At 36.7% G+C, this 1153433-nt stretch overlaps 1 protein-coding gene, 1 non-coding gene and 1 pseudogene across 8 annotated transcripts; all 3 read left to right on the forward strand.

Moving 5' to 3' along the window:
- Nucleotides 1-158588: 158588 nt before the first annotated feature.
- On the forward strand, nucleotides 158589-158695 carry LOC122474108. The gene has a single exon (XR_006294800.1). It is a non-coding gene; the product is annotated as a U6 spliceosomal RNA (small nuclear RNA).
- Nucleotides 158696-176206: 17511 nt separating this feature from the next.
- On the forward strand, nucleotides 176207-768242 carry NAV3 (neuron navigator 3). Of its 7 annotated transcripts, XM_043561562.1 has the most exons (39): nucleotides 176207-176612; nucleotides 515467-515584; nucleotides 516228-516280; nucleotides 534750-534822; nucleotides 537310-537493; nucleotides 559818-559886; nucleotides 563083-563222; nucleotides 573208-574234; nucleotides 590208-590323; nucleotides 607737-607845; nucleotides 608566-608949; nucleotides 620872-620991; nucleotides 675222-675354; nucleotides 676284-676554; nucleotides 677729-678437; nucleotides 680485-680973; nucleotides 686277-686318; nucleotides 687719-687879; nucleotides 693117-693305; nucleotides 696731-696783; nucleotides 702465-702488; nucleotides 705217-705294; nucleotides 712900-712983; nucleotides 720561-720672; nucleotides 727735-727856; nucleotides 728861-728881; nucleotides 729567-729739; nucleotides 731370-731523; nucleotides 732723-732897; nucleotides 737570-737667; nucleotides 740425-740520; nucleotides 740790-740958; nucleotides 742206-742441; nucleotides 753342-753496; nucleotides 754529-754600; nucleotides 755227-755423; nucleotides 756631-756749; nucleotides 760973-761176; nucleotides 765661-768242. In XM_043561562.1, exons 1-39 carry the CDS (start codon nucleotides 176541-176543, stop codon nucleotides 765778-765780), a joined length of 6921 nt encoding a protein of 2306 aa, XP_043417497.1. In that variant the 5' UTR covers nucleotides 176207-176540; the 3' UTR covers nucleotides 765781-768242. The 7 variants fall into 7 exon arrangements, with proteins under 7 accessions (XP_043417497.1, XP_043417498.1, XP_043417499.1 ...); XM_043561563.1 differs by lacking the exon at nucleotides 728861-728881; XM_043561564.1 differs by lacking the exon at nucleotides 686277-686318.
- Nucleotides 768243-810406: 42164 nt separating this feature from the next.
- LOC122473665 lies at nucleotides 810407-840817 on the forward strand (annotated as a pseudogene).
- Nucleotides 840818-1153433: the final 312616 nt, after the last annotated feature.

Raw genomic sequence — 1153433 nt, forward strand, 5'->3', positions numbered from 1 at the left:
GAACCTTGTTTGATTGTTCCTGCAATCGTTTTCCGTATCTTACAGAAGTCTAGGCCAGAGTTACTCAACCTCAGTATTGCTGGCGTTCTGAGCTGGATAATTCTTTATTGTGGGTGGCTGTTCTGTGTGCTGTAGGATGATTAGCAGCATCTCTAGCCCCATCTGCTAGGTGCCAGAAGCATTCCTCCCCTCCCTGTTGTGACAACCAAAAACATCTTCACATTGTCCAAATATCTCCCAGGGAACAAAAATCAGCCTGGCTTGAGAACCCCATATGTAAACCTTTCTATGTTAGTGTCTTGCCAGATACTGTCTCCTTTCAACTAATGACTGACTTTTCTCCTTTAATTTTTTCCTTCTTCCTGTCGTTCATTCTCAGCTCACTTCTTTTCCCTCCAAGAGTACCGATTTGCTTAGGTTCAGGGAATTACTAAAGTGCTCTCTGTGAGTGCAAAGGTTTTAAATTCAGAAATGCTCAGTGATTATAGGTCTCAAGGGTCATGTTTCCCAGAAAGTAAAAGTAGTAAGTATTTCTGCTTCTCTTTAGCAAAGGATATTGTCCTTTTGAAGGAAGGATAACATTTTGTCAACATGGAGGCAAGTGACGTTTGTCTTGCTTTCGCTCTTTTATTTCCCAGTGCTCCCTTTCCAAAACTTCAAACTTAATCCTACTTACTTCTTGTAGTGTACAACCTTTTACTGTCCATCTTCAGTATATAAGGAGTTCCATATGTATTGGAAATCAGTTAATGATTAGGAGAGCCAGATGATCAGTCAAATTTGTTTGAAATTGGAAATAATTCATAGGAGTCACTGTATTGGGCCTCTTAACATTTGCATTTTCTTAAAAGTATAGCCTGCTAACTTAAGTCTCATGGGCTTTGCTGTAATAAAACGAAGAATTGTCAGCGGATGATATTTTCAGATATGAGTCTTCCCTGCACTTAGTAAGTCATGTCTCCTCAACCACCGTTTTTTTTTTTTTTCTATATACAGACAACCAACATACGTTTCAAGAGTTTTCAAATAGAAGTTGTCCCACTTTCTGGCTATCCCTGTAACTTCTTGGGAGTATTTTTTTTTGCTCTTGGTGGTGGAATGCTCTTCCACGTTCATGGTCTGAGTAGATAAGGATGTTGAGCGGAAGGACACGTTGTTTATCCATGCAAGCTGCTGGAAGATAGAAAACCAAATTTTAAAATTGTATGTAAATGATGTGGCAGGCTTTGTAGGGTAGGGGTACAGTTCTGGTTCTGGGAATGCGTGAATTTATTCTGAAGATTTAAATAACTCTAGAGAGAAAAGACAGCTGGAAAAATATATGTGGCCGAGTGGAGGACATTATAAGGAAGAAGCCTGGGGGTAGACAGACTAGACAAGCATTTGCTGCCTTGCGTATAAGAAGAGGTCTATGAAGATTTATGTATTATCTGTAGAAGGAGAGTATTGGCCTACTTCCCTCTGAGTCTAGCACTCTGTTATTACTAGATGACATTCTTGAAGAGCTGGGAAAGGGGTGGTGTTTGCCATTTAATACCCAAAATGCAGTAGGAGCTCTCTCCTCTCTGTACCTCATTACAACAACAATTATGTAGCAGAGAGAACTGCAGAATGAGAGTTGCCTTAGACAAAAACCTGGGCCTACTTCCTCCTCTCCTTGGGTATGGTCTATGCTTGAGTATATTCTGTGCTCATAGACTTGAGACCTGCACATATCCGAGTTAAATTCAAAAGTGAATCTGTCACTTACAGTGTTTTCATGGGTTAATGAGGTTTCTTAGGTCTTGCTTTATTTCTGGATGTCCTAAAGTAGCCTATAATAATATAGCCACATTTAGGATCAATATTGCCTTTCATTGTTTCTGAAATTTGTATAGGACTATCTTCAGGAACATGGCAACAGAGTGGGTACAGAGACAGAATGGCCTACAATCACAAATGGAACATTACATTAAAAAAAAATAATTCTTCAGAAACCCTCTGTTAAGTGCATACAACATGCGATGCATTTTGCTATGTGCTGGGGCTGTAAAAGAGGAAACAAACAATCAAACAAACACAACAGCAACCATTTCCAAATTATAGTTTGCTTTTCTCAGTTTGCAAAAGCATGGTGATTAGTTAGAATAGAACCAACGCACAATACTAGAAACCCTGAGGCTTGGAATACAAATGCTCGTGAGGGCCCTTTGCTCTGGACATCTCTCCACATTGGGTCAGCTGCAGAGGAAGTTACTGAGGGCAGGAGAAGCGGAAACTGCCATGTCCATGTGGCCTCGAATGCCTCTGGATTCATTTTATGTTGTTCTGGATAGATTCTTGGAACCCTGCCCCATTTAAGCTTTTCGGAAAGCTTGATTTGGGGTTCAAGTGCCATATGCGAGGGGTGTGGTTTTTGGATCTTCTCTGGAATGTGGGAATTGACAAAAACAGATGAAAATTCTGGGGCAGGCTTTGCTGTCCTAGAGGGTCCTCCTACCGACTAATGGTTCACCTGCATGCTTTTGCTCTTATGGGTTTTTCAGGGCGAAGTCCACCTTTCTCAATCTTCAAGGAAGTTCTGGCAATCCCAAATGGGCCAAGGTTGGGAGAGGGGCTCAGGACAGGAGGGTTAGATGCAGTTGTTAATGATGGTTTAATATAGTCAATCTTTAACCTGGTAGCAAAATGTCTAAATGGCAAAGGGATTGATTTCTTTCTCTGTCTTGCAGCCCCTCTGTGACCTTGGGCAAGTCACACTTCCTCTCCAGGACTGTTTTCACATCTATAAAATAAGGGAACTAGAGTAGGAAAATTTCTAAAGTTGATCAAAGGAGAAGTACCTCTAATTCTATGTCTTCTTGGTAATTCTCTTTTGAAAGGATAGGAATGGATCTAAAGCTGTCTCCTAGGACCCTATACTGAATCTTGCTTGTAAAAGTTTTACTTGTTTGCACTAAAGAGGGTAGGCTTTCAGGATGAGAACGAGCACCCATAAGGTACATCAGTCAGTTTCTACTGCAAAGAGCAAGATTCTTCTTGATTCTTCTTGACTCTTCACTGATTCTTCTTATCACTGGCATCCAGAATAGTGGCGATGAAATGGGAAAGAATGAATTGGGTAATTATTATTGCTGCTTGAGCAGACAGAGGAGTATGGCTTCAGAGTTCCTGGATACCATTTATTACTGTCTTGTCATTGTTGCCAGAACTGTGAAGAAAATGCAGCTAGGATAAGAGGTGTTAGAGATAAATTTTTTTTCAGGCACAACTTTATTATTATTATTATTTTTTCTTAAATCCGTTAAAGAAAGTGGGTTCTAGAAGCTGCAGTGATCTAAGCAGCAGCAAGTTTGTGCATTCGTCTTTTTTTGGTTTTCTTTAAATTCAGTTAAATTTCCACACTGCTGGGACACCTCACTTGCACGCAGTTCCGGACCCTACATACTAAGTGTAGTAAAAAGTTACCTGCTCCCCCTCTGGGGTAATTATTCTGGAATAATAATTTTCACTGAAATCTAACCTAATTTCGTTAAGGGGACTGTGACAAGATTATAAATGATACGATAAATGATATCAGCAAGTTATTCTTTCTGTGTGGAAATAAAGGGGTAAAAATGGGGAATGGTATCCAACTTGAGAAAATGCAGGGCTGGTTCGAGATGAAAACACCAGGATGTCCAGAGAAATGATTATGTATAAGTGGTAAGTTCTGGCTGAAGTTGTCATCAGCCAGTGTTTGATGCATACCTTTTCTTTTACAGGAAAAATAAAAGATAAGTACACATTGCTGTTGGCATCAAAGAAGCAATCTGAATTTAAAGAGCTGGAATCTTTTTTTCTTGCATTATCTCCAAAGCTGTCAGTGATGTAAATTATGATTGCAGAACTTCTATTATTGTGGCAGTATTATAAGCAGGAAGAATATAGCAGTATTTTCAGATCCCAGGTGGAATATGTCTGACTGGCACTTACATCCCAGATTTTGATTTATAAAAGCAAGAACAAAATCATGAAGGGAGTGTATGTGTTGCCCCACCTAATCTGTCATTTTTTGAGTTACATCCAATTTTATAACTTCAGTAAAGTTTTTTCTGTTTCTCTCTTATTTAGAAAAAAATAAATGCAATGCTATCATTTTTAGAAAGAAAATTCCAGAGTTGAGGATCATGAATGACTTATTTACTTTAAGAATGAGAGTTTCCAGAACAGTGATTAGAAAGGTTTCTAATTCTACATTAGAAATGTGGGAATTTTCTTTTGTGCTAAGCATACTTGAAAAAGTTATAATTGTACAGTTCATAGGAACCAATTAAAATTGGGTCGTCTGAGTTTTATTCTCTTCATGGCAGTAGAAACCTTACATGTTGTGATATTTTGATTCTTCTTCTTTTTTTTTATTTACTTGCAATCAGAATGCCAACCATTATCGGTTTTTTAAAATAGTAGTGTTCCCAGACTTAATGTAGTTGAAACCATTCCCAAGAGACACATCTCTTAGCCCTTGATTAAACTCAGTTTTACTTCTACCTTGTTCAGACGACTGAAATGGAAATAGGGATGTTTAAACAGGAATGTAGTGTCCAGTAATCACGAGTAATCCTTCTCCAGTAGTTTTTGCTGGAAACATCTGGAATATGACTAATGGTTTGGGAAATAGGACCTATGAGTAAAAGTTACCAGGAATTGAAAATTATTTCACATGTGGATAAATAAATGGTGATTTAAATACAAATTGTCAGTTGATGAGGAACAGTTGGAAGAAGGGCAGTAAATGTCATCTATTCTTCTAAATAATAAAGAACATACATAACATCAGGAGAAATTTGTATTAGGACTAAAGACGAGGATTTGTAGCAATGGCCCAGAGAGATGTTAACTACTGTAGTGCATTAGAAAAAAGACCAATAGTTAACTATTAATAAAGTATCAGGATTTGATCTTGGACAAAATTATTTCCAAGATCAGTTGGAAAAGTTTTTTCATTTTTCAGTGAAGTGGTAAACATGCCCCCATAACCCATTTCCTTAACGTTTGTATCGCTTTTTTTTTTTTTTTTTTGATGTTGATTTGTTTTTGAGACAGAGAGCGTGAGTTGGGGATGGGCAAAGAGAGAGGGAGACACAAAATCTGAAGCAGGCTCCAGGCTCTGAGCTGTCAGCCCAGAGCCCTATGCGGGGCTTGAACCCATGAACTGTGAGATCATGACCTGAGCTGAAATCGGACTCTTACCCTACTGAGCCACCCAGGTGCCCCAACATTTGTATCACTTGTATCCATTATTCTGCCCAGGTGTGATAAAGATCAGGTATTCTTAGAAGCACATCTGAGGTACATAGAATGGTTGTGTTAGCATACAAATTTCAGGGGTCAGATATTCTCTTGGGTCCTGAGCTGAGTATGCTGGAGGTGTTCTGGCAAGAAGTAAACCACAGTAAGCTGTTTGTAACTAGAAGCAGTCACTAATGTCATGAGGCATGAAAATATGCAACTAAGGGAGGCATAATTTGATGTAGAGGAGTTGTGGGCAAAGAGAATTCATTGGTTTGAAAAGTATCATTGGAAATGTATTTTTTTCTTTTTTTTCTTTTTTATTTATTTTTTTGGTAATCAGACTTCCACTGCTTACAAATATGGTACACGTTAGGAGCTCAAATTAAAATGTATCAAGAGCAGTGTGTTGGACACAATGTTCGTATATTCTTGAGAAAATGTTAAACTCCTTGAAGATATTTCTTGGTTTAATGGCATTCTTTTTATTTCTTAGGATATTTCATGATGCACTTTTTTTTATTCCATAAGCACCTCTTTTCTTTCTCTATGCTTTTGTGTGGGATTGAAATAAAATAAAAAATTTAGAGCTATACAATGCTGTCAGGCCCACAATGAAATCTAGCTTTATTTATGTGTGCTTCAAGGGTTTAGAGCAGTTTGAGCTGCTAACTGTGGTGTTAAACATTGTCTGATACTCCTCTCCCTTAAATCCTTTGAAAAGAGCAGATTTTTTATGTTCATGCAAAAGAGCCCTTAAAGGATAGTGAAGGAGGCATGTGGTTTGCTCATATATGGGATTATTTTATTATTATGTAACCTTTGCAATTGTTAAAGGAAGAAGCAGCCATGGAGTAAAGTAAAACTGAGATGTTTCCCATAAAGTCCAAGGGCTGTACCATTTAGGAAATTTGCAAGAAACCTTAATCATGCCTATAAATATGTGACCGATGTATTATGGCATAAATGAGATCATAGTATGAGAATGGAACCCAGATTATATCTCTCAGTGTATATACCTAACATAAATTACTTTAATTGAAATGACTGGGCAATTTAAGGTTTTCTAATAGCCCAGCTATAGATGATGAGTAGAGTGAAGATTTTTTAATGGGGCTTCATGACCTAAAATATCTGAACTTTTCACATAGAGAATAGCTGCCTTGATCTTACATAATCACAGCCTTACATTTGTATTGGGATGTTGTTGGTAACATGTGGGAAGGGACAAGGGCACCTCACATTTAGTCGGAAGAGTAGACACTAGAAGAGCAAGTGAGGCCTAACAATTAGAGGACTGTTAAGGTCCAGGAAACTAAAGGATGTATAGGAAAATGCTCTTCAAATGAGCAAGACCTGTAGCCTGGGCATCACCTGGAAGCTTGTTAGAAATGCAGAATCTGAGGAACAACCCAGACGTAGTGATTCAAAATCTGCATACACACACACACATATGCATGCAGATTTATATATATATGTATACATATATATACATATATATATAAATAAATACTTAAAAAGTTTTTTAATGTTTATTTTTGAGAGAGGGGGAGGAAGGGAGGGGAAGAGAGAGACAGAGGCACAGAATCCAAAGCAGGCTCCAGGCTCTGAGCTGTCAGCACAGAGCCTGATGCAAGGCTTGAACCCATAGGCTGTGAGATCATGACCTAAGCCAAAGTCTGATGCTTAACCGACTGAGCAATCCAGGTGCCCTGCAAAATCTGCATATTTAGCTCCTCAGGTTGTTGGTATGTGCTGTGTAGACTGAATGATGTCCCCCCCCCCCGCCACCTGCCCCCCCCACACCAAATTCATATGATGAAACCTAACCCCCCTTGTCATGGTGTTTGGAAGGGGAGCCTTTGGAAGTAATTAGGTTATGAGGGTGGGTCCTTCATGGTTGGGATTAATGCCTTCGTAACAGAGGCCCCAATTGGCTCTCTTGCCCCTGCTGCTGTGTGAAGTTATGGTAAGAAGATGCTGGTCTATGAATCAGGAAGCAGATCCTCATTAAACCCTAAATCTGCTGCCTTGATCCTGGACTTCCCAGCCTCCAGAATTGTGAGAAATAAATTTGTTATTTATAAGCCTTCCAGTCTATGGTATTTGGTTATAGCCGCCTGGACTGAGGTAATATGTACATTCAACTTTGAGGAACAGTGATCTACAGAATCCCTCAGATGGAATGGGCCTTAAATTGAAACTGAAGTTAGTGTATACAGAGTGGGGCATCTTGAACCTAGGATCAGGATCAAAGGGAGGGTATGTGTGTTTGGATTTGTTTGTTTTAGTGGTGGGGAGGGTGGGTTAAGGGAAAAGATGGTATCTTGAGTGATTGCCATGGTTAAAACCTCCATTATTGCTTGGCATTTGGTTTTATGGAGTGTGCGTGAGGGACCTTGTTTACAGATAGGGGTGAAACACACACTGGATGACGATGGAGTCTGGCAGTTATTAAATGTCAGGATAGATCAGAGACTTGGAAGTCTAGTGAGAGCAGAAGACCCCAGCTGAGTCAAGTTTGGGGAAATGAATGCTGTTGGCTGAAGGTGAGGCAGCCTCTTGGGGGCAGAAAACCAATCAAATCTTACTCCCAAGAGAAAAGGCATTTTACTGGTGGGGTGTTTCCTGAGTCTGGCTTAGCTGTGTCCATCTCTCAGGTCAGATGAGGCACTATTGCATGCACGTGTTCCCATCAGATGCCAGTAAGCCTGGGACTTTGAGGCCAGGTCCAAAGATGGAAACGCTAGTAACGCACAAATTAGGTTTTGCTAAGTTGATACATAAGAAACAAGAAGACATACATTTTCTGTTGGAGATAATAGGAAGCCATCCATCTCCTCATTGGAGAAATGTCAATAATTTTTTTTTAATTTTATAGTTTTAAATTTTAATTAAAATAAAGGTGTAATTTTTATGTTGGTTTTTGTTAATTTTGCTTAAAAATTCACACATGTTAATAAAGAAATTAAAAGAATAGTGAGTAAAAATTTAAATCAGTCTGTACTATAGTGTGAAAATATTTAGTGGGTTGTTACCTCTTTATCTACATTCCTTTAAATTTCATTTACTTTTCCTCTCCATTGGTGACCATACCTGAGGCTTTGTATGTAGCTTCCCATATTTGGGGAGGAAAAAGAATCTTATTCATGATAGCATTTGAAATTTTCAAAAGAGAACACAAGAATCTTTTAGTAACAACAAATATTTTGAATAAAACATGTACAGGACTTCTTAAAACTGTAATAAGGACCAAAAGTCGAGATCTTTCTATGAACTTCTAGCAGTGTCGGCAGGAAATGAGGAGCTGGGTTGCAGTATATTTTGGTCTGTGCCAATTATGTCAATGAGATCAGAGGTATATATAAAATATATTTTTAGTGGTTGCACAGCACTTAAGCTGTGGCAGTCCTTATCCTACACTCTTGTGGTTTAGCTTGGCAGATCTGAGATGGGATGTAAGCCACAAAGGGCTATGGTTCTTAAGACAAAATGAAGTCATACGTTACAATCAAGGATAGGGAGGTGGAAAATCAACATTTTGCAATAGCCAAGCCATTCACATAGAAATTTCAGATATATTTCACTCTTTGTGCCTTTATAGCCTATTATAACTCTGTAAAGATTGCCTTAATTTCTCTACCTGTGGATTTATGGGACTAAGTGTCTTGCCTTTGTTCATGTTCAGGGGGCTACCCAGTGCTGTATGGAGTCCTCCGAGGCAGTGACCTCTCACTCTTCTAGGTATATAGTGGGTGTTACATGAGTAATTCTTTTGTTGGGTGCCCATGGTGCAACTTGTTGACAGTGTAGCTAGGGAGCAACTACTGAGGTCATTCAATTGACCGGAGTAGGGAGTCTGGTTTGAGAGAGAAATATGGAGAAGTGAGGAGACTGTGGGTGAGACTCCAGACAAACATGGAGGCTAACTCTTACATCATTAGTGACCAGGCAGATGATGGCTCCGCCTCTCTGGTGCTCACTGCTTGGGATGCCACAGTAGAATATGGCCATAGGAGCTCTTGGACTATGACTATGTAGGATGACTGGGAGGCTGCCTTAGGTAAGTTAATGTTTCAAATTGGAAAACTGGAAAATTGGAAAATTTATCACTGGAGTGTAACCATCCCTGGTAAAGATGCTTTGTTGAGATAAGTGAATCTTGTTTGTGTTCTAATTACCTGTAAGTGTTAGAATGAGAAAATACATGTGGTGATATAAAAACGAATGGAGATGTTCATCTTACGGTTGATTTTATTGTGCTTTCCATTCAGAATCATAATTATGCCTTGTTTCTGGGACCTGATTATATCAGAAAAGGTCATAATATGAATCCCTTGTAGAAAATGGCTATTTTTTTTAATGTGAAAACATATCGGTCTTTTTCTTTTTAAAAACAAATTTAACTTTAGAGAGCAAGAATGTGCAAGTGGGGGAGAGGGGCAGAAGGAGAGAGAAACCATCTAAGCAGGCTCCATGCGAAGCGTGGAGCCTGATGCAGGACTCGATCCCATGACCTTGGGATCATGACCTGAGCCAAAATCAAGAGTCAGCCATTCAACTGACTGAGCCACCCAGGCACCCCGATATTGATCTTTTTAAAGGGATAGATTGGTTGAGAAAAGAAAAAAATACCCAGGGGTGCTTGGTGGCTCAGTCAGTTAAGCATCCGACTTCGGCTCAGGTCACGATCTCACGGTTCCTGAGTTTGAGCCCCGTGTCAGGTTCTGTGCTGACGCTCAGAGCCTGGAGCCTGCTTCGGATTCTGTGTCTCCCTCTTTCTGTGCCCCTCCCCGACTCACGCTCTGTCTCTCAAAAATAAATGTTAAAAAAATTTAAAAAATTGCCCATCCATTTGAGACATTTTCTTCTTGCATGTTTCTTGTTTTAGCTTCATCTGAGCCAGTGTTCTGTGCCCTGTGCCCTGTGCATTTGTCTATTATTCCCTCTGATCTGGAGGTACAGTCCCAGGTTTAAATCAATCTCAACTGTACACATTTATTATAGGTTCAGGAAGGGGAGCTGGAGACTATCCTCTGAATAATCCTGAGAGGTTTTTTAAAATTGTTTTTTCTTTTTAAAAGACACTAAAACATATCCTAAATTATCTACACTAAGATTGGCTTTTGTTTCTGGTCATAGATCATTGAAAAGTAATCCAATTGTTATTTAAAGATTAGTTTGTTAAGATTTACCTGGTGGTGTTTTCTAAGAGAAAAAAAAAAAACATGTCAGCATTAAATTTGCTATTTAAGTATCCTAAGAATATACTGCACATTACATACTAAACATATGTTTGTATGTTAAAAATGTCTAGACTAAATTTGTTTAAATGCATATAAATATACAATTGTTTTATATTAATACCTCTGATTATTTTTGGTGCTCATGCTTTGAGCCACTGTTTTTGAATCAGTTAGTTACATGTATATTTGTTTTTTAGAGACAGATGATTGTTCATGGGAAAGAGGCACATAGCCTTTTGTCTTTTGTAAGTGAATTCATGGAATGCATTTTAGAAATGGATTTTCTGTGGCAAGACTTTATCCGACACATTGTTGAAACTTTTATTAGTCAAGCCTTACCAAATTTCCATTTAGCACATTTATTCCTCCATTTAAACGTTAGGACATGAAGAGAATTTAAATAGCCTAGAAAATTTACATATATCTATTCAAGGAATCAGGATACTTCCTTAAAAATTTCTTACTTGACCTTGTAATGAAAATTAGGTGGCAAAAGGTGATAATTTGTTAACAGGATAGTGTGGAGTAATGGAACTCTAGGGCACCAGTGACCGGTACAAAGAGTAACGATTTTAATGTGGATTTATTTTTTGGAGAGAGAATATTTAAGGTCCCATCTTTAAAAACTGCCTTGACACTAGCTCTTCATTCAATTATATTTCTGCCTAAAAGCCCTTCATGTAATAATCAATTAGCAGGCCAAGCTGGAGGAAACCTCGCTGTGTGTAAATACAAAGAGCTCGTGTCTCTGTGTGTGCTCTACATGCCTGTGTATCAGTGGAACGGTGGAGCATGGATATGTGTGTATGTATGTCCTTGACTGTGTGTGTGGTGTGTGTATCTGTTGGGGGGAGGGGAGGGTCTTTGCTCCTGAAGATGCTTTGTAAATGTCTTTTGTTTTCATGTATTTCTCTTTCCCTTTGTGTGCAGTCCCTTGGATTCTCCTCTGCACCAGTGCCCTAAGTGACAGCCACTGGCAGTAATGAGGCTGCACGCTCCACTATAATTGAACCCTGTCAGCGCTGCCCATTAAGGCCGTGGTGTGCATGCCAGCTCTTTAATCCCAGACCCATTTCTTCTCTCCGTCATTTCCCTTTTACTCATGGCACCGGTTCAATTTCCTGATCCCCTCATTGTGCACGTGGAGGTTCAGGAATGGAGAGTAATTGGTGTTGTTGCACCCCTCTTAAGAAGCAACCCTTTCAATAAAGACATGTTCACATCTGCAAACTAAGATCATTGTGTCATGATTGAGCATTGTTTGGGCTTCCTAGATAGTCTATTTGCAGTTAGATTTCTTTATTTTTGGTGGATTCAGATGCAGCATCTCAGACTCTCACAGTTGCCTGATAAAAAGACAGGTCTTTATGATGGAAAATACGCACATTTAATTTGCTTTTATATTAAAACTAATTAGGTATTGTGAAATCCCAGTATAACATAAAACTTCAAGGGATTGTTAGTTTTCTTCCACATGCCAGCATAAAAATAACAGGCTTCTTGATTAATACACTCCTGGTTAGTCACAATTTCTGAGAAAAACTTCTTTCTTCAGATAGTTTTGTTAAGTGTTACAGTCTTAACATCAAAATAGTAACAGAGGAATACCAGCATGCTTTCATCTTTACTTTTCTTATACAACGTGTTCAAATTTTGTCATTGTTTTCATGTTTGTGCTTTGCGTATATGATCCTTTTACGTGTTCAAATTCTCTGGTACGAGCAGAGATGACTTAGTTGTCACACGGTAACATGTGTAACTCTGTTTAGAGTCCAGCTTTCATCTCCTTATGCTAAATACACCCTTGTTTACACTCAAAATGTAATTAAATGAAATCCTTTTTTGCATAATTTTGAATCTAATCTAATTGGGGCTTATCTTTTAATGTGTTTTCTAAGTAGGAATCAAAGAAAATGTACTTGGTAAGGGAGGCAGTTCAACTCAAGTATCACCTAATCGAAATCCAGAAACGTCAACAATGATCCAGCCTCTATAGAGATAGTGAGGGGAAGGGTGTAGGAAGGTAAATGGGAAGAGGTATTGACAAGAATAGTTTAAAAATTCAGGTGACTATTTCATGTAGAAATTAATAGAGTCAGATTTATCAACATTATCACTTGCTTCTAGATAACTTTGAAGTTTTGCTTAATGAAGTGGGAACACGTTTTTAAACAAATGGAAATTCTTGATATTTAGTACATGTTGTTATCTGTTAAGTTATTTTGTTAGGCTAGCTCAGGTCTGAATAGTCTAGGACTCACTTTCTATAAAAGTAAAAAAAAAACCAAACAGAAATAGTTATCAGGAACAACAACAACAACAAAACCCAGAAGTCAATTGCAACTTGAGGATGAGATTTGTTTAATGTTCTGTATTTGATGTTCTATATTTGCTGTAGTTGAGTGTTTGAACACGGTAAGACTTTTAATCACAATTTCGTCTAAACAATGAAAATTCTGTGTGGGTAGAGATTTTTGCCTCTGTTGTGCTTCTAGTTCTCAAAATGGCAGAAACAGTGCTCAGTAAATTTTATTGAATTTATTAATTGATTCATTTTATAATACAGACAAAAAGATTACCGTTACAACAAAGGTTTTCAACCTAGCTTCTTCATGGTAGAAAGCAAAGAGGAAGTTGTAGCAGAATAACCAGAGAAGATACCCTTTTATTATCAAGAGAAAATATATGTCCAGGATGAAACACAATCTCTAAAGTAAACTTTTAAGCTTTCCACAACCAGCAGACTTTGGAATTGTTTCTGTCCTTAAAATCACATGTCAACATTGTTTTGAACTCTATACATTTTTTCTGATAATTTTTATTTGTTTCACTAAATGTTGTCAGGAAATATTTTTTTAAGTGTATTTTTTGAGGATGAGAGAGAACACGCATGTGAGTGCATGGGGAAGGGACAGAGAGAGACAGAGGGAGGGAGAATCCCAAGCAGGCTCTGCACCCTCAGCACGGAGCAGGATGCTGGGCTAGACCTTGCAGAACCATGAGATCATGACCTGAGCCCAAATCAAGAGTTGGATGCTTAGGGGCGCCTGGGTGGCTCAGTCGGTTAAGTGGCCGACTTCACCTCAGGTCATGATCTCGCGGTCCGTGAGTTCGAGCCCCGCGTTGGGCTCTGTGCTGACAGCTCAGAGCCTGGAGCCTGTTTCAGATTCTGTGTCTCCCTCTCTCTGACCCTCCCCCGTTCATGCTCTGTCTCTCTCTGTCTCAAAAATAAATACATGTTAAAAAAAAAAAGTTGGATGCTTAACCAACTGAGCCACCCAGACACCCCTCAGGTAAGATATTTTTTAAAGGTAACAGTAATAAAAATCAAAATTTAGTTATGTAATCTCTGTTAGAGGCAGCATAACATGTACTTGATTTTTTTTCTTAAGAAAACACAGTTCAGAAAAGTCTCTTTAAGATGATGCAGTTAGTTGAGCAATGTGAAATTGGCACATTTTTACATGAAACCTACCAATTTATATCTTATTTCTAGATGATGAGGTCAGAGATATTTTTCTCCTGCTCCTTTCTCCTTCCCCCCACTTGCTCCTCTGTGTGTTTGTGTGTGAGTTTGTGAGTGTGTGTGTGTGTGTGTGTGTAATGGGTGGTGTTGAAAAATTTGAACATGGAATAGGGAGCCCAGCACCGGTCACATGGTTCTAAATAAATCAACAAAAAAACAAGAGTGCTTCAAGTCTCTTTTTATCCTAAAAGAGGAGTTAAGGTGGCTGTGGGAGTCCAGTGGACTCCACCCTCTAATTTCAGGGCTCTCATTGATTTTGGTGTCATTAGCAATTTGACCCTTGATTATAACCATATGACTGGGAACTTTGACCAAGATAGAGAAGTGATCCAATGTTTTTTTTCTTTTTTTTTTTTTAAATAAAGGCCCAATTATAGTGAAAGAAAAATAAACATATGTTATATGTCTTGAAAAATGCTTGAAGAGTTTGTTATTGTGGGAGTTACAGATACTGTTTAAACGAAAACTCCGTATTGAAATTTGTTGCATTTTGAATACTTATGTGAAAGAAGTCATCAGCAGATGATTTTCCTGACATTCCTTCTCCTCCACATTTTTTATCCCAAATTTTTGAAACCAGCCACTATTATATCTGTTGCAGATGTCACAGTTATGCAAGGGTCCTCACACAAATGGGTGTTTCAGTGCCTGAACCTCTTGGAGCCTTAGACCATGTTGTCATAGGAGTGGATGTATTCTTTCAAGGCAGAGGCCATGACTTTTGCAGAAAAGATAATTAGACTAAAAAAAAACCCAACAAAAACAGACAAATGGACCTATCTTCCCCCTTTTCCTGCCTTTCATTTAGGCTCAAGCAGACTAATACCACCAAGGTCTCATTGAAATCCAGTTTCTTTTTTTTTTTTTTTTTTTTAATATATGAAATTTATTGTCAACTTGGTTTCCATACAACATCCAGTGCTCATCCCAAAAGATGCCCTCTTCAATACCCATCACCCACCCTCCCTTCCCTCCCACCTCCCATCCAAAAAGCTCATCACATTCCTCTGAGACTCTCCCTTAAGACCTTGCTGGCCTCCTGATTTGCAAGCGGTTATATTTTTAACAACGTGACCTAGACTAGGGTCTGTTGGAAATATCTTATAAATCAGAATGTAATTGGCTGTCAGTAACTTAGTTGGGTGGACAAGTTGTTTGGGGGAATCTAAGGTCATGTCTGTTAGAAGATGACTGACATTAGGTACAGTGGCCACTAATAACACAGATTCTCTGTTGACAATTTGTTTATCATATCTTACTTAAAGAGCTGTCATTTCCACTGACATGAATGAGCTCACCATCCATTGTATACATTTATGCATTAAAAATTGATGATCTTATGAATCTTAAAGAACCTTGTTTACTGTGCTGGGATTGTTGCCCGTTAAATTAATATGATATGACTGTTTTTGATTTGCCTACGTTTTTATTTATAATAATATTTTTGAAATATTCTCTAGTAATCTTTGCTAAGAATATTACCCATTGTATGGTCCTTCCACCTCAGAAAAGAAGGAACATATTGCCTTTTTCCTCAAGCACCTCACCTTTAGCCCTTCAAACGTTGCTTAGAACCTGACTTCTGAGTAAGATAAATGAGTAACTTTTCAGTGCATTATCGTATTAATACTGTTGTTAGTACAGTATTAATTACAAGACCAAAATTTTACCTGATGAGACTCATTCTTCTTAGTTTTTTCACACATTGTGTTTTTTCTTTAGTATTGAGCTCTGGAATTCTTTTTTTTTTTTTTTTAACCTTACTGGGTACTTGAGAACAAATCCTTGTTGTATGTTATTTGTTTATATGGTTGGTTTCGTGAAGGAAAGGTTAAATTTTGAAAATCGCTCTCAGTAGCCATCGCACCAGGTTGTTATTTAATGGATGGTATTTGTTGATGTTGAGGTATAAGGTAAAAATATGAGAATCTTGAGTACTAACTTCAGATTTGTAGTTAAAAGTCTGTATATTAGTCTTCTACACTACTTTTGGGGTAGGAGAGGTTGTAGCTTTTCTCAAGGACGGTTTGGAAAGGCTTTAAAATATCCAGGTTTTTTCAGAAATATTTCCTAAACTTCTAAGAATATGCACAAAGATTTGACCAGAAGAATGTCTCCCCAGACAGAGAAGAAAATGAGAGGGAAGGAAGAGTAATTTAACTCTTTAATAGTAGAGCCATTTCTTAATTTTTCCATATTTATAAAATGAATGCCATTCACATAGCCATTCATTATGAAGCTGTGTATTCTTATTTATACCAATAACATTAGGGAAAATGTAGCCTAGAGTATAATTCTATGTTTATTGAAAAAACAAGCATCTTGAAGTACATGCACCAAGGTACAAATGGACATTACATGTGAACCGTGAGGATTATGAGCATTTTTTGCATTTGTCTTTAGGTGCCCTATATTTTCTAATCTTTTTACAGTAAGTGCATACTCAGTTGGTATTAAAATGTTGTTTTTCATTTAAGAGCCCTTCACATTATTTAAAAACATATTTATTGAATGCTTCCTATCTGCCAATTCTGTTCTAGGTGCTAAGGGCACGTGAAATAACAGCTGATTTTCCTGTCGACATTATATAACTCTAGTGAACTTGCTGCACCGATTAGCAGCCATTCCCTAATGAACATGCAAAAAGGCTATTACTTTTATTGTCTTCACAAAATGAACATGGGTATTTTCTACAGACTTGTGATTTTTATGGCCAAAGGTATTCCTATTGTTAGTGGTGGTTAAAAGATGTGGAGAACCATCTTTTATTTTCAGTGTTTTATTTGTAGAGTTCAGCCTTGTTCCTTTCTGAAATTTTAGGCCTGGAGGTTAACCTTGTCAAGACCTTGAATATCCAGACCCTACCCTCTAACTTAGGCATAGTGTACACTTAAAAATCTCTGATTGCTTTTAAGCAAGGAAGTATGATTTTGTAAAAAGAGAACCGAGCCTAATTAGTAATTTCGTATACCAAGTAGGCTGGTGATGTATTTCATCATGGATTTCATTAGTGGTGAGAAGGAGAGCTTCGCCAATCACAAAACTTATCTAAATTAAATTCTAAATTAGCTTTATAATAAAATTGTAAATGGTATTGCTGTAAGGCTCTAAAATACTGTGGTGTCCTGTCAATGTTTTCTTTTTTTAAATTTAAATTATGTCTTATACTGATGTGTTTGAATGGCAAAACAACCATTCTGCTGTTAATAGACTGAGTCTCATCTTAGAGAAACATAAATAACTTCTTGCAAATGAAAATTACTTGAACTATTCAGTAATAGTTGTAATAAATGTACTACAGGTTAATTTTACTTAGTACTTAACGGTATTTTTCAAATGGCTGAAAAAGCAAGATCTCTTGATTAAATGCTTTAAGAGAGTGATTTCGTACACTGGTATTCCACAAAGCACTATTTCTTGAGATGTGGTAATGGTGGTGATGTACAGTGAGGGGTTTTGATACCAAAAATAATTGGGAAATACTATATGCTATGTTCTCTTGGAGATCCAAAAGCATACAAGCCTTGAAGGCTCTGGGAAGTCATGCAGTAAAGAGGCCAATTTCAATTTTTTTTAAATGTTTCTTAAACTTATTTATCTAGGAAGTTTTTACATTTCCTAATATGCCGCACTCTGGTATTCTATGAACCCTCTTTGGCCGGGATGATTTAAGTTCTAGAGTAGTGCTTCTGAAACTACTATGTTTAAGTGTCAACTTTTAACATTCTAATCTGTCATTGTAGACAACTGGTGATGACTAGTATATATATATATAGCTTCTACCACGTGGGTCTGACAGTATTTGAACTGGCTTATATGCTGTTTAATACGATGAGTCCAGTGATCTTGCAGTTGGATGTTACAACAATGTCAAGTCACAGTAATATTTTCTAAATGCTCATTGTTACTTTCCTCAATTCTGTACCTCCCTCATTTTAGACTGGTAATGCACACTTGCAGACCAGCACCGGTCATCATAGTACACTTAGAGTAGTGTGTGTCCAGAGCCTCACTTAAGGTTAGGTCTGCAGACCAGCCATATTGGGATCACCTAGAGTTTGTTGGAATGCCATACCTCAGGCCTTCACCCATATGTGTTGACTCAGGAATCTGCATTTTAAGGTCCCAGGTGAGTCCATGCATATTAAAATTTGGGAAACGTGAGTTTAGAACTGTGCTCTAATAGAAGTAGAATGCAAACCACGTATGTAATTTTAAATTTTCTAGTAGACTGGTTAATTTTATATTTTTTACTGTTTTAACTTTCATATATCTCATTTAACTCACAGATAACCAATAATTTTAAGTTGAGCATGTCTGTATGTAATGATAAGATATTCTATATTTTTACAAAACATGCCTTTGAAATTTGGGTATTTGCATTTACAGCACATCTCAATTCCTGCTGGCCACATTTCAGGTGTTCAATGGCTACATGTGGCCCGTGGCTATCTGTATTGGACAGCTCAGGATCTGGCATGATATCTGCTTAGGAGGTGGGAGAGAATGTTGATTGAAGGTCAGCTATGTACCAGCTGCATTGCTGCCTCATAATATGTAGTAGGATAGGTAGTTTTGACAGAACAGCACTTAGAACCAGGTCTCTGACTCCTTGGTTTACCACTTTCTCTTTAGCTGTTGAATGCTTTTATATTTTTATTTTATTTTTTTGTGCATCTCTTTACGTGCTTTCAGTAGAATTAAAAAATAATGTTTATTTATTTTTTTGGGGGGAGGAGAGAGTGAGAGAGCAAGCATCTGTTCATGAGCAGGGTAGGGACAGAGAGAGAGGGAGAGAGAGAATCCCAAGCAGGTTCCACGTTCTCAGCACAGAGCCTGACCCGGTGCTCAATCTCAGATCTCACAAACCATGAGATCATGTCCTGAGCTGAAATCAAGAGTCAGATGCTTAACTGACTGAGCCACGCAGGTGCCCCTTTCCCAAATGTTCATAAGTCTGTTTTAAATCCTTCCTGGAAAAAGTTCAACTTTAAATAGATAAATAATCAAGACTGAGTTTATATTTTTTCTTTGCCCCTCTGATAATTCCCTGACTATATATTTTTTGTTGTTGTTACAATTTGTAATTTAAATCTACCTTGGGAAAATTGGTCAGATAGTTTTCCATTCTAGAAATTCTTTCTCCAAGGTTGGTGGAGAGAAGGATTTGGAAATTGAAAGCAGCTAGTCAAATGAACTATAAATCACAGCACTTTTCTATACCACGTGGACCAGTGTTATTAAAAATACGGTTGATTCCTGGTGTCCAGGAGATGCAAAACCTGAGTGTCCTTGGACAACAGAACAATCACAGGATGCTGAGGTTGATGCTCTATCTACAGAATTCATTACCACAGGTTGTGTGAGAGTGGTAATTACAAGGTCTCAAAGCACAAGAGCATGAAGGACAAGTACTTAGTTATTTTCTCCTTATGTGTGCTGATTGGGTTTCTGAAAGAATCAAGAGAAAATATAAATTATTTCTTGTACTATCCCCTAACTTCTATTTATGAGGCTCATAAAATCAGAATATCGACTCTCTGCACCTCTTTTTTTTTTTAAGTTTATTTATTTATTTTGAGAGAGCAGGGGGAGCCCATGAGTGAGGGAGGGGTAAGAGAGAATCACAAGAAGGCTCTGCACCATGGGCTCATGACCTGAGCTGAAATCAGGAGTCAGATGCTTAACTGACTGAGCTGCTGAGGCTCCCCTCTGTGTGCCTTCTAAATAGGAATTCTACAGCTACTATTGCATCTGTTACCTACTGCTTGCTTTATTCAGTGAAATCTCCCAAGACAGGTGGTGGGATTTTAATTAAGTACCCATACTGTGGGGCACCTGGGTGGCTCAATTAGTTATGTGTCCAACTCTTGATTTCAGCTCAGGTTCTCATCTCCTGGTTTGTGATTATTGACCCCTTTGTCGGGCTCTATGCTGACAGCATGGAGCCTGCTTGGGTTTCTTTCTCTGCCCCTACCCCTGCGCGCTCACTCTCTCTCGCGCGCGCGCGCGTTCTCTCTCTCTCTCTCTCTCTCTCTCTCTCTCAAAATAAATAAATAGACCTAAAAAAAAAACATACTATGCTGTAGACTCACATGGAAATGTAGCAGATTGGGAAAAGATTGAATCTAGGAACTCTGGGCATCTCAGGTTTTAATCTTGGTGTTCCATCAAACCAACTTTTTAAAATCTCAGTTTCCTGATCTGTTAAAAGGAGGATAATACAAAACTTCCAGGATTAAACTGAGAGGAGTAAATGAAACAATCTGTTTTAAGATACTTGGGCCAACAGAAATTAGTTACCCATGCTTTTTCCTGAGGAAGGGAGAGAGAAATGGGAATTTTCACATACCAAGGATTGGTGGAAGGTTAACCAGAACATGCTTTTTGGAAGGCAGTTTGACAGTCTTTTGACATAGTAGTATTGCCATTCATGTACTTGTGTAGCAGAAGAGTACATTCTTGGGATCTATGAACAAGGGCGCTCATGATAGGATTGTTTTAGATAGCAAGTCTAAAACTGTAGACAACCGAACTGCCAGTACATTAGGAACTGATTAAATTATGGCAGATCCCTACAGTGAGATGTACAGACATTACAACAACTGACAGAGACCCTTGGGAAGATGTCCAAAACCTATTAAGTGAAAAGAAATTGCAGGATGCTCTTTTTTTGCACAGAATATATATAAAAGAATATGCAATTATTAAGTGGGTCACCCCTGAGAAATAGAAATGGGGTCTAGAAGAGAGGAGGACTTGATTTTATCCCTTCTGTATGGTCTGAGAGTTTTGTTATGAGCAGGCATTACTTTTCCAAAGTATTTATATCAATATTTGTAATAGGGAATGTATTGCCTTCTAGCTAAGTACTCTGATTGTTGGATGAAAAGGCAATTTGGGGGAGGGAGCTCAATATTACAGTGGAGTAATTTTGAAATTTTGCCGTGCGAGAACTAAAAAACCAATTCAAAAGCCTGTGTACTCTGTCGAAGTTGATTCAGTGTGTCAAGTTTGGTCTAGGGGTGATTGTTCTGGAGCTTTTATATTAAACAACCCGGTGTTCTACATTGTGATTCAAGCGTTTTTGTAATGACTTAATTTGGTATTTTGCAAGGATTCAGATGATTAAAGTGGATGCGAAAAATGCAGCCTTAAAAAAAGTCCTATCAATTCAGTTTCTCCTCACCCATCAATGTAATATATACTAACGAGGCCTGACTTCATTTTTCCAGAGGTCAGTTTCTAACTCATTTTATTTGCACTGCATAAAGAAAAAGGAAATTCAAAATAAATTCAAATTGATTTATTATAGGAGGGGCATACTCTGAATGAGTTTAGCTAAGTAGATGCTAAAACAAATGTGGCTTACAAAAAAATACAATAATGTAAGGATTTTTCCTAATCCTGATTAGATTTTAAATTGCCCTTTCAGTAGTTTGCATAATTATAAGGCACTGCCATACAGTGAGTAACAATAGAAGATAACTCATTAATGCCTGTTTCTCTTTGGCATTGTTCCAGGCCATGCAGCTTGATGTTTACCGAGCAGACAGTCTGTAGCATTTCCCTGTCTGATATGGAACATCAAAGATTGCTTGGATTTCTCTGTACTCAGACATTCCTGATTTTGTCTGAAGTGGTAATATCCCGAGAAGCCAATAGCAACATGAAATTTAAAGTATTTTGGCACTTCCTAGTTCTTGTATTATTTTCAAACGCAGTGATATTGGAGAAGTAGATTGGGATTTCTTGGCTTTTAAACAAAGTGAACTGTTACAAATGTAGTTTCTGAGCCCAAGGTCATAAGGTCATTACAGTGTTGGTGACAGAACTGACTCACTTTCCAGAGCTAGGTTTTTAAATATCCACCACTGACAAGCCACAGTGTTTGTTTCATTAGCATTAGTGCATTTTCAGTGGTGCTGAGACATTAGATATGCATCTCTAATAAATAATGAGATGTAGAATCTAGAGTATTGGAATTTTATTCTTCACTGTTTAGTTTTTTTCAATACAGGTTGTGCTTCGCCTTAGTGCATCAGGAAATAGCTGTAAATATGGCTGATGCCTTGCAAATACTTACCAAATAAGCAGTTCCTGTCTTTGTAAAAAAAAAAAATTTTTTTTACATTTATTTTGGAGAAACAGAGTGAGACAAAGCGTGAACGGGGGAGGGGAAGAGAGAGTAGGAGACACAGAATCTGAAGCAGTCTCCAGGCTCTGAGCAAGCAGTCAGCCCAGAGCCTGATGCGGGGCTCGAACCCACCAACTGTGAGATCATGACCTGAGCCGAAGTCGGACGCTCAACCGACTGAGCCACCCAGGCGCCCCATCAGTTCCTGTCTTAATAGTCTTAAACTGTTGCCAGCCTCTATGGGGTTTAGACTGATCGGCCCACTTAAAAGGAGTGGAACCAAGGGTGCGTGGCTGGCTCAGTCAGAAGACCGTGTGACTCTTGACGTTAAGGTTGTGAGTTTGAGCCCCACATTGTTTTTAGAAGCTACTTAAATGAACAAATAAAGACTTTAAAGAGTAGGACCCATTGATATATGGACCTGAATCCAAATGTGGGCCCTAAAATGTATATTCTTCATGGGACAGACTATATGGAACCAGTAAAGATGTTCTTCTTCGAATAGTTCAGTACTAAGATAGGGAGTAAATAGTAAGACAGTCTTAACCAATCAGCCATTTTCCATATAAATCTTTCCACTGTTCTTTACTGGTAAATGTTTCATTTATCTATTTGAACCACTCAGGAATAATTATTCCTTAGATCTCTGCATTTTTTTTTTTTTTTTTTTTTTAGAGTTAGCAAGCATGTGAGCAGGGGAAGGGCAGAGAGAGAGTGAGAGAGAGAGAATCTTAAGCAGACCCTGTGCCCAGCACAGGGCCCAATGCAGGGCTTGATTTCATGACCTGAGCTGAAATAAAGTCCAATGCTTAACCTACTAAGCCACCCAGGTGCCCCAATCTCTGCAGTTTTTAAAAGTTCTTTCGTTGGTTATGTCTGCTTAAAAAAATACATTCATGTTGTCACTATCACCCAATGATGGTTGGGCATTCAACAAGAATTACATAGTTGTTAGATTTTAGGTTTTTTTCTCTTATTCTGAGAAAGAGAACATGCACATGCGAGCAAGGGGGGGGGGCGCAGAGAGAGAGGGAGAGATAAAGAATTCTAAGCAGGCAGTGCAGAGCCCGACATGGAGCTCGAACACATGAACTGTGAGATCATGACCTGAGCCGAAATTAAGAGTCAGGCACTTAACTGACCAAGCCACCCAGATGCCCCATAGTTTTTATATTTTTATGAGCGAGTAGGATATATATCATAATGAGATAATATGTGTGTGTATATACACTCATAGACACTGCCTTTGTACAATAAATGTTATCAATATTAAATTGTATTAGTAGTAATAACTTCAATGTGTTGGGTATAGATAATTAGTTTAAACTTTGATTTATTGAACTGGAAGAAGAAAGCTCATCCTTTCTCTAACTTTTGACCGTGACCACCAGGCCTAGACATTTGTACAACATCTTCTTGGAAAATTACCCTCTAGGTTCCTCAACCAGATGTGTGCTTCCCCATTGGCATCTGCGTACTTTCTGGCCCTAGTGGGTATGGGCCCTGGATAGCCATGATGACCAGGCCCCTAGTTAACTTATGTCTCCCTAAGGGTGGAAGTCACCACTTCTGAGGTAGGACTGGTAAGAGGAATACTGCCCTTTTGATGATATCTGATTACATGGAAAGGTAACCAAATTCAAAAAGCAGTTTTTCTTCTGGGCCTCTTTATTTCTGAATTGTAGAATCAACTTTTCTGTCCACATACATGGATCCATGGATCCATCAGCCACTATGTACCTTTCTGACTTCTTAATAACTCATGCCCTTAGTTCACCCTGTGAGGAATTGCATTTTGTGCATTAAGAAAGTGAAAAGAAAAACCTCAATCAACACAGAGTAGTATCTCTTTAAAAAACATATGCACACTTGTGGTTCGATATATAATTGTTTTACTCTTGTGACTGTATTTGTTGGCTTTAAAACAAGCTGACCATGACCTAGGATTTCAGAAAAGGATAATTCTATCAGCATTCTACAGTAGCTACTGTGAAATATGGAAAGACTAATTCTTGTACGTAAGTTTTCTGGATGTGTAGAGTATCAAGCATAGTAAATCTGATGAGAATGTTGTGAGATCCTTTCTGTAGAGGATTACTCTTTCAGAGTAATGCTCATCAGACATTGATAAATATATTTTCATTATTATTTCCCTTGATTTTTATATATTCCCCAAAAGATACGGATTTGCTAAATGAAATCTAAAATTCAACTTGTTAGGGGTGCTGGGTGTTTAAGCTTCTGACCCTTGATTTTGGTTTAGGTCATGATCTCGCGGTCATGAGATTGAGCCCTGTGTTGGGCTCTGTGCTGGGCATGGAGACTGCTTAAGATTTTCTGTCTCCCTCTCCCTGTGCCCCTCCCCTGCTCATGCTTGTGTGCACATACCTTCTCTCTCTCTCTCTCTCTCTCTCTCTCTCTCTCTCAAACAAAACAAAACTCCACTTGTAAAAACAATATATAAATGATCCTGTTATGAAAGATGCTGTTAAAGAAAGTAATTTATTACTGGCATAGTTCATTATATCAAACCAACATATAAGAAAAGATATAAACCATGTGTAGATGTACCATCTGTGTTAGTTTCCTAGGACTGCAGTAACAAGTATCAAAAACAAAGTACCAAAACCAGAAATTTATTGTCTAGCAATTCTGGAGGGTAGAAATCTGAAATGAGGGTTTTAGCAGGCCCATGCTATCTCTGAGTGCTACCAGGAACAATCCTTTATTGACTCTTCTAGCTTACGGTATTTGCCACCATCCTTGGTGTTTTTGGCTTCTAGATGCATCATTCTAGTCATGTGGCCATCTTTTCTCTTTGTGATTTTTTTAAAAAAATTTTTTTAATATTTATTTTTCAGAGAGAGAGAGAGAGACAGAGTATGAATGGGGGAGGGGCAGAGAGAGAGGGAGACACAGAACCTGAAGCAGGCTGTAGGCTCTGGGCTGTCAGCACAGAGCCTGATGTAGGGCTTGAACTCACAATCTGCGAGATCATGACCTGAGCCAAAGTCAGATGCTTAACCGACTGAGCCACCCAGGCACCCTTTCTATGTGTTTTTACTTCATCTTTCTGTGCATGTCTTTTTCTTTGTCCAAACTTTTTATTTTGTTAGCACACCACTCATACTGGCATACCCTAGTGACCTCGTTTTAATCCTATTTCCAAATAAGGTCAGGTTCTGAGGTATAGTGGAAGGTTAAGACTTCAGCATACCTTTTTTTTGTGGGGGGGGCAGAAATGATTCAACCATCTGCTGCTAGAAACGTGGATGGTGTTTATTCATTTAGAAACTGTTTACTGAAATTAAGTTATAGGATACAGACGATAAGCCAGGTAGTTGTAAACAAACCTCTGAATAATCTCTATTACTATTCATTATTTATTCAATTATTTAAATAAGATAGAGAAATCACATAAATTAAAGCAGGAGCAGAGTTAGCAGAAGCGTGTGTGTTACGAATACCGGTGCCATGAACTAATCAAACGAAAAATGGTATCAAATGAGAAAAGGTTTCAGTGCCTAATAAATCTATAGAATGCTGGGTTAAATAGGTGACGAAGGGTTCTTTACTGAAAGACTGTTCAGAGCCTCGACTATGCTATTGTGCTCTGAGAATATCCAGCAGGAGGGTACAGTGTTTCTCAAACTTACTTGACCACATAACTCTATATTATCAATCATCTCAAGGAATTAAATTCCTAGGAAAACACTGGAAACTAATTTAGTGTCAAACCAAAATTTAGTTTAGAGAGCAAATCACTTGCTTTTAACTGGATTTTGGAATACATCAAATTTTCTGGATCAAAGACAGAATTCTGTTCACTAGTAAGTATTTTCTTGAATCTGTCATGAAAGAATTTGCACTCTCTTCACAAAAATTGAGTAGATTTACATGAGAGTTTTGTAGATTTCTGTGAAAATCTTTGGTTTCAAGGGCTCTGAATTATATTTGTAACTATTAGATTACTACACTTCTTTAATGATGTTTTAAATATTATTCCGAGCCTTGAAAACCTGTATGTCTTGTATACTTTTGAGACAATACCACATTACTGTTTATATCAATGTGAGGAAACATGAAGCTGTGCACCAAATTATATTAGGAAAATCTTACACCAAATACACTTCTATTAGCAACTTAGAGCAGGAACAATATCTGAACTCCTATTCACTAGGATAATTTTGGAAAATGAGTTGGCTAAGTGGTAATCTTAACAGCATTAGAACCACAGATAGGCTGAGAGATGCTTACGTGAGCAGCCTGGCCCTATGCAATTTGGATGGGATAGGAGTTATGGATGGGATAGGATTGGGATGTTTCTAGCTCTTAGAGACAATTGTTTTATTAAATTTTTCCCCCTACCTTTTGGAAACCCATTTGGAGTCATGAAGTTATGGCCAATCTGAGGAATAGTGGAGACTCTGAGACCTAATTACCCTCCCAGAATATGGGATTGATGGTGAAAATTTTGTATGGCTTCCCAGGGACTGAATCCCCCAAGAATCACTAAATTGCTCTGCGCATGGTTTCTTAATCATATTTCCTGTCCCCTAAGTCTTTACCTTCAGTGTTCCATACCTATGCATAGAGCTTAGTGAGGCCACCCCACCTCAGTGGTTCTACAAAAGAGGAGATAACATACCTTCTTTTTAACCACGGGTCAAATAACTGCAGGATTAAACATGAATTCTTTTGACGTCTAAGCCCCAGAGTAATGATCTTCCAAACTTCCAGACTCCAATATCTCATTAAATGTGTCTGTTTTGAATTTTGTGAACGTCATTGCTATTAAATAAAAAAAATCCTCCTCATTGATGTTTGTTTTGTAGTCAACAGCATAATGGTCAAAACATTCTATGTGCTGGCACAGTGTTGGTTGAATTGAGTGAAAAAGTTCCTGGAGAGAGAGAGAGAGAGAGAGAGAAGAGAGAGGAGGAAGTGTGTGTGTGCGCGCGTGCGCGTGTGTGTATATATATATGTGTGTGTGTGTGTGTGTGTGTGTGTGTGTGTGTGTGTGTGTGTATATATATATATATATATATATATATATATATATATTCTGCCCCCCCCCCCACAGGAAAGCTATGTGAGTGCTCTGTGGAGTCAGACAGCAGTTTCAAAGGTTACAACGTTCCAGAAATTGAAAGCCACTATAGTAGACAATGGTTCTTGGTGGCTTTCTTGGGGCTTCTATTGAGTCATCCAGCCTTTGGTGTTCTTTGGTTGCTGAGTAATTCTGGAGGGCTTGATGGGTTCTTCTGTTCCACCTTAATAATGTCCCAGTTTCAAAAATGAATGTAGAGACTTCTGAATTTTCTAAAGAGTTTTATTTTATTTATTTTGAGAGAGCAGGTGTGAGTGAGAAACGGAAGAGACACAGAATCCTATGCAGGCTCTGTGCGGTTAGCGCACACCCCCAGGTGGGGCTCAATCTCGTGAATCGCCAGAGCCTGACCTGAGCTAAGACTCCTGTATTTTTTTTTAAGTCTGTCTCTTCAGATTAACAGCATAGAAATGTAAAACATTTATTATTATTGATGATCATCTTACTCAAAGCTACCCCCTGTAAAGGGAGAAAACCAAGAACTTTCTATTCATTAAAAAGCTTCTTAGGGAAAAGCAGAGGACATGGAAGCAAACTGCCCTCCATTGTGACAAACCAGTATTTCCTCTCTACTGAGCTCCAGTAGCAGATTGTTCTTAATATCTGGCTGATAAATGGAAATGCAGCTCATTTCAAAAACGCACAACATTGACTAGTGTTCAAACAGTAGTGACTGGGTGGAACACTTATGGATTACAGGCATTTTCTGACGTTTTGCAAAAGAAGGTAGATTTGGGGGTTTACTGAAGAATACCATTGTACTGTGCATTCAGCTTCTGGGAGGAATGACCATGTAGTTGATTCATTCCTGAGCATGAATCCACAAGACACTGTTGTTTTTATTGAGATCATATGCATAAGTTTTTGTTTACTTAAGTTATCCTCATTTAATTGGAACAGCTGTGGAAATGTATTTTGTTCACTCAGCTAAGCTTAGAGCAAACTTTTCATTAGGAATCCCATTGAAGACTGGAATTGCTCCTTTTCCCTTAAATCAAGACTTGTAATTTTGAACACAAATCATTAAACGGTGATGTCCAAAGCTTTAGGTCTTCCATTTTGTATATGTAACTCATCGTTACCCAAGGCAGTTGTCATTTTGGGCAACGAATTAAGATGCTTAGCGTGGGCGACTTGATGTGTCTTCTGCCCAATCCAGAATGTCTTGAAGCATTCCAAAGTGACTTCTGTGGAGAGGTAGTACTCTAAGTCATACCAAATTGTGAGATAGCACTTTTGTTTGGCAGGACTAAAACCATAACGCATACAGAAATTTTTACCAGAAAAAAATATATTCTGACGTGGCCTATAAATATTAAGGGGATAGAAAAAAAAAGAGCTGACCATAGTACGTCTGAATGATTTGTTGTCACTTCAGGCCATGAGTTCCTTGAGGACAGGGATGTCAGAGACTGCTCATGTTGCTGACTCAAGTAGTTCAGGTTGAACAACATCTTCAGTAATTTTGAGGGGCTTTCTCAATAACTAGTGAAGTTTTACATCTGATTCATTACAACTTTAAAACCTTAGTTACAGACTGAAGTGGTATGAATATAATTTGACTGTGATGGCAGTCACAACCCTGTGAAAGGAGAAAGACAAAGTTTCCTCTCCGTGTTTCGTAAGAGGAAAGCAACAGGAACAAAGAGGGTGCGTGGTATTTTCAAAGCTGCAGCTAGGATTTACCTCTAAGAATCTACCACTCTGATTGACCTCATACACTTTATGAAAAGAATAAACTTTCCAACAGTCGTTAATTCTTTGCAGTTACCTGTGAACTATAAGAAATGAATTCTATGTGGCTTACCGGTTTTAAATGTATTAAAACTTGGAAAAGTAGAAAGACACCAAATAGGAATTTTATTAAAAATGTTTCAGTTTTGATAAGTTTAATTACGTATTGATTTAGTTAATTCTCTGGATATTTTTGCCTGCTTGTACTTATGAAGTATTTGGATGACAGTTCTACTTCCTTTACAGAATTGAAGTAAGGTATAATGTATATGAAAACAACTGGAAAAATATAAGGCATGTCAACATGGCTTATTTCTAGGTGATTGGAACACTGATACTAGCTTTTGTGATTCTCTGGATTTATTTATTTTTTTTTCCAATTAGAAAATAAAAAAATACAGCCATGTAAGCCATTATTATTTTAAAAACTGAGTTAGGTAAACTGTCTAGACCCTAATGCATTCATCCATTGCAGTGTACAATTCAGTGCTTTTTAATAAGTCTATAGAATTGGGCCACTATCACCACAACTCAGTTTTAGAAAATTGCCATCAACCTCCAAATCCCTATGGGCATTCTTGTAGTCCATCTCAGTTTATCCAATTACTGATAGACTTTCTGTCTTTATAAATTTGCATTTTCTGGATATCTCATATAAACGTTATCATGGAATGTGTATATCTTTTGTGCCAGGCCTCTTTCACTTAGTGCTACCTCAAACATAATGCTATCAGTAATTCATTCCTATTTTATTATTATTTAAAAAAAATTGTTTATTTTTAAGAGAAAGAGACAGAGTGTGATGGGGGAGGGGCAGAGAGAGAGGGAGGTACAGAATCCGAAGCAGGCTTCAGGCTCTGAGCTGTCAGCACAGAGCCCGACACGGGGCTCAAATTCACAGACCGTGAGATCATGGCCTGAGCTGAAGTTGGACGCTTAACTGACTGAGCCACCCAGGCGCCCCTATTCCTATTTTATTATTAAGTATTGCTCCATTTTATGGATATGTCACATTCACTTACATATGGACATTTGGATTATTTCCATTTTGGGGGCTATTACGAGTAATGCTGCTATGGGCATTTGTGTACAAGTCTTTGTGTGAACATGGGTTTTCATCCTTCTTGGATTCCTAGGAGTAGAATTGTTGGATCATATGGATCATATGGCGTTAAGGAACGCCAGTCTATTTTCCTAAGTATTTAGATCAGTTTCCACCAGAAACATACAAGTGATTCCAGTATTTCCACATCCTCGTCAACATTTGGTATTGTCCGTCTTTGATTTTAGCTATTTCAGTTGATGTATGGTGGTGTTTCATTACGGATTTAATTTGCATTTCCCAGTGAATATTGATGTTGATCACCTTTTCATATGCTTATTAGCCATTCTTCTTTGGTCAACTATCCATTGAATTATTTTGTCAATTTTTAAATTGTTTGTCTATTTACTGAGTTTTAAGAGTTCTTTGTCTACTCCAGATACAAGTTGTTAATCAGGTATGATTTACAAATAATTTCTCATAGTGTCTGGTTTGTCTTTTCATTTTCTTACTGGTGTCTTTTGAAGTGAAAAAGTTTTTAGCTTTAAGTCCATTTTATGAATTTTTTAATTTTAGGGTTTGTGATTTTGGAGTCAAGTTATTATTAATTGGTATTATTATGTATTTTGAGTTCAGCATCCCTAGTAACTTCTGTTTAGGTAATTAAAAGATAAAAAATGAAACTTAATAAACTAGGGCATGAAAGATGTTCTGTGAGAAATTTTCTTTATAAGAAATATTAAGGGAAAGAAATCTGAATTGATACTTAAACATGATTGTGAACTCTGTGTTGGCATCTGGGAATACTGGGTACCTGTGGATAGTGCTGGTGCCCAGGGACCGTCCTGGCTTCATTAATGACCAAGTCCTTGTACTGACATTGGTTTGCATGAGAAAAATGATAAAAATTCTGTGGGAGAAATACCCACTATATGCAGTCACTCATAGCATGAACACTCTTATGTTCTAGTTCTAACACATATAAGCTTACTTTTTTGGTTTTTTTTGAGAGAGAGAGAGCATTTGCATATGTACACATGTGGCAGTGTGGTGGAGGAGCGGAGTGAAGTGAGGAGAGAGAATCCCAACTAGGCTCCAGACTGTCAGGGCAGAGCCCCACACTGGGCTTGATCTTATGAAGTGGGAGATCATGAACGGAGCCAAAATCAAGAGTTGGACACTTAGCCGGTTGAGCCACCCAGGCGCCCCACACTTACTTTTATAAAGAGCAAAATATGGGGTTTAACACCTTGCATAGATTATTCTGGTAAGAATGTGTCTCCAAGAAGTGTGTTTTAAAAGTCTATAGGGTTTGTATTGTTTTCTTAGTTATTAAAATAAAAGAAAAGGTAAAAGATATTAATGATTCTCGAAGCTCCTTTTCAAAAGCGGAGTCTCATGTAACTTAATTTCTTGCATTTCTTACACGCAGTGACACTATACTGTAGATTTTATTTTTCTCTCACTCTTAACCAGCATGCTGGTATTAATTAATACCAGGATTGAGTGATGCCTGTGGCAGTCGTGGCAGAGAAGTGTGCTGTTAGGGCCTGTTGTAGAGGATGCTGCTGCTGAAGAGATATTAGCATCAGGACAGAGGTAGTGCAGGGAAGAGAAGATCTGTCTTCTCGTCGCTTTTTCTGCCTTCTTCTATTAGGCCCACATCAAAACTTGTCTAACCCCTTGGTCTTTGGGTGAGGGCTTTAAGCTAACTTTGATTTGATTTCTAGCTCTTGTAGTTACTAGCTGAATGACCTTGGACAGGCTATTCAACCTCGTAAGCCTGCGATTTCATTGCTTGTAAAACGGGATTGCCAGAGCTACTTGCATTGAGTTTTTTTTAAGTAGAGAAAATACACATAGATCACCTAACATCGTGATTAGCATATGGTAGATACTTTATTGGAAATTGTTATTATTGTTAATGTGTTATTTTCTAGATTCTTGATGATCCAGAGAACTCTTACGTACAGAAATATGAAGGAAAAATGATCATATTGAAGGTAGAACAAATAGACTGATCCCTATAATAAAACTTCAGTTTTTTTTTTTTTAATTTTTTTTTTCAACATTTATTTATTTTTGGGACAGAGAGAGACAGAGCATGAACGGGGGAGGGGCAGAGAGAGAGGGAGACACAGAATCGGAAACAGGCTCCAGGCTCCGAGCCATCAGCCCAGAACCTGACGCGGGGCTCGAACTCACAGACCGCGAGATCGCGACCTGGCTGAAGTCGGACGCTTAACCGACTGCGCCACCCAGGCGCCCCTTTTTTTTTTTTAAAGAGGTGTTGCTAATCTTTCTGTTTTTCCAGACATGAATTCATGCAGTTCTTTTCTCAGGATACATATTTTTCTTTATATCCTTATAAATAGAATCTCTAAAAAGTTTAATTGGGTGGCAGAAAGACTCTGGCATGAACGTAGCCTATACTGATATTAGTCATTTGTAAAAGCTGTGGAGTCTTATGAGGTCTATGGGATTTCTGTATTTGAGTCATTTATTTTTTCTACACAAGGACCCTCAAAAATTACAAGGTCAGAGGAGCCAAGACTCCTGTATTTGCTTTTTCTGAAATAGCACTTCATTTGATACTGAGTACGCAACATTCTTAAGCATGAACATGAAATTCTCTCTTCCAATCAATTATTAAAAAGGTGCTAAGATCTTGCAACTTTAACATAAAGTTAAAATTCTATTATATTGCGCTAGGCAAAGTTCAAACATCATTAGATAACTTAGACATGAAGTGAATAATTTCTCTCTTGATATGTGTGTATCATTCATTATTAAAGTGAGTAATTTATTTAATTAACAGCTGCTCAGAGATTGGTTTTTCTGTCTTTTAATTTTATCAAAAGTGTAGGAAAACTATAAGATAAAATGACCGTGTGTTCTCATGCTTAAAATTCCTAATTTCTCTCCAACATATATTTCCCCTCATAATTACACATCTAAATTTCTGAGCTTAAGTACAGATTTATCCATACTAATAGAAGTAAATCTTTCCTTTTGAATTATTGCCTCTTGTTGAATATTGTAAGATATTTAATTAGTTCTCCTATCTACCATTAAAAATACTGCTGAGATATCTTGACAACTAAGCCACATTATGTATTAAAAAACACTCCCAATTTATATGAATTTAATGTACGTGCAAGTATTAAGTGTTAAAATTAGTTATTGCGACATGTAATCCATATAAGCAGGAGCAGACCTTGTATAGGCACTACTCCATAAATGGGGTGTAGACCTTGCTATGGCTCCTTCAGGAGAACAAGTCTCTCATTAGCCAGAGGATCAAATCTTTGCTTATCCTCACTGGCCCAAGTCAGACTGTCCTTCCATTGAAGGACTTTTGTTTTTTGAAGGATACTTTTGATATTTGATCTTTTTGTTAATGTTTTCAGTATTCACTACTCCAGACAAAAGAACTGGGGAGTCATGTCATATATTTCTGCTTGTAATTGAGATGAGACAAAGACAGGAGAGATGTTGGCTGTTATAAGTGGAGTGATGGACAGTGTTCTTTCTTAATGCCTCATCAGCAGCAATTATAACAAATTACTTAATGCACTCATTAATATACTCAAAACATGAATAGTATTGCATGTCTGTTTAAACACCACCTGGTGGATATCAATAGACCACCAATGATCCTTTGACCATATTTTGATAATCACTGGTTTAGAACTTCAAATGCTTTGGAAGTGACACAAATAATTTAATTTTGATTTAAAAATATTCTAATGAGCTATATAAATGCCTGCTATATTTGCAAGTAGAATTACTTTCTGGGATGTTTACAGAAATAGGAAGCCATTCATATTTCATCGTTGGTGCAGAATTTTACCTTTATGATATATTTATTTTTGGAGTCTGAGCCAAAGATTTTTCTAGTTTCTTTTGAATGATCCCATATACTTCGTTTCTTCCATTTGATCAGTATTGTGTTGGTTAAATTTCTTAGGTTGACTCCTGAGAAAATTGCAATAAGCTGAGCATTTTAATGTGAAAAGGCAACTGAGAAAACTATGCAGTAAATAACATTTAGGATATAATAAAATGGCTCCAAGAATGGTTGTAAATGCTTTCTATTTATTTGCCCCTATGTAGCTGAGATTGAAATACATCAAGCTTAAGCTGGAATCACTGCTACTTTAGTCATTAAACTGCAACATGTGGATGCCACTTTATTAAATGTCCTTTCAGAGAAGACATCCAAACAATTTTTGCACTATCAAGCAATTTTCAGACACATAGAAGCATCAGATAACTTGAAAATATTTTTAAGATTAGGAATTTTATTAAAAATGGCCCAATGGAGCAAATCAAAACTCCACAAATTTGGATCCGCAAAAAGATGAGAAAGATGAGTAAGATAATGTTCTATGTTGAAAAATGTCTTTGGCCAGGCAGTTCACAATGTAGATAGGTAAGTACAACCTTTGGGGTCCTGAAGACGAGAGTATTAGGGAACTAAAAGGATCGTGTCTAAAATGAGATTTATGGTTTAATGAGCGGTTAATATTTGTTTTGCTTTTAAAAGCAGAGCCATATGCTAGAATTTATATATTATGTTAAAATAAATTTTCTGGAAATGCTCGCTAAGTTTCTTCAAGCCATTTTGGGGGAAAAGGTCAATGTTTTTCTGTAAAGAAAACACCGCATGATAATGGTACTTCGGAAACACCACATTTGCAGCGTTAAGTAGGTAATCAGAATGACAGTTCATCCAGTAATCATTGTTCTCTAGGCTACATATAGGAAAAGAGAATAAAACTCCTCCAGACACTTAAAAGACAAGCTTAAACCCCATGTACTCCTCTCTTTTCCCCAAGGGTGGATTCCTAGCAGTTTTAGATTTTTGCTCTAAACAGTTTGAGGAAACTTACAGCACATTATACTCTTCCAAAGAAACAGTGCTTTCAAAGTGTGTTGAGTTTCTAAACAAGGACTAGATAGGTGTAGCAAACAAGGATGTAATAACATTGAGTTTAAACTAAAACACTATGGTCTAAAATACTAAAATTACACTTCTCAGCATGTGTTTTGGATTTTAAAATAACCATATTTCTATTGTGTAGGGAGTTTTAATACATTATAAATTAAATACATGCATGAAGTTTGATATACTTAAGGTAAATATTAGCAGGTATAGTTGTTAAATAATGGATTGCCTGTGATTTCCTTGCCTGAGCATTTAGAAGAATGATCAGTGATATGACTTGATTCCTTGAAATTTCTTTAAAATTGGTCACTCCCATTTGGTTGCACGTATTCACATTATTTAAATCTCACAACCACGTGAGGATGTTTTAATCCCTTTGACCATTCAGGAGACTCAGGCTCAGAGAGTAATTCATTTACAGCACATATGTTTTAATTAAGGTATTTTTGATTCCACGTTAATTAAAAAAAAAGCCCTCTCAATCTATCATAAGAGATGTTTGTGGTGATGCAACCTTATGTACACTGAAGGCTCGGGAATGAAGTCCATTTGGACGATCCTGTGCCTGGCTTTGCAGACTGGTATCTGATTGTCTCAAGTTATTTGAATAAAGGTAAACCATTCACTTGTCACAAACATGGCTGTAGGGGCAGTAAGATGAGGTCAATTCCAAATAAGGGAGTGTGGATAGGATTGGCATGTCACAATAGAGCTGCTTGGAGCAGGACCAAAATCCACCTGCAGGCTTTCTCATCCCAAGTCAAGGCCTCCCTCCCATGTACTTGGGGTAAAAGTGAAGTGATGAATGATTCATTTGAAGTACTTTGAATAATTTCATGGATCCTAGAATTTTAAATTTTGATCATCCTTTTTAATAAAATATAGGACCTAAATATTTGAAAGCTTTCAAGATTTTAGGTGTGAAAGTTTGAATAGGATTTATTTTTTCTTTGATTTTTCCCTCTCCTCATAAATAACACGAATAAAACTTAGGAAAGTTAAATAAAAACATCATAAGAGCAGAGAAATGGAGTCAGACTTCTTTGCTACAGTATTCTGGCTGTAGAGCATGTGTGTATGTTGTGAAGAGGGTGACAGAACCATAGGATGCTTGTATATTTATTAACCTCCAAAATTTAAGCTCTGATGGAAGCATCCTGTATCAGCATAGGCTACCGTATGCTGCACTAACAACCCTCAAATCTTAGCTCTTTTTTAAAAATAGAAGTTTATTTCTTAGGGAAAATTTCTGTTGTGATTCAGCTGCCACATGATTCCACATTGTCTTCAATTGATTCCCTGCCTGAAAGGCAGGAGAATATTGCTGGTCTTGGGGCAAGAGAAAGGGTTAATGCGCAGTGCGCTGGTTCTTAAGGCCAGAGATGGTGTCTGTCACTTCTGCCTAGATTTCATTGGCCAAATCAGATCATGTAACTGTGGATGAGTTAAACTGGTAAACCTTTTTGCAGGAAGGGGCATCACAGAGGGTGCCATAGAGCAAACATGTAGATGAACAGAAATCCCATCTGCCACAACCCCCTTCTGACATCTTCCCTCATACCCCAGAATCACCAGAGGCAAGGGGGCCTTCACTGACTTTTTTTTTGTAAAGTTAGTCAAAAAGAACATATAAAAGCTTATATACTTTTATAGCATGTGTACATGTACGCGTATATGTGTATATACACATTTAAAAGCTACATTTGTAGTCTTGAGATTTATATTTTTACCCTTATCAAGACTTCCTGCCTCTAGAGCGCCTGGGTGGCTCAGTTGGTTGGGTGGCTGACTTCAGCTCAGGTCATGATCTCAGGTTTGGTAGGTTTCGGCTCTGACATAGGCTCTGTGCTGACAGCTCAGAGCCTGGGGCCTGCTTCGGATTATGTGTGTCCCTCTCTCTCTGCCCTTCCCCTACTTGTGCTCTGTCTCTCAAAAATAAATAAATGTTAAAAAAATTTGTTTAAAGACTTACTGCCTCTCATCATCAATATTTATTAAGCATTTGCAGTGTACTAGGCACAATAGAACATACAGACAATATTACCCCTGCTGTTGAGGAGCTGATGTTCTAAAAGAAATAAACACACACACACACACACACACACACACACACACACACACACACACCTCTTCATTTTAAAAACAGGCTTTACTTTTTGGAGAAGGTTTAGGTGAACAGCAAAATTAGAGGAAGGTGTAGAGATTGCCCGTATATCTCCTGCACCCATAAATGTATAGCCACCCCCCCGCCATCATTACCATCCCCCATCAGAGTGATAGATTTATTGCAGTTGAGGAACCTACACTGACATCATTATCACAAAAAAATCCACAGTTTACATTAGGATTCACTCTTGGAGTAGCACATTTTGTGGTTTTGGACAAATATATAATGACCTATACCCATGTTGTAATATTATAAAGATTAGTTTCTCTGCCCTGAAAATCTCTGTGCCCTACTTTGTTCCCATCCCTCCCCCCATACCTGGCAACCAGTGATCTTTTTACAGTCTTCATAGTTTTCCCTTTTCCAAAATATCATATCGTTGGAATCGTATAATTTATAGCCTTTTTAGATTGTTTTTTTTCACTTACTAATATGATTTTTGTTTCCTCCGTGTCTTATTCATGGCTTTATAGCTCAGTTCTTTCCAGCACTTATAAGCCTTGGCCATTCGCTTATTGAAAGACATCTTAGTTGCTTCTGATTTTTGGCAGTTAAGACTAAAGCTTGTATAAACATCCGTGTTCAGGTTTTTGCGTGGATGTGAATTTTTCAACTGCTTTTGGTAAATACTAAGGAAGGTGATGGCTGGATCGTATGGTTAGGGCATGTGTAGTTTTGTAACAGACCACCCAGTGGTCTTCCCAAGTGGCTGTACCATTTTGCATTCGCACCGGAAGTCGATGAGAGCTCCTGTTGCATCACATCCTTGCTAGCATTTGGTGTTGTCAGTTCTGGATTTTGGCCACTCCAGCAGGTGTGTACTGGCATCTCATTGCTTCAGTTTGCATTTACCTGATGCCGTGTGATGGGGAACATTTTCTTAGGCTCATTTGTGATCCTTCTATCTTCTTCAGTGAGGTGTCCGTTAGGATCTTTGACCCATTTTTTAATTGGGTTGTTTTCTTATTTTTGACTTTTAACAGTTCCAGTCCTTTAGCAGATACATCTTTTGCGGGTGTTTTCTCCCTGTCTTTGGTTTGGTTTTTTATTCTCTGGACAGTGACTTTTGCAAAAAAAAAAAATGTGATTTTAATGAAGTCCAGCTTTACCAATTCTTTTTTTTCCCCCATGGATTATGCCTGTGGTGGTACATTCTAAAAAGTCACTGCTAAACCCTAGATCATCTAGATTGTTTTTATATTATCTTCTAGGAGTTTTATAGTTTTGTATTTTACATTTAGGTCTGTGATCCACTTTAATTTTAGTGATGGGTATAATGTAATACCTAGATTATTATTATTATTTTTTGCATGTGGATGTCCAGTTATTTCAGCACTATTTTTTTGAAAAAACAAACTTTTAACATGGCATTTTTGTTAGATGTTTTCTGCAAAGTTCTGAGGAAATATTCTGGAGGGTGAGCTTTGGGTATACCTTAGCCCCATCGTTATTTAGAGAGTAGAGGAAAAAGAGGATTATTGAATGCCAATTCTGTATTAGTCATCATTATACTATATAGTCCATACATGTTATTTAGACTTTGTAACAACCTGAGTTGGGTATCGATCTACTCATACACTATAATTTGAGATGCAGAGCTTAAATACTGCTTCTGGCCGGGTTCTCTTAGTACACACATGGCAAGAGCACAGGCTCTGGGAATAAGCCTGGATCTGAATCTGAGACTTGCCATTTTCTGACCATGTGACCTGTCAGGTTATGGAACTCCCTGTTTTCAGTTTCTTAGTAGAATGTGGGTAGCAATCATGTCTATCCTATACGAGTTTTGTAAGCATTAATGCATGGGGAGTGTTTACTGCCAGGCCTGGTACACAGTGATTGTTCAATAAACTAGACGTTAGCTGTCACTCACTCCCAAACATGCCCATTCTGTCCATCTGGTTATACTGGTCCTGAGAAGTGAAATAGCAGTGGTGTCATAGGGCTGGTTCTGTGGCTCGGGGAGAAACTGTCCACGTTACATCTCGGGAGCTGGGACCCGGGCTCTTCCATGTGGAGACATAAAGTAATAAAAGTGGTATAAAATGCAGTAGAACACTTTTAAAACATATGTTGCCATAATGAAATAGTAAAGAAGATACCATGGTAACTGCAAATGGAGGACTAAAGCTCAATGTCAATATAAGACAACATCTGTCAAGATTGTAGCAAACTGTGATTAGCCTATTTTTCATAAATGAAAATGAACCCATATCTGCAAAGGATTGCCAACTGTTAATACACCATTTCACGGAAGCACTTTGTTTCATAATAGACTTATGGAAGGATGTCTTAATCTGATGTTTTGTTTGGGATTTTTTTTTTTTTTTAAGGAAGACCTCAATGTAGTGGTTTCATCTGTAGCCAGTCTACAGACCTCTAGGAGTCTATTGTGTTCAGATAGTTGTAGTAGCTCATCTTTGTGGAGGACTCACCAGGTGCTGGGTTTATCAAGTATTTGCTCATTTAATCCCTCCCAACAGTCCAATGAGGTAAGTGCTGCTGTCACACCCATTTTACAAATTAAGAAACAGAGATACAGAGAGGTTGAGAAACAGGTCCAAGATCATATGCCTGATTGGTATGTGATTGTGGCTGAACTGAGATTCATATCCAGGTGGTTCTGTTCCCAGAGCCTGCTTTTAAGCACTCTCTAAGTCGTGTGTAAATCGTTTTTATTCTCGAAACTCTAACAAGAACTATGTATTTATCAAAGTTACTGCTGCATACGCTATTTAAACATCCTTTACTTTGGGCTGAAATTACTGCAAATTCTTTTGAAATACAGGATCTAAGGGGGAAAGGAACAAATGGGAAGACCTTACTGAGGAACTAGGAGATAAGACTAATTGCAGGAGGAGGTAGGAATTGATGGGCACATGAACTAAACTCAGTCTGTGTAGGTGTTCGTTTACATCAAACGTGTTTAAAAAAACTTCAAGTTTGGATACATGTAGTCAAGATGTGCATTTAGCATCCTACCTCATTTCCTATCCTACCCGCGTCCTCTTCATTGAGGGCGTGGTCCCTGTAAAGAGAGGGTCTAAGTCAGTTTTCCAAAGTCTTTGTTGCTGTTAGTTTTTCATTGAAAATAGTTCAGCATTTCTTTTGTCCTAGTTTTTCATTTACTGAACTTTTTGAGACAAGGTAGCTTTAAGTACTATAGTGTTTGGTCCTTGAGGTTAGGAAGTTGTGTTCACTGTACCTCTTTTGCCTATAATGTGATGAGCCAATTAATATCTTGATTAGTTAATCCATTCAATAATAGTGGCTTGTAGGTTCTATAAAGAAAGATACCTTACAAAAGGGGGCTAGAATTCTAGCAGCTGAAGTTGGACAATTAACTCTTACATTCTAGCAGGAAATTCTCCGCTAGACCTTGTTCATCACCAAAGTAGTTTAGTAGAATGTAAATATAGCACTAAAATTTAAAAAGACAAAAAATGATGTTTACCATTGCATTTTTAAAAAATCCTTGCATGTACTTTGACTTCTATGTGAAAATCAAGAGACCTGGGCAGCACTTACTGCTTTCATCAAGCATTTTGAACCTTGTTGTCCATAGATATCGTCACATCCTGTGGGGGAGGTAAGACCATAGATATTTATATGAAATGTGTGTTTCATTGCCATAAGTTCAGTACATAAAGAAGTTGCTGAAAAGCTCCTAATTTTTTAAAGTTTATTTCATTATTTTGAGGTGGGGTGGGGGAGGGGCATAGAGAGAGGGAGAGAGACAGATCCCAATCTTTATCAGCACAGAGCACGACTTGGGGCTCGAACTTATGAACTGTGAGATCATGACTTGAGCTGAAATCAAGAGTTGGATGCTTAACTGACTGAGAAGGAGAAATGAATGTAAAGGTTTTCATACCCCACGTATTCTGGAGCACTGATACGTTAATTGTTCCACACTGGCACAAAGTGCTGGTGTCATCAGTAAGAGCTGAGAGTAGGTCCAAAAAAAGAATGAGGCCAGTATAAATTTTGCAAGTGCTCACTTCTTAAAAAATTTTTAATGTTTATATATTTTAGAGAGAGAGAGAGAGACAGACAGACAGACAGCACGACCAGGAGAAGGGCAGAGAGAGAGAGAGACACAGAATCTGAAGCAGCTCAGGCTCTGAGCTGTCAGCACAGAGCCCGACATGGGGGCATGAGCCCAGGAACCGTGAGATCATGACCTGAGCCAAGGTCGGACGCTTAACTGACTGAGCCTCCCAGGCACCCCTGCAAGTGTTCACTTTTGAATGGTAATCATTGCCTAAAGTTCACAGCAGAACTATTAGCTTCACTCAGCATATCTGGAGTTCGTGATTGAGTTTCAAACAAAAGTCCAGTTTTTGGATATTGACACACTGAGAAGAGTATGCAGTGAGCTAAGGATTGACAGTTGTACCTGAGGATTGACAATAGTCATTACACAGTTATGCAAACTCTGTAGCTTCCTGTATCACCATATTGCTTTGGGGCCACAACATTGCACTATAAATTGCTCTGGTGAAGAACTGTAAATTTGGCATTTACTTTGGGCAGGAGGAATCCATGAGTCTGTGTTTTTCTCTGGGCCCAGGAGACAATGGATAGGGTTAAGTAAGATAGAAATAGAGAATAAGTGGGAGTTTTCTGGCTTGTGGACTCAATGGGGAAAGTGAAACAGTTCAGGCAGGAGTTAATTTTTCTATGGTTCTTCTATAGCAAAACTGAAAGTGGTCTGTGTAATAGGGGAAAGAAAAAAAAAGCAGCTCTATTTTCACCACCTCCTCCAGCAGCTTGTAGACTCCTTATAGAAACAAGGTACTCACTAAATTCTACTTACTATCCTTTGTACTCACTCCCTACTTGTCCCGTTTGGGTGGAAGAGGTGTGGAAAGCCATGAAAATAACCATTATTAAGTTATCTTGCATTAATAAACATTTAAAATAAACTTAGAATGTTCGTTTGCTGTTGATTTGTATGATTGGAATTCTCTGTGATGGACTGTTAACATTGGTTTCAAGGAGATATTTTGATATCTTAATGCAGCTTGTGTGAGATCTTGTCAGTGTAAACTTTGACAACGTTTCATGCTCTTCCAAAGTAGAAGCTAGATTTTTTTTTTTTTAGAGTAGTTGCTGCTTGTGCTGCAATTATTTGCAGTTCCTTACCTATTAGCTTATTTCTTGATTATTTCTGGCCTTGTTTCCTCTTGCATTTAGCAAGATATTTGGAATAAACCTTATTAATGTCCTGTGGGGTACATAACATGTGTTTGATTTCTATTTCATTACCCACAATACCTGGCAGTATTGGGCACTTAGTAGGTGTTCAGGAAGTATTTAATTCATCATTTATACTCTCTGATTATTCAAAGAGGAATTAGGGATACCTGTTACTTAGATTTAATCCCAAGAGAACTTTTTTCTTAAGGTATCTGTGGTAAATGGGGTTCCTATCTGCCTCCATTGTTGGGGTGTAAACCTTTTGCTTGTGATTACTACCCTTTTCTAATTTCGAAAGGATTGGACTCCGTTCCTTATGGTTAGTCAGTTGCTTGTTTTAGCAGAGGCAGTATACAGTAGTGGCTGAGAACATAGGCTAATCCTGCTTCTGTCACTTAGCTGTATGACCTTGGAGGTCTTAACAGCACTTAACCTGTTGTTGGAAGAACTAAATAGATGTAAATAACTTAGAAAAGAGCCTGGTACACAGTTATGACTTTATTTGTGTTAGCTTTAAGATTTTTCTTTAAATTTTATTTATTTTAGAGAGTGCCTGAGCAGGGGAGAGGGGCGGAGGGAGGAAGAGAGAGAGAGAGAATCTCAATCAGGTTCCACGCTAAGCCTGGAGCCCTCCACGGTGCTCGATCCCACAACCCTGGGATCATGACCTGAGCCAAAAGATTTGGACACTCAACTGACTGAGCCACTCAGGTGCCCCTGTGTTAACTTTTATTAGTAGCTTTTAAAAGCTGAGTTTGTGACCATCATTTACTTTTATAAGCTATTGGAAAAATTGTCTGGAAATGCAAGTGCCTTTTTATTTAGACTAGTTAGAGTCTTTTGCAGTGTGTTTAATTTCCTTGACCTTGGGTTCCTTTCTTTATCAGAAGCCTTTTTCTCTAAAGATTTAACTCCCAGGAAGGATAATAATATTTATGTTTAGAGGAGATAGGCTAAATTACAGAACATTCCTGATGTTCACCAGGTTTTTCCACCACTTCATTGAATATAAGTTGATATGACCCTTGATAATACTAGTATGTAACCAGTTTAGACTTGAAGATTAGGAATTGTTGTTGCTTTCATGAAAAAGGAGTTTGAGGTTTTTCTTTTTAGCTAAAACAGTTTATTTTCTACAAGAAGAGCACTGCAGTCTGCTCTTTTCTTTTTTAAGCACTTTTAGACTATTTGATCTTTCTTAATTATTATTTTTAAAAAAAAATTTTTTTTTTCAACATTTATTTATTTTTGGGACAGAGAGAGACAGAGCATGAACGGGGGAGGGGCAGAGAGAGAGGGAGACACAGAATCGGAAACAGGCTCCAGGCTCTGAGCCATCAGCCCAGAGCCCGACGCGGGGCTCGAACTCATGGACCGCGAGATCGTGACCTGGCTGAAGTCGGACGCTTAACCGACTGCGCCACCCAGGTGCCCCTTTTTTTTTTTTTTAAATTTTTTTTTCAACGTTTATTTATTTTTGGGACAGAGAGAGACAGAGCATGAATGGGGGAGGGGCAGAGAGAGAGGGAGACACAGAATCGGAAACAGGCTCCAGGCTCTGAGCCATCAGCCCAGAGCCCGACGGATCTTTCTTAATTCTTAATATTGAGGTATCATAAAGGAATTCATCTGGCTTTAGTGAGTATGATAACATTTAGCCAAGCACTATAGAAAGCCATTAAACATGACCTTCTAAGGGTCTGTGTAGACCATTAGTTGAATATTTTAGAAATAGATTTTATAGGTTAAAAAAGTACCTTTTTCCCCCATTGGGTCTACACACATTTTAAATGACTTAGTTTTCATATCCTGATATTTTTGAAGTGAATTGATTCAGATCCATTATGAGGACTAGGGTTTGTATGGCCTTTCTCTTTAACTCCAGGGAAATCTGCGTAACTTTACAACTCATCTATGATGCCAAGTTATCAATTAACTGTCAAGTTTGCTGCTTTAGAAATCAAACAGCCTCTAAAATCCAACTCTAAATCTCAATAGATTTCTTTCTAACCACATCTGAATCATGGTCCACTGTTCTGAAGTGCTGAATTAAATCAACCACTGACTCTACTCCTCACTGTCAAAATGAAACTTCTAGTGGATCAATTAGGAAATGTATTGATTTTTAAAAAAAGGCTCTTATCCTAGTTAGAACTTATAAACCACAAGAGTATCTCTATATATTTATGTACAGACTTGATCTGTAGCTCAGATGGTTTCCCAGCCTTTGCCAATATGATTCTGGAGTACAATTTGCAGTGAACTATGGTCTGTTTTTTCAATGGGCCACCCATGAGTATTCATTGCTTAATGCAAGCAGGAAATAGAGGCACCATATTTACAGTGGGCATTTATTTTTGAATGCTACATTTCAAGATTAGAGATAGTAAAGATTTTAAAATAAATCCACTTTGCTTATTTACAATCTCTATTGGTTCTTGTCTGAATAAATTAATTCAACAGGTATTTTAGGTTACTCATAGTCCAAATTAGAAAAAAAAATCTATGTTCTGTGATAGTATTTACTAAAAGTTTTTTCAAAAGCATTAATGACTCAATCATATTTGTGTTTTACTTAAAATATACCTTATTCTGAAATAAACATATACATAAAATGCATAACACAGTTGGATTGATTCCATATCATTTTATTTATATTTCAGAAGTGATGCTTATGACTTGTTGCCTTTTCCCCTGTGAACTCTGGCTTTATATAATACAACTACTTTTATAATGGACTGTCAAAAACCAAACAAATGAATATGGCTTTAAAATAATTATCACGTGGAAGGCCACACACTTTTTCAACAAATGTTGCTATCTCAAATGTTTTTGTCAGTGTTTTGGAATTGCCTAGAGTTTGAGTATACCAACCAGTTAACTTCATAGAACTGATTAACTTTTTACTAAGCTGTGGTACCAATCTCATTCATGAACTTTTGTTTGAATGACTTGGCTGTGACCAAATGTTAAGTCCATTTTGAAATATGCAACAGTGATATATGGATTCTACAGATAGTTCAGCTTTGGGGCCATAATTATTGATGACTCTGGAGACTTTTATAAATATAAACAGCTTTGCCAGTGTTCAAGGAGGCCAAAATTTGGAAAGGGTGCAAGTTGGCTTTTTGCTGGATAGGATAGGAGAGGGGGATATTGACTGAGCACTTGTTACCTTACCCCTGTTCTGATTATTTTCACTTTCTTTCCTTCTTTTGAATTTCTTAATGGTGTTGCCTAAATTCTCAGAATTGGTCTCAGATCTCCTAATGAAATACCAGATTGGCTTTATTTCGGGGGGAGAAGTGGGAATGATGGAGTAGCCAAACAGTCTTTCATACCAAATTCATCATCTGGACAAATGCTCATTTGCAGGAGAATGTAAATTTATTTTTAGGTAGTTGACTCTACCCAGACTTTAAGGGTAATTAATGGCTGTAGGAAGATATTGAATCTAAAGCTGAATTAACCTCTCATGCAATGGTTGTGATTTAAGAAGTAAAGTAATTAAACAAGTAAAAAAAATTTATTAAATGTGAAATTGTCCTGGTCATTGTTGAAAACTCAAAATCTGGGCATTCTCTTTGTCTTCATATAATGAAGATGTGATGGGGATGTGAACATGTAAATCACAACATAAGAGCTAAATAACAAGAACTATGAAAAATAGCAGAAGGTGTTTTATGATTTATTGATAACACCTTACATCTCTTTTGTGTTTTGTAATTGTCGGACTACTTCCGCATACGTCATCTTGTTTGCTTTTCACAATTACCAGGTATACAGGCTAGATGTTATCTTCATTAGATAATAAGTAGGCCTAAGAAATAGCCAAATTATGGAAAGAGCCTAAATGTCCATCAACTGATGAATGGATAAAGAAATTGTGGTTTATATACACAATGGAGTACTACATGGCAATGAGAAAGAATGTAATATGGCCCTTTGTAGCAACATGGATGGAACTGGAGAGTATTATGCTAAGTGAAATAAGCCATACAGAGAAAGACAGATACCATATGTGGATCCTGAGAAACTTAACAGAAACCCATGGGGGAGGGGAAGGAAAAAAAAAAGAGGTTAGAGTGGAAGAGAGCCAAAGCATAAGAGACTCTTAAAAACTAAGAACAAACTGAGGGTTGATGGGGGTGGGAGGGAGGAGAGGGTGGGTGATGGGTATTGAGGAGGGCACCTTTTGGGATGAGCACTGGGTGTTGTATGGAAACCAATTTGACAATGAACTTCATATATTGAAAAAATAAATAAAATAAAATAAAATAAGTAGGCCTGAGATTAAGGAGATGTACATGAAGTCATAATTACTAAATGTAGTACCAGGGGTCAATTCAAGATCTTTACAAAATGAACTTCAGTGTTCAGGCTGACATGTGCAGAAAAAAACTTTTAGAAATGGGAATATAAGGGGGATCTTGAAGAAGATACAAGTAGGATATTCTGCCAAAATATGAAAATGAGAAACTCTGAGTAATATTCTAGAATACAGCTGCGAGTTGAGGTAGATCAGAAGCTTTACTTTGGGGACTGTTGAGAGAAGATTTCCAGAAAGGTGATTTGGGCCGAAAGCAGTGATTTTCAACTGTGGGTGAAAGTTAACAGTGTCTGGAGAGGTTTTTGCTGTTGTAACTGGAGGGGAGAGGTGGGGCTGCTGGCATCTAGTTAGTGCGGATGAAGATGCCCCTAAATATTGTGCAGTCCATAGAACAGAACCACATCACAAATGATCTTCTGGCTCAGAATGTCAATAGTGAGGCTGAGAAATGCCGAACTAGATTGCAGAGGACCAAAATGTCCATTCAATGACTTAGAAGTTACCCCATATGTATTAGGGGGCCATTGAATTTTTTGTAGTTTTAACTAGGGAGTGCTGTACCTAGTGGAAGTCGGTCAGAAATGGTAATCTATGAAATAGATTGGATTTTCTAAGTTTTTCGACAAGAATAAAACTCTAAACTTCCTTATGCACACAGGTCTACAGAGGAGACAACAAAATCATTTTATGATGTTTTGCAGGGAAGAGATGGGTCTTGAAAGATACTGAAACCTTACAGACAAATCCTTTCGAGGTGTGTGAGATAATGAGAATTCAGCTCACAGAAAGATGGGATTGAATAGCCAATGTAGGTTTCTTTCACTGAAACGACGAGGGAGGCTGCTGTCGCGCCCAGCAGAGCTGAAAGGGCACCATCAGCCTGCCGATGCCTATAAATCACAGAGATGGTTTATAGCAAGGGCAGACTGTGCTGACGTGATCGATGCTCTCCAAACCATCAACGGGTCATTCCTCGTTGTGATGAGATGTGAATGCTGCCAGGGGTCATGAGAATCTTGGATTTATCCAACCATCCTGGATTCTGAATAGCTTCATCAAGTGAGACTTCTCACAGTCCCAGCCCCCATTTTTAACCTTCTGCCGCATGAAATTTCACATCTATGAGCTACAACATGATGAAATGTAGAGGCAAGCGTCTGCTACTTCTGTAATCATCTTCCAGTTTCTTTTCCAGCATTTACTTTTTATTTGCAAAATGCTAGATTTCATTGTCATTCAGCTTCATGTCAAAAAAGCTTGTTCCTTTCTTCTTTGCTGTTACATGCATTTCTCTATAAGACATTGTCATGGGAAAAAATTATATACTAACAATGTAAAGGTGTCTGTTGCTTTAATGGTATAGCAAGAAATGAAAGATAAATGCCAGGTTATCATTTGATGCTGTGTTCGATACCAGGATTAATGAATGTGTTGCTATACCTAAGCAACTCCCCTTTGGGCCTGCTCTCCGGGAAGACTGTGATTTATGTGATACAAACTTCTCCCAATTTAAAACCAGTGGGTTTTCCATTATCTAGGATAGGCTACCATTTGCTTTAAGCAAAAGTACACATTTACTACAGCTGTAAACCACCTTGAGGGCCCAGAAAATCCCAAACTTTATAGATTGCTTTAAACTAATTTAATCCTAGAGAAAGGTCAGTCTGCAAAAATTTAATTTTTATGTTTCCAAATCAGAAGGCAGAGAATGTCTGTGTCCTGAGGCATATGCATTAGCTCTAGGGCTGGTGGGAGTTGGGGGGATGTGCGGTCATCATCTTTTATTAATATTCTCGGTTTTCTGTGGCTTTCTTTCAAGTCTGGCCAAATTCATCTCTGGACCAATGCTCATTGGCAGGGGAATGTACATTTACTTTTAGGTGGTTGACTTTACCCAGTCTTTAAGGGAAAAGAATATGACCATTACTCAGGAAGATACTTTAAACCTTTTAGGTTTACTCAAGAAAATCACAAATGCAGGTGGACAAATGACTTAGGAAAGCATGGAGTGAAGTAGGTGACCCTTCTTTTAGGTGCATCAACTCAGAAGAAATCTATTGTAAATGCCAAACATACACCCTGTGATAATGTGAGGTTAACACAAATTTAGCTATTAGAATAAAATGGCTTGCTGAATTTTATCAATTATACTCTTATTGAATACACACCTATAGTTATTAAATATCCTCTGAATGTCAATACATATTGCCAATTGAATGTTTTCCTTAATATTATGACTATGACAGTTCTCTCCTATTCTGAATAAATATTAAAACATTTTAATACAATCAGCCTGTATGGTTTATGGTTAGGTTTAAATTTTCTATTTTTATTTTCTCACCTTCTACTTCAACAAAAGTTAAAGGGTTAGATAAAAAAGAAATGTAACTAAAAATTCACAGTCACATTACTACTTGGCAAACTTCAGGAGTTCTGTACATTGCATAGTCAGTTTTGGGAAGACCATTCCTACTTTGAATATGGTTGAAAAAAGACGATAATTTGGAGAGTGTAGGTTTGCTCTATGGGAATTTATAACTTAGAAGAAAGTAAAACATGCCCAGGAAAAGTCTTAAAACTTCTTAAGAGGCCTGACATTGTTTTGATATACTTTTCAAAATATTGCTGAAGAGTCTTGTATGAATTTTATGGCACTAGACTTGATGAGAAATAGAACTGCGGTTAAACAGCACCCAGGTAATATTAAATGATATGTAATGGGATTGGGTACTGCAGTTTTTACTTGTGTGAAATTTTTTATGCTCTATATTACTGAAAATGGTTAAATATAGTATTGTCATTTCTATAAAAAGGCATTTGAACCTTGAACATAAGTGCAGTCTCCAATTACAGAGTAATACTCATCTTGCTTAAATGATGCTTATAGACTCTTCTTTTTTTTTTTTCAATATATGAAATTTATTGTCAAATTGGTTTCCATACAACACCCAGTGCTCATCCAAAAGGTGCCCTCCTCAATACCCGTCGCCCACCCTCCCTTCCCTCCCACCTCCCATCAACCCTCAGTTTGTTCTCAGTTTTTAAGAGTCTCTTATGCTTTGGCTCTCTTCCACTCTAACCTCTTTTTTTTTTTTTTTCCTTCCCATATAGACTCTTCTTTAGAAAAACAATTAGCCAAAGGAGTATAAAAAAATGTATTTTTCCTTTTTCTTTTGGTTTTGGGTTCTAAAATCTAGAATCAAAGGAGAGATCAATATTCTTAAACTGTGTGGGTTTGTATAATTTATAGTAATATGATCTGGGGCTATTACATAATGAGGTAATTATCAACACCATCTTCTATGTGTCTTTTAAAATTCAGTAAATGAGAGGCACTTGGGTGGCTCAGTTGAGTGTCCCGCTTCAGCTCAGGTCATGATCTTGAGGTTTGCGGGTTCAGACTCCACGTTTGTGGGTTCAAACCCTGGTGATAGCAGAGAGCCTGCTTTGGATCGTCTGTCTCCCTCTCTCTCTTCCCCTCCTCTGCTCATGTTATCTCTCTCAAATATGAATGAACATTGAAAAAAATTCATTAAATGAAAACAAAGTTTTAGGCAATTCATGCTTGTTGAGACATAACTTAGTTATGCATTGAAGTCCAAATTATTGTCAATATCTCATTTAGATAATCTTAGTCTTCATAAATAATATACTTAAATATCTAATCATTTGCTAAATGATATTTAAATGTTTGCTAAAATGTAAGTCAGTTTGAATGACCCCCTTTGCCTTTATACTGCATTGGTTTATCTTTGATATATGCTTTGATACATACTTAAACACATGCTTTTCACTGAGACATTTTCTCCATATTTATTTAATTTTAAAAATCAGTTTGTGTAAAAGAATCATGGTGTTTTAATGCCTACTGACGGTAATACCATAGATATTAGAAGAATGGAGCTTTGACCTCGAATAATAGAAATAATCATTTGTATAAATTTTAGTGTACTCTCTGCCAGCATGTAATAGATAAGAAAAAATATTTTGGTATATTCAAATTGCACTTTACTATAGCCAAATTTAGTCATCCCCGTTGCTTTCTTGTGTTTATTTCACTGTGAGTATGCTTGTACTCATGATGGCTCTCTCTATGGCCAGCCACCCATTGGAGATGGTCAATGTTGCTTTTCACAGAGATGGTTGTGCTAGTTTTCTATTAATGCCATACCCCATTACCACAGATTTAGTGACTGAAAACAATATCCATTTATTATGTCACAATTGTACGGGATAGAAATCTGGTTACAGTATGGCTCAGCTGGGTTCTTTGCTTACGATCTCACAAGGCCTTGTGTGTCAGGTGGGCTCTGTTCCTTTCTGGGGATGGGTCCACTTACAGACTCACTCTGGCTCTCCTTAGAATTGTACGATGGAGGTTACTCTTTCCTTGCTGGCCATTATCCAGGGGCCAGTCTTTGCTGCTGGAGTCTGTCAGCATTCTTTCATGTGCTTTCTGGGTTCCAGGTGTCTTTTCTTAGCAACAGTGGGTCCGGTCTGTCTCATACTTCAAATCTCTCTGACTCTAGCCAGAAAAAAGTTCTCTGTTTTTTAAGAGCTTGTATCATTAGATTTGGCTCACCTGGGTGATACAGTTTAATGTCTCTTTTTTTTTTTAAATTTTTTTTAACGTTTTTATTTATTTTTGAGACAGGGAGAGACAGAGCATGAACGAGGGAGGGTCAGAGAGAGGGAGACACAGAATCTGAAACAGGCTCCAGGCTCTGAGCTGTCAGCACAGAGCCCGACGCGGGGCTCGAACTCACGGACCGCGAGATCGTGACCTGAGCCGAAGTCGGCCGCTTAACCGACTGAGCCACCCAGGCGCCCCAATGTCTCTCTTTTAAAGTATGTGACCTTAACCACATCTGCACAATCTCCTTTGCCATGTAACATATTCACAGGTTCCAGGGATTAGGGTGTGGGCATTCTTTGAGTGTCATTCTGCCTAGTAGGATGACAATACTAACAAACCAAAGAACTACCTTAGGTTCTCTTCAGTCTCCTTCACTAGCCAGTTGTATGAACTTGATCTTTCAGTTTGCTTATGGGTATGTTAGGCCATGAACTCTTAAAAGTCCCTTCTAGTTGTTGCCACCATGAAAGTGTGGACCTGTCTCTCCACTTGCCTTCTTTCATTGTTTATTCTTCTTTTCTCCTTCATATCATCAAATTTTTGCTCAAACCATTTTATTTTCTCTATTATATTGGTTTTCACATTCCTTTGCCTTTTTTTTTCCTTTAGTGTTTGTATGCAATTCAAGGGACTCTTGGCTGGTAAAAGGTTTTTTTTTTTCTTCATATATCATTTAATTGTAATATCTAACCTGCATCAGATGTGACACTCTTTATAGCCTTTATTCCAGTTGATGTATGTTGTAAGTGTTGCTATAGGATATTAATGTGTTTGGCTGTAGCATGATACTCTAACCTTGCCAAGACTTGTGTGATAGGATATTACCATATTACCTTCCTAAGATCTGAAAACTTTTGAGTTCTACAACAATCTGACCTCCCATCATTTTGGATAATGACAGCTTATTGGGTGCAGTAGTCCTGTGTTGCCACAGAATGCCATGTGGTGTTATGACCTTCTTTCCCTCTTTAGGATGCCAGGTGTCAGATACTTGTGTTAAATTAAAATCAATCAGATTTGTGTTTTGTTTAACCTACTTCTGAAAATTGCCCACCCCTTGTGCTAATAACACATGTTGCTTTTGAGAAGTAATGCCACAGAGCCAGGCCAGAGAAATACTCCAAGAGTCTGTTGCCAGAAACTATTGAGACCCACAATGTGCAATAAACCATGGAGGGGAGGGGATCTTTATCTTTCAGGGATACGCTTGATTTTCAGTTAGCAAAAAATTCGGGCATTGTTCCAGAATTTAAATTTACAGTGTTGATAGCCACACATGAATTTGAAAGTTGGAAGATTGTGCTAATCATGGTAGATTGCCATAAGATGCACTGGACCTCTCTCTCCTGTGCTAGATAAAAATTGTGATGGGAAAATTTACTGTGTATATATAGCAGTCTTGCTAATTTACTAATTTGTTTCATTTAGGATGTTGAAAATAATGCTTTTCTTTAGCTTATTCTTTTGTCTTGTATTAGCTACTGCTAACCCTTCATCTACTTAATTTCCTCACTTGATTTTTATTATATTTTTTTTATTTTTTTGAAGTTGATCTATTTTGAGAGTGAGAGAAAGTGCACAGACACACTTGGAGAAGGGGGAGAGAGAGAGAGAGAGAGAGAGAGAGAGAGAGAGAGAGAGAGAGAGAGAGAGACTCTTAAGCAGGTGGGGCTAGATCCCATGACCGTGAGATCATGACCTGAGCCAAAATCAAGAGTTGGAGGCTTAAACCAACTGAGCTACCCAGGCTTCCCTCTTCACTGGATTTTTGAAAGCTAAACGATACCCTCTGTGGCAAATGATTATTGTCTAAAATATGACTAATCATAAAGTTTTGTAACAGCATTGTAAATAATTTGATATTTTGACTTTCCTTTTCTTGGATGACTTCTTTTCCATAGAAAGCAAATAGTAGGTACAATGAAGAAATATTTTTTGCTACTTGTCCAGAACATTTTCACTTCTTTTGGGTACAGAACATTTATGGGGATTGAAATGTTGCTGTGTTCTCTTAGCCATCATGAATGTATCACCTATTAGTATTTCAAAATGACGTTTGAATCAAAATTATCTAATTCCTTTAAAAATGTTTATTTTTTTCACCTTCTGTATATTCAAGCTTAAGTGTGTCATCTAATGATAAAAGTAGCAGTTTCTTGTTTTTGTCCAAAAACCTTTATCTTTTAAGCTTCAAGATGCGTGTGTAGTACGGGTGGAAATTAGAGTTTTGGTGTTCTATGATTTGAGTGGTCTTCAGGTTACCAGATAGTTCATTACACTTTTGATCAGATGTTTCTTCAGTTTTTGAGCATAAAGAACCACTCCCCTTTAACCCCAGTGGTTCTCATAGTTTGGCCTGAGGATGCCTGGAGGCCCCTTCTTCCCCCCCCCCCCACCTCCCCACATTTTTCTGAGGTCCACAAAAGCTTTCCTTTTGCAACTACATATCTCTGTGAGGTTAGATTATCTTCATATACTTCAACGAAAACAATATATCTCAATAGAATCCAGCTGGCTTTTATGAAGCCAGACAGTAAAAAGATTTACAAAAATGTAGAACAAAACAGCTCTTTTCACTAATTATTTTTGTTTTAGAAAATGTACTTTTCCCTAAAAGATATGTATCTACATTTTAACTTGCAGTGGGCATAATATTGTTATTTAAAGTGCATTAACAAATATTTAAATGCTTCTCACTTTTCATATTTACAGCAAATGTTGATAGGTAACAACCCATATAAATAAAAGATTGCTGTGGTCGTTAACAATTTTTAAGGGTTTACAAGGCTTCTGAGACCAAAAATTTGAGAAGGACCTGCCTTATACACTTTCATAAGGCCTCCTGAACCTGCATTTCCTTGAATTATTCTGAGTTCTAGCACTTGGATATAGGAGGCTTTATAAATATTTTCTCTTTAGTGTCTGATACTTTTATGTAGTTTTCTGATCTAAAAAAAAAAAGATCAGAAGGGCAATGCTCTGTTTTCTGATAGATCCCCAGGAATATCTGACCGGTTTCAGGAGTTGTAATGGGGAGGGGAGTTAGCACAATGTTGGATCTGCAACTCTTCAAGTCAACAACGAGCAAAGGAAAGAGAATGTTGTATACTCACCTCTCAACTTTACAAATCTCAACATTTTGCTATATTTGCTGTTTGACTCTGACTGTTCTACTTTTTTCTTCTTGTAAGGACCCTTGTAATTACATCAGGCCATCTGGATAATCTCCCCATCTCCAATCCTTAATCAAATCTGGAAAATCTTTTTTGCCATGTAATGTAATATATTCACAGTTTTCAGGAATTAGGAGGTAGATATCATTGGGAGGCCATTATTCCGCCTTGATATCAAGGGAATACATGTCTTTAACTTTACTAGGTGTTACACATTGCTCTCGAAAATTGTTCAGCTAAGTTTTTCTCCCACTAGCAGTTTAAGAATTGGTCACATTCCTTGTCAACAACTAGCTTATCTGAATTTAATATTTTTATTACTTTTTGGTATAAAAGACTTTATATTTTCTTTATTGTTAGTGATATATTGTGTAATCATTCTCTTATATTATAAATCACTATCTTACAAGTATAGTTTGAATTATTTTGGCTAAGATGTTTTTTTGTTTTTGTTTTCTTAAAAGAGAGAGAGAGAGAGAGAGAGAGAGAGAGCGAGCGAGCGCGAGCAGGCATGGTCAGGGAAGGGGCAGAGAGAGAGGGAGATAGAGAATCCCAGGCAGGCTTCATGCCGTCAGCACTGAGCCCAGCGTGGGGCTTGAACTCACGAACCGTGAGATCACAAGTTGAAAATCAAGAGTCAGATGCTTAACTGACTGGGCCACCAAGGTGCCCCATATTTTGGCTAAGAATGTTGGCTCACATTTCTTTGCACTCACATAGCCTCTTGCAATCTTTTTGCAGGTTATTTCTGTGATTGACAGTTTACTAGCCAGAAATACTTAGCATAATCTGCAAACAGTAAGACATTCATCGAGATGAAAAATAAAACCAATCTCAGTTTTAATGAAAATTGAAATTAATCCAGAGATTTACCAGAAAACTACTTCTTATAGAATGCTATTGTTTGTAAATATCTCCTTGGTGATTTGAAATATATACATTCATAGACCTATTATGGTTATATACATGATTATAGTAAGGACATTATTGCTTATTGGTCTTATTCAGCAGGAACTCTTCCTGTGCTGCCTGACTTACATGAAGTCTGTGTCTTTTGTAGCCTGGCATTTCCCATAGTCTCTTATCTGATTTCCCATCCTTTAGTGTCATGCACTGTCTGCCCAATCTATACATAGTCCTGGTGCCAGAGTCATGTCTCCAAAGCATACCTTGAAGAAATTCCTCCTGCAGATATCCCCAACAGATTTCATAACATTTTTTAATTCATGGACCCTTTTAGAATTTAAAAACAGTTGTAGATCTGGGGCGCCTGGGTTGTTCAGTTGGTTGAGTGTGTGACTTCAGCTCAGGTCATGATCTCACGGGTCGTGAGTTCAAGCCTTGCATTGGGCTCTGTGCTGACAGCTCAGAGCGTGGAGCCTGCTTCGGATTCTGCGTCTCCCTCCCTCTCTGCCCCTCCCCTGCTCACACTCTGTCTGTCTCTCTCTCACTCAAAAATAAACACAAAAAATTTAAAAACAGTTGTAGATCCTTTCCCAGTGTGTATATATGTGGGTGTGTACACACTCCCACCCCCCCCCCCCCCACAATGTAATGATACTCTCAGAGTGTTCAGAGACTACATGTAGGGTCTGTGTGTCCCAAATTAAAACATCTGACTTGAAGGAGAAAAACGGAACTGGCTAGCCCACGATCCTGTCAGGATGCCATTTATGATCTGATCCCTAGATACCTGCCTCTCCAGATCAATTTCCTACCACTATATCCTACATTAACATTTTACTACTTGAAATTCCTCAAACATTCTGTTCTTATCAGTTGAAGCTAGCTCTGGATTAGTTTATAGGATCCTGATAGCTATTTCTAGATGTCTGATGGCCATATTAATAGGTAGAAAACTTTATGCCTTTGCCAAATGCTTTACGTAGCTTTCAGTGATTTTGTTTCCTCACTTTTTACTCTTAGTAGCTATTTATCTGTATGTTAGATTTGAATAGTTTTCATGTCAGCAGCTTTGGGCAATGGAAGACTATTTCTTTCATAACAAGTAAAAGACTCTTTGGGATAATTGTTTATTGCTCATTGTCTTCCTTCCTCCCTCCTTCCCTTTCTTCCTTTCTTCTCATTTCTTGATTTCTTGCAGTGCTTCACAAATCATAACTTTTGTGTGCTGGACAATGGGAAACGTGAGAGCCAGTATAGTTAGTGGTTATGAAGATGTGTTCTAGGGGCGCCTGGGTGGTTCAGTGGTTGAGTGTCTGACTCTTGATTTCGGTCAGATCATGATCCCAAGCTCGTGGGATTGAGACCCGTGTTGGGCTCCACGCTGAGTTTGGGGCCTGCTGAAGATTTTCTCTCTCTCTCTCTCTCTCTCTCTCTCTCTCTCTCTCTCTCTCCCCCCCCGCCCCGTTTCTCTCCCTGTCTCCCTCTGAACCCCTCCCCACCTTGTGCACACCCAGTGTCTCTCTCTCTCAAAAAAAAAAAATAAAGATGCGTTCTAAAGCCAGATAGACTATATGAATCCACATCCTGACAGTTGCAAGTTTCAGAAAATGCATTGCAGATTGGTTTAATTAAGGGCACTTGTTTTTACTCATGTAACTAAAAGTCTGGTAATATGTTCTCCTTGGGTATGGTTTGATCTCAGCTATAGCACCATTTATCTGTGATTGTCTTATCTGCATCCTTATTTTTGAAGTGCCTTCTTTGAAATACTTTCTTGCGTAGGAAAATGGCTGACCTAGTTCTGGGCCTTACACCCTATACCATGCAGTCTGAGAAAGTACAAAATGCTCTTTCTCAACCCTAGAATGGAAGTCTTAGAATTTATTTCATTTGGAATGACTTAGGCTATGTGCCAACCCCTGTAGTTAAGGAAATCTCATGTACTAGTTGGCTTATAAAGGGATTAGTGCTCATCAATAAAACAATTGTCTTTGAATCAATAAGTAAAATTAGCATATTTAACAATGAATGTCTGGGCAAGAATATTTGAAGTCAAATTAAATGAATAGTTTAAGACCCTACACTTTACTTGGTAGACTCTCATCAGAAAAATGTCTACCTCAGATGGTTATGAGTGTTAAGAAATGTGAACAATCTGAGATTCTACCCTACTTGGCCAGCTGATAAGTTAGCCTGCTACAATTCATGTTTGCTGGAAAAAGGTACAAGACTCCTGAAACAGATACAAAGGGTTTTATTACAACGATGGCAGTGGAGGAGTTTTAGGATTTGCACGAGTTACCTCAGACCCTGTTCCCACAGGGCAGTGCAAAGAGGGCCAGAAGATACCTGCACATGCAGTGGGTTGCATTATATAAAAGGGACACCCCAGCCAAAATTAGGGAAACTGAATCTTTTATTATGTTCTCTAAGCAAACTGCCTGACCTTTGCCTTGGACAGAGTCATTATCCTTATTATACTGGACATTACCTGCCTTTTGCTCCACAGAGAGATAATGTTTCTGTCTCCTAAGGCTGTTTTCTATACAAGCATCCTTGAAAAGATGCTGTGAAAAAGTGCTGTGAAATGTATCTCTGACTTGAGCCGAAATGATCAATGATACCAACTAGGCCCTGGAAAACATTCAGGTCAGCTGCAGCTCACTGACCAAGGCTGTTAGGGATGACAGAGCTACCCTAGACTTACTCATTTTGGGCTAAGGCATGGTATATACAACAAAGGCTGCTAGAACCGTCTAGAACAAAAGCTGTTAGTGCCTCTGCTCGCAAGACATGCGTAAATGTAAGGGACCTGTGGAAAATTGTTTCCCAATAATATCTATCCCGCATTTCTGCTCTCTCTCAGGTTCTGGAGACTTGACCCATGAGAATGCTGCACCATGGGCTATTCTAATCTGGCCAACAGAAGTTGCCGCAAATCTGTTTAATTCATCTTATGTGATATTTAATTAAGTCTGCTCTGAACAGGATTCCAAGTAGGGCAACCTCACCGTCCAGGGGTCCAACCATACCCTACAGGGTCTGAAACCTAGCTAGCTGAACAAATCCCATAAAACATCAGGGTAAATGAAAACCTTGTGCTTTCTCCTTAAGTTTCTGTATTGACCTTTCCACTTGATTTAGCATAGATTCAGGCATGGCAGGATGTATTGGTGATTGTATATACTGTGCCTTAGCCCAACATGAGTAAATCTAGGGTAGCTCTGTCACCCATAACAACCTTCGCCAGTGAGCTGAAACTGACCTGAATGCTTTCCCGGGCCTAGTTGGTATCATTGATCACTTTAGCTCAAGTTAAAGGTACATTTCACAGCACTTTTTCTAATTAGATGGCTCCTGGGAAAACTGCCCCCAGAGTGTGCATAAATAACATGTCAGTTATGCCTCTCGGCCACTCCCCCAGGTAATACGGATTTCAGCAGTTTCCTGAAGGTTTTTTTTAATTTTTTATAATTTGTTTTTGAGAGAGAGAATGAGCAGGGGAGGGGCAGAGAGAGGGACACACAGAATCTGAAGCAGGCTCCAGGCTCTGAGCTGTCAGCACAGAGCCCAACATGGGGCTCGAACTCATGGGCCGTGAGATCATGACTTGAGCTGAAGTCGGACGCTTAATCGAACCACCCAGGCACCCCTCTAATGGTATGCTTCTAGAGGCAGTTGTAGGGTTGCTTAGAATCTTCTGTGGCTTCCCATATTTAATAGATTCTTTGAATCCTATGTGATCTGGCCTTTGTCCAACTTACCAGCTTTATCTTGTCCTAGCTTCTCCCTCAGTCTCTGTATTCTCTAATTCTCTTGTATTTGCCATGCTCTCTCTTCATACATAGCCCCTGCACCAGCCGGGCCTTACATATAAAATGCTGTGAGTTTCCACTTAACTCTATCCTCTCCCATCCCCATTATCCTATTGTACTAGATCTTGTACTTTTGAGGTGTTATGTACCTACTGCTTCATAGTACTTATCACAGTCTCAGTTTACATCTATTAGAATTCTGTTAGTGTCAAGTCATTGCTAAACTATATGCTCTGTGATGGCTGGGAATGCATTTATTGTTGCTTATCTTTATATTCCTGTAGCTTCCTAGAACAATGTCTGGGAAGTGGCTAGTATTCAGTAAATATCTATTAAGTTAATTAGTGTTTTTTTTTTTTAATTCACAATTAAATATTTGGAAAGGATATTGGTGTCAAGCTGTTGGGCAATAATTGCTCATGCATCAGACGTGGCTCACCATAGTTGGCTGTAGCTTGATTGGTCAGGAAAGGAGATCCAGTCATAAGACACCCAGTAAAATACAGGATGGCATGATTAACAAAGAAACAATGAAGGTGGGCCAAAGAGACTTTTGCATCACTTAGGGAAACAGGGCTTAAGCTTGAAGAGTATAGAATTTGCTTCCTTGAACTCCACAGCAGTTCTCCAAATGTGCAGACAACAGTTAATGAAGAGGTGACCTAATACGTAACTAAATCCCAGGCTACTGGAAGTGTTAATAGAGAAGTCCTTTAAAGACCTGTCCTGCCAGGTACAGGAAATGGATGTTGGATGATTCTGTTCCTAAGATGGTTCCTCGAGGGGTTCTGGGTAGGGAAGGCCTCCTGGTGATGCCTAGGAGTTGGATCTGTTCTGTCAAATGAACGATAGTGATAGTGTTCACTCAAAGCTGCCATTCCAAATTTATCTGGAAGTTCTTTTCATTTTACTTGCATTTCTAGTTTTTTTATTAAGGTAGTTTAGGGAATTGATTAGATAGTGAAACAAAATGTTTACTTTCAATTGTTTGTCCATGTCTCTGCAAGCTGTTCCAAGTCAGTCACTCTTATTCTCTGTGTCTCATTTACCTGGGATAGCGCCTAGGACATACGGAGTAGTGACTCCATGGACTTGTGTTCTGGGGGGCTCCAGAGAGAGACTGTCTAGTTTCATCCAAGCTCTGCTGCTTCTTGCTGTATAGCCATGGAAGTTGACTGAATCTCTCTCCTAGCTTTAGCTTCCTCATGGAGATAATAAAGCTTAGAGGGTTCTTGGGAGAACTGAATGACATAATATATAAGAAGCACTTAGAAGGTGCCTGGCATATATTTAATGGTTGATGAATATTAGCTTTCATTTTTAGGAACATGGCATCACACATCTATATTTTGATCAGAGTTTGGGAATCTTAAATCAGTTGGAATATTAATACCTACGTTAGGACAGGTAGTGGTAATTGGAAGGTGAGAAGCTTACCTGGGCTGTTCTTCTTCAAGTGATGACTCAGGGAACCAGAATCTTCTCTCATGGTTCTGTCTACTCTCTAGAGTCTCCTTGGAATTCTAGCTGCATCCCCCTATGCAGCTGGCTGATGAGTGAAGAGAGAGACTAAGCAGGCTGATGTAGGGGCCAAGTGTAGCAGTGACAGAATTCTCTTCTACCCATGTTCTCTTGGCTAGAGTTCAGTTACAGAGCCCCCTGGAGATGCAAGAGTACTGGAGATTGGAGTCTTGGGTACCTAGGAAATGCTCTGAGGAACTCCCTGTACTTCTACTACAAGCTTTTATTAATAATCATCAAATATCCATAATTAGCTTGAAGTAATATCATTTTTACTGAATGTAGCCTAGTTTTGTTGGTGTTCCTCTTGTTGTTTTTATTCCATTTGTTTTCACAGACTGCCTGGTATGGCCATGTCCTGGCCATGGGCAGATTCAGTTTGACAGCTGGAAAAACAGTAGGAAAGCTAGAAAAAAGAGGGGACCTGCCTCCACACAGGCACCATGAAATTGTTGAAGCCATTTTGTGTCTTGGAAATCATAAGAGCTGCAGAGAAATATCTTTATGATGTCTATTGATTTGCCATTCAATTCTCCTTTGACTATAGTTTTACATAGATCCCATTTTATACATTAATAAGCTCTAGCAGCTTCATATTTGACTTTGAGATTCTAGTTAATCTAAAGCTTTATCTGGTAGGAATATATATATGCATATGTACATATATATATATATATATATATATATATATATGTGTCTTATTTATTAGCTATATTATATGCTTTTAGCAGTTACTTTTCTATAACTTTTGCTCCACAGGTCAGATACTATCTCCACTCCACCAAGTAGAGGTACTTAATTCTTACACTAAGGCATTTAACCATGTTAGTTTGACATCCACAGGCTCATTGGCATTATTTTTAGTCATTCTGTATTCTCTCTGTATTCTTACTGCATTTGATGAAGAGGGTTTTGGATTCCCCAAGCTAAGAAACAAAAGTGGCTGAGTGTCCTCCTTATTGCTTTTAAACCTGAGGGATTATCAGATGCATTTCAACTCCGTAAAGCTCAAGGCAATTTAATAACTTGCACACTCCAAATCATAAGAACATATAAAACAACTAGGACAGTGACAGCTTAAGTAGGACATTTCCTTTCTAAACACTGAGAAGCAGCAGCATTAGACTGAGTCATAATGGAACTGAAACTCTGCTTCTACACCTTGAACATTTGCAATCACTGAAACTATTTGTAGCAACTGGCTAGTGTACCTTTGAGTCTGACTAAGTGCTTTTCTTATATATCATCAAAAGTATATGTGATATATTGATAGAGTGATATGTGGGAAAACTTAGATCTGGGTCATAAGGTTATGTTAATATTTCTGCCTCTTAGGGACACATACTTTTATTGATGTAATCCCCTGCTGTGGGACCTCTGCTCTGGGAGCAAGAAGCACACCAGAGTTGGGTGCAAGCCTTAAAATTTCTCCTCCTTGATTTTAGAGAGCTCTAAATTGAGATCATAAAACTGCAGTGTGCCTGGTGAATATTTTTGTGTTAGGATTCATCATATTAGGATTAAAGGCTCTTATGATTGAATATATTTCCCTCTAAGCCATATTCTTTCATATTCTGGGTCCCAAGGACTCCAAAAAAATGGGCTGAAGTTGAAGTTAAAGTATTGTAGCTTTTATGTCCATGGTATCCAAGTAGCTCTTTATTCAGCTGTATTTAGTGACCACATCCAGGAGCTGTTTCAACCAACTCTGTGTAACTAAGATCATCTTAAAGGGGTTTGTTTATCAGCAAGAAACTTTGACTATTCAGTAAGATGTCAAGGGCATGTTTTTGTTGGTGGGACCTTTCTAAACCTTGTCTAGAACCTGAGGATTCAGAAAGAATGGCACTGTTGTCTTTCTTTGATTTATTTTTTCTCGACTGTTGTATTTTTGTGTTTTATGTGTGCTTAGCAGCTCTGTGCACAGTTTTATTGACTTCTAAACTAAGCAAATAGAACAAACTCTGGTGGTATAAAGTGCTAAGTGAGTGAGCCACAGGGAGCACATTATAAAGGCTCTTCACTCACTCGGCTCTGGCTGCCAATTTGCTTTCAAGTGCAATTCAGGAAGCCGGTTATGCTCTATCAAGCCCTAAATAATCTAGGCCTTGTTCGCCCCAGAAATTAGCTGCTTTTTATACCATCACCACAATTAATCGTGGCCCATCATCCTCATATCCTATGTGGGGAGGTTCTGTAAATACTTTATTTGATGAACTCTTCCTACACCCTGTCCCCTTGTTTATAATGAGCGGTAGTGTAGAGGAGAATTTAGGAGTTGGTCTATTTGAGACTGGGGTTCAAGATTCAGTTTTACTACGTAATAGCTGTGGGATGTTGATCAGCATACTATGACCAATGTTACCAGTAATGTTAAGAGCAAACACATACCACTGTGTGTCAGATACTGTTGTAAGTTTTAACATATATTCTTTCAATTGTCGCTCCCAACCCTATCCTGTAGGCGTTATTATTTTCCCCATTTTGTAAATGAGGAAACCAAACATACTGAAACTCTGATTCTCTGATTCCTCAACTGGAAAATGAGAATAATAGTATTCATGTAATAGTAATATGGTAAGGATTAAATGAGATTTTGTTTATAGTAGTGTCTTTCACTAAATATGTACTCAGTAAGTATTGGCTATTAATATTATGGTCACAGTTGTAGTAGGTTCTCCAGAGTAACAGAACCAATAGGATATATATCTCTATATTATATATTATAACTGATTAATATAATTAAGATGTATATATGAATATATTGTGAAGAAAATAAATACGTGTATGTGTGCATAAATTTATTGTAAGGAATTGGCTCATGTGATTATGGAGGCTGGGAAGTCCCATTTCTTCAGAGGTGGGCTGGTGGTACGGGACACTCAGGGAGAGGCAGTGCTCCAGTTCAAAGGCTGTCAGGCAGTAAGAGTCAATGTTGCAGATGAAGTTTGAAGGCAATTAGCTGGAGAAATCTCTCTTACCTGGAGGAGGCTTAGCCTACAGTCTATTCAGACCTTCGACTGATTGGATGAGGCCCACTCATGTTATAGAAGGCCATCTGCTTTACTCTGATTAAAATGTTAATTTAATATTAAGGTGTTCCCATTTAAATGTTAATCTCCCCAAGAACACCCTCATAGAAACATCCAGGATAGCATTTGATCAAATATATGGGCACTTCATGGCCTAATCAAGTTGAAACTTAAATTAACCACCATCACAATAGTTTATCTAATTTAATAATCAGTATGATGAGTATATTTTTCCATTACATATAATCTTCTTAGGAGACTGACCATGTCTAATGTATTGTTGATATTTTAGAGCTTTATTCTTACCTGAGATAATGTCAGGGGTGTGTGTGTGTGTATTTTGTTTTGAATCTAAAATCATCCATTTCATCCACGCAGACAAGGAGTATCCTTCTTAACTCCTGGATTCCTGGGAATGTGGGTATCCATGAGGGAATTTGAGCAATGACTCTATTTTGCTCCAGAAGTGGCTGTTGTCAGGAGAGGATGTACCTGTCATTAGTATGAGTTTTCTAAGGCTGAGACCCAATAGAGCACTCTTGGATCAAAAATATACTTGACCAGGAGGTGGTTTTATTCATTTACCTTAGTATTTGGAAGAACTCAGTTGAAGTCCACACTTTTCAAACTGTAGTTTGATGCCTCTATTTTAGTTATTTTTAATTATTTATTTATTTACTTGTTTGTTTGTTTATTTATTTAATGTTTATTTTTGACAGAGAGAGAGAGAGAGAGACAGACAGAGCATGAGTGGGGGAGGGGCAGAGAGAGAGGGAGACACAGGATCTGAAGCAGACTCCGGGTTCTGAGCTGTCAGCACAGAGCCCGACGTGGGGCTCAATCTCACGAACCGCAAGATCATGACCTGAGCCAAGTCAGATGCTTAACCGACTGAGCCACCCAGGCGCCCCTAGTTATTTTTTAAAAGGGAGAGGAAATGGTCCTATTTGTCAAGCTGTCCATGTTTTATGATCTCTCGTCACTGGAACAGCATCTAGTTATTTCAAGGCCTTGAAATGGACCCTGGAAGATGTAATTTAACTAACATTGTGTACAAACACCCAGCAACCATAACGAAACATATTTTGTCTGGTTCTCTATAATCACACAGTAACATGTATCTTTGTATGCAATTGGAATAATTTAAAACAAAACACCATTTAATCAGAAGACATCTGATAATTAATCACTTCTTATATCTGCATTCCCCCCCACCCCAGACTTGTTTACAAAACCCGGGCTTCTAAACATTCACTTTTATTCCATTCGGTTCATTGTTTTTTAGTACCTTTTCAATGCTCAAGCCGGTCTTGAATTTAATCTTTCGTATAATAATAGTTACATTATTATCAATTATCATGTAATTATTAATATTAATTATATATTAATATTATATATAATAATAATTTTTACTGAAGCTGTTTTTGGACCTTCAGAATCATGCTAATACTGAGATTGTGGATTGTAAAAAAAGTCAGAAGCAGGGATGAAATATTGAAAATTTGACTCCATTTAGCAGGTTGGATCTCTCTATTTAAATAGAACAATAGGATATAGTGAATGGAGATGTCACTATCTTACATGGAGGAAGCCAGGGTAGAAAAATTATAAAGAGAAACAGTAAAAACAAAAACAAACACCCACAACATCTTAAACAAAAGGCTAATAATCCTGCTCTTCTGTCAGTCTCTATTTTACGCAAAATAGGTCTGCCAAATCTTCTACTGAAAATTCTTTTAGTAAACAGCTGTAGGAAGGGAAAAGGAAAAAAAGAAGACCCTGTTACTAAAGAAAGTTTCCTTCTAGCAAATATAATGCCCAATCTCTCTCTCTTCAAAGCAATTTGGTGCCCTATTGTGACTTTCTCTGTGTTACGGGATTTGTGTGTAAGGATTCCCAGTTGATTCCATTTTGTCAGTAGTCAGTAAGATGCCCAGTTCATTCTGCTTTGTCTTTGGCCAAAAAGAATGTTGCTTTCTTACTCAGAGACTGGCATGATACAGATTTAGATGCAGTGCCTGCTGACTCTTGAAAGGATGCATCTAATAGTTCTACATCCAGGCAGTCATTCTGTACAGAATGTGTTTAGAGTTTATCAGTGGCTCATTATGACTCCTTAAGGATGGGGACCCTCTGGTGTTGGGGTCCATAGTCTTGAATAAGGACTAATTTACCTGGTTAAAAATAAGCAGGCAAGTGGGGAGAAGATCAAAGGGTAGATAGAGTAGAATCTATTTCTGTTAATCTGGCTGGCTGGCTTGCTTGCTTGTTTGCTTGCTTTTCTTTCTCTTTCTCTCTCTCTCTTTCTCTTTTTCTCTCTCCCTTTCTATTTTTTTACAACAATGTCCAGATATAGTGACCCTGCAAATAATTTCACAGGTTGGCTTTTGCTGTTGACCTCAGGAGTCTTCTTGACAACTGTCTCTAACAATGAACTTGGGGGAAAACTTAGTGGTTTCCACCCCATTATTTGCTTGGATAAAGTCCCAGAACGATGATTGTCTAAACTTAAATGTGATAGCTACATACCATGATGAGAAAAAACCCAAATATTAACTGTCAGCAAGGTGAGATTGTTGCAGAGGTTTGAGAGAATAGACAAATATGGCAGCGCATTTTTCTATACTCCACCACAATAAAGAATGCCTGTGCTAAGTGACGGATGTTCTTGACTGAGCCTTACAGCTTCTCTACAGCCATGAGAAGCAGAAACCTCTCTCTGAAGATTCATGTCGCATATTAACAAAATAGTTTCTGTTGGTACCTACTCTTCTGTTATGATAATTCTGGGGGAGGAGCTATTCCAAAGGCCCTTGGGGCTCCTTTCTGCCTTAGGGCCTCTGAACTTAATATTCTCTTCCCCAGAAGCTGCTGACCCAGATCTTCTCTAGGCAGGTAGGTTTCTGCTGTTTGGAAATCAAATATTTACTTTTCAGACTCCTGGCCCCAGACAAAAGCGGCTCTCCGTGTCACTCTGTCACTTCAGCTCTGTTTTATATAGCTTTATGTTAAAATGTAACAAAACATGTTTTAGCAGAACACTGTCACTGTTTGTGTGTCTATTGTCTGTCATTCTCCATGTCACCACTAGAATGAAAGATCCAGAAGGAGGGAGCTTGCCTTTCTAGTTGGTGCTGTGTTCCCTATATATTTGTATAGTAGGTGCTTTAAAAATATTTGTTGAATGCATTGTTGACACAAGGAAAACAGAGCCACCTCAGGGTTTTCATTCGTAGCTTTTCTTTAGAGATTTTGTTTTCAAGTAATCTCTACATGCAGCATGGGGCTCGAACCCATAATCCTGAGATCAAGAGTTGTGTGCTCCACTGACTGAGCCAGCCAGGTGCCCCTCGTTTGCAGCTTTTTATGAGTAACATGAATAGCACTAGCAACAACACTCTCTAATGTATTATGAGGGCAGCGTGCCAGGTGTTATGACTCAGCACAGTGCCTTACCTATATTTTCTTATGTCAACCTCAAAATAATCTGAAAATTTAGACACCGTCATTACTCCTGTTTTATGGAAGCAGAAACGGAAAGGTTCCTACCACTTGGCAAAGCTCCTGTAGCTGGTAAGCAGCAAAGCTAGGATCTGGTTAAGTCTTTGCAGCTAACTGCATATTTCAGGTCCAGAGGCATTTTTCTCTGGAACATGACACAGTTTATGAGCTTTGCTTTTATATGAATAATTAAGAATACTTGATGCTTGGCAGCATGATGTGCTATAATAGTTTCAGAATTTCATTCTGAGTTATACTGAATGACAGGGTCTCTGACAGTGGCTCTTTGTTCCCATATAGACACTGCAGTCCACGTTCTTAACCTTTTGTAGACTGTGCGAATGGTGATTTTTATTGTTTGGGGCATATTTTGAAGCAAATGTTTTCTGTCTTGTCTGCTGGCAAAATTTTTCTGCTCGCATGTATCAATGATTTGCATAACAAGATGCTCCTGTGCTTTTTGAGGCTTGTAGTGGTCTTAATGGTTAGAAGCAGCTTTTTAGTTGTTCCCACATTTAGTCAAATGGGGTTCAGCCAAGAGCTTTAGGAAGAGTTTACCTGTGATCTTCATATATAACCCAAACACAGGTAATATATTCTGTTAAAAATCCCTCAGATCTCACTGTTGAGACATTTGCCAGGTTTGCGTCGGATATACGTCGCAGCACCCTGCTGTCTATAAGAACGATACTGTGGAATGGAAAATGTACCTTCATTTGACCCGTAAAGTCACTGCCCTGATACTCTGTGATTAGGGTGGTAAGGGGGCTTAACATGGCGGGTATGGGATGAACTCTCAGAAAAACATCAAAGTAGGTAGCTCCTCTGTCTCCCTTCGTAAATGTAAAGATGGTGAAAATACTGCATTTCTGTATATTCTGTAATGAACAGAATTCCCATTTGTGGAATGCAGTGGTGGGGTGGGAAGTTCCAGCTCATTTAAAAATTCCATGTGCTTTCTTTTCTCCACAGTTGTGCAGAGCTCCCAAGGTTATGTACGCCAGTAAGATAATGATGTAGGCCCTCTTGACACTGGCGATTAGTATAGTGGCAGTAATTAGAGGGATACCCGCATTTCTAGGCACATGTTTCCTTGGGATCCTCACTCCATGAATTCCATACTGTAATTTGTGGGTTAGGAATCTTAAGCAAAGTTGAGAATCCAGGAGCCGTGTTACGCAGGACCTCTTCTCTTCTTATGTCCCTCACAACAGTTCCCCTACTGAACCCTGCCACGTCCCTAATGGAGAACATGCTGCCAGTCACCAGACCTCTGTCCCCATCTCGGTCTCAGGAAATCTTCCTTCCCCACTTCAGGTCTTCTCACATTTACTTTCAATGGGCCAATCCGTATTTCCAGAATAAGGAATTACAAAGGAACACACCTAATTTAGTATTTCAGTGGATTATTTTGTCACAGTAAACTGAACACCTTCTAGGAAATGAATCCCAGGAAGCAGTGTGTCTTATGTCCACCTACTTTATATAACAAAAGAGCCATTTTGAAGAGAAAGCTGAGGTCGACGTGATAGCTAGGATGGAGATTTTAGTAGGTTTTTTTATCCCCAATTGTTCAGAACAGGGTTCAAGATACTGCCTTGAAAAATGCTCTTGACATAGGAACCCTGTTTTCATCATGAGGGAAGTTATATTGGGTAGCACGAAAACACCAATGAACAAACCAAGGAATGCATGTTTCTTTTACCGGGAAGGCCTTTGTGGCTCCCATATTCCTTTGGTTGATCCTTCTTTCCATGAGTGAACAGACAACTAAAGAATTCAAAACGGCAAACATTCTATAGTAACACTGAACCACAGAACTCAGTGACATGTGTCATAGAGCAGGTGGGTGGTAAGATGGAAGGAGAGCACCACTATACCCTTTCTGGTCTCCTCAGAAATTCCATTCCTTGGAGGAGCAATTTCTCCCACTTAGAGGATTGAAAAGGCAAGGCTGGCAGATATTTGGCCATTATTTTTTTTTTTTAATTTTTTTTTCAACGTTTATTTATTTTTGGGACAGAGAGAGACAGAGCATGAACGGGGGAGGGGCAGAGAGAGAGGGAGACACAGAATTGGAAACAGGCTCCAGGCTCTGAGCCATCAGCCCAGAGCCCAACGCGGGGCTCCAACTCACGGACCGCGAGATCGTGACCTGGCTGAAGTCGGACGCTTAACCGACTGCGCCACCCAGGCACCCCGATATTTGGCCATTATAATAGCATAAGCACCAGCTGGCTATAGACTCATATAAAACATACCTAGAAAGACAGCTTTTTATTGGTATTCATGTACAATTGATGAGAAAATATCTCCTCCCCCCCCCTTTTTTTTATTAACAGCATTCTAAATATTGTCAGATGTGTTTGGCATTTGGATAAGAATTAGTATCAGTCACATTGTTTACTTGTGACTATTCTCTTGCCTTGCTTCCACTGTTATTTAAGCCTTATTTCTAATTTCACTTTGAAAAGCACATGAGAATGGAATTAATTTTGCTTTGATCTGGGGCCTTCTCTGATGACTGAATACTATAATTTACCCAACGCAGTGACTTTGATATGTTTTTCTTGGTTAAGCTTACATAGGTATTACATGTCACAACTGGTAGGGCTATAATAATTTTACTGTTCATTGAATGTCAAATTAAAAATGTATATGAGATAGCTAAGGATCCTATCCCATTAATTATTCTCTTAGGATTTCTAAAATTCTGTGTTAATGAGCTGTAACAGTCTGAAGACCAAATGCCTGAATGTATTAAAAGGAAGAGTGAGAAAACCTGCAACCTGAAAATTGCTCATGAAGAAGAATAAGCTAAAAATAAATGTGGTGCGATCATTTGACTTTTTTTTTTAATGAGGAAGTTGGTCACTTTTGGAAATGAAGATCACTCTTGTATTCATAAGTACCAATCTGTATTGGTGGCTGTAAAATCCTGTGCATTGTAAAAACAAATCTATTCTCTTCATTGAAATTCAGGACCAATGAATGAATGAGTGAACGAACGAACGAGCCAGTAGGTTTTTTATTCTGTTGTTCTCATCATTCTAAAACTGGGGCAAGTTATTTGTTTCCCTGAACCACTATTTCCTCATTTATAAAATAAAGAAAATGGCTCCTACCTCTTAGTGGCTGAGACCTGAATAAATTGATTTACATATAATTGTTATATGTTTTCTAAAGTGTTTCTTGCAATATAGTTTTTTTACCCTCCCATTTGTGTTTGAATACTATTAAAATTTCCCGGAAGTCTATAGCCATTCTGATTCAACTGGAGGAACTTTGTAGAGTATGTTTATTCTCTGTGTTGGTACTCTTCTAGTTCATCGAAGGACAATTTGATAATTGTTTTTTCTATTTTTGGATAGGACTAGTTTATTGTGAAGTGTAGCTTTAACAGTTTATTTTGGGGGATGTCATAAGAATCCCAAAGACATTATGGAGAGTTTGAGCTCAGTAGTCATGGTGACATGATTTTGCTGTAAGCAGCCAGGTGGTCCCATATGGCAAAGGACCACTCTAAATGAAAGCTTTATCTTTGAAACTGTAAAGAATCTTCATTTTTAATCTCTCATTCATTTTCTCATGTGAGTCCCCAGAAGCTTTACTCAGAAATTTGTAGATGGTTATGCTTGCCTGGATTTCTCAATTATACGGAATTAGGATATGTGGCTTTATTCTGAGAACGAATTATTGCAGAGGAGTTACACGATGTAAGCCTGTATTTACTGTTGGAGGAGCAGTGAACATTTTCTTTTATTTCATCTTATTTTTGTGAACTCTGAAAAACTAAGAGCAAAAGGATGGCAGGAAAGTTACATGGGCTAGAAATGATGAGGAGCCCGGGGTCAAGGCTGATGGATTCTTAGATATCTGCATTTTCTTTAATGAATCTTTAAATGAGACATTAAAGAATTAGACATTAAAGAAATTTAAACTTGAGGACACTTCTAAGCACAATCCAAATTACTTGGAAAGATGAGCTAGCACTCAGACTTCTTTTACGTTTTGAATAACCAAGAGGGAGTACATTCTGCAGGTGCACCAGCATGGACTGCCTTTCAGTGACATTGTTATATTTTTAGCTCTGTTCTTGCCTCTGTGGCATCCCTACTCCCTTACCTTTTGGCTCACATTAAATTTTTTGCTGAATGGTACTCTATCTGATCTTACATCTTAACCAGAATATACCTGTGGTTACCATGCGGTTTCTTTTCTTTCGTTTGTTTAAAATGTGTTAAAAGAAGTTTCCATATTCTTTTTTTTTTAAATTTTTTTTAACATTTATTTATTTTTGAGAGAGAGAGTGTGAGTGGGAGAGGAGCAGAGAGAGAAGGAGACGCAGAATCTGAAGCAGGTTCCAGGCTCTGAGCTGTCAGCACAGAGCCCGATGCGGGGCTCGAACTCACGAACCCTGAGATCGTGACCTGAGCTGAAGTTGGACGCTTAACCAACAGAGCCACCCAGGCGCCCCCAAAGTTTCCATATTCTTAAATTTCACTGAAACTGTGCATCCATTTGAAGGCAGATTTTCTGTGAAACTACCAAAGCTTAAACATCAGGGCCTCCTGTTTGAAATTTTTTTTTTTTTCAACGTTTATTTATTTTTGGGACAGAGAGAGACAGAGCATGAACGGGGGAAGGGCAGAGAGAGAGGGAGACACAGAATCGGAAACAGGCTCCAGGCTCTGAGCCATCAGCCCAGAGCCTGACGCGGGGCTCGAACTCCCGGACCGCGAGATCGTGACCTGGCTGAAGTCGGACGCTTAACCGACTGCGCCACCCAGGCGCCCCATCAGGGCCTCCTGTTTGTATGAGCCTTTACCTAGGCCTTCATAAGGGCCTACACAATAGTGTATTCACAATTTATTTTTATTTTTGTAAGTTTATTTATTTACTTTGAGAGAGACAGAGACAACATGAGCGGGGGAGGGGTAGAGAGTGAGGGGGAGAGAGAGAGAATCCCAAGCAGGCTCTGCACTGCCAGTGCAGACCCCACAAGGGCCCCCAAACTCATGAAACCATGAGATCATGACCTGAGCTGAAACCAAGAGTCAGACGCTTAACTGACTGAGCCACCCAGGTGCCCCATAATTTTCTTCTTTTAAGAATTAAAAAAAAAATAACATTAATTTATTTTTGAGAGACAGAGAGAGACAGACCATGAGCAGGGGAGGCAGAGAGAGCAGGAGACACAGAATCTGAAGCAGGGTCCAGGCTCTGAGCTGTCAGCACAGAGCCCGACTCGGGGCTCGAACTCACGGACAGTGAGATCATGACCTGAGCCGAAGTTGGACGCTTAACCGGCTGAGCCACCCAGGTGCTTCCATAATTTTCTTCATTTAAAGGAGACTCTAAAATTGCTTAATATTTATGCCCCACAAGATCTGAACATGCCCCAAGTTCTATTGCCAATACTACTGAAACGTGGTTGCTAACATTATCAGTAACTACAGGATTTAAGGTTTTGCCTAACTGGGCTTCCTTGTATTTTATACTATTTATTAATCTCTTTTTCATGAAAAGCTTTTTGCTTTGGTTTGTATTTTTCCCAGTTAGTGTGGTTTGTTGAAAGTTCCTCCCCATCTGAGACACAGGCTGTTTTCTTATCATCTCTATTGGCATTATCCACTTCTAGTTCTCCCTTCTTATTCAGTTTATACTTTCCATGTAACACACACTTTCTCACGTCTTCAACCACCCCCAATTCTGTAGTGTACAAGACAGTAGCCACTAGTCACATATGGCTACTTAGCGGTTGAAATATAACTAGTGCCATATGCTGAAAAAATATTTTGGATACATTGGTAAAATAAAATATAACTTTATTTGTTATAAATATGTTATAACTTTAAAAAATGTAGCTACTAGAAAATTTGAAATTTCATATGTGAGATGCATTATATTTCTATCTGAGAGCACAAGAAGATGCTGATGGCTGCCAAATCTCTGTCTCCAGTCCAGACCCCTCGATGGAGTTTCAAGCATGAAAACCCTGCTGGTATCCTTCTGGCCAACTGAAGAGGCCTCAGACTGAACCTGTCACCTTCGTAGTCAGATGCTCCAGTGTTCTTTATGTCTGCTGGAGGAATGCACTGTCTGTTAATTCACCCAAACTAGAGACCTATCATACTGGATTCCACCTTCTTGCTCATGCCCGTAACAAGTCCGTCAGAAGTAGTCAGATCTTAAAATTCCATTTCAATTGTATCTTTGTAATCCTCACTGTATGTATCCTGGTTTGAGCACTCATAATTTTTTTTACCTGAACCATTGTAACAACATTCCAAGTGTGTTTCCCATTTGGTACCTCTCACATGTATCCTCCGGTGACTGATGCTTTGTATAGGAGAGGCAATAGAGCCAGACTGTTGAAAAAAACCAAAAGCCATGAGGCTTATGAGAGATGGCCATAACTGTGTGAGCGGAGAAGCACATGCTTCTATTATAAGGCAGGTGCTTTATGTGGAATGGATTGCTGTATCAAATCATTAATCGCTAGCCTCGAATTGCCAATCCAATCAGAAGATAGGCAGGTTTCTCCAGTCTTATGACCCAGTAAAGTGACTCTGAGTGCATTTTTTTCCCCTTAGAACAAAACTTACAAACATTTTTACGTAGGCTTTGCTCTTCTCTTTGCCATGCTCACTGGCAACTGCTTATGTATACCACAACCATTATGTTAATACCTTTCTGTTGCTCCTCTTCTACGATGTCTGCTTTGGTGACTATTTAAGTTAAAAGTGCCTAGAATATTGAAAGTGAGTTGTTTAAAGGACATGGGGTGTGTTGGAAATTGAAAAAAATTATGATGATGATGTCATATTAACCTTAAGGCAAACACTCTGAAAAGCAACATTAATTTTCAAATAGTGGAAGGTACTTGGTGAGAAACACTGAGTAAAAAATTGACCAAGTATCTTCTTTTTTTTCTTTTTAATGTTTATGTTGAGAGGGTGCATGCGTGCATGAGTTGGGGGAGGGGCAGAGAGAGAGCGAGAGAGCCAGAGAGAGAGAAAATTCCAAGCAAGCTTCTCCACGTCACCTCAGAGCCCGACACAGGGCTCTATCCCACGAACTATGAGATCATGACCTGAGCTGAAATCAAGAGTCAGAAGCTTGACTGACTGAGCCACCCATGTGCCCTTAACCAAGTATCTTTTAATTTGTTAAGTGTTACATTGAAGTTCTCCTCTTTTTGGGCAATGAATGAATTCATCAGTACCTTCATTGATTTTTTCCTCTTCTGGATCTTTACATTTTACTGACTAAAATTGTTACCTGGCATGTAGTGATCCAAAGTGAGGTAGAAATACTAGAGATTCTACACTGTCTTTACCTGACTTGGAGAAGGAGGGTTGCTTTATGCATAGAAAACGCTCAGCCTAGTAAAAACATAAAAGGAGCCTTTATCTTTCAATATAAAAATAAATGATCTTTGCTATAAATCATGAATGCAGTGGTACATGGTTGTAATCATGCTTTGTCTTTCAAAGGTATAAAGGATCTCTGTTCTCTAATGATGACCCTCTACTCTGGTGCTCTCCACTTCAATTTAAAATTTGTATCAAATATGCATTCAATTATTTAGATTTCAATACAACTTAATAAGTATTCTTATTAACGTTCTCTCTTGCAAACCCTTCAATTTTACTTCTGTGCTAAACCAGGCTTGCTGGGATGATTACATTAATAATACATCTCTATCCAAAACTGAAGTGCCGAGTAGAGAACATGCTAATGGGTTTCATTGATTTCAACTTGGAAATGGGTGCAGGCAATCAGAAAGCAGGTGCAAAACCTGACTAGCACTGAACGACTGGGAGAATATTGAGCCAGGATCCGTGGCAAGATTCATGGCTGTGATTTGAGTTGGAAAAATGTTAAACATAATGAAGTTAAAGCGATTAACGCCTTCTGGGAGAAATGTGAATGCTTCATTATGCTCTTCAGATGGTGGCTTTGAGGGATAAGAGTTCTACATTCTGTCTTAGTAATTTTATTAGTTTTCTTCTATTTTTCCTTCAAGTTAGCTGCATATAGACTCACTCTTCGTTTTCTAAAAACTTGGAAGATGAAGTTAAGGACACAGCTTAAAACATTCAAACAATCATACTACCCGTGCACTTTTCTTTAAAATGATCTGGAGTTAATTTCACTGTTGGTAAAACTGCTGTGTCATTAAAGCTCATTCTGTACTTGAGTGTATACTCCTTTGTATTTATTCCTTTATTTCTGGCCCTAAAAATGAAAGAATAGATGATACTGTGCATAAAAAGTGATTTTAGAGTAAGTTGGAGAGAAGGGCTTTTTTTTTTTTTTTCAACGTTTATTTATTTTTTTTGGGACAGAGAGAGACAGAGCATGAACGGGGGAGGGGCAGAGAGAGAGGGAGACACAGAATCGGAAACAGGCTCCAGGCTCTGAGCCATCAGCCCAGAGCCCGACGCGGGGCTCGAACTCCCGGACCGCGAGATCGTGACCTGGCTGAAGTCGGACGCTTAACCGACTGCGCCACCCAGGTGCCCGAGAAGGGCTTCTTAAAATGCAAGGCAGAAACAGTAGTAATACTCCTAATTTCTCTTGTGTTTTCCTCAGTCCTGGATTCTCTTCTTTTTGAAGTGTGCCCCTTCTGCTTCATATACACACTTTCAGACACTGTACTTCTCTATAGTTTTTGCATGGGTAATAATTCAAGTGATTATCATCAGAAACCTTCAATAACACATAGAAATGGACTCATTCACTGGAAATTTAATAGGTTCATTTGGTTTCTTCAGACAGCTTATGAGAGGTGCTTGGAGGAATAGACTAATAAGGCTCAGGCCTCTGTGTTCTCTACCTGGAAATATCCCATACAATTTAGGGACTGCTATATGGGCATGGTCGTTGTAATTTGGAGCACACGCAGAGAATCTGCCTTACCTGGGTATTAATCTCCGCTTCAACGACTTGCCGGCTCAGTGACTTTGTATCTTAAGAAATGGGGCTAATATTAATACCTATTTATAGAGTTGTTGTGAGAAGGACGTGAGTCAATTCACTTAGATCTGTTGGAGCAATGCCTGGCACATGGTAGGCACCCTGTGACTGTGAACATGTGTGGTAGTAGTTGTTGCTGCTGTTACTGCTGCTGCTACTATAAGATCCTCGTTTCTCCTTTACCAAAAGTGGCCTTAATCCTGACCCAGTTCCCACTGTCATTCATTCTAGCTAAGTCTCTTTGTTTTGCACGCCTGCTAAAATACCATACTACATCTACATCACTTTTCATTCTTGAGAAATTTGAATTTGACATTTTGACGCTATCTACTAAATCCTTATGAGGGGGTATTGATAATGCCAGGTAATGCATTGTATTCGCTTTATTGAATGAGAAGGCTGTCTGGCTTGAGCAAGGACCCAATCTACCTCAATGCTTGATTCTTACACTGGGAATGTTGGAAGTATATAAAAAAATAATTTCGGGGAGTGCCTGGGTGGCTCAGTTGGTTAAGCGTCTGACTTCAGCTCAGGTCATGTTCTCGTGGTTCTGTGAGTTCGAGCCCCACAGCGGGCTTGCTGGTGTCAGCTGGAGCTGAGCCCTCTTTGGATCCTGTCTCCCTCTCTCTACTCTTCGCCTGCTCACGCACACTCTCTCTTTCTCTCAAAAATAAATAAACATTAAAAACAAGAATAATTTGTTCACAGATGGGATTATCACTCCCGAGGCTGCCTTCCTGAATCTTCTCAGCTATTATTTTACTGGTATAATTTTAACTTTTGATGGTCATGTATGTATTGAAAGAAAGAAGGTCTTTTTGGTTGTTCATGCCACTTCCAGTTTGTGTGGTTTTAATCAGGTACCTTAACCTCTCTATGACTGTTTTCTAATCTGTAAAATAAGAAAACAAATAGTATCTACTTCATAGTATTGTAGCTAGGTTTTACCGATTCAGTGAATATTATGTCCCTGATACATGATGTGATCCTAATAAATTGTCACTAGTTACATCAACCCAGAAAGAAACATATTTCATAGCCCTGTTCTTGCCAAGATTTGCCAAGTCCTTCAGGCTACTTCTCGCTGTAGCACTTGGTGAAGGAGCATTAGAGCCACAAATGGGAAATCTGTGTAGACGTACCCCAGACTGCAGTGGGTGCACAGTCTGTTTGGTGGGCCACACCTTCTTCTTTTCTGCCACCTGTCCATGGCTGAGAATGATCCAGATCCCTTCCACTTTTTCACACTTGATTATGATTATTAATTTGTTTATGTGTTCAACTGTCAGCATTGGTCTTGGTGAGCCAGTGTTCAATCGTGGCTTTCTTCAGAAAAGGGTAGTGGGGTGCCTGGGTGGGTCAGTCAGTTAAGCGTCCGACTCTGGCTCAGGTCATGATCTCACGGATCGTGGGTTCAGGCCCCGCGTCGGGCTCTGTGCTGACAGCTCGGAGCCGGGAGCCCGCTTCCGATTCTGTGTCTCTTTCTCTCTCTGCCCCTCCCCCACTCATGCTCTCTCAAAAATAAAATAAACATTAAAAATTGTTTTAAAAAGGGTAGTATTTTAATATGTAATAACTAGAGCAAGAAAAATGTGAAGAGTAATAGTAGATGAAGAGGTAAAAGGCAAGCATGATACACGGTTGCCAGTATCTTTATTCTACCAGAGGAAGAGTAGCAAAGCAGATTCTCACAGATCCACATTCTTGATTAATGACCAGTTAAAGCCTAAAGCCATCCTGGTAAAACCTTTCATGTGGTTCTCCTCCTGCTGATAACTAAATAAAAATGAAGAAACTTAGGCCTATTTCCCTGTGTAAAACTTTGACTGTAACAAGGGCAAACCCAGAAGTTCAGCCATTAGGTCATCGTACTCAAATTATTCCCTTGTGAATTTGTCTTCCATCCTGGAAAGTTCTTAGTGTCATTATTAAGCATCTTATGAAACTCTGTATCATTGTTCCTTAATTCACTTGATCATAATGTTCATCAGAGAGTTGGTGAGGTGTAAATGAAAGGTGAAATTATCTGTGGTTAAGCTGCCAATACACATGCTACGATTTTCAATTATATAATAACTTCTCCAATTAGTCATTTTAATTTCTAAAGGCAAGGGTCACAAGAACCCATTTTCCTTGAATGAATAAGCACTAGGAATATCATTTGAGGACACTGCATTAAACAGTAGTAGTCCATTTTTCTACCAGTGCAGAGAATCCAAGAAGCTTTGGGAAATAACGGTTTCGTTTTGTTATGGCTGTCTGAAGAAGAAAAAGCTTGCGAAGCATTGCCACATATTTCTTTAGCTACATTTGGGAAAGAAATTCAACTTGGTCAATTATGGATACGTATACTCTTCACAAATATTGTTCCTCTTTTATTAGATATTTGTAGACATGTACTTAATTTTGTAATACTATAGTAGATTAAATGAAATGGTGGAGAATACCTTAGTAATACCACTATTAGAAAAAAGATTTACTGCATGATTATATACATACTTATTTCTAATTTTTCTCTTGCTACCGTGAGTGTGTGTATGTGGACACATGTGTATGTATTTGTGTTGACTCAAACACTTTGTCTTGGATTCCCCTCAACCATATTTCAGTTGAGGGACAATCTGTTTCTTATTGATACTTGACTATAGTTTTCTATTTTTGTGACCTCACTGGTGTTTGTAGTGTCTCTAGAAAGTATCATATGCTAAATTTGTTTTCCTTCCAAATCATTAAATTAAAAAAATGAAACAACAGACCCACGGCTGATTTGCCCAGTGAGCTGATTGTTGCTACAGGAAACAGATATTATCAAACCGACTTGATGAATTTTCCACCCTCCCAGTCTCTTCTCCCTTTTCTCACCCATTGATCTTCAATTGAATATAATTTGGGAAATTTTCATATCATTGTCTGGGGACAAAGAGGCCAGTGAGAATCTATAGCACAAATAATTCATAGTTTTAATAAACACTATTTAAAGAAAAATCCAGAGTCCTGTACTTTGGCATTTGTTTATCATTCATTCATTCAACAAAGAATTACTGAATACCTGTGTTCAGATAGGTATAGCTTAGATAAAATCCTGTTTATGGAATGTAACTACTTGAAACTCTTTTCAGTGTGTCCATTCTAGATTTGTGTACAATACAGTAAACATACTTTCAGGTATATCCTATATGTGAAAAAATACAGAAATTAGAATACAGCAACACAGAACATAGAAAAGAATTCATGTGTATAGTAACAAGTACTATGGTACTGTCACATTTTCCTGTCCAGCAATTTTCTTTTATATACATATATATATATATATATATATATATATATATATACATACACATATATATATGATATTGTTATTGCTCTACACATTTCACATGGGCTTCAAAAACTGGAAATAATTTATTATGTGCTTTTATTTATGTTGCAAGGTCTAGAGTTTTTGTTGTTGTTGCTTTCATTTCAGTTGCTTTAGTGTATGTCTCTTGACAACTACTGTTTCATTTCTGAGTATACAGATATAGATCCTGTGCAGACTCTTGCAGGTACTTCCAAATGAATATAGTGAAAACAGGAGGTGATGTGTGAAATGCTGCAGCAGTATCGATTGCCCTGCCACACGAACAGGAATAAACCAAATTACTGCTGTTATGCAGGCCTTTTATAATTATGGGCAAAGGCCAAGGTTAAGCTGGAAAGTGAATTGCTTTCAGAATACTGTATGACATATGGATTTTTCAGAAAGGATGGAGATTGAAGACTTGGAGAGATTGTGAACTTTGCCCTGTTACACGGAACACATTTGTTTGACCAAGATTAAAAATCAGTGGTAACAGGCAGACATACCTTCTTATTAAATGCTATCCTTTGAATTGTAAACAAGGTGGTTAAAAAATCATTACCAAAAAAAAACCAATCACATAGTTGGTGATCAATACATATTACTGACAAAAGTTTGTGAACTGACATAAGTTGACCAATTTTAAGATACACCAAACAAAATACTGGGAAAATATTCCAACCATTCAGGTTGATAACAGTTTGAACTCTGTCTTGTATCCTTCTAAATATCAAATAAAAAGTTTCCAGTTTCCTGCTTTGAAGTTTCCTCAGGATTCTTTTAAGTTCTCAGGAATCTAAATTCTTCATATATAAACATTGCATTTGCTTGCAAGCAATAAAAAAATAATCCTGAATTTGTATGTGATTATATGATACCCGAGATATTCAAGGCATTGCTTCTAATCATCAAAATGTTAAGTCAGATATTTTTCTTTTGTTTTTCTGTAAACCGTTACTTTCCATTTTTTTTTTCACATTTTAGTCAAATGTATTAGAACAATATAGAGATAACCTTGTTGACTCTGGTTCTAGCAGTGACATTTGGGATGGAAAACTTGATAGGCAATAATTTTTACTATGTTTTTAAAGGAAATCTTTATGGTTTGTGGTTATGGCCCATTCCACAAATGTCATCATTTGATTGTATTCTTCCTTTACATTTGGTCTTATGTTTTATATTTAAATGTCTTATACATGATGGTAAACTTCTTCAGGGCAGGGATTATAGAAAATCCCAATAATTGTCAGCTTTTCTGAGGCCAGTGCTCAATAATACAAATTGTGTCTTGCTGAGAGAGAATAAGAAAGGAAAAGAGAGAACAAATACCAAGTCCAACACTGTTTCAAAAGGCCACATGGCCCAGAATGAAGGGGCTCTGGGGTAGGAATATTCCAGTCTCCAGTGCTGGACATTAGTGACAGGGGCAGTGATGGAAGAAAAGGTCACATCAGGAAAGCAGAAGAGGCAGCATCAGTAGTATAAATGGAGGAGGAAGGAAACAAGGCAGTGAGTAATAGTAGTTTTTCACATCCATAGATCGGAAATGCACTCTAAGTCAGGTACGTATTGCCTGTAGGTGAAAGATTATGACAATACAATACTATTGTAGGATTAGCTATATAATGAATAGCTATTGATTTACATTATCTAGACCAGCACTGTCTAGGAGAAATATAATACAAGCTACATATCTAATCTAAAATCTTCTAGTAGCTGTGTCTTAAAAAGCAAAAGGAAACAGAGGAAACTATTTTAGTCATATAATTTACTTTACCCAATATTTCCAAAGCATCATTTCATCATATAATCAAATGAAAATTAGTCAACTACTTTATATATTTTTTGTACCAAGTTTTAGAAATCTGGTCAATTAAGAGTGTGCATCTCCATTTAGACTAGTCGCATTCCTAGTGCTCAGTATCTCTACATGGCTAGTAGTGACTATACTAGACAGTGAAGGTACATGTGTGTGTGTTTTAAATAAAATGTGTTCTTATATTCTAAAAATGGAAGTGTACAGTTTCTGGGCATTTTCCACATTTGTATGTTTCCATTTAAAATCTTAGGATACTTTCATATATAGGATGGAAGTTTATAAATTTTAACAGAATAGGCTCAGTGTTATTGAGGTCACACTGTGTCCTTGGGGTCTTACCCTGGCCATGAATAATTAGGAGCTCTGGGTAATCCCTGAAATTATAGCTGAAATTCTTCATGTGGATGTATGATATGTACATGCAAAGGTTCCCATCTGCTTCTCCTGGTGAAGGGGGTCTATACCTTTTATTCATCTCTCAAAGGGATCGTTATGCTCCCATCAGCCCACCAAAAAGAGTTAAGAACTTTTGCGTGTTTATTTGCTTCAGGTAAAGAGACCAAATAGTAAATTGAAGTTGGTGAAATTAAAATCAGGACTGTGGTTGATACTGGCTAGAAACCTGCTGTGATGACTCTTATACACATTATAACAAATACATAATTAGGTGTCTATGGGTCTGATACACAGAATGAACGAACTAAATTATGACATTCTACAATATTGTATTCATCATTAAAATGTGACAAGTAATTGTTTAATCCTTTACAGTTTTTAATGAGGTATTTACATAACTTGTAAATGACACATTAATTAACATAACTTATCTGAGGGATCCACAGTTTTGTTCTTTAATGACACATTTCTGGCAAGGCTACCTATTCAAAGAGCGTGATGAAAGTAACTTCAGTTCGTCCAGGATGCTTCATTTCTGATTTAGCGTATGCTATGTGCTTTCAATCTAACTTTCCTGTGGGAGAAAAATTGTAATTCTCTAGTTCTATCATCTGTGTTCCAAAATCTCTTATTTTGAATTAAATAAATCAGAATTATAGTCCCACCTTGATGGAATTTGGGGTGAGGCGAGGCCTGTATTCCATTTTCCTGCAAGAGGTGTCAGGCGCTAAAGTCTTTATCCCTTTATTTCCCTTTTCCTTTTCTGAATAATTCCCCATTTGTAAGTGCATTTGAATTGCAGAGACTGGAAAAAGGTTTTTTAGCAATCTGTAATTATTAATTGATTACCTTTATATTATACAAGCTCCCTGGTGACTTGGCTGGAGAGAACTGTAATAAATCCCAGCATTAACATAAATTAATCATGAAAGAAAATGTGAGGTATGTGAAGAGCTGGAAATGAGATTAGAGGTAACAATTTGTTTTTTTTTTTTTTTGAAAATAAAAACAAGAGCAAAGGTTTTATCTCCCATGCAAGGAGACACAAGAAGCAAAGCCCAAGGATTGGGTAGTGTGAATGTGAGGAATGGGTAGAGACAAGGGTCCAGGTTGTGTGGACAGACTGCCAGGGAGGTGGTGGACAGTGACAAGCCAGTTAGCAGATCAAAAGATGAGAAGTGAAATCTAGTACAAAGCCATTTGGGAAGAATTAGAATGTAGTAGAGATCATTGTAGTAGAGAAGAAAGGAGGAAATTACACAGGATAAAAAAGGGAAAATTCAAGAGTGGAGCTAAGCCCCACAACCTGACAAAGCTGGCTGTCCCGAAGCAGAGCTCTGTCAGGAGGTTTTGATGAGCTCTCTTCAGGTGGCATCTGTCTCCAAACCTCCAAGGGATAGAGGCTGAAGTCATGGTCGTAATTACGAGAAACGGATTTGGAACAGGAATTGTATCTTAGTCTGTTTGGGCTGCTGTAACAAAATACCATAGGATAGGTGCCTTATAAAAAAACAAATGTATTACTCAGTCCTGAAGTCTGGGAAGCAAAAGACCAAGGTGCCTGCAAATATCATGTCTATTGAGGGTCCACTTCCTGGTTCACAGATGGGTGTCTTATCATTGTGTCTTCATGTGGTGCAAGAGATGGGAGTGTAATCTGGGGTCTTTTATAAGGGCACTAATCCCATGCATGAGGGCTCTGCCCTTGTGATCTCATCACCTCCAAAAGGCCCTACCTCCTTTTTTAAAAAAAAATTTTTTTTTAACGTATATTTATTTTTGAGACAGAGACAGAGCATGAACGGGGGAGGGTTAGAGAGAGGGAGACACAGAATCCGAAACAGGCTCCAGGCTCTGAGCTGTCAGCACAGAGCCCGATGCGGGGCTCGAACTCACGGACCGCGAGATCATGACCTGAGCCAAAGTCGGCCGCTTAACCGACTGAGCCACCCAGGCGCCTCTAGGCCCTACCTCCTAATGTGACATTGGAGATAAGGTTTCAACATAGGAATGGGGTGGGGGGGCACTGTTGGTCTATAGCAATTTCCTTCTTTCTTGTGATTCTACTGCAGGGGTTAAGTTTGGAAATCACATTGAATATGTGGGTGCACACTCACATGCACAAGACTAAAATCTTCAGGGGTTGAATGTCTTGGAGGTGCGCATCACCTTGGTAGTGCTGTCATGCCTGAATCTGACAGATTTCAAAGGAGTCCAGAAGCTGATGTGTCAGGGCCTTTCCTGTAACTCAAGCAGATAGGTTTATGGAATGGGGGCTCTGGGTAGGAATTTAACTGTAAGGTGGTCAGAATCATTAACAAGGAGATGGGGTTGGTTGATAGTTTAAACATCTTTAACACCATCACTGTCTTTCTCCTGCTGACCATTCCTTGCACGCGCGCGTGTGTATGGTGTATATAGAATAAATAATGGCTGAGAAAGGGGAATGTGTTGCTACATTTGAACTAAGCCAACATTTAGATATATGGACAGTCTGCTTGAGAGTTGATTAGAAGGCGTTTAACATGTCTGATGCTCATATTTTTATAGCAAATATTGATGTATTAGAAGTAGAGCCAGAAAAGTCTGAATCCAGACAGTTCCTGCAAGAGCAGTCAGAAATTGCTTTGTGCTCCAGAGTAGACAGAAAGGAAGACTGCTGTCAAAAGCTCGGTAGTATTGGCCTTTCCCTTACATTGCAAAGACTGGTTTGCTTCCTTTTGATAAAGGAATTCATCCGGGATCTCAATAAATTGTTCTGAAGCTCTGCACTGAAAGTTCTCAACAAAACTTTGATCAACTTCTTCCCCCCTGCTACAAGCATGAGAATCTTCTCTAGCCTGTAGTACTTCTAAGACCACTGCAGTAAGATTCTAAGAGACAAGATAAGTAGATAACTTGTTACAGCTCCTTTTTAGCATTAATCCACCTGACTTCTTACATCCACAACTTCCTAGAGACATTTGTAACCGATAAGTTTTAGAGTAAGTACATCATTACATTTTGAGTTCTTTTTTTTTTTTTCTTTCCAGTTTTATTGAGGTACAGTTGATACAGAACAATGTATAAATTTAAGGTGTACAACAAGATGACTTGATTTGGGGCTCTTTTGTCATTTATATATTTTTTCTAATTGCATATCTTTTTTTGAAATACAGACTCCACATATTCTGGAAGTTGGAGCAATGTTGAATTGCCTACTATAACATGGATATGTCAGTCATTCCACCCACCGTTTATATATTTGACTGAATGTCCCAGGGGGATAATAAAGCTGTGTCTTATTTTTAGCTACTATCTGGCCTTTCAAGAAGGAAAATGTGTGCCGATGAAGTCTATGGTTTTTAAGAACATTATAACAAAGTAGGTATACAAGTTCACATTTCCTGGCACACAGGAATAACTGACCTCTGACATAGAAGAAACTGTTTTTTTTCCCCTGGTCCCAAAGCCTGATGTCACCCGGTAATGTGCATCAACTTAAATGGTGATCTAAGCCATAAAATGCAAAACCTGTCTATGTCATCTTTACTTCAAGATACTAAGTAAATGCCGTGGGGATTTGTTTGTTTCTTGTTACTTGGAAAATGGAATCTTAGTAGAATATAAAGAATCTTAATAAATAAGATTAATGAAAGTTGGTAATCAGTGTATCTTATTCTGGGTAATAAAGTTTACCAACAGAAAAAATTTCTCTCCAGTAACCTTGTCAACAGTAAAATATTTATTAGTCTTCCTCATACACATGGTTGTATTCATTGGGAAAGGATTTTCTTCTGCTCAATATTTCAGTAGGTTACATATTTTCTCCTCGGCATGTGGTATATTTTAAGAGAATATTGGCTTTGTTGTCTTAAAATATTGTGTGTCTAGAAACAATATGATGCTTCAACTTCAGCCAAAATATTTGCATTTGAGAAACAGCCCATTTATTTTATTAATTGTCTTCTATTTCTTCCTGTGTTTGGTTACTTACAAGCTCAGTCAAAAAATATATTAATGGTGCTAAGGTCTTGGATGTGGTATCTCAAACCAGTTGGATTTGTGTGCATTTTGCAGTGCTTTAGACCTACTGTTTTTGCATGTCCAATTGTAGATAAAGGGCTGAAACGAATTTTAAGGATGGCATTCTCCTTGTAATTGAGACAGAAAACTGTGTGATCACTTATCCAATCTTCTTTTCACTGAATAAGGGAAAAACATATTGATTGTACTCAAGGTCTGAACAATTGCTCATCAGAAAAAAAGTAAAATTACCTTTTCCTCTGTGCTTCCAGATATTTTATGTGGCGTAGCATATTAACAATCGTACCTGCCGATGTAAATTTAGAGACACTTACCCAAAATGAATTCTAGGAGTTGAAATGTATTGAGTGTACTATATTTTAAAAAGTAACTAACAATTTAGAAGTAACTTTTTCCTGTGTTCCCAATTTTTCATTTACATATATACAACTATGTTGTGTGCGTATATATATATATATGTATATATATGTATATATGTATGTATATATACATACATATATACATGTACATGTATATACATATATGTATGTATATATGTATGTATATATGCATGTATATATATGTATGTATATATACATATATACATGTATATGTATGTATATATATGTATGTATAAGCGTACATATATATAGCTGTGTGTATATATATATATACACACACAGCTATATTATACAACTTGTACATATATGCAACATATATCTTGTACATAAATACAACTATGTTTCTTGGTACTGCAAAGTTGGAAGATACAACTGAATGCTACTGATTTAGATAGTATGTGAATGATAAATAGAAACTTAAAAACTTAGGTCCAAAGAGGTTGTGGATTGGCAGACAGAGTGGTTTCAAGAGAATTCAGGTTTAGACTGAACCTAAGTTAAATAAAGTTGGGGTAGCATCTAAAGGAGTGTTTCTTCTGTATCCAATCGCTCATATACTTGCATCCATATTTCCTGCGTGTTCTACTTAAAACCATTTAACTTCCTACAGTGCGATGCTTCCACATCCCCATGGCTGTGCTTACTAGTGAAGTTCCACTGGTCTATAAATGTACATAGAACATCTGACAGCAAGACATCCAGCAAAGTAGCTTTTATGGAGCCAGAGATAATTCAGAAAAAGAATATAGTCAGAAATTAAAGGAGCATCCTGCTCTCTGGGCATGAATATAAATTCTAGGGAGAGGGCCACTTTTTTGTGCCTCTTTTGATATACCCAAAGGAAATGAAATGAGTACCTTGAAGAGATACCTGCACTCCTGCATTTATTGTTCCATTATTCACAAGAGCCAATGTATGAAAGCAATCTAATGAATGGATAAAGACATTGTGATACATCTATTATGTCTGTGTATCTATAATGTTTATATATGTCTATATAAATATAAGTATATAGATATGAATAGACATATATATGTATATAAATCTAGAATGTTATTAGATATAGAAATGTTTATAAATGTCTATATTGGTGTGTATGTAAATAAAGATATTATGAAATATTATTTAGTCTTAAAAAAGAAATCCTGTCTCCATTCCATCAGTTGCCTTTTATTTTGGTGATTGTTTCTTTAGCTGTTCAGAAGCTTTTTATCTTGATGATATCCCAATAATTCATTTTTGCTTTTATTTCCCTTGCCTCTGGAGCCATGTCAAGTAAGAAGTCACTGTAGCCTAGGTCAAAGAGGTTGCTGCCTGTTTCCTCCTGCAGGATTTTGATGGCTTCCCATCACACATTTAGGTTTTTCATCCATTTCGAATTTATTTTTATGTATGGTATAAGAAAATAGTTCAATTTCATTTTTCTTCATGTTACTGTCCGGTTCTCCCAGCACCATTTGCTAAAGAGACTGTCTTTTTTTCCATTGGATACTTTTTCTTGGTTTATTGAAGATTAGTTAGCCATGTATCTGTGGGCCAATTTCTGGGTTCTCTATTCCATTGTTCTGTGTGTCTGTTTTTGTGCCAGTACCATATTGTCTTAATGATTACAGCTTTGTAATACAGCTTGAAGTCCAACATTGTGATGCCTCCAGCTTTGGTTTTCTTTTTCAGCATTACTTTGGCTATTCAGGGTCTTTTGTGGTTCCATACAGATTTTAGTGTTGTTTGTTCTAGCTCTGTGAAGAATGCTGGTGTTATAAAGAAGATGTGGTATATATAAAACCAATGGAATACTATTCAGTGATGAAAAAGAATCAAATCTTGCCATTTGCAACAAAGTGGATGGAACTATAGGGTATTATGCTAAGTGAAATAAGTCTGTCAGAAAAAGATGTCATATGATTTCACTCCTATGTGTAATTTGAGAAACGGAACAGATGATCACAGGGAAGGGAAGGAAACATAAGATAAAAAACAGGGAAGCAAACTATAAGAGACTCTAAAATATAAAGAACAAACTCAGGGTTGTTGGAGGGGAGGTGGGTGGGGGGATGGGCCAAATGGGTGAGGGGCATTAAGGAGGGCACTTGTTGGCATGAGCATTGAGTGTTATATGTAAGTAATGAATCACTGAGTTCTACTCCTGAAGCCAAGACTATGCTGTATGTTAACTAACTTGAATTTAATAATAAAAAAGATTCTATCATTTGCAATAACAGATAAATCCAGAGGACATTATGCTAAGCGAAGTAAGCCAGACACAGAAAGAAAAAATGTTCTCGCTGTATATGGAATCCAAAAAAGTTGAATTTATAGAAGCAGAGAGTAGAAGGATAGTTGCCAATGGGGAGATACTGGTCAAAGGGTACAAAATTGCAGTTAGGTAGGATGAAAAAATCTAGAGACATAATGTACAGTATGATGAGTATAGTTAATACTGTACTCACCACTGGACATTAGCTGAGAGTAGATTCAGGTGCTCTCACCACATACATAAAAGGTAAGAATGATTGAAGCAGGTGGATAAGTTAATAAGCTTGCCTATAGTAATCTTTTCACTATGTCTATCAAAACATCATGTTGTACACCTTAAATGTATACAGTTTAATTTTTTTTAAAGAGTGAAATCTTTGATTCTTGCCAAATTAAAGGAAGAAACAAACTTCAAGTTCACCAGGGGTCTATGAAGCTAAGGTGCAAACCGTAGTAAGCTACACAAATCGCAGCTCCTGCCACGGGGCAAGGGACCACCCGCCTGGGCCTGTCTTTAAATGTGTGTGGATCATATAAGAGATTCTGGAACTTCATTATGTTCTTTTAACAAATGGCATCATTTCCAATAGAATATAACTTGGAATCTGGAAACAAGATTTCCTCCCAGTATTTTCCATCTATTATCATTTTTAGATAATAAAGATATTTCCTTAAAAAGAATAAATATTTTCATGTCTTGCCAATTACCCTACAGGCTGCTTACTCAGGTAAATGCTAATGTTAAAATCAGCAGCAGTGCGGGGTGCGCCTGGGTGGCTCAGTCCATTAAGTGTCTGTCTGACTTTGGCTCAGGTTTTGCTCTCACCGTTTGTGGGTTGGAGCCCCGCGTCGGGCTCTGTGCTGACGGCTTGGAGCCTGGATCCTGTTTCAGATTCTGTCTCCCTCTCTCTCTGCCCCTCCCCCACTCACACTCTGTCTCTCTCTCTCTCTCTCTCTCTCAAAAAATAAATGTTAAAAAAAAATTAAAAGAAGAAAAAATCAGCCAGCAAGTCAACTGCAGCTTTGTAAAGAAATATGAATAGAATTGGCCCAACAAAGAAATTTGGAAGAGGAACTGTAAGACATCAGACCGTCACCCTCCTATTAGGTCGGTGCACCAGATCTGAGAGCCAGGTAAATACCAAATGCTGCTGCTAAGTTAAAGGGATATGTCATGTAGGATGAGTCCAAGAAGTATCTTTTGCTCCTTTTCCAGAAAAAGAAAATTCTAACCAAATCTTTCTTACTGGTGTTTAGTTGAAGATGTGTAGGATGGCACCCTTTGGGATCATACTTGTTTTAAACCAGAATTTGCAAACTTGAAGCCAAGAGATTCAGGTTGTCTTAAAGAGATGCTTAGGGAAAAAAAAGTAAGCTGACAGTTGAAAATGAGAGGTTTTAATTTAAATACTTGGGTTTTTGACTTCCTAGAAGACTTGGAAGATGAACCATGCAGAGCCTGCATTCCTACATGGCAATATTTTCCTGAAACTCAGTATTACTGCCATTTTTATTTATTTAAAAAATTTTTTTAATGTTTATTTTTGAGAGAATGAGAAAGTGTGAGCAAGGGAGGGGCAGAGAGAGGGAGACACAGACTCTGAAGCAGGTTCCAGGCTCTGAGCTGTCAGCACAGAGCCTGATGCGGGCTCAAACCCACGAACTGCGCTACCATGACCAGAGCTGAAGTTGGATGCTTAACAGACTGAGCCACCCAGGCGCCCCAAAATTACTGCCATTTTTAAAGGGAACATGCCCCATAACTTTCTGTAGTTTCTCTAAAACTGAGGCCGTGTGTAGTGGTGTGCTTGCTGATGTGTCCTACTTGGCTCTTCACAAATAAAAAAACCCGATTTATAACATTTTATGATTTTCCAACATGGCGGATTTTAGGTTACCAATGCTATGTCATTTGACAAGGAATAGGGAAGACAGCCATACAGTTTGGTATGAGCTGGTTCTAGAATACCATGGGTAGTTTTCACGTATCACACTTAGATTATTTTTCTTTTTTCTTTTTTTTAGATTATTTTTCTTAAAGTAAAGAAATACTTCTTTATTCTTTGTTCCATCAAAATTGGAAACAAAAGACAATTCAAAAGACTACATGTTTCAAAAAATAAAAAGATGTGTCATTGTGATTTACTATCCAGATAGCTGGCACAATTTATTAGTTTGTGGTTCCTGTATGGGCCCTCTGGGCATTTGCTACCTATGTCTAAGGGACCCTGAGGACATTTTGTGGATTCTAGGGAGTTTTAGGGAGGCTGTGCTGTAGTGGAAAGAACACCAGATAAGCTCTCAGGGGTTCATATTTTGATCTTCTACTAACTTGGTTGTTTGATCTTCAGCAGGTTATTAACGCCCCTGGGATGTTTTGTATCAGAGGCCATTAGAATTGGAGGGAGCATAAGAATCCTTGTCTAACCAGCTGTATTGGATGCAGCTCTGTGCCTCCCCAGGCCTTGTTAACTTGCCTAATGGAAGGTCTCAGCACATTGTCACCACTTTATCTCATAATAGTCTGCTGGGATAAGGCCTGGCCACAGTAGTCCTGACACTCAGGTCCAACTTCGGGGTCCAGGCTAACAAGACTCATGGAGGGTTCTCCTAAAACTTCCAGGCTTAGAAGAGGTGCTATGTAAACAATTCCTAGGTTTTGGCTTCTGCTCCAGCAGTTATGCAGAGGGCAGGATAAATGAAACAGGAAATATTAGAGGGTTTTGACTTGGGGCTGACTCAGACCAGTGAAGGAAAAATGACTGGAAGAAATATGTAGACAAAATGCTCTCCTATCTGATTGACCTAAGGGGCTGTGTTTCCACACAGTATCCATATCTGAGGGCATCTCTCTACCATGCTGGAGTCATGGCTGTGTTTTCTTGAGAAACTTTATATAATACCTTCTCTTCCACCTTGTATTTTCTTTCTCCTCTTCCCTACTTTTTCCTTTGCCTTGGAATCCTACTTTCCATTTGAGCTTGATTCTGAAATATTTACCTCAGACATGGATTTTTAAAGAATTAAATATTTATTTTTAAATTTTAATTCCAGTGTAGTTATCATACAGCGTTACATCAGTTTCGCTGATGTGTGTACAATATAGTGATTCAACAATTCTAGACATTACTCAGTGCTCATTGTGATAAGTGTTCTCTTAATTCTCTTCTATTTCACCTGTCCCTGCATTCACCTTCTCTCTGGTAACCATTGGCTTTTCTCTATAGTTACAAGTCTGTTTTTTGGTTTATCTCCTTCTTTCTTTGTGTGTTTTGTTTCTTAAATTCAACATATGAATGAAATCATCTAGTATTTACCTTTCTCTGACTTATTTCACTTAGCATAATATACTCTACTATCATCTATGCTGTTGCAAATGGCAAGATTTTGTTCTTTTTTATGGCTGAGTTACATTCTCTTGCCATCTTCTTTATCCATTAATCTTTTGATGGACATGTGGGTTGCTTTCATAGTTTGGCTATTGTAAGTAGTGCTACAATAAACATGGGAATGCATATATCTTTTTCTAGTGTTTTTATATTCTTTGAGTAAATACCCAGTAGTGGAATTACTAGATCATATGATAGTTCTATTTTATCTTTTTGAGGACCCTCCGTACTGTTTTCCAGTGTCTATACTAGTTTGCGTTCCCACCAACGGTGCACAAGGATTCCTTTTCCTCCACATTCTCGCCAATACTCGTTGTTTCTTGTGGTTTTGATTTTAGCCATTCTGACAGGTGTGAGGTGACATCTCATTGTAGTTTTCATTTGCATTTCTCTGATGATGTGTGATGCTGAGCATCTTTTCATGTGTCTATTGGCCATATCTTCTTTGGAGAAATGTCTGTTCTTTGTCTTCTGCCCATTTTTAAATTAGGTTTTTTTTTGATGTTGAGTTGTTTCAGTTTTTTATATATTTTGGATACTAGCCCTTGTCAAGTATGTCATTTGCAAATATAAAGAATGAAATATTTAAAAGAGACTAGTATCTCTCAGGATTAAGATACTAGTCTCTAGGGCACCTGAGTGGCTTAGTCGGTTAAGCATCTGACTTTGGCCCAGGTCATGATCTCGTGGTTTGTGAGTTCGAGACCCGCGTCGGGCTCGGTGCTGGCAGCTCAGAGCCTGGAGCCTGCTTCAGATTCTGTGTCTCTGTCTCTCTCTGCCCCTCCCCCACTTGTGCTCTGTCTCTCTATCAAAAATTAATAAAATGTAAAAAAAGATACTAGTCTCTTATCCAAACAAATTCTAACAGATGACTGGGTGACTTCTACTTGAGTAAATATTTACTATATTCTAAAAACTAATTTAATTGTTAAGTCAGGATTTCAAGAGATATAGAAAATAAATGTAATTCCTATTTCACATGTGTTTAAAGATAGAGGAAGTATTGCACAAAAGGTTAAGAGTAGGGACCTCTGGAATCAGAGAGACTTGGGATCAAATCCTCTTTCTTGTACTTGCAAGGTGTGTGATTTGGGCAAAGGTACAAATTCTCTCCCAGCTTCAGTGTTCTTAAAATACAGGTCTATGACAATTTGATTCTGTATCCCTGGGCCTTGTCTGACACTGTCAAGGTATTGAGGGACTTGGCCATTGAGTGGAAAGGAGGGGAGAGATTGGAGGTGGTTGGTGAATGTGTGGTCCCGCTTGCTGCTAAGCACTTTGGTGTCAAATGGGTTCAGGTAAGGAGATGATCAGACAGTAGAGTCTGTGGTTGAGACTGGAGTTAAAAAGATTACGGTCAAAACTGGAAACTGCAGTTGTGCTTTTCAGATTGTCAGCTGAAAACCAACTAAGAGGTTAGTAAAGGGCATCCAGGAATGTAAGATAAGATGAGATATGACAGCTTTGCCAGGAGGTCGTCTTGGGGCTGTGGGAAACGTAGAAGTGGAAAAACACATTTTGGTTTCTCTCCCCTCTTTTTAGCCGTAGCCTGGGGAAAGCCTGTAAGTTGGAAACATCACCTTAAATATTGTGTTCTGTTTCTTCCAGGCAATTTAGTAAGCCCTGTTTTTCATTTTGAATTACTGAATATTTCATTTACAATATCCAAAATTCTAAGAGGAGGAAAGAGATGAGAAAGAGGAAGAAAGGAGGGAGAGAAAACATCTCCCACAGAAATTCATTTTCTGGCTAGCTGATGTCCATTAAAAGGAATTTTTTGTTTGTGGAAAACTACCCATTATCATATTTTATCAGGTTATTAAGTATTATGAAGTTGGAGATTCGTGACAAAGACATTTGAGGTTAAACTATGTTTTAGAAAATATTTATCTCTGTTGTAAAACATCCATGCTATATAAAATTTTTTGAACTACTCTCCATTATGTAGTATTTTCATTTCACAGAGAAGCAAATTAGTATTAGCATACTTTTGCATAGCTCTATGTGATTCTTATTCATGTTTATATGACTTTAATTTATCAGGACTTTATAGAGTCATAACAACTTACTTTATGTGAAATATATCTAATGGACAGGTTTGTTAAGCTGAGCTCTTAAATGAAGATGGGGGAATGACAGAGACTTTTAACTTCGTATATTGCCAGACTAAAAGTTTCCTCTCTTATTGCACCATAAAGGCGAAATCTCAAGGTTGTATTTGGGAGTGGGAATAAGACTTGGAATGAAGCATTTGTGTGTATGTGCTTTGGTCTTTATGAGTTTAGAACTACTGGTATGCTCTAAATTCTTAACTATATTTACAGTGATGGGGAGAGGAGATGATAGACCATATTGAAAAGCCCTTAATCATTCATGCATTCATTCATCCATCCATCAACTGCTTATCAAGCAACCATTTTGGAATTTGGAAACCATTGTTCTAGTGACCACTTTTAGGCTTGAATTGAAAAACAAACAAAACAACAACAACAACACATTGCAGAACTGAAGTATTCACGTATCGTATATGACTTAATGTTCATATACGATGAACATTCAAAATCAAGTAAAATATTTACTCGATTAGGGTTAGGGTTAGGGTTAGGGTTCATCAAGCAAAAATCAAGTAAAATATTTAACACAAAATAAATGGCTAAAAGCTTAGCCCAGCCTTATTTTGTGGAAATGAAAAGAATGATATAATTTGAGGATCTGTTTTGGGCCAAGTTCATTACTAGTAATTTTTTAGAAACGGTTTCATTTAATCTATAGACCATGAGAGGTAGGTGTGCTGTATGATGAGGACTGGTGGAACAAAGCTGATGAACAGGCCTCTGCCCTTGCCCTCAAGGATTTTGTGCTCTCGTGGGGACAGATAGGGATAATTTAAATGTAACATCTCAGTCCCACAAGAATATTAATCCATGCCTATTGATCTATATGAAGTGAAGGAGGAGGTCACATGCCAGACACATCTGACTCAGCCCAGGTCAAGTCAGGGATACCGTATTTCATCAGAATGTGTATGTGTGGGGCTAAGTAATTTGTCCATGGTTAGTGTCTTAAAGGGATATTCTGCAATTTGGGTGCTGCAGAATGGGAAAACTGAGATCAGCAGATATAGGTATGTTATTCAATATCTGAAGAAGGGTTAAGAATGAAAGATAAGAACCACCCAATGACATTCCCTATGGCCTTGGAATAATAATAGTATTGGGACATATACCCAGTACAGGGGAGCTAGTGATAGTTGTGGGGTAGCTACCTGCCATGTTTTTTGGACTTAAAACTGATGAGTAGGCACCCTGAGACACAGAGATAAAGTAACAAGACAAAGGTAACACAATTATTAAGTTGTAGGGCCAGGATTACTCGAGTCCCTGCTCTTAGCCATAATATTAAACTGTCCTTTTAACAATTACAGGTATTCTATACCCATTTTATAGGAAGAGAAACCTGAGGTTTACGGAGATTAAGTATGACTTCTTGCTTGAGGTCATATAGCTCATAAGTGGAACCCACTGGGCTTAATTCCATATTGAATTTGCTCTGAAGCCATACCACACTTTGGTTAATTATTTTCAGGAAAAACATTTTTTACTTCAGCGGTGCCAAGTGTAGGTTATTGTTTCTGGCGTATAAATTGTCCAAATTCACATGAATAAGATTAAATAATTCTTTTCAACGGTGCAGCTGGGAAGACAACTTGAATATCATTTTGGGGGCTAATTCGTTCTGGCAGGCCTTTCAAGAGGTGGTATTGTGTGCTAGGGGGGTGATAATAAAGGATGTTAACGTTTTCCTGGCCCAATTCAAGATTTGTTTGCGTTCTCTGGTACAGAATTGTGTAGGCTCAGCTTTGTACTGGGCTCGTCACTTGAGTGATTCCTACTTTTATTCCTTTAGAAAAACTTGAGCCTTCTCTCCTAAGGCATCTTGACAGCTTGTTGAGAGCTGAAGTGACCTTTCATTTGGGTGGAATCAGATGCCACAGTTTTGGGGTAAAGTGCCTGCTCGCCTCTTCCCTCTCTTGTTTCTGAAGGCTTTTACTCTCTTTCCAATGGATAGTATTATGTTTGTTCTTTGGGTACTCACTAGAAACGAAATCCTGAATGTACTGCTAGGTAGGTTACTTTGAAAATACAGGATACCCACAGTATTTTAGGCAGTATTTCTGAATGCAGGCTCTTATGAGATTGCACAGGCTACTTATCCATGAAGCTGGCCCTGATTTTAGAAAAATTTTCTGAGGTAGTGATCCCAAATACCTGTGTTCTGGTGCTATTCTGTAGCGAAACTTTTACAAGTTATGGCAAATAGGAAAAACACATGTTAGAATAATTTGGTGATCAAACATTTGATAAAATTTACTAAAGGATTAACCTTTTGACTTAATATTCATACTTTTTTTTCTTTTTGCAATTCAAATAGCCTTTCTTTTTAAAGTAATCATGGTAGACATAAAAATATCCCTGTCAAAAGTAACACACAGAAACCCCTTCTACTTGTGTTCTTTTCTGAATTTACTCAGTAGAAATTCCTAGTGTCTTGAAATCACAGGTCAAAAGTACCTACAGACAATATGTCTTTGCATTCAGTAAATTCTTAATCATATATCTTTATTTTATTTATTTATTTATTTATTTATTAATCATATATCTTTAAAACAATTTTTTTTTTAACATTTACTTATTTTTGAGAGAGAGACAGAGCATGAGCAAGGGAGGGGCAGAGAGAGAGGGAGACACAGAATCCAAAGCAGGCTCCAGGCTCCGGCCTGTCAGCACTAGAGTCTGACATGGGGCTTGAACTCACAAACTGCGAGATCATGACCTGAGCCGAAGTCTGACGCTTAACTGACTGAGCCACCCAGACACCTCTTCATCAGGTTATATCCTAAGGAATATATTATTGAAACTTATGAAATTATTTACTGTATGTCTTCATCAAACACTTTTATAAGAAATGGCCTTAAAAAGATAGTTTTCCCATCCCATATTCAAAAGATATTTTTTCATTTCATTTTCAACATCCCCCTTACATATAAGGATTCACAAAATGCATTCTTCCTAGGACTCAATGCCAACAAAATCTGCCTCTCAAATGAACTTGCCTGCAAAGAGTACTATAAAATCCATCACAAAGTTTTAGCCAAGTGCTACATTTGATCGTGAATGGCAGAACCGTTTTGTACCATTTTCCTAGTATCTTTCTTCACTTCTTTTATTTATCTTTTTTATTTTTTTTATTTAACTTTATTTTTTTTTAAATTTACATCCAAATTAGTATATAGCAAAGCAATGATTTCGGTAGATTCCTTAGTGCTCCTTACCCATTTAGCCAATCCCCCTCCCACAACCCCTCCAGCAACCCTCAGTTTGTTCTCCGTGTTTATGAGTCTCTTTTGTTTTGTCCCCCTCCCTGTTTTTATATTTTGTTTCCCTTCCCTTATGTTCATCTGTATTGTCTCTTAAAGTCCTCAGATGAGTGAAGTCATATGATTTTTGTCTTTCTCTAATTTCACTTAGCATAATACCCTCCAGTTCCATCCATGTGGTTGCAAATGGCAAGATTTCATTCTTTTTGATTGCTGAGTAATACTCCATTGTATGTATGTGTGTGTGTGTGTGTGTGTGTGTGTGTATATATATATATATATGTATATATATATATATATATATATATATATATATATATATATACCACATCATCTTTATCCATTCATCCATTGATGGACATTTGGGCTCTTTCCATACTTTGGCTATTGTTGATAGTGCTGCTATAAACATGGGGATGCATGTGTCCCTTTGAAACAGCACACCTGTATCCCATGGATAAATGCCTAGTAGTGCGATTGCTGGGTCGTAGGGTAGTTCTGTTTTTAGTTTTTTGAGAACCTCCATACTGTTTTCCAGAGTGGCTGCACCAGTTTGCATTCCCACCAGCAGTGCAAAAGAGATCCTCTTTCTCTGCATCCTCACCAACATCTGTTGTTGCCTGAGTTGTTAATGTTAGCCATTCTGACAGGTGTAAGGTGGTATCTCATTGTGGTTTTGATTTGTATTTCCCTGATGATGAGTGATGTGGAGCATGTTTTCATGTGTCAGTTGGCCATCGGGATGTCTTCTTTGGAGAAGTGTCTATTCATGTCTTTTGCCCATTTCATCACTGGATTATTTGTTTTTTGGGTGTTGAGTTTGATAAGATCTTTGTAGATTTTGGATACTAACCCTTTATCTGATATGTCATTTGCAAATATCTTCTCCCATTCTGTCAGTTGCCTTTTAGTTTTGCTGATTGTTTTCCTTCGCTGTGCAGAAAGAAGCTTTTTATTTTGATGAGGTCCCAGTAGTTCATTTTTGCTTTTGTTTCCCATGCCTCTGGAGACGTGTTGAGTAAGAAGTTGCTGTGGCCAAGATCAAAGAGGTTTTTGCCTGGTTTCTCCTTGAGGATTTTGATGGCTTCCTGTCTTACATTGAGGTCTTTCATCCATTTTGAGTTTATTTTTGTGTATGGTGTAAGAAAGTGGTCCAGGTTCATTCCTCTGCATGTGGCTGTCCAGTTTTCCCAGCACTACTTGCTGAAGAGACTGCCTTTATTCCATTGGACATTTTTTCCTGCTTTGTCAAAGATTAGTTACCCATACATTTGTGGGTCCATTTCTGGGTTCTTTATTCTATTCCATTGATCCATTCTATTCCATTTTTGTGCCAGTACCATACTGTCTTGATGATTACAGCTTTGTAGTATAGCTTGAGGTCTGGGATTGTGATGCCTCCTGCTTTGGTTTTCTTTTTCAAGATTGCTTTGGCTATTCGGGGTCTTTTCAGGTTCCATATAAATTTTAGGATGATTTGTTCTAGCTCTGTGAAGAATGCTGGTGTTACTTTGATAGGGATTGCATTGAATATGTAGATTGCTTTGGGTAGTATTGACATTTTAACAATATTTGTTCTTCCTATCCAGGAGCATGGAATCTTTTTCCATTTCTTTGTGTGTTCTTCAATTTCTTTTATCAGCTTTCTATAGTTTTCAGTGTATAGATTTTTCACCTGTTTGGTTAGATTTATTCCTCGGTGTTTTATGGTTTTTTGTCCAACTGTAAATGGGATCGATTCCTTGAGTTCTCTTTCTGTTGCTTCATTGTTGGTGTATAGGAATGCAACTGATTTCTGTGCATTGATTTTATATGCTGCAACTTTGCTGAATTCATGAATCAGTTCTAGCAGTTTTTTGGTGGAATCTTTAGGGTTTTCCATACAGAGTAGCATGTCATCTGCGAAGAGTGAAAGTTTGACCTCCTCCTGGCCGATTTGGATGCCTTTTATTTCTTTGTGTTGTCTGATTGCACTTCTTTTAAATGGTTTCTGATCTCTCAGAAATTTGTATTTTAACTGCTCTTACTCCATTTTAAGTGTTCTGACATTTAAAATTTTTCAAAGCTATCCTTTTCTTAAGCTATAGGTTGACTTAGGTAAGTAGTCAAGAAATAGTAGATACTGCGTGACAAGGGCTGTGAGTGTAGAGAAACATTTTGATGAGCTTGTAGAGGTTGGGTAATACTCAAATCAAAGTTACGTGCGTTTCCTTCCTGGCACCTCCTGTATCTGCATCATTAGCATTTTTCTCATATGGTTGTGCCAACTAGTAGAAGGAAGGAAGGAAGGAAGGAAGGAAGGAAGGAAGGAAGGAAGGAAGATGAGGATGACTTAGCTTCTTGGGGTATGTGTGAGTTCCAGGTGCTGAGACATTGATGATGAGGCTGTCGTTCTTTTTCCTCTGGTTTGGAGTCAGTGTGAAGTGTGAAGTATTATTTCTTTCTTCTCTGGAATTTAAGCTGCTTCTCTAAATTGTGATTTCAAACGTGAAGAGTAATCCTGGGTTCAGCTTGAAAATGCATGGGCAAAAACTGATGTGCCTTGAGAATACTACTGAAGGGAGCCTCCAGCTAGCCTGGTGTTACCTCACCTACCTGCATCTTAAACATATGATCATACGAGTGTTTCCTTTAGGTTTTTAATGGTGACCTATAGTAAAACAGATAAAAATTCAGTGAGAAGTTGTCTGTAATCTTAAGAGAGGCTGATGTACATTTTTCCTTATATTTTCATGGTGGATTGCAGTGCGATACCTATTAGGAAACACTTAGAATAGTGGTTATGCTTTCTGAAAGAGAGGGAAATAACTTCATTCAGTACTGCGTGTGCTGAATTGTCAGGAATTGTCCATCAAGAATTGTCCATAAATTATTTTATTTAGTTTTCATAACTTCATGAAAATATATTATCTCTGGTTTTTATGTGTTGGAAAAAGAGGCTTGGAGAAATAAATTGCCTGATCTGACAAGGCAGAACTAGGAATTTCTACAACTATAATGTGACTGTAGAGCTCTTGGATTTCCTCTGATTCCAGAGACTGCACACTTGTCCTTTAGAGTAAGGTGGTAGCTGAGTTGGACATCTGAGGCCTTTAGGCAGCTTGTGGGGAGGAAGTTGATGATGTTGGCTATTGTATTACAGATCTGTTGCACCAAGCCATACTTCACTGCATAAAGACTTACCTACCAGAGCCAGCCAGCCCTCATTAGAACTGTCAAAGCTCTTTGGAAAGCATACTAGTCATCTTTGAGAGAAACAAAGTTAGGAAGGTTTGGATTTAAGAGAAGGCATCTTTCTCCCAATGGCCTGTATCTGTGACCTCTCCTACCTTCATTTGGAAGAAAAAAAAATCTTAGCTATGTGCAGAGTACTGTGCCATATTACAGCATCCTGAAGATACTGTAGTAAGAAGTGCATGGTCTCATTTCTCAATGAATTCATTGTTTATTGAGATAAATTAGTAAGCTGATAATCACATAGCTAATTCATTAATTAGAAGTGTGATGAATGCTGTAGTGGAGAATGACAGGATGTTATGATCATGTAAGAAGTCTGACACTAAGTAGTGGTCAGCTGAATGAAGGGAGTGGGAGGAGCTGAGCATTCCAGCCAGAGGGTCCAGATAAGATATAGAAGAGCCACATGGAAATAAGCAACACATCTGGTAGGTTGCAAGATGCCAGAATAAGAGGATCACGGTTACATGGGCCATCAGACACTTTTAGTTAATAGTTGTGGTAGCTCTGAATTCCATCCTTGCCCCAAGTAGTTTTGTAGCACATAGTATAAGCTAGCACAGTACCTGCATATTGTAGGGGTCGCATGTGTTTTACCTGTTACCTATTGCTGTGTCATAAATCTTTCCCAACCTTATTAACAAATAACCTTTTATTAATCAGCTCTCAGGGTTCTGTGAGTTGACTGGGCTCAGCTGGGTGGTTCCAAGAAGCCCAGGTAGAAGCTGCAGGACTTTTTCTCTGGTCTTGTAAGTTCCAGAGCTTCACTTCTGCCATATTCTGTTAGTCAGAAAAATCACTAAGGCCAGCTCAGATTGAAGGGAAGGGGAAGTAGACTTCACCTGTTGGTTTAAGAGTGAATAGGTCACATTGCAGGGAAAGCATGCTGGCGGGAAGATACTGTTACCACTCTCTTTGAAAAACACAATCTGCCAAGCTGAATAAAGGAATTGGATGCTAGTCAGGACTGAGATACGCCCAGGAGGCTGGTTTGTCTGCTCCTTATGGTCTCAAGTTTCTGATCTGATTCATATTTTAGGAACTGCCAAGATTAGATATGTCTCCCTTATTTAATCAGATCCTACTCTGATTCATTTAATCCCTATGAGATGGCATTACAGCATACATCCTTGCCAAGTATTTTTGATCAACTTATATTATTTCTCTAAGTTTTTAAAAAGATGCTAGTGAAATCTAGACTATCAGAGTTCTTTATCTGCCACATTAGGTTGTGGTACAGTTGCCAGTGATGTACTCATTTTTCAGCAAACAACATGACAGCAAAGGCTTAGGGTGCTTACTTTAGCCTGAAGCTGTTCCACTACTTTAAGGACTATATATTCAGTAGTCCTTTTTTTTTTTTTTAATAATGTTTATTGAGAGACAGAGAGAGTGCGAGCAGGGGAGGGGCAGAGAGAGAGGGAGACACAGAATCTGAAGCAGGATCCAGTCTCTGAGCTGTCAGCACAGAGCCCAATTCAGGGCTCAGTACTCAGGATCGGTGAGATCATGACCTGAGCCAAAGTTGGATGCTTAACCTACTGAGCCACCCAGACACTCCTGTTCAGTAATCTTTGATAACAGGACTGAGGAGCAGCTGTGTGCCAAGTAGCATATTCGTGCTGAGGATGTAAATATTAACAGAAAAATGTGCAGTGCTGCCCTTAGGAGTTTCTAGTTTCAAGACTGGTTAAACGTTCACACAAATGTGAACTTACATCTCAGACACAAAGGCATGTAATGAGAAAATAACTTGATTTAACAAAGATATAGAAGCACCTACTTTGTGCCGGGCCTAGGTTAATTTAAATTGGTAGATGATGGTTTCTACTGTGGTTAATGTGTAAAGGTCACTAACATGTTTCAAGGAGTTTTGGGGGGTGACCTGAAAAATTGTAAGATTCTGACTAGGTAAACTTAAGAAAGAAGCTAAAATAGGGATTTTATAATGAAATATTTTTGAGTACTTCTGAAGAGTTTGCTCCTCATATTAATTTTCATGGACAGCTGTGACTGAAGCATGATGAAATTGCTTAAAAATGGTGTTTCTTAGCAGATTCTGTCATTTTTATGACAAATCTGCCCACTTTTCCCCCTTAGAAAATGAAAGAAAACAAAGTTGTCTTTCTGGTCCCATAACTAAGAAGTGTTTCCATCCCATAAAATAAGTAAAGCTACTTTTTTGGCCTTTTGCTAAAAGAAAAAAAAAATGCTTAGGGATATTCTTTAAAAGGCACAGTGGCACTGTTTAGAAAACTAAAACTTTTCTATTTGGAGCCTTGAAAATCTGGCTTTGAATTTCATCTCTACCTTTTCCTAACCAAACATCCTTAGATGAGTTACTTAGCACTCCTGAGCCTCTATTTCCACTGTCTGTAAAGTCAGGTAATAAGATTTTATTTTATTTTATTTTATTTATTTATTTTTTAATTTTTTTTCAACGTTTATTTATTTTTGGGACAGAGAGAGACAGAGCATGAATGGGGGAGGGGCAGAGAGAGAGGGAGACACAGAATCGGAAACAGGCTCCAGGCTCTGAGCCATCAGCCCAGAGCCCGACGCGGTGCTCGAACTCCCGGACCACGAGATCGTGACCTGGCTGAAGTCGGACGCTTAACCGACTGCACCACCCAGGCGTCCCAGATTTTATTTTTATATAAACTGCATGACACTATGTAAAGCATTACAGTGTCACACAATTATCATTTAATACTACTTGGCACCAACTGGGACTGTAGAATGTTAGGTTTCTAGGTAAAACAAAAGCCTTTGTATCTCCTGTATGTTCTATTTTATTTTAAGGTCAATAATTGATTTCAAAATAATACTGGACCTCGAGATCAATTGATGTTAGGGCTGGTGGCTATTTTGCATGTGAGATCATCTTTAATATGGTCTTTGGAGTAACATTAATTTGGTCATCTGTGGATTCAGTGACTAATCAGCTTATTTTTCTTTATGGTCCTAATACACAGAGAGTGCTTGATATCTATATAAAGTTGGGTCGAGAGCAAAAATTGGTATACTATTAAGCTCTTTACTGATTATTATCTTAAAAAGTAGTCTCCATTCAAACATCTCTTATGCTTAATGATGCCATCTTTCCCTACACCTGGTGTCAAATTCTACAGTGGGCAGTTACTTGCTGAAATCTAATGCAAATTCAGTGTGAATTCTTGGGAATGGAAATGATCATTTTTTTTAAGTGAATCAGAAATGAACAATGCTTTATAAATGTTTTCACGCATTTTTTCTTCAGAAAAATAATGTCTCTGAAATTTATATCTGATTTATTTTTGGTCAATTAAAAATATAGGACTTATTTTCCTTATCCCCCCCCAAATATTTTTAATCACTAATTAAAATATAAATTTATTTATATATTTTAATTGACTGCTTTTGGTAACATTATCCTGTAATACAGAGCACCTATTCTGTACTAAATTAGAAGCTGGCTCAGCTGGTTAAGCGTCCAACTCTTGATTTCAGCTCAGGTCATGATCTCACAGTTCATACCCTACTTTGGTCTCTGTGCTGACAGCATGGAGCCTGCTTGGGATTCTCTCTTTCTCTCTCTCTCTCTCCCCCTCCCTCTTTCCCTCTCTCCCTCTCTCCCTCTCTCCCTCACTGTCTCTCTCTCTCTCCCTCACTCTCTCTCTGCTCCTCTCCCATTTGCTTTCTGTGTCTCTATCTCAAAATCAATAAACTTAAAAAGATAATTTAGAACCTGGCATCCAGTTTACCAGTGTGGTAGAGGGATGATAGGGATCAAGAAACAAAATTAAATTTTGAAGGATAAGATTATTTTCAGGAAGTTTAAAAAATGGATTTCCTTTTCTTATTTATGTTAATTATATTTATTAATTATAGTTTACTTATATTTAGATTATTTGTAACATATACCAAAAAATAAGGCAGCTTCTTAAAAATAGTTATTAGTTTACCCTGAATTTTTGTTACTGAATTTGGGTTGTTCAGTCATCAGTACTTTTAGGTCAAGACTCGAATTTGAAGAAGACTCATGGAGGATTGGATAAAATTGGGTTTCTTATATCTTGCCCTTATTGCAAACATTTCAGTTTAAATTATACCTTGATCAGTATTTACTCTGACCCATGGTTCACAAAAACTTCAGAATCAACTGGGGAACTTCATAAAAGTTCTAATCCCCAGACCTCACCCAGTCCTTTATTTATTTATTTATTTATTTATTTATTTATTTATTTATTTATTTATTTATATTAATTTTTAAAATGTTTTTATTTATTTTTGAGAGTGAGAGAGAGATAGAGCACAAGTAGGGCATGGGAAGAGAGAGAGGGAGACACAGAATCCAAAGCAGGCTCCAGGCTCTGAGCTGTCAGTACAGAGCCTGACATGGGGCTCGAACTCATGAACTGTGAGACCGTGACCTGAGATAAAGTCAGATGTTCAACTGACTAAGCCACCCAGGCGCCCCTCACCCAGTCCATTTAAATCAGAATCTTTGGGGGGGGTAGGCCTGGTTGCTTTTTAAAATTTTATTTTATTTAAAAATTTTTTTTTCTGTTTTATTAATTTTGGAGAAAAGAGAGAGCATGAGCAGGGAAGGGAAAGGAGGAAGGTGAGGGAGGGGCAGAGAGAAAGGGAGACACAGAATCTGAAACAGGTTCCAGGTTCTGAGCTGTCAGCATAGAGCCCTATGCGACGCTCAAACCCACGAACTAAGATCATGACCTGAACCGAAGTCAGATGCTCAACCAACTGAACCATCCATGTGCCCCTAGGCCTGGCTACTTTTCTTTTTTTAACGCTTATATATTTTTTAGAGACAGAGACAGGGCTTGAGTTGGGGAGGGGCAGACAGAGATGGAGACACAGAACTCTAAGCAGGCTCCAGACTGAGCTGTCAGCACAGAGCCGGATGTGGGGCTCAAACCCACAACTGTGAGACGATAACTTGAGCTGAAGTTGGAAGCTGAACTGCTTGAGCCACCCAGGCACTCCTATGCCTGACTACTTTTAACACTTGTCCAGGTGACTCTAATGTATGACAAGGTTGGGAAGTACCGACATGGCAGATCCTGACAGTGGAATCACTCCCAAGGGGCTCTGGGATGAAAGTTAGTAACCATCCATTTCCTGGAACCCATTGTTTACAAATGTCTTCACCATTATTCTGTTCTCTGCTCTCAACTGTTCTTCCCATTGCTCCCACTTAGAAGATGTAAGTGTCATTATTTAGAGCACAACTGGCCCCAGGATGCAGTTTTAGCAAGATTCCAGCTTGGCTGCCATTATTGACTAGAATTACTTGCGATAGAGCCAAGCCATTTAAACAACTCAAAACTTAGTGTCATTGCAGCATGGTGAGGATGAAACAGCTGTCTAATTTTCTTTCTACCCCCAGACCCTGATGTAGCTTTTTAGCTATTATATATTGCCCTTGAAATGGACCACTATGAGGTCATGCTGGGAATTTTGGTGATTTTACATCAAGGAGCCGCCCAGACAGGCTGTGAAGTGAAAAGACCCAGCTGCTGAGGAGGATGAAGCTGCCAGTAACAGCTTTTGGTTCCGAAGCCTGGAACCTGGTCTGTCTTGTTCACTGTGGGGTCCCTGGCTTCTAGAATAGTATCAACCACAGAGTGGGCACACGATGAAAACTTGTTGAAGGAAGACATGAAGCTTGAAAAACCTAAGTGCTTAATGGCTTTGGGAAAGGCTTTTAGATACTATCTGTCAGCCTCCCCCCATACTACTCAATAATAATAATAATAATAATAATAATAATAATAATAATTGTTATTACTGAGACTTTACATATACTGGACAATGCACTAACTTATATGTACACCTACATACATGGGCACACATAGGGACCCAGAAATACAAGTATGTTACTTCCTCTTTACAACTCATAATAATCATCTTAAATAATTGTTATTATGTATTATTTTCCTGCCTTGTTTGGGGGCACTGAGACTTAGGCCAAGTAACACAACCAATTAAAAGCAGAAGTGGTATCAAATTTCACATCTTCCAATTCCAAGGCTGCATGATAAAATCACCAAATGAGGCTAATAAACTAGGTCTCTAGCTTCCTTAAACATTTCCTTTCCAGTTTCCTTAAACATTTCCACAAGCTTCAGCCCTTCATAGCAGTTACAAATCCACTCTCAGAAGTTACCTTATTCCTGCATCTGTTCACCTGCTGCCTCAGTTAGCTTCTAAGTTCAACAAGAGAAGGAAATTGGTTTTCTTGTTCACCACATAAGCATCTAGAGAGTGGTTAAGTGGGTGTTGGATGAATGAGTAAATGAGCCCACTCTCCTCTATGGTCCGTGTTTGATTGATAAGCCTCACCGTCCAGTTGCTCAATCAAGACAGCTGGAGATTATCTTTGATCCATTGTTCATCCTCATTGATTGCCCGTGATTGGCCAAGTTATGTTTACTGTCAAATGTTACTCAAATCTGTCCCTCCTCTCCTTCATTTCCCATGCTGCTGCATTAATTCTGGCACTTAGTGCTTCCTCTTTTGTGGTAACATTCTGATCTGTTGTCTGGACTTGAGTCAGCTTCTGATTCATGAAGCTTCTAGTGTGGTGCTTCTCAACTGGGGAAAATTTTGCCCACCAGGTGAGATTGGGCAATGTCACAAGACCTATTTTGTCACACCTGGGGATTTGCTACTGGCATCTAGTTGAGAGAGGCTATGGATGTTGCCGAACACCCCACAATGCATATGACAGCGCCCCAAAATGAGGAATTACCTGGCCAAAATGTCAGCAGTATAGATGTTGGAAAACACTATTCTAGAGAAGGTTACTAAAACTTCTTTGTAATTTATGTATAGTCAAACCCTTTTGATGACTGGTCTCTGCCAGTAGGGTAAAATACAAAGTTCATAGCATGTAGAGTATAATTATGATTTGCTTCCATCTTACTACTTCAGCAACACCTCTCATTCTTCTGCCATATGTGCAGTGAAACTCCATTTACTTTAAGCAATTTGCATGTTCTTGAAAGCTTTCAGGTATTTCTTATTGTTGATTTGTTAAAACTCTCAGCAGTCTTCTGAGGTGTCCTCTTACACTATCCTAGTTACAGTACTTGGGTTAACACTGAGTGCTCAGTGTGTGGATGCTATGGTAGGCATTGAGGATTACAGCAGTAAATACAATAAACGTGGTCCCTCACTCTTGGAGCTTCCCATCTGTATCTACTGGAGTTAGCTTAGAGTTGTGTGAACTATCAGTTTACCATTATTAAGGCCATTAAATACAATTGAGTTGTCACTTCAGATAAAATGAGCAAGACGTAAAAGTCATGCTCTGTTCACAGCAAAATCACATTTATTATCTTAAAAAATGTGTGTATTTTAAGCAGTTAATTTCTTCAAATCAGGTTTCAAACAAGATCCATTTTTGTATTGGGTTATGTCCTTGTCTGTTGTAAGTCTTTTGGGTTTTTTTAATCTAAAGACCAATTTCTTTCCATCATCCCTCATTTTCTCTCCTTCCATCGTTTCTTCCTTTCTTCCTCTTCATCTCTCTCTTCATTTCATTCTTCTTCTCTTTCTCCCATTCTGCTGTTTTGTAGAAGCCATCGGTCAGTTGTCCTATAGAAAGTCCCATATTTTGGAGTTTAGATTTCTGACTGCTCCTTTGTCTAGGTACTTAACTTATTCCTCTATTCTTCATGTTCCCTTGTAACTAGATATTAGATAGAAAAGCTTAATTAGACTTATGTATCTTTTTTGTAATTATATTTATAACTAGTGCTGTGTATTTCACAGTTCATCATATAGGTGGTAAACAATGTGTGGTTGCTGCACCTTTAATGATGCTTAAATTGGGTTTGGATGGTGACAGGTGACAATCTGATATCTTCCTTATAAACTTTCCTATCAACTTTGCATCTAATGGTTTTACCATTCATTGAAGAGCATTGTGTGAATCAGTTAATTAGATATTTTAAAATGTTGGCAGTCTAATTCTTCTATTCTGTTTGCTTTTATTAGGTAAAATTCCTTTATGTAGAATTTGCATCGTGGTTACTGTGAAATAGAATTTAAACAAGATCAGCAGCATAGATTTTAATTTCCCTCTTCAATCATTAATTCTATGAGAAATAATTTAGTACCTTAACATTCTCTGGTGGTATCTAATTAACTTTAATTTGTTTTTTTTCTTTATCCTTCCTATTTATTTTCTTCCATAAGTAATATTATGAACTAATAGCCCCTTTATGCCTATATCTCTTTTTAAATGCATGGGGCTCTAATATTTAGTACAAAGCTTTGTACATAAGCAATGGATATATGTGGGTTTTTTTCCCCTGAAAATTAAAGGAATAATCATTGTTTTAGAATTTGGGTACGAGTTTATTAGGGGATGAAATAAAATAGTTGTTACTTAAGACAGTAGATCTTGTGCCTGTTTTCTTGGATCCAGTAGACCCACTCTGACACGTACTAGACAACAGGCTAGATACTATTTTTGTCGCAGATTTACTTTTGGTTATAATATCTGTGAATTATTTACAATCAAATACCACTAGACTGTGCAACTTACTACATAATTTAGAGATGTCTCAGAAATTACACCCTTGGTGGGAGCTCTGGGGGATGATTGTGGGTCACTGTGGAATCTTTCTCACATTACATAATTCCCTTCTGTGAACAAGCATTAGAGGACCTTGGTCAGTGACATTTTCTAGATGAGCTGATTATAAAGGATCTAGCCAAGTTAAAACAGGACCATGAATTCAGAGTAGTTGTTTGAAGTTTTGGTTTTGCTGTTGATTTCCTAGACATGCTTGATCAAATCTTTTGATCTCCATTTCCCCCAATTTTCCCTCATTTAACAAATGGTGTTTATGACAGTCTCCTTACCTTTCAAAGGTGTGGTATAGTTTAATCAGTGTTATGAAAATGCATAAGTTTTAATTGAGTTTCAGTATCCTAGTCCTGTATATGTTTTGCTGCCAAATAATTTTACCTGGCTGGTACACACTTGGGAGTTTTTCTGTGCTGTTAGTGGACTGTTACATAGTTGATCACAGCTTAAATTACCTTTAATTATTAGAAATTGGAACACAAGGAATGATGTGGCTTCTTTTATTTGTCACCTCTCAGTTTAAAAAATTATAATGAACATAGTTATGTGAACTGGCAGTAATAATGAACTTACTGAATGCTCCTGGTCCTTGTCTGAAAGCTTACACCAGTGATATTTTCTTTTGTATCCAATTATTTTCTCTTGATTAAAGTTGGCTATGTCTTTGGATTATCTGCTTTAAAATATTTTTAAGAGTGATACAATTATTTAAATAAAAGTAACTTCAATTTATTGATTACTTACTATGTTCTTAGTCCTATGATATTGTACCTTATTTGGTCCTATGATATTGTACCTAATTTTAAAAATATGCCTTATAATTAATTAATTTTAATTTTTATAACAGCCTAATGTGTTTCCAGAATAAATTTAAGTATTATAGAGATTTAAGAATTTTCCTAGTTTACCATGTATAGTTAGAAGTAAAGTTGAGATTAACTAAAGTCTGCTTGACTCTAAAGTTTATGCTCTTAACTATAAGCTACTGTCATCTTTGAAAAAGACCAATTCTTTTCCCACAGAGAGCTAGTAAGTCATCTTTTCCAACCATAATAAATGCTTGTTTATATAAGTGAGCATATTTTTATAATATGCACATATTATGTGGCCCTTGATAACTTAGACACCCATTCCTTAGTATCCGAACAGCATGGCATAAAACAAAGTGTATGGCCCAGGATCATTAACAATACATTCTACTCTTAACTTGCTTAACTTGCTCTGATCTTCAACAGACATTGAAAGAACTAAAGATATAGCCCATAGAATTTATTCACTTTCCCTTTTCTCTTACAGCTCTTTTCTCCAAATCCCCCAAATTCCTTGTCACAACCTGCCTTTTAAAAATATTCCCTCTCTTCTGTTTTGGTTCTTTCAGTTTGGGAGAAAATTCCTTATATTTAGGAAAGAGGTAAGGGAAAATCAAATTTGTGATTTCAGCAGTGACTTGCAAACTTTGTTGACTGCATATAATAAGTGAAAAGTGTTGGAAAATAGTGCAGTGGCTTTAACACTTCTATGTTATTCCAGTCCATTCTGCTGCACCCTTACCCTGCTCTCTATCCCCTTCCCCCTGCCTATTTAAAAATTTTGGTTATGACCCATCCACTTGATTTTATGATTCATGAGTGGGTCATGGGCAGAAGTAAGAAACTCACTTAACACAATTATCTTCTATTGGAGAAAGAGAGAAGTCTATGAACATGGCTCAATTACTAATTTTGCTCCTATTATCCATATACATGCATGTCACATTAGTTGTTTTGCTAAGAATTACTTCAGTGGGAATTTATATTTTGAAAAGTCATATTAAAGTGATTATTAAGAAAAAAAGGATAATGATTAGGTCAGAGGGGAATGAAGTAAAACACTTAGAAAATAATAGGATTAAAGATGGATTATGGATTTAGTATATTTTGTTTCATTTAAAATGTGTTTGGTAGAGTTGTTTGACAACACAGGAAGGTCCATGGGAAGGAGGGTAAAACACAGTGAACAATTTTAATGGGGAGTAAAATGAACAAGAGAAATTATAAGTATTAATGTGCATGTTTTATGACAGACAGTGAGAGAAGTGTTGGTGAGAAGGTTGAGCAATTGGAAACCTCATATATTGCTGATGGGAATGTAAAATAGTGTAGCCACTTTGGAAAACAGCTCAGCACTTCTTCCAAAGGTTCAACGTAGACTTAATATTTGGTGCAGTAAATCCGCTTCCAGGTATACTGTTGACAGCAATGAAAATATATGTCCACACAAAAACTTGTTCACAAATGCATGTTCACAGAAGCGTTATTCATAATAGCCCCAAATTGGAAATAACTCAAATGTCCATCAAGTGATAAATAAAATGTGGTATATTCACTCGATGGAATATTATTCAGCAATAAAAAAAAGGAAGTGGTGATATATGCTGCAAGATGGATGACTTTTGAAAGAATTATGACAGCTGAAAGAAGCCAGTCACAAAGGACCACATGTCGTATGATTTCCTTCTCAAGGAATGCCTAGAATAGGCAGATTTATAGACATAGAAAGTGGATTAATGGTTGCCAGGGCTGAGGGTAGGGTGGGGCATGAACAGTGGCAGCTAAGGGATATGAGGTTTCTGTCTTGGATGACAAAAATGATCTAAAATTAGATCATGGTAATGGTTGCACAACTCTGGTAATAGACCAAAACCCACTGAATTGTGCATTTTAAATGGGTGAATTTTATGGTATATGAATTATACTTCAATAAGGCTGTTGAAAAAGGAAATACATGTTTTAGAACTGAGTGGAAGTATGAAATGAATGGTATCATTTGATGAATCAAGTGATCGTTTTTATGTTTTTGAATATTGCCTACTTGTTTTTCATAGTAGAGCCCTTGCTCAAGGTGCCTTCACATTGTAAAGAGAAAATTCAGCATAGCAGTTTGGCTCAAGTTTGTATAAAATCTGCATGCATAAGAAGAGAGGCAGTTAATAAAATATGATATTTTCAGAAGGATATTTAAAACTAATTCCAATAAAATGGCAAAAATAGCTCAAGAGCAGAAGGACAGAAACTGTAAACTGAATTGTTTTCACAATGTAGACAGTACATCTCATGTTGCTAATTTTGATCCAAGATTTTTATAACTTCAAAATTAACTTTTTATTTTGTTCTCATAATTTAACTGGGGACTGATTGCTTCTGTCTTGCCAATAGTTTAACTGCGATCTGAGGTAATTTGGAAAAAGACATTGGGGTTTTCGTATCATTAAAAACAGTAAGTTTAATTTTAAATAAACTTCATTTTTTTTTGGAGTAATTTTACATTTGTAGAAAAGTTGTGAAGAGAGTGGACAGTTTCCTTAAACCCTTACTGATGTCCCTTAAGGTTAGCCATGGTATAAGTACTGGTCAAAACTAGGAAATTAGTATTAACTAGCACACTGATAGTAACTAAACTCCAGAATTTATTCGGAATTCAGTGTTTTTCCACTGAGTCCTTTTTTTTTTTCTGCCATTGCTTCAATCTAGGTTACCCCATTGCCTGCAATCATTATGTCTTCTTAGTCTCCTCTCATTTGTGACATTTTTTTAAGTTTCTCCTTGTCTTTTGCATGACCTTGACATCTTTTAGGGGTAGTGGTCAGTTATTTTTTAGAGTATTCCTTCACTTAGTTTGGTCTGATACATATTTTTTATTGTCATTCGCTCTGAGTGACGAGGGTTGGGGAAGAATATCAGAGAGGTGAAGTTTTTACCTGGTCACCTCGTGTCTGGAGATACATGGCATCAATATGACTTAACTCCTGGTGGTAGTAATCTTGATCCCTTGGCTAACGTAGTGTTTGTAGAGTTTCTTCACTGAAAAGTTACTATTTTCCCTATCCGTATCCTATTCTTGGAAAGCGAGGAACCTAGTTTTATATGATAAATGGACTGCTTCATTTTTATTTCTCTGTATTTTATTTAGGCCCCAATATGTCTTTTGAATCTGTGCGGTAGGGTGGTTCTTTTTTTTAAATCTCTACTTAAAACATCTTATCCTTTTTGTGACAAATTACAGTGCTTCTTAAGTGAATTTTGATTTTCATAACACATGAAGATTCCACTCTAAGTTAGGTAGTTTTTTACAAGTGACAGTGAAGATATTAATATAAGATGAAAATTCCTATACCAAAAGGAATATATTTTTAGGGCAATCCAATACAAAAGCTTTTCTGTGAGCGCTGTTTCATACAAACACTAAGGCAAAAACACTCTACCATAAATGGCATTTTGCACTGTGTTTGAGTAGATAGGTAGCTCTAATTTTCATGTACATTTTTTCATTCCATTTATGGAATTCTTTTCTTCAAAATGGGAGTGTTTCAGTTTAATTTACTCCGTGCACTTTATAATATAAAGTCCTGCATAAAAAATTGTATTTTTTGTCCTAGAGACATGATGTGTTAAAAAAGTCCTGCAGGACTTCTCCTATACAAGGTTAATTCCTCTTAGTTTGCTTCCTTCCTTCCTTCTCCAGGAAGGCTCAGCTTTAAAATGAGCATGTGTGGGGGTGCCTGAGTGGCTCAGTCGGTTGAGCATCTGACTTCGGCTCAGGTCATGATCTCACAGTTTGTGGGTTCAAGCCCTGCATCGGGCTCTGTGCTGACAAGCTTAGAGCCTGGAGACTGTTGCGGATTCTGTGTCTCCCTCTTTCTGCTCTCCCCCCACTCATGCTCTGTCTCTCTCCTTCAAAAATAAATAAACATTAAAAAAAAATTAAAATGAACATGTGTGCCCGGGTGCCCATATGTATGTGTGTGTGTGTGTGTGTGTGTGGGCACGCATGCACGCACATGCATTCTTGCACTCTCGGGAACACACACACACACGTCTCTTGAGGCTTAACATCCATGGTTTCTCTGTCTGTCTCTGTCTGATTGTATCTCTACTTTTTTCATTCTTCTCCTGAATCTCTTCAGAGGTTACATTTATACTTCATGTCACTAAATTGTACATTTAGAAATCGGTTAAAAGGGTAAATTTTGTTGTGTCACATTAAAACCTAAAATAACCAACAAGAGGTAACGTTTATCTCTTCTTTGTCTTTATTTGCCATCTCTAACCCACTTTCATTCTGAATTGTACTGTATTCTCTCTGCTGAAATTATTTTGTCTGTGCCACCAGACATCTCTAATTTCCAAATCAGATGGGCTTTCTCCTACTGGACTTTGACAGTTACTGACAAATGGTGTGTATTCAATAAATATCAGTTGATTGGGTGTTAAAGGAACTTCTAACTCTCCATAAAATATTGGTATATATAGAAATACCTCTCACTAATGTGCTTTCCTCATTTGTTTAATTTGTAATGACTAGTTTCTCCCATTTCTGTGTGGTACCTACTCATGTATGTGAATAAAACAGGAATATCTGGTATAGTCAGTGCCACAGCTTTTGCAATGTATATTTGATTATTGTGAACTTTTTGTTCTCCACCGATAATTTTAGTAACTTCTTTGGGGCCTGTTTGGTTAGTCCCCAACAACAATATCACTTTCCACTTTCCCCTTTGGGTCCCCAAAGGCAAATATGTGCTTGTTTTGGACCAGGAGGAGTATACCAGAATAGCTATATATTCTCTTCCCAGAATAGCCCCCTTGTTCTCTTTCCTAGGAAAGCTCAGTCACCTGAACTAAGACATCAATACTTAAAAATGAGGCAGTAGTTGTATCCTAGATCTTATAGTGGAGGTAAAGTAAGGTAGGTCACAGAAGCATAAAGAGTAACCAGACCTAACAGGGTAGGGTTTTTAAGCAATGTTAGAGAGCCTTTCTCTGGTCAGACCTTATGTTGAGAAAAATTTCCCCAGGCCCAGATAAGGACTCATAGTGGGAAACTTGTGCATCTTTAATATAAAGCCAAGGTACTTTTCACAGTGAAGTTGTATCTATGTTTGTAGGGTCCTAGTGGGTCTGCTCAGTGGTTACCTCCCTTTCTTCTCTCATAATTATATCCCTCTTTAAACTTCTTTATTTCAAGACAGATTGTAGAGAGAAATGGAATTATATATTCCTATTGGAGAGAGGTGCTTAGCTCTAAGCTCAGTATTGTCAGCATTTGGCTGGGCCAAGAATAATACTAATATATATCAAAAATAGTAGCAGCGTCAACAGCCATTTATGGAACCCAGACCATGTGCTTATGAAAGTCACCCAGGCATTTTACAAATACTCTAACGTCAGGGATCATGTCCACTATATCACCACTTTCGGCAGAGTCACTGGGACATAGAAGGCAAAACTTTTTCTCACCTTCAGAACCATCCTGAACAGGTCTATTATAGTTTCTCTTGTATAGAAGGAGAAACTGAAGCTTACAAGTAAATAACTTGCACAATGCCATTCATTTAGTAATTACAGTGTCAGATTTGAGCTCAACTATATACAGCTTCAAGGCCAGGTATGTTTGCACTATTTCATGGTGGCAAGCGAGCAGATGGTTAAAATAATAGAAGAGTGAGTGAATGAATACATTGCTCTAGCCCTATTTATTTGTATTTATTACTCAGCCATCCCTAGGCTACCTTTGCTTAGAATTAGAGAATTGTGCTTGCCACTGTGTAGAAGACGGCTTTGACTTCTGCTTCCTTGTTCTTAAGATCCAGAGCATCTGTGGAGGTCAAAAACAAAACAACAAAACAAAACAAAACAAAACAAAAAAAAACAGTGGGACCGTTGGACTCCAGGAATGTGCTCACACTGTGGAGGCCAGCCTTCTTAGGTAGCTACAGATATGGGAGCTCTCTGTGTCTCAGATATGGGAGCATGTTCCGAAGGTGCTCAGAAATATTTTATCACCAAGGAACTGGGTAGGGATAGTAGTGGAGGCGGTGAATGAATGGTCCTTCTGTCAGGTGCCCACATCACTCTTGGTGCTCTGTGAGTTCAGCTTCCAAAGAGTAATTCTGCTCTTTGCTTTGTCTGGCCCAGAATCTGGCTAACTGTCCAAACCTGGGGAGCTCACAAATCAAAACATCAATTTCCAAGAAGAGTGGCCTATTTAAATTCAATTCCAGGAAGGTACCGGAATCAGGAGGTGTTTAATAGGGCAGGTCCGAAAAAAAGACTGAGATAGGCAAGGACAGGAAAAGGGCATTTCCGGCAGAGAATAATGTGTTTATTATCACACTTGGGTAACTTTAAATTTTGATCCTTCTATTTGTCTTTCTGCTATGTTACTAGAAATTGCTAAGGAAAATTGGCCAGAAAGTAGAAGAAGAGAAAAGACCATACATCATCTAGAAGTTTAATAATTCATATTTGAGTCTGAAAACTTGCCTAATTAAGATATTAGATAATTAGATGGAATCAAATATGGAAGCAAAACTAAAGTAGCCAACACTCTGAGAGTGCTTTTGAATGACTTGTTGAGTGAGAGAGGCTTTTGTCTCTTGGAGAATCTTTTGCAGATTTGCAGCCCAAGAGAGTTCTGGTGCTAACAAGGTTGGTCTAATATTACTTCCCATTTGTTAGAGAATTGTAGTTGGTTAGCTGGAAATACAGTATTTCAGTTGCTAGGCAAAATACGTCTGTTGTAAGCAGTAATGCTTTTACATATATTTATCTGAGATTTTGGAAGAAATTAAATTTACCCTGTCCTCATTTACATCTCTAATGCATGCCTTTTGACTGTGCTGATTCTAAAGCATTGGTTATGATGCTGTGTTATGTTGTTAATTTATACAGTAGCTCACTGTTTATGGACCATTGGCTTCTGGGATTTGAGGCAGTTTATGAATAGAGTATACTGCTATTGTTTCTATAACCTCTTGTTTAAATCAGTAAATATTTGAGATTGCTGAAGGAGGATCTTTTTTTTTTTTTGAAGATCACTGAATGTACCTTATTTTATATTAAAACATTGGCACTTTTCTTTGTGTCTTTCTTTATATGTAATAATGAACACTACGAAAAACGTGTTCTCACAGATTTTCTTTTGTATCAGTTTTATGTCTATTCAACTTAATAACTTTATGAAAATGAAATAAGGCTGTCTTTTAAGGGCATTAGGTCCTCATTAATAGTGTTTTGGAAGCGGTTAAAAGTATGTATTTTCTGAAGCTGAGCTTTCAGAATTCTTATACAACTTTAATCATTTACTGGCTGTGAGATTTTTAAGCAACTTAGACATCTTTGTGCCTTAGGTTCTTCAACTGTAACGAGATTATAATAGTACCTACTCACTAGTCTTGTTCTAGGGTTAAATGAGATCTTTTTGAATGTGCTTATGTAGAACAATATCTGCCACATAGTAAACACTATTTATATAATCACATGTCTTTGAAGTTTAATAGTTCCTATTTGGTTTTGATTGGTAAGTATATTTCTAGTAATCAGAGTATTTGAATTAGACTATTGGATTATTGATTAAGCAGGTTTTCATTTACTGTACTTACTTAAGATCTTATTTCAACAATTTGTAAAGAATATTTTTTGAGAAATTCCAAAGGTATTGTGCATGAAGATCAAATAAATAGAAATATACATATATACATGCATGAAATCATTTAGTCATATTGTATTAATTGGAAATGTTAAACTATTTCAGCCTATTTCATCTTTTTGCAAGGTTTTCAGGTTAAAGTGCTTCCCTTGGAAATTCTTGTTAAAACTGTATGCTGTATTATTTTCTTATTTTCCTTGTTAATCTTAGCCATGTCCTTAATAGATGGGCACTTTACAATGATAAAATCACTGAACTAGAATTATTAATCTTTTATTTTGGTAATTTATGTTTTCATATTTGTGCCTGCTCTTTAGAGGAATATTAGGAAAGTAAGTTGTATGCTTGAAACCTATAGAGTCTATTTTTTTAAAATGTTTATTTATTTTTGAAAGAGAGAGAGTGAAAGGGGAGGAGCAGAGAGAGAGGGAGACACAGAATCTGAAGCAGGCTCCAGGCTCCGAGCTGTCAGCACAGAGCCTGATGCGGAGTTTGAACCCATGTACCATGAGATCATGACCTGAGCTGAAGTTGGACGCTTAAGTGACTGAGCCACCCAGGCGCCCCTTATATAGTCTATTTTTAGGTATATGATATAAAGTTCTGAGAAATGGTAATACCTTGATTTTGTAACATGTTGTTAGGAAATGATGTATTCTAGATACACATATTTTTAAGGTGATTTATTCCCCTTTAATGTATCCTGTTTTCCTTGTCTCCTGAAGCAGTGTATAGTGAATATAAATTTTTTCCTTTAATACAGGGTCATCATTATAAATTTTTATTATTATGCTGCCCAGTGACAAAACACTGTTCTCAGGATATATTAAAATATGTAGTTCTGCTTGACCATGTACTAAATCAGTCCAGACAGCTGTCTTTTTGTGAATTCTCATGTCTACTGTTTTTCCTTACCATTGGCGATATGCTAACTTCTAGAAAGCCAGTCCTCTTTATTTGTTAGTTCTGACTATAAGCCGTGCTATCTGGAATTGTGTCTAAAATAATGCTAGAATAGAGCTTGAGTAAGGACTTGATGTTTTCTCCTCAAGTGCAGTTCATAGGATGAGGTGTTAGTGTAGGTAGAGGAGATATTAGCTCCCTGAGAGAGCTCTGCTGGAAAAACTGCTTTTGATTTCTGGTATGCTATCTAACATACAACCAGAGGACCTTTATTTATTAATTTAAGTGTTTCTTTATTTTTGAGAGAGAGAGAGAGAGAGAGAGAGAGAGAGAGAGAGCGCACATGGTGGGGAGGGGCAGAAAGAGGGGGGAACAGAGGATCCGAATAAGGCTCTGTGCTGACAGCACGGAGCCCATTGCGGGGCTGGAACACACAAACTGCAAGATCATGACCTGAGCCAAAGTTGGATGCTTAAGCAGCTGAGCTACCCAGGCGCCCCCTGATTTATATTTTAAATAGATGGCTAAGTGATGAACTTGAGTATAAATGTGAACATTACACATAGATTGAGTAGATTTGCTAAGTCTGTAAATAAGAGAAACAGAATTCTGAATTCGTAAAGTAAACATCTTAAATATAATTATGCTAAAACTAGGAACAGGTATAATACATGTTCTGGAGGAGTCCCTCTCCCTGGAGATATTTCACGGCATAACTCAAGAATTACTGTCTGTTATTTTTAGCCAGCACTTTGGTGGTGGAGGCTTTATGGGTCAGATGACTATTTGAAAACTTTTTGGCTCTGCCTTTGTTCTCTATGTTGGATATGAACATTGACAGATTGATTCATTCAATGATTTTTCATGATTTTATCTACTCAATTAAAGGTAGTGTGGGAGGTACTGGAGAGGTAACTAAAACATATATGGCCCTTGCCCTTCTGAAAAGGGGAGCAAAATAATCACGTAAAAGAATCCATATTTATCAATTGTAATAAGCCTTATAAAAGTATTGGGTGCTGTGAGCTTAAATATTAGCAAGAAGAGGTAATTTAGATTGGCAGTTTAGAGATGAGTTGGTGATCAAGTTGGTATCTGACAGGTGAAGAGAAACTAGAAAAAACAATGCTCCTAACAGAGGAAGCAGTGTGGGGAAACTCTTAGAGATGAGAAAGAGCTTGGCCCATTGTGAGATCTGAAAGAAGGCCCAGGAAACTGGAATGCAGTGAGCAAGGAAGAGTATCCTTTATGAGATAGAGATGGACACGTGTGTCAGTGATGGGTTGTGAAGAACCTTGGAGGCCATTGGAAAGGTTTTGAATATTTCCCCAGTGTAAAGACATTGAAGAGTCTTAAGTAAGGGGATGGCATCACCAGAGTTTAAAAAAAACAAAAATGAGGAAGTGTAGAGACTGGCAGAGAGGCTATGGAAGTAACAGAAGGGTGGCGAAAGTGATGATGGGCATAAGTGGACAGAGCCAAGATACACAGACCAAGTCCTCAGTTCCATTATCTGTAAGGTGGGGATAGTTGCTGTGTCTGGTACAGGGTTCCAGGTTCAGTAAATGGTAGCTTTGTTGTTATTTGTGTTATCCAGTGGAATTTTACTAGTTGATTAGTTAATTGAAAAAGCTGGCTAAGGAAGGAAAATAGTAAATAATACATAAACACATTCTGTATTTTAACTTAAAATATACAAATACTCATTGCTAATCTTTGAATGTAGTGTTGGGATCATTTGCTGAACATAAATCTGTGAATTGCAGTTCTCAGTTGATTTCATTTGGTTTGGTTTTGTATGATGCAAACCCGTAGATATATCCTCTGATTTACTGGTGTTGTTCACTGATGGTCCAGCAAGAATTTAAAGACATCTGTAGATGTCTTTAGAAAGCAAGGATGAGAACAGAGAACTTTCTATTTTTTTTTTCCAGTGTGTGATTTAAAAACAATTCATAAAATAATTTTTCTTGGAAGTTTTTCAAAATATTTTACATAGTTTTTGTGGAATTAAACGTTTTAAAATTGAAATTTTACCAGTTTATATAGTATTTAATTAGAATATATGATTTCAGTAATAAGTACATACTGATATAAGCAGGTTTGGAAAAAAAGTATAGCTGACTTCTGGCATTGATATCATTTGACGGGAGGGAATAATAATGTAGGGTGATACTAGAAATTAACTTTGTACTGGTGCAAACATTCCATGTGCCATGGCCATTCGTCAGTGTCTTTTTATAGAAGTAATGGAGAATATCAGTAAATCTCACAAGTAACTGGAGAATAGTTAAGAGTGCTTTTACCGGGTTTTGGAAGTACTATTGATGGGACAGACCTTGATGAGGTGAGGGAAAGGAGAGTTCCAAGCATGTCTCCCATACTTCTGTGTAAGCAACCATTTTGAAGAAGGAATTATTTATCAAGATGGTTGGGAATTTGGGGGATAGGCTCCAAATGTAGTTTCCAACTTAAGATGCCTGGAAGACATTCAAGTAGCATATTAAATAGGCCCTTGGCAGTTCAGCCCTAAATTTTAGAGTGATCTTGGCTGGCTTTGCTTTCGGAGCTGATGGGGAAGTGTGAGGAAGGCTTGAACCAAGACTGAGTGGCCCATGTGCCAGGCTGAATTATATAGCATGTGGAATCATGATGGCTGCAGGCCAAGTGGTGAGAAGGAGGGTCTGAATGGTCCTTGTGTAACGAGGCAGAGTGACGTAGCTGCAGAAGTGGATCCAACTGCCAGGTTCAAGGGTCAAAGTGGAGCTTCAAATGCAGAAACTAATCAGAAAATCACAAGTCTGCAGAATTAGTAGATAAGAAAGTGCGGCAAAAAACAAACTAAGGTAAACGCTTCAGTGGTAAGACATAAAACTGCTGGGGTATTAGAACACCATTTTTTTTTTTGCATTGTGGTGATTGAACAGTGTGGAGGCCAATATGAGAACACCTCATACACAGTCAACAGGCATAAACATTGATTTGACTTCCTAAAAGTGTCAGTGGACTTTTCATAGTGCAGCCTCGATGCAAGGCTGCTCTTATAATCAGTGGTATGCGTTTATGGACGTGTTAGCTTCTGCTAGGGGTGCTAGATAAAGAAAGCAATTCTGAATTCCCTAAAAAGGGCCTATGCTCTTAACCTTGGTCTTATTAACATTATTCTGTAACAAAATAAACAAACTGATCCTACTGATTTATTACTCTGCATGTGCAACAATACAAACGTTTGTTATCACCAGTGCCTGAGAATCATACTGATGTCCAAATCATTCCATTGTGTCGGAATTCATATGGAAAACACAACATATTTAGAAACTGGTGGAAATTATAATTAGATCTGAAAGTATCTTGTCAATCAAAATAAATATTGTGTTGTTTTACCCAGCTGAGTTAAGTGGCAAATTGTGGTAAGGAAGGAAGCGATTATTTTTAGTCGATGAGTATAACTAATCTAGCCTCTCAGTATAGGGTGGTTGGGCTGTGAGATGCGAGATAATTTGGCTGACTGGCCACATGATGGCTTGTTAAATAATTTCAAACACACCAGATTGAAGATTTTCATTGATTTCCCATTTCCTGGAAGACTGGAGAGCTGAATCTGGGTATCTTTTCTTTTTGAAGAGGCAGCCTCTTAAAGGATGGTTTCTTCCTTCTGATGTGAATATTTATGTATTTAATGTTAAAACTGGAAATAGCCATGATTGATTTTTTTTGAAGAACTTGATATCTTACCTACATAATGAATTTCTTAAATGTTTTAATCTTTACAGATACTTGATGTTTATTAAATTTTTTCTTTACCTATTTTAAAAACACCCCTGAAGAACTGTATTCTGTATGAAAAATCTGTCAATATCTCAGGTTTAGGGGCGCCTGGGTGGCGCAGTCGGTTAAGCGTCCGGCTTCAGCCAGGTCACGATCTTGCGGTCCGTGAGTTCGAGCCCCGCGTCGGGCTCTGGGCTGATGGCTCAGAGCCTGGAGCCTGTTTCCAATTCTGTTTCTCCCTCTCTCTCTGACCTTCCCCCGTTCATGCTCTGTCTCTCTCTGTCCCAAAAATAAATAAACGTTGAAAAAAAAAATTAAAAAAAAAAAAAAATCTCAGGTTTATAATACATTTTTTTTCCATTTTATATTTAGAAGGAGCCACACATCTCGTATGAATTAACAGCTCTTCTTGATTCCCTTTCTTGGGATCTGGTGCCATCATTCAGTCCCTTGCCCAAAGTGGAAAACTGGGCTTCATCATTGACTCCTACTTTGCTTTCTTCTATACTTAACTCATTCTAGAATCTGCTCAGATTCTCTGTCTTCATAGCTCCTACTTAATTCAGCCCTCTGCCTCTGCCCTACATTGTTTCAGCAGCTTTCTGGATTCTCTCTGCCACTACTTTTCAACTGATCCTTTCTCCGTTAGACAGCATGATGTATAATCATGCCATCTCCCTGCTAAAACATCAGTGGTGTTGCCTTTAGGGGAAGACACAAACTACTTAACATGTTGTATAAAGTGTTTTGAGGCCTGACCACCTCCTGTTTCTTCAGCTTCAGACTCCCTTTTTATTCCCTCACATTCTAAGCTCCAGGCATACAGAAACTTAGTTTATGTTCTCAAATGTTACATGCCTATGTGGCAACTCCATCTTCACGCATGATCTTCCTTTGGTTTACTGTCTTCCTACCTTCTGGCCTTCAGTGTAGGTGTCACTGCACAGAGGAAATTTTCCTTGAGCAACACAGACAAGATTATGTATTCATGTTACGCATACCCAGTGCAACCATTTCATCCATATTGTGGCACTTTTTATTCTTCACTGCTGTTGCGTCTTTACTTGTCTGTACCTCCCAATAGACTGTAAGAGATGAGACCATATCTATTGTTCTGGTTATCTGTTGCCACGTGTTTTAGTTTTGTTGTGGTGGCATCCCACTTCTGGGAACCCAAATTTGTTCCAGTTACTATTACAACAAGTAAAAAACCCTTAAAACTTAGTGGTATACAACATCCATCATTTCATATGTTCATGGCTTACATGGATAAAAATTTTGACAGGGCATAGTCCAGCTATGGAGATGACTGGTCTCTGCTCCACAGTGTCTGAAGCATGAACTAGAAAGACTAGAAGGGCAGGGAGTACAGGATGGAATTGTGTGAAGGCTTCCTTCCTCATGTGTCTGGTACCCAGACTGAGAAGACTTGAAGATGTGGTTCAGTCAGGGTTGTCAACCAGAGTGCCTACCTGTGGCCTCTCAGTGTGTTCTTGGTATCTTCAGAGATTCAACTTCAGAATGCCAGATATGTTACATGCCCTCTCAGGGCCCCAGGATCAAGTCAGAAGAAAGTAGAAGCTGCATACCAATCTCAAAGCCAGCTGATTGTCAACCTTAATCCACCAACAACTTGAATTTCCCCTTGTCATATAACAACATATTTATAAGTTTTGGCAATTGGAATGTTCATGTCTTTGGGGACTATTGCAGTCAATCCCACTCAGATTCAAGGTGACTCTTACCAACAGGGACTAGGTTTTGAGACTTGGCACTGGTCAGAAAGTCCTCTCATGAATGGACCCAAGTCCTTACTCACACAGAGACTGAATCATCGCTCTGAAGAGATCAGAGCCTGAGACTGTATTCTCCCCTCCATTGGTTAAGGCAAGAGGATATAGATTCACTCGTTGATAAAAAGAGGGTCAAGTAATTTGTAGCCATATTTTTAAGTTACCACATAGTTTAGTTCATCATCATTCTGCTTCATTGTTTAACAAATAATAGGTACTTAATGAATGCAGGGCACTTAATGTTTGTATCATGATTGAATTGAATAATGTCAATTCTTATGAAGGAGTACCAGAAAAAAAATGAGCTATGAAGACTAGGAAACAAGTTTGTGCATCTAAGGAAATGCAGAGATTTTCAGTGGTTATCTCTCTAAATAAACAGATATGTTCAGTGACTAGTAATGAGAAGCAATGATGTGTCAGAGTTATTATTGTGAACACCCCAGGGAGGCATGCTCATTTATGTGTTGTGATATCTCTGGTCTATAAAAAACTTAAATACATAAGACGTAGCGAGAATATATGATAAATATAACAAGTGTAAGTTTATGGAAAAGATGAAATGAGAGAGGAACCAAAATGGACATAAAACACTATGGAAGTTTTTAAATTATGTTATGGGCTGAATTATCCCCCTGCCCCCAATTCGTATGTTAAACCACTAGCCCCCATTGTGACTGTATTTGGAGACAGGGCCTTTGAGGAAGTTATTAAGGTTAAGCTAGGTGTAAGGGGTGACCCCAATCTGATAGAACTAGAGTTCTTATAAAAAGAGGAAGAAACATCAGAGAGATAGCTATGTCTGTATGCACAGAGGAAAGAGCATAGAACGAAACAAGAAAGCGGCCACCTACAGGCCAGGAAGAGAAGGCTCACCAGAAGCCAAGACAGATGGCACCTCCATCTTGGACTTCTAAGTCTCCAGAACTGAGAAAATGAATTTCTGTTGTTTAAGCCACCCAGTTGTTGGTGTTTTGTGATGACAACCCAAGTAGACTAGTACTTGTATTTAAAAACTAAATGAATAGATTGAAGCTAAACTTTCTAAAGGATTAAGTCAACTTCGAGGACTTCATTAACTGGTGATCATAGAATATGTTTACTATATGGTGGTGATTGTTTCTTTTTCTTTTGTAGAAATGTGGCTCCAGGAAGTAAGGAATTTGAATCTTTAATAACTTTGGAACTTGTAATCTTATGGCAATAGGTCACTTCATCAGGTTAATGTGGTAGTTCCTGCATAGTGGGCCTCCATTCACAGTATTTGGGCGGGGAAAAAAAACTTGTTAACTCATAATTTTGTCTTATCTTCAAATTGAAAACACATGCCAATATTCATTTGTCCCCCTGGTTTTGTTATCCTCTATGATTAATGTTCCCTTGAAAAGGGCTAGAAAAGCAGTTTGGCTAACTTCAATCAGAAGTGTCTAAGTAATGTACACATGTACAGAGTTCTCTTAAAGTTAGTGGGGTGGTGTGTCCCAGATAAAGAGATAAGTTATGATATTAATGATATTAGAAACCACCTGCTTAAACAGGTTCACTAAATCAAGCAATTCTGTAATTTGTCTTAACCCAGCTATTAAACAGACTCTCAAAGATGATCAGTTTTTATTCATGGAGAAATCATACTAGAAAACAAGATCAAAATCGCTGGTAATGCCTTTGGCATTAACTATATAAATGAGGGTTCATTTTTTTTCAAGCAGTGAATTACTGTGGTTAACTCAGTAAATAAATGCATTTATTTGAAGTTTAGGGTATAGTTCCCAATATCGAAAGTGATAGTATAAACCAGGCTTTAGATAGAACCAGGCATACTTATATGGCTCATGGGAACAGCAAAATTTCAATCCTCTTTCTCTGGCAGCTTTATGGTATAGGTGAACTTAAACTGCTTACCTGCCCTTGTACTCCCTTATGTGAATTTTTTTTTTTTTTTAGATTTAAATTTTTTTGGGAGAGGGCAAGTCGGGGAGGGGCAGAGAGATGCTATGAAGCAGGCTCTGCCCTGACAGGCTGACAGAGGTGAGCCCAATGTGGGGCTTGAATTCACGAACTGCAAGATCATGACCTGAGCTGAAGTCGGAAGCTCAACCGACTAAGCCAGCTAGGTGGCCCTCCCTTACGTGAATGTCTAAGAGACAGAATTTTAGTTTGCCTGACACCTTACCTGTATATAGATGGCAAGAAGAAAGAATCAATGATGAGACCTTGAGGCATACCTTGGGAGTCCATAGTGGAAGAATCACCTTGATTTATTGTTCCACTGAAATATCACATAGGGAAGGAAACTTGTTTCCTAAAATGAACTAGATACTATTAGCAAAGCAGATGCCTTTCAGACAGCTTCAAGGCAAGAGCTATTCACTGTACTGTTTCATTTGTTTGTTTTGAATTTATTTATTTAAATTCAAGTTAGTTTACGTACAGCATATTAATTTCAGGAGTAGAAGCCAGTGATTCATCACTTACATATAACACCCAGTGCTAATCCCAATATGTGCCTTCCTTAATGCTCATCACCCATCTGGCCCATCCCCCCCACCCATCTCCCCTCCAGCAACCCTTAGTTTGTTCTATTAAGGAGCCTTTTATGGTTTGCCTCCCTCTCTGTATCTTATTTTTGCTTCTCTTCCCCTGTGTTCATCTGTTTTGTTTCTTAAATTCGACATCTGAGCGAAATCATATATTTGTATTTCTCTGACTTATTTCACTTAGCATAATACACTCTAGGTCCATCCATGTTGTCGCAAATGGCAAGATTTCATTCTTTTTGATAACTGAGTAATATTCTGTTGCATATATATGGCACATCTTCTTTATCCGTTCATCAGTCGATGGACATTTGGTCTCCTTCCATAGTATGGACCCACAAATGTATGGCCAGCTAATCTTTGACAAAGCAGTAAAGAGTATCCAATGGAAAAAAGAGGGTCTCTTCAGCAAACGATACTGGGAACACTGGACAGTGACAGGCAGAAGAATGAAATGAGACCACTTTCCTATACCATACACAAAATTACATTCAAAAAGGATAAAAAACCTAAATGTGAGACCAGAAACCATCAAAATCCTAGAAAAGAAAATGGGCAGCAACCTCTGTGACCTCAGCTGCAGCAACTTCTTAATAGACATTTTTTGTTTGTTTTTAATTTGAGGGCTTGAAGGCAATCTGGCTTTGCATAAGTAGTCCTGCTTTTGCTCATGGATCCCCTTTAAAAGAGTCAACGCCATAGTAGAACCTATAAGTAAATGAATACATGTGTTTTAGAACTTTCTAGTAGTGTTATGAAGAGTCAATATATTATGGTTAGCACAATACCTAGCAAAAAAAAAATTAGACTTTAAAACAAGCCTTGCCTTTGATGTGAAAATTGTTTTAGGGTTCCTACCAGTTTAAATAGAAGATTTAGGGATAGAACCACAAAAAAATCTTATACAAATGAACTATAATTGTAAATATATTTAATAAAATAATTAGAAAACTCAGTTACAATGTCAGTTCTCTCTATTAAGGAGATACATTTGCCTCTAAGAAGATAGTGTTTAACAAGGGTGTCAAGATAATTTAGTGAGAAAAGAAGAGCCTTTTCAAGAAATGGTGCAGTGACAACTGGATATCTACATATGAAAGAATGAATTTGAACATTATTTCATGCCATATACAAATATTAACTCAAAATGGATCATTAGACCTACATGTAAAAGTGAAAACTATACAATTTTTTTCTATAAAACTCTTAAAACATAGGAGTAAATTTCCATGATCTTGGGTTAAGTGGTGGCTTCTTAGATTTGACATCAGAAGTATAAATAACAAAGGGAAAAATAAATTTGACTTACCAAGATTAAAAATTGTGTTTTTTTTTTTAAAAAAAAAAAACCATCAAGAAAGTGAATCCACAACCTACAGTGTGTTTTACTTACTGTATTTTCTCCCACAGAACTATTCCAACTCAATAAGACAAATATCCCAATTGAGAACAGGCAAAGTACTTGATATTTTTGTAAAGAAGGCATGCAGACATCCAGTAAACACCTGTATATATTATGAGTCATCAGAGAAATGCAAATCAAAAGGAGATACCGTTTCATGCCCAGTAGGATGGTTAAAATCAGAAAGATAGACAATAACAAGTGTTGTGATGATGTGGAGATATTAGAACCTTCATATATTGCGGGTGGGATTGTAAAATGGTGCAGTCACTTTGGAAAACAGGTTAGCAGTTCCTCAAAATGTTAAGCAAAGGGTTACCACGTGACCTAGCCATTCCACTTCTAGGTATATACCCAAAAGGAATTTTCCACACAAAAAACTGTACATGAATATTCATGGGAGCATTATTCACAGTAACCAAGAAGTGGGAACAACTCAAATATCAATCACTTGATGAATGGATAACACAATATTATATGAACCATACAATGGAAGTTTATTTGGCATTAAGGAATGAATTAGTGATACGTACAACAATGCAGATTAGCCTTGAAAACATGCTAAGTGAAAGAAGACAGTCATAACAGGCCACATACTATATGATTACTTATATGAAATGTTCACGTTAGGCAAATGCTCACAAACAAAAAGTAGATTGGTGAATGCCAGAGACCGGAGGGATGAGGACATGGGGAATGAATGACTGCTTATGGTTACAAGGTTTTTTTTGGTTTTCTTTTGTTTTGTTTTTGTCTTTTTGAAGTGATGAAAATGTTCCGAATTATGTAGTGGTGATGATTGTACAGTTCCATGAATATTCTAAAAACCACTGACTTTTGTATGCTTTAAAAGAGCAAATTTTATGGTATGTGAATTACACATTAATAAAAGTGTATATGAAAAGTGAGTTTAGCCAATAATAAAGGCTCCATGCTTGAGATTCTTTTCAAAGAGAGTTTGAATGCATATCTATTTGAATATTTTGAGAGGGATGTAAATGTCATTCTGTATTTTTAATTCATGTGTTGTATAATTTCTTGGATTCAAATCATGGCAATAAGGTATCACAAAATGTTAAAATGTAATGCTGTGTGTCAGCTATGCTTGAATTTAAAAGTGTTACAGTGAGGAGTTAAGTAAAACTACTTAATATTTTTTCAACGTCATGGGCGCCTGGGTGGCTCAGTCAGTTAAGTGTCTGACTCTTGATTTTGGCTCAGGTCATGATCCCAGGGTTGTGGGATCAAGCCCTGCATTGGGCTCTGCACTGAGAGTGGAGCTTGCTTGAGATTCTCTCCCTCTGTCCCTGTGCCCCTCTTCCACTCTCTCTCTCTCTCTCAAAAATTAACATATTTTTCAACGTCAGTGCACATGCATAAGAGTGAAAGGATGTAGAAGCAGAGACTGAAGGAAAGGGAGAAAGACGGATTTTGCTAATAAATCTTCATTTGGGTTTAATATATGTCTACTCTACATGTGGCTGTAAGAGAAACTTATAATTTTTGATATAATGTTTGGTAGAAGCCAAAAAATTTAGTCCAACCAGCTATGTTCAGCAATATTTATGTTCACTGACACTCAACATAAAAGTGAAAGAGGAGGTGAGTATAGTCCTACTTTTGTATTTGCTTTACCTAGAAATTGGAAAATAATTGGTAGGAAAAAGAAGGTATACTATGACCTATTTAAGTGCATAATGTAAAGAAAAATCTTATGCCACGATTACTGCATATCTTTGCCACAATTGGCATACTATTTTCAGGTAAAAACATGGATATTGTAAAATTTCTGATTATCAAACAATACATTACTAAATTCCCATTCATAATTTTTTTTAATGTTTATATAATCAAGATTTATTGGAGATGCAAAAGAATTGGAAACAGAATTTTGAAGAGATATTTGTGCACTCATGTTCTTTGCAGCATTATTTAGAATGTCCAAGAAGTGTCCGTCAATGGGTAAATGGATAAAGAAAATGTGGTGTGTGTGTGTGTGTGTGTGTGTGTGTCTGTGTGTGTGTGTACACACACACACATACATACAATGGAATATTGGAAGGAAGCCTTTTTATATGCTGAAATATGAATGAACCTGGAGGACTAAGTGGAATAAGTCATGGAAGGATAAATATTGCATGATTCCACTTATATGAGATACCTAAAGTAGTCAAACTCAAATAAATAGAAAGTAGAATGTGGTTAGCAGGGACTGGAGGAGAGGGAGAAATGGGGTGCTATTTAAAGGGCATAGTTTGTTTTGCAAGATGAAAAAGTTCTAGAAATCTGTTGTACAACAATATGCATATAGTTAACAGCATAGTTAACTATAGTTAAGTATTTTATACTTAAAAATAGTTAAGGTGGTAAATTTTATGTGTTTCTTTACCACAAAAAAAAATCCTAAAATAAATATACATCTGGAGCACACAGAAAAGGTATGACATTGTATTTAGAGTCTTTCTTTCTAATGGTGGGTGGTAGGGATATTTTCTCCGGAAACTTGGATAAAATGAGATATTTTATAGGTAAACAATAAAAAGGGTATATGAGTAAAAACTTCATTATGAAAATTTAGAACTGCAAATTTTGAGCTGGAAAAATTTTATTTTATAGAGAAACGGCCAGAAAGTAAAAATTGCTATGCTTATTAATCCAGGAGATTTTTCTGTTATGAAAGTCTGATCAATAGGTAATATCTTTATGTTTAAAAACACTGGATATGGATGGACAGGTAGAATTCCAGACTGACTCTGTCTTAGGTAACACACCATCTAGTGTGGGGAAACAGATGCCTAAACAATTAACGGTGCTCGCAGCGAGGGCACAGAGAGCTCAGATAGAGATACAGTCCTGGACCAAAGAGGACGCAGTGATGGACTCTGCTCAAGGCACAGGCAACGGAGTCATTATGGTAGAGCTGGGATTGAAAGAATGAGCAGTCTCTTCCATGGTAGGGAGGAAAAAATGCCCTTAGGTAAAGCCCTGGAGTCATGAAAGTAGATCATGCCTTGAGGATGATGAGAGGTGCAGTGTGTGTGGAGTTTGAGGTGCAGAAATGAGAACATTTGGAGCCAGAGTATAGTGCCCTCCAATGGGATATCCTGTGCACTTCATAATTTGCTCTTTAGGTGTTGAGGAACTGTGCTATCAGTGACTATAATAGCTGCCATTTACTGAAGGCTAACCATGGACAAAGAATTAAGTTATTTGCATATATTATCTTATTCCCATTTGGTAGACAAGGAAGCTAAGGTGCCCGGAAGTTAAGTAATTTAATGTCACGTGACAGATGACTTGGAGAGCCGGGTTTGGAGCCACATAGTGTCAAATTCCAAAGATTCTGTTCTGAAATTATATAATGCTTGACAGCTTTCTGTGGCAGTATTTAAAGAGGGGAAATGTAGGTGAATGTGAGATGTGTTTTTGGAAGGTATTGCAGCAATAATGTGGAGAAAGCCCTGGAAGAAAGGAAGGTTACAGCAGTAATGCAGGTGGAAAATCGTGAGTCTGCATAAAAAGCATTGGTGGGAAGTTGTTGAATCTAAAAATGGTACAGTTCTGAGACGTCGCTTTCCTTAGAAGCTAAGAGGTTTGCCTGTGAGGTAATGTGTGCATATATGTATGCTAACAGAAACACGATACCTCTGAATGAGAGAGACGACCATTTCCTCACAGAGCATTTTAGCAACACCACTCCTCATGCTGCAATTCTCCATAGGGCAGTGAAATGCAGAGTAGATATATCTGTGCATGCAGGGACTGCACCAAAGGAAAGGAACCCCCCCAAATTATGAAACTCAGAGTTTATGTAGGGCAGCAAGCATATCAGTCCTTAGTCCCCCACAGAGAGATAAGTCCTGTCTGGGGAGGGGAGGGAAAGGTCCCTAGATTTTTATTACCCTTTAAATGTACGCAAGTGGCTCTGAGGGAGATAAGCCCTTAAATCTCTCTAGAAAAATTTATCTCTAACTTCCAATGTGTGGTTACTGTTCAGGCATCCTTTAGCCTAGCTGCCAATAATTTTTACTCAAAAGGTTTTGAATGTGCAGAAACGTGAAAATATTCATGGAACATAGTTTCTCAACAGTAGTATGAACAACCTATTGACAGTGGATAGAAGTTGTATACCTTTTATAAGATACTTCCACAAGCTTTAAAGAAATCCTCTTGATTATTCAATTGTTGTATGTATATTCTTAATTTGAGTACCAATAAATTATGTTTGAGAAGAATCCTGTTTCTTCTCTACTTTGAAAGTTGCTGAGGCCATACCGATTAGTGGTCCAGAGAAGGACCAAGGAACCCTGCTTTTATTGAGAAACCCAGGCAATTAACACAATTTGAGGAACACAGCAACATATCTCCAGAATAAATTGCATATAATAAAGTTACATTGGATGTGAAATTTTAAAAAGAGAGTTTCCCTATTTCGGCTGATAATGTATATCATAAACTCTTCTCTAGAACACATAGTGGCCCTCAGTTCTGTTTTCCTTAAAAAATAAAAAGATGTGAAGATGAATTCTTGTTTCATAGAGATTGTCTAGGCAGGTACCAAAAAGAAGAAATTCAATAACAGCATTAAATCAAGAGCACATTGAACCAAGCTGAGTCTGACATTTGGAGAGTTTAAAAAAAATCAGTTTCTAGTATAATACAATGATCTTTCATTTCCGACTTTGTGTGTGTCTGTGTGGATGAGGGATGTTGGTTAAGGAATAAGTATCAGGGAGGAAATAGGATGGAAGTTGGAAATAAGCAGGAAATAAAAATGAAACTTCCAAGGATTTTTAAATCTTGGTTTGACAGCAGGTAACTTTTCCAACATGTTACGTGCAAAATAAAACTGTTAGGTTTTGTTTGTTTGTTTGTTTTCATGTTTCTCCCTCCTTTTCTCATTGCCAGAGATGATATTAGCCTTGATCCTATCACTTACATGTTAGAGAGGAGAAGGATATCAATACCCAAAACCAAAAAGTGCTTGTTGGTTGAAGACCAGACTTCAATGTGTAGATCTTTTCTGCTTTTATACTTTTTAATTGGAATAATGATAAAATAGCAGTAAGTGTTTTTTTTTTAAATAAAAAGTTATACTGTTCTGTCACCATCAATTTGCTTTTCTGTATTACCTTGCATTTTAGATATACACACACATCCACACACACAGAGTTTTGGTAGTTATTAAGTACTTAATACATCTTTCCTATTAGCATTGTATTTGTTTTTCAAGGAGGTACAAAAAGCTCACAATTGAATACTGAAAATTTGATTCAGGTGTACTGAGTGTTTTTAAGTCTGCCGGAGTAACCCTAGGCTAACATTAGTCCTGCCAGTGACACGTTAAAGTAGTAATAGGCATAAAATGATCTCTTGCCACAGCTGTTAGGCAAGATGAAAGTGCCAGTTTTACATTTTTATGTTGCTAACCTCATAATAGTAATTTTATAAGATGCATGTATAAGCTTGATTGTTGCTTCATCAGAATAATTTATAGTTTCTTTAAATTATCAATTATTTTTGCATGTGTACTCATACATGCATAACAATTGGAAGAGAAATGATTTTGATCTGTAAGTCAGAAGAACTGTTAAACTAGTCTGTAAGTCAACTAGAACTGTTAAAAGCACTCAGACCTCTCCTGTATCTGGGCAAGTCTCCAATTTTGGTGCCGAGCCCGGGATGCTGCTTTAAAGTGGAGGTTCTTACCCATCTCGGAAGAATCTGGTTTAGTAGGTCAAATGTGAGGCCTACTAAATTTACATTAAAAAAAATTAATATTTATTTTTGAGACAGAGAGAGAGATAGAGTGTGAGCAGGGGAGGGGCAGAGAGAGAGGGAGACACAGAATCTGAAGCAGGCTGTAGGCTGTGAGCTGTCAGCACAGAGCCCGAGGCGGGGCTCGAACTCACAGACTGTGAGAGCATGACCTGAGCCAAAGTCAGATGCTCAACCGACTGAGTCACCCGGGTGCCCCCTCAATGTGCATTTGTTAATTTTTTTTAATGTTTATTTATTTTTGAGAGAGAGAACATGAGCAGGGCAGGGACAGAGAGAGAGGGAGACATAGAATCTGAAGCAGACTCCAGGCTCCGAGCTGTCAGCACAGAATCCTATGTGGAGCTTGAACTCAAGAACCGTGAGATCATGACCTGAACTGAAGTTGGACGCTTAACCGACTAAGCCACCCAGGCGCCTCAAAATGTGCAGTTTTTAAATGTGCCCAACTGATTTTGATGCATGTGGTTGTTGGACCACATTGAGAAAATACCAGCTTAGAGCTCATCTTTTCAAGCACTTAAGAGAGAAAACTGTGGACTAGGGAGAGTGACTGTCAGGAAGGCTGCAGGTGGCAAAACACATCTACCACTGGGTTAAACAATAAGAAATTTTGCTGTCTCATGTAAAGGGAAATTCAAAGGTACAGTGAGCTTGAGGTGCAGTTCAGTTAGGGCCCCAGCCCAGATTCTTTTTGGTCACTGAGATTTTTCCTTCTCCTTGTGTGACATCTCACAATGCTCCTCATAGGGGAGCGAGATGGTACATTTGCCATGTTTCCTCATTCATATTCAGCAGTCACTTCCTTTGATACTTTTAACCTTTCTTGAAACTTCCCATCTTATTGGCCAGAACTGGGTCCCAGGTCCATCTCTAAAATAATTATTGATAGAGGAAATAGAATTACCATGATTGATGTATACTAATTCTTTCTTAGACTTGGAGCTGAAGTCAGATCCATGATCTGCCTTACCTACTACTCAGTGGGCAAAGATGGAATAAATGTGGTAGCCTTTCAAAGCTAATAATGCCTTGTTTAAGAAAAGAAAGAATTCTCTTGAACCTAATTTTTGATTGAAAGTATACAAATAGTAGTGTATCTCTATTCTCGAAACCTTTACTGTTACCATTCTTGTTCCTTTTCCAAACATTGTGCTTGGTAGATTTATTCCAGGATAACAATGTAAACTACAAACTTTAAAGTGTTTTCAATATGTAAGAAAGAACCAGAGAGTTTTAACAATATTTAACAAAGGTTCCATTAGGAAATTTAATTAATATATCACACCAGCTTGCTATTCCTATTAAATTTCATTATTGACTCTATTGATATGGCAGAGACCTTGTCAATGCTAAGACTATGGTGTTGAACCCAGATTTTCAAATCCTTGTGCCCATGGAGTGTGCTTTTCAGTTGTGGGTTCCCACATGTATGCAGGTAATTACAATGTTGTTTCAGTTCAGGCTGCTGTAACAACACAGACTTGGTGGCTTAAATAACAGATATTTCCATTCTAGAGTCTGGAAATCTGTGATCAGGTTGCCATGGTCAGGTTCTTAGTAAAAGTCCCCGTCTTGGTTATATCCTCACAAAGCTTTTCGTTGGGGAATGTACTGAGAGAGAAATCTTGTCTTTTAGTATTTCTATTAGGGCATTAATCCCACCATCGGGGCTTCATGACTTTGTCTAAACCTAATTACTTCCCAAAGGCTCCACCTCCAAAAGCCATTATGTTGGGAGTTGGGACTTCAATATATGGATTTGAGGGGTGGAGACACACACATTTAATACATATGAAGTATAATGTAGTAATTGCTATAATAGGAAGAAAGCAGCAGGTGCTGTCGAAGTCGCATTAGGAACACCACACCAAGAGTGAGAGAGAGGTCAGTGTCAGGAACCTGGAGGGAGTGAATTTAAACCAATGCCTGACCTTTGAGCAGAATTTAGGTAAGAAGGGATAGAATAGGGAGTTTCCAGGAGAAAAAAGGCAAAAACAACATGGTTTGGTTAAGGGAATTTGGCATTCAACATTTCACCATGTCAGTGTGTTTGGAGCAGAGATGGAATAGGTTAAGGTGTGGAGTAACCAGTGATGAGGGTGAAGAGATACTCAGTGCCAGATTCTTAAGAACCTTTGTAAGTTACACTGCAGAGTTGGGATTTCATCTGAAATAGTGGATTTCAGAAGGGTTAGGTGAACCATTTGGAACGTTCTTAGGGATTTCATCTTGGGGCAAATAGGGAGCCAATGAATGCCACTTAAAAAGGGAAGTGCTGTTATGGAATCTGTATTTAATTTTTTTTTAATGTTTATTTTTGAGAGAGAGAGAAAGAAAGAAAAGAAAGAAGGAAGGAAGGAAGGAAGGAAGGAAGGAAGGAAGGAAGGAAGGAAAGAAAGAGAATCCAAAGCAGGCTCCAGGCCCCAAGCTGTCAGCACAGAGCCTGACACAGGGCTTGAACTCCTGCACCACGAGATCATGACCTGAGCCCAAGTCAGCCACTCAATCGACTGAGCCACCCAGGTGCCCCTGGAATTTGCTTTCAAAGGTGACTCTCTGTGAATAGTGGATTTCAGAAGGGTTAGGTAAACCATTTGGAAAGTTCTTAGGGATCCCTGTGAGGAACGAAGGGGGCTTAAGGTCAGTCTGAGGCAACAGAGCCATAAAGAAGTTAGGCTGAAGAGGAATTTAAGAGACTGACTCAGCAAGCCTTTGTGATTAAGGGAATATAGTAATTTGGGAAGAGGAAGCCTTGCAGGATTAATGCACAGGTGTCTGATAGGGAAAATTGTGTAGCTGTTGGTGCCGGCCACTGTGATGGCCATAAATTGAGTGATGCCTATGGATCCTTTCCAGCCCAGTGGTATCTTTAGGACTTGAAGATAAACATGAGTGGGCCAAGTGATATATTTTGCATTATGTATCTTTTTTGTTCTTAAGTTTCCAGTTTTATGTCAGTATTGCTAAAATATTACAAACATTAAAAAAATATTCGTATCTTTTCAAACCTTCCTTGAAGCCCTTCTGATTTCTGTCACTGAAAAAACAATTATTAACTTTCTATTTGGCACTTGTGTATTGCCCCATAGCTATGTCAGTTTTGAATTGTGTTGAGGTTTTGCTTATATTTTCTTGTGTCTTTGTTTTTGATTTGTCCTTATTGACTTCATTATTAGGCGATTGGGAATGCCTTATCTTCTATTCTTCTTTCTGTGTCTTGTTAAGATACCTGATTGTTTTGATTTAGTAAAGGTTTTGACCAATTAAAATGTCTATAATATAGAATATGAATGTGGATTCTGGCAAGGATAAACATTATGTAAAGTTAGAACAAACTTATACTCCAGACCTGGGAGGTGAGATATGCTGGAAATTATTTCTATTCCCATTAATGTGTAAAGAAGCTATCAGAAAATTACTGCATGTGTAATTATTTGTTACATACCAGTTATATACAGAGGACCTTGTTGGAAGTACTTGTGGAATGAAGTATTTGTTGATAAAGGCTTTTGCATAGTAATTATTTTCTCATTACTGCAATGGAGAGAACTTTCTGAAATAAAATCAGGTCTCTATCAATAAATCCAAGCCAATCAGACTCATCTCGCTCAGGTGTTTCATGCTGCTGATGGCGATCTTGAAATTTCTTGTCAGCTGTGAAGAATTTTACTGTGGCATCAAAAAAACATTATGAAGAAAATGTATGATAATTCTTTCAATTTTCTAAGTTGAGCATAAATGTTGTGTCCTACATACACAAGCTCTTCCGTGCTCTGATTTAGTATTCAAACCCTTCGTTGTGTCTCCCTCTCTCTCTGCCCCTCCCCCGTTCATGCTTTGTCTCTCTCTGTCCCAAAAATAAAATAAACGTTGGAAAAAAAAAATTTAAAAGGGGCGCCTGGGTGGCGCAGTCGGTTAAGCGTCCGACTTCAGCCAGGTCACGATCTTGCACTCCGTGAGTTCGAGCCCCGCGTCAGGCTCTGGGCTGATGGCTCGGAGCCTGGAGCCTGTTTCCGATTCTGTGTCTCCCTCTCTCTCTGCCCCTCCCCCGTTCATGCTTTGTCTCTCTCTGTCCCAAAAATAAAATAAACGTTGAAAAAAAAAATTTAGTATTCAAACCCTTCGAATCTTATGTTCTCAAGTTTTGCAATCATTTTTCCTTCAAGGATCTCTTTTTCTGTTCAGGTTTTTATAAGGTACCTGGGATACCACTGTAGTTTATGGTCTTTAATGTTTTTGACAAAAAATACATAAAAAGAAAGCAATTAAACTCTTCCTATAAATCCTATGAATATTTTCACTTTTAGAAAAACTTGCATTATGAATACCGTTTGGCTGAGTGTTTAAAGTTTTGAGCCGCAAGGCCGTATTTGCTATCCTTCCTATTTATTTCTTATCTGTTGAATGTATTATCTCAGAGCCAGTGTCTGTGGCCAGATTGCTCTTGTTTTTTTCTTTGCACGTACCTTTATTGGAATGATTCTTTTATCCAACTCAGCCCCATTGTTCTTTTATTATTGACGGGTATGTGCTGAGTCATTTCAGCTGACCTTGCAGGTCATTATTTAGCTTTGTTTAACAATGTGTTAGGTAATTATATTTGTTCTATTTGTCTTAGTCTCTTCATCAAGACCATAATGAGTCTCATCGATATGTTAAAAATCAATTATCTTTAATTTTATCATTAACTCTTTGTTGTAGTCAACTTTTGTAATTTTCCTTTACATTTTTGGAAAGTCTGTCAAATTTGATAGCTGTTGATTTGAATTTTACAGCATTTATTACTTACTTTCTCTAATGTTTATTTGAATTCCACTGTGGCTTTATAAATGACCTATCATTCTTTTATCTAGCCCTGTGAGTACATTATTTTACCATGTTAGCATTTATACTAATTAGGATGGATTAGCCTATGCAGTAGGAATAAATAACCAAACCTGTAAGTCTGTAGCTCAATGAAAATAAAGTGTATTTTTTTTCTCTTGCTGCACTTTATCTGAAGGTGGCAGTGTGCTGTGTTTCACACAGCCATTCCATGACCCAAGCTGATGGAGCCCTACTGCTAGTTACCCGCACCATCTGGGATATGTTACATTTTCCGTCATAGCACTGTGATTGAGTTTTTCTGTCTCATTGGCTGGAAGCAGGCACTTAGCCCAGCAAACTATATGTACCTGGAAAGAGTGGAGAATTAGATGTGAGTAACACTAGACATCTCAACCAAAGCATAGGAAATTAATGGCTATTTTAAAGTCTGTTTGTTTGTTTGTTTATTTAGAGAGCATGCACATGAGCAGGGGAGGAGCAGATAGGGAGAGAGAATTCCAGGCAGGCTCCCTGCTATCAGTGCGGAGCCCGAAGTGGGGCTTGGACCCACAAACCATGAGATCGTGACCTGAGCCAAAACCAAGAGTTGGAGGCTTAACTGACTGAGCCACCCAGGTGCTCCAGTGATTATTTAAAAGAAATTGTTTTGGGTGTATAAAGCAGATAGTGTCTAAATCTTACCTGTGTTTTGTGTTTCTGATGGTAAAGCTTTTTTAGAGGTATGATTGTCTGCTTTGGCAGAATCTAGAATACAGAGTATGAGAATACCATGTTTTAATCAATGTATTTTAATATACTAAAATGACAGATATAAATATTACAGACATCTTAAATTGTTTTCCCAGGTTGAGTACTAGCCAGTCACCCCTATACCATTTATCGTGTTGTTTCTTCTCGCTTATTTGAATTGAATGATCATCTTTGTATACTAAATGCTCATGTATTTTAAGCACCTGGTAGGGAAAAGCATTACCTTTTTTCTCCTGAAGTTTTCTTACTATTTGTATATATTTAACCTTCAGGGGAATTTTAGAATCATTTTCTCAGTCTAAGCTTTCTGAAAAGATGCATGAAGTGGCTGCGCCTCATCAATATTCATAATTAGTAGAAAGTCGTAGAATTATCTTTTGTGGAGTCAGATTCCTAGGTTCTAAGCTCAGCTTTGCCGCATAACAGCCATATGACCTTGGGAGAATACTAGACTCTATATCTCAATTTCCTCATCTGTGAAATAGGGATGATAATATCATCTATGTTATAGGGTTATTATAAAGGTAAAGGGTCAGTAAAGCTCTTAGTACAATGTCTGATATGTATTCTGTGTTAGTGGTTTTTTTAAGTATAAATAAAGTAAAATTAAAAATGTTAATGCTGGAGCACATAGAAATATGTGAGGTTTTTGAGAATACTATGCATGAAGAAATACATTTGTTCACCCTGGAGGAAAAAGACATCATGTGTGAATGTAGGCAGTATTGTTCTTTCTGGTGTTGGTTTTCAGGGCAGATGAATTGTCATTGTACCTGATGTGATATGTGAAGTCTAATCTGAGATTAGAACATTTGATATACCTGAAATACTAAAATTCTTGTCAGCAGACCCATACATTCTTGGGGAAAGGCTACCCAACTCCCAGCTTAAAAGCACTGTTCTTTATAGTAAAGTTTGCCTCTAGAGGTCTGTAAGTACTCATCTTTAGCAGAAATAAACTTGTAGGTTGTGAATTTTTCTGACCAAAGACAGCACTTTATTAAAAAAAAATAACTATGTGCAGGCAACCTCTATATTATTTTGAATGTTTTACTTTTATGTCTGTTTGTTAAGCTATGCTAGAAGTTTTATGTGATTGTAAGATTGTTTAAATATAGGGTTTTTAAAAATCGGACTTTATCTTGAAGCATCATGAGATTTACAAAGGCATAGCAAGATCGGACTAATGTCCATTTTACATTAAAATACGGAGGTGTATGAACTGAAATGTGGCTATATTATTTGCATTGGCAACTGAGACGTCACATGAATCATTTTCATTTTTAAATGTTAAGAATCCTTTGCCTTCCACCGAAATAGCAAGAAGTATAGAGATAAACTATTTATTGCTGTGCTAGCACAAAGCAATATACCTTTTTTATTACAGAATCAGGCAACAATCCTCTGAGATTCTTATTGAAGTAGAATGGAGTGAATTTTTATTGATTTGTTATTTCATTTAAGACATCATTTTGCCCTCTTGCTTTCTTGTAGTATGAGTGTTCAATAAATAATACATTCTCTCTTGTACATGGTGCCACCTAAGAATTTGTTTGGCTTGAAATAAAACAGGTGTTTCTACAGCCCACTGTTCTGGCTTCTCTGTCGTTTTGCATACCAGCTGTAAGGACTGATCTTCTTAATTATTTTATGTGATGTGAATTCAGGTTTTGATAATAAAGGTGGTCTGGGGTCTGTAGCTGAATGCCCTTTACTTGACGGCCATGTTGTGGACATGTGCTGCTTATATTGTCCCTGGCTGATGTGTGGTGATGGTAGCTGACCTCTGCCTGTCGTGCGTGCCTGGTAGCCGATCGATGGAATCACCTCAGAATGATGATCAGTAACCGGGCCTGACAGCAACCAGATGTAAAAGCAGCTTTGCAAGTGAGACCCACGTTTCATGGTTTGATTCAACAGGGAGCATGGCTGTGACACAGCTGTATTTTCATAATCCAGAAGACGAGTGACAAGACAGGTCTTTCCAGAGAGGGTTATTCATATATTTCATCAATGGTTCCTTTTGGTTTTTAATTAGAAATCCTAGCAGTGTCACTTTTTGATAGTTTCAGTTGGATTGAAAAAGAAGGCAAGAGGATGCAATTCTAAATTCTTTTTTTTTAATGTTTTATTTATTTTTGGGAGAGAGAGAGAGAGCGTGGGCATGCGCGGAGGAGAGCAGGGGAGGGGCAGAGAGAGAGGGGACAGACAATCTGAAGTTGGCTATGCACTGAAAGCAGTGAGCCCAACGTGGGGCACAAACACACAAATTGTGAGGTCGTGACCGGAGCCAGTCAAGACGCTAAACCTACTGAGCCACCCAAGTGCCCGAAGAGGATACAGTTCTAAAATGGCAGATAGTAGGATTTCAGTGAGTATTTAATTGAAGTCAGGATTAGATTAGAAAGCATCTTTAGTTATTTCCTGAAGCTCATTCCTCTTTGAAACTGTGAACACTGGAACTACCCGATGAAAAGGAATTTAAATGGGAGGTACCACACCCATGTCAGGTCTTATGATGCCCTATCTCAAGCCTTTCTTGAGGTAAGGAGTGCTGCTTATGGAGAAAGGTATGTGGTTTGTATTACACTGATTGCATTAAACTAGGGGTCAGATTTTTGTTGTTAGCTCTCAAAGTTTTGGAGAAAATATGTTCATTTTTATTAATGTATCCCACTTGGTCCTTCACTTTTTAGTTTAATTTTATTTTTTAAGTTTATTTACTTTTGAGAGAGGGCACATGAGCCAGCGAGTTGGGGAGGGGCAGAGAGACAGGGAGAAAGAGAATCCCAAGCAGGCTCTGCATTGTCAGCATGAAGCCTGATGTGGAGCTTGAACTCACAAACCGTGAGATCATGACCTGAGCCGAAACCAAGAGTCGGGATGCTTAACTGACTGAGCCACCCAGGTGCCCCATGGTCCTTCACTCTTAAAAGAACCTCAGTTTACTATATTCCATACTTGACCCTTAACACAGGTTGGCCCAAGCTGGAAGAATACCATTGAATACAGTGAAAACACATGTCTTCAAAGGTGCATTTGGAATGATGGGCCTCTCTGGGACCCTACTTACTACAAATCACCTTTCGTTTTCCAACAGGTGGCTGATAATGGATTTACATAGTAGTTTTAAGTAAAAACTCATTTTACTTTCTGCTTAAGACCTGAAATTAAAAAAAAAAATTAAGTTTATTTTGGGAGAGAGAGTGAGCATGCATGAGTGGGGGAGGGGTAGAGAGAGAGGCTGAGAGAATCCCAAGCAGGCTCTGTAATGTCAGCACAGACCCTGACATGGGGCTCAAACCTATGAATCATGACATAATGATCTGAGCTGAAATCAAGAGTTGGATGCTTAACTGACTGAACCACCCGGATGCCCCTAAGATCACAAATTTAACATGATTATGAAAAGGGTCACGGCACTGGGGTGCTTGGGTGGCTCAGTCGGTCAAGCATCGAACTCTTGATTTTGGCTCAGGTCATGATCTCACAGTTTGTGAGATCAAACCCCGTGTCAGGCTCTGTGCTGGCAGTGCAGAGTCTGCTTGGGATTCTCTCTCTCCCTCTTTTTTGTCCATCTTGCACTTGTTCTCTGTTTCTCTCAAATAAATAAGCATTAAAAAAAGGGTCACGGCATTATAACCTTTAAAAAATAATGTATATTTCAATTAACAAAAAGCACTTTTTAACAAAATACATATTTTGAAGCTACACTGCGAATTGCACATAATTTTCATTAGTCTTTAAATACATAAATACCTTAGATCATAACTCCTTCAACATTTGAATTCTTTTTGGATTGCACAAGGATGTGCTAATGATGCTAATGGTGATACAAAACAGGGAAAACCGAGAAGACAGAAGGAAACTAAACAGCCAGGTATTGAGGAAGAAATCAGTATTTTAATCCTTAATTCATGTGTTGTTTACTGTCAGAGGAAGGCCTGTCCATTCTCCCAAGTTGAAAACAGAAAGATAATTGAAACAAGCAGTGTTAGTAAGAGATCTCTAATGCCAAGTCAGTAAGTATTATAATCATGTGCTATATTTCTTATTAATATTGGTTTACAATTTCTATTTAGTTGTTAATGGTCTCTTGGTACTGCCTTGGATTCCATATTTTTTTGATAGCATTTACTGTTTTTTTTTCCGCTAATATAAAAGAAAGAAATTGTTATGTTAAAAACTTTGGGAAATATTTACAAGAAAAAATTAATGAAAAGCATTTGTAGGAAAATGATAAATGATGAAGTTTGCTTCAAAATGATTTTAAATGAGAAAAGAAGTGGGATCTAGTTGAAACTGTATTGGCCATGATAAATTTTAGGGACAAAGAGATTCATTATACTGTTTGCTTTACTTCTGTATCCTTTGAAAGTTACTATAAATAAAAGCACCTCTAGTCCCATTTCTCAGACATAAATGTTTCTTCTTCTGCAGATATACACATTCATAAAAGCACATTATACATATTCACAGTTTGCAATTTAAACAAAATTGGATTCCTCCTCCCCCAGCGGGTGGTATATTCAGGAGAGACTCCAGTAGAAACTCTGAGTCTGGTAGAGATCAGGTTGCTCTTCTTAAATGTTCTTGGCAGCCTTGTGTACAGAGCATTCATTTGAAGCTTGTGACTTGTCATTGGATGGTCAGGTTTGGCGAGTGACTTGTGTATTCAATTCTGTGGGTTCAGCCGTAAAACACCATGAACGGCTACATGCATTGACAGTGAACTGTTAGAAAAACTTAGAATTTGCTTGTGTTTGGTACTGCATTTAGACAGCTTGAGTATTTTCCCTAGGATATGTGGGAAAAAATTAAAAAGCACGGAGGCTGCCTCATTCTCATCATCTCTTCCTTTGTACTGTGTACTCCTTCTTCCTCTGAAAGAAATGGAGGGGAAACTGAGTAGAACCTTAGAATGGTTTAACTCTGAGAGCAAGGTATGAAAGAACTAGACTGCCACCTGCTTCGCCTTTCCCCAGCCCCTCCATATCCTCCACCCCAAGCCCCAGCATGTGTCAAGTTCATATGTACAAGTTCATTTAGATAGTCCAGGCAATAAAAAAAAGTATTTTCTGAAACATAACATTTCCAGGACAGATCTAGGTAACATGACTCAAGGGATCCTCTAGGTGCTACTGATACTTCCAAAATGATAATCCCTATACAGACATTTAATTATAAATCTTTCATTTGCTTCAAAAGTATCTATAGTATCTTAACTTAGCTCCTTGGAACATATTCACATTCAGTTCATGCTTTGCATGAATGGTTTTATCTTCTGGAGGTATGTGAGAAGCATTCTCAGTATATTTGGCCCTCATCGATGCTAATTTGCAGAACATTGGAGGAAGGTTTAGGTCCAGGTGTGGAAAAGAATCACATTGATTATGGGAAATTCATTTTGATTCATGATGCAAATGGCTGCATAATTTTAAAAGCCTTTTCTCAGTGGAACTCCTGTTCCTAGGACTAGCCTTCCTTTGCATGGGTAGGCATGGGTAGTCTTTGTTTCTTTTTCTTTTTAATGTTTATTTTGAGAGAGAGAGAGACAGAGGATGAGTAGGAGAAGGGCGGGGGGGGGGGGGAGAGAGAGAGAGAGAGAGAGAGAGAGAGAGAGAGAGAAAGAGAAAGAGAAAGAGAATCCCAAGCAGGCTCTACACTCAGAGCAGAGCCTGATATGGGGCTCAATCCCAGGACTGTGAGATCATGACCTGAGCTAAAATTAAGAGTCGAACACTTAACTGACTGAGCCACCCAGGCGCCCCTGCATGAGTACTCGTTCTTGAATACTTTTTTCAGTACATTAGGCAAATACAAAGTTCTCACCATGCTAAGTATACCATTCCAGATACCATGAATTCTCCTCATGCCTATTTATTTTAAACATTTACCCTTACTAAATTTGTGTGTTTCTACACTGTGATGATAAGGTTTGATGTAGCGCTTGTGAAGCAGTTCTGGGCACTGAGCTCTGGTGGCAAGACACAAGAGAAACGGGGAATATGATGCTAAGGGAACAGTCTACACTGCAAAAGCATTGGTGAATTGCATTGTAGAATTTTGGAGCAAACAAGATTTGTGTGTCTTTAACAAAGTCAGTGACCTATGTTTGTTTATGGCATAGGGCAGAACTTAGGATATTTTAAGTAATAGCAGAATATTTTAAATCCTAACCTGGGTTTTAAAAGCCCTATATTTTTAGATTTGGATTTATTCTGAATTATACTCACAGGTTAGTTTGGTTTGTGGCTTGGGACTATTAAATGACATCAGTGAACAACCAGAATTTATGATTAGTGATTTTTTTTGTTAATGCCTACTTTAAAAATCTGTGCTTGGTTGACTACAACTAAAAACAAAGTGTTTTTTAGTAGTGTTATATTCTATCATAATTTATATTTTTTGCTGTAATTGCAGTAAGATATGTCAGCATTTAGTAAAAATCTTAATGTTTCCTCCAAATATCATTTAATGTTGTCATTGTTTTGTCTACTTGTATTTTAATTTTCCGACTGAAACCCTGTAAGAAATTAGTAAAATGATCATGTACTTTGAATTTTCAGTTGTTATACAATAACTAAATTTCTGTTGAAAATTTTTACTGATTCCTGGACCCAAGTAAAATGTAGCAAAAATTTTTTTTTTAATTATTGCCAGATTCTTGTGTCCAGATCCTGTGAGGCCAGCAGACCTGGACTATTCCCAGCATTAAGCTGGTAGCTTACTAAAAGTAAACGCTTGGTTGAATTACTTCTTGGAAATAAGGAATTTCCATTACTTCAAAAGGATTGGTTTTTTTCTTCTTTTTCTTCTTCAGGTTTTTATTTAAATTCCAGTTAGCTAACATATCATGTAATATTAGTTTCAGGTACAGAATTTAGTGATTCAACACTTGTATACAACACCCAGTACTCATCCCAACTAGTGCCCTCCTTAATGCCCATCACACATCTAGCCCATCTCCTGCCCACCTCACCTCCAGTAACCATCAGTGTTTTCTCTGTAGTTAAGAATCTTGTATGTTCATCTGTTCTGTTTCATAAATTTCACTTATGGGTTAAACCATATAGTATTTGTCTTTCTCTGACTGATTTATTTCGCTTAGGATAATACTCTAGCTCCATCCACGTCATTGAAAATAGCAAGATTTCATATTTTTTATGGCTGAGTAATACTCCATTGTATATGTGTATACACACACACATGCATATCACGTCTTCTTATCCATTCATCAGTCACTGGACATTTGGGTTCTTTTCTGTAATTTGGCTATTATTGGATAATGCTGCTATAAACATTGGGGTGCATGTATCCCTTTGAATCTTTCTTTCTTTCTTTCTTTCTTTCTTTCTTTCTTTCTTTCTTTCTATCCTTTTGGTAAGTTTCTGGCAGTACACTTGCTGGATTATAGGGTAGTTCTAGTTTGAAATTTTTGAGGAACCTTCATACTGTTTACAGAGTGGCTGCACCAGTTTGCATTCCCACCAACAGTGTAAGAGCGTTCACCTATCTTGCATCCTCGCCAACACCTTTTCTTTCCTGTGTTGTCGATTTTAGCCATTCTGACAGGTGTGAGGTGATACCTCATTGTAGTTTTGATTTATATTTCCCTGATCATGAGTGATGTTGAGCACCTTTTAATGTGTGTGTTACCCATCTAGATGTCTTTGGAAAAATGTCTGTTCATGTCTTCTGCCCAATTTTTAACTGGATTACTTGTTTTTTGGGTGTTGAATATATTAGTTCATTATAGATTCTGGATGCTAACCCTTTATCACATATGTCATTTGTAAATATCTTCTCCCATTCCATAGGTTGCCTTTTGGTTTCATTGATTCTTTTGCTGTGCAGAAGCTTTTTATTTTGATGAAATCCCAATAGTTTCTTTTTGCTTTTGTTTCCCTTGCCTTGGGAGATATATCTAGTAAGAAGTTGCTATGGGCAATGTCAGAGAGGTTGCTGCTTGTGTTCTCCTCTAGGATTTTGATGGTTTCCTGTTTCACATTTAGGTCTTTCATCCATTTTGAATTCATTTTTGTGTATGGTGTAAGAAAGTGGTCCAGTTTCATTCTTGTGCATGTCGCTGTCCAGTTTTCCCCAAACCAATTGTTTTTTCCAATTGATATTTTTTCTTGCTTTGTCTGAGTTTACCATATAGTTTTGGGTCCATTTTCTGGGTTCTCCATTCTGTTGCATTGATCTATGTGTCTGTTTTTGTGCCAGTACCATACTGTCTTGATCACTACAGCTTTGTAATAAAACTTGGATTCTGGAATTGTGATGACTCCAGCTTTGCTTTTCTTTTTCAAGATTGCTTTAGTTATTTGAGATCTTTTGTGGTTCCATACAAATTTTAGGGTTGTTCTAGCTCTGTGAAAAATGCTGGTAGTATTTTGATAGGGATTGCATTAAATGTGTAGATTGCTTTGGGAAGTACAGGCATTTTAACAATATTTGTTATTTATGGGGTGCTTTGGTTGCTCAGTCTGTTGAGCGTCCAACTTTGACTCAAGTCATGATCTCACAATTCATGAGTTCGAACCCTGCATCGGGCTCTGAGTTGACAGCTCAGAACCTGGAGCCTGCTTTGCATTCTGTGTCTCCCTCTCTCTCTGCCTCTCCCCTGTTCACGCTCTGTCTCTCTTTCAAAAATAAATAAACATTAAAAAATTAAAAGAAAAAAACCAATATTCTTTCAATCCATGAGCATGGAATGTTTTTCTATTTCTTTTGTCCTCTTCAATTTCTTTCATCAGTATTTTATAGTTTTCAGAATACAGATCATTTACCTTTGGGTAGATTTATTCCTAGGTATCTTATTAAGGTTTTTGGTGCATTTGTCAATGTGATCTATTCCTTGATTTCTCTTTTTACTGCTTCATTATTGATGTATAAAAATGCAACAGATTTCTGTACGTTGATTTTTATCCTGCAACTTTACTGTATTTGTATATCAATTCTAGCAATTTTTTGGTGGAGTCTTTTGGGTTTTCTGTAGAGCACCATGTCATATGCAAATAGTGAAAGTTTGACTTCTTCTTGCTGATTTGGATGCTTTTAATTTCTTTTTGTTGTCTGATTTCTGAGGCTAGGACTTCCAGTACTATGTTGAATAAAAGTGGTGAGAATGGACATCCCTGTCTTATTCCTGATTCCCGGCTGTGGGTTTTCCTATATGACCTCTATTATGTTGAGGTATGTTCTCTCTGTCTCTATTTTCTTGAGGGTTTTCATCATGAATGGGTATTATACTTTGTCAAATGCTTTTTCTGCATCTATTGAGAGGATCATGTGGCTCTTATCCTTTCTTTTATGAACGTGGTATATTACATTGATTGATTTGTGAATATTGAACTACTTTTGCAGCCCAGAAAAAATTCCACTTGATCATGGTGAGTGATTCTTTTAATGTACTGTTGTTGAGAATTTTTACGTCTATGTTCATCAGGGATATCGGCCTGTAGTTCTCTTTTTTAATGGAGTCTTTATCTAGTTTTTGAATCAGCATAATGCTGGCCTCTTTGAGTTTGGAAATTCTCCTTCCATTTCTATTTTTTTGGAATAATTTAAGAAGAATAGGTATTAACTCTTCTTTTATTGTTTGGTAGAATTCCCCTGTGAAGCCATCTGGCCCTGGACTTTTGTTTGCTGGGAGATTTTTGATTACTGATTCAATTTCTTTGCTGGTTATTGAACTGTTCAAGTTTTCTATTTATTTCTGTTTCAGTTTTGGTAGTTTATGTTTCTAGGAATTTCTCTTTCTTTCAGATTGCAAGTTTGGTGGCATATAATATTTCATAATATTCTTTTACAATTGTTTGTTTTACTGTGGTATTGGTAGTTACTTCTCCTCTCTCATCTGTGATTTTATTTATTTGGGTCCTTTCTCTTTTCTTTTTGATAAGTCTGTTTAGGAGTTTACCAATTTTATTTTATTTTATTTTTTTTTTTCAAAGAACCAGCGCCTTATTTCATCTATCTGGTTTTTTTTTCCAGTTTTTATATCATTTATTTTGCTCTAATCTTTATTATTTCCCTTCTTTTGCTGGATTTAGGCTTTGTTTGTCTAGCTCTGTTAGGTGTAAGGTTAGTTGTATATTTGAGGTATTTTTCTTGCTTCTTGAGGTAGACCCATACTGCTATATACTTCCTTCTTATGATTGCTTTTCCTCCATCCCAGAGGTTTTGGAGCTTTGTGTTTTCATTTTCATTATTTATTCTTTAATTTCCTGGTTGACCCATTCATTCTTTATGAGGATGTTGTTTAAACTCTGTGTATTTGTAGTCTTTCCAAATTTTTTCATGTGGTTGACTTCAAGTTTCATAGTGTTGTGGTCAGGAAATATGCATGGTATGATACCAATATTTTTGTACCTGTTGAGGCCTGACTTGTGACCTAGTATATTGTCTGTTCTGGAGAATGTTCCATGTGCACTTGAAATGAATGTGTTTTCTGCTGCTTTGGGATGTTTTGCATATATCTGTTAAGTCTGGTCCAGTGGTGTCTTTCAATGCCATTGTTTCCATGTTGATTTGTGTGTCCCAGGCATTTTTCAGATTGCTGTTTTTATGCTGTTTGTCTCTGGGTTGCTTCCCTGCCTGGAGCAGCACAATGCAATTTGGGCTCTGTCTCAACCAGGTCTGCTGACTTTTAATACTCCAAACTTTAGGACCTGGTGTGGGGGTCCCTGTGCTGGTCTTCTGGGAGAGTATCTTGCTGCATTGTGATGGATGCAGGTTTGACTGAGAAGGACAGTCCTGCCAGAGCACAGGGGCATGGAATTTGGAACAAAGCAGGCTAGTAGTGCTTGGGTGGCTCAGTCGGGGAAGTGTCCAACTTCAGCTCAGGTCATGATCTCTAGGTACAAGAGTTCGAGCTCTGCGTTGGGCTCTGTGCTGACAACTCAGAGCCTGGAGCCTGCTTCAGATTCTGTGTCTTCCTCTCTCCCTGCTCACATTCTGTCTCTCTCTCAAAAATAAATAAACCATTAAAAAAAACTTTAAAAAAACGGGCTAAACAGTTGGTGTCCAGGTTAGCCTCCCTCATCAGGTGTCTCTGATCCTATACAGGAGTGTGGGGGGGTGGGGTGGGGAATGGCATCCACTGACTCCTTTATCCCTGGAGAGGTGTCTGCAAAAACCACCTCTCACAGATGCAAGAGAGAACAGTCTCTCCTTGTGCACCTTAGGCAAACCTCAGATTGCAGTGTCTACCCTGGGGTTGTTTTATTACCTTCTTTGCAGGTGTAGGTCAGTGTCCTCAGGGCTTTATGCCAACCAAGCCTGCTGACCTCTAAAACTCCAGTCTTTGAGCCCTGCTATTTGCAAAATCTCATGAAAATCAGACCCACTCCTTTCCCAGCCAATGGCTTTTTGGGTAAGTGTTCTCCTTATGTGTATCCCTGTGCCCTACACTTGCTCTCACCTTTCTCCCTGACCAGGGTTTCCCTCCCTCCATAGCACCTGTGATCCATTTCTCCTCCAAACCAGGTCTCCCCTTCTTCCTTCTTTGATGTGGCCTTTTCTCTCCTTCTAGTTGTGCAGTTTGTTCTGTGAGTCCTCAGGTCGATTTCTTGGGTATTTGATATTCATGTATAGAATGATTTGATAGTTATCTAGCTGTGTTTGAGGGATGAGGTGAACCTAGGGTCCTCCTCTGCAGCTATCTTACTCTCTCAGCTCTCAAAAGGACTGATTTTTAATCAAGGTCGAATTCTAAAACATCTTTTCAGGATTCTGTGTTTGATTTCCTTGAATTTGGTTTCTGAGGCCTTTTCCTTTTAATAATCTTCCCTTCTGAATTTGGTTTTCCTTTACCAAGGGGAAAATATTGCTTTCCAGATTAAATGATAATCTGAAAAACAGAATAATAGAGGAATAAAACCTTCTATTTCTCCAACTTGGCTAAAATAACTCCTTTACTTTATTGTATTTGAATCAATAAAACATTTGTTACTTTTTTTCGAAAACTGAGCATGCTTACTTACTGAAGAATCAGCTTGGAATTAGTTCTCCTTAATTTGCTCAGACCAGGTACTGGGAAAAGGTCTTTTCAGAGATGTGGAAGGTATACCATTTGTTTCATAAAATTACTTTGAGTTTCCTTGGGGAGGCAGGGATTTGTTGTAATTTTCTTTTATTTACATGTGTTCTACGGAAGTTTCAGGAAGGGGAATTGGAGCAAATATATGGGATTATAAGAACCTAGAAAATGAGACAAACTACATCTCTTGATGACAGATATAAGAACTTCATACTGGGATGTTGCTGAGTGTTTCTAGGAACCACGTTTGGGATTATAAAAAAATGGGAAACATAAATGAGTAACAAGCAACAGCATCTACTCTCAAGAAACTCACAACCTAGTGAGGCACCTGTACTTGCTGTTATCCCCCATGGGGCCTATGTCACCACATTAAGATGATACACCGTCACTTTACTGACTACAGTCTTTCTGTATCTTCCAATTATAGCAGATGACAAGATGATATTCCTCAGGCCCAATAATATCAGAGCCAGTAGTTTGGGCTCATCCAAAGCATTGACTGATTAGTGCATACAAATTTAACATGGTTCCTAGCTTTTATGACTAATACACAAATACTAAATGAACACATGAAAATATATCTATTAAGGTAATAAGAAAGATATTATATAAGGAAAAGGTGACAAGCGCTTACATGATTTAATTCATTGTGGTTTTTTAAATGTTTTTACTTATTTATTTTGAGAGAGAGAGAGAGTGTGAGTGAGGGAGGGGCAGAGAGAATGTATAAAAATGTCCCTTGGGCATAGGAAAAAGGGTTCAGATTCACTGATGATTTGGTAAATGCCAATAAAATAGTACTGGGATACTATTTCTGAGCCATCAGGTAAATGAAAATGAAAAAGTGTGATGACCTATCCCATTGGTGAGACTGTAAGTAGGTGCTCTCAAACATTGCTGATGGGAATATAAACTGATAAAATGCTTCTGAGTGAGAATTTAGAAATACTTGGCAAAGTTACATATGCTACTACCTTTTGACCAGCAACTACACTTTTAGGACTCTCCCCGGTAACTGCATCTACAGCTTTTTGGAAATACCTATACAAGGTTACTCAGTGCAACTTAAATTAGAATTGGAGAACACTGGAAATGACCCAGATGTTGACAAATGCAAGAATGGTTGAGTAAGCAATGGTATATTTGCACAGTGGAACACTATACAACTGCAGAAAGCAAAACAAAAATGAAAAGAAAGTGCAAAAGACTGTACTATGCAACTCTTTGTATCAGAAATAGGGAGTATAAGAAAATATAGTGTGTCTGTTTTTTTGTCCCAAATAAATTTAGAAAGGATAAAGCAGAAACTGAGATTATTACCCACAGAAGGTGAGTGAAAACAGGGTTGAGATGAGAGTGATCCATTTCTTAATATAGATTTTATATAGCTGTGAGTCTTGGAAACATGGTGATCCTTCATGTATCTTCCCTGAGATAAACAATTAAAATTAACAGGACGTGGGGAGAACCCAAAGTGGAGTTTAAAGAGTAACAAATGAATATAAGTGTATTATAGATGAATGACATCACTACACTGATGATGGGGAAGGAAAGATTTAGGCAAATTGGGAAAACAGTATTTGGCTATGTACTGTAGGGTTTGAGACAAAAATGAACATAATTCAAATATTATACTACAGTTAATTGAGACATTTCTCAGAGGCATCTGGGTTGGAAATTCTAAACTACTTCATGTGTATATTAGAACTGAGTAAGTGAAGAAATATATTGTGGATAAATAAGAGCCAGGTTTCTTGGAGAAAGAAAATAGAAAAGAGAAAAGAGACACCTCATATGAACCCATGGTTTTGGTGAGAATCAGAGCTATCAGTATGATCTCATGGTTTTTAATATATAAGTAATTAGAAAAATGCAGACATAAATATAGATGCATGTATATATGTGTGCATGTATGTTGGTGTGCATACTTATATTTCCATGCTTCGTCTGCTTGAAAGTGAGACTAAAAGTGGGAGAGAGATAGAGAATCCCAAGCAGGCTCCGTACTTGGCACAGAGGAATCCAGGACCCTGGGATCATGACCTGAGAGCCAAAGTCAAGAGTTGGACACTCAGCTGACTGAGCCACCCAGCCGCCCATAAGATTTTTTTTTAATGGGAGTATAGTTGACAAACAGTGTTAGAATAGTCTCATTGTACATAATACATAGTGATTCAACACCTCTATACTATATTCACCACAAGTATAGCTACTGTCTGTCACCATTCAGTAAACTATTTTAAAAGCTTTTTTAAAATTTTATTTAAATTTTAAATTTAATTAAAATTAAATTAAAAATTAAATTTATTCAAATTTCAGTTAGCATACAGTGTAATACTAATTTCAGGTATACAGTGTAGTGATTCAACACTTCCATACAGCCCCCACTTCTCATCACAACCAGTGTACTCCTTAATCCCTATCACCTATCTCACATACCCCGCTCCCCACCACCCTTCTGCTAACCATCAGTTTCCTTTCTGTAGTTAAGAGTCTGTGTTTTTGGTTTGCCTCTCTCTTTTTTTGATCACTTGTTTCTTATATTCCACATATGAGTGAAATCATATGGTATTTGTCTTTCTCTATTTCGCTTAGCATATTACTTTCTAGCTACATCCACATCATTGCAAATGGCAAGATTGCACTCTTTTATGGCTAATATCCCATTGTGTGTGTGTGTGTGTGTGTGTGTGTGTGTGTATCTCTTCTTTATTCATTCATCAGTTGATGGACATTGGGCTGTTTGCATAATTTGGCTCTTGTAGATAATGCTGCTCTGAACATCAGGGTGTATGTATCACTTTGAATTAGTATTACTAATTAGCATTAGTAATTAGTATTACTGGGTAAATACCTAGTAGTGCGATTGCTGGATCATAGGTTAGTTATATTTTTAACTTTTTGAGGAACTTCCATACTTCCATACTTTTCTTCCAGAGCAGCTGTACAAGTTTGCATTCCCAACAACAGTGCAAGAGGGTTTCCCTTTTTTCATGTCCTCACCAACATCTCCTGTTTCTTATATTGTTGATTTTAGCCATTCTGACAGGTGTGAGGTAATATTTTGTAGGTGTATCTCATGTCTTCTGCCCATTTTAATTGGATTATTTGTTTTTTGGACGTTGAGTTTTGGAAGTTCTTTATATATTTTGGGTACTAATCCTTTATTGGGTATTTCATTTTCACATATCTTCTCCGATTCCATAAAAGCACACTTTTAATTCAGAATCAAGCTGCCTGTTTGTACCGTGTACTAAACAGATGACCTTTGGTAGACCTCAGTTTCCTTCTCTGTAAAATGGAGAGAATGAAAATCTCAAATTCGCAGGTTTCAGTGAGATGGTAATGATTCTGGTACAAAGCATGGCTTATAGAAAATGCTGTGTGTTTGAGCTATTATAATCTCCATTCCATTTGAAAGGAGAACTTAAGGCTGAAAAATAACTCATCCACTGGCGGCAACAGTACATATTCTTCTATAGGATCACCATTGAAGCACAGTTTCAGTCAGAATTTATGTTTCTACCTTTGAGCTCACTATGTGTTTTTAGGTCCTGGAAGAACACTAACTAGTCCTTAGAAGCAAATCACAGAATTATGTTTATTGACAAGCTAAAGAGATTTTGTGTAGTATTGCTAAACAAACTGAGTGAGAAATTGCCTTTATGAAAGGCCAGCAAAAGAAAATGTATGTAGTACCTTAATATAACCATTTTTTAATCAAAATGGTACTCTGCCATGTAAGCTAATGTTGCTGAAATCATTTATGTAAGTAGAATGTGTGTTCATATTTTTACAGAACTAGGCAGATATTTCTGCAGTGTTTCTTGTTTGCAATTAGATATACTACTCATTGGAACCAGTGTTTTCCTCCAGAGAATAGCATCAAGGTCACCTGGTTTTGGTGGTTCTTTTTTTGTTTTGTTTTTGTTTAAAAATTGTATCATGCTAGTTGCTCTCTACAGTTTGACTGTCAGGGTTAAAGCCATGCCATTTAATGAGGAAAGTGATGGCTTCATTTTTTAATGAGTGGTAGATATAAATTTATTCATAAGTTAATACAGGTTCACCACTGATGTCCAAATAAATAATTCCTTCTGCCCTTGTCCCTGTACTGGAAACCTTTTTTTTTCCTTTTCTCTAGCTCTCTGTGTCAGGGGTTGCAATGTCAAGTGCATCAATCATGTTTAGAGAATAAGTGATTATAATCAATGTGTGGATGACTAGTTTTAAGACAATAGCAAGTGGCATAAGCTGGCTTATGGCAAATTGAGAATGAATGGTTTGCCTAGTGGCAATTAAAAAAAAAGCAAGAAAATAAAACCATAGCACCCTTCCTGACATCCCCACACCCTCAACACACACTCTCTAAGACTTAACCTTTGGGTCAGGTAGGCTGTCATTTTACAAGCCTTGTTAATGTCCTTTTTCTTTCTTTAAACTGTAGGTCTATCAGTCTTCATGGACACTTTCCCTTGGTTTCTTCTCATTTGAAACTACCTTAGTTTTACCAAAATGTTACTAATGCAGATAATCGGGATCAGAATTAATTTCACCATTTTCAACTCTTTTTTTCTAGAATACATTTGAGAACGTTTCATTTTATTGTGCCTGTATAAAGTGAAGTTAATTCCTGGCATTTAGTAGGTGCTCAGTGCATATTCATTGAATGAAGAAATACCTGACTTGCTTTTATGAATAACAAGAACCATTTGTAATCAACACATTTATTACTTGTAAACAGATTACATGTAGCTGAAGTGCTTGGAAGCAGCTAGTTCTTACTAACATACTTTTTATACTGTTGATTTGCTCTGAAATCTTTTTTAAAAGTATTAAAGAAAAATTAAGTCCAGTATAATTCTAATTTCTAAAATATAAATTCTGTATCATGTGGATGAATTAATGGTGATTCAAAAGTTTTTAAACACTGTTTCCCCTTTATCAGGTAGTCTTTCTTGTTCATTATCTTGACCTATTACATGAAGAGCCATATTTTCAGAAACACAAGCGTAGCATAGGCCTTTACAAAAGAAATAACTATTAAATTTCTTTTGTTGGATAATGTATTCTTCCTCTCTCCCTTCCCGTTTCCTTATTTCCACAATCACTCGTTAAACTATGTGCTAAGATAACTTACTCCTGAAGAGTGAAAATAAGGTAGTGTTAACTGTTTCTTAAGTGACTCATTGTCTAGAGAGGTACTGCAGTGACTGTGAATATACTTATTTGATATTTCATGTTTCTCAAAATATTTGTTTTCAATGGATCATGAATGTTTGTACACAAAAGAGTGTATCTTCGTGTGTTTTTTTATGACTTGAGACCTAATGTTTATAAGCATATTAAAGTGAATTATTAGAGTTTACCGCAAACTATTTCATAATGAGATTAGAAGTCAACGTAAAACTAGACCGTTTGAAAATCGACAAGTCATTTGAAAAGCGGGGTGCCTGGGTGGCTCAGTTGGTTAAGTGTCCAATTCATGGTTTTGGCTCAGGCTACCATCTCTCAGTTTGTGGGTTAGAGACCCACATCGGGGTCCGTGCTGTGCGGAGTCTGCTTGGGATTCTCCCTCTCCCTCTCCCTTGGCCCCTCCCCCCACTTGCACTGTCTCTCAAAATAAATAAATAAACTTAAAAAGAAAATTGATGAACAGCATAAAACATACAGTTTATTGACTACTTTGTGCAGTGGCATGTTGTATATGCCAGCAGGCGCCAAAACTTTTATTGTGTTTTCTTTATTCAGACGTTACCAGTTCAACAACATTTCACTGATGTATGTGAAAACAAAACAGATAGGTTTTCAACGTGTGGTGACGACATTCCAGTAGAGAAGCGGAGTGGTGTGTGGTGCTATGGGATGATGGAGCCAAGGTATCCTTCTTGTATCTGTCAAGATAATGTGGTGATCAGAAATTCAGAATGGCTTAACAAAACACAGGTGTTTGTTTGTTTGTCTGTTTGTTTTTCCTCACTTGTATCATTGTCTGATATGCGTCAGGCCACTTTCCTTGTTGACTTTTCTTCAACTGTAGACTGAGGGATTCAAACTCTTCCCATGTCAGTTGCACGGATGGGAAAGAGTGATCGGAACTCAGACTCATCTTGGACTGTCCGCTTCCAGAGGTGAAACCTCACTTGTGCATTGGTGAAAACTAAGCAATGTATTCCCAACCCTGTGACTGTGAAATGTGGTCTTCCTGTAATCACAGAAGAAGAAACTGCTGTGAATGTAGAGATTCTACAACTGCAAATAGTGAGCTACAAAAATTTTCTGCTGTTATCAAGAAAAAATATGCACAAAGAAGTGGTTTTACTAGACACCAAATACTACTGACTGTTCACTAAAGGGTTTCTCTCCCATTCTTTTATAAATCTCATCACATAAAGGAGTGACTCTCCATTGAGTGCTGGTCTTTCTTTGATAACTCTGTTCAAAATATTCCATTGGACCCTCTAATAGAAAATTTCCACAGTTTTATAGGCTGGGTAGACTTTTGATTCTCTAGTTAACATGCAGTTTGTGATATTTAATAAGATAGCATCTGTTCCTTTGTGTTGCACTAGTGTCCAAAGATAGGATATTATAGAAATTAAAGTGTAGACCATTGGGCTATAAAATGGTAACAAATCTGGTTTTAATGATCTGAAATCAGGGAGGGCTCAGAACACCTCTTAGCAAGGAGAATGTCCTAAAAGTTGCAATGCACTGATCAAGATAGCCTTGGCTAAGAAAGTGGCAGAAATTAGGAGGCAGTGTATGAAATCTTAGAATATTAAAGTTGTAGGTGTCCTTGAAGATTGTATATTGTACCTTTTTTATTCTGAAGATCAGAAAATTGAATTGAAACCATGATGAGTTACACATAAAAGTTTTGAAAACTTTTAATTCCCAGTTTGTGAAGTCCACATTGTTTTCTGTGTCATCAGTATTCTTTTCAGTATTGCATGTTGCTTCAATAATGTTGCCCAACTTCACCCTATGCCCTTCCTCCCAAATTCAATAGCTTAGAAAAATAAGCATTTGTGTTCTTGTTAATGGAATGGCCATGCCTCATCTGGGCTCGTGTGGTTTTGGCATCATGGTTGGATACATGGATATGGGTCTCCCTTACATTTCCCCTTTTTTCACGGACCAGTGGCTACCTGAGGCATGCTCTTCTCATGGAAGATTATAGGAAGGCAAGAAGGCAAGCTGATTTAAAATCTCTGCTTGCAGTGCTCTCTTGGGCAGCACTTATACTAAAATTGGAATGATACAGAGAAGATTAGCATGGCCTCTGTGCAAGGGTGACACGCAAATTCATAAAACCCCTGCTTGTGTTAATTCTCTCTCTCGTGTGCGCTCGCTCTCTCTCTTGAGCAAAGTCAGTTACTTGGACAAATTCTAAGTATTTGGACAGGGGAGATGAGAGAATATTCACTGAAAACAGTCCAATCTATCATGTTCTCTATAAGGCCAAGATTTCTGAATTTAGGGTAAAGGAGAATCTGCTGTAACAAAAGTACTGTGGTTCAAACAAGATTGATGTTTATTTTTCACTCTCATAACAATTTAGAGTAGGTCAGTGTTCCAGGGCAGGTTAGAGGTTCTGTTCCAGAGACCCAGATTCCTTCCATTTCATTGCTCTACCATTCCATAGGGTGGTGTCCTTGTCACATGACTGAAGCTGTCTGACTGGTACAACATTACATTGTAGCCCATGGGAAGGAGAAGAGAGAAAATCACTACACAAGCAATATCCTTTTCAAGTCCATGTTTGAAAGTTGGTATGTGCAATTTCTGCTTGCATTCCATTGACCATAGCATCATAGAACGGCAAGACCTAGCCACCAGGTAAACTGGTTAAGGCAGTCTCTGATTTCTGCATAGAAAGTTACAATGCTGCCTACAGTTAGAACCTTGAGGATAAATAGAGAGTGGATCTTGGATGACAGTTAGCAGTCTTTGCTCTCAAGATAGTTTGAGGTAATTATGTATACGATGGAATGGGCATGGGTGGGAAAGATGAGGAATGCTCCTTTTGCCTAGGGGGAATTATGTAGGTAACTACCTTCCACAAGAAGAAAACTGGAAAAAAAAATTAAAACTTTTTTTTAGCTCACCAATTCTCAGTATGTTTACTTTTATGATTACCTAGAAAAAATGATTGTCTATTTGCTGTTGTAACCAGAAACAGCCATTGTTTCACATCTCCCTTAGGCGAGCCTGTATTCTGTAAATAACTGAGTCCATGTACAGACTAAATGTAAGAACCTGATTAAATAAAAAGCTTGATTAAAATTATAAAATAAGGCACTGGATTTTTAAGCACACATCATCATTTTATGCACATAATGTGTGCCATATCATATGGATTATGACCTGAATTATTGCATATGTGTGTGTGTGTGTGTGTGTGTGTGTGTGTGTGTGTGTGTGTGTGTTTCCTTTCTCTTCAAGGCTTAGAAACTCCCATTTCAGAACTATTACTGAAGATCGAATTGATGTCAGCCAGGAAACTGTAATTTCCTGTCACTTGGCCTTGAATTACTACTTTGAGTGTGCAGACAATAAACAATTTAGCTAAAAGATGCAAGCTTTTTTCCTACTTATCATTAGTACCTAAGAATATGAATGTTTTGTACTGTTCCATCTCCATTACACGTACACTTATTGGCTCAGAATGATATTCAACCCTCCTTGTGTACTTTTATCTTGAACTAATCAAGTCCAAACTTCCTGCTGCTGAAAACCCATGTATGTTCTTTTAAAGTGGGCTACAGAGCCAATTCATCTGATAAAGCAAATAACCTACGATTTCCAGTACAGAAATGAAGCAGAGAAGCCATGTTGCAAGGAACATAATGTTTTCCCCTGCTGTTTTTATTTGTTCTGCATATTTCAAGTGAGAAAGATGGAATTTTACAAGAACTTCATTTGTGAAGGATGCAAGGCAGTTATGTTTCTTTAAATACTTTCCCCGAATACTTGGTACACGAGAGAGAAGCTTGTTTTGTCTTACATAATTGGGTTGCAGTTTTCTGAAAACTAACCCACAAAATTTGTGTTCTATTAGTGTTGACTTTCTGGTTGCCGGTTTTGCTACGATGCCACAAAAAGGGATTCATTTATTTGTTGGGGGCATTTATGGGACAACCAGTAGCACCAAGTCTGTTTAACTGTGTGTAGCTGAATCAAGTGAGCTTAAAGGTTTCATGGGGTTAATGTGATGGGGTCCTCGGCTGAGGGGATGAACTGGGAATTCAGCTTAGGGGTTGGGACTAGGGCAGAACCTCACACATCTTTTCTCTCTCTGGTCCAGGAACAATCTCTGACACCTAGGAAGCTCTGGGAAAAGAAAAAAAAATGTTATTAAAGCCAGCATACCAAGGAAGGAGGCCATCTTTTCATGAGAAGGGACTTGAGCTGACACTGTGGTCAAGTCAGTCATGTTCCAGGGCCACTTGGTATGGTGACGGTAACCGTCCACAGGAGACGTAGGGACAATTTTTCTTTGCTCTGGATTGTACCAATGCATTGTAAAGCATTTATCATTCTTCCCCTTCCTCCCAATAAATGCCAGCAGCACTCTTGGGACAACCAAAAGGAACCCCTTGTCCCCGACCACATTGTCAGATGCCACGTATGAGGAGGTCATAGCTCTGCAGAAACTTACTGGCTATAATCCCATAGTTACTTGTTTGGTTGATCAATTTATCTATTATAAATAAATACTTTAATAATGTCTTTTTAAAAAAACATTTCTTGTTTTTATTGTGAACTGTTTTCAGTGTTAGGAAAAGCAAAGTGAATGATAATGATTAACTCTTGTGTACTCAACATCCAGCTTTACTTCATTTTAACATATTGCTTTAGACACTTTTTTTTAAGTACGTGGAATACTGCATCATTGTTAAAGCTTCCTTTGTAATCCTCCCCAACCTCATTTCCATGTCTTCACCCCAGGAAAAAACCTGCTGTTCTAATTTTGGCTTCATTACTTTTAACATGTTTTTATGCTTTTACCATACTTGCATGTATTTCTAAGTGGTATTTAGTATTTCTTTATATGTTTTAAATTTCTTATAAATGGTATCACACTCTATTCCTGCATAATTTCCCTACTTGATGCGTAAGTATGCTACCAAGATTTGTCTATGTGGATATGTAGAGCTTTGGTTCATTCATTTTAAAAGCTACAAACTATGTCCTTATACAATTATATGCCATAATTTATCTAAATTTCTGGTTCTGGATATTAAGTTTATTTTTAATTTATTATCAATTCCAAGGATGCTGTAATGAACATTCTCATACACATCTTTTAGTGAATGGGTTTTTCCCTAGGAATTCAATTGATGCATAGTTGAATTTTACTAGATTTTGCCACATTACTCACTACAGTGCTTGAACTAAACCAGCACACCAGGTACCTACCCACCATCAATTCATGTAAGTTTTAGAATCATCACATCTTTTCCTTCAGTTGCTGTTGGTAACATTTAAAAAATTTTAACAATCTGTGATGTGGGACATAGCATCTTTTTTAAAAAATTGTATTTTCAGGGGCGCCTGGGTGGCGCAGTCGGTTAAGCGACCGACTTCAGCCAGGTCACGATCTCGCGGTCCGTGAGTTCGAGCCCCGCATCGGGCTCTGGGCTGATGGCTCAGAGCCTGGAGCCTGTTTCCAATTCTGTGTCTCCCTCTCTCTCTGCCCCTCCCCCGTTCATGCTCTGTCTCTCTCTGTCCCAAAAGTAAATAAACGTTGAAAAAAAAATTAAAAAAAAAATTGTATTTTCTCACTTCCTATTTCTCATGCGTATTGACCATCCATATTTCCTCTTGTAGGGAATGTCTATTCATATACTTTATTCTTTTTTCTATTGGGTTGGCTGTCTTTTTGATTTTTAGTTTTTTAGTAAGAATTTTGGTTTTCATTTCTACACACACACACATGCGTATACATATGTGTTGTAAATATATTTTTCCAGTCCCTGACCTTTCTTTTCTATGTCCACTTTTTGTTGTATAGATGGCTTTAGTCAGTTTTATCACCCTCTTTATTAGAGTTTATATTTTTTATATATTATACAAGAAAATTTTTTATGCTAGCTTTATTTTTCCTCATGTGGATAACCGATTGTTCCAAAATCATTTTTAAAATTGTCAAGTCTTTTTTATTGAATTGCATGTTAATATTTGTGGGCATATCTATTTCTAAGCTATATATTTTATCTCAGTAATTTATTTGTCACTTTCCTTGTCCCTTACTTTGTCATTGTTTTTTTTATCAATTATGTTATCTTTGAAAGCATCCATTTTTAAAAATTGTCTTGGCTAGTCCTCCCCCTTTGTCCTTGCATATGAAGTTAACATCAGCTTTTTAAGTTACATAATAAAGTTATATATTGACATTTAGGTTGGGAACTGAAATAAATAAACTTATGAAATAATTGGAGGACAACTGATATCCTTATGATATTGAATCCTCCTACACATTAACATGTATTATCTCTCCATTTATATGGTTTGCATGTTTTTAAATTAAAATGATTTTCTATGTAAGGATCTAAATATAGTTTACTAGTTTGTTTCTCTAAGAACATTGTATTGTTTGTTTTTCTTACTAATGGAATTTGTTTTGTTTTTGTTTTTGTTTTTTCAACGTTCATTTTATATTTTTGGGACAGAGAGAGACAGAGCATGAATGGGGGAGGGGCAGAGAGAGAGGGAGACACAGAATCGGAAACAGGCTCCAGGCTCTGAGCCATCAGCCCAGAGCCTGACGTGGGGCTCAAACTCCCAGACCGTGAGATTGTGACCTGGCCGAAGTCGGATGCTTAACTGACTGCGCCACCCAGGCGCCCCTGAAATTTGTTTTGAAATTATATTTTCTGTCACTGTTTTTATTGTTGCTGATCTAAAGTTTTTTTTTTTTTTTTTTTGCTGGTGCATTATAAATAATAATCTTGTTTAAATAATTTGTTTATAATTTTTCTTAATTGCTCTTTGTAGTCAATATTATATGCAAACTTTTTTCCTCCTTTCTTATCCTTATATTTATTGATTTTTTTTGCCATACCATGGCAATGAGTGCCTATAATATAGCAGTTTATTGAAATGATGATAGCAGGCATCTTTATCTAATTTTTTTATCTTTATTTTATTTTTTTAACTTTGTAATTTAACTTTATTTTTTATTTTTAAAAATTTACATCCAAATTAGTATATAGAGAAGCAATGATTTCAGTAGATTCTGTACTGCCCCTTACCCATTTAGCCCATCCCCCTGTCCCACACCCCTCCAGCAACCCTCAGTTTGTTCTCCATATTTATGAGTCTCTTTTGTTTTGTCCCCCTCTCTGTTTTCATATTATTTTTGTTTACCTTCCCTTATGTTCATCTGTTTTTTCTCTTAAAGTCCTCATATGAGTGAAGTCATATGATTTTTGTCTTTCTCTGACTAATTTCACTTAGCATAATACCCTCCAGTTCCATCCACGTAGTTGCAAATGGCAAGATTTCATTCTTTTTGATTGCCGAGTAATATACTCCATTGTATATATATATATATACCACATCATCTTTATCCATTCATCCATCGATGGACATTTGGGCTCTTCCCATACTTTGGCTATTGTTGATAGTGCTGCTATAAATGGGGGTGCATATGTCCCTTCGAAACAGCACACCTGTATCCCTTGGATAAATACCTAGTAGTGCAATTGCTGGGTCGTAGGGTAGTACTATTTTTAGTTTTTTGAGAAACCTCCATACTGTTTTCCAGAGTGGCTGCACCAGCTTGCATTCCCACCAACAAGGCAAAAGAGATCCTCTTTCTCTGCATCCTCACCAACATCTGTTGTTGCCTGAGTTGTTAATGTTAGCCATTCTGACAGGTGTAAGGTAGTACCTCATTGTGGTTTTGACTTATATTTCCCTGATGATGAGTGATGTTGAGCATTTTTTCATGTGTCAGTTGGCCATCTGGATGTCTTCCTTGGAGAAGTGTCTATTCATGTCTTTTGCCCATTTCGTCACTGGATTATTTGTTCTTTGGGTGTTGAGTTTGATAAGATCTTTGTAGATTTTGGATACTAACCCTTTATCTGGTATGTCATTTGCAAATATCTTCTCCCATTCTGTCAGTTGCCTTTTAGTTTTGCTGATTGTTTCCTTCACTGTGCAGAAACTTTTTATTTTGATGAGGTCCCAATAGTTCATTTTTGCTTTTGTTTCCCTTGCCTCCAGAGACGTGTTGAGTAAGAAATTGCTGCAGGCAACTTGGAGAGGTTTATCATTTAATATATGAAATTACTTTTACTATATTTATCTGTATTTATAAATACTACCTAGTAATAATTTTAAACTTCATATAAATAGTATTCTATGTATTCTTCTTATAGTTCATCATTAAGTATGATATTCTCTGTTAGAGCTACTTCTTTCTATTTATATTTTCTTTTTATATTTTAATCATGAATGGGAATTGATGTTTATCAAAAAATTAACATTTTTTGTGAGTCATATTGTTCCAATAGGTTTCTATTTTTATAGTGCTGGATTCCTTTAGTACATGTAACACTGGAGTCTTTGATCTGGGACACATTAGCGGAAGGGCAAGGAGAACTTCTGACCCCAACATCATCTTCTGCTGGAGCAACTTCTTACCCTGAAGGGTTATAGGATCCATCCTTTTCTTTGGGCCTGGATCCTCTTCTTTACACTTTAGATCTACTGATTTAGCCATGTAAAGAATATCTAACAATTCAATACCAGAATTTAAAGGGCAAACAATGACCATTCACCTCTAATGCTTAAAATTCCAAAAGCAATTTCTAGTCCTTTTTGAGTGGTTTCTGGATCTGTGATTTGTTACTTCATAGGTAGTCTGGCACAGGAACTGTTGATTCTTTTTCATTCTCTTGGACTTGAATAGAGGTTCCAGAGCCTGGGAAAAATATGTGAAATAAAGCAAACTTTCTTATTTTTCTATTTGTAAAAGTGAAGAGTCCAGAAATCCTGAATTAGGATACTGAGCTTAAGATAGTTAGAAATCCCCGTGTAGAATTGGGCTTTATTTTGGTCAGTTACATGAATTGGGATCTGTAAGGAAACCATCCCCTCCATAGAGCAAAAGAATGAGTTACCTAGTGCTACTTAAAATTATACAGATGGATCTTCCAGATTTAATGTTGAAAAAAAAAAAAAAGGAAAAAACGTACAGGTACATGCTGTATAATTCCACTTAATATGATAGTTTAAGACCAAATAAATCCACAGTGATAAAACAGACTAGTTGTTACCTATTAAGGGAGGGAGGAATAAAGGGGTCTTTTGGAGTTCTGGAAATTTTCTCTTTCTTCATATGGGTGGTGATTAACTCAGTATATCATATGCTTTACAATTAAGATTTTTGTGACTTACTGTATGCATGTGATACCTCAGTACAAAAGAGTATGGCTAAAATTAGAAAGGGCTTACTCTTCCTTCTAAGTGATACATATGTTTTTTCATAGGATGAGACAATTTTGGAATAACCTTGTTAGGCTTATAAGAGATTGTTAGAATATGTGTGTATGTGTGTATGCATGTCATATGTTTTCTTCAGAATCACATGAATCCTTTAATGAATGGTGAGCAGCTTCCAAGTGTTGTGTTATAACTTGGGGATTCTAAGAAAGTATATCGGGGCTGTCAATCTAGTGAGGATAAGTAATTAGTGATGTGTGAGAGCAGGGGGAAGTATTTAATGCCTCCTAGAACATTGGGGAAAAAAGTGCCTGACTTGTTTGCAGTGGACTTGGGGGCACAGAGTGAAACCTTCTGAAGACATAGACTTGAGTCAAATTTTTAAGGATAAATAGAAGTCTGACAAAGTGGATTGTGTAGCATGTATAGATATGTTAGTGCTAAAGGTATGAAATGGCATTTTGTCCTCAGGACTAGTTTTATGATATAACCACAACAAAATGTAGAAGCTGAGAAGTGTTAATATATTAAATTAGAAAGTCAATTTCATTTTTATTTGAGAGAGAGAGAGAGAGAGAGAGAGAGAGCGAGCGAGCAGGAGAGGGACAGAGAGGGAAAGAGAGAGAATCCCAAGCAGGCCACATGCTCAGTGCAGAGCCCGATGAGGGGTTCAATCACACAACCTGGGGATCATGACCTGAGCTGAAATCAGGAGTTGGACACTCAACTGACTGAGCCATCCACACACCCTTGAAATGAGAAAGTTTAAAAGGGATCATCATGATGGGAAAAGTTTTGAATGACATGCTAAGGAATTTTTATTTTTATTATTATTTTTTGGCTTTAGAAGCCAAAGGGAAGCATTGAAGATTTTAATTAAGTGGTGTGATTGGGGTTAATTTTGGCAGTATTTAGCAATTTGGATCCTCTCCCTGGAGTTCTTTCCTTGGTGCTTTTTATTACTGTAATGTGTATGCATCATCTCCTCTGTAGACCAGTGATTCCTAAATCTACATCTCTGTTCCAAACTCCTCTCCTATGTCTTCAGACTCCTTAGCAGAATCAATTGTTTTTCTGTCCCTGGATGCAAATTTCAGTTGCTTCTTATCACTTTATGTCACAAAACTTCACCTTACAATTTACACTATTTATTCCAATATATTTATAAACATATGTTTCTTCCAAAGCTTTTTCCTCTTGACCCAAACCAAGACTGACTACAAGTGCTTCTTACTGCTACATTCCTGCTGTTTGGAAAGGACCTTTGTTCATCACCTCCAGGCGCAATAAGGTCTCTGTAGGAAATGGGGAAGAGGAGAGGTACAGAGAGACATTTTCTTTTTGGCTGATCCTGTGGTAAGGTGGCTTCATTCTCTAGGCTGGGGGGATATTTAAACTGACTCATTGTTATTTGCTTGAGATATTTGGAGATTTCACTGTAGGGTATCTTTGATCTTCCCTGCCTTGACCTGAGTAATCACATCTCTCCTCAGTTTCTTTCCCCAGTGGTGCCTAGAGCTTCCTCCTGGAGGAATCACTCACTTGGCAAATTATTCTTTCAAGCAGAGCCCCTTTTATAAAAAGATTCAGGCAAACATTCCTACCACAAATTCCATATCTTGTCTCTAAGATTTGTACATCTTAGATCTACAATCAGAGAAGACTGTGGTTTACTTCTCAGATGATTATTCTAGCCTGCTGCCACAGGTCCCTTTACCTTGCTTAGGTACTGGACTTCTTTGTCTCGTCAGCTGCAGGGAACATACATCGGTTGCTCCGGACAATACCCCGTAAGTTCTCTAGAAAAATAGAACTATTTATAGTTAGGCATTAAGAGACTTGATTTCACTACCGAATCCAACCACTGAGTTATATTGAGTAAGAATGGCAAAGAATTAGTATGATATATTGACCAGTAACTTCATATAAGAGAATAACCTTTTTGAATCATTTTAATAGACATAAATTCACTCTTTTTCTCTCCACTCCTTTAGAATTTTTTAATAAATGTTTTTTATTCCACAAAAGTAAGAGGTCATATTATATTCTCTATGCATTTAAAATGAATCAAAGCCATATTAAAATTAATTTTTATTTGTACAGTATTCCATTAATTAAGTCTATCCACATGAAATTGACTTTTATCCTTGATATGAAATCATCAGTATTCTAAAGTGTTGATGTTGGACTAAATTGAAGAGTATGCTGATACTCATTAGTTTTGTTTATACCTGACTCATTACTGAACTGTAATTTCCATAAAGACAAGGGATGAATTTGAAAGTTGACTGTGCTGAGTGCATATTAGGCACTCAGTGCTATGTGTCTTTCATATGTCTTTAGTGCTATAAGGGAAGATACTAGCTAAGGTGGATAAATTTGAATAATGTAGAGCATTCGTGATGCTTTGGCAATATTATTTCATATCAGTTTCAAGAAATGTGCATAACAAGTATGGTCAATAGGCTATAATAACTCATTAAGGAAAATGGGAGATATGTTGGAAGTCTAGAGATGAATACATTTCCTGACACTTGATAGACCATGTATTTGTAAGGTTGACGTTGTTCTCAGGCAAAATTCTATCCCATAATCAAACAGTTGGTCATAACCTTAAAAAAGAATGATGCCCACTAATAACAGGTTCCATGAGTCTAGGATACTTATTTGTTCCTTATTGGGAGTACCGTTAAAGGGAATACTAAAGACAGGATGTATCTGAATTTTCTTCTTAGTGTACTTTTTTCTCCCAAAACATACTAGACATCAAGAAAACTGCACAGAATGTAAATTTACAGCTCACTGAATTGTTACAAAGGTAGCATCCATGTAGTGCACCCTCAAGTCACAAAATGGAACACTAATAGCAACTCCAGTTAAATTCCAGTCAAAACCCTTTTTATCCCCCTCACCAAAGGTAACCACTATCCTGACTTCTAACCCCATAGTTGAGTTTTACGAATTTTTTGAAATTCTATGAATGGAATCATGCAGTATATATTCTTTTGGACTTTGAATTCTTAAAATTTTTGATATTTATATTGATAAGTGTCTCTAGTTTTCTCATTTTATTTAATGTATGTTTATCTCTTGTATAAAAGTGCCACAAGTTACTTACCCATTGTAATGTTGGACTTTTGTATTCTTTACATATTTTTGGCCATTCTGAAGGAACTGTCCTGCACATTTCTCTTTATGCACTGTGTGTACAGTTTTGAAAACTACAAGTCTAGGAGTATTACTGCTGGGCCATACTGTATGTGTATCTTCAAACTTGTTAGATTTGCAATTAACAATTTTTGGTTAAAAAAATTGTTACCATTTTTGAGTGTGTGTGTGTGTGTGTGTGAAATTACTGTACAAATTTATATTTTGGCTAGCATATTTATGTTCTTGTTTTTCCATGTCTTTGCCAGTAGTTGGTATTGTCATTTTAAAACATTTTTTCTAAGTTTTGAGTTTCAATTCCAGTATAATTAACATATGATGTTATATTAGTTTCAGGTGTACAATGTAGTGATACAACAATTCTATATATGACTCAGTGCTCATCATGATAAGTGTACTCTTAATCCCTTTCACCTATTTCACCCATTCCCTCCCCCACCTCCCCTTTGGTAACCATCAGTTTGTTTTCTATAGTTAAGAGTCTGTTCCATGGTTTCTCTCTCTCTCTTTTTTCCTTTGTTTGTTTCTTAAATTCCCCCTAAGAATGAAATCATAGGACATTTGTCTTCCTCTGGCTTACTTATACCGCTTAGCATTAGACTCTCTAGCTCCATTCATGTTGTCGCAAATGGCAAGATTTCATTGTTTATGGTTAAATAACGTTTTATTGTGTGTGTGTGTGTGTGTGTGTGTGTGACACCATGGAATATTTATGCACACACACACACACACCCCACCTCTTCTTTATCCATTCATCTATTGATGAACACTAGGGTTACTTCCATAATTTGGCTATTGTAGATAATACTGCTGTAAACATCAGCGTGCATGTATCTTTTTGAATTAGTATTTTTATATTCTTTGGATAAATACCCGGTAGTGTTGGGACGCCTGGGTGGCTCAGTTGGTTGGGTGTCTGACTTCAGCTCAGATCATGATCTCATGGTTCATGACTTTGAGCCCCATGTTCAGCTCTGTGCTGACAGCTCAGAGCCTGGAGCCTGCCTCAGATCCTGTGTCTTCCTCTCTCTCTCTGCCCCTCCCCCATTCACACACACTCTCTCTCCCTCTCAAAAATAAATAAAGATTTTTTAAAAATTTAAAAAAGTACCCAGTAGTGTATAGTAGTTCTATTTTAATTTTTTGAGGAACCTCCATACTATTTTCCACGGTGGCTGCAGCAGTTTGCATTCATACCAACAATGCATGAAAGTTCCTTTTTCCCCACATCCTTGCTGATGCTTGTTGTGTTTTTGGTTTTAGCCGTTTTGACAGGTGTGAGGTGATTTCTCATTGTAATTTTGATTTGCATTTCCCTGCTGGTAAGTGATATTGAGTATCTTTCCATATGCCTGTTGGCCATCTGTAAGTCTTCTTTGGAGAAATGTCTGTTTATGTCTTCTGCTTATTTTTAATTGGATTATTTGTGGGTTTTTTGTTTGTTTTTGTTTTTAGTGTTGGGATGTGTGGGTCTTTATGTGTTTTGGATACTAGGTCTTCATTGGATATGTCATTTACAAATATCTTCTCCCATTCAGTTGGTTGCCTTTCGGTTTTGTTAATGGTTTACTTGGCTGCACAGAGATTTTTATTTTGTTGTGGTCCCAATAGTTTATTTTTGCTTTTATTTCCCTTGCCTCAGGAGACGGATCTAGAAAACTGTTGCTACAGTCGATGTCAGCGAAATTACTGCCTGTGTTCTCTTCTAGGATTTTACAGTTTCAGGTCTCAAATTTAAGTCTTTGATCCATTTTGAGTTTATTTTTGGGTATGGTGGGAGAAAGTGGTCCGGTTTTACCCTTTTCCGTGTAGCTGTCCAGTTTTACCAACACGATTTGTTGAAGAGACTTTTTTCCCTATTGCATTTTCTTACCTTTTTTTGTTGAAGGTTAATTGATCATAGAATCACGGGGTGTTTCTGGGTTCTGTTCATGTGTGTGTCTCTTTTATGTGCCAGTACTATACTGTTTTGATAGCTACAGCTTTGTAGTTTATCTTGAAATTGTGATACTTTCAGCTTTGTTTTTCTTTTTCAACATTGTTTTGGCTATTTGGGTCTTTTGTGGTTCCAAACAAATTTTAGTGTTACTTGTTCTAGTTATGTGAAAAATGCTATTGATATTTTGATAGGGATTGCATGAAATGTGTAGATTGCTTTGGGTACTGTTACCATTTTAACAATATTTGTTCTCCTAATCCATGAGCATGGAATATCTTTCATTTGTGTGATCCTCAATTTCTTACATCATCAGTGTTTCATAGTTTTCAGAGTACAGGTCTTTCACCTCCTTGGTTAAGTTTATTCCTAGGTATTTTATTATTTTTGGTGCCATTGTAAATGGGGTTGTTTTCTTAATTTCTCTTTCTGTTGTTTCATTATTGGCGTATAGAAATGCAATGAATTTCTGTACATTGATTTTGTATCCTGGACCTTACTCAATCCATTTATCAGTTATGATAGTTTTTTGTTGTTTGTATTGTTAGGTTTTTCTGTATTTAGTATCATGCCAATTGCAAATAGTGAAAGTTTTACTTCTTTGTGATAATTCAGATGTCTTTTATTCCTTTTTTTTTTTTTTTTTTGTCTTACTGCTGTGGCTCAGAATTGCAGTACTATGTTGAATAAAAGTGGTGAGAGGGTCTTGTTCCTAGTCTTAGGAGGAAACCTTTAAGTTTTTCACCATTCAGTATGACATTAGCTGTGGGTTTTTCATATATGGCCTTTATTATGTTGAAGTATGTTTCTTCCAAACCTTTGTTGAGGGTATTGCCATTTTTGAAAATTATAAACCTTGGTTTACACTAGCATTTTCCTAATATAAATGAGGGTGTTTACTTTTTCATGCTTGTTGGCATTTGTGCATCCTCTTTTCTTCTCACTTTTTATTTTTAAATAATTTAAAATTCATAAGAAGTGGGGGGAAAAAAGTACAGGGAAGTTTTATTTATGTACCTAGTTTCTCCAGTTGATAACACTGTGTGTAACTATAGTACGTATCAAAGCCAGTAAATTGACACTGGTACAGTTATAAGAACGTATTCATATTTCACCAGCTTTTCACTCTTTTGTGTGTGTATATAAATTTATTGCATGTATAGATTCATGTAACCACATCCACAATCAAGATAGAATCATTCTATTAATATCGGGCTTCCTCACATCACACATCCTTCTCCCCATCCTTCTCCCCACCACTAATCTGTTCTCCATGTCTGTTACTTTTCTCTTTTTGGAGCACCTATTCAAATATTTTTGCCTGTTTTTTTGTCTTTTCTTAATTTTTAAATGTTTTTATATGTAGTTATATGTATAACAAGTACCTTTTCCTACTCTGGGTTGCATTTATGTTTTCTTATTGGTGTAATCTGATGAATAAAAGTTCTTGATTTTAATATTATCTTAGCTACCATGTTTTCTTTATGTTTAGTGCTTATGACCTCTTGTTTCTCTTCCTTCAGATCATTAATATATTCTTGCAGAGGCATTATTATCTTGTCACAGGTATATGTACAGTCCACCTGGAATTGATTATTGATGTGAAGCAGAGGTCAAATTTCACTTTGTACCCACATGAATGTCTAATTGAGCCAGAACTCTATTGAGAAAACTTCTTCCTTTCACTTTGCAATCCTACCTTTGCACTGAATCAAGTGACCCATATGTGTTAAGAGTTTGTTTCTGGGCTTCTGAATCCATTGGTTAACTTGTCTATCCTTGCATCAGTTATATCCCATTGTGTTTACTGTTGGTTTATATTTCTCAACATTTGGCAGAGCAGATAGTTGAAACTTGTTCTTCATAATGTCTTGGATTTTCCTGGTATTTTGCTTTCCCATATATATTTTAGAAGCATCTTCTGATGTTATAAAAACAAAACCGGGAATTTTGTTTGGTAATGGATTGTGTCTACAAATTTTTTAGGCATGAATTGGCATTTCTGCAGTATTAAATCTTACAGTCCATGAATATAGCATAGTGCTGCATTTATATTTTGATTTTTTGATGTTTTATTGCTTTATTATAAAGTTTTCAACCATCTTTTATGAGATCTACTCCAAGATATTTGATATTTTTAATGCCACTGTAAATAGTATCTTTTTAAAATTTCATCTTTTTGAATATTTGTTGCCATTATAAAGGAATATAAAGGGATGTTATGCATTGATTTTGTATCCAGGAAATTTGCAAACTCAATTATTAATTCTAGTAATTTAACTCTTGATTCTTTGATATTTTCTGTATACATCATCATAACATTTCCAAATAAAAGTTATATTTCTTCCTTTCCAGTGCTTTCACTGCATGCCTGTATCCCTCTCCTTCCCTTTCTCTTTCTCTCATACTTTCTTGTATCACTGCATGGTAGGACTTTAAGTACAATATTTACAATATTGAAGAGAATTTACATTGGTAGTTATTTATGTGCTATCCCTGAGCAGATGGAAAGTCTTTAATTTTTTACAAGTATGATGTTTGCTATAGATATTTTGTGAATACACTTTATCAGATAAAGGAAGATTATAGAAATTCTTTTCTAGTCCTCCTTTGCCAAGGGTGTGTGTGTATGGGGTGTGTGTGTGTGTGTGTGTGTATGTGTTTGCGTGATGAATCAGTGTTTAATTTGTCAAATTATATTTCTGCACCAATAGAGATGGGCATATCATTTTTCTTCCTTATTTCATTAATGTGAATTATACTGATTCATTTTCAAACCTTAAACCAATCTTTATTCCTGGCATAGGACCAACTTGGAATTGGTGTATGATCCATCTTGTACATTGTTGGATTCAGTTCATGTTCCTTTAGGAATTTTGCTTCTGTGTCCATCGGTGAGATTGGCTTGTAATTTTCTGGATTTTAGCAAGCATCTTTTGTGTGCTTTACAAGTCATTTTATCTTCTTCCATCCAAAGTGCTTCTCTTGGGGGATTTGCTGTTTTAGATAATGATATTATCCTTCCTGTGCTAATAGGAATAATGCATCCTTACATCACACACCCACACTCATGTCTAATCAGGTACCATTTCCATCAACTGTACCTTTAAAATATCATATTACTTAGTTTTGTCATTCTTTCCATTTCATCAGCTCCTCCACTAGTTCAGGATGCCACTGTCTCTTTATTTGATTGTTGAAGCAGTATCTATAAGGTTTTTCTGTCACAGGTTTTGTTCCCTCCCATCTATCTTGCATATTGCAGGTAAGATGAACTTTTAAAACCACAAATTCTATTATGCTTCATTTCTTCTTAAGAAATTTCAGTGACTCCTCATCGAATTACTCTGAGCTCATATGGGCCATGTGTTCTCTCATGTCCCAGCCTTGGCCCATGCTGTTTTCTTTGCTGGTAACATTCCCATTAGTACATAAACTAGGTGTACCTCTGCAGCACATCAGAGGACTTGAGGAAGGAACAAGACTTGGGGAAATAATGGATAGTCAGGAGACTGTATGGAAAGGTACAAAAGGCAGTCAGGAGCTGATTTTTCAGACAGTATCTATTTAGTTTATCATTTATTTTATGCTTGGCCTGGCATGTTTTGTGGGACCTGGCAGTGAGGTTCTTCAAAGGAATACATCATGCCGAACCCTGGTGCTCAGCTCTTGATAGTGTAGTTAATGAGTCATGTAAAAAGTGAACCTCTTAAGTAAATAACCAGGGTGATGGGGAATTGGTGAAAGTGTAGGGATGGTTAACCTGGCTAAGGTGCTACTTGAAGACTTGTCAGATACAAGGGGAAATTAAAAATGTTTTGTGTACATTGATGACTACAAGGATATAAATAACCACAAATATACAGAAGTATTTAGGAATGCAGAATTGATCTCCAAATTAGGAAGACTTATTTCAAGGCCAGAAATTTAAAGACTGCTTCCATATGGAAGGAACTGCCTCCCAAGATAACTGTTTTCTCTTGTGTAATGTACTTGGGCAGTGGTTGGTCAATTATGTTAAGGGATTTTATACATTAGGGCAGTGGTTTGAAGACTCAGGCCATATACAGACTAAATAAGAGTCTTTGGGGATGGGACATAAGAATCAGTAATTTTTGAAGCTTCCCTATGACTCCAAAATGGAGACAAGTTTGGGAAGCCCTACAGTAGTGGGAGGTCTCAATTCCTCAGTGGTTTCCTACATCAGGAGTGTTTCAAGGAAATGAATAAAAAAATGTACATTTCCAAGCACTCCTTTATAGCTTCTACATTAGTCATGTTGGGTGGACCCAATAAATCTGTGTAATTAAGATTATTTCCAGATTATTTCATTTTCTAGCAGGGTTTGGAAACCACTGGCTTATATGACTTTTTAAAGGAGAAAATTGTGCATTCATAATTCAGCAAGGCACCTGACAAACTAATTTATGGTATGCTTGTGGACAAAATATATAATATGAATTGAGACATCTATGTCTAGGACAAAGAATGGGTTTTGTGGGACATCTGGCTGGCTCAGTCGGTTGAGTGTCTGACTCTTGATTTCAGCCCAGGTCATGATCCCAGGGTCGTGGGATTGAGCCCCAAGTTGAACTCCCTGCTGAGTGTGGAGCCTGCTTAAGATTCTGTCTCTGTCTCTGTCTCTGTCTCTCTCTCTCTCTCTCTCTGTCTTCCTCTGCCCCCACTCACATGCTCTCTCTTGCTCTCTAAAATAAAAAACTTAAAAAATTTAAAAAAAAGAATGGGTTTGGGTTCAAAGTTATCTGAATTCTAATTCTAGTCCTGTTACTACTTACTAGACTTAAAAATTTTGCTTACCATCTCAGTCTCCTCATCTTAAAATAGAGTAATAATAACAACTTTATAAATTCATTTTGAAATTTAAGTTATTTATGAGAACTGTCAGTCTAACATCATGTCTAAGTATATTGGGCTCGTTTTAAATTTTTTAGTTCTGTGAATACTGAAATTAATGAGTGGATCCATGGAGCATATACGCATGTTTGATGAGTGTATATGTATTCCTTATTGACTTTTAGCTTTGATGTGCTGTGAATCCCTAGTTTTAATATTCTGCTTTGAGTCAGGTTGTAATTGGTATTTTAAAGGCCAGAGGGGTAAAGAATAATGCCTTTCACCAGCTATTGCTTTTATGTGAAATATAATCCATGCCTACATTGTTTTTCTAAATTGCACATTTTAGGTAATTTTTCGTTAAATATACTGTAAATGATGGGAGTGAGAATTAACTGTGTACTTTTTTTTTAATCACAGGTTAAGGGGAACTGTGTAATTATTCATTAAAATGGAAAACTGTGAAGAAAGAAAAAGATAGCAGTTGGAGTTAAAATTCCTGGATGAATATTTTGCTTTTTGAGACATCAACATTTAAAAACGATATGCTGATTTGGAAAGTCCTGGGAGTACATTGCAAAATTCATCTTTTCCATTCAATAAATGGACTTTTTAATCACTCCTTGGAGTTGAGGAAGTTCGGAGACAGTGTGTGATGGGAAATGTGGCATGCCGGTGTTTTCCTGGTGATTGCATCTTGGATTAGGTTGCTGCCTATTTGAAGAGATTCCATTTTGAAAAGCAAGAACCCACTGTGATGGATGTCTCTTCAGAGATGAGCAGACATGGGAAGAATCCAGTGAGTCACAAGCTAGAAGATCAGAAGAAGGTAATGCAATACATTTCTTTTTGCTTGGTCCTTTTTGTTTATGCTTAGCGAGAATTTTCTGAATTGCAAATGAATGTGGCTTAGGAGATAAAATAACATACTATTTCATGGAAATAAATCCCTCCATATAGCCATGTATAGCTTTGGGTCTGGATCTCATTACCAGTTGGTGGTTTTGTTTCTGAAATCTTCTGAATTCATCCATCCAATAGGTTGGCAAAGGATTCCGTGGTGTTCTCTCACTCTTGACTGTGTTCTAGTGACCTGCTGGCCTGACCTTGTGGAACAGTTTTCTGAGATCCAGGATTAGGTATGAGTCATGGGGCATTGCTAGAGTAATGGAGCAAGTTAGAGCGCTCCTAAAAGAGAACACCTGCCTTGCTGCCAATAGAAGGTGTAGTTGGCATTTGAAATTCTCCGATTTCATGTCCTTGGGGCACATCAACTTAAGCCTTCTCATTTTTACAGCTGGCCTGGAAAGAGAGTCATGAGGAAGCTGTGAGCTTTGGTTTGACTCTTCATGTGTGATGTCAAAGGAACTAATGGAAAATATCAAAATAGTGCTGTGCTAATATTTATTTTTAAATGGGGTGAGAGAGGTTCTGAGTGAGAAGCTGGGAATTCAATGCTGAGGTTTGCACTTAAACCTCATTTTTCTACCTTCTTAGAAATTCTTACCTGCTAAACTGCTGTGCTATAGTGAGAATCATCCAGAGAGTACTTACTAGAAGGGTCAAAGATGGTACCAGGAGAGAAATCCCACTCTTAATAAAATATATTATCTTTTGTGGTGCTTTCATTGATTCCATTAGTATAGGAGAGGTGTGTGGGGACCCAGTGGCTAAGTCACAAAATCAAGGAATAATGAGATAATAGAAAGGATATTTTTAGTTACACCTGGATCTAAGGGCATGATTAAAGTTTGTGTTTACATCTGTCTTAGAAATTTGTTGACTAGTCCTTTTTGTACTCCCAGGAGACAACTAGCTCTTTTGCAGTTTTGGAGGTAGGAAGTTTCGAAGAGGCCATGTAGACAATAGCTTGTTAATTTGTTCTGACGTTTTGACGAGTGCCACTAGAAGAGGGGCTACAGTGATTGCTGTGCATCAATCAGGGCAGAAATGGATGGATTATTTATACCCCACTGGTTCTTTCATTGGGTTTACCTGCAGTATAAGTAAGTCTTGGAAATACTAAGTAGCATAAAATCCAAGATGCCTAGAGTCAGTTTCGACTTCAATGTGGATATAAATTTCTGCACAAATAAGTGTGTTACCAGGAATGTTGTTGGTGTTTCAAGTGGTCAGCATTTTTTCCTTCCGCTGATACTAAGGGTGTTATTCCAAATAGATGGCAAGATTAGTTTCCATCTAAACTACGCTCTGAAATTTCTTAACTACGGAGGGGCTGTTTTATCATTTTCTCTATCTATAATTTTTATTTATTTAAAAATTTTTTTCAATATTAAAAATTGTTTTCAACATTTGCAGAGAGTGAAAGCGGGAGAGTGGCAGAGAAAGAGGGAGGTACAGCATATGCAGGCTCCAGGTGCTCTGAGCTGTGGGCACAGAGCCCAATGTGGAGCTCGAACTCAGGGACTGTGAGATCATGAGCTGAGCCGAAGTCAGACGCTCAGTTGACTGAGCCACCCAGGCGCCCCTCTATCTACATTTTTTTTAATGTCCTTAACTATGATGGGTAATTTGCTTACTCTATTAGATTGGTTAAGAGGGAAGCAAGTAATAGGTGAGTGGTTAATAATATAGAAATCTGACTTTTGGAGGAAGTCCTGCTTTTTCTGGCGGGAAAGAAAAGCACCCCTGCAGGTGCTATCATTTTCTTTCCTGAATAAGAGATTCTTTCTGCAAACACAGAAGGGATTGCAAGCTGAAGAATGGAATGAATTCTTCAAGTAATTCTGAAAATTCCTTGTATGAAACTTTAAACAATGGTCTCTAATGAGGCTTCGTTTCCCAGGCCAGTTCACAAAGGACTGTTCAGCTCATAAATAATAGTAATAGAGTTTAGGCAAACTATGGAGAGCCTTGGCTCTGTGGGAAAATTAAAAAGACCAGTGTGGTAGTGTGGGACAAGAGGATCCCCATTCAACTGTAGCCTTCTAGTTGGTAGGGAGATGGGAGGAGGCATGAACATTTTCAGTGAGCATTATCAAGACAGAAAATGGGATACTAATGATTTCCTGGGTGTCCGATTTGTGTGAGCATTCACATTGAGTCAGCTAGAAATTCAGATGTTGATCGATTAATTGATAAGGACTTAAGATTCAGATTGAAGTGTCAGCAGGAACCCCTAGTCTCAATGACAGTTTTTTGAGTTTGCATTGAGGAGAAAAATGAAACATAACATCATAAATCTTCGTAGACTAAACTCTGGGCACAGCCCTGCCACCACACAATTGCCAACAGAGATTATAAAATCATTCATGCAATTACTTCGAGTGTTTGTAGTCCTTTGTGATGAATTAATTTAACAGGCACAGCGTTTCACAACAGTGAAATAAAATACATTTATTCCAACTCGTGACTTAATCCAGAGGTGAAGCATCTTTTTGATACTACTGAAAAAATGTGTTCTTCTCACAGTGTTTGTGGCCTGCGGTAGATATTTAAAGCAAGACGCATGGAACTGACTTCAGTATAGGCTCCTATTTTGAACACTGCCCCGCTGATTTTTTTGTTCAGTCTACAAATAACTCGTTAGATTTTTGTTCTTTTTTTTTCTTTATTTATTTTGGGGGAGGACAGAAAGGGGGAGAGAGAATCCTAAGCAGGCTCCATGCTGTGAGTGCAGAACCCAATGTGGGACTCGATCTCATGAACTGCGAGATCCTGAACTGAGCCGAAATCAAGAGTCAGCCACTTAACCCACTGAGCTACCCAGGCACCCCATTAGCTTTTGTTCTTGATTTAAAATGTATGAATTTGTACTTAGTGTGCTCTACTTCCAAATAGAAACCGTTAGGATACTGGGCACATGAGTTTGTATGTGTGCGACTCTGGTGAGTAGGGAATGTCAGGGAAGAGGTAATTTATGGAGTGCTTACTATACCAGGAACATACTTGGTCCTTTCCAGTTCATGAAGAAAGTGTCTTTCTATAAAGATGAAAGGTGGTTTTACCTTTTCCGTCTCTCCTTAAGAAATTTGGTCCTGTAAAATTAATGACAAGTTCCTCAAAAATATATATACAATATGTATGTAAATACAATATACAAAAATATAAATAAAATAAAATAATATATATATATATACCATTATTCAAAATTAAAGCTTTCAAAATGTGTGTGACTCCTTAGGCTTTTTTAAAATAATGCCCCATCACCTGACTAAATCTGGAAAACAGATAAAGTTAAAAGGTATCATATCTACAAGTCCTATCTGAAGAACTCTTCATTATGGATAAACCAGAGATGTGGAACTTACAGGAGCTGAGAATACCTCTAAGAGTCTCAACTCAACCTGGATTAGTGTAGGGGTGGGTGGAATTCAATTCTCTTTTTGATTCCTGTGATTTTTATCAGTAGAATGGTCAGTTAGCATTGGCCCATTATCCTGGACTTGGCATTCTCTTTCTGGAATGTCCCAGATGGGAAAATGATCCTGGCATCTCAAAGCTCCTGAATGCCCATAATGAGGTGTTTTATTTTTGAAAACTTGACCTTTTGACCCATGTTTGCTCCTTGTGTCAGTGAGTTCGGGATATTGCTTTCCACTAATTTTATTGCTTTGTGGGATTCTTTCTGCAGAAGCCCCTGGAACAGTGAAAGCCCAATAGGTACAAATGTCACTTCTATTTAATTAATTGTGAACTTGAACTGAAAAGCAGAGCTCAGTAGGTTTTACTGTCACTCAACTGCAGCAGTTTGCAGTTCAGACAGCCCTGGGACACTGCTTTATTGGTCCATGAATATTTTGTGTATTAAAACAAAGCATTTGTCATAGTCAACAGTTTGCTAGGTTGTGCTGAAAAGGGTAACAGGGACACACATTTTGAAATTATGGCAATGAAATGCAATAAATATTTAGTGACCTGTTGGAATAACTTTGTTTTTCTGTTCTCTGAAGCAGAAAGGGATGAAAAGTATTACTGAATATATGCAGAGATATTTACGTTTATGGGAATGTCTAAGATTGATGTCATATGATTTTACTGCCTAAAATCATATCTTTTACATATTAGTCAGCATTATTTTCACACTGCCTTATAAAAAGCTCGAGATAAATTCTAACACATCATGTCTTAAGAGATGGCAATTATTTCAAAAGTAACACAATCTGAGTGTAGTGAATGGGAGTCTGAGATGTTTTGGAAAGTCATGTAAAATGAGAGAAATGATTGTATTAATTAATAGAAAAGGGGATGCTGATATGGACAAAGCTTGCTATTTTAAGGGCAACTCCAGTGATATTGTGGACTTAAAATCAAGTTTAGATAGGGGTTAGAAAAAGCATCATCTGCAAGTGCCATTGAGGGTTTCATCAGTGTCTCTCCCCATCGACTAGTTTTGTTTGTTTTTCAGTTGACATCAAACAGAAGAGTGTGGTCCAGGTTCATAACTGCAGACAACTATGTTAGGCTACTCCAATAATTTTACTGAAAACCTTGCTCACAATGATTACCAGTGCTTTATAGAGCAAAAATAATTTATCAGTTTAAATCTAGCCTAATTTTTCATTTACTATTTTTCTTTTAGTGTGCTGATTGGGATTATCCTCACAGGTGTTGAGAACTACTTGAAATTGTTGATGTTGGAAGCTGATTAAAAATCTGTGTTCTTAAGAGAAAATATGAAGATAAGTCACTAAAGAAGGCTTAGAATAGATATAGGCTTTTCATTCATTCTTTGATCTTCTTGAAGGATGGACTCATTACATGGTGCTTTATTTTCATAAATCTGCCTGACTTCTTTTTTGTTAGTATGTCTGAGATATGTTAAAAGGTCCGTAAGGGAGCACGAGGTTTCTGAAACAAAGTCACATCATTTATTAATCATCCAATGTGAAGCATGACTGCTAATATGAATCGATTATCTGTGGGTTTCAACAAAATTGATGAGTCATCTGGTTGATTAGCCAAATTTTTAATTTTTGAAATTCATTGAGCAGGTATTCGGGAATGATATTATATAAATCTGGAATCCATGTGGAGACACAAATATGAAGGCCACGTTCACAAAGAAACTAGTACTGGAATTGTGGCATTCTGTGATACTGACCCTAATTTCTGCCCCTGTTGTGTGTCTTAAAAAAGCTGCTGCAAACAGCTGTCTCCCAGCCACTTTACCTGGAGTTCTCTAAGAATGAATTAGATAAGGTGGGCTCTTTTTCTGCTGAGCAGTGATTCTAGAAACTTCTCTCTCAGATGTGAACTTGGATAAAACTTCTTTTAAAGCTTCTTCTATCATAGCATAGGTGGTCCTCAAATAGACCTCTTCTGAAAGTTTATATGGCCACTTGCCTTTTTGGTCCTGACAACATACGTTTTCAGTGTAAACAGTATTTGTGCTAACAGGAAGAATTGGTAATAGATAAAAGTGAATATTGTATACCATGCTTAATGGTTCTACTCCTTGGTTCTAAACTAGACCATGTTCTGTTTCCTGATTGGTGAATTTTAGATGTCAACAGGTGTAATGACTGCATAATATTCATAAGAATAAACAGATACAACAGGCCCAAGATGGATGGATGATACTTGAGTGATGTGATACACATTTTGAGCATTTTGAAGGCAAAATTACATGTTAGTTGTTGTTTGGTTATTACTTGTCATTAATTATGTTCTCAATGATAATAATGATTACTAAGATATAAAGTTTAGTAAGTTTTAATTCCTGTTTATTCTTAAATACTTTTTTCTGTTTTGGTATTAACATGTGAATTCTGGCTTTTATCATTCCATAAAGGAATGACTGAAATTAATTTTTTCATCTAAAATATATTGGAAAACTGTGACCACATGCAATACAAAAAACTTGGAATACATCAATAGACTGACTTGCTCTTACCTTTCAATACATATATTATTATATTTTTATGTGTTTATATCGTGTGTGTGTATACATACACATACAACTTTTTAAAGCAGATATTATAATATTGTGTGGCCTGTTTTGAATGGCCAATCATATCATTGTCAGTTTCTCTTTAAAATTATGTTCCTAAAAGGATTGAGACTTTCCTCCATTTGACCATATGAATAAATACTTTTGAACATAGCACAGTCATTTTATTTTTTAATTTAATTTTATTTTTTTAAAGTTTTTAATGTTTGTTGATTTTTAAATTTTTTTAACGTTTATTTATTGATTTAAAAAAATTTTTAATGTTTTTTTATTTATTTTTGAGACAGGGAGAGACAGAGCATGAACAGGGGAGGGTCAGAGAGAGGGAGACACAGAATCTGAAACAGACGTGGGGCTCGAACTCACGGACCACGAGATCATGACCTGAGCTCAAGTCAGACACTTAACCGACTGAGCCACTCAGGCGCCCCACGTTTGTTCATTTTTGAGAGACAGAGACAGAGCGTGAGTGGGGGAGGGGCAGAGAGGGGGGAGGCACAGAATCTGAAGCAGGCCCCAGGCTCTGAGCTGTCAGCACAGAGCCCGACGCGGGGCTCGAACTCATGAAGTGTGAGATCATGTCCTGAGTTGAAGTCTGACTCTTAACAGACTGAGCCCCCAAACACCTCATAGCACAGTCATTCTAAACCAATAGTTCACCTGTGTCCACTTGCCTCCTTTGAGGTTCCAGGTAATTATAAGAGGACAGACTGAGAATTCTACAAAGCTTACCCTGAGGTAGCCACATGGACAAAAAAACCTACAAATGCACATAAAAATACCATTAAAAAGTGCTGAACATTAAAATCGGTGGGGGGGGGGGGACTTGCTCATTTCCACGGGTCAAAGATTTGAGATTAATCATGAAATCAGAGTACACGTTGGCACCAGAATGGAGTGGGAAGCAAGAACATGTGTAAGCAGAGAAGAGTCAGAGTGGGATGCCATGAGCTGGGAGTGGGATGATATGGGGAGTGCAATGACTTGTCTGTTTTGTGTCTTGTACAGCAGGCTACTTGCTGGTGAGCAGAGCCATCTGATTTAATAACACGAGGACAGGGTGGCAGCATTTTTTGTTTTTTTCCTACATGGGGACTGACCAGATGTCTCCCAGACGTGATATTCAGTGAATACACAAATGCCTGGGACAAGAGTTACATGAAGCAAAGCAGATTTAATGATATGTTCTAAAAGCACCGGACATAAGAAATTCTGTCAGTTTTATATGCAAAGTTGGGCAATTTTTATGAGAAATAAGCAGAAAATCATCAAGTCTTCGAAGCATGTTCTGAGGAACAGTAACAGTATTCTAATCAGAAACGTATAAGAAATGCGGAGTCTCAGGCCCCACACCAGAACTACTGAATCAGAATGTGCATTTGAACAAGATATCCAGCTGGTTCATTAATGCACAGCAGTATTGGAGAAGCACTGCCCTAGAGATCATGCCTGAGAGCTTCTCAGTGGGACTAAGCTTTTTTTTTTTTAAATATATTGTATTTATTTATTTTTAATTTGCATCCAAGTTAGTGAGCATATAGTGAAACAACAATTTCAAGAGTAAATTCCTTAGTGCCCCTTACCCATTTAGCCCATCCCCTCTCCCCTCCCGTAACCCTCTGTTTGTTCTCCAGATTTATGAGTCTCTTCTGTTTTGTCCCCCTCCCTGGTTTTATGTTCTTTTTGCTTCCCTTATGTTCATCTGTTTTGTATCTTGAAGTCCTCATATGAGTGAAGTCACATGATATTTGTCTTTCTCTAACTAATTTCGCTTAGCATAATACCCATCCACATAGTTGCAAATGGCAAGATTTCTTTTTTCTTTCTTTTTTTTATTGGTATCTCATTTTTCTTTCTTTTTTTTTAATATATGAAATTTATTGTCAAATTGGTTTCCATACAACACCCAGTGATCATCCCAAAAGATGCCCTCTTCAATACCCATCACCCACCCTCCTCTCCCTCCCACCCCCCATCAACCCTCAGTTTGTTCTCAGTTTTTAAGAGTCTCTTATGCTCTGGCTCTCTCCCACTCTAACCTCTCTCTCTTTTTTTTTCCTTCCCCTCCCCCATGGGTTCCTGTTAAGTTTCTCAGGATCCACATAAGGGTGAAAACATGGTATCTGTCTTTCTCTCTATGGCTTACTTCATTTAGCATAACACTCTCCAGTTCCATCCACGTTGCTACAAAGGGCCAGATTTCATTCTTTCTCATTGCCACGTAGTACTCCTTTGTGTATATAAACCACAATTTCTTTATCCATTCATCAGTTGATGGACATTTAGGCTCTTTGCATAATTTGGCTATTGTTGAGAGTGCTGCTATAAACATTGGGGTACAAGTGCCCCTATGCATCAGTACTCCTGTATCCCTTGGGTAAATTCCTAGCAGTTCTACTGCTGGATCATAGGGTAGGTCTATTTTTAATTTTTTGAGGAACCTCCATACTGTTTTCCAGAGAGGCTGCACCAGTTTGCATTCCCACCAACAGTGCAAGAGGGTTCCCGTTTCTCCACATCCTCTCCAGCATCTATAGTCTCCTGATTTGTTCATTTTGGCCCTCTGACTGGCGTGAGGTGATATCTGAGTGTGGTTCTGATTTGTATTTCCCTGATGAGGAGCGAAATTGAGTGTCTTTTCATGTGCCTGTTGGCCATCCGGATGTCTTCTTTAGAGAAGTGTCTATTCATGTTTTCTGCCCATTTCTTCAATGGATTATTTGATTAAACTTTAGTTACCCACTGTTGGAGTAAGATGCCCTTTATTTTCTGTGTTCTGGTTCCTATCTCCCTTCCCAACTTCTCTCCCAGTATTTCCTGGCATCATCAGCTAAGTTAACTACTTGCACTTGAATCATTCTTTCAGGTTCTACTCTGGCAGAAGCCTAAACTAAGACATTCTGTATCTGGGGTTCTGGAACCAATACGGTGTATTTGTTTCCATCAGCTAGTGTTGGACTCCAAGTTAACACAGTTATTTGGAATTTAAATTTTTCAGGAATTCTTCTATCTCGTTTACTTATTCCTATTTTATTTTTGGATATCCTAAGTGCACACCCAGATAATGGTGGTGTGCTGGCCCTCACTTGTACAATATGGCTGGCCCTGACTTATAAACACTCAATTAACAGATGACCCACTCACAGGACAGCTGCTGCCACCTCCCACTGCCACCCCATTGTCAATGGCCTCTGCAGCACAAATTGTCCTAAGAAGTTGTTGAAGGAGCTGTGAGCTCCTTTCCCCATCTCTTGCCTTCTTCAACCTATTCACTAAAAACCAAAACACAATTATGAGACATTTACTGAATCTATTGTTTGGCGTGGGTTTTTATATGAAATCTTCCTATTCACTCCTCTTTTCCTTTAGGGTTCCTTGCTGGGGAAACTAAATATACACAAAACAATGTCTAAGTGGGAACAAAGAACTAGCTTTGTGAAAAGAGCATGCATGTAAATGCTCCCAAACTCTCCTAAAAGTAGATCTTCTCTTAGATGCTATGGTGCTTCAGTTCCTGAAGCCAAATGTGGGTTTCCTACTACCCTCAAAACTTGGATCACTGCTCCAGTGAGCTGACCTGAAAATACTAACTATGTTAGTTGTGTGGATGAAGATGGACAGAGAACCTACCCAAAGAGGAGGACCGTGTAGGGGCAGTTTATCACAGATGAGCAATACAGTGGAAAAAAAGAAGTGATGATGCCCATGATCTTACCTTTAGTAGAAAGAAAAACTGCCCAATAATAAAACTTGGCCCAATATTTCACTCATGACCTCACCCATCAGGCTAGCAACGTCTTTGGGAGGATCTAGTAAAAAGTAGTGTAGTAAACAGTGAAAAGCAAAGGATCTAGAATAAGATGCCTGAATTTGATTTCTGGCACTTACTGAAATTACTCAACTCTGTCCTCTCCTAGTTTTCTTATTTGTGTTATTTTATAAAATGAGAATATTTAAAACAATTATATATAAAGCATTTGGAGCAATGCCTTGTACCTACAAAACACTCAATAATTGGTAGCTTTTGGGGTGAACTAAAGAGTTGGGCATGGTTTATTTTCCCGTGTGCATAGGCCAGAATGTGAGTTAATGGGCACAAGTGTTCCTCCCTTCTCATCACTGGACTTCCTATGAGGTCCGGCAATGCTGGTCCTGAATGACTTCCTGGTTAGTTGTAATCACAGCAACTCATTTTAGACTTCTCTCTACCATCTGTGTTTAACAATTTAAGCACTCATAACATTAGGGTTCCCAAAAATGTGAAGGTCTTCTTTATTAGGGAGTGGGAACAAACTCTCCCTCCCTGCTCCCAAAAACACCGAAGTGGAACCAACCAATCCTGGATTATGCACTAGAGCTTAAGGTGGGTGGTGGGTCTGAGCATTGTTTCTTGACTTATATTACACTTGGTGTTAGTAGTTCATGTGAGTCCAAGGCTTAGTTTGCCTGTTTTCTGGAGAGAGTCTGAGGATAGTTGGTACCAAGGGAATTTCATCTGAAAGTATGGATATCAGGTTAACTACGTGTGACTAGAGTTCAACCCTAGAGCCAGTCAGAAAAGATGTCTGTCAGTTCAAAGGCTTTAATTTTCTTAGGATGACAAGTTTGATAAACCAAAATATTTTCTGGCCATGACATATTGATAAATACAGAGTTATCCTCAGCTCATGGTACATTTTAAATAAAAAAGTATTTTCTAAATCCTAAATATTTAGGATGAGTTTTGTTTCTGTTTTCAAGAGGATATAAAGAACATTGAACATGAGGAAAATTCTCAGTTGATGCAGGCTTTATTTCTTTCATTACCAATGTGAGATTGAGAGCGTAAAAAGGTATATAAATTTTTTTTAACGTTTATTTATTTTTGAGACAGAGACAGAGCATGAACGGGGGAGGGTCAGAGAGAGGGAGACACAGAATCTGAAACAGGCTCCAGGCTCTGAGCTGTCAGCACACAGCCCTACGCGGGGCTTGAACTCACTGACCGCGAGATCATGACCTGAGCCGAAGTCGGCCGCTTAACCGACTGAGCCACCCAGGCGCCCCGTAAAAATGTATATAATGAAGATATGTGATGAAGCAAACATGGTAAAATGTTAACCATACATGAAGCAAACATGGTAAAATGTTAACCATACATACCAACTAGTGGTATGTATAAACGTGTTTACTGTAAAATTGTTTAAACTTTTCTGTATGTTTGAAGATACATATAAGACAACATGGGCAAATATATTAATAAGTGATGTTTGCCATCAAGGTATTAACATTCTAGTAGCATATGTATAGTTTCTGTGCTTTACTTCCTTGAGCTTGATTATCCTCCTCTGTGTAACTTGGGGATCAAGGGAGCTTAGAGATTTTTAGAGGGAGACTAAGGACTGCTATTTTATTAGTCTTTCAGCTGCACTAGGTAGTTTTTCCAATTGGCCTGGGTCCTAAGCAGTGTTTCTTACATGATATATATAGGAAATGCACTCATAATTTTCAACAACTGACTTAAAACTCATTTAGAGGATCCATCCCCATATGTATTGATTTTCCTTGACTTAAAACTAAGTTCGGTATATTCAATTATTTGTATGTTTCATAGACAGGCACAGTTATTGTGCTTTAATTTGAGTCTGGAGATGTCCATTCCAAGCATTAATACAGTAAAAATAAATACCTTTTTCTCATTTTTAGAAGCATTCTTTATGACCAGTTTTTCGTATTTCATGGAATAAATGCTTTTTTTAATTCTTTTTTTTAATGTTTATTTATTTTTGAGAGAGAGCACGAACAGGGGAGGGGCAGAGAGAGAGAGAGAGAGAGAGAGAGAGAGAGAGAGAGAAGACACAGAATCCAAAGCAGGCTCCAGGCTCTGAGCTGTCAGCACAGAGCCTGATGCAGGGCTGGAACCTATGAACTGTGAGATCATGACCTGAGCCGAAGTTGGATCCTAACTGACTGAGCCACGCAGGAGCCCCTGGAATAAATTATTCTTTATAAATGTTTCTTGACACATATTACAGCAGAGCATGTACTTGTTAAAAATCCATTAAAAATGTTCAATGTTACATTGCTCGTTTAGAAGCAATTTCTTATGAGCATTTTTGCATAATGGTAAAGTGGTTCCTTAGTGCCTAATGGATATACTTCTTTTTTTTTTTTAATTTTTTTTAACGTTTATTTACTTTTGAGACAGAGAGAGACAGAGCATGAATGGGGGAGGGTCAGAGAGAGAGAGGGAGACACAGAATCTGAAACAGGCTCCAGGCTCTGAGCTGTCAGCACAGAGCCCGACGCGGGGCTCGAACTCACGAACCGTGAGATCATGACCTGAGCCGAAGTTGGCCGCTTAACCGACTGAGCCACCCAGGCGCCCCCCAGTGGATATACTTCTACAGTGTACGTAGAAGTTTCTACATATTGCTTGCTATCTTCCAGGTTTTGATAACTCATCAGGTTTTGAGAAGTCATTGTTTCAGAGACAGAGATGGAGGTTAGTGGATTCAGGTTAGTAACGTTGCTCTTTGTTTTACTATATATTGCATTGTAGCATAATATTTTGTTTGATGATGGAAATTATCAAAGAATCAACCACAGATTTAAGAGATGTTTTGCGATCTTCAGTGTGTATTTGTGTATTTATGGAGTGCCTACTAGTTCTCTGTGGTAGGCAACAGTAATACAATTTACTTGGTTAACTGCATTACTAATGGATGTATCCATTTGTATCTATCACCTCCTCTTTGCATAAAAAAGTGGGTTAGGCTCCTAACTAATATCTGAATAGCAAGAAATCTGTAGTTTGCAAAGAACTTTTACTTGTGTTTCTGTCCACCCTCGCAACTCAGTGGAATTGTAGGTCCAGTAATTTTATGTCCATTTTTGCAATGAACTTGTCTCAGATGAGAGAACTCACCGGTTGCATCTTTTTATTTTGCTCAGTGATTTATTTTTTTATTTTATTTTTTAAAGATTTTTAAAATGTTTATTTTTGAGAAAGAGAGAGAGAGAGAGCCAGCACAAGCTGGGGAGAGGCGGTGGGGGGGGGGGGGTGGGCAAAGGATCAGAATCAGGCTCTGTGCTGACAGCAGAGAGCCTAATGTGGGATTTGAACTCATGAACTGTGAGATCATGCCCTGAGCTGAAGTCCGATGCTTAACTGACTGAGCCACCCAGGTGCCTCAAAAACATGTAACTTATTAATAGGTTGTTAAAAATCTGTTTGAGGGGCGCCTGGGTGGCTCAGTCGGTTAAGCGCCGACTTCAGCTCAGGTCACGATCTCGCGGTCCGTGAGTTTGAGCCCCGCGTCGGGCTCTGGGCTGATGGCTCAGAGCCTGGAGCCTGTTTCCGATTCTGTGTCTCCCTCTCTCTCTGCCCCTCCCCCGTTCATGCTCTGTCTCTCTCTGTCTCAAAAATAAAATAAACATTTAAAAAAAAAAAAAAAGAAAAAAAAATCTGTTTGAAAAATATAAATCTATGAAGACTTTTTGTTTTCATGTTAAATTTTATTCTAGGTGGGTGTGAGTATGATACACTTTCTTTAGGCAGATGTTTTTCGAGAGCTACTCCCAAATGACTTTGAAAAGATGTGAAAAATGAGGGTCCAGATTTGGGAACTGCAGTTAACCTGGTTTAGTCGCGTTAGACTTGTCACGTTTGGGAAGTTGCACTCAAGGTTCTCCATCTATCTTATTAAAGGTGACTGATTTCATTAAGTCACATTAGGAAGCTTCATTTAATTGTTAGGAAAATATGTTGTAAGGGACACAGGTCATATTTAAATTTGATAGGCTACATGGAGAAAAATTATTGCCAGTCTACACAGGTGGGGCCACACTCCCTCTCAGCTTCTCAGTTTTGCCAGCCCATCAGCCACCAGCTAACCCACAAAGCTTGGCTACCTGGTCCCCTGGCTGTGCCAATGACACATGTGAGTACACGCAGGTATGTAAGCCACCGAGCTCTCCTGTAGTGAGGCAGGATGTTCTGTTGGACCACATTCACATTCAGAATCTGCTTACCAGGGTGGAAATGAATGGGAAGTGGGGTCTGTCCCAGACATACGCCTGCTAGCCATTGTAAGCCATATCTACATCATTTTTGAGAGAATATTAAAAAAAATGGTTATCTGCCCATCTTTGGATCTAATTTATAGTGTGTTTATCTGATGCAAAATGAAGATGAGAATAGTGTTTTATACAAACGGCCCTTCTGACTTTCTACTTTGATAAATATCTTTCAACAATGCTACAGTTATGACATTTTCCTAATGTTGTTGTTTTCACACATGCTAATGGCTCTAAGGTATTAATCCAAATGGGCACGTTTAGTTCTGAGGCAAGAATGTGACTGAAACTACATGAATTCACCTGAATACTTTCCACTTTTTGCTGCTGACAGTTAACTTTATACTTTATAGTTTTTATTAAAATTAGGTGTTTCCTCTGAAACTCTTACTGGCTGCTTGATTAAACAATATTGTTAGGTGCAATGTAATAGTTTTACTTCATGCTGTCTCGGTAAGAAGGGCTTGTATCTTTTAACAGTTGCTGGTCTTGGCAAATTGTAATGCTTGCAAATAACAGATAAACAACACCTTGTATGTGCTTGTTATTCTCTAATTAACACTGGGAAAGGACTTAGGGTTAAACTTGAAAAACAACATAATGTCTTAATCTGCCTTGCTTTGTTAAATATTTTCATAGAATCATGAACCGATGCAGTGATTTCCACATTGCTTTGGGGGAAGAGTACAAAATAACGTTAAATAAAAATGTGCCTTTACATTTCTGTAATACTTACCATTTTAGAAATGTCTTTCATATCCTTATCAGGTGCTAAATTCGTGTTCCAGCTAAATATACGATACTAAGAATATCCATGGGTATAGCCATGATTTTCTTTTTAACACATCTAGATTAATCACTTACTTCCTAATACCCTCCAGTGACCTTCTGGTGCATTTTGAGTACAGTCTGAACTCCTTAACATGGCCCATAGGGCGCTGCATAATATTTCCATTTTTCCCCCAAAGTCATCCTCTGCCACCTTTTCTCTCCCTCATTCTGTCCAAGGTGTGTTGGTGATCTGTGAGTAAATTCTTTGAACAATCAAGGGTTTTCTCACTCTCAGGCCTTGGCATTGACAGCTCTTTCTGCCTAAAGTACTCATTGCTCTATTTTTTGCGTGAATGACTTCTCATCATTCAGGCATAGGGTATTAATGTAATTTCCTCCAGAAAGTGCTTTTCCATCCACTCCATCACTGTGTTCTGTTGATTTTCTTTCTAGTAATCCTTTCAATATTTCCTTCTTACCCACTTAATGGCTTGCTTGTTTATAATCTGCCTCTATTAGGTGAGGGACACTGTCTGTCTTGGTCAACATTGTGTGGGAAACCTTGCATGTGATACAAACTCAAGAACTGTTGCTGTGGAACAAAGAAGAAAAATCTATATGAGTACTTATCAAATTGGGGTGCAATTTTTGATAAAAAGCTAAAGAAGAAAGCTATAAATCCCTGTATTGCTCTCAGGCTAGTATATTGTTAAATAGGAAAATAGGAAAACTTTAACTCACGACAAGGGCTTTTGGGTTAGAGTAAATGCTTCTGAGTATTATCTGTCTAAACACCCTTGTATCTTTATTTCTATGAAGGAAGAGTGGAATTTTCAAAGCATGACTCTCTGTGCAGTTCCTTTATTTTCTACTAACTCTCTGAAGCCTTCCAGCTCTTGAAGATGAAAGGAATGATAGGTTTAAAAGTTGAACAACTTTCATTCCAAATCATCTAGCTATTTGTTTATGAGTTAATCCACGATATTTTGTAAGCAAAAGAGATGACATCTTTAGGATTTAAAATTGCTGAAAAGTGGTAATACAGGTACTTATGTGATATTTGGACAGTCTCCAAGCAGTATCAAAAATTAAGGCTAACATTAGTTAATATTTAAGGTTTGATTGTTTTTACTCACCAACATAGGGTAAAAGGATAGTCAAATTTTATTTAAGTTTTGAAATGATTATAGATGTCCTTATCTGTCATATTATTACAGACACTAGTTATCAACTTCTGAGTAGTATTCGAGAATTCTGATGGCACAGTTGAAAGTGGAGGAGGGTAGGGGCACTCCTCCTTACCCACCCAAGTAGAGATAAACCCCAGTCTCATCAGTCTATGGCTTTGTGTTTTACTGCCAGATGGTGCTGACAGGTGTTTCTTCATTGCCTAACTGGTAATGCCTGCCTATTGGTGGTTCAGGATGTTTTTTTGACAGAATATGATCCTGCTTCCTAGGGCCAAGCTGGACTGTGCTTTTGCTACTGTAGCTGTAGTATTCGACGGTCCTCCTTTTCAGGTCACATTCAAACTCACCTCCCGGGTGTCAGCCAGCACCGGGACCCTGCATCAGATCTGTTTCCAGGGTCTTTCCTCTCTAGGCAGTTACCCGTAGACATCAGCTACCATTTTCCTTTCCTACCAACAAACACAATTTGCTTGATTATGCACTCTTTAGCTAGGTAGTTGGGTTCTGGTAGAACTTCCTTGGACCGTAGATGGAGTTGGTTTCAATGACTCCTAGGTAATTTCCAGCAGTTCACTTGCTAAGGAAGAGAAAACACAAATATGAAAAACTAAATTAAAATACTCTTTAATTAGCCATGCTACTATATAAAGTACACAAGTTAATAGGTTTGTTGATTGACTTACCTCTGTAGTATTAAGTATGTCCATTCTCAAAACTTCCTGTAATATTATAATTTATATTGGCCACCAGCTCCTTGTACATGAAGTCTATTCTGTAAATTCTTATACTATCATTTGGCCAAAAGTATTAATATCTTTCCTTGAAGAAGGATTTTATTTTCGGCAGTTAGGAGAGCACTTTCCTGGATAAGAAAATATAATTATCCCTTTTTATGCTTGTTTTATATGGTTAGTTTCTTTCCAGTATTCAAAAAGACTGGGAGTCCATTAGTGCACAGTTTTGTTTTGTTTTGTTTTGTTTTGTTTTTTCAGAGATAATGGGCTTTTCATACTCTTGTTTACAAACATAATTAAAAATAGGCTTTTGTGGAGAGGAACTTAATTCTAATAGAATGTTGATTAACTGAAGTGTTTAGTTTTTTCTAAAAGTCTTAGCACCTGATATAAATTTAGGATTATTCTAAGAGAAAGTAAAGTTAGAGAAGCTACTACAAAATAGAAACTAGAGCTTAAAAATTATTTGAATGCTCTGTCTGTGCTTGCTGGTGCAGTATCCACTAACCATTGTAACTATTACAATTTAAATGAATAAAAATTAAATAAAGAATTCAGTTCTTCAGTGGCGCTAGCCATATTTCAAGTGCTCAGTCATTGCTTGTGACTAGTGGCTACCCTACTACAAAGTATATTTACATAATTACAGAAAGTTCTGTTGAATATTTCTACTGAAATACTGTCCTGGTTAGAATGTAACATAGAATAAGAAGTTAGGGGAATCCAAGAGTTAGACTTCTTGTCAGAGGAACAAGAGCAGTAATGGAGGCATTTTTTCTTTTTTTTAGTGCATAAAATTGGAATGGGAAGCCACTATTGTTCCATGATAAAGGAACAATGATAAAGGGGTCAATAACCTTTTTGCTTGCCATAAATTTAGTAGAATAAAGTGTTTGCAAAGATCTTAAAAGTCAGACCAATTACCAAGTTTATCTTTGAACTGTTTATCTTGTTTATTTTTGCTTAGATGGATTGCTTCAAAGCACTTACCTTAAGAAGCAATATACATTGAGCAATGAGTGGGATAACCAGTTTTGTATTCTATATAAAGAAAAAATGTGAATTATCACAAGTTAGTATCCATAATAAATTATTTGACAGCAAACTTTCACTACTGAACCAACATGAAGACTTTCCAAAAATGCTTTCCATGACCCCGGGGGGGAATTGAATATGGTTTCAAATCTTAGGACATGATAAGGTTGTCAGGCAACAAATTAGCATCCAGGCAAAAGTACTGAGGTCAAAAAGAATCTTAAAGTACTTGCAAAAATACATGCATAGTAGTCTTTATCATTTTAGCAAATGATTTAACATCACGATTGTGTCCACTTATATTGTAGTTCAATCGGCCATATATATTTTATTGTGTTCTTGCCAAAAGATAAGATCAACAGAGCCATATGTTTCCTAAGCTCCTCTTGGACAGAAATTTTACTAAAACCGGACCAAGTAAAATATTACCTAGTCAGCAAAGGGCATCATTAATTAAATTTGTGTTTCAGGCAGTGCTGTTCCAAAATAGGTATTATCAATAAAAGAAAAATTATGATTTAACACAGCATTGTTTTCTGTTTGATGAGAAAAACAAAATTAAGTAACTTTGATACTTAAAAATTTTTTTCCAAATTTTATAAATTAAAAAAAATTAATGTTTATTTATTTATTTTTTAATTTTTTTTTAACGTTTATTTACTTTTGAGACAGAGAGAGACAGAGCATGAATGGGGGGAGGGTCAGAGAGAGAGGGAGACACAGAATCAGAAGCAGGCTCCAGGTTCTGAGCTGTCAGCACAGAGCCCGATGCGGGGCTCGAACTCACAGACCGCGAGATCACGACCTGAGCCGAAGTTGGACGCTTAACCGACTGAGCCACCCAGGTGCCCCTAATGTTTATTTATTTTTGAGAGAGAGAGAGAGAGAGCAAGCTCGAGCAAGCAGGAGAGGGGCAGAGAGAGAGAGAGAGAGAGAGAGAGGGAGGGGTAGAATCCAAAGTTGGCTCTGAGCTGTCAGCACAGAGCCCGATGCTGGACTGGAAGTGATAAATCGTGAGATCATGAGTGAGCCGAAGTCGGACGCTTAACCAACTGAGCCACCCAGGCGTGCCTCTCCAAATTTTAATTACCTCCTCATCTGCTCAATGTCCGGAGAGCCAACTATAACAAATTCCAAATTTTAAATCCCTTTTGGAATGGAGTTGTAGGTGGCTCTCTGGACACTAAGCAGAAGAGGTGGGAATTGGGCTACAAGTTAGAATTGCGTACGACAAAGTAAAGCTTCGAGGTGATTGGTAGGAGCAAGCGAAAGACACTGTCCATGTGGGGGATACTCCAGCACTTTAAGGTAAACAGCCCAACATCCAGGAATCTGAGTGTCTCAAGGTGGTGTAGGAGCATCAAGCCCCATCAAAATCAAGTAGCCCAGGTTACCAGGAGGCTGGAGATAAAATATCTAAAAACTGAAAGAAAGATTGCTTTAGGAAGAAACTTTTTTATAATTTTTCCCCTGCAGAAAGGTCTTAGTGGCATGAAATAGTAGGAAAAACATCAGCCTTGACAAGAGGCAAATAATAGTTCAAATCCTGGCTCTCTCACTTAGCAGATCTGTGAATTTAGTTCAGTGACTTAACCGTAGTGAGATTCAACTTTCTTCATCTGTAAAAATGGGTTTGTAATGTTAGTTCCCCTTTCCAGAACATAGCCTGCTTAGAGACTACTAGTCAGCAAGCATCATCTTCAATAAGGAAAATGTGGATGCTCTTTTTAAATCACTTTTATTATCTTTATTGTATAGATGACAAAAGTGACATTAGGAGTTCCAACAAATACATTGAATATCCTCATAGAAAAAAGAAATCTGCAAAAGTATACTTTTAAAATTTGCAAATAATATTTCTCCATGCTTGGATCAACAGAGTATTTGAGTGCGTGTGGTATAGGGGTGTTTACTGTATTGTCCAGAAAGTACATTTTATAGATATCATACATACTGCACAGACACACATACATACACTCTATAGTTGTCCAGTTGGGAATATCCAAAAATGACAGGTAAATTCATAATCAGAGAAATATCATATGTTACAAAACTCTGCTCCCTTAAGATATAAAAGTATTAACTTATATGGGGGTCATAGTTCAAACGAAAATGAAAATTATCCTCTTCTTGAAGTCATGTGCCTGTGTTCTCATGGTGAGAACTTAATTTTGTTCCTATTTTTTGGACTCTTGTGACTCTTAGTTGAGTAGGGTGTTGAGGGATTGCTGCTGCTGAAGTCCCATAATTATGGAAGAGGATAATTGTCCACAGGTCACTGAGAAGAACCACAAAACCCTGTCCCTGACAAAGAGGTCAGTGGACTTTGGAAAATAGAGTTTTGACATAGTTGATGAGTTTGAAGTTTACCATCAACGCATATAAAGTCCTTCGCTGAAGCCTTACCCAGTTTATTTTTTTTACACAGAACCACAATAGAGGACATCTTAAACTGACCCTGAATTTAGTCATCTGCTACGTATGTTTTACAAAGAATAGAGGTTAAGGCACAGGCTTTGGAGTCCGACAGGCCGAGCGTGAATGCCGGTTATGCTCTTTCCTAGCTGCATCAACCTGATCAGGTGGCTTAATCTCTTCGTGCTTCCGAGTCCTCATCTACAAAATAGGGACAGTCATAGCCTTTCCTCAAATAGTTGTTGAGGACATTCAGAGAGATCATTCACATAAACTTGGAAAAAGACTAAGCATTTAGTAAAGATTAGATTTATTGGCTACTGTAATTCCTGAGTGATACAAGATTAAAACAATCTTAAAGCTCTATGGAGAAGAAAACATTAACTATAGGGCAGTTATTGGAATTAAGAGAAGAGGTTGTGTACCCAAATCTGCATCTGGCATTTTAGGTCAACTGATGGCAGGACCTGCAAAACTGGAGGACAGGACCGTGGATGGTTCGACAGTGATAGGGTAAGCTCCTGGCCTTTTGCTTGGGACCTCCATGATTAAGATGAGAAGACCCAACAATAGATTCCTCAGCAGGAGGAATGAAGTTAAGACCTCACACTTGTGGTTTTAATTATTCACATCAGTGTGCTCATTTATGTAGATTGATCATCAAGGTTTTATATATAGAAGCTTAGATGGAATTTGTGAATAGACAGATTTTGCAGTGATTAACAACCTGTTGTAGAGTCCTACAGATCTGGATGTGAGTGTCAAGATTACTGCATCTTTTCCATGTGGTCGCAGCTCCTTTAGCCTCAGTTTATTCATCTGGAAGAGGGGGGCTTAGTAATATCCACCTCGTTAGGTGGTTGTGATAATAAGGGTGACAGGCCATGTAAGTCCTGTTGTATGATGCTCGCTGCTCATTTAAATCACTGTCTTCTTAACAAAGTCCCTCAGTGAATTATTTTCTATTTGAAACCTTATTTCTTAAAAGGAAAGTGGTTATTAATTTAGAAATCTGTTACTTTCATCCATCTCAAGCACTTTGGAAGATATTTGTCTATTTTATTAACTCTTGTGGACAATGGGATAAGTGTTATCCACCAGATTTCCTCTGTAGGTTTTTAGGATTATTTCCTGTGGGAAACTTTACAGCATGGGAAATACTCGTGATGTTCCTTCTTTAATTATTTTGTGCCAACTCCGAAGTTGAAGATATTCCAGGAAGATGTATAAAATATATAGTCAATAGTACTAAACTCTACACAGATGGAAGAAGCTGATGCTTAGAGAATTACTAGCTTTTCGAAGCAGCCAGTGTAGATAAATTGAGTGATCAGGAAGCCTTATACATAACAATTTGATTAGTCATATTCAAATGTGTCAGTTGCTTTCAAAACCATTTAAACATATAGCAAATTATTCTAGGTTTGCCTATCTAAAACTGAGTGCACCAGGAGGAAATCCTATATAAAAATATATTATTAAAATATAAAATAAAAAATATATTTAAAAATATATATATGAGCTTGGATTTATGTGTGTGTGTTATATGTCTATTTCTATATGTGTGTATTTGTATGTATTGAGATGTATTCATATGCATATAAATACACCATCATACTTGATATTAATACTAATAAGAAAGTCTCCCCAATTTTTAGTAACATAAAAGGAATGTTACACATTTCTGAGATGTTTTGTGAATTATGATATACATTTTTCATTCTGTGGGAGCATGTCTTCTGAAATAAGATTCAGTGGTAGATTGCTGTGTTGTTGTTAGAAACTAGACATTCTGGGCCTCTTGTTGGGCAGGCTCTGCAGGTACTTTGCATGGTGTCTGGCTCTAAAACCAGCTTTGGATCCTGCCTAGCTCATTGGGCTTTCCTCCCAGGTTTTCTGATCAGAAAACTGAAGGCCAGCTGCTGCCTGTCATTAGGAAGCTTAGTGAAAGTCAACATGGGACTGGAGGCTGGCTGGGGGCAGATGGGGCACTGTCCACACTCTGACTGAAGGTCACCCAGAGAAAGACTTTCTAATGCTGCCTAGGACTTGCTGCATAATGTGTCTGCTCTAAAGCAGCCCCAGAGAGGTAATAGATCATTTTCAGAACGTTCTGTTGTTGTAGATAGATGTTATACCTGGAGAATTTTGAACAAGGTTTGGAGTGAGAGAGTGGTCACTCTTTGATCTCATGTAAATATTATTATAGCTGAATCAACAGATTCCTTTTGTGTTACTCTAAAATTTTAATTGAAGTATCTCCCTATCCTTCCCCTTTCTCACCATGCCCACCCAATGTCTTTTGTAATATAGCCTTAAGGGCTGATTTATTTTCTGACCTTCCTTAATGAAGATAATCAGATTTTGCCCTGGAGCCTAACAGTTGTTCTAGTCTTTGGTCTGGTATCTTGATTGGTGCTAGGACATATGTTGTGCTTATTTACAAATGCTAAATTGCTACACTTTTCTAAATTCCTCTAAATATTTTGGCTGAGTGATTTCCTCTGGCAGTTGATTAGCCAGGTTGCCCATATACTGGGTATTGTGAATTTGTTCTCCTTTTATCAGACTGTTTTATACAGTGTTATGTGTTGTGTAGCAAAGCCTATTGAATGAAAAGAAAATGCTGACATTTGAATGGAAAGCCCAGAGGGCTCGGGAAATGCCAGAGGAATTCTACAAATACCCTTTCTCAGTGGCCTACACAATTGGGATCTAATTCTTCCTGGGTAGCAGATGGAGGTGGTAAAAACTGAGCTTCTAAATGGCCTGAGTCTCTGAGTTAAAGGGCTTGGTGCGGTGCCATGCAAACAGCCCTGCTTTTTTCCAGCCTGCAAAGAGGATGGAAGCCAGCTTTCAGACAAGACTGGGCCTCTGAGAGAAAAGAGAAACCCAAATCGCCCTTGGGTGTCTAGAAATGATTATAGTTTTAAAAGTAATGGATCTGTTGAAAAGGAATGCCAGTGTTACACCAATGCTATTAACACTCATTACTCTGTGGAGTATGCATGTGTGTATATTTTTATCCCTTAGGTTTTAAACAGTAGAAAGCTGATTATATTTTATTCTAACACATTAACTTCTCTCTCTCAATCTGTCTCTCTCCCCCTTTCCCTTGCCTTCCCTTCCCTCTTTCCTAATCTCTTCCCCATCTCTCTTTTCCCCTCTCTTATTCTCTCCCCAAAAGCCAAAAGGTATTTTTGTATGTGTGATTTTTTTTTTTTTTTTGGCGGGGAGGGAGTATTTGGGGCAGGAGGAATAGAAATTAGGCATTTATAGCTTGTTTAAATTGTCTAATGTCTTAATGCTCTTTTCTCAATATTTTACTTTCTCTGTAACGTCACATGATTCTTCTACCTTTGTAAGCTTGAGCACACAAAACTTACATATATACTGGCACGGTGTCTGTTGCATATTTAGTTACTAATTTTTTTAACAAATTTTACATAATTTTTATCTCTTCCATTTTCAGCAGATCTACTTAATGCCAATGACTAACAAATTCATAAAAGGAAAATCTTAGTAAGTCCCCTTGCTGTTGGAACAACAATAAAAAGATGCTAGTAAATTTTGTCTTTGAGAAGACGAACTATGGGTATTGTCTCACACATTTACAATTGCAGACATTTTATTTAATCATTTCTATTGCTCACAGGGGAAGAGGGGGTGGGAGGGAGTAGCTGGTATACACTATTGAAAATATTGTCATGGAAAAGAGAACAGCCACACAGAATTTTATAATCATCTTCTCTAATCATCTATCTGTGCTAAGAAGAAAGAAAAAAAAATAGCTTAGCCTTTCTTTCAGTGCTTAAATAAACGTGCCCAATTATTTTAACCAGTTTCCACTGACTTGTCAAAAATCCTTGTGTACAATAATGGTCTGCCGGCGGCAAGACTGGACAGAAATACTGTAGAGTAATCGATTTTGTTAGTTGAACATCTGGCAGAACAGCCTGGATATTTACTTGGAAGGAATGTTCCCCAACCGGAGTAAGTTCACTATTGGGTTTTAGGGCACTAAAGTGCCAGATCAGGCTGCACCAGGCATAAAACACATAGACGACAACAGGCAAGTAAAGCAGTAAAGAAATGAGGAGAAGAGAAATGAGGAGAAGAAAATGAGGAGGAGAAGGAACACTTTGCACACATGGACTAAAGGTTAGAGGACATGTTTTCCAGGACTTCCTGACTAGAGTTCAAAATGGAAACCAGGCAATATATAGTAGGATAATTGTTTTACTTCATCTGATTTGTAATTAGCTATTCATTTTCTTAAATGGGAGTGTTTCTTTAATAAATGCCAGTAAGGAAAACCCAATTGTGGGGGAAAGAATAATTTATCATTAAAATATAATCTTTGTGGGGCAACTGGGTGGCTCAGTGGGTTAAGCATCTGACTCTTGATTTTGGTTCAGTCATGATCTCATGGTTCTGTGGGATCAAGCCCTGCATTGGGCTCTGCGCTGATAGCACGGATAAAATAAATATACTTAAAATATAATACTTACAAAATATAATACATCTGTGATGTTAGATACTGTTGAATGCAGTGTGGTACTGATTATGATAAACACCATCATTTGGTTTGTTTCCTGGCTAACACGCCTGGCGTGTGTATCTGTCCTTTTTGTGGTTTAGTTGTTATTCTCGTAAGTGTATGATTTTGACAACCATAAGAAGTTCACAGTATGTTCTCTCTCACCCTATATGATTTCTTTAAGCGGACTATAAGTTACAGATTGTGCTTCAGACCATAAAATATTGCTAGGGATATTTTTGTTGTCTATTTAATTCTAAGGATCATGTGGTAGCATATATATTCTTCTAGGACATTAAGAAAAAATGTTTTCCAAGGAAATGGTCCCTTGTGCTTTGCACAAACGTAGGATATGTTGGCATGACCTCCTTATTTGTATTCCTCTAAATTGCAGTCGTTAATTCATTGTACCTACTGAGATGGACTCCCCAGTAGGTTGAGATTGCCTTGTGGGTAAGAATGTATCTTACCAATTTTTATACTCTCGCCCAGTTGCTGACATATGGTAGTTATTAAGTGAATACTTATTGAACAAATTCCTCCATGATTTATATTTATTTTCAGCACATCTTTTATCATGCCGAACAAAAGTTTGTGAAAGAAATAAGCCGTCATATTACAAATGTGAAGTGTATTTGCTTTGCTAGGTATATGTATAATTTGAATATTTGTCATATTCCCATAACTCTAATTGGCTCTGTGACAGCTACATTTGTTTGGCGGATAAATAATAAGGAACATAAAGGTAATGCACTGAGTTTTAAAAGGATTTGTTTCACGGAGGGGGAAATTTACTTTAACGACACTGGATATTCACTGAATGTATAGTTTTACTCACTTGGTGCATTCTGGGAATCTCTGAGCAATGTGTAATTTCAGTCCTATAACTAGTGACTAAAAGGTTGGACTCTGGGGCCAGACAAGTCTGAGTTCAAATCCCAGCTCTACCACTCTCCTGGTTATTTGGCATCAGACTGGAGGCTTAATCTCTCTGAATCTCTTGCAGTCAATGGGCATAATAACAGAATCCGTGGATGGTTACTAGTTAGATAAATGAGGCAATGCATTTAAGCCTTTAGAAGTGCACGATGTATGGCAACATCTTGAAAAATCATATTTTTGATCACTTAAGCAGATTAAAAAACTGGTTTTATTTTGTAAAGACTCCTCATTTGATCAAAATGTAGCCTTTTATCAAATAATTCTTAATATTTATTGATTGGTATGTTATATCATAAATATTTTATGCTATAAATAATAGTAAAATAAAAATTTAAATGTAATGCTACCAAGATATGTAATTCACAGCTTAGATCCCAAGTAAAATTGCATAAAATCTTATTCTCAGATTTATTTCTGAGCATTACATGTTACTCCAGTTTCATAGGCTATAGAGCAAGTCAGAGTATTTTAGCATGTCTTTGTATTTTCAAATTAAAGATTAAACAGTCTACTCATGAAGCAGTCATTTTAGATACAGCACTAGACGTTGAGAGCAGAGGATGCAATTGATACTTTCTCAGCTTTCAACGCACATGGAGAGGAGGAGAGAAAACCTGATTTAATAGAGTAATCAATGAAACTAGACAAGCTTATATAATACACGGAGGTAACAAAGAGAAAATAGTGATTAACTACTGAAGGGGTGGACATAGGTGGCTATTTTGTTGGGATACAAGTCAGAGGTTTTTTTTTTTTAATTTTTTTTAATGTTTATTACTGAGGGGGGGGAGGGAGGGAGAGAGGGAAAGGGAGAGGGAGAGGGAGAGGGAGAGGGAGAGAGAGAGAAAGAAAGAAAGAAAGAAAGAAAGAAAGAAAGAAAGAAAGAAAGAAAGAAAGAAAGAAAGAAAGAAAAAGAAAGAAAGAGAGAGGGGAGGGACAGAGAGAGAGGGAGACTCAGAATCCAAAGCAGGTTCCAGGCTCTGAGCTGTCAGCATAGAGCCCAACACAGGGCTTGAACTCACAAACTGTGAGATCATGACCGGAGCCAAAGTCAGACGCCAACTGACTGAGCCACCCTGGTGCCCCAGTCATGGTTGTTTTTGAAGATGCAGAGACATGAACCAGGTTGGTGTGTTTGTGCCTCTATGTGCAGTATTACTTTGCCAGAAAGTAAAGATGATAGGTGGGGTGGAGAGAGAGAAAATACAGTTGTTGGTAAAAATGAAATCGTGAAGGGTCTCTCAGACAAGGTGGGCGTGGCTACTTCCCCGTGCAACCACCGATTCTGTTCTGTAATTCAACAACATGGAAGGATGAACACTTTTTCAACTCAAAGAGCAATATGCTGGTAGAGATCTGTGTCCATCATTAGTCTAAAATTGGTGAGCATTTGCTGGGCTCACGATAAATGGTGATATGTAACATGAAATACAAAAACCCCGAAATGACAATTAGTCCGTGTTAATGATATTTAAGATCTAAAGTGACAACTTTCTTCAACCTGTTCTCTATGGGGTAAGTTTGACATTTCTGAGGTATGTTATTGTTGACTTCTCTGTTTTCCCATATCAAATTGCAGTGGCTCCTGTTCAGTCCTAGCCATATGATATGAAATGATTTGTTTCTATTCCTGTCTCTTCCACTAAGGCAGGAAGTTTTGAAAGCTTCAGTATACAGAGCAGGTAATAAATATGCAAATTCTTTATCTTCAAGGGTTAGTAATTTTCAGTGATACTACGAAAAATATCACTTTTAATCACTTGAATAAGATTTTGGCGAGCGTAGACATTATGTATGGGATTACATTTTAGAGAATCTTGAGTTACTCAGTTGTATTTTCAAGGAGGAATTTTAATGACTTTTGTTCAAAAGTCACTGAACAGATTTTGGGTATTGGGTGCTGTCCTGAATGGCAGGATATAAATATGAAAATATATGTTTTCTGATCTCAGATAGTTTCCAGTTTCTGCCTTCTGATACATGCAAACAATTGAAATACAGTAAGAAAACAGGTGTGTTCAAAATGCAGTAAGATAAAGCTGTGTCCAAGTTAACCTGAGAGGAACAGAAAACTTTGACAGAGGATGTAACATTTGACCTAGTAGCAAGATAATAGTTTTCAGGTGGGTATGCGGGGGACAGATTGGGTTGGAATTAGGCTTGGCAAAGAAGAAAGCCTCCTCCCATCTCTGACCAGGTAGAAGAAGGGAAAAGGAAAGGGAAAAGGTGGGAACAAGATAGGTGCAGATGTGATAAATTTATGAGGAAGGCTGTAAGTACTGAAGAAATGCATGCCTGGTAACCATTGTCTTTCAGTTTTATAAAAAATCATGCCATCTTCCTATAAATAGCTTAATTTTTTTGTAAGTTATATAGCCACATACATACATTGTGGAAAATTAAATCATTTTTTCCAGAATGTTATTTTACCTCCTATTTTGTCAGTGGAAATTTTTGTTTCATGATAAAGTGGCCATTTAAAAAATATATGTGTTAGTCTATAGTATCATTTTAAATAGTTGAATAGTCTTCTTTTTATGGACGTATCCCGATCTAATAACCATTTCATTATTGTTTGGAATTTGATGGTTTCAATTTTTATTTGTGACAATTATGTATTATACCATTGACATTTTTCATAACTAAACATCTGCTAAGTATTTCAACATATCCTTCGTTTCTAGGATAAATTTGTAGAAATGGAATCATTAGGTGATAACGCATACATATATTTGAAGGACTATATCCTTGCCTAATTAGTCTCTAGAAATTGCATAACAATTTTAAGGATAACATTTTATTAATTTGTTTAAAATTAGCTTTATTGCAATATTATACAAAGTATATATTTAATGTATACAATTTGAATTAGGTTGTATCTATTCATACACCCATGAAACTATTGCCACAATCAAGGTAATAAACATACCTCCAATGTTGACTCATGCCCTTTTTTGTTTATGTGTTAAGAACACTTAATATGAGATCTGCCCATTTTAGCAAATGTTTTCATTGCATGATACATTCTCATTATCTATGGCATAATATTGTACATCTGATCTCTGGAACTTCTCATCTTCCATAACTGAAATTTTATACACACTGAACACCTTCCTCTCCACCCGCCCCTGGCAATCTTCATTCTTTTCTCTGCTTCTATGCGTTTTATTATTTTAGATACCTCATATCATTGGAAATAAGCAGTATTTATCCTTCTGTGACTGGCTTATTTCACTTAGGATCACGTACTCGAATTTCATCCATGTTGTCACATATGGTGAGATTTTCTTCTTTTTTAATGGTGAACAATATTCCATTGTATGTATATACCACAATTTCTTTATCCATTCATCCACCAGTGGACATTTAGGTTGTTTCCTTAGCTTGGCTATTGTGAATAATTCTGCAATGAACATGGAATGCAGATGGTTCTTCAAGATTCTGATTTCAATTCTTTTGGATATATATCCAGATGTGAGATTTAAGCATGACTTGTGCATATTCTACTATGGGACAATTTATTTGGTATACTTACCAGTAAGGTGAATTATAAGGTAATGCTCATTCCTTTTACTAAAATACAATTTGCATACCCCAAATTTTTCATTAGTCTAAAACAAAACAAAATTTTGTAGGCTGAAAACCATTCCAAGATAGGATATTTAATGTTTTGGTAGTGGTGACATATATTTGTTCAAATATTTTAAAACACTTGTTTTTGGGGTGCCTGGGTGGCTCAGTTGGTTGAGCATTCGACTTTGGCTCAGGTCATGATCTCAGAGTTTGTGAGTTCGAGCCCCGTGTCGGGTTCTGTGCTGACAGCTCAGAGCCTGGAGCCTGCTTCAGATTCTGTGTCTCCCCCTCTCTCCGCCCCACCCCTGCTTGTGCTCTGTCTTTCAAAAATGAATAAACATTAAAAGTTTTTTTAAACACTTGTTTTTATCATCACTTTCCATATCTCATACCTTTCTCAGCTTTTCTTATTTCTTTAAACATATTAACTATTATTTTTAAAAAGACTCAGATCAGGTTTCCTTCTCTAATAAAATCTTGTGATTTACACTTGAGAAATTTTTAATTTTTAATCTGGTTAGTCTCTAGTTTATAAGGAGCCAAATATGAACAAACCTTAAGGAATATAGAGCAGGAAGGCACATTAGTGATTATCCAGTTTAAAGTCCAGTCCTTTTGCACTGTGAATAGAAAGTCAATTTGCAGAAATATTTTGCCATTAAGCCGGTAGAACAGCTTTTTAATTATTAAAGAAGCCTGTCAGATCTTTGAAAAACTACACAACATCACAGATTTTCTTCTCCTTTGTAGCCGTACTTGCTGTCGGAATATATTTAGAAACATTGATGCTTAAGCAAATGTGTAATACATGTGGTCAAAGTAATGCAGCCTAAGTGTAAGTTTACCCCAGGGAATGCAAAACTAGAGTTTTGATGTTTGTGTTGAAATATTTAGTACCCAGGCCAGCTCTAGGCAGAATCGGTAAAGCTTATCTTGGGCATTCTCATCTTCTTTCAGCTTTCTACGTAGGATTCCTGATGTACTGGGTCTCTGTTTCTGATCTAGTACTGATTGCTGCCCCAGTACATCTCAATTCTCTGTTTGACTGAGGTTTCCAAAGCAGGTCCTTCTGCCCTCCTAACTGTCTATTCTCTCTAATTAATCCTGCAACCTTCAAGGCTTTCCCAAGCTTCAGATCCAACCTGTGAAGCAGGAATTTTGTAGGACAATGGGGTATGGGCTGTTCAGGGATGGGGGAAGCCGTAATGTAGATAAGGTCTTGAGATCAGACCAGAGACCAGAGAATTTAGCAGAAATGCAACCAGCGGGTGCATTATCTCTGAAGGGGGAAAAAAGCATCATAGATCAGGGAATGAGTATGTAAACTGAAAGGTAAACGAAGCGCATCCATTGGATGGCAGAACTGGAGAGAAAAGGACAGAAATTTGGCCAGGGAGATCACTCTGGTTTATCCCATGACACGTGGTGATAGATTACCTTTAGATAGGGATGAATGTAGTTCAGGATCCATCTAGCAGATATTGGGCTCTGGCTTCCAGTATCTTTATAGGTATCTCTACAGGTTTCCATATGCTGGGCCTTAAAGTGGCAGACTTCTGCCAGCCATCCTGTAACCCTTAAAACTGAATAGATTATTTCTGTACCTATTACCCAGTTTTAGAAAGGTATCCCTATCAGATAATAGTGAGAAAAAAATACAAATAATTAGCCATCCTTGCCGTTCCTTCAAGTAGCCTAAGACCGTTTTTAGCTTTCTTTTTTTTTTAATTTTTTTAAAAATGTTTTTGAGACAGAGAGAGACAGAGCATGAATGGGGGAAGGTCAGAGAGAGGGAGACACAGAATCCAAAGCAGGCTCCGAGCTGTCAGCACAGAGCCCCATGCAGGGCTCAAACTCACAAACCGCAAGATCATGACCTGAGCTGAGGTTGGACGCTCAACGCTCAACTGACTGAACCACCCAGGCACTCTGGCCCTCCTTAGCTTTCTTTTCCCTTTTCCTTTTGAAATGGTAATAACAGCTAGCCCTTTTATAGTGCTTAGTGTGGAGGTTTCTGTTTTAACTGCATTGTATGTAAACTTATCTATTTTCATATTTATAACTTATTACAAATCCAAAGTCATGTTATCCTCACAAATACCATATGATTAAGAAAACTTATTATTCTGACTGCAGATGAGGAAACTGAAGCACAGAGAAGGTAAAGTGATGTGGCCCGGTGAATGACATGCTACCGGTTTGTGGCAGAGTTAGGATTGGAAACAAGCACTGTGGCTTCAACGCTCATGCATGCGCTTTATGACTTTTAGGCCACTGTCTCAGTTAATGCTTTTCCCTTTTATCACCAGAATGAGAGAGTATGATGGGAGGAGTCCAACCTGAATGTAAGGGAAGGCTCTCACCACTGTACATTTTTATACTGGCAGGATGCTTCCTTATGTTTATTACATCAATCTTTGCAGACGTACTGAACTATTGAAGGATTGATTCAGTTACTCCAAAATATTTATTATTGTCCAATACATGCCAGGGTGACCAAGTTACAAAGATGAATAAGAAATGCTTTCTATTCTTTAGAAATTTAGAGTAAGTCGGACATGCTTTTTCTTCTTTAGAAATTAGAGTGAGTCAGACACACAGACGGGTAAATTAAAATATGATTTATTGCTGCTGTTACATAATAGAACCCAGATAATAGAGCAATAATCACTAGTGGGAGATTTCGAAGAGTCTTCATTGAACATAAGACATTTATAATGGGATGTAAGGGTTAAGTAGGTGTTTTCATGACTAAGAAGAAAGGGCAAGGGGCATTTCAGCCGAAGAGACTCCATGAGTAAAGGCATAGTGAGGGTTGTAATAATTATGGAAATAATGGGGACTTCTGTGTGGCAGGAGCATGTGGTATGTCGTGAGGAATGGCAACAAGTGAGAAGGATTTCAAAGATCTGTGTATGCCAAGCTAAGAGATTAGGATAGTATTTGGGACATATTGGGAAACCTTCAGAAGTTTTGATGCAGAAGAGTGATATCAAGAGATTTGTTTTATAGGAAGATTATGTTACTGGCTGTTGGAGAATAGGCCACAATGTAAAGGGTATCAGGTACGAGACTTAGAAAATTCTAAGCCAGACCCTTTTATATCTAGAGTTCGAGCAGGGTCTGTGCAGTTAGAAAAGAGGAATTGAATTTGAGATATTTTTCTATGATAGAATCAGTAAGATTTGATAAATGATTAGAGGTAGAGGATGAAGTATATTGAGGAACAGTGCCTTTGAAATTTCTAGCCTTAAGAAAGAAGGAAATCCTGCCATTTGGAACCTAGGGGACATTATGCTAAGTGAAATAAGCCAGTTGCAGAAAGACAAATACTGGTATGATCTCTGCTATATATGAACAACTAAAATATTCAAGCTCATGGAAGCAGAGAATAGAATGGTGATTGCCAGGGTTTGGGGGGGAGGAAAATGGAACGATGTTGGTAAAGGTGCATAAAATTTCAGTGATGCAAGATGAACTTACGTACAACAATACAGTTACCAATACTATATTGTATACTTGATATTTGCTAAGAGGGTAAATCTTAAGTGTTCTCACCATAACAACAACAACAAAAAGAATGAATAACTATATGAGGGTATAGATACATTAATTAGCTTGATTGTGGTGGTTATTTCACAGTGTATACATATATCAAATTTCTATGTTGTATACCTTTAGTATGTATACTTTTAACTGTGAATTATTGGCAAAAAATGCATACATTTATTTCTCTTTCAGGCAAACAATCCAGATTTAGCAGTCTAGAGATAATATGGTCTTCTGTGGTATTACGGATGTAGATATATTTTTGTTGGTTTCTCTCCCTTCTCTCAGGGTGATAAAACTCCATCCATGTGGTTGAAGAGGTCTCATTGCCAAGAGTTACCTCCATAATTCATGAAGTAGGAAGGAGCAAAGGGAGAAGTGGCATGGCCAGGAAGTCTCCTCATATTCCGTTGGCCACAACTTAGTCACATATTTCTAGAAGTAAAGAAGGCTGGGAATGGTTGCCTTTATTTTGGATGGCCGTGAACCTAGCTAAAAATTGGGAGTTTCATTGTTAAAGGAAGAGAGGGAGAATGGATATTGAGGTACAATTAGTTTATCTACAGAGTATCAGATGACCACACTAATAGCAGTCTGAGATGAACAGGGGAGAACAGGTTTAGGGAAATAATGAGTTCCATTTGGATATATGAAATTTTAGGTGTCTATGAGACCATCTGATAGGAATTCTTCTTAGGAATTCTCATTAGGATGCTCTTTCAGAGTTGTGGAACCCATTTCATTATTCCTGTAACAGCAATCTGCAATATCCTGCATATATTCCTGTGGCCATAAAAGTGATTCTACGCTGTAGCCTCCTGCCTATCAGAAAGCAGCTTTCAAAATCTGAGGGTCCAGTCACAGTGGCCTTCATCCATGGCCTCAGTCTATTGCTTATTTTATTCATGGAAGCAAAGACCACTGCAACAGGGGATTCTAAGAAATTTTGAAGCACTTAGTGCTCAATTCAGAGAATCGAATGATATAATATCTTTCAGATTCTTGCAATAATTTATCATTTAGCTTCCTCAAACAGAGTCCACCCCAGCAGGGAATGTACACGTTACGTTGAGATTGCCTTCTGTTATATTTCTATTTATTGTCATTGAGGAAATGCTGTGAGATCCCAGACCTTCTGATGCTATACATGGTGGTTTCCAAGGCTGGTAGACTTTAGTATGACTCACTGGCACTGGCCCTCAGGTTCACCTGTAAGTACAACAATTTGAGCTTATTTGCGTGTGAAAAGCAAGGATGGAGTGGTGGTTGAGAAGTAGGAAGTGCTGATGAGAGATCAAATAAGGTGAGAACTAAAACTATGGAATGGAGTATGACATTCATGAAGTCTCTGGTGATTTCAGCAAAAGGCACTCTAGTGCATTGGGATTAGTAAAAGCTGAAGGATTGTTGGGAGTAATGCACACTGAACTGTGGATTAATGAAAATTAAAAAAAGTGATAATAGAAAATTTAGGTTATGCTTCCATAGATTTTGCTGATGAACAGAAGCTGGAGGGATAGTCATGATGAAGGGGGCGAGATGTGATAGACCGTTGAATCGAGGGCAAATCTATAATGAATTATATTTTTCCTTCTGACTTCCTCCTTCCCTTACTTATTTACAGTCAGAGTTTTTTTTTAATAAGTTTATTTATGTATTTTTAGAGAGGGAGTGTGCGTGTGAGTGGGGGAGGGCCAGAGAGAGAGATAGGGAGAGAGAGAAACCCAAGCAGGCTCCACACTGCCTCAAAGAGCCTGATGTGGAGTTCAGTCTCATGAACCGAGAGATCATGACTTGAGCTGAAATCAAGAGTTGGACGCTTAGCCAACTGAGCCATCCAGGCGTTCCTTCCCCGCGTGGGAGTTTTACATGTATTTACAGGCTGATAGGAAGAAGCCAGTGCAAAGGGACAGCTTAAAGTACAGGAAGGAGATGTTTAATATATAGAGGAAGTCTTTCATAAGAAAGGAGCAGAGGGTGTAAGAAAATAATCTGTGATGGGTAAGTTTAGAGATGGAGTTTGAAAAGATAAGTTGGGAGAGTTCCTGTTTGATATTTTTTTTCTCTGTGAATTAGAAAGCTGGCTAATCAAGTGAGTATACGGGATGGTTGGAGTGGAGAACCTAAGAAGAGTGAAGGGGCTGTAAGGAGATGCAGAACTCAGTGCAGACAGAAGTGATGAGTCAGAGCAGTGCTCTTGGCTCACGTGGAGGTAGAAACCATCCTACAACCAAATGGCATAGATGATATTCTCCAGCAACACTTTCAATTGCAAGCATTCAGGACAGAACAATTTCCAGGGCATGCAGGCCAGTGTTTGTAGCAGAAGAACAAGAGAGAAAGCGAATCAAGAATGCTGGAAAATTTGTGGTTCTATACCTACTGATACCTTAGTAAAAGTATAAACAGAGGTGTCAATACAGTACCTACAACAGTCCCTGGCACAGAGAAGTCACAAGTAAATATTCTTCAAATAAATGACTGTTTTTTCCCTCTAGGAATCATAACTTTATTCTTATATATTGGGGGGGGGACGCATTTTGAGAAAACTAGCTCTCTAGAATGCATTTGAGATGCACATTGGGCATTGGATTATGTGTGGCTTTTTCTTTGATGACATTTCCTTCCTGTTGAGTGTTTACTAGGCTGTTCAGCTTGTGCTGCTATGGTCCTCAGTTCATTTATGTTTCTGTTGCCCTTATTTAGATAGACAGGTTTAAACTCTGTCTATAAATGGTGCTTATTGGTAAAATTCCGAGTAGGTTGGGGGATGTTTAAGTAGCATATTATGAAGATTTACTCACTATCTCTCACAGAACTAGACTCTTACACTAACAGTGCACTATGTGTAGACATAAACTTTCTTCCTTTAAACTATAAAGACTTGTTTAACCATTTCAGATTGTGCACTTAAAAAATGGTTGTTTGCTTTAGGATTTGACCTATATTGCTCTTCTTTATTCAACATTTACTGAGATCCTAGTATTTAAGTTAGGTTATAATGTAAATTATGAAAGATGGATTGAGGAGTCAGTACTTAGGGGAGAAAGAGGGAAGAGTCTGTATCATCACTAATGATGAATCATTTCAAAAACAGTTCAGTTTTCTCTGCTGTAGAAGTGTCTCCTAGCTATAGCTATTGTAATATTCAGAAATTCTAAATAATTATAATAATTTATGAGATAAATTAGAATCCTGCCTAGCAAGATGCCTTATAGTCATTCATTTGGTCAAGTATTTGAGCTTGCTTAGTCTCAGTCTCCTCATCATCTGTAAAATGGGAATAATCATTCCAACAAGATAGTTAATAACACCCTATGATAATTACCTCTAAATATTAGTTTTCTTCCCCACTTTCTGGTTATACTAGAAGATTCAGTCAGCCAATCCATTGATTCTCATTATATTCCCTTCTCAATGACAAACAAACAAACAAACAAACAAACAAAGGAGCAAAACTCCAAACTGGTTATATTTGTACAAATCCAAATAAGAAGAGTGGTATTACAGTTCTTTATTGTAGCACATTAATTTGTATTGGGACTTCTTTAACATGTTCATATTGTGCTCTAAGTTTAAAGATACAATCTTTTCCTAGAGGTAGGTGCATGAAATAATTGTATTTCCTGAAACTCTGATTACTGTAAAAGTGCGCACTCTGGAAAAATAGCAGTAACCAGCATTTGTCTTGAGCTTTATAATCTTTAACTTGCTTTCATATCCTGTATTGGATGTGACTCCACAGGGAACATTTCTGTCATACAGAAATGTATTTTAACACCCGACTATTTTACCACCTTCGCTTTTTAAAATAGCAGTTAATTTTTGCCTCACTGAATTTGTTGACTTTCAGGTCCTCAGAGATTGCTTCTTAAACACACCACAGGTAAAATAAATTACCTGGTTGTGGCCTCAGAGTCAGTACTTTGCATCTTGTCCACTGCAGTGTCCTTTCATGCCACACAATAAATGACAGTCTGTTGCAGGAATGAGTTGGTGATTTCAAGGGGCTAATATTGGGTGAAAATATTAATATTTAGCATTTAAGCCACAGGCATGTCACATTGAGTGCAAAGCAACTAGCCACACTGCTAACTGGCAGATGGTCATCCATAAACCAGTGATGGGGTTTAGTCTGACGTTTGGATATCAAGTTTTTAAACTTGTTTTTATTGAGCCAGTGCTGGAATGGATGCCCTTCCGTTTTAGCATTCCATTATCCTATTATAGTGTTTACCTTCTTAATTCACTGCAACACTACTGATATAGTCTTTTTATCTTTTTAACTTTTCTGCTAGAATATCAGCAACTTCAGGGCAGAAATTATGTCTCATTCCTTGCTGCAATCCTAGAACCTAGCACAGAGCATGTGCTCAGTGAACATTTACTGAATTCATTAGTCATATGTTTTTAGTTGCAGGGAAAGGGGAAGCCCACTAAAAATGCCTTGAACAGTAAAATAATTTGACTTAATAATTGAGGCCCAATTTGATCAAGACTGCCTCCACCTCTTTTTGCAGTTTATTTGGCCCTTTACAGCTCCAAGCCAAAACTTCAGTCTTCTGCAGGCTTCTCTCAGGGAGTGAAAAGACTGAAACATGGGACCTTCCATATTTAGAGCAAGACATAGTCTGCCCCAGACTGCTAGGAACAGTCCTAAAACTCACTCCAACTGGACTCTTTTAGGTCACATGCTGTCCTTGAACCAATAACTATCATCAGATACAGAATACACTGATCGGCTTTGCCATGATTATGTGTTCTGCTCCTGAAAACTGATTGCAGTCAGGGGACAAATGAATGCAAAAAAAGCTATAAAAAAAATTCACTACAATTAATTAATGGATTTCCAAGTCTCTAGTGTATTTTAATGAAGTATAGGGGAATGAAACAGTTTTTAAAAGTTTTAAATCTGAAGAATATCGCCCTTCAATCGTTTAAAATAGTTGCACCCCTGTTAAGACAAGTATATTTCAGTCTGTCCATAATACTTCTGCCTGCATGTAATTACCTGAAATCCAAGACTTACCTTAGCAAACATTAGAGTGGGCAATTGTCTTCATGCTGCAATTTAGGAAGAACCTTTCACTGTTCCCAACTCCTGTCAGTCTATGTCCTTGAATCTATGAGGAATTGTAGCCTTCAACAAGGGATGCTTTATATATATATAAAGCATATATATACATATATATATATGTGTATATATATATATATATATATATATATATATATATATATATAAAACTAGATGAGGGAAGGCAAATCTGGGACAGGGAACATTGAGGGAATCAAACTTTGCAGACTCACATTTTTGCCTAGACCTATGCCAGTTATTTCTGATTTCTTAAAAACATGATTTTGTGTGAGCATTTACATTTTGAAGGAGATAGATGAATGAATGAAGTGTCTAAGAGAGGGGATTGTAGCCAGGAAGCCAAAATCAATATTGTGTGGTAGTGCTAACTTTATATAAAACTGAAGTCACACACATCTTTTTGTAGACTGTGTGCTTATCAAGCCTTTGCCTCCATGGCAGTCCTTCTTTCTTCTGTTTCAACCCCATGCAAATCCTATTGTCTGATCCATTTTTCTCTTATTCCCACATTGCCTTGCGGTATCATTTAACTGTTTTCATTTGCGTGTTTTGTCTCCCTAAACAGAATGTAAACATTCAGAGAGCAAGAACTTTGTCTTGTCTTTCTATGGAATTAACTCCGCGTTTCGTAGAGTTGCTCTGTAAATAACTGGTGCTGAATAAATGCTTGTGGGGATTGGCTCATATCATCTATTGCACAATGATTGGGGCAAAGATGATTGGACCACAGTGATGTGAAAATGTTTGCCTAACATTTTTTTTTCGCTGTGAAACTCTGATTAAAACTTAAATATTGACATGCACAGAAAAAGATCCAATAAGAAAGGAGACTATTGAAAGGCTTTAAAAGGGAACGGAACCATTGAAAATACATTCATTGCTTTTCTGATGCCAGGTTTCTAATGACTTTCAAACAAATAGATAATAAAGGAAGACATTGTATGGGTGTGTCAATGCATTTATATTGCTTCCATAAATCTGTAAAAATGTTGAGATATGGACAGACTATAATGTTATTCAGACATTTTTCTTAAGCACATGCAGGGAAAGGAGGAAAGATGGTACAATGTCATTATTGTTCCCATATTTGTTGTAAACTGCGAAGTCCTTATCTTTTGTGAACTGTCAGCTTAGAATATTCTGCCAAAAACCTTCTAAAGCAAGTCCTTATTAGAATTAATCACAAGTGTCAGCTGAGACAGTATTATCTTTTCTGGGTAATTTAAACAGACTCTTATGTACTATATGCAAAATACTTGCTTTGTTTTAGATGCAGAGTTGGGCCATAACAAGATGCTGGTATAAAAAAAAAGAGTATCTTTGGCCCTGCTGGGTCTCAAAATGCTAAGCAGCTGAGGTCACTCCTTCTTGTATGTTGTAAAGATATTTTCTAGTCTCCAACTTAATTTGTCCTGGCTGGTAGTAGCATGTCTGTAGTCACATAGACCTATGGATTGCAGAGTAAACTGGGAATTCTCTGTTTTATTCTCTTCGTAGAGTCACTGGCCATGTACCATCAGTTCTTTCTTTGAAAATCCTGGCCATCTCCTTTTCTGATGTGTAGTGTGAAATACTGGGGATGAGGTATATATCCGGGAGATGTATGACCTTGGTTAAGTCGTCTACCACTTTTTGGTCTCATTTTCCCTACTCTTAAGGTCCTCCAGCTCACCTTCTCTGAATCCTCTACAAACATCCTACCTGTCCTTTTGCTATATTACACTTACAGGTGGTAATAACCTTTAATCTGGTACCTTTGCCCAGATCTCTGCTCCTATAAGTCAGGGCTCCTGACCAATGGCATATAAATCTTTCTGAAGCATTTCCTTATCTGCTCACAAAATCTTCAATACTGGCTATTTTGCAGTAATTCATTGAGTTGGCACCGGTATGATTTGTGCACATTTCTATACCTGGATGTTATATGTCAACAAAAAGGTTAAAGAATCCCAACACTGAAATGACTTTTTGTGACTCCCCGCTAAGGTCTGACACCTCAGACTTGAATTTAAGGCTGTCAGCAACCTGGTCTCAAATGAAGTTTCCATTTAAGCCTCCTCTACTTCAGTAGTTCCCGAACCTTGCTGCATAGCAATATTACCTGGAGAGTTTTCTCTGCAGATTGAGGACTTCAGTATGGAACTGAAAGGTGTTTTTCTTTTCTTTCTTTTCTTTCTTTTTTTTTTTTTTGTAATCCATTCTAGATGATTCTGACATTGTGAATCCACTGTTAAACGTTTGAAAACTGGTTTTGCCTCATTATACCTTTACTTATGATTCTCAAACCTCAGTCCACATCAGAATCACCTGGAATGATTATTAAAATTTAGACTGTAAGGCTTGTCAAAATTAGGATTTCTGACTCAGTAACTTAGGGTTGGAGCCCAAGAATTTGTATTTCTAATTATTTCCCATATGATGCAGATAGTGTTGGTTTGGGGACCAAACTGTGGGAACCACTGGTTTATGCTAGTCCCTTGCCCTGGAATGCCACTTTCTTTCTTTCTTTCTTTTTTTTTTTTTAATTTTTTAAAATGTTTTATTTATTTTTGAGACACAGAGAGACAGCATGAGCAGGGGAGGGGCAGAGAGAGAGAAGGAGACGCAGAATCCAAAGCAGGCTCCAGGCTCTGAGCTGTCAGCACAGAGCCCGATGTGGGGCTTGAAGTCACAAACTGTGAGATCATGACCTGAGCCGAAGTTGGACACTTAACCAACTGAGCCACCCAGGCACCCCTAGAATGCCACTTTCTAACACTAACATCTTTACCTACCAACATGTTCATCAACTTAATGATACTGCCTTCATAGATCAGTTCTTGAAGTCCCAGATAGAAGGGATCTCTTTGGCTCATATCCTGCCAACACTTTATTCTTGCTTTGATTTTCACTATTACCATACTTGGATTATACTTAGATTGTAAGCTCCTTGAAACTTTATCTCATTTCCGTAAAACCCCATATCTGTGGTTCAATGATTTGCACAAGAGAGGGAAATTCAATATACATATTTGAATGAATGTCAACCACTTGAAAATTTCTTTTTCCACATTTTTTTCCTTCTTTTGCTCATGGCTTCATTTTTTTAATCTAATAAGGCATTCTTGGAGTAATATTTCTGTTTAAAAATTTAAAAGGCCCTGCTGAATACTATTTTCAGGAAGATAAACTATGCCATTGAATTATTGATTTCTAAGATACACTAATTATTGCCTACATTTTAAAAAGAGTGTTTCTCTTAGTCACTCTTAATTAACCTCAAGTACCATCACTTACAATACATTTTGTTTGAAGTTATCTTTTGGCCATGGTCCTGCTACTGCCCCCCTCCCTATTAAACTACACCTTACATTTGTTCTCTGTGTTTTCTTTGTCAGGTATCTGGATAGGTAAGTAGCTTTGGTATTATATGGTATTTTGTTCAGTCTCTTTGCTGCTGGACGGATTACAGAAAGTGGCCATCACTGACACAGTTCACTCAAGGCTAGAATTGTAATGTTGGAAGAGATCTGTCAGGACATGGAATCCGTTTCACATTTACAGATAAGTAGGCTGAAGCCAGGTAAGATGGAAAGAGTTGCACTGGTCACGGATGGAATGGATGACGAAGCTGTAACTCTGTGGTTGAGATCTCATCCTAGAACTCTTTCTGGAATCACTTGGATTCCATTTATTGAGACTCAGAGGAAAATTTCAAAGAACATCTCCTAAGTGCTTGGAACCAAGGCTTCCTCCCTCCTGACAGCATGGAAAAACTTTGTCAAGTTCTGCAGATAGAACTGGAAATAGGATCCTAGTCTCCATGGACTCAGAAGAAAAGCACCTCTTGTTGGCTTTTTATTTGGAAAGTAGAATATTTTAAGAGGCAAGTATGTTAGATCAAAGATATGTGTGATCTGTACACTTTTAGAAATAGACAAGAAAGTAGAATAAGAGACAAGTAAAGACTAAACTCTTGAGAATAGAGGATGTCCAATTTTCAGATGATTTTTATTTTTTATTTATTTATTTTATTTTATTTTTTGTCAATATATGAAGTTTATTGTCAAATTGGTTTCCATACAACACCCAGTGCTCATCCCAAAAGGTGCCCTCCTCAATACCCATCACCCACCCTCCCCTCCCTCCCACCCCCCATCAACCCTCAGTTTGTTCTCAGTTTTTAACAGTCTCTTATGCTTTGGCTCACTCCCACTCTAACTCTTTTTTTTTTTTCCTTCCCCTCCCCCATGGGTTTCTGTTAAGTTTCCCATAAGAGTGAAAACATAAGGTATCTGTCTTTCTCTGTATGGCTTATTTCACTTAGCATCACACTCTCCAGTTCCATCCATGTTGCTACAGAGGGCCATATTTCATTCTTTCTCATTGCCATGTAGTACTCCATTGTGTATATAAACCACAATTTCTTTATCCATTCATCAGTTGATGGACATTTAGGTTCTTTCCATAATCTGGCTTTTGTTGAGAGTGCTGCTATAAACATTGGGGTACAAGTGCCCCTATGCATCAGTACTCCTGTATCCGTTGGGTAAATTCCTAGCAGTGCTATTGCTGGGTCATAGGGTAGGTCTATTTTTAATTTTTTGAGGAACCTCCACACTGTTTTCCAGAGTGGCTGCACCAATTTGCATTCCCACCAACAGTGCAAGAGGGTTCCCGTTTCTCCACATCCTCTCCAGCATCTGTAGTCTCTTGATTTGTTCATTTTGGCCACTCTGACTGGTGTGAGGTGATATCTGAGTGTGGTTTTGATTTGTATTTCCCTGATGAGGAGCGAAATTGAGTGTCTTTTCATGTGCCTGTTGGCCATCTGGATGTCTTCTTTAGAGAAGTGTCTATTCATGTTTTCTGCCCATTTCTTCACTGGGTTATTTGTCTTTTGGGTGTAGAGTTTGGTGAGCTCTTTATAGATTTTGGATACTAGCCCTTTGTCCGATATGTCATTTGCAAATGTCTTTTCCCATTCCGTTGGTTGCCTTTTAGTTTTGTTGGTTGTTTCCTTTGCTGTGCAGAAACTTTTTATCTTCATAAGGTCCCAGTAGTTCATTTTTGCTTTTAATTCCCTTGCCTTTGGGGATGTGTCAAGTAAGAAATTGCTACGGCTGAGGTCAGAGAGGTCTTTTCCTGCTTTCTCCTCTAGGGTTTTGATGGTTTCCTGTCTCACATTCAGGTCCTTAATCCATTTTGAGTTTATTTTTGTGAATGGTGTGAGAAAGTGGTCTAGTTTCAGTCTTCTGCATGTTGCTGTCCAGTTCTCCCAGCACCATTTGTTAAAGAGACTGTCTTTTTTCCATTGGATGTTCTTTCCTGCTTTGTCAAAGATTAGTTGGCCATACGTTTGTGGGTCTAGTTCTGGGGTTTCTATTCTATTCCATTGGTCTATGTGGTTTTTTTGTGCCAAAACCATGTTGTCTTGAGGGTTACAGCTTTGTAGTAGAGGCTAAAGTCTGGGATTGTGATCCCTCCTGCTTTGGTCTTCTTCAAAATTACTTTGGCTATTCGGGGCCTTTTGTGGTTCCATATAAATTTTAGGATTGCTTGTTCTAGTTAAGAGAAGAATGCTGGTGTAATTTTGATTGGGATTGCATTGAATGTGTAGATAGCTTTGGGTAGTATTGACATTTTGACAATATTTATTCTTCCAATCCATGAGCACAGAATGTTTTTCCATTTCTTTATATCTTCTTCAATTTCCTTCATAAGCTTTCTATAGTTTTCAGCATACAGATCTTTTACATCTTTGGTTAGATTTATTCCTAGGTATTTTATGCTTCTTGGTGCAATTGTGAATGGGATCAGTTTCTTTATTTGTCTTTCTGTTGCTTCATTGTTAGTGTATAAGAACGCAACTGATTTCTGTACATTGATTTTGTATCCTGCAACTTTGCTAAATTCATGTATCAGTTCTAGCAGACTTTTGGTGGAGTGTATCAGATTTTCCATGTATAATATCATGTCATCTGCAAAAAGTGAAAGCTTAACTTCATCTATGCCAATTTTGATGCCTTTGATTTCCTTTTGTTGTCTGATTGCTGATGCTAGAACTTCCAACACTATGTTAAACAACAGCGGTGAGAGTGGACATCCCTGTCGTGTTCCTGATCTCAGGGAAAAAGCTCTCAGTTTTTCCCCATTGAGGATGATAATGTTAGCTGTGGGCTTTTCATAAATGGCTTTTATGATGTTTAAGTATGTTCCTTCTATCCTGACTTTCTCAAGGGTTTTTATTAAGAAAGGTTGCTGAATTTTGTCAAAGGCCTTTTCTGCATCGATTGACAGGATCATATGGTTCTTATCTTTTATTTTATTACTGTGATGTATCATGTTGATTGATTTGCGAATGTTGAACCAGCCCTGCATCCCAGGAATGAATCCCACTTGATCATGGTGAATAATTCTTTTCCTATGCTGTTGAATTCGATTTGCTAGTATTTTATTGAGAATTTTTGCATCCATATTCATCAGGGATGTTAGCCTGTAGTTCTCTTTTTTTACTGGGTCTCTGGTTTAGGAATCAAAGTAATACTGGCTTCATAGAATGAGTCTGGAAGTTTTCCTTCCCTTTCTATTTCTTGGAATAGCTTGAGAAGGATAGGTATTATCTCAGCTTTAAATGTCTGGTAGAAGTCCCCTGGGAAGCCATCTGGTCCTGGACTCTTATTTGTTTGGAGATTTTTGATGACTGATTCAATTTCTTTACTGGTTATGGGTCTGTTCAAGCTTTCTATTTCCTCCTGATTGAGTTTTGGAAGCGTGTGGGTGTTTAGGAATTTGTCCATTTCTTCCAGGTTGTCCAGTTTGTTGGCATATAATCTTTCATAGTATTCCCTGATAATTGCTTGTGTCTCTGAGGGATTGGTTGTAATAATTCCATTTTCATTCATGATATTATCTATTTGGGTCATCACCCTTTTCTTTTTGAGAAGCCTGGCTAGAGGTTTATCAATTTTGTCTATTTTTTCAAAAAACCAACTCTTGGTTTCGTTGATCTGCTCTACGGTTTTTTTAGATTCTATATTGTTCATTTCTGCTCTGATCTTTATTATTTCTCTTCTTCTGCTGGGTTTAGCCTGTCTTTGCTGTTCTGCTTCTATTTCCTTTAGGTGTGCTATTAGATTTTGTATTTGGGATTTTTCTTGTTTCTTGAGATAGGCCTGGATTGCAATGTATTTTCCTCTCAGGACTGCCTTCCCTGCATCCCAAAGCGTTTGGATTGTTGTATTTTCATTTTCGTTTGTTTCCATATATTTTTTTAATTTCTTCTCTAATTGCCTGGTTGACCCATTCATTCTTTAGTAGGGTGTTCTTTAACCTCCATGCTTTTGGAGGTTTTCCAGACTTTTTCCTGTGGTTGATTTCAAGCTTCATAGCATTGTGGTCTGAAAGTATGCATGGTATGATTTCAATTCGTGTATAGTTATGAAGGGCTGTTTTGTGACCCAGTATGTGATCTATCTTGGAGAATGTTCCATGTGCACTCGAGAAGAAAGTATATTCTGTTGCTTTGGGATGCAGAGTTCTAAATATATCTGTCAAGTCCATCTGATCCAATGTCTCATTCAGGGCCCTTGTTTCTTTATTGACCGTGTGTCTAGATGATCTATCCATTTCTGTAAGTGGGGTGTTAAAGTCCCCTGCAATTACCACATTCTTATCAATTAGGTTACTTATGTTTGTGAGTAATTGTTTTATATATTTGGGGGCTCCTGTATTCGGCGCATAGACATTTATAATTGTTAGCTCTTCCTGATGGATGGACCCTGTAATTATTATATAATGCCCTTCTTCATCTCTTGTTACAGCCTTTAATTTAAAGTCTAGTTTGTCTGATATAAGTATGGCTACTCCAGCTTTCTTTTGGCTTCCAGTAGCATGATAAATAGTTCTCCATCCCCTCACTCTCAATCAAAGGTGTCCTCAGATCTAAAATGAGTCTCTTGTAGACAGCAAATAGATGGGTCTTGTTTTTTTATCCATTCTGATACCCTATGTCTTTTGGTTGGCGCATTTAGTCCATTTACATTCAGTGTTATTATAGAAAGATATGGGTTTAGAGTCATTGTGATGTCCGTAGGTTTCATGCTTGTAGCGATGTCTCTGGTACTTTGTCTCACAGGATACCCCTTAGGATGTCTTGTAGGGCTAGTTTAGTGGTGATGCATTCCTTCAGTTTTTGTTTGTTTGGGAAGACCTTTATCTCTCCTTCTATTCTAAAAGACAGACTTGCTTGATAAAGGATTCTCGGCTGCATATGTTTTTCTGTTCATCACATTGAAGATCTCCTGCCATTCCTTTCTGGCCTGCCAAGTTTCAGTAGAGAGATCGGTCACGAGTCTTATAGGTCTCCTTTTATACGTTAGAGCACGTTTATTTCTAGCTGCTTTCAGAATTTTCTCTTTATCCTTGTATTTTGCCAGTTTCACTATGATATGTCGCGCAGAAGATCGATTCAAGTTACGTCTGAAGGGAGTTCTCTGTGCCTCTTGGATTTCAATGCCTTTTTCCTTCCCCAGATCAGGGAAGTTCTCAGCTATGATTTCTTCAAGTACACCTTCAGCACCTTTCCCTCTCTCTTCCTCCTCTGGAATGCCAATTATGCGTAGATTATTTCTCTTTAGTGCATCACTTAGTTCTCTAATTTTCCCCTCATGCTCCTGGATTTTTTTATCTCTCTTTTTCTCAGCTTCTTCTTTTTCCATGATTTTATCTTCTAGTTCACCTATTCTCTCCTCTGCCTCTTCAATCTGAGCCGTGGTTGTCTCCATTTTATTTTGCAGTTCATTGATAGCATTTTTTAGCTCCTCCTGGCTGTTCCTTAGTCCCTTGATCTCTGTAGCAGTAGATTCTCTGCTGTCCTTTATACTGTTTTCAAGCCCAGCGACTAATTTTATGACTATTATTCTAAATTCACTTTCTGTTACAATATTTAAATCGTTTTTGATCAGTTCGTTACCTGTTGTTATTTCCTGGAGGTTTTTTTGAGGGGAATTCTTCCGTTTCATCATTGTGGATAGTCCTTGGAGTGGTGGGGAACTGCGGGGCACTTCCTCTGTGCTGTGGTGTATAACTGGAGTTGGTGGGTGGGGCCGCAGTCAGACCTGATGTCTGCCCCCAGCCCACTGTTGGGGCCACAGTCAGACTGGTGTGTGCCTTCTCTTCCCCTCTCCTAGGGGCAGGATTCACGGTGGGGTGGCATGGCCTGTCTGGGCTATTTGCACACTGCCAGGCTTGTGGTGCTGGGGATCTGGCGTATTAGCTGGGGTGGATCGGCAGGGTGCACAGGGGCAGGAGTGGCAGGCTCAGCTCACTTTTCCTTCAGAGATATGCTGCAGGAGGGGCCCTGCAGCACCGGGAGGGAGTCAGACCTGCCAGAGGGATGGATCCACAGAAGCACAGCATTCGGTGTTTGCGTGGTGCGAGCAAGTTACCTGACAGGAACTGGTTCCCTTTGGGATTTTGGCTGGGGGATGGGCGAGGGAGATGGCGCTGGCAGGCACCTTTGTTCCCCACCAAGCTGCACTCTGTCATCCGGGGCTGTTCAACAACTCTCCCTCCCGTTGTCCTCCAGCCCTCCTGTTCTTGGAGCAGAGCTGTTAGCTTATAACCTTCCAGATGTTAAGTCCCGCTTGCTGTCTGAACACACTCCATCCGGCCCCTCCGCTTTTGCAAGCCAGACTTGGGGGCTCTGCTTGGCTGGCGGGCGGCCCCTCTGCCCGGGCTCCCTCCCACCAGTCCGTGGAGCGCCCACCGCCTTCCCGCCCTTCCTACCCTCTTCGTGGGCCTCTCGTCTGAGCTTGGCTCCGGCGACTCCGTTCTGCTAATCCTCTGGCGGTTTTCTGGGTTATTTAGGCAGGTGTAGGTGGAATCTAAGTGATCAGCAGGACGCGCGGTGAGCCCAGTGTCCTCCTATGCCGCCATCTTCCCAGGATCCCCTTCAGATGATTTTTAAAAACGTCATTAAATTTTTTAGCTCTGCTTTGTAGTAATATTCATGTTTGTTAATTTCGAGTACTTTAATAATATTTGGGGGGCACCTGGGTGGCTCAGTCAGTTAAGCATCTGACTTCGGCTCAGGTCATGATCTCCATGATTCGTGAGTTCAAGCCCCATATCGGGCTCCATGCTGACAGTTCCAAGCCTGGAGCCTGCTTCAGTTTCTCTGTCTCCCTTTCTCTCTGCCCCTCCCCTGCTCATACTCTCTCCCTCTCTCTCTCCAAAAATGAATACACATTTAAAAACATTTTTTTAAAAAATAATTTTTCATTTTAAATGCCAGTGTGAGAAATGTTTGTCTTATACCTAACAACCCACATCAGAGGGTGAACACAAAATACTTTAACCAGAACATCCTGCAGGGCAGTGGTTGCCAGTGAAGTCTCCCTCTTGACAAGCAATTTTGCCTTCTAATATTCTGTTTATTTTAATGTTCCATTTTGTTTATCTTTTCCTTGTGTCAGAAAGCTTTTCTCTTGAGTTGGAGAAAATTAGTTGCAATGTATAGATTTTTGTAATTTACTTTCAGAGAAAAAGGAATTATAATTTCAATTGAGTTTGATGAGACTGGCAAGAAAGTGAAATACTAAAAATAAGTAGTAGCTATTTATCCTCCTATAAAATGTTTTCTTACTTTAAAGAAGTTTAAATTTTATTTTAAAAGAAATATGTGCAAGTGCATAAAATTATATAAAATGAAAAGTCTTTTAAAAATCCTTTGTCAAGCCCCAGTTCTGCCTCCAGAAGCAACCATTGTGAACAGGTTTTTTTTTTGTGTCCCTCCAATTTATGTAGTACGCACACACACATACACATACAGCAGAAATTGAATCATGCCATACAAAACCTTGATTTTTCCTGAAAGACTTTGAGAATGCATACTAAAAAATGATCAACAAAACTGTTATAATTAAAGGAAAGGAGAAATAAATAATTGAGAATCACTTATCAAGTATACTTTTTTTTTTTTTTTACCCCAAACAGATTAAAAATACTTTATCCATTGGGAGAAAAGGGACTGAGCTTCTTTTCATATTTTAAAATGTTGATTCAGGAAGCTTTTATTTATTTATTCAAAGACATTTGCTACCACTCATGGCTTTTCAAAGGTACATAAATGCTGTAAATGAGCTAAGGAGATAATGATCCCAGAAACTTCATATCAGATATTTTGGATTGTATTTATTGATATGATTTCATTGTACATTTCTATTTTGATTCTTATTTAAATATTAAAAAATCATTTTTAGGTGATATTAGAAAAGATTAGACATTATCATTTCATAATCCCATAGTAAAAAGTATGGACAGGCTTTTAGAAGCGTAATTGATAGAGAAACCATTTCATATTACAGTATTATTTTCAATATACAGGACTATGTGAACTGGGTGGTTATACAGCCAATATTTGACCCTCATTGAGGAAGAATCACTTTTCAATCACTCATGTGGATAGTGCCCCCAATCACGATCTGCACTTGTAGAAAATATGCAATTTTGAGTTTTAATAGAGTGAAACTTACGTATCTGATCCATTGTTGGATAAACAAGTAATGTCTGTCATTATGCCTTTCTTCCTGGTAGACGTGGTTATGTGAAGGCGCATAGTGTGTGCCTTCTCACAGGTCAAGGACCTTGTCATGTTCCCCTTGCTTTTGCAGTCTCTTGTCCTCTGAATTAGTGTTTCCTTACCCACCCTGGATGTGGGAGGCAGTAGGAGAGACTGGGAATCTCCTTAGTTATATCACTGTTACTTTTCCAATGTAATTTGGCTTAATGTGGACATGCATTTATTTAAATTTATTGCTACTTGTAGATTCAGAAGGTACCTCAACAGATTTCGGAGCAAGGAGATATTTTTCTCTGATGCGACTCTATTCATACAATTACAGTTTTCCAGAAATAATATTTTCTTTCTTTTCATTTTTAAAAGTACCACCTCTGCAATTTGAAGGAGGCTTCTTTAGCAGCAATGATCAATCTTTCATTGACCACTGGACTTACCTTGCTTGGGAGCAGAATAAGTAGATTTTATTAATCTGTTTATTGGTTAGTTATTTGCATACTTTGCTCAGAATAGAGTTATAAAGAATGCAGTGAGTAGATTTTATGCACATATGAGTCTTCTACTGTTTTAAGTTGTTCTTTGTTTAAAAGGAACTCAACAACTTTCATTTCCCTTTACTGGTGTTTTTGGTGTTGAAGGAAATTGATTAAATTGGTGTCTAATTAGGGAGCATTGGGAACACTGCAGTAAAGAGGGAAGTCTGGAAAATGGAGTTAGTAACCTTTAGCCTCAGGGAGGGGTAAGCAGCCTTTTTTTTTTTTTAAGGGATTCTCTGTTCTTGAAGTATGGCATTTCATTTCCCATTTTTTTCTTTTGCTATTATTTGATGTTTACAGAAAATTGTAGAGGGAAATTCTTGGTATTAAGTGCATCCAGTATCTTTCCAGTACTTTTAAGTTAGAAAAGGATTACTGCTTTCAGTATTTGTGGGTGAGGCTGGAAGAGTAGTTTGTGGAAAATAAATGGCCTTTTCACAGTATAAACCCACACACACTGTCATTTGTTTTTATATTTCGTATGGTAATTTGCTGAAGTTTTAATACTTCTTTGTGGGGTTGTCTTTTTGTGTGTTAGAAACTTCAGGATTTTTCTTCAAAGAAACCATTTATTTAACTGCAAATCAAATTGATCTGATAGCTATTTATTCACTTGATAGGTGTCCAAAAGAACTAAGTGGCCTGGTTCTTTTTTTCTTCCTCCTGCTGTAGGCTTCTTCTCTATAAGTTAAGTGTATTATCCTATAAAGGGGAGCCTAGGCTTTGGACCAGGCTCCTGCAGTCAGGGCCTTGCTGCTTTATTGAACCTGGGACCTCAGCAAAGCTATTTTGCCTTTCTAAGACCGTTTCTTTTTGAGCAAAACATTGTAGTATATTGATTGGGATGTTTCTGCATTTCTTACCAATGGCCTGAACTAAATAGGTGTATTCAGTAAATAACTCTCCTTCCAATCAACCTTTGATTTTTATGTTCTAGTGTTCTCTGGGGTCAGTGTTCATCTTCCCAGGGATCATATTTTCCAAAGTATTGCTATCTCTCTCTTGCCCTTTGAAACTGTTTAGTTTTACTACTACTTAGGATGTAAAACACTATGGAGTTTGGAGATTAGTGGAGATTCCTTAAATATTAATCAATGTATTAAAGTTTAGGAGGAGATAAATATTTCAAGACTAGCTTGGTTTTTAACACTGCTGATATATTAGGCTGGGCCAATGAGCTGTTGTGGGTGGCTCTTCCCCACATTATGGAACGTTCAGCAGCATCCCTAGCTTCTACCCACTAGATGTCAGTAGCATCACCTTTCCAGTTGTGACAGCCAAACATGTCTCCAGTCATTACCAAATATCCTTTGGGAAGCAAAATCACCCTTAGTTCAGAACCACTAGTCAACAGGGAAAGTAAGTCTGGGCATATATACCTCTTAAACACATACATAGCCTATCATTATGCAAGTGTCATCCTTTATTGTGACGTTGGGAACACCATGTCTTTTTTTTTTTGATAGAGTGCTGGCAGAGGAGAGAGGCAGAGAGAGAGAGAGAGGCTCCATGCTTAGTGTGGACCCCAATCCAAGGCTTGATCTCATGACCCTGGGATCATGACCTGAGCCAAAATCAAGAGTTGGACTCTCAACCGTCTGAGCCACCTAGGTGCCCCAATCCTTTGTCTTCTTGAAACTTTTTGTCCTCAGTCTGAGTATACTAGTGTGAAGCAACTTTGTATTAATATTTACAATTATCTATCAGTAGACTATATTTCAAATCAGTTATTTTAAATATAATATATATATATATGTATATATATGAGCTCCTCTGTAAATCAGCACTGTCCTATGTAATGAGTATTCTGATGAATATATAGGCAGTGTTCATTTAGAAGTTAGGAGCTTAAGCTCTAGAGTCAGACTGCCTGAGTTCGAAGACTGGTTGTAGCATTTCTGGCTACATGATCTTCAACAATGACTATCTCAATTTAATCGTAAATTAAATGGTAGTACCATTTACTTTCATATACTTGCTAATAAAATTAAACAAAAACATAGATATAAATCACTTAACAGTACTTGATGCATAGTAAGTGCTTAAAATATCTTAGTTGTGTAGACCTTTTCATTTTCTGCATCAACAGCATTATTATCAAGGGTGCTGTGCTCATTAAAGAGAACGGCCCCTAATTCTGAGTACAGGGGTGGTAGCAACATCAGAAGGCTTCCTGGCAAAGATAAACCCTGAGGTGTGCCCTGTAGATCTAGGTCAGCCAAAAGATTAGGAAGTGAAGAACAGGGTGAAGGGCACGCTGGCAAAAGTAGTACATTTTCTTTTATGCATAATCTGATATAGAACCAGGTGAGTATTATTTGTTTCTTTGAAATATTTCAAAATGCAGTAATTTCTTTCAACTTTTATTTCTCAGCTTGCAACTCTTTCTAAGTTTATTTTGCTATTAGAAAAGTGTTATCAAGTGTTCTTTACACCAGTGAAGTATTGATTTTAAATGAATCCTTTATTTTTCCTTGAGAACGATATGATAGTCTTATCTGATTATAATATTCCTTCTGAATCCTAAAGGTTCAGACTGAGGGGAATCTAGGGATACAGACTGAGGAGAGCCTGGTTATTTCCTACTTTTGTTTGCTTCTTTACAAATAATGTTAAAGCGTAGGTTTCATCTGATAGAGGTTTTTCTGTCTTTTAGCTACCTTATTTATTTGTGAACCTATAAGGGATCTAATTGGTGGGTGTTGGGGTGATGATGGGGTTCAGAGCCTACAGTCAAGAAAGAATTCTTGAAGACATCTTTGGTGCAAAAAGGTGATTTTATTAAAGCATGGGGGCAGGACCCATGGGCAAAAAGAGCTGCAATGGGGTTGTGAAGAACGGCTGATTATACACCTTCAGGTTGGGAGGGGGTTAGGGACAGCGTAAGTCTCTAAAGAATTTTGGAAGCAAGGTTTCCAGGACCTTGAGGGAGCCAGCTGTTAGGAAAATGTCATTTATTACCATTTAGTAAAACCTCAGTCATGAGATCCTTCAGATATATATTAGGGACCATATGCTTGGAGTATAATTGCCAACATATACTTGGGGGTTAAAAATAAAGGAGGTTTGCAAAGGAATTTTTATGTGTTTAATGAGACTCACAGGATCCTGGGCGGGGGGGGGGGGGTGGTCAGGATAATGTTAAGCCAATGTTCCCTTTTGCCCCTAGCAAAGTGTCATCATCGAGGCAGCTGAGCTCCTAGAGGAAGGTCACTCTGCCTCTTTCAAGGACTTGTCAATGGGCTGTAAGCATTAAGGAAATTTAATTTTTCATTTTCCTTTGTTTCCCACATCACCATGGCAAGCACTTAAACCCCTTTACATCTTGATAAAGGTGATATTAGGGCTTCAGAAAATGGAGTCTGTAGGTTTCTGGAGATCAGGCTATGGATAAAATTGCCTTTTTCTTGCAGTTTCCTAAGTTATCCGCAAACTGAAGGAGACTCCTGTCCTGCATGACTGTGATCTCTATCAGTCAACAATTTTGTTTTCTTTCCTTCCCTTTGTTCTTGAGCAACAGAAGTGTCTGAGCAATATCATACATATCCCACCTGGGGAGGGGGAAGGTGCTGTTAGCCTGTACTTTGCCCTCAGTTTGCCTTATGCTCCCTCATCATTATCATCATTGGGCAGTTGCTGATGAATGCTTAGCTGCCCTCATGATTCACGGATAATATTCAAAAACAAGCCATACTCCTTCCTAACATTTATATGACATGGTGCTCTGTGTTGGCTTCATATGTGTTGGCTTCTGTGACCCATAACTAACCCATGGATTAGGTGAGGGCAAGTTTACAGGTGAGGAAATTGGGCTCATAAATGTTACTTGTCTAGGATGATGTGATGTCAGAACTGGGCAGGGAAACCAGGTCTACTTGGCCCCAAAGCCTGCTATTGCTATTACATATGCAGTTATGTTCAAGTGTGCTCTATGCATTCGTATACCTCATTTTCAAAGACCTCTTATTAGCCATGAAGGTAGAATGATGTTCTGCAGAACAGTTCAATATCTCTTCTTCATTTATTTAATATTTTATAATGCTAGGCTATTATTGAAGGACTAAAACTACTGATTATTTGAGCTTGTAACTAGTTTCATTACTTTATAAATCAATAAGAACAGTTAGGATCCATTGTAACATTGACACAATTCCAAATAATCATTTATCTTGCTCATTCTAGTGAGCTTCCTGAGGACATCTGTGACTTTTCTTTTTTGACACATTTCATAGTTTCTCTCACCAAGTTCCATACCTACTAGAAGCTCTTTGGACAACTGGCTACTGAATTTACCAGAGTGGACCAGATAGTTTTAAAATTCGGACCATCTTGTAAATTAGGTGATTGTGGTGTCCAGCCTCCAGATATTCCCCAGTAATTCCTACTCCCTGTTATTTAGGCCCTTGAGCAGTTTCCTCCCATATGGGATAGGGATGACTCATATAACCAATAGAACAATGCTGGGTCATAAAACTCATTATAAGCTTCCATCCTGTCCTTTTGGATCCCTTGTTCTGGGGGAGGTCAGCTGCCATCTTACAAGGTATCTCTGTGGGGAGAAGCACACTGAGGCCTACTGTCTAGACCATGTAAGTGAACCATTAAGGAAGTGAATCCTCCAGCTACCATCAGACCTTCAAGTGACTGTGAACCCTGGCCTGCACCTTGACTGTAGCATCATGACAGATACTGAGCTAGAAGTGCTCATCTAACCTGCTAACAAAGTCATAACCCACAGAAACCACCAAATAATAAATGTTTATTGTTTTAAGCCACTAGGTTTGGGGATCATTTGTTACACTGAGCAATAGTACTCCTATGGAAGGATTTTAAACTTCTTGATAGTCAGATGCTATTAAAACACAGGTGGAATATTAAGTGCTCTGCAGATTATTTTGTCTTTTTGAAATGGAATATGATTTTTGTTTATCTGTGCTCGATATTATAAACAATGATTCTATAAATTGATTTTTTAAAAATTAGTCATTAGTGTTTTGAATTTAAAATAAATGAGATATATGGAAAGCATTTATACAATAAAAATGTTAAACAATTGTAAACTATCAAAATAAAGTCACTTTAAACTCTTGTAATGTGTTTTTATGTATTCATAGGATTTCTCATAATATTAACAAAATAACTTGAAGAGATCCCCCCTTAAAAATGGTTGCAATTGTTGAATATTACTTGTATGTTAGTATTTTATACAATTTGTTCATTAATTTTGTAATGCCTAAAAGAAATACAGGCAGAAGAAAAAAGGAAGAAGGATACTACAGTAAATATTATCAGCCCTTGTCAACCCATTGAGAATTGAAAGCACATTGAGTCTAAATAAACCGATTGTCAGTAGCCTAGAAGAGGTACCTTCTAGTATTAAAGAGGCTTTTCTGTCTTTAAGTTGTATTGCCAGGCTAAGCTTTGTGTTATGTAACCAAGAACTGTGTTCTTGGTATCTAAGGAATATTAACTTTTACTCGGGAGATGGCCTCACAAAATAAGAATCTTAACATAATCATTGAAAATACATTTTTATAAATCAGTTTAGTAGTGTATTGAATACTCTTAGCATGAAACACTTCCTTCATAAAAGAGTTTTATTATACTTTGCCATCTTTTGAAAAAGTGGTTTATCACACTGGCACAACATGATCATGGCCAACCATGATTCTTCATGCTTCCTCAGAAAATAAAGCTGTCCTTATCCCCACCCCCTTAAGTTTATGAATGCTATTAAAAGCCACAGCGCTTCCTGAAATACTTAAAAATAGTGCACATCGATCAATAATATTTTTTAGATTCTATGAACTTCTGCTGATGAAGGTCATAAACCACATCAGACAGATCCAGAAAATCAGATTGTCTTTTCTACTAGCCCTTTGTTCTGACCAGAGCAGTTGCATTTCGTTATTTCCTCTTCCTCGACAATTTTCTCTAGTGGTAAAGTAAATAAAGCACATGTATTAAAAATATAGCTGTGAATCTGAGCATAGATTCTTGTCTTGAGCTTTGATTGCAGGTGTGCGTAGCCTTCTAAACGGGCATTCCACAGTTGCTACAGATGGTGTGTCGGTCCTGTCAGCTGCATTCACACATGATGTATGACATTAATTGTTTTTGGACTATTGAAAGAATAAATACTTTTGCTATCACAGGGAACACGTGGGAAAGAAAAAATGAGTAAGTAGAGATGTCATGGTGTGAATTACTTTCTTTAAATCACCATTTTTATTCATGTGTACCTCTTTTTCAAAAAGAAACACGAGGCATTCCATTCTCAAAATGACTTTGGAGTAGAAGAGTTTTTAAGGGAAGAAGGGAATTGCAATTTTTGGGTAAGAAAAATGTCCTAAGTCTGTCTGTCAGCCTGTCTCTGCTTCTTCCTTCCTGTCTCTCTCTCTCTCTCTCTCTCTCTCTCTCTCTCTCTCTCTCTCTCTCTCTCATGCACACACACATACACACACACACACACACACACTAATCTGGTTTGGAAGTTTTCAAATGTTTAAACATCCCTTTTGGGTAAAGAATTTTTTTTAAAGGATGTGAAAGATAATTCTGAATTTACTTTTACTGTTTGTAATTTAAAATTTTTAATATAAAATTAAGGGTGTTTCTCATTCAGGAAGTAACTTTTAGGCCATATCATAAAATAAAGTATAAATTTTGGGAACACTTCAAACGTTACAGTCCAAAGCTGAAATTCAGCCTTTCTCACCTCCTGTTCCTAGCTTTGCCACTCCCTGGCTATGAAACCTTGGGAAACTTACTGATTATCCCCATCTCCCTGAGCCTCATCTTTCTGGTCTCTGTCATGGGGTTTTATGAAGATTATGGCTGATGAAGACTGGTTGTCACATGTTAATATCATATGTAGTTAGTTGCTCAATAAATATAGTTGTTTTTGCTAATCATGATAATGTTAGCAGGTGTTGCTGAGTCAAAAGTGCAGATATACAAATGGAATCCATTTACACAAAGGTATACTTGTGCTTGTGTTCTGTCTCCAAAATTACACTTCAGATTTTGAACATCCATTTTGTGAAAAAGGGAGAAGGTAGCTAGCTGTTGAAAGAGTACAAAAAGAAAATATTTTGGCATTTATATCAAAGAATTGAACAGTTGAAAATTTAGCAAATTATGAAAACCTAAAGTCATCAAATATTGGAATCAGTTAAAAGAGTTGAGAGACATAAGTGACATATAAAAGTTTGAAACAGGCACAGATGTGGCAGCGTGAAGGGTAGAGAAGTTGGAGAAAATGAGGAGGAGTGAAATGCATGGCTCAGATTTTCAAGGCCATGATAGCTGTTCTTGAAGGATTGGATTTTTGATGTATTTGAGTTCATTCTGAAACTTAGTCTTTCTGTGAGATGTATTAGCAGGCAATAATCTTTTTGATTTACAAGTTTATCACTTATAAAATTACTCCATATATGTTTCATATGTGTATATATATATGATATAGATTAATATATATATATCATATATATATGTGTGTGTGTGTGTATATATATATATATATATATATATATATATATATATATAAATCAATTGCTACAAAATCCTAGGGGTTGGTTAGTTAAGAAGTCTTCCTACAAATGTTGGGCCCTATTTTGTTGCTGTGATTATAGACTCACACATATAAGCAATGCCCTCCTATTCAAAACATAGAACAACCAATCAAATCTGAGAAATGAACCACTGTAGCCTCCAGGTATAATCATCATTTTGTTTAAATCCTAAGGAGGAGGCTAGAAGTATGCAAATACAGCACCATTACTTCTTGCTCTCGCCACAAAGCTCCAATGCATATGCCACCTTTGAGCTCAACAAGGCTTATCAAAAGATGACCCCCCCCATTACAATCACATAATACACATTTCACTGTCCGTTACTATTCTTTATATCTTAGAGCCAGAGAAATAAGATGCGGGTGAATACCATATACAGGCTTCAGTGGGGATGGAGAATGATAGACATGTTCAGATTTAAGGTTCATAGTCTGCTGACAGTAATATTTTGGCCCCCTTGTCTTTGCAGTATATAGTGCTTTCCTCAGTCATTATTATTATTTCATTAGAAAGATCAGGAAATTGAATAGAGGAGGCAGGAGACCCTTGCACCCAATTTCAAGCCTTCAGTGGTTTTCCACCAAATCACATTGATCAAGGTCCATTGTGCTTTGTATGATACTCAACCATATGAAGTTTTCATTGGAAGTTGGAGGAGAAATGATCATGCAAACACTGAGAAAACATGATGCATCAGCTAGTTGTACTAGTTCCAGAATATTTAGAAAAGCAATAATGTTCTTGTGTTTTAGGTCCTGACTTTGACACATTGTGTTATATTAATCACATTAAGTTTTAGATAGAGAATTTATGAAACAAAGTTAGATGATATGTATGTGTATATGTATATATATATACATGTGTATCTATAATTAAGTTTAAAAAATTTATTTTTCCACCACATTATCGGGTGTTATAAACAATACTGAGATTTAGATGCAGATGTAGCAATTCTATTATCATCTAGATAGGTACAAAAGTGCATATTTGTATGTGCCAGAGAATGTGATTTACCGACCGTGATTTTTAGTCAATAATGTTTGTAATGCAATTTCATGTTAGGCAGTGTCATAATAGAAAGTGATGGATACAAAACTATATTGATGGAAGTGTGACTTGGCAAACATTGAGGAAGGGAGAGGAATGATTCATCAACATGTCTCCTTTAGATGTCTTTGTACAGGATGGGCTTTGAGGCCAGAACACATTAGCATGAATATGTTCCTTTCAAATTAAAGTATAGTACTTTTCTGTTACTGAAAACCGATTTTTTTTAATTCTAAATTCTGTAAGACCAAAAGTAAAATAATAACAATAAATTTAAAGATACTAAAGGTCTGTTTTTACCCAGTGTCTTTTAGGCACCAGAGGACCAGGGACATCTTGATTAGAATCGCTTCAGGAGGTTAATCTGATGATAATATATACAATAGATTAAAAGGAAACAGAATTAAGTCAGACTGGGAGGAGAATATTCCAGAAAGCCAAAAGTGAAGCTCAAGGTCTTGTAATCTATCACAGGTTCTTAACCGTGGGCATGTGGAAATGTTTGGAGACATTTTTAGTTATTACAATGCCTGGGAATGCCTCTAGTATTGAATCTGTGGAAATATGGAAAGTGAAACATCTTCCATTAGGAGAGGTCACCTGCAGAACAGAGAGTTTTCCATTCCAAGTTCAGGCATAGCCCTACAGTGAATGGCGGAACAGAGTCAGTGGGGGTTTGGAGGGTCTACTCAGCAGCATAACTAGGGATGAGAAAGGTCAGGACACTCTTGCTTTTTTCTGTGCACCATTATTAAGGTCTAGCATTTCCATAGACAAAGGGGTCTTATGCACTTGTTTTCACCTTAAAGAATACTCAAATGCCAGGGTTTTCCTTGAGTTTTCTGTTGGAAGAGAATCAGAATAATTCCTATCAGTAACATTAAGACAGTTAAACCTTTAAATATCGATGACATTTTCCAGAGGAAAATTATAAGAATATCTGTAAAAAACTTAGTGCAGAAGTTTAAGGATCATTCTCCTTAAAGAAAATATGAAGACAACGAATGAGATGGATTCCCTTCTACACTAGAAAAACGATTATGAGAAGAAATTTTGTATTTGACTTCATCCATGCTTTCAACAGATGTGTTCTCAGCATCCGTTGTGTCAGGCACTGCCCTAGGATTGAAGCAAGTAGCAATGTCTTCTGCGAACTTACATAATAATAAGGGAGACAGTAATAAATAATGTCAGGTAGTGCAATGATGGAAAGCATTATTTTAAATGGGCTGGTCAAGAAAGGACTGAATGGGTGACACTTTGAGTAGAAACTAAATAAAAGGACACATGCCAGCAAATGAATATGTGAGGGGAACACAGTTCAGCAGAGATTAGTGAAAGCTCTAAGCACAGCTGGTCATGGTGAGGACCAGTAAGGAGACCACAGAACAAGGGGAAAGCTGTAGAAATAAAGTTGGAGAAGCAGCCAAGCTCCAAACATGCAGGAACTCCATGGTAGCCCATAAAACAGCTTTTATTCAGAGTTACCTTAAAAGCCACGGGGGGATCTTGAGTGTAAAAGGGATGCAATCTGACAAATGTTTCCAAATGCATCACTCTGTACTCTTTGTGGTTTTTGTGGTCTGGCCAGAGTGGAAGCAGAGTCTGTGACCGTAGCCGATGAATGATGAAGGTTGACCTGGGCCAGATGGAAGGACAAAGTTGTAAGGTGACTGCTGAAGGTAGAGTTTTTGGGATGTGTTGATGGTTATAATGTAGGCTGGTAAAAAGAGAAGAATGAAGACTTGAAGGTCTAGGGATTAACCTCAATTTATGGGATGCTCACTTGAGAAACACTGTATTACAAAATAAAAATGATTAACTCAGTTACATTATCTATCAGATTGAACTTCCTCAGGCCTTTCCAAATATTGTGCTATTACTCAAGGCAGTCATCCCTAATCCTCAGGGCTGTTTTAGTGACCTCTTCTAGATTGAAGATTTTCCTGACCATTGACTTTGGTTTTCCATAGGTTGGTAGTAAAATAGGCAATATGTAGGATGAAGTTTAAAAGGCATGTAAGAAATACTTTATTGGGGAATGAAGTATAAATAATAGTGAAGTTGTTAAGAGTGTGAGTTCTAGAAACAGACTGTCTGGGTTTAAATGCTGACATCACTGTTAATGAGCTTTGCAACTTTAAGAAAATTAGTTACTCTCTTTTTCATCATCTGTAAATTAGAAATAATAATATTGGAGGATTGCGGTGAGGATTTAGTGCTTTCCTACATATGTAATGCTGTGAGCAATGTTTGGCACATAGTAAGCTCTTAATAAGTGTTAATTATTTTTTATTATCTGTTAATACTATTGCTGACAAGAACAGATATGTAGTGATTCAAATAAAAAAAAAGGCAGCTTCAGAAACAAAAGGAACAAATAATCCATGAGCTGAAAGAGCCAAATGAAAAATTGAAACAGAGCTCTACATAAAAATAGTAAAAAACAGACTCAATAGATAAATTCATAAACAAAAAGTTTGAAATTATATCAGATTATTGGTGCTAACAGCATGGTTTAAATTTGTAACCTGAGAAAAGAAACACAATATCAGCAAAAGACACAATTTTTCAATTATTATTTGTATCATTAAACTATTATTATGTTACACATTGCTGGATTTTTTCCTTGTTTTGAAAATTGCTTTTCAGGAATCCAAAATCTAAATGTACCTTTTGCATTTTCCAGGATTTTAAATTTCCTAGTGTCATTCTCAATTGATGGGGAGTACTAAATTGAATGTACAAAGTAAAACTTAATTGCTCATATGTTTGAAAATAATTTTATCATTTTAAATGAAGTTCTTAAGAATGCATAAAACAAGTTTTTAAGATCTCTATTAATATCTATAGTACTTAGTAATAATTTAATCCTAGTGTGGAAATAATAAAGTTGTGAAACATGAGGCCTGGCTTATTTTCAACCTCATAAATACTGTCTTTCTTTAGAGTCTTGTCACAAGATTCCAAGTGGCTGAGATAGAAGTATTAAATAAATATTTGCAGTTTGATTAATGTTTAATTATGAACTTCATGTGCTAAATGAAGTAAAATATAAATTTTGAGAATGCTGTATGAATCACAAACAGCAGAAAGTAATGTGACTTTTAAGTTGTAATTGCAGTAAGTGGCCTTTAGTTTGACATTTTGAAGGTGACCGGATAACATCGGGATCATCTACCAATGTTTATCCATATACATTATTTAATGTGCGTTGTGATTGGACCTTGGGAGTTTCACTTGTAAAGTTGTGGGTAAATAGGGTTCTTCTCTGGTTCTCTTGATCCCTTGCTTAGACTGTCGCAATACCTTTCTCTCTCATTTTTCCCTAGAATAAATTTTCAAACATTAAATATTCCATAGGACGTACCAACTTCCATTTCTAAGTATTATGCTATTTATGCAGTAATACTCTATTTTACTGTCATTATATACTATATTTGTTAAATATATGCCATATTAACTTTTGTACGTCAGTTAAAAGCTCACCTTTCTGCTTAAAATGACATTCTGCTTGTTACTCTGAGTTTTGGGTATGCTAGGAGTACCATGCTGACCAAAGCTGCTTGGGAGAACACAGGAGGAACTAAACTGTAGAAAGAATGACTGCTTGACAGATTGTTGCAAACAATAGTACTAGCATTGTCCAGTATTCTTAAAAATGTCCATTTTGGCATAACCAAGGTCTTCTTAAGGGAGTCTGTGTTGGGACCAGCTCATGACAACAATGGTTCCAGAAGGGGTTGTTGGAGGAAGCGCCCTAGGTTTCACATAGGAGGTTATGGAACCTAGATGGGAGAAAAGCAACACTCACAACCTGGACACAACTCTAGGACTCAACTGATGGGGGTCACAGATAGGGAAGCTGATGCCAGATTCTCTTTCAAATACTCTGTGAAGTTCAGAGTGTGAACAGCAGGCCATCCAACTCCAGATTCCTTTCACTCATGGTGACGGAGCCTGTTCACTCAGTGTCTGTACCATCTTATTGGTGGAGTTCAGGGATGGGGCTGCGCCTATGGATGAGTGAGTCATTACTTGTGGCAGCTCTGTGCACCTCAGTCTGCTGGGGGATTTACCACGCTTCAAAGATGCCGGCTGAAAACCGTTTGTATCGGTCTCCTGGGCTAGATTTCATCTGTTTATCTTCTGTGTTACCAGGATCCTGCTTTTTTCCCCTCTTTTATGGTACTTAGTAGAGTTGGCTTTGCAACAGAATAGAACCATGTACCTTCAGATCAGGCCTCCACTTCTCCCCAGTACCTCGCTCATAGCAAGCACTTAATACGTGACTTTTGGAGTGTGTTGGGTGTATGAAATATCTTAATAAAGGGAGGAAAAACCAAATTTTTTTCTTGACCGCATTTTCTGAATTGTCTTAACTGCTGGTCTTTGAGGTTTTAGGTTTTAATAAGCCTATCATTCATGCTAAGATATATGGGAGAAAGATACATCTTTTATTGCTTTATTTCAATAAAATTTGCACATTCACACCTGATGATTTAATCATCCATTTTCAGGCCTCATTCACCTTATGCATGCTGGGTGAACAACTTGCTGCTCATTAAACAGATTGTACATTAAAAACTATAGAGTACAAAAGCAGAAATATCATACATTTGGTGATAATTAGTAGTGTTCATTTCCTTACTAAGTACTAGGGCATACCACACTGTTTCCATAGCAACTTCTATTCTGTTCAATTAACTGCCTAATGTGAATATATGAATAAGTTTCTGTGTTTAAGGAAAAAGCCCCCAAACAATGGGGTAATTTAAGAGTTTACAGTTACGGATATAAGCTTGTTGGTTTTATGTTATTTTCTGCTTTACTTTTGGAATCATATTTTTAATGTTTTCAGGTTCTGGTCATAACCAGAAAAAGCATAAGGAATGAGTGAATTTTAATGAGTTTCTAAATGGCCTACTGAACCAGATTCTCCTAGTCCCTAGCTACTCCCTGGTTGTAAATTATGCAAATATACAAGCTGCCTTAACTCTTTCAGGACACTAGGGTACCATTTGGCAAATAGCAACTCCAGGGAAGTAATCCATCATGGGGGGTAGAAATAAAGAAAGAAACAAAGGCCATTTCATAGAGATTAAATATGTGTTGCTTTAATGTATTAAATGTCCCTGGAAAGCAGGATTTGCATTATGTTAATTTTTCTGAAGAGAAAAGCAGCTTAGATATTTTCAGCAGAGTCTCAGACACTGTGGCTGACAGTATGGTGTAGGAGGGCCAGCAATGACTTTAGAATCTAAAATCTCAGTTAGAATTCTAAAACCATATGCTAAGGCTGGGACTGGAAACACCAGCTTCCCTCATTGTGAGGATAATAATATTAACCCTGAATAGCTTCTTACTGTATACCACCCTGTACATGATTATATCAAGGTATAGTAATTATGAGTTAAGAACCATTGGCTTCTTGCTTTTATTTGGTGGAACCTCAGAATTGATCATTTTGGACCTTAAAGAGAGTAATTTCATACTGTTCAGTTTAATAGACAGGAGAGAGACACTGAGGCACAGAAAGATCAAGTAAGGAAGGCATCTAATGTCATAGGGCCAGTCATTGTATACCAGGGCCCAGGGCCTATTCTGTTCTCCTAAATCACTAAAACATCCTGTTTGTCTAAATAGCCAGTATAACCTGGTACATTGCAGTCACCCCCAAATTGTTACACTTTGTCCTTTTCTAGTCAATTGGCTGGATCATGAATTGAATGTAGAAGAGTGCACAAGTAATGATCTGTTTTGCTTTGCCTGTGTGATTTGGAGCTTTGAGGAAGGACTGAGATTGTGTTGGGAGTCGAGAAATTTGTTTCGTATCCTCATTCCATTAAGAAACACACCTGGGAGCTTAACCATGTTATTCCTCCATTTATCTAACTGTAATAAGGATGGCAGCATATGTGTGTTTTTTCGAAAGGGTTCTAATCTTTTGATGTTCTTTGTAAAAAAGTCAATAATAAGTGTACATTTTCCGTACATTTATATATATCATTGTCAAATGTTTATTATTGTATCTATTATCTTTACTGACTCTTTCAAAGAAAAAAAATCTAGGGGCACCTGGGTGGCTCAGTCAGTTGAGTGTCCAGCTTCGGCTCAGGTCGTGATCTCACGGTTCATGAGTTCGAGCCCCGCTGGGGCTCTCTGCTGTCAGCACAGAGCCTGCTTTGAATCCTCTGTCCCCTTCCTTCTCTGCCCCTCCCCCACTTATGCTCTCTCTTTCAAAAATAAATAAAACGTTAAAAAAATCTAAAGTCCATCCCTTATCCACCAGTAATGAAGAGGCTTTTAAGAGCAATATATAAAGCTTTCCCCCTGTTCTATAAAGCTTTATATATAAACTATATTTGTGTGTGTCTTGTTTTATACTTTAATAGAGGACTTATATATTAAAATAAGGCACATAGAAACGTTTTTGGATAATAATATACTGAATATATCTTGGGAAATACAAACATGTATATCCCATAATATAAAATTTTTTACTAACATTTAGCATTAAACCTACTAAGCACTCAGAAATGCTAGCTCAATGCAACTGGTCTTCTTTTATATGATACTAATTTGAACAAAATTATTTTTCTAGATAGTTCCAATTTTGATGTAGAGGTTCATTCAGGGAGAAATGAAAACATGATTCTATCAGAATAAACACACTTACTAGGTGAATTTTATCAATTTTTTATAATATGCTAGGCAGTATGTTAAATGTTTTACACATATTAACTCATTGCATTCCTAAAGGTTGTGTTTCATTGTTATCTCCATTTAGTATCTTAAGTCCAGATCCCAATTGTACTACTCTATAAATCCGAAACTATTTAACTATGTATACTTTTTTAAGCAGAGAAAAGGGTTCTAAAGAATTTGTCACCATTATAGGAATTAGACTCTTAAACACTTTTTTTCTTAATGCTTATTTTTAAAGCCAGTATATACCTAATAAGGAATAGCATTTCGTCTTCTAAAGATAATCTATAATTGTTGCATATCAAGTATTCTTAATGAAGAAATTAAAATAAGTCATTTTTCCTTTAAAAATTGATAATTCTGATGAAGTTCATAAAAAATGTTCATCAAAGGTAACTATATATTTTTCTTGACACTATGCTAGAAATAAAGTCTAAAAGATTCAAAGCACTTTCCACATGTTAAATAACCTGCTTAAAAAACTTAAAGGAGAAACTAAATAAATTAATTTGCATCCCAGAATAACATGTTCTTACCGAGGCTGGAAATTGTGGAGTTAGCATTGAGCAGTTATTTTTAAAGTGTTAGGTAGTTCTTGTAAACATGAAATTCTGTCAAAAAATATCTCAAATATAAACCATTATTTTATTCATGAAAGCGTTCGCAAGATAACGATTTCCATTTGCTACATATTTCTAAGGATATGTTTACATAAGGTAAAATATGCTTATTTTTTTCTATTTGTAGAACAGTATTATTGGAGTGCTAATTGGAATCATGTCAAATTTATTTATTTTGAAAACATAACATTTTCATGATAAATCTTCCCATTCCAGAATATAAAATGAATTTCTAATTGTCCAGATCGTGTTTTAAATCCTTCTAAATTATTTTGATGTTTCCTTCATATAATTCCCATCTGTCTTATAAAACTTGTTTCTCAGTGTTTAATGGATTTGTTATGTAAATGGAATATTCTTCTGTTTCTTACTTTTTTGTGTGTATTTTAGTCTTGTTTCCAGCCACCTTGGCAGATCTTATTAATTCAGCTTGTTTTACAAGAATCACTTGACTTTTTGAGAGATGTAAAATGAGATATATTGTTACAGAGCTTGACTGGTACTTGGTGCAGAGCAAGTCCTCAGTGAACAGTGGCTGTCGTCATCACCTGAGGTTCCACTTTCAGTCTGCATGGTCCTTATCTATATAACATCCCGTTCAGCATAAGTTGCATGCATTGCTATGTTGGTGTTTTGATCAATTTAATTTTACATAGCATTTATTGAATATCTGTGATTAAATGCTAATTGCTCTTGCATAGATGATTTTTATACTTTTATGAAGTAACATGAGCAGTATGTCCTTTGTTCTAGTCACTGTCATACCATAAACATTGCTACGAGGGGGACCAATCTGTAAAGTAATCTTGACTTGAGTCCACATCTAGTGTAATTAAGAAGGTTATAAAAAATGTTGAAAAAGAAATGCTCTTTTCTTTGCAGCTTGTTCACCTTTAATCAGTGACAAATTTTGCCTTCTTAAGTACACAAAAATATGTTTTAATATGTAAAATGAATCTCGTGTGAAATTTTGTAATAAGTGTGACCTTTTTTCTATCTTAGACTTGCTTTAAAAATATTCTGTTTATGTCAATGATGAAAATTCCATATTCTATTCTTATGCATTCTAAGGCTTTAGCAGTAATTAACAGAACACATTATCTCTATGACTGATAAAATTTACTAAGACAATAAATGTCTAAAAAAAGAAATGAGAAAATATTTCATCTCTAAAGACTTAGAAGCAGTGATCTTCATAATCTAACCCTAGCAAATATTATTCTAAGGATAAATTTGCCTTCTAAATGAGAGGAATGGTTCTATAAGAATGAGAAATATAATTTAAGTTGGGAAAATATATGTAAATAAAATTTTCTCCTGAGTTGTTTATATGACAGCTTTGTGTTAATAGCAGTTGTTCATTGACAACAACAGCAGCAATAACAACAACAAATATGAAGGATGTTCTCAGATGCCATAAGCTTTCATAACAGTGACTTTACCTAGTACCTCCTAATAAGTTGGGATTGATTAACTTCTCTAACTTACTGAAGAGGCACCTTAAAATTGATTAAAGAGCATTTGACTGTAAAAACGAATACTGTCAGCTAACATTTATTGAACACTTAAATTTTTCTAGGCTCTGAGATTGAAAACTATGCTTGAATTAACCACATTTAATCTTCTCAACAAAAACAGTGTGAAGTAGGAACAATCACTATCCCTATTTTGGAGATAAAGATATTAAAGCTATGAGAATTAAATAAACTTTGCAAAGTTACAGAATTAGTATAATGCTGCTGCAATACTCAAATATTAGTTTAATCTGGTCTTCCTCTTGCCCTCTATTCTACTATTTAATTACCACAGAAATAGTGACATACTTTTCCTTTAAAAATATTCTACTAATTTATAAATATGCAGGGACTCATAATAGATTTAATATGTAAAATAAATCAACTCTATAAATGTTTGACTTTGAGATATTATGCTTGTGATAAAACTTGACTATAGAATTATAATATTTAAACCATCACCAGGATGTAAAAAATTATTAACGCTACTTTCAGTTGTAAAGATTAAGTATTTATTAGAATTTTTGCAGGAAAACATCCCAATGATCAGGAAAATTGTAACATTTCTTCAGTTTTTGATGTTCAAGTCTAGAATCAAAGCAATTTACAATATTGACAGAAATACAGTGTTTTTCAGAGATGTAGATACTTTAAGTCATTTTTATCATACGGATAGGTAGCAATTTCTGTAGTCTAGAGACTGTCCTAAGCACTTTAAAAATATGAACTTATTTAGGGGCGCCTGGGTGGCTCAGTCAGTTAAACGTCTGACTTCAGCTCAGGTTATGATCTCCTAGTCCCTGAATTCGAGCCCCACGTCAAGCTCTGTGCTGACAGCTCAGAGCCTGGAGCCTGCTTCAGATTCTGTGTCTCCCTCTGTCTCTGCCCCTCCTCTGCTAACACTCTGTCTCACTCACTCAAAAATAAACGCTAAAATTTAAAAAAAAAAATGGGGTGCCTGGGTGGCTCAGTCGGTTAAGCGTCCGACTTCGGTCCAGGTCATGATCTCGCGGTTCGTGTGTTTGAGCCCCATGTCTGGCTCTGTGCTGACAGCTCAGAGCTTGGAGCCTGCTTTGGATTCTGTGTGTGTGTGTCTCTCTCTGCTACTCCTCTGCTCATGCTCTGTCTCTCTCTGTCTCTCAAAAATAAATAAACATTAAAATAAATAAAAATAAATATTAACTTATTTAATCCTCCTATTCACCCTAATGAGGTAGGTATTATTATCCCCCTTTTAAAGAAAAGAAAATGAGAAAAAAAAAACTTGCTCATGTTCATATGGCTAGTAAGTATGGCCATTGGATTTAAATCTAGGCTAATTCCAGAATCTGTGCTGAATTCTGCCTCTCATACATGTCTTCCAAACACCTAATTCAATAGTTCAGTCAGTGTTTTATTTTAAATATATTGCATATATTTCACAGTGTTCTATGTTCTATTAAATTCATGTATGCCAGTTATAATTTCAAATAATGTCATTATTTTTTAAATTATACTGTGATAGGGCAGAATCAAGCTTTTTAAATAGTATTTCCTTATTTGACTACTGTTGTAGAAAATTTTTGAATTGACATTTTAATTAACAAGTCAAAGTTTCTCAACAGACACTATTTGCTGCATCATAAAGCAACCTTTGTGGTATATACTTTGATGCCATTTGTCATCTTATTTGTGCACTAGAGCATAGAACATAATGTTTCTTGTCTATGGGGATTTCTTTAGCAATTGATCATTAATTGAAAAGCATAGCAGAGCTAAGTCTTAAGAGAGAAATTAATGTCTTGTCCCAATTAAATGCATTAATTAAAATAATAGGATCTTTGGATGATTTTTATGAATTGCCAAACTTCATTAATGCAGTCTCTTGCCAAGAATAATGGGGAATTGTTTCTCCTGCTTTGTTTGAAAGCAAAGGATAATTTCTTGGAATTTGGCTTTATACATCTTGCCAGCCCCAAGAAAGGATAGTTCTTTGCTTTACTACATCATTATTCTCTTTAAAGTCCAGGGATCTATGTAGTATACTTATTTTTAGCTCACTACCACCTCACGCCTATTGTGTTCTTCATACCTTTTCTTTAATGTTGCATGTAGTGTGGGAGTCTGCTTCCTATAAGAAATTATGGGTCTCACATGTGTAATGAGTGTGCTCAGTCTTTCAAACAGAATCTAGAGACCATACTGCATGAGCTGCAATTCTCTCATTTACTAAGTACCTTCTCAATATTCTGAAAATAATGATTGAAAAATAGAGCAACTTAAGAGGATTCTTACACTATTTTTTGAACTTGAGACATGTTTATATAGTAATAATTTTGCCGCCATACTTGAATAGATTAAAACTCTCCAAAGAACAACAAAATCAGTGATATTTATAGTGCATCACCATAGAAATGTCTGCAATTGCTACATTGTAGATATCATGAGCTTGTTTAATCTTGTGTCTCTATTTGAATAGAACCATTTTTAACCTTGAACCTGCTTTTTAATGTACTTATGAGGCAGTGTTTTCATACTCTAGAAAGGATACAATATTGATTTGGACCAATGCTATAAATATATATATTCTTTACCTCCACTATATTCCACATAATTCTATTTAAAGGTCATTGATGTAATGGTATGAATATTCAGAAAACAATTTTTTTCACATGAAAAATATGTGAAAACTTTTTCACATGGTGGGCATATGGCACAATGAAACTTTAGAACCACTGAGGTAGATTCAGCAAAAACCCCTGTTGAGATAAAGTTTGGGATAACTTTATCCCATGTCTCCATGTGGATGTGGATTTCTAGCAGATGTAGGGTCTGTGAACAAGTTTTTGTTTACCTTCATGTGTAAAGGACTATGCGAGATTTCTTCTTTATTAATTTAGTCCGTTAAGCAGTTTAGTCTAGATGCCAGGCACCTGTCTAGGTACAAGTGACTCAGAAATGAACAAGATAGAACCACTCTGCTCTTTTGCAATTTACAATGAAATATTGAAGCAGAAACTGAATGATTCATCCATCCATTTACTTAATACATTTTATTTTTCTCTGTAGCATTCTTTATGATCTGATACATTGTAAATTTACCAGTTTGTCTGTGGACTGTCTCCTCCATCCAGACTGTAATTCAGCGAGAGTGAAGATTTGTCTACTTCGTTCATTGCTGAAATGTCACTGCTAGAACAGTAGCTGCCTCATGATATGAAGACAATGTCAAAGGAGAAAAATGATATTACTATTGCTATTTAGCTATTTATCTATCACTATTTATCTATTAAGTATGAGGGTGCTCGGTGCCAGGTGTAAAGATGAATAGGAACCACAGGGATTAGGAAAGCCAGTGTGACAACAGGCATCTTACTGAGAGGTGGTTAAGTGCAATGGCAGACAAATAACTCAGGTGCCTGGAGAAGTGAAAGGAGGAATAATAAGCTCCCATGTCAGAGGTGAAGAATAGCTTCCTAAAGGAAATGATGTCTGACTGACACAAGCAATCAGTGGCCTCAAAATCCAAGACTCTAGGTTTAGTGTTAATTCCTTCCCTACCTGCACACCCCATATACAGCCTCAGTTGCACACATAGAAATGCAGCGCATGCACAGTTGCTCAGATGTCAGACAGAAAGCAGAAACTAAGTCTGGCTGGAGGGATATAAAAGACCAGGAGAACCGTTTGACCCAAGCATTCAAAAGGGGGCTCTGATTATATAAAAACGAGTTGAGAGTAACCCCCATGGCTGAAGGAATGGCACAGGCAAAGGTACTTGTATAGCATCTTCCAGATTATCATCTAAATTCTTAGATCCACATCCTAAGAGATTAAGGTTTGTTGATGATTCTTACAGCAGGCACCTTCCCCATTGTACAGATATGCTTCCTTTGTTTCCTTTAACTAAACATTATGTTATTAAAGTGTTCCAGAGAAGCAGATGATTGTAATTGCCAAGTACACTGTACAAAAGAAAAGATGTATTTGGAACGCTAATCACAGAGACAGAGCAGAGAGAAGAAAAGGACTTATTTTGCAACACACGGAAAGAAGCAATTCCTTGGTGGGAGATGAGTAATCATTTTGTAAAGGAGACTAGAGTAAAACAAAACTTTCTTTAAAGTGCTCCTGATGAAGAAAATATAAATTGCAAAAACATTTTGGAGAGAAGTTTGGTAAAACCCAGTGATCCTGAAGTGGCCCACGAGTTTCACTTCTATTAATTTGAACTGTCTGAACCTGCTGATATGTAGCTGTTTTTAAACTTCAAAAATGGCAGTTTCCTGTGGCTTAATGGATAGGTACATAATCATTACACGTTCCTGTATACAGGTATATATCTTAGAGAAATTTATCCATGAATTGTGGCAAGAAATACAATTGTGGAAGCAAGACATTGGAAATAATCTAAATGCTGTCAAGAAGAGAATACATAAATTATGGCATAATCATACAATAAAAAGAGTTAAAAGGCTAAGTCTTTAACATCTTTACAGTAAAAAAATGGAATTAGGGGAATGACTTTTTTTTTGGTAAAGGGAGAGAGGCGCCTCTATGCATTAGGAAGGCTTTAAATGTCTTAGCTGGTACACCAAATTATATTTTGTTCTGTGTCTGCATCAGCTAAAATCACAGTAAGCTGAAGTCATTAGTCTTCTGTTCTGCAACCAGCTGTAGACTTGTAGCACGTCTTTCTTTGCTGAAACTGGATAGACAGTTTTTTTTTTAAATCTCAGAAATTTGAGAAAGTTTGGGACATGAGATTTTATCTACATTTACCCTTATTCCATCCTTCTAGAAACACTTGAAAAGGCACGTGATCAGAATCAAGTCACTGCTTGTTTAGTGCTGTTTCTGATTCTATTATATTTGATATAAAATGAAGTGACTTATTAACATTTTATAGCTCGTCCTATTGTTAAACTGCACTAACTTTAAGGGATGGAACGAAGTAATATAGATACACCACTATTCCTACTAATATTACTACTGTATTATGTTTTACTACTGCAGAAAAATAAAGCCTGCAGTCAGGAAATTGCTTGATTTAAAGGCACAGCTCTACCTTTCCTATGCCATATAAAAGAGAAATGTGGTTTTCTGTACCTTAATTTACAGTGTACATCCCAGCTTCTCTTAAAACAGATGGGAGAATGCAATAATATTACATTTGGGGCCCCCACAACCAAGGAGAAACCTGGCAGCTGTTCAAAAATAATGATATAACAAAGAGAAGAAAACAGATCCTGATTTTTCCCTCATGTCGGACTCTCTATCACTGGCCAAACAGAGATTTTGGCCTATTTGAAAAATTATGCCTATTTGGAAAGGCATACTAAATAACATTAAGTGTTTCAGCTTTGTCCGGTAAAAGTAAGTCCTGATTTCAAAGAAATTTCTTTGGAACAGTATAAAAGCCAAGAAGCTGCTGGAATTTATTATCAAACAGGATCTGATCTGGAATTATGCTATAATTCAGCTGTAGTTTGAGACCTGATCCTTATTACTTTTTCAGAAATATACACAGGCACCCATACATACATAGACACCCCTAATCTTAATTAATTGAGCTCTTGGTTGGTGTTTTAAGTCAGAAGCATCAAAGGTGGTGAACACTGCAGACAAGCAACTTAATAGTAGTATTTATATTTCACAGCTTGTGGAGTCTTAGAGTATATTACTGACTGGTTATTAAATGGTAATAGTTGGATCAGGGCCAACGTGATTATTCAAGCCTTTCTGCTTCTTGAGTAGGCGCATGGCACTCAGTGAAAGAGATATCTTCTGAACTCACTACTGTTCGTCCAGTTATGAAGAAACTGTAGAAATCTACACCCATCAGGGCCCCTAATATATGTCATAAACTTTTGGTGACGGTTTGTTTTCAGTAATTATCTTACTTTGCCTCATGCATGAAAGGTAGACCTGATGAGACCTGCTCTACTTTCTCTGATGTAAGCATCCAGAACTTTCTACCTTTGCTGTAAGGTTCATTGGTTATGGTGTCTACTGGGGAAATACATTTTTTTTCTTTTGGAGTTGATTATAAATCCTCTGATTACACCATAAATTGTCTCTGAGGTCATTAATTCTTCCAACAAGTCATAGAGTAAGCCATTCGGGAACTAGGAAATTACAGGGAGGTGGTCTAGATAGAATCAGGCTCAGATGATCTGTTGTAATCATAGATTATCCCCAGTATCTGGGTTTCCTCCTTGCTGTTCCATCCTCAGTTTCCTAAATAAATTTCAGAATACAATTTGGATTAGACCCTGTTTAAACCAGTGGCTCTGCAGAGAGACCATTGCCACAACAGTGGACCGAGAAAGGAAATGAGAAGTTCGTTCATTCATTCAGTCAACAAATATTTATTGACCACCTACTATATGGGAGGCATTCTAAATACTGAGGACAATTTAGTGAACAAAACATAGGTTATTGTTGACCTTAGATTGTTCAAAATCTGATGATATTTATATATGTTAGTTTCTATGTTGAGTGTTAGTAATAAGAGAGAGATAATTGGTTAAATGTAACCTCTGTGTGGTAATACACTATATGCTATGTTATCTTTTGTTCAATTGTTATTATTTCAGGTTTTAATTTATCTTGTTTAATTAAAAGGCATAAATTAGCACATAGTGTTTTCATCAAATTATCAGCTGATTTCTTGGATTATCTTTGATTCACAAAGTGCAATTCAACATACAGGCAGAGTAAATCAGAAATATAAATACAAACTTTCAATATGAATTTTAAAATAAAAGCAAAATTCATGTGCATTGTAACTATAAATTAATATGATCTTATTATAATCTTATTTAAAAATGACTGTTACAATAGACTGTATGTGAGTGGTCTTCTGTAGTATGACAACAAAATAATTTTCCCTATATCATTTTCTCTCTGCTCTATGTTGTATGACTAAAGACTTTTACATATGCCTTTGAAAATGAATGGTTTAATAGTTCTTTCTTTTAAAAATGACAGTCTACACATTTGTTTTCCCTTGAAATAGTTTTATTTTCTTTACCAAGATGACCTTGAGTTCCTCTTTTATTTCACTTTGGGCTCCTTCATGAATCATTTAGCCAGAATATGCCAAAACAAAGATCTTTTTGTTCAGATATAATTAGAGATGGTGTTTAATTTCTGTGGCATGGCCCTGGTATCCTTCCACCCTGTCTTTGTCTTGTAAGTGTGTCTCCTCCATATTTGGCTCATGTCAAACCTTCTGTTTCTACCTCTCTTTAGGTATTTTCTAAGTCCAGGCTTTGTGTTGGATTCTAGGGATACAGCAGTAAACCTGTTAATCAAACCCTTCTTGGATTTGATGATAAAACAATGTTCCTTACATAACTAATTACATATAGTAATTTAATTTCTTGTTTTAGTATCTTTTAATTTTCTTTGAGACAGAGACAGAGCATGAGCAGGGGAGGGGCAGAGAGAGAGGGAGACACAGAATCTGAAGCAGCCTCCAGGATCTGAGCTGTCAGCACAGAGCCTGATGCGGGGCTCCAACTCACGAACCGTGAGATCATGACCTGAGCTGAAGTTGGGCCCTTAACCAACTGAGCCACCCAGGCACCCCTAATTTCTTGTTTTAATGTCTTGAAAAAAGTATGAAGTATATTAAGAGGTGTATTGGGGAACTTACCCTAGGCTGTAGAGAAAGGGGTGGATCAAGAAAGTCTTTCCTGAGAATAAACCATTTAAGCTGAACCATGAATATTGGAAAGAATAAAGAACCCTCCCGATGAGAAGAATCTCTGATTGCCACTCCTCTGCTGTCAGGAGATATTTCACTTGATGCTGAGTTTCAAGTACAGCTGGAAACCTTGTTACTGGGGATGCTGAAGTAATCTAATGAATGATTTGAAGAGAAAAGATTTAAGTGCAAAACTCCGATGGAGAGAAGAGCATTTTGTCATATGTTATGAACTATTATGTATTTCTATATGTCCTTGATATGACTTGTTTAGTGTGGCTTATTACTTCAAGTTAAAATTACCTAAATTGTGACTCACTTTTGTAAAAGGATATTTAGTTTCAGGGGGAGAATACGCTTGAAGATATTCTTGGAAGATGATATCAGTTATAGGTAAGCATTAGTTAATGACTTAAAATTCTAATTCATGGTATTGATTAATAACAAGCTAATAAGGATCATAGCGATGGCCTTCATAGTACATATGATTAGGCCAGTGAAAAGAATTAAAAATCAAAATAAGCGTACTGATCGTGATAGGCACTGCTTCCAAAGTTTCCACCAGTTTTCAAGTGATCTGACCCAATTGAGTAAGAGCACTGAGGATTGAAAACATTATATTCTTATAAATTTTTAGCGGCCATTGTAAATTTAGACGAAATTCATCCAGATAACTAAGACTGTTATTAAAAGTGGCAGGTCCTGGGGTGACTGGGTGGCTCAGTCAGTTTTGTCTGACTGCATCTATCTATCTATCTATCTATCTATCTATCTATCTATCTATCTATCATCTATTTAATTCAAGTTGGTTAACATATAGTGTAGTATTAGTTTCAGACATCACTTATGTATAACACCCAGTGCTCATATCAACAGGTGCCCTCCTTAATGCCCATCACTTATTTAGCCCAACCCTTCACCTACTTCCTATCCAGCAACCCTCAGTTTGTTCTCTGTATTGAAGAGTCTCTTATGGTTTGCTTCCCTCTCAATTTTGCTTATTTTCCTTCTTTCCCCTATATTCGTGTGTTGTGTTTTTAAATTCCATATACGGGTGAAATCATATATTTGTTTTTCTCTGACTGACTTATTTCGCTTAGCATAATACACTCGAGTTCCATCCATGTTGTTACAAATGGCAGGATTTTATTCTTTTTGATGGATGAGTAGTGTTCCATTCTATGTATGTATGTATATATACACGTGTGTATGTATATATATATACATACACACATACACGTACATACATACACCACATCTTTATCCATTCCATCAGTCCATGGACATTTGGGCTCTTTCCTAATTTGGCTACTTAGTTGATAGCGCTGCTGTGAACATTGGGTGGATGTGCCCCTTCAAATGAGCGTTTTTGTATCCTTTGGATAAATACCTAGTAGTGGAATTGCTGTGTCATAAGATAGTTCTATTTTTACTTTTTGAGGGAGCTCCATACTGTATTCCAGAGTGGCTGCACCAGTTTGCATTCCCACCAACCTTGCAAAAGGATTCCCCTTTCTCCACATCCTCACCAACATCTGTTGTTGTCTGAGTTAATTTTAGCCATTGTGACAGGTGTGAAGTGGTATCTCATTGTGGTTTTGATTTGTATTTCTCTGAAGATGAATGATGTTGAGCCTCTTTTTATGTGTCTGTTACCTATGTGGATGTCTTCTTTCAAAAAGTGTCTATTCATGGCTTTTGCCCATTTTTTTTTTACTGGATCATTTGTTTTTTGGGTATTGTGTTTGATAAGATCTTTCTATATTTTGGATACTAACCTTTTATCCAATATGTCATTTGCAAATATCTCCCATTCTGTCAGTTGTCTTTAAGTTTTATTGATTGTTTCCTTTGCTGTGCTAAAGTTTTTATCTTGATGATGTCCCTGTAATTCATTTTTGCTTTTATTTTCCTTGCCTCCAGAGACATGTCTAGTAAGAAGTTGCTGTGGCCAAGGTTATTTTGGCTCAAGTTATGATCTCAGGGTTCATGGAACCAAGTCCTGTGTTGGGTCCCGTGCTGACAGCATGGAGCCTGCTTAAGATTCTGTCTCTGCTTCTCCCTCTGCTTTTCTCCCTGCTCATGCTTTCACTGTAAATAAATAAGTAGATAAATAGTCAAAAACTTAAAAAAAAAGTGTCAGGTCCCATCTTAGGTTCATCAAAGTACAAATATGTTGCACATTGCTGATACATTTTACTGAAGAATGCCTGAGAGGACCACAGTACCTTAGAGTCAAATGAATCATAAGACCTTTCTACTTTTCTGCCCAGATCCTTGCATAATTACATACTGGCAAACATAGCTCCATCAATTTCTTTAAAAAATTTTGGCCATTAAAACCCATGGGAATTCCCCATCATATTTATATTGACTTTAAAAAATATTGAAGTAAAATTTCTGCTCTTTTCTCTGTGACCCCTTAATCCTTTCATACCTGTGCTGACTGATAGATTCTTGGGTTTCCTCCTCTGTGTTGGTGATTAGTTTGCTACTCCCAATATATTTTCCCATGCTTTTTCTTTTAATAGTTATTGCTGCTTATGGGTGATGATTGCAGTAGATTATATTATAGCCATAGGGATTTTAAAATACCTTCAAATATACACATACCCCCCCCCCCCACACCACCAAAGAAAAACCTCTGAAACCGGGTCTCTGATTAGGGAAGCCTTTGCCCTTAACCTCCTGAACCCACATCCTTAGATGGTGTATATGTGCATATGAACAGGTGACTATCACTTCAGTGTTGGCCAGCGTTCCTTACATATGTTAAGGCTCCAGGGGCTAGAACTGGAATATCAGCTGAACTGGTATTTATTTTTTAGACTACTGCAGTTACATACAAGAGAATACAATGTGGCCATTTAAACAAAAATTGAATTTGTGGAAAGGATGTCTGGTAGCTCATGTAATAAAAGGAATAGCTGAAGATCCAGGCTTTGAAAAAAGAAAGGGTCAGAGATGCTCTGGGCTTTATATCTAGCAACTCACATCCAGGGCTTGCAAATCTAGCTTTAGGGAGAATCTAGTTAACTTGTATTCAGTCAGCTCTCTAACTGTGGCTGGACAGGTACTAGTATGGAAAGAGTGGCTTTCAAAGCAGTAATGAGGGTGTGATGACCAGAAGAAAGCAGAATGATACAGGGAAGGCAAAAACGGTAGCTTTCTGCTTTGATTTCTGGGATTAAACTCTCTGGAATGTCCTGGTCTCTAATACGGGAAGAGTAGTACCACTTACTTCTCGAGTTGCTAACAGTAGTGAAACTAGAAGCACTTAGAACAGCATTTAACAAATAATAAGCACTCGATTTCATTGTCATCTCCGTTTTATAAGTAAGAAATTATGGTTCAGAGAGGTTTAAATAACCTGCCTAAAGTCACGCTAAGGGAGTGGTTGAGGTGGCATTCAGACCATCTTATTACAGAGAATTCACTCTTTTTTTTTATGTTTGTTTATTTTTGAGAGGGTGGGGAGAGACAGAGAGAGAGCGAGAGTGTGCACAAATGGGGGAGGGGCAGAGAGAGAGAGAGATACACCTAGAACCCCAAGCAGGCTCTAGGCTCTGAGCTGTCAGCACAGAGCCCTATGTGAGGCCTGAACTCAAAAACCCAAGATCATGACCTGAGCTGAAGTGAGATGCTCAACTGACTGAACCACCCAGGCACCCAGAGAATTTACTCATCAACACCTTGCCACATTGCTTCGAAGTCCAGAGAGCTTACTCCTGTAAGGTCAACTTTCTCTTTATTGTAGTATTCCTTCTAACAGCTGTCATTTTTTTTTGTAATTTTTTTTTACATTTATTTATTTTTGAGAGAGACAGAGCACAAGTGGGGGAGAGCCAGAGAGAGAAGGAGACACAGAATCCGAAGCAAGCTCCAGGCTCTGAGCTGTCAGCACAGAGCCCAACGCCGGGCTAGAACTTGCAAACCATGAGATCATGACCTGAGCCAAGGTCAGATGCTTAACTGACTGAGCCACCCAAGTGCCTCTAACAGCTGTCATAAAGAAAAAGTTTGTACTCCTTCACTCCATACAACCTCAAATTTTAACATTTTTCGTGAATAGCATATATTACAATCTTTTTTAGAGGCCAGTAAGATGATCCCCATGTTACAGATGGTGAAAATAACAGCTGAGAGAGGTTAAATATTGTGGGTCAAGTTCACAGAGCAAGTAATGGTGGCAGCTGAGCTTTGAGCTGAGTTCTGCCCTATCCCGGAGCCTGTTGCTTTGACCCAGCTTTACTGCATCCTGGAAAACGGAAAAGTGCAAGAGGGTCCTTTCCTTTCGACTAACAAAGAACGATCTAAATAAAAAGAGCATCTGTTCAAAAAAGAATATGTAACCAGCATACAGTGAAGAATGGACGCTTCTATAGCAAAGTAGTATTTGGATATGTGTTTTGAAGTTCCAGACAGTATTCTAGATCCTTGCACCTTAAGATACACATTAAATCCATAAGGTACATGTTAAAATTATCTTTATTTACAGCTAGCGGCACTTAACACATTAATTTTGATACTTCCCCAGGATTATTTAGTATGTAGGTTGTGGAGCCAAACCTGTAGGCTCTGTGAGGATAAATCCAGTTACCTAATTTGTTTACCACTTTATCAGGGTACTCAATAAGTAGGTGTTGAATACATGAATGTCTTTAGGCCACAGATCCCAAAGTTCTGAATTTTTTTTTTCTTTTTCAGTCTTGTCAGAAGCAGTCAAGATGTGAGCAATTAATAGGAGTAATTGAAAGTCAAACTAGAACACCAAAAAGATGTGTGTCTGGAATACCAAGTAAAAAACACATACCCATCAAAAGGCACCCAAAACCATAGGCTCAAGGCCTTGTATTAAAAGATTAGTCAAATACTTGAGACAAAAATGTAATCTTTGATTTTAGAAAAGAATCAGAAATAAACCTTAGGGCTAGGAGAAAGTAAATGTTATGTCCATCTTTGATAAAAGAATGATTTGTGAGATTATAGACTGTTCAATGTAACTTCCACACCAGCTGGCAAAATAGTAGAGCCCATTAGCAAGCAATCAGTGTTTGTCAAGCCACAAATGCTGTAATCAGCTTGACACTGAGAAATGAAAGCAATGCTAGAAATTTCCGCTTTTCTTTTATGAAAGAGTTACAGATTTTATATGAGGAATTCCAAGGTATTAGTATTTTTTTTAAGTGTGCTCAATGGATGTTATTAGGATTAATGGCTGAAAAAATTCATAGTCAAATTTTAAGAAACTCTAGAACATAAAAGGTGAAAGTCCTCTTTACTATAGGACTACTCAGAACCTTTAATTTTGTTTATTTTCGAAAAGGGTTGTAGAATACAGCATTGCTAAAACAAACCCTACCATGACTTGAGAATCTTATGTACCAAATTTGCAAAATACTTAGGTGGACTTATACTAACCCTCTGTTTTGGACTCCTTGGCTGCTTTAGGGCAGGTGCTGTCCCTGTTCCTCTATCACTGATACCTAGCTTAGTATCTGATACACACAGAGTACTCCTGGGGTATTTATTGGCTGTATGAATCACTGATAAATACTGAATAGCATCCTAAAAAAAATGATCGGCTACTTAATATCTTGATGATATGATCTAACATATATTTGAAAAGAGGAAGCTGACTAAAAACTGGATTAAAATTACTCTCTTTGTCCTATTAGATTTGAGAATGGAAAGTCTATTTTCTAATTATATTTGATAATAAAATTTAGATTAACTGAAAATGTATAAACTTCTTGATATTTTCATGTATTAGAAATATCTTCAGAACCAACTTTTTAATAGTCATACACCCTTATTGATATGTGTAAAACAAAAGTCATAGCACCATTTGTTTTGAGTTTCTTCTTGACATGGGATATTGCTGGGAGGAGCCTCCAGAAGGCACTTTTGCCAGAGAATAGGTGTAGTGTTTTTGTCTGAATACTAAATAATGTATATATTTTATATTTATAAAAATTATATATTTATATAACATTTAATACTTAAAATATTTATATTTTATATTTGCAAACATAATTTTATTGTACAAAATATATGTACAAAATACATATGCATAAATGCATTATAGTTCTTTATGCATACATACAGTTTTATGTTTGAAAACACATATATGCATTTATATGGGAAGTATATTGGGAAAAATTTTGGTTTTCTGAGTGAAGAAAAACCATGCAAATGTCGCCTGAAGTAAGAAATGTCCGATAGACATCTTATTTTATGGTAATTACATAAATAAAATTAATGCATCAGAAATTACTTATAATGGGTGGAACAAAGTCTAATTGAAGTTTTACAGTCAGCTATCACCATCGTTTTAAAGATATGGCTTATTGCATGGGATAGAAAAATTTTACCAAGATGATTCCCATTTATTCATTTTGAATTTAAGTCAAATATTGTGATATCATAAATATCACAATATTGGGACTTTGGAAGGAAATTGGAAAGAGTCACATCTGTGAACCAGTTCTGTATTTTTCAAATGGATTAGATATTTCCTGATTTTTTTTAATGTTTATTTATTTTTGAGGAGGTAGGGAGAGAGAGCTTGCATGTGCAGGGCATGCTCTCGCAAGTGGGAGAGGGGCAGAGAGAGAAGGGGACAGAGAATCTGAAGGGGGCTGTCAGGGAGCCTGATGAGATCATGACCTGAGTCAATGTCTGACATGTAACCAACTGAGCCACTACAACGCCTCGATATTTCCTCATTTTTAAAGTTTATTGATTTATTTTGAGAGAGAGAAAAAAAAAAGCATGAGTGGGGGAGGGGCAGATAGATGGGGAGACAGAATCCCAAGCAGGGCCCACACCAGCAGCTCAGAACCCAGCTGTGGGGTGGAACTCCCAACCTTGAGACAAAGACCTGAGCTGAGATTCAGAGTTAGTTGGCTCCACCCACTTGGATGGCTCAGTTGGTTTGAGCTTTGGACTTTGGCTCAAGTCATGATCTCACCCTTTGTGAATTCCAGCCCCACAACAAGCTTGCTGCTCTCAGTGCAGAGCTGGCTTTGAATCCTCTATCTCCCTCCCTCTGCCCCTCCCCCACTTGCATGGTGTGTGTGTGTGTGTGTGTGTGTGTGTGTGTGTGTGTGTGTGTACTCTTTCTCTCTCAAAAATAAATGTTAAAAAAAAAGAGTCAGTTACTTAACCAACTAAGCCACACAGGCACCCCTCCTCATTTTTATACTGTAAGGTTTGTATGTGAATGCTCTAAAGATATTTATTTCAAACAACTTTGATAAGAATAACTTACATACTATAAAGTTTGCCATTGTATTTGCAGCTTGACCCTTTGGAGGAAATACATACAGTCATGTACCATTACCTCTGTCCAATTTTAGAGCACATCTGTCTTTGCCTAAGGTTCCCCTGTGCCCATTTGCAGTCAGTCCTCCTTCCCATCCCTGGCAAATTATTTTCCAAAGTGGGCGTACCATTGTACATTCCAACCAGCAATGAATGAGAGTTCCAATTTCTCCATATCCTCGACAAAATTAGTTATAAGTCTTTGATTTAGCGATTCTCCTGTGAATAGTGGTATCTTATTGCAGTTTTAAGTTGCATTATATAATGACTAATGCTGTTGAAAATGCTTTTATGTACTTACTAGCCATTTATATGTTGTATTCAATGAAAGGTGTTTTCAGATATTTCGCCTCCTTTGAGTTATTCATTGAATTATTAGAGTTATTTATATATTGTAGATAGAAAAATTTTAGTAGATATATGAGCTGCAGTGTTTTGAATCAGCTTGTGTCTTTTTACCTACCTAATGGTGTTTTTTTGAAAAGTTTTTAATTTTGCTGAAGTTCAATTTAACAATTTATTTCTTGGATGAATCATGCCATTGGTATAACATGTAAGAAATGTTTGCCTGATCCCACATCTAAGCATTTTCTCCTAGTTGTCCTCTTTTCTTCTATTTCTTCCAGATGTTTTATAGTTTTTTTTTTAATTTTTTTAACGTTTTATTTATTTTTGAGACAGGGAGAGACAGAGCATGAACAGGGGAGGATCAGAGAGAGGGAGACACAGAATCTGAAATAGGCTCCAGGCTCTGAGCCGTCAGCACAGAGCCCGACGCGGGGCTCGAACTCATGGACCACGAGATCATGACTTGAGCCAAAGTCGGCCGCTTAACCGACTGAGCCACCCAGGTGCCCCTATAGTTTTAAGTTGTACATTCAGATATATGACTGATTTTTTTTTTTTGAGAGAGAGAAAGAGAGAGAGAGAGAGAGAGAGAGAGAGAGATAGCAAGTGAGGGAGGGGCAAAGAGAGGGGGAGACAGAATTCGAAGCTGGCTCCAGGGTCTGAGCTGTCAGCACAGAGCCCAACACAGGGCTCAAACTCATGCGAAATCATGACCTGAGCTGAAGACGCTTAACTGACTGAGCCACCCAGACACCCCTATGGTAGATTTTTAGTTTATTTTTGTATATGATGTGAAATTAGAATCTAAGTTTATTTTTTTCATCTAAATATCCAATCATCCTAGTATTATTTACTGAAAAAGCTTTTATTTTTCTCCGCCCCTTGAGGTGCCTTGGTGCCTTTATCAAGAATCAATTGACATAATTAGAGGATATATCTCTGGACTTTCTATTTGGTTCCATCAATGTGTATGTTTATCTTATGAAAATAATATCCTGTCTTGATTACTCTAGCTTTATATTGACTTTTGAAATCAAACAGCGTAAATCCTTTGACTTCAACCTTCTTTTTCAGAATTATGTTAACTATTCCGAGTTCTTTGCCTTTTCATGTAAAATTTAAGATTAGCTCGTCAATTTCTACAATAATGGTTACTAGGATTTTCATAGAGATTCAGTTAAATTTTACTGAGATCACTTAGGAGAATTGCCATCCATGATCTTGATTCTTCCGATTCGTGAACATGGCATACTTCCCTTTCTTAGGGGTCTTTTAAAATTTTCTCAGTGATGTTCTATAGTTTTCAGGTACAGGTCTTGCATTTTTGTTAAGTTTATTCCCAAGTACTTTATTCTTTTAATGCTTTTGTGAGTAATTTGCTTTCTTAACTACATTCAGATTCTTTGTATTATAAAAAATGGATTTTTTACATTAATCTTGTATCTTATAAATTTGCTACATTATAGAGCAAATGTCCTACTAGATTTTTTCGTCAAACCCTTATGACTCCTTAAAAGATACGAATGTCTCTTAGAAATAGCCTGTATATGCTCCTTGGGAACAGATACCCATGTCTGTCACATAGTGATTGTTGAATATGTGCTTGCTGAATGATGGAGTGGAGTTTTGCGTGTTTCTCCAAAGTATTATGGTTTCTCTAACTACATTTAATAGGTATTTTAGCTTTATAAAAATGAGATTTACATAAAAGCTTGATGATTATATATTTACATTTCATGACAATTAGATTGCATATGTTTTTTGTGTTAGACTTCATTCCTAGGCTAAAGAGACAATGTGAAAAAAAAGAAAAAAAAATCCGCAAGTTGGCAATAAGATAGATTTATTTTATCCAAGAGCATTTTGGTGATAAGAGCCACCTTTTACTTTTTTTTTCCCCCAAAAAGGTGAGCATTTTAAGTCCATATGTGATCAATACTAAATGCATTAAGAATGAATTCCTTATTGTCAAGTTTTGATTTCATGAAAGAAAAATGCTTATGCCTTATCACGTTTATTGCATAATTTGCAGTTTATAGCAACAATGTATCTATTGAATTTTCACTTAAATGTTATAAATTACACTGTTTAAGGATACATTGAGTACAAATCTTTTTTATTCACTTGGTTTTTTTCTTTCCTAAACTAACATCCTGAGTCAGTTTAAACATCATACATTTTACTAAGATAAACTTTTTTTTTCTTAAGTTGTGCCTAAAGATTTTTAATTACATAAAACACAAACATCTGTTTTCTACACAGTATTAGTTGGTATAATGCTAACATACATCATAATCTGACTATGTGAGATATGTCAAAATATACCTCACTTTTCAAGCCAAAGACAAGTTTAAGGAGTTTTAAATTTGTCAGCTCTGAAACTGCATCAATTTGAAAATGAAGGACACAAAGGAAAAAGTAAACAAACACAAACAAAAACATACAAAGCTATCTTTTTCAACTACAGGTAAGGCTTGTATTACTTGTGAAGCAACATCTCTTTCAAGTGTGTGGAATGAGCTTACACCGTGAGTACATGGGTGTATACCTACAGCCGTGCTCAATCCCTTCTGTGTTCTAATATGATACCCAGTGTATAATCAACATTAACTTAAGGGCTTTTACCAGATAATATCCCTTCATGTCACCATTACTTCCCAACCCATTTCTCCTTACCACTGCCTTACGTATTTGTTGCCACTGCTCCCAGAGCAGTGTAAGCAACAGATAAGAGCCAGGACTTTGGATGGTATTACCGAAGTTCACATTTTGGCTCAGTCGCTTCCTGGCTGTGTAATCATGGGCAGTTTATTTACACTGCCATGTTTAATGCCATGTTTCCAATCTGCAAAATGGAGATAATAGTAGTACCTAGCTCCTCAGGTTGTATGAAGATGGAAATGTGTTTATCACTTTAGCCCTATGTGATATGTGTGTATGTGTGTATGTGTATATACCTATATACATATATATACCTGTGTATATATGTATGCACACACAGACGCAATACATATGCAGAATACATGTGCTTGTATATCTGTGTGTATATATATAGATAGGTAGATAGATACTGTTTGAATAGCAATTACTGGTACATAATAAGTGATTAGTATATTTTAGATATTATTAAATCTGGTTGCTCTGATGTAATATCTCTCAGAGTTCCTGCTGTGTAAACCATTTTTTCATTAACCCTTTGGCTAGTCTGATGATAGTAGACATATGAGAAATGAAGTCAACCAAATAGACAAGCTATGAAATTATTCAGGTTTTGGTCCTTGCCAATGGTAAAGTACATACATGCAATAGCTAGTAATATGTTTAATGAAGGTTTTTGATCCAAGTTATTTTAGCAATGTAAGAGCCTTAACATTTTTAAATACCCATGAAAATCATCCTGCTGAACATGTAATTTTCCAGGCTTGCACCAAATAATTGTGATATTCAGTGAACAATGAAGTTCCATTTAACATATTATTGCTTTTATTTCCTTAGAAGAGTTGGCTAAATAGTGGATTGGCATCCAGTGTTTCTTCACAATTCTTGAGGATATTTTAAGATACTTTTTTTTTTCTTTTTGACACCTTTAATGTGCACTTGTAATTATATTAAAGAAATAGGTAATTTGACAGTCTCATTAATGAAGACAAATAGGATCTAGTGAGAATATATTATTTTAATAGTACTCTGCTAAAGTCACAGATGACACTGTTCTCACAGTGCTTTTATATTTGCTAATTCATAATATTTGTTGAACTTTAAAAGTAAAGCACTGTATTACTTGATGAATCTTTTTTCAAACTTATTTATCAGTTAAGATTTGATATCTTAACTGTCTCCACTTACATATGTTTATTTAGGTTAAAAAACAAAAATTAAAAAGCACCCTGAAATCTTGTTAATCTCTGTAGATTCTTGTCTGATAACACATTATCTTTGTACCTGAAAAATATTGAGTGACAGTTCCTGAATTCAGGTTTTCAACACTGTGCTGTATTGTACTTCACAGTTGTAACTTGTGTTAGCACTTCTGGAGTGGGGATACCTGAGGTTCTGTGGTTGGTTTGTGGACCCTTTTGAAAATCTGTGAAAAAATGTGTGACAACCCTTGACTTTTTCCTCTCAAGCATATAGACACGCATGCGGATAAAATTTTACGTCACTTTACATCACTGGATCCCTTAAAGCTCAATCAAGGACATACTTACTCCATAGTATACTTCTTACTACTTTATGAAGCCCAATTCTATTTCTGTGTAAATCAGAGACATTTTTCAGTAATTCACAATTTCTTGTATTTAGTCAGTATCACAGAAATTTTACTGCCTTTTTGGTTTTACATTTTTAGTACGATGCAACAAATCATTATGGACGTGTGTCATTTCATATTACAGTTTTTTGTTTGAAGATTAAAATTTTTATTTTTTTAAATTAAAAAAAAAAAAACAAACACTTGTTGATTTTTGAGAGAGCACAAGCAGGGGAGGGTCAGAAAGAGACAGAGACACAGAATCCAAAGCAGGCTTCAGGCTCTGAGCTGTCAGCACAGAGCCCAATGCGGGGCTCCAGCCCACAAACAGTGAGATAATGACCTGAGCCAAAGTCAGACGCTTAACCGACTGAGCCACCCGGGAGCCCCTGAGGATTAAAATTTTTATTAAAAAATTGTGTATTACTCTGGAAAAGAATAGCATCCTTTCTGAATCATATTTTCCTTATCTGCAAATAATTTGCTTTTCTATCAGGAAGTTGTGAGGAGGTCTTTGTTATTGGTCAAATATCCCAGTATCTTGGGGAAATGAAGACTGCTTAGAGTTCACATATCTTTCAAATCTTCTATGTTCTGAAATTAAGTTGTAAAATAAATCTTAACTATTACACATCGACTGCGTGCCAGTCTTTTATACTTGGCACATTTTTGACATCATTGCATTCATTTTCATAAAATCCCTGAAAGTATTGTCTTAGTCTGTGCATTCTGTTAAAATGAAAATGTCATAGCTTGGGTCACTTAAACAATAAACACCTATTTCTCCCAGTTCAGAAATCTGGCAAGTCCAGGATCAAGGAACCAGCAGGTCCAGTATCTGGTGAAGACAAGCTTCTTGGCTCATACACAGCGATCTTGCTGTGTCCTTACATGGCAGAAGCGAGAAGAAAGCTCTTTGGGGTCTCTTTTATAAGGGTACTAATCCCATTAATGAATGCTCCACCCACATGACCTAACCACCTTTCAAAGATCCCACCTCCTAATACCATCACATTGAGGTTTAGGATTCAACAAATGAATAGGGAAAGGGGGGATAAACATTCAGTCTATTACAAGTGTACATGATTATTCCTATTTTGCAGTTGAGGTAACCGAAGATAGGGTGAAGTAACTGTCCCAGGATTACTCAATCAGTAGTTACTCAGAGGACAGTTGGGGATCCCAGCCAGTTTGTCTGATTTTTTTGGCCCGGATTGTAAACATTCCACTGTAAGCTAAACTGATTTGCCTAGAATTACCGAATTGATGTTACTTTCATAATTTCTTAAGTCAGAAAAGAAATACACATCATATGATATCTCAAAGTCCTTGTAATTTCACTTTAATTCATTTATTCAATAAATATTTAGCTAGTTTTTGGATTATCTTACGTGACAGTTAAAAAAAAACAGGAATCTATGAAATTAGGTTTATAATTTATTGCTCATAACATAGGCACAGTTTTTGTTTCTAATGATCTCTCTTTCTACAAATTTCCATATTCTTTTATATATATTCATGTAGACACACCCCAGGTGGCTCCCATCACCTGCATGCTTAGTTTATTTAAGAGACTTCTTTATTGTGTCTTTCAAACTACCCATTACCTATTTCTTCTGAAATTACTGGCAGAACAGTCGTCTTTGATTTGTGACATCAGTAACTCTTCTGTTAAACCAAATGCCTTATACAGAGAACAAATAATTGTACAATTAATGAATGAATTTATAATGCTTAGATTGCACAAAAAGTCAGATTACTTACATTAAATGAAGGGACACAGTTGTGTGTTGAAGAGGCCAAACGTCTTGAATATTGTCTGTTAGGAATATACTGCACAAGAAAATGATAGTTTCAATTTAATGTATTCTGAGATTGAATTCAAAGATTGTAGACCAAATGGCTTGTACTAAGTAAGTCTAAATATTCTGCTAAAGTATTAAATTGAATTATGAATTAAATCCTCTTACTTAAAGATATCTATTGTACTTCTGTGAAGTTTATTCTGTCTGGATTAAGGATTTTTGTTTGATATAGAATTCTGCCTTGATATTCACATCAGATAGGAGGATAGATTCTGTTTGAAAGAAATTCTTGTAAGGTTGATTTGATTCATTATACTTCTGTTGAACATATTCTATACTGTCATGGTTAGGTAACAGTGGGTTTTTCGTGGAAGTAGATTTGTTTTCTGGGTGTTTCCTAGTTAATTTCTTAAAGAAGTCAAAATATGTAATGGTCACCTTAAAATGAGGGTATCGTACACATGAAGAGTTTATTAAGCACAAATTATGTAAACTAAAATGGAGTTTGTGAGGATTGAGTACTGAGTTACTTGAAATAATAACCTCAAGTTTAATTTTCAGAATGCAAAGAGGGTTTGTTAAGTTTCCATTCTCATGGATCATGTGAAGTGAGGACACAAGGAATTTTGCAATACTAGTTGTGGTTAGTGTGAAAATGGGTTTAAAAATTTTATGACTATTTTGAAAGGTAATAAAAAAGTAAAGACTTCCAAAAAATGCATGCCTTTTCTTTTTCCTGTTCTTCTCCCCACTTTAAAAAAATTGATATGCATTTGAACATTAATGATTCTTAGCTTTGTACAAATGAGTAGTTATTACTTGAAAGTGTTTTCTTATATTTAGTATTAATCAAGTATATTTTGCTATATAAATTCTATTTTTAAAAACATTTTTTACACTTACTAAATCAGATATTAGTTTATCGACCTATTAAAAAAATTAAGTTTATTTATTTTGAGAGAGAGACACAGAATGAGTGGGAAAGAGGCAGAGAGAGAGGGAGAGAGAGAATCCCAAGCAGGCTCCACACTGCCTGTGAAGAGCATAATGTGGGGCTGGAACTCACAAACCATAAGATCATGACCTGAGCTGAAACCAAGTCTGACACTTAGTGGAGTGAGCCACCCAGGTGCCCCAGGAACATCAATTTGTTTTTAAAAGGAAGCTTGATTTTGTTTGTTTGTTGTTTGTTTTGAGAGAGAGAGGGAAAGAGAGACACTAGGGGGGATCAGAGAAAGAGGAAGAGACAGAAATACCAAGCAGGCTCCAGACTATCAGCGCAGAGCCCGATGCAGCCCTGGAACCCACGAACCTTGAGATGATGACCTGAGCCGAAATCAAGAATCTCGTGCTTAACTAAGCCACCCAGGCACTTGGGAATATAATTTTTTTCTCATCTTTTTGTTGAAGGATGTTTCTCTCTTCGAGATTAAGAAAACTCCATCGATAATGAGTTTTAGTTTCAGTGTTTATACATATATTGAATTTAAAATTTACTCTTACAATCAGATTGCATTGCAAGAGCCTTGTTATTAGTGTGCTGGATGAATGATTCAACAGAGTTTAATAGCTGTAATAGCAATTTATTATGATTCATTGAAAGAAGAAGCATTAATAAACACTACTGGTAACTATTAAGATTTTCTTTTATACCCAAAGTATAACATATATTTTCACATTCCTATGTCAACTTTTAAGCATGAAATCTTTCTTGAGCCAATGAAGGTATTTATCTCAGAAAATATTAAAGATGCAATAATTTATTGAACACCCTTCCAAGTAATCTGATTCACACACAGCATCAAATTTATTTGGAAGTGAATATTTATTCCTGTATTTTTGTATGGTGTGTTTGTTTTCAGCTTCTCCTAAGATTAAGCTACTTAGAAATAAGTGATGAGGTAGTTGGAGATCCTTTTCTCATGGGAAGGATTTCATCAGGGAAGATTCATTTCTTAAACTGAAATTCATGGAAGAATTTTAAGCAAGTTCTCTTTCATATCTATTTTTCTTTCTAATATACTGTAGTCAGTACCTAATGTAATTGTGCTCTTTAAAATGGTATTTGATGTTCATTTTCAACCTTTTGTGTCAAAAGAACAAGAATTTGGTTAGCCTTAGATTGTGAATATAGGCTTTTATTAAACATATTTACAACTCCCTATATTCTCATTACCTAATTTTAACATCCAAATTAATATCCCAAGTCATGAGATGAATCATTATTTCCAAAGGGATCTTAAAATACTATTAAGAACGTCATAAAATGTTGTGCCATTTAGCTGTCTCAGAGAACCGTAAAATCTATGTTTCTACATAAATGTAAAATTGGTGAACAGATTTATTAGGTCTTCATCTTGCAGCGTTGGCTTTAGGCCATCTTAGTTCATGTGATTTGGGCCCTATTAACTAAAAAAGAGTTTGCGATTGTTATGGTCTGACTGTATCTCTCCCCCTGCTCCCCGAAATTCATATGTTGAAATCTAACCTCTAAGGTTATATATTGGGGATAGGGCCTGTGGGAGATGATTAAATTAGAAGGATGTAGCTTTCCTAAAAGGGATTAGTAATCTTATGAAAAAGGTCCTAGAAAGATCCCTTGCCCCTTCCACAATCCGAGGATACAAGAAGTCTGTAATCCAGAAGAAGGTATTCACTAGACCGTGCTGCCACACTGATTTCAGTGTGATCTCACTGATCTAGAGACTTCCAGCCTCTAGAACTATGAGGAATAAATTTCTGTTGTTTGTAAATTACTCAGTCTGTGTTATTTTGTTATAACAGCCCAAACTCACAAACACAGTGATATTCAGTGGGCTGCCGACACAGGCAAAGCTAATAATACCTGTATTTCTTACCTCTCAATTTTACATTCTAAATCCTACACAAGTTTTCTTTGGACAGTACAGCTAAGGGTCAACTACCAAATGCAGATATTTTCAAATTATATTCAATTTTGGAATATGTGTTTTTTTAATCTATATTCTTTTATGCCCATACACATTCATTCACTTAATATTTTTTGAGTATCCACTGTATGTCCTAGACAGTATGTTTGATAATGAGGCTACATTGGTGACCAAGTCAGACCTGGCCTCTGTCTACATAGAGCTTAAACTTTAAAGGGGAAGACGAATGAATGTTGAATAATTAAACATTCGTTTCAACTGTAATAAGAGCTACAGGAGAAGAACAGGTGTCAAGAGCAGATCTAATAGCAGGACCTGAATTTGATGGGTGGTCAAGAAAGCCTTCCTGCAGAAGTAGATCTTTAGATGGGTACTTGGAAGGAGAGGGAGTAGGAGAAGAGCATTCCAGGCAAAGAGGGAGTATGCATGAAATCCTCCAGGTATGTAGGGCTTATTTACACATACTAAATTATTCATGCTACAAACCACATGTGAAGAAAAATGTAGTATTTTATATCTTTCATCATTATTGTGGTCTTTTTTGTGAGTATCTGATTATATCAATCTGAGTTCAGCCAGAGATACGTATTAAGAGATTTATCGCATGTAATTGGCTTACACAGTTGTGGGGACAGGCTGGGTAAGTAAGGCAAATCCATAAGGCAGGCTTTCAAACAGGGCAGAATGAAACTCTGAAGAGGAGTTAAAGCTGCTGTTCAAAGGCAGAATTTTCCTCAGCTCTGCTTTTACGACCTATCAACTGAAAGGCTCACCCAGAATAGCTTGGATAATTCTTCTTACTTAAAGTCTACTGGTTATGGAGTTGAATTATATCCCCCAAATACCTTCACAGCAACACCTAGGTTAGTGTTTAATTGAATAACTGGGAACTCTAACCTGCTCAAGTTGATGCATGAAATTGACCATCACACCAGTACAATTTAAATTTGTCCAATTAGAACATTTAAACGGTCCTTTTAGGTAAATTTCAGCCTCTCATTTAGACAAAAAATGTGCTCAAACTACCTCCCTCTCACCTACTTCTGTGTCTGTGGTGACATCCAGGTGTCAGGGGGTGAGTGTTCTGGGAAGGTTGTGCCTTATGAGATGTGGGGAGGTGTGGGGAGGTGTGGGGAGAGGTGTGAAGTTCCCTCTCATGCTTGTCTGTGTGTACATGTGTACACTAGCTGGAGTTTGTCACCTCCAGGTTCTTGTTCCCAGTTTATGGGGTTGATGCACGCTCTTCTGTCCTGTATATGGGTCCTGGCCAATGGTTCTAGACTCCTCTCAGAAGCTAGTAATGTAGACCTCAAGACCTCTCTTTACCTGCCATTTGGCCCTTGGTCTGGGAGTTTCCATAGTCCCTCACTCACCAGAAGGGGTCAGTGGTAAACCGACTGGTTCTCAACATATCCACTTCACGTGAGAAGCCGCTTCCGAATGCTGGCTTTAAGACTATCCTTTGTTGGACGGGACTGCACCACCTTGGTGTGGTTGCTCCCTCCCTCTACAAAGGGGGGCCAAGAAGGCGGTATCCTCCTATGGCCTCTTTTAGGCAGATGATAGGCTATCCTTAGCGCTTTCCCCTGCAGAGCCAACTGCATATCTTATTTTGGTTTTTATTTTATTTTATTTTTTTCTTCCCACGATCTCCTAGGGTTAGAAAGGTGTGGGCTCTCTCCCTCGCTCTCTCTCTCTCTCTCTTTTTCCCAGAACTGTTCTTGTGTGGCTTGCAAGCCTAACCTTTTAATGTCTTTTGAAAGGCATAATTCAAATATCGATTATGTTATCCTTCACCTGGGGATGGATTGAGGAGAAAGGACTTATTTTTCGTCTGTTGGTAAACTGTTCATTAGGGTTAAGGAAAGTTAAGTACGTAGAGGTGAGATGAGGATTGAATGTATTAGAGGTGGGAGTAGGGGAGTGAGGAGTGCATTCTTGAAGGCTTTGCTTAGAGCCCCAGCATTTAAATGTCAGCTAGATAGAAATGTTAATTAGATTGTAAAAATGATTTCTCACAGCCATAAAAATTCCTAAACCAGCACAGATGAACGTGAAGTATTTCCACCAGTGGTGCGCATGGATTCCTAATGATTCATTTATTTTTTCTTCATCCATCCCCACATTTAACCAAAGGCATTTTCAGCCTGAGTTATTGAAGAGAGGGGTTTAGTTAGCGGCCAAGAAGTGAGTTTATTTATTCAACAAATATTTATTGAGTGTATCTAGATGCAGCCTATAATATGAAATCTGAGTCTTCGTTTATAATTGGCTAATTAGCCATTTTACAAAGACTTATTCTTTGAAGAATGTAATTTAGATAGATGAAAAAGATAGGATTTCACATATTTTGTGATCTGTTGGAGCAGAGGCAGGGCTGACTCCATGGGTGTACTTAGATGGGCCCACACTTTAAAAAAAAAAAAAAGGTGGGTTGTGCCTGGGTTGCTCAGTTGGTTAGGTGACTGACTCTTGATCTCGGCTCACGTCTCAATCTCAGGGTCATGAGTTCAAATGCCCTCTTGGGCTCCACGCTGGGCATGCAGCTTACTTAAAAAAAAAATAAATACATACAAAATAAAAAGAAGGGACCACACTTGGTTTAATGCTCTGCTGCTGCCATCTTAAAGTTCTCCATCTTTGAATAAGGGTCCCCACATTTTCATTTTGTGCTGGTCCCAGCATACTGTGTAGCCTGTCAAGGGCAGAGGGATTGATCTTTTAATCCTGATGACACTTGTGAGCACGTAGGTTGCTTGGCTAAACTAAACCTTATTGCCTCATCTGTGAAATGGGGATATACCAGCACCTTCTCAGGATTGCTGAGAAGATAAATGTGTGACTGCTGTGATTCGTGCATTGCTCAGCGGTTACCAAGCTTGCAGTAAACCTTAGCAGCTGCTACCACTGCCACTAATACATAAATGAATGTGTTTTGGAGCCAAACTACGTTTCCGGTCTGAACAACCTACTAAAGTGACAAGTAAATTTCATTGCTCTAAAGTAGAAACAATATAGGGGCACCTGGGTGACTCAGTCTGTTAAGCGTCTGACTTCAGCTCAGGTCATGATCTCATGGTTTGTGGGTTCGAGCCCCACATCAGGCTCTGTGCTGACAGCTCGAAGCCTGGAGCCTGCTTCGGATTCTGTGTCTCCCTCTCTCTGTCCCTCCCCTCCTCATGCTGTCTCTTTCTATCTCTCAAGAATAAATAAACATTAAAAATATAAAAAAAATAAAGTAGAAACAATATAAAGTCTTTTAAAAAACATCCGTGGTATTACCCTAATATTGCCAACCTCTTTATTTACTGCTCACTGGTTAGTTTTTGCATAGCAAGTAATAGGCCTCCCCCCCCCCAACAGATTTAAATTAAGTTTAGAATTGTTTTTCTTGCAACTTTAAGATTGCTAAATAACATGGTTTTTTGAAGGAGAGGTAGCAGGCTCTGATATTAGGCCTCAGCACTGGTTTGCTGTTAGGGTTTGGAAATATTACTTGTATCTTAAGGAATTAATATGCGATATAGATTTATAAATAAATTACACATAAACTATAAATAGAAAAGGACAGAACTAATGGACAAATTGGAGTGGTAGATTAGGAGGAAAGAACAGACATAAAACAATAATGCTGTATTTTAAAAAAGTGTAAACTATTTGAGAAACAGAATACTTAACCCATGCAGGATACTAGAGGAATGGATAAATGAACTTTTGTCACCACTGAAGCTTAAACATTTAAACTTGCAATGCTTGCTTTAACATATTTTAATGGAAAGTAATTGTTTTTATGGAAATCTTAAGTATTGCAGACATCTGATTCAGAAAATAGAATGTGTTAAGCAAGGTGTTTCTTTTATGAGTTACCTCAAGGTCATCACTGGGAATATCATGCTTTATTTTTATTAGAAAAGATTTTTAAGTTTATTTATTTTGAGAGAGAGAAAGAACGAACAGGGGAGGGGGAGAGAGAGAGAGAGGGAGAGAGAGAAACCCAAGGAGTCTCCATACTGTTAGCACAGAGCCTGATGTGGGGCTCAAACTCACCAACTGTGAGATCATGACCTGAGCTGAAACCAAGAGTCTGTGCTTTACGTTAAGCCACGCAAGTGCCCTGGGAATATCATGCTTTAAAAGTGTTTTCTCTTCTGTTTTCTCCCCTCCCCTTTTTTTAGTGTTTTATTTATTTTTTTCAAAGTATATTAACATACAGTGTTAGCTTCAGGTGTACAATATAAGTGATTCAGTAATTCTATACATTACTCAGTGCTCATCATAAGTGTACTCTTGTTCCCCTTCATCTATTTCACCCAATCCCTCTCCTCCACTCTCCCCTCCCCTCCCCCCCCCCCCCCCCCCCCCCCCACCTTCTGGCAATCATCCGTTCTCTATAGTTAAGAGCCGGTTTTTGTTTGTTTGTTTTTGTTTTGTGTTAAGTTCTTAAATTCCACATACTTTTCTAATGACTCTTAATTGATGCAAGTAGGACCTGTTTCTTCTGCTTCTCCCTTTCTCAGGATTTTTAAATACATTTGATTCTAATCAGTCTCTTTCTGGGGTTAGAATTAAGAGAGTTGTGAAAACGCAGGAGCAGTACCTTAGCCATCTCATACCATATGGTACCCTAAGAAAGAGAAGTCTCCTCCCAGACAGATCAGAAGTAAACAGAAGGACAAGGAGGAAAGAGGAGAGATGAAGAGAGTGTGCCCAGATTCCTGAAGGCTTTCTTGCTTCTGTTTCTAGAGCCTTGCAAGGTCCCGCTTCCTTTGAGCTTCTTTAAGTATCTCATTATCTTTTAAGTAATTGCAAACTTTAAGAAAACATATAGTTTGAATTTGCATTATTTTATCTGTGAACCAAAGGCATCTGAAATGTGATTATATTAGTCTGCTAAGCAGTTACTATTCAACGTTAACTCATGTGAATTTGCAGTTCACTAGCTCTGGATCTTTCCTTCCTTCCTTTCTTTCCTTCCTTCCTTCCTTCCTTCCTTCCTTCCTTCCTTCCTTCCTTCCTTAACCGAATTCAGCACTTTATATTTAGCTCTGTTAAATTTCAGTGTTACCAAAGTGATATATTTGAATATTGAATAGTCTGAGATGATGAAGATGTCCGTTAGTGTTAGGGCCCTAATAGAGGGTCTGAGGAAACTGAAGGATAGGATGAGATGAGGAAGACTTGATAGGACTTGGTGTTAGCTGGAAGTGGTGAGATAAATGAGAGGTTGAATCCTCAGGAGAACTTACAACTGAATGGGTGGAGTTTGATGAAATTCACTGAGATAGTACATGTGAACAGGACGATGAGTTCTTCTGGTCATGATGAGTGGCTTCACTTAGATGAGGTAAGCTTAGGAGTCTGGAGCTCAGGAGAGAGACCCAAAAGACAAAATAGCCCAAGAGCTACCCATGTTTAAGTGATTGTTCACCCCAGGGTGGTGAATGAGCCTGCTCAGCAGATGTATATAGTGTGAGAAGAAAAATGTAGAGATGCAACCGTGAGGAACACCACAGTGGAAAAAGAGGACCAAGTGCTGAGAAGTAGAGAAGCAGTAGCCTGAGAGGTATGAGGGAAATAGGAAAAGACAGCATCAGAAAAGACAACAAAGAGACGTGCTCAAGAGGGAATGGTCAACATTGTCAACTGACATTGAAGTCAAGTGGGATAAGAGGTGATGCACGCCCATAAGCTTTGATTACCCAGAGGCAGTTGCTGACTTTAGATACAGTAATTTCAGATATCAGCAGGAGGAAAGCCGCAGTACAGAGGACGTATAAGTAATGGGCAGTGTGGAAGTGAACATCACGCTATTTGCTCTTCAGAAGCTCAACTGAGACTGGAAAGAGAGGACTTATATGTATAAGAGGATTCCTGGGTGAAGGAAAACCTTTTTAACGATAGGGATTATTGCTACTCATACTGAAGGAGGAAGGGAGCTCAGAGGTACAAGGGAAAGGGGAAATTAACTGATGGAGGGAGAATATAAGTTCTGGAAAATAACAGGTTCTGGAGATCCAGTGTCCGGATGAACTTCTGATAAAATTCAAAACACATACTTTTTAGGGGCACCTGGTTGGCTCAGGTGGTTAAGCGCCTGACTTCAGCTCAGTTTAGCCAAACTCAGGGTTCATGGCTTCAAGCCCCACATTGGGTTCTGTATTGACAGCTCAGAGCCTGGAGCCTGCTTCAGATTCTGTGTTTCCCTCTGTGTCCCTCCGCAGCTTGTGTGCGTTCTCTCTCTCTCTCTCTCTCTCTCCCTCCCTCCCTCCCTCCCTCCCTCCCTCCCTCCCTCCCTCTCAAATAAACATTAAAAAACAAAACAAAAGACCCCACATACTTTTATGTTATTGGGGAGGGATGCAGCAGGCATGGGGGGTGGGAAACAAAAATATTCTCCTTTCAGCCCATTGGTGATATTTTCTTCCATGAGGAAGGAATATTAGAGTAGCAAAGCTTCATTCTACCTTCTTACCCATACTTTCTCAGGGAAAGTGGGAGGCATAATTTAGTTAATTTGTGACTTTGGAAAAACTGGGTGTTAATAGCCCACTTTTCTTCATTCATTGCTACTGTGAAATCTCTCTCTGTTCCTAAGTTGGTAAAACTGCTTGGTTTTGGTTTTCTTTTCAGTAAGAACTTTCAATTAAGAACTTAACATTTCAGCCATGGTTGCCAATGTTAGCTTCAACAATAGGAAAAATGATAATTTTTGGACTTCATTGACTTAATCTTATTTCTCAATTGGCTCAGTATTAAGACTGGAAGTATCCCTTGGTGCCCCTTATTGATTTTTTAAAAATATAATTGATATACAATGTGACATTAATTTCAGGTATGCACCTGATTCACAAGTTTATATGTTATGCTATGTTCACTTCACGTGCAGATACCATCCATGTGTCCTGATACATTGCTATTACAGTATAATTGACTATATTCTTTTTTAATGTTTATTTATATTTGAGAGAGAGACAGAACACAAGTTGAGAAGGGGCAGAGAGAGAGGGGGAGACAGAATCTGAAGCAGGCTCCAGGCTCTGAGCTATCAGCACAGAGCCCGACATGGGCTTGAACTCATGAACCACATGATTGTGACCTGAATCAAAGTCAGACACTTAACCGACTGAGCCACCCAGGTACCCCTCATTGACTATATTCCTTATGGTATGCCTCTTATTCCTGTGATTTATTCATTCTATAACTGGAAGCCTGTATCTCCTAATTCCCTTGACCCATTTAGTCCATTCTCCACCCCCCCCACCCTCTTCCCTTCTGACAGCCATCAACAAATTTTTCTTTTAAGATGTGTGGAAAGCGGTTAATAATTGAAGATAAAATATTTCCATACATATATAAATGTAACAAAGTCTTGACCCTTCCTAAGAGGAGGGGTTAGAAATGGAGTAGAATCTGAAGAGTGAGACAAATGTGGACACATAGGAAGAGTACTGATTGGCATTTTACATCCAGCTGAGAAAATTTATTAAAATAGTTTTCTCTTTTATTCTTTACCAGGGTGACCAAGGTTATAAGATAATGTTTTTTTGTTCTTTGTTTTTAACTTTTTTTAATGTTTATTCATTTTTTGATAGAGTGCGAGTGGGGGAGGGGCAGAGAGAGAGGGAGACACAGAATCTGAAGTAGGCTCCACGCTCTCAACTGACAGCACAGAGCCTGATGTGGGGCTTGAACTCATGGACCATGAGATCATGACCTGAGCTGAAGTCAGACGCCCAACTGACTGAGCCACCCTGGCACCCCTGTTTTTGTTTTTTAAGTGACATTCATTGCTAGATTTCTGGCCCTGGGATCTTCTCTATCCTTTAACTTTTTCTGAAGTTTTGTTGAATATCTAAATATTCCTGGAATTTCTTTCTTGTAATTAGCTCCAGGATAGCCTGATCAGCTCTCTGACAAGCTCTTTACTTTAAACATCTTTTCATTAGAAAATATTTAATATTTAATTTTGAAAATATTTCCCAACTTCATCTCTCTTCAGCGCAATAACATTTAAAGTCTAATGAAGAATAACATTAAGTTCAGTAAACATACTTTGGATGCCTTTTGGTGAAAGGCAGGCAGGTAACATTTATGTTGATAATATCAAATATCATCACAAAAAATACCTTTTTGTGAATGGTGCAGGAAGTCCTTGACATTCCTTTTGTGTCCTGTAAGTGCAATGGACAAAGAGCATCAACGCATAAGGACAGTAACTAGAGTGTATTTGCAGTAAGGTGAATGCTTATTTTATTACAGAAATGTCTGTTTAAAAATTTAATTCAAAAGAGAATCTCGCCTGGATTTAATCACCTACATTTGAGTGGCATTTGCAGTTGCGAAGAGGTAAGAGTGACCAGTATAACATGTTGAAAAATTAGCTTTTTTTCCCCTAAATAGATTTCTGACCCAAGGTGTCATGTGCCCCTGGATATTCTTTTTCTTTTCCTTTTTTTTTTTTTGGTGGTATAATTTAAGACAGTCAAATTTACAAGATCCTAGGAATAGTTCGATGAGTTTTGATAAATATATATAAACCATCTAACACCTCAATCAAGATGCAGAGCATTGCTGCCTTTCCAGTTTATCCCATTCTCCCCAGAGCAGTGACATTTCTGATTTCTTTCTTTATAGAATGGTTTTATTTGTTCCTTTTTTTTTTTACATTTACTTATTTTTGAGAGACAGAGCACAAGTGGGGGAGGGAGAAAGAGAGAGGGAGACATAGAATCTGAAGCAGGCTCCAGGCTCTGAGTTGTCGGCACAGAGCCTGATGTGGGACTGGAACTCACAAACTTTGAGATCATGACCTGAACCGAAGTTGGACGCTTACCCGACTGAGCCACACAGGTGCCCCTATTTGTTCTTGAATATTGCAACAATGGATTATACGTTAGGTATGCTTTTATGTTTGGCTTCTCCTAAGAATAATATTTTTGAGATTAATCCATTTGCTGTAGATCAGAAGTTTATTTTTTTAATTTCTGAATAGTCTCTTATAAATAAGTTACAGTTGTCCTTTCTATTGATGTATGTCTGAGTTGTTTTCAGTTTTAGGTTATTTTGAATAAGATTACCATGAATATTTGTGTTCAGTATTTGGGAGACATCTGTTTATTTATTTTGGGTAAATACATTAAGAGTAGAAATAATGGATCATAAGGTAGGTATATGTATAATTAAAAAAAAACCTGCTGAATGATTTTCCACAGGTGTCGATTGGTTTTATGCTTCCCCCAATAATACCTGAGTGGTCCTGTTGCTCTGGATTCTTTCCTACATTAGATGCTGTGCCCCTCTTGAATTTTAATCATTCTAATGAGCATGAAAAGATATCTTGTTACGGTTTTAATTCACGTTTCTCTGATAACTGTGATGAGCTTGTTTGCGTATGTTTTTTGACATTCTGATACACTTTCTTCTAAAGTGACTCTCAAGTCTTTTGCCCATTTTTAACTGGCTTGTTTGAGCATCGTCGTAATTATTTATTTGCAGGTATAATTTAGATAACCTGAATATCAGTGTGTGATTTGCAGATACTCTTCTTCTATTTTATGGTTTGCTCTTTTGTTTTCTTAATGGTGTCTTTTGTTGAGCAGAATTTTGATAAAGTCGTATTTATTATACTTTTTCAATGGTTAGTTTTCTGTTCTAAAGAAATCATTTCATACTGGTCACAGGATATTTTCCTGTAGTTTTGGGGCACCTGGTTGGTTCAGTCGGTTGAGCTCCCAGTTCGTCATTTTGGCTCATGTCATGATCCCAGTACTCTGCACTCAGCATGGAACCTGCTTAAGATTCTCTTTCTCCTTCTGCCCTTCTCTCCCATATGCACACATGCTCTCTCTGTATGTATGTATATATATGTGTGTGTGTATATATACGTATATATATATATGTATATGTATATACATATACATATGTATATGTATATACGTATATGTATATATGTATATTTATATATGAGAGAGAGAGAGGGAGGGAGGGAGAGAGAGATAATATTTTCCTACGGTTTCTTCAATGAGCTTTATGGTTTGGCTTTTACATTTAGGTTTATAGTCCAGACTTAATTAATTTTTACATATGGCCTGAGGTATGAATCATGTTCAGTTTCCACCCCCCATACAGATATAGTTTAGCAAAACATGTTGGAAAGACTTTCCTTTCACCATTGAATTACAATTGATACCGTTGTCAAAGATCATTTGGATTTTAATGGACTCTTAACTCTGTTCCATTGATCTGTTTGGCCTTGTGTCGGTACCACACTGTTACAATTATTTTAGCTTTATGTTGAGTCTTAAGATCAGAAAATGTTAATCCTCCAGTTTCATTATTTCTTTTCAAGATTCTGAAGCTATAATTTTTATTAAGCATCACTTTATGCTTAATGTAGATCCTATTATTCTTCTAATTTTATGAATGTGTTACTGAAGGTAACACATGTGTGAACATGTATGCATCTTTTCACCATGTTCCCGAGAAGCACTATGCGACATGCCATGAGATTTGTAAAGTGTCTTAGAGCCATTCTTTTGTGCAGTGAAACAGGCTTCCTGATACGTGTGCCATCTGCTGATCAGTGTTTCCAACTGCACTGATGATGATGAACTCTTAACTGTCTTTCATCTCTTTGTTCACCCAGCATCTTCAAAGACAGATTCTCCAGCCCAATATTTATCACACTCCAAACACACACACGCACACACACCCACTTGCACAAATTTGCTGCTGTTTCTATATCTCATTTTTATCTTTGCTTCCTATTTACTTTTACCTTTTCCACCCAGTAAACAAGTTTAAGACTTTTTTTTTTTTTTTTCCCACTCCCTTCCCAAGAGCCTTTTGGAATGGCCCTGAAGATTCAAATCTCCTCTGAGTAAGCTTCAGAGAACTCTAAAAATGCCTTTTTGTCAGGTCATTGCCAATTGTTCCAAGCCTCATTAAAGTGAATTAATTTTAGTGTTTTTAAAGCTACTCTATGCAGTCTGAGCCTAATGGGGAGTAGGATCCATGAACAACTTTGCAAATTGTTTTTGTATATAATAATTTATAAATGGAAAAAGTTAACCACATCAAATATATTTTTCTTCCCTGTACTCTTGCCATTTAGAATGCTTAAGAGACTTGAGAAAACTTTGACAATGTTTACTAGAGGTATGGAGCTATTACTGACCAGGAGAGTAGTGTTTTTGTTGTTGTTGTTGTTGTTGTTGTTTTTGTTTTAGCATTGCTAACTAAATATAAATGTCTAGTTTTTTAAAGTCACTATGTAATTGGAGAGAAAGATATTGATTTAACTATCTGGATGTGGAATCCCTCTTGCTCCAACATGCCTGATTCTAAGTGTCCTGACATATGACTATCCAGAGCCTACCATGATGATTAAGCTCAGCCATATTGATTATTAAGGATTGTTTATCACATAAAGTTAGAGACTTTGTTCTAAAGTCGGTTTTGTACTTTGTCTTTTCTTAACACAATTGTTTTATACCACATATATATGTATATATATATGTATATATATATATATGTGTATGTGTGTATATATATATATATATATATTCATTGAATTATCAGATTTTGATTTGTAAGGCTACTTTAAGACTCAGAGTTGGGCTGCCTGTATGGCTCAGTTGGTTAAGTTTCTGACTTCGACTCAGGTCATGATCTCACAGCTCATGAGTTTGAGCCCCGCGTCGGCCTCTGTGCTGACAGCTCAGAGCCTGGAGCCTGTTTCAGATTCTGTGTCCCTCTCTTGCTGTGCCCCTCCCTCACTTGTTCTCTGTCTCTCTCACCCTCTCAAGAATAAATAAACATTAAAAAAATTAAAAAAAAACTCACAGTCAATGATGAAGCTACACGTAGCGTCCGTCCCTGAGTGCCGAGTACTTTGCATGTATTATTTCATTTTATTATTAACCTCATTTATAGAGATTACACAATGCTTATGTGGCTGATGTAACTTATCCCAAATCATAAGTACATGGCAGAGGGAAGCCAGTGTTTTAATCAGGTCCATCTGACTTCATAACAAGCCCTTACAACACAATACTGCCTGTTTCTCTTTTTTAGACATTTATTCTCTTAAAACAACTTTCCATATAAAAGCTCTGATGAAGTTTTTAAATCTCAGTTCTTTTCTAATTTTTATGTTGTAATATACAAGCATAGAGTTGTAGGAGAATAATAATTCTTAAAAAGCCTAGTTGTGTATACATGTCCAAAACGCAATGCTGCCTCTTAGTGGGGTCTTTTTCCATAGCAGTCTTCACATCCTCACTATCCATTAGCCACTGTGCATCTTACATTAACTACGTTTATAATTTCCTGAAAATATTAGCATATGCATAATTTTATTTTTATTTTTTGAGTTAATGAGATATAATTGACCTATAGCATTGTATAAGTTTAACATATACAACATAGTGATTTGATACAGGTACAGAATTTGATTTTTCTAACTGACATTTTCTCATGTCTTATCTTTGGTCAGCCCAGTTTTCTACTTAAGTAACTTCAGACTGGAAGAACATGAGCCGTTGACATGCAGTATTCCCTTTTTTAATATGACATATAATCAGTTTCAAAAATAGAAAAAAAAAGTGAGCTGGTGCGTTTTATCATCCCAGGTCTAATATTTGATTTTTATTAGGGATATTCTTCATTATTTGGATATACTTCATGTTCATATGTGAGAGTGTGTATGTGTGTGTGTGTGTGTGTGTGTGTGTGTGTGTGAGAGAGAGAGAGAGAGAGAGAGAGAGAGAGAGAGAGAGAGAGAAAGCTGTTTCAGAATGCTTATTTATCAGTGAGTCCTTTAACGTGCACTTTATCCTTCCTCTGAGTCTATACCAAATGCATTTCTGAGAATCCAATATATAAAAAGTCCTCAAATGTCTGAATCTGTAGACAATCCAGGGTTTGGAAATAGACCCAGGAAATACCTAGGGGTAATAAGAGTGACTTAATTAATCAAGTTTATATCTGCCAGAGATTTATGTGGGCTATTTAGTTGCCCCAAAACAGGCCAAGTATGAGTAAAAAAGAACAGCACATGGAAGCATTCTAGCATAGTAAAAAGGGAAAATCATGAGAAAAACTGGCTTCTTAGGCTCTACCACTGAACAGTAATATGAATATAGATAGGGTCTATGAACTGTCTCTACTAAAGCCGTGGTAATGCCTTTCTTGATTATAAGCTACTTGGAGGTCAGGACAGAGTCCCATGTATCACCTTATTGCATAATAACAACTTGTAAAAACATCAGTACGTCATACCCATTTTTGACTGATTATTTCTTCAAAATTATTTCTGTATATAGTATACCACAATCCATATCTTGATTTTTCCTTGTATCTCCAGAAGGATCAGATTTTAAGCATATTATAAATACTGCTTTTACATGAAATGTTTACACACTTTTTATTATTTTTTAATGTTTATTTTTGAGAGAGAGCGAGCGAGAGCGAGTGCGTGCTTGAGTGGGGGAGGGGCAGAGAGAGAGAGGAAGACACAGAATCCCAAGCAGGCTCCAGGCTCTGAGCTGTCAGCACAGAGCCCGACACGTGGCTTGAACCCGTAAGCCGTGAGATCATGATCTGAACAGAAGTTGGACACTTAACCGACTGAGCCACCCAGCCACCTGTTTACACACTTGTAATTCCAGTGCAATATAAATATTGTAGCAAATTGAAACCCACTGATTATCACTTAAATAGTATATCTAAAAGCTCAATTTTAACAGATGAACATTTTAAGTTATGTTTGCTTCGTCAAATTTTCCTTCCAATCTACTTCCCCTCACACAATTATTATCAGTCCACAAAAGTTCAAAACAACATTAATATATTGATAGATGCACAGTAACTGTCGAGTTGATTTTTATTAAGGACTCAGTAAGGAAAGACAGAGTAAGAGCTGTCAGATATGTGACTAGAAAAGTAGAGTATCTATAAAAACCAGTGGTCAAATAAAACACAATTATTATAAGAAATAATTTATTACAGTGAGTTGTATAATTGTGGAGAATGAAGTTTCGATAGAATGGAGTCAATGGAAGTTAGATTATGGAGAATATTAAAGACTGGTGGTCAATGAAGAAGGAGAGGCAGCAGAGGAAAAGAGAGAGTCACTGAAATTGAGATTTGTGAACATGGGGTGCTGAGAGGGAAGTGTAGTGAAGTGTTCTGAGCAGTGTGTTATATAATCAATAATTTCTAAGAAGTGATAAGCAACCAAGTGAAATAGGAAAATCTGAATTATTGGTGGGCCAAATTTACATAGTTTCCTAGCTTTTTCCAAAAGGGCTCTACTGAAGCCAGGATAATAGAGAAAGTGGAAAACAGGGGTCATCCAGAATTTAAGACTGGAATAGCAGGGTTGAGGAGGCGATGAGGTTGAGGGTGTTATTAAAGACCTCATCAATAAGACTGAATATGGAAGATTTCAACACACACAGCAGACTATTTCCAAGTATTAACAAGTCTAAAAAAGATAACATTTCCTGCTGAAGCTGCTGCTTCTTTTCCAAGCAAAATATGTTATTCTCATGTCTTGAACATCTGCTGCTAGTAGAAAAAAATCTAAAAGCTCAACGCTATATACCAGTGTTCAAGTCAAAGCAGCACTAAAATCTCTGAATGAATCAAGATGAGCTCATCCAAGAGTCCGTTTTAGAAAATATCTAGTCTTCTACCAGTGGTTGGAGGGCAATAAAAATTGTAAACTAAAAATAACAACCTTTTTCAATGCTGTACATGATGTCATCTGCTATGTATAACCAATACAGGAGAGCCCAGATTTCTCTAGGCTGTGACTTTTATGTCGTATGTTTCAGGAAGGTGGGTTAAGATGTCTGTGAACTTGAAACTTTTAATGAACTAGCAGATGGTCGTTACCTTAGCAACTGTAGCGGTGCACTATACTTAGATGTTTTTCTCTGAGAGCTGATTGCAGAAACACTATCCTGGTGTTCAGATGTAGTAAAGTGAAGAAAGAAATAGGAGCCTAAACTGAGGTAAGGGTTTATTACAAAGGTCAACATTTCTGAATGGCCACTACTAAAGTAGAGCTGCTGCTGCTGCTGCTGCTGCTGCTGCTGCTTCTTCTTTTTTTTTTTTTTTTTTTTTTTTTTTTTTTTTGCTATTTTTGTTTAATTTAAGAAAAAAATGGTGAGTCAACATTTTTAGGAATGCCTTTATTTGGTACTATTAGAATTTTATTATACAATTGAATATTTTAATATTTTCAGAAATCACAGTAGGGCTAATTATCAACAAGTCAGCAATTTCGACTTTAGAGTTTTATGTATTAGTAGCAGTCTCCATCTCCAAGAGTGATGATCACATCGAAAATAAGTATGATCATGAGCAGGTCTTTTCTCCATTTGCCATTCTGAAATAAAATTGAACAATTATCAATACTGAGTTGTTTTTTTTTTTTTCCTGTCATAGGTAAATGGTCCTCACACTTAGGGGAATATTAACATTTAGCTTTAGTAGGTTTTTCAGGGGCCATCTATACCAGAGTGATTTATGGTGTTTGATAAAATGCAGATTTTCAGGTCCTTAAGCACTCTGACTCAGTGATGCTGAATATGAATACTTTGTGATTTCACAAGTTATTCTGATACAGATGGTTCCTAGATAACACTTGAGAAACAAACTGTCTCAGCTTGATGCCCCAGGGAAGTCTTGGGTCACTTTGACAAATGAGAGACTTCACAGGAGGGAGGTAAATTTAGTGTTGATGTTGTGAAGCTTGGAATATAAAATCACTACTAAAATTTTTAGAAAATTCATTGTTTAAAAATGATAATGCTTGATTGCCATTACCAACAAAGTAATTAAAATACAACAAATCCTTTAAAATGTTTTGGTCCTTTGTAAACATCATTCTGATACAAATATATTTTAAATCCCTGAAACTTACATTTTTATTTCTTTCTATCTTAGGGGCATTCTTATCTTATTCTGCTGTGTATGGGGCAGTGTGGGGGAATGGAAAGAAGCTGGGTTATGCGGCCAGATAGCTATGCATTTCATTTCTTATTTTTTCTTCCTTCCAATATTTTATTTAAATTCAAGTTAGTTAACAAATAGTGTAGTACTGGTTTCAGGAGTAGAAGTTAGTGACTCATTTACTCCAGTGCTCATCACCAGTGGCCGAAGGATGTCAAGCAAGTTTTCTAACTTTCTAGAGCCTTAGTTTTCTCCTTCATTAAAGTAATTGTTTGGGAATAATAAATAATAAAATATATGTGTGTCTAAAATAATATTCACTCAAAAATTGCCTCTTTTTCCTTCTTTCCTCATGTGAAAAGGAGAACTCATTCAGTGTTAATTTCTTGAATTTATGCTTAGTAGGTTCAGATTACTAAAATTAAAGCAAAAGTCTTAAACCATGCCTAAATATTATCAATAAATTGTTTCTAAATTTGTTTTGTCCTATTTTTAAGTTATATCCATTATTTTCCTTATATTAATCTTCCAGTTCTAAGCTCAACTAAATATCATTATTTTTATGTTGATAATAGAATCATTAAAGAAATAAAGATTCTGGATGAAATAATACCAGAAAACATATTAAACCACAGTTGTCTTACAGACAAATAAGAAATAGATAAAATTTCATGCAGTTAAGGTAGGATCAATCCATTACTCTTTGTTTTCCTAGAACCTACCAGATTGTTTTGATAAATGGTTTGAGTGAATAGTCAGTGAAGCCTTGGTAAATGACAAATGAAATCAGATTAAATGGAAACCTCAATTTAATGAAGTAGAAAGTTGACTACTCTGTGCGTGTACTGAAAGGAAACAAGTAACACTATCCTTATAAGGATTACGTGAATGAGTATCTTTCCTATCGTGTCTTTTTTTAAATTCAAGAACACTTAAAATAGTACTTACAAATACAAAATTACAATTTTGAAGTAAAAATAAGACAGTAGCAGAGGAAACCAAATAGTTAGAAATCATAACATGGAACAGCAGTTGGGAAAGCTAGTCAGAGAGATTTGATCATTCTGTGGCAAGTTCCTTAGAGCCATTAACAATCCATGATTGCCGTGAGTTATGGTTTCAGAATTCAATTAGTGTATGACATTCCCTTATGAATCAAATCCTTTGTTTTTGCTTAGTTTATTTGAACCTGCATCTTTAATAATTTAGGTATTACAATGGAAAGTTAGATGGCAGGATCTGGCATCAGCTCTGTAAAAGGTTTAATAGTGCTATTTCCTAGGAGGAAGTACCTACAAAACATACGAGATTGAATACATAGGGCACCATTATGAAGCTAAAGGTGAGTTTCCAATGAAAGTAAATAATTTATCTCATAAATTTAATAAAAAAATCATGTGATATTTATGTTTTGAGTGTTTTTTAAAGTTTATGTAATTATTTTGAGAGAGAGAGACAGATAGCAAGCATGAGTAGGAGAGGGAAGGGGAGAGGGAGAGAAAGAATCCCAACCAGTCTCCATGGCCAGCACAGAACCCCATGTGGGACTGGGTCCCATGACTCTGGGATCATGACCTGAGCTGAAATTAAGAGTCAGATGTTCATCCAACTGAGCCACTGAGGCACCCCTATATTTGTGTGTTTTCATTTGTTAATACAACTTTGTATGAATGACCAGATATTAATAACTGACCCTTTATGAAAAATGTAATTTTTCTGTCTTCGAATTTTCATGTAATCCTGTAGCTTTATTATTTATTGTATTTTACTACTATTTTCATTTCTGAGTGATTGGTTTTTTAAAAATTGTTTTAAAAATTATTTTGAGAGAGGGGAGAGATAGAATCCTAAGTAGGTTCCAGGCTCCTCACTGTCAGCACAGAGCCCAATCTAGGGCTCGATCTCATGAACCTTGAGATCATGATCTGAGCCGATATCAAGAGTGTAACACTTAACTGACTGAGACACCCAGATGTCCTGAGGGATTACTTTATACTAGATAATACTCTGAGGTTGGTATCATTATATCATAATTTACATATGAGATCATTGAGGCTCAGGAAGTAACTTGCCCCACATCGTACAGCTAGTAAATGCAGGATCCTGGATTTGAAATCATATGTGTCAGAATTGAAACCACTTAGGTTCTTATATCACTTTCCTATGTCAAGTTTAAAATTAAACTCTTATCCTGTTTAAAAATAGGTACTATACCTTTCTTGCTATGGTGTCACTTTCAGCAGTGTTTCTAGATGCTTATCCATAGATGCCAAATGTTACTCCGTATCCAGCTCTCTCCAGTGATGCTAGTACACAATTTAGTTGGGAAGTTCCTATGCCCAAGATTGTGTCTCAGTAAACATTGGACTAAATAAATGAAAGACAAGGATAGGAGTACTGAGAGTACTAAGGTGAAATATATCCATTCATACAATGAGTATATTACTTCATGGGGATGCATTGATTAACTTTTTAATGTTACATGAGAAATCCATAATGAAATATTTTACATTTATGGTTGTACTGTATGTATAAGGACTTATTTTATAAATATTGCTATTTTGAATGGATTAAGACTCCAGCAACTTGAGTCAGAGGTGCTGCTCCATCATTTAATAGCTTTATGGCATTAAGTAAATCATTTCTTGTCTAAGCTTTAGTGTTCCAAATTTGTAATATGGAAATGATATTGCCAATCCTTACAGGATTGTGTTAAGCATCGGATGAACTCATTGAAGCTCTTTATTGAGCATGATATACTACATTCTTTGAACCTAGCACTATATACTACTCATACTGTGTCCAAAAACTCCTTTCCATCACCACCCAGCACCATTATTTAGTGATCGTTGTGAGCTACAGTGAATGCTTAGAACAAAGAAGCAGGTTTAGCTATTTATATAGAGGTATAGTAATTATATTTCCTTCACTCATTCAGCTATTCATTTTTCGTTGTTTATGAATGATATTATGGTATAAGGCAAAATGAGAAAATATGTGATTTTTTAAAAAGACAAGAATATGTTTCTGCCCTTATGGAGCTTCATAATCTGTTGGGAGAAAGAGATGTTAATTAAGGAATCATAGAAATTATCTTGTAATTATGGTAAGCCTATAAAGAAGAAGTACATAATATTAAGAACATAGCAACAGGGAGACCTGATCTAATCTGGGAGGTCAGTGAAAGCTTCTCTGAGAAAGTTATGTCTGAGTCAGAACCTGAAGAATAAAATTTAACCAAGCACATATGGTGGCAGAGAATTAGTGGCATTCTTGTTAGAGGAACAATAGATACAAAAATCCTCCAAATGACAGAACAAAAGGCAGAGTGTCCAGGTCATGGAAAAAGAGAGGGTAGGGAGAGGTTGTCTGGGTCCAAGCCATGGAGAATTCTGAGGTGTGACTTCTAGATTCCTATATGCTATGAGCAAGTACACTATACCAGTGTCTCAGCCCAGGAGCCCGAATATCAAGCCATGAGAAAATCATGTCCTCCTTTCCATCTATAACCTTCTGTCCCGTATAATCCAGTCTGTAATCTAGGAATCACTTGGACCAAGATCATTATCTAGCATCAGTTGAATGACTATGTTGTGAAACTGCCATTCTATGCTAAACATGAAATCACCCCTAGGTGGGAGTGCCTTTATTGACAACCTGATACTTATTATGCTTTCTAGTTACCTGCTGGGAACTCTGGGAAATCCTACTAGAGTTAGCTCTTCATACTGTTTTGGTGGAATCTTGGGACTGAACAACTTATTCCACCCTTTCTTCTGACATGATGCAACACCTGTTACCATCTGCTACATCCCTGATTAGCGCTGGTGATACCACGCTCATAGACTTACTCTTCTCTCAGTCATCACTCCCTATGACTTTTTGGACCACAGAAGTCCATTCATTTTCTTTTTCTATGTGCCCTTTTTAATTTAATGTCCTTCAAATAAGAAGGCATCTGCCTCTGCTTACAACCTTTAATCCCAACTGACGCAATTGTTCTCATTTCTAAGAAATTAGAATTCTATTTCTAAGAAATACTTAAGATGCTCTCTTATCAGTAGGATAATTGGGACACCTTGCAGGGCCCTGGGCTTTTGCTATAGCACCACAATCCCCTATTCCATTCTTAATATCAAGATTTTTATGGTTCCTATATATATTCCCGTTTTCTTTTCTATAATCCTAGGACCTGAAATAGAATTTTCTTATTGAATGTCATGACCAATATTTTCTACCGCAGGAATGGTTGTAAATGGAGTCCCTTTGTCTTTTGAAGCTCTAATGTGTCATGCACTCAAACCTTTACAACTAATTTCAGTGTCTGGCCCATGTGTTGACAGTTGAAAGCCAACTGCCAAGCAACCTTTAATATGCATGGTCTTTCCTTGAGCTGTCTTCAGTTTTGCTAGATGTCCTCTGTAGTTCATATTAATTAAAGAAAAAAATATTCAGACACTTTAAAATGGTACAGAAGACTTCAGTGTGGACTATTGCAGTAGGTGTCAAGACTGTTGCAGTAAGGGACAGAGATAGGGCTTAGCTTTTATTATTTCTTTTAATTTTTTTGAGTTTATTCATTTTGAGAGAGAGAGAGAGCGCACAAGTGGGTTGGGGGGGGCACAGAGGGGAGAGACAGAATCTTAAGCAGTCTCCACACCATTAGCACAGAGCCCAATACAGGTCTCTAACTCCCAAATTGCGAGATCATGACCTGAGCTGAGATCAAGAGTCAGACGCTTAATTGACCCAGCTACCCAGGGTTCAACTTTCAATGTAACAATGGCAACTGGGGATTTACAGCCAAGGAGCAGGGCAAGGGATCAGTGGATGAAAAAGACTATGAAGAGACATCAAGGGTGCAGTGATTCTTGTTAAATGGACTTAGGATTCTTTCTGCACCTGGACCAGGCAGACTGAAGGCAGGCACCAAGGGTGAGTCCTAGTCGAACAACAGGCTCAGAGCAGCCTGTCTAAAGTTTGGTCAAAGGGAGTCTTTGTCAATGTCTAATCCTTGGTATTTTTTTCTATTTGTATTCTTTTTTTTGTTTATTTATTTATTTTTGAGAGAAAGAGTGTGAGGGGGCAAGGGGTCGAGAGAGAGGGAGACACAGAATCCGAAGCAGGCTCCAGGCTCCCAGCTGTCAGCACAGACCCCGACATGGGGCTTGAACTCACGAGCTGTGAAATCATGACCTGAGCTGAAGTCAGACACTTAACTGACTGCCACCCAGGCATCCCTTTCTATTTGTATTCTTGTCTTTCCCCAACTGATAGCTTTCTGAGCTAGTTAAAGTTGGGGACTTTGGAATCAGAAAGACCAGTGATCAAAACACATACCCACCACTTATTCCACCACTGACAGTTTATTGCAAAGTGGATATAAAATAGTATCTAATATACAAGGTTATTAAATTATATAATGTATTCAGTAGAAGAGTTATTTAAAGAATAAATGCATGCAAAACACTTAGCTCATTGACTGGCAGGCAGTAATCATACAGTAAATGTAACCTTTTATCAAGCCTCCAAATCATCACAGAAGCTCTCTCTCTTCCTGAATGTAAGGTTTTTAGAAACAGGGCTCTGTCCATTTGGATGCCAGTGTATTTCCTAAACATAAAACAACGCCCTTAAAACAATAAATATTTGTGAAATGAATGAATGTAAAACTCACAAACTCACATTTCATCCATATAGAAATTAAAAGGAAGAAAAACTTTGGCCGCTGCCTCCTGAAAAGATTTGCTACCACTCCATATAGTCTGAGCCTATAGCCTAAAAAGATATCCTTTGCCCATATACCATCCTTCATGGTACTGTTTTGAATTAAGATACTCCTATGCTAAACCTCATTGGGTTTGATGAAACAAACCACTACGTTAGACAGACTCATGTGGTAAGTGAGGCCTCTGGCTGGGAGCCAGCAAAACATGAGGCCCTCAGACTAACAGCCTACAAGGAACTGAATTTTGCCAACAACGATGCAAGTTCAGAAACAGATTTTTCCCCAATTGAGCCTTCAGATGTGACTCTGCCCTTGGCCAACACAGCAAGGTCTGTCAATGCAGCCTGGTGAAAGACCCTGAAGGAGAGGCCCCAGTTAATTAATTCTGCCTGGTCTCCTTCCCCAGCGGAATTGTGAAATACTAAACATGTGTTATTTTAAGTCACTAAGGCTGTGGTGATGTGTTAAGTTGCAAGAGATGATGAATACATCAGGTTAGCCTTTGGCAACATTGGGAGGTTAAGTAAATAGCATAGAGTTCTCTGTCTTAACTTGCTCTCTCACATTTTCCCCTAGCTGTGCCTCTACCTCAGGCCCCATTCTCCATGGCTGTATTATTCTGAGTAACGCATGCTGGAACAGCCTCCTCATCCCTAGAGTGAATTCTTTTCTAGGCAGCTGCCTTCTTAAACCACATCCTGGGATTGGAACTTTAGGTGTATTAGTGGAAAGTGAGGGTTACTCATGGAGCTGATGTATTTTTCACAGAATGAGAACTCTAAGGGGAATTTTTATTTTATTTTTAATTTAATTTTTGAGAGATAGAGAATGAGCTGGGGAGGGGGCATGGGATAGGGAGAGGGAGAGAGAGAATCTTATGCAGGCCCCATAGAGTTCGATGTGGGTCTCTGTCTCATAACCATGAGATCATGATCTGAGCCAAAATCAAGAATGGGACACTTAAGTGCCTGAGCCACGCAAGCACCCCATCTAAGGGGAATTTTTAGATGATTCCATGTCTACTCCTCAACATAAGCCATGACACTTTCCGTCAAAGAGCTCAGTATCTAATATAGTAAATGAGGGCCTTAGGGCCATTTAGTGCTCTCTGAACTTTCTGTAGGAGCTGTGGCCAGCACAGAGGGCCCCTTAGCTAGGTGCTTCCTGAGTTTAGAAACCTTCTCTGGCTTCCTAATCAGCAGCACTGACTCCATCCTAAGTAAGAATTTTTCGTAAGTCATAGCCCTTGTACTGAAGATATTTTTCAACATTGTTAAACATACCTAAAGTAGCCTTTCTCTCTTGCTGTTGAGTAAGAATCTTCTTCCTCTCGGAAGCACATGATTGATGCTCTTATTCATTCTCCTTTCTGACATGTGGCAAAATGCCGAGCTTCTTTAGTGCAAGGGTGATGCTGCTTTCTTCCCGTTATCTCTAGTGACTGTCCTTGTGGCTGAGACGTGATAGATACAAATGAATTTGCTGAATGAGTAAATAATGCCAAGGAGTAAGGCTTCCTTACACTTAATCTGTTCACCTGTTTATAATCGAATGCCTTTTCAATATACACATGTTAGAAATGAGTGTGCTTTATCACTAACTCCTCCTTGGTTATAGATTTTGGCTCATGCACATTCTCTAATTATTTCCAACCACTACCAGTTCAAAATCAGCATATGTTTAGCTCATTAGCTTCATCTTTGGTGATATAGTTGAAAACCTCTTGCTGGTACCCTACCTCTCCAGCAGCTGGGCTTTTCACCTTTTGCTGAGCTATATCTCTCTGCGTCTGACCCAGTTTCCTTCTCCCAGAGGAGCAGCACATGTTGGTATCTTGTGTAATTCTCCTGGCCTGGAGTAGCATGGAATGAACTCCCACAGCCTTCCTACCTACCAGTTACCTCTCTCTTAAGGCTTCCTTGAGCCCAGTACTCTCCCAGCCCTCTCTGTGCCTCTAGATCACCATCAGTGTCATTGTCACCATCACCATCATCCAACTCCTCTTCCTTCTCCCAACAGCTGCCCTCAGTCTTGTCTTGGGGCATCTCCAGACAGTGATGGACAGTTTGAAATGGCTGCAGCTAAATGACTAAGCACATTAGCTAAAATTAGGCACATCGGAGTCAGACTGTCCTAGATACAAATCCTGATTTCTTGTCACTTATAACCATGGCTGTGTTGCTTAATCTATCTTTCTCAATTTTTTCATCTGTAAAATGAAGATGATAATGTTTTATTTTTGTTTTTTTTGGACTCAAGTTCCTGTTTCCCACATTTTAACCTGTCAGGAATATCCTATTAATTTCATGTTTTTGTTGTTTCAGAATCAGGTATGCTCATGGACTTGCATTCCACTCTCATTCCCTTAATCACTCATGAATTAAATAATTCTTTATAAGTGCCTATATATGGCAGATCTTATGACAAACACCATGGATAATAAGAATAGTAAGATATTATTCTTGCACTCAAAGAAGTTACAGACTGAATGAAAGGAATGAAGTTATATACGGGGCAAGAAGAAATAAAACATGTGCCAGAGCTTGAGAAGAGATGGGAACAATTAACAGGGAATTCCCAAGGCCTTCCCAGAAGAAGCTATCATTGAACTTGACCTTGTAAGATGGGCATTAATGTAGAAGTTAAAAAGTGGTGGAGATGATAGTCTAGTAAGAGAAAACAATTTGCTTTAGGTTGCTTATTTTTCTAACTTCTTCAGTTAGAAACCATTCATTTTTTCCAATATAAGCATTTAAATGTTTAAATTTCCCTCTACCACTATTAGAGTTGCATCTCACAATTTTTCTTATGTAGTATTTACATTATCCTTGGGTTCCAAATATTTCCTAGTTTCCATTGTGATTTCTAATCTCTTTTTTTCTGTTTTTTTGTTTTTGTTTGTTTTTTTGAGAATGTTGTTTAATTTCCAAATTTGAATGGTTTTTCTCTATGTATCTTACTGTTAATTAATTCTTAAAATTCATTTATTTTAGTAGCCAGAGAATATATTTTGTAAGATTTAATTTTTTTTTGGGGGGTGAATTTATTAAGACGTTTTATGGCCTACCGTATGGTTTACTCTGGTGAATGTCCCATGTGAGTGGAGCAAAATATATATTCTTTAGTTATTGGGCATTATGTTCTATATATATCAGTTAAGCTAGTTGATAATGTTGTTCATTCTTTTTATATCCTTATTGACTTTTTCTAGTTCTGTCAATTATGAAGATTGGGGTATTAATGTCTCCAAGTGTGAGTGTGAATTTAATTTCTCTATTTTACAGTGATGGGTTTATGCATTTTTGAGGTTCTGTAATTAGGTACGTGAACATTTAGGATTTTCTGTCTTTTTGATTAATTGACCCATTCATTAGTATAAAATATCCTTCTTTAACTCCAGTGATCCTGTCTTGAAGATTACTTTGTCTGACATAAATATAGTCATACTTACTTTCAGTTTGCATATTATGTACTTACTATTTGCATAGTGTAATCTTCCGATTTATTTTTCTTTCTTCCTACCTTGATGTTTTTCTATTAAAAGTCTGTCTCTTGCAGGGGGATCCTGGGTGGCTCAGTTTGTTAAGCATTGGACTCTTGATTTCAGCTCAGGTCATGACCTCATGGTTCATGAGATCCAGCCATGCATCAGGCTCTGACTTAACAGCCTGCAGAGTCTGCTTGGGATTCTCTCTTTCCCCATCTCTCTGACCCTCTCCTGCTCGTGCACATGTGTATTCCCTCTCTCAAAGTAAATAAATAAACATTAAAAAAACCTGTCTCTTGCCAAGAATATAGTTTAGTTTTGCCTTTTAATCCCGTAGGACACTTTCTGCCTTTTATTGGAATATTAAGTACATTTACCTTTATTGTATTTATTTTTACACCTGAGATAAGTTTATTATCTCTATTTTCTTTTTTTTTTAAGTTTATTTCTTTTGAGAGAGAGGGGAAGAGAGAGAGGCAGAGAGAGAATCCTAAGCAGGCTCTGCACGGTCAGCATGGAGTCCCATGCAGGGCTTGAACCCATGAATCGCGAGATCATGACCTGAGCTGAAATCAGGAGACAGGTGCTTAACCGACTGAGCCATCCAGGCACCACTTATCTCTATTATTTTCTATTTGTCACTTTTATTTTCTCAGATCTTTTCCTGGTTTCATTCAGATTAATCAAATTTTAATACTTTTTTACTATTATAATTCATTTACTGGCTTTTTTAAAATTATAGTTTTCTGATTTTCTTTTTCTAGTAGTTGATCCAGGGATTATAATATTCATCCTCATCTGTCACAGCCTATTTATGGTTAATATTGTATCACTTCACATAAAATGTAACAGCCATATAAAAGTATACTTCTACTTATTCCTGTTCTTTGTGCTATTGTTGTCATATATTTTAGTTCTATAAACATTAAACATTCCACATACAATATCATTGCTTTTGCTTTAAATGAACAAGTGCCTTTCAAAGAAATTAATGAGAGAATAGATAATAATTTACGTTTACCTGCATATCAGGAATTTCCCTTTCTCTGTAGCCTTTCTGTAATTTGAGTTTTCTATCTGGTATTATTTCCTTTCAGCCCAAGGATTTTCTTTCAAAATTCTTATAATGTGATGGTCTACTGGTGACCAAATGCCTTCAATTTTGTGTATATGAAAAAAATGTTTCTTTTTTTCCCTTTTAAAATACTTTTTAACAACAGGTTTATTGCTATATACATAAAAGTCATTCTTTCGACGGTAGAGTTTGATAAGTTTTGGTTAATATACATAGTCAGATATCTATCACAACAACCCAGATATAGAATCCCTTAATCCTGAAGAGTTTTCTTATGCATCTTTGAAGTCAGTCCCATTCTCCCCTTCTAGGCCCTGGCAACAGCTGATATATTTTCTGTCCCTGAAGTTTTTGTTTTTGTTTTTGTTTTGTGTTTTACTCCACAGTGTTATGTAAATGGAATCATATACTGTATAATATCATGTGTCTGTTCTTTCACTTAGCATATTTTTGAGATTCATCCATGTATTGCATATATCAGTAGTTTACTTTTTTTGTGGAATAATATTCAGTTTTTTAAATTTACTATAATTTATCCATTTATCAGTTGTGGGTATTTGGGTTGTTTCTGAGTTTTTAACTGTTCTGAATAAAGCTTACATGAGCATTTCTGTACAAGTTGTTTTGTAGACATGTTTTTACATTTATTTTGATAACAAACTAAGAGGAAGCTTTGTGGGTCACATGGCAACACATGTTTAACTTTGTAAGAAACTGCCCCAGTTTTGCAAAATATCTGTAACATTTTCTATTTCCACAAATATTGATGGTTCAGATTTTTGAGAGAACCATTTGGCCTGCTTTCAGCCATATGTGCATACCTTGGTCAGGACAGGGTAGAATTCCCTTTTGACATTTCCACAAAGTTAAAATCAATGAGAAGGCAGTAATTCTCCAATGAAAACAAGATCCTGTCAATAGAAGAATGACTGCTGAGCAGGTAAAAATTGTGGTATTTTCTGCAGTGTAAGCCACTGAAACATGCCACAGAAGTAGACTGTTGGCTCACTGGACTTGACTTTGATACCACTCCTAGACTTCCCAGTCATCATTTGCATAATCTTCCACACCACATTTGACTTCTCTGTGTTACTTTTCTCTCCCTTGTGACACTAGAGGAATGGAATGGATGATGTTGATGAGATCAGTGCCATTTTGAGCTGAATCTGAGCCATAGAGATGAATTAAACATGTATTGAATGAACAACTTTAAAAGAATGTGTAGCTGAAGGTCTTCTCTATTTTTATATCTTTGGTTCATTGTCACTTTTAAATTGGATAAAGGACTTTTTTCTTATTAGTTTTAATATATAAAGCTATTAAAAAGGTCTAAGGTTCGAAATCTGTGTGTGCCTGTGTAATACTTTAAAGTAATTGGCAAGTGATTCATAGATTGGATTAGTAGCAATAGTGCCAATCTGGAATTTATAAGATATTGTTAACAGAGCTTCCATTTTGAAGCACCAAGGAAAGCTGCCGTATCTTACGTGCGATTCGGTCAAGCAGCCCTGATTCCTATTTGCTTGATTTCCAAACTAGTATTGGGCACACATGCTCTGAAAATCCCACAGTCATCCGGCAATCGTTGCTCTTAAACTCTTTAAAAATTTTATGCCATTCCACAAAAATTGCCTCATGGAAAGCAAAACTTATCATCTTTTTTTCAGAGGAAAATTGTTCCTGTTAATGAGAATTTTCCCATCATTGTTAATTACTAAGGGCATTAATAATAATGAAAATCCAACCTTTGATATTTGCTGAAGTGGAGTGAACTAGACTCCACTTTAACAAACTGTACATTAGTAAACTAGACTAGATGAAGCTGTATTACCAAATAAATAAATAAATAAATAAATAAATAAAAATAAAAAAATCTAATGCCCTAAAGAAGATGTATAAGAACTTTTTTATTTCCAACATTTTGAAGATTTATTCATCTGTCTTGCTTCCATTCTGTCCTACCAGATCAAAGACTTTTAGCCCATCTAGTAATTTTCAACTCAATTTGAGTTTCTGGAATAGCATTACTTTTTTCTATTTGAATTTCAAATCTGGTTTATGTTTGTGAAATAAAAGATTTTATGATACTATTTTATGATACTATTTTAGAAACTTGATAGTGAATAGTAAGTCATTTTTAAGGTGCAAGAGATAGTGATAAGCAGAGTGGAGAAATCTTATTGCTACCCTGATACTACTCTAACCCTATTTCTTTTACAGATAAGGTGAATGGATCTTTGTCATATTTAAGTGTGTATTAAACAGGATCCTTTCTCTCATCATAGTGAAAGAAATGACAGCTCATTCTAGCTTGAAATTGAGAGGGAATATATTAGCTAACAAAACTTAGAAATTTAAAATTATGAAATGGCTTTAGACCCAAATTTCCAAAATTATATTTTTTAGGATACTGTCTTTCCAATCTTAGGATTACTTTTCTCTCTGGTTCCATTCTTGGGCACAGTTATTTGGGGGCGGGGGGGTGGTGGTGGAAAGGATATATATATATATATATATATATATATATATATATATATATATATATGGTTATCAGCAGCTCCAGCCAGATGGACTTCATTAGTTAGTTTCACCTGGGTCATTTGGTGCCCCTGGGTTCAAGGATGGATTTAGTCCCTCTGAAATCATGGGTATTATTCTGAATTCTGAGAACAAAGAGTCCAAATTTATGCCATCATAGAGCTTCTGTCTTAGCCACAGATTGAGGAAGTAGAGCTCTCTGTTATTAATAATAGAAATTTCTTAAAGCTGGATTAGAGTTGCTATTTTTTCCCTTAGTCTTATGAATTTTCCGACACAATAACCATCTCACTTCTGATTTTAAGTTGCATACTTTTTCACATGTATTTATTTTTTCAATTAGAATGAATCTTTGATGTGTTTATCCACTGTGATTGGGTTTTCCTTCCAGAGCTATTATAATAGAGGGTGGCCTTACAGTCCATGATATCTGTAACAGAAAATATGATTCTTTTATAAAGACAAGACAGTTATTATTAAACAACTTATAGCTTTCATGATTCATAATTCAAATCAAAGAAGATTACCCTGTAGCATAGCTAAGAGATATAAATTAATAAAAAGTTAATGAAATTTCAGGTAGACCTATCAGTGTGCAAACTACTCCAGAAAGCCTGGTTAATCATTTTGGGAACTAAATTAACAACAGATCTCCATTACAAATGCTGAAAAAAATAATGTGACTTTATAAGTACACACTATATTTCCCAAAAGTTGTTCAAAGAATTTGAGATACTTTTCTTATTACACATAAAGAGGCTTTCTTCAAAGTAGGGGCCAACTCAACATGTTGACCTCTATTCACTATTGAGACCTGCTTTGAACCTCTACTTTTACTGTGCAGAGTCAAAGACCTGCTAGTAATAAGTTACCGTGATTATCTTGATTAGTCCTGATCAGTTTTTCCTAGAAAGCAAAAGATAGACCCAGAATGAGAAAACCTGGAAGAGAAAAGGAATGATCTTTTTGCATACTGATTTTAAGCAGATCTGTATATGTATGTTTTACCTGTTTGGGATGCTTTCCTTTCCTTTGTTTACCTACTAAACTCCTACTCCATTTTTCAGGGACCAGTTTGAATTCTACCTTTTTTCTTTTTTTTTTTTTAATTTTTTTTCAACGTTTTTATTTTTATTTTTGGGACAGAGAGAGACAGAGCATGAACGGGGGAGGGGCAGAGAGAGAGGGAGACACAGAATCGGAAACAGGCTCCAGGCTCCGAGCCATCAGCCCAGAGCCTGACGCGGGGCTCGAACTCACGGACCGCGAGATCGTGACCTGGCTGAAGTCGGACGCTTAACCGACTGCGCCACCCAGGCGCCCCTCTACCTTTTTTCTTTTACTGCGAAGTAGTTTTAATTTTCTTTTCCTCAATGCTTCAAACCCCTTCATTTACACTGACTATGTGCCTACTGTGAATCTGCTCTGTAAGGCACTGAGTGTATAAACGTCAAGTGCCTTTAAGAGTCATGCAGAAGAAAGGAAGGGGAACAGTGTTTACAGGTAAACACCAGAGATATTGTGGGCTTAGTTCCAGACCACCACAACAAAGTGAATATTGCAAGAGCGCCTGGATGACTCAATCAGTTAAGTGTCTGACTTCGGCTCCGGTCATGAGCTCACGGATCTTGAGTTTGAACCCCACGTTGGGCTCTGTGCTGACAGCTCAGAGTCCAGAGCCTGCTTCAGATTCTGTGTCTCCCTCTGTACCCCTCCCCTGCTCATGCTGTGTCTCTCTTTGTCTCTAAAAAATAAATGAACATTAAAAAAAAAACTTCAAAACAAAGCGAATCTTGCAATAAAGTGAGTCAAATGAATATTTTGGGTACTCACTACATATAAAAGTTAAGTTTATACTATAACATCTGTTAAGTTGTTATATGCAATAATATAACACAATAGTGTTATAACTAAAAAAGAAGAAGAAAGAAAGTACTTTACCTTAATTTGAAAGATACTTTATTACAAAGAAATGCTAACCATCATCTGAGCTTTCACTAAGAATCTTTTTGCTGGTGGAGGGTCTTGCCTCGACCCTAATGGCTGCTAACTGGTCAAGGCAGTAGCTGCTGAAGGTTGCAGTGGCTGTGACAATTTCTTAAAATAAGACAGCAATGACGTTTGCCACATACACTAACTCTTTCATACGAGTGATTTTTCTGTAACGTGTGATACTATTTGATAGCATTTTGCCCCCAGTCAAGTTTCTTTCAAAATTGGAGTCAGTCTTCTCAAACTTTGTTGCTGCTTTATTGACTAACTTTATGTAATATTCTAAAACCTTTGTTGTCATTCCTACATTCTTTACAGCATCTTCACCAAGAGTAGATTCCATTAAAAAACAAAACAAAACTCTTTGTTCATCCTTAAGAAGCAACTCCTCACTCATCTGTTAAATTCTTATAATGATAGTTCAGCAATTTAGTCCTATCTTCAGGCTTCATTTCTAATTCTGTATCTCTTACTCTTTCTACTGCATCTACTTTCCGCTGAAGTCTTGGACCCCTCAAAGTTCTCCATGGGGGGTGGAATCACTTTCTTCCAAACTCCTGTTCACGTTGTTATTTTGACACCTTCCCATGAATCACAAATGTTCTTAATGGCATTTGGAATGGTGAATCTTTTCCAGAAAATTATCATTTTACTTTGCCCAGATCTATTAGAGGAATCACTCTCTGTGGCACTTATGTGGCTTTACAAAATGGATTTGTTAAATAATAAGATTTGAAAATTGAAATGACTCCTTGACCCATGGGCTACAGAAAAGATGTTATATTAACAGGCATGAAAACGTTACTGTTATTGTACATCCCCACCAGAGCTCTTCAGTAACCAGGTGTATTGTCAAGGAGCAGTCATATTTTGAAAAGAATCTTATTTTCTGAGCAGTAGGTCTCAACAGCAGGCTTAAAATATTCTGTAAATCATGCTGTAAACAAATGTGCCGTCATCCAGATTTTATGGTTCTATGTATAGAGTACAAACAGTAGCTTTAGTGTAATTCTTAAGGGCCCTCTGATTTTCAGAATGGTAAATGAGCATTGTCTTCAACTTAAAGTCACCAGCTGCATTAGGCCCTTATGAGTGAGTCAGCCTATCCTTCGAAGCTTTAAGGTCAGGCTTTGACTTCCCCCTTTTAGTTATGAAAGCCCCAGATGGCATTTTCTTCCAATATAAGGCTGTTTCACCTACATTGAAAATCTGTTGTTTAGTGGCGCCACCTTCACAATTATTTTAGCATATCTTGGATAACTTGCTGCAGCTTGGACAGCAGCACTTGCTGCTGGACTTTGCACTTTTATGTTACGGAGGTGGCTTCTCTACTGAAACCTCATGTACCAGCCTCCGCAGCTCTCCCCTCTCTCAGCCTTCACACAATTGAAGGCAATGTTAGCTCTGGCCTAAGGGAATGTTGTGGCTGCTTTCATCATATATTCCGACCACTCAAACTTCCTCCATTTCAGCAGGAAGGCTGCTTTGCCTTCTTATCATTTGTGTGTTCACCGGAGTAGCGCTTTTAATTTCTTTCAGGAACCTTTCCTTTGTACCCACAACTTGGCTGCCTATTTGGCACAAGAGGCCCAGCTTTCAGCTTGTTTGACTTTCAACACGCCTCCTCACTAAGTGCCTTCATGGCTAGGTTTTGATTGAAAATGATATGTGTGACTGTTCCTTTCACCTGAACACTTACAGGCTATTGTAGGATTATTAATTGAATTAATTCAATATCTTGTTCTGTCTCAAGGAATAGGGAGCCCAAAGAAAGGGAGAGATGCAGGGAATGAGGTGGAGCAGTCATAACATGGGCAACTTTTATTAAGTTCATTGTCTTATGCCCCAAAACAATTACAATAGTAGTATCAAAAATCGCCGATCACAGATCACCATAACGAATATAAGAGCAATGAAAAATTTTGAAATCTTGGGAGAATTACCAAAATGTGACACAGACATAGGAAGTGAGCACATGCTGTTGAAAAAATGGCACTGATAGACTCCCTCAATGCAGGGTTGCCACAAACCCTCAATTTATAAAAACAAAAACAAAAACACAGTATTTAACTTGGATGTAAATTTTAAAACATAAATTAAAGGCAAATTTTTAAAAAATGCAGTATCTGTTAAATGCAATAAAGCAAAGTGTCATAAAATGAAGTAGGCTTGTGCATAAATTCAAGGAAGTATATTAGGTGCCATAAAGATATTTGCTTCGTACAGAAAGGGATCACATCAAACATAGTGTTTTAAGCTATAAAAACTCCTTTATGTATGAAATTTCTGCTTACTTAAAAATGAGTTACTTATATATCTTTTTGATAATTTAAAAAACTGAGGTATTGAGAAATTAGGTAACATGCCGCTGTCCTGGTCTGGCAAAGGACTTTTTAATGCAAGTACACTGTCTTGCATTTATCCAACCTCCTTGCTAAATTGCAGCCTTCAAAGTGATTTTGTATTTCTGGCAATTAGCATTGTGCCTGATATGGAGAAAATGCTGAATAAATTTTGTTTACTTACAAGGTTTCTGTTTTCCTTCCGTATATATTTTCAAGCTATCTATTAATCTGTCTCTGTTCAGTTTGGCAGTATTGAAGACTCAGCCAAACCTTATAGATAGAGTTATATGATATGAATCTAGATAAACTATACAGAATCTTGAACCTTCTAGAGGACCTACTATGCGCATCAGTGGAGACCAATATCAGCTTGCATTACTCTTTAAAGTGACTTGTTTTCATAGTAGTGCATGTCTTAGCTGCATTTTGAAAGCCAATAGTTATTTAATAGTTCCTAGCAACAACAACAAAAAATCAACCAGTGATTATTCTTATTAGGGTGTGCATTTTTTCTTTTTAAATATCCTAATGTATTCCAAACGTACCATACTTCAAATCATTAAAGGTTTAGCTCTCTCCAAAACACTTAAAATCACTTAAGAAATGAAATGCTTGTGTATGGACTCTCTCAATTATGACCCCCAAATTACAAATCTGATCATAGATTTAGCTTGTGAATCTAAAACTTTTGAGTTTTCCTGGACCTGATTTTGAGCAACTGTTACCTGTTTGAAGCTCTTGAGAAATAATTAACATTTTGGATGCCCTGTGCTTTACCAATTCAGTGGATTAAAAGCAGAAGTGGAAAACTGAGTTCGAGTTTGAATTTGCCAATGTTCTTTGTGAATTTGAAACTCATTCGTCCCCTGTACCAATTTTTACATCTGGAAAATGGATGTTAATGTGATTTATGCTCCCATAGGTGCCAGTAGAAATCACTTAAAAGTGATTGGAAATATATTGCACAATTGTAATTTAATGAACAAATTAGGAGATGTTGTTCTGTACTTTTTAGAGAACAAAGACCTGAAAGAGTATCCCTGACAGGACTTGAGTTCTTTGTTTCTGCTTTCTTGAATCTTCATAGAATTCCACTGACATATTAGAAAAATAGCACTGCGTGTTACTTATATTTCTAGAAACAGTCTAAGTGTTTTCCTTGTTCTAGCTCTTGGCAGTGGATTAAGTGAACTAATCTAATATGCTTGGCAAAATTTCTTTGAGTGGGGTTTTCCTTTTTTGGCAGCTGCCTTTAAACATAGTTAAAAAAAATTATTTCTAAGAATTTTTATTCAATTTTTATTGGTCAGAACTTTTGTACCATGACATTTCTTGATTCCATCCCAAACCAATGACCTTATAAAACTACAAACTGACTTAAAACACTTTTCAAATACTGTGTCACTTTGCTTTTCTCAAAGAAATGAAGTAACTGAAAATTGTGTGCTTTGGAAATAATTGCTGGTTGAACCGGTTTGGTACACAACAAAATTATTTGAGTGCTTTGCATTTTGTGAAACATCACACCCGCTTAGAATGGCTAAGTCATGTGCATCCCTTTTGTGATTTTGCATTGCAAGTGCTAGTGTGAGCCACAGAGACTCATAGGGACTCACAGAGATTCACTTTTGTTAATGTGGTCTAACCCCATGCTTCTGGATTGAAGTAGAAGGTGTTTGTTTGTTTGTTTGTTTGTTTTAAAGCTATGGCCTCTGCCCTGACTTTCATTGTCTGTGCATCACTAGTCTCCAGGGAAGTTCCTAGTCTTTCTTTGTTTTTGTATTATGATTTTCCCTCCCTGACTTCAGGGGTCAAAACTGGAAGAGTATTGTGCCAGTTTTCTTTTCTCATCTCCATACTTCTGAAATCTGGGAGAAGAGGCAAGCACTTTGACCGTGAAATTATAGCGTAAATACTGGAAGGAATTACAACTAGGACCTGGCCCTTTCGTGGGTGTGGCGTCGAGTATGTTGTCCGGGACAGGTGAGGGAGGGACAGGCGCTCCTGATGGCTTGCCAGTCTTGTTTCCTCAGCTGCCTGAAGGAAGTGAGTCAGGATGTCAGTGGCACAGAGGATCTTAAAAGGAGGGAGGTATCCACAAACTGGAAGCTTTTGTCTGGAACGATGTTTTCTCATTGGTGTGAATCTAGTGATAACTTTTTTTATCACCATCAGCTGGGAGCTGAAAGAAGGCAGCTGTCCCTCCATACTCTTGGTGCCTGTGTGTGCTTTTTTCTGTCTTTTCCTCCCAGGAGTCCATGCTTTAAGTCCCTGGACTTTCTTCTCACAGAGGGAGGACATCACAGCATGAAAGCTATATTTGCTTGTAGTAAATCAGACAGAGTTATTTGGTTATACTTAGATGCAGGCATGCAATGTTTAACAATATGTTTGGGGACACTGCTCTCATTCCCACTTTCTCAATTCTCTCATCTTGAACACTACTCCTGAACTAAGCTCTTTTCCAGCCCTGGGCTTTGGAAGAGAGGCCTTCTTTCCAGTTGAAGTATCCTCTTTTAGCTGGTGGGAAGCTGCCATCCCGATAGCCACTAGGCAGGCACTAAATGAGCTCTCAGGAAATTCTCTGCTTAGTCTTCTGTACTCAGCCTCTATACCAACCAATAGATCTGAGGTTCTTTCTCCTTCAGTTTGATCTTCCTGTTTCCTATTCATTGCCTCCTGTATTTGGTTTTACCATTTCTCTGGCAGGCTATTTCTAGAGCCCTCTATGTCGAGTGAACTCAGTCTGTCTTCTCTCTTTTTTCCTCAAAACCCACAACTCTATTAAAAAGCTTTTAGTTCTTTGAATTAAGTCTGTCTGCATCTGTCCTTCAAACCCCCAGGTTATTTAAACCACCTGTAACTTGTAAAAACAAACACTGGTTTTAGCCATCCTGTGTTATTTTCTATTATTGCATTTTGTCATGTCTAACTTCGGTCTATTCCTTAAGCTACAGTCTTCTTTTCAGAAAGAAAGAGATACTCTTGTGAAAGTAAGCAGCAGAGACTAAGGGGAACCCAAGAGAGAAAAAAAAATGCTGGACCAATGAAAGACATTGGAGGTTAAGGAGAAGGGGGCTATCATTCTATGTTTGTCCCTCATGAATTTGTTCCACTTGTGAGAGCAGTCAGTCATCATTTCCAGAAAACACCAGTTTAAATGCACACAGGCTCCCTTCAAAGTGAAATATACTAAAAGCCCCATCCTTACGTTAAAACTCCAGAAACAGGAAGATGCCAATCACTGATGAGTTAGGAACCAACATATTTTGAGGTCCAAAAAGTGTTCTTAGTGAAAGGCCGCTTCTAATTAGAATTAAAACTCCAGTAAAGTATATATTAACCTAACGTCCTAGCCAGAATATATTTATAAGGAGCCAAAGGTGCCTACAACCTTAGTTTTGCCTGTTGAATTCTTACTCACTGATGGTTGTAGTGAGTCCCAGCTATGGATATTTCTTTTCAAATGGAGCTCATTTTAATTCACATAAAAGGCCAAACAACGCAGATCTCTCTGAGATAGCAACCATTGCCTTGCGGTTCTGTGGACTAGAGTTTGCATGGAAACAAAACGAACTCATACATACAAATTACTCATGTTGATGAACAGGCAAGCAAGTGGATAGAAATCACTTAACACAATTACTCACAGTTATATTTCATAAATCATGCTCTATGGCTAATAGCTGGTTTTCTCAACAAAGTGAACAATTGGCTCAATCCTGTGTGGATGTCTGTTTCTGTGATGGTTCCAGAGTTCACAGTTGCTTGTGGCTGTGGCCCCAACTGCCTTTAGTTAAGATATCAACTGTCCTACCGCCCCTCTGGAGTCAGGGTCCTAGCTCCAGCCAGCAGGGCTTTGTTTCTTCCACTTAAGACAGTGCTAGGACCAAGAAATGGCCTTTTCAGTTGGTTACATTTCATCTAAGTTGGCCTACCCATACATACCTATGCATATTTGCACGCTTATTTAAGTGTAAAAAAACACAACTAATTTGATCATCTTAAAGAGGGAAGTTGATGTATGTATGCATTGGTTTCTGATTCTTTTAAGCATTTGTTTTTCTATTCGTTTATAAAAACCATATATCTTCAAACAAAAATCTTCTACAAGATTGTATATCTTCTACAAAAATAAGGTGTGTTCAGAAGTTATCCAGCCATGCTGTATATCTGCACCTATCTATTCCTTTAGTGGTGGAGGTTTAAAATTTGGCTTATCATGTATGTTCATTTTACATCCTGTTTTTAACTTGTAGAGTGAACAGTTTGCCAACCTAAAATATTAGTCTGAACCTTTATTTTAATGATATGTCTGTTCTTAATTTCACATTTAGGTGAAAGTCAGTGGTGTTTAGTGAAATACATAGAGTATATGAAGCTCATGAAATGTTAAGAAGCCCTCCTGTTTATTTTGTTTTACTCTTTATCGTGTTTTAAAGCTTCATTTAATGATCTTCCTTAGATCTTTTCTATATGACCTTTTGAGGTTTTTATTTCCCCTGTTCCATCCTTACTTTTTTATCTCTTTCCATCCTAAGATTCATTATGGATTTATACAAGCCAGAAATGGAAATAAAACAAATGTGTATAATATCTTGTGGTGGCTAACGGCATGCATGGTCTTTGCAGTCAGACGCCGTGGATCTGAATCCTACCTCTAACATTTACCAGTTCAGTTGATGTTGTGGGCTACATAATTATTTATATTTATTTATTTAATTATTTCTACAATGAGAAGGGTAATATTTCCTAGCAAAATCAAGTGCTCAGTTGGTGTTAATTGCTATTAATAATAATAATAATAATAATAATAATAATATATTACAACATTTTTGTATGAAGGAAATACTTTATCTTTTTCTGCATGGCAGAAAATATCATTCAGTTTTCTAGAGATAAAAAAGATGTATTTCTCTGTTTTCTTCTGGGAATATAGTTTGTTATATGTGTAATGCATGGCTTGTGATTGATATTTGGAGAAATTCCAAGGAAATTGATGTTACAGGCTCTGCTTCTCAAAACCCTGCTCAAAAATTGAGGATAGAAGGCATAGAGATGTCAAATTTTTGTAACTTAGAAGTGTGAGAATTGAAGCTCTGAAGAGATAGCCAGAATAATGCCACATGAATGGGTAGAGAAGATTCAATGCAACCCTAAACCATATTCAAATTTACCCTTGGAAATTCATCAGTTGTCACTGTATTTTGTTGTTCTTTTCACTTGGTAGATGCATGCTACATGTGCCAATAAGCCCTCTGCACAATCACTGCTTGATAGATCTAGTTCCTGATCTGTTGGAACTTGTTCAACTTTGTGTCCTACAGCCTCTCAAATCTTTTTAGAATTGAAGGCACAGGCCCATGTGTGGGCTAGATTCCATTCCTATTCCTCCCATATAGATTTGAATAAGGCTACCTTAAAACATTACTGTAGTACTATTAGTAATAGGCATCGGTCCATTAGATTTTGAAGAAAATGTTAAAATATATTAGTGTCAATATCATTTACCTATGGCTTTGTTTATAATAAAACTTCTAAACATCTCTGAATCCAGTTTTTATTGTGGGATTGAAAGATTTTGCTTTCAAATATATTATGTGCTATCTAGAGGGAAATTTTCAGTTATTTAATTCCCTCCTTTTATAAAGTACCCCTTACAATTTGGGAATCTTTACTATTTGAAATAGACTATAGGAATTAAGTCTATATAAAGGTTATTAAAAGTTCCACTTGGCATAAAGAATTGAATAATATTGGGGCACTGGGTTGACTCAGTTGGTTAAGCATCTGACTTCGGCTCAGGTCATAATTTCATGGTTGGTGGGTTCAAGCCCTGTGTTGGGCTCTGTGCTGATAGCTCAGAGGCTGGAGCCTGCTTCAGATTCTGTGTCTCCCTCTCTCTTTGCCCCTCTCCCACTTGTGCTTTGTCTCTCAAAGGTGAATAAATGTTTTAAAAATTAAAAGAATTAAATAATATTTATATTTATAACATACAGATTTTTCAGATCCCCCAAGTATCTTTACTTAAAAATATATTTACCCACAAGAATTTAATTTATATTAAGTGCCATATAAGTGTTGATAGGTGGCAAGTCACTCTTGGTAGTAATTGGATCTCCCACTGAAATTGTAACCACAACAACTAGAAGGCATGAGTTATAATCTTGTCAATAGAACTGTTTTGGTAACCTGGCAATTGTGATGTTAAATCCATAAGAGAAAAGGGAGCATCATAGGAAGTATGATTTGAGGATTAAATTTGATTAAAATGTATCTTTTTTTTTAAATTGAGATACAATTGACATAAAACATTGTGTTAGTTTCAGGTATGCCATATAATGCAATTATGCTACTAGGTATTTACCCAAAGGATACCAAGTACTGATTCGAAGGGGCACTTGCACTCTGATGTTTATAGAAGCATTATCAGCAATAGCCAAATTATGGAAAAAGCCCAAATGTCTATTGACTAATGAATGAATGAAGAAGATACGGTACATATGTACAGTAGAATATTACGCAGCCATCAAAGAGAATGAAATCATGCCATTTGCAATGATGTAAATGGCGCTAGAATATATTATGGTAAGCAAAATAAATCAGATAAAGATAGATGCCATATGATTTCATTCATATGGGGAATTTAAGAAACCGAACAGATGAAATAGAGGAAGGGAAACAGAGAGGGAGGCAAACCATAAGATACCTTTAACTATAGAAAACAAACTAAGTGTTGCCAGAGGGAAGGTAGGTGGGGGATGGACTAAATGGGTAATGGGTATTAAGGATGGCACTTGTGGTGAGCACTGGGTATTATATGTAAGTGATCAATCACTAAATTCTACCCCTGAAACCAATAGTACACTTTGTTTTAACTAATTAGAATTTAAATAAAAACTTGAAAAAAATCAACACACAACATAACAATTCAATATTTGTCTATATTGCAGAATGATTCCAGAATAAGTCTAGTTAACATCCATTATGATACATAGTAACAAATTTTTTTGTTGTAATGGGAACCTTTAAGATTTACTCTCTGCACACCTTTGAAATATGCAATACAGTATTAATAGCTAAAGTTGGTATGCTGAAAATGTACCCTATCTTTATTATACCATTGAAAATGACATTTGTAGTCAATGTTCATCAATATATAGTTGATATAGAGTGGAATCTAAATTTTTTAATGTTTATTTATTTTTTGAAGGAGAGAGAGAGAGAGAGCGAGTGAGCAGGAGAGGGGCAGAGAGAGAGGGAGACACAGAATCTGAAGCAGGCTCCAGCCTCTGAGCTGTCAGCACAGAGCCCAACCGCAGGGCTAGAACTCAGAAACTGTGAGATCATGACCTGAGCTGAAGTAGGATGCTTAACTGACTGAGCCACCCAGGCACCCTTGATACAGAGTGGAATCTAATCCTAAGTAAAAATGTCCACATTTCAGCTATTAAAATTAACTTTGAAAGTTTTATTTCTTTGTTTTATATTGTATCTACTTCCTATTTTTATTACTTTTGCATACAAATGCTCATTATTTTAAGAAATGTTTAGAACAACAAATATTTATGTCTATTTGCATAAGGTAGTTATTAAATTATTAGAATATTTAAAAATTTATATTTATTTCATACAGTATTAAATATTTTTAAAATTTGTAGCTGGTGAAATATAATTTTTACCCAAAAAGAAATAGGATTAATAAATTGTTATAACAATAGATGTTATCATGAAATATCAGTGAAATGAAATTGACCATTACTGAGGACACTATTTTTTAGATACATTAAACCATTGATGATATTTGCAGTAAAGTCCTTTTGCCAATCTTTTGTTACTATACTGCAGGATGTCTTATTAATTAAGTAGACACATATGGGCTGAATATCAAAGCTTTGCTGACTCAGCTATTTTTTACTTCTTGTTGTGTATTTTCTCTGCATAGTATGCTATTTTTCTGAGTGAAGAAAAAATTATGGTAGACTTTAGTCCTTGTTGTCAGATGCCATTTATTTGTATTATGAGGGCATGAGGTCTTTATAAAATTATTATTTTAAAAAAAAATTTTTAACGTTTATTTATTTTGGGGACAGAGAGAGACAGCGCATGAACGGGGGAGGGGCAGAGAGAGAGGGAGACACAGAATCGGAAGCAGGCTCCAGGGTCTGAGCCGTCAGCCCAGAGCCCGACGCGGGGCTCGAACTCATGGACCGAGAGATCGTGACCTGAGCTGAAGTCGGACGCTGAACCGACTGAGCCACCCAGGCGCCCCTATAAAATTATTTTTTAGGTACATTTATAGGCACTACTTTATACCTATGCTGCAGATTTTCAGAGAGATGTAGAGCTGAAGCCATTATCCAGATTTAGAGGCAAAAGGAAAATCATTGTATTTCACAAGTACAGTATATTTACAAGTTATATGTACAAGGTGCAAACCTGTAACTATAACTTTAAACTTCTTAGAATTTGTCAGACTCTTATAATGAATTTCAAACAATCTCATTTTTCAAGTTTCTTTCCAGAGTGGAATCTTGAGGTCATCAGTATTTTTTCTTCTAAATAAGAGTTTATATACTGTAATATCTATCGGTTTTTAAAATAAGTTTTGCACTTCAAGAAATCTAATTGCATTTCCCAAAAAAGGAATAATAAGATTTTCTTTTCTTTACACATCTGAGCAATTGCATTTGTCCAATCTAGAATACAGTCACTGATTTAGAGGAATAGAAGAAATAATCATGACCTTTAGTTTTCCTGCACATTTTTCAGTTATGACATAAAAATTTATAAACACCTTATCTAAGCAACTGAAATCATTTCTCATTTATAAGTTCCCAGAGATAAAAAATGGCAGATTCATAAATGCTGGATGTCATTGGGAAAATGATACATCACTTTCTCAATGATAGATAATTTTAATTTGGGCAGTAAATTGTGCTTTGTAGAAACATGTACTTTATATGAAATATTTATTTAAACGTACATTAAAACAAAATTATGTGTAACACTATACTTGTACCACAGAGAAAAAGAATGGGCAAGAAATGTTATTGTTCTCAAGAAACTTGTGTAATGGTTAGGGAGAAATTATTAATTATAAGTAATACAGGGTTGGGCAAAGTATATTGTGCAAAATAATAATCACTAATTCTTGTGTTTCTATATTTTTCAAAGGATTAATAGTTTTAAAAATTCATTTTATATTATTATCATCATATAACTAAGTTTATATATTACTCACATTTTATGAACTGTAAATATAGAAGAAGTACAAGTGAAATTATTTTTTCCCCAGGATCACATAGTAACAAATCGATTTACCAATGAATGAATCTAAATGCCCAGTTCTTCTCATGGACTGAAATCATGGATAGAATCCTAGACTTAACAGAGTTTAACAGATATAACTTAATTCTAAGCCACAGTACTTACTATCTCCTTACTTAAGAATTCTGTGCCTTAATTTTCTTACCTGCAAAAATGGGTATATATACAATTTATCACCACACCAGATTTTGATGAACATTAAATGAGATATGATTGAAGGAAACTAATGTATCAAACAGATTTGACACTTATGCTGACAGCAGAAATCTTATAGAACAAAGCTTTTAGGAAACTGCCTCTTAAGTTTATTATACAGTAAACATTGTAGTAAAGACTAAAGCAACTGTGCTATGCAGCTTGCTGAAAATTAAACACATGTTTGTGCATGAATGTATGCATATGTGTGAATGTGGGGAATTATTGAACATCTGATTTTTTATGCTTCCTTTTTTAATTGTGGTAAAAACACATAACATGTAATCTACCCTTTAAAAATATTAAGGGTACAGTATGCTATTAACTATATGCACATTATAGTACAGCAGATGTCTAGAACTTTCTCATCTTGAAAGACTAAAAGTCTATACCCATTGAACAGCAACTTTCCGATTACTCTCTTCCTCTAGCCCCTGTCTACCACCAATCCACTTCCTGCTTCTGTGAGTTTGACTGCCTTAGACACCTCGGGTAATTGGAATGATACAGTATATGTTATTCTGAGAGTGGATTATTTCATTTAGCATAATTTCTTCAAGGTCCATCCATAGTGTAGCATATGCAGGTGTTGGTGGTATAGTGGTGAGCATAGCTGCCTTCCATATTGTAGCATATGTCAAGATTTCCTTCTTGTTTAAGGCTGAATGGTATTCCATTGTATGTACGTGTCACATTCTCCTTATCCATTCATCCATTGATGGATGATTGGAGATTTCTATCTCTTGGATATTTTGAATAATGCTGCAATAAATATGACAGTGCAGGTAACTCTTTGAGAGCCCGTCTTAAGTGTTTTTTGGATAAGTACCTGTAAGTGGGATTGCTGAGTGCCATGGCAATTCCATTTTTTTTTTTTTTGAAAGGAAGCTCCATACTGTTTTCCATAGTGGTTACACTATTTTGCATTACCCCAAACAGTGCACAATGTTCTAATTTCTTCATATCTTCATCAACATTTGTTATTTTATTTTGTTTTATTTTTATAATGGCCATCCTAACAGGTATGAAGTGCTAGCTCTTTGTGATTTTGCTTAGCATTTCCCTGATTATTACTGATGTTGAACATATTTTATATACAGGTTAGTCATTTGTGTGTCTTCATTGGAGAAATATCTGTTCAAGTCATTTGTCCAATTTTTAGTAGGGTTATTTGTTTATTTACTGTTTTATTGTAGGCATTTCTTACATGTTTTGGATATTAAAGACCATGACAAATACATAGTTTGCAAATATTTTATCCCATTCCATAGATTGCTTTATAATCTGTTGGTTGTTTCCTTTGCTATGCAGAAGCTTTTTTAGTTTAACGTAATCCCATTTGTCTATTTTTGCTTTAATTGCTTATGCTTTTGATGACATATCCAAGAAATCATTTCAATGTTATGTTCAGGCTAGTGTTTAAAAGCTTTTTTTTCCTGTGTTTTATTCTAGGATTTTTATGGCCTTAGGTCTTCTTTTTAAGCCATTAATCCATTTTTTGAGTTCATTTTCATGTATGGTATAAGATAAGGGTCCAGTTTTATTTCTCATGTGAATGTCTCGTTTTCCCATCACCATTTGTCCTTTCCCCATTGTTATATTGGCACCCTTATCAAAGATCATTTGACCAAATATGTGTGGGTATATTTCTGGGTTCTCCACTCTTTTGCATTGGTCTGTATGTTTGTCTTTATGCTAGTACCATACTCTTGATGACTTTTGCTTTGTAATATGTTTTGAAATTAGAAGGTGTGAGGCCTTAAGCTTTGTTCTTCTGTCTCAAAATTGTTTTGACTCTGCAGGGTCTTTGGTGGTTTCATATTAATTTTAGGATTTTCTTTCTATTTCTGCAAATATACATTAGAAAAAAATAAGCCGGGTCTCTTGTAGATAGCAAAAAACTGGATTTTTTTTTTAATCCACTCAACCCTTCCGTGTCTTTTGTTTGGCAAGTTTAATCTGATACATTTGATTATTGTTTGGTATGGATTTGCTATTGCCATTTTGTTAATTGCTTTTTGTCTTACAATTATTTTGTGTCATTTTCCCTCTCTTGCTTTCTTCCTTTCTGCTTTGTTGGGTTTTGTGAAGTGATATGCTTTGATTCCATTTTCTTTTTCTTTTTGTGTATTTTCTATAGATATTTTCTCTGTGATTCCCATGACACTCCATAAATATCGTATATTTCTAACCATATTTTTCTTGCACTTTTTTTTTTTATTTTTTATTTTATTTTTTGGGACAGAGAGAGACAGAGCATGAACGGGGGAGGGGCAGAGAGAGAGGGAGACACAGAATCGGAAACAGGCTCCAGGCTCTGAGACATCAGCCCAGAGCCTGACGCGGGGCTCGAACTCCCGGACCGCGAGATCGTGACCTGGCTGAAGTCGGACGCTGAACCGACTGCGCCACCTAGGCGCCCCTCTAACCATATTTTTCAAGCGCATAACAACTTAACTTCAATTGCACACAAAAGCTGCTTTTTTTACTCCTCATTTTACCCACACTGTGTTATTGATGTCACAAATTACATCTTAATACTTTGCATATCCATTAACATAAGTTTGTTGTTATAGTTATCTTTTACACTTTTGTCTTTTAACTTCTCTATACCAGAGTTAAAAGTGATTTATGTATCACTATTACAATATATTCTGTATTTGTATAAGCTTCATAGTGTGGTCTGAGTCTGATTTAGAGATTGGTGTTTGTTTATTGTTTTGTTTTGTTTAGTTTTTTTTTTCTAATACAATTAGAGGACTTGACCCACGGAATTCACTGTAAGCTAGGGAGCTAGGGACAGTCATTCAACATATCTGAAATTCTGTTCTGTCATTTGTAGAATTTGAACACTAGTCAAATATTCACCATTACTTTTGTAAGTACATTGTAAGGGTATAAAACACTAAATGAATTGTACTGATTGTGTGTAATGACTGTAGGATATATCCTGAATATGTGGATTTTTTTCCAACCTAATTCATACAGTTCATTTTGACAGCTGCTATTTTCCCCTCAGTATTAGCATTGCAAAGACATTCAAGTCTACTGCAAATTCTGAGTAATTGAAATTTCATTGTATCTTCTCTTTATGTTTGGCTTACTGCCCTCACATGAATGCATCTATATCCACTTGAGATATGTTAAATCCTAAAATTCAGTAATTTAGGTAGATGTTTTACATTTAAATTAGTGCTACCTGTAAGTAAGAAGCATGGATATAAAAACATGAAGCATTGAATCAAAAGTAAAAAGAGTAGCTTTAGTTATTTGTTTATCTTTGCTAAATCAGTAATTCTTACTATTTTTCCTTTATATTAAGATAATTAAGTATTACATTCAGGATCTGGAATGCTGAAAGCCATATTAACTTCTACACATCCATTTTTGGAAAGTTCTCTGTAGGAATGTAGCAATTACCTAGTACATTTCCTCAAGGAATGCAAAGCAGATCGTGACTATTATCTGATTCATGTGAGGTAGCATACATTTTCCTTTATTGAAGATCGCAAAGTCTATTAATTGAAGGAAAATTCTCTTCAGAGGCTTTTCTGATTCAGGAAAACCAATCCAAACCAGGTCTGAAAACTGCATTGTTCTGGATTTTTGTGGGTAAGACATGGAAGAATAGCACACCTGAAAGAATTGTGATTTTACACTGTAGCAACAATTGCCATAAACCATGTGTTCTGTGTGTTGAAAAGGAACTGAAACCCAACTCAATTTTCTGTTGGACAAATGTTTGCACTGAAGAAAACAACGATGAAACCCACGAACAACCCTTTCAACATGCATGTCTTTGTGTATTCTCTTGTTTTAAGAGTGGGATTTCTATAGAAAATGAAAGACATGACAATTATTTCAGTCATGTTTGGTAGTATTTTTCTATACTATCTACTGGCCTGTGACTGACATAGTTCATTTGATAGGAATTATAAAGCACCCTTCCTTCAGAAAAAGGGATTCAAGACTTCCTGTGATTAATATACTTGTACCGTTTTATGAAAAGTGTGTGCTGTGGATTTATATATTAAAGCACGAGGTAGTATAAAAATGTTGATATGGTATGTGATAGGTTTCAGATTTAGAATATTTAAACCTTGCTTCTACAAAGCCTCATGCTGGTAATGCTGTTTAGCAATAACTTTTGATTACAAAAGGGGTATGAGAATTTTCTGTGTTTTAAATGGGCAGTATTCATATTACACATAAATTGCAGTGATGGAAAAAAAATGAAAACTATTTTGCTATAGTCTGGGAGAAATTTTGTTAAATAATGTTATTATATGGGTCATTGAGTTCTTTAGAGTCTTTTGAAGAGCATCCAGGCTATTTCCATGCTTTGTTTATATGGGGAAATGGTTTAAATAAAAGAATGATCTGAACTATTTTTGAATTAAGCCAAATATTTATCTTATGGCATTATTGATAGAAATTTTGTCATGTTCCTTGGAAATCATGAAATGTTTATGGGGATAGCAATTTTCTAGCCAAAACCTTACTCATGAAGTTCAGTTCTCTGACTTTAGGAATGATTGTGCTTTTTCTACTGCTTTGCCATGCATACTTGGCATAGACCTCAATGAGGCTCGGTCCAGATGAATGTATACAGTCTTTCTTTCTGCTGTGACTGAATACACGAACATTACCGTAGCTTTTGTGTGACTGGTTCTAGTGATTTTCCGTGTTTCTGTCTTTCAGATTCTTACTCCGTATTCTCTTAATTTGTGGTCCACTCTGCAAAATATGTAGCTTTGTATGTATATTGTTGTCCATTCTTCAACAGATACCCGATTGTCTACTATGTGCCACACACTTCGCAGAGTAGTAGGATGCAGAGGTGACAGTGGCACGGTCTGTCCCTCTTGGAGATGGTGTGATAGACCAAACCATCTTTTCTCAGTCCCCTTCCTTTCCCTGCTTTTTATTGAAATGCCCATCGGTAAACTACACTGAAGGGTAAATCGCTGTATGCCTTAGCCTTTCGCCTTTACAGAATTCATGCCATTTAATTGTCACACTTAGTGGTATCAGAAACTTTTGAAAATGTTTGGACATATAGGATAGTGCTGCGCTGAGGGATTGTGACGAAGAGATGTCCTTAAGGAGGCTGGCAGGATGGTTTGGCCATGTGGAGTCACTGAGCAGATATTTAGCAAGTCACACACACTGTGTGCCCAGTACTCTGTAGGCTGTTGGGAAATCAGTAATAAACAAGGTAGAGATGATCTCTGTCTACTTTATGTGAATAAATTTCACATTTCAAATTATGACAGATGCAATGAAGGGCTTGAATCTTCTGGCTCATGCATCTTATCCTAGCAGGAAATCCAAGTACAAAGGCAAATTATAATTCCTTGGTTGCTTAATGATCATGGGAATAGAGGATTAATGCGATTAATGGGCAGATTCTGATCACTAACCATCTGATGCCCTTTCTGTGTCTTCATATACATTTAGGGGTTATCTTCTTGGTAGACTTAACATTTTGTACCTACATTTCAGTCACAACAGATACCATGATAGTTTGATTGTTTCATTTCTGCCTTTTGCCTACAGTGAATCATACAGTGAATGCTTTCAATATAGTGATGAGTCTTTTTCATGCTAAATTCCCAATGTTTAGTCCTTGATATATACATGATTTTAAGTAATGGATACATCCATTCATTCAGTTATTCATTGAATATGAAAGTTCATAGTCGTCTCTGACTTTAAAATTTTTCTATTTGTTACTTAAAAATTTGCCAAACAAATGATTACATCTTGGTATCCATTCAATGGAGATAATAATACTTATCTCATTATCTTACTGTGTAATCAAATAATATCATGTGTATGACATATTTTAACATTATTCCAGGTATTCATATAAAATCTCAAGAAATGTTATATATTAATGACACTAAATAATACCACATTCTAAATCTGAGGAAAAGTTTGGCACAGTTCTTATAAAAATGCTTCTTTTATATATAATCCCAGGCTGAGACTGTATATATGGGTACTAGTGTATATTTGATCCTGCTTTTTTCCATTTTTTTTCTTTTAAGAGCAGAGGTTGAAAAAACTCATGATGTCTACAAGTAAATTAGCTCAAAGATGTTCAATTTTGGAAGAAGACTTTAAAGTAATCCTTTGTGATATGCTCATATTATGATTGCATACCTGGAACTACAGAAAAAGTTAAAAATGTATTTAGGCTGATTTAGAAGCAATAAAGATGTTGAGTAATACCTTAAGTGTTAACATTTGCAGTAAATTATTTCTGTCAGTGCTACAGGATTCAGCAATACACTGTGTTTGCCACCAGAAGGGGCTGGAGGGAAATGAAACCAACTTCAATGAATGCTTTGCACTAGGTTTTTCCCTTTATTCTTGGTGTTCTCTCTCTCTCTAGGTAATTTCCTGTGCTCAGTGGCAGATTTTCATATGGTTTTGATAGGATATTTATGAAGTTTCAGGGAATTGGTCATATGCACAAACAAAAACAGATTCGTAATCCGTTAACCAGTAAATAACTAGAAAAGTCTTTAGGGAAAAAAAAATTGTATGAGTTATTTAGGAACATGACATTCATATAATTGATAATATTTTATACTTCTGCTTAAAAATTCTTTCATGTCAAGTTTGTGAAGAAAGCTTATGTTTTATGCTAATTTAAATTTGAAAGCTTTCAAAGGTCAATTTATCTTGCACTCACACTATGATGGAGATGAGAATGGTATTGCTGAGTGTATAATTGTGGAGTGCATTTCCTAATCTCATAAGTGAATTCACTATCCTTAAAGACTTTGCTGTCTTCCATCTTTCCTAAATATAAACTATCAGGTGTCCATGTGTATTTTATTCACAGAGTATACTTCAGACAGTTTAAGCATCTAGGAGATGCTGGTAGTATTAAAAAAAATCATTGTGGGGCACCTGGGTGGCTCAGTTGGTTGAACTTCTGACTTCGGCTCAGGTCATGATCTCACCGTCTGTGAGTTCAGGCCTGCGTTGGGCTCTGTGCTGACAGCTCAGAGCCTGGAGCCTGCTTCAGATTCTGTGTCTCCCTCTCTCTCTGACCCTCCCCCGTTCATGCTGTGTCTCTCTCTGTCTCAAAAATAAATAAACATTAAAAAAAATTTAAAAAAATCATTGAGGATTTGCCTTTTCTTTCTCATTCAGTAACTATGACATATTTCATAGATTCCAAAATCCATTGCTTGTTTTAGTACTGCTCTAAAGGTGCAAGAAAATGTTAAAACCATAAAAGGACAATAGTATTATCCTGGGAGCTATTTCTGTCTTTCAGTGCTAAAAGTCATCAAGCTGTATAGACATTTTCTAAAGTCCTTTTGTAATATGAATGTACCTGATGAAAATGTATTCATTCATCATTTTAGCAAGAAAAATTATGAAATTTCTCTGGATATGTTCTGTCTACATTTTTACTTAACATGTCTTTGGGGAAAAAAAATGCTTGCGTTTGTGAGCCAGATAGTTTCTCCAGATTTTTTTTTTTTTTATTTCATGTGTTGAGTAGAAATATGGCAGTCTGAAGCACAGTGTTAGAAACTATACTGATCAGATAGGACAAAAGGTAGAGAAAATACAAGTTGCGGAGAGCTTGTCCGCAAAACCATATAAAATTTGAAAAGGAAAAAATACGTGAGAAGTCTCCTCTTCACAAATATTCTCTTATGTTAGCTTCCTGTTGCTGCTGTAACAAATTATCTACTGCAGACTAATGTCTTAAAACCCAAAAGTATTTTTTCTTAGAGTTCTGGAGGTGAGAAATCCAAAATGGGTCTCATTGGGGTAATATTAAGAATGCAAGGCTACGTATTTCCTGGAGTTTCTGGGAGAATTCATGCCCTTGACTTTTTCAACATCTATAGGCTGTCCACAATCCTTGGCTCGTGCTTCCCTTGTGTCTTCAAAGCTAGCAGTGGCTGCTTGAGTTTCTCCCATGCAGCTTGACTCTCAATCTGACTCTTCGGCTTCCTCTTCCAGATTTAAAAGACCCTTGTGACTATATGGGGTCCAACCAAATAATCAAGGATAATCTCCTCATTTTAAAGTCAACTGATTAGCAACTTTAATTCCCCCTTTCCCACATAATGTAACATATTTACAGGTTCCAGGGATTTGGGGAAGGAGCCATTTATCTACCTGCCACATGTATCTTCTGTTAGAGGACTATGTATATAATTTGTATTTTTGTATTTTTCACCTGTAGTTCTGATTTGCATTTTCACACATCGACACTTTTTAGTGTATATTTTTTCACAGCGACAGAATACTACATGACAAGAATTTACTCTAATTCATTTGCCCACTTACCTAACGTTGGCCATTTCACCAATTCAAAAAATATCTATCGTGTTCCAATTATGTGAGAGATGTTCTGCAAAGAAATGTGGGTTTAATTATAAACACGAAAAAGCCTCTGCCTTTGAGGAATTTATGAGAAAATGGAGGAGAAAAGAGAGTAAGAAATTTATTAAAATATTATTAATTAAAATTCCAACGTAGGCATGAGAATAAAGAATAGGATTCCATAAAAATGGAAAGAACATTGCTCATGTGGGGAGTCAGATATGAGTTCATGTAACTTTTAAGCTGGGACTGGAAGAACGGATGGATCTATACAAGCACAAATAAATACCACAAATCAGGAAGTAGCTTGGCACGTTGGAGGAATCCGAAGATGTCAGAAAAGTCTCCTCCTTGTGAGGACGAGATCGACTTAAGATAAAGATAGAGAGGTAGACAGAGTCCAAATCATATAAGGCTTAACACGTCACAGTAAGAATACTGAATTTTGTTTTATAGACGGGAAAGCTATTGATTCCTTTTAAACAAAGGAGAAATCCAGTAAGGCTGCATTCAAAATGATCCCTCTGGCCTCAGCACTAACTAATCATGAATTAAGGAAACAGAAGTAAAGGGGTAGCAGGGGACTGTGTTGAGAAATGTCCACAGTTTGTTAATGGAATGGATAGTGACAGTGGCAAGAATGACCAGCAGGTCATTTACTTGAATAAGTATAGGCAGGGAAGAAGCAGTTGTGGTAGGAAGATTGGCTTCGGCCTTGAATATATGGAGTTTGAGAGGCCTTCGAGTCGTAAGCATGGAGGTTCAGTGGTGAGTTTAAGAATTTATTCAAGATCTCAGAGCTCACTTTGGGCTCGAGATACATTTGGGGGAGTCTTTAGTTTACAGAAGGCAACAGTAAGCATAGCACTGAAATTAAGAGAGGGAGGAAAAGACATTGCTTCCTATTTTAGCTCTTAAGAGGAACAAAAAACATTTTTTGCAAAAATAATTGTGTTTTGCATCATTTAGAAGTAATATTACCAAATTGAAGGTATAACTGTTTCAATATTGAACTGAAGCTTACACGGCCAATAGGCAGACAAAATTAGGGAAAGGCATTCCAGAGAGAAGAGCATAAGCAAAGGCCACGAGCCATGGAGAATGTATATGGTGCAGCAGAGTTTGGAAGACTCAATATGAGGAACGGGAGAAGAAATAATACTGAAGTATTTAACACGGACCTGTTTGTAATGGGTTCTGTTGGTCATGGTAGGAGAATTCAGTTTGCATATACATGAATAATATTTATTTAATACTTATATGGAGATGAACTTGTTCTAAGAATTTCCTGCTTATTAAATCAACAAGTCTATGAGGTAATTAATGTCATCACTCTTATATCTTAGATCACTAAGGCACTCAGAAGTTAAGTAACTTGCCCTAGTTTTTTTAATTCACTTTTATTTTTTTTTAATATTTATTTTTTGAGAGCAAGAGACAGAATGTGAGTGGGGGAGGGGCAGAGAGAGAGGGAGACACAGAATCCGAAGCAGGCTCCAGACTCTGAGCTGTCAGCACAGATCCTGATGCAGGGCTCAAACTCGGGAACTGTGAGATCATGACCTGAGCTGAAGTCAGACACTTAACTAACTGAGTCACCTAAGCACCCCTAACTTGCCCTACTTGTATAGCTGCGGAGTTACTGTGCTAGAACTCAAGTCCGGGGAGTCTGTATTACATAGTGGACAGCCACTGTTGCCCAGCATTCTTATAATTACTCTTTTTGGGGGGAAACTGCTCCCTTGTTTATACTGCTGGCAATCATTTCCATTCTCACTGGCTATCAGAATGGGCAATGAACTCTAGCCGGCCTCATTGGTATCTTACTGTAGGATTTTAAAAATTAGAAATAAAGCAGTAGAGATCCTTGCTTCCCTAGTAGCAAAGCTGGTGCAATGTGCACTCCAGTTTCCAAGTGACTGTCATTCCAGTGTTGGGGACATAGTTCAAACATCTAGCACACCAAGAAAAGCATGGAAGAGATCTTAGAGAGTCTATTGAAGTTCTTTCGAATGAACCGCTGATTCATTCCGGTATGATGGGGGCAGGCATCCCTTCCAGCAGTTGGGTCATATGAATTAAAACAAAAATGCCTAAAGTTGCATGAGTTGGTTACTATGGCTTGTGAGCAAAAATGTTTCATTACTTTTCAACAGGCAACAACGTAAAAATTGTTTGGGATGGCTCTCACTTGTAGTAATATGGAAAATGCAAGACTAGAGACAGAAAGAATATAATTGGACTATTTCTGTAGCCCAGGTAAATTGATGAAAAAATGGAGTAAAGCATTATCACTGAAGGTAGAGAGGAAACAGATCTATAAAACTCATTAATTCAGTCATACCTATTGAATTCTATTTTAATTTAAATTCAAATTAGTTAACCTACAGATTGGGAAGGGTAAGGGACATGGAGGAAATACCTAGATCTTTGGCCTAAGTGGTGAGTTGGAGGCAGTGATGGCTTGAGGGTGGATGAAATAGCCCAATTTTGTAAATAATGCCCAGAACACACTTGTGTATGCTGATGTGAAGAGAGGCCCAGGCTTGATATATATAGGTTTGGACAATTATCAGTATATTGGTCTTAGAATGTAGAATGCCCTTATTGATCCTTGCTAAAACAGTTTCAGTGGCAAGAAAGAGATAGAAGCCTGATTTCATCATTGAAAAGGAAGAGGAAGTCTTCTACTTAAACATGGAAGATTGAGTTCATACGTTTACTTTTACTTCCTCTGAAATTCCGCTAAAGTGCTAGCAAAGATAAAAACCTACAAGGTAAAGAGATGGGGGGACTATATGAGTGAGATCTATGGCATGTGGGAAATTGAAAAGGAAACATGGTCAACAGAGTACAGAAGTTGAAATACAATTCGTTGAAGAAGGGAGAGCCAACAATATACATCGTTTTACCTTAGGATGCTAAAATGGCTCAGGAATTGCAAGTCACAGGAATCACTGAAAAAGGGGATGAAAGATAGCTGAAATTCAAACTGAACAATTAGTCTCCTAGACGCGCTCCACAGCAATGTGATAAGTCCTCTTCAGTCCTGAAATAAGGAAGGTGGTTTACTCACAGGTGAAATTGAACCAGAAATAATATGACTTCAGGATATCACACACAATACAAGGCCTGAAAGAAGGTAATCCATTTATGAGATAGATCCTAAATAGAGAAACATAAAATCCTTCTTTTTCCAGGATGCGGCATCCAAGCTTTTAACTCCTTAGATAAAAGAATGATAGAATTGTTTCTCAAGAAAGGTGAGTGAAGGATAGAAGAGATTTCTAGATGTTGACATCTGGAGCTTCTGTGATGAAAAGATACAGACTCTGCTCACTTACTTTCCTATAAGACCCATGAAGCAGTAAAGTCTACTCATTCATGTTGACCTCTCAATCTACTTTTATATGCCTCACTTTAACACAGACTGCCAAGGAATTGGGTATTTGTGAAATTCCTTTAATGTGAACAAAATATATGGGCAAAAATCAGGAAAAATAGTTACGGAGAAATGAAAACATTTGTAATACACATAGCAAAAATAAATAAGTTTAGATAAAAAATAGAATATACATGAGAAAATAGGATGAGATTTTTTTAAAAGAGCATTTAGGGGTGCCTAGGTAGCTCAGTTTGTTAAGGATCCAACTCTTGATTTTGGCTCAGGTCATGATTTCACAGTTTGTGAGTTCAAGTCCTATGTAGGGTTCCATGTTGACAGTGTAGAGCCTTCTTGGGATTCTCTCTCCCCCTCTCTCTGCCCATCCCCCACTTGCTCTCTCTCTCTCTCAAAAATAAATAAAAATTTTAAAAGGAGCTTTTAGAGAAAAATAAGATTTTTAGAAATGAAAATGTATGATTCTGGAAATGAAAAAAAAGAAATAGTAATGTGAGGTTTAGTAGTTAAAAGTGAAGAAGACACTTAGAAACCCTAAAAAAAATAACAAAAAACCCAACAGCAACCCAAAAGACATAGAATCATAATAGGAAAAAAAAAAGAAAGTAAACTAAAAAGTCTAGTATCCTAATTAACATATTTAATCAATTTTTATCAAGCATCATTATGTGCCATTTATTGTTCTAGATGCTGGGGACATCTCAGTGAATAAAATAAAATCCTATTATCAGGAGTCCCAGTAAGATGGCATTCAGAAAATACAAGTGAATAAATTAGGAATGAAATAATTAATATATTGAAAAATCTGACCTAAATATTAAAGTTCCAGATTGAAATTGCACATCGAATAATGATTTTTTTAAAAGGCATGTCATCATGAGATTTGAAGAATCAGGATAAAGAGAATATCTTAAAAGCTTTCAGAAAGGAGGATAACTTTCAAAGAAGAATGTCCTTAAAAGCAACAATGCTAGCAGTACTCATAAGGAATTTGATATTATGCTAATTTCTGAATTATATGAGGATTAAAAACAAAAGAAAACTTACAAATAATAAATCCCATAAGGGGTTAATATCCAAGATACATAAAGAACTTACACAACTCAATACTAAAAACAAAACTAAACAATTACAAAATGGGCAGAAGACCTGAACAGACATTTTTTCAAAGAAGACATACAGGTGGCCATCAGGCACATGAAAAGACACTCAACATCACTCATCATCAGGGAAGTATAAATCAAAACTACAATGAGATATCAATATCACCTTACACCTGTTAGAATGGCTAAAATCAAAAACAAGAAATAACAAGCTTTGGCAAGGGTGCGGACTAAAAGGAATCCTTGTGTACTGTTGGTAGGAATGCAAACCCGTGCAGCCACTGTGGAAAACATTATGGATGTTCCTCCCAAAGTTAAAAATAGAACCACCATATGATCCAGTAATTCTACTACTTGGTACTTAACTTGAAGAATACGAAAACACTAATTCAGAAAGATACATGCACCCCTATGTTAATTACAGCATTATTTACAAAAGCCAAATTATGGAATCAACCTAAGTATCCAATGATAGGCAAGTGGATAAGGAAGATGTGGTATAGATATACAAGAGAATATTATGCCCTATAAAGAAGGATGATATCATGCCACTTGTGGCAACATTGGATGGATCTAGAGGGTATCATGCTAAATGAGATAAGTAAGACACAGAAAGACAAATATCATATGATTTCACTCCTATGTGGTATCTAAAAAAGAATAAACAAACAAAAAGCAGAATCAGATCTATAAATAAAGATAACAAACATGGTTGCCCGAGGGAAGGAGGTGGGGGGGGGTTGGCAAAATAGATGAAGGGGAGTGAGAAATACAAGATGCCAGTTGTGGAATGAGTAAGTCATGGGAATAAAAGGCACAGCCTAATGGATATAGTCAATGATATTTTAATAGTGTTGTACGGAAGATGGTAGCTACACTGATGAGCAGAGCGTAAAGAATTGTCAAATCACTGTTGTACACCTGAAACTAATGTAACATTGTCAACTACCAACATTAAGACATTAACAAAAAGAATGGTATTTCAAAAAACATGATATTGAAACTTTACCACTCACATTATTTACAGTCTATAAAATGAAGGGATTAGGTCAAGAATGAAGGTAGCATGGTGTTCATGAATAAGGAGTCCTAACACAATAGAGGAGTGAAGGTGGTTTCCAGAAAAAGGAAGTTCAGGACAAGGATGATGCCTGCATACTAGGCTTGTGCATTAGCTCCTCTTGATTGTTGGAGTAGGAGGGAGGGCTCCAGATGAAGGTCTTTCAGAGGAAAGAGAAGGTGGAAATGTTGGGTTATCTATCCTGTGTGCTGTATCCCAGAGATTTACAGAAGAATTAGGAACATAGAAAACTATGCAGATTTTTTTAAAGAGGCAATTAATTCCAAGAAAAACGAAACGGTGTGTAACAGAGTAAATGATTTTATGATGTGATACATGACCTAGCAGTAAACACAGTTACTTGGTTACTATAATATAAATACTGAATATAGATTTCTATCCAAACTATGATTGGAGAAAGCTCATCGGGGAGTAAAATTTGGACTATGAGAGAGAATCATCCTCATCTTCCATATAGGAATTCAAGAGATGGTTGAACTTTGAAATAGTAAATAGCCTGGATATTGTTTGTACATTTGAGATAAATTCTAGAAGAATTACTTAAAAGAATTAAAAAATAATTAAAATAGTTACCTTTAAGGAACTGAACTCAGTGATGATACATAGGACTGTTGTCATTAAAATATTTCAAGTAGTATTTAATTTTTTAAAAGGTTTGCATGTAATATTTCCAAATATAAGATGTTTATATTATAATAATTAAAAATTAGAGAATGGCTGCTTGAGGAAGTGGAGATTGCAAATATAGCACAACTGTCGCTAGAACTAAGTTGCGAGGGGCAGAAGAAAGAGACGTGAGAAACCATTGCTGCATTTAACACTGAGGGGAAGGTTGATTTTAGTATGGAGAGGTATGAACTGGTTTATAGGATACAGAGACGGAAACAGAAGTGAAGAAAAGAGTATGCAAACAAAGCAAGAAATAAAAGAACACACAAATTAAATTTCCTAAGTAGTAAGGTTTGCATTGAACCACCAAAAAGGATTGGGGTCACTGCAAATTTCTTCCTCTTTACCAGGGTTCCTAGTGCCTTCTCCCTGCTTCCCCCATCCCAAATTCAAGAACCTATTCTGCAGCCATGTGCAGGAGTGATGAAGTAGGGCTATATCAGTTGATGAAAATTTCCTGAAAAAAAATATGGCCTTGAAATGGAAAGAAGAACAGATGGGGAGGGATTTATGAAGCTTGACATTAACTGAACTTGAGAAGAATATGCCCTCACAGAGGACATTCCTATACAGAGGGAGATTTAAGGAGAGGCTCTTTTCACTGCTGCTGAAGGTGTTTCCATGAGTGAGTGGTACTAAGCTATAGGACCTCAACATTGCATTTAAGTTGCTTGATTATTTTAGTGAAGTACTCCCCAAACTTAGGTAGAATTCAGCACTTCCTATAGGTATTAATACATATAATTTTGGTGATTATTGCTAACATTTACTGTGAAGCTACTTCTGGTCTTATTTTCATTGCTTTATATTGATTGTCTCATGTAATCCTCACCACAACTCTATGAGATAAAAATGGCTTTTTTTTAGGATTTATTTTTATTTTTTTAGTGAGAGAAAGGAGGAGAGAGAGAGAGAGAGAGAATGAATGAATGAATGAATGAATGAATGAATTAATGAGTGAATAAATGAATGAATGAATATCTTAAGCAGGCTCCCTGCTCAGCACAGAGCCCGATGCAGGGCTTGATCCCACAACCCTGGGATCATGACCTGAGCCAAAATCAAGAGTCGGATGATCAACCGACTGAGCCGTCCAGGTGCCCAGAGATAAAAATTGTTTTTATCCCCATTTTACCAATGAGAAGAACAAGGCACACAGGGTTTAATTGGCAAATGACACCCAGCTAGAGAATGGAGGAGTTGACATTTAAATCTGCGTGTCCTGACTCCTCAACCTGGTTAGTGTGGCTAGTCATTATCTATGTCACCTATAATTACATTGTCGACAGAGGAATAGCAAGCACACAGGGCATGAAGGTGAAAGAACAGAGTATACTTGGGGAATTGAAAGTAATTATGTAGAGTGAGAACATAGGATGTATTGTGCACACGTTAAAGATGTATGTGGGAAAGTGGTAGAGAAAATCAGTAGACATCAGAGAAACTGATTCACAAAGAGCCTTGTTGTCATATTGAAGACCTGTAGGCTTTACCCTGATAGCTAGAAGGATCCACTGAAAGATTTTAAGTGAGAAAATAATGTGAATGGAGAAAGGGTTCTCTGACATTGTAGAAGATTGTTGGAAAGATCTAAAGAGGGGATGCAGTGATGAGAACATTGAAGAAACTGACACTGATTGAAGTAGAGTTCCAGTAGGCGTAAGAGGAGGGAATGGATATGAGTGACAAGAAAATGATATAATCAGACTTAGTGGAAGAATGGGTAGGGGAGGAATAAGGGTATGACTCCTTTTTTGGTTTGGGTAGTTAGGTGGGTGAAACACTATTCACCTGTAGAAGAATACCAGGAAGAAGAGCATATGAGAGATAAGGAAAATATCAGTTCAGTTTGAAATGTATCAACTCTGTGTGACCTGGGAAACTTCTAGATAGAAATGTGACCAAAGGGGTGCCTGGGTGACTCATTCGATTAAGTATCCAACTTTTGATTTCAGCTCAGGTCATGATCTCACAGTTTTGTGAGTTTGAGCCCCGCATTGGGCTCTGTATTGACAGCATGGAGCCTACTTGGGATTCTCTCTCTCTCCTCCTCTCTCTGCCCCTCCCCCACTCATTTTCTGTCTCTCATAATAAATAAATAAGTAAACTTAGAAAGAACTGTTCACAAGTGCATCAGGATGAAAGTCAGAACTTGGTGCAGAAAATCTAGCAATCTGTCAACTTGATAGATTCTCTTTTTTTACATCCTGTCTTCCGTGAGCCAGTCATTTTTTTTTCCTCTGAATTCTTGCTATATTTGTGTTTTCATCTGCATACTTAAATTGGTTCTGAGACCCAATTTCAACATGTGTGTGTAGAGGATTCTCCCCATACCTGCAGCAAGTAGTTCTTGCATCCCAGCAGGACACCAGCCGGATGTCCAAAAATTCAACTCAGTTCTAATGTTACTTACCCAGAGATAGCATCAGATTCCACAGGTTAAGAATTAAGTCTCACAAGACTATCCCACCACCCCACCACATGCACACACTTCAGAGGCAAGAGCCCAGGCTCTTACCTGTACTTCTGACCTACTCACTATAGACTGGAGGTTCCCACAACCCCCTCCTTAGACTTCAGAAATCAGTTACCAGTCTAGGTTGTTATCTCTGCTTCTGCGTGACTGGCTGCAAATTAGAGGTTCCCATAACCTCCTTTTTGGGTTTAAGTAATTTGCTGGAGCAGCTCATAGAATTCAGAGAAACTTTCACTTACTGGGTAACTGCTTTATTATAATAAGACATAACTCAGGAACAGCCCGATGGAAGAGTTGCATAACGCAAGGTATGAGGAAAGGGGCATGGAACTTTGCAAGCCCTCTCCAGGCATGCCATTCTCCCTCATCTCCATGTGTTTACCAACCCCAAACTGCTTCCTTTTAGGTTTTTATGGAGGCTTCATTGCATAAGACACGATTGATTAAATGATTGGTCATTGATGATTAATTCAACCTCCCTCTCTCCCCCATAGAAATCAGGGGGTAGGACCTCTAATCACATGGTTGGCCCCATTGGAAACCAGTCTATCAGTCTTTCCTTCCACGCTTTGGAAATTTCAAGGATTTAGGGAGCTATGGATGAAGACCAAATACCTATGAGAAGTGTATTCATTCATATGAGCAAATATATATGTCTCATAAATCACAAGATTGCAATACTTTTTTTTATCTTCATGATGAACTTGAAATTACAGGCCATGTCCATTTGTCCTTCTAATTCCCTAGATTCCATGTGTATGCTACCTGCCTGATAATCTCTAAGGAATATATTGCTGATAGCTGGATCTCTACATGTGAAATACCTGGCATAGAACGAAACAATTTTTAAGGATTGTCTGATGACCCTTATAGAAGTCAGAGTTACAGTAACTAAGTTTGAGGTTTTCAATTTGCGTACTTGGATATAATTTTGCAGCCTGAGCAGATGATCTACAACCTGGCCTCAAAGATCTGTATGCAGTAAATTGTAAGATGTGCCTTATTTTTTTTTTTAACCTCCAAATGTGGAAGGGATGAGTCAGCCTATCTTGAATTTTAAACTGCCAGTTCCAGGGACACTGCACAACCCAAAGCCATGCCTCCAGCAAATTACTATTAAATATATTCTCTGCTAGGCAGGACTGCCTAATATGTCAACGGTGGCCAGTTCCTTTAAGTAAAAGCAAACATCAGGAAGCAAAAACAACAGAATTACTACTGAAGAGAGTGGAAAGGTTACTTCCTTCATTTGCCTTTGAACATCTGATGTTTTTGTTTTTGTTTTGTTTTCCTGCTGGCCTTGATGTTTTATAAGAAGAGGCATAAGTAACTCATTTTACCAAGGACAAGATGAAGGTGAATCAATTTTCTCTCTGAAAAAGCAAATAGTATGAAAATCGATGTCTAAATGTCAGTGAGTACACTGTGTTTGTGCACTTGAATGGTATCATAAACCTTCCTTTGCACAGATACCAGCAACATGAGATTATTCACCTAACTACATATATTAGGCACAACAGGATAAAGAAGATATTTTAAACAAAATAAATGGAAAATTATGCAGAATGTGACAGAGTCTTTTAAAGTCTTATTCCCATTGAAAATGAGTGCGCTGGAGATTTGTTTACAATGTCATTTTAATAAGAGTGCTAGAAAATGATATTTACCTTCAAATATAAAAACTTAGTTTAATTATTCTTAAATAGGATTTGTATGTCAATGCAAGCGAGTGTGTGTGAAGAATATTATTAATAAATAAATTACCCTAAAGGAGAGTGCAGGTCACTGTTCACCATAGGAGCTCAACAATGGTGAGCTGAATTTGAAGGATGTAAAAATAAGAAGAAAAACATGTTAAACTCTCCTGTAAGCTGAAGATGCCCCCTGGCAGGAGCCCATTTTTTTTGTTTTAGGTTGATTAAAGACTTTCTTAGTATTTAGGGTGATTGTTTATCTTGTAAAAATTTTTCTGTAGTTTCTGTACTATTAGAAATTATTTTATCATTAATATCAGAAATATATATATATATATATTGATTTTTGAAAGACAGATTATAAAAACCTACTTCCTTACTTTAAAGTTTGATTTTTCATACCTGCCCTTTGAATCTGCTGTTGTAACTCCAAACACAACTGTTCATAAAAGGAGGTACTATGTGCAATGAATGAGTGAATACCACTACTTAAAAATGTAGCAAAATGTAGCATTTGCTTAAAAATGAAGCAGAATCTTTAAAATGTTTAAAAGAATTATCAAAATAACAATGGAACATTTTTAACACCACCATTTCTAGGTTTGATTAGTATGCCTGCATCCCTCTGATGTCTACACTTCCCATCTGCTACCCAAAGACAGATTCTAAAATGGATTCACCAATCTTGTTAGCCATTCAGCTAACTATGTCTTCTTGCAGTGTATCTTCATTACATTTTGCAAAGACACTCTGGAAAATCTGTAATGCTTGTAGTTGACCACTATTACATTCTGTATAACGGATCCAAGTAAACATTGTTCAGGTAATATGGATTAGAAGCTATTTCAGAAAGAAAGGAAGGAAGGAAGGAAGGAAGGAAGGAAGGAAGGAAGGAAGGAAGGAAGGAAGGAAGGAAAGGGAAGGGAAGAAAGAAAAAAAGAAAAAAAAAAGAAAAAAAAACTTATTTGTTCAGTCTTACCAAATAGTCAAGTAACGTTAGATCAGTTTTCTCCTACTGATGGTCAACATATACCACGAATAGATGTGAAAACCCTTCCCAGATCCAGAAGCTGTTTTATATTTTTGTTGAAATATAATAAATACATCAAAACTTATTATCTTCAAAAAACAATCATTTGCTCATGATTCTGCAGTCTGGGTTGGGTTCAGCTGAATGGTTCTTCTGCTGGTCCTGCTGGTAGTAACTAATGTGGATTTATCCAATTTACAGACTGGGACCTGGGATCCACTGGGCCGGTGAGACAACATAGCTTTTCTTTCTTCTATGCAATCTCAATACCTCTTCTCTCCATGAGGTCCTTCTGGAGGAGGTAGATATACTCCTTACATGTCAGTTAAGAATTCTCAAGAGTGCAATTTAGGCTTAGGACAGATTATAGTTAAAGTGAAACACAAGTTCACAGGGAGAGAACTCTGACAAAAGCACAAATACTGGAATTTGTGAATCATTGGGGTCCAGTAATGTAATATAAAGAATACTAAATTCAAGATGCAGTGTGTATGCACACAGCCCCCAGGTGGCACTGTAGGTCACTATAAGAGTCTTGGCTTTTGCCCAAGATTTAGGTCAATGAGTGACATAGTCGGGTAAGTCTCTTGGACAGTGCTGTGGAGGATGGATTTTAGAAGAACAAGACTAGTGTCAACGAGGCCAATTCAAACGTAGTGCAGTAATCAGGTAAGATGTACTTTGAGCCCAAAATTAGGCTACTTTTTTTTCTCCTAAAATTTCCTTCAGCCTTCTTTTAACTCTGGGAGAGGATGAAGAAATAAAGATGTGGGGTGAAAGACAAATTTAGTATGGTTCTCTGTGTGGTAACACTATCCAGTCAGATCAGGGAGGCAGAGAGAACATTAAAAAAAATCTCTTGGGGTGACTGGGTGGCTCAGTTGGTTAAGCATCTGACTGGCTCAGGTCATGATCTTGCAGTTCGTGGATTTGAGCTCCATGTTGGGCTCTGTGCTGACAGCTCAGAACCTGGTCCCTGCTTAGGATTCTGTGTCTCCCTCTCTTGGTGCCCCTCCCCCACTCACTTGTGCTCACGCGCTCTCTCTCCCACTCTCTCAAAAATTTAAAAAAAAAATTAAAAAATTAAAATCTATTGACTTTGATGTTTCTTTGGAGGTATAGGCAGAAATATGTACTAGGCACATGACTATGTGGGTTTGGAAGAAGAGAGATGTAGAATGGTGATAAGACTTAGGAGTCCTTAGCACAGAAATGTTTTTTTGAAGGCTCAGGAGAGATTGAGCTCACCCAAGGAGCCGTCACAACAGGAGGAGGGAAGTGTATCAGGATTCACTAAGGGTCATTTACAAACTCTACATTCTAAAACTCTACCCTGTCTCCCAACATCACAGGAGTGGATAAAGGAGCATGTGTACTTTGAAAAAACTCCCAGGTGCTTCTTTTATATTTTCTCCTCTCCCTGAAGATGTGGGCATTGATACCGTTTTAAAATCACTTCTGGAGATTCTGATATATGCCCAGGATTAGGAACCAAAACTAAAGGCATATAAAAAGGGAAGAAGGGTGAGCATTCCATCTGGGGAAACAAAAGTCAAGGGAACAAGGCCAGACTTGGTAACGTTATCTACAGATTGCAGGGACAACTAAAGAATATTAGCAACTGTCACAAATTTAAGGCTAAGCTTTGTATATGTTATTTCTGGAAAGAACTTATAGCGATTAATTGGGCTCTTCAGCTACTAGTAAACCCTCTGTCTTTTAAGAATTCAACAGTCATTGCTTTTCTGAAAGAAGTGTTTCCAGTATTTTCCATTGATTTGATGATTGAATCTGATCATTTTCTAGAAAGGTTCAAGCATGCTTTCCCGTGATTTTCTAGTCCTTTTCGGGTGAAAGTTTCACTACTTCTCCTCTGAGCCTTTGCTCAGAGCCTGGAGCCTTTTCTGTCTTGTCTTCCCTTGATACCTTGCCCCATCCCTTTTAATGTGGGCATCCTTTAAGATTTCCTGTCTTCAAATTAATCTTCCTCCTCACATTCCTGAATGTATGCTTTAATCTTAACTTCCTTCTCTTTATTCTGTAGTGAATCTCTCATGATAGGGAGTCTCATCTGCTTGGATTCTGGATTGCAAATCAAATTTAAACTGGTGATTATGGAATTCTTTCTTGGGCTTGAAAAATCTCTCTTAATATTCATCAATCTTGTCATCTCCTTTTACGTCTTTACCTTTTACATTTTCTTTTAAATGTTTATTCTGAGAGAGAGAGCATGAGAAGGGGAGGGGCAGAGAGAGAGACAGGGAGGGAGAGGATTTCAAACCGTTTTCATGCTCAGAGCAGAGCCCAACGCGGGGCTAGACCTCAGGAACTGTGAGATCATGACCTGAGCTGAAATCAAGAGTCAGACACTTAACTGACTGAGCCACCCAGGTGCCTCTACCTCTTTACCTTTTGAACTTCTTAACTTTTTACTTTTTTAACTCTACACTTCAGATCCTGATCTGCAAAATGGAGACAGTTGTACTGTCTTCCTGGCAAGGTAGTTGGGAGGGTTATGGAAAGTATTAGGTATAGAGCACCCTCTACGTTGGTGGTCGCTTAGCAAGTACTCTGTAAATATTAGTTATCACTGGCTTCTATTGACACTTCCTTTTTTCTCCAAGTTTATTAGCTTTTCTAAATAAATTAGCAAAAGTACAATGAACAGGAGCTGGACCTAAAAGTGTGCAAGTGGGTGCACATACACACACACACACACACACACACACACACATATACATACACACATATATCTTGATTTGGGTGGCGGTTACCCAGGCATGTACATAAGCCAAAGTTTACTGAGCTTTATATTCAAGACTTAATTAATTTTCTAGATGTAATTATACCTCAGTAAATTACTTGGGATAAAAAGTGTAATTGGAAGTAGAATAGCAAAGTGGCTCATGTGGGTTCTGGAACTGGGTTTAGGTTCAAATCTTGGCTTCGGTACTAATTGTGTGATTTGAGGCAAGGAATTGGCCTCTGTATTTCAGTTTCTTCTTTAGTTAGATTTTGATAAAAATACCTGTCTGATAGGGTTGCTGTAAACATTAAAGGGGGTAATTTAAAGTAGTGCTTGGCACATCTTACATAGTACAGAAATGTTAGCTTTTAATTGTTTTTAAATATATTTTCTTAAAACAAGGGCATTACATATTTCTAAATATATATCGTGTTCTGTGTAATCCCATATCTTAGCATCTTTTTTTAATGTAGAGAATAAGGTTTTTTTTTTTTTTTTAATTTTTTTTTCAACGTTTATTTATTTTTGGGACAGAGAGAGACAGAGCACGAACGGGGGGAGGGGCAGAGAAAGAGGGAGACACAGAATGGGAAACAGGCTCCAGGCTCTGAGCCATCAGCCCAGAGCCTGACGCGGGGCTCGAACTCCCGGACTGCGAGATCGTGACCTGGCTGAAGTCGGACGCTCAACCGACTGTGCCACCCAGGCGCCCCTAGAGAATAAGGTTTTATACTGTTTTGTTACCTCTGTGTATGTTCACCAGTGAAGCATGAAGCTACATTTACTAAGAGCAAACTCAGCATTCATTGACTCAGTGGATATTGGCAATTAAGGTCGTACCAGATTAAAAAAGAAGACAGTTTTTATTGGAAAAACTGATTAAATTGGGTGTTTCTAGCTAGTAGTAAAAATTGTATCTTAGTGATTTAAGCCAAATCCACCCAAAGCATAACTACTTCTTTAGCAGCAAATTTAAAAATGATACAAAAATAAGTTTGTGAGAAGTAAACAGATTTTATTTTAACCTCAACTATTCTACTCAACCTTTCAGATCCCAGAAAATTACAGTAATAATAAATTGGAATAATGTCAGATGATGGAAAATTCAAATCCACACGGATAATTGTCTCTCTTAAGTAGTGAGTGGCTATGGTTCTGGAGCTTTAAACATTGAGTCTAAAAGACAAATGTCCTAGCGTTTTATAATGATTCACACAGTGACTTTTTTCACTATAATTTTAAATTGTTTAATCAAATCTTAATACAAAGTGTAAAAGCTGTTTGAGTCATTTGTATGAATTAGAATAATGTCATCAATGCCTTAAAAGAAAATTTATATTAATTTAAGTTGATAATAACCATATTATAAATTAATAACATTATCTATTTTTTCAGTTATACAATCAAGAAAAAGATGCCACTTTATTTCTAGTTTTGGGTTGGGAACTTATAAATACCTTTTATTATTGCCTACCCATTATTTTCAGTTCCTATTCTTGGTAGATTTTGCATGTCTTTATAAAACTTCCACAATGTAGTTATTATCTCTATGTAGACATGAGAAAACTAACATAGCACTCAGTTTAATGCTTAAATATGTTTCATTGGATCTGTGGACATTTTCCTCTTTAATGTAACATTTCTAATATGTAGAAAACTGGTACAAAGTATCTGAATAAAGACTAAGAAAATATCCATTTAGAAAGCAATAAGATGATATATAACAGAATAAAGACCATCAAAGAAGTCAAAAAACACATTATTGGTTGGAAGAAACCTGATTTTGCCAAAAAAAAAAAAAACTATGGGAAAATGTATATGCTATATATTGGGCTAGGGGTTGCTCTTTTATAAGTTAACTTTGAAAGGGTATGTTAAATAATTCATTTTGGAAAAAAAAACAGGATAACATTAGAATTAGAACTCATCATACATTAATAAAGGCATATTTCCAGCTAAAGGAAGTATTTCACCTGTCATAATATACTGTTAAATCCCATTCTCAGGTTAAGACCACATCTATAGTACTGGATGCATTCACAGGGGACATTTTCTAAAAGAATAAATAGAAGGGTAAGAGGTCTTGAATGGTCTTCAGTGGAGAGAAGCTGCCGTGATTACCCTGAAAAAGAGAAGGCTAGCCAGTAGACTACAGAAGGCAGAAGTAGAACACATGAGTGAATAATGCTTGGAGGTGAATTTCGGCTCCTGGAAGAGAAGCCTCAGCTCTTTTTGGCACTCTCCAACCATGATGCAAGCTTGTGTGCAAAGAGGTGAACTCCCAAATGCTGTGAATACTTTAGCAGGGTGAGGCCGTGTCAGGGATGTGAGGATCAAGGTTGGGAGAAAAGGGCCAGAGGAATCCTGAGCAACTTTCTGGCCCTTGGTTTTTCAGATAAAAAGAAGTGCCTGGAAGTTTGCCAGGTGGATTGTGTGTTATTAGATTAAGAGAGTCCAATATCAAAAAAAAGATAGTTTATGGGGAGGGGTGCCTGGGTGACTCATTAGCTTAAACATCTGGCTTTTGACTTTGCCTCAGGTTATGATGTAATGATTCATGGGGTCTAGCCCTTCATGGGAATCTGTGAGGAGTCTGCTTGGGATTCTCCCTTTCCCCCTCGAACTCATGCACTCTGTCTCTCTCTCCCAAATTAAATAAATAAACTTAAAAAATAGTTTATGGGAAAAGTATTCCTTAAAATTTCATTCCTCACTGGTTGTAAAGATTGGAACTAATATTTGTTGATTTTAGAAATAATGTTAACAGGGGCTCCTGGGTGGCTCAATTGGTTAAGCGTCGAACTTTGGCTCAGGTCATGATCTTACCATTCATGGGTTCAAGCCCTGTGTCAGGCTCTGCGCTGACAGCTCAGATCCTGAAGCCTGCTTCAGATTCTCTGTCTCCCTCTCTCTCTCCCCCTTCCTCTCTTTCTTTCTTCCCCTCCCTCACTTGTTCTCTGTCTCTCTCTTTCTCTCAAAAAATGAATAAAGGTTTAAAAAGTTTAAGAAAAGAAATAACGTTAACAAAATAAAATTGGCAGACATAGTAAGAGAGAAGAAAATGAGAAAAAAATGGAGAAATGAAACGAAACAGAAAATATATAAAGTATGATACACTTAGCAGTTTTTAATTTTTTTGCTCACCTATATCAACTTATTCATTACTTTTCATTGTTATAAATATAATAATCTGAAGTTTTGGATTTAGGTTGTTACAGCTATTAATTTTTACATTATATATATACATTTTATACATATGTACTTTTAACTTTTTGTACTGTTTTCAGTTTTGTTTTTGCCATGCCTACTACATTTAGACAACTTTTACTTAACTTATTTTTATTCTCATTGCTAGCATTTCTTTCTTGTTCAAGATCTGTTACATTTGAATCATTATTCACTCACCTAAGTAAGGTACATGCTCTAATAGTTTGATAAATAGTTTGAATTGCTGATAATGTCTTTATCTTACCTTTATATATGAATAAAAATGTGGTTAAATAGAAAATTATTGGTTGGTTATTAAAATTGTAGACACTGGGGCATCTGGGTGGCTTGGTTAAATGTCCAACCCCCATCCCTGCTTGCACATGCGTGTGCTCTCTGTCTCTCACACACACACACACACACACACACACACACACACACAAATTGTTGGGATTGCTGAATTTTATTTAGGAATTTTGTTTTGCAGATGAGTATGATGGCAAATTAATGTCTGTCTTTCTTCATTGATAACTAATTTTTTATGACTTCATGCTTTTTGGCATTAATTGATCTTTATACAATAGAAAATGTAAAAAGTGGCTATAAGCTCTTGTTTAATTAATTTGAATTCCTTTGTTAAGAACATGGTGATCTCTTGATTTTCTTATACAGCCTCACAAAATTTGCCTTAAAAATTACCATTTATTCTTCAATAAATATTCAGGATCTTATTGCTTATTTTCATTGTTTCCTCACTCATTACACATAAAAGTCTTTAATTAGTGACCTGCCTGTGCATCCTTTATAGAAATTGTCTTCCAGCTGTTTTTGTTTGTGTTTTAGAAATAGAGAATAATTATTAGGAATGCAAACAACTTAGAACAAAGGATTTTTGAAAGAGGTAAATGAAACTATTTATTTACACTTTTTGATTTTAAGACCTGCTATAAAGCTCCTGTTATTAAAATGGTGTGGTGTGGATGAAAGCACAGATATATACATCAGTGGAAGGGAATAGAGCATATAGAAACAGACCCACACATGGTGAATTGATTTTTGACAAATATGCTGAGGCAGTTGATGGGATAAGGAAAGGTTTTCAACAAATGTTTCTCTAACAATTGTACAGTCTTTTGTTTTGTTTTGTTTTGCTTATAGAGAACCTAATCTTCTCAAGCTGAAAACCCTGGTATCTCTCTCTCAAAAATGCCTGTCTTGTCCTGGTTTTCAAAATCTTAGGTTTCTGCAAAAGGGGCTATAGAAGTGAGTGAGAAGCCTCATGTATAGCAAAAGGACTTCTCTATTTAATAAGTGGAAGCATATACAGGACACTGAGTCTTTCTCCTGAGTCTATTTGCAGGGAGCTTGTAAACAGTGGAGCTTCCTAGGATTCTATATATCTCTTTGTTATGCTCAGATTTTCATTGTGGTGTGGGATTTTTTTGTTTGTTTTTGTTCTTTTTTTCCCCAAGTGTTTTTAATGGTATATTTATTGATTTAAAAAAAAAGTAGGGGGGAAGGTTTGTCACAAAATGAATAATAATGTTTGAAATATTTAAATATTTGTTATCAGAAATCATAATGGATTTTTGAAGATAATGAACTTAAAAGAGTGCAGTGGTTCTAAAATAAGTCCTCAGAATGTCCTTTGATGCTAGATAATTTCATCTGTCTATATGTGATTTGCATTTCAAGGGGTGAACAGTAACTATATCTCTGCATCTTGTTTTGGACAATGAGGTGTAAAATAAGTGTGATGAGGAACTCTCTCATATAACCATATTTTATTAAAAAAAAAAACTAGCAGTCTAGGACTAAGGTGTTGTCTTTTGTTTAAAAACAAGTGTTGCAGTATTTTTTCTGATTTTCATATCATTGGAATTTATCAAACAAGTTACTAATTAAAACAAGCACTTTATTAATGGCAAGTATTGTATCATCCATTCTTCATGAAACTGAGGCTATCTTCTGCCCTCTTATTATCCCAGTAGGAGTTTGGACCACTTAGCCAGGTGGAAATCATTGGTTCTTTTGAAAGCTGGAAATATATGAGTTAGTTGGATGGGTGAGAAAGACATGATGATAAAGGAGCAAAATACAATTGATGGAACAAATTGCCTAGAAGACTGGGGTTAAGCCCAGGAGCATAGATAAAATATATTTCCTTGGAAAGGAGCTGAATGAAAGGATGTGTGCAGATGAAGCCAGCTATATCTTCAAGTGGGGAGAAAGGAGCTTTCAAGGTGCTATCTACAGAAGTCATGATCTAAATCAAGAAGGAGAGTTGTATGCTTAGTAAATAATCCTTGGATGAGTTGAGGGCACTTAGGGAGGAGGAGACTGAGAAGATTTGAGGATAGTAGGAAAGTTTGGGCTCAACTATGGAGGAGAATGCAATCAAGACTCCATTAGGGCTGAACCAAAGGCTTGCTGAGTAATCATGAGGGCTATGTGGAATTACATGCATATTCTAAGTCAAACAGGATAACATTGCACCTTTCTGGTAGTCCTTGATATAGAAGAACAAAACATAAATAAATAAACTTCTAAAATAAATGGGACCTTGATGAACTCTCAAGGAATATGAGAACATGGATCTATATGGGAAAATGGATTAGAGATCAAGACAGCCCTACTCTGAAAACTTAGACTAGACATCCATGCAGACCCCACAAGATTATCTAAAGACCTAAGGTCAAAATATAGGAACATACCCTAGGATCCATTAGTAAAGAGCAATAGCCTGATTCCCAATTGGCAAGCTGATAACAACAGTAAAATAGCAATTAAAAGAAAACCTATTGCTGTAGTACAGCTTCTACTATTACTCTTTGTTGAGATCTATTCTGTGTATTTTACCTACATCACGGGTTGATGAACATTTTCTTATAGAACTAGGTAGCGTATATTTTTGGCTTTGTGGGCCATATTTTCTATCACAACTGCTCAGATCTACCATCAGAGCACGAACACAGCTTTAGTCAATATGTAAATGCATTTACATGAAAACTGCAGGAGGTTGCCCAGAAACACTAGGAGAGCCCCATTAGAAATCAATGCAAAGACATTTCCGTGTAAGCTGTGATGTAAATCCTTGTAAAAATACAGTTCCTAGCCTATGTTTTTTTCAGTCTGTGTATAGGTATGTATACTACTGTGAGTGTGTGTGTGTGTGTGTGTGTGTGTGTGTACATTATATTACATACCTAATACTGTTTCAGGCCTTATGAGAAATACATAGAAATAAAGGGAATGATTTGTCTTCCAAGATATGTCAATCTATTTGGAGAAGGAGTTGGAGAGAAGAAGATTGGGGAAATAGAATTATAAGATATCAGATAGTTGGACAATGAGTTATTGCTAAAAAATGTGACTAATGATTTTGAGTGCGAAGTGCTTATATACCAAACAGGAAGAAGATTTCTGTTTTTGGACTTAAAGTTTAAGACAGTAGCCAACTGGGAACTCTTTTTCTCACATACAGCATTTCAGTTACTCTCGTGCTTTGGAAAGATGAAATGATGACTCATTTTTCCAGGATTATTATTTCTACTGCTTAGTTCTGCGAAATGCCGTATAGTCTGAATTGTTATTAAAGTTTGGAAAAATCTAGAAATTAAATAGACACTTTTCAGACTCAGTTGCACTTTGACACCCAAAACATTTGATGCCTTGAAAGTAATGTCTTGCTATATATTGTAGACTCTTTTATTCTTTTTTTTAAAGTAAAAATTTATTGAATTATGAGATGCATTTATGTGACAATAGATTAAGTCTGTTGATTACATTCTGTCAAGTTTTGCCTAAGAAAAATAAAGATGGTAGATAAAATCTATGTAGTGTTTGTCGGATTAAAAGAAAACTCATTCTTGTTGGGATGAACACTGGGTGTCATACGTAAGGGATGAATCACTGGGTTCTACTCCTGAAGGCAAGACTACACTGTATGTTAACTGAGTTGAGAATAAATAAAATTTAAAAAGTTGAAAAAAAAAAAAAGAAAGCAGCATGTAAAAAATAAATGACAGTATTATAAAATTTCCAGTGCTATCACTTCTTACTAGTGATTCTTCAGTCAAACACAATCTGTGATTCTTAATGGAAAATTACAGCATCAAACATTCAGTGTCATGGTGGTGTCTCCACAAAGCTGCCTGAGCAATCTGGTTGTCACAATCAATATACACGTTCCATCTCCATTTGTGTTTTGCTTTATTCATTGTCAGATCCAAGATTTCCATTGTTATAGATGACAAAAAAATTATATATCAAGGTTGTGGGTAAGATTCAAATTAGTCTTATAAGTTGATGCATGGGTGGCTCAGTCAGTTAAGAGTCCGATTCAGGCTTAGGTCATGATCTCATGGTTTGTGGGTTCAAGCCCTGCATCTGGTTCTGTGCTCACAGCACAGAGCCTGGCGGCTGCTTCAGATTCTGTGTCTCCCTCTCTCTCTATGCCACTCCCCCACTCTTGCTCTCTCAAAAATAAGTAATAAACATTAAAGACAAAAACAAACAAACAAAAATTGACCTTGTAAGTTGAGATAATTGTGATATTAAGCGTTTGCTAGAAACCATCCCACGTTGTTTACAACAAATTCTATGTTACAAAGTGAAATGGGAAAGATTCTCCCACTACAGTCTTACTCAGAACTCTTGAAAAGAAATGTTATTATTTAATGATGACAGGCATGATGAAGGAAAACTTGATGTGAACTCCATTTCTAAAGAGTGATTCTCATCAGACTGTGCTGATGGACATCAGATGAACAGAGAAGGAATATAAAGGGAACGTTACATTTCTAACAGTTCTGTTATTTTGAGGGATATCTAAACATCAGACTGTGAAGGCTTCACCCTGAGACTGGGTTTAACATTCATTTTTTTTTAAATCTATTAAAACTTAAAGGCATAAAAGATATTTAATCAGCTTCTGCAGATGATAGAAATATAGAAGGGAGCATTGATATGATGGGTGAGAAAATCAGGGCACAAAGTCAATAGCTTAAGTTGACAGACTGCATCAAATTATGGGATTAAATTTAAACATAAATATTTATTTTAAAAATCAATTTGGGCAGTTTTAAGATGGTACAGGCAGAGCTTTCTAGCAAATGATGCTTTTTAAAAAGGTTAAGCTGGGACTTTTTTATATGACCAGAATGTTCGTACGAGCCACTAGTGTGAAACTGCTGCTAAAAGTAAAAACCTTAGACACAATAGAAACATGGGAAAGATCAGAAGAGGTTATGGACACACTGCACTGGATGATATTTAGGCTGCATCCAGAAGGTTGTACTGTTGTCTGTTTGCCACATTTTAAGAGAGTCCTAAGTAAACAGTTAGTCAAAAGGAGGCTGACCAGTTCTTTTCAAATATTCAAATTACCAGTGGAACAGATGCTGGAATATTTTCTTTCACATAAAAGCTCCAAGAAGCCAACTTGATTCTCCCAAAAGTCATGGGCCCCTGCCAATTGAGAGATACAGTAAATTGGATTCTTTGGTTTGGTGAAGATGAAATGGAATAGCTTCTGTTTTCCCCTTAAAAGTCAAAGATGCCATGATTATTTTAATACAGGTGAAAATTTTGAGAACGCAAAAAGAAAGATGGCCCTGGCTTACGTACTGAGATGAGTATGACCGGGGCTCTCATTTTTAGTGAGATTTCTGGGTGTACTAAGTAAAGCAGGTTGTGTGGACCTCAGGTCTCCAGTTAAAGACCGGAATGGCCTTCACTAATTGTGATACACAGCGACAAATGATAGACTAGACTATCGCAAGGTATACCATTAGCATTAAAAAGGGGTCAGAAATACTTTCACATGGATTTTATCACAAATCAGGTAAACAAAAAAGGTAAAACAAAAAGCTCACAAGAAATGATAGTATATCCACTTTGAAGGTTTTCGAAAACTAACAGGCATGCAGTTTTTTACTTTATAGTTCACTTAGAATTGAAAATGAAGGTGCCGCTGGCTACATGAACGCCCTTCTAATTTGCTTAGTGATTGCTACAATCTCAAGACTAATTGTAAGAATTGTCTGGAATTCTCTTTTTTATTTTAGGGGTGATGGGCTAAAGAGTTCTGTTGTTTGTAACTTCCCAAAGAGACAGTAAATCTTAGTTTGAGCAAGTTGATTGTGTTGTTTCTTTAGAATCTATTAAGCATATGAAAGTTGAGTTTGGTGTGGGGGTAGGGGAAAATAAACATGGGACGCTGGACAACAAAGATGACTAATGTCTTACGCCCTTCTAAGCCTCCTGACTTCAAAAATACCAGTCTTGTAGAGAGCTGTCTTTGAAAGGATTCTTTCCACCCCCCTCAAATCCAAATCCACCCCAACCAGACACACACACAGATATATGCATACTTTACTTTCATAATCTAGAAATGCTATAAGAAGCTGTGAATACGTGTTATATTATTAAATCGCACAGTACAAATAACACATTGTTCATGTTTTATTTTTCCTTTCACAACTGAGTTTATAGTCAGTCGTTCTGTGACATTAACACGTTGCAGTTATTCTTAGTTTGTTATTAAAGAAAATCTTGGAAATATTAGATATCTTCAGGGAAGTTTTTTTAAAAAACATATTACCAGATGGGTGGACATTTATCCTTTCCAAGAATATAAAATTTGTGACTCATTTTTATCTTTGGTTTTCCACTGTAAAGAATGGGTGTCAGCTTCCTATGTAATTTTGATTTGTTTATCCAGCAGTTTTGTTTGTCCGTGCAGTCTTCTGTGTGCCAATTGTGGTCAATATTTGGTTTCCATAAAAGGTATGAGTTTTCTTTGAGGCTATCTTTCCTTGCCATTGCCAAACCCACAACTGATGCACCATTACTTTGACTTTTGTTCTTAATTTAAACTTGGCATAGACCCTCTCTTTGGTGTAAAACATGAAACAAACTCCATTTTGACATGGAATCTGGGGAGGAAACTATTTGCTTGACATTCTCTAAAGGAATAGATAGACAGGATGTTTGTGTTGCTCTTACAGGAACAGAACTGCTACCTGAATGTGCTGTTATGCACAAATCCAAGGGTTGGCACTGCTATTGAAGAAAAAAGAAATCTAGGCAAGAGTCCATTTTCCTTAGTTTTTAGGTAAAAGCAGATAAATGCAAAATGTCTCAGTTTAGTGGAATGCAGAACAATGCGGGAAAGACACTAAGTGCCCTTAAGTCCAATGCCTTTCCATGCTGTAATCCCACAAGACTCAGTATTGTATAGGATTCAGATACAGATGGCTTGAGTTTGAATCCTGGTTCTACCACTTCTGTGCCTAGACAAGTTGTTTCACCTCCTTGAGTCTTTGTTGTGTGAACTCTAAAATGAGGTATCAAAAGTTTCGACGTCATGGAACTTTTGTAAGGATTACATAAATTAAGTGACCTAGCACAGTGCTTGGCACAGAATATCATCTTCCTCCTCCTCATTTCTCAAAACTGAATGTGTGAGCTACATTCCGTTTTGACAAGACTTGGGATTAAGGTCTTTAGAGAGCTAACTTTGGCTTTTCTGGCTTCATTACCACCCTGCTCTAACTTCCTAACTCATTGACACAGTCTTCTACTTCTTCTATAGCAAACTGAATGATGACCTTGTAGCTTCAGAGTGCTAATACACCTCTAAGATGTAAAGCTTTGAATTACATTTTAGGAATAAGTTAGGTTTGGTAAGCTCAGTTCATCCATATTTTGGAAATTTTTAAAACTATCTTTAAGAGCTATGGTGAAGCTAGAAATTAAAAACACATAGAAATAGTAAAAAAAGAATGGCTGTCAACCTTTACCTGTCAAATCAATCCATTTATTCATATTTATTGAGTGTCTAGTACCTACGGGGTGGAAAAAACTACTTATCATTTTCATGAGCTCCCTGCCTTGTACATTGTAGGCACCTAATAAAATTTGTTTTCAACTGAAGTTTATGACCAAGGTTTTCACAGTAAAGGTTCCTTTTAAAATATTCTCTAAATCTCTTCTTTGTAAAGTAGATAACCAGTCAGAAGTGGAGAAGTAGCAATTGCTGAGCTTAGCAGTAGCCAAAAGCAAACTTCATCCCTAAGTCTAATGACAGCTTCTTGGATGCAGCTCATGTGTGTTTCTTCTCTCTCTTTTTAAAGACAATCCCTAGGTCTGGATCTACTGCTGATTCTGCAGTTTTTACTGGTTAGGTCATATTGGAGAATGATGATAGCATTAAAAATGAAGTGTTGCATTCTTTTTTATCCTTTACCACAGTTTAGTAAAGGGAGAGAAAAGGGGGAGATCTATTGGCATTGTTCTACAACACCAGACTCATAGCTTTTTAAGAAAAGGCACCAAAGTTGTATGCACTACATAAAAAAATTCTTGTCTAAAGCAAAATTGCTTTACAGATGGGGTGCCTGGCTGGCTCAGGGGGTAGAGCATGTGACTCTTGACCTCACGGTCATGAGTTGAAGCCCCACATTGGGTGTGGAGCCTACTTAAAAGAACTGTTTTGCAGATGAAGATAGTTAGTGATTACTAAGCTAATAATGCATTGAATTATATTTAAAGAAGAATTGAGTAAAATATGTTCTGCCATTCTACTCATGGATCACTAACCAGGATGTAAATTTCTACACATTGATCAGACTGCCATATTTAGTGCAATTAAATTTCACATAAGTAACTGTGATTTTGAGTGTGTGTGTGTGTGTGTGTGTGTGTGTGTGTGTGTGTAAAAGAATTAGGCTAAGTACACTTGAGTTTGTTTCAGAAACAATGATTTTAGGTTTATCACTGAAATTATTTAATAAATACTTCTGAAAGAGCTTCTCCAAAGGCATCTCATAGACATCTTATCGGCATCTCCTTCAGTATCACCAAAACTTTCTGTCAATTTTATTCATTTCAAGCTCCTATTTTAGCCATTTACTAAAGGTTCTTCACTGTCCTCAAGTAGATGTTGACATAGCATTAGTCTACAAAGCCCACAGTCTACATGGAACCAGTATCAAAGAAATGAATTGAATTATCCATTGGCCTAATTCCCCATTTATGCTCACATGGGAAAGGGATAACAATATATGTGAAAGTCCTTTCAAAGCTATACCCCAGTACAAGCTATGGCTGTTATCGTTTTCCCACATTGGATTACTATGATGACCTTCACTGCTCCTAAAGAACTACTTTACCTAGTCTTTCTTTTTCATGGTCTCAATTCATAGGACATAATTGTAGCTCTCGATTTTTGTATAGTCTGGACTTTGAGGTTAATTAAGTATCTAATTCTTATCCACTAAAACTTGGACAGCTACAGAAACAGGTTTCTTAATCATAATTTCTGGTTTCTTGCTGCTGCTAAAACAGGCAGGAAGGCAACTCTGTTGACTAGTATCAGTGAGACTTTGTGAAATCCTAGGAAAATGTTAATGTTCCTTTTGGCTATGCTTCCAATGAATTAGCTGTTTATGTGAAACTTTGCCTGAATTGCTCATGAGACCAATGACTCTATGAGGTTTTTTTCCCCCTGCCTTGGAGAGCAGTGCTACTGAAGTCATGCTCCTTCTCTTTCTGTTATTTTCCTCCTGGTTTTACACTAAACCCAAAGACATAGTCAGATAATGGTTGCTTAAAAAACAAACAAACAAACAAACAAACAAAAACATACAATTGTTGGCATGAAGAGAGAATCTTTTATCAGAAGACTTAAATATGATATCCTGCATGATTTTTTAAAAATTTTTTTAAACTTATTTATTTTTGAGAGAGAGAGAGACAGAGTACAAGTGGGGAGGGCAGAGAGAGCGAGGGAGACACGGAATCTGAAGCAGGCTCCAGGCTCTGAGCTATCAGCACAGAGTCTGATGTGGGGCTTGAACTCATGAACTGAGAGATCATGACCTGAGCTGAAGTTTGATGCTTAACTGACTGAGCCACCCAGGCACCCCTCCTGCATGATTTTTATCAATATCAAGGCAAGTTTCTTTCCTGACTTTAAAAACAAAAATCTTGTAATTTAATTTTCCCTCATTTCTCAGTTGGTCGTGAAGGTAGACCTTTTGATACAGATGTGAACCTCACCATCTTGATGTATTTAAGTCTCTTCCTTTTTTCCCCCTGAAATCTACCCTATTCACCAAGTTTCTTTTTTTTTTTCCTAATAGGCTATTTCTGACATACAGTCTCTTATATTACAATCCATAATTTTCAGTTTATATTTTCCTAATAAGTCCCAAGATATAAGTGAAATGTATGACTTTACTATAGACTACAGATATTTTGACCCCTTTGCTCATTCACACCTACTATGTGCCAACTATGTGCTGGGCACACAAAGGGCATAAAGCCCTCTACATATATCTGGTGGGAGTTACAGTCTCCTCTTTGAGAGACTCTTGGATAATAAACTTCAATAGTTTTAAATAGTCAAAATTTGAAAGTATTTTATAAAATATTTAAAAATAAAATGATGTAAAAAATCTTCATATGTTTATTTACTTAAAAAAATTTTTTTTTAAGTTTACTTGTTTTGAGAGACAGAGAGAGCAGAGGACGAGCAGAGAGATAGGGAGAGAGAAAATCCCAGGCAGGTTCTGTCCTATCAGTGCAGAGCCTGGTGCAGGGCTCAAATTCATAAACCTTGAGATCATGACCTGAACCAAAATCAAGAATTGGACACAACCAACTGAGCCACACAGGCGCCCCTAAAAAATCTTCATATGTTTATAGGAAAGCATAGGAAAAAGTCTAAAATACTTAGAATGGTCTTTGGAACACAAATAACAACTTTTGGGGTTCCTAGTTGTCTCAGTCGGTTAAACGTCCAACTTCAGCTCAGGTCATGATCTTATGGTTTGGGAGTTGCCGTACCGCGTAGGGCTCTGTGCTGACAGCTTGGAGCCTGGAGCCTGCTTCTGATTCTGTGTCTCCCCCTCTCTCTCTGCCCCTCCTCTGCTCTTGCTTTCTCTCTCTCTCTCTCAAAAAATAAACTTAAAAAATTAAAAAAAAAATAAATATCAACTTTTGATTCTTAGCACCATTACTTAACAGGGACAAATCATAATTTTTCAATTCTCATTTTGTTCTTTTTGAAATATAGAGGTACCAAAAGTATTCTCATGGGAGTATGTGAGGACTATGTAAAATTATATGCACAAAGACTACCACAAAGTAGGTTCCTAATGCATTGTGCCTTTTATTATTATTCATGTTATTAAGAACAAGAGCTTATGGAAATTAAATAAAGTTATAAAAATTTGAAAACCATAGGATAGAATAATCTTGTGCAATGTTGGCTCAGATGGTTTTTGAAGTTTATTAATATCATGCTTAACTGTTAAATTTATTTTTGAACTTTCAGTTCTCTCTCCTATCTCCAGGAAGCATGTATTTTTATTTTTTCACCCAGTATGTCGTCCTACTTATTATTCTGGATGTGAGAATAAAGGAGTGCTTGGAAATATCTTGATTATCTTGGCCATTCTCTTGTTACATTCAGTGATGTCAGTAAAACAAGCTTCTTCAGGAGCTGTGTAGCTTATGAGTTTGGAATGCCATATAAAAAAGAAATATCCATAACTCTAGGTTTTGGCTAAAGATTATGTAAAGATTCTTGGTTGGCTATTTTTAGGGATTGAGTATTTCAGTAATGGTTTAGAATTGATATTCTGAGTTATTCTCATTACATTATGTTCTTATTTTCTTGTTTGAAAGTAAAGTGTTCCTAACAACTAAAATGTAGATGTACTTTGGAAGTCTTTGAGATATACGATATCCACAGATTCTCCCCATCTATATTTAGTTGGTACATTGTAGCTAGGCTAAAGAAGACCTTTCAATTTTGAACTTACTTTACTTCCCCCCTTTACTTCCATTAGGTGACTTTGCAAGTTTACAGAGTGGGAATGAATTAGTGAAATCTAAGCTTAATTACTTGCCCATGTTAAATATTGTCTGAGGTTCCTCTTCGTCCTGGGACTCCCGCTGAGTCCCTTATCTGGGCCATGCCCAGATTATAATAAAGGGAGATTGTAAGACTACATCCTGGCTCTTACCAGCAGGCATGTGCCCAGCAGGCATGTGTCTCATTGCTCTTTCCCTCATGTTTTGTTACCCCAAATCAGTCACATTGCCTGAAGACAACGTGATGGAAGGTATAATCTTCTGCAGCCATGGGCCTGGTGGGATGGTAATTGGGGATCTTGTGGGGGGGCAACCGCCTAAACATTGTTATCTTTACATATTGAAATGTGCCTTCCTCTCTCTAATTCTAAGTGGTCATGTACTTATTTTGTGAACATATATCAGATATCATCTGCTATCTGTTCCCCATAGTAATTGTATTAACTTTAAAATGAAGGATCAAAAACTGAAAGAAAAATCTATCGACATTCTTAGTTCTTATCCTGTTATTTCTATACGTACTGAATGATTTTCTTCTTTTCCTTGAAATTTTCATCTCATCCACATTATATGATGCCAAATTTCAAATGACTTGGATGTTTTTAAGTGAGAAGAATAGGATTGGAATTCTACCCCTTGATTTATTAGCTATGTGATCTTGGTCAAATTATTTATTCCCTTTGACCTTCAGTTTGGTCAACAGTAGAGTGGAGATATTAGAACTTTTGGGATTAAATTACATAAGAAATATGAACCACTTGATGGGATGTGTGATGCATTAAAAATCCCTGTGCAAGTCATATCTTGTGTACTTCTATGAGAACACTGTAAGATGTCTGATTTCACTCAGAATTAAAACAGAAGTCCTCTTTTGTTTTACACACTCTGAAACAATCTGGCTCTATGGCTCTCTCCCTTGCTTACTTCACTCCAGATATCTTGGACTTCTTGATAACCCAAAGCATGCTCCAGGCTTGGTGCCTTTGCCACGATCCTTCCCACTGGTATGTTCTTTTCTAAAAAAAATATGTATGAGGCTTATCTTATAATTTTATTCTGCTTAAATGCCATCTCATTAGAGAGGCCTCTGACCACTCTATATAAGATATCAATTCTTCTATCACTCGGTCCTCTTACCTGGACATATTTTTCTATTTTGATTTCTCATCACTTTGACATGCATATGTGTTTGCTTATCGGTTTATGATTTTTCCTCCCTACAAAATTTAAACTTCTTGAAAACAGAGACTTTTTTTTCTTTTTTAAAAATGTTTATTATTTATTTTTGAGACAGAGCACAAGCAAGGGAGGGGCAGGGAGAGAGAGAGACACAGAATCTGAAGCAGGCTCCAGGCTCTGAGCTGTCAGCACAGAGCCCGACACGGGGCTTGGACTCACGAACTCATCAGGACAGATGAAGTCCTGAAGTCAAACACTTAACCAACTGAGCCACCCAGGTCCCCTGACTTTTTTTTTTTTTTTTTACTGTTCACTGTAGCATCAACAATGGTACCTGGCCCGTAACAGGTACTTAACCAATGATCAGTAAATAAATGTATCTTACACTCTGTCACTCAAGAGAATATATAATAAAACTGACCAAAGAAAGCCAGATAGGAGCTCCACATCCTTTTATCATTGTATGCACAAAAGCTGGCCTAGGCAAGATCACTGAGACACACGAATTGAATGTATATATTTATGTCCCAAATCACTAACCAATTAAATGCAGTCTAAATAATTAGAAATTGCTTGCAGTATAAAGAACTATAAAATATAAATGATTATAATACTTTCTATAAGATTTTATTTTACATGTTCTTTCCTAGGATAGAAACTGATTTGTTTGGAATGGAAACAATGCTTCAGCCAATGAGCTAAGGATAAGAGGAAAATTGATTTTTTTCCCTTGGAAAACAAATGAGAGAAAAGCATCAAATAGTATTTTGAATTCAGAGCAAAAAACTCAATAATAGGAAAGCTGACTTTATGATATTTGAAAAGTTTAATAATCTAAGGTTTTTTATTTAATTAGCTAAGATTTTTCATGTAAGCCAAAGCACCATTTCAACATATCATCAATATAAAAATTGTTAATGAAGTCATTTGTATTTTTAATACTAGTTCTTTGATATCCGATGTGTATTTTTTTTTAATTTTTTTTTCAACGTTTATTTATTTACTTTTGGGACAGAGAGAGACAGAGCATGAACGGGGGAGGGGCAGAGAGAGAGGGAGACACAGAATTGGAAACAGGCTCCAGGCTCTGAGCCATCAGCCCAGAGCCCGACGCGGGGCTCGAACTCACGGACCGTGAGATCGTGACCTGGCTGAAGTCGGACGCTTAACTGACTGCGCCACCCAGGCGCCCCCGATGTGTATTTATACTTGCCACATATCTCAGTTTGGATTGACCGCATCCCAAATGATTAGTTGCCGCTTGCGGCTGGTAGCTACCGTATTGAATATCACAATTCCAATCCAACCTGCCTTACCATTATAGAAGATGATTTTTATAGGGTGGCACCTTTAATCCACTGGCAGCTTGTTCTTTTTTTCCTACAAGTTTATAGGCAAAAACAGTGTTTCATCATTTTTAAATTCCAGTTTGGACTAGTAGGAAAATTTATCATAACTATAACCCCCTATGTACTAGGATTATAGTAGTTGCTTTATCAATGTTCTCTAGCTCTTCACCAAAAAAAAAAAAAAATGAGTGTTAAAATGAAAATGGGGAACAGAAACATTGTAAAATGTGCCTAAATTTGCATACTTTAAAATGGTGGAGCTGGGATTCAGTTTTGGAACTATCTTACCTTTTGACTGGTTTAGGTATGTGTGTAGATCCAGGGGTCTTGAAATCCCAGAAAGATATAAATTGAACTTAATTTGGTGGGTAATAAAACTATGTTAACTGAAATGTACGTGAGGCTCTGAATATGATCCTCTGACTCTTAGAGGACCTCTTATTCTCAGTAAAGTAGTTGGTCTGCCCAGTATTGCTGTTTTTCTGGAATCTGGAGCTCTGTCATGTAACTTCTACTTAAAGTTTTGCTTCAGTATCCAGTGGGTTTCTGCATGTAGCAGATACCCAAAGCACAATTGCAAGTTTTTTTTCTGTGTGTGTGTGGGGGGGGTGGGGGTTCCTGGGATCAGTTATATGTCCAAGGGAACTGGAACCTTTCTAATGGTGATTTGAACATCTTAGACTTTTGAACATTGTGAACATCAGGAAGGTCTCTGGTGTAGAATATGTTTAATGTTTTGAATCTTGATTAGAATCAGTATTAAATCCAGATATGGCAGGAAATATCCATGTTTATGAGGAAAGCTGTGTCTTTTAAGTCCTGAGTAGCAGTGTAAAAAAATAAAAAAGACAACTTTTGAATCTTACTCCAAAATATTTTTCCTTTTGTCAGGATTTTAGTTACACATTCAGGTGGAGATAATTTTTAGGCTGAGCAAATATCTTGGCCTTGCTCCCCATGTCCCAAATGGAGTAGGAGTGGGCAGAAGGATTTCTGGGGAACCACAGAGCAGCATGCAAGTTTGCTTTGGAGACTGGGTTTCTTGCCATAAATGTGAATTTCAAAGTAAAATGTTAACCTTCATTAGCATCTCTAAGCCTTCTTTGTTGATTTTGGCTATTGTTTAGTGTCACTTGTATTAGCAGCAGTTGAAGAGCTTGAAAAGGCATTAGTAGTCTGGTTTTTAATATTGCTTGAGCTGTCAGTAAGTAGAACTTCAAAGACATCATTATGAAGACATTGTATTGAAAATGAATTCCATTTTAGATGAAATTCTTGGTGAAAGCAAAAGAAACATTATCAATCATAATAAGGTTTATTATGTGATTTTTTTTTTTAGTATTGACTTATAGATTGATCTTAGTACAGTATGAGTCCAGGAAAACATGGAGCATACAGAGAGAGAGAGAAAGGTAGATGATCATAGCACTGGACCATTAGAGTGCCACAATTTTACCAAGCTCAAGTGTGAATCAAGCAACTGTGAGTACTAGGAGGTAGGACCATAATTAGTTCAGAGTGACAGGGTTTTCCCAGAGAACTGGACTTTTAGAAAACGATTATGTAGTGGCAAGCCCTGACAACTTTAAAAGCAAAATTGAACACCCCCCTCTACTGCTGACTCTCTGACTTAAGCTCACTAGCATCTAAAATTGCTAGTCTCCTCTCTACAAGGGGTCTAATCGATTGGGCACATCAGCAGGAAGTAGGTATGCAGCAGGTGGCAAGTACTCTGTGTAGAGTGAAGATGGGGTACATACAGAAGCAAAGTAGTCTTCCACAGAGAGTGCTTTATGTAAAGTAGAAGGGTTTCTTGGTGCCCATCCCTGGATGCATTTCAAAGTAAGGTCCTTGTCCCAGAATGGTTTAAAACCTTAGGAATGGTAATGAATCAGGGAAGCAGCACAGGAAATAGGGCAGTAGCCCAGTTCTTTTTACAGACTGCAATAGGGAAGACCAGGTCTTGGGTAATGGAAGAAACTATGGGCAATTTAGGACTCTGTATGATATAAGGAGCACTATATCTTGGAAGTGGACCGTGGGACCCTAGGCAAGTACTGATGAGGTGATGATAATCTGAACGAAGATTGACCCAGGCACAGAACCTGCAAAACAGATGTAATAATGAATTTGCTATGAGTGGTTACTATGGACATAAAGGATACATTGGCTCTACATTAGACCTCTTAGGGAGACAGAAGGCATATATCTATAGATCACCCCTTAAGGCTGTTCCTAAATACAATGTGAAGAAGAAAAATAATTTACCATTAAAAAAAGCTTGTCAGAGATTATATTAGTACAGTGCCTAACACGTTGACTTAGCCTTCCTTTCTTTTGCTATTCTGGTCTTTGCTAGCTTGATGTATATCAAGAGAATAATAATATATAGTGGCCCTCTTAATAATCCCATTGAATTCACATTCTCTTAGAAGTCAAACATAAGTTAAAAAAAGAAGAAATGGAGTAATTGAGAATATCTTAGGCTTATTAATAGTAGCAGCAGTGGTGGTAGTAATAGAGTAGTGATAATAATAATCGTTTTGTCCAGAATACTTATAATTACACCTGTAAAGTGATTAAATTACTGGCTTTTTCAGAGGAGAGAAGAATGAAGGAAATAGAACCCAAGTAATTTTTCAAACAATATTTAACATAGTTTCTCATGTTAAGTAGAATCACACAATCTTGGCACAAAGCAATGTGGTTTAGTCAGCATAACAGTAATGAAAGAACAGAGACTGTTTTAAAAATTCTCTCAAGGAGTTTTTTTTTTCAAAATTGACAGATACTGATATTTGAAATTCATAAATTTCTATCAGCTTCATGTTGATTTTGAGAAACAGTAAGCAATGCCTTATAGAAACCTGGAGTTATATAGAAACCTCTTTGAAACCACTTTGGACATTCCACTGTCTCTCACTGAAGAAAAAGGTATCTAAGACCACTATAATTTAACAACACCTTAAAGATCATCTATTTTAATCTGCTACATGGTGAAGCAACATATTCCAACATTGTTGATATTTGATCAGTGTTGCCTGAACTTTTTTAGCATGGAAAATGTTCGAAAGATGACTATTCTATGTATGAACAGGGATATTTGTTACAAAGTTTTGTTTTTTTTTTTTAATTCAACAGAGCTCTTCCTCCAAATTCTACCCATCTCTTCATGTTTTTTATTGTTAAATGCACAATTTCTGGCTAATTGATTATTTCTCACTGTGAGAAAGGGTAGCAAGGCTGTTATTACCTTCAATCCCACAAATCTTCAGAACCAATTTGTATCGAAACAGTATGAGTCTTGCTTCTGTAGCGCATGATGCCATTCAGTTAATGATAGATCATTATTCATGACACTGTTTTATCCATTGTTCTTCCTATGAACATTGGCTTCTAGTGGTTCCCTCAGAAGTCATTTCCATGTACAGTGATAACCATGAAAGGATGTCTTATTCAAAGTATGGAGGGAGAGGTGAACCATAATTTGTGTTCTTGTCATGTTACATTTACTATTCAGATAAAATTATAACTGGGGTTGTATATATATATGATATATATATATCATATATATATGTTATATATTACATACACACAACCCAGCTATACTTTTATTAAACAAACAGACTTTAAAACAAATACTGTAGTAACAGACAAAGAAAGGTGTTGCATAATGAAGAAAAGGTCAGTCTAACAAGAGGATATAACATTTGTAAATATATACACCCAACATAGGAGCACCTCGATATATAAAGCACTTATTAAGAGACCTAAGGGGAGAAATAGACATTGAGACAATAATACCAGGGTCTTTAATACCCCAGTTACATAATGGATAGATCATCCAGACAGAAAATCAATAAGGGAAAATTGTCCTTAAACAACATGTTAGACCAGACGATTTTAATAGATATATACAAAACGTTCCATCCAAAGGCAACAGAATACACTTTCTTCTCAAGTGCACGTGAAAGATTTTCCAAGATAGATCACATGGAAGGTCATAAATCAAGTCTTAATAAATTTACGATTGAAGTGATATCAAGCGTCGTTTCTGACCACACTGGTATGAAGCTAGAAATCATTTCTACAAAGAAAACTGGAGAATTCACAAATGTGTGGAAATTAAGCAACATGCTACTCAACAACCAGTGGGCCAAAGAAGAAATCAAAAGAGAGATCAAAAAATACCTTAGGCAAATGAAAACGGAAATATAGCATACAAAAATTTATGGGATGCAGAGTAAGTAGTTCTAAGAGGGAAGGTCATAATGATAAATGCCTACCTCAAGAAACAAGGAAAGTCTCAAATAAACAATCTAAGTTTACAACTGAAGGAACTACTAGAGGAAAAAAGGAATAAACTAAAGGTAAACCACTAAAGAAAAAGGCAAATGAAGCCCAAAGTTAGTTTATGGAAGGCAATAACAAAAAGTAACTTTGTTATAACGGATATCACAAAAATAAAAAGGATCATAAGAAACTAAAATGAACAATTACATGCCAACAAATTGTAAAACTTAGAAAAAATGGATAAATTCCTATAAACATACAATCCACCAGGACTGAACATGAATAGAAAATCTGAACAGACCAATTATTAGCAAGGAGATTGAATCAGTAATCAAAAACCTATCTGACAAAAGTCCAGGGCCTGACAGCTTCATGAGTGAATTCTGCTAGACATTCAAAGATGAATTAATACTAATGCTTCTCAAACTCTTCCAAAATATGGAAGAGGAGAGAACTCTTCTAATTACAAATCCAGCATTACACTGATACCAAAACCAAAGATACCACAAGAAAATAAAATTATAGGCCTGTATCCCTGATGAACATAGATGCAAAAATATTCAGCAAAATATTAGTAAATCAAGTTCAACAATATAGTAAAAGGATCATACACTGTGATCAAGTGGGATTTACGGTCTGCAAATCTGTGAATGGCATACAACACATTCACAAAATGAAAGATAAAAATCACAAAGGATGCAGAAAAAGCAATTTGACAAAAGTCAGTATCCATTAATGGTAAAAAAATCTAAACGGATTATTGAGGGAACACACCTCGACATAATAAGGGCCATATTATGACAACCCCACAGGTAACATCGTATTAAGTAGTGTAAGTAAACCTAAAAGGTTTTCCTCTATGACCAGGAATAAGACAAGGATGCCCACTCTTACCTTCTTATTCAATGTGGTACTGGAAGTTCTAGCTAGAAAATTAGGCAACAAAATGAAATAAAAAGCAGATTGGAAAGAAAGAAGTAAAACTATCACAATTTGCAGATGGATATTGCATATAGAAATGTCGTATATAGAAAACTCTAAAGACTCCATCTCAAAAAGCTATTGGAACTAATAAGAGAAGTCTGAAGTTACAGCATACAAAATCATTATGCACAAATCTGTTGCATTTCTACACTCTATTAATGAACTATCAGATAAATTAAGAAAACAATCCCATTTACAATTCTGGTACAATCCTATGAAAGAAACACCACACTGAGCAGTGGAGGGGTCCCTTACCAGGCTGCTCGCCCATAACTACCACAAGATCATTAAGCCCTGAGATAGATGTGAGTCCCTAAGCTCTTCAGAGCATCTGGTTGACCCCATACTTGGGATAAAGAGTTGGAGAAGACCTTAAACAGAAGAAACAGGAATGCATCCCATGTGGTCCGGGGTGAATTTGGAATGCCATACCCAGATAGCACTGCAGACCCTGGTTAAGTTCAAGGCACTAGAGAGGAACTTAGGTTAATTTAAAACTAGAAAATTTGTTTTAGTTTTGCAAGATGAGTAGTTTCTAGAGGTCTGCTGTAGTACATAGTAGCTAGAGTTAATAATATATCTGCATTTAGAAGTTTGTCAAGATGATACGTATCATGCTAAGTGCTCTGACCACACACACATAAACACACACACACACACACACACACACACACACACACACGAAGGAAACTTTGGTAAGTGATGGATAAGTGGTGGTGATGGTTTCATGGGTTTGTGCATATGTCCCACTCATCAAATTGTATACATTAAATACGTGCAGATTTTTTTTATATGTTGATTTTATCTCAGAAAATGAGATAAAACTATTTTAAAAAGAAAAAAAAAAACAAAACTTCAAGGAAGTAATTTCAAGGGTGGAAGCCCATGAGGGCTTGGGCCTGTCTTGTCCAGCTGTAAAAGGTGGTATTGCCCACTATAGCTGTTTAATTATGTGACAATAGTTTTCTTTCTTCCCTAAGTCATCTTTTCTAAACTTGTCCTCCTTGATTTAACTATTGCCACAAGTGGATGCACGCCTCCTGAAATGTAGCAGCATTTTAGATGCCGCTCTTTTATATGTGTGACCATCTGTGCTCATGCACTGCCTTTTCTAATTAAGTTGTACATAATATCATCTGCGCTGTTTATGTATTTGTTTGGCATTCATGTACAGAGTAATAGAATCCATTCAAAGTCAATAAAATCACCCCAATTGTCACTTATCAAAGGCAAATGTTATCACATAGGCAGTTGTAGAGATTTTGGTGCATGCTTTAAGATCCACTCATAGGACTCTGGCCATTTGATAATTGACAACAGTCATTGAAGATTTTGAAAGGAAGATAAAAATTACTATTTTTTATCTATTTAGGGATTTAAAGACAAATTTAACCCTGAAACGTTTGAAGATCACTTTAATAAAGTTCCAAAATAGACTTTAGCCACATTTAAGTTGATATTTCAGTGATTTAAACATGACATTAATTTTTTTTTATTACTTCATGGCATTAAAAAAAAAAGACTCTTTTTAAATTGGTTTTGCACTGGTTTTAAACCCAATAAAATATTTCATTGTTGTTAGAATTATTGCATTTTTTTCTTTATTTTACTCTCTCACGGGAGGTCTATGCCTCTGAATTACCTACAGGATCTCTCATTTATAAATGGAGTCACTGGGTGCATAAATTACTATATATTCATGTCAGTGTGTGAGTGACATTTGTAAAAGCAAGTCTCATTGTTTTGGAAGGTATCCCAGTTCATGTAATGTATACCTCATCCAGGAAGTGTTTGCATATGCACTAGCAAACCAGTCCTCCTCATGCCCTCTTGTAAAATCTGTTAATGGTGTGTTGTCAGTTATGCTAGGTTAAGAAACCTGTTTAAAAGTTTTCATGAACATAAAATGTTATGAAGGCTATTAAATTTAAAAATGGTGTTTGGAAAGTGGAAATCCCCAGAAATCCTAATCTTTTAAACTTTCTTCTTTACTCAAATCTTGTTGGAAGAGCATAGTATTTTCATACCCTGGGTTGAAGGAAGCTTTCTGACATCGGTCTTGCTGCCAGATCTGAATTCCTCAGGCCCCAAAGTTCTCTGACCTTCCTGAGGCCCTTAGCCACAAATCCCACTTTGGCCTCAGCTCTGTGCTATATTGCCTCTCTCAATATCAGCGTCGGCTGCTTGTTCCCATAACTGCAAATTTGCTCACTGATCACACTATCAAAAATTGATTGTGGGAGGGTCTCTGAATTCTAGGTACTATGACAGTTACTGAGGTGATGACCATAAATGATATCTTTTGAGATGCCTTTGAAGAGATTCTACTGGAGAAGAAGTCCAAATTCAAAAGAATGTGGTAGGTGCTGCAGACTCATGAGGACAAAGAAATAGCAGCAGCTGAGACTGTTTCAGACATTCAGTTAGGATGATTTTTAAGCTAAATTGCCAAGAAGCCAAAGAAGAGAAGGGCCATCTGAATAAAAGGAATAGCAGGAAGAAAGATCTGCAGTTCCAAAGGAGCATAGGGTATTGGAGGAGCAGTATGGCTCGAGTGTAGAGTTCACATGTCAGGTGGTAACATCTGAGTCAGGAGAGGTAGAGACAGTACAGTTGAAGAAAAGGAAACAAGTTCCTCATGCAGACTGAGAGTAGAAAGAAGGCAGACGATGAAACTTTGAGGAAACTGACTAGAAGCGATGAGGGTATCAAGATCAAAGAATGAGAGAAGGAGAATCAAGAGAAAATTAAAACACAGAAATAAGAAGAGAGAGGCACTTGGGTGGCCCAGTTGGGTGACTGGCTGGCAGCTGACAACGTGGAGCCTACTGGGGATTCTCTCTCTCTCCCTCTCGGTTTCTACCCCTACCCCACTCATGCATGCACACACGCAGGTGTGCACTCTCTCTCAAAACATAGAAACATCAAGAAAATAAGACAAAAATGTAACAAAGGAGGAAGGAATCAACGGTGAAATTTAAAGGAGGGACATCAAACCAAATGAAAAATGTGAAATGACTGTCAAATTTCAGAGCAAGATCTATCCCAGATGACTGGTTGGGAGAGAAAAATTGCTTTAGGGTGGGAAATTTAAGAGATGTGAGAAAGAAGAGATGTTGAGTGGTCTCATTTCTTGAAGGAGGAAAGAAAGGAAATGGCAACTGAACACTTATCTAGGCAGGCTTGTATTGTTGTTGTTCTGCCCAGATAGAAAAATTTAGATCACATTTATCATACAAGAGAAGAGAAGGAGCTGGAAGAACGGAAGACAGTGAAGACACAGGAAATAGAAGAAATTATAATTGCTTTTAAAGGAGGTGCGGAAAATCTGTCAGTTCCTTTCACACATCAACACTACCCTTTTCTCTCTCTCATCATTTCCTTTCCCAGTGAAATTTAACTCCCCTTTTGGCACAACTGTAATTCACCGACAAAGCTATTCTTTTATCTCAGTCTCAGAACCTGGCTCACACTTTGCTTAGTGGTTGGCCCATTTTATTTCCCGGTTATTGTAGCCTAATACATATTCATCTGATTACTGGCTACTATAGGTAATGGCCAAGATAATGCTTTTAACATTCAAAAAGGATGATTTTAGTATGAAGAAATATATTGATAGCTGAAGAAAGAAAAAAAAGGAGAGCTACATGGCCTCAAGACAAGATACTTGAACACACTGAGCTTCGGTCCTCTCCTATTTTTTTTTTTTTTACTTTGTTATAAGTTTTTAGGTCTGTTTCAGGTTTACAGTAAAATTAAGGAGGTTACAGAGATCACTCATATACCCCTCGCCCCCACACATTGATAGCCTCCCCCATTATCAACATCATTCACCAGAATGTACATTTTTTTTTTACCAAGGATAAACCTACATTGACACATCATAATCACCCATAATCAATACATAGTTTGCCTAAAAGTTCACTCTTGGTGTTGCACATTCAATGGGCTTGAAAAAATATATGACATATATCCATCATTAAAATGTACAATATTATATCATTGCCCTAAAATTAAATGCCCTGTATGCCTTGCCTATTCATTTTCCCTACCTCTGCCCCCTGGAAATCACTTTATCTTTTTATTGTTCCATAGGTTTTGCTTTCTCAGAATGTTATATAATTGGAATTATATATAGACTTCTCAGATTGGCTTCTTTCACTTGGTAATATATATTTAACTTTCCATTATGTCTTGATAGCTCTAGCTCATTTCTTTTTATTGCTGAATAATATTTCATTGGGTATACCACAGTTTCATTTTTTCATTCACATTCTGAGGGACATTTTGGTTGCTTCCAAGTTTTGGCAGTTATGAATAAGGCTATTATAAACATCTACCTATAGGATTTTGCGTAGACATAAATTTCCGACTCCTCTGTGGTAAATACCAAGAAGAGTGATCACTGATTGTATGGCAATTGTATGTTTAGTTTTGTAAGAAATTTCCGAACTGTCTTCCAAAGTGGCATATCATTGGGCAGCACCAGCAATGTTGAGAGTTCTTGTCACTTCACATCCTCATCTGCATTTGTTGTCAGTGTTCTGGATGTTGGCCATTCTAAGTATGTAGTGGTATCTCATTATTGTTTTAAATTATTTTCTATTTTTATAAGCTTATTTATTTTAAGAGAGAGGGAAAGCATGAACAGAAGAGGGCCTGAAAGAGAGGAAGTGAGAGAATCCCAAGCAGGCGCTGTGCTATCAGCACAGAGCCCAATGTAGGGCTCGATCCCAGAAACCGTGGGATCAGGACCCAAGCCGAGATCAAGAGTCAGACACTTACTGAGACCCTCATTATTGTTTTCATTTCTGCATTTCTGTGATGTCCTATAATATGGGGAATGTTGTTATGTGTATTTGACATCTGCATATCTTCCTTGGTAAGATGTTTATTAAGATCTTTGGCCCATTTTTCTATTTGGGTTCTTTGTTTTCCTGTTGTTGAGTTTTAAGATACCTTTGCATGTTTTATGTAATAGACTTTTATCATTATTTTTGAAGATTCTCTTTGAGTGTGTAGCTTGCCTTTTTATTTTCTTGGTACTGTCTTTTGCAGAGTAGAAGTTTTTCATTTCAATGACTTTCAATGTGACAATGATTTCTGTCATGGGATGTGTCTTTGGTATTGTGTCGAAAGCATCACCATGACAAAGTCATCTAGGTCATCATCTAAGAATTTTCAGTTTTGTGTTTTACATTTATGTTTGTGATTCATTTTGATTTAATTTTTGTGAAGGGTGTAAGTTGGGTGTCTCCTCCTACCTATAAAAGTAACTATTTTGATTACATTATACTTAAGCAGTATCCCAGCTTAAAAATTTGAGGATTCTAAAATTTGGAAATTAAGAATTTTATTAAATGGGAAGAAATTACTGTTAAGAGGTATGGTGGAAAGTCAGAGAGGTAGGCTCCAATCATGGCTTCTGGTGTGGTGGTTTTATACTCCTATCTAAGTTAATTAAACTCACTAAATCTTAATTTGACCTCTCCATAATGAGTAGGTGTATAATTTCCTACAGGACTATTATAAGAACCACATGAGATGATCTCTGTAAAATAGCCAGCATAAACATGGCACGTTGTGGTGCTGGATAGTATTTGCAACTCTCATCTTCCGTAAGTTCATTTTGCTCATTGACATTGCTTTATTTAGGCAAATACTAACAGTATACATGGAATGAAAATTTACTGTGAATTAATATATGTTCTACATGAATTAATATGTCTAATCCTCATTAAAAACCAATTATTTCCATTGCCATCTCACAGTTGAGGAAGCAGGCATAGAGAGGTTAAATGATTTGCTCAGGGTAACTCCTACAGTAAAGAACTGAGCCCCAATTTAACTTCAGGCAAGTCAGTTCTAGAACCTTTGTTTTTAACTACCACATATAGTTGCTGTATATTTATGAAATAATTCTTAGTCAAATCTGTGTTTGATATAAATTACATTTGATACAAAGCTCAGATATATATGGCTTCCAAGCTTTCAAATATAATTTCTACTATAACTTTAGACATATGTAAAATGCACAGTTTGTTAGTAATAACTAACAGAAGAGCCCAGCTCCCAGAGTGGGCATGCCATTTGTCAGAAGCATTTTCTGATAGTACAATAGTTACTGTATTTGAAAAGAGGAATGTTGATCTGTTTTGTATAGTTAGTCAGATAACTGCTTTGACATCTGAAACTTTTCCTGTACATTTCCTTGCCCTGAAAGAGTATATTGTACATTCACATCAAAGAAAAGTTATAGTAATTCTTGATGAGACATTCTGATTATGGGATAATAAATATAGGTATTGCATTCTTATAAATTAGTAAGGTAAAACCTGAATCATTATAATCATTTAGTAATAATGTCAATTAAAACAACTTATTTTGTAATTAAGGTAATGTTTTTGATATTAGTGTTTTAAATATACTGCCATTATACAAAGTCAGCTGACGCAACAAGGAAGTGATTTTTCTTTTTTCTTTTTTTTTTTTTAAGTTTTATTTATTTTTGAGACAGGGAGAGACAGAGCATCAACAGGGGAGGGTCAGAGAGAGGGAGACACAGAATCCGAAACAGGCTCCAGGCTCCGAGCTGTCAGCACAGAGCCTGACGCGGGGCTCGAACCCATGGACCGCGAGATCATGACCTGAGCGAAGATGGCCGCTCAACCGACTGAGCCACCCAGACGCCCCAGGAAGTGATTTTTCAAAATAGTTACCATCATTTTTACCAGACATTAATTGAGCGTACCCTATATTGATTTTGTTTCTAGTTAATCTGGTAGTGAATATTGTTAATTTAAAGAAAAAACCTGCCAGTTCCTATTTTGAAATAGTAGCTTATCATCAGTATGTAAATGATGATAAGTGAAATGAATGTTTGATCAGTAACTAGGATATTTGAGTTACTTGAGTTACTTTCTGTTAAAACAGAGTTAAGGAAATAAATAAGAAAGGGAAGTTGCCTTTTTAGAGAAAGTGATGGCTTTGAATTTGGGTATGTTGTATTTGAGATGGCAGTAGTCATATGAAAATGTAAGACACAGAACATCTGTTAGGACTAGAGTTCTAGATTTGGCTTTGTTTTGTTTGGGAGGAGGGCATTGGTAATATCAAGAGTCTTAGGATGGGGGTTGTGTTCTCTGGTTTTTGACAAAGAATAGTGGCCTTGAGGAGAACATTCATAGTGAAGAAATCAGAAATTAGGAAGCTAAAATGCCTCTGGAAATAGAGTAGATTGTCAGCTTACAGCCTTAAGATGGAGCACTTCTAACTGAAGACAAGTCTGAGTTAGAGACCTCCAGAGGTTTGCCACTGAAGGTAGCCTTGGAGATAGATGTCACTGTGGTTGAGCATGTCATGGAATCAGGCCAATCAGTGAGTTGTCCTCCCAGGTAACCAAGATAGTATTATTTAGTAGGGACTTTTGCCTGAACTGCTCTAGAACTCTTGAGAACTCTTGATAAAGTTGAATTTGATTTAGAGGAACCTTGCCCTAGTGGTTGCCCAGAGCTTCAGATCTGAGTAGTTAATGATAGAGTGTAGCGGCCACGCCTACAACACAACTTCCGGGGCCTGTCTGCTCATTCCTTGCTTTTATCTGAAGTCTAAGACTTCACCATTTGGTTTATATTAGCCCAAAAGTCATTATATATGACCAAGTATGAAAAAATTTATACCATTTATTCAACATTGGTATCTATTAATAATAGCTAATATTTATCATCCTTTTAAGATGTACCAGATACTGTGCTAAGGACTTTGCATGATGTAGAACTTAACATCAGCCTTGAATTGGTTAACATTGTTAACTATCTGCATGGGGATGCTGGGGCTTGGAAAGGGTATGTAAATTGCTTCAGGTGACAGTGCTAATTCTGGACCAAGCCAGTATTCAAACTTAGGTTTGTCTGATCTCTAAGTTATACTGATATTTCAAGAACTTTGTCTGCTTTGTACTTCCTGAACAACAGATCATAAAATGATGAATGATTTATTTTTTATTAAACATTTTTTAACATTTTTCATTTATTTATTTATTTTTAATTTTTTTAACATTTATTTTTTGAGACAGAGAGAGAGAGAGAACATGAACAGGGGAGGGTCAAAGAAAGAGGGAGACACAGAATCTGAAACAGGCTCCAGGCTCTGAGCTGTTAGCACAGAGCCTGACACTGGGCTTGAACCCGCAGACCGCGAGATCATGACCTGAGCCGAAGTCAGACGCTTAACCGACTGAGCCACCCAGGCGCCCCAACATTTTTCATTTTTGAGAGACACAGAGAGAGCATGAGTTGGGAGAGGCAGAGAGGGAGGGAGACACAAAATCCAAAGCAGGCTCCAGGCTCTTAGCTGTCAGCACAGAGTCTGATGTGGGGCTCGAACTCATGAACCGTGAGATCATGACCTGAGCCGACGTTGGATGCTTAACCAACTGAGCCACCCTGGCACCCCTGGATGATTTCAAAAGAAAAAATAGGGGAGATTTTTAAAATTTTGAAATCTTTTAGTTAATTATGAAAAAGCAATGACTTATGATCAAACTAAATCTTTTTATTCATTCCATTTCAACTCTACTTGTCACTTATTTTATGAATGTATGTCTTTGTATAAGGAAATTTCAGAAGCAGATCCTTGCTAAGCCTAATGCTAGTGTTAACACTGACAGTGACTCCTCTGAACAGAATTAGTAAGGAGATGCTTGCAGGTAGGGAATTTTATATTACTTGAAAACTTAACTGAGCTTTTTGGTTTGGTTATCCTTTTATCTTAAATTTCAGTTCTTGGTTTGAGAGGTTCTATTTCAATGGATAAACCTCACAGTCACATGAGAAGCTGTTTTAAAAGGAAAATCCTTGATGGTTCAAGCAGTTGGAATCTGTGTTGAATTCTAACTGAGGTTTAGGATGACTGTTGATGGCCAAAATGTGCTCGTGGGACACACATGTTACATGATAGCACCCAGACTTGACTTAATGCACTAAACAGATTGCTAGTCTTTCTTACCAGCTGTTCCTGTCTCCTTTAGTTGTTTGCATTATGACTATTCATGAACAACAGATAAATCTGTATGTTGCAAAAGCTTATATATTAAATGAAGACATTGTAATAGTGAAAAAATAGGCTGGTTTCTGAGACTCTGTCATCCTGAATTTTTAATCATCCTTGATGACAGAAACAGGTGAATGCTCCTATTGGCTACAAAGGCATCCTATAAAATAGATGACATATATAGATATATGTGAATAGATATATATCTAGTTGGCATGCTCTTCAGTAACAAAACAATCAGAGATTTCTTTTCTCCCCAAAGTGTTGATTATTTACTGTGGCATCTTATCAGAACTCCCTTTGCCACAGCCATCAGTTTTGTACTGTTTTCTCTAGTGATAATGCTCGAAGATAAGAATGTATTGAAATTATTGTAGACAAAAGCCAAAAGACTATGATCATTAGCACCTTGATTTCAAAAGAAAAGCGACATAGAAAATGTCATTTATATTGGGAAAAAATCTATTTAATGTCTCTTTTATTTGACTTTGGTTTTTGCAAGATCTTTTATGCATTTCAAAGAAAATTAACTGCAAACCATTCTGTTCATTCCTTCACAGATATTTATCAAGTACTTACTAAGTGCTAGGAACATTTCTACACACTGAATATATACAGTCTCTGGCTTGGTGGAGTGGGAAAATAATTCTTTGTCCTAATAGAGTTTAAAATTTAGTAAGGGAGTCAGATTATAAATGAGATAAAGTAAAATACGTAATATGTTAAATGCTGCTGATAAGAGCTATGGAGAAACACAAGACAGGAAAGGCAAACAGAGAATGCTACTGGGGGGCATGGGGAGGTGCAATTTTAACAGAAGAACTCTCACAAGTTAGTTTTCAAATATGTATTTTGACAAGTTCATATGTAACTTTGCCTAGTGTACACAGTATATAGCTTTGATATTTCACCTACTTAATTTTTTTCATCTATTTATTTTGAGAGAGGGAGGGAGGGAAGGAGGGAGGGGGAGAGAGAGAGAAAGAGAGAGAGGGAGGGAGAGAGAGAGATTGAGAGAGAGCGGAGGAGGGGCAAAGACAGAGGGAGAGAGAGAATCTCAAGCAGGCTCCATGCTGTCAGTGCAGAGCCTGGCCCCAGACTGGATCTCATGATGCAGGGCTTGATCTCATGACCATGAGGTCATGACCTGAGCCGAAATCAAGTGTTGGATGCTTAATGGACTGAGCCATCCAGGTGCCCCGCACCTATTCACTTTTGTAATTACACTGTATCTTATTTTAAAATCTATGTCAACCAATCACTGCTGTCATATTAATGAGTTAAAAAAGACAGTAGAATTTGGTAGATTCACAGGCTACTTTTCTACATTAGAATCTAATTGTCATTAGAATTGTTCTATTAATCACTATTAAGTTTTTTTATTTTAATGCCACAAAGTCTGTTAAGTCTTTGCTGTACTTACCTTGCCTGTTGAACTCATAATAAGAAATGGGTCATGGGTTAAAAAGGCTTGAATGTGCATAACATGTTTATATTAATATTACCAAATCATTGTGAATGAAATGGTTTTCTGGAAAGTTACGTAACACATTCCGGTTGTGATTTTAATGCTCAGGTGAACAGCATGCACGGTTGCTGATCTGCAGAAACTAGAAAGAATAAACTTGTCATCTACTCAGATGCTCAGATGGTAATACTCTTAAAAACTGCACAAGGACTAATAGGAAGTGCCTTTTGTTATCTAATAATCGCTTTGATCCACTTCCATTAAGAGTTAGAGTGGACTTTTTTAGCCTCCCTAAGTTGATGCTGGTCCTATCCTTGCTTACCTTTTTGTATAATCACTTCTCAATCAGGAACACACAGTAGCTGGATTCAAGGCACTTCTCAGAGGATATTATTTTGTTACTACTGCACCAAAATGCTTGTCAGAATTGGAATGAGAAAGTATTTATGGACAATTCCTTGAAGGAGATACAGGTCATCCACTCCTCTAGATTGAGAATTACAAACTAAAAGGACTAGAAAGACCAAGGAAGTATCAAAATTGAATGAAGGCAACCACGTGACCTGTGGCATGCCGGAGGTCACATGCCAATCTAAGCAACAGTTATTCTTCACCATCACAAAACAGTCTTGTAGGTTGACTCCTGCAAGCAAATGATTGCTTTGAAACTCTGCATTCAATAGACTGTAATCTCTCTCTGATTAAGAGGGGTGGCAAAAGACTATATATCCAAACCACAGTATTCTAATCTCTGTTAAAATATAATTTTCTGAACATAATGTATTGTGAATCCAACAATCTCCACTGAAGAAGTTAAAAGATAAAGATTTATGAAACATATGGTTCTTTTTACTATATTTATATACCACAGTGTCCTCCTATGAGGACCCCTGGGAGAAATTTCTGTCTAGTCTTAGTAGCAGGATTAGTTGTGCTTCTACTGTGAATAAAATAAATAGATTTGCAAACTGCCATTCCATATCAGGAGCTGGTGGCTTTAGGCATAGATATTCTCCTTGAAAGTGTCTATTTGCTCTCTTGCAAAAGTTAATCTAAATTCATGATCAAGCTCTAGTCAACAGATCTCACTGCAGTGCATACTTGTCTTTAACTTCACTTTTGACCTTATCTTTCTTATCCTCATTTTCCTTCAACTTAATTTCTGTATTCATTTATTTAGAAATGCATATCCTGTTTTATTATATATATATGTATATATATATACACACATATAATATACATATAAATATGTATATATATTCCATATATATATTCATATATATATATATATAGTCTAAAGACCACCTTAGAATTTTGGGAACAGATGAGATTAAAAATAAATTCAGAAACAGCTTCCAAAATCTATGTTGGTAGACATATTTCTTTCTCACAATAGCATTGCACTCTAGTGTATTATGAGGTAGGTCACAAATGCCAATGTTTTTGTGATCAACCATAATAAAACAAGAGGAAGGTGTTTACATTTTGACATTAATTGGTGATAATTGGGTGGTTCTTGTAATGAGATCTTTAATAAGAGCCTTGTTCACTTTCTTCAATGTGATAGAAGAGGTACATTTACATCTAATGCTGGGAGTTGCATGTAAACAGAAGGTAATCCTTTTACACTTGATGGTTACTAGTCCTTGTGGTAGCTTTGCATGAATTAAAAAAAGGACATCTTGTCCTCCCAGAGGATACAGCTGAAGGTCAGGACTTTTGCTTTGTGTTCAGAGCATGAAAAGAATTGTAGGCCCCATCTCTCTTTGGCCAGGAATTATTGGGAAAAATACAACTTGCTGGACCATTCACAAAAGGTCTGCTAGTGTGTTACATGTGAATTTCAACTGCCACCTGTGTCTGACCCAGGAAAACAAAGACTAAAAGCTGATGGGGTAAATTCTAGCTTGGCAACATTTTATAATCATATAAACAATTATAAGCAGCCCTAAGCTCACAGAAAAGGAAGATAGGCAATAGGTTCCATATATATTACAAATTACATTTTTTTGATATGTATTAACCTCTTCCTATATTTAATAACTAAATCCTTTTTGTGGATCACAGACCTTTTGAAAATCTGATGAAAGCTATGGTCCTTCTATAGGAAGACACATGAAGGTATAAGCTTATAGACTTTTTATTGAATTTCTGAAAGTCATCGAATGTAGGAGACCAACTCAGTCTATTGATAATGGAGAACTTCATTCATTCAACCATTTGTTCAATACAAGAGTGATGATGACCTCCTTATGAAGGTACTGCACCTTTCTGAACTCACGCCTCAAAATCACCAATCCCTAAGCTCATTAAAGCCATGCTGTGTGATTGCACCACATATAATATGGCTTCTGTGTAAGTCTAAACAAGAGCAGAGAGTTTTACACCATTCAAACAGAACTTAATAGGAATAAATGTGAAGATTCTTTTCCTTATCCATCTGGCCCAGTAGTTCAGAGTCTATTTTGCATATTCTAATGCTTAACAATATATTTAATAGGAAAGCCAGAATTATAAAAACCATTATACATTTATTCCTTGAAATATTATGTGGTCATTTAAAAGGATATTTGAAAAGAATTAGTAATCACCTAGGGAAAAAAAATGCTTTGTCAAACTGTTAAGGTAATAAAGCTGATTCCATAAGAGTTTCAGCAGTATGCTTACATTTTTTTTCTTAAAAACAAAATTACCAAAAGTATTAGTGATTCTTTTTGGTAAAATTATAGATCATTTTTGTTATTTATACACTTTTCCACACTGTTACAATGAATGTGTATTATTTTACATTAAAATTGGGCAACAAAGTTCATTTAAAAATTATGGTAAGTAGTTTGCTAGAAGAAGGAAAGTGTATTAGTCAAGTAGAAAATTTTCTTAAGCAAAAGAATTCCGAATCCTCACTAATAAATGTGTGTGATTATATAGCATCAACTATCCTCTTTGGGACGAAGGAGACAGAGTCAATTTTCCTAGTAATTATTGAAATTGGATGTCTCAAATGACTAAATTAAGTTGTGATATAAAATGTGTGTTGTATTTTGTAATTTTCTCAAATTAGTAATAAAACACATGTAGTGTACATAGGCTTTGAAAATATAAATTGAAAAAGTCTCTTAGGTACAAGCCTGTGTCATTCTATAAAAGTGAGAATGTATTATTGGAGTCCATACTTAAAGTTTGTTTTTGTAGGGGCACTTTTATGGCAATTGGTCACATTGTTTCTGCTACAAGTGTCAGTTTTGGGTAAATGTTGTGTAATCACTGAAATTTGTGGTTTGGGGTTGAAATTTTGTCACAACCCTGAAAAATCACACCCAGAGGGTATGGATTAAATTTTTGGCCTTTACTCCTGAGTTGGGTGAAACCAACACTAAAATAACATCTCAAGGGGTATAAAACTAACCATTCCAATAAAATGGACATATTCTGAAATAGAATTCAATATAGCCTGTATACACTCAGATCATCCAGGACTGCTGAAGAAGAGAAATTTCAACTACTTTAAACTTCTCATTGGTAAGAACTGTGTACAGCTGGATCACCATGTATCACAATTCCATGAAGTTCAATGTGAATAAATATGAATGGTACCTCTTGTAATTGGGCAGACACTGGATGGAATTAAACAGACAAGGAAGACTTCATCCATAACTATTTCAATAGGGGACATGACTATTGCGATAAGGTCACAGGCTATGTAATAGAGGAGAGAGACTGTTTTAATCCTGCTGAAAGAAAAGATGATAGAATTTTTAAGCTCTGATCTGAGCTAGTGGAAAAATCCTGGAGGATGTTAGTGGGGAACCTGGTCACCATAGTTGCTAAATGGCAGCTTATCTAAATTAGATTCCTACCCTCCCCCAGAAACTGGGAGATTGAGGCTCAATCCTTCTTGATTATGTTTCAAAGGTATGGCTCCCAGGTCCTTGAGAAAGACACTCTTAAATAGTAGAATAGGCTAGTGGCCAGAAAAAGGGTTACATCTAAAAGGGGCAGAGAAAGAATTTACAATTGTAAATTTTCTGAAGTAAATTCTCTAAGAAAAGAGAGGACAGAAGAAGAAACATGTCTAAAGTTTAATCAAGCTACGGGGTTCCTTTGGGCCCTCTTGGTCATATTCATTTTCTCTGGAAGCAATGTGGAGATAGAAAATTTAAACCATAAGAATTGGCTTTTATCCTTGATTCTGTCTTAGGTATACTTTTTGAGTGTTGGTTCTTCTCTATTAGTTGTTTATACTGCATCAAAATTGCCACACACTTAGTGGCTTAACATAAATTTATTTATCTCATAGTTTTTGTGGGTCATAGGTCTGTTTAGGATCTGTTGAAATCACTGTGTTGCCTACGACTGTGTTTTCTTCTAGAAGCCTGAACTAGGGAAGCATCTGCTTCCTCTCCTTGCCTGTTTCTTGGCAAGATTCTTGGCAGTTTTCTGTAGTTGTAGGATTCATACCATCTTGGTTCTTCAAAGTGAGAAAGGGGAGTGAGAGATACTAGGGAAAATTGGCTTGCAGGAAGTTTTGTATATTGTAATCATAGGAACGACATCTTTGCTGTGGCCTGTTGGCTAGAAGTGAGTAACGTGTCCCATGCACACTCAGGAGAGATTTTTACACAAAGATGTGAAGCCTAAGAGGCCAGCCTAAGTCTATGTGCCACATCCTACATTTGTAAAATCAAACCAATTCACTTATACTAAACTTTTAGATCCATAGTAGTACTGCAAGTTGCTTTTGGAGCAATTTGGCAATGGATGGTGAGCTCTGTTTTAGAGCTCTGGTTCTCTATGCCTACTCTAACCTAAGCAGCATGTTGAGATTTCTTATGAACTTACTCTTCCCTTCCCTTCCCTTCCCTTCCCTTCCCTTCCCTTCCCTTCCCTTCCCTTCCCTTCCCTTCCCTTCCCTTCTTTCATGAAGTTTTTCTGTTCCCTTAAAATATATTTTAAAAATGCATTAGACCATATAATAATTATGATCACCTTAGTTGGAAAAGTTATGATTCAAATAAAATTTAAAATGAAAACTTGCTTCATTGAATTAAAGCTTCACCTCATGAATTTGACCGTAATTATGATGTGATTCATCCTAGAAAGAATTCAAGATTCCCTGTCTTGAGTGAACAGCCTGTAACCTGGTAGCTTACTTTGCACAGAGACACGTAGAAACATTTAAATCAAACTTTTCTGCACGGTTTTTATCCTCTGCACACCCTTGAGTTTTTCATAGCTGTATCTTCTCCAGAGGGATCATCTCATTTGCAACAGGAAAGCCTAAGAAACTCCTAGTGGCACTTAAAGGAGTATCCAGATGAAAAGAGACCAAGTCACATGTTGCTATCATTCTAGAATATTTATTACATAGTTGAGCTTTCCACATCTGAGAACACACTTGAATATTTTCCTCTTTTTATTTGCAAAGTTATCTTTTCCATCTTAGTGTGGAGTCCTTACTGAGACGCTGACGCAATGTCCCATGCTGTGTTTACAGACTCTGTGGAGGTAAAGTGGAGGTGGGGAGGGAGCACGGGAAGAAGTAGTTCCTTAGCAATTGTTTTTCTCATTATGTTGTTAGGCGGCCCATCACCAATTATCCTTGGAAAGTATTTTTTTTTAATTCATTTATATCATCAAGTCTTTCTGTATATGATTGTTTATCTGTTTTTCAATTTGTAATAGGAAGGACACCATTTGAAATGGTGCTATATTAACTTCAGTTTTTGGCTCTAGATTCCAGCTGCTGTTTAATATCTTGCTTTTTAGGGCTCTTGGAGCCAATCCTCCCCTTTGTACTTGTAAAGTATAAACACATGACCTTTCTAGGCCTGGTAGGAGAACCTCCCCCAGATGGAGCACATGAGGCTTGCAATTAGGAAGGAAGAAGAGCAAGTGCAGATTTGGTGGCTTCTGATGGCCAGCATCTGACAGCCACACCCCCTTCCCTCAGGATGTGCTGGGAATATGATCAGGCAGGGGTGCACTGAAGTGACTCCAGCAGTTGAACAGTTGAGCCTACCACAGAAGTGTTTGATTCACAGTGGGCATATGGAGAAGAGAAGACCACAATGTGAGCCTCTGAGGAACTCAACATCTAGTTGGGTTGCAGAGGTATAAATTATGTAGCAAGAAAATAAAGTGATCCAGGAATTAAAATAAGAGGCAAGTTATTTCACAGTCAGGGATTGTGGCAGGCTTCATGGAAAAGTATGCCTTTGATCTGGGTCTTATAGAAGGAGTAGGACTGAATATGGAGTTTATAAGGGTGACCATATTTTACATTAGAGGAAATCACCTTGATAAAATGATTGCCATCTAAGTGTATAGCTTATTTGTAGTTACATGCATTTTAGTTTGCCAGGAGTTCAGATTCCATGTGGCTGAGAGAGGTGAGGACAAAGGGAGGGATGAGTCTCCAAAGGCATATAGAGGCAAATTATGGAGGACTCCATCACCAGCTTAAGATTTGCTGACTTTTTCATTGCTGGGGGGGGGGGGGCAGAATGGAGTCCTACTATAGTCATTAAAATGACAGATTTTGGGTTCAGAGTAACTTGGTTTTCTATTCTGATTTTGTCATCTACTGGTTATGTGAACTTGTGAACTTGTGTAGTATATAATGCATCTGACCTTAAGGGTGTTTTTTTTTTCCATCAATAAATGACAACAGTAATGTCAATTTAAGAGGGAAATTCTGAGGATCGAATAAGATCCTGTACCTTAAATTCTTAGGCTAATACCTGCTTCTCAACAGTCTGTGAGCTGTGATTTTGATAAATAGAAGGCTGGCAGTGCAACAACCTCAACACAAGTATCCTCCTCAGTTGTGGATGTGAATGTAACATCCCCTCTCTCCCAGATAAGTAGGAACTGACCCTGCTCAAACCAGCTTATTGTTACATGGATGAGAACACTGGACTGAGCAGGGAGTCCAATGATCTCATGGACAGCAACTCAAGCCAAAGTCATATAGAATGTGTAACAGAATTATCAATGAAGAAAGGGAGAATCTAGAAGGCAACAAGAAGCATAGGGAAACTAAAGAAGATAGAAAGTCTGTGGAATTCAGCCTAGAATGAATTCCTTGAAGTGGCAGGGCTGAGAGAGATTTTTATGTACCTACCATTCTGAGTTGCTCAGGAGGGAATAGGCACTTTGCTGGTCTGGACAGAGGGAATGATGGCTCTTCATTTCTTCTGTTAACCTATAAGAGTCTTTCTGAATATCAGCAATGACAGAAGATTGAGGAACTTATTGACATATTAAGATACACACCATGAATGGAGGCTCAATCTATATACTGATTAGAGTCAGGATCCGAAAGTGTTGGTAGCTGGGTAGATAAAACTGTCAGAAGTTAGGCTATGCATGGAGCACAAAGCCAGGACACCATAACTAAAGGAAGAACAGGGGCACCTGGGTGGCTCAGTCGGTTAAGTGTCTGACTTCAGCTCAGGTCATGATCTCACAGTTCGTGAGTTTGAGCCTCATGTCAGGCTCTGTGCGGACAGCTCAGATTCTGGAGCCTGCTTTGGATTCTGTGTCTTCCTCTCTCTCTGCCCCTCCCCTGCTTGTGCTCTGTCTCTCAAAAATGAATAAACATTAAAAAAAATTTAAAGGAAGAACAGTATAACTAATATCATCTAAAGCAGAAAGTTACCTGCTAAGGGTATGTTAAGGTTAGAGGTTAAAGACGAGAGTCAGCACTAGAACTCAGCTCATGCCCAAAATTAGTTAATTTGGTCATGAAGCAGTTCCTTGCATTAGTGTCTTATGTTATCTATGGTTTTGTATGGCTGGAGGAGCAGTAAGTTGGAAGGATCAATTTGGGTGCAGTTGATACTGGGAGAGGTATCAGGGAATCTTAGAATCAAGTCATAGAGGCTAACTCACAAAAGCAAAATGGGAATTTATAAGGATAATGCAAGTTCAGTGAGTCAGTGGGAAGCTGGAGGTCCATACTTGGAAAATGAACAGGAACCACAGGCACAGCAGAGGGGTGATCAGAAGGACATGTGGTTTTTATGCCTCCACTCTGACCTCCAGCTGTCCCCATATTAATTATGGTATCACTTACTCATTTAAAAACCTGGGAGAACCTCAGATTGACCTCTGCTCTTGACTGGCCCCTGTCCTGAGCAAGGTAATGAACATATTCCTGTTTTGGCTTCCTTAGCGAGAAGTAAGCACCATTTCCCAAAATAATGTGAAATGAGAAGAGATCCCTTAAACAGAGACTGGGATGCTAATTGGAAAAGAGTAGTTGGGGTGTTAGATGTCTTCTTAGAGGCACTGAGGTAAAGAAGTACGAGGAAGGGATGGGGGAACAAAAGAAGATAAAGGGATAAAGAAGAAGATAAGCTTCTCAGAGGCAGTTTTCAGTAGTGTTAACACGACGCTGTATTACAGATGAGTTCCACGAGAAGGTAAAAACTGAGCTGGTCCTGAAGGGTCAATGGCAAAATAAGAAAGGGGACATTCCACAAAGCAGGACCAGTATAAGTAGGAGCTCAGTCTGATGACAGTTACTACCTTGTTTCTAAGTATATTAGTATGTTTGGAGTGCTGAGTATGTGTGAACTATTACTCTTTGGCTTTTCTTTTCTTTCTTGCTTTCTTTTTTTAATGTTTGTTTATTTTTGAGAGAGAGAGAGAGAGAGAGAGAGAAAGAGAGAGAGAGAGAGAGAGAGAGAGAGAGAGAGAGAGAGAGAGAGAACAAGCAGGGGAGGGGCAGAGAGAGAGAGGGAGTCATAGAATCTGAGGCAGGCTCCAGGCTCTGAGCTGTCAGGTGCTGGCCTCGAACCCACGGACCACGAGATCATGACCTGAGCCCGAGCCACTCAGGCACCCCTCTATGGCCTTTCTAATGAAAGGAATAATGGTAGGCTGGTGTAGTACCTTCAGGGTGCCTTTTATCAGGGGCAATTTGCAAGGCACATACTTTGGAAACCCAAGAAACCTTTGGTCATCTCTCCTCCTCTTTTACTTCTGGTACAAATCTCTTACTAACAGAGCCTGTGTATACTGAGATGAAGAGATGTTTGTCATATTAAACCTCAAACAGTTGAAGGTTTAGGAGGAGCTGAGTGACTTATTTGATGAGTGTAGATTTATAAGAATTTGGGCTTGGAGTATGGAATCAAATTCTCTCACCTAACCTGTGGGAGCCCATGAAATCTTTCCAGGAAAAATGATTGCAGTTGAGATTTTTGCCAAATAGTACCTCTTAAAAAAATCTCTAAGTCATTCCTCAACAATAACTGAATATGTCTATTTTGTTATGCTTCTGACTGCTATGTGGCACTATTTATTTCTTTTTGAGAAGTATGTGGTAGAGAATAAGATAATTCTGATTACAACGAAGTGAGAGGACACTCATGTTATTTTATTTGTTTTGTCCCCTCAGTTGAAGCTTTGTGTTTTTGGATTGTTCGTCATATACCCCTTTGCCTGCTATCATTTCCAAATGGTGACTCTTATACATGTATTTTAATATTCTTCATATGTCGTTTTAATGTTGTTCATCTGTTAAGGCTGAAGTGACTTTTTGTCTTTGTAACACTAGGATAATTTAAAGAGAATGTTTCTGAAGCATCATTTTATTTCATTGTAAATTGGGCCAAATAAAATATTTTTGTTCATTTGGGCAGCATGTCAACAGCTATGTATTTCAAACAAAAAGTGTGATTTCTTTTAACATTTTCAAGCAGTTCAGATGGAGAGGACCTTTGAAAAAGTTCCTGTTAAAAGTGATGTTGAGATTTAGTAGTACAGATTGGAGGATAATATGGAAAAAAATCTCTGAATGTTTAACCTTCTCCTCTTTCCTATCCCTACACTGCCAGCTTCTATCCTTTCTAACTGCCCAGGGTCTGTCTTTTCCAATGCTACCCATGATGGAATTAAGGTCTTAGAGAATCACATTTTCTTCTAAAGGATGTCTTGGCGTTCAGTCTCTCAGCACACATCATCCACAGTTCTGTCACCACCTGTTGTACCTCATTACTTACAAATATCCAAGAAGAACTTTGAAGTTTTAGAACTATTCATTACTGTAGGTTGGTTAAGAAGTACAGTAAAACCTTGGGTTGTGAGTAACTTGTTCTGCAAGTATTCTGCAAGATGAGCAAACGTTTCTAATAATTTTTAAACATTTTTTAAAGTTTATTATTTTAAGAGAGAGAGAGAGAGAGAGAGAGAGAGAGAGAGCGCGAGCGAGCATGTGTGAGCGGGGGAGGAGCAGAGAGGGAGGAAGGCACAGAATCCGAAGCAGGCTCCAGGCTCTGAGCTGTCAGCGCAGAGCCCGACATGGGGCTTGATCTCCCAGACCACAAGATTATGACCTGAGCTGAAGTCAGACACTTAAGCGACTGACCCACCCAGGTGCCCCTCTATTAAAGTTTAACTTGATAAATAAGTGATGTCTTGCAATACGTGTAGTATATGACACCAAATTTCACATGATCACAACTGAGCCAATGGTTCTTGAAATTATCTTTGATATATGAGTGCTTTCGGTTACAAGCATGTTTCTGGGATGAATTATACTCACAAACCAAGATTTTACTGTACACCCTTTATCCTCCCATCTGCTTGGACAATGACATCCTGAGCCAATGAACACCAGTGATAACTAAGGAGGAGAGAAATTCTTATTTGTGTGGCACATATGTCCCACCTGTCCTTTAAGACAGCAGCACCTGGATAGATGTTCAAAGGATATCTTACCATAGACAGTGATGTGATCAACATATTTTATTGGCATTTGCTGGTTCCGCCATATTTGTTGTCTAATGGATCTGAAATCATCAGCCTCTACCTGGTAGCAATCCCTGCAGCTAAGTTAAGTAGTTTTTAGAAACAGTCTTTGGGGAACTATTTATCTAAATGTAATTTACCAAGCTGGTTTGGTAGATTATCATGATATTAATATCAAGTGTACAGTTCATTACATATGTATGTGTATATGTACATTCACACATATATACACACCAACACATTTTATTTTTTTAAGTATTTTTAAAATTTATTTATTTATTTTGGGAGAGACAGAGACAGCGTGCGTGGGGGAGGGCCAGAGAGAGAAGGAGAGAGGGAATCCCAAGCAGGCTTTGCGCTGCTAGCTGCAGAGCTAGATGTGGGGCTCAAACTCATGAACTTGTGAGATCATGACCAGAGCCGAAACCAAGGGTCGGATGCTCAACCGAATGAACCACCCAGGTGCCCCACATATGCACACATTTTAAAATTATTCATGGACTTACCTTGATAATGCTTAGGTCTATGTTTAAATGGCAACATGTTGAAAATATTTCCTGTATTATAATAATGTTTATTAGCGCTGTTATTTTGAGGCAAAATAAAACATAAGAGACATTGTATTAGAGTTCAAGAATATAGACTCTGCAGCTAGATTACCAGTGTTCGAGTCCTGATTTTATAAGTTATTAGTTCTGTGACCCAGAGCTATTAGCTCTATAATGTTTTTGTGCCTTGTTGGCCTCAACTATAAAATATAAAATATGGATAATTGTCATGGGATTGTAGACCCAAATAATGTCCTTAGTGTGGATTTTATGGAGGTGTATTACATGAGCATATACACATCTCTTTTTTTTTTGTTATTAGATAGTGTTCAGAATGTTGATGTGTTCTTAATAGAATTAGAAATTCCAAAGTCAGAAAGAAAAACAACAGGTGAAAATGCACCACATTCAATTCTCATTCTGTAATAGTCTTCACCTTAAGTAAAAACTGAGTATGGATGGTCAGCAGAGAGCATGCTGGGAAGACCCATCCCGTGCTGGTCTCTCTTGTGTGGTCTTGGCCAAGTTCTTAACCCCTCTCTACTCCTGTTGCCTCATCTATAAAAATGCTCCCTTGGATTACATGATTTCTAAGGTGCTTTCCACTCTAAAAGTCTGTGAATCTTTCAATATACTTTGACATAATGAGTTTTACACATGGAATACTCTTGAAAGCATTTAGCTTTTTTTTTTTAACAAAGAGTTTTTCAGGTGTTTCCTCTTCTTCCTTCCCACCTCCCTTTTCCTTCTCCTTCCTTCTATTATGTAGATTCTGTAGAGATTCCAAACATGACTACTGCTTTTAGGATGGTGAAATAGTAGGATTTCCACTTCTAAGACACAGTAATTGAGATTCCATGAGATGAAATCCTTTTTTTTTAAAAAAATTTTTTTTTTCAATGTTTATTTATTTTTGGGACAGAGAGAGACAGAGCATGAATGGGGGAGGGGCAGAGAGAGAGGGAGACACAGAATCGGAAACAGGCTCCAGGCTCTGAGCCATCAGCCCAGAGCCCGACGCGGGGCTTGAACACACGGACCGCGAGATCGTGACCTGGCTGAAGTCGGACGCTTAACCGACTGCGCCACCCAGGTGCCCCATGAAATCCTTATAGTAGGTTAAAGCAATCTTAAAACACAAAATTTAATGTTCCTCCTCAGTGATTCATTATCCTCTCTGTTCTTTTGTTCCCCAAACTCAGTCCTTCCCCTACCTTCCCTTACCTGATGGACATCTTTCCTACATCTATCTCAGCCAGAGTTCTGGTAGCCGTCAGAGAACTGTCCCTCTTACCTCCTGCCGCATCCACAGTAATTCAGTAACAGAAGTCATGACTATGTTAGCTAACTTACCTGATACATTATCTTCTCCTTTCCCTTTCTGTTGCCACCACCTCAGCTCATGTTCTAATCATTTCTTGCGTGCATTATTTCAACTAACCTGTTTCCCTTATTCTGATCTCAGATAGCCCCCATAAATTCTCTACTTCTCTGCCAGAGTGGGATTTCCTGGAATGAATGTCTGATTATCATATCCATCCCCTAATACACTTTTCTAGTTTCTTACTAGCTCTTGGTTGAATGCCTCTTACCAAAGTTGTCACTTGATTTACTAGTCATTAGCCTCCCCTTCCCCTGACCCTCTCCCCTTTAGCTATGATAGCTATTACTGAACTACTTTCTTTTCTTTAGTAATTTTTTGTTTGCTTGTTTCTGGTATCTACTTCCCAGCTTTATCCTCCTGTTCCTACTGTCTGGAGTACTTGTCTTCATCTGCCGTGTAAATGCTCAGCTTTTCAAGATTCAGCTATTTCAAACACTTTGTGAAACTTCTTTTCCTGCTACACCATTTCAGGCTACCAGAAATAAGCTTGTCTTTGGTGCCTCTGCTGTTATTTGTAATAGAAATACCCATAAAAGAAATGATGGCAAAGTTACTCACTAAACAGCTGAGATGCACAGTTGACACAATGTTTCTTTTTTTTTTTAATTTTTTTTTCAACGTTTATTTATTTTTGGGACAGAGAGAGACAGAGCATGAACGGGGGAGGGGCAGAGGGAGAGGGAGACACAGAATCGGAAACAGGCTCCAGGCTCTGAGCCATCAGCCCAGAGCCTGACGCGGGGCTCGAACTCACGGACCGCGAGATCGTGACCTGGCTGAAGTCGGACGCTTAACCGACTGCGCCACCCAGGCGCCCCGACACAATGTTTCTTTTGTTGTTGTTGTTGTTGTTGTTTGTTTGTTTGTTTGTTTTTAAGTTGGGTTCGTCTCCTTTGCAAAGGCCCACAGTGGAAAAAAAATAGGTAAGATATATAACAGTGGCTACTTAAGTGATTCTCAGCATCTCTGGGAGAAAGTATGCAGTCTTGGATATTTCAGTCGTCTGCCCCTATTTTAGGGGCAATTTTTCCTAAACTAGTCTGGGTGTAAGGTGTTGAAGAATGAGTGAGTTGCATAATCTTATGGGTAAACCATTGGGGTTCTTGGGTACTAAGGCTTCTGGTTCCTCTGGTTCCTCTGGTCCCTGAAGGAGTACCCTTGTTCACCTGGTTGCTAGTCTTGCAAGTGAGGACAGCTACTAGCATAGATTGTGGACTGGCTTTGTGACCCACCTTTGTACCCTGGTTGGCTAGACCTTTCTTGTCTTAGAGACTTGCTGGCCTTTGAGGCTTTGCAGCCTCCTCTCTCTGGATCTGAGATTCTGGACTTTTACCCACTCTATGGGATTTACCTCCAAGAGGGCCCTTAGCAGGCCCAGTAACTTAATTCAGAGTCCAGGCAATGCAAGAATATTCAGGAGTGCAAACTAGAGCCTACTGCACTTGGCCACACCACTCTGGGAAACCTCTGCTGACTGAGGCCCACTTTATGTTTTCCTCCACTTATTTCGTGTTTTTAAAGGCATTCTTCTCCACCACCCCCTTTTCCACATATACCCTTTCAGTGTGTTCCCAAAGAGAAAAAAGGCAACAACCTTGATCTCAACGTAGTGCTTTCTTGGTTCCTCTAGGACAACAAAAAGGTCTTCCTTTTGTGTTGTTACTCCTTCTTTCTTGACTCCTTCTTATGGAAAGGGCTTAATGGTAGAAAAGAATAGAATGTTTTCTTGTATTACGGAACAGATTCTACAATAAGATTGAACATGCTTATCTCTTAGAAACTTACTGAGTGCTTTAAATATATTTTCTCATTTAGTTTTCATGACTCCCTATGACATAGCTGCTATTATTATTATTGTTATTATCATTCCTATTTTACAGAGGCTCATAAAAGGCCATTAGTATCCCATGGTTCACCACAGGCACGTTGGCAGAGCCTAATACCTGTATGGACTACTCTAAAAGCCTCCTAAGTACAAGGTACATTACATGATTTCATCCGTATTATCCAGCACTATTTTCAGTGTCGCTCTGTATGCTACAGCCAGACTCACTTTTTTTTATTCCCCCAAATTGTCTTAATTATTTTCTTTTTTATTGTTATTATTATTTCTGGACCATCTGCTGTTCCTTCTATTTGGAATTCTTTTTCCTTCTACGTGCAGCAAGTATAAACCTCAGCTTACAAACTCGGGTGGCAAGAAATAAAAGTCTTTATTTTATAATTCAATTTTGTTTATCTTTTAACCAACCTCCTGTCAAGCCTGCAAAGAAATAGTTTTCAGCCTTTCTTGGGGCCCCACCGTGGTACGCTTACCTACCATGGTATCCAAGTAACATGTAGGTCTAAGGCATTACATGTGGATCATAGTGGCCATGAGAATATACTCTCAGACTACAAATTACAGGGAGCATTACTAACCAAAAGCCCCTACTGCTGTGGTTTGAAAGCCACTGACACATTTATACAAGTTTCCCAGGGGCTTCTCCCAGCCAGTGAATAAGTGTAGCAGGGATATTCAGGCAGACCTATTTCTGGAAGACATGGGATTTCTTTGATAGACAGATTTGGTTCACAGACACCCGAACAATCTTGCTGAACCATTCTTCCATAACACCGCAGGCTAAGGCATTGCTTCTGTCAGCCTTCCTTCCCTCTTTCCTCCATTGGGAGATAAGACTTGTATTACTGTCTGAAGATAATTACAATCTTTAAGGCTCCCTCCCTATTTTCTCTCATAAATGTTTCCCTTAGTAAAATGTTGGCATATTTAATCCTGTCTTGGTATCTGGTCTGTTTCTAAGAAAACCATACTAAAATATATGGTATTTCGTTATCAAGTCGTCCCTTCCTACCAGAAACTACTAAGAGACCTGTCTCTCAGTGGACATGTTACCATGGCCCTTCAAATCTGCTGGCTTTTGGCTGTTTGAGTCCATGATTCCAGTGCGAGAATCTTCTGAGAGGTTACCTATGGTCTTCTGTGTCTAGTTACCCTAGGAAGTTAAAACCTTTCTTAGGCTTTGCTGATGCCAAACTGCCCTCACCAATACATCAAATGAGGCTACCTTCTATGAACTTATATTTTATTGGGGAGAAAACAGACAAAAATGAAATGAATGACTGAGCAAATAAGTAAAATAGTTATAGCTAGTAATCAGTCTTATGAAAGAAAAAAATATATAAGTGTAATAAAAATAATTGTGTAATATTGCATTGAAATCAAGAATGGTTTATTGAGAAGGTGATATTTTGCTTAAGATTCGAAGGAGAAGTGATAATTATTTCTTAATATCTTCTGTTTAACATATAAAGTTATAGTTTCCACCTTATATATGAAGAAAAACATTGAGCTTGAGGTCAGGAATGTAATACTAGCCAAGTCCTCTTTTCTAAGTATCTATAAAATCTTCTGCAAATAGGGGCGCCTGGGTGGCGCAGTCGGTTAAGCGCCCGACTTCAGCCAGGTCACGATCTCGCGGTCCGTGAGTTCGAGCCCCGCGTCAGGCTCTGGGCTGATGGCTCAGAGCCTGGAGCCTGTTTCCGATTCTGTGTCTCCCTCTCTCTCTCTGCCCCTCCCCCGTTCATGCTCTGTCTCTCTCTGTCCCAAAAATAAATAAACGTTGGAAAAAAAAAATCTTCAGCAAATAAATAAAATTGTTAGGAACTCCATTATCTTATTGTTACTTAAATTAAGTGGTTTTTAAGATCCTTTCACCTCTAATAGTCCCTAAGTCAAGATCAATCAGCCACCCAGCTATTGATCTAGAAGATTGATCTTGCCAGCTATCTATCTAAAACCATGCTCTTTAACATCAACCTTTATATTTTTCAGAACATAATGCAGCAAGGTCAGAGGTATTTGGGTTTGAGTAGTGGTTTGCTTTCATGTATAATGTGTGAACTTGGTTCAAATTTTCAACTATAAAATGAAAATAATAGCCCTTTCTCATATTGTCTATGAGAGTGGAGATTATGTACGTACAATTCCTAGCACAAATGAACTAGATGTGAAATAAACATTTTAAAGTATGCAGTTCAGAGACATTTAATACATTCACCTTGTGCAACTGCCAATATGATCTATTTTTGCAATCAATTTTTAAAATGATTTCTGTAACTCTGACAATCTTCTATCCTCTATTATGTACTTAGAAGAAATTATTTTTATCACTTTTTGTGTTCACCAGGATATATTTGATTTATCTAATTTGGGAGAGCAACACTGGTATATAACATTATAACATTTTCAGGTATATGACATTATAATTTGATACTTGTGTATACTGCAAAGTGATGATCACCATAAGTCTAGTTACCATCCATCACCGTACATTTGAGCCCCTTTACCCATTTTACCTACCCCCAAAACCCTTTCCCTTTGGTAATCATCAATATGTTCTTTTTAATCCATGTTTTTTTGTTTGTTTTTGTTTTTGTTTTAGATTTCACATATAAGTTAAATAATTCAGTATTGGTGTTATTGGTCTTTCTCTTATTTCACTTAGGATAATACCTTTGAGGTCCATCCATGTTGTTGCAAATGGCAAGATATCTTCTTTTTTTATGGCTGAGTAGTATTGTGTGTATATCTATTGTCTATCTATATATTTCATATCTTCTTTATCCATTCATCCATCATTGGATATATTTTCTTTCTCTATCTTGGCTATTGTAATGCAGTCAACATTAGGTGTGCATATGTTTTCCAATTACTATTTTGTATTCTTCATATAAATACCCAGTGGAATAGCTGGATCATATGCTAGTTTGATTTTAACTTTTAGAGACACTTTCATACTGTTTTCCACATTGGTTGCACTAATTTATGTTAGGTGATCATAGGATTTTTATCTTTTGTTTTGTTGATGTGGTGTATCACATTGATTGATTTGTGAATGTTAAACCATCCTTGTATCTCTAGAATAAATCCTACTTGATTATAGTGTATGATCTTTAAATTCATTGTTGAATTTGCTTTGCTAATATTTTGTTGAGTATGTTTGCCTCTGTGTTCATTAAGGATATTGACTTGTAATTTCTTTTTCGTGGTGTCCATGTCTTGTTTTGGTATCAGGTAAGGCAGGCCTTATAAAAAGAATTTGGAAGCATTACCATGTTTCAATTTTTTGGAAGAGTTTGAGAAGCTTAGGTATTAAGTTTTTGAATGTTTGGTAGGATTCACCAGTGAAGCCATCTATCCCTGGACTTTTGTTTGTTGGGAGGTTTTTGATTACTGATTTAATCTCTCTCTTTTTTTTTAATTATTATTATTTTTGAATTCTTTTATTGTTTATTTTTGAGAGAGAGACACACATATACATACAGAGCATGAGTAGGGGAGGGGCAGAGAGAGGGAGAGACACAGAATCCGAAGCAGGTTCCAGGCTGTCAGCTCAGAGCTGACATGGAGCTCAAACCCACCAACGGTGAGATTATGAGCTGAGTCAAAGTCAGACGTTCAACCAACTGAGCCAACCAGGTGTACCTAATCTCTTTTCTAGTAATTGATCTGTTAAGATTTTCTATTTCTTCATGATTCAGTATTGGTAGATCATATGTTTTTAGGAATTTGTCCATTCCTTATTAGGTTGCCTTATTTATTGGGATGTAACTGTCATAGTATTCTCTTATGATCCTTTGTATTTCTGTGGTATCAGTTGTAACTGCTCTTTCATTTCAGATTTTATTTATTTGAGCTCTCTCTCTCTTTTGTTTTTTCTCTTGGTTAACCTAGCTATAGATTTGCCAATTTTGTTATCTATTCAGTGAACCAATTCTTAGTTTCATCAGTCTTCAACATTGTATTTTTAGTTTGTATTTCATTTATTTCCACTCTGATATTTACTGTTTCCTTCCTTCTACTAACTATAAGCTTCTAATGTTCTTTTTCTATATCTTTTAGATGTAGAGTTAGATTGTGTATTTGATATTGTGTCTTGAGGTAGGCCTTAAGATTCTTTCACTTTTTAAAAATTATTTTTTCTTTTTGCTGCTTGAACTGAGTAATTTCCACTACCCTGTCTTCCAGGTTGCTGATGCATTCTTCTACTTTATCTAATGTGCTTTTGAATCCCATATATGTGTGTGTGTGTGTGTGTGTGTGTGTGTGTGTGTGTGTGTATATATATATATATATATACATATACATATACATATATATTTAGTTTAGCTCCTGTTTTCTTTAGCTCTTGGATTTCTGTTTGGTACTTTCTGATGTTTTACATCTCTTTTGTTTAAGTTCTCACTTTGTTCATCCATTCTTCTCTTGAGTTTGGTGAGCATCTTTATGATTATTACTTTGAACTCTTTATCAGGTTGATTGCTTATTTCTCTTTCATTAAGGTTTTTTGTAAGACTTGTTCTTTTTGTTTGGAATGTTTTTCTCTGTCTCCTCCTTTAGCTTGATTCTCTATAGTTGTTTCTGTGCATTAGGTGAAACAGCTACCTCTCCCTGTCTTGAAGGAGGGGCTGTGTATAGATGAACCTTTATGTGCAAACTTGCCCTAGCTTTTGGTTGGTTCTTGGACCTTTGTGATTATCTAAATCTTGATAGGTCCCAGTTGTTAAGGGTTTTACAAGACCTGTCTGTGTTTCAAAGGAAGGGGTCTCAGAAAATGCCTACTTTCAGGCTAATTGTAAACCAGATTCTTAGGCAGCAGATTTTAATGTATGTAAATATAAAGTGTCTCTAGTTGATTGCCATTGTAAACCCTGCTGATTTTCAGACCAGGGGGTCTGGAGCTGTGCCCTGAGTGAAAGTTGCAAAAATTATGGCTTTAGATGTGTATATAAGCTCCTTTTTTGGAGATATCAGTGAGCCTTGGTGGTGTCATAATAGGGCACTGATATGATATTTTCCTGCCCATGTTTTCTGGGGGCACCTCTGCAGCCTTGGGATTTGTGGCAAACCTGAATGTTGTCCCTCAGGCATGATGATGAGAAATAGGCTCTTTTCATAGGAAGACTGGGGATGTGTTTCAATCTGCTGTTTATGCAGTGCCCTGGAGGTGGTATCCTGCCAAGGACGCTTGCTCTGATTATTTCAGACCTGTGGGTCACAGAGATACACTCACCCTTGGCCACCACAGTCAGGCAGTCAAGGGGCATATCCTGTGTGGGCTATTTGTGTCCACTGGGTGTGTCATGCTGAGGCTAGGTGTTCCCCAGCTAGACTAGGGTAGGGCATGCTGCCTCTATGGTTCATGGGGGCTGTGCACTTGCTACCCAACTGCAGAATAGAGACTTTTGATTATTGTACTCTACAGTCTCACAAATGTGCATATATATGTATCTTAAATATTAAATGATTATAATATCTTACCTTATTTTTAGTTATTAATTATAGTGCTATTGCATTGTTTGTCACAGAATCTCCACATTAATCTCAGGGAATACTGGGAATCAATGTCATAAAAAATTAATGTACAACCAGATTAATGTGCGAATAGGTTTTGTTCTCACCATCACATCCACTTGCTTTCTGAGAGGTATAACTTAATTAAAACATGTCAAACTATGGGTGAATAGTAGTTTTATAATAATGGACTTGTAGTCTTGTGGAACATCAATAGCAGTGTCATGAAATGGCTTTCGAGGCCTTGAACTTGGCAGCCACTCCAAAAATTCAATTTGGCTTGCTAAGTAATGGAAAAGCCAAAAGTGAAAAGGGTAAAGCAGGAAGGGACTAGCTGTATTTATGGGTGGGCTTTAGAAATGAAACTGTTCCCAAAGCAGAAATGGAACATGGAACTCAACTCCCAAAGCTAATAAACTGAGGCATTCACATCTACAAATCACCCAACTTCAGTTTGGCTGCTTTTGTAGGAAAGTGTTTTCTAATATGGTGTGAAGTAAATGGGTCCTAGTGAATGTACAATGGTCTGATGTTCTTGGGACTCATGTTTCTATTGAGGGAATGTGAAAATTATGATGGTTTCTAAATATTTATAAAATATTGAGAGCTTTTGCACCCCTCCTCCCAAAGTCATTAGCTTGATATCAGCCTTAGTTTTATAATATTTACTAACAAAGAAAATAGGCATTTTTGTCTTTTGGTTACATGCAATAGGAGGAACTATGGTTTGTAAATAATTTATAATTTTACTTAGAAAAAATTATGTAACTGTAATTTTAAAATATAAAGTAAAAACACAGTTTGACATGTGTTGAATTGGCCTATATATTACAGTTTATATCAGATTAAGTTGTGAAAAGTTAATTGGGGGAATATTTTTAAGATCTGCTTTTTAGTAAATACAGATTTAGGAGATAAAACCCATGAACAGAAAACTTTTCATTTATTTCTATGCTTTTTATGGAAGTTAGATGCTAGCACTTATTAGATTTTTCTGTACTCTTAAGTCCTTTTATTCATCCAGGATTCTCCTCAATTCTCCTCATCACTTTTTAGAACATTATGATTATTCAGAGATTATTGTATGATTTTGTTAAAGAGATAATTATGGAAAAACATGACAACCATCTTTTCTCACCAACCCGATACCTGTTTCTTTGCTTTGAGTATTAGAGCATTAGAGTACCTGAGCATTAGAATCTGGGAGTGCCTGGGTGGCTCAGTTGGTTAAGCATCTGACTTGGGATCAGGTCACGATCTCACAGTTCGCAGGTTCGAGCCCCCACATCAGGCTCTGTGCTGACAGCTTGGAGCCTGGAGCCTGCTTCAGATTCTGTGTCTCCGATTCTCTCTGCCTCTCCCCTGCTCACGCTCTCCTCTCCTTCCCTCTCTCTCTCCCTCTCTCTTTCTCTCTCTCTCTCTCAAAAATAAATAAATATTAAAGAAATTAAAAAAGAATCTGAAAAATATGTACTTTTAAATCCAGATTCTAATCTAGATTGACCTTGGGTACACCACTTAATCTCACAGAATCTAAGTTCCAACAACAACAACAACAATGACAAATATATAATATTTGATACAACCTCCCTCAGAGTGTGGTGGTGAGGATTCTGTGAGCTAAGTACATGAAAGCTACATGGCAGGGTGGCTGTCACATAGACATTACTCAGTAAGTGTTAATATCTTTCTCCCAATTATATGATCACATAACATACTGTATATATCATTTCTATCCTCACATAGCGTACATTAAACAAAATGTGAACAAAACTAAACCTTAACTGAAAGCCGTTTTGGATGTGTTATGGATATTAAATTATTATGGGAATTTTAATTTCCTCTCCTATTTTGCAAATCCACATCTTCACCATTTCTTTGTATTTCTCTCACACATATGTACATCCAGACAATGAGAAGGATATTTCTTCTTACCACGATCTCAGAATCTCTGGAAATTTCTGTTTTGAGAGCGTGTACTTCTACAATATGGATTTTCAGAGACTTAGAAAGCATTAATTTGTCTTTTTCTCCTATTATTTCCTTAGCGAATAAAAATTAATCTTGGGATATTTTTTTCTTTACACTAAAACTCTGAAACAGTAATGTGTTCCATCCAAATTGGAAAACTAGGTATATAAAACTTAAATTTTACTTTCCTGGGTTTTGTTCTTACTAATACAACATCTTGGTGTGCTCACTGTAAGTTGCTTCCTATGACTTCAGGTTATTACCTAGTAGAACTAAGACCTGTCCCTAATGCCCTAGTTACTCCGTTCTTCAGCCTTTTGTGTCTAACACCCTTGGCGCATCAGAGACCTTCATGTTCCTCTCAAATGATTTCTGAATGAAAAGGCCCTTATCTTCACTTCCTTTTCAGTTAGTAAGTTACTGAGTGAGATATGTCATCTTTTACGTCTCTCACAGTTTATGGCACTTTTGCTCATAGTGGCAGACTGAATATTTAATAAATGAGCAAATGTATGGATGGCTCCCTATTGAACACAGAGATACAAAAGTAGGCTAAAACATTATTTAAAATAATCCATCTTTTAAAAGAGGCCTCTGTACTTACAGTTTTTGCATAAATGTAAGAATATGAGAAACGATTCTTCCCCATAGAGCTTGGGATATATTTTGATGCTACCTGTATATCACCTTTTTCTTCTCTCTTTGCCCAACTTAGCCTAGATGTCCAGGAGTTACTGGACAGGAATCAGCTAAAAAGATGTGCATAAATTTTTATAGCAAATGTAGTCATCTCACAATAATTGGCTAATAGAAAAATGAAATGTAGGAGATTTGAGAAGTTAAGTGTATCATTAATTTTATATTACACTAATTGTGTGGTTTACATTTATAGCTCAATGAATGCTATCTGTGATTTTTTAGGAAGGAAATATGGAAAAAGAAGAAATGTTTTCGCTATTATCCCCAGGTATTCAAAAGAAAAACAGAACTCTTCTCTGAGAAATTCAAATAATTAGTTTCTAGAAACGGATCCTAGAGTAATGTAAATGTGCTTGACGTAAACTACATTAATGAAACCTAAAAAGAACTTTAAAAGCTACATTCTTCTTGTGAACTCAATACTTGAAAACCCCTTACGATAATTTAAAAGGGTACATTTATTATATAAAATTCTATGTTCAATTACATTTTAATAACAAATATCACACTGGCTAGTTTTATTTGCTTGCTTTATTTTTTATGGTTTAGCCAAGGAAACTGAGGAGTTAGTTACTCTCTTGTTTTTGTAGTTATGAAAAAAATTGAGAATAAAACATACTTTGTTGATGTGAGTTGTTTATTCTTTATATTTGAACTCTGTCATTTAAATTGGGTTAAATAGCTAATTTCCATTTCACAGCAAAACCACTGTTGTGTGGCTTTTTCCATGGTGAATTACAAATCATTTTGGCTTTAATGTTTGGCAGATATGTACTTGGTTTTTATATCAGATCTGCCTTTGGTTGGGTTCCTGGTTGCTCCAATGCAGCAAAAATTGAATTGCCAAATATTTTTATTGGCTTGTCACCTTTGCTGTTGTAAAAATATTAAATCAAGGATCTATTAAAACCAGATTCTGAAATGCCTGACTATTCAAACTGTTCTGCTCAGGATTGATCTGGATTTTGCCTTCTTTTTCAGCTTCATTTTATTTCTGTTGGTCTGTTTTCTGAATTTATTAGTCATTTTATACATTTTTTAAATAAAATCTGTTACATGTTTTTATACTGATCAATAATCTGATCTGTTCTTAGTGAAATAAGTGATCGGTTTAAAAGGATATTGCATGATTTCACTAATAGACTGAGAACTGTTTTCAAATTAGAAAATATTTTAAAAATTAGGGCAATGTTGCAGCCCAACAAGGGTTTGAACAGATGTTCATTTCCAGGATTAAAGAGTTTTTAGAAATTTTAATTGGTGTAGAACTATGAAATTTCAAGTACAATGTCAGCAGTGCACTTCATAAAAATGTTTTAATTCTTTTTACTTAACAAATATTTCTGCCTAGACACTATGAAGAAGAGTAGGGCAATATTCCAATTAAGTTGTTTTTTTTTTTAATTGTCACTTACAAGATTTCTTTATGTTAAATCAGTTTTTTGAAGTTTTTAAACATTTATTTATTTATTTATTTATTTATTTATTTATTTTTATTTTTTTAATTTATTTTTGGGACAGAGAGAGACAGAGCATGAACGGGGGAGGGGCAGAGAGAGAGGGAGACACAGCATCGGAAACAGGCTCCAGGCTCCGAGCCATCAGCCCAGAGCCTGACGCGGGGCTCGAACTCACGGACCGCGAGATCGTGACCTGGCTGAAGTCGGACGCTTAACCAACTGCGCCACCCAGGCGCCCCATCATTTATTTATTTTTGAAGGAGAAAGAGACAGAGAGTGAGCAGGGGAGAGGAGCAGAGTGACAGGGAGACACAGAGTTCAAAGCAGGCTCCAGGCTCTGAGCTATCAGCACAGAGCCTGATGCGGGACTCAAACTCACAAACCATCAATTCATGACCTGAACCATGTGAAGTCAGTTGCTCCAGGGACTGAACCACCTAGGTGTTCCAATGTTAAATCAGTTTTCTTATGTTTTCTTATTTTAATTCAAAATACCTGCTCATTTAACAAAACAAAACAAAACATAAACACCCTCTCACTTTAAAACATGCAGTTTTAATATTTAAATAGCTTTATAATCACATCCCCTTGATATGACTACTGATAAGAAAAATTCAAAGCAATTAGATTTCTTAAATGGAAAAATTTAACCTTTTCAATTTAAAAGATGTGTCTCAAAAATGACATGGGCACCTGGGTGGCTCAGTTGGTTGAGTGTCCAACTTCAACCCAGGTCATGATCTCACAGCTTTAAGTACAAGCCCCAAGCCAGCTTTAGCTCTTCTGTCCCTATCTCTCTCTGCCCCTTCCCCGCTTGTGCTCTCTCAAAAATAAATAAAATAAAAAAAAATGACATGAAACACGTATAGTAGATGAATTGTTAAAACTTTAAGACTAAAGTGTTAATTAGGATTGTAGTTATTAGGTACTATTACAGATTTCTCTGCGTACAGTTTTTCATCCTCTGTTCTTATTGTCCATGAACATCTATTAATCATTTATTATTCTTTCATTCTTTCAGTATCACTTAAGAGCAGGATAATTTACATATTTTCTGGCCATGTTTTCTAGTATATAAAAGCTCCTGACCTACAGGATGTTATAATCTAATTACAAAAACTAATTATAGTTATTAATAATTAAGAGAGTATAGGGCTGCCTGGGTGATTCATTCGGTTGAGTTTCTGATTCTTGATTTTGGCTCAGGCCATGATCCCAGAGTCATTGGATCAAGCCCCATGTCAGGCTTTTCGCTGATGGTGCAGAGCCTGCTTAAGATTCTGTCTCCCTCTACCCCTCTCCCCTGCTCGTACATGCTCTCTTTCTCTAGCATTAAAGAAAAAAAATGAGAAAGAGTATATGATAAAACACATATGAAGAGAAGACTTTCGTGACCACCATGGTGTACCCAGTCTCAGGTTATTTATTTAGTTTTATGTCCTCAAGTAATGTTTCTTTTTATTAATGTGCTTTTGTTGATTTGGTACTAGGCTTTCTTTAGCTTGATTAAATAATTCTTTCCAGTTGTCACTCTGCAGAATGAGTTTACCAAAGTTTTTCCAATGCCCAGCATCTAGTGGGGTCTTAATAAATATCTGCAGACTGAGTGACTGAATGTGAAATACAACATAAACACTCAGGCAAGTGAAAGTCAATTTCGATTTGGAATTGATAAGGAAGGTCTGAATAAGTAAGTGGCATTTGAATTGGCTCTAGAAGAAAAAGACATGGATAAATGGAAAGAATGAAGAGAGACATTCACTGGGGTGGTAGAAAATGAGATAACACGATGTTAACCATTTTAAAGTGAACAATTCAGTGGCATTGAGCACATTGACAATGTTGTGTTACCAACTCTATCTAACATTTTCAAACACTTTCATCATCTCAAAAGGAAACCCTGTATTCCTTAAGCAGTCCACATTTCCTTTTTCTCCCCAGCCCCTGGCAACCACCAGTCTTCATTCTGTCTCTATGTGTTTACCTATTCTGGATATTTCATAGAAGTTGGAATCCTATGCTATACAACCATTGTGTCTGGCTTCTTTCACTCACCATAATGTTTTCAAGGTTCATTCACATTGTAGCGTATATCAGTGCTTCATTCATTTTTATGTCTGCATATTTCATTGTATGTATGTACCACAATTTGTTTTTCCATTCATCCATTGATGCACCTTTGGTCTGTTTCCACCTCTTGGCTATTATGAATAGTGTTGTTATGAACATGCATGTGCATGTGATTTTTTAGTATCTGTTTTTAATTCTTTAGGGTATATGTCCAGAAGTGAAATTGCTGGATCATATCTTATGACATGATAGTGATTTTAGGACAAATTATGACCTAATATTTATTGGATATCACAAGAAAAGATTATTTTGTGAATGTTAAAACTATATTGAGTTTAAATTTTTGCATTAATGGAAAACTTGGTTTCAAGTTTATGATTGTTTCTTTCATAAACATATTCCATTGTAATTATTTTCTACTGCATATGAGTTTAAAATAGAATTTACTTCTTGCTTTGTTTGAGGCCTTAAGCTTTTTTTCTTAATACTCTAAATCAGCCGTCTCAAGATAATTCTTAACTTAGGAGATGCTGATTAATTCAGTTATGAGTCCTGGTTCCATTGTCATTATATTTTTATTTACCCTCAACCTTGAAATTTCTTCGTAATATTCAGCAAATTGGTAAACAGAAGCATAGAATTTTTTTTCCATTCTCCTTGGATTTTTTCATTCGTGAGATGTGTATTTTCCATTGTTTTCTTTTACTGTCCCTAGCCTGAAATAACAACTCATATCCTGTTGCTAAACTCCATGCAATTCAAATTCTTTAATTGGAACAAACATCAACTTCCAGTTCTATTCCTTCCACTTTCCTTATACCCTCCTTGGACTGGAAATATCTGGAAATCTATTCTGATGGAAACCCAACCAATTAGTCAAACATGAAGATAAATAAACAGTGAAGTGCTATTTAATAAATGACATTTCTTCCTACCCTGATTTCCATGATCACTTCAGAGATCAGAGATTTAGTCGCAACAAAGTATTAAGGAACTTTATTTCTGATGTAACAAAAATCACATTTGATCACTGAGTAAAACTCAAAAATTGATACGGGTATTCTTTGTAGATAAAGTTACCAGCGTCTTATTGGTAATGAGATTCTCTCAGCCATTGGCACCTGGGCAGTTTATGTATAAGCAAGGAACCTGTGTGCCCTGAACAACTTTTGTTTCCACCTGCCCCAAAGAATTTATTACTAATTCTTTTGCTGATAGTACACTCATTTTGCTTTTGGAGACCAGCCATTGCAGTTAGATACTGTCTTGGTGGGATGATATATCAAGGAACTCGACTTTCCTGGCTGAGGGATAGGAATGTGACCCACGTTTCGAGAATCAAATTTCTTTCCCAGGAATGTGATCTTTGAGTAGAGTAAAAAACAAATCTGGAATTGATCTTAGGAGGCCCTGAAAGTGCCCATTAGTTCCTGCCACTCATATCAGCAGGCTTGATTGATTTACTTTTTCTGTCAGTTTTGTTAGGAACTAACTCTGCATCCTCCTTGCAATAGTTATATTCCCACATGAAGGGGCTATTGCAAATTCTACAGCTATCCCACAGAAAATAGCCTGGGAGAAAGAAGACCCCATCCAAATAAAAGGCTTTAGGGAAGACCAAATAAATTTGTATCTTAAGAGTCGGTTCCTAAAGAAGTATTAGGATATGAGTGGTCACCAACCACATGGCCAGTACTAGTTGGTTCATATGACTAATACCAAGCACTCAAAAGATTAGAGGCTGGTGCTAATCAAAAATATTTCATTGAAGAGAGGCAAAATGTAAAACTTCAATGTCCTCATATCTTTCAGTATTTTTTTTTTTCGGCATTTAATGTAAATACATCTAAGTTATTGTCAAAAGTAAATCCTGTTTCTTGCTCTTCTCTTTATGGCACAAGAAAGCCAGAGTAAGGTCCTGAGAGCAGCATTTAGGAACTTACTATCAAAGCAAATCCTCAGGACCCACCCATATCTACCATTTCAGAGACTCCCGGGGGGTGGGGTCCAGCCTTCTACGCTTTAGCAAACCCTCCAGCTGATTCTGAAGCCTGACAACATTAAAGAACCACGGACCTAATATCACGCAAGAGGTTCATGGACACTCACAGGTCTAATCTTTCAGAGGCAGTAATGTGTCAATGCCTAAGGAGACTCATGGTCTTTCATATGTCGAAAGAAATGTGATTTTGGGAGAACATCCCGACAGCTCTTAACATTTCCTTCCTATGATGAATTGCTCAATAATCCTTTGGGAAGATGTGGTCTCCAATTCAGACATTCTGCTTTCTCTGCCATGGTCTGGCATTGAACTCTGCTTCTACCAAACTCTACACCATGCAAATTAAAAGAGAAATAAATAAAGCAACACCAAAGCAATGGAGATCTTCATTTGAAATGTTATACCAAGAAAACAACAACTGGGAGAGGAGGCTGAATTCAAAAGGATCGGCTGGGTTAGAGCCAATAAAAACAACTGATGTGTAGTAAGCAGAGGCAGTTGCAGAAGAAGGGGAAAAGACAGGGTTTTGTGGAAAGGACTAAAAAACTGTGGGGAAGTAGTTTGCAACCTGAAACAGTGAGTCCTCAATAAGCAGGCCTACTTTCCTCCTTCATTATACTAGAATTGCCCATGAGTGGGACTCGCCTGTGATTAAAAACCAACAACAGCAAAATGGTAAAATACTGGATGTACAAGCTTTAAAACAAGACTATTTCTAAACTTGTTCACGATTATAATTCTGCTGCTGGTGCTGTCAATCAGTGAGGCTGAAAACTTTGAATACCTTCTTGAGTGTGCATCCCCAGTTTTGGGAGAGGAAGAGCAATTTTTATTTTCCCGAAGAGTTGAGATGTATGCAGTAAGATGTACTGACTTTGCCGTCATTTACATTGGCGCTGCTAGTGGAAGGGTCCTTGAAAGCTGTCAGGGAGGGGAATCGTTCTGAACATCAGAGTATAACAGTGTAATAGACAAGGTGGTGAGGACGGCTGTTGGAAGGATTACACGTTTCTTGAATTTTAGTTCTGGCTCTATTCACTGCAAGTCAGATGTTCTTCATTATCTCAAAGTAAAATTTTAGGCTGAATAAATAAATAATGCAAAAGGCAGATAAATGGCAGACAGTAACTTTAGTCATAACTTACTATTTAGTTCACTGCAGTCTTGTTATTTATGGCACTACAGTTACTTGTGTTGTTTATTTAGAAGCAAATGAAGATATCCCTTGATCAGGAGGATCCTAGAGTGGGCAGCGATGCAATTACTTTAAAAATCCAAGTGGTAAACTTAAAAATCTTGTTCTCTGAAGATACGGCTATGTGATTATGCTACTGTTTTCTCATTGCTAGGATTATAGTATATGTATTTTCTGGAACATATAGTAAATATTTGCCTTGCCTTTTCAATGTTTGGTGAGGCTAAGTGTCTCTACTATGATTATCTAAGTTAAATATAATGCATTAAAAATTCCTGGTATATGCCCTAATGAATAGCTTTCCAAATTATCATGAATATCATCGCCAGTAAGTTGCAGCTTTTAAAATTATGTCATAGTCTCATATAATTATCACTTTATATTAGAACTAAAATGCTCTAATATAAGTGTGGTCATGGCTTCCTGAGATGTCATAATTCATCAGATCTTTTCTTTTGTACATCTCATCTCCACATCCTTTTTGAACTGTACACTGTAATTTTTAGATTGCCAAGTATGATCTATCAAAACTAGAACTTGGGTGTGGTACTTAGCAATTTGTAGATATTCCAATAAAATAATCATCTGATGGCTAAGGAAAACTGCATAATTTTCTAATGATAACTTTTTGTATTTTGGGACCTCTTAATATAGAAGTGTATACCAGGGGAGGTGAGAAGCTGAAATGCACTGTATTATATGTTGAGCTAGTCTCATATATCAAGTGATTTTAGGGGACAGGGAGTAAAAGCAGCAGTACTGAGGAAATATAAGATAGAATTTCAAAGGCAGGAAGAAACTTGAGGCAAGAATAATTAAGAATAGATTGTTGGAGATTTGTGGATAATTACGACGCGTTACGGAGGAGATGAAAATGGTAGTCCTTGGAAAAGGATTAAGAATAAAGGCTCTTAAATATTCTCGAAGCAGAAAGTCTGGTAACAGACGGGTATTTTATGATCTATCATAATATCAATATATCACCTAATGTATTCATCTATGTTTTCAGATGTGTCAACCACCCTCTACTATGATTAATAGGTAAACAAGTACGTTAGCTCCATCCGAGAAGAAGGTGTACTTTTGCAAAGAAAAGGAATTTGTCAGCCTTTTGAAAGGTGAATATACTAGAAAATCACTGTTCTTATTTTCAGGAAGGAATTGGTACTGGGTCTGTGTTTTCAGATAGGCTCTAAGATGTTGGAATTTATTTCCTTTTGCTTCCTTTCCTGTGAGGGTTTGTATCATTTAGGACTGCACAGGAGTCCCACATCTTTATTCAGTGAAAGCACAAATGACTAGAAAAATGGAGGGTGAAAGCACCAGGTAGCCTCTGAGAAACATGATTATCTGTAACAATCTTGTACCCAACTGCGGACCTTGCAGTCCCCTAGCTGTGTTCTTGCACCCCTCTGCACATGGCGGGCTTTGAACATTGCTTACAGGCACGCTATCTTGTTCCACTTTGCTTTATGTTCACTTTGTTTTATTACTTACCACCCTTCCACTTCCTTCATTAGGCCAGGATCGGAGAAAAAAATAAATTTTATATTAATAGGCAAATATGTAAAAACGTTTGAAATAAGTAATGTGGGTTCAGGGCTTCATGTTTCAGCTCAGTTGTAAACATCTTTATGATCTCTCAACGAGGGAGAGGATGTTCATTGTTTACAAGTGAACTATTAAAGCTAAAAGTTCAGAGAGAGTGGTAAAGTTTCATGGATGTGTTACAACTCTCTGAATTCTTCTGATTAGCAAACCGAATTGGGCAAAAGGAGACCTCCAGAGCTGGTATTTTACCTACTACTATCAAACTGCGCTTGTTTCTTTTATTTTCATTTTCTTCACTTCCTTTCCAATTTATTCAAATACTCTTGCATCTTCTGATTGGCTATTGACCCTTAATCCTAGTTTACCACATATACTTTGGTGATACATTTATGGAATTTTTGTAGGGGCTCAGATGCGCAGGAAAAAATGGCACCAGTAAAATGTAAATGGAGAGAAAGAGAAGAAGCAAACTTTAAAGCTCATCTAAATGGAGCTCACCATTTTAACATTGCCTGAAATTGCTCTACTCCCTTTAAGATTTACTGGTAATTTCACACTTATATTGAATATTCTGTGAAGGAATAATAAGCCTCATTCTTTGTCAGAGATGCTTTGTTTAAATCAAATCCTCTAGAGAAAAACTCAAGAGGAAAAGCTGCTGAGTTTACTTAATATAAAAAAAAGTCTTTTTTCCCCCTTTACGTTACTTGTTGATTAAAATGCTCTGCAAAGTTCTAGTGATTCTGTCAAGACCACACTGGACTTTCTTTTTACTGCAGAGGCAAATGTTAACCTCTCCTGAGGTTTTTCTAGCAAAGCATTTTTTCCTTTTCAGTGCTTAGCTTTGCCAGATGTGCAATTAAATGGCCATTTCACCTTTATTATAGTTTTCTTGGTGTGTTATTTTCATTATTTTTCTTGTTTATGTACACTGTAGCAGTTATGGTCTCCACATGCTTGCTATGTATGATAGCTCTTAAAACCCAGTTGAGAGATACAAGCTGGTGGGGAAAAAATCAGCACTGGTTTCCCATTTATCTTATTTTAACCCTCAGAGGGAAATTCAGCTGGGTAAATGTGTTTCTAAGAATCTTTTAGTGATCAGGCAGTATTTTTGTGTATTTCCTCAGCAGTATGAAGAGGCCTACACCTGTAGAAACTGATTTTATCATTTAATAGCCTCAGGCTATTGAGAAAGTACAAGTAAGATGCAGTAAGCAGGTGAATTAGAAGCTGAGGTGTGGTGAAATGAATGTGTAGAAACTAGGGTGTGTGTGTGTGTGTGTGTGTGTGTGTGTGTGTGTGTGTGTGTGAGAGAGAGAGAGAGAGAGAGCAGGAGAAAGTTAAGGATTCCTTCTTGATGAATATAAACAAAAGGCAATTTCAAAGGAAATGAGAGTTTAATAATTTAAATAACTCTTAGTAAGACATACAATTGAATTTATTTTTCCTAATGTTATTCTCAGAGAAATCCCAAATATCTTGTTTCATGAGAATCTGGAATATGTACAGTAGAAAATGCAAATATGCCATTATTTCAGAAAGAATTACAGATATAAAACTTCTAGAATGCACATACTTTCAGGCATGGTTTTTAAAACTGTCCTATGAAAATGATATATTTCTAATGAGCAGTTTTAATGTTTAATAGGAAACAGGGAAATTGGCTTTATGGGAGAAGAATCTATCCCATCCAATTAGAATTATGAAACTTTCCATTTATGTTTGTTCAAAGAATTTTGTTTTGCTTTGTTTGCCTGTTTTTTGTCAGAAAGTGTGGAAAGTTGGCTGTGTTGTCCCCAGGAATAAGAGTATATGAATGCTAACACCATTTGTTTTCAAAGGTCTCATGTAAAAGTTAACACTTCTGTTAGGAAAGTCTGGAATAAATCATTATATTTGCAAGAATGTAGGTTAGTATCTGATGGTGTCCATCAGCAAGTGTTGATAGGAGAGGAGAAATAATAGATTATTTTTCATTTTTGACATTTTACCTTTCATCCTACACGCATCTGAAAGAAGAAACTTTTGTCCTGTCAATTCCAGAAATATATTTTTATTTTACGTATGATAAAGAGTATGAAAATAAATATACCTATTAGTAGCCAAGTTTAATTAATGAAAAGCTATATTATTTTCAAAGTTAGCAAATTGCTTATTTTCCTAAATCTATATTCCAAGTTCACATGTGATCTGTTTTGTACCCATTGTTGATAGATTTCAGCCCATCCCATTTTCAGCAAATCGAATGGTACTTTATTTCATTTTATTTTGGCTGTGCAAATTTCCTCCATATCCTTAAAATCCATTGCAGGCCTTTCCAGTGACTAAGGCGGTATCTGTCAGTGATAGTGGAATTGATTGATTTCAAAGCTTCTTGTTGCTATTATAGAACTTGGCAAAGAGAAGACTCATGGCAGCTATAGATGTATCTGGGAACTTTTTATGAGGCCAGTGGGAATCTTCTAAATATTTTTAGTGGTTCTCCCTCACCTCACTCCTTTTGCCTTCATGCCTGAACTGAATACTAACAAAACTAAGTATACATATGCTACTCATCCTGAAAGTACAAGAGTTGACTAATCATGAGAATTTTAAGCTGAGGTTAGTAAGAGTTGAACTTCCTCTTGTATTAGATGAAAATCTAGTTTATCACCAGCTACTTAATAGCAGATTATCAGCATTTTTTTTCTTCATTCTCATTTCTTGTAAGTTGGTGGACTCTCTCCAATTCATTAAAAAATTTAGCTATTGAATAAAGAAAAATAGACTGAAATTTTGGATTACCAACATTAGTTATCCATTTTTTTTTCTATCCTCATCCTTGCCCACCCTCTAAAGCTTATAAATATTTTGTGGAAGCATTGTAGGGGAATAAGAAACAGAATGTTGTAAAAATATATAGCAAGCAAATATGGGTGCAGGGTAAAAAATTAAGAAAACAAAACAAACAAACAAAACTCATAGTCTTAGCCTAAAATTACAACTTTGTTAAAAACTCTATATAGAATGAATATATTTGAATATATATATGTGTGTATATATACACACATATATATATTCATTCTATATATCTTATCTTGATAGTGATAAAAAATTTCCTCGATTAAAAGTCATCTTTACAGAAATGTCTCATATTTTTTCAACATTATTCTTTTCTATTCAGTTATTTTTACTTTTCAAGCATTTAAAACAGGAAAGAGGAAGATATTTTGGGGTAACATACGTGTTGTTCATAAAACCAATAAGCAAAGTATATATAAAAAAGAGACAGCAGTCCCTACTGCTGTCAGTAATCATCCTTTCTTTGTGAAATTTCAAGAAAAGAAACCCTTGAGACTCAGACAATATGGAAACAAAGGAAATGTATATATGTGGACATCAACATTTTAGTGAGAATACTGGCAAAGAAAACAGATGGCAAGGTCAGGATGATAATAATGTCAGTAAAAAAAGTCTTTAAAGACAACTATTCTGGTGAAGGCAGATAAAACTTAAGAGGAAAACTGAATTCATTCATTCATTCATTCATTCAGATTTTTTTTTCTTTTAAGGGTATACTTGAAGCTTGTATCTTTTTATGGTCTATTTTCTGCATATTTCTAAATCTTATGGATTAAATGTTCCTGATAGAGAAGCATGGTTCTCAGTTATTGGTCTCATTTTCTTTCTGGCCTATTGAAAATAAGTCCATCGTATACAGCTGAGAATAATGTGCCCTGCACCACTCCAGATGTAGAAGGTACTAGAACCACAAGTGGTGGCCTTGGATCACTATTTTTACACAGTGGAATAAACATGCCTATAATGCATTTGTAATTTTATGTTGCTGACCAAGCAGCTGAATAAAACACTCAGAATAGTAGGAAGTTAGTTAGTAGACCCCATGCTTTCCTTCTCACACTTTCTAATCCCCCATTCTTATTTCCATGTCTTAGGTAGGTTGAATAAGGAGTTATCCTGCTGAATCTCTCAATAGCCTCCTCCTTCCCCACTCTTCTGGCCCCATGCACACAGCTATTTTGAAATATCCCCAGAGTTCGCAGGAAAATGTTGCATGAGTTGATAAAGACCACCTTTGTGAAGCTGTTGGTTCGAGTGGGTTTTCTGGGTGGTCTTGTAGAATGGATATGAATGTTAGCAAACCTAAAATTCCCTTTGCTGCAACTAAGGGAAATATCTTCTGATCACAGGCAACAATTCATTTAATTCATCTTGGGGGTGGAAATTACAGGTGATTATATTCCTACCCTGGGTTAAAACTTGAAAATAAATAGCCTAAAAAGAAAACTTAAGAAAATATTTCTTTTCAGTTCCTAAAAGGAACCTGAGGCACCGTCAATATATCTGAAGTGAAACAGAATAGTTAACATTTTTACTCTGAAAGAATAAGGGTGATGGTTATATTGCCTGGCCTAGGGTTCTTGGGATATGAGAATGTGCAATGTTCCAAGTGATTTTCCTAAAACTTCTTCACAACTATAAGGTACAACCTTTGCAACCAACACTTTTATTTTTACCTTTTAAGCAGTTATATTTCGGTGTGTCATTCCTTTTTATTTTCACCAAGTCTTATTTATATATAATATTCAAAGCTAAGCTAAAAATAATAAAAGTGGCAAGGGAACAGTAGTGAAAAAGATACTTTCATAAAACACTATTTTATATATTGTTATGGCTAAAACTATTTGGCTGCACTTTCCAGGACCAAGCTCTCATGATTTGGGTTAAGGTGCTCTTATTTATCTTTTCAGTGCAATGTATTTTTGTACATGTATGCCAACAAGAATAGTTCCTTCAAGTGTAACTATTTTAAAAGTTGTCAATGTCCTTTTTGAGAGTTTCTTTAGATTTGTAAGATCTACTGCCTTGTTGGGGCCCTGAAATTTATCTGGCAAGACTATCGAATAGATTTTGTTTTAATAAAATAGCTGTCCTTTCTCCAGATGTATGTATTTTTGACTCTGGGGGATGATATTCTAAAAGAGAGAGTATAACATGCAATGCCATTTCAAAGCTCACTACATTTGCTTTTCATTATGCTTCATGGTTAAGCGGCCTTCTGAATTTGATGAATTTTATTTGCTCAATTAACTGCATCAGTAGCATATTGTAAGGAAGCCTGTAAGATGGTAAATGTATGCTGTAGAGCAGATATAACCAGCTTCCACCTTTCCTGAATTGTTCCTCATTTTAATGGGCATCATGTGCATTTCCAAATGCCCATTAACTCTTTTATTATTGGCTTCTTTGTATTCATCACCTGCCTTTATGTTTTAGACAGCTGGCTTACCTTCTTTCCCCCTGCTCAATACTATAATAAAGGCATATCTTGGCTTATTGCCCCCTTAAATATACTGTATGGCTAATACTTCTCTATGTATCAAATTTTTCCCAGATCTCTGAAAAAAAATGATGCCAATGGGGGTTCTGGCAAGAGATATTCTAAAATAGACCTCGGTGTTTTAAGTGTTTCAAGACAAGTCTGGAGAACTGTTTTAACTCCATGCTCACTATGTCTTATATTATTTTTTTAATTTTAATTTTCTCATTAGATTTGGAAGGCTATCTGATTCAGTCAGTCAAACACTTTGCAAGCTGTTAGTACAAAATATTTCTTCTCTAAGGTTTAAAGGAAGTTCTTAGCTAGGTGAAGGAAACTAACAAACCAATGGAGGTTTTTGAGGTCTAAAGTGAAAACTAGTAACACCCAATGTTTTCAGGATGGATTGGAGAAAAATAAGAATTAGTAGTATAACTCTTTACTTATGCTTCTAACCATTGTAGATTAACAGGGATCTGATATATTCTCATACATTAAAAAACTAGCATCTGGCCAAAGTATATAACACAACATTATGCAGCCATTGGACAAAAGATAGCATAGGTCTATGATCCATGAGAGAAGGATAATAAAAGGAGAATCCTATTATTGTATCAGCTGAATTTCTGGAGACACTATCCAGATCACACAGTAGGGATGGAAAATTTAAATGGAGTCCGGGAGTTGTGCTTGAATATAGAGATTGAAATCAAAGTTAAGGGTAGTCTAGAGGTCTAAATTTTTTTCAGGCACATTACTAGAAAAGAAGGAACTGTGGAGAGAGAGAGAAAGAATGAGAGAATGAGAATGAACACTCAAAACTTAGATGTTTCCTCCACTGTTTCATAGAGTACATAATTGTACATGTCTGAGAGGAAATAAGAAGATCAAGGAAGAAAGCACCAGAAAAAAACAGATGATAAACCATTCCAAGAACTCACACAAGGCTAGGAATACGTGGTATTTCCCCTAGCTAAAGTAGGGAGACCAATTAAGTCTTCAGGCATTTGTTAGAGTTGAAAAAAGTATATTTACTTAGGAGTGGAGTTACATTAGCTCTAGACAATAAGCTCCTCTATGCCTTCTTTAACATAGCTTATAAGAAGATCTCAATAGTGGCTGAATTGTGTACTATTACAAAGTCAAGCACACCTTGAAATCCAGCACAGAACATGCAGTAAAAATGCCTAACATGCAGTAAAATATTACAGTGAATCAATGACTCATATCCAAAAGGGAAAAAGAAAGAAAGGAAGGAAGGAAAGAAGGAAGGAAGGAAGGAAGGAAGGAAGGAAGGAAGGAAGGAAGGAAAGAAAAAATCCATTAATAGAAACGTGTGAAAATTAAAGAGATGATGAAATCAATGGACAAGAAAATTAAACACATATTATAAATATGCCTCTAAATTCAAGAAGGTAGAAGAGAACATAAATATGATGAGAAGAGAAATGTTAAATATAAATATAAATATATATTATATAATTATAAATATATTATATAAATATATATTATATAATTATAAATAAATTATAAATTATAAAATAAATATTATATAATTATAAATAAATTATATAAATATAAATATAAAAGCTTCTAGAGTTAAAAATGCATTATCTGAAATAAAATTCACTAGATAAGCTTAAAACAGATTAAGTATTATAGAAGTAAAGATTTGAAAAGTAAAGTGAACTTGAAAACATAACAGCAGAAATTAATGAATGCAAAATGAATAAAAGAGCATTAAAAAGGTTTAAAGAATAAACATAATATTAGTAACCTATGGAAGAAAAGCAAATGGTCCAACACATGTGTAATTAGAGCCCCAGAAAGAAAGACGGAAGTAGACCAATATTTTTAGAAATAATTGTCAAAAATTTCTCCTATTTGACAAAACTATAAAGAAGTTCAGTGAACACAAAACAGAAGAAATATATAAAAATTAGGTAAAGAAAAAAATATTAACAGAAACTGGATAAAATAGCCACAATACATAGAGAGTAACAGAGATCAGAAATACAACAGACTTCTCATTGGAAACTATGCAAGTTAAAAACAATACACTGGCATCTTTAAAATACTGAAGAAGGAAAATTGGTAACTTAGTTTAAAACACTGAATTGATCCAACCCAGAAATTGTCCCACAATGATATGGTAAACTAATCTTTGATAAAGTAAGAAAGAATATCCAGTGGATAAAAGACCCATCTCTTCAACAAATGGTGCTGCGAAAACTGGATGGTGACATGCAGAATAATGAAACTGGACCACTTTCTTATACCACATACAAAACCAAACTCAAAATGGATGAAAGACCTAAATGTGAGACAGAAACCATCAAAATCCTAGACGAGAACACAGGCAGAAACCTCTTTGACCTCAGGCAGAGCAACTTCTTACTAGACATCACCAAAGGCAAGAGAAACAAAAGCAAACACAAACTATTTGGACTTCATCTAGACAAAAAGCTTTTTCACAGTGAAAGAAACAATCAGCAAAACTAAAAGTCAGCCTACGGAATGGGAGAAATTTGCAAGGGGCATATCTGATAAAGAGTTATTATCTAAAATCTATAAAGAACTTATCAAACCCAACACCCCAAAAACAGATAATCCAATGAAGAAATCGGCAGCAAACATGAATAGACACTTTTCCAAAGAAGACATCCCAGAGGGCTAGAGACAAATGAAAAGATACTCAGTGTCACTCATCTTCAGGGAAATACCACAATACCACCTCATACCTGTCAGAATAACTTAAATTAACAAACAAGAAACAGCAGATGTTGATGAGAATGAGGAGAAAGGGGAACCCTATTGCACTGCTGGCAGGAATGCAAAGTGGTGCAGCCACTCTGAGAACAGTATGGAGGTTCCTCAAGAAACTAAAAATCGAACTACCCTATGATCCAGCAGTTGCATTACTAGGCATTTACCCAAAGGATACAAAAATACAGATTTGAGGGGGTATATGCACTCCAATTTTTTTAGCAATATTATCAACAATAGCCAAACTATGGAAATATCCATCAACTAATGAATGGATAAGGAAGGTGTGATATGTATCTATCAATGTGTATCATGCACAATGGAACAATGCTCAACCATCAAAAAGAATGAAATCTTGCCATTTACAATGATGTGGGTGGAGCTATAATGTATTATGCTAAGTGAAATAAATCAGTCAGAGAAAGACAGATACTACATCATTTCACTCCTATCTGGAATTTAAGAAACAAAACATGAACATACAGAAAGTGGAGGAAAAAAGAGAAGAGAGGGAAACAAACCAAAAGAAACTTCTTGTTTTTAATGTTAATTTTTGAGAGAGAGAGAGAGGAAGTGGGGGAGGGACAGAGAAAGAGAGAGAATCTCAAGCAGGCTTCTCACTGTCAGCCTAGAGCCAATGTAGGGCTTGAACTCACAAACCATGAGATCATGACCTGAGCCTAAACCAAGAGTCAGATACTTAGCTGACTGAACCACCCAGGCACCCCAGGAGTGTAAATGATAGAGAACAAACTCTGGTTTGATGGAGGCACTTGAGTGGGAGATGGGCTAGATGGGTGATGGGTATTAAGGAGGGCACTTGTGATAAGCACTGGGTGTTGTATGTAAGTGATAAATCACTGAATTCTACTCTTGAAACCAACATTAATTACACTGTATGTTAACTAAATACAATTTAAATTTATAAGAAAAGAAAAAAATAACACATTGAATTGATCAAAAGAATAAAGGGGAAAAAGAATAAAAACAAATAGAAAACTAATGGTATATGGTAGACTTAAACCAATCATATTCATAATTACACGAATTTGAAATGGCTTAAGTACTCCATTTAAAAAGCACAGATTATCAGAAAGAATAAAAGAATAGGATGAAGTATGCATCATCTACTGGAAATCCACTTTTAAGTATAAAGATACATATTTAAAGTAAAAGGATGGAAAATTGCTACCAAAAACTTATGAAAAGAAACATCATATATTGCCAAAATAAACTTTATTATAAGAAATATTAACAAATATAAAGGAGGACTTTCCATCATGTATGTTAAAGGAGTCAATTCATCAAAAGGAAATAATAATCTTAAATGAGTATAAAGCTAATGATAAAACTTTAGAACACATAAAGCAGAAACTGACGGCATTGTCAAAAAAACCAATATTAACATGTCAAAAACTATGAAGGGTTTGAGATTTTACTCTGTTTCCAAACTAGTAAGTTAATGTGGTGTATCTTCACAAAAAGTGCCACTGACTCCTGAAACACTCTACTTGGCAGAAGGGATTAAAGTCCTCCCTTAGAGACCAGGGATGATTTATTACTTACAGCAACAGCGGTAGCCAGAATATCACATCTTTTTGTACAGGTTCCTCAAGCCCCAGTTTCTATAGGACAATGTGACAGGGACTAGATGATGTCTGCACATGCACTGCATTGGGTTATAGAAGAGAAACTTTGAGTCTAGGGAACACAAATCTTTTATTAGTTATGAGCAAAGCTTCCTGACATTTTTATCTGGAGGGAGGCATTATGTTTATTATAATGGGCAGAAAATAAGCCTGTTCTTTGCTCCAGAGGGAAACATCATTTTTATCTTTCAAGGCTATTTTTGTCTATCTTCCAAGCTTATTTGCTTGAAAACAAGCAAAATTCATGAAAACATAGTTCATCATAAAAGTACAGTTAGTTATGGCTGCTGGTAACACGATTGCAAAAATGTGAGAAATATACTGAGAATTTTCTCTTAAACAAGACAATCTGCAAACTGGGAGAAAATATTTTTGAAATGTATATCTAAGAAAGGATGTGTATCCAAAATATGTAAAGAGCTGTTTAAACTCAATAATAAGATTAAAAAAAGAGCAAACATTTTGAACCGACATTTCATGAAAGATGCTATATGGATTACATGACAAAAAAACATAAAAATATACTCAACAGAAATAAGTTATTAGAAGAGTTTAAATTAAAACTGTTCTTATATACCACTGCACCTCACTAGAATGGCTAACTTTAGAGACTTACAGTATGAACTACTGACGAGTATGTGTACAACTGACAACTATCCATTGCTAGTGGATGTTCAAAATGCCATGTTTTGGAAAACGGTTTGGCAGTTTTTTATACCATTTAATATATACTAATCTAATAAGCCAGCAATCACCTCTGAATTATATATCCATAAGAAATTATAAACGCAAAACATATTCAAATATTCATAGAGCTTTATTCACAATGTCTCCCATCTCATAAACAAGCTGTGCCATATCTTCACAATGGAACACATCTCCGCCATACAAAAGAAAGATCATTGATACACATAGCATGGATAAATCTCAAAAGCATTATGCAAAGTGAAAAAGGCCAGACACTGAAAGACTGCCTAATTTTAATTAAATGGATTCCTATAAAAAACAAAACTTGTGTCCGAGCATATCTGGTTGCTTGAGTTGACACTGGAGCGTTGCCTATAAGGGGACATGAGAGATCCTTTTGGGGATGAAGGAAATTTTCCAATCTTGCTGTGGTTCTGGTTAAATTGAATCATTTCTTTAGAATTGTTGAATTTTACGTGTAATTTTTACTTTAGTCGAGCTGTTAAAAATAGGAATGTGACTCTCTTATTTTAGCAAACATCTGAGTTGACTAACCAGTCCTATGTTTTTCTTTTAGCAAGAATTTTCTTGATGTTGTTTGATAGTCGGTTATTTTTTCTTTCTCTCTTATAAATAAATAGGAGTTCGTAAATTATAATTCGTGAGGTTTTGTTATTTATTTTAAAAATAACTCATGTTAGGGGCGCCTGGGTGGCGCAGTCGGTTAAGCGTCCGACTTCAGCCAGGTCACGATCTCGCGGTCCGGGAGTTCGAGCCCCGCGTCAGGCTCTGGGCTGATGGCTCGGAGCCTGGAGCCTGTTTCCGATTCTGTGTCTCCCTCTCTCTCTGCCCCTCCCCCGTTCATGCTCTGTCTCTCTCTGTCCCAAAAATAAATAAACGTTGAAAAAAAAATTAAAAAAAACCCAAAAACTCATGTTAAAATTTAGCCATGTCGGAATTCTCTTATTGCCTAAAACTCTACCTTGATTTTGGAAGGTCGTATGTTTTGGGAAAATGACAAGTAATTTATCTCATTTTAATTTTCCAGATTTCCCCCCTGAGTTCAGTTCTGGTGACCCTTATGATCCTGACAAAATTTTTTACTTATGCTTTTTGACCTTACCTCAGTAATTCTCAGGGTCATTATATGTCTTACCACATTAATGGCCAACATTTATTGGCCATTTTTTATGTGGTGGATTCTGTTCTAATGGCTTCATACATTTATTTCTTTTAAGTCTCACAGCTATGTTGTAAAAGAAGCAAAATTATTTTTTCCCATTTTATAGATGACGAAACTGAGGCATAGCAACTTGCAAGTTCGTATAGCTAGCAGGTGAGGAAACAGGGATTTGACTCCAGGCGATATAACTGTAGCCTTTTCCCTGAACTGTCAATCTACTAATCCTCCAAAATAGAGATCTTGAAGTTTAGTGTCTGGGAGAATCAGTTTATTTAAATTCTATTGTCAGATTTTCTCCCTTGCCCTCATGATTCTTATTTGGTGGGTTTAGGATGAATCCAGTAATCTGTATGTTTAGCAAGCACTCCAGGTGGTGGTTTGTTGAACCCAGTTTGAGAAACCCCTTTTTCTGTGACTTTAAGCTAAGTGTCTAACTTTTCTGGACCTTTGTCTCCTATCTAAAGGTGATGTTCTTTTAGGATGGAATGTGATGACTACTCCTGGCACGCAATTCATTCTCTAGAATAAGTTAATTTGCTTTTGTTGCTCTTGGTGTAGGTGTTATTTCATAGAATTAGTCAACAGTGGCAACTGTTTTCAACCCTATCTTTCAGGGAAATGATATTATCCAATAAGCAAAAGGTGTTTCAAAGTGAAAAGACATCTTATTGAATGTAAATACTTTTTTTTCCAATTTGATTATATCGGGAATTATAGCATGTTCTGCTCCAGCATATGTTTCTAAAATACCACCGAGCTCATTTGCAGTTGGTAAATAGAATTATGCTGGTATAATGTAGAAGTTGCCTAGCCTTTTAACTATGATTTATTCTAGTCCAAAGAGGCAGAATAGAGTTAAATTATGAAGTCCTCAAGTTTGATACTGAAGAGTCAACAGGAGCCCTTTTGGTTTTGTTTTAAGAAAATTAAAAACAAAACAAAACAAACAAACAAACAAGTGTCTGTGCATTTGGGGCTCCCTGGCCAGAGGTACATACCCCTCGTCTTGTGTGGTTCTCAAATATTTGCAGATTGTACTGCCCCCTGTGCATGTTTCACGGGTGAGCCTATTGGCTACAGTTTGCCTTCCACCTAGATTTTTCCCACCAATTCTAATAAAGTATTATCATCACTTCTTATCAATTGTATTTTTTAAAAACTCTGGGCTGGACTGCTTGCTTGGGTGGTCCAAATTGTCTTCCAAGGTACCAATATTATTTTTGCTAGTGATCTGTTCCCAAAGTTGCATGTTTTAGTGGTCTTCCCAGAACCTATTTTTCCCACAAGTTTTATTATTTTGGTTATGCCATTTTGTCTGCAATGTGGGGATTTCAAGATGCATATACCTTTTTCTTAATGTTTATTTCTGAGAGGGAGAGAGAGAGAGAGGTGGAGACACAGAATCTGAAGCTGGCTCCAAGCTTGGAGCTGTCAACACAGAGCCTGATGCAGGGCTTAAACTCACGAACTGGGAGATCATGACCTGAGCCAAAGTTGGACGCTTAACTGACTGAGCCACACAGGCGCCCCACAATACATATATGTTCTTATTTACTTTAAACCCCTATTTCAGGAACATGAACATCTTCAGCTTTGCAGTATTTTATAGTCTTTGGAAGGGACAGTGTGTTAAATGGTTTGTTAATTATAAAGTAACTTACTTCCTCAGAGGGATCGCTTCGTTTCTCATTCCCACTAGTGTTGTATTTGTTTCTTATTATACCATTAAATCCCACTTGAGTTACTTTCTTTTTTAAAGTTGGCAAGATTTCTAACTCGTATTTGAATTTCTTCTATGCTTATATCAAAAGAACATATAAATTCAACTTCAGTTATTAGCTTTTATCTGTAAATTACTGCTTCTTACTTAAAGTTATTTAATATTTTATAGAGCTGGAAACAGTAGAGAAAGAAAATAATTGACTATAAAGAGGTGTTTTCTACAGTAATAGTTACGATTCTTGTAATTGCTACCATTTATCGAGTGTGCATTAAATGTCCACTCATTTTTCTATGAACTTCTCTTGCAATATTACTAATTCTTCATATATTTAATGAATAGAACAGAGATTTTCTAAATAAAGAAAAAAATGAAGGGGCGCCTGGGTGGCTCAGTCAATTAAGCATCTGACTTCAGCTCAGGTCAAGATCTTGAGGTTCGTGGGTTTGAGCTCAAGCTCAGAGCCTGGAGCCTGCTTCACATTCTGTGTCTCCCTCTCTCTCTCTGCTTCTCCCCCACTTGTACTCTGTCTCACTGTCAAAAATTAGTGAACATTAAAAAAGTTTAAAAAAAAGAAAAAAGGAGTCCACCTGTGTCTTTTAGATTCTTCAACAGAAACATGAGGAATATGAACTAAGTGAATTCCTATTACTAGATAGGAAATTGCTATTGAAATCTCAACACCGTCACATAAATATTATATTTACGGAATGACAGAAACTTATCTAAGTGCAACTACTTTACAGACGATAATGCATTCATGACAGATGTTTTCTTAAAAATGTACCCCTTGCTTTTGTTATAGTTCCTGACATGTTTTTTTTTCCAGAAATGGAACATAATCTAACCATAGTAAAATAATTTTATGGAGAGAAGCAGCATTATTCGTAGCCACAGAATATATATTTGGGTATTTATTACCTTAGGATTTTAGTTTGGACCTGAAGAGCTCGAATAACAGCATTATTTTAAGTTGTCTCTATGATGTTTTTTGAAGTTACTCTAAGTAGTAAAGGCTCTTCCAGTTCCTAATTCTATGACTTTGGTCATATTATTTAAGAGAATCTAAGTCTTGGTTATCCTTTCTATGTAGTGGAGAAGACAAGTGTGTGTTCTTGAGTCATTTCATTGGCTAAATGTGGTAATACATAAAGTACTTGGTCCAGTAACTGCTCTGTAGTACGTTCCACCTACATGGAATAGCTGTGAATTTTTTTTTTATCACTATTGGTGTTAAATTTAGAAACAATGATTACTGATAGCAAATATGATTGCTGTCCATATTTACTGTGTTTTCATAACCTAGGCAGGTATAGTCTGCTGATTTAACAGCTTTGGCAAGTTGCACTATTGCATGAATTTAACTTGATTTCATGGGATAAAACAGAATGAGCACCGTGGTTCATGGCTGTCAGTAGTGAAAAATAGCTGGAAATCAGACAAACAGCTTCATTGCTGAGATTGTTTCCGGGCTAAAAGTTCTTCCAACAGCTGTTTGTTTTGGCCATTAATCGTGTTCATTCTTTTTTTTAAACTGGGGGAAATATGATTTTCTTTAAAAAGAGAAGATAGGCTGGTTATTTCTGAAGTCAGGAAGGACTCCTGTCCTTCCACTATTGTGGTCTTTTGGCTGCCTTGACAGTTGGACTGAGGACGTTTCCTTTTGTTTCTCTCCACTTCTTTATTCTCAGTGCTCAGACTCAGACTGCCGTGGTAGGAGGGAAAAAAAGCAGGAGCTCTTTAATCCTAGGGAAGGAGCTTTGTAGCAGTTACCTTCAAGAAAAGTTTACTCCCCAAAGGAGTATTTAATATTACATAGACACTGACTCACTGAACAGAGAGAGAGAGAGAAAGAGAGAGAGAGAGAGAGAGAGAGGTTGAGAGAGAGATGAGAGAATATGAGAATTCAAGCCAGCAAGAAAGAAAGATACTTAACTGAAGATGAAGGGAAGTTTTGCCTCTTCCTGGAAGTTATATTATTAGGTTTTTTTTTTTTTTAAATCATGATGACTGCTAGTTTTGTTTAAAGTATTTGTTCTGGAAATACTAAAGTTGGAGTCTACCAGACTGAGGTTAGAAGCATTTTCTTTGGCAGCAAGAAGATACTTTTATAGAAGCCATGCCTGTACTTGGGGTTGCCTCAAAACTGAGACAGCCAGCTGTTGGGTCAAAGCCTGCTCATACTGCTCTTCTGATACCAAATCTTGGCACTACTGGGTCACAGCCCTATTCTTCAAGACCTTTGGAACTTACTGAACCGGAGAGCTCAATGCTTTCTTGTCAGCTCACATTAAAAGCAACCTGTGAATTTGGAGAGAAGAAACCCCTCCAAGAGAAAGCTAAGGAGACAGAAGACAGTAAGGTTAGTGGCTGAAGGTTACTTGAAGACTTTTGAATGCAAATTTCCTTTTAGGTGGGATATAAAGCCTGTTGTGAAATGGGGAGTGGTAGAGGAAATCCGGAGTAAGAAAGTAAGTAGTTTGCATGACTGAACAGCTAAATATTTAGCATATGTAAAAGTGTATTGATAACTTACAGTTGTAGAAAAGTCATGAACAAATTTCTCTGAAAATGCATGTTTGTTATCACTGAGTACTTCTTGATAAAGCCCCTAGTTAGTCCTAGATATCTTTTTCTTCATTTCTAATAACCATAACCAATCACAAATATGAGAAAAGAGGGACCTATTTTTCATGCATATTATAGTATAAAAGAAGGATTTATCTGTAAAAATCCATATAGATGCCATCACTTTTTTCTCAATGTCATTTGCAGTTTAAACACTTTCTGCTTGAAAGTATGTAACTTAGAATGCTTACTTCATTGCAATATGAAAAAATGAAATATTGTTTTCCTTGATATTGTACATTTGTCTGGATTTTTCACTTGTAAATTGAAACCCTACTGTTTTACTTATTACTAACATCTTTTTCAGTCATTTAATTTATGATATTTTGGGAGCAGTGGCTCCTAGCTCTTGGTGTGTAAGCCATCCTGAACGTTTTCTCCAGATGCCGAGGGGTAACAGGGTCTTTCAGTTGCTGAACTTTAGGGGGATTCATTTGTACCTTGATAAACATCACTTTTTAATGCAGCGTTAATCAAAGTCAGCATTCTCACCTCTGGCTTAGGAAATGCTTTGATTTTACTTTCCCACCCAAATGTAATTTTCAAATGACTTCAGAAAAAACTAACTTTATATTGAAATAAAATCTGCAAGTTAAAAAGAAAGCCATCCCGTTTGCCTGAAACGCCACCTGTTCAGATCCTCTAAGGAATAGCCAAATGCAACTTTTTCCCTAAAGTCTTTGCTAGCTACCCCTTACCCTCCTTTCCTCTCGTGTGATTCTTTGCCTGTAGTAATCCTTAAGGCACATTTATTTACATTGTGTTTTAATTATCTGGATAATTTATTTCCATTCCCACTGTGAAAATATGTAGATGGTAAGGCCTTATTTATGCTATGCTACAGCTCCCTCTGCCTAGTGCTTTCTGCCTAAAATTCAGTAGTATTTGAATGGATTAATACATTAATGGATGAATCAATGAATGAATAATTATTCTGAGAAAGATTTGGTTAAATTCATTAGTCTCTTTGTATCATTGACTCCATAAAATATAGGGTTTAGAGTGAATGATTTTTAAAGTATTTGTAGCTCTCAAGTTATGTTATTCCTTCTGTGTTTTAAGAAAACATTAGAAAGTCACACAAGAAAAATCAGTTAAAAAATAATTGATTGTAGGCTTATAGTTCTTAGTCCAATATAAGCAATTCAGGGTAAAAGTAGAGAAGTATAAGTTATCAACAAAAGACTAAAAATATCTACCTTTATGCAGATAATTAAAAGCAAATACCCAATAAGCCTGTTCTAATGTTCTGTGTACCCACAATGACTCCTCTGGATTAGATGGAAAGAATAGGTAGGCCCTTTTTCTTTGCTGACCATGGCTAACATCTGCAGGTTTAGTCAAACTTCCACTTTGCTAAATGGCCCTGGCCTAAGACTTGTGCACCATAAGTACTGTTTTCAATCCATTTGGTTGACCTCTTTGGTTAACACACATATCAATCACATATCTGATATTCCAATAAGACTCTGTGGTAAGCAGTGTTGTATTTATGGGATGTTTTTTAACATGCTACTTATCAGATTAAAAACTTTTTCAAACAAATTTAAAGAATGACTTGTCAGCATTTCAGAATATTTCTCAACGTTACAAAAAAGTATATTTAAAGAATTTTATAAACCTTGAAAAAATAGAACTGAAGAAAAGAGCAAAAATGATCAAGGACGTTGTATTAGAGATAATTAGATCTGACTGCAAAGAGTAGAAAGCATAACAATAGGATAAACAACATAGTAGTTTATTTCTTTTTCATGTAAGGAATATTTGGAAGTAAGCAGTCCATAACTGATAAAGTGGCTTCATGCAATTGTCAGGGAATCCACCTCTGTCTTTTGCCCATCATCACCAGTTTGTGGCATCTATCTCTCAGTCTTGAGTGGATAATTTGAGTTTTGTTCAATTAGAAGGACATCTACTGTTTCATTAAGGATTCTTCCACATCCAGTTGGCCTGTGTACCATTCCCAGGCCTTATCTAGCTGCAGTGGAGACTGAAAAATGTAGTGTTTATTCTAGGTAGCCATGTGCCCAGCTAAAAATTATGGGTTCTATTTCTAAGGAAAAGGAGACCCTGTAAGGTACCCACAGTAGATGGCTATCATTAAGAAACATTTATGTGGTGCACTTTGCTAGTCCTTGCGCCAAATATCCTTATGGTATGGTTAGAGGAAACAAATCTATATGTGACAGTGTCAGAAATGTGTCTTCAATCCAGCACTCCCTTCTCCTAATCTTGTTTACTGATAAATGTAAATACCACCATTCCAGTCACCTGATCTTGAATTCCTAATCTAATATCTGGCAATATACATTCTATAACTTGCTAGAAATTGGGGGGTTTATCTCCATATTAGAGCTTGGGTTTATTCCTTTGTACACAGTCTCATTTACTGGCCCTTGTTACATTTCCTATTGATTATTGCTATAATTCCATAGTGATTTCCCCCCTTTTTGTGGCTCTCCACTACATACATACAACACATTCACCATCCTGCTTACTGCTTGGTAAATTTGTCACTTCTGGTGTCTTAGAATTCTTTCATTCAGGCATTACATTCTCCAGTTGTTGACACCTCTTCTTCTTCTCTTGTAGTTCCATATAGCTACTATTTTCCAGATGTCTCCCTCCTGGGTGTCCCCAGTTGTTCAGAATGCTTAGTCTCACTATCCTTTACCAAATAAATAACATTAGTTCCAGATTCTGTGCCACATAAATTTGGAAACTCCATCACCATATCTCAAGGACTTATGTTTTCTCTAGATGTCTCTTGTTCTGCTTTCTTTACTTCTTTGAATTTTCCAGTGCCTCTCTTCATATGGATTGGTTTTTCCATTCTTCCTGGGCATTCATCCAAATAAGGAAGAGAGTCACTTTGCTTTGGAAATTTTACTTAAGAATCTAGAGATTAAAGCTGAGGAAGGGGGGTTCTATTTTTGTCACAGCTTAGCAAATCACATGTAATTAAGGATTAGACACATGCTTTTTCTTCAAAGTCCCTTGGCCATACCTACCACTTCCTTCAGCCTCCTTCCCCCTTGGTCTGCCACCTCTCTTTTACCTCTCATTTTTACTCTCATTTCAGTTTCTTTCTAGTTCTGGGCTCACTTACCTTTTCCCTCTTGAATTACCTATGCAAACTCAAGATTCTTTACATTACTATCAAAATTAATTTTTTGAACACCTACTTTGTGCTTTATGGGAAATTTCTTTTTTTTTCTCCTCATGACATTTCAGAGAAGGCTTATATATTATCCACATTTACAGAGAAATAAACTCAGTGGGAGACATTCATAAGATCAGATGGTTAACTAGTACCAAGATCCAGAATTTGAATCTAGGTTTGTTTCTACAAAGGTTTTATTTTTTACTTTTTATTTTATTTCATTTGTCTGTTGCATTACGCTCTCTCTTCATGATGTAATTGCAGTAGTTTTTCTAGATATGCCCTACCTGCCAAATCTCACCCATTCTTGAGTCTGTTCAAAAGTCAAAGAAAAGAGTAAACAAATTGTCGAGGAGGTTAAAGGGAAGGAAAGTTTACATCCAGTTGGAGAGATCTAAAGGAAATTCTAAAAAGAGTAGTTGCCTTTATGTCCATGTTAGTGTGGACATTTTTAAGGACGATTAAGGTAGAGATATATTCTTAACATTTCATTCATGGAGTGCTAGCACTAATGGTTTAAAAACAGAAGATACTTAAGGCCTTACATTGAATTAAAAAAAAAAACATGAAGAGCAATATAGACAAGTAAATATATTATATGGATATTGTTGCTAATGAGGGCAATATGTTTGTCATATTTAAGGGATGAAAGAAATCCAATTTGGATGGGGCATTCAGCAAAGACTTCATCAAGTATTTGATATTTAATGGGCAGAGAGGACCCAGATATATGGAGAAAAAAGTATTTGTTGGAGAAGATGTTGGCACAGAATGCCCAGTGAATAAACCTTTATAACTTGAGGAGACTGTTTATGGAGAGGAGCAGTTTCTGGTCAAATTATACATGGAGGCAGACTTCATTAGTAGACATTGGGGAAGGCTTTTATGTAAGAATAGGACAGAATTACGCTGGCAATGATACTTAGGATAAATCATTACAGAGAAGGACAAATATTAATTAATGTTTACAGAGGTTTGTTATATGCCTGGTAGTGGGCCAAGCACTTTATGGAGTATCCTGTCAGTCGTCACAATAGCCTTATGATATAAGCACTATTGACATTTTCTCATCATAGGTAAAGAAACTGAGGCAGAGAGAAGTTATATTACTCACCAATATCTCAGTGCTAGAGTGTGTTAGAAGAGGGATTCAAACCAAGGCTGTGTGCTTCCAGAAGACATCACTCTTACCTACTAACACTGCAACAGTGAAGATTTTGCTGTGTCAGGGGGAGAAAAGAAGGGCTATTGATTGACTTGATTTCTATATAGACGAGTAAGGTTTGTTTTAAATATTTGGTTAACACTGCTAGTGAATTGCAAACACATCATTGGTGTGCCCAAGTGCCTAGAATTATCAGGAGAAGACAATTAAATTGACACATGGTCTCTACCGAATTGCTCCAATAACAGAAATAAATATAAGAAAGGCCATGATAGGATTTTAGCAGCAGATGTCAATAGAATCAAATCTGGCTCTGACCTCCAGCTGTTTCCTTCTTGGAGAAGATGCCTGATTGCTGAGGACTGTCGACACTCCTGTTGGCTGGCTCACATGGTAGCACTTCCAGAGCTCGCCAGGCCTACAGCTGCACAGGTCAGCCCTCCGCTCCCTAGATGATTCCGCCTTCCTTGCCTCTTTCTGCTGTGCTTGCACATTTACTTATTTGTACTTCAAGAAACATGGTTGTTTCTTTTTCTAGTTATGGCTCATGTTCCAAGTTTCACAGTTAAACTGTTGATGGTCGTTTTAATTATTTTTGCCTTTGTGGTAGCAATGGTATGCAGAATGTTGTAATGATCCTTGAATTTTAACATTTTCTCTACTGGAAAAATGCTAAGCTTTTCAATATTGTACATTTATTTCTCTTGAGTAACCATTCGTAGAAATGTAGCAATTTAATACTCTTGTCTGTTATTTTAGTTTGTGCTTTCCAGTCTTTAAAGAATTATATCTCATGCTTTAAACTACGAAATTACTAAATATTCTTGGGTAAATTAAAAGTGATTAAGTGTTATTAAAAATCCCATACAATTTTTTTTTCATTGTTCTTCAGGTGTCAATATTGAATATATATTTGATGCCAATTTGCAGAACATGTCCTTCTGAGTTACTTAAATGTTTATGGGACTGTAGATATGTTTCTCTTCTTTAATATAAATAAAGGCACTAAGTATGTTGTAGTAGAAATATAAAATCAATAGACATTTCATTAATTTTTAAGCAAAATTGCTTCATGGCTGCATGCTATCACATCTCCAAGAATCATCCTCAATCTTGAACTTAATGTATAAGGTGGCATAGTTAAAAGAACATCACATTGGGTGCTCAAAGATTTGAATGAAACTTCTGCTAGATCCTGAAAGGATAGCAGGATATCCTGAAAGGATAAGTAATTTAAACTCTCTGAACTTTAATCTCTGTATCCTCTAAAATGAAGTTAATATTTCTTGATAAATATTTCTTAAAGGTAGAATGTTTATCTATTTCCTTTCTCCTTCTTACCAATTTTGTCCTGTTATCTCTTTTCTCTTATTTTTTTCAATATCTTCCTCTCCAATGGATCCTTTGGACCAGGATTTTTCAAACTTGGCACATTTTCGACCTGATAATTTTTTGTTGTGGGGGGTCATTCTTACTATTATAGATTAATAGCATTTCATGCTATTAGTGATTACATACCAGTACCATTCTTCATTTGTTACAACAAAAATGTATCCAGACATTGTGAAATGTTTCCAGAGAGAGGCACAAAATCAGACTCAGTTGAGGAAACAGTATTTTCAAAATAAAATACTTCCAAAATACTCATGTGGTCACTTCCAAAAATACTCATGTGGTCACTTTTTTGCCATTGTTAAATACTGTAGTGTGATTGACACATTACATTAATTTCAGATATACAACACAGTGTTTCAACAACTCTATACTTTGTTATGCTCACCACAAGTGTAGCTGTCATCTGTCACCATACAGTGCTATTATGATACCATTAAAATATTCCCTATGCTGTATCTTTCATCCCTATGGCTTGTTCATTTTATGAATGGAAGCCTGTACCTTCTAGTTCCCTTCACCTGTTGTGACCTTCCCTCTAGCAACCACCTGTATTTATGTATCTGTTTCTCCTTTTTGTTTATTTGCTTATTTGTTTTGTTTTCTAGATTCCACATATAAGTGAAATCATATGGTATTTGTCTTTCTCTGTCTGACCTATTTCACTTAGCATGATACCCTCTAGGTCCATTCATGTTACAAATGGCAAGATCCCATTTTTTCTTATGGATGAGTAATAGTCCATTATATACATTATATATATACATATATATATATATACGTATATATATATATGTATGTATATACACACACATATACACATAAACACACACCCCATACTTTTTATCCATTTACTGTCGGTGGGCACTTGGATTACTTCCATATCTTCACTATTATAAAATAATGCTACAATAAATACAGGGGTACATCGATCTTTTTGAATTAGTGTTTTCTTTGGGTAAATACCCACTAATGGAATTACTTGATCATATTGTCTTTGTGTTTATTTTTTTTTACGTTTTTTTAACATTTATTCATTTTTGAGACAGAGAGAGACAGAGCATGAATGGGGGAAGGTCAGAGAGAGAGGGAGACACAGAGTCTGAAACAGGCTCCAGGCTCTGAGCTGTCAGCACAGAGCCCATCGTGGGGCTCGAACTCACGGACCGCGAGATCATGACCTGAGCCAAAGTCAGACACCCAACCGACTGAGCCACCCAGGCGCCCCTATTTTATTTTTTTTGAGGAAACCCTGTACTGTTTTCCACAGTGGTTGCACCAATTTACATTCTCACCAATAGTGCATGAGGGTTCCCTTTTCACATCCTCACCAACACTTGTTATTTCTTGTCTTTTTGATCATGTATCTGTTGGCCATCCATCTGTATGTCTCTTTGGGAAAATGTCTATTTGGGTCTTCAGCCTATGTTTTAATGGTGTTGAGTTATATAAGTTCTTTATATATTTTGGATATTAACCCCTTATTGGGTTTATCATTTGCATATATCTTTTGCCATTCATTAGTTTTCCTTTTTGTTTCATTGATGGTTTCCTTCACTGTGCAAAAGCTTTTTATTTTGGTGTAGTCCCAATAGTTTTAGTTTTGCTTTTGTTCCCCTCGCTTGAGGAGACATACTGGAGAAGTGTTGCTAAGGCCAATGTCAAAGAGATTACTGCCTATGTTTTCTTCTAGGAGTTTTATGGTTTCAGGTCTCTACTATTTTTTAATATTAGTATTATTTCCTTCTATCTGTTGCAGATGGTCACTCCTTTTTTTTTTCAACTTTGCAAATATATTTCTTGAAAGGGTAGTTTGTATTCAATGACAGGCTTTCCTGATTTCTGACTCCCCTTCTGTGTTCCTAGAGGTTACCAACAGGTTTTGAAAGACATCTCTTCTTGGTTAATATTTCTTTTGTATGTATATATGTATGTTAACATTTTAGCTCTTGTTTTCATCCTGTTTGCAGCACTTGACATCTGCTAAGCACAATTCTCTCTTTGGAACATTCCAATATTTACTAGCTCAGGGACCTTGGTGAGTCAATTAATACTGAAGTCTTAGTTTCTTCATTTATAAAATGAGGATAAACTGCTTCATAAAATCATTTTGAAGAATAAATGAGACATTGCATATAAACTATATTCCAACAGAGCACCCAATATATAGTTGGTGGTGAACATTCATTACCTATGATATAGTGTTATAAAAATAGCTAGCAATTTCACACAAAAATTCATGATGTTAAGAATTGGTAGTAGAACAAAAGAGGCAGTGATTAATTGTCCATGCACAGGGAAAATAATGTGTCAGCCATATTTTGCTGAGTCAATTTGTTTAGCCAAATATATTTGGAAAAAGAACATTTTAGGTAGGCTAGCATTTACAAAGATGTATAATATTGTGCTGTGTTTAGAACACTACAGATTATTCGCCAATCCTAGAATTCAGGATGCAAGTAAGAGAGATGAGGTTGAGTTGAGGCATGAGGAAGATGGCCATTAGATTCCAGTAAGCTGTTTGAACTTACTTTTTAGCAGATGGGAGGAGGGTGTCAACATGAAATGAGTAAGTCTGTATTTTAGAAAGATAATGATGAAATGAAACTTGGGAAGATTCAGTTAAAGGGAGAGAAGTTCAAAAATATAGAAGAGGAGACGAGTGCGGATAGAGCAAAATCTTGACTAAAATACAGAGCTTTAGAGCATTGGAAGAGGGTCAATTCTAGTAAAGGAAGCTATCGATGTTTGGATTCATTTATTAATTATCACCAATTCACAAAAGTTTAAGGCTTGAAGGATAAATGCATTTTTTCAAACAAAAATTTACAGTGTACTTGGACATGATAATTTGTGAGCTTGGCAGCAAGTAACAATTAAAACTAATGATAAGCACTAATACTTTTTGAGTACCTACCACATGCACATCCTCTACACAATTTATTATTACTATGATTGAAAGTATGTGGGAACTGAGTTCAGATTGGTGCTAAAGTGTAGCAGGAATTTCAACGTAGGTGTATTTGAGTCATATGTCAGTCTCCCTCTCTATTTCTCTCTGATTAAAATTCATAAATTAGAGTTAAAAACCGATGCTATTCTTTTCTCTCTTTGTGGATATTGAGTCACATATGGGATGAAAAAAAGAAAGAAAACTATGGATCCTTGCCAGTAGTAATGAATTAATCTTTCACAAGTTTCACTCTTAATTCTTCCTTTCCCCCCAGCACCCAACGTTGCTCCATTTTGGCTTTAAAATGTGCTTTTCTTTGGATTTCTAGTCACTCGGGCCAGTAGGGAAATTCAATATCTGTGGGAGAGTTCATTAACTGGATACATGGCAGGAATTCCCCACTGTTCCCAGTAAATGGAATGATTTGTTAAAAAGTGTCGCAATTCTGCCTGCAGATAAAGTCACCAGATGAGACAGCATTGTCAAACATTTACCATTTTCCTAATAAAATAACATGATGTAGTCTCCATAAAAGAAAAGAAACAAAACAACAAATCATTACTTTTCTCTATATTTCGATGTTGTAAAGAACTCTTTTGTAAAACTGAAAACCTGAGGCGGGCAGGTTCACAATTTTCCATCATGAAATGTGTTAACATTTTATAAACCACCAACATAGCATCGTGCTAGTTAAAGTAATTCTAACTGCTCTAACACATGAGCTCAAGGTCTTAGTGGCTCAACACAGTAGGAATTTACTTTTCATTCACTTAGCTGTTACATATAGTGGGGGCTTGAGGAACTGTGGTGCATAGGTCACATCTGGGCTGGCACCCAAGTTTATTACGTCAAGTTTTATTGGAACACAGCCATGCCATTGGTTTGTGTGTGGCCTATGGTTGCTTTTGTGCTATAACAGCAGAGTTGAATAGTTACAACAGAGATTGTATGGCCTGCAAAGACTAAAATATATACTATCTAGCCCTTTACAGGAAACGTTTGCTGACACATGCATCTGATAATTCAGGAAACCAGATTCCTTCCAACTTTTGGTTCCATCATCCCACTTCTAGCCAGCCGTCAGTGAAAGAGAGAAAATAGAAGATTGCTTAAGAGACTTAGAAATTTCACATGTCACCTCTACTCAGTTATCTTCCACATTGTCAAGCTGTCCAGGGCACACTGAGTAACTGGAAGACCGTCATTACACTCAGGTTACTAGGTGTACAGAAGGAAAATCTTGTTAGTTAGCTTAAAAAAAAATAGACCAGGCACATCTAGATAGAAGTATCATATAACAAGCTCACTGTGGGGGCGCCTGGGTGGCTCAGGCAATTAATCATCTGACTTCGGCTCAGGTCATGATCTCATGGTTTGTGGGTTCGAATCCTGCAACCTGCTTCAGATTCTGTGTCTCCCTCTCTCTCTGCCCCTCCCCAGCTTGTACTCTGTCTCTCAAAAATAAATAAATGTTAAAAAACTAAAAAAAAAAATCTCCCTGTGTTCTCATGACTCCTCTGACTGTTCCTTACCTTACAATTTTGTGAACCGCCTTCAATTTCTCCTGTTCTAATCTGCTGTTTCAAACTCAGATCTGGAAAGCAACTATACCTTGGTTCTGTGCCCTTGTTTCTATTTGTTTTACTACTCAGTTTTTAGCATTCTTCTTTTGCTGGTTCTGGAAGCTCTCTATCAGTGCTGGAAACCAGAAAAACTAAGGCAGTGTAGGATGTGAATTCTAGAAGTGACCTTGAAAGAATCCAAATGGAGTCAGGCATCACAGCAGGAGGGAGGCATTTGCTGGCTTCTAGATATGGTCCAGTGGGTGGCGGCATAGTTGTCTGAGGGAGGATCTGCTGTCTTGGCCTAGAGATAGGATGTAGCTTTGGTCAGCACATTGCAAATTGGTTCCAAAGTGGACCTTGTGGGAATGTGTGGATGGGTCATTGACAAACCCACCACCAGCCTTGAAAGAAGCAACTCACTGATCCTTTCGGACCAGGGTGAGCAAATAGAAGAAGCAGTACCTGTAACAACCTCTTTTCAAATGAAAGATAAATTTCTAAATTACTTAATCGGTCTTTAGATTTAGTGTTGCATATGGGACTATCTCTACTCAGTTTTCTGTTTCTGTTTGACAATCAATTTAAATTGCTTCTTTTTTAGACTCTAAGAAATACACAGGTTGTGTATTTCTCCTCATTGCCCCTGAATGCTCTCATTTTTAATATAATTTTCTGTGCTTTCTTTTTTGGAAAATTTATTGAATTTCTACACAGTGATATTTTTGTCAGAACCTTTCATGTTATTATTTTGACCCATATATTTTTTTGGATTGTATTTCACATTTCCTTTGTCTCTAAACCATCTGCTTTTTATAGCTGTTTCTTCCTTCCTGTGGCTGACTTTTTGATATTCACACTTGTGAATTGCTTTCTTCCATTGAACACAAGGTTTATCATCTCCAACAATATGTTCACTCTGTTTTTTTCCCTCTGATTCAGGCTAGACCCATTGTATTCTAAAACCAGCCTGCTATTTCACAAATGTAAATCCCTCAATGGCTACTTCTAGGTATACCTCATGGATTCTAGGTGGCTTTTCTTGTGTTTGTTAGTCATTCATCCAATCAACTATTTATTGTCCATCATTACCTATTTATTGCATACTTGTCATGCAGAAGGCAAAGTGTGTGTGTGTGTGTGTGTGTGTGTGTGTGTGTATAAAATGAGCTTATTTTAGCGTGATAGGCTTTATGGGAAATATACTTGCAACAACCAGGACTCTTTTAGAAATGTATATTCATTCTTTTTATGGCGACATTAAATTTTTAACTAATATTACCTAGAAATATCAATTGATTATAATTCCAATTTTCAATAATCATTACTTTTATTGTACATTTAGAGTATGTTTTATTTAGAATAGATTTGTCCCTTCCAGTTGTGACAATTAAAAATGTCTCTAGACATTGACTTTCCCAGGAGAAAAAATTTGCCCCAGTTTAGAACCACTGATTTAGATCCTGCCTTGTCTGAAAAAGGATTTACTAGAATTTAAAAATGTATATAACATAAAAGATTTTGAAATGTATGCAAATAAAATGGGATTACAAGAAGAAAAAAATAGAAAAGGATAATGATACAGAAGAGGCTGGTGTATAAAATTTGTGCTGTGATGTGTTGTATCATTGCTGGAAGTCATCTACGCATTTGGATCTTAGCTTTTGAGTTGCTGATACATAAAGGTTAAGCAAGTGATGTTTTAGTCAGTGCCCAAAGCATGTGCTAATATTTGCTCAGCAGAGTCACATCTTTGTTTTTGGGTGAACAAAGAAATGTTTCCTATGGATAGCTATAGAGACATTCTTATGTAATTTAGGTAACACTTATCTCAACATTTTTATTATAGATTTTAGTTATTGTTTTCTGTGTTTATCCCTACCTTCTATACAAAACCATTAAAATAAAATTTTCAATTAAATTCACTTAGGGTGACCAATTTTAATGGTTTTCACAAGACTGTCCTGATGTTAGCATTGCAAGTCTCTTGTTCTGGGAATCTTGCAGCCCAGAACAAACTGGGATGGTTAGTCACTTTCATCCTGAATCAGATTTTCTTTTCTTTTTTTTTTTGTTGTTTGTTTTATTCTGTTTTTTTAAAAAAAATTGTTTTCATGTTTTTATTTTTGAGACAGAGAGAGACAGAGCATGAGCAGGGGAGGGGCAGAGAGAGAGAGAGGGAGATACAGAATCCAAAGCAGGCTCCAGGCTCTGAGCTGTCAGACAGAGCCTGATGTGGGGCTCGAACTCACAGACTGTGAGATCATGACCTGAGCCAAAGTCGGACGCTTAACCAACGGAGCCACCCAGGTGTCCCATTATTCTGTTTTTTGAATTAATTATGAATTTTAATTTTGTAGATTAAAATATATTTTATATTAGTCTATTTTAAGATATTGCCTCATTTAATTAAGAATTTATCTTCAGACATTGTCAGTTTTCTATTCAGACAGAACCATCAGCAATTATTCAGATTAGAAGTAATTTCTATGGAAGTTCTGCTTTTCAAAGAATAGTGATTTTTTTTTATGAGGCTCAAATGTTTACATCTGTTCCTTCCTTATCCATACAATATTTTAAAAAAATGTTTATTTACTTTGAGAGAGAGGGAAAGCATGATTAGGGAAGGGCCAGAGAGAGAGAACGAGAGAGAATCCCAAGCACTCTCCATGCTCAGTGTGGAGCCCTGAGCCTTAAAACTTTCTATTATATTTAAGAATCATAATAGCATAATATCATTCACTGTAAGTTTGTGGAAAGCATTTAGTAAAATATTTAGCTTGTTGGAAAACATTTTTAACTTTTATTTTTAAGTTTGTGGTGAAGCATAATAAACACGAACCAAAAGATATATATATCATAAATGTATAACTCATGAATTTCCAGAAACAGAACACACCTGTGCAAGTAGCGCAGAACAGGAAACAGGCATTGCCAGCATCCCAGCTCAATGCAGGACCCTGGGATCGTGACCTGTGCCTAAATCAAGAGCAGGATGCTTAACTCACTGAGCCACCCAGGTGCCCCTTATCCATACAATTTTAACTCATGTTGACAATAATGAATGTCCTCTCTTCCGTTTTGTGTGAAAGACTTAGAGCTGTCAGTAAAACGAATTTCCAACGTAATTTCCAACATGAGTCCTATGGGTCCTGAGTTGAATAGAGTGATACCTTGAGGTATGTGCAGTTAGTTCTTTCTACACCACAAAGAACAGGACTTTCATCTTTCTGCAGCAGCATACTTCTCCTCTGTAAGACAGACAGGATGTGGTCTGGAAGAAAGTCCCCACTTTAACAATAGACCATTGACAGAATGTTTGGGAAGCTCGAAAAGGAAGAGAGCATCTGTCTACACCCAGAATTATCAGAAGCATTTGTGTGTGTGAGAATCTTAGGTTTCAGAAATATGTTTTTTTAAGGGCACCCATTTTCCTTCTCTGTTTTTATTGGACAAGAAGAGTTGCCTTCAAGATAACAAAACATTTTAAAATCAAGGGAGGAATTGCATCACATTTTGTCTAGTTATCCCGGGCAGAAAATTAATTCCCTCAGGCACGAAACACATTTTGTTTAGCCTTTATGTATGGTCTATGTGAATCTAGCTGAGCAAATTTGGAGGGAGAAGATAAAATGCAACTGAAAGAGAATGTTGGGGAGAATTCAAAGGGAAAGAAGTCTTTCTAGGCAGAGTAACCCAGGTGCTGACTTTACCTACAATTCATTCTGCTTGCAGTAGGAGAAAAGATGCACAGTAGAGTGTGGATGTCACAAGCACTGACATATCCTTTTCTTCTTTCCAGCCTTGAAAAATAGTAATTCAATTTAAATCAAATTTACTACCTTAAGAAGTTGCAAGAAAATCTTTGTCATTTTATTCATGTTCATGCTTTTCCTTTTGTAGCTTATTTTGCTTCCCAGAGGAAAGTTCCTATATACACCACCCTGTCACAACATTGATTTGCATGAACGTATCCATTTAGTGCAGCTGCCATTAAGTTGAACATAGAGTTAGAGTGAGTGCCAATGCCTGCCTTGTCTTTTGCTTTCTTCTTTTCAAATGTGGTTGTGAAAAACTTTTGTTCAAATGTCTTACCACCTGGCTCCTCTTGTGGATGTGTTGCTGGTCTCCAAAGGACTTGGCAGTGGGGTACTTCCTGTTCAGCAGGCTTTCATTTACAGGACATCTGTAAAACCACAACATGAATAGTCAGAATAGCAAAAACGGTCTTCTAATGAACGTAGTAAAACTTCAGAGCAAATTCTTGAGCCAGGAGAAAGTGTCCCAAAGAGCAGATGTAATTTAGGATGAGTAAGGCATAAGTCAAGGTGTGGGTCTTTTACTCTCCACCAGAAAATGCTTGGATTTCCTGGCAATGCAATTATGTAATGACTGTGGTTTTTTGTGGTGTACTTTTTTTTTTTTTGTCAACTGTGTCTCAGACAGGGAGGAAGAAAGAACCAATTGGGTTGTGTAACTTTATAAATAGAAACAACCATATTGAAATAACAAGACTGCTCTGAGTTAAGCTGATGAATTTTGCTTCTTGCTGCAAACTCAGGCTACTGAATGAATATAAGATCCATCCTGTGGAGTAATTTCTCAGGTTTGACCAAGAATGTTTAATGGGAAAAATCAGCAAGAAGTTCTTACCCTCCTTCCATTATACTCCCAAATATTTTAGTCCAAATAAATCAAAACCATTTCTCTGTTGGAAGTAGTCAAGTTGGAGACACACAGGAACTTTGTCCTCTACTACAAATAAGGAATAATGAGCTCATACGATTTTTAATACAGCCCATAATTTACTAAACACTGGGAACAGTTTATCCTGGCAGTGGCATAAAGGATAAAGAGGTACCTACCTTATCATCTGTGGAACAAAATGTGTCCTACATTTTTCATATGTTCTGGAACAGTAGGTGATTTCAATTCTATTGCCTCTTTAATTTAGAGGGCAGAACCCAGGTAAATAGAGAAAAATCTCCTTGAGAAGGTCCAAAAACATTAGTCTTCCCAGCATGATTCCATTCAATTGGATATATGCTCCGAAAGAGAGATTGTGCTATGTTTGCCAGTTAGCTGAGGTTTATAGATCATAGGTTCTGAACCTCTCAGTGATTGTATAACAGTAGTATTTTCTTTGAGTTTTGTGGTTACAAAAGTGATACCAGTCCTTCCTAGATACTGTTGAGAAATTAGTCTTTCCTAGCACAGCTGCAGTCTTGGTAATTTCAAAGTTCTCCCTAATTTGATAGAAATGAATGTTCTCATTTAATCCTTTACTGTAAGGAAAGGCCTATTTGATTCAAGTTGACATCCACTGAGATGTCGAAAGCAATGTATTTTTTGTAATTGAAGTTTCAAATGGATAACATAGTGATTAGACAAGTCTATACATTATGCTCTGCTCATGAGCGTAGTCACCATCTGTCACCATACAACCCTATTACAATACTATGGACTCTATTCTCTACGCAGTACCTTTCATCCCCATGACTTAGTCATTCCATAACTGAAAACCTGTATCTCCCACTCCCCTTCCCCCATTTTGCCCATATCCCCACTTCCTCCCACTTCCAACCAACCAATTTGTTCTCCGTATTTATGAATATCTTTCTGCTTTTTATGTTTGTTTCTTTGTTTGTTTTGTTTTCTAGATTGCACATGTAAGTGAAATCGTATGGCATTTGTCTTTCTCTGTATGATGTATTTCACTTTACGTAATACTTCTAAGTTTGTACATGTTGTCACAAATGGCAAGATTTCATTCTTATGGCCGAGTAATATTCCATTATATAAATTTTTATCCATCTTCTTTATCCATTCATTTGTTGGTGGATACTTGGATTGCTTCTTGACTAATGGACATAATCATGCAGTAAACATGTGGGGAGGGATATCTTTTTGAATTAGTGGTTTTGTTTTCTTTGGGTAAATACCCACTAATGGAATGACTGGATTGTATTGTTTTTCTATTTTTAAATTTTTTGAGGAATCTCTGTACTGTTTTCTATAGTGGCTGCACCACTATGAATTCCTACCAACAATTTATGAGTGTTCCCTTTTCTCCACATCCCCATCAACACTTGTTATTTCTTGTCTTTTTGCTACTAGCCATTCTTACTAGTATGAGGTGATATCTTATTGTGCTTTTGATTTGGATTTTCCTGACAATTAGTGATGTTGAACATCTGTTCATATGTCTGTTTGGGACATCTGTATGTCTCTTTGGGAAAATGTCCATTCAGGTCTTCTGCCCATTTTTTAATCAGATTGGTTTTTGGTTTTTGGTTTTTTTTGGTGTTGAATTATAGAAGTTATTTATATATTTTGGATATTAACCACTTATCAGATATATCATTTGCATATATCTTCTGCCATTCATTAGGTTGCCTTTTTGTTTCCTGATGATTTCCTTCACTGTGCAAGAGCTTTTTATTTTGGCGTAGTTCCAGTAGTCTTATTTTTGCTTTTGTTCCCCTTGCCTGAGGAGACATACCTAGAGAAATGCTGCTAAGGCTGATGTCAAAGAGATTACTGCCTGTGTGGTTTCAGGTTTCACATTTAGATCTTTAATCCATTTTGAGTTTATTTTTGTGTATGGTATAAGAAAGGAGTCCAGTTTCATTATTTTGCATGTAGCTGTCCAGTTTTGCCAGTTCCATTTGTTGAATCTACTACAATGCCCTGCACGCAGTAAGAATTTAAACATAACTGTTGAATGGAAAAATTGACAGTGATGTTTGTAATTTTTTTCTTCTACCCCATGGTTTACCTCATGTCTGTATTTCACAAAGAGCTATCCTAGATTTTTTTCATGATGGCTTGGATATAAATTTTGGCTCTTCTATCCTGGTGTATTTCTGCTATTTCAGTGATTCAAGGCCAAAATATTTATAATTTTGGCCTCAGTGTATTATACTAGTCCTTCTTGAACAAATCTACACTAATTCAATGGTGGTCTCCTATGTCTCTAAATCTGCCTCACGAAATATTACATATTAATAGTGGAAGGGAGAATAGAGGATCTCCTAATCCAAGTATCTCTTTTTTGCCCATTGGTAAAATTAAGTCACAAAAAATTGAAATGGACTGTCTTAAACCAACTTCGTCTTAAAAAGTGAATATAAAAGCCATGATCTGAGAGTCCTATTTGTTGATAACTATTACTTAGGTTATTCTAACAAACCTGTTTAGGAAAATGAATGTAACTTTAACATCAAATCCGAGACTCATAGTCTCAATAGCAAACCAGCCATGGCTTTGTGCTGAAGAACCACTAAGGAGATGGAATGTGTTCAAGTCATGCTTCAACACCTAAAAGCATCTTGGCATTCTTTGATATCCTTTTCAGTTAGAATATAAATGGTGAGATCACTTTATTCAGTAACAATGTCCATGTGCTATTGCCAGGGTAGGTTTATGGATGTTAATAGAGTTTTCCTTGTCTAGGGTGATGTATGGTCTGAATCTTCCTCTAAATAATCACAAATCCATTGTACTGTAGTAAATTCAGCCAAGTGTATTGTAATTTATATGTTTTACTTAAAGGGCTTTAAGACAGTACTTCTTAGATACACAAGAAAATATAACTCAGTAGTTTCTCCAACATATCTCTTCTTGCTCTCAAACCTCCATTCTTGCTGATGATGATAGAAAAGGAGATTGGTAAGGATGGGAGAAACCTAATTTGATCTTTTTTTTGGGGGGTGGTGGTAAAAAAGCCTCATTAAAGTAAATATGTAGTAATCTGAAGGTCAAACTTCTTGTCAGTGCTGTTTTCCTTTCTTCATGAAGTTTCTCATCTTTTTTCTTATTTATAAAAGGTCATCTGTGGATATATGGATGCAGTATGTTTAGGGAAGTCTGTATGTCCTCAGGGCAATTGGTGCTGGAGTGAGAGAGAAACTCTGGTTTGCTTGCTACCATCTGGATCCTTGCTGTTCTGTGCTGAGATAGTCCCATATGTCTGGTCACTGGGCATGCTGTATTACTCTTGGTTAAGACTTGGCCTTTGGGTACTGTGTGGACACCCATTGATGGCTACCATTGCCCAAGTTCTCTATCTACCTGTCTTCATGTCAGCTCTCTTTGGGTACACTAGTCTGCTACACTTTTGCTTAACCCCATTGGGATACATAGAAACTTCTGCATTCATATGTATCAGGAATGCTTTCTGCAGCTCCACTTGCCTAACCGTACCCTGTTGCCATTTTTCCCTGTACTGTGGCTATTCACAAAGGGCAAAGGGCACGCTGCATTATAGATGGTAAACAAGATACAAGTACTCTTAGGTTTCTCCCTGATCTTCATCCTACCTGGGAATTTTTCTTGTTCGATAGTCATGGGACGGAGTCAGGGGTAGTTCAATAGTCAGGTACGGAGACATCAGATTCCTTCTCAGATTCTAAAGCTGTTTTATATGAGACATACCCCTTCTGAATCTCTTGTCTTCTTTCCTGCTATTTGTACTTTTCTTTATCTCACCCTCATAGTTAGCTTTTCTGAAAATACCTCCTGCATCCTCTGTGTTTTGTTTTATCATACAACTCTGTGTTCTGGTTTTTCATTTGATAGGTAAAGGTTACACTTTTGCAATATGGAAAACACTTTTTCTTGTTGAAAGAAATTTGTTGAAAAGCCTCGCTTTCAAGACTATTTTGTCACTATGAACTTAAAAATATTTGATATAAAGTTGAGCCATGAGTTTTGTTGTTGTTGTTAGCGGCTAAATTGTGTCTTCTTGAAATAATAAATGTCATCCTTTCAATGGATGGAGGAACCAAAGATCAGCTAAAAAACAAAGATAAATAAGCACAAGAATATGCTGTTTTATGTCTCAAAAATATATTCCCTTTTATGTAAATATAGGGATGTATACATCATGATATGGTGAAATTCACAACTTATTGTATTTTTCCCCAACTTGCATTGTAGAATATTGAAAGCATTTTTTAATAGTGGTCTCAATATCTATATGTAACTCATGAAACACCACTGCTGATACTGGCTATCACTCATTAAATAATTCTCTCCAGACACTGTTGGGGATACTTTAAATGCATTTCCATTTAGGCTTTTTGTGTACTATTAGGCATGTGTTACCGACAGGGAAAGCAAAGAATAAAGGAGCCAAGTGACAGGAGTCAAATGACCCAGCTACTACTGCCTTTTATGTAATTCCTGTGGATTGTATAGAGGAATAAGAACTATTACTGTAGAAGCAGGAATTGAGTGAAAACTTCATCTGAAATAATCAGAGCTAGAGGATAAATGAAACGACTCTTAGGAAATAAGAGGTGATTTTTCAAAGTATGGGTAATCACGTAATTCAGGTTAGCAGTAGACTAACTGATCTTCAAAATGGAATAACTGTCCTAAAACTTTATATTCTATTTAAGAAGGATAATAGCCTAATATCATTCACTGTAAGTTTATGGAAAGCACTTGGTAAAATATTTAGCTTGTTAGAAAACATTGCTAACTTTTGTTTTTAAATTTGTAGCATAGTAAACACATAAATTTGAAGCACAGTAAACACAAACCAAAAACATGTATGCATATCATAATTATATAGTTGTTGAATTTTCAGAAACAGAACACACCTGTACAAGTAGTGCAGAACAGGAAACAGGCATTGCCAGCATCCCAGAGCCCCCTCATCCCTTGAGTTCTAGTGATGGAAACCACTATCCTAATTTCTAACTGTGTATATTAATTTTTGCCTGTTTTGTCCTTTATATACAAGTAAAATTATGAAATATGTATTCTGTTTTACTTCTTTTATCCATCATTATGTTCGCATATGTTTGCACATTGTTGTATCTGTATTTGAATGGTTTGTGCTAATGGATTCATGTTATTCCAGAGCGTGAGTTTCTGCCAAATTTATTTTTTTTAATTCTGGCATTAATATAGCCAGTTAGGTGGTTTGTAGTTTGGGCTTTATCAATAATTCTGTGAAAATTCTTGCACATGACTTTTTGTGAACATATAAGACAGTGTCTGTTGGGTAAATACCTAGGAATGAAATTGCAAGGTCATAGACAATGCATATACTCAACTTTAATGGATACTACTTACCACCTTGCATTACCACTTATTGTTCCACATCTCTGCTCATACTTGATATCCTTATGGCTATGACACCACAAATTCTTAGTATCTTCTGGGTAGTGGGATTTCATTGTAGTTTTTTTATATATATATTTTTTTAACATTTATTTATTTTTGAGACAGAGCGAGACAGAGCATGAACAGGGGAGGGGCAGAGAGAGAGGGTGACACAGAATCTGAAACAGGCTCTAGGCTCTGAGCTGTCAGCACAGAGCCCGATGCGGGGCTTGAACTCAAGGACCGTGAGATCATGACCTGAGCTGAAGTCAGACGCTTAACCGACCAAGCCACCCAGGCGCCCCTATATATAAATTTTTAAATTTTATTTATTTATTTTGAAAGAGGCAGAGACAGTGCAAGTGTGGAGCAGCAGAGAGAGAGAGAGAGAGAGAGAGAGAGAGGGAGAGAGAGAGAGAATCCCAAGTAGGCTCTGCACTGTCAGCTTGGAGCCTGATGTGGGCTCAAAGTCACGAAACCATGAGATCATGACCTGAGCCAAAACCAAGAGTCAGGCGCTTAACCGACTGAGCCACCCAGGTGCCCCTCATTGTAGTTTTTATGTACATTTTCCAGATGTCTAATGGCATTGATCATCTTTTCATATATTTAATTGACCATTTGGATATCCTATTTTGTGAAGTGTTTGTTTAGGTTTTTTTCCTCACTTTTCTAATGAGTGATGAGTCTTTTTCCTTAAGGGTCTGTAAGATTCCTTCATATTTTCTGGATATGGCTCCTTTGTTGGATACACATTTTGTCAATATCTTTTCCCACCTTGTGGATTGCCTTTGCACTCTCTAGGAATGTTTTCTTTTGAAGGACATAAGTTCTTAACGTAATCCCATGTATCAATTTTTCTGCGTCTTGTTAAGATTCTGCCTATTCAAAGGTCACAAAGCTATTCCATGTTAAAAAAAAACATTTGAGATAGAAAATTGAATATGTATAGTATATTCGATAGCTACTTTTATGTATTTACATATATTTACTAAAACATGCAGAATTATTCATGGTATAGAATCGAGATTATCTTGTCCATATTTCTAAAAATTAATGTCCATTCTATTTTGTCTCATATTATTTCTGAATTCGTGAAGTAATCTGGTGAAATTTCTTATATTAATGTAGGACCCCTTCAGTTAATTTGACAGAATCCTTCTGATGAAGAGGGGTTAGTGTCTCACGAAGTACATTTTTTCTTATACTGAGGTAAAAACTGCCTCTCTGTAATTTTCATTTACTAGTTCTCCTTCACTAACGTATTTTTTTTTCGTTTATTTATTTATTCAACAGATATTATATGAGTCATATTGCATCCCAGACTTTATAGGTGTCAGGAATACAAAGGTGAATAAAAGTCTGGAAGAGTGCAGCCTTTGACTTGGGAAGCAGGCATGTGAAAGGACACATTTTTTACAGCTCATAGCTTTACAGGGTGGTGGAAATATGAACATGCCTCAACTTTTTCTCCTCCTTTTGGGGCAAAAGCCTTTAATTATTCCATACATTATATGGATTCTTTACCATCCTGATCATTCTGCTGTAGAGAGAGCCTAATTAGTTATTGACATCTTTAAATTTAAAATTAAAAGTTAAAGAAAGCTCCAGTCCCAGGATTTTTTACCAAGAAACACACAATGATTCCTGCGTGGGAAACCAGCCTGTTTCTGTTGATTCAACCTAAAGAAGTTTTATCATCTTCTCAGCAGTGTTTCATACTATTTGTTCATACTAAATTGAATTTTTAAAAAAATCTCCTAGGGGCGCCTGGGTGGCGCAGTCGGTTAAGCGTCCGACTTCAGGCAGGTCACGATCTCGCGGTCCGTGGGTTCGAGCCCCGCGTCGGGCTCTGGGCTGATGGCTCAGAGCCTGGAGCCTGTTTCTGATTCTGTGTCTCCCTCTCTCTCTGCCCCTCCCCCGTTCATGCTCTGTCTCTCTCTGTCCCAAAAATAAAAAAATAAAAAACGTTCAAAAAAAATTAAAAAAAAATCTCCTAGATCTTATGATTATTGTCAACCTGACCTGACATTTTCACATAATTTATGGACACACAAAAGTTACTTGTCATTAGAAACCTTGCTTTCCAAGAATATTTAATGATGTAGGACTATATTTTTAATATAAAGGTAAATGAAAAAGGATATAAAGCTGTCTGATCACTGTAACCCAATTGTGTGCGTGTATGTGTTGTCTATGTTGAAGTAATTAAAGTTAAATCACCAAAATATTCATAGCATTTTTCTTTGGATAATAACATGGGATTTTAAATCCAAGTATGCTAAGTTCTCTTTGTTTACTTATCAATCATGCTAGCCATTTCTACTACCTTTTCTAATATTTAAACTGAATGGGATGCCATCTAATTCTTTTAAGTATAAGCATCTATTACTTAGAAACACTAATTAGTACATCCTTTTGAATGTTCCCTAAAAATATTTATGTAGACAGTGGTCTATTAGTCATCATTCTTTAATTATAATTATCTAAATATTTTTGAAATTATCCAACTCTTATATTGTATCGACTGAATTTTAGTATGTTTTTGTTTAAATATAAATGATATCATCATCAAAAAATTTTGCTGAAATCAAAATATTTATGTCTTTGTCACTTCCTTGGCTACCAGCTTTGTAACACTGTCACAAAAGGAAAGAAGTTTAATTTGCTAGAATCTGTTCTTAGTAAGTCTGTGATATTCCTAAAAATATTACATTATTTTTTAAAAATTTCTCATAAAGTGTTTGTTTAATGACATTGTGATAGAAAACATTCTACAGTAATTTGCAGTTCCCTCCTTCAAGGCAGGGTACAAGAGTCTCTTTATCTGCGTCTTGAACCTGAGCTGGCCTTGGGATTTGCTTTGAGCAATGGAATGTACTTGACTGACGAGGTACTGGAAATTCTGAGCCTCAGTTTCAAGCTAAATTCTTTAGCTTTTCCACTTGCCTTTCTTGGGAACTGTATGTGAGTAAGCCTGGGCTAGCCCACTGGCTAATGAATGGCATATGACCCAGGGCCCTACCTGACAGCTAGCTAATGCTAGACATATGACAAAATCATCCACTACCCAGCATACCAGCATATTGGAGTTACCTGTGTGAGATTGGCCAAAACCAAGTGAATGACATCTGAGATGATTATAGCCCAAATTGTCAACCCATGGTACCATGAGCTAAAAAATGAAAAAAAAAATCGTTGAAGTCACTAAATTTTTGATAGTGTATTATACAGCAAATGCTAACATACAGATATGGACTGAATTTCCATAATAATGCTATGAACTGTATTTGCATGGAAGTTTTATTATTAAAATTCTTTCTTATAAATTTTGGAATATTATTAATTTCATATCAATATAATTTTTTTCAGAAATCCGATTTATTCTGGCACCTGTGCTATGGAGTGAAAGGAGCACTATATAGTTATTTTTACCTTTCAGAAAATGGTAGGGCTTACAGGTTTTGGTCTTCTATTTACTAGAAGATTCTTCCTATTATTTCTTCTTGTAACATGTAGCTATTTAAATCTGAGTGAAAATACCACTTTATGAGGTGATAATGACAGGGTGAAAATTAGGAGGAAATACTGATAAATTGTTCATAAATTCTGAATGTTGGCTGTTGGCATCCTCTGAGTCTTGAGGGCTTTGTTCTCACACAGGATTCTTTGCCTTTGTTTTAAAGTGTAAAAATACACTTTGGAAGCTTAGATTTATTTGAACTAAGACTACATTGGGCTTATTTTCAGCTTACTATAATCTTTCAATTAAAGTTTTTAACTCCAGAAATAATTTAAAAATATTCTCTTGGAATATTGTCTCGTAGAAAAATGTCACAGTTTTGAATTGATGTAGCAAAAAGTAAATTAATAAAAATAATATTCTCACGATTAAATTATTTTATAATGTTTGGGAATATATAACATTAAAATGTTAGGTTGAAAAGAGGGAAAATATAGTTAATTATCCACATCCTTTTTCTGAATAACATTAAATAATTGAATATTAGGGAATGCCTTTTTAAAAATTTTCCCCCAGATTGTGTGGAATTATGTGTTCTACGGTCTGAATAGTTTTTTTATTTAAAAAAAAAATTATTTATTTTTGAGACAGAGAGAGACAGAGCATGAACAGGGGAGGAGCAGAGAGAGAGGGAGACACAGAATCTGAAACAGGCTCCAGGCTCTGAGCTGTCAGCACAGAGCCCGACGCGGGGCTCAAACTCACGGACCGTGAGATCATGACCTGAGCTGAAGTCAGACGCTTAACCAACCAAGCCACCCAGGCGCCCCCAGTCTGAATAGTTTAATTTCGCAATAAGATGTGATATTTTCTGAATATTAGCTTTACACATCTTGAGTGGTTCTAAATTTTTACTTACTTTGGACAATGAAAGGATAAAAAGGATTAAATTCTAGTTGTTTAGACTTCACTTAGCATTGTTGAATATTTAAAACTATTTTTCTGGCTTTGCTTTGAATAAATCTTTAACGTTTTTAAAACAAATATATTCATTTGATAACCTGAAAAATAAGATACCAATTGCGACATTCAAACTTACTTGTTTCTGATAAATTTGAGGAGTAATTCAAGCATGAATCTTGGAACCAGACAGTATTATATACAAATTCCAACCCTGCCACTTATTGAGGGAGTAATCTTGAACATATTTTTTAACCTCTCTGAGTGCTTGTCCTTTGTCTCCAAAATGGAGCTTATAATATGCCTTTTATGAATTTTTGTAAGGATTACATATCTTTTTACAGGGCCTGGAATAAAGTGGCCCTTTAATAAGTGGTGACTATTGTCACATACTTCAAGATTGTGGTTTCAGTTTTCTTTGAAATTATATGATAATCATGGAGGGTTTTTTGTTTCTTTTTCCTTCCTTTGTTGTTGTTGTTGTTGTTGTTTTGTTGTGATGATGGTTACATGAAATAGGAAAGTCGAAACTAAAACATTTCAAAAATATTAGGTCTCATTAATTCAGCTACTAAAATTAAAGTGTAATCAATTCTATTTCTTTCAAATATTCAGCAATACTTGTAATGATGAATATTCAGGTTTCATCATTTTGGTTCCCAACAGTTCCCTTTCTCTGAATTTTAAACTATTGTCTTTAGTTATATATTATATTTCTTGGATTTTTTTCAAGGACAAGAAGAAACAAGGTTTTGGGAAAAATTCTGCCTTGTGTAATATTTTCCTCAAAGGAATTAATCATAGTTGAGGGTTGCAGAAAGTTTAATTAAATCCTCATATATAAAAACATGTCTTGAAACTGGGGATAATAAAAATCTGTATTACACAGATGAAATATATAGATGACAAGTGACCACCCCTCACATGTACGTACTTAAATTTGCTATGGAGTTGGTTACATTTTTATGACACAGACTTGATGTGTTTTGTTATTGTTGTTTTGTTTGTTTATTTGTTTTTAATATCTTGTAAGGATAAAGATTATATGAGTGATAAGAAAATTCACATTACATACCAAATGCTACCCCTGTTATTTGCCAAGAATAAAAATACAGTTTGCATTTGAGACAAAATACAATCCATATTTATTTCATGGGCTTAGGAATTTCAAGGGGTCACTTCTATAGGAGAGTTCCAAGGGAGTTAGGAATCTGGCCTGTGATTTTTACTTTTGGCAGTGGCTTCTAAAATAAAACACAATAGCTTATAATATTTCAGAAAGTTATCCATCATCCACATTGTAAAGTACATTGCAGTATTTTAAGCTCTGGAGTATGGCTTGAAAAATTCACTATTCATGGGAGGTGGAAAACATGAAAAGAAAATGAAAATGGGAGACAGGAGGTTTAGGGGGGGATTGGATTCCATGTGGATGAAGAATTTGATTCTGAGTACATATGTTCCAGGAAATGTTTTGTGAGGACTGTGCTGTTAATTAAGATTTCCAGAGGTTCAGCAATACCTCAGGTTCTCAGGAAGTATACTGTTTATACCCTCCATGTTAATATCTAAGACTCCAGTTGTTTACATACATGATTTTAATAGAGATTTACCAGAAGCGTCAGTGAGAAAGCAGCTCTGTTGAAGAGAGATCGGGAACTTACAGCCTTATTTTATTACCACTATCTCATTGTGGTTTTTCACACTGTGGGAATTCGACTTCCAGAAATAGGGGAGCCTCTCTACTTTCACTGTAGTATGACCACTTTTCTTCAGGGAAAGCAAAAGTTCACAAACCAAAAGTTTGCTCATGTTAAACCCCAGGAAAATATTTAAAAGGAAAATCCTGCACCATAAGCATGCTTATCCATATAACAATAACTTCTCTACCAAAGCCCAAACCAATTGGAATAAAATCTAACAAAATCTCATTAAGTATACAATTGCACGTGCAGTGTTTAGTGAGGATATGTTACCTTGCATAAATTCTGTTACAGTTTTCTACTGAGAGAGATGCAAGTTTCTTTACCCCATAGGATTATAAGATAAGGTTTCAAGATTATAAACCCTTTATGTTGATTGACTGCATTATGTGTTCACAAGTGTTTATTTCTTCTAGTTTATTTTCATTACAATTATAAAAAATGTAGACCTTTACTCTATTTTTAAATGAGTTAAGGGTGTGTCATTCACAATGACGTAGTTTCAGCCACACTATCAATGAATGAGAAGTACAAGTCAGTATCACAACTGTTCGAGATCTCTCTTCAATCTTTTAGAGAGAGGAGAAAAAAATATCAATTTAGTTGTCATTATATTTAATTCATGAAACTCTTTGTATATTTTTATCAGACTAATAAACTTCCCTTTGGAATCGGTTATGCTCTTGTTACCACCTTAGAAATTATACTGTAAATCCCTGAAAGTTTTACTGCAAACGTATCTCAGAAATAACCTGACATGTAATGCTAGTCTTAGAATTATTCAGTTTTGTCTAAGAGAAATACATAGTTCCTTGAAATATAGCTTTTGGCCCCCAGGGCGAAGATTGTCTGATAGAGTAAGTAATTTTTCAGTCTTAAAGAAAATCATTGTGACTCTATTGAAAGAACAGTTTTTTTTGGTGATAGCAAACACTATATTGATAACCTTTTTGCTGTATTATTTCTGCTTTTCAAGAAAATGTTTAAAATGATAACTTTGCCTTGAATCTGAACTTTGACATGCCTCATAATTCTTACATTTATCCTATTCTTCTTTTGCCTACACTGTCGCCATTTTCATTTATTTTATGCTTAGTTCTATTTCGTCATAATTTAGATCAACTTCTATTAATAATAAAGCACATTTAAAATGTTTTGCTGTTCATTAAAAAGAATGTGATTGACCTACATGTACTAATAATGAATGAGACTCAGGTCTCAAGTGGAAAAAGTAAAGCGCAGAACATGGTGGGTAGTGTACATCCATTTTTGTAATCAAATACACAAAAAATATATTTATACGTACAGGTACACATATTTATTCATGTACAAACAAGCTTTGAAAAGATACCTAAGAAAATAGTAGGGGCGTCTGGGTGGCTCAGTCGGTTAAGCATCTGACTTCAGCTCAGGTCATGATCTCACCATTTGTGAGTTGAAGCCCCATGTTGGGCTTTGTGTTGATAACTCAGAGCCTAGAGCCTGCTTCGGATTCTGTGTCTCCCTCTGTGTCTCTGCCCCTCCCCCACTTGTCCTCTGTCTCTCTGTCTCTGTCTTTCTCTCTCTCTGTCTTTTTCTTTCTCTGTCTCTCAAAAATAAATAAAATGTAAAAAAAAAAAAAAAAAAAAAAAATATAGTCAGGGGACCTGGGTGGCTCAGTTAAGCCTCTGACTGGCTCAGGACATGATCTCACAGTTTGTGAGTCCGAGCCCCGTGTCGGGCTCTGTGCTGACAGCTCAGAGCTTGGAGCTGGGTTTGGATTCTGTGTCTCCCTCTCTCTCTATCCCTCCCCGACTGGTGCTGTGTCTCTCTCTGTCTTTCAAAAATAAATAAATGTAAAAAAAAAAAAAAGAATATAGTAACAGTGATTATCTCTAGGGAGGAAAGGGAAACCGAGAAGCTTAGGGATCGAGGGTAGAGGGGTGCTTACTTTAATTTTATATATCTATAGATACATATATGTCAAACATATACATGAAAATACACATATATTTGTACATATAACACATATATAAATGTGTATATATATTACTATACATATAAACAGATATACACATATATAATATGTATTGTTAACCTTTATTATGTTTATTAGTTAAAATTAAATAATTAAAATGTAGCTGATGTTTAAATAATAACTTTTACATCCTTTTTTATACTTGATTTAGAAATAACCATATCCAAAGTAGTGCTACACCAAAATTGATAATCATAAATATTCAAACAAAATAATACTTATATTTATTTTTCTAGTTGCTAAACAATATTTGTCTTTTTTTTATTGTTTTCTGAATCTAGGGCAAAAATTGCAATTATTCAATAAAGCATTACTACTTTGAGATTGCAATAAATTGGCAGTCTTTTATTTGAATAAAATACAACACTCCCAAGTCTGTATTTGACATTTAAAGAAAATAAAGTTAGTTTTTACTGTCAAAATATTAGGTGCAGATGTGAATGCCTAAACTCAGGTTTAAACTTTTATGTAGAGCTCCATATGGGTTTACAATCAAATGCGAAGGATTGCTGGCAGTGTCTCATACAATTTTGAATGGCAGTGAACTTAATATTTCAGTAATCCTTAGTCAAGCTGTTTTAATTGGCCTATTGAAGGGAAATAAATGGCTTGAGGATCAAAACTATCCTTCACAGAGTGGGTAAACTTGATCATTTCGTCTGAATTATTTGGCTCTACTCTACAATATTCATCTGAAGCATGTTTGTGAAGAAATGATGAGTCATTTAAACGCATGGCATTGGAAAATCCCATTAATTCCTTTTTTTTCTTTTTATCATGGAGATATTTGTTCTGAGCATTCATGAGCTCAGTTCATGAGAGTTCAGCTGGATGCCATAACCATGGTTGTCTCCTATGTAGTAGAGATAAAATTAACCAATGAGCACAAAATCATATAGCTCTGTGGTATTTACCGGGGTCGTGACTGATTACATAATTTTTGAGCTTAAAAAGAGAAACATTCTTCTTTTTTTATTTTTTTCCTTCTGTTTTGTGCAGATAACTATGTACATCTGTCTGCATGAGCTCTCTTACTTAATCAAGGCTATCTAGAGGTTTTGTGACTTTTTTCTCCTGTCCTCCTATTATATGGTGTCAGTCATGATTAGAGAGGACAATGTTTAATTATTGCCATTTATGCTCTGGTCAGATACCAAGAAATCTGGAAGGAAGTTCCAATGAAACCACCTTGTATATCTCTCTTAAGAGCACATTCAGAAATGCTTCAGCAAGTAGAGTTTCTTGTTGTATTGTGGAAAAATAAAGCAGATAAATAATAAATGAAGTATGGCCCATGGAATCTCCTCGACATTTGCAGCCTGCTATGTAAGCAAAAGAATGCGTGTTTTAGGATTCCTATTACCTCCTAGCCAATATCATAGAAGCCTATTGAGTTTTAAATTGTTATGGTTGGGGAGGGAGTAGATTATGGGGAAAAACAAACAAACAAACAAACAAACAAAAAACACCCCAGAATCTTGGAGGAGGCTCTAAAGAAACTTTCTGAGATCTTAAGTAATTGTCTTAAGCTTGTTTACTATGATATATTCTATCATATAGTATGTGTAAATTCTATAATTGTAAAAATGAAGTTCTTTCTTTTGAGCCATTAGAAAAATAATCCTTCTCTTACCAGGCTAATATTAATGTGAATAAACATTAGGTTGGATTTCAATCATTTTTGTCGACTGACATAGAAACTGTGTCTGTCTAAGTACCTTTAAAATATACAATCAAAGGTCAAGAAAGAATTCCACACACGAGAAAGATAGTGTTCTGCTGTCTCATTTCTGACATGTTCTCTAATTTTTCTAGTGTATAATATTGTGATGATTGTTATTTTAAATAATGGGCAAATATAGTTCTGTTGAGGTTTCTCCAGACGTGGGACACACATTAAAATGAATTATATTTCTCTTCATGGGTGTTTGGAGGAGTATTGAATAAAGTACCAATTCATTTTCTTTTCTATATCATTAAAATAATGTTTTTTAAAATACTTTTAAGTGAACTGTAAAGAAAGGAGCAATTTATCAGTTGTCCCTGACAAGCCTTTGGTCCAAAGGAAAATTTGGTGTGCCATTTTAATTAGTTTCATGACAAAGGTAATGAGGTATCTTGCCCTCTTGAATCAGTTCTGCTTGTCAATAAGACAAATTTGTTTAGCGTTTTTTGATGCCAAAGGAGTTTGTGGGGAGGTGGAGAGAAAGTTGGAGAATCATCTAAAACTGATTCTGGATCCACTGTGGCCAGCCTATAGAATCTGTAGAATAATCTGAGAGTATTTACTTTGGCTTGATGTTCTGTTTTTGAGATGGAACCAAATGAGAAAACATTTATTAAATTAATAATCCATTCTGTAATCCTTCCTAGCAAGCCCTAATGAGTATACTAAGTGAACGATAAAAAGTTATAAAAAAGACATTATTATTCTCTTTCTGTTTGAATTCATTAAATAAATGCAAGTACAAAGGGAAAGCATTGTTTCACTGGGGTGATGTGTGACCTTTTTTTTTCTTAACATTATTTTGATTAAATAGCTTATCTAATGTTTCCATATTAATCAGGCAGAAGTTTCTTGGATGAAGTAACTATTTATTTTAAAACTTGAGTGGGGGCAGGATGAAAGGGGATACTGTCACACTCAATTTTAGAAGGTCATGAAACCTTTGCCTTCTTTTTTTCTCTCATCTTGAAGAAAAAACTGAACTGAAGTATTCCATTTCTTTATTTCTATCATATTAAACACTGCATGTTACCATTCTGTATTCCCTTTCTTCTTTGTTAATGAAAACTCTCTTTTGCCAGTGACTTGATGAACTGCATGCATATACTTAAGAAATTGACATCTTGAAAATCTTTGTTAAATTATTTGCAGCTGCTCATACCAAATACAACAGGTTTCTATTTAAAATGGGAGGGCTGGCAGTGCGAACTGTCCAAATACTGGAGAAACAAAATGTAAAGTGTAAACAAATAACACTTCTCCTCAAGATAGGTATATCAGAATACATGCTTATTTGACAAGGTTAACTTTTAAGTAATTTTCCTAAGGATTGTTACGATGACTCATCTGTATTTAAGGTCATAGAAACTCAGTTCTCTTCACCAATGTCTGTATATATGTGTGGAAGACCCTCTGGGTACTGGTTAAACTTTTGCAAACCTTCCAGGCATTGTGTGTGTGTGTGTGTGTGTGTGTGTGTGTGTGTGTGTGTGTGTGTGTGTGTGTTGTGTGTGTGTGTGTGAGAGAGACAGAGAGAGAGAGAGAGACAGAGAGAGAATCCCAAGCAGGCTCCACACTGTCAGTGCAGACCTGGATGTGAGACTTAAACTCACAAACCGTAAGATCATGAGCTGAGCTGAAACCAAGAATCTGACGCTTAACCAACTGAGCCACCCAGGCACCTTCACCCAGTTATTTTTGATCCTTTCATAGTTCCTTCTTTATAATTGCTGTTCAGTGGACAAATTAAGTCTTTCAGCTTTTTTTTTGTTTGTTTTTTTACTGACATAAATAATAGCATAAGTTATTCTACCGAACATTTTAGCAGGTATTTTTAAAATCTGTTGGTTTGGGTCATGACATATCTAACTCTTTAGTTTTCTTTTTACTATGATTCTTTGCATTCATTGACATAAATGCGTGTAGGGTTTATTTTAGTTAGCAGTGTTCCTATAGTCTTTAAAGTATTCTTTTGTTTAAAAAAGTTTAAATTGCATGTATAAGGAAAAATCCTATAACCACAACAAATCATGTTTCAAGGCCACATTAAGTATATGCAGACCTTTGAAAGTAAGGACATTTAGAGCTAAGGTTAAAGCAGTTATAGACCATTTCCTCACAATTCAGTGTTTATTTTGTTTTAAATGATAGATCTATTAAACCATAAGATAAGAACAGGAAACAAAAATCATTTAAAAGAGTCCTGCGGGACAATCGAGTTAATAGCAACAGATCTCCAAACACTCTCTCTCTCTCTCTCTCTCTCTCTCTCTCTCTCTCTCTGTATATATATCTGTGTGTGTGTGTGTGTGTGTGTATATATATACACACACACACATATATATTTCATTTTTTATGTATATGAAAAATATGCCTTTATGTATGTGTATAAGATGCCTCTTATAGCAGAGCCTATAATATAAATGGGACAGGACTGACACATCTTTGGTACATCTTAGAAGATATGTAAACAGAAATATTTATTTAAATACCATGATCAGGGCATCTCTAATTTGATTTGTGCTTTCATCCTGCTACAGCTCCTTCATGTACCCCTTATTTATATCTTCTTTTCTTTCCATTTTCAGACCTTTACTGAAGGACTGGCAAGTTATAGTATTTCTTCTATCCTTTTCAGTTCCTCATCTTCTCAGAAGTAGGGCCCAATGCATCAAAGTAGGTTTCCAAACGCATCAAAGATGTAATGAGTTGTAATTTCTGAGATGGCCAAGAGAACACAGATTATATAAATTCTGTGGCTAATCTGAATCGAAGCAGACTCCTCTCAGAAATACATTCCAACACCGTCTCGGCTCACCTCCTGAGCAACCCTTTCCTTTCGGAAGTCCCCGCTACCCATCCAGTGTATATCATGTTATCCTTTTAAAATTTCCTTCACAGTAGGTATTTCAGTCTATAATTCTCTTATTCATTTTGTTGAAGAATGTATGTACTATGAGGGGGAGAGGCCTTACCTGTCCTATTCTATTCCAACCCTGGCCCCTTTATGTCCTAAGTAGTGTCTTGCACAAAGCCGGTGGTCAATAATTTCCAATAAATAATAAATGAAGGAATATATGAATGAGCTAACCCAAGAGTAACCCAATGAAGGTTCAGAGCACTTACTACTCTCCATGCCAGCGTTGCTGGCATCAGGCATATTTTATGATTTATTTTAATTTATAATGGACACGAAATGTCTCATAATAAGACCTATGAGAAGGGCATTTGTATTAACATATGATGAATTTAGATGAAATGTGAATCGTTGGTGGAGGAAATCTAGAATATGTTTATTTACATTAGCCTCTTGTGTAAAAATATGATTAAATGATAAGTTATTCACTCAGTAGTTCAAAACTCTTTTGTAGTTAACGTGAATGAGTCTGTATGTTTTTATCCTATTTTACTTTTGTGTGAAAGGAAAATATGATATGTGAGACATTTCCAATGAATAAGAAAGAATAGATGTTTCCCTTTACCCTCATAATGTCTGTGTGACCACTGAATATTTCAAGTCCTTTTCCAACAGGCATAATGGAACTTGTTTTTGTTTTCTAATCTTCTATTATTACCAATATCTTTTACAAGGGAGAATTTGCACTTTGGAACTATGACTGTCTTTGAAGTATATCTGAGATGTGCTCGTTGGTTAATGTTTGATCCTTAAAATGTATTTGGTTACTGCTCTTGGTAGTAGTAATAAAAATTGTGTTCTGTTTAAATTTGTTATGTATTAAAATTTAAGAAAATAATGTTCAATAATAATATTTAGGAATGTTTATAAGTTGTAAGATAAATTATTTTTTAAAACTTTTTAAATGTTTATTTGTTTTAGAGAGAGACAGAGTGAGAGTGGGGGTGGGGCAGAGAGAGAGGGAGACATAGAATCAGAAGCAGGCTCCAGGCTCCGGGCTGTCAGTGCAGATCCCAGTGTGGAACTTGAACCCGTGAGATGTTGAGATCATGACTTGAGCCAAAGTCGGTTGCTCAACCGACTGAGCCACCCAGGCACACCAGATAAATTATTTAACAAAAACAAGTGAACAAAACTTCTGCTCTATAACTTCCTACAATATATAAACAACTGTTCTCTTCCATATGCATATTTTTTGTCACTCTAATCTGTTTGCTTAGCGACCACTACCTACTTCTCCCTTTTTCCTAAGTTTTGATGTCTCTTAACTTGTGTATAATATAGGTGATCAATGTTTGCCTTTATAAATGCATAAAAAGACAACACGCTGCTCTTAGGGATGTTGCTCATTGACCTCACATTATACAAGTTTGTCAGCCTACCACTAAAACAATATGTGATAACATTTTTTCTATTATTGTTTACTAAATAGATTTTATATAATGTAACAAAGTTCTGAGCATATGGTTTGAAGGCAGAAAAAGCAAAAATCTATATCCATAAGAAGAAGAATTTTTGAATGTAGTGAATTGAAATTGAACAAATGAGGCTTAAGTTTCAATTAGTCTGGGTTTGAGCATTCATACAATGATACCAGATGCAAGAAAGGAGTCTTTTTATAGACCTTGGTACAGTAGGAATGAGTTAGCTTCAGTGGCTACTGGCTCATGCAAATTCCACAGGCCTCCTGGTCTATGCAGCCACAGAGGAACTTTGATTTGAATCAGAGAAGGAAGATGATCCAGCAACCACAGGATGCTGAAGCAAACATTTTTTTTCTATCCCACATCAAGACCAATAACTAAGATTTTATACAGTTTTAATTACTATCATAGAAAAATGTTGAGAAGTGACTTGAGATAGTTTTACTATGTTGGTTAGTTACAAAAAGTTTGCCTTTTTTTAAAGAAGAGAGTACTTAAAAAATTTTTTTTCATGTTTATTTGTTTTGAGAGAGTGCTTGGGTATACACATGTGCACAAGTGGGGTAGGGGCAGAGAGCGAGAGTGAGCGAATCTCAAGCTGGCTGCATGCTGTCAGCACAGATCCCGAGGCAGGGCTCGAGCTCACAAACCATGAGATTATGACTTGAGCCAAAATCAAAAGTCAGATGCTTAACCACTGAGCCATCCAGGCGCCTCAAGAAATTTGCCTTTTGATTAGAATTTAAAATCTTGTAAGTTTGAGGCATAAATGATATATCAGTACTGTATATTCCTGAATAACTTAGGAATAACTCCTTTAATAGTTTTAAATGGAAAGAAATTCTCTTTATATCCAATTAATGCTTTGGTTTATAGCTAAATTATTCCATCGAGTAACCAGAAACATCCACCCCCAATGAAGATAAATTGTGGAAAGCCTCTCACCTATAATTAGCTTCCTTTTCAATGTAACCAAATAGAACTATGAAAAGATAAACTTTCTCTTTAGAACATGCAAATAACTTGGTGTAAATTAAACTCAGTAACGTGACAGTCAAAGCAAGTAATAACTTTAACAGTTTAAAAGATAGCCAACATTTAGAAATGACAAATGCAAATATTGAAGGTGGAGATGGATGAAATCCAAGATAGTATAATTATTCTTTGTTCTGCTGGACCATTGTATTTATTACATGTTGGTTCCCATTAATCTTTTCTCTAAAAGTGTGTCTGGCATATCTAAGCTGAAAAACATACACAGGGCTTAAGTCATGTTAAAAATATGCACAAGTTGCTATTAAAAAACAGGTTAGTACATAAGGTCCTACAGTTATTTAAACTAAGTGAAATCAGCATATAGTTGAACCTGATGGTTACAAGGAGGTGAGTGTTGAATGGCCCTTGAAAGTAATGAATAGATGGATGTGAGGAAAGGAGTGAAACAGATGTGCTTTTAAATAGGATCAGACATGTGGAATATTCTAGAGTATAAGAATAAAATGTGACCGTTTCCAAGCATGGTAGCAGGCCATTCCTAGAGCTGTGACACTAAACCCTTGAGCAGATCCAATGGTGTAATGAACACTAAAGCAATTAGTGTAACTGTAGTATAGCAAAACAGAACAAAACACCAAACATTTTTTTAATGACAATAGAGTAGATGCTAAGGTACTATTGTGAGCCCACTTCTTAGGCCAAAAACAGTGTAAAAGGTATGTAGTCTGCAATTTTGCACTAAGCTGACCTAGTAGATTGCAGGGTGCTAAGGCCACTCAAGTACGGACGTGTGTCGGTAAGGCGCTGGAGAAGATTACAGTGGAGTCTGTTCACACCAGATACCATCCTTCATCTCAGCCAGACCCTGCATTGTGGATTCATCAGTTCGATGGTAACCAAAGTTTGAGTCATTTTCTTTTAGGCTTCAAACTTTGCAGAGAGCTGTTAAAATTAGGAAGAATTTGAGGAGAATAAACAGCCTGCCGAGATCACTGAATTATAATGAGAGAAACAGAGCCAGGGGAGGCATTCCTCTGGACTAAATATAGGTCTTCCTAAAAATTTCAACTCTTGGATGAATCCTCGTCAATTAAATAATTGTATGAATGCTTTAACATCACTGTGTGAAAACTACCCTTGCAGGTCAGTACAAGCCATTTAAAGTAATCATTTAAGAAGAGAGGGAATGTCCTTCTCTATTAGCTGAGAATGTGGAATACTAATTAATATGGGGGAAATGAGGTCAAGTGGGAAGAAGCTGGGCTTTGGACAGGGATGACTGAACCAGGGTTGCCCCTTATCAGCCCTGTGACCTCGGGCAAATTGCCTAACCTCCATAAGCATCAGTTCCCTAGCTGTTATAGGATTCCATTAAATAACGATATAAACTTCTTGACATATAGTAAGTAAATACCCTATTTGGGGCCATAAATATCAAGTAGAAACAATATTGTATTGAAAAACAAGTTATGGTGGTGATGGTTCTGGTGAAACTAATCATCCAATGTAATGACAATTTATATTCATGATCATTTACTAAGTAAATGAAAATTTGTCTTAATAGATGTGATCCTGGTCACATGCGCCATTTTGAACATAGTACGCCCCCACTTCTTTCCTCATGATTTTTGGAAGTGCCATTATTATTTGAAGATTTCATCCCTTGCTTTTGACTTGGTTAACTCTAAGTCATTTTCAGATTTTAGTTCAGACTTTACTTCCTCAGGGCCAACTTCCATGACCACCTGCCTCCACCCTCCAAATCCAAATCAGTTTCCTTTGCTTTGTACTCTCTTTTGATATCATGTTCTTTTCATTCAGAGTCCTTATCTCGTTTTCTTAAATTTTGTTTGAATTCCATTTGGTCTACATACATTATAATATTAGTTTCAGGTGTACAACTTAGTGATTCAACACTTACGTACAACACCTGGTGCACATCAGAAGTGTACTCCTTAATCTCTAGCGCCTATTTCACCCATCCCCCCATTCACCTCCCCACTGGTCACCATCAGTTTGTTCTCTATTGTTAAGAGTCTGTTTCTTGGTTTATGTCTCTTTTTCCCCCGTGATTGTTTTATTTCTTAAATTCCACATATGAGTGAAATGATACTGTATTTGTCTTTCTCTGACTGACTTATTTTGCTTACCCTCATACTATCTAGCTCCACCCATGTCATTGCAACAATCTTTAATAACATACTGATTATAATTATTTGTTGAATACCTTTTTTTCACACTAGGCCGGATGCTTTATGGATGCAAAATTTGTGATTTTTTTGCCCAAAAATATATTTCCAGTGTTTAATGCATACTAGACATACAATGTGATGAATGCATTAATGCATGATGTGTGCCTTCAATTCTATTTTGCGTATCATTTTTGTAATAAGTAATACACATATAGTCTTGTTACCCACTTCAAAGTTTATGGCCATGACAATTTACTAATAAAATATACAAATATGTACTGAAAAATAATATATATATAAATAGTATATATAAAAACTTCTAATAGTCATCACATCTGTGTACTTTTCAGGAAAGAATATATAGAGGTAAAGTTTATATATTTTAGGTGATCAAATAAGTCAAAATAAAGCCTAGAAAATATTTTTAAAGGAAATTTCTACCAAAAATTTTCTAGAAAACAATTAGCTCCTTATTTGTGAGACTTTAGGAATCAGAAATAGGGAGAAATATTGGGACTGAAAGTGAGATTTTTAACATTTTTAACAAGTCAGTAAGTTCATCACGGTGCTTCTGTTACTGATGCCAGAGAACATGTGGACAGGGAGTGCATCACACACTGGGGAACGAAAAGGATGGGAGCAGACTGGAAAAAAATAACCAGTGTTTAAAAAGAGTTGAGAAGAGAAAGCCAGACAGTGGCAGACCTGGCAAGAAGAAGCTAATCCATGACGATCTAACAAACCAAGCAAGGAAGAGGGTTTACATTAAATTCTGAAAACAATTTTCATAAAATTCAAGTACATTGATCATTTTTACTTAGAACCAAGGTGAAAGCCTATGTAAACATGGCTTCCTTTTCAACATTTTCTCATTGCTTCTGGATTCTGTTCTATCCTTAGGGTTTTCTGGGGAAAACAGGGATAAAAAAAAAATTGCACACCTGTGCATGGGCATGCCCACATGTGCACCAAACGGATGTGAGAAAGATGAAATAATCTAGCTGCGAAAGCAAGTGGTCCATGCTAGAGGTCCATTTATGGTAGTTTCAGCTCTTGACCCTAAGCATTTACAAGGGTATTGGAAGTGTATATGCCCAGCTTCACTAAACCTTAATAGCTTGTGGTCCATTTACGTATGTGAAATACATTTCAATACAGATCGAAGCAGATAGAATTTTATATAAGAAATAACGTTTATAAATCAGCATGCAAGAGGAGAATCCACGCTAGAAAAACTACTTTTGAGATTTTCCTAACTGAAGGATAGCACACATGATAGTTTTGTGTACTATATTTGCTTGCAGTTAATTGATCACATTTTGTCTCTAGAATGGGAACAGATTGCCATTTCTTTAACTGAATATGAAATAAGGTAAGCCTGTGTTTGAGATCAGCTAATAAGGAAAAAAGGAGTCCTATGTGTTGTTGCCTAACTACAGTGGAATATATGTTAACTTTACCTGTATTATAACTTTAGTGTACGTGCTAAACTTCGGAAAAACAAAAAGATTTAGAGAATGAAGAGACCAATGAGGGTAGCGGTTAGTGGAAATGCAAACGTTAGAGCTGAGAGAGAACCTTGAAATGTTAGTTGTTTGGGGAAAGAACATGGTGCTGCGACAGAGGCCTCAGGTTCTGAAAAGCTGTGGTTGAAGATTCTAGGACCCCAGGCCAAGTTCTGGGATAAAATCATTAGTTCATGACATTCCTGCTGAACAAGAAAATGTATAATAGAGGCACAGATACTGAGAAAAGTCAATTGAAACATTTCATTTGTTTCCAGCTGAGGCCTTGGCCACTTGCATCTTAGATAATGTTTGCTAAGATTTTAGTATGTCTCCTTTATATGTTTTGAAACTTCTAGAAGCCTCTAAATAATGTAATTATGGCTCTGGTTTAATCAATGTGGAGTTGATTTTTGTATCATGTTTTTAATTCTATTGTGTCGAGTAAGTATAATGTATGCTCATTTCAAAGAATTTGAAAACTATGGAAGAAAGTTTAAAAGGCCTGTAACCTCACGTATCAGATACTAATCTGTTTTAACATATTAGTGTATTTTCAGTTTTAATATGTATGAAGATATATATTTTGTATATATCTTATAATATCCTTTAATATTCCTTAAATGTTTCTGCATATCCATTCATATTTTGAGGAACTTGATTTTAAATGATTGAAAGTGTTTCTTCCATAGATCTGTTAAAATTTATTTCATTACATGGTTATTATTTAACATTTCTATTATATGTAATTTTTGCTTACAACTTTGTATAATGTCTTAGTAAAAAACCATTGTGGATTTTTTTTTCCTTTACGGCAACTATCTAGAAGAGCCACACCGTGTTAACATTTTTAAACATATAAATTACATTGTATTATATTATAGCATATTAGATCATACTGTATTATGTGAAATTTCTCTCTATTGTATCAATTTGTTCTTTCAGTAAAAATGTGTAAGAGTGTTCATTTCTTTATAGCCTAGTCAACACTAGGTGTTAACATTACTTCTAAGTTTTGCAAATGGGATGGGTAGATTTTAAAAACACCTAAGTTTACTTGCATTGTTTAAGTTCCTAGTGAATGCTTCTTTGTGTCTAAGATAGAAACTTAGGGATCTTCCAGAATGGCTTCATACTATAATTATAATTTGGGAGCTACTCTGAAGCAAGTTACACTAACCTGTGAGGCTTTAGATGTATGATCTATAAAATGAGGCTAATATTAGTAGCCTATCGTACTATATTATTATAATGAGTAAATTATACATTCGGAGGCACCTGGCCCAGTAAATGATTATTTCATTCTTACCCTCTATCAATTTTGTTGCTCTGTTTGGAGTTAATAGCTTCCATGAAAAAAAAGACAAAAATAGGGGTGCCTGGGTGGTTCAGTTGGTTAAGTGTCTGACTGTTGATTTCAGTTCGGGTCGTGATCTCATGGCTCCTGAGATTCAGCACCGCGTGCTCAGCGTTTATGGTGCAGAGCCTGCTTGGGATTCTTTCTCTTTCCCTCTTTCTCTACCCACCCCTCGCCCTTGCTCTCTCTGTTTCAAAGTAATGAATAAACTTAAAAATATTTTAAAAAATGACAAAAATATGTGTAACGAAAATTAACCAAAGTGACACAACAAATTTATATTTCATTATAGGAAAAACGCATTTATTTTAACTTTATAAATAGTAGTTGTTTCACAAGAGTAAGGGTTTTTGTTTTTGTGTGGCAAGATTTTAGCTGCCATCAATAGAGGTAAAAGGGAGCTCTTTGTGGTTATTTGTTTGTTTTTTTATATAGAGGAAGACATTATAAAGTATGTTTTCTCCAAAAACATTTTTTTGGAGATCCCCTTCACCTTTAAACTGCCAAAAGGTTATAAACATTAGAATTGCTATTCTTGAACATTCCATACATAGTCACCTCTGGACCTTTGGAGTGATTATGTCTGGACCTTTGGACTTAAGTGTCTTGCCCACAGGGTGACTGGGTGGCCTAGTCGGTTAAGCATCTGACTTTGGCTCAGGTCATGATCTCCTGCTTTGTGAGTTCTAGCTGTCGGGCTCTGTGCCGACAGCTCAGAGCCTGGAGCCTGCTTTGGATTCTGTGTCTTCCTCTCTCTCCGCCCCTCCCCTGCTCACACTCTATCTTTCTTTCAAAAATAAACATTAAAAAATTTTAAAAAATAAATAAAATGTCTTGCCCTTAGCTGTTTACAAGGTTCATTCCTTTATTTTATACTGTTTTCTGTATATTTATTTATTTAATTAATTTATTACTTATTTATTTATTTAATTTATTTCTTTTATACAGTTTTCTGCTCAAATGGCATTTTTTCTAAAAGATCTTCTCTGAGTATACTTCTGAAAAGAACATCTTATCACTCTTCAACTCATTATCCTACTTTATTGTTCTTCATAGCACTTATAAATACATTAAAATTATCAATTAATTTTCCAATTACACCGTTAGTTCTGTGAGAGCAAGGAGTTTGTTTCATTCACTGTTGTGTTCTCCGTGCCTAAAACATTGGCTGGCATAAAGAACATGCACAATAGATGTTTATTAAATGAATCTATGAATAAATGAATAAATTGAATCTAGTAAAAATGAATAAAACAGGTATCATTTGATTATCTAAATAGATACTGTTTTACTATATTCCTGCTCATAGGAGTTATATATTTTATTGACTGGAAATATTTAGGCTGTGTGCAAATTACATGCTAGATAATACATTTCAAACACATTATTAATGAGTGGTCCACAGTGTGCTTTTATGTCTCCATTCATAGTCTTGTCCAAATCCATTATTAATAAGTGGCCTACATTATTCTTCTGCCTCTATTTGTGTGTTCCTGTATCAATAAGCAATACTTACAACAATCCATATGATTTCCTCTTTGCCTTCATAATCTTTTTAGAAAAATATGGAGTATTGAGGATGCATTTCAAGTTTTAGTCTTTTTCCAGGACATAATGGCACCACGTTCTGTTATTGGCCTTCTTTGCATCAAATTCTAAAAGAAATAATGTAGGTAGGAAAACAAATATGGAAATATAATTGGTTTATGGTTCTATCATTATTTTATAGTCATTGTTTTATATGTTATATAATTTTTTTTTTTTTACATTTTATTTATTTTTGAGAGACAGGGAGAGACAGCGTGAGCAGTGGAGGGGCAGAGAGAGAGGAAGACACAGAATCAGAAGCAGGCTCCAGGCTCCAAGCTGTCAGCACAGAGCCTGATGCGGGGCTCGAACCCACGAACCTTGAGATCATGACCTGAGCCGAAGTCAGACACTTAACTGACTGAGCCACTCAGGCGCCCCCCCCTTTTATTTTTTTAAATTTTTAATGTTTTATTTTATTTTATTTTTGAGACAGAGACAGAGCATGAGTGGGGGAGGGGCAGAGAGAGAGGAAGACATAGAATCTGAAGCAAGTTCCAGGCCCTGAGCTGTCAGCACAGAGCCCCACGCGGGACTTGAACTCATGGATGGTGAGATCATGACCTGAGCTGAAGTCCTATGCTTAACCGACTGAGCCACCCCAGCGCCCCATATATTATATAATTTTACTGTGTCACAAATGGTTTCATAGTCAATTGTTTTGGATACAAAAGTTATACTAGTTCACCAAAGTTGAAGTTGGACCTTCCTACCATATATTATGATTATGCAGATTGGCCATTACCCTTCTCCGTCTTTAACACTGATGGAATAGAGGAAAGCTAATGGGAAATAAATAATCCATATAGCTCTAATTTAAAGACCACACAGAGCCCTCATGGTAGTCAGGGCAGGAAGATGGGAAAGTGGGATCAACATGAAAATAATTTGAATTTATTCATGAAAGAGATGAATGGCCTGTTTCATGAGGAATGAGTTATTTTTTATTAGTGTGCCTTTAACCAAATTGAAGAGTAGTTCATGGTTTTCAATAATGCATACACACATGCATTTACTTAGTTGGAAACTGTCACGAAGTATGATGAATCTATTTGTAACATCATTTAAATACAAAGAGGAAGATAATTTTCCATTAGCAGAAACTATTGAAGACTAAAGAAAAAAATCATAGTTAAAAGCAAATATGTTTTTAACTGTATTTCCCGTGATCAAATTTAAGAAATACTGATTATTTGGGGCACCTGAGTTGTTCAGTCAGTTGAGCATCTGACTTCGGCTTGGGTCATGATCTCCTGGTTCTTGAGTTCCAGCCCCACGTCGGGCTCTGTGCTGACAGCTCAGAGCCTGGAGCCTGCTTCGGATTCTGTGTCTCCCTCTGTCTCTGCCCCTCCCCTGCTCACACTCTGACTCTCTCTCAAAAATAAATAAAGATTAAAAAATTTAAAAAAATGGGGCACCTGGGTGGCTCAGTCAGTTGGGCGTCTGACTCACGTGACTCAGGTCACGATCTCACAGTTGGTGAGTTCGAACCCCTTGTCTGGCTCTGTGCTGACAGCTCAGAGCCTGGAGCCTGTTTCAGATTCTGTGTCTCCCTCTCTCTCTGCCGCTCCCCCGCTCATGCTCTGTCTCTTTCACTCTCAAAAATGAATAAATGTTAAAAATTTTTTTAAAAATTAAAAAAAAGAAATATTGATGATTTATAAGTCATTTTTTCACTCTTGGGTTAGTGTAAAAGTTAATATGGTGAACCAGTTTGTCAAGGCTGTCCGAACAGTAGGTTTTGGCTGCTTACTTTTTTTTTCCTGCTTTATGTGTTTCTGATGAAAAGTCCTTTTTCTTCCTTCAGTTCTCCATGAAAATGATCATGAATTCTCTGTGCATTTTGAAAGATAAGAGAAATCATCCTCTGTGTCCATCATGACCGTGCTTGAGAATTGTCTCAATTTGGTACTTTGGGAAGATGGAGGAGGGCCCTGAGTTCAACTTGCCCCTGGATACAATTAGGTGACACTCACATCAGTGTAAATAACCCAGAAATCGACCGGAAGACTGGAAGAACAGAGTCTCTATAGCTAACTGAGAAAAGAGCCCACAGTAAAGAGGGTAGGAAGGGCAGATATACGTTTGGAAACTGAATTGACCCATGGGACTGTCCATGGGATGGAGGGATGCCAGGGGTGCTGAGAGGGCGTGAAAACAGACCCTCAACACCAGACACAGGGAATCCACATGGGGAAGACAAATCCCCATAACATTTGGCTTTGAAAACCAGACAGGCCAAATTTTCTGAGTTCATATAATCAGTAGTGCTTAATACCAAAAGTGGAACTTTAAAAATCAGCAGGCTGGTCTCAGGAGAGCTGGGAGGGCAAAAGGAAACTGATTCCTCATCCTTAAAGAGACACCACAACAAACAGCCCACAAAGACACACCATAGAAGTAGCAGTTTGAAAGTGCCTGGAGTATATGGGAGGGAGACTTTTTTTTTTTTTTTTTTACTAATCTCAAAGTGTTCGTTAGGAAGGGCAGAAATCTTTGGGAGACTTCTCTTGGAACAAGGAAGCTGGCTGGTGCATTTCCTTGCCTGCCTCCCAGCCTAGACACGCAGACACATACAGAAACCAGTATCATACCACATTCCCCACTTAAGTTGCTAACAGCACACTCTTCCCCTATGTTCTTCTGCAGAGATACCTCTTTCAGCCAGGCCTTAGCTCCAGGTCCCCTCCCACAGCAGACCCAAGCAAACCTTGCCAAAAATGTGTACCATATTCCCTCATGCTTCTGTGGATCTGCCTCATCCAACTCAGGCCACCTTGGTCTCCAGGGAGAGCAGGTCCCCTCCTGCAGTGTACCTGCATGGACTTTGCTGGGACTATGCCCTCCCCCCACGTTCTCCTGCAGACTTGCCCTCCTCCAATATGCCCTTGGCCAAAGCCCATCCAAAGCTGAGCCTCAAGCCTGGTGGTGTGCAATCAGCCCCAGCAGGGGCCAACATCATTCCAAAGTGACTCCTGTCTCAGGAAGAGGGGAAAATAATCACAGACACCAGTCTATCTGGGCCCTAGCACAGGATTGGGGGCCAGATGTCTGGTCTGACTGCAGGCCCCACCCACCAGCTAAAGTTTCTCAGGGGAAGTTCCCCTGCAGTTCAGAGCCACCACTTCTCTGGCAAACACCTGATCTGACTCAACTTAAACCCAACGTGGCCCCAGACTGGCTCACTAACAACCCAGCGACCAAACCCTGCCCACAACAGGGTAAGAGAACCACTGCAGACAAATGGACTGAAGGCAAAAGTATTTCAGCCACAGCAGGAGGACGCACACAACCCACATGGGAGACACCCTGAAGTGTCAGGTTCTAGTGAACAGGGGACAATGCACTGCAGAGCATCATAGGGTCTCTTATAGTAATCAAAATGTATGATACTGGCACAAAAATAGACAGATCAATAGAACAGAATAAGGAACCCAGAAATGTACCCATAAGTATTTGGTTAAGAAATCTTTAATAGATGAGTTAGGAATATGCAATGGGAAAAAGATAGTCTCTTCAATAAATGGTGTTGGGAAAACTGGACAGCTACTTGTAATATGTGAAAGTGGACCACTTTCTTATACCATACACAAAAATTACTCAAAATCGATGAAAGATATAATGTGAAACCTGAAACCATAAAAATCCTAGAAGGGAGCACAGGCAGTAATTTCTCTGACATCTGCCGTAGCACTATTTTTCTAGACATGAGAGGCAAGAGAAACAAAAGGAAAAATAACTATTGCAACTATATCAAAATAAAAAAATCTGTACAACAAAGGAAACGATCAACAAAACAGAAAGAGACAAGCTTTTGAATGTGAGAAGATAGATGCAAATGATATATTTGATTAGTACCCCAAATTTATAATTAAGTTATAAAACTCAACACCTAAAAAACTCCACAAACCAGTTAAAAAAATGGACAAAAAACATGAACAGACATTTCTCCAAAGAAGACATACAGATGACCAACATACACATGCAAGGAGGCTCAACATCACTCATCAAGGAAATGCAAATCAAAACTACAATGAGGTATCAGCTCATACCTGTCAGAATGGCTAAAATCAAAAACTCAAGAAACAAGTGTTGTCAAGGATGTAAAGAAAAAGGAACCCTTGTTCACTGTTGGTGGGAATGCAAACTGGTGCAACCAACCACTGTGGAAAAGTATGGATGTTCCTCAAAAAATTAAAAATAGAATTACCATATGATTCAATAATTACACTAGTATGTATTTATCCAGAGAATATTAAAACAATTTGAAAAGTAAATGGACCCCTATGTTTATTACAACATTGTTTATAATAGCCAAAATATGGAAGTATCCCAAATGTCCACTGATACATGAATGGATAAAGAAGTGGTGTATATATATATATATATATATATATATATATATATATACACACACACACACACACACACACATACATACAATGGAATATTAGTCATAAAAAGGAATGAAGTGGGGCGCCTGGGTGGCGCAGTCGGTTAAGCGTCCGACTTCAGCTAGGTCACGATCTCGCAGTCCGCGAGTTCAAGCCCCGCGTCGGGCTCTGGGCTGATGGCTCAGAGCCTGGAGCCTGTTTCCGATTCTGTGTCTCCCTCTCTCTCTGCTCCTCCCCCGTTCATGCTCTGTCTCTCTCTGTGCCAAAAATAAATAAACGTTGAAAAAAAAAAAGTTTAAAAAAAAAAAAAAGGAATGAAGTCTTGCTATTTTCAACAACAGGGATGGATCTAGAGGATATAATGTTAACTGAAATAAGTGAGAGATAGACAAATACCATATGATTTCATTTGTATGTGAAGTTTAGGTAACAAAACAAGCAAGATAAGACAAAAAAGAAATAAACCAAAAAACAGTCTCTTAACTATAGAGGACAAACTGATGATTACAGAGGGGAGGTGAGTGGTAGATGGATGAAATATACGAAGGGGATTAAGAGTACCCTTAAGAGTAATGTATAGAATTGTTGAATCACTATATTATACACCTGAAACTAATATAACACTGTATCTTAACTGGAATTAAAATTTTAAAATAAATAAGTTAAATAAAAAAAGAAATTGTCTTAATTTGAAATTGTCTGATTTGGATATCTCACGAGATATTTAGTATGCTCCGTGAACCTCTACAACCCTTTCTCAACAGTGTGCAGAAAATTCACTGAGGACTTTTAGGTGCTATTTTACATTTACTTATCATAAACTACTGCTGTGTTATATTTTAAGTTTCATAAGAAATGCCAGAATATTTTAAGCTGTACAAAGTTTACAGTATATACATTATGTACATGAATGAATATGTCCCTATTATTTTCTCCCTACTCCTGCTGATTCCATCTCTACATCAGTATCTTTGGGATTTTATTTCCACTTGTTAACTAATTTTAAGTTAGTAAATGTATTAAACTTAATAATTCCAATGGTCTTTGGTCACTTGTACCTCTTTTAACTCTTTTAATCAGTTTTTAAAATATGAGAATACATTTTCTACTAATTTATTCTAATATGGTTAGTATATTCATTAGCTTTGCATATCTGGAAATAATTATGAGTTGCCTTTATATGTAATTAATACCTTGGCTGGATAGATATAAAAGCCTAGATTTATATACTTTTTTCTCAGAGCTCTAATGACATTGCCAGGTGTTTTCTTACATCTGATTTGCTGGTAAGAAACCTGGTAACAATTAATTTCATGCTTCTATGTAGATAATCCATTTTTCTCTAGAAGTATGTTTTCTATATAAATTGATGTTTCTTTTCATTGTTTCCATACAGTGCTTAAAACACTATTTTATTTTGATTTGGATTGTATTAGAGGTATGCTCACAATCCTATGTGGTGTTTAGTGCATTTTGTAAACCCAGAGTATGTCCCATCATTGTTGCTGTTGTTTTTGCTACTTTAAATAAACCCCCTTGTAGTACTGTGACATATGTTGTTGCTACCCCCTGAACATAAGTGAGATATATCTAATATTCCATTTATTAAAAATAGGTCCCAGAGCACTCTCTGTGACACCTGGCACCTGTGATGACCTTAAATCCTATAAAACCAGACTAAAAAACCTGCCAAAACTCGTCTGTTATGAGACTTGTAACATGGTAAGGGGATGGATTTCTTGGCTACAGAGGTTGCCTCCTCGCATATAGAACCTAGGAAAGAAAAGAAAGGACAGAGCAGATTCCATTCACGTTGTGGCTGCACCTGGCACATCCATTTGTAGGCATCTGGGGACTTTCAGAGTTACCTTGAATATATTTTCAAAGATTCCATGATCGTGTTAGATGCTGGTGGTGGTGACAGTGACACTAAAATTTGGGAATCAAAAATTAATGTGATCTTGGGCTCCTGGGTGGCTCAATGGGTTAGATGTCTGATTTCAGCTCACGTCATGATCTCATGGTGCACGAGATTGAGCCCCACATTGGGCTGTGTGCCGACAGCTCACAGCCTGGAGCCTGCTTCAAATTCTGTGTCTTTCTCTCTGCCCCTCCCCCACTTTGTCTCTCTCTCTCTCTCTCTCTCTCTCTCTCTGTCTCTCTGTCTCTCTCTCTCTTTTTTTTTCTCTCTCTCTCATAACTGAATAAACATTAAAAACAAAGTTAATGTGATCTTGTCAGGTGGGAATTTTTAGATAAAGAAGCGAGAGGCTAGAATAATCCATATAGTAATGGATTATAATTGGAGATACCCATTTGAATTCATGTTTAGCTTAACATAAATACAGATAGTTAAATATAGAAATATTTATAGACACACGTAAAAACATGTATACACACATACATATTTCTTTGCTCTGTCAGTTGAGAGGATCTGAATGCGAGGACATCCCAGTAGTAAAGAGCATACCTACCATGCAGATCTTGGTTTTTCACACCATTCTCTAATCAAAGCATTGGTGAAGTGGCTGGTTTTAGAATAAGAAACACATACGATGATGGCACAGCATCTTGTAGTGCCATAAAATAAGGAAGTCACCAAAACCCGAAATGAGTATATCATTGGTGGGAGTACATTAAAGCGACATACAAAAGTCAACTAAATGAACCTCCAATTACCAAAATTGAAATAATTTGAAGAATAAAATAAAGTATTATTGTTTGGTAGCTTATAGCACAATATAAAATACCCATGAGCCAATGCTAATATAAAGAATTGAATAAATAAATAAATGGGGAGAATAGACAACTCTTCTATGCATAAGAATTCTAAATAAGTTACATAGGTATGCCACGCTAAAGTGGAAAGCATAACTCCCACCTTCTTAATTGTGGGCTAAATGTAGTGACTACCTCCCAAAGAATAAGGTATGGGAAGTAGGTGGGGAAGAGGGTTAGGAAAACTTAACAGTGGAAAAACCTGATGAACACTACTTCAGTTAGGTGACTAAAGTCAACATCATAAGACATCAAAAGTCCTAATCACGTTGGTAGTATTAACCTTTGATATGAGAAATATAGCACTTTTATCTTTGTGGTCTTTCTCTCCCAAACCTTCATACCAGTGTAATTATGAGAAAAACAGACAAGTTTCAATAGATGAATATCCTATAAAATGCCTTACCAGTGCTCCTCAAAACTGTCAAGGTCATCAAAATCAAGGGGAGTGTGAAAAACTGGGAAGAGCCAAGAGAAGCCTAAGCCGACACACCATCTAAATTGTATCATAGTGTGCCAAATAAGATCCTGGAACAGAAAAAGGACAATCATTCAGAGCTAAGGAAATCTGAATGAAATATGGATTTTAGTTAATAATAATGTAGCAACACTGATGATTCAGCAAATGTAACAAATATCCATAGTAATCTAAGATGTTAATAGTAGACAACATTGGGTGCTGGGTATATCGGAGTTCTCTGTACTATCTTCTCAATTTTCTATAAAACTAAAACTGTACTAAAAATAAGGTCTTTTTAAAACAAAGTTAATTTGATCTGTGATATCTCTGTTGGATGGAGCTTAGACATGCTGACTATATTTAATTGCATAATGGTTTTCAGAATTCCCATTGTTTCTATTGTCTTTGCTGTAGAAACAGCCTTTGTCAGAAAATACCTGAATTGCTTTCTGAGAATGGCCGAGAAAATTTAACTATATTAACCTCGTACAGTTCAATAAGGTGTTTATAGGAGGGAGACCCCTATTTGTAGATTTCTGTTCCTGGTTGAGCATATTTGTGTCTATGCCTACGTACCCTTTGTCCCAGATAGCATTTTCTTCATTTTTACTGACTCTTGCAAGAGAGAGCAGCCCTCGAACCGAAGAATTTAACAGTGCCTCGAGGTCAGTTGTTCTGTGCCACCCACTATATACAGTTGATGCCAGAGGAACTATTTATAAGTTAGGAAGGGAGAATTATAACAGTTCAGATTAGGCAAGGAACTTTCGAAAGTCCCCAGGGTCAAAAATTTCTCCTCCACACTTTCAGGGAACCATAGGGTTTTAGCAGGTATCTAAATCAGCTGTCTGCGTGATGTAAAATTCATGTTCACAGAATTCATATTAAATGGGAATTAAAATAATATTTGCCCCACAGAGCTATATAGGCTAAATGAGATCATGATGTGAACGTTATTTTACAACTATAAAGTGCCTGTATGTAGACACACATAATTATTATGTGTAGTTATCAGAGTTCACTGCCTCACAAGCCAGTTTGGTTCACTGTTGGTTAGCTATAACTTTTTAAAAAGCACTTTCTCATGTGAAGTCAAAGTCATATTTTCCATAATTTGTAGTACAAAGCAAGTGATAATGAAGTCCCATGGGTGTGGGTTCAAAAGCTGGCCCTCTTGCCTACTAGCCAGGACCTTGGATAAATTACTTGAGTTCTGTGTTCTTGGTTTCCTCATTGATACATAATGGTGATAATCTCTTCCTTTCAGGGATACCATAAATGAGATCATGTTTGTAAAAATGTGCCTAGCTTCAGTGCCTAATAAATGGTAATAGTTATTATTAATATGAGTTTTCCTTTTATAATTCTGCAATGGGTTAAGAGTGATTAGGAGTCCCAAGCCTTTCCAACTTCCCAATGAATGACACTTCACAAAAACCTGTCTGAACCTCCATTTCAAAGTAATAAAGATGTAATAAGTGGAATAATTCTGTTCCTTTTATTGTATTTCTCATTCTGGGAAGACATCAGCAGGGAGCCTGAGGGAGGAAACCTTTCTTTAGCAAATAACAGATGTCTCCTAGTGGAGTCGTGTCATGTAAAATGTGATTCCCCCTAATTGTGAAGAAAATGGGCAATTGTGAAGAAAATGGGCAAGGCAGTTACTTTATAGAGACTCTTTTTTAAGTAGAAGGAGGAGAACCCTGAAGGCAAGTAGGAATCCTTTAAACTTCTCTGTCTACAGTCTCTATGAAGCATTGCTTAGACTGATCACTGTACAACTTTAGTAGATATTATCTACATAGACAGCATGTGAATGGCGCCCTCTGGATTCGTACAGTTCTTGGATGCTGTCATTACCTACCTTGCCAGTTAATGATATTTAATAATTATCTTTAAATCAAAATACCTAGATACTTGTGCATGCAACTTTCATTCAGGTTAACTCAGTGAATCTCAGGTAGAAATATGAGTGCATAAATATGAGTATATTATGGCCATAACATTTTTCAAAGGAATTTTTGTTGTAGTGATTTTGACCTGAGGATCTGGCTTTAAGATTGTGTTTTCTCCCTACCCCACTCCAGTGTTGACTGCACTGTATTTCCAGGTGAAACCTCAAGCCACTACAGTGTTTACAAATACTTAGTAATTCAGCTGGACTCTTCCATGAAGTCTGAGGATCATATTTAACCATCCATTAGCATTCGTTGAATATAGCTGTCAGTCATTAACAGCTTTCCCACTGGTCAGCAAAATAATTTGAAATTATATTTCATTTGAAAGCTATTTTATTCTAACATGTTTGCTAGGAGAGAGCATGCAAGAGAGAGCATGTGCATGGACTAGCATATTTCACCTTAAAGAGAATTAATTTCCTTTTTCTTTTTCTCAAAGATGGTATCGGTTTTGCTGTGACCTATATTGCTCAGTTTGTTTTTTTGTTTCTCCTTTCAATTTATCACAAGGAAATCAGAAATACAGGTCTAGCTGAAAATCTTTCCTAGAAAAGATTGGTTATTGTTTCCTGCCATTATTTTATTTAAAAAGTAGAAAACAAATTACATTTGGCCACCTAATTTTTTTTTTCATGTGATTTTTATAGTAACTTCAGACAAAGTCCAAAGCAACCTTCTGGGAAGCCCAGCCCTCACTGTAGCCTTGATCTTTTTTATAGCTCCTTCAAGTCATGGAAACACATCTGTCTTCTAAGACCAGTCAGTTCAGTTAAAGCTGGGTGCCCTTTAGCACGGTGCCTAAGAGCAACTATACGTCTTCATAAATGGTAGCTCTGATTATTTCCTTATTTCTTCAATTCTCAGATTTACCATCAGTTTAATGAAACTTTAGAGGGAGGAAAAAAGTATTGACAATGCCAAATAATTATGAGATGTTCCCATTTTCCGAAATGATATTGTGAAAAATTATGTCTTATCACAAGTATGGTGATAAGGATGAGAATGATGATAGATGAAGCATTTATGGAATCTTATCTTGACTGTTGGAAAAAGTTGCACTCATAGAACACAACATCTGTGACTAGGATATCATGTCAAATTTTGTGTCTTTTGCTTTAAGGTAAAGGAGTCTAAACATCTAAGTATTTCATCATTGTTTCTGAAAATATAAGATGATTCCTATACAGATTAAGAAAAAAAAGCAATTATAATATTAAACTTTCTAGAAGTTAGTAAGTGTTTTGTTATAGTGAAGTATGACTGGGTTTCCCCATATATGTCACAGGGTTGGAACAGCTCTCTTAGAATTCAGTCATCTGATTATACAAAAAAGTCAATCTGAAGTCTAAGAAAACCAAGAAATTTGCAGAGGTTGCACTGGTATTTGTTTTTTGGTTTGGGGGTGTTTTTCTTATATAGCTAGGTATGTATATATGGTGTCTTATTTTCAGGAAAAAAAATGATAGTTCACAACACTACCTGGTGCAGAGAAGTGCTCAATAAATGTGTGATAGTTTGTTGTATATAGAAATAATAGTCATGTTGGTTATACATGGAGGTTGCTTGCTTTTTATAGTTTGTATCTGCCGCAGAAGAGTATTTTCATGGGGCACCTCAGTGACTCAGTCAGTTGAGCATCAGGCTCTTGATTTCGGCTCAGGTTTGTGGGATCAAACCCCACGTGGGGCTCTATGTTGACAGTGCGGAGCTTGCTTGGGATTCTGTCTCTCTCCCTCCCTCTCTCTCTCTCTCTGCCCCTCCCCTTCTCATAGTCCCTATCAAAATAAATAAATGAACATTAAAAAAAAGAAGAGTATTTTCATGAATCAAAAATATAAGATTATGCTATGATGTTCACTTCAAAGTGACTGCTAGTATTCATTCTAAATTTACCTACCTATGCCCATTTCCTTCATGTTAACATGAACTTCAATATATCGGAGGGACCACATTCCTAAAAGAGCATTGCTGAAGCAAAATGAGTCATCCCCTAACTGTCCTGTTGCTTAAGACTAAATTTAATCCAGACTGAGATACAGCTCTAATTTCATGATCTTCTTCACCTTTCTTGACAATGGAAGCAATGAAATGTTTTCATTTAAGGATACTTTTATTTAAAGAAACAATCCATATTTTTTTTTGCCAATTCCTCCTCCCAGTTAAAAGCAACATCATTTATGTATTTATATAAACCAAATATCTAGTCCTCATTCCTGGTATCAAATAAGTCACCAAGTCCTAGTATTAAGTATTTTTTTCAATCCTGCCCTCCCCCTTCTATCTCCATTATCACTGCCCTAGTTCCAGGCATTATTTCCCATCTTTACTCCCTAAAAACACCTTTTTGATAGTCTAAATTTTTTCTTACTACCTCCCAGCCAATCTTTCATCTGCTGCCTGAGAAATGTAGATGTGACCATACCACATCCATGTGAACGTTCCCTCTTGCCACAGGTGAAGTCCCATCTGCACAGCATGGCATCCAAGAACACCATGATCTGGTCCCTGCGTTGATTTACAGACTCATTTCCCTGCTCTAGTAACACTGAATGGCTTCTCACACAACCTGCTGTTTAGTGGTTAAAACTTCCCAGCTCTTCTGAACTTCCAAACCTTCCCCTACTATCATCGCAATGGATGTGGCTCTGTCCTAGACTTATGTTATACTGAATATACATTATCCATCACTTAGTCTAACACAGTAGACTATAGGAGACCATGGTTTATTCATAATTTTCCAATAGGTGTCATTTATTTATTGTAATTAAAAAATCTCATAGTATAGTGGAAGAAAATTATAGTCTTCACATGAGCATAAGAAATAGTGCCCGATAGTTATACCATTCGTATGGATCTGGTATCTTCTTCAGAATATACAAAGAACAGGTGTTACAAATTTGGATTGTGTATAAATACATGTAGAAGATACCTCTCTTGTCCTGTAACTATCTGAAGCCTGGCTTGGGTAGCTATTTAAAACTGAAACCATACCTATTTGGAGGAGAAAATAAGAGGAAAAACCTAAGAATGATAGCTAAATCTTTACAATCCTTGTAATTTTTAACTGTATGTGTATTAGTCTCATATGGCATCATTTTATGAATTATTGTTCTAAACAAATTATAATTCGAATCCAATCAAATCTCAGCTTTGACTAAGTATTTTTTGATGAATGAGCTTTTTGTGTGAGAACTTTGCTATTTGCAGCCTATTTTTATTTCATTAATTTGAAAGAAATTACAAAATAAAGAAAGATAAGTACAGTTTTATGCCTTAGCTCATGTCTGCTTCATATCTGGCTATCCATGGTTGTATTTTTTTCAAAATGTCTATTTTTTACCTTTTTAATTTCGAGAATATCTGTTTTGCTTTGACATTTATACAGTACTTCTTAGGGTAAATAACCTCTATTTTGACCTAGAAAATATTCCTAAATCTCACGATACGAACTAGAAGATTAGTATTTAAACCATGTAGATGACTTTTTGCACAAAGTACTCCACAATAAGTGTTCATTGGATATATCCCAAAGTGTCTTTTTTAATTTTTTTTTAATGTTTATTTATTTTTGAGACAGAGACAGAGTATGAACGGGGGAGGTTCCGAGAGAGAGGGAGACACAGAATCTGAAACAGGCTCCAGGCTCTGAGCTGTCAGCCCAGAGCCCGACGCGGGGCTCGAACTCACAGACCGTGAGATCATGACCTGAGCCGAAGTCGGACGCTTAACCGACTGAGCCACCCAGGTGCCCCTCCCAAAGTGTCATAAAGAGCTGTATGTAAACCTTGAAAGAAAGCTGCAAGTTCTTATGAAAGTATCTTCAAATCGCACCAACACCTAAAATGCCTGCAACATTTGAGAAACTAATTCAAAGGGAAGTGGTGGTACCCAAAACACACACACACACACACACACACGCACACACACACATGTACTTTATGTATTATATTAATAATATAATAATTATTTAATAATTTAGACACAACATGGTTCTCCAAAGCAAGGGTGGTTAGTCAAATATTTTCTACCCTCTCTTAAGCAAGATTATCCCATTTTATAAGTAGGACTCCTTGTTAAGTTAGTGTTTGTAATGAAATATTAGAACTGTTTCTTAGTATTACGGCTTTAAAAATAGGTAAGTGAAACCAAGTGAAATAACAAAATATATTTTCCTGGTAATTTAGATATGGTATCTTGTGTATCTATGTTGTGATTCAGTATGAATTTACTGCCAAAGTTCATTTTGATATTAACTCAGTAACTGTTTCTGTGGTGAACATTGTTTGCATATTATGTTGGACTCAACATATACCATAAAGTGCCTTGTCTCATATTTCCTTGCTTATATTCTTGACGGGTAAATACATGTCTATTTGGCGGTAGTAGCCATCTCACTCTCAAATGTGGGCCTATTTTTTTTTTTGAGGACTCTAACGAATTTCCAGTCTTCTTATTTGTGACTTGTTACTTTTTTTGAAACAGTAACAACCTAATTTAAAATGATTTAATATGATGCACTATTTCATGTAAATCACAAACAGATATAGCAATTTACTACCTTCCATGAAACAAGTTGAGGTGAGGGATCTGTGTGCAATCCCAAAAGTCAACAGCTATACAGATGGCATTGAAGTCTAATGCAGTTCTTCCAATCTAATGCACTCTGTTAACACTGTGCTGCCTTCCAGGGATGAACCATGTATCTTAAGTCCATTTGTTTTTCTTCAACTTAAAGCTGTCATTGATCCCATCATTGTCTCCTCTTTGCTGCTCTGTGACCAGCAGGGTTGCAGGTATGATTTCTTAGCTAGTAGTCTAGCAGAAGCCTTTGAAAGGGCAAGTCGCCCACTCTGTTGGGTTCATGGGTTTAGAGGAATTGATCTACATGCAAGGGTTTTCAAACTTATCTGACCTTGGAACGCTTTAATGATGATAATATTTGGTCAGGGTATTATATTAACAATATACCCGCAGGTGATAAGGAGAAATGATCCAAACTAATCTTAAAATAGAAAGCAAAAATGGTCTTATTAAAAAATTGCTTAATAAATTATCACAATATGACTTATGTTTAATGTACAATAGAGATGTGGAAGTTGTAAGCCAGTGACATAGCCTATAGTCACTGAGTAGAAGAATTCAGTGCAAAGTTGAGTTCATTAATGCTGTCTAGATCTTGCTGGTGGAAAATTATTTCTTGTTGCATCAAATGATCGTGAAAGATTTCCCTAAGTTATAGAGGAGGCAAGCTCAACAGACTCTGAATTCATTTCAGCTTTACAATTCATTATCTGTATGATTTGAGAAAATTATTTAAATCTGTTAGTCCCCATTTTCTTTATTTCAAAATAGGAATAATATTGAGAAATTAGATGTCAAGTGCTTAGTACATTACCAGGTAAAATGCGAAAATATATGTTATCTATTATAAAGGTAAAGGAGAGGGAGGTGATAATTATTGGATGGATGACTAACTTGAATATTAGTTAAGTCACTAAAGTAGCGGTGTTCGTAAGTGATGAGTTTCAAGGTAATCATTTACTGCCTTTCAGTGACTATTAATATCAAACTGGGGGTTAGTTTACTGAAGAACAGTGTTTAGAAATACCAACATGGTTATTAGAAATTACTCTACATTTAACTGTAGTGTTTTTTTGTTTGTTTGTTTGTTTTCCTTACATGGTGTGGAAAAGGTCTTTGTGAATATAAAATAGGATTCAAAGGAACATGCAGGTACTAATCAATGAAAGTTAGTATCTTTAAAAAACTCAAGAATGAAGTAAATCATACTGTAATTTTTTTTATAAATTTTTTATTCTTAAATTTTACAGAGGTCCCACTCTATCAAATTAAATATTTTCTTAGGAGTTTACTATTAAGCCATACTTCCTCTGCTGTTCAATAGGAAGTTTTTCCTCAAGCATAAAACTCAGGAGAGTGACTAAGATAGTTAAGAAAGAAAAAAAAAAAAAAGAAGAGACACAGTTGAAGCCCTTAATACTAATACATTTTTATTAGAATTGAATTGCATAGAGTACTTATAATGAGTTGTCTTATGCACATATTAATAAACAATCTTAACCAAAATGAATTGATAAAAATAAATCTATTAATATAAACAATCAGAGAATCAATCTAATAGGGTAATTTTTAATTAAAATTGTGTAGGCAAGCTTAATCTGACTTGTAAAGGGTGAGATTTGCTCAAAGACAAAATCTAGGGTACAAGATCATAGAGTTAAAGGGCAAGAATGATACCTTGCTCCGATAATACTTTCGAATAGTGACTTTGGTAACTTCAATCAGATTTTTTCCCAGGGATGTTTAAAGCGGTGAGTTTGTCAGAGGTAGAGAAGCATCTTCCTCTTAATTGTTGGTATAAAAATGAAAACTTCAACTGTAATCATAAGTCTCCTCTAGTTACACTAATGCATTATTTAAAAAAATCATAGACTAGGGGTGCCTGGGTGGCTCAGTCGGTTAACGGTACAACTTCGGCTCAGGTCATGATCTCGCTGTTCATGAGTTTCAAGCCCCACATCGGGCTCTGTGCAGACAGCTCAAAACTTGGAGCCTGCTTCGTATTCTGTGTCTCTCTCTCTCTCTGCCCCTCCCACTCATGCACTGTCTGTCTGTCTGTCTCTCTCTCAAAACCATTTTTTGAGTCTGTAAGTAAACATTTAAAAAATTAAAAAAAAACCACAACAACATAGACCAAGAACTGCTTATTTCCTACAAAAAGTGCCTAGTATGGTGTAGGGCAACTTATTTTTGCTCATCAGTGCTGCCTTCTTCCTCTAACTTCTTGACACTTTACATGGATTCTCCTTTCAAACATGTGATTTGATCTGAATTCCAGAACTTCAGCTTCCTATTTACCTCCTGACTTCCAGAAACTACAGCAGCGTAATTGTAGTCTGGTTGACATTGGAGCTTTGCCCAGGTATTTTTCCAATTAACTAACAAGAGGGTGTTGTCACTGTCCTCCAGGATGACAATTATGAACACACCCTGGAAAGGTTTCTATCCCTAAAATAAGACTTAAAGTTCATTAGCCAAGATAAAAGTTATAGAAAATATACGTCTGCTATATATTTTTAAATCTCGCTCTAAGTGTTATTTCATGTTAAGATAAAAATTACAGTAATTTGGGTTTGGAGAACAATAATCTGCTAGAAAAACAGGCTTGATTATTAGGGGAAAAATTCTTAGGACCTCATTATTTTAATCAACCCTACCAATTGCAGTTAGTGGAGTTAGAAAGAACAAGGCAATATCCAGCACAGGAATTGTAAACTCAAAGAAATGTCTACAGTGACCAGACAAGAAGAGTAAATGTGTAGAAAGCAACCAGGGATGTTGAAGGGAAGGGGCCAACTGACAAGTGCAGGCTCCATATTAAAAGAGCAGCTCCAGCTCTGTATTGACATTCAAGAATATGGGCCTGGTGTTCCTAGAAATTCCTGGTTCTCAAAAGAAGCCAGAAATCTGGAATTTTATGTGAAATATTCTGAGTTTTAAAAACTAGCCCAAATATTTTTAAAACACTGTGTTTGTCAAACATGGCATCTTGGGAGGGCTTACTCCAGTTTTCTACCTCTGGTCTAGTAGCAGATAGTTCTCACATATTCCTATTTTCTCGTCATCAAATGTCCCATTTGTAGAGGAGTAACTCATTAAAGTATTAGCAAATATTTGAAATAAAATAGGATCATGAATTCTGATAGAAACAAGATAAAGATAGCAATATTTCCTGAAAAGTATGTATTTTCACAATTTATCCACTGGGGACGTGCATATTTAGGACCCTAGACACAAAGTACAATGAAGGGAATAGAGATACAAATGCAAAGAAAGCCAGTCGTAGGAACAAAATAGGTGAAGAGTCAACAGAGAGTTGCCGGTTTGTCTGGGGCTGACCGGATTTTAAAATAGATTTTAAGAAGAACGAAATTGCGGTGCACGTGCATTTTGTGGGAAGGAAGGAGGAAGGGAAAAGGAGATTGTGGATGGTAGAATTTTCAAAACTTGCCAATTATTTTATGGTAAACAATAAAGGGAACATTGTTTTGATTCTCAGACATGCTGTAGCATAGAAAACTTAACATACACTCTCCGAATACAAGATAAGCATTTTGATTAGAACCTGCCTTCATATTATTTTGGGTTTGATTGTGGTTGTTAATGGTCTCAGCAGTTCTATTCTCAATGCAAAAGTTTATTTCTGAGCTTTTGAGTTTTATATAAAATATATTAACAGTTGCATATTTTCTTAACTTTTTAAAAGTATGTGCTGTAAGCAGGCATTATGATTTTGTTTCCAATCTGCCTTCCTTCATTGCCATTTCACTCCATACCATGTATATATAGATGTAAAATTCTGTCTGGAAACATTTACCCAAATGTTTCTTTTTAAATGCACAGATCTGATAAAAGTCATATGTCATTTTACTTTGCAAAGAGCTCATAAAAAGTATAAATTATGATTTACAACTACTGAAAGTGGGATTTAATTTTATGCGGATCTTTTGAGGCAAATTTAGTTTCCTTTTTTATCTCAATTTCCAGTAAATAAGGAAAAAAGGACACTCTTTTATGCATTTATTTGTTTATGAGCGAGAGAGAGCGCGCGCACGTGAGAAGGGGAGGGGCAGAGAGAGAGGGAGACAAAGAATCCAAAGCAGCCTCCAGGCTCTGAACTGTCAGCACAGAGCCCAGTGTGGGACTTGAACCCACAGACCGTGAGATCATGACCTGAGCCAAAGTCGGATGCTTAACCAACTGAGCTACCCAGGCGTTCCACTTTTATGCTGTTTTTTAGGACAACGGAAATATGTCAAAATCTGAGAAAGTGCTAATGTTAGAAACTTAATGAATTAAGTAATATATGCTAAGGTTGCACTTTTAATTTTATCATATCTGATGCCAGTAACCATGATCTTTTCAAGAGGCAGTTCACTGTAGCCCCATCTAATATTTCAGTTCTTCAGTTTACAAAGTTGATCTAAAAGATTGTGAACTTAGGGCTCACTGTAGGTAGATCTATAGTACATGGATCTGCCTGCACGGGAAAACCAGTTTTATGGTGGAAACATTAATGTAACAAAACAGAGCACCACTAAAGGATTCCAAAACAATGCCCTTGATACTGAGTCTCTGTTTTCCATTAGAAATTCATTTCACATTACTGTTTGCCGGGCTGTGTCCTAGTACTCGAAATCAGTAGTTGAAATAGACCAGGTGTTACAAAGTCAAAAATTTAAAGGGGATTGACAGATAATATAAATGATTAATACGGAAAATGTCTACAATGTGATACAACTTGGATAAAGTTTATTTTCTCAGTTTTGACAGAGACATATATTTCTCTACTGAACAAAATGAACCTAACAATTGCATGATGCTTAGCAAATGGCTCCTGCCTCTATCAGAGATGTACTTGGTAACTAAGGGGGTTGTGGGGGATTGGAGGGGAACATGCCTTCTCTAAAGGGGTGACTTTCACTCGGTTCCAGCTGATTGTTGACATGTAACACTTCAGACCCAGTGATGCCATCTCTCCTAGTATTTTAAACAAACCAGGAAACCCAATCTTTGGGTGAAATCTGCTTTTCACTTTTATTACTACTTTTCAATGTTTATTTATTTAGTTTTGAGAGAGAGAGAGAGTGTGTGTGTGTGCATGTACACAGAGTGGGGGAGGTGCAGAGAGAGAGGGGGCCAGAGGATCCAAAGTGGGTTCAGTGCTGTCAGCACAGAGCCCGATGCAGGGCTCAAACCCACGAACTGTGAGATCAAGATCTGAGATGAAGTCGGACGCTCAACCTGACTGAGCTACCCAGGAGCCCCTGAAATCTGCTTTTTAAATGTGGACTTTAAACTGTGTGGATAAAACAGAGAAAGCTGCAAGAGGCCAATGAACAGCCACAGAAAACCCCTTTAGGCTCTCAAGTTGCTTATGCACCAGAACCTCACTGATTAAACTGTGGTCACTGGACACTGACTAGAGCGTCACCTGTGAGTTTGTTAAAAATACAGAATCTCAGGGGCGCCTGGTGGGCTCAGGCAGAAGACCATGCAGCCCTTGATCCTCTTGGTCATGAATTCGAGCCCCGTGTTGGGTGTAGAGATTACTTTAAAAAATAAATAAATAAAATAAAATAAAAATAGAGAATCTCAGGCTCAGCCCCAGACCTTCTAAGAGCTGCATCTGAAATGCAGATTCTGCATTTCAACAAGCCCCTGATGGTTTATAGGCTCATAGATATTTGACAAGCTTCAGTCTAGGAAGGCATCAGAAAGAACAAATTGATTTTTCTCTAAAGGCTGTGACTTTGAATTGTAGGTCCTTCCCTTTTTCTTCTTGTGCTTTACCCATGCCCATTATTGATTGTCACTGATACTTGGTCTGTCCTAGACAACAGCTCATCTAAACTCTCATGGAAATAAATCTGAAGCCATTACAGGGTGTTTCATTAAATGACTAGTGCATACTATCACATCACATCCCTCCTTTAACTTGATAGAAAGTTTGAGTATTTACTGGCATTCTTCATGCAGTGTTAGAGCTCTGACCTCATTCTCTCTGTTGTCCTTTCTTGCCTTTTTGCTTTGTCTCTGCTTTCTCATATTTCTTATACCCTGGAACAAAGGGGTCTTTTCCTAGCTAGGCTTTGGTTACACCTTTGTTGATTTCAGTTGCAAGTTACTTTGTCACAGCAATTCAAATTGTAAGCCTGTAGCCCTGCTAAGTACTAATCCGGCTGTTGTGGCTCCTTCTTTTGCATTATTTCTCCATGAATTGTACCTGTAGTTTTTATCAGTGAATTCTGGGCTCCTATTTCTTATTTTTGCTTTATATTGTCATTTATGTGTGTGTTTGGTGGGGGAGAGGGGATTTGGCAGGTGCGTGTGGGGTATGCATGTATAAATGTCTGTGTTAATTAGTATTCATGTTATTGAGAACACTGGGAATTGTACAATTCTAATGAAGTCTCAGGGGATGAAATCTATGTATTTGTTATGTATTCTCCTCTTGTTGAGCTCACCTTCCTGTTTTACACCCCTTTGCTTTTTCATAACTCTTTCACCAAGTAGTCCACATCTGACCTAATCCTGGGGTGCTTTAAATCACCAATATTTTTTTAAGTGTTTACTTATTTATTTTGAGAGAGAGAGAGTATGCATGAGCAGGGGAGGGGCAGAGAGAGAAGGAGAGAGAGAATCCCAAGAAGACTCTGTGCTGTCAGCACAGAGCCCGATGCAGGACTTAATCCCACAAACTGTGAGATCATGACCTGAACCGAAATCCAGAGTCAGTCGCGCAACTGACTGAGCCACGCAGGTGCCCACCAATGATTTTTATTATAAATACCTAGTTTCACGTGGCATTTACTGATTTTGAGATTTATATTCCATTTATTTCCTAAAACAACCATTACAGATTGGATAACTGTATTCCCATGTCATAGAAGAGAATATGTAGATTATGGAAATTAGCTAAGTAGACTAAGACCACACACTCTTGAACTGACACTAGATTTCTGGCCCTTGGTATTTCCTTGTGAGGGAGGGGATCATATCCTATCACTCTTTCTCTCACAAGCATGGTAAAGAAGGTTTCTTACAATACATTTACATTTCATTTCATCTGTCATCAAACTAGTCAAACTCAGTGCATATCAGTTTTTTATTCAGTTAAAAACATGTGGTAAATATAAATTAAAGCATCAAGTTACTAGAATTTTCTGACAGATCGTACATAGAATGTAAGAGTAAAGGGTAGTCAAGGATGACTGCTGAGGTTTAGATGGACCAGTTGGAAGGGTACACTTGCTGTAAAATGAGATGGGAAAGAATGCATGACAAGCCAGTGTGACTGAAGCAAGGCTCAACAGCTCAGCTGTGGAAATGTTAAGTCTGAGATGTATGCTATGGTTCTTGAGAGAAACAGAACCCAAAGGCTATAATGATATCTGTTGTAAGGGGTTGGCTCATGATGTTAGCAGGCTGAGAAGCCCCTCTGCCAACTGAGAGCTGGGGACCCAAGAAATCTGATGGCATAGTTTGAAGGTCTGAGAGCCAGCCAGCCAGTGGAATAGGTTCCAGTCTGAGTCTGAGGGCCTGAACCAGGAGTCACAAAGGCAGCAGATCAATGTCCCAGCTTAATCAGATATGCATAGTGTGAGTTCATCCTTCCCCTCTTTGTTTTATTCAGTCCGTCAAAAGATTAGGCGATGCCCACTCACATTGGAAAGGGCTATCAACTCAAAATTCCCTCTGGAAAAATTCTCACAGACACACCTAGAAGTAATGTTTTAATAGGTATCTGGGCATCTTGTGGCTCCATCCATTTATCACGTGAAATTAATCATCACAATATGCTCTTTGGATATCCGAGTGGAAATATTGGGTTAGCAATTGGAAATATGCATCTGGACTTTGGGGTGGGGGAGGGTGATAACTATAGTTAATCATTTTGGAGTAATAATATACGGGTAGTATTTAAAGCCAGGCAACCTGATGAAATCTCCAAGGGAGAGAGTGTTAATTGAGAAAAGGACAGGTTCAAGTACTGAAACTAGAGGAATGTCAACGTGTAGGGGTCAGAGAGATGAGGAACAAACATCAGTGGAGACTAAGAAGCAGGGGCCTGGGAGGCAGGAGCAAAACCTACGAATGTGTCATCCTGGAAGCCAAGTCAAGAAGGAGCTCAGGGAGAAGAAAATGATCAGCTACATCAAAAGCTGCTGACAAGGCAAGTGGATAAGAACTGGCCAGCAGATTTAGCACTTGGAAGTCATTACTGACCTGGACAAAGGCCGTGGATAGGGAGGGATGGGACATGGAGTCATAAAGTGCACGGGCAAGAGTTTTGAGAGGATTAAATTGTAGGGATGCAGGATCACTTGTCCAAGGCTTCTTGAGGAAATAGATTTGAACTGATTCTTCCTGAAGGTTTAATGTGAGTTTTGGAGTGGGGAAGCATATAAAGTCTAAAATTTTCATAATAGTTGAATCACCAAGGGAGGCATATTTTAGGTGTTCACAATTTTAAATTTTGTATACTTTTTCAAAACAAACTGCTCATTTCCTAGCTACCAGAGACCCATAACTTAATTAACTTACTTTCTATTCCTAATATCTTTTTCTTCTCTGTGTTCTGCTATGTGGTAATTGACCTTCTTTTCGTTGGCTACTCTCTTGAAATCTTGACCATCATTTTGCTCCCTTCACGCCCAAATTTGCTAAATGGACTTCTCAGTACAAGAGCCCATTTTGTTCTCATCTAATTTCTTCTAATTTAGAATCTCATTAAGGCTTCCATGCAAGTTGGGCCTGGTGCCTGCCTCTTTGCTTCTTTATGGAAAGAAAACCTGGCAGTCGTATTGCTTGATTCCTTTGAATAGTATTATTATTTATTATATATAAAACAAATGTATATATGTATATATATGTGTGTGTGTACACACATAACAAATATACACACATTAGTACTTATTAGATTTACTTTAGAACTACTGCCAGATTTTCTTAATTCTTCCCTAACTTATTTTGGGCTCAGAGCCAAAAGTTGTTGTCATGACTCTTTCATTATACTTTTATCTGCTCAAATTTTCCTTCTATACTTTATCTGCCCAAGAGCTGTTGTTCTTCTTGTTGTTATATTCCTTATCTCTGATTCAGATTCAGACTCAGCTGTAGCTGCCCTTTTCTGCCAGGCTCAGCTGAGCTACCCTAGTTCCTTAAAGAGGCAGCTTCTTTTCTTTAGTTTCTGTTTGGAGTCCCTGGATTTTCATGAATATGCAGCTCTGAAATTCTCCAGTAATGTCTTTCTCCTTGGCACACGGAGTCACCGTCTGGCTTCACCAATCGTCGTCCACCATATGGATGTCCATACGGTGCTTGGAGAAGAAGGGCTGGGGCTGCATCATAAGTGATCTTATCATAATTGTCTTTACCTTCAGTCCTGTCTCTGAAACAAGTGATTTCTATTCTTAATTCTTATTTCTTGTATTAAATTGTAGTTGTTCTAAATATTACCTTCTGGAACTTTGACTAGATCTTTTATTGAGAGTGAAACTTCTCTGAATTATCTTTATTACTTCATCATTAATTAGGATGGTGCTACAACTGAAATTGGCTTCTGGACTGACCGTGCTGACTCTGTGAAATTGTTCCACCAATTCAGTTTCACAACACCAGTAGTTTGACGAGCTGATCAGCCATTAGATGGAATGAACTATTTTGTTGTTTGTATGTTGTGTAGACTTTGAGACGGGGGCTATGAAAAATGCAATAAAGATGATTCCAAAAGGTAGGTGGTCACAAAAACCAAGCAATGGGGAATAGAAAGGCACGGCAGTACTTATTAGATTTACTTTAGACCTGCTGCCAGATTTTCTTAATTTTTTCCTAACTTATTTTGGGCTTAGAGCCAGAAGTTATTGTCATGACTCTTTTATTATCCTTCTATCTGCTCAAATTTTTTCTTCTACACTTTATCTGCCCAAGAGTCAGTGTATGTTTTCCTTCTGTGCTGGTATCGCCATATGGTTGCATTAGTTTGAGCAAGTACCTTAGTTTTAAAAATACTAAGAAAGGGGCACCTGGGTGGCACAGTCAGTTAAGTGTCTGACTCTTGATTTCCACTCAGGTCATGATCTCATGGTTTGTGAGTTCAAGCCTGGTGTCAAGGGCTCTCTGCCCCTCTCCCCACTTCTCTCAAAAGTAAATAAACATTTAAAATCCCAATGCTTAAGCAATGCCACACCAATTTAAAAAACATACTAAGAAAAAGATCTGAAAAAATTATGTATTTAATGCACAAGTCAAGGAATGATAAGTTATTCTCATACTTACTTACGGTGATAGTAAATCCAGTATGCTCTTTCCCTGGTCTCTAAACACCTTTGGATATATCTGAAATTATCTCATTAAAAACTCCCCTTTTGGCATAACAAAATGTTATCTATGTCTTCAGGGACCTGGTTCTTCTTAAATGCCAACTGGAATCTCAAAATTCAGTTTAAGATGAATAAATGTATAACAAGCTATAGAAATTACTTTGGGGAAAAAAAACCCCAAAATATATCATTTCTATTTCTATTATTTACTGGTAGTGTACAAGTGGGAATATGTTTTTCTTTTCCATAGATTTTTTTTATGTAGTCAGTGAATCATTTTGTTTGAAAGAAATTATCTTTAGATTCTAGATCATTTCCTCAAGTACTATACTTATAGAAGGGGAAAAAAGTGGCATATAATTTTAAAAGTAGAGAGGCCTTCAGAATGTATAAGTCAAATTATAGGATGGCAAGAACCTAGAAAACCTGAGTGATTTGTCCAAGTTTGGTGCCATAACTACTTGTATTTTTTTTTTCCTTTTTCATATTGACTTTCAAATAAACTAAGTTTATATTTTCAGTTTACATATTCAGTTATATATTTACATGCAGTGGATTCTGTTTCCTTGCTTAATGCATTTCTCACTCTTGGGGGTTTTTGAATTACTCAGAATGCAATTCGAATCTAGAAATAATAAGTTTGTCATTTACAACTTATTGTTTAATAAAAGCTATATTATCTGTGACTGCCCAGACCCATGAAAATGTAAGCACAAATATTACCACAGTAATTAACTTAAATTTTTTAAAGTTGTTATTTATTTATTCATTTAAGTAATCTCTACACCCATTGTGGGGCTCGAATCCAAGATCAAGAGTTGAATGCTTTTCTGACTGAGCCAGTAGGTGCCCCTACAGTAATGTGGTTTTGTGTGATGCTCACAAAGGAAACTTTCTGAGCTAACTGGAACATTTGGGTTGCTGATAAATTCTGGAGTAGACCTGTCATGGGTGCCTGTTTGCTTCCTTGACTTCTCTGAGTGCTTTTCCCACAGTCTACTGAATAGGTAGCATGCTGTGCAACCTTACCCACTCTGGTAACTTCTGATTAGATAAAGGGTGGCTTTTTGATGCAAGCCCATTCTATTTCTTTTGTCTAGAAATTATGGACCACGAGTGTAAGTATTTAGGTAGAGTTACTGGTATATTAGTTCAGAAATATCAGACCTGGATTTGCCATGGATGTTAAGAGTAGAGAAGCCAATTTAGGCCCATCAGCAAAGAATGAAGATGGGAAGATATTAGAGAGAAAGAGAAACAGAAAGAGAAAGAGAGCAGAGGAGAGGAGAGGAAAGAGCAAGCTTTTATTTCCAAGGGCTTTCTAGTTAATTTCATTTACCTGCTTATGGGTTTTCCAGACCCAGCACAATGACCTTAGGACAGACCTCTGCATCTTCATAATAAACTCCCTTTTCAGCTAAATCTTTGCATGAGTTTACGGTTATTGCAATCCATATAAAAAAAGTGTGTGTGTGGGGCGCCTGGGTGGCGCAGTCGGTTAAGCGTCCAACTTCAGCCAGGTCACGATCTCGCGGTCCGTGAGTTCGAGCCCCGCGTCAGGCTCTGGGCTGATGGCTCAGAGCCTGGAGCCTGTTTCCGATTCTGTGTCTCCCTCTCTCTCTGCCCCTCCCCCGTTCATGCTCTGTCTCTCTCTGTCCCCAAAATAAATAAACGTTGAAAAAAAATTAAAAAAAAAAAAGTGTGTGTATGTGTGTGTGTGTGTGTGTGTGTGTGTTTGTAATTTGAATGACATATTAGGACAACCATCAATACTGCCAGGAAGGAATGATTACTTGAGGGAATGGACTAGGTTTAAAGGATTACAAATAATCTTGTAGCAGTGTAGCAAAGTATTAAAACTCTGAGCCAAACAGCCTGGGTTCAAATCCCATCTCTACCATACATTAGGTGTCTGATTTCAACAGTTTTTTTTTTTTTTACATCCCTCTCTGTGTAAGACAGAGATAAAAATAGTACCTACCTCACAGAGTGGTTGTGAGGACTTAATGATTTAATTCATATAAGGGTTCAGATGATTATTCGGCTCACAGGAAATCAATATAGATGTTAGCTATTAAACTGTTATTACTATATAACACTTTAATAACTGGAAGTAAAATAGCTAGCATTATATAACTTTAAAGAGAATAATGAGGGGCGCCTGGGTGGCGCAGTCAGTTAAGCGTCCGACTTCAGCCAGGTCACGATCTCGCGGTCCGTGAGTTCGAGCCCAGCATCAGGCTCTGGGCTGGTGGCTCAGAGCCTGGAGCCTGTTTCCGATTCTGTGTCTCCCTCTCTCTCTGCCCCTCCCCCGTTCATGCTCTGTCTCTCTCTGTCCCAAAAATAAACGTTGGAAAAAAAAATTTTTAAAAAGAGAATAATGATTTCACAGTGATGAATAGCTACATAAAGTTAGTGTTCTGTGTACTGAACACAATGATTGCCACATAATTTTTTTCCATAATATCCTGGAAAGCCAGAAATAAACTACCCCCATGTCGAAACTATAGAATTGTGGTTAACCATGGTTTTTGGCATATTTTCTTATATTTTATTCTTATTTTAAAACATATTGAGGTTTTGTAGGTAAGTACCAATCACAGATTATATGTTTATTTGTCAGCAGGATGTTTCAAAATAACTTATACTCAGAATTGCTTGTTTCCACATAGACTCCTAATTACATATTGGAAAATATACATAAATAATTGCCATACTGTAAGTATAAAACCACTGCATATGCATCTAGAAAGTATTGAAGCTGACATATTTTTTATGGCTTCTTATGGGCTGAATATATTGTGCTTCACTGAAAGCTTAGATATCTTTATTTATGTATTTATTTCAGAAATAAAAAATGTTTTCCAAATGGGCATCACTTATCAAAATGTGCATAAATATGTTCATTAGAGGAAAAAGAAACAAACAAATATTTTTATGAGCGAGAAAATGCAGCTTAAAAATAATATATTCTTGTTACTTTCTGGCTTCTGGTGTCTAAATAGTTTTTGGTGATCATATCATTTTCATTTCATAATAATGGTTTGATTTCACACTGTCTTTTGAAAATGGTATTCATCATAAAATGTATGCTTTTTCTTGATAACTGGCTTAGATATAGCTAAAATACCTTGATTAATGGGTGGATTTTTTCCACCGCCTCACTATTCACAGTGTTTCAGGGAAACATTCAGCACATCATTCTAAGAGATTTTCTCCTTTGCATAATTTATAGATCAGATTGCTCCTTATGTATAATAACAGCACTTTATCCTTGCCCATGAAAATAGATTGAACAGTTTATATTTAAAGACTTTGAAAGTAAAAACAAACCCTAAATTCCATAGTTCAGTGAAAAGAGCATAGATGTGAAAATGGCAGACTGGATTCAATAACAACACTTCCATTTGTTGTTGGACACTACTCAAGATACTTAAGTTCTCTTTAGCTGCTGTTTCCTTATCTGTAAAACTTGTATAATAATATTTGCCTTAAAGTTTTGTTGTAAGCATTAAATTAGGTACTAGATATAAACCTCCTAATATAAAGCGTCCGACTTCAGCCAGGTCACGATCTCGCGGTCCGTGAGTTCGAGCCCCACGTCGGGCTCTGGGCTGATGGCTCAGAGCCTGGAGCCTGTTTCCAATTCTGTGTCTCCCTCTCTCTCTGCCCCTCCCCCGTTCATGCTCTGTCTCTCTCTGTCCCAAAAATAAATAAACGTTGAAAAAAAAAAAACCTCCTAATATAAATACTAACAAGGGCTTATACTGTCATTATAAGATTTACATTTGTAGGTGCAGGATTTTGCAACAGTTTGATAATTAAAGATGACATAAATTTTAGAACAGGAAATAAAAATCAGTAAATGTATCGGAACATATTTGGTTGAAAAATTTTCAGAGACTTTTTTCTTTTTTGGCTTTGCTGGAACATCAGTTCAGAGAGGCATGTTTCCATCTATGTAATGACTCTATTTCACCCTGGTCAAGGTCGGTCAGCGTGAATAGTGATAGGAGGAAGGATCACAAGAGATGCCAACTGAGTGTGTAAAAAGGGAAATCATGTTATAAGGAGATTTTGGTATTACCTGCTGGTGCTTGTAGTCACAAAAGGAAAAGCAGACCATCTTGTTAGTTCTCTTATAAGTAGAACTTGTTCTTTTTTGGAACATTTTATTGGAACATATGACATACTTTTCTCTTTTAAAAATCAGCTACTGGCATGAAGTTCAGCCACCTTTTGTATGCATCATCCATTATCTAACATGATTCAATGGAAACGGAGAATTTATTTTCTACTTTTCTTGTACAAATAATTTTTCATGAATACTTTAGGTACAATTGTAGTAATTGGAATAATTGCACCAGTTTTTATGACTTATCACAGATTCTGTTGAAATGATTGGACTAGCCTCAGAATTTACAGTTACAATGTATGTGTTTAAAGGTATCACAATTTACTTTACACACACAAAAATGAATGCCTAAAAATAGGTTTAGTGTATGTTTCTCTTGGTGGTATAGATACCTTTAGGGACAAAGATGTATAATCATATTTAAGCAATAATTTAAATGCCTTGTTGTCATTCTTTTTAAATTTTTTAATGTTTATTTATTTTTGAAAGGGAGACAGAGTGTGAATGGGGGAGGGGGAGAAAGAGAGGGAGACACAGAATTGGAAGCAGGCTCCAGGCTCTGAGCTGTCAGCACAGAGCCTGACTCAGGGCTCAAACTCAAACCATGAGATCATGAACTGAGCCAAAGTTGGATGCTTAACCAACTAAGCCACCCATTCGCCCCTTGCTGTTGTCATTTTTGAGACATCTTTACAATGTTCTTCCTATTTTTATTTTAAGGTTCATTTTAGAACACCACTATTTTATTATTAACACATTCTTAAACTATGCTCCATAGAGAGGTCAATTACAGAGGACATTTGGGGTATTATGTTTAACAGATTGCTAAAAATTTAGTATAATCTAAAACTCTCTCTTGTGTATGCCTAAATATATGTTTGCCCTTAACTTCAGCGACTTGCTAATGTATGGCCACAAGAAGCATTAAATCTTCCTATCAGGGAAACTATAGTTTCAACGACTTGCTCTGCACTTGAAATTAGTGACACAGAAAGCCCAGTGCACGCAGACAAGTGACCTCTATGGAAAGATAGAACTGAAAACACACAGGCCATGCCCTATAACAAATATGTTCAGAAGGGTCCCCTGGAGGTCAGAGAGAAAGTGTGCATCCTGATAGGATGGTGATATGCCTCCAAAGCTGTTTTACTTGAAAGCTGAGGCAAGGGGGAAAAAATGAGAAATGATAAAAACCATGGAGAGAGAGAGCTAGAGGGCTAGACAGTGAGGATACTTATAGATGCTAATAAATAGAGACAAACAACCGAAGAGGTAGAAGGAAGATCCCCCAAATATCTGTATTTAGGATAGAAGTGAGTGAGTGGCTGGCTCTCTTTTTATACTTTTACTAGCCTGTAACATATTACCTAGGAAATAGTAGAGGCATAATAAAGAGACTGTGGGTGAGTGAAAGACTAAATGAATACCCTTAGGGCAATGTGGTGTCATGTCAACCAAACATTGGCTGTAGAATAATTAGGTAGCAATGTGTCTGTGGAGAGAGCAAAGAGCCATCTTAATGAGAAAAGTGATCCAGTCCCTTAAGACTTCATGGTAAAAGAAAGTCAGGTCGGTGGTCTGTCCTAGCTTTTGGAAGATGTAGAGTTTCCTTGAGGAAATGGGATTAGAATCTGTCATTTTCATAAAATGTACCTAACCTACTGATGACTGAGATCATGAAATCTTGCCACCAAATAGTTATAAAACTGTTGAACTATCTTGCCAAAATTAAGATTTCCAATCTCAAGCCTGTGTCTGTGCTTCTGTTAGAAGATAAACTAATGAGGACAGATTATGGGATATTTTGGTTTATTATCAGTTTCTTTTTTTTAATTTTTTTTTCAATGTTTATTTATTTTTGGGACAGAGAGAGACAGAGCATGAACGGGGGAGGGGCAGAGAGAGAGGGAGACACAGAATCGGAAGCAGGCTCCGGGCCATCAGCCCAGAGCCTGACGCGGGGCTGGAACTCACGGACCGCGAGATCGTGACCTGGCTGAAGTTGGACGCTTAACCGACTGCGCCACCCAGGCGCCCCTATTATCAGTTTCAATTCAAAGAGTTGCATCTTATCCTGGACTTTGTCCACAACAGCTTGGCAAATGATGTTCCATCCTATATGTGAAAACATATAATCATTCCAACAGCACTTCTCTAATTTCTTTTTAACCTAAACGTCATCTATAGACTCATCGAGTGAGTATTCACTCTATTGTTTGCCAAAAGCAGTCCTTTGGACTTGAGAAATGTATTTGAAATGAAAATTATTTATAATCCCCCTGAAAACTTTTCATTCCATTACAAAATGTTTTAATTTTAATATAAAAGTAATGTTTTAAGTCACCTGTCAGTAGATAAAGTTGATTTCCACAGAGGATGGACCATGTTAACCAAAAAGATTCTTATACCACTGATGACTGTATGTTTTATAACTCCAGGGCATTCATTCTCCAGTTTCAGAAATATAGACTTTGTAATCAAGTAGTTCCATTTTTAAATTAAGACTGCCTTTCACTTGCCGTGTCATTCTTAAAAAAAAAAAAAAAAGACAATGTAATCTTAGCTGCATCCCCCAAAAGAATATGCTGTAGTCCTAACCTATTGTACCTGTGAATGTGACCTTGTTTGGTAATAGGGTCTTTGCCAAAGTAGTCAAGTTAAGATGAAATCATACTGGATTAGAGTGGGCCCTTATCCAGTGATTTGTGTCCTTTTGCGAAGAGGGAAGTTCGGATACAGGCACACAGGGAAAGACAGTGTGTCCATGGAGGCAGAGAATGGAGTGATGAGTCTACAAGCCAAGGAACACTTACTGACCCAAGTACAATAATATGGTCTTAATTTGAATTGACTTGTTCCTAGTAAACGAAATCTGATTGCTGTAAACATCTTTTAATTTGCAAATGATAACAAATCAGTTGTTCAATATTTCACACATCAAGCTAGTGATCTGCAAGACATTTTCCCCGGTTTTGAAAACTGGATCGATCTCTATTTCTTATACTGGGCTTCATGCTTTCTATAGAGATTTTACAAGTATGTTTCCTCAGTTCTTTCTTTTGATTGTACATATCCTTTCTGAGTCTGCTGTGGATCTTGGGTTTGTCATACAGCTTTTTGTTTTTCAGCATTGTGCCTAATGTATAATAAAGATTCATTGAATTTTGACTTTTTGTTCTTAATTCTTTGTGATTCTTAATCATATCTAGACCCAAAGTTCCCCTCCACTTCTAAGCCATGACATGTTAAGGAAGCCAAGTTGAGGTTTTATGATGCTCTGCTTTTACTTGAATGATAATTTCAGCAGATGTTTAGCTGGTTAATGCTTCCCATAATTTTTACATTTTGTATCTATGCCAACTTTTTAAACTGCTTCAAGGGAGAATCATCTAACAATCTCTTCTATAGACTAGTACTACTTGGTCTTATTGGCATGTAAAGACAGCATGCCTTTGATTCCTAGAACTTCAGTCATTTACTCACTCATCAAACAGTCAATCAGTCAATCATTTGAGAAGGTGGAAGATGTTTTTGGAGGTACACAGATGACTGTACTGCTCGTACTTCAGCTGGCCTCTGAGTTTAGCGGTCACTTTGATACCTTAGTGAGGAGTGCTCTCTAGTGTTTTACTGCAGATGTTTTGATGTCATGAAATTGCAAGATAAATGATTTTGCCTTGCTCTGAAAATTATACTGGAAGGACAACTTCTTGTTTTGTGATTCCATTAAAATAAATTATGGTCCCAGGAATGGAGTAAATTTCCTCAAAGGATTTGTTGGTGCCCAGTGGGATAACCTGTGTGTCTTGCTTGTTTCTCATCCCCTTGCACACGAAAATAGAGATGGGGTTTTGCCTAGTCTGTTGCAGACTGAAGTGAATAGCTTGTGAAAAGAAATTTTCAGATATCTGCTCACATTCAGAAAACAGATATTTTTAACTTAAAACTATAAATGAAAACCTGTTACCAGTGAGGAAATGCATAAATGCTTTGTCTTTGTTTCATGATCTGGAGTTTTCCATTTTATGCCTAATGTGTGTGTTGTAGCATACATATTATTTACAGAATAGATCATTTGTAGGTTTTGAAAAATCCAAATCAAATACAGTTCATTAATTTCTGAGATCATTGAGTTTAGTTATGTAATATAAGTTCAGGAGCTAGGATACATCTTTTTCATTCCAGTTGTTAGAATCTTGAAAACACTATAAAAAAATCTAAATGTCTTCCTTCATGCCTTACAATCCTTTTCTCTTCCTGAGCTCCACAAAGATGTCTCCACCCTGGATTTACTTCCTGACCAGCTGCAAATTTTCTTTGACTCTTGCCTCCTCCCAGAGTCAAGTAGCTTACTTTCAATGTGTAATTGATTTTTATTTTTAAATGCGATAGCGGACGCATCACAGAATTTCCCATTACGTACTTTGTGCAGAAAAATGCATCACTAAGTTGCCATGTGTGTGGATGACTGAATTAAACCTCACACTCCTATGACAGTTAAAACTTCTTCCTGGCGTTGCATCGAGCTGCACGCAGAGTTTGTTTAGGGCTTCTATGAAATTTCCACTTGTATGGCCCTCTGGAGACTTGTCAAATAAATAACAGATGTAGAGATTATCAGTTACTGTTGAATGTTTGACAAAAACAGACATGCAATCCAGGCATTTCCCACTGGGTCTTTTCATGTTAAAAGAAAGAAAAGGTTTTCTGGCCAGAATCAAGTAATTCAACTAAATACTGTATTGTTTGCATCTTTTACTGTAATTATTGCCGTTTTTTATCTGCAAGAAAATGTCAGGATCAGAAAGGTAAATTTTCTATGATCTTTGGAGATAATTACTTTATCTGGAAGAAATAATCACATGGACTGCAATGTTGGCCTCTCTGGTAGAGCTGTAACAATAAGGACATTGTAAGATCGGTAAGATCTTTACTAGGTGTACTCTGTGGTGTCATGCATTCCTCATCCATTCATTTTATCCCATCAATATTTGTTTATCCCATCTTGTTCAAGCCGCTGGAGATACAGCGATGAATGAGGCAGAGAGACGAATGACGTGAAGCTTACATTCTACTTGAGGGGATGGAGGGAATTGGGAGACAAGTGTATGGTGTATCAGGTGATGGTAAGCACGTGAAGAAAATAAAGCAACATATGGTGTTAGGGATAGAATTGCAGTGGGGAAAGTATTTTATCCAGGAATTTCAGGAAGGCTTCCCTGAGGTTGTGACATCTGAACACAGATGTGAATGAAATGGTTACATGAACGATGTATTGATGGAAGCATTATGAGGGAAGAGAGGGATCAGTGAAAGCAATGCCCTGAAGCTAGCCTGGAGTTATGGAAGTTGTCCATTGCACAGGTTTTCTTAATGCAGAAAATAAAGAACTATCTACTATTTGAAGATCATTGGAAAATATGTACAACTGACTTAATACTTCATTTAGAGAAGAGGAGAGAACAAATACAGAGGACTGTTTAGAAGCAGAAGACTAAAATCTCTTTCTGATTGCACCTTGTGGGAGTCCAGCTTTCCACTGAAAGGCCCAGGAAGCAAGGAAGAAGAAATTATTAAAAGCCTACCAAGAGAGGGACCTATGGTGTAGAGACCATATTAGAAACAAGAGTAAATAAGATCAGGCATCAGTTGAAATAGGAGGAAGGCGGGTTTTCCATACATCTTAGTATACATTTCAACAAAAGTATAAAAAGCACAAAGTCAACCTCATATCTTTTTTTCTGTTGTATTAAAAACTATTTTACTCAGTGAATACTTTTGGGTGGCAGGTTTGCATCTTATGCAGTGAGTGTGTCTCATTTTCTGTGACCTCATATCCTGCCAGCTCTAGCTTCCATCACTTACATTTTGCTTCTAGGATTCAGAATACCACACTTAATTTCCCTCTTGCTGAATGGCTTCCTGCTCTTGCTAACACCCGGGTTAAACGTTCCCTGTTTGTCTTCATGACTGTTCCATCACGTTTGTCAATGGCCACAAATTTAATTCCTTCTACGTAAAATATCTAGTGTGGATTCTATTTTCCTGACTGGACCCTGACTCATGCAGTGGTTGTTTTTTGCATCTAAACGCAGGGACCAGGTTGCCTTGCTGGCTCAGTCGGTAGAGCATGTGACTCTTGATCTTAGATTTGTGAGTTTGAGCGCCATGTTGTGTGTGGAGCATACTTAAAAAAAATAAAAATAAAGGTAGCGATCAAATGGATCCTTTCAACTGATAATGTCTATTATTTTTTTAATATTCATTTATATTTGAGAGTGAGAGAGAGAGAGCACGAGAAGTGGAGGGGCAGAGAGACAGAGAGGGAGACACAGAATCTGAAGCAGGCTCCGGCTCTGAGCTGTCAGCACAGAGCCCAACACAGGACTCGAACCCACGAACTGTGAGGTCATGACCTGAGCCGAAGTCGGATGCTTAACCAACTGAGCCACCCAGGTGTCCCGATACTTTCTATTCTTAAAGACAGAAGGCATGGGATGGCATTTAGTAAAGCTTTCATTCACCTATATGCAGTCAACAGCATTGTTTTCAGACAGGAAGATCAACAAATTATATAAAGTCCAGATTGAACTCATCAAAATCAAACATTAGAGTCTTATTCCTAAAGAACAGTGTTCTGCCATCTGTCCTTCCATATGGAATGGTCAGTTGTGATATTTCTGTCTTCTCTCTGGACCCTAGGGATTCCCCTTGCTTTCACTGTTAGAGTTCTTCCTAAATGAAATATATTAAACACCACTTTGTAACCCTTCCTTTGGATAAGTTTTCATGGTCAAGGCTACTTTATTTTAGGAACTGTATTAGCATGCTTATTAGATTGACATTCTGTTAGCCAGTGATCCATAAGCAGAATCCATTTGGCTGAGTATGGTTACAGTCTATATTATGGAGATCATTTATGCCAGCAAGTCCAGAGCTATTAGCTACTGATTCTGTTAGTACATCCACACCTATTTTGAGTTATTAGAAAACGTATTAGGTAGCTTTTGATACAAAACCAACCGACCCCCAACTCCCTATCTTAGGACAACAACCATCTGTGTGGTTCACAACTTTGTGAGTTTACAGTTGTGCCGGCCTCATGAGGGCAGGTCCTCTCTGCTCCATGGGCTCATTCATATTTGTGGTCAGCTGCCAGCCAGCTGGGTAACTGTTTCTAAGGGTGGTGTTTGATGGCTTCATCTTCTAGAGCTGTGGTGCTTGGGGCTTCTTGCCACATTGTGTTTCCTTGAGTAGTCCAGACTTCTTCACATGGCAGCTCAGAGTTCTGAGAGTAGCAAACAGGCAGGGCCCATTGCACAGGGGTTTTCCAGGTTGCGTATGTCATGTTGCCAGAGTCACACTGAACAAAGCCAGTCAAATAGCCAGCCTCAATTCAAGGATGGAGAAATAGACTCCATATCATTATGAGGAAAGTGACAGTTGTGCCCATTATTGCAAAAATTACCAAAGAAAACATATACAATTAGCCAAGTGATTTATTCATGTCAGGGGAAAGAATGAGCCAGAGTGCTGGTTTGTAGGGAGTATAAGAGAAAGGATATTTTCACAGATAATAAGAAGAAGAATTGGAATCTTCAGTGATTGAACTGGGGAGAGAAATTTAAGTTTGGAATGAGTATGACCATTACAGAAAGAGAACAAACGGAACAAATATTTGGTGCCCATGGGCAAAAAGAAATGGATGCATGGAAAGCAGGATCTTAATCATGGATCAGTCTGAGATGAGATTCAAAGTGTGGTCAAAGATTTCCTTTTTATGCTATCTTGACCAGGCATCCACATGAATTGAAACATTGGTCAAACCAAACAGTGTAAACATAGATGAATGAGCCTGTATAGAACTTTCGTATCAGAAGACTCACATGAATGTTACTGAATTAGACTTCAACTGTTGGGGTACAGGTAGAAAAGGAGACTTCAGCTATTGGGGTCCAGCTTAGCTTATGAAAATGCTCACACCTCATTATCACCAATCTGCTTAAGTGGCAGTGGGGATAGCAAGGACTATATCATGTCAAATTAAGCCATGACCTTGTGTCTCATTTTTTAACCCCCTGTTTTATGAATATAATTAAGAAAAATACTCTAAAATCTATGATTTAGCTTATTTTGTAACCTAAAATATTACCTAGGAACCACTGAAGGACATCTTTGTATATTTCAAGGCAAAATAAATCATGTTAATTTAACAAACATCTGTTTTCTTATAAGAATAGATATGTTTTCATCCAGACAATCTGCATGTACACTGTGCTTAGTGGCAGTTATACTCCCTTAGCTTAAATTTGATCAGATCAACAGAATTCGGGCTCTCAGAGGGCCACTGTTAATTCAATATGAAAACCTAATTGAGCTTTGATTGTCTGGTGGCCTTTTGTCACTGTTGGACCTATGTGATTGCAATTTGAAGGGAACAACCCATGGTTTCTGTAGGCGACGGAAAAATTATTTATGTTTTATTTTGGAAACCACACTGTAAAATGGCAGGTGTAGGACTTACCACCATCTAAAGCAATATTCACCGAATGCCTTTAAAACAACACGTATTAGGAAGAGCTCCAGAGTTTGTTAGACTTGGTTAATAGTCTAGACTCAGCCATTTCTGACCACTTCTATATCGACCACTTGCTTAATATCTCTACACTTAGTTTCCTCATCTGTAAAATAAGAGTAGTGATAACACTGTTTTTAATGCTGTCGTTTTGAGGATTGCATTAACTGTACCTGTTAGAGCATAGCACAATGCCTTCTACGTGGTAAGAGCTGAATACACTTTATTGTTACTATTACTATTGCTAATGTACACATATAATTAACACTCTGAAATTCATAATTAATATTTAAATAAAGAATACCATGCTACATAGTGTACTTAATTTTCTCAATTGCTTCATCCAACTCAAACTCTTTTCCTTTACCTGAAAAAAATGGATTTTGTTTTAAGAATGGTTTAATATTGCACATGAAGAAAATGGAATTGATAAAATTAAAAATCATACAATAAAAAGCCCAAAAACTATAAAATGAATTAAGTCCTAACTGACCTTTTTACTTGCAAATTTCATCGAGTAAATAAATAACTTCACTGAATTTTTCTTGAAACACAATTGACTTGGTATTATGGGAACTTAAAGTTTTACAGACATGTATACAGTAGACCCTTGGACAGTACGGGAGTTAGGGGCCACCCCCCTCCCATACACATTCTGAAATCCACATATAACTTTTGACTTTCCAAAAATCTAATAGCCTCCTGTTGACTGGAAGTAGTACAAGGGCAAGACAAGGACAAAAAGAAACAATTGATTAATACATATTTTGCATATTACATGTATTCTGTACTGTATTCTAACAGTAAGGTAAGCTAGAGAAAAAGCGTTAAGCAAATCATAAAGAAGAGCAAATGCATTTACAGTACTGTATTGTATTTATTATAAAACACCTGTGTAAAAGTGGATCCGTACATTTCAAACCTGTGTTGTTCAGAGGTCAGTCCTATTGTGAAAATTAGAACCGGCTGAAAGACAAATACAAATTGAACTCACTTTTATGCCCCATTACTCAAACGCTTAGCTCATGTACCCAAATATTCGTCATCATTTTAGACTTGATTTGCAAGCATAAATCCAAATGTTAACCATCAATGTTTGTCAAAAAAGTTCTATTTTAAAAATTACACTTGAGATGCTACTTGTCTTGGGAAGGAAAAGATATCAGAGAGTAAGATGGCATTAATGACCATTTTTCCTTGTGAATGGAAAGAGTGTGAGACCTTCAAATATCACCATTCTATATTCTTTGGGGTTATCTTCCCACACCCAGGTCCGCAAAGGGAACTGAAGGGCTGTTGGTAATTCCAAGTAGAGAATTTTTGTTAGGAAAAGTGGGTTTTTAATGATCTCATTATAAAAACATGAAAAGGATACCCATTTTCAAGGCTCAACTGCCAGTGAAGAAGCTGAGATTTAAGGCTTGAGTTATGTGAAATATTCAATAGACATCTTGACAGAGGCTTAACCTTATATTTAGACGTTTGAGAAAAGATGTGAATTTTTTTCTCATTATGAATTTAGTAACTGAGGACATGTATCTTCAAGATATGGAATTCTATAAACGTTAATTTTTATTCAAATTATAATTCGGGATTTTAGAGACTAACGTTCTTCTGCTAAATTAATACCAACTGCAAATCGTTTATGGAGTCATAGAGATGATGATCAACATTTCATCTTTATTATGCACAGAACTGTTGGAGAACTATAGCCATGGGACAGTAGGGCCCTTTATAATTCCTACAGCCACAAATTAGCTCTCCGTACCCAGTCATAGAGACTGGCATTGTGGAATAACCAATAAATTGTTCCTGCTATTAACCCAAATATATTAGAGCCAGAAACAAAACAAAACAAAACAAAACAAAACAAAAACAAATGCTGTTTTTAAGAGCTGCAGCTTGGAACTGACTTGAGAAAGATTGTCTAACAATAAGTTTTTTCTCATAGCTAAATACCTTTACCTTGAATTTAATGAGCTTTCTAATGTGAAAAGATGGAAAAAACTACCGAAAAACATACGGTTAGAGTGACATATTCTTAGGGAAAGCAGTTATTCCACAGGCATATAAAGGGCAGTACAAGGACAAACACCTTGGAAAATGTAAGGTTACCTTTTTTATTGTTTATACCAACAGAGAAGATAGTATGGTGTCGTTGAAAATGCATGGGTGTTAGAGAGAAGCTGTTTCTAACCTGGCTCCTTGACTCACTGTTTGTTGACTTAGGGCCAGTTGGTAAACTGATCTGATCTTCAGTCATCTCCTATGTAAAATGAATAGACAATGCCCATCTCATAGGATCCTTTGGAGAATAAATGATACAAAACCTGTAAAGTGCCTAGCACGTGGGAGTAAATGCTATACTGAGGTGGGGTGCCCTTCATGACTTAGTGGGGACTGTGGCAATTAGATCAAAGCTGTACCTCTGAATCTTTGTGTCAGTAAATTTGCAGTGCAAGAGCTTCTGGTCCTTGGCTTAAAGGAAGCTGCTGCCTCCGTTAACCCTGAAGACACTCCTTAATTCAGCCATCAGTTCCAATTACCTGCTTTCCCTGAAGATGCCAGAGTAGCTACTCTGGGATGGCTCACTGCCACTGTGTTTGAAAATCTTTGAGCTGTGAACCACTGCTTTGCATTCGATTCTCTAATTGCTTTTCTGTTCACTGGGCTCCTGTGAACATCCTGCTTCTCATGTGATCCTTTGATCTTTTAGTTACTCACCTGCCTCTGCTTTCTGCTTCTGGGAAAATCTCTCCTCCGTGTTTGTTCTCACTTAGCAGTCCCCATGTGCCTGCTGTCTGTTGTTATCCTACAGAAGTATCAGTCTGACTTTCTTGACATCAATGGGCCACCCCCAAGTACTTTGCCCTTGCAGGCCATGTGCCAACTTTGGCCCCTACCTTTGTCCAGAGTTGGCTTATCTCTTGTCAGCTTGACAGGAGTACCTCGACCTATGTGTGGTCCAAAACCATCTTGTTACTTGCGGCTCTCTCTATGGGAATGATGGTAAATAGAGTTCATATTACTGATTTGAATTCAAAGTCTCACTGTACAATTTTTCCCCCTAGAAAGCCAAAACATACTCTCAAAATATTCTCACTGATTTCTTGGAATACCTGAATGGTGATGCTTAGAAATTAGTTTTACTTATTTATGAAATATAGCATTACAGAATTTTCAAAATATACAATTAAATATAAATTAAATAAATATAAAAAATATAAATAGCATATACTTATAATAAATATACTTATAATAAAAATAAAATTAAAATCTTTAAAAAATTCTGTACATCTAATCACCTTCATTCCAAATAGTGGTATACCCTGCATTTACTTCTAGTATTTTTTATATGCACATCTGAAGATGGTTTTATAGTCTACTTTTTTTTGCATCCTCCTTTTTCATTTTGCTGTACAAATATCATAAGTTTTATTTTTCATGGCTACTCAGTATTTCATAGTGTGAATAAATAATACTTAGTAATAATTTCCCTATTATTGGATATTTCATTTTTGTTTTTAAATACCATGATTAATCTTTTTTTTTTAATTTTTTTAACGTTTATTTGTTTTTGAGACAGAGAGACAGAGCATGAACAGGGGAGGATCAGACAGAGGGAGACACAGAATCTGAAACAGGCTCCAGGCTCTGAGCTGTCAGCACAGAGCCCGACACGGGGCTCGAACTCACAGACCGCGAGATCATGACCTGAGCCGAAGTCGGCCGCTCAAACGACTGCGCCACCCAGGTGCCCCAATACCATGATTAATTTTATCAATGGTATTTTCTTGGCACAAAAATGCACATAAAGAGGAGAGTAAAGGAATGTCACAGGAGGATATGGCAAACATAAATCCAGTTTGAGAAATTAAAAAATACATTCTCTATCACTGCAGAATTCTACCAACTGGACTATGACAGTGAAGAATTCTGAATTTTAAAAGCCACTCTTTATGGGGCACCTGTGTTGCTCAGTCAGTTGAACTTCTGACTTAATTTCAGCTCAGGTCACGATCCCAGGGTCACGGGATTGAGCCCTGCACCGAAGTCTGCACTGAACATGGAGCCTGGTTGAGATTCTCTCTCTCTCCCTCTGCCCCTCTCCCCGCTCAAGTTCTCTGTGTCTCTAAAATAAAAAATAATAAGACATTAAAAACCCATTTTTTGTGTTTACATACCTTTTAAGCCATTGAATTTAATTTCATATGCAGACGTCAGAATTAAAATAGAAGAGAGGCGGCGATGGATTTAGAAATTGATCATCTTCCAGGGGTGCCCGGGTGGCTCCGTTGGTTAAGTGTCCAACTTTTGATTTTGGCTCAGGTCATGACCTCACAGTCATGAGATTGAGCCCCACATCAGGCTCTGTGCTGACAGTGCACAGCCTGGGCTGACAGCCTGCTTGCGATTCTGTCTCTCTCCCTCTCTCTCTGCCCTTCCCCTGCTCACATACATTCTCTCTCTGTCTAAAAATAAATAAATAAACATTTTTCAAAAAGAAAAAAATAAGAAGGACTATGATTATAACACCTACTCTGTTCAACTCAAAAGATTGTGAGGCCCCTGGGTGGCTCAGTTGGTTAGGTGACCAAGTTCAGCTCAGGTCATGATTTCACGGTCCATGAGTTTGAGCCCCGAGTCAGGCTCTGTGCTGACAGCTCAGAGCCCGGAGCCTGCTTCGGATTCTGTGTCTCCCTCGCTCTCTGCCCCTCCCCCACTCACGCGAGAGCGCGCGCGCGCGCGCGCCCTCTCTCTCTCTCTCTCTCTCTCAAATAATGAATAAATGTTAAAAAAAAGTATTGTGAGGAACAAAAGACGTGATCCATTTGTAAATTCTAGAGCAATTAGATGTAGAGATATTAGATGTTTAATACTTAGTCCTGTTTTCATCATAATTTGTTGAAAAAAGAAAAACACCAAAATATTATACCAAGCTTCAGGGATCCTGGATAAGAAAATTTAACCAATCTATGCCCACACCCCCACCCCAGGCCCAATAGTAACAAACTGAATAGAACTGCTGTGGGGGTCCAATCTTAGAACTTCAGAAAGAAGAGAGAGGAGTTCCTAGTGATGAAGAGCTTGTGCCCAAAAGATGCACATTCAATGAATTAATTAGAAGATTTCCAAGAATGAAGAGAAAGTCCTTGGTAAGGATTGTGGTTCCAGGACGTTGGTCTCTGGAAGGGAAATAGCAATATTGGGAATGGAAGTTAGCCCTCTATTGGACTCATTGTGAATGCTTGGACATAGGGGAGTGGTTCTTCAAAGAGTCTTTGGCTGCAAAGAGAGTGTCTCTGTAATTTAAATTAATGCCAGCCATGGGGTGCCTGGGTGGCTCCGTCAATTAAGCATCTGACTCTTGGTTTTGACTCAGGTCATCACAGGTCTTGAGCTCAAGCCCCACGTTGGCTTTGTGCTGACAGTGGGGAGCGTGCTTGGGATTCTGTCTCCCTCTCTCTCCCACTCTCTCTCTCTCTGCCCCTCCCCCTCTTGCTCTCTGTCTCTCTCTCAAAATAAGTAAACTTAAAAAAATATTAAAAATAAATTAATTATTGCTAGCCTGTAACAAACTCCTAGATTTCAGTGGTTCCTCACAATAGCTGTTTGTCATGCACACAGTCCAAGGTGTTTCCTGGTTGTTGGGTGTGGAGTTGGGATGTTCTGTTGTGTAGGGTCATTCAGAAACTCACACTGATGAAAACTGCCATTTTTATTATGTGGCTTTTATGTCCTGTTTAGGTATGTGTTTCCAGCCAGCCTGAGGGCAAAAGGGATGAAGAATACCGTGTGGGGTATTATATGGGTCAGGCTTGGAGGAGATTCCTAACACTCCAGCTCACGTTCCATTGGTGAGAACTAGTCCACATGTCCCCACTTAAATGTAAGGAAAGGAAAGCTAGAAATGAAGTCCTTATCTGAGAACGGGGCACTGGGTGTGTCAGGGGGGTCTCAGTCGGTTGAGCATCTGACTCTTGATTTCGGCTCGGGATTGAGCCCTGTATCAGGCTACGTGCTCAGCGTGGAGATTCTCTTTCTCCTTCTGCCTCTCTCCTCTGCTCATGATTTCTCTCTCTCTCTCTCTCTCTCTCTCTCTCTCAGGAAAAAAAAAAGTCCCTTGTGAGAAATTCCTTGCTAGAAATGTTCTATGCCTGGAAGGTAGAGCACAGATTTTGCCAAACAGCAGCTAAAGTGTAATAGGTTCTCTGACAAGGGGTGGCTGTGAGAGGACTGCCCGTCATAAGGAGGCTGGAGGGGCATTCCTGGTTGGATCAACTCTTTATAAATTGTGAGGAGTAGTTGTACAATCATCCATTGTCAAAATACACAGATGAAGCATTATAACCTTTCTTGAAATAGACTAGGTAATACATCAGAAACGGACAGGGACGAAGTTCAAGACAAGTTTATTTCATGGTAACAAATTAGTTTCTGTGTTTCATTAAGGCGATTTAAAAACAGAGTAGTCTCCCTTACTATGCCTGTGCAATATTATTTGAACTTATTGTATGTTTATTTTGGGGGAATGTGGTTTTGAATGTTATTCATGGGTAACATGTTATTGATTATAATAATGATGCCTTGCAATGTGTAACACATTTTGCTTTTGCAAATGTTTTCTACACAGTTAATCCTCATAACAATCCTATGAGAGAGGCTGAGTAGATAAGGATGTGATCCTTGCATGAAAAAAGAGGAAACTTAGGATCCTATAGTAAGAGGTGAGACTGGGAAAGGAGCCTAGAATTTCTCACTCCAGGCTCCGTACTTTCCGCTTCTGAATCCCTTCACAATTTATCTTTTTTCTTGGAGGGGTTAGGAGCTGAAGAACGTCAACTTAGATCAGCCTCCCTTCTTAGTGAGTTTAACTGACTGAGTCATCCATGTTGGATGAATGTTTCACACAGCCTTTCACATACCTCTTAAGGAGCAACTTCAATCACGGGAATAGGTTTTATAAGGAAAACAGACTGTAAAATTTGGTTTATGGGCTTGAACTTAAAATACTGGCCGATTTAGAATCTTTCATTGTAATTTGCTTGCATTTGTATACAAATACAATATAAAATCACATGGTGAGAAAACTGTTTTTGTTCTCTTTTTTCCCATTTTATTTAATGTAGTGCAATAATTTCTAAGGGCTTCAAATGGAATCCTTAGCAATCTGGCAAGAGGGGTACATTTAAAATGAAAGAATTTCAGGAAGAAATACGGAGGTTTTTAAGGTGGCTGCTAGTGTGACGATTTCTAAAGTCTTGGTGCTTTCTTAGTTGTCAGGAGACTACTAACGCGGTTGTTTGATTCTGTGAGCTGTTTTATTTGCACTGTGACAAAGCTGCACGGTCGCAGCCCTTGGCTGATGGTCTTGAGTTACGTGGCTCTCTAGCTCCTACCGGTGGTGATTTGGAGCTATAGCATGTCACTGCAGGAAGAGAAACCACCTGCAGGAAGCGGACAGATAATTGTGTCTGAATGGAGTGTAACTTGGATCTATTGAAGTGTCTTTATCTTATTTATTTATTTTTTTAAATTTATTTTCCCCTCAGAGTGTCTTTAGAAAACAGCCAACTGGATGGCAGATCTCACCATGTGTCATGCATGTACATGTGTGTGTATTTTATTATAATTTGTGATAGCTTCAAGCATTTCAAATTATTTATGGAAATAGAATATGTTCTAGTAAGGGTCAACAAAACCTTCTACCTAATGTTGCATTTGCTTAGAGTTACGTAACAAAAAAGGAAAGAAAGATGTCAAGAAAACAAATATTTTGAAAGGTCTCCTTTTTTCCTCCCAGAAATGTTACTCCTGCTGCCTCTCCATGGTTGGATGGATGTATTATAACCCCTAGGGTACTGCATTTGTATTTCCATTACTTTCCACTGTGGCTTTTTAGCACAGCAGGGAGTGTGTTCTCTCTCGGCTTCCAAGTTCTGTGTTTTCAGCCTAAGTAAATGTGAACTGCTCCTTCTTCACCTCTTTCTAAATAAAGAAATGATTTTCTTTGGAAAAAAAAACTTTGAAATAAATGCCTACCTCGATCTCTAATAATTTAAAGGAGTTAAAACATGAGGATGAATGTTTTGCTAAGAGCATTTATAATCAGTATTTTATGGGCTCCATGTGTTTTTCTTGGTAGCAAGAAACATTTAGGAGGTAAGGGGCAATAGTATATAAGCCATTAGTCTTTTGTTATCTTTCCCTTACAATGAAATAGCATTCTCTTTACATTAAAATGCAATTTAAAGTGTTAGAAATTTGTGAACAGCATTCATTTATACCTTTGATTCTTAAGTACAGCAGCACACAGCAGAATCACCTGGAGGCCATGTTAAAACTCAAATTACTGGCCCCCTTTCCAGAGCCTCTAAGTCAGTAGATCTGGGGTGAGGACTGATAATTTGCATTTCTAACAAGTTCCTACAGGACTCTGATGTTGGTCCGGAACGACACTTTGAAAACCATTGGCTTACACTAAGCGTTTTTCTATTAGTCAATTCCTCACTGCTAATTATTGGTATGTGATTAGAAATGCCCAGTTCAGAAGTCTAGAAACTCTGAAATGGTAAGACTTAGACATATTTATTCTCTTTTAACTTGATGTTTCATTAACATTATCTTCTCACATATTTTCTGCCATGTTATTTGATGTTTGAAGAGTGGTTGTTACTATTTACCTTGAATTCATTTGCATTGTCAATTTACATCAATTACAGAGTGTGATAAAATGAAAGAAAAAGCAGCTCAGGGCGCCTGGGTGGCTCAGTCAGTTAAGCATCCGACTTCAGCTCATGTCATGATCTCAGGTTTGTAAGTTCGAGCCCCACATTGGGCTCTGTGATGACAGCATGGAGCCTGGGGGCTGTGTCAATTCTGTGTCTCCCTCTCTCTCTACCCCTCTCCCACTCACACTCTGTCTCTCTCTCTCTGTCTCCCTCTCTCTCTGAAAAATAAATAAACATTAAAATATTAAAACAAAAAAAACTAAATAAAACAAAACAGCAACAACAACAAAAGAATCTTGAGTCACATGCCTTTTCCCCCCTAGAAAAGTGTGAGTACTAAAAATTCTTTTAACTGTTTTTCTAAAATACTCTTTGGTACAGTTTAATATGCAGATTTTAGCTCATGTTGTCACCTGCGTTATTAGAATTTTGCAAGCTGTTAGGATGCATTCCCCATAGAGCATTCTATAAATGCCAGATGTTGTGGCAGTCAGATAAAGGAGGTTTTTCACCATATTTTGAGATAGATGTCAGAAACATTGGAAATAACTGTAGGAGGCTGGAATTAAGGAAGGCTCATAACTGAAATATTACCTTTTGTTTGGGCTGAGAGTGTGGCTTTTGAGCCGGAAAATCTGGGATCTATGCAGCGCTTACTGTTGTGACGTGGGGAAAATACTTCACTTCTCTATTTCAAGATCCTCATCTCCAAATGGAATGGAGCTCGTAGGGAGCTTTGAGGATTGAGTGAGTTAAATCACTTTACATGTTTAAAACAGTGCTTTACTCTCAACACTATTATAAATAGATACTACATCTTGGAGAAAGAATTCTGTATAGCCCCTCCCCTCAGTCCTTTTTTTGTCATACTGCTGGTAGCAGTAGAAATGCAACTGACGTTAAATGAAATAAAATCTAAGTTAATACTAGAATCATGCTACATAATTATAATATTCAACTCCCTTTTCAAGAATTCCCACAATGCCATATTGTCTATAGAAGAAAAAGTCATTAATAGGCACTGTGCATTTAAGATAGGGTAGATGGTTCCTCATTATATATTTAATGTCTGGCATCTTGTTTCATAGATTGTCTATACTGATAATGAAATTGCCCAGGATGTTTGTTAACACTTAAGGTTAGGGGAGAAGATACTGACTCAGGAGCCAAAGTATTCGTTACATTTGGAGTAGTAAGGATTAGAGAGTGACACATATGTCTACGGCCATACCACCCTGAACATGCCTGATCTCATCTGATCTCAGAAGCTAAGCTAAGCAAAGCAGGGGTGGGCCTGGTTAGTACTTGGATGGGAGAGTGCCCCATACATGGGCTCAAATGAATGCTGAGAAGTCTTCGCAAGAATATGGGAAGTGATGATTTGGATAGAGTCCGGTGGGTGCACTACCACCCAGTAGGTGAGATGGGGGAAGACTAGGCAGTCATTATTGCAGAGATCTAGTAGGTTCTCAAAATTGGCTAACCTGTTCCCTTTCTCCTCCCACCTTCCCTCCTCAAGGACAAACTATGCGTCTTATCCTTTTAGTGTTGCCTGTAATACCCAGCATAGCTCTGCTCAATCATTGTTGGCTGGTTTGAGTTGCTAATAGGATGCCACAGTTGATATATGGCCTCAGTTATTTTTCTCTGTAAAGAAACCACAGGTGAAAAAGATTAGAACATACTATAGTTTGCACAATAAGCCCCATCCTTTCTTTTCCTACGAGCTTACACTGAGGTCTATACCTGTTCATCTAACAGATCTAACATCTAACATCTATTCATTATAGTCCAAGCTAATAATTTGTGGCTATAAGTTTAAACAGATAAATATCAATATAATTTCGGTTCCAGGAAAATCTGAAACTTGAATTAAGGGGTGCATTTTATAGCCACGTATCAAGGAAGAGGATGGGTAGGATGGCCTGCATCAGAGTTGAACATATTGATGTTGATTACTTGTTCCTTCTGGCTTATGGTCACAATAAGTACAACAGACAGTTTAGGTGTATTCTTAGATAGGAATTAACTCAAAGAACTGGGAAACTTAAATGCACTAGTAATGGAAAGTGATATTTATGCATGTAAATGAAGTTTAGTCATGTTTACTTAAGACTGGTAATCCCTTCACAGGGAATATATTAATAGTACTATATGTGACATGGACTGGAATTTTAATATATTCATCAGCATTAGGGTGTTTTCATCTTTGCAAATAAAATCAAACCTTTTTTTAAAAATAGTTAGCCTGGTTAAGTGACCAACTCTTGATTTCAGCTCAGGTCATGATCTCACGGTTCATGGGATGCAGCCCCATGTCGGGCTCCATGTGGAGCCTGCTTGGGATTCTCTCTCTCTCACTTTTTCTCTCCCTCTCCTCTGCTCATGCAGGCTCGCTTGCTCTCTCTCTCCCTCTCTCTCTATATATATAAATAAATATTTAAAAAATTAAATAAGAATTAAAACATTAAAGGATTATTTATATTTTCTTAAAACCTAAAACTGAAGGCATTTTTAGAGTACTATTATATTAGCCTGTCAAGATCACCACACACAACTGTACAACTCTAAGTGCATCCTTAATACGGATCACCTAAAGATGGTCCTATTATAGGCTATAAGCCAGACTTTGTTTTGGAGCCTAAGTAGGAGACACCATGATTATAATTTTCTCATATGCCTCCCAATTTTCCTCTTTAATTGTATTTACCTCCTTCTGCAGGATCAAATTACCAGGCAGGGAATATGTGCAGTCATTCTTTCTCTCTGCTTGCCAAGTGGCATTTTATGTAATTGTCCCATATCAGCTTCTCCAGCCCACTCTCTCTTACCTGCAGGTGTGAGGTTCTGTGTCACTTACGCAGGATATTCAACTGTCAGGTAAACTGAGTGATTTCTCTAGTGTTAAAAGTTACTCTTTTCTCATTAAAATATACATTAAAAAATAATAATTTTCTTGAAGTTTCCTTTTGCCCCTGACTTTGACTCCATTTTATTCTGACTTCTTTTTGATCTGTTTATCTAGCACCGACAGTTTATTTCAGAGACTTTCATAAAGCATTTGGTAACCCGCAACTCTGTTCATACATACGCACAATCCTTAACCTCCTGGGGGATTCACTATAGGCTCCCCACTGGCCAGCTGGTTGATGGACTGGGTACCTTGAAATTCAGTGCCTGTTGGTCTTAGGTATGATCATTGTAGTCAGAGAAAGAGTTTCCATTTGGGGCTGGAATGAGGGTGGGAGACACACCACCCTGCATTTCTGAAAAAGAAGGAGCCTAGAAGGGAAGACAGTTGCTCAAGTCTTTATATCAGGAAGCATAATTTCACTTAACCTCCGGTTTTCATTCCCATGTCTCCACCTTCCTGTCTGACTGGTAAGTCAACGCTAGATTTTCTCTGGTCAACATTTACTGGCTCTTGATGGAGTAAGGGGGAGGCACGTCACCATAGGCCTCTTCACTCTAGTCCACCCCACCTTCCATCTGGTCTGATGCCCACACTTCCTGAGCTCTTCTGGGGTTCTGTGGGAAAATCTGTTTACATTGCTCTGATATCTCCCTCTACAGGCTCCTGTGGTTTATTCTTCCTTTGTTCCCCTTTGCTAAATCATTTATCATTCTTTCATCGGTTTTCTGTGTCCACGTATTGTGGTCATGGGAAATAGAGTTTGAGTTTTATTTACTTATTTAATTAATTAATTTATTTATTTGTATTCTGGCTGTCTGGAGGGAAATTTTCTAGAAAATACAGGGCAGAAAAGTACTGCACCTTCTAGAAAGTGGAAGTCTTACACTAGCCTCTTAAGTAGGCTCCCTTTGTTCAGTTTTTCTCTGCTGGAAACTATCCTCCATAGCGGCACCAGAGCGGCAGTTAGAAACACGGCCAGAGCTATCATTTTTATATCCCTATATATAAATAAGCTAACATCCACCTAAAAATATTGAGGCAGCCCTCTTATATTTATATATGATTCCACCTGATTCCTATTCTCTTACTTCTAGTCTTTCTATGTGCCTCTTCCCCATGCTGTGACCAAATGGAATTATTCAATATTCAGTGAATTCTGCATGCTGTTTCATACCTGTGACCGTTTGTAGATTTCGTTATTTCTGTATCTGTCGGTAGAATATACTTTCCCCTTCTTTCTGCTTATCAAATATCATCGTTTTGTGTGGCTTTCCTCAATCTTCATTCTTCTAGAAACTTCATAGCCGTACCTTCCTCTTTTCTTTCCTTTTCTTTCTTTCCTTTTCGTTTTTCCTTTTCTTTCTTTCTTTCTTTCTTTCTTTCTTTCTTTCTTTCTTTCTTTCTTTCTTTCTGCCACTTTTCTTGAAGCCAATTCACTTTTAAAAAGAATACATTGGCTTCATAAAGAGGCTCTTTTTCTGAAAGTAAATGGAGCTCTTGGGTGATTTTTAGGTAGGAAGGTAAACTACTTGATCAGATTTGCATTTTAAAGTCATCACTAGCAATAGTGTATAAAACAGTTTATTGCTTAGCCTGCCTACATTCAGACTGTTTTTAGGACTGGTAAAGCAATTTTGGTGAGAGATGATGAAAAGCTGAACCAGGGTGATTATAGCAGTAATGGGGCAGAAGGGTCAAGAGGCATTCAGGATATAGAATTAACAGAACTGGGTCAGAGATTGGATATGAGAAATAAAGAAAAAGTTAGAGGAAATTATTGGAAACAATTTTATGTTTTCTTTAGAATTTTCTTGCCTTTATAGACCATTCACGAATTTTCTGGAGTTGTTGAATCTTTAATAGTCACTTTTAAATGAACCTTTAAACTTGAAAAACAAATTTTCTCAAACTTAAAGTTTCTAAAACTTAAAGTTTTATTTTTTTGCAGAATCCCCAAAGATTTAGATGGAAAAGTGAATGCTTTTCAGTACTTTTGGGGGTTATAATTAATGGTTATAAATTTAATGACCCCTCTAAGAAGTTGTTTGATATATTTTATTCAATTTATTTAAACTTTACAGAAACTTAATTTTTTAAAACAATTTTTATTACTGAAGAATAGCTGATGTACATTGTTATATTCGTTTCAGGTGTATAGCATAGTGATAAAACACATTTATACACTACTTAGTGCTCGCCATGACAAATATACACCATACAACATTATTACAAATTATTGACTATACTCCTAGTGTAATACTTTTTATCTCTGTGACTTATTTATTTCATAACTGGAAGTTTGTACCTCTTAATCCCTTTCACGTATTTTACCACCCTCCCCCACTGTTTTCCCCTCTTGCAACCACTAGATTATTCACTGTATATGTGGATTTGTTTCTGTTTGTTCATTTGTTTTGTTTTTTTAGATTTCGCATATAAGTGAAATCACAAGACGTTCGTCTTCCTTTGTCTGACTTATTCCACTTAGCATAATAACCTCTAGGTCCATCCACGTTGTCTCAAATAGTAAGATCTCATACTCTTTTATGGCTAATATTCCGCATATTTATCTATCCATCTATCAACAGAAACTTGAGTTGGCTATTATAAATAATCCTGCAACAAACTTAGGGGACATATATCTTTTGAAATTAACATTTTCATTTTCTCTGAGTAAATACCTATGTGGAATTATTGGATCATATGGTATTTCGATTTTTAATTTCTTGAGAAACCTCCATACTGTTTTCCACAGTGATTGTGCCAATTTACATTCCCACCAACAGTGTATGAGGATTCCTTTTCTCCACATCTCTGCCAGCACTTGTTATTTTTTGTGCTTTTGATATTAACCATCCTGACTGGTGTGGTATCTCATTGTGCTTTTGATTTGCATTTCCCTGATGTTGAGGATATTTTTACGTCTTTTGCCATCTGGATCTTACCTTTGGAAAAGTGTCTATTCAGGTCTTCTGCCCATTTTTAAATCAGATTGTTTTCTTTTTGATGTTGAGTCCTACACGTTCTTTATATATTTTGGATATTAGCCACTTATCAGAATTAATTTGAAAATGTCTTCTCCTGTTCAGTAGGTTGCCTTTTTATTTTGTTTATTTTTTTCACTATGCAGAAGCTTTTTATCTTGCTGTGATCCCAATAGTTTATTTTTGCTTTTGTTCCCCTTGTCTGAGGAGACATATCCATAAATATGTTGTTAAGGCCAGTGTCAAAGGCAGAGATTACTGCCTATATTTTCTTCCAGGAGTTTTATGGTTTCAGATCTCACACTTAGGTATTTAATTCATTTTGAGTATATTTTTGTGTATGATGTAAGAAGCTGGTCCAGTTTCACTCTTTTGCAGATAGCTGTCCATTTTTCCCAGCACCATTTATTGAAGACTGTCTTTTCCCCCATTTCATATTCTTGCCTCCTTTGTCATAGGTTAATTGACCATATACACCTGGGTTCATTTCTGGGAAGTGGATCCTGTTCCATTGATCTATGTGTCTTATTTTGTCCCAGTACCATACTGTTTTGATTAGTATGGTTTTATAGTATATCTTGAAATCTGGAATTGTGATACCTCCAGCTTTGTTATTCCTTCTCAAGATTGCTTTGGCTACTCAAGGTATTTTGTGGTTCTATACTTTTTTAGTTTAGAACTAAAGTATATTTGTTTTAGTCCTGTGATTTTGATATAGATTTCACTGAATCTGTAGTTTGGTTTAGGGAGTGCAGACATTTTAATAATACTAATACTTCTAATCCATGAACATGGTATATCATTCCATATGTTTGTGTCTTTTTCAATTTATTTTATCAGTGTCTTAAAGTTTTCACAGTATAAGTCTTTCACCTCCTTGGTTAAATTTATTCTTAGATATTTTATTCCTTTTGGTGCAATTATACAGAGATTGAGAAACTCCATAAAGAGCCAGAATTTACCTTGAAGTAAAAACAGAAATAAATTAGCTGAGTTCAACCATTTACTTGGTGAATCTGTTACATATATTATGATGATCTCAACATTACCAAAAGCTTTGAATGGGTTCACTTCCTACTAATACCACGTGGTCCTCAGTATTGAGAATTCTAGGTCTGTAAGGGTCATGAAATTTGACTCAGTGGATCTGGTGGTCATGTTAGTTCTGTAACATCAATGAAAGATTCAGTCTGTGCTTGGCTTTTTAAACTAAAAATAGCATGTCTTATGTCTTAATTCCATGTTGTAATTTTCCAGCCTTCTTTATCCAGTATTGCATACATTCATGAATTTTTGAGTACTAAACTTAGATGTGCAAAATTACAACTTTTAAAAATAATAAATATGTAGGTCCACCTCCCAAGCCTTTCTTTATGTGCAGTAGTAGAAAATTTATTTCTCCAAATGCAAGATAATTCAATCACTTCTGGTTTAAAGTTCAGTCTTGAGGAAAAAGTTCATTCAGTTTCAGATTCTTCCCCTTCCCCTGTGCATCTTTTCTCCCTGGAATGACTGGTTCAGGTTGGTAAGCATGGTTACTAATGATCATAGCACCATGATAGTTTTCATCTTTGTGGGAAGAATACTTATGTCACAGTCACATTTCCCTGATCCATTTATTTGTTAACTTTATGTAATTTGTCTTACACTGCTTTCTAAGATATAGAAGCCTAGTTATTGCCATTGAATTTCTTTGTTTTCAACCCAATTTCTATCTGTTATAGATTTTAAAAATCCTATATGATTTCTCAAAGTTGATAATTTGAACATATCAGAGAGTAGTATTTTATAGGGATATATAACTACTGCTTGAATGTTGGGAAAAAAACTAATGTGTATAAATATGTGCAGGGTTAAAACTAGCTCAGCTAGTATGTAAAAATCATGTGACTACATTTATAATATTTTCTAACCAGGTTATAGATTTGCATCTTTCTATTAAAACAACCTCTGGGGTTAAATGAAGTCTGTTTTTCTTCTACTACTTCTCTAATGTCTTTGATCATTTAATACTCATTAAAATATTGTATCTCTTTGAAATATTTATATATCTCAGAGTAGTATATGCAATAACAAAAGTACTCATAATTATCTTTATATTGCGGTTAGGTTATTTATAATACACTCATCAAATGCTAAATTAAATATTGGTTTTAAAGTTCAGGGGCAGCTTGCTGTGATATACAGATGCTGTTTGTTATATTGTCTGTAGTAAAAAAAAATTACTATAAACAAAAGCTTAGGACTCTGTGGAAAATCAGATCTTCTGATGTTGTTTTACTATGACAAGTTCACTGGACAGAAGCAATATGGTGTCACATATATTGCCTTCTATTTGAACCCATTGTTTTATAATGAGAAAAAGAAACACTGTAAAAAAACATAAGAGCAAATGGCTAAGCTAAGAGATCATTACATTTTGCAAAAGTTTTCCTTAGGTTAACTACATTTGGGCAAATAGCTAAGATTTTAGGATTTGAAATGATAATCGTTCATAATCATTATATTTAATATGAACTCATTTTAATTAATATAGATGTAGTTTACATTAAAATAGTAATAGTGAATAGTAATATTTAACATTTAACAAGTACTTATGAAGTGAGAGGCTGTGTTTCAAAACTATAAATTCATTCAATCCTTAACAATAATCCCATTAGTTTGTAATACTATTGTTGCCATTTTACAGAAGAGAAAAACTCTGGAACTGAGAGAAAATAAACATTCAACCCATGTTCACACGGCTTTTAAGAGTGGGGCAGAAATTCCAACAATATGGAATATTTCTCAAGGAGTACATAGTCTCGCATAATAGGCCTTAAAGTTCATGCAGATCAATATGAAATATAAATTATGCCATGGTATCTTTGATTTTATCATAATGAATTACTTTAAATGAATTAATACATATATAATTTTACCTGAACTGAGTATTCCTTTGTTAAGTCTAATCTCATTAATTTTCTGAATCTCTAAAATATAATTACCATATCAGATAACATTATATTTATAATATTGCAGTTAAAACAGGTGAGGAAAATTGACTCCACATATTTAGAGATAAGTTATATTTAAAGCTTCAGCCAGACCTAGATGACTGAACATTAATTTATGATTAATTTGATATCGTTCCCCATCATATCAGTCTGTTCACTAAAAACCTATAGTTACTTTATAGCATAATCCTACAAAAAACATTACCACTCATTTTGTATCTCAAGTGAAGCTAAGTGGTTAAATATTGTGATTTTGTATGTGTGACTGGTAATGAACCAAAGGCAACTTTGGAGTTCAGATCCAAAATCTGGACATGATTTTGCCATTCTGTTGTATTTATTTGAACAATAGATTCTAATGTGACAGTTGATGAGGTTGTTCGTATCCTCTCTCACTGGAGTAGTACAGGAAGTTTATTGATGCGTTTTGCATATATTTAAATGCCATGTGTCCTTTGCTTGAAAACTGTCTCATTAAAGATACATCTCATATTTCCACTTATTTCTTCAATTTACATATATAAAATTTTAAAAGGCAAAAATAAATTTATGTGTAATATTAAAGATATAAGTTACTTTGTAGTTGTCTTATATTTCATCTAGATAATAACATCCTTTCCAAAGGAAAGGTCTCAAGTAGGGTCTTATAGGGTCTCAAGTATCTTTTACACATGTTTAAGAAAGATAAGTAAAGCATAAGGACTTTTTTAAAATGGAGATTTATTTTTAGTTTATTCATATAGTCCGAATTGATTTTGCTGATTGCAACTAAAGTCAGAGATTATGGTCTGAGCAATGTTTCACATATTAAAGATGGTATACAAGTCAAAGCACTTAGGCTTGGGATTCCTCTGGAAGAAATCTGGACCAAGTGAAAAACATTTTATGAGCTAAATCAGAGGCTTTTCCAGTCAGTCTTGAAGGCAACCAGCTGGCTTCCCATCTGTTTCCTTACCTAAGTCCAGGAGCAAGTTGGATATAAGCTAAGGCACTGTTGACATGCATTTGGAGAATGAAAGTATTCTTGTTTTCATTTCTAATATATCCCATTCTATGTGTATTTAAATAGGTTTGTTTTTGCCTAATTTAATGCTATCATGAAACGATGCATGTAACCTAGAGTTTGATGGGGGTGGTGTCACAATGGAGGCAATGCAAACCTGAATGAGAACATGGCAGCCTTAAACTAGATACCTTCCTCTGAGTTTAGATGGCAGACAGATCTGTGGCCACATTGAATTAGAAGGCAGGAGGTGTCAGAGATACAAGTAGTGGCAGAATCAGCAAGGAGCACATTAAAAAAAACTTTTTTTAATGTTTATTTATTTTTGAGGTAGATAGAGAAAAAGAGAGAGAGAGAGAGAGAGAGAGAGAGAGAGAGAGCACGAGTTGGGGGGGGGGGGGGGAAGAGAGGAAAACACAGAATCTGAAACAGGCTCCAGGCTCTGTCAGCACAGAGCCCGATACAGGGCTTAAATTCAGGGAATGGTGAGATCTTGACTTAGGCTGAAGTCAGACTCTTAACCGAGTGAGCCACCCAGACACCCTAAGGAGCACAATTTTTTCAGTCTTCTGCCAATCCTCTAAAACTTTTAACCTCTACAAAACAATAACCTTAATAAATATTTGTTGGAAAGCCATCATAGCAAAGAAAACTAGATGCCATAATGAGGATAATAATAGCAGACATTTCTTCAGGGCTAATTCTGTGGTGGATACTTTACAAGTACTGTCTTATTTAATCCTGCCATAACCCTCCAATGTAGGTATTAATATTATGCTTATTTTGCAAATGAGGAATTTGAGGTTTAGAGAGGATAAGAAACTTGTCCAAAGGTCCCATGGGTGGTAAGAGGTCTCCTGGGCCTCAAAGCCAGGTCTGACTCCAGAACCCATGTTCTTCATCTTTGAGGGATCCTTTATAGTCAGCCAACCGGTCCTTGTAACTCACTGCCAATGGAGACAAGGGCACAAATCAAGTCTGGCTCAACCTGAAATTTCTAGTAGAAGGCCAAGCAATTAATGTTATCATTTGCCTGGTGTGTGGAGGGGAAAGTCCTCAATGTTTTAGATTTTCAACAGTATACGTCCTTGTAAAAATAAATTTTCCTATTGCAAAATAGTAAATACAAGTAGAATAAAATTTTGAGGAAAATGACCCCTGAATAAAAAAAAAAAAGTGTCTACCTAGAAATTGTGTGTTTGCTTTCTAATTGAGCAGTTATGCAAGTATATTTTCTTATACTAATATCTTTGGTATAAAGATTATGAATATGGTGAAAGGAGGTGTAACATTGCCGTCTCATTTATTTTTCTTATGCAACTGGATGCTTCCAATTATTTATACTCTTTTAGGAAACTTAACACTGTGTTGCATTAAGATTCTACTTTGTATTTTCTAAAATAAACATTTTCTCTGACTATACTGTATTTTGGAATGTTTGTACCTAGGATTCATTAAGAAAAAAAAAAAACCTAACAGCCACACTTAGGTTTGGGTCCTATAAAAATAGGAGCATGAAAGTGTGAAAGATACATTTTTAAGGCTCTCTCTTATAACTTTATATGTAGTAGAGACAGATTTAAGCAAATTAAATATCTTTCAACAGGGGTATTGATATGTACAATATATCAAAAATAGTGAGACATTGAGGTACCTGGGTGGCTCCATCAGTTAAGCATCTGACTTTGGCTCAGGTCATGATGTCATGGTTCATGGGTTCAAGCCCCCTGTCAGATTCTGCACTGACAGCATAGAGCCTACTTGGGATTCTCTCCCCCACCCCTCTCTCTGTCCCTTCCCCACTCTCTCTCTCAAAAATAAATAAGCATTTAAAAAATATCTAAAAAATAGCGAGACATATGTATGTAAAATGGTTATAGCAGTGTTACTAAAATACTATTACATAGAAAGTTGAAAAGTGCAGAACGATAAGTGAAATTTGAGACATTTTTGGTTAAAAATCCTATCGTGTGTGTATATATGTGTGTGTAATACGGTGTCATGTGGTCCAGTGTGTAAGCATAAAACAAAATTCTAGACCTATTCATACCAAATTATTGAAAAGCGGAAAAATTATTGAAAAGCCGTGAGGAAACTTTTACTTCTTAGTTTCTATACTTCTGACTTATTTTGTTTTATTTTTATGAAAACACGTATATTGGTTTTGTTAGAAGCAAAAAAGTAGTATTTTTTTCCACTTTTCTTGGCCTTCTAAAAGATGCAAGTTACCTCTTCAGTCTAATTGTCCTCATTAAGGCTTGCTGCCTTAATTACAGATTTTCCAACTGTGCCTGATTCCTTTGCCACTCTGCCCTTCTGTACTGGTATTCTCTGTGGGGAAGGCCCTTCCCTTCCCTTCTTATGCCCAGGTTCCATTATGTTCCCTGTTCTAATTCCAGTGCTTCTCTAACACACTTTTATAGGTATATTTCTCAATCAATTCCCCTCCTCTGTTATCATTTCAGACACTGTGTTCTTCTGTTACATATTACATTCCATAGTTTGCCTTGTAATAAACTTGACTAATGTATCTGAAAGAGCCGTCTGTAAAATTGAAACATCTGAATGCTTATTTATTTCCTTATACTTAGATTACATTACCTTAGGGGTGTCCCATAACATTTGAAAAATCAGTAGATTTTTATTTTTGTGGCAATTTTTGAACAATTCCAGCTTTTCTTTATATCGTAATTTACTTTCAGTCACTTCTACTTTATGACACATTGCCAATCTTGAGATTTATAATCCACTACTACACTCTATATTGTGATTTCTATGTAATAACTATATTTGCTTCCTCTATTTTCTTATATAAACACATTTCAAGAGGCTTAAATGGGAGATGGCAGTCCAAATAAAATAACTTTGGCATTTGCAATTATTTTATAACACGATGCCAAAATATTGTCACATGTAGTATCTCACATGACAAATCTAATAAAGTGTTAGAGAAACAGAAATTTATAATAGGTTCCTGTATAAATCAGTACAGGTGATTTCCTTTTACAAGGACAGGCAGGATTATTTTCGATAGGACAGAAGCAGGGGAAAGAGTGAAAACCCAACTGACTTGCAAACAGGAGTTTCCTGGGTAGTCATTGGGGAAGGGAGTTTTGCTGTGTCACAAGTGACTAGTCCCTGGTTTTGAAAGAGAGTGACTCATCCTCCTTTGAAACAAGAGATAAGTGGGAGAGGGAGCTGTATAAAATTATTTTACAACTATTTCCTTTTGAGCTATGACTTCTTAAACTGGAATGTGATCCAGAATAGCTTCTCTTTGAATCCAACATTTGTCTTAAGCATTTTTATTGTCTCTATTTTCTCTCACACCATCTCCCTTCTTCTCTCCCTCTGTTCAACAGATTTACACTGACTGGGCCAACCACTACCTAGCAAAATCAGGCCATAAGCGGCTGATCAAGGATTTGCAACAAGACATTGCAGATGGAGTGCTGCTAGCCGAAATCATCCAGATCATTGGTAAGACCTGCCCTCTGGGAAAAACCATGAAAGTCTCTCCCCCCCCCCCACCCGCCTTGGTCAAACACAATTTAAGTTGAATGCATATGAACTTAGTCCCTGTGTCTCTGAGATTAATGTAGCTCTCCTGTGATTTAATTAAAAATGTTTATGTGAGAATGTTTGAAAAAAGCAGTTTGGCTATACTTTTAAATGGCTAGAACTGTATCTTTACATCCACTGGATTGTCAGAAATGAACGCTTCATTAAACCATATGTCTCCCATGTGTGCATTTCGTTAGCTAGGGCAACTCATACACTCTGAGATTCCTTGAAACTGTATCCTGATCCAGCAGGGACAATTGTGAAAGGTTTCATGTCAGCAGTCATTTGGCACAGGCTAAAGAATTAGCAGCAACTTCCTTCTCACTCACTTTTTTTTTTTTTGCCTGATTTGTGCATATGGAATTGGCGGCAGCTAACAAGTGTGTCCTCTTGTACGCGGCTGGGGAGACAGAGTGAATGTAGCAGCAGCATTGTGCTTGTTTTTGTTTTGGTTTTGGTTTTTATGTTTTCTTAGTCTCCTTTTTTTTTTTGTGTTTCACTTCATTGCTTAAGCATGTCATTCTTTTTTTCTCTCTTTTATTTTATTTCTTGGCTTTAGCAAATGAAAAAGTTGAAGATATCAATGGATGTCCTAGGAGTCAATCTCAGATGGTAAGAATCAAATTTATTTTAAAATATAATGCTTACCTTCACTTTTGATTACACTGCATTTGTAAATGGACTAGAAATTTCTTTTGCATGCCTTCCTGCTTAAGAAACCATTCGATCACATTCTATCATATGTATTTCTTTGGGTGCAGTTTATGGGCAAATGATAGCATCAGCACAGCTGAATATGTATGACTCCTGAATAACATGTCTCCAGGTGTTTTATCAGATCCTTGACTTTTTGTTGTTGTTGCTCTGATGGCTGAATAATTTAATACTGGTCTTGCTGGCAGTAAATCCCATTTCCAATTTTAAGTGGAGCCTTTTTGTCTGAACAACTGGTTTGAAGAACAGAGCTGGCCATGTGCATCTGAAAAATACATAAATAGTATTTTCCTTGTTCATAACAAAGTCCAGTGTAAACACAGAGACTCTTCAGCACTTTTGGAAATAGCTCCAAAGGCATGCTGCTGGACGTTTTCTGAACAGTGACTGATCATGAGATATGATTCATACCCTTTTTCAGAAAGCTATTGATCTAGAGGTCCCATCTCCCTTTTTATCTTTACCAACTGGTAAAGTTTAAAATTTTATAATGAAAAAATAGATTGATAAACTGCTGAGGTAAAAACTTACCCCTCTATTTATTAAATAGCCACAACTGAAGTTTCTAGGACAACCTGAAATACAAATGCCTTCATTAAAGTTATATCAGCAGATACAATCAGGAGTGATAGCCAAAATCCATCCGATGAGGCTTCCTTCAAAACTCTAGCACAAAATAGAGATTTTAAGTTTATGTAATGACTTCTCAATTGTCAGGGATTGGAGAATGAAAAAAAGAACTCTTTTGATGTGCTGACTTGCTTTACTTAATGTCAGAAAACTGAAATCCAAAACAATAAAAGGAATTTATTCTTAAAGAGTGATTAACTAGCATGTCGTGTGTGTGTGTGTGTGTGTGTGTGTGTGTGTGTATGTGATTAATAAACACTCAAAGGCACTATTACAATACATAAACCCTGCATAACTGTTGTGAAAAAAAATCTCGGTAAAAAACAATTTTCTGTAAAATAATTCAGTTTTAAGGGGACTTCTTGATCTAATTATTCTGGGCACAAGCATGGCACTATGGAAATTAATTATAATTTTACTGAAAGCAATTATAATACCTTCAGACCCTGCTAAAATAATAGCTGTGTGATATTGGAAAATGATGTAACCTCTCTGAGTTTCAGCTTTTTCATCTGTATAATGAACCCTAATTAGGATGTGATAATGACCTATAATTATGGATATTCTTTACTACCAAAACTGATATGGAAATATAATAGTGCTGCTATAAGCTTTGTTAAGACATATTCATGAATTAACACATGTTAAAAGTTTTTTAGAGCTTTATATTAAAAATATGTATAGTCCCTGAATATCATATTTTATGTTTCTTAAACTCAACACTTGGGTTTACTTTCATTATTTCAATTATAAGGAGGTGTTGGATAGTAAAATAGGTCTTGTATGTTGTCATTCCAGTTTGATTCTGATTACAGAGAATCCAATAAACAGCCAAGCTAATATTTCATGACAGAAAAAACAAAACAAACAAACAAAAAAAACTACGAAGTTCATAACTATGGATAGGAACATAGTCCTTACATATTTATCTGAAACATCTGTACCGAAGATTCTACAAATCTGTGAAAACATTCTCATGAGTATTAGACTCTGTTAATTTTTTTATTACTTCCTAATCCTTATTAGCCCCCAAATGTCATGTAACATCTAGTATACATGTCGTGTTGATATTTCTGGTTTTGATTAACACACACACACACACACACACACACACGTACACAAACACCAGAAAAACCAAAGCCTGAGGGATGTAGATGCTATGAAAAAGGTAGTTTTTCCAGCCAAACAGTATTAGTTGGAATCACTTTGGATTTTGAGTTAAGAATGACTTGTATCCTCATTTTTTTCTGATGTGGTTCAATTTTGAATCTGAAGTTGACATGCCCTCCATGTGTTGATTCAGAATAATGCATATAACAAAAATAGAGCTTTTTAGTTGAATTACTTTTGCCTCTATTCCTAAGAATCGGCATTGGCACTATATTATTAATGGATACAAATCCAGACTTTAACCAAGACAAGACATTAGGGGAAAGAGAATTATGACAGAGTATGACTAGGCTTATGAAGTTCTTATAAATTTCATATGTCTATTCCAAACAGGATGTTGCCTGTTTCTTTATTGCTTAACAACCAAGAGGTGAGACATTAATAACAGTGAGTGCTATCCTTACTCACAAAACTGCTTTGACCACATCCTTTTGAATATCTGATTTTTTATGGTGCTTGCTGTTTGTGTGGAATAAGGAAAGGTAAAGTAAAAACTAGATATGCTCCTGTTTGTAGTCACAAATTATTTAAATTTCAAATTTGATAACTTTTATTGGATTGTTTTAAACCTTTAAGAACACAGAGTCTCTTGTGGTATGAATCTACAATATATTGATGAATATTTTGATGAATAGTAGTCAGGTAATTCATATTTAGCCAATATTTGCTGAGCACCTGAGCTACCAGATTGAGGGACCCTTGAGGATCAAAGGAGCAAATATTGAAACAAATAATAGCAACAGTGTTGCATAGGTAAGAACAGAAGTACTGTGACGGGAGTCCACTGTGGCTTGAGTGCAGTGAGGTGTTTGTACGATGGAAGTCTGATCACACAGGGCTAAAGTATGGGGTTGGTTGAGGAGCCTTTTGAGGACTTTTAAAGCTGGCTGTGGCATGATCTGATATAAGTATTTTAAAAAAATCATCCTAGATGCTTTCTGGGAATTGTAGAATATGCGTTAAATCTTCATTTGGATGTGGGAGATGGCGAATATAGGGAGGATGAATGTTCCCACAGTTTCTCCTGAGAAGTTACTATTAGACGTGATTACTACAGAGGGAGAAAAGAGACTAAAGGTAGAAGGGGGAAGATGACAAATTCATACTCTGAAAGTAAAGTTTGACCTATCCATTGGATAGGTGTTAGGTAGAATATAGCTAGTGCACAGGTAATGATTGAAGTCATGGAAAAAGGATGAGATTTCAACAGAAGGCCTGTATAAAGTCAGGAGGGGAGAGATTTGAGGTTCTCACACTGGGGAATATCAATATGTATGTGATGAGCAAAGGTGTAGGAATCAGAAATAGGGAAGAGTAGTGAGAGAGTGAGCCCATCTTTAAGAGGATGGATCCACAGATGGGGATTATTGATCCTTAGGGTAGCTAGAGTAGCTTCAACTAGAGTACTTGGACTAACCCAGTGAGATGGGGCAAAGTAAGATGAGCAGAATGTGGTGCATGTTGTCAAATGCTACTTAGCCAACTAGTTGGTGTACCTCAACCAAGAAGTTGGTTCTAGCAATTAGGCAGGCATTAATGACCTTGATGCAAATGTCTTCTATAGGGTGACCATGTGTTAATTAAGGAGTAAGAGAGGTGCCCCTGTCTATTGAGATTTGGATAATCTTTCTAGGAATTTCCTGTTGAAGAGAAAAACAAAAATATAGCTATAGTTTGAGAGGAAGGAAGGGTGAGGGGAGCTTTTGGAAGGGGGGAAATAGGCAGAGGAGGAGGAAGCAGTAAGGAGAGAGAAGAATCCAGGGGACTGGGGAGACAAAAGATGATGCCAAATCCTAAAGCAAGTGGCAAAGGAATAAATTTGAAGTCTGTGTAGAAGATTAAAAAATTTTTTAATGTTTATGTATTTTTGAGAGAGACAGAGTGCTAGCAGGGGAGGGGAAGAGAGAGAGGGAGACAGAATCTGAAGCAGGCTTCAGGCTCTAAGCTGTCAGCACAGAGCCCGACACGGGGCTCGAACCTGTGGACCTCCAGATCATGACCTAAGCCAAAGTTCGATGCTTAACTGATTGAGCCACCCAGGCGCCCCCTGGGTAGAAGATTTAATGTTGGAAAAGAATGAGGGTACATTTTCCTTTGTGTCATGTCACAAGGGGATATGATTGCATGAAATGAAGGTACCTGAAAATGGATTAAATAGAAATTGAAGGAGTTCATCAATAACATAACTGCAGAGTATTAGAGAATAATAATGTGCACTTTTCCGTGGGATTCTCTAATTATAATACCTTATAGAAAAACTCACGTATGTTGTCTTGAAATAGATGAAGAGGGGCGCCTGGGTGGCACAGTCAGTTAAGCGTCCGACTTCAGCCAGGTCACGATCTCGTGGTCCGTGAGTTCGAGCCCCGCGTCGGGCTCTGGGCTGACGGCTCGGAGCCTAGAGCCTGTTTCCCATTCTGTGTCTCCCTCTTTCTCTGCCCCTCCCCCGTTCATGCTCTGTCTCTCTCTGTCCCAAAAATAAATAAACGTTGAAAAAAAAAAAAGAAATAGATGAAGAAAACAGTAATTCTTTCAAGTGGGCCAAAGAACATATGTTTAAGAGAAATATGAGCTAGTCAATGCACCAATTTATTAGTGTAATTTTTAGAAGATTTTGATTCATGTTTATTCTAAGTCTCAAAATCATAGTTATATTCCTTAATGAGCTGAGACTAAACTCATCCTGAAAAACAGAACTCAGTTTGAAGGAGCTTATTCAACACTATATTTAACCTTATCCAAAGATGAAGTTACTGATATGGATAGCACCTGTTGAGTAATTTCTAGGTGGGTGGTTTCAGAATTCAAAATATATGCTGCATGCCACACTTTGGTGAGATTACGCGAGGAAATAAATTAGTAAACTATAAATACTAGGAATGTCCAGAATGCCTAGCAGATTAAAAATAGCAAAAAAATGCCCAACATGTATTTGAAATGCTGAGGCACAAGTGCTAGGTTCTTAGACAAAAATGTAAGACACGTTGGGGAAAAGTTGTTTTGAAGACAAATTTTCCTTTAGTTTAAAATAGACCGTTACATTTAAGGATCTTCACAAATGCGGTAGAGGGATTAGAAACTGTGTTTATGTGAAGTAAGCCAAAATTCTGATTCTACGGTATAGCCGAGGATGTGACAAATGTGCTTCACAGCCTGTCCTTCCTTTTTGCTGGCTCCTCCCATTATCTCACGGTAAGAGCTACATTGTTTTCAGCCACAACTTTCCATCTTCCTTTGAACATACCATGTTGTTTAAAATTTTCTGAGATGGTGATTTGGGGAATGTTTATCCCTGTGCCTCTTACCCCTTTTTGTTCCAAGAAGATAAAAAAAACAAAAACAAAAACAAAAATTAGGTTCATTCTCCCTTAACTCTCAAGTTCCAAGTCCCACAACGTTGTGACTTCCAGAATAATAACATGATGGATTTTATGGGCATCTTTATTCCATTTCAATAGTTTGCACTCATCTGTACAGTGAAACTATTCTTCCTAGTAAACATATTTGGTGCTTTTATCAGTCTTCTGTCCTTTAAAGTTTTAATTATTTTAGCCACTGCTTGTAATTGGCTCTCTCATAAAGGACCTATTTAGGTAAGATAGGAAGATGAGGTTTCTAACCAAATAGGGAAGAGATAAAATATTGGAATGCTCTTAAAGGTTTAATAAAATCTTATAAATGGCACACTGCAGGATTCTCGCACTATGACTCAGAGGAGTGGAATATTGCTAAGTTAGTCCATTCACATGATCCCCTGCCATTTTTGAAACTGTTCATCTTCTGGAATGGCTGGAAAAAGATAGCTTAATGAAGACAAATGCTTTACTACAAATATAGCTCTGATCTCTAACGAAATGCTAAATGGAAATTTCTACTTTGAGGTTTTCTATTTAATTTCATTGTTTTCGTATAGGCTCACACTTTGGAATAAAAGAATAAACTACCAGTGTTAAGAAATGTATACGTAAGTTATTACAATATCCTGATGATTTTTAAAACTGAATGTGTCTCTAGAAGTTGCTCTGTGTACTAGCATTTAAAGTTCAAACGGACTTGAAGGATTGAAAGGAGGGGTGTTACACTAAAAGGACAGTAGTCACTGGAATTCAGTTGTGACTCTGTGACCGAGAAAAATATCCAGTGAATGCTCAGTCTCTGGTCATTTCTGCATTGAGGAAATTAGACCAATAGAACTCTGACTTGCTAGATTGATTTAAAAACAGCAAACACCATGGCTCCTGTTCAGTGTTTTAGAGGTATATTTGGGGTTTAGCTCTTTATAGCTTTTTAAAAGTATATTCATAGTAAGGTGAGAAAGATATTTCCTAAATTATATTAAATCCAATTTAAAATAAAAACAGTAATAGCATGAGAATTATATTTTTATGGGAGTTGTCTGGTCTGCCATTAAATTAAATAAATGTTGGGGCACCTGCGTGGCTTAGGCTGTTGAACATCCGACTTCAGCTTCCAGGTCCTAATCTTGCAGCTCATGGCTTCCAGCTGCTCATCAGGTTCACTGCTGCCAGCCTGTTGGCGTGGAGCCTGCTTCGGATCCTCTGTCCCCTTCTCTCTGCCCCTCCCCTGCTTGCTCTTGCCCCAAAATAAATAAATATTAAGGAAGTTAAATAAATGTTGAGAATACAAGAATGCTTTTCTGTATTAACTTTATATTATGGAATACACATTTTAAATGTTCTCATGAATATCAATATTTAAGTTGGTTTGTGCTATTAGTAGGACAAATGGAAATTGGAATAAAGTGGGGTTCCTGGGTAGCTCAGTTGGTGAGGCATCCAAATCTTGATTTCAGCTCAGGTCATGATCTCACAGTTCGTGGGATCGAGCCCCACATCAGGCTCTGTGCTGAAAGTGCAGAGCCTGCGTGGGATTCTCTCTCTTCCTCTCTCTCTCTGCCCCTCCTCCACTCATATGGATGCTCTTTCTCTCTCAAAAATAAATAAACTTTAAAAAACAAAGGAATTGAAATTAAGTAACTTTGCAAAGAATTTATCTATCTATCTATCTATCTATCTATTTATTTATTTAGAGTGTGTGAGCAGGGGAGAGGGGCAGAGGGAGAGAGAGAATCTTAACACAGCCTCCGGCCCAGCACAGAGCCCAACTGGAGCTCTATCCCATGACTCTGGGATCATGACCTGAGCTGATATCAAGCGTCAGACCCTCAACCAACTGAACTACCCAGGCACCCCATTTATTTTTTACAAAGAATTCTTTTTAAATAAAGTAACAATTCTGAATTGGATTCTGGATTCAGTATAATTTGTTTTTCTTTCTTTTTGGAGAGAATATACGTTTTTTATTTTATTTGAGGAAAATTAGTAAGCTTTATATATGTATGTATAATAACCATTGTGAACTATAGTTAATATTTCAACTATATATTTGAATATCAACCACTTTCTTAAACATTTAGCATGTTCTTTATTTGATATCTTTAACTTAATTACTGTTAATTGTTTCCTACCTCTAGGCCAATATCCCAGTAAACACAAAGTACAATCATACCTAGTGTTAGAAAGCATATTTTGTAACAATCCTTTCATATATTTAGTTTTTATTACCTTCAGTAATCTGGTCTTTTTTAAAAGGACTTTCCCCTCCATGTTTTTCAATCCGCTTCTTGAAATTTATTAGAAAATTACCACTTACAGGGGCATCTGGGTGCATCAGTCAGTTAAGCATTGGACTTTGGTTCAGGTATGATCTCACCGTTCGTGGGTTCGAGCCCTGTGTCGAGCTCTGTGCTGACAGCTCAGAACCTGAAACCTGCTTCAGATTCTGTGTCTCCTCTCTCTGCCCCTCCCTTTCTCACTCACTCTCTCAAAAATTTTTTTTTTAATTATCACTTATAGTAATCAGTGGTAAAATACCTAACAGTGGAACAATTTTATTTTTTAATTTTAAAGGGTTTTTTAGTGTTTTTATTTATTTTTGAGACAGAGAGAGAGCATGAGCGGGGGAGGGGCAGAGGGAGGGGAAGACACAGAATCTGAAGCAGGCTCCAGGCTCTGAGTTGTCAGCACAGAGCCTGATGCAGGACTTGAACTCACAGAGTGTGAGATCATGACCCCAGCTGAAGTTGGACACTTAACTGACTGAGCCATCCAGGCACCCCAACAGTGGAATAATTTTAAAAACTGGTAGTTTGACAAATAATATACTAAGATATGAGACCATTTTAAATAAGAACTATTTTTAAACCTATTAAAACCTACTGGATTAAATGATGCTCTAAAAATTACTTGTATAAAAAGAGAAAAAGGAAATGAATTAGGGAGAATCTTATTCATCTGATCTCAGTATAATCATTTGAAAAGTTTATCTTGAATGAGATAAATTATTGGAAAGTCAGTAGATACACCCAAAGTAGCTGCTTTATTAATTATATTTAAATGATTTTAATATAAAGTCAGTTAAACTGACAGATGTGGATAGACACAGACAAAAATACATGGAATGCCTCTGAAAAATCATATTGCCCAATTGATTGTGTTAGCCATATTTCAAACCTAGCAAAACATTTTGTGAAATCATATCATAGAAACCAAATTGTACAGCATTCAGCAATATCAGCATCACTTACTGATCGACATGAATGATTAAATGTCAGTTATGTATATTGGGTTCTATGCTAGATGATTGGCTTGCAGTTTTTACTTAGTATTTTAGCAAACCGACAAAGGAATGGGGTCTCACTGAGCCTGCCTGGAGAAGAACTAGTGTTTGGTATCATGTTTATCTGAGTCAAGACCAAATTGCTTAAACTTACTAATAAATAAGCTTAACAGAAGAATTCAAGTCTTTGGATTTTCAACCCCTCTACCCCTCCTCCTCCTCTTTCTATTCTTCCTCTTTGTCTTCCTCCTCTCTCTCTCTCTCTCTCTCTCTCTCTCTCTCTCTCTCTCTTCCTTCTTTAATGTTTTGGTCCCTCTTTCTTCCCTCCCCCCCAAGCTTATAATATACATTATTTTTCTTTAATACCATACTTATTTTTCCTACGTATGGAAGGAATATAAACTTTGGTTAGTTTGGGAGAGGGTGTGGGTATGTGAGCTAAATAAGAGTGTATAGATTTGTGGTAACATTATGCATTTGGCAAATAATTAGTTGTTCTAAGTAACTTTAGTCCTATATAGAAGTATGCGTTATTTAAGTTTAGAAAAATTTTATAACCTCATAGTAAGATTCTTTGTTTTGTTTTGTCTTCTGAAACAAACTGAAAAGTAAGAATTCATTAAAACCCACACAGTATATCTTCAGCTCAACAAATACTGTGGTAATATTTATAATTTTATATTTGTAAAAAATATTAAACAATATTTATTATTCTCTAATTACCAAGCCAGTTAGAATAGTAGAATTTTAAAGAAAAAATAATTTTTATCTGATAAAATACTAATGGATTTTTCATATCTGTATCCATACCTATATACATGTATATATATACACTATACATATACATCTGTCTAATCACACATACACACATAGATTCTGTTATAGAATATAGATGTTTACATAAAGCATTTCTATTATGGATATAATATATATATTAGATATATCCACATATATGTAGATATATACACATACACACATACACCGATGCCTAGTATGGAACTCGGCTCTTTATAAATATCTTTAATCCTCGTATATTATGTGGAAAATATTTTTAATCCCATGGATTAAAAATCCCATGGATAAGGAAGCAGAGGCTTCAGGAGAGTAAAAACTTTGCAAATTTTTTACCTTGTATAAGTTGCATAAGTAGGATGCTAACCCAGTTTTACTTGACTGAAAAACTTTCAGTTATTATACTTACTGCTTAATTAATAAACTGACTCCTTGAATCTAACCACAGACCACTCAGCACAAAAAGAAAGGGATGAGTGAAACAAAATTACTATCCCCTCTGCCTCTCTCTATCCCACAACACAAAGTAACTTGAAATGGAAAAGGGAAGTGGGTGGGTTAGCATTGCAGTGACAGGAGGCAACTATCCAAACTGCATGTTTTACCTTCCCTCCCCAAAGTCTTAACAAATCAAAACTCAGAGGGCAAAGCCTGGAAATGTGCCTGCTCACGGATCCCAGCTCATCCTTAGCTTTGCTAAAGTTTCTTTATGTCTACTGCTCTATCGACTAGAAAATTGTTTTAATTACCTCTGGTTGCTGTTACAAATTATCACAAACTTGGTGGCTTAAAGCAAAAGAAATTTAAGCTCACACAGTTCTGGAGGCCAGAAGTCTACAATCAGTATGACAAGGCCAAAATGAAGGTATCAGCAGTTGTGTGCTCCCTTCTGAAACTGTAGGAGAAATCCATTCCTTGTCTCTTCTAACTTCTGGAGACTGCCAGTATTCTTTGGCTTGTGGCCACATCAGTCATTCTATATGTCAATATGCCAGCATATAAAAGTACATTGGATATTTGAGAATTAATTTGGAAGCATTTAAACTTTGTGAACTTAGAATTTATACAGAACGAGTGGATTTTGCATACTATTTCTGTCTTTCCCCTCATACTACACAATTTCATCTTTACATTCAACCAGATATTTATTGAGCACTTATTTTGTGCCAGGCGCTGAGTCCTGGCTATCTGTCAGTCATGTAGAGAGCTTGAGTCAGAGGCTGGAAATGTCTTAGTCAGAATGTCTAAATTACATGGAAGTGCCTGGGTGGCCAGTGGGTTAGCATCTGACTTTAGCTCAGGTCATGATCTTGCAGTTTGTGAGTTTGAGCCCCACATCAGGCTCTGCACTGATAGTTCGGAGCCTAGAGTCTGCTTCAGTTCTCTGTCTCCTTCTCTCTGCCCCTCCCCCATTCATGCTTTTCTCTCTCTCTCTCTCTCTCTCTCTCTCTCTCTCTCTCTCTCTCTCTGTCTCAAAGTAAATGAGCATTAAATTTTTTTTAAAAAATTTACCATTTATTTATTTTTGAGATACAGAGCGAGACAGAGCACAAGCAGGGTAGGGGCAGAGAGAGAGGGAGACGCAGAATCTGAAGCAGGCTCCAGGCTCTGAACTGTCAACACAGAGCCCAACGCGGGGCTTGAACTCACAAACTGGGAGATCGTGACCTGAGCTGACGTCGAATGCTTAACCAACTGAGCCACCCAGATACCCCTAAAAAAATTCTTTTAAATGAATGTCTTAATTACAGTGGTAGAAAGCTTAGTGTGGAAGAAAGCTCAAGTTCATTGGAGACTGATAGGGTTGAATATGAATTCTGGCTCTGCTATTTTATTAAATATTTTTATTAAATATTAATATTACATTTATTAAAAGTAAGTTATCTTTCCAAGTCTCTATTGAATAGGAAAAATTGTATAAAATTTACTGGAGTTGATGGTGAACATTAAAAGGGTTTTGCATTTGGAGTAAATAACCTATGTGCTTAAAACTCTGTGTGAACTCCCTGTGCTAGGTCATTGAGAGGTGGAGAAAAGTGGCTTCTAAGCCATTTTCCCTGCTTCCATTCGTGACATGTAGTATAGAGTTTTTTCCAAATGGTGCTTTTTTTGCCTAGTATGTTGTAAAGGCAATATGTTAAAAATGACATTTTAAAATGAAATACACTGAAGTATAATTTTGAAAAATCAGAGTGCATTGCAAAGAGTATAAATAGAAAATGATGTGTGAAACTTTTATTACTGTCAATAAATCTGTGTATGTGCTGTGTGATCATGTCTTCAAAGCAACACTGCGCATTTCTTTCTTTTGCATAAAACACACCATTAGCTCCCTGGGCTTTGAGATGAGCCCAGACTCCCACCAGGGCACGGCACATGTTTTCCAGCAAGCCTCTGTCTATCTCGATGGCCTTCTCTCCTGCCACCAGATTCTCCAGATTTCAAGATGCTTATGCCTGGAGTCCCTGCTGCATGATCTTTCCTCCTACTTTGGATCTTGAAACGGATTGAAGGTTATCACCTTTTGGAGTAGGCTTTATTCACATTGGTAAACAATGAAGTAGTGAAGAAAGATTTAGGTGACTTTTACTCTCAATGTTCCCGGCTCTTCTGAATTCTTTGTCAGCCCTTTAACTTACGGTGTTTCTCAATCATGGCCAGTTCAGACAGTGTTCCTTCCTTGGATTCACCTCATACCACATCCTCTTATTTGGTTAACTCTTCCTAACCTTTCAGCGACTAGCTCAGTCTTCCTTTTAAGGAGAAAAATGTGGGGGTTAATGACATGGCTCTAGTTTTGCTATATTCTCTCTTTGTGACTTTGAGGCTGTCAATTGAATGCTCTGATCAGCATCTTTCTCAGTATAAAATGGTATAGTAATGGCAACTTCAGATGAAGATATCTTTCTAAGTGTTAGTTAAGTCTTAGTTACTGATAACTTTCTCCTTCCCTAGTTACTTGACCTCTGGTCAGGAATAGGCCTTTGTTCATGCTTCTCCAGGAGTCTGTGTTTTTCTGGCCATAACATTCCTTGCATTACTTTGGAATTGCTTCTCTCTCCTATAAAACTATATATTTTTAAGGACCCAGACATGCTCAATGAATAGTTAATTGTTAAATCCATGAATTAAAATAAACATGAATAATTTTAATCAATGCAGAAACATGACTGCATTTTAAGAATTCTCCAGATGAATTTGTATCTGATTAAAACCTTTGGCTAAAATTTATATTACTGTTTGAATTTCGTGATGGGACAGGAGTTCACTCACACTGAGCAATTTTACCTTTTTTTTTTTTTTTGGTTGAAATCACATTTATTTCATTTATATAGTGACACTACCAGTACACATTTATAATGAAAAAATAAGATGTGTCGTTAATCAAAAATAGCGCAAGTCACAAGAGAATGTACCATCCAGAGATAACAAAAGTTAAATTTAGTCTATATTCTTGTAGACATTCTCTATGTATGATTCATAACAGCATTATCTGGCACTTCAGACATGCCCTAACCGGGATGCATTGCATTTGTAGAAAGAACTCAAACTTTGAAGGATTATGTCTGCTACCTGGTTTACAGTTATTTAACTTTTTATACCACAGTGTTTTCAGAATCCAAGGGGCAATAGAGGCTTTTCCATTCCAGCTAAAATTCAGCTTTGTAAACATAACTGCAGAGAGTAAAGACTGGCATGCTCTTTTCTCATGGAGCAATTTTGCTCTTGGGAACTCTGATGGGCGTGACCGGCCCTCCTTCTGATACCTGTCTACCTTATCAAAGTCAAACTTAGCCCTCAAGTTTCAATGATTGTTCTTCTATGAAGCTTTTCCCAGGTCTGCAGTGAAAATTGATAAGTCCGTTCTCTCTACTGCCAAAAAATATTGTTTATAATCCTTTTTTAGAATTTACCATATTATGCCTTGTGTTGTGATGGTTTATGAATCTTTTTTTGTCTCCAGCTATTTTACAAGCTCACAAAGGCAAAGACTTTATAATTCATTTTTATATCCCTTCACCATCTAGCAGAGCTCTTTGCATGTAATAAACAGTCAATAGTTGCTGAATGAATTTCTCATTCATTGTTAAGCATTGGTGCCGATGTTAAATTTAATGACAAACTATAAAGTTGATATTAATCATACCCAGATATTTAGGACCTAAATATATTTTTCATTAAGTATCGATAACTAAAAGTGAAAGAAACATGTGAATGGACAGGATAGAACCTTGTTAATATTGTGAAAGATGCCTCCAGTCAGACTTTCCAAAACGGATTATACCAGTTTCATGGTAAAAATACTAAAAGGCTAGGTTTCATAAAACATGCAGCTTATAAAGAAATGTGCTAATTAAAATTCTGCATTTTTTGGAATAGCTTATGAAAAAATATAAATATTTCCAATATATCCTCTCACTACGTTTAATGTTGAAAATATATATTGACCCTCAGGGTTAAAAAATTTTGAAGGCACAAATACACTGATGACTATCTACAGCTTTTGTAAGTGAAAATAATGAAAACCCTCTCTTCCTCATTTGAAACCCAATTTGTGATTTAGCAATATGCATGCTCATATTTAGCAAGTTCACAAGGCTCAAGATAAATGTACATTTATAAAATTAGATGATCAGCGAAATTTGTTTTTGAAAAATGCCTTTGATATTTCACAAGAGTGTGGAAAATATTGCAAATGAGTCAGTGCTCTTTAGAAAAGATCCAAGGGTCATGGCTATGTCTTGAAATTTATGTTGCAACACTGAGCATAATTCCATGCATAAAATAAGTTGAATAAATGCTTGATGAATTAATAAGTTAAGGGTTTGATTTTATAAAACATAAACACAATTAAATGATAGTGCTCCAAAATACTAATATTAATTATACAAATAGAAACTACTGAGGTAAAAATATGAACCAATTTCTATTGAATTTGTGTCTTCAGTAAGGAAAACATACAGCAGTCTGTTTTTGTATTTATTTGAGGAAAATTGTCTTTTTGTTTAGACATTGTGATAACATCAGATATTTTCATACAACCAAAAGCCTCAAGGCTCAGTGCACCCAAACATTTTGAAACCTCCGACTAGATCTTATTGACTGGATTTAGAACTTAGAAATTGGATGTTATTGAGTAGATTTATAACTTAGAAACTTTGTTTTATTTTTATTACAAAGTCAATATTTTTATATATTTTATGTAGCCATGCTTAAATTGAACAGGAAGAGGGAGGCAATATGGGTGTTCTGGGCCAATGAAACGTAAGCCACAAATAGACCCAACAAATTGTGCATGACGTAGTAGTAGATAAATGAATAAAAGTCTTAGAGTGACTAGGAGGTATGGATGGGGCTTTTTCTTGAGCCATATGAGAAGGGTGGTGCCCACAGAACTGAGAATGGATTTTTCTGTATTCCTGCTATAAGGGATCTATATAAAATACCACAGGCATAAGATGTAAAATGCATGAATTCTATAGTATCATGGTCATCCTTGACTCCTCACTTCCTCTTACAGGCCATATCTTCCCACCAGATTTCTTTAACTTACGTCCAGAATCTGGCTCACCTTCACAGCCACCACCATTGTCTTAAACACCATCGTCATTCACTTAATTACTTGCAACAGCCACCCATCAAGCCTTCATACAAGGCACCCATTATATGCCTATATTTTCAATAAAATAGGGGCTGATCATTTTATTTTTATTTTTAATTGAAGTGAAACATATATAAAAGAGTGTAAAGTACTCTAGTATGAATTGAGGTTAATAAAAACATAGAAAGTATAAAAAATACTCCAATCTCAAGTATATAGGTGATTGCTTTTTAAAAATGTGTATACCTGTGTTGTCACACTCAGATCAGAACAAAGGACACTTTCAGCATGCCTGGTCCCCTCCTGCAGATTTCCAGACTTTACCCTTCCAAAGTTCATCACTATTCTGATTTTGTTTTCATTATTTACTTTTACACATCTTGGATTTCATGTAAACTGGGGATAAAAAGTATACACTCTTTTATTGGCTTCCTCTGCTCATCTTTATATGAGATCTCTGCAGGTCAGTTGCTTAATCTGTAAAGAGGAAGGTAGGCTGACCCTGGGAGCTAAAATTTGACAACAAATTGATGTTCAGCCCCAACCCACAGAATTTCTGATTTATATTGTCTGGAGTCAGGCACAGAGAATTAGTATATTTTTAAAAATCCCGAAGATAATTGAACCTGTATACCCTGAATCAAATGATGTCTCTCCCCTCCCCTTTCCTCCCCATTTCCTCCTTTTCCCTCCCCCCACCACCCCTCCACTCCTTTCTTCCAAAAGTACAGGGATGGACTGGCCACTGCTCCTTTTTACCTCTATTCTTCCTGAAGTGTGCACTGAGCACCTATCAGATACTAAACACCATCTTAGGTTGCTGAAACTACATGAGCCAACAAAATGTAGTTCCTATGTTCCAGGGGCTTGAAGTCTCAAAAACCCCATGCCTGAATATATAAACAAATATCGTTGAATATATTATAATAGAGTAGGCTTTAATAGTCCTACTGGAAATTAAGTATTCAACTACTTGTTCTATTGCTGTTACTTAACTACTATACCAGTAATACAGAAGTGAATTAACTATCTTGAATTGTTGGTACTCATAATGAATAACTATAAAGGAATATCCCAAAATGTTGAATGCCCCTGATAAATCGCTATGTAAGGAATATAGAATGTATTTTATTTTATTTTATTTTATTTTTCTTTCAACGTTTATTTTTTATTTTTGGGACAGAGAGAGACAGAGCATGAACGGGGGAGGGGCAGGGAGAGAGGGAGACACAGAATCGGAAACAGGCTCCAGGCTCTGAGCCATCAGCCCAGAGCCCGACTCGGGGCTCGAACTCCCGGACCGCGAGATGGTGACCTGGCTGAAGTCGGACGCTTAACCGACTGCGCCACCCAGGCGCCCCAGAATGTATTTTAAATATTTTTTTTCCTCTACTCTTTTAGGGCCCTTTTATTTTCCTTTCTAATTTATGGTGCATGCTGAAAGAGCTCTTGGTCTCTGATACCCACTCCAGGCACCAGTTTGCTTTTAAGTGGTTTCAAAGGTAGCCAAAAAACAAAAACAAAAAGAAAAAACAAAAACAAAAAACCTATCTTACATTCTTAATTACAGACTCTATCTATTAAACTTTTGTGGTTCTTACAGTGAATTAATCTGTGCAGGTATAATAAAAATAACTGAAATTTAGGCAATAATAGCCTGTGAACATTTTGCTGTAAATTATGTATAAGTTTGGATCAGGAATCTTCCTATTTTCTGTAAAAGGTATATAATTGCTATGGAGTTAAGAACAGCAAGACTATTAGGGTGAATGTTTGAAAATAGTCAGTTCAATTCTCTTTCTCAGTATTAGACCACAGTAATTATTTAGTGTGTTTTTTTTACTTGTTTGTAATGGTCCTGGAAAAAAAAAGTTCAAAAGAATATTTTAGATGGATACAGTAGAATATCGTCTTTTTCCCATTCTTTTCCTTCCTCCTCAATTCCTTCCTTCCAAGTCTTATTTTATAGTAGCAAAGAGAAATGTAAATAAAGAATGTAAAATATATTTCAGCACCTTAGCGTTATTGGATAGTCACATGCTAATTAGCAAACAAGGTCTGTTTGATCCTGTTGGACTTAGTGACTTCAAATCTATTGTTTCAATAGAATAATTTAAATAAAACTTACTTTTTGTTTTTTAGTAAAACTTATTTTGAAATAAATCCGTAAAATCATTTTTCACAAAACAAATGTGTAGATCTTGGCTGCATTTTTAAGCAAAGAATATCTAATTGAATGTTATTAATTTAGTTTTGCATAAAATTACATTTAAAATGGAATATAAATTGTTGTCCATTTTATAAGGACAGATTTTTAATCTCTTTTTTTTTTCTTTTTCTTTTCTCTAAGAGACACTTTGACCTTGCTGTGAAGCTAAGCTAGAGAGGACATTGGCAGAACTTTGTATGTCCATATGCATAGATTTGGATGATAATTTAATATGACAGAAAACAATACCTTGCCAAGGATTAACTTTAAATCTTCTATTTACTTTAGAACTCCAAGATTTATGGAATACCAAAACAACCTAGGGAGATGACTCATGAAGAAATAGGACTTTCTAGTTTCCTATACTCTTTTACAAATTCTTAGCTGTTTAACTTTGTTGTATAACATGATGGTCAGTATTGAGGTCAACCTGTAAAGTAACATAAATCAGTCATTTGGGTTTTGTTTGTTTGTTTGTGTTTTGTTTTATGTTTTTTGTTTGCATATCATTCTAAATGGTTACAAGCTAGTAATCATATCAAAACTAACTGTTTAAAAGCCATGGCATCACTTTTTTTTTTTCTGGTCATTTATTTATTTGGAAAGAAAGAGCAAGCAGGAGAGGGGTAGAGAGAGAGGGAGAGTGAGAGGGAGAGAGAGAATCCCAAGAGGTTTCATGCTGTCAGCACAGAGCCCAACGTGGGGCTGGAACCCATAAACCGTGAGCCAAAACCAAGAGTCAGCTGAGCTATCTAGGCACCCTGGCATCACAATTTTACATTACAAAGACAATACCTATATTTATTTAATCAGAGGAATATACAATTGTAGAAATACAAATACAGTTTTAAAAATAAAGATTTGCTATGATTTAAGATGAAAATTTGCTTTATTTCTTTCATGCTGTATCAACCCTTCTGGCATATTACCAAATCTCACTGATTGAATCTCAATTACCTACATCCGAACATTCTATAACTTGCATAAGCAACAGTCTTCTTCTATGGATGCTTTCGTTGAGACTTATTTGTGAAGCACAAAATCCAGATTTATGTTAAGTAGGTGGGTTGCTAATTTGTAAGAATGCCATTCTTGATCAGGCCTCTATGAATTGTTTGTAAATACCACACTGGACAATGCGAGCTTTATATTCGTTCTTCAGTTAGCCGGAAAAATTCTAGTTAAACTCTGGTAAAGATCTGTAGTATGAAATGAATGTAAAGTATTCATTCTTTCTTTATCTTACTCTCTGGTTTCATTTTAGCTCATTTTTTTATTTAAAAATAACCCTCTAAGTTGCTTTTTCACTGCTTTTCATATTACAGATTGAAAATGTTGATGTCTGCCTTAGTTTTCTAGCAGCCAGAGGAGTAAATGTTCAAGGTCTATCTGCTGAAGGTAAGAAAAGGCATAGTTGTCACAAATAACACCTAAGTTTGTAAAAAAAAAAAAATTTTTGTATTACAAGCAAAGTGGGAGCACAAAGCTTCTTAATATATAAAGGAAATCAGTAAAGTTTCCAAAATAATAGAAACATAAACGCAGTGGTTATTAACCTATGCTTTAATTATTTATATATGTTTCATATTTTGCCAAAACTGTTACTTACATGAATAAGTGTATGAGAGAGGTGTAGATTAACAAAAAATCTTTATGTTATTACCAGTGTATAGTATTTTTGGAGTCTTAAGTAGAGGGATAAATGTATACATAGATAACGCTGTGTAATAGTGGACCTAAATACAGGTAAAAATAGTATAATTAATTTGAAAATATTATTTTGTCAATAAAATTTCTATAATATAAAACTGGTAGTCCTAGTTGAAATATTTGGTGAGCTTAAATTACGCACCATGAGGTCTTAAATAATTAGCACTAACAATATTTAATAACTGTTATATATAAAAGCTTTAAAGTCATTAAAGGCTTAAAAGATCATCATTAAAATACAGAAAAGTGGGAAAAGACTGAAGTGATTTTTTTTTTCTGAGACTTTCTCTTTCACATATATTTTTAGGAAAACTTTTCAAGTGTTATTAATGAAATCGAGTTGTTAAAATTATGAAATAGCAAATCCTTTGAGATCTGCATTAACAAAACCCATCTTATTAGAATGTTAATTTATATATAAATATTCTGCTTAATACTTTTATATACTCTGACAATTTAGATCTGTTAATGTTTCTACTATGATTATTTTCTCCGAATAGCCTTTTACCCGACACATACTAGAAATATCAGACACCTCTGTTTTAAAATTTTTGCTGTCATTGGAAAAAGGAATTATGTGGCTTCTGAAATACAGTGAACATTTAGTAGAATTATTGAGCTTTCCCAATTTTTCTTCTATATTTATTTTTGTTGTTTTAAATTTATTTTATCTTTTACATTTATATATGTTGCATAATATTAAATTACTCATTTGGTGGCCAACAAGTTTAGGTTCAAACCTAACTGATGGTTCTATAATTTTGAATAGAAGTTATAAAATTCCCCAGGAAAATATTTCACTTTTTTAGTGGTTAAAAGCAGGTTAGAAAGGCTCCAGTTTGTTCTTTTTATGTCTCTTCCTTTTCATGGGACATCCTTTATTAACATAAACCCATTGGTCTTCATTTATCTTCTAAAAGTATATGAATGCTCAAAATGATTTTCTAAAGTAATTAAATATGCATATTAATAAAACCAGAGATTTTTTTAAAACCGCTATGATCATCCAGGGGTACATGGGAACATTAATACTTTCTTACTGTAACCTCTTATCGATCAGACTAATTCTTCTATATCATGGCCACTGTGAGAAGGTTTGGCGGGGTCAGGATTCTCATTCTCATTGTATATGAATAATGCCACTGTGGACTCCATGTGACATTTATAAACCATCAGAGAGCAAGAAATCAGAATAGTTTGTTAATGCCCCTAAACTACAAAAAGGAGGCATAAAACCTTGACCTCACAGGAGGATGTATATTTTATTGCCAACAGCATGTTTTATTTAGAATGTGATTATAGGTTTCATAGCCTTATTTCAGACTTTACTTCCATCTCTACTCCTAAGTTTTAAGTTATAACTACAAGAGAAAAAAAGCTAGAGTCAGATTGTAGCTTACTTTGTACATTTAACTTTTTATTCAATATTAGAAACGTTTATAAAGGAGCTTGATGTATTTCTACTAGGATTTATACATTTACATTTATTCAGCTATGTTATCTAATGTCATGGTCTTTATTATTTATTAATATATAACATGAGTTATAAATAAAAGAATTGGAGTATTAAAAATTAATACGATGTTGACTTTATGATATGTATGTGTACTATATATCTATCTACGTCCATCTATCTATATTTATAGATAGATAGCTATATTAATAAATTTATTGTTGGGTGATTTAGGACTGCTATAAATCCAGTTGCCATTACAAAGTACACCCATACCATCCTGATTAATAATGCAGGACAACCAACATTTAGGTGGCTTTTTTTCTCCACTTCAGAGCCATCACTATGTTGATAACAGCTGTGTATTTGTGAGGGCTGCAGAATGCTAAATCAAATGATCAGCACAAGACAGCCCATCCGTTTGTAGGAAGAAGCAAACTCCAGAAAAATTGCAGTTAAGGATCAGCAAAGAGCATTGCTCATCCAAGTTTTGTTCTCTGTACCCCCCATCCCGTGACTCAGTCCCTGAAGCTCCGAGCTATTCGGAAATGCTACGTGTCAGAAATTCACAAGTGACTGAGAGACTCTAGTTGCATTTCCATCTTCACAGATTTAGTCTAAGACAATGGCAACTAGAATTTCAGTTGTAAAACAAATAATAAAAAGGAAAACCACATTCATTTGTATGTTTTTACTGTTTGTATATTTTCCCTTTGATACAGAAATAAGAAATGGAAACTTAAAAGCCATTCTAGGGCTGTTTTTCAGTTTGTCTCGCTACAAGCAGCAACAACACCATCAGCAACAGTATTACCAGTCCTTGGTGGAGCTTCAGCAGCCAGTCAGCCACGCCTCCCCTCAGGCAGAAGCCAGTCAGGCCAAAAGCCAGCAAGATATGCAGTCCAGGTAAGGAGGGAAGCAGAGATGTGTTTGAAATCAACGTGTCTAGATACAACTCGTTTTTAAATGAGTTTTTGTTTGTGAGTTTGAAAAACCGATTTATGTCGTTGTATCAGTGTTATGATATTTTTTGACTAATGTGACACAAGTTAAAACCACTTTTCTTTTGGTTGGATGAACAACATTTATCACTTCGGGGATGAAATATTTGTGTTTGTTTTCTAGAGATGATTATGGTTTGTATCAAAGTGTGTGAAATGTCTTTCTTGTCAGCGATGCGGCAGGTTATTTCCTTCTGCAAATTATTACTTAGAATGTGCTATTGAGTCCTACTCTGTACTCCTACTCTCTACTCAATTGTCTTTGAGTCTTTTGATAAATTCATTAAGTCTGTCAAAAGTTTCAGATCTGTTAAACATAGGGATTTGAGTGTTTGGGGACATACTGTTTTTAATGTATGATTGTGTGTGTGTGTGTGTGTGTGTGTGTGTATTTATAAACACACATGTATGTGTTCATCTGACTTGATACTGTTGGCTCATTGTAGACACAGCCTGGGGTGAGGTGCTGACAAATCACGGCACTTTCCTTACCCTTCCATTACTGCCATTTTCCAATTTGGACTTTCTATCAGTCAGGGTTCAGCCAGAGAAGCAGAACCAATAAGGGATTAAGAGATTTATTGTGAAGAATTGGTTTACATGATCATGGGGACTCCCTAGGCAAGTCTGAAATCCTAAAGGCAGCCGAGCAGGAAAGGCAGGCTGAACTTCTCTCAGCATGAGCCAAAACTTTTATATACAGGTGGAATTTCTTCTCTCAAGTAAGCTTCCATCCTGCTCTTAAGACCTTTCAAGTGGGGAATCAGACCTACCCAGATTATCTCGGATAATCTCTCTTAAAGTCAGCTGCTGTGGATTTTAGCCACATCCACAAAATACTTTCACAGCAGCACCTAGATTAGTGTTTGATTGAGTAAGTGGGACTGAGTTGACACATCAAAAAATCATCACAGAATGAAATTAAGTTAACAAGTTTCATGCATACTACTCATTTGTTCCTCATCAATGACCAGGGTATCAGGTCATTAGCTCTATTGTGTAAATAGCTGATTGTTTTTCCTTAGTGGGGTGAATGTCCAATATGAAAATACTCACCATGTTGAAGAGTATATATACATATCAAACATATGTAAATATTTAACTTTTTCCATCTTAGAAGACAAACATGAAACTTAGTAACACTCAGTTTACCTTAAATTTGTTTTTGATATTTAGTATTGACTCAAAAAGTTAAGTCCAAATTACATTCACAAAGCACACGCCCCATCCTTATTGTCAAATATTCATTCAACAGTTCAGAAATCTTCTTCTCTTTCACCTGTCAACTAGCCCTTTCTTCATATTAGGCAATATTTCTTTTCTCTATATGAACATGTAAACTCTATTCCCTTTGGCAGATTTTATTCACTAATGAATTATTAAATCGATATAGAAAAATTAGAATTTTATCAAAAAATATAGGGTATACTACAGAGTTCATGGAGTGATAAAAGATATTTCTCATTATTCAATGCAGATATGTTTCTGTTCTTTAAGCTCGTCTGGGCTATTTATGATGTAAGTGAAATTATGCAAAAGTCAAAGTGAAAAAAAATACGGAGTAAGTTCTTTGGATTTCCTTAAGAATGGAGAGGAGCGGGGGAAGGAAATAGCTTTTTATTATGTATTATTATTTGGAGGAGTTGGTAGAAAGAGATCTAGGTTGTAAAAACTGCCAGAAATAATAATTCCTAGAGTTTGGTGTAAGTTACTTAAACCACGGACAAAAGGCAGGAATAGTAGTGGAAAAAACATAGGAAGTTAAGTGGTATGTATTGTAGAAAACATGTGACCTCTGGAAGTGATATGGAGTATCATTTGTCTTTGCTTTACCTCATTCTATTTCTGTATCTGCCATGTGGAATTTCTTGCCCAGGAGTTCTCAGTGGTTATGACCCTTTTGGGGAGATTGTTTTTCTCATTCTTACTGGATATGCATGACTGTTATGGAATTGTGTTTTTTTAAGATACAAAACCCTATATAGTAGGCATGGTAATTTTACACCATTTTGGGGCGAGCCTGCTTAATTTTTTCTCTGAAAGGTTTTGAGGAGTATTCTTTTCACTGGTATCCTTTAAGACTGAGGCACACTCCTGAATAATTTTTTCTTATGATAAATTTAATTACTTTTAATTACTTTCTAGACCAATAATTTATAAATGTGGAGTACTTGCTGTAGTAAATATAGCACTTATGTCTCTGATGTAGAGGGGCTACAAGTCTTAATTTTAATAGAATTTATTATATGTTTTGAAGAATATTATTTCAAACATTAATACTTATTTCCATTTGTATAGATTTGGTCAGAGAATAGCCTATGAATTAGAATTTATGTGGACTTATGTACAACAATCGTTGTATGTATTTTTCAAAAGCCCGTAGTGATAGTATACATAAGAAAGGATATCTACTATATGTCTTTATAGTAGAACCAAGATAATTAATGCAGAAAAAAATAACCCAGTGACACATTTATCTTCATTCTCCTGAAGTGTGAGTCATGAGTCATGATTTATGAAGCCTTTCTGTTGATTCTAAATCTCTTCCCAAGTAAATAGCTTAAATAACTGGTTGCTATAGTATTCTGGATATTTAGCCAGAAAATGTTCTTATATTTTTCTCTGTCAACTCCAAAAAATTTTAAGGGCACATTGTTTCAGTTCAGTGAGAGTTTTATTTTGTTTTATTCTTTTTGTTTATTTAAAATAAATTGATGTAACTGTATATATTCCCAGAGTATTTTATACATTAAGAATTTGTAACTTGGTTTTGCTATTTTAAAAATAGCTCCAAATGTTTTCAATCATTTGGAACATCTTTCATTTAAACAGACACTTTGACCTAAAGGTTAATAAGTATACAAGAGAGAAAATAAAACATGGACCAAGAGGAATCGAGTGTGGGTAACAGAGTCTCCTTTTTTGGTTTCTCAGCTCTTTCTCCACTTTCGTGTGCATGTTTGTGGGTATGTAGGCTCACATACATGAGAGCATACCTGCGTGTGTGTGTGTGTGTGTGTGTGTGTGTGTGTGTGTGTGTGTAAGTGTGTGTATCCTGCTCAGGTGGCAACAAGAAACTTGCCTCTAGAATCAAACTGCCTGAACCTGGATCCCAGTTCTCCCACTGCCTAATTGTGTGGCCTGGGGCAACTTGCCTGACATCTCGGTGCCCATCTCATGAAGTTGTTTTTAGGTTCACTGGGTCAGTACAGCATAAGACACTGTGAACATATCTGGCACAGGTCACTCTCTGCTCAAAGCCTTGCAATGGTTTCAAATAGCCCAGGTTTTCTCCCACCTTAGGCAATGTGTTCTTGCTGATCCTTTGCCTGGAATACTCTGATAGCTGCTTGGCTAAATCTCTCATCTGCCTCAAGTCAGCCGCTCATCTGTTGCCTTCCCACTGATGCTTACCTAACCACCCTTTTAACCCTGCCTGCGTCCCATCTCTGCTCCCCATTGCACTTCGCCATACTTTTTCTTTTTTTCCTTAGCTTAGCCTTAATCAACCTTTAACCTCAAATCACTTCTTATATCCGTTATTTATTATTGCCACTTTCCTCTAAAAGGCAAGCACTATCAGTACAGCAAGATTTGTTATATCTTAATTACTGGTGTGGTAGTACTCGTAACAGTAATAATAACAGTAATAATTATAATAATAAGCACAGGGCCTTACACATAGTAGTTTTCTACGATTATTTCTGAAATGAGATAATGTAAGAATTAACAAATCTGTGTTCCACCTGTTTCCAATTTTAAATAGAAAGATGGGTAGTTGCAAGTGTAAGTAGTTCCAAATGACAATTGTGTATATTTATAAAATTAGTAGAATAAAAATAATTAAACATATCCTTGACTTGGGGTGGTCATGTTATTAAAATACAATTAATTTCAAAATGATGTACAGTGGAAATTCTTATTATTCCTGGAATTATCCATTTGTAGTATCTATATTAAAATCAGGCGGGGACTCGGATTGTAAATTTCTTAAACGTTCCCCGGGAATACTTGGTTATATCTGGAGTGATAAAGCCTTGATTAATCAAGTCTTCAATTCTCAAAAATGTGAATATACTTAACATAAAAATTAAATTCTCTTTGTCAATGATGTTTGGAAGGACTTTGCATGAGTAAAGATTAAAGAACTTGCTGGATTATGTAATGTAAAGCATCCTATTTGCATTTATTTAATGTGAATATAAGACTAGTTCCTCCTATTTTTCTGGCTTTTCTTTTTATTTTGAAAATAGTAAAGACCCTTTCTTAAACCAACTGGAAAAATATGAGAAATGTTTTAATAAAATTGATAAAAATCTTTAGTAAGAGTTGAAGTCATCGTTCTTTTCTGTAAATTTGAACTAGAAGATCAGAAGATACTATTTCTTTTTCTAGAAAAAAAGTAGAGAAGAATGCTTTAATTTTCAAACTCAGAAAATTCATTTGATCAGTCGGTATGTTTTGGGCATTCAGGTTATTTCTGCTAATCATACCTTTCCATGTGTTGAGTTTTGACCATAGAGTTCTAGTTGACATGGAGGATGACAGGAAGTTTAATTTCACCCAAATCTTACACAACGTCTGACACATGAGACCAGCCAGGAATGAGCAGAATGCATATCATGAATGGATAATCTTCCTAAGAGTATCTGGTAAATCATTGTAGTGAAAGAAGATTATAAAACAAAAATTTATTTTTCTTATGTCTTGGTCCAGCTATACATGAAGTGTTAACATGATACTATGTGTAAAAGATGATGATTTTTATTTGCTAAAAGCTTTAAGAAAGAGGGTTTTTTTTTCTTAAAATGTGGATCTTTTTGCTTAATTTTTATCCAGATGATTTAAATAACTTTCCTTCCTGTTATTACATAGTGAATTTTACCAACTCGCAAATAGTGATCACTGAATCACATGAACAGAGATTTCATGTTTTATGGAAATAAAACATGTGAAAAAGAAAAGAAATTAAGTGTAAAAGTAGAAATAGGTAAGAAATCACATAGATCATAGAAGTAAGAAAGGCAGCGACGAAGATATATCTTTCTGAACTACCATAACAGCTATTTTGAGAATTGGGGAGATTATGATTTCCGCAGCTGATCATTTGCCCTTCTGCTTCTCATTTGTAGGAGAAAATCAAATATGTGTCCACTTGCAATTTATACGAACTTTCTCAGAGGACTCGCATGCCAAATAGCAAAATCTATGGACACGTGTTCTTTGAGTGACTTATCTATTCCCTGTGCAGCCCCTTGAAAAGGTTCCCGCGACCCCCGCCACACACGTTGCTCTTGGAACCCTCTTTCCATTGAGGACATTTGCCTGTCTCTTTTCCAGGAAACATCATTTCCTTCTGGGGGATTCACTCAGAAACTGGGACGGCTTACAGCTTTTCAGCCTGGGGTTATAAATCTTGCAAAGTATATTAAGGAAGTTTAATTTAAGATGACAGGAAGGCTCTGGTAATTTAAGCCCTCGTGAACCTGGCTTCAATTAGTTTCTTAACTCAGCTCTGTGTTGTGGCCTATAGTGTGCTCTTCAAAAAAGTCAGTGAATCAATTAAACTTTAAACAAACGAAACGCAAAGGACATTTATGAATATTTTTTAAGTGGGACTTTTTCTTTTCTAGAGAGGAATAATTGAAGGGATAGAGAGTTTTTGTTAATTGCCTGATTTAGGAAACCAAGAGAGTGCAATAATAAAAGAGCATATAATACGCACATACACAGTTTGCTTACGTTGTGCTTTTATTTCTCTGTTTAAAAGGCTTGACAACTACTCATACTTCTGTTGTTATAGATGAAGCAGCATCTATACAGTTTTGGTTATTTTAGAGTCAGGCAAACGGGGGTTTAAATTCTGCCTGCCAATTCCCAGTGTTGTGGCATTGAGCAAATGATTTTAACCTGTTCAAATACCAGTGTTCTTACCTCTACTATTGGAATGGAAGTAACTGCCTCATGAAGGCATTGAGAAGTCCTCAGAGAGTGATTCATGTATAAAGTGCCTCCTTAGCACAACACTTGGCTTGTAATAGACACTCAACTCAGCTACTGACACTATACCTTCTCCCCCTTAAATATCGTGTCATAGGTATAATAAAATATATTGACCCATGTTAGACACCTCAAGTCAGCCTCGTCTCTCCCTTCTCACTTCCTCTGATCACTTCTGTCCATTCCACTTCTAACTTGTATTTAAATATGTGAAAGGAATTCAAAGTAATAACATCCTCATTATTAAAAACAACGGCCTGATGCTCAGACTGTCTCATGCCCAGTCTGATAAACCCTTTAGTTATTATTAAAGAGGTAAACACTTTAATTATTTCAGGTATTTCCTTTGGTAGTTACTCACATGTAGCTAAATAAAATACTACACTAGTTTGTATTCATTAATTTGGTCATTCTCTTTTGATTCACACACTCCCCATCTCTCCCATCCTCCATTAATGTGTTCAATACATATTTTTTAAGCACTTAGCATTCTTCAGACACTCTTCTAGGCACTTGAGATACAGCAGAGGACAAAAGAGATTAAAGAATCCTTGCCCTCTTGAAGCTTACATCTACCCTAGTGATGGGAGACAATAAAAAATTAAAATATGTATCACTAACTGGACAGCTGATGGTGGAGAAAAACAAACCAGAAAAAAAGATGCTGTGTAGAAGCCATATTCCTGCAAATTTAAATATGGAGCCCTCACTCAAATGACATTGAGCAGAGGAGGTAAGAGAACCAGCAGTGTGGCTATCTTGGGAGAGAGAGTTTCAAGCTGACAGAAGACAAGAGCTGAGACCTTGAGTTAGGAGCTTGTCTGGTTTATTTTAAGAAGAGTAAATAACCCAGTTGGGATGGATCAGAGGGAAGGAGGCAGGAAAAGAGTAGGATTAATTCAGATGAAGAGCAGGGAAACACTAGCGTGATGTGACCCTTTTGCCACTGCAAGGACATTGGATTTTATTCCAGGAGAAATGGGAAGCCACCATATTCCATAAAGAGGTGTAAACAGGTATAAAAATCAAGGAGTCACTCTGGCTGCTTTGTTGGAAATAGTTTTTAATGGGGAGAAGGTAAAAACAAGAAGGGGAGAAGGTCATGGAGAAAAGCTTGGAGTACCATATTGAAAGTGGAGAGGAAGTTAAGTTCAAAATATATTTTGAAGGCAGGGTCAGTAGAATTAGCTGACAGATTTGAAGTGGGATTGGTAAACAGTGAGGAGATTCTCACTGGAAAGGCAATTCCATTTACTGCAAAGGGAAAGAATGTGGGAGGGGAAGATTTGGTATGGAGAAAGATATTTACTTATCGACATGTCAATTTTATGATGTCTACTAGGTATATACAAGAGAAAATACGAAGAAGGCAATTGGAATTGCAAGACTGTATTTAAGGGACAGGTGTAGGCCATATATGAAAATTCTATGAATACAAACATATAGAAATTATAAAAACTGTGAGCTTAGATACAATAAAGTCACCAAAAATCTGTATGCAGATGAAGAGAAGATGAGGACTGGGGCCAAGAGCTAGACTGTATTTAGACAATGAGTGATTGTAAGACCTGCTAGAGGAAACTAAAAAAAGGGCAGCCTGTAGAGTCAGAAGAAAACCAGAATTTGTTTGCCTGGAAAGCAAGTGAAGAAAGTAGGCTAAGGAGAAGGAGGAGATTAATAATAATAATTTATATGTAGCCCCAGTCACCATTCTAAGTACTTTATATACTTATTAATTATTCCATTCCTCACAGCAACCCTCTGATATAGCTATTGTAAGTAATCGTAGTTATCAGATTAAAAACAAAACTGGAAATCGAAAGACCAATTAGATTGCACAAAGTTTCATGGTTACTAAACTGTATATTTAATCTAGGCGATCTGGGTACAGAGTTTGTGGTTCTAACCATTGCCTACCTACCTGCAGAATGTCAACTGCCTCAAAAATTGCACAAAAGCAGGATGAGCACTGAGATCTGATTCCTGGATTTTTCATTGGTGACTCTGATGAGAGCTATTCAGTGGAGTGGTCACTGTGGTAACTTGATGAGAATCAAGGAGAAATGGACAATCAATGGAAAAGGAGAGAGAGAGGAATTAGAGGTGGTCATTAGTGTGTGGACAGGTCTTCCTAGGATTGCTACTAATGTAGTGAAATTTCACTCTTTTTAGCTCTTTTGTTGCTTAACTTTGTAACTTTATATAATGAAGGAACATCTTTGCTTCTCTCTCACTCAACTGTAGAATATCTTTGGGTGTTCTGTATTATAAAATATGGCTATTAACATTTCTATTCAGTTCTCCGCTCCCACTAACAATTTCCATCCTCTGTCATCTGCAGTCTTAAAATTAAGGCTCAGGGGCGCCTGGGTGGTGCAGTCGGTTAAGCGTCCGACTTCAGCCAGGTCACGATCTCGCGGTCCGGGAGTTCGAGCCCCGCGTCAGGCTCTGGGCTGATGGCTCAGAGCCTGGAGCCTGTTTCCGATTCTGTGTCTCCCTCTCTCTCTGCCCCTCCCCCGTTCATGCTCTGTCTCTCTCTGTCCCCCCCCAAAAAAAAATTAAGGCTCATAAGATTTACATTCTATTTTGTACAGATTGATTCCAAGATTTTTCAAACCAATGGAGTACTTCTATAATGGGTATTAGAAATATGTTCTGCGGAATCAAAACATATACTGTGATTCTTTCCTTTTCAACAGCTGTCTTGAGTTTCTATTGAAAGTTTGATATTTGTTTGAATGCAGTCATTAACTAATAGACAATTTTAAGAATGGTCTAGGGTTGCTCTGTGCTGACAGTGCAGAACCTGCTTGGGATTCTCTGTCTCCCTCTTTCTCTGTCCCTCCCCACTCACCCTGTCTCTGTCTCTCTCAAATAAATAAACTCAAAAAAAAATTGAAAGAATGAGCCGATGTTCATTTAATGATGCTTTAGATGGATGAGTCCAGGTGTATTGAGGAACCCCTCCATGCCAGCATTCCTTGTCTTGGATTATTCAGTTGTTGGTAGTTAAAATTGCTTCTTGTTTGTTTGGAAGGTTAATTAATTGGTTTGTTTATATCCGGCCATAGAGCGGTCAGTGATTGATGTGGATATTTGATTAATCTCCTTTTTGTAGTCTCTTCATTTTACCTCCAATTTCCTAGTCCAGCTTTCCTCCTTATTCTTCTAGACTGAATCCTCCCTGCATGTGTACACTGGGATGAAGCCTCTCTTCCTATGTATTTAACATTAACATTACTCCATTTATTTTCAGTTTTTCAAAGTCTGTTGAAGTCTCTTGTCCATTGATGGCTCTTCTATCCTGTTATTCTTGATGTTGTGAACCTAAACCTTCATTATTCCCTTTTAAGCGTGCTAATGGCATCACATTAGGGAAAACAATAACATGAATTTGAGTCTTAGAAGGCATGGGCCGAATCATTTCTGGTTCTGATAACTTTCTTTTTTCTTCTTTAAAAAAAAATAAAAATCCATTAACTGAGTCTAAGTCTCCAGATGGATAATAAAAATATTGTAGTTCTACCCTACTTTTTCGAGGGAGTTAGCAGAATATAATATTTAAAGTATTAGACTGCCTACTAATTTCGATTTTAACTTAAGACTTGTGTTTTTTGACATAAATGTATAAGTAAAAACAATAGTTAGCCAGTGTTTTATAGTTTGCTCTTAAAACAACCAACAATGTGATTTGTGTATCATTGTATCCTGTGACTCAGGATAACTTGCAATTTATTTCTTCAACATTTTACCATAGGACATTTTCATATCCTTTTTATATATTTTACAAACATTGTCTCCCAAACACTAGATGTTGTTTGGTTCGATTTGATTTTTAGTATGTATGGGGGCACTTCTCAAATAGAGCACTGATAATGTAGACTTAATTATTATACCTCCGGTTTTTATACCATATGAAATTATTTTATATTAATCTGTTTTCCACTAGAGACTGCATTCAACTTACTGACTTAACAATAGAGAATGCAACTGTCATAATAACTATAATAATCATGCCAGTATGACCATTGAATTATTTTCCCATAGTTAGAGCTACATAGAAAACCAAATAGTAATCAGGGGATGACAGGGTGAGCACTGAGTTAGATTTAGGGGACTTGTAAACATTTCTGTAGCTGAGACAGTCTTGCCTATGAGACTTCAACCATTAGTCAAGGGTCCCTCCTTATCATAAAGCACACTGTTAACATTTGCCTCTTCATATTTCCATTTCCTGAGCTTCCCCTTCTGACAACCCTCACAGGCTCCCCCTTTCTGACTGACCTCTTAGTCTGAAAAGATGTACAAACACAACCAGCCCTCTTTCCCTGCAAGGACTGTCAGGTAGACTCTGGACCAAAGCTCACCATCAGAGATATTTTGAGACCACAGCCACTCCTTCATAACATGAAACTGAATGTATTGATGATTACATTTGTTTTGCAATAAATTGAGAATAGTCCAATTATAAGAACTCTAAAAAATTGACTTTTTCCTAGATCTTCAAACTGTGTAAGCATTCAGTTACATAATTATTTTATAAGTATAATAAAGTCATTTCAGAAACATGTACTAAGAAATAGTTAACATATTTTGTGCTTATTAATAACAACACTTTTTAAGTCTTACAAGTATTAAGTAATTCAGATTTTTCACTAATCAGGGTAGTCTTTACCAAAGTAGTCAGGGTCCTGTGTGTGTGTGTGTGTGTGTGTGTGTGTGTGTGTGTGTGTGTGTAGTTGCATTAAAATGAACTTTTGGAATGGAGCATTCAATTTATTGTAATACAATTTTACTCCATGCTGAAATTTATAAGTGGCAAAGATCCATGGAGCAAGATAGTGCTTTGAGCTATGTGTAAGTAAAAGTATTGTTGGGAAATTTCATTTATGGTAAGATTGTGAGAGAAATATGAGCCTGGTTTCCTGAGTTGCCCTTTATCCTGAAGTTCTACGTTTCTAAAAAAGCATGGGACTTTGATGCAGTAATATCTTACACAGGCATCTCCCTCTCTAGTTACCGTTTTGAGATCCCACAAAAACAGACCATGCAGGTGGCCTTATTAACTGTCAGTTGAAATTTAAGATAACACAGAGGTTATAATCTATTTACATACCATATGTCACTAATGGGATAAGTTATCACAGTAACCTGTCTCACATATAATCAGGATGATATTTCAGCCACCCAGCTACTAAAAAGAAACACATGTGGATGAAGGCTAAGTTTCTGACTCATCTATGGATTAGGCAATAACTGTTTTCAGTGATGTCTCAGCTAAATTGAAGCATAGGGACAGAGTATTTTTATCACATACTCTGATGGTGAGTATAGTTGTTGCAGAATATCTTAAATATTTCTGAAGGAACATATTTGGTTTTGAGGCGCAAAAGATATTTTTACAGAAGTGGTTGAACACCTTCATCTTTCTTAGAGCCAATAGCTTGTCAGTTACCATTTTATAACACTGCACAAGGATCCTATAAAAGGGAAAATCTTTATAATAAAGGAAGAATTTGGTGTAGAGAATTCTTTGAATCTTAATTCTGAATGCATGGGTTTTTATCTACTCTTAGCAATTATAGGATATATAAGGATATATATTTTAATCTATTTCAGTCTTAAAATGTTAGTGGATATGCTTTCCTATCTTCAAAACTTTTTATTTTGTTGTATCTATTGTTGTCTAAAAATCTTTTAAGACTTTGTTCCCATGGACTTAGTTATAATATATGTTGGGTGACTTCTTCCAGATCTCAAGCTATTTTCAGTGTATTTGGAAGGGAATAATTTCTAACTTTTTAACATGATAACAACAAAAGTACAATTGGGATTTATAAATTGTCCACTAAAACCCATATCCAGAAAATTTCTTACTTTCTGTTTTGTGATTTCTTTGTAGGTCTCCTTGGTCCTTTGGGAATAGTGCCGTTAAAAAGACAAGTGTGATTTTATGATTAAGTGTGTTTTTCTCTTTCTTTGAGAATCAAAAGCACAAAATGTCTGACTACATAAGGATTCTGTAGAGGGATTTTTACTCATAATATGTTTATGTGACTATAAGACTTAATGGTAAATAGACAAGAGAGGAATAAAGGGTGCTTCCAAAGTAATTTTCTCTCAAGTTTCTTAATATAGATGAGGAGTTATAAGAATGTATGTAGATGAAAAATTGCCTTTATATTCTACCTTACTCTAAAAAACTCATTCAATCACTTTTGTATTAAGTACATACACTTTAACTCTTTTGTGCTTGATTTTTGTTTTAATGAGTACATCACTGTGCAGTTGGGCTTAGTCAAAGAATGCTGTATGGAAATGAAATGAAGTATTTTAATGAAAGATGATATTGTTCCTAATGATTCTTCATATGTTACATTAGAGCCCAGTGTTCTTTTTCATTGGTGACTTAAAATTTCAGCTTTGACCTTTTAACAAACAAAGAGTCAGTCCCCACTGTGTGCCAAGAATTATGTTCGATGTGTGGTTGAGATATGGTGATGATTTTACCATTCAAATTGCTGACAATGTAATAGAAAACCTAGATATTTAAACAGATAGTTCAATCAGGGTTTGCTAACTAATCCAACAGAGTTACTCAGTGACCGCAGTTAGAGGAAAGAGCTCATATGAAGTCACTGATGAATTAAATGCCATTTATATTCAGGAAACTGCAAATATGTGGACAAGGAAACAGTGTGAATAGAAGTGTGTTCTGAGTATCCATTGCTGTTCAAAAAATATCCCAAATATAGATGTGCAAAGCAATAACCATTTGATTATACTCATGAATTTTGTGAGCCCAGGAGCCAGACAGGGCACAGTAGAGATGGCTTGTCTCTGCCCCACAGTGTTGAGGACCTCTACAGGGAAGGGTGGAGTGGCTGGGGTGTCACAGACTGCTGGGAGGCAGAACATCTGTTGCTGGAGAACCCACTTCCAAGGTGACTTTTTCACTCAATGTGTCTGGCAGCTTAGTGGGAATAGTGATTACACAAAGCTTCCCCCAGCACGGCAGTCGCAAGGACATTGTACTTCTCACATGGTGACCTGTTGGTCAATGGAGTGACAAGCCCACCCAAATTCAAGGAAAGTGTCAGTGGAACAAAGATTTCACCTCTTAATGAAAGGAGCATCAAAGAATTTATTATAGTTCTATGTTTAAATTGCCACAGGGTGTGATGAAAGATAAGACTAGAGAAGCAGGCAGAGGTCAATTTATGGAGGCTTTGGATGTTATGTCTAGGAGTGGGGACTCATTTCTTGAACGTAAAGGACAATTGTCTTGGAGATTTTTTTTTTTTTAGCAGAGAAAAAATGATGCCATTTATAACTTAGGAACATGACCTTGGTGACAGAGTAGAGAAAAGATGTGCATTCGGGGGAAGATTGGGAGGGACCCTGCAGCTATAGTGGCAAGAAAATGAACAGTGTAATGTTAATAGACATGAGGTTCTGACTAGGAAATGGACTGGGGGATTGTTTGGAGATAAGGGTGAAATAAAATTATCATCTTTCTTTCTTTCTTTCTTTCTTTCTTTCTTTATTTCCTTCTGACTCATTGGATAGCGATATATTTCAGTAAGGAAAAAAAACAATACAATCATCAAAACAGATGAAGGAAATGGAGAGAAAAAAGCTCAGCCTTGGCCTTCAAGTTGATATTTCAATGGGACCTCTAGATGGCGGTGTCTTATGCGTGGCTCTGGAGCCCAGTAGAGAGGTCAGGGCCAGAGATGCAGGCATGGGAACTTTGTTTAACCATGTTTTATTGATTGAAACAATAGAAGTGGAAGAGATTGCTCAGGGAAAAAGGATAAAGCTGGGGGGAAAAGGGAGCAAACTCAGAGCAAACTTCGGACTACCGCATTTGAGAGACTTCCTTTTGATTGTTTTGCAATACATTTGGAGTTATGGTAGTTTATTTGATATCTTCTTAAAGACAAATTGTTTTTGTTGTTGTTATTGAGGAATGCCTCAGCTTTTGAGACATTTTAACCTTGTCTTTCAAATTGTGAAATCTAGAGTACAAATCTTTTTTTTTTAATATTTATTTATTTTTGAGAGAGAGGGGGGCAGACTGCAAGCAGAGGGAGTGGCAGAGGGAGTGGGAGGCACAGAATCAGAAGCAGGCTCTGGGCTCTCAGCTGACAGCACAGAGCCCGACACGGGGCTCGAACCCACAAACCGTGAGATCATGACCTGAGCCGAAGTCCGTCGCTTAACCGACTGAGCCACCCAAATGCCCCTAGAGTACAAATCTAAAACAGAACTGTGGTTGAAATATTAAAGTAAATTTACTATATTTTATAAGCACATCAAAACTGTATTTTCATCTAACCACTATATTACAAACTTAACATTTGTTAAATTCTGTATTTGACACACTTTTTGGATTATGTACAGTGTTGAGAATTATGGGTTCTGAAAGTCTCCCCCTGTGCATGTTACTTTGGGAATGTTGTTTCTTAGATGTCCTTTGGGGACCTACAGGGATTCATACTGTTGAGTTCAGGAAACAAGAAGAGTGAGTAGGATCCAGGGGATGTTGGAGGGAGAAAAGGACTTAATTTGCTTTCCACAAATCATGGTCCCAAAGTAATTATAAATTTGGAGACCAAGAGCCAGGTTAAAAGCTCAACTACTATACTAAGAGGTCCATGCTTGTGAGATTTAAGAGTAAGAATATAGTAACCTCAAAAGTGATCGGTGAGAACCAAAGGGCATGGCATGGGGAAGACCAAGCACAAGAGAGCAGAGGAATTGTAGGGCTCGAGGAACATAGTTATGTTGTACTGAATTCACCAGAATATTTAGAGGTTCCTGTGAGGACTTAGTTCATTCAGGGACTCTCAAATGTACACCTGAATCCCACTGAATTTTCTTTTCAACTGGCATAGCACTTATGTAAGCCAGACACCCTTTGAAGTGACTTACAGTTCAAACCTTATAAAAACTTGAGGTAGGCAAAGTTGTCATCCTCACTTAACAGATGAGGAAATAGGCAAAGAGAATAGAAACAGCTAAGCCGGGATTCAGATAGAGCAGCCTGAGTCGAAATCCTGTGCTACTAACTCATATGCTAGATTTTACTACTGACATTGGAGATTAATAATTCAGAGAAAATGAAAATTTTAATGTATCACTTTTATGTACCTGCCTAATATTTGCATGTTGCTCCTTTCAAGCTTGAAGTAAATTCAGTTTCCATTGAATATCAAATTATACTTTTTAGAAAGGAGTTTGAATTAGTATATTTGGTTTTAAGTGTTATACTTCTCACAGCAAAACCTAAACCATGCATGTGTAAATCTTATTTTTCCAAATTGAATTTTTCTAGCCCAGTGCCAGTACATATGGGCGGTCAATAAAATTCTTTAATGATTAATTGACCTGTTGATTACATCAATACATACATGCTTATTAGAATAAATACAACATAAAACTGAATCAAATTTCATAATATCTATATCTACCTTCCACTGTAAAAACTCTGAGGAATGTGCAGTTAATTTCCTCTTAAAGTGATCTTGACTTTAGCTCCACTGTAAAGGTAAGTTTATTCACCACTGAGTATACATCTTCCCAGTATATCCTGTTAATTCATTCACCCTGTGACTAGTGACATGATTGAGAAGTCGAGTCTTTATTTTTTCCATTCATACACTATGCCAGGGATGTTCAGTCTGCTTTTCCACTCTGCATGTATGTAGCTATCCTGTGCAACTCAAGCCAGAGAACCAGGAGCCTTCCTAAATTCTTCCCTTTTCTTCAGTTCCTCCAGGTACAATTAACTTCTCTCATTAATCATTTACTTCTGTTTCCTGTGCCTCTGTCTTCATTCAGACCCTCTTCAAATCTAGCCTGAATTATAGCAGTGATTTCCTATTTGGTCTCTGGGTTCCAGCCTTGACAAATACCCCAACTTTCTTCCTCCTCTAGTTCCTCCTTTACACACCTAAGAGAAAGTCTCTCTAATCTGAGAATTTATCCTTTATTCTGCAGTCAACACCTTTTGGTATTCTCTACTGCCTCAGGACAAAGGCCCAACTCCTTAACAAGTTGCTTTGGTTCTCCAGGTTCTTAACTGGGCAAATCATGGGTGTTAAAAGGATATTTGTAGAATCAATAAATAAGAATAAAACATTTTCAAATGTCATAATAAGTATGTTCAATTATCGCAATAATTAAACACAGCTCAAATATGAGTTGTTTCAACTGATATTTTTTTTAGAAGAAACTTCATAATAGCCGATGTAGATAAAGAATGACGGATTGTGTGAGACTCAGATATTATGTGTTGGTAACTTGTAATGATTCACGTGTTCTTTTTTATGGGTCCAATTTGGTTTTGAAAATAAAAACTAAACATTAAGATTTTACATAATTTTTAAGATTATGTAACTTTCACTTCTGCATGGAGTTCTACTGTTCCAAAAACTATAATAGAAATAGAATCTTCTATAAAAATCTGTACTGAGCCACTCAAATCTTCTTAATGTTTTGATGAGACAATAAAGAGATTGAAATAAGTTTTTATTCTCATTCTAATTCTCTCAATTAATAAATTCTCTCAATTCAGGCAAAAAGATTACCTGAGTCTTGGCCAAGGATTTTGGAGCTACCACAGGGCTCAATAGGAAAGAATTATGTGATTGACTGGTTAATCATCTGTGCAATGGGTATGGGATCAGGAGGCTATAATTATTATGCCATATTTCCTAGCCCTGATTAAATGTTGCTTAACAATTTTAAAAAAAATTTTTAATGTTTATTTTTGAGAGAGAGAGAGCGCACTAGCATGGGAGGGGCGGAGAGAGAGCGGGGCACAGAATCCATGAAATAGGCTCCAGGCTCTGAGCTGTCAGCACTGAGCCCAGTGTGGGGATCGAACCCATGAACTGTGAGATCATGACCTGAGCCAAAATCAGATGCTTAACTGACTGAGCCACCCAGGCGCCCCTGTTGCTTAACAACTTAAATGATATTGTTTACGTGGAAGAATTGTGAGGAGAGTTACTTCGGTACTAAAAGTATCTTTCTCTTTCAAATTGTATTATTGCCTATTCTAGATTTCTATATGAAGTGACCCATTGAAATAAATTATTAATATTACATATCTGACTGCTAAAGAATATATTTTGAAAGTAGATGTCTTTGATACTGGAAGAGTTGCTATTTGTAGCAGCAATGAAATTGTTGTTGTTGTTGTTGTTATTGTTGTTGTCTTGGAGATATAAATCCATAGGGCAATGAATTAATAGAAAAAGAAGCATTAAAATATTGCAATTAGTAATCAGTTTGCATGAAAACGATATAGTATAATAGAGCATAGCACAGATTATATAGTATCTAACAGACCAAAGTTCAAATTTTAGTACTGTTATTTTTAAGATGTATAATGTATACAGGTAAGTGAATGTTTAAAATCTTTAGTGTCATAGTTTCAGTCAGGGATAGAGTCTCACCTTTGCAGGACTATTGTAAGGAACAAGTGAGAAAATAAATGTGAACTGCTGATCACTTACTAAGGACACAATGAAAATGAGTGTCTTTTTGTTCCATCCTTTAATATACTTCCAATATATCCATTCTTAAAATGATTCCTCCTGCATAAAAGTTGGGGATAAAACATACCTTTGTTCAAAAATAACACTCAGTTAATATCAGTCAAGTATTTAGTGATTAAACACATATTACCCCCATGAGAGGAATTAGAATGCAAAAGTTGACATAACACAATTCCTGTCCTAGTGAACGATACATCTGCTCAGGACACAGGCAAATACTGTGATAAATTCCCATATTAACCTACTAATTAGAGAAGAATGAAGACCTGTGGACCATGGGAGGACGAAACTAACTTTGGGAAACTTGAGAGATGCTTCAACAAAAGGTGACATTTGAGCAGGATTTTGAAGCAGCGGTAAGGTTTTGTAATATAGGGAAGAGAAGGATTGGTCTTTCAGATGAAGGAAACCTCATGAAGAAAGCCATGGGCCCGTGGGAGAAGAGGTTATAGATACGGAGCAGAGGTGCAGTGACAGTGGAGAAAACGGAGCAGAGATGTGCAGAGGAGACAAAGCTGTAAGAATCTGAGAAAGCAGAAAGAAACGCTGCACACCAAGTCACGGGGCTTGGATTTTACCCTGTGGGCGATGAGGAGTCAATAGCAACTTCAGGAAAAGGGGTTGACATTCATTCTGTCTTGGGAAAGTTCATTCTGTTGATTATGAGAAGAATGATCTGATTTGTTTGGAAATAAAAAATGGACTGATAACAAAGAAGAGCTGTTATTAGGCTCTGTGGGAGAGATGACTGACAGAGAAAGCAAGTAGTAGGTAATGACTGAGGCAATGCCATACTGTCCAACAGAAAAAATGGTGACAGTCAAGTTACATGACAAAGAGGGAGGATGGTATGAAAGAAGGAGAATGAATTGTTATGGACATTTTGGGAATATCTGGGAGAAATCTAGGTGATAGATCCAGGTATGATATCTAGGGGATGTCAAGATGATATTTAGGAAAGGAAAGAGACCTCGAGGTTAGGGTTGAGATTTGAGTATAAAATGAACACCTGAGGTAAAAAGAATAGAAGAATAGATCGCCTGTTGCCTAGGATTACAATTTTGAAAATATTCATGATAATGGTACAAAATTTAGGGGGTGGAGATAGTGAGTCGATCTATATTTGGGAAGGAGGAGTAGCTGGAGAGGTAGCTGTTTCTTTAGGAAAGCTATGTGAGGTGAGGATTTCTAGAAGGAGGCTATCAATAGTATCTAAAGCTGTTGCAGGATAGGAGATGAGGCATGGCTTGAGATGTTTAGATTATGCTGTTTGACTTTACAGAATGGAAGGTGGGGCTTTTTTGTTGTTTTTTGTGGGTTTTTTTTTTCAAGATTGCACATTTGTGAGTATTCTGTAGAGCACAGCTTTTTCAATTTTATTATGCGTAAGAATCCTGTTAAAATGCAGATGAGACCTGAGGGCCATTATTTTTTAAAAAGTCCCAGGTGATGCCAGTTTTGTTGGTCTTTGGACAACACTTTGAGTGGTCAGGTACTAGCAGTTAGTAAAAATGGGTAAGTCACAATCAGGATCCGTTTACTCTGAGAAGCTTTCTATCCTCATAACAAGTGGATATTATAGTTCAACATGGGCATTTGCGCTGAAGTTACATTAGAAAGGTCTGGTGGTTTGGATCTTTCTGTGTGTTGAAGACCAGATGAGTTTTATTATTTTTTTAAAAATTAATTTGACCGCCTCTAGTTTCTTCCTCTTGTCTTCCATGTTAGGGAAATAAAAAGCATTCCCTTGATATTTCACTTTATCGGCTAGATGAGCAGATACTTCTTTCAATGGAACCCACAATGAGTCTCAAAATATTTCTTTTGTGCTTCTGTTTCTGATATTTTTATCATCCACTAGTTAGAGGAAGTCTCATTGAACAATCTTTCCAGGAAAAAAATACATACTCTTCAATCCAGATGTTTTAAAAATTCCTATTTTAATGATGTTCTGACTGTATTTATCGACTGCATCTTGCCTCAGAGCTGTGTCTACATGTCCCTTGTGTTTGTTTTACCAATAAATTGCATTAGCTGTACCTCCTCACCTGTTCTATTACTAGACTGTTTGTACATCTGAAACTTGGGATATGGTATTACAAGCACCGTGGAGAAAATAAGGAGCCGAAGGCATTGTGGGAAGTACTGGGGGTTTGAGTTAGTGCAGTAAACAAGGAAATTGAAAGAGAACATACATGCAAATGGACTTATAGAGGCTGAATCAGCGTGACAGCCTATTGAATGCATATCTGCAATAGTTACAAAGAAAAAGAGAAGAGTCAACGGTTGAGGTTTCAAGCCCATTGGCCTAAAGAAAATGATGATCTTGTGAATAGAAATCAAGAAATTAGAGGAGGGATCTGATTGAGACCTGGGGGGATAAAAGAAGGAAAATGGTGTTTAATGGTGTTTAATTGAAGATCATGGAAACAGGCATCTTTTACTCAGTTATTGTTGAGGGCTGGGGGTGCAATGCACACATTAATTCTATTTTATAATAGATTTTATTTAAAATCTTAGCTAAGAAATGAATTGCTAAGTGAAAGAATGCATACAAGTGTGTGAGGAGAGAGGGCATATGAAAAATCATGCCTTTATGACCTTGATAAAGGAAAAGGACCCAGTGAAGGAAAGAGAAAATGGATAATAATGATGGTGGGCAAATCAAGTGAGCTCACTGGTGCTACACTCTATAAAAGAGAAAGACTCCAAAAGGCAGAGTGAGCAATATGGCCAAATACAAAGATGTTAGAGTATGGTGAGAACTGAAGAAAACTCCGTGTTCTTCACATAACAGTTTCACAAGTGCAAGGGAAGCAGAACAGAAGCCAAGGGTCAAAGGATTAAAATATGAGGGTTTGGTGCAAAAATCTAGGCAAACATAGAATATTATTATCTCATCATGAATTAGAAAACACATGGGCCATAAAAACCAAACTGATTTTAGCAAGTCAGTTGACCTCTCTAGATTTTTCTCCCCCTACCCACTTCCCTCCTAGAAATTATTGTACTTCTTTAAAATCATGGAAGAAACCCCTATGAGGTGTCTTCGGTTCCCTTAAGGAGGATTTATTGTTTCATTGTCACTTCTCCAGCTCGTATGTGTGTTCAATTTGGGGGAGTACAGGATAGGATATAGTAGTGAACCTTGAGGTAGGTCTCTTTCTCTTAGATTCACAAAGTAGACTGAGAAGTTCAAAAAAAATGGTCCTTCACTTTGGGTGCTTTTATTTTAAATTTAGATTTTAAATTAATATCTCATTTCATTCACACACTTTGGTTTTTATTTTTAAATTATTCTCTGATGTCATTGTCACCCGGGGTAGTTTCAGCAGTTGGGGCCAGTTGTCTCAGTGTCCAGGGGAGTTAGAATGCAGATGTTATTATGTGCAAATAATAATAATTCACATGTCAAATGTGAAAAATAAGTGCTATGAAAAGCTCCTTAGCTATGCGGATTTTATTCTTTTCTACCCAGGCAGTGTCTAAAAGGTCTTCTTGCTCCCTAGTGGAGGGAGAATTAACTTAGGAAGCATGTCAACACCGTAAGAAATCCTTTCCTTGACTAAAATCCCTGTTGCTTGGCAGCAAAGCAACTGGATGAACTGCATCAGGGCTCTTTTGACCCTTTTACCCCGATTCTAACACCCCCATGTTGTTCCTGTTTCCTTGGAGACTTTGGAAACTACATGCACATCATGTACGGTCCTCACAGTTCACCTGAAAAGTGATTCTCCACTCAGGCATCAACGCATGACCGTTACAGGGTATCTGAACATGTCTTAGGTCTAGTTGGGTCTGACCATAGCCCGCAAAACACTAATTTTCGGAACATTCAGGTAATTCCAAAATTAGCTTAACTTCAAGTGCAAAATTTCATTTTGTTTGCAAAGTATTCACTGCTCTTTAGAGCTCGGTTTAAATAATGCTTTCTTTTGTGTCTTAGAGTGAAGATTTTGATTTAAAAAAAATATTAAGAATTATAGTTCAAGAATGCCCAGAAGTTGTCATTAACAGTTGTCGAGTTTGTTTTTGTAGAATTTAACTCTAGTTTAATCCATTTGACTTTTGCATAGCTCTCTCTTTAGAGAAACATCTTGTATTGTTCACTTCCTTAAAACATTCTAGGTACATTCAAGATACAATACATTACATTTGTCAGACACCAGATGTTTTAGTCATTTGGTTTTCAAGATAGCATTTTGGTTAAAGCATCAAATTAGAAGAACTTGTTAAAGAAAATAATGACTCTTACATGTTTTCTGTTCATTTTAACCTTTTTGAAAAGGAGATCTTTGTACCATGTAAAGTCAGACTTTAGCTTTCCTGAAGTTTTCATAGTCATTTACAAACATTGAATTTTTTGTGCAATGAACTACTACTTAAGATAATATGAACGATATCACACAGCCATAATTTTAACGTCATTGATGATACCGTGACAAGGGGTGCATGGCGTTATTTCATAGTGTGTTCATTAATCAAAGTTCATGGTATATGTGTTGCATTATCATAATTTTCTAATTAATTTATTCTTTATACATGCTTATACATGTTCCAATTGCATTTCATTAACTCCTAGTTTTCTTGTAATTTTGTGCTTTCTTTCCATGTTCAAAGAATCTCTTTAATTCAATTTCTCTGTTTCTCCTCATACAGTCTGGCAGCCAGATATGCAACTCAATCTAATCACAGTGGAATTGCAACCAGTCAAAAAAAGCCTACTAGGTCAGTTAATATCTCTAATTTATTGCTTGTTAGTGATAATAAAGTAACTTCCCAGTGATATTTTGTCCTATCATTCTAAATTTTTTTCATAAATCACATACTTCTGGATGAAAAGTTTAGAGGGATGAATTCCTCCAACTGGATTTGCATACACATTCTCAGGGATGAGCATGTCTGTGTTAGATCATTAAATGGGTTTTGGCTTCTTCTGTTTTGGTTTTGTTACATATAGTGTTATAACTAGGCTGAAGTCTAGCTTCTAGGCTTAGAGAAAGTCAAGGAAAACATGACTTTGAAGGCCCCATTCTTTCCAGGTTACAGAATCTGGAAGTCACACAAGAATGTGATTGCTTTTTGAAATGGGCATGCACTAATTACTGCATGTTTTGAAGCAGAATTGAGGAATATTGGCAGGTATTTGTGGGTAGGTTAGCACCAGGTCACCAGGTTAACCTGGACTGTTCTTTTATCTATAATAGTTTAAATTGTTGCTTCTTTATGACATACATATTTTAAAGACAGTATGTTATAGTAAATGACTGCATTATGGAAAATACTGCTTTATAACTGATGCTGAAAGTGATGTATTTTTAAAACTGTTAAGTTACCAAAGGCACAATGGTGCAGCTGAGTGGAGCCACAGCAAATGTGTTTTGCACCCCTCATTATTATGTGATTATATGTGCCACCTCTCTCACTGGAGGAGTATCTCAGGGGTGGCTTCCTAATCACTGCTCTGATAATGTATCATACATACTTTGCACTGTTTGACCACAGGGACTGCTTCTGATGCCTTGACTTGAGGTATGTTCTTTTCCTCTTGCCCTGGTTTTCTAAGTTATGTTCATTTCCATAGTAATTTAAACAATTCTGGAGAGAAAAATGTAAAGGGTATTTAATTAAAAGTAAGAAAAATGATATGAATTCAGATGTGCAAAGAACAGTGACCTGCCATGTACAATAAGCATTTTTTATTACCACTTCTAAGGCTCATGCATATAAAATATACTTTAGTACTTTGATTTAATAGAATATCTCTCTCTCTTGTCTTTTTTTGGCTTCATTCTTATTTCTCTTTTTATTACTTTGATGAATGATCTGGAGCTCTGGCTGCCTGTCACATTAGGGTAATGAGAAGAGCAAATGGATTTTTTAATTTGTTTTAATTTGTTCTTCTGAGAACTGAAGATCATTTGGCTTCATGGGTCACGGTAAAGATTAAAATGTATTTTAATTGCTTTCTAGAAACAGGTCAAGTTTCATTGCAAGCAGGGCAAGTTTTGTGACAAAATGTGTTTATACATGTGAGTTTGGAATGAACTTTCTAAGTCTGTAGCTGTGTCTGCAGGAGTAGTTATCAGATTTATTATGATTGGGACATTTGGCCAAATTAATTAATTGAGTTCTTTCTGCAGAGTGCAGTCACTGGTACTCAAAATTCTTGGTGTCTGTAGTTAATTGTGGTGTCCTTACATACCCTGTGGATCCATTTGAGCAAAAGTTAATGCTGGAATCATCGAAAAGGTTTCAATCTCATGTGTGAGGCAATTTCTAATTGGCAAAACAGCTGAAGAAGCTATTTATTAGCCATATGTATTTAAACTCCAAAATGCAATCAACATTTTGAAATTACCAAGTATTCCAAGAAAGCAGAACTTCTGTTTTTAAGCTGGTACTAGAGTTTTCCTGATGTTCATTCCATGTTGCAATACCTGTTGCTATTTTTTTAAAGGTACCTATAGTATTTAAGAGTTTGATTTCCTAATAATCTATGGAGATAATGTATCAATTATAAAGGTGAGTTAAAATACGAATATAGTAACAACTTATCTTGAAATCGTGATATATTGTGCATCAATATAACAGTTAGTTTTATTTTATACTTTCATTTTAAAAATATAGTATGAGAGAACAGTAAAAATTTCAGTGCTTCATTTTCAAGTTCTGGATTTTTTTCTTTTAAAATAGAAAATGTCAGAGAAGTACACAGTGACATTCACACGATGGCAGCAAATGCCGGCAAAGATGCTGACATCCTTTAAGATCATGTTTTTAAATATGACCTAGGACGCCAACATTGGTTCCTAATGACTAGTTTTAATTGATACAGATTGTTTATTATACATACAATATGTTAATAGTATAAAATAAAATATAGTGATTGTATGTTTTAGGCACAATTCATGAAATAATTGATACTTGAAATTTTATTGTGGAAACCACTTTAGCAGTGAAATAAATTATCCACATTGGTATTTAGTGTTAGTCCATGTAAAATAAGTCTAAATCACACCTAATGTGAAACTTACCCTAATTTTAAGACAGTCTGTCTGTATTTCCTTGTGGTCTGTCTTCCATACACAAAGAATAGCTAAAGTTACTGTCACTGTAGGCGTATTTTACATTATCATTCTGCTCATAGAGATTTTCTTGTTCTGAGACCTTCATCCTTTCTTGTTATATCACCTCTGTGATCAGTTGGCCACACTTGCAAGATAACCAGTAGAGTCTTGGTACTTATTTTTGGTAAAACAGTTACAGAAAAAAAAATTTTGAGGCAGACCAATGAAATATAAATTAATTCATGACCTTGTCTCTGCACCGTGTTTTAGTAAGAGTAGTTTACTACCTTAGATATACTATAAGCATTTGCTGTTAGCAGTTTTTTCAGTACCTTTATTTTTCTTGTTATTATCAAGTTGACTTAGGCTACAGCTATGTAGGATAAAAACAAATGCCCCATACATTGAAAAGAACAACTCAGTAATAACTGCACATAGGTGATTAATACCCTGAGAACATAATAAATTTGTGTTATTTCCCTTGCTTTTCATGTAATTGTTATAGTACTTTTAAGTCAAAGTTTTATTATTATTATTATTATTATTATTATTATTATTATTATTATGGGTATGGTAAGAATGACTTTTTAAGTTAAAGGTTACATTATTTCTAATTGTTCTACATGGTTAATATCATTTGAGGGCAGATTTATTGAAAAGTGAGACAAGATTTTCTGAAGATTCTTAATCCTTGTGTTTAGCTACTTATCACTTAAGCCACCAATTTTCTGCTAAATAGATTTTAGAACATCCTATATTGTGCCTTTCCCATTAAGGCTTCCCTGCTCAGAACCTCCTACCCCTATCTTTTTGCAATATACAATAATGATGTAATTTTTCTTATACTATTTCAGGCTTCCAGGTCCCTCTAGGGTGCCAGCTGCAGGCAGCAGCAGTAAAGCCCAGGGAGCCTCTAATTTAAATAGGAGAAGTCAGAGCTTTAACAGCATTGACAAAAACAAGCCTCCAAATTATGCAAATGGAAATGAAAAAGGTAAGTGTTTGCCTGTTACATCATTATGGCATAAGGCTAAGGTATTAGCCTTGTAAATTACATACTAAGTCCAATATTTGAGCAGTGTTAATGGCTTTTGGAATGGAGTTCTTACCAGCACAGTTTCATGTTTTCAAACTGCCCCCTCCTGAATTCTAGCTTTCTTCAGGGCTTTTCATTCTAAAGAACATTTTAAGGAAGTAGACTCATACATTCTAAAGTGTTTAATTGTAGGGGTGCCTGGGTGGTGCAGTCAGTTAAGGATCCGACTTTGGCTCAGGTCATGATCTCGCAGTTCAAGTGGGTTTGAGCCCTGCGTCGGGCTCTGGGCTGACAGCTCAGAGCCTGGAGCCTGCTTCAGGTTCTGTGTCTCCCTCTCTCTCTGTCCCTCCCCTGCTCATATTCTGTCCCTTTCTCTCCCTCAAAAATAAATGACACATTACAAACAATTTAAAGTGGTTAATTGTATACCCAAGTCTAAAATCTTTCTCCCAAAAATATTTCCTCCTCTTTTGCCTTCTCATGTTTTATGAACAATTATCATAAATTGATAAATTTATATTAAACTTATTTGAATATTTAGCTTCAGTTAACATAAATGCCGTAAGTCTTTTGGGCATCAGAAATTGAGGCATAATTAGGATAGATATTTAATCTATCACAGAAATAATGTGACCTTAGTTTTCCCTAAAGAGACAAATTATCCATGTTTGCTTTATTTTCTTGAAGAGTGCAGAATGGAAATATCAAAGCACAAAATCATCAGGAAGAAAGGAGGTATAGTGGAAGTCTGTGTTAAAGACAAATTATATCCTCACTAGATGATACACAATTCTCTGTATTGTGCAGTGTGCATTTAACTAGGTGCTGGCTTGATACATTGCACTGTGGAGGGAGCATGGAGCACGTTCAATGTATATCAAAACCGTGAGGGAATCAAGAAACTCTACTGTTATAGGCAGTGTGACTGTGTGAGGGACTAAGGCCTTTGGGTGGATTTTGTGGTAGTTTTTACAAACCAATACAATTTTAACTTCTCTTTACAGTATTTAGCTTTCCATGCAGCAAAACATGAAGTCCATAAGTGGAAAATATGCTGAGTTAATAGAATAGCAGGCAAACTCAGCCGGATAGGAACTTTATCGCTCAGATTAGATCATACCAAATTGTTTCATAAGAGTATCTGATTAGACAGCTTTCTCTAACTTAGACATGAACTGACAGATAATCTGTCAATTGGACATTTTTTGTGAAGATTTCCCAGCCATTAGAACAAAATTGGAACAGAGGCTCCTGGGTGGCTCAGTCCGTAAGTTTCTGACTCTTGATTTCAGTTCAGGTCATGGTCTCATGATTTGTGATATGGAGCCCCAAGTGGGGATTCTGCCCTGACAGCAAGTAGCTTGCTTGGGATTCTCACTCTCCCTCCCTCTCGCTCCCCCTTCCCTGCTCATGCATGTCTCCCCCCCCCCCCCCGCCGCTCTATTTCAAAATAAACAAACAAATATTTAAAAACAAACAAACAAACAGACAAAAAATTAAAACAGACCATAAATCCCTGAAGGCAAAGCAATGTCCCTGGATCCCTGCAATGCCCTCTGTTCTTGTATCAAATGGAACAAAGGAAGAAAATAATGTATAATTGTAAGTTAGGAATTTCTTTAAAGTATAGAAGAAAGCTTCTGATTCAGGAACCTGAGAAATATTACTGAAAATTTACACTTTTCCTGAGGAAAAGGGAGACAATTTTCTTTGTTTTGTGACTTTCCTAGAAAGTGTCATACAGAGCCTGAATGTGCTATGAAATTCTAAGGGAAAGTTTGTTTAGACATAGAGATATGTTGAATGAACTCTTCATATATCCAATTTAACTATGAGATTATATAATTATCTGAAATTTTTGCAAGAAATGACTAATAACATTGGCAAAGAAATTTAGAAATGCTTTGGATGAGCTAACCTTTTGATATCATGGTGTATCTGAAGTTTTCTGTCATATGAAATTATTTTCTGTATTTCTAGTGTCTAAAAGTAAAAATCTAAAAGTAGACAAGCATTTCTATTTTTCCTTAGCCATTCAACCAACCTCTCTTACATATGTCTAGGAAGTAATGCAAAATTAGGATGTAGCAATATTTACAACCACCACAAGGTGGAGACAGATGACATACATTATGAAGTTTTTGACAACGTAAAGCAGATTTCCTCAGATCCATAACTGCAGCAAAATATCAGAGTTTTCATTACTTTTGATTCCAACTAACTAAAAGTTCTAAAGCATTAAGGTGTGTGATCACACCTTCACAAATATTTATAATATGCCCAATATAGGTATTAGATGCCTGAAAACTGTCAAAAATGACTGAAACATAAATTGCATATGATTGCTACATAGTATTTTCTATTAACACGGAGTTACAACTTAATGAATTCATCCAATATCAATGTTTCTTTCTATTAAAAGATTTTACTTATTTATTTATTTATTCATTTATTCATTCATTCATTCATTCATTTGTCTATTTCAAGTAATCACACCCAAGGTGGGACTCAAACTCACAACACTGAGATCAGAAATCATGCACGCTACCAACTGAGCCAGCCAAGCACCCCTCGGTGTTTCAAAATTAATCATTGTCATTCTATTTTATATTTCTAAAATATTATCTTAAGTTATAAGAGCAAACAAAACAATAACAAACATCACAAATGAAACCATTTATACTTTACCCTTTAGACTATTAGAGTGGTATATTTTTTGGGTAAGAATGTTTTATTTACCCTTTTGTCATGGATATTTATGGTGGTAGTGTAATTTATATAAAATGAAAGATTCCTTCTGCTGACAAGCTTATCTCTATCACAGACTAGTTTGCATACATATCCTAAATATGATCAAGTAAGGGGAACATTAAATAAGATTTTTCATAGGTTATAGTATTATAAGGACAGAATTCAGAAAATACTAACTTGAGTATTCTAATTATTTGTTCTTCCTTTCTTACTTATTAAGTTGTAATATTTAAGTTTAATAAATTAATACATTTTACTTGAGGTATTATCCACATTATCCACAACGTGCTTCCTGAAATGCTTCTAAGAAGAAGTATACTTTCTACTTTCTTTAATAAGTCTTGGGTGATGAGTTACATGAACACTTGAAGAATCTCTAGAATTTGTAATAGATAATAAAGATTTATTGACAGTGAAAACAGGTTCATTTCTCTATTAAAAAAACATACTGTGAAAGCACAGCTTTTCACATGTATGGCACTGTAAAACTAACTTACTTGCAAACTGTGTGACTTATCTAATGAAAGGAAATCAGTAGAGAGTCACCAACTTCCAAAGATATATCTAACATAATTTTAATAATAAAACAATTCAAAAAGAGGGTGCTCATTTCACCATTTTAGCAAATGAATTAAATGTCCGTGAGCATGGCCATAGATGCTTGCTTGCAGAGAAGGCAGGAGAGAAACGTTGTCACAGCTGGGGGCAATGCCATGTCACCCTCTGTTGAAATTGAAAGTGGGAACACATTTTTCAGAACAAGTGAGAAAATGAAGATAGCTCTGTTTGTAGAGAAGCATTTCTTCCGAGAGTCCAAATTTATTCTCTTGGCAACCTGCCATTCAGATACGGACATCGAATAATACATTCCGACCCCAGCATTTATCACTTTGCCCATACACTACACACAGATCTATGCTGTAAAAAAAATTAAATACCCGTCTTGTGATCTTGTGAAGATGATGCCCTGGTTCATTTAGATACACACTCTATATGCCTGAAGCAAACTATCTTAAGAAATCATTCTTGTTGTATAAAATCTGGGTATTGAATCTGCAAAAGGTGACACAGTTTAATATTATTAGGAACGTAAATATCCCTAGCTTCATTTGGAATTCAGTTTCTGAAATATGATCTGTAAACAATTACTGCTTGACAGTTTGTTAGCAGAGAATTGTTTTGCTGTGTTGCTAAGAAACATGCCACAGTACCAGAGGGCATTTTGCCATCTTTTCATTGTTTCTCCCAAGTGATTCTTACGTTGTACCTGTGTATCTACTAAGGAGATGTCCTTTCTGTTCTCCTGGATCCTAATGAAGTGTCTTCTGGTGTGGACGTGTTCACTTTCATTTACACTCAACATAGATTTAAAAGGACTGATACAGAGAATTTGGCAGCATTGGAAATGAACTTTTGAAAAGTAATGAGCTTTTGTAAAGCTTAATGTGAATGTTGCATCAGTCATGGAATGTTGACTGCTAAAACATAACTATCTGGTTCTTAAGTACTTTTTCCTCTTTTTTTTAAATGCTCTGAATTACTATAGCATTAAAGAACTAAACTGTTGTATTTTCTTTTCAAGATAATGCAATTATCTTTTACTTATTACATTGCTTTACTAGTGATTTATTTATGTGTTCCACCATGACTTTTTGCTTTATTTCCTTGATACTTATAGAAGCCTAAAATATAATGTTAAATGAAAATTGCAGGTTAATCTCAGGGATTTTTCATGAGGTAACATAATTCAGTATGTGTATTAGATGATGTGAATCAATAGACTTGAGAATATATGTTTTTTCCTTATGTATAAGTGCTCCCATATTGAGGTGTACACGTGTTATTCATGCCAGCACATAAATTGCATACTTAAAAAAAAGTGGCTGGCGAATAGAAGTTTCCCTAAATTTCACAATGCTCCACAAAGTGGCACTGTAACATTGCAAGTGGTACGATATGAGCGTGTGCAGAATGGACAGCACCTCTAGGGTTCCGGTAATACCATTCCATGTTTCTGTTAAGTCATCATAAAGTTGATGATTGCATTGCCTGTGCAATCAATGCATCAATTGCATTGATGATTGCCTGTGCATGGCACAGGCAATTGTTTATGGAAGATAGTGTGGTGAGGTGAATAAGGGGCCAGTTGGTAACAAGACATATTTGGATTTGAATTCTGCATTTTTTTCTTTTTACTTTTTAAAATGTTCAAATGTGTTTTGATATGTTATTGTGAAATGCGAGTCTAAATTAATTAATTGCCAGGGTCACATCGATAAATCATTTTCTTCCTTTCCCAATGACCTGTGATGTTAACGTTGCCCAGTATTTAGCAGGGATCCTGTGTATCAAGGAGTACAATGTCTGCTACTCAGCGAATACTTTCCAACGAATGGTGCTATTGTCATCATTTTGGTTATTTTGGTGTTACTTTGTAAGTTGAAAGCTAGTTTGCTTCCATCTAAGCAACATACTCTTCAGGGAGGAAGAAGAGGTAAATAGGTTGAGGACCGTCCCTGTCACCTCTCTCAGGGTAACAGCAGGCAACATGGGGCTGAACTCTAAAGCTAGCTGAAGTTCCACAGAGAAATGTCTTATCTAAACTTAGCCATATGCCTCTGTGACTGCCACATTTATCAACATGTATTAATTTTAGAACTAGATTGGCACTTTTTTCCAGGTCATCAATGTTATTTTTTTTAAGATGAGATGACTAAAAATTAACTCTGTCAATGTACGTGTTTTCTGAGCATGGATTAAATACTATTCTTATGTCAACTCAGCCGGGTGGTTCAAGTAGAGTGCCCAAGGAGTTAGTATATAATGTACCAAGTAGAGAGTGTCTCCTATACTGTTCTCCCCATTTGTATTCTGCTTCTTGAGAAAGAAAGACACCATGCTTCAAGGAGGTACCCAATTAGCTTCACTATTGTGGCAAACGTGGCTTTCTAGAGAGCCACACCAGCAGAATTTCTGGGCGTGCAGTGAACATATGGGAAAAGAAAGAGAGAGTGAAGAGCCTCCAAAATTTGGAGTCAGAAAAACCTGAGCTCTAATTTTGCCTCTCTCTTTTCTGAGCTTTACTATATGTGTGAATTGGAACAAGTTACTTTCTCTTTTTAAGTTTCAGTTTTCCCATTTATAACAAGAGATATCATAAGTATATTACAGGTTATTATGGGTGTGAGATCCTACATATGAAGAGCTTTAAACGTGATAGCAAGTATCAGAGTACTTGGAAAAAGTAAGCAGTTGATAAATAATATTATTTGGTTGTAGTGGGGTTGATGATCGTGGAGGTGGAGGTGGAGGAAGGGGAGGAGAGAAAGGAGAGCAAGTGGGAGAAAATGTCTCTTTAGAGGTTAGAGACAAGAAGCCAGAGCTGTAGACATAGGTCCTGCAGATTCAAGACAGATCCATTGCAAGAATGCCCTTAAATATGTGCATTGGGTAGCTGTTCCTTTCCTCATACCCAGATAACAACCCGTTCATAGTCAGAAGCTGAGTTATCAACACTCAGAAATATATCCGTGAGACCAGGCTATTTAATATTGAACATGGAAATTGCACAGAGACTAGAATTCGTGGCGCTGTCGGAGCTACAGACCCTCCCATTTCAGTGGCTGCTGTTGTGCAACCTTTATTGTGAGGAGTCCGGGGAGACTATTATTATTCCAGTGCCTTCCTGATGCACAGCAACCTATGATTTGCCCTCTTAATGAGACCCAAAGCACCTCACTGCTGCTCTATAGAGAGAGGCTGGGGACAGATTTAGAGTGGAGCTTAGAGAAGTGTCTTATATGTGTGTACTCATCTGAGAACAGTTTTACAGCTGTTGCTGTGATGGTGGCCATGGTTTGGATGTGGATGTCATAATTTGGAGTCCCTCCTGTCTCATTTTTGAGAGTGGTGATGTTGAAATTCCTCTTCTGTACTTGAACTGCTATAGCAGTCTATCTAGCTAATGGCAGAGCACTTAAACATCCTGGTGGATTCTTTCCTACCTTTTCTTCTCATTCCCACCAAAGCTCCCAGACACGCAGGGACAGGAGTCTCCCGACTTCTTAATCGAGTTGCAAATACAAAGAGGATACACACTATATGTATGACCGTCAGGAGAACCTGACGGGCTTCTTTTGTTTGCCATATCCCTAGCCACACATTGCCAAGCATCCCACAAATATCGAACTGGCCGAACTCTGAAAGTTCAGAAGGCAAAGAATATTAATCCTGCACATCTATGGACCATGTGACAAATTCAACCAAATTGGGTACTGGCATAAGAAAAATTCTTGAAAACTGATGTCAGCAACTGCCAGGATTTCCGAGTCTGTTCAACCTTTGTTACTCGAAACATGGTTTGTGACGCAGCAGCAGCAGCAGCAGGAGCATCTGGAGCTTATTAGAAATGCAGAATCTCAGGGCCCGTAGCAGATCTGCAGAATCACAATGTGTTGTGTGCTCAATAGGATCCCCGGATAACTTCTGTGCCCATTAAAGTTTGAGAACCTCTATGGGAAACACTTAGGGTGTTAGACATTCTATGCATAATAACAGACTTGGTCTTTGCTTTAATGGAACGCAAAGTGCAGTATAGGAAACAGGCAATTACACTCAAGTAATAATGGTCATAAGGGAGGAAATAATAAGCTATGGAAAAATGTAAAGGAGCCACCCGACCCAGACTTGATGCTAGGATGATCAGAAATGGGGGTGGGGATAATGTTTTTGTGTTTTGTTTTGTTTTGTTTTGTTTTGTTTCCAGAGGAAGTGAGGTCAAAGTTGAGACCTGACCACTAAATAGAAATTATTCTGAAGAAATATTTGGTAGGCATTTCTACCTGCATGTAGATTCAAATTTTGGTGACATGTTGTCAGTCTCTGAAAGGGATCTTAACATGTAAGCGAAATAAATTTGGAACTACCTGTACTTAAAAGAGATTGAAGTAAAAGATTGAAATCCATTAACAGAGAGTGAATGTATTTGAGACTGGTTATTTTGAAGCTTGTTAGATTTGTTTGTCCTGAATTAGTCAATACTCCTACTGTTTTTCAGAATACCTTAATGTTTATATACAAACCTAATGGATTTCTACAGATATTCTAGAAATGGACACAATTACAGATATCACCTGAATATTGAAAAACATCAATTTATCATCATAGGCTGTACAATTTAAATATGCCATGTAAGCATTTTGACTTTCCAGTAGACTCTTACATTTTAACATAAAGTATACATGTACAATCTTACAGTAACTTTTGCCAGTTGAAATATGGAAATGTAGAAAGGTAATGAGAGTTAGAATTAATGTTGGTATACCAATTTTTAAAAGAAATATTAAAGAGGGCACTTGTGATGAGCAGTGGGTGTTTTGTATAAGTGATGAATCGCTATATCTTACATCTGAAACTAATATTACACTGTATGTTAACTTTAAATGAAAATTTGGAATAAAAAGTGAATATTAACTATAAAATGCATTTGTCCATTCTTGTTAATATAAATTTCACAAATCTATTACATCATTTTAGGCACACTTATTTTTAAAAAGCTTAACTCACACAAATACTTAACTAATAATTTAACCTATTTTTGTGTCTCTAATTTCTTTATTTTCTCTTTTTTATATTAGTTTCCTTTTCTGAAAAATGGTTAAAAGTAGTTTTTGGTACAAATGGGCTTGATTACATATTATTTTCCCTGCATTTTGAAGAACACATTTAAAATAAAAGTATTGTAGTTTTATAGTTGTAAATATTTGATTAAATTGAATGGGCTCTAATTCTTGAATATTAGGAAAAGGATATTATTTATAAAATATTTCCTTTGGACATTTCATCAAAAACAGCTCTGCATTTATTTGTCAATGTCTAGTGTGTTAACAGTGCTAAATGATGCCTCTGTTACATAAATATCTAATTTAATCATTGATCATTTCATGTCTCAAAAAAAAAAAAAAGATGAAAGAAGGAGGCATTTATGGTAGATGAAATTTAGAGTAAATGACTTGACCAGAATTATACTGTTCCTTAATGTTAAATACGTTTATACTGAGGTCTTTAAACTCCAAGCTCAGTTCTTTCTATTCTATGCCCTGTTATAAAATCTCTTTTTTGATTTAGTTTTCATCCTTAAAAATGAGACTTTTTATCAGGCATTAATCAGTGTTAAAACAGTCATATAACAGTTCATATCATAATGGGATTTCTGAGTGGAAAGTAAGTAAAGTGAGTAAACACATGCATTATAAAGTACTTTTTTTCATACCCCCCCCCCAAATAGCTTGATTTTTTAGTAGTCTTTAGAGTTTGTTCACATCACTTCAGGAGGTATGTTAGTTAAGGGCATGTGTTCACATCCAGGATGAGTGACTTTGAACAAGTTACGAGTTTTTTATTTGTGAAACAGGAATAATATCAATACATACCTTATGGGGTTGTTATATAGTATATATGTAATTTATGTTGCATATATAACATGTTTTATGTAATATATATTATACGTAATATATCTAAGTATATATTAAAATTATATGTAATATGTGTGATATGTAATATATGTAATATATAACATATATTTTATGTTACATATGATGTATATTTATATATGTTATATATAATGTGTGTGTCTATATATGTAACAGTATATTATCTGACCCATATAAGCATAGATTTCATGCTTTTTTTTTTAATTCAGATTAAAACAAACAATACTGAGAGCTAAATCATGATTCATAAGCACATTTAATCAGCTGACAAAAAGCTAGTCTCCTGTAGGTTAAAGTGATTTCTCAACACTTATCATACAACGTATTTTATAAAACTATGTAGAATATCAATTTACTGCTATGAACTACAGCAATAATTGGGAGAAATACAAAGAACTGCTTAAGGAAAGGATAGTGTTTTCTCTTTGGATGTGTATGACTAGCGAAGTTCCTTTGGGTTAGAAAAATTTTAGAAGGGAAAATAATTGTTTTCTAAAACCAGTGGCTCTCAGATCCTGAATCTGTGATGCGTGGTACAAAGACAACCATAGCACAAGAGTGATCGATGCCCCATAGCATGTCTCTTTTCTGCTTACAGGAGAGATCCTTTCCTGTGTCTGTCGTTAGCAGTACTCTGTGGTGTGAAATAAACGATCAAAAGTCATCAGCCTTTTCTTGATCATTTTTTTCTTCACGTCCAGATTCCTCCAAAGGACCTCAACCATCTTCAGGTGTAAATGGAAACACACAGCCCCCTGGCACTGCTGGGCAGCCGCCTGCCTCCGCCATCCCTTCCCCAAGTGCCAGCAAACCCTGGCGCAGCAAGTCCATGAATGTCAAGCACAGCGCCACCTCCACCATGCTGACCGTGAAGCAGCCAAGCCCAGCCACCTCTCCCACACCCTCTGCAGACAGACTGAAGCCGCCTGGGTCAGAAGGGGTCAAAACAGCTCCCTCGGGACAGAAATCCATGCTTGAAAAATTCAAGCTGGTCAATGCCCGGACTGCTTTACGGCCCCCACAGTCTCCCAGTTCAGGACCCAGTGATGGCGGGAAGGATGACGATGCCTTTTCTGAATCTGGTGAAATGGAAGGTTTTAGCAGTGGTCTGAATAGCGGTGGCTCAACCAACAGCAGCCCCAAAGTGTCACCTAAATTAGCTCCTCCAAAAGCTGGAAGCAAAAACCTCAGCAATAAAAAGTCTTTGCTACAGCCAAAGGAAAAAGAGGAAAAGAACAGGGACAAAAATAAAGTTTGCACTGAAAAACCAGTCAAGGACGAGAAGGATCAGGTGACAGAGACAGCTCCAAAAAAGACCTCTAAAATCGCAAGCTTGATCCCAAAGGGTAGCAAGACGACAGCAGCCAAGAAAGAAAGCTTAATCCCCTCTTCCAGCGGCATTCCCAAACCGGGCTCGAAGGTGCCAACAGCAAAGCAAACCATTTCATCTGGCAGTGCAGTGAGCAAAGAGTCAGAAAAATTCAGGACTACCAAGGGAAGCCCTTCCCAGTCCTTACCTAAGCCCGTTACCACTGAAAAAGCAAGCACATCCAATTGCCCTGCTCCTTTGGAAGGAAGGGAAGCCGGCCAAGCTTCTCATGCCGGTTCCTGTGCCGTGCTAGGGGCACAAGGGAGTGGGCAGACTGCGGGGAACGGTGCCGTCCACCTGCCTCAGCAGCAGCAACACAGCCACCCCAACACTGCCACGGTGGCTCCATTCATTTACAGGTAAGGTGGCCCCTGTTGGTCCACAGCTGTCATCTCCTGCAGGCCTTCATGCTCACAGTGTAAGAAACACGGTTACTAGCATTGTGTTTTGCGGTGGTCATTTTGGAACAATGTTTCATCCTGAAGATAAAGGCCTCGAATTTCATCTTTTAAGAAAAACGTAACCCGTATTCTCTAGTCCTATTCCGCTTCCTCTTCCCTTCTTCTGCCCTCTTGTCTCCTCTTTTCAAGAACTTGAGGCTTTAGGAAGTTAACTTACTTGTTCTCAAAGGTGAAATGAACCTCAGATGCCATGACTTTTCCCTGTGTCTATTACCATTTTTATTATCGGTCTTTTAAAACAATTCTCAGTTTGATAACGTTTACAGATAGTTTTCTTTTCACCCTTGGGAGCAAGTACACCCAAATGCCTAAAGGGGCAGACTCTAGAGTCAGACACACGTGGCTTTAATGTCCTGCTCTGGCCCGCACCAGCTTTGTGACTTTACGACTCTTCATCTCATTTTCTTCAACCGTCAAATAGGAATAATAGTATCTACCTTAAAGCGCGGAGAAGAGTAATAGGGAAAATTCCTATGTTTGCTATATATTCTGGAACATTGTAAGTGTTTGTTGAATATTGTTTATAAGGTATTGGTTTCCCAGCATACAATTTATATTACTTTTCTCTGGCTAAGCGTTAGTTTCTAGGCACACATAATGACCTATATAATTATTATATTTGTGCTTTATTAATTTGTTCTTGCATTGTACTTATGTGTATTAAAATATGCCAACATGTGCTATATCTTAAAATATTTATTCTATACAGTTATAAAAATGGCATGTTTTGCCTATTGTGTGGATTGTCTTAATCAATTAGAAATATGGCAGTCACTGCTTTGCCTCCGTTTTTGTTCATGATCTTTTCTGCGAGGAGATGCTTAGGGAGGGATAACGTCTGCCCTTTTGGCAAGTTGGCAGTTCAATAACAGGAAAGACGTTTTCTGAATAGGAGGCAGTACCTGCTATAATTAAGTCAGGGTCAATATTATATAGCTTAATAATGCATTAAATTTATTAAATGTATGGGTTTTTTATGTAAAGAAAGTAATTATGAGGGTTTGTTTTCCTTCAGTGAAAAAACCTGAGTGCTTTTCTGGTGCTTTATATACTCGGCGAAGCAAATTTAAAATTACTATATCTCAGCTTCTTTTTCAAGTCTGCCTTTCTGCCTTTAGGAGCAGTAATTCATTTAAAACCTTTGTATTTGGATCAGATGGGACTCAGCTCTAACTCCAGAGTCCCTGTGTGACAAATGAGAATTGAAGATGTCAAAATCATAATCCACATTTCACATATGTGAGAAAAATTATCAAGTGTTAAGTATGTCACACTCAGCACACATGTGCATCTCAAATGTATTCTGTAGAAGCATCAGTCATCTCAAATCACCACAAATGAATTTCACAGGAAAGCGTAAATCTAAGCAGAAAGATTGTGCCTGCCAGGTTAGCAAGCATGTTTTTAGAAGTGGCAACAGGCTTTTTTTGGGTTTTTTTTTTGTTTGTTTATCATAAAGTGTCCAGTGGACACAAATTTGGTGGTTTCCATTTGAAAAATGCAACTCTCACTATTAAAAAGAGGAAGCAGCACAGCCTGGGGGTTTAAGTATGGATCAGTTGGGTGACCTTGCCACATTCTCCTACCTCTTAGTTTCTGTTTGCCCCTTTTAAAATGGAGATGATAAAACTGAGGTAATACAGCCAAGTAGCTAAGACTATGGGCTGTGAATTCTGCCTGTTCTACCACTGTTCAGAAACAACATCTTGTGTTGGTGAGTAGATGACCCCAGGAGCCAAGTTGTCTGGGTTGAAATCTTGACAATGTCCTTTGTTAGCCATGTGACATTGGGTAATGTATTTAAAGACTCCGAGCCTTGATTTCCTAATCTGTAAAATGGGGCTGATAATAAGAGAAGCTGCCTCCTAAGGCTATTTTTAAGATGAAATGAGTTGAGGGGCGCCTGGGTGGCGCAGTCGGTTAAGCGTCCGACTTCAGCCAGGTCACGATCTCTCGGTCTGGGAGTTCGAGCCCCGCGTCGCGCTCTGGGCTGATGGCTCAGAGCCTGGAGCCTGTTTCCGATTCTGTGTTTCCCTCTCTCTCTGCCCCTCCCCCGTTCATGCTCTGTCTCTCTCTGTCCCAAAAATAAATAAACGTTGAAAAAAAAATTTTTTAAAGATGAAATGAGTTGATATTTATACAAGGCTTAGGATAGTTCCCGCCACATAGTGAACAGTCTTCCCCAAATTTCAGTGTACAATCCTGTGAAGTATGGTGGGTAAGAATGTCCACTCGGGGTGTTTTAAAGATGAAATAAGGCAACCTCATGTAAAGATTTTAGCACAGATCCAGATTCAGAGTAAATGGCTTATAAATATCACCAATTAGTGGTATTATTATGAATAATATAAGGTAGTTGAAAATAAAACCGTCTGATTAGAAAATTTCACGTCATAGTCTGCGTATGAGGCAATAGTTGCTGGAAGTCTCTTATAAATTCAGAATAATTTTGTAAATGATAATGTAAATCCCCTCAAGGTAGATTAATCAATATTTAAGCTTTTTAACTGTCAGTGAAAGATATTTAAATTACAGAATCATGTTGTTTGGATTAGGTAACCCTTGATTTACTTTTGACTCTCTTGTTCCAACCCCATGTAAGAATTCTTCCTGCAAAATTCCTGACAGACTTTTCTGGATTGCCAATTATTTGATAACAGGCATAAATGACTATTTTATAATGTTCTTGAGTACTTAGTACAAGTCTGTATTTCACAAGATTTATGTTCATTTTCGCATTTAAACTTTATCATCAACAAATGAGGAAGAATGTTATCTCCATTTCACAAAGATGAAGAATCAGAGATTTCAAATCAGAATAGTAATTGCCATTTAAAGTCACAGGGCTGGTAGGGGTTTGCCTTTGAACTCAAATGTGCTTGGACCTATAGTATCTCCTTCTTTGTTCACTAGTTCTTCCTGCAAGAAATAGTTATTAGAAAGATTCTGGCCAGAAAAATGTCTATCATAGATTGCAGAATTCTTACCCACTTATGATAGGAAATGCCAAATTGCTTTCAAGTTGTGTGTGTGTGTATGTGTATAATGTATATAGTTTTGATATTTAAAGATAATTTAATAACTTCTATAAAATGGGAAGATTTATGGCTGAGAGTGATGTTTTTCTCCTTTCTTCACCCTGATTCTAGGTCATGCTAGGCTATTAATTATTACTTCTGGAACTCTAATATATGCTTCATAATACTCTTTGTTACAAATTGAATGTCAGAGTTCTATAAATATAATGTTGAGTTCTGGAAGCTAATGGATTTCATATTAGTCCTACTTCCTATACAATGCAAGCATGTTCTAAATTAAGTTTTTGTGACTCATTTATCTCTATAGTGTGATAAAAGTAGTTTTTAAGTTAGTATATCTTTATCCATTTAATGAGTGGATATAGCTGAAATCAAAAGTGGAAAATTTTAAGAAAGAATGTTTTAATTTAAAATAAAAAGTTCCCCATATTTAAACCTATTTGAATGGAATAGACTGCCATTGTATTAAGGTGGCTACCAGAGATATTTAAGATTTGGTAGAATGATGAGGCGCCTGGGTAGCTCAGTCAGTTAAGCATCCCACTCCTAATTTTGGCTCAGGTCATGATCTCAGGGTTGTGACATCGATTCCCACATCAGGCTTTGTGCTGGGTGTGGACTTTGCTTAAGATTCTCTCTCTCCCTCTACCGCTCATGTGCATTCTCTCTCTCTCTCTCTCTCTCTCTCTCTCTCTCTCTCTCTCTATATATATATATATATATATATATATATATATAAAAAGAAAGAAAGAAAGAAAAGAAAAGAAAAGAAAAGAAAAGAAAAGAAAAGAAAAGAAAAGAAAAGAAAAGAAATATGGGTGCCTGGGTGGCTCAGTCGGTTAAACCTCCAACTTTGGCTCAGGTCATGATCTCACGGTGAGTGAGTTCAAGCCCTGCATCAGGCTCTCTGCTGTCAGCACAGAGCCCACTTCAGATCTTCTGTCTCCCCTCTCTCTGCCCCTCCCTTGCTCTCTCTCTTTCTCTCTCTCTCTCAAAAAATAAATAAATGTAACGAAAAATAATAAGAGGTAGAATGACAGGTTGCCATTGTTTAGGTAAAGGGAAAACACCAAATACGTTTTCATTTATGTACTCATCATTCATTTTGCAAATACTATGTATTAAGAACTACAAAGATTTTTTTTAAAAGGCTTTGAGTTCCAGTGAGGGAAGGAGTCAAACCATAAGAAACTCTTAAATATTGAGAACAAACTGAGGGTTGATGGGGGGTGGGGGAGAGGGGAAATTGTGTGATGGGCATTGAGGAGGGCACCTGTTGGGATGAGCACTGGGTGTTGTATGGAAACCAATTTGACAATAAAATACATCTATATATTTAAAAAAAGACGTTGCCTTGCCCTCAGGGAGTTCAGTCTATTGGACATAATGATAAAATATAATAAAAATTAAAAATCATTGCTGTTATGGAAGTATATACAAGAAATAATGTAGAAGAGAGTAGAGGTTTGGGATGTGGGATTATTGAGTGGAAAATTCAGAAGAAAATTTGGAAAGAATCCATATTTTACTCTTGATTTTCAATCACTCTCTCCCTGCACATCTTATTTTCAGTTAGTCCTATTGGCTCTTCCCCCCGAAAACATACCCTCAACCAGGCATTTCTTTCCATTTCCACCCCCCTCTCCTGGTCCAAGTCATGTCACCACCAGTACTTACCTAGATTCCAGTGAGTCTTCCAGATTCCACTTCTGGCCCTTTCCAATAGCATTCTTCACACAGCAGGGGCTCTAGCCTCCTAAAAGTGTACATTATATATGTCATTCCAATTTATGAGACAATCTATTGGATTTTCACTACACTTGAAAACAATGAAACCCAGACACCTTGCCAAGACCTACAAGTCCCTACATAATCTGACCCTCTATCTAACCCACAGGCCACACTCATACCATTTCTCCTGTAGGGCACTAAACCCCTGCCTTCGTTCTGTTTCTCAACAAACTAACCTATTCTGCTTTGGTGCCTTTGTCATAGATAATCTCTCTACCTGTGACAATCCTCTTCCAGAGCAAAGCAGGCTACTTCTCATCAGATCTCTGTTTACATGCTGCCTCTTCACACAAGCTTTCTCCAGCCATGTAATCCAAAGAAACATTCAGTATGCCTTTTGCCAGAATTCTATGACATCATCTTCTTATATTTTATTCATAAAGTTTATTATTATCTGCTATTATTTTTAAATATTTATTTTGAGAGAGAGTGAGAGAGAGAGAGAGAGCACTCAAGCAGGGGAGAGGGGGAGGGAGAGGGAGAGAGACAATCCCAAGCAGGCTCCATGCTGTCAGCACAGAGCCCAATGTGGGGCTCGATCTCACGAACACTGAGATCATGACCTGACCAAAAACAAGAGTTGGATGCTTAACCAACTGAGCCACCCAGGCACCCCTGCTATTATTTTGATAACTTATTAATAAGTATGATTTCATGGCACCTGGTTGGCTCATTCGGTTAAGCATCTGACTTCGGCTCAGGTCACGGTTTGTGAGTTCGAGTCCTGCATGGGGTGAGCTCGAGCCCCACTCCCAATGAGCAAGAACCCTGCTTCAGGTGAGCCCCCCTTCTCTTTTTCTCCCTCTCTGCCCCTCGCTCACTTGCTCCCTCTCTCAAAAAAAAAAATCAGCCACTTCCAGCTATAAATAACAAGCCCATTGATACCAGCTCTTATATTTTTTATTTAGTAGTGTAATGCCCAGAACAGAACCTACCTACCATGGGCACCATGTGAAATTGTTGAATGAAACACCATCAACATGGTTTAGACTCACCTGCTATAGATGAATAGAATAATTAGCAGCAATGTATAATGAAACAGAGAAACTTCTGAAATCTCTTACCTCCTATAAATGAGCTAGATGGTTTAACTGAAATATAAACAGCTTTAAAATATTTAAAGAATGAAATTTTTTCTCTTCAGGACATTCATTCACTTATTTTGTTCTTCTTCCAGTAACTCCCTACTAAAATCTATTATGTATAAAACATGAGGATAGAGTGAAACATGACACATCCCAAATGTCATTTTGTTGTCCACAGTATAGTAGGCAAGAGACTGATTCAAAGATCACTACAAAATGAAGCGAGATGTCTAAAGCTCTCCAACAGCGAACCGGATTTGGTACATTGAGACTTCAAAACATGGAAAATTACTGCTAGGTGTCAGAATCAGAGAAAGTGGCACTTGAACTGGGTTCTGAAAGATAAGTGGGATTTAGGCATGCCGAAATGAGGGGGACAAGGAAGAAATTGCAAGACTGAAGGAACCATATAAACAGGATGAATACCAGATGTGTAAGGCAGTCAGCAAGTAAAATAGATTTCCTGGAAAATGAAGGTTGATTGGAGCCTAACTGTAACAGAAATTATTGAATATCAGGCCCTTACACTTGTGTGTGTGCACGCGCGCATGTGTGTGTGTGTGTGTGTGCGTGTGTACGAGAGAGAGAGAGAGAGCACAAGTGTGTGAAGCATGATTATGAAAATCGCTGTGTCTTCACTGTGTAAGTTAGATTGTTAATGGAAGACAACAGCATAGGTTAAAGTGCTCAATGGCTATATGAGGGAGAAATTTCCTGACTTTTCAGAGGTAGCTTTGTTAAGATTTGAATTAGAGGTCCCAATTACAGGAGGAAAGGAAAGGGAAAGAAGAGCGTCGTTCAGAAAAGCAGCTTTTCATTCTTCTTGTTCTTTCTTGGTATTCTTTCTTGGTTTGACTCTATGCTGTCTTCTTCAAACTTGTTTTCCTCACCTGGAGTTCAAAAGTTACTACCTTTGCTCTATTTTTAAAAAATGCCTCCCCTCTACCCACATGTCATTTTTCTTACATAGCTTGTGTATTCATCACTTTAGAGCTATAATTCCTCATGATGGTAAAGACATATTAAGTCAAATAGTGAAGTAAATAGTCAATTAAAGAGAAAAGAGAGACGTGTACATTTTTCCCAAACCTCAGTCTTTTTAGCAGCCCCCAATAATTTTCAAAAGAGCTATTAACCAGATTCTTAACTTGCTATTTTAAGGTCCACCTTCTTTTCCTTATTTTCTGACCACTTGTAGTAAATACCAGGAAAACAGTGCATTGGATATAAAGCAAACATCTTAAGGCAAAGGGAGTAGAATCAGGAGTGGGGGTCGTTTGCACTTGCATGCACATTTGTGCACACACACACGCACGCACACACGCAGAAAGAACCCAACACATAGATAAGGCAAGACACTGTTATTACAGAGAAGAAAACCATCATGCATCTTAAACCTATGAATTAAATATAGGAAGAGACCCTCTATACACACTTGAATTGTAAAATTAGGTCAGTAAAGTCTGAATGCAGAGGTTTCGTTTTTTTTTTCTTCACAAAATGTATCTTATACAACAGCATCATGGGTTCTCAGGAGACATTTTTGTTGTAGCCAGTTTTTGTGAGAGTTCAGATTTGCCTAGGAAGTGACAAGAAAAACTGACACTTGAATATACTACGTTCTGAAAGGTAAAGAATGCAAAACATTAATTTTGAAAATGCTTACGCACATGGTTTTAAGTTTGGCTAATTTGTTGAACCAGTAAACTGAGTAGGAGGAGCTGTGAGTATACCAGATTGAAATGGAGAGCAGATAACCATCATGCAGAAAAAGCTTTTCTAAGCCCTGCAGCTACTATTACAGATTATGCTGCAATTGTGGTTTTATGTGAACTGGGCATAATTGGTCATCAGTACAAAGTGCAGCTTATTGAATGCCGGCCTTGAGAGCTTGTCTTTTGCTAGGTTTGAGATATATATGTGCATCGGGTAGCAGTTTAAACTCCTTCGCACAGCAGTATTTTTAAGATGGAATATGGAGACACCACTAGAAGAGGGCCTGTTGTGTGGGATAGTGCTAGGAGCTGGCATTCTCTCAGCGGAGAAGCTTCATCAAATACCTTCTGTAGTTGGCTTATGAGGTTTGCTGCCAGATTGCCCAATCAAACCACTGCTGTTTCTTCTTTCTATATTTTATTTGCTCTTGGAAAAATGTTAAGCTTACAGAAAATTTGCAAGAATAGTACAAAGAACTCCCATACATACTTCACTCACGGCAGCCAGAGACTTTTTCAAGTTTCACTGATTGTCCCAGAGATACCCTTTGACCAATTCAGGGTGACTGTTGTACCAAGTTGGCATTTCTGCCTATTTTCCCTCAATCTGGAGCAGTTCTTTGATCTTTGCTTGACTTGCATGATGCTGATGTGGTGAAAATAAGCATTTGTAGACTGTTTCTTAATTTGGGCTTGTCTGATATTTGCTCATCACTAGATGTGTATTATATATTTTTATTCAGAATGCCACAGAAGTGATGCTGTGTTTTTCCCATCGCATTCTATCAGATAGCAACAATACTGATACTTCCCATTTTGGTGATGTGAAATTTAATCCCTCGATTAAGATAATTTTGCCATAGTTTTTCACTCTAACGAGTTTTCCCCGTTTGTATTCAATGAGTATTTTTGTGGAAAGGTATCTTGAGACTCTTTGTAAAAATTCTATTCCTGGATCTCCTTTACCTCTAGGATTCAGCATCCATTGAGATTTTTTTCCATAAATTAATATTTTAGTTGAGTGGAGGTCAAATGACTTCTAATCCTATCATTCCTTCCACATTTCTGCCTTGGGTTTCTTTATTAAGAGATGCCCCTTCTCCTTTGCCTTTTCCTTCTCCCTCCCCCTCTTCCCCTCTCTTCAAATTGTATGGATTAATGGATTCCCATTGTATTAAGCGGATTCTAACCCATTGATATGACTATTTTAATGCTTAAATTTTCTCAGGTTTCACTACTGGGATCCCCTTCAAGCTGGCTTCTGCCCCATTATTCTTTGAGAACTTTATTTCTTTTCAGCTCCAGGTGTTCAGGCTCATCTTGTACTCTCCCTATCTCTTGGCTGCAGCTTTTACTAAGGAGTCCTGGTTTCTTTTTGTAGAGAGTGATATTTAGAAACCAAGATCTCACTGCTCCCTGGTTTCCTAAATGGTAAAATATATGTAGGTACACACACACACGCAAACACACACACACACACACACACACACACACATACTTATATCATTATTTATCTCAGTGTCTGTGAGCTATCTATGATATATATACACACAGACAGATAGTCCTCCACTTAAAATGGAGTGAAAGCAAATACACGCTGAGCAGAAACCATACTTTTGAATTTGGTTTTTGCCGGGGCTAGTGATATGCAGCACTGTCCTCTCTTGTGATGCCCATCAGCAGGCGGAGCCTCAGCTCAGTCAGCCAGCAATCACAAGAGTCGGCAACCAATGCATTGACAACCGTTGTGGCTCCATACGACTGATCTGCTTTTCATTTTAAGTACAGTATGCAATAAATTACATGAGGTATTCAGCACTTTATTGTAAAATAGGCTTTGTATGAGATGGTTTTGCCCAACCGTAGGTTAATGCACGTGTTTTGAACACATTTAAAGTAGACTAGGCTAAGCTATGATGGTAGGTCAGTTAGGTATATTAGATTCCTTTTCAACTTACAATATTTTCAACTTACAACGGGTTTATAGGAATGTAACCTCTTCATAAATTAAGGACAATACATAGATATGTATGCATATACATAATACATAATTTATGTATATGTATATACACACACACATACATACATATTTCCTTTCCATACTTGTATTTCCTTTTGTTAACTGAGAAACTTGGCTCACATTATTCTCCATATATCTTCTTATTTGCTCAACCCATCCTGAAATAACAAATTTCCCATCCACACTTAGTACTCTTCCTCCTGACTCATTTCTGTCCTTGGCCCTAGGTGTCACCTGTCTGCCTTCCCAACAGGAAGGAAAGAAGAGAGCAAAACCATGGTGGTTTTAGAAAGATATTTACTTTTCTTTGCCCTTGTTTGATTTATAAATCAAACTATTAGACTATTAATGTTGCTGTCTCAACCCAGCTGTATTTGTGCTTACATGTGTGACTATATCCATATTAAGATGAATCCAGGGGAGGATATATTTTAATATAAATTAATGAGCAAACACTCATATTTATGATATTTGAAATTTCTAATTGATAGTATCTAGGACTTACTGCTGAAGTCCTTTGAGTGGTACATATAATAGCTTCTTTTTTGTAAGAGTACAAATTTAAGGTAGTAAAGAGTAAAGAATAATATTTAAGGTAGATCAGTAGCTATTGTCATTTTCAAATACTGTGTGTTATTCACTTAGTGACTGAAGTATCTGTCAGCTAAGGAGACCTCAAGTGTACTAAAATAGTGTCCAGAGGCATTTGAATGGTGTTAAACTGGAGGGTAGTGGTTAATAGAACAGTGTTTAGAGGTAGCCAGGGTCACATATGGGATAACTAGCTACCAGCTTGTTATATAAGGCAAATTATTAAACCTCTAGAAGCCTGAATCTATCTACAGCACCTATATTATAGGTGTCTTAATCTGTTTAGGCTGCTGTCACAAAAATAGGCCTGGTGGCTTAAACAGCAAACATTTATTTCTCATGGTTCTGGAAGTGGGGAGTCTAAAATCAAAGTGCTGGAATTTCCAAGTCTGGTGAGAGCCTGCTTCCTGGTTCACACATGACCATTTTCTCACTCTGCCCTCTCATGATAGAAGGGGTGAGGGAGTTCTCTGGGGTCTCTTTTAAAACAACACTAATCCCAGGCATGAACGTTCTACTCTCAACACCTAATCAGCCCAAAAAGCCTCCACCTCCTAATACCATCATATTGGAGATTAGTTTTCAACGTAAGGATTTGGGGGAGGAAACAGACATTCATTCCATAACAATAGGATTGTTGGGACATTTAAGTGAAATGCCATCAGTAAAATACCAGGCATAGTATTTGGCACATGGTAAGTGCACAGAAACAGGAAATCGCTTTTGTGTTAATCATCAGTGAACTCTACGCTTTTCACCGCTACCACTCTTAGTAAGAGATACTAACCCTGAGAGCCTGGCTTGTTAACACTCTAAATATGGTGTTTTTGCAATGCTATATTTGACAGTTTCAGTAGGTACTTGCAACATGTTGACCATGTTGTAAATACACAGTAATTAGTCTGCGCAATTCAGGTCTTTTAAATATTTTACAGGAACATCATGACACTTTTTTTTTCCTTTTTCCAATCAGAATGAGGAAAATGTAGTATCAGTTTATTTAGGAACAGTGAATGATGCCACTGCATTATTCACTGTGTCTGTCAAAATGAACCCTTTGATTGGAGAACAGTATTGATTCTGAAGTCTTCATAAATTGTTTCATGAATCAACCCCAAGCCCTTTTATTTTATCAGAGTGAAACATGCACAAAAAGAGAGGACATGTTGGGAGTCTTCAGAGATTTAACTGCACTTCTTTGATCATTTGTATAAAAGTTAAATCTTTACCAGTTAGCAGTGATTGCCCCTCTGGAGACTAGAGTTAAAATTTGAATCCACTCTAAAATACAATGAGTGGAAATCTGGAGAAATGGATGGTTTGTAACATATGTAGACCAGAGACCTAGATCCATTTACATGCATATATGAAACGAGATGTCTTGTAGGTCCTTTTTATAAATTATTTAAAATTTAACCCTTTCCCTGTTCCTTTCCTTGATCAATCTGCTTCCCTATTGTTGATAATATAGGTAATACCATGGAAAATACTCCAAAGAACTTGAAAATAAGGTAAATAAGATTGTATCCTGTCAGGGCGTGTGGGTGGCTCAGTCGGTTAAATGTCCGACTTTGGCTCAGGTCATGATCTCATGGTTCGTGAATCTGAGCCCCTCGTTGGGCTCTGTGCTGACAGCTCAGAGTCTGGAGCCTACTTCAGATTCTGTGTCTCCCTCTCTCTCTGTTCCTCCCCTGCTCACACCATGTCTCTCACTCTCTCTCAAAAATAAATAGGATTAAAAAAATCACCTCCTGTAAATTAAAATAAAAAAGATAATAAAGCAGGAATCAGCCAGAAATACACACTGACAGATTTTTAAAAACCAAAATAAAATGAAATGTTCTAATAGATCACTGAGCTGTCAGAAGTGTGCATGCTTAAAAATATATGTATATTTATTTATTTATTTTTGAGAGAAAGCAAGCACACATGAGCAGGGAAGGCATAGAAGGAGGGAGAGAGAAAATCCCAGCCAGGCTCCTCACTGTCAGCACAGAGCCTGACATGGGGCTCAATTCCATGAACTGTGAGATCATGACCTGAGCGAAAATCAAAAGTCAGACGCTCAACTGACTGAGCCACCCAGGTGCCCCTAGTAGTGTGCATACTTTTTATAAGAGCCTCAGATAATAGGGCCTGAAGACAGCTGATGGAATTGAGTACCAAGTCTCAAATGCTGAGGAAGATAGCTACCGTCAGCTCCTGAGCAACTTTTTAAGATCTGTTTATTCAGAGCAAAGCAGAATTTCTACTCTCAAAACACATTCAAAATACATTTTTACTTGATACAGATTTTTCTAGAACTTTTGTAACTAGCATGATCACATGCATTCAGGCTCCGGTAACAGCTACTGATCTTGTTCTCGTAAGAACCAATTGGCATTGGGCTATGGCCAGCCATCAAAGTGAACTACTTAATGTGACTCAGCTTCTGAGAGATCAGTCTATGAATACTGAGTCTGCAGGACTATAGGCCAATCCTGGCTCACAGCCAGTTCACCAAGGCACCCTGCCTTTCTGAGGCTTCTTGGCAGACAGCCAGTAAAGTTTCCCTGGGGTCTCCAATCTCACTACATACTCTCCATTTAAACCTCTTCAGCAAGTAATAAATATCCTTAGAAAACTTCAGCGGATTTTAACCCTTCATTCAGGGACAGCAGGCTAAGGAACAGGTCAGGGAGGTGTAGTGGCCCACAAGAAATAAGCCCAAGTAGAAGAACCGACTGTAGTGGGCTTTAGCATTGAGGAAGGTGGGGCTATCAAAAGACAGGGGATATAGGAGAACCTGGAGGCCAGAGAAGAAAAGAAATGAACTACTATTATTAGTAATAATAACACTTGAGTTCAAATTACTTTGGAAGGCACATATTTTTCTTTCATACATGAGCAAACTGAGGTTTAGGGAGGCTAAGTAACTTAGCAAGGTCACATGAGTTAACTAGTTAGTTAGAGACCCAAGTTATACATTGCATATACCATTATACCATGCTTCCCTCCATATGCTGTACTCTAATACTATTTTATGATGATGGCTAATAAGATTTATTCATTTATTTATCTAATATTTTCTCAGTGCAATACATTGCGAGACCAAGGCTAGGCGTTGGGGTACAACGGCGAGCTTAAACGTGGGCAGTGGAGTCTAGTTTGGGAGATAAACATTGATCAAATAATTAGATTTTGCATTGGAAGTGTACGAAGTACTGTCAAGATAGATACAGAGAGTAGATAAGTACTTACAATTTGGGACTTTACCTGAAAATTAGAGATGGTTCTTTAAGAGTTACTTGAACTGAAGGGAGAGACTTAATTGGATGAAGAGAGAAGGAAAGTAATGGAGTGTAAAAGCCCAGTTGAGGCAGGGGGCTATGAGAAGTGGGTAGAAAATTCGTGTGACCACAGAGACGAGAGATAAGAAGACTCACATGCAAGATGGTACTGGAGAGGCAGACAGAGATCAGACCACACAAAGCCACCTTATAGTTTCCCTAAAGGTTTCATCCAGGATACCATGAACAAGGGACATTACAAGTTTAGATTACAACAAAAGATTACAAGTTTAATTCTGTACATGATAGATTTGAGATATCTTGTGACAATTAAGAAGTAATGTCAATTAAATAGCTGTGCTATACATCTGGAATTCAGTGGAAAGTGCTGGGTTAGAGCTAGAATATGGAATTCATGTGTGGCTAGGTAATCATGAATACAGTGAATGTGCTTGAGATCATCTAAAGAGACTACAATGAAAACTGGAAAAAGCTTAAGATACTGCTTTGAGGAACCCACAGTTTTGCCCTCTGTATCCCCTTCTTTTCACTACCCAGAACCACATTTAATGATTGGGTAAAAGAGAGCAAAAGAGGGGGAAAGTGGCATCCAGAGAGAATGGGGAACAAACTGGAAAGTTTTTGTCATAGAAGCCAGGGTAGGATGACTTCACGAAAGGAATGATGGTCTGCTGTTCTAAATGCTGCCAAGACATCAAGGAAGGTGAAGACTAAAAGGCGTTGATTTTAGCAACATTGAGGTCTTTACTTGCCTTTATGTTATGTCCTTTCACTTGAACGGCATATCCTCTTTCTTAATTTTGCCATGCTTTTTATATTCAGTTTCAAGTTAGAATAAAATAAGGGCAGTCTGCTAGAAATCAACAGAGGCCATTTATATGAATTCTCACTTAGCTCTTTCTTTTGTATATTAATTCCTATATATACACATTCGTTCATACATATAGGATAATGTTTTCCACGATTTCTTAAAATCCTAATGAGCTTTTCAGAGTTTCTGGATATGTCATTTCATATAAAGTATTGTGGATATCAGTGGTTACACTTTATTTTCTCTCAAACAACACAAGGACTTAGAATAAAAGTAACATATTAATTAAACTTTGATTCAGGGGTACTTGGGTAGCTCACATGGTTAAGTGTCTGACTTTTTTTTTTTTTTTTTTTTTTTTGGCTCAGGTCATAATCTCACTGTTCTTAAGTTGCAGCCCTGAATCAGGCTGTGTGTTGACACTGCAGAGTTGGTTTGGGATTCTCTGTTTCCCTCTGGCTGCGCCCCTCCCCCCTGCTTGCATAGATGCACATTCTCTCTCTCAAAAATAAATAAATAATACATAAATAAATAAATTTTAAAGAAATTGATTCAGGAAAAAAAAAGCTTACTGAATTCGTCTTTCACATTTTTGAATATTCTGTATAGTTTTTAAAAGTGAGAAATATTTAGTGGTCACTCACCATGGTCCAAACCCAGTAATACAAATGGGACTTCAAGGTTGCCTCCTCCTGTACTTAGTTCATCCTCTAGTTTTTGTTTTTTTTTTTTTTTAAGATGTGGTGGTTCGGATCAAATATATGTGGATTTTGAAGCTGCATCAGGAAAGATCATGCCTCTTAAAACATTTGCTTGTGCATAAAAGAAGTAATGCATGAAGATTAGAATATCAAAATATATGCAGTCCATCTGTTGTGTACTTTTATCTGATGAGACCTACTCTCTACATGTTAATCACACACACAAATACATAGCTGCGCACATATACACACACAAATATAAAACATAAGATAGATGAAATTTTAATAATGAGAATTTGGTTCTGATTGACTTTGGCTTTTCTGAAATTGAGACATTATAGCGATGTTTACGGCTCAGAACAAATTCAACATTAATTTTTTACTTACACTTTCTGTTTTAGGATATATTTTCTAGAATTTTCATGAAAAAAAACTATAGGGATGCTTTCAGTATTTTTATTAGTTATTCTCACAAGAGTGCAATTTAGCCAGACTTTATCTAAAACTGCAGAAAAAGTTGGATCTTTTCAAGTTTTGTGCTTCCCCCCAAATGTAACTATTGGTAATTACAGGCTTTCAAATGTAGAAAAGGCTAAGAAATATGATAATATCTCACTCCTACTTGGGTTGTATATGAAAATAAGGATTTTCTCTTACAGATAGTTTAGGAATGTCGTCGTCATAAGGAAGTGCTTACTTGCCTTAATAGAAAACTTGACTTCTGCTTGTACTACAACAATAGAAATGTTGACTTCTGCTTGTACTAGGGAATTTTGAGTCACTGATGACAGCAATTGCTATTTGTTTCTGTCTTTTTGGTTAATTTCAGATCACATTCAGAAAACGAAGGCACCTCTTTACCATCTGCTGACTCCTGTACCAGTCCTACTAAGATGGATGTATCATATAATAAAACTGCTAAGCAGTGCCTAGAGGAGATATCTGGTAAGTGACCTGACTGATGGGTAGGACAGACCTCAGAATTTTTGCAATCTCTCCATAAGTCTTTTTAATAAAAGTCATATCTGTGCTGTACTGTTTTTTCTTAAGCATAAATGGACTGTGTGCATCTTATGCATCAGAGATTCTTAGATATTTGTCTACTTTGCTCAGGGTGATCTCTTTGTTGTTCTGTGAAGAATTTTGTGAAGAATGGTAGGGCTTTTAGAGGCTGAGGTCTTCAAGTCATTGTTGCCCTCAGTCAAGTTCAATATAATCATAGAAAACCTGGGGAAGCTTCATTGTTAATAAGACAGCCCTTGAATATATTTGGAGATTTTAAAATGTGTTAAGGATCAGATGTCAATACAGATGTTCCATGGCCAATCCCATCCTGTTCTGTCTTTAGTTCTCTACTATTTAGAACATTCCTACACAATGGCTCCAAATGTGTATTTAGGAAAAATTCTAATTATGGAAATATTTCATTACATATAAATAATGTAAGGAAAAAACATATATACAATTTGTTAGGTTTGTAAGTATATAAAACCAGCTTCTCTGCTTTAATCCAGTGTGTTTTTATAGGACCCAAATGAGTGTAGGCATATATGGAAGGCCTTTGGTATAATTATATTATATATATTATATATATAATATATATTAATTAATACTAATATATATAAAAATCTGTATTCATGAGCAACTAAAGAATTTTTTAGAAAAACATACTAAGGGGAAAGAGTTTGAGGACAGTTTTTCTAATTCTAAGAGTAAGAATTCATAGAAGTAGAGGTATTCTCTTATTCCAATAAGTTTCTGGTCAGCCTTTATATATTCTGAAGAAAAAAAAAATGAAAGAACTATTTAATTTTTTTTAAAAATGCTCTAGTGCTCAAAAGATTCAAAATATTGTCCTGAAGTTCATGAAAATAAACATATTAGAAATTTGGGGGTTAGGGGCGCCTGGGTGGTGCAGTCGGTTAAGCGTCTGACTTCGGCCAGGTCACGATCTCGTGGTCTGTGAGTTCGAGCCCCGCGTCGGGCTCTGGGCTGATGGCTCAGAGCCTGGAGCCTGTTTCCGATTCTGTGTCTCCCTCTCTCTCTGCCCCTCCCCTGTTCATGCTCTGTCTCTCTCTGTCCCAAAAATAAATAAACATTGAAAAAAAAAAAAGAAATTTGGGGGTTAAAGAGCTTCTTTGGCAGAAGCTCTTTGGCAGATTTGAACACTGTGGCAGGCATTAGCCATTCCTGCAATATCCACCAGTAGATATTGATCCCGTTGACAACACAACATTATGAGGGTTCCTTTGGAATCATCAATGGTATCATCAGGCATCAGAGGTTTTGTGTGAATATTGCAATGGGCCAGTTCCGGGTAGAGGTAGATATGGTAATGCTAAGACATAGCTATTGGGATTGTATTTACAGAATTTTCAAGTACTTGGGGGAAGTTTTGGCTTTCCCATAGCTCCAGATAGTCTCATAATGAGAATGATGATGCATATCTGTATTGTGACTAGATATTTTTAAAACCTGGTGTGGCATGGAGATGCATATACTTCACACATTTCTTTATTCATGAATGTCTTCAGTTATGTATCAGTATGCCTATGAAATACCAGAGCTCAAATATGTAGGATAAAATGCTTTTATACAGTTTGAACTTTAGGTTTTATGGGAATTTCACAAAGGAACATCGTTTCTTTGAATTTAATATATCACTGAGTATCTGTTTAAATAAATAATCCACATGTGAATTTTTCCTCCAGTTCCTTACTCTGTCCATCATTTGATCATTTCTTTCACATTTTTAGTTGATATTTCCATTTAACGTTCTGATGTTTTTAAATATAACACTTGAAAGTGGGGGGCACCTGGGTGGCTCAGTCAGTTGAGCGTCAACTCTTGATTTAGGCTCAGGTCATGATCTCAAGGTCGTGAGATTGAGCCCTGTGTCAAGCCTCATGTGGGGCTCTGCAATGAGTGTGGAGCCTGTTTAGGATTCTCTCTCTCCCTTTCTGTGTGCGCCTTCCCCACTCGCTCTCTCAAAGTAAATGAACATATTAAAAAAATAAATATAACACTTGAAAGTGAAATATAAAGTAGACTTTAACATAATATAATAATTTAATGTATTTATCACAGGATATAATATTATTTTGCATTTTTATTAATTATTTCTATAGAATAATAGATTCAAGTCTGTGATTTAGATAGGAATAAAAGAAAACAGCATAAATGGTGAAATGAGTCTTTCCTGATTGTGTCATTTCTGTTAACATTTGTTTAAAATGATAATAAAAATAATAAAATTTATCTCAGTGCAAGCTTGGGATTTCCCAGAACAAAGATGATATTCATTTATGATTAGTAGGGTAAAAATTGAGTACTATAATTTGAAGAACACAGATGAGAGTATACAGGTAGACCAGTGATGAGAGAATGATTAGCATCCCCTGGCCTTTCTTCCAATGATCTTGTCTTCTAATCCCTCCTGAGCTACTTATTTTCACTGGCACACCCTTGAGCTGAGCATCATCAGAATCTGCGGCTTCTCTATCAGTTCACTTCTGTGCACCCCATTCTTACTGATTAAATCCTAGCTTTTCAGTGGTCTTCCTATTGTTCCATGACTCTACCACTGGTTCTGCTAGGATTTCTAAATTCATTGATCCTACAGCTTTTTACTGACCCTCACCAAACTCTTCATATTCGTTCTTACCACCCCCCCCCCCTTAATCAGCTGAATCCCTGTGGTAACTGAATGCAATTTGACTTTTGCATATACTCTTTACTGTTCCTCCTCTCTCACTTCATTTGATGAAATCACAGACCTGGTTACATTAAACTCTCCACTGGTTCCGTACCAGAAGTGAATGAACCTGGAGAAAAAAACATGTCCCATGTGGATGTGATTCATTTTACATTTATGATCACCAACCTCAAATGAGTATTTGTTGCTGCCGAGCAATCATTCTGTATTTCCCCAGTCCATTCACTCTTTTTTTTTCATCTAAGACCCCTCTCAAGTTCTTAGATGATAATTTCATGCCTTTTCTTCTCAAATTTACCATACCAACTCTCCCATCCTCTAACTTATGACCTTGATGTTGACTTCACTGAAAAAAAAATTAAAGCAGAGAGAAAATAATTTTATACAACCCTGCCATCACATCTACCTATACACAACATTTATACCCATTCTTACCACCTTTTCTTGGATTACTTTCTCTTCTACCTCTTTAAGAGCTCCCTCTACACCAAATGGTTCTCTTTAGTCCTCAGGATACGACATCTCTCCAGTTTCAATTTTTGAAAAACAAAAAAACAAAAAAAAACAACTTCTCTTGACCCCTCCTTTCCTTCTTTCTTCTCTTCCTGATTTCTGTTGTTGCTACTTACTACATTCTGGCTGCTAGAGAAACCATAGACCTCAAAATCACTGGAAATTATTACCAAGCCCACAGAATATTCCTTTGAAGACAAAATGAATTAGGGGAAATGAAATGTTCTAGGAAGTAGAGAAAATAATTTTGGCCCCTGCACTGTCATTATTTAGCTGAATTGTTCCTTGGTTTCCTTTGTGTGTGTGTGAGGGAGAGAGAGGGATGACTGTAATACTCAATAAACTCACAGGATTGTTCTAAAATACAGTTTCATTCATCCATCCGTATTTTCAGTAATCTTCACCTGGTTCCATATACATGCCAGTCTTTCCAAAGGTTGGGAAGACAAACATGACTAAGACATGAGTCCTCCTATAGAAGAGTAAGAATTAAACTTTAACCCCACAAATAATTAGATTACTAGATGCCTAGGAACAACTAAATTAGCTGTAAAGAGTTATATAGGGCTTAAAATAAAATTCTAGGAAGAAATAACTTCAGTAAAAACAATTTGAAAAATGAAATTCTACTTACCTTATTATTGTCATTAGTTTCTTATTGTAAAACTGGGCACTCAATTGACTGAAATCTTGGTAACTTGCTGGTTTTCTATAATAAAAAATATCAATGCTGTTGCTGTTGTTGAATTCATACTGCTAATGGTTGGTGTGGCATCCTCCCTGGGGAAGAATTCTGTTCTGTTCTCCAAGGGAGGTAGACTTAATGGTATAGAACTCTGATGGATTTAGTCTTGGCAGGATAAGATCCAGGTTTTGTGAATTTTTGAAGCCTATGCAATTTGAGGGAACCTGAAAATAAATGCAAAAATAGAAATATAAAATTACATGTAGTATTTTAGGAAGTATCTTAAGCTGGTTAGACCTCTGTATCTTAAGAACCTTTGGCTTCACAATAAATACACCTTGATGTCCTGGTGTACTTTTGCCTGACCAGCCTCCCTTACCCCATCTGCTAATAATAGCACCTTAATTTTTTTTTTTCTTTTTTGGTGGGGGAAACCATTGTCCTATCAATCAATCACTGCCTAAGTGGCTCAAGTGAAATTGACCCAAGCAGATCAAATCAAAACAATCTTTTCCCTTGACCACAGTAACTCTTTCAGGAATGGACATGTGACCCAATTCAGTTTAGTCAGAACTAATGAGAATAAATCTCAGAACTTTCCCTAACACTGTTAGAAAAGAGACACTGTTTATCCACGAGACCTAAAGCTATGAAAAGAAGCTGGTAGCTGCTGGCAGTTACCTTCATCCTCAAGTGAAACAAACATTGAGAAAACGGAACTTAGAACAGAAGAGAATGAGCTCAAGGTCATTGTAGGGGATGTCTGAGCCTCTGTGAACAAGCCATGCCTGATACTATCCTTCCCTCCACCCCTGCACTCTTCCTCAAGGGAAAGGAAAATCCCCGTTTGTGCTTAAACAATGTGAAAAACATCCCTATTGCATGACCTACAAGATGTATGACACATAAAGGTTGGTGATACTGTTAAGGAGCAAACTTGAGTGGTTCACACTGAAATGCAGGTTTGCTAGAGACATTCACTAAGTCAGGAAGCTTAGGTGTTTACACTTTGATCTACACAGTAATTCACATAAAGCTATATAAAACACTGTCTTTGTGATTAAATGGTACTGGAAGTTAAATGTAGTTAAATTATGGTGTGAAGAAATGTATCAGAAATGAATAACAATAAAATGGCATACTGAAGAAAACTCAAGATTTTTACAATTTGGAGACCTTATATCCCTCTGAAGTCTTTTACATATATCATTCAAGTGTCCTATTATTTGTCATTTTCTCAAGGGAAAAAACCTAATGATATTTACCCAATCTAATAATGGTGGTCCCATTAATTATTACAGTCAGGTGGAATGTTATTAAATAATTTGTGGCAACAGGTGAACAAGCTTCTTGCTTCCAGCCTATCCTTTTTTTTTTTTTTTAATTTTTTTTTCAACGTTTTTATTTATTTTTGGGACAGAGAGAGACAGAGCATGAACGGGGGAGGGGCAGAGAGAGAGGGAGACACAGAATCGGAAACAGGCTCCAGGCTCTGAGCCATCAGCCCAGAGCCCGACGCGGGGCTCGAACTCACGGACCGCGAGATCGTGACCTGGCTGAAGTCGGACGCTTAACCGACTGCGCCACCCAGGCGCCCCTCCAGCCTATCCTTTAAGATTCATGCCACAGCCTTGATACTGTAAGTCCAGCCAAAATGATGGTTCAGATATTATTGTTTTGGCTCGGGTTTCATTCTTACGTTCATTGACAAAAAGAGTTTGGCCTCAGAGACCATCCCATTCATTGAGTGCCAAGAGATCCTGCCAAACATAAAGGGAGCTTTATTTTTTAGTCCACGGGAATCATTCAGAAAAGATTTTAGTTTAGTTTTTTTCTTTTTTTTTTTATATAGGTTCACACTTGCCCTTTTGTATGTGTGTGTGTGTATGTGTGTGTGTGTATGCGCATGCGTGCACACACACATAAGGCTTTTTACCAACATGTATAACATTTGTTTAATGCCCTTTTTAATCTTTATCTAGAATTTATATTCAAATGAAAAACATTGAAAGATGCCAGGCTGACTTAATATTAGCAAAGCTGGCATACCATATGTAAAAAAGTAATAAAATAATTTGACAAATTCAGGAAATCGTTTTAGACGTAAGGATTTAAGTTAAGCAGAAGGATAAGTTAATGGTTACATGTGTTTTCTTTTCGGACGTACCAGACTTTGTCTTGAATAATGGTCAATATCTGGTATTTAAGACCTTTGTAAATGATCACTTAAGTCGCATTTTTCTTGAATTTTTGTAAAAATTAAGAAATCAAGCTCAGGTAATTTAAATCACTTAAGGTCTTTTACTTAAATAGTCACTTTACAATTATGTTTACTAAAACGCTGAGAAACATTCCTTTTTAGAACATTACAGTAGCTATGCTTTATGTTAAGTCTTGGCAAAATCAGAGAGTTTTAGTACTGATTGTGGATATTCATCTCCTATGCACTGAAGCTTCTTCCACCTCGTGTAACATACATTTATAAGGGTGAATACAAATAAGTATAATTATACCCATATATGAATGCACATCCGAAACAAGCAGGTATAGCTACCTCTAGAGAAGCAATGAGTGGGATCCCCATTGTTGTTCAGGGTAAACTGATAAACTGATGTCGTTCCAGGGGAAAAACTTCTGTAGCTGTGAGTTGACAACAATGTTTTTAGACAAACAAACAAAAAAAGTACCCTTTTGAGGTTTTCTGTTAGGGTTATTTCTTCAAAATAACTAGCTCCTCCTTACCAGCCCCTTCCTGGGTTCACCCCTACTGGAGGATTTTACTTCCTGACCCACTGAATCGGGAGGGCCCGTGTGATTTGATTTGACCAATGAAATGAGAGTGGAAAAATGACATGGGCCGTTCCTGAGTAGAAGCTTTAAGAGCCAGTGCTAAGATCTCTCATGTCTTTTTCCTCTGTCATAAGATCAACATGTCTGAAGACTGGTATTGTGCTTTTAGCATGGGTCTTAGTATATAGGGTCCCTGAATCAGAGCTGCAGCCAACAAAGTGAACATTAATGTGAGCAAAAATGCATCTTTGGGTTTGTAAGCCACTGGAATTTCGAGAGCACTTGTAAATTTAACATAACTTAGTCTAAGCCAGAATTTCTCCACCTTGGCACTTGTGACATTGTAATCTGCATAATTCTCTATTGTGGGGGGAGGGGGCGTCCTGTCATTGTAGGGGGTATAAAAACATCATTGGCCTCTACCTACTAGGTATCAGAAGTACCACACTCCCCAGTTGTGACAACAGAAAATGTCTCCTGATGTTGCTGAATGTCCCCTAGGGGGGAACCAGTTGAAAACCACTAGTATCAGCCTAGGAGTTAACAAAGTGGAGTCCCAGAGCCAACAGTACCTGCATCACCTGGAAATATGTAAGAAATGTAGAGTTTCAAGCCCCTTTCAGACCTGCTGAATGAGTAAGGATGGGGCTGGGGCCCTGCAAGCAATAATTTAATGAGCCCTCCAAGAGTTCTGAACATGAAAGTTTGAGCTAGTCTAAACTGACTGGTACACAAACTCCTTTGTATAAAGAGGACATAATTATTGCTTTCCATTATTTTGATGTCTAAAGCATAAGAATTCCCTTTTTGTGTGTGTGTGAATCTAGAAGGCTTTCATAAGTCTTATACTACATGGGTGCTTTAGTGTAATACACGTCAAATGAAGTGAAGTATTGTAACATCAGTATATTTACTGTAGTCTTATAACCTGGTGATTCACTAGGTCACAGTAATTGCAAATAAAAAGAAATGTTTTGCTTAGGAATCAAAAGGGGAGCAGCATTTTGATCTTTTAAAAAACTCTGTAAAATGATTGTTTTTATAAGGATAATCATCAGCTTCTGTGATTTGACATTTGTACCCTCATTTAAGCACATTTTATAAAAACATTTATTTTTAAAAATTTTTAATGTTTATTTATTTTTGAGAGAGAGAGAGAGAGAGAGAGAGAGAGAGAAAGAGAGAGAGGCAGAGTGCAAACAGGGGAGGGACAGAGAGAGGGAGACACAGAATCGGAAGCAGGCTCCAGGCTCTGAGCGGTCAGCACAGACCCTGATGCGGGGCTCGAACTCATGAGCCTTCAAGCCATGAGATCATGACCTGAGCTGAAGTCGGCGGCTTAACCTACTGAGCCACCCATGTGTTCCAAACCATTTATTTTTAAAGACTGATGTATTGAGAATCAGTATTCACAATCACAAGTTTATGTGTTTGCTTCATTGCAAAAAAATATTTTGGAAATAATTGTGATTTTCATTTAAATTCCCTTTTATATATGTGTGTAAAACGGAAGATTTATGTATGATCTGTCTTGAGCCTGGGTAGAAGAATTAATTAACTTCGTAAAGTAGATTATTATCATATGTAAAGGTATAGGTAGTGTGCATTATAATGCTAATTTCCATAGTTAAGAAATTGGGGTGTTTCCCATAGTTGAGGTAGGCGGTATGAAGTAGACTCAGAAGTAATTAGATGATATTAGTTCAGAAAATGACAGGGACTTATGTAACAGTTGGAATGGCACAATTATTTCTCCGCATTTCTCCATTTTACTCCTTTTAATATGGAATGTTTATGGGCAGAAAACCTCAAAAGAAAATTGATAGTACTTTTCTCCTTAGCTCTAAATGGTACACATGGTCCCTACTACACCTAATAAGTGTTTTAAAAGTTTTCCTGGGGCACCTGGGTGACTCACGTGGTTAAGGGTTTGACTCTAGGTTTCAGCTCAGGTCATGAGCTCACAGAAGGTGAGTTCGAGTCCTACATCGGGCTCTGTGCTGACAGTGTAGAGCCTGCTTGGGAGTCTCTCTCTCTCCCTCTGTCTCTGCCTCTACCCTACTTGCTTGTGCTCAGTCTCTCTCTCTCTCTCTCTCTCTCTCTCTCTCTCTCTCTCTCTTTCTCTCTCAAAATAAATAAATGAACTTAAAGTTTTCCTAAAATCAGATTTCAGGATGCTGGTGTAGTATATATACATAAGCAGTGTGAGATAAATACAATAAATTTATCTTGTAGGTTTTCTGTTTTTATTAAAATATCAAAAAATAAAGAGCTGATGATGCTACAGTAGGTTAATAGAATAGACCAGAAAAAATGCTCAGTATCAAAAACCATAATACGCATTGTATATTTTTTGTCACATCATTATATTCTACTTACTTGGCCAACAACTTTTAATTTTGTGCTTTGAGTGAAAATACTGTGTGTGTGTGGGGGGGGACCCTCTTGTGTTATTTTCTTGGCTATTTTTTCTGTAAAGAAATCTTGATTTTTATTGTCGTGGTAGGATTTTACAAAATAGTTTCAGAATAATAAGCCCTTGAGAGATGAGGTGAAGTCTTTCCCTTTAAAGCATTATCTGCCAGCCAGTGGAGAGTGTCATGCTACGTTTTTTTAGGTCCTTTACACTCTTGAATTTGATTTGTGCTTTTACAGCACAAATCCCAACATTCAGAAGGCAGATCTGCCTGCTTCAGCTGCCTGCAGCTATAGAGAATTAGTCTGTCATTCTCCAGAGTCGGAGAATGTGTGTGTGCGAGTGTGTGTGTGTGTGTCCGTGTCTGGGGCTGGGTGGCCAGGAGTGATTTAAATGTGCATAGGGTGAATAGTGTAGCATCTCATTCAGGCTTGGCTTTGAAACCTGTGGCATTCTGGGCTGGACAGCCGCTTCAGTGCTTCTGTTTTAATTTAGCAGGATGTTTGCTGCCATGGCAGCCAGCAGCATCCACTGCAGCAGCAAGGAAGGGCCATAGATCTGAGAATGCAGGTGGAATACTAAAACACCAGACGCTCGTGCAGCACTGGGCTTCAGTGCTTAATTTCTGCTCTTAGGGGGCTCTGCTGTGGAGGCTGTACATGCTGCGCTGTGTCAGCTCATCTAGAGTCAAGGGCTGCAGACCTAGATCAGTGAAGGGCTGGTGAGAGGTAGGGAAAAAAAAAAAAAAAACGTGAGTGAGATCGCTGGTGCTTCACTACCTCGCGTTTGAGAACATAGAGGTGGTAGAGGGAAATGTGGACCCATCGTCCTGCTGAGATATGTGATTGGATGAAGACTGGAAAATGTAGTTGGCTTCCTGTGCTACTTTCAGCTGGAGCCGTGTCTTTGGTGAACTCTTTCCTGCTTCAGATACGCTCCAGCAAAATGTTTGTAAGTACTGCTGATTAGGGGGAGAATGTGGCAAGCTAAATCGTGGGCAACTGACTGATTGTACTGTCGCTCTAGAATCTTATGTGAATGTTGGAGCCTGCTGGGGCTTTTACTAAAGTGCATGTGTTAATTAAAACCAAAAAGCGCCGGTTGCCATCTCCGTGTAAAAAGACAATGTGAAGTCCAGTTGAAAAGAAGAAGCCCCTAGAAGAGCCATGCAGCGGCCGGCTGAACTCTCTGTGTTTCGGAGCAAAGAAGTAAGGAGAAAGGGAGCCTGCCTTCAGAAACAGAAGTCTCTGACCAATCTTGCCCTCACCAGCGAGGGGGACAGGAGACCCACTGTGCGCATTTCCAACTGGTTTGGAAACGCTGCAAAGGCCAGCCAGAGAGAATCCGACTATGCAGAGAGGCGCTCGCTGTCCAGATTTCTCTCCCGCTCTGTGCAGTCCCTGTACCACGCCAGCGGCCCCGGCGCCTGGAACCTCCTGCCTGCTGGCCAGTCGGGCAGTGAGGGCTTGGAGGACTGGTCTTCCAGAAAAGGCTTGGAAGGGGAGAGTGATGAAGACAGCAGGTCCGAAGATGAGAATGTGTCCTCCAGGCAAAGCAGCATCAGCAGAAGCTGGGCTGAAGAAGAAGGAGAAAGCTGCCTGCGGGAAGGCACAGCTCATCTGGATGAAGACGTGATCCTTACGATGCTGGGTGACCTGGAACAGGCACTTTACACTGACTTGTTAGGTAAGTCAGGTGTGTTCCTAAAATGAGGAGGGGATTTGAAGAAGCTGCACATTTGCATTAGCCAAATAGCTTCCATTCTTCTGACTGGATTTTTAAACTGTCGTTACTCAAAAAAAATTTTTTTTAATTACTTGTTGTGATTATTGGCTTTGTAAAGCTAAGCTGTGAGAACCTGGTGTAAAGTCTATTGGAGGAAAATAATTAGCAATCTGCCCTGGGCATTCTTGGCCTGATGTCCAGGATATTCTAGATATCTATAAAGGAGTGGAAACGTCTTAAAATTCCAACATGTTTTTTTACTTAGTAATTAACGGGGCCTAGTTTTTTAACTTCCCTCAAGGTGACCTCGCCACAAATATGGAATGAACAATGAAGGGCCTCTTGGGTAAATTTGTTGTAAAGTTGGTTTTCTTCTACTGCCTCAGTGGCATCCACATAGACGGTCCTTGTTTGTGCCTCAGTGGTAAGTACCATGTATTCTAGGAACACTTCCAGAAATGCAGAGGTATCTTTTGACAGTTTTGCTCACACACCACTTTTTGGGGGGAGGGGGTGGTGATTGGCAAAAAAATTCTCCTGAGCGTGTACATTGTAACTATTGAAACTGCTATGTAGATGACCATGAACTGTTTGTTCCCACAAAGTGGGCTTTTTGATGACATAGGTCTCAGTGATAACCTCTGACATAATCTTTAGTTAACTAGATATGGAGATGTCTGAAGTAATTCTTCAGTGTTGTTTCGCTTTCCACTTTGCTGCCTGCCTAAATAGCCAGACTGCATACATTTTAGTTGTCATGTCTAAATTGAGCGCTCTACCAAAGGACATTTATATCACACAGTTCCTTCTTCAAAAATCCATAAGTTTTAAACCACTGACTACGTCATATTTGGTTACCATGTATGTTTACAAAAACAAAACAAAACAAAAACAAAAAACACCTCCCTATAGGACTCCTCACATTTAAAAGAATTAAACCTGACCAGTGATCTCTTTGTTTCTGATTCATACAACTGATGCTAAATGTAGATGTGTTTTTATTCTGTATGTAGACCCTCCTATTACAAGATGTTTTATGAGGCTCTCCGGAATCTTGGTGAACCAGCTTTAGAAGAAGAAAGCCTTAGAGAGACAGCAGAGGCAAATATTGCTCAATTTTTCATGTCAGTTGGCTTTAAAAGAGTAATGTTTCCACAGTTGTGGGAATAGTGATTCCTGAATCTGAATCTGAATACACCAGGTGCTTAGACATAGAAGATTTACTTCTTCACCATTGTGTGATTTCTGTGATGAACTGTTTCTCATAAAAGACCTCTATGCAGTACAAAGGCAAGAGAGGGAGTATTATTCCTTAAGGATCTTTTTAATTTTTTTTTTGATCTTCTGAAACTGTGGAATCAAATAATATTCATCTTTTGTCTTTAAAATAGTAGCATTTGTCTTGTTCTAAGTACCTCTTACATAAGTATTTTCAAAGATATGAACAGAGAGCAGTCCCCTGGCAGGATTTGTTGGTCGCTCTGGTAAATTATAGCATGCTGTGCGTGGGTGTATATATGACATTCGCCTTTTTGTGCATAAATAACTTGGAGCATTACTGTCAGAGGGCAATCTCTCAATAGAAGTCTGTATGTTCCAAGGTTTTTAAACCAAACATCTGCTTATTATATTTATGGGGTTATTCTTTTTAAGGCTTCCCCCCGCCCCAACTTATGCCAGTTTTCGAAAATGCAAGTGAGAAAGTAAGGAAGAGTTTATTCAAATAGTTGTGACATGAATAATCATGTCAGGATAATGAAGCACTCCAATGCAGTTTCCTAAATAATGATGCATGTTAAGTTGGTAAATATATCCAAGCCCAGAGCACATGGGAATTTCAAGATTTCTACCACGTGCTTGACTGGGTTCTGCTTCTGACTCAAAATGGCCTCTTCCAAGTGAATTTTTAGACAGAGTTCCTTGAGTTCCACTCTTTAAACTTGTGTATCCTAATAGATTAGACTAAGGTCTGTGCTATAACTTTATAGGGGAATTTTAAAAGATAACTAGCCATGCTTTTGCTATTTTCTGCCCAAAATATCTGGCTTGAGATGAGTTGAAAAATTTCCATCCAACTCATTGTTGGGGTCATCTACAAAATTAGGGTTCTCAAAATACATCAGGCAGCTGTACTCTAAATAACATTTGCAAAGTGGTTGATGTAGAGGATATAATTCTTTGTAAACCAGGTTCATTCATATATAATTTGATTTCCTATTAAAAGATGACAGTGCTGACAGTCTTAATTACAATGTATATAATTAAAGCCTAAAATGTAAGAGCAGGACCACATATTAAGCAAAAATGCAGAAGCCACTATTTTTCCTGAATGAAGCCTCTTGAGTGTCAGACAGGATAGTAAGGCCTTACGCACATTTTCCCAAATGGTATATTCTGTGATTATCTTCGAGTTTTTAACATTGTTGTAAACTGCTTTCTCATTGCTTATAAAGTGTCCTTTGTAAGTGGGGCTAAGAGTAGGGCTAAACTGAGCCTTAGTGGAACAGAGATTATGAAAGTGAGAGGGGATATAACGCTTTTGAGACTAAATTAATTTATCGTGTGTTTTTTCTACTAACTTTTGTTGTTACTGAATAATTCACTTTATTTGTGCTTTTACATTTGGCCTTTTCAGTTGAACTTCCTTTCTCTCCCCCAATCCTCTAGACATCATTTGGATACACATTTATAGGATGTTTTAAGATTTGTGCAATCCTGAAGGGGATTGTAGGTGTATTTAATTGTATTTTGCCTTTTATGGGTCATTGAGAACATTTACTGTGATAAATGTTGATTTGGTTGTTATCTTTCTTAACATGAATGAGGCAGAAATTATGTTTTGCTCAATAAGGACCGGGAGAAAAGATCCATTTGTCTGATTGTCATGAACAGTGCAGTACCCTATGAGCAAAATCATGAATGAATAAAACCAAAGGAGGGAAGAAGGTGTGGTTTTGTAATATGAGAGAAGCTATATAAACAAAAATGGACTCAATTGGAAAAATTTAGGATCTAAGATGCCTGTTGGATTGGAAGAAGGACATTTAAAATGAGCTGAGGGGTGCCTGGGTGGCTCAGTTGGTTAAGTGTCCGACTCTTGGTTTTGGCTCCGGTCGTGACCTCTTCGTTCATAGGCTCGAGCCCCACATTGGGCTCTGTGCTTACAGCGCAGAGCTTGCTGGGTCTCTCTTCCTCTCTCTCTGCCCCTTCCCCCCAAAATAAATAAACTTTTTTAAAAAGTAAAAAATAAATAAATAAATTAATTAATTAAAGGAGCTGGGGTGCCTGGGTGGCCCATTCAGTTAAGTGTCTGACTCTTGGTTTTGGCTCAGGTCATGATCTCATGGTTTTGTGGGTTCGAGCCCCACATTGGGCTCTAAGCTGACAGAGTGGAGCCTGCTTGGGATTCTCTGTCTCCCTGTCTCTCTACCCCTCCCTGACTTGCACTGTCTCTGTCTCTCTCAAAATCAACTTAAAAAAATTAAAAAGTATATAAATAAAACATATAAAAGGAGCTGAAGAAGATGTGAAAAAACATTTAGTGAAATGGAATGTCTGAAAACACAGTGTTTCTATTATTTATATTAAAAAGATATTGAGGGGCGCCTGGGTGGCTAAGTTGATTAAGCAGTCGACTTCGGGTCAGGTCATGATCTCGCGGTCCGTGAGTTCGAGCCCCGCATCAGGCTCTGTGCTGACAGCTCGGAGCCTGGAGCCTGTTTCAGATTCTGTGTCTCCTTCTCTCTGACCCTCCCCCATTCATGCTCTGTCTCTGTTTCAAAAATAAATAAACGTTAAAAAAATTAAAAAAATAAAAGATATTGAAAGAAATTAAGATATCAGTATTATTATGTGAGTTGACAAGTGGCTGACAGGCAGCCTGATTCCAGTGTAGAAGTTCTCACAGAGGGAAGGGGACCAGGGCCAGGGGACATGTAAAGGTATATTCTACCACCTCGTGTAAGGTCAATGACTACGTCCCTTCCTCCTTCCAGTAAAGGTTAGCTCAACAACTCCCTCCTTTAAGACTTGTCATTTCTTGGGGGGCCTGAGTGGCTCACTCGGTTAAACTTCTGACTTGGGCTCAAGTCATGATGTTGCGATGCGGGAGTTCGAACTCCATGTCATGAGTGCAGAGCCCGCTTGGGATTCTCTCTCTCTCTCTCTCTCTCTCTCTCTCTCTCTCTCTCTCTCCCTCTCTCTTTCTTCCCCTCCCCCACTTGTGCATGCTCTCTTTCTCTCAAAAAAAAATAAATAAACTTAAAAAAAGAAGACTTGTCATTTCTTACCATCACTTAGAAACTTAGGTATATTACTGTATGAGATCTTATATTCTGATATTGGCTTTAGTGCCTGTCTGATTTTGTCCCATTCTTCACTATTTCTTTTGCCCACTTTGAGTAAAATCTCTTCTTGACCTCTGACTTTCCTTTGGCTGTAATTATATTCTTCCCTTTAAGATTTTCCTTAAAAAATCCTTCTTTGTCTTCAGAGTTTTACCAGATTATTTTGAAGTAAAAGGTAGGCTTTCTAGCCATTTCTAAAATATGATGTTATATTTATGAGAAGGATGGGAATAAGTTCCAAAAGTATCATGATTAGAATCTTAAGGGTTATTAACAGTTCTGAGTCATAAAGTGATGTTAGTTTATAAGGTTAAGGATTGTGTTAACTTGAGTTAGTGTAGGAAAAGTTGATGCCATGTGCATGAGGGTACGAAATATATTTTTCTAGCTCTTGAAAATATATTTAAGGACCATTTTTATACTTTCAAGTTTGAAATAATAATGCTACTTTTAAACATTTTAATCATTCAAATAATTTATAAATTAAAAAGTAGAAATTTACGGACTGGAAGCAAAATGATGGTTGTTTTGGCAACCATCCAGGAGGAGGAATAATGAACAATGTAGGAATGTTTGGGTGAAGAAGAAAATAGAGGAATCAGCAGTCGTGTCTTCTGGTATTTAACTGCCCATGGTGAAGGTAGTATAAAGTTGTTCTGTCAGTTTCAGAGCCACTAGGACCTCTGGATGGAAATGAAAGGGAGGCAAATTATTCATCCTCAGAAATGTTTTCACAATTAGAAGTTTCTGATAGAAGGAGCCATCTCTTCCTGAAGAGGAAGGCTTTCCAGTCTTAGAGGTTTCAGGCAGAGGCACATGGCTGTCACCTGTGTAAGGCATAGATCATGTGAGGCATAGGTGAGTTTCCTCACTGGCTGAGGTAAGAAGAAGCATTCTCTGGAATCCCTACCAACTCTATGATTATACTGTAAATGTTAAATGGGTGTATTTGTTGCGTATGTGTCTTTTTTTTTTAATCTGGCATAAATTCTGAGGAAGAAAATGAACACGTCAAATATCTACTCCTATTCTTGAAACAGATTGTAGATATGTATCTTGACTTGTCTATAGTGGCAGTCTTCATACTGGAGTTTAATATATGCTATTTTCTACCTTCACTTTCCCTCCACTTTTTCCTTTGCTTCCATTCCCTTCTCCTTCCCACCATCCCCTTCCTTTGCCTTCCTTTTCTCCCCCTCTCCTTCTCATACCTCCCCTCCCTTTACTCTATCAGTGTCCCTCTCTCCCTTCCTGTCCTCCTGCATCTTTCCTTCTTGTTAAAATTTCCCATCATGGAACATCCTTTTGAGCCCAAATTGAACAGAAGAGAAACTGTACTTCCTCTGCCATCTCCCCATGTTCTTCTCATTATCCAGATAGACAAGTTTCAAATGGCCACTGGCCTGGAAGGTGTTACGTCGCATAATCAAACTGGTTTTCTGGCACCTCTACCTCCAAATGATGGGTAGTGGTTGTGTAAGGCCAGCATTTGTCACACTGGCAGAGCTGCTTGTCTCGTGCCTATTAAACACATGCTGACTTGAGATGCCAAGGACTTTACTGGAACTGTAATGTCACATGTGGATGCTGTGAGTCCCTGTGGAAAGTGGGGAAGGAATTGAGAATAAAGCTATCCGATGTTGTGAATTTTGATCCATGAGTCTAATAAAATAAAAGACTTACAAATGTATTGCTTCTAAAAGAAAAGGCCTCTATCTTACTCCCCAGAGTCCAAATGTATAATTGCTACCAGGTAAGTTTATCTTACTATTCTGAATATACCTAGAAATAAGTAATTATGGAGATAATTAGAATCCCAATAATTTCAGTTTTTTTTAAATTAAGCTTGGTAACATGCAGTACTCTACAGTGTATTGCTGAATTAATCACTGTCACTTTGCAATGATTAAGGTCACAAATCTATAAAGTATTATTGGATTATCATCAATTCTTATCATCAATGTATTACTTGTAATGTCATATTTGTTTCTATTCACATTTTATTTGTAGAAAGGAGAATGATAATTTTCAGATAATAGGCATTTGGAATGTCCTATCTTTATTTTATTTTTAAGGAGAGGAATTTGTATTACTTATCTATGTATACAGTTATTCTGAGACCAGGAAATGACTTGACTAACAAGTTTATTATTATGTTACTTTTTTAGGTGAAGATCCTGAAACAAGAAGAATGAGAACAGTTAAAAACATAGCAGACTTGAGGCAAAATTTAGAGGAGACTATGTCCAGTCTTCGTGGGACCCAGATAAGCCACAGGTTTATTTTTAATTTTTGTTTTTTGTTTTTTCTCAGTTCTACATTTCTTTGGGCCAATAAAGACAAATGACAATTGAGCACTAACTTCTTATAATGATAAAGAATTTAATTTTCCTTAACTGTTTTCTCACTTAAATTTTACATGACATTCAACTGGTGACTTCTTAGCACAAACCCAGGGACTTTTTTTCTCCTATCCATCTCGTCTTTAATAGAGTGTCCCATTCAAACTGAATTAGCTACTGAAATTGCCACCATCACTACTAAGTAGATTCGCATGCCTGTGCCACGAACGGCGATGGACGTTGCAGTTGAAATGCATCTGGCAGGGGGGAGGGGAGGGAAGAGAGACTTTCAAGAATAATTTTGGTCAACTTCCAGAATCGTTCTGAGAAGCTATAAGGGGTTCGGTTCAGGGTTTGTTGAAAATGTGAAACAAAAATTTGCTTTATCTAAACTGTGATGATGGCCTTTCTTTTGAACGCACGAAAGTAAAACAAACAAACTTCAGAATGCCCCTCCCACATTTTGACCTCTGCAGAGGTGTCTTGCATCTCATAAGAATGCCGAGATAACGTCTCACGATGAGTGCATCATTTGGCTTGCGTGAAAATGGCATGCTTCTAAGAAACTCTAGCCTTTCCAGTCCTCATGTAGTGCATTCTCGGTCTATGACCCCAAGTGAATCAGAGTATAGTGACTTCTTCGCTTTGTTGACAGCACCCTGGAGACAACATTTGACAGCACTGTGACAACAGAAGTGAACGGAAGGACCATACCCAACTTGACAAGCCGCCCCACTCCCATGACCTGGAGGTTGGGTCAGGCGTGTCCTCGACTTCAGGCTGGAGATGCCCCTTCCCTGGGGGCTGGCTACCCTCGCAGTGGTACCAGCCGACTTATCCACACAGACCCCTCGAGATTTATGTACACAACACCTCTCCGTCGAGCAGCTGTGTCTCGACTGGGAAACCTATCACAGATGGACATGAGTGAGAAAGCAAGCAGTGACCTGGACATGTCTTCTGAAGTTGACGTTGGTGGATACATGAGTGATGGTGATATCCTTGGGAAAAGTCTCAGAGCTGATGACATCAACAGTGGGTAAGTGGCCCTGGGCTCTACCAGCATTATGCGAACAGGGAGGGTGGTCTCCTAAGATGCATTAGCTATAGGAAGGGTATATAGGTGAGCTCACAAAGTCATTAGAAAACATAATAAATCAAAGGTTATTTGGGGGTATATCAGGCCCTCTCGTCTGCTCTTTCCTGAAAAGTAAAATATCTAAAATTTCTATAAAACCTTTTCATTGTGAGCCATTAAATTTTTCTATTGTTAGTTTAGAGAAACAAATGTGCCCTGGGCTTTTCAGAGTGATTTTCACAAGCTTCTTAAGTAACAGATTTTGTAGTGAAAGACGTGGGAAGGGGACAGGAGGAGTTTTGCTGAGCTGCTGCAATTTTTTTTTTGTTTTAATTTGGCTTATCAAAGCTGCCTATAACTTCTTGGAGGAACAAATATTTTCTAGCATTCTTCAGTTATGCACCTCAAATTGAAAGCTTCAATCTCTTTTGATGAGATTTTTTTTAAATCTTAGCCTTTGTTGTTGTTGTTGTTGTTGTTGTTGTTGTTGTTTCTGTTTTCTATCATATTCCAAAAAAACACTGTTGTGATTATAAAACTTTTAAAGATTTTGGCAATTTGGAATATTTAGTTCAATCTGAGGATGAACGAAGGCGATAGGAAACTCTATTAAAACTGCTTCTATTAATTGTAATTCCCTACAGACAAGAAAACTGGTCTGAGCTGGCCACAATTGTGTAATGCTGAAGAAAGGCTGGACTTGCATTAGAACTCAGATATATCTGACTTCAAAACCTAGGGTCTGTGATATAACAAAAAGCTTCCCAATCAATTTTGTCATTTTCATGGGAGTCTGGGTTTTGACTTATTCTTTGCCCTTAGACATCTGAGAGGACCAGTAACGGAAATCATTCTCCTGTATGAGTAACCCTGACTTCATGAAAGGAAAGGAAAGGAAAGGAAAGGGAAAAGAAGAGAAAAGAAAAGAAAAAAGAAAATCTTATTTGAAAGGTGACAAGACCTTAAAATAATTCAGACAAGCTTTAGATCAGATTCATAGCTCTGCTCTGTATCCAGTGTTTCCTTGTGACCACCTTACGTGGTGGCTAAATTCCAACAATTTAGAATTAGGGAGACGGATGGTGGTCAGTTAGGGTAGGAAATAGTTGAGTTGCCACTGGAGTCAGAGTGCAATTTAAATTCCTTTTGACCATAGCTATCTGTGGACCGCTTGGGGCCTTAAGTTATCCAAACTCCTTTTTGTTATCTGTAATAAGGATAAAATGGCAGAATCTCTCCAACACCATTAGGAATCGAGGAAATAATCTACAAAATTGTACTTCCACAAAGCCTGTCACAGTATGAGTGTTGAATAAATGTGTCACTGTCATAATTCCATTTATTATCATTCACACTCATACTGATTTATGGATGCTATTGTTATCATTTTTGTACATGTCAGATGCCACCTAGGAGGAAGTGCCCAGTGTAGGGAGCATGGTGGCAATGCAGGAACATCTAAGGCATGAACTTATTCTCCCATCTCTCTCCTTTCTCACCCATTCTTTCCACTCTCCCTCCTATATCCTCTTTTTTCTTTCTTTGTCTCTTTAAATGAGAGCATATGTGTGTATTCATTTTTTATAGTTACTACTGGATGAAGATTTAATTATACACATAAATATCATATTTATACACACATGTATATGCATATTTATATATACAGAGACACATATACATATACGTGTATATATATAATATACAGACACATACACACACAGCCGTCAATCTCATTATTTACAGTAGTTACATTCTATAAAATCACTACATACACTGAATTAGTGAACACTGAACCATTGCTGCTAGGGGGAATACAGATATAGTTCCTGTGATCTTTTGGTCATAATAGTTTCATCAAACCATCAGAATATAGTCTTGTTGTATGTGTATTTCAATTTAAAGCGAGCTTATTTATTAGTACATATTGGGGATACATATTGTAGATTCATTATTGTAGATATTAATACATATTGTACTGTTAATACATATTGTAGATACATTAACATTGAGCTCATGCCTAAAAGCAGTATAATCCATGCCTGCATGAAGCTCATCTAACACATATTTTTCCATAAGGCACATTGCAGCCTTCCTACACTTGGGAACGCAAGGGCACTTCAGCACTACACTTGGGGGCCATCTTAACACCAGAATCTCAAACAGGAAGCACAAAAATGTGAAAAATGTGGCTCTAAATAGACTAAAGAGGACACATTGACAGTAGGAGAGCTGAATCAAGAAGGCAGAATATCACCTTATTTGACCTCAGCCTGGAATGTCCTCATGAGCAACTTAAATTTCTCTCTGTTCTGTGCCTGTCCGTGAGTGGCCATGAATATGTTGCAATTATTGATTTGGGGCTTCAAATTTTAACCAGTAAGCAAATTTGCAAATGTGGTATTTATGAATAATGAGGATTGGCTATATTTACTTACAAACAAGTAAAATGTTTATCTGGAGAGGGAAAGCATATCTTGGGAGCAGTTTAAACCAGAAATCAATGGACATTGACAGTGTAACGTGTGAGTCATTTCAAAGGTCTCGTACAGAAATAAAAAAAACTGAGGTAAGAGTTCAGAGTAGGGAGAAAGTGCTAAATACGGGCATGAAATAGAAAGGAGGGAATAAGAAAAGGAAATAGTTTAGTTATAGTCTCTGATTTATTTTTTTTTATTTTTTATTTTAGAAAAAAGACAGAGCAAAGGAGGCTCAGAGAGAGAGAGAGAGAGAGAGAGAGAAAGAGAGAGAGAATCCCAAGCAGGCTCTAAGTTCAGCTGGAGCCCAAGGCAGGACTCTATCCCATGATCCTGGGATAATGACCCAAGCCAAAACCAAGACTCTGATGCTTAAACCACTGAGCCATGCAAGTGCCCCTACATTCTCTCACTGAAATAGCTATGGGGCTGCCTGGTTCCGTTGGTTGAGCACCCAACTCTTGATTTGGGCTCAGGTTATGATCCCAGAATCAAGGGGTCCCTCCCCACTCTCTCTTGTGTACTCTGTCTCTCTTTCTAAAAAATAAAAATAAATAAATAAATATCTAAAGAGGAGGGAAATGTAATAAGAGCATGTTTGTAAGAAAAGTATAAATATTGTAGAAAGAATGTCATTTGATACGCTTCACTAAAAAAATAATTTTCAAAGTCACAGGGACACTTGGATTGGATGATATTCACTGACCTTTTCCCCAACTGAGATTCATGGAATCTGAGTACTTAATTTTGAGAGATGGGGACTATTGTGACCGGACCTCAATAACATTATGCTAAAAAGTTTACACAGTGTACTCTAAACAATTGAAAGCAGATTATCGAATAGTCACAGAATAAGATATGATGATGATTTTTGAAAACCCCCTTTAGGCTAAATCCGCAAAATGGATTGAGGGGAGCAGCTCTGACAGCAGGTTTCAGACATTACTGCAAAAGTCCACGTCCAAGTTTTGTAGTCCAGAAACATGACAGTGACCTTGACAGGGGTGAAAGAAGGAAAGAATTTGAATGGGAGGTACCAGAGAGGAGAAATGTACAGAATTAATGATAGGCTACTCATGAGGGCTTCAGAGAGGCAGAGAATTCAGATACGATGCCCATTTTGTAAGCACAGGAGGTAGGGAATTATACCTTTAGAGAAAATAGGCAGACAGAGAGAAATGATTTTTATTTTTGAGAAAGCAGAGAAGAGATGCTGAGTGTAGAGTTTCCAATGTAGAGTTGGAGACAGTGTGGTATAAAAGTTTGTTATTGAAAATGCAGAAGTAGTTTTCGGGGTAGAGCTACGATGGAGAGTGTGGTCTCAGAGAAGACAGTAGAACTTGTGGGCATGAGGACTCCTGGGGAAAGAATGGAGAGACAGAAGAAGGATCTTCAGCTGAAGTAAATACGGGTGTATGTATCCAAAAAATATCTCTAAGTTCATCCTATGTGCCAAGCAGCATTTTGGGACCGTGTGTGCAGTGGTGAGCAATAGAGACACAGCGCCATGTGACTTACGTGCGGCCTTTTTTGTTTGTTTGTTTGTTTGTTTTTTAATTATTGTCAAGTTAGCTAACATACAGTGTATACAGTGTGCTCTTGGTTTCGGGGGTAGATTCCTGTGATTCATCGCTTACGTATAACAACCAGTGCTCCTCCCAACAAGTGCCCTCCTCAATGCCCATCACCCATTTTCCCTGCCCCCCACCCATCAACCCTCAGTTTGTTCTCTGCATTTAAGAGTCTCTTATGGAATTGCCTCCCTCTCTGTTTGAAACTGTTTTTCCCCTTCCCCTCCCCCATGGTCTTCTGTTAAGTTTCTCAAGTTCCGTATATGAGTGAAAACATATGATACTTGTCTTCTCTAACTGACTTATTTCACTTAGCACGATACCCTCCAGTTCCATCCCTGTTGTTGCAAACGGCAGGATTTCATTCTTTCTCATTGCCAAGTAGTATTCCGTGGTATGTATAAACCACATCTTCGTTTTTAAAATATTTTTGTAGATGCTCGTTTATTCAGTGAACGAACGTGTCCTATATACACACATGTGTGTGAGTGTGTGTGTATAGATTCTTGGATCAGGAGTTTTTCCTTAAGGTAATTTTTTGAAACAGCTGAGTTCTGTATGTAATAATACATATTACAGGCATACTTCAGTTGGGAGTGTATACCATATAGTCTCTCAGAGAATAAGATGGATGGAAGTTACTCTGCTTCTGGCCCACCAGGTTTCCAGTGTCACCCTGAGCATTGATATTCAACAGGCAGATGGAAAAAGAGAGGAAGAACTGCGGTGTGAGAATATTCCCTACGTACGCGATCTGGAGGTTGCGCGTATGATTTCTACCCACACTTCCTTATCCAAAATGGCTCTGTTGCCACATCTAACTGTGAGGGAGGCCAGGAAATCTGGGTTAGCTGTGTGCCCAGGAGGAAGAGGAAGTTGGTTGAGGAGGGCCAGCTAGGTTCTGCTGAATTCACTCCTGAGAAACACAAAATAAGTCATATCCATTGTCCTTCCTACTTGTTTCATACCTCAGTGGAACCCATTTCAGGCTTCTGTTCATTTTTGTTCCTGTCCGTGTTTCAAATGAAGTCTTGGAGTGTTTTACAAATGGGCCCATTTAAGTATCATCACTGGTTCACATGTTTTATTTTTGTCATCAGTATTCAGTATATTTAAAAAAGGCTAAAAATAACACAAATCCTGTATGAAAACTTCCCCTGGTGTGGTTGACCTGTTTGGCATTATACATTTTCTCTTTGCCATGGCAGAGTACAGAACATGGACATGTAAGGAATGACTCAGAATGCTGTCCCCTGGGCAGAAGGTGACTAGCCGTGATCAGCAGGTGGTATGGCTGGTTTCAGCTCAAGTGGGATTGAGGGGTCTTGTGTGGAGGACATCCCATGGTGTGCTGCACTTAATTGCCCACCAGTCTACACACAAAAAATTTTGGCATCTCTAGGATGTAGCCTGATGCCTCAGCCTAGAATTAAAAGGTGGGAAGACGAGAAGACTAGAGACATCCCAGGAGAATTTTAATTTGATGATGTTTTAAGCAAGAAAAAGGGGCATAGAAATTGCGCTATGATTCATGAAGAAATTGAGTCACAAGGTTAATTTTCTGTTTCCAATTTTTAAAAAGTACGTTTCACTGATTAAAGGGACAAAGAGCTCAAAAGACATAGTAAAGAATGAAGTTGTTTAATTTAGGATTTTTTTTTCTCCTGTAATCACAAGGAATGTCATGAAGTGAATGGGAATGGAGTTTCATTTTCTCATGTACCTTAAGTAGAACTCTGAAAACTAGTTAATCGGCATTCTGAGAATTTAGAATTTCCTGAAGCATGTAAAGACTTATCTCTTTCTTCTCTTTTTAAAATTACTTTAAACACTTGGGGAATGTGAATCTGCCAGTAATTAGGAATTAGTCAGAGAAAGCCTCTTGCTTATAATGAGGCCATGAAAAAGTCTCCATTTATGAAGCAAAGAAAGAACATGCTGGAAAATTGGGGAGAAAGTTACATATTTTAACTGGGTGGAAATTGAAGTTATCTGCAGATGTCACAGTGTAAATAGCTGGGCCAGAATATAACCTGAAATTCTACTTAAAGTCACATGGCTCAACCACAAAGTAATTTAATTCTGGGCAATTAACTTTTTGGAAAGGGAGGTGAATGCTTTGATCCTTCTCTCTGGATCCTCCCTCAATTCACACTTAGTAAACTTGGTGATAGGAAGTATGAGTAACATTGGAAAGGGCAGGGTTAAAGCAGTGAGTTGAAAGGGTTTATATGGCAAACCACAGATTCCTAATCCTACTGCTTCAATTAATTGCATATTCAAGATATGAGAGTTATGTTTAGTGAATGTAGAGATCCTAATGGAAAAATAGCTGGTAATAATAGCCAACACTTACATAGCACGTACTAAGTGCTGGACAATGTTCTATGCATTTTACATGTGTTAACTCACATATGATTCAGCATAGCTCTAACAGGGAAGCCTATCATTACTATCTCCATTTTATAGATGAAACAACTGAGGCCTGGATAGTTTAAGTGACTTTAGCTAGAACTCAGAAAATTTGTTAACTGGCTTCTGGGAATTCAAAATTCCTTAAAGCATGCAATGCTGGACTTGAACCTAAGCAGTTTGGCTCCAGTCTGTTCTCAGCCATCATGACATACTGACCTTGTGAGATTGTCTCCGTGTCTGCATGTACACATTTCGCTCCTAGGAGTTGATTTTTTATAATATAACAGAGCTTCACAGCAAGCATTCATTATTGGTATAGTTTTTTTTTTTAAGCTAGCATATTTGATCTAGGGGACAATACTTAATAATTATCTGTGTTCAGCTAAAGGAAGATGCTGAACTAGAGTGCCTTTGAGGTTGAAAAACAAATCCAAAAACTTTAGATGCCTCGCATGTTCATGTCATTAAAAAGTAGTTCATTGTAGCAGTCGCTGATAAGAAATTCGAATGTAAAAACACAGAATTCTAGTAAGTTGTGGTGCATTATCGGTTTTGAATTTTGCCAAATCCCCACAAAAACAGAAAAAGCAACTAAACCGCAAAGCAAAATCATAATTGTTGTTTATACATAAAAGATGATGACAGGGGCGTCTGGGTGGCTCAGTCGGTTAAGCGTTGACTCTCAGTTTCGGTTCAGGTCATAATCTCATGGTGTGGGAGTTCGAGCCCCATATCAGGCTCTGTGCTGACAGCTCAGAGCCTGGAGCCTGCTTCTGATTCTGTGTCTCCCTCTCTCTCTGCCCCTCCCCACTCATACTCTGTCTCTCTCTCTCTCTCTCTCTCCCCCTCTCAAAAATAAATAAAAACCATTAAAAAATTAAAAATAAAATGGGTAAGACAATGATACACATGAGAATAGCTGGTTATAAAAATGTAATTTTGAGTGAAGGAAAGAAGTCACAAGAAAACATGTAGTGTGACTCAATATATAGGAAGTTCAAATCCAGGAGATGCTAAGCAATTTAGTTTTAAGGATACATGCCTATGTGGCAAAGATATAAGTAAAGGAATGCTTACAAAATCCAGGACATTAGTTATCTCTGAAGGGGAAGTTTGCGGATATGAGGGGTGGGAGGCTATATGGCCATTGCAAAAACTGTAAATGTCCTATTTCTGAAGCCAGGTAGTAAGTACATGAAAGTTGATATTATTTTTATTATTATTTGATATGTATTTTTATACCTTATATATCTGAAAAAATATATATCTCCCTCTAAATTTTTTTTTCAAAAAGCATGAAATTGCTATGATGGTACAATTGTATATCTTTCTGTTCATTGAGAAATGAAAGTAGGATTAAACAATATAAAAAATAAGATTTTTAGGGGAGCCTGGGTGGCTCAGTCAGTCAAGTGTCTGAGTCAGTTTCGGCTCAGGTCATGATCTCATGCTTTGTGATATCCGTGCAGAGCCCACTTGGAATTCTCTCTCTTTCCCTCTCTCTCTCTGCCCTTTCCCTGTTCTGTCTCTCTTTCTCAAAATAAACAAATTTGGAAAAATAAGATTTTTCCAAGTTTCTCTATTGCAGTGAATTCCAGACATAATTAGAGCATAATGATACCGATTCACAGATTTGAACAGACTCCATCTTGTAATAGCTGAGTGTGGTGAGTGACGAGCGGCATGTATCTATATTGTTGATTGGGTAGACAGTGTCTTTGCCTTTAACTATACTAACACACACACAAGGAACACGAGCCTTAGTGATGAAGATAACATATGGTCAGTTTATCCTAGATTTGAGATGCTTATGAGACATCCACCTATCCATGCCTTGAAAGCAATTTAATACCTTATTTTACAACAAGGTGAAACGATATGGGCTAGAAATACTAATTTAGGTAATAGACACCTAAGGCAAATATGCCATAAGTATGCAAATTTGCCTGTACATAAAGAAACAGAGTAGCAGTGTAAGTGAGGAAGAACTAGGAAATGCTTTGTGAGACTATTTTTTCATGTGAATATTTTTTTATTTAAAAAAAATTAATGTTCATTTATTTGTGAGGGGGAGAGAAAGAGAGAGATGAGTGTGAGCAGGGGAGGGGCAGAGAGAGAAGAGAGGGAGACACAGAATCCAAAGCTCAGGCTCCAGGCCCTGAGCTGTTGGCATAGGGTCTGACACGGGGCTCGAACTCATGAGTCATGAGATCATGACCTGAGCTGAAATCTGACGCTTAACCGACTGAGCCACCCACACACCCCTCATAGCTTATAGAATTTGAATGTGACTAAAATTATTCTAATACTTTCACATTTTGAGATAATTTATTTTTTTTTGTCAGTAACCTTCACGATTCTTTTGCAGTTTTTTTGTGCTAACGATCTTCCCTGTGATTGTTATCTCTTCTTAAACTCATCTTGGCTGTCAGTTTTGCAGTTTAGATATAATGTTCTTAGGAAATCATTTTTCAAATTTTACATTATTCTTTCCAAATGATTCCCTAACATTTATAGCTCCCAAGACTATAGCATAATTCTTGTAGAGGAACTATAAAATTCATGTTCTTTTAGATTTTTAAATCCTCCAGAAAGAATGAAAAGAAGGAAGAATTACCAAGATAATTTAAATCAGAAATCTGTCTTGTGTGAATACTAGTCCTGTATGTTGTTTTTTAAATAACAAACTCATGGTGGGATGCCTGGGTGGCTCAGCCAATTGAGTGTCCGACTTCGGCTCAAGTCATGATCTCACAGTTCGTGGGCTCGAGCCCTGCATCAGGGTCTGTGCTGACATCTCAGAGCCTGGAGTCTTCTTTGGATTCTGTCTCCCTCTGTCTGCCCCTTCTCTCTCTCTCTCTCTCTCTCTCTCTCTCTCTCTCTCTCTCTCTCTTTCTCTCTCTCTCTCTCTCTCTCTCAAAAATAAACATTAAAAAAATAAATAACAAACTCATGGTTCTATTATGAAGATGCCCTATCAACATTCAAATGAGAGTATCTGTAGACAGAGGAATTAGAACTGACTCATTTTTTTGTTTTAATTGATACCTGTTGGAAACCTATTTATTATTACTTGGAAAATCGAGGAGCCTAAGAAAAAGGAATATCCTTTAAAATACTTTTTGAAAAAAGATTTTACTAAATTTATTGAAGTTTTAAACATTTTTTTCCTTTTGCAAATTAGTTTTCAAAGCAGTTGACCTTTGTCTATAGAACTTACTTTTCTGTAAGTATTAAATAACTGAAAGGTTATGTTTCTAATAGAAGTGATCTGTCATCTTATTTCTTATTTCCATGCATCACCATCATGGGTAAAGTTGCCCCAAGATCTGCTATGATTCTTTCTTTTTACAATATGGAAGCCTTTTAAGTTCAGCTGAACAAATGTTCAATATATTTGTTGATCCCAAATGATATATAAAACATTGTGCTAAACACTGTTGGAGATACACAGATGAATAAGCAGATCAGTGAGACATACATGAAACATAACTTGTGTACATTGTTATAACTTCCTCCAGAAACTAAGTTTAGGATTAAGCATGTTGGTAAAAAAGAAAGTGAAGAAGAAGAAAAAGAGTGTCTCACTTGTCTGGAGAGAAGATTTCTACTACCCTCAACCTTTTATTTATTTTTTATTTTTCAGAAAGAGGGAGAGAGTGTGCATGCATTCACACACCCAAGAGCAGGGATGGGGCAGAGACAGAGACAGAGACAGAGAGAGACAGAGAGCATCTTAAACAGGCTCCACACCCAGTGCAGAGCCTCATGAGGAGCCTGATGTGAGGCTTGATGCAGGGCTCAATTTCAGGATGGTGAGATCATGACCTGAGCCAAAATTAAGAGTTGGCTGTTTAACCACTGAGCGACCCAGGTGCCCCTTCCCTCAAACTTTTACAACACAATTTTGAAAGAGTGAGAAAAATATTTGCCACTAACTAAACACTTTTACCTTATTACCTATATTACCTTATAAGGATAATTCAGAATGACTTAGTGTTGTTTTGTAAATAAAATGCATATATTTCCTTTTCAAAATATGTGGGAGAGACTTTGTGAATCACAAGTAGCTACTAGTTATAGGGCTCTCATATTAAGAGCTTTGGGTATTCTTCCTTTAATTTTCTTAAAAATCTATCTGCAGATTTTATTCTTCCCAAATTCAGTGGAAGAAATTGAGGCACAGGTTAAGAAACTTGTTCAAGGTCCTTCAACTAGTAAGGGCAGAATTCATAATCATCGAAGCAATTCGCCAGTTTGATAATCCTAGCTTTAACTATTTGGTCAGTCTTCAATATGGCCGTGATTGAATATTTTTTTTATTCCAAAAAGTGAAATTGACTCCAATTTGCTTAAACAGATTGGGAACATGATTGTAAAGAAGGATATCTCCTAGAACCCAAGGACAAGTTGAAACCACATGGCCAAGTGTCTGCTTCCTTTTGTGCATCTGTGCCGTTGTTTTTACTTTGCTGACCAACTTTCTCTGTGACTCCTTACATCTTGTGGAAATAAATACATCTCCTTAGTTTTCATGATCATCACCTCTATTCGCATAGAAAGACTGATGACCTATCTTTTAATCCTAGTTCTCAAGAAAGAAAAATTTGATAGATAGCCCAGCATGAGGCTATATAAACAATGTGTTCTAATCCTCCATAGCCAAGGAAGGAAGATGACCATTAGTAACATGACGATTTGGGTCTACCATCCCTGGGCAATGGTGATGGTCCCATGATGACAGGGAAGTATCTCTCAAAGGTATGAAGTGGGGCAGTATGGCCCTTCAGTTCAGACAGTAATGCATGATGGTTCAGATCATTCCTAGATTTATTTCTTAATTCTGCTACGACTGATTGAGTAACACTGGGTGACTTAACCTTCTCATGTTCACTCATTTTATCTCTAATGGGACAGTCGTAATGTTATTACATGTAAACTATTTAGAACAGTTAATGGAAGCATTTTAAACAATGCATCTAGGCTATTATTTTATCATAGTGGCCAATTGGTAGCATACATTTTACTTATCAAAAAAATTCATCTAATTTTAAGTTTAATAATATTACATTACTCCTATGACCTTCAATCTTCAAAAATGAGATTTACAACATGAAATGATCTTACTGTTACTTTGCTAAGAGTTATATTATCTCCAAGCTTGTTTAAAATTTTGATAACCAAAGGGAAATAAATGGAGGTTTTACATAGGCTAGTTATTTGGTGTAGCAAGTAAGATAGGTTTCCTAATAAACTTGAAAAGATGCTCTAACTTTTCCTGGTGGGTAAAATGTTTATATAGAAAAAACTGTGATAGGGCACATTTACATAATTATTGAAAATTGTGAATACTTTTTATGAAACTAAATTATACAGATGAGATCGTTTAATTTTCTGTTGATTAATGACACATTTGTTTTCAGGTACATGACAGATGGAGGGCTCAACCTATATACTAGAAGTCTGAACCGAATACCTGACACAGCGACTTCCAGGGATGTCATCCAAAGAGGGGTTCACGATGTGACAGTGGATGCCGACAGGTAATGCTTTCAGTAATGTGATGGTGAGAAGTGCATAAAGCAATTTGCTGAGTGAGATCTGAGAAGTTTTACAGTATAAATGAAAGGACTTCTAATATTTATGTAATAGTCGTTTTGGAATATTTTAAAAACTAAGGTGGGTTTTCTTACAAGACTTGTTTAGCCCTGTATACTTAAAAAAATTGCACTGGTGAGAATATCAAACAAATTTCAGTTTACATGGTGGCAAATTTTAATATCCGTAAAAGCAAAATTGTAAACATAGACTTATGTCCTTTACTTGAAAAGAACCCTGGCTAATAAGTTCCTTTCAGTTCAAATATTCTCAGATTTACCTGGAGGCTAATGATACAAAGATTGAAACATAATTCAAATTATCAGGTACAATAAACAGGATGCTTTTCTTGAGGAGTTTGTTGAAAGCATAAAACTCTTGCTTTAGGCTAATTTCTGTGTTGTAATTGTTTCAGATTGTTTAAAGGTGTGTGTGTGTGTGTGTGTGTGTGTGTGTGTGTGTGTGTGTGTTTGATGCATGTGCTAGTTATTATTTTGCCAGGAGTTGTTTTGTCACTTTGATCACAATCACTGCTGTTAAAGAATCTTGTTCTTATAAAATACTATTGTAAGGGGTACTTCTGACCTGATTTTTCCCTCTCATCATTCAGAATTTTGACTTCATTCGTCAGGAAGGGATTGTCGTTTCCAAAACTATGATATATCAATACCTAGAGTGGTTCTTTACTAAAGTCAACATTTATGAAGACAAAGGGTTGTGGCTTCATGTATCTGCATTCTGAAATAAGAACTGTGTACAATTCATTGTGCATTTCAACATAGCCAACTCTAGAGGCTAGATTCTGATATTAGTCGTCAGTTTCTCCTCACTCAAATGGTGTTGATATATTGGCGGGGGGATGGATTGAGGGCTCTCAATACGCTTTAAATAGATATTCAGTTGGTCCTTCTGTTTTTAATCCTGCCGTCACACCCATTTTCAGAAATACCATCGCTCATTACATATTTGGGGGTCTTCTCTGGGTTAAGTTGGCTGCTTTTCAGCTTTTCTTACCATGTGTTCAGAAAGCTGCTTTCTCAGATCTGCGTGAGGGTGAGGTTGAGGGTATGTGCCTGGTATCCTGCAGTTCAGAGACTTGTCCAGGGGGTTACAGCTAGGGTTAGGCTGGGGGGTATGAGTTAGGGGTTTGGACATGTGCCTGGCATGCGTAGATCAGAGACCTCTCCAGAGAATAAAACCTCAGACATCTGCTGGAGTGAGAATCGACATGGCAGCCATTTACGGAGCTGAGGCAAGGAGGGGATTTGGGGTTCTGAATACTCTTTAAATGATGCTGTTGATATTTTAACTCCTGTTGGCCAGAGGGCAGTTTCCCCCAGGATATATATATCCTAGTCTCCTAGTCTGCATACCAGCTGTGTGTGAGAGAATCATGTGGTTACAAAAGGAGTATGAACAATTTTTGTTTCCCTACCCCTAACCTGAACTCCTCAACCATTTTCCCTTGCTGACTCCTTCAACAACCCTGGACTTCTTTCTGCCCTTGAATTGATGCTTCCTCCGCCTGAAATGCCCTTTTCTACATTCTCTACATTGTTTTCTCCATCACGACATTTCAGTTCAGCTTTATGTTTCCTTCTCAGAAAAATGATTCCGCAGAGGCTAGAATGCATTTGATTTCCAGTCACTTTCTTACCTGTGACCTTATATTATTTTCTTCATTGTACACATCCCTTCTTTATATCATACTTAGTTGTATACGCGTTTGTCTTATATATTCCCCATTTCAGTGTAAGTGCATGAATGCAGAATTGTGTCATCATTACACTTTGAGCCTTTAACAAATGCTATGGAGTGAATGAACCAAGGAATGAATATAAGCTCTACATTCATATAGACTAGCAATAGAGTCCAACTAGGTACACAGGCAAATGAGGCCAGGAAAGACCCAACATACCGCAAGGATATCATATAAGAGAGGGAATGGGTTATGTAGAAATACAGGAAGCAGTGATTTGAGGTGGAAAAATCTACAGTGTGGACTACATTTTGAGACTAATGACCGGCACATTCTTAGCAGACAGTGGAGAATATTAAAGGAAGGGGAGAGTCTATTGGTCTTTAGGAAATGAGATTGTGGGATCAATACAAAGGTGCCTTATTTTGGAGACAGTTGGGATAACTCTCCTACTCCTTTAAGACTCCAGATTGGGGCCTGGCTGAGGAGCCTCAGAGCAACAGAAAAACCCAGATGTGTGTCTAATAAATTGAGGCCTGTGAAAGCAGCAGGTCTTAACGTGTGGTAACTGCGTCAGCAGCATCAGCAGCACTTGGAACTTGATAGAAATGCAGATCAGCTCTATCCAAGACTTACTGAGTAGGAAGCGCTGGGGTGGGCCCAGCAATCTGAGCTCCAGCAGGCCCTCCAGGAGATTCTTGTGTGTGCTCAAGTTAGTGAATCACTATCCTAAAATTAACAAACAGATGTCAGGTGTATGAAAACACGAACACTTAACATAAACATTTAAACATTAAAAAATGACATATTGAAGTTTTTATTCACTTCATTAGCTGTGCTGTGTCAAGGGAAAGACAACATAAAAACAACAATGGCACTAATCTTTAAATTAGATCAAATAATGACATGTTGCACCAGAAATAAATTGTCTCCATTCATTAGATTCAGCTTCTGAGAATTGCCTAAGAGGTTTGTGAAAGAATTATAGAATTTAAGGAATACAAAAACCACTTTGGTCACTTGTATATATTAAATACCAATAAAGTCCCAGGGAAAATCCTGCTGTCAATAGAGATAGGAATTTGTCTTTTATTATAGATAAGTCCGAAGCTCTTTTAAAATTCTGTGTTCAGGAAGTGAATCAGGATGTATATAACTTTAAAAATGCAAGTGCACCTGGGTGACTTAATAGGTTGAGTGTCCAAACTCTTTTTTTTTGTTTGACATTTCCTTTAATTTATTTATTGTTTAATTTCCCTCCAAGTTAGCATATGATGCAACAATGATTTCAGGAGTAGATTCCTTAATGCCCCTTATGCATTTAGACTCTCCCCCCTCCCACAACCCCTCCAGTAACCCTCTGTTTGTTGTCCATATCTAAGAGTCTCTGATGTTTTGTCCTCCTCCCTGTTTTTATATTATTTTTGCTTGCCTTCCCTTATGTTCACCTGTTTTGTATCTTAAATTTCTCCTATGACAAATATCATATGAGTGTCCTGCTCTTGATTTCGGCTCAGGTCATGATCGCAGGGTTGTGGGATGGAGCCCATGTTGGGCTCCATGGTCAGTGTGGAACCTGCTTGGGATTCTCTCTCTCTCTCCTTCTGACCCTCTTCCCTGTTCACACTAAAAATAAATAAGTAAGTAAGTAAATAAATAAATACATAAATAAATAAAAGAGTTGTGTAAGTCCTTCTGTTGCACTAAATAAATAAATAAATTATTAAATATTATAGTTGTGTAAGTCTTCCTGTTAATTTAAAAATCTCCTTGTACAGGATGTTGTTTCATAAAGCTTTCTTAATTCTGATATCCATTCCAAATAAGATAGGCAAGAATAGCTATAAGGTGATACCTCTTTGCTCAGTTTTACTTAAAAAAAAATACTGAGAAGTTCTGTACTTAAAAACTGCTTAACTTTTTTTTAACTCATTGCTTCCCAAAAGCTTTTTTTTATCACTCACTGATTCCCCTGCTTTTTTCTCTATAACAATTTATTTTTGTGATATTTTGAGAAATAATATTTTGCTTAATGCCTTCGTTTAGTGGATCTAATTGTACAAGGACTTAGATCTTTTACCTCCTGTATTTATGGTGTCCCAGCTATCTTAGTCAAGGTTCTTTTAAATAATATGAAAAGTATTAATGCTTGGTTCATTTTAGCAAATTGGCAAATGTAAGGCTTGCAATAATTCACTGGTAAGAAAGCTGAAGAGCAAAACTAAACCCAGCAGTTAAGTTTTCAGATTTCTTAGGTATTTTTTCTATAAGCTATATCAATGAAAAAGCACTTACATAAGAGCAAAGTAGCCAGCTGGCTAGGATAGCAATGGATTTGAATTGCTTGTGTTTTTTTAGTCAAGGTTATAAGGCTCCCCTTTGATCAACGTCTGGTTAAAATCTGATGGGCCATAGACAACAGCTGAAATCTTCTTCCCAACAATTGAAATGGCCCCAAAGTAAAGAGGAGGGCTTTGAACAGATAACTATGGTATATTTTAAGTATTTTAGTACTCAAAGATACTGCAGTTTGCTCATTTTCCATATCAATCCAATACTAACCCCATTTCTTCACTACAATGACTAAAAAAAAGATTACAGAATGGGACTAATCTTTGTAGACATGTTGGAGATGCTTTGGGAACTTCACAAATAAACTCATAGTAGACAAAATGTGTGGTCTTTACCCATTTGACTCTGGTTATAATGAAGTCGATCCTAATTCATATACACTTATACAATTGGGTTGCACTATATTTGAAAGGTAATTTGAGGGGAAAGTTGGGGAATAGCTGTTGTTTGGGTTTTTATTAACTCCTTTTACTGTCCTGACACTAGTTCCTCTGCTAGCATTAACAAATATTTGATTAATAAATGTATAATTACCTCCTAAGTGCATGACAGCATAATAGCACCTTGGGTAAAAACAGGACAAAATAATAAAGATGAGAGACCCTGAGTTTAATGGTCAGACAATGCAATATAAGCAAAAAATAAAAGTGATAATAAAATCGAGTCAGTTGTAATAGATGTATATACAAAGTACCTTAGAAGCACTCCAGAGGGAAGTAGTTATTCCTACCTGGGAGAATAAGGAAAGACTTCAGAAAGCAGTGTGATTTAAATGGGGCAAACATAAGACTTTTTGACATATGGCCTAGGAGATAGCTGAAGAAATGTGGGGGTGGAGAGCATAGAAGCATAGAAGAGTTTAGTTTAAGGGCATGTTACAGAAAACCAGATGTGGGCCATTTTTAAAGCAATGAAAACAGATTTCATAAGGAAATCTACAAATAGGGGAAAAGAGATCTTAGTATACAACTGAGCTCAGTTCTGAGTACAACAGGAACAAGTGGGGATTCATAGCCAACAAGCAGAATGGCGGGGCGTGGGTCAGTGGATGGAAAATTACTGAGAGCAGACATCAAGGGAAGGGGAATTCTTGTTAAGCCCACTTAGGATCCGTGCTGAAGACAGCCCAGGGCAATCAGATCCTGAGTTTGGGGGATGAGGACCACTATCAGATTATCACAGGTGCTCCGATATCAAAGGCAGAGGATTCTCTCGAAAATGCCCTAGTAGGCAGTATTCTTGCTAAAACTGGGCTTGGAAGGCCCAGCAATGGATCAAAGTCAAGGCCTAGTCCAAGAAGAGACCTCACAGGAGATTAACTAAAGTTTGGTCAAGAAGAGAGTCTTTGTCAGACCCGTTAATGATGTGATTTTGCTGGTGCATTGGGAATGTGGGCGAGGGTAACAAGAGACAAAGGACCTGGAGGAACTATAAGTATAAGGGGCTATTTTACTATTTTAATTCATTTTATTTTTAAATTTCAAAGCAAGAGCATATGTTATAATTGCTGTATTTTAAAAGAACTCCCCCACAGCAAATAGTGAATAGAGATGGCACAAAGACAGGCAGACGGCTCAGGAAGTGACTTCAAGAGTCCAGTGAAAGAAGATGAGCTCCCAGCTAGGAACCTGGAATGGGGGCACCATTTCTTCTTGTTTTATTTTATTTTTTTAATTGTATTTATTTATTTTGAGAGAGAAAGCATGAGTGGAGGAGGGGCAGAAAGAGAGGGAGACAGAATCCCAAGCAGGCTCCTCACTGTCAGTGCAAAGCTCTATGTGGGGCTTGAACTCATGAACCTGAGATCATGACCTGAGCCAAAGTCGGACGCTTGACTGACTGAGCCACCCAGGTGCCCCAGGGGCACCATTTCTAAAGGAACGTGGGTTTGGTCTGTGGACAGTACTCTGCTTATGCACAAAATATAGCAACTGGGTGGCCTAAACAACAGCTATATGATATCACACAGTTCTGAAGGTGACACATCCATGGTTACAGTGCTGCAAAAGTCATTATCTGGTGAGAGCTTTCTTCCTGGTTTGTAGATGGCTACCTTCTTACTATGTCCTCATACCGCCTTTCCCCTGTGCTCCCTCAGGGAGAAAGAGGAAGATCTCTCATGTCTTTTCTTGTTCTTAAAAGGACACCAGTTCTATCGGAGTAGGGCCCTACCATTCTGACCTCATTTAACCTTAATTACCTCTGTAAAGACCCTACCTCAAATGTAGTCACATTGATGAATAGAGTTTCAAAATTGACATCTGGGGGGAATGGGGCACAATTCAATTCATAACACTGTATCATTCTGAGGTGGTTTTCTCCTTGGAGATATAGGTTAGTCCCTGTATAAATGCTGGATTAAAGTACTGACTCTATATAGTATGTCTATTATTAATCTCTAATCCCTCAGGGATCAGGAAGATCACATGAAATGAATAAAGCAGAAGGGTTATGTTCAACATGATCAATCTGAAGGAGGTAGGCACCCTTAGCTCTAGAGGTTGCTGCCTGTGGAAATGCAGAATTGTGGAAAGGAGGGGCTAAAGACTGCCAAGCCATTTGATTTTTCAAGTGAAGTCAGACTCTGGACTTTTGTGAGAAACCTTCCAATTTTTAAATATCTGTAACTGAACCTTAATAGGTCTATAAGATAGATAAAGATACACATTTTATTCAATGGCAGATAATGTAGGAAACTACAGAGAAGCTTATATAAAGCAAGAGACAGTGAACGTTCCCATGTATGGTCATGTAAACTCCTAGTGCCTTAAAGATTCCCACAGAGATAACGCTCTTGATGATATTGGCTGTACGGAAAGAAAATGCCAGCAGTCATGAGAAGCCAGCCTACCAGAGGCAAGTAATTGAGGCAAACCTATCTGAGCACATTCCCAAGTTTGTAATGCATGACAGGACAATCTCAGGTCAGTTTCCCAGCCTTAGCATCCCTCCATGGAGCTGGCCGGAGGCTTATTATGATGATAACTAATTAATTTAGTTTAAACCGCTATGTGAATGAGCGCTGTGCAGGCTACGAGCACATTTGTATCTGTGATGTGGAGTGGGAAAACAGGCACTGAGAACGAACCCTTGGCATTTAAAGAGTGAAGAAAGGGAAAGTAACCATTGGCGAGAGAGAGAAAATAGCTCCAACACAAAGCTGAAGAACAAATGGGGTTTTCTGATATTTTTGAAATGGAGAGTAGAGGAAATGGGCAACAATGTCAAATTCCATGGGCAAATGAAGTTAATTGGAGGTTTATGCAAAAGAATAAAATCAAATAGTATGAAACTTAATATTTGAGATGATTGAGCGAGGTATAAGAAATAGCCTGAGTTACTCAAGTAAAATGTCCATAGAAGTCAAAATTTGGTTAAGATGGATTACCCATGTGACTGTCAAGTCCATATAATGACAGAATGAGTCTCAAAGGAGAGGAAGATAAACCGCCAGGTAACAAACTCTTTTTTGGAAAATTAACAAAATCCCATGTATTGTAATGACAAAGATACCATTCTCCAGGTCCATTTTGGATTATCTATTATGTTACTATCTAAAGTATATTTTTAAATACAGTGATTGTTATTTTGAATTGTAAGCTAACCAATTTAACTATTGACATTTTTACTGATTTCTGCTTGTTGAACCATGACCTTTTGAAAAGTAAAAGCATAATACATCATAGAAATTATTTTTGTAGTATATTCACTGATAGATTGGTTTTATTTGTTACACTATGGTCCGGATGCTGAAATCGTGGCTGATGGAAGAGTTTACAAAAGGCATTAAGGGACTGTCGTGATTTTACATGGCTCTCAGGTTATCAGTCATTATAACTCAATATGTTAAGGGAAGCCTAGGATGAAACGTCTAGTCGTACTGAATCCCTTGTTGTGGGCAGTCAGGGGCTTTTTCCTCTGTCCTCTTAGGTTTAGAATTTGGGGCCTGCAAATACAATGACAAAAGGAGATTATTAAAAAAAAAAGACAGATTTTTTATTTGCATATGTATGTGGGAAACTGACAGAAAATGTGATTCAAAGAGGAAACTAGAATTTGGGACTAAGTACCATCTATTTTCCCCCCAGTTTATTAAAAAATAATTGACCTACATTGCCACATATGTTTAAGGCATACAGCCTGACAGCTTGGTTTGCATGTATTGTGAAATGATTGCCACATTAGGGTCGACTAATATCCATCTTCTCATATGGATACAAGGAAAAGGAAAGAAAAGAGGAAAAAAAATTCTTGTGAGAAGAACTCGGGTGATTGGCATTGAAGAGGGCACCTGTTGGGATGAGCACTGGGTGTTGTATGGAAACCAATTTGACAAAAATTTCATATTAGAAAAAAAAGTACTCTTCGGATTTACTCTCTTGATAGGACAAGGGGAGAGGGAGAAGGGCACTTGTGGGAAGACAGATGACTTCTGGGAAAAATAAATGGACACTTAGAAGAAGAGATGAGAGATATGTAGTTTCATAACCATGTCTAAGTGATTATTGTCCTTACTTCTCATCTCAGGTGATAGGATTCAAACTTCTCTGGTTACAGAACTCCCAGGGAGGGGATTTATGACAGTTGAATTATTTTGGGAGGCTCTACTTGTAGGCAATAAGAAAAGTTCAGGGAAAAAAATCCAACAACCTCTTCACAGTGGTATATTCTGGGTCCCTTTGCCCTAAATCTACGGTTGGTATCAATGTGCAGAATACAGTACTGCCTTTACAAAGGGAGCCATGCAACATGCAAATTCTCACAAAATCCTGTGAAGAGTTAGTTCTAAGAATGGGAGGCCTTTGATATTTCCACAACTTGTCCAAATAGGAGAAGTGAAGGCAACAGAGATTTCTCCTAAGCCATCAAGCAAATATCTCCAGGGGTCAGATTCATGATGCTTCTCCCTAGTGTGTGTACATTCTAATAATTCATTCTATTCTGTGTTGATTTGTCCTAGCATACTCACAGAATCAGTAGAGTCCCGTATCTTAAGTATTTCCTTCATTAGCTGACTAGCTTTCCGTTGTAATTAAAAGCAAACACAAAAAGGATTAATAGGCTGAGATAGAAATAGATAAAGTAAATATAATTATTTCACTTCATAATCAGATGGTCTGCCTTTTTTGCTCTTGTTTCTTTACTCTTAAGTAGAAAGAGACCAGTGCAAATTATTAGAGAAGCAGAAAAAGTCTGATTTGTCCTTTCAACTTCCCTTTGACACCCTGCTCACCATTGCAGGTTTATGAACTGCTGCTGAACTTCTTTTTGGGGTTCCAATTCTCAGAATTAACTGACCTCATTGTGAATAATCGTATAAACTTCGAGTACTCTTAAGTAATACTCCTCACAGAATTAATTCACACTGGCAGCACTATTGAGAACCTACCCTCTACCAAGCACTGTGTTCAATCCTGGGGACCCTGTTTTCAAGGGAATTAGAGTACGAATTATTAAAGTTTAAAAGGCCATTGAGATTGAAAGGATAGTGGGACAATACAACTAGCCCGGGCTATAGATATTTTTGTTTAGGATACTGCTTAATGTTTTTCAAAACATGCATACAGATGACTTTAAGCTCTCCCACCTCCTGACATTAAAGTTGGCTGAAGCTAAACTTTACTATTATAGAATATTCTTCCCATTGAAGAGGTATTCCTCAGTACTCTTATATATGCAGTAGTTTTACCTTATCTCCTTCCAAAATAATTTGTTAATAATCTTATGAAGATGGTAATGAGGAGAAAGAAGGGGAGGAGTCAAGGTTGTTATGATAAAACTTAGCTGTAGTAGCTTTCAGCATTGTGGACTAGTTATGTGTAGCCAACATGCCATGTTACTGAAATACATTGTTACAACGGAGATATCACCTCACACCAGTCAAATGAACAAATCAGGAGACTATAGATGCTGGAGAGGATGTGGAGAAACGGGAACCTTCTTGCACTGTTGGTGGGAATGCAAACTGGTGCAGCTACTCTGGAAAACATTGTGGAGGTTCCTCAAAAAATTAAAAATAGATCTACCCTATGACTCAGCAATAGCACTGCTAGGAATTTACCCAAGGGATACAGGAGTGCTGATGCACAGGGGCACTTGTACCCCAATGTTTATAACATCACTCTCAACAATAGCCAAATTATGGAAAGAGCCTAAATGCCCATCAGCTGATGAATGGATAAAGAAATTGTGGTTTATATGCACAATGGAGTACTACTTGGCAATGAGAAAGAATGAAATATGGCCTTTTGTAGCAACGTGGATGGAACTGGAGAGTGTGATGCTAAGTGAAATAAGCCATAGAGGGAAAGACAGATACCATATGTTTTCACTCTTATGTGGATCCTGAGAAACTTAACAGAAGACCATGGAGGAGGGGAAGGGAAAAAACAAACAAAAAAGTTACAGAGAGGGAAGGAGCCAAACCTTATTAAGAGACTCTTAAAAACTGGGAATAAACTGAGGGTTGTGGGAGGGAGGGGAAAGTGGGTGATGGACATTGAGGAGGGCACCTGTTAGGATGAGCACTGGGTGTTGTATGGAAACCAATTTGACAATACATTTCATATTAAAAGATACATTGTTACATTTTATCCTTACAACAGCCCTATGAAGTTTTGTTTTGTTTTGTTTTGTTGCTGCCACTTTATAAGGCTAAGAGTTCTCAGATTAATAAACTTGCCTCTAGACACTTTGTTAATTAACTGTAGTGGTAAAATTTGAATCCAGTTCCTGTGTTCTGTTATTTGTAATATCATTAATTTATAAAAAATTTTTTTTATTTTTTAAATGTTTATTTATTTGAAAGAGAGAGAGAGGGAGAGAGAGAGAGAGAGAGAGAGAGAGAGAGAGAGAGAGAGACAGACAGACATAGAATCCGAAGCGGGCTCCAGGCTCTGAGCTCTCACCACAGAGCCCGACACAGGGCTCAAAGTCATGAACCCCGAGATCGTAACCTGAGCTGAAGCTGGACACTTTGACTGACCCACCTCGGTGCCCCTAGATAAAAGTTTTTTGTTTGTTTGTTTGTTTTTTAATTTGCCTGGATATACATTTTCTGATTTTGTAAATTGTTTCATTTTTCCCTTTGGTCTAAACATATCTGTAAGATATAAGCAGATTTATGTTTTTACTCAACTTCATAAATGTTGGTTAAGTTCCCTCAGTATATAATCCTATTTTACTGCAGATTTTTGATAAACCTAAAAACAGAACTGACAGAATAGTATTTTCACATGTGTTACAGCTTCTAAAATGCTGGCTAGTCTGTTAACATGAGTAAAGCAATTTAGCAGTGGTTTGTTCATATATATATATATATATATATATATATATATATATCATCTATCATAGTCTTAAATCCCAATGTCTGTTGAAATATCTATTTCTAACAGGCTCAAGGAAACATTAGAAAAAATAGAAAAGGGAGAAATATGTTCAGCTTATATACAGGAAAATATTAAAAGAGTACTTATGTGAAGGGAAAAGCAAGGTGGGATTTTATAGGACATGAATTTTTTTTTTCATAAAGAGCAAAATATAGGAGAGACTATATCAGCTAACTTAACTGTTTAATTTGATTCAAGAGGTTGCATCTATACATGAATCACTTGCGTATTTTTTTTTCCCCTGCAAGAACCAGGGATGAGTTCTTTTTTTAATAGGCCAACTAATGGAGTGAGACATTCAAGTTGGGATCATTAAATTGAGAGCTTCCGGCTGGCAGCTGATAAATTCTGCATCTTGCTCACTCCAGCTGTATCGAGTGGGCTACATGGACTTGTTTAATAGTCATGTGTGCTTCGTTTATATTCTTTTTCCTTGCTTGACTTAATTTGTGTTTGAAATGGTTAAAGTTATTTGCAGCGAGCTGCGGTTTTTTTAAGCATTAACAGAGCTTCCATATGTTTTTTTCAGATAAGTTGCAAAGTGTTTTCATTACAAATGAGTGCTTATTTTCTGAATTAAATAGTTATTTTGTTATTTTAAAGCTTTTCTGTGATTACCGAGGAAAATTCACAGAATATGTATAAGCATAAAGAAGAATCCAAAGTAACCCATTACCCTTCCATCCCCCAAACAATTGCCTTGACAGATTTCCTCCCAGGCATGTTCCTCCCCTCCATTTACATAGTTTGGGTTGTACCTTCTATACGATATATTATCCTGCTTGCTTAACTTACATAATAAACAATACACATAGTAGTAAATATTATTTTAAATTATGACTTGTAGTGATGGTATGCTATTCTGTCATGGAATGAATTATATCTAAGGAGTTTGTGTAGTCAACCATTAAATTTAAGATATTCATCAAAGTTCTGGTTTAATTGGTAGTCATTAGCAGAATCTTACCTATCTGATTGTATGTTTATATCTATGTATTTTTTTCTAAAAAGATTAAATTTTGAACTTATAGAAGATCCGTAAGATGTCTACATGGGCATGTTTGTGTATATGTATGTGTGTGTGTGTGTGTGTGTGTGTGTATACACATACACATATGAACATTTGGAATTTTATTTTATTTTTCTGTGTAAATATCATTCCTTAAGATTATATAAATTATTTTCATTTTAGATTTTTTTTTCTAATTTCAAGTATATATTTAGGGCTTTGTACACTATTAGGATTCATGAGTTTGTTATAATGTTATATATTTATAACATTATATGTTTTGTTAAATGTTTGTTAAAATGTTATATATTTAAAATATTTTGTTAGCCAGGGGTACCTGGGTGGCTCAGTCGGTTAAGCATGCAACTTCAGCTTAGGTTATGATCTCATGTCTCATGGGTTCGAGTTCCACATTGGGCTCTGCACTGACAGCCTAGAACCTGCTTCTGATTCTGTGACTCCCTCTCTCTCTGCCCTTCCCCTGCTCATGCTCTGTGTCTCCCTAAAATAAATTAACATTAAAAAAATGAAAAATTAAAAGAAAAAACAAATAAAAAAATAATAAATAGTTAAAAATTTTTTTCAGCCAGATTTTGCCGCTGACAAAATAGAAGGGAAACACTATTGACTGAAACTGTGCTTCTTCTTTAAAGTTAATTAAATGTTTTTATTTATTTATTTATTTTAAAATATAATTTATTGTCAAGTTGCCTAACAGTGTATACAGTGTGCTCTTGGTTATGGGGATCGATTCCCATGATCCATGGCTTACATACAAACCCAGTGCTCATCCTAACAAGTGCCCTCCTCAATGCCCATCACCCATTTTCCCCTTTCCCCCGCCCTCATCAACCCTCAGTTTGTTCTTTGTATTTAGGAGTCTCAACTTAATTAAATATTGGGGCGTACTTTATTTCTTACAGAATAAAACCTTATTATTTGTTTCTCTAACAGTATATTCTACTCTGACCCCAGCCGATTTGTCCCAGCCATGTCCACTTGATAACCAGGATATATTCTAGCTAAAATTAAAAATAATTTGGGGCAGGTGAAGTAAAACAAATAAATGGAATTAAAAATGACACTAATGTATATTTTTATTTTGGAATCTTTTCCAGCTTCAGTTTGATTCAGTAATTTAATTGTCCCCTGACCTTCTTTTCTAAGCCAGATTGATCAGCTAATGGCTAGAACAGGTTGTTCATAGTAAAAACCAATAGAAATGCTGTTCTGATTCCAATTAACCACTAAAGTTTTAGAATAGGTTGATGCTGTTGATTTTATAGCAGGAATATTTTCAGATTCAAATATCATGCCAGTCCTAATGCTATTAAAAACTGTCCAAATATTTTAGTGAAAAGATTTTCTTGAATGTATAAAGCCACAAGGGCCAGAATACAGAGGGCAAAAATGGTAAAAACAAAACAAAACAAAACAAAAAACTGTGAAAGTGGCAAAACAGAGGAAGAATGAAGACTGATTTAGCAGCCCCAGGAAAGCACTGAGTGAACTGTAGAACACTGTGGGTAAGGTCAAGAAGCGATGCAAGTCACATCGTAGGCATGCCAAAAAGCTTAGGAATTTTAGGATTGGTTACCTTGGGATGTAGGGATGAATGTGAAGTAAAAATGGAAGGATTGTATTAAAACGTTTTTAAGAAGCAATCAGACCCCCAGATTCCCAGCCAAACACATGAAAAACTAGGCAACTGCCCCTGTTCAAATATCATAGCAAAAGATGAGATTATTCTCTGGAGCGGGAAAATACGGAATCTTGGTGGGATGACCACGAAGTAATTAAATAAATTTTGTGTGATAAACATGCAACTTTCCCCCTTACTTAGCCCCATAATCATGGCAACCAGGTGTGACTCCACTCGATCAGTACCATCATTTACCCTCCACCTTTGCCATGTATCTGCCATGTACTTACCATAAGTCGTTACATAAGCAGTATACATTTGGAGAAAATATAGTATTGTGAGATAGAATTTAGCATAATTGGTTATTTAAAAGGGTTTTCGAGTTTGGATTCTTGGTTTGATCACATATAAGCTAGTGGCCTCTCAGCCTCATTTTGATACTTACAAATTGTATGAAATACTAGTAACAACTAGTAATAAATACTATTAGGTCTTTCATCATTGTACCTGACAGAAAAATCCTACCCAAACTGGTTTAAGAAAAAAAAATGCATTGTTCCGATAACTGAAATGTCTATAGGTAGTTCTGAGTTTAGATGTGGCTGAATAAAGTATCCAGTTTTCTTTATCAGTTGGCTGGGCTGTGGTATTTTGCATGGGTACTCTTAGTGCTCCTCTTATTACGGCAGCTTATTCTCAGTCCTTACATAATTCAAGGCTCAAGTCCAATGGGGGAAAAAGCATGCTTCTGCCAGATTCCTAGAAATTACAAGGATTGGACAGGCTATCATATGTGCATTCTTGAACCAGTGAACACAGCCAAAGACGCACATTAACTGCCTAAGTCTTTACTTACATCTTAACATGCTTACTCTATACAGTTACCAGTGCACCCTTTTCCTCCCTCCCTTCTCTTCTAAACCTGGGCATCCTGGCTTCTGTTCACAGCTTTACTTGGTCTCAGGTCTTGCCTGGCCTTACAGTTTACACTTTGAAAATATCGAACTCTTGGGGAGCCTGGGGTGGCTCAGTGGGTTAAGTGTTTGACTTTGGCTCAGATCATGATCTCACGGTTCATGGGTTTGAGCCCCATGTTGGGCTCTGTACTGACGGCTTGGAGCCTGGTTTGGATTCTGTGTCTCCCTCTCTCTCTGCCCCTCCCCTGCTCACGCCGTGTCTTTCTCTGTCTTTCAAAAATAAATAAACGTTAAAAAAATAAAAAAGAAAATATCCAACTCTTTATCCCCTCACCAACTCTGTTGTTTTATGCCTTTGCTTAGACCTGGAATCCCATATTCAATCTGGAATACTCATTCTGTTTTCCTTCATAACTCTTACTTATTCTGCAAGATTCACTTCAGATGTTGTCTCCTCTGTGAACTCCCCTCAAAACCTTAGCAGTTTCGGTGCACCACCCCTGTGAACTAGGTTGTACTTCAACTTTATAATTTACTATACTATTTTGAAGACTCTGTTTATGTCTCTGTCTCTCCCAGAGGCCTGTGATGTATCCAAGGATAGGGACTATGTCCCATTCATCCCTGTAACCCCAAATCCAAATGCAGTTCTTGTTACCAAATATACATCTATTGTCCTGAAACCCCATTTCATCATGTGCATCCTTGTGTTATATAATGCCCTACACATCATATCAAAAATATTTTTCCATACCTTATGTGACTTTATATTTTTGGCATTTAGCACTGAGCCTGATGCCCTGCTGAATCTCAATAAATATTTATTTAAATGAATGAATAGATGAATGCATTAATGCTTTATTTTGTGGAGAGGTTTTTTTTAATTTTTGTTTTTTTAAAGCATAGGTCTAAAAAGAAAAATGTAGTTAAGGTTGTTAACACTTGAAGGCACTATGGAAAATAATTTATTATGTGTGAATGTCTTCCAAAACCATATCATTTAGATTATTGCTATTTTCTTCTTTAAAAAAAAAAAGACATAAGTGGCATATAACACTGTATATGTTTAAGGTGTACAATGTGTTTATTTGATTCTGGCTGTTGATCTTTTAAAAATTTTGACCAAGACACTCAAACCAGAAATTTAAATAGCAAAGTATAATACTAGGCCATCTGATGGCGATTTTCCTCAAAAATCCTGAAGTATATTTTGATTTTGTCTAAAACAACACAGAACTGATCTCTGAGTTTAGAAAATTTATAGAGTAAAAGTATAGACTTTTGAAATTTGGTGTACATGTAGTTTATATTAATATTTCTGGGAAAAGCTATAATTATATGTGTATGGACATTTCTACATATCTCAAGTTATCCCACGTTGTCATTTTTTGTTTATTTCTTGATATGAATTCTGCGAAGTGAGGAAAGTTGTTAAAAAGACTTATTCTATGAATAAAATTAGGAAGGGTCAGTGAGGTTAACTGAACTTGCAATAATTAAAAGGTAAGTTGAAAGTGAGCTCAACTTGTTCCTTATCTAGGCCAAGGATTACCAAATATTTTCTGGAAAAGATCAGACAGAAGATATTTTAATCTTTTCAGGGTGAGATGTAAAATCAAGAAATCGGATGATAAAAGGAACAACAAACGTACAAGTATTTTCAGCTCTGTCAAAATGTAAAGGTCAATCTTAGTTCACGGGGTCTACAATTTGGATTTGGTTCGCAGCCATGGATTGCTGACCCCTCTTCCAAGCCACTCTTAGGCCTGATATTTATTCTCTGTATGATTGCTAGGGTTGCCATAACAACCCTAAAGTAAGTAGCTTAAACAATACAAATGTGTTGTCTCACAGTTCTGGAGGCTAGAAATCGAAAACCCAGGTGTTGGCAGGTTTAACACTTCTGGGCCCTAAGAAAGGACCTGTTCTAGGCCTCCCTCCTCAGCTTGTATTTGTTGCCTTCTCTCTTTGGCTTTACGTTGTCTTCCTCTGTGTGTTTCTGTGTCCAAATGTCCCCTTCTTATAAAGACACAGGTCGTCTTAGATTACTGCACACCCTAATAACCTCAGTTTAACTTAATAACTTTGTAAAGGCCTATTTCCAAATAATGACACATTCTGTAGGTTAGGACTGAGGCACATTATTTTGGCTGGGGGAGGGAGTGGCATACCATTTGACCCTAACACTTTCATTCTCTTTGTACTACATCAAACCCCATTGCCAGGAGGTAAAGTAACAGGTACGAGTTGTGTCTCATTCTTTCTGCCCTTCTGAATTTAAAGCCATAGCTTCTTTCTCAGAAACCCTGCAGCACGGTAACAGACGACTAAAAACAGAAAATGGAAAGACCACCCTGTGAGACCTGCTGCCTCAACCTTACAAAGCACCCAGAAGAAAATGGGGCATAGTCTCAGTCATCTGAGTGTTTAATCATTTTAGCGAATGGGCTAAAATTATTTACAAAAATCGATTATAGGAAAAAAATTAATTTTGATTATATTTCTGATAAATAATCCTCTGGTTAAGAGCCTTAACTCACTGGTTCCCTAAGTCTATCAAGAAGACTCACACAAATCACATCCTCCTGCGTCCAAGCAGCAGACAGAATTGACCCTAAAATAAATCTGTCATTTGAAGTCCCCAGCTGTGAATATGCCTTGTTGTTAAGAAGTGTCAGATCTTTTGTCGTTAGAGCTGTCACAGCAGGCACAGCCTACATGCCATTGAGTCTTACAACCAGGTTAAGGGTGGGTTAGTGCAGGAATTCTAAAGGATTTTTTTAATGAAAATACTGTGTGTGTTTCTTAAATATAAAGACCTAGATTGATAGCTCACATACCTGAGACTGTCTTGAGAAAAATTAGTCCATGGAGATCAATTTTTAAAGAACTATGCTTTGAAACAAAGCATGGTATCATCTTCCTTTGAAGCCTACCAATGACTTATGTGTTATTTTCATGACTGATGAGTTTTTTATCTGCAGTAACAAGCAGTGTTTTTTTGGTATGTGTTGTTTGACATCTGGTGTTTAACATCTGCTTGATCATTTCAAAAACATCCATGGTCAGTAGGACCATTATAGAAAATACATGAGATACACGAAAAGTATTTACCTCATTTCAAGAACAATGCCCCCTTTTCCCTGTCTTCACAGAACAAAGCGTCAATTTTTAAAAATGCTCGCTTCTGTAAAAATAAGAAAACAAACGTGAATCTTCTTCAGTTATAGAATGGTTAGATACCCTGGTGCACTGATCGGATCTCTCGAATGGAACCATCTTCAAAGAGAACACTGGGAAGTGATTAGGCCTGTTCACCAAGTGGAATTTCTGTCAGTTCCATGGAGGATAAGTGAGGGCTATTCCCTATAAATTCCCTATAAAGAAGGGGAAGGAGACTTCTATTTGTCTAACTATATAAAAGATGCTGTGCTAAGTGCTTTATGTTACTAATCGAAAATATTACATTCTGCATTTTGCAAATAAGGTAACTGAAGCACTGAGAGTGAATACATTTATAATATTAAATGGGTTCATTTAATATTTTAATACCTTATGAACATGTCCTTCTTACACACACACACACACACACACACACACACCCTATTGATAATAGATCGCGGACTGTATCCACACGGGCTTTCTTTCCTGACATTTCTGACTAGCATAGTTTAAGGATGTGGTATAGTTCAGATTTTTCTCACTTGAAATTATCTTTTCCATAGTATATACTCAAATGGTATGGGTTGAGGTATAAAGGTACAAAGAAAGTGTGAGAAGAATATCGCATCCACTTGACAAGCAGGAATCAATTGTAGAACAGGCCTCTTTCTCTCATTTTCTAAAGATCAGTAGGAACCCTTTTGCAAAATTAAGTCGTCCATGTGATATATAGAGTGAGCTGTAAATTAACTTTTAAATGTTTTTTTAATCTTGAAACATGCTTTTAAAATAAATTTTCACCTGCATAAATGCTCTCTTTGGATTAAAGGCGTAATCACTACACTTTGAAGAGATACTTTCCTTAACTTTCTGATTCCATTGTTATTGTAATAACGGCAACTCATTAACCCAGTGGGTGTCTGTATTGATTATGATTTTAGATTTTACTTTTTCCCACTATAGTTTAGTTTTTATCTAAAATAGATCATAACCCTTGGTTGGCTGCCCCCTTGGAGTTTTTCCAAGCTCCTGGAGTCATGGTAAGATAATAGTGTTGAAATTGATGCTGGTAGTCACTAGGGACCCTGGACTTTTTTCTCCTACTGTGGTGCTCTGTTTCACAGAGCGCGATAATATGTGTAGCCTTCAATACAGAATTAATCATGAAAGTCAAGTGCATACTGCAGGTACAATCAGCCCCATCTAATTATCTCAAACTTGTTTGTCTTATGACTTTATTTAGCAGAACACACGCATGCGGTAATAACAAATAGGCTAATTCGAAATCCTGTCAACTACAGGCAATTTAGTAATCATAAATGGAGTCTGGCGCATTTTAGGGATTGTACGTATGTGACAAGCTAGCAGGTCTGATGGGGAAAAGCAATAAGGCAGAAAATAAAGGAGTCTCAATTGGTCCCCCCCCCACCTCAGGAGAAAAACCTATCAAGTTATAGGAGTCTTTGTTTAAAGGGTATATGAAGCATTCAGTTACTTAAAGTGATATAATATCTCTGATATCCTATGAAGTGTGTAACACCATAATGTGCTAAGAGAGACTGAGGTTGATTTTTCAGATTCAAAGGCATGTTCTTTTCTTAAAGGAATATCTATTGATCAGAGTCAACAAACATTAAACCTTTTATTGCGCATAGATAGGCACAGCTAATGAGCCTGTTAGTTTAGCTCTGCAAGGCTCAGGGTGGGCCTCGCACAGACACAGGTCTTGGTGCTCAGCACAGCTCGAGGGCCCCAAGGTACCGACTGCAACCCTTTATGTGAATGGCAGGAGATGAATAACGGAAGTGTATGCTGTCATTAATGCCCCTCTCAGCTTATTTTAGCTGTCTGTCCTCCTGACAGTCTCTTGCTCACTGTCAACGATCATTCACTCTCCTTGTCTCTTGCTTTCTCTTTGAACCCCCCTGGCCGAGACCTATTTATACATAGAGGGTATTTGAGAGGGGCAGATCTTGAAGGAAGAGAGAGTCTTGTCTGAGGTGCTCTGCTGTTCTTATGTAGAAAGGATACTGTTTTTCCCTGTCCCAGGAGAAGGGCCTAGGGCTACTGTGTGTCCTCCCTGGAGTCCAGCGTCTCAGTGCTGAGTCCTCCACATTTCTTGGTCCCTTTCCCTTTGGAACCCACACTGTATTTTTACCTCTGACTACATTACACAGAGAATTTTCCATTTCAAAATGCCAAGCTTCCTAAAGCCGGGACATTAATTAGCTATTTCCCTGGGTGCTATTTAATTTAGTTCATTCCCTGGCATATGCACATTTTCAAATATAAATGTATGGGCTGATGAATTATTTTCACTCAACTGTTTTGTCAAATTAATGACCTGTTTTGAAAAATATCTGTGCACAAGTTTTAAGAATAGCATGTTCTTTCAGATAGAGCTCTGTGCTAGGCCCACCCTGAACCTTGCAGAGCTGAACCAATAGGCTCATTAGTTGTACCTATCTATGCGCAATAAAAGGCTTAATAATGTTTGTTGACTGATCAATAGATATTCCTTTAAGAAAGGTAAACACTCTCCTTCCTTGAACACATTTTCCCTCCTTCTCCTCCCTGAAAACATCGAGTTTTAAAAGACCATCCGTCTACATCACCTACCTATCATCCCTCCTTGGTGTTGTAATTCCAAGATCCTTAAGCCACTCTCCCTTATTTATTCAAGATTTTAACTCCCATGCCCCCCTTTTTGGTCACTTTCTCTAACACTGCTCCTGCCATAATATGATATCAGTAGCTACATATACTTCGCAACAGCCTAGCTTCTCAGAGCCTTGGCACCTTATCCTCCAATGATCTTGCCTTCTACTTGAGCTTAGCCACACATTCCCACTGTTAATAAAAGCTTCACCCTCTCCACTGAAATGATTTTGAGTATCATATTTCAATAACTGCTTCTACTTTTCCACTTCACTCTTTTTATTATCCCAGCATCATGAAAAATAGTCTACCAGCACCTGCAGTCCACCGATTCCAAATTTGTCAGAATCCCATACTTTCACTGCACCCTCAAATTCTTCGTTGTAAAGGTTAGAGTCCATGGTCCATAAAGAAAACTCTCTTTATTGGATATAGACACCCCTCTACTCCACTTCCTCTTTCTGTCTTTGCTTAACTGGCTAGCAGAACTTCAACCTTTAGTTAAGCCCAACATTTCATCTGTTCTGAACCTTCCCGGCTGAATGTGATGAGAAAGTTTGAAAAATCTGACAGACTGGTAGTAATCCCAAGTGGATTTCTAGTGTTCCCAGAAATCCTACATTTCCCTGGTCCACTTATTCTTCCATTCTCTTGACAAATAATTCACACTTGTTCTTTCTCCTCAAACCGCTGATCTCTTCTTTCCATTCTGATTCGCAGCTAGCATGTTTAAGATTTCTCTAAGAGGAAAAAAAAAAAGCAGTTCAAATACAGCTCTCATCACCCTTGTGACCTCCTTCCTTACAACTCACTTATATTACCTCCTGTTGCTCTGTAGGAACTGTCTCAGGTACTATACGAGGCCAAATTCTCCAGTTAGGCACTGGGTCCTATCCCCTGTCTTCTGTTCAAAGGTATAGCTCCATTATTTCTAAGCTTTCTGCTATCATCAATTTGTGTTCGTTTCTTTCTGCTAGGGTATTGGCATCAGTGCACCAAAAGGTTGAAGTTTCTCTGTCCCCACAAACAAAATAAGGCAAAACAAAGCAAAGCCCTCTCACCTAATTCCATATGGCCCTTGAGCCTGCCCTCTTTCTCTGTCCTTTTAATTTTAACCAAAACTCTTGAAAAGAGATTTTTTAAAAATTATCCTGCTATCTCCAATTTCTCTCTTTCCGTTGTCTCTTAAATCCACTCCACTTTACCCCAAAAGTGTTCTTACTAAAGTATTAAATGACTTTCTTAGTAAGGTTAGAATGATTTTCATTCACATCAGACACATGTTGCTAAATCCAGTGGTTACTTCTCATTTCTTTCTGATTGGACCTATATCACTATTTGAAAAAATGATTACTTAGTCTTTTGTGAGACCTCCCTCACCCCAACCTTGGAGAATCATTTATGGTATTTGAATAGGGACGTCAACTCATCAAATTTCATTTGAGAAATAGTTATCTTGATAGACAAGAAATTAGAGAAAAAGACAGGCATAAAGAATTGCAATCATCAGAAATGGGTAAGGTAGTATAGAATAGTGGGGGTAGTGGTTAATGGTAGTATGTAAATAAATATAGAAGCTACATTGCAAATGTAGAACTAAAGAAAATTGCAATGGATTTGATATCCAGGTGAGAGTAAGACAAAAATCTCTAATGGTAGTAGCAAGAAATAATCTAATGTCAGTGGCTTGTCATAACTAGCATTTACTCCTTGTTTTCAATGCTTGCCAAATTGTGGGCTGAATGCTGTGGCCTGGCTTGTTTTCTCACGCCTAGATCTAGACCAAACAAGTAGCCCCTGTTTTCAATATCTTTTTTTAAAACAGAGAGGAAGAATAAGAGAGCTGAGAGAAACGCTCATTGCTCCCTAAAGAATGTAGGATATGTCATACCTGCTTCCATTTCATTGGCTGAACACATCACATGGCCAAGATCAAAGTAAAGGGGCGCCTGGGTGGCTCAGTTGGTTAAGCGTGGGCTTTGGCTCAGGTTATGATCTCACCGTTTCTGAGTTTGAGCCCCACATCGGGTTCTATGCTGACAGCTTGGAGCCTGGAGACTACTTTGGATTCTGTGTCTCCCACTCTCTCTGTCCCTCCCCCACTCAACCTCTGTCTCAAAAATAAAATAAATGTTAAAAAAAAAGATCAAAGTCAAACCTAGACATGTATAAACCACATACAAGGAAGAGGGTATAGAACATTTATGAATAATAATGCCATTATTATAATGATTGTGGTGATTCACACTAGTTTCTGTCCTCCTAAGTGATTGTCAAAATAATGGGCAGAAATAGAAAATCTAATAGAAAGGATGGATTTGGGAAGGAAGAAGATGAATTCAGGAAGAAATATATATTATACAGGTTGAATATCCAGGAACATCAGGCAGACAGTTTGAAACGAAAATTTGGCACTTAGGGAAAGATCAGGGCTGGGGATTTTGAACAAAGCCAAGAACAGATCATTGGCAAAGAAAGATGAAGGGTGTAACTATAAGAAACAGAGTAACCTGGTTCACAAATTTAAAAAAATCCAAGCTCAAATGTGAAGTAAAATGTGTCCTGATAGACATGTGGATTGGTGATCCACTATTAAATCACGTCGACACACTCAGCAATATATTCCAAATTACGTGAATTTATCAGAGATACAATATGGCATAGAAATTGAAAACACATGCTCAGGGGTCAAAGATAGGAGTTTACCTTCTCCTACTGCCATCTTATAACTCTTTCAGATTGGGCAAATTACTTCATTGCTCTAAACCTGTTTCTTCCTCAACAAAATAGTAACAATAACTTTTACCTTATAGGATTGTTGAGAAACTTAAATGAGATTATGCCTGTAAAATTTTAAGGCAGCTCCTGGCTTGTTTTGAATATTGAATTGGTATTAGTAGTATTGTTAACGATTACAAAAAGAAAACATTGACTCTGATTTTGTTTGCCTTTGCATTTCTAGAAGCCTTTCCCATAAGCATATGTTCTTTATTTACTAGTGTTAAAGATTCATTTGACAATTTAACAAGAATGCCTGGGATTTGTATTATTAGCCAATTATGTGAAAAATGCAAATAAGATTAAATTCAATTAGAAAATGTATGCAGGACTTTGAGTAATAACATATTTATTTCCAGATTCATTACACCCAAATGCTCACTTCTTGTTCCTTGCAGGAGTATGACTGTGCAGCATGCATATTTATTGCTACCGATATTTTTATCACAGTGAAATTAGGAAAGACAATTTGGACAATGTTGTTACTATTTACCTTCACCTTCTTAAGCTTTATGCTTAATGAAAAATCATATGGTGCTGAACAATTTTATAGTCCCCCATTGAGGGACTATTCCGTTTAGCTTGAAGAAATAATGAAGGCAACTCTTAAAAGTTGGCTAGAATTAAACACTTGAAAAGATGTATCTATTTCATGCTAGGTATTTCCATAGCCCACTTGTGGCCCAGATTTGTTTTTGCATTTCATTCTCTGCCATCACTTCTTTCCATTGAAATATGGTTTCCATTGAAAGATATCTGTGTGTTAAGGATATAGTGGTTTCTTTGGCCATCTTTCATACTAGTAAAAAAAAAAAAAGTCTTTAGTGAAGAACATTCCATTTGCGACACCAACACTTTTTCCTATTTTTGAATTAAATGCCTATAAAGTCTTCAAAGTTGTCAATGATACAGTATGTATTCTAGAGCCTGGGGCCCATATTGTTCTTTTATTTTATCTTGTGGTTTTCCTGTGAAATGGTTTTTGGTGTTTATTTTCTTGAAGCATCACTAGCCATTTGTTAGACTGCAGGGCTGATTAAAACCCAGACTCCCATATGAGGCCTACAGATGTCATAGAATTAGAGGAAATTAGCTTCAGGTCTGGCAGTGATTTTCTAAAAATGGTTCTCTTGATCTCACTGAAATCGGGGATTTCTTTGCTGAGCTGCCAAGATGCATAAATCTTCTATGAGAGCTGAGTTTGTAACAGACCTTGACATGTATGATCTAATTCTAGAAATCAGACTTTTAGCTGAAAATCAACAGCCTCAGGGAGGATTAAGGACGTTGTTGGTATCCACATGTGTATTCTATCTTCTCCTGCACAAATGAGCTTAGAAGGTAATTGGTGTATTCAGAAGGAGCCCCAAAGCATCTATACCTTACCAACATAATCCCTCCAAATTACAATGAACAGCCAAAGAAATGGGTATTTAGGAACTGTGGTGGTGACCTGGGTGGGCTTTAGTATGTGGTTTTAAATTGTTTGATTTTTTTTTTTAATTTGATGACAGCTGTATTAGTGGATGGTAAAGTAATCTAACTATGGTCAAAAAGATTCTTCATAAAGTAGAAGGTCTCACCTCTTGTCTGTTTCTAGAAATAATAGTTTATAACATATAAACACTAAAATGAATTGTTGTCTTTTGATTTTTTTACCTTGTAAATTATGCAAGGTATTTTAGAATTACAATGGCCAGCTGATTATTTTGCATAGTCTTATACTTTTTATTTAATTAGGATATATTTATTTTCTCTAGTTTTATATAAGAACTCCTAATAGAATAATAATTTGAATATTAACTTATAGATGAACATGATTAATACAAACTATTTTTTATTGCAAAAGTAATAGGACATCATAGGAAGTTTCTGCTCAATTAAAAAAAAACAACACATCTCCTCAAACACAGTTGATGTTACTCTTTTTCTTTTAGTTTCCAACCTTACTTCCTATGCATATTTGGGTTTTAAATTATTTATTTATTTATTTATTTGTTTGTTTGTTTGTTTATTTATTTAGAGAGCAGGCATAAGAGCAGAGGCGGGGCAGAGAGAGAGAGAGAGAGAATCCCAAGTAGGCACAGTGCTCAATCCCACGAACCACGAGATCATGACTTGAGCTGAAACCAAGAATCAGAATCTTAACCGAGTGAGCCACCCAGGCGTTCCCCCCCACAATTTGTTTTTACATATATAGTATATAAGCTTCATTAAATTTTATATATTGGTTATTCACCCACTATATAAATCTTTTTATGATGATAGCAATAATATTATAGATATATAATTCATGTAATATATAAAATACATTAAAATCAATTCGTTAATGGTTCTGAAATGTATGTGAAGAAAAATAAATGTATAGCATATTATAGACAAAGATAACAAATTAAAAGGTAAAATTCATTCAATCATTCTTTTCTTTCCAACAAAAAATAAAACACTATTATTATCCAACGTGTGAATGGATTGTCCCTACAAACAGGGCATTCTCAACTAGGCAGACCCAATGATCACATTAGTTTTGCAACTGTCCTTTTAGACCTTTAGAAGTTTGTTGAAATGCACGAGAGTATAAACTCACAGGTGATGCTAATAGTGTCCTCTCTAGAAGAGAGAATCAGATCTTTATACCATTTCTTTCTCTTTTTGTCCTTCTTTTGAGAGAAGCTCAGGGAGCAACTGAAGTCCTCTAACTCAGAACTTCATGTAAGTGCAATTGCCCTTTTGACTACTGATCTCTCAAGGTCCTCCTTCTCCTAGACAGCAACTACCAGCTGGGGTCCCCAGAGAATTTGATAGTCACCCAGAATCTGAGACCATGATCTGGATCAAATCACTACATAGTGGAACCGAAGACAAACTGTACCAGCAAAGATGGGGTCCAAGAAAACATCTATGCATATTATAACCTCCTAAATATCTCCTCCTGGTGTTTGAATTAGTGCTTTTAGCTTTTGACCTTTCATAAGAAATTGTACAGTTCATTGATAGTAACTGCTTATTGATCATTTAGAATTCGAGATTATGAATGGACTCTACCCTCCATACATTTTGAGATCAGCATAATAGTCATGATTGTGTGTTGTACTCTCTTTGCAAATATGGCAGGGAGAGTAATTTATATTTGTGATGTAGTGCACTGGCTCTTCATTGTTCCCTACCACTGCCCTGCAGAAAAACAACTTTGTAGAATTCAACCCATTTATAAGCTTATATTTCTTCCCTCTGAGTTTTCAATTCAAGTAGAAATAAAGCTAATACAGGTGAAATTAACAAGAAAGAAATCAATGCTAAGCCATATGGTGAGATATTCAGATGAACTTATAACCATATTAAACTTCATCTTAACATATTGAAAGAACCAAACATACTGGTGTTTCTAATTTATCAAAAAGTAGTCCATAGTGTCCTGAACAGTTTGTTTTTTTCAAATATATACTTGGCTTTCCAAAGGTTTTCTTTATCTAGTTTCCTTCCCTTATTTCTAGATGAAATAAACTTCAGTTCAGTTATCTGATTAGCTGGGTTGATGGTTTTTAGGTTTAGCATTACGAATGATTTTTTTTTATCCAATTGAATATTCGATTTGAATGTACCAGTTAGTAACAGAATTAAAAATAGAAAGTAAGACTTTGGAGTTATGATGAGATACTAAGTGCCTTAGGAAGTTTTTTTTTTTTTCCCTTCTCCCTCCTTACCATATGTAGGTTGATACCTGTGATCCCCACCATACATCGATCCTGCTTGACCATTCTTCCTTAGCCACTATATCTATCTCATCTAATAAAAAATAATTTCAGATCCAAAATGCCCTAGTGTATCTATTCAACCTCATCTTCTATTCTTTTTCAGTTTACATCTTGATTTCCAGATGGACTGGTGTCTACAGTCCTTCTATGCCTTTGCTCTCTCTTCTGCATCTACTAAACATTACCCACTTCTCAAACTCTGATATAATCTCTCTCTCTACTCTCCACTGCCTGACTTTTATATGATTTTGTTTACTTATTTTATTAATTCACCTCTGTCACTTTTTTGCGAAATTAGAATCATAACATAGGTTTCTCCTTCTCTTGTATCTCCACTATCCCCTCCATCAAGTGATGGCTACTGTACTTTGTATACAGAACCATCCAAATATTTTGAAAGTTGAATTAATTTGCAAGTGTTCTTACAACCATGCTCTTTGCTTCGAGTACTGCAAATGAATGTAGATGGTATCATATTAAGCAATAGAAAATTTATAGGTGTTGAGATATTTATCCAAGATTCAAATATAAGCTTATCTGAAATTAAAGCCTCGGCTACTAACATTAGCCACATTACCTAAAGATGCCTGTCAAATCTCACTATAGAAATTGTGTCTTAAATGATTCCAAACTGTTAGAAAAATATGAAGTATAGGATGAGTGAACTTTTTGGAATATTTTCCCAATGGTCACGATACCATTGACATTAACCAGAGCTTTGTTGTTGGTATACTGTGAACTTTATTCTAGAATAACCCTGGGCTCTTGCTTTGTATGTTCTTAAAATAACCACCATGTGGGGTTTTTTGTTTGTCTGTTTGTTTGTTTTAAATTTTCTCTAAAACAAAAACTGCTATGGCTGACACATCATACAACTGTCTTTATGACCTATCATTAAGGTGCTAAAGAAGACCCTGTAATAGTTGCCTTCCTTTTTCAAAAATTGATTGATTTTAGAGATAAATGTTAAAAAGATGTGAAAATACCCTACATCTTTTCATGGGATCCATCCTTTCACTTCCAAGCTCTAACAATAAAAGTGAAAGATGAATAGTATCTTGCAAAGTGTCAGAGTTATTTTTACCTTCTCTCTCTCTCTCTCTCTCTCTGGGAATATATCTAAAGAGATTTGGCCTTTTACTCAAGTAACTATGATATTGGAAAATAGCATAAAATAATTGAAAAGAGTGTGGTTTACATTGAAAAATGCCTTTTTAAAATACAACTGATTACTAACCTAGTTAATCAAGGAGACTCTGCTGAAGATATATGCCTGAAGTGTTAAAGATCATAGGAATAATACCTACTGATTCGTATTGATGTTTTGACATTTATTTAAAAGCTCTTTGATGATAAAGCCTTCATTTTGTAAACTTCAAGTTGGCTTCAGGAGATGATTTTGCTGGGTTCTGTAGAGGTGCATTATTGGCCCTTTCTTGCTAAAATAAATTGTTATTTGATTAATGTTGAAAATTCTTAAACTGTTGAAAATTACTAATTCAGCAACTGATCCTATGATAAATCCTCATTACTCAGCAGATTCAACTGACCGAAAACTTAACTCAAAATAAATGTTAAAACAATGTATTAATCATAGTACAGCAAGAAATTTATCTGTTAATGGGCTACATTTCTTGTTCAGTTTCTCCTTTTCTTCCTTTTTTACTTCTTTTTAAAGCCAGGCATCATATAAAGAAGCACTATCATGCTCAGTCCATTCTCAAGTTAGCTCTCACTTAAAGAGCGGTAATTATGATAGAAAAAGAAAATGGTATTTTGATTTTCCTAATATTTTTTCAGCCTTCAGCATTCATTCATTATTCTTTCAGCAATACACAAGCTACTGTATACAAAGCACGGGGAATACAGTAACGAACAGGATGAACCAGGGGCACAAATTCCATTTCATCTGTTTTTTTGCTGAATTTCCTGAATTTGTGGAAAGTTCACATTCAAATTCAAGGCCATTTAAGTAACATTGCAAATGGAGCCTGTGTAAATGGGGAGTTGAGAAGGCTGGGAGAGGTCAGCCCCATATGAGATAGTTGGCTTATATTGAAGGAGCATTGTAGTATATAAAATAAACACATCTTGAAATATGTGCTCATGTTGGTATGGTAATATTTATCTAATGCAAGAAAGAAACTCACCCTTTGAAAGTGTTTATTATTTTCCAAACTGTCTCATCCATGCTCATGTGGACCTTAAACCAAATTCTAAGGCTATTTCCTTCTAAGGGGATGCAAACATTGTGTTTCTCCCTATTGCATAGCACAGAGAAGGTATGTATTTGACTTTCATATATTGATTAAGTATTAGCTGGTTGGTTGGTCAAATCCCCCAAAGAAACTTGCCTAGTCATGTCTACTTCCTGCAGTAATTTTCATTTGGTCACATCCTAGGTGGCTGGATTTTGTTCTGTTCATCTTTGTAGGCTGAGTAACTGCCGAGTAAATCCTTGAAGGAGGATAAATAAATGAAAGAAGAAATTACTTAACAATAAACAGTGAATATGATGCATTGAATAAAATTCTCAAATTTCTGTAGCCAAATCAATGACTGCCTTTTTGTGAGAATAACCAGATTCAGATGTAAGTTTTACATAATGCATTCTTATTCTTCTGTTATTTGACTGAAAATAAGCAAAAATTCAGGTTCTTAGTTACAGATGTTTACCATCTATCTTTTTGTCCATCCTATATGTGCATCAAAGACAAAATCCAATTTTTATTTACCCTTTTATAATCCGTAGTTAGTACCAAGCCTGGAATATAGTAGGTGTACAATAAATCAAGAATGGAATAAAAGAACAGAAGGGGCATTTTCTGCTTTGATTAGGAACTCTAAAGTACTCTACCTCTAATAGTATACAAACTTGTGATGGAAGTAATATAACAAATCCACACACATACATACACACACACATACGTACTTACATACATACATACATATATACATACATACGTACATATTTGGAAATAAAACAAACATTACCATGGTATAAAGATTTGCAGAGCAGTGGAAAAGCTGTGGAGACTAGAAGCTATAAACTTTGTACTTCAGTTTGGCAAAACAAAAGGACTCTAGGGATTAACAAAAACTAAAGGACAGCAGAGCATTAAGTGGAAAAATAGACAAGCTTTTTCTTGCCCAGTAAACATTATCCCCTACCCAAAATCATCTTTACTTTTACATTAGGAGATATATTAATTCCAGAGCACATTCAAAGAAATGTTGTTTAGTGACATGAGTCTTAAAAATAATAATCATTTTATTTTGTTCCTATTTTTTAAGAAGTTCTAAAGTACCAATTTCAATAGAGAGGATTAGTGATTCATGCTGTCTCCCTTCATTTAAGAGGTTATTAAAAACACTAGAGATATTTGTGAAGTCTTGAGCCAGCTGAGAATTTCCTTCTAAGATGCAACAATGAAATTGGCTTGTCCTTAATCCCAGAAGCAATCTAGAAAATATTAATTTCAAATGCCTTACATTTAACATTCTGTCCAGGTTGTTAAGTAATGGGCTGTTTATTTTTAGTTGAAATGATTCAATTGATGTAATAACATTTTAATGAAAAGAAAATAATTCCTCAAACCAAAAATTTGTACTTGATAGACTACAGACAATTACTGAGATGACTGCAAATTGCACATTTAAACTTTGAGGACTACATTAACCTTGCCATATCATTATCAATATCCTAAAGTACTTAATTCTTTGAAGTCATAATTATAACACTTCATAAATACACAGCTATAAATGTGTGCAATTATATTCTTAAGAAAACTCAGGAATATGGTGAAGATTGAAGAAAGAGATTGAAGAAAAAGTAAAGGTGTTTTGAATTGCCAGATTATAACTTAGAAACATATAACACCTTGTATAGTGCCTTGCACATCAGAGATATTACAGAGTATGTCTTGATTTGTTATAATTGATACGATAGCAAAGCGTGTCATGCTATGCATTTACTCTGTCAAGACCTTGCACACTACATGAGACCTCAGTTCCAGAAAGTCTTGCAAGTTATGAAGATGGAATAAGAAGATAACCCAGTTTCTGGAAGCAACTTCTGTAAACTTCCTCAACGAATTCAAACTCAAATCTTGACAGAAGAGTAAAGTGAGAGAGAGAACATGAATGAATCTGGTTTATAAACAGAATGGAAGTATTCCTGATGTTCATTTCAGCACTTCACTCAAAGAGCCCACCCTCTGCAGTGAACACAGATGGGAGAGTTATATTTGTAGTTCACTTAGTCTTAGTTTCTACTTGTCTTCTCTAGAATGAGACAAACAATGCTTCTAGTATTGGAGATTCTTTTCTTTCATGTGTTTCAGCCACTCGGTAAAACTTAGCTACTTCATAGAGACTGAACTGAAGAAATTGCAATATGTTGTAATGAGATTGAATGAGACCATCTAGGGAGGAGGGAGGAGAAAGAAAGGAAGATCAGAAGAAAGACTGTGGTGTAGGAATGCCAACATCTCTACCTTTTGCCTCATTTGAATTCTTACTGCTCTGAAATGAGTCTTTCATGTGTGCACATTTGAGGAAAAAATTAACAAATTATTTTATTTTCAGAAATTTTTTCTAAAAGATAACCAGGGATTAGAGGACTTGTCGTTTTTTAGGTTTCTGAGCCTGAAATCCCCCAATCTTGTATAAACCTATGACTAATATAAGTTAGGGTGTTTGTATACATGTAAATACACACACATATATAGGCAAATACATATAAAGGTTTACAAAATTTATCATGTAATCCGAAATCTGTCCATAAATACCTGCGAGCAGATCACATCCCAATGAAAAATATAAATAAAATATGCAATATCAATTTGGTGAGAGAAGTGCTATAATGAAAATTAAAAGTATTTGAATTGGACACTCTCAGAATACATAAGAAGGTCATTTAGAGTCTGAGGTGTTTGAAGGTTTTTGAGAAGGAAGACAATTTAACTGGGGACATGTGCCAGTCTGGGAAGAATGTATGTGTAGAGAAATGTATTAGTGAATGCATGAATTCGTCAAACAGAGAGAACACTTGAAGTACAAAGTAGCTCAACATGACTGTATGCAAGGAAGCAATAGGGAAACAGGCTGAACCATACACTTTCAAGGGTCTTTGTACCATGCCAAGTTTTACAAACCATGTTAAGTAATTTATTCTGGGTCTTTGGAGGACACATTGGAAACCCGGACCCAAGGCAGGGATAGCAATTATGAGGTGGCAGTAGTCTACTGGGAAGTGGTTAGATCATTAATTAAGAAAGTGGCAGTGGGGGTGAAGAGGTGCAGATGGAGGGACTACAGATCAGATTGAGCTTGGGGACCAACTGGATATAGATTAAGGTTATTCAAGATGGAGAAATGCAGGTTTTTGTCTTGGGCAAATGCTTCCATGATAGTACCCAGGACGGTCATGCAGGATTGCACAGGTTGTACACAACCGAGTACACATGGCTGAATGACTGTGTAGCTAAAACCTAGACCACACTACTTTCAAAACCATGTTCCCATGGAACTATATAAAAGTACTTGCTACACAGGCTATGGGCAGCCCTAGAAAGAACCCATATAAAAAACAGGAGATAGAATAGATTGGTATAAACCCTACTGATAAAATTAAGTTTGATCCTAACATTTTACCTCATTTCTGCTTGAGAAGAGTATTTCATATATATTATTACTGAAATAACACAGAGTGGTATTAAATTCACTATTTGGAAAAAAGAGAATTCTCAAGACCAATCCTATGAATCAGCACCACATAGGATATGCCCAGCCAATGGACTTCCCCCATACTTATAGGATACAACCTGGCTCTTCTCTCTTGAGAAGAGCAAAGAATAACAACATACCCTGTATCCCAAACAACCAGGAAAAAAGTTGCTTTCCTCCCCATCTTTACATCATTCTGCCAAGCCCTTCTGTTTGCCTTCACCAAATCCTGGGAAGTTGATTTCTGTTCTAGTGATACAAATGCTTCCTTTTTCAGATGAAAGACTGCTCCATTTGCCAAAGCCTTTTTTTTTTTGTAAAAATCACATCTGGATATCACATCTTTTCTTCTGTTTATGTTTTGAGTCTTTTCAACTCCTATAAATCTGCTAATTTTGCACTGTGCTAGGACCCGATGACCTCTCTCTTGCTTGCTTCTGTTCTACCGCGACTTTCTTCTTGGCTGTGTCATGACTCCACTTTGTCTGCCTGGGGTGAGAGATGGTCTGTTGACCAACCACTGCTTCATCATTTTTTAATGTTTATTTGTTTATTTTTGAGAGAGAGCAAGAGTGAGCAGGGGAGGGGCAGAGAGAGGGGGAGAGAGAAAGAGAATCCCAAGTAGACTCTGAGCTGTCAGCGCAGAGCCCAACACAGGGCTCTAACTCACAAACAGTGAGATCATGACCTGAGCTGATATTGAGCTGGATGCTTAACTGACTGAACCATCCAGGTACCCCTGCTTCCTCTTTTAAGCATCGTATTTTATGAATCCTCACTTCCTGCTGGGAAGAACACAAATAAATCTGATCAGGCATTATGGTTCGGGGTTAGCAACGAAAGCCTATCTGGAAGAAAGCAGAAAGCAAATGAGAGTGTCAAGGCACAGCTCAGAAACATCAACCCAGGCTGTGAGAAGTGTGATGGTTGACCAGGAGTGGCTGGCAACACTTCAGACCTGGAGATAGTTTAGGCAAACCATCAGCACGGGGTCGATGCCTGGGAAATCTCAGGAAACTGACACCTGACCAGGGTCTTGTTGTCACCTCAGCCTTGCTCTTCCAGTTTAATTCTTTCCCTGTTATGGCAGTTCACATGTCATTTTTTGCATTTTTTTTTTGTCTTCTCTATCCATGCACACAATACGAGGAGACAACAGTTAGCTGTTTGTGATAGGAAATATAAATGACCATTTTGAAAGTGTGCCAGACAGGATCTGCTGTAAGTTGTCATTGTTACTGCTGCCATCTGTTGTTCTTCAGTGCTGAGATGTGATTTTCCTGGCAAATGTCTCTCTCATTGTGAACTATCTTTCACCCCTTCCAGAGATCTTCACTCACTAGACTGACTCTTTTAAGGAATGTTCAAGGCAGTGTTCCCAATGTTTTAAAATAGAAGAATCTGGGATGTTTTTATATTACATATTTTATATATCTCAAAGCAAAAATATTTCTGATTATTAATATTTTTTCTCTTAAAAATATTTTAATGAATTCTTATTACTTTAGTGTAGGCTCTATCAAGATAACACAGAACAGATTTCCATTTTCAACCTTGTTCGCAGTTAGGCTTGTAGCTAAGTTGGTGCGCTTTGTCTAAGCTCTTTTATTTCTATATAACGTTTCTCTTTTCATGCAACCTTGAAATTATAGTAATTTGGGTATTTCTATTCTTCTGAAAGAAATAACTAATGCCAAAAATATTTCAAGTGATAAAGGTTTTTGAGAAGGGAGACAATTTTGCTGAGGGTTAATAGCTATGATTGCTATTTATTAAGTAAAATGCCTATAACTAAATGTTCAGATATCAAAAAAAAATAATCTGAACTCTCAAAAGTAAGAATTACACATTTTCCACATTTAAGCAAATGTTGTTTCTCTGTACTATCACATTGATTTCTATATTCTCAATATCTGCCATAATGAAACCATTCAATAAATGTTTCATGCATTACTGAGTAGAACTATGGATGGTAATTTTTTTTAGAATAATAGCTAACTTCTATAATTTGGAGGTTTTTAAAAGGTTTGAATCCTTAGTTAAGTATATATTTTTAAGTCATAGACTGCCTTAAAAAAACTCATTATAATAATTAGGGCAGCATGGTATTACTAGAGAAATCACCAGCCAGGCCAGTGGAACATATTTAATAATCATTAAAAATATTCTAGTATATCTCATATATTAAGACTTGATAAGTGAACCATAATAATAAATAGAAATAAATATTTATCAGAGTTTCTCACCTTAGCATAAAAATGGAATATCAAAGAAGGGGAAGGAAGAGGAATAGAATTATATGCACAAAAATTCTTGGGAGAAGATCTTATAGAAGCAAAGATTTATAGAGTTGGCTATAATATTTTTGAACCCTGCATATTAAAATACCATCAATCAAAGTAAAAACCAAGAAACGGAGGGGGAAAATATTTGAAGCAATTTGCAATACATAAAAATCTAATACAAATGAGGTGTTTAAACTCTGTTGAAGGAATACAGAAAGGACATAATTTAGGGATATAAAAATAGCCAACATACCTGTAGAAAATTTGTAATCTCACTCATAAATTAATCAATGTAAATTAAAACTACACTGATCAACTATTTCACATTTGAAAATTTTCAAATTACTGACGAAAGCCACATGACCTGAAACTACCCAGGATTTTGTAAGGATATCAGTGTCATATGACTGGCAAGAATAGAAAATGATGTGTTCTTCAACTGATATGCTGCATCTGCAGTGTTTCAAATGTTCATATACCATGAATTAGTAATTCTCTTTCTAGGAATTTATCCTAGGAAAATAATCATAAATGTAACCCGATATGTCAACGTAAATGTTCAAAGGTATTCATTGCAATGATACTTAAAGTAGTTAGAAAATTATAAAGTTTTTTGTATTTCCTAAAACAGAAATGATTAAAAATATAATAGTTCATATGATACACTTACGTCAAAAATATTTTAAGGACTTTAAAATCATTACAATGTCACATAAAACAAATGAATAATGAGCAAATATTATAATCAGAAGGTCTCAACCAGGTAAATTTACACCTGTGCATATAATACATCCAGGAAATGAATGGATAGAAATCATCAAAATGTTAATGGTGGCTACTGCTGGGTGGATGGCAGATGATTTACTTTGTCTCTTTCATATTTTTTATGAACTGCCTAGTTTCCACAATGAACACATATTGGTTTTTAAATTAATATAAGAAATAAAAGGATACCAATGGACCTTAATTAATCCTTGAGTTAACTTTCATTGCGTATGTTCTATTCTCAGCTTATCACTAACAGAAGCTTTTAAATAAACTTGTACCTATTTCAACCATATAATAGCATCATGCAAATGAACACTGGAGGAAGCTAGCAAAATTACAATAAGCATTGTTCCAGTAATGTGTTTCAGCAAAGTAAATTTAAGTAAGGTTATTTTATCTCTTTGATTTCAGCTCGTATTATAATAAAAACAAAAATAGATGTTTCTTATCTGCCTCAGATATCATTAAAACATAAAAATCTGCCTGACTGCATAAATTCATTTCAAGCTAACATCATTCATCATTTAACCAAATCTACCTAGGGCTTTCTTTTATAAAGAACAGGGCCTTTCATTTTTCATTTATCTTACCTTATCTGATGCTACAATAGAATAAATCTTCATTATTTGTTTCCTAGAAGAAAGAAAAGGGAATGAAAAGTTCAGTGCATAGAGTTTATTGATTGCTCTCCTTACCCAAAATGCACATGGTATTAATATAGTCTCTATAAATATTTCATGGATAAATACATAGCATTATGTGCATACTAAAAATAATGAAAATGGAAAGACTTTATATGAATTGCCAGTTTATCAAGGGTTATACACTTAAATTATGATATAGTAAATTCATATCAGTTTCTCTTGGTATGTAAAAATAATGATACTAAGTGCAAACTGAATTTGGGATTAAAATTATGTCTTGAATCCTATTGATGGATGCTTTACTTTTCCAAAAAAATCACTCATGTCTCTATTGCCAGTGGAAAGTATGCAAAAGATCTAAAGTCTTTTTCTTTTTCTTTTTTTTTTTCTCTTTTACCACATTCCAACTAAAAGAAAAATCTCTATTCGTGGAATATTTCTGACACCAAATGTTTGGGATTTTTTTTCTCACACTGACCAATTCTCTCACCCCAACTGACTGTCCTATAGTTGAATTCAAGTCAGTTCTGGCACAAACTACCTGAAATGAGTGTCAGATCCCGTAAGTTGAGGGCTCATTCCCTAAGACTTCCCCCACTTAAATACCAGTTGCAAGTCTAGGCCTCCTGTATTTTTGAGTTACTGACTATAAGTTGGGGGTTCCCATGTCTCCCTCCACAGGTTTGATAATTTGCTAGAATGGTTCACAAACTCAGGGTAACACTTATTTTTAATTACTGGCTTGTTATAAAGGATATGACAATGGATACTGAACATCATCTGAACAGCCAATTGAATGGGTACATAGGGCAAAATATAGGGAAGGAGCCCAGAATTTCCATGCTTTCTCCCAGCACGCCATGCTCCCAACACCTCCATGTGTTCACCTTCCTGGAAGCGCTCCAAACTTTGTAATTCATGGATTTTTATGGAAGCTTTATCACATAGGCATGATACATTATTAACTGAATCTTGTGCCTCTTTCCCATCCTGGAGGACAGAGGTGTGGGATAAATCAATAAATGATCTGGTCTTATATGGTCACAACATTAAGGCATTAATCTGTGATTTATTCACTTATTCTTTAAAAAAAATTGTTTAATGTTTATTTAATTTTGAGACAGAGCATGAGCGGGAGAGGGGCAGAGAGAGGGAGACACAGAATCTGAAGCAGGCTCCAGGCTCTGAGCTGTCAGCACAGAGCCCGACGTGGGGCTCAAACCCACGAATCGCAAGATCATGACCTGAGCCAAAGTCAGACACCTAACCGACTGAGCCACCCAGGCACCCCCTGTTCACTCATTCTAACGCTTAAATGTGCAAATAATTATGAATTGGGGTAAAAACAATCAGTGAGCTATCCAGGAGCCAATCAAGTGTTCCCTCATTAGAACAAAAGATGCTCCTATCACCCAGGGAATTCCAAGAGATTTAGGAGCCTGTATTATGTACTGCAGTCAAAGACCAACTATTAGAACAAAGATGATCCTAGTACCTTATCACTCAAGAAATTACAAAAGTTTTAGGAGCTCTGTGTCAGGAATCCAGGATAGAGACCAAATATGTAGAGACCAAATCCCACCATTTCTACCTCCAAATATACCTTGAAACTGCCTTTTGTTAATTTACTTGTATCCCGTGATCAAAAACTAAAGAAAGTCACAAGGGCCTCCTCATGGAGCTTCCTGCATCCAATCTTACTTACCTCCAATATATTCAAAAGACTAAAATAGTTGAAAACTATATATTGGCTCATGTCATTTTACGGCTTAAAGCTATTTGATGACTTTGTATTGTCCTTCTAAGGAAGTCTTACTTCTCAGCACTGTGTGTAAAACCTACTTTTTCAATCTCAGAACTTCCCTTGCCTGCTGTACCTTGAACTCTGTTGCTTCCAGGTTTTCACGCTTGCTGTTTCCCCTTCCTTTAATGCTCTCTCCCCCACCACTTTGATGGAGGGCCTTTCTTCACCCTTCACTTATCTGCTTAATGCTTATTTAAAATGACCTCCTCAAAGCACTCATTCTTTCTTCACCCAAACCTTAGCAGGTCCCTCTCGTTTTTTCTCTCACTTTTTCCCCTTGATTTTTTTTTTATTAACCACAATTTAAGATTATTTGCCTGTTTAAGGGTTAGGATGAGTGAATGAATCACAGACTAAGGCTGTAGATTGTGCCTATGTAGGACTAGATCATTTATGCATTTATTTCACAAACATCGAGAACCTTTCACGGGCCAGATGCCAACCTGGGCACGGAGACTCCAAGAGACAAGCCACTCTCCTTGCCCTCAACCATGACTTTGTGACTGAAATTGCTTTGTAAGTAGATCAACTGCTGTACAATGGAAGAATGCTAGTAGTAAACACAGTGTAGAAGAATTAAAGTTTGCTTGGAAATCACAGGAGGCTTCAGAGAGAAAATGGCATTTCAACTGAATGTAAACCCACTACTCAAACTCTACTGTATCGCATAATTAATGAAAAGTGGTAGGATGAAACACTTTTGAAGGTAGAAGCTAGAACAACAAAAAAACTCCTGCAATTAAAAACCATAAATATTTTATAAATGGAAGAGAATATTTTAACATAAAATTATAAAATTATTTTTAGTATGTTGATGTTGTTATATAGTTAGGGTTTTCCAATTCAGAAGTCCCTTTAAAGACTGGTTCTTTTTTCTTGGTAATAATTTTTTTTCCAGGGAAATGCTGAATAAATCTTTGTTGAAATACACTCCATTGCTTTCTGTCAATGACCCTGAAGTACTACAGAATTTACACTTGAGTGGTTGCCATGCTCAAACTTGACAGGTAGTGTAGTGTGTTTGTTGATTAAAAAAAAAAAAGTATGGTGTAGGTCTATATGGTTTTGTGTTTATTTAGTTTTGAGGAGAAATTAATTGATTTAACATATTGATAGCAAAGCGTAAAACCTACCCAGCTGACATTTAGTATTTTCAAAATTATTATTGCAAATGTCATTGTGTCAAAGTATATATTAAAGGTATCTGTATCTCCTTATGTGCATTATTTGAATTGCCATAAATAATGGAAATAGAAAACAAAGCTATCCTGAAACAGGATATTTTTTAAAGTGGTGCTTTCCTTTTGTTTTCAAATGTTATGTAGTTTTCCCTTAGAAACAAGAAGCATATCCAGAAGTTTTTACACAATGATTTCTTGGATAGCTAAGGTTACTTCATTTTTCTCTTCATTCAATAATTGTTATTAGTCTTAAGAAATATTTAATAAAGTACTTAGATTTTATACTTTGTCATATATTGTTAAAAGGTTTGCCAATTTTTAGGTTGGAAGAGAGCAATATGTCTATCGCATGAGAGTTTTTACAGTGCCTAAATACATCTACTGTGTCATCCTATATATATGAATGTTCACAGGTCTCAACACTGAGATCAACACTTTACATTTTCTACATTGATTACAAGTGGCAAACATGACTCCAGAATTTGCATTTCAGTACTATATAAAAATGTTGAGTTTGCTTAACCTTTTTTTTAATTAACATTTTTAAAATGTTTGTAATCTTGAGGTTCTTGAAAATGGGACCAAGTGTATATGAAATTTAATTTAGAATTCAGAGTGAGGTTGTGGTAGGGGAAGGATTTAGAACTTGGTGTAAGACCTGTCCAATAAATCAAAGTGATGTCTTAGGGGACTGAGAGACATAAGTGGGGGTGGCACCAAGGATCTAAAGCATGTATAATAATCTATTCATGGTCTATCCAGAGTCTAACTGGACAATTACTGTCAGCATAAGAACTGGGTGGATATCATTGGATAGTAATGAATGAGGGAGTGTGATGTGCTGGTACCTGGAGGAAGAATTTATACTCTTGAAACACTATGGCATACCTCAGGCAGTTGCTCCAACAGCATTGTCCTAGAAACACTCAGATAATGGCAAAATTTTATAATATCTACAGTTATGTTTTCTAAACAGCCATGATATATGTAATCAAAGACTCAAGAAGATATACATTGTTTATATGGCTATTTCTTATTTTAACTTGTAATAAAACAAGCTAACAAAAAAGTATATTGTTAAATGATTTGGACTAAGAAGATGTTTTTATAGAAATCAAAAATAATGTCACCTTAGTAGACAACATTCTCATAACTGGAATTGAATTGGGGTTGGCACACAGTACTACAGGAATTGTTGGTGAACCCATGTTCATTTATTTATTTATTTGTTTGCCTATTCATTTGTTTGTTTGTTTTTAGTTTATTTTGAGAAAAGGGGAGCGAGCAGGGGAGGGGTAGAGAGAGAAGGAGAGAGAGAATCCCAAACAGGCTCTGCACAGTCAGCACCAAGCCAGGAGATCATAACCTGGGCTGAAACCAAGAGTCAGACACTGGGGCACCTAGGTGTCTCAGTTAGTTAAACATCCAACTCTGGCTCAGGTCATGATCTCAGTTTGTGAGTTTGAGCCCTGCATCAGGCTCTGTGCTGACAGCTCAGAGCCTAGAGCCTGCTTATGATTCTGTGTCTCCCTCTGTCTCTGGCCCTCCCCCACTCATGCTCAGTATCTCTCTCTCTCTCTCTCTCTCTCTCTCTCTCTCTCTCTGTGTGTGTGTGTGTGTGTGTGTGTCTCTCTCTCAAAAATCAATAAACATGGAAAAATTTTTTTTAAAAGTTGGACACTTTCTGACTGAGCCACCAGGGACCCTCATTTATTTCATTAATGGAATATTTAATGAGCTAGCAAATTGAGATTGAGGTTACTATTGAATGCCTGAAGTATAGGAATTAGTTATTTATTGAAAGAAAATCTCCTTCTTACAGGTACAGGTATAAGTAGGACAGTTGACCTTGCAATATGAATTGTTGAAGAGCCTGACCAAATACCTCCTGTATGAATTGCTAATACACCCAAAATAGGATTGTGTTGAAAAATTACCTGTAAATAGGACTAGCATTTTTAAATCTGCAAACTTATTTTAACTATTTTTCAGTTAATATTTCAGAATTCTTCATTGTAAAAAGCAGAAAGAAAAAAAAAAGACCTTGAATGTATAACACATTTGTTTTCAATCAGGTCTACTTTTTTTATTATTATTATTTTATTTATTTATTTTTGAGAGAGAGAGAAAGAGAGAGAGAGAGAGAGGCAGAGAGGAGAAAGAATCCCAAGCAGGCTCAGCATTGTCAGTGCAGAGCCTGACGTGGGGCTCGGACTCACAAACCATGAGACTGACCTGAGCTGAAATCAAGGGTCGGACACTTAACCGACTGAGCCACCCAGGCGCACCTCAAACAGTTCTACTTCTAAGTGTAAATCCAGAGGTGAACATGAGGGTCAGAGCTACAAGTGCACTACCAGATAAGTAAAATAGATACCTGGTCCCACTGAGTTTTTGAAAATTTAAAATATACATAGCAGGGGTGCTTGGGTAGCCCAGTAGGGTAAGGGGCTGACTCTTGGTTTCAGCTTGGGCCATGATCTCACAGTTCATGAGTTTGAGCCCCTCACAGCTGCTGGTATGGAGCCTGTTTTGGATTCTCAATCTCTCCCTCACTCTCTAACCCCTCCCCTGCTCACGCTGTCTATCTCAAAATAAATAAACTTGAAAAAATAAAATAAAATATATATAGTAAAAGGCATGCCAAAAAATCATTTTCCTCTTAGAAAACTTAGCAATCTTGTGTATATCTAAATTGTAATTTGTCAACAGGCTAATTGGCTACATTTTTTGTTTTTCCCCTACAGCTCTGAGTTTTGACATATGTATCAAATCATGTATGTCCACTATAAATCTTCCCACACTTCTGACCACTGGCCATCACTGATCATCCTGCATATCTGTAGTTTTGCCTGTTATAAAATGTCACATAATTGGAATGTATGTGAATGTTCTTAACAGTTTCAATCATAGTATTTCAGAACTGGGAACAATCCAATGTGTAAATGCAATCTGTGTGATAACATCCACAGATCTGCAATTTATAGAGCTGTCCTAGATCGTTGAGAAGAATTTAGCTGAGTGACAGATCTGTAACTTGGAGGAGAAAAAAAGTTGCCCTTTTATAAGGACTATCATCAGGAATTCTTAGCACATCTTAATGAAATTAAAAATGAAGGGAGGGAGAAAATATATTGATGAGGCTTGAGACCTACTACTCAGAGCCAATTATAAGAGTAAATTATCATTTTTTTCAGGAAAAAAGAACTCTATTTTATGAAGCTTTTCAACTTAATTTTAAGTGTGCCATAATAAACAAGATTAATTGCATCCTGGCTAGGGAGAATTCTGGTATCTACAAAATCAAAGATGAAAGTCAAAATCACAGAATAGATTCCGGAAATAATGTTGTCATCAATCAAAATTTGTTCCTTTAAGTTTGTTTACCAAAAAAATATGTTAAACAACATTTTCTCAAAATCTACGTTTATTATTGGATTCAATTCAATTTAGCATTACTGGATCGAAGCAGCATTTTCAAAAATAAAATTGTTTCCTTCATTTAACAAGCATCTACTAGTCATCTGTTCAATAGTAGACACCATGGTAAGTGCTAGGATTATGAAGATAAATCAAATACAGTCCCTGGCTTCAGGTAATTCAAATCATGATCAAGAATATAGAAAAGTACAAAAAAATGTGTATCACAGGCAATATACGCTACAATACAGTGATTAACATAGATTTCATCTGATCACTCTATGACCTTCCTATTGTGAAATAATTCTTCAACTCTGCAAGTAAGTGAGAGTAGCTTTGACATGCCATACATACATTTAACACACACTTCTATGACAACACTTACCATTTTATATTGTAATCACTTGTTTAAGTTTTTGTCTCCAACAATAAACACTGAGTTCTTCAAGAAGGGGGGCTATAATTTATTCATCACTTAATGAATAAGAGCAGATACTTACTAATAGCTTTATGGAAGGAAGGACAAGCAGAGGCAGTGGATATGTGGAACAAAAGGGTGGCACAAAAGGGTGTCACCTGTGGCCAGGGGGATTTTCAAGGTTTAGAGACAACTAAGAATGGAGCCAAATGAGAGAAGAGAGGCAATAACACTTAAATTTCATAGCAGAAAGGTTAATAGGTAATGTCAATAACTGAAAGGGAGAAGAATTTTTAAAGAGAAATTATGTAATCTAGGCAGAGTGATTTGAAATGTTGACAGGACATCCATGACAAACTGTCCAGTAGAAGGCTGGAAATGCTGATCTGGTAGTCAGGAATAAGTCTGATTAAAGATGTGAATCTAAGTGTCCTAATGATACAGGTGATATTGAAGTTGTGGAAGACTAGGAAATTTCCAAGGAAGAAAGTAAAAGATGAGTTAAGATTAGTTTCTGAATATTGAGGAATTCAAAAGAATCCCAAATAAGAAGAAAAGGTAATGGGTTTGGAGGGATCTGTGAACTTTGCAAAGAGCCTGTAAAGACTCATCATTGATATATTTCAAGAGAGAAGGGGTGAAAAGATGGGAGGTAGGGGAGCATAATGCTAATCAGCTTTGGGACAGAATTCCTGCGTTCAAATCCCAGCTCCATCACAGGCTCTTAGGCTCATCATTTAACCAACCTGAGCCTCTTAATCTTTTTAAAGCTTGTCTCATAGTTTTGAGCATTATAGAATATAAAGTAATTGGAAGAGTGGGACACATAGTAAGCATTCAATTCATGGATTAATTGACCTCTGTAAAAACAATTTCAGTATTAGGAGAAAGAGTTTGGAATACAAAGGAAGAAGAGAAATAACACTATGCTTCTGGAATTTGAGGAAAATGACTTCTTTTGAAGTTTTTGTTTTAATTCCAGTTAATTCACATACAGTGTTACATTAGATTCAGGTGTACAATCCAGTGATTTAACAATTCTGTACATCACCTGGTGCTCATCACAAGTGTACTCATTAATCCCCATCACCTGTTTCATCCCCCTACCTATCTTCCTTCTGATAACCATCAGTTTGTTCTCTAGTTAAAAATCCTTTTCTTGGTCTCTTTTTCTCTCTTTTTTCCCCATTTGCTCATTTGTTTTGTTTCTTAAATTCCACATATGAATGAAATCATGGTCTCTGACTGACTTATTTGCTTGTGTAGGGTAGTTCTATTTTTAATTTTTTGAGGAACCTCTGTACTGTTTTCCTGAGTGACTGCACCAGTTTGCATTCCCACCAACAGTGCACGTGGGTTCGTTTTTTTCCATATCCTTGCCAACCCTTGTTGTTTCTTGTGTTGTTGATTTTAGCCATTCTGATAGGTGTGAAGTGCTATCTCATTGTAGCTTTGATTTGCATTTCCCTGATGGTAAGTGATGATGAGCATCTTTTCATGTGTCTCTTGTCCATCTGGATGTCTTCTTTGGAGACATGTCTGTTCATGTCTTCTGATTATTTTTAATAAGATTATTTCTTTATTGAGAGCTGAGTTTTATAAGTTCTCTATATATTGTGGATAGTAACCCTTTATTGGTTATGTCATTTGCAAATATCTTTTCCCTTCTGTAGGTTGCCTTTTATTTCAGTTTTGTTGATTGCTTCCTTTACTGTGCAGGAGCTTTTTATTTTCATGTAGTCCCAATAATTCATTTTTTTCTTTTATTCCCCTTGCCTTAGGAGACCTATCTAGAAAAAAAGTTACTACGGCCAATGTCAAAAAAGTTACTGCTGTGCTCTCTTCTAGAATTTTTATGGTTGCAGGTCTCACATTTAGGTCTTTAATCCATTTGAGTTTATTTTTGTTTGTCATGTAAGAAAGTGGTCCAGTTTCATTGTTTTGCATGTGTCTGTCCAGTTTTTCCAACACCATTTGTTGAACAGACTGTCTTTTTTCCAATTGCATAGTCTTTCTTATTTTGTGAAAGGTTAATTGACTATATAATTGTGGATTCATTTCTGGGTTTTTATTCTGTTCTATTGATGTATGTGTCTATTTATGTGCCAGTACCATACTGTTTTCACTACTATAGCTTTGTAATATAATTTGAAGTCTGGAATTGTGAGGCCTCCAGCTTTGCTTTGCTTTTTCAAAATTGCTTTGGCTATTCAAGGTTTTTTGTGGTTCCCTACAAATTTTAGGATTGTTTGTTCTTTGAAAAGTGCTGTTGGTATTTTGTTAGGGATTGCAATAAATCTGCATATTGCTTTGGGTAGTATAGACATTTTAACAATAGTTGTTCTTCCAATCCATGAGCATGGAATGTCTTTCCATTTCTTTGTGTCATCTTCAGTTTTTTTCCCAGTGTTTTATAGTTTTCAGAGTACAGGTCTTTCACCTCTTTCATTACGTCTATTCTAGGTATCTTACTATTTTTGGTGCAATTGTAAATCGGATTGTTTTCTTATTTTCTCTTTCTGCTTCTTCATTATTGGTGTATAGAAATGCAACAGATTTCTGTACATTGATTTTGTATCCTGTGACTTTACTGAATTTGTTTATCAGTTCTGGCAGTTTCTTGGTAGTCTTTTAGGTTTCCAGTATATAGTATGATGTCATTTGTAAATAGTGCAAGTTTTACTTCTTCCTACCAATGTGAATTCCTTTTATTTCTTTCCGTTTCCTGCTTGTTGTGGCTAGGACTTCCAGGACTATGTTGAATGAAAGTAGTGAGAGACAACATGTCTTGTTCCTGACCTCAGGAGAAAAGCTCTCAGTTTTTCCCCCATTGAGTATGGTGTTAATTGTGGATTTTCATATATGGCCTTTATTATGTTGAGGTATGTCCCCTTTAAACCTACTTTGTTGACGGTTTTTATCATGAATGGATAGTTTGTCAAATGCTTTTTCTGCATCTATTAAAATGATCATATGGATCTTATCCTTTCTCTTATTAGTGTGATGTATCACAATGATTGATTTGCAAATATTGAACCACCTTTGCAACCCAGGAATAAATCCCTCTTGATAGTGGTGAATTATTTTTTAAATTTATTCTTGGATTTGGTTTACTGGTATTTTTTTGATAATTTTTGTATCTATATTCATCAGAAATATTGGCCTGTATGCCTGAGTGGCTCAGCTGATTAGGCATCTGACTCTTGATATCAGCTCAGGTCATGATCTCATAGTTCATAGATCAAGCCCTAAGTCAGGCTTTTTCCTGACAGCATGGAGCCTGCTTGGTATTCTCTCTCTCCCTCTCTTTCTGCCCCTCCCCTGAGGGGAATTTCTTAAATATTTCTTAAAAAAAAGAAATATTGGCCTGTAGTTCAATTCTTTTTTTTTTTTTTTTTTTTTTTTTTTTTTTTTTTTTTTTTTTTTGTGGTGTCTTTATCTGGTTTTGTTATCAGGTTAATGCTGACCTCATAGAATGAATTTAAAAGTTTTCCTTCCTTTTCTATTTTTTGGAATAGTTTGAGAAGAGTAGGTGTTAACTCTTATTTAAAGTGTTCAGTAGAATTTGCCTATGAAGCCATCTGGTCATGGACTCTTTTTATTAGAACTTTTTTTTTTTTATTACTGGTACAATTTCATTGCTGGCAATTGGTCTGTTCAAATTTTCTATTTCTTCCTGTTTCGGTTTTGGTAGTTTATATGTCCCTAGGAATTTATCCGTTTCATCTAGCTTGTCCAATTTGTTGGCATATAGGTTTTCATAATACTCACTTAAAATTATTTGTATTTCTGTAGTGTTGATTGTTATTTCTTCTTTCTAATTTGTAATTTTATTTATTTAGATCCTTTGTCTTTTTTTCTTGATAAATCTTGCTAGAGGTTTATCAGTTTTATTGATTTCTTTTTTCAAAGAACCACCTTCCAGTTTCATTGATGTGTTCTATTGAGTTTTTTACTTTCTATATCATTTATTTCTGTTCTAATCTCTCTTATTTCCTTACTTCTGATGGTTTTAGCTTTTTTTTGTTGTTCTTTTTCTAGCTCCTTTAGGTGTAAGATTAAGTTGTTTATTTCAGATTTTTCTTGCCTCAGGAGGTAGACCTGTGTTGCTATAAACTTCCCTCTTAGAATTGCTTTTGCTGCATCCCAAAGGTTTTAGACTGTTGTCTAAAACCTTTCATTTTCATTTGTTTCCATGTTCTTTTTGTTTCTTCTTTTATTTCCCGATTGCCCTATTCATTGCTTAGTAGCATGTTGTTTAAACTCTATGTATTTTTGTCTTTCCAGATTTTTTCTTGTGATTGATTTCTAGTTTCATGGAGTTATGTTAAAAAAAGATGCATTGTATGACTTCAGTCTTCTTGAATTTGTTGAGACTTGTTTTGTGGACTAATATCTGATCTATTCTGGAGAATATTCCATGTGCACTTGAAAAGAATGTGGATTCTGCAATTTTAGGGTGGAATGTTCTACATATTTCTGTTAAATCTATAGGGTCCATCCAATGTGTCATTCAAAGCCATTGTTTCCTTGTTGATTTTCTTTTTAGATGAACTGTCCATAGATGTGAATGGGGTGTTAAAGTCCCATACAATACTATTACTGTTTTATTGTCAATTATTTCCTTTATGTTTGTTATTAACTGATTTATGTATTTAGGTGCTTTCATATTGGGTGTATAAATATTGGATTTATATTGTTATATCTTCTTGTTGGCTTGTCCCCTTTACTATTATATTGTGCCCTTCTTTGTCTCTTGTTACAGTCTTTTTTTAAGGTCTTGTTTGTCCAATGGAAGTATTGCTGTTCTATTTTTTTTTTGACATCCATTTGCATGTTAAATATTTCTCCATCCCCTCACCTTAAATAGGCAGGTATCTTTAGCTCTAAAACGAGTCTCTTGTCGGAAGCATATAGATGGGCCTTGTTTTCTTTATCCATTCTGTCACCCAGTATCTTTTGACTGGAGCATTTAGTTCATTATATTCAAAATGATTATTGATAGATGTGTGCTTATTGCCATTTTATTACTTGTTTGTGGTTATTTCTGAAGATTTTCTCTGATCCTTTCTTCTCTTGCTCTCTTTCATGGTTTGCTGGTTTTCTTTAGTGATGTATTTGGATTTCTTTCTCTTTATTTTTTGCATATTTCTTAGTGGTTTTTAATTTGTGGTTACTAGTAGGTTTATATGTTACATCTCCCGCATATAGCAGCCTTTATTAAGTTGATGGCCATTTAAGTTTGAACCCATGTTTAAGGTACATGGCATTATATTTTGCATCCTTTTCATTTTGTGAGTTCCTTGACTGTGTTTTTATAGAAATATTCATTTTTACTGCTTTTGTGTTTCCTACTTTCATACTGTCATTTTTGGTCTTTCCTTTCCACTGACAGTGTCCCCTTTAGTATTTCTTGCAAGGCTGGTTTCGTGATCATGAACTCCTTTAGTTTTTATTTGTCTGGGAAACTACTTATCTCTCCTTCTATTCTGAATTACAGCCTTGCTGGGTAGAGTATTCTTGGCTTCAGATTTTTCCCATTCAGCACTTTGAATCTATAATGCTAGTCTCTTCTGGCTTGGAAAGTTTCTGTTGAAAAATATGCTTGTAGCCTTAGGAGATTTTCCTTGCAGGTAACTGTCTTCCTTTTTCTTTCTGCTTTTAAGGAGTTTTCTTAATCACTACATTTTGCCATTTTAATTACAATATGTCTTGGTGTAGACCTGCTTTTGTTGATTTTGTTGTGGGTTCTTTCTGTGCCTCCTCAATTTGGACATCTGCTTCCTTCCCCAGATTAGGGAAATTTTCAGCTATTACTTCTACAAATAAATTTTCTGCCCCCTTTCTCTTCGTTCGGGACTCCTACAATACAAATGTTATTATATTTGTTGGAGTCACTGAATTCTCTAAGTCTATTCTCATTTTGCATAATTCTTTTTCCTCTCTTTTGTTCAGCTTGATTACTTTCCATCACTCTCTTCTAGGTTACTGATTCATTCCTTTGCTTCTTCCAGCCTGCTGTTCATTCCATCATTAATTTTGATTTCACTTATTGAGCCCTGTATCTCTGCTGTTATTCCTTATTTCTGTGTTTAATGGTTTCACTGATTCCTTTTACTCTTTTTCTCAAGCCCATCGAGTATCTTTATGAACATTACTTTAAATTCTCTATCAGGCATGTTCCTTATATCTGTTTCACTTAAATCTCTGGCCACGGCTTTGTTCTGTTTTTTCATTTGGAGCAAATTCCTCTGTCTACTGATTTTATCTAAGTCTCTTCCTACTTCTGTGTGTTAGAAGTATCAGCTAGTCTCCTGCTAATAAAGATAACGGCTTTATGAAGAAGAGGTCCTCTATTGCCCTGCAGTATGATGTTCTCTGTCTCTCAGGGCCTGTTGCTTTAGGGGGTGTCTCGAATGTGTGCTGTGTGCACCCTGCTGTTATGTCCTTGCCACTTTATCCTTCAGACCAGTCATCTGCAGAGTTTTTCTTTGTTTATTGCTGGAGACCTATTGCCACTGTTGCCGAAACTGAGGCTCTGAGAAACTCCAGGGTTGAAAGGCACAGTATGGAAAGGTGTTTCAGCCAGTCTTCTGAGAGAGGGGCCTTCCACGTTGGGACAGAGACAAGTGTAACTGTGAGGGGTGGTTCCACCGAGCAGGGGAGTTGGACTGGGGAGAGGGGCTTGGTGTATGGAAGTTAGGTAGCAAGTGTGGACACTGCACTGGTTTCCACAGGTGGCTCTGTGCTTGTGCAGAGGAGCAGGAAAAGGAAATGGTGCTAGCTAGTTCCTTTGCTCCTGAAAGGGTCTCTCCATGAATGCTGTCTCTCTGGGACACACTCCAAGAATTGCAAAGGACCTCCACGCTGTGTGCCCCCAGGCACTCTTCAGATTGCTGTTTCCATGCTATATGGCCCCAGGCTATGTGCCCTCCCCTCTCAATAAGAGCAGTGCAGTGCCCTCTGGGTTCTCCCTGAGGCAAGCCCACTGACCTTTAAAACTCCAGGCTCTCAGCCCTGCTGGTTGCAAGAACTCCTGAAATTCAGCCACTCTTGCCTTCCAAGCCAATTGTTATGGGGAATTGTCCTTCCTGTGCACACACCTGTGTGCTACTCTGTCTCTCCCACTTCTCTGTGACTGCGCTCCCTTCCCACCACAGTGGCTATAATTGATTTCTCTCATGTCTCTGCACTTTCTACCTTCATTGATGAGGCCTCTTCTCTGCCTTTAGTTGTAGAGTTTGCTCTGTCGGTCTTCAGGTCATTTTCTGGGGTAGTTAGCATGATTTGGTAGTTATCTAGCTGTATTCAGGGATCAAGGTGAGCCTAGGGTCCTCCTACTTTGCTGCCATCTTCCTCCAAACTACAGGAAAGTTACTTTACGATAAAACAGAATTTCTAAGTAGCCCTGAGAAATCATAACAATGATTTATTTTATATAATCAAATGTATTGTATATAATAAAATACATATTATATTAGTCATTATAATTAGCTGACTTTCTTGTATTTTTCAAAAAAAAAGAATGGAGAAAACATATATTTAAGTAATATAAAGTCAAGACAGATATGGAAGACTATGAGGGTGGCAAGAACTAGAAGAGTAATGGTTGCACTATTATTTTAGTGTTCCTTTTGCTTCAGCACCTTTGCATCTTGCATCGCTTGGTAAAGAGCTCACTAAAATTAAAAAAAAACAACAACACAAGAAGGCTGGTAAAAATGCGTAAGAGGAACTCTCTATAAAGTTGACATAAAAATTAGGAATCAGATTTTAGCTTGCTGGAAATATGGAATATTGTGGTCAAAAAATGTGATTGCAGAATTTGAAATCTTGGAAGAGATGGAAAAGTATAAGGTATTATAAAATAGTTTATAGAAGTGATTCATTTGCTTCTCACACAACACTATGAGCTAGTAAAGTCAGAATAACAAGTGAACATACTAGCTGTGAACCTCTAAAGAAGACTCACATGAAAGACTTTAATTTTTTATTGGGCATAATTGACATGTAGAGTTATATGAGTTTTAGGTGTATAACATAAAGACTTTAATTTTATGACTCTATTTGTCTTTTTATTACACTAAGCTAAATTTGGAAAATTTTTCTTTATGTTCTTATAATGATCTATGATATTTAACTTATTAATTAGATACATTTTACTATACTTTTTTTTTTTTTGAGAGAGAGGCAGTGTGAGCAGGGGAGGGGTTGAAGAAAGGGAAAAAGAGAATTATTTTTTTAATGCTTCTTAATGTTTATTTATTTTTGAGAGAGACAGACAGACAGAGCATGAGCAGGGGAGGGGCAGAGAGAGAGAGTCACAGAATCTGATGCGGGCTCCAGGCTCTGAGCTGTCCTCACAGAGCCTGACGCCAGGCTCCAACTCACAAACCATGAGATCATGACCTGAGCCAAAGTCGGACACTTAACCAACTGAGCCACCCAGGTGCCCCTACTTTTCTATTTCTAGATTGCAATGTTTTTATATTGTTTGGGATTCTGTCACTTATATCATCTAAACCACCAAGCTATTGTGTTCATTTGAGATTTTACATGGTTGTAAAATATAAGTGATGTTTATGATTACCATAAGAGTTGTGGCATTTGACTTTATAGTCACTGATGCTAAGATTGACAGTGGAAGAGGCTATTAATAGAAATACTGATTCTGGACACACCTGGGTGGCTCAGTTGGTGGAGCATCCAACTCTTGGTTTAGGATCAGGTCATGATCTCATGGTTTGTGAGATGGAGCCCCATGTCAGTCTCCACACTCACAGCATAGAGCCTGCTTGCAATTCTCTCTCTCCCTTTCTTGCTTCCCCTTCCTGCTTGTGCTCTCTCTCTCTTTCTCAAAATAAATAAATAGACATATATATAAGTTACCTGGAGAGTAAATCTTAAAAAGTTCTCATCACAAGACAAAAATTTGTAACAGTGTGGTGATGGATATTCCCTAAACCTATGGTGGTAATCATTTTGCAAAATATACCTATATCAAATCATTATTTGTATACCTAAAAGTGATATAAGGTTGCATGTCAATTATATCTCAATTAAAATACGGTCATTGATAACAATCTGCCTTATAAATATCTTTGGTAATCATGATGCTTTATGCTATCAGTAGCTAATATCGCAAACAAAATACAGCAGGGGCGGGATCATCATTAACAGTGTGTATACCAAAGTAGGAAAAGTATCAGTTCCTCTGTGGTTTGCTTATGCTTTCATTAAGGATATTCTCTTGGGGCACCTGGATGGCTCAGTCGGTTAAGTGTCCAACTTTTGATTTCAGCTCAGGTTCGTGGTTCGTGAGCTGGAACCCCGTGTTAGGCTCTGCACTGAGCACGGAGCCTGCGTGGAACTCTCTCTTCTCTCTCTGCCCCTCCCCGGCTTGACCTCTAAATAAGTAAATAAATAAATAAAACTTTAAAAAGGATATTCTCTTAATATATGGATTACTTGTAGAAGGTTTTGAAAGCAACTTGTCATTTAATGAGACTTAACTTTTGTCTGCCTCTAACATATGTATCCCATGTGGCTGACTTTGTTTAACAGAGCACAGGTAAGCAGCAATACATCACAATAGACTGAGAAACAGACAATAAAGAAGAGAACCATGTCCCACTCCTTGGAACTGTGGAGCTGCTCTTCTCATTCAAGTTACCCTGCTTATCCTACATTACTTCTGCATCATCTGGCACATTGACTAAATGAGGTTGCACCTGTTAGCCTGCACATGAATATTAATATAGCTTATGTGATTGTTTTCTTCTTTAGATTAAAAACAAATGTATTCAGAATTTCAGATATTTTTCTTACACCCCAATGGATTGCTTTGTCCATCCTGTGTGGCAGGTGCATTTTCTTTTGGAATCTATGGCTTTGGTAAAGAGAAGTCTGTGAAGAGGAGGGGTGACATGGCCAGATGTGAATTTTTGATCATTTTTGATCATTTTTGATCATTGACCCAAATTTAGCAATGAAATTGTATTGAGAAAGACCAAAGGCAGGAAGGCCAGATAAGAGGGTATTGTCTCTTGTCCAGGCCAGAAATTGTGAGGTATGGCAGGAGTAATGATATGCTAGAAGTGAAACTCAATGCTCAAAAGTTGGTGAATCATTAGAAGTAGTTACTAAGGTAGGAGGAAGAATGAAGAATTACTTTGATTCCTAACTAAAGCACAGTTCTTTTTTTTTTTTTTTAATTTTCAGAACAAAGAACAAATTCTTATATGCAATGTTGCTTTTTCCAGGGGAAAAAAAGTCATTGTTAATTTTATTCTTTCCTAATACCATGCTGTATTTATAGTGGTGTTTTCATTCATTCTAGAGACACTCCCTTGGAGGCCAGATCTGCGCTGATTCTTTGCATATATCAGATGAGGTTCAATTCTTATTTAATATGATTCTCCAAAAATGGAAAGTCAATAACTTTTCATCATGAGATTTAAAAAATGAGGATCATCCTTCCAAGACATGATAAGTGTTAGATGGAAATATAGGTGACTTCCTTATGCATCCTGTGTTTAGTTCATTGCTGCTGTGTGTCTTGCCTTTAGCTGGGATGACAGCAGCTCTGTGAGCAGTGGTCTCAGTGACACCCTCGATAATATCAGCACAGATGACTTGAATACGACATCCTCAGTCAGCTCTTACTCTAACATCACTGTCCCTTCCAGGAAGAACACACAGGTGAGAATTGCCTTCTTTCTTTTTCCAGTGCTTCTGCCGGTTTCTCCCCAACCGCCCCCCCAACTATTTATATTGGATTAAAATGTAGCACAGGGGTACCTGTGTGGCTCAGTTGGTTAAGCCTCCAACTCTTGATTTTGGCTCAGGTCATGATCTCATGGTGGTGAGATCGAGTCCCACATCAGGCTGCATGCTGAGCATGGAGTCTGCTTAAGATTCTCTCTCTCTCTCTCTCTCTCTCTCTCTCTCTCTCTCTCTCTCTCCTCTCTGCACCCCTCCCCCATTCACATTGTCTTTCTCTCTGTCTCTAAAATAAAATTATATATATATATATATATATATATATATATATATATATAGCATGACCCCTTAATCTGAAATAATTGCATAAACTGAAGCAGCTTGTGTATATGTATTTTTTTCTATTGATTATAAGCCAACCCAGAAAGACTTGTTTTTACCATATCTGTTTTTGTAATATTGATATTTTTTAACTCAAAAAATATTTTAATAGTCTAACTTTAAATAGTTCTTCATTAATTTTGTATTGATCTCTGAAATAAATTACTACATCTCTTGAGAATCGTAAATCAAGAATGGATATTAGATAATTAAGTTTTATCTTGTCTTACTTTTCCTTGTTAGATTTGACATAGAAAATTTCTTCCTCTCTGGAGTATGTAATTGGGGTTTTCTGCACATATTTATTCCGACATTCTCTAATATGTGCAAGTGAGAATTATGTGACTAAAATTAATGAAACTTAAATTAAGAAGGCAGAGATAAAAATAGGAGTCTCTGGGATTCTTTTGAAATATAAATCAGTGCTGCTTTTTTTTTTAACCAGTTATCTGAAAGTACATTGCAATGCCTGTTCACACTTCATAGATTTTTCTGCACAAAGTTTCTTTGTAATATTTTCCTCATAGCTGAAGACAGATTCAGAGAAACGTTCTACAACAGATGAGACATGGGATGCTACCGAGGAGCTGAAGAAAACAGAAGAGGACCTCGACAGCCATGGGGATAGTGGCAGCAAGTGGAAGGCTATTTCCTCAGGACTTCCTGAAGACCCCGAGAAGACAGGGCAGAAAGCCTCCCTGTCCATCTCCCAGACAGGTTCCTGGAGAAGAGGCATGTCTGCCCAAGGGGGAGCGTCATCGAGGCAGAAAGCTGGAACAAGTGCACTCAAGACCCCTGGTAGGCTTGTCATTTCACAGCTGTTATGCAAAAAGGTTTTAATTTATAGCTTCCATTCAGTCTTGGTTCTCTTTAATGATAGCTTTATTTTTTAATTAAATCCTATTCTTCTCTGTATAGTTATTTTTTTCCTATGTAAATTTCACATGCTTTACCATAGAAGTCCACATGAATACAACAATTTGGCATTCTCTAGAGAGCACCATCATAATTTGGGGCTATTGAGTGTCTATTCTGCCGCTGTCATTTCTGTTCGTGTGCAAATAAAAGAAGTCTGCCTAATAAAAACAAGATTGCATTCTTTCTGACTTCCTTATGAAAGTTGGGAATATTTATGGTAAGCATACCTCTAATTTTTACTACCACCACTGAGAGGCAAGAACAATCACACTAATCTAATGGGTTGGAATTCTGGAGATTTGAAACATCATTTGTGAATTACACTTTATGAAAGAAGAGAGTGAAAGAATTCTGCCAAATTTTACCATCTTTTTTTCTTTTTTTTTAAGATTCTCTCCCTGTTTTTAAAATGGTGCCTAATTTTATGGGCACTTAGTTGGTTAAGTGTCCGACTCTTGATTTCTGCTCAGGTCATGATCTCATAGTTTGTGGGTTCAAGCCCCACATCAGGCTCTGTGCTAGGAGCACAGAGTCTGGTTGGGATTCTCTCTCTCCCTTTCTCTGCTCCTCCCCTGTTCATGTTCTCTCTCTCTCTCTCTCTCTCTCTCTCTCTCTCTCTCTCAAAATAAATAAATAAAGTTAGAAGAAAGAAAAAAAGGAAACGGTGCCCAATTTTAAATAATGCCACCTGAATTAGTGATGTACCAGGGTACTCTAAATATAATAATCTTATATATATTCAAGTGAATTCTTTTTCTGGCACTTAGCTTGATAAGATTAAGTGCCATCCTGATAAAAGAAGAGAATTGTGAGATAAAAGACAATAATAAATTGCAAAAATATGTGTTTCCATTTTATCTCCATCACTCATCACATTTCCTCTAAGAGCCATAATTTTATAGCTTTGTACTCAACCCTCTCAATATATTAATCCATATTTCGGTACTGAAGTAACATAAAGATGTGTTCACATTTTTTACACATGGTTTAGAGAAAGAGTATTATGAAATCGAAGCGTGCCGGCATGCATATTTGTGTATTTCTCGTTAATTAGGGAAAACCGATGATGCCAAAGCTTCCGAGAAAGGCAAAAGTCCTCTAAAAGGATCATCTCTACAGAGGTCTCCTTCAGATGCAGGAAAAAGCAGTGGAGACGAGGGGAAAAAGCCCCCTTCGGGCATTGGAAGATCTACTGCTCCCGGCTCTTTTGGATTTAAGAAGTCAAGCGGGGTAGGCTCATCTACTATGATCACGAGCAGTGGAGCCACAATTACAAGCGGATCGGCAACACTGGGTAAAATTCCCAAGTCGGCTGCCATCGGTGGGAAGTCCAGCGCCGGGAGGAAAACCAGTCTGGACGGCTCACAGAATCAGGACGACGGCGTGCTGCACGTGAGCTCCAAGTCGTCCCTGCAGTACCGCAGCCTGCCCCGCCCTTCCAAGTCCAGCGCGAGCGGCATCCCCGGCCGAGGCGGCCACAGGTCCAGCACCAGCAGTATTGATTCCAATGTCAGCAGCAAGTCGGCTGGCGCCACCACCTCGAAGCTCAGAGAACCTACTAAGATTGGGTCAGGGCGCTCGAGTCCCGTCACTGTCAACCAAACAGACAAGGAAAAGGAAAAAGTGGCCGTCTCAGATTCAGAGAGCGTTTCTCTGTCAGGGTCCCCCAAATCCAGCCCCACCTCTGCCAGCGCCTGCGGGACACAAGGGCTCAGGCAGCCGGGATCCAAGTATCCTGACATTGCCTCACCTACGTTCCGAAGGTAAGAGTGTGTAAGATGATGCTGGGAAAATAGAGTATGCTATGCCGTAGGAGACATGTAAACCGTGTGTCGATAAAATATATGTGTCCAAAATCCTATATCCTGAGTATATATACCCTACATGTATATTGTAAGGTATGTATAATCTTAGAATCTTTTATTCAGTTTCTGAGTACAGTGAGTTTTAAAAAGCTGGTCGTGTAAATAACCAGCAAAAAATAAAAAATGGAATTCATTTTGAGAAATGCTCAAGCTTCCCAGTTCCATTCTCATCTAATATTAGCAACATAAAAACAGCATTTATAAGAAACTTAAGAGCAGATGGCAATACCTAGGGGTAGTGATAAAATAAAGTGATCGCTTATAAAATTTCCATAGATTTCCATCTCTCCACAATTACAAATAAAGCAAAATGGGCCTTTATGACTGTTGGTATTTGTTTCCAGTGTTTATTATCTTGCTGGCTCTTAATGAGTCAAATGATCATGAACGTAGACGAGATTGTTTTTCTTGTAAAAGATTATATTGGACAGATTGATGTAGTACCCGATCTTGACAGATTAATGAAAATAAAGGCACGATATCATGGACGGAATTTGAAAACATTTGGATATTTCACACAGGGTTACAACTAAGGAATGAGCTAGGTTTTCTAGCTTCATCGCTTTCCTTTATATGACTGATAAGCAGCATAACTTAGTTTCTATACGAGGACTGTCTTCGATATTAAATATGTGGAATTCTGCTGTGAGATATCATTGTTTTTAAATACTACTGTGTTTTAAGTGGCAGGGAAATACATGTGGTTCAAGACTTGCGACAAATGGTTGAACCTCTCTGGGTCTGTTTCCTCATCTATGATATGATAGAGTATGATTTATAGTTCATTACGTGTTAAGTATGTTTAATGTTTGTTTTTATTATGATGACCAAACTGGGAAATAAAGGGTCTTGAAACATTTACTTTTACATTTCAAGCAATCTCAGTTACATGATTGTTTGAAAACCTGGAGATTATATTCCTCAGTAGCAATATTAATTCTGAAAAACTGGCTTTTTGAAATGTTGAATCTCATCTGAAAGAATAATGACTTATTGTGGGAGTAATTATTTCTCTTGCTTAAATAAAAGCCAATAGTGCCCTCCAGTGGCCCATTACCTATGAAACAATTTCTCATATTCGTCATAAAATACTTCACTGTAGGAAATATGGATTTCATTGCAACTTAATTAGTTAGTAATCATTATGCCATTACTCCATATCACTTTATTTCCATATTTACATAAATTCGATGATATCATCTGCTTCATTTACAAAACTAAAATGTTTTCTGAACTGAACTCCAACATCCAAGTTAGCACCACCTCTGTTTCAAATCACTATTATAAATATGTATTTGAATAGCACTGGCAACTGACATAAAACCCTTTGGTCTTTCTTGAGGAAAACGCACACAAACCAACATGTTGCCAACAGTGTCCAATCTTGTTTCTAACCAACTGCTCTCTGACAGCCACTCAGGCCACCAGCCACATAACATAACCTCCCGAACCTTGCCTTAAGCATTCCTTTTAGATTTTGAACAGACTGTTACAATGAGAGAGGAAAAAAAAAGAGAGAGAGAGAGAGAAAAGAGAGAAAAGATTTTAAGTGTTACGTACCGAATGCGTAGAAGTTGTTTCATTATAATGGCTCTGTAAATAGGTACCAGCAAATGTGCTCAAGCTCTCTTTCTTGAAAGACTCTCATGATCACTTAAACTGTGAAAGCCTGGGACTCTCATGTTTGATCTCCTTTTGTTCTGCCCGCTTCCCCCCACCGCGCGGGCGGCGGCCCAGTACCGACTGACCCTTATGGTGATACGAGACATTTTTTGGCACGACATTAAGAAGTGCAAGCTCGTAACGTTCGTTGACACAGAGGCGGGAAGTGCTTGGTGGCTGGGCACGCCGAAGCACGCTTGGCTCTGTGTACTGTAACCCTAAATATTGAGTGTGGATGTCGGTTTCTTGGAACAACTGAAGTTGTTATTTGTTTTTCTTTTAGGTTGTTTGGTGCCAAGGCAGGTGGCAAATCTGCCCCTGCACCTAATACTGAGGGTGTGAAATCCTCCTCAGTAATGCCCAGTCCTAGTACCACTTTAGCGCGGCAAGGCAGTCTGGAGTCACCGTCGTCTGGTACGGGCAGCATGGGCAGTGCTGGTGGGCTGAGTGGCAGCAGCAGCCCTCTCTTCAATAAACCCTCAGACTTAACTACAGACGTTATAAGCTTAAGTCACTCGTTGGCTTCCAGCCCGGCGTCGGTTCACTCTTTCACCTCGGGTGGTCTCGTGTGGGCTGCCAATCTGAGCAGTTCCTCTGCCGGCAGCAAGGACACTCCGAGTTACCAGTCCATGACTAGCCTCCATACGAGCTCTGAGTCTATTGACCTCCCCCTCAGCCATCATGGCTCCCTGTCCGGACTGACCACAGGCGCTCACGAGGTGCAAAGCCTGCTCATGAGAACGGGTAGTGTGAGATCTACTCTCTCAGAAAGGTGAGCTTTCCTAGAGGCATCGACGAAGTCTTCGCCGCCTCCTCCCTACGCTGCGCCTACCCTCCTGCCCCACTAAATTCCCTTGAGGTCCATGGGAGAGCCACTCCGCAAGGGAACAGACGATTCAAGGGATGTGAGATTAACGGGCCTTTTGTTTGCGCATATTACCAAGTATGTAGAAGGGGGGAAAAAAGCCATCACGGATAGGATAGTTGCATAATTAAGTTTCTTAATATGAATGCGTACATATATACCAGATAGGCGATTTGAAAAAATTCAAAGCCTGTGTTTGTGTATTAAGTGATGTCTTCTCCAGACATGTTAACGATTTGGCCTGAGCTCCAAGATAACAGAGCTCCTTATGATAATTTGAGTATTTTTAAAGACCGAATGTAAATGGATTTGACAATCGTGCTCTGAGCATATGTTAAGTTTGTTTTATTATCACTTCTCTGGGAAAATAGCAAAAAGATCACTGGAGAATCCTAGCTGAATTGGAAAAAAAAAAGTCAATTGTCAGGTATGAATGCTTAGAGAAAATTAGTAGCAGCAGTGATATTTTTAATAGACCCCTTGAGGTGCCTGGGTGGCTCAGTTGGTTAAGCGACTGACTTTGGCTCAGGTCATGATCTCGCAGTTTGTGGGTTCGAGCCCCGTGTCGGGCTCTGTGATGACAGCTCAGAGCCTGGAGCCTGCTTCAGATTCTATGTCTCCCCCTCTCTCTACCCCTCTCCTGCTCATGCTCTGTGTCTCTCTGTCTCTCCATAATAAATAAACGTTAAAAAAATAAAGAAAAAATAGGCCCCTTGAGAACAAATCACATTACAAGGTGTTTCCCATTGGTTTAATGAGATTTTTTTTAACTTAAAAAGAACATAAGAAGGTATTCCTTACCTAATACACTTACCAGAAAGTGTCACTGCTGACCAAAATGCCTTTAGCTTCTCTCACCCCAAAAATCCTTTCTCAGATACTTTGGTACTGACTCTTTCCCCCAGGAAAATGCCCTGAAATGGCCACTTTCTCCAAGATTAACTTAATGTTATTTGTTTCTTGACACACCTACAACTTTTCAGAAATGGTCTTGGCCATATGTCTTAATTATGTTATTGGGGAAAGCACCACTAGCCGATGAAAATGCCTCAGATCATTTCCTAAACTTTTGTTCAGTCTGTTAGTCATTCTGACATATCACCTCTTTTCCAGACTTCCAGCCTTATTCCCAGAATCATTTTTTTAAAGGTCAACTAAAGCTCTTACTGCATAGCACTGGTTATCCCTTAATCCGGGATTTCCCGTTGCTCTTCTGTTTCTCTTGCCTTTGTAAAATGCTGAGCGTTGCTTCCATCCCACTGTACATCCCTGCCCCCTCATGGTACATGGACAGCAATGCCCATAAGACATCCCCCTGACCCAAGAATTTTAGAACTGAAATATTTATGCTTGATAGTTCCTATGGTGGGCTGCTAATTACAAAATAACATTTTTCTGCATAAATAAGTAACTGGGCCAAGAGACACAAGACAAAGAACTGGGTAATAGAGATTAAACTGTAGGTGTTTGCATCTATATACCTTCTAGTTTTCTCATGATAGGTAGCAGGCATAAAGACCAGCTGCATACACAAAAAACAATGGTTGTAAGTACTGTTTCATTTCATTTTCTATCTCAGAAGTTAGGCTTTCTACAGCATCTTAGATTTGAGTTTCTGCCCTTTCAGGCGAATGGGTATCTTCATATGTCATTTTCAAAACTTTCAACGAGTAAATCAAATTACAGCAAAGCCTTGGTTTGCAAGTATAATTCATTCTGGAAACATGCTTGTAATCGAAAGCACTCCTATCAAATTGAATTTCAAGAACCATTGGCTGAGTTTTGATCATGTGACGTTTGGCATCACGTACTACTCGTGTTGCAAGACATTACTTATTTATCAAGTTAAAATGTATTAGAAAGGTTTGCTCGTCTTGCAGAACACTTGCAAAACAAGTTATTCACAATCCAAGGTTTTACTCTATATTGAAAATCTGTTAACAGTCTATAGTTTGTATCTTTGATTGTGTACTCATATATGAGAAATCCAAATAACACTTTTATAACCAAACTAAGCACCCTGCAAATAGGTGATTTTTTATTAACCCGAATCACCCTCCAAAACACTGATTTTTTTTAAATCATAAATATGGCTGCAACAAGTTGACCCTTGAGCCATCAACCTATTTCTTTGGCATTCAGATATCAAAAATAGTCAAGTAACTATTTATAACCAAGTAACCGTCAAATCAAACCAGATGATAATATTGAGGTTTATAGATATAAATGCAACGTTAGTATTTTACTTTGATTTATATTTTAGCAGTAGCCAATATACATTTTCACTTAGAAATACACCAGCAAATATGCAGTTACTTATTTTCCTTAAGCAAATCTTTTGTTATTATTGTTGTTCAGTTTTTGAAATAGACCAGTTTTACCAATGGAAGTATCCCAGTATTAAAAATATAAATAATTTTTCTAAAATAAATCTTAAATAGACTAATTTTATTTTTTTAATTTTTTTAATGTTTATTTATTTTTGAGAGAGAGAGAGAGAGGCAGAGCACAAGCAGGGGAGGGGCAGAGAGAGAGGGAGACCCAGAATCCGGAGCGGGCTCCAGGCTCTGAGCTGTCAGCACAGAGCCCGACGCGGGGCTTGCATCCACAAACCATGAGATCATGACCTGAACCGAAGTCCAACGTTTAACCGACTGAGCCACCCAGGTGCCCCAAAAAGACTAATTTTAGGTAAATGCATATTTTGCCCTGGGTTTTTAGTGAAATGTACTGATGAATATTAAATTTGAACAATAAAATACTTTCATAGGTATAATATGTGATATAAATATTAATTAGTTCCTCCTAGTAAATTACTGGATCAAAATAATTTTTGATATGACAGGTTGTACTTTTCCTTTCTTGGAAACAAAACTGCAGGCAGTAGCAATTTATTCTAATCCTTTAAAGTGCATTCAAGAAAGTTTATGATCTATTGAAGAGAAAATTAGATCCTATCAGAGATCCTGGCTTAATTCTAATTAAGCAGGGAGCAGCATGTTGGGAACACTAAGGAAACCAAAGAGCCATCTGAGAGAAAGTGTGCTAGAGTATAAATATTTAAAACAAAGTAACTAGAATGATATGATAGAGATGTGTATAAGTTCATGCCTTACCTGTTTATCTACAATTTCAAATATTTTATTGATATATTCACATCTCAATGTTATTGAATCAGTCGTTTTTTAATTTAAATTCCTCTTCATTAAAATATCGTAAAATAATAAATAATAACCAAAAGCTCTTCAGTAATTTTCTCTCTAGCTGCCCCAGATCATTGATGGCCCTGGAGCCACAACCAGTTTACGGTTATTTTGTTTAGTTTGTTTTCTTTTTTTGTAAAATAACCAAACTGTAAAAATTATTTTGAGGTGCCTGGGTGGCTCAGTCGGTTGAGCATCAGACTTTGGCTCAGGTCGTTATCTCACAGTTCGTGAGTTCAAGCCCCACATCGGGCTCTCTGCTGACAGCACAGAGCCCACTTTGGATCCTCTGTGCCCCTCCCCTGCTTGTGCTCTCTCTCTCTCTCAAAAGTAAATAAACATTAAAAAAATAATTGAAAGTAGTAACCACCTTTAGAAATTGCTGGCTTGTTTTTACATATCACATGGAGCAAACTTGCCTGCACAATTCTGCACAGCATCTATTGCCTTTAAATTGACAGTACGTGACCTCCTCAGACTGCTGGCTGAGAGCCTTACTTCCCTCGTTCCCACTGCCTGCTGGCCCTGCAAGCAGTGAGTTTGTGACCTTTCGGGATATGTGAGAAGTGTCTACATTATAAAACCATTAATATCCAGATTCAAACAGATGTTTCTACTTCAAGCTTTAACTTATATTGGCAAATTTAAATGCATTTTTTCTGAGGTTTTTTTTTCCATTAAATTCTCTGTGTGCTAGAAACATATACATGTTATACAATTCATAATGTTGGCAAACAATGCCTCTTTTCAATTTCCTCTGCAATGTTAAGCTTTAATAAATTTGCACACAAGACAAAGGTCATCTTTAAAATGGCTTGTGACCATATTAATGCTTTAGCACAACCATAGTTCATATTTACAGGTTTTTCATATTTGTTCAATACGATTCCTTTTTGTTTGCCTATCCACACTATTCAAAAAACTTCTGTAGTCAAAACGTACACTAGAACTAGCCTCTACATAACTGAGTAATTACCTTAGGTGGACATTCCCTATAAATAAAGTCATATAATGCCTTTGGTGGCTTTCTACAGCAGTGCTAAATAATGGAGTACCCACAGAAGAAAACATTTTAGCTTTGATTTTGAGTGATTGACTTTCAAGTCGATGTGTTTGCATTTGTGTTATATCATTCCCATCATGCATATCCTGTGTATTTAATTTTGATCATTGGGGGTTCTACTGGAAGAGAGCTATTATTCTGCAAATTCAAATTAATTTTATTCTTTGGTTATCCACATGCCAGAGATTATAACAGAAATCCCTAGACTTGTCCCATTTAGCTGTTGACACCCTCTTCTATTTTTAGAGAGGCCATTTCTCATTTTCTCCAGACACATCCTTTCATCTCTTTCTATGACCGATTGAGATTCTTTAAAATAGTGACTGATACAATGGATAGCCTTTGAAATACCTAACTTATAATTTCCAAAAGATGGCATAATTTCATTAAGTATTTAAATAAATGGTGCCAAAAAACATGACGATTCAAGCAGATATTTATTACATATTATTTTTCTTCTCTTACATGCAAATAGAATAAATCTGCCTTTGTTTTTCATAAAAATAATCTGAATACAAAAATAAATATCAAATGGTGTTTTACCTCTCCTCTGTCCATTAGAAGTGGTCACTTTAACTTAGGCAGAGCAGATCTATCTGATTTCCACACATGACTCTCCTACATATGAAATCACAGTGAGAGTCTAGTCAGTTGCACAGGGAAGCAAAAACTACCATAGGAGGAAATAAATAGAATCTACTGGGGAATAATGTTAACATGTCATTTAATCTACCTGCTCATGATCCTGTCACTAAATTGTCATTGAATGTGTTACAACAATGGACATCTGGTCACCTTTAGTTGTCCTTTTCCAATAAGTTAAACATTAAATGTGTGTTACAGAAATTTTATTTTGTGTAGTTTAGTGAATCATTTTTGTTGGATGTGTAATTTTGAGGTTTTTGTTTACATTATGTCCTTAGGGGTTTTCTTTGTTTTAACAGCATGCAGCTTGACAGAAATACACTACCCAAAAAGGGACTAAGGTATATATTTCTCTCAGCACAATTGCTGCCTTTCATTGTTGTTATGTAAACTTTGTGTGCTGTCTCTCTCCCTCTTCTTTCTTTGTTTGCAATGACGTATCTGCCATTGAGGATGGCATCACTTTTCATCCTGATGTTTTCTCTGGCCTGAAGATTTGGTGGGATAAGCCTCAGGTTAGAGATACCTGTAGGGTTCAAGACTCATTAAATCCAATGTAAATACCATTATTTGGGGGGTAGCAACATTTGGTAGATTTCAGAACCCAACTTCTGTAAATTAAAAAAAAAAATTGACTTCCCTAACTTTAGCATCTTGGAGGCATATGCTTGCAAAACCTCAACCCATATAGTCTACAGATGTGGCCAGTTAATGTTGAAAGGTTGAAGGATGCTCTAATTTGAATCAAAGAAAATATATTTTCATCATCAGAGGACAAATATTGTAATTAAGGTATGAATTTTTACAGAATCCTTTTGGTAGAAACTCAAGAATTTTAATTTCTGTTTTTCAGGAGTGCTGGTCAATTTAGATATGAATTACTCCAGTATTACATAATAATATCAAAATAATCATTCAGTTCATCATAAAAACTAAAATGAAAATTTAATCCATGGCCATCCTTTACTGTACACTCTTATCTGAGGAGAGGATATAAAATGAACTATGAATAGAGGTATAACACATATGAACACAATGAGTTGACTGTTCTTTGATGCTAAGAACTTACTTACTCTGGTGAAAATGAGCACTGGCCAAATAGGTCTTTCCCTGTTATCTTTTTTTTCCCCTCTTCAGTCCCTGAGTAATAGCAAACAGCTTGTAATTGATTATTCCATTTCAATATTTTGCTTCAGAAATCTATTTTCCACTAAAGTGAGCCCATTTTTTTTTCTTTTTTAAAAAAATCTGGACATGATGTCAAGTGGCATTTTAATGAAATAAATGTTTATTTTAATTTTTTTTTTTTCCAAAAAATGTCTGTCAGTTTGTGTTCCATTTCCTGTGCTTTTCTGTATCCATCACTTCAGTTCTCTTGGCTTCTGGCCTTCCACTGTCTGCCATATTTAGTCCATGCTTTCACCCTCTTCACATCCTTCCAAGCACTGTGCTTTTGAGTCCTTCTCAATTAACTTGGCTGTCTGCTCATTGCTTATGATTTTCAACTACATATCTCACAGAAGCATAATTTTCCTTTCAAAATCCTTTATTTTTCTTTTCCTGTGAGATTCAAACAGATGGTGTCAGATCATCTGGAAGAACTAAGCAATTATAATTAGATTCAATCTGTTGGAGAATGTTGTTCAATCTGAATAGTAAGCTCCTCTCAATTGTTTTCTTGTCCTGGTATTGCCTTGCCCTTGTAGATGTGCTTACGTGTCTTAGCTGTGCTGTTTTGCAGATATACCCCATCGTCTCGGCAGGCCAACCAAGAAGAGGGCAAAGAGTGGCTGCGTTCCCATTCCACTGGAGGGCTGCAGGATGCTGGCAACCAGTCACCTCTGCTCTCCCCTTCTGCCATGTCATCTTCTGCGACAGGAAAATACCACTTTTCCAACTTGGGTAAAATAGCCTAAACCCAATTTCATCGTGTTGTTTTCACCACTTACTCTCACAGGAGTCCTCGAATCTCTTAAAAATTCTTCACTTAAAGACAAGACAAAGATACCTCAGCAGTACCTTTTATTTGTTTGATGGCTTACTATTCGCAAAATACTTCCCAAATGTTATGCAGGTTATTGCTCATGACAACAATGTGACATAGGTACTACTGTTGTTACTTTACAGTCTAGGTCCAGAGGCACAGAGAGGTCATTTCACGCAAAAGAGGAAAAAAAAAAGTCTCTCCACTCATCAGGGGCACAAGCAGTAAGTGATCCCAGAACACCTGACTTCAAGCCTGTGGAGTTTTCTCAGAGTCCTCTTAAAAACCAATAAAACAGCTCCTTATTTTTTGTTTAAAATGTTTTTTTAAAGTCCTTAGCAGAATTTCTCATACTTTTGTAGAGAAGCATAAAATATAAAGAAAAAGAAAAAAAAACCCATAACTCCATGACTCTAAGATCGCTTCTTGAAAAGTGATCAAAATTAATACCATTTTAAAGCTAAAACTGTCCTTTAAATAAACAGAATTCCATGGGAACATTTTTGGATAAGTGCAATGAAAAAAATGATAATTTAACCATTGGGCTACTTTGTGTGCTTAGCATCATTTGTATGACATATAGCATCATTTGTGTAAATGTCACAGAAAACATTGGGAAGCATGATAAAATAAAGATGTCTAAACGTACCAGCTATAATTTGGTAGAGCCACTGCTTTTAAAAACAGATTTATGTTCTATAAATTTACATATAAAGTCTCATTTTTTTTTTCTTTTTGCTTCAAAACCTTTTTCTTCTAATAACGGACCCACCGGTTTTCCAAATTCTTCAGTAGTTTGGACTTTTCAACATTTTCAGTCCTGTGAGGACAACAAAGGCTATTTCTTTTCTCTTGTAACTCTTCCTGCTACACAGAATAAGCCTCTGGCGATGAGAAACCATTAATTCTGTCATGGTTCCATATGATCTAATGAATTCCTATTAGACACAAAGTTTTTGTTGCTACACATATACACCTACACAGTGATGAGACTTCTTTGCCTCATAATGGCAAAGAATGGTATAGCTTTTACTTACTTTGAATTGTAATTATAAAACATGGCAAGAAGCTTAAAATTTTAACTTCAAAAATGGATTGAAAAGGTTTTTTATGGAGTCCTAGAAATATGAAATAAACTCTAATTTTATGCAACATTTGCAACAAACCCAAACCACCTGGAATGCTGTTTGCTAGGTATCTTATGTCTCCTACCATTCTTTTTAATACCTGATGTTAATTTGAGTAATTGAATCCTTACCCCACTATTTTTTCATTTATATTATTCTGATGAAATCCATATGTTCCATTATTATTTGGAAAAAAAAAAACCCTCACCACTTACTATGTCTGACCTCGACAAAGTCATTTAGCCTCAATTTTCTCAACTGTGAAATGGACCCATAAGACCTAGGTTATATTATAAGGGACTGATTTAATGTATACCAAAACTAAGGAGAGTATAAGACTTGATAGACTCTGTTACCTCATCATTTTTATTAGAAAACATGCCTTACATTATCAGACACAATAGCTGTAGATTTCAAATTGATCTTACTGCCTCTACTCTCATATTCAATATTTTCACTCATTGATTCTTATGATGTAAGACCTTCCCATACATGACAACATATTAGGCAAAACAGTGGATACTATTAAAATAATCATAAATAGGATTATTTTATCATTAAACTTATAAAAATACACCAAATGGAATTTTTTAACTTGAATATGGGTTCCATTGTCTTGCATTTTGCTTTGATCATCATTTGTTTTCAATTTGAACATTATCTCTTCTGAATGATCAGCAACTGATTACTACTAACAGCCAGCATTTGCAATGTGTTTCTTTATCATTCCTACCTATTAAAATATATTAATAGATAAAATTTTTAGAAATATTGCCATAAAAAGTCACATATAACAAACAGAAATTTAAGAGAACTGCAGTTACATCATTATATGTAGACTACCATAAGCTATTGCCAAAGTAAACTGGTTTGTGTGCAATTCCCAGCATGTATGTTATCTATAATAGAGACTGTTTCACTCAAGAGAACAAATCGGAATAACTTAGTAAGCAAAATACATCTTTGGATGAAACTTTATTTACTCTTGATCATTGTCCTTGCAAGGCATCTCATAACCTGGTGAGACTCATTGTCATCTTGCTGTGAGTGACGATTACTCAGCTTTATTTCTCACCTTGCTGCACGTTTAGCGTGTAGAAGCATTACTATCAGCCTCTCACCTATGTATTTGTGGACCCTTTTGCGTATAGAGGATTGTTTATAAACAACTTTGTGTGGGAAGTTACTATTTCCCTCTCCATATTCACCTTTCAAGCTATTTAGAATTAACCCCATTCTTCTATACTCATGAGAGCATAGAATCTTGGAGATGGGAGACATCTACCTATGGTTCAATTATTCATCTTTTAGTTAAATTCTTATGACATCTCTAGCTTCTTGTCTAAACCCACCCATAACAGAAACTACCTAAATGTAGATATATTAGACTTTTGAAGTTCTTCCTTTAAAAGATCAAATAAAATTTTCTTGAATCTCTACCTAGTTCTTAGAGTCCCAGATTCCACAAAATAAGTTAAAATTAGCATTCATATGAATATTCTTATTTTAAAATAATATCATAAACCCAGTAACTAATATGTCAAGATATAGTAGCAAAGTGGAGGGACTCTGAGGTATTTAAAAACCCACTCCATATTTCTATTAGTTCCTATCTCCTCAGATCACCACTAATTAACATTTAATTTAATTTAAAAAGTGGCTTTGCTCTGAAATATAAGGCAAAGTCAGTGGGTCCCTTTTCTCTAATATATTGTCACATCTACATCTCTCTTATTTAGAAATTTGGATGTGTCTCCTGGATTTGAATGGGTCCTAGAGGTCATTTATTTTGCCATTTTTTAAATTTATAATTTGTGAAGAAATTGAAGGGTAGAGATTGGAATATTTGCCTGAAACAATTGGAAAACAAGGCCACCATTAGAAGGCTTGTGCTAGTTTGTGTCCCATTATAGAAATTCTCTTTTTCCATCATATTTTTGTCTTCTATTTTATAATTTTTTTTTGGTTTATTCACATATTAATTTTTCTACTTTTCAGTCAGATGCCCAGCCCCCCTCCTCCACCCCCAGTGGCCATTCTTGCATTCAGGGCCATGCCATGTTGATCTTTCTATGCAACCACAGCACCAAAAAATCAGACCTGTCATAGATATTAACTGAACATTCTTAAATAGCATAGGGGTATAGTTCCAAGGGATACACTATCAAAAGTGTTTGTAAAGGCAAATTAGTTGCTTTAAAATTCACTCTAATCCTCATTCCTGTTTCTTGAATGGGTTAAGTCCTATGTTTTGAAATTATAGAAGGACAATTTACTTGGCTAGCTCTGCAGCCATTTTGGTAAGAATTATGCAAAGCCAAATAGTGAATAAGATGTCTTTCTAACCTCTAGATATGTATTGACATAATACATTTATTTATAAATGTGTTGAATATTTCATTCATTTAGCAAAGAGACAGTTCATACTGTGAACATAGAATAGGATGATTTACTCCAATCCAGGTACTTTAAACATAAATATTCAAGTCTAGAATGTTCTTCAGTGTTATCTATTGGCAGTCAGTCAGCAATCAGATTGAATTAGTCACTGCTGGCTAAAAAATCTCTCTGTCTCTGTCTCTCTCTGTCTCTCTCTCCCTCTCCTCCCTCCCTCTCTCCCTCCCTCGCTCCCACGCCCTCACTCCTTCTCCTCTCTCTCCTTGGTCCCCCTTCTTTCTTCCTTCTTTCCTACAGATTGTACACTTTGCAAATCCATAGTTTCTTTCACTTTTTATTATATGTGATATGCACTCACAATATAATTCTAAGTCTTGTATTTCTTTCCTTTTTTTGTCCTTTTTTCAATCCAGTCCACAACTGCTCTATCAGAGGATTGTTCTGTGTATTAATTCGTCAATATCTATTAAATATTCAGCATAGTGCCTGGAAAATAGAATGCATTCCCTTTTGTCTACCTCATAGTATATAGGCCTCCTATTTTACATTGTTTTGAAAGCCAGTCATTATATATTAAGAAATGTAGTGCTTGTGTCAAAAAAAAAAAACAAAACCCTGGAGATTTTGAAATGATATCAGATGAATTTTAAGCCAATGACATAAATTCTTTAAGGCTTTGAAAGCACCCAGCAGCTTTTGTGATTGCTTAAGTGGCTCCTGCTTCCTCAGATACTTACAACGGCTTGCTTGTCTTAAATATGAGCATTTATATTTCTTAATTTTCTGCTTTGCTTTTACTCCACATTTAAGTTAGTATTCTTTCAAAAGAAGTTGTACATTCAGTCAATCACATCTTTCTTTAAATTCATGACCATCATTTGGCCTAAAAAATTGAGTGTTATTAGAACTCTGGCAATTGGCACTAAGTACATAAATTTGTATTTCAAATTATGAACATAAGGTACTGCTTGGGAAACATAACAGGTTTCTACTTCTGACCGTCTTACTATGGCACTGTGGTCTTAGACACAGCAGAAAAAGTGATTGATTCACCTTGTGATGAGCTATAAATACCATGTATATTACATTTCATTAAAAAATTATTTTCTTCTCTTATAACCTAACTCTGATAGCAATGATGGTGCTGACCATGAACTGACATACATTCAGAACTCAAAATGACTAAAAGTCTTTGGTTGGGAACTTCAAAAGGATCTTCTTGGGAAATTTAGATTCCTTGTGTTTCCTTTTCATTTTTGTTTTTCCCAGATGTATTCTTCTCTAAAAGAAACTGATGACTCTATGAAGGCAGTCTTTTCTTCTTAATTGCCAGCAGAATATACTTGTTACTGTATTTCTAGCATAAACAGGAGAGGTTGCTTGGTGGCTTTGTTTAATGTTGCTTTAGAAATTGACATATTGCTTGCCATGAAAGTGTTAGGAGAAAAGAGGGACTCCACTGAAACTGTTATCGACCATTTCAGAGGCAGACTCTCAGCCTACCTTAAATAGAGACACCTGTTAAAATCACATTTCCGTAGAATTGGGGTCACATTCTCACTCTCCATCAACCTACTATTTTCATCATCCAAGCCTCAGAATAATGAGGCTGTGTGTGCTTTGTTTTTCAGTGAGCCCAACCAATCTGTCTCAATTTAACCTTCCTGGGCCCAGCATGATGCGCTCAAATAGCATCCCAGCCCAAGACTCTTCGTTCGATCTCTACGATGACTCCCAGCTTTGTGGGAGTGCCACATCTCTGGAAGAAAGGCCACGTGCTATCAGTCATTCAGGCTCCTTCCGAGACAGCATGGAAGAAGGTAGGCGAAGGGGGAAATAAAGACGGAGTTAACTTTATTTAACTCAGAGATGAAAACTGTCACATCAGACACATCACAAGGATTTCTGAAGAGTAGATAAATGAGTCAGTATAACTCTCATTTAGGGAGCCCTGAAGCTTGAAGAAGTTTGAGTCTGCATTACCTTCGGTTTCTTTTCTTTTTTTTTTTTTTTTTTTTTTTTTTTTTTTTTTTTTTTTTTTTTTAGTGTTTATTTATTTTTGAGACAGAGAGAGAGCAAGAGCGGTGGAAGTGCAGAGAGAGAGGGAAACACAGAATCGGAAGCAGGCTCCAGGTTCCGAGCTGTCAGCACAGAGCCCGACCAGGGCTGGAACTCCCGAACCCTGAGATCATGACCTGAGCTGAAGTTGGAGGCTCAACCGACTGAGCTACTCGGGCACCCCAATTACCTTCTGTTTCTCTATGCATTTGCAAATATGCCAGAAATTGTTTTGATTATTACTTGGTTCTAGAATAGTTCAGAATAAATTCAGTGCTTTCATAAAGAAAGCTTCATAATTTTAGAGCCTGTTTGTCCTGGTGTGTCAAATATCAGAGCAAATGTTTTGTTTGACATCTCAGTTAAAGAACCATACAGATACATAAACCAGAAAAATTATCTTATGAAACTACCACACGTTGACAACTTGTATTCTCAGAAACTCCCTCTGGTGTTAATTTCTGTTATCATATCATATTTGAATTCATATTATGTCTACTTTTGCTTCATAAGTTTCATTTCCTTATCCAATGCAATAAGGTTCTATGTGAATATTTTATAAAAATTCTATTTGAAAAAGGCTTCCTCGATATTTAAACATATATAATTTTCTACACTATATAATCTCAAGTGTGAAATTTGATATTTGAGAGACTTCCTCTTTGATTTAATGAATGAGTTTTTAAAGTATCCATAAAGGAAAATTGTGGCACACATATTATAAAGCATATCAGCTATGGATAAAATACAGGTAAACATAAAAGTTTGAACCGATCACAATAAAATCAGACATAAAATCAGACAACTATCCTAGTCCTTAATAATAATATAGAAAAGAAGGACTCCAGATCTTAAAACATACCAGGTTTTAAGCCTCTGGCCACCCATTTATTTGTGGTATGAACTTGTGCAAGATTTTTAACTTTATCAGTCCTAATTCCTGCAGATGTAATTTTACAGGTTTGTCGTGAAAACAAAATTAGGGAACAGTTTCGTTCCTTTCTCTTTCACCTTCCTGCTTTCTTAGAGTCTTTTCTGATTAAAAGTTTAGATGGTTATGGGGGCACCTGGGTGCTTAGTCAGTTAAGCATCTGACTTTGGCTTAGGTCATGATCTCATGGTTCATGGGTTTGAGCCCATATGGAGCTTGCTTGCTTCAGATTCTGTGTCTCCCTCTCTCTGTCCCTCTCTCACTCGTGCTCTCTCTCTCTCAAAAATAAATAAACATTTTTTTTTAAGTTTAGATGGCTGTGAAAATTGATTTAATGTTTTCAGGCCACCACTGTATGCTTAATTTGCTGGCACTAATTTCGTTGACCAGCATTGCCACTACCTTCTGTGATATTAAGCAAACCACTGAGTTCATTGTGACAGAGAGTGGATTATATCCAGAGAGTCTGCTGATTGTGGCAGAATAGATAGACAGAATTGACCTAATTGGCAATATAAAGTCATAGCTTTTTTGAGATGATTCTATCACTCTCTTCACAGACAGGCATCTTACAATACTGTGAAAATAATTTGCCAAGCATACTGATGGCTCTCTAGAGTGCTCATTTACAGATAGAATACTGTTCATATGCTGAGAAAGTCTGCCCTTCTGTGTATGAGGATTAAATAATCTAAATGGCTGAACAGCACCCTGAGTGGGCAAGATGGCTTCTTGATGCCCATCCATTGAACACTGAACAATTATTATTCTTACAATATGGTCTGCAATCAAGGGATTATTGAACTAGTGAAATGGGAAGGGCTTTATTGATGCCCTCCCTGCTCAATGCTCACAGTGAAGATCAGGAACGTGCCACGAACTAGGAGTCCATAGACCTATAAATAGTAAGTAGCAGGAACAGACCAAAAAATGGGATCTCCCAATTCATTGCCCGCCTGCCTTCTGTACACCGTGTTGAAAATCTTAGTCCATTCTGGTGTTATTAGAGGTTGAAAGAATGTGGGATTTTGTTTGGTTGTTTTGTGTTCTTTAGATGACTAACATTTTGCACATCTCACACAGTGGTAGGAGGTGCTCCAGCTGGAGATCTGGGGGTTGTCCTTCTTTCCTCTTTGACCCGCATTTATAGTCAGTCAGTTTTAAAGAGGTTCTTCCTGATGTCCCTCAAATTCATCCCTTTCTTTTGAGCCACACTGCCACAATCCTGCACGGCTTTGCCAGCCTTTCCAGACCAGGTTGTGAGCACCAACCTTGTGTCCTTGCTGTACCCCTTGTATTGCTCTTTATTGCATAAAAACATAGTATTTATGTTACTCTTTTATAATTATCTTCTTAGTTGAATATCTTTCTACTTCTTTTCAAGCTCCTAGGATTGTGTCATAATTTTTATAGTCCCAGGATCCAGAACGGACCTGTCACATTGGGTGGGACCAACTACTATTTAATGGATGAGTATGCAGAAATAACTTTATATTATCCCACAATGAAAAGAGGAAGGGCTTTTCTATAACTATAATTAAGCACAATTTTATCTACCTTTTGGGCTTAACACATTAGTTGCCGAGAAATACAAAGCAGTCTACCACTTGCCTAAGATGTTATTTTGGTATACCTAGATAAAAGCCAGTACCCAATTTCCATTCTTAATTTCGTTGAGACACCACCTTGAAAAAAGTAATTTTCTATTACTAAAACTACAAAAGAAACAATAATTCTCCATTTAAATGAGTATTATCAACTCATCACAGATAATGTTGAAATAGCAAGTTAAATAAAATGCTTATGTCCCTGAAAGTATATGGAGAAAAAACATTGAAAATGGACCTTTGTTGTATATAAATGAAATTAAATAAATAAAGAAAATGTATAAAATAAAGAGATTTTTTTAAGTTCATAAGTTTATGGCAACTTTAGGTTTCCATGATTTTCTGGTAATTTATCATGTGGAGGTTTACTGTAACTTTGAATCTGTCAACAGCATGCCTACAGGGCTTGTATTGGCCAAATCCTCTCCGTAACATGATGAGGGAGCTATTTTAGGAGAACAGGTATGGGACCTTCCCATGTCTCAACATTTTGACCTCCAAGAAATGGCAGGAGAATTGTTCTCAGATCTTTGTATCTAGCTGTATTATTTTATTTCCCTAATTGCCTAGTCTCCACTTTCTAGCAAAGGCCGGGTGTTTCTGAGCACGCTTCATTATTTTACCTCTTGTTCATTTTTGCTTTTTCCAGTTCACGGCTCTTCATTATCACTGGTCTCCAGCACTTCTTCTCTTTACTCAACAGTAAGTATCCATTGTTAACAAGGAGCTTCTGCCTCGGCCAAGCACACAGTGATTAAATAGGTTGACATTTACACAGAAGTTGCACAGTGAAGTGAGGGCATACGCTCAGCTACCATAACCAATAGCTGGCGGGTGCTTTCCCGGACCTTCTGTGGCCCAGTTTTATGCGCTTTCGCTGGACTTTTGTGTACTTATTAAAATCAATGAGTGCATGAAAAACTGAGTTTCGTAAAACCTCTTGGGGTATAACTGGGAATCGCTGAAACCATGTACTCTCCCATAAATTTATATTATTGACTGGTTTTCCTTGTTTGGTTCTCTGAGCCATGACTGGTAATTCTTCAATGGTATTTTCTCCATTTTCTTATTTTAATTTTTCAAGTTCCTCTGTGCCAAAGTGTAAAGGCGTAAAAGGCCTAGAGACTCTTAAAAATATATACCTTCTGAAATAGAATGATTTTTAAAACTATTTCTGCAAAGAGAAAAATGCCGATGTTTCAACGTATTTTCCTGATGTGTGCAGTTATGATCTGTTTTTGCCAAGATGAGCTTCCTGTCCACTTAATATAATTTCATTTTTTTTGCAAAAAAAAAAAAAAAAAAAGAAGAAGATCTATAGGATGTTATATTTAATAGGAGGGTTCCTTCATGCCTAAGTAAAAGTGAGGTGAATCTCACTGAGCCTTCAGCAGTGCAAATAGTTCTTAGCCAGAGCTGAGGTTCATAAAAAGTTCAGTCTTGGCCATCACTGAGCAATTAAGCCTGATGGGCAACGCTAATTGTTTCACTCATTTCATTAAGCTTAAATGTTAGGGCCCTCATTTTATAAGCTCATCTTACATATTTATTGCTTTGGATAGTTACACAAGATCAGAAATATTACTGGGAAAAGCAATAGTTTTCTCATCATGTCTCCTTTTCATGATTAAATTTGCCAATTACACTCTGTAAATGAAGAAATCACTATTATTGTTTAAATTTAATCCTTTAGGCAAGTGGATAAGAAGTAGAAAGGTGAAATGTTTTGGCAAAAACACATAAAAGAACTGTGTTAACACTTAACCCTCCTCATTGGCCCAGGGCCGCTGTGTGCTCAGGAGATGACCTCTGACCTAAAGCATTGCGGCCAAAGTCCCTACAAAGCATCAAACGATGCAGCATGATCATAATATTTTAAATATATGTAAAAACACCATTTGGATAAAACTGCCTTCATTCAGCCTGAGCAAGATTCCAGAAGAAAAGGAGCTTGGTTTAAGGGAAAACAGATGGCTGATTAGTATGTACCAGAGTCCGGTAGAACTTTATGCGACAATAAGAAGGTTTTCTAGCTGCACTGTCCAGTACAGTGACCTCTGGCCACATGTGGCTATTGACTGTTTGAAGTGTGGAGTAACAGAGGAACTGAATTTTTAAGCTTAATTAATTTAAATTATTTAAATAGGCACGTATGTCTAGTAGCTTCTATATTGGGTATCGCAGGTTCATAAGGAACAAGGGGCTTCATTTTAATAATTGTAGATAAGTAGGAGTCATGTCGTACGATAAGGACAATCAGAAAGCATCCATGAGGAGTATGTAGTAAGAGTGCAATATGTGATAGGAACAGAGACGAAAGTGACTACATACATATATGCCAAAACTTAGAAATGAAATATACCTTTGTGTTAAGTGTGAAAAGAATGTATTAGGTCTTTAAACCACAGAGACTGTACGTGGTTGTCCTGAAAATGATGGAAAGTATATTCTTCAGTTCACAAATAACCTATAAACAATTCAAATAAATGCATATTTGAAGGACTAATAAAAAGAAAAACCAAAAATCAAAGATTATGAGGAGTCATTCTGACTTCAGTCCCCCATTATCATTCACCGAGATTCCACTGACAATGAGAAAGTATCTGTGAAAGTATTTTTTAAACCATGAGGTAAAAAGTCAATTTGTCATTATTTTTCATGCCTTCTTAAGGACTCTAGATCAAGATTCAGTTGACTTGCATTCTTGCCTAACTCTATCAGCAGTTACTGTGTGACATCAGAAAAGTTGCTAAGTTTCTTTGGACTATACCTGTAAAATCAAATTGGAAAACAACAGCCAGATCTATCCCATCTGTCTCAAGGGTTGTGTGTAATTATTAGGGAAGACCAGAAATGTTGTATACCAAAAATAACAAAAATTATAAATTTTTGATACACAGTGATTCTAGGAGCACCATTTATATCATAGTTGATGTGAATTGCATCTTTTGAATTTATGCAGTGTAGTAACATAGCTGTGCATGGTTATTTCCTTCATAAAATAATTCAAGTGTCTAGGGGGAGAAAAAGTTCTTTTTTTAAGTAGTATATTAGACACTATCTGCTCTTACTAGACAAAATACTGCTCTCGTCAACCATGAGTATAAACCATGTTTACTCTAACATTATCCATATAACATTAACACTTATACAACTTACAGAATTATATATTTTGCTGGATGTATTGCACTTCAAGATATTAAAACAAACTAATAACAATGGCCTGTTGCAAAGAACATTTGCCTATAAAATCACCAATCTAACAAGTCTCATTGGAAGGATTCTTTACCTATAGATCTTTTAACGCTTCTACAACTTACAGTTTGGTAAATTTTTCAAAAGTATTGTGTTGCAAAGTTGAGGATTATCTACCTGATAGAATATTCCTGAGCAGAAAGGGAATTTGCATATTGATCAGAAATCATAGGCCTGATCTAGGGGCACCTGGGTGGCTCGGTTAAGCATCTGACTGACTTCAGCTCAGGTCATGATCTCACGGTCTGTGAGTTCGAGCCCCACATCAGGCTCTGTGCTGGCAGCTCAGAGCCTGGAGCCTGCTTCGGCTTCTGTCTCCATCTCTCTCTGCCCCTCCCCTTCTCATGTTCTGTCTCTCTCTCTCTCTCTCTCTCTCTCTCTCTCTCTCAAAAATAAATAAACATTAAAAAAAATCATAGGCCTAATCTGATCTGCCAAGTTCTTACCTTTGGCAAACTTAGAGTTTGTGTGCTTCTTTTAAAATCCAAGCCAACACTGTGAAATCCAGAGCTTTTATCTAAAAATTCAAATTTCTAAGTTCTTTTTAATGTAACCTGAATATCTAGTAACACTGAGATGAATTCCTCCAGGTTTACAGTCACTTGGCATCATCCCTTTAGATGCTGGAGTATATTCTCAGGCCGGTTCCCACCTCCACAACCTTTTTTCTTCCTGACACTGAAGCTGAGTTCGGGTTCTTAGTTATTATTGTGCTCTTTAATTTCTCAAAGGAAAGACATACTCCTGATTATCTGTATCTTTATGAAAAGTGGGGAAAATAAAAGCCTAGGGAGGCTGTATGATTTTTTTTTAATTCCCAGAGCCTTTTATATTCTTTATATTCCTGGTCCTTTTAAGCACTGAAATTGTTGATCCTTGCAATAAATAGCTTTTTTTTTCTGACTGGACTTGTATATTAAAAACTTGATTGAATCTTTTTTGTACCTGGAATCTAATTTATATTGATTTAATAAGAGCAGGGGCCATGTTTGGTTTGTTGTGGATCCCTTTAGCATGTTTCCTAACACACAACTAATACTAAAGTAATTTTTTTTAGTCAATTTGAATGGGTGAATGAAAGGCTAATTAATGATTTATGGAGTAAAGAATCATCTGATATAATTTTATTTAGGCAAAATGTTTTATACTGTCTACCATTCTCCAGACATTGAACTTGGTTCAAAACCATCATTTAAAAATGGCAAGTAATCATATTCCTTCATGATGTTATTAATTCTGTGCCTGAATTGCTGAAAGAAGTATAATATTAATATTCTGCCTCAGTGCTTCCACTTTATGGTAACACCTACCTAGTACTAATAGCCATGAGGTATGAAAGAAGGCAAAGATTAAAGGAAAAGATAGTTGTGAAAATATAGCAATGAGAAAAATCATTATATACAATCCATATGGAATTAATATGTAATGGTTATACTTATGAGTATTATAAATAACTTATATTCAAGGTTTTTTTAATGAGAAATATGAATATCTTTCTTGACTTTTTTGTTAAATAGGATGCATTGCGTTTTTTAAGATACAAATTATTTATTATCAGTTTTATATAATGCTAGCAGGCCTTGAAGCAGGATTTGGGCAAAATATAGTGGCAATAAACATGCCAAGTTCTAGGGAAAACAAATCGTCATAGCTAATTGTGCCATATATCTTAAGGCAAATAACTTCCAGCTTTCTTTAAGATGAAATTTCCATCTTAAAATTAGTTCCCTACTTCCGGTTCAAACGCCAACTGTTGAGGAAACCTTAAAACTATTAGAATTAAAAAATAAAATCTTCACTTAAAAATTAAAATTGAGATGTAAAATATTCAAGCTTTATGTTAGCATTTATTTTTAAAACACAGTTTTCTTATAAAGGCTATTAGGATTTTACTATGTAACCACTCTGTTATTCCAACACAATATTACTAACGATACATTATTTTTAAGAGTAGAGAAAATACAGGAAAGGGAAAACTCAAAAATGCTTATGCATAAAAAAATACCTTGATGTTTATGTTGTTACTTTGTTTTATTGTATATTTTCTAAAAAAAAAAAAAAAAGTGGTTCAGGTACTTTTGTATCAATCAACCAGGAAATGTCCCCAAAAGAAAGATAGGAAATGAGATTTTTAAAAAAATTTTTTAGCTTCGAAATTGATCAGTGCAATGAGCAGATTTGTACTGTTCAGCGGTATTATTCATTCTCCACCTTTTTCCAGAATAAGGGAGCTTCCCAAATGTAATGGTGCACATAACTCATTTTCTGGCATTTTGCAGCCCAGCACAAAGAAGGAAAACAGAGCTGGGAATTTTCTGCAACTGAGTCCAAAACAGCCTTCAATTTCCTAAAGCAGTCCTTATTTGCATAATGTGTATGACCAAAGATGTTTGTCAGCCACTTTCATCACCATCTTGACGCAGGGAATTTTAATGTTTTGCTGACTTGCAGCTCAGTAAACTTAATAATCATTAGCGACAGTAAAAGAAGACAGAAACTAATAAAGTGATTTTACCCAGTTATCAGTAGAGGTCAATATTTTCCCTCCAGCTTTATTTGGCATTTTTATGATCTGTAAATCACAGAATAAAATTCTGACTGCCAAGTCGTGGCTGATGATGTCTAATAATATCATGGAGTGTATTTTCTAATATGTATGAAAAAGTCCAATATTTCATTTTTCCCTACACCCATCTTTTTTAGAGTGAAATGTTATGATTACTTTTGTTTTTGTTGCTTATGGTCTGAATCTTAGAATAAGACTGTCTTTTAATTCTAACTTTGCTTTTAAGGCATATTATATATCCATGAATCAAATAACCTACATTTTCAAAAAAATTTTATCATTTGTATATAAGGAAGTACTCATTTGCAATCTTAACGGTTCCTGTTATAATAATAGAATATTAGTCTAATATTTATAACATGTAAGTATAGTATAAATATAACAATAATTTATAATACTATGAAATTTTAACATGTATTTTACTATGATAATAATAATTTATAAATAGTGTTAGGTTGAATCATAATAATATTTTTAATACAGTACAATTATACATTTATACTTGTGGAGCAAAATGACATTAGTCACTTATAGTTAATTTTTTTCCTTTTGTCTTTTACAGGCTGAAGAAAAAGCTCATTCAGAGGTAAAATTTGTAGCATTTTCATATTCCACTCTTTGTTTACATCTGTGATGAAATGAAGGTACCACTAGAGGGCTGTGTGATACAGTAGCATAGCTCTCCAGCACTGCCAACAGAAGTGATCCTCTAGTTGATAAATGGTCTCGGATATTTACTCTTAAGGAAAATGAAAGGAAGTTTTTAAAAGCAGGTCCAGGAGTTCGAGCCCCGCATCAGGCTCTGGGCTGATGGCTCGGAGCCTGGAGCCTGTTTCTGATTCTGTGTCTCCCTCTCTCTCTGCCCCTCCCCCGTTCATGCTCTGTCTCTCTCTGTCCCAAAAATAAATTAAAAACGTTGAAAAAAAAAATTTAAAAGCAAACTTACCTCTTACATTCTAGAATGGAGTTTTAGATCAACAACCAAAAATTTGCCTGTAGTAGTAAGCACTCATTAGATCTGATGAATGAATGAATGAATGTGTGGTCTTTCCAATTCATTGTAGTCTCTTTTCCCCAAGCCTGTGAGACTAACTGCATAGGATTAACGAAACCGTTGAACCTTAGGCATCAGACCTCCATAACAGAGCTACCAGCATCACAGTCCCTCTGTTTCATGCCGGGACTTTGCCGCTCTAATCACCGCTTCATGTCTAGTGTGGTATATTGTTCTAATCACACACATTTCACAAATGCACTTTGTCTCAATCATGTACCAATCAGATTGCAACCTGGAGAGAGTATCCTTTTTATTTCACTTTGTAAAAGAATTTTCCTATCCAAGGAGAGCGGGAGGACTTTAATTAGGACTTTATTCAAGGTGTGGTAATGATATTTGATTGGTTTACACTGAGGCAGTCAGACCACAGAGAAAATCAATGTCTTGGCAATAGCCTTTGCAAAGGATCTCTGCCCTTATTAGCCCTTAAAGGAAAATTTATGCTATGCTTAAAAATACTGTAATAGTATTGATTATAGCATTTGATCTTTATCATTGCTAGACCAAAAAGTTAGTATGTTTTTTTTAAAAAAAACCTAAAGTGTTTTATTTACATTGCATGGACCTGACAGTGCTAATTTGGTGGTAATATAGCTGCTGAGATAAACAAATGCTGCCTATTTACCTGATTAGTCCTTACCCATCTCCCCTTTTTGTCATCTCTGCCTCCTAATGGATCACGGTTTTTAAAAAATAATTTCCGTTCCTTTAAGGTTTCCTGGGTTAATTTGTAAAGGATCATGTAATAGAGGCTATAATCTTGAGAAAGGTTCCTTAAGTTTGTATTGGTTTAGGATAAAGTATATGGTCTGTTTTCTGGGACTGTCTGTGGTCATCATCATTTGAATGCAAGTCAGTGCAATGCTATTTGGGGCTAGTGTATCTATTAAAAAAAAAAAACAGGAGTGAAATGGGATCACATTTGCTGAAATTATATAAATGTTCACCGTCTCTGCTTCCAGCTTAAAATTCACAAGGTCTTTAGAGTTTCTCAACATTGACTACCATTTCTTTTCTGCCAAAAAGTGGGGGAGAAGACGCTGAACTGTGTCAAGAATGCTCTTTCAAACTGAGACAGTATTCCAAAAGTCCAACCACAACAATAGAAGATTTCTTTTTAAAGAAAGGAGAAGAATTAGAGTAGAATGTTTAGCATCTAAGTAACTAAAATCCCTGGAGACCAGAAGTAGACCTGTAGACTTAGTCTCAGATGACTGTAGATGTTTTACCCTTACTAATCACTGTTTACATTTCTTAGCAACATGAGACACAGAGTTTTAACTGCAGAAAGTGCTTACATTAACAATTTAAATATGATATGAACTACTCTCTTCCTCTGGTTCAGTTTTGGTACAGTGTGAACTTAGCTAAAGAGGTAGACATTTTAGCATATTTATTTTATTGGTTTATCTCATTATTTGAACAGCATTACTGATTTTTTTCCCCTCTTAAGCTATGGTTAATCTATAAAACATTTTTAGTCTGAGCTAATAGTAACTCAATGAATAAAAGGCATTATAATAAAGATTTGGGAAGGCGTCTCTCAGAATGTTAGCCATTAAAACTCCAGCTAATAAAATTATTTTCAAATATGAAATCATTACAGATTGGATTGGAGCCAACTTTCAGTGGCTAAGGGATAGTCTAATGCTGGGAAGTTGCCAAACTAGAAAATTTTAAAAAGCACATACTAAAAAAAACAAAAAAAAACAAAAAAAAAGTATTTTTTTTTTCTTTGCTAAAACTCCATGCCAACCTCCATGCTAAAACTTTCAGTACATTCCTTTAATTTGCAAATTTGAGGGGCGCCTGGATGGCTCAGTTGGTTGGGCATCCGACTTCGGCTCAGGTCATGATCTCGTGGTCCGTGAGTTTGAGCCCCACGTCAGGCTCTGTGCTGACAGCTCAGGGCCTGGAGCCTGCTTTGGATTCTGTGTCTCCCTCTCTCTGACCCTCCCCCGTTCATGCTCTGTCTCTCTCTGTCTCAAAAATAAATAAATGTTAAAAAAAAATTTAATTTGCAAATTTGAGTCCTGACCTTGAAGATAGTCACTTAACTTCTCTTCTTATACATGGTATTTGACTGTTACTGTATAGCTAGTGTTCACATTTCTTTGGTTTTTCAGGAATTGGTGCTGATACACTAATTAAGGGGCTGCACGAGCAGAATATAGTATTTGCTTTCTTGGATTGAATTCTTAGTTTTAAGTAAAAATCCACTAGCATATTGAATTGATTTTTTTTAAATTACATTCAGCAAATCCATAAACTGCGGCGAGAGCTGGTTGCATCGCAAGAAAAAGTTGCTACCCTCACATCTCAACTTTCAGCAAATGTAAGTCACTCTTGATTTTTTTGATATATTAGAATAGATTTTTATATAGTAAATGGAATAATTTTAGTAACAGCCTCACAAACTTTAAGTGTCCAAAAATAAAACAGACTTCAGTCACTCATACAAACGTAAACTTCCCTGCATGCCAAGTAATAAAATGTAACCCCAAATTGACGTGGTTAAAGGGCTTTTGTTTCTTCTTAGGTTGGAAACATTAGTAAGAGTTACAAGGGTTATTTCTTTTCTTATGTCTTATTTTTATTACTCTCCGTAGATATTTTTCAAACCACAATACAGTTGGTGGTTGACAGCGATTAACTTTGGAAGATAAAAAATTCTATGTGCCCTGCATTCTTCAGCACAATTTATTGGGCAATTAGTTAAGCACCCAATTAATTATAAAAAAAAATTAACTTAGGTCTACATTTGGGTATCCAAGCTATATTGGAAATGAGAGAGAGTTCCCTAAAAAACCTGGGCAGTCTTCTCATGGCAGTTTGACCAGCTGAGAATGGCAAAAATGATGCCAATGAGACCATCAATAGTATTAACATTTATTGAATATCTTTCAATGTGCCAGGAATATTCAGAATAGATGCAGAATAAGAAAGGAGAGCCTGTGACATTGTGCCTGATCCTAAGGAACATTAGTGTTAGAAACACCAGTGAGGGGTAAGGAAGCTCCCACTGTTTTGCCATACGCCCTGCCACCTGCACTCAACATTAATCTGCTCAGTTGAAGTGTGTAGCTCTGGGCCCTTCCTCTGCCTCACCACTCTGCTCTCCATTGAGGTTTTCTATCTCCTAGACAAAGCATGACAGGGCAAGAGAGAACAGGTGTAGGCCCATGGGGTACGAGCTGATTAAGAGAGATTTTAAGGATAAAAATTATTGTGCAATATAACTTCCACAGTATAGAAGTAAGTCTTTTTAACCCACCATGTATTCATTTCAGCACTGGATTTGAATTGATTTTATCTTTTCAACGTGGGAAGAATCAAATTAATTTGGGGTTGGCTGTATTCATTTTTATCGACGTTGTTAGGGGGTTGTTAAAAATAATGGCAGGTTTTAGAGAATTTTTAGGCAGTACTGAAAGAGGACAGAATTATTTAACCTGTATTTTATGTTTAAGAATAATTCTTAAAGAAATAGTTCAGAAGCAACTATAAATTTTATACTATAGGCTAGATGAATAACACTGTAAAACACTCAGTCTAGGTTCCTGACTCAGCACCCAGAGAACATATTACAATGTAAATGCCAGAAACACATGAATTGTGTTTATCTGCAATGAGGAAGGCTCAATGATAGACCCTATGGATTGGAGAGTCAAGATATTTACAGATGTCTTTAATGATTACTCAGGATTTTATTTTATTTCATAAATGTCTCTTGCATGGGTTTATATATTCAGATGTTAGGATGATAAATGTCTGCTATACATTATGGAATTTGGGCTTTTACACGGTATTTTTAAAACTATTTCCATTTAAAATGCATTATATTAATATTATGTTAAAAAGGAAAACTCAAACTAAAAAATGGATGCAATAAAAAGTGTATATTTGTTTTCCCCTCAGACACTCCCTTCCTAAACATGGTTGTTGGTTTCTTTTTTGGGGGGAGGGTATAGTTGACATACAATGTTACATTAGTTTCAGGTGATTTCCCAAATTTATACATTATATATATACTATATACTATATCACTATATACATAGTGATTTCCCAAGTTTATACATTATTCTATGTTCATCACAAGTGCCATTACATCTGTCCCATTACATCACTATTACAATATCACTGACTATATGACTGTATTCCTTATGCTCTGCCTTTTATGATTGTGACTTACTCCTTCTATAGCTGGAGGCCTGTATCTCCCTCTCCCCTTCACCTATTTGCCCAGCACCCCCACACCCCGTTCCCCTCTGACAACCATCCATTTGTTCTCTATAGTTACAGTTCTGATTCTGCCTTCTGTTTGTTCATTTCTTTTAAGATTTCATGTATGAGTGGAGTCATATGGTTTTTGTCTTTCTCAGTCTGACTTATTTCACTTAGCATACCACCCTCTAGGTCTATCCATGTTGTCTCAAATTGCAAAATTTCATTCTTTTGTATGGCTGTGTAACATTCGATTGTTGGTTTCTTATGTATCCTTTCAACTTTGATCTTTTTATTCCCATGAAAACATATATGCAACACACACCTGCAAAGGCTTGTACACGTGCACACACACACACACACATGAGCAACCAAATTTTAACATAAGGGAACAGTCCTGAAATTCGACTCTGTGCCATTGTTTGGAAAGGGAGCAAAAATTTTTTAAAGTTGTCAGCCATTGGCTACCTACCACTTCTCCTTTAATCATGCATACCACACTGTTTTCACTGATGTGTTTTCATGACTTTGGCTCACATATTCTCAGCTGAGCATTGATATGACCACCAGAGGGTGAAAATTGTTTTCTTTTTGGGGTTAAAAAAAACTTACTCTTTTTATGCACAAAGCACAGATATACATGGAAGCACAGATATACACGGAGTGCATAAAAAAGTATCCAGCATATCTCTGGTGCTAAAATGTCATGGAGGAAGGGTGCTATTAGAAGAAAAAGCATCTATAATATCTCCTCAAGGAATAATAATGAAAAAAAAAGAATGAATACAGAACTAGAGGAAGTAGTGTCAAATAGATAATTTTGTTTAAAAAGTGCTAGTCTTAGAGAAAATGCCCAAATGTATCCAGCTTCCTCTGGCTACATCTATGTTATCATTAGCAAAACTTTTTGCACATGAAAAGGAGCCTAAAATTATATCCTATTTTTCATGCTCCTTTTTTTTTTACTTCATAATGCATTTTATAAATCTTCTGAAATCACCTGAAGGTCATGACCTTAGGGTTCCTGGGCTTGAGCCCTGCATCAGGCTCTGTGCTGACAGCTCAGTGCCTGGATCCTGCTTCTGATTCTGTGTCTCCCTCTCTGTCCCTCTCCTGCTCAAGCGCTCTCTCTCTCTCTCTCTCTCTCTCTCTCTCTCTCTCTCAAAAATAAATAAAAATTTTTAAAAAAGGAAAGGAAAGAAAGTATGTGGTCGGACCTTAGCTAAATCAATACCCCACACATGCACAGGAAGAAAACAGAAGCCCCACAAGCAAGCAGCTGCAAATGTATAGTCACATCATACAGTCAGGTGCCCCCTGGCCTTTCACTCACACCTTTCTGCAGCCAAGACATGTGGGAAGCATTTCTTTGTGTTCTAATATATTTTGTTGTACAAATCTCAGCTCTTAGATCATCTAGAAGTAGGTGCTGAGGCTAGTTATTGTTACCATTTTTCAAAGGTACCACTGAATGAACATGTCACAAAAAAAAAAAGTACTTATTTTTTTCCTTTCAGCACATTGGTCTTTTAGCCCCAAATCTCAAATGTATTATTTTGTTTAGGATTGTGTCCTGTTTTTTTTTTTTTTTTTTTGCTTTATTTAATATTTTTATATAACCTGGCAGTTACTCTTGCTTTTCTGCATCTCCTTTAACAGAAAACAGTTTTGCATTGGGGTGCCTGGGTGGCACAGTCGGTTAAGCGTCCGACTTCAGCCAGGTCACGATCTCGTGGTCCGTGAGTTCGAGCCCCGCATCAGGCTCTGGGCTGATGGCTCAGAGCCTGGAGCCTGTTTCCGATTCTGTGTCTCCCTCTCTCTCTGCCCCTCCCCCATTCATGCTCTGTCTCTCTCTGTCCCAAAAATAAAATAAAACGTTGAAAAAAAAAATTTTTTTTAAATTAAAAAAAAAGAAAACAGTTTTGCATTTACTAACAATGACAAAAACTGAAGGGACAATTTTATAATGTGTAAAAGAAATGTGAAACCTTAATTATGATAGTTTCATTTATTTTCAGTTCATCTATTGATTTTCAAAAGTAAAGTCACAGATATATATAGATATATATAGATATATATATACCTATATATATCCACAAAAATCTATGTATATTTTTTGGTTGGTGGACCATTACTAAATTCTGGGGGAACAAATATAATGCAGGCATTTTTCATATTTCATCTTACTGTTTAGAAGTATGATAATTCTCTTTACATGTCTATTCAGATTGTATTCTAGGATTCAAAAACTGAAGTCAGTATGTATTAGAAATACCATCCGTAACTACTCTTCAGTCTTGCTTATTTTATTACCTTGACAGACTTCACCTAACACACATTGGGATGTAGTCATTATCATATTGACACAATTTTACTCTGGCTTTCAAATTATGCAGCTGGTAATGGAGAAGTAAGACCCAAGTAAATCATGATCAGTAGTCCATCTAAAAATCCACAATTTTTGAAAAGTCATAATTTTGTTAAGGTTTTCAGACAAGATATATTGTCCTATAGTTTAATCAGTTTTACTTTCCATTTTAGTTTCTTTTATTTGTATCTTGTACTCTCTTTCCATTAATCCAATTGGTGAGAAGTTTATCCTTTTATTACCTTCAAAGTAACAAAGTTAGTAAGCCAAGACAAATAAACTTAAAAGCAGTATTTCACTAACATACCTCTAACATATTTTTCATGGAGAACGATGTGACTCAAAATGTTCTTTGGTAACCAGTTATACATTTCTTATGAATAATTAATGAGTAGCAATGTTCCAAAGATTGAAAACTGACATTCTCATAGTGAACATTTTGTATTAATTAATAGCTACAAATTATAGGCAATATATTTATAGCTACAAAATACAGACAATATATTTATTCAGCATACTCACATTCCTACATTCTTTGTCATTTTAACTCCCATTCAACTGATAAAATATGCATAGAAGGTAAAGTATAAATTTTCTTCTAGTTTTTACATCCAGTAATTAGGCATTACAGTTGTTTGAGAGAATTAAAACTGCAATATTGAGTACATTCTTACATTTCTTTTAGTACATGTTAACAATGGTTTTCGGCCAGAATTTTCACTATTTTAAAAGAAAATGAGCAATTTTATTTTAGGATTTAGAAACCTATTGTATGCTCACAGCATGATTATTGATTATAATCTAAACTAGAATCAGCACAAAATGGTCAATCATAGGCAAATACATTATAAACCACATAGAGCAATGCATTACAGCAAAATCTAACTCCTGCTGCTTACCACTGGATGAATCTCAGAAACTCAATGTTAAGCAAAAGAAAAGTCACAAAATAATTGTGCCATATGATTCCACTGTGAAAGTTTTAAAAATAGACAAAGCTAAAACATAGTGTTTAGGAATGCAAGCTCAGTGGTGCACCTATAGAGAGAAGCAAGACAATAATTACCACCAATGTTGCGATAATGGTGGTTATCTTTGGGGCAGGGAGAGGCGACAGTAATAGGGGAGAGGTAAGAGAGAACTTCTAACATCTTCAAATGTCCAATTTCTGGACTTGGCTGGTGACTGATGAACCAGTGAGCTCTGCATTTTCACTTTGTTCAATTTTAATATGGCAGGAATTTTTTTTACATTAAAAAAGTTTACGCGTGAGAGAAAATGCAACATAACCTTATGTTAATTTCTGAAATATTAAGTCTGATGTAATGATATTCTTTGCCATTGAAAACATTTTAAACTACAGCCGCATTTTCACTTTGTTCACTTTTAATATGGCAGGAATTATTTTCACAATAAAAAAGTTTACGCGTGAGAGAAAATACAACATAACCTTATGTTAATTTCTGAAATATTAAGTCTGATGTAATGCTATTCCTTGCCATTGAAAACATTTTAAACTACAAGATACAATTCCTTTTTTATTTTTTAATTTTTAAAAAAATTATTTAAACTCATTTTTGAGAGAGAGAGAGAGAACGAGTGGGGGAGGAGCAGAGAGAGAGGGAGATAGATCCAAAGCAAGCTCCAGGCTCTGAGCTGTCAGCACAGAGCCCGGTACAGGGCCAGTACTCATGGACCACAAGGTCATGATGCTTAACCGACTGAGCCACCCAGGCACCCCTACTATTCCTTTTTTTAAAAGACTGTTATTTTTCCAATTAAATCTGCTAATGAACCCTGGAATATAACTTTCAAGGGTGTGTGTGTGTGTGTGTGTGTGTGTGTGTGTGTGTGTGAGAGAGAGAGAGAGAGAGAGAGAGAGAGAGAGAGAATTTGGGGGGGAGGGAGAAAGAGAGAAGAGGGAGTGGAAAAAGAATAAAGAGTTGTTCTGGTAGACTGAAGATTAATAGAAGTATTCTCCACCAGTTATCCTTCTCTATATAGCAATGTCAGGAAAAGAAAGAGAGCCCAGCCCAGCATAAGCTCAGAGCTAAGAACAAAGACACCTTTGTGTCGTGATGCTAATGGAAGGGACTTGTACATTCTAGCTGTTGGCAACAATGAAATAAACCTCTAGCTCTTACCAATAATGGAATAAACCTCTAGCTGTTATTAATAATGAAATGAACCTCTAGCTGTTACCAATAATGGAATGTTTCTAGTGCCCTAATTCCTTGGACTCCTGTGATTCGTCTGATAATAGTTACCTCAGCGTTTCAGCCCTGCTAGAGTTACAAGGTGATGTATTTTAAGAAGTCCTTTTACTCCCTTCCCTCAAAGAATTAATCTTTTGCCGAAGATTACCAAACTTCTTCCCACACATAGTTCATTGTAGATGTAGGCTGTGAAATATTCCATCATTGTACCTTTGTAAGGGCACAATAAGATTGGATGAGTGTGAGATAACACCCCTATAGGTCTCCTCAAGCTACCGTGAAAGCTTGAAGGACCTCTTCTTCGTGTTTAATATTCTGTGGGTGAAGCTGTTGGATAATGGCATGTCGACAGAATTGGGCCTATTTTAGAGGTGTAAGATTTGTCAAATACTTCTTAATCATAAGAGTTATGGTTTTATACAGCAATATGTATAATTCCGGGAGATTTAAAATAAAACCCGAAAGCCATGAAAACTTAAATAAAATATGACTGAGTGTTATTTCTAGCCGGCCAACCTGCACTTCCTTAGTTGAAGGGAATAAAGTAGAAATAAAAGCCATTTTATTAAAAAGAGTTTGGAGAATGAAGACAACTCTTTTCGACTGAATTCTTTGTAAGCACAAAAAAAGGAAAGATAATGTTAAAGCTGTCAGCAGATGTCTGACACTTGAAGGAGAGTGTCATTACAATAAAGGAACTAACAATATCTCCAAAGGTCATCATGCAGGTGTAAAAAGGAGAAACATTTGTCCATTGACTATTGCAGTGACCTCCCCTTGAGCTTGAAGTCTAAAAACTTGGCAACTCAGAACTTTATTCAGCATTTTGGGTGTCAAATCCTCTGTGAGATGCAGGCCGGAAGGTGTTATTATTTGCAAAATGCCATCCCTTTTCAGAACTTGAACTCGCATTAAATGTCAAGAAATGGAAACACTGAATTTAAACTGAAGTTTAGAAATAATAAATAAAGATTGATGTTACAGGAGAGTCATCACTGAGAGCTAACCAAGATGGTCATAGTATTTAAAGAATTAGAACACCTGAAGTTCAGCATTTTATAAAATGAAGAGTTTTCATCCATCTGCATAAGGTCCTGACATTTAAAATGTGTTCCTTCCGTTTTGTTCACAGGCTCACCTCGTAGCAGCTTTTGAAAAGAGTTTAGGGAATATGACTGGTCGACTGCAAAGTCTAACTATGACAGCGGAACAGAAGGTATGTTCAAGAATCACCACAGGGGATTCAAATAAGACAGCAAGTTACATAGGATGTTTAAACAATGCCTGAGATGCAGCTCCTTAAATATAATGCCTCAGAGGATCCCTTCCTTATTAGATTGGAACAATGACAAGATAATACATTTTCTTGTCAGATTTTAATTTTTAAAGACTTATGATTCAGATTCATCTATATTAGAATACACACACACACACACACACACACACACACACACACACGCAAAGTTCTTTCTAGGCCATCTATTTCACTTCTGACTAGACCCATTAAAAGAATACCAAATGTTTTAAGAAAGAGAAGCAGTTGTATAGGGGAAGAGTTAGAATATTCCAGGAACAATTTGTTATGCAGTTGACAAGAATTACAGTCTGACAAGAATTTTCACAAATTTATGGTCTGTAAACCCAGTTATGGACCATGGCTATAATCTGAGATAGGCGTGAGGAAAGTCTGGAGGAGAGTGAGGACTCTACAAAGTAAAGGGACTCAGGGTACAGCATCTGTGAGATGAGACTGAAACACTGATCCTGAGCTGAAGTTTAGAAATGCGGAATGCTAAATGAAGATTTGGGTCGTTTGCACTAACAAGGACTAGTTGGCATCTGGGGATGCTGTCTTTGAAAAGTAAAGCTAATTTATATGAAAAGCTTTAAAATAAACCTGACGGATTTTTACGGAGTGGGAGAAGGAATTCTAAAAAGAAAGAAACAGAATTTAGGTCACAAGGCAGACATATCAAAAAGGTTCACGTTGCCTAGAAAGAGTATGGACAGTTTCCATGGGGTGACCAGTAACTTACCTCTCTGCCATTATTTTGGCCCTAACCTGGGTCCTTGGATGGGTGTCAGAGACAGATGCAGTCTCTAAAATTGTATGGAAACATTTGTAAAACCTGCATATGTGCATGATCTGAGCAGATGTCCAGTTTTCATCTAATTTTCAGAGATCCAAAATCTGAAAAGCTTTGGCTATTTTCAGAATCCGTACCTATATCTGTCCCTAGAGATGGCTTCAGTTTTGTCTTTAGTTCCGTAAAGTATGTCATTAGCTTTAGACAGCTAGCATATGTTACCATTGTGTTCGTTTACCAATTTTTACATTAAAAAAAAAAACCCTGAATGAACAGCCCAATTACACTAAAGAGAAAAATCAAATATTCCTCTTGTAGCCTGGTGCAATTAGCAAACTCTTGCTATTTGCCCTCGTCTTCGATGCTCCTGTGTCACAGATTTCCCTCTTGCCCATGAAAGAGAGCACTATCCATCCCTGTCAAACCTGTTCTGTAAGGGAAGATGACAAATGCCCTTTGAGCACAGGAATTTTATCTTAATCTTTTTTGAAGAGGAGAGGGGCAGAACAGTTTACCACTTCACTATGTAACCTAAGAACTTGGCAAATAGGATTACAAAGGGCTTTTAGGGCAGCCAAGTGGGAAAGAATATAAGAAAGCTTGAGTGTGGATCTCAGCGGAACCTCTTTTTTTTTATTTTTTAAGTTTATTTATTTATTTTGAGAGAGAAAGCATGCACAAGCTGGGGAGGGACAGAGGAAAGGAGAGACAGAATCCCAAGCAGGCTCCCTCCATGCCTTTAGCACAGAACAGATGCAGGGCTTGGACTCACAAACTATGAGATCATGACCTGAGCTGAGATCAAGAGTCAGCACTTAACTTAGCCATCGAGGCACCCCGTCAGTGGAACCTCTGTAAGGGCTGAGGAATTTTCCTTTTCTGACCCTCAAATTCATCATTTTATTTATTTATTTACTTATTTATTTATTTATTTATTTATTTAATCTATTTTAAATTCATCATTTTAAAAATCAGGATTATAATAACTACCTTACAAAAGCATTATGAGGAACAAATAAGGTACTATAGAACACTACATACAGTGCATAGTCAAAAATGTTACCTTTCTTACATTGCTTTCCTTTTTCCCCTTAAGAGATATAGGATAAACCAAGTTTATCATTGTCCATATGCCAGGCATATCACTAGAAATCATAGCTAGTATTTAAGTCTCATATCTTTAAGGAGTCAAAATTAATGTTTTTCACCCCCCCCCCATATTTCCTTTAATTACTTTATATTTATAAGTAAAATTTCTTACAAAAATTGGAAAACTACACAGTTGTTAATTTTTTCATAATGCCTATGAATAATGCCCAAATATTTTTAAATACATCTGCATAGTAGCTGAAATTTTAAAATTATCCATAACGTAACATTGCCAAAATTATGAAATTTTCTCAGAAGATGCCATGATGTCTGAAATTGCCTTGCCCTTTTTTAACTGAAAATAAAGTGATTGCTTGTCTCATTGCAAGCTGTATGCACACAACAGTGTTAGTAAGTAATTTATTTTATTAATCTGAGATGTATAACTTGCCTATATCCAAGGTGGTTTTGAGAATCATAAAATTAATTGTAATACGATATGGCACAACTCAGTAACGGAATCTAGTGAAAACCAGTAGAAGAATGTATATAACAAGACGCCTGAGCCTATGTAATTACTACTGCAAAGCACAAAATGGAATTGAATGTCAAGGAAGCCAGCACACAAAGGGGGATTGCTTGGCATGTGTAGCTCTCATTTTCTGACCAGAAGAGTATAATTTAGATCGGAGAGACAAACTTTTTGGCACTGAATTCAAGGACAAATTTATTGTAAAGTTTTTAAAATTGGGGTCATGGAATAACAAAAGACAAAATCGCTGTTCAAATAGACATTTCTCTAAAAGCTGAGGGCATAACATTTAATCATATTTCAGCAAAGTCATTTCTTCAGGGAGCTGAGATAAAAGGGTATATTGCTCTCTGGTGATCCAACAATCCTGGGAAAAAGATTAGAGCATATAGAGCAGAGGATTTGAAACTCTGTTCTTGGAGTTCCACGGCTCATTTGTCCATTTAATCATTCACCAAAATTATATTGAATTTCTACTCTGTATAAGACACTGCTCTAGCTACTAAGAATTTAGCAGTGAACTATATGTATATGACATATATTTTATAGTGTACATATATAATATATGCATTCTATATATGTAAACTGTGTATAACTGGTCATAAGAGTATATATTCCAGTAGGTGACAGATTATGATAAAAATATAGGATTTCAAGGGACACCTGGGTGGCTCAGTTGGTTGAACATCTGACTCTTGGTTTTGGCTCAGGTCGTGATCTTGCAGTTTGTGGGTTCAAGCCCTGCTTGAGATTCTCTGTCTCTCTTTGTCCCTCCCATAGGGTAATTTGAATCCATAAATTTTTCATGGATGCAAGTTACTTATACTACTGGGATTTGATGAACTAATGTATTTTCTTAGAATCAGGGCTGGCTGGGTTCTTTCAGTAGAAACATTTACAAGATTTCAAGGCACACACACGGGGATGGGGAGTAGGATGTGTTCAAAGAAACTATAGCTAGATAGTGTAAGATTAACTGAATGTCAGTGTGATGAAACCAAAGACAGGTTTAGCAGAAATTTTTAAGAACCTTGCCTAGAAGGTCAAGTTGGTTGATGAGATTTATTGCCAAGCTTGTAGGAAATTTGCAAGTTTCCAGGAGAAACTTGGAAAGAGGTCAGATGCAGTTAGGAAATAGGTTGGAGAGGATACCAAGCAAGGTATTATGACAAACTATTTGATCATCTCATTTTGAAGCATTCCAAGCCTGACCTTGATACTTATTTAGCCTCAGAGACATGTACAAAACAATTGGAAAAGATACTGCCTCCATCCACCTTCTTGTACACAAGAAACGTTCATGGAAAACTGGAATCTTACATCCATGGCAGGTATTTGGGACATCATTATCTACAATAGCTTATTGTAGGTGAATGAATTTTTGGTTCCCAAGTTTTAAATTACCACGTTTGAAAAGTGAGAAACATCAATGAAATATGATCTGATCATCTATTCCCAAGATCCTGTACAGAATTATCCTAGCCTCAATCTTCTCCTTAGTATATACGAAGAGAGTAGGAAAATGGATACTACTGAATTAGAAGAGACTTTAAATCCTTATCCTGATGGCATATACATTTTCCAGTTTTTTTTTTATTTCCTGAAAGTGTAATATTCTTAAAACTCAAGTATCTTCTATTTGGTCACTTTCAAAATAAAGACACTATATGAAATATTTCAGAGTATCAAATGATTTTATATTTGGCTATTTCTAGAACTTGCTTCTAATTATACGGCAAAAAAAGAGGAATTCATAATTGTACTTGGAAGCAGCATTGCAATTTCCAAGCATTATAATCACCTTAGAAAAATATGGCTTAAAAATAAATGTGAACAATCAATTATAATTATGAAGGAGAAGAAAAGGAAAACTAAAAATAAACTATTTAAAAACAATGTATATGTCTCAGTCAAGTTTTCACTTTCAAGTGCCTTCTATTAATCTTTATATACTTACTACTGGAAAAAGAGAGAAAGGATAACCCTGACTTTGTTGCCATCCCAAGGAAATGAGTTCACTGATTTAACCATATCCAGACTTTCTTTTTTTTTTTTTTTTTTTTTTAATTTTTTTTTTAAATTTTTTTTTTTTCAACGTTTATTTATTTTTGGGACAGAGAGAGACAGAGCATGAACAGGGGAGGGGCAGAGAGAGAGGGAGACACAGAATCAGAAACAGGCTCCAGGCTCTGAGCCATCAGCCCAGAGCCTGACGCGGGGCTCGAACTCCCAGACCGCGAGATCGTGACCTGGCTGAAGTCGGACGCTTAACCGACTGCGCCACCCAGGCGCCCCTGGACTTTCTGTTTATAATGAATAATAAAGTCACTGATGTTTTTATATGACACCATAGGTGATCAAACACCCTGTCGTTAAAATATAAGTAGAATTGAAGCTTTACATTATTCTTAGGAGAGAAACACCTGTTTAACATAGACCAGAACATTTGAGCAAAATCACCCCAACATTTACTGAGATCCTAAGTCAGGTGAAAAGATAAAGTCTACAACAGCTAAATAAGCTGGATGCTTTAAATGATCTGGAAGCACAGAGAAGGGCTTTAGTTTTTCTGAAAGGCAAACTAAGAGGTTTCAAGCTCATTCTACCATGGCCTTTAATGGTGAGAAAAATATTTAAGGCAAAGGGAAAAATCATATGGGAAGACTCAGAGAAAAGGATAGCTGTAGTTTGAAGTGATGTGGAAGATGGATCTCATCAACTGAAATAAGAAAGAAGGAAGGAATTTTGCATGTATACAGAGATACCTAGTTCAGGTTTGAACAGATTATCACTGTCAAATTTACCTATCTTTTTAATTAAAGACACTGGAATATTTTATAGGTGCTTGCATGTACTTATAAAGTTCCCCTAAAGAACTAGTAAGATGAATTTGGCTAAACTAATTTTTTCATGTATGTGATTTTCCCAAACTATATAATGAATATATCTGTTACCTAGTTATTCTTCCTTTGGGTCTACTGTGCCATGCTGCATAATAACTAATGTGTTTAATATGTTCTTTTTAGAAGATACTTAGTTTTAAAAGTGAGCATTCTTCTACCTCACATTAAAAGCTATTTTCTGAAAAAGCAATATTCCCTGAACATTCCACTTGTAATCTTTGTTGTAACAGTTTTGAGAAGACATTAAAGTTTAGACCCTGAAATAAGTCCACTTACTCATAAAATTAAGTATGAGATCTCATTTCCATTTTACTTCTTTCAACTTAAAGCCACATATTTCAGCAGATTTTAATCCACGGTACAGGCACTGTTGATTTTAAATTCAAGGATGAAAATCTGATTTTAATCAAAATTTAACTTGTATTCTAGTTTACACGTTGTAAAATTACTCTTTAAATTATGTGATTGATTAAGTATGTACAGTAGATCTCCTTTTGTGAATAATTTTCTGGTAAAGGCAGAATGAATTTTCAGTAAACATTGTATCTACTGGGAAATTATTTTAAATGGAAAATACGTTAAATTTTGGTAAACTTACCTACTACTAATTGAGCAAGGGACAAAATTTAGATAGAACTTGGAGAGACAGAAATTATGACGAAATTTGTATTATGACAGTGGAACTTTTCCACAAACCTGTTTCTTTTGTGAAAAATACATGCAAATGAATTATAGTCAAGTATTTAATGATCCATCTATGAATCCACGAGATTGTTACTGATTTTCATTATGTAATTCTTTGACTTAGAAACTATTAGAAGTCTGTAAGAGGGTTTATTTTTTTAATATCTGTGTCCATTAGAAATATGTCAGATATCCAGTGACAATAGTTACAGGATGTGCTAGGTATCTATCCCAAACTTGGATATCATTACAGTTAGCATTGCCCCTTTTTTTTTTTTAAGTGTCTAAGTTTCGAATAGTCTCTGGATGTTCTCATATCTGAAGCAGTTTCCTACAAAGGCAATGTTGTGATCTTACCTTTTTTTGTATATTCGGAAGACAGAGAGTAGGAATAAGCTACTGACTATGGAGGGAAGAACCCAAGCCTGATTCTTTGGATTTCTGCCAACGATGCTAGAGAAAATGATAAATGACAATTACCTAGGAATTCTCCCTCTAAGAGGCTGACAAAAATTCTAATATTTAGAGTTGCTATCACGGCCAAGAATTCTGGATACTCCTGGTTTGGGGGCTCCCGATGGAAATACTGCCAATGCTAGAAAAACACTCTACTTCATTTTCCAATGAGGCACATGTCTTCCTGATGCTGCCTCGTAGTCACTTGTGGTTAAATAATTCATTTAGATAACTGTGAAAGATCATATTTGTATGTTCTTTGAGACACATCTTAAAGTTACCCTAAGTTCAATAAGAAAACAGATGTTGTATAAAAAATTGATTTGTAAGCTGCCTTTTTTTTTTCTTTTTGATGAACTATTATTTAAGGAATGGACATTGCATATATTTCTATTCACTTTAAAAAATTCCTGTGTTGTTTTGGCTTGGTAAAATTGAGGTCTCCATGCTAAAAATCTTACTGGATAAAAAGTAGCAGAATCTAAGACGACCATGATTTGCAAAGCAGAATTTAATAATATGATATTTAGTAGCAATGAGTTAGGGATGAGTACCTCTTTTTATACTTGGGTATGAAGAATCAATTCCCCAAGTGCAAAATCAAAGAGACAAAATCTGAAGTCATTCATTCAGGGTTTCCGTCTGACAGTAAAATGCAGTCTGATTCACCAGTACAATCCTGATAGCTAACCCTGTGATGTAATCTGGTGGTATTCATAGGTTTGGTATAAAATGAGCCATGTGACATCTTGCTTTGTGTTGAACTGCCCAGCTTTAGGTGCCACCCTTTGAAAGGAATAAAGACCATTCAGGTCACATTCATAAGAAAATAGCCAAGGCATTTTTTTGTTTTTATTCTCCTTTACATTTAACTAAATGAGAAGTTGTTAAATGCAACTTGACAAGGTTAGTCAGGCATCCAAATCTCTCAGGACGTTTGCACCACGTACAATTGAACCCAGTTGGTAGTGAATTATAAGCAAGGACATTTTACTTTTTTCTCTCTAGGTACTAAAACCTCTAAATTCTATTTGTTTCACAGGAGTCTGAACTTATAGAACTAAGAGAAACCATTGAAATGCTGAAGGCCCAGAACTCTGCTGCCCAGGCAGCTATTCAGGGAGCACTGAATGGTCCAGACCACCCTCCCAAAGGTATATTTAGAAGTATTGCCATTTTTCATTCAATGTAATGAATATCTATTTGATTCATTAGACTGAAGCTGCTTTTACTCAGTGGCATTGTCCTTTATAAGGAATAAGTTGGTATTAAGGCAGTCAGAATCCCAGAATTTAAGAACAGTAGCTTTCCTCATCAAATAAATTTTTAATTAAGTTTAAGGAATTTGCTTCTATAGTAGGACACACCTTTCTCTCCATTTGGTTTGGTGAAAGTGGGGCTGGAGAGGTTGGCTAATACATTTATCTCTGACTTGAAGCAAAACAAACCCTGTAAAGACCATCAAAGTCTAGATCTGTAAAGAAAATAAATTAATTAATATGGTCAAATTCCAAGGAGAAGGTGTGTGGAACAGCTCCTTCTGGGTGGAGGCATTAAAAAGGGACACTTCCTATGAAAATGCTAAAAACAATAAGAAAAAGGACTAAAAGTTAGTCTACTTTTAATTATTACTATGCTTTGTCAGTTCTAAACAATAATAAGATAATCTCCTTTGCCATCACCCCTACCCCTTAGTTTCCCACTGTAGAAATGCTTTGTGTTAATGTCATGTCAGTTTTTTCTTTGCATAGGTTCTACTTATTCATGCCCTACCTCTTTTCAGTGGCATTCAACGTGCTCAACTCTTCACCAGCTAAACAAATGCTTTTATAAATCTTGAATGCCCTATCATGTATGTTTCCATTTCCAGGGGAATTCTGGGAACATTTTATGGAATCTTTTAATGTCTCCAGCAGCCAGTCACACTTTGGACTCCTGGAGTGTGGCATCTCTTACCATCAACCCAAAAGGGTTCTCTCCAGGATCAATAGATTTTTTTTTTAATTTTTTTTTCAACGTTTATTTATTTTGGGACAGAGAGAGACAGAGCATGAACGGGGGAGGGGCAGAGAGAGAGGGAGACACAGAATCGGAAACAGGCTCCAGGCTCTGAGCCATCAGCCCAGAGCCCGACGCGGGGCTCGAACTCACGGACCGCGAGATCGTGACCTGGCTGAAGTCGGACGCTTAACCGACTGCGCCACCCAGGCGCCTCGGATCAATAATGATTTACACGACACGAAATCTAGTACCACATTTAAAATTCTTACTGTATTTAACATGCAGACTGCATTGTATACTGATGTCCATTCCATCCTAATTGACACATTAATTTCTTGTAATGTTTGTAATATTCACATTCTTAGTTTTTTCTCCTGCTGCTTTGAAATCTCTTTGAAAGTTTCTTTTGCAGGTTTACTCATTTGTATCGTTTTGTTAAATGCTGATATTTCTTAGAACCCAGTCCTAAACTCTCTTCCATTATGATTTTGTGCATTGTGATTCCCTTCTCCTATCTAAAAATCTATAAACTCATCTAATACTGTAGCTATAATTATCATTTATGCATTGATAACTGTCAAAAATATTTCTTCAGGCCAGGCTCATCTCTTGAGTTGCAGATCTATAAATCGAGCTGCATAAGAGAGAGCTCCACTTGGTTATCTTTGGATGTCTCTTTGTCATGTTAAATTCAACATCTCTAAATTTGAACTTGTCATCTTCCCTCTCAGACCTGCTTTGCCTTCAGTGTTCCTTGCCTCAGTAAGTGGCACCACCATTCTTCCATATAGCCAGCCATAAACCTAGATGTTCATTCATATATCCTCCTCTCCTCATTCATTAAATCACCAAGTTCTATTGATTCCACCCCTTAAATATCTCTTGGATGTGTTCCCTTTTCTCAGATCCTACTATTACCATCCCTTATCTCTCCCCTGAACTGTGACCACAAACTCCTAAATCCTTCCTGCCCTTCATCTTAACATCACTTTGTATCATTCTTCACACTGAAACCAGAGCATTAGTCAACAACAAATATCTATAGGTATCCCTTGCCTTTAGGATGAAATACAAACTTCTTAACATGACATAATTTCTCTTCGTCATCTTTGTTCACTCAACAAATATATAATGATTATCAGTTATTTGCTAGACACTGGTCTAGACCTTATGCTTTGCTTTTTTGTCACATTGTATATTTCAGCTACCCTGACTTCTTCTAATTCTCTAAAAGTTTTTTGTATGTTCTGTTTATTTCTACTTAAAATTTTCTGCCTTGTGTGCTCAGCATAAAAACGTTTTGAGACCTAAGAGAGTTAGCCTAAATATGCCTCCTTGACCCTTAAAATTAATGAGGTCCCCTTGTGGTATGTTTCTGGAGATAACTGTAGTTCCTCTATCAAAATTTGCATTGTACTTTGGTGTCCTAATTTATGTAAGGTCTGCCTTTTCTAATCAATGGTAGGGTGGTATGTTTTCTCAATCCAAGTGACTGTGGGGGTGCTGTACACATAAAAGGGGTTTATTTGAATTTTAATTTAAGAAAATACAATTTTTGGTGTGCCTGGGTGGCTTAGTCCATTAAGCATCCAACTTTGGCTCAGGTCATGATCTCACAGTTCATGGGCTCGAGCCCCTCGTCAGGCTCTGTGCTGACAGCTGAGAGCCTGGAGCCTGCTTTGGATTCTGTGTCTCCCTCTCTCTCTCTGCTCCTCCTTTGCTCATACTCTGTTTCTCTTTCTTTCCTCAAAAATAAACAAATACTAAAAAAAATTAATAATAAAATTAAAAAATGCAATTTTTTAAATACTAGAATTCAAATTTTAGAAAAAAATTATGAAGTGAGAGATACTTAAATTGAAGGACAAACTAGTCCTCTAGGGGCTACTTCTGTTAGGAATTTAGCAACTTTCCATGCGGGGGAGTTGATTTATATGCTACATGGAAAATCACTGCATATTTAAAGCTTATCTTAGAGCTATAATAAAGCAGCTTATGTTCTGAATCTTCATGTTGTAAATAGGTCCAGAGAAGGGATTGAAAAAGACTTAATCCTTTCTTTAACACAGTACAAGTCACTGAAGTAAAACTTTCTGGAAGGATTCCTTTTATCTTAGGCAACAAGTACCCTAATGTATCTACTGGAATTGAAAAAAGGAATTCCTCTGCTCACTAATGTGGGAGGGGTACATAAAATGAGTAAAATTATAACAGTTAATATTCAAATTGGTCAAGAAAGATTAACAAATATTTTTATAAGATTTAAAACTGACAAAAACAAATAATTATAAGTGTATATAGGATATTTATGTTTCAATAATATATATTCAGTGAACACAAACTGATTCTTACTATCTTGACCATTGGCATCACATACAGAAAATAAAGTCTGTTGGACTGTTTATGTATCTTTCCATGGGTGATTATGGTGATTGTATAAGCTATAAGCTATAAACTTATAGTCTGAAATCATATTGAGATTTGGTTTTTGAGAGCTTTACACATTTATGTCAGGTAAATTTGTAACATGTAGTCTTACAATATATATTTGGAGTGAGGCAACAGTTTTATAGACAGGTCAAACTGAGACAAAATCACGTAATTAATGTAACTTTCTATTTTCTATGTGTTCATCCCATTTATTAACAGAGCCTGATAAATAATAGCAGTCTATAATAGAATAAATTTATGTATTCATGCACAAATGTTATCTGAGTAGCTGATATATACTAGTCGCTCTGTTAGATCTTAAAATACAAAGATAAAAAACAAAGCCCCCTACTCTCAAGGACTCACAGCACACTGCCACAAAAGGTTATAAATATATCTCTGTGTAAATTTAATGATATAGAGATACATATATATAACCATATATGAAAGGTAAAATAATAGAAAATTTTACTTTTATTTTTCAAAATATACTTTTTTTAAGTCACTACCTCTGTATATAAACATAGAATAGTTTTTCCTTGAGATGTACCAATTTAACAAAACACGTAGTAAATTGCTATCAACAGTGAATACATTTTTAGGAATGTTAGGCAAACAGTTGTGCTGAATGAATAAGAATAATATTGCCCACAAGCACTTATCGATTGCCTACCATAAGCCATAGTGTGCACAAGGTCCTGGATATACAACGGTAAACAAAACAGATACAATCTTTGTCTCCATTAAACATTTACACTTGGGGCACCTGGATGGCTCCATCAGATGGGCGTCTGACTTCAGCTCAGGTCATGATCTCACGATTTGTGAGTTTGAGCCCCACATCCGGCTCTCTGCTATCAGAGCAGAGTCTGCTTTGGATCCTGTTTCCCTCTCTCTCTGCCCCTACCCCACTCTCTCGCGAACTCTCTCTCTCAAAAATAAACATTAATCTTGTGGGAGACCAGAAAATTAGCAATTGTTGTGATCATAGGTATAGCTGAATATGCATGGCAAAACAGTTATAAGTTAAAAAATGGACAAGAATTAGTGCTATAGAAAGCAAGGGTAGCAGGGATCCTACTGGAGGTGCATAGTCAGGAAAGGCCTTTCCCAGATAGCAACATTTAAGGGGAGATCCAAGGAACAATTATCAATGTATATGGCAAATATTGAAAGAGGAGTATTCCAGAAGAGTCTTGAGATAGAAAACAGACTATTGCCTTTATGGAGCTGATACAATGAGCAGAGGTAAAATAAGAAAAACCAGGTTAGAGAGACAATTACTGACCAGATTACTGAGGGACTTTTAGGTCATTTTTAAGAGTTGAAATATTTTCTTTTTTCTTAAAATGGTAATCTACTAAGAAGTCTGAAGTAAGGGAGTGATGATGACATTTTCCTTTTAAAGATTTCTCTAGCTACTGTTTACAGAATGGTTTGAACTTGGACAGCTCTTCTTGCTGTAAAGCAGAGAAGCGTTAGTAATAGCTTCAGCTGGGGCATCAGTGGTAAGAAGGGTGGGAAGTGGGAATGAATGGATGAACAAATGTAACTGAAATACAGGCTTTTAAAATAAGCTTCTCCGTTCGTTCATAAGGTTCACATCCATTTGGTCAACTGTTCTTTTCCAAGCTCTATAGTGTCACATGTACTGAATCAAATACTTACAAACACTAGCAAGAAATTGTTAGAGATGAATCAAATAAATTCCTTTCATTCCATGATATTACTGAAATTTGCTTTTCAGTATAATGAATTTGGTTCATAATAATTCAACAAGTATGTTTTATGCCCAGATTCTCTTTTTATTCTTTATTGGTGAGTGCATTCATAACTGAAGATAAATAATACCTACAAGGACTACTTTTGACCTATGATTATAAGAATTTACCTATCTTCTCAAATTTTGAAGGTTAATCAAAGCCAAATACAATTTATTAATACTGGATATAATAAAAACTCTTGAGTACCTTAACATCCAGTACCATTGCTTTAGTTGTGAAAGTCAATTACTAGGAAAAAAAACCTAAAAAATAATGTATCTTGATCACAAAAGCTTATAGCCAAGCACAGCAGAAATGTAAGATACAAATAAGTACCAACATATTCTTCTTTTCTTTATTCATACAACTTCTAGTATTAGTTGATTAAAAGATACTATAAATGCCTTAAGTTGCGACATTGGTAATGTTTGGGGCATGTAAACACATCATTATTTTTTAAAGCACTTTTAAGAGGCCACAATCTACAGAGTCTGAAAAATAGTTTTATTTTTGGCTCCTATAAAATTTGTTAGCGTATTTAATATCTTAAGGGAAAAAGTTAAGGTATATGTTGATATATATGTATATGACTAAGGATGGAGATATGTATACTTATATTACATACCCACACACATGTTCACTGATTATATGTTTTAAAAGGAACCAGTTATAGTTCCATTGTCATGGGGCATTGTACTGTTAAATACATCTGTCAACTGGAAAGCTTTGATTTTATACTATTGTTTCTATGGAAACTTTTTGAAAGCTATATAGTGATTTCTGACACAAGTTCTACTGAAATTTTTTGCTCGGCTAATCTGCGTTGATGCCAATTAACTATAATAATAGATTTGACCTTAAAGTAGACTGGGCCTTAAAAGTAATTTTATGAATTGGTAGTGTCTCCACTAACACTTAATATTAGTTCACTGTAAGCGGTAAGTAAAATTACTTATTTAACTCTCAGTAAAATTTCAATTTCAACAACTGTAAATTAATCTTATAGGCTGATTTTATGGAGTAAGTGGATATCTTCAAAATGTGAATAAATGTCAACAGTTTTTTTTTCAAATCGTCTTGTGTGACTAGAGAAGCACTACATGCTTTGTAGAAACATGGCAAGCCCGTATCACGTGGCAGTTAGCACGACAGACATTACAATCTGTCCAGGTCTCGGCTTGGCTCTACTGTGTTTCAGCTCTCTAACTCTGGTCAAATGATTTTTAGTAATTAAACTCATTTCAACACTTTGCTTTAAGAATGAAATTAAATAATCCCAGGTCAGAGTCAACACAGAGTAAAAGCTAGGTTTGTTATTACCTGTGGTTATTATTACTGTCACCGTTACTATTCCACATCATGGGCAGGGATTATGATGCGTTGTCTTAAATATGTGCTCTGTTTAGTGTATACATGTCATCTACCCAGATTCTCTCTTGAGCATCTTCCCCCCACTGACTCTTTGACCTCGGTCAGGTTACTTCTTTGCACTTCAATTTCCTCATCTGTGAATTGAAGTGCTTAAATGACTTCCAAGGTTTGTTTTGGCTCTATCATGGTATGATTCTATGAAATGGAAAATTAATATACTTGGCTTCGGTAGCTGTATCCAAAGCACTAATATTAAAAAGACACAATTAATTCTCATGCAGTTATGAGTTTCCATTTACTCCATGGGAGTAATCATTTGGAATAAATCACTTGGAAGATCTGTTTGATCCAGGTATTCAGTGGAAATCAGTAGCATAGCATTTCATTTTTGGGTAAAAACTCGGAACTCATTAAACCACCAATGCTACAGACTTATATGAGATGTTCAATGAATCTTAATGAAGATAATGCATTTAATTAAAGCAAATAAGGTTGTATTTTATTACACTTAAAAACCAAAGCTGCCCTGAAACGATTTGCACAAAGCCGTGTTGACTTTTATTAGCAGACTTCCTCTCAGGAAGCCTAATGGTCTTGTTTGTTCCCAGTGAAAGTGTATGAGCTAATGTGATATTGTCTATCTGTTGCTAGATCTCCGTATCAGAAGACAACATTCCTCTGAAAGTGTTTCTAGTATCAACAGTGCCACAAGCCATTCCAGCATTGGTAGTGGTAATGATGCTGACTCCAAGAAAAAGAAAAAGAAAAACTGGGTAAGTAAGCCGTGGTCATTTCATCTCATTCAGAAGCATATTATTGCACAATGAGTCAGGTTTTTGTTTTTGTTTTTGTTTTTGTTTTTTCCTTATGAGATTTAGAAATCTGTAGCGGTTTACAAAGACTGTCATTCAGGTAACTGGCCCCTTGAATGCTGGACTCGTCACCAAAATTAGGGTGGCATGGTGCTGAAGTCAGGACCAGGCTTGGGTTTGAATCCCCACTCTGCCACTTACTACTGGGACCGTAGGCAGGCTCCTTCACCCTTTGAGGGGGCCTACATTTTTCTCATCTGTAACAATAGGATCATCAACACTGACTTTATAGAGTTGTTGTAAGGAAAAATAAGATAACATCTGTTAGTAAATGACAGGGCAGGGATTTATCGTGGAGGCGAGAAAGAAGGAGAGATGGTGGGAGTGGTGGTGGCGGTGGTGGTGGTGGTGGTGACGGTACTGATGGTGGGGCTGGAGGAAGAGGAGAAGAAATAGATTGTAAAAGTAGGGACAGAAGAAACCTTGACGGTCTTCGCACCTCTCACTTCCACGGGGCTTATAGTGTAAATAAAGCTTCGCCTCACGAGAAATGAACTACATGAGTGTCTGCTTTCTATCTTTTTTTTACCAAGAGAATATAGCAGAAACAGAGAAATGCTTCAACAGAGCACTGCCTTACATTTGCTAGAGATTTAATTTATGATAGCACAAAGCATTTGCTAAAAAAACGGAGAAGATGCTATCACAGCAAAATGTTTAACAACCACGAAGTAAAGGGTTTCTTTGAATGCCATGAAACAAAGGTCGATTTTTGAAAGAAGTACAACTCTTGATGAAATCCAAAACGTTAAACCATCAGAGGATTTTACTGGAGTGCCTACTATAAATAAGGAAAGATATATCTTTTTTGTTTAAAAAAATGTTTATACAGGTAATATTTTAAAATACTGATCAGCCTTCCTTCCCTTGATTTGTAATTCCACACTCTTTCATGTTTCTGCAAGGTGAACTCTAGAGGAAGTGAGGTGAATATAAACTGTGGACAATTTGGCATGCATCTATAAAAAATACCCTACCTTGGCATGAATGCTATTCATTTTGGCAGTAGGCTTTTTATACCTTTTAAAAACAGATTACCTTGTATGTCTTTTCTTTGTGTCTTTTCATTTTAATCTCAAATTTTCAAGAGAAGAGGTAAAACCACTTTCTGAATAGCGCTGTAGGGGATACCAATTCTGGTTTTGAATAGTACGGGAATTGAAAAATTTGAATAGAAAATCACAATTAATGAAGTGTTAGGTGAATTTGATTTCATTTTGCTTTTTAAGTTTATACTGTCAGCAGGACATGACTTGATTGTAGCGCTAAAGTGGCCATTTAAAACAAATTGCCTTGAAGAGAGAAGCATTGGGAGTGGAGATCCCTTCAAGGTACTTAGTTTTAAATGAGTGCTCTGACAGCCATGCCCTTGACCTTGCACTATTTGAAAAGCCTTCCGTGTTTGCGCTGCGCTGGATTAATATAAGAATAAGACAAACCACAAAACATGGTATCATTTTTTTCTAGAGATACCGTGCTGCAACTCTTAATCCTCTGCTTGTACATACTGACCCCAGGCAGTGGCTAGGATAGCATCTGCAAACTAACGCCCCAAAGCAAAATTTGCCAAGTGCAAATAGACAAGAAAGGTAATTTCTGTCCTCTTTGCAGCTGCGAAGCTCATTCAAACAAGCCTTTGGGAAGAAAAAGTCCACCAAGCCTCCTTCCTCACATTCGGACATTGAAGAGCTTACAGACTCATCCCTTCCAGCATCCCCTAAATTGCCCCATAATGCAGGTGACTGTGGGTCCGCGTCCATGAAGCCCTCACAATCCGCCTCAGCGTAAGTCACTCCGTCGGCAGGATGCTGAAGTATTTTTCAAAAGCAACTTCAGGCCAAGCCCGTGTTTGTGTTCTAAATGCAGTCCGGTTGTACTTTCACAGCGGCAACACCATCTGTGCCGATCGTTTTCAGATCTTCCTTAGAACTATGGACAGCATTTGTTTCTCCTTTGCTTTTCACATATTAGAACTGGCATGTTTTTGAAGTTCATTCTCCACTTTTATGAGTCATTTATTCTCACTTCTTTTCACTTGCGTTTGTCCGTGTATCTGTCTCACTGTGCATTCAATGCAGGTCACCCCTTGTCTGGCCACCAAAGAAACGGCAAAATGGCCCTGTGATCTACAAGCATAGATCCCGGTAAAATGGCGTGTGATGCATGAAATTTGCAAAGACCCAGATTCTAACCTAAGCAGCGTCTGCTTTTGCTCTTTCTAAAACCACTCACATGCATTTCAATGATAAAAACCTCTGTCTTTCTCTTTTTGAAGTCAAAGCTGTTTTCCTAAAACCAAGCTGTAATCCATTTGTCTTTAATTCCACGAGATAATCTAGCATAGCATTTTTATCGTTGCTCACTATTTGTTGTTACAAGAATGAATGAAACCTTTGGATGTAGAACATGTACTCGGATGTGGTGATTCCTTGTTTTAGATACTATTTCAATCAACTTTTCTTGACTGTGACTAGCAGAGAACTCTCACGTAGCACAGAGCCACTAGTAGGACCATTTAAGACATTTGTAGATCCTAGATAATTCCATCACGTGTATAGGAAGGAGGAACATAACACTATCATTTTGGTAAGCAACAAACAAAGCAAAAATGTAGTCCTCGCATTTTAAATGGAAGAGATATCAGTTAATATAAAACAAGTTCTTTCACCATATTTCCTGCAAAACTGCCCACAAGACAACAATAACAAAATAATAAGGAAATAATGTATATGACTTTTAGGTAGCCCTCGACTAGCCTGCTTGCATGGGTTGAAACCTGTGATTTAGCTTCATTAGTCCGATCTCCTAAATCAGCTGAGCCTACCAGGAGGGTTGTATAACCCTCCTCTATGAGTTAAATATCCAAAACTAATCTCTCTGATTTATTTTCTACAATATCTGTATTGGATTTTCATGGTAACTTGAAGACATTGTTGTGGCAAATAATGTTATTCTTTGGCGGTTTACTAAAAAAAAAGAAAAATAAATCAATGTTTTAAGAAAATCATAACTGCTTTAAAAAAAGAATGTTTCATAAGCTGCAAATAGAGATTTAAGTCCCTTGAACAATGGTAGAATGAAATGGTGTCATACTATGACTCCACAGCCCCATGAATATGAGCAACAAGGGAATTTTGAAGATTACTTGGTATTCAGTAATAATGGATTGTTTTTAAAGTTCAGAAAATAGGAAGAAAGGATTAAAGGAAAAAGAGAGCTACTGTTTTCAGTTTGGAACCTGTGAATGTGTTGCCGTTTGTAAAACTCTTCCTCCTTCTCTTTAGGTGTTGCTGGTAGCAAATAACTTCTGTAGCTGCTGAGATAATATTGCAGCTCAGCCTTAAAAGAAGCACTGCTTTTCCGAATCCTCTGGCTTTCCCCTACCGCTGATTTTGTGTTTGTTTCCTTCTTCAGGATCTGTGAATGCACCGAGGCTGAGGCAGAGATAATTCTGCAGCTGAAGAGCGAGCTCAGAGAAAAGGAATTAAAATTAACAGATATCCGACTGGAGGCCCTCAGCTCTGCTCATCACCTTGACCAGATCCGGGAAGCCATGAACCGGATGCAGGTCGGTGCTGAAACACCTTCAAGGAACAAAGAGGAGAGATTTAAAATATTGTTTATTTTCCACTCTTGGTTATTATAAAAACAAATCTCACTTTTAAACCCACTGTGGAAACACAGTCTGTTTATTCAGTCTTTGCACTTCATTTCTTAATACTGAATGGAGCATTTTGTCAAATCCAAGGCTGGAATGAGGAGCACAGACTGGCCAGTTGCACTCAAGAGCCATTCAAGACACGTGTACTAGTGATTGGATTCACTTGAGGGCCGAGTTTTTAAAGGAACTACTACAACCCTTGTGTCTACACTTTTCCACGATTTGCCTTTGTGTTGGTTTTTTTTTTCCGTTCTTTTGACATCTGACTTTCAATTACTTTTACCTATTTTCTATTGGGAAAAAAACATAATGAGGAAACTACAGAAATTTAACACAAGCCTTCTAAATATGCAAAGTAACAGTGGTGTGGAAGGCCATCTGTAAAAGTAATGCTTTTGTATTTTGGGGAAGCATCTGAAGGCTAATTTCAGAACCAGGCTGGGCTCAGACTAAGTTTTCATTTTATTATTGTAAACCGGTCATCACTCCGTACCATAGTTGACTGAAATAAAACTCACTGCTGAGCAGATTTATCTGCTACCATATGTATTCATCAAAAGGTTTTTGTTGTTTTTATGAGCTTAGTGCTCCATTTGAAGGAACAACAACTTTTCAGATGTTGGCTGGAATTCTGCAGTAATGTTAAGTCACCTTATTGATACTGTTTCTGTTTTGCTCTGGTTGTCGACTCTACGTGAGTTCAGACTATTACAAATGACGTTATTTACCTGTGAGATTTAACAATGCATTTAAAATGAGAAATTTTGCAAACTCTTCAAATATATGACTCTTAATTCAAATGGGACCAAGTCCTAGAAGACCCCTCAAATATATGATACATTCAAAAAGTTCTTATATAAATTCTAAGGGTTAGTGTGTCTATATTCGTGAATACATGAATCTATGTATGTAAGAAACAGAGACTAGGTTAATAATTTACCTTTGGAAGAAAATCCTGTTTTCATAATCTATATTTGTTTACTTAACATATCACCACATGCTTTATTTAATAAACAAAATAATTACCTCTGATGAAAGAGTTGGTGCCGTTTTCTCACACAAACTGGCCGGATTTTGTTTTCCTGTATTTTCCGTCTTCACAACAGAATGAAATTGAAATACTGAAGGCCGAAAATGACCGCCTGAAGGCAGAAACTGGTCACGCAGCTAAGCCTGCTCGTCCACCGTCAGAGTCCTCAAGTAGTTCGTCCTCCTCATCTTCACGCCAGTCACTAGGACTTTCTCTGAACAACCTGAATATCACAGAGTCTGTTACCTCAGGTAATTTTGTGCACACACCTGCCTGAATGAACTCATGCCTATGATTTCATGAGGGGAGAGGGGGCTGGCATTGGAGAATCGTGCCCAGCGCTGTTCTTAAACTCACTCTCCTAAACATGTTAGCACTCTGAATTCTCAGAAATAGTCTTATTCTTCTCCTAAAAATGTATTCTACCCTGTTATACTTTTAAAAGAATATGCTCTGTGAAAGAGTGACAGAGGTAAGACATAATGGTTTTCATATCATTTTAAAAAATTACTTGTGCTTGAGAAATACTTCCTTGGTGATTACAAACACAATAAAGAAATGATATTCTCAGTGGTGATCGTTAGTATTTATGAATATAATGCTAATAATCCCACACAGTTGTACAGTATTTTAAGTGTACAAAGCCCATTTACGAGTGCATCAGGACCTATTCCTAAATTTGACCAGATGATCGTGCATGACGTTACCTGGACAGAACATAATGCTAGTACATCACAGTTATATTAAGTTTTCAACAAATGTAAAGAATTCACTGGATTCTGTTATTGTGTGCAGTGGTACTAATGATGGAACCAGGGTACAGTTTTACTTCATCGCAAATAGAATCATATGACATAATGTTGTCTTCGTATCTGATGAGCTATCAGTTATAAAGTATATAGCAGTGAATCATTTTATGTACATAAGATTTAGTTTAGGAAAGAGTTACATGAAGATCTGTGGTAATTGCAAAGCATAGCCACCAGATGACGCTTGGAAACCAATGATATGCATGTTCCTGGGTAACTTTGGATTCCATTATACAACTATATAGTTCTTCCCGGCTTGCCTTAAATTACACTAAAATAGAGATGAAGAAGAGAAACAGAGATACAGCATGCTGATATTGATGAAAATTTGTAATAAGTCATACCTCTTCTAAAAAGTCAGAATGTTAACAATTCTGTTACATCTGCTGTTCATAATGTAAAATGAAGGGCTTAAATATATAACTTGCTTTCTTCTTAGAAGAGGCAAGTGGCAACTAAAAGACAAGTAGGAACTCCCTGAAATTCAGGAAAACACTGTATATAACATTTGGCAGGTATTGGGGGAGGGAAATGAATTCTGAGACTAAGCATCAAGTAAAACCAATGTTAGTAGCCAAGAAGAAACAGAGAGAGGTCATAATTAAACGAACTTAAAAATCATTCAGCAGAATCAAACTATGGGACTGTGGTCGTAACTTGAATGTGTAAATTGTCTGTATGGTGTCATCATCCACACTCTTCAAAAGATGCCAACAAAGAAAAAAAAATAAAAACTTTAAATGTATAGATTCTGGTGGCCCTGAGCAAAATCCTATATGTTGTCCGTGATGAGCCTAACAGAGGAGTGAAAGTAGGGTCCACAGCCAAAGGCAGTCAGTGTCTGTGTCCTCGCTGGACTCCTTAAGGAAAGACGAGCAAGGGCTGGTACCTTACACGATGGCTTAATGGCAGGATTTCACTGCTTGTTATGTGATATTGTTTTATCTCATGGAAATACAGTAAAGTTTAAAGGAGGCACAGTTAGTACTAAAGATAGTTTAGAAACAGAAGCCATGTAAAAATGAAACTAAAAATTCATGTCTAGGAAAAACTAAAACTCATAAAGATAAATATAAAATATAATAAATCAAATTTATAATCTCTGTATTCATCAGCCTGAAAATACTGATGTCCGTGAATCAGAATTTGGGGCAAATGTTTTGAGGGGGTTTCAAAGATGTACTTTTTAAGTATACATTTTATCTTTAGTTCTATATTATTTTATTTCTTTAATCATTTTTCATTAGTGATAATTGTATCTGAATTTAAAAAAAACATTAAATCACATGACTAGGATACTGTTTTCATTGTCCTCACTCTTGTTTAGTGGATTCAGAATTGGAAATCAAAAATGCCTTTATGCTGTGGCTTTTTAACAAAAAAAACAAATTTCTAGGCTTCATGATTAATTTTTTTTTAAAAAGGAGAGAAGTAGGCAGGAGAGTGGATAATTGACAAACTTTCATTTCCTGAAATATAACTACACATTCCATACATCTAGTAAAGACATAAATTTGAAAAGACTTCATTTTTTTTTGTCATAACTTCATTGGATTGTAACCAAAATGGCAGATCTTTTTATTCTTCCTTAAAATATTGACAGAGAACCATAACTTATTTTCCATTAAGGAAACCCCACAGAGAACCCTTACCTCAAATTTGCTGGTTTTCATTTTTTTCTTGGAGTTGTTTCTTCAGGTGATCATCCTATTGATATGGTGAGGACAGGAGGGGACACGGAGTGAGTCAGGATGTACTCCTCCCACTGTGCGGAGAAGGGATTACAGTAAACACCTGCACAAAGTGAATAGTGGTTACAACAGCTGGCGGTATTAAACACTGGGGAGAAAGCGTTGTAAAAGCATTATCTCTTATGGTCTCAGTAACCCTATGAAGTAAGGGCTGTTTGAGCCCCATTTTACAGATGAGGAAACCAACACTTAGGAAAGAAACTATAATGATTTGTTCGAGATGATGCAACTAGTAAGATGTAGAGTTAATATTTGAACCCAGGTCTGGATGAATCCAGCATCTGACCTTTTAACTCCCATACTCTTTTCCTTTAAGTAGCCGTATGAGAAGCCAAGGACAGTCATTCATTCATTTACTGGTAGACATGTACGCCACTGCCTTCAGGAAGAATTTCACAGTTCTGGCAGTTTTTAAGAGTGAGCATAAAGTGAAATGAGAAACATGCTCCAAGACAAACTTGGGCAGAGAAGTAGATCAGAAATCAGATTAAATACCTTGATGTGGAGTACTAGGCCACTCATGATCTGGCCCTTAGCTACCTCCACATCATTCCATACTAGTCCCCCCAACCCCTTGATCTCCACCCTCCTACCACCCAAACCCTTGAACACACATAGCTCTTTCATCGAGGGTTTTGCATTTGTTCTTGTTTTCTGGACCTCTTTTCCTTGGTCTTTGCTTGCATAGCACTTCTCAGCCACCTGGTCTTATCTCCAAATAGCACCTCCCCAAGGAAGGCTTCCAGTATGCCCTATCTGTGTAGAGCAGCCTCCCTTCAGTTACTCTATTTCACTGCCTCATGCCTTTATTTCTGGCACTTAACACATGCCAAAAGAGCAAGAAATTCATTTTCCTTCTTTCCTTTTCACCTGAATGGGTATTCCTTCCCAATACCCGGCACAGTTCCTGGTATCTTTTAGGCTTAAGAAGTATTTTTGAATATTTATGAACATTTAGAACTAATTGAGCAAAGTACTAAAGAGATAGATAATTTGGTCATGGGATACCAGAAATTTACATGCATGCAGCCAACATAAGCCACTCTAAACTTCTAAGAAAAAGAGCAAGAAAATTAAATGACACTTAAAAAAGGGTTTTATTTTTGACTGAGATAAGCAAAAAAGTAAAAGATTGTGAGGATGTTGATCTGGCAAAAGAATTGAATTTCCAGTAGGGAGATTGTCTTTCATATTTTAAAAATTTTTGGCAAAAATATCCATTTTCCTCAAAATCTGTGGATTTTTTTATTGTTATGATCTTAAGGCATTTTTTTTACTCTTTCCTTTGTGAAATGACATATTCTTAATTATTAAGATAATAGAACCATTCTATTTTCAAAAACTATTTGATTAAATTATTGTTTCTCTGCGAGTACATTCACAGCCCTTCTCTCTATAAATTTAGTCACAGTAATTGACTCCCCTTGTCACCAGGCTCATGTGCTCTTTAGCACGTAACTGAGTTCCTTTTTGCACAAAGCACTATCTTCATATTAAACATGGCTCTATAATAACATTATCCTCAAAGCCATATTAAATGTGGCTCTATAATAACATATATGTGGGATAGTTGACATTAATAATTACCCAAATTGGATGTTAACCTCATATGGTATAGTTTGAAAATTAATCTTCAATTATATTTAAAGGCTGGTGCTTGCAGGTTAGCTAGCTTTATCAGGCTTCTGTAAGTCTTAGCTGATTACTAGAAATACTGTTTTGGTTTTAAAACCATAAGCATAAAGGGTACAGGAGAGTGATAATTAATATTCTTCTATAGGGAAGTATAATGCTGTGGTTGAAATTCAGTAACAGTACCTAATAATTATAGATATAAGGTAAGCAGTAATATAGCTGGATATATGCCAAATGCTTGGCAATAATTTTAGTTGACACCCAATCTCAGCACCTTAGCTTTCATAAATTACATGGGTATTGAGCTTGGATATTTTAGGTTGGATGGAAAAACCAAATGGCTTTTCAGTGTGTCACAGTTGCAATGATGGTAACTGAATATTACCCAGGTATTACTCAGACGCGTGTGCAATAGGAAAAGAAACCCTTCATTTCCCCATCTGAGGGCAATGGCCCAGCATGTGAGTGAAGATCTTTGGAAGCAGAAATAAATTCTTAGACTGAACCTTCAGCCCAACCACAGTAATTCATCTTCTTGAAACCTGAGATTTTTCAAACCAGTTCGGCTAGAATGGGAAGCAAAAAGACCATATATTCCTACTGAAAGATATAAAACTATGAGGGAGAAAACAATGATAGTAAACAATTCCAAGCTAATATGACTCTATTGTGTGTGTGCGCGCGCGCACACGTGCACGCGTTTACTTACTTCTTTGAAAATTTGGTAGATATTTTGCTCGACGATGCTGGTGATACAACTGGACACAAAGATGGCCGCAGTGTGAAAATTATAGTCTCCATAAGCAAGGGCTACGGCCGAGCAAAGGTATGTTTTTAATCTTAAATTCTAAATATTCCTAAAGGATGAACATGACCATGAATCAAATGTATCTTATATTGGATATTTGTCCTGGTAAATATGCTATCAGCAGTGTGTATCTTGTCATTCACTTAATATGTCATAAAAGCATGAAAGTTAGGGACTCAAAAGAAATTACATCATTATATAGGTAGAAATATGTCTCAATATCTCATGTTCATTCACTGATGACAATAGTGATTGTCAACCACTCTCATTTCTATCGCTTCAGAAAAGAATCATTATTTTCTTTGACATAAACATCTTGTCTAACATTCTTTTGGTGTCATCTGTAAAATACAGGGGATATTTATGATGTGTAGTAACACGATGCCAGGGTTGTCAATATAGTTTTTGTACAAAGAAGAGACTATATGCTAGATGAATATTCTAGACACTAGAAAGATGTATTTACTGAACTCAGTATGAAAATTCTATTGATGCTACTACCTATGTGTCATTTATAAGCAAAGTCTTAGAAGATAAGGCAAATATTTTAATTTTTCTGGAATCAATTATTGCTATCAAATTGACAATGTCCTTGTGACTCAAGTCTTTTTTGAAAACTATAAATATTATTTCAAGTTGAGTTTGTAGTCGAGTGACCAAGAATACAAATCTGCAAGTATCTGAATTTGTTCCCATCAAACAGAAAAGTCCTTTGGAATTTTAAAATAGTTGAAATATTGAAGTTTAAAAAGTAAGATAGCACTTGTGAATTTTTACACTGACTAAATATTCCAAGAATTCCAATGCCATAAACTTTCTTCTTGAGCTGTAGATTTTTGCTTGATTTTCCCAAGTGGGTCTTCATGTGAAAGATTCTAATAGTCCCAGTGAAGCTTAAGCTATCTCTAATTTGAAAGCAGCTACTTACAAAGCATTGTATGAACACATTTGTTTTGACTGGGTTATAATACTACTAGAAAGCAAGTTTTCTATTTTAACATAATTCTAAAAGGCAATGTTTTTGGACATTGAAAGGAATTGTTTTAGTCTTCTTGGGCTGCCATAACAAAATACCATAGACTGGCTGTATTACAGATCAAAAATTTATTTTCACACCATGGTAAAGTCCAAGACCAAGGGGCTAGCTAATTTGGTTTCTAGTGAGGACTCTTTCGTTGTGTTGCAGATAGCCATCTCTCAATATGTCTTTACATGTCTTTTCCTCAGTGTGTGTACTTGGGGAGAGGGAAAGTTGGGTGTCTCCCTCTCCCCACCCCCCGCCACTTATGAGGTCACTAATGCCATCATGAGAGCGCCATTCTACTGACTTAACCTGATTACCTTCTAACGGCTTCATTTCCAAATATCACACAGGATTGTGTCTTTAACATGTGGATTTGGGAAAGACACAAACACTCAGTCCATAAGAGTAGTAAAAAAAAAAAAAAATCACAATGGTTTGTTGTGAATTTCTTAACCTTTTCTGAAAAAGGTATTGACTTCTAACTTGGATTATATCTAAATAGTGGTAATAATCATTTACCCTTATAGAGGCAAATGTTATAGATGAAGAAATCAAGGCTTCTTGATGAGATGGCTAGGTGACTTACCTAAAGTCACATTTCTTAAGTGAGGTGGTAGGTATTGTGCATTGTAGAATCCTTATCTTCTGATATCTGATTCAGTTGTTATTCTACCACCTCTTGAGGATAATACAGTCAGTGACTAGAACCAAGATTGTAACATAGCAACTAGCTAATTATATCTACTGAAGTCATGATCACTATTTTATGTAACCATTTCCAGTCATCATAAAAGGGGCCCCACTCAGACTATAAATCTCGAATTGTTTATTTGTCCAATATATGTAAAAAGTCCTCAAAATCCCATCCCACAAAAAAAGATAATAGGGGCACCTGGGTGGCTCAGTCAATTGAGTGTCCGACTTAGGCTCAGGTCACGATCTCACCGTCTGTGAGTTTGAGCCCCGCATCGGGCTCTGTGCTGACAGCTCACAGCCTGGAGCCTGCTTTGGATTCTGTGTCTCCCTTTCTCTCTGCCCCTCCCCTGCTCGTGTTCTGTCTCTCTCTCTCTGTCAAAAATAAATACACATTAAAAATTTTTTTTCAAAAGATGATACTAAATTTGGGACCATTCTTTGCTCGATAAAATGGCTCCTGTAGGATTCCCTGACATGTTCTTGTAGTAAATTTTTTGATAAATTCAAAGTGGAAACTGTTTTTGTAAATATGTGAAGGCCATGCTACTGTGGATAACTTAGTTTTAAAAGCTGGATTTGATATCATCTAAATCAATACATGAAAACAACATGATTTTCAGACTTAACAAAGATCAGGCCACAAAATTAGTAGGAGGAAGTTGTAGGTCTCATATGAAATAGTTCTCTTGCCTCTCGATCACCATTTCCCTTCTACCAAGCTGCATCTACTCAAGAATGCACCGCTGCATTAAAGCAAAAGACTATTTTCCCTTTTACCAAACAGGTCATGAATTAGTTTTCCATACCACTTCATCTCATCTCTTTCTTTCTTGTTTTTGTTACTATTGATGTTACTTTGTTTGTTTGTTTGTTTAGTTAGTTTGTTGGGGTGTGTTTTATTTTATATAATATACCATGCAGGTCTGTTACAATAAGACCTATAGGCTTAATAAACATTTTAGTCCTTAGTAGTAGTACATTAATATGTTTTAGTAGGAAATGTAGTAATAAGACATATGACTGGGTTTTATTGGGTTCTCTTTGTTCTTATTTAGGATCAGAAGTCTCAGGCCTATTTGATAGGATCCATTGGTGTTAGTGGAAAAACCAAGTGGGATGTCTTAGATGGTGTAATCAGACGTCTCTTTAAGGTAAGTTGTACAAAATTTCCTGATACTAAGTTTCACATCTGTTTTATTTTACATGCTTTCCTTAGCTTTAATAACGTGGACTTTGCTTTTCCTACCTCCCTTTCAAATAGTAAGGAAAGCTTTCTCGTTGTGCTGTGTGATATTAATAATTCTTTTATTGCCCATTTCAAAAATCTTGACAGCTAGCTTCATATCCCCAGGAGTTTTGTATTTGTAGTAGATGAGTTGAATCTCTGTTTTGACTTCCTTTTTTGTGTGTATCATTTTAGGAATATGTGTTCCGAATTGATACATCCACTAGCCTTGGTCTGAGCTCGGACTGCATTGCTAGCTACTGTATAGGAGATTTAATTAGATCCCATAGCCTAGAAGTGCCTGAACTGCTGCCTTGTGGATATCTTGTTGGAGATAATAACGTCATTACTGTGAACCTGAAAGGTAAAAAGAAAAATGAAAAGAAAAACACAACTGTATCTTTTAGCCAACATTTCTTTCTCCTTTCTTTCTTTCTTTCTTTCTTTCTTTCTTTCTTTCTTTCTTTCTTTCTTTCTTTCTTTCTTCCTCTTTGCAATTTCACTTCAAGTTTTCGTTACTTGAAAGCTCTCTTAACCACATCAATGGTTTTAATATGAAACGAGACATACTTATTTTTAAAACACTAAAATCTTACTAAAACACTAAAACCCTACTAAAAACACCAAAATTGAAGTAAATGAAATTCTTTGAGTTCTGGGATGTGAAATTTTGAAGATTCTCTAAGACTCAAGAAGAGGAATGTGATGAGGGAATTTCAAATTTCTAGGTTTTCTCCAGTACCATCTTTCATTTAGGGAGGATTCAAAGAATTCATTGCATATCCCAAAGTAATATATTCATCACTGTATCTTTGATTTTAAAATATGTGTGTGTACCCAATAAATACCCACTGGGGATAGAGAATAGATGTTAAGAATCGGGAATGAGAAATTCTGTTTGCTTTGGATGATGTGATTAATTATAGGCAAATGGAATATCTAAAGTATACTTGTCTCCATAATTCCTTGCTCATATATGTTAAAGAGCCAGAGCCCATCTACATAAACTGGATTAATAGAGGAATTTGCCAATATTTGATTTTGTGATTAAGGTGCTTGGGTTAGTAAAAGGAGATACTGTTGCTCTGCTTCTTAATTCCTTGCCAAATATCACAATTCTATTCTTCAAAAGCTTAAGTGGTTGTACAGCTAGGATTTGTAATGAGAGATAGGAGAAAACAAAGAGAAGGGAAAAATAGAAAGAAAAGGGAAGAATGTACACATATGCTTCAATATTTACATTTATTCTTAACAAAACTATCACCTTCAAAGGCAAGGAAAATATTATGATAGAAATGATAGTAATTCTTCCATTTCTGTCTGGAAACCTACTTGGGAAACATGAAGTAGACAATAGAGCTAAGCCTGAACCAAAGGAAACAGCTAACTTTCTTTGGGATGTTCACTCTGCCTTATTACTGATGTGTTTGTTTGTTTGTTTATGGGGGGGGGCTAAAACGGCAGCACATGGTTGTGAGATAGAAATATCAAGGAAAGAATTTTACAAGGCCTGCATCCCTGAAACTAATAACTCTGTTGTCAGCACTGTATTTTAAATCCCAGCTTATGTAGAACAATAAGGCATGCTATTCCCTTTGTTTCTTCCTTCAGGGGTAGAAGAAAACAGTTTGGACAGTTTTGTTTTTGATACACTGATTCCTAAACCAATTACCCAAAGGTACTTTAACTTGTTGATGGAGCATCACAGAATTATACTCTCGGGACCTAGTGGTACTGGAAAGACCTATTTAGCAAACAAACTTGCTGAATATGTAATAACCAAATCTGGAAGGAAAAAAACAGAGGATGCAATTGCCATTTTTAATGTGGACCACAAGTCAAGTAAGGTAAGTCACAAACTCCTAAGAGAACTGTCATTGCTTACTTATGGATTTAAGTGTCTTAAGCAATTAAGCTATAAGATTGTGTGAGACCCATTACCCAATTTGAACATGGAGACATATCTATCTCTGACTAAAACTGAAATCTGATGGATGACATCACCCTGTTTCATGAATTTGAGCAAGACTGATACTCAGTAGCATTCACTTATCAGGCAACTTCACAAGCATTGGGAATATACAGAAGAAAATGATGGTCTCTATTGTCCGATTTCTCTTAGACATCCATTTAAGAGGTGTTGGAGTAGAAAGAGATCCATGCAGAGTTCTATAAAAGCAAGAGGGAAGAATAACTCTTCTGTAAGAATTAGAGCTTTATAGGGGCGCCTGGGTGGCGCAGTCAGTTAAGCATCCGACTTCAACCAGGTCACGATCTCGCGGTCTGTGAGTTCGAGCCCCGAGTCAGGCTCTGGGCTGATGGCTCAGAGCCTGGAGCCTGTTTCCGATTCTGTGTCTGCCTCTCTCTCTGCCCCTCCCCCGTTCATGCTCTGTCTCTCTCTGTCCCAAAAATAAATAAACGTTGAAAAAAAAATTAAAAAAAAAAGAATTAGAGCTTTATAAAAAGTTAACGTGACCTGGATCTTAACAAATAGGTGGGAATAAACTGGGGTATTATAACAAAGGGGATATGGGTATGATTAGAATAGTCTAAGCAGAAATTCTGGGAACAGCAATTTGCTTACATTATATTTCTATTAGAATTTCTGCTTAGGAACCTTAGGAAATTGAACGATATTTCATGTTGCCATCAACTAAGTTCTAATGTACCATAATAATCAGCTTGAACACTCTCAGCTATTAAATAGGCATGAGGAAGCTATAAAACCTAGCCAGTAATTTCATATATTATGAATAGAATAAGGAATCCTAAACAGAAAATTGTTAATGTTTAACATATTCCTGACATTATAATATTTTTGCCTGTAATAATTAATTACTTCCTCAATCAATTTAACCTAAGCATCTCTTAGGAAACTGTATCTGTTATAAGCAATAACTTGATGCAATCCACATGATATTGGGTCATGTTATTTTTCCAAAGATAACCTGGTTAGATGATCCAAACTGACCCAGTCTCTCAGAAGCTTCAGCCCTACAAATTTTCAGAAATAAACACACGAAAGCAACCCAAACCCACTGGATTCTTGAAATAAACCAGACGTATAGCTTAGTAAACAAAACATTCTTAATGGTATGAATAGCTATATACTAACAAACTGGACAACCTAAGAGAAATGGAAAAGCTTTTAGAAACATACAACTTGCTATAACTGAACCAGGAAGAAATGGCAAATCTGAATAGACCAATTACTAGTAAAGGGATTGAATCAATCATCAAAAATCTCCCAAAGAAGAAAAGCTCAGGACCAGATGACTTCACATGTGAATTTTATCAATCATTTAAAGAACACCAATACAAACTCTGCTGAAAATCTGAAGATGAGGGAACATTCCAGAACTCATTCTATGAGGCCAGCATTATCCTGCCACCACTAGAAAAGAAAACTACAGGCAATATCCCTGATGAATATAAACGTAAAAATTCTCAATAAATATACTGGCAAATCAGGGGTGCCTGGGTGGCTCATTCAGCTGAGCGTCCAGCTCTTGGTTTCAGCTCAGGTCATGATCTCACAATTTATGAGTTCGAGCCTCCTGTCGGGCTCTGCACTGTCAGTGCTTGGAATTACCTTTCTCTCCCTCTCTCTCTGCCTCTCCCCTTTTTTCTCTCTCTCACAAAATAAATAAACTTAAAAAAATACTAGCAAATCAAATTCAGTAGCACCTTAAAAGGATTATTCCCCATGATCCAATGGGATTTACATCTAGGATACAAAGATAGTTCAGCATATAGAAATTAATTAATGTGATGTGTCACATTCATAGAATGAAAGAGAACAGATCATATGATCATCTCAATAGATGCAAAGAAAGCATATGACAAAGTACAACATCCATTCATGATAAAAACTTTTAACAAATTAGGCATCAAAGAAAAACATCTTAACATAATAAAGGCCATACAGACAAGCCAATGGTTAACCTCATACTCAGTGGTAAAATTTGAAAGCTTTTTCTTTAAGATCAAGACCAAGACAAAGATGCCCACCCTCATCACTTCTATTTAACATAGTACGAGGTATCCTAGCTAGAACAATTAGGCAAAAAAAGAAGGGGAAGAATAAAAGGTGTCAGAATTGGAAAGGAAGAAGTAAAATCATCTCTATGTGCAGGTGACATTTTATATATAGAAAATCCTAAAGACACACAAAAAAACTGTTAGATCTAATCAATGAATTTAGTGGTTGCAAGATATAAAATTAACACACAGAAATCAGTTATGTTTCTATATGCTAACAATGGATTTTTGGAAAAAGAAATAAAGAAGTTGATCTCATTTATATTAGCATCAAAAACAATAAAATACTTAGAAATAACTTTAAGGAGATAAAATATCTCTGCTCTGAGAACTACAGTGCATTGATGAAAGAAATTGAAGAAGACACAAATAAATGGATAGGTATCTCATGTTCATGGATTAGAAGAATTAGTATTATTAAGGTATCAATAGTAGCATAAGCCATTATAGATTCAATGTAATCTCTATCAAGATTTGAATGCATTTTTTATAGAAGTCAAAAAAAAAAAACCCACTCATAAAATGTATATGGAACCACAAAAGACTCTGAATAGCCAAAGAAATCCTGAGAAAGAAAAACAAAGCAGGAGCCACCACACTTCCTAATTTCATCTCTACTCTATAGTCATTAAAACAGTATGGAAGTGACACAGCAACAGACATGTAGAATTGACAGACACAATGAAACAGAATCAAAAGCCTGAAAATAAATCCAAGCATATACCATTATCTAATGCTGGATAAGGGAACCAAGAATACTCAATGGAGAAAAGACAGTTTCTGCAGTAAATGGTGCTGGGATAATTAGATATTCACATGCAAAAGAATGAAACTGGGCACATATTTACATTACTCACAAAATTAACTTGCAGTGCATTCAAGATATAAAAGTAAGACCTGAAACCATGAAACTCCTGGAAGAAAACATAGAAATAAAGCTCCTTAACATGGATCTTGATAATGATTTTTTGGTTAAGACACCTAAAGTACAAGCAACAAAATAAAAAAATAAACAAGTGGCAATACATCAAGCTCAAAACGTCTGTACAGGAAAAGAAACAAAGTGAAAAGGCAACCTACAGAATGAGAGAAAATGTTTACAAACCATCTATATCTGATAAGGGCTTAATATCCAAAATATGGAAAAAACTAATACAACTCAATAGGAACAAGACATTTGACCCAATTAAAAAGAGGACAAGGGACCTGAATGGATATTCTCCATAAAAGATATACAAAAGGCCCAACAGGTACATGAAAAGATGCCCAATATCACTAACCTCTAGGGAAATGAAAATTAAAACCACAAAAAGGTATCACCTCATGCCTGTTAGAATGGACATCATCAGAAAGACAAGACGTGATAAATACTAGTGTGGAAGTAGAGAAAAGGGAACCCTTGTACACTCCTGGTGGGATTGTTAATTGGTATAGTCCCTATGGAAAATAGTACAGAGGATCCTCAAAAAGTTAAAAATACTGCCATATGAGCCAGCAGCTCCACTTCTGGGAATATATGCAAAGGAAATGAAAACACCAACCCAGAAACGTATCTGCACCTTCCCATGTCCATAGCAGCATTATTTACAATAGCCAAGACATGAAAACAACTCAAGTGTCCATGGAAGGATAGATGGATTTAAAAAATGGTATATTTGATGGAATTCTAATAATATAATGGAATATTATTCATCCATAAAAAAATGAAGAAATCCTACCATTTGCTACAACATAGATGGACCCTGAAGTCACTATGCTAAGTGAAATAAGTCAGAGAAAGACAAATATGTATGATCTCACTTATATGTGGAATCTCAAAACAAAACAAAAAAAATTACCTGAGGTAGAGTATGGAGAGATGGAAATTGTAGGAAAATGGTTAAAAGGTACAAACTTCCACTTACAGGGTAAATAAATACTAGTGTTGTTATATACAACATGATGACCACGGCTAACCCTGCTGTATGATATATAGGAGAGTTGTTAAGGGAGTAAATTCTAAGAATTCTCATCACAAGAAAAATTTTGTTCTTTTTTTCTTTTCTTTTTATCAGATCTATCTGAGAAGGTGGATGTTAGCTGAACCTGTTGTAATCATTTTGCAATATGTATAAACCAAAACATCATGCTATTCATCTTAAACTTATACAGTGATGTATGTTAATTCTTTCTCAACAAAAATGTTCTTAACGAAGTAGTTTTTTAAGTCCCTATCACTGACCACCTGTGGAATATACAGCAGATTGTTGAATTTCCTTTGCCATGGTTTTCCCAACTGTAATATGGTCATGGCAAAAGCTAAGTGTCTGTGTGTCTGTGTGTGTGAGAGAAAAAGGGAGAGAAAGAGGGGAGCAAGGAGAGAGAGAGTGGAGGGGAGAGAGAGAGAGGGGGTAAGGGAGAAAAGGATTGAGAGAGCAGGGGAGGGACAAAAGGAAGAAGAGAGAGAGAAATAACAGTACAGGTAGCAAACACAATCAGTATAAGGGTTGCCTGCAATTATTAATTATATAATTAATGTAAATAGCTTTCAATAAATATTTCTTTCACAAGTACAGACCCATACAGACACCAGCCCCCAAACACACACATAGACCTTTGTTGAAAATTATCTTGTATGTACTTTTCACAGAGAACAGTGATGTACATAAAACATGCTGGGATCTCTTAAAGTTAAATAAACGTTATAGCACATGAATTCTGAATATTTCCTTGGAACTCAGCACCATTCGAATTGTGGTTGAACCACCCATTTTCATTTCAAGTAAGGAGAGACATGTAATCTGCGGCAGAATATTTGGCCCTTCTCTCAGCAGAAGTAGGAAGAGCTCAGTTGTTTGTTTGCCCCAGTCTACGTTTTTAATGCTTCCTGTGAATCTTGGGTCTCCTCAGAACTTTACTTAGAAAACATTTACCACCAGTATTTTTCTTTTCAGCCAGAATGATGAGAGGATTATGTCCCTTAGCCATCTTCAGTGTGTTCTTTGGATTTCCCCCAACGTTGTTGTGATAGAACTCTTGAGAAGTTTCTTTATGAAAGGCAAACAAACAAACAAATAGTTGTAAAAGGAGAAGAACAGAGTTATTACAACTTCTTTTGATAAAATTGCGGATCACTTAAAATCAAGTTTTTAATCAACTGGAGTGATTTGGGCTTCATTAGGATGTAGTTTAACATGGCATAATATAGTCAGTTAATTTATACTAATAAAATGTATGCTTCTAAAATTACTTACACTTAATTTGCACTTATAAAATTTGCCTCACACCCAAACCCACTATTATATATAGGTTCTTTTTATTTCAGTTAAAAAAAAAAAGGCTTCGTGTTTGGGGATGTTCTTAATAATATTATATAAATCTTTAAAAAAAATTGACCAAATATTACCAACACTCTTGTTTTCTTCTTGTTCTGAATAAAATCACTTGTGTCATTAATGGGTCAGTTTAATGTTTCTCATTACAATATAATGAAAAATCATCGCCGAGAGCATTGGAACAGAATGAATGATGCTAGGAAACAATAATAGGAAAAACCCGTGGACAAATCAGGTGGTATTTGGCACCAAGAAAGCACAAAATACAACTAACAAATGTTTATTGTTTCTTTCTGTTTGTAAGATATGAATGAGCTGTGGGCAGCGCTGGATACAATTCTTGCTAGAGAATTTAGCCAATTCTTGCCAAGTTACCAGAGAATCCACAGTGGTTTTTGTTTGCTTTGCTTTGCTTTTTCGTGAGGTGGGGGTGGTGGGAAGGCTATAAAGGACTAGGGATGACTAGCTGAGACTGAGGGACAGCTGCTAGCAGTGTGGAGTTACTAAAGTAACATGTGAATGAGGCATGAAATAATAGACCCCATCTCTGAAAAATGAAGCCGTGTAATGGCTGACGTGCATTATGCTTTGCTGCAGATAACACGGAAGAGACAAAGCCAAAAGGCACTTGCGGATTAAAAAAAATCGAACAATAAAACCATCAAATGGAAAAAATCTTTTCATGTGCTCGGTACCTCTGCATCTTACATTCTGTCCTCTTCCCATTGTCCCAGCCCTCCCTCAAACTGCCAGCTGGAATATTTTGATCGAGAGCGGTACACATAAACAATTAACACTTTGTGACATTTGATATAGCGGGCCCAGAAGGCTAGAGATGGATTTAGTAAATAATACGTGGCCAGCTGAGAACACTTGGAATGTTAGGTAGGAAAAGATCAGAAAACTGGACTTGACACATTCATTTTTGATGTGTCTGGAGTCAAAAGAAGAGAAAGCAATGATCAACAGTTTTTATTATAACTGCAGGTTTCCATGTGTATTTTCAAAGTATGAGATTCATCTCATTATCAGTGTCCATCTGGTAGATATACCTGTTTTCCTTTGCTTAATTAGATCTTGGACATGAAACTTTTAATGCTAATGCATCAATACTTCAATCTCACATTTAAACCCAATTAAGCTACAACGGGGATCATAAAGTGATTTCAAAGGGGTCTGAGAAAAACTCTTTTAAGTTATATAACAAAATTATTTGTGTATGCGTATTTCCACTCGCAACTGGTCTACAGCTTTCATTAGGTACCCAAAGAGGTCTACTACCTTTCTCAAGATGAGAGAATTATAATAGAATCTAATGGCCCTTCTTTTCCAAAATCACTCAGTGATGTCTTAATTACCAAGTTCATTGCCCTTGGCATCTTTTCTCTCTCTCTGGTTTTTGCTGATGTATAGCAAATTGCTGTAGGTAATCTTCCCTTTCTAGAAATCCCTCTAATTTTCATGATGTATAATTCTCTCCTGGTTTTCTTCTTTCCCTCTAGTAAGCTCTTTAAAAGTCTCATTCACTGACTGTTTTCCTTCACCTACCAGTAAATGAAAATATACCCCAACATTCTATTCTCTCCCACTTCTGTTTTCCCCTGGATGACTCTCCTGGTTTCAACTTGTGTTGACTCCAGTTGGACACTGATAGCCATGCCGACTCTTCCAAATAGTAGGCCTTTCTCTTAGCTTACACATATGTTTCTATCAGCATACGAGGTGCGCATATTTAGAAAACCCAGTTTCAGCTCTGAAAAATATTAAATCCATCTTTTTCCATCCATCTCCAGTACCACCACCCTCCCACCCAAATTAACACTATCACTTGGATGACTGCAATTGTCTTCTAATTGCTTGATTCAGAAGTTCTATTAAATTTTCCTTTTCTCGGGGCGCCTGGGTGGCGCAGCCGGTTAAGCGTCCGACTTCAGCCAGGTCACTATCTCGCGGTCCGTGGGTTCGAGCCCCGCGTCGGGCTCTGGGCTGATGTCTCAGAGCCTGGAGCCTGTTTCCGATTCTGTGTCTCCCTCTCTCTCTGCCCCTCCCCCGTTCATGCTCTGTCTCTGTCTGTCCCAATAATAAATAAACGTTGAAAAAAAATTAAAAAAAAATTCCTTTTCTCTTTATGCATTTATCCCTTCACCTCATGGAAACCAGAATATTTTTCCACTGTTGAAGTCTGACTGCATTAAAATCCTGCAATGTTTTCCCACTGCTTTCCATACTAGATCAAAAATCTTCCCACACTTCTACTATCCCTACTGAATCCCATAGTGTCTCTTGGCTTCAACAATTTTGTTATTCTCTTTGACTGGTTTCTATTCCTCCTTTACACTATACTTAACCATACTTTGAAATCATGATCCTGGCTACATTGCTCAGAACCCCAGACAAACATTCAATGTTTCTTTGTTGCCGACGGGAAAAGTCCGGTAACCTTTCAAATCATTCAGGGTTGCAAACTCTTCTTTCCAATTTACTTACCATTATTCATATACGCAAAACATATTCTACTAGTTCTTTCCTGCTTGGATAGTACGTGTGTGTGTGTGTGTGTGTGTGTGTGTGTGCGCGCGCGCTTCAGCCTTTGATTATTCTTCTCCCTCTAATTGGAAAGCTCTTCTTCCATTTTTAAGTATCAAAACATTACCTCATATTAAAAATAAAAGGTTAATATCAAATAATACTACTACCAGGAAGTCTTTCCTAGCAGTACAAGTAAGGCTTACATGCTCTGAACAAAATCTTATGTGTATGGTTTTTTGATATATTTTTACTGTGAATTTGTTTTGTTTTGTTTTGTTTTGTTTTGTTTTTATACACACACATGTGTAACCCTCTATTCTAGGCAATAGGCTCTTGAATGTTTTTCCCATTTCTAATTAATCATCATCTCCTTCATGTTTGTGTTTCCTTTGATAAATAAACTGCCCTTTCCCCACTGAAAAGAACATGTCAATGGTTCTCATTTGTTTATATAGTAAGATCCAAATTTTTCTGCACGGACTCAAAGTTTTTCTATTTTCTTTTTTATTGCAACCATCAGTACCATGTACCATTTCTCTTGCAACAACAGAACACTTATTTCCCCAAGCACATCATATTCTCATACCGTCCAGCTTTCACTCCTTATTATTTGGACTTCAATAATTTGTCCCCATGTACCCTGTTGCTTCCTGAACAACAAGCCTGGATCAGGTGCCTCTCTTAAATGTCCCTGTAGTGTTTTGTGCATTTCGTTAACCACACTGTGTTTTTGATTTACTTGTTGACCTGCCTTTCTGCTTATCAACTCTGAATTCCTGGAATGCAGAGATTATCTTGGAATCCTTAGTGCCAGAGTACCTGGAACATAATAGGTGCTTGCTAAAGCTATTTTGAAAGGATAGATTAACTACATACTTTTCATTTGGAAGCCCATTCATTGTTCAAAATTCATCTCGAATTCTACCTTGCTCTGGAGTCCACCAGGATCCCCCAGTTGGAATTAATCCTTTTTCCTTCTACAGGCCACATCCCTCCTTTAACCTTTCTCATGGGATGTTTTACATTTCATTTTGTGAATTTATTAGTTGTGGCTGTTTCTACCACCCTCCCAAGTTCCAACATACCTCTTCTGGAAAGTTTTCCTTGATACCCACTACCTAGGCAAAATCTCCTCCCCTGACCTCTCACAGCTCCTAATACACTAGTACCTTGTTTTCAAATGATTTATCATATTTAAATTTTAGTACCTAACGTGACATTCTTAAAGCCTACGAGGAAGACTTTTTTAACCTCTATGCTCAAAAAAGTACTTGATTCAGTTCATAATTCATGTTAAACTAACTTGAGCAGTGATTCATTATTTTTGTATACCCCAGGGGTTTGTCTAGGACTAAGAACGTAATAGAGAGGCAGTCAATATTTTATAAATCAATGAATGACTTAATATAGTTAGATTATTGATATAAATTCCATTTTTGTCTTTTAAGGTAAATGAAATTGTCCAGACCATTCATTAGTTTGAACATTTTTTTCTGTATTCTCTGATTTAGGCAATATTTATTCAATGTGATTGGCTCAATATAAGATTAATCGTGGATTAGTTTTCCTAACAAATTTTATATTTAAACTTAAATGAATATATTACTAAATGCCTCAGAATCCTGGCTATTGCTTGTATCCTTTTCTCCTTTCTTTTCAAGTTTATTTTTATTTATTTTCAGAGAAATAGAGAGCAAGTGGGGGAGGGACAGAGAGAGAGGGAGACAGAATCCCAAGCAGGCTCCACACCGTCAGCGCAAAGCCCAATCTGGGCCTTCAACTTACAAACCATAAGATCAAGACCTGACCCAAAATCAAGAGTTGGACACTTAACAGACTCAGCCCCCCGGGTGCCCTTATCCTTTTCTGCTTTTAGTTCTGAAAATGGTATTACAGACAGAGAGAGGTGGCATCTAGGGTGAGGAGTTCAGATATTTACTGGCAGGCAAAAATTGGAATCATGGAATTGTTTTTTAACCCTGAGCAAGATTTACAAATTGAAAATGTCATTGTAAATATGTAAATATTATGGAAATGCTCTTACTGATTAGGATAATTCTAAGAAAACTAATTATGTTCCTGGTCTACCCATCTGTGAGAGCAGTCAAACAGTAAACCGGTTATCATATTTAGATTAAAAGCTATCAGAAAGGAATAATACCTGTTAAAAAACTCAAGAAGTTCAAGAAATGCTGATGTCAAGTGACCCAGTGAAATATAAAAATTTTTGTCTTTGTTTAAAATCACGGAAGTTTCATGCAGATTATAGATAAGTAAATAACCACACTTTTGGCTAAGTCCTGGGGCCGTGCTTTCATGCATCCTATCAAAATAAATTGGAATTAAAATAGTTGAAGTATTAGCACAAACTTAGCTGTGCCATTTTGGATTTATTCTAGCTTTGAAATTACAAGGTTTGCTTAAATCCACTTTTATCATTTTAATACCAAAAGCAAGAATGGTATTTGTCTTGATGTTTGTGGTTTATTGTAAGAGCTCATATCCAGAATTCTCTCTCTCTCTCTCTCCCTCACTCTTATTTATTTGTTTGTTTGTTTGTTTGTTTTGCTCTTTCTTAAGGGGAGACAACAACTGGAAAACATGCTTTTGTGTTTACAGTTTTATATTTGCTGCAGGCGTTGTGTATTGGCTTTTGTCTTTGCTCGTTTCTTTATAAAATATATCCTTTCAGCATCATATGTTTTTTTGTTTTGTAGAATAAAGTTTTATGTCACTGGAATGACCTATGGGTTTTTAAAAGATACTGGATGGAAGACAAAGTGTGCTCTTCCTAAACGATGAATTGCTTACCACTGATATAAATTTGTCATTGATATTTGTTTTCTTTTTTTTTTTTCCCAAGGAGTTGCAACAGTATCTAGCTAACCTGGCTGAACAGTGCGGTGCTGATAATAATGGTGTAGAACTCCCTGTTGTAATAATTCTTGATAATCTTCATCATGTGGGCTCTTTGAGTGATATCTTCAATGGTTTTCTCAACTGTAAATACAACAAATGGTATGCTTATGAAAGGTTTGAATGATGAAATGATAATAAAATTTGCCTTCTTATGCCTTTAAACCTTTTAAAACCCATGGTTTTCAGTGGATGCTATTAATGTGAGAAGCTTCATTAATATTATAATGCATTTTTAAAAACTCCCTGCGCATTTTTTCAAACGTCTGTTTATTCCTTCAACACTTAGTCCCAGGCAACTTTTATGGAAACATGTTTTACTTGATGGTGTTAGCTTCTACAGATATGCTGAAGGTCTGGGAGACCAGTATCCATGACAGAATGGATCGAGGAAATGAAGAACTAAAATGAAGCTTTAGGGCTCTGGTTTCATTTTTACTCCATATCAAAGTTTCAATTCATCCTTCCCATAAAGATAAACTTAATGCATTCAGATATATCTCTTTCCATTAATGAGTCTAATTTTTGACTATTTACTCTGAAAGTAAAAGGTTGAAGTCGGATATAAAAAAATCTGAAAACCCACTAAAGATTCACTATAGTATGGCCTCTAAAGAAAGGGTATACAAGAGCAAGCTAAACATTAGTTTTAATGGTGCAAATATCCCAATTAATCTCTGCTAGAGATTTTTTAAATGCTAAAAATAGATCAGCATAAGCACTGAAACAAGAATGCAAATTTTCTCATGTTATTAAGAAACTTTAAAATATCTATGAAATAATAAAAAAAGGAAAAATTAATGCATTTGATTATAATCATAAGAGCCATAAGATATCATAGTGAAATGAGGCTACTGTGATTATTCTAACCTTTTTATCTTATAGATGAGTAAACTCAGATTCAGAAAGGTAAAAGAATTCTCCTAGGATGCCAGACCTGAAATTAGACTCCCAAATCCAAATTTCCGCTCAATGATCTTTGTTATTTTTCAACCTAACATAACAGTATTACCCTTTTAAAGCCTAATGTTAAAATGGAATAATCCATATTTACCTAAATTTTTTCTTAAGGCAATTTAATGTACTAATCTCTTTTACCTTCAGTACATCTGCACATTTTATTTTATTTTCCAGTCCATATATTATTGGAACAATGAATCAGGGAGTTTCTTCATCACCAAATCTAGAGTTGCATCACAATTTCAGGTAAAGATAAACCGAATGTTTTACTTTTATTATTATTATTTATTTTATTTTTTTTTGTAGCATCTCTTTCTCTTTGCTTTCGGTTAGTGTTCTTCCATTTGTACATTGACAACTGCTGCCCATGGTGACCTGTGGTGTGAAAATAATTCTCACTTCTTCTGACATTCTTTCTCGAGCAGACGTTTTGTAATCCTCAACCATAATCAGAAGTGTTTCTTTAAAAACGAGAGAGAGAGAGAGAGAGAGAGAGAGAGAGAGAGAGAAAAGAAAAGGAAAGAAATGTTTGTCCTGCTCGCATTGTCACCAGCTAAAGTAGAGCATTTTTCTTCTAAGTGTGAGGAATGTGAAGAGAGTTCCTATTTCAGGATTTGTGATTCTCCTACAGAAGACGACTCGGCGTGTATACTCCCACTCACTTCTGACAAACAAGAGTTTCCCTTTAGCTCAAAAAGAAAAGTTAGTTGCTTTATATGCCTCTAATGCTAATGGATCTGTAACCCCTTTGAGCATTAAAGTGAGCCACCAATTAAAATAGGAACATTCTTAATTTTAATTGGAAAGAGAATGCTGTGGGCTTAACACTTAATTTATTTAAAGATTTATGATTTTTTTTTTCCTTTTTGTAGGTGGGTGCTATGCGCAAACCACACAGAACCAGTGAAAGGATTTTTAAGCAGATATCTTCGAAGAAAACTGATAGAGATAGAAATTGAAAGGAATATACGCAATAACGACTTAGTCAAAATTATAGATTGGATTCCTAAGACATGGCATCATCTCAACAGTTTTTTGGAAACACACAGTTCTTCTGATGTTACCATTGGTGAGTTCCAAAATTGCAATATGCCATTTTCCGGGAACTAAGAGTACGGTGCTGAAGATGGCCAGATTGGATGGTAGAAAATAACAAGTGAAGCTAATTTTTTCAGGCTTTCAAAGATTTAAGTTTTCTCTTTCCCTTCTGAAAGTTTGCCTTCTTCTAAGCTTTATATCTCTGATTACATTCATTTTGGCTGACAATTATGGTTTCCTAAGATTTGACTGAAATCAAATAAGTTTAACATAGACAACTATTTAAAAATCAGATAATCATTTGAAATAAATTGTTATCTGTTTCAAGTCCTTTCTTATGCTAAAAACAAATTTTATTTTTTTATTTAAATTTTTTTTTAACATTTATTCGTTTTTGAAAGGCAGAGAGAGAGAGAGAGAGAAAGAGACAGCATGAATGGGGGAGGGGCAGAAAGAGAGGAAGACACAGAAACAGAAACAGGCTCCAGGCTCTGAGCTATCAGCACAGAGCCTGATGCGGGACTTGAACTCATGGACTGCGAGATCATGACCTGAGCCGAAGACAGCCACTTAACCGACTGAGCCACCCAGCCACCCCTAAAAACAAATTTTAATCAGTGATTCACATCAAATATAGTTGTGAGAGAAGATTTTAGTTAGAAACACTTTAGGTGTTTTATGGATAATTGAAGTTGTTTTATATTTTTCATTGAGATAAAACTGAATTACTTCCTGTTAGTTGACATAAAGATGTTTATTTTTCTATTCCTCCTTAAATTGCATGTATAAAAGTCTCTTTCCCATACTGATGGATCATAAAGATGCAGTCAATAAGATACAATGTAAATGAGAAGAAGAATTTAACATTTGAGATCAGAAGACCAAAGCTGAGTCCCGTTTCTGCAAATAATGACATATTTTATATTTGGCAGTTTATTTCAGCTCAGTTTCATTATCTGTAAAATGGGGCATGGGGTTTGGATTATGACATGTAAGGTTTCTCCAACTCTAATATATTATATTTTAGATTAAGATTTTAGGGTCAAAGGAAGGGGAATTCAGAAGAGTGAGTCATCAGTAAAATGTACTTTGATAATAATCAAGCTGGGCAAGACTATAATTTCTTAAGAATCCTGCAAGGCATATTATTACTTCCCAAAAAATGATGTCTGAATATTTATGTGTTCAGGTTGTTAAATGTAATTCTTCTCAAAAATGGTTTGTTTTCTTCTTCTTAGGTCCCCGACTTTTCCTTCCTTGCCCTATGGATGTCGAAGCTTCTAGAGTTTGGTTCATGGATCTCTGGAACTATTCTTTGGTTCCTTACATTCTGGAAGCAGTGAGAGAAGGTCTTCAGGTATAGCACTCAATTTTCTTTACTGTTTAAAAACAAACAAATAATATCATCCTTTTGAAAGCCAAAAACACTTTTTTCTCTCAGTATGTATACAGAAAACTGAAGGCATGAACTACATAAAAATACTGGGAAAATTCTAAAGGTCAGCTAATATATCGTACTTTATTTATCTATGTGTTCTCTTCTGAGAATAAATATGTAGGAGAAAGAGAAAACACTTATTCCAACAACCACCCATTTAAAGCCAAATTTATTGCCGTGGATAATAGCAGTTAGTTGATAGCCAGTTAATTGGACAGTGCTACATCTTATAAGACAGGCATGTTTACATGGGTCTTGAAAACTTATTCTTTTATCATGTAATTTGCAACAAATAGTTTTTGCTTACAGGTTCCCTGTTTTTAGCATGTTTCATTTTTTGAAGCCCTTTAACGTCACTTGTAAGATCCTTTACTATCTTGAGGGAGTGCTCTAAATTGTAAGGCAGTTGACTTTTTAAAACCTATGGTAGGGGAGGGCCTGGATGGCTCAGTCGGTAAAGCGTCTGACTTCGGCTCAGTCTTGATCTCACAGTTTATGGGTTCAAGCCCTGTGTCCGGCTCTGTGCTGACATCTCAGCACCTGGAGCCTGCTTCAGGAGATTCTGTGTCTCCCTCTCTCTGCCCCTCCCCCACTCATGCTCACTCACTCTCTCAAAAAGTAAACAAACACTAAAAAAATTAAAAGTAAAATAAATGAAAACTATGGTAGGATCGAAAAGAATGAAATCTTGCCATTTGCAGTGTCCTTCCCCTTTCTTTCCCAGCATGCTCTCCTCACCTAGTATAACAGTCTGGCAGCATTTGGAACCATCACGATGGTTCTGGTGAACATGATAAATATTATGTGGATGAGGATGTTCAGAGATAATAACCCTAGAGAATGCTATCAACTGGTTTGCAGATTTAAATAATCCATTTTCGTATTTTAAGAGTATGAGCCAATCTAGCCCCAGTAAATGGTTTCAACAAAATAAAAGACTATACCAAAGGTTTCTGTTTTTTAAGTATAATACATCACTTTTCTGGATTCCTCTAAAACTATTAGGCTAAGATGTGAGTCTCTCAATTTCAATCATTTATGCAAAAAAAAAATTATATGAAAATGTATAATATTCTAGAAGTCATAATTATGAAAACTAATATCTAAATGAATTATATGCTTTCTTCAGATAGTTTCAGTATTAATAAGCTATCATCCAAGTCTTTATATATAAAATTCTCTTTATTTTGTACTTGCTAATACATATAAAGAAAAAGAAGCTTTTACAAACTCAAAAACATTAATACCTAAGAATACTGAGCTTCCTTAGATATCATTTTTGAAAAGGGCATAAGTTCTAGGGTGCCTGGGTGGTTCAATCAGTTAAGCATCTGACTCTTGGTTTCTGCTCAGGTCATGATCTCAGGGTTTATGGATCCGAGCCCCATGTTAGGCTCCGTGCAGACAATGCAGAGCCTGCTTGGGATTCTCTGTCTCCGTCTCTCTCTGCCCCTCCCCCACTCATGGTGTCTCTCTCTCTCTCTCTCTCTCTCTCTCTCTCTCTCTCTCTCTCAAAATAAATAAACTTTAAAAAAGTACATAAGTTCTTTTTTTAATATTTTAATCAGTATTATTTATAAAACACTATTCTGAAAATTATAATTTTATACAGCTTCCATTTAGGCAAACGTATGACCATTTGAGTCATGTGTTTCCCAGACTAAAACTGGGAGATATTTCAAAATTACTATTTTTTTAAGTTCACTTATTTTGAGAGAGAGACAAGCGTGCATACGCACAAGTAGGGGAGGGGCAGGGAGAGAGAATCATAAGCAGGCTCAGCACTGTCAGTTAAGAGCCCAATGTGGGCTTAAACTCATCAATCTACGTTCAATCATGACCTGAGACAAAATCAAGAGTCGGTCACTTAACCAACTGAGCCACCCAGGCACCCCTCAAAATTATTTTTGAAGAGGGATAGAAATGTCTTGTTTCTTGCTGTGGGTGTAGATGTTTAGTAATAGGTTAGTGTGAATACTAAATCAACCATGATGCAGGGAGTGTAGAGGGGGAAATCTAACACAATGGAGAGATAAGAAATCCAGAAATCCATTGGCAGATGATATTCCTGGGGTGGTCCACATATATGTTTTCTGTAAGAGCAGGAAGAAAGGGAATCGCGTGTGTTATAAACCATTTCCTTGGATTCAAAACCTTGAATTAGAGCAAGAGGTAAAAAAACAAAGCCTGACTGCAAAGATGAAAATCTGAGTTGAGAGGAGTGGAAAAATTTCTTTTTAAATGAATGCTTTGATGAGGAACCATATGGGGATACTCTCTGCCAGATGTTCTAGTTGGAAAAAAAAAAAAAACCTCTGGTGATAACAATGGATTCTGATTTTTATTCTGGTGATTCTACCTTTCTTGAAATGTGAACAATCTACTTATAGTATTCTAAATACTTAACTATATCTGCTTTCCATTACTTTTATATAGTATCTATTTTACTCTGAAATATAGAATTGGACCTATTTAGCATTTTATTTTATTTATTTATTTATTTTAATATAAAAACATTTCTTTCTTTTTTTTTACATTTTTTTTTTTGAGAGACAGAGACAGAGCACAAGTTGGGGAGGGGCAGAGAGAGAAGGAGACACAGAATCCAAAGCAGGCTCCAGGCTCTGAGCTGTCAGCACAGAGCCTGACGTGGGACTCGAACTCACAAACCATGAGATCATGACCTGAGCCGAAGTCGGACACTTAACTGACTGAGCCACCCAGGCACCCCAATATTTAGCATTTTATTAGCCACCTCCAATTTTGCTCTCCTTGGTGATTCATTAAAAGGTTGGCATCAGTTGATTCTAGACTTTCATATTCTTTTTATAACATATATTTTCCAAGAAATGTAAATTTTCGTTCAATTAGCTTAACTTGTATAGCATGCTTTGTCTTACAGATCTATAAAGCAGGTTTTTAACTAGAGAAAACTTTTGCTCCAAAACAAGAGAACTATATAAAAAAAAAAAAAAAAATCTAGGATTGCTACTCCTGCCGTCATCTCCCAGGAAATACACAGATATCAGGACCTGGCCTCCTCTCTCTCTCTCTCTCTCTCAAGTCAAGGCTGACACAACCCTGCATAGTTCCTCCAGGAGAAACCCAAAAGATAATTCGAAGGCAATCCATGTGTCTTTTATGGTGTCAGTGTCCACCATTTTGCTCTTGTCTAACTGAACCACAATAAGCCATAGAGAACAGCTCACAGTATGCTATCTGGGACCAAATATGCACCTGGTAACCAGGATTGCCCTCAGTCGAGCAGGTCAAGGAGAAAGGGAAGTACATCAAAGAACAAGTTTGCCCATGTTACTGCTGTCTCCTCTTCATTTTAGCTTGTCTTTCTGTCCCCCTGCGGCCTTGTGATTGTTTACAAAGTCCCCTCTAATAGTTTCATTTTTTCTTCCAGCTTAAAAAACTTTTAGCATATCTTGTACTCGTCTTCTCCCCTCGAATCCACTGCCAGTACTTTAACAAGGCTTTATTATCTCTTTCATACTGACTCTGCTTCCACTTGAGTCCTTCCATTTCCCATTTTTCTCTTCTTTTACCACTGACCTTATAAATATACATCTAAAAAAGAGTTTTTACGGGAACAACGAAATTATTGGGGGAAATTAATCCAAAGAAAATGGCTATCAGAGAAAGGATCCTTATTTTCAAAGAAAGTTTGAGTAGAATGAGCTTGACAGAGAAAAAGTCTCTTATTTGGTTTATCATCTTCCCAAAGTGCACTTTAGTAGAGAACTCTGTTTACTGTCTAGCATGCCTTGTTTCAGTTCTCCCTCACTGGAACATTCCTTTCTCAGCTGTGAGTTTTCTTTTGGTTAATAAAATTACTAATAAAGATAAATGTGCGCCGTGATATTTATATGTGTTTTACATAAACCTCCCTCACCCTGTCTCCCAAATGGTGACCACCTAGCCCAAATGGTCAGCCTTCATTTTGTTTCTCCTTCAAGTTTCAAGAGAGATATGTACACAGATGTGTATTTATAATCTGAAAAGTTGTATACAGACACAGTCCGCTTGAAAGGCCCCTAAGAACTCAGGGTGCAAAGGAATCAGTAAGTTAGTGTCACCTGTTTTACTGAATAGAAATATATTTTATATTTATTAAATGTGTAACCATTTTTTAGATGTATGGGAAACGGGCACCTTGGGAAGACCCCTCAAAGTGGGTGCTTGACACATACCCATGGAGCTCAGCGTCTCTGCCTCAGGATGGTCCAGCATTACTTCAGTTGCGACCAGAAGATGTTGGGTACGAAGGCTGCATAGCCACTAAGGAAGCCACAACCTCAAAGCACATTCCACAAAGTGACACGGAAGGGGATCCTCTGGTAAGAAACTGACGTGTGATCCTTTAATATAAGTTTAATTACAGTGTGTGGTCATCACTATTTAGTCATTTGTACCAAGGATATAGTTATCTTAGGTAGGATTTGGTACTGTCCTGATACAGGTATTTAGTTTTAACTCTTACCTTTGGCCTGCTTTCATTGGGTGAAATTCTTAAAGGCCAACCTTGAATGCTTAAAAATCAAGAAACACTAAAACTAGGCCGTATTCTTTGACCCTAATTTTTATCTTATTAGGTGTAAAACTGTGTAAATAAATTAATAAATCTTCAACATTACAGACTCAATTCACTAGGTATTTAAGAGAACACTGAATTTTGTGTTTAAATTTTAAAAAAAGAAAATAATGTAACATACACTTGGAGAACTAAAGAATATTTTACATATATCAACTAGTTTGACTAAATTTAGAATTAGTCTTTTGTTGCCTGTGGTAAAGAATAAACTGACTTGGAAATCAAAGGGGACTTATTCTCCCTGATTCTCCCTGTCCTGCTTAATTTGCAATTGTGTGTAGCTTAATAAAGATGAGTAAAACTCCAAAGTATGAGTACTCTGAAAATATTAAGTAAAGGGTATTATTAGGAAAATATTTTATCTTTATGTATTTATTTTTTTATGTTTGTAGATGCATTTGTATAGATTGGTATCAAATGTAGTGTGTTTATTAGCTTGCCATTCTAAAGAAATCACTGGACTTGCACATTCCATACAGGAAGAAAAGATACCGAAAAAAAAAAAGCCATTTTGCTACTTAAAACAAATGAACAAAAAAGAAAATGATTAAAAATCATAACCTATGATTATACCCAAGAACATAAAATGACTTGATATTTTCTGGAATATTCCTATACCCTCAACCCCAATACATATACAATGTTATCATCCCAGATGACCATTCTTAACATTTTGGGGGTTACATGTGAACAGCCTCAGAGATTTTTAAGATCTTCACCCCAGCAAAGTGCACTCACACACAGGAAAATTTGCATACTATTTCAAAGGCTTCCATAGAGTCATGGAAGTACACTTATAGACCTGCTTAGAGTCTGGGGGACTCCTATATAGGACTTCCTATATTGGACTTTTGCTCTAGACCATCAAATCCTTAAGGGCCTAGACTTGTATTTTTATTACAGGTAGCTGGCCCTTTAGCTTGTACATAGCTTGAAATCAACAGTGGTAGAGGGATTGGTTTGGATGCAACATAATTGTGAGCATACACTAATTGCTTACAGAATGGTTAACATTTAACAGTAAATATAAGCTTTAGAGTACAAGTATGGGTTATCACATATGAATTTTTTTTTATTACTTCTAGTCTTACCTTTGTAGTGTTGACAGACTGTGTCTGCAGTAGGGAGAGGTTTTATAGCGTTTGTATTGAGAATTATACTGTAGAGTAAGTTATGCCCTCAGCTTTCCCAATTCCCACACTCCTCATCAGCTAAACCCTGCAATCGTCCCTGGCTCTAAGTGCTCTTGTCTTCTAGTGTGGAAAAGAGGTCCAGAATCTCCCATACTGAGGGAAAATTAGGGTTAAAAAAATCTGATTCTTAAACAGCTGCTCAACTAAATATCTTAAGAAACAGGGATTATGAAATGTTAAATAGAAGACTTATCTAAAAGTAAATCTTGGATCAGGCATATTCTGATAAAAAAATAAATATCCTCTTGGTCTGCTTTTATTTTGTTGTAGTTCTGTAATTACTAACATCAAGTAAAATATATTTGTGGTCCAATCTAAATAAAAAGTATTTGGGAAAAAATCCACTATTTAATGTCAGAAATACATATTTGGATATGAACAAGGATTCAGGTTTTTGATGCATCTCCCAGTATTTGATTCATTATCAATAAACTCATTCATAGTTCCGTAAGTGTTAATAAGTATGTACTCAGGGCTAAGACCTGGTGGTCAGGACAAAAATAAAATATCATTTCTGATCCCAAGAAGCTCACAGTCCATTAGTGGAGAGAGATGTCTACTTATATAAATTATAGTTAAAGAATAGTAGTCACATGCTAGGTGAAGTTGTGAGTCCATTGAGGAAGTGATTAGAAGAAAGCTTCACAGAGAAGGAGATACTTGAGCTGCATCTGGAAGGATGAATAGAAGTTCATCCTTGGCTGGAGAACATCCAAGATTAAGGTTGGCTGGAGAACATCCAAGATCAAGGAAGCAGCAGGGGAACTGTGAAACAGTATAATAAAAATGATGAGTTTAGGAAGCTATATGCAGATTGGTGAGATTAGAACAAAAGGGGCAAGAACAATTGAAGCTACAAAAGTCTGCAATTGCTACATTATGCCCAAGGCTTTTTTATCTTTGAAGGAATCACACAGATAATGAGGCATTACCAAAGGTGTTTGGGCAGGGCACTTAATTTACCTCAGCTAGATTTGCAAATTATAAAGATCACTTTGGTAACAGAACAGAGGACAGATTAAAAGAGAGAGGCTGGAGGCTGGGAGCCCAGCAGATTTGTAAATAGCAGGGGTGATAAGGACCTGACCAAGGACAAGGCAGAGGAGAGGAGGGACATTCTTGTGCAGAAAATAATGATTTATCCCCATGACTATTGGTTCAGATGTAACCTTGCCCCCTCTTGTAATCTCCTTTGACCTGAACTGTGAGAAAGCAAAGTAAATCCCTTGTGTACATTTATTATGGATCTGAGACTTGGAACTTATTCTAACAAAATGTATTTACTATATGGCACAATTTTCATAGATTAAGACTTTAATAACACTTCTGTTATATCATAAAACGTTTATAGCATTCAGAATTCAAGCGATTTGAAACATTTATGAGTGAGATAGAATAATAACCCTTTAAACAGACTTCATTTACAATTTCTACTCTTAGTAAATCAGGAGGACGCTCAACACACAATTGCATTTCACAAATTCTCTTTACTCAAATGCTTGAACATACAGCTGGCGACTAATGTGGGAGGAATTGACATCAGAAAGGAGAGAGACAGTATGAATGTGAATGGAGGTTAGGGTGTGTGGGTGAGAGAGAGAGAGGGAGAGAGAGAGACAGAGAAAGGAAGCGTTGATGGAGATTTGGCTTTTTGCCTTATTGGGTTTGAGAGATTGTCACTACTTTCAAATCTGTATGTAGCTGATTGAATAAATTCAGAGAGTTAGACTAACAATTATGTTGAAAAATATTGTCCTGAAGAATATGAAAATGACTTTAAAATGTGCTATAAACTGTGAACTTCTTGGTGAGAAAGGCATACTTGCTGTAATTGGTGATTATCAGTTTATCATTTATTTCAAAAGCATTTATTGAACACACATTTTACACTGAGCCCGCAAGCATGCATAGCCTAACGTATCACTAAGGAATCCTTTTTTTAGTTTTTGTTTGTTTGTTTGTTTGTTTGGATCAGATTCTCTATTTCTCTAGGTTGGAAAAAAAAAAAGAACAACTTTGATGACTTTATAAAATAATAACATTAGTCTGCATTAAACAACAGAAAGATGATTACAATTTATAGAATCCCTCGACAAGAAAACAAGTCCACTCCTTTCATGAAGACAGGTGCCAGTTTTTCTGCGCTTTCTCAAATGGTTGCACAATCCATCCACAATTTGCTTTTAAACAATTTTTCTTTTGTCTCCAAAGTGGGTCTGCAGATCTTACCACAAGCCAAGCAAGGTGGCTGCCTTTTATTTTGTAAGACATGGAAACGCTAGCTGTCTTTCTCCCCAGGTGCTTTCACGCATATGCCCCTTTTACTGGAACACATATTACCATTGTCCTATCAGCTGGGAGACCTGAGACAGCTGCTGCTGTTCCAGAAGGCGGCTCTTGTTTTCAGTGGCGTAGCAATCATATTTTAGCCAGAAATTGCAACAACGTCAGAAACTTGACAGGGATTCTTTCCTTCTCCCTCTTCCAACACTCATGGTCGGCTTCATTCACTCACCTCCTTGGAGGTCAGCTCCTGAACAGCAGATGGTGTGCTTGAGTGCGGCAGCTGGCTTCATTCCCGTCCGTCCCCTCCTTCTCTCGGGGGAGCGCGAGTGGGCGCCAGTGTGCGCGTCTGCGTGTGTATGAACATTCACGACTTTCCGTTGCCATTCAACGCTTTCTGCTTCTCCCCGCCAAAAAGCTAGGCAGCTTGGCGAACTCTCCAGCAAAGAGCCCAGATGTCCAGCTGTGATAGGGTTTCCTTCCCAGTCGCCCTGCTGGAGCAGTATTCATTCACGACCCCAAATAAAAGAGCTGTCTCGAGGCCCTGTTTTGTCCTTATGGTTTGGTGGCGTAGCCGTGTTTGGGAGAAACCGTGTAGGAGCTGGAGGCAACTAATAAAAATCTCAGATTGTTTTCCCGTTTCACTTGGACGGGATGAGACGGTGCCTCCGTGTGGCTCAGGGCCGTGTGTTTTGTGGGGCTGGCTCGCTCACTGCATCACTGCCTACATCGATGTCTCTTTTTCTTTCTTCAGATGAATATGCTAATGAAACTCCAAGAAGCAGCCAATTACTCGGGCACACAAAGCTGTGACAGCGATAGCACCAGCCACCAAGAAGACATTTTAGACTCATCTCTCGAATCTACTCTCTAGAGGGTGAAAAAAGTTAGGGGAAGAGACTCATGCTTTTTCGAAATGTGTAAAAAGTAAAGTATTTTCACTAAACCACTGCCAGTATGAAAGCACCCTGTCAGGGGCCCTGACCCAGAGTTGTGGTCTCCAAGGAGGCAGCTGAACCGAGTCTGAACCGCCAAGATGCTAAATTGAGATGGGAGCTTAACTTTATTTTGTTTCTAGGCATTTTTATATCCGTGGAGTGACGTACGGCTCCACTGCTCAACTGGAAAGGACCCTAATGACAGGGCAACCGAATAGATTGCACACGGGATAGCCAAACTGGACTTTACTTTTCTCCTCTTTAAACGTTTACAGTGCAGACCTTTTTTTGTCCCCTCCTTTCCGTTTCCTCTGACGGGCCGTCCTCCCCAGGCAGGGCCCCTTCTCCGTCCAGCCTCCTTTGTGCCACATGGTGCTGGTCCCAGGGCTCCAGTAGTGTTCGTGTGGTGCGCTCACCCCATTGCAAAATGCAGCCGCGAGGCCAGCCCTCCGTCAGCACAAAGGGAATTGTGCTACCGCCAGGAAAACACTACTGCGGCGAGCTGGGTATGTGCCAATGTGATTCCTAACTGCCACGTTCACACGATGTGCTCCGCCCACTTTTCCGTGTATGAGTCACAGGTTTTATAAGGTTGTTTTTACCACAGTGGTCTTTGTAAACCACCTGCCCACTCCCTTAACAAGAGTTTTATACCAGTTAATAGTCGACACTGACAAAAGGCTTTTTTAGGGCTTCGTTCGTTTGAGCCTTTTCAGTGAAAGAAGGAACATTTCCTATGGTGCTGTCTCACTGCCTTAAAACAGATTTCTACAACAGTTTAACAGCTGGTTTAAATCCTAAACCACTGGTAATTTCCACTGTCTTTTCATTTACAACCAAGCAATGCCAGTTAATACAATAGCCTCATCTCTATATATCTTTTTTTTTTTTTTTGGAAGAATTGGTTAGGAGAAAAAAAAAATCAGTATTTTTACCTGGGGTGTTTAGATTGCCCTTTCTCCAAAATGTTCAAGTAACCCGGAAACCCTCTCTGACCGTCACTTAAAAGCGAAGACATGTGGCTGAACTCCATCCAGTTATAGGCAAGAGAGTTTTAGAAGGAGGGAGATTTGGAGATGCAACATGAGCACAACTGTCTGGCTTTCCTCCCCGATTCCTTTTCTTCTTATTACTGTTACTCTTAGTTTTGAGCATGTTGTTTCGATTGCTATTGTCGTACACGAGAAATTCAGCATTAAAGAACACTGAAGCAGTGTAGTCACTGTGGAAGAGGAAGCGTTTATACTGTAAAAGAAGGTTAGATTTGCACAGTCTACTGGGTAGGTATTGTAAATAATAATTTTAAAAACTCGCACAAATCCAAACAGACACACACGAAAATGTTTCTTATCCCGTTGGTGTTAAGCGGTGTTTCGCTTGCTGAGATTTCCTGTACATTGCGAACAAATACAGAATGCAAACCCTCGAAGCTGTTATTATCCGGCGTGTTTGTCCTGTACTTACGGTTGTTATGACTATGCAGGAGCTATCAGTGCTAGAGTGAGCATGCTTCAAAACTGTTCATGAAGCCAATACGTATTTGGAAAAGAAAAATGTCCAAAAGTGCATCTGTTGTGGCAGGCTTTAAAGAGAGTGCATGAAAACTGATGGGAATCATTGGAGAAGTTACCACCATCCACAGGACGGGTCTTTAAGTTCTTAGAACCGAAGGGCTAGGCCATGGTGTAGGCTTGTTCTATGCACGTGAAAATATGTTGCTTTCAGGAGGTGCAATTGGTGCTACTCTCTGTGACCACCCGTGGGTCAGTTGCTCTAGAACAATAACAACACAAGACATCTGTGCAGTTTTCAGAGTGTCTCTAAGTCTCTAGGTCCTACCCGGTGCTATTGCCCTAAGGGAAATCTGAACCGAATTTATGCACATAGAATTGTCACCCTGACTTTGAAGCCTCAAACATGGATCAAAGCTGTTTTGAAACATCACTATATGTAGCTGGATGAGTGACTAGTTGCCCTTGTATAATACGTGATCTAAAACAATTGCTAATCTTTCCCTGCCATTTCGAGAAACACAGTCCAAACATGATCATAAACAGAAATCCCTGCAATACATCCCAGTAGGTTCACCTAGTTTACAACTTAAACTAGTTTGTGAAACATTTGTCTGTAAACATTTTATATTTTGTACATTTTTGATGTAACATATCATGTAAATAGGCAGAAACAGTGAAATAAATCATCTGAAAAGTTTTGTAGTCTTTGTAAAGCCCCGACAATAAGTACTTGGTGTCAATGGACTTAACTGGATGATGTATTTTCTATTGGTTTATTGTTCCTCTAGCTTGTAAACCAGCTTGCATATATTTTTTTGCAAACGTGCACCCTGTATCTGTCTAAATTATTACTTTGCCATTAAAGTGGAATTATTTATTGACAACGAGGTGTGGTGTCTGTGTATGGAGAAAAACTGAATAACCATGTGCCAAAAGTGTCAAGCCTTCAAACGTTGCTTGTGCTATTAATACGCCATCAACAGGGATGTGTGTAAATTTTCATTTTTTATATCTTACAGAAAGAACCACATAGGTTTTAATAAATAAACTGAGGGTACTAGAAATAAATAAACTGAGGGTACTAGAAATATTTTTTAATGAAATTTATTCAGTGAGTATTTTTAGAAAACTGTGACTAGTGTAAATGATTATAAAATAAGAATTGATATAAAATAGAATATTGATATTACCTAAATCAACTTAAGTGTTTCTTTGTTTATATTTCATTAAATCCTCGATTTTCTAAAATACTTATTTTGAGAGAGAGAGAGAGCATGTGGAAGGGGCAGAGAGAGAGGGTGGCTCTCTCTACACCTGGGTGGCTTGGTTGGTTAAGCGTCCAATTCTTAGGCAAACCATAAGAGACTCTTTTTTTTTTTTTTTTTTTTAGTTTACTTTTGAGGAGGAGGGTGGCAGAGGGAGAAAGACAGAGAGACAGAGAATCCAAAACAGGCTCTGCGCTGTCAACGGAGAGCTGGCTGTGGAGCTCCAACTCACGAACTGTGAGATCATGACCTGAGCCAAAATCAAGAGTCAGCCACTTAACCAACTGAGCCGCGCAGATGCCCAACTATTAGAGACTCTTAAATTCAGGGAACAGAGTGTTGCTAGAGAGGTGTTGGGTGGGGGGTTGGGCTAAATGGGTGATGGGCATTAAAGAGAGCACTTTTTGGAATGCGCACTGGGTGTTGTATGTAAGTGAGGAATCACTAAATTCTATAGCTGAAATCATTACTACACTGTATGTTCACCAATTTTGATTTAGATAAAAAAATAAATACTCTCAAAAAGAACAAAAAGAAAAGAAAAGCATCCAACTCTTGATTTTGGCTCAGGGTCATGATCTTACGGTTTTGTGGGTTCAAGCCCTGCATCGGGCTTTGCAAACTGACCGCGTGGAGCCTACTTGGGATTCTCCCTCTCCTCTCTCTCTGCCCCTCCCCTGCTCACGCTCTCTCTGTCTCTCAATAAACTTTAAGAAACTCAAAACCCTACTTATATTGGGGCACCTGGGTGGCTCAGTTGAGCGTCCCACTTTGGCTCAGGTCATGATCTCGCAGTTCATGAGCTCGAGCTCCACAGCAGGCTCTGTGCTGATAGCTCAGAGCCTAGAGCCTGCTTCAGATTCTGTGTGTGTGTGTCTCTGCCCTTTCCCCGCCCCCCCCCACCTCCCCATCTCTGTCTCTAAAAAATAGATACACATTAAAAATTTTTACAAAAACCTACTTATATCATCCAAATATACATTATATTTACTGGAGTTGGAACCTAAGGTATTTTGAAAAAAAATTCTAATATAAAGGGAGTTTTTATAATCTCAATTAAAAAATTAGGCACCCCCCCCAAAAATTATTCTGCTTTAACATATTTTAGAAATAAAAGTTTAAAAGAGGATTTAATGAAGGGCACCAGAGGGGCTCAGTTGGTTAAGTGTCTAACCCTTGATTTCGGCTCAGGTCATGATCTCACAGTTCGTGAGATCTCACAATTCTCTCTCTCCCTCTCTCCCTCTCTCTGCCCCTTCGCATCTCACTCTCACTCACTCTCTCTCTCTAAAAATAAACTTAAAAAGAAAAGCATTTATCTTTTAATTTAATTTCCTCATGTAGAAAAGAGAGAAAGGATACCAACCTGTAGGGCTGTTGGAGGACTGAGTTAAGATCTGTAAAGCACTTAGAACAATGTCTACATTCATGAAACTTGGAATAAATGTTAGCTGCTGCAATGACATGGCCATGATAAGAATTATATCAGTAGTATAACATATTCTCAGGATTCAGTTTGTAAACTGGTAATATTAGAGTCTTGCTAAAAATATGTCTTCCATCCAATTTTCTCACCTATAAAGTGGGATAATTATAGTATCTATTCATAAGATTGTTTTCAGACACGGATAGAATGAATGATCACATGAATTATATTTGAATTCAGAGAAATTCAAATGTCTTCATTTCAGCCTTTTGGATTTTCACATTTAAAAGGCCCTATGTTTTTATAAGAAATAAGCCACCTTAAAAATGTCTAGTTCTATGTCTTTGATCAGTGAAGATGTTTAAAAAAGAAGTTTCCGTTGTGTTTTGCTTTATTGGGTTGTAGGGTGGCACCAACAAGTAAACTATGTCATTACAGAGTGCAATATTATTTTTAGTTTAGTGGAAATGATCTGGATAATGATGCAGAGGATTTCTTCGTGAAGTATCCGTTATCTCTTAGGTAGGAGTTCATCAATAAGAAAGCATATTCATAGAAATTAAACATAAGACATTCTGAACTATTATCTTAGTAGAGGAAAATGAAAGTTGTCAAGCTGTTTTCCATAAAATTGTAAAAAATAATGATAAACTTTTCCTTTGTCACTGGAACTTTTAACAATTCACCTTAATATTTTAGAATAGCATGATATTAAGTTGATGAACAATGGAGTAAATTATTTTTTACATTGATTATATGTTAAAATACTGTTAATATATTGGGTTGTATTAAGTATAGTAATATAAGTAATTCACCTGATTCTCTTTACCTTTTTAACGTGGCTGCTAGAAAATTTACCATTAAATATATGTTGCCCGTGTTTGTGACCCACATTTCTATTCCTGTCGGATAGCACCAGTATTGAAAGACTGATCTTTATAAAATGTAAACGTGATCACACACACCCTCTCTTTTATATTTCATGTTAACGAATAGGATTCCAATATCAAAGGACAATTCCTTTCTCAACTTGGATTTTGCTTCTCCCTGAGCTGCCTTTTTCACACATCCAGTGCCCCTATTTTTGTTCTGTTCTCTGTTATTGTAACCTAATTGCAGACCTGGAAGTAATCACTGAGACAATAACCACAGCTTTCCAGACAATTTACCTATGAGCATGTGTCAGAGTTTTATTATAATCTTGCTACATGGGAAAAACCTCTAGTGGGCCAATTTAAAAGTTTCTCTCCTTCACCCTTGATTGTCGGGTGGAGGCAGGAGTGACTGGTTTCCCAAGACCAATATTTATGCCATAAATAATTAAACAATTATGGAAATTGCGAAACAAATTACCAGAGTTCTGAGCTATTCAAATAAGGAGATTGCTAATTATATCAAGCGATAACATTTTGTCCCAGACTAGGTTTGAAACAATATTTCTTTTACAGTGATTTACTTCCTTTTACCCCAAGGCCTTTACACAGTCTCCAATCCCATTACCTTAGATAAGGCTTTCTGGTCCTCCAGACTAAGTCAAGACTCTGATTTATTTGCTTTCCTAGAAATTAATATAATCATCTTACATAATATATATATTTTACAGGCTTATGCCACTTATCATGCAATCTCAGGGCTTAGAATATAGCAATATAGTGTATTCTGAATGCATACATATTGAAAAAACTATTTATGTACATGGAGATAGCAACGGAACTTTAGCTTTTGTAAAACAAAAACACTGAACCCAAGAAGAGCCACTATTACAGGTGAGGAGCTTCCTGGAAAGCCATATAAATTAAAATCTATGACCAAGAAGGGTGCCTGGGTGGCTCAGTTGGGTGTGCGACTTAAGCTCGGGTCATGATCTCACACTCATGAGTTCGAGCCCCGCGTCAGGCTCCGTGCTGACAGCTCTGAGCCTGGAGCCTGCTTCAGATTCTGTGTCTCCCTCTCTCTCCACCCCTCCCCTGCTCATGCTCTCTCTCTGTCTCAAAAATAAAAAAACATTTAAAACAATTTTTAAAACAAGCTGTGACCAAGGAAGGAAGTGGATAACCTGAGGGTGTGTGTAACCCCGTACAGACAAAATACTGCCTCCCACTTAGGATTTGTTTTCCCTTTAGATGTAATGTACTACCATACTTTCTACCAAGTTTTCTTTTTCTTTCAGCTTTTCAAGTTCTTTGAAGATGACTTAGTTGTATATAGTACAATTTAAGCGTGTGGGTTTTGGGGAAATGGATAAAACTTTTGGAAGTGTAGTGCTAGAGCCTAGAAGACAAGTGGAGGCTGAAAAGATCAAAATAGGAATTCTTCACATATAAATGAGAAGTGGAGTTGTGAATTTCATTCTGGGATGTTTTCCCACAGGAAAGATGTTGACCAAGTCAAGAAGACTGGGAATAAAACTTGAGAGGTGTGGTGGACATCTTTATAGTTCACTTGGCCTTTATTTTCCAATTTGCATAATATATCTATGCCCATTTAATGTGACATTTATAAAGAAGGGGTATAATGTAATGGAAAGACCATTAATTTGAAGTCAGAAATCTGTATCCTTGTGATGTTTTGTGATTTGTCCAGGAAGAATCAACTAACCCATCATCTGTGTTCATCTAGGTTTTATCCCCTAAAGATGGTAATAGATAATTAAATACACGTAATGTAACAGAAGTCATTCTAGACATCATTGCGATACAAATGATGTGTATTTATCAGTTCCCAAAAACCATATTCCCAGGGAATAGTAGAAAATCTAGAAGTCTAGTCATAGTCCATCCATGAACACTTGAGTCCTTGTATTTTCAATAGCTGTATTCAGTGTGTCAATTTGAGGCAGCTGGGTATAAGATGTCCAAGGTATATAAGCTGGACCAATTTCCCAAATGGTGGAATGATCATTTGCCTAACATGAGCACCTCTCCAAAGGTGAGTTGCCCAGTTCCCAAATGGCTGTCCTGGTAAACTGCTTTCATTCCCTTGTCTAGCCCTTCTGTGAGTTACCACTGGTTGTACGGACTGGTAATCTCTGTAGTTGGTTTCTGGTGGGCTAGAAACTCTGAGAGTGATGGGGAAATGCAACCAGGAGCCTGGTATTGGTTGAACTATGAAGGTCAAAAGCAAGCACAATGAACAGCCAGAGTCAGGCTCAAAGTGATTGGAGATAAATCCTCCAGTCTGGCCACCGGAAGCTAGAGGAGGGTGTTTTCCATACCAGTGGTTTCTCAGAGGAGGGAAATACACATGGACTATGTTTGCTGGGAGGCCTCATATTCTGGACTCTTGCAGCACCTATGATAGAAATATGAGAGCCACGTACACAATTTAAAATTTTCAGTAGCCATATAATATTAGAAAAGTGAAATTGATTATAACAATGTACTTTATTATCCTAACATATCAAAAAATATTATCATTTCATCATATAATCAAGCTGAATGTTATTTTATTTTATTATTTTAATTTAAATGTTTATTTTTGACAGAGAGAAAACCACAATGCGAGTGGGGTGGGGGGTGTGCAGAGAGTGAGGGAGACACAGAATCTGAAGCAGGCTCCAGCCTCTGAGATGTCAGCACAGAGCCCAAGGCGGCCTCGAACTCAGGAATGGTGCGATCATGACCTGAGCGGAAGTCGGATGCTCAACTGATTGAGCCACCCAGTTGAGCCATTCAGCCTCAAGCTGAAATGTTTTAAAGATGTTTAATATATTTTGCATTTTCTTTTATTTTTTAACTAAGTCTTCAAAATCCAGCATGTATTTTATACTTATAACGCATGTCAATTTGGACACAATCTTTATCAGAAGAACCGGATTTGTAAGAATTCAAAAATGTACAGTTAAAAAGTAGATTCACATAGGCAACTTATTCCAAACAGAGTTAACATAAATTGAGCATCAGTTTTAAGGTTCGATTTTTGATAATTACCATTAAGTTAAAAATTAAGTTCTAGGGTGCGTGGGTGGCTCAGTTAAGCGTCTGACTTAGGCTCAGGTCATGATTGCACAACTTGTGGGTTCAAGTCCCACACTGGGGTCTACGCTGACAGCTCAGAGCCTGGAGCCTGCTTCGGATTCTGTGTCTCCCTCTCTCTCTCTGCCCCTCCCCCATTTGCTCTCTCTCTCTCTCTCAAAAATAAATAAAAACAGTTAAAAATTAAAAAAAATTAAGTTCCAAATTGCTATATATATTTCTTATTCTGCAATCCCACAATAAAGGATGCCTACTCATCCTACATTTGGATAAAGAAGGAACTTTCCTCAAATTGTTTTGTTTTGTGGTTTTGGTTTTTTTTTTTGGCCTGTTAGGAAATGATTCTCTTCTTGAGATTAAAAACAAACAAAAAAAGAAAGTGTAACCAAAGACATTTTTAATAGTAGAATGGCCCCCAAAGCGAGATCCGAACTTCACTGCAAAACTATCAATAATATTGACATATATAAATGCAGAGAATGTTTTAAGAGATTAGAGACAGAATAAGAGAAATATCTACAAATACATGAAACATGGGTTTGTGTACTAAATATGAAAGAGAAGCAGATTAAAGCAGTGCTTTCCCTGATCTGCATAAAATATCCCTCAGGGCGATTCACTTTCCTTGCCCACATTCACTGTTCACCAAACAACATTCTAATTGCTAATCTGGTTTCCTAGAAACCCTGAAACCTGTATAAGTATTTCTCAAATATTACGTGGGGTTTTTTTCCCCCTTATATATTGAAGTTCAGTGATTATTTCTTTCCTTGACTACATTTTTTTAAAGTTCTGCTCCTAGAAATTTAGTTCATCTGCAGAAGCCACAGAGCAGACTATAAAGAATATTCCGCAAGTAGTCCTCTTGCTAATGTAGCACAGTAATTAGCCTTTTCTTTTTTTAAATAGTGTGCTCTTCAGCTGTTTGCTTTTTTTTTCAGCATCAACCAAGAGTTTTATTAACGAGCTTAAAAAAAAAAAAAAAAAAAAAAAAACATGTCCGTCATACTGGTGGCACATTCAGAAATTTGAAATTATTTTTTTTTATTTTTTTAAACGTTTATTTATTTTTGAGACAGAGAGAGGCAGAGCATAACTGGGGGAGGGTCAGAGAGAGGGAGACACAGAATCCGAAACAGGCTCCAGGCTCTGAGCTGTCAGCACAGAGCCTGACGCGGGGCTCGAACCCACGGACTGCGAGATCATGACCTGAGCCGAAGTCGGTCGCTCAACTGACTGAGCCACCCAGGTGCCCCCAGAAATTTGAAATTATTAGCCCAAGCACACATTGGGGTTGAAGTAAAATGAATTGACGATTCTACCAAATAAAATTATAACTGGTACTAATGTATTAACTGTCAGCCTGAAAATAAAATGCCATTGGCATAAGACACGAGTGAAGAGGAAAGTTTCTGGGTGACCAGCTGGCATGAGAATGATTCCTGGGTTGCTCCTGCAGGACACCATGGATTTGCAGTCTGCTCTGGAAATTTCCTCCTCACAGAATGAATTGCAAAAGATATGCAGGACCTTCAGAGAACTAGAAAATAGACCATGTGCAAACAGATGAAAACATTTTTCCAGCCAAGCAAATATTGATACTGCTAGAACCCGACCTGCAGTTACTGTGTGACCATTAATTTCAAAGAAAGGTCAAGTTGCAGATTTTAACATCAGTAAGGCAAAAGTGGGACAGGAGTTTGAACATTGTAAGTTTGAACATTCTATAGAAAAATGCCATAAGCAATTTTACATTGTTACCTTTCATTGAGAAATCAACCCAGGGGTTAATTTGAAGGGGGGAAAAAAAAGATTTTGTGGCCAAAGAAATTGTAACTTCTGTAACGTTATGATGCGTTAATAATATCATAGAGCTATACCTACAAAGTAGTGTATCCAATTTTTAGAAAGTATTAAAAAATTATGTTAAATAACTTCATATAACTCTTCCAATAAACCTAAAGAACAAGTGGAATCCTAGAGTAAACTCTACTGTGCAAAGGAGAACAAGTTAATTAAATGCATGCCTTGTTTAATATGCATAGGACGCTAACAGGAAAATGCCAAAAGAAACAACGATAGTGTGACAGTTATATTTTATGTAAGTTTTAGCACTTCCAAACAGATACCAAGAATCCTCTGTGTTCTCTAAAGTTATGATATTTGTTTTATTTAATGAACATCCATTATCTTATGACTCCGCTGCATAAACAAATGGCTAATTTTGAAGGCACTGTAAGTGCCAATGAAAGGAAATGTTTCTCCTTGCCCCACATTTTGCCCTTAGGCCATAGGGAAGAGACATTTCACCTGGGAAGAGCAGTAGAAGGACACTGCATCCCCCCCCCCCCCCAAGGGTGAGGGGCTTGTGCAAATAAAGTCCTAATATTCTGGAAAGGAAGAGTGAGGTGTGGCGGGCTGGGGGGTGGGGGGGCGCTAAGCCAGAGCCCAAAGAAGTTGCATTTGTAAAAATCTCACATGAAGATTATGACTCGGGTTACCCTTAAAACTTCTCCAAGGCCCTAACCTGCTCTTAAAAGCCCTACCCTTCACTTGAACTTGCCCAGAGCAAGAGTAATTTATGTGAATAAGACACGCAACTGTTCACATTTATCTACCAGAGGGCAGACCAGTCACTTAAATCCGCTTGTGTGCAAATCCAGTTTACCAGCTTTCAAGCAGTAAGCATCCTTGGGCAGAGTCTCTGAAAGCAGTGGGAAACACATACTGGGGAGATGCTGAATCTCCCCCAACTTTTTCACCCACAGCTGAGTGAGTCCAACTGTCTTTTGTCTTCAAGTTGGTTGTGTCAGGGGGAGCATAGTTGGGAAATCTTGGTAGCATCTTTAATAGAACTCACATAGGCCCACTTTTAACTATAACAGAAAAATTTGGAAAGAAAAGGAAGTAGTAAGATCGTTGAAGCTAGATAGCTGTCATGTCTTTTCAGTCGTATCTGTCCCTTTGCGTCCTTGAACAGTGCCTTGAACACACTAGGTGTTAACTACACTGAATAAATGAGAGTCTTCTAAGGGCTGCAAGAGAAGGTACTTACTGATTAATCATATTTACATTTAAGAAACAGTTTAGCCAAAGAATGTTGTTACTGGGTCATGAAACGAGAACAAATTTATTCCCAGAGCCACTTGGAATAATCTTCCAAAATTTGTTTGCCGAAAGAGAAACTACCTCCTATGGAGTTTCTAAACTTTCCCATATTCAGTACTTGGTATTCAAGCTAGAAAACTTTAGGGATGCAAATAGTCACCATTTATTTATTATTTTTTAATTAAAAATTGTTTAGTGTTTATTTATTTTAGAGAGAGAGCACATGCGAGTGGGGGAAGGGCATGACTTTCCTTTGTGCTGACAGCGGAGAGTCTGATGTGGGGCTCGAACTCATGAACCATGAGACCATGGCCTGAGCTGAAATCGGATGCTTAACCGACTGAACCACACAGGTGTCCCTGGTTGCCATGTATTTAAAGATACATCCTCGTATCCTCGATCAAGAATAAATAAAACTGATTTGTTTAGGGGGACATTAAAGGGTTTTCAGGACACAAGTATCCCCAGTTCATTCTTAGGAAAAAAAAATGTTAAGGAAATTTCCCATCCTTTTGATTTACCTCAGTGACCTAACATTTACCTCAATGACTGAATATACAGAAAATATCCACAAAGCCAATAAATTGTCTCTATTAATGCACTCATGCATTTCTTCTAATGCTTTCACCCATTAGCCAAAATGTGGACAATTTTATTTGCATTTCAAGTCGAAAGATTATTTCTTTTGAATGCCTTTAAGTAATGAGCATGAGAAGCACCGTGCATAGTTTGTTATATTAGAAGATGGAGGAAAGCTAGACCCCCTTCCATCTGAACTGGCTCAGCTCACCTTAGTTACACCAGAGCTTGCAAACTAATGCCTGTTTGATTGATGTGTACTAACTGATCTACTCACAATTTTTAAAATAATTTTTAAAATAATTTTAAAATAATTTTTAAAATAATTTTAATTGCTTTCTATATTACTTTCCTGTTGCTGGCTAACCACATAGATAGCAACCTAAAACATCACCCATTTTTTAGCTCACAGTCTGTAAGTCATAAGTCAACCGGGCTCCATTGGGTTCTCTGCTCAGGGTCTCACAAGACCAAAATGAAAGTGTTGGCTAGAAGGAGCTCTTGCTTGAAAACTCCAGGGAAGAATTCATTTCCAAGCTTATTCAGGTCTCTGGCAGGATTCAGTTCCTTGTGGTTAAAGGACCAAAGTCCCCATTTTCTTCCTGGCTGACAACCTGGACTAATCTCAGCATCTATAGGCTTCTCAGTCCTTGGATTCAGCCTTCTATAGTTTAAAGGCTACCAAAAGCCTGTGGTATCTTTCTATTGCTTTCTTCCTTGGATAGTATGTGATGATATTAGGCCTACCTAGATAATCAGCCTTCTGCCACAAGATGTAAAAGTCATGGGAGTAATACCTCATCATAGTAATGGATACCACCCACATTCTAAGGGAAATTATACACATGTAATTATACACGTGGAAGAGGGTCATCAGGGGTCATTCTTAGAACTATGCCTACCACACTTACCAAACTTCAACATCAGGGTATAGATATCCACATATCTGATTCCCCTTAAAATCATAATTTCTAGCAACATTGGGCCACATTCCACTGTTACAACTGACTACACTTGATGAGTGACGATGTCTTTCAGAGGAGCATTCTCCAATGGATTGTACCAGCCCCTATTAGTGCACGTCCACCTGGTTCACCCTGTACATATTTTAGTTTTCAACAATTGCATTACACAATAAGTAACACTGCAGCGCAACATTTCTGACAGAGTGCATAGTCATACCTCTTCAAGCCTAAATTTATCCAGGAAACTAATCATCTCAATGCTATCTGCATTTTAAAGATAATGAGACCATCTCAAGCTACACACTAATGTTCCGTTTGCCTCTCAAGACTGATTCTTGTAATAACATCCCAATAACTTAGTAATTCTGAGCATGTTCTATCTTTGGGGCTGATAAGTGAATAATATTGCACAAATGAAGTGCTACCACTGAGTTAGCCCATGCAAAGGACACAAATGCACTCTCAGTGGACAAATGTATTCCCGTGTAATCATGCCAGCAGCAGAAAATGGAATCTGTCATAAAAAATAAATTATCCAGGAGTCAGACCATGTTCACACAGCTCGGCACTAAATTTCATTTTCCTTGTTCTTCAGCTGAGAGTCTAAATAAACACGAAACAGTCTGAAAGATCGCATTGTTAGTCAAAGTTGGATTCTACAGCCTCTGAATTCAGATGTATGAAACCGTGGCAGTTGGGAGGCCTGCTGCTTCTCATGTGCTGGTTTCTCTGTGATCACGCCCTCAGTCAGATTCTCCAGTTTCAGAAGGCATACAGGTGCAGAGAGAGGTGGTGCAAAGCGAGTTGGGGGTGAGTGTGGAGGGAGGTTGGGGTCAATGAGCGTTAAAGTAATGGGATTAGCTACAGTTGTGAGCAAGATTGTGGAGGTTCGACATGTCAAGGTAAGAAGTTTGGAAATCATTCTATAGTGAACAGGGATCTCATTTAGAGTACCAAGACAGTACAGCAGTTAGAAGCATAACCTTTGGGGGGCACCTGGGTGGCTCAATAGGTTAGGTGTCCAACTCTATTTTTTTTTTTTTTTTAGTATTTATTTCTGAGAGAGAGAGACACACACAGAGTGTGAGCAGCGGAGGGGCACAGAGAGAGAGAGACAGGATCTGAAGTAGGCTCCAGGCTCTGAGCTGTCAGCACAGAGCCCGATGTGGGGCTTGAACCCATGAACCATGAGACCATGACCTGAGCTGAAGTCTGATGCCTAACCAACTGAGCTACCCTGGTGCCCCTAGGATCCAACTCTTGATCTCACCTCTGGTCTTGATCTCAGGATCGTGAGCTCAAGCCTTGTGTTGGGTTCTGCACTGGATGTGGAGCCTACTTAAAAATAAGCAAGTAAATAATAAACAAATAAATAAATAAATGCTAGATTTAAAAAAAGAAATAGCAGCAGCAGCAGCAGCATAGCCTTTGAAGCCAGATTGTGTGGATTCAAATGACTCGGGACAAACTATTTTTATACTGTGTCTTAATATTTATATGAAATATTAATGAAAGTATTAATACTATACAATTATATTAACAGTATTAATATTAATATTTCATATAGACATTCAGCTAAGCTACTTTCAAATTCTTGACTATGTGAGCAAATAAACGCTTGTTGTTTTAAGGTACTAAATTTCATGGGTAATTTGTGATGCAAAAAGTTGCTTTAGTAATATTTTGGAAAGCCAACATTTGACAGGTATTCAAAAAAAAAAAAAGGTACAGCTGTGCTGGCTATTACAGCAGCTGCCAGCCACATATGGCTATTTAAATTTAAATTAGATAAAATTAAATAAAATTTAATATTCAATTTGCCAGTCACATTAGCTACATTTTAAGTAACTCTATAGCCACATGTGGTCAGTGGCTATTGTATCAGATAGTGCAGATATAGGAAATTTTCATGAGCTCAGAGGGTTCTACTAGATAGTGTTACTCTGGAGCAATGAGGCTCAAATTGGAACCTGCAAAGACTTAGGAAAACATGAATATATTTTGTTACTTTTATTTGGATTTAAATATATGAAATGTTTGGCATGATGATTATTTTTTAAGAAATAAACACCTTCTGAATCATTTAGACAACCATCTTAAAACCAAATACTGTAAATGAATTTCTGTGCTTCATTAAGACCTTGAATTTGGATGTTTATAATGGAGTTCCAAGCAGGCAGTGCTGCTCTAAATGTTGAGGGCTATTGATAAAAGAACTAAGTCAAAGCCATTTTATAACAATGGGTGCATAGCATGTTGGTAACGTTAACCCATCATGTCAACCATGCTGAAATAAAGGTTAGTCATGGGAAAACTGGTTCATCGTCATAACACTTTGAGCATTCAGTGATTTACTTTGAGCAAAACAACATTCTCTTCATATATTTATTACCTTAATTTGACTATTATTGATTATATAGTTTTTTTATATTTGTAACTGGATAGTGGTTATGAATACACAGTTTTATTCTTATCCATTATTTTGTCTTATTGTAGAAAAAAATTATTCTGATCATACCAGAATTCCATGATATTTTTCTCATTTAAAAGTGATGCCTACATAATTCAGATCTGAGGGGAAAAATCCTAGAGCTATTTTATCTATCTCGGTTTGCAATTCCCTATTTCTGCGTATCTCAGTTTCAATTTTTCTTCAACTTTTTATTCAAATTCTAGTTAAATAGGATCATAGTGGTTTCAGGAGTAGACTTTAGTGGTTTATCACTTACATATGACACTCCATGCTCATCACAAGTGCCCTCCTTAATCCCCATCACCCATCTAGCCCATCCGCCCCACCTCTCCTCCATCAACCCTCGGTTTGTTCTCTATCATTTAGAGTCTCTTAAGATTTGTTTCCTTCTCTCTTTTTTCCCCCTTCCCCTATGTTCGTCCGACTTGTTTCTTAAATTCCACGTGTAAGTGAAATCATATGGTATTTGTGTGGAACCACAAAAGACCCTAAATAGCCAAAGCAATTTTAGAAAAAGAATAGCAAAGCTGGAAGCATCACAATTCCAGACTTCAAGCTGTATTACAAACCTGTAATCATTAAGACAGTATGGTACAGGGGCGCCTGGGTGGCGCAGTCGGTTAAGCGTCCGACTTCAGCCAGGTCACGATCTCGCGGTCTGTGAGTTCGAGCCCCGCGTCAGGCTCTGGGCTGATGGCTCGGAGCCTGGAGCCTGTTTCCGATTCTGTGTCTCCCTCTCTCTCTCTGCCCCTCCCCCGTTCATGCTCTGTCTCTCTCTGTCCCAAAAAATAAATAAAAAAACGTTGAAAAAAATTAAAAAAAAAAGACAGTATGGTACAGACACAAAAACAGACACATAGATCAATGGAACAGAATAGAGAACCCAGAAATGGACCCACAACTATGTGGTCAACTCATCTTCCACAAACCAGGAATGAATATCCAATGGAAAAACGATAGGCTCTTCAACAAATGGTGTTGGGAAAACTGGATGGCAACATGCAGAAGAATGAAACTTCCTTACACGATGCACAAAAATACAATCAAAATGAATGAAAGACTTCAGTGTAAATTCTTAAGCAAAAGATTTTGATTAGCCTAGCTGGAATCATGTATCCTCCCTTGTCCAGTGAGCTATGATCAAGACAGCAGGTTCACAGTAATAAAACATTTCTATCCAGCCAACTCATATTAATGGGGGTTCTTCACAAAGAAGGTAAGTTGGGGAGATAGCCCCACATTGCCATTAACAGGGTTATTAACCATTAGGTATGAGGATACTGCCTAAAAAAAGAAATCTCGTTTTCCTTCCAGTAAGCAGACTTACATTTTAAGCTGGGACTTCAAGGAAAAACACTGCCTAAATCTGAATGTCTCTGCAAAGCAGATTCCCCCACCCCCCACCCCCACAGTAGCAAGCCCACGAGGGAGGAATTTTTAAATGGGGAACCTCTCCTTGTACTTCACAGCATATCCAGTAGGTGGCCCTGCCTATGCTTTCCCCAATGCATGTAAATACCAGTGTTTCTTTGATGATGCATTTCAAGAGCTCTGTGAGACACCTAAAAAGTTATGCAGAACAGGCTTCTAAAGAGAGAAAGGCTTTTGATGAATGCACTAGAATTATATTGAGTAATCGGCACACTTTTTGTTATGTTGATTGTGTCTTGGTTTTTATTGAACTGAATGAAAAATAGGTCTGAATTTCTCCCTCAGGTATGCACATGCCATTCTTTCCAATAGCTCACAGAGCTGGGTCAATCCTTGCTGGGTAAAACAGACTGGACTTGGGACATGCTGTCTTCTCCAGTGTTCTCTTTTTCCTACCTGTGCAATGATGGCCTCCCTTTGTTATTGATGGGAGCAAACAAACTTGCTTTAGTAACTGCTGTTCTGAATTTCTCTGCTCCTGCTTACTCTGTCCTCTTCTCCCTCAAATCCATTTACAAAAGTCTCTGTCACCTCCTTCCACTCTGCCTTGTCAGCTCCCCCACATTACCCTATTTTTCATTCCTATGTAGTTTATTTCCCTTCAATTACACTTAAAACCCAAACCTGTGTTTCACTTAGCCTCTGAGAAGTCTCTCCAGTTTGTTCCTCTTGAATGTTGCAATTAACTTTTTTTAGTAGGTGCTACTGACTTTCCACTGTCATCCATTGCCATGGTAATGCTATCTTTGTGATAGGTTTACTCAAAGAAGAAACAGGACCTGGCTTCATAAGTTTGAGTAGGGGAAGTTCCCATTTTCTCACTAAATTATTTCCTGATGCTACAGAATAAATTGCATCCCCTTGAAATGTATTATATTTCCCATAGGGGCAGTTTCATGACTGGGGATGTCACATGTGACAATGGACACTTAGTTACATATAAGACATTTGCATCAGAGCCACTGTCATGTTCCTACCTATTCTATAACTTAGAGCAAATATACCTGATTCTTTGGGAACTCCAGTAAAAAATGAAATCTTACTGTGCTTTCTAGAGCAGCTCTCTCCTTTCAGTTTTTTTTTTTTAATAAAACTATTTTGTCTGTGTGTCCAAACATTCATCACTAGGACACTCAATGGTCAGGTTAAGGTACTTAGCATAATGCCTTCTACCTATATAATAATTTAAAGTAATAAAATTAGGTGGCAATTCTCTAAATGGGCACAATTGTATCATACTTATTTCTAGTACAAAGGTGTCTCCCATTCCTTAAAACATTGTCAAAAACGAAACTCCACACACTGAGTAAAACAAAAGCAAAAGATGAGTTTGTTGCAAGGGTTTCAATCTAAAGACTCAAGGCTATGGGAACAATGAGTTCTTAGTTGCTTACAGCTGGAGTCTTCACAGGGCAAATGCGGAAGTTGTTTGGCTTTTCTAGCTGATTGGTTACCCTAGTTGTCTTCTTCCTCATTTGGACGAGGCTGGTTGCGTCTGGGAAATAAGGACGTCCAGTGCTGGTACAGACTTGGCGTTCAGGGACTGGAAGGTGTCCTCCGCTGATTTCTAAAAAGAGCTGTAAATTCCTGCAACTTAGGTAAGGCTAAATTTTATTTTCTTTAATGCCTGCATTGGCTGCCTCCATTTTATTCCCAGTATAAATGACTCTGTGTTAGTTTGTTTCTACAACATTAAAAATTAAAACTCTACTCATGTGTAGAGGTGGATCACTGGGTAATGAAGGACCTACTGAAATTTTATATTGTTAAAAAACTAAAATTCAACAGAGTAAACCCTAAGGATTTTGTTAGCTTCATTCAATGATTCACGAACTGGGTAGCATCCAATCTAGCAGATAGGAAGGAGTTCTAAGGAACTGTACAAAAGAAAGACTTTTATAGGCAGAAGGTAAGTGTGAACAAGGAAGTTATGGTAGACAAGCGAGTTGGTCACTGCAAGGTCATTTTCCATTAGGGGATTGTAGGGGTATATGAGGCAGATTACCTAACTAGTGCAGATCAGGTGATTCAGGTATGACTGGTTTAAGATTTTATTTCTGGGAAAGCTGAAACTGATTAAGTTAAGCCTTGGTATGGTGATATGGGGCATAAAGGGCTCCATTTTTTGGCCTATTGTCTTGTTTTTAACAATATGCTTACTAAAATAAATATAAATTAAGAATGGCAAATAATATTTTTCTTGACATTTTAGAACACAGAAGTTTTATTTTAAAGAGCCATATCTTTTGATTGTTGGTTTCTTTTTTAAAAAACTATCCAAAGAAGTTTATACAGATAATTTGCCCATAGTCAATATTCAAAATCCTTTCATTGATCTTTTAGTGATATTCACATCTGTGGTCATGTGTTTCAAAATAATCTCTGAAAGATTGGAATTATTAGTAAGGTATGTTAATAGTTAATGGGAGTTTCTAGAATGCCTTTTGGCAATGAATATACTTTTACATTTTGCAGTTGAACTGACAATTTCTCGAAGTTACAAATTCAAAAACCACATTTTTCTTTGGCCTTTAAGCTATTTTTCACAAATTGTACATCATTTATAGATCTAAAAATTGTATTTGAGAAAGAGCAGTCACCTTTACTCTTTTGCTTATTCTTTAATTAAAATTGATTAGCTCAAGTCTATGATTTAAACTCTCTTGAACAATCAATTCCTTGAGCAACTTAGTTAATTAAATTCCCTTAAGTATTTTAAACAGAATTTATAAGTCTAATATCTTCAATTTGTTGTAAGCACTGACCTGAAAAACAGCATTTGAAGATGTCAGAAATGATCTACCTGCTCCGTGCCTGAGTTTGAAACTTATTTGTTTATATTTCAGTTGATTAATTTAACAAACACTTTATATAATGCTTAGTCTCTCTCAGGCTGTCCTGCCAAGATGATCTTATTGTCAGCAGATCTCTTACTCTGAAGGTTACCATATAAACAATTCACTCCTCTTCCCCTGGAAGGCAGGGGACAGGACAGTGGAATTATCTACTGGAGCTTCTGTAGATGAGAAGGGGAAACCAAGGGAAAGACATTCCCTAACTCACTTGGTCAGCAGACACAATTGCCCAAACTTCCAGTTTTGTATGCTTGTTCCTTTTTGGGCTTAACCATTAAAACTATTCTTAAACAGGTCTGTGACTTTCTCCATCAGTGGAGAACATCAGCCTGTGATGTCAAAGACAATTGAACCTGACAGAGTTCTAGAGACAAGGGAGACATTATTCAAGGCTATTACAATAGGAGTCAAGGTTATTGCAATAGGAGAGAGGGAATGAACTAAATTTCACTGAAACAAAAGGTGGGAGAGTTTTTAAGCACTGGAGTGAGCTAGGGGGAAAGTAGTGGAGAATCCTAGATGTCAATGTGATTAGGCCATCTGAATTTGCTAATTGGTGCTTATAAAGTTAGGCCCTAGTCCTCTCACAGAGAGTGGGAGACTGAGACCTTTCTTTCTGTCTTTCCTTCCTTCCTTATTTCCTTTCTTTCTTTCTTTCCTTTTTTTTTTTTTTTTTTTTTGAGACCATCTTTCTTGATGATTACATTTCAAAAAGGTGGTTCGCAGGTCTGAGGATGGCATTTCTGGGTTGTAGAAAATTTATATCTCAAACAGTCAGAGAAAGAATGAAGTAAATGCTCTAAGAAAAGTGATGTCAGGAGCCTATAGTTAGGAAGAAAACTGTCTAAAATTTAGTTAAGGTGGATGTATTGGTTTTGCAATCAGAAGATTCAGAAATGGATGAAAACGGGCGCTAAATCAAATCTGAGTCAATCTGTATCCAGGCAGAAAGAATGAGGAACAGGCAGCTTGTTCTCTTGTCCAGGCTAATATTTGGGAGTGCCTAAGAGCTCTTTGTACAATAGATCACCTCAGAGCTATTCTATTCTTTAATGTGCTTAAAGTTATAACTATATCCTTCTGTTTCTTCCTCCCATTTCTCAAATGCTACTTCATCCTTTTTTAGGAGGTACTGAGAGAAGTGAATAAGAACAGAAATGTATATTGATAGTCATGATACTGATATATTTAGCGAGTATTATAAAGGGTGCCAATTTGTTTCTTGACTGTAGTGTAATTGTAAATGAACTAAGTTCTATGTTCTGAGAAAAGGGGGAACAATTCATATTAAGGATAATTCATGCCTGGAGAGTTTAATTTTTTTGAAAAAAAATTTATTCAGTCTTCTTCATGATATACCAAGCTTTTGTACCAACTTGAAATTTAATCTTTCAGTTCTTTTATGGCAGCTAAACCTACCAAGGGCAAAGTCACTGGTTTTGATTTAATGAAAGCAGTGGGTATCTCACAGAAGGTGAGACAAGGTGGATTCTATTCATAAGGGAGGAAATTAAATTTTCAAATTTTGATTGATTCTGGAATCCACACTTTTTTTGTGATAAGTTGATAAGATACTTTAACTGAAGAAACACTGAATTTAATAAAGTGCAAGTGTAAGTATGCTAATTGAAAAAAGTTAGAAAGTGTTAGAAAATCAATTCATTTTGTAAGTGCACTGATAAAGAAGGCTCTGCAAGGGGATTTATGTAAATGTAATGAATTAAAGCATTTATCTTGCAAACTTGATAAACAGCAGTAGGCACTTTCGAGGGGGGAAATAATTAGTTCCTCAGCTCTCATGTGTACCCAAATCATTGTTACAATTATATTTGTTTATTACTTCAAAATGACTTTTTCTTTCAATGCAACACAGACTTAGAAATCTATAATCACATCATTTTTCCCTAATAATTTTTGTTTATATTTAATGTAGGGGATGGATTCCCATCTTTAATAATGTTGTTGGCCCTTTTGTGTCTCTCTCCTTAAGAAGACACAATAATGCTGAGAGTTAACTAATTGTAGGCAAGATCATTTTATAAACAACCGTTCCTCTTTAGCCCTCTACTGCATTGTCTAAATTGGAATTGATGATTTTATTTTTTAGAGTGAAAATAAGGTCTGTTGCTTCCCTTAAAATTTCCAATGTCTCTCCATTATCGTGCATAAAGTTCCCATAAGGCATTTTATATTCAGCTCCTGCAAACTAATCCAAATTCATCCCACACTAATTGCCTCCACCTTGAACTTTGCATTTCAGTCAAATAAACTCTTAGGTCCCTTCTAGAAGTTGTTGATCCTATTGGTGCACTGCTTCTCCATAGAATTCTGACTACTATAGCTCCAAAGATTTTGGCCATGTGAAGCTGAAATGATGTCACCGTTTCTGCAATGGTAACTAGGGCAGGAGGTGGCTGGTAGGAAGAATTAGGAGGTCAGGTTTGACATATTAACTTTGAGATATGGGTTTGACATCCTAGTAGAGATGCCTGGTGAGACGTTCCATACACAATATGTTGTTCTGTGGAGTAATCATGATGTGGAAATGTGGGGGTTTGGAGTGAATGGTCAAGAGAGAATTCTTGAGGGGTACCTGGGTGGTTCAGCTGGTTAAGCATCAGATTCTTGATTTCAGTTCATTTCATGATCCCACGGTCGTGAGTTCGAGCTCTGCATTGGGCTCCCCACCGAGTGTAGAGCCTGCTTAAGATTCTCTCTCTCCCTCTGCATCTGTCCATCCCCCTTTCTCTCTTTGACAAACACACAATTGATTATATACTTTCAAGTTGGGATGGATTTAGGAATAGTGTAAGTCTCTAAAGAATTTTGAAAGCAAGGTTTCCAGGACCTTGAGGGGGCTAGATATTTTTAGGAAAAGGTCATTTATCACTGTCTAATAAAAGCTTAGTCATGAGACTCTTCAGATGTTTATCAGGGGGCCATATGCTTGGAGGATGATTGTTATCACATATCTTGGGGGGTAGTGAAAAAGGAATTTTCCAAAGGAATTTTTATGTTAAAGTAGACTTATAGGATCTTGGAGGTAGGACTAATATTAAGCTAAGACTGCCTTTTGCCATTAGCAAAGTATTAAAATCAATGTAGTTGAGTTCCCAGAGGAAGGTCACTCTACCTGTCTCAAGGACATGTCAGTGGCCTGTAAGTTATTGTAAGTAAATTTATGGTTTTTTTTTTTTAATTTCTTTTGCCTTTGTTCTCCACGTCAATCACATCTGGATATTATGAAATCAGACCATCTTCAACGAATAGGACTCCGTGTAACTAATTCAAAACATTAAAGGAAACTAAAATAACAAAAAGATAATCTGTTTTACTTACTTGGTCATCTTAAACTTTTAAGTAATGTTCAGTTACATATTTCTTCTTGACCTTCTAAAAGAAACAGGTGATTTTCCCCCATATCTTCAAATGTATATTTGAATGCTTTTCAAACAACTGCTCCCTTTCAAATAGCCTTTTAAAGTTTGTTTATTTGTGAGTTCTAGGCCCTCCTTCTTCTGTGAATCACAAAGGAAGCCCTAGTATGTTTCAGTGTGGGAGGCAGATGGGTAGCAGGAGATACTGTGCATGAGAGAAAACCTATAAAATTTTTGTGAAGTAAATGCCAGCTTCTAGATGACATGACATCTGAGATTTAAATCCAAATTGGCAAGTTGTCACAGTGTAGATGGTATGGGGAGCCATGCTACTGGATGAGATCATGTTGGGAATGAGTAAGGGAGAAAAGAGAGGAGTCCAAGGACAGAGCCCTGGGGCACGCTCACATTTAGAGTTCAGGAGAGGCAAATATACTTAATAAGAGAGTATAGAAAGATAGGAAGAATTCCAGGTAGATACCAAGAGACAAAGGTATTTTATAAAGAAAAGATCATCAGTGGTATTGAATACTACTGACATTTCCTCTTGCACATCTCAGTAGTAATTCATATTCATCCTCAGCTCTGCTAAGTTGGGCATGAAGGGTGCAAGAATATGCTACCTCAAAATAAGCCTCCTGTCATTTGGATTGTTTTGAGTTAAAGGCAATTGAGGAGAGAGGCAGAAAAAGCTTTTTACCTTCCCCTAACTGTCTAAGAATAGAGTATGCGTTTTCCCCTTTGTAAAGATAATTTGTTTGTAAAGAAAATCTGCTTATCAGGAAGGGAGCTACTCATGGAGACAACTTTTATTACCTGAAAGACTTACCTGCATACTATTTTTTTTTTTTGCAACTCTTACTTACCATACTTTCCTCCCTTCCCTTTCCCATAACTTGTCTTCCTTGCCCAAAACCCCCAATCTTGTCTTCCTTTGTTCAGCCTAGGTGGAATATAAACATCAGTCATCTGGCTGCCTCCTTGAGCCACATGTTTCCTTGTGAAGTTTTGCGCGTATTTACTTAAGATCATATTTTCTCTTATTAATCTGTCTTTTCGGAGTTTGACTCATGGGCCCCACCCATTAAACATAGGAGGATCAAGGGAAAAGATTTTCCTCCCCCACAGGCGCTTTTTCCCTATTGCCATATTTCTGTGAAGGGAACCATAAGCAATGCAGTTACTCAAGACAATAACCTAGGAATTATTCTTGATTCCTACTCCTTTCTATCTTCAACTCCTATTCATTACTGAGCTTTGTTGACTTTATCTTTTAGATTCCTCATGAATCCACCATTTCTATTCCCATTTAGACTGGTGTAATAACCTCTGCTCTACTGGTAGCCCCTCAGATTGGTTCTCCACAAGATTCTTTGGAAATACAAACCTAATCTCCAGTGACACCCTCAATAACCTTCAATAGTCTGTGGTGCTTTTAAGATTAAGACAAAACTTTTTAACATGAACTACCTATACCTCTAGCTTTATCTCATCACACTTCATTCCTTGTTCACTCAGCTCCTATCCCACTGGCCTTGTTTGAGTTTTTCCCACTCACCCTTTTCTTTTTCTTTTTTTTAAATTTCAAGTTTTTATTTAGATTCTAGTTAGTTAACGTATATGGTAAAATTGGTTTCAGGTGGAGAATTTAGTGATTCATCAGTTACATGTAACACCCAGCACTCGTCACAAGTGCCCTCTTTAGTACCCATCACCCATTTAGCCTATCCCCCTGCCCACCTCCCTTCATCAACTCTGTTCGTTCTCTATAGTTAAGAATCTCTTCCTGTTTCCTTCCCAATCTCTTTTTTATTTTCCCTTCCCCCTATGTTTATCAGTTTTGTTTCATAAATTCCACATATGAGTAAAACATATGGTATTTGTCCCACTTACCTTTTTCTTACTAGGTTTTTGCACATGCTGATCCCTGTGTTCAGAACACTTCTCACATCTCCTTGTTAATTCATTTTCATTATTCATCTCAGCATACATCTAACTACTTCAGTTAGCCTTTCTTGAGTCCCCTAACCAGTTTAAAATTCCCCACTTTGTATTTTCTTAGCACCATAGCCATTACATACTTCAGCAGCATTGTAGGCTTCTTGATAATGGTTTACATAGCCTCAATAAAGACCGGGTTGCAACCACCTTTTTGCTCTCCATTTTTTCTGATTGGTACATAGTAGGCACTCAAATATTCATTGAATGAATAAAGATTGAATGCTTTCATCCAGGATATAATTGTTTCTTTATTCTTCTTTTCTGCCACCAGACCTTTAGGTCCTGGAAAGGAAATCATTGTGTTCACTGAACTTAATCACGTAAGCTCAGCAGTCTACCAGTAAAGATAGGCTAGGTTTTGCTGCAGTAATAAATATTCCCAAATGATAGAAGCTTAACACAACAAAAGTTTGTTTCTCTCTTGTTTAGTAAATAGCCCTAATGACTATAGCATATGGGTTCTAGTGTATATATGGGCTAGGCACAAAGAAATCAGTTGACCAATAATTCACAGAAAAATCAGAGGAGAATTAATTATTTAGGTAACAATCTAAGGATGACTTTCATCACTTTGATACTATAAAAGGTAATCACTTAAGGACATGTCCAGTAGGTAACACAGCCATGTGGGTAAGTGCACAGGAGTGCAAAACCAGCACTTGGAAAATTATAGCTTTCAAGGAACTGCTAGAACCCAAGGAAAGAACTTTAGGAGTTACTCTAGACTTCCAGACAGCTCTAAATTGCATGTTGACAGCAATGTGAGTTATGCTGGCTAAAAATAAATAACAGTCCTTGGTCTTCTTGTTCTCTGCTCTTCATGGGTTATTAGACAAAACAGGAAATTAAACATAGGAACCAACCCAATGTTTTCACTTGACTGGATTCATCACACCAAAATGATTTTACCAAATAAGATTTGTTTTATTGTTGCTGTTGTTGTTGTTTTGAAATATTTGTGGGTAATACAAAATTCTCAGTGTAGGCAGAATATTCCTAAGTGCTAAGAGACAAGAGGAAAGATACAGCATAGTAGTCCTCACTTTTAAAATACCACAAAAGTGGGGCACCTGGGTGGCTCAGTTGGTTAAGCCACTGACTTCAGCTCAGGTCATGATCTTGCACTCTCTGAGTTCAAGCCCCACATCGGGCTCTATGCTGACAGCTCAGAGCCTGGAGCCTGCTTCAGATTCTGTGTCTCCTCCTCTCTCTGCCCCTCTGCCTCTCGTGCTGTCTCTCTGTCTCTCTCAAAAATAAATAAATATTAAAAAAATTTTTAAATAAAATAAGATACCATGAAAGTACCAGAGAAAATGGTTATTTGAAGGTAACTTGTAGACAAAGTAGAGTGCTATGATTAGCACAAGAAAGGTAAAAAAAATTAGTGCCAGGGGAAGAAAACAATTAAATTATAGCCAGAGTTTAAATTAATGGTTGCCAGGTCTACACCATCATTTCTTTTGTTGTTATTGGTTTAAGCTAAAAACATACTTTTTAATTACGGTCACATATTTACTCAGATTGTGTTTAAATCAAAGAAGATTCATACACACATCAAAGCCCTTATATGATACCATATTTGCTTGTTTTTCTGTTTTCCTACAAAAGTATGAAATTCTGATGGGTGTATTCTCCTTTATCTCTCTGTATATAATTTTCAAATAAATAAATGAACACTTGAGTGGAAAAAATGAGAAGGAAGGTCAGAACAGTAGATAAATTTCAATTTCTTCACAATTTGCCTAGTTCTGAACTAGTCCTAACTATCATTACATATGTTTGCATTCTGATACAGACCCACATCAGAATCAGGAAGTTTTTCTTGCGAACTGAGAGAGCCAGAAGGTATTTTAACTCTTATTTTTTAAAATTAATGCTGTTGGATCCTGGTGGAGATAGAGAGGATTGGGAGCCACAATAGACAGCGAGAGAGGCAGAGATAAGAGTGAAGAGAGAAATAAGCCAGAAAATTAGTGTTGAAGATTCACAATGAGGAAATAGATATTTCCAGTGAGTAAGCACCTCCCGTTTGATATCACTGTTAGGTTTATATAACTAAGTACAGAAGAGGCTTCCAGGTGTAGTCACACAGGAAGTTGAGTCATGGCACGTTAAAACTGAAAGCAGTAAAAATTATTATCAAAAGCCAACTTCGTCTCCTATTACCATTTCTTCTGTCCAAATCCTTGTACTTGGAATGAAGAACTTCTCTAAATTTTAAAGCTTGTTTTAACTTTTAAGACAACAGGATGTGAGCATTTTACATTACATGAAAGAGAAAGAGCTCAAATAGAACACACTTTAATTTTTTTTTCTTTGAATACATTTTCCACTTGTATAAAGAAAAACTAAACCTTAAGAATAGATTTGAAAAGTTGTTCTTATAAACTAGCCAGTGTCAGTTATGTTTCTTTGATTACAAGCAAGCAGAACTTGATTTTGGTTATCCTGAGCAACAACAAATGTATTGGGTAGCTACCGGGCAGCAGGGCATTCACTCAAAAGAGAAGCCAAACAACCAGGAGTCTTAAAAAATAGATCAGAGGATAGTTCCAATACTTTGGGTTGCAAGAAGAAACAATAAGATTATTTTGGACATTGCTGTTGAGATAAATCAGAGCTCAACAATTTTTAAAAATAATGTTTGAGGTAATTTCAGACTTACAATTTTAGAAAATTGGCAAAAATAGGACAGAATTTCCATACATCTCTTCCTTATAGCTCTGTACCATACTGCAACTATTAAAACCAGAAAGTGAACACTGGTGTAGTCTTAACTGAATGAGATACCTTATTTGAATTTGACCGGTTTTTCCACTGATGTTGTGTGTCTATTCCAGAATTCCATTCAGAATCCCATTTTATTTTAAAATGAAAAAAAATAACATTTTATTTCTCCTTAGTGTCCTCCAGTTTATAAGTTCCTTTGTCTTTTCCTATCTTTTATAAGTCTTTCCTTGTCCTTCATGATCTTGACCCTTTTGAAAGTTATCAATTAGTGATTTGTCGAATATTCTTGAATTCATGGATGTCTGAAATTTTCTCATAATTGAATTGAAGTTATATTTTTGAAGTATACCACAGAAATGATATGTGTCCTCCTCAATACATCGTATCATGGAGTTCGTGATGTTGATATGTTTGATTACTAGGGATGCTGACCTTGATTGCTCGCCTAAGGTGGTTTCCGTTGGATTCCTCCACTGTAAAATTACTGTCATTTCCTTTGTAATTAATAAATATCTTCAGGAGTTACTCTGAGACAAATCCACTTTCTCTTCAAAATTTTGACCAATAATTATAGCATCTATCAGTTGATCTTATCTGCAAAATGTTATTACTTTGGTGTCTGTCAATGGTGATTTCATATTTCTCTCTATGTTACTCATTGAAATTTTGTGTTCAAGGGCTATCTTTTTTCCTAATGTGTTTATTTAATTGTATTTATTTGTATAAATATGGACTTGTGGATTTTTTATTATTCCACAAATATTTATTTTATTGAAGTATATTTGACATACAATATCGTAATAGTTTTAGGTGTTGATAATAGTGATTCAATATTTTATACATTATTAAAGGATCCCCATGATAAGTCTGGTCACCATCTGTTACTATGCAAGATTATTACAATACTATCGACTATATATTTTCCTATGCTATACATTATATCCCCATAACTTATTTATAACTATATCCCCATAACTTATTTATATTATAAGTTTTTACTTCTTAATCCTCTTCACCTATTTTGCCCACCTCCCTAAACTCTTATTCTGGGAACCATCAGTTTGTTTCTAATATCTGTGAATCTGTTTCTGTTTTGTTTTGTTTTGTAGATTCCATATATAAATGAAATCAAATAGTGTTTGTCCTTCTTTGTTTGCTGTGTTTCACTTAGAATAATATCATCTAGATTCATCCATGTTGTCAAAAATGTGAAGATTTCCTATTTTTTATGGCTGAGTAATAGTTTAATTTTTATATATACCACATTTGTTTTATCCACTCATCCATCAATAGACACTTAAGTTGCTTCTATATCTTGGCTATTGTAAATAATGCTGCAATGAACATAGGGGTGCATAAGTCTCTTCAAGTTGAGGTTTCATTTTCTTTAGATAAATATTCTTAAGTGGAATTGTTGGATCATATGGTAGTTCTCCTTTTAACATATTGGGGATATTGATTTTTTTTATGGGTTATAATCTAATGTGTGTGTGTGGCCTCAAATATTTGGGCTTAGGCCATCAGAAACTTACTTGGATTGGTGCCTATGTTTTTGACAAGTCTCTATCTTTTTTTTTAAACACTTTCATACTATCTGTTAACATGTATTTTTCAGGTTCGTCTTATATTTTCACTGCCCCAGTCCTGAAACCAACTATTTCTTCAAGGATCCTTGGTTCCTTTTATTGAAGGGAGTGTTTAGAAACCAGATCTGGGTGGGGCACCTGGGTGACTCAGTCAGTTAAAGAGTCAGACTCTTGATTTCTACTCAGGTCATGATGTCACAGTTGCTGAGATTGAGACCCATGTTGGGTTTTGCACTGACAGCACATAGCCTACTTGGGATTTTCTTCATCTTGCTCTTTCTTTCCCTCCCGTGATCACATGCATTCTCTCTCTCTTTCAAAATAAATAAACCAAAAAATAAAGAAACCAGGGGCCCTTGGGTGGCTCAGTTGGTTAAGCTTCCGACTTCAGCTCAGGCCACGATCTCGCGGTCCGTGAGTTGGAGCCCCGCGTCCGGCTCTGGGCTGATGGCTCAGAGCCTGGAGCCTGCTTCCGATTCTGTGTCTCCGTCTCTCTCTGCCCCTCCCCTGTTCATGCTCTGTTTCTCTCTGTCTCAAAAATAAATAAACGCTAAAAAAAAAAAAAAATTAAAGAAATCAGATCTGGGCATTATGTGTGCTCATTGTTACCGATATATCATTGCTTTCCACCTATTTTCAGACAGAGGTAAGGAACACATGTATGAATACTAATTCAGGCACACTCAAATATTTATGTATCTATCACTTGGACATATATTAAAGACCATGAGTTTTCACTGAGATATTGAATTTTTAATCCAACAAAAGCTTCATTTTTGGCTTTCATCCTTTGCTTTTTATCTTTGTACTCCAACAGTGACAAACCTGGCTCTTACTACCTACCATATGTTTACTTATTTGTTTAAATCTAGTATACTTAAGAATTGTTTCTGAATTTCTCATATCTCTGTAAGAACCATTTTTATCACTGGATCACAGCACTTATACACAGTCTTTTTGGCCTTGAAGTATCCCAAGTTATATACGTAAGTTCTTTTTTTCCTACCTCTCTCCTACTGCAAATAAATGTGGTTGCTCTTCATATGACTCATATAATAGAGTTCATTTGTTGGTGTTTATATTCTATTTTGGGTTCCTCCTCAACCTCACTGGTTTTCATTTGTCTCTTTTTTGAGTATGTGAAACATTACTATGGATCTATACATCAGAGCTATACCAAAAAATACCCTCAGAGAAATGTGATTTAGTCCTGTTCCTGCTACCCTGTTGCTTTCCCGCCCCCCCTTGTTGCCATCCCTTTCCCTCACTCTTTATAGGTAATCAGTTCTTCTTAGTTTCTGGTTTGACCTTCCAGTACTGATTTTGCACAAACGAGCTTATAAATGTGTATTTTCTTAGATCCCCTGTTATCTTATGCTTTGTGTTTTTCACTTAACAGCATATCTTTGAAATCATTCCATATCAGTTTGTAGATGTATTCCTAATGCTTATATTACAGCTATACAGGACTTGGATCATGTGGATGTGCTAGAGTGTACTCAACCACTTTCCTACGTATGTATGGATGTTTATGTTGTTTCAGTATTCTGTTCCTACAAACAATGAATGACCTGATGCATATGTGTTTATTCTTGGTGGTGTCTTTTTACAGCAGATTTCTAAAAGTGTGATTGCTAGGTTGAAAGATGTATGCGTATGCAGTTGTGTTGCCTATTGCTAAATTTCTCTCCAGAAGGGCTGTTATGTATTTGCATTCCTACCTGGCAATTTCCTGTGACAGTCTCACTGACAGAATGTTCTATTGTATTTTTTTTGCAGTGTGACATATGAAAAATGATATTTTAGCATTGTCTTAATTTGCGATTCTTTCATTATGTGTGAGTTTGAACTTTTTTTCCTTGTGTTCGAGGAGAATTTGTGTGTGTGTGTGTGTGTGTGTGTGTGTATGTGTTGACAATTGTCTGTTCATATCTTTGTGACATTTTTATTGGGTTGTAATTTTTCTCTCAATTTTAAGAGTTATTTATATGCTAGGGACATTAGCTGTTTGATATACATTGTGAATAATTTCTCTCAGTTTTCTTTATACTTCATTTATGGTGTTTTTTTTTCATGCAAATTAGAAAAAAAAAAGAAAACAACTACAGTCAAGTTTACCTATCTTATTGCCTCTGGATTTTGAGACACAGTCAGAAAGCCTTTGCTTATAATGAGGTTAAAGAGAAATTCATCTTTGTTTTCTCTTATTATTTTTTCGGTTTCATTGTTCAATTATATTCCTGATTCATTTGTTGTTTATTCTTGTTTATGGTGTGAGATATGGATCTAATTTTATTTTTTTTCCAAATGACCCCTTACTTGACCCAGCACTATTTATTTCAGAATGTCAAGCTTCACAGCGCTATCTTTGTCATATTTTAAGTTTCCATTTGTGTTTGTGTCCAGTTATAGACTTTCTATTCTAATCTACTGATCTGTTTGTCTAGAAATGTACAGTAACACACTCTTAATTATAGAGACTCTATAAGAGTATGTTTTAATATCTACTAGGCTAGCCCTCTCCTCATAAATTTTCTTTAGCCATATTTTCCAGATTATTCCTGCGTGTTTGTTTTTCCATGTGGATTTTAATAGCATATTATCTAACTGCAAAAATAGCTTATTTGCATTTTTATTTGGATTGCATTAATTTTATTAATCAACTGACATCTTTATTTTGAGGCATTCTATTCAAGAACAGGACATGTCTTTCCATTTTTCATATCTACTTTATGACTTTTGGGAGTATTTTATAGTTTTCCTCATAGAAATTTTATACATTTGGTATTAGATCTATTCCTGAGTAGTCTATTTTATTTGATGCTCTTTTAAATGTAATTTTCCCTCTACCTTTATGCTTAACTTTATTACATGTGTATATGAAGGATATTGATTTTTCATGTTAATATGTTGTTTCTTCACTGAATTATCTAATTGTTTGAGTTAGTTTTATCTGATTCTCTAGGGATTTTCAAGTGCACTATTTATCTGCAAGTAAAGATAGTATTCTTATTTTTATCCTTTTGTTGACTTCTCTTGTGTAATTATTTTGGCTAATAATTCCAGTACAATATCAACTAATAGAAGAGATAGTATAAATGCATGCAGTATTTTCCCATTTAAATAAGATAATAGCTTAAGTATGGTATACACACACACACACACACATTTTGAAAAAACATGTATGTGCAAATTCTTACTTGGGTTTTTTTTTAAATTTTTTTAAATAATGGGTGTTGAATTTTCCTGAAGGTATTTGTAGCACTTATGAATATAATTGTAATTTCCCCCTAGAAATAATATAATATCTGAAATTAATAGATTTTTTAATATTAAGCCAACTTTGCATTCCTAGAATGAATCCTACTTGGTGATAGTGTATTCTTTTCTTAGCCCTAATCTCCAATATTTAGGATGTGATTCTAATATTTGGGCCTTTCAGGAAAAGATTAAATTAAAATGAGCTCACAAGGAGGATTGGCCTATCTCTTCTGTCACTAGACCCTCTTCCTTATCTCTCTGACCTCATATGCTACTCTGCTTACTCACTTCACTCCAGCTATACTGGCTTCCCACCTATTCACTGAATACATGGGAACATGCATTTCTCAGCACTTTTGTAATTGCCATTCTGTGTTCATGGAGACATCTCCCCCCATACACACAGGAGCATGGCTTGCTTTTTTACTCTGTGGTAGGCTCAGTAATGGCCCCCAAACATATCTGGTTTCTAATCCTTGGGACCTGCAAATGTTCTCTTACAAGGCAATGGAATTTTTCAGATGTGATTAAATTCAGGATCTGGAGATGGAAGGATTATCCTGAATTATCCAAATGGGTCCTAAGTATAATCATGAGTGTGCTTATAAGACGATGCAGAGGGAGATGAGATGCAGAAAAAGCAATGTGATCATGAAAGCCACATACTGTATTTCTGGCTTGAGAGATGGAGGAAGGAGCTCTGAGCCAAGGAACGTAATCTAGAAAGTGGAAAAGGTCAGAAAAAAAATTCTTGTTAGGGGCCCCAGAGGAAGCGTGGCCCTACTGACACCATGATTTCCTCCCAGTGAAACTGATTTCAGACTTCTGACCATCAGAAATATGAGAGTAAATGTATATTGTTTTAAGCCACTCGATGTGTGATAATTTGTTACAACAGTGATAGGAAACTCATATACCAGTATTTGCTTAAATGTCACCTTGTCACTGAGCTCCTCTCTGGCAGCCTAATTGAAAACTGCAACCTCCATACCCCCTCTGTATTCATTTTCCTGGATTTTAATTTTCTCCCTAGCCCTTGCCATCCTATTAAATAATTTACCTGTTGTTTTGGTTGTTTCTGTCTTTCCCCAATGAAGGTATGTTATATGAGGGAAGACTTCGGTCTGCTTGGTTCACTGCTTTGCGTGCAGCACCCAAATAGTATCTAGGAAATAGAATTTTCATTCAGGAAATTACATTGAACAGATGTATATCTCTTAGCACTGGGTGTGTGCAAAAGAAAAGGAACACAAATCAAGAATTTATCAAAGATATAGTAGACTCTGAACTTGAGAGTGTGGCAGTCCTGAATGGCCTAAAATGAAAGAGGGAATTTGCCTACAGGAGGATTGGATGGATGGATGGATGGATGGATGGGTGGATAGATGGTTAGATGGATAGATAAATCCTATTCTGTTTCTCTGGAGAACCCAAGTGTGTGTGTGTGTGAGGGCGGGGGGTGTAAAATAGATCTGGGAGATTTGTTATAAGGACTTTTATCATGTGACTGAGGTTGAGAAGTCCCAAGATCTGTATTTAGCAAGCTGGAGACCCAGAAGACTGATCATGTAAGTTACATCTGAGTCAAAGTCCTAAGAACCAAGAGAACCAATGTCTCATCTCTACCATCAGGCCAAAGTAGTACCTTTTTACACAGCTTTTTTGTTCTATTTAAGTCTTCAACTGATTGGATGAAAGCCATCCACCTTAGGGAAGGCAATCTCTTTTACTCTATCTACTGACTCAAATGTTAATCTTATTAAAAAGCACACAGAGATACTCAGAAGAATGTTTGCCCAAGTGTCCAGACGTCCATTTTTTGGTCCTTTGTTTTTTTGAAAATTCAAAACTATGCATTGTATGCAGCGTTGGATATTGTGACCACAATCTTCCCAGTATTAAGAACATCTAAAGACCTTAACGCAGCTTTATGTGGAGTACAAACTATTATTGGTTTAAAAGTGGGTGTTTCAGAAAACCTTGTATTTAATTGAAATATATTTAAAAACAGATGCAAAATATACTCAGTATTTTTGTTTGGGTTGATGAAAATTTGCTTACATTAAAATGGATAAAATTACATGTTAGTGAAAAGCTTTTTAAAAAAGTTGACACATAAAATTAACCATCACAGGTCCATCTCTTTTCAAACTGGTACCCATACACATCTCCTTAAACCATACTTAATCTTCAAATAGAGACAATGACAAGGTCATAAATCTGACTAACATGATACAACTATTCTATGTCCTACATCTGCTTTACCCAGTCTACTGATTCAAATGCTAATCTCATTCAAGAACTCTCACAGACACACCAGAATTATGTTTGACCTAATGTCTGGGCATCCAGTGGCCTTGGCAAGTTGACACACAATATTAATCATCACAGAGTATAATAAACTCTCTGAATGTAGTGGACTAAGATGGGGGTGGGGGACTGGATGTGCTCAAAACTAAAGGTCTCCACTTTTCCTTCTTTAACCATTTTGTCGGGACTCCGTACAGAAAGATTAGCTCCAGATGGGGAGGATTAGGATACATTCTTTGGGGGCAAAAGCAAAAGAGGCAAAATAAATCCTTGTAGCTCCATTTATTTTTTATGAGAATGTGATGGGAGAAGTACATAATTTCCGTAACGGAAGAGCCCAGCATGCAAGTTCTCTTTTGAAGTAGTAGAGAGAGGAACAACTGCATTCCTTTCAGGACTGGTGCAGAACTCCTTCTAGGGAGAGAAGAGTCATGTTTGGTTATAAATATGAGGATGAGGCCCTTTAGGCATGAACAGCTGTTTTGCAATAAAACAGAGGGCCAGCTAAATTGTTCTGCAACAGAAATTATCTAAAACATTGGGTGGGAGCTACGGCCGAGTGAGTTTGGTTTGAGGGAAAAGGGGGCAATATGGTGCAAAGCTAAAATACTAGTAAAAAAAAAAATGATCACTGCAAATTCCCTGGATAAGCTCAATGACTTTTAGGGCTAGAGATGTCTAATAGTCAATGTTGTTTTTCCTGTGCAGTTAAGTAAACCTACCTCTCCCACTATTGTCTCTAAATTCTTAAGTAAAAACTGAAATATTTGTCATCTTGGGCTGGAGGAATTGGGGAGAATAAATGTATCAGTCTGTGACTAGAAGAGGTTGTGGGGTATAGAACAAAGTATTATATACATGGTAGACATAATTTGGAATGGAGATTGACAAGCAAGCTGAAATAATACGGAGAAATGTATCTTGCCCTCCACATCTCTACCCAAATAATCATAAGGGATTTGAGGAATTGAAGCCAATGTCCTACAAATAATTAAAGATCTAACCACCACAACCAGCTGGACAAATTAAGCATTTCTAGATGTTTAGACTACAAGAAACATTCCTATTGCAGTTCTGTATTTGGCTTTCTAAAAACATGGTTGGCCTATATAGGAAGCCACACCTGGGGTGAAAGTCAAAAGGATTATGAAATCTTGCGTGGGATATTTTGGTCCACATTCCTTTCTTTCCTCTTAAAAACTAAGCCCTGGCACATTTGTTCTTGGTTGTTTTCTCTTCCTTTCTGTGGCTCTGTGTACATGCTGTTGCTTTTGTATTTGTGCTCAGTGCTGTGTTCTCTGAAACTTGTATCAGTCAGAGCCTTCCTTTCAAAACAGAACTGACGTGGAGAAGATCTGGAAGTCCACATTGGGTCTCACTTGGAGATGTGCTTGGAAATCAAACAATCAATGCAAACCATGTTATTAATCAAAATAGGCTCAAAGGATATTTGCCTGGCAGCACTGGAGAGCAGTAATAAAATTATATAAATGCCTGTGGGTAGTTACAGATGAAAAAAATATTTCTTTACTTGTACAACGAGAGATAAATGGTAAAGCACATTAGGGTTTGAAGGGCCCTTTTGGAGAAGAGCTGTCAGAGTGGCCATTTACATACCTCAGCTGGTTGTCAGAGTCTTCTGTGCATCCTAATAGCTCCTCTGCTGTGACTGCCAGGGACTGTCATTCACATCTCATAAAAGAAGCTAAGAGTCGGCATCTCTTCATTGTTTCAAACTGGAGGCTAACCATTCTTCAAGGCAGTGACACCTGGAAATGAGAACTAAGTTATGCCTAGGATTTGGAACACAGCTGGGTCTTAGTTTTTTGAGTCTTTCATTGGTTCATTCATTTAGCCAACAGATTTTTCCTGAATTCATCATAGGTACACACTTCTGCAGGATACAAACGTGACTTAGATGCATATTCTTATATAAAGGAACTTCCAATTCAAAATGAGAGAAATAGTATGTACACATATAGTCAAAAGTGCCACAGGTCAGAAGTTAAATGTTATGAAACTATCACTAGGTGTATTATTTTAATGACTGTCCTTATTTTGTCTTTAGGGACTGCCATGGATAAGGCACTATAGATAAGAGGTCTATGCTTCCTGCCCCCAATTTTTCACCTTTTACTGATTCCTCAACCCACTGTGGTCTGACATTCACCCTCACCAACCCATAAGAAATGTTCTTTACAAACATCACCAATGACCTCCGAATGCTAAAACCTTCAGTAGATCTTCACTCTTCAAGCAACTTGATGTTCATATCTTCACTTCTTCCTTTATTTTCTGCTCGGTCAGTAGTTACAAGATGGACAAACCTTTCCATCAATAAACTGGTTTCACCCTCAGCTTCCAAATTGGGCCTGTCCTAGTTTTCCCCCCTGGCTTACTGACTTCTTTTTTCTAGCTCTCTCCACTGGTTCTTCTCCCTAGGTCTGAGATGACAATGAAAGTGTCTCCCCAGTTTTTATCTTGGCATCCTTTCCTCCTCTCTACTCTTTCCTGCTCCCCTTTCCTTGGAAAACCTCACACATGAACACAGCTTCTTCTATCCACTTTATGCTGTGGACTTCCAGATTTCTACCTTTAGTAGTAACATTTTTGTGTATTCTCTATTTCTAAATTTCCCAGTGAGTACAATCTCCTAGATAATTCTCAGGCATCCCAAACTCTTAGTTTTAAAATTAAATTCATTAAATTCTTTCTATCTGTACTCCCCATCTGCCCCAATCTGCTCCAATCCTATCTCCCTTATCTCCAAATGATTCTACCATAGTGACAGCAATGGTTAAGCCAGAAAGCTAGGGGTCATACTTCCTTTGTTCTGCTTGACTCTTGTCAAATTGTTAATATCATCTGAACCCACCACATCTTCGTCTACAGAGTTAATCATGGCCCTCGTTATATTTTACTTAAACTTTTGAAATAGCTCCTAGTGAGTCTTTTTATTTCTTAGCTTCTCCTCCAACCTGCCCTTCACACTGGTAGCAGAATTATCTGTGAGAAATTTCAAATAGTTGAAGTGGCTGCCAAGTGGTTACCTATGTCCCTATGTCCTGGTGTTTCTTTCCAGAACAATATAGATCAATAAGGAGGGAAGAATAAAACTATACCAAAACAACACCTTCAGCATAATTTACAGAGAATAATAAACTTATTTATAATAAGTAAATTCTAAGAAAGCCAAAACAGTAAATCCAAGTTGAGATTTCTAACACTGCCATTCAGTACCTCCTACCCCAAGGCCTTGCGGTAAGCAAAGGAGGCCATGAACCATTATGGAGGGAGAAGATGGGAACTAGAGTTAGCCTAGAGTTGATCCAAAGCTACTGCGGGAAATATCAATTCCCCCTAGGAGGTCTGAAAATACTAAACTTTTGCCCAATAGATCCGAGTGTAGTCCACAGGAAGGAGTTTGAACATTTGTGAGATTTTGGGGGGCAGTCTTTGAAAGGTATAGCTTCTGGGGAGAAAAAGGCAAAAGGGAAGGTAGAAGTGCCACTTGGCGATTAAGTGGTGTCTTAGTTTGTTCAGGCTGCTATGACAAAATCCCATACACTGGGTGGCTTATACACAACAGACATTTCATGTTTATAGTTCCGGAGACTGGAAATCTGAGCTCAGAGTGACAGCATGGTTGGGTTAGGGCCCTCTTCCAGGTCACAGACTTCTTGTTTTATCCTTTCATGGTGGAAGAGGTAACATCTGTCTCTCGGGGGTCTCTTTTATAAGGGCAAGAATCCCATTCATGAGAGCTTTACCCTCATGATCTAATCACCTCCCCAAAGCACCACCTTCTAATTCCATCACTTTGGGGTTTAAGATTTTAACATTGGTATTCTGTGGGGGACACAAATATTCAGTCTAAAGCAACATGTGTAAAAATTTCCCCTCCAAAATAGCTATCTTTTTCATCAGATTTTCAGAAACATCCATCAGCCAAAACAGCTTAAGAACCTTTGCTTTTGATAGAGGTAGGGAAGGTCTGTCAAGATATGTCAGTGCCTTGGGAAAAGAACTATTAGAAAAACACCATATGTGCTTTGGAAGGAAGTGAATCAGTGGGAGCATTTATTTCAGATGGTCAGACAAAGAATAAATATATCCACGATAATTAGACTAAAGGTTTATCAGTGAGGACTGATACTGTGTAGATTACCAGATTAAGTCTAGATTATTCTGCCTGGAGAATGATGAACAATGAGGAAATAATTTTAAGATACAAGAAAAATACTGAGAGATGATTTATTTCTGAGCTAGACTAAATGATGGAAGGCTGACAGTAGGCATCCTATATTATTATACAGAAAGTACATAATAGCATCAGCTATTGGACTATAGCCACAAGGACAGACTGGGCTATTTGTGGTATCCTACCAGGGAATGAAATTTACCCAAAAGATGAATCAAACATAGCATATTTGTTTTTGAGTTTTTGTTTATTTGTTTGGCTCCATGTGGAAAGTGCTCATTAATCTACCTAATAGCAGGGTTACTATTATTTCACAACAATATTTTGTAGATACCAGAGGCTTGGCTATAGAATTTCCATATCTAGTTTCATTATTATCATCATTATTATCAGGGCTAACATTTATTTGCTCCGTGTTTCTTACTGTAATATGAAGTTAAATGCACTATCATATTTAATCCGTAACAAAAGTCCTCACGTGATATATGCTATTATATCAGTTTCGGGGAAAGGAAAACTGAGTCTGAGAATAAGTAGTTCAGTTCCCACAGGGAGTACACACCTAGGTCTGTGTTATGCTGAGACCCATTCTGCTATGTTTCTGGCAGTTTATTTCCATTTTACTTCTGAGGGAGCATTGGACAAGAGAATTAGCATTAAGAGAACTTGGCATCATCTCTTGCCTGGAAACAGTGATTCAGAATGATGTATACTCTAAAAAAGAATGAAAAACGTTGATGAGGATTTGCATCAAACCTCAAAAACATTGCAAAGTAGCACAACAGAGCAGTCCCAGGGGAAATTGCAAAGGGAGGGGGGAAGAATATGGAGACTTCGAGAAAAGGAGAGAAAGGAGGATGGAGAAAATAGAAAAAGGAGAGTCAGTGAGCAGGGACTGAAAACGTCTAAGAACAGGAACATGCTGCTTCCCCTTCGTCTCCACCCACAGAAGCACTTGTGCTGAACTGTGTGAAAATCTGTGAAGGATTGAGGAAAAACCCACATTTTATTATCATCTCTTCTAAGTTATTTATTGAGAATTATTATAGAAATCAAGAAAACCATTTCCTTTCCTATATAGTTTTCTGCAGTTTCCTAGCTTTTGGACCTTTTACTTCATAAATTTTTGTTGATTTATGAACTCTCCAAAGCATAATTGTTTAAGCATAATTTTTAACTTCTGGCTTAAACTGTTTTTCCTACATATTTTGTGTGTAACTTCTAAAAATCATTTCCTTTAATATTTAATCAGTACAAATAGAATAAAGGAATTTACATATTCCAGAATTATAGATCATTCCCTTGTCAATGAGTTTTAAATAATAGAATTTTCTATCCCTGGCAATTGGCTAACAATAATAATGGCAGCTTCTGAGTGCTGACAATGTATCAAGCACTGTGCTCAGAGTTTAACATGTATTAACTCATTTAATGAGCAAATCAGCAGTACAATCCTGTGGGGAACATTGTGGTAGAGAAGGCTGGTTGCCTACAAATCTACTTTTCCTTTTCTCTTTTGCATCCAAACGTTATCTAAGTGACACAGCCCTCGCTAAAGGACTCAATTTCCAAGCCCACCTTGCACCTTCACGCACCCACAGGAATGAGTACTGACCTGTAGGGTGTGCACAGATCTGCTGTGTGAAACTTTAGGCCATTGGGAGATCCTTCTTTGTGAACCCACCCTCTACCCCCACTTCCTCTTTTTGAACTCTTTGAAATGCAGCGATGATTGCTAATGGTTCAGTAGCTAGTATGGGCCATGGTAGCCTGAGGATAGAAGCCAGTGCTGAGCATAAGTGAACAGACAGATCAAAGAATCCTGGGTTCTGGATAACTTTCTGGAGCCATTGTACCAGTTGTAAACTGCTTATATCTGTACTTCTTGTACGAGAGAGATTTAGCCATCGATGTTTAAGCCATTGTTGTTTGGGAGAGTTTTTTACATGCTGTCCCACAGGATTCTTAATTGCTATGCAGGTATTGTTATCTCAGTTTTATGGAAGAAGAGTCTTATAGCTTAACCATGTTATGAGGCTTTTATAATATTTGGGTTCAAACTAGAGTCTGTTTGACTCTAGAATCCAACAATTTGCTACTAGATTAATATTGATAGTATTAATTTTATTAATAAAATTAATTTTAATGTCAATACCCACATCATGTACAATTCAACAGCATTCTTTTCAAACCAGTAATAGTACTTTATGCAGGGGTAGAGACCATAGCTAATCAAGCCAAGGTCGTGAATACCTTTCCCAAGGAAGTTGGACTTATTTCAGTAGCCACAATCTGTTGGTGCCTTTGGCTATTCCTCAGCCCATGCCACAAGCTGCCTAGTAATCACAGAGAAACCTGAATTAGGGTGTGCACAACTGCTCACCACCAGTGAGAAACAACATAGAGTACTGCCCATGAGGCACTGCATATGTGTGTGTTCACCAAAAGATATGTATTCTAGACATGTCAATCAGTTCACCTGCTGCAATCTACTTTTCTTTCTTACATATCCTCGACTGTAACCACAGCCATTTACTTCAAGACCCTCTCTGCCCTACTCCTGCTCCAGAGGCTAATTCGACTATGGCAGCACTTAATATTAGCCAAGCCCTCCGTAGATCAGGCTAAGTCAATTAGATTGTCCATTCTAACAAGAGAGACCGTAGCCTTCCTTGTAACAGCCTAATGGTTGTGTAATTTCCAGATTCGAAGTCATCTGTATTTCGTGTCTATGTAAAACTTATAAATAGCCGAAAGAAACTTCTTAGGCAGAAGAATGAAACACACATATAAAAGAAGGGGTTTAGACAACACACAGTTGTGCTAGTTGAAAGTTCATAGCACCACTTTCATGATTACCTTCCATTTATTCTCAAGATTCCAACCTCTGCTTCATTTCTCAGAAGCCTTCACTATACAGTCAAAATCAACTGAGCTTTGCATCTAATATTTCTACTCTGTACAATTTTACTACTTTTAAAGTATTTTCAATAATTGGCTAATGTCTCATTTTTCTGCTGCTTAGACAGTGCCTGGAACATAGAGGTTACTCAATATATATGTGTTAGAGACACTATGACCTGAGAGAATGAGGTAGTTCTCTTAATCCATGACGTTCTTGTCATGGTCCCAGTTAGATATAATTGTACTTTGGTTTCTATTTCTGAGTGTCCAATAAATTACAATGTTTATGATTATCATAATAACCCTACTTTCTCTTTCTGTTTTGGCTTAATATATATCTGTTTCTTGAAAACAAAGGAAATATAATTAGAGAAAATGTGTATAAAATAAATAGGCGGTTAGGTAAACAAAGAAGGGAAAGACCAAAAATTTAGAGAGTGGAAATTGCATCATGTGAAATAGTAGAGATATTTGGTTCATTCATTAATACATGTTTAAAATGAGTGTAATTATGATTCCTATGATAACATCATATCAAACTTCCATTTAACCAGCCATTAAAGAATATCCTTTGACTCCACACTATTTTTAATAAATGGTGACATTCAAATTGAAGAATGGTGTAGATTTTCTTCATTGATCTTTTTTTTTTCTTATCCCAATGAGGGAGAGGTATAAGAATTAGCAGTGCCAGAAATAAGTGAAGAAAACTTATAGGAATTGATGTTTATTAGAAAGTTCACATGGGTGACTGGCATGCCCATGAGAACCTCCTGACTGAGGAAAATAATGGTTTAAAAGCCTCTGTTCAACCTAACAACTTAAATGTGAATTTCCGTTATATTTTGCAAATTCATTTAGATATAAATGATAAGTAATAAAAAATCATAGATCAGGGTGGCAGACAGGGAATAAACAGGTTTGTGTCTAGCACTTTGGAAGAAGAGGTTGACTAGAACAATTTAAGCTAAGAGATGCCACACCATTGCTTTTCTTGAAATCATGCTTCATAGGTAACAGATGGCACAAAATCAATAGCTGATTAGAGAATAACACTTGGCATTCTATCTTGTGGGTGGGAGGAAAAGGGTGTTTAAATTTTAAGGAAAAAACAGCTCATAAGCAAGATTGGCATACAAAGACTGAGAAGAATGCTAAAGGAAAGAATCACTTTCTTTCCATTTAATGTCCAGAAAAGAAGTGAGCAGAAATCTGTTTGTCACAGCTTAAGTCAAAATGATAATTTCCTATGAGCTTATTTCCTAGAGTTTATTGTTTAATTTCAAATTATTGGTACTACTGGGGCCACATTCCCTCTTTCCTTGGGTAAACTTACATGACCATTTCTTTATGTGATTTTATATACGGAAAAAAAAAATCAAGGACTGAGGAGACAAATGGTGCTCAAGCCCCATCAAGGGACCTTATTGTCATTTCACTAGCCATCTTGTTATACTAAATTATACGTCTTCAGGGGAAAAGTTCCATGAACTCTTGTCTGTCTTCCTCTTCTCGTCTCAGGTTATTCATGCTGAGTTTATGTAGACCCGCTCTCTCTGGTGTGTTGTGTCCCTTCCTCTTCTACCTTTCATCATTGCCAGATAGCAAATATAGAAGAGAATGTTCAGAAATAGTGATAGATGGCCTGTGGACTTGCTTGTGTGTGTGTGTGTGTGTGTGTGTGTGTGTGTGTGTGTGTGTGTGTGGAGAGAGACAGAGACAGAGAGAGACAGAGATTGAGTTATGGACAAGGTTTGAAGTTAGTTGATACTAAGACTAAAATTCAGCAAAACCCAGGAGTTTATATAAGAACCTTGAGTTTTTGAAGGTGTATATGGCAAATTAGCACAGACTTTATAAAGGAAATATTCGTTACCTCTGGAAAAATGCAAAATCAGATTTTCAGTCTAAGAAATGTGGCAGGCAGCCAGACATTTGTCTGTAAAAGTACAAATGAGATGTTCATCTTGAACCAAGATCGGGGAGAACAAATGGACAAGAAATACATGGGTGTGTGTTTGTCATTACTGCCATTCCGTTTTCTTCAGAAAAGCTTTTATGACAAAATTTCTAATGCTGTTAATCTTACAGGCAGAGGACCAGAATGAGGGAAGTCATTACAAGTTACTAGAGCCAGATGGGGGTCCAGGGCCAGCCCCTCTGAAGATCTTTAGCTTTTGTTGGAAGGACCAAAAACAATGTTTATCATTTTGAAGTTGAAACTGTCCTGCTTATAGGTCTTCTATTAATGGCCTCAGGTATGAGATCTGAGCCCATCTGTAGTTAAGAAAGGTAATAGAAACTCCCTAAAAGTACCTGGAGCTACATCTTAGTGTGGGATAGGTTCTAAAGTTAAATTTAAAGTGAAATTCTCATATATCCAAATTTAGGCAAAAGTAGTTTTGGATTTTTATGTCACTCAATTTAGGTTATGTTGTCCTGCAGTAATAAGGCCCCCAAATTTCAACCATTTAAACACAAAGATTTATTTCTTTTTCATGTTAGATATTGGTTAGATTTACTTGCAGGTTGATTCTATGGGTCTCCTTCATTCTGGGATTCAGATTTCAGGAACAGCTCACTTCTGGTACATGTTATTTTCATGGTAGAAGATGAAAGAGCCAAGGGGAAACCATTTGATGACTCTTTAAATTCAGTTATAAAAAATTTCACCCCTGCTTGTGTGCCACTGGCCACAGTAAGTCACATGGCCAAGGATGAAGATGATGACAATGGGAACTATATCGCTTCCACTGGGAAAGATGTGGCAAGTCACGTGCACTGAGTGGGGGTGTGTGATGCTATTATTGGGAGTTGCAGAGAACAACAGGGAACAGAATGGAAATCTGTAGCACAAATGGGATCAACACAATCGAAGCACAATGTCCCTTTGGAAGGTGTCACTTTGGCGACATATGATGTCTTAGTATCGAGTGATGTAAGATGCCTTAGTTCCTCCATATGTGTACCTGATGAAGCAGTTGTATTTGGGGAAGTGGAGCATGAGCCTTAACACAAGAGCCACACCCACTTCTCTGGGAGAAGTGCTGGTTTTGGGGAGGCAATTGGGAACCAAGACTGACTAATTTATGGGAGATTCACCTTTCTCACTTTATATTGATTCCAGGACTAATCTCCATTGATTGGAACAGCAGCAGAAAACTTCCACACTATTGAATTTGTTTTCCTTTTCCTGTCTCCTCATTCTTGGTCCATGTTACTGCTTCTCTGTCTTACCATTTCTGAAGCCAGAAATGTGGGACTCATCTTTGCTACTTCCTTCTTCCTTATTCTTCATTTCCATCTATTTTCTTCTATAAATAAGCATTTTTATCCCTCTCCACTCCCACTAAATTGGTGCACAGTGCCGTCATCTTCCTGGACTAAGCAAAAGTCTACTTCATGGTCTCTCTGCTTCCACTCTTAACAATCAATTCTCCACACAGCATGGAGAGAGGTTTTCTTAGGTAAACGCTGTGATAACATCTCCTTGCTTAAAACCCTCAGTGATCCCCTATCACTCTTAGAGTATGGTCTGAGCTCCTTAATGCCACCAACAAAGCCCTCCTGATCTGACCCCTCCCAGCCTCATGTCAGACTTTTCTTTGCCATTGCTTTCTCTAGCTTGGTCACAGTGGCTTTTATTCCATTTTCAAGGTCTTTCTACTGCCTCTTTCTTCACAGTTTCACACCCAGTGTTCCCTATGGCTTGATCAAGATTTTCCTTACCCTTTCCACCTGCTGCCCCCACTTAGCTGATTTATATTAATTGAGAAAAACATAGGTTAAAAGTCAGTTCCTTAGAAAAACTTCCTTCCTTGCCAGCTACAATGCCCTTGGATAATTCTTATGATTTTCTTCTCTAGGACTTATGCAAGAAATATGCATTTAAATGATTTTTGAAACCTACTGGATATATGAGTGTGGTTATTTTTTGCCATGACTTAAAATAAAATAAAAGGAGTCCCTCAAAATCTACCTTCAAACCTTTCCCCTCTTGGATATAAAGCTCTTGTATGGACTCCCCAAAGAATTTGTCCTGAATATTGCAGGTTCCTCAAAACAAATATTTACTGGATGCCCAGATATAAACTTGTATCATTATATTTATTTCAAAATAAATCTTTTAACAGAGCAGTTTAAAAACAATTAAGACATGGTAGTCAGCACAAATAATTTCTAAACAGGCATTTTCTGTTCTCCTGATAGCGCTTACGTGCTCAGGAACAGGGGAAAAATTAAAACAGATTTAACGTAGTAGCATTACAGCATCTCCTTGGCTTGTCACTGAGTTATAAAAAGGAATCTTCTGGGTACATTCTGAGTTGTCTAAGGAATCAAGTGGAAAGAGACTCTTGACTGAGAGTCTCTAGGTATATGGCTCCATTGTGTTCCTTTTCTAATCAGTAGTCACTTTTTTATAGGCTTCTTGTAAAGTATGAATTTATATCAATCAATAGTAATATAATTTATGGGAATTTTGGATATACCTACATTTTGTTTCCCAAAGCAAGAGCCCATTCATTCCTCAGGTTTAATTGCTAACAAAAACACTTTTAATAACACACACTGGAAATACGGTGTGAACTGGCATGAATTAATGCTCATACCCTCTTTCTCCACATGCCCCTCATTTTTGTTTGTTTTTAATGAAAAGAACTATCAAGAAATATTGTTCTTCACTGTTCCCGTGAATATGGGAAACAAGTTCAAAAGAAGTTCTTTCCCAACACAGAAGTAGCAATATTTCTTTTTTAAAAAAATTTTTTAAATGTTTATTTATTTTTGAGAGAGAGGGAGAGACAGAGTGTGAGCAGGGGAGGGGCAGAGAGAGAGAGAGAGAGACCCAGAATCAGAAGCAGGCTCTGAGCTGTCAGCACAGCCCGACGTGAGTCTCGAACTCACGAACCACGAGATCCTGACCTGAGCCGAAGTTGGATGCTCAGCGGACTGAACCACCCAGGCGCCGCACAATTAGCAATATTTCTGAACAAACTTTTTGACTTCTGAGAAATCACTGTATACCAAGATATGACCATAAAACCAAGGTAAAGCATACCAGAAAATTACATCTTTAAGACCTGAAACTGCAAGTTCTGAAGTAGAGTTCACTGCAGGAAAGTTGACGAATTAGTCATTTTAGGACATGCCCAGCAGACACTTAGTGAAGAGGTTTCATAGCCAAACTATATTGCCATTGTATTTGAAAATTATTATCCCCAATATTTACTTCTTATGGTAAAAGACTCACAGCATATGCTTTCTTCCCCCTCAAATAGAATATTCCGCTGATTTTCTTTCTAAGTACACAAGTCAAATGTTCTTGTAACAGAAAGTGACTAAAGCCTGCGAAATCTTTAATTGGTGCTTAAATTCAAGCAGCTGTCTTTCTGCAGATAGGCTGGGCCTGGGAGAACCTGACTAATGTAATGTTCAGGCTTTGTTCAAAGCAGCCTCCCCCACTCTATCTCTGGAGCTGAGATTTGCATGTTTTCCCAAGTTAGCTTCCTCTTTTAGAAACCAAAGTGTGTGTGAGAAGCTTCTAATATAAAATGCCCATCTTGTTTCCTAAGCTGAAGTCAGTCTTGGCTGAAATATTATTGCTTGAGTTTGTACCTGTAAGCTGATGGTGGACAGGGTTTAGCCCTTAAGCCCAACAGATTTTAGAAATTTGGACGCTTACTGCCGTGTCACCCTCACTTTCACTGTAGAACAATCATAAGAAAGTGCTTCCTAGCACTTCCTTTTTTTTTTTCATTTTGACAGGCTTTCAAATTATTATGTAAACCATGCTTTTGTTGTCTTTGAGCTCTAAACCACATTGATTTAGGAAAGGGTTTCATGTAATCATAGGAATGAAAGGGGTTTATTCCATCATGCTGGCCTGAAGTGAGATTTCAAATTACTCTGCTGGACTAATAAAGTGTCGCCTGCTTTAAAGATGCTCAGGGAGCCAATTTTAACCCCTTAAACCACAGACAGGATCAGCAGTATCAGCTCCACCCGATAGCTTTTTAAAATGCAAATTACCTGACCTCTAGAATCTCCAGTGCTGGCTGCATTTGTGTTTTAACCAGTATTGTGAGTGATTCTCTTGTCTGCTTAAATTTGGGATGGATGGAGCTGCACAACAGATCAGCTATACATGGTGGATAGGTCAGAGTGTAGACTGTAGAGTTTAGATCATCTGAGTTCAAATCCTTTTTGGGGGTCTGAAGTTTTCCTATATGCACTAACATTGTATACATTGCCAAAATGTTCTGCTCTGATGGATCTTTTCTTTTTATTGAATCTTGGTAACCAAAAGGGGCAATTTTCTCCTTTGGAAAGCATTTCTTAATAAGCTGCTGCAATCAAAAGCCAAGCAAAATGAAAAGTGGCAATGAAATATAATGCATTCTAAAGTAACAGTTATTAATAAATTCTTTGCTGAGATACATGTATCTACTCTTTTAGAAAAAGAAAATCGTTTGAAAACAGGACCTATTATTTGTTAATGGCATATAACTATCAACATGATTCACAACTAGTTGGGACAAAGCAGTTAAACCACTGCAATTGATAATCACAAATTTTAGAGAGTGATTATATCTATATAATATAAAATTTGTGATCACACACACACACACACACATATATATATATATATATATATATATATATATATATATATCCATGCTGCAAGAGTATTTGTAAACTTATGGCAAGCAATGTGGTTTTGGAGAAGAAAAAATTTGACATAATTTTGGTTAACTTGGTATACTGGTGTTTGCATATGAACATTTTTTTATTTCTTTAAGTTTCAAGTGGAAAAATAAAAATAAACATATCATCTATATCTTTGCCCAAGCCACAAAGAAGAAAAAAAAAAAACAAAAAAACCCAAACACAACAACATGTTAGTAGATCAAAGAACTGAGTTGTGCAATATTCCCCCATAAAAGGTGTGTGTTTGGGGGTGGGGGGGGCGGGATCCCTTAAATGAAATAAATGAAGTAAGCTTTAAATAAAGTTAGCCTGCTATGACTTGTTCCATTTTGTCACAAGTCACAGCACTTAAACAATTAGTTTGGAAATTTTTGAATCAGAACCACATAAATTCTGACTGTAGGTCAGGTAATACTCAGAATATAGATACCATGTAAACAGTGAGGGCATTTCTCTTCTCACTGATGTTGCTCTAGCACCTAGGACAGCGTCTGGCACAGAATGGAATTACAACAAATATTTGTTGAAAAATGAATGAAAAATCTGTCCCTGTTTTCTTTTTAAAAATAGAAAATCGTCATTTGCCACATTTCAGATTTCCTGCATCATTCCCAATCTCTGTAATTCTAGTTTTTAATATTTATAATATTTCAAGGGCATGCACACAAAAGCATACAGTATGAACATCAGTGGGCTTACCGTCAAGATGATGAAATAAAACATTACAGATATTTTTGAAATTGAACTAACCACTGGGTTGAATGTTTTTTTTAATCTAATTCATCTTTTAAAAATAGTTTTACCAAATAATATGAACACATAAACATATATAAGTTATTTGGTTTGATTTGAATGTTTTATAATTTTATATAATTTGCATCAAATTATACAGGCCTCAGGCAACTTCCTTTTATTTTCTCTCTTTCAACATTGTATTTGTGAGATTTATCTGTGTTTATAAGATGGCTCTACTTTATTAATTTTTACAACTATGTGCTATCCCATTGTATGGGTACTCCAAATATGCTTCTCCTCTGATAGATTGGACTTCAGTTTTCTGCTGTTATAAACAATGCTGAAAAAACATTCTTGTCTCTGTATTTCAATGATAAGTGTGTGAAGGTTTCACAGGCATTTTTAAATTTATATTATTGCTAAATTACTCTCCAAATAAATTGCACCAATCCATACCTCTATGAGCACTACGTAAATGTCTCTACTCTCTTAAAAACTTGTATAATCTTCAGGTGGCTTAAAATTCACTAAACCCTTTTTAAATTTTTATTTCTCATTTTCAGAAAAACTGAGTAACCCTTAATTTACTTATTGAACATTGTGGATTTCCCATCTTTATTGTCTGTCCATATTATATGCTCAGTTCTCTATTTTATCTTCATTTTCTCATTAATTTGAAAGTTTTAAAAACATTTTTTGGTAATAATGCATTATCAGATGAATCATTGCGTATGCTTTCCCCTGTACTGTTGTCATTTCCATTTCTTACAGTGTCTTGGATGTGCAGAGACTTATCATTGTTAATGTAATCCAATTTATTAGTCTTTTACTTTATTCCTTCTGCTTTTTGCTTCCTGTTTACTCAAAAGCTTGAAAAATGTTTTGTCTTTTATCAGAAACATTGCAGGGGCGCCTGGGTGTCTCAGTTGGTTAAGTGTCCAACTCTTGATCTCAGCTCAGGTCTTCATCTTAGGGACATGAGTTAAGCTCCATGTTGGGCTCCATGCTGGGCATGAAGCCCACTTTAAAAGACAAAAAGCAAATAAACAAAAACTGAGGCACCTGGATGGCTCAGTCAGTTAAGCATCTGACTTTGGCTTAGATCATGATCTCATGGTTTGGGAGTTCGAGCCCTGCATTGAGCTGTCTGCTGTCAGCACAGAGCCCACTTTGGATCCTCTGTCCACCAATCTCTTCATCTCCGTCCCTTACTTATACTCTCCTTCTCAAAAATAAACAAACATTTTTAAAAATTAAAAAAAACAAAAAGAAACATTTCAGTGTTTTACTTTATACAATTAAATATTCTATTTTAAAGCTATATTCCTATACAGTATGTAGGAATATAATTACTACTTTTTCCTTACGGATGAATTATTGTGTCAAGATCATAACACATCCTTGGCTCACTACTTACTAATGACACTTCTACCATTTATAATTTGTGAAAATATGAATACATGTTTCTAGACTATTCTGTTGGTTTTCATTTAGCCATATCCCTACAACAATGGCACATTGGCTTAATGTCTCTAATTAGGTCTTGATAAGTAGTAGGGCAAGACCCCCAACTCTTGTTTATTTTCCTTCTCAGGTTTGTCTTGACTATTCTTGGCTTTTTACTCTCTGACATTAATTTAGAATTAGCTTATTAGGTTTTGTGGAAAGCCTTGTAATTTCGATTATAATTTCATTAAATTTATAGACTGATATTGGAAAAATTATTTGCTTTATGATACTGAGAATCCTTCTCCATTTACAATATCTCTCCACTTACTTGGTATTCTTAAATGTCAGTCAATAAAATATTTTCAGTTTTCTCAAACAGGTCTTAAACATCTTTGCTGGGTATTCTTATATACTTTATGTTGGCTTTTTACTAATGTACATATCTTTTTAAGTAATTGAAAAGTTTTGTGTTTCTTTGTGGTATATAAAATTATTTTATATGCAAATTTTGTATTCAGATTATTAGCAGGAATGGTTTTGTTCTTCCATTTTTTATTTTTTGTTAATTCTCCTAGACTCTTTTTTCATTCTAGATTTTCTATGCAATCATGTAATCTAAATGCAATTTTATATGCAATCATATAATCTTTAAATAAGTTTCCTCCCAATCCTTAATACCATCATCATTAGCACATTTATCATGCTTCTCCTTCTTCTCATTTTAGTATGATGGGTAAAATCTCTAATATAACTTTGAGATGAAATGGCTGTGATAGATTGATACAAAATGATCCCCAATGAACAAATTCTTCTCTGTACTCACACCTTTGTGTAATCTCCCACACTGAATCTGGCCTAGTATTTAGCTTAATTTAGATTTTTTTTTAATATTTATACTTTTTGACAGAGACAGAGAGAGAGAGAGAGAGAGAGAGAGAGAGAGAGAGAGCGCGCGTGCATGAGTGTGGGAGGGGCAGAGAGAGAGGGAGACACAAAATCCAGAGCAGGCTCCAGGCTTTGAGCTGTCAGCACCGAGCCCGAGGTGGCCCGAACTCACAAGCTATGAGATCATGACCTGAGCCAAAGTCGGACTGAGCCACCTAGGCATCCCAGCTTAATTTAAGCTATAGAATATTGTAGATACAGTGGCATCTGAGTTCAAAAGCCTACACTTGAAAGCTTGCAGTTTCTGCTTTTGTCCCCTGAGATTTCTGAGATGCGATGTAAAGGAGCCTGAGCAATTCCACTGAAGAGGTCACATGGAGAGAAGGACACTAAGGAGTGAAAGCCTATCCAGGGAGAAAGTGCCTACAAGTAGCGAGAGAGGACCCTGCTATCCCAGGGTAGGAACTGGGCATGTGAGTGAGACCATTTTGAGTTCTTCCTGCCAAACTAAAGCCATATTAGCAAACCCAGCTGGGACTTAGGTGGAGGAGACAAATCATCCCACCTGAGCTCTGCCCAGTCAATTCACAGAACCCTGAAGATGAGCAAATCATAGTTTTCATAAAGCACAAAGTTGCGGGGCCATTTGTTCACAGCAACAGGTAACTGTTACGGTGGTAATGGTGAGATTCTTCTCTTCTCGTGACTTTAAAGAAAATCTTTCTCCTGTTTTACTTCTAAGCATAATGGTTTCTGTAGTTTTCTGGCAGGTACTCTCCAACAGGTTAGATAAGTTTCCGTTTCATCATAGTTTTCAAAAAGTTAATTTTTTCCAAATCTCTTTCTCATTTCTGTTGCAATTATGTTTTTTCCTTTCGTCTATTAGCATAATTAGTTACATTTTCATATATTGAATAATCTTTGCATGTGTATGGTAAATCAAATTTTATGATATTTTTATGTACCTTGCTTCATTTTCTTTGACAATATCTTGTTTAGGATTATATTATCTATGCTCATAAATAAAATTCTTGCATTGTTTTTCTCCTCAGTTGTTTGTATCTAGACTTGTATTAAGGTTTTATTGTCCCCATACAGTGATTGTTAATATGGGCATCCTTTGTTATCAATGTCTAATATGTACCTGGATATATGTTAACCTGAACATTCTTGCATATTCTATTTCAATTTTTAAATGGTACACAAAATGCATTCTCAGGCCACCCAGAGCCCTTAGTCAAGTTCCTCCACATACCACTAAAACCTTGATATAAGGCTTTTTGTATAATAGAAAGCATCTAAAACCATTTATTCCATTATTTTAACTGTTAAACAATGATTCAATATCAGATGGAAATGACATTTGTAATGTATACATTCTAATAATGCATACATACATCGTATGTTCTATAATATAAATAATCAACAAAATAGTAGGTTATAGATAACTAATTCCAACCAGATCCAGGTTGATACTATGCTAAGTTGCTCAGTATAAGCAAACCATAGTACCCAGGGAATATATGGGAATATGTAGCAGTTGTGCAGGGTCATTTAATGTAATAGGAGATCAAAATACTATCCTCGGGAGACAATCCAGTATAAAATGAAGCCACATTGCCTTCTATGGCCTTGCGTAGTGTATAAATTCAATACTTTTTCTGGTATACAAATATGGATTTTTTTTGTAGGGAGTTTCAATTCAGGTAGTAAATTTGGGCAAAAATTTGCAATTTATCGTTTTGAATATTCATATCAGGAAAAATTGTGTAGTGAGGTATACTTGTAAAGCTCTGGCTTGTTTAATAACTTTAAACACGCAGCATTTTCACATTTGAATATTTTGAATTTATTCTAATTTCTATTATTTTTTTAATTTATCAGCTGCTTAAAAAGCTATTCATACTTTTCAAATGTGTGTGTTTTTTAATGTGTTTCCTAAGTTATTTAAAAATAATGTATACCTAAATGAAGTTCTTCATCATTAAGAATTTAATCTATATGATACTTATTTTTGGTATTTGTTTGAAAATCATTTTACTGTTTGGTGCATTATAAGTTTTTTTGTACATGTATCATGTGAGTTTACAAAAACTGTGGAGTCTTTAATTCTTGGCATGGATAGTTCTCTATATGTGTCATCAGACCAAATTTGTTAATAGATATGTTCAAATCTTTTATATTCTTATTGACTGTTTATCTGCTGAATATTCCAATTCCTGGAGGAGGTATTTAGATATTTCTGTCTATGATAGCAGAATTTCTAATTTTTCTAGATAATTATCTCAACTGTATTCTGAGATTTCTTCTTAGGTATATGCTGATTTTAAATTGTCATATTTACCAGTTAAGTATTATTTTTATTACTACATAGAGACCATTTTTTATCTCCTAATTGTGCTTTCTATCTTAAAGCGTATTGTGCTTGTCATCAATGTGGTCATGTCAGCTCTCTTCAGGCTAACATGTTCACGGTATTTTAACATCTTTTTAAAATTTTGTATCTTACTCTTTTTGCCAACCATTCATTTTTATTGGTCACAATTAGGTTCTAAATAATCTCCCTTGGATAAGTTCTCCTCTCTTCAGGAGTTTTAATTTTCAGCAAAGCTAATATAGAACCTGTAAGACCCTCTTTTTTACTCAAATGATTCTTTCAACATACTACTAAATCTTACTCCTGAGAGAGTTTCTTATTCCCCATTTGGTGGCCCTAATCTTAATTTTGCCCCTAACTCCAGGACTAACCCTGTGATCTAACCTCTAACCCCATAGCAAAACCTCACTGGGGCAATCATTGCCATTATATATACATATGCATACACATATATACATATATATATATACATAAATATATATATAGGAGGACATATATGGATATGTTTATATACACATATATACATATATATATACACATATATACATATATACATATATATACACATATATACATATATATACATATATATATATGTCTCCTAGATGTATGTATGTATGTATGTATATGTGTATATGTGTGTGTATGTACATACACACACACATAGGTGTTCTTCAGTAATCATTACTTAAGACACTGGGTTTTTTAGGTGAACATGAAACAATTCCATTCTTTGTAGGTCTGTATGTCCTTTTAACACTGTATTCCCCTTTTACAAAACTCTACAAAGTCTACACATCCATTTGAATTGTTTTTTTCTTAAAATTTAACATTCTCATTACTTGGGACCTGCACAATAATATATATTTGCATCTGGGTTATAAGTGTAATTAATGATTTTTGGTCCAATTGGTTTCTCATATGACTCACCAGCACCTCCCACACTGTTTTCCTTCCTTGAATATCATAGCCACTGTTTTCCATAGTAAATTGATTTACATATTTATCTAGATGTTTTTCTCCTCCCTCATCACATTTAGTTTCAGTTCCTCTTGATTAGTTTATCTAGCCTCTGGGCAAACACATTCTCCAAGGAAAAAACAGAGCTTGATAAAGCTTGGAAAATACGATGAAAATAAGGAAGGCATTCTAGGTAAAATGGATGGTGCAGAGGTAGAAACATAAATATGTGACTAGAGGACATTATGTGAATAATTGCAGTATTTATGAAAGAACACTAGGAGCTTAGGTAGAAATGGTAGGTATAGGCCACCAAAATAGCCTTGAATTTCAACTTAGAAAGTTGAGATTTATCCTGTAGATTTAAAAGTTTTATCTGAAGTTAAGCAGTGTTGCTCAATGACATCTAAATAAATTGCTGTGCAAATGGCATGTAAAAGACATAAGGGATAAAAACCAGAGACATAAAAATCCGGACTGCTATTCTAGAGAAAATGAATAATAAGTGAGGAATTGAGAGGTACCAGAGTGGCTTAGTGGGTTAAGCATTCGGCTCAGTTCATGATCTTATGGTTTGTGAATTCATGCACCCGCCCCCCCAAAACCCCACACCAGGCTCTGCACTGACAGCGCAGAGGCTGCTTTGGATTCTCTATCTTCCTCTCTCTTTCTGCCCCCCCCCCCCACTGGGCTCTCTCTTTCTCAAAAATAAATAATACACATTTTTTAAAAAGTGAAAAATCAAAGGGATAATGAGGAAAATGGACAAGACTAAAGTGAAACAGATAAGAAGGAAGAGACTTTGGTAAGATTTTTAAGCTTTTCAACTTTGGGGGAAAATAGTATCACAGAGACACATAGGAGGTTACATAGGAAAAGTAATCAGAGGTTAAAGGATGAACTTATATGTGTTACACATGGTGAATTAGAGGCATATTCAAGTAGACTTGGATGAGAAATCTATTAAAAAAAGATGCTTTGTACCAGATAGAGTTTGAGAGACAAACTCAGGGTTTTCTGTATTAGGAAGCACAGATGTGTGATAGTCTAAGAAGGATGCCAAATCACATTTTCAGTTGCAAGTGATGGAAACCTAACACAAATTAGTTTAAGAAATAAAGAAGATTTACTGGAAGGGGACTGGAATGGTTTGCAATATGAAGGAACAACTTACGGACTTGAGCACTTCTGGAGGTTTAAGGAATAAAAACCGGGGCTTGGCCACAATCAAAACTTTTCCTTTCTTCCTCTCTACCAACCTGGGTCTCTCTTTGACTATCTCTCTTTGATGGTTTCTTTCTATAATAGACAAGTGTTTTCCTTGTTGTAAAAATTAGGGATTATGGGATAGTTTTGGAAGCATATTATTAGAGACTTTTTCTAAAGATGAACTTCTAGCCTTGGGTCCATAAAATCTGGCAAAGGGCTGATTGATTTGGTTTGGGTCATGAACCTATTTCTGGGCTATTTACTGTGGTCAAGAGCAAAGGACACTAGGACCAACATTTATCATTGTGAACAGGAAGGTGGAATGCATCATTATGGAAAGTGATGGGGGTGGGGCGACATGATGTCTACTGGAAAAAAAAAACTACAGATGGCTCAACTTGCACTATTTTATGATACGATAATGATTAAAACATATATTTACCTCTTTATCACTGTGCAGGATGTTAATACCAATGCATGCTACACTAGGTAACTGGCAGAAACATCAATAATAATTAAAAGAAAACAAAATGAAAAGCTGATGGACTGACACAGAAGTAAAAAAGAATGTAAATGAAATGGCTACATACTGTGTCTTAGAGCACATCTATATGCCGCTTAACCAAGTAAGGATATCATCAAAGGCATTGTCTTTTCTTTGAAATAATTAGGATCAAACATAGGGAGACATCAAAGAAGAGGTTTCAGGATAAGCAAAAGAAAGTCTGCCTTAGGAAGAAAATTGCTTGTTATATAGCATTAGAGTAGGATGAAGTCAAAAGCATGAAAACAATAATCCATCAACCTATGATAGCTTGGCTCTGAACAAGTCAGAAAGCCAATGATCTAAGTTAGACTCATCTGTAACGAAAGCCATGAAGCAATTGATGTCTATGAAAAGCAGAAATCATGGAGAAGATTAAAGGCAGTTAGAATAGAAAAAAAAAACACATTGGAGAGAGAAACAGAAATGGAACTATTGAGTCACCATTATGTCAGGACATGAGATATTTGAGTTAATTGAGGTGCTGCTGAAGTTGTTTTTATACATTGAACAACATCTCTGTTCTCCATAAGGTCTGACTATATGGCAGCTGGGATTGCTTCCTTTAGTTCTTACTTTTTCCCATGTGTCCTTAGAATAGACCTTAGTAATGACATTTTACTTGTCATTGTTTTTCAAACAATCTAGGGTTTGGGGAGGCTAAGAAACAAAAGTAAATTATCCACCTGAGTTCCGAACAACTGAGGTATATGGATGAAAGAGTAAAGCAGCATTATTGATAAGACTGATATTGTGGATGGTGGCTTAGAACTGAAGGAAGGTGGAATATCTAATACAGAACCAGAGAATTAGACTTAGCCACATGCAACCCTGGCTTTAGGGCTAGGCATTCATGCTTAGGGTGTGAACATAGAGAAGCAAAGCAAGTATGTGTATCCTGCAAACACTGTGGTTCCAAAGAGAAAGAGAAGGTGAAGTGAGTGAACTGCAAAACAAACAATAATTTTAAGTCATCATTTACACCTTGGGAGAAGTGAGTCATGGAACAGAGAAAGGCTAGAAATGTTACCCTATTGGAGTCTCCTCCATGAGAATGGGAACACCAGAAGAATGAAAAAGTATCCTCCCCACCCTCTCCCAAATAAAACACATTTATTTACTCTGTTTTAGTCTTATAATTTTTTATAAGTCCTAACTCTGTCTTGTATTTTTGACATGAGCAATTGTCAGAATATATCGTATTATTTTGTAGATATAAAGACTGAAAGACTAAGTCTAACAAAGTATTAATTTCTTTTTCATATTTTCAAAATAGGCATAATTCACTAGGTAATGAGGAGAAAAGTAGATCATTGCTTGGAAAGAAAACAAAAAGATGGTGGTGGTGCTAGCAGAATAGAAGAACTGCTTTTGCTATGTGGGCTTTGGAAAGTTTAAGAGCATCAAAACGTAATGGTCTTGGGAAGGTCTATTATGAAGGAGAGGGCAAGCCCATGGGCAAGCAGGCCAGAGTGTCTTCCTGAGTTCCACTGTGCTCATGCATGGAGTTTTCAGAGGATGAACTGAACCTAGATAGATCATAGGTAGTAAAGTACAGATGGGTAAGTTGGAGAGATATCCCCAGTTCTGAATTTTCCTCCTTTGGAAAATTCACTTAAATTTGATAAATTTGGGGCTAACTCTTCCTTACCAAAAGCTACCCAAAGATCCCTTTCCTCTAAGGCCAAGACTCAACCAAGGGATGGGTGCTAACAGACTTTTGAGTGGGTAACAATTTGTACACAAACTTCAGGTGGTGTGGAAATTTATGAGAGAACCATTGAGAGGTAATGTTTCAGTAGAGTCTTGTATTCACGCAATGCCAAGTGGCTAACAACTGTAAGTTGCTTCTTTGATTGTGATATTTCTAGATTCACTGAAGCTTGGTGCTTCTTCCACCTAACCAATACTGTGTTTTAATAATTTTTGAAAATGTGATTAGATGGTGAGATCACATCTGAAGGAAGCCTAGCTTCAATGGAATAACCTCAGTGATGTAGTGTTTCCATCTCAGATGTTTTTGGCAATTGTTAATAGGCAAGTCTTGGCACAGGTGGTTAATACTGACCACAATGGCTTAAGTTTCAATTCCCTTCCAGTGAATTCAAATCAAATGTCAAATTCATGGAGAAGAAATTGAAAAAATTCCAAAGGGTGGAAAAGATGAATTAAGATCTAGGGGCACCTGGGTAGCTCAGTCAGTTAAGCATCAAACTCTGGCTCAGATCATGATCTTGTAGTTCATGAGTCCAAGCCCTGTGTCAGGCTCTGTGCTGACAGCTCAGAGACTGAAGCCTGCTTCAGATTCTGTGTGTGTCTCTCTTTCTGCCCCTTCCTCTCTCTCTCAAAAATAAATAAATATTAAAAAGGTTTTAAATCTAAATTAACATTCTGCAAGATTTGAGGGTGTTGAGTTGTATGAAACAAAGATTGTGTTTTTTTAAATTTTTTTCAGTGACAATAAAATTGTTTCAGTAATTGTTGTATCCTAACAGAATAATTGGATACAGTTTGCTTCCCAGAAATTATCTGGTACTTATTGAAGATGAAGTTGTGACCACTCTAGAAAAGAAATACTGCTAGAAAACATTAAATTTTTAAGAGAGAAGAAAATGTTTGTCACTTTTTAAAACAAGACAAAGTGATTTTTACTTGTATTTTCCTTTGCTGATCAATTTAGGACTCTAGTTCTTTGGTGTGACTCATGGTCTTTGTTTTAGAAATGTACTGTTTAGATATTGTTGGGATCTTGGGAATTTTCTTGGAGGAGCTATTCCTAACAACTACATCGAGATAAAAAATCATTATATACTTTCTTCAATAACTTTCATTTTGATGATGTTAAATATTTCTTAAAAGATTTCTTTCCCTCCAATATGACCCAATAACGTTTTCCCAAAGGGGCTCTCTCAAGAATTTCAAGAGGGTCTGGGGAAGTATCTGTTATGCATCGGTTCTAGTTTATATGAAACAATATTAGATATTAGTCTCCTATGTAAAAACTAATCATGGAATATTTACGTTTATCTTGCTATCTTGAGAATTTAAAATTCCTAGTTTCTAAAATATCAGTCTTCAGGTATACAAAGTTGAACTGACGTAAATGAGGATACCTGGCTGATTAATAATGCATAACACTGGCCTCTTGATGTATGTAAAGCATTCTCCCTGATGAAACTTCTCGTTAATGTCAGTTGAGAAGGTATTTAGTGCTCAGACCTCTATTCTTTAAAGTTGAGAGGGTCTTTATTTGGGCGAAAAAAAATCAAAGCATATCTTTGCCGCATTGTTGTGCTATCTTGGCTGCCAGGTGAGGTAATTTTGCTAAGAGGATGCTGATTCAGAGTCCTGCTTTCTTTCCTCACTCTTCCAAGAGTAGTGATTTTTCATAAGCCCAAATAGAAGACTGAGATAGGTGGGTGGGTTATCAACCTCTACTTGTACTTTCATTCGTTCATCAAGCAGTTGTGAATGTTTTGTTTTGTTTTAAGATAGAGCAAGATCAAAATACCACAGCCTTATTACTAATAAGTTGAAATAGAAAATGTGCTTCAGATGTGTATCTACAATCAGACTTCCTCATATTTTTCCTTCAAAATAAAATCCATACACTCAGAAATGCAGACATCTCGGAGGCAGATGCCTCATTGACAGAGGCAGAGCCTGCTTTCAGAAAGCAGAGAAACTGTGCATCTTGAGGTGAGGCTGCTAGAAAGAAATCTTGGGGCAGGGATTGACAGGCTCGGTTTCTTCCCCCTAATTAACCAATTAGATGTGTCACTATCCTCCTTGGGAAGGAGCGGGCTCCATGCGCTTCCATGTTTTTTCTCTACTAGTTGTGCAAATTTTCCTTCATTTGTCTGAAATGTATGAGATAGAGACTTGACTTCACCTCCTCATCTCTGCCCTTTTCCAAGTATGTGTTCCAAGTCGACAATTCATTAGGTGTTGTGAGAGATGAAGGTAGGAAACTCAGATTCTCTGCCCCTAAAGCAATCTGGTATAGAAGGGAACTTGATGCCCAAAGTGCAAAGTGTGAAAGAGACATATGTTATTACTTCTGGCATAAGAGGGACATCAAGGTAGGGAGAGCTTTTAAGCTGGACTTTGAAAGATAAGTAGGATTTAGTCAGGAAGACATGACCAGAAAGGCATTAAAAAATAGGAACAAACACAAAGTAATAAAAAATCAGACAATAGTTGAATTAAAAAAAAAAAAGATGGATGAGGGGTGCCCGGATGGCTCAGTTGGTTAAGCATCCTACTTCAGCTCAGGTCATGATATCATGGTGCATGAATTCAAACCCCGCATCAGTCTCTTTTCTGTCAGCACAGAACCCACTTTGGATCCACTGTTCCCCTATCTCTCTGTCCCTCCCTCACTCTTTCTATCTTTCAAAAATAAATAAACATTAAAAAATAGTTGAGAAGATGGATGCAAAGCACTTTGAAGGAAAAATAAGTTATGCAACAGAAATGGGAGAATAAGATTATATATATCTATATATAAATATAGATAGATATAGATAGATATAGATAGATATATATATATCTGCACACACAATAAGAGTGAGTTTTAGAATGTTGGTATGCTGGATTTCATACTTCTGGATTCAACTATTTAAGAACTACTCACAAAATTTCATGGCAATTCTAAATGGCGTTATGTCTACCTCATAGGTTTGTTCTGAATTTCACAAGTGTGTATGCATGTAACACTACTTAAAATAAATATTGATTGTGTGGCCTATGAACTTAGGGTTCAGATCATTTAGCTAAAGACCAAACCCACAAATCACTTCCAGAATAATGGTTGATGTGAAAATAGTTTAAAATAGTCTACTATCCTCAAACCAGAAAGTTAAGATTTTGTGCCCTCAAAAGGCTCTAAGAATACTGAGTCCCTCTCTGCAAAATTTTAAATTGTGGCAGATGAGAATGAGGAAAATAGAACACCATATTGAACTTTCTTCAGTTCTCAAACACACACTTTTGTTTCAATCTCAAACCCTAGCTTTCTGCCTGGAGTGCTTTTACTTTAACTGTTTCATGACCACTTCCTACGCCTCATTCATGTCAAAACTCAAACAATACTTGCTTAGAAAATCCCTCCTTGAATACTCTGAAGTTGTTTCCCTCCTATCTTAGACACCGTGTTACAGCATCATGTTTTATTGTCAATCAGAGCACTTGGGAAATTACCATCTTTCATCGTCAACTAATATTTTTTTTTTCTGTCTTCTTCCTCTATGCAGAAATTCTTTGGGGTTAGGTAATGTTTTGTTTCCCTGTATACTACTTTCTTCCTGGCACACAGAAGAATTCCTATGAATCAACATATTATCAATAAATATTTGTTGGATGAATGAATAAATGATTGAATGTATGAATGGGCCATCTACTTGCAGAACTGACAGGTGTAAATCCTACACCTTGACTAATTTGGGAGCAGTAAGTTCATTTTTGATACATCCTTATGGATAAAATGAATCCTTAGAGTAATTATCCTACATGGTTCATTTTGTTTTCAAAGAAAGATGTTGAAGTAAACAAAAAGGTTAAAGAAAAAGCATTTCTATTGTTCTCACTCTTTGGTAATTTTCCCATTTTTGTCTGTCAGAGCCTTGCTTTGCTTTGGCAGAGGTAGTTCCTAGTGTATATAAAGAACTGATGGTTGATGGCTATATCAAGAAGCACCTGGATATAGAAAAAGCCAACCAATGAGTTGCTTTCCCAATGATGCCATGCAACCAATGAGGCGAGTGATTGCTCTAAGCGGCCACATTTCCTTGATTCATCAGGGCATAACTGCTGTCCTGTGCCCTTGCTGTAGAGTATCATCTCCTGAGAAAGATACCAGAGAGTGGATAAAACTCAAGGAAAAGAGTAACAACAAATAAACAAAAAAGTTGAGCTGAACCTTCTAAAAATTTGTACTGCTGTCTTATCTCTTGAAACAGTTGTGAAAAACATGAGACCTTTTAATGGAACTTTTAGGCCCGTGTTATGTATCTCTGCGTACCCGAATTCCTATGACAGTAAGGCCGATTCCAAGTGGAAAAACAAACAGACAATCAAAAACAGATGGACCTGAAAAAAACTGAGCAACCCAACATTTTTTACTATTTTGTTAGTCATTTCGAATTTTATAGTAAGCATTCATTATTTTTAAGTTAATTTATTTTTGAGAGAGACAGAGACAGAATGAGTGGGGTCAGGGCAGAGAGAGAAGAGAGAGAAAATCCCACGCAGGCTCTACACCGCCAGCACAGAGACCGATGCGGGGCTGGAACTCACAACTGTGAGATCATGACCTGAGCCAAAACTAAGAACCAGTGGACTAATTGACTGAGCCACCCAGGCGCCCCTATAATAAGCATTTGTTTAAAAGAGCCCAAACACCCACATTAATCCTCAATAGATGAATTCCCAATCATATTGTTTTCTGATGCTTTTCCCACTATACTAAGAAGTTGAAGACAATTGTGATTCAGAAGCTACAAGTAAAAAATATTTGAAACTAAACTTTCATCAGGAAAGACCTTTATATATGCCGAGCGCAAAAATGTTTCTGTTTTAACAAAGCATATTTTTAGGAAACAAATAGTAGTCATTTTAAAACATTTTCTGATGCCTTAAGTTTTTAGAATTTTCTTTTTGGCCACTATAATTGAAGATTATTAACTCAAGGTTATTGGGTAACTATTGTTCTAAATTCTCAAAAATAATGTTTGTGCTCTAATCAAATGTTACACACTATCCTAATATGACATGGCGTGAATTCATATGCCTCAGAAAAAATATTATATATGTAATTATATGTATAATCTGTTACTTAGATATTGGCAAGGAAGAATAAGTGTTGGAAGAAAAAGAAATAAATTTTAATGTAAGATGCCTGAAGAGTTTCAAATTTAATTTCTATGTCAAAGGACACTAAAATATTTATTCTTGGAATATAATAAACAAGGATTCTACATGGAAGCTTAAATGTTTCAAAAGCCATAAAGGATAATACAAAATACAAAATAAAAAAGTGTTTTTGGCCAATGCAATTTTAGGAACCAGTGATGGAATTACAAGTGTTTATAATTGGCATAATGTGTTATTTCACCATTTACTATTTTTCTGTAATAAAGGGAGATGACAAAGCATGGTTTCCAAAGAATGAATTTATTGCATTCATAGAAGCACTCGATTACAAAATGTTTGCTAAATCCAAGTACATGGAGAGCTAAAGTCAGCTTTTAGTTGTTCATACTCAGTATCCATAATAATCTTTGAGATCAATTGCAATTGTGATTCCTAAGCAAGAAGGGTTTGCTGGGAAATGCAGTTTAGATGAGAAGTCTAGAAATCAATATGCTAGCATTAAATCAGGTCTCGTCTCTTTCCTGAGATTTTGTTTTCTTTTTTCCTAAACTTGTGGTTTTCCCCTTGGCTTATGATCTCACTGCATTCGCACTTTTTTTTTTGTTTGTTTGTTTTGTTTTGTTTTGTTTTGTTTTTTTAGAAAACAATAGTATTGTTCGAAGAAACACTGGTATGCGCATGGAGCCCTCCTGATTCAGTTATGCAAGCTTTAGAATGTCAGCCTGCTCTCAGCTCTAAAATTGTATTTGCCTCGCTGCGTTATTTCTTTTTCGCAAGGGCCCTCGTGCCTTGGGATCCGGCCCCAAGATAGAAGTTTTGAAAGAGCTAATCATGAATCATAATGGTCGGAGGAGTTCGGAATAAATGGATGAGAACCTATAACAGCACCTTAGTGTTACCATAGAAAAGAAGTGGTCTTTGGGTGTTTGGTTTGATGCCTGATTCCTCCATTGACTGGTGACAAAACAGTCAGTAGAGCTAGAGTGTAGAAAAAGGAAGTTTTGCCCATAAAATCTTGACCGCTTCAGGGAAGAAAGTGCATTTCCTTTAGTATTCATGGGAAGGAACTCTGGCTTGCTCTAAGACTGGTTGTTATTTTACAGTTCATTAATCACTGAGGGTAAAGGGCTCTGGAGGAGCGGAGGGAAGCGGGGGTCAGCCAGCCAGCAGACAGCCCACGGTAATGACAGTGTTGTGGAGGTCTCCGGCTGAGGGCAGCCAGCCCAGGCACAGGGACTGTTATGATTAGTCACCGTAACCGGTTTGGCTCCGTGTGCCCTCTGCTTTCAAAGAAAGCAACGCTTAAACTTTCAAGTCCCCTGATGTAAGCATCCAATGCAAATAGATTTCTCAAAGTTACAACAGCTGAGAGGGATTGAAGAGATAACGAGTGTATCAAAAGGTACAATAATGTTCCTTTTTCTTAAAACAATTGCCAGTTGATCTGCAAAAACGTTGCAGATTTGACAGAATAATTATCACTTGTTCAATATTAAACATGCAGTTATTGTACCACAGGTATATTCTTTTAGTTTCCCAATTTTTTCTTCTTTCTCTTATTCCTCCCTGAACTCAATCTGCAGTAAACATTATATAAACTTGATTTGCAGAGCTCTTATGGTCAGAAATCCTGGCCAAAATATTGGGACTGTAACTCGATCAATTTAATAGTTGAGTATTATTTACAAAAACAATAAAAAAAATCTAACACTTTCTTTGTAAAAGCCTTAAAAGAAACACATTTCTTCTTTCAGGTAAAAATTCTTTATAAATACCAGGAAAGTGCCCAGAATTGAATGCTTTTCAAATAATATCAGACATTTTCTGATATATGACGGTTTTATTTAAAGGCTTTGGTGATAGTTTTCATGTTATAAATTTTGCCATCAATAATTTCTATTGTCCTGTGTCCTTATATAAAGAGCATTATATTAATAGAAAACTCAGTATTACACATATTTGAGATTTTAGTTGAGAATGCATCATCTTTCATTTAGCACCGAATAGGAAGCTTGCTTTTGCATTTCACAATTAGAAGTTTTGCTAAAGAAAGTGGATTATTCAAAGTGAATGGTTAAGACAATGTGTCTTTTAATTTTTTTGAAACATTAAATTTAAGGGAGCAGAGGGAAAGAGAGAATTCGATGTAGGCTCCACGCTCAGCATGGAGTCCAATGTGAGGCTCGATCTCACGATCCTGGGATCATGACCTGCTTCAAAATCAAGAGTCAGACACTCAACTGACTGAGCCACCCAGATGTTTCACCAAGAAAATGTTTTAAAAGAACTACAATATACTGAATATTGTGTTTGGAAACATAAAATATAGAAGTATGCATTTACTTATGAATAATTGAATTCCTAACTATAAACCCTTTATAATGTATTTTAAATACCTATAATGGACACTGTTAACCTTTTGCAGTCATTCATTATGTTTGAAGGAGATAATTTTTTGATACATGGTAACATAGCATCCCTCTTTGGATTAATTTTTTTCCTAATTGAGCATTCAATAAGTCTATGGAGAGACACATTTAAAACTTATTTTGATGTTTATCTTCCCTGAGGGAAATTGTTTAACTATGACAGTGATAGGATATATTATCTGGTCTTTGCTTCATTTTTTTTAGACATTCTTTTATTCCTACCATTTTAGAATAATGCTCCATTAGTCAGCTTGGCATAGATTGATAACAAAGAGCCTCCAAATCTCAAAGGCTTACAACAATGAATAATTTTTAAAATCACATGACATGTTGCCTTCACTTCGGCTGTGACTCTATTTCACATCTTCAATCCAGGACAAAGTTGGAACAACAGACCTTAACATCTTAGTACATGAAGCTCATTTGACAGAAAAAAACAAAGGAAATGAGAAATGGCAGAGCCTCATGAAGGATCTTAATATTTTGCTCAAAAATGCCATGTGTCAGTTTCACTTACATTGGCCAAAACAAATAAGATGGCCTGATGTGGGGTAGAGAGCATCTTTTTTTTTTTTTAATTGAAGTGCAGTTGACATATATTATTAGTTTCAGGCGTACAACGTAGTTATTTGACAATTATGTACAGCACAAAATGCTCACCATGATAAGTATAGTTACCATCTGTCACCATACAAGGTTATTACAATATTATTGACTATATTTCTTTTGCTGTCATTTTCATCCCTGTGACTTACTTATTTTATTGGTCTTTGCTTTCTTTTTAATTTTTTTTTACATTTTTATTTATTTTTGACAGACAGAGAGAGACAGAGCACAAGTAGGGGAGGGGAAGAGAGAGAATGAGACACAGAATCCGAAGCAGGCTCCAGGTTCTGAGCTGTCAGCACAGAGCCCGATGCGGGGCTCAAACTCATGAACCATGAGATCACGTCCTGAGCTGAAGTCAGACACTTAACCGACTGAGCCACTCAGGCGCCCCTTGGTCTTTGCTTTCTAGTTCTCCTATAATACTATATGGATCCTAGAGGACTCCCTCTTAGGCAGCCTCAAGCCTTCAATCAGATCTTCTACCTGCCAGAACTCTGATCAACCACAAAGGCACATGTATCTGATAGAAGGGAATTTGCGAACTTTATAGTTTGAAACTTTATAGATACAATGAGGGGCTTAATAAACCAAGAGACATGCAGATTTACTTAGGAGATGAAGATTACATACACCAAAAAGTGGCACTTAGACCAACCTACAGCAAAGCTGGTCAGTAGAATCAAGCTGCTTCCAGATGTAAATCAACTCATTTAGTAGAATTCTTATTCTTGGTTGGAAGAGTTTTGTTTGTTTGTTTGTTTGTTTTTGTCTGAGCTACCCTTTGCTTCTCCTGTCTCCCTGACAACTATTCAAATTGTTTGCTCATGTCTGGGTTAATTCTTATATAACAGACCATAACAAACATTAGTGTCTTCCAAGTTTTGCCTAGAGTAATAGAAAAATCCAGCAGATAAATTATGGGTAAGGGAGACCTTACATTTGTAAAAGGTTTCACCACAGGAATTCTTTAAATATTGTACTTCTCTAATGCAATTGAAATAATTCAATTAACTTTAAAAAAGACTTTCAGAAAGATATCCATATTTAGTTTTAGTTAATGCTTGTCATGTAGCTATTAACACAGTGGTAATGTTTTGAAATTACATGAAAACTGAGGAAGCTTTCCAAGTCCTCTCAATGTTTATAATTTGTCAGGTTTAGAAATTTTGTGGAATTAGTCAAAAATATTTGTGGAGTATTTATCATATAAAAGGAATTGGCAGATTGAAAACATGTATATGCATATACATATACACTAACATTAACATTTGGTTTCTTGTAAAATATACATATATTTACTTTCATTTCATTTTTGAAAATAATTATGAAAAATCATTGAAAATCCACAGGACTGGAGATTTGTACGTGTGAAAACTTTTTCAAGAATAGTACAGTAGAGGTTTTAGGTATCTTAAAGAAGAATAAATTAATGTTGGTTTTTGGCAACAAATTTAGAGTAGATGATTAAATGTTTTTCCTACCAGCTAAGATTTTGTTTGGTTGCAAGTAACAGAAATTGGACTACCGCTACTTAACCTAACAACATTTTATTTTATTTATTCTTTGCAAAAAGACGTCTCAGTCTAGACATTTATGCTAACTCAATGATGCTGAGTGATCTGGGTCCTTCTGTTTCTCATCCGTCATTTGTAGCTTTCTTCCTCGTATTCCTCAGATTGCTGTTCTACTTCCAGGCATCACGACTGCAGAAGGTGTTTGCCCGCCATGTGGATTCCTTTTCATCCAGAAAACAAAAGCAGAAATTATCTTCTGCTTGCATCTCAAGAGCCAAGACAATATGACATAACTATCTCCCAGATACACGTTACTGCTTCTCACCTAGTGCTCACAAATTGACCATTATTACATCTCTGCTTTGCTTTGACCAAACTTTAGTCTGGCTTCTGTCTTCTCCACAGGGCCCTGAACATCAGTTCCACCCCTAAACAAGCACTAAAATGCTGAACACACTCCCCCTATCAGCTTAGGTGGCAAAGTAGCTGACCACAGCAAGACAGGTACTCTGTCAAACTGCACAAAAGAGGTGATCTCCCTCCTTTTGCCAACTTCTTCCTTACTGCTTACCCCTCCCTCTATAAGCAAAGCTTTTCTCTTTTTGATTTTGAAATGCTTCTAGATTTCTGAGATCAGGGAGCTTTTTCTAATGGAATAGTCTTTCTTCTAAATAAAGTCTCTTCTTATCTAAGCCTGGGTTTGTTTTTATGACACTTGGCTTTCTGGTTTGGGTGAGTAGAGAGAAAGAAAGGTAGTGATATCGGGTATTAGATTGACCATGTAAAGTATCTACTGAAGTTTGTAAGTACTTAGCAGTGTTAAAGCAGAAGCTGGCCTGTTTGCCAGCATTGTTACATAAGGAAATCATTCATACATTGAAAAGAGGCTTGACCCAGATGATCTGAGTGTTCCTCTCCAACTCTAGCAGAGTACAATTCTAAGCATGATTCACATAAACCCCAAAATCAGCTTTCAGGAAGAGATCATATCTAATTCTAATCAATTGAGAAAATATTTAGGAACAATACAATTTAAATTGGATTTTAATCATGTGTATAATTTTAATAGTTGAGACAACAGCGGTGCATATTTAGTCAGGAATATATTCAGGATTTATAGTTCATTGCCATGAAGCTGTCTGGATCCTGTATTTAACCACCAATGATTTTCCAAGCGCCTAGCTTTTATGAGGATAATAACTACATTCAAGGTTCTCATACAGGCCAATATTTGACCCCCAAATATACTTTTTTTGGTTGAAAATATTGCGCTTATTCCCATTTTAGTTTAGTCTAGTCTTGGAGAGAAGATAAAACAAGTATGCAGTTTTCTCTCCTTCAAGGAAGCAATGTGATAAAACTATATCTTGAGCTCATTGAAAGTAATTTAAGTCATCTAAAAGTGTCAAATATCTAATAAAATTTGGAACTAGGATAAGAAAAAAAATCCTTCACTAATTCTCTGGAAAAATAATCCTGTTTTATGTATGCTGAAAGGTGTTAATGCAACTTTCAGGCAGAAGATATATATATGGTTCTGTGTCTTAGCAGAAATGAATGCAATATTTGTGAAAAAAATAGAGATTGTTAAAAAATACATTGGGAAAACTTGAAAAATATTATTTTTCTCAACACTTACCTCACTTAACTTCATAAGCACTTTTCAGTCACATTAGCTTATTTGATTGCTTTCTGATTGGTTAAAAACTATCACAATTTTATCATATACTTGAGAGTCTATATTGACATGTCATTTTAGTAAAAAAGGGGACAGAAAATCGCTTTGGTAGTTTTTGCTTAAGATTTTAATCCTATTGTAATATTTTTCTACTTGCTTTTAAATAGACTTTCATATTTTCTGGCTTCCAAAAGCAAATATTTTTGGGCATATACTCTACGAAACATTTCTGCTTGGTTCTAGGAATGAAATACTTGTGTCCAACTTGTATTTATGAAAATTGTTAGTAGAAAATTTATGTTGTTGAGTCATGTAGTAGAATATATTTTTCTCTTCAGAAACATGAAGCTCCTTTTATTGATTTATGTTTAGAAAAGTTAAAAAAAATAGAGCAAGGTACAATAAGTAATATAACATAAACCAGTATGCCCACTACACAAAATTGGCCAATATGGACATGTTCTGCTTTCTGCATAAATATGAATCTGATTTCTATCCACTTATTCATCTTTTGTATATTTTAATGTATTTTTTTCTTTGAGTATCTCACACAATTTTTGTTAAACTTACTCCCAATAGGTACTAAAGGTAAATAGAAATTTCTTTGCTACTGTGAATGTTCATGTCTAGTATAGCACTTACTAATTTGTCATTGCTTATTTATAAGAATTCTAATGATTTTGGTATGTTGATATTATATCCAGCAAACTTACTAAACTCAGATTGTCTAAGATTGTCTAAGGTTGTCTTAGATGTTCTATATAAATGACTCTTCTGTAACTCCTTTTTAAATTTGTATGCTTCATATTTATTTTTCTTGAATTAAATATTGGCCAGGACATCCCATGCAAAGTTCAATAATTGAATGATGATAAAACACTTGTTTTATTTCTGACATTAGTAGGAATGACTCTTACATTTTACTTGTAGGGATAATATTCCTAAAGATTTTTCATAGCACTTTATTAGGTAAAGATGCGCCCTTCTACTCCTAAATTGCTTTTTAAATAAATGGGTGCTGAATTTTCTAAATGATTTTTTTTTCTGCACCTATTTTTCTCCATCATATGACCTATCAGTTTAACAGAGCCATAGTTTATATTGAACTGCTATTTTTTTTTTTTTTAATGTACCAACCTTGCATTCCTGGAATAAACATTCATGGTATTTTTGAGTTCTTTTAAAGTCCACACTGAGTTGACTTTGATTTCTATATTTTCTTTTGATTTCTTCATGTATTTTGAAAGGTTAGATTTAACTGTTATACTCTTGCCTAATTCCTATGTATTCTATTTTAGATTCATAAAATGGGTAAGGTATTTTTCCGTAATTGTTTGTTTCTAAAATAATTTGGTAGTATAAGGATTACTAATAACTTTAATATCTGGCAAAACTGACAGGTACAATGTTCTGGATCTACTGCCTGTTTTAGAGAAAGGTTTTTAGTTTATTATTTTTTTTTCCAACCAGTTCAGTTTATTCATGGCTGCTGGTCTAGTCCACTTTTTGACTTACTAAATCAATTTTAGTAACTTATTTTTATACAAAATTGGCTATTTCAGCTATCTGTTCCAATATGTTCACATAAAGTTATTTGTAATATTATCTTGTGATAGAACAATAATCTCTAATGGACTATTACCATTTTGTTTCTTGAAATTGCTAATACTGTTTATTTGTACCCTCTTTTTTTATTACTATTATATATATATATATTTTTTTTCCCCGTAATCAATGTTGTTACTGGAACCCATGCCTAAGCCTGTCGTGCGTGTAATTTTGTAGCTGTAGTAATTATTTCAGGAATGGACACCTGCCCTAATATGTGACCGTGGCAAAGGGGGAGAGGTTTTCGGGACCCCTTGGAAAATATGGGCTTTCCCTCAAGAGATAGATACAAAAAGAGGTGACTTGTTTCTTCTGAGCATTTTTGGGCAGATTTGTGGTTCCAAACTGCTCTAATCCTATTCATATCATCCCAATCAGAAAAGGCACTGAAACAGGATGAAATAGTCAAGCAAATATCAGGGAGATTTAGATTCAGCTACTAAATTAAACCAACAATCCTATCTCTGAGTTTTCAGATAAGTGAGGCAAAAAAATTTCTTACTGTTTATGGCACTTGGAAAAAGTTTTGTTTATTTAAATCCTAACTCTTGGACCTCTATTATTTCTTTTCTGTTATGTCCTTTAGCTTTCCTCTATTTTTTTTTCCCTTAGCAATCTTTGTTACAGTTTCCACATAGTTGCTTCTATACCATAATGTACATTCAGAAGTTGGTCAGTAAATGTTTTCCATGGGAAAGAAGAAAGCCACCATTTTTCTTCCTCCCTAACTCCATATTTGTAAGTTCTCCATCAAAATTCTCCGTCAATGTCCCTCAAGGCCACTGGCTGTTCTCCTTGCCCAGTGACACCACTATGGGTAGCCAACAACATCTCTAGTTTGGGTGATCACAGGCCCCCAGAACTAGACTCCTTGACTGGCCACCCTCCTTCATGTTACAAACGGCACAATTAGACAGATTGTCCTAAACTGCAAATCTCTGCTACTTTTCTGCTTATAATCCTTTAAAGGCTGAATTGTCAGGAAATTTGTTGCAAATAAGAGCAACCAGCTGTGGCTAAGACTATCTTACAGGCACATTCTTCTCTGATTGACTGAGTTCAACCCCTCATAGGACCCTAACTTTCCAGGGTTTGGAGGAGGGAATATCTCTATGCCTTCCTTTTGGGAATTCTACCAAAAGGAAGAATATTCATATAAGGCAATGTCAAATTGACAAATGAAAATCAACAGTGGTCCTCAAATTCTCCAGTCCAAACTGCACAACATGACTTATAAAAGAAATAAATTGAGCTGCCCATGTTTTTGTTTCTTTGGAAATGTTCTTCTGGCTCTCATTCACCTTCCAGTTCTCAGCTTACAATTTTCTTCCTTTCACTTTCCTAAAACCCTCAGGTCCAGGTTGGGAGTTCTTGTATATTCTCATAGAACAAGTTGTACCGACACCATCTTTATTATTTTAGACATAATTCTACATCTCCTTCACTGGACTTCACACTCTCCTTTATTTCTTCCTTGCACATAAAATGATGCATAGCACAACTACACACTCATTAAACATGTATTGAATAAATAAATAATGTATATGCGAGCATTCAGTGGAATTCCTAGAAAATAGTATTCAGTGATGCTCTTTCTTCCTTCTTTTGTTTTTCTCCTTCCTAAGGTTGAAGTTGAGATCTGTTGCCAACATGAACACAAACCCTGATGTACTAAAGGTGAACCTGGGACAGGAATTTTGACAGCCTTTAAAACTGACCACAATAATAATTTAATCCCAGTAATGCCTGTTAGGATTTTACTTTCCATCTAACCAGCAAACCTGGGTGTGAGGTCCAGCGTATACCTAGGATGCTTAATATCTTGCACGGTGTGGTAGCCTGTATTCTTTGCGATTAGAGTTGCGTCTTCGTGTGTTGGTGGAGACACATGCCAACTGTGTAGATTTCCTTGACTTTACCGTCTTGACCCCAACATGCCTTGCATGATGGATTTACAAATGATGGTCATTTTCTATTACTTGGTGATATTGAAGTTTTTCCCTTCTACATAAAATAATTTGGATTTTTTTTTTTTAGTCAGAAACTATTATTTTCAAAATAGAACTTCACTCTGTAGCTTTGAGAGGCAGGCTATATGGTGAAAATTACCTCATCTATTTATTCAGTTGATCTTATGTTAATTTGCATGCTGGGGGACCTACTAAGTTTTAGGCACTGGAATAGGCACAAATGGTACTGAGGTAAGTAAGGGTCAATCCCTTTCTTGAGGGAGACAGACACATAAACCATTCATCCTAAAACAAGCAAACAAAACAATGAATAAAGTGGAAGTACTGAGGAGAGGTATCCCTGGATAAAGGCAACAGTAGAAATTCTGTGTTCTTGATAGTCAAAGAGCGATAAGGCATAACAGAGTTTAATTGAAACACTAAGTCTTTCCTTGTTAAGTTCTCTAGTGCAAAAGAGGTCAGCTGTGGAGAATTAGTTCAAACAAATGTCAGCTGTATTCTACCCACGAAAATCAGACAATTGTGAAAGCTTTTACTCAGAGGTATCTAGAAAACAGAACATTTAAAATCATAGTAACTGTGGACACAATTTCTAAAATAATTATTATAGATATTACTTATGAGCCATTAGGCATTAAGTAGAGGAGTTAGGGAGAGTTTCCTGAGAATGACTCAAGATCCATGTGTTCCTTACTAAAAAAATTTAAAAAAGGCATAAAAACATAAAAGAGTGGCTTGTGTTAATAGATACACAGTTACTAACAAGAGAATGACTTATAGGCCAGGAAGCGTTTATTTCCTTTTTAATTTTTTTTTAATTGAAGTATAATGGGCCCCTTTAATACGTGTTCATGTGTCTGCCAGTCCACACATCCAGCCCTTGCACACACAGCATTCAGTCAAGGTCTCTGGCAACACGCATATCCAAAAGCCCACTGCAAACTTCCAACCACCTCTTTGGTGGATGGCGCCTTCAAGGAGGTGAAGCTTTCCAACTACAGAGAGATTGGTCCTCTTTCTGTTTGCATCTTGGAGATTATCACTTTCAGAGAGCATGCTGAGGACTTCTCCGAGCTGGGCTGGGAGGTGCTGGGGGTCTCTGTCTACTGAATTCACCCACCTGTCTTGGATAAACATTTCAGAGAAGGAAGGAGGTTTGGGCCTCCTGAACATGCCTCTGCCGGCAGATATAACCATAAGCTTACCCCAAGATTATGGCATGCAGAAGGAAGATGAGGGCATTGCCTACCAGGCCTCTGTATTATCCCCAGCAAGGGTGCCCTTGGCCAGATCACTGTCAATGATTTGCCTGTGAGGTTCCATGGACAAAGTTCTGGGACTGGCCCAGACCTTTCAGTACTCAGGTGACCATAGGGAAATCTGTCCCACTGGATAGAAGCCAGGCAGCACCACAATCAATCATGACGTGGTCAACAGCTAGTAATACTTCTCCAAACACAGCTAGGCTGACAGGTGGAGAGCTTGGGCTCTAGGCCCCCACCTCTGCCCCTACGTGGATACCGCTGCTGACCCAGGAAAGGCTAGATCTGCCCCTTCAAACCCTGACCCAGGAAGGCTGGGCCAAGGCCTTCTCTTTCTTCTAGCTGGGAGCTGGTGAGTGGTGACCCCCACCCTCAAGCCCACTTAGCTAGGCACAGGCCTAGAGGTGACCAATGAAAAATTAGGACAGACATAATTGCTATCCAGCCAGCTAGAAGTGCAATGAACATGTAGTGTTAGTTTAGTTTTAGGTGTACAATATAGTGATTCAGCAATTCTATACATATCTTAGTGCTCATCAAGCTAAGAGTACTTTTTTTTTTAAGTTTATTTATTTATTTTTAAAAAGCGAATGAGAATATAAGTAGGGAAGGAACAGAGAGACACAGGGAGAGAGAGAGAATCCCAAGCAGGCTCTGCACTGTCAGCACAGAACCCAATGCAGAGCTCAAATTCACAAACCATGAGATAATGACCTGAGCCGAAATCAAGTTGGTTGCTTAACCCACTGAGCCACCCAGGTGCCCACAGTAAGTGTACTCTTAAACTCCTTTATCTATTTCACCCCTCCCCCTACTCATTTTCTCTCTGGCAACCACCAGTTCTCATTATTTAAGAATCTATTTTCTTTTGTCTCTTTCTCTCTCTCTCTCTCTCTCGTTTGTTTCTTTCTTTCTTCAAGTACACATGAGTAAAATCGTATAGTATTTGTCTTTCTCTCACTGACTTATTTCACTTAGTATTAATAGTGATATATATGTATGTACATATGTACATGTGTATATACACATATACATACACACACACACACACACACCTCACATCTTTATCCATTTATCTATGGATGGACACTTGGGCTGCTTCCATATCTTGGCTATTATAAACAATACTGCAATAAACATAGGGATACATGGATCTTTTCAAATTAGTGTTTTCATTTTATTTGTGTAAATACCAGCAGTGAGATTACTGGATTACATGGTAATTATATTCTTAATTTTTTGAGGGGCCTCCATCCTGTTTTCCATAGTAACTGTACCAATTTCCATTCCCACCAACAGTGAATGAGGGTTCCTTTATTTCCATATCTTTGTCAACCCTTGTTAGTTATTGTCTTTTTGATTCTAGTCATTGTGACAGGTGAAAGGTGATACCTCATTGTGGTTTTGATTTACATTTCCTTGGTGATGAATGACCTTGATCATCTTTTCAACTGTCTGTTGGCTATACGTCTTCTTTGGAAAAATGTCTATTCAGGTCCTCTGTCCATTGTTTATCTATTTATTTATTTTATTTTATTTTTTATTTTTTTCAATATATGAAGTTTATTGTCAAATTGGTTTCCATACAACACCCAGTGCTCATCCCAAAAGGTGCCCTCCTCAATACCCATCACCCACCCTCCCCTCCCTCCCACCCCCCATCAACCCTCAGTTTGTTCTCAGTTTTTAAGAGTCTCTTATGCTTTGGCTCTCTCCCACTCTAACCTCTTTTTTTTTTTTCCTTCCCCTCCCCCATGGGTTTCTGTTAAGTTTCTCAGGATCCACATAAGAGTGAAACCATATGGTGTCTGTCTTTCTCTGTATGGCTTATTTCACTTAGCATAACACTCTCCAGTTCCATCCATGTCGCTACAAAGGGCCATATTTCATTCTTTCTCATTGCCACATAGTACTCCATTGTGTATATAAACCACAATTTTTTTATCCATTCATCAGTTGATGGACATTTAGCCTCTTTCCATAATTTGGCTATTGTTGAGAGTGCTGCTATAAACATTGGGGTACAAGTGCCATGAAAAGATGCTCAACGTCGCTCCTCATCAGGGAAATACAAATCAAAACCACACTCAGCTATCACCTCACTCCAGTCAGAGTGGCCAAAATGAACAAATCAGGAGACTATAGATGCTGGAGAGGATGTGGAGAAACGGGAACCCTCTTGCACTGTTGGTGGGAATGCAAATTGGTGCAGCCACTCTGGAAAACAGTGTGGAAGTTCCTCAAAAAATTAAAAATAGACCTACCCTATGACCCAGGAATAGCACTGCTAGGAATTTACCCAAGGGATACAGGAGTTCTGCCCATTTTTTAATTGAATTAATATTATTTTTGGGGTTGAGTTGTATAATTTTTTTATATTTTTTAATATTAACCCCTTATCAGATATTTCATTTGCAAATACTTTCTTCCATTCAGTAGGCTGCCTTTTTGTTTTGTTGGTGGTTTCCTTACATACAAAACAATTTTTAAATTATGGTAGAATTGTAGAATCTTTCAGTATATAGAGTTAAACATTACTCTATGTTGTCAATATTTTATAACATTTCCATGAATGCCATAGTAAACTGTATTATTTATCTATAATTCCTCCTTTCTTCTCCTCCCTAGCATGATTCATTGTGAGCCTAGTATACTTCCTTGTGCCATTGTCTTTGGCTTGGCCATGTGACTTCATTTGGTAATGAAATGAAGGTGCATTGAGAATATACCAACCCTGAGTTGAAGCCACAAGAAACATTAAATACTTTTGCTCGCTTTTCTTGGAGTCTTCGATCTGAAATAAAAAGCACTTGACCTGAGTACATATTTAGTAGACTAGAATGAGAAAAATGTGGTCCTGAATCTAATCTTCAGTGTGAAATAGAGCTTTCCCAGCCAACCTACAGACCTGTAAGCATGAATTAAATGCTTGTTGCTCTAAGCCATGGAGATTTGGGGATAGTTATACAGCGTATGTCAACAGAAACATGACAAATACATATAGCTATTTCACTGCCTCTCAAATATATCTTTGTATGAGGATGATGAAAAGTATTAAGCTGGTCCTAGGTACTGTTTTAGACACATAACATAATTATCTTATTAATAGTATAGCTTAGTGATTAAAATATCAGTTCATTTTTCAGCTTCATCACTTAACTACCTGTGTGTCCTTGGGAAAGTTAACTTAATATTTTAGTGTCTAGTTTCCTTGTTGATAAATAGAAAAATAATAACAGATTTTATCTCACTAGTTCTTTTATGGATTATATGAGATTTAAGGAAAAAAAGAAAAATTGCTGGATACATAATAACTATTCACCAAATGTGAGCTAGTATTATCTTAATACTCTGTCATAGACCAATGAGGCAAGTTTTATTAAACAGATTATAAAGATTAAAAATTGAAGATTTGTAATAATAACTATTCTTGCATGGTTTTGAACTCAGGTTTATTTTATTATAAAGTCCACACTTACTGCACAGACTTGTGAGTTAGAAATCTTTTTATCCTACAGATTTTACATTTAATAAAATATCTTAAGGCTTTCTTTTTTGTGTCAAGTTGCTTTTGGACAAATGTATCTAATTATATCAAATTAATCTAAAATATGTGGAAAAATCTAAAAATTGAGGAATAATTCCTATGAGAAAATGTAAAAGGAAGAATATTTGATCTGAGGAGAAAAGGAGAAGAGGAAATTTGGGATCTCTTTCTGATTATATAAAGCATTTTAAGAAGTTGTGTTGGTTTTTTAAACATAAAAAGGTAAAGAGTATCATAAACCCCAGTATACCCATAACCCGATATTAATAATTATTAATATTTTCAAAGTATTTTAAAATATAAATGCTAATCACAAGATGTGAAAAGACAAGTTAATTCTACTTTGCTAGGGATAAAAAAAAAAAGTGAGTTGTCTATTGCCATATAGCAAATTGACCCAAAGCTTAGTGGCTTAAAAGAACACAATTATTGGGGTGCCTGGGTGGCACAGTCGGTTAAGCGTCCGACTTCAGCCAGGTCACGATCTCGCGGTCCGTGAGTTCGAGCCCCGCGTCAGGCTCTGGGCTGATGGCTCAGAGCCTGGAGCCTGTTTCAGATTCTGTGTCTCTCTCTCTCTGCCCCTCCCCCGTTCATGCTCTCTCTCTGTCCCAAAAATAAATAAACGTTGAAAAAAAAATTTTTAAAAAGAACACAATTATTATCTTCAAATTTCTCTGTTTCTAGAAGCTGAGCACAACTTCACTGGGTGCCACTCCTAAAGGTCTCTCTTGATGTTTTAATTAGGCTGTCAGTTGTGGTCTTATCTGAAGGCTCAAGTGGGAGAAGATTTACTTCCAAACTCAGTAATATAGTTGTTGGTAAGATTCAGTTCCTCACAGGATTTAGTTGTTTGATGGCTTGTTGGCAGAAGAATTTCCTCATTGTTGGGACAGGATTTAGTTCCTTAACATTTGTTGAGCAGAGACCTTCTTCATCTCCTCTCCATAGGGCAGCTCACAATGTGGCAAATGGCTCCCCTGGGAACAAATGAGTGAGAAAGCAAGAGAGAACAAGCAACAAAGTAGAGACCATAGTCTTTTCTACAACTTTATCTCATAAATGACATTCTTATTAATTTCAGTATATTCTACTTGTTAGAAGGAAGTCAGTAAGCCTAGCCCATACTCAAGTGACGCAAGGGTGTGAATACCAGGAAGTTGGCTGTTGGCAGCCATCTTGGAGGCTGCCTTCCCCAGGTTAGGTATAACTTTAAAGCAGAAGATGCCTAAAACACCAAGTCTATAAATATAGGAAGTGGAAATTAATAAAAATTCTTCTCTGACTTATACAAATGTGTGTTTAACAGGTGGCAACAGGATTCTGGCCCTGGTTGGGGGATCCACATTCACAAAGCTCTTTATGAGGATATCATTTTTTGTCTTAAATCAACTAGGCAAGTGTTTTTCTATTAGGTATCTTTGAAATCCTTGGATGTTGAGAAATGCTTTCTTGATTTTCTGCTTTTAGAAACATGAAGCTAATATGGTTTATAAAATCTATCCTTCTAGGCCATTTAAACAGTCAAATCTTAAAAAAAATGTTAAATAAATCCTTGAATGAGTGAATAAATGAAACTCATTTGCCTATCAGGCATGCTGATATGACAGGTGTCATTTAGGATTCTTAGCTCTGACATTAGTTATCTGAAAAAGGAGGTTCTTCTTGAATGAAAACAAAATATGTTGCCTTGTACTTTCTTACAAATTTTCCATGGACTGCAATATCTAGGAATTGACTTTGTATTCATGTTTTTTTTCCTCTAAAATAAACACTAATATTCTATTTGCATTCCTATAAGTTCTCCTTAAAATTGTATTGATATTTTGGTTACATTTAACTGACTTAAAGATTTTCTAAGAACAGTGAAAGGAAAAATTTTACATCCAGGCTTCAGTTATGTTTTCCCAGTGATTGATGACATTGTGAAGTTAGATTTTTACTTTCCTGTGCAAAATCAATTTTTCAACTAGAGTAACCTGCAACTGTAATGACTTTGGAAAAATCTTTCTGGTTTCATGCTGAGATTCCATTAGCTGCATTTAGAGATAGCTATATACACAGATGCACAGTACTGATGGAATGCTGTTTTTCTGTAGTTGCCCCAAACCATTCAGTGGCATAAAGTTTGAACAAGTGTCCTAAAATGACAGCCTTTGTAGAGCTTTAAGTCTGGAACAAATGTTGTGGTGTCAATTAATGCAGTTGTCTTCAAATCCATAAGCTTATTATTCCAGAGTAAATGGTTTACTTGGGTAACTTCCAGAAATAATAAGCTTCCAGTACCCAGTGAATTCTCCCACTAAAAATGTCCCTAAAATATCTATGGTTGAGAGGAAGCCAATTCTTCATTGTTTTTTTTGGAAAATCAACAATGCCAATGCAAAATACATGTATCACATTTCATAAATTAGAAGGAAGTTAGTGTTAAATTTTATTTGAAATTTACCAAATTTTAGCAGTAATAATTTTATTCATATTGCCACATACTCTGGTGTGAATTAGTTCATTTAACAACTGCAGCTGTGTCAATCAAAGATTTTACTAGTAGCATTGATAGTAACATTTATAATTGTCATGAAAGAAAATTGAGAAGTAAAATCTCAAATCTCTGTAGTTACAATACAGTATTTTATATAAATGTTTTTCATCTCTTTTCAAGACTCTCTCTCTTTGGTTGCATCCTCTTTCAGTAGCATGTGTTTAAAAGAAAATACGTTTTTTGATCAATTAATCCCCTTGTTTACATCTTGTTTACATAATGACAATAATTCTACTAATTTTTTCCACAAAAGTTCTTAAAATCACCAATATTCTCCATCCCATATATTCACAGACTTAGAATGTTTAAAAATTTGGGGGCACTTGGGTAGCTCAGTTGGTTAAGTGTCACACTCTTATTTTCAGCCCAGGTCATGATCTCACAGTTACTCAGATCGAACCCCATGTTGATTTTAGGATTCTCTGTCCCTCTCTCTGCCCATCTCCTGTTTATGTTTTCTCTCTCAAAATAAATAAACATTAAAAAAATTGTTCTGAAGATGACAAAAGGGAATTCAACTTAGTATCTCTGGGGGTGGGGAATGGCAGTGAATAAGTCTTGCACAAAGCATGCAACATGAAAGAAAATTTGTGAAGAAATGTTAAAATATCCAGAGGTGAGAGAAGAGAGAGAATAGTGTATGACCTTGCATTATCCATCCAACTGTATAGCAGGGCCGCACAAAATGCCATTGAAGTTTCCCACTGGATACAACTCCATCATATTACCTATTAGGGTGGTGACAGGCTTTCTACTTAGGTTGCCCTTGTGAGAAACCCCTTAGAGTATTAAATTCAGACTTGGACAGCACGAAACTAGAGAAATAGAAAGACTGAAGGGGGTTTTAAGAAAACAACACATTGTAGGAAATATCATAGGATCATAGGGCTGAGAGAGACCCAGAAAGGTCATCTAATCTCTCAGCCTGCCTCTGGGCATGATTGCATTTAAACGATTGAATCTCCTTCGAGAAAGGAAATGGTACAAGATTTCTACTGTTTTTAATATTCCAGATGCGTATTTGGGACATTTTACCTAAACTCATCAGACTAACTTTTTTTTGTTAAATAAAAAAAAATTGCAGTGAAGTGCACATATTTTATGTTTAAAGCTCCACGAGTGTTTATAAATGAATACACTAGTGGAATTACAAACCAGATCAAAACATGTACATTCTCAGCCTTCCAGAAGCCTCCTTGAATCTAGTACAAGTCAATAGCTCCCCCATATAAACACACTGAAAGTAACTACCATTTTATTTCTATTACTACTAATTAGTTTTCCTATTTTTGAACTTCATGTAAATATAATTACTTTTGTTAGTCTTTGTTTCTGGGTTGTTTGGTTCAACATAATGTAATTCTGTCTTGAATGAAGGAATTTGCTTTGTTGTTATTGTTCTAGGACATTCTGTTAAATGAATATAGCACAATTTACTTATCCATCCTATCGTTGATGGGTATTTATTTTTCCATTTTGTCTACTATGATTAAAGTTGTTTTGAGCATTCCTGTATATGTCATTTGGTACAACTATCTATGTGTTTCTATTGGGTAAATACATAGGAGTGGGATTGCTAGATCACAGGTTATGCATATGATTAATTTCAGCAGTATTACCAAACTCTTTCTCAATTTATATTTTCACTATCAGTGCATAAGAATTTCTGTTCTTTCAGTCTTACCACTACTTGGCATTGTAAGTTATTTTTAAATTGTAACCATCTTGGTAGTATGCATTGATATCTCATTGACGTTCTAACTTGCACTTTCTTGATGACTAATGAAGTTGAGTATCCTTTTATATCCTTACTGTATATTTTGATAGTCTCTTTTTAAATACCTACTCATGACTTCTGCTATTTCTAATTGTGCATTTAAAAATCATATATATATATATATATATATATATATATATATATGTACGTGTGTATGTGTATGTGCATGTATAATTTTAGATCTGAGTCTATCTTTGATATAGGACATCCAGATTTGCCCTGGGGGTTACTCCATGAGAGTCAATTTAAAAAAGAAAGAAAAGGGGGGAGTGGGAGAGAAGGGAAAATGGGTGATGGGCATTGAGGAGGGCACTTGTTGGAATGAACACTGGGTGTTGTATGTAAGCCAATTTGACAATAAATTATATTTAAAAAAATAGATCTGACAACCAAAGTCAAAAAAAAATAAAAAAGAGAAAAAGGAAAGAAAAAGAGAATGTAGGATTGCATGAGAACACATTTCTAAGGAAGGCCTGAAATTGATGTATATCACTTCTATACACATTTCATTGGTCACATTTTAATTTAGCTACAAGAGTACCATTAGTTCCAGAAAAACATAACCTTATTGGTTAACCTTGATATAGAGACTGTAAGTTGTTTGAATACCTAGTCAGTCTCTGGCTGGTAGTGAAAAATATTCTGCAGAAAAATTTTTAGCAAGCAAGATATATTAGTGCCATGATTAAATCAACCTAACCTGGTAACTGGAATCCAAAACCATGTCTGTGTTTACCATTCATTGCTGCTTTTAATCATATGTAATATATACTTTTTAATGAATGCATTTCATCTAACATTTTGTTATATTGAACAAATATTATATAAATTCTTGTTATATTGATTTCTCAGTCTTTTATAGAATCCCAGAGTTGAAAAAGACCACAGAGGTCATCTGGTACAATCCTTATCCATGCATGAATCCCCTCCAGCTGGTTAAACTAATTTTTAATTCCAAAGCTATTCTCCAAGCTTCTAGTCATTTCATCAGCAAACTTAATTAACAGGGACTCTATTCAATCTATTGACTCATGAGGCCAGCTTAACAAAATTAATAAATATATAATTTGGCTGACTGCACAGAGAGGTGAAAGATGTGGGAGTAATGTGCATTACTTCAATGCCTATAATTCCTTTCATAACATTACGAAGCAATATTAGATAATCTTCAATTCACTTTGCCATTAAAAAAAATGTGTCGTTACAACAGCATGCTGCTGGGAGATGAAAAATAAAATATTGTCTTGTAAGTTAAAATGTGCTAGATGGTGAGTTAACATTTCAGATGAACCATAGTAAGCAAAAAACAATTCAGTAACTTCATGACTTTTCTCTTGAAAAAATGTACCATTTTTAGAAAAGTTATTATGCTTATCGATGATCATTGGCCAAGCTGCCAATCGTAGGTCATACTGTTTATATAAACTATAATATGAAAAGTATGCCCTGGGGTCGTATAGTTCACTGACAATTATTCTTCACCAGTTTATTCATATTCAAATCTCAACAAAGAGTAAAATAAAAATTTGGATATGTATTATGCAACATTTGAAATTTAAATATAGTAACAAAGATCCCATTGAAAATATCTGAACTCCCGTTATACAGTGGGTTGGATAACTTTATTTTTTTTTAAGTTTATTTATTTTGAAAGAGAAAGAGTATCTCAATCAGGCTCTGCACTGATAGTGCAGAGCCTGAAGTGGGGCTTAAACTCATGAACATGAGATCATGACCTGAGCTGAAATCAACATTTGGGCACTTAATCAACTGAGCCACCCGGGCACCCCACTTAATTTCATATTAATGAATATATCTTATATAAGCATCATGAAAGTTTTCAGAAGTCATACCATATCCAGTGAAGATCACTGACTGATCAATTGCATATGAAAACTTGTTTCCTTGCAGAGGCACAATAGGACCCATGCTATGATTGATAATATCTGTTACAATTTACCAATAGTGTAAATTGGGATTATGAAAAAGTAATTTCACCAATTTTTAAACTTTGTATTGTTAAAGTATATTTTTGATGGCTTCCAAGTGGCTTTTTCAGACACAAAAGATTATTCAGTGGTCAATTTTGGTTTTAAAAGCTATATTTTATTTATAAAAAAGCTAGGGGAAAAAAGAAGCTAGATCTTCCTTAAGGATTTAATCTTAGTTTATAAATATTGTTATTTTGTTTGTAAGTCTAGTAATTGTGAACAATCACTTGTAAGAAGACATTTGATTAGTATGTTATCACTTTTATAAACTTGGAAAGTTAAATACTTTTAAACATTTTAAGTTATAAGGCACCTGGGTGGCTCAGTCAGTTGAGTGTCTAACTTCAGCTCAGGTCATGATCTTGCAGTTCATGAATTCTAGCCCTACATCTGGCTCGCTGATGTTAGCCTGTCAGCACAGAGCCCACTTCAGATCTTATGTCCCCCTCTCTCTGCCCCTCCCCTGGTTGTGCTCTCCCCAAAATAAATAAATAGAAAATACTTTAAGTTATAATCATAAACTTTAAAATATCAACTAAGAGATTGAGAGATAAATCTTGAGACATAAGTCTTAAGAGATAAATTCATTCCAAATAATTTAGGAGTGTCTCCACAGGACAAGTTTTTTAGAGTTGCCTTTTTAGTTGATATTATTTATCAACCAGAGTCTAATCCAGGGATATATCATCCAGGTGCTCAAAAGTAAGGGGATTTTTGTTGTTGTTTGGCATTCTTTTGACTGCTTCAGTGAAACCCCTTCTGAGAGCTGTTTGCTACTGAGAACGATAGTCAGGTAGCACAAAATGGAGGACTTCAGTCTTAATATTGTCAATTTACAAGTCAGATTAGAGTCTCTAATCTTCAGTGAGGTAAGACTATGCCACCAGTTGGATATAACTAATGTGTTTCCTCAGTCATTCAGTTCTGAATTGTGTATACTTTTCTTTCTTATCTGTTGGAACCATAATTTCTACAGATAATAAGCATATTAACTAACATTAGATATTCTTCACAGATATATTTGTACCTTACATTCATAACTGTTAAAGTCATCCTACTGAGATAAAATCAATTATGGGGATTAAAAGGTAAAAACATCCACTTATAACACAAATAAGTCATGAGGATGTAATATGCAGCATGGAGAATATAAATAATAATATTGTAACAACGTTGTATGGTGACAGATGATAGCTACATTTATTGTGGTTATCATTTCATAATGTATATAAATAATGAAGTATGTTACTATGTTGCCTCACCGAAAATAATGTGATATTGTATGTTAACTACAATTCAGTAAAAAAAGTTTAAACTAAAACCCCATATGTACTAATTTTACATACAATTATCTGATGTATTCATTTCATATTATATGCACAAAGGTTGGGGTGGGGGGAGGTAGGGAGTCGGGATACAGAAATGAAGTCACTCTTGATCACCAAACACCTCCCAGTTACTATTTTTAGATTTGGCTGGTATTTCATCTCTCTTATTGTTCTAGCTATATCTTGCAATGGACTTTCTTAAAGTAGTAGGAGTTTTCTACCAAGCAGCAATAACAGCTAGAATACATCCAGAAAAGACACCTCCTTGTCTATTCAGGGAAGGCATCATACCAAAGCACAGTTTGAATAAAGAAGACTGAAGAAGTCTATTCTATGCAGCCAATTCTCTGGTGACCTGGCTTAAACCAGGGGTGGATTTTAGAGCACTTGGACTCATGCTTCCCAAACTAGAGTACCTTCCAGATGACACTCGTTTCTACATGACATTGACATGACAATGAGTTTCTACAGGATACTGTTGTTTTCTGTAGGATAACCACAATGCATTTCACTTCAATGCAAATTTTCCATGAGTATTTAGAGAAAAATGGTTTTGAAAGCATATAGCCTTTAAAAGTATTTTAATACATGCTCATATGCAGTCAGTAGAATCCTACTTTATTGTGTCAGCCAATCTCATAGATGTTTTTTAGCAGTGAGTGGTTTTGTGATACTAGGGAATTCTATGGTATAGCTGTTATCAGTGTGAACAGGGTGCACTAGTGTAGATTAAACAAAGTCTACTAATGTATGGCAGGGATGTTCTGGGAAGATTTCTTGCTGAAGTGAGAAAGCTAGAAGGGTGATCTTGAAAATCTCTTTTGTAAATGTTATCACCTTATGAAATCTTAAGTTCATAAGGTTCAAACCTTTAGATCACCTTAAATTTTGGTTTTAACTACCTAAAAATAAAACAAGTTGACTCTCAAAAATCCATTCTTCTTCCTGATTGTAGATCAGATCTTTTGGTCACATGTTGTATTGCTTGTTCTACTTTCTCATCAATAAGAGTATCAAATAGTCTGCGACTTGTGATTCGGTTGCATTCATAATTTTTCATTCACAACACTTCGTTTAAAACCTGTTAACTTAAAACAATAATTCAGAGATTTAGAAAGTTGAAGAAACTTAGAAGTATGAGAATGAATCTGCTAAAATGTGTAACAACACCGTAAGTTTAAGGAACATTAAAGTTTTAAGACAACAGCAAAGAAGATGCTATCATCATTCCAATTATAACAGGTGACATGATGATAAGTGGCAATAAACAATTAATAAAAAGTAGGATGTGTTTACATGTTTACTTAAAATATGGATACCAAAGGGGTGCTTTGGTGGCTCAGTCAGTTAAATGTCCAACTCTTGGTATTGGCTTAGGTCATGATCTCTGGTCATGGGATCGAGTCCTACATTGGGGTCTGTGCTGAGCATGGAGCCTGCTTAGGATTCTCAACCTCTCTCTCCCTCTCCCTCTCCCTCTCCCTCTCCCTCTCCCTCTCCCTCTCCCCCCTCCCCCTCCCCCTCCCTCTCCCTCTCCCTCTCCCTCTGCCCCTCTCCCCTGCTCATGCTTGAACTCTCTCCCAAAATAAATAAATACTTAAAATATCAATACAAAGATGAAAATAAATCATCCTCCTGAGAAAAAAATTATATAAATTATGTCTTTTTGTAGTATATAAATGATAATCTGGACAATTTCAATAAAAACCATCAGAAGATTTTACAGATAAAGAGAGAAACATACTGTTTATAGAACACAATAAAATAACTTAATAAAAATAGCAAATAAAAAATTACTTAAAACTTCTTGCCATTTTGTCCACTAAATTTTATTGTTTAATATATTAATTTTAAGAAGTTACATGATATATATCACAACTTAAAGAATTTTTAACAATTATAATCATAAAGTGTCAATGATTTTAAAATGCTTCTTAATTTCAAATATACCAATATATTAATATAAACTATATATAGTTTCTTACGGGAGGAAAAATCATTTTTAGAATTCAACATGAGATCTCAAAATATTGAAAAGGAAAGAAAACATTGCCTATTATAAAAATATGATACTTAATGTGGGTTTTTCTTAATTCAGTCTTATTTCTGGAGTTGATAGATATGCCTGCAAGCATCTTTAATGAAACAGATAAGAAATTTTTAAAAAATTACTTTATGAAAAGATAAAATCTTTGTGTTTTAAAATAAACGCACAAATGTATATTATGTAATAGAGTACAAAAAGATTGTAAGCATGATACACCTAGAGTTCTTTTGAAAAGACTTTGAGAATTCCTGATTGTAAATAATGAGTAAATTTTTCATCATTTTAGAAATTATTTAAAATAATGATCTTTTAACGTGTTTTGAGTGGTGGCTAGTTAAACATTATTATATTCCCTGATGAGTGAAAATTTGTCTGAATGAGTGAGAGGAATGGCTTTATAAGCATGCATGTATCCTCTTAGTTTCTGATTTTCATTAATTCAGCAAGTATTTAGTACCTCTATGCCAAATAGTATAGTGAAGACTAAAATCGTAGTTCTCCCTATACTACCTGGTGCTGAAGGTACATTGATGCAGGGTTCTTATTGCAAGGTATATAACATATCACAATGAGAGAATCAAGGGCATAAAATGTATCATTTAAAAAATTATGGGATAAAGGGTATAATGCAAAAAGAATAAGGTGGTGAGGATATGATAGAAAATACTCTGGTTCTCTCCAGAAAGTGAAATACCCTTGGCTTGCAGTGCTGTTGGTATCTTGAAGGCACAGAGATATAAGAAAACATGACCTATTTAGTCTGATACTTTAGTCTAGCTAAAGATGGAGAGCTAGAAAGTAGCATTGGCACAAAAACAGACATTCAGATCAATGGAACAGAATAGAGAACCCAGAAATGGATCCACAAATGTATGGACAACTAATCTTTGACAAAGCAGGAAAGAATATCCAATGGAATAAAGACAGTCTCTTCAGCAAGTGGTGCCAGGAAAACTGGACAGCCACATGCAAAGAAATGAACCTGGACCACTTTCTTACACCATACACAAAAATAAGCTCAAAATGGATGAAAGACCTAAATGTAAGACAGGAAGCCATCAAAATCCTCAAGGAGAAAGAAGGCAAGGACTTCTTTGACCTTGGCCACAGCAACTTCTTACTCAACATGTCTCTGGAGGCAAGGGAAACAAAAGCAAAAATGAACTATTGAGACCTCATCAAAATAAAAACTTCTGCACAGCGAAGGAAACAATCAGCAAAACTAAAAGGCAACCGACGGAATAGGAGAAGATATTTGCAAACAACATATCAGATAAAGGGTTAATACCAAAATCTATAAAGAACTTATCAAGCTCAACACCGAAAAAACAAATAATCCAGTGAAGAAATGGACAAAAGACTTGAAGAGACACTTCTCCAAAGAAGACATCCAGATGGCCAACTGACACATGAAAAAACGCTCAACATGACTCATCATCAGGGGCATATAAATCAAAACCACAATGAGGTACCACCTCACCCCTGTCAGAATGGCTAACATTAACAACTCAGGCAACAAAAGACGTTGGTGAGGATGCGGGAAAAGAGGATCTCTTTTGCACTGCTGATGGGAATGCAAACTGGTTCAGCCACTCTGGAAAACAGTATGGAGTTCCGCAAAAAACTAAAAAAAGAACTACCATATGACCCAGCAATTGTACTACTAGGTATTTATCCAAGGGATACAGGTATGCTGTTTTGAAGGGGCACATATACCCCAATGTTTATAGCAGCACTATCAACAATAGCCAAATTAGGGAAAGATCCTGGGTGGATGAATGGATAGAGAAGATGTGATATATATGTGTATACACACACACACACACACACACACACACACACACACACACACACTGGAGTATTACTCAGCAATCAAAAAGAATGAAACCTTGCCATTTGCAACTACATGGATGGAACTCTAGAGGGTGTTATGCTAAGCAAAATTAGAGAAAGACGGATATCATATGACTTCACTCATATGAGGACTTTAAGAGACAAAACAGATGAACATAAGGGAAGGGAAACAAAAATAATATAAAAACAGAGAGGGGGACAAAACATAAGAGACTCTTAAATATGGAGAACAAACAGAGGGTTGCTGGAGGGCTGTGGGCTAAATGGGTAAGGGGCATTAAGGAATCTACTCCTGAAATCGTTGTACTATATGGTAATTTGGATGTAAAAAGAAGAAGGAGAAGGAGGAGAAAGAGAAGAATGGCCCCCAAAGATGGTCACATCCTAATCCCTGGAATCTTCAAATATGTAACCTTACATGACAAAAGGGGTTTTGCAGATGTAATTAAATTAAGGGTCTTGAGATGGAGAGGTTATCCTGGATTATCTGGGTGGCCTAATTACATTGGGCCTTTTACTTGAAAGAGGGAGGTAGTAGATCAAAATGAGAGAGAGATTTGAAAGTGCTACATTGCTGGCTGTGCAAATGGAGTAAGAGGCCATGGACTAAGGAATGCAGGAAGCCTTTAGAAACTGGACAAGGCAAGGGAACTTTTCTAGCGATTCTCCCGTAGAGCATCCAGAAGGAACACAGCCCTGCTAACACTTTGATTTTAGTCCGTTTAGTCCATTTTAGTCCATGTATTATGTAAGATAATACATTTCTGTTGTTCTAAAAAAATAATAAAAAGAAGAAATAAAAAAAATAAGAGAGAAAATTGGATTGTTAAACAAAAAGAAGAAGAGAAAAAGAGAGTAGTGTTACAGAGATAATCACAAGCCAGGTTAAGTTTTACAAACATGTCAGTGAATTGTGACTTTACAATGTAGCCTTAACAGGGCTAAAAGAAGTGTAGTAAAAGATAACAATGGAGATGATCAGATATTGCAGGTGCTTTCAAGATCTGTTAATACTAAAATTGGCCCATGCACCAACAGGTCTTTGTTTAAAGAATAGATGAAGTGTTCTTTTGTGAAGTAGATTACCCCCCTTCTTTTTTATCATTCCATTTAACAGATGAGGAAACAGACTTCAAGAAATTAAATAATATATCCATATTCACGTAATTATAAAAAGATGAATCTGGTATTTAGTGGGTTAGAAATCCAGAACCTGAGTCCAGAGCCTCTGCTCTAATATTCCCACTCAACTGCACACCCTAACCAGAATCATTGGTATCATCTGAAATTTCTTTGGAAATACAAAATTTTAGGCTTACCCCAGCCCTGCATTTTTACATCTTCAGGGAAATTACATGCACACAAAAGTTTGAGACCCACTGCACGCCGCTTCTGCATCTAAGACGCGTTTGGGTGGAGGTAATTCTGGGTTCATAGAATACCTTATGTTCCTATGGCTTTTGTTAAGATTTTTTAGTCAAGGTCAGAGGTTACATCCAAGCAATATCAATAAATCTGGATGAATATAAGAAAATTCATCCTGAATATTTTGTTTCCACCCTAAAATGATTGTCATGCTTCTGCTTTATCCTCTTAAGTAGAGACACCAAAATTGGAAGTTCTGTAGACTTCACAGATCCAAATGAAAAAATACAGCGTTGCTGTGTAGATGTAGAGATGTAGATGTAGAGATAGTGCTGGATGTAGAGAGGTCTGTGAGGTGGTACATGGACACAGTGTTTCATAGCAGCGACTGAGAACATGACTCCATGTCCAGTTGTCTCTCAATCCTCTGATCAACTAAGATCAAGCGTTTTTGAGACTTCGTCCTAACGCTTTTCTACTACTCTCTCTTTTACAAAGGGAAAAATAGCTTTTGACAGACAAATATAACAAAGTAGGTTTTTAACCATTGTTTTGTTTTTATTGCACTTTTACTTATAATTATTTTCTGTGTATAGTTTTAAAGTGTGGTAGATTTGAAACTGCCTTTAATATACATTTTAAGTAAACAATTATCAATTTTAAAGAAAGTGAGACAATAACAGTAGAGTTGATACACGGAGAGGGCAAAAACGATGATGAATGTGTGTTAATACTAAAGTGTAAGACCACTGATGTCTAGGATCATCAGCGTTCAAAAAAACATACTAAACACACAAACGTAAGACAGAATTTAGTCTCCAAGAGTTTTAAGCAAGTTTAAGAATTCTTTTCAATGTCTTTTATTTCTTCCCTTTGTTTACAGTAGGGTATAAGCTGAATGCCCTTCTAACAGGGTCTGGGTCGTCATATGACTCTCTGCTCTTCCTTCCACCAAGATGACACCTGGCTGGAAGCGGAACACAGTGCACTTGGTTGAGATCAGGACACATATTTCCTTTTGACAGGAGCACAGATTTCCCCCTCTCTGAGAGGATCCCTAAAGACAGCAGCTAGTGACTGCTCAGCCTCACCTCTACCACATCCCTGACCTTGTCCCTTTTGGAAGAGGGCTAAGAAATTCAGGAATGAGACAAAGCTAGAGGATATACTATAGAAAAGTCCTTACAATAGAAAAAGTGCTAAAGAAAAATTGATGAGATATATTATCATTGTTGTAAGAAGAAAATTATCTTCCCCATATTTAAGTACCAAATAGAATAAGGGAGAGAATTTGGACTCTGATTTATAATTTTTTTCTTAATCTAAAGCTTATTTAAATAACAACTAACTCCTATTTATAGCCACAGAGATCTATAAATCACTATATTTTTTAATGCTGAGGAAAAGAAAAGATTACTTCTAAGTGCTTCAAATCCCAGCAGTGTTTTTAATGAACCAAGCTTGATTTTAATCAATACTTAAGCTATGAGGGTTTTATTTTTTATTTTTTTATGGTGTTGCTTTTAGATTTGTGTGCTTGCAAAGAGATAATAGCAAATGTCATGCCTGGAAAAAGGAAGTGACTTTTTTGCTGCAAATCAATAAGAAGCATTGTTCGGCTAAGTAGGACAGATAAAAATGAAAACAAATGCCATTTCCCAATCTTATAAGAAATCGCCATTGTGATGCGTCCTGTGCAGGTGGGCACTGGAACGTGTAGACTCTGAGCCTGGAGCTTTAGGATGTTTGCAGAAATCTTTTCCAGGTTAACATGAATCTAGTGGAATGCATTCCAGAGCTAAACCTGTCTTTAATTGTTAATCTCTTTTATTTGTAGACCATTTTATTGTGTACCGAGTGCTTTTACCTCACATTGCATTGTTTAGATCTTACAACGATCCCCACAATCTGGTAAAGTGGGGTTTATTATACTCATCCCACAGATGGAAAATTGGAGATGCAAAGATATTAAGTCATTAGCCCAAGGTCATAGATACTGGTATACTGCCATACAAATGACAGACCCCAACGAGTACATAATTCATGTGCAATGTGAGGAGAGAGAATGTGTCCTTAAATTTCCTAGCCAAAATTTTCTCAAAGGTTATGTTGAAGAGTAGGGACTAATAACAATTGCACTTAGTTTCACATATAAAACTAATTAGATGTAAATTAATGTTTTTAAGTCAACCTAATCATTATTAATTTATTCAACTAATATTTATTGTATGCTGACTACTTGCTAGACGCAGTTCTGACATTGAGAATAGGGCAGAAACCAAGACAACAGCAGTCCCTAAGCTTGAGAAATTTAGTCTAACCAACTACGAGTAAGCATTTTCCTTGAAAATTTGTAGCTAGTTTTCTATTGAAAACTAAGCATAATCGCTTGGCATAATACATTCATATTTAAAATGAATAGATTTACTCTCTACTTTTAAGCAACTCTACTTTTAAGAATTTGTCATAAATAATCAGACATACACACATAAAGATGTATACACTAGATGTGCTCACAATTTTATAGTAACAAAAATTTGAAATACGTGCATCAGTATAGGATTGTTAAATGTGATACAATCGCACAGTAAATATTATTTCATTATTATAAATTATTCTCTTGATTGATGGTTATGGATATTAAAAATTGCCCATAAGTGATAATTATTTGTAACAAATAAGTTAGAGTATGTAACTTTTGTTTTATAAAATTTATGTAATGTTCTTAGTGTGTGTAAACATAACGGATTTTCTGAAAAAATAACCAAATGTTAGCTATTATCTCTGAATGGCTAGATTTCTTGTTTTTGCTTTCCTTTTAAGCTTTTGGTATTATTTCATTTTTTGGTAATAAGTATATTGTATTTTATGATTAACAATAATACCATTTTACTTAAATGTAATTCATTAAATACCAAATATTTAAAGAGCATGCAGTCTTGCAATGAAAAATAATTTTAGGGGAATTTTGGAACATATCTTTATGATCTAAATATGCAGTATTTCTTGCTTATAATGCCTTGTTCAATTTTTCAGATGATTTTGTTACTTGAATTTGGAGTCCATTAGATTATAGCATATATTTTATGTTAGAAGTTTATATTGTTATTCTTTTATTTGAACTTGGTTATTCCATGGACTGCATTATATTCTCTTCTTATGGTTAGTTTCTGACTATCAACATTTTCTACATGGAATAAAAAGGACAACTTCTCTTTTCAACTACCATCAGAACCATGCTAAAACCTCTGTGAGGAGTTTTGATTCAGTGTTTATATTTCTTTTCAAGTAGCATTTTCCCACAATTTCAGGTACAATTTATTCCACTTTCTGAGGCCTGGCCTTAATGTATACAAAAAAAAAATCAGTTTTGTTTTGCCTGAGATGAATGCAGAAAAGAAAATAATCTGTTTATTTAATGACTTGACTAATATAACACAAAAATCCTGAAGCTTTTATTCCTCCTTTGGGAATCTGAGTTTGGAAACGTTGTTTTAACCTTCTACTCAGTAGAAACTTCTGTAAAATCTCATGTACAGTCTTTAGATTGCCAAAGGTGAAGGCTTGGTGCTGTTCTTGACATGAATGAACAGATTATCTTTATTGACATGGTACAACATATCACCAAAGGTTGTCTACTATATCAATGCCAGGGGCTGGAAAAGGGGGACATAAATAACATTGGAGAAGTCATAATTTTGAGCTCTCAACCTCAGGACTCTGGTCTGTAAAGCTCTTTAATCTCTGTGTTGAGAAAAACACAGAGGAGGAAATAAATGTGTGGTTTGAATTCCCAACTTCTAAAATAGGGAGTGATGCCCATTTCATATTTTGACTTGGTCCAAAGGATCTCTGTTTTGAGGCCAACTTTTCCACATATTATACGTGCTTTAAATGGGAACTAGCAATTATGACTTGTCTTGGTCAGAGCCGTTTAACCTCATATATACATGTAATTACCTTTTTAGAATGACATTGCCAACATTTTGTACACAGGGATGGTGACATTGACTTGTTCATGGTGGCTGCTGGAGCCTGATGAGGAAGGCTTTGAGGGCCAGCAGGAGCTCATTGGCAGAGTACTAAAATCCATCAGTGATGTCTTCCATCTGCAAAAACACCCCGTATTTGCCCTCTGTTGAAGTTGCCAACTGGCAGTCTACATTCTGGAAAGTTACACGAACCAGGCTTCCTTGCCTGGTTTAGAAGAGAAATCCTTAAGAATTAAAGTATTAGTGAAAATTATTATTTTAGGGGGAAAAAAGAGGCAATTTGCTGTGGGGATTAAGAGAACAAGACTCAAAAAAAGAGAGGAAGGAAGGAAGGAAAGAAAGAAAAGAAAGAAAAGAAAAGAAAGAGAGAAAGAGAGAAAGGAAAAAAGAGGACTCCAACCTAGGTCTATCTAATCTGTGTGACTTGAACAAGCCATTAGAATTCTCTGGGTTGCTGTTTCTTCATTGGCAAATTGGGGTGGTAATTGTCTTTCCTCAGAAGATTGTTGTGAGGATATTTTCAACCTTTCACTCTGAGCCATGTACTTTGTGCTACACATTATATTTGTCTTTAGTGAATAAACTGAGTTCTAATGGATAAAATAGATCTGATGGATTAAAAGTTTAGTGGTTGAACTAGATTTTAGTAGAGTAGCAAGAGTGGTAAATGGTCTTTTACATTGATAAGTCCAAGTTTGTCAGCCTTGGACAATTTTGGCCAAAGTTACATTAATATCATCTCTGTAGCAGTGAGCACAACTAGTGCATAGATTTTGATTATGAGGGCTCTTGGGAGACATGACTGATTCTAGGACAACTCAATAAATACATATGAGCTGGAGCATCTTGTAATTCCAGTAAGTAAGACAGTATTAGCACACACACACAATGTGATGGGAGTATGTCAAAGTGACACAGGAGCCAACTGTTCCATGATTTTGGTGACTTTTTTTTTTGTTCTATGTCTGCCTATGTCTGAGATCTATAATTACTTTTAAATTATTCATCATCATGGCTTATATTTTTCATAGCTTTGACTCTTTGAGAGCTTTTGCAAATTTCATCAGAATCTCTCTGCAGGCCTCATCCTTAAAGAATAATCTGGTTGATCTGCAACTTGACCATCTGGTTCAAGGAATGCTTTGGGGGCAGGGATTTTTGCTGCATAGACCAGTGGCCATCCTATAGTTTGGTAGTCAATGACATAGCCAACATGACTGTAGGCAACAGGACAGTGAGGGATATTCATACCAAATAATTCTGAAGAAATTTCAGATTGATTCCTGTCCCCTTAGAAGATACGTACAGCTATCCTGTGGGTCAGAAAATGAAGGAACTTTTTCGGGCAGTTACCTTTAGTTAAGTGGAATAAATAAGCCCACCAACCCAATCAAGGAGGGACACAGGGACCCAGAGCACAGTGAAACAAGGCTTTAATCAATGTTCTTGCAAGAGTGAGTGTCCGATGGACAGGCACACTCAGGGCAGTTACCACAGACAATTTATCTCCTAGTGTGCATGTCCATCCCCGGATTCCTCATTGGTTGAGTACTACAGAGGTTACAGCCCTATCTGGAGGTCACCTATGCCCATGTAAGGCAAAAAGTAGTCTGATTGGAACAAATGTACATTCCCTGAGGTGACACAGAGACTTTCATTCCCTCCTTCATTTGTTCTTTGGTGCATGCTCATTGCAAATCCCGCGAAAGTAAGCCCAAAAAATGAAGAGGGAAAGAACCAGGAAGTGAAGTGTCTAAGGGTTTGGGACTCCATTCTTGGGGGGAGTGGAAAGGGTCGTACATATTTCCAATAGGTTGTAAACCTACGGTTTACTAGATAGCACAGCTTTTATTTGGTATTTCTGAAAATGAATCATCATTCTTATTTCTCATATTAAGGATGGGGGCATTGTAGGGGTGCCTGGGTGGCTTGGTCGGTTGGGTGTCTGGGTGGGTCATCTCAGGTCCTAATCTCACAGTTAGTGAGTTCGAGCCCTGTGTCTGTCTCTGTGCTGACAGCTGGGAGCCTGGAGGCTGCTTCAGATTCTGTGTCTCCCTCTCTCTCTCTGCCCCTCCCGTGCTCAAGCTCTATCTCTGTCTCTGTCTCTCTCAAAAACAAACAAACATTAAAAATTTTTCTAAAAAAAAAAAAAGGATGGGAGCATTGTAGGCTATACTCCTGAATGCCACTTGCCTATGCCACTACCTTCAGCAGAAGGCAACAATGGACCTGAACATTTTCTTCAGAATGGCCTGTGGGCCATTGCAAGTGATGTGGTTTTGGAGTGGTGGGGGTCTGGAGCTGATGGTCAAGAAAGAATTCTGGAAATGTCATTGGTGCAACAAGGTGATTTTATTAAAGCCTAGGGAAAGGACCCATGGGCAGAAGAAGCTGCACTGGGGTTGCAGTGGGTGACTGATTATATACCTTCAGATTGGGAGGGGGTTAGGCATAGTGTAAGTCTCTAAGGAGTTTTGGAAGCAAGGTTTCCAGGACCTTTAGGGGGCTAGCTGTTGTTAGGAAAATAATTTGTTTATTGTTTTTGTTTAGTAAAAACTCAGGCATGAGATACTTAAGATGTATGTCGGTGGGCCATAAGCTTGGGATATGATTGCCAGTCTATATCTTGGTGGGGCGTGGGGGGGCGCAGATAGAAATAAGGGAAGTTTCTGAAGGAATTTTTATATGTTAAAGTAGATTTACAGGATCCTGGAGGGTCAGGATAACGTTAAGCTAAGATTCCCTTTTACCCATAGCAAAGTGTCATCATCATCGAGGCAGCTGAGCTCCTAGAGGAAGGTCAGTCTGCCTCTTTCAAGGACTTGTCAATGGGCTGTAGACAGGGAATTTAATTTTTCGTTTGCCTTTGTTTCCCATATCAGCAAGTGCACTGGTTATTTTTTTATCTCTCTCCTACCTTTGCCATTCCTCCCAAGACTAGAAATAAGTTAATAATACAGTAATAAGGTGTTTGTAAAGTTTGTTAAGAATTAGGGCCAAACTATGCCTACAAGGCAGTTTTGTGATAGGTGCACAAGGAAGCTTGGAAACCACATATTCCTTAGAAAACCCTAAAGACGGAAGAACCAGTAGGCTCTGAGCATGGGACTTTTATTCCTGGAGTGAGATATGCCATTAGAGGCGTATGGTTTTCTCCTCTTTTTTACCTAGATGTTTTTTAGAGGTCCTATTATGCAGTCACATTCCTTTCATTCAGATTCTTTTCGATCATTAGGAGTTCATCAGTGGTCTTCCTTAACTCCATAATAGTCCCCCAGCCAAGAGGTTAAGGCTTCTAAATACAGCACTGTGGTTTATTCTGATTATTTAATTTCCATCATTAATAAGTTGCCATTTTTATGATTGCAAATTTTTCTTTTATTTCATGCCTTTCAGTTTGAGTTTGATTCCCTCTGTTTACTATGTGTAACTAACTAAATGTGTAACTAACATTTTTTGGTGTGTACTGGGGGAATTTTTATGATGTTTTAACTAAAAACATAAATATAATAAAAACATTTGACTCCATTACTACGTATTATAATTATTGGGATTTCGTTAAACTGTGTTGTACAAATATGACTTCTAAAGAATTCTCTGTAATAGAGATTGGTTTCCTTCAGAATTTGTATCAAAGAACATCAAAATCGAGTCTAATATTAGAAAGGAACTCACAAAAGAAGGCCAGAAATTGTAATTTTCTACCAACTCCATCTAAGGTATACTCTGTTAAATAAAGCATAAAATTTACTGGCAAACGTAATGCTATAAGATTCTATAGATACTCAGGGTATTTTTGACTAGTTTTTCTTCTTATTTTTTATAGTTAAAATTCAAATGCTAAAAGCGCATTTGCATTTTTTTTTTATTTAAAAGGTATACTGGTTAAATTTTACACACTGTGATGATAAAGTTTATTTTTCACCTTGATGTGACCATGGAGACTTGAATATCTTCTTTTTATTTCTTCTCTGAGATAAATTCTATTTCATCAAAGCTCAAAGGTAATAAAGACCCCAAGCACTGCAGTACTTATTATTTCTTTAAGTGTAGAATTGGCAACAATTCCAATTCCAGTTTGAAATACACACACACACACACACACACACACACACACACACACACACACATATATATATATATATATATATATGTAGTCCAGCAAGTTGTATCACATATGAATTTACTCATGTGGATTGTTTATTGAAAACAGGTAATAATTGCTGTTACTGTTATTATTAAAGATGAGTACTTGGAACCACATTAATGATCTTATATTACATAGGGCTTTTCCAAAGTCTTAATGGATGTGTTTTGCTTTTCTTAATAAATAGAATATTTAAATGCATAAAATTTAAATAGATGAGCTGCTTGAATACTATTCTTTCTAAAACAGAATTCTTTCTCAAGTTGTCTCTATTAGTCCCTCATTATCTCTGACAGCTAATATTTACTTTGTATCCTCAAGCACTTGGCCAAGAGATAGAAACCATATTAGGCTCAACCCAACTAAAGGTCTAGTTCTAAAATAGGGAACTGTTGTCAGTTTTATCAATTCCCACTTGGCTATCTGAGTCATGTCCTACTTGTGTTTCCAACGCGACCAACATCATTCAGATCCTTGCACCCTTCTTTCCTAAAGTTTCAGTAGCTCTTTGAACTATTAGTTCAATAGCCTTGAACTATTCAAGGCATCCTACTCATGGCTTCCAAATTAACATATTCAAGCACATTTTCCAATCATGTAACTTTCTTACACATGAAAAGTACTATGAATAGTAGTAGTTTAATTAATGTAGTCATTTAATTAAGTCATTTAATTTAACTCAATGATTATTTAATAAAGAGATACAGTAAGTACTTACTAAATTAAGGAATTGTGTTTGGTCTTGCTAATATAAAGATGAATAAAAGAACATTCTTGGCTTTGAGATGTTTACAGATTCCTGGGGAAAAATATGTAGTATCTACTATGTATAATTTATAGAAATTAAATCCATAATGTATGGCTATATTGATATGCCTGTATGTATATTTAAATACACATATAGACATTATGAAGTGACACAGAGTTAGGATATGTAGAGTGGGTATAAACCTGAGTCCACAGATGATTCTTACATTTAAATCAAAGAAATGATTTTTAAAAAATTAAAAAATAAAAATTAAAAATAAACCTGGGTCCAAAATAACATTGTACCTCATCTAAACATTCGATTTCCAATCTGAGCTTTCATGCTACACACATGACAGAACTGTAATAACAGGTTGAAATCTGTCCCCTTTACTAGGGTTGTGGATAATTCTGGAAGCTTATGTACTATCTCTGCTATAGACTCAATATGTCTCCCCAAAATTGCTATGTAGAAACCTCATTCCCACTGTGATAGTATTCACAGGTGGCGCCTTTGGAATGTGATTAGGTCATGAGGGCATTGCTCCTATGAATAGGATTAGTGCTCCTGTAAAGAGATCCCAGGGGAGACAGCTGGAAATCGTGATTGGCAAACCGGCGCCAAGGCCCATAAGGACAGTAGGACCAGAAGGAGTCTGATGGGAACTACCATTTCAATCTCCTCATCAGTGACATAGGCCTGGAAAGCTCTGGCTCTAGGAATATGATCTGGTAAACTAGGGCAGGGCCTATCCAACAGGCCAGGAGGGCCCGACTGAAGGCAGGTGTGTGGGTGAAAACTATGTAGGTGCCTGCCTGATGACTCAGCATTCAGGCTCCTTAAGATCAGTCCTGGGTCTGGGGTAGGTAGAAGTAGGTCATGTTGCAAGCAGGGGCTTCTGGGGGCCACACCTGGTGTGGTCTGCCTACAAGTTTCTATTTTACAAAAAGGAAAGAAAATACAGACACCCCAGACAGCTTCCTTGCTCTTTTTGTGTGAGGACATGGTGAACAATTGGCCATCTATGAACTTGGAAGCGGGCTCTCCCCAGATGCTAAATGTGACTGCATCTTGATCTTGGACTTCCCAGCCTCCAGAAATATGAGAAACGGTCACCTAGTCTATGGTATTTTTGTTACAGCAGTCTGAAGGGACTAAATAATTCCTGTAGAGGGGGTGCATATGGTCTTATGTGTTGTCTCAGTATGCAGGTATTCACTTAATTGACCCGTCTGGTCCACACAAGTCTCTTAAAACATGCTTTATTCTTGTTTACCTGGCCACATCAGGTCTGATCTGACAGTCTTCTAATTTTTTCTTGTTACTCCTAATTCTGTGTCTATTCTCTTCAACCTACCTTTCTCAAAGAATTTGTTTGTGCTTAAAATTCTCTCCTTCCCCCTAAAGTGACTACAAAGCTTTTACAAATCGCCGCTAAGTGACTTCTCTTTTGCTTTGCTTTCCACTCCCTGAGTAGGAACTGAACAGCCCAATCACATGAGTAGAAAGGCCGTGGGGAAGCAATGTGTGAGGGCAGAGCAGGAGCCGAGAAGCAGAGGGTGAAAGAGGAAATTAGCAAGGGGGAAATTATTTACAATTTCAAAAATATTGTTCTACCCTGCATGGTAGACATTAGAGATGTAACCGCATACTGGTCCCTGTGTACTACAGCAGGAGTTGTAACCCTGTCATGTCACCTACAACACTTTTCAGAGCCATGGGCAGAAATGGCATGTGCCATAATGCAGAGGCCCTCAGATATTTCCAATAATGCCAAATATTAACAGTATTTATGCATTTCCATCTAATTACATTAAACTCAATACTGATAGCTGAGGTCTCATATTCTAGACACCTGTTAAAGAAACTTTTTCAGAAATCTGTAATCTGATACAGAACTGAAGCCTTTTATTTTTAAACCAATATCCACCCTGGTGTATTATAAAATATTGGTCAGTTAACCATGAGCGGAACTCTACGATCTTGATGCTCACTATTGCTTTCTAATCTGCTAATACAGATGATGATAGTAAGGATGATAATTCTTTTAACTTCTTTATTGAGCATTTTGTTCCAGCCATAAATAAAATAATTTTATGTGAATTACCTTATTTGACTCTAATAATGATACTGGTATACTTTTATTATATTGATTTTATATGTGAAAAATTAAGGCCTCAAGGGGTAAAATAACTTATGCAAAATTACAGTTAATTATCTGAACTCTACTTTTAGACCCCAGCAATTATGTCAAGTTTTGGGGAGGCCGTGGAGGGACAAATGGACATAGTTTATATATATCTCAATCGTGGAGTGTTGCATATTGAGAATAGGTAATGCATCTTAATCTTTCAGCATGTTGACTGGACCTACAAACAATTCAAGCAACGTTATTAAATTTTTCTTGAAATGATTTGGGAGTAACTATATGTGGAATAATAGTTGTGCAAAGATTTTATTTCAGGTATAAATAATGTAGCATAGGTGGCGTTGAGGCATTACATCTCACATATTACTAGTGACCAGTGATGTGATTAATCATGGTGTTGCTGCCATGGACAAGAATATTGCTTGACTCTCTTTTTACCTTCTAACAACCTCAGTTACCTTTTTTCTTCATACATGCTTTGTGATCCTTTTTGCCTTCCTTCTTTTTATAATGTAATCTTTCTCTCTCTCCCTCTATCTCTGTGTCTCCCCATCCTTTTTGCTTCAGATTGTCCAGCAATTTTCCTTTGTTTCTCTTTCTCTGTATCGCCGGTCTCCTAGCCTGTTAGAATTGGTGGTAGCATTGCATTTGGGAGCATGCCCAGGATTTTTTTTATTTTTCACGTAGAGCCTTAAGGATTGACTTTTCCCACCAAGACGTTAATTGGACAATATAAATTTTAACAGATGAAAATAGGTGGGGACACTCTTCTGGCCCTAAAATTCTGAAAATTCAGGAGGAAATACTTCAATTTATGTGTAGGAAAATTGTTTTTCATTGTGGAATCATTTTTCTAAAAATTACATTCACATCGAGATATGTTTCATAATAATAATTGCTATTATGATGATAATGATGATGATGGAGATTATGTTACTTCTTGAGAACAGCTATGTGCCTCTTCCTTGTGTTTCTAACATCCAGCAGAGTGATTGGCACATGGTAGGTGCTTCAACAAGTATTGAAGAAAAGAATACATGATAATTAACTATAACTGCAACAATTACATAAGTATTAAAATATAATAATAATTACAGCGTGTGAATCTGTACTCCTTTTTGGGGCAATATACCTGTTGACAATGCTCAAACTCGGGTCTTATCTAGTCTGGGAGACTTGTGGATAGAAATCCGTACATACATGTAGCTCATAAATGCATCCCAAACCTAATTTAATCAGTAACTTAAATACTTGCCTCCTTCTGGAAGCCCAACGTTGATGGCACTATGCACAAATCCATAGGACTCTCCAAAGAAGCCCAACACAGCTGCTTCATTGTCTGAGAATGTCCCAGGATTAAAGCTTTGGGAACTTTCTTTTCTGTTTGCAGGCATGTTTTAGCTGGCCTACTTGAAATATTGTTAAGAGGCTTAGGAAATCCATAATTATTATCTGAGAATTCTATGTTTATATTTTTGGTTATAGCAAAGAGACATTAAAAATTTGGCTTATAAAGGACTCTGAATGCCAGATTATTAATATTTTACAAAACCGAAGATCAAATCCAGAAGCAAAGGAGTTTATTACCCTTACTAAAATAAAATTACTAATGTGCAAATATGAGAAAGGTCATTGTGTTTGATACTTGCATTATGCATAAAGAAATAACGCTTCTTTTGAAGTGCTTATCATAATGATTTGCCATGGGACTGAGTTATGAAATCACTGTGTATAATTACAATACAGTCTTTGTGTCCTATAGTAACACACTAGAGGTTTAATACGACCTAGGACACACCTTTGGCTATTGTGAACATACTTTATGTTTAGAGAAGAAAAAGGAATTACCTATCTATGCACAGATGAGTAATCTCGTAATAAACCATAATTGCCATGAGACAGTTGACATCTCAATATGATCTGATTTCTTCCTATCTGGTACAAGATTATTCCATGGGCTTTACCATGGGAGTGTTACATTAGAAGGTTATAGAAGAAAAAAAAAAACAACATAGAGTGGTATTGTGATCTGATCTACAAACTTAGAGTCCGAGCACAAGAATTCACATTCTGATTTTCTTTCTTCTCCTTCTGATGAAACTGGGCAGATATCAACCTTCCTGAGGCAACAATTCCTCATCTTTAAATGGTGGAAACAGTATCTGCTCACCTAACACACACACACACACACACACACACACACACACACACACACACACACAAATACTTCTGGACTGAAATAAGAGAAATAAATTGTAAAGTGACATAAAATGCTGGTTAAACGTCACAAGTACTAATTTTCATTATTACAAAGGACTAATAAGAGGGAGACATTCTCTGTGACCGCACTAAGGTAAACATGGCTCCTAAGATACTTGCTGACTTCTCTATGACTCTTGCAGAATCTGTTACAGTTCTGAACGATATTTGTCCAAACGTGATTTTTTTTTTAAGTTTATTTATTTACTTTGGGAGCGAGAGACAGATGCAGAGAAATCGCACGAGCAGAGGAGGGGCAGAGAGACAGAGGGAGAGAGAGAAACCTAAGCAGGTTCGCAATGTCACCACAGAGCCCTATGTGGGGCTTGATCTCAGGAAATGTGAGATCATGAGCTGAGTTGAAATCAAGAGTCTGTTGCTTACCCGAATGAGTCCTCCAGGCGCTCCTGTGAAAATGTGGCTTTAGTTTTAGTTCTTAATCTGATGTTTTCAATTTTTTGTGTGTGCCACTCTTTGGGAACCGGGCAGATTTCCCAAGCATTTTACCATTTACCTTTTAGCATCTATGCAAGAGACTTATGTGTGCTATTTTTGAAAGGTTTCTGAGGTAATACTTGGACTAATTTTATCCTTTCTATTGATTATTTTCGTTGGTTCAGTTAAGAAGTTGCCACATTACTTAGTGAGTCCAAAACTGAGTATCCTGTTTGTGTATCTGTAATAGGTAATGGATAATAATTATCAGCTCAAGGCCAGCAGTATTCACTTGAGAGTAAAAATTATATTGATTTTCTGACTTGATTAAAAATATCTTCTTCAGAAAACGTTAGGACAATTTCTTCTACTTCTTCTTTCTCTTTGTAACTGTCATATCTCAGTTCCACAAATTCAGAGTAAAAATGAGCTTAGAGTCATATTGAGGACAATTATCTCGATATTATATGTTTAGTTATTTAAATCATTTCTGTACTTGAGAAGATGTGGAATCATTTCTGTACTTGTGTACTTGAGAAATCATTTCTGTACTTTCTTAATGAAATTATTTTCTATATGTTTTAATGAAATAAACCTTTATATCCTGTGCAGGCACAACTAGAGTATTTAACAAAATATCTGGAGAATATGGATTTAGCAGTCCTGGATTACCAGCTGCGTAACCTGGGGGAGTTAGCTAACCTCTCTGACCTTCAGTTTTCTCTTGTGTAAAGTAAGAGAAGTAATAATACCTTATCTAGTCACACAGATTTGTGGCAGAGAACAAATGATGCTTATACATTGTATGTGGATGTACTATAAAGTATTACATATGATACATACTTTTTTTTTTAAATATGAAATTTATTGTCAACTTGGTTTCCATTCAACACCCAGTGCTCATCCCAACAGGTGCCCTCCTCAATGCCCATCAGCCACCTTCCCCTCCCTCCCATCCCCCATCAACCCTCAGTTTGTTCTCAGTTTTTAAGAGTCTCTTATGTTTTGGCTCCTTCCCTCTCTAACCTTGTTTTTTTTTCCTTCCCCTCCCCCATGGGTTTCTGTTAAGTTTCTCAGGATCCACATAAGAGTGAAAACATATCATATCTGTCTTTCTCTGTATGACTTATAACAGTGGGTATCTTTATCACACTACAAACACTTAAATACATTTCAATATGAAATACATTTCAATATTTTGAAATGCCTTTGTTGAAAGAAAGGCTACCAATTTCTGGCTATCATTTTTGTTTCTATACCTCTGTATAAGTAAGCATCATTTGATCTCCTGTCTTCACTTCTTGTAGTCTTACTGGTTGAGATTTTCTGCAATTCACTAATCCATCTGGCCCTGACTGTCTCCGGAATCGTATGTCTCATTGTGGATAACTGTTAACAACATTCATCCAATCACTCATGCCCGAAATAGTTCCTCCTCTTTAACTTACCAAGGTTTGTTAAAGTCACCACTCAAAGAAAAACAAAGTTATCTCTCAAAGATTTCCCAAATCTTTTTATAGACACTGTATGTGTTCAGGTCTCTTGTACTTGGACTGTTAAAATAGCTTCCTCACCTCAGGCCAAATGCATCCTCCACCATTCTGCTGGAGTGATCTTTCTAAAACACTTTGACTTTGCTTTCTCACGCTTTGTAATTTCTTGATGGGTTCATGTACTCTATAGGACAAAGTACGGATTCCATATTATGGCAAACATTTTTAATACTCTTTTCCCATCTGCACTTCACTCTAGGAATCCAGACCTGGTAGGATTTCCAGAACAGGGTATGAATTCCCCAGTTTTGTATCTGCGTATGCATCCTTTCCTTGAAATAGTCCCCCCTCCTTTTCATCCCTCATTGCCTGGGAAATTGTGTGCCTCAAACATAACTTCTTCTCTGGAGTTTTATCTGTGCCAAGAGGCTCTTGGAGGCCTATGCTTCTTTGTGATTTTATGGATTCTTTTACATTTCAGGACAAAAGCCCTTAAGTCAATTGTAATATAATTATTTTTCTCACATTTGCCTTCCTCTCTAGGCTGAGCTTATTTTTCTCTGATCTTTTTCTCTACTAAAAAATAAAAATGCTCATTACATGTTTACTGGGAGAATGAAAAATGGCAATGCAGTTTAGCTTTTCATTTCTTATCACTTCCAAAACACTAAGATAAGGAGAAGGCAAGGAAAATCTCGGGAAGAAGGGAATCAGGGTAGGCTGCCTCTTACCCTGTTTGTTTCCTGCTTCAAAAGAGATTCTTTTTGGCTCAGGCTGTTTGTGACAAGTTAGGGCCTGTTCTTTGTTCCTCTCTCTCTTTTTTAAAAAGCATATTTGTAGACATTATTGTCTAATGAATAATATATCCAAATAAATATCTGTGAGGGTTCAGGTTAGCAAATGGCTTGTCGTAGAAGCATTAAAAACTAGTGATTCTGACAAGCGACACATCATTTTTGAACAATAGACTCTATTTCTCTAAAGATTTTGCAGTGAAGTTCACAGTTAACACAAGCATTAGATAAAAACATTTTAAAGGAAATAATATGTAAAATTTTTTATGCTAGATCATTTGCCTGACACTATATCTATTTTTTAAGACTAAAAACAAACATCTGAGTAATAAATTAATAAGATTTAAAAGCAGCATATTGTTATCAGAGAGCCCTGAAGTACAGGGTATGATCATATTCCAGAAGCCCACGATTCATGATGACAGGGAGCTAGTATATCATATCGTCATGGCAACAGGATGTCTTCTTAGGTTTAAATTTGTTTGTGTTGCAGATCCATAACTTTAAAAGCTTATCCAAAGCTTTTAAAGAACAACTTGTATCACTTCCATGGTTCATGCTGTATGCTAAAAATTCATGGCTATTTTGCAAATGGTAATTTGAATGTTCTTTACTTTTGTTCTTTTTGTCTACAAAATGCACAGTTATCAGACTAAAATGGTTATGCTTGACTGTTTTGTTTTTTTTTGTCACTCACGTTGTTTCAATATAGAAATGTAGGGGTAATGATTTTCCTCCCCATATTTGCTGTACAGAGACTCTGGATTTATGTTTTTAGATGTAAGTACATATATTTCTTCACTGAGGCAACAATGATGAAAAGCAAACAGCTATTTTAACGTGCTGAATATTCTGAACTATTATTAATAAGCCTCATGTGTTGTTCAAAAAAGCCAGACCCATGCAACACTCTCAATTCTTTCTGACTGGCAAAAGCACTTCTTTTGCCCAGAGATTCTCTGTAAACAGTGAAGATAAACAATGATCAATGGTCCTGTTCACTGCCTAGCAAAATGTCCTTGACACCCCTCCCATCACAGCACAATGTGGACAGCTGGGTCCTCATTTAAAAGCTGGGAACAGAACCCGGGAAGTGGGAACCACAAAGGGTGAGAAGGAAAGAGGAAGGGAGGATGGAGGGAGGAGAGAGAGAGAGAGAGAGAGAGAGACCAAAGTGAGAGATCTGCTTATGGTTGCCTTTGCAATTGTTAACCCGTTAAGAGTTAGGGATGGAAATTTCCCACATCAATATGCATTGCATTATTCCCTCCATTGAAGCAGATTGTTTTTGTAAGTTACCTTTGTCTTTAAAGAAGCATACAGATGAGGGTGATGGAGGGAATGCGAAGTAGAGAAGGTGCTCTGTGATGGAATTAATACTGAATTAAAAGGAAAGGCATCTGCAGAATAAAATAAGCTGGGAACTAAACTCTTCAATGTGCTGTTTTCTTTTTTCCATTGCCAGTTGTTTGTCTCAGTGTATACATACATGGGTGATGAAAAAGACAAGGTGCAAGACATCCAGTAGGTTTTTGAAATGGATCTCAGGTGTTTTTTTTTTTCATGTTACTATTTTTGTTGCATGATTTTTTTTCTGCTTCTTCCTGGGTATGACATAGATGACAATAGTTAAAATCTTCGAGTTATGTCCATTTATCTACTATTAGTTGGCCAAATGGAATGACTTTCATGAAGTCCATTCTAGTATTTGTGATTTGATTTTAAAAACTCAATTAGTGGGTCTGATTGTCATTAGTATTCATAACTCCTTCTGAAGATCTTAGCCATATGCTTTAGGAAAGAAAATGGGAAGTATTCTACCAGATAAGAATTGAGAAGCAACCCTTTGTTTCGTCACCAATAATTAGTCATTCACCTCTAATGTTAGGAAATTGACTAAGCTTCTAACATCCCTGGTGAGGATGCCTATTGCAGAAACATAGACAATAACATTTAAATATCAAGCCAGATGTTCAAGAGCAGGATTTACTCTGGTCCTGGGTGCAGATTAGACATTTCTTTTTTAGTTTGTTCATGCCTGGGATTTATGACTATTATACACATTCAGTAGATCCCTGGTGGCCTGAGAGAGTGAGGATTTATTCTAAACTTGTAGCTTGTCCTAAGAAAATTGCTTTTGGTGATGGAAAGGGTATGTTTTTTTTCCTTCTTCACATATTTCTTTTGGTAGTATCATAATATTAAGAAGTCATCCTTAGAGCATTTCTCAAAGAGCTGGGATTTTATATGGGCTGGAGAAAAGGTCCAATCTTTGTAAAGTATAGCTGGATCCCACTCTGTTTCTTCTCTCTCCCCCAACCACACTTGCACTAAGGGAAGACCAAGTTCAAACTCATCTGAGGGAGAGAAAATTAGTCCCAGATAAAGAGACCATTTCACTTCCATCAGAGACTGAATTTATGAGAAGTATTCAATCAAGATGTAGTTGGTTGAATGGTGCTTCCTGCCCTTTGCCTAAAAGATACACACTTGTCACACCCTTGGAAACAATTAATGTTACCTTACTTAGAAAAAGGATTTTTGCACATGTGATTAAGTTAATGATCTTGAGGTGAGATTGTCCTAGATTATCCTAGTGAGCCCTAAATCCGACGATAAGTGTCTATAGAAGAGAAAGACAGAGGGAGATTTGAGAGAGCCAAACGGGGGGGGGGGGGGGGGGAAGTGATGTGACACATAGGCAGAGATTGGAGTGATACAGCCACAAGTCTAGAAATGCCAAGTGCCACCAGAAACTGAAAGAGGCTAGGAACAGAAGAGTCTTTCTTAGAGTCTCTGGAGGGAGCACAGCCCTGCTGATTCCTTGATTTCAGGCTTATAGCCTCCATAAAGGTGAGAGAATAAATTTCTGTCTTGTTTGATGACACCAAGTTTGTGGCGATTTGTTACAGCAGCCACAGGAAACTAATCCGTAGAGGACCATGGGATGAAATATGTGATGTACATGCAATATTTGAGTATGTGGTAGGTGTGGCTTCGCCAGCATCCCTCCACTCACCCATACCCCTTGTCAGCCTGTGCAGAGACCTGAGAGAGAACGAGCTAGTTGGAAACTGAGGAAGCCATCTCACTGGCTTTGAATTATTTCTGTTTCCTTCTATAAACACTCTCTTTTGGCTCTTAGGCATCATCCCATTCCAAATCCACCCACTTCAGCATCAGTGGCTTTATTTCTCGTGTATATCCTTCCTTCTGCCTTCCCCTCTTTGCTCTCGTTATCAATCCCAGATTTAGGTTGATAAAATGTATTTTCTTCCAGGTAAAATGTTGTGTCTCTTAAGACCTCTGAAGGTTGTTTTTGTTTGTTTATTTGTTTGTTGTTGTTTTTAATCAAGGCTCTTGCAACTGCTGGCCCTTGCTGGAGAAAATTCTAGTTTAAGAACTGCTCATAGCATAGAGGAATGCCAATCAAATGGAATATACAGAAAAAGGATGGCTGACAAATGTAAGCTCTCCTGTTTTTAGTGATGTGTGTATTTTTTTGTCCTCTTGTGATTATCAATATCCTTTATGTAAAATATGTAAGCTAGTACCTGCCGTCCTCCTAAAAATCATAGCAGACTGATTTAGACAGTAACTGCTGAGTTTGTTTCTTTCCAGCATTTTTAAGTTGAAAAATGTTGAGAGATTCTGGTCATAAATAATAGAAGTTTTTTGACTTGTCCTAATAGCAACAAATAAAATTTCCCAAGCATTTTAGAAAATAATTGACTTAGACGAGATAGAGTGCTTATGCACATTTGCTTTCACAGCCAGGGGACAAAGATAGCACTGTAACTGCAGTGGTTTAAAAGGCTGGACAAAGCTGTTAGCTCTTCTGGCTTCATCCTTTACCACAATCTGATATATAAAAATGTAGTGACAAAGATTAGACTTTTATATGTGGTAGCTGATGAAACTGACTTTTTCTAACTATATATTTTTGATGGTGTGTATAGAGCATGGAGACTGATGGCTAAAGATGGAGAAAAGAATTGAGAAAAGAGTAGAGATGGTTAAAATGTCAGCAGATAATGAGAATATGTCACTATTATGCCTCCCGTGGGAGTACCAAGTAAAAATCCCATTTATCAACGATGCAATTCTTACGCAATTGTTCTGTTACATAATAGTTGGGAATTGTATTCATAACCCAAAGCAATTCTAAGTCTAAGCAGGAATCTGTGTAATAAGTAAGCTCATGATCTTTGGAATCAGATAGGATTAAAATTCTGGCTCTGAAACCGATGTTCAGATTTGTGTGTCATCTGACTTATTTGTGCCTCCTTTTACACATTTTCATTGGGTACAATACATCAAAGAGTGGTGGAAATTAAAGGAGGCAGCAGCAAATAGAGCAATGGTTGTCATGTCATAAGTGCTCAAAAAATGTGTATTATTGCTATTTCTCTCTATCAAACCCTGGAAATTCTCAACCATCTTACATAAATGCATAAAAGATGAAATGGAATATGTAAATTAATGCGTTAAGCATTTTCTGCCCTGCTCAAGGTCTTAACACTAATTTAAGGAAGCATTAAACCCTGGAAAGGGGACTGACTAAAACACAAAGAAAGAAAGTAGTTGTCTATGGAGTGACTATGAATTTAAGCACTAATAAATAAAAATAGGAAATGAATGAAAGTCAACTTAGAAAGCTAACAGCATGAAAGAATCCTTTTTCAACAGAGATCTTAACTTTACAACAGTTATACTCTACTCCAAGATAAAACATAAAAGTATAGTGAATTACGGCACTTCCCCATAATATCTGTTTTTAATCTTTATTTTTTATGAAATACTCAGATAATCAGAGACAGGAGGAGGAAGAGAGGAAAGAGAAAAAGCAATCAGCAGAATTTCATGGCTCAATGATGGGACATGTTAGAGATATACTCCTAATAAAAATACTAGGAGGCAAATTCCATTCTCTTCATAAATGAAGGAATTGTGGCATTGAGAGGTTAAATTGCCTGCCTCCTATCCTCAGATTATAAGTGGTTTCAAAAAAAGTGCTGTCCACTTTATGAGAGCGTAGGGTTGAGTTGATAATAATGAATAGGAAATCTGGGGGACAGTTTCACCTGGAAGAACTGGCCTTTCTCTTTCTTTTATGCCCTGAATTTAGTCATCTTAATGTTCTTATTTATAAGCATTCTAGGTGGTATTATGGGGAAGAAAACACTCAATACATGCTTCTACAGGAAGGAAAAGAAGATGAGGAGGAACCCTCTTCTCTCCCTTGGATTAAAATTCCTATGTAACTAACTCAGTGGATGGGACATTACCTCATCAAGGCTCATCTCAGATGTCTGCTCAGATATCCTGTTATTTTGTATAATTCAGGAATTTAGGCAAGTAGGCCAACAGGTCTCATTTTCACATGAAGCAAGAGATTTCGGGCTTTCAAAATCTATGCTGTTAGCAAAAATTACCATTTTTGGGAGGCAGTAAAATAGTTTGCCATTAAAGAGTGCAGAAAATAATTTGAAACCTTGTTCTTGGTGGATAGCCTAAAGCAATGGGGTTCTGAAACTGTGTTTCCCCTGCCAAAGCAGCATCAACATCACTTGGTACTAGTCAGAATTGCAGATTTTCGGACCCATCTCCAGAATCAGAAACTCTGGAGGTGGGGCCCAGCAATCTGTGCTTTAACAAACCTTCCAGGCGATTCTGATTCAAGCTAAAATTTGAGAAGCACTGACCTAGAATTGCAAATGAGGATTTCAAGGGAGGGAAGGAGATGAAGAGAGATCCACAAATCCTGCTGCAGAGGTTCTTTTTAAGGAAGAATGTGAAAGGGTGATGGAAAGACAAAGAGAAAGGTCATCTCTTATAAACGTCTTTTGGAAATGACTTAGACATATGTTCAGGGCTCCAAAGGTAGACTTTTGCCTTTGCAACACCTTGTAGTGGAGGAACTCAGAGGACTAGGGTGGAAAGACATAATTCAAAATACAAAGAGAATTTCAAAAAAGGCTTGCACCCACATTCTTCTTCCTAATGCAAACAAGAACAGAAATCTTGGAATCTTGGAAGCATTGCAAAGCCGGTGGAATGAGCATAAATTGCTCCTATCTCCAGACCCTTTCAAGGGGCCTCTGAGTTAGCGCTGCAGATGTCTGTGCTGTGATGTGGCTGGACTGTGCTCCTGAGGACTGCCCTCTCACCTGAGGATGAAATCTGTTCCTCTGCTATTCTGCCAGATGTGGCTGTGCAACTCGGTCTCCTTTGTCATTGTTTTGTGAGTTGTTGTTCAGAGCCACCTTATTTCCATTGTTCAACACCCATCAGGGCACTTTGAAATAAATGCTGACTACCTGTGCCCTCTGAGATTTCATGTTGGCTTTGAAGGTCACGGATGTCACTACAGATGTGATAGAATAGAATCATGGAAACAGCTGGAGTCTTTGAAGTCTTCTAATCTGAACTCCTCACATTTCAGATGAGGAAATGAAAGTCTGGAGAAATTAAATGACTATTCAAGGCCACACAATAACAGAGGGAAAGCAACTCCATATTTTCTGGTCTTAATTTACTCAACAACTACTGATTAAGCATCTTTTACGTGGTAGGCAGTAGGGGAGAACAATGACGAATGAGGACTCTTGTCATCTAGTGGACAAGCTAGAGAAGAAAAGCAATTATGTGGAATATAATAATTTTAATAATAAAGTAAGCCTGTGATGCTATATGACAGCATAAGTGGGACACCTAAGTCATCCTTGAAGAATGTTAATGACTGCTGTGGACCAGTGACAGTTCCATGCCTTCCCTGCCTTTCCTTTTGGATTGGGAGTATCTTTTGCCCTCATCTTATGCTTGCCTCACCATTGAAGGTTGAGTGTTGGTGGGGGACAGATAAGCAAAGAACCTTGTTGGTTCACAGGTCTGCAGATTGAGAGGAACTGTGCTCCAGGAGCTGCATTCGAGGCTGGTTTAACCATTACATGGTACAGCTTCCTGAGATTTGTAGAATAAATGCCCAGTCATCAATAAAATACAGCAGAAGTGACATACAAGGACTTATAACGTTAGTTCATTAGAAACCTACTGTTTTGATCTGGACTTCTGGCACCTCACTGTGCTTGAGATGCTCCCTCTTGGAACCCAGTGTCCATGCTGTGAGAACCGAAGCCCCATGGAGTGGCCACAGTAGACAGCGCTCATTGAGCTCCCTGCCCACAGCCGACATCAGCTGCAGCCATGTGTGTAAGTCAGGCTGGACGTCTAGCCTAGTGAAGTCTCCAGGTAACTGCTGCCCTGGACCAACATCTGCCTGCAGCCGCATAGGAAACCTTGAACAAAAACTTACCAGCTGTGCCTGCTCAACCTATAATACTGAGAGCAGTACCAGTAACTCCTTTTGAGCTCCCAAGTTTGCTATATGACAGCAAACTGTTTTGTTTCTTAAATTCCACCTATGAGTGAAATCATATGTTATTTGTCTTCCTCTGACTTATTTCACCTAGCTTAATACATACCAACTCCATCCGCATCATTGCAAATGTCAAGATTTCATTTTTTTGATGGCGGAGTAATATTCCATTATGTATGTATGTGTGTGTATGCACACACATGCATACCACATCTTCTTTATCCTTACATCGGTCGGTGGACATTTGGGCTCTATCCATAGTTTGGCTATTATTGATAATGCTGCTGTAAATATTGGGGTGCATGTCCCCTTTGAATCTGTATTTTTGTATCCTTTGGGTAAATACCTAATAGTACAATTGCTGGATAGTAGGGTATTTTTATAAATGGCAGCCTCTAACAGTGTGGTAAAATTCAGAGGAAATGGAAGGTCCTATGATAGTGGTTGGGAAATGTTCAAACCACCCACAAAGAGAAGGCCAAGATAGGAAATCTGCCTGGTGCCTTTTTTAAAAATAGCAACTTTCTTGAGATATAAATGATGTATACTAAAATTCACCTTTTTAAGGTTAATAATCCAGTATCTTTCCACAAAAGTGTGTATCCATCACCGCTGTCTAATTTTAAAACTTTTCTTTAGCCCTTTCAGAGACACCCTGTACCCTGTAGCCACCACTCCCCATCATCCTCTAGCCCCTTAGTCTCTTTTTTTCACCTGTTTTAGGAAAGGGAATATTACCTTCCCTTTTTCTTCTTCAAACGATTAACAGGTATTTAAGAGCTATCAGAATGTAAGTGCCCTGAATACAGAGATTGAATCTGATTTAATTACAGTTGTGTCCACCATAGCAATCACATAGTAATGACACTCAAAACATATTTGTTGCATGCATAGATGTGTCCTGTAAGTGATCTCTCTTACTGTGACTAAGAAAGTAGGTTTTTGTAATTCCTCAGAATGAAAGCCTTTGTTGAAACCCTCATTGGAAAAGAGTTTCTCTCCCATAGTGTGTAGGTAGGACCAAATTATACCCTTACTTCCCCATCTCCTCTGCAACATGCATCAACAGTTACCCCAGAAATGTAAGTTTCTTGTTTCTTTACCAATGAAGCTATGTGAGGGTGTTGGGGTTGGGAGCTGCAAAGGACGCATTTTCCTCTACTATGAATAGCATCGATGTTGTTATGAACTGAATTGCATGTGTTATGTGCCCCCCCTTCCCCCTGCCTGCCTTACATGTACTCCATTTTGTTGAAGCCCTAACCCTCAATGTGACTGTTTTTGGAGATAGGGCCTTTAAAGAGAGAATTAAAGTTAAATGACATCATAAGGATGGGACTCTAGTCCAACATGACTTGTGTCCTTATAAGAAGAAATCTACAGAGACAAAGCCAAGTGAGAACCATGTCTGTGAGCTATAATGGCTTCCCCATGTAGCCAGAAATATTCAGGATGCAGCCTCATCCTTTAGCCTGCAGATAGAGTTTGAACTAGCCCTTGTGTTTCTCACAGGGAAGATCATAGATTTTCCTCTCTGCTGCTCCATTATTGCATATGAGTTAAAAGGAAAATATTGCATGCTGATTATTTAAAACATGCTTTTCATTAAAAAGTAAATACTTACTGTGCATCCTAGGGTAAGTTTAAAACTTCATCTAATCCACACAACCTGAAGAACAGGTTTGTTTTGAATAAAGGCATTAAAATTCCTTTGGTAAAATGTGAATTTAAAAACTGAAAAATAGCCACAAGACAATGTGAATAAAGTATGTCATCCTTACAATACAAGCTTTATAGAATTGTGAAATAATAATTTCCTCTTATGGTAAAACTTAGTAAACACACAATGTACCCAAGCTTATATAATAAGTGTGGAGACAGTGAGAATGTGAAAAACACAGTAAACAGAGAGGCAAAGTGGAAGGCAGAAACACATTACTGAGGCAGAGATTCAGATGGAATTACGATGAGTAAATGCTGGGCTTGTATCTTTTTAGCTGTCAGTGTTTCAACATTTAGTGCATTATTTTAGCAATATAGCATACATATCTCAAAAGTGACATGAGCCACTATTTACTTACAGATCTATAATTCTGGGAACTAGAAGGATGAACAATAATTGCCTTTGTGTACCAAAGCTGTCAACTTTCAGAGGTGCAAAGCATGCTAAAATGTCTTTTCCTAAGTTCCTCATAGTAAAGTTTTGCCAAAGTTGGAAATAATTGCTGTGAAATCCTAACTCTGGTAAGACATTCTGGGAAAGAATATGAGGTTCGACAGAAATGGAGTGGGGCCGTTGCAATTCCTATCTTGCAGGGAGATAGCATAAATTCTATTCCCAGATAAGGATATAGGGACTGAAGCTTCCAATGACCTGATGAGGGTGACCCCATAATAAGAAGTAGAGAATTCAACCCAAGGCATATCTAATCTGAAAGTCAAGATATTTTCCCATGATACTTGCCATATGGCCGGAATGTTCTGAGACTTCTGAGGGCTTACTAAATTGTCAAAGGGCTCCTGAATAAAAGCATGTAGTAGGTATTGAGATTCTCCCTTAATCCACTAATTTGGGAACAGATTAAATAGTCACACTAAAACATAGAAGATATGCAACATAAAAGCTTATTGTCCTCCTCGTCCTTAGGGAAATACAAATCAAAACCACCTGTCAGAATGGCTAACATTAACAACTCAGGCAACAACAGATGTTGGCGAGGATGCAGAAAAAGAGGATCTCTTTTGCACTGTTGGTGGGAATGTAAGCTGGTGCAGTCACTCTGGAAACAGTATGGAAGTTCCTAAAAAAATTAAAAATAGAACTACCCTACAACCCAGCAACTGCACTATTAGCATTTATCCACGGGATACAGGTGTGCTGTTTTGAAGGGACACATGCACCCTAATGTTTATAGCAGCACTATCAACAATAGCCAAAGTATGGAAAGAGCCCAAATGTCCATCGATGGATGAATGGTTAAAGAAGATGTGGTATATATATACAATGGAGTATTACTCGGCAATCAAAAAGAATGAAATCTTGCCATTTGCAACTACATGGATGGAACGAGAAAGTTATTATGCTAAGCAAAATTAGTCGAAGACAAATATCATATGACTTCACTTACATATGAGGAATTTAAGACACAACACTGATGAACATAAGAGAAGGGAAGCAAAAATAATATAAAAACAAGGAGGGGGACAAAATATAAGAGACTTTAAATATAGAGAACACACTGAAGGTTGCTGCAGGGGTTGTGGGAGGAGAGATGGGCTAAATGGGTAAGGGGCATTAAGGAATCTATCCCTGAAATCATTGTTGCACCATATGCTAACTGACTTGGATGTAAATTTAAAAATAAACAAATTAAAAAAATTCTTGTTCTCTCCAGGATGATGACTGTAAACCACTTGCAAAACAACCAAATATCAAGCATGTATCTGAAGAATCTTGTATACAGAAAATACTCTGCACTAAATAGGGCAGTTCTTTTTTTTTAAATTTTTTTTCAACGTTTATTTATTTTTGGAACAGAGAGAGACAGAGCATGAACGGGGGAGGGGCAGAGAGAGAGGAAGACACAGAATCGGAAACAGGCTCCAGGCTCTGAGCCATCAGCCCAGAGCCTGACGCAGGGCTCGAACTCCTAGACCGCGAGATCGTGACCTGGCTGAAGTCGGATGCTTAACCCATTGCGCCACCCAGGCGCCCCTAAATAGGGCAGTTCTAATCTATTTAAATAGACTCAACTGATCAGAGACTCAATAAATCCACATCCATTTTCTTCTCAAGAGACTTAATTTGAGGAAGAAAGAGCACCATGAGTTTTGTTTTGTTTTGTTTTGTTTTTTGAAGTGAGGGCCCAAACAGTTTCAAAACATTGGTTTTGTGTATTTCTTGATGTTCCTTGGCAGCATGGGCCTCATATTCCCAGCGGGCTGGTTAAGGAGAAATACTGAAATCTTTTTCATGAGGAGTAAAACCAGGAGTTTCAGAAATTATAGCTTAACATAAATACCAAAATAGATTATCAAACATTGTGCTATCACCAAAGTTAGTGTTATGTCGTAGCACCATTAGTGAAGACAGAGTTGTGTTGACTAATGTGAATAAAGACATGATTATTGATTTTATTTTTTTTTTATTCGGCTTAATTCTTATCATCTGCACTCTCCCAGTACATTAAAAAGACAGATATGGTAGCTATTCCCTTGTTCCCTTCTTGGGCTTATGATTAGATGAGAGAACTAAATTCCATTTGATTAAAGCAAGTTTCATTACATGGAGCTGATTCACTAGTTGATACCCAATAAGATCACAGCATAGATAAATATCAGTGGCTCTGAATCAACCTGAGTCACATTTCAGGTGACAATTCACAGAAATATTCTCTATCTTATTTGATAGTTTTGTGATAACCTGGTGAAATGAATCAAAACTGGCTACTACATTTGTAGAATATAATAATGACGTAGTCACAAAATATAACAGAATTCAAAAGAAGAAGAAACATCAGTGAGTAGGTACTAGTAGTAAAGATAATAATTTACAGTAGGAAAGAAATAGCTTAGAGAAAGAGTAGAGCATTTTTTAGATCCCGACATAAATATAGCTATTACTGTGGTTCTCTGGTGAACAACTAATCCTTTTTACCAATCTACTAAAATATGCCTGAATTGTCACATGTAGCACTTGGAAAATAATCCTTCCATTTTAATTTCCATTAGCCAAAATCTTTATGTTGCAGAGGAAGCGAATTTTTACCTTGATCCTCTTAGGGTTTTTCGTCTGGGCCTGAGAATTAAACTGGCAAATGACAGATTAACAGAAGAAAAGCACACACACTTATATTAAGTTTTATGGGACATGGGGTGATCATAAAGAATGAAGACAAAGAAATGGCAAAACCTACTTGCTTTTAATATTAGGTCAAACAAAGATAATTGTGAGGAAGCTAAAGGCAGATAAGAATTATTTTAACCAGGCATATAAAATTCTCTATCTCAACTTCTTGTTCCTAATAAGAATGCCCCTTTGCTTCTGGTATAGGCAGGACATCTTTCATATTGGAATTTCACCTGCTTTTAAGAAAAAGATGGGAGGCCAGAGTGATTCTCTTGTATTTGGTGTTTTTCAAGTGCCTTTAACTCACAGTAGTCAGTAGGAAAAGCAGCATATTTTGGGGTGACACGTTCTGAACTCCTTCACTGTATAGTTTATGTGCATATTTGATCATTACATTTTAAAGACATGTTGAGAAGCTAAACAGGATTTGTACAAGAGTGACAGTGACATAATGATTAAAGGGCTGAAAAGTCAGTCTTACATGGAAAGGTTAGAAGAATTGGCATTTAGCCTGGAGAGGCGTAATATGATTACTATCTTCAAATAGATGCAGTTTTTGTGTGTGTGTAACATTGTGGTAGACTACAAAAATTGGTTACCCTGTGGAGAGAATTTATTACCTATTCAGTACATAGTTTTTGAAAGCTACCAAGTGCCAGGCTCTGGATTAGGTAAATAAGTCATTTTCTTTCCTTTAAGAATTTCACAGTATAGGATGCTATACTGATATAGACGAGAATAGTTGTATTCCTTAGGGTAAAGGCTAAATTGCCTTATCAATGAGATCCTCAAATATTGTTATTCAAATATGCTGGGATTCAAATGTTTTAAAACTTCATAATCTAGCCAGTCACAGCTAGGTGAGGCAGACTAACTCAACCTAGGAGGTGGTAGGGAACATGTCCTTCGATTCTATCCCTCCTCCCTCAAAGGTAGTGTATGGTTGAAGCTAGGTCATTACCCACTCATGGAAGTTGATAAAAACAACAAATGGATGGCATCAATTTCATTCAAAGTAAGTGAGGAGGCAGTTGCCAGTAAGCTCACATTCCATTGTTGTGACTTTGGTCATACGACCATACCTTGCAAGGGCATATTGTTTCGAGCTGGGTAACCACATGCTCAGCTACAATCCTATTATTATGGAAGAAGGAGAAAAGGATGTTAGGAAACAACTAGCAGTTTTCCATAGATAAGAAATATTATCATAAATATTAGCATATCAGTATTTCCATTCTTAAAAATCATGTGGAGAGCAGCTAACAATGCTCCTGGATAATTAAGACATACTTTACCTGAAGTCCCAATCTACCTATACCAGAAGCAGAGTTGATCTTGTCTATACTATGCGTAAAAGTGTTCGGGTTATTTTTGACCACTTCTGACAATTTGTTTCTAAACTCTTTTTGGCCTCTGAGGATTACTGTCTATAGAATTGTAAAGAATACCTAAAATTTCTTAAATTCTATAAGTGAAAAGTACGACCAGAGTGAATTCAGTCCTGGATCTCTCTTCTGGTCCTAGAGACACTTCTTTTCCCAGCCAATGAAGGGGACTATAACCAAGTTGTTCTGCTTTTGTAGACAAAGCATTTGGGTCACCATATTCTCTCTCAACATCTAATAAAATTCAAGCACGGAATTTTATTGAAATCTCTCTACAATGGATACTCTTCATCTACATTTTTTTTTGGCATTTAGTTTAAATGGGTATTTTCTTCAAAATCCTATCTGATCCTGACATCATAGGCAGTACATTGGCAAGGTCTCATATGATTTAATAACACTGTCAGACTCAGAATTAATTTAGTTCAATTCTTACAGCTCAAATTCCACAAGCACTGTAACAAACAATTTTATAATGCATGGCAAGCCTATTAAAATAATCAATCCAAAAAACCAGACTCTCAAAAATCCTTCTAATGAAATTGTTTGTAATTTATTTACAAGAAGATATTATTTCAAATAGAATAAATCATATCCTACATCATCTTGTAAGTACTGTATTTTTTTTGTGGAGTGACATATATGTCCTACCGGTGGCTCCATCTTATAACAATAATTGGAGACAGGAATTCTTTGAAAAAAAAGTTTTTTAAATGTTATTAGATCAGATAAATGGACAAATACTTATTAGTAGGTCGAATTTTTAACTCGCATTTGTTCATGTCTAAAACACAGTGATTAAAGATATATATTCACTTAATAGACTTTTGCGTGAAATGTCCAGTTAATTTAGTTAAATAATCACTCTTCTTAAAAAAGTCCAGCAAGCTCAAACAAAATTAGTTTGACTACTTTTTGAACTGGCTGAATAATCAAGTAGTCATTTGGAGCAAGATGTTCCTATCAATTGTGTGTATAATTAAAAGTCAGTATATCTTATAGTCTCAGTTCCACTAACTCCTAACTAATAAAGTTATGATTTACATGATCTTAAGGAATTGAAACTTAAATTATATATTACAAAATATAGTCAATATCTAGTCAATTATATTTCTGTGGCTAAAATATGGCCTCCTGAAACTTTACATATTCCAAAATTATAACCTTAGCACTTGCAAAGCTATTTTAAACAATCACAGAGGAAAAGAAAACTTAATGTACTAGGTACAGCTAGACCTATGCACAGAGAAAAATTCCTCCTGCCCTTTTATGCTCAATTGAAGTGATTCTTTTCAAATTTGTTTGGCTATTGTTTAATGCAACTATAACAAATTTCTAAGTAACTGACTCAAACCTGTTACTACAGTATCTACAATATCTGATTGCTGATCAACTTTTTTCCCATCTTTTTGATTTCCTGACAGTTGCCTAGAATAATGCCAGTATTATTGGGATAAGATTCAGCATTTTAATGTTGAACTTCATTGCTATGAGTATTATAAGTAACTACGTTCTTATGTTTATGATAGTGTAGATAATGGAAGTATGGAAAAGCTACCACATCTGGACTGCAACAGGACATTTAAGAGGATTTATCATGAAAACCTCATGTTTAAACTTTGAGTATCAGCAAAAAGAAGAAGTAACTTACTAAATGAGAAAACAAATTATAACAATTGCTAATCAGAAAGGAAGTATCCACTGGTAGGCTTGAGGGTATATGATCCAGTATTGTTACTCACAGATAGGGGATTTATATAGGCATATTCATAAAATTGTGGTGATACAAGATATAGATTTATAAATGCAATGTATTTTTATATCAAGATGTCAAATGCCATGGCAGTTTTTTGGGCTGAATCAAATAAATCAAGTCCAGGACTTCAACTTTTTTTGTAACATCACCCCTTTCCCCATTGAAAGAAGGACAGTGAGATTGAGATATGGCTCTGAACCAAAAAATGACAGAAAAGACTTTGAAATCTAAGTGAAATTATCCAAATTGGTATAATATCTCAAATCAGCCTGGGCAAGATGACTATTTTCATTAGTCAGTTTATGACCAGAATTTTGATTTCCTATGTATCTTTTTAAAAAAAAAAATAATGTTTATTTATTTGAGAGAGAGAGAGAGAGAGAAGTGTGAGCTGGGGAGGGGCAGAGAGAGGGACACACACAGACACACAGATTCTGAAACAGGCTCCAGGCCCTGAGCCATCAGCACAGAGCCCGAAGGGGACTCGAACTCAGGAGCCCTAAGGTCATGACCTGAGCTGACCTTCATTTCCTATGTGCATGCCTATAGTAAATCACACAGTGAAGAGACAAAAAGAAGGATTGAAGCCACTAGGGATGTTCATGTTACAGAAGAGAAGATTTAGGAGAGACAAAAAAAAGTTTTCTTCAGTGTCACAGGATTAGAGACAAAGCTTACTCTACATGGCTCCAAGGGTACAGGAAACCAAGGGTTAGACAGATTTAACTTTGATTTAAAGGTGAATTTTGTAAAAGAGTTGTCCTGTGCCAAGATAGAGTCACTGAAGAATAATGGATTCCTAATTTGGGCGTATTCAAGAATAGGCTAGACCATTATTGGGTAAATGTATAATTTTAGAAGTTCAGCTATTAAACAAATAAGATAAAATGATGGATGATATCCTTTCCAAGACTCTAACATCCATCCTACATATTTTATAAGATTTTTCTGGAGATTAACTGAGGTAATAAACATAGAAGTACTTATGAAAAACTTATGTTTTGAGGGAAGAAGTTTAAGTCTTTAATTTTAATAGTTCAAGTTCCAAGTTATACAGAAGCAATTTAATATAAACTTAATTTTTTCGAAAAAGTAGCTGAAATTAAAATTTAATAATTATCAATCTTATGACGTAATTGAAAATGTTGATAGAGCCTTCTACAATTAAAAAAAAAACTTGTAAATTCTTTTTATAAGATATAATAAGATGAAAATAAGACAAAATGGAAAGCTATTTTACTAGATACAAGCAGTTAATATCTATATTATATAAAGAGCTCACATAAATATACATTTTAAAATTCTGAGTGAGAAACATGGAAATAATAGAACAATTTTCACAGAAGAGTAAACAAATATTAAATATAACTGCATGGAAATAATTATAGTAACAAATGTTGATTCAACCTTGAGAATAATTCTACACCTATTAAATTAATAATATTATAAAGATGATTTTATCCAAGTACAGATGAATTTATTGGGAAGGTTATACATATAAACTCTTCACAAGGAATTTGCAAATTCTTACAATTTCTTTGTGAGACAATATTATAACATGATCCTTCATTTGGTATTGGAAGATAGTTCTTCACAGGACTCTCTCATTTCTGTACATCTTGTGAACAGAAGCACAGATGGCTTTTTTTGTGGATAATCTTTTTAAGATTGTTTTATAGCAAATAGCCTTGGAAGATAGGGATAGTGCCTTTTTACTATTGAGTATAATAGAAATAATATCGCCCCCTGAGGCAAAAGGCAGCTGCACTTATCAGCCATTATAAGAAATTTGGATTATTAAGAAAACTGAGGGTTCTTCTCCTGTAACACAGCCCATTACATATGTAGGTGTTACCTGCCTTTTTTTTATGTCACCCTGAGGGAACTGGGGCTTGAGGAACTGACACATGAAAATTTATGATATTCTGGGTATTTCTGTTTCGGTGAGTAATAAAGTATCATAGGTCTCTGATCCAGGAGTCTTCGTGTGTTCTGCCAGCATCCATGAAACTATGGCAGTCTAACCTGTTTGTTTGGAAATCTCATTTCTTGGCTTTTGGCATAGAGAAAATGCAGTGTGATTTAGAAGGAGCCTAAACTTTAGAATCAGACCATCCATATTCAAGTTTGATCTCTGCCACTAGATAAATCATAAAACCTATCCAAATCCCAATTTCCTCATTTCCAAAATAGAGGATAAAAATGCTTAATTTTTAATGTTTATGAAAACATTGAGAAAATGAAAGCCACGTGCTGATACTTTTCCTGCCACATATAAGAAATATAATTAGGGGCGCCTGGGTGGCTGAGTTGATTAAGCCTCTGACTTCTACTCAGGTCATGATCTCACAGTTCGTGAGTTCAAGCCCCGCAATGCGCTCTGTGCTGACAGCTCAACGCTCGGAGCCTGCATTAGATCCTGTGTCTCCCTTTCTGCCCACTGCTGGTTGCGCTCTGTCTCTGTCTCTCAAAAATGAATAAATGTTAAAAAAAATAAAAACAAATATAATTAATGCTTATCTCTTGTCTTTCCCTCCCTCTACCATCCATCATAATTGTTATCCAACATTTCAATACCGTGACAAATAAATGCCCTATCAATAGAAAATAATTGGTTGCTGTCTGTGTAATTGTAATTCAGCTTAAGGATATCAATCAGCAGAAGATGAACTTGTACTCTATTAATAAATGGCATTTATTGCATATTAGTCTCTTTTTTACCGACAAGATCTGGAGGTCTGCTGCTTGGCAAGTAAGACCATATTTTGGTCATGTAATACGTAATATGTTAAATATGTAATATGTTAAAAGCTTTCTTACCAGTAATGCATCAAGTTCTGAAATGTTCCTATACTGTGTTAAGACCAACTGCAAAAGTGTCTGGAGAGACACATGTAACTTGACAATCCTATCAGGCAACATCTTAGTAAATCTATCCTAACCAGGCTAAGTAAGGATAGGAAAGAAGGTTGCATTTGCTTATTTGTGGGTTTTGTTTGTTTTTTGTTTTGTTTTGTTTTGATTTGTTTTTGCCTGAGGTATTTCCTATCTCCTCAGGTCTCTGACATTACTCTCAAATTATGAGGCAAAATTTTCAGCAAAATTATCTGAAGTACTTATTCTTTCTCATCACGTCTGCAAGACCTGGGTATCTTTCAAATGACTCTTCCATCTGTTTCTTCTTCTAATGCCAGGACCTCCATCCTCTTCCTTAGAGTTATATTTCCTTTTGAACACTAATTACTGCCTGGGACGTGGCTCAAGTTTGCCTCCCTCCCTCTGACTTGGTGACTGTGCCACGCCAGATTCTCTCTAGAGCAGGGAGGTCATGTGAGTTCTGTTGCCCTGTTTCCTCGGCAACCTTTAATTTGGTTCCATCTGGGTCTCGCTGACTCCCAGAATTCCATGTTGTCACAGCCCAATTTACATCATTTCCCCTCTAGGCTGGGGCATGTTATATTGGGGGAGAGCAGTGAAAACAGGAAGAAAAAAAAAATCCAACCACAGGATAGTGGCTGAGTCAATTATGCTACATGTACCTTTTGATAGATCATTGTTGTTTTTCTTAGTCTTTTGCTATATTACAGAAAAATGTTAAAAGGACATGCCATATTGTACACATGCACGTAAATTGGCAGAATAAATTTTTAGTAGTTGGGATGGATGGATTGAACAGTATCTGCATTTTTGTTTTCAGTCATTGTCAAGTTGCCTCCACAGGGGTTGCACCATTTTACTCCCACTAGCAATATATTAGAGGAATTATTTTCTCACAAACTGGCTAAGAGATTTGCTGTAAATTTTAGATTTTTGCTCTATATAGGTTAAAATTATATCTTGGTATAGTTTTTAGTTTGCTGTTTTGTTTTTAATTATGAGAGAGGTTGATGATGCTTTCCTATGTTTAAGAGACTTTTAGCCTATAAATGTTAAGTTCATATTTTTTGCTCATTTTTCTAATGAGTGTTGTTTTTTTTAACTTGTTAATCCACCAGGAACTTCTTATCTATTCTTTCTGTGAGATATAGAATTTGAAGTTTTGTTTGTGATTTGCTTTTGCTTATAGTGTTTTTCATACAAAAGAGCTTTTAATGACTTCTGGAATTGAGGTCATACTTTGGAAGGTTTTCTCTACTCCAAGACTATGAAGGAATGTGCCCATATTTTTTTTCTAGTATTTACATGGCCTTGTTTTCTCTTCTAGACTTAGGTTACCATCTGTTCTGTTGCTCTGTAACAACGTGATAATTTACTTCTGACTCAATTTGGGTTCTCAATAAGGAGTCAGTTCATAGTGTAGAATACAGACGTAATAAAATGAATTTGAGTTAATAAAGTTATGGTTTTAAATTCATTTAATATTGGAAAAATAAGAAAGACTCCAACATATTATAAAAGTGAAACAAATGATTTCTGTTGACCATTTCTGGACAACTTGTGGAAAAAGTAAGGGTATCTTTGGAGTGTATATATATATATATATATATATATGACTACATTTCCTGTCTTTCAAAGTAGGTTGTTTTTGATTTTTTTTTTGTTTTTTCTGGGAAAGACATGGCAGGCTATTTTCAGACAAGAAAGGCCCAGAGTGCTTAATTATCTCCAGTTGTATTCCCAGTGAGGCCTAGAGGAGCATGGTCAAAAGCACAGCACACTAGGTATATCTCCCCATCAGTTGCTATTTACCTCTTAGCTTCAGTTTCCTCACAGGCAAACTATGGAAAAACGATGCCTTCTTCATAGCACTGAGAGGATTAAATGAGATGAAACAAGTACAGTGCCTGGCATATACATATCGTATATTATTCAATAAATAGCTCTTATTCGATATTGAAGCCATTTTATTTTAGATGACTCCATATTTTTAAAAGATGGAAACATTAATAACATACACATTTGGTTCACCCAAAGTAAAGGCAGCGTTGAGGATATATGACAACATAAATCTTCAAATGTATTGTCTCATATCACTGATTGAAAATGGCAACTTTAGTCTATTAGATGAGGCCTTGGAGATACTCATCTTCAAAGTTTTTGGAGAATAACCTTGCAAGAACTCACTGGCTGGTGACAGTAATTCAGTTAGTTCTACATCTTTCTAGTGGAATCTAGAGTAACATATACAAAACCAGGTGATAAATTTTGAAAAAGTCCCTGGTATGGCAGTGCCGTGCATTTTAAGTGTACATCAAGCCTTCTGGAGACAGTTTGAGATGGATGTTCAGTGTGTTGGTGTCACATTTTTAGACATGTTCGCAAGGTCTCATTTTTTTTTTTTGTCTCTTCATTCTTGCATTTCAGCAGCTGGAAATGGTTGTGCTGCTTCAGAACCCTGTGATATCTTTTTACTATACATTTAGATTTTTAAATGCCATTGTCACTTGCTGAATGCATTTGTAAGAAATGTGCAAATCGGCAAGTCTTTTTGAAGTGTATTTTGGCTAAATTATCTTTACTTAATGAATAGTTCCAAAACAAAAGGCACGGGTGATAATCATTATCCTTCTTTTGTTCTTGCTACCTTGGCAAAACTACAGGAGCCAATAGGAAACAGACAATTGTTCTAATTTATGAATAGTAATGAATTTTTGTTACTGTGGCTTCTAGAATTTGGCTTTGTTCACGCTACTGTTGGAGAGCTAGAGCTGTTGAAATATAAGTGGTATAGTAATGAAAATGCATTCACAAATACGCATAAATAACACCTTGCTCAGCCAGTAGCCAATTATTTTCTGTTGATAGAGCACTCATTTCAGTGGTGGTATTGAAATGTTGAATAGCAATAAAATTAACATTATTAAATGTCCCTATGTAATTATAAAAGTGTTTGTGAACTGTTACCATAAGAAATACAGAATGCAGCATTCAGCTTTAACATTCCTGAGTTGAGTGGATTTTTAAAAAATCATGAACTGCTATGATACTTCATTTCCTCCTGTGTTTAACATGGATAGTAGTACCTACCTCATTAGATGATTATGGGAATAAAATGAGAATTTGCATATAAAGCTAGAAATACAGTGTCTAGTTTATAGGAAGCACACAATTCTAGTTATTCAAATACAGACAGAAAAAAAGAATGCATGCTTGTGTTATAGGCACAGATACCTGATTTGTATCTCCATATGTGTGTCTTCATAAGAATTTATTTTAGACGTGACACTTATTGACATACTTTTATAGTTGTAGATTAAGTGGTTGATTTAATTAAACAATCATCAAAATAAAAACCATATATATTTACAACCAGATTTTTGTTCTGAAGGTCTGTTTATAAATCTATTTGTACAGTGGCTCAAGATTTACAAAAGATAATTTAAGCTTATAGTTCTTTGTTTAAAATTTTTTTTTAATGTTTGTTTATTTTTGAGAGAGAGACAGAGACAGAGACAGAGCACGAGCTAGGGAGGGGTAGAGAGAGACAGAGACACAGAATCCAAAGCAGGGTCCAGGCTCTGAGCTGTCAGCACAGAATCCAACGTGGGGCTTGAATCCACAAACTGTGAGATCATGACCTGAGCTGAAATCAAGAGTCAGGCGCTTAACTGACTGAGCCACCCAGGCACCCCAAACTTGATGTTCTTTAAGTTTATCTTAGACTTGTGCTATCCAGTGAGATAGCCACTTGCCACTTACAGTTATTTAAATTTAGACATAAATTAATTAAAATTTAATAATATTTTAAAATATTTATTTGCAAAATAATATTCGATATTTATAACTCTATTAAAATTAGCAATTTCTTTAGTCATCCTAGCCATAATTTACAACCCTTAATAGTCACACGTGGTAAGTGGTTATTGTAGTAGACCACGAAGATACAGAACATTTCCATCATTGCAGAAAGTTCTATTGGCCGGTGTTCCCTTGCAGAATTTACAGATCTACTTCTATATAGATGGAGAAAGAGACTCTGGCCTTCTGTGGCTTGAAACATTTTTATAACCAGACCCTTCTGCAGTCTTAAATTTAAGGTTTTGAACGAATTCCCAACCTTCTCCTGCCTTAACATTATACTAATTGGCATCTGGCATTAATGCTATTACCTTAATTCAGTGATCCGCAATCTTGGGAGTACATGAGAACCACGTGGAGGGATTTAAAAAATCTAGATAGCCAGGCCACGTACTACATCACAGGCTAATTAAATTAGAATCTCTGATGAGGGGCAAGCAGAAATCAATATTTTTAATGCCCTCACAATGAATTCAACATCTGGTGAAGTCTGTCAACTATGGATCTAGCCACACAGATCTGGTTTTCCCATTTCCCATCGCTTGGTAATTATGTGTTGTAAAGGCTGGTAGCTCTTTCCATACATTGCATGATTTACTCTTTTTTTTTAAAGGTAATACTTCCTACTATTACTTCTTTCAGTACATGCAACATTATTTTCTCACAGATTGCTGAGTTTTATCTTTTCTATTTTCATTCCAAATCAGAAGTCTTCTTTTCCAAGAACTTTTCACATTCTCACTGCTTTTGTATTTCTCAAAGTTGGTAAGCATAAGTTCCTAAAATATGTAAAACCAATTCTAAATAGGAAAAAGCTCTCCAGAATAGGTGGAGGAAAATGAAATAACCTTATACTATCCTTCCTCCAAATGCTTATAAAGAGTTATGGTACTTTTGCCCTTGAATGCAGCTTTTTAACATGCACAAAACTTCTTTATTTAAAAGTTCATGAGTATAGGAGCTTCTGTATTGACATTCTTCCAACCAAAATAATTTTCTAGGAACAAGTTTTAAAGTACCTCATTATTTTGGGAAGACTCATGGTGCAAGAAAGAGTTTATATTGAGAACTTTAGGCAAATGCTAGCATATTCTTAAAATAACAGGTGAGGAAAATCTGTGGATGGTGATAATTGAGAAATACACTTGTTAAATAATATTTTAAGCCCATGTGCCACTAAAAATTGTATTTTTTTCATTTACCAAAATAAACTCATATGTCAGAAACTGCTAGATGTTGCCCACTATCTATTCATTTCTTGCATAATAATAACACTTATAGTTGAGCATATTAAGATTTTTTTAATGAGAGAATGGGAAAAAAATGAAAACTTTATATATTTAAAGGACCAAATATCATATATATATATATTAGAGACAGAGAGAGAGAGGATGAATGCTGAATTATTATGGGGGTGAATGAATATAATAGTTTAAATATTGGTTCAGCTCAGTAGCAGAGAACAAAGATAATAGTGGCTTGATCAAAAAGGAATTTTTTCTCTTTCATGTGAAAGCCTAGGAACTCAGTCCTGGCTAGCATGGTAATTCCACAAATATCAAATATCCAGGCTCCTTCTATTCCGTTGCCCTTTCATCTTACAGCTTCCATCTCATGGTACAATATGGATTTTGCTAGTCAGAGAAAAGGAGAATAAAAATGGAAAACAGAGGGCATATTCGCTTCCTTTCTGGTCATGATTTGGAACTCGTACATGACAACCCCATTCACATTTTATTGGCCAAAACTTAGTCTTGAGGCCACATGTAGCTGTGAGGAAGTGAGGGAATGTTATCTTACATTAAGCAGATTTGTGCCCAACCAAAACTCCTACTATTATGTAAGAAGGAAGAGTGGATTTGAGAGCACATTAGTCTCCACAATAACACATTCAAACATCCAGACATATAGTCCTCCCTCTATCTTATGCTTGCTCCCTGCACCCCTCCTCAAATGTGACAACCATTTATTGAACTCAGCTCAAAACCCAGGATTTCTTGAGAATGTATAGCCTTTCTCTTCAGATTTCACACCACAATTTCAAATAAAGATTTCATCCATGGTGGTTTGGAGTCTGGCTTTTTGTTAGGAAGAACCCACACAGAGTTAATTAGAAGGAAGAAAGCATCAAGTGTTCCTGTTTAGACATCTTCTGAAAATATTATTGTCCTGTTTGAGCTGCTATTTTATATTTCTCTAAAAAATGAAAGTTATAAAGACTGACAGTGAAATACCACTAAGGGTTCCATTGTCAAATTATATTCACAAAATCCAGAGATCTGACCCTGTATCAAACTTTTCTATAACTCAAAGGAAATCGAGGTGAAATACGGTGAAGTTTGCGACTAATAGCAATTTTCTATGCCTTTTCTTAAAACGTTAGTATCCACCCTGCCCCAGATTTAGTATAATTCTAAGTGATGCATGTAGGGCATTGCTGACACAAAGAGAGATGTGATGGTCATAAAATTCTTAATTTTATACTTTGTTAATTATGTAGCTGGCATGGCATTTTATAGCTGGCCATGCCTCATAAATTCATAAATTCCAGGTTTGTTTACCATTAACAATCTGAATGATCAAGATAGATTCTGTTAAAAGCATCTAGAGATAAGAACTCTCCATTACCTTTCTACCTGGAACTATTAGTAAGATGTTTAATTAAAATGCTTATTTAGAGATTTAATCAGGTCATTTTTCCCAAATAAAGATGGCTTTACATAAGGGGAAAAAGTAATAGATCAAAGTGTGTACAAATGTAGAATGGCTCCAAAATTGGTTCAGAGACTTTGTCATAATATCAGGGACTCAAGTTCTTTACCCCTTTCTGCTCTGCCATTTCAGTGTGTTGGCTTCTGTCCATAAGTTTGTTTCCTCATGATCACTAGAAGGCTGCCATATTCTCTTTTTACGAAGAACAAAAATGTTTCTCAGGAACCTATCAACAAACTTAACCATGGTTTTCATTAATGAAGATTGAGTCATATGCCCATGGTCTACTTTAGAGATGTGGAGTGACTATGTCGCATTTTTCACCTCTATAATGTGGAAAGTAGGATCTACCAGCAAAGAACAGGACAGAGAAGGGAATGTCTATTTAAGCAACTGAAAAGTGTCCTCCTCCGCACCTTATAAATGTCATTTCTAATGTGAAATATAAAGAGCAAGACTGTTATCATTTTTTTTTTAACTCTGCACGTCTTCCTAGCCCAGAGCTTATCTCTTATACTGAACTTTGATGAAATTTCATTTAAAATTGCCATTGACTGGAAAAATTGAAGGCTACCCATGAGAACTCACTCGTGGAATTAACTCAGAAGATCCTTAAATCAAATTAATCTCTAAGCAGAGATAGAAAGCAAGTCTCAAAGATGGTTAAGAAGGATTTTTGAATTAGTGCTACTATATTGTCCTTATTAGTAATTCACCACCACTATGAGCAGGTCTATAATTTAAAAATCATGCTGACGTATGTAAGCCTACACATATTATGTGAAAAATACAAACCCTAGGTGGTGTTATTGTCATTATGCTTTAGGATAATGCCTTATGATTTAGGATAATGATATGTAACTTTTAAGTAGGCCATATGAAAACATTATTCTCTTACCACTTAAAAAATATTTTAACTTTCTGTTTTCTTCTTCATTAGTGTTTGTAACACCCCTTAACTTGATTCATGCTCAGTATACTCAGTAACATTTGCTCATATTAAAAGAAAAACTGTATTACCCTCTTTGCTCTATAATTGGAGCTCCCACCTCCATGAGGAAATTTTGGATGAGTATAATGGGGAGATATAGCTGAAAACCAGTATCTGGTATAATAGTAATTCCTCAGCACACTGTTATTTTTACAAAATTCTCAAATTGATAAAATTGTTAACTGAATTAATTCTACCTGGTTGTTTTCAAATACATGATTGCTTAGTCTTGGGAAGTATTTTCATTTCATTATTGAATGCTGCCCCTAGATTGAGGGTTTCTCACAGATTGGTAAAGGATGAGAGAGCTCTAGTTCATAGGCTGTGAGTAATTTATTGGAAGTAAGGAAGTACCACTACCTTAATGCAGCTATAATGGTGGAAATTCAGAAGCAAGAAATCGTACAGTGGAGGGAGGGATGAGTTCTGAGCATATGGAGTCTTTGGGAAAGCTGGAGAGAAGACAGTTGTTAAGATTCAGTGAGAAAGAAGATATCAATACTGGATTTGGGGAAAGTACAGTAAGGGAAGATTCAGGAAAGGAACATATTGGTGGGACAAATATTGAGACGGTTAAAGTCTATGTGATATAGAACAGGAAGATAGAAGCATTAAATGATGGACAAGATCTGTCTTATCTTCCCAGCTTTGTTTCATATGTTTATTATTTTGTCCTTTAAACACCTTTAGCACTTTGCGCATGTAAAGTGCGCATGATTCTCTTTTGCTGCTTTAAACCACCACACCTACTCTTGGAGCTCACTGCATAAAAAGGAAAACCGATGTCCCATCTTAAGCTGCCTTAGATCTGAACTCACTTTGCAAGTTTACAAATCGGATCATGTCATATTTTTGCATAAATGGCTACATTGGCTTTCCATTGGTCCTATGAGAAAAACCAAAATTCAGAAAGGGACCTATAAGATTCTGCATGACTTAATTCTGCCTATCTCCCCAACCTTATCACTCCCTGTTTCTATAAACTTCTCTCTTCCCCTTTCTTTGCCCCTGGTTCACTGGCTTGTTATCTTTTCTTCAAGGCCTATTTCAGGGTCTTTGTGCATGGTCTTTCTTCTCTTCCTTTGTGTCTCTTCTCCTCCTCTTTCAGACTTCAGCTCAACATTCACCTCCTCCTTTCACAGCACTTAACAGAATTGGTAAACACATATTTGTTTAACTTTATTATCTATCTCCATTGGAACCAGGCTCGAATATATTTCCAGGAATTGTAAAAGTTTGGACACGTCTAGCAAGCAGTAAGAGATTTAGTAAAAACATATTTGCAAAGGCCAGAGAGTATCCTTAGAGAAAACTCATTTTAAGCAATACATTCCCAATGGAGGAGGGATAAAGCAACACTTCTCCAAAGAGGCACATCTGAATTACATGGAGGTGGGTATCCTTAGCTGTCGTGTAGACTGATACACCCTTCTCCAGAGATGTGGCCCAGTGAAAGCACACATTAAAGTAGTTTAGCTATTGTTTGTCCATGATGGAAAGATGGTGTATATTTCAGGGGTGGGAAGTAGAAAAGATCCAATACCTCCTCTCCATTCTGCAATCTCAGTTTCTTATTATACTGAAGAAAATAAAGAGCAATCAGCAAATAATTTCCATCACATCTGCCATTACATATCTACTATTACCATGGATTAAATGCACTTGCCCTTATAGAAGACTAACTCTCTTGTTTTCTCACTTGATTTTTATCCCCCCCCTTTACCTAAGAATATTTCTCCATTAATTTCCCTTTCTCTGTCCAGTATTTTCATTTTTTCCCCATTTTACTGGGTCAGTCCCATAGAAATAAAACACGCTGTGATAACAATCATGTTATAAACAAAGCAACTTCCTTGACACAGTATTTATCTGTAACTGTCCCTCTACCCTGCCATTCTCCAAAATCGTATTCAACAAAACTCTATGAAAAGGTCTATAGTCTGTCAAATTTTTCTCCTCACATTTTTCCTTGAATTTTCTTTAATTAGTATCTCACCCATGCTATCCCTCCAAAACACATAAATGTTACTAAAGACCTCCAAATTGCTAAATCCAGTCAACTTCATCTTGTGAAAAATCTTGAAGAGAATTTGACGCTTGATTATCCCTTCCTTCTCAAAACAGGTTTTTCATACAGCTTTCAAAACACTATAGTTCTCTTTTCTTGCTGACTTTTCCTCTGAGTCTTTTTTATTGGTTTCTTTACATTACCCTGACCCCACAATGCTGCAATGCCACAGAGCTCAGTTGAACTTGTATAGCTATGCCCACTCTCTAGAAGGACCTTATACAGCCTCATGGCCTTCAAAAAGTCTGAAATCCACCAAAGATTTCCAAATATATATATACTTAGGGACATATTCATGTAAACTACTTGCCTTTCAACACCTGGATATCTAATAGATACCGCAGACTTAATAAGTAAAAAATCATACTACTAATGTTCTTCTCTCTTTCCCCAACCTGCTTCTACCATGCAGTTCAGCAGCTGCGGAGGCCCCTTTAAGATGTAGGTCAGGTCAGGTCACTCCTTTGCTTAAGACTTTTCAACTGCTTTCTTATCTTACCTCGAGTAAAATCCAGCTTACTTATAGTGGCTTATAGACACCTGAATCAATCATCTCCTGCCTTTTACTTTTCTGGCCTCGTGTCCTACCACTATGTACTGTGTTTCCCCCAATTTCATATTTGTCTGTGTGGCATCCACTAACCACAGGGACAAATTAATGGCCAAGCCTGCTTATAACCCTCTGTAATCCAGTTTTCACAGGCACCTGAAAATTGTATTGCAAACCCTCCAGCCATTCCTGAGCCCATATTTCCTGAGCCTCCTATACCTAACTTGCAAAGCAAGCCAATATTTCTCCTGCCCCAAACCAAATGAGGGCCAGACATCAGAAAACTACAGACAGCCCCAACGTTCCAAAATCTGCTAGAAGTATTGAAACTAGCCAATCCTAAGCTGTTTACCCTTCCCTGTCTGACCTTTCACACAGAAATCCCAGTGACAGCTGTGTTCTGTGCTTTCCCCTCACTCAAGCCTCCACCTCCTGATCAACACTAGTCTTCCCAGTGTGGCTTTGTGTGGTGTAGCATGTCGTTTTCCCTGGAACTGTCAGCAATGAATTCTTTCACTGATACTTTGCAATCTGTGTCATCACTAGGTCACCTTAATAAATTAAGACCCAGGCACAAATCACATGGTTACCTCACTTACTCCCCTCCGGCCTCATTGGCCAATCTTTTTACTCTTCCTCAAATAAACCAAGCACTCTCCCTTCTCAGGTCCTTTGTCCTGCTCTTTCATTTGCCTGGAATTCTCCTCTCACGTTTATTCACATGGTTCAGTACTTCTTTTCTTTCAGGATTTGCTCAAATGTCATCTTATCAGCAAGGCCTTCACCGAGTCCCCCTTAAAGTTAGCCCTTCCCCTTCACCCCACCCCAACCCTAAGTTGACACTATCCTCCTTAGTATTCTTTGTTTTCCCATAAAATGTCATCTGAAGTATCTCCTATTTGCTTTTCTAGAAACATAGCCAGAACATAAGCTCCATGAGCAAAAGAGATTTGTTCACAATATATCTCCAGGGTCTAGAACAGTATTTGGAATAAAATAGGTTTTCAGGAAATATTTATTGGTTGGGTGAATGAATGAATGAGTGAATGGAGTATGGCCACTTCCAGGTCAGTTTAAGACGCTATGAACAATAAGTGATCGGAAACTAAATATTAACCCTTGTCCCTGTATGCCTGCTGTAATGATCCCATCTTGTCCCTATTCCTCATCAACCATAGGTAAACACATGCTTCAATCCAATATGGGAGGAGATTGAATACATTTAAAAGTGAAAGAGAAAAGCTAATTACATAGAAAAGGATTCCCATGATAAAGTAATAACTAAAGCAACAAAATACAGCAAAAAAGGGAGACAAATAGTCCCCTGGGGCTACCCTTGGCTGGCTGATCGAGTGGCGGTAGCATTCAGTAAGACCCCAAGGGGCCCAGGTGACATGAAGACACTAGAAATTAACTGGCATTCTATTTGTTCCAGTATCTTGCAACAGGATATTGAATTATGTTCAGAAATGTTACATAAAATGGAAACAAAAATCTGACACAAGTCCTGATGCTACATAGTATGTTGAGGGCTTTCCTTTCACAGATGGTGCCGGCTTCTCTGTCACATAGAGAAACATAAACTACTCAGATGTTTTCTTTCTAATATTCATATACACTGGGTAGTATACCATGTTATACTTCCTCTTCTTTCTAGGTGGCAACAAATTGATCATCATATGATTTCTTTATTTTTTCATTCAGATATAAAATTTAATTTCTGGATTAATTCTCCCTCCTTTTGTCATGCAAATCTTTCCCAAGATTGAGAACTCATTCTGGCCCCCAAAATATACATTTTTACATATTATTTCCAGCCATATACTTTATATATAAACATTGAGTGATTCTATACATGAATATGCAGATAGGCTTTTTAATGGTTGTGGTCTTTGGTGGTTTCTCAGCTGGGTTACTAAAACCTAAAACCAAGGCAAGTGATTACTGCTATCTCTTTAGTTAATCTGGCGTTTACAGAGTACAATTTTTCATACTTGACCTTTAAAAAAATTCATTAAATGAAAATTTATTAAATGTTGTGTAGGCCTTGTTAGATACCATTTTTTAAAAATGTTTATTTTATTTTGAGAGAGAGACAGAGAGAGAGCACGCATGCGTACAAGCAGGGGAGGGGCAGAGAGAGGAAGAGAGAATCCCAAGCAGGATCTGGCTGTCAGCATGTGGAGCCTGAAGCAGGACTTGGTCTCATAGACCCTGAGATCATGACCTGAGCCAAAATCAAGAGTTGGGTGCTTCAGTGACTGAGCCACCCAGGCACCCCTTTAGGTAACCTTTTACGGCAGAAAGAATAAAACCATGTACATCTATACTGTTATCCAGTTGATATGGTTGTTAGTGTTATAAAACTACATCATTTAGAAACTCAAATACAAGTATGAACACAAATGACTGATTGTCAAGTAGAAACATCAAATTAATGTGACAGGTGGTTGCAGCCAAGCTATTTCTCCCTCCAACTGTCTTGTTTGTTTTTCATTCCCTACTTTCACTTCCTAATTTTGAGATTGGTTGGCTCTCTTCTCAACCATCTCTACCATTTTTCTTTTTAAATACTCTTTAATTTAGCTAATAGGAGAATATTTCTACATCAGTGTACTAAACATGTATGTTCCTGCTAAAAATCCTCTGCAGGTGCCCCATTGTCAGTAAAATAAAGCCCATTCCCTGGTATGGAACCCAGGCCCTCCCAGTTTCACTCCCCGGAGCTTTTATCTCTTGCTTTTATCCTTCCTCTGCATTGCTCTTTCCTCAAATCATGATGTGTGTCGAACTTTCTACATGATCTGAACTTTTTTAGAAAAACTCTGTGTTTTGCTCAAGCTGTTTTCTCTGACTAAAAGGTGTGGATGCTGTTCTTCTTTTAAAATGGTCACCTCTTTTAAAGGGGTGCCTGGGTGGCTCAGTCGGTTGAGGTCCGACTTTGGCTCAGGTCATGATCTCATGGTCCATGAGTCCAAGCCCCCTGTCGGGCTGTGTGCTGACAGCTCGGAGCCCGGAGCCTGCTTCAGATTCTGTGTCTCCCTCTCTCTCTGACCCTCCCCCGTTCATGCTCTGTCTGTCTCTGTCTCAAAAATAAATAAACGTTAAAAAAAATTAAAAAATAAATAAATAAAATGGCCACCTCTTTCATGTAGTCTTCCTCCCTACCACTAGTTAGAATTAGCTGTCTATAATTTTTACCTGTAGTGTTTTCATAGCACTTACAACATTCATTATTTCATTTTAATTGCTTATTTCAATTGCTTATCACATTTCACATTAAACTACATGTTTGAAGCCAGACTATTTTCCATCCGTAGCCAGTTTCGATCCTTGAATATAAAAGACCCTTAAATATTTAGCAAATCAGAAAGGATATAGTTATATTTAATATAATGAAGTTAAATAATCTTTCCTGTCTTCATGAGCATCCATATGTTTGATTTATTTTTTACTCTTTTCCTGTCTTTGAAGCAGCCTGGCTAGGAACTAGCACATACATCTCGCTGACAGGCCTTCTGTCAACATTTTCTCAGAGAGATCTCATTTTGAATTTTTAATGTCTCGGTCTAGTGTAGTATTGAGTAATACTACATTTTTAAACGCAGAGATCATAAGAATCGGTGATTAATAATAATTAATTACTTGGTAAATTGCCAGGTAAATTGATAAATGTAAACACACTCCCCACAGATGATTGCCTCATTTTTTTTTATGTCTCTTATTGTGGCCTCAGTTTCCTCTTCCGAAATATGACATAGGTGATCCCTTCCAACCTGTGTGTCCTGCTCGAGTAGTATTGTCTGTCCAGACCTGGTTCAATTTTGCCACTTTTATTTTCATATTCCAAAGTTGATTAAAAACGGAGTAAACAATCATGATAGAAACACTGTTTTCATTAAAATAATGATCATAGTATTAACTATCCAACCCCTTTTGCTGGAGGACAACAGATGGAGTCTCGGGTGGACACACAGTTCCACACCCATCCTGAATGAGCGAGCCAGCTTGCCAGAATCGCCTCTCATTTGTCTTGAGAACTGATTGAAATTATGGATGGGAAACGGTTTAGTAAGGCCTAACGCACTCGCCACATCTAGGGGATCATTATTATTACTGTTGTCATCAGCTTTGTAGTGTGATTATATGGCCGTGCCCTTTTTGTTTTAAACAAATTTACTAGCACTTATACATGTGAATGAGTTTTCGCCTCTTCAAATAATATTTAGGAAGGTATTCACTTACTACAACAATGCTGTTATTCCTCAAACATGATGTAGAATCCATTCAAAAATAGAGAGTCATTGATAGTGGTCCCACGGTGACTTTAAACAAAACTAGTTGTCTGTATGGCATAATTGTACACATTAAAGCTACATAATGCTGGGGCGCCTGGGTGGCCCAGTCGGTTAAGCGTCCGACTTCAGCCAGGTCACGATCTCGCGGTCCGTGAGTTCGAGCCCCGCGTCAGGCTCTGGGCTGATGGCTCAGAGCCTGGAGCCTGTTTCCGATTCTGTGTCTCCCTCTCTCTCTGCCCCTCCCCCGTTCATGCTCTGTCTCTCTCTGTCCCAAAAATAAATAAACGTTGAAAAAAAAATTAAAAAAAAAAAAGCTACATAATGCTAAATACATAATTCTGGACAATTAGAAATTTAATGAAGAACGAAGTAGAGATCCGGAACTTAACTTCACAATAAAAGAGACTATTTGACTTTTTTTTTTTTTGTCTTCTGACATGATGCAGTAAGAACTAACTATACAATACAACCTATGAAATATTCTCACCATGAGTTTGAACCTGAGTCTGATCAGCGTCTAGCTCTAAATACCAAATTAGAGGAGAAACACAAGAGAAAGAAATATTAAATGGTAAGGAGGAGATACAGTTAGCAAAATCCACAATTCAGATGATTCTATAGGACAAATAATCCATTTTCTTTGACTAATCAAAAGGAGAAGGGAAAAAGAAAGAGGACCTAGGAATTGTGAGAGATTGAAAGAAATTTAAGTGACAGATCAAACAAGTGCTAAATTTAGTTGAACTTGTGTGGACACTAAATTTAAACAAATCAACTATTAAAAGACATTTATGAGACAATTGAGGACAGTTGAACACTGATGGGATATTTGATAGTATCAACAAATCAATTTTGTTTTGAATTTACATGTAATAATATAAATGGTTTATTGTTATATTATGAAAAGGTGTACATTTTTCAGCAGTACATACAGAAATATTTACTAATGAATCTTACATTGTTTAGAATATGCCTTTGTATGCTCTAACAGTGTAGAATGAAAAAGGGAAGTAAAAGAGGAGAGAAGAATACAGAATATGATAATTGAAGGAGAAGAACTATGGGTCAATTGTTACTAATTATACTATTCCCTCGAATTTTGTATAGATTTGAAAATTTTCATAGTAAAAAGTTTAAAATAAACACACAAAGTAGGCATATAAAGAGAAGAGGAGTGAGAATATTTCTGGACTTCACAATATCCCAGATTGCCTCCTGCCCTTGCGTTGCATGAGATATCCTCAAATGTGTCTCTTGAAATTAAATTTGCACTGAGGTTCTATTTGCCTCGGTGAATCCCTAATGAATACATTGAGCCAGCCAAAAAGAATGCTCATGAGCTTCCTTAGTAATCATATTAGAGAACTAAAAACATTTCAGTCCAGGAGCACCTGGGTGGCTCAATAGGTTAGGCGGCTGACTTCAGCTCAGGTCATGATCTTGTGGTTTGTGAGTTCTAGTCCCGCATCAGCCTGTCTGCTGTCAGAACAGAGCCCGCTTTGGATCCTCTGTCCCCCTCCCCCTCCCCCTCTCCCTCTGCCCCTTCCCTGCTCATGCTCTCTCTCTCTCAAAAATGAATAAACAGTTAAAAAATGTTTCACTCTATTTTAAAAATACTCTATAAAAAGTAATGCTTTATATAAATATCACTGTTTCCATTAAAGTGTCAATCATAGTCTTAGATACATATTGGGCATATTTATAATCTAAAATGGAATTAAATAAAATTGAGACTATTGGAGCATCACTAAGAGAAAAAGAAAAAACTAGAAATACTCAAATCAGTGATTCTTAACCAAGGATGACTTTGCCCACCAGGAGACATTTTGCAATGTCTGTAGACATTTTTGATCATCACAACTTTGGGGAATGAGTGGGAAGAACCAGGGCAGGGGCGGGGTGGGGGGGGCACTACTGGTATCTAATGGATAAAGGACAAGGATGCTGCTAAACATCCTGCAATGTACAGGCCAGCCTCCTTCCCTGCCCCCACATACAACCAAGAATTACCCAGTTCAAACTCACTAGTTAAGTGATATTACTTTAAGTGTGAAGCAGCCAGACACCCCTCGAATTTCTTCATTTATTTTAACACCTCTTAATGTGTCGATCACTGCATACATTATGTACATCATACATGAAAATATAGAAAAAAAATCTATTTTTGTTTTAATTAAGTTTGGAAAACAGATAAACTGTAACCCTGAAGAAGATAGTCAATAATGATTATTTTTCTAGCAAATCAAAAACTGCTATTTGCTACCTTTAAAATTATATCTTTTCACACATTTGGAGTCACTAATCTTTGCTCACTTGATGAGTTATAAGTAGTAATTTTTTATCTGTCCAAGTTATAGGTAATTACTATATTGATTTTCAGCTGACCTAGGACATGATTTATCAAAAGTGTGAAAATGTGTATTTTAGATGTTTCTAGTTGGAGCTTTATTTCATTTTGCAGTCTCTAGACAAATACTATACTAATCATCTAAAGACTATCAAAGTTGCTTCAGTTATCTCTTATAATAACAGTATAATTTTCATTTATAATTAGCACAGAAAATGTACTGTTAAGAAAGCAGCTTCTTGTCTCTGTGGCATCTTAAAGATTTAATTTAGAAGATAAATTTCTTATTTAAAAAACCAATATGTTTTTCAGATATTAAAACAAAAGGAAAAGAAGAACTAATATTCTTTCCCTTACTACCTATTATTGTATAAATAATACATGTCACCTTTTAGCGGGGATGGGAATACTGTTACTTAAGATACTTAAAAAATACTTTATAAAAATATGCCATGAATTTAAAGACCTACCTAAAGGATATTTTACTCTTATAACCACTCTTATGATTTTCTTGTAATTCTTTTCCCAGACTGATCCTTGTAGACATGTGGTTATATGTGAGCATGCTCTTATATTTTAGATATGTCTTTTGTAAATGATATTGCTACATTTTACTTTCTTATCCTATCTTTCTCTTTCAACTGCTGAATTTAGTTTATTTTAAAATAAATGGTATATTAATACCTGCGACCACTTCTTCCATCTCATTGTGTAGATTCTTCTTGTGTGTTTTTCCTTTATTTAGGTATTTCCTCCTTATTTATTGCTTTTTTTTTTTTAATTAAGATTTTTGTTTTTATTTTTTTTTCATGTTTATTTACAAATTTTTGAGAGAGAGACAGAGAAAGACTGTGCACCCTTACTAACAAGAGAGGGGCAGAGAGAGAGGTAGACAGGATCTGAAGCGGGCTCTGTGCTGACAGCAGAGAGCCCAATGTGGGATTTGAACTGACAAACCATGAGATCATGACCTGAGCTGCAAGCAGATGCTTAGCCGACTGAGCCACCCAGGCACCCCAAGGTTTTAGTTTTAAATTCTATTTTGCCCCCTAATTAATTTTGGGAAAACACTTCCTATTTCTGTTATTTATTCATCCTGATTTTCACATGCATGCTTAAAATCTGCTGTTAATACCTCCATGATATTCTTGGACCTTAGAAAATTTTACAGTCACCCCAGTCTTACATGTCATTAATTACAAAACTATAATCCTAACTTCCATTTTTTACCACAATCTAAGTGACTTAAATAACAGAAATTTGTTGTCTCAAAGTTTTGGATTCTACATATCCAGAATCAAGGTTTGGTCGGATTGGTTCTTCCTGAGGGCCGGGAGAGGAGGATCTGTTTCAGCCACTCTGCTTGGCTTGTAGAGGTCATCCTTTCCCTATGTTTCTTTGTATCACCTTCCCTCTATGCATGTCATTATGTCCAAATTTCCCCCTTTTATAAAGACTCCAGTCAGATTAGGGCCCACCCCATGACCTCATTATGACCTTGATTATGTCTGTAAAGACCTTATGTCAAAGTAGTGTCAAGTTCTGAGTGACTAGAGGTTAATGATGACTTTAATATGTGAATGCTAGTGGATACAGTTCAACCCATAACACTACCCAAATTTGGCATTATCATGATGAAAACGATCAACTTTTGTTGTTAATGTTTCTTTAAATTTATTCATGGTCATTTTCTTTGCTCTAAAATGAAATGTTAGATTCTAAGATGTTTCTGGATCTATTTCCTTGCTTTCCCCCAAACAAGTGGTTTTAATGAGGTTTTATTTGTAATAAAGTACTCACCTTTATCTGAAAATGTCTGTAATTTTGCCCTAGCTCTTGAATGATTGTTTATTTGTGGACTTGATTCTGTGTTGACAGTTAATTTATTTTGGAAGTTTGAAAGTTTTGTTTTGTCTTTTGGCTTCCTTTGTTGCTATGGGAAGTCTTTTTTATTCCTATGTGCATATTACATCTTTTCCCCATAATTACTTGGAAATCCCCCCATTTTTATCATGTTTTTTTACAAAATGAAATGTTTATTATATATATCTCTATATATTATCTATATTATCTGTATATATTATCTATATAATATATATTATCTATGTATATTATATTTATTATATATATATATAGAGAGAGAGAGAGAGAGAGAAAGAGAGAAGAAGGGAGGGAGAGAGAGAGACACCATGGGGGAAGGGTGGGGGGGGGGCAGAGATAGAGGATCTGAAGCAGGCTCTGCACTGTCAGCACCCAGCCAGATGCTGGGACCGAACTTATGAACTGTGAGATCATGACCTGAGCCAAAGTCAAACACTTAAGCAGCTGACCCACCCACGTGCCCCTGAAATCCTCCCCTTTTTAAAGTGAATTTTGAGTGTAACAAGTTTAGGTTTCGATTCATTTTTATGCATTCAGCCTGGGATTGGTTGAGCTCCCTGTACCTTAAGAATCATATCTCTTTAAATTCTAAAAGCGTTCACACATTATTTCTTTGAGATTTTGTTTTTCCTTGTTTCTTTGTATTCTGCTCTTTAAACTGGAAGACATGTCTCATCCTCTCTCATGTTTTTTCTTCTTTGTTTTATATCTATATTTTTCTGTGATTTTTGAAAATATTTCTTAGTTTTTTTTGTGAATGTATTTCTGTATTTGTAGGTATGTGTTGAGTTGTATCTAAGGTACAGATTTGTTTGCTAAGGTTTTTTAAGAAAATTCAGTTTTACATAAATGTTCATCTTTGCAGGGCTCAAGACAAGTGTGCAAATAGAAACCTATATATTATATCTCTACATATTTAAAACACTATAGGCCATTAAATAAAATAAGTTCTATCTTCCAGTCTTAACAAATAAACCTTCATAATGATGTGAAAGGCCAAGTTTTGAATTTAGAATGCTTGGACTCTTCATTTTCTGTGCTACAAAGAAAGCCATCTTCTGGCCCTAGGGCCCCCGGCCTGTGTCCTGCTCTCCTTCTCTGCCCATAATTGCATCCATCCCATAATATGGGGGAATCCCCTCAGGCATGTGTTGACATGGCATCCATGCATCCAGGCTCCATCCCTGGCCCTATTCACAGCTTTCCCTTAGACACCCCTCCAGCCTAGTGATATGAATACCAGTTGCTAAATCTGCTCTTAGGATGATCAACACAAAGTGTGGGACAGGTTAAAGCCACAGAGACATGGAATTTGGGTTCCTGTGTACCGGGAGGATGATCTAGAAGAAAAGGATGAGAGACTCCAACTGGGCAGGTCTCCTTGAATCCATATTCCCTACACTTTGAAGATGGGTGTGGCAGAAAAAGAACCATTTCAGGCTCTTCAAAGTGCTATACTCAGGCATAGGCCTCTCATGCATAGACCTAGAACCATTATTCCTGGAAAATAGAAGCATCCTTATCAAGACCTTAAACAATCAGGAGCTTTTTCCGAGCCCACCACTTTACTAAAAGTAATCTGCTTGTGGATAATAAATACAACACATATAGCCAATATATATTTAATAATTTCTATTTGCAAGGCCCCAAGCTTGTGTTTTTTATATATTTTCTCATTAACATCTCTTGATTTAACCACTTCCTATCTATTTTTACCATCACTGATTCATTCAAGCCTTTACTATTTTTTCCTGTACTGCTGGAATAGTTCTCTGAGGGGTCTCCCTGTTGTATCTATTCACAATTTATTTTCTGGCTCTTTGTTGACTTTAAGATGATAGTCCAACACCTAGTGTGATTTGCAGAGGCATTTGTGATATCATCCTTTACCATCTTTCCTACCTTAAATCCTTTCAGCCCATCCGTACATCTTCCAGCTATATCAACACATTTGTAGTTCCTCAGATATCCTTTTCTATTTCCTGATCCCCATCTCTTTCCTTTCTCTGCCTTTTTCACATTTCTCTATGTGTTATTTGTTCTATGAAGACTTTCCTTGATAAGCTGATGGAATTCTTTGTGTCCCCACTGTATGCCGAGAGATTGGGGAGTGTTTAAAATGGATTATATCTGGGGTGCCTGGGTGGCTCAGTCGGTTAAGCAACTGACTTCCGCTCAGGTCATGAACTCATGGTTTGTGAGTTCGAGCCCCACATCGGGCTCTGTACAGACAGCTCAGAGCCTAGAGCCTGCTTCGGATTCTTTGTTTCTCTCTCTCTCTCTCTCTCTCTCTCTCTCTCTCTCTCTCTCTGTGTCGCTTAAAAATAAATAAACATAAAAAAATGGATTACATCTATTGCCTCACATGTTTTCCCCCTGCTGGACTATGGGCAACTTGTTTTGATGGACTGTGGCCTCAGATGTTAGTACTTTGTGATGTACATACCAAATAGTAGTATTTTCTGAACAAGTAAATAAATAGCAATACAATTCGATCTTGCTGGCTGATTAATCCTAAGATAGATCATTATAGCCTGTTTTGTTTTTTGTTTCTTGTTTTTTGTTTTTGCTTTTGGTTTTTTTTTTCTTCTTTCTGTTTGAGTCTACCTTGCAGGATAGTGTAGGGAAATGCAAGGTGCAGGAAAAAGCAACTGGTTATGAGGAGGACTGAGTTCCTTAGGGTTTCTTACATCATACACACCTGGCAGGAGCTTTGTAGCTGAGTCAATTCCTCCAGGTACCCTTTGTGGCATAACTTTAAAATCCAGGTTCTTTCTCAAGAGAATGTGGTTTGTTTGTTTGTTTGTTCCAAATTATCTGTCTTTAATATTAGGAAAGAAATCAGACATATTATAGCAGAAGAGAGAAATGCTACCTCTTATCAGTCTGGTTCAGAGAAGGCCTTAGGCAAATCTTCCCAGGAACAAGACAGTTTTCATTGTTTTCCATTATTGTTCCTTATTACTGTTATTATTATTGGTATATAATGTATAATGATGTGAGTGACTTTTGCTATGTGCTATGGCATATGCCGTTTCATTGTAAACATTAGAAGTCTTAGTTTTTATGGATTAAAGCCTATCTGAGGGGAAACGGTGTATGAATGATAGCTGTAGCCAAAGAAGCTATAGAAATAAATGTTAAACTCTATTGAAATTTTAAAAAATGATTCACTTACCTATTGTTTCCTCTATTATGTATTTTATTAGTCAACTCAATACTCAACCAAATATCATATCATTACATTCTTGTCAAGACTCATAAGACCATTCCGATGACTTCTCCACACAGCTTTATAATGGCCAATTCTAGACTCTTCTGGAAGGATTTTTGATGGCTTGGAAGATAGATGCTAATCACCAGAAATCTTCTGTTTTCTGCTAGCTGCCAGCCCAGGAATGTCAGGTGATAAAACTTGGTTTAGCGTCAGAATCTGATACTTAAAGATGCCTGTTACTTGGCTTGGGCAAAGTCTCAGTCTTTACAAGTTAATAAACATGTTTACCCAATTCAGCCCTTCTGTATTTTATAAATCTGGTTGTAATTGTATCCAAATCAACTTTAAGTTTAGAAAATGCCTATGAGTCAGAAATATGAGATGTGAATGTTTAAAGGTGACTTTCCTGTAACACAGTGTGTTAAACATTCTCCCTCTTCATACTCCACCCCCTTCTGCTCCTTCCTTTCCCACTCCAGGAGACTGTGTGTTCTGTCTGTTACAAGCACTTTCATATTCTTATGTTTACGAGCTCACTGGAGAAGGCTTCATCAAGGCATTATTATGTATGGTGCTATTCTAGACGCTGGCATAAATGAGATGAACTAGGTACAGGCAACATTCTTAACTCATTCATGGTCTTAAAAAAAAAAGGCAGTTATGAACCCAAACAATTATAGTGTGCGCATTAAGCACAAACTGCAGGGAAGCATGAGATTTTAAGGGCACTTACAGGAAGGAAGTAGCAGTGGGGTTACTGAAAGCAGGAAACGAATTACAATTAAAGCAGATGCTGTGAACAAAAGTTTGAGCTAGAGCTCTATAATGTTTAGGTTGATTGCTCATTGCTCAAGTTTCAAGTACAAGGTAAAGAGGGATGGGATTTGAAGGTAACATTTGTGTGCATAGATGGAACTAATGTGGGTCACTACGCAGGTTGTGTGAGCCAAATAACCCAGGTAGGTCAGCTTAACTCCTCTCTTCAGTGGCCAAAGGGGAGTTGGGTTAGGGGTAAAGGAGAGAGTGAACATAAACGAGTAGTGATTCTGAAATATAATCACTTAAATGCCATCTGTTACGAATTACTGCTTGTCCTCTTATATGTGTTAGAAGAAAAATGTGCACTTTATGAAATGGCATCTTCTAATGGTCAATGGTAAATTAGTTTCTAGATATAATACCTTATTACGCCAAAATACTGGAAATAGTACAGAGGTGAGAGTCGATTACAGAGTATGGCTGAACTGAAGAAGAATGAAAAGCAATAAATATGTTAAGATACAGTCTTCATGACTATGAAGGGGGGCTGCTTCATTACAGTGGGAGCCGCTGAAGGAGAAGCCAAGATTCTTTGTTAGCTTGTTATGATAGGCAAAATAACACCTTATTGCTCTGAAATGGATTTGCTATTTTAGATCTGCTTTGGAAATACTTATGAGATATTGAATTTGTTATTTCTTTGACTAAAAATCTTAATGGCATATGCTATTTTATTTTTATTTTTTGACATATGCTACTTTAAAAGCAATTTCATTTAAATAACGATAACAATAATAATTAAAAAAAAACAAAGCATCAACGTTCAGCACTACCACCTTCTCTGAAGAGTAAATATATTACTTCAAACTGCATTTTTAAAACAAAATTTTGTCTAAAATCCATTCATTCATTCATTCGCCTAAAATTCATGTTTGAACTTGCAAAAGCTTGTTCACTGTTGAAATTTTCATCTACTCAGAATCAGTGTTTATTTTCCTCCAGATTTCATATAAATCCAAAATTGAAATTAAAAAAATCAAAAGGAAAATAATTACTTTTTTAAATTATACATTTATATATATTTTTTTGTATTGTGAAGCCATATGGAGTACACCCTCAGATCTGTTCTAAGAAAAAAAAAAAACAGCCGCTTTTTCTTGTCCTAGTCATGTGCTAGGGATAAATGCATTCTGAAAAGGACTAGGATAAATGCATTCTGAAAAGGATGAGATTGTGAACTCAGAGGGATCCTAAGAATTTGAGGTATGGTAATAGGGGTATTATTATTTATTTTGAATAGCAAATGTAGTAGACTGTAGTTAGCCTGCAGAGTGTGATACCCATAGAAACTCATTCACAGCCATGTGTTTACATGTCCAGGTACTTGCACTTCTAAGCTTTTTATATTCAAGTGTGAAAGACTTAGTTTCCAGTTAGAGGCTGATGGGAGAGATTCATTTTCCCTTTCTTCTCTTTTGGGCTTGTTGTTTTATCTTGTGTCTGGGAGTAGGCTTGTGTTTTGTTCCTGAAATCATCCTACACCTGTGATTACATGTAAGCTTCCTTTATTAAGCAAGAATGCAAAGTCTGAAGCTTAACTTTGCCTTCTAGACCCAGATTTCCAACTGGTGGTTTTGATGCATTAATGAATCGAGAAATTAACTTTGTGGGTTTGACTAGCACTTTTCTAGAATGGACTCTAGTAGAAAATACCAGAGGGTAATACAAATGTTAAAGTAGGCAGTTAGTTACGTTCTGGAAGGATGTCTGGAGGCCAGTGAAGAGGAAATCCTGGCCAGCTATAAGGAAGTCAGAGAGGCCTGTCCTGGCAGCACTTTGGAACAAAACCACAAGAAACTGGATCAGACCAGACAGACCCAAGATGGCTGACAAAGTAGGCCAGAGTTCACATTATTCCTTCATTACACTACATTAACATGCTAAAATTATGTCCCTAAGGTGCCCTGACAGGAAACCCCTGACCAAATAAGGAAGAAACACCTGTATCCCTGCTTCAGAGAAATCCCCGCCTCAAGTAATGACTGTTCCATCTGCTTATTAACAACTGTCAATAAAAGATAAGCTCCAGGGGGAGCAGCTCATTCTTGAGCTCACCAGGCCTCACATCTTGAGAGAATACTTTCTCTTTAATCAACATTTCTTCTTGTACTGCTTGTCCCTGTGTTATGTCTGCCCTTGAATTCATTCTCATGATAAGACCAAGAGCCTTTAGCCATATCTTTTAGATGGGCTGGTTTGAGGCCTCAGACTCAAGGTGCTCCCCTGGCAACACAAATAGGGTGGGTTTCATGTTATTCAATTTCTGTTTCAGTTATACATACAAACGAATGGAAAAGATTTCTAGATTCTCCCTAGATACCGATTCTTCTCTTCTTAAATAATAAATAACTACATTTCAACTACATTTCCCAGCTACCCTGTAGCTGTATGGGCTTAAAGTTTTGAAGGGTACCATAATATGCCACCGCAAAATTGACTCTTTGGCATATGGATGCATTTTGGGCTGAGAGCCATTGAACATCAGCATAGGCAGGAGAAGCTCTAAAAATGGGCCACACATTTTCTCCCTGTAAGGGTATTTATATTCGTAAAAGTTGTCTCCCTCTCCCATACCAGGAAGTGGAGGACTGTTAACAATTTATGAATGGAAAAGGTGCCCACTTAAATGTGTATGCCAAATCTTAATAAATCATTTGTTGACCATGCTTATCTGTCACCTTCCCATAACTTAAATCCCCTGCTGCCCCAAACATCTTTTCCTTTGTTTAGGCTAAGGTGGTGCATAAGCCTGAGTTCTAACCAGCCCCTTGGGTTGCACATTGATGGGTGCTTCCATGTGCATTAATGTGTATGTTGGAAAACCCAAGGTGGATAGAGGAAAAAGATTATTTTCCTCTCCTACAACCTAATTGTGGCTAACAGGATATAAATGGAAGTGAGGTGTGCCACTTTTAGGTTGTGTCTTTGAGGGAAGGAAAAGCAACCTCCTCCTTTCTCTCCACTTTAGCTACAGTGCACACATATTGATGCCAGCTGGAGAAGCCAAACCACTAGATAGAAATCTCACACTGAGAATGGCCAGACAAGAAGATCGAATGAGCCCAGATCCCTGATTATTATGGAGCCTTTACATCAGCCCGTGACTCTAGCTAACTTCTAATTAAGAGATAAACAATTCTCTTGTTGAAGCTTTTATTATTTTGGATTCTAACCATGATTGAATTGATGTATCAATTAGTACAGATCATGGTATCTGGGAGTGGAGCTGTAGAAACAACACCTAAAAATATTATACTGGCTCAGTGATTAGGAGGGATGGAGGGAAGATGCAAATGTTGGGCTAGAAAGCTGTTGACAATACCTATATTGTAATAAAACATTTGCCAAATTACTTGGAGAGATCCTGGATGTAAGACTATGTGCCAACCAAACCATTAATACTTTTATTACTTATAGGCTGTGTAGGCGCCCTAGGGCAGGCTGCCCCAACATGGGTCACTTTGGCATGGATATTATTTTGAGCTAAAAGTAATAAAAACCCAGGAGATGCAGGAAGAGCTCTTTTCCTGGTCCTCAACTGCCTAAATTTACATTGGCAAGGACAGCCTGTACCAGGCAATCAACAGAGACTTTCCTTTACCTAAGAAACATATCTGCTAAAAGGGCAACCTTTGTTTTTCATAATATCTCCTTTTACCTTCCTGCTAATGGACCTTCTCCCTTATGTATCCTCAAACCCTTCCCTTTCTTTAGCTCATATCAGCTTCCTGTTGCCTCATTGTCTTTGGAATTTCATGCTTGTGCAGATTGCCTGCAGGTACTCTTATTAAATTTTATTTTCTCCTGTTAATCTGTATCATGTCAATTTAATTCTAAGTCCAGCTGGAAGGACCTTGTAGGGCAGAGGAAGGTCTTTCTCCCCAATAACTGTTTATATTTTTTAAATTAAAAAAATTTTTTTTTCATCACTTGACAGGTCCTACCAGAGAGGTGAACTCAAGTTATAATTGGCCACTTGCAAAGAGAAAAAGAAGAGAATGAAGCTCTGGGAAGGCAGGTTTTCTGTTTCTTTGGCCTGCAATCTAAATTGAGAGTCTTATAATGCAGGGCCTTATAAATCAGTTCTGACAGGAAACAATGTCATTTGTGCCCAAACTGAGGCAGTGATAAAATGAGTCTCTAAATCAAGAAACAGTCTTTGCAGGAGATAAGACTGGACAAACCTTTAAGACTATCAGACAGTGGGAGCCAGCCCAGTGGGAAACATTAGATTAAAGATGTTGCCTTCCTACTGAAGCCAATTGTTTTATTTGGCCTGAAGGTAGTCACTATTAAATTGAGCAAGAGAGTGATTGACAGGGCACAGAAGCAAGTAAACAAAAGACCAGAATTGTCAGGCTAAAAAGCAGTGTACTGATGAGAACTTTGTCTTTATTTACTTGCAACCGGAACTGCTAGAAATAAAGAATCTGTTGACCTTCTAAAGTTTTTCATTTCATTGTGTTACCAAAGAAATTCTTGACCTTCTAAAGTTTTTCATTGCGTTGTGTTACCAAAGGAATTGTGGACCAAGCTTGCGAAATTCTATTAGCGTTCACCCCTTAAAACAAACTTTATCTCCCTAAACCTGTCCAACCGGCAGGAAGCAGCCTTCTGACATTTTGAAGTTCCTAAGTTGGGAATACTCTGTGATGTGTACCTCTCATGTGGCCATGAAAATAATGGACAAGCCAAGTCAAACATTGGCAAGATAATGACCAAGAGGGTATGCCCCAGAAAATGGAACCAAAGACTACCAGATAGTTTAACGCAGAAAATTACTGCCATAATAGTGAGTTCAGTTACTGTGGTGTTCTCCTTACTCTTCCCTTTTCAGAATTGAGTTCAGTGTGTTGATCTTGTTCCTATTTACTATTGTGTATTAGTCTGGCAAGTGGGGCAGAAACTCAATTTTGATTAATAGATTGTCAGTTCATGCAAAGCCACTCCCAGTTTTGATGGGAGTGCACATCACCCAGAGATGCCAGACTTAGAACAGGATGCAGGACTTACACGAGACTTTGGGGTTGTCTGTCTTGGAGAGTGGAAGGGAAGGAGGATGTTCTAAGATGAATGGGAAGGAAAACGTGACCTGGATCGACTAGGATGGCCAAGACTGAAGTAGACTCACTATCTGTTCTTTTCTGTTGCAGAGAAAAGTCACTTGCCACCAAAATTCATGTTCCCATTCATAGTACACACTTGGTCTTGGGAAAGGGATGCCCATTTAGGGATTACATTTTCTAGCCCCTCTGATACCCGATGGGATCACATAACTACTTGCCAAAGAATGCAAGTCCACTTGACTTGTGGAGTCTGTCCTTTCTTGATCAGGTTGTTTAAGACACAGGAATACTTCTGTCTCGTGCACTCTCTCATGACTGGAAAGGAAAGGACAATCCTTCCCTCACCCCCAGCCATCGAATCCATGTATTGAAGATGACAGAGCATCAGCCTGAGTTTCTGAACAAATGCTAAACACAACATGAGGAAGAAATTTTTGTTGTGTTTGACCTATTTTGCATTTAGAGAGGCCTGTCTTTTTTTGTTTTTAAGTAGCAGCTAGACTTACCCTAAGATACCTTTTTACATGTAGTAAAATAGTAATAGTAATAGTACTTTGGCACATGGCCATCCAGCTCAAGTCTGTATTTTCCAGTCTTTTTTGCATCTGGATGTGACTACATGACTAAGTCTTGCCAGTCGGACATGAGCTAAAGTGGTATATGTAACTTCTGTGGCATGTCCTTTAAGAGAAGAAGTATATCCTCCTTTTTATTTTTTTCTTTCCCCTAATAGAGTCTGGGCATGCTGATGGGAAGTGAAACACCCAGGGGCACCTGGGTGGTTCAGTCTGTTAAGTATCTGCCCCTTGATTTTGGCTCAGGTCATGATCTTATGGTTCATGAGATCTAGCCCTGTGTTGCGCTCTGTGCTGACAGTGTGGAGCCTGCTTGGGATTCTCTCTCTCCCTTTCTCTCTGCCCCTCCTTCACTTACACTGTCTCTCTCAAAATAAATAAACATTAAAAGAAAGAAAGAAAGAAAGAAAGAAAGAAAGAAAGAAAGAAAGAAAGAAAGAAAGAAAGAAAAAGAAAGAAAGAAAACATTTTAAAAAGAAGTGAAATACCCATCGTTCACAAAAAGCGGTCTGATCAGGAAGATAGGACACCAAGATAAAACAGTGTAGGCCTAGGTTGCCTGTTTGGAATTTCACATGGGAGAGGAACTTTTCTCTTATTTAAATCATTGTTATATGAGAAGTCTCTCTGCTACAGCATATGAACAGATAGCTTACCTTATGCATATACATGTGTATGATTGACAATAAAACTTATTTTTGCGGGTTGCAGTTTTAAAAAATTTACATAGTTCCATTGTATGAATAATTCCATGAATACTCTTTTAATCTGATGTCCATTTATTTCTCCTATGCCTCTCTTCTTTATGGCGCCTCAGTAGTTAAAGGGCTCATAAACTCAGTGCCTCTCTATGGTAATTGTGCTGTCAACCTCCCCTAGAAATGACATTTGTAGTCATGTAGGAGAGGTAAAATAATTTCTCCTTAAACCTTCTAGGTTCGTGGCTGAGACCCCCTGTAATGAAAAGCAGATTAACAGGAGAAAAACAGGAGTTTAATAACATGTGTACGTCCTGTATAAATGGGAGAGACCCAGGAAGACAGAGTAACTCCCTGAAATGGCCCAAGCCACCACCTTATTTGTCCTCTCCAGCAGACAAAAGAGGATGTTTGTGAGGGCTGGGCGGGCACTTTTGGGGAGTTGCCAGGAAACGCATAAGAAACAAAGGTATGGTTGTTATGCAGATTTAAGTAGTTGCCTTTTCCATTAAAAGCATTTGTAGAGATTTGGTCATCCTTTTCCTTGTTGAGAGAGGAAGTAGGCCTTGCAAATGGTGATTTCCCTTATAAACGTTAATGTCTCTTACAAAAAGGTATGTTAGTTTTCGGAGCTTTTCTTGTATCTGTAGTTTCTCAAAAATAACCAGCTCAAAATAATCCTTATGCCTAAGTGGCATATTTTGGCATGGTAAATTTTGCTCCCTTTTATCAATTTCTCCAAATGCAAAATGCTTTGAGCTCTCTGGTATGCAGATTTCCAAAGGTTTGGCTAAGGGAGTTAGGTATCCTATCTATTATGCCTAAGAATTGGACAGATTGGACAGATATAGGAAGCCATGGGGAGAGTCACAGGATGACTCAGCTGTTTCCTATCCTGGGAATCTTGTTGATTGAAGAATAAGGTTTAGGACTTTTGAATTTTAATTTTATGTATTTATTTAAATTTTTTTAATGTTTATTTTTGAGAGAGAGAGAGATACAGAGTGCGAGTATGGAGAGGAGCAGAAAGAGAGGGAGATGCACAATACGTAGTGGGCTCTGAGCTGTCAGCAGAGTCCAGTGAAGGGCTTGAACCCACAAACCATGAGACCATGACCTGAGCCAAAGTCAGATGCTTAACCGACTGAGCCACCCAGGTGCCCCTTGAATTTTAATTTTTGTTCATATCAATAAAGTGCCCAGTCCTTTTTGAATAGGAATAATGTAAAAATTGATGAAGGAATTAAATGAGCAGTGTTACTGATGCATATAAAGAGGAAGTAAGGTAAAAATCAACAGAAAAACAAGAAAAATGTGTGACTACATGAAGTTACGTTTTTTGATAATTTATGATTTATTTCTATTTCTCATATAACCCAGATGATTAGCTGTCTTACTAAACAGAGGTCAAATTAAAGTGGTTTAGGTTTTCTTTCTTTTTTTTTTTTTAATTATAATGTTAACAATACATCAACCAATATTTTTTTTTAATTTCCTTTTTTTAAAAGGCAGCAGCTCTGGACCTTTTTGGAGATAGATATCAAAGACTAATAAAGGATAAGTATAGTAGTTTATAAAATAAGCACAAAAATCAATCAGTTCACTTACTCTTTTTCCTTAATATTTACTTACCTTCCACCAACAACAAAAGAGATGTAGAATCTTAAAGTCAATACTGTTGACTCACTTGTACTTGTGTTTTACTCCTGGGAGACTGGCTAAGTGACTATTTACAAGGTTGGGAAGCATGTATGTTCTGCTATATTATTGGGAACAGGATCTTGCAAGCATGAAGTCATTCCATTGGGAGATAGGGACTTGTGTCTCTTGGATCTACCACTATTAAGTTATATAAAAGGGCAAATTGTCGCAATATTTGGACCTCCATTTCATCATCTCTGCAATGAGGAGCTTATGCTAGATGAGCCCTACAACTCCTTTGTGTTCAAATTATGCCTTAAAGGAAATAAAATGTAATTAAAAAAAGAAAGTGACACATCATAATAACAGAACTGAATTTGAAGGAAAGGAATGGATTTAGATGTATTTATTTTACATGTGTTAAACAACCCCAAGTATAGCACAGGACTTCACATTGTCTCTTAGAAACATTCTCATGGCTCTCGATTTCTTCAGATTGTTGTGGAGTCTCACCTCCATCTCGGCTCAACAGCATATGACTGTTAAAATTTTATCCCCCAGATGGCAGCACAGCATTCTAAGTTTAGAATGGTCTGGTCCAGGGCTCTGGCAAAAAGCAATACAAGCTTGTCTCTGGCACATTTATGTGCCACGTTTCTTCCTTTTGGAGGAAATATGCTACGATTCTGATGTTAGGAGACTTGAGTGATCAGAGACAAATAGCTCATTTTGAAGCGAACACAGCACCTATCCAATTGCATGTTTGTGTGGTTCCACTTCTGATAAACAGTACAGAAGACAATCACACAAAGTAAACTAATGAAATGATGGGAGTTAAAAATATATATACATATTAGGTTGAAGAAATGACCTGAATTTTTAATTTTTCTTTACATGTTATTTTATCAGAGTTTGGACATATTTACTAAATGTAATAGGATTAAATAACTGCTCAGCCATTACTTTTAAAGGACACAATTGAAATGGATAGGATCTTTTATCACCTCGGCTGCAAGCTGCTTATGCTATGACAGTTGCTAAGACTTGCTTAGGAGACAGATAGAAACAAACAAACAATATAGCTTCACAAGGTGAGCATGAAAGAAGTCAGGGGAAGATCCCTATCTCTGTTTTATGATTCAAAAGCCAGTGGAATCAATTGGATTGAAACAATATCTGGTCCTTTGTATGATGGCCAAAGAGATTAGCATGAATCCTTTAAGTTTCCAGTATATAGGGAGGAAATTAAACCTTATACATTCATAATACTAAAACAATGCTCATTGGTAACACCATGAAAGTAGCATAAATAAAGATGGGAAAACAAAGTGTAAAAAGGCTATAGAGGACCATCTTGAAAATGAGAAATATTTCATTTTGATGGGCTGTAAAACATGATCCTATTTGTATGTTTTAGAGATTCCTTTACCTTTAGGTTCAATGAAGGCTTCTTTCCAAATAGAAGGGAAGCAAGGAAAAAGGAAAATGTAGGCCCAAACATGTATGTTAAAGACGTTTCACATTGGGCTAGTTAGGAAATACTGCTTAATCAAACAATATGCGATGTCACTGAAGAGTTTTTACACAAGACAGGGACAGTCAGATTTATTCTATAAACACAGAGTTCTGGTAGCACTATGAAAGAGAAGTTGAATGTAGAAGGAACTAGAGACAGGGAGATCAGAGATGAGCAAGGAAACACAGTCCAGAATAATAGGAGCAGCCATCATCATAGCTTGCAAATAATGATTGGTTGGCTTGCCAACAAATTTAAAAATTGCATGATCTACACAAAGGCCCTTTAGTAGCCTGCAAATTTTTACATGTTTTTCCCATCAGGATGCAGATTCCCTCCCCTTCTCCTGTCCACATAGCATTCAGATGCCACGTTTAAATATTCTACTTAGAGGGGCCCCTGGGTGGCTCAGTCAGTTAAGCAACTGACTTTGGCTCCGGTTGGTCATGAACGTAAAGCCTGTGGGTTGGAGACTCTTGTCCTGCTCTGTGTTGACAGCTCAGAGCCTGGAGCCTGTTGGTTAAGCATTGGAATTCAGCCCAGATTATGATCTCACAGTTGGTGGGTTCGAGCCCTGTGTGGGGCTCTGTGTTGACAGCTCAGAGCCTGGAGCCTGCTTCGGATTCTGTATCTCCCTCTCTCTCTGCCCCTCCCCGACATGTGCTCTGTCTCTCTAGAATAAATTAGCATTAAAAAAAAATTGTACGCAGAATTAGCTATATTTATCAACAGGTGTCTCCTTCCTGCCCCACCAACACTTTATACCCAAACACTGGAGAAACCTTATCTTTTCTTCATAATTGCAGTTTGTTTGCAGGAAGATTGAACTGGTTGAGGCTTATAAGAGCAAACGTTTTTTCTCCCTTTAATTGTTTTTGATGCCGCCATCAGTGATAAACTTGAGCAGCCAGCAGAGGGCGTGTTAGATGGAGAGACTACAGTGTCTGCCTTGCCCATTTTTTTCTGCCTTGTTTTCCCTTTCCACCTGCCTCTGATTTGTTTCTTTCCCTCCATCATCAACTTCTTTCTTCCCCCCCCTTCCTTCTTCCTAAATTGAATCAAAATATTTGAAAACTTTCCTCTCCTTCCCTCTTCTCACCACTAAGACCAGAGGGGTCTTCATTTGGCTAATGGGTCTCACTGTTCTGAACAAACATTGTGATCTGAAATAAACCAACAGGCAGTCCAGATGGGATAGTGGTTCTTGCTCCCTGTTGCAATCGTGGAAGAATTGCCTGACTTACTGAGTAGAAACAGTATAATTTGAACTCCTGAATCTTCACTAGAATGAATTCAATTATAAGTCTCAGGAAGAAAAGCCACAAATGGCCTCCACATGAAGCTCTCTGTAGGAATTTTTCCAACTCCCAGCTTTGATCAGAAGACTGTAGTTACAAGAAAAGTTTTATTCAATGAGAAAAGAACCAGGAAATAGCAGACCTTCTGGAAACCAAGCTCACGATCTATCTCTGTGGTCTCTTGGTTACTCTCCTGGGACATCTGTCTGCTTACCCACTTCAACAAACTGGCTCTATTTACTTCCACCTGCATGTGAACAAAGGAGTATGCTCCAAGCTCCTAAATCAACGTGTCCTCAGTTCCGGAGGTCAGCAGCAAGAGGTGGGAAACTGGTTAAACAAGAGTGAGGTACTGTCACCCTTGGGCAAATTAACTTGAGTCCTGGAGTCATAAGACATGGCTCATAGAGACTATATTAGTTATGGTGTGATATTGCCATGATAAAAAAAAATAAAAATAAATCAAGGGATTTTGTGACGTCAGCCTCTTTTCTGGTATCAGAGCTCTCCCCTGGGTCTTCTGTAATGGGAAAACCAGTAAGTGAAGACAGAGAGCAGGTAGAGGATCCCCTGGAAGGGCTTTTAGGCCGGAGGCTTGGAAGTGACATTTATCACTTCCACCTCCTTTTCATTGCCAGAGCTCAGTCACAGGACCCATCTAAGTGCAAGGGAGGCTGGGAAATTCAGTCTACCACGAGTCTAAGAGTAAAGGAAATGGAATTATCTTTCCCACAGGGACCCGTCTTCGTTGGTCAGCAGGGAAGTTGTCAGAAAAACAGTGCTGGGCAGATACCCCAAAGACGTCTTCTATTATGAGACAATTGTCTGGCTTTTCCTGGGGCTACAGCAATGCTTCAGTCAGCCTGCTCAGTTTCTGTAGCCTTGTCTGAATTACTTGTTTCAACCGAATGATGTTATTTTCTTACAGCATTCAAGAGAATTAAAAAAATGACTTTACTTCCTTTCACTGCTACTCATCTAGGTTCTCAGATTGTTTATTGGTAATCTCTATTTCTTTTTAATGTCATCTCGAGGGGAGAAAATCCTATTTCAGCCAAGAGATTTCATTCTGTAATTACATCACAAAGGATCACTTTATAAGGAAGGCATTGACTTTGAATTTCTGTCAGCTTCAATTTCCGTAGATGGAAAACTATGGAATATATACCATAAACAACAATCTTTTTTTTAAGGCTTTGCAACCAGGAATATTTCAGCTCTCTAAGTCAGCTGACAAGCTTAGGACCTGGTGCTCATCAATCCTGTGCCTGAATAGTTCAACAAACACTTTGTTCATAGAACACAAAATGGGTATGATATTTCAGACCATAGGGAACAGAGCTGTCTCGCAAAATGAGGTTCCGTTGTTTCAATATATCAGATTCCCTCCCAACCCCCAACTAATCTAGCAAGGCTGGCTCCAATTGCTGTGTGTGCTAAACTTCAAGAAATCTATAACAATCAAACCTTTAAATTCCCTCTTCTGTTTAACACAGATCTGCCAGGGAATGCACTGTGGGAGTGTAGAAGGAATCCTAGCTGTTAAGAATCATGTTGCAGAAATGTGATTTTCACTATTACTACCACACCAGTAGTAAAAATTTAGGAAATGAGCCTTTTCGTCTCTAGTTACCCATCTCTGCTGCTAAAGCCAAAAAGAGGTCCCATTGGTATGCAATCTCTTGAAGTCCAGAGTGCACTGTAGAAGCATATAGAACTGCACACTTGTGAGCCTAAAGCTACTGAATGCACATGTTGCTATGTAGACAGAAAGCTAATCCCTAGATTGTCTTTAAAGGATCCAAATTCCACATCAAGGCAATATGCCTAGGCTTATGCATTTTCTAAGCCACGTAACACATTTTAGAATAAATATATCAGATTTTATAGACCAGAGACACCTGACTAGAGACAACTTGTTACATTGATGCAAGGCTGAAAATTGATATTACGGGTTTGTTTTGAATTATAAACAATATGTTTAAAGGCATCACAAATCCTACCTCCCCATTCACTAAACCAGGAACCTGGGAGGCATCCTTTTCTCATCTCCCCTACCAATCAATTATGAAGGCCTACTGAAGTCTACTTTCTAAAACTCACCTGAACAAATCACCTTTTCTTCCAGCTGTCCTGCTATCACCTCATCCAGTCTCCAACATTTCTTACCCAAGAGCCTTCTACTTGCTACTCAAAGTGAGGACCTCAGTTCATTAGCTTCAGCATCACTCAGGGGCATAGATATAAGAAATCTCAGCCCCCACCAGAACCTATATATTAACTGCATTTCGGCATAGTCCCAAAATAATCTATATGCGTGCTACATTTTTTAAAGTTTTTAAATTTTTTAATGCTTATTTATTTTTGAGAGAGAGAGAGAGAGAGATAGAAAGAGAGCAAGGGAGGGGCAGAGAGAGAGGGAGACACAGAATCCATAGCAGGCTCCAGGCTCTGAGCTGTTAGCACAGAGCCCCATGTGGGGCTTGATCTCACAAACCGTGAGATCATGATGCAAGCTGAAGTCTGACGCTTAATTGACTGAGCCACCAAAGTGCCCCTATGTGCATTTTAAGAAACACTGACATATTTTCATTCCTCTGACTTTATTTATCTTCATTCCATTCTGAATACCAAAGCCAGAGCAATCATTATAAAACTTAAATATGATCATGTCAGTATCTTGTTAAAACCCTTCAATTTCTTCTCCTTGTCCTTTGACTAAAATACAAAACCTTCAAATTGAATTATAAAGCCCCTCATGACCTAGATCCTGATTATTCCTCCCATCCCGACCCCAGCTTCATCTCAATAACACTTTCCCTTCACATACTACACTGTAGCCATCTTTGTTCCAAATATGGCCTTCTCTGTCTCTAATGGGGTCTTTGCACCTGCTGTTCCCTAGTCTGGGATATTCTTTCCCTCACACTGGTCAACCTCAGTCCTTTAGAATTCAATTTAAATGTCAGTTTAGTAGGAACCCTACCCTCAGACCACCTAGGTCTCAAAGCATCATTTCTTGCTTTGTCATAATTCTCAATATTGTATCAACTTGTTGAATACATAGACTTCCAAATAAACTTTAATTTCCATGGGGACAAGGACCAGGTCTGTCTTGTGCAGAACAGTATCCCTAGTGCTTAGGACAGCAACTGGCACATGGCAGTTGTGAAAGAGCAACCAAATAAAATACCTTCTCAAAAAGATGAATGGGCAGCTTTCCACATCCTTAAGAATAACTGTCTTCCAAAATTATGAGATGCTGTCATGGGGAAGATAAATCAGATGTATTCTGATGGGCTCCAGAGGGCAGAAAGATATAAGCAGGGCCCATGAATGACTATACCACTATATCCTAGCATTTTGTTGGAGCCAAAATATCTGTTGACTAGATGAACCAAAACTAGTATGTAAAAGTTTTAGGAAGAGAGAAATCATTAAAGTAGTCACTCAGTATCATTTGCCAGGTAGTAGTCATGGAATGGATTGTTTTGTGAGGAAGTTCAGATTGTATGACTGTTCAAAGGCAGGATATGGAATAAAAAATTCCTATCTTAAGAAAGTATTTGAGGGGCGCCTGGGTGGTGCAGTCGGTTAAGCGTCCGACTTCAGCCAGGTCACGATCTCGCAGTGCGGGAGTTCGAGCCCCGCGTCGGGCTCTGGGCTGATGATGGCTCAGAGCCTGGAGCCTGTTTCCGATTCTGTGTCTCCCTCTCTCTCTGCCCCTCCCCCGTTCATGCTCTGTCTCTCTCTGTCCCAAAAATAAATAAATAAAAAAAAAGTTGGAAAAAAAAAAAGAAAGCATTTGAAGTAGATAATCTCTCAGATCCTTTGCAACATTAACAATTATGTTAATCATAAGTGCTAGCCTTAATTTTTTAAAACAATGTAACTCATACTTGTGAATGATGGTGTTACTAGTTTTATGCAGAGACTGGTAGTAAGGGGTGTTACTTGGCATAATCAAAAGGACATTGACAAAAGGACAAATATTTCCCTATTTGGTTGTCATTAGTCATCAGACTTCACCATTAGAGAGTCATTCGTTAGAAAATGTTCCTTCTCCAGGCACCAACACTAAGAATGCAAATGCCACAAGGAGAGGCAACATATTTAACTATTATCCATAATTTTTATCTTTATTTGATTTATTTTATGGTGACCCATTCTTATAGTTGAGAGTAAGCAGTAGAGTGGATAGGGATAGTGTGGTAACATTCGGAAGGCAAGAGGCTCTGGATATTATTATTTATTTAGTCTCAGCTAAAATATTTCTCCATCAGAGATTATCTCAGATACCTCCATCTAAATGATATGTTTCTCCATGGGATTCTCTCTTGTATCAACTTTCGTTCAATGAAGATGTATTTATCGAGTTCCTGTTATGTGCTAAGCACTGTTCAAGGTACTTTGGATACATCATTTAATCAGAGACAAAAACAGACACACATAACCACCCTTGCGAACTTCGCATCTTAGTGATGTGTGTTCCAAGGACCAGGAATGCCGACATCACCTGGAAACTTGTATGAAATATAAAATGTGGATATTTCCCAGACCTACTGGATTATATTCCGCCTTTTAACGAGATGCTCGGATTACACAAACATCTGGATGTTTCAGTTTGAGAAATACTTTTCTGGTGTACTTGCCCTTTATTTTGGACTATTTTCACATGTTTAAGTAACATCTGTTTAATGCTTAAAGCCTGTTTGGCCCACTAGACTAGAAGCTGTATGAAGTCAGGGACGAGTGGGCAAAGATGGATGAGATAGGGAAATGTCAGTAACAAACTTCATCTGTTATTCAGCTCTAACAAGGCACAGACTTGGCTCTGCCCAGACTTCTCTTTTCATTCTTGCTGGCTAATTCACTTACTGCCCAACGGGCAGGGCAACTGAAACCTTTGCAGGAGAATCAGCTAACACTTGTGAGTTCTTTCCCACCTTCTGTTGCAGCTCCATCATCTCTTGCATTTTTAAAACTTGCATGAGAAAAAATTTACTAGCGGGGTGCCTGGCTGGCTCTGTGGGAAGAGCATGCGACTCTTGATCTTGGGGTTGTGAGTTCGAGCCCCATGTTGGGTGTAAAGCTTAAATATGCTTAAAAATATGCTAAAAGGTAAATATGCTTAAAAAATTACTAGCATAAGAACATTTGTAATAAAAAATGATGGTGTTAATTGCTGTGGATAAAAAAAAAAGGACTTCTGTGGTTTGTGTTATATGCAAAATCAATCTGGTAGTCTTGCCTCTTTGTTCATCCCTACAAATCTCATCTAAGAGTTTCTTTTCTATTCTAGTTTTGTAACATATCTCTTTAGCGTGGACAGTAGGCTTTGGTGGCTGATAGGGTTGCCCCTACGTTGTACCTTCTGTAACCCATACTTCATAGGAGTTGGCAAACTTTGTCCCATGGGCAAATTCTGACAGGCTGTCATTCCCCATCCATTTTTATGTGACCAGTGACTCTTTTTCATACTTTTAAATTGTTGGAAAAAATCAGAAGAAGAGTGATATTTCATGACACGTGAAAATTATAGGAAATTCAAATTTCAGTGTCCATAAATAAAGTTTTATTGGAACACAGCCATGCTCATTCATTTGCATATTGTCTTAGGGCTGCTTTCATGCTATACTGACAAAGATGAGTAATTGAAACAGAGACCATATGGCTGCAAAACCTAAAATATTTACTATCTGGGCCTTCACAAGAAAAAAATTGCCAACTTCTGCTCTATCGTACTATTGTCCAGTGGAAATATAATAAGCCACCTGTGGCATTTAAACTTTTATGATAAGTACCTTGAAATGTTTTTAAAAAGGTAAAATTAATTTTAAAAATATATTTTAGTCACATATATCCCAATCATTATCATCTCAATATATAATCGATATTAAAATTATTGAGATGTTTTACAATCCTTTTTTGTGCTAAGTCTGCAAAAACCCAGTGCATATTTTATGCTTTTGGGACAGCATAATTCTAACTCACCACTTCTGGGACAGCATAATTTGAACCTCACCACATTACAAGTGCTAATAGGCCCGTATGGCTGGAGGCTCTATTTGCAGCCCTAGAGTATGTAGTTAAAAGTTGAATCATTTACCTTAATTATAGGACAGGATTAAAAATTATTATAATATTAAAATTAAATATCATTGATATACATATGGTAGACAAAGTTCATACCTCATAGCTTAACGCAGCACTACTCTAACCTATAAGGGAGGCAAAACATCATGGGCCCATGGTAAATAGCATCCTAAAAGCGAAGTATCCAGATTATCTGATTCTCAAGTTTGCATAACAGAAGAGAATTTTTTCCCTAAAGTTTCTGTAGTGAGGCATAAATTTTTGGTAGGATAGAATCTCTTTGCCAGGGGAAAAGGAGATAGACAATCTGTGGTTTAGAGTTTTCTGAATGCTCTGTAGAAATGAGTGGGGGGGGGGGGGAGAGAGAGAGAGAGAGAGAAAGAGAGAGAGAGAGAGAGAGAGAGAGAGAGAGAGAGAGAGAGAGAGAAATCATCTAAAAAGTGCAGTTGTAGCCTATTGCTTAGGGTAATCCATTTTAAATAGACCACTGAAATGCCCACCTGCTATTAAAAAAATGTTTGAATTGAACCCCTTGAAAATAGGACACTGAGGGTATTTTAAATATAGGCCACCCTTTACAAAGAAAACTATTTTTACAGCCTCCTATAAGGCAGTGTGGCTTGCTTTCAATGTCTGGAATTTCTTTGCTATTTAGCACGCAGAACAGCACCTGACAGCCTTCCCAGCTACTAAAGGAAGGCCTCCGCCTTCATCCTTCCTTCACTTACCATCTGTTCTTTTTCAGAACCACAGGGCCTCAGCTGTGCTGTGGAAATTGACAAAGGTAATGACTTCCAGCGCGGCTTCTGTTTCCTAGCACTAGGTAGCTCCAATTACCTTTCACTGTCTCAATTTACCCACCTGTTAAATGGGGATAATGATGATCAAATGAGGGGCACTGGGGAAGCAGGGATTAGAAGTGTTTGCCTAGAGGAAAAGAACATGGTGTTAGTATGGTAGAAAAACAGAAAATGTCCTTTGCTATTTAGCAACTCATATGCTTCCCTGCTCCAAGAGATCTAACCTCCCTTAATTAAGTTTGGCAACAAATGGGCATCTCCTTCAGGTAAAACCTGCTTCATAACAAATATAAGAGGATTTGACAAGGCGCTGGGACAGTTCCCAGTTCAGGGCAGGGCAGTAGAAGATAATTCAATGAAAGAGATATAAGGTCTGAGAAGCAAAGGATAGCTCCTGATTTTACACAGCAACAAAACATGTTTCGCAGCAGGCAAAAATGGGCATCAGACAAGAGGATTTTCGTAAGGAAAATGTGCTCACACCTGAAGAGGATTTGAGGTTTTTGTTTGTTTGATGTGCCCTATTCTGTGCTGACAAAATACATTCTTTTGTATATTATTCTTTGTGGTTCTTTGCTCTTATGGCCCTGAGCCCTATAATGATGTATCATTTCTGCTGAGGGCCGGGTGTGCCTGATGATGGATGAGAGGTCCCACAGTGAAGGAGATCCATCATCCGCTACACTTGAGTTAATTGAAGTGACTCTGCCTGTGGCCAGTTGTCTGAAAGCACACTTTAAAAAAGAACCTGGATGTGGCGTGACATGTACTTTATTTCTGGAATGTGGCTGACCCCCAATAAAGACCTTAAGTAAACCGATGTAAAAACCTGTAACCAAGTGGCAAACTAAAATAAGAAACAAAACCATGAGGAGGTGACCTGTGACGATCTTTGGGCATTCGACTGAATTCCGGAAAAGAGCAAAATGTGAGCCTGAAAAGTGCTCATTTCTCCTAACTGGACTGTAGAGCTGTCGAATATGTCAGAAAGAGCCCCTTTGGGAAACTTCTGAGTTTTATAGTGTAACCAATGAATGAGTTTTCATAGAGCGTGATCGATGAAGAGATTTTCATGTATCAGAGTGATTACATAATAAAAACCAGAGATAGTCCTCAGAGTTTTCCAATTTGGTATGTAAAATTTAAACCTTGCTCATTTGAGATCAGCAAAACTTGACATAGAAGAAATATAATAAGCCTAGGGGGGAAGAAAAGCTTCTAGTTGAGGTTACATTACTCTGTAGGTAGGTAGCCTTGAGGCATTCATTTTCCCCATCCGAGCCTGTTTCCCTTTTTCCGTGAGTGGGAATTGAACCTGATGTGTTCCCAGGCTGCGTGGTGTGGTATTGGAACCGCCCACCACGTGTGGCTCTTGAGCTCTTCACATGTAGTTACTGAGAGAATACCTTTTAAATTGTATTTAATTTTAATTCATTTAAATTCAAATTTCAAAACGAATGCAGCATAAATCTGTTTGAATATTGACTACTTATTAAAATAAAACCTGTTTAAATATTGTATTAAAATTCATTTCTCCTGTTTCTTTTGACTTTTTCTTTAAGATGGCTGTTAGAAATGTTAAAATTGCCAATGTGGCTCTCTGAGTTCTTTTGGACAGTGTTGTTCTAGAGGAATAATTTCCATTCGTATCCTACTTTCATGGACATTCATAAAAATGGCTATATCTGTTCCATAAAAATATTAATGAGCTATATTTGTTCTCCTTTCTAGAAATGTAGATTTTTTTTAAATTTTTTCCACTTTAAACATCAAAGCAGTTTTCATGAAAGGAAACCCATATGTTAGATGAACAGGAGTAAAAATATCACTTTCCTTAGGAATATAAACTCTTTGGGACACCTGGGTGGCTCAGTTGGTTAAGCAAGCGTCCAGCTTGGGCTCAGGTCATGATCTCATGGTTCATGAGTTCGAGCCCCATGTCGGGCTCTGTACTGACAGCTCAGAGCCTGGAGCCTGCTTTGGATTCTGTGTCTCCCTCTCTCTCTGCCCCTCCTTTGCTTGCTCACTCTTCCTCTCTCTCTCTCTCTCTCTCTCTCTCTCTCTCTCTCTCTCAAAAATAAACACTAAAAATTTTTTAAAAAGTAATACAAGCTCTTTACATTTACCATTAATCAAGGTCTCCTCTGAACCACCACGAGGGACACTTATCTCAGATTTTACTTCTCTCCTTTTAGGAACATGCTTCCGACACATCTTTTAGAGATTCAAGACTACCTTCAGGAGAGTTGCTAAGTGTAATAGTCCTCTCTTTGTTGAAGGAAAAAAAAGCGACGAAGGTTGGCCCATTCTCGTAATTTGGGGAGCATAAGTTTTCTGGATTTTGAAAAAAAAGATAGATATGCTTTTTATTCATCAGCAGGGAGGATTCTGGTGCTGCTGGGTCTTCAAGAGGAGTGTCTCAAACTTTTCTGCGCAGTCTCTGACACTTAAAGGCCAGGGCCATCCAGCCCATCTCAGAGGCGAAAGCTGCCAGTTCCAAGTTTCATTGGCCATCTTCTTCTGGATGCCATATTCATGGCGAGGGATTAAGATCCGCATGTCATGATGCCCTAAAGATAGTACAGAAGAAAATGCATTTAGACAGATGGTTCCACGTGGGCTGTAGCTTTCCAGAATAGCTGAGATTGATATCGAGGCTGAAATCAGGCATGCTTATCAAATGGTTATACTTATCAATTCAGATATTATTGAAGATAATACTGCCATATGAAAATACTTTCTTGGCCACCTAGAAGTTTGCCCTCAGAAAACATCCGTATTCCAGACATCTTATAATTGATCATCCAAATTGGAAGCTTTGCCCCTTTCGTTCAGAATAGTATACTCTATTTTTGAAGGTTGAGACTACTTTCTTATTTTATTTTTTTGTTTCATCTTCATGCTGAAAAAAACTGGGACTTTTAGGATTCTGTGGCTGCCCCCGAATAGTATCTAATCAGCATCCTTCAAAGCTCTCTGTTTTGTCTTTATCTGGTTTTTTGAGGGAGAGAAGCCTAGCTTCTTTTCTGCATCTATTTCTTACTGCTAATCATTGTAATTTCAACTAAGTTCCTCAAAGACCAAGAGATTTCCTTCACCCTACCTGCTTTTGAAGAGCTTCTGAAGGTTAATCACTCAACAGTGGAACGGCATTGCTATACCTGACTGCTTTTATATCTTTCATTCATGTATATTTTATTTTTCTGGAAGGAGAAAAGGTAGGAAATGGTTCATTGAACTGAGAGTGTTTTCTAATTTCTACCCCCTCCCCTTCTAAGAATGATAATTACTAAAAATATCTTTTTCTAGGACAAGATGTTTGTGTATCCACGACGTTAGGACTCTCCTCTATTTGCTGCTGACTTCCGTCTGAGGCATTTGAGCACGGACTATCTCTTGAAGAGGAAATCATTTTTCACAGGCAAGTCAGAATGACAGACCTTGCAAATAAAGATGTTGTGTTGATACAGATATGAAAACCAAAGCCTACCCGCAGCCACAATTAGGTGTCTAGTTAGCAGAGTATCTACCAGTCTTCTTGAAAGCTGGCCATCTTTCATCTAAATATAGAAGATGAAAAATTATTGGTGGGACAGACCATCTTTTTAGACATAGCATACAATTAAGGCTTCCATAGTGTGGCTCAAATGGAGAAAATATCTTGATATTTTAATTTTCTTAATCTGGTATAATTTGCCGGTTTACTGTCTGACATTTTCTAACATCTAGTGAGCGGGAAAATCCATCCATATTTTATTTTTAAAAAATACTTATTTTTTTTAACTCTGAATCATTCTCAGAAAGTGCATTCTGAAGTTCTTCATAATATTTTTAAGAGGAAAGGCCATAGAGTAAAACATGTCAATTCTCTTCTGAGGCTACTGTGAAGTTTATTGCTATGACTGCTATGACTATTATCTCTCCTCTCCTCTCCTCTCCTCTCCTCTCCTCTCCTCTCCTCTCCTCTCCTCTCCCCTCCCCTCCCCTCCCCTCCCCTCCCCTCTCCTTCTTCCCCTCCCTCTCTTTCTTTCTCTCTCCCTCTCCCTTTTTTTTTCTCCCTCTCTCCTTCCCTCCGCTCTCTCAGGATTACTGATGCTAATATTATTTCTTTCCCATACTGCATAATTGTGCATATGCACCTCGTCACCTCCTTTTAGTTTAGATATGATCTATCAGACACGTTACATAGCAATAAATAAAACAAATAATTCTCATAAGTCACAATAAAAGCCCATTAGCAACTACTGGAAATGAAAGGAATACTCAGCTGTTTACACTGTAAAATCACTCCTCAGTACCAGCACTTCAAGTACAAAATGAGAAGTGAAGTGGGAAAATTTGGGCTTTGAACCAAAGAACATTTTGCCTGCATTTAATTTTTTTCATTGGACCGGGGAGCAGTGCTTTTTTTGTTGGTAGGAAAAAAAAAATAAATGTACGTGCTTCTTACAGAAAGTGGAATAATTATATGTGGTTTCACCAATTATGGTCTTCACTCTTGGTTCCCTGTATGAAAATATTCTAAAAGGAGAAAGCTCACGTTATTACAAAGTCATGGCTTAAACTTGAGTGTGATCATTTTATTTAACAGCCTTGGATAAAATCTGGCTAACAAAGGGAATTTTTAAAGCAAAATGATTTCTAGGTCTTGTTGCATGACCACAATCACAATGATTTGTTCATTGTTTATAATTAATCCCTTATAATAAATTAGCTTATTGAATAAATTCTTCTAGAGGTTCTAGTGTGTGAATAATGGCTAGTTACTTCCTTGAAATAAATTGTCACCTATTTCCAAGGCATATTAATGGAGGGCACATCAGACAACATAGGTTAGGTGATTCTGCGCTAGCAACAATTACAAAGTATTAGTGACTTAAAAAAACAAAAAAGATGTATATCTTTTTCATGCTACATATCTGTGGCAGGACCGCTGTGGCTACACTCCATATTGTCTTTATTATAGGATCCATGATGAGGTAGCCCCTCCTTGGAACACTGCCCACTGACTGAGTTGACAAAGACATTAGAGAACACACAAACCACGCACTCACCCTTAAAGTTTGGTTCAGAAGTGACACCCATCACCCCACTCACATTTCATTGGCCCCAACGAATCACATGGCCAGTTTGTTAAGCAGGGTGGGGATAGAACATCCTTCTGCAAGAAAGAGCTCTGGAAGGAGGCACCAAATATGTGTGGACAGAAATAAAATCTACCTCAGAGATTACATATCTTCCTCAAAGAGGGGAATGGGAATTAAAAAAAAAATAGCTGGTTCCTTTATGGCTTTACAAACTAATTTATCTTGTAATTTTTCACCTTACATACCTAATTGCCTCAATTGCATGTACCAATGGGAAATCAGCATGCTTATATTTGTAAAACCTAAATTAGAACAAAAGTGTACATAATATCCAAATGCTTAGAGTAGGAAAAAGGCAAGTTGTCAGGTAAAGGGAGGGATGGGATCTGACTGTCCCTCCATTAGGATTAAAATTAAAATAAGATTGTTATTGGCCAATTTACCAAATAAAAACTTGGCACATTTCTGTGCCAGAGAAACTAAAAGTTTGGCACAATTATTCATTTTTAATGAACTGTGCTATAGTTCAATATTCTTTTGGGTTAAAATATGGATTATTTATTTAATAACATTTATTTTGAAGAGCTATAAATAGGGAAACAAATTCATAGGAGTTTCTAATCCTTTGCCCTTAATATTTGGTTTAACAATTGTGAAAGGCTCTATGAAGAATTTATACACTTTAATAGACATTTGTTAATAAATCACCAGTATGTTTTGACACAGCAATGCCCAACATTGGGAACTTTTAGAGAAATTTACTCACAATTGGAGGAACATATTCATATACTCTCTATTTCTGCATCTGGAGATCATGTTATGTAATTTGGCATTAATATTCTTATCCCAGGCAATCTGTATGAGGATACTCCTGGGAAACTCCCTCCTTAGTTCTGGATTCATTAAATCATCACTCATTTCTTTATCTTCTTGGAATCAGAGCATAATGTTAAAGTTTAGCTATAGGTAATCATTTTTTACTACTTGATGAAGTAGGGACTTTGGTTCAGAAATTCAGCACTAGTAAAAGGTAATTTCATAATTACTTGGTAAGAATTAGCCAATGTTTATAAGTGCTAGACTTGAAGGTTAAAGTCATTCCTCAGGTGTATGGAAAGAGCACCTCACTGGGGAGAAGCTCAGAGGTTCTGAGAATTTGAATCAGAGCCAAAAAAAAAAATTGAAGAGTACACCTAAATTGACAAGTTGCATCACATGGACTTCATTCTCTGGCTGTAATGTTTGTGTCCCTGTGTATCTTATTATGTATTTATGGAGCATGGCTAGGATGTTTGGTGATTTATAACAGCATAGATGAAACACAAATCTTTACTCTCAAGAGCTCAGAAACCAAAAACTAAAAACTATAAAAACTCCTAAAAACAAAACACACCAGCGAATATGCAGTATCGTAGGAGGAAAATGGTGCCCGTATTTATTTACTTTTAACTTTTAAATCTCTATTAAATCATCTCTGTGCAAAATATACACTGTCCTGCTTTCTTTCTGGCTTATCTTCATTGCAGAGTTGTGGAAAGGACAGATAACTGTTTCTTTTCTCCACAATGTTCAAGGTTATCAAAGCAGGACCTCATCTTGTTATCCCCAATATTAGATTTAGAAATTGACTTTTATTAGAACAGTTACTGCTTATCTTATTTTGCATGAAATAAAACTCTGAGTTTTTAAACCGTCATGCCAGTTTACAAATATCTCACCTGCAGTAGCTAATGTGTCTCTAATATAATGGGCGAATATTTTGCTATCTTCCGTGTTTTGGTTTGAATTGTGTCATTTTATATATGAATGCAAGATCAAATGAGATGCCACAATGAAGGTTTAGAGTTGAATATTCAAAACAGGCTAAGTAAAGAGGAAGGCCTTGCAGATAAGGATGAAGAACAGATTTCAGATTGTGGAGTGCAATAAAGTATTATGGATGCCACCCTAACTCTACCAGAGGGACTTGGGAATTTTCATGTTATGCATATTAGTATTTTGTCCTTGTGTTTGAAACCAATTTTTTACTATCAAATTCAGGAAATGAAAAATGAATCTCACTGTATAAGTATGTGAAGCATAATGTAGTATGGACACGAGTGTGATTTTTGAGGTTCAAATACTTCCTTAGTTCTTTGAGAAGTTAATTAATATATACAATTACAAATTTTTTAATATGTATGTTTATTTATTTGAGAGAGAGCATGCATGCATGAGAGAGAACAAGCAGGAAGGGGCAGAGAAAGAGAGGGGACACAGAATCTGAAGCAGGCTCCAAGGTCTGGGATATGGGACTCAAACTCTTGAACCATGAGATCATGACCTGACCTGAAGTTTGACGCTTAACTGACTTACCAGCCCATGTGCCCCTAATTTTTTTTTTTTTTTGAGAGAGAGAGAGAGAGAGAGAGAGAGAGAGAGAAAGAGAGAGAGAGAGAGAGAGAGAGAGAGAGAGAGCGAGCATGCACATGGGTGAGGGAGAGACAGAGAGAGAATCCTAAGTATGCTCCATGCCTGACAGGGGAGGGGCAGAGAAAGAGAAGGGACACAGATTCCGAAGCAGGCTCCAGTCTCGATGCAGGGCTTGAACTGTGAGATCATGACCTGAACCAAAGTCTGATGTTTAACTGACTTAGCTGCCCAGCTGTCCCCAAAAATATATTTTTTTTTTGTTTTTGAGAGAGAGAGAGAGAGAGAGAGAGAGAGAGAGCATGCGCATGGGCAAAGGAGAGACAGAGAGAGAATCCTAAGCAGGTTCCATTCCCAGCTCAAAGCCCAATGTAGAGCTTGATCTCAGGACCATGAGATCATGACCTGAGCCAAAATCAAGAGTCAGCGGTTTAATCAGAGAAATTAATATGTATAAAACACTTGACATATAATAAGTAGCCACTTACTAGTTATGTCATTGAGCAACTGTTTTGGCATCTCTGAGCTTTCCTTTTTATATCTATTAAATTGGATTAATGGTCACTTCTCAAGATTGCTATCAGGATTAAATGACTATTGGCAATGCCTAGTGATATTTCTCACAGTTTGTAGGTATTACATTAAATCCAATTGTCATTGGTTATGAATTTTTGAGTTATTCAACTCACTTTCAAAACTAGATTGAGGGTCAGAAGTTCTGGTTTTGTATTTCAACTCGGTCACTTGCCAGTTTCACTTTCTTGGGAAAAATATGTAACCACCTCATTTAAAATATGAAGATAATAGTCTCAAAGCTTTATTATGAAGTCTAAACAAGGTCATGCTATATGAATAATGGCCAAAGAATTCTCCCACAACTGTGGATTGAGTACTTGCTGTATGATGTTACTCTTTTAGGTTTAGGAGACACAAGAATAAGTAAATTAGATGTGATTTTTGACCTTAAGTCATGCTATAATAGGCGATCATTGATGTATGTTGAATTTGACCCTACTAATTCGTTCTTTCTTTCATTAAACAAGTAATATTTTAGTACTTTTGATTTGTACCTCTAATCCTAGGTTTAAGCTCAAGGAAACTTTCAGTAGGTCATGGCCATGTCTGCCTAGCAAAAAAGACCCTAGACTAGAAAGATTTTATGTAATGTGGAAAACCTCTCTGTTTGAAAACTCTGGGATGCAAAATCCTATTTCCTGTGACATTTATGGAAATTGCACATTGAGAAAAACCATCCTGTTGGCTTCAGGTAACTGATCGTTAGGGCACTTGTTAATTGATTATCATGGTGATGATGTTACTTTTCAAGAATAATTAAAAAAATGATAAAAATTTAAGATGGAAGCTATTTGATGCTCCTCTGAACTGGCTGGACCCTGGATGCTGCACTAACTGTTCAAGCCTACCCAGGGATAAGAGAACTTTAAAATCTAATCCTTAGTTCTAACTGGCTAAGGCACATTATCTTTCTCTCCTACATAAAAAACTGTTTCCTAGCTTAGTATGGGGTTTAGGGGGCTATTCTTGCTGATTTATTTATTAATATAAGATAGCTTGGTCTTCCATAGGAATGTATAGAACTTGGATTGGATCCCTTGTATATGCCTCACTCTTTTACCAGTAGGCATCCAAGGATTTATTTCCTGGATAAAAATTGGAAGTGCAGTATATCCTCCTTTCAAATTCCAGTTCTGTTTTTTAACCAGGTGTGTGATTTTGGACAAGCCTCTTCATTTCTGGTAACCTTAGATTGTTTTTTTTTCATCTGTAAAATGGTAGAAAATAAAAGTAAAAGTTTCCAGTCGCTTAACACAGTGACTAGTACAGATTAAAGATGCAACAAATGTTAGCTATATGGTCCTGATTCCAGGAAAAGTAGGAAAATAAGATATAGGTCATTTGAGGGAGAGATAGCTATTCTCAGTCAGAATACATAGTTAGAAATAATGGCATTTGTATGGTTTAGTGTTAATCACTCTAGGTCATAAGAATTTCCAAACTGATGATACAGAAGGTACTTGGTCTCCCACACTGTGCCTGTGCCAGAGCATTAGCTCTGTATAATTTCAGGAGACACCATTCATGTTACGGATTGAGCAAATGATGCCTTCCCAGAGTTGGCAGTGCTCAGTCTGGGTGGCTGTGCATCGTAGCCCTGCCCATAATAGCACTGAGTGCAGAATTTCACAACTGCACACCTCGTTGCAGAAACTAACAAAAGTATTTTGACTGACTCAGGAAAATATTGCTGGCAAAGATATTAGTTTATGTAGACTCAAATGCTTTCTATCCCACAGAAATGTCCACATGTGAGAGTACAGGCATTTATATTTCCAGTAGAGAGTATACAAATTGTCTTTGAATATACTCAAAAATGCGATCACTTCATGATTAACAAGAGAAAAAAAAATATTTCCTGAAGGATAGTAAAACACAAAAGTCCTGAAAATTTTTATTTTTTTCAAGAAAAGGAAATTATAAATATATTTTTTAAGTTTATTTTTATTTTTGAGAGAGACAGGGACAGTGTGAATAGGGGAGGGGCAGAGAGAGAATCCTAAGCAGCCTCCACACCAACAGCAGAGAGCCCAATGTGGGGTTCATGCTCACAAAACTGTGTGATCATGACTTGAACAGAAACCTAGATTCAGACCCTTAACCAACTGAGCCACCCAGGCACCCCCAAAAAAGGAAATTGATTAACATGGGTTGATGAGTTGCCATGAACAGTTGACTCTTCCTTATGAGTAAAGAAATATCCAATTCTTGAAAAATAAAATGAATTCACATTTGTTTTGTTGCTTTATGAGCATCAATTAATATGATACGTCTTTTTCCTCTCCTTGAATTTTATACAGGCAATATATTTCACCACATAACTGAAAAGGTATTGTACTTTTACAATCGTAATATATAGACCAGAAAGTAGTATTTAAACTGAGATTCAGCATTTCTCTCTTGCTTACATAATGTATATATTTGTAAGTTTGTTTTTGAGAGAGAGAGAGAGAGAGCATGCGCACATGAGCAGCAGAGGTGGGGAGAGAGAGAGAATCCTAAGCAGGCTCTGCACTATTAGCATGGGGCCTGATGCAGGGCTAGAACTCACAAACCGTGAGATCATGACCTGAGCCGAAATCAAGAGTCGAATGCTCAACCTACTGAGCCACCAGGCGCCCCAGCTTACAAATTTTTATCCTGAAGCATAAGCACAGCTCCATGGACTGATAGGTTATATGAGAATGGGAAGCTGCAGTTTTACATTGAGAACTGATTGAACAATAAGCTCGGTTAATGTAGAAAACCTGTCCTGGAAGCCTTCACTCAAACATTCCCTCATCACTGTATTGCTCTGGCCATAATTTATTGTTTTTTCATGTGTGTTCTACTGGTATTTTATGTATGCATTTATTATATTATCTATACTGTTTATTACTTGTGTGTCTTTCTCTTTTAGTGTGTTGCGAGCTTGTTCTTATTTTGAACTTTTTCTCTTTAAAATTCATTATTCCCAAATTTAGTGCTGTTACACCAGCTAGGTTCTTAAAAATGGTTGATGAATTGAATAGTAAACAATACTGATACTGCTTCTATAATTTAGGAATTTTCTAGATATAATAACCTTTCAGGGACAAAATATAATTATTATTAGCTCCATTTTACAGATGAAGAATGTGAGAGAATTTTATGGGCTTCACCAAGGTGTACTGCATCTAGGTTCATATGGTTAGGAAGTACAGATTTGGGACTCAGATTTAGACATTCTGTCTCTCAGGCCTTTTCCTCTGAGTAACTGAAATATAAGAGCTCTCAATTGATAAAAATATTCATATTTGAATTGGAAAATATGGGTAAAGTTTAAATGGTTTTTAGAGGAGAGCATCAGATAAAATATTATGACAAATAGAACAAAAACTAAAGAGATTTAAATGGCAAAGTGGTATGGATTTAGATCAATCTGTTGTTTTCAAAGAGGAACACTTCTAAATTTGGGGTGAAATTATTACATTGTTTTAGTTAATTGTTTATATACTCCCTTCATTTTTATAGAGGAAGAAAAAATGATTTATTTAACAACTTACTTCCTTAACATTTTCTGACATGTTCCCATGTTGAAATATTACTGGATCATGGTATTAGAAGACAATGTATTCCTTCACTAGATTATATCTTTGGATAGTTCAAGAGTTTCTAATAGATAATAAAAACGGGTCTTAGTGGATACCATGAAAGTGCAGAAAGATTTTGTACACATATGTAATATGCATTTTTCCGGGAAGAAGTTTATAACTTTGTTGAGATTCACAAAATTGTTCGTGATCATGAAGAGGTCTTGTAGAGGAAAGTGCTTTGGCATAAAAACTGTTTGGATCCTATTTTCAGGTTCTTGCATGTAAGTTGCTTACCTTAGGGCTGATTTGCCATTTGCAGATTCTTGCATTTAAGTTGCTTACCTTATGGGGCCAATGAGGAAATTAGATGATACAGCATAAGTAAAGAACTGGTTTTGGAAGGTGTATAATACACGCAATCCAGAGTCGTTCTCAATGTCATTCATTGCCTGGGGAATAAATTCCAAATTCCTCAGCTTGGTATCCAAGAACATGCAGGATGTTTATCAAACCCCCTTTTCTGGCTTCCTTTTCCCACACTCTGTTCTCTAGTCAGACTGGATTGTTCAATCACAAGGACCATATCTGCCTTCTCACGCCTCTGGGTTCTTGTTAATGCGTCCACCATGTCCAAAATCCATCCTGCCAATTTCTCTTACCTATATTTTGCCCACATGTTAAGGCCCAATTCAAGGACTCCTACCTCAATAAAACCTTTTCTAATTTCTCTGTGAAGAACTATTTTTTTCTTTTTTTTAATTCTCTCAATTTCATAGCACTTTGTAACCTCTCATAATTTTGAATATATTTTTTTAACAAAAAGGATATATGTGTATCCCTTAATTTATCTTAGGCTATTTTCCTTGGGTTTGAGTTTGCTTAAAACCCAGAAGAACCTGAATATATATTTGTGGAATTACTGAATGATTCTGGTCAACTCTATTCCTAGGCAGAAATAAATCTCTAATTTTCTAAGCATGTGTATACATCTATATTATCCTATAGTGAGCACTTACTGTAAGTCCTTTATGAAAGACATAAAATTCAAATTCAAGAAATAAAATCTTTCCTTTTCCTTCAGAAGAAACTATAATGGAATTCATGTAGCACCTAAGTCAGCATCTGAGCCTGCACATACATAGAGTCCTAAGATAATTCAGATTTGCATGCTTAAAAAAAAAAAGACATCAGAGTATGTTTTATAAAGTTAGTTAACCTTGCCTTCAAAGTAATAAGACTTCCATTAATATTAACTACAGAACCTATAATTGTTTTCCTCCTTTTACTTTTGGCCCATTAAAATGAGTCTTTTGTGAAATAACTTTTGTTTCAGAACTGGCTGTCCTGACTTCCTAATCAAATTACCACCCACTCCCTTCCTTGCAAGCTACATCTCCCTGATCTACTTCGATTCCCAACCCTCTTTGTTTGCATTAGCTGAATATTTCAAGAGAAAATGTTCCAGGCAACACTATTGTAGAATATTAAGAAGAAATATCTTGCCAGTGGGAAGCCATTGCTATTTTAACCTCTCATAATTCCACATAGAAAGGACAAAAGTTCAAGAGTTTTCTTTCAGTTAAATAGAAACCTGTAAAATTATGACCTATTTATAATTAGTTTTAATAGTGTGTATTGATTATTGGATACTCTATAGATATATTAGGTATGGACCTTTCACTTTTATAAAGGGTCTTCACTTTTGTGTAGCCAGAAACTCAACTTTAACTATATCCCTATCTTCCAGAGGTCAACACTTGGTAAAGAATTATCTGTCATAGTAGCTAATCACCTTTAGTTTAGTTTTTTTCCCTTTCCACCAAAATGTTTTATGAAAAAGAGAGAGAGAAATACAGAGTGGGGCATGGGGAAGACAGGAAAAATTGTGTTGGGGATAGCACTCAGTGATCTTAGGTAGAATAAATTCCTTGCCTGTGATGAAACCAATCAATCTCAGGAACATTGAGAAACTTATTTATTGATCATAAGGAACATTGCAAGGAAAAAGATATTAGGAGAGATTAAAGTTATCACCAAATAGTTCTAGAAATTGGCTTCACTCTCTTGAGTTGCTGCACATTGTCTTTATCCATTTATCGAAACACTGCTTCCAAATACAGATAAGGTTGTAGGAAATAGAAAAAAAACCACACACATACATACAACACACACACACACACACACACACACACACACACACACACACACAAATCCCCAAGAACCTTTAAATGGGCAATAAAATACTTTGATAAGAATTCCTCTAAATCTTTATATTAAGACAATGGTTTGTTTAAAAGAAGATGAGATTTTGATAAACCTTGATAAACCTTGATTTCACCACATTAATCAAGTAGCCTCTGTCTGAAAAAGTGAAGGCTGTACTAGGATATTTTTAGAACCATTTTATCATACATTTCATGCCTTTACAGCATGTAGTTGCTAATTTTCCTAATAAGGTCACCTTTCAGTAAATGGCATGTGTTCTCAAATTCATGTGGGGGTACTTGCCTAAAAATAAGGCCAATTCGTGTGAACTAAGGATCCTTATATTATCTCACCTGTCTTTCTTATTTCAGTATTACCAAATCAGAGGAAGAAAGTGGCTTTGTCATCACTTATTCATATTAATTTCTGTGTCATTCTCTGTATAGTCCAATAAAAGAAGTAAGTGATATAGGAACTAGCTTGCTTAGGTTTCTTGCCTTTAGAGATCTTCAAAGGTAAAGACAATCCCCACCGCCCCCCCCCCACACACCCAATTCTTCTGTATTGATAAATAGCAGGACAGCACAGCCTCTCCCTAGAAAAGGAGCTCAATAAATCTTGTTATTTGGTGACTGGAGACACATAGTCAAATGGGGAAAGATTAAAGAAATGTTCTTACCTTTTCAACTCAAGGGCAGGCAAAGTGACAAGGTAGGTCTTGTAATCTAGCTGATGAGGAAGGTGGTAGGAATCAAAGGCTCTTTCATTTGGAGAGCTGACAAAATGTGTTCCTAGCATTTTAACCTCAACTGTGCCCTAATATATGGACTTCGTTATTTTGCTAAGCAGCGGGAGGGACTGGTGATGACTTTCTTCGAATGTCTTGGCTAAGGTCTTCCACCGACTTGTAATTTTCATCCCTATGTGAGTCTCTTAATAAAAATCCTAAACCTTTTACCTCTGAACAGTCAAAAAACATATTTCACTCTGAAAAGTGTTACGGTTTCAAAGAAACTTTCTACTGAAGATAATGAGTGTTCTAGAGCGCTAATTGAAACAGCAGGAGAGAATGGTTACTTCCAAATATCCCAGGGGAGTCCTGTGTGCCAAGGTAATGACATGAATAAGCTAGACCAATGGACTTTGGTTTCTTAAGCCATAGGTCGACTACAGAAATTTTAAGGAAGAATACTTTTTCATATCATAAAAATGTAATAAACACCATTCATAAATTAATATTAAAAATCTGTTCTACCCAGATGAAAGGACTCTACCATATGTTAGTGTTTCATTTGTTTAGAATCTGAGGTATAAATACTCTTATTTTGATGCACAAGTTTTCTTCGATATGAAATAATTAGTGGATTCTTCTGATTTAATTCATATTTTAAATATCTGAGTGATACACAAAAAACCTATTTTGGTCTGAATTGATTCATCTGTGAATCATTACTTACTGAACACATACTAGAAAGAAAACAGTGAGGTTGCAAAGATGGATTAGACGTGAATCTTGATCTCAAGAATTTACAAATCAGAGGATAAAATATGTACGTACAAACTATAGAGAAAGTATAAGATGATATATGCCATATAAAAACACAAAGTGCTACTTATTCCAATGTATTTGGTCAAAACTTTGATGAAAACGTATTATCTAGATTTTCTTGACTTGTAAATAAACCTTGCTAAACATTATTGGCTATTTGACGTTGGAAAATTTACAATTCCTCTTCCTAAATATTACTCCTCATTACACAACAATATAGAAAGCAACGAAAGTGAAATGAATTATTTGTAACCGTACAACAATACATGTAGCAATAATCATGCTGAGAGTAACTAGGTTCTGCTTAGATAATTGAGGTATTTCTATATTGTATCTTAGGTACTCTAAAATAATAAATAACACATTTCCCATTCAATTTTAAGACAATATAATAAGATCACAAATTTGAGTGGGTCTTAGTGTTTTGAGGACCTGAATTATTTGTCATTATAAGAACAAAATAATTAATAATTTGAAATTATTGTCAATTAAAAATAACTTAATACACAAACTGATTGCCAGTATTTCCATTGCTTTCAAGGAACATGGTATTTACCAAGGGGGGAAAAATTTTTTTTTTTAACTTCCTTCACTAAGGACAATTAACATAAAAGAAATTAAACCCAAATAAAATTAGCACACAGAAGTGAATTTGTGATAGAGTAGGAATTAAAGTGAAAGCACTTGGGTTCAAGTCCCCACTGTGTGCAGTAGACAAGTCAATCAGCACATTGAAATCTACAAACCTAGTTCACAAGGTTGATAGCATTAACCAAAAGAGAGTTGAGAAAAGTACATAGCAAACATTGATTGTTTTGTATTTATCATTATTATTTCTCTGAAATTATTGTGCATTTAATATTATGCTTATTTTTATGCCTAAATGGAGTCTACTTTTCAAATGGGTAATGGCCTCTGAGTATTGTCTTCTTTACAGGAGAGAAATCACCTGTCCTCCTCCAGTTTGCTGGTTATTCTCAATTAACTCTGGAAGAGACAGTTTTTAGATTCTCATGTATTATATTAGTTTACTAGGGCTGTTAGACTACCGCAGACTAGGGAATATTTTTATTACCAGAAGTTTTATTTTCTCATGATCAAATTGTCTGCAGGGTTGGTTCCTTCTGAGGGTTGGGAAGAAAGAATCTATTTAAGGAGTCTCTCAATGGCTTGTAGACGGCCAACTTCTCCCTGTGTCTTCACATGGTTTTCACTCCTTACATATCCATGTCCACATTTTCTCTTCTTACTAGGACACTAAATTGGATTAGAGCCTACCACAATGACCTCATTTTAAATTAATCATGGTATTAAAGACACTATCTCCAAATACAGTTACATTCTGAAGCACTGGGACTAGGTCTTCAACACATAATTTTTGAGGAAGGGGACACAATTCAGCCCATAGCATGTATTATGATGGATTGAGAGAAATTTATATAATTTCTGTGGCAAAGATCGGCACACAGCATTAGATAAGATCTAGAAATCAGATTAAAATATGAATATATATACATATATATATATACATATATATATATATATATGTATTTCTTACTTGAAAATATTCTGTTGTGTTCTACCTGGTGAAGTGGAATTATTGTTACAAAATAGGTTCCTTCAATGATCCAAGGAAAGAAAGGTGTCTATTCAAATAGCAAACATATCAGCAGGCATCTAATGCCAGTCTAGTGCCCTCTGGAGATGCTCTATATTGGCTTGCAGTCTATTTTCTTCTAACCATATGGTTTTGCGCAGATGATTTAGCACAAAAATAACCTTCTTCAGTGAATAGTGGTACCGTGTGCAGAAAGCATGCCCTTCCTTTTTTAACCACTCACAGAGATGTAACCCCCACAGGAAAGGCATCTGTCCTCCAGCAACAGTTCAGAATATGGAGGTTATAGATTTGACAACTCACTGAAATGTCACAAAGAATCATTTTCTAAACAGAAATTTGCCATTTCTGTATATTGAAGTTCAGAACTTCACAATGAGACACAAGTGTTTTCTAAATCTGTGGGGTTGAATTTAAATATAATTTTTTTAGCATTTTAATAAATATTTTTTTCTGCTGATCCATTAAGCCAATGCAAAATGATACAGCCTACTACTTTTCCCCCTTTTTCTTCTTTTATTTGTTCTTTACTTAAAGAACAGAGACTTGTGGGTGAGTAAATACTTTCAGTATTTAACACTATGCTGCCACAAGAAATTATACATAATAGTGCTGTATGGTCCTAAGTCTGTTTCTGGCTTTATTGCATAATTCCTTTGAGACTAGAAGAAAATGCAGTATTTTTCAAACCATACAATTTATGTTTGTAAAATGAAGGCAGGGATTGTAAATTATGGCAAATAGCTAATACAGAGACAAAATGTTAGAACCAACAATGAAAACCAAGTCAGCTCCCTGTGGGCTCATTTCTATGTGACAGGAAAAAAGATCCTGGTTAATACGGGTTCTGTTCAATTGCTCACCAAATATGTTGTGCTAGGCGTTATTCTATATTCTTAGGATACACCAATGAATAAAACAAAGACCTTTATCATTGCAGATTTTATATTTTTGTAGGAGAATATCTGCAATAAACAACAAACATAAAAAGATATATAAATTACATAGTTATTTTAGAATGTGCAATAAGGAAAGAGAAGAGAAAGTTAAGGCTAACAGGATGTTGTGTTGGGGATGAGGGTTTGAATTTTAAATGGGTGGTCAGGATAGGGACTCAAAGGTTATTGTAAGTCAGATCATTTTCTGATAGAAAAAAAATAGTGCCTGAAACAAATCATTTTATTAAGTCTCCTTCCTTAAAGACAGAATCAGCTTTCAGAGTAAGGTATGAAAAATTTTGCAAAGTATGTCTAGTGTTTAAGATATTTTACTAAGTAGTGTGTGTCTTCCTCTGTTTAATAAATGGTAATGCTTTACTTCTGTAGTTTTCCATTGTCCCCAAGAAACCTGGTGTGAACTAGCTAGCTAACTAGTTTCCCATTCCCTTCTCCGAACTTTAAACCTGTGCCTCACATTTCAGTTCTATATCTTTAGATGTGAGAATGCCACTGATACTGCAACATCACAAGGCATTTGTTTCTTCCAGGCAACTCTCTGTAGTCTTTATTCATTTTTGTCTAGATGCCGTGTGACATGAAAGGGAAAGAAGGCCAACGTTCAAAATAAAAATTATCAATGGTAATGTGTTATTGGAACACCCCAAGGTGCATATTCTCCCAGGTTAATTTGCTGTTAGCAGTGCTGATGTCACCAATTCACGGTTTTGTGGCTAGGTCTTAAAAGAAAGTACCTAAGCCCATGAAATGCTAGCAAAAGGGCAAAATTGTGTTTTTAACAAGAGAGGCAAAAGAAGATAGAGAATCACAGAAGCAGAGAGGGTACCTTTAAAATATACAATGCTCTATGAAGCTGGCAAAACATTATGAGACATCTAATTTCAGCTGTCAAAGGGGCTCACATTGATTTTTAGGTTCATTATATGCACTCTTAGGGTCCTCTAAAAGGAGTCTTATTTATTTGGCTCTTATATAACCTATCTTTCTCAGGAGAAAGTTAATAGTACTTTCTAGTAGGAAAATAGCACCTTAGTTTGGACTGGAATCGTTGAGAGTCCATTTTACTTCTGTTTAGATTCAAGAAAATGAAAAGGCTTTGACTTTTTCAGAGTAAAGAAGTCAACAGAAGTCCAGGAACCCTAAATCACTGCTCTAAGTGCTAGCCATTTTTGTCTAACTGTGCATGCTTTTGTTAGTTAGTGTCTGATCTATCTATTTTCTGCCTCCCCAGCCCTGATTGCTCAAAACTACTTCTGGGAATAAACAGAATATCATGACTCGGGTAAAAATAGCTCTTTTGTACAAAAGCATTTAAAAATTGGCCAAAAATTAAACCCAGACCCTGATCAAAAGAATCTGTTTAGAAAACATAATGTGTACTTATGGATGACTCAGTTCTGTTGTTGCAAAATATTCTTTTCTTAAAATACCTTGGCAGTAGTTTATTAAAACAAGCCATTTTACTATCTTACTTTCACAATATGGCATAGTTATTCTAATGGTACTCATAAGTGGAAAATGTAATTGTTTTCCTTTGGGCATTATATTTTCTTTTGTCATTTTATATTAAGTCTATTTATTGCAGAATGAGGGGTTTGTCTTTAGAGCTCTTGTAATGAGTTTAATGGGTAATTTCAACTTCTGATGTGGTGTGCAGCATAATCCCAAATGTTAGACTCTAGAATCTAATCATGCTTTCACTGGCCTAATTGTCTAAAGATACAACAACGGGTCAAGTAATATTTTATAGTTTAATTAATTACAACAGAGACAGAACAATTTTGTAAAGTTCCAAAAAATGATTGCTTTTTCTGCAATCAACGAAACCCTCACAATGGTGGGAGTATGAGTAACCATTGTGTTTATTAAGTCAAAATTTTGAATCTGTGAATCCCGATACATAGCTGGAACAGGGCAGTTCTGGGGTTTGCATTACATCTCTCAGATCCCCGGAAGTCTGTTTCACATGTTCTGCAATATTACCCACTTGTGTGGATTCTGAACAGATTTCATGAGATTGAGAGGAAGGATAGATGATGCAGAGAGATATCTTGGAATTCCTTCTTTGCATGTCCTGGAAATCTTTCAAGGCATCTAACTTGAGGGAGTCAGTCTCAATTCCACAGACACAATAGGACCTCTTTCAAATGCACAGCAATTCTAGAATGTCAGAGGAGACATCTTGGGGATGATATTTTGGTTCTTTGAACTCAGTAACTCCTGGGACAAGGATGATATGCAGAAATCTTGTTAAAGGAAGAAAAAATAGGCAGTGTGGAAGAAGTAATAAGCAAAGTCCAAAAATTGATAACTGAAAAATAAGCCTAAACTTTTCTTAGGGAGGCACACTTAAACAACCTCTTACCCATACTATTGAAAACCATCCTATTCCAGAGGCCGGTCTAGAAGAGGTCAAAGAACCATTAGTAGCATCCAGATGCCTGGACCAATATAAGATGTCTTTTTCCTTCCCAGTGTTTAAAACTCCAAATGAAACTTTGTATCATGATAAAAATGATTTTATTTGTGCTTTGCAGACACGTAAGAAAAAAAGTATGGGAACTAATGCACCTATAATGTGTGAAGTGCTCTTATATATGTTACCTAATTTCACCACACATAAACTCCATGACTTAAGTACAATTTCCTCCAGCTTAGAAATGAAGAAACTGAGGTTCAAGTGTCATGTGGCTTTGCCAGTGACAGAACAAAGAAGTGGTGCAGGTAACCATGAACCTGGTTATGAAGCTTGTACTTTGGCAACTTCAAAATGCTGGTACTGTGCTTGGAACTTGAGTTAGATTACGTTATTTATGTCTTACAGCAAGTTGTGACACTGACATCACTGTCTTATTATTATCCCATTCTAATAATCACTTTCCAGAAATGGAGACAATTTCAGAGATGTTTTGAGGACTGGTTCCCAAAATTCAGGGACTCATCAGAATTGAATGGCACATTTTTAAAACTTGACTCAAGGGATCCATGCCTAGATATTCTTATTTAATCAGTCTTTCCTGAGGTATTTAGAATTTTTTTAACTTTCTCATGTGATTCTAACAAGCCACTAGGGTTTGGAAATACTGACTAGTGGGCACTTAATAGTTGGAGGAGTAGGGATTTGAACTCTCGTGTATCTATGCTCTACCATGGTGTGAAGCTGAGATATAGGTCATGTTTGTATGTTATTATCAGTTTATTGACACTGTGTAACTTAGTGTTGACACTGATGCTCTGTAAGTATTTACCACCTGGTGGTTAATGGACACACATACAATTCATGTCCCGTTATTTATTGTTGTCTAACAATCTTACTACAAATGTATCAGCTTAACATAACACATCTGGGGAATTCTACTTCCAAGAAGATAGAGTAGATGTAACTTTTCCTATCCCTTCTGCTACGTAAAAGTAAAATCCTGGATATTGTATATAAAGCAGACAGAAGAAAACTGAAAGATGGAAAGAAGAAGGTAGACTGGCTAGGGAACTCAGGACCTAAAAATTGACATGGTTGTGACTTTTCTGGGTTTTTTTCCTCTCTCTCTCTTTTAAAGATGCCCTTACTTATTTTCCAATATGATAATTTATAATTTAATCATATTTATATTTTTAAAAAACAGTTTATTGAGATATAACTTACCATACAATTCATCCATTTAAAATGTAAAATTCATTGGTTTTAAGTATAATCACAGTTAAGGGCACCCATCACCACAATTTTAGAACACTTTCATTGCCACAAAGAGAAACACCATATTGTAATTTAACTGTCATCCGCAACTTCCCTACCTCTTAACTTCTAAGAAACCGTTATTATACTCTTTTTATCTACAGACTTACCTAGCTTGAGTATTTCATATAAATGTAATCATATAACAAGTGACTGTTTTCCCTGGCTTCCTTCACTTAGCATTGTATTGTCAAGGTTCATATATGTTGTGATATGTATCAGGACTTTGTTATTTTGTATGGCTGAATTGTATTCCCTTGTATGGATATGTTTATCCATCTATTTGTTGACTAACATTTGGATTGTTTCCACCTTTGGCTAACATGAGCAGGACTACTGGGAACATTCATATATTAGCTTTCATTTGAACACATGTTTTAAATTTGGGGGTGTGGTACATGCCTAGGAGTAGAATTTCTGGGTCATAGGCTAATTTGATGTTTAATTTTTTTGAGGAACTAGCAAGCATACACTTTATATCCTAACAACTTATGGTTCCACTTCTCCACATCATCACCAACACTTGTTTTTACCTATTATTGTTAGTATTATTATTCTTACAGCTATATTAGTTGGTGTGAGTGCTATCTTATTATTGGTTTGATATTTATTTCCCTGATGATTGATGATGAACATTTTTTATGTGCCTGTTGTCCCATTACTATATATATGGGAAAACTTTTATTTTATTTTTTTTTTAATTTTTTTTTAACGTTTATTTATTTTTGAGACAGAGAGAGACAGAGCATGAATGGGGGAGGGGCAGAGAGAGGGAGACACAGAATCTGAAACAGGCTCCAGGCTCTGAGCCATCAGCCCAGAGCCCGACGCGGGGCTCAAACTCACGGACCGCGAGATCGTGACCTGAGCTGAAGTCGGACGCTTAACCGACTGAGCCACCCAGGCGCCCCTATATGGGAAAACTTTTAATCAAGTTCTTTGCCTATTTTTGTAACTTGGTTGTTTGTCTTGTTTTTTGTGTTGTAAGAATTCTTCATGTGTCTGAATACTAGAATTTCGCTGGATATATTATTTGGAATCAAACTGGAAATTGACAACAGAAAAATGACAGGAAAATTTCCAACACCTGAAAAACTGAATAGCACATTTCTAAATAATCCTTTGATCGAAGAGAATGTCACAAGGAAAATCTAAAAATATACACTGAACTGAATGAAATGAAAAGACAACATATTAAAATTTGTAAAGTGCAGTTAAATCAGTGCCAACAGGGAAACCTACAGCATTAAGGAAATATATTAGAAAAGAGTAGAAGTTCCAAACCAAGAAGGTAAACTTCCCTCCTATAGAACCTAAAATAAGAAAAGAAAAATAAGCCCAGAAGTAAGCATAAGGAAGGAAATAAAGATGAGAGTAGAAATCAATAGAACGGATTGAAAAAATCAACAACACAAAGGACTGGTTCTTTAAAAAGATCAATAAGATAGGCAAATCTTGAGCAAAACTGACAAAAAAACAAAAACAAAAACAGAAAAAACCAAGGAACCAAAGAAGACACAAATTACTGGCATCAGGAATGAAACAGGGTATATCACTATAGATCCTGAAGACATTAAACAAATAATAGGGGAATGCCACGAACAACTCCATACATACATATTTGAAAATAGACACATTTAAAAAAAATACAAACTGCCACAATTCACTCAATAGGAAATATGGAACTAGAACAGCCCTATAAATGTTAAGAAAATCGGGCGCCTGGGTGGCTCAGTCGGTTGATCGTCGGACTTCCGCTCAGGTCATGATCTCACAGTTCAGGAGTTCAAGCCCCGAGCCCCATGTGGGGCTCTGTGCCAACAGCTCCGAGCCTGGAGCCTGCTTCGGATTCTGTGTCTCCCTCTCTCTCTGCCCCTTCCCCACTCATGCTCTCTCTCTCTCTGTGTCTCAAAAGTGAATAAATGTTAAAAAAAAAAAAAATTAAATATTAAGGAAATTGAGTTCACAATTTAAAATAAAAAGAAAATCTAGTCCCAAATGGTTTCACTGGAGAATTCTACCAAACTATTGAAGAAAAATTAACACCAGTTCAAAACACCTTCCAGAAAATAGAAAAAAGAAGGATCATTCCCAATTCATTGTGTGAGCTAGTATTACTTTGGTACCAAAACTGGACAATGACACATAAGAAAAGGAAATTATAAACTGATATCCCTCATGAATTAGATATACAATTCCTTGAGAAAGTATTGGCAGGTAGTATTTAGTCATAAATAATTATCCATCATGATCATTTGGCTTTTTACAGGATGAAAGGCTGTTACAATATTTGGAAATAAATAAATATAATCCTGCATATTACCAAGCTAAAGGAAAAGCCACATGATCACATCAGTCATTTCAGAAAAAAATTTTGACAAAATTCAGCACTCATTTATGATAAAATCTTTCAGAAAACTAGCAATAAAGGAGAGCTTCCTCAACTTGATAAACAACATCTACAAAAATCCTGCACTAAAATTATACTTCACAAAGAAAGACTGAATGCTTTCTTCTTAATTTCAAGAATGAAGCAAAGATGTCTGTTCTCATCACTCTTATTTAGCACAGTACAGGAAATTTTAGCCAGTACAAGAAGAGAAGGAAATTAAAAAACATGCAGATTAAAAAAAAAAAAAACAAAAAAACTAAAACTGTCTTACCTTATAAATGACATCAAAGTCTACATACATTATTCCAAGAATTCTTAAACAACAACAATTTAATCAACATCATAGGATACAGGATAAATGTACAAAACTCTATTTTATTTCTAAATGCTAGCAAACACAGGGACAGAATTCCTAAAACAAACAAACAAAAAGAATGACTTAGGTATAAATCATGTACAGGACTCATGATGAAAATGACACAATGCTGATTAAAAAAATCATAGAATCTAAACAAATGGAGAAGCATATTGTCTTCATAGATTGGAAGGTTCACATAGTAAAGATGTCAGTTCTCTCCAAATTGATATACAGATTTAATGTGATACTTACAAAAATCCCATCATGACATTTCATAGAAATAGACAAGATTATTCTAAATTTATGTAAAAGGCAATGGACCTAAAACAGGTAATCAGTTTTGTAAAAGGTGAATAATGAGGAGAAATCAGCCTACTAGATTTTAAGACTTAATATATAACTCTAGGACAAGAGGACAACATAAGGTTCCTTATAGTGATGCGAGTTTTTGTACCTTGACTGATCAATGTCAGTATCCTGTTTGAGATATTATACTGTAGTTTTTGCAACAATTTCCATTAGGGAAAACTGAGGTAAGGATGTCTCTGTAGCACTTCATACAACTGCATGGGAATCCGCAACTGTCTCAAAATTAAAAGTTTAATAAAAATATTTGCATTAATTATCTTACATTTTCTGTGGGTTAGAGCTCTACATATGGCTTAAGTTGGTCCTCTACAAGGCCATAGTCAAACTGTCAGGCACGGCTGCATTCTTATATAAAAGATTGATAAATGTGCTTTCAAACTCAGGTAGTAATTGGCAACATTCACTTTTTGTGGATTGTTAGGCTAAAGGCTCCAGTTTCTTGTTGGCAGTTAGAGGCCACTTTCAGTTCCTTGCCAATATGGCCACTTGCTTTATTAAAGCCAGTGAGAGAGGGTGACTCTTAGCTGGACAGGTGTCATAACTTAATGTAAGATAATCATAGAAGTGACCTTCCATCCCCTTTGCTATATTCTATTGGTTAGAAATAATTTACAGTATCATCACACTGAAGGAGAGGTGATTGTACAAGGTTATGAATACCAGAAGACAGGCATGATTGGAACTATCTTAGAGTCCTGCATATATGTTTATATACAATCCTTTCAAAAATCATAGGTTTTGATGTAATTGGGAATGTGTTTCTTTCTTCTTAAGTACTTGGCAACTGTACAGGATGATTTAAAGTATTACCACCTATGTTCTACATTTAGAACATCTACAGTAGAGTGTGGAACTGAAGGAGGCTAAAATATTTTTATCATAGGAAATAAAATGTATAAAAGCAGGGTGGGAAATACTGCATCTTATTTACATTGGATATTTGTAGCTTTTGGTACCTCTTTTAGACTTATAGAGAACTCGTTATGTTGCTATGTTTGTCACTTCGTAATCTGGACAAGTTAACGTTGTATCCCCAAAAAGCAACATTATCACATGGAAAAGGTTTATCCTTTGGAAGAAACTTTTCTACCGCATCTTACCTTTGTAGCAAATACTGTCCATTTTAGGGGTGCCTGGCTGGCTCCTTTGGTGAATGATCTCAGGATTGTAAATTCAAGCCTCATGTTGGGTGTACAGATTACTTAAAAATAAAATCTTTAAACAAAATTGTCTTTTTAGAAAACTCAGTTGCCTTAAGAAGCTTAGAAATCTCTTCAAAATAGAAAAAAAATATTCCAAATTATTATTATTTTCTTTTTGTAGAGTGAATCTATTCAAGTTCCTGGTGACCTAGTAAATATTCAAAGTACAATTCATCAGTCAAGTCCTAAATTTTAGGTTTTTGTGAAGATTTGGATTTGTAACTTATCTTTATATACTATAAAATACTTCCTTTTTAGAAAATTATGATGTGACATTTTTCATTCCTCCTATACCTCTTGGGCACTCCAAGATTTCTTAAATATTCCTTATGGGGCATCTGAGAAACATTTATTAGTGTTGAAATAATGTAGATCACCTGGAAATAATAAAACAAAAACTATCATCATCATTATAACATTAATAATTCACAAAAATAGTAACTGGTATCTGAATAGCTCTAATCTCTTTAACAGAAAATGTGGAGATCAGAAATGAACAACTCCTTCTGCTTTTCTTTTTCCCAAAAAAGAAAAAAGAAAGGTTTTCCTTCCTCTAGTACATTTGGAAAAAGAGAGATTTGTCTCATATCCCTGATGAGTCACTCTCCATATGGCCCTTGCTTCTGTGTGTTGCCTGATCTAACCATGCACACTGAATTTTCAGGCTGCTTTGCACCCAGCTGATCACTGGCCCCTTTTGCCTTATTCCCCATGATACTGCTAAACCAAGAGTGCCGTAGGAACCACCTTCTACTAAAATTTTAGAGGGGTCTGTAGCCCAGTACTGAACAAAGAACAACTTATGTCCATTGTTATAATCAGGGTTTTTACGAGTCTTATTAGCTTTCTCTCTGTTGGAGAATATATCCTTGACCAGGATTCTTATTCTTATCTGGCCTCTGGTCTTTGTCATGATGCTGGGCCTCCACTCTGTGGCCTTGCCCATCTCTGCAAAATTTCCTCCTGCATCCAGACATGTTTTATTATTATTATTATGCACAGCACTCAGCTGTCCTCCTAAAACATATTCACAAAGCCTTAATTTTCCTAATTCTAAAAGCATTGGTTAGATGTTTTTCTAGATAAGACTAATTCTTATCTAGAATTTTCCCTCCAGCTTTGTAATGATAACCACTACCCTTCATTGAGACATAAAATGCTGATAAATATTATTTATTGAGCTCTTTAATCATGCTATGGACCACTTTATGTATTTCACACTCTATATATTTTGAGTCATTTAAGTTTCAAAATAACTCCCTTATTATTCCATTTTAAAATACAGTGATTGTGAGAAGAGGCTATATGCTTTAAAAGCATGTGTATCCTAACAACACTACTGGAGAAAACATTAATTGTCCCCAGGTTTCAAGAGTGGGGAACTCCTATATACGGAGTTCCATAATTTCTCTTGTAAGTAGGACAGCCAAGTATTTCTGGCTACAGAATCTCCCAAATTAATCATGAGACCTCACTACAAACAAACCTGGATTCCTAAAAAAAAAAAAAAAAAATGTATACTTTTATGATATTATCTGTTGTGGTACCTAGAATACTGTCTACCCTATACCCCAAGATGTCTATATCCTAGTTCCAGGAACCTATGAGTAAGACTACAGGACAAAGGGAAATTAAGCTCATAGAAGGAATGATTTGCTAATCAACTGGCCCTAAAATAGAGAGATTATCCTTGATTATTCAGTAGACTCAATGTAATGAATAGGGTCTTTTAGGAAGAAGGAGAGAAAGGAGTCAATGTCAGAGTGATTCTATGTAAGCAACACTTGATTGGCCATTACATGAGACCATGAAAACATGGAACAATAGAATCTTCTCTAGAGTCTCCAGAAAGGAGCAGAGCCCTGTTGACACCTTGATTTAGCCCAATGAGACCCATTTTTGGACTTCTGAACTTCAGAACTGTAAGATAACACTTTTGCATTACTTTAAGCCACAAAGCCTGTGGCAATTTATTGTAGCAGCAATGGGAAACTAATACATCTGTTTGACTTGTTATTATCTCTTATTTCCTGTTTCCAGTTTGAAAATTACGCTTTATTGATGTCTCAATTGATATATGATATTGATACTATTCCTCTTTCACCATTTTCCCTCTCCTTGACACTTTCAAGTAGAGAACTTGTATATTTTTTTTCTTTTTGATCCTAACAAATTCCAGTGCTCATTTTACTTGCCATTAGCAAAACAAAACAAAACAACTCAGTCTTCCTTGACATTTAGGCTTCCAAATTTTATTTTAGCCAAAGGCAATAGAAGGTATGGCTACCAAGGGCTCTTTAGATGGAATGAAGCTTAGAGGAGGTGAAACATAAAGACTGTGCAAGATTTTAAGGTATACGTTATCTAGGTATAAAGGGGAGGGAAACAGAGTAGAGTCAAGGCACCCAGGTGCCACAACATAATCTAATACACAAAATGCTCAAAGTGGAAGATCACTGGAACAAAGTAAGAGAGTAAGGTATGAGAGATGGGGAAATATCATAATATGTCAGATTGTATAGAGGTATGGTTGCCCTTCGAGAAAACTTGGATTTTATCTTGGAGGCCATGGGGAATCTGGGGAATGTTTAACCTAAGAGGAACTTGACCACAGTGGAGTTTGGAAAGCAAATGGTGGTGGCAGTGCAGTGAATGAAATTATGCAGCAAGCCTAGAGGCAGGCAATTGTGTCAAGAGGCTTTTGAAGTACACTAGGAAAAGAATAACGGTAGGTACAACATATACTGGTGTCCTTTGGGGAGGTGGAAAGAAGTAAAGAGATTTGAAAGTCTTCAAGAAGACAGAATCAATAGTATTCAACGACGAAATGTGGAGTGTGAGAGAGTGAAAGAAGTCATGTTGCTGGTGTGGAGCAATAGAATGTATGGTGTGTTCACCAATCTGGGAACGCAACAGGTTTGAGATAGAAGATGTGGTGTTCAGTTTCAGTTGAGTTTGAGTTACTCTGGATCATTCTATTGGAAATGTGAATCACTGTCACTTTCTTCTGGATTTTTACTCTGTGTTCGTATGGAGTATCTGTAAATTTCAGGACCTACTCCTTGCAAACTGATAAATGACCTGTCTTCCTTTGACATGTATTGTGTCAGCCTCTGCCAAGTAATGTGTGGTCATGTGCATACCTCTTTCGCTAATTCAGTTCCAATTTTTTTTTATTTAGCAAATTAACAAAATAATTAAACATTGAAACTGCATGAAAACATAGTGGGAAACCACATGCAGGCTTGATATTTAATAAAGAAGTAATAGTACAAATTAAAGTTTAGGAAATAAGAAAATGATACAACTGAAGCAAATGTAATAGACAATGATACCACAAAGCCTGTAAGAAGTCACTGTGACATTTGGGACAATTGGTGTAAAGGTTTTGTTGACTGCTTCAATATTGTAGTTTGGCCGCAACAAAAACCCGTGAACAATTTAATAATGTCAGATCAATGACAATAGAACCTGTTAATCTCAATCTACTTATTGTTTTGCTTATTGAACTGACTGGGGTTTTTATTTGTACCTCACAAAGTAAAAATGAATTATTGAACTTGCTCTAGTATTAAAGGCTCATTGTTAGTACCTATTGAGGATTACCTATGAACATCTGATACTATGCTAAATGCGGTAGGAAATTAAGAAAATTAGAAGATGGAACCCCTGTCCCAAGGGAGCTTACATATCTTTTAGGAGAGGAAAGGTTAACAAGCACAGGAAACCATTAAAAAAAAAGAATCAATTATCTATGTATCTTATATATGGAGAATTCAATAAATGCTAGCTAAATTCATCTGTTAACATTTTATTTTATTATTACAGCAATTCTAAAGAGCAAACGTTTATTTGCTTTATGGAAATAGAACAACTGTTGAAAAAAATCTCGTATGTATTACATGAAAGTTTCTAAAAAGTAAAGATAATATGCTATTTAGGTAACTAACCAAAGTATCAAGAAAGTATATCTACTAATTGCTGATTGTTACATTTTAGTATGTAACTTTTGTATAATTCAAGAATATCCTGTAACAATGAGAGCATGTACTTAAGCTAATATGATTTTAATTGAGGCTTGGGGGCCTTTGAAAATGTGCCTCTGTAAACAGCCCCGGGAACAATGACTTCCTACAAGGGGAAAGATGGATATTTTGAGTCTGGGAGAGGCTGTCTAGCATGTTAGTCTCTGCACTGCAGAGAAAATCCCTGGCATGCTTTAAAAAAGACTGATTTTTGATGTAAAGGCACATTTAACCATAGCTTTGAAAGTCTAAAAATTGTCTGTGAGGGTTTGCTTCTTGGTGGATTGGAAATCTACTAGTATTAGTAGGCAAGAGGTCACTGAATAACAGAAATCAAACTTTTCAAGTGATCTGATGCAAAATTTGATGGGACATACCAAAGTACTACATTTCTAAGAGCACAGCATTGAAGCCCCACTAACAGAAATAAGACTAACAAAATACATTCTTATGAACATATTATTGTGGTCATGGTTCCTCCATCTTCTAGTAAAAGTTAACCAACGCTGTAGACACTTCAAAAAAAAAACCCTGAGCTTACAAAAACATTACCATCTAGAAAAAAACTTGGTGGCATGGGCCATAATGTTCAGTGATTCTAGGTTCATGCACACCCACAGTAAAACAAGGTATGTGCTTTATTCCTTATCATTCAAGTTGTATTTCTGTACATTTGTAGTATATTGATAAAATGTCCTAACAGCCCACAAGACAGATTCCTTTTGTGTCTTCTCTCAATTGGTTTTACAGTGCTAATTTCTGAAGCGTTCCCCCTCTTTTTTAGCTTGATTCCATTTTCATTAATTTTCCTCTCTGTCACCACAGTACACTCTTTAAAATGCAATCCAAATCATGTCACCTACTGCTTCAAATCCTTCTATCAACACTATTACCATGAGGCTAAATCCAACACCAGAAGCTGTGAACTGAATAGGGCAAATTACTTGGACGAGCAGGCAGGGAATGTATGCTAGCTCCCACACTGGCCTCTACACTGCCCCCCCCCCGCCGCCCCCCCCCAAACAAGAGATGTGGTGGAACCAACCACGTGGGATAGCAGTTGGGGGGTGGCAGTTTCTAGGGCACGTTTGTTATACCAAGAGTCCAGATTAAGCTGGTTAGTTTTAAAAATGCACAGTATAGTTGAAATTTTGCCCAATGTTTTATTTTTATATCTTATGCACTTATATTTATTTATAATTTCTACTCAAATTCAGGAAGAGTTAAGTTTGCACATAATAATTTACAAATGACTATTAAAATGAAGACATAATGAAAGATAAACAATATGTGAAAAAGAAGATGTCATTTCAGTTACCTTTTTGTCGATGTACATGGACTCCTCCCTGTTTCGCCTATCCTGTGTATTAACATGACTTCTTCAAGGATATTTTTTCCTTCTCATTTCCCCTAATTTTTGTCTTTAGGATTGGCATCCGTTTGTATTTTATTCCTATTTACTTCATTTTTTTTAAGTTTATTTATTTGGAGACAGAGAGAGACAGAGCAAGTGGGGGAGGGGCAAGAGAAAAAGGGAGAGAGGGAGTATTACAAGCAGGCTCCGCGCTGTCAGTGCAGAGCCTGACACAAGGTTCAAACCCACAAACTGTGAGATCATGACCTGAGCTGAAACCAAGAATCTGACACTTAGAGGACTGAGCCACCCAGGCGCCCCTAGTTCTGTTTACTTCTAATTTCCTCTGTACATCTTCTTGTTAAATCTGGGAGTCCACATTCTTCCATGAATATGTAAATAAGTGTCATTACTCTCCACAGATACTGTATCTCTTTATTTTTCCTCTTCACAACGTCACTACAACTCACAATCTCATAAAAAGAGTTCACAATTCTCAGGAAAGAACCTAGGAACTTTCCTTTAATAAAATTCATGCCCTTGACTCATAGCACTTCCTTTGCTATGTTGAAGTCACCTGTCTACTGACCAGAGAAGGTTTTAATTCTTTCCTCACTGATTTCAACCTTTGCTTCATAATCCTTTACTCTAGCTTGTATTTTGACCCTGTATCTGAAACTACTAATTACCTTACAATTATGTAGATTTCCAATATGCACTCTTCATTTCCTCTTTTGAATAAAGAACCCCTTTATATTTATAGTGCATTGTCAACCAGCCAGGGACTACATATCTAACCTTCTTTGCAATTGTTCCTTTCTGCCATCTTCCTCAATGTGCCATGTGACCAAGGTCTGGCCAATGGGCTATGAGATAAGAACTGTACTGCTTCCAGATCAACTGCTTACCCTACGCTTCCCTTTTACTGCTTCTTGAAGACTATTTAGAAAAGGAAAACAGCCTAGGGATGGTAGAAGAACAAAACAGAGAGAAGCAGAATTTCTGGATTACTTTGTGGAGCTAACTGCCTACCCACACCTGCCTACATTTGAACTGTAACTTTAGGGAGCAGTATACTTGTTTGTACAAGTATATTTTGGGATGTGTTGGAAAAGCAGCTTAGCCTGTACACAACCTAACAAAACATCTTGAAGATAATGCTGAAATCTCTGAGAGCATATTCCCTCTGTCCAAAGACTACCATTTCTTTTTCTGTCTCAGCCACCTACATATCTTAGTATTCTCTGTACTCCAAGAAGTAAAATATCAAAATCTCTTCTCTGGTTCTGATCTTGTATGCACATTGGTCTTTGTATACTCTAACTTACTTCCAAGCACGGTCTGCTCAGACTCGCTTAGTGTAGACTGACTTGCTTCTTTATCTACCTGGATGCCATTTTAAGATGCCAAAAGAATAGTCAAGGAGGAAAAAGGGAGCATCTGTTTGGAAAAAAAAAAAAAAAAAGAAGAAGAAGAAGAAGAAGCAGCAGCAGCAGCAGCAGCAGCAGCAGCAGGAGGTATTTGCCAATGTCATATGCTACTGAAAAGTCAAGTAAGATGAGATGTGCCTGTTATAGGAAGGTTGTAGATGGACGTAGAAAGCTTGGGGGTGTGGTGCATATACTCTGAGGATTTACTTGGAGGAATAAGGAGACACAAATGATGTTAATTCTAGAGAGCTGGAAATGTAGGGGAAGAGAAAGCAAGAGATAATAAATGTTACTTTATCACATTTCAGGTGGGAAATTCTCTTGTCCTCCTTACTCTGTAGCTCCATTTTTGTTTCCTCTGGTTTTCTCCAACACTTTCTTTTGTCTTACTGTTCCACATAGTGCCATGTGTCCTGGCATCTTTTCCAACATTCTCTCCCCAAAAATCACCACTGATCGAATCCCCAAGCACTCTGATCTGCATAGACGTCATCTGCCTTAGCCATTCCACATTCTTCTTACTTTATTCTTTTTGCCTAGATTTTTAAAAAGTGGGCTTAATTTCCCTATTGACAGAAACAGTATCTACTAACTATAAAAACTTGGGAATGCACATAAAGTCATTAGAGTGACTCATAACTTTCAAAACAACCACTGATAAGGTTATTATGAATTGTTTAGGGTTTCTTAGTGATCTCTTATATGATCTATTTTCAGAAATGTTTCCCTGGTTATAAAAATTTTGTTTTTTTATTTTTAAGGTAAAAATATATAAGCTCAATCCTACCAAGTACATTGTTAAAATACTTCATATCATTTTTTATTTAATATAAGAAATAATAATGTGTGTTAAATCTGCCCATGATATGGTACATCTGTAAAGTAACATTGGGCTACTACAGATATTATTTTATGTATTTTGTTGCCATTTAAAGAGGACAGGATATTCTTTCATATTGCCTTCATTTATGTTATACTTCATTTATAAAATACTTTGTTCATTTAGTGCATCTTATCATAAATTTTACATTGCTTATTATGAATGATGTTACCCTGGTGTTTCAAAATTCTGTTTGCTTACGTGGATTTTCCCATTCTAACTTTTTACATGCCATTTTCGGTTGTTTCCTTTCATCCACTTATACATTAATTCCCTTATATAATATTTATTCTTGTGTCAATTTTGTGTGTTGCACTAAAGATATCATCGTGTATAGGACAGGCCCTGTGCTTGCCTTTACAGGGCTTATAGCATGGTGGGTGATACAAACAAGTAAATGGGTGATTATAACACAATTGATAAGCATGGTAATTGGGAAATGCTGTGTGCTGTGAAACCATACAATGTGTCTCTGAATTAGAAGTAAAAGAAGTAAAAGACTGGGCTGCCTGGGTGGCTCAATAGGTTAAGCACCCGACTCTTGGTTTCAGCTCAAGTCATGGTTTCATGGTTACATGAGTTCGAGCCCCACATCAGACTCTTAGGATCTTCTCTCTCCTTCTCTTTCTGCCCCTCCACCTCTCACACTGTCTCTGTTTTTCTCAAAATAAATACATACACTTAAAAAAAATAAGTGAAAGACTAATGAAAGATTTCTGGAATGGTTACAAGGGGAAGAACTCAGTGCAACAGGTAAGGAATAAAACAGTGAACACTAGACAGGTTGAAATGACCCTTTCAATTGTATGGAAAAGGTTGGGCTTTATCCTAAACACACACACACACACACACACACACACACACACACCCCACAAAAAAAAACCACAAAAAAAACCCATGAATCAACGGATTCATTCAAATAAATGAAATTATGAAAACAGCACTTTAGGAGAGATCATTCTAGTCTCAATGTGGAGTTCGACTTGGAGAAATCCAAGAGGAGCAGTCAGGAAAACTATAGGAGGCTATTTAAGTAATCTAGGAGAGAGGTAATTATCACCTAAGTTAGGTGGTAGCTCTGGGAATAGAGAGAACTGAAGCATTTGAGAGACATCTAGGAGGGAATGTTTCATCTAAATGAGGAGTCTATCAGTAGTTAAATGTATGAGTCTGGAGCTCAGGAGACAGATCTAAGTAGGAGATTAAGATTTGAGTCATAAACCTGTGTGATAGATATTAACTGGATGGATGGATAAGCTCATCCAAGGAAGGTGTGTAGAATAAAATCTCCAGACAAAATCCCAGAGAATGACAGCATTTCAGGATTTAAGACAGTGATTCTCAAGGCAGAGAAAGGAATGGCAGTGGTGAGGTGAGTTGGGGGTTCTCAGGGATAAGAGAATGCCCAGGGAAAGAGTAGAGAATCTATAGTTTTAAAATAAACAACACATTATTCCTTTGTCTTCTTTCCAGTCATATTTCATTTATTTTTGACATTTCAAACATTATTCTTAAAAATAATAAGTGAAAATAATAAGTGAAAATTTTAGGCTAAACACAGGAGGTAGGTAGGTTTTAAAGAGCTAGGCAATAGAACAAACTTAGCCAGAGAAGTTTGGAGAAGAGAGCGAAGGACTGAGTAGCTAATGGAGATGATTAAATATTTGAGGGCAGAATTTGGCTGTGAAAAGAGGAGAGTGGTAATGAGGTAGCTGAGAGGCGAGGCAGGATTGAGTCAGGGAGGTGCATCCCAGAAATGGAAATACCTGAGTATATAACTACTGAAGAGAAGTATTCACTAGAGGTGCATCCCAGAAATGGAAATACCTGAGTATGTAACTACTGAAGAGAAGTATTCACTAGAGGGAAATAAAGTATAATCTATAATACAAGTCACTGTGAAAGAAGAAAAGGAATCTCAGAGCACATATGCGCATTGTCTGTAGACAAAAATTGTAACATGTCTTCCACTGTAACTGGAGGGAAGAAAAAAAAGGCGATCAAGTTATATGTGGGTTTTAGGTTTGGTGACAAAAAGTTTAGAATTAGGGGGGCCTGGGTGGCTCAGTCAGTTAAACGTCTGACTCTTGATTTTAGCTCAGGTCATGATCTCAGCATCCTGAGATCAAGCCCCATGTTGGGCTCCACACTAAGTTTGGAGCCTGCTTGAGATTCTCTCTGCCTCTCCCCAACTCGCGTGTGCTCCTAAGCACATGCTCTGTCTCTCTAAAATAATAATAAAAAATGTATGCAATTAAATTTCACTCTTCCATTTTATCTTAGAGATTCCGCCTTTTTATAGAGAAATTTAAAATATTTTTCATTGTCCTCAAACCTGTTATGTTGTCTTAATTTTATTTAAGTAGTCCCCCTTATCTGCAGTTTCAGTTACTCAAGGTCAACCAGGGTCTGGAAGCAAATGATCATCCTTCTTATAAATCCTCACAAGGTCAATAGTAGCCTAAGCCATAGTCACAATGCCTAAATCATTCATCTCACTTCATATCATGATATAGGAATTTTATCATCTCACATCATCACAAGATGGAGAGTGAGTACAGTACAATAAAATATTTTGAGAGAGAAAGACCACATTCACGTAACTTTTATTACAGCATATTGTTATAATTGTTCTATTTTATTATTAGCTATTGCTGTTAATATCTTACTGTGCCTAATTTATAAATTAAACTTTATCACAGGCATATATGTATAGGAAATAAACATAGTACATACAGAGTTCAATACTATATGTGATTTCAGGCATCCACTAGGGGTCTTGGAACGTATCTCCCATAAATAAGGAGGGACCACTATGTATATATATGTTTACATATATGTATGAGCATTTGTGTCTGTATAAACAAATGTATTTATCAAAGTATCCATGATGGTGTATGTATGTGTGTGGCAGAAATATATATACTTGTGTTTGCATGTGTAAATGTCTGTAGGTTCCAGATAGCTTGAAAGTTAAGAATAAATAAAAATAAATAAGATCATGCGTTTCTAATCCTGGCCTCACTATTTACTAGGTTTGTGACTTTGGGCAAGATACCTCATTTCCTTAAACTTTGCTTCTTCATCTGTGATAATGAAATAAGGAAAATACTACTACTATATATTTCATATGATAATTTGAGGATAAAATAAGATAAGCCACACACATAGAAAGCAGGGCACGTAATACTCTCTATGTTAAAAATGTTATTATTTTTTATTTTTACCCTTTCTATATTAAATATATATTTTTTTAAATTTTTTTTTAATGTTTATTTTCGAGAGAGACAGAGAGAGAGAGAGAGAGACAGAACATGAGTGGGGGAGGGGCAGAGACAGAGACAGAATCCAAAGCAGGGTCCAGGCTTTGATCTGTCAGCACAGAGCCAGCTATGGGGTTCGAACCCAGGAACTGTGAGTTCATGACTCAAGAAGAAGTCAGAGGCTTAACTGACTGAGCCACCCAGGCACCCATCTATATTTTATATTTTATTGCTTCTTTTTATTTTTCACTTCCTTTTATATATCTTTGCTTTATGAAGACTCACTTGTTTTTTTATTTTTTTAATGTTTATTTATTTTTGAGAGACAGAGAGAGACAAAACATGGCGGGGGAGGGGGGGAAGGGGCAGGGAAAGAGGGAGACAGAATCTGAAACAGGCCGTAGGCTCTGAGCTGTCCGCACAGAGCCCAACGCAGGTCTGGAACTCACAAGCCACAAGGTCATGACCTGGGCCAAAGCTCAACTGACTGAGCCACCCAGGCACCCCTCATTTGTTTTTTATATTATGCATATATTTTGAAATTAGTATCCTATTTGTAATTCAGATTATAAAAATAATCTTAATTCTATTTATCTATCTATCTATCTATCATCTATCATTCTCCATGTTGAATGAATAAAGCTTCTGTTATCTTCTACATCATCCTCTGCCTGGTTTAAGATTATACGCCCAGCTTTTAAAAATGTTAAAAAATATCTTTCAATAAAAACTCTGTAAGGTTAATATTTCGCAAACACATTTGCCACACTTTTAGTTATATCTCTGTATTTTCTGTACATTTAACTCTTTTCAATGCCTATCACTAGTTTTCCTCCCCAAATTTACCATCCTTGATCTTGTTTGTTTCATCTGTCAATTACCTATGACTTGCTTTAGACACACTTTTTCAAAATAGTTTATTTTATGAGACCTTGTCTAGCTCTTGCCTTCACATCTGGAGGGCAGCTAGGCAGAATGTGGAAATTATGGGTCACAATCTTTCCTTTCAACCTCTAGGGGTGTTGTTCCCTTGTGCTCTGGCATTTGGTGTTTGAAAACAATGTTGGGCCAGTCTTACATTTTGCTTTTTTTGTGTTTGGAGCATTCTTTATGCTTAGAATTCGCGAATGTCACCAAGCTATTTTTTGTTGTGTAAATGTTGTTATTAATTTGCTTAGAACATGACTAGTCTCTCAATCTCCAAATATTGATTATTTTTTAAAATTGGATAATTTTCTAGAATTCCTCTTTGATTATTGTTACAACGGACTTACTCTACTTTCTTTTGGAACTCTATCATATATTAGCTGCATTTCCATTTGACTTGCCATTATTCTCATTTTCTCTGTCAATGTACTCTCTGCCCTTTTCTTCTGGATTCCTCAGTTTCTTCTCAGTCTTGTCCAGTAAATTGTTAATTAAGTTTTCTGTGATGTCAAGTCTGCTAATTATTGATTCAGACTAAAGTGGTTTTTAATTCAATAAGTGTACTGTTTATCAACAGTTTTTCCTCATCTTTGTCATCTGTTTCTATTTCATATGGGCATTGTTTCACTGATTTGTTTGTTTCTGTTTTTCTTTCTACTCCTTAAGAAGAATGTGAACCTACTGAATCAGGCACTGTTGTCCTTTTCTTGCATTGAAACCCTTTCTTACATGCTTTTTGTTATTTTTTTTCTTTTTTAGCTTTTTGGTTTCTTGTTTTAAAAAATAAATGTACATTTAAGATAGTTTTATAATTATAAATTGCTCTGGGTTTCATTACAAATTCTCACAATTCTCTATCTAAATCCTTCACAAAGGACCCCATCAAGTTGCCAGTGTTTTAATCTGCCTCCTGAAAATCTTAATAGAATGTCTCACTTTTCACACAAAATTAACATGCCCAGACTAGACTAAGAATCACCTTCTTCCCCTTCTGAACTCCCACAACAACTATGCTATCATTCTGCCAGTCATTCAGGTTTAATTGGAGTATCTTTTACTTTTCTTTTTGGCCCTTTCGTAAGGACGGTTTCCTGTATTACAATGGTTCATGTGGTGTTTCCTTCATATTTGTGCTGTTCTTTCTCATGTCACAAGTTAATAACTATTTTAATAACTATTTGGTCTTATCCTGCTTCAAAGCAACCTGTGTAATATTATCAAATTATTCAACTTGAATCGTGCGTTCTTTAGAAGCTTTTTATAACTCTTTTTGCTTACTGAATTAAGTACCCCTTCCTCCCCATGCAGTCAAGACTTGTCAATATTGATCCAACCTACATGTAAAGACCTATCTTCCACCAGTTAATGTGTACTACATTCTAGATTGATCTACTGGTCTGCAAGAATGTCTGTGGCTACCCACCTACATTCCCAAAGAAGGCATTCCTTTCCCAGTTCATATTTTATTCTATGAACTTATTGAGGTTCTATTATGAGGTAAGAAGGCCTAGTTATTAGAAATTAAAATGTAAATATAATGTATCTTAACTAACAGACAATTCTGACATATATAGCTCATACTCTAACATAATGATAGCCCAAATCAAGTGCAGTGAGAGCACAGAATAAAAGGAAGAATGCTTCCAGGGAATTCGGATAGGCTTCACAGAGAAGGTGATTTTAGAGCAGTAATAGGAAACATGAATTTGAGTTTACTATTCAGAGAAGAGTGAAATGGTATTCCATAAAGTAGAGATAATGTGAGAAGAGTAACAAAAAAAAGAAAGTATAATTTATGATATATTTGGGGCAAGATATATACTCTAGCATACTCATCTTTGAAGTATTTACAAGGTTTAGAACATGATCAGGAATGTATTATGTGCTCAAATAGGTATTTGTTGAATAAATGAATGAAAGACTGCCAGACGAAAATATTAAAGGTACATAATGGAAGATAGGATTGGAAACAAAATATGAAGCTGTATTGTAAACGGGTGAATGCTAGCTCAGAAGTTTGGGCTTTATCTTATGAGTAATTGGGAATCAGAGACTTTTGCACATGGAATTGAATGTTAAAGTGAAAGTTTCAGCCATCGTTTCAACAATATATGTACCATACCAGGTACTGAACTAAGCAGTAAGACAGACCATCCTATAGAATTTTCAAAAACAAGAACTGGCCACAAGCCAGCTTAGCCACTCTTGAATTGGTCGAAAGGATATCAAGTAAACATAAGTTTCATTGAGTGGAGACTGTTATGTGAGTCTCTGTTCCATCCATAATAAAGAGAGTTGGGGGGGGTTGCTTTTCCTTCACCTCAAGTCAAAAAGTTGTGTTTTAAGACCACTCCAGTATATTCATAGGCACTTTCTGCAATGTGGAGAGAGGTCATAGAGTGGGCAGATAGCTGACTCCCACTTTCAAATTCTAAAAGCAGAAAAACAACTGGATAAGTAATCTAATAGCTAAAGGAGAAGCTATTTCTTGTTGTAGCAAAAATGATTGAATGCTTGAGTGTTTTCCAGGGGCCCCAGATAGGTCAGGAACTAAAGGAAGCCTATGGGTATTATCTTAGATCTTGTGTAAAGGGCTGCCTGCAGGAGCAAACAGACATCACTTTCTGGAATCTGGATTATGTGGGATGTAGAAGGAATAATTGAGCACTCAGTATAAAGATGCTTTTGTTTGGATTTAGGGAACTGCCAGGGAGAGATCATCAGTGATTGAGCAATCTCCAGAGAGCCCATGAAAGCACTAATGAGGGAGAGAGTCTGTTCTGAACAGCTGCCAGGCCCACTGAATGCAGCTCAGGACAATAAGTTCTGCTATGCCCTCCATTCTGCTCTGTCCTTCCTGGACTTAACTCTGCGGTGTTCAGAAACTAATGTTTTCAAGCTGGGCCGAGGAAAGGATAAACTCAACCATCTCCCTCTCTTTATTGTGAGCTCCCTTCTCCTCTCTGCACCAATCCCCCACCCCTTACCCCCTCAATGGAAGGATACATGTCTATGTTAAATCAAATTGTACTTAGTATTTTACTTATAAAACTGGGATAGTAACTTTGTTTAAAAGTGGCCATTTCCTTAGAAGGACCAAAAAAATCATGAGACTGATTTTTCATCCAGTGGAAAGAAAACAACTAAATACAAGGACAATGTGAAACTAAAATAAACTTGTTTTATGATCACATCTTATGAGTCATACTTACCCACTATATGGTTACATAGAGAAATTTTATGAACTTAGCTGTGTTTGAGAAATATCTTCCACATGCTGAAGAGTAATAATCTGAAGTAGGATAGATGAATCAGGAAGACCATCTCTTTCTGTCAAAGTTCTTCTTTATCATCAAGTTATCACCTCATGCATTAAGTCATGAGTGCTTTTCTTCCACTGCCTTAATCTGATCGCTTATCAATTTATTCAGTAGGTATTTATTGAGCGAATACTATGTTTCAGCTATTGATGTGATGCTTAGAATGAATCAAGGAATTAAACTAGTAAAAGTCCCTATCCAGATGGGGTTTATATTCTATTTGGTAGAGATGGACATGATACCTGAGTACCTTTCACAGTACACTAGAAGATAATAAGCATAATACCATAAAGAAAACAAGAGAGTAGGATAAAAGAATTTGAAAAAGATGTATTGGAGATAGTACCTTCATTTTAAATACAAAAGCCATTAGGCCTCCTTTAGAAGATAAGATTTGAGTGGGTCTTGGGAGATGTGAGAAAGTTAGGCGTGTGGATATATGGAGGAAAGAACCAGTGCCCAAGGCTTAATATGGGATAGAGTTTGGTGATTTGTGAAACAGTAAGGATCCTTTGCGGCTGAAGAGAGCAAGCTGGAGGATTGTAGTAGATGAGGTCAAAGATATAATAGCAGCCAGATTGTGTAGGACCTTGAAGCTCATTGCAAGGACTTTGACATTTATATTCAGTGAGACGGGAAGTCATTAGAAAAGCTCGGCAGAGGAGTGACATAATCTGACTCATGTTATAAAAGAATTGTTCCTTTGATCTTTGGTAGCCTTTATTGTTCATAGGACATTTACCATAGCTGATTTTTTTTTTGCAGTGTGGTTATTTGTGTGTAAGTCTTCTCTTCCAAATTATGAATTCACAAATGAAAGAGTCTAGGTCTTACTCAGCTTTGTATTACTTACAGTGAGAAGCCAGTACTTTGCATATAAATGATACTCAATCCACATTTGTCAGAACACAGTTTTACATTCCTTTCGGCAAGTGATACTGATATTGTCTGACATTCAAAGAATTATTTCATCTATTAGAATATCTTATTATTCTGGACTCATTATTCTCTTATGCCAAATAGCATAAAATTGACTATAAAATTGCATTTTCTATATGTTTGACTGTAGTATACAGCTCAGGTCATTCTACTCTATCCTGTTATTCTATGTGATCATGAACTGTTTCTTTCTCTGTCATAGCAAACTGTTTAATCATACGTGGATTTGATTTTTTAATTTGTTATTTTCCTTCTTTATTTTCTGGGTCTTCTATACAGCCCTATCTCCCTACATATCTTTTTCACTGTTAAATCCTTACTGTCTAATTCACTGTTTGACGCATAGTAAGTACTCATAGACATTCTTGAGTGCATAAAAGAATCAAAAGTGTCCTGTTATCATAACACTCTTACAACTAGAAAGGTTCACCCAATCTAATGTGAATCATCCAGGTTTATTTCCATATGTCTCCTGGCTAGATTCAGATGTGTAGGGTAAATCATGGCATTTCCATTACTTCTGAAGAAGAAACAAATAATGAAAGAAAAAAGGAAGAAGAAAGAAAGGGAGAAGAGAAAGAAAGAAAAAAAGGAGTGAGAAAGGAATGGAGGGAAGGAGGGAGGAAATGAGGGAGAAAGGGAGGGAGGTGAAGGAGAGCAGAATTTCCCACTCCAAAATATATCTCTGTAGCATATAAGGGTTATTTTAAACTAAGATATGGGAGAAGCTCTGAAAACTAGGTAGAAGTGACCCTTTTGTAGGAGACATTTACATTTATAAGAGAATCTTCCTTTGTAAGGGTGTCTCCCTTTCTGTACCAGGAAGAGAAGAATGACTAAATCTCTAGAAATTCTATCAGTGGAGAAGACTGCTGGCTTAAATTTGCATGATGATCATACCTTGCTTGCTGTGCTTTGCCCAATAACCTCCGAGGATCAGGCCTCCCACCCCCCACAACATCTTTTGTCATTAACTGAGCTTGTTATTTAAGGTGGTGGCTTGGGCCATTTGGGGGAATTACTGTTTCCTGAGTATTTCGCATGTATACAGGAGGTATACATGTTATTAAGCTTGTTTGTTTTTCTCCTGTTAATCTCTCTTTATTACAGGGGGCAAGAGAGGGGTGGATCTTAGCCAAGAACCTAGAAGGGTAGAAGGAAAATTATTTCTCATTCCCCTCCAAGGAAAAGAGGGAAAAAGGAAGGAAAGCAAATTTCTCATTGCTGTTGAGGCGAATTTTCTACCCATATCCTTTTAAGTTCCCCACGTTATCCTCTGTATACAATATTGCTTTGTACCTTACCATTTTTAATGGTTAAACAGTGAAAGGTACATTATGAAATAATACTTTCTGACTTGCTTGACATTGAGTGATCAAAAAAAAATCATTTCCCAGTGGGATTCTTATTCTGTAATAAAGAATAAAAAAACTACAGCTGCTTGTCAAAGAGTTGGTAAGATTTACCCAGCCTCTTTTACATATTAGGCAGCAAACATGTAGAACATAACAGCTGAGAACCTAGTGATTAATGTAGCTGACTGTAGAAATCAACTCCAGTGAACTCGCTTCATTGTAGAAAGCTTCTAGACCAGAACCTAATAGGCACTTTGGTGTTTTCATCCAGTCAGCCTGCTGTGTGCAAGATGAATGCAGGTTTAGATAGATTCATTACATTTGGAATGTTCTAATTCAGAGAGCTCCAAATTTAAGATTTGAACAATTTATGTTCATATGACTTTATAGATAGTCAGAGATGGTAAGGCACTATTTCTAGGGAGATAAAAGGAGACTTTAAGAAATCAGGTATTCTAGGTCCCTTATCATTAAAACTCCTAACATAAAGAAGGCACCATGGCCATTATTTTGATTGCAATGGAGAATGCAGGATTTCCAAAAACATCAAAGAACTGAAATCTTATCCTGCCGACATCTTCTTGTAAGGTGTCAAATACATGTTATCTGTGGTTCTTTTCAGAATCTTACATGATAAATATAGCATTGGCCTTGCCCAAGAGGTAGGGAAGGAATCCTGCAGCAAAGCATAACAGAAAGGCAGAAATAGAGGTCAACAGACCTGCTTTTCCCTGAGAAAGTATAATCCAACCTTTATGAACTAAATTATCCAGACACTGATCATTTGCTCTATTAGGTATACATTAAAATTAAAAAGAAAAAAGAAGGAAAATAATAAAATAAGCCTTTTTACTGAGTCTTTATCAACAATTTTGTTGACATGAATCAACAATTCCTTTTCATGATATTATCTTGTTATTGGTCTGAATGATTTTTGTCTATCTTGCTCAAACTCTATTATTGGTAACACTTACTTGACTGTATTTGATTCATTAAGACACTAGCTTCTTTTTATGTCTTGTCTTTGTGTCAGATGCTAAGGAGTAAGTTCTCATTGGTTAGAGCATTTATCCTGTAATCAGGCAACCTGGGTTTCAAAGTTGAGTTAAATTCTGACATGTCCTAACACCTTCTCTTGATTTTAATGTTGATAAATCATTAATTGTTCTGAGCCTCAGCTTTGTCATCTGTAAAGTAAGAATAAGTATAAAACTATCTTTAATAGTGGTTATAAATATAGAAGAGGAAGTAAAGGTGACACCTCTTTTTAAACCATTAAAAAACAAACAAACAAACAACCTACAGATGTGTAGGGTGATGTTATGTTACCAAATGGCCAAAACTTAAGCCCATGTTATTTGTGATTTCCCATCTTTTTGTTTTCTGGTTTACTTTTAAAATGGATCCTTGCTATAGTGGGTTGACTAAGGCACCCCAAAAGATGTATGTCCAGGTCCTAATCTTTAAAATTCATGAATGTGAACTTATTTAGAAAAGGGTCTTCTTAGAAATAATTAAGGGTCTTGAGATGAAATCATCCTGAATTGGGTTTGGGCTCTACATCCAGTGACAGGTGTCCTTATAAGAGAAAGATAGAGGGAGATTGGAAATACAGATACACACAAGGACAAAGTGAAATTCGGAATCAGGGATTGGAGTTCCGTAGTGGCAAACCAAGACATGCCAAGGATTGTTGACAGGTGCCAGAAGCTAGAACCAAAGCATGGAACAGACTTTTCCTCAGAGCCTCAAAAGAAGCTAACTCTTCACTCACCTTAATTTTGAGCTTCAGGCATCCAAAACTGTGACAGAATAAGTTTCTGTTATTTTAAACAAATTACTCACTTTGTGGTAATTTGTTACGGCAGCTCTAGCAAACTAATACAATTGCATTAGGGCATTTCTAGAGTAACCACCCTAGACTCTTTCTGAGCTTACTAAATGTATTCTGCCTTCAACATTAATGATAATTAGGGGGAAAAATTCCAAGATGCTTTTCAAACTACATTCAACACTTGCACTAACGGTTATGAACCTGTTAGACGAGAAAGATTGCATTGTGATTATATTGAAATTTGTTCTCTTTCTTTCAAAAATCAAGTAGGTTAAGTTTCAGTTCTTATTTGGGGTGCAAATTTATATTTCATATTTGAGGTGCAAAGTTATATCTCATTATTGCAGTTTAGGCAAAAATTATTTGAAGAAATTTCAGTACCTTTTCAACCTCTTGTAAAGTAACAGTCAATATCTTTAGAGTTTCAGTTTTGATATGCATAGCTATCCCACATACTGTGTTTGTTTTATTTACTTGGGACTATTTTATTGGCAAAAATAATTTTGAAAAATATATTCTTTGGATCAATTATCTTAGTAATAGACTTAATTATTAAATGTAATTTGCAAGAGATTTAACATTTAATTGTCAAAACATTTGATACATAGTAATGAGTAAAATGTATAGCCTGTTCATTTTTTTTAATATAATACTTACATTTTCTCATAAAGTGAAGGAAAAATATTTTTACATCTTCCATAACAAGCCATGCTCCTGATTCTGTGTTTACTCTTACAAAATAATAATAATAATAATAATAATAATAATAATAACAACAAATTAGGTGGAAAAAGTAAAAGGGGATCAGCTCTTTTATGAATCACATTTTTTGTATTCCTTTTCTTTTGGACGTGGATAGATAGCTCTTGCTGACCTGATATCATTTATTTTTAGCCCCGTACTAAATTAGAGAAGGAAGTAGGGGAGCAATCCAAAATGTTAGTGAGGAGATACTCAGCAAAAACACTACAAAGGTTCTCTTGTTCTCCTTCTGGATCAGAGGAGGCTTTGTGAGTGAACCATTGTACAGATGAAGAAACAAATACTCTCAAAGACTCCTGCAAATGAATCTGTTTGAATCTTGTCAACTTGCAGGAGCTCTACAGAAGATGCCCTGGCCTGCCCTTGGGCCTTCCCTCTTCTTGTGGTTACCAAGGATTAGGCGAGTGGTTCTTGACCTATCTTTGCCATGTAGCCCTTTGGTAGTTGGAGGAAACTTAAGGACCCCTCTTCTGAGTTATGTTCTTTTTAGTTTTGTGTTTTGTCTGTTTTTGACTTTTCATTTTGGAATAATTATAATCAGGAATCAGGAATAATCAGGAAGTTCCAAAAATAATGCATGGAATCTGTGTATGTTTCATCCAGCTTTCCACAGTGGCAACAACTTTTATGACTGCAGCACAATATAAAAACCAGGACACTGACATTGGTACAATGTTAACTAGATTATACAATTTACTAAATTGTCATAGGCTTTTCGCATGCAATTAATTTTGTGTGTATATGTGTCTATCTCTGTAGATGTATCATAATTTTGTCAGGATTGTTGACTTTGAATTTATTGCCTCATACTACATTTCTCATCAGATCAAAATTTATCATACATCTATGTCTTATGCCACATATTATCATAGTACGTTTCTAACATCATCTCTATAATTATCTCAGATCTACAAACACTGATAGAAAGATAGGAGAAAGCAAAAAAAAAAAAATTAAACATAGACTAAATATTTTCTCATAAATAAAGTGAAGCCCACCGGTATGTATAGAACACTTGATAGGTACAAAGTTGTTTTGATAGGAACTGGGAGATTGTCTTCCAAAACAGGAAAATTCAGCTCCCATGGCAAAAAGCCATTAGAAATAATCCACCAAAGAGAAGGAGAGAGTATCATTAGTTTATTGTAAGAATCTTCCATTTTTTCATGATATTTAGAAGTTTAGAAGTCAAAGAATGTTACTTTGATTGAAGACTTGAATTTAAGACCCAATCTCAACTGTATGGCCTAAGGTAAATCACTTAACCTCTTGGAGACTCAGTTTATATAGCTGTAAAAGAGGAAACCAGTGGCTCTAAAAATACTATGAACACAAAATAATTTTTTTTCATAGGCTGTGACAGTTATGTATTTAGCAAAACTATAAAGTAAGAAACTTCCTCTTGGAGATTTCATGTCCCTTTGCATTGTGGCTCTCATTGGATTGCTTGCTGTTCTGACATCCCTCCTTCAAAGTGCCTTACCATTTTAACCTGTTTAGTTTCCCTTGTTTTGAAGCATTATATGCTCTTGGCGAGTATTCCCAAATCAATTTGACTACAGATCCTGCAACCCCTTTCAGCAAAATCTATCAGCAAGTCACTTTGGGAAATGTTTTCCTCTGTCACTTTTCCTCTGGCATCTTGACATTTTTATGTATCTATCCTACCGTATCTTCTTTTAGGAAAAGATATTTGATAAATCTATTCATTTTATTCTAATGGGGGAGCTAATGTTTCTATGTGCAGTTAACTTAGTAGATTTTTAAAAATCATGAATCAAAAACCACTTTTTGATAATCTCTAAATCATAGAGGAAATATATTAATGGAACAAACTTGTTTTCCACGATCAGTATTTTATGTCATAGGACCTGCAAGATTTTGATTGGATAGACATTATCTTCTCTCACATTATACAAGAGTCTAGTGTTATTCTACCACTTTTATTTATATCTATTGATGTATTTTTCCTATGTAGTTATCTTAGAAAGCATTTCACTTGCATTTTTGACATTAAAAAATATCTGACTCCATTTAATTTTTCAGCTAACAAAAATCTACTTTCATGCCTGAGCAGGCATGGAAAAAGACAAGTCAGACATTTTCATACTGGCAAATATTATTTTCTTTCTTAGCTTTCCTAGTAGCAAGGATTGTCACTTAACGCTGGTGACATTCTTGACTTGAAATTGAGCTTCTCCTCCCATATTTTACATTCACTTCTGTGTTTTCCATCTGATGGATTGATCTGACATCTATCATAGTGGCCTCCTGTCAGTTCCTCCACTACATTATCCCTGTAAAGCTCTTATACATACTTTACATCCTGTCATTCTCACAACTATAACGATCTTCTAAAAATCTGACTTTCTAGCCTCAGCATAGATGCTCTCACTCCTGATAGAAACGACTATAATCGCTGTGACAACCAGAAGGTACACAAGATCGTCATCAACTCTTGAGATATAAAACGCCCCATATTGATCTGACACTTTATCTTTCTTCCATTATCTCCCTAGTTCCTCAAACCATTCTGAGAGCTATCCATGGCAGGTAACGTTATTCTTTACAACTTTTTGGAGGCATAGAGAAATTAAATGACTCACGTATCACACCAAAAACCTGGTTCTAGTCAGTTCTCCTGTGTTCCAAGCAAGAGGTTTTCAATGGACTGTCTTTGTAGTGCCCCAGCTCATATGAGACCAGTCATGCTTCAGGTGTTTGAGAATACATTTCAGGTCCTAAAATGTTCATGCCATCTCAAGGCAATATGCTGTACAACTTCAACAGCACAATATGCATCTTCCCCAACCTGCCAGTGAGTTCTCATTTTTGTTCAGATTATTAGTCTACATGCTTACATGACCTGCTCCTTCCTCCCTTAATTTCCACATTGCCTACTGCGTTTATCCTCACTGATTCTATGTATACCCTCCCATACTGGCCTTCTTGATATTTTTTAAACTTAGTGGGCTATTGTACTGGCTATTTCCTCTCCCGGAATCATTCTTCTCTGAGGTATGAACCACTCAGATATTCAAATGTTTCCTTTTCAGTGAGGCCTGCATGGTTTACCATTTCTTTCAGAATGGTAACCCTCCTCCCTCCTTCCAACCTTCTTAGCATGCTTTATTTTCTTCCATTGTACTGACCATTTTTAATATACTTATGTGATACATGTATTGTGTGTTATCTGTATCCCTCAACTGGAAGGTAAGCTTTTGGTGGGGACTTTGGTCTCTTTTGTCTGTTGCTGTATCTGTTGGAAAGGAAAGATTTTCTCTACTCTTCAATATTCTTCTAGCTGGTCTAACAGTTAAATTGACCTAAGACGGATTAACAGGAGAAAACAAGGAAACAAACAAACAAAGTTTATTATGTGCACATGGAGACCCAAGATTGAAATTGAGATCCAAAGCAATGATGAATGCAGGCAGTTTTACACGTTTTAGACAAAGAAACATAAATCTGTGAGCAATTGACAAGAAAAAGAAAAATATGAATGTCTGAGAGCTTCAATTAGGAAGGAATTCTAGAATTTGGGCTGAGGTAGTAAATTAAACAAACAAACAAACAAAAAACAAAAAAAAACCACCAAAATAAAAACAACAGCAACAACAACAAGAAACAAGGTTTGTTTATACATAGTTTTTAGCTCTGAATTTCCTATGTCTGACAATAAGGATGTCTCTCTCCCCCTGGTACAGGGAACCCACCTTTCACATGGCAGATTTATTTCCTACTTTCTGGATGCGAAGGGGGTCAGAGTGTTCTTTTTGTACTAGCTTCTTCTTAAATAGTTTTAACTCAAAATAATCCGTATGCCAAAGTGGCACCTTTGGGGGCAGCATGTCCTTGGCCCCCACATATCCACAGCATTTACTGGGCTCAATAAATTACAGTTGAATAAGTGAACACACACTCTGCCAGGCTCTCTATATGTTTGCAGAGACCGCCTCCCCTCAGAAGTAGGCTTTGGGATATTGCCTGCATTTCTTAAGTTAGAGGGGTAATAACCCTGAGCTCCCTCAAAGGAGATTGTAGCAGAGCAAAAAGCTCACTTTTGCAGCTTGAGGGAAATCCAATTTAAAGAGCCACCATATTCCATAATAGAATATAGTTTGATAAAAGATTTTGAAAATAATTTAAAAGCTTCCTGGTCAGCATTACTTTTATCAGCTGATATATCTCTATACTGTCACTCTTCTTTTCAGCTTTGAAATTGTAAAATGTTTTTTTCCTCTGGCTACAAGTCTGAGGAAAACAGTATCTAAATGCTATTCCCTTGAAAATAGAGTGAGCAAGCTATGGAGAAACCCACAGGCAGCATTCTAATTTTTACATTTTTCAGTAAATAAAATGATTGTCTTCATTCATGGGACTAGTTTGCAAATACCTAGCTTTCTCCAGTTAGACAGTTATGTGTAAATGCTTTTGGCTTGTGTGTGTGTGTGTGTGTGTGTGTGTGTGTGTGTGTGTGTGTGTCTACCTATGTTTGGTGAATTGGTCGTTTAGGACCTTAGTGATTATTTCAGTGCCTGGATGAGCATTTTGGCTGTTTTCACCCTGAAAGGGTATAAACTATGTTCAGAGAGATGTGCTTCACTTCTTACATATTATGAAATATTCAAGGTCTACTAACCATCACAGAACGGCATTTCCAATTGGAAATCCTGGACAATGATTACTTCAAAACAAATGGGAAATATTTTAAAGACTCTGCTTCTTCTTTTAAGTGTTGGCTCTGAGAGAAAAAAAAAAAAAAGATAGTCACTTAGGTGTTATCCTAACAAGCCCATCCAAAAGATTCCTCTTTCATCAACTTCTACCTTGTTTCCTTAAGATGTTGAATGGAGACAAAGGGAACTTTATTTCAGTGTGGATCTCCCAGAGGAAATGTTAATTGAGGGCAATGGTATTGTGTAGCAATTCTCTGGCTCTGTCAACTGTTCAAATTTGTTGATTTACTTGGAAAATGAGAATTGGGAAGGTGTGTTTGTGGATAAGCACTTGCATTTTTTTCAGATTGTGTTGGGCACTGTAAATGGAGGTGAGGAAGTCAAAGAATTTTTTTTTTTTAAAAGGCAGAGGCATGTCTCAGGAGGACTATCTGGTACAATAAGTGACATGCTAATTTTTTCTCTATTACGTTTTTATTCTCCTTGAAGTTTATCATCGAGTAAAGGAAACAACAGCTTACTCACTCCGGTTTTTCATGAAGCCTAAGAACAAATACATCTCTCTCTCTCTCTCTCTCTCTCTCTCTCTCTCGGCAAAGCAAAAAGGAAAATTGACTTTATTTCAAGATGTATATCAAGTGGAGTAACAGTGTACTGTTTGAGACAAACATTAGGTGCACTCTTTCAAGCTATTTCACAGCATAGCCCATTTCTTGAAAAATCAGGTGAAGTTAGTCAAATAATAAAGAGAATGTCCTCAATTTTAAAGTCAATTATAGTGGATCTGAAGCAGTTTCTGCAAGTATAGTAAGTTAGTAGAGTTTTGGATTTGGCCCCTAGAACATGACGTTACTTTGGAGAATAAGACTGATGTGCTGAGCTAACAAATTCACATTTCTGTGGGAGCATCTGGTATGTGCATACAGTGACTGCACACTCACAAGATTGGTAGCATAGGGTGGGGCAGGTGGAGGAGTTTTGGGGAGAGCAATTCTTACTCCTAGTACATGAAAACAAAAGGACAGTCCTTGGTTTTTAAATAAGAGCTGTAAAACTATTTCTGTAGGGGGTTAAATAGTAAATATTTTAAGCTTTGCTGGCCACGGAGTCTGTCACCATTACTCAACTCTATCAACACTATACTGTGAAGGCTGTGTTTCAACAGAACATTATTTCTGGACTGGTGAGCCTGGGTAGCTCAGTCGGTTAAGCGTCCAACTCTTGATTTCAGCTCAGGTCATGATTTCTCGTTTCGTGGGATCAAGCCCCTTGTTGGACTCTGTGCTAACAACACAGAGATTGCTTGGGATTCTCTTTCTCTCTGCTCTCTCTGACCATTCCCCTGCTCTCTCTCTCTCTCTCTCTCTCTCTCTCTCTCTCTCTCTCACTTTCTCTCTCTCAAAATAAATAAATAAACATTTAAAAAACATTTATGGACATTGAAACTTGTATTTTATATATAATTCTCAGGTGTCATGAAAAAGCCTCCCTTTTTTTTCAGCCATTCAACACTGAACAACCCATTCTTAGCTCATGGGTTGTGTAAAACCCAGGATTAGGCCACAAGATGAGCCATGGGTTGTTGACTTCTATCTCAGGGCAACAACTGATACATGCAAAAACTAGTAAAGGATCCGATACATTTTTTAAAAATATTTTTTAATGTTTATTCATTTTTGAGAGAGGCAGAACGTGAGAGGGGGAGGGACAGAGAGAGAGGGAGACACAGAATCCAAAGCAGGCCCCAGGCTCTGAGCTGTCAGCACAAAGCCCGACACAGGGCTCAAACTCATAAACCATGATATCAAGACCTGAGCCGAAGTCGGATACTTAATTGACTGAACCACCCAGGCCTTTTGTGGATTACTTTACCACGAAAACCATGAAACTGGCCTTTTGTGGATTACTTTAATCACTGATGACCATGGAATTAGCTCTTAATATACAGAGGAACATTCTTCCTCTATACATTTAACAACTTTTCTTACAGGAGGTAAATGTTTCTTACAGGAAGTAAAGAGAATTATATCTAGTTTCTTATATTCATGCCCCTCATTTCAAACATAAGTTCCTTCACCACCTCTAACACTTGTCTTCACTATTTAGTGCTTTCTGTGTCCTAGGCAGTATGGTAAATTCTTCAGAAATGTCATTTTTTAAAATATTTTCGAAAACTCTTTAGAAACGCTTTTACAATTCTCAGTTTGGAGATGATGAAATTGTCTTACATGGGTTGTATAACATACTCAAAGCCACACTGCTGGCAAGGGGTAGATCTGGATTATGAAACAGGGCTTTCTACTTTCCAAACCCATATTTATGCTATATTTTTTTCCTATAGACATTAGTACAGTATTAGCAAATCTATGGGTCTCTAAGGACTCTGGTGAGCCTCAGACTGATTGACCATATGCATTCATTAAAGTTTTTGATTTCTACCATGCAATAGGCGCTGGGGTTAGACTGGTAAATAAGTATAATTCCTATATCAAAAAAGTTTTAGTCTGGCAGAAGAGACAGATACCTAAATAGTAAAATATAATTCCCCACTCTAGCAAAGGTAGGTATAAAAAGTAGATACAGAAATTTAGATCCAGTAGTGATTAATTTAACTGAGGAGAATGGAGAACTCTGGAGATACTTGACAAAATTTTGTGAGATTGACCAGGACCTTGTAGGACTGAAGCATGAATGAGTGATTTCTGCTTCCTAGACTGATATGTTTAATAGCTGTAGTTCCTAATATTCCTAGTTAAGGCAGCGTTTGGAGCTGTAATATTTGTTCCAATTCTTTTGTGAGAATTGGATTGTTTTCTGGATGTGCATTTTAGAGAATAAGCTAATGTTTTCTGCCCAAATAAGATAAAACACCAAAAGCTTTCCAAACCAAATAACGTATTAACTCTCTTTGGCAGAAATCAATTAGAACACCAAATGAGTAATTGCTTATACTTCTGAAAAGCATCATAAACTATAATGGAAAGAACAAGAGGGCTAAAAATAAAATACCAGAGGCAGTTTCTTCATCCATTTGATAATTTATTCAGGCAAATATTTATGGTAAGTTTCCATTAGAAGCCAGTGACAGTTTTGGATGATGGAGATATAGCAGTGAATAAATTTAAGAAATCCTTGATTACTAGAGCTTACATCTAAGATAAGACATAGAACACATAAACACAAAATAAGAATTTAAAGAATAAAAGTGCACTGAACATAAAAAAGAAACTATTGTAATGAAACAGTAAGTGAACTAGGAGAGGAACACTTTCTTTTTTTAAATATAATTTGTTGTCAAATTGGCTAACGTACAGTATGTTATAATGTGCTCTTGGCTTTGGGAGTAGATTAGGACAGGAACACTTTTAAGAGGACAGCCAGAGAAGGCTGTTCTGAGGAAATGATATTTCCACTGAGATTTCAATCGATATTAGAAGTCAGCTATGGAAAACTTGGAGCCAGAGAATTCTGGGCTAAGGTCATATCAGATATAAGAGAAGGAGCTTCGTGGTATATTCTGGAATCAGGAAGAAGTCTTGCTTAATGGAATATACTTACTAAAAGAGGAGATGGTTATGAACTGAGGAAGAAGGAAATATAAATCTTTAACAAACATTTTTAATAGTTTTATCTTCATTCTCATTGCACTGGGAATTTATGAAAGGGTTTCACACAGTGAAGTGATATTTGATTTGTAATTTGTAAACTCTGCTGTTATGTAGAACATGAAATGCAGTTGGGCAAAGGTAAAAGTCTATTGCAGTTGATTATTAGTTCTTTTTTTTTTTAATTTTTTTTTTCAACGTTTATTTATTTTTGGGACAGAGAGAGACAGAGTATGAACGGGGGAGGAGCAGAGAGAGAGGGAGACACAGAATCAGAAACAGGCTCCAGGCTCTGAGCCATCAGCCCAGAGCCTGACGTGGGGCTCGAACTCCCGGACCGCGAGATCGTGACCTGGCTGAAGTCGGACGCTTAACCGACTGCGCCACCCAGGCGCCCCGATTATTAGTTCTTATTATGGGTAGAATCTTTGTGCCAATTGACTGGGGTAAAAATGGTAACGATTTTTATGCTTCCAAATGAGTCTAAGTGTTTTCTTGAATTTTGGGGTACAGAGAATTGGTCAATTGGCAAACAAATTTGCATATTGGCAAATGGACCGATTTGCACATTTGGGCCATTAACATGTACAAGAAGGTGGACCTACGTGTGTCATAACTGAAACCTCACTGAAGTGTTTATTGAAGCCTATCACCAAGATTCTAGTCAAAATCTGACTTAAAAATATTTGTTGGATGTCTTCTTTGGGCAAAGCACTTTGTTTGGGCCAGGAGGAATATGAAACTGACATAATTCCCACCCTTAAGAGTGTGATCTACTGCCCAGGGAGCCAATCTTAAAGAATCAGATTTTCACAGTGCTTATGTAACCCTTATGAGTGCACCGCTATTGTCCATGTTGCTGGCAAATCCCCCATTTTCTTTTCTTGATAAATGAAACATTTGGCTGGCCCGCTGTAATTAATGGTCCATTTCCAATAGTGTCTTTTGCTGTGATGAGTGTCACTTTAGTGTGGTTTAAGATCCTTCTCTTGCCACAATTAAAGTTACTCTGGCAGTCCTTTATTGCCACAATTCAAGTTTCTACATAAGTCCTATTCTTACAATGTCTATTAGCTGAGTCCCTGGTGAATAATTGCGTCCCTGGTGATAAAGTAAGTGTTTGAATGAATGATTCTAGAGGTTAGGTAATAATACTCAACATGTATTGTATGCTCACTAAAGGTCCATCACTGTACGAAATGGTTTTGCAACTCTTATTTTCTACTTCTTATAAATAAGGAGACTGAGGCACAGAGAATATAAGTAATTTTCCCCAGGTCTCACCTGACTCAGCAGCCTGCACTGAGCTGGGACCTCTGTCCTTTGTCCCCACAGACCTGAATTTGGAAAAATTCCTGAATGAAAGGCAAAGAGGCCTACCTTTGCGGCTATGACTTCACTTATACTCCCTCCCAGTCTAGGCTCCCTCACAGCAGGACCACTCCAGCTTCCCTAGGCACATCTCTTGCTCATGCTTCTGTGCCTGTGAATGAGGACATGCTCCATGAGCACGTAACCTGTGTGGTTGCACAGGATGCCACACACAGAAAGGCCCCCTGCTTCACTGAATGCTGTGCCATTGTGGTCTAAGAAGTCTTCATGATTTTATCTTTGAACTTGTGTTCATTTGGTGAAGTTCCAAGGAACAAGGGAGCATGAACATGAAGAAAGAGAATAAATATCATCTGTGTCTGACTTTGCTTGCTGTTCTGCTTGCCCAATAGATGCCCCATGAGTACAGCAAGTATGGTGGACTCACAGTGTATTGAAGGTCAGTGCAACTCCAAACAAAGTACATGTATTAAGTCTACAACTGAGGCAGAAGGGGCACAGGCAGGCAATCTGAAAGGCCTCACTTTCCTATTGAAACTGAACTGGCTTTAAATGCAAAAGGAAGAAAATGGCATTGTAGGAAACTCAAAATACCAAGGAATACTATCATATCTCTTGTTACTTGTATTATTTCCCTGTATATTAGCCAACTAATAATACAGGAAAGGATGACATAGAAAGAAAGGGAAAGTTAGGGACAGCCCATAGGTCCTTTTTCTTTCGGTTCTTCTCTTCTGTAAGCAAAGTAGAGAGTGGTGGAATGTGTTGGTATCAAAGAGTGAACTAGGGGCACCTGGATGGCTCGGTCAGTTAAGTATCCGACTTTGGCTCAGGTTATGATCTCGTGGTTTGTGGGCTCGAGCCCTGCGCTGGGCCCTGTGCTGACCGCTCAGAATCTGGAGCCTGCTTCAGATTCTGTGTCTCCCTCTCTCTCTGCCCCTCCCCCTGTCTCTGTCTTGCTCTCAAAAATAAATAACCATTTAACAAAATGTTAAAAAAAGTGAGCTAGAATTGACAGGCTTTTGAAGCACTTTTATTGTTTGGTAAGAACAATATATACACATATATGAACCATGAAATATGAATCGTGTGATTCCACACTCAAGTTAAATGCTCTTATATTTTCGTTTAAAACTCATATTGCAAAAAAGTTCAAGATGAATGGCACAATTGATGCTTATAATTTAAAATTTTAATGGTTTTCTTCTTAGAGCAACGTTAAGTAGCAAACAAGAAACATGATAAGAAGTGGAGGAAAGGCCATGGGAGACAGGAAAAGGTGTGTATTTTAATGCCTTTTAACACTACTTTCCTCCCTACTTTTTGAACAAAGGTCTGATCTCATGTTTTCATGCTGTGCTGGGCCCTATAAATTACGTAGCTCTGCCTAGCACATACTGTTCCTATGGTCAACACACCAGACTTCCCTGGCATACCTGGCAAACAGCTAAGCAAACTCCAAATCTGTCTCGGATGTCACCTGTGCAATGAGTCTTTTTGTATCTCTTAGAGATAGAAATTAGGTGTTTCATTTTCTGTCAACTCACAGTAATTAGCACCTCCTTACTTGCTCAGATTCACGTGTTCCACAAATATTTGTAGCCTACCATATCACAGGTGCATTTTGTACCTTCTTTGATGGCAATGTCCTTCTCTTGTATTTGCCTTCCTATCTTTTCTGCTAAATAGAATGTCCGTGTAGATATTTACTGTGTCACATCAGGTTTTTTTTTTCCAACAGGCATTCTGTTGAGTGCCTACTACATATCAACCACTGTGCTTCATTAATGCTTTTTTTTTATCCCCAGGCACAAGCAGTGTCTGAACAGAAATTGATAATAAATATTTTGTAGGCAACCAAATTGATGAAATAAATAGGAGCCATAGATGTAGTTGAGTAAATAGCCAAGTATCAGCATGAAATTGAGTAGAAAGAATAAATCCAGGGGCACCTGGGAGGCTGAGTCAGGCTCAGGTCATGATCTCACAGTTGTCAAGTTTGAGCCCCACGTTGGGCTCTGCATTGACAGTGTGAGCCTGCTTTGTATTCTCTGTATCCTTCTTTTTCTGCCCCTCCCCTGCTTGCACTCTCTCTCTGTCTCCCAAAAATAAATACATAAACATTTAAAAAAAGAATAAACCTAAATTAAAGAAATGCATTCTTCCATGATGATTTTATCAGTTTTCTTGCATCTACATTTCTTAGTTCACTGCCAGAGAATGCAAATAGGCTTCTGGATGAGTCACATTAGAGTCATCTATGGTTCATTATATGGCAAAACTGGAACATCAATGACAGACTCCTGGATGGCAATGTCTACCATCAGGGAAGCCAGCCTGCTGCCTTTGAACTTCACTGAACTAGATATGGGCAAAGAACAGATGACAGGAAGAAGTTACTAATACATAAAAAGGGGGGAAACAGTCCTTAGGACATCCAGGGGCATCACTTGAGGCAATGCAGCATAGCTGTGAAATCTTCTGGGGAGAACAACAGGGTACTCAGTAAGCCAATATACATGATCAGTGTGAGCACAATCTTTCTTTATTTTTTTGTATCAAAGTGTCCAAAAATGGATGAAAAGAGGCAGAACCACAGGCATTAAGTTGTCTTGAATTCAGGCATTGTGATTGCAACCCAAAAGAATTTCTTGTAGTCTTCATGGGAAAACTATCACAGGAAGAAGAAAAAGCAATGTCGAGTGAGATGGATGGTGGAAGGTGAGTTTAAAGAGTTATGCCAATGTCAGTTAATTATGTCAGTGTTCCTAAAATATTTACCTGTATTCTCAAGTCAGGGAAGGAGTTAGCAGAAGGTTTTAAATAGAATTCAGTGGTTATGCTGGCAAAAGGACAAAGTGATGGAGTGCAGTTTGCACTGAATGAGTTGGAATAAGCCAAGTGGATATCTTGGGAATAGCATTTTAAGCAGAGAAAACAGGAAGTACAGTTAGGAAACTGCAGGGTGGGTGAAGTGGCTGAAACAAAGTCATTAAAGAGAAAATTTGTGGGAAATAAAAATTACGGAGGTCTTCCAAATGGGCCAGATCATACAAGAGCTCATAAGTTATGGTTGGGACTTGGCTTTTTATTCTAATTGTGATGGGAAACCACTGGAGTGTTTGGAACATGTGAGTTTTCTATTTGAGAAGGATCACTTTGCCTACTATCAATAGACTCAAAAGTAGAAGCACAGAGGTCAGTGAGATGATAAGCTATAATAATAACTTATATCGAGATGTTCATCATGGAAAGTAATAAGATTCTATGGGGCGCCTGGGTGGCGCAGTCGGTTAAGCGTCCGACTTCAGCCAGGTCACGATCTCGCGGTCCGTGAGTTCGAGCCCCACGTCAGGCTCTGGGCTGGCTGATGGCTCAGAGCCTGGAGCCTGTTTCCGATTCTGTGTCTCCCTCTCTCTCTGCCCCTCCCCCGTTCATGCTCTGTCTCTCTCTGTCCCAAAAATAAATAAACGTTGAAAAAAAAAATAAAAAAAAAAAAAAGAAAGTAATAAGATTCTAGATATATCTTTAAAGTAAACCTGACAGGGTTTACTGACAATTAAATGTGGCATCTAAGAGAAAAAGAGTATAATTTCAAAGTGAGGTGAATGTGGGGGTCAGGATGGGAAATGGGGCAGCTGTGGGGTAGGGGCAACCCAATGGTAGTGAGACAATTTCAAAGTTCAGTTTTTTTATATGTTAAGTTTGAAAAACATATTGGATAACCCAGCATTCCTGTCAGCTATGGAGTTGTATATGATTTGGAGATGAAATTCTAGACGAAGGAGATCAATTAGAGAGTGTAAGGGTAAAAGAGCACACTCTCCCCCACCCCAGGAGGGTAATGTGTTTTAAGTCTATTAAGTATCAGAATGGACTCATACTTAAATTATATTATTTAATCCCCATCATAACCCTGTAAAGGAAAGTAATATCCTCATGTTACAAACAAGGAACCTGAGATGCGGCAAGATTAACAATTATCGAGTGGCGAATTCGTCATCATAAAATTGGCTTCCATCATGACACCTAATAATCTTCTCAACAGTGAAGGAAAGTAGCAGTTATGGGGTACAGCTGGGGATGAAATGAAATGTGATGACCAGAAAGAACATTCAAGTTCCAAGTTTGGGGGATGCTCACCCATCCCCATGGGAATGTATTCAGAGTGTGAGTCCATGCAGGGGTATATAGAATAAAGGTGGGCTATTCCTGGGTTTTCCATATGGATGTGCCTCCTGACTGAAGTGAGTGTTTCCCAACTTCTCAATGGATATTTACTTTGAAGAATAAAGCAATAATCAGCTAGACAAAAACTGAAGGGCATAGCATGGGCTATGCAGCTCAAAATTAGGTACGTCATCTCTTCATATAACTCTTCTCATTTTGCCAATGGAATATTTGTAGCATTGTTTTATTAATTTCTGCCTCTTCTACCAGAACTTAACATGTCTGAAGACAAGCTCTTTTTCTGCTTTAGCTACCATTATTACCTTAGCCTGCAACACAGTGACTGATACGTTTTAAGCACTTAGGTCATGTTTATTAAATGTATCAGCCAGTAAACAAAAGACTACTGCAAAATTCACTTGCATCTCTTGAGGCGGTATGACTCTGCCTTTCTCTGGTGTTGCCTTTCCTTATGAAGGAAGACCACGTATGATTTCTTTTCAAATGTTCTATGATATTCAAGGCAGTGGCCTGAAGAAAATTGAGAGTAAATTTTAATTCAAGGATGGTGAGTAATAGTCTCTCTAGAAACAAATTTAAGAAGCCCTTTATGTGTATTTTTAAATACATGTTTAATTTGCACCATGAGCTTGACTCCTTCATTTCAAGCCCCCTCTTCTTCTTCTTCTTTTTTTTTAATTTTTAAACATTTATTTATTAATAAAAACAAAAAGAAAGAAATGTTTATTTCTGAGAAACAGAGGCAGAGCCCTTAGCCACAAAGCCTGACATAGGGATTGAACCCACCAACCACGAGATCATGAGCCAGAGCCGAAGCTGGACACTCAAACCCACTGAGCCATCTGGGAACCCCTCAATTCCCCCTTTCTTAAAAAAGGGCTTGGCTCAAGCCTCACAGGATAGATAGTCTTGGTAAACATTTGTTAAATGCATGACCAAATCCTGATAGGATTATGTGTTGATTTAAAGCTCTGAAAAGCAAAAAGCTGCGAAGTGTTATAATGGGTTAAAAAAAATTCACCGACTATCACCGGTCTTATGTTAGTTTTCATACTGTTCTTTGCCTTATAAAGACAATCTTAGCACTTATTCAGGTACTTCTATTGACCTGTCTGAAAGTTCTTTGATGTGTGAAATTCTCTTAGCCATAAAATAAAGCAAAAGTTTGAATATAAGTTATTCAAAGAAAGACCATAACTGTGATAGGACAGCATGGGCCTTGCAGAATTTTTTAGTAAAGTGAAAAAAGGCTTTTCAAAGCCCAGCAGTTGCTACTATGTATTTGACCCACTGTTTCAGCCTGCAATTTCAGATGTTGTGGAAACCTGGATGGAATATAACACGACCAAAAGAGCAGTGTTCTTTTCCTGAACCTTGCCTCTTGCTGGTAGAATATAAAGTATAATAGCAAAGAAAATTTTAGGCTGAGACTTGAGCTTCAAAAGACAAAACATAGAGGTTGTTTCTTAGCAGGAATGAAACATATACATTTCAATGAGAAAATGGGAAGTCAGAGGTCACAATTGCTGTGGAACACATCTCATGATAGAATCAATATCAAAATGATCACTAAAGGTACTGCGGAGGGCACAGAAGGCCAGAACAATAATGCTTCAGGACTCTGAAAAAAGGCGAGGCAGGAAAAGCTTTCTGTCTGTCAGGTAAATGTGCTTTTATTTTTATTTATTTATTTTTTTAATATCCTCAAATGTAAAACATCACACTCTAACAGCTGCAAAAAGTTTTTTAATAAAAATTTTTAAAATGGGTATAGAAATACAAATACTCTTTTTTTTTAATCAAGTAGTATGTTCCTAACAAACAGTCATTAGGAAACTTTCTTTTTATTTTATTTTATTTTATTTTATTTTATTTTATTTTATTTTATTTAAAAAAAACCTTAATTCCAGTATAGTTAACATACAGTGTTTTATATTAGTTTCAGGTGTACAATATAGTAATTCAACGATTTTATTCATTAGTTTTCACCATAATAAGTACACTCCTTAATCACTATCACCTATTTCCCCTACTCCCCCCTGCATCTCCCTTCTGGTAACCATTGGTTCTCTATATTTAAGAGTATGGTATTTCATTTCTTTGGGTTTTGTTGTTGTTGTTGTTTTGTTTTTGAGGGGCATGTCCCTTTTTTCTTTCTTTGTATTGTTTTGTAAATTCTACGTATGAGTGAAATCACACAGTATTTGCCTATCTCTGACTGACTTATTTCACTTAGCATTTTTCTTGCCTTCTTTGTTGAAGATTAATTGACTATATAAATGTGGATTTATTTCTAGGGTTTCTATTCTGTTTCATTGACCTGTGTGTCTCTCTTTGTGCCTCTGCCATACTGTTTTGGTTACTACAGCTTTGTAGTATATGGAAACAGTCTGTTTTAGGGAATCAACTTTCACGACTGATGAGGTTGACTTTGTGTGGGGTATTGCAGAATAAGGAGGAAGAATTAAGTATGTGAGGCAAGACTGATTTGGTCAATTGGTTAATTGGCAATGCCATTCAGTGAATTAGGAAAGACAGAAAAATGAGTGGATTCTGGTGAAAGAGTAAGCTTTTCTGGGGCATGTTCTGTCTGAGATATCTGTTTTGTTCACTACTAAATAACCAATGCTTAGCAGAGACCTGGCACCTAGCAGCTGCTAAACAAGTATTTGTTGAATGAACAAATGAATGAATGCATGCATGGATGAATGAATAAATGAATAAATGAATGAAATAGAACCATTAGAGATAGAGTTGGAGAAATTTGGTTTGGAAACAGTATTGGAAATCACCAGTATTCAGGTTGTAAATTAAAGGAATTTAAAAAGAATGAGCATAGAAAGAAGTCATAAGACTGAATGACAGACTTTTGAGGTAACATATCTTTTTTTATAGATAACAAATTATCTCTAGCTTCTAGAGTTGGGCAAACACCTATTAAGCCCTCATCTAAGAACTTTCTGGAAATGGTGCCCATGCAAACAAAAGATTGTACATGGAGTCAATACTGTGCACTGAGTCAAGGGCAAGTAATAGAAAAAAACCGAGATAAATAATTTGAGCTCCTATTGATACTGTGTTGTTACAGCTTTTACAGCCATCTCATTTAATCCCCACATGAACTTGGTGGGGAGACGCAGGGCAGATATTAAGCTGGCATTCACTATCTATATCTGTCCTTATTGGTCACACTTCTGTGCTGATTGGCTGGAACTTGTGCCTTACTAATTATTAACTGTTTTAATATCACCCTTGAAGATAGACATTATCGGTCACATTTGACAAGCAAGAAAAATGAGGCTCAAAGACTGAAAGTCCAAGGTCACGCAACTTATAATTCTTTTAGTTGATTGTGAACTGGCTGGACATTTACGCAATTAAAGCACAAAAGCTTCCCTCAGCTTCCTTCTCTGTTTCTCCCATTCCAAATGGAAGAGAAGACATTTGTTTACTGAGAGTCAAGAACTCTTTGTTTCTGGAGATTGTGGCCTCTGTCACATTCACCTCCTGAATGAGTGTGCATTTAATAGACCAGCGGTTCTTAACAGTTGGAACTCCCCATGAAAATATCATGGGTATTGGCTATTTCTGTGTAGACTTGTAGAGACTTCCTGAATCCTGGCTGTTTCATCTTCTTACTTTAGTTTTTAAGTCACTGAATCTAAAGAATACGACTAAAACCTGCCTTCTTTGTTCTACCTTGTTCTGACTCCTTATAGCTGCCCTCAAAGCGGCACAAAACACATTTTAAACACGTGGTCTCTTTAAGATAATATAAGATAATACATTTTATGTAACAAATAGTACGAAGCAGACTTTGTTGTCCATGCTGTTTGATGAAGTCTAGATGTCATAAGTTTTAAGTGTATAGACAATCATGAAAGTGGTGTGTCAGTAAAACACTGAAGAGCATAGTTAAATGGGATCTGGAATTACTCTGTCAAGGAATGTTCAGGTACAGATGACAGCTACTTAAAGGGATTCATTTAGGTAATTTAAATTGCTTGCATATTGTGTATAAAACATTCTATCTTCTTTAATAGTGAGCAACAAGTTGAAAGACTAATGGAGGAGGCAAGACTGAAAAATGTTCATTTCCAAGGGATCCTTTGATTAGCCTCATCTGAAATTTACCCTTTATATTTAGTATCCTTAAAAGTAAACAAAGAGTTTTTTCATTAGTTCTAATGTAACACTTCTAACTGTTTCAAATACCTTTTGCCGAAACTCTTTTCAAGCTTTAATTAAGGGTATTTTTGAACAGTTAAAATCAAATAACACAAACATTTCAGAGTTATGTTCCTTTTCAAGGACTCCTAGGAATACCTTTTTAAAAGTTTCTGCCAAAAAGTCAGCTGTAAAGGCAATAACAGTATCGCAGACTCACAATTTTAATTAACATTGCATTAATTAACGGCACATAGATTAAAGTCCAAGAAAATGTATGCCTGTGTCTTTGGGTGAGGGTATATTAGTGCAAGTTTCTCAATGTGTTCGTTGTTTTAATTATTTCAGAGATATTTAGCATCTACTTACTTGGATCTTATGAATACAGAGACTCTCCGGAGAAAGTGTGAAAGTATCTCTAACATCAGGCTCAGTTGTGCATATAAATGGTGATTTTAGGGGCAGAGGAAGGTAGAAACTTCTGAGTTGGCATCATCTTCTCTGTCTCCCCACCATACACAGACCCAATCATTCAGAGGCCTAATAGATTCTACTAAATAAATGATTTCACATTTTGTTCCTCCTCCTGAACTCTATCTAATTTAATTTCGGTTATTATCTTTGGTTTTGACTGCTGTCAGTTTCTTTTCACTCGATTCTTTAGTCTGCTACCAGAATTACTTCTGTTATATATATTTTTGTTTCTGATACTCAGCCCTCAATACTATATATATATATATATATATATATATATATATATATATATATATATGTTTTTTTTTTCTTTTCAATGAGGGCACCAAATTCCCCTACCTACAGGATTGCTTTTGATGGCTATTTGGCCACTGCTGACCAGTCAACTTCTGCCTGTCATCCCCTCTCAGCCCCCAGCACGGTGATTTATTTGTTCAGGGGCGGGACCATAAGCCAAGTTGGTACAATCAGATTGGTTCTTAGAATATGTGGTTGAGCTAGAGAAGAAACACTCTCTAGAGCCTGGGACGATGGGGCCCGGGTGCAGTTGGTAGCTGTTTGGACACCTGACAGAACTGTTTGTGATTCAGAAGAGAGCTATGGAAAATTGACATTGTTTTCTTTTGGATTAGTACTTGGCAAGAATGTAGCTCTAACTCTCTGGCAGTTTTATTGCCACCAGATGGAGCCTGAGATAAAAGCAACATGGAGGAAAGCAAAGATGTCAGAGAGTGAGTCCTGGGGACAGGGTGTGAACTCCTAGGTCAACCAGCCCCTGAAACTACTCCCATGAGACAGTTTTATTTGAGGTTTCTGTCCCTTGCAACCAAATGGATCCTAACTGCTCTACCCTTAGGCTGAGGTGTTAACAAGTTAGCAGAATATTCAAATTCCTTCACAGTGGGGCTCCAATCACTCTTTCAGGACCACCTCTGTGCTTAATAGGGGTACCATCCAGCGCTCAGGAAGACTGCACTATTTACCATTTTCCCATCCTCTAATAATGTTTGCCTTTGTGTACTTGGTATACTACTCATCTTTTGACCTGCTCAAATATTACCTTTTCTAATAACATTTTCCCTAATGCTCCAAGGAGGAATTATCTACTCTCTTTGATTCCCAAAGGTTTTTGCTCATAGTTCTATCACTGTGCTTAAAATTCCTCTGTTTCTTGTTATTCTTCCCTCCTTACTGCTCCATTATTGCAAAAGCAGCACCTCATTCATTTTTCTATCTCTACTTTCTGGTACAGTAACTGGGAAAACCTGGTGTGGTGTTCTGTATTTGATGGGTATATATAAGTAAATGTCCAAAATATCCAAAATTACCACTTCACTTTAGGAGTTTTGCCACTGAATGTCCCATGAAAATGCAAACAAGAACCTGAAGAATACAAATTTAACAATCCATAGTCTTTTGGATTTATTTTAAAAATTTGTCAGCTATCTCAGCTGGTTCACTAGAGCCCTAGGCTTTCCCGAAACTGATTATCAATCAGAATCATCAGGAAGGCAAATTTAAACATTGTACCTTAATCTCAGTCATCTGGATTCATTTACCTAGGGTGGAGCCCAGAAATGTGTATATTTTTTAAAGATACCTAGATGATACTGATTCTCAGACATGTACTAATACATGTAGAACATGGCACTTTAAATTGAGAAGCTTTGGGGCACCTGGGTGGCTTGCTCAGTTACAGGATGAACTCTTGACTTCAGCTCAGGTCATGATCTCACGGTTCATTTCCTGAGTTTGAGCCTGGCATTGGGCTCACTGCCGTCAGTGTGCAGACCCTGCTAGGGATTCTCTGTCTCCTCTCTCTGCCCTGCCCCTGCTTGTGCTCTCTCTCCCTCTCTCAAAAAGTAAATAGATAAACAAACAAACAAACAAACAAACTTCAAACAAAAATAAGTTCAGAAGTTTAGATGGTGGAGGAGGGAGGATAAAGAAAATCTTGAAACATAAATTGACTTGGAGTCAAGGAAGGGTTGCAGAGACTCCACACTTGGCCCTTGGAGGGAAAGAAGGATCCATGAGGAAGTGAGGGTGGAGAGGACAAAGTGCCATTGGTGTCAAAGATAGACCGTGGCTTGCGTCTCATTTTTCCACCTCAAATTGCTTTTTTATTTTGCCAAAAATAGTCCTTTTTCATAAATTTCAAAATATAACATGATTATTGTGTGGTTGGGTTTAGAGAAGTAGCTTAGTGATCATTTAAATTAATTTGTTTACCAGTGTTTCCTATACATTATAAACCGAGCTGATCACATATTTCATCAGTAGAGAGAACCCTTGATGTTCTTTTTGTTTTTTGGGTTTTTTTTTTATTTCACTTCATCTATAAAATGGAATCTCTGTGTTATAAAAGACATCAGAGGTTACAGGAATGCTATCAGAGTGGCAGAAAGAAAAGTCACTGAGTCTCTAATAATCTGTTGATAGCTTCAGACCTGAGAACATTTCATGAATTAGGTTAAATGTGCTAACATTTGGAAGAAACTGGAGGATTAATTTTAAGCTCATTAGTTCTGCAAATGGCTAAGAAATAATGCCCAACTGCTAAAAATAGATCAATTTCTTTTTCCTGAAGGCTTTAAGTGGCATGTTTATTACTTCTGCACTTAGTACTTTTCTTCCTTGGATTTTCATTTGTGTGTATCTGGTGTTTTTTGTCTCTTTAAAACATTTATGAAATTGCCTGAACACAACCCTGCTATAGAAATGCTGGCAAAAGCAAATGTGAACTCTCCCATCTGTAGCTCTCTACCTTTAAAAGCAGTATCATGATTGACTTAGTTACCTTTTGAGGGAGAAATAAATATTCTTTTCTAATTCATAAAATTTTTCATGACTGTGAGTTTGAGGAATTAAAAGACAAAATTCTAAGCAATTAATTATTGCTAATTATGGACGGCAGTAGACTATGTGCATTATGACTTATGAAGATAGCAATTGAGAACAAAAGGACATATTAAATAAACATATACTGAAAAAAATGTAGGCTATTTGGGGACATAGATGCCCCACACCAGCTTATTTTCGTTCATACTCACCGTTATACCCATTTAAATGATTTTAAATTAGTATTTTATTATAAAAGTATTAGAGTAATTGGAAACTGTGCTTATCTAATAAGATTACTGACATAATACTTTCTGAAGCTAGAATTATTGATTTGTGATATATATTTAAGTAGTGAGAAAAGCTCTAAATTGCAGATTAAACTGCTTTTAACCCAGCATTCCTTTACCCCAAATTATAGTTGTTTCATATAAATTTCTCCCCTCTACTTTACTGGGATGTAATTGACATATAGCATTGTGTAAGTCTAAACTAGGCAACATGATTTTTTGAGATACATATATATATATGATGAAATGATTACAGTAAGACCATTTACATCCATCACCTCACATAATTACTTGGTGTGTATGTGGTAAGAGCATTTGAGATTTACTCTCCTAGCAAACTCTAAGTGTATTATGCAGTTTTGTTAATTGTAGTCACCATGTTGCACATTAGCTCTCCAGAAATTATTCATCTTAAGACTGAAAATGTATGCTCTTTGCCCAACATCTCCCCATTTTCCTCAGTCCTTAGTTCCTGGCTACCGCCATTCTACTCTTTGAATCTATGGTTTCAGCTTTTTGAGATTCCACATGTAAGTAAGATCATGTAGTTTTTGTCTTTCTCTGTCTTACTTGTTACACTTAGCATAATCTGCTCAATGTCTACCTTTTCTGTTGCAAACAGCAACAAAAGGGCATATTCCTTCCTTTTAATAACCAAGTGATGTTCCATTATATATATATATATATATATATATATATATATATATATATATCTCCCCATATTCTTTATCCATTCATTCATTCATTCATTCATTCATTCAACACTTAGGTTGTTTACATGTCTTGGCTATTATGAATAATAATGTAGTAAACATGGGGGTGCACATATCTCTTTGATATAGTGATTTCAGTTCTTTTGGAAATAATCCTAGAAGTGGGATTGCTGGATTATATGGTAGTTCTGTTTTTAATGTTTTGAGGAATTTCCATAATTTTTTCCATATGGCTGTACCACTTTACATTCCCTTGCATGGTACACAAGTGTTTCCTTTTTTCTGCATCCTTGCCAACACTTGTTATCTCTTATATCTGATAAAAGCCGTTCTAATAGCTGTGAGGTGATATCTCACTGTGGTTTTGATTTGCATTTCCCTGATGATTAGTGATGTTGAGCATCTTTTCATATGTCTTTTGGACATGTGTATGTCTTCTTTGGAGAAATATCTGTTCAGATCCTTTGCTCTCTCTCTCTCTCTCTTATTTTTTTCCCTATTGAGTTGTAGGAGTTCTTTATATATTTTGGATTTTAACCAGGTACATATGATTTGCAAATATTTTAATGGCATCAATTGTAATGTCTTTTCTTTCATTTATCATTTTACTTGACTCCTCTCTCTTTTTTGTTGGATAGTTTATCTATAGTTCTGTCAATTTAATCTTTTCAAAAAAAAAAAAACCTCCTAGTTTCACTGAGTTTTTTAAACTGTCCTTTTCCTCTCTATTTAATTTATTTTGCTTTGGTTTTTTGTTATTTCCTTTTTTCTGCTATGTCAGACTCCGTTTTTTCTTCTTTTTCTAGTTTCTTGAAGTGTAAAGTTAAGTTGTTTGAAGTTTTCTTTTCGTTTTTTTAAAAATTTTTTTTTCAACATTTATTTATTTTTGGGACAGAGAGAGACAGAGCATGAACGGGGGAGGGGCAGAGAGAGAGGGAGACACAGAATCGGAAACAGGCTCCAGGCTCTGAGCCATCAGCCCAGAGCCGACGCGGGGCTCGAACTCCCGGACCGCGAGATCGTGACCTGGCTGAAGTCGGACGCTTAACCGACTGCGCCACCCAGGCGCCCCTCTTTTCGTTTTTTAAATGTAGGTATTTGCTGCTGTAAACTTCCTTCTTAAAATTGCTTTTGCTATGTATCTCTTAAGGTTTGATATGGTGTGTTTCCATTTTTGTATGTCTCAATATACTTTCTGATTTATTTTCTGATTTCTTCTTTGGCTCACTGGTTATTTAGGAGTATGTTGTTTAATTTCCACATATTTGTGAAATTTCTAATTTTCTTCCTGTTCTTGATTTTTGGTTTCATGCCATTGTGTTCCGAGCAGATGCTTGATATAAAATCAATTTTCTTAAACATGTTAAGACTTTCTTTATGGCCCAACATCTGATTTATCCTGGAAAACATTCCATATGTACTAGGGAAGAATGTGTATCCTGATGCTTAGGAATGAAATGTTCTGTATATGTCTATTAGGTCCATTTGGTCTGTAGTGTTAATCAAGTCTGCTATTCCCTTATTGATTTTCTGTCTGGATGATATATCTAATTTTAAAAGTGGGGTAATAAATCCTATTATTGTTGTTATTATTATACTGCTACTTATTTCTCCCTTCAGTTCTACTGATATTTGCCTTATGTAAAGCTATTGTTGGGTCTGCAGTGGGGCCAATGTTTGGCAAGCTTATTACTAGGCTGTTGGGTATACATGGATCCTGCCTGGCCCCTAGGTGGGAGGGACTACCTCCAGGACCTTATACAATAGGGCGGTGCTAGGACAGGATCCACTTCAGGGTCTGCAGTTGGGTCCTTATACAGCAGACCTGTCACCAGATATGTGGCTCGTGTCAGGTATCTGGGAGGGCTTTGCAACACTGGAAGTTGCTGAAGTCTGCGTCTGGGGCTGGCAGACCTTTTCCTGACCTGGGGCCAGGAGGGGCTGGAGTAGAGCTCTTTCAGATCTTTAGCCTAGAAGAGAGTGTCTCCCACCAGTCCCCTGCCAGCAGGACCGCTCATAGACTGTAGTGGTTTAGTATAACTCAGTGATATTATTTCCACAAAATAACACTTCACTGGACTAAATACAGCATTAACAAAATAGTATGTGGTTCTAATTGCTGTAAGTTTTACTTGAGACCCAATGCCAACATGGGATAGTGAATTTTCTCTCTCTCCTTGTTTTCCCTACGTATTTGCCATGTATATTCTGGCCTGTATAATCCAGTTCAGTTTGAAGAGGGAACGTACATCTTCATTTTCTAGTTAAGTAGATGGCATATCTAGTTAAGTGGATAAATAAATGAGTATATAAACACATGAATGGAATGAAGGTTATACAGCAATCATGGAAATATTGCTGGATATTCTTTTATGACAGTCAATAAAAGGACTACAGTACTGATCAATGGAGCTCTTGAATTGCTCTTTTGGTAAGGGAAAAATTTAACCCTGGTGCTGAAAGCCTGGCTTAAGCTGTATCCCTTGAACTCTGCCTTGATATTGAGCCCACATGATGAACTTAAATTGATTAAATCTAGGATGCTATGTGTTAAGTCATGAAAATGCTGGCTTTCAGAAAAGATAATAAATTATTTTTAGAAGAGAAATCAGGTTATTTGAGAGAGTGAAGTAGGGGTGGGGGATAAAGAGGATACTTCCGTTGAACAAGGTATTTGGAAAAGTATATTAAGAAAAAAATGACAGTATATATATCTAGGTCTGCCATACCTATATGACCATAACTGTGATTATATCCAGATTTCAAATAGGTTTGAATTCTTTTTTCTTATTTTCTTATTGAATTCTTATTGAATTCTTATTTTCTTTCCTTTTATTTTTATATTTAACTTTTTCAATGTTTTTCTTTTACAATCAGTAAAGAATAAAATTGAATTAAAAATACGTGAATAAAAACGAACTAATGTTTGGTAAATAGTTAAGAATAACTGCCTGAGAGCTAACAAGTTCTTTCCTGTATTTAGAATACTCTCTTTTAGTTTTAACCATAGAAATGACAACATACAGGCTTAGGATGGAAAAAAATATCATTGGGGCATTTCACCTGAAAAATGATTGAGTACCTTTACTCTTTATATCAATTAAATATAAATGGCTAAAGTATTTCCCACTTAGTTATGACTCTAGAAAATAAATGTTCAGGTAAACATTTCCTAAACTTGTTCAATGAAACATTAATATCTTGAAAATTTGCTCTCAGGCATTCCTTAGAACAAGGGTTTTATAATCCACTTGGTCTGGGAAATTAACTTCAACAAAATTAAACAGCCTTATTTTACAGATAGTTTCTCAGAGCCATTTCATGTAACAATGTGCTTTGTGATTCTCCAGGAGGAGACACAACTTGTAATGTTTCCTAAACCTTCACCAAGAATTCCCATTAACACATGGCATAATACAGTTTTGGGAAAAACATGATGGCAGATGTCTGCTGCTACATTCAAGTGGGACATAATGCTCTTCAGTGTTTGGTTATCTCTAATTTTACATTCACATTGTTTTGTTCACCTTTCATAATTTATCTCTATCCTCAAACGCAAAATGATCTTGCATTGCTTTCTTTTTATTTTTGAGAGATGGAACCAACATATCTTTTTTTACGAGAAAGATTTGTTGTTATGAATTGTATTCTGTTACAATAAGAAATCTAGAGAATTTATTCATTTGTTAGTTTATTTTTGATTATAAAATTTTCAAGTAAAAAACCATAAAGAATTAAATAGTGAATAGTTGTGTAAGCAGCTTCAACAAATAAAACATTACAAGAAATGTTTCCTTAGACTCCTCCTACTTCATATCTACTATGTCTAAGAGGTGGGCATCTTGAATTTCAAAACTTAAAATACAGGTTTTTATATATTTACAGGTCTTTATATATTTTTATATATTTTACTTTTACTTAATGCTTTATGTGAATGGTATGACACTATATGTGTTTATCTGTCCTACAATTTTCCCCCTCCGTGATGTGTCTGTGAGTTCTATATTAATGCTTTCAAGGCCACCATGATCGATCAAACAAACAAAAATTTGGGGTGACTAACAAACTCAGTTTCCTGATGTGGAAGTCTTTGACTGGTTAAGGCTTGATTATTCGACCTAATATATCATTAATTAGGATAAATGTCCCACTTGTTCCTGAGACACAACTATTTTCCAATTTTTGAATGCTGTTTTCTACATGCCTATGATACATGGGCATGTTTTTATCCTTTTGGTTCAAATAAATCCACACATTTATTCTGTTTGGTGATCTCTCAACGAAGAGAGATGTTTGAAAATTTTCTGCATCCAAGTACTTATAATTTCCTCACTTTAACTTAGCTTTGCCAATTTCTTCTTGTAATTCTTTCATTTTTTGCTTTATATCCTTCGTAGTTTGTGTTATTAGGTGTAAAATAATTTAGAATTATGGTATTATGTCTTCCTGGGGAATTTAACTTCTTAATCGTGATATTGTATCCCCCTTTATCTTTACCACGCCTTTCTTCTATTTACCTTTATTTTATTTGATAGTAATATAGCTATACTTAATTTTCACAAACTTCAATTAAAAAAAATTTTTTTAATGTTTATTTATTTTTGAGAGAAAGAGTGAGACAGAGTGTGAGCGGGGGAGGGCCAGAGAGAGGGAGATACAGAATCAGGAGGAGGCTCCAGTCTCCGAGTTGTCAGCACAGAGCCCAATGCAGGGCTCGAACCACGAACTGTGAGAACATGACCTGAGCCGAAGTCGGACGCCCAACTGACTGAGCTGCCCAGGCGCCCCACAAACTTTAATTTTTAATATATTTATAGGTCTTTATGTTTTAGATATGTCTCTTTAAACAATATAGCTAGAATATTTTAACAATCTGAACATACCTATTTTTTAACTGATAAATTTCATTATTTTATATTTATTGTATTTATGAATATACTTGCCCTTGTTTCTATTAGTGACTTCTAGCTTTCAATTTGTCCTGCTTTTTTCTCCTTTTTTCAAGTATTAGAGTGCCTTTCTTTGGAACGTTTCAGATATGTGTTCCTGTGCTTATTTGGAAGTTATACCTCAATTCTTTAGCAGTCACCCTTAAACATTTAATTTAACATGCATATTTAACACAATCTAAAGTTAATGAATATCTCTATACTGCTTCTGAGCAATTCATTATGCTTTGACTTCCATTACTTCCTTCCAATTTACGTAGTATTATTTTCCAGTATTTTAGTTCCACTAGATCAATCTTGTTTTTCACCTCCCAGATTGTTACTAATGTTGTTGCATTAAGCAGTCATCATTTGCTTAGATTCACCCACACATTTATGATTTTCTTTGATTCACCATTTGCTTAGATTCACTATTACTTCTTTCATTGTACTTTTTCCCTTTTGGTTCAGTTTCTTCCAGAAGTTCCCTTATTGAAGGTCTATTGGTGGTAAATGCTCAGTTTTTGTTTTTCTGAAATGTCATCACTTCATCTCCTTTCCAGGTGTAAGTTTATGATCATACATCATTCTAAATTAACAGTTCTGAACAGTTCAGAAGTGTGTATCGGTATCCCATTCTCTTGTGGCCTCTATTCTTCCTGCTGAAAAGTCTGCTTTAGTCTATTTGTTCTTCCTACGATGTCTCTCGATTGTGACAGAGACAGTTAACCATTGGGTTCCTGAGTCATCTTGGACTCAACAAGCTGCAACCTAACGCCCAATCCTCTATACATTAAGAGACAAATCAATGCCACCTCATTCTTCTGAAACACTGTGGGTTTAGAAGGGATTTAACCCCGAGAACTCTGGAAAATTTTGTTAATAGCCCTTTCCACTTTCAGTTCTACCCGTTGCTTCCCACACCATTGACAGTGAGAGAGTTGAAAGATCTTTAGATGAAAAACCTCAGAGCAGGTGAGGTATGGTCTCTCCATTGGACATTAGCCTGGGAATGAATATCTCTCTGAAAATTTGAAAATCAGGCCACCAAGATTCCTTGACCCTGTGACAATTAAAAAAGCCTGGAAAACAACCCATCTTTTTTTTTTTTTAACCTAGGGCATGATTTGCTGGCTGCATCAAGAGTGGGCCAAGCTACATTAAAATGCCCCTTTAAAGGAACTGGATGTGCAACCAGAAGGTTTGGGAGCCATTGAAAGAATTGACAGGGCTTCTCTGTTGTGCACTACATACAGAAGTTGGGTGTTTACTTTCTGAGTCGTTAGAACACGTTAGATTCTGTGCAGATGGAGAAACGATAATGCGATTTCTTATGAGTGCTAACCTGGGGGGAAGAGTACAGACCCAAATTGATAACACAAGATTATTTTGAACCTGGACTCCTCAAGCTTCCTCCTGTTGTTTCAAGAGCAGTGTGTTTTAAGTGTGTGTGTGGGTGGAGGTGTGTAGAGAGGACCAGGGATGTCTCACAACTTCCATTTCCTTTCAGTCCGTCCTGTATGATCTCTAGCTCTCAAGTGACTAAATTGGCTTTTCCTGGCTTTTCTCAGTAATTCATGTGCCATTCAGGGAATCCCGGTGGTTTCCAAGAAAACCATATATTGCCTGACCCGTGTAGGTAATATTTTTACCACTGTGACTATCCTTAGGTCCAAGGTAACACTACCTCATCGAGAAGCATCTCCTCTTTGGAAGGGGATTTAGACCCCAGAAGCGAGCCTCAGTGAACTGACAAACTTTATGTTGTTTGGGAGCAGAATGCTTTCTCCTGCTGCCATTATCCTCATATATCTCCCCTCAGAAAAGTGGTGGTTCTGACTCAGCCTACTGCCTGCCAGGCAAGCCATCCTAACAAGACTTTTCCTCAGCATCACTCACCTTTGGCCCACCAGGGTCTCTTACGTGCCTTGTCTCCACGCCTCACTGGCACAAATGACACAGCCTTACATTTCAGGGTAGGGCTCTCACCTGTTTCTTGGGTTCCCTGTGCACTGCTTCTCTTTAGCTTGAGCCTTTGTTTTTAATTGAGCAACCATTTTCTTCCCATTATCTGGATTTGATTTTATCATTTGTTCACAGATCTCCTCCTCACCCCCAGAGCATCTGTCGTGTCTACCTGTCCACTCGGATCCTTCCAATCTCCATTAGCTCATTTGTTTAAATTGTTTGCCTGTATTTATTTGTGTATCACATTGTTTTGGGGAGAGGGAATAAGGAATGATTCACTAATTTCCATAAAAATATTTTTTCTTTGTTTTCCATGTTTCCTATGTGTATTGTTGTCTGAAACACACGAGTCTCCAATTTTTTTTCAGTAGTTTAAATAAACAACATTATTCTCAGAGTGAAAGACTTCTTTAACATGAAGCTGCATGAAATGATATTGATAAATGGCCTGTCAGCTCTGTGGGTAGGGCAAAGGCATGAGTTTTATCGTGGACATCAAGAAAAAGAAATGGAAATTAGGCCTAAAGTCAAATCAGTGTTAAAGCCAACCAAAGCAATTGACTGAATGGAAGCATTTTATAGGACCTGCATTAATAAATAAAGTAGATATTGATGTAGCTTTAAGAGATCTGAAATGGAACTCTTTGAAAATTAAAAATACATCTTGAAGCATTTTGTCCTTTCCCCTCCTCTCCCGCACTGATGAATACCCGACTGGAACTTTGTGGCACATTTACGGAGTAAAACTGAAGTCATGAATTATTATGCACAATGTTCTTAACCGCACATAGTCTCTGTCACCAGAACCATTGTCACCCACCCCCACATCTTGTCTCTCCATCCAAAACAGAGAATATTTGTGCTGTGAGACATGTTGTATTGAATTACAGGGAAGAAATATGAAGAATATCCAACTCTCGACATCCAAAACTGAAGCACTAAAATTGCACATTAAATGTATTGTTCAGATGAAAAACACCACATTTTCCTTTGATTTTTACAATAGTTTATGCTGCTTGGAAATTATGGGCTGGCATTTCAAAGTAACATTTTAGAAGAGGAGAATGGATATTTTAGAAGAAGATTTCTTTGGCATAAACTGTGTCAGAATGGATTTTTTTTTCAAATGGTGAAAATCCCTATAAGGTTGGAGTCTTTGAAGGCAGAAGGACAAGATGGAAAATATTATGTGACTTAAATACATCTTTCTGTATCTTAACTCCCAATTGTTTCTTTATGAATGACCTCAGAAGGACTGATTTTACTGCTACCGAAAACTGTCTGAAGATGAGAAGCCATTTCAGTAAGAAAAGCAGAGAGTAAACAAAGCTAAGATACTGAAGTGAATGCCATGAATCCTGAATAGAACACATGGCTAAACTGATTTGTTCCATTTTATTAAGTTACAATGAAGTAGAAGTTTGTGGGACTCTACTGTACATAGAGGTCAAAGTGGTATGTGTTTTTATCAAAATGAATTCTAATTGTTCAGCTGTATGAAGGTGAATCCTGGCAATATAGCACAGTGGTTAGAAGAGAATGAGCTTTGGTCAGACTGAAACTGGCTTCAAATCCCAACCCTGTCAATTGCTAGTTAAGTGCTGGCTAATTACTTAATCTAAGTCTTATGTCCCACATTTGTCTGTGTCACGGGATAATTGTTTATTATATGAAGAGTGAGAAGTACATAAGGTATCATCAAAATTAAGTAAAATTCGGGGTGCCGGGGTGGCTCAGTTGGTTAAGCATCAGACTTCAGCTCAGGTCATGATCTCGCAGTTCACGGGTTTGAGCCCTGCAGCAGGCTCTGTGCTGACAGCTCAGAGCCTGGAGTCTGCTTCATGGATTCTGTGTCTCCCTCTCTCTTTGCCCCTCTCCCACTCATACTCTGTCTCTCTCTCTCTTTCTGAAAAATAAACAAAACATTAAAAAAAATTTAAAAAATTAAGTAAAATGAAAGAACTCAGTGCAATGTCTGGCATGCATATATTAAGTTCTTAGTAGATGCTACTTTTTATTATTATTATAAGACAAAAAGATTGTTATATAGGAAGTAGGCAAATTCTGATTTTCAACTTTTCCAATTTTTTATAGTAAATTAAAGTAGGCTCCTCCTACCTGTGGGGGCTATGTTTCGAGACCCCAGTGGATGCCTGAAAACAACGGATAGTACCAAACCCTATATATACATATATATATATATATATATATATATATATATGTATATATAGGTATATAGATAGATAGATATAGGTATATATAGGTATATATATAGGTATATATATAGGTATGTGTATATATAGGTATATATATAGGTATATATCATAGGTATATATGTGGGTATATATATGTATAGGAAAAACATAGTTATATATGTATATATATTATACATATATATTATATGTATATTATGTTATGCATATTTTATATATATTATTATATATCTTATATTATAAATATATATATTATACATATATATTATATGTATATAACTATGTTTTTCCTATACATATATATACCTATGATCAGTTTAATTTATATATTAGGCACATTCAGCAATTAACAATAATAAAATAGAATGATTATGACAATATACTCTAATAAAATCACACATTCTATGTGAATGTGGTCTGTTTCTCAAAATATCTTACTGTGCTGTGCTTATTCTTCTTGTGATGATATGAGACGATAAAGTGCCTGTGTGATGAGATGAAGTAAGTGAATGATGTAGGTATTGTGATGTTGCGTTAGGCTGCTACTGACCTTCTGATGATATGTCAAAGGAGGATCATGTGCTTCGGACTGTGGTTGACAGTGCATAACTGAGACCATAGAAAGCAAAGACACAGATAAGGGAGGACAATTCTAATACTATTAATAACTTCGTAGATGAAAGTTACCACAAACTGTAAGGAACTGTGGCAAAAAAAAATTTTAACTTTTTTGCATTATCTCAGCTCTACTTTACCCACTTCCCTGATTATTCATAAGCTTTGAAAACTTCTTCCAAAAGTAAGTACTTGTCAGTCTTCTTAATGGCCTCCAAGGAGAGAGATGTCAGGAAATTCACTTGAAGACTATCTTGATGTTTAAGCCTGCTGAGTTTCTGTCTCTACAATTTGACATTCAGTGGAAGCAATAAATGGTGATCATATCATCAAGAAATTAGATTCACCCTTCAAAACATTTTAGTGACCCATTCGTTTCACATTTCTCTGTGGAAAGATTTATACATTTATACTCAGAATGGTTTTGTGTGTGTGAGCACGTGTGCACATGTATGTGTGTAAGTTGAGAATGCCAAGTCTGAATCTTTCACAGGTCTGAAGTGGAGTCTTCTCATGGCATAGCCATGTGTTTGTAGAATTGTACTAAGTTTACCATTTAGTCAAATAGCATAATGCATTTTACCTATGTGCTACCATATTAAACAAATTCCATACTTTTCTTTATTTAATTGCCTACACATATGGAGAGACTTATCTGAAAGGCTGTCTTTAATGGGATAAAAAGTCCTACTATTCTGGATTTTCAGTTCTCCCTAAATTGGCCAGGGCCGTTGATTACAAATATGAGAAATGAACTTCAACAAGATTATGAATGGAAGAAATTTATTATGAGAAAGATAGGACAGAGACACTTCATGAACCCAAAGGTGGAAAAGTACTGAAGTTTCAAAAAGAGGGATTGCAATTAGCAATTAGATAACCTTTAGAACTCTTGTAGCCTACCTCTCTATACCTGTTGTATTATTTTAGCCTTAAAGGCTATTTCTTCTTTCTTTCTTTCTTTCTTTCTTTCTTTCTTTCTTTCTTTCTTTCTTTCTTTCTTTCTTTCTTTCTTTCTTTCTTTCTGTCTCCTATGTGTTTTGTGGAAAATGGCTGGCTTATATTTGCTTATTCATGTTTAAAGGATAAAAAGAAGAAAATCAGCTTACATTGAACTAGAATTCTTTATTTTTTAAAAATCTATGTTCTCAGGGGGAGAGAAACTCAGGAGGAAGACGTTTGGGTCAAGTATGCAACAAGAGTTCAATAAAGTTTGGACATAGAGGTAAGGTTATGTAGTATAAACATGATTCCCTAGTTGCTTCCCTATCATGTTTTTGAGGAGGTAAATTACAGGGTCACAATGAGCTATGTTGATACCATAAAGGAAGTCCACTACTCTTTCTCATCCCAGTGTCTGAAGAAGAGCTCTGCGTCTCAGAACTTTATATGAGGTGTAATCATTTCACATCTGCTTTGCACCTCTCCCCCCAAGTTTTCTTCTCTGTATGTGTGGCAGTCTCTCATCATAGTTGTTTCTTCTGAAAAATATTCTTTTTTACTTTGACTACTTCCAAAATTAACCGTGATTACATTGAATCATATTTCTGTGTTCTATTGGCACTATATTTATAACCGAATATTCTGCTATTCATAATTTTAGTAAGATATTGTTCATTCTAGTATTTATGACCTTCATAAACAATATCCCTGTCTCAGCTTTTAGAGCATTACTAAATATGTTGTCCTGAATGGATGTACACATACTCAGCCATAATGCACCAGGTTGTACCATTTACATTTATCAAACAAAAGCCAAGATATAATAGATATCAGTGTGTGTGTGCACATGTGCATGAGTGTGTTTGGTCGGAAATAATGCAGCATAATGGTATGTGGGAGCTGTCAAGCATGCAAGAAATGTAGCCTTTCTCTTGAGAGAAATAGGGGGGAGATAGAACTATACTCACATCTCTTACGATCTTGAGGAACTTGCATAGATTTTAAAACACATAAGAATCAAGTGAAATGAGTATAATTGTCTATTGCAATGTCTATTTGAGCTCAGTTTCACAAGTTTGAGGTTTTCATGCTTAGACTACTATTAATTTGCTTGGCACACTATTTTCCTAGACTATAAAAAGGTTCCTACTGTCTACTTCAATCAGCTCTCTATTTAACAGAGCTGGCAGTCAATGCGCAGCTTGAGCTAGTGAGACTCCCAAGAGGACTCTTAAGGACATCTGTTGCTAATCTCCATTCCCTCAATTTTCCGAAGATTCTCTCCCTTCCCCGCCTCTCTCTTAGCAAATAGTATTACTTACAGCATTCCTGAGAAATGAAGCTTATCTGACATGCTTGCTTCATTTTTAGTCTATGTTCTTGCTCTTATCACTTCCTACATCTGATGAGACATTACTCCAAAAAAATCTTTCAATCTTTTTTTTCACTTTCACCTAATATGAACAAACTCCTCCCCTCTACAAATACATTCCTATTTGATCCTTTAAGTTACTGCTCTTTTCCCCCTCCCTTCTCCACCAGACATCTTAACATAAATGTCTACACACAGCCCCCACTTCCTCACTACCCACATTTTATCTTTTTTAAGTAGGTTCTATGCCCAACATGGGGCTTAAACTCACAACCCTGAGATCAAGAGTCACATCCTCTATACTGACTGAGCCAACCAGATAGCCCCACACTACCCACATAATTGAGCTCTTACAATGCAATTTCTATACACACTACTCCTATTTTTTTGTATCAGCTGACTACTATCATAATTTTCTAATGTGTATGACATAGATAAAATGCATATCAATTTTATAAAAATATTATTTTGGGAAAAAATAACTTTCCACCAGGGTGAGTTAAAAGTATGTTTATAATAAAATTATTAATTTAATTACAATAAACTATAAAAATAAAATCCAATAAGAAATCAAAATTTCTGACTAGATTGTAGTAGTCTATTAAAGACTTAAAAATAAAAATATAATTTAAAACAAATATAACGGGAGCAATAAATACTGATACTTAACAGGGTTATAATACTTAAATTGAAAGAGACCTGGGAGGATTAAAAGTTTCCCACTCTGTCCCCTGCATGCCCTCAGTACCCACAGCTGTTCCTCTCAAACCCCTCTTGAACTTGACCACTAAATGTCCCTTCCAATAAAAATATAATATTAGATTAAGAGGTATATACAGTGTGATGATCTTAAATAGGGGTTTGTGTAGTTTGTTATTTTTTTAAACCACTTTATTGAGGTTTGATTGACATACAAAAAGGTATGAATGTTTAATGCACATAATTCAGTGAGTTTTAAGATAAGTGCATGCCTGCAAAACCATCATTATAATCTATTCCATTAATATATCCATCATTTTTAAATTTTTCTCCCATAATTTTTATTTTATTACTATTATTATTATTAACACTTGGCAGTAGATCTACCCTCTAGCAAATTTTCAAGTACATAATACGCTATTTTTACCTGAAGCTTCTATGCTTTAGAGTAGATCTCTATGACTATTTATGTTGTATAACTAAAATTTTAAAATCTGACTAATATCTCCCCATTTCCATCCTTTCCCAGCCCCTGGAAGCCACCATTCTACTCTGCTTCTGTATGACTAGTTTAGAGTCCTCTTGTAAGTGGTATCATGTAGCATTTGCCCTTCTGTGCAAATCTTACCTCACTTACCATAATGTCCTTCAAATTCATCCATGTGTCACAAGTGACAGAATTTCCCTTTTTATCAAGGCTGAATAATATTCCATTGCATGTACCACATTTGATCCATTCATCCTTTGATGAACGTTTACGTTGTTTTTATGTCATGACTATCATGAATACTATTGCAGTAAACACAGTAATGCAGACATCTGCTCGAGATCCTGATTTCAGTTCCTTTGGCAATGACACTCAGAAGTGGAATTGCTGGCATTATCAACAATAACCAAACTATGGAGAGAGCCCAAATGTCCATTGACTGATGAATGGATAAAGATGTGATATATATATATATATATATATATATATATATATATACACACACACACACACACACACACATATATATAGATATAGATATAGATATAGATATAATGGAATATTACTGGGCTGTCAAAGAGGATGAAATCTTGCCATTTCATCCTCTAGAATGTATTATGGAGCTAGAATGTATTATGCTAAGTGAAATAAGTTGATCAGAGAAAGACAGATACCATATGATTTTACTCATATGTGGAATTTAAGAAATGAAACAGATGAACATATGGTGGGTGGGAGGTGAGTAGACGAAAGAGGAAAACAAACCACAAGAGACTCTTAATGATAGAGAACAAACTGAGGGTTGATGGAGGGAGGTGGATGGGGGGATGGGCTAGATGGGGGATGGGTATTAAGGAGGGGACTTGTTATGATGAGCACTGGGTGTTGTAAGCGAATCACTGAATTCTACTCCTCAAACCAATATTGTACTGTATGTTAACTGAAATTAAAAAAAAAAAAAAAGTAGAGTTGCTTGATCACATGGTAGTTCTATTTTTAATCTTGAGGAAAACCTCCATACTGTTTTTCATAATAGTTGCATGAATTTACATTCCTAGCAAGGGTTCCTTTTTCTCCACATCCTCAGCAATATTTATTATCTTTTGAGGGATTTTTTTTTGACAATAGTCATCCCAGCAGGTGTGAGGTGATATCTCATTGTGGTTTTGATTTGCATTTTTCTGATGATTAGTGATGTTGAGCACATTTTCATCTACCTGTTGGCCATTTATATGTCTTTGGAGAGATGTCTTCAGTTCCTTTGATCACTTTACAATAAGATGATGATGATGATGATGATGATGATGATGATGGTGATTTGTTGGGTTGTATGAATTTCTTATATTTTGGATATTAACTCTTTATTAGATATGTAGTTTGTAAGTATTTTCCTCCATTCCACAGGTTGCCTTTTCATTGTGTTGATTGTTTCCTTTGCCGTGCAGAAGATTTTTACTTTGATGTAGCCTCATTTGTTTATTTTTGCTTTTGTTGCCTATGGTTTTGGTGTTATATCCAAGAAATCACTGCCCAGACCAGTATCCAGAAGCTTTGCTCCTATGTTTTTCTCTAGGAGTTTTATGGTTTTATTTTATTTTACTCTACTATTTGGTTTGGGGTCTCTTGAGAATATAAAGTATCTGTAATGTTTCCTTACCTAAAAGTAGTGGAATTAGATGCAATTTATTTATTCTTAATTTTTAAAAATTATGTAATACTTGATGCATGCAAAAATATAGGCTAAAAAGAGGATACACTTACATATAGGGAGAATAAAACATGTTGAACCATTTGATTCCAACCTCATACATGTTACTCCATGGAATTATCTTATGGGCACCTACATATCTGGGTTCTAAGAATAAGACATATTAAAAATAGATGATTAAGTCAGACTGAGAAAGACAAATACCATATGATTTTACTCATATATGGAATCTAAGAAAAAAACCAAGGAATAAACAGACAAAAAGCAGAATCAAGAGAAAAAACTGATGGTCGACAGTGGGGTAATGGGCAAAATGAGTGAAAGGGAGTCAGAAACAGGCTTTCAGTTATAGAATGAATAAGTCACAGGAATAAAAAGTATGGCTTAGGGAATATAGTCAATGACATTGTAATAGCATTGTATGTTGACCGATGGTAGCTATACTTGTGAGTGTAGCATGACATATAGAGATGGTGAACAACTATGTTGTGCTATGTAATGTAATCTGAAACTAACGTAACATTGTATGTCAACTATAGTCAAATAAAAAAATTAAAATAACTAAATAATGAAATAATATTAAAATAGATTTCATGAATCTTGGCTACTTTTGACACTGTGAACGTACGCAAGGAAAATGGTTAGAAATTTTGTGTGTTACCGACTTAATTTAATTTTTGAACATAGCAATTGTAGCTATTCAGCTCTATGAGCAACTCATGATTTTTCTTGGCATCCAGCAGACTGTTTTTGAATTTCTATTTCAAAAATGTTCTGAAAAATATTCAGTGACCTCATGGACCAGTGGTATGAAGTATGTATTGGAATAGGTTTTTGTCTGGACTTGTTTTTAATAAAATCTTCAAGTGGTGTCCCTTACATCTCAGAAAAGCTCAGAGGAATATTTTGGTTTGTGGTATAATGATAAAATGAAACACTGTCCCCTGTACACTTTAGGGAGCAATCGTATATTGGTCGTAAAATATAGTTTCTCTGCCTTCACAAATACATTTTTGATGTAACCTCTTTGTTGATTTTCATTATACTTGTGGGTAATTTGTTGGGGATTTCTTTCTAAGCCTATGTTCATACAATTAGAACTTTACAAGACAATTAATTCCAATGCAAACAACTTTAACATTAATTTACATTCTGTAACATTAGTAACATATTTTATTCTGTAACCCTAGTAACATTTTTCTTTTGTTACGGGGTTACTCAAATACAGTTGAGTAACATGATTATATTGTCCAGATAACTGCAAATGTCTGTATTAGTAATGTTATCAATCTCACACTCTGGGGAAATGTAGTGGTAATGTCTTTATTCCACTGTTAACATTGGTTGTTTATCAGGTAGGGCAATGAAAATCTTTGGGCAACTTCTAGAGCCCCAAAAGGTATAGAAGACAGAAGAAAGGAAAAAAGAAAGAAAAAAGAAAAACCCATAACATTTCTAGCGTTTGTTTTTCCTCCTCTAACACTTCTGAACACCTAGTTCCAATTTTTATCTATTTGGGGAAAGGCCAATCAAGATTAAGCTTCCTCATTTTTAGGGTGAGGATAAAAAGGCCCTGAATACCATTATAAAATTTACTCGTCTTCAATCTAATCATTTTACTCCCTTTGTTTAACTAATATATGCACATTGTAGATATTAAGTAAGTAAATGCTGATTTCACCACTTTTGCTTCCTTGTGATTTGTGTCCATTGAGCTCAAGCCTTGCATTTTATCATTGCTTCTGCTGTGTTAAATTTTGGGACAATCTGACTATCATGATTTATTGATAATTTCATAAGAAGTTATCTTTTCAACTCATTGGTATTGTCATTTTAAAAAATCAGATAAAATTAGGGTGAAATTCAACCATTGAATGTCATGAATCATGTATTTCAAGATTTGCCTCCAAGTTTAGAAACTATGTGCTTCACTTGGATCTACTGGGAATAATTATTTCATGCGAATCTTCTTTATATGTCAGGCAAGACATGGAACAGCTTGTTTCCCTTAGTATACAACTTCACAAAGTTTTTGTTTCTTCAATAGGAAGGAAAGAGATCATTAAAATTTTCATAATAAATTGCTTCAATTTAATTGATTGATATTGTTTACAACTTAACTTCTATCCTTGTTATATTAATCATAAAACTCTTATTAAACTCCTCAAGGAAACAGTATAAATTGTAATATTTATATGAAACATGAACTTAATAAGCAAGATTTAAGCTTTGCTGCAGTCAAGTAATCATTTTCTTAGTGTAAATAAATGACAAGTGCTACTATAGATCTTAAAGAGAAAATGTCATTACAGAATCATCCCTGATATAACATTTGCCAAGCTGCTTTCCCAAAATATTTCCCACAGAAGGATCTTTCTTTCACATCCTGGTCTTAGATCAGTCCAACAGTTTCCTTTTCAATAAAGATGAGGATTTCTTGGAAATTTGGGGAATTATGATTAGACAAATATAGTGTTGATACAAAGGAAACAATAAATATCTTTCTATAATTAGATAAAGAATGAGTGAAATAAGTCATACAGAGAAAGACAGATACCATATGTTTTCACTCTTATGTGGATCCTGAGAAACTTAACAGAAGTCCATGGGGGAGGGGAAGGAAAAAAAAAGAGGTTAGAGTGGGAGAGAGCCAAAGCATAAGACACTCTTAAAAACTGAGAACAGGGGCGCCTGGGTGGCGCAGTCGGTTAAGCGTCCGACTTCAGCCAGGTCACGATCTCGCGCTCTGTGAGTTCGAGCCCCGCGTCAGGCTCTGGGCTGATGGCTCAGAGCCTGGAGCCTGTTTCCGATTCTGTGTCTCCCTCTCTCTCTGCCCCTCCCCCGTTCATGCTCTGTCTCTCTCTGTCCCAAAAATAAAAATAAAAATGAAAAATGAAAAAAAAATAATAAAAAAAATTAAAAAAACAACTGAGAACAAACTGAGGGTTGATGGGGGTGGGAGGGAGGGGAGGGTGGGTGATGGGTATTGAGGAGGGCACGTTTTGGGATGAGCACTGGGTGTTGTATGAAAACCAATTTGACAATAAATTTCATATTAAAAAAAGAAACTAGTAAAAAAAAAGAATGAATACTGCTTTAGACTTTAACATTGTGCACATATTAGCATTTTAGTTTAGTTTAGTTTAGTTTAGTTTAGCTTTGTTAAAAAGGATATAAATAAAGGGAGGCAGTTGAGTAAAAACAGTCACATTGACTGTTTGCAGGCAGCTCTAACCCGAGAGGAAAGTAAATAGGGCACATGTACAAAGGCTTACATTTTATGTACGAAGAAGGAGAAAATCCCTTTCTTTTCAGCACATTAAACATGTTTGGCCCAGGGCAAGCCAAGAGGGTTATACACTTGGTCTGTTTCTTCATAACCAGAGGTCCTGCTATTTCACCTCTATGGCAGTTTTCTAGGCTATGTCTTTACCATTCTTGAAATGAAAAGGAAAGATTTCTGATGTACCCTAAAAGCAGGATGATTGTTTTTTTTTTCCAGGAATATAGTGTATTATCAGCTTGATGTGCGATTGGAGAAACCGAAGGGGTCACTTCTTAGTGCAAAGGAGAGTAAGTGCACCTAAGTCTGTACAAAGAAGCACTGTTTTCAACATTGATAGAGATGTTCAGTAACTCATAAATCTCCAGGAAATATTTCCATCTGAAATGGGTGTTTCATCTCTTTCTGTTTTGTTACTTTAGCTCAATATTTTCAGAATGGTGCATGTTATTAACTCTCTCTTCATCATCATTGTCTTTATGAAGCTTTCCTCTAGTGGAAATCTCATTTTGTTTTTCTATTCAGTCAGATGAAGGGGCATCCTGCCTAAACAGCACGCAACTACTGGATGTCTGTTCTGCACCAGATGAACTCTTGGTATGATTCCTAACCGGTACAATTTTAATATATAAGAGAGACAGTACAAAAAGATCCTGAAGACCTTGCAAACATGTAAGATAGTTTATGCAAATTATGCAAGCTCTATCTATTTTTAAGTGTTGTATTGTGTGGTATAAATATATGACCATATGTTACAAAACCAAAATCAGTACCCTTGTTCCAATAAATTATTTTTGTTTCATTACTGACTATAAGGAACTGTCTGGAAAAAGTAGTTTAAGTGCTGCAATAATGGGATTTTCAGGATGTTTTAAGAGTTTATGGGGAGAACAAACATATTTGAAATTAGATTTGTCCCTCAAAACCTATGATATAAATGTATTTTGGAAATTCAAACGCAACCAAGAATGACAAACACTGGAATTTTACTCCTCAGGACTTTAACAGTGTGTTAGTGAAAAATTTTTCATGGATCAACATTTGAAAAGCTGGTCTTGGAAGTAATGCAAAATAAGTTTATAGATACAATAAGCTGGATTGCTTAAGCAAAGTGGATTTGGGGGAACAGGAAGGGTTAGAAGACATGTTGGGTTGGGGGAATGAAATCTTTGAAGAAATAGAATTCAGGAAGAATCTAACACATGATGAATGTCGAACCATTGAAGTAAAAAGTACGTACTGCTGATTAGAGGACCTGAGGAATCATCATCAGCAAAATGAAACCAGGATTATGGCAGGCTTGAAAGATCAGACAGAATCTGGGCATGATGGATTATCTGGATTATTTATACACTCTGATTGCAGTCAGGCATAGAGTCAATTTTAAGATGATTATGATGACTATATTCCTTTAGAGGTTTATAATGACAGGTTAGTGTATTTTGTGGTGACTATACCTTGATAGTGTCCTCAAATTTGAGTTTCCTTTTTAAAAATCATTTAAAATATACAGAAATAACTTCTCCTATCCTTTCTCCTCGTTCTTCTCTCTCCTAGTCTCTTTCTCTCTCTCTCTTTCTTTCCACATACACATATATACCCCGTATATGCATATACATACACACATATATGGTATTCAAACATACTGAGTACACAAAAATCAATTGATACTTTTGCAGTGTTTCTTTTATTTCCTGGGTGATACTGTCGTTGTCCCCTTGTCCTTATGCCCTAAAAGTGTTTTTGAATAATAAAACAAAAACAAATCCCACCCTAATTGTTGGAAGGTGGTGGGAAGAAACTCATATGTATTAAGCAAAAACTACTTGATAATCACTAATCTGGATCCTAATATGCACACATCTATTTAATCTTCTAAGAAATCACAGTAAAGGATTATCTCCATGTTACAGATGAGAGTATTGAAAATCGAAGAGGTCAATCAACTTGCCCAAGAGCACACAGTAGGCTAATGAGAGAGGCTGGATTTGAGCTCAGGTTTTTCTGGCTCCAAAACCGTCATTCACTTGTCTGTATAATTCTTTTTTTTTTTCCCAAGAGTAACATTATTGTAATCTTATTTTATTTTATTTTATTTTATTTTATTTTATTTTATTTTATGTAATTTATTGTCAAGTTGGGTAACATACAGTGTATACAGTGTGCTTTTGGTTTTGGGGGTAGATTCCCATGATTCATTCCTTACACACAACACCCAGTGCTCCTCCCAGCAAGTCCCCTCCTCAATGCCCATCACCCACTTTCCCCTCTCCTCCACCCCTCTCCCCCATGAACTCCCAGTTTGTTCTCTATATTTAAGAGTCTCTTATGGTTTACCTCCCTCCCTGTCTGTTTGTAAATATTTTTTCTCCTTCCCTTCCCCCATGGTCTTCTGTTAAGTTTCTTAAGTTTCACATATGAGTGAAAACATATGATATAATTCTTTACTCAAACAAAATATTGCCACCATAGAGTTGGTGATCTAGAAGATTAATTTTTTCTTTTCAATACCGCAGTTGTTTGCTTAATTTAGTGAAGTGTGTGTTTCTATTTTACCTTTAAGTTATGGATCATGAAACAGTCACCTTCAATGATTTTAATGGGAAAAAACCACAACAAATTATTAGAGTATTTGTTCATAAGAAGCTGTAAGATAGGTTAGGAATCATGGATCTCACCACTACTGTTTGTAGTCAACGGAGAAAATAAACTGCAGGCAGTTTTCCTGATAATAAAAAGTGAAAACAGTGATATTGGTAGGACAAAAAAAAAAGTTAACAAAATAGAATTAGCTGGTTTTTTTTCTTTATGACTGTCTGCCATCTACATTCTTATTGCTAATGCTGTCCTGTTATCTGAACAGTGGTAGGCACCAACAGGGAAATCCCCATCTAATCATACGTTAGTCTTATAACACAGACCCTAATCTGTGAATTTTCTGAGTAGTAAATGCTTCCCTCATCTGCTTTGTCCCTGTCTATGAATCAGACACTCTGAGTCACCTGATATTTTATTAAGGAAAAGAAAAAAAAAACCTAACCTTTGCACAACCCTTTTGTTCTGTGCAGTAGTTATCATTCTTGCCTGATTCGCCTACTCCAATTACTTCTATTGCTTTTGTTGAAGAAATTATATCACCTAGTGTTTGTTCACCCTTGCTCTCTGGGAAGCCCTACTTGAAGCACATCACTTGAAGTGATGGCTTGTTTATTCCTGTACTTAACCCTAGGAGGGCAGTTCTCTTACCATTCCTGATTTGTAGACGTGGAACTGGTTGTGGAGTAGGGATTTGAACCTGGGCACTCTGACTATCAGGGCCAAACAATTAAACAGAACATTGTATCACTCAGTGTCAACAAGGAATTTGAGTCTCATTTTCATTATTGTTAAAATGTAGAAAATATTTTCCAACTTTCTGAATTAAGATTAAATTAGATATTTTATTACGATGATTACCATAGAGGCTGACACAAGGTATTTTCTCAGGAATAGCAGTTTCTATTAATTGCATTTTATTTAACGATACATTAAACTTAGTGATTAAACATAAGTGAAATATGAATTATATATTATTATCTTCACTGTTTTTATTTTTGTTCTGACATGCCTGTCTCCTATTATATATAGGTACAGAACAAGCTTTGTTCTTATTGATTTTGTACTCAAGATGAATAGTGTCTAAAACTTAGCAGTTAGTTAACATATGTTGAACCAATAAGAGATGTGAAAATTGCTTAAGTAATGCCATGTGTTTTGAAAGCTAGTTTTGGAATTACTTTATACTTTCCATATTATAGCTAAACCCTTATAGAATGTAAGTATTTAAAGCCCCTTAAAATTCCTTAAGAGGGGATATACCATGTGTTTTATAATGAGGGATGAAGAATGGCAAATTTGGATTATTAAATTAATAAGGAAAAATACTAGAAGATTGAAAAGCATACAAAAATGTTTCTGGTGACATTTCCTACAATAGATCTGCCTGACAGTGGAAACTTCAGAAACTTTCAGATAAAACCTAGATATTTATTTCACGGTGTTTGCAAAGAAAGGTCCGTTTTGTCTAATTATAAACAGCATGAATGTGTTTTCTGAGAGTATTATAAATCAGGGAAGGTACTTGCAGATGATGGGATATATTTAAAAAACTCTGATGTACTAGTAGCTTAACTATATATATATATATACATACACAATATATATAAATTATATATACACATATATTTATACATATATTTATAATATATAAATTGCATATATACATATATTTATACATATATATACATTATACATATTTATAAATATATTTACACATACATGTATAATTTATATATTTATACATGTATATTTGTATAAATATACATGTATAAATATATAAATTGTGTATATATATACATATATACACATATATTTATAGATAGATAGATAGATAGATAGATGCCAAATAATTCAAATGTCAGCTTTATGAACTTACAGGTCTAGAATGAAATCAGTGAAGAATTTCTAAAGTCTATGGGAAGACATTGGAATGCTGACACAGTATTGAAATTAGTAAGTAAATTCAGAAGCACCTGATTTCTTTTTTCTTTCATTATCTTTTAATCATTTGTTTGTTTTTCCTCATTCTTAGTCTCACTCAAGTATGGAATTTCTCTTCAGTTCATCCTCCTGTTCCATCCATCATTCATGTATTTTCTTAATTTCTTGTTCTTTCCAGGTTCCATAGTAGAAATGGCATTTGCTCACTTGCACAATCATTTGAAAAATATGTATTGAATGTCCACTAAGCAGATAGATTTTGGAATGAGACACTTATGGGTTCAAATCCTGATTCAACCACACAGCAGCTGTATGATTTTTCTTTTCTCGTGATCTAATTATCAAATCCCTGAAGTTGGGAGAAACAAACCACTGCCACACGTGAAGAAGTCCACTTGAAATAAATCTCAGAAATAGGCAGAAAGCACACAAACAAACAGAAATGTAAGAATGTGTTCTACAAACTGTACAACACAATATAAACGTTTGCAGGAAGAGGAGAGAGATTCGCCCAGTTTTCAGGGATATGTGACATTTGCTACTTCAAACCACTGTTGAAAGTCTGGGTCAAAGATTGCACTAAGTAAGAAAGTGAGAACTCTCAGAAGTGAAATAAGAATGTTCTATGGGAAATTAAGGTGTTCATAATATTCAGAGTATGTAAGTCAGAATTTAGGAATGGAAACCTTGTGGAACATTAGAAGTCTCTTACACAAGGTGGATTAGCGAACATAGCATTGTAGTCAATATAAAGTGTGTTCCTATGTTTCCATTTCTCAAGCTCATGATTCCTCTTGATTTAATTCGATGAATCAAATTCATATAAATGGGGATTAGTGTGACATGTGGACTCCTGCAGGAGTAAGATGGGGATTTAAGAAGGGTGGCTTTGTTCGTAAAGTGCACGAGAACATCCAGGAATGGAAGAACTGAACCAATCTGAGAAGTGAATATTGAACTTGTTTACTGTTTACCTTAAATCATGAAATAATATTCAGTCCATTTGAAAAATGGACCTCAGAGATACCTCTCTTTCAAAAAAAAATTATTATTACAAACAAGCCTGACTCTCTTCCCTCCTTTATCCCTCTGCCCTCTCTCCCTCCTTCTCAAATGTTTCAGCATGAAGACAGAGAAGTTCAATAATCATTAATTTTACAAAGGCTATTTGAACAATGCTAATACTTTGAACAAATAGCATAATATATACTCATCTTTTTATGAGGAAACTTTAAAGAATTTACTGAAATCCAGGAAAACACAATGACTCAATTTCACAGCTAATGCACACATATTTATAGTTGGTCACATCTTTTAATGTGAATCCCTCTATTTGCCTGAAGGCAACAGAACCTGTCAGGAAGGACCTATTAATAATTCCTTGATGCCCTGAGAGTATCTTGCACTTTTACGTTGCTTTTTTTTTTTTTTTTTGGTTCTGTGCTCAGACTGATCCGGAATATATGACTCCTTAGCATGCTCTTTATACCAACAGGGACAACGCCTTTGCATAGGTAGAGAAAATACATGATTTTTTTTTAACGTTTATCTATTTTTGAGAGAGAGAGAGAGCAAGAGCATGTGCATGAGTGGGGGACAGGCAGAGAGTGAGGGAGTTGCAGACTCCAAAGCAGGCTCCAGGCTCTGAGCTGTCAGCACAGAGCCCAATGCAGAGCTTGAAACCGCAAACTGTGAGATCATGACCTGGGCAGAAGTTGGATGCTTATATCATTTTATATATTATATTATATTATATTATATTATATTATATTATATTATATTATATTATATTATATATGTATACATACATACATATATATATACACACATACATATATACACACACAGTGGAATATTACTTGGTGATAAGAAAAGAATGAAATATGCCATTTGCGGGGTGCCTGGGTGGTTCAGTTAGGCGTCTGACCGATTCAGGTCATGATCTCGCAGTTTGTGGGTTCGAGCCCTCATCCAGCCCCTCTGCTTACAGCTCAGAGCCTGGAGCCTGCTTCAGATTCTGTGTCTCCTCCTGTCTCTGCCCCTCCCATGCTCATGCTCTGTCTCTCTCTGTCTCTCAATAATAAATACACGTTAAAAAAAAATTTAAAAAGATAGAAATATGCCATTTGCCATTTGCAACAACATGGATGGAAATAGAGTGTATTATGCTAAGCGAAATAAGTCAGAGAGACAAATATTATATGATTTCATTCATATGTGGAATATACGATACAAAACAGATGAATATAAGGGAAGAGAAGCAAAATGATATAAAAACAGAGAGGGAGACAAACCATAAGAGACTGAATTACAGAGAATAATCTGAGGGTTGCTGGCAGGGTGTTGGGTGGGGGATGGGCTAAATGGGCAAGGGGCATTAAGGAGGACACTTATTGGGATGAGCAATGGGTGTTGTATGTAAAGGATGAATCACTAAATTCTATTCCTGAAATCATTATTAACTAACTTGGATTTAAATTTAAGAAAGAAAGAAAGAAAGAAAGAAAGAAAGAAAGAAAGAAAGAAAGAAAGAAAGAAAGAAAGGAGGGAGGGAGGGAGGGAGGGAGGAAGGAAAGAAAGAAAAAGAAAGAAAGAAAGAAAGAAAGAAAGAAAGAAAGAAAGAAAGAAAGAAAGAAAGAAAGAAAGAAAGAAATTAGGCTTAAAGAATGGGCAAGGACCATATTAAGTGGGACTTCATAGGTTGCAGTAATTTTTACTGTGTCCTAAAGGCTGTAGAAAATTATTAAACAGTTTAAACAAGAATAAATAAATAAATAATCTCTTTTGCACATAATAGAGTCGATTAGCACACAAACTCTGGAGCTACCTCCAACTCCTGCTGGAGTTTGAATCCCAGTTTAGCTACTTATCAGCTGTGTTATCTTAGAAATGTGTTTCAACCTCTCAAGGCTCAGTCATTTTTTTCAGTGGTAACAACATATTCATGTATGAATATCTTGCAAATATTGAAATAATTGACTCAAATAGATTTTTGAAACTTACCTATTTATCATGTATAAAAACCAAGTTTCGCTAGAATGAAGTTGGTGGTGGCAAAAGACTTATTTATAGTTAGGAATTAAGGTCATATGAAATATTATAAAATTAACTTCCGGGGAAGGAGACCTACCTCCTACCAGTTTCCTTTTATTTAAAACAAACAAACACGGGGCGCCTGGGTGGCGCAGTCGGTTAAGCGTCCGACTTTAGCCAGGTCACGATCTCGCGGTCCGTGAGTTCGAGCCCCGCGTCGGGCTCTGGGCTGATGGCTCAGAGCCTGGAGCCTGTTTCCGATTCTGTGTCTCCCTCTCTCTCTGCCCCTTCCCCGTTCATGCTCTGTCTCTCTCTGTCCCAAAAATAAATAAACGTTGAAAAAAAAAATAAACAAACAAAATAAACAACAGTTCATCTGTTTCATTTTAATGACAAAGTCAATATTTGGTAATTTGTGATATATTTAATAGGTTCTAATTCTTTTCATTAGTCAACAGTTTAGGGGCAGTTCATTAGGTTTTGATAATGAGTTCAGACTCTGGGTCATGCTTTTAGTTTTGAAACACTTTCGACCTCTCAGTTGCAGAAAAATTCTGGCACATTGAATACTCTTTTGTTTGTGTTTTTAGACAAAAATGCATTAAAATGATACACAAACATTCTTAAAACCTATAGATTTGCATACTGGAGTGTATTTTCCCTGTTGATAATGTATTTCTTGGAATATATATTTTTTATGGAATATGTCCTGTGATATACAAATATTCTTTGAATAACATCTTCAACAATCTCTTAAAGTTTCAGTGGAAATGCACCAAATATGTGGTTTTATTGATATTAATTATATTTGCAAACATTCATTTATAATTTTTTCTCATGAAAGTCAAATTTTTTGAGTGTCGCAAATTGACGCAGTTTGATTAGTCTCTGTGGGACCAAAGGAGTGTATTCTGGGGCTTCAGTCATGCTGGGACCAGAACTCTCTCTGGGGAGAAAATTAGTTTGACTTATGTAGGAAATTTCATAAAGAAGAACTTGTTATTCAAAAGAAGATTTTGTTTAGAAATAGTGCTTCATAAAACCAGAGAGAGGGTTGTTTACCAAGAAATGGAATTTAGGGAGATAATTTATGTCTACAAAGTGAACAAAGATATGTATTTCCTGTCCTCATTCTTTCACTCTTTACTTCTTTACCATGTTATCTGATTTTCTACTTATATTAATAAAACAATCAAGTCCAACAATGCAAATTAGATTTCCAGGGACAAAAATGTGGTTTTAATTAAATTTGAACTTTTGGTCCACTTCATTCTCTTAGGATTTGAATAATCAAAATTCCTTTTTAAAAAAATATTTATTTATTTATTTATTTTGAGAGAGAGGTAGCAAGTGTGGAGGGGCCAGAGAGAGAGGGAGAGAGACGATCCTAAGCAGGCTCTGCACTGTCAGCACAGAGCCCAATGGGAGCTGGAGCTCCATCCCGCAAATTGTGAGATCATGACCTGAGCCGAAACCAAGAGTCAGATGCTTAACTGACTGAGCCACCCATGCACTCTAATTAGTGTTCCTTTTTGGTGACAATTCTCTTGTGCATTGACAGCTGACATGTCTCAAACTTGCCATTTTCTCCAAGTCCTTTGAGAGTTTTCAAGTGTATGTTAAGATATTATTTCTGTCATCACCAGTAATAGGCAAGAGAGGTCCTAATGGCAACTTCACATTAGCCCTATCTTTAGCCTGTTGGTAAGGCGCAGTTCAAACAATAGCTGCAAAGTCAGATTTTTGTAAGTGTCCCATTTACTAGCTGCGTGGTCTTAAGACAGTTCCCACTCAGTTTTCTCAATCAGCAATACTGTTAATACCTCTTAGGGATATGATGAAGATGATGTGAACAGACATATGTAAAAGGACATATATAAAGACTTAGCCCTGTTCTGACTTGTAGTTATATTCAAGTAATGTATTTATATTCTTCCTCTTTTTCCATTTCCTTTCCTTTCCCTCTGTCAAACTTATGAAGTTCTTACTAAAATAAATTGTATTAATCATCAATATTCTCTATTTGGCAGAAAATTTCATACATGTCTTCTCCAACTTTCCTTGGAATATACTTTCCATTCTGTGTTGAAAGGGAAAAGAAACATGATCCAGTTGGGAATCATGATAAATTATTTCATGTTCATGTTAGTGAGGGGAAATTCATAAACTCACTCAGAATGCATTTATTTCTGAGCATGATTTAAAAATATTTAGTAGCTTTCAGTCAGTTGTATTGAGTAAATGCCTCCTAATTGTTTTGATAGCAACTCACGTCAATTTTTTTCCTGCCACTTATTATGACTTAATAGTGGACTTGTCTCAATAATGTGTTTATTTAGAATGCTTACTTGATAATGCTATTTAAATGGTAATGATACATTTTCATATAGCCTGTTGGTATGTAGGCATGAGGAAATTCAGGAGAACATATGTATAATAGTAAAGAAAAAGCAGGCTGATGGTATAGATTTTTCTCTGATTAAGGCAAATTAGTGGGAGGGAAAGGAACCTCCTTCATTCACATTTAAAATTCATTTGATCTCAGTACCCAGGTTCACCTAAAAGCCAAAAATGTGGGAAAAAAATAAGGAAACTAGCTCTAGCATACTTCTATTTAAAATGCCATAGGGGCGCCTGGGTGGCTCAGTCAGTTAAGCGTCTGACCTCGGCTCAGGTCACGATCTCACTGTCCATGAGTTTGAGCCCCGCGTCGGGCTCTGTGCTTACTGCTCAGAACCTGGATCCTGTTTCAGATTCTGTGTCTCCCTCTCTCTCTGACCCTCCCCTGTTCATGCTCTGTCTCTCCCTGTCTCAAAAATAAATAAAACATTAAAAAAAATTAAAAAAAAATAAAATGCCATCAGGACCCATCCCTCCATAGATCCTTTAGAAACACAAAGATGAATTAATGTATTCTTTATTAATTCACTCACTCAGTAGCCCCACCTATGTGCCTGACATTTTGGGATACTTAGGATACATAATATCCCACGCAGAATATAATCCCTGGCCTTATGGAGTTTACGTTTTATAGGAAGATTTGGTTAGAAAAGCAATAGGTATTAAACATAGTAAGTAAGATATATACTTTGCTTAAGGGTGATAAATGCTTTGAATAAAAAAAAATCAAGTAAGGGGGCATTCAAATACTGTGAAAGAGAGTGTGTTGCATTTGCCCCACTGATGTTAATTTAACATTACACCAAACAGAAGGTCAGAAAATTAGACCAGAAATAGGAGAACACTATTCAAATACAATGACAAAATGGTTGGTTAGTGTATCAATTTTCTCAGGTGAAAACAGGTAGAAATTTATTAAAGCTGTTCAAAGTATCTTCTGGAGAGCCAATGACTAAACATGAACAATGCCCAACAATGCCATGTGAAGTGTTGTAGAGAAGAAATCACTGTCATCCCCATCCTGCACAAATAGCATGGTTTTGAGTCAACACAGTTTGTGCCAACAATGCCAATAATGGCCACACCACACACTTGTACCATGGCTACTCTCAAAGGGTCTTACCCCTTCACCATGTCACTCAGTAAAAGATGGATTCCCTACATGCCTACATCCTATTTTTTCTTATAGAGACTCTTCTTGTTCCTTTTAGTTGCCTCACATAGGTGTGTCTAATTGGCAGAATCTAAGTCACCCGATGCCGTAACAGTAGGGGAACCTGGCACAATGAGTCCTAGGATTGACTTTAGAAGAATAAGACTCAGAGTATGGGAAATTCCCCAAATACCCAAAAGATATTCCAATGATTTGGGGCAAACCAAGCATGACAAATATACAAGGAATCATTGATTAGCTTCAGAGTCATGTAATCTTTTTTTTAATGCTTTACCTTACCTTTAATTATTATTTTTCCCTCTCAGACAGATTCATAAGAGTGTAGCTCTGTGTCTTTCAATAGCAGGGTTTGGGAATATTTTAGGCTTTCAAGCAACATGGATTTTTCTTTCACATAGGTTAAAGACAGAAAATCCGTTGATATTGCTGATAATGGTTTTCATGGTGATTGTATTTGAATACCTAATAAAAGCTGAGAGAAGCTTCTTGACGACTGCAAACACTTGTAGTTTTAAACACAAAACTCTAAGGGTGCCTGGGTGGCTTAGTTGGTTAAACATCTGACTCTTGATTTCAGCTCAGGTCATGATCTTATGGTTCATGAGACTGAGCCCTGCGTCGGGCTCTACCCTGACAGTGTGGAACCTCTGTGGGCTTCTCTCTCTCCCTCTCTTTGTCCCTCCCCCACTCACAGTCTATCTCTCTCTCCAAATAAAAAAATAAACACAAAACTCTAAATTTTGACATGCTGTGGGAATTTGGTACTCTAATTCAGTAATTTCTCTTTTAATACGTTTATTCCTTCCTAGAAACAGGTTAAAAAATATATTCCTCTCTCCCTACAGATGGTTAAGATTAGATGATGATTGAGTGAAATATTGTCTTTGAAAACATATATGCAACAACTGTAAAAATCACAGTTGTAGAGTTATACACATATGCACATCAGTGTAGGTATTTTAGTTGTGATTTATGAAGTATATATTTGCATTTATGGATGAAATATTTTTCTTCTTAGTTTTTTCCCCTCCTTCCTTAACTTAAATCTAATTTTAATAGTTCTCATCTATACTTATCAAGAATTCTTTAATATATATTATTCATTTACTCTATGTATATTTTTAAAGAAGTCAAGTGCACATAAATAATGGGTTGTTTCATTACATTTTTTTTTACCTCATTTAAGCAAAATGTAACTGAGCCAAAAACTGTAGTGAAATATCTTTCCCAAAGAAAGATGATTTCAGAACAGAGTTTTCATCATTTAGGTCATCATTAAAGAAAGGCAAATGATGAGGCTAAAACAGGAGTCAGAATGGAAGGGTGGCATGAGCAAGCATTTGAAGAAGTGCTGGTACATTGCATTAGAGGGAGGAAGAAACTGGCATAAAGCGAACACACCGAAGGATGGAGGGCATGGGTTTATTAGAGACAAATTCTTCTTTCAGCATCATTTCTGTATGGAAACCATTGAGGGGTGCTAACGTTCCCTGAGCTCACCCCTTTACTGTCTGGTTTATTCAGTCCATACACCTGACTGTGTAGGAAGGAAGAATTCCAATTGTGGCCCTTCTGAGATTGTGAAGCAAATGTTACTTACTTCCATGAGCTTATTACTGGGTGTTTCTATGCAAAGCTGGCAGAAAATTGGGCCACGCATGAGCTCCTTTTGAATTAGTCAGCCAGACTACAACTTACCACAATTGAAAAGACTTCATAACAGTTGCCAAGGATGTTTGGACAAGCCAGATTTCCACAGCTTCCCACAGGGGAATTCTGACACATTTTTCACTTCCTAAATCAATCAGTGGCCTTGTTGTTTTGCTAACTTTACCAATGGCAGGGCTACTGTCCCCAGAGATACTGAGAGCCAGGCCGAGGGAGCTGGGCAATCTGCAGAAATATGTACCGCAGCCAGGACTGTGAAGCTGCATGAGTTTTCCCTTGAGCTGAGAAACTTCAAACACTATCATGATGCAATGCCTTGGACCATAAGCAAAGGGATTGTCAAAATAAAGCATTCTTGTATGTTTGGCAGTATAACAGATGCAACATGCAGAGAGATTAATCTGATCATTATCCAAAGAATAGAGCAGAAGGTAGAACCTGGCCTAGCACACCTTTAAGTATGTCAAACACAACAAAACAAAACAGTCTATTTGGAACACACTTTATGTTTTTTTACTGCTTTCTCACATGTATTAGTTCGTTTGACTATAACAGCCTCGCGAGACTAGACAGTGGAGCATGTGGCTGAACACAGGATTGGGAACCCTAAAATGTGGATCTAAGCCATAATTAAATGTGTGTGTCACTAGCATCTGGGTGCCATGTGTACAAGATAATGTGAGGATAAATAAATGATGAGTGAGCAAGTGCTTTGTAATGGCCCTGCAGAGAGAAAGCAGTTATATTATTATTAAGTGGACAATACCCTAGTAAACAGGATTGTGGACTATTATTTATATGACCTAGAACATCTGTAAAGATTCCCAGAAATAGATGAAGAAGGAAACCCAGTTAAAAACCAGACCCCTGTGGTTAAGCAAGTTGAGGATTTGGACTATTCTTATTTGGGCTTTATAGGAAAAGATGACCCTTGAAACCTGGAAAAATCTAGGACATCTGGATTACATAAGCAATTCTTTGAAAGGCCGCTATTAGTCTTGGTCAGATAACACTAGAGGGAAGTTTTTATAATTCTGTTGTATGTGGAACGAACAGTACCTGTCCAGGTACTGAAAATTGAATGATGTTCCTTATTTGTAGAAGCAGGGATAGATAGCAGTTTTGACATGACTCTGAAGCCATGGACATAAGTAGAAAGAGAGAGATTATTATCCAACAGACAGTAATTTTATTTTCAGTCTCTAGAGCAGTTTGTCTCAATTTCCCATGAAAATATTAAATGTGTATGCATGCATATGCACACACATCACAAATGCAAAAAAAAAAATGCTTACTATAGGGCAGGGCTCAGGAATTTGGATGAAAATTGTGAGCAGCACTATTGAAGCCGGTCTAATTTTAAATTCCCTCTTGCAGCTGCAGCATCCTGCCCTAGTCTCTATGAATACAACACATTGATTTAAATAAAAATAGTTATCTGCATCATGCTTCCCTTTACCAGCTGCAGGACTTTCATAAGCCTTTGATTTACTCTCTATCAGAGGTATAGAAATAAAGTCATTTAAGATTAAAATAGTAATGTCTCTTACTCCCGTCCCTAGATACTGTCAAATTTAACCTAAAGTCAATTAATGTGACTGGTTTGGTATTTCACAATGGGATGAATCTGGTCCTTTCTGTAAAGTAGGGAGGAAATCTTTTTGAACAGGGCCCTTTTCTCTGTTGTTCACAGGTTTTGTCCTAAAGTTGATTGCATACTCGGTGCCTTTTGTAGTAGTTCCTGAAAACCCCATGGTCTTTCCTCTCCTTTTGTGCTTGTAAAGTTTCTCCCTCTTTCTCCTATGCATTATCGGAAAACCTCTCTTGACAATACTTTTCATCTCTTACCTGCTCCCTTACCCAGAGAGTACACAAAGCGGGTGTCCCTCCTTTGTGCTTTCAAAGTGCTACGAGCCTCACTCTGTGGAAGCCTTTCTTTAGATCTCAGTATGAACAGAGGACCTATCTGTATTTCTCCCATCATTGTATCTCTAGCATAGACAGCACAGTACATGCTTAATAAAAATAATTGCAAAAATGGAAGATAGAAATGAGTACACTGCCTACTTTCTTGCTTGCCTTTTCTAGTGCCTAATGCTGTGCTAGCAGAAAATATGTGCTTGGTAAGAAATACGCATTGAAGGGGCACCTGGGTGGCTCAGTTGGTTAAGTGGGTGACCTCGGCTCGGGTTATGATCTCGTGGTGCGTGGAGGTGCGTGGATTTGAGCCTCGCATTGGGCTCTGTGCTGACAGCTCAGAGCCTGGAGCCTGCTTCAGAATCTGTATTTCCCTCTCTCTCTGCCCTTCCCCCGTTCCCGCTCTCTCTCTGTCTCTCTCTCTCAAAATTAAATAAATATTTAAAAATTTAAAAAAAAGAGAAAGAAATATACATTGAAGAAGCAAATCCAGTGTGTTATAGTGTTTTTTACTGGTTTGTGTTGACCACAAGAGGAAGAGCACTGTGAGGGCAGAAGAGAAAATACTCCCTTCATTAGTTTCATTGCCACTAGAATAAACTCAACAATACTTAGCATGGTTAAAGCCCATCTCATTTCAAAGCTTGCTCACCTATCTGCTTTCACCTCTTGCCTCTTGCCAGAGTTGTGCTCTGTACCCCAGACCACTCCCTACTGCATAACTGCAGACCTAATGTATCCAGCCCTCTTTTCGCCAGGCCATTACATGTTTTACTTCTATCAGAAATATCTTTCATAACCTCTTCACCTTGCTTCCTCAAATTTCAGGTCTTGGGATCAACTTCACTCTTTCAGAATACTCTTCCCTAACATACCGGCTTCTTTTTGGCCTACTGAGCTCACCCTACTTCAGCCTCCATGTTTGGTTATAAATTATGACATTCCTGGTCTTTTAAATCCTTTTCTACTGTATGAATTTGAAGGTCATTTCATTTAAGATAAAACTCAAGTTTCTTAAATATGGAACACAAGGTCCTGGGGAATCAAACCACTATTTGTCATTCCAACCTCACCTCAGCCTTAGGGTCAGTCACTATAATGTACCTCACGGTTGAAAGCTTCTTTAGCCTTCCCTCAAAATTCTTTCTCATCTTTCAGCCCTCTCTCAGAGCATAGAACCTCTTCAGTTAACCCACTGACTAATTAATTCCTAGTTCAAAATATTTGTTTCACAAATGAATGACCTATCACTGTGCAGCTAAGTATAATGATCAACACAAACAAGATGTAGCCATATGATATTGTTAAATCATAATGCTTTTGCAAATTATTCAGTAACTATATGCTTTTTAAAAAAAAAAAAGGTCTAATACTCCGAAGATGCATCATAGATCTATGTGCATGTATGTGACTTCTCTCTGCCTTCCTATCAGCCTCTAACAGTTAAGACCCAGGGGTTTGTTGGGTTGTTCTTGCCTCACTTACGTCAATTAAAGGCTTCAACAAGGAAATCAAGGTATTACAGAAGGGAAAATGTTGTTTAGCCCACTACAGCTGAGAGTGCATCAGTTTAATCCTCATATCAATACATAATCACTGCAGGGTTATATTATTCACCCGTACAAATTGTGCAAGCTAGATCCTTATTGTTTTAATTAAGCTCCAGAGCCATTCCAATTAAGGCAGCTATAGAAAGATGTGAAGGGAGAGAAAAGTGGAAGGACATTTGAGTGTGAACAAGAAAAGAAGTGATGGGGAAACTGAACAATCAATTCTATGTTACATAACAAAATCAGTTTAAGAAGTCAGATCGTAAGAACTGGCTGTCTCAGATTTTTATACGGCACCTAGCATAGTCTTTATATATGCCTTAACGATCTGAGTCCTTCCTGTGCCCACGGATCCTCTACAGGAAGAACTAAGAGCTGCTTCGTGAGCCTGCTGCGCAGATACACGAAATATTAGGAATAGAAATTAAAATGTTACACAGAAGGCAATGGTGAGTCAGTGAAGGGATTTAAAAGAAGAGATGAATAATGTGTGATTATTTCATGTGAGTTTTAAGCTGATTGAATTCAGAGGTAATTAATAATGCCTCAAAAAAAGATTTGGAAATATCATGGACTCTGTCTCCTACAGATATAAAAAATTGATGATATTAAATATTCAGTTCAACCACATATTAAACTCTTGCTGTATGTCAGTTCAACTATAAGATTTCTGTATTTTTATGTCACCTGCCCATAACTCTCTAAGACTTGGGTTGGTATTATTACCATTTCAGAGGTGAGGAAATTAGTAACTGCTCCCATATCACATACATATTAGATGTCAGAGCTAGAATTTGAACCCAGGACGGTTGCACCCCACAGACCAGGAAATTACCTTTCCACTTAGCACATATTATTTATTTATTTCTGACAATAATCCTGTTGAGACAATGTCATTATTCGCATTCTGTAGATTAGAAGATTGAAGCCTGGAAGAGGTCAGTGACTAATGGCCAGTCAATGGTAGAGCCAGGACTTGAACCCTTCTCTTCTTCAATCCTGTGCACAATCTTTTTTTTTTTTTTCCTACTAGATTAGCTCTGATGTGGTAATCCTATACCATCCTCTGGTAACTCGGTGGGTAGGAAGCAAACAATCATTTCACTTTTACATAATTGAGAATGTAACAGTCAAATGGGTAAGTAAACAAGGTAGTTGGAAATTGTGGCTACACATAATAAAGATTTCTTAGAAAGCTCACTCATACAAGTTTACATTTTAATTTAATTTTGCCATTTGGAAATTATTTCCCTTTATTATCTATGCATTTGAAATAACTTGGTGCCAAGAACTATTGATCAAGTTGCTGAAATTCTGAATTGATTTATCGATTGATTAATTTATGGCAATCCAGCCTATCCTGACTGAAAAAATCTTCCCAACTCTGCCACATTCTAGCTAAATAACGTTGGATAAATTCTTTAATCTTTTCTGTACTTCAACATTCTTGCCTGCACAGTGGGGTTAATCATAATGCTGATCTTATAGAGGAATTGTGGAATGAAACTAGTTAATAGATTTATGGTTCTTAGAACAGGGTCAGTACAAAGTAAAAACTCTTCTGTTGCTTGAATCTCCCATTATCTCAGCTGCATATAGATAAAAAAGCTAGAACACTTTGTATGGTCAAAGAAGTTAACCAGGCTCTCTTCAAAGTAGTCATTTCAAAGCTTCTGCTGAATTTTTGGACCTGTAAAGGGAAGCCCTGACCTGAGTTGACAGCAATGGCAATGGTCAGCAAAACTTCTCTGCATTAGGAAATGGGAAGGATTGTTGGTAGTGTCATTACTGGATTTATATCTGTATGTTTTTGCTTTTATCATGAAAAAGATGATAAAGGAGGAATGAGCTACATGGAATCACTGAATCTCATAGTGGTTAAGGACAAGAAATCATCATCATCATCATCATCATCAAAGATGTTTTTGTTCCTCTGATGCAATACCATTTTCATCTCCTCCAAGACTTTCAGTCACATGGAAACCTTTGTAAGTATTGTTTTCTTTTTTCTTTGTTTCGGTGTTTGCCTTTGATTTTTATTCTATGGTTGCAATGATTTTTTGGAAGTCACAGAATGGAGTTGAGGACAATGCCATAGCAGAGATAAAGGAACATAACTAGAAGAGTCAGAAATAGGAGCCAGAGAAAAATGTTGTAGAACATCATCTATGGCCTAACAATAATATATTCATAGTTGATACCAGTGTTAGTCACCAACATCCCATAATATTATCAGAAACTATTAAGATTATTTATTCAAAAGAGATTTAAAAAAACAAAAAAAGTAAAAGATACCAATGGCATCAAACACCTACACTCTCCATTCCTCCATCCTTTGTCCAAGGAAGGATGACTTTCATGAATCTGGCCTGCCTCCCACAGGGATGGATGAGGATTCTAGACCATGATTAAATCTTGGAAGTTTCCATCTTTCTGCTCTGAAAATAGTAGACTCTCCAAAATTAAGGAATGAATATTGGGTCAACTCAAATAGCTCCTGTCTGTAATTGTTCACAATTTTTATTTCACTTTCAACACAAATAGCACCTGTCTCTCCTTCCACTAGAAGACAATGCATTTCTCTTAGGCTGTTTATTTTAAAACAAAAGACTAATGTTTCCTGCTGGTTTATGTCCTCCACAGTTCCAACAGAGGAGAGGGGTCTGATATCTGTTGGTTCAACATTTTTATTTTTTATATAAAGAAATAAATTTATTGAAGTAAAATATTTTCTAAGTGGACTATGATCAAAAAATGATTTTTTTTTAATTCATAAAACATTTAATCCAAATATAGCATTTACTTATTCTAAAAGAAGAAAAGTCACATGCAAAAGAAAACTTACATGTTCAGAGTAAAACTTACTTCGCCCCTTTTAGGGCAATGTTAGATAATAAAAAACATAATTTCAATAAGTGTATTCTTTAGTAAAATTAAAATATTACCCTCTTATCCCTTTTTCTCTCTTCCTTTCCTCAAATATGGTTTTGGTGAAGGTATCGGACTGTTCACAGGATGCAGCATAGGAATTCTAGCCAATTTCTTCTGACTGTCAAGGGGCAACTGACAATTGTGTGACATATGCATTATTTTATTTAATCTTCAAGAGCCCTGCGGAGATGATGAAATTGAAGTTTAAGGTGGGTATTTTTCTCAAGTCACAAGCTGATGAGGATAGAACTAGGATCTCCACCCAGAGCCACATCTGCATTACTACAATGATGACGCCTACAACAATAGCTTCCCATGAATTAAGTACTGATTACATAATAGCTACTATATTAGGTAATTATATTATTTTATCTTCAGATCAACTTTGGAGTTGAAGTCATTGCTCTCACTTTAGCGTACTAGATACTTTCCTCATTTGAACCTTATAGCTAGGGAAACTTGGGGTCATACAGCCACAGCCAGTAAGTGGTAGTGCTGTGAATTGAATCTGTATCCCTTGGTTGCCAAAGTTTTCCTTTTACTGCAATCTACATCTCTCTGCCTACCTTCTGTTCTTATTCCTTAGGTTCTAAAATCCTCCTTGGAAGTTTTTGCTACTCTCTCTTGTTTTCTGCTGCTTCCTATCTGTTCATGCCACCATCTATGAGGTCCTTGCTCCACTAATAATGCTCCATTAGGAATGGTGCTTCCACTGAGAAATTCCAGCTTTATCAGAGTATCATAAAATTTCTGGCCCTTATTTAATTACGTCTGTTTTAAGCCAGTGCAAAATGGCATTTATAATATCTTAAAGAAGAAATTAGATTATTTTACCATAGTTAGAGTGGAAGGAATTTAAAGTCCAACAACTCAAAGTTGAACACATCAGATTCTCCTAGCCTCCCAAAGAATTGCAAGTCTCATTCTCTGAAATTTTGAGATATTACTTCATTTCTCAGGAATCTCTCCCCTCAAAAGTTGGGGTGCTGATTACCTTCCTTTTTTCATAAATCTTGATGCTACTAATATCGTAAATGTGCTAACATTGGTATCATCTTACTTCATAATTATGCTTGTGCTGCTTGAAGTGATATAAAGTTCCACTTTAAAATAGGAAGCAGGACAAAAGTCATTTTACCCTCACATATTTAATAAAGAAATACGAAGTATCCACTATTGTAAGGATGAATCAAGTGCCCTGTCTTAAAGAGACTTTCCTTATTGCAGGTGAGGTAGTTATATACAAATAACTATAAGATAAGATACAAATGATGAGTGTAAGAAATGAAAAAAAGTGCGATTGGAATTCATAGAACTCAGAGAACACTTATAAAGTGGTGATGGAGAGTAGGAAGAACTGTTTTGAGGAGATAGTGTTTCAACTGGTTACATGGGATTTGTATTAATAGTGGATATACAGGAAGGGCATTATTGGCACAAGATATGAGCTGATCAATAGGAGAAATAAATCAAAGGGTATATATAGGAAGCTGTATTTTGCTGTTACTGGAAACCGAGGTGCATAAGAGGAAGTAATGAGGATAAAACTAGAAAAAATACATTTGTGAAATATTGAATACCAGGCAAGGACATTTGGGTTTGTTCACAATTTATTGGAGAGTCATTGAAGCTTTTGAACAAAGGACATATATGATCAGAATTGAGCTTCAGGGATGTTAGTCTGACAATAAGGTCTAGAGTGGATTGGAATAAGGAAAGTTGAAATAAGGAAAGTTAGGACACTAGGACAATGCTTTGGGGAGAAGGTAAAGAGAATCAGAACAAGTGCAGATTATGTGAAGGAAATGCAGATCAGAATGAGATCCAATAGCACTTGGTTATCGATTAGATATTGAAGGTAAAGAAGGAATAAAATATGACTTAATCCTAGGATCAGTAGCAGAATTAAGGAAACCAGAAAAGTGAACAGGATTAGGGAAAGGAGTTGGGCTTGATATATACTGACTCCAAGGCTCAAGTAGAATGTCCAAGTGGAAAAACCCAAGAGAAATTGGAAATGTAGTCTGGTTTATGAATTTCTTTGGGGGAAGAACACAGAGAATTTTCTCTTTTTAGAGTATTTAAAAATGTATTTTTAGGCAAGCATGCACTTGCCGGTTCAAGATATTCTGGGAATAAAAATGTTTAGAATATGGGACAGAAGTGCTTTAAAATTGTATTAGATAGCTGATAAATCCGATTGGAAAATATTTTAGAGATTCGTTCAATGTATGTTTTCTGTTTCTAAGTCAAAGACATCTATTCTCTTAAATAGCTTTTGGGAGACAATTCCAACTCATGTTTAAAATCAGAATGGTCAAGAAATGACCACAATAACCCTTACAAGCTAATGTAATTTGTTGTAATTTAAAACTATTTATACTCATTTTTAGAGACATTTTCTATTAAATTTCACATTTTTCTCAAATCTTATTCATTACTATCATCTGCAGATCCACTTTTGTAATATTTGTATTTTAATCTTGAATTCAAACTTACAGAGATGTATTGCCAGGAATTTCCCATTTATTCCTTGACACGTTTAAAAGATTTTCAATTATCTTCTGTTTCATTGTATTTATAATGTACATCAGTATAGCATTACCTTGATGTCTGGTTGAAATAATTTGATGGTTCAGTAATTTAGTGAAGATATTCATGACGGAACACAGAAAATCTATTTCAACCTTTTTGTGGTCTCAAATGTTTGGAGGCAAAAAGCAAGGATTACTTAGGAACCACTGAAGTGGCATTGGGGAATGTTTTTCTTCTTATTTAGATGTGGTTTTAGGCATAGATAGGAAACTCCTGGGGGTGATTTAAGTGTTTAGTATACTGGGCTCCTCCTGCTCTATACTTAGTTTTATGGGGTAAGTGTCATTCTGCATTAGGCAAAAAGAGTAGCAATTTTATCTGGAAACTAATTGTAAAATGTATATCTGCATATGAAGGAAATCATCTAGAATCTATTAAATCTATTTAAAATCTATTAATAATTTAACCTTAGACATAATTCTACTTTATCATAGATTGTATCTGTTCTCTTGACATCATGTGAAACAATGTTCATCCTGTCCCTTCATTAGACTTTCTCTTCACTTAACTTCAATAATATTGAATGGTGATGGTTTTGCTCCTATGACTCGGAATCACCTTGTGAACATTTGGTTGACTTTCCTTTTCATCCTAAATACAACTCAGAGGAAGTTTATCATTTCAAATGATTCCATCCATTCTGCTAGTGATTCTCTAATTTTCTACCTTGGATAAAGATTTAGTCATCTTTGACTCTTTTATATTTCAGTTGTAGTCACATCCTGTCTAATCTGTATCATAAATAATCTCTGTGTACTCCTCACTGACTCCATTGGTACAGTCATCATTTTCTGGATTTTTGAAATCAACTTCTAATTGACCCTCTTACTGTGTCGCTCGTATCTACCTTGCTATGCCAGAGTCTAAGACGTGTATCTGTAGCATACACTGAGTTCTTCCAGAGCTTTCTTAACATGCCAGCCAATGCTCTGGCTATGCTTGCCATAAAATATTTCTCAGAGCAACCCAAATCCTCTCCCCCTAGCAATAGGTATTCTTTGTTGATGAAGGTATACCTTGGTCCTATTGTCCCTATTCCTTTTCTCATGATCTTCCATATTTCCGGGAAATACTTCTACTGCCTTCTCTGCCTAGTAAATTCTTACCCATTTTTAAAAGCTTAGCACAGATATCACCTCCTGTAGTTTTCCTTGATTCTTCTTCCAGAAATAAGAGGAAATTGCTTATGTACTTGACTGCTTGTAAAAGACTGAAAGCTTCTCATGGATATATGTGCCGCATTTCCCTATGTTTCTGATGCCAAGTATAGTACCGGAAATTACCAGACTCCCAATAATTGTCTGAATCACTATTGTGTCATATTGAGAGGCATAGAAAAGCCAACCATCTCTAAGGAAGAATGGAGAATCAATTCTAAGAGTATTACAATCTACTGAACTTTAATTTTGTTTCACAGAATTATTATTTGTAAGACAAATGTCATTAAAAGGGTATAGAGAGTAGAGCAGCAGCCCTTCTGAAGTGAAAGCTGCCCTTGGGCAGGTTACACTATTGGTATGTTTAAGGGGAAACAATTTTCTTGAGCAGCTAGCCAGTATGGACAAATGAGGATAGGGGTGAAAACAGCACATGAGTATTAGTGACAGAGTATGGCCTTTAAGAGTCTAGTAATAAACTCAGTTTACTGAGGTTTGGGACAGACAGAGTGCCCGTAGCTACCCATTGGACAAGATCAGGCCTCTTTGTACTCAGGTATCTCCCTTCCCTGTACCATCACTACTCTTATTTCTCCCTTATTCCTCCTCTTATGTTCACATTCTTCTTCTAGATTAAAAAAGAAATGGGGGGGGGGGGGGCGCCTGGGTGGCTCAGTCGGTTAAGCGTCCGACTTCAGCTCAGGTCACGATCTCGCGGTCCGTGAGTTCGAGCCCCGCGTCGGGCTCTGGGCTGATGGCTCAGAGCCTGGAGCCTGCTTCCGGTTCTGTGTCTCCCTCTCTCTCTGCCCCTCCCCCGTTCATGCTCTGTCTCTCTCTGTCTCAAAAATAAATAAACGTTAAAAAAAAATTTTTTTAAATAAAAAAAAAAAAGAAATGTGGGGGGGGGGGTAGGAGGAGACTAAGATTAAGAACAACAACTCATAAGAAAGAATTTCTTGAAATTTACACATGCCTGTTCTCAGATGCCTGTTTATTGTATACAGAAAGGAATGCTAGCTATATTACCAAGTAAATTCCAAAATCTCAGTGGTTGAACACAGCGGAGGTCTGCTTCTTGCCCACATAAGTTCCAATTGGCAGTCTGTGTGTTGGAGTGAGGGTGGAGTGAAGGTGTGGAGTGTGTGTAGTAGAGAGGATTTCTACTCCAGACATTCATTCAGGAATCCAGGCTGATAGAGACTCTACTTTGTTCAGCATAGAACTCAGTTAAATGGCCATTTCTAACTCTAATGCAGTCTGTAAAATGAATGCTAGCGTGTGCCCAGAAGAACAAAAAAATTGGGTCCCTGAACAACTAGCCAATCTCTGCACACTACATACAAGTAATGCTACCGAGAGTTAGCAAGAAGAAAATTTTAGCTTTTACATTAATATGGATGCATATATGTGTGTGCATTCATATCAAAAGCCACAAAAGCCATGTTAGGGTATTCTTTAATACCCTTAGCAATAACTAATTGCATATTTTTTTCAAATGTCTCCATATGACATCAACTGTGCTTCGGTAAATTCATTTTATAGTTTAGAGGCAGTGACTAGAATATTACATATTTATTTTTTGTTTATTTTTCTAAAAGCAGAGCAGCGAGAACCTTAAATCACACTTGCCCCAGCATTCAGAAGTAGAGATTTGTGGAGGGAAGTAATTTATGTGTCATATAAATAACCTTATTTCTGGTTTGAGACAACTGAGGCAGCATAAAAAAAACAATACATTCTAGTGAGTGCTGGAGCACTGAAGAGTAAATAACAGATTTGCTTGATGTTTGCATAGTTAGAGCTATAATTTCTACAATAATGAGACTTATTTTACAGAAAAATTAAGCCAAATGTTGAAATAAAAAAGACAGTTATGTCCAAGTATAATGAATAATCTGTCAGATTAGCTCATTTCTGTTTGTCTGCAAAGCATTTTCAGACGTACCATCCTCATAATTACTCAACTTCAACCCTGGGCAATTTACAAACTCTGGTTAGAAAGAACCGGAATCCAACATTGCAGTTGATGAAATACAGTCCCCAAATTATTTTTCTTAGTGTTAAGAAATGACACTAATATATAAGGGCTTCACTGTTTTTGTTTTGTTTTGTTTTGTTTTATATGGTCCCAGGACTAATTTATTGTAAGCTACTTCCCCACAAATCACACTTACTTAACTATAGTTGTACAGGATTTCGGGTTTGTTTATTTCACCTCTGTGACAGATCAGCAGTGTGATTCAGGCCTCATGTCAGGGGGCCAGTGCCCTGTGTGCTCCAGTACTTGATGAAAGATGCTCTCCCTTGAAGTGGACTTCTTCATGCCTTTACTGCTCATGATTCTCTCTACATTCAATATGCCAAGTTCAAGTTAACCCGTGCCCCAGGTGAAACGGTAATTGCATTTGATGCCTGGAGGGGTGAACATCAATTAGTTACAAGTGTTCAAAGGGTTCCTGACTGGCAGGTTACATTATTCTTGTATGATGATTTCCAATTGCTTTGAAGGCATTTTTAATGTCAACAGGTAGCAAAACTTTTAATTTTGCCGCTTATCTCTGCCACTACTCCATTAAAACCTTAGATTTATCTATCTAACAAAGCCTGCTACTGGCCTCTCTGGATTCAAAATTTGATTTCTTTCTTTTTCCTCTCCTTTTATTTTCACTGACATTAGTAATATAACTATGTAGGGAAAGAACTTTAATCACTTACAAGAAAGGGCTCAAAAAGTCAAAGTGATTTACTGAAGCTCCTCAAATTTTCATGTATATACAGATCACCTGAGGATTATGTGAAAATGCGTGTTATGATTTAGTAGATCTGGGGATCACCAGAGTCTACATTTCTTATAAAATACCAGATAATGCTGATGTTGCAGGTCTGTGGATCAAAATTTGAGAGACAAGGAATAATATTTCAGTAGTATGCAAGACTAAAAGTTAGCCACAAGGCTAAGACCTAGCCACAAATTTAGGTCTCTCATTTTCTGATTAGTAGAATAGGGTCTAATATATTGTTTAAAAATATCTTTGGGTCCAGTAGTAGCTACTCATAGTTGCTGGATCTTAACCCTTGGGAATAAACAAACTCTAGAAGGGAAGAGCCAGCAGTCCCAGGAAACCTGGCCTGTGGATCCATATTCCTAAATTCTGGAGAAAAATGGAGTGAATAAGAAATTTGGCATCACAATTTGCTTTGCAGTTGTCTGATTGCAGAGCCCTCCCAAAATGGGTCTAGCTGAACATATCTACAATTTAGCAGAATGTCTGGTACTTATTTATTTCTCAGTAAATGTTGAATGAACACAATTGTGCAGTAACCTCAAATTGTTAAGAGATGTTGACAACTGATGCCCTACATAAGTTTGATTAAGTTCATCTTCCTGTTAGACATATTCTCCCCTATGTAACTGTATTAAATGAAAGATGTGCTCTTCCCTCGATAGTCTGAATGGGTTTGCTGAAAGGCTCTCACTATACAAACGTATTAGTAATCATGTCTGTTCAGAAAATAATTCAACAAAGAAATCACCCGGTAGAAGGTGGAGAGGATAACTCAATTAGTGATAAGAAATTAACACATAGGAGAAGGCACTGTAGAGACTGAGACAATAAGAAAGAAATTCTGCCTAAATTAAAAACTAGGCAAAAAGCATTGTGTCTGACATGCATTAAAGAGTAAGTGAAGGAACAAACAGTTACTATCTTTCTCCAAAATAGTTGATCTATGTTTGTAGGGGGAAAAAATTCATTTGCTCTACAATCGAGAAGGCAAAGAATTTTAACCATAGGAATAATATATATAGTGTAGTGTTTGTTGTGTCAGTGCTGGAAATGAGAAAGGCAGCCACAGGTAGTATGAAAGAAAGATGTTTTGCACACAGCTGCATTTGTCCAGGGCTTCAGTAAAAACTGTGTGTTTCATCATGACAGGTTCAATCAGCTGAAGCTGATAAAGGACAATGAACTTTGAGAGGCTCTGGGACACTAGCTCCTTACTAAAACTAAATGAAGCCTTTCCTGAACAATCAACAATGGGACCGGTTTTAATTAACTGTTTTCAAACATATAAACTCATGCAAGTCATAACTGGAATGCAAATTTTTACTCCTTAATTGGCATAACCACCATGAACTCACTCCTTCTAATACTTAAAAGCTCCTGAAACTTCCCTTTATCCAGAAAGTTAATAGACTATTGCCATAGACCAAATGTTTGCTCCCCCTAAATTCACATGTCGAAATCCTAACCTCGGGGTACCTGGGTGGCTCTCCATTAAGTGTTGGACTTTGGCTCAGGTCATGGTCCCACAGTTTGTGAGATCAGTCCCTCACCATGCTCTGTGCTGACATCATGAAGCCTGCTTGGGGTTCTTGCTCTGTGTGTGTGTATGTGTGTGTGTGTGTGTGTGTGTGTGTGTCACCCTCTCTGCCCCTCCCCTACTCTTTCTCTCAAAATGAATAAACTTGAAAGGAGAAAGAAAGAAAGAAAGAAAGAAAGAAAGAAAGAAAGAAAGAAAGACAGACAGAAATCCCAACCTTTAACTTGATGGTATTAGGAGGTGGGGCCTTTGGTAGGTATTTAGGTCATGAGAATGGAATCCTAATGAATGGAATTAGTTGTCTTGTAAAAGAGATGACTGGAGAGCTCCCTCACTCCTTCCACCATGTAAAGACACAGAGAGAAGTCCGCAATCTGCAAGCAGGAGAGGCCTTTCACCACCACCTGCCTACGCTGGTCCTCTGATCTCGGCCCTATCAGACTGTGAGGAACAAGTTTCTGTTGTATGTAAGCCACACAGTCCAATGTATTCTGTTATAGAAGCCTGGACAGACTAAGATACTAGCACTAACTAGTAGTAACTAGTAGCACTAGTATTCATGGTGCCAGATAATGTGGTTACATATTTTGGATAAGATAGATTTGTCTCAACTATGTTATATCTATCTCTATATAAATATATATGCTTTCAGATAAAACTGAAACATCTCACACCATGGGAGATGTTAGATAAGGTATTTTCATTCATTCAACAAACAGTTATCGAATGCCTAATGTGTGTGTGTATAAAGAGACATTTATAAGGATAAGTAAATTATACTGTACTACACAGTTTAATATATTAAATAGAGTCTGGAGAAAATTTTCGTCAGAAAAGGGGGATGAGAAGTGCTGGGAATGTGGGTTGGGGCAAATTGCAATAACCAATCAGGTACTTAAAGAAGGTCTGGTTGAGAAGGAGCCACTGGAATAAAAACTGAAGGTGAGGGAATGAGCCATGTACAAACCCAAGATCAGAGGTCCAAGTAAGTGAAACCTTAAGGACTTAGGGGAAGGATGCCTGGGGTCTTGGAAAAGGGTAGCGTGGTAGCAGAGTGAGCTATGGGAGAACTGATAGGGGATGGGATTAGAAAATAAGGTTGGAGGATGAGCAGCAGATCCTGAAGAAAAATAAATCAGAGAAGGGATTTAAATCAGAAGGGGATTGCTGCACGTGTCTGTGTGTATGTGCATAGGGAGGTGCATTATAAATTAGGTGGTGATTATATGTAATTTAAAAATCTTTGGTCTTAAATTTGAGTAAAATGGGAAGTTTTGAGAGGCATGTGAGCAGTAGAAAAACATGACCTCATGTCTTGTTGATACCACAGAATCAATTTAGCCATTGTGTTAGGAACAAACTGAAATGGAGTGCAATGAAAACAGGGGCCAGAGTACTCTTAAAATATCTGGGTAGAAGGGGAGCTGGGTGGCTCTGTCTGTTGAATCTCCAACTCTTGATTTCAGCTCAGGTCTTCTCATGGTTCGTGAGTTTGAGACCCACGCCAGGCTCCGCACTGACAGCACAGAGACAGCTTGAGATTTTCCCTCTCCTTCTCTCTCTTCCCCTCCCCTGCTCTCTCTCTCAAAAATAAATAAGTAAACTTAAAAAAGTCTGGGAGAGAGAAAACTGTGACTTAAACTAAGGGCATGACAATAGAGATGGTGAGATGTAATTGGATTCTGGATATGTTTTGAGGTCAGAAGTGGAAATATTTGCTGATGAATCCAATGTGGGATACGAAAACAATGAGAGAAGTCGATTATGACTCCAAGATTTTGGGGCTTAGCAAACGGAAGGTCTAGGATGGAGATATAAATGTGGAGGTCATCAGCTTTCAGAGAGTATTTAAAGGCAGGAGACTGGATAAGCTAATCTTTTTTTCAATCTTGACATAAAACAGAAGAGGCTCAAACAATGAGTCTTGTGATAGTTCAATATCAAGAAGTCGGGGATATATGAACAGGAACCAGCAAAGGAAGATGAGAGGGACCAGTTAGTACTGTAGAAGAGAGAATAATTTTAGTAATTTTCAGAGATAAATTACTTCCAGTCATACGCAGGAGAAATCTGTAGTAATTCAAAAGTGAAAATAAGTGAGAAGAAAGGAAAGAATGTTTCCAGAACTCTATGTATCACTGTACAGACTAGGAAAGGGCTACTTAGAAATGTGAAGGAATATCATCATTATTATTAACAATGAAAGAGAAAACAAATGTCATTTAAGTTACACATTTTATTTCATCTTCACAAAAATGGCAATATTGTTATTCACATTTTTATGGAAAATGAAGAGGGGAAAAGGTAAGTAACATTATCAAGGTCATTCAGGTACAAAAGAATTGAAGAGATGGGAGTTAAAACTGGAATTTAGACACCAAATGGAATATGAGGATATAACTTTGAATTTAGAACATGCACTTTTTTTATTTTTAAAAATAGTTTAAAGTTTATTTATTTTGAGAGAGAGAGAGAGAGAGAGAGCAAGCGTGCACAAGCCAGGTGGGGGTGGGGGAGGTGGCAAGAGAGACAGAGACAGAGAATCCCAAGCAGGCTCCACTCTGTCAGCGCAGAGCCCAACCCAGGGCTTAACCCCATGACTGTGAGATCATGGCCTGAGCCGAAATTGCATCCAACACTTAACCCACTGAGCCACCCAGGCGTCCTTAGAACATACATTTTAATGAATTTAAAATTGTTAGTATAGCATACATTCAGCAGAGTGTGTTACATGTAAGTACAGTTTAAAGAATTATTAAAAAGCAAATATTAGGATAATTACCACCAAGGACATGAAATTGAATATCATGAACTCTAGAAACTTTCCAAGTGCCTCTTTGAGGTCAATACCTTCCAATTCATCCTAGAGGTAACCACTACCCTGGTTTCTTTGTTGTTGTAATTAACTCTTTATTGTTCTAAATAATTGTGCTATCTATGTAAGAGCCCTTAAGCTATAATTATTTTGTTTCCTTTTGAATATTACAGAAACAATGTCACATTCTTTTTAGTGTTTGGGGCTGAGCACTACAACTGGATAAAACATAGCTATTAGTTCTAAGACAAAATGTTATCAATGTGACTTAGTTGTTTGTTCCAGTAAATCTTTACTCAGAAAAATAGAACTATAAACCAATGAATAACACCATTGCTTGCTTCAGAAATTTTATGCAAAAAAAAAAAATCTGTGAAATAACTGCTCAAGACAATTATGGATTTTCACTTGGCTACATTTATTAAGCTGGAAATATGTATCACAGACTTTACAAAATCCAGTTAATTCCCTGACACAAAAGCCTCACCTTAAACTACTTGTTTCAAAACGTCAAGATCTTATAAATATCCCTCTTTCCGACTCCCACCTTCTGAATCACTGTTAAGATGTTACTAAGATAGTTTGGCTATTGTTGAAAGTGTTGCTATAAACATTGAGGTACAAGTGCCCCTATGCATCAGCACTCCTGTATCCCTTGGGTAAATTCCTAGCTGTGCTATTGCTGGGTCAATGAAATATGGCCTTTTGTAGCAACATGGAAGGAACTGGAGAATGTTATGCTAAGTGAAATAAGTCATACAGAGAAAGACACATACCATATGTTTTCACTCTTATGTGGATTCCTGAGAAATTTAACAGAAGACCATGGGGGAGGGGAAGGGGAAAAAAAAAGTTAGAGAGTGAGGGAGCCAAACCATAAGAGAATCTTAAAAACTGAGAACAATCTGAGGGTTGATGGTGGGTGGGTGATGGGTATTGAGGAGGGCACCTGTTGGGATGAGCACTGGGTGTTGGATGGAAACCAATTTGACAATAAATTTCATATTAAAAAAAAAAAGTTACTAAGGTGGTGTTTTCCCTTATTGCAGTGATTCTAGGCAATTTAGCTTTTCTTTATTAATGAACGGTCTCATGATGTTTTGGAGAATTCACCAAACTTGGGGAATTTTTGGGGAGTCCCACTGAGATCCACTCAAGACTTCCTCAACATCATTGTCGGAAAGGCTTAACTCAGAGATTGTGTGCTCCACAGAGATCCTCTGAGCCTCTCAGCGGTCTATGGAATTAGTTTCTCAGTGGGTCTCAGCACTGATTTCTCTGAGTTCCAAATATTGTTTATTTTGTTTTTCAGAAAGTAAGGGATTTTAGGGGACGTTTTTGTTTTCTGATCAAATTTGAAATCTCTTATTTTTGGTGGAAATCTATTTTGTGCTACAAACACTACTTTCTGTGTTAACTCTCCTGTGAAATTGACATTGTAAATCTGTAGAAAAGATTTCCTAAGGAGAAAATGAGCATAAGCTCTGCTTCAATAAGTATGCCTTACTTATTGAGTAACTTTCCTCAATTATGAGGACCTTCCTCAATTGATTTTATTAACTAATCTGTTTAGTTCTATCTGTCTTGATTTGAGAAATTTGTTGGGCTCTTGACTGGTAGGGAATCTGTTGGCTAATTTCTGAGGACACTTTTGTTTTTGTATGGGCATCACACTTAATGACTGTTGCAATTCTCATGGGCCATTTACATGTAAGTCTTGAATCTACAGGGAACTAGTTTTTATGTAAAGTGTGATGTAAATATTTAATTTCATTCTTCTTCCATATGTATGAATAATTTTCCCGGAACATTTATAGAAAAGTCTTTTTCCCACTGATAAGCAATGTCATTTCTGTCATATATTATGTCTCTACATGTGTGGATCAGTTTCCTGTCTTCCTATTAAGTTCCTTTTAAGTCTTAAGCCTAAGACTATCATCACACTGTTGCAATTTTATTTTTATAACAAGCCTTGATACATGCTAGTGCAATTAATACCAATTTGTTCTTCTTTATGAATATCTTGGCCATTTAGACCTTTTCACTATTTTAGGCAATAAAGAATAAGCCTGTCAAGTTCAACCAAAAAGTAAGGATTTTGTTTAGGATGGCATTGAACCCATAACATAATATGGAGAAAAGTGACATTTTTCAATAGTCCAGGTTTTCTTGTCACGGGCATGGTATATATCCCTATTTAAGTCTTCTTTAAAGCCTCTCAATTAAATTTTATAATTATATTTTATTTATAAAAGCATTATCTATATTTATAGATATATCATAGGAATTTTGCATTTCTGATTACATTATACATGGTATTTTTTTTTTAATTTCAGATTCTAACTAGCTGTTGGTGGTTTGTAGAAAAGCAATAGGTGTTTATATTTTTATTTTCCTCTTGTCCTCCTGCTAATCTCTTATTAATTCTAACAATTTACTTGTATATTCTTTTGATAATACAGATCACAATTATGAAATACAGATACCATCCCTAAACAGTAAGAGTTTTGTCTTTTCCATACAATCTTGAGTCTATTTATTTTTTTGCTCTGCTGTATAATGAAGGCCTCCTAACTAAATGTTGAGTGGAAATGTTGATGATAGAATTAATTTCTAGTCCTTTTATAAAGGAAAAGCTCTCAGTATCTCACTAACTTGCTCTAATATTCATGAGGATACCATTTAGCAGGTAAAGGGAGGTCCTTTCTATTCAAGTTTTCTAAGAGTATTATTTTTAAAATCATGAATGTAAGCTTTTATCCACTTGTCTGTTCATAACTCCACAAAGAAACTTGGTATCATCCTCCCTGCTCTTTTTCTCAGATTCCTACCATTATTCTATCTCTTGTTCTCTATCTTCAAAATATCCATAATTTACCTACTTCTCACGATCCCTTATGCCACTACCATTGTTGAAGTCATCATTGTACGTCACCTGGTCATTCACAAAGTCTCCATTCTAACAGTGCTCTCTGCCTCACCTTGTGCACCCTTGTGCACCCTTGTGGGTCAATTTTTTGTTATGTAAATTAACCAGACCACAAGACTTGTCAAAACCTTCTAATTGCTGTCCCGCTCACTCAGGGTAATAGTCCTTAATTAATATGACTGTTAATTAAGACTCTTTAGGAATTCCTTTTCCCCTCCCTGTCCCATGTGTAAGTTCTCATATTTATTTTCTTACATTCTTCCTTGGCTCTCTAGGTGCCAGCACAAAAGGGTTTGTTCTGTTCCATGGATCTACCAGGCTTGTTCTTAGGTCGGCGCTGTGCGCTCATTGATCTACTATTTCGAACGCTGTTTCATCTATCTGCATGCCTGATGTTCTCATTTCCTTACATTTTGTTAGTTATAATTAATCCACTGCACATCAACAACAACATTTATAATTATTTTTAATACTGCTTTATTTTGGGTTATATTAAATTACTTTAACTAATATAAATCATATTGTAATGGACATCAACGAATATCACTTTTTTCCATATTTAAATTATTTCCTGAAGACAATCTCAAAAAAGAGTTATTATCCCACTATATGCATATATTTGTTGTTTTGGTATATCATCCCAAATATAAATTCAAAGAGATCATGCCCGTGTATGATGAAGGCTCTGCCCAGCTAAATTTTATAATTTTTAATTATTGCTGATAGATTTTTTGTTGTTATTTTGATTTGTGTCTGATTAGTTCTATGAATGAGCACTTTCCCACAGGTCTGTTTATTGTTTGTATTTGTGCTGTTGGAAAGTGTGTTCATTTGCCCATTTGTCTTTTGAGATACGTTTTCTCCTATTAATTTTAAGAACCTTCCTGTATAATAAAGAGATTGACCTTTGATCTATCGTGTTTGCTACCACTATTTTTCCTACTCCTTTTGGCTTTTAATCCCAGTTTTTGTTTTTACCTGCAAAACTGTGTAGATACTTTTCTCTGAGATTTTTCCTCTTGCTTCGAGATTAAGAAAATTTTTACCCAAAAAATATTTAATAGGCAGTATCTTTTTATAGCTTGACTAAAGTTTAGTGTTTACATTTAAGTACTTGGTTCAAATTCAATCTGTTTCATATATACTATTATAAGAACCACACTGAAGCTTTTCTATATTGCTAACTATATAATTCCAAATCCATTTATTAACTGCCTTTCCATTGATCAGAGTTGCCTTTTTTATATTTATTAACTTATTAACTGTGTTAAGATCTTAAATGTGATTGTAATTTTTTTCTTCAAAGTAAGCCAATATATTTATGGTCTCTAGACTATCTTTATAATAAGGCATATTATATTTTGAGATATGACTCCTTCCCTATTAAATAAAAAATTCATAGTAAGCAAATTTTGAGGTTATTAGTATGTACTTTTGTTCTGAAGGATAGATATCCTCATTCATTAATAGTTGCTGAATGGAAAAGAGATCAAATCACTTAGTTTGTCTTTGAAACTATAGTAAGTTAGATTGAAACATAAAGACCTCTCTCACAATTAGAGCTTTTGAAATGGAATTAACCATCTCAGGAAGCATTGAGATCACCTTTACCAGATGTTTTTAAAGAAAGTAGTTAAATAAGAACTCATTACCAATTGGACAATTTTCATAAAGCTATACTAGAGGACTCCAAGGTCCATTTCAAACTTAAGATTCCATTTTTCTTTTATCTACCTATGAAAATGCTTTTTGTTCACAATGTAAGACTTAGAGTGTAGGAATATTTTGGTTAACTTTTGTGTAGCTCCTAAACTATAGAACAAATCAATTGTTTCATTTAATTCTATTTGAATGACCAAATTTGCATAGATTCTCATCAAGCTTAATGTCTATACTAACTCAACTCTTTCTCAGTAGACAACAAAGTCCTAGGGAATCAATCCATACCTAAGAGAAACACAGATTTCTTTGGAGGTTCCCAAGGTAGTTTTAGAAGTTGACTAAAACAATTAGCTGGACTTATCCAATAGGGGCTTCATAAACTTACTGAGAGAGTGTATATATGCACTCTAAGGAGGATAATAATGATGAATCCATAAAGCCATACATAAGTTGCATTGAAAGCAAAATTATGTCTCATCTATTTAGATAAGTGAGAAAAAAAATCTAATATTGAATTATAGAATATTTTAAGTAAACATTTATAAAGCAATAAATAAAACAATAAAATATGATTCTGATGAAGAAAAAGTACATTTTCTCCAAGATAAATTGCCTCAACAAATAGATTATCATAAATTATAATTAACGTAGGTATTACATTTTAGTGGATGCATTTAGGATTAAAATGTTTGATTTCCCTCATAGCTTGAAAAATATTGATGGGACTATAAGCTATTAATATGCCTATTAGTCTATTTTCTGTGATAACCTAAACATTAGTCTGAGCCCTAAATAATTAAAAAAAAATAAGTAGGTGTTTCTCATTGATGAAATTGTAACACACCATTACCTTTCCTATAAAGCAAAAAGAATGCAATAGAAACACACATCACAGAAAAGGTAAGAATCTTTGGTTTTTAAGATGATTCTGAGAAGAGGTTCAACCATGAAATTCCTGCATCCCTGACTCCAAGAAACTTTGTAGACAGGTCACAAGGAATTGCACATTTGGGTACCTACTATTCTGCTATATGTCTGCAGACATACATCATCTGCACCAATGATATGGTACAGATGGTTCACAGTACCTACAACAAACACAGAGGAATTCGTAATGTGTGATCATCATTTCAAAAATTTTGCGTTTATTTCCTTCTCTGGAGGAATCGTTTAGTATGATGTGTCTAGTAAAGATTATTTTCACTGTAAAACACACAAACATAGACACAAATGTAGAATGGTTCCACACATTTGAAAAAATAATCCTTATTTTCAAATAAATTGGCATCAAAATGTAGGTTAAAAATAATAAATAGTGTTTTAACATGAAGATTTTCCTGTTTTGCAGTGTATCCAGCTATTACATGAGAATGATAATAAACCCACGCTGGTGGATATTTAAAAAGTTAATAAGGATATAGCATAAATGCTATGTTAAAATGCAATTCACATGTTTATTATTGTTCCTTAGAGTATAATGAAATGAGATACACTTATGTTCAATTTGACACATGTATAAACTTGTGGTAGGCAGCGTAGAGAGGGTGTGATGGTATTGCTGACATGGAAGAGACGGATGTGAGGTTAACCAGTCATCAGATTGGCTGTGACGATGGAACAGATGGGTAGAGGAGACACATTCTGGGCTGGAGGCAGGACATGGTTGAGAAAGAGTGGTGGAGGGGGGTGGGTAGACAGGTTTAAGCAGTAATCCATGTTGCAGGTTCCCCAAGACCAAATATATTCCTTATACACATAACTGAAACTTCCCCATTGCATTCTTTTAAGTAGCCCAATATTCTACCACTTAGAGACATCCTCACTTGAGTTCAGGAGCTTTTAGAACATATTCATTTTCCAACTGTCTTCTAAATATGTTGTGCCCTATATCTAGGCCTTTGAAAATGCACTTCTCTCTGCCTGGAATGCACATGTTCTCGCCCTTTCCTGCACAGTATAGACTTTACCTGACAGCTTGTACTTACCCTGCAAACCCACCTGAAAATAATTTCTTCTGTGGCGTCTTCCTCAAATCCTCCAGTATGGTGAGCTGCTCTTCTCTTGGGAGTTTTCACAATGCTTCGTTTTGTGTTTCGTAATGCACTTACCTGACCATATATCATAATTTGTCTATACTGCCTAAAACACTGTGGAGCTACCTAGAAACAAGGACTGTATCTTACCCATGTTGGATTTCCTAAAATCTTGCATGTATGGTATTTCTGACAGTCGTTTTTGCCTGAGGTGATGGATATAATAGTTTTTGTATCATAACTTGCTAAAAATAACTTGGGGACAGAATCATAGCTGAAGGAGTAAGAAGGGGCAGTCAGAGGTAATGAGAAATCTTTGGCAATGTCAGTTCTAGAAAGACACCTGGAAGCAAGACTCCAGGAGCCTCCAAATGAGAGGACAGGTTTCCATGTGGTGGAAGTGGTTACAGACTTGGGGCAAATTGAAAAAAAAAAAACAAACAGCTTCTTTCTCGGTTCTGCCCAGGTCAAGTTCTGAGAAGAAGGCCCTCAAATTCAAATTGTTTTGTTTTTTTTTTCTTTATAAGTTGCACCCCCCCCCCAAAAAAAAGCCATCAAGACACATGATTGTAGACGTTATTGATTTCTGTTATTTCTGTATTCTTACTGTTTTTACTCTCCAGGAGTTTAATTAATGTGCTAAGTTTAGTTTTTAAGTTTTCATGCTTCTTACACTGCATTTTCCTTTTCCAAGGAAATTCTATAGAAAAAAAAATTCTGTACAAATTTTAAAGCAAAATCTTACTTATCTCACCACTAATTTGAAATAAAAAAAGAGTATTTTTATCAAATCTGAACTGTGTAGCAGATCAGTCCTAAGCTGTATCTGACTGAGGAGGGAAAAATCATACAAAGATGTCAAAACATAGGGTCTGCTCCTAAGGAGCTCTCAGGGGCATGGGAAAGTAATGCATTTATAGCATTTTATAGGTAAAAAGATAATTTCCTATTTCGAGTCTACCTCACTTTCTTTCTGCAACTTATTTCTTATCATTATCGTTTACTTTTTCACAGATGAGGAAACTAAAGGTAAGGGTTTAAATGACAGTTGTGGTCACAGCTATTAAGTGGAAGAACATGGGCTTCAAGAAACAGGTTTCTGACTACAGTTCCCATATCCTTTGAACAGCACCCTACTTTGTTCTTTTGCAAGACCTCTAATCAGACTGATTAAGCCTGATCTCGTGAAGCCCAATTTATCATTGGAGACAGGTGCATTTCCAATGTTTTTATAGAACTCCTGGTATGTATGTATGCACAAAATCAAGTTAAGAACCAACAGGTTTAAGTGATAATATTGGGAAGTGAGATGAGAAGGTGACTTTATAAAGGAATCAATTCTTCAGCTGAATTTTGAAGAACAAGTAAATGCTAGTTTAAGAAGGACTGGGGAGATTACCCCCATGCAGAGAGGACAAAGCATATATGTGCACAGAGGTAGGAAGAGCCAGGATGCATTTGGGAAATTTAGAACTGCACAAAAGGCTGAAATAGAAAATAAAGAAGTGGAAGGAGCTGAGCCATTGAAAGACAGACATTAGCTCCTAAGGAGGTTGATAGAATCTGAAAATAAATCTGGCCTTTTGTTTAGGAAGTGGGAACCCTACAGAAATGTGATATGACTGAATTTGTGTTTTGAGAAGTTTGTTTAGCCAGCACAATAGATTGTTTGGAGGGATGACAGGGATTGTTTGAAGACACAGACACAAGGAAGCCATCACAGTCACCCAGGGGAAAAGGAAAGAAAGTTTCAAACACAGTATGGCAGTACAAATGGAAGGAGGGGGATATGAAAGATTTAGACAAGTAAATATCTATAAAACTTAATTGGTTGAGATGGGAAAGAAAGCAGAATCTATGAAAATTATCAGAATTGTGGTTTGGGGAACCAAAATAGGTGATGCTGCTACTTACTGAGAGAAAAATTTTGAAATCTGAAGAAAAGACACAGTGAGTTTAGGCTGGCATATGTTGGATGTATTGTATCTCTGAGCACTGAACAGTATAACCCAGGATTAAGGATCACATCTGTGAAGCTAACATGACTTGCCTTTCAAGCCCTGCTCACCACCTATCACCTGCATGACCTTAAGCAAATTATGTATTTAATGTCTTAAAATATTATGTTCATGACCAGTAAAAATGGGTTTAAAATAACTGCCTTAAAGTTTGTTTTGAAGATTAAGTATGATAACACATGTAATTATTTAGGGTCTATCTGACCAACTGAACTGACTCCTATTTGAGAAGAGGGGTTATGTCTCTTTTGTTTAATTCTGTATCTCAGTACTTAGAACTGTGTCTGGGACACAGTAGGTACTCAATAAATACTGAGTCAGTTGAACGGCCAAATGCAGAGAGACTCTGGTATAATAGGTGCTCAGTAAATTGTTGGCATAGGTATCATATGTGAGATTGGAGTTTAGCAAAGAGGTTTGGGAAATAAAATGTATTTGTGTAATTTATTCTAGCTATGGGTTGAAAGTGGGCCACGCTAGAGTATATACCCACCGTTTCCCTGAGGAGTGGAAATTTTAAGGAACCACTGGAGAAAAAGCAATTCATGCCGCCATGACTCTCAACTTTGCTCAGCTACTTTTTTTTTAAGCTGAGCAATATAATACTCTTAATATCAGAACTGGTTCCTGCAGGCACCCCCTCATCTGTAACACAAGATTAAGTTTGGTGGCTTCTCCAATGGTGTGCATTGGTCAGTCAAGTGTAGCATCAACTTAACACTAGAGATCTTCCTTTGGACAGCCTTCCTTTGTCCATTCATCTTCTGTGTTGGGGAGTTCCGGCACATTCAAGAGGGTCATTGACTTTGGTGGTGGCATTTAGAACATGGACAGGAGCGGCTGCTCCTTCTATGCATTCCTGTATATAGCAAGCTGTAGGTGTTCACTTTGTCTGGATACATTTCACAACTAACTTCTATGCTGCTGCTATTAAAACACGAAACAACTGTGGCATCTTTAGATGGGAAAATCTAATTTTTTTCATTCTATTCTGGATTTAAGTTTCTAATTAGACTCGGAGAGGTGACAACACTGTGGGTGTGTGAAGTTGCCTTCCTGCCAGCTGAGTGTTTCTCCTTTTTTGCTTGTGTGGCAGAGAAGGTTGTACTTTGCTTTGTTAACACTGTGTGACAGATGCTTTCTCAGGCTTTTTGTCAACAACGGGCCATTTGGTGTACACTCAACTGTTCTTCAATCAGATGACAGAAATGTCTTAGGGTGGTTCTCTGATCACAACCAAAATAGCTTTTCTGTGTATCTGAGAGATAGCAAAAATAACAATAATTTTCCAAATGTATAACATTTTAGGACATGAAGAAGGCAAGGAGGGTTAGAACGGAAGCCTGTTAAGGTGTCCTTTGTTGTGATTGAATAAGTTAATAGCACCTAAAGTTGAAGAAACACCTGCAAGATGCAAGATGTTAGGTCCATCACCACAAGCTGATGGTGGCCTGAACTAAATGGGGACAGTGGGATTAGGGGAGCTATTCATTACCTGACTTGGTGCTAGATTGGGGGTAATCAACAAGAGGAAGAATCAGTGATGGCCACTTCTAATAATGTTAAGTGCCTCATTTGTATGCTGTATGTACTTTATCCTTTGTAACAGTCTTAATATCTGTTATTTCTTTTTTTTTAATTTTTTTTTCAAAGTTTATTCATTTTTGGGACAGAGAGAGAGACAGAACATGAACGGGGGAGGGGCAGAGAGAGAGGGAGACACAGAATCGGAAACAGGCTCCAGGCTCTGAGCCATCAGCCCAGAGCCCGACGCGGGGCTCGAACTCCCGGACCGCGAGATCGTGACCTGGCTGAAGTCGGACGCTTAACCGACTGCGCCACCCAGGCGCCCCTCTGTTATTTCTTCTTAAAATGTATTCTTCGCTATTGGATTGGAACTGAACGAAGGCAGGGGCAACATCTGTCTTGCATATCAGGGTATCTTTACCAGCTGGTGGAGTGAATAAATGTCATTTTCTAAGACATGAACCACAGAGAAAGGAGCATATTGAAGTTGGGTGAAGAAATGATAGTTATGGGCAGATGTGAAATATTCAGATGGAGCTGAGCTGAGTTTGGGACAGCACTCTAGACTCTGGAGAGAGTTCTCTGGTGAACATTTAGATTAGGGAACTATCAACGCTTACACAGGAATTGCAACTATTAGAGGATTTGCTATCTTTGGAGAATTTGTAGGGAGTGAGAGGGCACGACAGTACTCTGGGAACAAAAACACTAAGACTTAAGGAGAGAGAACAGTCCACTTCTCTTGAAAGGCGTTAAGTAAACTGAAGAATTAAAAGCAACCTTTGGGTTAAGTACCAAAGATCTCATTGATTATCTTGCTAAGAGCAGATTCTATGGGATTTTGGCAATGAAAATAAGTTTGTAACAGATAATCTGGCTTCTGCCACTGTCTATTTTGAAATGGCTATTTTCTTTTGTGCTAATTGAGAATATTTGTCTTTCTCTCTCCAAAATGGCTTAGAGTTTACCCTTTTGGGACAAAGCTGTGACTGTGTTTTTCTCCTGCTCTGTATGTTCCCTTTATATAGGTTCACTTGAGCTTGTTTGAGGCACTTCAATGGTGAGACACATTTTCTCCAAGTTTCCAGTAAATTTGGTAGAAAGAGAAAAGTGTCTACGCTGACCTGGAAATGAGTTTTGTGGCTGTTGTGAAACTTTGGGTTACAATATTGTAGATAACCTTGACTTCAGAAGCTCAGTGTTTTTCTGTCTAAATTTTCATGCTGCCATAGGTGAAAGCCCTATAAATCTTTCCCAAATTGTGTAGGCAAGAGACAGAGGAGTGGGCAGAAGTAATAATCCACCACCATGCCAGTCACATCTGAACTAAAATAAAACACTTCTTAGTAACCCTGACCTTTAAAACACCCATCATCTCCACAACTATGTTCAAAATAAATCTACCACCAAATGTCCTGTATATGCAGCTGGAGAAACTGATGCAGGGAATAATGAAGTCCATATGAAAGAACTAACAAAATGCGGTGAGATAGTCAAGGCAAAGATTTACTGGAAAAGATCTCTGAAGGGCAATTATCTTTGCCTTCATATGCAGCAGGTCACGCATTGGACAGGAATTGGGTCATCTTCTGATGCCAGCAAAGGGCCTAGTCCCTACACTGCAGTGTGAGAGCACTGAGTTCCCTTTGCTTCCTGGGATATTGCTGAATTGAATGCTGGCTGCCATTGTAGCAGATAGAACCTGAATTATTTGTAGGACTTCAATTATCATGTGCATACCATGGAGCTTGAGCAAGAGATTATTTGACTCCTAATGTTGTAAATTTGATTTTTTTTTTTCTGAACACCTGCTAAAGGACTAACTAAATCATTTGACAGTGTGAAATCCAGGCCTACCTCTGAGATATTGTGGGTTCAATTCCAGACTACTGCAATAAAGTGAGTCGAATGAGTTTTTTGGTTTCCCAGTGCATATAAAAGTTATGTTTACATTTTCCCAGTGCATATAAAAGTTATGTTTACATTCTACTGTACTCTATTAAGTATGCAATATAATTATGTCTTAAAGAGTACACATCTTAAGTAAAAAAAAATGCTAGTCATCATCTGAGCTTTCAGTGAGTTATAATCACTGGTCACAGATCACCATAACAAATATAATAATAATGAAAAAGATGAAATCTTGTGAGAATTAACAAACTGCGGCACAGAGACATGAAGTGAGCAAATGCTGTTGGAAAATGCTCAACACAGGGTTGCCACAAGAGTTCAATTTGTAAGAAGTGTGATAAAGCAAGGCACAGCAAAACAAGGTATCCTGTATATCACACTGAAAGTTGATAGTGGCTATATTTATCCTCCTGAAGCCCTGTTCCCCAAGAAGTCTGCTTCAGTCTGTAGAGGCAGAAATGAATTTTTTTAAGTTTTTATTTGTAATTTCAGTTACTTAACATACAGTAATATTAGTTTCAGATGTACAATATAGTGAGTTAACACATTCATACAACACCCAGTGCTCATCACAACAAATACACTCCTTAATTCTTGTCACCTATTATATCCATCCCCCAAAACCTCCCCTCTGGTAACCATCAATTTGTTCTCTATAGTTAAGAGTCTTTACCTTGGTTTGCCCCTGTCTCTGTTTTTTCCCCTTTTGATCATTTTTTTCCCTTAAATTCTACATATGAATGAAATCATATGGTATCAGTCTTTCTCTGACTTATTTCCCTTAGCATTACACTCTCTAGATCCATCCATGTTGTTGCAAATTGCAAGATTTCATATCTATCTATCTATCTATCTATCTATCTATCTATCTCGTCATCTTCTTTATCCATTAATCAGTTAATGGGTATTTGGGCTGTTTCCATAACTTGACTATTGTAAGTAATGCTGCTATAAACACTGGGGTGTATGTATACCTTTGAGTTAGTATTTTTGTATCCATTTAGTAAATTATCTAGTAGTGCAATTGCTGGGTTACAGGGTAGTTCTGGTTTTAACTTTTTGAGGAATGTCCATAATGTTTTCCACAGTGGCTGCTCCAATTTGCATTCCCACCAACAGTGTAAGAGGGTTCCTCTTTCTCCACATCCTCGCCCACACCTGTTGTTTCCTATGTTGTTGATTTTAGCCACAGAAATGAATTTCTTAATGAAGGTTTTACAACAGTTGACTTTTTCCAGGCTAAAGGATGAGTATTTGTAGGTTACACATACTAATCAGAGTATTGATTACAATGTTAAAGGATTTTAGATTTTTTAATGGTACATTTGTCTCACATTTTAAGGCTCTTAGTGGTGAAATTGTTATATGCAATCATCACGCTTTTACCCAGAGAAGTCCCGACTGCATTTTCTCTAACAGTCTCACAGACTATCTTCACAAACAAGTCAAATATTTTCCTAATATGTAGGAAAACCAAACTGTCCTCCTACTACAAAAAGTAGGACAGAATTAGGGCAGACAGTTTTGGGAGGGAACTTACGAATTTTATCTTGCCTTTTGAAAGAAAAGTAAAATCTCTATATATAACATCTTCTTGATCCTTTCCTAAAGTAAAAAAAAAAAAAAAATGAGCTACTCAGGTTAAAATTAGGGAAATAAATTAATAACATGTGCATTAATTAATATGTGCCTTATTTCTGTGGATCTTTTAAAGCAGTAGCAAAGCAAAAAATAGATTTCATACCTCTGGTATCAACAGTATCAATGAACTTGGGAAGAAAATGTAATTTATAATGGAATACCCATGATATATAAAAATGAATATAAATTTGATGTGTACAATATGAAGATAATGAATACAAATTTATTATTCTATCATCACCAGTGTTTACTTCACTTATTTACTTTGAGATATTGTAGATTCTGGGTCTGGAGGTCTCTCTTGTCCAGCAAGAGAGCAGGATGCAGGATTGAAAATGCAAGAGAGGCTACTGTCCGGGAGGAGACAGGAGCCCAGAGTAAGTGTCCTTGCTCTGTTTTTATTAGGATCAGAAGGCTTACAAGCATGACGGACATGCACAAAGAGACAATGAAACCATGAACATTAACTCATGTACATGGAGAAAAGGGGGTTTTGAAGAAGTGTGGTATTAGAGGTTTGGGTCAATACAAAACAAGATTCCAGTGCTGGCTGGGGGTTGTTGACAGCAAACATGAGGCCCCACCTCTGTTTACCTAAACTGGCCTAAGGGACAAGAAACACAAAGCATGCTACTCACCATCAACAAAGCATCTTTCTTTTGTTAATTAGTTCTGCTCTAGGCAACTCTGCCCCACTGTGGTCTGTAGCCCTATTTACCTGTTTGCCTAATTCATTCCAAAAGCTGCTTTCTGCTATTGTCCTACACCTTTGTCCTATACTGGGGGCCTTTGCTCCATTTGCCTAATCCTATTTACCTAACCTTGGATGTTTTCATTCAGAGGTTTCCTATTCCTATATCTTTGTCCTATACTGGGGGCCTTTGCTCCATTTGCCTAATCTTATTTACCTAACCTTGGATGTTTTCATTCAGAGGTTTCCTATTCCTATATCTTTGTCCTATACTGGGGGCCTTTGCTCCATTTGCCTAATCTTATTTACCTAATCTTGTTTACCCAAGCTTGGGTGTGTACATCCTATGGCTTTCTAATTCTTAATGCCTTGTTAACCCATTGGTGCAAGCTCAGGGAATTTCTAAGCTTATTCCCCACAGGATATAGGATAATAAAATCATAGGTTTGGGGGAAAAAAAGGAAATATATTTCTAAGTTGAAAATGATTTTGGGGGCGCCTGGGTGGCTCAGTCGTCAACTTGATTTTGGCTCAGGTCATGATCTCATGGTTCATGGAATTGAGCCCTGGGTAGAGCTCTTTGCTGACAGCATGGATCCTGCTTGGGATTCTCTCTCTCTCTCTCTCTCTCTCTCTCTCTCTCTTTCTCTCTCTCTCTCTCTGCTCCTTCCCTGCTTGTGTTCTCTCTCTTGCTATCTCTCTCAAAATAAATATATATATATATATTTTTAAATAAAGTGATCTTTAAAGTAATCTTTAAAATGATCTTTAGGAATATAGGAAGTTTGGTAAGTTCCTCTTTAGAAATGCCTTCAGAATCAGACTCACTCATGAAATTCAGAATTTATATGTAGTAATATATTTTGTATCCTACATTCCATAATTTCTCTTATGATCTTTATTTACTTGTTGCATTAATTATGTGCATGCCTATGTTTACAAGTAGATTTTAAGCTCCTTTAAGGGTACAAACCACGTTTCACTGAAATTTACATCTTCCACATAATCTGGGGAAATGTTTTCTATTTGATCATTTCTACTTTTTAACTTTTTTTAATGTTTATTTTTTTGAGAGAGAGAGAGACAGACAGAGCACAAGTATAGGAGGGACAGAGAGAGACAGAGACACAGAATCCAAAGAAGCCTCCAGGATCTGAGCTGTCAGAACAGTGCCCAACGCAGGGCTTGAACCCATGAACTATGAGATCATGACCTGAGCCGAAGTTGGACACTTAACCGACTGAGCCATCAAGGTGCGCTGACCATTTTTATTTTTAAAATAGTTAGGACAGGGGTGCCTGGGTGGGTGGCTCAGTCGGTTGAGCATCCAACTTTGGCTCAGGTCATGATCTCATGGCTCGTGAGTTCAAGCCCCCGGTTGGGCTCTGTGCTGACAGCTCAGAGCCTGGAGCCTGCTTCAAATTGTGTCTCCCTCGCTCTCTGCCCCTCCCCCACTCATGCTCTGTCTCTCTCTCTCTCTCTCTCTGTCAAAAATAAATAAACATTAAAAAAATACAAAAACAAAAAATAAAATAAAATACTTAGGACATATGAGAACTCATGTGGATATAAGGACAAAGCACACAAAGAAAGAGAAATGTGGGAAGGTTGGGTCACACTCTATAGTTCCAAACAGGCTGTTTTCCTAGGCAACCCAAATAAGCAACAGTTGTTTTCCTGAAAGGGTTATGTTGCTTATAGTTGCTACTATGAGTTCAACAAGGAGAGGGAACTCTTAGTTAATTAATTGTTAATTATTGTAACAGATTATTTAAAATGTTCACACAGAGCAGGAAATAGAAACACTTTCTAGAAGGTTTAAGTGACATTGACACTGAACTACAACAGGTCTTCAGTTTTCAGGTGGAGAAAGAGGCAGGAAACAAACAGGAAACAAGAGAAAAGGAAGGAAAGAAAGAAAGAAAAAAACAACACCTTTAGAAATAGTTGGCAAAGAAGTGCTAGACTTTTGTCATTGCAGTTTGTCACCAAACTCCTTAAAAGAATCAGAGTAGTCAGTGGGTATCAATGTTTATTTTTAATTTTAATTTTTTTTAAATTAAACAAATTAATTTGTTCTGTTTTCAAAACCATTAAACTTGTTTATGTTTAAAGAAGATAGAAAATATCTGGGCTTGTATCAGTTTGCTTAGCTCTGTTATAGCAGATTGAAAATGGATTATGAACTTGTCCATTCATGAACAACCAAATATCCTATTCTTGGCTGAAATGACAGCTTTGGTTAATTCTGTTGCAGGCATTTACACTTCTGTGGGCAGTGCACCATGGCCCAAGGTGTTCATGAGAGAAGCTTCCAGAATGTCCTACTCTTAATACTCACAGTATTATAAGGACTTGCGCTATTAAAAAGTATAGGTTTCTTTTCACTAAGGATCATTTCCTCTCTTGCTTACCTTTCTTAACATTTTGCTGATGTAAACCGAAAGGACCAGTAGTCCACACCACGAATACTGAATGAATGGTTTTGCCTGGAAATGTCATTGTTTCCAATTTCCAACGTCTCTCAGAATTCTTCACCCTCTACCCTTGAAATGTTCTCTTGCTTTCACTTTATATGTCAACAGCTCAACCTCCCTAATCAATCTCTCTTGTCTCTGCCACTGCAGAAACTGCAATGGTAGGAGTGGTGGATATAAGATTGGAGCTTTAATTTTCAATTCCATATGCTCTTTGACCGTGTCCTGTGGAAGCTGTGAGATTTCAGTGTCCCATTTTTTAAGCAAGCATTTGTTGTCAATAAGTCTGGCAGATGGCCACAACACCTGGGGCAATTAAGCCCCAGGGATGGATGAGTAGTTTCTAAGGTGAGCAGAATTTTCCATCTGCTCAAATGGCACTTTAGGGGTTTGAGCAAGCCCTTGCTGGTTGTCTGGGGTATGTGCCTCATACAAGCCCACCTTTTGGTCCCCCAGATACTTCCTGGCTATCCCTCTAAAAAATAGGAAAAGCTAGAAAATAAATATTTAGTCTATTTTACATCTGCTGGGAATGGATCACTTTGCTCCTTTGGGTTTGTCTTTAAGAAGCAAGATCAAACGGTTTTCATGAAATTCCACTTGCATTTTAAATGCATGACTTATTTTGGCTTATTCTGTTGTAGAATATTCCAAAATCAAAATTAAATGCTAAAGAATAAATTAGCCCATTTAAAAATATTAGTGTGCCACATAACAGATGTGGCTACCAACATTCTAAGTCAGGCCTTCCCCTCCAAATTTCCCACCATCCCTTTCACCTGTGCAACCCTCTAATTAACATTGTATGATTAAATCATCCCAAATCAGTGTTTAGGAAGATAGTAATTGAAACCTAGGTTATTGTTTTGAAAGTTTGTTTCTTAGAATAAAGCCACAGAAATCTTTTGTGAATTGGGCAGTTTGTTTGTTTGTTTTCTGTTTGAGGGTGTGCGGTAAGTTGGCTTATCCAAGGAAGCTCTTACATCCCTGCAAACTTTAGTCACATTGCCATGTAAAGTCATTGCCAAGTTTTCAAAAACGAGTCTGGACTGCTATTCCAATTCACCAGTGTTCCGCCTCCGTGGCAGATGGTGTTCGCTTATGGAGGGGACACAGCTGAAACTGCACAGTGGAGGTGTCATTCCATTGCTAAGGTTTTAGATTTTGTTGCTCTGAAGAACTCATATGCCAGAGAGTTACAGGTCCTCGGTCTTCTTTGCTCTGTATCACTGGCTGGTGTCCACCTTTCTCCCCATTTCCTCTAGACCTCAGCATCATTTCTGGACCACAGATCTTCCCTTTCTGAGCTTTTTTTTTTTTTTTTTTTTTTGGTAAGCACATTGAGTTCTATGATTTGCTGGTAATTCCTGAATATTCAGTTTGGCCCTGAATCTCAGTGCCTTTCTGAAGGAACTATCTGGACAACCTTGTGGCAGTAGTTGGAGAATCCTCTAAATGTGGAGACCCAACCTGTCAAAAAGTTGAAGTGGCATGAAGGACAAAAAGAGCATGGCTCTCGAGTTGAGACAGACCAGATTTGAACTTGGCTATGCCACTTGTTGTCAGTGTAGGTTCAGGGCATATACTTGACCTATGTTATTTATAAAATGGAAATAATAATTCTGTAGAAACCTCACAGGATTTGGAGGATTAAATGAAATTCAATCTTTATGTTTGATACAATAAGTGATAACAATTTGTGTTTTTCTTCCTGCTAATTTGTTAATAGTTGTAAACTTCCAACATTGGAATTATCTTTCATTTTTCATCTCTTTACCTTCTAAATCAAATGTATTGCCATGTTTTATTAATTATTGTGCCTCTCTTTTTCTGTGTCCATGGCTGCATTTGTTATTAATTCAGACCATCATTGCTTACCAGGAATACTGCTATATTTTATGTTCAGAATTCTTTACCTTTCCCTATCCCATCTAATATAACTAAAATTTCTTTCCATTTAGTAAACATTATTTTGAATCTACTACTTTCCATAGAGATTGTTAGGCTATATCCTAAGTGGGGTTGCTAGACTCTTTTGGAAGGCACCATTAGTTAAGACTTGGGCTCTGGAGCCAGATTGCTTGGATTCAAATGCCAGCTCAACCATTTATTGGCTATTTAACTTTGGGCAATATCTCTTTTTAGTATCTCGTATCTTGGCTTCTCATCTCTAATAAGAATATAATAATAGTATCTCATTTCATAATGATGGCTATAAGAAATAAAGGAGATAATGAATAAAAACTTCCTAATATGTAGGAAGCACTCATAATTTTTATTTTTTATTAATAATCTTCATATATTTGTTTCAGCCTTGGCCTCCCATTTTGAACACCTACAATGACCACCTCTTCACGTTATATGAAATTGATGCATGTGTATTTGAGTTCTCCATTAACTTCCTTTTAATCAATTGATACCAAGTTCTTTGACGCCTGTCTAAATAAAGTACATTCAGCCTGCATACATACTCATTTGTCTTCTTTCCTCTGTTATTCCTAGACTTCCAATCACCAACATGATTGGTCCACAATAGAGATTCTCTGTCTCACTCAAACCATTACGCATATTCATGGATCTTCATTTTGGCCTGATGTATAGAATATGATGACTGATTCGTACATTTACCTCATTCCTACTTTTTTACTTTTTAATTTTTGATAATGTCACACATTCTGCTTAGCACTTGCTTTTCAAGAATCTTGTCCTTACTCAATGCTCCTAAACTGACCACTCTTGTATTCCTTCTGCCTTTAGAACAATTATGTTCTGTTTGTACTATGTTGAATCTATTACTCCATATGCCTGCTTAAATCTTTCTGCTCCAACCACATTGGTCTCCTGCTGTTCCTGAAGCATGTCAAGCATTAATCCTTCTTAAGGCCATTGCACTTGCTTTCCTTCCCCTTTAACTGAAAATAATGCTTTTCTTTAGATATCTGCATGGTTTATGCTCTTACCTTACTCAGGGCTCTGCTCAAATATCACCACCACAGAGAACTCCTCATCACTTTTACATGGTTTTATTTTTCATTGTAGCATTTCTTTCTTTTTTTTTTTTTAATTATTTTTAAAGTTTATTTATTTTTGAGAGAGAGAGTCAGAGCATGAGGGGGAGAAAGACAGAGAGAGAGGAAGACACAGAATCCAAAGCGGGCTCCAGGCTCCGAACTGTCAGCACAGAGCCCGACATGGGGCTCAAACTCATGAGCCATGAGATCATGACCTGAGCCGAAGTTGTACGCTCAACCAACTGAGCCACCCAGGTGCCCCTTATTTTTCATTGTAGCATTTGATAGAGGTAGCTCTGATGTTTATTTGTTTATTGTCCTTTTCCCCCACTAGGGGCAAGGGCCACTGACTGTTTTGTTCACTGTTCTATGCCCAGCTCCTAGCATAGTGCCCTTTATATAGTAGACTCTTAATTAAAATTTTTGATGGAGGAATGAATAAATTGTAACCAGGTATCCCCTACCAAAAATAAAATCCTAAGTGCTTAAAATGTTAAGACAATATCTTTGATTTTGTAACATACCACCGTGTACTGTGATATAGAGGAAACCATACTAGTTTTTGGATAAAACTGGCCTAAATCCCCAAATTCTCAAATATTAACTGAGTGGATCACAGTAAATATCTCTCTGAGCTTCAACATCTTTATGTGTAAAATATAATAATACCCACTGTGATAATTAACTTTATGTCAACTTGCCAAGGACATAGTGCCTAGTTGTTTGGTCAAACATCAATCCAGATGCTGCTAGGAAAGCATGTTTTAGATGCGATTAACATTTAGATAAGTAGACTTTGAGGAAAGCAGATTACCTTCTGTAATGTGGGCAGGCCTCATCCAATCTGTTGAAGGCCTTAAGAGAAATGACTATTGTTTCCTGAAAGAGAAACAATTTTGCCTCAAGACTGCAACATAAAACCCCCACCTCAGCTTCCAGTGGGGAGATTTTGCTCTCAACATTGCAACATCAACCCTTCCCTAGATCTTCAGCCTGCTGGCTGGCTCTGAAAATTTCGGATTTAGCCCTAATTGTATGAGCCATTTCCTCAAAATCTCATCCTCTTCTCTCTTTCTCTCTCTACCTCATATCCCAGGTGTGCGATGTGTAGGCAATGTGTGTGCCTGCATGTGCACACTTATATACCTATATACTACATTGTATTGGTTATTTTTCTCAGGAGAACACTGACTGATAAACCTACCTTGCCTGACTGAAGTTAGGATTAAATGAGGTATGTGTTTAAAAGTCTTTAATGTATTTACAAGAGCAGCAATCATTATGTGGTCAGTAAATTCTTTTGGCGGGTTAACATGTCAGTCACATAGTAGGTGGTCAGTAAATATATGATGAATGAATGAATGGACAAATTAATGCCAGAAATTGGATGACCTCTGAACAAATATTATTCTAGATAGTTGCAAAAGCTCATGTGATTTGGTCACCATTAATCATTCCTGAACAGTCTTTGAGGCTGAATGTATAGCACATTGCATTCTCTGTGAAGATGTAAGGAAGCTTATCCATATGCAACATCATTCACTGAGAGTAAGTGAGTATTTCTTTTATAATGGCAAAAGTACTATTTGAGATTGAAAGGAATGTGGATGCCAAATCATTCCATGAATTTGCCATGGCTTTGAGATAAACCTCATTTTCTATATCCAAAAACACTCTGTAAGAGTGTTTTGAACACTAGTTGGCTAATTGGGGCAATATTCTTTGAGGAAAAAATATATATACATATATATACACATACATATGATATGTACATATCATAAAAATGTTAAGTATTTTGTGTTAGATGGAAATGGGAGGTGGTAAGGGATTTTTAAAATGTTTAAGCATCTGGAAATTAGATACACAAAATTTAAGAATATGTTAATTCAGATGGTGTTCTAATGAAAACATATTATGCTCTAAGAATTTAGAAGATTGAAATAGTCACTGTTGAAATTTAGCAGATTCCCATGTATTGTAAAGGTATTTAGCAGTATGTGGACTTAGAGGCTTATCAGATGCCTTCACACTTGGGGTCTCACAGAAGGTATCAACTACAAGTCTAAGAGATAGGCCCACAGGTCAAGCAAGGATGACAGAGCTAACCCCAGGACAGTGGTAGGAGTCTTTGGTTCAACCAAGGACACTCACCAAAGCCTGTGCTCTAGAGAGACATTTAGAGAGTAGATGAGAGGAAGAGGAGATGATTCAAACATCCAAAATGAGATGCTGGAAAGCAAGTTGTCAACCCTCGACTTTGCACTGATTCTCATCTAGAGTCCTTCAAAAGAAAATGGTATTTTCAAACTCCATGGACACTCTTACTGTGGTGGAAATATCCTGAAAGTTGGCAGTAATTATAATCATCATCAAGCCTTAAATTAGGACAATTTTATAACCTACTAACTCTACCTTTCCAATCTCCCCGATTTGATAGCTGGGGATAAAAGCCCAAATGAGACTGTTTTTGTTAATTAAGATAGGAAAGTGTCTAAAATAAGAAAACATCCTTGCCACTTTTAAATATGCTTGCATTATAAATCTACTCACTGAAATAACAAGCTTCTCAAACATTATTAAATACTTACTTAAAAATTCATTTTTAGTACTTACATATTATATTGTGTTTTGTTTATTTCAGCAGATGCTAAAGTAAGCCTGCCAGTTCCATGGGAATTTTAGCAACAAGACAGAGGAGATATCTAGTTCTTTTCTAAGTATTTGAATTCAGGCCAACTATAGGGTATTAGCAGCTAGATGTGTTTAAGCTGTCAGATATTTTTTCCTTTTTTTTTAATGGAAGTTCTACAGATTGGAACATCAATGCATTAGAGATATTTGGGGGGAAGAAAAAACACATTAAAGAAATCATAGGCAATTTATAGACTTGCCCATCAAATCCTAGGTTCCCTAAGGGACATAAAATGTCTTATGGCTATAAAGTGTGGCTAAGTAAAGTGACATATCGGACATTAATTGAATTCCCTGTCTTAAAGAAGAGAGATCTGTGCTAGAGCAATGGAACTTGTGAAAACAAAACATTATTAAGCTGAACTGTATTTAAAATTCACACTAAAGTTTGTGCCCTATGCCATAAGCATTCAGGAGTTGTCCCCAACATTGTCTCTTGGTGTCATCGGTGTTCCTTTGACTTGTGGTGGGCATGTGGCTGGGAAGCCAGCATAAGTTAAGAGCACACATCACCTGGAAGTAGATGGATAATAACAAGAGTGCACGTGAAGGGAGAGGGCACAGAAGGAGGGCTGAGACAGCCATCCACTGAGATTTGCTGCTATATAGGGAAGAGCTCAAGGACCAGCAGAGTGATTTAGAAAAAGCCACTGAGGGACCGGTTCTAATCCAAGGGATCTATAATCTGAGGGATCCGGCTTCCATGCTTGCCCTACTATATCATCATTTTTCACTAAGCAAAATGAAATTTGTTACAAATGACTGTTCTGTTGATGTATACAGGTCTGAAGTGTCTTCAATCTGATAATACTATTAAATAAGCTGTGAGACACCACTCAACATGTGTATCTTTTACTAGAAATTCAAATAGTTGCCACCAAAGCTTTCAGCAGAGGGGAGGAAACTTTCCCTCACCCCCTGTCTCTTTAGTTTCTATCTCTAAGTTACACTGTTCTGTGCATGGTGGCCTCTTGGGCCTTTTTATAAAGCCTTGTCATCAAAGCTAAAAATATCTGCCAAATTGGATTTAAAGAAGAACAGTGCATGTGCGTACTGATTTTTTGCTTGTTTGTTTTCAATTTTGCTAAATTGCAGATACATAATTCTCTGCACAGCTGAGCACTGTGCTCTTTCATATATGTTTCCCCTATCAGAAATTTAAAAATATACATATATATTTTCCAAATTAGCTTTCACCAAAACATAATTTTATTAATATATTTTTAAGTTTAAGGTGATGGAAACCTACCTTCAAAAATCTGTCACTAAAGATTACAGACATTATGTTAGACAGGCAGCCAACATGTTGGCCACAGGTTTTATTGTCCAAATCTGCTCAATGAAACCCCACACCAACCTTGGTCATTATGAAATAAGGCTGCAGATATTTTCAGAGAATCTAGAGGCCACAAAATCTGCATGTCATATGCATACATTTGCATGTGAAACTAAAGAGGACTTAACTTCAAGTGGGAAAACTAAGTGACTTCCTGAACTTAATGCTTTTGTTTCATCTCAGTGGTCATGTCTTAACATAAGAAATTTACAACTGGTTGTGCCATGATGCTTGGGAAAAGTGGGGTAGAAGTAATCATAGCAACTAGCAGGAAATCAAGCTTCAGATGATGGACAAATGGACAGCAAAGTTCTCTGTTGTTCTGTTTGTCTCCTTTTTCTACAGGGTTAATAAGGTTAAATTTTTTTTAATTTTATTTATTTTTGATAGAGAGAGAGAGAGAGAGAAAGAATAAGTGAGGGAGGGACACACAGAGAGAGACAAAGAGAGAGAGAGAGAATCCCAAGCAGGTTCTGTGCTATCAGCACATAGTCCAATGCAGGGACTTGAACCTATAAACTGTGAGATCATGACTTGACCTCAAATCAAGAGTCAGAGGCTTAACTGGTGGAGTTACCGAGGTGCCCCTAAATTTGTAATTATATACTCTAATTAATCTGGTAGCCATAGTTCCATACTAGCTAGTGGTAAAGAAAGAACTGAACACATCTTTTTGACTCCTATTATTTTGATATTTCTTTTCTATCATACTGTCTTAACATGATAACCTTAGCTACAATAAAGTATAGAATTTGAAGACAGTCCACATCATTTTGTAAGTACTTAATAGATCTTCCTCTTTCTAACCCAACAAAAGGCATCTGAGTGATGTTCGTGGAAGCTGAAAATAGCTAATATCTTATTCATAAAATTCGATTTCTGAGGAAAATACATCAGGAAAAGATTTGCTCTAGCTTTTCCAGGATGCAAACCCAATCATATCAGTTCAACATACAAAAACAATTAAATAAAACTCTTACTTCCCTTGGGCCCAAGGTCATTTCTATATCTATTATTCTTGTAATATTATTGATTTTCAGTTATTTTTAGCTTAGCCAAACCAAGTAATATTGACATATACTAAATATAATTCTTTTTTAATGTTTATATATTTTGAGAGAGAGAGAGTGAGAGAGAGAGAGAGTGCAAATGGGCTAGGGACAAAAAGAGAAGGAGAGAGAGAATCCCAAGCAGGCTCCAAGCTGTCAGCACAGAGCCCAATGAACAGTTCGATCCCATGAACTGTGAAATCATGACCTGAGCCAAAATCAAGAGTCACATGCTTATCCGACTGAGCCACCCAGGCGCCCCACTAAATATACTTCTTAATCATTACGATGATTAAAAATAACACATCAACAGGTTTTCCAAACAGTGCTTTACACTCCTTCTTTATAATCGTATAATTTTCAACTATTAATTTAACATACATTTATTGAGAATAAGCTACGCTCTAGGCATTGTAAAAAGCTTTGAGTGTACAAAAATAGCAGAATCCCCTCCCTGAGTAGCTCAAATATCTTAGTGCTTAAAAGGAATTGTAGAAGAGCTTTTAATTCAGTTTGTCACAATATTCTTCACAGCTGCTGTCACCCATTTCATGGAAAGGCTGGTGGCAAAACCCCTATAGGGGAATCGGAGGGCCTGAGTTAGAACCTGCATGCTGAATAACCTTGGGTTAGTCAGTGACCAGTGAAATTCTTAAGCTTGTTTATTAATTTATAAAATAGGACGGTAATAACACCTATCACTTAGGGTTATTTTAAGAATGAAATGAATTGATAACATGTCAAGTGGCTAATAGAGTGGCTTGCATGGAATCCATATCACAAACAGTAGCTATTTTCAAGGAATTAACATTTAAATAAGCACTCATTCTGCTTTCAACAGTTCTAATGTCACAAAGTTCTGAAATCTGCCTCCTTGCAAATTCCAGCCATTGGAACTCATTATGCTCACTGGAGCAGATAAGTTTAATTCTTTCTTACACATGAACACCCTTAAGATATTGAAACAGTTTCTACCCATCTTCATTTTTTCCCAGTTGAACATCTGCAGTGAACTTTTATTGTTACTTAACTATTTTTTCTTAAGTGTAACGAATATATTAGAACCTTCCAAACCATTTATGCCAGAGTGGGAATCAGCATAGGATAGAACATTTTGTACCTAATTTAAATCTGTTTAGTAATTAAAATCAGAAAATAACCTCTCTTAGTTTTTCTTATAAGATAAACTCCCTTAAACTTTCACTGGGGCAGTAGTCTCCTAGCCTGTCATCTCTCTTGCTGCCATTCCAGTTTCGATCCTATCCTCTCTCACTTGGGTTATTCCATAGTTTCTAGTCTCCCTTACCAGCAATTAACTACATTCTTATTCCAGAGAGACCTTCACAAAATACCAATATGACTAAAACCACTGTTAGCTTTGTGTGACACACAAAATGAACTCAAAACTTGTTTTGCATATTTTGTAGAGTCTTTATCCTCTTACCTCTTTATTTCTTGCTAAACTGACTTCTCAGTTCATTCCCTCTGCCCTACCCCACCTCGTTATACACCTGCTATGTTGAGCAACTTGGAGCTCCTGGAATGTGCTCTATCTATATTTTAAGGCTCAATTTTTTTCTATTCCTTGTATATCTTTTTGAAAATTGGCACTAAGCTTTCCAGACTCAGTTCTTTTCTGCTCTGATGTCATTCTGCTATGACTTTCTCCTCTCCTGAGTTTATTTAAGCTCTGTATTTTATAATGATTTATGTGTCAGCCTGTAGCACTTTGTTATCTCTATAAGTGTTTATATCTTTCTTTCTTCACACACTAAGACATATTTACAGAACTACCAGTCATGAACTCTTCCAAGGAAAACAGTTTTCCCTTCATCCCTGCTATATAAAGATCTGTGAGTTGGACCACAATTCTGTTCTTCTGGTAAGGACTTCCATCCAGGAATGTTTAGCCAACATGAAGGCAGTTAGTCTAAAGAATGCAAAGGATCCAAAATGACCTATAACTTATGACCAATGGCATACCAGCTATGAACATTTGAGTGACTGATCAGGTTCTCTGGGCAAACCTAATTACAAAGAGCTGAGTCCTAAATTGGAGGTGAAAGAATTTCTGGGAGTACTTTCGCAAGTCCATGTCTCCATGTCTGATTACCTGTCTACATCTGTACCCACATACTCTGCCTCCCCATCTTTACTACAGATGTACCTGCTGACAGTGCTTGTGTAAGGGCAACCCTCCCTTGATACACTCCATCCTACCTCTCTCATGTATTCAAGAATATCAGTCTCATGATTCTCTTTTTCTCTTACCTTATCACTCTCCACTCTAATAAATCATTCTCATCAACTACAAATATCCTATAACTTCTTCTATTGGAAAACATATGTATATGTTTTTTCTTGACTCTATCTCTCCTTCTTGCTACTGACCTGTTTTTCTTCTCCCTTCAATGGCAAAATTTCTGGGATAAAGTCATCTCCCATAGATGTAATAACAGCGTTCTCTAATTCCCTGAGCCCACTCAAATCAAGCTTTTACTCTACTACTGCAGGGGTACTCTTTGGTCCTTCTCTTGCTTGATGACTCAGAGGTTTTATTCTACTGGTCAACCCCTCTCCCATGAAACACTTTGTCCACCTGTCCTTCAGAAGATCATACTTGTCCAGGTTTCCCTCTATCTCACTGACTCTCCTTGGGAGCCAGCCTCTCCAGCTGTTTTTCTCATTGTTTCCATGCATTAAGTCAATTCTCTTTTTCTGTCTAGACTCTTCTTATTAGTATTTTCATTCAGCTAGGTAGTTTTATATAACATCTATACACTGATAGTTCACACATTTTAATCTCCAGTTCATACTACTTCCCTTAACTGTAGATTCCAAATGTCTCTTAGACATATACCACTTATGTCTCCCAACATCTGCATTTACCCCTCCACGATACACTTTTATTAATGCAGTAGCCAGAGCAATGCTCTTATAACATTAGTCACAGGATGTTCCCCTTCCTCTGTGACTCTCTCGCACAATACACAAGTCAGAATCCCTGCTATGACCTAAAGGTCACTACGTACTCTGGTCTCCCTCCTCCCTGTTATCTCCCTGACTTCATTTTCTATTGTCCTCCTTGGTCACAGGGCTCCCATCAAACATGCTCCTGACTCAGAGGTTTTACACAGGTTCTTACCTCTGTCTGTAATTCTCTTCCCTTAAATTTTCCTTGACTTAACTTTATTCCCCTCACAACTTTGCTCAAAGGTTACTTTATTCATGAGGACACCCATGACCCCGTATTTAAGACTGAACTACCTCCTCACCCACTGTGGTCAATGCCTTCTTCCCTGCTTTGTTTCCTACTACAATGCTTAATCAGATATATCCTTTTATTTATTTACTCAAACTCTTTTTTATCAATATAGTCTCCTAGACTTTAAGCTTCAAGAGGACAGGGATTAGTACCTAATTTTCTGCCTGCTATATCTGACCAATACAGTCTTAATAGTCCCCTCAGCTTGACTAAACTTTAGACAAGTTAATTTCTGACTATAAGCCCCTGACCTCCTTTTTCTTAGAGCATTTGCTTTAGAAAACTTGCAATAGTAAATTTTTTCTCTGCTTCTTTGTGATGTAAATTTTCTTCCAGCCAGTTTTACAACCCACGCACAGGATGTCTTTCTCACAGACCTGAGAGACATCCCTTTCAAATGTAATCATCAAGAAAAATTGAACTCCAATCTCCCCAGCTCTGTGGGAGGGTGGGAGCCTAAGGTCAGTAAGCACCAATTAGCAAACATTGGTGACCTAGTCACATTGACTGAAGTCCCCTTTAACTTTCTCTAGTACTTTTCTACCAGCTCACTCCAAGTGCTTAAAAACTCTCCTGTCTTTTGTTTCGATGGGGGTGAGTGCAGCTCTGTGTTGAAGTCCTCTCCCCCACAGCAGTAACTTGAATAACTGTCTTGCCATATTCAATGAATCCAGTGTAACTTCTTCTTCACATCCCTCTTATTTCTCTTTAACATTCCATATACTGTGCCTGCACATAGTATATAGTTAAGAACTGTTTGTCAAGTAAATAAATGGATGCAAATCCTCATAAAAACAAAACCTTTGAAATGGTAGGAGGGAAACATAAAAGATAGACTCTCATAGGCAGAGAGAAAAGGAAGGAGAATATGCTTAGGAAACAGAAAAAAAGAAGGAAGGAGGTGGGGAGAGAGCAAAGCACAGGTGACCTCTGGGCTGTTTGTGTCAGTTTCAGGTTCATACATATAAAATATATTACAAATGCACTAAAGACATTATCAGAAATTATTATATTTATGTGTATACAATTATATTTAAAATATACTGAAAGGGTATATTACATATAATGATATAAAAATAAATATATCCTTACATAAACCTGCTTTTTCTTAAGTTTAATTGAGTGAATTTCCTGAATCTCTGATACTAGCTGTTAGATGTGACCAATTAGAACTCTCCATTAGATTGTGATCTCTTATAAAAGACCCCATCTTTGAATTTGGTGTCCCTGGCATTGTACCTACTATGTATCAGGTATTCACTGGCCAATTTTAAAACAAAAATGTAAGCATATCAATATCTTACTGTTCCATCATCCTCATAAGTAGGTCTTCCAACAGTTTATGATGACATTTTAGGCAAAATATATTTTATGTGGTCAAGATTGGAAAGAAAGTTAGTTATATGACTATCTTACCTTTGGATAACAATAATAACTTTCAATACCAGTGGAAACGAATAAAATTCTTTTGGAGTTTAATGATTGTTAATTGAGGCCCTCACCAATTTCTGGTTGTTAGTAATCAGACTTAAGGCAATGTAGAAAAACCTCTAGGACCACTAATATGAGTAAAACATTTAGATTCCACGTTCCGGTTTTATTATCACTTTGCCAACATAGGATGGCTGATTTTGCTGGAAAACCCAATCAGAGAGCTCTCTGAAAGGAAGCAGCCAATAAATGTATAGTAAAGAGATGCATTTCCCCTTTGTTTGAATGACCCCTCTACCCAGTGGTTCTTCCTAGTTCTAATCTTCAGACCAGACACTTTCTCACAGCTGGCTGAAACATCTTAATTTACTATTGTCTTCATAGGGCGGGAGATCTTGTTCCCGTCTCAAATATATTTTTGACTTAGGAGGCAGAAAGTTGTTGTGCATAGCTTCATAGTTCAGTCTTTTGCCATTTAACTTTGATGAACTCTGTGTCAATTCACAACAAAACAGGATTTTTCCCATCCCTCAGAATACGAAAGTCTCTCCTGACCTTTAAAGCAAAAACAAAAAGTATCTAAAGGATTCTTAAGTCCCCCATGCTAATTATCTTAGCAATTTGGTTGAACAGGAAGATAGATTTTATACTTCTGTGTATCGATCTATTTCATCTGAACAACCTTTTGTGTGAAATAATTCTTTTTGCAAGCAGTCAATTGAGATACGAGGAAAACATCTATCTTTGACTTTAATTCAGGGGTTTTTTTGGGGACCAGGCTGAAGGGATGTGTATCGAATGATTCATGATAAGACCAAAGACATGGAATTTGCTTCTTTTTCTAAAGTACAAATGTCAAAGTCAAATGGAGATTGTTAAGGCAGTCTTCAGCCATAGGGCTCTAAAAAACAGTGATCTCTCCAATTCTCAACAGGTTAGACCTGACCTAGCTAAATGCTAACTACGAGCCAACCACAGACTACATGAAGAGGAGCCTGAGGGGATATGTTGTTCTGTAAAGGGGTCAAATGCATGGTTCAAATCAGTCTCACAGCATCTTCATTTCTTAGAAGAGGGAATTATCTGTATTGAATGCTAGAGATGGTCCAATGGGACTACAACGTGCTTTATTCTGCTTCTATTACGTAAAAGGATTTAGGGAAGGTTGGAAACAAAATACATATAAACCACCCACATGGGTGCGTGCATACACATTCGTTTAATCATCTAATGATCTGCTTTCATTTGACAAAGGCAAACTCTTCAGTGCTAAAGATTGAATGACCTCTCAAGAGACCATCTTTGGAACATTATTTATTAACGTTACAGTGAGATGCTCAAATATTTCATGTTTTTCTTACTCTATGGGAAATGCGATCAAATGGTAGCAATAAAAAATGGAATTTTACTGATCCTCACTCCAGGCTCATATTGTTCCTACTTGTTTTGCTTTAGCTCTTAATTATTTTTTGGCACTTTTTATTGCATATTCACATTTAGCTAGGGCCTAGAACCTGCTGAGACATGTTACATCTTCCTTCTCCTAGGAGGCTTCCTTCTGACATTTCACATGAACTATTTAGATGTCTTTTTAAAACACTTTTCAATCTGGGGGGAAATTATGAGGAGGCCAATTCATAGTGGTTTGCTTTAAGATCTCAATAAACAAATATCCTAGAAAATATTGCTTTTAAAAGAAGTTTAAAATGTCTTATTTATTGCAGTTACTCTTAGGGGGAATTGGATTGACCTGAAATAACTACTATTTAAAAATTATTTAACAATTATTATTATTATAACTTGTACTACTGAGGAAAATGTGGTGATTAGGCTTAGAATATTATTTGTGGTTCTGATTAGTATTTTGGAAATTACTAAGTAGATTTGAACAAGGAATGAGGCTTCAGAGGCCAATCTGCAGACATTTTTAGGACCATAGAGGACCACATTGACCAAATATTGTCGATATTTAAATTTAAATTTAAATTTAAATACTTCTATACTAAACACATACATAGAAATACATAAAGAGAAACTCTGATGGAGTGTAACATTGGTGCAGAAAGTGAAGTCTGATAAATTCCTTACTAAAATTATTTTCCTTTACTAATAAACCAGGGGACGGTGGCGATAACACGACATTTATCTAGTAGTTTATTTGATCATTTGTTCACTGAACAAAGGTCTAATATAGATCCTTCTATATGCCAACCACCATATCAGACCTTGGTATTTAAAAATAAATAAGACTGCTTAAGGAAGTTCAGGCTTGCTAAGAAAGGTGGAATGTGTTGTGGGAAATATACAGCAATGTTATTAGTACTGAAATAAGTAAACGGCCTGGTCATAGAAATGAGAGCTGTCTCAAAAATGTTCAAGGACTCCCAATTGCGTTTAGCATAGTTAAAACTGCCCAGCATGGCCCTTCTCTACCAAACTACTTCCTATACTTTTCCTCCTGGACACTTTGCTCCAACTGCCTGGGTCTTTCAGGCTCTTGATCATTTCAGGACTTTTCTTAACTTAAGGCTTCTGTCTAGTCTCCTGCCTCCACCTGGGCTGCTCCGGTACTGCTCTCTTCATGACTGTACTCTCATCCTTCAGTAAGGAGTGAGACTCATAGCACATTGTGGTTTCCTCCCCATCCCTGACTGCCTTATGTAAGCAGGCTTCCCTGATCAATTTCTACTCTTTTTCTTTGGGTATAAGCTTTATTAACACAATTCATAATAGCATACTATGCTATTTACTTATTTGCTTATTTATTTGTATTCATACCCTCTCCATCCTAAGTTGTAAACCTGATGAAAGCCACTTTATGAAAAGTTTTAGCAGGCACGGGAGCTCAATAAGATATTTTAAGAATAACTGTGAAAGGAAAAAATTGGGAAATTTTTCAGATATGATAATATTTTTCTTCTTTATCAATTCCAAGATTTCAGAGTTTTCAAATATTTCTTTGTTTTTTTCTTTTCATCCTTGAGAAAGTTCTTCCAACCAAATGAAATGGAGCTAAAACCTGGGCTAGCACCAAAATACTAAGAAAGTTCTCAGAAAGATCTGTCTGTCGATCTACCTGTATCTCCACTGGGGGCACACTCGGAAGGATATTAAACCATAATCATCTCTTTCTAAGCATTGTTGAACAACAAATGATTGTCAAAGGACTCCCTGCCACACTGCAAGTGAGAAAGTGCCACAGAGGAGAGAAAGATGGTTAGCGTGAATCCCTCCAGTCACTTTGAAATAAGTGAGAACAGACCACTTCTATCTGACCATTATTTACCTTTGATCCTTCACCTCTTGAAAATTCCAACCATCACAGTTGCATTCTTTCCCAGAGCAGGAAATATGATCCACCAGATTTATATTTCTCTCTTTCCATGTGGAATAAGGGAAGGAAGGAGTGCTGAGAAGTCATATTCTTTTCAGAGTATGTCTAGCAACACTTTTGCACTTGATGAAATGCCAGTGAAAGCTAACTGTGCTACATTGTGCATCTATTTGTGCATTCTATTTTCAAATCCACCTGTCCTTCCATCGCAATACAGCTATGTCTGGTATTACCGTGAAAAATCTGGATTTGATATAAATACATACAGAAATTTCCAACATCAAAATATTTAAAATAATCTATGTGAAATTTTTAGGAAGAAGATACGGTGATTATTGCAAAGATTTTTCAGGCTAGGTTAGAACAGAGAAAAGCACAAAACTGCATTTAGTATTCGCAACAAATCCTTAGTGACTAACGTGTGAGAATTTGGCAGGTAAGGAAGGTCATCTCTCAGACTAGTAAATCCACAGACTAGACAGAAATAAATATGAAGTGTACCAAATCACACTGTCTCCTGTTTTAGACCCCTGACCTCAAAGGGCAGGTCTTTTCCATGTACAGATATTCCATCCCTGATGATAATTGGAAACTTCAGTTTACTTGTCATCGTGTAACAAAACATCTAGAGTATTGATTTGAAAAAAAAAAATCTAGATATTTAGGCATTATTTTGTCTAAATCTCTATTTAAACTGTACGGAAATAGTGTTTTAGAATTTTTTTCTGATGAAATAGATATTGATAAATTCCCAATATCTTTCTACCTGTTAAAACCTGTCTGAAATTTCAGAAAACATTAAAAATTATGAAGTGTGTATGTCCTAATTAAATAGGTTATGCTCTTGGCACTTTGTGTGTAAGTTTAGTCTGTTACTTCACCGTCCTTTATATTTTATTATATGAACCTAAAGTGCAATTTCCTTATGCTCTTACTTTTCTCTCTTTTATGGTAAGTAGCTTCATAGTTCTTTATAAAAATCCAATCATCTCACTTGTCCATATAAACCATTTTCTCAGAAGAGGCTATTTGCTTTGAGAGCTCACATCATTCTTGAAAGATTCTGCTTGTTTGTCCCTTGTGGTTAGAAATAAACTGTTGTACTTCTTAGAAAACAAAACTACTGAAATTCTAGCTTGTAAATCAATCAGTAGAACACAATGACTTTCCAACCTGAGTGGTAATTTCAGCATAGCTCATTAGATGAGGTATGTAGCATCTGGATAACTGAAATGAAACCCCAAATAACAAAGCAGTTGAAGTTCAGTAAAATTTTAGAGAAAATTGTGTAAGTTGTCTTAGAAGGAACAGAATGCATTTCTGCCCTTAAGCACTCCATTTTTACATCAGCATAGCAGAATAGAGCCAGCTAGTGAACTAAAAATCAAAAATGGGTCATGGTGCTAGTTTTAAAAATCAGCATGTTATTGGAATATAAAAACAGTTGTATAAATTCTAGAAGCCACGGAATATTTGTTTCTAGAAATAAAAAGAACTCCTTGGCCACTGAACTGTCTTTTCTGAAAGCAAAATGTGGGTACATTTATGAATCTCCTTTCTTATGTTTGTTTGAAAACATGATGCTACAAATGTACAATTTTTCTAAAGAGACTTAAAAATAAAAGAAATAGATTCTGCTAGAGAAGTATGAGTTGGATGACACTAAGATTTCAGGCCCAAAGTGGGGGGAGTGAAATGCACAATACAGATTATCTGCTGAAAATGAGAGACCTGGTATCAAGGACTTTGCTAAAAGTGGTTGGTTGCCATGGAAACAAGAAGTAAACGTAGATACTAATGGGGAAGAAAATACCATGTAGTGGTATCAGATAGGATCAGAGGGGCAGGAATTTTATTTTCCTTCTAATTTAGAAGGGGAAAAGAAATGAAGAGCGAAGTTGTCTAGGACAGATCAGAATCCAACTGAAACAGATTGAGGAGTCAGTGTATTACTTTAGGCTTATGGGTGAGGGTAGCCTACCCCAAGTGACTAGTGATGGGCTCTCAAAGCCACCCTCCAGAAGGAGGGGAAGAAACAAGGTTGAACAGTTGGATCCCAGGTTTGCCATGACTCTGGATTTAATACAGATAACCAAATATGTAGGTTTTGGATTTAATGGAAACAGTAATCAAATACATACATTTGTAATCAAATACATATATGTGTCTTAAATTTTTTTCAAAAGGAGTTATATATTTTTTGATTCTAGGATACCAGTGGATGAAAGATACATCAAATTAATCACTTTTTAAGAAACTAAATGTACATTTTACTCTTAATGCATCACATACACATCTTATTTAAGAAACTATAAAATGTGAAAATCTAGGATTTATTTGATGGTTGACAGAAGTTCTTTAAACACACATAATACAAACTAAAGCAAAATATAACCTGTAATCTAGACTAACATCAGTAAGTTTCACATACTGGGGTGCCTGAGTGGCTCAGTCAGTGGGGTGTTGGACTCTTGATTTCCGCTCAGGTCATGATCCCAGGGTTGTGGGATCGAGGCCCACCTCGGGCTCTGTGCTGAGGAGCGTGGAGCCTGTTTCAATTCCAGCTCACAGTTTTCTTGCAAAAGCATGAACCCTGTCTCAGGGGGTTGTCATCCAAGAGGGAGTATGTGGGCGCTTTTCAGCAGCAGCAGTAGAAACAATAAAATGATAATCATAACTATTATTCATTTGGCATTTGTCATACACCTTTCTTTGTATTTTATCTGAATGATCTCATCTCATTTAAAAATGTTTATTCATTTTTGAGAGAGAAAAAGAGCACAAGTGGGTGAGGGGCAGAGAGGGAGGAGGACAGAGGATCTGAACCAGGCTCTGCTCTGACAGCGGAGAGCCAAATGCAGGGCTGGAGCTCATGAGCTATGAGATCATGACCTGAGCCAAAGGTAGACACTCAATTGACTGAGCCACACAGGCGCCCCTCATCTCGTTTAATTCTTAAAAATAAACTTGTGAGATCTGTGCTTTGAATCTTCGCATTTCAGAGGAGGTTTAGAAAAATCAAGTACCTCATCCAAGGACAAATGTCTAGTTAGCAGAAGAAACAGGACTCCCTTTCTGGTCTGGCTGATGTCAGTGTCAAGGCTCCTAATGCTTTGCTGTCTTGATGCTTCCAAGTGACACAACCCAAACTCCTAAGAAACTTGGCCTTCAAAACTGCCAGTGACTGAAGTTCTAGAAGAGCTTCCTAGTTCTAGAAACCAGTGGATGTCAGCCTGAGAGATGGGCCCTGTGAAGAATGGAATAAAATCATACACATGAAAACATACATATGTATTTCTATACAAAATTAATGACAGAGGAAGATTACATATTTATCTAGATAAATGCCTCCCAAAATGATTAGCCAAATTCAACACTCACTCTACCCCCCCCCCCAAACAAACATACAACAAAAACTAGTACAAACATGAAAGATTGTTGAGCTGGAAATAAAATAAAGCAATATGTGTGTGTGTTTCCAAACACTCTTTTTTCCTCTGAACTATAGACCTTTATATGTTTATCTCTTTATCTCAGTAATACATGGTCTTGACTATTGTGCCTTTTGTTGTCTTGAAATCAGTTAGCACAAGCACTCCGATTTTGTCCTGGCCTTTAAAGTTGTTTTGACACTTCTAGATCCTTTAAATTTCCAGGTAACATTTAGAATCAGCCTGTCAATTTCTATAAAAAACTCCTGGAACTTCTGTTGAGAGTGCAGTATTTATTTATACATATGTGAGCATATATATTAATTTATTTATTTACTTAATGTAGAAAATAAATCTGGGGAGAACCCATATCTTAAATATTATGTCTTCTAATCCATAACCATGATAAGTATCTTCACTTATTTAATTTCTCTGACCGGTCTTTTGTAGCTTTCAAGATACAACTTATGCACATTTTGTTAATCCATGCTAGGCATTTCATATTTATTAGAACTTGTTGCTTATTGTTTATTAAAAATCATAAATGGCACTTTTAATATTTTGTTAGTATGCGGAAATACAATTGAATTTTGTATACTGCCTTATATTCTGTGTTCTCACTAATTTATTTGTTTCTAGTAACTTTCTTACAGATGTCCTAGGGTTTTCTTCAAATTTGATAATGTTCCTTGCAAATTAAAGCAATTTTACTTTATTTCATTTCTTTCTTTTGCTTTATTTCACTAGCTAGAACCCACAAAACAATGTTCAATAGAAATGGTGAGAAGAAAACTCCTTGTCTTATTCCTGATCTTGGGGGAATAGCATTCAGTATTTTGCATTTAAATATGATGTCAGCACCAGGTTTTCATAGATATCCCCCATTAGACTGAAGAAGTTTCTTACATTCCTGGTTTACTAAGAAGAAACTTAACAGGAACCCATGGGGGAGGGGAAGAAAAAAAAAGAGGTTAGAGTGGGAGGGAGAGAGCCAAAGCATAAGAGACTGTTAAAAACTGAGAACAAACTGAGGGTTGATGGGGGGTGGGAGGGAGGAGTGGGTGGGTGATGGGTATTGAGGAGGGCACCTTTTGGGATGAGCACTGGGTGTTGTATGGAAACCAATTAGACAATAAATTTCATATATTAAAAAAAAAAAGAAGAGATACAACTATATAGCTATCTACATGTAAGTAACACTGAATTAAAAGAATGGAAAATCTGAATTGCCTGCCATGGAAAGGTAAAAGCACAAAGGACCGAATTGTAAGAGTGCTTTTCATAGCATGTAGTCAATAAATGCTTTATGTTGATTCAAAAAAAAAAATTTATCCTAAGCAGTTATTAAATTTTATCAAATGATTTTTTAGTATATGATCATTTTTGGAAGGTCATATGACTTTTAATTTTTTGAAGTTCTTATATGGTCTTGAATCCCTATAAGAAATCTATTTGGATAAAATCTCTTTTTTGTATTTTTCTTAGTTTAGCTTGCCAATAATTTTTAAAGAGTTTTGTATATATGTTCAGGAGGATATATTGGTCTCTTGCCTTCTTTTCTTACAATAGTTGTTAGATTTTTGTATCACGATAATGCTGACCTCATAAAATGAGTCAGAACATACATATCCTTTTGTCTTCTCTTTTCTGGAAGTTTGTGTAGAATTGGTATTATTTCTTCCTAATGTTTCGTGGAAGTCACCATTGAAGGTAGATAAGCCTGGACTTTTTCATTGTGGGTAGGTTGTTTTGTTTTTGTTTTTGTTTTAAACTCTGAATCTAATTTATTTAAGAGATATAGGGTCATAGAGGTGATCTATTTAGTCTTGAACAAACATTGGTAGTTGTGTCTTTCAAAGATTTTATTCTTTTCACTTAAGTTGTCAATCTGCCACAAAGTGGATGACAATATTTTCTATTATCTTTTTTAAATGTTTATAGGATTTTTAGGGATCATCACCCTTTCATTTCTGGTATCATAATTTATACCTTTTCCTTTTTTTTTTTTATTAATCTGGCTAGAGGGACATTGATTTTATTACTCTTTCAAATAAATAACTTTTGGGGGCACCTGGGTGGCTCAGTCAGTTAAGCGTCTAACTCTTGGTTTTAGCTCAGGTCATGATCTCATGGTTTGTGGGTTCGAACCCCGCGTCGGGCTCCATGCTGACAGTGCAGAACCTGCTTCAAATTCTCTCTCTCCCTCTCTCTCAAAAATCTCTTTCTCCCCCACTCATTCTCTCTCTCTCTCTCTCAAAATAAATAAATAAATTTAAAAAAAAAACATAAAGAAACAACTTCTGGCTTTATTTTGTTGTTGTTTTGTGTTTTCTATTTTATTTCTTCTTTTTGCTTTAAATTTAATTTTTTATTCTCTTTCTATATTGTAAATGTGGAAAGTTAGATTACGAGTCTTAGACCTTTCATATTTTTCATACAAGTGTTTATTGATGTATGTTTTTCACTGTTATTTTAGCTGAATTGAATAAATGTTGGTATCTGTGTTCTAAATCACCCAGTTCAACATAACTTCTGATTTACCTTATGATTTTTTTCTTTGATCCACATTTTATTTATGTCTTTTGTTTAGTTTCCAGGTACTTGGAAATTTTACAGAAATGTTTCAGTTTTTGATTCCCAGCTTAATTCCATGTTGTGAGAGAATGGCTTCTAAGGTAATAACTACCTGAGGACTCTCCCTGATGTCCTGGGTGTTATATATCTCTCCACTGTGACTGGTGGAAAAGCAAACCATTCCCAATCTTGTAAGAGTTCTAGAAAATGTTCAGCGTATTGCTTTTCAGTTGGGCTTTCCTGATCAGAAGTAGTTTCTTTCAGGCATGTACCAGTCATTACTCATCAAGGCTTAATAGGAATCTCTGCAGAATTCCAGAATTCTCTATTTGTGGGGCACCTCTCCTGCCCCTCATGTCTGGCCTCTTAAATTTCTAATGGCCTATCCTTTAACTCATATTTCTAAGCTCAATTCAGCAAGACTTATGGGTCCTTATGGGGGTACCCATATATATCAGCTTTCTATTTCTTCAGTAACATTTCCACAAAATGGATTGAAACAGCCAAAATATATTTTCTTACAGTTCTGGAAGTCAGAAGTCCAAAATGGATCTCACCAGGCTATAATAAAGGTAGCAGCAGGGCTTAAGTCCTTTCTGGAAGCTGTACAGTTGCACACCAAGAAACATTTTATGAAATATTTTGCCGTTTAAAGATAAAGAAACACAGTCAGCTACATTTCAGAAAAGTCACATAGTTAAATGACTATAAATGAGGCTTTCAAATTTATTTTCTGTAATAATGAAGGTCAAAGATGTAAGTGTCCAGAGATGTGTGTGTGTGTGTGTGTGTGTGTCTTTGGTTAGGGATGGGGAGTGCCATCTACAAATCTTTTCTCATCTAAATAATTTCTGAAGATCAAATGAAAGCCAAAAGTATGCCATAAATATACTATTGGTGAAAAGTTCTTTTAGGTTTTTTTAGGAATCTGAATGAAGAACAAAAAATAAGAATTAATAGGAATATTGACATAAAATATGGCTTGAGGGTCTTTCCTAACTTAGTTTTACCATTTAAATAAGAATAGCACTGATTAGCAAAGAGTAGAAAGTTTCTGGATGATTTTTGTCTACTTCAACTTTTGGAGGTATATTTCACAAAGTTTAGATGATAATATGTATTACTCTTATAATATTCCTATGGACTGAATGTCTCCCCATAAAATTCATGTGTTGACACACTTTCTTCCATTATGATGGTATTAGGAAGTGGTATTAGAAGGTTAGGTCTTTGGAAGGTAATTAGGTTGAGATGAGGTTATGAGGATAGATCCCCCACAATGAAATTAGTGCCCTTATAGGAAGAGGAAGAAACAGCAGAGCAGTGAGAAGGCAGCCATTTGTAATCCAGAAAAAGGGCTTTCACCGTGAATCAGATCAGTTGGCACCTTGGTCTTCCTGCCAGAACTGTGAGAAATAAATGTCTGTGGTTGGAGCTACCCATTCTATTGTATTCTATCCTAGCAGCTCAAGCTGATGAAGAGAAATATGAAAATAGAAATTTAAAAATAAATATGTGCAACTGTGGTATGAAAAATCACAGTTATGATTAAAATAGGCACATAAAATAATTAAAAGGATAGTCACTAAAATATTATCTTGGGACAATTTATCCCTAGGTGTTTCTTTTTCTTTTATTTCCCAAGTTATCCCTCTTACCCAGGTTTACTTTTGTAACAGAAAATGTTTTTTAAAGTGTAATTTAAAATTTCATAAGTAATTAACCAGTTTTGAAACATATGCAATAAACATTGAAAAACAAATATTATTATCTATAGGATATAAAGCATGTGCTGTGGTTGACAGCATAAATTATGTAAGCTCTGGGAATTAAAAAAAACAGTAAAATCAGGATATTTCATAAAGTCAATGTAAAATCAAGTAATAATGTTTTATATTGTCATAGCATATAAGTGAAAATAATTTTCGGTATTATCATTTTAAAGGCCTAAAATGTACAATGCTGAAAAGTAAAATTTACATGAAAAACATGAGCTATAGCAATAATTTGGTCTATAAATGTCAGATGACAAAACCTAGGGAAATAGAAAGGAGAAAAAAACTAAAAAGTTCAGAGTTTTGTTACATCAGGAACTAGAATATGAAGTAGCATTTGTAGATTGCTTTGGAATTCAGAGCAAATGGATATTTGGTCAATTATGGAGGAACTTTAGATATCTTTTTATATCATTGAAAAGTTCTTGAAAAGGAAATTATATATGTTAAATCTCTTTGAAAATCATGAATTATTATTTTTGAATTAGGACCTGTTAGTATTAGGCTTTTCAAAACAGATTTGGCTGTATGTAAGAAAGAAATATCTGTTAGTATATGATGTCCAGAAATTGAATAGATTGCTGCCTAGGAAAGTCAGTTCTCTCAGTTCCTGAAAGTGTTTAAAACTAAACTTGGACTACATTGGGTGGGAACGTTGTAGAAGAGACTTAGCTTTGATTGACAAAGTAAAGCAGATAATCTTGATAACTGTCAGATTACCAAGTGTGAAATTTCAGAGTGGTATATTCTAACCACTGGTATGTTGGACTTGGCTTGCACCAATTCATGAGGGCTTGCTGTTAGCAGCTATCCCTGACCCAACTCTGTATTCAGTGGCATCATGTAGGCATCTTGAAATCAGCCATAGTGGAGTTAAAAATCAATAAATATGGCACAAAAACAGACACATAGACCAATGGAATAGAATAGAAACCCCAGAACTAGACCCACCAACGTATGGCCAACTCATCTTTGACAAAGCAGGAAAGAACATCCAATGGAAAAAAGACAGCCTCTTTAACAAATGGTGCTGGGAGAACTGGACAGCAACATGCAGAAGGTTGAAACTAGACCACTTTCTCACACCATTCACAAAAATAAACTCAAAATGGATAAAGGACCTAAATGTGAGACAGGAAACCATCAAAACCTTAGAGGAGAAAGCAGGAAAAGACCTCTCTGACCTCAGCCGTAGCAATCTCTTACTCGACACATCCCCAAAGGCAAGGGAATTAAAAGCAAAAGTGAATTACTGGGACCTTATGAAGATAAAAAGCTTCTGCACAGCAAAGGAAACAACCAACAAAACTAAAAGGCAACCAACGGAATGGGAAAAGATATTCGCAAATGACATATCGGACAAAGGGCTAGTCTCCAAAATCTATAAAGAGCTCACCAAACTCCACACCTGAAAAACAAATAACCCAGTGAAGAAATGGGCAGAAAACATGAATAGACACTTCTCTAAAGAAGACATCCGGATGTCCAACAGGCACATGAAAAGATGTTCAGCGTCGCTCCTTATCAGGGAAATACAAATCAAAACCACACTCAGGTATCACCTCACGCCAGTCAGAGTGGCCAAAATGAACAAATCAGGAGACTATAGATGCTGGAGAGGATGTGGAGAAACGGGAACTCTCTTGCACTGTTGGTGGGAATGCAAATTGGTGCAGCCGCTCTGGAAAGCAGTGTGGAGGTTCCTCAGAAAATTAAAAATAGACCTACCCTATGACCCAGCAATAGCACTGCTAGGAATTTATCCAAGGGATACAGGAGTACTGATGCATAGGGCCACTTGTACCCCAATGTTCATAGCAGCACTCTCCACAATAGCCAAATTATGGAAAGAGCCTAAATGTCCATCAACTGATGAATGGATAAAGAAATTGTGGTTTATATACACAATGGAATATTACGTGGTAATGAGAAAAAATGAAATATGGCCTTTTGTAGCAACGTGGATGGAACTGGAGAGTGTGATGCTAAGTGAAATAAGCCATACAGAGAAAGACAGATACCATATGGTTTCACTCTTATGTGGATCCTGAGAAACTTAACAGGAACCCATGGGGGAGGGGAAGGAAAAAAAAAAAAGAGGTTAGAATGGGAGAGATCCAAAGCATAAGAGACTGTTAAAAACTGAGAACAAACTGAGGGTTGATGGGGGGTGGGAGGGAGGAGAGGGTGGGTGATGGGTATTGAGGAGGGCACCTTTTGGGATGAGCACTGGGTGTTGTATGGAAACCAATTTGTCAATAAATTTCATAAAAAAAATCAATAAATATTTTCCAATCAGGGCTTTCCCTCTGACTACAGATCCAGTGGCTAAACTTTTAAACCACAGCTTTCAACAAAATTTAAGCTTGTATAATATTTCCATTTGTATATCTACCTAATATTTGGGGATTAGGATAAAATGTGATTCTTTTCTATAATAAAATAAACAGTATTTTCCCAAGGCCAGGTTAAGTCACTTATAAGCCCTAAATCCTGAAAAGATTGCAGCACCCAACAGTACCAAATTATAAAAGTATGTGCAAGGAAATCCAACTAAGGTCTGTCTCATGTCCATGAACAAGAAAGAATTTGATACTTTAAAAAAAATCCCATTAAAAAAAACTTTCTGTAACTTTATTAGTGACCAAAATATCTGGTTGGGTTGTCTATTAAGTAATCTAGTATAGGTCTCCCCTTTATGTGTTCATTCTATTAAATGCTATCTTTTATTGTACACTAGGAATTAAAGAGATATTTGGAAAGAGAAGACAGACCTAGCATTCGTTTTCCATTTTATGATATGGATGATTAGATGAATGGATGGATGGATGGATGGATGGATGGATGGATAGATGGATGGATAGATAGATAGATAGATAGATAGATGGCATGGATGATTGGAATAGGTGGATGGATGGATAGATGGATGGATGGATGGATGCATACATACAATAGATCATAGATAAATAGATATTGTGTCCTTTAATTTCATTCTACAAATAACACTGTAAGAAAGGTATTATTTTCCCCATTTTTATATTTAAAGAGACTCAAAGAGCTTAAGTAAATTATCCTTGTATTTAGAGCTTTGATTATATTTCATTTGATTAAATGCAACTCTTCTTGTATATATTGCATAAACACACACTGCACTGAGTGTGGCCCTTTATACCTTATGCCTAGGGGCATGTGGTGACTGACTAATACACAGAAGAAGGTAGAGCTGAATTGGCAAATTGATGTGATAACACGTTTAATTTTCCATGCCATTTTATGTACACATATGACACAGAAGGCCTTGAAGGGAGGCTCTCCCCTTTACTTATTATTATTTGGTCCATGCTCTATCCTACTTCTAGTCCCATTTGTGATAGCTAGAAATACCCAGAATGCACTTTTAAATGAATGAATGAGTGATTAATAATTTTCTGATGAGATTGCTTTATAACACTGTTCTGTATTTATTATGTAGCTAGATGAAGTAGATCCACATACATTACCCCATTTACTCTGACAACTGAATAGAGTTTATTCAACTTATGGATGGAGGAAAATGCTTTGCTTAAATTTATTCAAATGGTAAATGGCAGGGACAGAATTATAGAGCAAGACAACCTCTCTGTCATGCTCTGCACACACACTTTTATTTTGGTAAACCATGAACAAGTTCCTTTGAAATTTTGTTAAAACTCGATTATATAATTTTACACCAAAATTATTACTTCAGCAATGAATAAAATGACTAGAATCTTATTATCTCTTCATTTTAATGAACTCAGATATGTCTGTATGCTCAGTTTCCTCAATTAATGTGATAATATTTTAAAAGTTAAGTGCAGATGAGCACAGAATTTAAAATGGGGGAAAAGAAGGACTTAAAAAACACATTTTGGCACCTTCTGAGAAACTGATAGACTTCAAAAATCCAAATAGCTATTTGAATTTTTTGAAGTGGATTCCAGGCTGATATTCTTTTTTTTTTTCCTCCATTTTATATCAGTCTTATTTTGAATTGGGCCATAAGGTTTTTGAGTTGAAGTCTGATTGCAGTCAATTCTGGTTTATCTGCAAATGTTTTATTTACTTTTAAAATTTCATACAGTTCCTTTCCTTTCACTCTGAGGCTGGTCCAGTCTTGATGAGAGAAGGTCTCCCTTGGGAGATCAAGACAAGGGGAAAAAGAATTCAAACATGAGCACCTGCGCAAATGTTTTACTAAACCAGTATCCCAAAATCGTTTAAAAACTAACATGCTTCCATTATTCTATAAAATTAGGATTATGCGAGTTTATTGAATAAATGATGGGGTGTTTACAACATAGACTATTACATAGCTGTCTAAAAGAATGAAGTGGACTCAGATGACCTGGCATGATTTGCAATTTTCACAAGCTATTGCTGAGTAAAGATCACACACACAGAAGTGTGATAATTATTTTGAATATACTCTTATAAATAAGGTAAAATAGCCTATGCAAACTCATCTGTGTATATATCGCTGGCTCTAAGCACATGGAAAATGCAGATTTTTACACTCAGGTGATTTAGACACATTACCTAGGACTTCAGGTTACAGTTGTGGTGAAGAGATCTGGAGGGATGGAACGGAAAGAAGCAATAAGGAGGAGGAGGCAAGTACATACAAGAAAATAGCACCAAATTGTATCTATGATCACATTTATGTAAAATTACATGCGTGTGCATAAATATGTATGTGCATTAGAGATAGTAGTCGTACAAAAAAAAGTTAGTTTTATATTTACCGACTACAAAGGAAAAAAAAGTGTGAGAATATTAGCACATGAAAATATTTATCAATGGTTTTCTCACGCTTCTGTGGGGATGCAAATAAGGAGTATATGTGTGACATAGTATTTAGTTTTGCCTTTATGTCATGCCATGTGTATTATTTAAACCATGAGTTTTAAATATAGCAGTAGGTGAAGCAGTCAAAGCTAAAAAGAAAAAAAATTAAATATATTCTTATATTCGTATATACATCATTCTTATGATCAAAAGAGCAGTGAGAAATAATTATTTTTCTAGGCAGTTTTTCATGCATAGAGTTCATAAGTATAGAACTGACTGCATTTTGACATAATATGATTTTTGCAGTCAAAAGAAATCTATTTATATCATAAAAGAATATGCATTAATACATGAACATTTTCTGTATCTCCTATAACTTTTTTCAGTTGTTTGATAGTTTCTTTTCAGTTGGATGTACTTTTCAAAGAAACTAATTGGTAACATATCCTTTACCAAGCTTTGAAATGATCATCAAATGCAAGAACATGAATATGAGTCATAAAATATTAGTTTTATATTATTGAATGCACTCTAATTATCTCTGTGTTCGCTTCTTTGCTGGAAGCATGTTTTTCTCCTTTCACAGTCATTAATTTTCACAAGTATGAATTTAAACCATCTCAAAATTATTTTCTTTTGGTATTCCACACTTCCCACCAGTAGGGTAAGTCCAATTTAGTGATGTTGGAGAAAAATATGGATTAATTAGTTTTTGGATAAATACGGTAACATCACATTTAATTTTCAAAGCAATAAATGAGACAGATATCTGTAGTGACAATGAAAACATATTCTATCTATAGTACTATTTTTCTTTCTGTGAGTACTTATTTAAGGCCTGTAGATATCATCACACCAAAATAAATATGCACTGGCTAATTTCTATCATGGAAAGCAAAATATGAACTACAGCTTCTCTTGTAAGTAAGAGTGTACAAATTTGTGGGACATTCGTAGCATAGAATATTTATATCTTCATAACTAAAAATTTATTGTTCCATTTTGTAAAAGAATGTGAACTTGAGGTTCCAGTTCTACCAAATAATATGTATCCATATTAGTTCCTAAGAAGAACATAACTCATTAAAATAAAATAAAAGATTCAAGTGAAAGAATATTAAAAAAAAATGTTCAGGAGTTTAGATACATTGTATTACGTTAGGATGCATGATACTACAAAACTAGTTTCTACTTTGATCCACTGATTCTATCAAGTAGCAAGCACTTGTTTCCATAAATTGATATATATATATATATATTTTTAATCTCAGAGTCCCAAACTATCATGAACAATAAATATAAGCAGTGCTTTGTTCCTGGTACTGTATTAGGAAGGAATCTTTTTTTTTCAATTCTTTAACGTTTGTATTCATTTTTTTGAGAGACAGAGAGAGACAGGGTATGAGTGGAGTAGGGGCAGAGAGAGGGAGACACAGAATCGGAAGCAGGCTCCAGGCTCTGAGCTGTCAGTGCAGAGCCTGATGCGGGGCTCGAACTCATGAACCATGAAATTAAGACCTGAGCTGAAATGGAATGCTCAACCAAATGAGCCACCCAGATGCCCCAAGAGAGAATCTTAAATAGGGGTGCCTGAGTCAGTCCTGGAAATGAAACATATACCTCAATAATAATGTAAATATTGAACTTATGATTAGATAAGTGTCCCTTATATACTGGGGGTCCCTGGTGCCTCATCACAGGGATAAGAACCCCTTCCTATCTTCTCACAGGGAAAGACTCCCTGGTGTAGCAAGTGAGTACAGGCTTGGAAATCAAAGGGTCTGACAGTAAATCCTTAACACTAATTCAAGGACAAGACTTGGGAAAGTGTCATAATCTGATTCAGTCTCTCTCTCTGTCTCTCTCTCTCTCTTTTCTTCCCAGTGACATAGGAGAAAATACCATCTACCCACCTGGTTGCTAGGATTATTAAACAATGTAACGTATCTGCAAATAAACATGTTATTTTTTTCATCTTAACTAAACCCTTTCTCTACTCCATTTTCATGTCTACAACTTTCTTCTTTCTCTGTTCCCCTTTAGAGCAATGCCCTTTGAAAGAGATTGCTATAGTTAGAATACTCTATTACTCTCCATTAAAAAAAAAAACTCACTGCACTAAACCTTGCACCCCTCCACAGAAACCACTCTTGTCATATCTGCAGTGATATCCACATTGCTAAATCCAAAAGTCAATGCTCAATCTTGCCACAGTTGATTTCTTTTTCTCATGGAAATGCTTTTATTTATGTAGCTGTCATGACACCAAGTTCTCATGACTTCTTTCTATTGTTACAGGCTGCTTCTTAGTATCTTGTGATGTTCCTTCTCATCTCGTCAATTTCTTAATTTTAGAGTGCCTCCAAGCTCACCTTTTGGGACTCTTGCTCCATCCACCTAAGCTCTTCATGACCACACCTAATGACATGGTTTTAAATAGTTTATATGCTGATGATTGCCAAGTGCTTCCTTTCTAGTCTGTACTCCTTCCTGAACTCTGTGGACTTATATATTCAACTGCCCTCTGGACATCTCTAGTTGGGTATTTAATATAAATTTTAAAATCAACTAGGCCAAAATGGAACTCCTAATCTCCCCCATGATGCTTCATTTATCCAGAGTATTCCCCATCTCAATTCATGACCACAGCATCCATCCAGCCCTTTACGCCCCAAACCTTGAAGTCATCATTTATACTTCTAATGAATTGGAAATCCTTTCAGTTCCCACTTTAAAAATGGTCGGGGCACCTGGGTGGCTCTGTTGGTTAAGCATCCAACTTTGGGTCAGGTCACGATCTCACTGCTCTGTGAGTTTGAGCCCCACGTCAGGCTCTGTGCTGACAGCTCAGAGTCTTGGAGCCTCCTTTGGATTCTGTGTCTTCCTCTCTCTCAACCCTTCCCCCACTCACACTCTGTCTCTCTCCCTCTCTCAAAAATAATAAAACAAACATTTTTTAAAAATATCCAAAATAGACATGTCCTCACTTCTGCTGCTATCACTCTAGTCCAAGCCACCATTTTTCTCTCCTGGATTATTGCTATATCCTCCTGAGTGGTCTCTGTTCCTACTCATGCCCTCCTATGTTTCCTTCAATCCGGAAATGCAGTCATATTTTTGAAACTATATAAGTCACATCATGTTTTTGATCTGCTGTGATCCCTTCCATGACTCCCCTATCACTCAAAGTAAAAAGCAAAATTTTTAAAATGATCCTCAAATCCCACCTAAATCTGGTCTGACAGTAATTTTTAAAGCTTCTTTGTAAATATTCATCCCTTTCCTTATTTATCTCCAGCTACTGGCTTCTTTGCAGTTTAGAGAATATCTTTAGCATGTTGCTACATAAGACCTCTGTAATCTTGGTTTCATTTCCTAGAATACTTTTTCTTTAGGTATCAGCATAGCTTGCTCCTTTTTCTCCTTTACATCTTTGTTCCCTGACCTCACTCTTTAAAATGCAAATCTCAGCACTTCTTATCTCTTTCCTCTACTTGATTTATTTTGGTTGCATTCATCACCATGTTATACACTGCATCATTACTTCCCCAAGGAGAATGAGAATATAAGCTCCATCAGGATAAGGATCCTGGTCTGTTGTGTTCACTGCTATATCCCCAGAACAATGTCTGTTGTATAACGGATCAATAAATATTTATTCATGGAATGAATTAATGAATAAGAAAGCACTTTGTGAAATATAAAGCACAATAAAAACAAAGCTTATCATATTTTTCCTAGTATTACAGGAAACACCATTAAAATGACTAAGCATCCATCTGAGTTGAACAATCAGCTCTGGAACTTATAAACATTGCTTTGGAGAGTACACAGGTATCAGAGACATAACTACCCTATCTGCTACATACACATTCAATTGTTATATACAATATGCATATTATTTATCTTATGTACTATGTTTATACTCAGTTGTTAACAGTCTGCCCTGCTTTTAGGTTATAAGCATTTTGAGAGTGAAGACCATAAAAAATAGGCCAGGTCAATGTCATATGACCATGCGGGTAGGTGTTTATTTGTCTCTTGTGTCCCACTGAGTAGAAATATATTAACAGAAAACATTATGAACTGAAAACAATAATTAGAAGAATTAAATTAAAGCTTACAGCAGCCTTAGATGAAGATACAGGTGAGTTTCCTGCAAAGCCTATGTTATGCTGCTTACTTTATGAAAATGAAAACTAACCATCCTTGACAAGAAACAGCACTGGTAATGACAGAGACTTTGTGTAGTGATAGTACTCTGAGTGATAATGGCAGTACCCAGCAGCCAAATCCGTATTTGTATTGACTGATTCTTATCTACTGTTACATGACTCTACGCTTTTTTCAGGCATTATGTACTGAATCTTAAATACCTTGGACGAGTCAAGAGGTAAGTTTTGAGCGACAGGCTTCCTCTTATATCCTATATTTACATTGGAAAGCTAGAACAGAAAACTTTCTTGGCCGAAGATGAGCTATCACACAATATTCTGAAATACAGGGTGATGAAATAACTGTTTTAAGAATGTGGCAAGAAAAATAGATGCACACTATTTTTTTCTGTACCATTGTAATGACAGCAACCTTAACGGTGACTTTGTATTGGATGCCTTTCATAAACCACTTAGGCTGTACATGAGAAAAAAGAAGGGGGGCAGAAATTAAACATGGTGACATCCCCTCTCTCCATCTCAACATTGGTGTCTCAGTTCTGGACTCATATTTCCAAGGGTAGTGTCACTGTCTCCTCGTTGTTTTCCCTGATTCTGGGTGCAATTCTTCCCATCCTCCATGATGCCATGACAGCGATTTTCCTAAAACATGAAACTGGGTTCGTTTTCCTCTGCTTTAAGTCTTTAAACATCTCTACATATACAGCAGCATTTGTTGAAAGGGTCATATGGTTCTTATCCTTTGTTTTATTGTTGTGTTGTATCACACTGATTGATCTGCAAATATTGAACCACCCTTGCAGCCCAGGAGTAAATCCTACTTGATCGTGGTGAATGATTCTTTTAATAGACTGCTGGATTCGATTAGCTAGTATTTTATTGAGAAGTTTTACATCCATGTTCATCAGGGGTATTGACCTGTAGTTCTCTTTTTTAGTGGAGTCTTTGGTATTGGTGTCAGGTGATGCTGGCCTTGTAGAATGAACTTGGAAGTTTTCCTTTGATTTCTGTTTTTTTGGAACAGTTTGACAAGAATAGGTATTAACTCTTCTTTAAATGTTTGGTAGAATTTTCCTGTGAAGTCATCTGATTTTGGTCTTTTGTTTGCTAGGAGTTTCTTGATTACTGATTCATTTTCCCCACTGGTTATCAGTCTATTCAAGTTCTCTATTTCTTCTTGTTTCAGTTTTGGTAGTTTATATGTTTATAGGAATCTACACATTTCTTGTAGGTTGACCAATTTGTTGGCATATAGTTTTTCACGATATTTTCTTGTAATTATTTGTCTCTTTCTGCTGTTGATTCATATATGGTCAGTATAAGGCTTCTAGAAGCCTACCTCTCCATCTGAAGGTATGGATATGGTCAGTATAAGGCTTCTAGAAGCTTACCTCTCCATCTGAAGGTAAGGAGGAGGAGGACCTTATTTACCTAGATGCTAGGAAGATATTTTATATGCTGTTTACTCTTCACAAAATCCCTATAAATTATTCGTCTCTTTTTCTAACAAATGAGGCTCAGATAAGTTATTTAGTATGTTCAAAATCACTCAGCTGCTTAGTGGTGGGTCAGAGCTGTGAGCTTGTTTGACTTCAAAGTTCATGTTCTTCCCTCTATGATCATACCTTACAGCTGAGCCTAGATGAATCTGCTTGGAGGTCCCTAGCTGCTTCTTGAGATTTATATGCCCCTATGACTTAATGCAGTTTGCTCTCACTGTCTGAAGTGCTGTCTCCCCTTGATCACTTGAAAGTCATTATTCATCCCTCAAGCAGCTAACACACTGCTTTTTCTCTGAAGCCCTCCCCGCTATCTTTCCTGCCTAGAGGCGTTTAGGTAATAAACTCCCTCTACAGCCTTCAGTGGATCGTATATATAACTCTATTGCAACATCTTAAATTATCACATTAATGATTAAAGTTTGTATATCTGACCTGATTTTTTGAACTATAATTTCACTTAGGGCAAGTATCATGAATTGTTCTTTATACATTTTATACACTTTATAAAAGTAATTTTAAGTAATCTAAGACATTATAATTAAAGGTTAAGAAACATACTTTAGAAACAATTACATTTTGTATGTTTTGTGCATTGCACCACCTGCTGTTGAGAGATATTTATCTCTACTTCATCGTGGAAACCCCTGTCATTTTTTGTTTGTTTGTTTGTTTGTTTGTTTGTTTGTTTTTTAACCAACTCACTTGGCATCTCTGAATTGAATTCTTTGAGGATCCATTTTCCTGCTGTTCTATGCTAACCAGTATTTCCCTTATATTGTTCCGTGTGGCTACTTTTTGCTTATGGGGCTAATGACAGGCCTGAGATTTGTTGGTCTTTCTGTGGTGCTAAGGCTCGCTGTTAAGTCTGGGTTCACAAGAGAATAAGGGATGGTGCTATTTCAGTTAACACAGGAATTTCTATAAAAATGGGGACAATAAGTAACCATTACTGAAGGTTTCCTGTTGTTCATGTGAATGACATCTTTGAGATGGTCAAGACAGAAATGTTTAATGTCCCTGGTTGGTTATATTCTGTTATCTGTTACTTGGCCGAAAGGATGATGATTTTAGAAGGAACATCCTGGTTCTGGTTTTTTCTAACCTCGTTGGCCTCTCTTGGTCTAGCTTACCCTAAATCTATATATATCCATTATCTTTTTTTTTTTTTTCATAAAAAGGAATCTTTAATTTCCTAATATCTAGGCAAAAGAAATGAACAGATTCTCCTGCCCCTGTGATGTAGAGCAAGAAGGAATAGTGTTATGAGAAAGACCACCCCCTATGAATAGTAAACTTAGATTGTGATCTTTTTTTTTAAGTTTTTAATGTTTATTTACTTTTGGGAGAGAGAGAGACAGAGACAGAGACAGAGAGACACAGAGCATGAGCAGGGGAGGGGCAGAAAGAGAAGGAGACACAGAATCCGAAGCAGCTCCAGGCTCTGAGCTGTCAGCCCTGAGCCCGATGTGGGGCTTGAACCCACCACGAACCCGTGAGATCATGACCTGAGCCCAAGTCACATGCTTAAGCCACCTAGGCGTCCTGGTGATCTCTCTCTCTCTCTCTCTCTCTCTCTCTCTCTCTCTCTTTTTTTTTTTGTACCTCATGTTTAAAAACTCACTCTATAGCTGCTGATAAAAGGATAACATATTTAATGCAAAAGTGAAATTTACATTCTAATTTCTGCTATATAAAAGGAAAAGAAACTATTTAAGGATCACATAGACATATTTGTAGTTTGGAGTATAATGCATGCATCTAAGAAATAATCTATAATAGTGTATGAGTACTTGCTATAAGCCTGACATTATGGCAGGTATTTTAATTACTAAAATAAATATGATTAATTTCTTCCCTCAACAATCTGGATTGTGGCTGATGAAACAGACATATACATAGATAATTATAACACAGTGTAGAGAGAATTGAAGAACACTATCATGTTGTAATACAGATCAACACTCCCAGAATAATTTAAAAAACAACTAACCCAGGGGCACCTGAGTGGCTCCGTGGGTTAAGCGCCTGACTTTAGCTCAGGTCATGATTCATGGTTCATGAGTTCAAGCCCCACATCAGGCTTTGTGCTGACATCTCAGAGGCTGGACCCCGCTTTGGATTTTGTGTCTCCCTCTTTCTCTGTCTTCTCTCTCTCTCAAAAATAAATAAACTTTAAAAAATTAAAAAAAAAAACTAACTCTATTATACTCCAACTTTAAACTCTTGCATATTTTTCTATTGTATAATGGATAAAAGTCATCATTATGAGATCTTTTGTGATATAGTTCCTGAATAATTTTCTAAAATTTTTCTTTTTAAAAAGTTTTTATTTACATGCCAGTTAGTTAACATATACATAGTTTCAGATGTATAATAGAGTGATTCAACACTTCCATACATCACCCAGTGCTCATCACAAGTGCCCTCAATACCCATCATCTATTTAACCTATCCCCCAAACACCTCTTTCTGGTAACCATTAGTTCGTTCTCTATAGTTAAGAGTGTTTTGCTTGGTTTGCCTTTCTCTCTCATTTTTTTCCCTTTGCTTGTTTCTTAAATTACACATGAGTGAAATTATATGGTATTTGTTTTAGTGATTGACTTATTTCGCTTAGTGTAATACTCTCTAGCTCCATCCACATCATTGCAAATGGCAAGGTTTACCCTTCTTTATGGTTGAATAATATTCCATTATATAAATATTCTATTATATATAATATATAAGTTATAAAATATTCCATTATGTAAATATTCTTTATCCATTTATCAATTGATAGACATTTAAGCTGCTTTAATGTCTAAGTTATTGCAAGTAATGCCGCAGTAAACATCAGGGTGCATGCATCTTTTTAAATTGCTGCTTTTATACTCTTGGGTAAATACTTATAGTGCCATTGCTAGACTGCAGTGTAGTTCTAGTGTTAAATTTTTGAGGAAATTTCATAATGTTTTCCACAGGGGCTGCACCAGTTTGCATTCCCACCAACATTGCAAGAGGGTTCCCCTTTTTTCCAAGTCCTTGCCAACCCCTGTTGTTTCTTGTGTTGTTGATTTTAGCCATTCTGACAAGTGTGAGGTGATATCTTATTGTAGTTTTATTTGCATTTCCCTCTTGTTCAGTGATGTTGAGCACCTTTTCACGTGTCTGTTGGTCATCTGTATGTCTTTTTTGGAAAAAAATCTGTCTTCTACCCATTTTTAATTAGATTATTTGCTTTGGCATGTTGAGTTGTATAAGTTCTTTATATATTTTGGATACTAACCCTTTATCAGGTGTATTATTGCAAATATCTTCTTGTATTCTGTAGGTTGCCTTTTACTTTTGTTGATGTTTTTTTTGTTTTTTTGTTTTTTTTGGTTTTTTTTTGCTGTGCAGAAGCTTTTTATTGTTGTGTAGTCTTAATACTTTAGTTTTGCTTTTGTTTCCGTTGCCTCAGGAGACCTATCTAGGAAAAGTTGCTATAGCCAATGTCAGAAAAATTATGGCCTGTGCTTTCTTCAAGGACTTGTATTAATTTAGTTCCCTTACATAGACCTTTAATCATTTTGAGTTTATTTTTATGTATGGTGAAATAGAGCCATCCATTTTAATTCTTCTCCATGATGTTGTGCAGTTTTCCCAACACCGTTTGTTGAAGAGAGAGTCTTTTTCCCATTGGATATCCTTTCCTGCTCTGGAAAGATTAATTGACCATATAATTGTGGGTTCATTTTTCAGTTTTCTATTCTGTTCTATGGATCTATGTGTCTACTTTTGTGCCAGTACTATACTGTTTTGACTGTTACAGTTTTGTAATATAACTTGAAATCTGTAATTTTGATGCCTCCGGCTTTGCTTTTCCTTTTCATGATTGCTTTGGCTATTTGAGGCCTTGTGTGGTTCTATACAAATTTTAGGATTGTTTGTTCTATGAAAACTGCTGTTGGTATTTTGATAGGGATTGCATTAAATGTGTATATTGCTTTGGGTGGTATTGGCATTTTAATAATATTTGTTCTTCCAATCCATGAGCATGGAATGTCTTTCCACTGTTTTGTGTCATCTTCAATTTCTTTTATTAGTGTTTTATAGTTTTCAAAGTACAGGTCTTTCACCTCTTTGGTTTAGTTTATTCCAATGTATCTTATTGTTTTGGTGCAATTACAAATGGGATTGATTCTTTAGTCTCTCTCTTTCTGCTGTTTCATTATTGGTGTGTAGAAATGCAACAGATTTGTATACACTGACTTTGTATCCTACGGCTTCACTGAGTTCCTTGATCAGTTCTAGCAGTGTTTTGGTGGAGTCTTTCAGGTTTTCTATATAGTGTATCATGTCATTTGCAAATAGCGAAAGTTAGGGGCACCTTGGTGACTCGGTTAAATATCTGACTCTTGGTTTTGGCTTAGGTCATGATCTCACAGTTCGTGCGTTGGAGCTCTGTGTTGGGCTCTGCACTGACAGCACAGAGCCTGCTTAGGATTTCTCTCTCCCTCACTCTCTGCCCCTCCCCACCTTGCTCTCTCTCTCTCTCTCTCTCAAAAAAAAAAATAAGTAAATGTAAAAATTAAATTTAATTCCTCAACCAACTAGCCAACTTCTATGTTCTTGCTATCTATATGTGACTAGTGGGTAAAGTACTAAAAAATGCAAAACATTTCTGTCATTGGAGAAATTTCTTTTGGGCAGTGCTGACATATAGCACACAATCAGTATTGCTCTTAAATGCTGATACTTCCCAAAACTTTTAGAAACCTTCAGATGTTTTAAAAGTATGCAACATTAGAGTTTTAAGAATTATTATAACAGAACTTTGTATAGAAAAGAAGCTCAGCATGTGGTGAAGTAACCATATATTTGTGGTTACCTTCTCTTTTCATTGCCGAAAGCCATGTTTTAATAACACAGACCTGCTATCTAGTCATATATATGCCTATTGATGTGCATACTGCTTTGATTGGCAAAATGAGACCTGATGCCCAAGGAGTATTGTTAGTTGATATTAATCATTTATAACCATTTATTGTTTAAGAGATACTTGGCTGTATAAAATTTAATGTGTTTTAAACATAAATTTAATGTTAGGGTAACAGGTTTCTGACATACATAACAAGTTTCATATTCATTCTGCTAAATGGATTAAAATGAATATTTAACCCATCAGAATAATCTGTAAACAAAGTGTGTTTAAGATACCAAGATAATTGCGATTGTAAGTAGAGAAAAGAGATAAACTATTAAACCTTAAGCGAATCTTGAAAAAACATTTATATACTTTGAGGCAAGTATTCACTAAGCAAGTATTTTTATTTCATGATGTACTTAAAGCTAATACCATGTCTAAGTGTGGGCGTGCGTCTATAAAAATAAAAACAGGGGATGCCTGGGTGGCTCAGTCAATAAGCAACCAACTTTGATTTGAGCTCAGGTCACGATCTCATGGGTTCGTGAGTTCAGGCCTACATTGGGCTCTGCACTGACTGCAGAGCCTACCTGGGATTCTTTCTCCCTCTCTCTCTGCCTCTCCCCCACTCAATCTCTCTCTCTCTCAAAATAAACAAATAAATATTTATTTACTTTTTAATTAAAAAAAATTTTTTTAACGTTTATTTATTTTTGAGACAGAGAGAGACAGAGCATGAATGGGGGAGGGTCAGAGAGAGGGAGACACAGAATCTGAAACAGGCTCCAGGCTCTGAGCTGTCAGCACAGAGCCCGACGCGGGGCTCGAACTCATGGACCGCGAGATCATGACACGAGCTGAATTCGACCGCTTAACCTACTGAGCCACCCAGGTGCCCCTACTTTTTTTTTAATGTTTATTTTTGAGAGAGAGAGAGAGAGAGAGAGAGAGAGAGAGAGAGAAAGAGAATGTGAACAGAAGAGGGGCAGAAAGAGAGGAGACACAGAATCCCAAGCAGGCTCCAGGCTCTTGAGCTGTCAGCACAGAGCCTGATATGGGGCTCGAACCCATGAACGCAAGATCATGACCTGAGCCGAAGTTGGACGCTTAACCGACTGAGCCACCCAGGTGCCCCAAAATAAATATTTAAAAAACAAAGAAACAAAAAGCAGGGAAAGGAGGTAAATTTTGATAAAAATGACTCAAATTTTGGATCATAGCAAATGTCTGAACATCCCCAAGGGGTTCTTATTTACCGAGAAAATAAGATTTGAAAATATGTTAATAAACTGTTCACATGCAGACCATTAGGTGTTTGAAACACTCATTCTTCTTTGTAAGGTGTTGTTACAGATCAAGTTAAAGCAATATTTGTCCTAAGTTATTTATATGAATATCATTTGAAGGATCCGTAGTAGAAAAGTGATGACAGAGTTGAGTGTCCTTTTGTTATGAAACAAAGAAGGTAAAACAAAATAGAGTACTTTGAAGCATTGAAACTTAATTTTAAGAATATAGTCCTTCTTGCTCTGGTAGTTTTTAAATCTGAAGTAGCTGTTAATAAGGTCATCCTAAACCTGATACAAACTTTAATGTTGAATGTAGCACTTACAATTTGCTTATACTCTTATTACACATTAGAAAAACCAAAAGGGTACACTTGTATATATTTTAAACATCCAGGTTGACTATCTAGAATTTTTTTAAGTGACTTTTATTTTGTTTTTATTCAAAGAGAATGTATTCTATGGTAACTTTTAAAGAAAATCATGATGGGTATTTATTGAGCCATTGTATAATTTTTATTCTATTTTTAAAGCATTCATAATAATCTAGTCTCCTGTACCTATTCCCTGTCTCTGAATTAGGAACAATAGTGAACCTATTTTTTTCCTTCCTCTGTTTTTCTTCTTTTTTTTTTTTTTTTGCATGAAGCTTAATGAACACCTACTCTGTGCCATAAATGTGGTAGATGTAGGGTCATTGGAAGTAAGTCAAATGGAGATGTTCTTTACCTTGTTAGAATTTATAGCATGTAAGCTACAAATTAAAAATTTATGATGTGGTACAGATGTAATTCTCACTTCATATTATAATATAGAGGCAAATTAAGATCATAACTAGTATAAGTTACAACTGCCAGAGTAATCCACTAATACTCTCTAACTTGGATTCTCCACTATATCATTTAGTTTGCTATTATCTGCAACTAAGAAAACAACAACAAGCCAATTTGCTTTAAAAAATAAAAGGTAAAATTACCTGCATAATAAAAAGTTCAAAGGATGGATGTGGTTCCATCAAGACTGTTACCTCTGCTTCACCCCTGCTGGCGTCCTTCATGCTCCTGGCCTCAGAGCTGCACGTCACACAACCAGAGAAGAGAGAAACTGTCTCAGAAACCCTGATCAGTCTTTATAATTCTCAGCAATCTAAATTGGATCAAATATGCACCAGTTATGGTGTCAATCCAAACAAAATTCAGGGCACAACAGCAAGGCAGGGAGTTTGACAAGGGTACTCTGTTAACTAGAAGTTAACAAGGGTACTCTGGCAGAAGAAAGAGGCAATGGAAGGTGGGGGAGAAAATGAGATCCATTCTTTTAGGCATATCTTGTGCTACGCTGAACGTCAAATAATACAGGCTATCCTATCTCTAAAGGTGGAGAAATAAAGGGCAGTACTTTTATAAAAGTCTTGGTTTTATGGTCCTTCTTTTATAGGGGAAAAAAAGCGTTTATAAAATGTTCTATTACCTTCTATTCAGAAAATCGTTCACCCTTTTTTCAACTTACTTATTTTTCCTCCTTACTTCCCAGGTGAGCATTGCATGTAGAGAGATTCTGGCATGGAGCTGTTAAAATATTAACCCAAATTCAAAACCAGCTGATCCTAGTGCCTTTAATGATTGCATAGGTTGTGATATATGGTTCAACATGCCACTCCCATATCTCTATGCAGACCCAAAATGAAGATATACAGACAGTGCCTCGCGTATGGTAAGTAAACAATTTACATTGGCTGCTTTTTTTTTTTAATATTTTTTTCAACGTTTTTTTATTTATTTCTGGGACAGAGAGAGACAGAGCATGAACGGGGGAGGGGCAGAGAGTGAGGGAGACACAGAATCGGAAACAGGCTCCAGGCTCTGAGCCATCAGCCCAGAGCCCGACGCGGGGCTTGAACTCACGGACCGCGAGATCGTGACCTGGCTGAAGTCGGATGCCTAACCGACTGCGCCACCCAGGCGCCCCCATTGGCTGCTTTTGATACTGCTGTTGTTGCCCTTGTTTGGTCATTTAGTGACTGCTTGACTTTGAATAACATACTTAATAACTATGTGGCTCAGTTCCTTCACCTCAAAAATTAGACATTTGAGGCCCTGTTATGTAATTCAAAAATATCACAATGGGCATAAATTGGGATAATGTATATAAGTCACATGGATAAATAATACACAAATACGATGTAGTCATATTATCTATTGATTAACAGAGCTATACAATTAACACACATTAGTAAACATGTTTTGGATATATCAAAGACTATATATTAGAAAGTAGCATAAGCAGTTAAAAAATATTGCCTCAAATATCACTCTGATGAGGGAATGATCTATTCCCTTCAATCGGACTCAAAAAGTATTCACGTGGTAGCACTAGATGGTTAAGGCTGGGTGAAATTCAGAATATTTCCAATGTAAAATATTCCAGTCAGGGAGCACAAAAGCACTTTTTATTACACATCAGCAAGAGCAGTAGGAGGTCAGTGCTCAGTGATGGACTGGGGCAGGGAGAATTATTCTAGTTGACAATTTGTTCCTAGGTCAGATGCCATATGGGCCTACTGACATTTGAAAATGTAGCTGTTCCCCCCCCCCCCCCCCCACATAGCTTTTTCTTTTTTGGCATCGAAGTGTTATGTTCATTTCCCTAAAGAAGCAACAAGGAAATGAACTGTAACAGATACTGTTTATTTCTGGAATGAACCCCCTCAAGTCCTAAAGAACGGCCTGGGATTAGAGGAATCACTGATATTCTTAAGAGATTTCATCTCTCTGCTGAGGGAAGGAGCAGACATCATGATGGCTGTTGTAAATAACAACTATGATTTTAATATCACGCTGCTTTGTTGAAGTGATTTGAGTTCTTTGCAGAGATAACACACAAATTTTGACTAAATAAATCCATAGAGATAAATGTAGTTCTAAAAAATATTAAATGAAAGACCTGAGAAAAGGCTAATTTCATGTTCCTCAGATGACAGCCTTAGATCAGATGGTTAATGTGTTTAATTGATCTTTGATGAGAACCCTGAGGCATAAATCCAATTAAGACTTACATGGGTATATGCACAAAAGTCAAATAAATCTACTCTATATTTTATCAACATGAGGAACTCTTCTGGAATTTTAAAATCGGAATGTAGAGACTTGAATATCTTTAGGTTACCTAATTATGAATTGATTAAAATAATTTTATAATAATGCCACTGCTTGTCACATATACAGAACGCTAGTCTATCTGGTTATAAAAGGTACAGTTAAAATTAAAAGTATTCTGCAAAAATTCATCAGGAAGATGATACATCCAAATTGGTCCCCTTTTTCTTCATATTTTTTTCATGACAATTGAATTATTTTCCTTTATTTTCCGTCACGTATGAATATAATACCATTAATTTATTGTTAAGGAAGTGATGTCTTTAATAGAGAGAGATGAAGGGATTTAAGATTCAAAGTTGAAATACTGGACGTAATTCAATCATCTAGTAAATACCATACCAGGACCAGGTATTCAAGCCCTCCGTTTTCTCTTCTACTACATGTTACCATGCATAGAATGAGCCTAGAAATAATTTAAATCAGCTTTCTACTCAATATATGAATCCAGATTATAGTAGCTCAAAAAAAAAGACCATTTCTTCTCTGATTAAATAGAAATTAGCACACTGTCACCCATTTCATTTTTAGATAGTTCTAAATTGTTAAGTTCTTTCTAATATTAAGTTGACAGTTGCCTTTGGACAACTTTCATTCATTGCTTCTGCATTTATGATCAAGTACAGAAAAGAACACATCTTTCTTTCAAAAGATAAGTCAGCTCTTATAACACCTCCACCCCCCTCAACCTGATGTCTTCTTTTTCAAGTCAAAACAGTTCCATCAATCATTCTTTATGCATTGAATGCAGTGGGTCCTCAAGGCTCACCTGTTGAAATGAATTTAAATGAATGGAATTATTTATAAAGTTGTCACCCTGATTTCTTAAGTGGAATTCTTTAATTACCCACCTGAGATTTTGCACCTGGTGCAACAGCAAACAAAAACGAAACAAAACAAAAAAATCTCCCCTCCCCCATACATACACAGAAACATAAATCTAATACAGTTTGACTATAGTTTATCCTAAAATAATGAGGTTCTAAATGACCTTGGTTCTTGGTTTATTACTAAGGTGTATAAATGTTGTTCTTGCCTGATATCTTTGTGACCATGAATGTACATTAGCCAGATGACTTCTATTTATAGAGATGTTTTGACATGAAACAGAAAGGATCCAGCTATGAAGTGAACCCAGGATCATGTCTCCCTTCAATTCACCAGCTATATTACGTTTGATATCTTTTAATATTCACTACATAAAAATTCCCTACAGTTAAAGACCATTGTAAGAGACATATCCCACAAGGGTTTCCTGGTCTCTATTTTGCTTCTGGAAACCCAGGTTCTTATCTGACACGAACTAATAATAGAACCTAGCCAGCTTGCTTGCTTCCAGTTTAATCCCCAATTTATCCTTCATATTAAAAATAGAGTTATCTTTAGAATATGTACACCTTCTTATATTTTTGTGATAAGTAGAACTTGTATTAGGCTTACTTAAAAATAAATTGGTGAGTTTACCTAGGGCATCCATCAGGCCAAAGACTAGAGGGATTGTATAGCTAATGGAAAGTTGTTAAAAGTTTTAGAGCAGGAACAAAAAACACAAAAATTTTGACCTCAGGAGATAATTCCAGTAGTGCCTGACAGAAAAAAAATTTACTAAAGGTAAACTGGAAGTCAATGAAATAAAAAATTTTCACTTTGTTCTTTCTATTTCTGTAGACTAGGGCAAATAATATGAAAAAGTTAATCCTCTATTTGTTAGCCTACGAAAGAGGAGTGATTCCACTATCTTACAAAATAAAAAATACATGAATTCATGTGCTATTTCAAAAAATGTGTTATACCTTCAAAGAAAATATACAGTAAAAAAATTATGATGAAAATATAACAAAATACTAATTCTTAATATCATATAAAGATAACACAGGTGGTAATTTCAACACCATGCCTTCTCAAATACTCTTTAGAATTAAAAATAATAAAAATGTAAGAATGATGTCCATATTAGTACATTGATTAAGGCATGTGATGTTTAACATGCATAACCCATAATAGGCAGTGATAGGCAGATGGGAAGTTATAGGGTCTGTACATTAATGTAATAGAAAATAACCAAGATAATGAAACATCAGCTATACAGCTTTTATAATTGCTATTCATTTATTAATCCCATCAGTTTAATTTAAAGCAACACACAACACTATAAGAAAACCAATTCATAGTTACCATGGTAAATTCAAACACAGAGAGAAAGCCAGCTGTAAATCACTATTCCAAACATTCAGTTATTAACTCAATCGGCTTCAGTTAAAGGACCAACTACTGTATTACACAGGCAATTAATAATTACAGTGAAATAGCTAAGTGTTTTGCACACTTTTTCATTATTATGTGTCAGGAAATACTTTGATAGTATTATCCACATAACATCACCCACCACAGGGTCACCAGAACTTCAAATAATTTCTTATTGCTAGAATAATGAAATATATGAATTTATAATATAAATAAAAGTAAGAATTACAAACTATTAACCTATTATATCATTAAATATATTTTCTATACAGGGATACAGCAACTGAAAAAAATAATGTCTATTCTCTTACCTCTCTTAGTCACAGTGAATACTATTACATACAAACGAACCCATTATTGAAGGTGAAAAACAGCAGTAATTCAAATTTTATGACTAGATTAAGGAAGAAAAACATAAACTTGTATTAATCAGTATAAATTCATTGATTTTCTTTACTTAAAGGTGCCAATATCAACATGACCCAGAGTTATCTGCACACTCCATGCAGTGGATACATACGTGTGTGTGTGTGTGTGTGTGTGTGTGTGTGTGTGCGCGCGCGCATATGTTGTCTATAAACTCAGGGAGCAGAAGAGATGAGGCAGATATTGAACATCATTAGAAGATAAACACCTTGAAGACAGGTGTTTCTGTCCATTTTTATCACTGTTTTATCCCCAGTGAGACACAAAGTAGATTCATGTAAGATAGATCTGTTCAACAAATGAAAAGAAAATGGTACCCAATCAAAAAAGTATATTCCTGGAGTAGGAGTGCTGCTTCCATTTGGGGTTTGGACTTCATCAGTGAAAATAATTTTATTTTATTTATTAAATTAAAAAAATATATTTATTTTTGAGAGAGAGACAGACAGAGCCTAAGTGGGAGAGGGACAGAAAGAGCAGAGACACAGAACCTGAAGCAGGTTCAAGATGAATTAGATCTCATGATCCAGTTGGAGTAGGTAGACTATTAGCTGCCTTGGGGGGCACACTAGGATCCTGATCTGAGAGAGTTGTGACGTAGGAACATGGGTCTAAAAGGGATGGTGAAACCTGCAAAACTTGAGACTGTAAAGCTAGCCACGCATAGATCATTTTAAAAACCTGTTTTATTTAAACACTTTTAACAATCTATGGGGGGGGGTAGAAATGGTATGAGAATTGATTTGATGAATGAAAAGTTTGCTTTGGTGACACTGTGGATAACAAGAGAAAAGAGACTGAGGCAATCTGAAAAATTAGAAGCAAATATTTTCAGAAGCATAGATAAGCGTTTTTGAGAGATAAGCCAAAAAATGTTGAAAGCTTGACTTCAGTAGAAGAAGTGGAAATGCAGGAAAGATGATAACCAAGAGAGTTAATAAGCAGATATAATCAATAGTACTTGGTCATCATTGGAGGTTGGTGACAAGGAAGAGTCTGGAAGGAATAATAGTATTCACAGAATCGGGGTGAACAATAGGGGTGGTAACAGAAGAGATTAAGTTTTGGAGAAAAAAAAATGATATTCACTTTTGGACACTAGATATAAGTTGCTAAATTGCAAGTAAAAATTTCCATAAATCAGGTAAATGTGTAGCTTTGGAACTAAAAAAAAAAAGTCTAGACTAGAGATAACATTTGAAAATGATCACCGTAAATAATAACCAAAGCTATGGGAGAGATGAAGCTATACTGGAAGAGAGATGGGATGTAGAAAAATTGTTAAGAGATATTTGTTCACAAAGTGGCATGCAACTGACTTGTCCCTTCCTTCAGATTCCCTTCTTACTGTAGGATATCCTGAACAACAGGATCCTTACTACAGGAGGATATCCTTCCCTCACTATGGATTCAAATTGGAAATGGATTTGAAAAGTCAAAATGTTTGAAATGATCACTGAATTCATTTTTTTTATTTTAAAAAAAATTTTTTTTAACGTTTATTTTTGAGACAGAGAGAGACAGAGCATGAATGCGGGAGGGTCAGAGAGAGAGAGGGAGACACAGAATCTGAAGCAGGCTCCAGGCTCTGCACTGTCAGCACAGAGCCCGACACGGGGCTTGAACTCACGGAGGTGAGATCATGACCTGGGCCAAAGTCGGACACTTAACCGACTGAGCCACCCAGGCGCCCCAGAATTCATTTTTTTATTTTTATTTTTATTTTTATTTTTATTTTTATTTTTATTTTTTTTCAACGTTTATTTATTTTTTTGGGGACAGAGAGAGACAGAGCATGAACGGGGGAGGGGCAGAGAGAGAGGGAGACACAGAATCGGAAACAGGCTCCAGGCTCTGAGCCATCAGCCCAGAGCCCGACGCGGGGCTCAAACTCACAGACCGCGAGATCGTGACCTGGCTGAAGTCGGACGCTTAACCGACTGCGCCACCCAGGCGCCCCCAGAACTCATTTTTTTAAATATTTGTTTAATATGAGATTCTCCATTCTCCACACAGAGTATATGAGTTAAACAGTTATAACTACAATAAAGAGAAAGTCAAAACCAAAGTAGTTTAAACAATAAAAAAAGTATCAATTCACATCACCAAAAGACTAGTTGTAGAAAAGGCTTTCTGATGCTGTGACTAGTGTTGTCATCAAGGACAAGGTGTTTTCCATTAATAGGCTTTGTTTGACCCTGGCTTCATCCTGACACTGGCTTCCCAAATGGCTCCTCATGGTGGAAGGTGGCTACCAGTAGCAAACAAGATATCTGCTTCCAGGCTCTCATGAGAGGGGTAAAAAGAGAAGCTTTCTCTACCTCTTTCTTATGAGTGAGTGGGTCTGTATCTCTCTCAGAAGCCTCCAACTAACCTCTGAGGAGAGGTTAGTATCACTGGCCAGCATTATACTACTTGATGGAAATTACTGCTGCACAGATCAGAACCACTGGTAGAGGTGAGGCATGAAGCCCAGTTCCCTTGGCCATACGGATATTGTGCTCATTGCATACAAAACTGAAGATCTGTTAGGAAAAGTACAAAGCAGGGTGGTTGTTCAGGGGGTCAGTATCAGTAATGCCTGCTGCAAGGTGTTTCAGTTCTACACTATAAATATTCATAATATTAATAGTTTCAGAGAAATATATCAAGAAAAGTATGAGGCACTTTAAATGAATGATCACATTTAATTGTCACAACACGGTTCCAGTGACATTTTACAATTGAATAAATGGAAGTTCTTAGACATTATGTAATTTACTTGTAGTCTAACAAAAGCAGGTCTTGATTCCAGCTGTCTGTCTCCCAAGATATTTGTCGTGACATTTCACTCAGTCTCAAGGAAAATTCTTTGTCTTTCTGCCTCATTTCCCTTTTGTTGATAAAGATATTGTTTCTTTCCAAACAATTGACCAAGTGCCGCTTCGTGACCTCAGATCTTTAGGTGTCTGAAGAGTGTCGCTCATATAAGAAAACTCTTCTTATTGTGACCTCCCTATCCTTGAGTTCCAGGAAAGAACCATAAAGTCACATACTCAAAAACAATGTAGATTCCTAGAGTCTCTTGTACACAACAGGATATATGCAGCAGTTATGCTGAGAAGCAGGAATGGAATAATTCTCTCACAGTTCCTGCTTTATAGAGGTGCTCAGAAAGAGGGACAAGGCTGAAGCTTTCTGCTGGCAATCTATTAGTATCACAAATTAGAGCCAACAAGGTAAATGAAAATTTAAACTTAGGCTGCCTCATGAAAGCAAGTCTAGGTTAGCAAGGCTGCTTGGGGAGTCCAGCCTTTAAAAGTCATAAGGTAGCCCTAAAGTGTTATTTTTCTTCATTGGCTCTGTATTAGGCAAAGTGAAGAAAATCTCTTTATATCTGGCCTGGGAAATATGAGTATAGAGCTTCTTTTATGAATCATGTCTCTTCATCAAAACTTTTTCATACTAGATCAAAGAGATCTAAGAAATGAACAGATATGCGATCAAAGCCTTTATTTGAAGATGCTTATTATATACTAATTTAATAAATGCTTCATTTCATTCTTTATATTACTTGATCAAAAGTCTATATATCAAAACTTTGGGTTAAAAAATAATTTCGGTTTTGGTTACAATTTTAATCAGGGTTATTGGGTAATTTAGGAAGTGATGATGGGAAAACTTCAATCATTAAGAATGTATGTGGCTGGGAAGGAAGTAAAATGCAAGGTAAACCAAAGTTAGAGAGGAAGATGATTAACCATTTTCTCTTTGAATAAGCTATTTTAATATAATCTATTTTCTAACAGAAATTATGTTTACTCATTTACCTTAAAATATGTTTAGTACATGCATGGAGCTATCCACAGAAGGAGAAGTGAATCCAGCCATAAAGTGGCTGAGAGTGGAACAGGGAAATAAGATTTGCATTTAAATAACTGAAATGCCATATATGTCATATAGAAGGTGCCATCCAAAGTGGTGGTATTAACAAGGGAAAAATATTACATGCGATTGAATAATCAGGGAAGATTTGGTGAGCAGGTAGCCCTTGGGCTGAATTTGAGGATTTAGGCTTGCAGAGAAGAAAATGACAGATCTTTGCAGAGAGAAAGGACAGCACAATAATCAAAATACAAAAGCATGGGTATGAAAAACTCCAGACTGGTAGATCAGTTTGACGAGGGGAGACTCCTGCAGATCAGTGCCTGGGTCTTCATTTCTTCTTGGAGGATGACACTGGCCTTATCTAAGATTAAAATGTTACTAGTTTGGGGCTTAAAAGGTGGTGAGTATGTTCCCAATCCTTAGTGTTCCCTCCCACAGACACATGCATAAAATCAACCCAGGCTTTTGATCTGAAGCATGAAAGATCTGTCCAGATTGGCACCGAGTCTGTCCAGATTGGCAGTGAGGCTTGGCTGGGACTAGTTGAAAGTGCGAGAGTCTGGTGGGAGGGGGTAGGTGATCTGGCCATGGTGTCTCTGAAAGTGTGCTTTATCTTTCTTTTACTGGATTCTATTTGCTCTATCCAGTATTTTTAAATGTTGCATTTGAACATAAAGATTAGTTGAAAGGACAAAAATTGCACAGCTTCATGGAGGGACCTTGAATATCCTAAGAAAGAATTGGGATTAAGAAGAAATTTGTAGGTCTATAATGTTTTTGGGAAAGGGACTGAATACAACGAGATTTCTGAAAAAGAAAGGTTTATGACTCATTTGCCTCTCATTCTTTAGTATCGAAGTATAGCCTTGCAGAAACCAGATGCTTACTAAGACTTTTCATTTTTATTTATTTATTTATTTATTTATTTTTATTTTTTTATTTTATTTTTTTCAACGTTTATTTATTTTTGGGACAGAGAGAGACAGAGCATGAACGGGGGAGGGGCAGAGAGAGAGGGAGGCACAGAATCGGAAACAGGCTCCAGGCTCTGAGCCATCAGCCCAGAGCCCGACGCGGGGCTCGAACTCACGGACCGCGAGATCGTGACCTGGCTGAAGTCGGACGCTTAACCGACTGCGCCACCCAGGCGCCCCTGACTTTTCATTTTTAATTGTTAGACATATCGATGAACAAGATGAAGTGAATGAGGAAAGACCGATGACTAAAAAAATTTTTAAATGTTTATTTTTTTTTGAGAGTGAGAGAAAGAGAGAGAGGGGGGTGGAAGGGCAGATAGATAAGGAGACAAAGAATCCTTAGCAGGCTCCAGACTCTGGGCTGTCAGCACAGATTGCAACGCCAGGCTCGAATTCATGGACTGCAAGACCATGACCTGAGCTGAAGTTGGACGTTCAACCGACTGAGCCACCCAGACACCCAACTGAAGACATTATTTAAAGGGTGGAAAGGGACCAGCAGGGAACCTAACTGGGCCATGACTAGGGCAGTGACCTTGGCAATAGGAAGGGGCTATGACTAGTAAATGTTTTGAAGATAGAACTGACAAGAATTGAAAACTGATACTACATGACAATGAGAAAGAATGAAATATGGCCCTTTGTAGCAACATGGATGGAACTGGAGAGTGTTATGCTAAGTGAAATAAGCCATGCAGAGAAAGAGAGATACCATATGGTTTCACTCTTATGTGGATCCTGAGAAACTTAACAGAAACCCATGGGGGAGGGGAAGGAAAAAAAAAGAGGTTAGAGTGGAAGAGAGCCAAAGCATAAGAGACTCTTAAAAACTGAGAACAAACTGAGGGTTGATGGGGGGTGGGAGGGAGGGGAGGGTGGGTGATGAGTATTGAGGAGGGCACCTTTTGGGATGAGCACTGGGTGTTGTATGGAAACCAATTTGACAATAAACTTCATATATTGAAAAAAAAACTGATAGGGGATTAGAGTCAACGAAGAGATCAAAGATGATTCCTAATTGTAAACCTGAAGTTTGTGAATTTGATGGTACAAAGAATACATATATAAGGAAGGCAAAAGGAATACTTTGAAGATGAAAACTTTGGTTTTGAACATGTGTTTACAGTGACATGTATTTTATATATTTGAGAATAAGTAGTTGTACAGGTAAGCCTGACTTTTGCAGGAGGCAAAGACCAGAGATAAATAATACTAGGGAGACATCTGAGTTAAGGTAATTGAGAAAGGAGAGATTAAATAGAAGATGAGAGCCCAAGACATATTTTGAGGAATCTTTATTTAGGGGAATTTGAAGAAAATCTGGAGTTTTTATAGATATGATATCAAGAAGCTATTTTGTTCAATGACAACATTAGACATTAATGTGATAATAGGAAGCAGAAGTATAGCGACCGTCCTTGAACTCCTTCAGGTCAAGGAAAAAGAAATTGAAATTCAACTTTAAATACCAAAATGCAAGTCCACAAAAGTGCCATGTTTGGCTGGCTTACTACTCTATTCAGGATCTTGGACCCTGTAGTTGCTCCATAAATATATAAAGATATTTTAATTAAATGGATTAAATAGCTTAAAAGTCCATAATTTATGGTGGAATGGTTATTTTCTCTGTTATTTTTTAATTTTCTTTTAAAAACTATAGGTATAGTTTGGGGCACCTGGGTGGCTCAGTTGGTTGAGTGTCTGACTTTGACTCAGGTCATGATCTCACAGTTCTTGAGTTCCAGCCTCACGTCAGGCTCGGTGCTGACAATTCAGAGCCAGGAGCCTGCTTCAGATTCTGTCTCCTTCTCTCTCTCTCTCTCTGCTCCCTCCCCCACTTGTACTCTGTCTCTCTCTCTCTCAAAAATAAATAAACATTACAAATTTTTTTACTTAGAGGTATAATATATGCTTATAAAAATTTCAAACCAAAAAGTAGAAAGTAGATAGGAAATTACTATGAATATTTTAGATGTATATTTTAGACATTTTTATATGCTATATATATATGTGTGTGTGTGTGTGTGTGTGTGTGTTCATAATGGAATTTGCTCTTTATCCTTCACAATGTATTATGGGAAATTTATCATATTAGTACATGTACATCTACCGTATTATTTTTAATAGCTAAGTATAATGTTTCATAATATGATGTGTAATTATTACTTTTGCCACACCACTACTAACAGGCACTTAAGTAATATGCATTTTTCCCCATATTTAGCAATGATGATGCATTGCATTTTCTTATGTAAATGTATGTGCACAGGTGTGAAAAAATTTGTAAGATGGATTCCTTTTAGTTCAAGAGTGTATTAATTTCAAACTTGTTAGTTATTGCCAAATTTCCTTCAAACAGGCAATATAACCTCTTTACAAATATTCAAGCAAACATATAAAGCAATTCAACCATAACTTGTTTGCTCATTGCTATATTGACAATAAAGACTTAAGTTCTTAAGCATAATTTTTACTTTAAATATTAAAAAGAATACTTCCTGTGTGAAATCTACAGCAACGAACAAGTATTTCCTGTAGTGAAAACATGCGACTGTTTTTCTCCTTTGGTCCCCATATCATGATTCCACTAAATACACATGTTCATTGGAAGAATTGGGCTGACTGCAGGTGAGTTATGTAGTACAGGTGTGAGAACTCTACCAGGAACAACAAACCCACTTGGTCTAGGGGACAGTCACGTAATAAAAATATGTGAAATTGGCATGTGTGACACAATTAGAATTCTGAACAGGAAGAATCATATACCTAATATAGCAAGGATATCCAAATTTAATTTACTCTGATAATTTAATGTAATATTATGGTAATTCTCATATAAATATATATTTTAAAACTATGTCATAGACATATTCTAATTTAATGTTATTTAAATATACATTTTTAAAATATGCCCATCAAGAAAACACATCTGTGGGGCAGATTTTACCAAGCCCAATCTTAGTTTTGATTTAGTTCCTCATGCTGATGCTTGCGCCCAAATTGGGTCTGACTGAATAATTCACACCTTATTCCATTATCTGGAAGACCTTCACCACCAGAGAGGAGGGAGGTTCTGTAAAACTTACATGTCTATAAAAGCGTAATGGGAACACCTCTGAAAACGTAATACTTGTCCTATATATTATGTATCTATGAAACAGTTTTATTACAAAACATATATGTTTATTACTCTACTTAAATGAATTTCATAACCTCCCTGTAAGTTAAAATTTTATAGATCAGAAACTGAAGAGGCCCAGATAAGCAACTTGCTCCAAGTTTATATGCAAGTATGGCCTGGTAGGCCTCCACCTTAAACTGAACTGTAGATCTAGTGACTCTAAGATACCACACAGTTATTCTGTAAGTACCCGAGCTGGTTTCTAGAGTGAAATTCTCTGGGAAATCTCAGATCATACCTCAAGCTCCTCTGTGATGCATGTTTAGGCATCGGGAAATCAAAAGGGCCTAAGTGGTTCAGGCCGTGTCACTCTGGGACACAGATGGTTGACATATAACCTTTCAGGGTAATTTGTTGCCTCAGTAGGAGCGTTGGAGTGTTATTCAATGCTACCAGCTAGGAAAAACAAGCTGCAAATAGCAAGGACTCAACATTTAAACTGCGTATTCCTGTGGAAAGTGAGAAATAACAACCAACTCACTGGGAACACAAAAGCGACAATGTAGATCTGAGAATGTCAGGGTTCTTTGGAAGGGCAGTTTTAGAATCGTGTCGCTGTGACGAGAGATTAGCATTTTTCATGGACATAAAAATCAAAGAAATTAGAACCAGCTCAGTTAAGATGCCCAACACTTACATTGTAGAAAATAACATTTAAATAACTTTAAGCATATGTCTAACATCTTATTTATATCATCTCAACAACTGTGCCACTTCTGTTTATTCCAGCTTTGCAAGTAACTTCAAGCCATTAATTCCCCAACATCTAGAAAATCAGTGTTGCTTCACATAGGAGGGTCTCACATCACTCATATTCTCCTTTCCATCCACGTGGACTTCATACCTTGCCATGTCACCAAAATAAGAGGAAACAGCAAATACCTGCAGTAAATTTAAAAAGTAGAATCAAAATTCATTTCATTGGTCTTAGACTTGTTAAGTAATTGTCTTTAGGGCCAACCTCTTTTATTTTTAAACATAATATATACTCCTTTAAAATCTGACACACAACAGAGGTATATTTAGTCACCATATGGTAACTGCTATAACAAGTCATTCCAAAATCTCACTGGCTTAATACAATAAGGTTGTATTATCTTTCTTATATCACAGCCTATGGTGAATTAGTCGGGAGAGAAAAGGCTATGCTTCATGTAGTTAGGGACCTGGGCTCTTTGTGTCTCTGTCCATATCATCCGTGGAGGCTTTTGAGTCCTCCAGTAGGTACATTATATGCAGGCAACTGACCAGCTGACCAGCTGACCAGCATGGAGGTCAGCTTAGGAGATGTCTGTGCTCCAGGCCTGAAGATGGCATACATTGCTTTTACCTGTGGCAAACCACTGGCCACAAAACCAAATCATGTGCCCTCATATAAAATTTCAAGAACAGTTAGAAATAGTTTTAAAGTATGCCAAGGAAGAAACTAGAACTTAGACCTCAGTTTGTGTTAGCCATCTCCATCACATGTAACTACTTGACTAGTATTTCTCAAAAGTCTATCTCAATATGCTTTACTTTCAACTAGCACTAATAAACATAAAACAAAAAATTATTGAGTAAAAAGAAGGGACTCTACTCAAAAATGTACAGCTATTTTTTCTATGTCTGTTGTAAAATATCTGCTAGGTTCTCTATGAAAAGCAACCTCCTTTGTATCCTTTGTTGCTCATTTTAATAAATAAGATAAAATACAAACTAAAAATATTTTTAAATAACTAGAGGATGGTTATGTAAATTGTGATTTATCCAAACCAAATATGATTTGATCATAATCAAATTAGCATATAGTAATATTTTATGCAAGATATTTGGGAAAAGAATAAGATCGGGAAATTATCCTGATATATTTTTGATTAGTTGATTGAGATATAACTGATATACACCAAATATATTTGAAGTGTATGGATTGATTAATGTTGACATAATATGTATGCATGAAACTATCACTATAATTAAAACAACAGATAAATCCATTAGCCTCAAAAATTTTCTCTTGCTCATTTATAATCCCTACCTACTGCTCCCCATCTCCAAGTAGCCACTCATCTGCTATCTTTGTAGCTTTCATTTTACATAAATAGAATTATAAAGATGTGTATTTTTTGTCTGCTTTCTTTCACTTAGCATAATCTGAGATTCATCCATATTTTAGTAGGCATCATTACTTTTTTTGTTGTTGCTAAAGAGTATTGGTATGGATATACCACAGTTTATTTTTTCACCTATTAGTGGACATCTGGGTTGTTTCCCATTCTGGGTTATTACAATAAACTGCTATCAACATTCACGTAAAAGTCCTCATGCAGATTTATGCTTTTTTTCTCTTGAGGAAATACCTAGAAGTAGAAGGTCTGGATCATATGCTAGGTGTTATGTATAACTTTTTAAATGAAAATTGCCAAATGGCTTTTCAGTGTACATAATTGTAGCATTTTATATTCTCACGAGCAGGTTATGAGTTTCCAGTTTACTCACATCTTCACCAACTTTTGGTGTAACCATTCTTTTTAGTTTCAGCCATGCCAGTAAGTTTGTAGTGGTATTTCACTTTGGTTAGATTTGCATTTCCTTAATAACTAATAATTTTGGGTATCTTTCCATGTTCATATTGGCCATGCAAATGTCTTCTTAGGTGGTGTCTCTATGCAAACATCATGCCTATTTTTCCATTGAGTTTTGAGAGGTAGCCCTTTCCTCTCAGCTTTTGGTGCCAACTCTATCCTCTGTAATAAAGGAGGTGGCTTATTACCTGGGACCATCACCCTCTGGGCCTATGTTGGCAGCAGCAGCCCTGTGGGCCTCTGAGTCACCCTAGAAATTATTATTTCTTTTTGTCAAAGGATAACACATGTCCATAGCCAAGTAGCTCTGTTGGCCCATTTCCTGCCTGTAGGGTCCTGGAATTCTGGCAGCCTTCTTTATTTCATCCCATCTCTGTCCCCTTCCATCCAAGCTGGCAGTATTTCTGATTAAGTGATTGATTGGATATATGAGTTGCATGTCTAATCTCTACAGCAAAAGTTTGTACAGCCACTGGGGCCCAATTTCAGAGCCCACTATCTGGATAGGCTGAGAATCTTCCAAGTCATCAAGTTCTCGTTCCATTTTGCTTAACACTTCCTCTTTTAACTTATTTCTTTTCTACCACATTGGCCGTAAGCAGGAAGGAGAAACCAGGCTGCATCTTCGAAACTTGTTCCTCAGCTGATTTTACCACTTGATCACTTAAAGTTCTACTTTCTATCCAATGGCAGAAAATAATGCAGCCAAAATTTTTGCTACTTCACAAAATAATATGTCTATCTGTGCATTTAAATATATATAGTAGATAAGTGCTATCATACTGTCTTATTCTTTCCCTTCCTAATACATTTCAAACACTGTCCTGTTTTGACTCACATATACACACATAAGCGCATGCATGTATATAATTCTTTTTAATGTTTGCGTGTTAGTTTTATAATATGTAGGTTTACATTCTTCTCCATCCCTTAATAGTTCTGTGTTCTTAGAACAAGTTACTTAGTTTTTCCCTACCCCAATTTCCCTATCTAAAAACACTGATGCTGGTAAAATATCTACCTCATAGGTTGCTTATAAGAATTGAATTATAATCCTATGGAGCCATTAACACAATATTTGGCAGATAGTGAGCACTAAATAATTGTTATCTATCAATATTTCCAAGGTTTTATGCCAGTGCTTATACCCTAACCCTGTGACCAGAAATCCTGGACAAGAGCAATTCCTTTTGGCTGTTAAGAATGAGGTATTTCTTGCACATACTCTCTAGGCTCTTGTTAAGTCCTCATATACGTGGCACTTTAGCCACTCAGGTGATCATAAAATTTACCATGGACGATGTGGAAAAGCAATCACATTCTGGATTACAAGGCTGTCACTTCTCACTGTCCTTGCTGTTTCCCGCTCTATCCATTGTCTGATCATCCCCCTTCCACATGGCACCTCTGAAACTGACAGCCTCTGACACATTGCCCAGAAACATCTTGCTGTGAAATAGCTATGCCACTTCTCAGTGGCCTAAGATATTCAGGGCCTGTAATATGACATCCTTAAAGGTTTCCACCCTCAAGGCAGGAAAAAAAAATCTTCAATTCAAAATGAAATTGTATTTAATTCAGTTAATTTTATTTTTGGCGAAGGAGATAAAGATTGACAGGAGATCAGAGTGTAAGATTTGTACAATCCCAGAAGATGGTAAACCATTGCTTTGAAGAGCAGGTTAGGGAGCAACTTATTCTCATTTAAAATTTATTACTAAAAATTTGATTAGTCATTAGATTTATCAATTTGATTCATCAATTTTCAGCCAAGTAAATTGTCAGTGAAGTGGAACTATATAGTGTGTGAACCCTAATCTGATAATTTAATCTATAATCAAGATGTGCATTTCTTAAACCATCTCCAGTTCAAATTCTCTAGTGAGATTCTTTTGGGCAGGCATGGAAAATAACTTCATGTCAGTTAATTTTCAGTTTCCATGTATCAAATCACAATGGTGTTTAAGTTTGCAACATCAATTTTGAGAAAACAGAATTCAAGGATTCCACATCATTGTATTTGTTATGCGTACACAACTGGCACTTATTTTTGAGAAATAAAATGAGATTTTGCTCTATTTTTGAAACTGGGTACAAGCCAATGTAAGCTTAAAGATGTAGCATGTTCCTTGGCTTTTCAGCCATTTTTTTTAGAGAAGTTTGCTTTTGGTGGCTGCATGAACATGTCTCCCTTTGCTCCACAGCGGCAGTTAAAAATCCATTCGAAGGTTTTAAGCAAAGTTCACTTGATTGTAGGTCAGTACCCGGTGGATAAATCACAAAATTGCTTCAAATAACGTACGTGATTTGCTTTTTCCCTGCTGAGGAGAAGCTCTAAACTGAGAGAGCATGAAGTAAGGATTGTTTCCTCACCCCTAAGGTTAATGCCCCTGTCACAGCTGAAATCCCCGTCAAGGAAACACAGAGAAGTAGCTTAAAAATGCAACTGTTTTCATCAATCTGCCACAGGCAGCAGAAAACAAATGATTGTGGTTCCTATCTTCGCCAGTGGCAGAGCATTTGTTAAAGTACAAAGATAAGAGAAGAGAAAGGGACAAGAAATCCCTTGGCAGAGCGCATGAATGAAATATGCCACCACAAGTGCAGGGCCTTTCAAAAATAATCTCTTGTAATCACTGAGGCCTGTTACGGTGGCAAAGTGGAATGTTTTGGTGAATGTGTTAGGTGAAAATTCCCTTCATAGTATTAGGCTATTGACCCCCTGCTTCGAGAATAATCTTTCTCAAGCACCATTTTCATCATGTCATCCCTACTCAAGGACCCTTATGGAAGAGCGCCCTGGTTTCTACCATCTTAAGTCCAAACTCTTCGTCCTGGCATCCCCAGTGGCTCTCTCCAACTGATTCTTGCCTCTATTGTACCAGCAAACAGGCCCTCTCCAGTCCATTCAAATATATTGGCTTGCTTTCCTTTGCATATTTTTTTTCCAGAAACTAGCTTTTTTTTCTCCTCATTCTTTTCCAGCCTTGAATGTTCTCTTTATTCTCAATGTGCATATTCCAAATACACTCGTGCATATACTTCCATTCCATGCCTGTTGAATTCTCTAAGATTAGCTTAGAAATTGGCTTCCCTCAGGATGTCTTCTCTGGCCATACTCCTATTTATTTTCATCCTGTATCCCTCTCAACTCATATTTTGCACTACTTTTATTTTTAAGTTTGTTTACTTATTTTGAGATAGAGAGCACAAGAAGGGGAGGGGCTGAGAGAGAGGTAGAGAGAATCCCAAGCAGGCTCTATGTTGTCAGTACAGAGACTGATGTGGGGCTCAAATCGATGAAATGTGAAATCATGACCTGAGCCCAAACTAAGAGTCAGATGCTTAATCAATTGAGCCACCTGGGCTTGGGCTTTTATATAAATATATATTTAAATACATAAATATATATATATATATATTTAAATACATAAATATATATATATTTAAATACATAAATATATATTTAAATACATAAATATATATATATATATTTAAATACAGAAATATATATTTTAAATATATATTCTGAACCGTGAATTCCACTTCTACAAATTTGCTGCCCCAAACTGGAGTCAAAATGTAACAATGGTAGCATGTTTCATGTTTATTTTACCAACGACTTGATCATCATTAATTTTTTTATTTATTCAATAAATCTTTATACTTATTATGTGTCAAGAATATTGCTGAATTCTGAATCCAAAAATAGTTAATTTAAGACCAGTATGTTGTACAAGTGCAGAAGTTCATGTAAAACTTTCTGAAAAAAAGCAGCCTCATCTTAACCTATATGTGACTATATTTGGGACAAACTATGAATTTCTGGGAAAGAGGAAGCAAGATCAAGAATATCATTAATATAAAGTAATAAAAAATTTTATGGGATGTCAGAATATAAATGTGATTCTTAAAAACCTCAACCCTAACTTTTTGCTAGCACAATCATTTTTTTTTTCCTCATGGGCAGGTTTGCTGAATGCAAGTTTATTTTTAAAATTTGATTCCTATAAATAAATGCCATGCCAGGTATTGCATGTTATAGAATTATTTAGAATTTACCTGGTGGTCTCAGAAACTAAATAAAGGTTATTACCTTCCATGGGTCATAGAATTTAGACATGCAGTCACTTACTCAATAACCTTTTCTCATTATCTTCAACCTTTCACTAACATTTCTGGCTATTAATCACTTCCTCTTCATTAAACTCTCTCTAGCATCAAAGTACAATATTCCAAGATTCATCTCTTACCTCCTGATAATTTAGTATCTTTTTTTCCTCGTCATTCCTTGTAAATATAGAGAATTTCCATGTTTTAGTACTTGCTCATTGCTTTTCTCTCTGTATTTTCACCCATGTATGTTCTATGAAAATGGTACTATTCCTTTTCCTAGATCATCCTCAAGAGAAGAGAAAGCGTTCAATGAAACTGATGAGAATTTGAGACATCAAATGGGCCACAGTTATGGGATGAGGTCACCGCATTGCAGCTTTCCCTTTTGCTCAGCTCTACTGCCAGCCTTCATGGGATGAGGAGCACTGGGTAAAGTCTAGATGTTTGGAGGCAGATGTCATCCTTGTACTATTCTACCTCTGCCTCCTCTGAGAATGTAAAGAGATGGATAAGTTAATCCAACATTCACTCTTTAGGTGCCGCCATCTTGCTTTCAAGTGCTTCTGTGACTCTGTATCTTGTTCATTACCTGGATCTTTGCTGATGCTGTTCCTGAAGCACCAAGGCTAATTTATCTTCACTTGGAGGAGGCCTTTTCCTCTCTTGTTTCTCTTCCTTTGCATAGCAAACTGTCTAGGCAATCTGAGGACCAGATTCTTAGACCACCATTATATATATTATGTAATATATAATGTAATACAAAAGTGCAGCTGATATTATAGTATTGAGAAATAAATACTTTAGAACAAAAAAAAAGGCTTAACATGTGACAAGTCAGAGTTTCAATGTATAGACTTTTTAGTCTGTATGTATGGTTGGATCCAATTATTTTTATTAACATGTATTAATCCTTTATTTTTTTTCCCTTTTAATTTGTTTTGTTATCTTCAGGCCAACTTCAAAAATAGTTAAGTCTCGTATGAGCCACAGAACATAACTATATGAGGTTTGGGGCTTAAATGTTAGTTTTATATATTTAAGGTGATAACTCTACTTTGGAAGCTATGTTGGTCAGAGTTCTCCAGAGAAACAGAACCAACAGATATGTGTGTGTGTGTGTGTGTGTGTGAGAGAGAGAGAGAGAGAGAGAGAGAGAGAGATTGATGGATTGATTTTAAGGCATTGGTTTGTGCGATTAAGGAGACTGACAGGTCAGAAATCTATAGGAAGTTCAAGTCAGCTGAAGACTCAGGGAAAATCCATTTTGCAGTTCAAGTCCAAGGCAGTCTGCTGGCAAAATTCCTTCTTCTATGTTCTATTACAGTCTTCCACCTTACAGAGTGCAAGCTTCTTTACTCATATTTAAATGTTAATCTCTACCAAAAAACATCCTCCCAGAAACATTCAGAATGTTTTACCACTCATTGGAGCATCAAGGTCCATCTAAGCTGACACATGAAATTAAAGTCAAAAGTCAAAAGACAGAAGTCAAAAGTTCATCTTTGCCTTACTTTAGACCTTCTTAAAACTTAAGGAGGGAAGTGAGTCAAAGGCTAATTTTTTAAATTCATATGACTTGACTAGACTGGTGAATCAGCATCCCCACTACTGCCAGCCCATCACAACCACCATGTACTCTAATATTGGCTCCGCATTATTCACTAAAATGTTCCTAATTCTGTTTATTTTTGAGAGGGAGGGAGGGAGGGAGAGAGAGAGAAACAGAGTGCGAGTGGGGAGGAGCAGAGAGGGAGGAAGACACAGAATCTGAAACAGGCTCCAGGGTCTGAGCTATCAGCACAGAGCCTGACCTGGGATTTGAACTCATGAATCATGAGATCATGACCTGAGCTGAAGTTGGATTCTTAAATGACTGAGCCACCCAGTCACCCCTAATTCTGAATATTCAGCAAATACTAAAACCTAAGTGTCCATTGGCACATGAATGGATAAATAAAACATGCCCCCCCCCACACACATACATACACACACACAAATATTATTCAACCATAAAAAAGAAAGAAACTCTGCCTTTTGTGACAACTTAGGTGGATCTTGAGGGCATTATAGTAAGTGAAATAAGTCAGATAGGAAGACCATATTATCTCCCTTATATGTGAAATCTAAAAAAAGAAAAAAAAGAAAAAAAAAGATTTCTGGCTATCAGAGGTGAGGGGTGGGTATGTGTGAAATGGGTAAAGGAGGTACAAATGCTCAGTTATAAAATAAGTAAGTCCTAGGGATATAATGTACAGCATAATGGCTACAGTTAATACTGCTTTATATATTTGAATATTGCTAATAGAGTAAGTTCTCATCACAAGATGAGTACAAATGCTCAATTATAAATAAGTAAGTCCTAGGGATATAATGTACAGAATAATGGCTACAGTTAATACTGCTTTATATATTTGAATATTGGTAATAGAGTAAGTTCTCATCACAAGATAAGAAAATTATAACTATCTGTGGTGATGGATGTTAACTAAACTTACTGTGGTAATCATTTTGCAATACATACGTGTAGGAAATCATTGTGTTGTACACCTAAAATAAATATAATGTATCTCAGTAAACAGCAACAACAAATATATACTGACTATTTATTGGGTTCTTTGCATTGGTCCTGGCCATAGCACAGCAGCCTGTTTGTAGACCTTGCATCCTATTGAGGGCCATAGACAACAGTAATTAAATAAATGAACATTAACATATACTATATTATATATTACCTTTATAAAAGCCACTATGAAGAAAAGTTAAGCAGGATTTTGAGTAGAGAATGGTAGAGAAATTATTTTAGACAGTGTGGTGAGGGAAGTCTCTGTGAAGGTGATACTTCTGCTTCAAGCATGAACCTAAAGAAGTGTTGGGACGAACGAGGCAGGTATATGGGAAAAATATGTTCTATTCAGAGAAACTAGCAATTGAGAAGTCCTGAAATGGTTTAAACTTTTTATATTCTAGGAATAACAGAGGCCCATGCGACCAGAACAGAGTGAAAGATAGAGAAGAGGTAAGAAATGAGGTCAGAGGTAGTTAGCAACAGGTTGTGGTTGGGGATTTCAGGGATCTGAGACGTACATACAAACAGGTTACTAAGATGATTTTATTAATGGACAGAGAGAAAAGGAATTTTGGACCTTACTTTATAAGCCAAAGTTTTCAAATGTAAATTCATGCCTGGACTTGTCAGATAAGGAAAATGTGTGAGGCACGTTGATGGAAACTTTGGTGACCTGGAGAATAAAGGCCTTGTCATAGGTGGGCTTCTGGTACCAAGTTCTAACTAGTTATCATCATACCGGGAATTCAGCTCACAAGTTGCATGCTTGACACTTCTGATAAAAGGGCTTGGTATGCTAATCATTAGGAACATGTGTTTATTAAATCTCTTTTCTGTGCCAGGCATTGTAGAAGTAGCTTTCATGCATGTTATCTCATTAAATCCTATTATATTATATCATGGGTATTTTGATATGCACTTTCAAAGAACATAGCCATGATGAAGGCAGTGCCTAACTTATAAAATCTTCAGCAACCATGGCAATCAATTGGAGGTCTGGATTGACCAATGCCTTGTCATACAGTTAAGTCAGAAAGATGTGTATAAACGGTACTCATCAAGTTTGTCTGAGCCACCATGGTTTGATAGCTATCAGGTAACAGAGATATATCTTTTAGCATAAATTTCAAAGTTGCTTTCTAAGAACTAACTATATACTTTCAACTTCTCATATATGCCAAGGTTATTAAATAACTGGGAATAAGAGGGTTGTTTCCAGATGGATTTCCTTCTTGCAAGCTATGCTATGAGCTCTACTCCTAGAAGGTAAAGGGCTAGGGATATTGATCTATCACCAAAAGCCTAGGAGGAAAGAATGGTTTCTACAGGATTAACCAAGAAAACATTTGTCTCCTGAACCTGAATCCCATTTGGAAAATCTCACAAGTCAGAGATGGCTGATTTGATGGCAGGAGGTAAGTAGAAGCTGCTACTGAAGTATTATCTGATTATAGAAAAGAATGCAGGGACCAATTGTATCTGTATAAATGAGTGCAGCAGCATGGATTATTCTTGATCTTGTACAAAGAGGAAGAAAATTAATATTGCTAGATATCTACTGACTAAAGAAGCACTAAAAATTGAGCTGGTACTACATCATTTGTGTCAAGGGAAATGCAAGTAAAGGGGTCCCAGCAAAGGCAGATTTCGGAAGAACAAATATTCCAGGAGAGAGTCAGTTTAATCATTGGCCAGGGTCATAGAACTTGAAACTAGTTTATGACATTAGCAATCAAGTAAGAATTTCACAACTCCCTTATAGTTCTCCCCTTGTGTTCCCCAACCTAGGAAAGTGTCAGCTTCCCTCATGACAATGATGATGTATAGAACACACAAATGAGTGTTGATTATCAACAATAACATAAAGAAATATTAATGGTTAATCATCTTTAAATCAAACCACTACAGTTTAACTCATATATAACTTGTCTTTGCCTGAAATAAAAAAGCCTCCCAGACTTCCACAGACATTCTTTAAACCCAGGAATTGGGAAACTTTTTGTGTAAAAGGCTAACTATTAACTGCTTTACACTTTTCAAGCCAGATGGTCTCTGTCCCAACTTTTCAACTCTGCCATTTTCAGTATGAATGTCTCAAAAGACAATGCATAAGTGAAGGAGAGTAGCTATGTTCCAAAAAACATTTATTTACAAAAATAGGCAATGGGCTGAATTTGTTCTGTGGGCCATGCTTTGCCAATGTTTGCCCTAAGTGGTGGAAGCAACCATATTCTTGTCATATGTGAGTTGTCTCATTATGATATCCTATAAATAGTGAGTAGTCTGATTGCTGAGTAACCAGAAGTCATAGCTACTTAGTTTAGCAGTAACTAAAACCTTTACTTGTCCAAACTGTGCTTTTTTCCCCCTCATTTCAAGTGCAAGAATTTAAACTTTTTATTACCACTAGATTAATTTTACCTTTTCTCCATAATATTTGGTGACACGTACTACTTTCTGTGATTTCATTCACTTGACTTTTCCATAACTAAACCTGATGTTGTTCTCTTATCCAATAAGATAAATTGCCATTTGAATCAATAATATACCTGTAGATCAGTGTACCTTTAGATTTCTTATATAAACAATCCTAGTGGATCAGTTGATAGTCAAACATCCATGAAGCTTTATAATCTGGTAAGTAGGTTAAGGGACAGAAAGGATCATTGTATCCAATAAAATCTTGTCATGCCTTAAGATTTCAAGTTTCATTTCAAGGACTTTGTTATTAGATTTTCTAAAAACAAAGACATAAACAACAGTTGCACTTGAGGTAAAAAATTAAGCATAAGAAATAAATTTAATCCCTATCATTTGTAACATTGCCTGTCCTAACTTTATTAGTTTATTAGGCATTAGGTATGATAATCTTATGAGGCATTTGTTTGTTTTTTTTTTAATGATTTTTTTTAAACTTTATTTATTTTGAGGGAGAGAGAGGGAGAGCACAGATGGGGGAGGAAGAAATAGAAGGGGAGAGAGAGAGAATCCCAAGCAGGCTCCTCACTGTCAGCCCAGAGCCCAATGAGGGGCTTAAACTCACGAAACATGAAATCATGCATGACCTGAGCCAAAATCAAGAGCCGGACGCTTAACCCACTAATGGGTTAAGGCACCCCACTAATGAGGTATTTCATTAATTGATTTTCAGGATGTGACTCAAAGTATAACTGTGTATTACACATCTTGATGGATGTAAGAGTAAAATGACTTTGGAAGTACACCAAGAAGATAACAGCAATTATGGAATCAATCATTGACAGAATATTTAAGTAAATTATTGGAATAAAAGATTATTTGATCAGAAAGTAAATTTATAATATGATGTTATTCTTGATTGCAGAGAGATAAAAATAGATAATAAAGCAAATATAATGAAGGTTAAGTTAATTATTTAAGGGGGGAATCTATAAGTTTGGAAGTTTTGTACTTTTTGTTGTTATTGTTTTGATATTACTAATATTTGAGTTAGAGTGAAAATGCCTTCATTTCATTCTCATAAATAGGTGTTAGGTATAAAGCCCACATTCTGGAACTTCAAAAGAGAGGGTTTTTTCCTCCAGTACTATGGAAGATTAAAAAAGAATAGTCTTCTCTCCATAAAATTTTCAGAAATATTCTGTAAAATACAACATTTCAGATGCACACCTAAATTCACATGAAATTAATGGAAAATACCCAGACTCCAAAATCAAAGAAGTTAGAAAACCAGAGTTCTCAATTGAAACTGAGGCTGTATCTGCCCCAAGAGTCTCTACAGATCTCAGAAATCTAGAATTTAGGACTGTAAAAGCCACTCAGAGTAGAACAAAAGAAGAAGAAAGAAAGAAGAAAGAAAAGAAAGAAAAAAGGAGAGCCATTAACATGGTGGAGAAGTAGGGTGACCTAAGTTTGCCTCCTCCCTCAACATAGCTAGATAAATATCAAATCATTGTGAACACCAAGGAAATTGATATGAGGACTGAAAGAACAAAGCTGCACATCTACACATAGAAACCCGACCACCTAATGGAAGGTAGGAGCTGCAGAGAGTTGATTTGGGGGAGAAAACAGCCATGGGTACTGAAGAGGGGAGGGAGTCCTGACCAGAGAGAGGAACAAGAGTGAAAGGGTGAAAAATTGTAAAAACACCTGCAGAGGATTGCACAAGAAAACTCTTCCCCAAAACCATTGATGGAGAAAGGAGAGGGGTTTAATGCCATGAGTTTTTTATAAGCAGCAGAGTGCAAAGTCTGAAGTTTTAGAGGTAGAGTAGAAAGAAACAGAGAACATCACCAGAAACACCAACCCGACAGGTAACACGATGGCACTAAATTTATATCTATCAATAATCACTCCGATGTAAATGGACTAATGCTCCAATCAAATGACATAGGGCATCAGAATGGATAAAAAAAACAAGACCCATCTATATGCTGCCTACAAGAGATTCATTTTAGACCTAAAGACACCTGCAAATTGAAAGTAAGTGGATGGAGAACCATCTATCATGCTCACGGATGTCAAAAGAAAGTTGGAGTAGCCATACTTAAACAGAAAAACTAGATTTTAAATCAAAGACTGTAAAAAGAGATGAAGAAGGGCATTACATTATAATTAAAGGGCCTCTAAATCAAGGAGTTCTAACAATTGTACATATTTATGCCCCCAACTTGGAGGACCCAAATATATAAATCAATTGATAGCAAACATAAAGAAACTCATTGACAATTACACAATAATAGTAGGTGAATTTAACACCCCACTTACAACAATGGATGGATCATCTAAGCAGAAAATCAACAAGGAAACAATGATTTTGAATGACACAGTGGACTATATGAAATTAACAGACATATTCAGGGGGCACCCTGGGTGGCTCAGGTGGTTATACGTTCAACTTCAGCTCAGGCCATGATTTCACAGTTCATGAGCTCAAGACCCATACTGGGCTCTGTGCTGACAATTCAGAGCCAGGAGCCTGCTTTAGATTCTGTGTCTCTCTCTCTCTCTGCCCCTTTCCTGCTCTCTGTTTCTCTCTCTCTCAAAAATAAATAAAGGTTAAAAAATTTAAAAAACATATATTCACAACATTTCATCCTAAAGCAGCAGAATACACATTCTTTTTAAGTGCACATGGAACATTTTCTAGAATCACACACTGGGTCACAAATCAGACCTCAACAAGTACAAAAAGACTGAGATTATACCATGAATATTTTCAGACCACAACACTATGAAACTCAAACCACAAGAAAAAGTTTGGAAAGACTACAAATACATGAAAGTTAAAGAACATCTTGCTAAAGAATAAATGGGTTAACCAAGAAATTAAAGAAGAAATAAAAAATTATATGGAAGCAAATGAAAATGAAAACACAACAATTCAAAACCTTTGGGATACAGCAAAGGCAGTCCTAAGAGAGAAGTATAATGCAAAACAGGTCTACCTCAAGAAGCAAGAAAAGTCTCAAATACACAACCTAACCTTACCCATAAAGGATCTAAAAAAATAATAACAAATAAAGTTTGAAGCTAGCAGAATAAGGAAAATAATGATTAGAGAAGAAATAAACAATTTAGAAACGAACACCACCACCACCACCACCACCAACAAAAACAGTAGAACAGATCAATAAAATTAAGAGCTGGTTCTTTTAAAGAATTAATAAAATTTTTAACCCCCTAGACAAAAAGAAAAGAGAAGGACCCAAATAAATAAAGGCATGAAAGAAAGAGGATAGATCACAACCAACACCACAGAAATACAAACAATTATAAGAGAATCTTATGAAAAAAATATATACCATCAAACTGGGCAATCTGGAAGAAATGGACAAATTACTAAAAACATATAAACCACTCAAAGTGAAACAGGAAGAAATAGGTAATTTGAACAGACCCACAACCAGCAAAGAATTTGAAACAGTAATCAAAAATCTCCCAACAAACTGAAGCCCAGGACAAGATGCATTTCCAGGGAAATTCTACCAGACGTTTAAAGAAGAGTTGATACCTATTCTTCTCAAATTATTCCAAAAAATAGAAATGAAAGTAAAACTTCCAAACTCATTCTATGAGGCCAGTATTACCTTGATTCCAAAACCAGACAAACATCCTACCAAAAAGCAGAATTACAGGCCAATATCCCTGATGAACACAGATGTCAAAATTCTCAATAAGATACTGGCAAATCAAATCCAACAGTACATTAAGATAATTATTCATCATGATCAAATGGGATTTATTTCTGGGATGCAGGGGTGGTTCAATATTTGCAAATGAACCAATGTGATATGTCACATTAACAATAGGAAAGATAAGAGCCATATGATCCTCTCCAATAGATGCAGAAAAAGTATTGACAAAATACAGCTTCCATTCTTGATAAAAATTCTCAACAAAGTAGGTATAGATGGAACATACCTCAACATCATAAAGGCCATATATGAAAGACCCACAGCTAATATCCTCAAAGAGGAAAAAATGAGAGCTTTTACTTTATGCTCAGGAACAGGACAGGGATGTCCACTCTCATTTTTACTATTTAACATAGTACTGGTGTCTTAGCCTCAGCAATCAGACAACAAAAATAAATAAAAGGCATCCAAATCTGCAAGGAAGAATCCAATTTTTACTATTTGCAGATTACATGACACTCTGTGTAGAAAACCTGAAAGCCTCCACCAAAAAATTGCTAGAACTAAGACATGAATTCAGCAAAGTGGCAGTATATAAAATCAACATACAGAAATCTGTTGCATTTCTATACACCAATAATGAAGCAGCAGAAAGAAAAATGAACAAATTGATCCCGTAAACAATTATCCCACAAACCATGATACCTAGGAATAAACTTAGCCAACTAGGTAAAAGATAGGTACCCTGGAACCTACAGAAAATGGATGAAAGACCTAAATGTAAAACAGGAAGCCATCAAAATCCTAGAGGAGAACACAGGCAGCAACCTCTTTGACCTGAGCTGGAACAACTTCTTACTATATACATCTCCAGAGATGAGAAAAACAAAGGCAAAAATGAACTTTTGGGACTTTATTATGACAACAAACCTCTGTACAGCAAAGGAAACAACAAACTAAAAGGCAGCCTATGGAATGGGAGAAGGTATTTGCAAATGACGTATTTGACAAAGGGTTAGTATCTAAAATCTATAAAGAACTTATCACACTCAACACCCAAAAAACAAATAATCCAGTTAAGAAATGGGCAGAAAAAATGAATAGACACTTTTCCAAAGAAGACATCCAGATGACTGACAGACATGTGAAAAGATGCTCAATATCACTCATCATCAGTGAAATACAAACCAAAATCATGGTGAGATACCATCTCACACCAGTCAGAATGGCTAAAATTAACAACACAAGAAGCAACAGATGTTGGTGAAGATGCAGAGAAAGGGGAACTCTCTCGAACTGTTGATGGGAATGCAAACTGGTACATCCGCTCTGGAGAACAGCATGGAGGGTCCTCAAAAAGTTAAAAATAGAACTATCCTATAATCCAGCAATCGCACTACTAGGTATTTACCAAAAGGATGCAAAAATATAGATTCAAAGGGGTACATGCACCCTCCTGTTTATAGCAACATTATCAACAATAGCCAAACCATGGAGAGAGCCCAAATGTCCACTGATTGATGAATGGATAAAGATGTGGATTACTCAGCCATCAAAAAGAATGAAGCCTTGTCATTTGCAGTGACACGGATGGAGCATATATTATGCTAAGCCAAATACGTTAGAGAAAGACAAATACTATATGATTTCACTGATATGTGGAATTAAAAAAAAACCCCAAAACAGATAAACCTATGGGAAGAGGGGAAAAGAGAGAGGGAAACAAACCATAAGAGACTCTTAACAATAGAGAATAAACTGAGGGTTGATGGAGGGAAGTGGGTGGGGGATGGGATAAATGGGTGAGGAACATTAAGGAGGGCACTTGTTATGATGAGTACTGGGTGTTGTATGTAAGTGATGAATCACTGAATTCTATTCCTGAACCCAATATTGTACTGTATGTTAACTAACTACAATTTTTTAAAAAAATTTAGAGAGAATGAAAAGACTTAGGCCCAGGATAAATAATTGCGGATCCACACAAACCTGGGACCCTTAAAAGACTACATACAGCCAGTGAAAAGGAAGTCTGAAAATGAATCTACTTATTGCGCTAAGGAGATAATGAGGAAATAAGTCTGTGGTGATCTTCAACCTGGAATAAAGTAAGCTCCTGAGAATTAAAATTCATAATACTGCTCTTCTACAAGTTTGAGGTCTGCATTGATATTATATGTAAGGTTCAGAAAATAAGATAAATAAATAAATTGCAGTGGTCTTAAGTTCATAGCTCCCAGAGTTATGTGACAGAAGTAAGAGCCATTTTTTTTTTTGAGAGACATACCTTCCTGCTGGGTCTCAAGGAATTTACACAGTTAAAGCCACATGAAACATGGATTCACAAACCAAATTACAGAGCACATAAGGAAATAAACCACCTTGAGTGAAAGTCATCAGAAGCAACAGTCAGTATAATTAAACTTGTAAGAATATATTTTCATTGGAAATCTCAGAAAAAGAGTATAAAACATGTATTAGATATAAACAGAAAAAGAAACTACAAATTAAGCAAGTTGTATCTGAAAAGAACAAAAGAGAATTTGTAGCAGTGAAAGCTATAATTTTTTAAATTAAAACTCAATGCATAATGAAAGTGTAGGCAAACTAGCTGAAAATAGAATTAGTGAACTGGAAAATTAATTTGAAAAACTTACATAGAATATAACAAAATAAAACATACACCAATTAAGAAAATAAATTATTCTCAAGTATACATAAAACAGTATGCTCTCTAAAACAATTGCTCTCTCAATAAACCCCTTTAGATACAAATAACAACAACAACAAAAGTTTAAAAAGAGCAACTGGAAATTTTAAAATACACTACAAAGAAGCAGTACTAAAAAATTTAAAAATAATTTGAATTATACTAACATTATATATCAAACCTATGAAAAAATAGCTGAAGTGAGGTATGGAAGAAACACACCTTAACCATTTGCATTGGATAAAATTATCAGGCTAAACATCTAGCTAAAGATCTTAGAGAGAAAACAATAAAATACATCTAAATAAAGCATAATAACTGAAAAAATAAAGATAAAAGCAAATATTAGGAAATATCAATAAACCATAACTTTGTTTAAAAATAAAAAAGACTGACAGACAATATTTAACAAGAGTAATCAAGGAAAAAATGAAAAGACGTGAATAAATATTACTAATTCTTTAAAAAATATAATTACAGAGGCCTGGGTGGCTCAGTTGGTTAAGCGTCCGGTTTTGGCTCATGATCTCACGGTTTGTGGGTTCAAGCCTGGCATCTGGCTCTGTGCTGACAGCTCAGAGCCTGGAGCTGTTTCGATTCTGTGTCTCCCTCTCTCTCTGTTCCTCCCCCACTCGCACTCTGTCTCCCACTGTCTCAAAAATAAATAAACATTAAAAAAATTGAAAAAAATATAATTACAGATAAGCTAGAAAATAAAATCAAACATTAGAGAAAACTCTACATCCTTAAATTTGAAAATACATAAAACAATAAATTTCCTAAAACAAAGTAGCTTATTTAATAATGACTCCAAAAGAAATAGAAAATCTGGATAAATTGTAGATCAAGAAAATTTAATCAGATTAATGTGTAGCTATAAATATGCCAATCAAATACTTTAACTATTAAACTACTGGTCTTATATTATTTTACAGACAAATTCTAAAAACTACCCCAAATACAGAAAGTCCTAATGGTGTAAATTGGATAAAAAGGAGTAATATTCCCAAATTCTCCTTTGAGACTAGTGTGATCTTGATGATGTTTAAATAGTCAAGGACATAAGAGAAGAAAATTATAAGTATATCTAATTTGAAAAGACATACAAAAATCCAAAATGAGAATGATTAAATCCTTTCTAACTATATATGAGACTAATGTATCAAAGTACTTATGCCAGCAATGAAAAAATTATTTTAAATTAGATAATTTGTCAATGTAATTCTCCACTCTGATCGAAGGAAATAACAATATAGCCATCTCAACAGACTCAAGAAAAACATTTGATGAATTTTAACATTCATTAATAGTAATCATTAATGATAAGTAATCATAAACTTCTATTAAACTGGGAAGAGATTATAAGTCCCTTACTCTGATAAAGACAGACTACTTATAATTACAAAGCCTCATTGGCAAAATTTATAAGCATTTCCTTTAGAGTCAGCAGTAGGCTGATGAGTTCCATTGTCACCATTTTAATTCTACCTGGGACTGAAATTTCTGGTGATCATGAAAATAAAAGAGGAGTAGTAAAGGAGAACAAAGATTTTAAATGATAAATATATATATAATCATTCATGGATTATTTGTTATCCACATAAAAGGCTCAAAAGAACCTAAAAAAATATTAGAAAAATAGGAATATAGCAAGATGCCCTGACACAAGTTTGGTAAAGAATAAATGGCTTTTCTATGCAATTTTCAAAAATACATAATTTTAAAATTTCACTTGTATTAGGAACAAGAATGTAAAATCCTAGCTATAAATGCAAATTATGCTTGAGATCTCTATGGAAAAAGTAACACTTTATTTAAATTAATTAAAATTGTCTAAAAGAATAGTAGAGAGATATATCACATTAATGGCAGTCCTCATTATCTTAGAAATGACAGTTTCTTCACTACAATCCAAATCAAAATTCTGATTGGGTTTTTCATGAGCTTGACAAGCTAAATTAAATGTGTGTGCGTGTCTGTGTGTGTGTGTGTGTGTGTGGAAGAGCGGATGGGCCAAAAATAGACAACTCAATCTTGAAAAAGAATAAAAGGAGATGAGAGTTTCCAGATTCCAAGATTTATTGTCATATACTTATAAGATACCAAGACTTATGAGTAAATCATAAGCATGCATCTATGAAAATTTGATTTATGACAGCAGAAGCGTTACAGATTGAGAAGAAAGGGTGAACTATTTAGTAAAAAGTGGTGGTTAGTCAATTAGTTAATCAGATGGAAAATGAAGCACAGTTATCTTCCCCACCTTGCAACACACACACATACACTCCAATTACAGATTGATTAAAAATATAAATATGAAAAAATGTGTAGAAAAATGCTACAATGGCTTTTGTTGGAAAAGGATATGTCAGGGCAAAAAAAAAAAAAAAAGAAAAAAAAAACCAAACCAAACAAAAACCAGTAACCATGAAAAAAAAAAAAAAGACAGTGAAACTTATTGCATTAAGATTAAAAACTTCTTGATATGTGATGATTACAAGGCAGGCACAGGGAAAATATGTTGCAATGCCTGTAAGTGACAGAGGATTGGTGCACAGACTATATGAGAACCATTTCCAGGTTAATAATAAGAAGACACAATCTAGTTGAAACATGGCAAAAATGGGTCTTGATGGAAGAGATAAACGCCAAAACACAAAATATTATAGGAAGATTGTCAATTGCACTAAAGAGAATTCAAGCTGAAACCGTAATCGTATATAATGTTATACCACATTGGCCAAAACATAATTTAATGATTCAAAGAGATAAATACATGAAAACTGTACTACTAACACAAATGTATTTGGTACAGCCTCCTCTGAGAGAAGGTGGACTGTACATTAGATGGTAAGTAAAAACTGAAAATAGCCTATGATATTCCACTTCCAGGTATATAGAGAAACTCGTCACACAAGGAGACATGCATAGTAGCTATGTTATAACAGCCAAAAAGAAGCATAGTATGTTCATTTAATACTATATAGAAGGGCAAGTAAATGACTCAGAGCAACGTATGTTCACATTGATGAATTTCACAAACTATATTGAATAAAAATAGTATTTCATAAAGATAGTAAAAATAAAGGGATAGTAAGAATAAAGTGTGCCCGAGAAAACAGGTAAACTATTTTGGTTAATGTTTCCTTCCAAAGGAAGAGAGAGTGAAATAAGAGAGGGTTACGTTGTATACTTAGGCTGGTGCATTCACTATCTTGTTCATGTATTTTCTCTTGTCTGAAATTGTCCAGAGTAAAAAGTAAAAAAAAAGAAGATACAATGCTTAAATATTTTAATCCTTTTTTTCCTTTACACTCATATGACCCATCAGTCTATGCCACCATTTTTGATTTTCATCCCCAGAAAAATCTTGACTGAATTCCTTCTGGAGTACTTACTCCACTACATAGATGTTCAGTCTGTATATCTCTATCCTTCCTTTCTAATTCTTCTCTTGTTCCTGATTCACAACGCTTCTTGAGCAATTAGTGTGAAGGAGAAAGTGTCGTCTTTGCTATACAATAAACACTAAAGAGCACTGTAAAATTTTTCTCATTTATTTCCATAAGTTTCAGAGGCTGTTTGGTATCAAGAATGGATCCAGGGGCGCCTGGGTGGCGCAGTCGGTTAAGCGTCCGACTTCAGCCAGGTCAGGATCTCGCAGTCCGTGAGTTCAAGCCCCGCGTCGGGCTCTGGGCTGATGGCTCGGAGCCTGGAGCCTGTTTCCGATTCTGTGTCTCCCTCTCTCTCTGCCCCTCCCCCGTTCATGCTCTGTCTCTCTCTGTCCCAAAAATAAAAATAAACGTTGAAAAAAAATTTTTTTTTTAAAAAAAGAATGGATCCAGCCTTACAGCTCTGGAAGCTGTTTGGCTCTTCAGAGAAATACGCTGAAGCCCAAAAGCTATTCCGTGAAAACATAATTAGGGAAGTCCTGTTCAATCATTCACTGTCATTAAGTGAATTAAAGCTTGTATGAACAGTACATCCTGCCCGATTTAATTGAGGAGAGTAAGTATATTCACTGACGTAAGCAACAAATGAAATTTGCATGGCGCAGGGATTTAGATGTGATATGGTTTCCTTTCAAACTATGTATGTAGGGGCACCTGGATGGCTCAGTCAATTGAGCATTTTGATTTTGGCTCAAGTCATGATCACTTGGTTGTGAGACTGAGCCCTGCGTTGGGCTCCCTGCTGAGTGTGGAGCCTGCTTGGAATTCTCTCTCCCCCCTCCCTCTCTCCCTGCATCTCTCTGTCTGTCTCTCTCACACACAAAATAAATAATAAAAAATAAACAATGTAAAAAAGATAACAAAATAAAAGATGTGTGTAAAGAGAGAAGCAATTACAAATCATGGAAGTGAAAATAGGACATAAATAGGCTAAACAGGGCGATTTGGCATTTGTATTTTTACTAGTAATCTAAAAAGGCATTAATGTGGCTACATAGAAACATTATCTAAACTACAAACAAGAAACCTTAAACAAGCATCTGTGAGAGAGTAGGGACACTAAACTAAGGATATAATGAAGGGGAGATTATCCATCATGCGTGACTCTTAAAAGATGCCAAAAAAACCTCTCCTTTGAAATGAAGCTTTTAAAAGAATTATAAAACTTGTGTGTAATACAATGACAGCATAGGGCCCAACATGGGCTTAGAGAATACTGTCATTGTATAATCATAGTAGTACTTGGTACAACGCAGCTATGTAGTGTGTATGTAGTGGTTAGGTTGTCATAAAATTATTAAACAGCTGTTACATATGAGAAAGTAATACACTTTCATGCTTGAGAAGCAGAAGCAAAAAAGGATAAAGCGTGCTGTGGCACAAGGTAGAATGACGTGGCCCAGTAGGGTAGCTAAAGGAAGCAAACCTACCGGTTTGCTGCTAACAATACAAAAATAAGTAGATCACACTATGGGCAAAGAGGCAAAGTTACGCAGGGTGGTAGGTCCTGTAAACCAGATGTGTCTATGACCGAAAGTGCACTCTTAATGGCAGAATATTGGAAAAGAATATTCCCTATACATTTTAATGATTTTTTTTGTTTTTGTTTTTGTTTTTTTTGAGAGAGAGACAGAGACAGAGAACAAGTTGGGGAGGAGCAAAGAGAGAGGGAGACACAGAATCAGAAGCAGGATCCAAGCTCTGAGCTGTCAGCACAGAGTCTGACGCAGGTCTCGAACTCGTGAACTGCGAGATCATGACCTGAGCCAAAGTCAGATGCTTAACCTACTGCACCACTCAGGCGCCTCTCCTTAGGCATTTTAACTTGAGGACCAGAAATTATTTTTCACATCTAATATGTGCATATAAAGTGTGTATATATATATATATATATACACACACATATATGTATATATATACACATATATATGTATGTATATATATGTACACATATATATACATACACACACACATATATATGTATATGTGTATACACACACACACACACACACATATATATATATATAAACTCAGATTAATAACCATGACAGAAGAAAGAAAATATGTAATTAAATTATACTTGAATTGAAGTAGTTACAAATAAGCACCTCTCATTATAGATTTTTTGTAGAGTATAAGAGAAATAGTTACCTTTAACTCCCAAATATGGATGCCCTTGAGATCTGTGTAAATTCCCTGCGAAAGAAAAACATTTATAGAGTCATCCTAAAACACTGTAACAGAAAACATTTAAAAATGTATTTATTGAGAAGTTAAGAATATATTAATATATGTGCATTAATCGTGGTGGTCTGTGAACACACTGCAAGATTTTGGAAAGTGGATTTGAATGGAAAGTGTCTTCTGTGTAAGAACAGTCCCCATGTAAAAGCATAAAGACAAGAATGAGTGTAGGGTTTACAGGCAACTCTCAAGAAAGCAGCCTGACTGAGATCAAAAAAGTATTTTGTAGTCTTAGGAAATGGCGTTGGATAACTGAGTTAGATTGAGATTCCTGAGAGCTTTGAATTCCTGGATGAGGAATTTCAGTGTTATCAGACAGAAGAGAGGAAGACATCCAATTATATGAATTGACCTGATTAGAAAGGTGTTTTAGGAAGCTTAACCTCTCTCTAAGTGTGTAAGGGCTATTTGAAATGGAAAATTGGAAACTCGAGAGAAATAGGAGGTATTTGCATTAACCTATATAAGAAGTGATTAGGTGGTAATGGGAAATGGCTAATTCTACTCACATACACAGTTATTTTTAAATTTATTCACTCATTTATTCATTCAGTTACTATATATTGAATGTTTACAATGGGCCAAGTTCTGTGCTAGCCACAAGAGATACAGCAATGACAAAGGAAGTCAACATCCCTATTCTGGAAAAATTTACAGCCAAAGACTAGGGAAGAACAAAAAATAAGTAACTTTGTATAGTGTTAAGAACTGTGAAATAATGAAGTAGGATGATAGGATCAGAAGTAATGGAGATACTGGTTAGTTGCGATTGGATGTGTGGTTAGAAAAGGCCTCAGAAGAGGTTACATTTGAGTTGGGTCCTGAATAAAGTAAGGAAATGATCCTGAGCAAAGAACATCCTAGATAAAGGAATATGAAGATGCTGAGCCAGAAGCATTCCTGGTAGGGAGATTCACTACATACAAACAGCATATTAGCTTCAAAGAATCTTTTTTTAAATTTGTTACCAACCACTTTGCCAGTTTGTTTGATTCCAAACTGTACTTATTATTGGGGCTGTTTTTCCTTAAACACCTATTGGTGTGTTAGACACTTTACATCAAAGTCCCGATCATTTTGCAAGTTCTGTCTCTTTTTTGTGTGCATAAGATAAAACATGTGAATACAAGTAAAAATGTCATTGTCTGGCATATACACTGACTCATAATAGTAAATTTGCATTCAGTAAATGAAATGCCAGGTGTTATTCTGAGAGTTCCTTGAGACTGGCTCAGTGATACATCTGCTCAGTTCCACTGGCATTGCCACTACACCGTGTCAATCATTCTCACCTCATCATGCAAAACCTCCCCAATCAGTCTCACTGTTTTCTGCCGCCTTCTGGGTTCATCTCATTTCACAACCCCTACTGGAGTAATCACCTTGAAAAGCAGTTTTGTCTGGTTGCTTCTCTGATCAATAACTGATTCTACATTGGTTATGGAATAAAGTTAACACTTTCTTGTATGCGGTTCAAGTCTCTTTTTCCAGTTGCACCCCAATCTACTTTTTGAAATTCTTATCTCCCCATTAGCCCATCTTGAAATTTCCTACCCATTATCTGTGCACTGTGTCCTATACCATCTAAAATAATACTTCCCTCCCCCTAGTGTAAGTCTAACTGATGTTACTCATATTTCAAAGCCTATGTTGTTTTAATGGTTTTTCACTGACACCACACAGCTCACAATTCTCTCTTCCTTCCCGATTTCTATAACATCTGTTGTGTGTGCTACTAATGTGAGATACCTTGAACTATCTATTGCCTATCTATCTACCCCATAATGTGATATATATCACATTATACGTAGGTATTTGTTTATATTATAATTTTTCTAGTTAGAATATATGCATGTATGTCAATTATATTGTGAGCTTCTAAAGGTAAGTACAATTTACTTCTTTTATTTCTATTGACACCAGAAGAAGTGTCAGCTCATAAGAAATATTCAACATGTATGTTGACTGATTAAACAGCTACATGTATATTACAAACAAGCACAATTCGTGAACTTGCTAATAGATTTATTTTTACTCCAAATAGTCAGGCTTGACTTGTTCCAGAATACGTTTCCATTTTCCCCTCTTATCCCACACATATTTCATAAAATGTGCTTTGCATGCATTCTCTCTCTCTCTCTGTATATACATATATATGTGCACATACACATAAGCATTTGTAAGTACATATATACATACCACATATGCAGATATATATAACATATATAGGATGTGAAATACATATGACACAATGTTGGCTTGACAACATAAAATCACATTTACTACTGTTGTATAGGTGATCATTAGGGTTTTTTTTTTCATTTTTAAAATGTATTTTTATACTCTATTGCTGTATGCTAAATACATATATGTTTAGAATATAACATCTTTCTGATAATTAAACTGTCATTATATAGGAAATCTTTTTATCTCTAGTCATGGTTTAGGTTAATAATCTATTTTTTCTTTTTTTAAATTGAAGTATAGTTGACACCATTGTTAACCTTCATTCCTGAGAATTAAATAAACCAAGAGCTGTCAAATAGGACCCATTACCTATTTTTGTAAATGAAGTTTTATTGCAACACAGCCACACCCATTTATTTATATATTGTCTATAGTTGCTTTCCTCCTAAGAAGAGAAGTTGGCTAGATGCGTTACGGAGTATGTGGCACACAAAGCCAAAAATATTTACCATGGCCCTTTACAGGAAGAGTTTGCAGACACTTGTTACAAAATAAAAGAAGATGCATGCTTTTGGTTTGCATCGTTCTTGAGACGCAGGTGTCAAAGATCAGTCGATATTCTTCTGTTTGGCTTTATTTGCATTTTGTACTAAGACACATTCACTCAAAGGGACATTATTTGCCAATCATTCTTTTGTTGTTCAAGGCACTCAATTTAAGATACAGTGATCTTGAAAATGTGAAAGCTATTACAAGGACATGTCAGAAGGTGTAGAAGTTGAGCTTAATTCAGTATTATTTTCTTTCAAAGTTCCTTTGATTATGCAAGGCCTAATTAGCAAGCTAAATCATAACACGAAGAATGTGTTTGCTTTGCAAAATCAAATCAATTGCACAATTTATGTTCTCTGCAGCTGCTACTTCCCATTTTTATAGAAGCAGATCCATTCCAGCTGTGGATGTGAGCAGAGCTGCCTCCAACTCATTGATAGTGGAAATATTTCATACTCATCAGTGTGACGTGATTCCAACGACCAAAGCTTGTAAGCAAATGTCTTTAAAAAAATTTACAAGCCCAGTATTTTGGAACTGAAAAATAACTAAATTGTAATATATCGGAGGTGTTTAGTAAGCCTGAGGAAATAGAGTAATATTAGAGTAATATTCTATTATGTATTAATTTCATATTACACATTACAATGTACACATTACACATCAATATCAACGTTCAGTCTATTAATATGAGGGTTTGAATTCTATGAATCTTTTTATGCATCTCAAACTGACACATTAAATTATTGATTTATGACAAATTCTAAAAATATAACATTGAAAATATTTTTATTCCTTTACTTAAACAACTAAGGAGATACATACCTCATTGTAAAGAGACAACCAGAGTCTTGTTAATGAGTTAACAAGTGAACTCATTTGACATTCTCAATAAATTTCATTGACCTTATCACATTCAAGCATATATCTGTGCAATGTCTAAGGTATGGGTTTTGGCTCAATGTTTACTCACCAATATCTAGTTTGCTTAATAAATCTCCGACAATTAGTCATATTCTTATTTTTCTACTTCTATCAACAATTTTATTGTTATTCCCATTATTTTGGGAATAGAGCACAGTGATTATTAAACAATCCCAGAATTGTAAGAAAGTAAATTCTTGCCACAGAAAAGTAATACATAAGAACTACATGTGGTGAAATGTAAATGGAATCGCACAGTAGCTTGGATAATAAATGTAATGTATCCCTGTGCATGGACCAAGATTCTGAAGTCACTTCCATTAACTTTTCCTATGTGTTGAGAAGCTAGACGAAAGCTGAGATTTTAACCAAAGTTATTTTTCATACAATAGCACGAACACATTCTGCATTTTTATGGTTAAACCCTTGGTAATTTGCATTTCATGTTTCTAAATTTTTACTTTTACTGTAGTAAGGGTAGAATTGATTTTGAAAAGGACAAAGGGATAAAAGAAGAGCATACTGTCACTGTAATAACATATAATACTATTTAAAAGTCTAATAGATTTGGAATTTGTACATTAGCATGACATTTTTATTTGTTCATGTGGCAGTTACTTTTGAGCCGACATATTCGTTTAAAACTTAATTTAGGAAAGAATATTCATGTGGCATGTCTTGTAATGCCATTAGCACCAGTTGAGGAAATGTTCCTGAACTTCTCTCAGGATCTGAGTCATGCAGGAAGTGTTGTGTATATGAATAAGGGAAACATTTGATGAGGGTGTCTAGGAGTAGGAAAAATCCAATGGTTTTGATTTATATTTCATAAAGTGTATTTTTATAGTTACATCATAAAAGATAAAAACAATAAGTTTCCGGGGTGCCTGCGTGGCTCAGTTGGTTGTGTGTCCAACTTCGGCTCAGGTCATGATCTCATAGTTTGTGGGTTCAAGCCCTGCGTTGGGCTCTGTGCTCACAGCTCAGAGCCTGGAGCCTGCTTCAGATCTGTCTCCTTCTCTCTCTGCCCCTCCCTACTTGTGTTCTGTCTCTCTGTCTCTCAAAAATAAATAAATGTAAAAAAATTTTTAAATAATAAGTTTCCATGGTTGAATAATTTTTGAAAACCATTACATATTATTTTCCTTGAAAATTTAGCATTCATTTCTGTATTAGAGGCTCTGAAAAATCCTAATTCAGGGTTCCTACATTTTTTTTGCTTTGTTTTGTTTTACTTTACCCTTCATTCTCTGTCTTTTTTTTTTTTTTTAATGACAAAATGCTTTCTTAAAATAACAGCTGTTGCCATTCTATGGAAAAAAAAATGATCCAGAAAACATATTGGGAAAGATGGAAATAGGTCTTAAAAAAAAAAAAAAAAACAGATGAAAACACACATGGAGATATGAAAACCTCATAGGGTACCAGCCAGTCTCTCGCCAGATTCATTGGCACAGTAGGTGCCAATTCTAGGTTCCCTCAGGTGTTCTCTGGTTAAAAAGTGACCCTGCAAAAGAAGACTTTCAGAAGAAGCTGAGTGCGTAACAGTGGTTCTCAAGCTTCTTAAGATGGGTACTTTACGACTGGCAGGCACCTTTCAAGGAGTGCCTAGCTGTCCTCTACAATTCTCTTTGGGAATTTCTATCTGCTAAGAGTTACATGTTTCCCAAATGCCATATCCCTTGTTAAGCCATAACCCATAATCACAACATTTAACAAGAAAAAGACTATAAAACACAATTCTTTCCAAACCAGAGGGTCTTCGGCTCTTTGGCAATTACATTGAAAAAATATGGAGACCGATACATGTGTCTAATCCTGTGTTAAGGATGGAGATTAAAAAAATGATAAAGTAAAAGTCTCAAAGGAGTAAAAGGTTAGCGTAAGGTATAGTCATATATGCAAATAACCACAACAAAGTATGATAAATGCTGTGGGAGTGGAAAGAGTAAAGAGTCATAGGATGCCAGGGGTGAGAGAGAGAATACATTCCGCTTGCGGAAGACATGTAGAAGGTGGCCACAATTTCAAAGAATGGGTGACATTTAATCAGAAATAATTTAATAGTGAAAAATAATATAATGGAAATAATTCACCCCATGGGGGAAAATGCACTAAGAAAGCTGTTGCCTGGTCTAGAACCATATCTTAGGCTGGGTCACAAACCACCAGAAACAACCATATCAGGTCACTTTGCTATGTATCTCTAGCTACGACCCTGAGTAGTAATAGCTACTGGTATGGCCATTTAACAAACATTTTTGAGAGTTTCTTATGTGCAATGCATACTTAGTAAGTAGCAGGGATACACCCATGAGCAAGACACAAACCTCAGGTTTAAGATTCCAACAGTAATCAGGAACACGACAGGGATGTCCACTCTCACCACTGTTGTTTAACATAGTGTTGCTGGTTCTAGCATCAACAATCAGACAACAAAAGGAAATCAAAGGCATCAAAATTGGCAAATATGAAGTTAAGCTTTCACTTTTTGCAGATGGCATGATATTATACATGGAAAATCCGATAGACTCCACCAAAAGTCTGCTAGAAATGATACATGAATTCAGCAAAGTCGCAGGATACAAAATCAATGTACAGAAATCAGCTGCATTCTTACACACTAATAATGAAGCAACAGAAAGACAAATAAAGAAACTGATCCCGTTCACAATTGCACCAAGAAGCATAAAATACCTAGGAATAAACCTAACCAAAGATGTAAAGGATCTGTATGCTGAAAACTATAGAAATTTCCTTCTAAAGGAAATTGAAAAAGATATAAAGAAATGGAAAAACATTCCGTGTTCATGGATTGGAAGAATAAATATTGTCAAAATGTCAATACTACCCAAAGCTATCTACACATTCAATGCAATCCCAATCAAAATTGCACCAGCATTCTTCTCGAAACTAGAACAAGCAATCCTAAAATTCATATGGAACCACAAAAGGCCCTGAATAGCCAAAGTAATTTTGAAGAAGACCAAAGCAGGAGGCATCACAATCCCAGACTTTAGCCTCTACTACAAAGCGTTAATCATCAAGACAGCATGGTATTGGCACAAAAACAAACACGTAGACCAATGGAATAGAATAGAAACCCCAGAACTAGACCCACAAACGTATGGCCAACTCATCTTTGACAAAGCAGGAAAGAACATCCAATGGAAAAAAGACAGCCTCTTTAACAAATGGTGCTGGGAAAACAGTACAGCAACATGCAGAAGGATGAAACTAGACCACTTTCTTACACCATTCACAAAAACAAACTCAAAATGGATAAAGGACCTGAATGTGAGACAGGAAACCATCAAAACCCTAGAGGAGAAAGCAGGAAAAAACCTCTCTGACCTCAGCAGCAGCAATGTCTTACTTGACACATACCCAAAGGCAAGGGAATTAAAAGCAAAAATGAACTATTGGGACCTTATGAAGATAAAAAGCTTATGAACAGCAAAGAAACAATCAACAAAACTAAAAGGCAACCAACGGAATGGGAAAAGATATTTGCAAATGACACATCAGACAAAGAGCTAGTATCCAAAATCTATAAAGAGCTCACCAAACTCCACACCTGAAAAACAAATAATCCAGTGAAGAAATGGGCAGAAGACATGAATAGACACTTCTCTAAAGAAGACATCCAGATGGCCAAGAGGCACATGAAAAGATGTTCAACATCGCTCCTCATCAGGAAGTACAAATCAAAACCACACTCAGATATCACCTCACGCCAGTCAGAGTGGCCAAAATGAACAAATCAGGAGACTATAGATACTGGAGAGGATGTGGAGAAATGGGAACCCTCTTGCACTGTTGGTGGGAATGCAAACTGGTGCAGCTACTCTGGAAAACAGTGTGGAGGTTCCTCAGAAAATTAAAAATAGATCTACCCTATGACCCAGCAATAGCACTGCTAGGAATTTATCCAAGAGATACAGGAGTGCTGATGCATAGGGGCACTTGTACCCCAATGTTTATAGCAGCACTCTCAACAATAGCCAAATTATGGAAAGAGCCTAAATGTCAATCAACTGATGAATGGATAAAGAAATTGTGGTTTATATACACAATTGAATACTATGTGGCAATGAGAAAAAATGAAATTTGGCCTTTTGTAGCAACGTGGATGGAACTGGAGAGTGTTATGCTAAGTGAAATAAGTCATACAGAGAAAGACAGTTACCATATGTTTTCACTCTTATGTGGATCCTGAGAAGCTTAACAGAAGTCCATGGGGGAGGGGAAGAAAAAAAATGGGTTAGAGAGGGAGAGAGCCAAAGCATAAGAGACTTAAAAACTGAGAAGAAACTGAGGGTTGATGGGGGGTGGGAGGAAGTGGAGGGTAGGTGATGTGCACTGAGGAGGGCACCTGTTGGGATGAGCACTGGGTGTTGAATGGAAACCAATTTGACAATAAATTTCATATTAAAAATAAATAAATAAATAAATAAATAAATAAAATTAAAGAGCTGGGGAATTAAAAAAACAAAGATTCCAACAGTATAATGGAAAAACATGCAAAATAGGCAATTAAAGCAAGTATTTAAAAATAAATGTTTGCAAAACACTGCCTAGGTTGGTAAATCAATTGTAAATAAATTGTATTTATAAAGAATTTATGCTGAAATAGAGTGGCAAACAAAACTTTCTGATCATTGCCCTCAGGAATTTATAGTGTAAACTTTGATAAGGCTCTGATTCTAGTCATGTTTGTATATGTGTGTATATATGTTTATATATATACATATATACATATATATATGATGTACAAATGCAAAGTTACCTCCTTTGTAAAGTAATCCCATAGCAAGCCTCAAATGCTATATAAGCAATGGTACAGGTTTAAGACTTCAAAGATGGAGCATTGTAAGTATTCAATGCATATTGTGCACATGAATCCATATACTTCTGCATTACCTGTAAAGCTCTAGTTCAATCACCATTGGAGAATTTTTCTCAATGTGCCATTTATGTTTTGTATATTTTCTGGTATTACTAGATTCCTTTATTAAGAATTAGGGATTAAACAGATAGGTAGAGAGAATTTCTTTATGTTATTGTCTCTTCCCTTTAAACTTTTGTACATGTTTAAATGTTAATAATACATTCTCTTTTCTGTTTCTTTCATGAGTAAAATCTGGACTCATGTCATGGCTTAAATGCAGCCTATGCTGGCAAGCTATACATATTAAGGTAACGTAACATTTAAAATTGAGCATTTATCCTTAAACTCAGTAATATATACATGTGGATAATTCTGGAAAAAAATGAAAAACACACACACTCAAATACACCATCTTTCTTCAGAGGAGCACTTGTTTCCCCTAGAAGCACAAACTGTTCAAAATGAATCTGTTACGGTTGAGTTCATCTTTGTAAAAATTCAATTTATAAACAATGACTCATTTATTCCTTTGATTCTTAACATGATAAAACTTCCCTGAGAGTTTTACTGTCACTGCGTAATTGAGATATGATATCTGTGTTGTTGGAAATCTTACTCTTAAAGTTATAGAAACAACATGTGATATGTCACAATGCATACTCTCAGGTAGCAGGAGCATTCCATGTAGATGTTAACAAGTGTGGAAGATGATACATCATCCATGCCAAGTTCTTAGCAGTAAATGTAGCTGCCTTCCAGGCTGGCTAGACTGCCCTCCCCCAACACATACACACACTTCTATTCAACAGAAATCAGAGATGATTTCTGAAAAAAAATTTTTTTATATCATTTCTTTAAAAAAATAATGTCAATTTCTTCATAATCATCTACCTGTTAGTAAAGGAGTAAGATGTGTCACTCAAAAACTACTACAGTACTAAGAAGAGAGTATGTGGTACATCTTAATTTATTTTGCTTGTATTTTGAATTTTCAAAAGACAGTGAAAACAATAAAGACAACTTTTTCCTGGATTCCAGTGAGAAAACGGAGATGAAATGATAGTTTATTACCAGATGGAATCATTGAAAATATAGGAAGAGAATTTGTTAAAAATTTTCATGACACTACATACTAACAAAAAGTTCTAGGTCCCAGTACTCTATACACTGCATACATATTACACACATTTGTTCAGATGCCTCTGTTAATTACTGAAATGTAAATGTAGTCATATCTGAAGAGTCGAAGAGAGCTTTTTCAGTACCGAAAACTTCATCCTTTCAAAAAGTCTGCTTCCTTATCTTTATGATTTTTTTTCACATTAGTTTGTTATTTTTTTTCACACTACTT

This window comes from Prionailurus bengalensis, chromosome B4 (assembly GCF_016509475.1).
Source record: "Prionailurus bengalensis isolate Pbe53 chromosome B4, Fcat_Pben_1.1_paternal_pri, whole genome shotgun sequence".
NCBI classification, from domain to species: domain Eukaryota; kingdom Metazoa; phylum Chordata; class Mammalia; order Carnivora; family Felidae; genus Prionailurus; species Prionailurus bengalensis.

What these genes read in the sequence shown, in the direction of transcription:
- NAV3 (XM_043561562.1), top strand. Translation starts at nt 176,541, where the DNA reads ATGGATGTCTCTTCAGAGATGAGCAGACATGGGAAGAATCCAGTGAGT. An exon ending in GGGACCCAGATAAGCCACAG is followed by an intron (nt 607,846 to 608,565) that starts GTTTATTTTTAA and finishes CTTTGTTGACAG; the next exon opens with CACCCTGGAGACAACATTTG. An exon ending in CCCTCACAATCCGCCTCAGC is followed by an intron (nt 729,740 to 731,369) that starts GTAAGTCACTCC and finishes TTCCTTCTTCAG; the next exon opens with GATCTGTGAATGCACCGAGG.